This window comes from Desmodus rotundus, chromosome 6 (genome assembly GCF_022682495.2).
Source record: "Desmodus rotundus isolate HL8 chromosome 6, HLdesRot8A.1, whole genome shotgun sequence".
In the NCBI taxonomy this organism is placed as follows: Eukaryota; Metazoa; Chordata; class Mammalia; order Chiroptera; family Phyllostomidae; genus Desmodus; species Desmodus rotundus.
The window spans coordinates 73,069,095-74,222,527 of NC_071392.1; the positions used below are offsets into that span (position 1 = coordinate 73,069,095).

Consider the following 1,153,433-nt stretch of genomic DNA (forward strand, 5'->3'; position numbering starts at 1 on the left):
ACACATCTAGAAAAATTAGAGGTTGGAAAGTAAAGATGCACAAAGATTAATCAGAAACCTGGAAACAAAATGCATAAACAACTGTAATTTACAAAAAAGTTGAATTCAATGAAAAATGCTTAAAAATGACAAGTTTGTTTCACATTGCTAATAGTAAAAATTCATTTAAATTATGAGCCTTTGACAGATGTTAAACAAAAATTAATAAGGTTATAGAAAATATTAATGCTTTTCTGAAGTTGAAAAAGAGATATCAAACATTTGTTTCAAAAAATACATTTTAGCTGATATATACTGATATATTAGCTGATATATTTACCTGATATATTTTTAATACAAATGTGTTATATATTATGTATTTGAAATGTATTATGCATTTTCAGTGTATCACAGTGTTACAGTACTTAAAAGTCATACAGTTCTAGTTCTATAATCAATAAACAGATAAAGAATAACGAAATATTCTGTTTTGTAATAACAATAAAATATTTTATAAAATTCATATCCACAACAGCAGTTCACATCTGATAACAATGTACATGACTATACTGAATAAACTACCTCTCAGCCTCCCTTGCAGTCAGGTATACTCATGTGACATCTCTGGCCAACAGCATTCGAGTAGTAGTAGTGTGTTCAAGTTTCTAAAGTGTCCCTTAAGAGACAGGGCATGGCCAGACCTTCTGTTCTCTTCCGTCTGTTTGCTGAATTGCAGGTGTAGTCATTAGAGCTCAGCCAATTTGGCTCAGGAAGTAGAAGGCAAACTTGTTGAAAATAGCAGAGAAAAACCCAGAAGGAGCTTGTGGTGTAATGACTGGCCACAGGGTTTTTCTTTTTCTTTTTCTTTTTAGATAATATTATGAAGATGTTTCTCACAAATTATGGAAAAGCTTATTTGTCATAATAGAAAAACCCTTATTTTGCAACACAAGTGAGAAACACCACTAGAAATTTAGCATTGTAACTTTGATAACGTGCGAAGTTCCTAGTTCCCAGTTCTTTTAAAGTGCACTCTAATGCAGTGCCTAAGCCTTCAGAAAGAATAACAAGTCTAGTCACTCCTGACATGATGCAGAATAGCACTGAGACTACGCTTCTAATTTCCCCTGTGTTCACACATACACCCTAACACAGCTCACCAAACATGTATCTTCCCTTTCATGTAAAAAGAAATTAACATTAAGGAAGATATATTATGCTATCCATTTTTTGAAAAAAAGATTACTAGTACCAAAGCAGAGTAGAACACAAATTTTACTAACTAAAAAAGTATGTGTGTGTGTGTGTGTGTGTGTGTGTATAGAGAGAGAGAGAGAGAGTGAGAAAGAGAGAGAGAGACTGTCTTCTGCAGATGGCTTCATATGCTCAACAGTATTTTAAAGGCTAAAACATACAGCCTATTTTTCTTTTATCAGAAAAATATACAAACAGTACCCTGTTCAAGTATTAACAATTTGAAAGGAACCAATTTTTAAACTTTTTATTGTTTTTGCTATTTCAGTTGTCCCAATTTTCCCCCTTCCCCTCCCCCCTCCCCCCCTTTCATAGTCATTCCCCACACAGTTGTCCATGTCCATGGGCCCTTCACATATGTTCTTTGACGAATCTCTTCACCTTCTTTCAAACAGTCCCCACCCACCTCCCCTCTTACAGCTGTCAGTCTGTTCCATGATTCTATGCCTCTGGTTTTATTTTATTCATTAGTTTATTTTGTTCATTAGATTCCTCTTGTAAGTGAGATCATATGGTATTTGTCTGTCACATACTGGCTTATTCCATTTAGCATAATAGTCTCTGTTCCACCCATGCCATGACAAAAGGTAGGAATTCCTTCTTTCTTCTTCTGCATAGTATTCCATTGTATAAATGTACCACGTTATTTAATCCATTCATCTACTGATAGGCACTTAGGCTGTTTCCAGCACTTGGCTATTGTTAATAGAACTGCTATGAATATACGGGTGAATAAATTCTTGTTTGTGGATTTATTGATGATAGCGATTCTGGAAAGTGTGAGGTGATATCTGGAGACCAGGGGGCTGAGCTAACGTACAGAAATTATATTAATGCCTCGCTTGCCCTCTGGTTTTAGGCTGGATTCTACCTAAAGGCACAAGGGTAGGAGATCAGAGAGTAGAAGGAAATGATCCCAGGAATGTATTCCCCAGGCTCTCCCCATCCATGTGGTGTTGCTGTAGGTTGGCAGCATCCTCCACTACAGACCACAGTTCTGGACCAAGGCCACTCACCAGACAGCTATTCTCTTTGGGTTCTAGTCACCATTCCCTCCCTTTCCTTCAGGTTTAAGATTACTACTCTAGTGTTAACAACCAAATTCTCTTGCTTCTTCTTCTATCTTGTTTTGTGATTTCTGCTACTTTGTGTATGCTTTCTGCTTCCTGCATTGTTTTTTATTTGTCTCTTAGCTTGTGCCCTCTCTTCCATCTGCTTCTTTCTTCGTGGATTTCATGAGAGAGGACTAGAACTGTCTGTTGATATCCACCATGGAGCAACCCCTTATCCTGCGTCAGCCTACAGATGGTGATGTGGGATGCAGGCAGCAATCACTGACCCAGTCTCATAAGGACAGGTGAGTGAGTCATATGATAGAGTGAAACATTTAATAAGGAACCTCTCGGAAGTAGCCTAAAAGCATGGTAGGAATACTGCAGATGAAAAGAATAGAGCGCATAAATGTCACATAACACCCTCACTTTTCTAATACATCAGCTCAAATTACTCTTTTCATCTCCTACATTAATTTAAAATTCCTGCATTGGAGCTCTGGTGGTGGTTTCCCATGTTGCTTCTTTCATTCTTCTAAGATTCTGGCCATTCCTCCAATCTCACACACATATGAGGTCTTTCTGGAAAAAGTACAACCATTGTTAATATAATAGAATGGTTTGCACAACATCGATGTAACCTGGCAACCAAGGATAGTGAACTGGAGTGCACATGGGTGAATAATGAGGACTACACTGTACTTGGCAGTGAGAACAGTAGACACCATTGAGTGAGCATGTGTACTGTGTCCCCGTCACATTCAAGATGACTGAGTAGAGCAACAAACCTGCATCAAATTTTGTGTTAAGTTTAAACATTCCTCTGCAGAAACTATTCAGATGATTCAGAAGGCTGCAGCTATGGGCAACTGGTGATTGGCAGCTTCATCACAACAACATGCCCACTCATACATCACGTCTCATGCAGAATTTTTTGATGACACATCAAATCACCCAGGTGACTCAACCACCCTACAGCCCAGATTTGGTGCCCTGTGACTTCTGGCTTTTCCCAAAACTAAAATCACCTTTGAAAGGGAAGTGAGTCAGACCATCAGTGAGATTCAGGAAAATATGACAGGGCAGCTGTTGACAATTGGGAGAATTTGTGAGGTCCCAGGGACCTACTTTAAAGGGAACTGGGTCTTCATTGTCCTGTGTACAATGTTTCTTGTATCGTCTTCAATAAATGTCTCTATTTTTCATATTACATTCCTGGATACTTTCTGGACAGACCTCATACACGTGAACACACATACTACCCCAAACAGAAAGACTTTTGCTCTTAATCTATTATTTCTGCGCCTTAACTTTTACAACTTCTTATTTGACCTTTTTTTTCCCTGTCCTTGGAAACATAATAAATGATTTAGAGCCATGGAGATGCGTGATTTTTCCCCCATTGATTTTACATAGAAATCAGACAAGGTTTTAAAATTGAGTGATTTGGGTTTTTTTCTTTTTGATTCATATTAGGATTTTTCTCAATTACAACTTGATTATTTCTTCCATTCAAAATCTTTGGGTTTCTTCATCCAGCAAAGTATTATGGTTAGTTTTGATATCTAACCTCCAAAGTAAACGTTGTCTTTCTTATTATTTTCTTCTTTTCATTCTTGATGAATATATTTGTAGAATAAACTTTGTTGCTTACAGCTGCCAAAGAATATTTCAATTCCATTATCATTATTTTAATTCCTTTCAGACCTTTTCTCACTTCTCATTTTATTCCCCCTTATCTTATTTCAGTGTTGTTGCCTCTTTTTGTGGATTTTCAGAAAGTTCCTTCTATTGTATTTTATCTCAGTCTTTATTTTACTAATAATTTTTAGAATTATGTTATTTCTTTTACTGTGTAATTTTCTTGCAAAACGTTCACACATCTTATTGTTGCTGTTGTTGTTATTGTTGTTGTTATTGTTATTGTTATTATTTTCTCTTTATTTTTCTTAAAAAGAGAAGTCATTTGACCCTACTCAGAATTTGCCAACTGGGACAACTTTGGATTACCTGTATCACTACTTCTTTTCCACTGGGATGCTGATTAAATCCTGTTCTTTGAGTCACAGCTGAAGCACAGGTATTATTCCCTCAGCCCAGGTCTAGTATCTAGCCAGCTTTCATGTCCTGCAGATCTGCTGGACCATATGGAGTCTTTCTGAGAGCTGCACTCTCCACTGTCATGCGGGCAACTGGGGAAACAGGCTTGGCAGGCTTAGGCAGCAAATATTGAGATGGGGGTGACATAAATTAGAAAGAAGGAGGGCAACACAGAAATAATTGCCATGTTAGAAAAGGAAGACGAAATTGCGTGAGATTTCTACTGAGTAATCTGAAGATATATGTTTTTATTTTGGTTTTGTCAGCAACTAGCTGTGTAATCTTGGGAATATTGTTTAATCTATAGATTATAAATTTCTCCCTCTGAAAAATAAAAATACCTCCTAAAATTATTTTCCTGAATTGTGGTCACACAAAACATAAAAACATAAAGTAAAATATGGTTAACAACTGGAAGCTAGAAGTATTGACTCAGTAATCATTTATTTTAGATATCTCTAAGTGACATTGTTCCAATTGTATTTATTTGTTTGATGTTTATCTCTCTTAACTAAAATCTAAACTCTACAAAGATACTTTTTGTTGTCTTGGTCTCTTCTGTATCTTAAGACCTAAGGATTGTCCCTGTGCAATAGTGGGCACTGAGTAAATATTGAGTAAATAAATGAATGAGCCAGCCTGGCATTGGTCATATAAACATATATATAGTCCCTCTCATGCTGAGTCCCACATTAGCCTTAATTTATGAAATACAAGTTTATAACATTTTGTGTAAATGTGTCTAAATGAAAATTCATAACTATAGAGTAAAATGTGCTCATTAAGAACAAACTCAAATTCTGAGAAACTGTAGACCCAAGGTACGTAGGTCAACTTCTTTTTTTCTTTTCCTGGAATAATTTTACATCAGTTTCAGTGTCTAACTTAAAAGTTTGCTCCATTACTCCTTATGTAAAAGAAATATATTACCTACTTCTTATAAAATTTACTTTCAATATATAAGTTACTGACTTTTTAATGTGCATGATTTTTTATGCTTTAAATCCAAGAAAAGTTTGAAGATCTGACTTAATCTTATAATATTTCTCTTTGAGTCCATATCTGAGAGAATGCTTTTGATTGGAACCTAACCTGCCTTAAGTGTAAATGAGTCCAAGTCATTATTACGTTGGAGTTTACAACTGTTTTTTCCCTTCCTCCAATTCTTTAAGGGATCTCAGTGTGTTACATATATAAAGATTTATCAATCCGATATGAAAAATTATTGTCAAATTTAAAAAATAATGTCTAAATTAATTAAATAAGATTAACAAATATCAAGCAAATAAACTATGTAAACCAGCATGTCCTCGGCCAGATAACTGGATTTCTAAACCATAATCTTTGCCTCACACAGTCTTTTATTCTCTCTGAACCTCTATCTCCTTGACCACAATTAGGAATAACGTTAATACTTGACCTGATAGAGTTTTGCAAGACTCAAATGAGAAAATGTGGGCAAAGAACTACAGCTCACAGTAATTGCATTTCTGAGTGCTTACTTTTTGCCAGGCACTCTTCTAGGTGTATGTCATTCATTTAATCCCTACAACAATCTTAAGTACTGCTTCTGTAACCCCCCGTTTATCCATGACAAACTTGAGGCGCAAAGGGTTGCAGAGTGTGTCTACCACCAAAGAGTAAGGTTAGGATGTGGTCATCTTTAAGGGAACCTTTTTCTGTCTACCACATGTATTGAAGATAAAATGTAAAAAAGTACATGGTGACTGATTGGGTGAGAAAGGAGGAGTAAAAGGAATCGAGGATGATTCCCAGGTTTGTAGCTGGTGGAAAGAGATAAGTAGGTTACAAGTGTCTAAAATACAATACACAGAGCTATGATCAAGGGCTGTGACATCTCAGAGTAAGAAATGATTAACTGCTTGTGAAAATTGAAGTCGTTTTCCCAGAGGTAATAGAAATTGTCCTCAGTCTCAAAGGGTTACCAGAAGCTTACCAGGCAGAGAAATGTGGGAAGAATGCCTTAGAATCCAACTGGGTAATACCAGGGAACATAATGCAAGGTACTGATTCCCTGTGCAATTTTAATTTTCTTTTTAATCTGGTTATTTGTAAGCTATATTAACATGAAGTTTAGCTGGATTTTGAATTCAAGCACAAAGTAAATAGTGAGTTATTCCAGGGACACAAAGAAAGACCAACATTACACGTTCCATATGCTCCATTTCACTACAAATGAGCAGCTTTACGACCTGACTCCCTCGAGAGTCTTCAAATAGAGATTTAATTAGAAAGCATTAGAGAAAGTCATCTGAAATAACAAAGGCAGTGGTAGCTGTAAGAAGACATTACCCTGGTGAGAACTTGGTGCACTGACTGCAGACACTATTAAGAAAACTGACAAATAGAAGATTATGTCTGAGATAGTAATTCTGCAGTATCACAAGAAGTATTGAAATATGTAAACTTACCTTAGAATAAATTATTTTTCTGTCAGCAAGAAGGGTTCATTCAGGGAAAGAAAAGAATTACAATCTGGTATATGTAGCCATGGCTTTCCACATGCAAGTTCCTGAGATCAAGAAGAAATGAATAATGCTTTTTAAATGTGTTTCATTTATTAAAACTTAATCTATTAATTTCTCCATTATCTATGGAAAAACATCAGAAGGAAGATTTGTAGGAAATACAGTAAAACAAAAGAGCTCTCTGCAAATGGTGATTGCTCTCTCTATAATTATGACTACTTTATTATAAGTATAAATTTGAATTACATTAAATTACCAGTGTTTAAAATAGCATTTATAAATATGATCTAAGTTTTCATTGATAGATTGCTGATACAACTATTGATGATTTGATCCTTATTTTAGTACTGTTGATATAATTTTCTAAATTGATATGATCTTTTCAGAGCTAAGTATTCATCATGTAACTGTGTTAAAATACATATATGCATGAGGTTGTAATTATTATATATTACAGAATCATAGATAAGCTCTATTTTGAGCATGACTGATTTTTGTCTAAAAGAATAAGTGAGGGATAACAAATTGTTTTAAATTACTCGTCCTCATTTATATACATATTAAGACTTACCACAGCATTTTGTAATCTTTGTTCTGAACAGATTTTGCCAAGAATTTTTAACTCCTAAGCCTATTCTTCTGAGGGTCTGAGGCTGACATAGCCTTACTTGAAATAAAAATTTTTCTCAACAACTGACCTATCAATGAAAATTAGGCTTTGGTAAGAGAGCTAAGAGGGTACACAGTGAGAAATGAAGCGCGTTCGTTAAGGTGGATGACCCTAATGAAAAGTAAAGAAAAAGAAGGAAGAGAGGGAGAAAAAGAAGCAGTAACACGTGTGTGCACACATGACCTATAATAATTAGGAGTTAGAAACGACCTTTCAGATTGAACAAATATCTGAACACCTACTATGTGCCAGGAACTGAGGATACAACAGTGAGCCTATGTCCCTCCATTCATAACGCTATTATTTTCACAGTCAAAAAGAGGAGAAAATTAGTATTAGGAGAAAAATAATGCTAGATAAAATCACAAAAAGTGAATATTGGGGAATATAGAGCAAAAAACTAAAACATGAACTTGTTAAGAATATTCTAGAAATATATCATATAGAAATAAATATTACAAAAATAAAGATTTAAACAATACTTCAGGTCAGAGAACATTGTCATGCTCTACCAACTCCACAAACACAACGACTTTATTGCATGACAAACCAAGGGTTAAATAAAGAGTTATTTCTAAATTTGCAGTAAATCCCTTCTACTGTGTTGGTGATGTAGGTCAAGGATCATAAATGCAATGATGAGCATCCCATAAATATATGTTTGTGTATACACAAAGCCTATGTAGTTGACCTTCAGCTTCACCCAAACAATAGGACAGTGTGAGTGCTTATATTGGGATGTATCTTTATGATTTTCCTTAGGTAAATGCTAATATCCATCTTCTAGAGAAAATCCTTAAGGTTTTACTTTAACCTTTTTAATCTCCTTTACTTTAGTGATCTTATGAGAAAAATTACTCTCTTAGAACTATTCCCACTGAGTTCTATAAACCAATATAGAACCAGATGTGGGACGGTGGAGTGACACTAAGATCACATCTAAATCTGTCAACTTACTAAATTATCTCAAGGGTTAATTGTGGTGACATATACTTCAGTTAAATCAGGAAGAATGATTAATCAAAAAGAGCACATACTTTAAATTTGTCTTGTTCTGTGAAATATTTCTACAATTTTTTCTATGAAGGAAGAGAAAGCGAAAAAAGTGAAAGATATAATTGGGCTTTTTCACTCTGAATATGTTTATGTCATTTCCATGTAAAATGCTGAATAAACTCGGAGTTTAAAATGCAAAAGAAACAGTATTTGCTGTAGTTCTGTTATGATATATGAGGCAAAATAAATGATTCCACTCAAAGAGGGAGTTATCTAAAGCTCACAAAGAGACAGTGAATTACTCAAACAAAAGACTCGGCACCGAAGATCACTGAAAGACAAGCCCGTCTTCCAAAAGGCCAATGAGATGCTTCCATTTTAAGTCTCAAATATCGAAAATGATCTCTGACTCTGCAATCTCCAAAAATCTGGGGATCCAATTCTATGCCAGAATAATCTTTTTAGTTGCTTGAGGAACTCAGGTCAGACTTCTCACCTAATCCACCATTAACTTTGGCCGTCACCATGACAACTTAATGATGGTTGAAAGGGCTCAAAAGGCCTATTAGCAGGATATTAAGGTAATGAGTTCTTCATTTTTCATGTTGAAGTAGTTCCTAATCAGTTCTCTCAGCTATGACTCCTCAGTCGTAATATAGTTTTAAATAGATTGGCTGTCTCATGCAATAGCGAATCGGAGTTCACATGAACTCTATTCCTGTTCAGTCCATTAATAACAATAAATCCACTACAATATCAGGCACATTATATAGATCCTTTTTGCAAGGAAGCACAACACATTTCATATTCATTGAAAAACAGAGCAAAAAGTTTGATCAGAAGTAGCCAACGTCACCCACATTGATTGTTTAATATAATTAAGTCATATGTACATTCTTTCCAGCTACAAAGCATCTTATTTAAGACTTTAATTTCCAAACATATCCAATATATTCTCAGTATCAACTTTACTCAACTTTTACTTACATGAAATTTTGTTGAATATTATTTATTAATGCATATAAATTATTTTAAAATTTATTTGATTTTTTATTTTAGAGAGAAGGGAAAGGAGGGAGAAATCAAGGGAGAGAAACATCAATATGAGGGAGAAACATCAGTCTCCCTAGGAGCCCTGACCAGGACCAAACCTGTGACCCAGGCATGCCCCCTCATCAGCGATCTTTGGGTTTGCAGGGTGACACCCAGCCGACTGAGCCACACTGTTTGGGTTAATGCATGTAGATTATATTATTCTTCTTACTCTCCCTGCCCCCAATCTGGAGAAACTCTGACAGCGTATTAAAGGACTACGCCCCTTATATAAGAATCAATTATGTGTAAAAATCCAAAAAAATGAACTCATAGAAGTAGAAGTTAGAATGTTGTTTTCCAGGGGTTAGGGTTGGGGAAATTTAGGAGATGTTGGCCAAAAGATACACATGTTCAGTCAGAAGATGAATAAATTCCGAGGATATAATGCATAGCATTGTGTTGATAGTTAACAGTACTGGAATGTGTACTTCAAAATGCTAAAAGAGTACATCTTAAATGTTCTCACCACAAAACAAACGGTAATTATGTGATGTGGTAGAGATAATCATATCGCAATGTATAAGTGTATCAGATCAATACATTGTACACCTTAAATTTACACAATGTTATACAGTCTTGCTGCTTGATGACAAGGATACATTCTGAGAAATGTGGTTTAGGTGATTTTATTATTGTATGAACATCACAGAGTATATTTACACAACCCTAGATGGAATAGCCTACTACTGTAAATGTGTGTGCTATACTTTCATAGGACGGGCAGTGCACACGGGTTTGTTTACACCAGGATCACCACAAATGTGCGCGCGAAGCCTTGTGCTGCAACCTCATCACAGCTACGACGGCACTGGGCAATAGAGATTTTCAGCTCTGTTACGATCTCATGGGACCACCTTCATGCCTGTGGTCCTTCCTTGGCTGAAAAATCATTTTACAGTGCATGACTGTGTGTCAATTATATCTCTATAAAGCCAGAAGAAATGGGAATCATTCTTTTGTACCTACTTTTTCCATTCTTTTCTTCTAACTCAACAGCTTTAAATCTGCCAAAACTATCGGTAATCTATTTAAATTCTTCCACTCTCATTTCTTAAGTTTCCCTCATTAGATTCCATTCCCCCTACATTTAATAAGATTTACCACTTTCTTCTTCGATGTTTTGATTCTGAACATAACTTTTATTCGGCACTCAATTCCCCCAGTGAGTTCCTTTCTGCACTTCATCAACATCTGCCTCTACCCCTGCTGAGAACTGACCGCCCTCCCCAGCCCTCTTGTGATTGGACCAGCACACAAACCTATTTAGGTATTTCAATGATTCTTGGCCATTTTAGCAGTTTTATGCTTGAAGTCTTGACTTCCAGTCAGACAACAGTTTTTTGGAACAGACTTTTAGGTTCAGATTTCCAAGGAATCATAAGTATCCAAACTGCTTCACTCATTTGTAAATAATTGGCAATATATAACCTACAAATTTTAGGGATATGTTTGTTCAGTTTGAAATATCAAATTCCAAATATTTTCTTCTATTTTTGTATATAGAAGATGTGTTCTAGAAATGTATTCATAAACATAAAATCCCTTTCATACCTATTTTTTCTTTGACTTAAACTGGGAGTACATAGGACTAAAAATGTCAAATACACATATTTAAAAGCAGGTTTCAGCTAAACCAAAAATATTGTAGTCAAGGAAGACAAAAGTTTGCTTGTTTAAAAGTAAGTCAATGTATACATCACATCATATAGTTGAATAAATATGATTGGTTATTTGGGCATCTCTCTGAGTGTGTAAGCATTTTCACAAAGCTCATCGTCCAGTATCATCTCCTACTCTCGCCGTTCTCCTAATTTCCAAATATGTGCAATTTATTGAGTCCAGTCTTGTTAAGATGTGTTTGTTGCAAGGATATGTGTTGAAAAAGCAGAGAAAATGTCCAAATTTAGATTTATTTATTATGGAAAAGAATGAAAACTATAAACTTAATTTTTATTTTATTTGTTATGTAGTTCTGAGACTTATGTTACACAGTTTGGCTATTGAATGAAATTCAGTAGTAGTCCTCATCTCTATATAACACAAAGATATTTATCAACTCAGTGCAGAACCTCACAGTTATAATTCAACCTTCCATTATAATTTCAGAAGTGCTGACGCTTATTTTTAGAACTACCGTTCCTCACAATCTGTTTTTTTTTCTCTTCACACTGACAAAGTATTATCTGCTCCTTCCTTTATTACTTCTATGAATAATCTCAATCCATTCAGGACCCTTGAGATTCACCGTATTTTTCAGACTCTAAGACACACCGTACCATAAGACGCACCTAGGTTTTAGAGGAGGAAAAAGAGGAAAAAAATTTTTGAAACAAAAATGTGGTAAAATATTTAATAACATCCTTTAAGGCAGAAATCCTTTTCTGCTTTGACGTCTTTCCACAATTACAGTAGATTCAGCAGGAGACTACACTACACTATTGTATCTTTCTACAACAAAATACAGTAATGACAGAACTATCAGCACTGTGTCCTTCATAGTTATGGGTGCACTGTAGCTGAGAACATCAGTGGATGACGCACTGTTATGGGGGAGATCTGCTGCTGGAGGGCCACAGGTGGTGCAACACTCTTGTATGGGGACAGCAGTGTTGCACAACCTGTGTGGCTCTGCAGCTGTTGCCAAATTACAGCTCCCATCATACCAACTTGTCCAAGCATGATGGGAGTTGTAGTTTCGCAACAGCTGCAGGGCCACATTGACAGGTGACCCTGCAGTGGAATTTGCCTACGTTAATGTTAATGGGGGACGCACCAGTCACGTGACGGAAGCATCTATCAGCGCTGCAGGCTTTCTTCCCCTAACGTGGCTGCACCGCCTGTACCCTCCTCCCTAGCACTATAGTTTGCCGCAGCGGGGGACTCCACTCCTGCCTCCCTTGCTTCGCACCACCAGGAAAACCCCTCCTCCCAGCGCAGGGCCCCCAGCATCACCCCACTCCTGCTTCCTCCAGCTTCCTGCAGCAGCGACCCTGCTCCTGCCTCCTGTGACCCTGCGTCACCGCCGCCCCCACCACCTCCCAGCAAGCGGACTATAAGATGCACCCCCATTTTCCTCCCAAATTTGGGGGGGAAGTGCATCTTATAGTCCGAAAAATATGGTATGCATATTTATTTATTCATAAACTATAAGTTCTAAAGCTTTATGTATTCTTTTACTTAAGTTACTATGTTACCTTCTGCTATATGTTATTGCATTTAGCAAATAAACAAACACTTCAACTAAAATAATGTAGTTTTAAGAGAGAAGTCCCAGGTTTTAGTAAAGGTATTTGAGGATGGGGTAGGAAATTAAAGTGTATCACCATATCCTTAAAGTAAGAAACTCTACTATATATGTACCTAAAGCCAATCTCAGTCTCACAACCTGGAGAACACAAGACTTTTATGACAATACTGTAGGGAATTACTTCACTCCAAGCATATTTTCATATCTCATGAAAAGATACAGATCATTAAATAATGTCAAGGATCATCGATTTCATATTATATTAATTTTTTCATGTGTAAAATGAGGACAAATACCATGCATAAAGTATTTATTATTGGGCTATAAAGATTTAGCAACTGACTTTAAAGTGCCGTATTGTGTAAATGATAACAAGGCATTATTCATCTGTTTAAACCATTGTATTAACTTAAAGTTTATTTGCTTAAGAAAGCATTTGTCGTTTCAAAAGTTTTCTTTTTCATTTTTAATTTATTTTCCTTATTAAAAGCATAATCTTACAAAGTAAAAGAATCTTCTCAGTAAAATAAAAACAAATTTCCTATGAAAGAAAATTGGAAATAATGAAATGAAAGGATAAATTAATAAATTCATGCTTCTTTACTGATGTAGCACATTCTATTTTACACGTGTCTGGGAAAATCCTCTTACCTCATTTTAGAGTGTTTTCATGAGTATGGAGGAAAAGTCAGGGTGGCTCTCCCTGATTTATGACCACATCTCTGCCTTAGTAGTCACAATGCCTTCTCCTACATTGGGTACATAGATGTTTACAAGAATTATAGCCTCTTTTTGGATTGCTCCTTTTATCATTATGTAGCGTCTTTCCTTGCCTGTTAATATAGCCTTTGTTTTAAAGTCTATTTTGTAAGCTATAAGTATTGCTACCCAAGCTTTTTGAAAATTTCCATTTGCATGAAATATCTTTTCCATTCGTTTACTTTTTAGTCTGTGTGAATCTTTTGTTCTGGTGTGGCTCCCTTGGAGACAGAATATATATGGGTCTTGATTTCCTATCCATTCAGCTACCCTATGTCTTTTGATTACAGCATTTAAGTCTTTTACATTTACAGTGATTATTGAGAAGTACATATTTTTTGCCATTTTATTCTTTTAACTATGTTCTGCAGCTTTTGGCTTTGCCTCCTTTTTCTCCTCCTCCTTCTTCCCACTTCCTTCTCCCTCCCTCTCCTCCACCTCTCCCTCCCCTCTCCCTCCCTTCCCCCTTCCCTCCCTTCCCCTTTCTTCTTCTTTATCTTCTCCTTCTTCTCCCTCTTCTTCTTCTTCCTCTTCCTCTTCCTCTTCTTCCTCTTCTTCATATTAGTATTAGTATAAAAGCAAGCCCTTTAACATTTGTAATGATGGTTTGGTGGTAACAAACTCCTTTAGCCTTTTCTTGTCTCAGAAGCTCTTTATTTCTCCTTTAATTTTACATGATAGCCTAGCTGGTTTAAGTGCAAAAGTATTGGTTGTAGGTCCTTGCTTTTCATTACTTTGAATATTTCATGTCAATCCCTCTGGCCTGAAATGTTTCCATTGAGAAATCAGCAGACAGTCTTATGGGAGCTCCCTTGTAGGTAACTTTCTTTCTCTTGTGTTTTTTAAGATTTTTCTCTTTGTCTTTAACCTTTTCCATTTTAGGTATGATATTTGCCTCACTCTCATAAGGATTCAGAATGTAGGACATTATAATTGCCTGATCTCAATATTCTTATTAATTTCAGCAAACTGTTTTCTTTTCAGACATACAAGTTTCCAGGGATAAGAATGTGGATATCTTCATTTTTTGGGTGGGGGGGAGAGATATTTATTTTTCAGCTTGCCACAGAGATTTATATTGTTTACATCAGTACTCCAATTCTATGTGGAACCATAAGCCATATGATTCTGTAATACAACTTTAGAGTTTATTTCTCCAGTAATCCCCATCTCTCCCCAGCAGAGTTACATACCTGGTATACACCCCCACTTCCTTGCTAAAAGAATCTCAGTTTCATTCTGAAGACGATGCACCTGGCCCCAGACAGACTCATGATCTGTGGAAGCCAACCCTAGGCTCCTGTCCCTGCTTTCCCAGACTTCATGCAGCCACATTTGAGTAGTGATGAAAGGTTAGTCTGCACAGTCGTCCTTGCAAGGACTGTGCTTTCCGAAGAACAACGCCAAGCTCTGAATATCAGAGAAAAGAGTGGGAATAAAGGGAGGTATCTCAAGTCAAGCATTTTGACCCAGTTGCTGATTTTCACTGGATACCACTTTTGAAGTTCTTGCCTTACTAGTGTGTGATCAAGTTACTGCCAGTGAATTTATTTTGGTTGTGTTTCTAATTGATATTATTTTATTAGGTATTTGAATTAAGAGATTATATGATCTTAGCTTTACACTTCCATATTCTGCCTGATTTTAAATGGATGTTTGCCACTGCTCATATTGAGGGAAAAATAAAAATTAAAAAAGTACATCTGTGTGATTTTACACCTCACCCAACTTTGGAAATCTGCCTACATGAACACACATAACTATGATTTATGATAGAGGAGATCAAGAGATTTGGTTTGGATGCTCAAAAAATCTTTAAGATATTATTAAATCTTATTAAAAATCTAAAGATGGTGCTAAAAATTGAAACACCAAACAGAAGCGACATTTCTAAACAACGATATAGTGTTTGGATATTCATAAAGAACTGTGACCTGGTCTGAATTGTCATTTTCAAAAATGAATTCAAACAATAGTAAACTAAAAGGTAAAAACAAAGTTAGATACTATAATAGAGTGGTATGTAGACAACCAAAAGGGAGTGAATATACATATTCTCTTCGTGTATTGTTCTCTCAACATTGGATCAAAATTTGGATCAAAAATAATTGTATCAAAAAATCCAATTAAGTTGTGCTATGTTATGGGAGAGTGAAGTCTCATTAGTGATCTAGAATGCTGCTGTTGAAGAAGGGCTCTGCTTTGTGTAACACTGAAGAACCATGTCTAATTGAACATGCCTGTTTTAGTTACTGTTTCCTTTAAAACAATGAGAGATCACTGGGAGCTGTCCCTAATGGCATGCATGCACACACACACAAATGACCAAATGATGCTGAGAAAGCAACACTGAAATGCGTGGGGAAGTCCAGAAACCGCAAGTGAAATTCCAAAGCATTTGCATTCTCTGCGTACGTTGGCTGATGTGGCAAATCACATTTAATGCTGACAACTGTTAAAAATAATGATAAATGGAGACCAAAAATAAGCAAGTAAATGAAGCAAGAAAACTAGAGTCGCTGAGCTCCTAACAGATGACAAAAAAGCTCCAATCCAGGTTGGAATCCTTTGAATGGTAAGAGATGTAGGGGAGAAGCTGGGGGAAAATGCTTTATCAATGTCATTAGTTTAAATCCTGAGTTTGTATATCTTTTCCACGTTAATATTTTATCCATCTACTCTGCCTCAAGTCATGGATGAAGTGACATTAAAATACAAATCACACACTTTTTTAGGTAGTGTTCACAGTTATAAACTCGTAGACAAAAAGTAGTTGAAAGGAAAATTGTTGTCATATTTTTAAAACAGGTTCTGTAGCAAAGGTTTCAAAATAATTGACACACTTTAATATGATTTCCCACTCCACCCTAAAACTGACTAATGTTGACAAATACTGAAGTTAGAAAGCTTATCTCACAAGTCCTGTGATTAAAAGAGGCTTCCAAGCTTGATTCATACAGAGATGACTACTATACTGGTCTGAACGTTGTCTCTTATATAAATGGCAGAACAGAAGATATTTTGGGGAACAAATGAATAGTTATATGAATCAATTCAGAATTACAATAGGAATTAGTTATAAGCTTTTCAGTCAGCTCCAAGGAGGCTGTGTTGCCAAGAGAGTGTATCAGATGACAGGATACACATGCAGAATAACCATTTTAAGCAGGGCTGTTAAAAATAACTTGATCGGGAATGACAGCATGTTTCTATGTGCTGGACTAAATGCCTGTACAAGCACTTTGGAAGTTTCAAGTAGGTCACTAACACTGAAAGAGCAAATACCACAAATGATTCTGGACTAGTTCCCTCCAGAACCAAGAGGAGCTGGGTCCACTTACCCTAGGTCGTTAAACAAGTATTACTTTCTATATATACCATGATGTCACAATTGGGGGAAAAATAATCTAATACAGGATTACAAAATGGATTGGCTTCCTCAGCAGCATACGGGGTAGCAAGTCCAAGATTTACCTGAGAGTGCAAATTGGTCAGTGGCACTAGTAGGCATCAGTATAATTCATTTTTGTAGTTTGATTTTATAACCACCACTTGCCAGATATGTTAATTCTAATAATGCTCTGTAACTGACATTTTATTTGCTATGTAAAGAATTCCATAATATGTGATAATGACAGTTTTGACAGTCTTGGTTTTCCCCAAACCATATCAAGGGTGTCAAACTCATCTTCACCAGGGGCCACATCAGCCTCACGGTTGCCTTCAAAGGGCTGAATGTAATTTCAACTCCTTAACAGTTAAGGAGTAGTTATATTTAAACAGTCCTAAAATTATTTTGGTGCTTTGAAGGCAACCTCGAGGCTGATGTGGCCCCCGGTGAAAATGAGTTTGACACCCCTGAATATCTTCTTTTGTTTGTGTGTTTAACGTGTTTAACATGTTCCTGTGTTTGCTGATGCCTCCAGTAAAATATAAAGTAGATATTGCTGATAGCTGGTGTCTTTGCTTGTCCCCGATTAAATGAGAATGCTTTCAACAGTAAACAGATTTTTGCTACAGAATATTGACAGGTAATTTAATAGATTAAGTAGATTCTTTTTCTTCCTAAATTACTAAGCATTTTTATCATGAATGGGTGCTGAAAATTTTCAGATACTTTCCCTATAACTTTTGAGGTAACAGATTACTTTCACTTTATCTGTTAATATGATGAATGTCATTTATACATTTAAAAAAATTGTTGGACTTCTTGGGGTGACCTTGGTTAATAAAACTGTATGTTTCAGGTGTACAGCTCTACAACACATCATCTGCACACTGTACTGTGTGTTCACCACCTAAGTCAAGTCTCCTTCCATCACCATCTACCCCCTTCACCCTCTTCCATGGCCCCATATAATCACCATACTGTTGTCTGTTTTTATGAGGAGGGTTTTTTCAAGATTTGTATTTATTTATTTTTTTTTAGAGAGTGGGGGAAGGGATGAAGAGAGAGAGAAAGAGAAGCATTGATGTGTGAGAGAAGCATAAATCAGTTGCCTCTCACGCACCCCCAGCTGGGGACCTGGCCCACCACCCAGGCATGTGCCCTGACTGGGAATTGAACCAGCGACATTTTAGTTTGAGGGATGATGCCCAACCTGCTGAGCCACACCAATTAGGACACGTGTCTGTGAGTTTGGGAGATTATTATTTTTTTTTGCTCAATCCCTTCACATTTTTCAGCTGGTCCTCCCAACCCTCCTCCCCTCTGACAGCTATCAGTCTGTCCTCTGTATCTATGACTTTGTTTCTTTTTCATTTGTTAGTTTATTGTGTTTACTAGATTCCACATAGAAATGAAATCATATGGTACTAACCTTTCTCTGACTGGTTTATTTCACTTAGCATTTAAATAACAACCTTTTACTCCTGCGATATACTTGGCTCAGTCGTGATACTTAATTTTGTTTTCCATAAGTTCCTAGACTTGTTGTTTTTATATTTTGTTAAGGAGTTCACAAATAACTTGATCTTTATATTGTTTGCTTTCATTTCCCATCTTTGCCTATTATTAAGATTCTAGATTCATCCAACTCACATCTGAGAAGAGCAACGTTTTCTCTATTTTCTGTGCTCTGCAAGTGTCTGTATAGCACTAATCTCTGTCATTTATGGGGGCTTAATTTATGATTGCGGACTTGCTTAATTCTGGCGTTCGTTTCTTGAACGTTTGAGAAGAATGCGGGTTCTTTAATTGTTGCATGCAGGTTTCTGTGTAGATCCATTAGATCAAGCTTCTGTTCAGATATTCAATTTCTTCGCTAATCTGTGTTGCTATTTTTAAGGTGATTCTTGGCATGATAATGACATTGAATTTGGCAACGTCTCTTGATAGCTTTATCAATATCTCCTTTATATACTTTGATTTTATTTAGATATAGTTAAATTTAGAATTCTTAATTCATTGAAATGAGTTGAACATTTTGTCACTATGTGATTTATAGAAAGTCCATTGTAGATTAGGCCTCACATTTGGGTGTATGATGACTTGGGAGATGCAAATTGCTACAGTATGGTAGTAACAAGTTCTCGGTATAGGGCTTCATTGTCCTTTCCTGAAGGAACACTATAAAGGAAAGGAGGAGACTCACTCAGCTCAGCCTGGAAAGGAATGATGTAATTTCTGCTTGTGTTTCATTGACCAGAATGAGTCACATGGCCACTGAGGGTCAGCTAGGGAACTTCACCTCATGTTATTTTCATGGACTGGAAGGAAAGCTCCTGTTATGAGCATCTTTAATTGTGAAGGAATAAAAAGGAAACTTGGAAAATTATATATTAACTTTTAAAGCTTTTTCCTAGAAGTAACACATTGTTTCCACTCACATTTTTTTTTTTTTTTTGACAAACGAAGTCACAGGGCTATGTCTACTTTAAATGGAGTGGAGAAATATGTTCTTGACACGTCCTAGAAAGCAGACATTTCAAAATACTTAGCGAATGTAACTAATGATGATCATATTAGTTATGAAGTAATGGTTACAAGGAATAAGGAAGTGGCAGAGATGGGCAAAAATGAATTCATTTTCATACGTTTGCATATACAAGCAGCAGAACTTGCTGACTGGGTTAGATATTGAATTAAGGACCCCAGTGCATGCCAGCTGTCAATTAGAGTTATGTGAAAGAACAGATAGAAACAAGGCTTGTCACTGAGACAGGGGAGAGAATCAACTCCATCTTTAATTATAAAAAGTAAAAATAAAATAATGTAGTATGTAAGATGTATCTGGGTTTTTTTTTAATTCTCTATTCTCATTGAGGCCAAGGGAGAATCAAATTCAATTTTAATTATAGAAAATGAAACCAGAATAATGGGTGTATAACTCTATACATGTTTTTAGTTTATTATAAGCATCTGCTTTTAGTAGTTTGGTTACCCAAAGCTTTCTAAGAAACTAAAAATAAACAAGAGGAAAAACCCTAGTTCCTTACTAGATATATGAGTAAGGAAATGTTTAAAAAAGAATTTGGTAATCCCCCTGTTGTTCCCAAGGCCATACCAGTGTCTACTGGTGATACTTCTAGTTCAAAGTCCACTTTTTCTATGATTCTTTTAAGAGGTTCTTGTCAGTTTAAATTTCTTGCATGTCATGTACAATGGTGGTGTGTTTCATCTGACTGTGTCTAACACATTTCTTGCTGTTCACAATGAAAAGATTTAGGCTGGCAAGGCATGCTTTAGGGAAGACTTCAAACCAACTAAAAGTCAGGCCTACCTTCTAAGAAGATTCAAATTAAATCTGACATGAAGTATGGCATCCTGGGCCATTCAGATTGCAATTAACTTTGACGATGTTCAATTGATTACAACTTGTGTTGTGATTATATAGAGGCTACTGTATTGCATATTAAAACTTTCAGGATGTTATCTATTCAAAATTTAGGCTTCCTTTATTTCTAACTACAGAGGTATATAATTTGACATTTGTCCTAAAAACTATTTGTCTCTCACATTAAAAAATCATAGATGTCTTCACAATGTCTACAAGAAAACTTTTAGTAAATTCAAAATTATTCATTCTATCCTGATTTTCTCTCACAATAGCACATGGGCAGGCACAAACACACCAATATAAATTCACACTTAATTTTGATTTATCTGGGCTTACACAAACAAGTTCAGAGTGTTATCAGAACTCCTGTTCTGTTTCTCTATCATTGTGTTAGCAGTTCCTTCCTCTAAGGCACTCTAATTAAGCCAACCATGCTCATGGGACAGGGCAACATCCCACCCAGCAGAGAAGCAGCTCTTCCAGTACCATCCTTCTGTGTTACTGAAGCCTTACATGGGAACACTCATCTGCCAGAGTTTTGTGAGTCTCTTTTTAATCTGATCCTGAGTTACAAATTCTCTGCCCTTGCAGCACCCCTGAGTATACTACTGTGGTTAAGAATGTGGCCTCATCCTGTAGTTTTTGGTGTGAATTCTTATTATTCTCTTACTAGTTGTACATTTGGAGGACAGTTTTTTACATTCTGAGCTTTGGTTTCCTTATCTGTATAATGAATGCAATTATAATACCAACCTCATGGGGTCGTTGTGAGAATTAAATGAATAATTAATTATATGCAAGGTGGTTTTTTTATTTACTTATTTTTAGAGAGAGGGGAAGGGAAGGAGAAAGAGAAGGAAACATCAATGCATGGTTGCCTATCGGGTACCCCCTACTGGGGACCTGGCCTGAAATCCAGGCATGTGCCCTGAGTGGGAAGCCAGCCACTCTTTGGTTCACAGGCCAGCATCCAATCCACTGAGCCACACTAGCCAGGGCAACAAGGTGTTTTAAATTGTGCTCAAATAGCCACTATTATTATTTATTATAACCACCATGGCCAACACTTTTACTACTGATACTACCACAACTGCTGTTACTGTAATCGTTACCTATTACAGATTTGGGAAGTGTTCACATAGCCTTTGTTGAAGTTGATGCCTGTGCTGTCTGTCCTACTTTGACTCTAAATTTATTTATGAATTATTTTGCCCCTGACTTTTTAAATTCAAATAAAGTTACATTTTAAAAAGTAGTTAGCTTTCCAACTCAATTACCACAGCAAAATACATGTCTTGACTTTTTCCCTTAACTGTGTCCGTGTAAGTCTCTGTTAAGTATGCATGCAACTCATTCTAGGCTATCTTACCTGTATTTTCTGTATGTTTACCATTCAACTCCATTTTTAGAGAAGCAAATTCAAGATAACTTAAAATGAAAAAAGGAGGACCAGATGTGAACTAATTTGGGAAGATATGAGAAAACTTTCAATATCCTAACCCAAATAAAGGTTAACAACATATCAAAAAAAAGGTTTAATTCAAATTAATGTTCCAATGTTTTCCCAGAAATGGATATTTTAAAATAAAGATAAAATATTGATTGTAACAGTTTTAACATAGTTTAAATAAAGGTCAAAGAACCCATTATTTTAGTTATTTTTTGATATATTTATTGATTATGCTATTACAGTTGTCCCATTTCCGCCCCTTCACTCAACTCCATCCTGCCCACCCCCCCACATTGCCCCCTATAGTTATGTCCATAGGTCATACTTATAAGTTCTTTGGCTTCCACATTTCCTACACTCTTCTTACCCTCCCCCTGTCTATTTTCCACCTATCATTTATGCTATTTATTCTCTGTACCTTTCCCCCCTCTCTCCCCCTCCCAATCCCCTATTGATAACCCGCCATGTGATCTCCATTTCTGTGGTTCTGTTTCTGTTCTAGTTGTTTGCTTAGTTTTCTTTTGTTTTGGTTTTAGGTGTGGTTGTTAATAACTGTGAGTTCACTGTCATTTTTACTGTTCATATTTTTTATATTCTTTTTCTTAGATAAGTCCCTTTAACATTTCATATAATAAGGGCTTGGTGATGATGAACTCCTTTAACTTGACCTTACCTGAGAAGCACTTTATCTGCCCTTCCATTCTAAATGATAGCTTTGCTGGATAGAGTAATCTTGGATGTAGGTCCTTGCCTTTCATGACTTGGAATACTTCTTGCCAGTCCCTTCTTGCCTGTAAGGTCTCTTTTGAGAAATCAGCTGACAGTCTTATGGGAACCCCTTTGTAGGTAACTGTGTCCTTTTCTCTTGCTGCTTCTAAGATTCTCTCCTTCTGTTTTATCTTGGCTAATGTATTTATGATGTGCCTTGGTGTGTTCCTCCTTGGGTCCAGCTTCTTTGGGACTCTCTGAGCTTCCTGGACTTCCTGGAAGTCTATTTCCTTTGCCAGATTAGGGAAGTTCTCCTTCATTATTTGTTCAAATAAGTTTTCAATTTTTTGTTCTTCCTCTTCTCCTTCTGGCACCCCTATAATTCGGATGTTGGAACGTTTCAAGGTGTCCTGGAGGTTCCTAAGCCTCTCCTCATTTTTCCAGATTCTTGTTTCTTCATTCTTTTCTGGTTGGATGTTTCTTTCTTCCTTCTGGTCCACACCACTGGTTTGAGTCCCAGTTTCCTTCGCATCACTATTGGTTCCCTATACATTTTCCTTTGTTTCTCTTAGCATAGCCTTCATTTTTTCATCTAGTTTTCGAACAAATTCAACCAATTCTGTGAGCATCTTGATAACCAGTGTTTTGAACTGTGCATCCGATAGGGGCTATCTCTTCCTCACTTAGTTGTATTTTTTCTGAGAACACTTTGAAGTGTTCTGTCATTTGGGCCTTTTTTTTTTTTTTTTGTCTTGGCGCGTCTGTTACTTAAAGGGGCGGAGCCTTAGGTGTTCCCCCGGGTGGGGTAACACTGGTCGCTGCACTGCGACACTGTACATGGGGGAGGGGCCGAGAGGGAGCAATGGCACCTGCTTCACTCTCCACCAGGTCTCAGCCACTCCCTCTGCTACCCACAATCAAACTAGGCCCCTCTGGTGCTGGTTCCCGAGTGGGTGGGCTTGTGCACGCCCTAGGCCCCTGTGGGTCTCTCCAATGACCTCTCCCATGAGGCTGGGAGTCTCTCCAGCTGCCGCCCCAACCCCCATGGGCGCTTTCAATCAGAGGTCTGAGGCTTTATTTCCCCGCGCTGGAGCCCTGGGTTACCGTGGTCTGCTTCGCTCCCCGCCATTCATCCCGGTTTATCTGTGCGTGAATGTGGGGCCACGGGGTGCTACCCACCGCTCTGCCTGCCCCGTTCTCTGCCACTCTGAGTCCGGCCCTCTCCGTTTCTCTGTGCACGAATGTGGGACCGCAGGGTCCGCTAGTGGTCAGACTGCCTGCCCCGTTAGTCCCACACTCCGCCAGTCTCGGTCTTGCGACAGACACGTGAGTCCTCTCCACCCCGGTGCCTGTCTCCACCCCTCCTACCGGTCTGGATGTATGTTTCTTTTTTATCTACTTGGTGTCAGACTTCCTTGCCGTTCAATTTTCTGTCAGTTCTGGTTGTGCAAGGAGGCGCAGTATGTCTACCTACGCCGCCATCTTGGTTCTCCTATTTTAGTTATTGATATACAGTATTATTGCCTAAAACAAAAGTTAAATTGACAGTTTTAGATAGTTTTGCATAATTCTAGAAAATAAGCCCAAAGTATATTTATGTATAAGTAATATGCCGTTGTATGAATAATTTAATATATTATAAATTACATAAACAATATAAATTAAAATAGATAAAAATATTTCAAAATTTATTATATTTATTAATGATCTGAAAAAAACGTTTCCTTCATTGACACTGTGATAGAAAATGTGTGGCTAATTTGAAAATCTAGTCAAACACTTTGTATCCACAAAGTAAGGTTTGATCCTTAGTTCAATTTATATAAATTTATATCCACACATAAGAAATACTGTTGGTGTGCTCACCACATCACGATACTAATATTTGAACCCCATGCACAAATTCTGTGGATGTTTTTACTGAAATTGATCTGGTAAAGTCATATTATCTCTAACACCAAGTACTCTTAAAAGCTAATTAGAAGAAGCTGCCTGTTAATATTTTTACTAGTAAATTGAACAACCATGGAAACATTCATTTAGAAGGTGTTTAATATGTTAAAATTCCACTTGTAAGTAGGTTTGAAAATATCATTTTTATAGGTGGCACGTGTTTATTTTCAGCAAAATAAAACACTTAGTGAAAATGTCACCAAGAAATCATATCAAAAATTCTTACTCCATACACAAAATTTATTTCAAAAACTCAATACTTCTCCACTCACCGTTAAAATTCTGCTGTTCTTTGAAGGGTCAGATTTTATCTTTAATTTTCACCTGAAACAAAATTACCATGTGGAAAATCTTTCGTGGCACCATCTAAGTTCAACTACTAAGTATTTTGGTGGAAATTAGCCAACACATTTCTAACTAATAGACCTTCACGGTCCCACCTTTTCTCATCATAAAGTATTTTAAATATTTTACTCTATATAAGGATTTTGATTTTTTAATTAGTAATACTGACATAGTACATCATTTTTGTGCACTGCTATCTTTATTATTCTTGCTATAATAGCTTGCCTAAAAATAATACAGTAAGTGCATTTCATGTATGATGCAACTTCCCAACCTTATCTGTCACTCATTTTAAAAATACACTCCACATAGAGAGACAAAATAGCCTTGTGGTTGAAAAATACACTCCACACAACTGCCCACTGTGGTTGCATTTACATACACTTTTCTTAAAGCTTTTGCTTTTAATTCAAAGAATAATTTACTGTTGAAATTTTATTCAATGGGGGCACTTTTGAGAGGTTTACCAAAAAAATAATTTGAGTATTTTATCATTTATCAAATTTCCTAAGGTAAAAGTTGTTAGAAATATGGACTTTAATCCAAGTGAATAACAAACTTCGACACTAAATAATTTGATCTTGGTTGCTTTTTTAAATCTTCAGAAATATTTTCTAGTGAAAAGCATATTTTAATTTAAGATCATCTTACTTTTCATAGTGTTGGCGAGTATGTGTAGAAAGTGAGCGGTCGTACATTACTGGTGGGAATGTAAAATGAGGAGCAACTGTGGGAAACAGTTCGGCAGTTCCGCTATGAGTGAATCGCAGAATCACCATATGACCCAGCAATGACACTCCTTTGTTTGTGCTCAATCAAAAACACGTTCACACAAAAACCTGTACAGGAATGTTCGTTGTGGCATTATCTGTAATAACCAGAGTGTAATCAATCTTCATGTCCATTAGCTGAGGAATGGATTTTTAAGAATGTGGTATGTCTGCACAATGGAATATTATTTAGCTATAAAAAAGAATGAAGAAAGTACTGATACATGCTACTGAATGGGATAACTTTGATGACATCATGATAAGTAAAATGAGTTAGACACAAAGGCAATGTGTTGTGTGACTGAATCTATATAAAATGTTTCTTCATAATAGAAAAACCCACAGGCAGAAAGCAGATCAGTGGTTGCCATAGGTGAGGGGTGAATTGGGAGGTTTAGGTTACTTTGAGGGTGTTGGAAAGTGTCTGAAATTAAATAGTGGTGACAGTTTCAAAATATTGTGAATATACTAAAAATCGCTGAATTGTACACTTCAAAAGTTTTTAAAAATCCTACTATCTTCATGGTTATTATCCCTAATCCCCTGAAATGTATTTTCACAGTCTTCCCTTTGAGAGAGAGCTCTGTCCCAAGGGCCCTGTTGCAATGAAAGATGCTGTTATGTATGCTGGCCCGTTTAGTCCCACCATTGCAAATACAACTAATCAACTAACTGCCCAAAGGGAGGCAACGCTACAACAGCAATTGTGAGGGTAGGGAAGTGACGATGGGGTCAGCTCCCAGACACATAATCAGTCAATCTGATTATGTGTCTTTCCACCAGGAAAACAAAATAAATGCAGAAATAGAGGTGGGAAAATGCAGAAAGAAAGCTTTTTAATAGAAGCAGTAATTTAAAGGACTCTTGAAATGGAAGTGAAATGAATAGTGAAGTAAGGAGAAAAGCACATTACAAGTGGGGGCAATAGCAGGAACAAACATGAAAGAATGAACCGTGACTAAAGACATGATACAAAGTATATAGACTGAGATGATGCAGGATATGGCAATTTCCAGAATGGAATGTGAATTTATAGGAACATAACTCAAACCATAAATTTAGATTAAGTTTCTATTACTATTGTCATTATTTTTATTGTTATTACTATCATCATCATCATTATTTTAAGCAAATAATATAAATACTTTTACAATAACTTCCTTTTTTAATTTTATTTTTTTCTTTTCTTTTTTTAATTAAATTTATTGGAGTAACACTGGTTCACAAAACCATACAGGTTTCGAGTGTACAACTCAACAAAACATCATCTGCACATGGCATCGTGTGCCCATCATCCAAAGCAAAGTCTCTTTCGTTCCCCATTTTCCTCCCCTTTGCCTACATCTACCTGCACCTACCCTTCTTTCCCTCTGGTCATTACCACAATGCTTCTCTGTCTATGTGTTATATATACATATGATTTGGGAGAGGGGAGTGAGGTCCAGGAGATGACTTTGTATCAGAAAAATAGGAATTTAGATCTGAGAACCTTAAATTTTTGCTGTATCCCAGTACTTTTATCATTTAAATTCTCATCAGTTTTTCCGGAAAAACGTATTTTATGCTTTCAATAGAAAAAAATTACAGACAGCTGGGCTTTCTTACCTTATGCTCAACTCAATGTTGACAAGATCGCATTCTATTTTAGGGAAAACAATTTCAGTGCTTGGCACCCTGGTTTCCTTTCTCCAGTCCACAGCTGTCCAATCTTCCAGAAAATTATTTACCTTCAAAGTAAGGACAAAACCAAATGACTGAGTACCTTGAAAGTTACCCTAAGGAGTCAAATTCTTTACATGATATTCGAGAAGATCAAAGAGGAAGGGAGTAAGATGGGCCTGCATATATGTTTCAAATGGAGTTCAAAGTCACATGATGTTATAGATTTTGTTTTTGGTTTACTCCTTATAATAATAAAAGTATTATGACTTATTCCTTTTTCTTTGGGTCTTAAATTCTCAATATCATCAACTGCTTGGTTGCTAGGCCACTGGAAACGTAAGTATATCTAAGGCAAATCAGTGAGCTGAAAGTCACTTTAATTCTTTTTCCAAGACAAAAATATTACTGCACTATTTTTGTATATGCTCATTAAACAAATCAAATTTTCTTTGATCAGTTACTTCAGATCACATTATTAAAAGATCATGCTTTAGCACAAATTAGTCATTTTGGGACGGAGGAAGTAAATTGTGTTATAATTCAACGCAGGCTGACGGGTTTATATCAAAGACTGGTTCCTGGCAATTTTTGTAATTAAGACAATATCTACAAGCATGAGACTTGTGATACTTAATTTGAATTCAGCATGGATCACTTTCCTGTTGGGTATAGAAATGTGTCACTTACTTTAAATGAATAAACATGACTTTAGTAATTTAGTACTTGCATTAGCAATAACGTGCTGATTATTCTTTCAAAAATTACTTGTATTTCAGTAAGTTCAGTTGTTTAGGTCATGGTGTTCATGAGAGGCAGGCAGCTAGTGTAAGTCAGTTAGTTGCACTTCGCTCCATGGTTTCAGGTGACATGCCTAAGAATGGCTTGTTATTACAAATGATTATGACTAGTCCCAAGGAGGAGCAGGCTAAAGCTTTATGTCCTTTAGGGCAAAGGCAGCCCTTTGAAAGGGAAAAGGGGACAAATTTCACTATGTAATACAAATTTATGTCTCTAACCCAGATAAAGTCTCCCTATTGCCATACCATATTTTGCATGTTTAGTTTTCATGTTATTCTGGTTTGGAACCTTAACTAAGAGAATATTGTGAAATGTTGCACTGGGAAAGGAGCTTTTTTCTTCCTTACATGTGCTTTCATTAGACTGAAAACTTTTAAGCAAGATAAGAAAAAGTCACATCCCAGTTTGTACTTTGTCCACTTGGGAAATATGCTATCAACAATTTCCTGAGATGCTATTATCCAGACCAATTTTTATCCTCTTTTATACACTTCCAAATGCCAAAGAAACATGTACTGCCTCAATAATCCTCCAAAGTAATTCTTTCTGGGCATCTAGGACACAGTGCTTCAGGCTAATAGGGAGGAGAGCATCTGGACTTAATGTGTCTGTAATTGTTACATTCATGTTTATTTTGTTAAATCAACACAATAGAATATGACCCCACAGGACAGTTTATAATGCTTGATTGAAGAATTAACTTATGAGGCTAAAAATGGCAGTTTTAGATGACTTTGGCTTAACATAGAGAAGAGAATGAAGAAGATGGAAAATGAAGACATGAAGGAGGTGAAGGAATCTGGGAAAAGCATGGAGATGGCATTATGTCATTTGTGAATCTCCCTAAAATCCTCTATAAAAACAGAGTAACCAACTAGCAACACCCCAAAACCAATGTGCATTTATAATCAGCTAGGTGACATTATATCCTCCATGAGACAAAATACAAGTGGAGGGAAAACATCACCAACAGACTCAAGATGTGCATGAGTTAGTATCTGTGTGGGAAGGAAAAGAAGGAAGCAGAGGTATGTGAGGGAGGTAAGAACAGGCAAACTCCATCCATAATAGCCAATGCACTTGCCCTGGAAAGTAATTCAGGCCAAACCCAAACAGCAGATTAAACAAGGAGGGGTTTAGATAAGTCCAGTCATGGGTATGTAGGGGCATACTACAGAGTGTGAAAGCCAGAACAGTCTAGATCTCAGGAACTCTCAAAACTGACCAGCAGAGCTCCTTTCCTGGGATGAGTAGGGATGAGCAATAAAAAAAAAACTTCTGAAAATATGATTTTAAAACAGAATTAGGACAACAGAGAGGGAGGAAGAGAAGATCCAGACAAAAGTATAAAGGGGAAAATCTCAGAGGCAGGAAATTTCAGAAAGCTATTATGAATAATGCTTCTCTCTAAAACTGCAAAAAACTAATTTTTCATACACATACACACACACATACCACAAAAGTGATTGAAGTCAAATCCCACACAAATTTATAAGAAAAAAGAAAATAAGAAAGGTATCCAAAAAATAACATGATTTTTCAAAATGAACCAATGAGCCCTGACTGGTGTGATCAGTGGGTTGGGCGTCCTCCTGAAAACCAAAATGTTGCTGGCTCTATTCCGGTCACGGCACACACCTGGGCTGCGGGCCAGGTTCCAGGTTGGGGGCCTGGGAGAGGCAACAGATCAATGTTTCTCTTCCTCTCTTTCTCCTTCCCTTCCTCTCTCCAAAATAAATAAATAAAATCTTTAAAAAATGAACCAATGCTGCAAAATATAAAGGAATTCTGTAAGTCAAAAATTTAAAATTTGGAAATAAAATAACAGTACTCAGGAAAGAATTATAAATAAAAGAAAAAACTCAGAAAGGACAAATAAATTAGGAAGAATAACAAGACAAATGAACACAATAGATGACTTCAGATAAATAAAACCATGAAAAGCCACAATATGTTAACCGTTAAAATGAAATAAATAGATGAAAATGAAAAAAATTTAAAAAATAGTGAAATACACACAAAGATTTAGTACGTGGATAATAGGGATTACTGAGGAAGAAAACTAAAGCAAGAACAAAAAATACTAAAGCAAAAGCAATACATATGTATATGTGTATGTATATATATATATATATATATGTACATATATATATAAAATGAAAGAATACTTCCCTGAAATTAACATAGAAAAAAATGAAACTACATATTCTCTTCATACCAGTGAATATTGACCCAGAATGACTAACAGCATGACATAACTAATAAAATTACTGGATTAGAGAAAAATCAAAAACAAAAGTGCTTTAGGAATGTAAGCAAAAATGTTGCTGAACTCAAGGGGTTTGTTGCTTGGGGTACTCTATTCACTAAACAGATGTGAAATAAAACGTAGTTTTATTTACTTGCAGCCAGTAGGGAAGAGGGGATTCATATTCAAAGCTCTGTCCTCCAGAGCGGAGGAGTATCATTGCTTATATATACAATTTGGCTAATCATACTTTGATTTCTTCCTTGCAGTTGGCTATACTTATCATTGACTTCCTGTCAAGCTCACCCTCATTACAGCTGCATCTGCAAAATACTGTGCTATATTTTAACATTTAGCAAGAACGAATTTAGTAAAAACTGCCTAGACCTTGAGACCCTTATGTTATCTAACAAAAAGAGTAAGTGAAGTATAAGAAAGAATGTTAGATGCGTAATAGATTGTTTGCAAAACTGGCCCAGTAATTCTTGTCCCCATTTCCTACTTGGAAGTTGTCCTCTCTCACTGAGACTAGACTTGACCATGTGACTTGCTTTGGCTAATGAGGCTGAAGCAAATATGACTGAGTAGATACAGATAAATCCATACTTTCACACTGAAGCATGCCACCTCTCGCTGCTCTCCGGGTGACAGGAGCCCCATGCAGGTGCCCAGAACTGAGAACTGAGAACTGAGAATGAGAGCTGAGCTCTCATTTCCAGATTGATGATCAGTTTTAGTTTCCCTGTGGTATTTCTTCACTAGAGACTAGCACAGAGTAGGTCCTCCATAAACATGCATTGAATGAATTAGTACGTAGTTTCAAAATTTTGAACTGTCGGGGGGCTTTAACGCAGCCCCTCGGGTCTGCCACGGATGAAGCCATGGCGATGGTGGCTCGAAGCCTCTGGTCCGTGCAGGTCCTGAAAATCCTCAGGTCCCTGTTCCGGGTGCCAGATGTTGGGGGGCTTTAACGCAGCCCCCCGGTCCGCCACAGATGAAGAAAAAGACTACCAAGACATGATCTGCTTGGGGAGGAAAGGTGGCCGTTTCTCTCAAGGGGAGAAGGGCCCAGAGCCTCTCTCTCCAGGGGCTTTTATTAGGTTCATTCGCATAGGAATACGGATAAAGCTCATCAATCATTGTCAGCCAGTAAGGGTTAAACAATACATGATTTACAGAGAACTTTGAGGGCTTATTCTGAGTCATAGCCAATTAGTTAGAGGGCCATAAAACTTTAGGCACCAGACTCATCTCAGTTCTGGACCCTTATCTTTTAAGCTGAGGGTACAAATTAAGTAGGTTTCACAGGAATGTATGTATTTTTCTTAGGCCTGATTCCCCAGGGAATCCGCCCCTCCCAGCACAGGACTGCACTGCCCTCTGTCATTGTTTCAGGCTTCAGTCAGGCAAGGGAAGTAAGGCAGCCAAGAGATTAGGAGACTTCTTGCAGACAGAATGAGGACTCAGGCTATTTCAAAGCCGAGGGGCGAGGGTCCATCACCCCCTTTTTCCACAGCCCCCCGAGTCCTTCCCTGCGGGCCTCTTCCGTGACCATGCCTGTCTTAGGTTGATCCTCCCTTGAGGATTCTTACCCGTCATTGGCTAACTGGCCAAGCTCAGGGCCAAGCAGGGTGAAGTGGGCAGAGGTGGCACTTCTGCCAGGGAGATAAGCTTTGTCTCCTTAGTGGCTTATGGTCCCAACTCTGACTCAGCCTTAACCGTGGGGGGTTACAGCCTCTGAAACCAGGCAGGGCGGTTCCCAACATTGAACTCTTCTTAAAAAATCTAAATCTAAAAAGGGATGTTCTTTCAATGCTAGTTGAGGAAAACCTGTTCTTTGCAAGATTTAAGAGGAGCTGGCCTTGTAATTTGAAATCTTCATCATAAGATGTCCATTAAGATGCTTCCATGTCTGTGTAGTTCCATTTCCCCCAAATGCTTCCAGATCATCTTTATTGTATTACCTTTTGCTTACGTGGGTTAAAAAAAAAAAACAAATTGTTGCTTTTGTAGAATTTAGGTACATCAAATGAATCATGCTTCAAAATGTCCTTGATTCTAAGCTAAACAGCTGAAATCCTGGCAAAGACGTATTACAGGGTCAGAAAGCAACATTGATTGATGGTGTGTAAGTACCTAATTCAAACATGGAAAATGCCTTATTTATTTATTTAATCGTATTGTAGTTTTCCATAACCATTTAGCCCCCTTATGCCCCCTCAGTGTTATTTTATTTTTAATATTATGATGGGAAGATTCATGGTCAAAAATAATGGTAGTTTTGGTTATTGATTTCCAATATTAGGCCATATATAAAACACACCTAGTTATATGTTTTCTTATCCGGTTGGCATTGGGATTACAACAACAATTTCCATTCTATTAAAAATACATAAAAAGGACTATATGCAATAAATAGTAAACATTAATATTTTCCCTTTATATTCCCACACTAAAGCATATAGCCAGAACCAAAGGTTGACTTTAAATCAAAGTACTAGCACTTTTAAAAGCCTTAATAATATCAGTTTCAATTTTCCACCTCCCAGAAACAATAGAAAAAGTACATTAATGGATATTAAATGAATAAAATAAAAACAAATGTTATAGGCATCTTTTCATAAAGATTCGAAACACATAGAAATAAACAGAAAGAAACTTACAAGCTCTAGTGTCAAAATCACTAGAGCTATTCAAAGCAGTTGTACTCCATGGCATCTTGGGAGAGGAGGGAACTAAAACCCTAAAGGATAAACCTCCACAAGTTGCACGATTCTCCCCTATTAAGCCTTTTTTGTTCGCTTTTTTGTTTTCCCAAAGTTTCATTTGTACATAATTAGACATTACTGTATGTCAGTCCAAAGATTGAGTAAATTTTTTCTACAGTGAAAAGTAAACAGCATAGGAAAATAATTACAGTATTAAAATGGCTTTGATTACTTTTACTTGCTGAAATTCCAGGATGAGATGAAGCCAAGACTTTCACTTCTTCGGGTTATTGCTAGCCTTTGATTTTTCATTCCAAGTGAACTTTATTTTGCAATTTGTCTCCACCCTGTGTCATAAAAATGATGGACTTCCAGAATGACAGACAGAGAAAAATCATTCCAGTCTCCCCTGTATGACTGATCCATTTTAGTCGGTTTTGGATTCTGGACAAGGTCATGCAGTTTCTGAGACAGAAGACACCTCTCACTCTCCCCAGATACACAATCCGCATTTCAAATCTATTTGAATCTCAATTTTTCTGATGTCTCATAGGCATAACTCCAGTAGCAATGTAATCTGCGTTCAAGTGTATCCTCAGTGAGAATACTGTAACTTCTGATTGACAATATTCAGATTCTACTTAATTTTGTTATAATTTAGTAACTACTAGCAATAATACATTAAAGATCTCTCTTTAGTGATTTCTTCCTGGATTATTTACCTGCAAAGTAAATATGATCAGAATTCTATTTTGAAAGTCATCAATGTGCTTTCTTCACTGCATTTCTCTTTGACCTTTCACCTAAAGCATTAATCTTTTTGAGGCTACATTAGGTTTCTCTAGGAACACCTAGAGTAAGAAATGAAGTTATATTTCACTTTTGGCATTCAAAATTGGATTTTGTAGTGAAACAATGGCCCTGGAAACAAGGACATTTTCTTAAGAAGAGTCTCCAGCTTATTTCATTACATTCAATGCATTAAGGGTTAAATCTGGAGGACTCAAGTTCACAGAGTTCTTCAGTGATAAAGTGGTGGGCTGGGCCCAGGAGGTCATCAGGCCTGCTGATGAAAGGGTAGAAGAAGACAAAGGCACAGGTGAAAGGCAGAGAAGAAAAGGATAAAATATTCAGGGCCCTAAGGCACAGTACAGAGGGTGATTAAAGAGGCCTGTGTGTGTCTAGGAGGCCGGATAGGCTGATAACACACTAAGGGCTTTGGCTTGGACAATTCAACCAAAGCCCTTGGCTTGGAGTGGGGCACCCCACTTTTCATTTAGAACCTTGAGAGGGGGCTGTCTTCATCGACCAGAAGTTCAGGTTGAAGTTTAATCTACAAATTCTGTCTTTCTCTTTCTTGTACAGATAACCCTTTCCTCTCACCCTGCAGCTCCAATCCCACAGCCAGAGTCAGTATTTTAAGATCTCCAAGCTTTAGCTTCTAGACTGGTGGAAATAAAGTGAGTGAGTAGAGTCTTTGAATATCTCTTGCAATCTAAAATCTGATAAGGGGTTTACTTAAATTTTTTTCTGTGGCTGTACTTTGCATTTCAAAAGCTGTTTCTGCTAAGCCTATATATCCTTTTCTCCTGTAACCCCCATTACTTGTACTTACCTTTTAACAAACAATGAGAGTTAGCTGGATGTATTCAATTACAGTCTGATTTTTTTGCAAGAAAGAGGAAATTATGAAAGTTATAGAATCACAATTCATGGTAAAAAAAATAGCAAACAACATTTTTTCAAGAATCCTATCAAGTACAAATGTAGAGATAGGTTAAAAATCACCATACATTGCATAGAAAATAAAGTAGAATTTGAGAAAAAAAAATATATGTTAAAAAGTTACATATGTCAATGTCTCTAAACATTAATGTCTTACCACCAGAAATTGTTTTCCTTTGTAAACCACATAATTTTTTTTTCCATTTGGGGAGAAACTTCTCTTATAAGAGCTTTATGACCATAGTGGGGAGAACTGGGTCCCCACCTTTTCTTGATATCGTTCCCTCCATTTCCATGCAAGAGAAATACAAGAATCAAATGCTGCTAGGCACGAGGTTATTTTCCCCCCAGTCTAACACATTTTCTCAGCTAAAGCAGCAGCTCTCTTTTGTCTTAACTCCTACATGATTTGGGTTGTGGTAAGTCTGTGTCATAATCTATTAAAAATAGGTGGTGTATTTCACCAAAATGTGACGGATTTCCACATAACTATCTCATTTTTATTTGATGTTATTTATACACTTGACTTATTATCATCACGATGGCAAATGACTTTCCTTACGACCACTTGACTGAACTTAAGGAACAACTCTGTCCTCTGCCATCGCCATGAAGGTGCACCTCTCATTCTCATAACTGCATTTTCCCTTCTCTTGGACTTGCAGAAAAGAGAAAAGGACACAGCTGTCCTGGGGCTGCAGTTATCTGATTCATATTTACTGAAAATAGCACTGTTATCTACATTTGTCCTAGTCACAGCAAACACCAGTAGAGATATACTTAATTGAAGGAACTGAAGGCTAATTAAGATAAATGCATAGACAAACTAAATGAAAATTTTATGGAGAATATAAAGTCAGACTTAAGGCAGGAAAATCAAGGTCAAAATCTATGGTTAGGTATCATACAACTTATTTATACTAATAAGATGAAGAAAGGGCACAAACATTAGACAATTGAAATGATACACAGTTGATGGGGAAAAAAATCAACTTACAAGAACAATTTTTGGATGACCACCAACACAGAGCATGATAGAAAAAACCCTAGAAATTAAATATTTAACTTACAGAAAATAAATAAGTCAAAGTCATTCACATAAGCAAAATAAAATTGCTAATTCAGTTATTTGAATGATCAAAAGCAATTACACACAGAAAACTTGTAGTTGAAGAAAATAAAAAGATTTTCTTCATGTCATCCATGTTGAATGGCTGCATTAATCTAATTAATGGATTGATTAATCACTCAGCCATGCTTTTATCAGCACATTCTTGGTGTCCTAAAGCCTTAAGCCCTGTGGGGTACACTTCAGTCTCATTCTCGTCAAACTGAATCTGTGAATCAATCGATCATACAATGCTCACTTGTACCCCATGTAACTGTGTCTCACAAATAATATCATTTGTAATTAAAGTGTGTTTTTCATATGAATCAGTGTAGCAAAACTCAACATGATTATTTATTTTTCAAAAAATTTTACCTCAGTAAATAAGGACATATTCATTAAACATCTGTTAACTATACACTAGCTCTTTGCTCGCTTAAGTAATGATTTTTTCCTTTTTTGGAAACAAAACAGTTCAGTTCAATGTGTTTATTTTTTTATTGTTCAATTAGAGTTGTCCTGATTTTCTCCACATTACTCTCCCCTGCCCAAACCACCCCCACCTCCCACATTCAATCCTCCCCACCACCACCGTTGTCTGTGTCCATGGGTCCTTTATGCTTGTTCCTTGACCACTCTTCCTCTTCTTTCCCCCATTATCCCTCTCACCACACCCCTCTGGTCTCTGTCAGTTTCTTTATTTCCACATCTCTGGTTCTATTTTGTTCACTTGTTTGTTTTATTGATTAGGTTCCACTTATAAGTGAGATCATATGGTATTTGTCTTTCACTGCCTGGCTTATGTCACTTAACATAATGCTCTCCAGTTACATCCATGCTGTTGTGAAGGGTAGGAGCTCCTTCTTTCTGCTGCATAGTTTCCATCATGTAATTGTACCATAGTTTTTTGATCCATTCCTTTACTGATGGGCACTTAGGATACTTCTAGCACTTGGCTATTGTAAATAACGCTGTTATGAACATTGGGCTGTATAGGTTCTTTTGAATTGGTGTTTCAGGATTCTTAGAATATAATCCCAACAGTGGGTATGCTGGATCAAAAGGCAGTTTCATTTTTAGTTTTCTGAGGAAATTCCATACTGTTTTCCACTGTGGCTGTACTAGTCTGCATTCCCACCATCAGTGTATTAGGGTTCCCTTTTCTCCACAGCCTCACCAGCACTTGTTTGTTAATTTGGTTATAATGGCCATTCTGATGTGATTCAGAGCGTCCTTGCACATGCCTCTGGGCACTCTGTATGTCCTCCTTGGAGAAGTGCCTGTTTAGGTCCTTCGCACAGTTTTTTTCTTTCTTATTTATTTATTTATTTTTAATATGAATTGATTTTATTGTTCGAGTATGGTTTTCTGTCTTTCCCCCCCCACAACTCCCCCCCACCCCAACCATCCCCCACCTCCCTCCCCTGATTCCATTCCCTGCCCCTTGGTTTTGTCCATGTGTCCTTTATAGTTGTTCCTGAAAACCCTTCATTCACCCTTTTCCCCTATAATCCACTCCCACATCCCCTCTGGTTACTGTCTGTTTGTTCTTAATTTCTATGTCTCTGGTTATATTTTGCTTGCTTGTTTGTTTTGTTGATTAGGTTCCACTCAGAGGTGAGAAAATATGGTATTTGTCTTTCACTTCCTGGCAAAACAGCAGGTTACAAAGTCAATATTCAGAAATCAAAGGCATTTTTATATACCAATAATGAAATATCAGAAACAGAAATCAGGAAAAAAATCCCATTTGATATTGCAACAAGAAAAATAAAGTACCTGGGAGTGAACCTAACCAAGGAAGTAAAAGACCTGTACTCAGAAAACTACACAATATTGAAGAAAGAAATTAAGGAAGACACAAACAGATGAAAGCATGTAACGTGTTCATGGATTGGAAGAATTACTATTTTTTTTCATTGGATTTTTTGTCTTCTTGGTGTGGAGTTGTGTGAGTTCTTTATATATTTGGGAGATCAAACCTTTGCCTGAGATATCATTGGCAAATATATTTTCCCACATGGTTGGTTCCATTTTCACTTTGCTGATGTTGTCTTTAGTTGCACAAAAGCTTTTTAATTTGATGACGTCCCATTTGCTTATTCTTTACTTTGTGTCCCTTGCTCTAGGTGAAATAATGGTGAAAATATTGCTGCATGGAATATCTGAAATTTTCCTGCCTATTCTCCTCTAGGACTTTTTTGGTGTCGCAACTTATATTTAAGTCTTTTATCCACCTTGAGTGTATTTTTGTGTCTGGTGTAAATTGGTGGTTGAGTTTCATTGTTTTGCACATAGCTGTCCAGATCTCCCAATACCATTTGTTGAAGAAGCTACTTTTACTCCATTTTATGCTCCTGCCTCCTTTGTCAAATATTATTTGACCATAGAGACATGGGTTTATTTCTGGGCTCTCTATTCTCTTCTGTTGATCTCTGTGTCTGTTCTTATGCCAGTTCCAGACTGTTTTGATTAAAGTGGCCTTGTAATATAGTTTGATACCAGGTATTGTGATTCCTCCTACTTTCTCAAGATTACTGAGGCTATTCAGGGTTATTTATGGTTCCATATAAATTTTTGTAATGTTTTTTCTATATCTTTGAAATATTCCTTGGGTACTTTAATAGAGATTGCATTGAATCTATAAATCGCTTTGGGTAGTATGGCCATTTTGATGATGCTAATTCTTCCAATCCATGAGCATGGTACATGCTTCCATTTGTTTGTGTCTCCCTTAATTTCTTTCTTCAGTGTTTTGTGGTTTTCTGAGGACAGGTATTTTACTTCCTTAGTTAATTTTATTCCTGGGTACTTTATTTTTTTTTTTGTTTCTATAGCAAATGGGATTTTTTTTTCCTGATTTCTGTTTCTGATGTATTGCTGGATGCGGTTTGCCAATGTTTTGTTGAGGATTGTAGCGTCTATGTTCGTCAGTGAGTTTGGCCTGTAGCTTTCTTTGTTTGTTGTGTCTTTATCTGCTTTTGGGATTAGAATGACACTGGCCTCATAAAAAGATTTTGGGAGACTTCCATCTTTTTGGATTTTTTTAAATAGTTTGAGAAGGATAGGGGTTAGATCTTCCTTAAATGTTTTATAAAATTCTCCTGTCAAACCATCTGGTCCAGGGCTTTTTTGTGCTGGGAGGTTTTTTTTATTGCTGCTGCAATTTCACTAGTTATCAGTCTATTCAGACTCCCTGCTTCATCTTGATTCAGTTTTGGAAGATTATATTTTTCTAGAAATTTGTCCATTTCACCCAAGTTTTCAAGTTTATTGGCATATAGTTGTTTCTAGTAATTTCTTACAATCCTTGGTATTCTAGTTCAGTTTAAATAACTTATATGTTTAATCAGATAGTCTCATCTTCAGTTTTCCCAGCCTTTAGGGATTATCCCTTTTGCACACCCAAAATGCCTTTATCATATTTAATCAGAGAAAGCCACGTCTTCTTCCCTGTTTTTGAAAAACCTCAACAAAGCATTTATATTCTGTTGAACCTGATGATCACTTTTCCCTCCACCCTGATGGTCCTGTATCTGCTGTTATTCTGTCCCTCTCCCATGCTGTCATCCTAAAGGACACCTGGCTATTACTTTAACCAAAAATTCACCAAAATACTGTGATAATAGAAAAGTAAAAAAATGTAAAAAGTAGATTAAGAGTTTAAAAACTGGATATCCCTAGCACCTCCACAACGTCTTCTACTGCATAATGTGGCTCTCAAACCCAAGTCCACTCTCATTTCAAGAGATCAGGTCACCAACCACATAGGAGTGACCCCCAGTCTCCGGCCACCTGAGTGAAGTCTAGACCCTCATTCTTCTGAAGTTTGTAATAAGGAAATAAGAGCATTTCTCTTTTGTTTTATGTTAATTCATCGTTTTCATTTCCCTGAATGTAAACCATCTTGAGGCAGGAGATAGGGAATTCCAAGACACTGCAGCTGTTGTCAGTCAGCATCCTGAAATCTGAGAATTGCCTTGAGACACCTGATAATAATAGCATTGTAGTTTCCTCTCCAAGTGAGCAATCAAGGATTGTGGGAAATCTCATGTGTAGAAGCTTAAGTAAAAAACGTATAAAGCTTGTAACCATTCAATAGAAGAAAACTGTTCTCTGGTCAGAAATAGCCTGCCCCCGTATCTTGGGATGATGATGCCAAGAGAATCAAGGCTAAAGCTACTATCCTTTTCAAATGAGGATAGTAGGAAGAAATGAGAATTTTGTGGGTTGGAATGATTCTGACTTTGAAATTTGTAAGATATGTGTTTACTCTGGAATTAAATATTTTAGTGTAACTTTCATTAGGACTACATTTCTGCACATAATGCTTACTTGGTAAAATGCAATTCCTTGCACTGTCTTTATGATTAGAGCCTCTCTATATATTTTTTTCTTTTTCTCTTATCTGCTGATGATTAGGCAAGGGCTGGGAGTAGGGAAGGGGTAAGTTACTAGGAGCAAATAATTAACTTGGAACTTTTGAGATGACCCCTCACATACAGTAATGAAGTGCTTGTCTCCTCTTTTAACTAGATTGGGTTTTTCCTAATGTTTGCCTGACCACTTCAGCAACAGGAAGAAGGTACAGGGCCATTTCAGGATTTGATCTCTCTCTAATTAAGTGGATCCTGATGGTAAGGTTTTCCACTTATTTCCCTGGATATACTGATTGTCATTATTGGCTCTGTTGGGTGTTCCTGGTTTTAGGCTTTCTCCTATTTCTCACAGGATTTATCAGTTTTGATGCCAGAAACTTTCTATAGCTTCCTTCACTTATCTTTGTTTGTGTGGTCTGTTCAATTCTTTGTTCATTACCACAGAGAAACTGGACCCCATCTCCATCTGCAACAAAGAAAGAAAATTTTATTATTTATTTAAAATTATGTTTTATTGATTATGCTATTACAGTTATGCTAATTTATTGGGCTCATAAAGCCAGCTATTACTTGTTTGATAGGATTTAGGAAATTGTGCAGACTGAACCAAGATCATCCATTTATATGGAAAAGCAGTTTGGGCAGGCCCACAATTTGGGTGGGGCAGAGTCTCTGGGGATCTCCAAGGTGGGTCAAACAGTGTTAGCCAAGTTTATGGAGTCTCAGATATGACACCAGCTTACCAGCTCTGTCAGGGGAGGGCTTAGAAAAGGGACAATGGCCTCTGCTCACCTTGATTCCAGACTCTTTAGTTTTTCCCTGTGTACCACCTGTGCCTTTCAAGTTGTTAGCCCAGTGCTAGAGCTCAGAGGGAGTGAGTCTCAGTAAGTGAGTCTATATGTGAGTTTTTTAAGAGGAACTGCTTGGGGCCCCAGAAGTTTCTTCCACCAACCAATCCCTGCTAGTTTTTGCAGCCAGAAGTTGTGGGGACTTATTCCTGGCACTGAAACCCTAGGCTGGGGGACCTGGTGTTGGGTTAGGACTCCTTGCTCCAGAAATACCCCTCCAGAATTTTTATCCACTACCTGTGGATGTGGAAGTAGCTAGTGATGTGTCTGTGATCCTCCTACCAGTGTGGATGGTGTGGTTTCTTGAATTCCATAGTTGTCAGACTTCCAAATTCAGCTCAATTTCTGAGGGATCTGAGTGATGGTTATTCTATTTTTTAATTGTAATGTTGATGTGGTTGTGCAAAGAAATGTGCCATGTCTTTCTACACTGCCATCTTGACCATAAGTCTGCAAACTTTTATTAGTATGCATATTTTTATTAATATTCATTTTCTCCTTACCTCTAAATATTTCCTTCCAGACTAGAATACTGACCATTACATTAGAAAGTCAAAAAACCTATAAAGATCATCTACTTCTTTCCCAAATTTAAAGTGCAATCTGCTCTCAAAATAAAATTCAAGTCTGCATATTCTGGAAAATATGGGAAAGAAAATAACAGCTTTGAAGCTGCTGTTTTTTCCTCCACAACTACCTATTTAGGCTTCAGTAAAGACTTGGTTCTCATCTCAAGCAGAGTACTCTTATTACATTGTATATTATTTACTAGCTAGTTAGTATCCAGTTATTCCTAAAATTAATAGTTTTATGAATGAAATCAGCAGATAAGTTCTAAACGAATATTCACATGGAGCTCAGTAATACGCCTGAGTTGGCAGATGTTTTGACAATGTCTTTACTTAACCCCATATGCTGGACACGTGAGAAACATGGGATACAAAGATTGACTCTAGTTGAATATTGCTGGAATGTGTGGAATTACTAGTGAGATAATTTCCCATTGCTCTGAATCTCACATGTAAAGCATCACGTGGGGATTGTACAGAGCACTTCAGTTATTTTAAAGAACATAAAATCCTTGTACTACTTTGTTCTTAGCTGTACTTGAACAACAATTAAATTTAAAAAATTTAAAAAAGAGAACATAACATCCCTATACACATAAGACAGTGAATTGTTTATTTAATCTTTTTCCTCCCCCCCCCAAAAACAAGTAAAGGAAAATTACCCATAACTTTTAAGACAGAGAATTGCAATTATTTTAAAACCTTAGATGCTTTTGCAAAAGAGCCAAATATACTGTCTTATTTCCTGGAATAGAACCCATACCCCATAATATTAAAACTTCCAATATACACAAAAATGAAGTTCCAACTATCCAGTGGGCAAAAGGCAGATAGAATCTAATTAATAGATTCCTAATTCAAAATTTGGAAATAATTTTGGTTGGAATTTTTTTAACAGTTATCACAGAATATGATGGCCAATCCCTCGAAGTCATGAATTAAACACCTGTGATTTGTGAGAGCCCTGAAGAGATGAGGTTCAAGGATAAGAGGACATTATTAAAGCACACTTGCTTCATGTATCAGGATTATTAAAGTTATTTTATGAGCCAGATTGGGAAAATAAAGATGCTAAAATATTACTACCAAGAATGGAAATTGTACAAAGAACAATTTATTTTTAACAACAAAGAGTTAAAAATGTTTATTTGCTAAATACAAATATACTTCCCAAATATCAAGCTATTTGTTTTAATTGGTTCTCTCAAACTAGTTTATGTTTACACATAGCTCAGCTCAAGCTTTTTTTCTCCAGAAATTTGTTGTAGAATTATGATGGATTTAATTTTTTTCTCCATAACTAGTCCTTTTATCTCCTTATATTCAATTTTCCCTAGAAAACAATTGCCCAACCATGACCAGATCCAATGTTATTGTTAATAGTTTATTATTCTACATGAGACATGCTGGAATTACAGCAAGCTTCTGCCACTGCCATTCATTTTCTTCATTCTTACATTTATTTATTCACTCAACAGAAGTTTAATGAATAAGAACAATGATATGATGAGATTTATTTTCTGCACCCAGAAAATAAACATGAGAAGAACAAGACCATTGTTATATGGGGTTCATCACTTACCAATTCTAACTGGTCTAAATATTGAAATATTTATGTATTAATTTGAGAACATTGATATCTTATTAAATATACAACAATATAACTAGCTAATGGAACAAATTAAGTCATTTCTCTGTTCTTTCTATAAATTATTATGATTTGCTGGTATTTCATCAAAGCTAAAAGAGGTTTAAAAAATAGACAAACATGACTACTAGGTAGCTGTATTCTGTTATGACACTTGAAGAGCTCAGTACTTAACTGGGACAATCAAACTGTCCTGTGCTGTGAAAACATCATATTAACCCATTAGGTGGAATGACTTACATCTTCTGTGATCTTCAGGTTTTCTAATGAAAATTATTAAGTCAACAAAACATTCAGAATTAAGCTGGAAATATTGGTGAAATATATCTTGTACCCTGGACTATGTGAAACACACTTAAAAGATATTTAAGATAATAAGTGAAACCCTTAATATAGGAGTCTTATCTAATTCTGAGTTAAAGAATAAAATGTGCAATAGTAAAAGGGAGGAAATCTTCTCAGTGTAAAATGAGCAGAATTACAAACCAGGGCACTTACCAAGGAGATGATGCTGAGAGTGTCGTGAGATGAGGCTGCTGCAAGGAGCTTTTCAGGGACCAGCAGCACCTACTGAGATCAGCCACTTCGTACTGGAAGGTGGACACCAAGAATTTTACTTTAAATGCTGCCATATTGACATAGGTTTTTGAATGAAGTTGGTTTTCTAAAGGATGGTTTTCTAACTGATTATATAGTGATAAAATATTAAATGTGTAAAGTTAAATGTATGAAAATGTCTGGGATCTGGGTGCGAATCGAATGTAAGTCACTTAAATATCAAAACCAGGGTCAGAGAACTAATCAGTCTCCAGGGGAGTTGGGCTTCCATAGACTGGCTCAGAGTACATGGGCTCTGGAAATCAGATCCTCTCTTCTCACATTACATTCTCATGTTAAAGAAACAGATAAGAAAACATAGTATATGAATTAGTATTACAAATATTTGTGTGATAACAGAATTTATTTAAGTGTGCATTTAACTTTTTATGATTTGTTTTAGTAACTCCATGACCAGGAATGTTTACTTAAACCATTAAAATTTTGAAATAATTATAAACTCAGACCCATAGGAATTTGCAAAATTAGTGCAGAGAGCTTTTGTGTAACCATCACGCAGCTCCCCCCAATGGTGACATCTTATTTAAATAATGTATAGAGCATTTCAAATCCAGCAAATTAATCAGAACAGTACAATTAACTAGACTACAGACCTTACTCAGGTTTTGCAATTTTATGCACTAATTTTTGTCTTTGTTATTAATTTTATGACACTTCATTACATCTATCATGTAGCTTTGAATAAACATCATTATAAGGAGGATTTGGAACTGTCCTATCACTACAGAGTGCTGCCCTGCATGTTTGCACCCCACTCTTCTTTCCTATCCTCTAGCAACACTAATCTGCTCTCCGTCTCTACAGCCATTTCAAGAATGCTGCATAAATGGAATCATACAGAAAGTATACTGGTGAGATTTGCTTTTCCTTTTTTCTGGCAGAATAATACCCTTACGATTGAACCAATTTGTCTCATTTTATTCCCAAGTAGTATTCCATCATTTAGATGTACCATAATTTAAGTGTTCACTTTGAAGAATATTTGGGTCATTTCCAATTTTCAGCTATTACAAATAAAGTTGTTAAGAATATTCATGGACATAATTTTTACAAATGTAAGTATTCAGTTTCTAGTATAAATGCCCAGAAGTACAAGTGCTGGCTGGGTCATATTAAGTATATGTTCAACTTCGAAGAAACTGCTAGTCTAATTTCTTGAATGGCTATATCACTTCTATTTCTACTGCACAAGGAAGGCTTGAGAGATCCAGTTATTTCACAACCTCACCAGCATTTGACATCACCAATAGATGTATGTTTATTTCAGCCTTTCCAGTAGAAATGTAGTGGTGTCTCATGGTGATTTTAATTTGCATTTCCTAATAAATAATATGGTTGCATATCTTTTTTAATATCTGTATGCCATTCATATCCATTCTTTGATATGTCCATTGAAATCTTTTGCTTATTTTCTGAATGAATTATTTGGTTTCTTACTCTTGAGTTTAAAGAACTATTTATTCTGTGTCTGATATGTGATTTGCAAGTGTTTTATTTAAACCATTGTCTTTTCATTTTCTTAACATAATTTTTCATGTAGCAAAATATTTAATATTGATGGAGTCTGATAATTGAAGTTTTTAATGAAGTATGTTTTGATGTCATGTCTAAGAATTTGTTGCCTATCTGTAGGTCATGCAGATCTCCTCCTATATTAAAAGATGTTTTATAGTTTTACATTTATATCTAAGATCCATTTTAAGTAAAATTTTGTGTAACATGGGCTTTAGATCAAGGTTTTTTTGTTTCCTTGTTTTTTTGAATTGATGTCAATTGTTTTCGCATCATTCGTTAAGAAGTCTCTTTTTCTTTCCCTATATTGGCTTGTATTTCTTGTCAGAATCAACTGGGCATATTTTTTTCACATCTGTGTTTTAGCAGGGGAAAAGTAGAAAAAGTAGAGAAGAGAAGGCTAATGCTCACACAAGCTACATGGGAGATAGGAAATAAGGTGTGGAGGGGCTCTGCCCACAGGGCCCCCCCTCTCCTGGCTGCCATGGATGAGAATAAGTCTACCAAGGCAAGATCTGCTTAGGGAGGAAAGGTGGCTGATCTCACAAAGGAGAAGGGCCAAGAGCCTTTTCCTCAATGGGCTTTTATTGAGTTTAATTTGCACAGGAATACAGGTAAAGCTCATCATTGTCAGGCAGTAAAGATCAAACAATAGATAACAAACAGTGAACTCTGAGGGCTTGTTCTGAGTCAGAGTCAGTTAGCTAAAGGGCTATAAGACTTTGGGAAACAAATTCATTTTAGGCTTGTACCCTTATCATTTAAATTGAGGGTATTAGCAAAGCAGGTTTCACAGGGTTTTATGTATTCTTTCTTAGGCCTGATCACTGTAGGGAATCCACTCTTTCCAGCACAGGATTGCACCGCCCTCTGTCATTGTTTCAGGCTTAAGTCAGGCAGTGGAAGTAAGGCAGCCAAGAGATTAGGAGACTTCTTGCAGACAGAATGAGGACTCTGGCTATGTCAAAGCCGAAGGGCGAAGGGCGAGGGTCCATCACCGCCTTTTTCAATAGCTCCCCAAGTCCTTCCCTGTGGGCCTTTTCATGACCAAGCCTGTCTTAGGTCGTCCCTCCCTTGAGGAATCTTACCTGTCATTGGCTAACTGGTCAGGCTCAGGGCCAAGCAGGGTAAAGTGAAGTGGGCAGGGGTGGTGCCCCTGCCAGAGAGATAAGCTTTGTCTCCTTCATGGTTTATGGCCCCAAGGTCTCTGACTCAGCCTTAGCCATGGGGGTTTACAGCTTCTGAAACCAGGCAGGGCGGGTCCCAACAATAAGGTCTTCATCACAGGTAGGCATGTGTCCAGATGAAAACTGAGGTGTCTCTTACTATGTAAAAAAAGAAGAATAAATATTCAGGGGAAATTAGAAGTCTCTATCAGAGCAACTATTCTTAAAAACAAAAACAGAAACATGAAAACAGGATTCAGTGGTTTGGCAGGTTTCCCTTCCCATCAAGGACAAGGGCTGGCAGAGAAGTGACAAGACATCTCTTGGTGCTGAAGGTCCCTCTGCCCTTTCTGCCTGCATCATTATGCAAGCTTTTGTATTTCATACCAACCCATTGCCTCCATCTCTCCTTAATTATATGCTGATTGCAGTATTCTGGATTTGAACCTAGTACACCATCCTCAATTTCTTTTAGGATACTATTTCACTTGTAGTACATGATCTCTATTTCCACCTCAATTCTGGTCAATTTTATTTTATTTTCTAAATTATTTTGTTGATTATGTTATTACAGTTGTCCAATTCTTTTCTTCTTTACCCCCCTTGCAGCACCTCCCATGCCCTCAGGCCATGGTTCATGTCCATGGGTCATGTATAGGTTCTTTGGCTATTTCATTTCCTGTACTGTACTTTACATTCCCATGGCTATTCTATAACTACCTATTTGTACTTCTTAATCCACTCACCTCTTCATCCATTTCCCCACATTCCCCTCCCATCTGGAAACCATCAAAATGCTCTCTGTATCCATGATTCTGTGTCTGTTCTTCTTGTTTGCTTAATTTGTTTTTTACTTTTAATTGTTGATAGATATGTGGTTATTGCCATTTTATTTTTCATAGTTTTTATCTTCTTTTTTTTAAATAAGTCCCTTTAACATTTCATATAATAATGGTTTGGTGAGGATGAACTCCATTAGTTTTTTTCTTCTCTGGGAAACTCTTTATCTGCCCTCTGATTCTAAATGACATCTTCGCTGGGTAGAGCAATCTTAGCTGTAGGTTCCTGCTTTTCATGACTTTGAATATTTCTTGCCAATCACTTCTAGGCTGAAAAGATTTTTTGAAAAATCAACTGACAGTCTTATGGAAATCCCCTGTAGGTAACTAGCTGCTTTTTTCTTTCTGCTTTTAAGATTTTCTCTTTATCTTTAACCTTTTAATTAGATGTGTCTTGGAGTGGGCCTCTTTGCATCCCTTGTTTGTGACTGTCTGTGCTTCCTGGACTTGCATGTCTGTTTTCTTCACCAGATTAGAGAAGCTTTCTTTCATTATTTTTTTCAAATAGATTTCCAGTTTCTTGCTCTTTCTCTTCTCCTTCTGGCACCCCTAGGATGTGAATGTTGGACCTTTTGAAGTTGTCCCAGAGGCTGCTTGTACTATCCTCATTTTTTTTTCTTCTTTTTTCTTCTTGTTGCTCTGATTGCTTATATTTTGCTTCCTTATGTTTCAAATCACTGATTTGAAGGTTGGCTTTATCCATTCTATTGTTGTATCCCTGTAAATTGTTCTTTATTTCAATTAGTGTATCCTTCATTTCTGACTGGAACTATTTTTATGCTGCTGAGGCTCTCACTAAGTTCCTTGAGCATCCTTGTAACCAGTGTTTTTAACTCTGGAACTGATAGATTGCTTATCTCAATTTTGTTTAGCTCTTTTTCTGGAGTTTTGATCTGTTCTTTCACTTGGGCCGTGTTTCTTTATCTCCTTGTTTTGGCAACTTCCCTGTGTTTGTTTCTATGTATTAGGTAGAGCTGCTATGACTCCCTGTCTTCGTAGGATGGTCTAATGTCATAGGTGTCCTGTAGGGTCCAGTAGCACAGCCTCCCCTACCACCCAAGCTGAGTACTCAAGGTGCACCCTTTGTGTGGGCTTAGTACACCCTCTTTTTTTAGTTGAGCCTTGATTGCTGTTGGCAGGGCAATGGAAGGGATTTACCATGGCTAGTCAGCTACAAGAAGTTGCTGTGGCCACTAACCACCAACATCTGCCCTCCATGGAGGATCAGCTATGTGGGACAAGGTGGTCATGCTCTGCCATGGTCTGTATCTGTCCACTGGATGCGCAGGTTCTGGGGTTTCCTGAGTGGTGCAGGCCAGGGTCAGCCCCCACCTGTGTTTTGCCTGGGGCCACCCCAACCCCTCGAGATATAAAGCAGTCTCAGACAGCTGCTACTTGTACTGGGCTTGGAGATTCCCAGGCAAAGCCAACCTGTGATCTGCTAGTGCTGACCTATGGCTGGTTGCTGCTAGTGCTGACCTATAGCCCCTTAGCAAGTGGTATGAGAGCTGGGGGTTCACTGAAGCTGGCTGTTGCTTGTTTGAGAGCATTTAGGAAGTTGTGAATCTTGAGCCAAGGCTATCCATTCATATGGAAAAGCAGCTTGGTGGAGTCTCTGGGGATCTCCAGGTTGGGGCAAATGTGTTAGCCAGGTTGATGGAGTCTCAGATATGGCATCAGCCTGCCAACTCTGTGGCTCTGTGGTGGGAGGGTTCAGAAAAGAGGACAATGGCCCCTTCTTGCCTTTCTATCTGGGAGAAAGCTGTCCTCCAGCTCTCACCTTGATGCCAGACACTTCAGTTTCTCCCTGGGTGCCACTAGTGCCTTTTAAGCTGCTAGGCCAGGGCTGGAGCTCAGAGGGAGTGAGTCTGATTAAGTTTGTGTGTGGGTTCTTTAAGAGGAACTGCTTGGGACTCAAGTTTCTTCTACCACCTCAATCCTCATTGGTTTTTGCAGCCAGAATGTATTGCAACTTCTCTTCCTAGCACTAGAATCCTGGGCTGGGGGCTCTGCTGTGAAGCTTGACTCCTTGCTCTCAAGATATCCCTCCCTAGTTTTTAACCACCACATGTGGATGTGGGACCAGCCCATTCCATGTCTCCACCCCTCCTACCAATTTGGATGTATGTGGTTTCTTTAATTCTGTAGTTTTCAGACTTCCATTCTACTTAATATCGGATATTCTGAGTGATGTTCTATATTTTAGTTGTAATTTTGATGTGGTTGTGTGAGGAGGTGAGCCATGTCTGCCTATGCTACCATCTTGACTGGAAGTAACTCTGGTCAATTTTTGATGATATGTTGCTGAAAAACGTGTCCCTAAAGTTCAATATTTTTGGCTCCTGAGATGATCTTGATTCAGATAAAATTTATAAAATTACTCAAATGGAAGAGTCATAGCCCCTGTCTCTGAACATCGAAAATTATGAGAGAGAAATGAGTGAGAAAGTTGGAAAGTGGAGCTGGGATGACTCTCAGGGAAAGTTTGCATTTACAACACGAAAACTCAGGCCAAACCTAAGAGGGAAGTTGAAAGGGCAGGAATTTGCCCTTTCTCATCTTCATTGGTAGTGACTGTGTATCATTTGATATTTAAATGGTACCTAATGGCATTTTTCACTCAGGTGAGGAACAGCTAAACAGTATTAGAAAGTCTGTCCTGTTTAATTACATTCTGTGTTCCTTGGATCCAGGGAAGAATTAGGCTGGTCTGCATCCAGCTGATCTGGCTCCTGGATGCAGCTGGAATGGGAGCGTGGCCAGAACGAGGAATGAATGTTGTCAAAAGATGAGTCTCATTGCCTGGGACCCATTGTGCAAAAAGTTGGTGTTCTGGTACTTGGTTAACTCGCTTCCTTCTAAAAGTGTTAAATTTTATAAATGTGCTCTAGGCTTTCACATGAGTGACAAACAGAGAGGTAGATCCACTCCTAGAATTCTCGGGGTTCCCTGGAGAAATGTTTGTACCTCCTTTTTAGTATTGCAAATGTAAATGTTTATGGTCCAAAATTCTTTTTAGATTGCAGAAAAGTGAGAATTTTGATCAACCAATAATAACTATATCAAGGTTTAATGATGGCTCATGTCAAAAACTGTCACATATCTACCAGCATCAGAATTATATCTTATCCTTAATTACAGATGCATTTTGACACCTTTATCACTGAGCTTTGACATATGTTTAGAGAAGTTGTTTAATAATCAACCTTGTCTTACGTTTCATTATACATTTGTCCTCCTTAGCCTGGGTTTCACTTTCCTCAGTTTCCCTTTCCATGGTTTCAGCTACCTATGGTCAAGTGCAGTCCAAAAATATTAAGTGGAAAATTCTAAAACTAAACTCATAAGTTTCAAGTTGTGCATCATTTTGAGTAGCATGATGAAATCTAGAGTCATCCAGCTCCCTCCCACCTGGGACATGACTCGTCCCTCTGCCAGTGTCTCCATGCTACAGACACTCCCCGCCTGTCAGTCACTTAGTAGCCATCTTGGTCATGAAAGCTGCTGTCAAGGCATCGCAGAGCTGTGTTCACCTGTCACTTACTGTACTTAATAATGGCACCAATGCACGAGAGTAGTGATGTTGGTGATTCAAATAGGCCAAAGAGATGCTGTAAAGTGTTTTCCTTAAATGAAAAATTGAAAGTTCTCAACTTAATAAGAAATAAAAGTGTATGCTGAAGTTGAAAGGATCTATGGTAAGAAGGAATCATCTATCCATGAAATTGTGAAAAAGGAAAAAGAAATTTGTGCTGGCTTTGCAGACATACTTCAAACTGCACAAGTCAATGGCCATAGTGAATGATAAGTGCATAGTTAAGGTGAAAATGGCTAAAATTTGTGGGTGGAAGACATGAAAATGAACAGAAAATGTGTTCCAATTGATGGTAACATGTTGTGCCAGAAAAGCACTGAGCCTACAAAAGACTACAGCTAGGGTTCCCCCGAAATGAGTGACCACATTCACACAATTTTTATTATAGCATATTGTTAAAATTGTTCTATTTGATTATCACTTATTATTGCCAATCTCTTACTGTGCCTAATTTATACATTAAACTTTATCATAAAAAGTATGTATAGGAAAGATACGTAATGTATATAGGTTTTGGTACTCTCCATGGTTTCTGGCAACCACTGGGAGTCTTGGAACCCTTCTCTGTGGATGGGGGAGACTGCTGCACTGGAAAGATGAGTGTTAGGTAAAGGGAAGCATCATGGGCACCACACTTGTGGGTGGCAGATGGTGAAGGGTGTGGGCCTTGAAGTCAGATACACTGAGTGCTAATCTCGACACCAATATTTAATAGACAGAAAGTGAACTACTTAATTGTGCTTCTGTTTTTCCATATGTATCAATAAATAAGAGTAATATTATTAAATACCAAATATAGTAGTGACACGGATCCCGGCCAGCAGGATCCATTGTGGTTGCAATATTCAAATTCACAGGGACTACAGAAATCCTGTGGAGGAAAAGGGATGGCATGGCCACTCTCTCAAGGGGAGAGCACCCGGATCCTTGCCTTGACAGTCTTTTATTGTTTTTCTAGGCCCCTTAGGTCAAAGGAGGTCCTCCTTTACTATGCAAAGGTCTGTTTTGTGTGGTTTTCTTTTGCAGACAAAGGAGAGGGTGTTGATGAATATATCAAAGGAGGATATTTGCAATGTAAAAGGAGAAATGGTCAAAACAGCTATGTCTCATATCAGGAAGGTCTAGCCCAGATTTTAGGAAGATAAAGATACTCAATAAACATTTGCTTGCCTCAGGGTGAGGGAGTTTTAGCAAGAGCAAGTCTCATAGCAGTCTAAGTACAATGCAGGCCTGATTTCCCACTGGAGAACCTATCCGTGGACGTGGGTCCTGCCCGCCAACCTCGCTCCCCACTGGCTTTTCCAAGTGGGGGCTGAGCCACATTTCCCGTGCTTGGAATGGTTCCCCACACAGTAGTTAAGGTAAAGGGGATAATTTACATAAATTGTTTGAACCATTGTAGAATGTTTTATTCTTATCACATATTCCAACATTTTGTAAGTATTTATTCATCATTAATCATCCAAGAAGCATTTAAATGCCTAAGCACCTGACATGTAGCTATTGTTCTAGAAGTTTAGAATTTATTGGCAAATAAAACCAAAGACAATCATTGCTCTTGGGAAGTTTTTATTTGCTTGTTTGGTTTTTTATTTTTAATGTGTGGAGCAATACTAAGCATTCAAGATTTTGCTTAATTGATTTATTTTTAAGTGACTCAATTATACTGCATCAGAAACATTTGAACTTCAACTCTCATGTGATCACTACTTCTAACCAGTCTTGTCTCCTCAGAAATGGTCCAGAGGAGGTAGTCTCAATTCCAATATTGACTTGATTTAATAGGAGAACACCACTCTTGCAAAAGAAGGCCTTTAGAAGGAGCTTGCTTCTGTGTTTTGGCAGGCAGAGGTGGTAACACCAGCTCTCATTAGTTAGCCCTTGGCTCCACGATGCTGCTTTCTCCATTCAACATGTTTTTAAAGAGAATGGAACACTGTGTCACTAGCCACATTCCATGTTGCCATCTATTTTATGCTGGTTGAGAGTCAATACACTTGCCACTTTTCTTGACAAGTCTAAGCACAAGAGTTATTTAAGGAAGAATAAGATTAAAAGCTCTCAAATGTACAACGTTACCTACATAGAACTGTTTTTCATCAAGAGACACATTTTTTATAGAAAAACCATATGTTGTTTTATTGTGGACAGAAACAAGTCTTTTCTAGAGTGATTTAATTGTGCTGGCAACATTTGGCAACTCTGTAACACTTTGATTTCTAGAGTACTGTCTTAGTTCCCATTTAACAAGTATAAATAATCACTTCCTTTATAAAGAATAAAAATTCACTTTATCACCATAGTTGTAACATATCACAAGATTCAGCACACTTTAAATCACTGTTCCTTCTCACAAAAGTAAAGAAACATTGAAGTGGTCAAAATAATTTCCAGGAGATCCCTCTTTATCTATTCTTCTTGAACTGCACATATATTCTGAAATGAGGTAAAAAATATAGAAGTTACTTCTTGGGTCTTATTGTAATGTTTCAGTTTCTCTAAAGAAAATGAAATCATTCAGAGATGCTCCTTACTTCTGCTTGTCCTCTTGCCACATCTATTCTTCTCACTAAAATTTTCCCTTTCCCTTGCTTCTCCATTGCCCACTCTGAAAATATAGCATGAGATAAAGAGCCAGGCATACTTAATGTAGGCAGTAATCAGAAGAGAAAGCTTTATTTTCCTCTTGTGTCAGGCCCATGGAGCAGACATATATGTGACTGTCAATCAATTAAAATTGCTTTGTAAACTACTCAACTATTTAATTTTTATCTTAATGATATGGTAGCCAACACAAAAACTACTTCCTATAATCATGCATTCATAATTAATTTATACTGCCATTTCTTTACTGATTGCTTGAAGAATCATATTACTGTTCCCAGAAGCAATGTAATGTTTTCCCTTTCCCTCGCAAAGTTAGGCAGAAGCTACTGAATCCAGAGTAGTCCAATTCACTGAAGACTTTTGATCCAAGACTTTTTTTACCCCTTTTGGAACATCAAGATTAGCCATATCCATAGCTTAGAGGTGGCTAGAAAATTGGGGAGCCCTGTATTGACAGGTTAGCATTATCAGTAGTTCCAAGATGTCTTATTTTGGCAGAGAGCAGAAGGATTGGGGGATCAGTGGAATCTATAATTTGATGGTATTTATTTTTTGGATGGCCAAAATATTTTAACTGAAATCAGATAATTTAGTCTTAAACCAATCACATCAATATCTCTGTTGTAGAACAACAGGGAATAGGTTTATATGTAGTTTACCTCATTAGGTTACACTTTGCAGGTTATGGAAACACAGCTGCCATCAGCATTTTAGGCTAATTTATTAACCTAGAAACTATTTTTAAAGGAAAAATGGTCAGTTACCTTCTGTTTCATTTAAACATTGAGACAATTCTACATGATAGGTTTCTCCTTTAGGTCTGAAACTATCACTTTTGTTCCTCTGTGACAGCCAAAGATGAGTTTTGACTAAATATTTGTGTGATTATGACCATCTTTGGCCAATCGGTCTCCTCATGTTGCTGCTCAGTTCAACCAAGCCCAATACACAGGTGTCATTTTTGGTGAGTTCATCATATTTAAGTAGCTGGATCTCCACTTTGTAAGCACCCATCTCACAGCTCTTCTTCATGAACATCAAGTATTTAATTTGTAATGAACTTTCTGTTAGGAATAGATGATAAGTATAATTTTAGCTTATTAGACTTATACAGTGCTGTTTGAATTTGTATCATTTTAAAAAGTTAAGCAAAAATAGGCTTTAAAAATCATTTTATTTTATTTTTATTTTTTAAATATGTTTTATTGATTATGCTATTATAGTTGTCCTGATTTTTCCCTGTTTGCCCCCCTTTGGCCTGACACCCCTTTTCCCTCTAGCAATCACCCCCCCTCATGTCCATGGGTCATACATATATGTTCTTTGGCTTCTCGATTTTCTATACTATTCTTTTTTTTTAAATTTTATTGTTGTTCAAGTACAGTTGCCTGCCTTTACTTCCGACCTCAGCCATCCCCACCTACCTCCCCTGACTCCACCCTGCCTTGGTTTTGTCCATGTGTCCTTTATAGTTGTTCCTGAAAACCCTTCACCCTTTTCCCCTTATTATCCCCTCCCATCTCCCCCAAACAAGGAAGCATTTCTTTGATAAGTACTATTGGTGAGTACTACTAATGCAAAGAAAAACATACCATCTATTTTACTTAAATTTATTTAAGCTTGCAATTTTGTGTCATGTTTTATTATTATTATTATTATTTTGGTCTTCTGCCATTTTCCAGAAACAGTTCATTTTCTTCAATGAAGAAAGAGATTCTGAAAAGCAGTCATTTCAAACAATCTCCAGAACACAATTTCAAGCTACTGGTCCAAACTATTTGGCACTTCAGGCAATAATTTGTAATCCTCCATTAGACCCTGCCATTTGAAATCATCGCAGTTTTGTATTTTATCTTGAAAATTGTGTTCTCTGGGACTGCCATTCAAAGAAAAATATCCCCAAATGTAGATAAAACCAATCATTCTGTCATTCCCTGTTCAGCGTCTTACTGGAGATGATGGTGACAGATGAAAATTCTTTCAAAGAAGTATTGCCTCAGTATATCAACTCGAACGCAACTTGTTTTGCATTGTCAGATAACAATGCTGACTGGAGCAATGAAAAAATAAACACGGACAGGGGCATCAGTGGAAAAGCCCATCACTCAATTTCTACTGATAATAAATAAATGGAGGAAAAATATATATTCATTACATGGTTGAAAGACCCAAAGCCCATAACATTTAGAAATGCAATTTCCAAACATCCTGTGAGCATTTTCAGAAGCTGTAGCTGAATACCAATAGGGTGTTTGCTCATCCCCAAAGCCATGTTTTATTTTTTTCCCCCATGTTTCAGTACGGTACATTTCCTTTACTGATCTAGTTAAACATAAACCTTGCAAGGTGTGGACCAGAGCTACTGTAATGCAGACAGAAGAGCGAAATTAAAGAAATGTTACAGAAGAGCGAAATTAAAGAAATGAAGTATCTCTCATGGAAAGAACACCAGATTAATGTTAAAGCATTTCAAACCTTCCAAATTAAAGAAGTTTTACTCTTGGTCAGCTGACATTGTTAGCAAGTCAAAATTACCAGAATTTTTCAACTACTTTCACAAAATGTACTGAAGTGTCCTAGAATGATGAATGTCAAATAAAAGACGGGGAAGGGTCGTCAAGGACCAATAGGTATAAAGGACCAATGGACAAAGCCAACGGGGGGTAGGATTGAGGGTGGGAGGTGGGGGTGGGTGGGGCGGGGGAAAGTGGTGGCAGGAAAATGGAGACAACTGTACTTGAACAACAATAAAAAAAATAGAAATTCACAAAATCCCTGCAAATACTGCTTTGCATTTTGAAGATTATATTCAGAATCTAAATATATTAACTGCATTTTTTTTTTGCCTGAGCTGACCAGTTATTAGTCAGACCAACTGTTGAAGTGGAAAAGTCAGCCTTTTTGAATTGGATCCAGTCTCCAAAATATGGCAATTGAGTGACGCATGAACACAGAATAGTTAAAAGACAGTGGGTACACTTTCAATTTTTACCTAACAGGAATTTATTTTCTCTACCTACTATTTCATTTTCCTCAAAATGAAAACAGTAACCTGATTTTCAGTATATCCACGGAGTATATGACTTTTCCCATCTTAATGTTTACAGTATAATTCTCAGAATTTTTTTCTACTCCTTGCATGCTGTAGAACATGGAGCAAAGGAAAAATTGTCTTTTTTTTTGAACTTTCTTTTTTTTTAAATATATTTATTGATTATGCTATAACAGTTGTCCCATTCCCCCCCACTCCACTCCATCCTGCCCACCCCCTCCCTCCCACATTCCCCCCCTATAGTTTATGTCCATGGGTCATACTTATAAGTTCTTTGGCTTCTACATTTCCTACACTATTCTTACCCTCCCCCTGTCTATTTTCCACCTACCATCTATGCTACTTATTCTCTGTACCTTTCCCCCCCCCTCTCCCCGTCCCACTCCCCTATTCACAACCCTCCATGTGATCTCCATCTCTATGGTTCTGTTCCTGTTCTAGTTGTTTGCCTAGTTTGCTCTTGTTTTTGTTTTAGGTGTGGTTGTTAATAACTGTGAGTTTGCTGTCATTTTTACTGTTCATATTTTTTATCTTCTTTTTCTTAGGTAACTCCCTTTAACATTTCATATAATAAGGGCTTGGTGATGATGAACTTCTTTAACTTGACCTTATCTGAGAAGCAGTTTATCTTCCTTTCCATTCTAAATGATAGCTTTGCTGGATACAGTAGTCTTGGATGTAGGTCCTTGCGTTTAGTCTTGGGTAATGTAATTCTGATGTGCCTTGGTGTGTTCCTCCTTGGGTCCAGCTTCTTTGGGACTCTCTGAGCTTCCTGGACTTCCCGGAAGTCTATTTCCTTTGCCAGATTAGGGAAGTTCTCCTTCATTATTTGTTCAAATAAGTTTTCAATTTCTTGTTCTTCCTCTTCTCCTTCTGGCACCCCTATAATTCGGATATTAGAACGTTTCAAGATGTCCTGGAGGTTCCTAAGCCTCTCCTCATTTTTCTGAATTCTTGTTTCTTCATTCTTTTCTGGTTGGATGTTTCTTTCTTCCTTCTGGTCCACACCATTCATTTGAGTCCCAGTTTCCTTCGCATCACTATTGGTTCCCTGTACATTTTCCTTTGTTTCTCTTAGCATAGGCTTCATTTTTTCATCTGGTTTTTGAGCAGATTCAACCAATTCTGTGAGCATCTTAATAACCAGTGTTTTGAACTGTGTATCTGATAGGTTGGCTATCTCTTCCTCGCTTAGTTGTATTTTTTCTGGAGCTTTGAAGTGTTCTGTCATTTGGGCCATTTTTTTTTTTGTCTTGGCGTGTCTGTTACTTAAAGGGGCGGAGCCTTAGGTGTTCCCTGGGGTGGGGTAAAGCTGGTTGCTGAGCTGTGACGCTGTACGTGGGGGAGGGGCCGAGAGGGAGCAATGGCGCCCGCCTCACTCTCCTCCGGATTTCAATCCTTCACTCTGCTATCCACAATCAAACTGGGCCCCTCTGGTGCTGGTTCCCGAGTGGGTGGGCTTGTGCACATCTAGGCCCCTGTGGGTCTCTGCAGCGATCTCTCCTGTGAGGCTGTGATTCTCTCCTGCTGCCGCCCCAACCCCCACGGGCACTTTCAATCAGAGGTCTGAGGCTTTATTTCCCCGAGCTGGAGCCCTGGATTGCTTGGTCTGCTTCGCTCCCCACCGTTTGTCCAGTTTATCTGTGCACAAATGTGGGGCCGCTGGGTTCTACCCGCCGCTCTGCCTGCCCTGTTCCCCGCCACTCTGAGTCCAGCCCTCTAGGTTTATCTGCGTGCGAATGTGGGGCCACAGGGTCTGCTAGTGCTCGGACTGCCTGCGCCGTTTGTCCCACACTCCGCCAGTCTCGGTCCCGCCACAGCCACGTGAGTCCTCTCCGTCCAGGTGCCCGTCTCCGCCCCTCCTACCGGTCTGGATGAATGTTTATTTTTTATTTCCTTGGTGTCGGACCCCCTTGCCGTTTGATTCTCTGTCAGTTCTGGTTGTGCAAGGAGGCGCAGTGTGTCTACCTACGCCGCCATCTTGGTTCTCCGGGAAAAATTGTCTTAACATCTGAGCTCTAGAGAAGGCAGTTGAATCTGGGAAGGATTCAGGATGCTGCTTTTCCGCTTTCTGACTCCTATTTGTAAATACCCATGAAACTGGGCAACACAAGGACTAAATCTACCTCTCTCTGATGTGGAAGGAACTCAAAATTATGGCAGTATGACAGGTTCCACCACATCACTTGTCATTAAGATTTTCACAGGAAATTCATTTTCGGAGTATTCAACTTGGCTAACATGTCTGCTGAAAGGTCCTTGGCATCTTGTTATTACCACAAAATACATTTGGATCAACAGCAAAACAATTGAAATGAGAGCATTGCAGAATTTTTTATGTTATTTTTTTAATCCTCACCTTAGGGTATTTTTTGAGGGAAGAGGGAAAGAGAGAGAGAGAGAGAGAGAGAGAGCGACATGACCTATTGGTCTATGGGATGATGCTCCCACCAACTGAGCCACACCATCCAGGACTGTTATTTTCTTGAAGTATAAAATTAAGAGACCATATAAAATCACTTTTCAAATTAGGTATAAAAATTATTATAAGAGATTTTTAGTCACCTCATTGATAGAAAACAAGATACAAAACTTTTTTCTTTAGATCTGAAGAAGTAACAAATCAATTCGATAAGAAATGGACTCTAATCCCTCCACTCCTTTGGATTAATGGCATATGTTTTGTATACATTGCAAGGAAACTAAAACTGCACATAGCCATAGAGATTAGAGAAAGAAGGCCTCTCAGAGATAATATGTCTGAAACTCCTCACAGAGCTCAGGGAGGTTGTGAAAACAGTGAAACAGGCACTTGAGACAGAACTGGAACTCACCCCATTTTTCTCTCACAAGTGTGCATACTGAAGGTATTTATCAGAGAAGAATAGTATCAATTCAGATCCCATTAATGCGGGCTATTATAATTTGGCCTGGTCTTTATATAGTTCAGTGTTATGTGACCTCTCAAAAAGCAAAATATAAAGACTATCAGAAAATATGCCTAACCTACTTGAAAGAAATATTTTTAAGTACCTTATTACATTAATCGGCTTTATGTAACTAGATACTGCTGCTTCCAGATCATGAGGTCATGGCCTAAAGTGATGCTGAAAGGTCATTTGATTTAGCCCTCTACCTCATGCCCAGTGAAACACTCTTCTGTTCATTTTGCAGTAAAATCTTCTGATTAAAAAAAAAAGGCCAATCAGTACCTGAAAATGTCTTGTGAGCATTTAGTTTTGTTGTCATTATTGTTGTTGTTATTTCTCTGAGTGGAACAAGCCTATGTTCTTAAAGTATTCTATAATTCACGTTTTCTCCAACATTTGATTATCCTGTCTTCTAATTAGTAGAATTTGGAGGACTCTTACTATGTATGTGCCTGCTTTTACTCAATATTTATGTACAGAAATACACCCTAACTTGTACGTCGTTGTTGCTCTGTTTTATCTATTACATTTAAAAACTAGTTGATTTTTGTTTTACAAAAGATCAAGGAATTTTCATTTTTATCTAATAATCTTCTGAACCATGCTGTTAAATTCTATTGTACTTTACATGAATGACAAGTAACATAAATTTGACACGGACAGTATGTTGTGTATCTATAAGATACAGCTATAAGTAAATGAGATGGGTTGGGTGTGTGACTTGAGAATTCAATTTTATAATTTTATAACCATCCCTTTTATATGATTACAGATTTTTTCCCCCAAAACAGTTAACATTTACAGGGAAAACTGCCCTTCACTCTTTCGAGATCCAGAGTTGCTGATCAGTAAACTCAGAAATAGAGCACTGTTAGAATGCTTCAAAATCACCCTGTTCCAGGAGCAGATCACCCAAATTGGACTGGACTGGTGGAGCTCATAAAAGGCCTTTGAGCCAAATAAGCAAAGACAAATAAAATAAAATAAAGTAAAATAAAAAGCTGCCAGGGCAGCAACTGGTATTTGCTAAATGACTTTCTCTTACTCTTCTACATATAAAATTGACCCCTACTCAGTCACGGGTGGGGAAGGGGCTTGGATGACATGCTGACATTCCCTGTACTTTAGGCCAATGGGTCCTGCTCTGCAAAGTGAACTGGAACAATGACTGGGGACAGAGGGAGCATAATAAGTAAGCTTTAGGTGAATAGACATTTAAGGCTGTTACTAGGTACGTTTGTTTAATTGAGTTTGCCTGTGATCAGGGTCTCGGATTACAAAGTCAAAGAAAATATGTAGAGTAGCATAGGGATGGGGTTGGTGGCCCTCGTGGATGATGATAATAAGGCCAAAGCCTGCAGCGTAGGGAAGCAGTTGATCACGGAGGACTCTGATTACAAAGCCGTGTCTCTGAAATATCTACGGGCCTAGGGTGCAGTATGCGTTTCCCCTTTCATTGACCTTTGACTCAGAAGCGTTTGTTCCTTGTCTGAGTCCACCAAGTGGCATCTATGTTGTGGTGTCACCTCCCTAGTGCGGGACATATTCATATTCACATTAGTTATTGCCACACCCTCACCCCCAATGCTCCCTTGCCACCTCCAGCTACGGGATGATGTTCTCCACCTGCACTGTCCAGTTTTGCAGCCATTAGTCACGTGGCTGCTAAGCATTTTAAGTGTGACTAGTGCGTCTGAGGAACTGAATCTTTAACGTCAGTTAATTTAAAATTGAATGGCTACCTCTGGCTGTGGCTGGGAAATAGCACTGTTTTGGCAATGTCACAAGCTATATCACTTTGAACAGTTTACTGGGGAGTGTTGAACCTCACTTTCCTGTGCTGGACTAACAAGAGAGAAACCTGTGAAAACAGTTGCCTGAGTGTGTAAGAGGTCCCACCTCTAGGGGGAGCTCGAGACCTTCTCTCATGCCTCTCAATCCTCCCCAAGGATAACAGCAATTCCTAGTGAGAACCTCCCTAACCAATGAGATCCTGTTATTTATGGTTGAGAATACAGATTAAAGAACTAATCAGTGAATGCAGAGCAAAAGATAATGGTAACAGCATATATATTTGTTAATATCCACAGAACCAGCTTTGTAAGGAGGCATTCAATGCCTGATGCCCAGAGGGAAGAGAGGTTCTGGCCAGCTCTTGCCCACCCCCCCACCTCCAGTGCACTCCCTGTATTTTCTTTCCTCTCACTTCTATTCTAGGACAGGATTGAGATATTTAAAAGCCCTAAACACTTAAAGACTATGGTGTCTCATTTATGTATCATTATAAATGAAAACATTAGCGATATAAAGAGGGTCCGCAAAGTTTTTCAAAAATGCTGTTGAACCAAGCACAATGGTGAGTCTAGCTTTTAGAGATGTGTCTGTCTCCATCCAAGCACTTTCTTTGTTAATCCAAAAGCTATCGCTCTGTTTTGGAAAGCTCTCTTGGTCCTTCCCGCAGGCAGTCCAAACTAGCAAGCCTCCAGGGGCAGGAAGGAAGTCCTTTCTCTTATTCTCTCTCACTCACTTTTCTCTAACTTTGAATCTGTCTCGTCCCCCTTTCTGAATTAAAAACAAGAGACCTGAGATAGGCTTTGGGAAAAGCAGGGAGGGAAGAACAGGTGGCCATAGTTTATGTTGTTCCTTTAAGTCAGTGGTTCTTAAATTCCAGCAGCACATCAGAATCACCTGGAGGGCTTGTTGAACAGGCTGCCAGGCCCCATTCCATAATGTTGGACTTAGTAGGTCTGGGATGGGCCCAAGAATTTGCCTTTCTAACAAGTTTTCAGGTGATGCTCATAATGCTGGTCTGAGGACCATAATTTAGGTCTTGCTTCAGAATTTAGGGTCCAAACTTGTGCTGGTAAGGATATGTTTTCTGGGTTCCTTTGTCAGCCCTATCTTGTGTGCACATGGTGTATGTGTCTGTATTCCCGACTCTTAGAGAGGAATACAGGGAACTCTTAGAGAAGCAGCTATGGCTGAGGGCAAGATCCGGCACTTCTGGGCATGAACTTGTCCTCACAAAAGCCTGATCAAAATGCAGCCCTTGAAATAATCTTCCATGGGCTCTGGCCAGGTAGCTAAGCTGGTTAGAGTATGGTCCCCATATGCCAAAGGCCGGTTCGATCCCTAATCAGAGCACACAAAGGAATCAACCAATGAATGCATAAATAAGTGAAACAACAAATCTCTCTCTCCCTTCCTCTCTAAAATCAGTAAATAAAAATTGAAAATAAAATAATCTTTCAATGATACCCAAGAACAGAATCGAAATATTGCTTCTATTTTTCCACTCTCTGTTCTTTCTGCATTGCCCCCTTTCATGAAGTCCACCTTGAAGATCCTATAACTTTCCACTTTCTGAGCTGTATTTCAGAGTTGGAGATGTTGGCTAAAACAGAAAGAAGCCAACCGACTGCTTCAGTTTAATGAGCCTGTAAGAGATGAGAAAACAGAACTGGTCCCTATGACATCACCATTTTTTCTGTGCCTTGGGGAGAGGCAGAGCCTGAGATGGTGGCGTTCCCCATAATAGGTCGGCACGCTTCCTACTTCAGCACGGAAGAACTGAGGTTGACTTGAGGGTTTTAAGAGGTTATGGAGAAAGGATGTGAGGCTGCCTAAGATGATTTCCTAAACAGAGGAAGAATTAGCTCTGGGAAGCGGTGGTCACCTGCTCCTGCAGGGTCATCTGTGAATGGGCTGCTCATCCGGGTCCCTCGTGGGGTTTTCTCAAAATACAGCAACATGAGCCGGCCTCACCCCCCCCACCCCCTCAGGGTATGACTCACTGGGTCTGGTTTCAGGAATGAAGGACCACAGAAGACTTATTTGATATCACACGTACCTGCATAGTCGGGTTTGAAATTGATTTGCCTGTGCCGTTTTCACATCTGCTTGCTGCCTCTTTTTCAGTTAGGTGACACTAACGATTCTCCCCCCAAAAGAGAAAAATCTATCTTCATCCCCCTCACTTAAAAATGGCAGCATTGCTGGTGGCTGAGATTGCAGGGGAAATGAAATTTTATCTTTTTGACCTTACCACAACACTTAAAAACTATAGAAACAGGAAGAGTGTATTACGCTTACCTCTTCAGTGAGAACAGTCTGCTTTGGTTAATAGTGCACATATCTTAGGGCTTCAAAGACACACTTTATAAAAGTCCAGATGTTCACAGAAACTCTGCAATCCGTTTCAACCTTGGATAATTACACTCTTCTTATCCAAGGGCAGTTTCAACAAGATATGATGTATTTTTTGGGGGGGTTGCTGTAAGTACCAATAGCTCAAGAAGTGCTGTTATAATAACCCACTTTATCCTAGCTAGTGGCTGACCTCCAGGGAGCTCAAAACATTTTATTATTAGTGTCTTATTAGTTATCACAATTGAGGTCTTTTGAAGGAGATGGAAAGTCTTATTACTTCCATTGTACAGATAAAGCAGTCAAGGCCCAAAGGCTAAGTGGTTATTTTGTAGCCTCACAGAATCCAGAGCTTTTGTGTTTCTGGGGTCAGGGGTCTAAGATTTAGAGATAAAAACAAAACCAAAATTCTGCTGTATGAAATATGTCTTGGTCATCTCCTAACCTAAAAGATAGTGAAACTTTCTTTCTGGTAAATTTGTCAACTTCTACTTGACTCGTGGAATAACAAAACATTTTCTTTTTCCTGTCACTTTTTGCTGTTATTTTTTTTTAAGTTGCTTTAGGCATGAGCTATTAAATTTCAACTTTTAAATCGTTTAACTTATATTTTCCTCTTGTATATATAATCGCTGTATTCAGAAAACTCTCCCTGGATGTGGAGCCTTGTGAGAGCGTAAATGGGTCCTAGGAACTCTGTGCTACTCTGTGTATTTCCCCGTATTCTGTCCCGTCTTCATGGCACGTGTGACTGTCTGTAAGTGCTGACAGTCCAGAAGAGAAAGAGGCAGCTGTTGGTCAGGCCCTTCCAATATGTTCCCAGATCCCCCCTGGTTGCTTCCAACATAATGCCCACCACACCACTCTGTAGTTACCTATTTACTTGTTTGAGTTCTTGGAGGACAGAAACTGTTCCCTTTATCATTGTACCCCAGATATACAGAAGAGAGCCTTGTACACAGACACGTGTTCCTGATCTATTCCATTTGTCTCTCTAGAAGCACTTTCTGTCCTTATACACTCTGTGCTTGGTAGGCTAACCCACACAGAAGCCACCAAGGAACTCCCTTGTGTTCAACCTGTAGGAGGCATCCACAGGAAAGTTAGGGCAGAAAGATAGGGGGGTTGAGGTAAGTTTTCTTTTATTTCCCTCTTTTCTGGCTTTCCATGGGTTAGTGCTACCCATTTACTAAAAGCCACATGATGGTGTCCAAAAACATTCCACGATGTTTTATACAGAAACAACAGGCATGGAGTTAAAAAAAAAATGAAAAGAAACCAAGACAAAACAAAACATAAAAGCAAACCATTTAAATATCATATTTTCCAGAAATCCAAAACTTATAGTAACCTGAGATTCAGAAAACTAAGGTAATTGATATGGTTTTCTGTTAAAACACAGATCAATGAGATTTTTAAATTAGTTTTAATGTGCTCATATTTGCATCTTCACACTGCTTTTATTTATCAGAGAACTATACATTTGTATACCTGAAAGAGACCTGCTTCAGACTGAAATAGGACTAGTCATCCTGAGCAGATTAATTTTTTATTGTTCTTTGGAAACTTCCTACAATCTCCCATCATCACCTGTACCGGTCTCTGTGGTCAAGGTGCAGTTACTAGAGTCACAGGGGACTTCTCTGCTACCCAGGATGATTTGGTTTCAGGTTATTTAAAGCTGACAACTTTTGAATCCTTGTTTTATCTTATACTCAATGGCACATTAATAACCATATGATAAATCTCAAAGGCCCTCACAAATCAAAGATTCTTAGAGATGAAATACTGCCCAACTTGGAAACCCCACAGGATTTTTTAAAGCTTTTTCTCTAACATCCATCACAGTTGAGAGCACAGATGGTGTCTTCATTCTTCTCTGATCTTTGCAGCCCTTGGCAGGGAGACTGGCATATTGTAGGTACTTGGCCCATAATTGCCAGAATAATCTAAAGGGTCATCTAGTCACACTTTATGATTTAAAGCAAGAAACTTCTGCACACAATTTCTGAGAGATGGTTATACAACTTCCATTACAAAGTTTTTGTATTGCACGTCAGTTTAAATCTGCCTTGAAAATCTTGGTAACTTCTTTCTTTCTTCTAAGGACAGCCTGTGTATCTAGCATCAGTTAGCCTACTTTTTACTTTTTACTTAAATCTTCTTTTCTCACCTAAAATATGTAGTTATTTTTTTCTTTTTCAAAGTGTCCTACAGTATAATGATTTCAATTCATGTTCATTTGATTATACTCCAGTTTGTCCCTCTCTCTCTTTAACTATGACCCTAGATATAAACCTAGAGATTTGATCTAATCAATATAAGATGTGACAAACGCTTTCTCTCCTGTTCTGAAAACCATGCTTATTCTAATGCTGAATGAGATCCATTGAGTTACTGCATATTGTCACCTAAGTGAAAAGACAGCTGTTAGCATTTTTGAGAAAAGACAGACAGTGACACGCCAAGCCACACACCATTATCCAACTACCAACGAGAAAAGAGGCCCCTCTTTAAGAGGGTTTATGGAGGTCTGACTCTCAATAGAGAGAGCTACTGTTGTGTCATGGAGAGCCAAGGTGCTTTCTGGAAAAACACATCATGAGCACATCAGTCTCTTTTTTTATTTGTGCAAAAATGCATTCCATAGACCATTAAAAAAAAACCCAAATTTATAATATGAGGAAGTAATGTGGACCAAGAACAGAGATGTCATTGAAGTTAGGTTTGCACATGGGTCAACATTTTTATGAATCTTAAAGAATAGTTTGTAATGTCCATAAAATGGACTCATTTAATATTATGGTGATAGCCAATAGTTAGAATTTAACAGATTTTGCAAGCCATATTTACTCCCTGGGAACCCATGACCTGATAATCTATTTAATTTACACTCCTTGCTGGAGATAGAAGACAACGTGTTGGTAGGGGATTGACCCCACTGTCCACACACATGTTTAAATGCACCTCTACTGATTGGATTGGGCTGGAGGAAGGGCAGAGTGAGATCAAAGGAAACTCTTCTCTAATTTGCCAGACTGAAAAGCTGATGTTATTGGCCCTGGTACTTATGTAGTGGGGAAAAGTAAATAACTCCTGTATGGTATAGACTTTTCATTTGGATCAAAGAAAAAGCCAAGGTAGAGTCTTTATATCAGATAGGAGTGATAATGGTCAAGCTATTTAAATTTTTACAACAATTTCCTAGCTAAAACCTTCATATACATATAAGCCATCATACTGACATAAAAAGAACCTATAAAAATAGGGTTAAAAATAAAATTTGACTATAAAAACTGTCCTTGAAATTCATTGTATATGATGAACCATTTATAGTAGAAAGTTCTCCCAACTCTTGCCTCCAACCCAGTGGTTCCCAAACTTGTTGAGCACCAGATTATCACAAGCACTCATTTAAAAATGCAGGTTCTCAAGCCTCATACCTTGAAATTCTAATTCAGTGAGCCTCAAGCAGAGTTTTATAATCTAGAGTTTAGACCACATCCCTATGGACCCTCACGCAAGTGGTGTTCAGCCCAGCCTTAAAGAAATACTGGATTCAAATGATGCTTAATGTGTTTTCATTGTAGTTGGTTTCTGAAATGTGTGTCCTGCTTTACCTTTAATATGAACTTCTCAGACCTACAGACACTAATCAAAGAAGAGAGGTGGGGAAGATTTATGGATTTTTAAACACCTTTATTTTGAACTAATTTTAGGCTTACAGATTTTATATATATATATAATTTAAAGACCTAGTTCTTAAACGGTCCTTCTATGATGCTGCACATGGTGGAATGCTAGTTGGGTGTGGTAAAAACATGAGAACTGAGCTTTCTGTTTGCTTTTTACCTATCTTGTAAAATAACATGCCCACACATATTTATATAGGCTGTATATATCTTAATTTAGAAAATTATCACCATTTATTGATAGTTGCTTACTGCTTTTGGGGGGGGTTGGTATTTTTATGCTTCAAAATATGATGCCAGTCACATTAGGAGTGGAGAACCATACCAACTCATAGTATTTAAATTAAGCTTTCAAATAATAATAAGCTTTCAAATAAGTTTTAGAATATACTCTGAATCGTTACTGTTACACTTTTCATTAAAAAGTATTCACTCTAGGTAATAATAAATGAATTTTATCCAGTCATTAAAAAATATGTTTTTTTAATCATGTAGGCCTGCTAATGACCTGTGTACAGTCTCCAAATAAAATACCATCATCAAATATTTCAATTCCATAGTGTGGCTAAATTTTGTTATCCCCGAATATTCAAAATGATTTAAAGTATGTATTTAGCTTAATAGAGCTTGAGTCATTTCATATAACGATTGAAAGAAGGAATCATTATCATGTATGAATGGTGAAAATTAAGTTAAAATATATTTTAACATGTGAATTTCTAAAGCTGATAGCAATAAGGAATACACTAAGAAGACATTTTCTCTTTATTATTCACATTAACTATACCATTTTCATATTCTGAAAGCAGAATGAGATCCATAAATATGGTAATTGTATTTAATACTATATAGTCAATAAAATTAAAAATTAAATACAGTGAAGGTGCGAAATTTTTCTTATTGACTACTAGTGAAAAAATACCTCCTCTATTGAAAACAGCTGCCATTGCTAAAAATCCTTACTGTGTAAATTGGTATTTAGGTACTTTCTGAAAAGTGAAAAGTGAGGTTTTTCCTACAGTAGGCTATTATAGCTTTTTTATAACAGTTAAGACCTATCACATAAATCCTTCTGTGTTCTGGTTTACTGATCTACTCCATAAAGTCATTATGGACTACTGTGCCCATCCAGAAGCCCCAGGGCCCCTTAAAAATCTATTTCAGATTTCAGATCCTGCTGACAGAATACACATGTTCTCCAAGCCCAGCTACAATGCATGAATGCATAGGTACACTGATTTTAGCATTGGAAATTTTCATTTTACATAACTCAAACTGGATGTAGTTTTCACTTCTTTTTTAAACATTTTTGAAAGATTTTATTTTATTTATTTTTAGAGAGAGGGGAAGGGAGGGAGAAAGAGAGGGAGAGAAACATTAATGTGTGGTTGCCTCTTGTGTGCCCCCTACTGGGGACCTGGCCCACAATCCAGGCATATGCCCTGACTGGGAATGGAACTAGCAACACTTTGGTTTGCAGACTGGTGCTCATCCATTGAGCCACACCAGCCACAGCTAGTTTTTGCTTCTTAAAAATCATCACAAATGTTAGAGAGGGAGGGAGAGGAGGAAGGACAGAGTTGGTGGGGTAGAGGTGATGAGGGAGGACTGGATAGGACTTAGATGGGTAAAACTTTAAAACACCTAGAAAACCTTTTTTCCTAAATTGATTCCTGGATCCACTACAGCAACAGTAAAGGTGATTGTCAGCTGAATATCCAAATACCTCTCTCCTCTCTGACCTAGAAGATTTGGATCTGCTGGTAAAAATACAGCAACATCTCCACCAATTCTGCCCCTTTGTTCTGCCAGGAGTTTCCATTGTAATGGACTTCAAGAATGAAGACAACTTCTGCTAACAGCAACACTAAGGCTATGGGCCCAGTAAACAGCCAGTAGGTAATAACAGTGTTCTAGACAGAATGATGATGGCTGCTGGGTCAGTGTGGTCTGAGAGAGAAGGGAGTAGCCCAGCATTGTGTACTGTAAGGTTCCATCCTTGGCTCAATTATTGGTTGGGGGTTTGACACTGAACTTTAATCATCTTCAGTTTTGATCCATTTTTTCTAGGAGACATGATAACAATGTCTGTATCTTCTGAAGGAGATCATGCACTGGTTACCTAAGAAATTACCTGTGCATGAAAGAAACAGTCATGGCTTGCTATCCTAAGGGTATAATAAGAATACATTTGAAAATGATACTACTGAACTTCTGAGTAAAGTTACCTTAAATATAGTGAATTATGAAACTAGTTCGACACATGAATTTATTACTAAGTTGTAAATAAGTCTCTCAAGTGGTCTTATCATTTTCTTTCTGATTTATTTCATAGTATTTGAAAAATTTCAAATGAGATAAATCATGGACCATGAAAAAAAAGACCTCCATTCTGTATCTGGTCTTGTGATGTGCATGGATATTTTAAAAACTTGACATTACAAGGAATTCAGAATAAGCATGAAAACTCAGTCAAACAAAAACTTGACACCAGCTTGAATTTATCCAAAGAATATTTCTCCATCTAACTATATTTCCCAAAGGTAAGAAGGTTGGATAGCTCTATGGGACAGACAATGCATGAACACACTGATATCAGAAACCAAATCAAAGGATTCTAGGAACTGCTTTCATAGCTTGTGCCTCATTTTCCCAGCTCACCACAGAGTTTTCTTTTCTGGCTCTGTCTGCTACTGCAGCTCGGTACAAGCTCCACACCTAGCTGCCGTATGATCTCCAGCAAGCTGGCTGAGCAGTCTTCGTCTTTATTTTGCCATCTACAAACAGGAATAATAATAGTACCTGCTGCATGAAGCTGTTGCAAGAATTACTCCAGTATAACATTTAGCAAGTTGACATAAAAAAGGAGCCTCGTAATCTTAACCATTATGATTTATATTATATTTATTATAATTATTATAATTAGGTGTCATTATTTCGCCCCATTAGTAAGCTTTTTGTATCTTTGCACAAAAATTAATGTATGACTTTTCACATTGCTCTTACGGAAAGAATAAAGGCCCTTGATGAGTGGCTCAGCTGGTTGGAGGGGTCCTACACACCAACAGGTTGTGGGTTCTCAAACCGGATGTAGTTTTCACTTCTTTTTTAAAAAAAAATTTGGGCACATACTTAGGGTGTGGATTTGGGGTGCGTACAGGAGGCAACCGATTGATGTTTCTCATACCAGTGTTTCTTTCCTTCCCTCTCTCTTCCTCCCTCTCTCTCTAAAATCAATAAAAAACATATCCTTGGGTGAGAATTTTAGAAAAAAGAAAGAATGAAAAAATGATTGAAGGAATGAAATAATGATTGGGGAATAAAAGGCAATCCCTTGAGATCTAGGGAGCTGTTATACTAGAAGGCAACATAACCAAAGTAGTGTGCTTTTGCAGATTATGTTTATGATTTCAGGCACTGCCCCTTTATTTACTTACTCAATATTTCAGGCACATAGTTATGCTTCTTGAGAAGGTAACTGACTCTATTGGACAAAAAGAGATTCTTGATTGGGATAAAACATTGGGGATAAGGATAATTTTTCTAGGGTATATTCTGAGGAACATTATTTAGTTTTAAAGATTTCAGAAGCCAAGGAAATCGAATGTTAGGGATTAAAGTTGATTCAAAGACTCACAGGTCATTCCTTGGGGAAACCAACACAATATCAACAACCACAACAATCAGAAGAATTTAAAAATGGCCACAGGATAACTGAGATAGGTGGATCAGTGCTGTAGAGATAAGAAGGAGTTAAAAAAAATAGCTCAGGATTTGGTCTGGAAGGAGTTGAGAGAAGAGAGAAGGGTTCAGTGACAACGGGAGATGGTCCAAGACCCTGCTGAAAATGTCTCACAGGGAACAAACTCTCATTCTCATAGTATTTCCTGTCCCCAAATTCATCTCAAGATTTCCAGAGTTACTCCAATTAATTATCCATATATCTTTAAAAATGCAAATTAATGAGCTCAAGTGGGAAGAGATATTGGACATTCATACTTTTGTATGAATTATGTTTTCCTCAATTCGCTCTTCTCAGTCCCCCCCATCTCAGTAAATAGCAACGCCACCCTTCCAGTTACTCAGGACAAAAACCTTGGAATCAGCTTTCCCTCTGTGTCCATGTAATCTGTCAGCAAGTTAGTAAGACATTCTGTCAAAATGTACATAGTGTATGACCACTTTTCACCAGCTCCCCTGCTTTAATCAGCCCAGTTCCTGGTCATCTCTACCCAGGATCATCCAAGAGTCTTATAACTGGTGTCTGTGCCATGGCCATTGTCTCCTTGTGGTGAATCTCCTCTCCTTACAGCAGTTAGACAGACCCAGTTAAAATTGAGACCCATATGCTACTCCTTTGCTCAAAATCCTTAAGGGTCTTCCGTCACTCAGGGTCAAATGTACAGTTCTTTCAATGACCTACAAGACTCTCTAAGATCTTACACTCTACCCTACCCCACATCCTTTGCCTTACCCTGGTCTAGGCATGCTCCTACCTCAGGACTCATGTCTCCTTGCTGTTCCTTTGCCTAGAATTCTCCCCAGGACACTGCATAGAACAATCCCTCATTTTATGTGTGCCTTTAATCAAATATCATCTTCCCTAACCACTCTACATAAAATTGGAACCCTGCACTCTACGGATGCTACCTCTTAACCATTTCCTATTCACTTTCTCTGATTTATTTTTTCTCTTCTCAACAGTTATTACCTACCCTACCCTATATTCATATATTTATCTTATTTACTATTTATCTTTCCTACAGAAATATAAATGCCAGGAGAGTTGGGGTTTTCTGGTTTATTGTTTTTTTTTACTGTTATATTCTCAGCATCTATATCTGCTACATAGAAGGTCTTCAAAAAATAATTTCTGAGTAAAATTAATAATTTAAATATCTTAATTATGTGGTTTATTGCTTAAAATCCAGCTGCAGTAGTTCCCTAAGGGCCTTTGATATGCCTCTTTGACATCTGTGTGTATTGGGGGTATGGACAACTTTAACACAGAAAAGCAATTTGGAATTGAGGTCTTGGCACACAGGAAAGCATTAGTGAGTCCAAAAAATGGAAAAAGGGAAAAGCAGGTCTCTGAGGACCTAGATACTGAGGATATTGGTCACCTTGCTGACATCATCAAAAGGTATAAAAAAATTCAAGGATATTATGAGAAAATAAATATAAAAAGCAAATTTTCTCAATGTTATAATTTTGCCTTATACATACAGACTACCACTTCTTCCTCTTTCTAGATCAGTAAAGATTCTCAAAAGGGACCACGGAGCTCCAATGCTTCTAGTACTTCATTCAGAAATTGAGTTCCATACAGCGAGCCCCATGGCCCCATACTCACCATTGACCTGCTCTGCAGAGCCTAGAGTGCCAGAGGCAAGTGAGGGGTGGATGAGGGTCTGACGTTCCAGGGTATTTGTGCAAAAGCAGAGCTCCATTTATCACACGTGACCCTCTCCACTCCTGACCTTTGATGAAGACTTTTAGTCTTGCTTCTCCTGCCTGGAAGGTGCCAGTGGCAGGATCCGAGAAAGGGGTTTTGGGGGATGGGACAGGTTTAATAGCCAGTGAAAAATAGAAGATAGGCATAGAGATGGGGCAACCTGTCCATGGTTTGCCATTATCAGGGATACCCTTAAAAAGCGAATTTTTCTTTTTGAGTAAAAGGTACAAAAAAGGAAAGAAAATACGCACTAGAAATGATAGTACCTGCAGGTGAGGGGAAGAAGCCACATTTTCACAGATTATTCTGGAACTGCCAGATAGGAAACTCTCAGCTGCAGGCAGCTACCTACCCATTTGTTCACATTTATCCTCCATATTATTCAGTCCAGCCTCTAAACTGGATAGTAAAGAGTTAAGGTAGGAGAGAAAAATCAAAACACAGACCCGTCCCAGAGCCCTTTGGTTACTAGCTTGGACTATCTTAACATGATTTTAATTGTATTTGTGATCTTTCTTCTTCAAATACTGATGATGTAATGCTTGAAATTAAGGGAAGTAAAACAAATGAAACATCATCAGAAAAATTATTCGACACCTGGAAATAGGCAAAAGATAGTAAAGGTTATTCGTTTGGTATTGGGGCTGCACTTGAAGTTCTATCAGCATGGCTACTTTGTAGTTCTGTAGGTACAGGGGTTAATTTGTTGATTTTTATCCAGTACATTCAAACATTCAGATAATGTCCATCTAATAGAATAGCCTCAATGTTTATGACTTATTATACTGTAACACCAAACTAGTTTTGTAGCCAACCCTTTGATTTACCCGTATATATATTTCTAGCTTTTCAAATGCTCTTTGTACTAGTTTTAACATCTTACTGGTTCCCTTATTGGTTAATGACTTGAGTACAACCCTTGACTTGTTCGTTTTACCTTTGTATGAGAGTTATACTCTTAACTTTCAAAATTATACTGTAACACTAATAATTTTTATTACCTTTCATACACCAGCCTATATTCTACTGAACATCCCTAATGGGAGTAATTTTGTTGGTAAATGATCTCTTGCTTATTTCAAAAACTTAAACATTATACCAATTATGTGTCTTCCCTGTTTTCCATAACTACATCACCCATACTTGCAAATATTTATATGATCAATTCTTATATATTCATAGGTCCCAATTCTCACCGGTCTTCTTGATTGTACCAAGTTATTTGTCTGAGTTAGCTTTCCTGAAACTACTTAATTAAGCAGTAGGTAATTAGAAAAGATGTATTTAATAGGTCAAATTTCTTTTTCTCTATCCTCATCACTCTGAAAGCAGATATCTGAGTCAAAATATATGAGACTTTACATTGGCAATACACTGAGTCCAACACAGAGAAAAATATTCTGACTGTCCCGGTAAAGGGTTAAATTAAATGATGCAATAATGGCACACAAAAGCAATAACATCATTAAAGGTTATGCTACAAACAATTTGAAGAGAAAAAAGCTAAAATAGAATATAGACATATAAAACAGCTATTGTTCTGCTTGTTGCTACTATGCCCGCAACACGACACTTTCCAAGGGTGACAGCTGGCAGGTTCAGGATATTCGCAGACATAATTTCTTCTTCAGGAAACCTTTTCTTCTTGTTGTGGTCATTTTTGTCATTATTCTGGACTTTTATCAAAGGAGAGCCATAATAAAAGCAAAATGAATCATTTCTAAAGACTATTATATATGATTAGAGTATTCTACAATTTGTTATTATTTCTCAATTATTCTTTCATGCAACTTCACTCTTATTTTTAGCAATTTTTTCTAAATGATAGATGGAAATACTGACATTAAAAGAAAGAAGATAAATGAAATGAGAAAATTGGTATGGTTGCATAATAGAGTTTAGGAATACCATTTTTTCCACATGCTACTGAATACATATCAGTGTTGGCTAATATCATTTAGAAAATTGTTAATATTCTTGTACACCATAGTAGGTAAATAATAGAGAACATAAAGTTAAGAAGAAAAAAGTGTGAAAGACACTAACTTTCATTCCTAGTGAGAGTTCCTGTAATATGGTACTTAATTCAAATTAGAATGTAAAATCTTCTTCATCTGATATGCCACACTTTTTTTTTGTAAAAATTTCTGATAAACACTAAAAATTAAGTTATTCAGTGGGTCATCCTTTAAGTTTAAATTTATAAGTATTTTTTTCTTAACAAAAAAATTAGTTTGTGACAGATCAGCCATCATCGATTTAGACACCTTTAAATATTAACTCATATAAGCTAAAACCTTGTAAAAATTGAGGTCAGATTTGGCTCAAGGTCACATTAATATATTGCTCATCTTATACTAGTGACATTTGCTGAATATTACCTTGGGCTGCATTTTTAGCATTCTCTCTGGCATGGCTAAGATTAGATGTGACATTTCTTGGCCAGAATAAAACACAAGGTCGATTCTCAAGAATATAATACTATGTTTTCCATGCAATTTTTATTTGCTTATCTACAGTACGCAGGCAGTTTATTTTAAAGCATGGGACTTATAAACCACTACTAGCACATGCTAAATTCTTCTCTTTAAAGGATGCCTCCCCACATTGTCCCAGCCTCATATGACCACTTCCAGGGCCCTCAGCAAAATCCCTGAGAAAATAACCGCAGTGGGGGTCAGAATTCTCCAGCTACTACTGTAAGAGGCTGAGGGAGTTTATTCTCCTACTGCCTGGGGAGGGTTATAGTTCCATCAGGGAGAAAGTTTCCCATTGAGATAGTGTTATAAAGGATGATTGGCATATGTGAACGATTACTCAACTCTATTATAAGTAAAATAAGATATTGTAGGACTCAAAACAAATATCAATTATTTATAAAAGTACTTAGGAAAACTGATTGGTAAGTTTGTAATAGGAAGAACAATTCTGAAATATTTTGAATTATACACAAGTTTATTTTTACCTAAAACCTTGAAAGAAAAAAGTAATAATAAAATAATGATGATGACGATGATGATGATAATGATAATAATAATAAAAAACCCACCTTTGGCCTGAGAGCCAGCTTTGCTCTCATAATGCCCCTGTTACATCCCATTACCCTGGTGAAAGCCGATTAGTAAATGAAAACATGAAAATACACTTGAAGTTTTCTCTGAATGATATGCAAGGCTTATAAAATTCAGGCATTTTTCTAAACCAAATGTGGATACTTACTCCTTAAAATTAAGTAAAAATCTTAAAAAATCACTGATAATATCCAATATGAAGAAAACTGTCAACTTAAAAATTAAAATACATTTTACAGTCTCTTCTTGGTATGGCTATTGGTTCTGAGCTACGTGGCACAGTAGAATATACCAAATACACAATTACGAGTTTATTTTGTTTTAAACCAGGTCTTATCTAAAAAGGCACACCTAGAGGTGGGTTTAGAATCCTGATTATAGGATTATACTTATCAGTAATTTGGATTATTTAAAAATTTGAAAATAATACCCTTCTTGATATAAATATTATTTACAGATAATAAATACTATTAGGAGAAACTCAACAAGAGGCCAATAAGTACCCACTTCCTCCTGCATACAGCTTTCTGTGCGGATAGGCATCTGGGAAATTTTGCTATATGTTGAAGGAGACTGAACTGTGTGCTACTTCAACTCTATTAAATGAAGTCGCTGTCGATATTTGGGTTGAAGCTACAGAGCACTTATAGCTCTTTATATCTATAAGGAGTGCAATGAGCCATCCAAGCTAACTCAGAAGAGAGAGCATTTACTAACAAAATGATTGTAGAGAGCCATTGACTTGATGGATGTCTGGGGTTGTACAGAATAGAGGAGCCCATGATGAAAACGGGAACAGATCTGAAAGCCTTTAACAGGCTCCCTTATCCATCCTGGCATGGTTTATTAGCATGACACAAGCTCCCTGGACTCTCTCTCTCTCTCTTTAATGATACTGTTCTATGAACCAATGAATGTTTTCATTTGGAAAATAAGAAAGCATTGACATATTATCTGAACTGTGGTTTCTTTAGTGATGCCAAGGGAATAAATATGCTAATTCCGTGCTTTGAGGAATGTACTGGGTAAGGCCCATTACTTCACTGATTGTGGTGGATACTAGGCCCAGGTGAGAAAAGGTTAGCATTAGATACCTTGGAGTATTTCGTTAGGCAAAAGTTATGACTTAGAAAATGGAAAATTTCAGTGACACTCTGATATACTTTAAGATGGTGATTTTTATATGACATTCTCCCAGGTAAAGTTTAACTTATTATTTGTTAATTTTGATACCTGAAGCAATTCACCTCAAACCATTGCTTGATTCTTCATAAACAAAGCAATTACTATGAAACACTGCCACATAAATCTTGAAATATCCACAGAATCTTATACAAATAATTCTTTTCCATATAGGAATAAAAGACAATTTCTTCATATACACATGAATGTACAAAAACACGTTATTCACAGAAACGGTATTTCCTTGGGCTTTTAGAGCAGGATTAAATAACAGCAGAAGCACTAACTGGAAAGACTTTTCCCTGGCTTTAAAACTGGAACGAAACAACTCTCAACATTTGCAAAACATTCCTTTATTATTAGAAATAAATTATTTGTATAAAAATTGCATGCGTCAACCATTGCATTTATTTGTAGCACAACCCAGGGCTTCAATCCGGTCAGCCATCATCACAAGGGACAGATTCATTGTCTTATACAAGTTGAACGATGTGGGACAAGAACGGGAGTTCTCACAATCACAGAAAAATACTTACAAGAGTAACATCAGACATGGTTTATTTCAACAGCATTGTTTTTCACAAGCTAACATTAGTTTTCCTTTTGTGATTTGTTTTTAACTGCTCATGAGTAAGTGATACTTTAGCTTGACACTCATTGGTTGTATTGTTTCTTCACTTTCTGTTATTGATACTTTTGGCTCATGGCTACTTTTTGTTTCTTACAAGATTGACTATTGATTTGATTGATTGTAGTCTACAGAGATCTCCAAGAGTGAGTCTTTGGTGGTGCATGTTCACTATTTAAGATCACATACCAGGTTTCTTCATATTGTATCGTTTCCCTGTTTCAGATTGAATGGTTGCTATAGCTGATATATGTTGTCTTGGTAGAGGAAGCTGTTAAGAGAAATTAAGGGAAATTAATAGTATATAATAATAAATTATTTTGATAAAATAATTTTAAAATTCGAATTCCATAGTGACTATTATTATAATCACATTTTACTATACTACTTATTATTTTTAAACCATCTAGTAGGAATTCAATGATTGTAGGAATAAACATGAAGCAGCAATTTTAATCTGTAAAACCAATACTCTCATTTACAGTATAGGTATTTAGCAGAACACTAAAAATGTAACAGTTCTAATCTTTAATAAGTTTAAATGAAATTTAATTAAATGTATATTTTGATTAACAAAGATTTGCAGTACAAAAATTGAAAGAACAAATAAATTATCTATCCTGGAGTGCACACAAAAATAGGTTTTTTACAACCTCGGTTAAATTCTGTGAGTCTGGTTTGGTGACCAAAAAGGGTTACTGATCATAATTAGTTGTACTTTGAGAATGAGTATATCTTCCATTTAAAAATGACACTTGAAAACTCTAAAAGGAAACATAGTAAAATACCAAGTACATAGAATATTTGTAAATATTGAAGTAAATATGATTATTGCCAGTACATATTTAGGATCTGTTTTCATACAAAGGATACAAATGAAGATGTTAAAAACAAATAAGCTCAAAGAAGGAATGAATAGATCATTGTTCTAGCACCAACTAAGTATAAGTAAAACTCATTACTGGAAGATTATTAGAATGATATGAATAACAAAATATTCTAAGTCAAATTTACATTCATACTTAAATTTCTAGTAAATCTAAATCCAAACAATTCCTTTGGGATTTTGAAAGATGTGATAGAATAAGTACTCTGTTCTAAAATTCAAATGTGATGTTCTGTGTTTCACTGGAATTCTGGAGGGAATAATCAGAAGAAATATATGGAAAAAATGCAAAATATATATATATGTATTTCACCATATAAATCCAATTCAGGATGAAACAGATTTTGAAAGAATTATTTAGTTTTATAGGGAAACTGAATGAATAATAAAACAAGACCCTTCCTTACATATGCAATCTACAAGAGACTCACTTCAAGTCAAAAGACCTATAGAGACTGAAGTAAAGGGATAGAAAAGATATTTCATGAAAATGGAAATGAATAAAAGGCTGGGATAGCAATACTTATACCAGACAAAACAGACTTTAAAACAAAGACTACATAAAAAGAGACAAAGAAGGACCCAGCAATTTCATTTCTGGATATTTAGTCGAAAAAACCCAAAACACTGAATCAAAAAGATATATACATCTATACGTTAACTGCAGTAACAAAGATAGGGAAGAAACCTGTGTCCATCAATAAGTGAATGGACAAAGAAGAGGTGAAATATAATGAAATATGAGTCAGCCATAAAAAAGAATTAAATCTTGCCATCTGCAACAACACGGATGTACCCAGAGGTTATTGTGCTGAGGGAAATAAGTGAGACAGAGGGAGATAGTGCCATATGATTTCACTTATATGTGGAATCTAAAGAACAAAATAAACAAAAAAGCAGAATAGAAACAGACTCATAGATACAGAGAATATTTTGATGGCTGCCAGATGGGAGGGGTGTTGGGGGGATGGGAGAAAAAGAAGAAGGGATTGAGAAGTACAGATTGGTAGTCACAGAATGGTCACGGGGATGTAAAGTACAGCACAGGGAATATAGTCAATAATACTGTAATAGCTACGCATGGTGTCAGAAGGGTACTAGATTTACCAGGCTGATCACTTCGAAAGTCATGTAATGTCTAATCACTGCGTGGTACACCTGAAACTAATATAACACTGTGTACCAACTAGAATTGAAAAAAATTAGGTGAAAAAGGAATAATTTAGTTTTTGAACATTGAATAAGGAAATTGTCAAGCTCTCCCTCTGACATAATTGGCAGTCAGACTCATTTCCTGTTAGTGCACATCGCGCTGGTGTTGCCCAGACAAGGTTTGCAGAGATTGAGATCGTGCAAAGTGCACCACCACTAGCATTAGCACCGGGAGCCAGAAGAAGTGCTCATTTTAGATGTTTTCACTGTTTTTGGTAAAATTGACTCTTAGGAGCCTCGTGCCAAAATAGGTGATATATCTGCTTTCTTATCGACATTGTTCACACTTCTTCTAGGTTAGCTTTGTGGCACAGTGGAGAGGAAGTATATTTTAGACCTGGTGTTAAATTATATTGTTTCCTACAAAATGAGTGAAAAAAGTTTACTAAGTCAGGTCACCGGTCCTCAGTTTTATCACTGGTCAAAAGTCTAAAACATTGGGGTTTTTATGGGTGTGGGAGCAGAGTGAGTTTGTGTGGGACCAGCTGTTGTCTGAGCAAATCAAGATGGAATCCTAGTCTTCTACGTACCCCGTCCACAAGGTCGGTGTCCACTATATTTGTTTTGGTGTGAAGTGAAAGATAATGATTTTTATGACCGTTTACTTTTATTATTTTATTTTTACTTCTAATTTATATAACACTTTCATATGCCTCCAAATTTCTTCAAAGAAAATAAAATCTGTACTTCCACTATGTGTTTTGATGGCCTTTCATAAAGCTTTGTACACAAGATAAAGAAAAATTGTTGTGAGAGTTAGAAAAATGACCCTCAAAAAGGTTGTTCAATTTTATGCTTTATTCAGTATACTCAACAGTAACTAAAATGTAGGAAATATCTATCAAAGTTCAGGGGAGCTAGAAAGAAAAATTATGTTTGAAATACAAGAACAATTGTCAAAAAGATCTTAAAGAAGATGGTACTCAGATGTTTATTCGGAAGAAAATGACTTGGATCAGACCATCTTCAAGGATCATTGCAGCTTTAAAACCACAGCTAGTTAAAGGTCCATTCTTCATTTTTTTAAGCTCCTAGAAGTGAATACTAGGGGAAAAGGCAGTAGAATTCCATTGAGAATTGAGACTATAATTTAGAAAGGAAAGCAATCTTAATAATTCTAATGTTCAGAAAAAGTAGCGTAAGGCTCTGGAAACAGAAGATTTAGTCAACATGAAAACAATGATATGGCAAAAGCCCTGTGAATGGCAAATAGTGTGCAAGGACTGTTATCACAGAATTATTCCAGAGCAAAGTGAATTAGAGACGTGCATGTGAGCCAGCAGAGAGAGTTCTGGCAGTGGCAATAAATATGTGGAAACTCGCTTTAGAGTCCGGCAACAACAAATTTGTGGAGCACACACGCCGCGCTAAGCTCATAAGCTAGAGAAAGCGGACCTACTTCTGGCAGTAGCTGTTTTCATGGATTCTTCATGAACACAGCTGGGGAATACCGTGTTCCACCCATTTGTTAATCAGGTAGAGTTGATAAAATTCATGTATGTCAACTTCCTTTCTAATGCCCTTCCTGCCCTTTCATGAAACAATACAAGTTTTTTGTTTTTTGTTTGAAATGTAGTTTTCTGCAAATTCAGTAATTAACCTGCTGGTCTCCCTTCCAGCTTCACATTACTTGTATTTTTATCTGTGTAGCTTCTGAAGCTTTAAAACCTTATATAAGTGACCAGAATTGCTGGCATGGAAAAGTCATCACTGAGATGAAGTTTCTAAGTGTGATGGGCTAGTGGAGCTGCTCCTTGGCTGTGAAGGAAAAGAGCTGCAGACTGCATGTATATCAAAAATACACAGCTCCTTTGTCAGAAAAAAATCCCAACAATAGAACCATAGTCATAATTATTGAAATCCTCAACATAATTTAAAAAAGAGGGATTCTAAACAATAGTTTTTTTAATTTGTCTCCTCTTTTCTAATAACCACAGACAAATGTATATTTTCATGGAAAAGATGTTGTATTTACCTTTATACGATGATTTAGAGTTTACAAAACACTATTTTCATGAATGGCCCTGTCAGTTCATTGCGGTAACGGGGACTTATTGACAGTCTGGCAGCAGGAAGTGCGGGACTGCAGCCACACAGAGACTGCTCCGGTGCATCCATCAGCCTGGATTTACTGAGAACAGACTCCCCCCATTGCAAGAGGAGGCGTTTTAAATCTGAGGTGGTATGGGGCTAGCTACAGATATTAAATGGCAAAGGCCTTTCCAATGTTCAGTTACACTTCTAAAGACCTGATTCACTTTTAGAAGACACCTATTGCATTTAAGCTATTCAAGTTATTGAAACTTTTAGAGAGTTTATGCTTTTAGAAGACTTTGGACTCCATTAAAACTACTGGTACATGTAGTAAAGATAATGGGGACACTGGGGTCCACGATACTAGTCATGTAAGTGAACAAAGGTTAAGAACGTTTACCTGGAGTAGGATTGTGCAAGGATGTGTAAGGATTTCATGCACTATCTCTCCTGAATGTGCAAACTACAATCATTTTATCTGGGCACAATTTATTCACATCCAAACTACTCCTATAAAAGAGGAATACAATAAATTTCCAAAGTATAATTTAACCTCCGTTTAGGTAGTAATTGACTTGATCTTGATTCACCCTCTTAACTTTCTTTATATGCCAAAAGCGAGCATGTGGCTCCTCCAGAATATTATAGGCTGACTTTCCATACAGGCCTCCCAATGGCAATTTTTCATTCTTATTTCAGAGAAAGCAGGGAAATGTATACATGCTGTGTAATTTCCATTTCATCATCAACGTAAAATAATAGAGGGAAACAAAATGTATGAGACTTGGTTCTATAATATGGGATTAGTCTTTAGCAATACTCAAAATTTTCCTCTTCAGGGAACCTATTTATTTTTTAAAAGGGTGGGAAAGTTGATGAATTTTTTTTCTCACCACAGTCCACAGATGAGTCTGGGATCACTGGTATTTATTCCATTGTAATAGGTTGTTCCTATTTGCAACCAGAGTTTATAAAGCTTTCTGGGTTAAGGCTAAAAATCAAGTACAACTCTAGACACTGGTGGATCATACTAAGTGTCAGTGTTCAGAGCATCTCGTTGGTGTGGCAGTTTCCTGTCATCCTACAACAGGTTTTATCTTCCTGTACTGATGCCTTCAAGGCAGAAAAACACAGAGAAGATTCTGTTCTCAAATCATAAGCATTCTACTCTGATGACATTGAGAGGAGCTATAGTTCATCTTTTGCTAGGATCCCAAATAGGCCCATTTTTAGTTAATTGCTTACCAATAATAAGAGATGGCTATAATATTTTTTTTTTTACCAAACACATTCTTATCATGCCTTCTCTTGCAGTTTCTCAGGGTTTCATTTGCAGAAAGGCGAATATGTGGGGAGTGTTTATAGATTTCTTAAAAAGCTTCTTTCTTTACAAGTGACTAAATTTGGTATCAGTGAGCTGAAGGTAATCTTCCTAGAGGATCTGGCCAACAATTTCAAGAAGTCTGATAGTAATTGAAGCCAATGAGTTTAATTAATCAGTACTTATCTTCTAAGGATACATCTGCATATGGGGCATTTAGAGTAAATAATGTTCATTTGAAAATCTTGATGTAAGAGAAGGTTTGTAAGTCCAGTGAAGACTATAAGTTATTATAATTAAGGGAGATAAAATCAACTCTTAATCTTCCCTGTATTTCATGTCAAAAATGCAGAGAATAGGGGAAACAGCCTTCTGGGGGAGTCTGAGAGGAGGACAGTGTTTTTACATAAGGTGTTAGCCTTAATTATTAAATGCCTATGTTGTATTTCCAGAAGATAGGAAGCCACTGTAATTGCAAGTACTTTTGCCTTTATTTATTTTTGATCCTTCTCAGAACTAGTAATGTGGTGTTGGTTATTTTTGTTTGTTTGTTTGTTTGTTTGAACTATACTCACCTTTCTGGTGCCATTACAACACAAATTTTCATCTACTTGCTACTCTTCCATAGATACTAAGCTGAACTGAATAAATCAGTTAACTTTCCTGGACTAGCTTGGTACCTGGGTATCATTAAAATGTTCTTTTTGGGGGGTGGACTATAGAGAAGGGGAAGGTAGACGAGGAAGGGCAAAGCCTAGTGGTGGTTGTAGAAAAGGATTCTATTTTCAGCATCATGAAGCTTTCAGACAAGAGTTCTTATTATCTTAACATGTTCAAGAAAGGAAATCAAAGGAAGCCAAAGAAGGGGACCACTTCGGGGGGGACAAGTATTAACCTCACATGTCAGTTAACCAGTATTCTCATTTCCCTAAATATCCCAATAACATTTATTTGTATAAGATCTTTGATAGTATGTTCTATAAATATTAGGTAATTATCAATGCTATAAAAAGCAACCAATAACGAACTAACAAAGATTAGAGAATTGTTCCTAATTACTAAAAGAGAGTTTTGTATTTGGAAGATAGTTCCAAGTTGTAAGCCCTGTAATGCCTCAAAAGAGGCCTGAGTGTCGCACTTCGGAAAGAGAGTGTGTGCGCATGTCCATGCTCTGGAGGAGAGCCGCGCACCTTGAAATAATGTGGTTCTAACAAGTGGTTCTCACAGCCATGATGGTCTCACAGTGCGCGAGTTCCATCGGGCCCCTGGAACCACACAGCACAGTCCCCAAGACTAGTAGAAGAATGTTCAACGTACATCTATTAGGAAGTGCTCCCGCTCTTGACCATCGGAAAGTCTACGGATGACTTACTGTTGGTTTCAAGACTCTCACAGAGTTCACTTTTCACCTCGCCATTTGGTCTGTCATTTCCTTTTTGGATCAGTTTGCTTTGCATCGTGGCAGCTGTCACCACAGCCTTGAAGCTTCTTTTGCGTTTTTGAACGTTCTGCTCTGGATGAAAAATTATAATATAAACCTTGGGCATATAGAGCATGCCCAGAGACACCGAAGCACTTAAGCTCATGGAGACAGTAAGTGTTGTTGTTTGGATGTACATCTGAAGGGAGGAAAAAAAAATTAATGTTGGTAAACCTGATCTAAGATAATGCAAGTAACAATTGTTTCCTGAAGTTATTCTAGCTTCTCTGCTAACTTTGCATGAGAAGGTACTTATTGAAATTGCCCTTAATTATAGTCAAGAATTTTTGTTGTTTTTAACTCTATTTTTATTGTTGACACTATTACAGATGTCCCCATTTCCCCCACCCCTTTGCCAAACCCCACCCAGCCTCCACCCCCACTTCCCTCTGGCCACCGTGACTCTGTGGTCTGTGTCTTTGAGTTTTTTTGTTTATTTAATCCCTTCACCTTCGTTCATCCAGTTCTCCCCTCCCCCCCGCTCTGACAGCTGTCAGTCTGTTCCGTGTGTTCATCCCTCTGTTTCTATTTTGTTTGTCATTTTTTTTGTTCATTGGAGTCCACATATGAGTGAGATCACATGGTATTTGTCTTTCTCTGACTGGTTCATTTCATTTAATATAATAATATCCAGGTTCAACCATGCTGTTGCAAATGGTAAGATTTCCTTCTTGTTCACTGTCATGTAGTATTCCATTATGTAAATGTACCACAGCTTTTTTATCCATTCATCTACTGATGGGCACTTGGGCTCTTTATCCCCACTTGCAAATGTGGATTAGGTTGTATTATTTATGAAGTCTGATTCCTTAAAACAAATAGACAACATATCTATGATCCTCATTAACATCTGTTCACCGTAATAATACTTCTGATAACATAAAGTTGTCAAATTGTATCTGGCAATCCTCTGACCCAAACTAATAGTGTTCTTTTTAATAACGGATCTGAAAACATTTACCTTCAATGGTAAATACCTGAATCAGCCTTAGGGTTGCCTTTCCCTAGGGGAGACCAGTTTCTCTTAACAGATAGCAAAGTGTTATGGTAAAGAATTATCCAAACCATGAGGAGAACTTCAGACACTAGTGAGCAGACTGTGCCTGTTTGTGAATTATATCACGTAGGTTACTGAGTGTACTGTTCAATTCACCTACCACAAATGTCTTTTTGCATAAGACCTCATTGTGAATATGGGAATACCCTTCAACAAGGCGATAGAAAATTTGTTTTGTTTCAAGTTTCTCAAGAAAGTCCTCAATGGTAAATTTCATCTTAATCATAATGTTTTTTATTTATTCTGAAGCACTAATGAATTGAAAAATGAAAATGATGGAGTATTTACTAATATGTAACTATGTGATTATAGTCATTTATATGAAGTTTGTAGTAAATTACATAGTAGTAAATATGAACTACAACCAGGGTATAAACTTCCTTAGAGCCTGTAACTTATATTTTTTTTCTTATATACTTCTAAGAAACTACACAAGGTACTAGATACAATAACACACACTTCTCATTATTGTTATATGAATTATCTTCAAGGAGATGTGATTTATACAAGATTTTATTTACACAATTGTACAGAATATGCTTTTCATAACATTCCACTCTGTCAAATGAACATCAGTAATGACTGACACATGACTGGTGACATTTTAAGTAAGAAACACAAAGTCGATCCAGATTCTCAGGTGAGCTCATGCACACTGGGCCCGTGCATACCTTCCTCAATAGAGACATGATTCAAATACATCTATCAGCAAAGCGATAAATTACTACATGTCCTGACCTCTCATGCTATCTGCCAATAAATGAAACCCCATGTTAAATTTGAAAAAAACAAAGATCTACTACAATTTAAAAGGTCTGAAAAACTGTGGATATGTGCCTTTAAACCTCATAAATCTCCCTAAGCTTTACCACCTACCTTTAAGCAAATTATCATATGAATACTCATAAAATTCTCATGTGTTGGTTAATCCTCTCTGAATTCCTGCCTATTCTCCATCTAACATTGCTATGCAGAAAATAGGCTGCAGAGAAAGGACATAAAGGTAAGGAAAGGATATAGCCAAATGCAAATCACACCGGTAAATATGCCAAAGCAACTCAAATAAGTAATGAACAGTTTTGTCCCAGGAAGACCCTGCAAGTCAGTTTAGCTTAAATAACCAAACAGCAAACACACTGAAGACCCCCGAGGTCAAACAGTTATAAAAGACAGGAGCACCACACTGATTGGCTGGATTATTTTTATGTCCTAACCCTCTGGTCTTGCAAAAAGGCACAGTGCTAAGTCCAATTAATACATAAATACCATTCTATCTTGAAAATTTTGTAAATTTTCTCTGCTGCTATAAATACATATGATAATTTTCTTCCATTATTCAATACAGAAATGATTTAGAATCATTTCCAAAATATATAGTAAATTTAATCTTGCTAAATATTAGGCATGAAGAAATTCTGGAATGCTAGCTTCCACATTAAATATATTATTGCAGTCTATCCTTTCAGCCAACCAGCTCACTGGAAGACATAAGAAACACAAACATTAGGATTAAACAGTACTGTGCCTCGTGTTCCAAGTGCTCCATTAGACACTATGCTGTCAAATTACAACAGAACGCTGATCTTAGTTTTGTGCTCTCTTAACAGTGCCTGAGAAATTTTAATGTGAATTTAATTCAGGAAAAGCATCAATCCAAAATCATACCCTAAAATCTCAACTCTTACAGTGGCCTAGCATTTGTTAGAGGGCTTTGCGCTACAAGCAGAGTTGAGGCAGGAGAGTCAGGAGGCGCCCTAGGACTAAGGCAAAGGGCATCCATACAGGACAGAGACCCTGTTCTAAGGCAGGTTGTGGCCACCCTCTGGAAAAGCACTGACTCATAGTGAATCATGACTATACCTGTGCAGAAGATGCTACGTGACCCCTGCTTCATTATAATAACATTATAATACATTAGCATTGTGGTTCCCCTTTCCCCTGGTGGGCAATCAAGGAAAATCATGGAAGACTGCATATACAGTACCTTAAAAGTAATATAATTACTTGTAAACTCTCAATAAAACCCCACCAAAACTAGCCAGGAAATACCCACCCTGTAAAAATTGAATCCCTCTGGCCATTAAGGGTCAATCTCTGGTCAGAGTTGACCCATGTCCATGTTCTGTTCTCTCTTAAATCTGCTCTCTCTCTTTTTACTATAAACTCTCTCATTGTTTGCAATCATCGAGAACCTGGATACCTGTGCCCACCTTCATGAGACTGAGCTTTTGAACTTCATCTTTGAATAATTAATGAAATGAAAATGTCAGATATATCATAACATGAATGAAAGCAACAACAGTGAAAGCAAAGAAATAAAAATGCCACCTACTCTCATTCCACAGAAACTAAATCTTCAGTATGGATTATAGGATTCTGACTTTCTCCCATGTTTATGAAGAAATGGAAAGATTATCTTAAAAGATTGAAAGTGAGCACTTAAATCCAAAAACCTCATGGACATTTTGTATATATATAGAAAATTCTGATTATTTGAGTCATGCAAGAAAGGAACAGCACTACTTATAGCCTTTCTTTTTTTTTTTTTTTTTTTTTTAGTAAGGATAAAGAAAATTACAGAGAAATTCTGGAGTTGCCTCGTAGGTGGTAAAAGCCCCACGTCGACCCACCAGGTGACAATCCAAACTCTAATAAAACTTCCTTGGCAACTGGACAGCTGTGTGATTTTATTTTCCTCTCTGACCTTTAATTTCTTCCCTATGAAATGGAGGAAGTAATACTTTTCTCATAAGAGGGTTATAGGGTGGAATGACAATCTTTGTAGAATGTCTCAAAGGCACAAAATAGTAGTAACGCAGCAAAGATTATTTGCCCTATGACTTTGAATCTAAAAGGATGCTAACAAAGCATTCTTCCAGGTATAGAGGGCCAGAGAGGGGCCTGTGAGCTTGTACCCAAAGCAGACAGTTTTGTTTCCTGAATAGCTGGCAGCTATGATCTAACTATATGATGTCAAGGAGAAGGCTTTTGTGATTTTACATCAAAGTAGGTAGAATAAAATTATGCCCCAAAGTCAACTTTGTTTGCTAATATCAAAGGCTGTATTCATGGTCTGTGTTACAGTCCCAGAATAACACACTGGCTCCCTGTATCACATTATAACTCACCAGAATGTGGGAGGGAACTATTAACTCCAGATGTGGGAGGGAACCAGAATGTGGGAGGGAACTATTAACTCCCTATAACCAACATAAATCCATTCAAGATGCTGATAATGGCATCAGATATATTAATAACCTTCTTTCTTCCCATCTTTTTTTTAATGCCCCCCCTTATGTCATTCCAAAATATTAATACCTAGAGCAAGGGGAGTATCTTTTCTATTATATCCACTGATAGCCTGTCATGTCGTCTGCCTCCAAGCCCCATGGACATTTTGAACCTGCAGCAGTCAGATGCACTGAATAGTGTTAAACGATCTCGTACTTAGCCAGGGAGGAGCTGGCACAAAGAAGCCTATTAACATGACATCTATTCTGAGACCGGTTACAGCTCCCTCTTCATTCTCTGAAGAGTCATTTGTGCCCATCCAGGGTCTACTGAGTACAGGTCATGGCCTGAATCATTAAAGACTGTAGGAAAAGTGAGGAGGGAGATTATATTACTAAAGGAGAAAGGTCAGATTTGTACTTCAACCAGCCACCTGCACATAGAATTCCATAGACTCTGATACCCAACACCTTAACTAAGGTAACTAAGGTAACTGATTATTAGCGCTAACACCCAATGCAGGTTTGTGCCATGTGGTAAGAAACAAATGTATTATTTATTTCTGAATACTTTTGTCTTGCCCTGGATGGTTTAATCTCACTTTTTGCCACAGTCGGCCAGGTTCTACTTGGCTGCTCTGCACAGTCTGACCAGTTAGAAAGGTACATTCATACTTAAAGCTTCCTTCTCTGCTTCTATATCCATTCCCCTCATCTGTGTGTTTGCCAAAGGGGCATCTGCATCCAAAAATGAATTTTCTTCTGCTTTTCAGCAGGGCTTCAGCCAATGGACTTGAAAATCTCATTAATTCCTGGACATGATTTTATAAAAACTTAAAGATACAGAAGTTTATAGAGAAAATCTGAAGTTGCCTTATGGGTAGTAAAAGCCCCAACTCAACCCTCCCTGCAACAGTGCCAACTGTAGTAGACCTCCTGGCGATTGAGCATAGCAAAAGAGACTACAACCTAGCTCTTTTGACTGAGCCTGAACCCTAATGAACCATCACCAAATCCACATTATATATTTTATTTACCAATGTTTCTCCTTCTCAGTCAATTATAAGGAATTCTCATCACCCCCCTAATATTTTTACACTGAAGCACCCAGACATCGGTTCTTAGACATGCATCCATCTGTCATCTACCTATCTATCCATCTGTCTATGTATCTATCTATCCACCTATCTATCTATCCATCTATCGATCCATCTATCTACCTATCTATCCATCTGTCTATCTATCCATTCATCCATCTATCCACTCTCTTGATCACCACATTTGGAATTATGGCCTAAAACAATACTATCTTTCTGGGTGTGCTACACTTGTCCCTTCACTCAAAAGGGTCTTTCATACTTCATTTAATGAACTACTTTCTTAATTTTTGAATAAGTAAGCCTCAACTTTTATATTTCACTGGGCCCCAGAAATTATGTGACTAGTCCTGCCTTAAAAACCATTTATATGCTGGCAAATTCCAGGCTTCCTTCAGGAAATTCAATTGCCTTCTTGGTAACTCCCTTTGGATATCCAGCATAACCTAAAACTAACAAGCATCTGAATCCCATCTTCATTAGGAAACCAGGTCTTTTAGTGGGCATCCTTATCTCGTTAATTCTATCTTTCTGGTTGTTGAGACAAAAACCTGAGAAAATTCTCTCTTACACTCTTTATCTATGAAAAATCCCATTGATTCTACCTTCAAAATTTGTCCAGACATTGTCCACTGCCCCTCTGGTACTGCGTCAGTCCTGCCAATGTCATCTCGTTTGGATTATCGCTATACTTCTCTTCTGCCCTTGTTCTCTCCTGTCTGACCACTGGATTGATTTTTAAACGGCAGCCAGACTAATCCCATCACTTATAAATCCTGTTAGGTCATCGCTAATCTCAAAACTCTCTCATGACTCTCCATAATGATGTCCCTATAATGGATGGCCTTTAAGTCCTTGGGACTGATTTGGCTTCTCTTTCCCTCATTCATTCTCTTCCCACCACACTGGCCCCCTAGAACATAACCAAGCATGCTTTTGCCTTGGGGCTTTATAGCAAAGGCTAGCTCCTTCACTTCCTTCAGGTCTTTCCTGAACTCTTTCTTCTCAGTGAGGCCTTTTCTAAACACAGCATTGAATATTATAGCCCCATCCCTCCAGCAGCATTCCCCAGCTTTATTTCACTCCTCAGCATCTAACATTTTCTACTATAAAAGTCTATATATTTTACTAATTTAATTTATGTATTGGTTAGTTCCCTTAACTGAAATAAAAATTCCATGAGCATAGGGATTTTTACCAGTTTTCTTTACTGCTATAAACTTAACACCTAGAACACTGCCTGGATGATATAAATTTTCTATATTCTTTGTGGTGGTGTAGTTATTTACTTTTGAATTTGGCATTTAAAGAAAATAACCCATGTAGTTTCAAGAAGAAAACAATAAATCAGATTCTGAAGCTAAACAATAGAAAATTTAAGGGCTCCATTAACCTTCAAATCAACATCTAGGCTGGGACAGAAACTCTTGGATAGATAAATATGATGTTCTTTTAAACTGTAAATATGACAATAATGGGCCATTTTGTTCTCAGCTTAGCAAAAGACAATATAAATTAAAAGTCAATGGTCTCCACCTTGGGAATATAAGAGCTCTTGGCACAGCCTAGATGTATCCCCCATGCAAGAGCTGGATAACTGAGGGTAATGCACTCACACTCTTTATAAGCTTCCGCAGACTTGACTCAGAGGATTTAAGGAGACAAGGCATGTAATACATTGGCAAGGATCTGGTATATTGTAATCAATAAACAATACCTATTGTCATTAGTGAACCTTGATCATGTTTCTCTATTCACCCTCTGCCCTTCTTCACACCATGAAGACTTAACAGTACTGCTTTCTCAAATAAGGCTCACGTATTTTAGCCCTTTTAGGAGTGCACAAATGCAAACACACTTAGGCACAAAATATTTATTCATAAGTAAATGTGTTTTATGCTTATGAGGAACCCTAGAGTCATCACATTCAAAGAATTACAGTCTAATTTCATTCTGAGAGCCCTGACTGGTATGGCTTAGTGGGTTGGGCATTGTCCCACAAAGCAAAGGTTGCCGGTTCAATTCCCAGCCAGGGCACATGCTTGAGTTGCAGGCCAGGTCCCAGGTTGTGGGCATGCAAGGGGCCACCAATTGATGTTTCTCTCACATGTTGCAATCGATGTTTTTCTGCCCCTCTCTCTCCCTCCCTTCCCCCTCTCTAAAAATAAATAAATAAAATCTTTTCAAAATTAAAAAAAAATTCATCTTGGTAAAAATCATGCTTGTGAGTGTCGTGTCTCTCCTGTCAGGTAGGAATCATAGTGCTGCTTATCCACAGAGCAGAGACTCTGCATTGTGTTTCCATTAGTGGAGAAGAAGATGAGTTTGCTCTGATCCATTTGCAGTCTGTCATCATGTCCTGTTTCGGCTGGGATGCATGTTAACAAAATGAAGACTCACATTAAAGGGTGATCAGAACAGGGGAGGTTCACATGTGAGGTCTGAATTCTTAACCTTGGACTTATTGGGAAAGGTGGCAACCAGATGCGGAGAATAATAAAGCATCACTCCACAAGTAGAATATCAGCTTTGCTAAGGATAGAAAAGGACAAGTGTAGGGAAATTCAAGGTCCTCTAAAGAAGAAAGAATAGACATTGGACTTATAATGGGTTCTTATAATTAAATATACATGACACTTAATATTTGCATGAGTAAATAATTTATTTTTATTAAAGCTTGATAGACATTTTATGAAGTAGATGTTTTAAGTTAGAGCATTATCAAATAAAATTTAGTCTTCAATTTTCAATTATTCTATAGAATGTTATTTACAGAAACATAATAAAAATAATTTCTCAGCAATGGTGTTGCATTTTCTACTGTGACATACACAAATGAATAAGAGGCCTCTACTTGCTAACTGTTCTCATTGGTTTCTCCTTTACAGGTAATTCTTTCAAGGTTTCCCTCTGTGGACTCCTGCTCCACCGCTGCCTTCTAGCCCTTTATCATTTTGCCACAGTATGTTCAGAACTGAGCATAAGAATAATAAAGATACCTTTAATTATTATCCTTTAAATAGTATTCATTGGAATATTTACGTGAAGAGAACAAATAACAGAAGTTTAAAACATTTTAGAAAGATGCAAGGGAGAAAAACAATTACTGTAAGAACAACTTTATGAACTATAATATTAGGGTGACGACAGCATGTCCAACTCAGCCTCAAAGACACAGAGCCCTTTCTCTATCCCAGGCCCTGATGAAGGCTTCTTACATAATTCAGGGATCACGACTGTCTTGCCTCAGCTATAGTTTTGCCTACTCCTGTCACATACATGCCCCAGTCCTAGAAATTCTGCACTCATCACATTACCATTTCTGAGCTGTAGAAGGATATTTTTGGCTGTGAGGAATTTTCTTCCAAAAACAGACTCAGATGAAGGTCAAGGTGGCCAGATTTCTGCGGAGGAAAGATCTCAGACCTAGCATTGTTTTAGACTTTGTATAATGTCCCCTATCTAGTCTGACAGACACATGAGTCCCCCTGAATGCCAGCTATGGCTGAAGTATTCAGGAGAATTAAACTTTACCCACAGATATGGCAGCCTCCCCAAAACATCATGCCTCTCCATGGTAAGGGCGTGCTGCTAATGGCAGACCAGTGATCTGCTATAGGGTGTACTGATCACACAAATTGGCACTAAGTACCTTATGTGGTGATTCAGTTCTTTGTGGCAATGACAGCTCTCAGGAAAAGGCAGAATTGTTTCAAATGGGTCCAACACATTGAAATGCACAGCAATCTCAGCCTGAAGAAGTTCTGGGTGTCAAATAACAACTGGTGAAAAGTGGAGAATGCTTTCAGCAGGCTCACATGTCTAGGTCTCACTGAAAGTCTTCTTCCTATACATTGTTCTATAAACTCAATGATATGAAAGAGAGGTTGGTAGTTCTACAGTCTCACCTGAACCTGAAAAATGTCATCCAGCTTTAGCAGAGGCATACACTCTGAGTGAAGCATCTGGCTGTGCTTTAATAAGACCATGACCAGGCACCTGAAGAGGTTAATGCACAGAGTGAGGGAGAGGAGCCTCCTGTACAATCTTCCATGAGAAACTAACCCAAGGCTCCTCCCAAATGATTTGAGCAGCCACCAGGGCCATTTATTGACATTCATATTATCCTCCTGGTAGTCCTGCCAAGGGTATGAGTTCTCAGAACAAGAGGCTTATGAAATATGAGTTCGAACCAAGAAACTTGTAAAGCATATTCTACAGCCAAGAATCAGTCAGAAATCCCAGGCCATTAAATTTCTGGGGACAATGAACCCAAAAGTCATCTCAGATTTCCCTCTTCCAAAGACCATAGCACCAGGATTGGCTGCATTGATACTCTGGAGGCAGATGACTCATTTCATCTCTACCGCTTAGGTCCTGAATGGTCTGACCAAATGGCATCTGACTGAGTCATCTCCTACTGGAGCCCTGCGTGGAAACATTAGTCACTAGATTACAATTATGGTCATCAATCAGCTTCCAAAGTGATGCAGCTCTGACATATTCTACTGAACCATCAAGCAGAATACTCTGGATTTTCTTGAAACTCACCCAGCTCTTTGCCCTTCCCCAGGCTGAAATTGGTTTTAGAGTGCTTTGTAACTCCTGTTCTACAGCAACCTCCTCTGCATCCCCAGCCTCATCTCCTCCTCCACCCTGTGGTCTTAACTAAAACTTTTCTTTTCCTAAAAGTATTGTTTCTCCTCCAGTCTCTCAAGTGATGGTTGTTTTTATTCTCTTAATCTGTATCTTCAGGGAAGATGATATGGTCACAGTATTACTTCCCTTTTTTGCTTCTGGATCATTACAGACTCATTCCTTTTCTCAAATATCCTGCCTTATAAACTATCATAATATTCAGTGACATATCCTCTGTCATCCTTGCTCTTACATCTGTGACCATTTGCATCAGATTTTCATCAGAGATGAGATTTTCATCCCAGCCCACAGTCTTGCTCTCTAGCCCGAGATAAAACCTACATCTATGTGCAGGATCACCTCACCCCCCTGGCCTGTTGCCCCCTCACCTCTGGTGATGTCGTCCTTTACTCCATCTCAGCCGCTCACACTCATGAGCACAGCCTGGACCTTAAATATTTTTTCTACTTTCTTGTAATAAACTCTGTAAATTTTTTTTTTTGGTTTAATACACTGATTTTTGGTAAGAGATTTTTTACATTATCTTGTAGTCTCCCTTAAGTTATTGAATTTTTCACTTAGAATAAATACAGAGTTATATTCACAGGCTTCAATGATGTGAGCATTAATGCTCAGAAGTGACAAGTCCCTGGTATCTAGAGGAATGGACATTTCCCATTCTTCTGACTACATGTTGCTGTGTGGAAATGGCTTGAATTAATATAAATGTGTTCAGGAATCTTTTGCAATAAAACTGGTAATGACTTGTTGAAGTATTTTAAAACTGGGGCTGTTAAGTTTGGCCATACTTTACTCTGATAGCATGTGGACTTTTCCAAGTGTGAAAAAAGAAGTATTAAATAGTATAACTTGTATTTTACTACTAATAAAAAATAAACCCAGATATTATCAAATAAAGTATATGTAGTCATTTTTCTAGAGATTTTATTTATTTTATTTTTTAGAGAGGGGAAGGGAGGGAGAGAGGGAGAGAGACATCAATGTGTGGTTACCTCTCATGTGCCCTCTACTGGGGACCTGGCCTGTAACCCAGGCATGTGCCCCAACTGGGAATCCAACAGGCAACCCTTTGGTTCACAGGCTGGCTCTCAATCCACTGAGCCACACCAGCCAGGGCTAAAATATATGTAGTTATAACACCTGCTTTATATATTATATATTAACCTTTTTTAATTAAATATTTTTATCCTCACCTGAGAACATGCTTATTAATTTTTAGAGAGAAGGGAAGGGAGGGGGAGAGAAAGGGAAAGGAACATTGATGTGATAGAGACCAGTTGCCTCTCGTATGCACCCCGACAGGGATGGAACAGCAACCCAGGCATGTGCTTTGCCCAGGAGTTGAACCCACGACATTTTGGTTTACAGGACAATGCTCCAACCAACTGAGCTATGCCAGCCAAGACTAATTAAATATTTTATATTCAGAAAATGAATTTTTCATTTCTAGTTTATTATGTTAATTACCAACATAACAACAATATTTACAACATTTTTTATTACAAAGATACTGTATCTCAGATGATGGCTTAAGCAGACTTTTATGGATGGCATAAAGACAAATGCCATATGTACTATTGTATCTCAAAAACCACAAATCAATTATAAACAGAATTTTAGAACATAAATTATTCTAAAGTTGGAGGACCATCTGGATGCTATTATTAAAACTGTGTTCTTAGGAGTAGAAGTAGAGAATTGTGTAGACAAAGTATTCCATTGGTAAATCTGATAGATTGAGTTCCAAGTGTGTTCAAACTATTGATGCTTCAGTCATCAGAATAAGCACATCTGAGTGCCGTGGAGGAAATATTATTGAATGCTCTTTATTTTAATGTTATGGAAAAAATAGTCCTGTACTTTTTTCCCTTTATTACTGCTAACAAGCAACTTCAGGTACAAAGTTATAAATACAGGAGCTTACCAGAGAGAAAATTATGAGAAGAAAACACACTTTTAATTGAGAAAAGGGGTGTCAAAAAGCACAGGTGTCAAAATATATACCCCTCTTTCCATTTTATGGAATTGTTTCTGGGGAGTGCCTGACCAGACTACTCTGCCTAGAATTAGTGTGGCCATCTGACTAGTTTTCAAGCACAATGTGAACAACAACAACAACAAAAAACACCCCCAAAACAGATATAAAAAGTATTTTACAAAATTTATTACAAGAAACTGAGAAGTGTGTGTGCTTTCCCCACATAGCCCTTGCCTTTTTTGCTGACTGGGCATTTATGATAATGAGCCACTAGAGGATGAAAAGAAATAGGGATTCCTGAATTTCTACACAGAGAGGAGAGCTGGTCAACCAGAAACAGTCTCAAACTGTAATGTGAGTGAGAAATAATACTATATACTCAACACATATACTTCGAGGGGGTTTTTTGTTTGTTTTTTGGCAGGTGTTAGATTTGTATTAGAAAACTGGTTAGCGTCTCAGGCTAATTGTGATGGTTGAGAAGGGTGAAGGATAATGTCTATGACTATCACAGAAAACAAAGTTACAATATCCTCAGGTTCTAACAGTTGACCTTGTTCACATCATTACCACATTCTAACAAAGTGTCTAGTCTATCAGATATAACCTCGAGCCATTCAATTTATTCCTAGGTTCAGTGACCTTGGTCTTTGGTTAGGGAAAGAAAGAACCAAGCTACGTTTTGTATTCAGTTTTCGAAAAGAATCATTTCAGGCACTTTATATAGGCTTCAGTACCTGAGGGAGTTTATAGGAAAGGAAACCTGTATAACTCAGCACTTGCAAAAGAAAGTTGGGCTATCAGTGTAGAGTCTAAAATTCACAGTCAGCAAGTTAGCACTTGAGCCTGATATACAGCTCTCTCTTTTGACCCCTTTCCTTCAGCCAGTTCATCTCTGACACTGCATCTAACCAACTTCTTTGACATTAGAAACAACCACCACCCATCTCCAAACACTCTTTAAAAAATTAAGGCACAGAATTAACATTGAGATCTCTTTTCTCACAGAGTAAACTTTGTCAACTTCTGTAACTTATTTCTTTTATTTGAATTTATATTTTGTTTCTACTGCAAAGCCTTCCCTGTATCTCTTTCGATTCATGAATTTCTAGTGTATGTTACATTATTGCCCTCAGTTATTCTCTCCACCCTCCCTATAGTATCATTGTACACCCGCCCAGTGTTGTGTGATTTCCAGAACCACTCGTTAGGGAACAGCTTTCTTCTCCATTCCACCCATGTCAAGGTTCATCATGTGATGTGTTTTAAGTAATGAGTTGTAAACAGATAATCATGTACACTATACCTATGCAGGAGCTTTACTTAATCAGCAGTTTGCTGTTGCTTTTTCTCTCTGCCAAGGGAATGATATATTCCAGGTGGAGGCTTACCTACAGCAACTGTAATCCCTGACATGTATTGCAGGGGAGAAATAAACCACTGCTGCTTATTATAGCAGCACACACTAGCAAAGGCTGACTAATCATATATTCTCAATTCTCAGTTTGGTGCAATTCAAAGGCCATTCTACTCAAAGAGTCTGAAAGCTAAAGTTAAATGCTTGACTTTGCCATCCCTGAATGTGGTAACACCAAGTGAATAAATTCACTTCTATGAGTCTCTTTCTCTCACATGTAAAACAGAAAAAATTATTCCTGACCTGATAAAATAGTATAATGAATAATGTATTAAAAACAGTGTTTTGAAAGTACTGAAATAGCACACAACTTTGGGTGTTAATATTATTCAGTATTGATATCTTCCCTGAAGTATTTCTGACTGCAGCTTTTCTGTCAAATATAAGGGATTTAGAAAAATCTTGCTTTCATGAAGTGTTCATCAGGGGCAAGAAGACTGAAACAAACAAACCAAGCCAGAGAGGCAATTAGAGGTAAAGATCCGGCCGGCTGAGATCACGATCCAGTTAGGAACTCTGAAAACCGCAGTCAGGGCGGGGGAAGTCAGTCTTTCTGCAAAACTAAAGAGACTAAGTACTAGAATAGAAGATAGCTCCTAAAAACCTGTGGTAATAAAATATATTCACAATAGTGTATATTATGTACCAGGCTCTTTGTAAGCTCTTTACATGTACTCTCACTTTCTATGAATTCATACAACTCTTTGAGGGAGGTACCAAGTTTATCCACACTGTGCAGGTGAAAAACTGAGGTGCAGACTGTTAGGACGCTAACTAGCCCAAGGCCATAGGGCGAGTGAGTGGCAGAAGGCGATTCCGACCTTAGGAATCTGGCTTCAGAGTCTGTGCACTTTCCTTTGACCAGATCACTGATTCATTGCTCTTGAAAAGAAAGGGAACAAAGTTCCACAAATTCTGACAAAAACATTGTACTCAATGGAAGAATATAAATGAAAATTGATGATAAATTAAGGGAAATTTATCCATTGTTACCAAGAAAACTTATTGCCATCAATGCTTACAATATAAAGGAAAATTGAAAATGTTAACCTGATTATTTATTGTTACTCAAGCTAGTAATTTCCCATTAAGAAGATATTCTATTTAAAAATAAATAAAAATTTGTTATGTGGACAAAGATTTATTTACAAATATATTGGTTAGTAATTTTTTATAAAAAATTAAAATCAACATAACTCAGTTACCAAAAATAGAATGAATATATAATGGTACAGCCATAGGAAACAATATAATTTTAAAAACATATGTTGAGAGAGTACCTATGCTATGATTCCAATACAAACATTTGTTTTTAAGACCAAAATTAGAAGGAAAACAACGGAAGCATTGACCCTGACTGTTCGTATAAGGTGGAAACATGACTGATGTTCATTTCTTCTTGAGTTTTTCTTTTTCTTCTCTTTCTTTTATTTATTTATTTTTTGGTCTGAAATCTTCTTTTCCACAATGACTATAAATTACTTTTACAAAATAAAAAAAGCAGAACCTAAATAAAGGGAATATATTCTTTATTTTGCAGGTGCATGTATTTACATAGGTGTTTTATTAAAAACAACAAGAACAACTAATAAATAGATGTAAGTGAAATCACCTTTTCATAGCTCCCTCTTGCCACAAAGGAAGGGAGATGAAGTGCAGTAAACAAGCCATATTCACTCAATATCTCTTACAATCCAAACAGACTTGCAGAACTGTTGTGGGAGAATGTGTGTGACCCTTTGAACATGACAAAGAATGAAGCTAATTGCCCTGATAGAGAGTTACTGCTGTCTTTGACCGAGGGGATAGCTTAATGGATTATAATACAAAGTTTAAAACCTGTAGTTTTTTTTTACTTAAGAATATAAAAAAATAAATAAAACTTCTAAATAAATACTAGCAAATCAAAAAGTATATATAATAATTAAATAACTGTAAATATATATTTATGAATAAATATATATATTTGTTTTTAATTTTATAATCTCTTAAATGCTATTTCACATTTATCAATGTATTTTCACAAGGCCAATTAAAATTTTGTAATGTGTATCTTATTTTAAAAGAAGTAGTTCTTTACCTGATATGTAAATAGTTCTTTACATGACAGTACTCTACATGATATGTATTCAGTCAATTAATATGTATGTGACCTATTTTATATGCTTATTTATATTTATTGAGAGGCTAGGCAGTAATTATGAACTTGGAGTTCTACAGCACCCGATTTTCGATAAATTTTCATGTGCCAAAAATATACAATTTGTTACCATATATTTTCCTTTTATTTTAGTAAATTGTAATCTTTTCATGAGACTAATTTCCATTTTTAAAACTAAAATTACTTTAGCAAAAATTACTTTAGCAAAAATTTTCAGTTGTTCCATTTTACATAAAGATTATATCTTGTATATCATATTGAAAACAAATGTCTATTTTACATAACTAAAATAGTATAAATATTAAGTATTTGGGCATAGGCATTTTAAAATACCTGATAGATATTCTCCATGTTTATTAATCTAATATTAAAAGCTGCATAATTTCAATCCTATTGACAACATAGTTAAAATAATATCTTGATATTATATATTTAGGTTTTTGTTTCTAATTTGACTCAATGCTTAATTTTACTATCTAAAATTACACTCTGTATCACTCTCTATTCTCACTTCAAAGCCTGAAATTTTAGCTCCTCGTTTTCTTCTGCTTATTAAGTACTTGATGTGTCCTTCATATATTTGTGGATATCTTTTCTCAAGTATTTTTTCATTTCAAATGTAACATATCTTTAGAATTATCTCTAGGTATTAATCAAAAAATACTTATGGATTGTATTGGTCAGGATTCAACCAGAAAAGCAGAACCAATTCCTAAGATACAGATAGATTCACGATAGATAGATAGATAGATAGATAGATAGATAGATAGATAGATAGACAGATAGATGATAGATGGATCACAGGTACATGGATAGATAAATAGATAGCTAATTAGACAGTATTGGATAGCCTTGGTCTGTTACAATTTCATATCAGCTTTCATACATCTTGTATACCCCTTTTGCAATTTGGATTCCATTAATGTAGCGATCAATTGGGAAACTTGATATCTTTACAAAATTGAGTCTTCCTATCCAGGAATGTTTTATTAACTTCCATTTACTTAGATCATTTTAAAAAGATGTCTATATTATTTTCTACTTTCAGTGTAGATGTTATATATTTTATTTTGTCAGATTTCTTTCTTTTTTATGATTATTATTTTCTTTTTTTAATTGCTGTTCAAGTACAGTTGTCTCCATTTTCCTGCCTCCTCGTTCCCCCACCCCCACCTCCCACCCTCAATCCTTCTCCCCTTCAGCTTTCTCCATGGGACTTTCATACATGTTGCTTGACGACTCTTCCTTTTCTTTCCCCTGTTAACCCCATACCCCTGCCCCTCTGGTTACTGTCAGCTTATTCTTTATTTCAATGCCTCTGGTTATATTTTGCTTGCTTATTTGTTTTGTTGATTAGATTCCACTTATAGGTGAGATCATATGGTATTTATCTTTCACCACCTGGCTTATTTCACTTAGCACAATGCTCTCCAGTTCCATCCATGCTGTCACAAAAGGTAGGAGATCCTGCTTTCTTTCTGCTGCATAGAATTCCATTGTGTAAAGGCACCAGAGTTTTTTGATCCACTCATTTATCGATGGGCACTTAGGTTGCTTCCAGTGCTTGGCTATTGTAAATTATGCTGCTATGAATATTAGGGTGCATAGGTTCTTTTGAATTGGTGTTTCAGGATTCTTAGGGTATAATCCTTGCAATGGAATTAATTGCCAGATCAAAAGGAATTTTGATCCAGTTCCAGTTATAGTTTTTTGAGGAAATTCCATACTGTTTCCCACAGTGGCTGTACCAGTCTGCATTCCCACCAAGTGCACTATGGTTCCCTTTCTCCACAACCTCATCAGTACTTGTTGTTTACTGATTTATTTATCATGGCCATTCTGACTGGTATGAAATGGTATCTCATTGTGGTTTTAATTTGCATCTCTCTGATGACTAGTGATGCTGAGCATCCTTTCATATATCTCTGGACCCTCTGTATGCTCTTGGAGAAGTGTCTGTTCAGGTCCTTTGCCCATTTTTTAATCAATAAATGTAATACATCACATAAACAAAAGAAAGACAAAAGTCATATGATCATATCAATAGATGTCAGATTTATTTCTAAGTGTTTGATATTTATGTTATTATAAATGGTGTCTTTTAAAAATTTTTTTTTCTATGTATGTTTCTCTATAGAAATGCAATTAACTTTATATATTGACCTTATATCCAGTGACCTCATTAAATTTGCATATCAATTCTAACAGCTGACCTGTAGGTTCTTTTTTTGTTGTTGTGACTAGAAGTTATTGGAAAACTTTTTTTTAACCATTTTTTATTGTTCAAATACAGTTGTCTCCATTTTCCCTCTACCACTTCCCCCCCACCCTCCCAATACCTATATGCTCAATTTATGTCATCAGTAAATAATTAGCTTTTTTCCCTTTGTAAACTTTATGCCTTTTATTTCTCTTCCTTGTTGTCTGTCTTTCACTTAACAGAAACACTGGTATGGCATTAAATAATAGAGATAGTAGACAGTCTTGTTTTATTTCTTTTCAAATTCAGGGAGAAAGTTTTACATAATTTACTATTAAGTATGCTTTTTGTTCTGTTTGAACTTCTCTTTATTAGATCAGGAAAGGTTTTTTTTCCCTACTTTTAGTTTGGTAATGGGTTTTATGTTATAAATGAATATTGATTTTAATGAATTTAACTTAATTTAAAAATTAGAATTTTTACACATTTTTAGTCTTCCTGATTATACAATACATACTTTATTCAAATCTTGATTTCAATATTTCAGTGGAGCCCTTTAATTTTCTTAAAACAGGTACTACATTTCCTTGTTCAAATTATTCTTAAATGGTTCCATTATAAATAGGGTATTTTGCATTCTACTACATTTTCTAACTTATTACTAGTAGGATATAAGGAAGATATTCATTTCTTTTGCTTTTGATAATATATCTGGTCATTGTTTTGTGCCCTAAAATTTCTTATAGTGTAAGAAGTATTTATTTGATGTCTTTTGATATTCTAGAGATATAATAGTTGAAAAAAGATATTTTTCCTTCTTTGTCAAAAACTAGAACTTAATTCTATTTCATGTCTAATTGCATTGGCTTAAATTTCTTGAAAAATTCTAAATGAAATTGATTCAAATAAACCTTTTTCCATTGCTGATTTATAAAGAATGTGTCTAAAATCTAATAATTATAAATGATGCTAATTCCTTAAGATATATAAGCTTCATTATAGAATAGAAGCATTTCTCTGTTATTTTACACAATTATTTTCTTTAAAAAAAGAACAGATATTAAAAATTTCATGGGTTTTTCATAATCCATTGATAGGATCTTAAGCCTTTTATGACTTGACCAATTAATTAAATAACTTGGTATGTTTTTTTATCTTCTCATTTGGTAAGTGTATTACCAGTCTGTTGAATTGTTGCCTGGTTTATAGTTAGATAGATAGATAGATAGATAGATAGATATCAAAAGAGATATCTATCTATCTATCTACCTATATAGAGAATGTCTGTCTGAGAAAACTACAGCCATTATTAATATAATGAGAACGGCTTGCACGACATTGATGTAACCTGGCAGCCAAGGAGAGTGAACTAGAATGTACATGCATCAACAATCACTATTTCACTTACTAGTCAGTGGGGGCAGTAGATACTGCTGAGAGAGCACCTTGTACTATGTGGTTGAGGCATTCAAAATGACTGAAAGAGTAGAGCAACAAATCTACATCAAATTTCGCATTAAGCTTGAGCATTCCTCCACAGACCCACAGACACTATTTGGATGATTCAGAAGTCTGCAGCTATGGGCAACTGGTGATTGGCTGCTTCATCATGACAATGTGCCTGCTCATGTATTACATCTCATGCAGAGGGGTCTGGCAAAACATCAAATTGCCCAAGTGACTCAGCCCTCCTACAGCCTAAATTTGGTGTCCCGTGACTTCTGCCTTTTCCCAAAACTAAAATCACCTTTGAAAGGGAAGAGATTTCAACTGTCAATGAGATTCAGGAAAATATGCTGGCACAGCTGATGGTGATCAGGAGAACTGTAGGAGGCCCCAACATGCCTACTTCGAAAGGAACTGAGGAGTCATTTTCCTATGTAAAATGTTTCTTGTATCTTGTATCTTTTTGTAAATTTATGTTTAAAGTATATTTTATTGATTATGCTATCACAGTTGTCCTAATTTTTTTCTCTCCTTTACCCCCCTCCTCCTTGCACCCCGCCACCCTCCAACATTCCACCACCCTTAGTTCATATCCATGGGTTGTGCATATAAGTTCTTTGACTTCTTTATTTCAAAAACTATAAACAATAAAATGACAACAAACTCAGATCTATCAACAACTGAACCTAAAAAACAAAAACAAAAACTAAGCAAACAACTATAACAGGAACAGAATCATTGTATCTTATATCTTCTTCAATAAATGTCTCTGTTTTTCATATTACATGGCTGGATACCTTCTGGAGAGACCATATATATAAAATACATATATGAAATATATATATATATATTCATAAGAACAATTAGTCTAGTACCTTTTAAATAACATCTACATGTGAATATTATATTGTCTACAATAACAAGGCATCAATAATTATTATATGTTCTTTAGAAACTAAAACAGGTAGTGATTAAAGATAGGACAGAAAAAAAGAAAGTGTATTTTATCATCAAACTAAAATTTGTTTTAGAATGTAAAAATAAAACACTTTCTTATATTACATTCTCATTGCATAAAAATGTTCATGCAAAGACAAAGCTTTTATAAAAACACCAAAAAATTAGATAAATACATTTGGTTTTGATATCCAATAAATTTCCTCCATTTAACACTCTCAAAACACCCTGGTAAAATATGTTCCCATGGAAAAACTGTAATTTCCTAGCCATATCAACATTGGCAAATGATTTAATATTTATTTTACTTTATTTATTTATTATTAGAGAGGGGAAGAGAGAGGGAAAGAGAAGGAAACATTAATGTGCAGTTGCCTCTTGAGCACCCCCTACTGGGGACCTGGCCTGCAACCCAGGCATGTGCCCTGGCTGTGAATTGAACTGACGACCCTTTGGTTTGCAGGCTGGCACTCAATCCACTGAGCCACACCAGTCAGGCTAATATTTTATATTTAATATCATTAAAATTCTACTTTCTCATCTACAAAACTGTTATAACAATGCCATCTCTAATTGCCTCATAAACCACAAAGACCATAAAGGGTTGTAGGACATTTTGGATGTGTGGTGTTGACCAAAAAATTTCAATACCTTCCCTTGTCACTTGCCTAAAATCAAAGAGAGACAACTGTTGAAAATAGAATTAAAATGCTGAATAACAAGAAAGAAGATGATTTACCTTTAATATAATATTGATGATTTATCAGGCTAATTATTTCCTTCCGTATGGTTGCTGATATCACTATCTAAATCTACACTGATCTGAATCCAGGGACTCAACATTTATATCTACATTGACTCAGTGCCATGGCCTCAGAATTTCTGGCATTCCATGCATACAATAATCTTGTTCTTCATCTCATTTGTCTTAGTAACAACTGCATACATGCCAAAGTCTGTTCAAGAACCCCAAGTTCTGACCACCGCCCTACTATTCAAGCCTCTTCCTTCTGTACCAATGTCAGTAATTCTTCAACCTGACAATTTGCTCCAAAACACCCATATTTAAGCCACCTCCTATTCCTCTAGTCCTTCCTTATCTGTCTTTGATCTCACTATCATTAAAAACATTGCTAAGCAAATACCCTCTCCTTCACAATCCCTCTCTCCTGTAATTCTTGTGTCCAGAAAAACAGAATTTCAACCCTGTTTCAATATAACTCACTGGTACTTCAATGCCTTTCCCACAGGGGAGCTAAAAGTGAGCTTGTGGTAAATTAGCCTCATTTTAAATGACAAGCCTCAACTGCACTTCAGTCAACCCTCAATTCTGTTAGATTGTTCTTTTCAATCCAGCATCCCACTCTTCAAGAACATGACTAATTCACATCTCTTTCTTTATAACCAAAATGCTCAGTCTTCTCCTCACTTCTCTCTAAGCAGTTATTTTCCTGAGTAAACAGTAAAGACAATTAGAGAACTTCCACACACTCTTAACCACTTTTAGTAACCTGCTGACTTCAGTAATAATTGCTTCTGTCTTTTCTCTTGTTATTATGCAAGACCAACTCACCCCCATACACAGAATTCCATTTCTCTCACCTGTTAAAGTACAGTACTTCTGACAACTTCCCTTCTCATCCATAGTATCAACTTCACCATTTCTACTGGATTATTCTCACTGTGATGAAAACAGGCTATCATATCCATCTAAAAAAAAACCTTCTGGATTCCATAATTCTCGAACATTAAAAAATACTCATATCTACCATTTTATAGTAAGATTTAGTGAAATCATTGCCTCTGCTTTCTGAAACCACTTGCCTCCCTCTTATTCTCTGCAGAACTCACTCCACTCAGGCTATAGGAAAATTTCTCTTTGCCAGGTACACTCTGTGTTGCCAAATCCAAATGACCATTTCTCAATCCTTATCTTGATTTATCTCTCAGCAACTTTTGACACATTTAATCAACCCAGTCAGTTTCAGTTACCGTCCTAGTACAATGTGGAATGTTCAGTTTTGCACATTCCAAAGTGTAGACCTCCAAATAAACAGGATTTGCAAAGGAAGGGTTCCAAAAATGTATATATTTTTAATCCTTAGCTGACCACCAATCTTCACCCTCAAGAAAGAGTTTAAAGAGGCCTAGAGATAGGCCAAAGTTTGGATAGAGACCATTTTTAGAGAAAGTCACTGAACCTGTATAGCTTTTTCCCTCCACGCAGGAGAGAATTCCCCCTCCCTTCCATCCTTTAAGACTACACAGAAACATTGCTTTGTCTCTCTTGCAAGTTGGGAGATACCAAATACAGATACTTGTGCCTGATTCACACCTTCAGGACAAGAGAATGACTGAGCTGGCCTTTGACACCAGAAAAAAAAGGTTTGGGATTAGAGAAGTTGTTAAACTCCCAGAATCATTTGAAATCAAGAAGATATATTTTCTGTGAGCAAGATATGGGCAGAAAAAGAGAAAAGTGAGCAATAGAAGAGAGAAAGAAAATGTCTCTGGAGCCTCCTTAAAGGTATTTTGTCCAAAAGAGATGCAGATGGGAAGGAATTGGACTCCGAGAGAGTGTCTATACAGATGATGCCTACCCACAGAAAGGGTCTGCAAGGGAGATATACTAGTCAGCTGAAGAGGGCTTCTCCCATGACAGAAACTCCAGATGAGATTTTCCCAGTGACAAGGAACTCTGGAGGTCCCCCATAAATGCTACATGGGAACATGAGTCTGCTCAGAGAGCAGCTCATAAAATTATAAGTCAAGTAAGACCTCTTCTGCCCCATCACCTCCCCTCCCTCTCATCTGATTCCCTTTGGACCTATGACACATCAAAAACCATGAGTCACCAAAGACAAACTAGGAGGGGGTAGGGGAAGAACTACATTTATTTTAAGTATTCTTAGTCATGGTATCAACCCCCCAAACGCCCAAGGAAAACTCTGTAGGATGTAGAAAAAAAGAGAATAAACTCTGGGGATAGATATAAATATCTGAATAAATAGATAAACGAAGGGCAAAGGGCAGCTCTTGTTTAAGGGATTCCACTTAAAGAGTGGAGGAGAAATGAAGAAAACAGAAAATCATCTTTAAAACATTGCAGTAATAATTGCTACAGGTAACATTAGTTATGGGTGCTATGTTATGGATGCTAAATATTTATTTGGGGGAGATACTGTGTTTAAGATAATTATCTCCCCCAAATAAATATTTAATTAATTACAAAAAGAAAAAAATCTTAACTTTATAGTGAAGAAACCTGGAAGAAGCCACTTTAACCGAATGATCAAAGTTAACTCACCAAGAAAAGACCTATTACTGCATATTATTACATAAGACATCATTTCCCTGATATGATGCATGATATGGGCACATTACCTATGTAATGTTCTTCCCAATAATGCATTAACTCCAAGTAATCAAGAGCAAAGGGAGAGACATTTTTACATAGTAACCGACAGGTACTATTCCAACATCTCATGGTCACAAAAGTTGAAGAAAGCCTAAGAAGAGCAGCACAGATTGAAAGACACTAAGAAAATGTGACAGCTAAAGGCCAAGTCTGTAGTTAGATACCAGACATGTAGAAAAAGGCATTAGTGGTAAAACTATTGAAATCTCAATAAAGTTGGTAGTTTACTTCTAATGCTGATTTTTATACATTTACCACAGTTTTATATGATTTTCACAATAGGAGAAGCTACAGGTAGGGCATATGGGAACTCTCCATACTATTTTTACAATTTTCCATAAGTATAAAGTTATCTCAAATTAAAGAGTTAAAGGAAGAAAAGTTTAAAAAAAAAAAGCCCAAATAACCTGATTCAAAAGTGGGCTACAAACTTGAATGTTGTCTTAAAGAAGATGTACAAATGACCAAGAAAAACATGAAAAGATGTTCCACATCACTAGTTATTGGAGAAATGCAAATCAAAACTAGAACCAGATATGATCTCACACCTATCAGAAGGACTCCTATCAAGAAAACAGAAAGTAATTGCTGGCAAGGATGTGGAGAAATTAAAACCCTTGTGCACTCTTGGTGGGAATGTAAGATAGTACAGCTGTTGTAGAAAACGGTGTGGCAGTTCCCCAAGAAATTGAAAATAGAATTCCCAAGTGACCCAGCAATTCCACTTCTGGTTATATATCCAAAAGAACTGGAAGCAACTCTCAAAGTGATATTTGCACAAACATGTTTGTAGTAGCATCATTTACATTAGCTAAAACGTGGAAGAAACCGTGTCCATCAATAGATGAGTGGAGAGCAAAATATGATATATTCACATAAGGGAATATTATTCAGCCTTAAATAGGAAGGAATTTATGATATATGCTACAATATAGACATTATGCTAATTGAAATAAGCCAGTCACAAAAATATAAATATAATAATTCCACTTATATGAGGTACTTAGAGAAGTGGAATGAATGGTGATTGCCAGGGCCCAGGGAGAGGTGAAATGGGGATTTAGTGTTTAACAGGTAGTTTCTCCTTCTTGAGATGAAAAGACTTCTTGATAGGAATGGTGCTGATGGTAACACGACAATATGAATGCTCTTGATCTCACTGAACCGTACTCTTGAAATGGTAAAAAAAGATATTTTATGTTATGTGTATTTTATTGCAATAAAAAACATTTTTTAAGTTATATAGAGAAAAAAAAAACATGACCAAGGGCAGATATTTGTGAGATTGAAAGTCTCACAATAGAAGAGGGTTTTTTTGTAACTATTATAAAAGGTTTACATGGCAATTAATCCCATGACTTTGCTTTCCAAAGTTTTTTGACAGGGTCTCACAGTTAGAAAGATATTTATATTTGATCCATGATGTCATAAAACAAATTAGACTTAGCACCCTACACATTCTTTTATATGTCTCTCTCTCCCTCTCCCTCTCCCTCTCTCTCTCTCTCCCTCCCTCCCTCCCTCCTTCTCTTCTCTGTCTTTCAATGCTGGCCATTATCAATAAAGAGGTTTTATGACCAAGTGAAGGAATTATAGGAACCACTAATGATACCCTATTCAAAATTTGAAACAAAACTTGTTCCACAGCATATATAACCACAACTCATTATCTGTTTATCAAATTTTCATTTTGCCAAAACTCTATTATAAAGACGAGCATTAGCCACCACATTTTTTTGTCTCAGGGACTTTAGAGTACTGCTCAGCCTCAACAATAATTAGCCTATCAGAAGGCCTCAATTTATAAAGCATTTAGTTAGTGTTTATGATGTAAATGTCACAGTTCAAGTACTTGATGGAGAAAAATATTAAATGAAGTGCACTTGTTTTGAAGAAAATTCATTTAACATCTCCAAAGCAGCACATAATTAAGTTACTTTGTCATATGAAATGATGGAGGCTTTAAGTAAGTTACCCAGTGATGGAGCAACTGCAGGGCAGCCCTTGGCAAGAAAGCTGTGCAAACTCACCCATGTAATATGCTAATAGATCTACATCATGACTGAGGAAACAGCTGAAATGGAAGGACACATGGGAAAGCAACCAAACAAGCCCCTGTAGTTCTTAGCATGCATTTCAATTGTATTAATGTTTGGAAATACTAATAATAAGTACTTATCTCTCAGTCCTGTAGTCAAATGTGTTTCATGTGTCTAAATAAATTTAAAGTTGGTCATTGGAGGGCAATGAGCACATTTGTTACAAAGTACCCTCATTTTAATTAATTAATTTATTTTTGATTTAATCTTTATTATCTTTTTATTTCCATTACCATTTAGTCCCCTTACCCTCCTCCCCCCAGCAATCACTGCATTTTTGTCCATGTCCATGAGTCCATTTTTTTTTTGCCCAGTTCCTCCATCCTCTAACCTCCCCCCTCACTAGCTGTCATCCTGCTCACTATCTATGAGTCTGTCCCCATTTTCCTTGTTAGTTCAGTTTGTTCATTAGATTCCACATATAAGTGAAATCACATGGTATTTCTCCTTTGAATGGCTTATTTTACTCAGCAGAATGTTCTCCTGGTCCATTCATACTGTTAAAAAAATGGTAAAATGTTCTTCTTTTTATGGCCAAGTAGTATTCCATTGTGATGTCCCATAGTTGTTATATACTCTCATCTGTTGATGGACACTTGCCATGCTTCCATATCTTGGTGATTATAAATAACACTGCAATAAACATAGGGGTGCTTATGTCCTTCAAAAAGATCATAGACCATGATCAATTCTAATTTATTCTGGGAATGCAAGATTGGTACAATATTCACAAAGCAATAAATGTGATTTACTACATAAGCAAAATGAATGATGAAAACCACATAATCATATCAATAAATGCAGAAAATGAACTTAAGTTCAGCACCTACTTATGATAAAAAAAAAAAAAGAAACCTCTCAGCAAAGTGGGAATAGAGGGAACATACCTAAACATCACAAGGGCCATATGTGAAAAACCCACTGCCATATCATACTCAATGGACAAAAACTACAAGCATTCCTCTTAAGATCGGGAACAAGACAGGGATGTTCACTCTCACTTCTCTTACTCAACATAGTACTGGAAGTCCTAGCCACAGCAATCAGACAAGAAGAAGAAATAATAGCCATCCAAACTGGAAAGGAAGAAATAAAACTGTCTTTATTTGCAGATGACATAATACCATCCATAGAGGACCCCAAAGATTCCACCAAGAAAATACTAGATCTGATAAATGAATTCAGCAAAGTAGCAGGATACAAAATTAATATCCAGAAATCAGCTGCATTTTTATATGCCAATAATGAACTAACAGAAAGGGAAATTAAGAAAACCATTTATATGGAACCATAAATGACCCCAAATATCTGACAAAGTGAGCAGAAGCATAAAATGAATTAAAAATAGCTTCTACAACAAAGTGTTGGGAGATATGGACAGCTACATGTAAAAAACTAAAACTCAACCACCAACTTACACCAGACACAAAAATAAATTCAAGATGGATAAAAGACATAAATACAAGTCACAATAACATAAAAGTCCTAGAGGAGAACATAGGCGGGAAAATCTCATATATTCCATGCAGCAATATTTTCACTGATATGTCCCCTAAAGCAAGGGACAGAAAGGAAAGAATAAACAAGTGGGACTTGATCAAAATAAAAGCTCCTGCATGGCTGAAGAAAACATCAGCAAAATGAAAAGGGAACCAACCGAATGGGAAAATATATTTGCAAATGATACCTTGGCCAAGGTTTTGATCTCCAAAATCCATAAAGAAGTGACATGACTCCACTCCAAGAAGACAAACAACCCAATTAAAAAATGGGCAAAGGATTTGAACAGACATTTCTCCAATGAGGACATACAGAGGGCCCAGAGACATGTGAAAGGATGCTCAGCATCACTAGCCATCAGGAAGATGCAAATTAAAACCATAATGAGATATTACTTCACAACAGTCAGAATGGTCATTATAACCAAATCAACAAACTACAAATGTTGGAGAGGACGTGGAGAAAAGGGAACCCTAGTACACTGTTGGTGGGAATGTAGACTAGTGCAGCCACTATGGAAAACAGTATGGAATTTCTTCAGAAAACTGAAAATGGAACTACCTTTTGACCCAGGAGTTCCATTGCTGGGACTCTACTTTAAGAATCCCGAAACCCCAATTCAAAAGAACCTATGCACCCCAATGTTTATAGCAGCACAATTTACCATAGCCAAGTACTGGAAGCAACCTAAATGCCCATCACTAAAAGAGTGGATCAAAAAACTATGACACATTTACATGACAAAATACTATGCAGCAGAAAGAAAGGAGCTTCTACCCTTTGTGACAGCTTGGAGAGCATTATGCTTAGTGAAATAAGCCAGGTAGTAAAAGGCAAATACCATATGATCTTACCTATAAGTGGAACCTAATCAACAAAACAAATAAGCAAGCGAAATATAACCAGAGACATTGAAATAAAGAACAAACTGAAAGTAACCAGAGGGGAGGAGGGAGAGGATAACAGGGGAAAAGTCATCAATGAACATGTATGAAGGACCCATGGACAAAGCCTCAGGTAGGATTGAGGGTGGGAGGTGGGTGTGGCTGGGGTGTGGCAGAGTGGTTGGGGGAAAATGGAGACAACTGCACTTGAACAACAATTTTAAAAAGTTTAAATCTAAAAAAAAAACGTGCAAAAGAAAACAATTCACAAGACTTCTGGCCAAGATGGAGGCGTAGGTAGACACAATGTGCCTCCTTGCACAACCAAAAGAAGGACAATTTAAAAACAAAAAACAACCAGAACTGACAAAATAGAACTGTATGGAAATCTAACGACCAAGTAGATAAAGAAGAAACATTCATCCAGACCCGTAGGAGGAGCAGAGATGGGCAGCTAGGCAGTGAGGACTCAAGGCAAGGTGGTGGCTGGTGGACCCAGGGAGGTGACAGATTGTGGAGAGGGGTGGGCAAAGCTGCAGCTGGCTGGTGAGGCAGCAGCTGGTAGACCCAGCTACAGACCACACAACCCAGAGTTCCAGCATGGGAAAATAAAGCCTCAAACCACTGATTGAAAACACCTGTGGGGGTTGAGGCAGCAGTGGGAGAAACTCCCAGCCTCACAGGAGAATTCATTGGAGAGACCCACAGGGTCCTAGAACGTACACAAACCCACCTGGGAAGCAACACCAGAAGGGCCCAATTTGATTGTGAGTAGTGGAGGGAGTGACTGAAAACTGGCAGAGAGCAGAGCAAGTGCTGTTACTCCCTATTGGGCCCCTCCCCCACATACAGTGTCACAATGCAGCAACCAGCAGTACCCTGCCCTGATGTAACACCTAAGGCTCCGCCTCTTTACATAACAGGCACGCCAAGACAAAAAAAAATGGCCCAAATGAAAGGGCAGATCAAAGCTCCAGAAAAAATACAACTAAGCAACGAAGAGATAGCCAACCTATCAGATGCACAGTTCAAAACACTGGTAATCAGGATGCTCACAGAATTGGTTGAATTTGGTCACAAATTAGATGAAAAAATGAAGGCTATGCTAAGAGAAACAAAGGAAAATGTACAGGGAACCAATAGTTATGGGAAGGAAACTGGAACTCAAATCAACAGTGTGGACCAGAAGGAAGAAAGAAACATCCAACCAGAAAAGAATGAAGAAACAAGAATTTGGAAAAATGAGGAGAGGCTTAGGAACCTCCAGGACATCTTTAAATGTTCCAACATCCGAATTATAGGGGTGCCAGAAGGAGAAGAGGAAGAACAAGAAATTGAAAACTTATTTGAACAAATAAGGAAGGAGAACTTCCCTAATCTGGCAAAGGAAATAGACTTCCAGGAAGCTCAGAGAGTCCCAAAGAAGCTGGACCCAAGGAGGAACACACCAAGGCACATCATAATTACATTAGCCAAGATGAAACAGAAGGAGAGAATCTTAGAAGCAGCAAGAGAAAAGGACACAGTTACCTACAAAGAAGTTCCCATAAGACTGTCAGCTGATTTCTCCAAAGAGACCTTATGGGCAAGAAGGGGCTGGAAAGAAGTATTCCAAGTCATGAAAGGCAAGGACCTACATCCAAGATTACTGTATCCAGCAAAGCTATCATTTAGAATGGAAGGGAAGATAAAGTGCTTCTCAGATAAGCTCAAGTTAAAGAAGTTCATCATCACCAAGCCCTTATTATATGAAATGTTAAAGGGATTTATCTAAGAAAAAGAAGATAAAAAATATGAACAGTAAAAATGACAGCAAACTCACAGTTATTAACAACCACACCTAAAACAAAAACAAAGGCAAATTAAGCAAACAACTAGAACAGGATCAGAACCACAGAAATGGAGATCACATGGAGGGTTATCAACAGGGGAGTGGGAGGGGGAGAGATAGAGGAAAGGTACAGAGAATAAGTAGCATAAATGGTAGGTAGAAAATAGACAGGGGGAGGGTAAGAATAGTATAGGAAATGTAGAAGCCAAAGAACTTATGTGTATGGTCCATGGACATGAACTATAGAGGGGGGGGGGGAGAATGTGGGAGGGAGGGTATGTGCAGGATGGAGTGGAGTGAAGGGGCGGAAATGGGACAACTGTAATAGCATAATCAATAAAATATGTTTTAAAAAAAGAAAACAATTCACAGTTGCTTAAAAAAATAAATTAAATACCTAGGAATAAACCTAACCAAGGAGGTAAAAAACCTGTACTCAGAATATAAGGCACTGAAGAAAGAAATTGAAGAAGATACAAATAAGTAGAAACATATACTGTGTTTGTGGATAGGAAGAATTAACGTCATTAAAATGTCCATGCTACCCAGAGCAATCTATAGATCAAATGCAATTCCTATCAAGATACCAATGGTGTATTTCATAAAACTAAACCAAATATTTCAAAAATGTATATGGAACCACAAAAAGGGTCCACATAGCAACAGAGATCCTGAGAAAGAAGAACAAAGTTGGAGGATCATGCTACCTGATATCAAACTATACTGTAAGACCATAGTAATCAAAACAGCCTGGTACTGGCATAAAAACAGACACATGGATCAATGGAACATAGTAGAGAGCCCAGAAATAAACTCCCAATTTTATAGTCAATTAATATTTGACAGAGGACTCAAGTACATACAATGGGCTAAAAATAGTTTATTCAGTAAATGGAGTTGGGAAAATTGGAAAGATACATGCAGAAAAATGAAACTAGTCCACTTTCTTATACCACATGAAAGAATAAATTCAAAATGGATCAAAGGCTTAAATGTTACACCTGAAGCCATAAAAATCATAGAAGAAAACATAGGCAGCAAAATCTCAGACATTGCTCATAGAAATTCTTTTATCAAATATACCTCCCCAGGCAAGGGAAACAAAAGAAAAAATAAACAAATGGGACTACTTCAAACTAAAAAGTTTTTTCACAGCAAAGGAAAACATCAACAAAATAAAAAGATAACCCACAGAATGGGAGAACATATTCACCAATACATCTGGTAAGGGGTTAATATCCAAAATTTATAAAATACTTAGAAAACTCAACACCAAAAAAACCCAAACACCACAATTAAAAAATAGGCAAAGGACCTGAATAGACACTTCTCCAAAGTTGACATCCAGGTGGCTAATCGACATATGAAAAGATACTCAATGTCACTAATTGAGAAACGCAAATTAAAACCACAATGAGATATCACCTCACACCTGTCAGAATGGCTACCATCAATAAATCAACAGACAAGTACTGGCCAGGATGTGGAGAAACGGGAACGCTTTTGCACTGTTGGTGGGAGTACAGATTGTTGCAACCTCTGTGGAAAGGAGCATGGAGAAACCTCAGTGCCCTCATTTTTAAATGTAACTACTATTTAAAGTCATATTTAATCCAAACAAGAAATTCAATTAAATTTATTAATGACTTTAATATTTGCATAGTAATTTAAAAATATTATGATAACCCTAATCCAAACCAATCTGATTTTTACCACCTGAAAAACTCTTGCATAGATATCAATGAAATCAAATTTGAAACAATTACCATTACCTTAGTCAGGGTTGACCTTCATAAAACAAATATGTAATTAAAATACTAAATTATTGCTCCCTTTTTGGAAAGCTGAGTAAAGTTGTGTTTGCATGGATCTACTGTTAAATGTTTTTTAACAAAACATTATTGTTACTTGGTGTACATGATAACAATAAAAAAGTGAGTTTAATTTATGTACTTATTTTATTTATTTATCAGCATTGTTAAGTCATACTGCTGGCCTTTTGGACTTGCAATCATTTTGAAGGCAAAATCAACATTCCTTATTAGTTTTTACTATATAATATTTAGCAAGAATTTATTTACAAATCTTAAGAAGACCTAACTGATTTTATTTATGCAAGCTGTACATGTCAATATTTACAATATTTGAAACTAAAACAAATGTATAATATTTGAAACTCAAACAACTTTTCATTGAAATGAAAATATTTTTTACTTTATAGACACCAAAACATTTCTGGGGAACTCACAGGTGTCCTCAAGCCACACATGGGAAAATGCTCCACTACAGCCATGACCAACACCCATGTATAATTCAGTTCCAATCTACTGTTGAATTAAACCAATTTTATCACTTATGAAAAACAACCTTTTTTCCACTTCTTAATTTTATATCCTTTTTCAGTCTTCATCATGTATAAACCTTTTCATCTTTCAAGGTCTAGCCCAATTCATTTCCATTCCACATTTCTGAACACATTTTTATCTTACTGGCAGATGATTATATGCTGTGATGGTTAATTTTATGTGATGCCCAGGCAGCTGGTTACAACATCATTTCTAGATATGTCTGCGAGTGTGTGTCTGCAAGATTAGCATTTGAATCAGCAGACCACATAAAGGTGACCCCCTCACTAATGCTCATGGGCATCATCCAATCTGTGTAGGGCCTAAATAGAACAAAAATGGGAAGGAAGGACAACTCTGCTCTTTGCTTGAGTTGGGACATCCATCTTTTCCTGCTATTTGAACTTCAGTGCTTCTGGTTCTTGGGCATGAGGATTGGAACTTATCCCATTAACTCCCTTGGCTTTTAGGCCTTTGGACTGAAACTGAATTATTACCACTGACCTTCCTGGTTATCCAGCTTGCAAATGGCAGATTATGGGACTTCTTTGTCTCTATAATCAGGTTAGTGAATTCCTATAATAAATCCCTTCTACATACAGATGTAGAGATATAGATATCCTATTGGCTCTGTTTCCCTGGATAACCCTAATACATAGGCTGTTGATGGTTTATTTTTAACTAGAATTATCTCCCAAACTAGATTATAAAAATCCATAGGTGAGAACAATCTTATGGTGTTTCTGAATTTACTATAGTACTTTGCCCAGAGTTGAACATATAATGCTAAAATTAACATATTGAAACTTGTACATCAATAACTTTAGAGTGAATCACAAATACACATGTGCCTCGATGTATATAAATGTCTTTATATAGAAAACACTAATATTATAAATTATTTTTCTAATATTGTCTACTTTGATAATAAATATCAAAGATGTACTTAATTAATATGGAATATCAATTTATAAAACAATGCACAAATTATAGCACGTAAATAGTAATGTAGCTTTGCGGAGTGGAAAGCAAATTGCACTAGGAGTAGAAAACCCAGATTTAAGTTTTCTCGCAGTATGAATTTGGAAAGCCATGTGGACTTATAGATGCCACAAAACTTATTTGAGTGCCAGTGTCTGTAACACTGAAATGTTCCCCTTCACTATGATACTTAAATGAGGATTTTATGAGAAAGTTTTTTTTATCACTAAAGCAGTACTCAAATGCAATATTTCACGTAACTATTACCCTGAGACTTGCACATTGATTGCAAACCAGTGTTGGGTATAAGATGATGAGATGCACACCATAACAATCAGGAGGGCTTAAGACACATAAATGAGACATCTTTGAACATTCAATCCAAAAACAGCTGGCGTATGAAATAGTCCACTTACAGGCCAACCTGAATATTGGTTAAGTACTAAGTGTGTACACATCTCATAGGTAATCCAGACAAAGCTGAAGTGTTTATGGTCCAGTATTAGCAGTCTAACTTTGAAAGCCTTGAAGAATAACAAGGTCTGAAGAGGCGATAGAGATTTATACAGAGCACTACACACACAGAAAAGTTTCATAGAAACAGATTTTTCTTTGATTTTTCTTTCTCCCTTTAAAGTGGTACTGTCATCCTCGGCAAGCCTTATTGCAGAAAGTTACCCTCACCAGCACACTGTGTCCAATTCCATGCCGTTTTCTCATCTTACACAAATTCTCTAACATAACCACCCCTTCCCTTCTGCCAGGCCCCTCGTTTCTCCCCATTATGACTACCATTCTCTTGACAATGGTACCAGTGTTCCTGAGTAAAGTCTTCCACCCTGTACACAAAATCCTGAGGACTTAACAGTGGAAATGCAAGCCTCCGAGAGCTACTTCAGTCCAGAACCACAGGATCTCGAGAAAAAAAGTATAAGCAGGTGATATTTCTTAAAATAAAGTTGGGAAAAAGCAATCACTGCAGAATATGAACTACGCCCGTGGTCAAGTGCTCTGACTCCCCATGTTATGCAGACAGATAAATACAGGAAGGGAGGCAGTTTTACTTCTTTCAGAGGTCTTAGTGGAAGTGGGGTCCTCATGGACTCCAGACGTACCCGTGTCTAACTTGGCTCCTTTTTCTGTCTCAGCCATGACGTGCTCCCTCACTTTTACTTCCTAGCATTCCCTCCCAATAAACTCCTTGCGCTCAAGTCTTTGTCTCAGACTTCGGCTTCCGGGGAAGCCCAAACTCAGACAACCACCATGTTTTATGGAACATGCACTACATTCTAGACTCCCCATAGAGGATCCATAGTCCTGCAATACTGCTGGGAGGTCCCTGTTTTACAGATAAGGAAATGGGGATTTAGAGAGATTAGGTAACACGCCCAAGGCCACATAGCTAATGTATAACAGAACCAGGATGTCCTCGGACCATTCGACTCCAGAGTTGTACTATTTCTTCTATACTACAGCAGTGTTGCCAACAGTCACAAACATGAACTGAAAAACTCCTATGTGCAGTACTGTTAGTTCAAAGGATCAGGGAATTTTTCTTTTTCCTATCTGTATTTACCCTATCTACTGTGAAGTTTGAGGCTGGAAGTTTCGAACCAGATTAACTTATTTTGAGATTTCAGAAGTAAGTATTGCTCCATAGGCACTAGTACCATTTTATGGGTTTCATGAAATTATGTACCATTTCACAGAAACTTAATTTCCCTCTCCATAAACTCTAGACAATTTTCTTAATGTAGCCCATCTCATTTTATTTTAATGAAACTTAATCCAGCAGTATTATAAATGTTCAAAATGAAACAATTCTTAAAATAGGGTGTTTCTATTATCTTCATTTTACAGGCAACTACAAGGAAATGGATACTGTTGTTTGTCATTTAAGTTTTCATAAATATTTTATGTGCTTCTTCAAGGAACTTTAGTTTAAGAAAAGAATTACTCACAAATGTAGTGCTTGCATTTGGTAAGTATGAAAATGTAAATGTATAGAACATAACAACTTTCACAAAGACTAAAGTAAGATAATGGTTGCAAATAACTTCAGCAATATAAGACAGTAATGAATCAGTGGGTGTGGAAAGATTCTCACTGTTTCCAAACTACCCTTCATATAATTTAGAATATTTAAATTATTCATACAGATTCTATGTGTTTCCACAAGATCTGCTTTCTTGTTTGTCCTTTTGAATTATGTCTAAATAGGAAAGTTGACTTCAGAGAGGAATAATAAAACAAGTTATGCTTTCTTTTATTGTACAGAATTAATTATGCTAGATCTCCACAAGCCTTAAAAATATAATAATTACATAATTAGCATTTATAAAGCCCTTTTTATGTGCCAGAAACTATCCTTGGCACTTTCCATTTATTATCTTTTAAAAATTTAATCCTAACACAACCAATAAGCCAGGATGTATTATTCAGATTTTATACACGAAGAAATTTGAGCTATAAAGGGTGTAACCGACTTGCACAAATCAAGCATCACATGCGAATCTTATAGCCACTTCCCTGTCTGGTTTCCTGTCTACCTGAAGCCTTGTTCCTGCTACTTCATCTCAGCCCAGTTTTTTATTAATATTATTGGGTTTTAGCAACTTTATGGTAAAATTCACTACCTAGAATTATTTTCATAAAACAATAGTTTTAACTCATATATTGAACTTAGGTAGTTTTGTTATATGACAGTCATTGATTTTATAGATCAAAATGTAGGTAGATTTAGGTATTCCTTATACATATACCTCAAAATCAAGTAATTCTGTCAGGTGGTCCTTTTTTCCTTGGCAAACCTGATATGCAGACTAGAATCTTGAATATGTGTTCATCAAAATAGTAACACCCAGCAGAAATCACAAATGATTTAAGTGATAAACTGATTTGAATAGTGCTCAAAATACTTCTCAAAGTCCATAAAAATATTCTTACTAGGATAAATAGGTGCCGGTGTGTATAAAGAGGAGAAGGGGACATCAGAAAGTCTGTTTGTTTATTTATTTAGAGAGTGGACTGAATAAAATATTTTTAAGTTACTTACCTTAACATATTTAAAGAAGAAAATGGGTGTTAAGTCATCTGACTTTAAGAAACCAGGGGCTATGCTACAAAATGTAACTGTAGGACTAGCTGCAGGAGAGACAGGGAGCCGACACCCAGGAACAGAGCACAGAATGTCAGCCACAGTGACAGAGACCGAGGTGGCAGGCAGAGACAGAGCAGAGGACAGTGACCATAAAACGAAGGACACCCTGGCTAAGACTGAAGTCTGAGTTCCCCCAGACAAGGGGGAGGGTAGCATGCACCAAAAGATCAATAAAATTAATAATGATATGCTAAGAGATTAATGATCATCTTTCCCAGAAGAACAGATTTTAGCAGAAGGTGAGTCTGAGCTGTTGGAAAAAATCCCACGGCAGGCTCTGTGTGAGAAGAAAATGAGAAGATATGGGCATGAGCATAGGTTTACAGCACTGCTGTTCTTGGCTAAGGCAGCCTCGCTGAGTAGAACATCTAAAGCTTGCTCCATCAGTAACTAGACCTGTGACTTTGACTGAATCCCCAATCTCCTATCAGGTTGCTTTCTCATTTTCTAAGTTGGAATAATAATGGCCACCTTAGCGTTCTCAACTATCAGCTCTATACAGTGGTCTCCCTAATCTATCTCTAGCCCAGACACCTCCCTATGGTTGATTCCCTCTGAAAAGGAAAGTGATTTATCTGAACCCTAAGATTAGGCAAAGGCATGAAGAATACACAACTCAGCTACTCCCAGGCTCTCTTTTTGGAATCAGCGGGCTGTAGGAGGCACATTCTTCTCTCTGCAGCTGCTGTCAGAGGGATGGCTTCCCACAGCATGACAGGCAGAAGTCTCAGCTCCGCAGATGCACTGGTTCTCTTAATGAGTCTCAAGAACCAGACTTGACGGCCACTGGAGAAAGGGGGGGGGGTGTTAGGAAGCCCACGTTCAGCAATCAGATCCAAGCTTCAATTCCAACCCATATTTACCAGTAATGAAGATGATCATTTTTATTTATTTATAACTCTGTTAATCTTGCAGTTGGTATAGAATTCAGAGAAAGGAGCATGATTGTGATTCTCAAACACTAAACAAGTCCTTTAATGCCAAGAGTATAAGTTATCATTATTTATTTATCCTCACCTGAGGACATATTTTTCATTGCTTTTAGAGAGAAAGGAAGGCAGAAAGGAAGGGAAAGAGAGAAACATTGATTGGTTGCCTCCTGTATGCGCCCTGACCAGGGATAATATGCACAACCCAGGTACCTGCCCTGACTGGAGATCCACAACCTTTGTTACAGGATGACGCTCCAACCAACTGAGTTACACCAGCCAGGGCTCATCATTGTCTTTTAAAAAAGCAATCTAACCATTAACTCAAATAGATGGACACATGAGTTAGTATTATGTAAACTAAACACCATTTCCAAGAATCTCAGAGAATGCCTGCCAATCACATGCAGCTTAATTGTCAATGTCAGACACTTGATTCTAATGATTTTTTATCGTACTTATTTATTTTTAGACAGAGGGGAAGGGAAGGAGAAAGAGAGGGGGAGAAACATCCATGTGTGGCTGCTTCCCACGCACTCTCAATGGGGAACCCAGCCCGTAACCCAGGCATGTGCTCTGACTGGGAATTGAACCAATGACCATTGGTTCACAGGCTGGTCCTCAATCCACTGAGCCACACCAGTCAGAGCTGATTCTAATGATTTTTAAGGCACCTTTAGTAGCCCCATCTACCACATCTTAAATACTCAAGTTTTTGTGTCCATACTTTGTATTTTTTTATCTCTTTAAGCAAAACAAAGTCAGTAAAATATAAAAGAGTAGTATAGAGAAGGAGCATAATAATTGTTTACAAATGCTTAGATAAGTCCTGAAGAAACTGCTTGGGAAGACAAGTAAATGCACACTCTGCTTTGTTTTCCTTTTATTTCCAATGAGTCCTGGGTGCATTTTTTTCATGCATCACAAGAAAAAAGAAAAAAGAGAAAAACAAAACAACAAAATTCTTCAAAATAGAATTGTACATGTGAATGTCACTGCCACTGATTGAAAATGCAGTTTCAAACTGTGCTTTTTTTGAAAACATGGTGCCACCCTGCTGGTACAGGTTACTAAAATCACAAAATGCAATGTTTAAAAATGGGAAATAGTATGTACTTGATTAAAACAGATGACTGCTGATGAAAAATATGCTCAATTAAGTTCACAGCACAAATAATTTCTTACGAGCATTTACTAATGGACTTTTTACAATAACAAAATTAAAAATCAATTAAACAAACAGGAAAATGCAACCTTTATATACTGTACAATTGTTTATTGTTTCGAGTGAACATGGCCAATGAATAATGGAAACATTTGCAACGTGTGCTACGGCACTGGGCAGACTGTGGCTCCGGCCCGAAGGTCAGGAGAGAAGTGAGCACACGATAGCCCCACAGCAGGGTCAGCGAGACATCTGAAAACACGTGGCCTCCACAGCAGAGAGTTTTAGCAGAAAACTGGGTTAGAGTCAGCTTAGCAAGTCAAAGTTTGCTCATACCTAAATAGCAAAGAAACCAGAACAAGAAACATAAGTAGAAATGAAGAAGACCCAAATATTTGACCAGAATACTCACTGAGTGAGCTGAGTAGCTTCAACTCTGGTAATTGGGGTTACTACTGAAACTGCAGTAATGATGGTACAGCAATCAGCAATCAGAATAGATCTGACACCTCGAAAAGGATTGCAAGGTCCTGATAGTTTTTCATTCTGACTTTGATCATTGACTGTATTTAGGGTAGAAATCAACTATCCAGAAACTTAAAAGTAGAATAATAATCCATATCCCCAAGTCAAAGAAAGGACTGTGTGAATAGACAGGGCCTACTGAGTAATAAAAGTTTGAAGTTACTGTGTCATTCGGTCTTCTTCATCAAGGGGTCTCAAAAGACCAAAAGTTGTCAGCAAAGAGAGCAACAATCAGAGAAACCATGATAGAAGAACTAACATGTGCTGGTAAGCCCAGCCTATTTATGTGACAATTATCAACAAATATCCTGTTAGTGAATATCAGCAAAGGCACTCTAATAGTACTTAAATATACATATGTATATTTATATGTGTATATCAGTAAAAATTCACTCTTATGGTGACCAGTGTTTAAAATATCCTATCTTTATGTGATTTCACTGAGTAACTCTATGGTCTTGGATAAGTCATCTTGCCTCTCAGCTTTCTGTTGCAGACTTAGTAGGGTGGTTGTAGGAGAAACTGGGATACTGCGATTGGATAGAACAGCATTTCTCACGTGCTTTCTCACAGTGTATTCTTGGGGCCAGCCCCAAGAAGCTGTTTTTGACATGTTTCTAATCTCTCCATAATAAAATTTTAACCCTTAGATATCTCTCTATGTATATCTTTTTGTGTATATGTATTGAATGCATATTTGTGCTTTATACATAGAGTACAATTTTTTTCTGCTGCCCTAAGAACCAATTTTCATCACTTTAGATTAAAAATGCATGAAATGGGATAATATTAAATACCAGATACATAGAAGGAATTTAGTAAGTAATGGCAATAATGATTGTGGACCAATTTCAGCATGAGGATGAAATAAAGAGCAGCCTAGCATGCACATCCTCCCCACACAAACAAGTGAAAAATGTCCCACCAATGGATAGAAGATAGAGGCACACATGGAAATGTTCATTATTATATTAGCATGTACCATGCTACCACACTTGAACTTAACACTTGCTTTTTCATTTATTTTTATAAGAACCTTATAAAACTCTTTATTTACTCATTTTGCCCACCCACTACTACTACTACCTCTAGTAACCAACAGTCTTTTCCCTGTATCTATAAATTTGTTTTGTTTTGTTTTAAGATGACACATATAATTGAGATCATAAGGTATTTGTTTTTCTCTGACTTATTTACTTAGCATAATGGCCCCTAGGTCCATGCATGTTGTCCTTAAAATGACCATTTATATATATTTTTTCTGTGTATATATACATTTTTATATATGTACAAATATTGTGTGTATATATATATATATGTGTATATATATATATATATATACACACACACACACACACACATATTTAATGTCGCTGGGCACTAGAGTTGCTTCCTTCCATATCTTGGCTATTGTAAATAATGCTGCAGTGAACGTGGGATGCATGTATCTTTTTGAGGTAGTGTTTTTATTTCTGTGCATAAATACTCAGATGAGGAATTGCTAGATCATATGATGGTTCTCTTTTGGAAGAGTCTCCATAGTGTTTTTCATAGTGGCTTCACTAATTTACATTCCTACCAGCAGCTTGTGAGGTTTCCCTTTTCTTCACGGCCTCATCAACACCTGTGATCTCCTCTCTTTTTTAACAATAGCCATTCTGACAGGTGTAAGGTGGTGTCTCCTCGTGACTTTGATTTGCATTTCCCTATGATTAGTGACATTGAGCATGTTTTCATGTACCTGTTGACCATTGTAGGTCTTTAAAAAAATGTCTATTCATTTTCTCTGCCATTTCTAATTGGACCATTCAACTTTATTATTGCTTCCTATGAATTCTTTATATATTTTGGATATTAGCCACCATAAAATATCTGATTTTCAAATATGTTCTGCCAGTCTGTAGACTGCCTTTTAATTTTGTTGATGGTTTCTTTCGCCATGCAGAGCTTTTGGTTTGCAGTCATCCCGCTTGTTTATTTTTCCTTTTGTTGCCTTTGTTTTGATGTCAAATCCAAAAAGAAAAGCCAAAACTGATGAGCTTGCCTTATTTTTTCCTAAGAGTGTCTGTTTCCATGTGTCACATTCAAGTCTTTAAGTAAAAATCTTTAGAGGTGGTAAAATTTGGGTGTAGCAAGTATAAATGAGCTGCTTAACGTGAAAGTGTGGATGGAAAGCCTATTTCTTCAAACTGAAATCCAGGCTCTTTTCATTAGCACAATACTCACTACATAACTTGTCACTTTAAAGCTGCATCAGTCTGAATTTACTCATTTAGAAAGAGAGATTAAGCCACTATTTTCATTAGACAAGCCCAGTGAGAATTGCCCTACCTGAACAGTCTCCTTGGTCTGCTGACGTCCTTATCCCATTTCAGTCATTTTGACAACTCAGGAATTTGCTTAATATCTTAAAATTATTCTGGGTGGGATGGTTTCTGTCGCTTTTGAAGAAATCGTGGTATTTCTATAATTGGAATATGTGGAACTTCAGAGTTCCCACCAGAATGGGAGTTAAAACTGCATGTACTAAAGTGTATGTGTGAGTCTTAAATTACAGGCAATTGTAATCGATGATGCTGAGAGTGCCCTGTTATAAAAGAGAGGGAGGAACTGGCAATCAGTTCAGGCGTGAAGGAGAATCCTCAAGAAGATATTTGTCAATAGAGTTTAGGTGGAGACCTGCTGCTTCATGACTGGAACACAAAGTTCAAGGTAATGATGGGAGTTCAAAGTAATAGATTCCTAGATGAGGACCAGGAAATCAAGGATAAGACAAAAAAAACAAAAAAAAAACAATCCCTGGACCCTGAAATGTGCCCTAGAGAAGACAGGAGACAGATTGTGGAAATTTAAAGAAGTTAGGTTAGGTACAGTTCTCCAAGTGTTGGAGGATTTCATGAAAGAAGTGAGCCATGAAGTCAAAAATATTTCCAGAATTTACCACAGGACACAAGAGAGCTGCAAGTAGGAAGGAATAGTCTTTCATGCTGAAGCATGCTGAATTGTGCTGGCCAAAGCAGAAGGAAGATGGTGTCCAGGACCAAAGAGAATCCTCATCTCCTTGTCAAGACCACAAAAGCAGGGCATTAGCACTTTGACGTCTAAGCTTTGGTGGGGCCTCAGGAGATTCAGCTTCCAGCATGAGTGCTGGTCTGCAGGGATCTACTGCATTAGACCTCCTCTTGGGAAGCACCATTCTGGCCGACCACTGCGTGCAACTGGAAACTGCTCTGCAGGAAACTCGTGCCCACACAGGAGATCCAGAAAAGTGGGAGAAAATGGCACTGCTGGCTGGTTTTATTGATTTGTGTGATTAGCAAATTGGCAATTAATATTCTGTATTTTATAGCATGATTTAGTTCTTCACTTTTCCACCTTATTTCTGACCTTTTCTGTAGCAACACAGACAAGCTTCACTTTGACAGTACCTGGGAGAAAGAAGCTCCAATGGACAAAATATAGCCAAGGTGGCAGATTAGGCCTTTGATTACATGAAATCTAATTATGAGTAAATTATGTATTTATTTTGTATTAAGTGATGAAAGTAACTTGCTAATTGGAAGAAATCAAAGTTATTGACCTATAGTGAATTTCTTCTGCATTCACTGTTGTCATAAAATAGAATATCATGACATAACTATAAGAGCATATTTATTTTGTTATTAGACATTTATCTTTTTAAAAAAATCTCTAGGAAAACAAATGTATCCCTTTCTTCTTTTGGAAACATTTATGAAAGGTTAATTCAAAATTCAAATTTATTATCTTTTCAGGTTATGAATTTCGTGTCTCCCAGCTCCAAACCCACTCTTGTATACACTGTGGTTTGAGATGTTGGGGCAGGGTGCTTGCAAACTCTGTTTCTTCTCATTACCTGGATTTCCACTTCATTGTGCAGAAATGAAGCAGAAAAGGGGGTAGAGGGAGAGACTGGAAGACAGGTGAGAAGAAGGGAATTTCTGCTGCCAGAAAGTGCTCAGCAATGAACCCAAATGCAACATTTGGCTCTGGCTTCCATTTTCTCTCATCACTTGTCAAGGAGCCTCGTGCTCCCCCAGATAAGAACTAGAAGAGCAGGGCAGCAGTCTCCTCAGAGAAATGAGTGCTGGGTCCAGGGAGCTCTTCTCCAGGTCCCCGAGGTACCAGCAGCGGCTGGGCAGGGCTCCCACCTGAGAGGTCCGAGTCCCAGCTCTGAAGGACCCCTCTCCGAGTCCTGAGGCACTAGTTCTGCCACCTTTTCCACACTCCCAGGCCGGAAGTGTGAATCAGACCCACGGGGCTCCCAGACTCTAGGTTCTAAGAACCTTAGTGTGTTTCCCTTATAGTAGCTGTTTTATAAACATATTGTTGTATTATTTCAGCACTCCTTTAACTTTTTATTGCTCAACATCTTTGTAACCAACTCTTTTCAAAAAATGTTCTCTATTGTAATACCTCATGTCATTTCTGTGTTGTAGACCTGCACTGAACCCAGTATGCCCATATCAAAAACCTCCCCCCAAGATAATTAGATAAGCAATGTCAAAAATAACCGACTTTCATCTATTCAGTGTTGAAAAGCTTTATTGTGGCTGCTTCTGTCATCATTGCAAACAGACTGAGCACAGGACTAGGGCTGTCATTTTAACAACTGCTCCTTTGTACCTGGGAACTCACCGGGCCTTCAACTTTCTTCTATTTTTGTTACTTTTTAACTGATGTAGAATATATAGATCAAATCATGGATAGACAATATTCATCTTAGATTTACAGACTCAATTACTTTTACATAGGTACACACCTGATCAAGATATAGCTCATTTTTAGCACCAGAGCCTTCATATTTCATAAGAACTCCCAACATGAGATGATTCTCTACAAAAAGAGAACAAAGGAGAACAAACTCATATTGATATCCAAGATAGACCACGAAAGATTTTAGTGGTGTTAACACAAGGCTATTCATTTGGCCATTTTAAGTAAAAATTATAATTGACATGACCATTCTTATTTCCCACTGTAAGTTAAACAACTTTGTTGATATCGTATAGCCACGGTGTTTAGATACACAAAAATCTGTAATCAAGGGAAGCTATGAAATATCATCCATTCTTCTATTCAGGAATAACTTTTAAAACTCCTCCTTTTGTCAAGCATCAGATTAAATTTTGAGGATATCAAGATGAATCTAACATGGCCCTTGCACTGAGTACAGCTATACTCAAGTGACAAATATACATATCTAAATAGTGGTACAGATTAAGTTTGGTAAAGAGAAGGAGAAGGAAATACATTACAGATTTATGGGTCAATAGGTTTGATGTTCTCCCAGCTAAAAGAATAGAGAATATGTCTACCAGAGGAAACGGTCCAGGAGCAGTAAGAATCTAGAATGGTTGGACATAAGGTCAGATGCGAGTTGAGGAGAGATGGTACCAGAAAGTCTGGACCTCAAAAAAAATCCATGAAGATTTTTAATCTAGAAGGCTTTTTAAATGCTCATTCTTTTGTTTTGTTTTTAGAAAAGTAACCCTGGATGCAGAAGGGAGGATAATTTTAGGGGGCAGAGAAAGTGAATGGTTAGAAGATTGATAGATTTTTGTTATTGTTAGTTTAGGTGCGAAATAAAAAAGATGAACCTCCTGGCCTCACGAAGAAATGAGGCCAGCCCTGCCCAGGTGCCTTGGTTAGTTGGAATAATGCCCTTACACCAAAAGTTTGTGTGTTCATTCCCGAGTCAGGGCACATACCTGGGTCGTGGGTTCCATCCCCTGTCGGGGTATGTACGGGAGGCAAGCAATTGATGTTTCTCTTTCCTATCAATGTTTCTCTCCCTTCCTCTCTCTCTAAAATCAACAAACATGTCCTTGGGTGAGGATTAAAGGAAAAGGTGACAGATTTAAGAGATTTCTGGAGAATTTTGAAACTCAAGAGATTTTGGCGATAGAATCTAAATTGGGATGAAGGAGACAAAGCAGGCAAGTGCTCCTGGGGTCAGGGAGTGGGCCATTAGCAGAGGTCTGACACTGAAAGAAAAGAAAACGATTTTCATTTTTGCTTTGTTTTGTTTGAAATTCCTTTCAGACATACAAGTTGATGTATTCAGTAGTGACTGGAGATGAAGGTCTGGTGCTTAAGGAAAGGTCACAGAGCAAAACAGTATGTCTGGGAGACACTAGCAGGAAAGGGGATAAAGGAGTTCACCCAAGAAAGAATACTGACTTACAAAAATAGAGAACTAAGAATAAGAGCATCAACATTTAAGACTAAGGAAAAGAAAGAAGAGCCAGCCAAAGTCACAGAGAAGGAATATTCAGAGGTTAGAAAAGAAGCAGTATGGCTGGATGATTAAGAACTCGGATCCTGGCAACAGATAGGCTGGGTTTGACTTCATCCCTTCCCACCTATGAATCTGTGACCCTGGACCAGTTGCTCTCAGATTCCTCACTATAATGTGGTTTAATGGTAACTATTTCATAGGGAGATTGTGGGAATCAGTAAGTTAGTGTATGAAAAATACTCAGAACAGTGCTTGCACATGGTAGTAAGTGTGAATAAGTATTAAGCATGATGATATTCCAAAGGCTCAGTTTTTCCTAGTTATCTCAGGAAGTCCTCCTTACAGACAGGGTCTGGCAGAAGTAAGGCCTGCTTGAGGGTGGTTGGTAGGGTAATAATATGGATATAATAACTTATAGTTTCAATTTGAACATTTCATCTAAAATGTCATATAGCATGCTTGAGTGTGATATTGTTATGTTACAGAATTACATGCTTATGATTTGGTAGTAAAAGATTTTCTAGTAAAAAGGAGCGTTATTTGTGCCAGGCTCTGTACATAGCCTTTAATACATTAAAATCTAAATTATAAGATACTATATCAACCCCAAAGGGATTGGACTTAATTTTAATTGCACTTTATTAAAGTAACATCATGTGAGTGTTGGTTTATTTCATAGACCATTAAGTTATTTGTCATCTGTTATGTTCTTAGTTTTTGTTTATAAAACCTTGTTTAATTTTTGTGACCTTTTAAAAAATAAATCATTTTACTAATGAAATTTACTCATATAATTTCTTCCTAAGTACTTTCTATTTCTGTTTACATCCAACTAGTAATAATATACTCATTTGAGCAATGGTAAGACTTTGTATCCACATCACATACTTTATAAAAGGATCTCCATAAGTCCTGCATGGATTATTTATTTTTAACTGCAACAGATAGTTAGAAAAGTAAACACTAGTATTTCAATTTTACATTTTTTTAAAAAAATGAGTATGGAGCTGGAAAGTAATGTTTTGAAATCCACAGATAAGCGGAGAGAACACGTCTTCACTATGGAGGTGCGCTGAAGCATTCACCATACGGAAATGAACCTTCCGGAGCCCTAGAATTCCCAGAACTCTCGGACAAATTAGTAAGGGAAACAAAAGTATCCACCACACATTGGACTACCCCTATGATCATAGCTAAGAAGGACCAAGACCCCAACAGTAACACCTGGAGCACTCAGATTAGTTAGCCGTGGGGAGCCTAAGAAGCATTGGGAGAGTGGCAGTCATGGGGACAAAAAGCCGGAACAGCACATAAAAGGAAGGAGGAAGGCTGACAAGTCAGCAGCAGTGGCAGAGATACACTGAGTAAAGGACAGATTAACTAAAAGAGCAAGTACTGTCATCACGGGGCTTGGATGACTCTGGACCAGATCAGATCCGGTTGGACAAGCTCTGGAGACCTGATAAATCCAATCCGTCAGGAGATCCAAAACCAAGCCAGAAAGCAGGTACAAATGGGCTGGAAGTTGGTGTCAGAGAGTGTGACATTCAATGAAAGCTGTTACAAAAAGGAAGAATGCAGTGTCAGAGGGTCCCGGAAGAGCTGATGGCAGGTCTGGCAGGACAACTGTCAACAGTATGGACTTTAGTCACCCAGGAGGACTTGGGTGCAGTGGCAGAGTGCCTCTGACGAGAGTGTTCAATGACTGGCAGATAACAGACACTCACAAAATATTTTCAGGGGCTGATGACTAGAACTGGTTGACCTTTTAGGGTAAGGCCAGCATCAAGGCTCAGTTGGTTAGAAGGACCATGTGACCTGTTGTGATTAGTTAGAAACTCTTTGTCTTAATGGTGAAGGACCTGCCATTATAAGAGTGACTTTGTCATTTATTTGGGGAGCAAGGGCTGGAAATGTTCATTCTAAGAATAAAAGAATTAAATAGATGCATAATTTGGCAATCACTGGGGAGTGGGAGAAAATGGAAAACAGCTCACTGACTGTTAATGCTGTAACAGTGAAAGGCAGAGTCTACCTCCACGGTACGCGAGGGCACTGCCATCAGACCACATGTGGTTGAGGAGCCTTCCTATAGGCTCTGTCTGCAGAAGAGGGCTAAAGGAAGCTTCCCAAACTATCTCCTTGAAATGTCAGAGATTCCTTTTTATTCCTCACCTGAGGATATGTTTTATTTTATTGATTTTAGAGAGGAAGGGGGAGAGAGAGGGAGAGAGAGATCAGAGGGAAACATGGATTGCTTGCCACCTGTATGTACCCCGACCAGGGATTGAACCTGAAACCTAGGCATGTGCCCTGACTGGGAATCAAACCCTCACCCTTTTGGTGTACAGGATGATGCTCCAATCAACTTAGCCACCCAGCTGGGGATAGAAATTCAGATGCTTATCTCTTATGAGTTATTCTTGGTAAATAATTTGAGAATGCTCTTATTTCCAACTTAATGCTTAATACATTAATTTTTTTAAGATTGTATTTATTTTATTTTTGGTGGGGGGGGAAGCAGGGAGAAATAGAGGGAGAGAAACATCAATGTGTGGTTGCCTCTTGCATGCCCCCAACTGGAGAACTGGCCCACAGCCCAGGCATGTGCCCTGACTGGGAATTACATCAGCGAACCTTTGGTTCGCAGGCTGGTGCTCAATCCACTGAGCCATACCAGCCAGGGCTTAATGCTTAATACATTTAAAAATATATAGAAATGAAAATGCTATTGACTGAATGCATGCTTTATTAACATGTGGTTTGGGGTGTCTAACATAGACACAAAGTTACAAGAGCAGATATAATTAGCAAATATGTGCAGAGAATACAGGTTGAAGGGAACTGTCCATCCCTCTGGGAATAGTTCCCTGCTCAGCCATTCACACGGGAATGATCATGCATCCCAAGTCTTTCCTTAGAACCTCGTTCTTCTGATGAGTGAGATTGGTTAAGTTAGGGAGTGAGACTCAAGAGGACCAATCTCAGTGATTCCCAGGAACTGTTATATTACTCTCAGAGAAAGAACATCTCTTTCTGCTGGGGTTGGTTGCCAAGCTGAGAGGATATGATCTGAATCCTTAGCCTTTAACTTCTTTCATGAAGAGGAGGCATATCTACAGCTGAGAGAATGAGACTCAACGTGAATAAAGAAAGCAGGAATAGAGCAAAGAGAGGGACCAGACAGAGGAGGGGGGTCAGATCACATGAAAACATGATGAACATGAGCTGTGGCTCTGACCAACTGACCAAATATGAGCCTGTTCATATAAATAATCAGCTTAATGCTTCCTCAATAAGCAAAAGTTTGAGGAAGCAAATGATGTTGACTAAATTACTTATGTTTTGGGAACATTAAATATTGATGTGGGGACAGTACTAGGAAGCTAGAATTATCTGGCATAAAAATTACCAAATTATTGCTGCGTGGAATGTCTGAGATTTTCCCGCCAATGTTTGCCTCTAGGACTTTTATGATGTTACGACTTATATTTAAGTCTTTTATCCACCTTGAATTTATTTTGTGTATGGTATAAGTTGGTGATTGAGTTTCATTTTTTTACACGTAGCTGTCCAGATCTCCCAACATCATTTGTTGAAGCAACATCCTCACAGACACGTCTCCTAAAGCAAGGGACATAAAGGAAAGAATAAATAAATGAGACCTCATCAAAATAAAAGGCTTCTGTAGGGCGATAGAAAACAGCATTAAAATAAAAAAGAGAAACAACAGTATGGGAAAACATATTTGCCAATGATACCTCAGACAAGGGCCTGATCTCCAAAATATATAAAGAACTCACACGACCCCACTCCAGGAAGACAAACAACCCAATTAAATAATGGGCATAGGACTTCAACAGACACTTCTCCAAGGAAGACATACAGAGGGCCCAGAGACATATGAAAAGATGCTCAGTGTCACTAGCCATCAGAGAGATGCAAATTAAAACCACAAGGAGGTACCATCTCACACTGGTCAGAGTGGCCAACATAAACAAATCAACAAACAAGTGTTGGAGAGGATGAGGAGAAAAGGGAACCCTAGTGCACTGTTGGTGGGAATGCAGACTGGTGAGGCCACTGTGGGAAAAAGTATGGAATTTCCTCAGAAAACTAAAAATGGAACTGCCCTTTGACCCAGCAATCCTGCTGCTGGGATTATACCCTAAGAGCCCTCACACACCAATTCAAAAGAACCTATGCACCCCAATGTTCATAGCAGCACAATTTACAATAGCCAAGTACTAGAAGCAACCTAAGTGCCCATCAGCAAATGAGTGGACCAAAAAACTATGGTACATTTACACAATGGAATTCTACACAGCAGAGAGAAAGAAAGAGCTTATACCCTTTGCAACAGCATGGATGGAACTGGAGAGCATTATGCTGAGTGAAATAAGCCAGGCGGTGAGGGACAAATACCATATGATCTCACTTTAACTAGAACATAGTCAACAAAAGAATAATGCAAACAAAATATAACCAAAGACATTGAAGTCAAGAACAATCTAACAATAGCCAGAGGGGAGTGGGGAGGGGACAGTGGGGAGAGGGGTTTACAGGAACTACTATAAAGGACACATGGAAAAAACCAAGGGGGAGGGTGGAGGCGGGGGAGGGAGGTGGGTTTGGCTGGGGTGGGGTGGAAGGATGGGGAGAAAATGCAAACAACTGTAACTGAATAACAATAAAATTTTTTTTAAAAAGTGTAAGTCATAAAAAATTACCAAATTGTGATGTTTTTTACTAAAAGACTTGTTTTTAACGATTAAATATGATAGTATTTATTAACAAATATTCCAATCCTTTCATATTTATAAACTAGAGTTTAAAATCTTTTAGCTTGATATATACTTCAGAAATATAAAGTATAGATTAAATTAAAGAAAGAAAGCTATACATTAAGGAATTATTGTCAAGTTAACCACCACCACGAGGGACAGTTAGTATCTGCTACAACTAGACTTGTGCCCTCCCACTTTTGCAGGCTCCATGCAGGCCTATGGCATGTGGGCAGAAGTGGTGTGCATCATATCTCACCCGTAGCATTTAAAATCTCTGATTGGATTTTTCTCATGTCTTCTCATTGTTTATTCTAAAACATCAAAAAATTAATTATCTAATAATGGCACTTTTTTCCCTAGGGAGGGAAAAAACCCCACAAGTCCTTAACCCCCCTGCTCTTCTCTCTGCCACAGTGATCATGGAAGTCACACATTGAGACTGTGGCGCCACCAGATGGAAGCATGTTTCATTGCTGAGTGTCCACATGGAGAACAGAGGCTGGAGAGACTCAACTAAGTCATGGCAGGCTTAGCATGAATGCAAAATAAACCTCGGTTTAGCTAAGCCATTGAGATGTGGGTGTTATTTTATTACTACATCATAACTTAGTTTATCCTCACTAATGTTGTCTTTTTTATTTCCCATTTCACTTCGCTCATGGGTTTAGTTTGAATATATCTAAGTAAGACGTTTCCAAAAATGGTAAGATCCAAAAACTTTTACATGCGTTGGAGGTATAGTGGTGAGCAGAGCTGCCTTCCAAAAACTTTTACATGAGTAGTACTTTGGAAATGTGTTTTATGGAAGTTTCTATTTTCAAAGAATCATATAGATGCTTATAGTTGTCAAATGTTTCATAATTAATTACTGATCAAGCTGTGCATATTACATTTTGACAAGCAGCAGTCTTATTAAATTGAAAATGAAACATTTTAACATTCACTATAAGTTTTCTTTTTTTAAAGATTTTATTTGTTTATTTTTAGAGAGGGGGGAAAGGAAGGAGAAAGAGAGGGAGAGAATCATCAATGTGTGGTTGCCTTACATGCACCCCCTACTGGGGACCTGGCCCACAACCCAGGCATGTGCCCTGACTGAGAATCGAACCAGAGACCCTTTGGTTCGCAGGCCCACGCTCAGCCCACTGAGCTACACCAGTCAGGACTCACTACCAGTTTTCTATTTTCATATTAATTCAGGTTATCTTTTGGTTCTATAAGTCAAAACTTTTCCTTCCTTAGAAACATGGACTTTTCCCCATTATCTATTTTTTTTTATTTACTACATCTATAATGATGGTCTTTATGTACAGATTCAGTATACTGATGATTTTACAACTAATGGTTGTTTAATTTTTTGACTCAATAGACATAAAACATTATGTTTTTCATCCATCACTTTGCCAATTACTTTCCCAATTATTCTTCTAATCACATTTATATGTAATAAATATAAACTAATCTATGACATCAATTAACTTTCCCTAATCTATTTTTCCAATAAAATATTTACAAGTGTTTACAAAAGAGACATGATTTTTTGCCTGAAACTTTACAAAAGTGTGCCGGAAAAGAGCTTCTTGCCCACTGATTTCCAAATAACTAAGCTTTTGTTACCAACTATAGTGCAAAATATCAAATTCCCCAGCTAGCAAATAATAACTGGTAGTGGAGCCAAATTATAGAGGTCTTGTGCAGTTGGAGCAATTTTTCAGCTTCAAGTTTCTAAAGTGGAATAAGGAACAGAAAAAGCAACCCTTGTCACCAATTACATTTCAGACTGATGGATGCAAGTGAAACCTTGTTAGGACTAAAATTGATTTGTTGTATAAGCAGACTTATAGATGTATAAAAACCACAACCTTCTGCTTTCCTTCTCTTGTCTACTCAATTTCCTCTAGTGTCTTAATTGTGCAAGCTTATTAATTAATCTTGCCACTAACTAACATGAACATTGACTAGGGTGGCCCCAATTCAATACCTCTAGTATCTTCTTGAATAGTCATTCAGACTTCAGTTCTTTCATGAGATTCTTAGTAGAATTTATATAGTGATGTATTTTTGCCGCACACCTTCATTCTGAAGATGGTTCTAGTTCAATGAAGACAGTCTAGACTAGGGGTGGCTTGGGAACCCCTCGAAGTCTGGAATAAAACCATTGTGCCCCAAAGTAAATGGAGCAAGAAGGGGGTAATTGCTCAGCTCTGCAACTGTGTCTGCATATAGTTGAATGTAAGTAGAGCCAAACCAGGAAAAATTAAGTAAAAAGAGCTTCAATCCTAGTCTCTTCTTGTCACGTGTCTCCTGCCCACTTCATGAAGGTCCCTTCCAAAACTTTTCTCCCCTTGGCAATGAGGATTTCATATCTTCTGCCTATTTGACTGGAAACTTCCAGAAGAGACTGATTCTTCTTTCTCACTAATCCCATATCCACCTCTGAAAACCATATTCATAATCTAAAGCCTCACTAATCCATTTATGCAAAAAACTTTCTTGAATGCTTTTCTGTGTGGCCTCTGCTAAGAAACAAGGATGCAAGAATGAAACCCAGTTCCTTCCTTCAAGTAAACAATGTAGTGGTGATGACAGATGCAAAGTGATAGGCAAAATATGCAGCAAGTTGCATGAGCATGTCATACAAAAGATATCATAGAAGCAAGGAGAAAGAGAGCTAATCCAACCTCACCAGGCTCTCAACAAAGTCTTCCAAACTGCCCTCAAAGAAGTGCTTCTAATTGTCCCATGGCACTGTTCATTGTGATTAAGAATTTGATTCTGAAGCCAGACAGCCTACTTTTGTGACTTAAGGCAAGTCACCTACCTTTTTATATATCAATTTCTCCAACCAACTCATCTATAAAATAGAGTAATAATAGCACATATCTTATGGCGTTAGTACAAAGATGAATTGGGATAATACATTTAGAACATCCCATCAGATCAATGACTTGTACTTAGTAAATACTCAGTTAATATTGGGCTATCAATATATAATTTTCCTCTTCTCCAATCAGAGATTATAGGTATAACAATAATCTTTAATAAATTATAATTTCCTTTGCAGAACTTCTCTCTGTTGGCAAAATGCTAACAGCAGGGACTCAATAACTGCTTCTTAATCATATGTTTTCTGCCTAGACTCCTGGATTCTTCTATTTTCTGGAACCTAATTTGTTTGTATTTACCTTGACTCTTAGCAGTATTAAAGTACCAACCTTGCTTTGACTGGAGTCCAGATTAATGGGCAGTCCCCTAAATGAAGCATCTCTAATTAGCAGTTCCTTCATCTGGGAGCATGTCCCTTCTTTGTAAGAAACATTGCTCTGCATGACAACCCTCTTCTTCAGCCCTGTCTTCCTATGACTCACCCCAAATTTTCCATGGTTTCAATTTGTTCAACAATAACCCACTTGTATCAATCAAGATATCTCGTATGGGCTCTAGGTTCTCCCTCTCCCTATCCTAACTCCTCAAGATGAAATTCCCAGTCTTGCCATTGTTTTACTCAGGACACTGAAAAGTATCTGTACTGGCAGGACTGACACAGGATGGCAATGTGTGGGCATGTTTAATAAAGATTCATCTTAGAGAATTTATTAATTATGAGTGAGGAATAAAATTATATTTTCAACTTGAGCTTTTGGGTTAATTTTTTGTGTCATTATATCTTTGTGTATTATATGTTTTTTGGTATTATAAGTGGATGCACCCTGACCAGGTTGGTCAGTTGATTGGAGCATTCTCCCACACACCAAAAGTTTGTGGGCTCAATTCCCAGCCAGAGCACACACCTAGGTTGTGGATTTGATCCCGAGTTGGGGCACATACGGGAGGCAACCTATCAATATTTCTCTCTTACATTGAAGTTTCTCTCTTTCTCTCTCCCTTCTTCTCTCTCTAGAAATCAAATGTGTCCTCAGGTGAGGATAAAAAAATTTAAAAATAAGTTAATGAGATATGTTAAAACTGCCATCAACTAAGAGCTGAGAGATGAATTGATTAAGGCAAATGTGTTGCCTCTCAAATAAATGATCTAGTGTGTTTTAAAGAATAGGTAACATTGAGAACTTCTGGCCAAGATGGAGGTGTAGGTAGACACACTGTGCCTCTCTGCACAACCAAAAGGACAACAACAATTTAAAAACAAAAAGCAACCAGAACTGACAGAAAATAGAACTTTATGGAAGTCAGACAACCAAGGAGTTAAAGAAGAAACATTCATCCAGACCAGTAGGAGGGGTGGAGACAGGCAGCCAGGCAGAGAGGACTCACGGCAAGGCGGCGGCTGGCAGACCTAGACAGGCCATGGCCAGTGGAATGGGTAAGGTGGTGGCTTGCAGATGGGGCAGCCCCACATCCTTGTGCACATAAACCGGGAGGAACAACTGGGGAGCGAGACAGACTGCACAACCCAGGGTCCAGTGCAGGGAAATAAAGCCTCAAACTTCTGAATGAAAACACCTGTAGGGGTTGAGGCGGCAGTGGGAGAAACTCCCAGCCTCAGAGACTTCTTTGGAGAGACCCACAGAGTCCTAGAATGTACACAAGCCCACCCACCCAGAAATCAGCACCAGAAGGGCCCAATTTTCTTCTGGATAGCCCAGAAAGTGACTGAAAACTGGCAGAAAGCAGAGCAAGTGGCATTGTTCCCTCTCGGTCCCCTCCCCCACATACAGCGTCACAACCCAGCAAGGAGGGTTGCCCCACCCTGGTGAACACCTAAGGCTCTGTCCCTTACTACATAACTGGCATACCAAGACAAAAAAAAAAAAATGGCCCAAATAAAAGAAGAGATCAAAGCTCCAGAAAAAATATAACTAAGTGACGAGGAGATAGCCAACCTATCAGATGCACAGTTCAAACACTGGTTATCAGGATGCTCCAAGAACTCACTGAGTACTTCGACAACGTAAAAAAGATCCAGGCAGCAATGAAGGTTGCATTATGTGAAATAAAGAAAAATCTACAGGAAACCAACAGTGACGGGAAAGAAACCAGGACTCAAATCAACGGTTTGGAGCAGAAGGAAGAAAGAAACATTCAACCAGAACAGAATGAAGAAACAGGAATTCAAAAAACATGAGGAGAGGCTTAGGAACCCCTAGGACATCTTTAAATGGTCCAACATCCGAATTATACAGGTGCCAGAAGGAGAAGAGGAAGACCAAGAAATTAAAAACTTATTTGAAAAAATAATGAAGGAAAATTTCCCCAATCTGGCAAAGGAAATAGACTTCCAAGAAGTCCAGGAAGCTCAGGGAGTCCCAGAGAAGTTGGACCCAAGGAGGGACACACCAAGGCACATCATAATTACATTAGCCAAGATTAAATATAAGGAGAAAATCTTTTTTTTTATTGTTATTCAATTACAGTTGTATGCCTTTTCTCCCCTTCCCTCCCCCCACCCCGGCTGAACCCACCTCCCTCCCCTACCCCCACCATCCCCCCCGATTTTGTCCATATGTCCTTTCTAATAGTTCCTGCAATCCCCTCTTCCCACTGTCCCCACCTCACTCCCCCCTGGCCACTGCTAGACAGTTCCCCCCCTCAATGTCTCTGGTGGTATTTTGTTTGCTTTTTTCTTTTGTTGATTATGTTTAAATATAAGGAGAAAATCTTAAAAGCAGCAAGAGAAAAGGAGACAGTTACCTACAAAGGGGTTCCCATTAGACTATCAGCTGATTTCTCAAAGGAAACCTTGCAGGCAAGAAGGAGCTTGGAAGAAGTACTCAAAGTTGTGAAAGGCAAGGACCTACATCCAAGATTACTGTATCCAGCAAAGCTATCATTTAGAATGGAAGGGCAGATAAAGTGCTTCCCAGATAAGGTCAAGTTAAAGGAGTTCATCATCACCAAGCCCTTATTATGTGAAATGATAAAGGGACTTATCTAAGAAAAAAGAAGATACAAAATATGAATATTAAAATGACAACAAACTCACAATAATCAACAACTGAACCTAAAACAAACAAACAAAAAAACTAAGCAAACAACTAGAATAGGAACAGAATCACAGAAATGGAGATCACATGGAGGGTTATCAGTAGGGGAGAGGGAAGGAGAGAGGGGGGGAAGGTACAGATAATAATGAGCATAAATGGTAGGTAGAAAATAGACAGGGGGAGGGTAAGAATAGTATAGGAAATGTAGAAGCCAAAGAACTTATATGTATGATCCATGGACACAAACTAAAGGGGGGGAATACAGGTGGGAGGGGGTGGTGTGCAAGGCAGAGGGGAATAAAGCGGGGGGAATGGGATGACTGTAATGGCATAATCAATAAAATATATTAAAAAATAAAATAAAGAAATATACATGCAAATAATAAAAATAAAATATTCCTATTAAAATATAGCTTAAAATACAGGGAATTACAATTTTTGCCTGCATTCATAATGCATTCTAAAATATGTATTTGTAAAATGTATATATACCAAAATTTTTAAAAAACAGAAAAGAATAGATGACATTTATAAGAGAATGTTTAACAGAATTTTGCAACCCTTGATAACATGAATTATGTGAAACTCTGTTCCACTGAATAAATCAGGATCGTTAGTAAGTAATGATGAGACAATAAGTGTGTTTGCAAGAACCAAAATCATAATGAATGAAGAGCATCTACGGAAGTGACACTACACAGACCTGACCAAGTTCATCTACATGTGGTTGTTTTTCTATTACACAAACCTGAATTTAGAACTGAACAAATTCACTAATTGCTACTGATCCCTAATTACCCTGGGGTGGAGGTGGGGGATAAGGACAACAAAGAGTGATTCCAGAATAATACTGGGAAGTACATTGGTTCTCTGAAGACAGAGAAGGAAGGTGAATATTTGAGGTTAAAAGTTACGTAAATAAATTTCCCTTCTAATTTATGGTTAAAATGTTGAAATATGTGACTCCTGGATAAGAATGATTGCCTCCAGAGGTTATGCATTATTATGGGATTTTTTAATTCTGGGAAATTGCTTATAGTGCCAGAAAGATAGACCCCTTGAGGATGCAAAGTACATCATTTTGTGAGATTCAGAAAGTATGTATTTATCCAGAGGACTGCTAATATTATCATAAATAATTTAAATTAAACATGAAGGGGGAGAAATGAATAAAAGCCCACATTAAGTTTTGAAATCAATTACAAATTGAGAACATTATAAAGATAAATGTAGTATAGAAACCACAATATAACCAAGTAATAATATCGCCATTCATTGAGTGCTTACTATTTCCCAGGTACTTGAAAAGTATCTAATTCAATGTTCCAACATTTCTTTGAGGTAGGTAATTATTGCCTGCAACACACAAATTGTTTTAAATGAGGCTTAATTGACTTAAGTCACTTGCTAAAAATCTTATAGCTACCATATGGTGCAGATAGTGGTTGAAATCGAGATCATCTAACTGCACATTCGTACTACAAACCATCACACTGTACTGCCGCACCATGGCACCCAGACATTTAAGAAAACGTTTGGCAGAAAACATCTTAAATGACTTCAGACACATCTATACATAGGATATAGGTAGTAAATACAATGAAATTGTCATGATAATACAGATAAGAACTTTAAATTTGTAAGTGCAAATAGAACTTGGAAAATGGGGCAGTTATTCCCCTGTTGTCATTTGGATGATCTCAGGATAGAAAGCTTTAAATCACACACTCACACAGTTGGTTACACAAAGGAAAGGGGGAGTCATCTGTAAATTCAGATTCCATTTAGCCGCAGCAGCACTGAAGTCCCCCTAGCCAGAAGAAGGAAATAGATAAGATGTTTCTGACAAAATCACAAAGCTGCCACAGCAGCACACACATCTATCGCTGCACGACTCAGTGGGCAGAAAGCAGGAGCTCCTTTAAGTTCTTTCCTAAGACATATAGCAGCACTTTAAAGCTTGTGAAGGATCAAACAAATGACATTGAACACAATCCATGCGCCAGCAGCAACACATTTAAAAAAGACATTTAGGTTTTAGCTGAAAATAAACTCACTATGATTCAAGATCTGATGCAGCTTCTAAATGAAATGCGATGTGATCTTAGTATTCATTAAGAAATCTATCGAATCTAGTTACCTGATAGAACTGACCAGTGCTATTCCAATCTTTCTTGGCATACTCTGCTTTATTCTTATCAAAAAAATTCAAAAGGACTTATAAAACATTTGAAATGAGAAAAACAATACTGAAAGGACTTTTGAAGAAAATAAGCATGTTCAAAGTAGAGGCAAGGTTCAAAAAGCCATGGTGGATATTCTCAATATGTAAAGGATTGATTGATTGCCATGTGAAAGATGGATGGTTAGCTTTGGGGTTTTTTTATGGCCCCATCAATATAAGTCAAATAGAGACAAATTTTAACTCAATGTAAGCAAAGACTTAGAGTCATCATTGACAACTATGTTTTAAGTTAGGTTCACAGATAAACAGCTATTAGTCACCAGAGGTGTTCAGATATCATGTGGACATATACTGGTTAGTATTAATTAATTAATTAATTAATCAATTATTTATAGAGAGGGGGAAGGAAGGGAGAAAGAGAGGGAAACATCAATGTGAGGTTGCCTCTCGCACGGCCCCTACTGGGGACCTGGCCTGCAACCCAGGCATGTGCCCTGACTGGGAATCAAACCAGCGACCTTTGGTTCACAGGCTGGCATTCAGTGCACTGAGACACACCAGCCAGGGCTGGTTAGCATCAACTCTTGATAGGCAATCAGTTCAGTGACCTTTAAAATATCTCTCAATGCTGAGACTGTGATTTCTACACATTCTTTTATAGTCCCTCTTGTCACATTAATACATATTTGTGAAATATTTTTACTAAAGTTTGAAACCAGTCTTTAGACATAAATAGCTTGAAGACTTCCATAAAGTCTCCGTGGAGATTTAACCTGTTCCTTGGACTCATTAGCTCTACATCCTCTCAACCTGAACCTCTTTACATAGCCAGGGTCAAAAAGTGCTGGTGAAGGAAACCGGTTAAAAGCCATAAGGAGACATTCTTAAAATTTATACACATCAGTATTTTGAGAAAATTGCCTTTCCTTTCCATGAAGATCCCCATAAGCAGTCCTCCTTGCTCAGGGTGTGGGGAGAAGGGAGATCAGTACTGCCTGTAGCAGCTATCCCATGGTCTCCATGTATGTGGGAGACTCAAATGTCCCTTAGGTCAAGCTCATTCAAAAGCTTAGTATTTCAGGGCTGTGCTGTCCATTCTAATCCAACCCACCACTTCTTGGTGTCTACCTATGTTAAATTCCAGTAGAGATAGATATGATGAATTTCAACATGACTAAAGGAAAGCTGGTTTTAATTATGTGGTGCTAGCAAGATATTGCTTTGAGAATTTTAGGATGAAAATGTCCTGGATAAATCTATAATCAGGCAATTTCATAACTCCTCTTGTGTTTTCAGAATCACTTTCCCCTTCAAGGTAGATTATGATGAGAAGTGCTTTATGGGTTATGCCTTTCATCTTGTTGAAGGGAAGTTCTTATAAGGCTACCACAAAGACTATCAATGAGATGAATAGTATGTGCCTTAATGAACAATGGTGTTAACTGTGTTGATAGAATCAAACTGTAGGGTGAGTAGGAAACACAATGTGGGGCAAAAGCCAAGGAACAAACCATTGTGAATTTAGAAAACTACTGGAAAAATGTGGATGGTTAATACTGGAAATTCTTCAGTTAATTTAATAAAATTTAAAATGTTAAAACAATGCAAAATTTCTCAGCTTTGATGGTGGTTATAAAACACATAAGCATGCCAAAAAGACCAAGGAAGAAAGGAGTGGAAAAGAAATCAATGGAAAAACTATTTTTGGAGTAGGGTCTAGAAGAAAGCTGAACACATGGAAAACTGAGTTAAAACAAAAATTTGAAGTCCTGAAAAGGAAGATAATTAGCCAGTATAAGAAGATGAATCTCTAGATTAAGAATCTTGTAACACCACAGAAATAAAAGTTAGGGAAGGGATTTTCCCCATGTGGATTAATCACTGGTACTAGAGGGTGACAGAGGCAAAAGTTAGGGGTTCATTTGCTTCTCTTCTCCAGCAGAGAGGAAGAGAATGGGTTATAGTGGTCTTCAAGGCACTATACCCTTCTTCAGAGGAATTTAGAAAATAAGACTGGCCTGATCCATTACTATATGCAACTCACGTCTTGTAATGAAATATTTCTTGGCCAACTCTGTTCTCACCTGTGGCTGGTGGCTATTTTGGCAGGTGAATTTACAGGGTCAGTACAGACCTCCATATTATTCACCAAACAGGTTAGTTCAAATGAGGCCTATGGCATTGTGAAAGTGCCATCTGCCAATCTGGGCCATGCCCAGTCTTCTGACAGTAGGCCTTGACACATGACAGTCCAACCTCATGTGGCCTTCCTAGTATTGCTTGTATTCGTTCTTCCCACGACTGTGCAGAATTTAGCCATCCAATATGTTCTCTGCATTATCAGGTTGTGGTTCTGTCTGGTTCCACAGTTTGTAATACAGCTGCTGCAGATACCATAATCTATACCTGAAATACAGGTATAGGAATCCTTGGCCATTTTCATGATGACTCCACACTCTTAAGGAGCAAAATAAAAGACATTAAAAGAAGTATCTTGATCATTCAAACCACGCATTTGGAGTTGACTGAGAATATTTATAAATGTGCTGAGATGAACAAATTTGAAGTTTCCTCCACTCCAAGGTGCCTGTCACACCAGGAAGGAATCTGCCCAGGAGGTGGGTGCTATTGCTACTGCCATCAATTGAGTAAAACAAAATTCAGATATGTTTTAAAAAGCCAAATTATTCCTTATATGCTATTACCTCAAGGTTTGAAAGTAGACCCATTCTTTTATGGACCACAACACCAAAAGCTACAAATGGCAGAATTAATGTCACTGTTTCAAAATGTCAATTATAAAAGTTTACAGTCTTCCTGTAATTACCAGTTTTCTGGATTCTCATGTGTTTCTGACAATGAAATTATCTTTTTTTCCTTCTCGAAGGTTTTCAAAAATTGGCCTAATTTGATGTACTCAAGTCTAAGCCTGTCAATAAAGAAATAGACCTCTAAGTTAGAAGGAGACTTGGGGAACTATTTCTAAAATCCATATGCTTTAAAATTCTGTTTTCCACAGTAAGATATTATAATGTTTAGAATGAATGGTGCAGTTCCCATGCCGAAGCTTTGGTAGTTTTCTATACGAAGAACCCCAGCCCCAGTCTGCACAGGAGTAAAAAGAGAAAGCACTGCATGAACACCACTCAGGATACCCAAACGCAATAGCTTTCACTTCCATCCATAGCTCCATTGGCTGCATTTCCATTTTAGTATTTCTTGAACTAGTATTGCTTGTGAAAGTTCAATTGCACACTAACAAATCTGAACAACGCAGCTAGCAGTGACTTGTACACACAGCCATTCCCAGCCTGCGCTAACACTGTCAACACAATGTCCACTCGTTCTTCACTTCAAGTTCCTCTTTGACTCTTATTATCATGTTGTCACAGCCTGCCTTCTCCTTCATTATCAGCACTCTCCCCCTCCTTACTTTTATCCTTAGGTAAATGAATCTGAACTCGCCGAAACCTGTTTTTCAGGTTATGATATAAAGACAAAGAGCAGAAATCCTGAGAAAATGGGTACTGAGAAGAGAGCATTTTATACACCTATTGGCCCATATTAATTCTCAACCTAGCTATTTAATATTAACTACTTGTCCCAAATTCTTTACAGTCAAAAGTATATGTTATAATACATACAATAACATTTTTATAAATTAGTACTGCTCACATATTTTTTTTCCAACATTGACTTTCAGTGTTTCAAGAATACAATTTCAACCATCAGGTTCTATAGGAAACAATGTGGAGAGAACAGAGTTGGCCTTGCTCATGTACTCGTGTGTTGGTTCATTCCTTTGACAAAAATTCCCTGCATACCTATTACGTGTCAAGTACTGTCCTGGATACAAGAAAAACATAGATAAAGAAAATAGTACCCGGCCCACAAGCAGTCCAATATCTAGTATTTTAGCCTCAACAACTACAGCAGATGCTGAAGTTGTGATCCATCTGTTTTTGTTTCTCTGGTAGAGTTACAACTGGAATACCAACAAGCAATCAGATTTCACCCCATATGGATAAGGTGCATTTCAATTTCTATGTGGTTTTACAATAGCCCAGTTCAATACAGGTGTAGTGAATGCTTAAAATGAAAGAGTGCAGTACAGTTTAACATTCAAACTTTGGAGACTTTAGGCTTTAAAGCTAAAGCTGTGTTAAATGGAAGGGTCATCAAGGAACCATGGACAAAGGACTCATGCACAAGCCAAAGTGGGGTAGGATTGAGGGTGGGAGTTGGAGGTTGATGGGGCAGGGGAGAGTGGTGGGAGGGGAATGGAGACAACTGTACTTGAACAACAATAAAAGATATCTTAGCTTTACAATTCATAAAGTTCTGTGAAATCAAGTTTTAACATAGTAAAATGGAATATTTATGATTAGGGCCATTGTAAAACTGTGATCAATTAAGCACATATAGCAACAAGACCCGGACTCAGCCTAGCAGACACCCAATAAGTATTTGTACTTTCCTTCTTCTCCCACTTTATACTTCTACTCAATTCCATGAAGATAAAGAATGCAGGGTTAAATGAGATCACAAGTGCAGGAAAATGATATATGGTCAAAGAAACACTGACTATGACTGTCAATTGTTTTGAGATCTGAAAAAATACCAATATAAATTTAAACTACAATGTATATGAAGAAATTGAGGATATTTAGATGATCAACTTTAAAGAAAATTCTGTATATTTAGCCACTGTACATTAAATTCTCATTGTACTAATTAAAATTCTAAATACTATTGGAAAAGGATAAATTATATTTTATATTAACTAGACTCAAAAAAATTTTTATTAAAAATTTCATTTTTATTTATCTTTATTGAATTTATTGGGGGTGACATTGGTTAACAAAATTACATAGGTTTCAGGTGTACAATTTTATACTACATCATCTGTACATTGTATTGTTTGTTCACCACCCCAAGTCAAGTCTTCATTTATCCCCACCTTTACCCTCTGGTAATCACCATACTGTTTTTTGTGTCTACAGATTTTCTTTTTTTTGCTTAAACTTTTTACTTCTTTTAGGCAACCCTCCAACTCCCCTCACCTCTGACAGATGTCAGTCTGTTCTTTATACCTATGAGTCTGTTTCTAGTTTGCTTGTTAGTTTATTTTGTTCATTAGATTCCATACATGGTACTGTCTTTCTCTGACTGGCCTATTTCCCTTAGCATAATATTCTCCAGGTCTATCCATGCTGTCACACAAGGTAAGATTTCCCCTTTTTACCACTGAATAGTATTCCATTGAGTAAGTGTACCCTGCTTTTTTTATCCACTCTTACATTGATGGGCACATTGGCTTCTTCCAAATCTTGGCTATTGTAAATAACTCTGAAATGACCATAGGGGTGCATACACTCTTTTGAATTAGTGTTTCAGATGTCTTTGGATATATCCCCATAAGTGAAATTGCTGTGTCATAAGGCAGAATTTTTTACATGAAATGCAATGTTTGATAATGCATCTCTTATAAAATTGAGTTTAGAAATCAGAAAGCAACTTTATACTATATTAGCAACAAACATTACAATCTTTTCAATCAATTTTATTCATTTTTTTATTATCATTATATGAAAGTCTCTAAAAGTTTTCCACAATTGTTCATTACTAATTCATTGTACTAATTAAAATTCTAAATACTATTGGAAAAGGATAAATTACATTTTATATTAACTAGATTTAAAAATTTTATTAAAATTTTCATTTTTATTTATTTTTATTGAATTTATTTGGGGTGACATTGCTTAATAAAATAACCAATATATATGGCATATTATTGGTTATAGCCAATATATATGATATATATGTGATATATATCTTATATACAACTCTTATTCCACCTATATATTAGATTTTGTTTTTGCAATGACTGTATCTTATATCTCCATACATAATAATTAAAATTGGCTTGTAATTTTCCTTCAAAATTATGTAGCTTAATAATAAAAATCATATTTGTAAAGATCATCCCAGTACCTGTCAGTCTACTTGTAGTATTTCTTTTTCACCTACAAATTAGTGTGTGTGTGTGTATATATATACATACATATATACATATATATATATATATATATATATGATCTCCAAAGGCTTATAAGAATGTATTGAATATGTAACTTTCTATAGTGTTGATGCTAATTTGCATTAGAATCAATTTGAGAATGAATTTATGATCTATAAAAATGTCCTACTTTTGATTCTATAATTATATAGAATTACTGGGAGGTTATCCAGAAATAACAATAAAAATGGTGCAAAATGATATCTGGATAAAGACTTAATTTCCGATGCACTTATAATAGTGAAAATTCAAATGAACCAATGCCTAAAATCAGGAAAATGTTTAAGTACACCTGGTATATCACTGTCATTCACTAAATGACATATTATGTAATCTTTTTTAAGTGGTTGAAACCCATTTTGGGGAAAAAAATTCTCCCAAGCTACAGAATGTGCTTTAGATTAGTAGGATCATAAGTACTTTTGTTTTTTATTTTTCTATCTCCCAATTTTTCTACAACATGGGTGTTTTATACTTATAATTAGAACATATCCTTTAAAAAGAGTATTACACTAAGGAATTTAGAGATTATGAAAGGCTATTCCTATTTCATTAAAATTTTCTTTTTGTTATATAAATGTGTTGTGTAAACATATTTTTTTAAGTTCAGTATTTCCTTACTACTCAGGAAAGAATATAGCCAATCTTGTATGTATTAAATAAATACTTAAATATGAAAAGACAGAATGAGTAAGGCAGCTTCATTTACTATGTACATGTGATTAAATGTAAATTAAAATGTTTAATGTGCAGCATATCATCTTAACATACTGTTTTTAATTGTGCATTCATATATCTTTAAAGGCTTTCAATATTAAACATTTATGTAATTGTTAACATTATTGTAAGATAATTGGTCTTAGGGAATGGTGTGCCATGTGTGCAAATGTCAGATTACACAAGGAGTCCCCTAAAGCAATAATGTTCACAGGATCTACCTACTGTATTAGTTCCCTGTTGATGTTGTAACAAATTACCACAAACTCAGTGGCTTAAAACAACACAAATTTATGTTGCAGTCCTGGAATTTAAAAGTTGGAAAGGCACCTCTTACTGGCCTAAAATCAAGGTGTTGGCGGGGTTGCTTTCCTTCTGAGGCCTTAGGCAAGATCCCTTTTCTTGCATTTTCCAGCTTTTAGGGACTTCCTGCATTCCTTGGCTCAGGGCCCCCTTCCGTCTAGCAGAGGCCAGTTGAACCTTTCTCAGGTCACGTTCCTGTGATTCTGTCTCCCTTCTGAGGTTTCGTTGCTGTGCTGCTGTCTCTCTCTCCCATTTTAATGTCCCTTATAGTTACAGTGGACTGACACAGATAATCTAGGATAATCTACATATACTAGGCCAGCTGATTAGCAACCTTAATTCCATATGCTACCTTAATTCCCCTTTTGGTGAATAGAATGTTCTCATCTTTCGGAAGGCTTCATTCTGCTTACCACAACAGTTAGCCATAGAGCTGTATGCTATTTAGTCAAGGAACATCAATCTATTTATACATATATATTCTTGTAATTTATATATATATTTGTACTGTTAATTAGTGTTTTTATGCCTTAAATATAAAGTTTTATTAAATTCTTGTAGCAAATAATTCGACTATTTTAACTTTTTATTTGTTATTTATATTTCTCTTATAGATCTATTCTCATCAACCTAGTATAGAGTTGCCCAACAATACAGGAAACTATTTAAATTTTAATTTCAGATTAAAAACAGTTAATATTTGGTGATATCATAAATATTATATGGAACATTTTTATACAAAGTAATCATTCATTGTTTATCTGAAATTTAAATTTACCCAAACATTTTTATTTTCATTCAATAAATCTAGCAATGCTAACCTAATATCACTTTTCAAAATGTTTGGAAAATAATGACTTATATATTAAGTTGAAATATAAAATGGATATATATTTTTTGTTTGGTTTTTGTTTTGTTTCAGCACTTCATACTAAAATAGAATACTTTAATATTGTAAATAATTATTTCCCTTCTACACATATTAACAATTCCAAATTTGCTATACTATCCAAGGGCATTGACATTTCAGGATGTTATGATAAAATTAGATGTTAAAATAATTACATAGCTCTGTTTGATATTACAATATGAGTAGTACTTCATTCAATAATAGGAGAAATGGTTTGAAATGCACCAACTATTCCAAAATAAAGGTAAAATATTGAAATTGTGGAATAAGACATGGAAAGAGGGATTTAAGCTGCTGAGAAAATGTGCAATCACGTCCATTTGTAAGCTGCTCCTCACAGAAACATACACTAGTAGAGGAATCTGAACATCGTTCCTCTGGAGAACTCAAGGAGAATTTGGAGGATCATCTGGTAAGGCCTCTTATGGAAAACTATAAACCAAATATGAATGCAATTGATGTCTTTGGAACTACTTCAAGCAGAAACTAAAGTGTGCTCAGATTTTTAAATGTCTAAAAATAGCTATTTGGTTAACAGGATTCCAAAGGAAGCGTGGTATTGGCACATGGGACCAAACTTGCCATACAGAGTGTGAGACCAGCAGTGGAGGGGCAAAAAAGGAACCCTTTGTTAAAATACCAGATCAGATAGAATAACTTTAAATTATTGTAATATTCGGAGAAGGAGAATATGTGAAACATTTTGAAAAAGAAGCTGTGCTTTAGGAATTTATAATATAAGCAGTTCAAATTGAAAAAAATTGTGGACCTATATATACATTACTTTAAGATATGATGCAGAAATTAAATTAAAGCAAATTTTGCTATATAGAAATATATTTGATTGGCATTAAATTAAGGCTATTTTCTTCTAGAAAATATATTGTTTATGCTTTAAATCATATTGCAAACATAGCAATCTTTTAAGAATCACAAGGTTGAAGATCATTTTCTGAGAAAATATATAATTAGAGTGTGAGAAATAGGGAAAAAACTGACAAGCAAAATGTGTTATAATGCTACCTCTTCCATTTAGAGTCATAGTATAGTAATAAAATAATTGCAAAAATTACTTTATAACACACAATCACATAATAATTGATAGTAAATAAGTAGGCTCTACTCTATTTAACCAGATGAAAATGTGAAACATTTGATGTTTATTTGTGGCTAGGTCTATATGAAAACATATGGGGAGCTATACTCAGGGCAGATTTAAGTAATAAGAATATAAACTTAAAATGTCTCAATTACCAAATGCATCAGCATAAAAAGTAGGGGAGAAAGCAGATGGAAAATGTCAAAATGATTCAGGTATCTAGGCCATTGGCCCTGGGAAATGAAGTTTCCTTACCTCACCATCACGAACACTGGAATAGCAAGGAGTAGCTTTACTCTTTTTTAAAGATTTTCTTTATTTGTTTAAGACATACAGGAAGGGAGGGAGAAAGAGAGGGAGAGAAACATCCATGTGTGGTTGCCTCTCCCTTGACCCCTACTGGGGACCTGGCGCACAACCCAGGCATGTGCCCTGACTGGGAATCTAATCAGTGAGCCTTTGGTTCTCAGACTGGCACTCAATCCACTGAGCCACACCTGCAGGGGCAGGTGCAATCTTATTTAATACTCTAACCAATCTTGTCTGCTAAATACTGTTGTTATCCCCATTTTACAGATGAGAGCAGAGGCTTAGAGTAGTAACACCTGTAGCACACAGCACAGAGTGCATGGCCGAACCAAGGTTTGCAACCAGGCAGCCACGTTCAATATCCTGTTTGCAGCCACTGACTGTTAACACCAGCTTTGTCACCATGGTGCCTCCATGCAATCAGACTGAATGAAATTTAATTGCTCAGGGTGTTATTTAAAATAATGTACAGTTTATAACTGTTGCACATTGTGATCAATTAGAATTGACCTTAAAATATTTTATGTTAGAAATATGAGGTCTGTACAGAAGGTATCTAGCCATGTAATATGAAAAATAGGAAAATTTATTGAAGAAGATACAAGATACAAGAAACAATGTACACAGGACAATGATTCTTCAGTTCCCTTCAAAGTAGGTACATTGGAGCCTCACACAGTTCTCCTAATCGCCATCAGCATCTCCATTGAATTTTCCTGAATCTCATCAACAGTCTGAAATCTCTCCCTTTTCAAAGGTTTTAGTTTTGGGAAAAGCCACTAGTTGCAGGATGCCAGATCTGGGCTGTAGGGGGCTGAGTCACCTGGGTGATTTGATGTTTCACCAAAAAATTCTGCACAAGACGTGATGCATGAGTGGGCACGTTGTCGTGATCAGGCTGCCAATCACCAATTGCCCATAGCTGTAGGCTTCTGAATCACCCAAATAGTTTATGCAGAGGAATGTTCAGGCATAATGCAAAATTTGATGCAGATTCGTTGCTCTACTCACTCAGTCATTTTGCATGTGACAACCACACAGTACACATGCTCACTCAATGGCGTCTACCATCCCCACTGACGAGTACAAGTGAAGTCTTTGATATTCACACATGTGCATTCCAGTCCACTCTTCCTGGCTGCCAGCTTACATTGATGTTGCACAAACCATTTTCATTATATTAACAATGGCTGGATTTTTTCCAGATGGACCACGTATGTGCTTTATTTTTCAAAATAAATATGTATTTCTGCTAGCCCTATAAGGTTTGCAACCAACAGGAAGAAAACTCTTGTCACCTACATGATTTCCATGCTTGAATGAAGTCAAACTATCAGAATTTCCTGTTTTTAAAGTATATTTTATGGAGTATGCTATTACACTTGTCCAAATTTTTCCCCTTTGCTCCCCTGGCCTGGTACCCACCTTCCCTCCAGCAACCCACCCCTTAGTTCATGTCCATGAGTTGTGCACATACATTCATTGGCTTCTCCATTTCCTATACTATTCTTAACATCACCCTGTCTCTTCTCTACCTACCAGTCGTGCTTCTTATTCCCCATGCCTTTTCCCTCATTCACCTCCTTCCCCCTCTGCACTGATAACCCTCCACGTGATCTCCATTTTTATGATTCTGTTCCTGCTGTAGTTGTTTGCCCAGTTTTGTTTTGTTATTTTTCAGGTTCAGCTATTGATAGTTGTGAGTTTGTTATCATTTTACTGTTCATAGTTTAGATCCTCTTCTTTTTCCTAAATAAGTCACTTTAATATTTCATATAATAAGGGCTTGGTGATGGTGAACTCCTTTAGTTTTACTGTGTCTGGGAAGCACTTTATCTGCCCTTTCATTCTAAATGATAGCTTTGCTGATAGAATAATCTTGGATGTAGGTCCTTGCCTTTCATGACTTTGAATACTTCTTGCCAGTCCCTTCTTGCCTGCAAAGTTTCTTTTGAGAAATCAGCTGATAGTCTTATGGGAATTCTTTTGTGGGTAACTCTCTTCTTTTCTCTTGCTGCTTGTAAGATTCTCTCCTTTCTTTTACCTTTGGCATTTTAATTATGATTCACCTTGGCATGGCCCTCTTTGGGTCCAACTTGTTTGGGACTCCCTGTGCTTCCTGGATTCATATGTCTATTTCATTCACCAAACTGGGGAAGTTTTCCTTCATTACTTTTTCAAGTTTTCAATTTCTTGCTTCCTCTTCCCCTCTGGCATGCCCAAGATTTGGATGTTGGTAAGTTATAGTTGTCCCAGAGGTACAAAAGCTTCTCCTCTTGTTTTTAAACTCTTGCTTCCTCTTTCTTTTCTGGGTGAATGTTTATTTCTTCCTTTTGTTCCAAATCATTGATTTGAAACCCAGACTTCTTCCCTTCGCTGTTGGTTTCCTGTATATTTTTCTTTACCTCTTTTCTTGAATACAAATTCCTGATGAACAAACTATCAGGAATTTCTATTCAAGAAAATAACAGCTTTTCTCTTTTTCCATTAAAAAGGGACTTTAAAACACCAGCTTAGTTTTCTCCCAAGGTCCACAGGATAAGTGAAATAAGAAAAAAAATCAACTGAAAAAAATCAAAGGTATATGAGGAAACTTAACTGGTTCTTACTACCAACACTCTATAATTTGTCATCAGAGTGCTGCTTGGTGGACGTAATTCCCTTCTGCCTTCCTACGGCGTGGTGGCAGGACGATTTATGATACTGCATTAACTGGAAGTGCACGGCAAATGTGGTAGAAGGGGATAAGGAACTCACTAATGTGAGGTGAAATCCAAATCAATCTCTAACAAGAGATTACTTTCCACATTAACTTCTCTGGAGTCACATCCAAGTCTTACAGCCAGTGCCTGTGTCTTTCTCGCAGGGCTAAATGATTTGAATGACAAGCAAGAAGTAACGATGAGTAGAATGTGCCAAAGCAAAGCTAGGTGATGCTAAACTAGCTAAATCTGATGAACTAGGAGACGTCTACTATCAGCTATACTTCATACCACACCTTTGTTTGTTTTTTCAATTAGAGAGCAAAAAAAAAATGTATAAATTAATGTAAAGCACTGAGGGTCTTTTTCATTTCCCTGCCTAAGATACCTCAGTAAAACTGAAAGAAACATATGGTGTGAGTTCGTGTCCCATGGGGCTTTTAGAAAAGTGATTCAGACTCTGGATCATATGTTTGTGTCTTGCTATGTGGGCATGAATGCACTTGATGAAGGTTAATGGGACTAATGACTGACTCAAGCACATTTATCTTCTGAAATGTTTTGTGCATTCATTTGCATCCTTCACTACATATGCATAATAGTCTTCATGTGCTTTTACTTAAAAATTAGGTCATGCCTGTGAGCAGTTGACCATTTCCTACGTAACTACCAATATTTCTACAATAAGAGCATCTTAAAAGTAAACAGGGCCTTAGGGATTTGTGAGGAAGTCAAACATCCTGGGGGCGATCACATTCCTTAGGCTCTAATATTCCAAGAGAGGCTGGAAGGAAGACTACCCAGTAAAGTCTTGCTCTACAGGTAAGGAGACTAAGACTCAGAGGAGTTAACTTGTTTTCTCAAGACACAGAGATGTTCATGAGACAAGAACCATTCAGACCAAACCTTTTTTTTTTTTTTTCTTTTGTCTTCAACTAACTTTCTGGAACACATTGACTCATACTTGGATTGAAAATGTTTAGCAAACTATTTGCCATATACCGTGACAGGCATTGTGAGACTAGTGAGAAGTGAGAGTTAAGAACACAAAAGAATTAAGATTATTTTATTTTCTTGAAGAGTTTTTGAGTAGAGAACCTACCGTATATACAACCATAGAGGCATAGACTCATAAATGCCCTGCCAACAACACAGAACACAAATCTGGAAATGTAAAATAATGAATTTCCAGATATATTCAGAATCTGTAATGTTTTATAAGTTAGAGAAGAACTCAAGGATTAGTTAATTTTGGTAAGAAAACTTGGTTCATTAAAATGAAGGGCTATAGAAAAACAAAATTTTAAAAATTTAGGTTTGAGCTAATGGTCAATAAGAAATTATTTTTGTTTAAAAACTCTTCATACAATCTTCATAACACCTATGACAATTTTAATCAATTTTTCTGGAATTATCCATTTAAAACCAGTCCCTTCTACTAGAATTCGGTCTCCATGAAGGCAGGCCACATGTAGTTCAATCAACGCTGCCAGCATTATGCAGAGTGAAAGTGTTAAATAAATACTGAAGTGACAAAGCCAAAAACAAGCATGTGGGATAACTTTCATGGCACAAATCTGGAAGTCCCTCTCAAGGAACAAATTCCAGGAGGTCACTACAGAAGCCTAGACTTAAGACAAGGAATTTGATCTTGGAAACAGGAAGAGATTTAACCTTGGACATTGTATCTAGAAGAAGTTTCAAATGAATAATGTAATTTGTTGACAGTATACAAGTAGGGGAGAAAGGGAAGAGGAAGCCTGTATTAACTCTTAAGTTTGGACTTCTGAAAAACAGAGATAACTGATAGAAAGGGAGACTTTTTAAAAAGATTAAGCATAATGCAGAAATACAAAGGTAGCAGCTAAAAGCATGAGACCTATAGTCAAACGGATAGGTTCAGCCCCCTGTATACCTCATCGTAGCAGTATGAATGTCAACATTCTCGACTCAACTTTCCTGCATCTGTGAAATTCATCTCTTAGAGATAAGATTGTTTAGACATGAAGACCTTAGCCTGCTGTTTGGAATATAAAAGGCACTCAATATGTAACGTGTATTTCAAATACGATAAATTGGGGGTTTAGATAATCTAACAATGTGGGTTTTAGATTCCTTTCATATTTTGGTTTGGACTGTTTGATTTCACATTTTTGTACACATGAAAGATCAGAGATTAAGAAATCAGTTCAAAAAGCATGAGTGTAGCTTTTACAGCAGAAGCCATGTGAATGATGAGGGCTTCAAGGGACTGGTGCCTGGGAGTAAGGCCAAAATCTGGAAGAGGAGAAGTTGAGCAGAAGGAAGATGAGATCGAGGAGACAAAGAAACGAAGAGAGATTCAAAGCAGTGTGGTTTCCAGACATGGAGGGGAGGGGAAAATATAAGATGGGGCGTTGTCATTAGTGATCACAAACGTACGCATGTTCTGTATGTAAAATACACTATAAATAATAAGTGACGTAAAAGTAAGTTAAGTTTAGGGCCTTATTTGGAGACATACTTTATAACCTTGTGGTACTGACTGCTTCTCTTCATTGCTGTTTTTTTGTGCAACCTTCTACCCATGTTTCATTGCAAGTGTAATTTTTTATTTAATGTACATCTTTGTCAGTTCTTAACAATAGCAGGCAAAACAACCAAATGTTCAATAACGTGTGGTTTGACTGGGCATTTTAGCACGGAAAGTGTTTTGTGGAAGAAAGGGCAGTGCAGCAGTGACAGGCTGCCTGCTGCTGTGAACACTCCACGGTTTATAACAGGCGCACAGTCTAGCAGTGCTGGTTTCACTTCAGTTCAATCCGTGTGTGTGTGTGTGTGTGTGTGTGTGTGTGTGTGTGAGCACCGCGGAGGAAACAGCTGGCAGGAGAGATGTGACATGTAATCCTGCCTGAGGGCATGGAATCAACGGCAGCTCTACACTCGTGTGTGCGCGAGATGTGTATGTTTGTTTAGGCTCACAGAGGTTTTATAAAATACTGTATTCTACAGGATTTGGGCCAACAGACAGCAGAAAACAGGACATTCCTTGGTATTTTTCCAGAGATGCATGTGACTGAACAAATAGCGAATATAAAATTCTGATGAAAACATTCAACTGATTGCAATTTTTGAACCAAAAAGCTTTTTATTTTTCAAAATGAGAATAAACATATCATTCTTGAACAAAAACACACAGACAAAAAAACCCTATAATTAGTGTTGTGGGTTTTGATTGGTTTAATCTCCTTTCTGTGAACAAGATTTAGGTCACTGCCAAAACGCAGAACTCTGCAGGCTACCTTACAGATTCAATGCGTGACTTTTTTAGAAGTGATTTTAAAGAGCAACAACAATAGTATGATTGAAAACTGGTTAATATTTTATGTGCAAGGGGCCCAAAGTTACACAAAAATTAGATATATAGTAAGGGGAACGATACTACATGAATTTGGTCATGAACATGACAAGCAAAGACAAGTAGGATAACCTTAAAATTCACCCAAATTAATGGAATATAAAATCTATTTAACATCCAGATTTACATAATTTACATATTTTATATATTTAAATTGGTTCACAAGCATTTTAAAATATACAGATGATGTGTTATAGAATTGTATACATTAAACCTATATGATTTTAATCTCAATAAACTCAAATCAACAACACAAACAAGCAAGCAAAATATAACCAGAGACATTGAAATTAAGAACAGACAGTAACCAGAGGGGAGGTGGGAGGGGATAATGGGGGAAGCGGAGAAGGGTTTTCAGGAACAACTGTGAAGGACACATGGACAAAACCAAGGGGGGCTGGAATCAGGGGAGGGAGGTGGGAATGGCTGGGGTTGCTGGGGGAAAAAGGCAGACAACTGTACCAGAACAACAATAAAATTAAATTAAAAAATAAATAAAAGTGGTTTTAAAAAACCAAATAAGTTAATTTCAGCCACAGGAAGCATTCTGTCATAAAGTTACACTCCATCCTCAATGGAAAATCCTATGTAATGAGTCCCACGATTCTGATGTAATGTAATGTAAATTGGGATTTTATTTCTTTGTCAAATTTTTCCTGAAAAATGGTAAGCACTATTTTATTAAAAGTTAATTGTAAAAAAAAAAAAAACAAAATGATTTGACTTTATTTCTAAAGGATCTGCCTTTTTATTTCAACTATCAAACTTTATTTGAATATTGTTTGGCAGATTTGTTTACTGAAAATTATAATCCACCAGGTATTTTTGTCCCTGTATCCTGAACTTTGCTTTCATCTACACAATCTGATTTTACCCAACTTGTCTATTTTGGGCCCCCAAAATCCTTCTCCATACTTGGCTAGATGCAGTCATCAGCAACTAACTTTTTTCTCTTTTTCTCCTTCGTCCCAGATCAGAGGGAAAGCTACAGGCTCTTGCTTGAAGTCCAATTAGCTCGAGTCCTCGCAGCAGCCCCAGAGAGTGCTCGGAATCACACACTCAGCCATGGACCACACAGTGCAAGCACCCCGCCTCCCACTCTGTCTTCCCTTGTGCCCAATTCAATTGGAAATAAGTTTCTTCTTTGCACTTCCACTGCCACATGTCAAGCCCCCAATATTTCTTGCCCGGATTTCTTCAATAATCTTGGTACTGCCTTTTCTTATTCTTGCACACTTCAATTCATCTGAATCACCACCGGCAAAGAAATCTCAGAAAATGTCATGGTATTCAGAATATAGCCATGCTCAGAAAGACTCAAATATGCTTATGCCCCTGGCAAATAAAGTGCAAACTTAGCATAATACCACAGAATGGCTGTCAATTATCAAATGAGCCTCATTTTGTATGGGCGACCCTATACTTTATTGCCCACGCTGGGAAATACTTTTCCGGGATAAAAGGCATGCTATTAAGAAGCTGGTTCTTTGAAAAGATAAACAAAATCGACAAGCCTTTAAGTAGGCTTATCAAGAAGAAAAGAGAGAGGATCCAAATAAACAGAATTAGAAATGAAAGTGGAGAGATTACAACTGATACCACAGAAATACAAAGGATCGTAAGAAATTACTATGAAGACCTATATGCTAAGAAATTTGAAAACCTAGATGAAATGGACACATTTCTAGAAAAATATAATCTTCCAAAACTGACTGAAGAAGAAGCAGAAAACCTGAACAGACCAATATCAGCAAAGGAAATTGAAGCAGTCATCAAGAAACTCCCATCACACAAAAGCCCTGGACCAGATGGTTTCACAGGAGATTTCTACAAAGCATTTAAGGAAGAGCTAACCCCTATCCTTCACAGACTATTCGAAAAAATCCAAACTGATGGAAGACTCCCAAACTCTTTTTATGAAGCCAACATCATCCTAATCCCAAAACCAGATAAAGACACAATGAAGAAAGAAAACTTCAGGCCAATATCGCTGATGAACATAGACGCTAAAATTCTCAACAAAATATTAGCAAACCGCATCCAGCAATATATTAAAAAGATCATCCACCATGACCAAGTGGGATTCATCCCAGGGATGCAAGGATGGTACAATATTCGCAAATCAATAAACATAATACATCACATCAACAACAGCAAAGACAAAAATCACATGATCATATCAATAGATGCAGAAAAAGCATTCGATAAGATACAGCACCCATTTCTGATAAAAACACTCAGCAAAGTGGGAATAAAGGGAGCAGTCCTCAACATAATTAAGGCCATATATGAGAGACCTACAGCCAACATCACATTCAATGGACAAAAACTTAGAGCTTTCCCACTAAGATCAGGAACAAGACAAGGATGCCCTCTCTCACCACTCCTATTCAACATAGTATTGGAAGTCCTAGCCACAGCAATCAGACAAGAACAAGAAATCAAAGGCATCCAAATTGGAAAGGAGGAAATGAAACTGTCACTGTTTGCAGATGACATGATAGTGTACATGGAAAACCCTATAGACTCCACTCAAAAACTACTCGACCTAATAAATGAATTTGGCAAAATAGCTGGATACAGAGTCAATACCCAGAAATCAAAGGCATTCCTGTACACCAACAGCGAAACTGCAGAAACACAAATCAGGAAAAAAATCCCATTCGATATAGCAACAAGAAAAATAAAGTACCTAGGAATAAACCTAACCAAGGAGGTAAAAGACCTGTACTCAGAAAACTACACAACACTGAAGAAAGAAATTAAGGAAGATACAAACAAATGGAAGCATGTACCATGTTCATGGATTGGAAGAATTAACATCATCAAAATGGCCATACTACCCAAAGCAATTTATAGATTCAATGCAATCCCTATTAGAGTACCCATGACATATTTCACAGATATAGAACAAACATTGCAGAAATTCATATGGAACCATAAACGACCCCGAATAGGTGCAGCAATTTTGAGAAAGAAGGACAAAGCAGGAGGTATCACAATACCTGATATCAAACTGTATTACAAGGCCACGGGAATCAAAACAGCCTGGTACTGGCATAAAAACAGGCACATAGACCAATGGAACAGAATAGAGAGCCCAGAAATAAACTCAAATCTATACGATCAATTAATATTTGACAAAGGAGGCAGGAGCATAAAATGGAGCAAAAACAGTCTCTTCAACAGATGGTGTTGGGAGATCTGGACAGCTACGTGCAAAAAAATGAAACTCAATCACCAACTTACGCCATACACGAAAATAAACTCAAGATGGATAAAAGACTTAAATATAAGCCGTAACACCATAAAAGTCCTTGAGGAAAACATTGGCAGGAAAATCTCAGACATTCCACGCAGCAACATCCTCACAGACACATCCCCTAAAGCAAGGGACATAAAGGAAAGAATAAACAAATGGGACCTCATCAAAATAAAAAGCTTCTGCATGGCTAAAGAAAACAGCACCAAATTACAAAGAGAACCAACAATATGGGAAAACATATTTGCCAATGATACCTCAGACAAGGGCCTGATCTCCAAAATATATAAAGAACTCACATGACTCCACTCCAGGAAGACAAACAACCCAATTAAAAAATGGGCAAAGGACTTGAACAGACACTTCTCCAAGGAAGACATACAGAAGGCCCAGAGACATATGAAAAGAGGCTCAGCATCACTAGCCATCAGAGAGATGCAAATTAAAACCACAATGAGGTATCATCTCACACCAGTCAGAATGGCCAACATAAACAAATCCACAAACAAATGTTGGAGAGGATGTGGAGAAAAGGGAACCCTCGTGCACTGTTGGTGGGAATGCAGACTGGTGAGGCCACTGTGGAAAACAATATGGAATTTCCTCAGAAAACTAAAAATGGAACTGCCCTTTGACCCAGTAATTCCGCTGCTGGGATTATACCCTAAGAACCCTGAAACACCAATCCAAAAGAACCTGTGCACCCCAATGTTCATAGCAGCACAATTTACAATAGCCAAGTACTGGAAGCAACCTAAGTGCCCATCAGCAAACGAGTGGATCCAAAAACTATGGTATATTTACACAATGGAATTCTACGCAGCAGAGAGAAAGAAGGAGCTTATACCCTTTGCAACAGCATGGATGAAACTGGAGAGCATTATGCTAAGTGAAATAAGCCAGGAAGTGAGGGACAAATACCATATGATCTCACCTTTAACTGGAACATAAGCAATAGAAGGAAAAAGCAAACAAAATATAACCAGAGACATTGAAGTTAAGAACAACGTAACAATAGCAAGGGTGGGGGTGGGGGGTGGGGGCGGGGACAGTGGGTAGAGGGGATTACAGGAACTAGTATAAAGGACACATGAACAAATCCAAGGGGGAGGGTGGAGAGGGGGGAGGGAAGTGGGTTCACCTGGGGTGGGGTGAAGGGATGGGGAGAAAAGGCATACAACTGTAATTAAATAACAATTAAAAAAAAATAAAAATAAAAAAATAAAAAAATAAAAAAAATAAAAAAAAAAAAGAAACAGGGAGTTGGGACATATGGTCACCCAGCTCTCCTTGTGACTATGCCAAGCTCAAAACAGTTCTTCAGCCACAGGTGTTATACACAATGCCCTGATGAAAGGCAATCAGATGTCTTCATCTGTTTCTCTCCACCCTTGAGGTCTGTGTAATTCCCATCTCCTTCATAGAGACTTTCTCGATCCCTCAAGACCTTTTTGTCATCACTGACCCCAAGACCTAAAACGAGCAGTAGACATTTGGCCTCCACATTCTTACTCTTCCTTGTAGCAGTAATTGGTTCACCACCCTAAGTGACTCCAAACAACTTGACAGCAAACTTCTTACTCATAATTGCATTTTCCTAAACATCAAGCAAGGGTCCTTGCACATAGCAAACATGTAATAAATATTTTTGATGAAATGTCATCATCAATTCTAAGCTGATACTCAAGTTGTTGGCCCTTAAAATATTTACTTAGGAATGACATTAACCATAAAAGGAGGAAATTCATAAATCATTTGTGACAATCAAAGATCTTGAGTCATGCAAATTTGAAATCACTCACCTGCTTCCGCACCTAAAGATTTTCTCCACATACATATTACACATCAAAAGTTCCTAATATGAAAATGTACATTCATGTTTTCTGAGAAAACTTTTTTCTTAAAACTTTCACTTGAACCTTTCTGTATGCAATGATTTCTGGTTTTATTTTATAGATTTATTTATTAAATAAAATAAATTCTAAGCATTTATTAAGTAAAATTAAAATCCCCTATCACCCATTCTCCATATCCCAGTGCTGTTCTATAGAATTAACAGGCTTGGGCAGATTTTTTGCTTTTTTATTTTTGCTATTCTTTAGCACACTGGTATCTCTAGAGTGAGCAACTTCAGACTCTATCTGTTGACTACTCAGAGTAAAAGCTGAACACTTTAGTGTGTTTGCACAACTCCTATCTCTATTGACCCTCCTGACTCACCTCCTAAGTTTCTGGTATATCACTATTAACTTAACAGTACATTTACTTTTACTTTGGTAGTGAAATGAACATTTCTGTATTTTGTTTCTAAATTCATTTTAACAAGGTAAGACCAAAGCAAAAGTAATGTTGTATTGTGGCTACTAAATGCTACTCCCTTCAGATTCATCCAAGAACATGACTGGACTTACAAAGAAATGAATATTATTTTTTAAGATTATATTTATTTATTTTTAGAGAGAGAGGAAGGGAGTAATAAAGAGAGGGACAGAAACATCAATGTGTGGTTGCCTCTTGCACACCCCTGACTGGGTACCTGGCCTACAACCCAGGCATGTGCCCTGACTGGGAATCCAACTGATGACCCTTTGGTTCATAGGCTTGCACTCAATCCACTGAGCGACAGCAGCCAGGGATAGAAAAAAATATAATTATTAAAACTCTACATTTTGAAGGGCAATTAGACACTAGGGTCTAATATATTCTTTTACAATTTGTTTTTAAATTTCTTCATTTCTTCTAAGTCATGTAATTGCCACTGTTTTTTAAATTATATTTTATTGATTATGATATAACAGTTGTCTCAATATTGCCTCCTTTGCCCCCCACATCCAGCACTCACCACAACCTCAGGCAATCCCCACACCACAGTTCATGTCCATGGGTCTTGCATACAAGTTATTTGGCCACTCCATTTCCTATACTGTACTTTGCATCCCCATAGTTATTCTGTAACTAACTATTTGCACTTCTTAATACCCTCACCTCATCATCCATTCCCATACAGCACCCTCCCATCTGGCAACCATCAAAATGCTCCTCATATCCATCCATGATTTTGTCTCTGTTCTTCTTGTTGTTTGTTTGATTTTTAGATTCAATTGTTGATAGATGTGTATTTATTGCCATTTTATTGTGCATAGTTTTGATTTTATTTTTCTTTTATAAGCCCCTTTAACATTTCATATAATAATGATTTGGTGATGATGAACTCCTTTAATTTTTTTCTTGTCTGGAAAGCTCTTTATCTGCCCTCCAATTCTAAATGATATCTTTGCTGGGTAGAACAATCTTGGCTGTAGCTTCTTGCCTTTCATGACCTTGAATATTTCTTGACAGTTCCTTCTAGCCTACAAAGTTTCTCTCAAGGAATCAGCTGACAGTCTTATGGGAACTCCCTTGTAGATAACTAACTGCTTTTCTCTTGCTGCTTTTAAGATTCTCTCTTTAATCTTTAACCTTTGGCATTTTAATTAGGATGTACCTTGGAGTAGACCTCTTTGCATCCATCTTGTTTGGGATTCTCTATGCTTCTTGGAGTTGCATGTCTATTTCCTTCATCAAATTAGGGAAGTTTTCTTTCATTGTTTTTTCAAATAGATTTCCAATTTCTTGCTTTCACTTATTCTGGCACCCCTATGATATGAATGTTGAAATGCTTGAAGTTGTCCCTGGAGTTGTGTACACTATCCTTGTTTTTGTTTTTTTCGATTCTCTTTCCTTCTTGTTGCTCTGATTGGTTGTTTTTTTCTTCCTTATGTTCCAAATCATTGATTTGATTCTCGGTTTCATCCACTCTACTGTTGTTTCCATGCAAATTGTTCTTTATGTCAATTAGTATAGTCTTCATTTCTTACTGTATCCTTTTTATGCTGTTGAGATCCTCACTAAGTTCCTTGAGCATCCTTATAACCAGTGTTTTGAACTCTGCATCTGATAGATTGCTTATCTCCATTTTGTTTAGCTCTTTTTCTGGAGTTTTAATCTGTTCTTTCATTGGGCCATGTTTCTTTGTCTCCGCCCTTTGGTAGCCTTCCTGTGTTTGTTGATATAACCTCCCTTATCACCTAAGCTGAGTACTCAAGGTGTGCCTTTCTTGTGGGCTGAGTACTCCTTCCTCTTGTAGGTGAGACTTGATTGCTGTTGGCAGATCAATGGGAGGGATGTACCCAGGCCAGTCAGCTGCAAGGACTTGCTGTGACCACTGACCACCAACCTCATCCCTCTGTGGAGGACGAGCTGTGCAGGGGCAGGGTGCTGGTGCTCCAATGTGGTGTATAGCTGTCCACTGGGTGTACAGGCCCTGGGGTTTCCTGGGTGGTGCAGGCCAAGGTCAGCCCCATCTCGTGTTTTGCCCAGGGCCACCCTGCATGAGCTATAAAGCAATCTGAAATGACTGTTACCTGTGTTGGGCTTGGGAGATGGCTGCTACTTTTGCTGGGCTTGGAGGTTCCCAGAGAAGCCAAGTTGTGAATCTAGGCTGTCTATTGCTAGTGCTGGGCCTGGGGCCACTTAACAAGAGGTAGGGGGACCTACCGGTTGAAAACCCCAAGTTTTCATCCACTACACAAGGACTTTTGATGAACCCATTTTGTGTCTACCCATATCTCAGCAGATATGCTTTTTTGTTGTTGTTGGACTACATCTAGAGTAATTCATGCATAAGATATGTAGGCATCAGATTTTCTGAGTCACATACAGTTTTAGTCTCACAATTGATAGTTTGGCTGGCTATACAATTTTAAGTTTAAAATACTTTTCCCTTAGAAGTTCTTGCTCTTTGCTCTCTAGAATTCAGTGTTGCATATCAGGTTTGATTACCATTCCTCTTTCCCTCTTAAAGCCTTAGGATTTTCTCTCAATTAGTGAAATGTTACTAGATGTGTAGCCCTTTAAATTGTCAGAGTTATCTTTCTTTAGTGTGTGAAATCCTTCTCCCTTTATTTTTTTTAGGTATTTTCTTCCTCTTCTTTTTCTCTGTTTCTTCTCAGATGTTTATTAAATATACACTGGGATCCTGCATCCATGCTCAATGTGTTCTAACTTTTCCTCATATTTTCTATTTTCATTTTTCTTCTTTTCATTTTGGTTCTACCTTTTCTTTTACCCTTCAGAGCACTGCTCTTTAGCCCTAGCCACCCTATGTTTCAGTTTATTTGTTCAGCTTTTCATTTTCACATTCATACTTTAAATTTCCAGATCATATTTTTATTCTTTGCTTAATGTTTTCCATAGTAATGTGTACATGTGTGTATGTTCAATATTATCTTGATTCTCTCTTGAAGTGGTAATTAAAATTCTGTTTTTTAAAAATGATCTTGTATTTTTTGAATTACCTCTGGTTTAGCTTTTTGTGGAATTTCTGGCTTTTAAAAATTATGCTATTTGTTTTCTACAGTTATCATGACATTTTTGGTTGTTAATGTATAATTATAATTGAAGGACCAAGTTTATTGATAAGGATGAATTATCAATGTTCCTTGGATAGGAAAAAAGATGATGGGCTTGTGTCAAATCAGTGATTATCATGCCTGAGTGGCTTCTCCTAGGGATGCATTGATATAGGCAAGCAAGTGGCTGGGGATCCAACCCTGGAGGAACTTATTCTCAGAGTTGAGAAATTTATCATATTTCCCTCCTGTGTAGATTCTGTATTTTCTATTTCCCATTTGTCTGTACCTGCCTAAAATAAAATTATTTCAAATTCTGCTCTGTTTCTCTCTCAGTGCCTTACTTATTCCCCACACTAGAAGTATAAGATAATTTTACCATCAGATGATTCCCATTATTTAGAATAGAACTCTGTAATTTTAACCTGTACTCTTTCTACATGTAAAGTCAGAGCAGAGAGGGGAAGTGAGGTTCTTAACTGGCCCAGTTATTTTGAAATGTGGCTCTTTAAATAATTTTCTTGATTGTCACTCAGTGCCTGCTTCAGATATTTATGTTAGCTTTAGGGTTAGAAATTATTTAGGATTTCCATGGTAAGAACCACTTACATCTCTTTGGCTGTGCTTCCCCACTTTAAATTTCTCTATATAGCAGACCCATTTGACTTATTCTTAGGGATTGTCTCAGATTGTTTTACCTAATGTTGGTTCTGAAAATAATATGATCTCTCTCTCTCTCACTCTTTTTCTTTCTTCACCTCTCCATCCTTCTTTCCTTCTATTTTTTCTTTTTCTTTTATTTCTTCCTTAAAAATTTTATTGTCACCTTAGAGTGAAGGGATATATATGATTGGGCCAGCCCATATCTTGAACTGAAAGCTAGACTGATATATATATATATCTTTTAATGATGCAAATAAATATGCTTACATTTATTTTAAATAGCCTCAAATTTGTACTAATTTTTTGTTAAATATTGTTCTACATTTTGGGACATGTGGTACTAATCCATGTGATTTAGCACTGAGATTTTTTTTTTTTAATTCCCAACATAAAAATATGTTTTGGTAACAGCCAAAATAAACTATTTACTTGCAATCTGCTCTTGCTGGCACCCTGTGTGCTGCATAAGATATAAGCATCGTTGAATCATAGGAAATGGAATTTGAAGTTATATAAGGAAATTAGTCACTACATCATTCTGTATGGTCTGCAGTCAGGGGTGTCCTAATGTTCTGTCTATGTAGAAAAAAATATGTCTACTTGTGTGACATTCTCCTAAACATTTTGAAATAGTCACAGTCATTACTGACCCTGAAAATATTCATGTTTTAATCTTAATCAGGTCCAGGATTCTAACATTTTCAATCATATTAAGAAAGTTAAACCATTTAGTTCTAGGAGTAAGTTCCCAGGTTGATTAATTGTCTAGTAAATTAAATTATTGTAATTCAGGCATAAAACCTTAAACCTCTTTAAACTCAGTTTTAATTTAAAAAAGATGAATGTGAAAATACCACAATCCCACCAACTGTTTGAGTAGTTCTAGGCTCCACAGATTCCTCAAAGCCCCAGAATGAAGGGTCATGGAGTCTAAGCAAAGTTCATTGAGCAAATATTTCTTTGTGTTATCAAATAAGATAGGTATCCCCCAAAAGAATTGCCCTAAATATATAAGTAGGTAATTTTCTATAGTGGTAACATATATCACAACTGGAAACAAAGTAAGTCTAGCAAAGGCAACATTCCCTAAGAGAGCTAATTAACAGGCTTGCTTCCATTGTGCCTTAAAATCCCTTTATTTCACTTTTTTCTTCTATATCTTCAGAAGCATGTGATTTTAACTGAATGTACAAATTAGACTTTTTTCTTTTCCTGTTGTTTTTTCTTTTCTCTTTTTTAAATTTGTTTTTTCCCTTCCAGAGTTGATTGCCACTGTCTGGTATGATGATTTTTGCCTAGTACACTATCTACCCCAATGTTGAAAATAGTTCTATAACTATAGTGAGACATCATGAAACCTTCAAAAAGATCCACTTCAAATGACTATAAGCTGACAAGGAAAGAAAATGCTATACAGTTTACAACAATTGCAAACACACAAGATGGCTATTAATAATCATCTCTACTTCCCACCACTCTAAGGAAGTAAACACATGTTAGGGAGCAGGATTGGCTAGAAACTAACTCTAGTCTGACCTGTTCTGAAAATCACTTCCATCGTTGTCCAGGTCACGTTGACACTCTTACTCCAGTTTGCTCAGGCTGTTCTTTCCTTATCTGGACTATTACTTAAAAAGCAGGAGTTTTATTTATTATTTTCAGAATTATCTCTTTTACAAATCTTGTTAGAGTTATCAATTTAAAAATTTTAACTTAAATATTTCAGCAATTGCTTTCTGATGACACTTTGCCTCTTCCAGTTTTTTTCTGCTAAATAGATGAAGGCAATTATATATATTTAGGAAGAACTCAGTAAGAACTCTCTTTTCTCTTTCTCCTACTGCTTTCTCCTACTGTCTCCCTCTTTAACTGCAGTAATCTATATGACCTACACTCTCAGGGAAGCCCCTTTTTTTGCAATAACCCTTCCAGTGGGGTACTGCACAGGCATGGTCTAAATGGCTGAAGGAATCGAGGGAATTATGTGGGTAAGTTTGAATGTATTCAGTCATTAAACAAATGTGATTTGAGAACATATTCTGGCCTGGTTTTATGCTAGGTGCCAAAAATGAAATGGTGAGCAAGCCAAATAAGGTATTTGCCCTCATGAAAAATAGTCTTACAGGAATAATAGTCAACATTTATTGATTGCCTATTATGTGCTAAATAGGCCTCATGACTAATATGTACACTTACCATGAGGTCTGTTATATAAATACACCATAACAAGACAAGAGGAGGAGGTTTTCATGTGTTGGTTTGTTTGTTTCTTTTTAATTTAAAGTTAATCATCTTCTTGCCCTTTCCTACATGATATGAACTCAGATTTGCTCTAGTTTGAGAATAGGGCTGAGTGAGGTTGCAGGTGACTGTTTTACATTGGTTACTTTTTCTCAGCTTGTCTAGCAGAGTCAGCATTTGATTCCAAGCCCTTCTACTTCAGAGCCCATGCTCCTCCTAATTCCACTCATCCATTTCTGCATTCCTAGACTCTGCTGGCCTTCAATATTCAAATGCAAGGCAAGGGAGCAAGGGAGGAATGACATTATAAAGTTATTTAGATAATCAGATTAATTTCCTTTGCTTTGTGTATTTTTGATAGAATTAAGTTCCTTTAAAAAGGAACTATAATAGTTCCTTTTTGCATTTCTCCCTAAATATTTAGCAGTCCCATTTCAGAATAAGAGATGATGACAAAATTTGTAAAATAAGTGTCCATGGCCTATTACTTAAATGAGATACTATTTTTCAGAAAAAAATGTAATGAGAGTCACTATAAGATGTATATATAACATTCCCATTATGCTAGTCTAATTTAAGCCATATATATTAGCATTTATATTAGTATGTGTTATTGTACAAGGTATTCCATTCACTTATTCAATGGGCACTTATTCAGAGTGTAGTAACATAGAAGGATCTATGTTGAGAGACATATCCATTCAGATACACTCATACATCAGTCAGACACTGCTTACCCTCCACGAATTTATACAAGATTCCATTTAACAATTAGAGGAGGAAATAAAGTGGTGGGACTGAACAAGGGGAGGAGTCTAAGATGACTCCCAGGCATCTGACTTGAGCTACTGGACAGAGGCTGCATGATGCACCCAGGGGGTGAGGAAGAAAGGCTGGCTGGGGACATCCCAGGGTGTTGGCGTTGTTGAGTTTTATTTTCTTTTCCACTTTGAGGGTGTTTGATTTTGTTTCCATCTGACACTGCATCTGAAGCAGCGTGCTCACCAGAGCCTGGCAGTGTCATAACCCTTTTCTGACAAGCTTGGTTTTATGAGACCAATTATAGATGGTAAAATATGTATTTAAGAGATTTTGTTGTCATCACAAAAACCCCCAACCATCCCTGATGATTCTTTTTCTGACTATTATATTAATTAAATTTTAATCTTTTGTCTTTTCAGCACAATTATGAGAGTGTTAGTCAATTTCCATGCCTCGGAATGCCCACCCTTCCTTCACACTATTTTTCTACATGAAAAGAAAAAGTGCATTTATATGATGACCTAGTAGAATGTAGCAGTAAGCACAGAGCTAATAAATGATGTCATTAAGATCTATTGAAATATACATGATTCATCTTGATTTCAAATTCTGGAAAAAAGGAATATGCAGAAATTAAAAACAATCTAATTTAAGAATGGGCAAAGGACATGAACAGACATTTCTCTAAAGAGGACATACAGATGGTCAACAGACATATGAAAAATGCTCAACATCACTAATCGTCAGAGAGATGCAATTTAAAACCACAATCAGATATCATCTCACGCCTGTCGGAATGGCTGTCATCAATAAATCAACAAACAAGTGCTGGCGAGGATGTGGAGAAAGGGGGCCCTAGTGCACTGTTGGTGGGAATGCAGACTGGTGCAGCCACTGTGGAAAGCAGTATGGGATTTCCTCAAGAAATTAAAATGGCACTGCCTTTTGACCCAGCAATTCCACTTCTGGGAAGATATCCTAAGATTCCAGAAACACTGATCAGAAAGACTATCTGTGCCCCACCGTTCATGGCAGTGTTACTTACAACAGCCCAAGTGCCCATCAGTAGATGAGTGGGTAAAAAAGCCGTGACACATTTACACAATGGAATTCTACATGGCTGTAAACATGAAGGGACTCTTACCCTTTGTAACGGCATACATAGACCTAGAGAATATTATGCTAAGCAAAATAAGTCAGTCAGAGAAAGACAAGTACCATATGATCTCACCCATATGTGGAATTTAATGAGCAAGACAAACTGATGAACAAAATAAAACCAGAGGCATGGATATACGGAACAGATTGACAGATCTCAGAAGGGAGGTAGGTGGGGGTGGGGGGACTGGAAGAGATTAACCATAAAGAACATATATGCATAACCCATGGACACAGAAACAATGTGGCTAAGAGGAAGGGCGGGGACTGCGGGGAGGACGGCAAAGTGGGGTGGGAGATATGTGTAATATTGTCAACAATTTTAAAAACTTTTATCACTGAGGAGAGAGAAAGTGGTCTATCCTTGTGAATGTTACTAATGTCCCTTTATAACTTGATTCTACACAGAGGTTTTCTGAATCATCTGTCAAAATTATTCAATTAATTTTACTTTTTATTCCTACTTCTCTTGTAATTTCAATGAGATGTATGTGGTTAGATAAGTTTTCTTCTGTAGACATTACTCTAAAAAGCATAATCAAATACATTCTAGAAGAAATTTTGCTCTTCTGTTGTCTTCCATGCTGTAAATGTGATGTCACTGATGTATAGTTATAGCATTCATAGTTCTCATCTGTGCTTTTTCATCTCAGATCTGACTCCTCACTATTTTCTCTTGCCCTTGAGCCTGATCCTCCCTTGCCCTTGATGCTGGCACCGTGCTGGTGCTGGCAGACATCAGGCAGCATCGGCTGGGAGCCAGACTGAGCCTTACTAGAAAGTCTCAGGGAAAGCAGACTGACACGGGCTCAATAATTAGCACAATGCTGGACATAATGCTCAATAAGGGTCTGCTGGATTAATGGATATGTGGGCTGCCTAGCTGTTGCAAACACGTCAAGTTGATAATGGTGAGGTTAATTGGCCAAGCATTATAAGTGAGCATGGAGGACTGACCCGCTCCTTGGTCCTCCAAAGTCAATAAAACTTATTTAAATGAGTCTTCTTTTAGAGATATTAAAGTTTTATTCACTTTTAATATACATGTCAGTAATTTTAGCAATGTGAAAAAATAATCATTCTAAAACATTTTGTGTATTGTTATAAATACTACTTTGACAGAGAATAGCAGGTAGCAAATGTGAAGTGTTAGGATGACGCATAAGTGTGTTATATAAAGCACTTCAGTAGTAAAATCTTAACTACTTATAATCTCTCTTGATGTACAGCTGCTCAAAATTCAGCAACTCCCAGGCTATAATATTCTGAAAATTTCCAGAGTTAGTGTTTCTTATTGATTTCTTTAGTCTTTCCCAAGTTATATCATATAATAAATTGCAATTAACATTATAATTTGTCTTACACTATGTTTCTCTGACTTGTTTTGATCCCACAAAGCTAAGAAATGAAAAGGAATTTTGTCTAGCCACATTCAGTCATATCTCTACAGGTATGGATTTACCTCCACCTATGAATATACACACTGAACTCAGGTTTTTAGAAGGATGTACAGTTCCTGCAGGCTCAGCAGCACTGGCAGCCTCATCCCCTGGCACATTCATGTGTCCATTTCATCCTGAAATTCTTACTCTCTCTGTTACTGCTCCTCAGGGGCAGCTGCAACTGTGGAGTTTTTCTTCTGAGAGACAATGGTTCTTTTTCTTTTTCCTTACCTTTAAAACCTTGTTAGCATGATGCATGTTTTAACTATAATGATGCTATCCAATAGCCTTATGTAGGACCATGAGTTTATTTATTATAAAAGTCTAGGCACTGAAAGACTTACATAAATAGAAAAAAAATCTTATTAGCATTGTGTCTACACCTCCCCACAACATTGGAAGTCACAATATGAGAAATTAGAGTAGGCTGTAATTTATAAAGTATCCAGAAAGAGAAAAAAAGGAGAAAGTTAGATGTCAGAACTCAGAAGATTTCGTTTGGTTAAATTTTATTGTCCACAGAAGCAAAATAAACTTGGGGCCCACTCCAGATAAAACAGAATATGGAAAAACGGCAGTCCTAGGTTCAAACACAAATACCCCTGAAGCTTATGTTATTAATAGTCACATAATACAGACGTTGTTTTGCCTTGACTGGCACAATTAACCATATCAAAACTGACCCAATAAATATTGAGAAACTTATTTTCCAACTCACACATTATTTCCTGAGTTCAGTTTACACATTTGATGCTAATAAATTCTTGCCTGAATATGTGAAAATACAATGGTTTCTAGTTTTTAGGTTTAGAGCCCCAAACTATCTTCCTTTCTTTCCCCCCACATGCGTGGTCCTACATCAAATATGCATGGGCCTCCATCAGCCCTACCAGCCATGAAAGGTCACTGGTCTGGAACCCACAGGACTTCTCTCTACTCAACGACTAGCTTGCTGAAGTACATTTCCATCCAAACATGGTTGCAGGCCATGTCGATCTAGCAAGGGATGAGTGTTCATACTAATGAGCTCTCCATGCCCTTATTGAATACTTTCTCCTCTGAATTAGTTGGGGTTTTAAGAGTCATGCGTGACCTCACCTGGAACGTTAGAGACTAGGGAATGGAATTGCCCCCATGATGCTTGATTTCCTCATGACTTTTGATGATGGAAGATGGAACAATCTTTAAGCCCTCCCTCTGAGAAAAGAACTTTCTCATATACACATTGAGCTGAAGGGCTATCCATTATATATAGCTTTTCTTTTGCTTCACAAGCCAGCTTTTCTCTAGCATACTACCCAAACCTTGGAATTCATGGTTAATGTTAGTTCTCTGCTTTTCTGTACATTGAACCACATACATCCATTTCCATTCACACTGCTGTTCACAGAGAGATGTTCTTTACTCGCGGTGGTTTAAGTGGAAAAGGTTAATAATGACAAATGAAAATTCTTTTGGGAGATTCCATTGATCCCCCGCCTCTAAAACATTACAAACTGCTCTGTATAACTGCCCATTGCTGTCTTTAACGCCTCACCATCACCCTCCACAGGTGGAAAAGCAATAAAACTGGAGGTTCAGAAGAAATAGTAAGATGGTTTCAATTTCTTTTTGTTGTTGTTTTACTATAACTCTTCCTTCTGTGTCTAAAAATATCACATTAGAATCAGAAAAAGAGGCATCTGTCAGGAATTGGAATATCTCTGGGACAGCTCCCACCTGTGAATCATGTTTACCTTTTCTTCCTTCCTTCCTCTTCTAATCAACATTTGGAAAATGACAGGTATGTTAGTAGGGAAGAAAGCTGGGAAGCGAGACTCCGAAAGTGATGTGAGCTCTGTCCATCTCCAGCCTTGCTGAGGACACACGGAAGTCTCTTCATGGGAAATAAGCCTCAGCCAACACACATCAAAGTAAAGTGACCCTGAAATAATTTCCTCTGTGTGTGTGTGTACTTCTAAATAAGAATAACACAGACTGAATCATCTTGAGAGAATATAAATGAACCAAAAAGAAAGGCAGGAAAGCATCTTGAAGAAAAAGCTACATCCCAGGAAAGGGTTAACAAATACTTTTCTTGCACTTACCTTTTCTGCTGACTGGGCTGTACCAAAAAAGATGGGAATGAAGGCTAACCAAATGATGCAGGTGGTATACATGGTAAATCCGATAGGTTTGGCTTCATTGAAAGTCTCTGGAACTCCTCTCGTTTTAATGGCATAAACAGTACAAGTGACCATCAAGAGGATACTGTACCCCAGTGAACAAATGAGCGAGAGGTCAGAAATGTCACACTTGAGCACTCCCCGGGCGTTCTCTGGGTCCAGAGTCCGCTGTTCTCCGTAGTCGATGATGATGTGTGGAGGGTCCACAGCAAACCAGACACACACTCCCAGCAGCTGGATGGAGATGAGGCTGAATGTGATCACCAGCTGGGATGCTGGACTAATAAACTTGGGCGCCGTGACGGATTTCTTCCCCTGCTCAAATATTCGGTGGATTCGGTTTGTTTTGGTAAGAAGGGCTGCATAGCTGAAACACATGCCCAGTCCTAGGAAGATCCGTCGGAAGGAACATATGATGGTATCTGGTGCTGCGATCATTAAAAAGGTGATTGAATAACAGAGGAAAATCCCTGTTAGGAGCACGTAACTAAGTTCGCGTCCTGAAGCCCTCACAATAGGAGTATCATTATAGCGGACAAAGGTCACGATCACAAAGGTGGTGGCGATGATCCCCAGTATTGCAACGAACACAGGCACCACAGCCCAGGGAGAATGCCACTCGAGTTTGATGATGGGGATAAGCTGGCAGCCTGTGCGGTTGACGTTTGGTCTCTGGTCCAAAGGGCAAAGTTCACAGGAGAGCTCATCCACCTGGTAGTTGTAACCTTCACAGCGCTCACAGTGCCAGCAGCAAGGGACTCCTTTCACCGTTTTCTTCCTCTCCCCAGGCTTACATGGCAGGCTGCAGACAGACGCGGGCTGCGTATGTTCTCCCTTAGCCCACTGCATGTCTTCCACCTGTGGGTATAAAAAATTAATGAGCCTTCCATTTTCCCCCCATTTATAATATCCTAATCCTAGCTACAGGTTTGTAATAAATCACCGAGTGTTGACAGTACAAATACAGTTCACCCTAGTAAGAGCCCAGTTGTTTTCCCTGATATTGACTTTATGAAAGTGTTAAACAATTGGGTCCAATAAATCATTCACATCATCAACTTGATGAGTGTCATTAGTTCCCATTTACCTCCTCCATGTTGACTAATCTGACATTCACAGAAAGATTTATTGGCCCAAACAGTTTTAAAATTCAAAAAAAGAAAAAGTCCCATGGAAAGATGTTTTAGGGCTAATCACAGGTATAAATTCCACAATCCCTCAAATATTGTCTTAGGATATATATATACACACACACATATATATACACACATGCATACACACACACTTATATAGTCTTTATACTACATTTGCAGAAATTCAAATCACACTGTCAATTTTGAAAGGAAATGGCAAAACTAGCTACTTTAATCTCTGACACTCTTCATGTGTTTATGGTGATAACTATATTAATGTTTTTTCCTCTGTTTAAGCTTGAAATACATACATCCCCCAGTCTTGCATTTCCACACTGAAAACACCATGCTGCATGAGATAGCTGGGTGGTAATGTTTTCCATTGAACAAGAGTAGTCGTATAGGTGGCATAAAGAAGTGGAACTGATACAAATGAGATAGTCCCCCATTTGTTCTTAGTATCTGCCTCAGGGCCTCTTTTGGATTAAGTCACAAAATACCTCTATTAAAATTAAAATGTTATTTTTAGATGATTCTGCCACTCAGTGACCTCTTGCCTTTAATTTGTTTACTACAATATCTGGACCCAATTCCAAAGTTTGTGGGGTGGAAGAGAGGAGTTTCCCACACCACCAAGCAATTCTTGGGCCCCAGCCTCATGTTGTACAGGTCAGCTCAATTCTGACATTATCTACCCAGAAATAGCATCAGATCCCACAGGTTAAGTGCTCAGTCCTACAGGATTATGTCCCTCCAACTTCAGCGGACAGTCGTAAGTCCAGGCAGTCACCTGTATTTCTGATCAACCTATTATAAATTAGAGATTCCAACAACCCCCACCTTGTGTTCAGTTAATTTGCTAGAGTCACTCACAGAACTCAGAGAAACATTTTACTTACAAGATCACTGGTTTATTATAAAAGGAACCCAGGAACAGCCAGATAGAAGCAATGAATAAAGCAAGGTATGTGGAAAGTACAAGGAACTTCCATACTCTCTGAACATTCCACTCTCCCCAAATCACCACCTGTTCACCAACCAAGGAGATCTCCCAACCCATCTTTCTGGGTACTGATGGAGGCTTTATTACATATTATTAATAATTCATTAAGTCATTGGCCACTGGAGATTGAGTCAACCTTCAGTCTGTCTGCCCTTCCTGGGGAGAGGGGAAAGGTCTGGGATAGGATTAGGAATTCCAATCCTCTATTCACGTGCTTGGGTACTCTGGCAACCAGCCCTCCTCCTTAGTTACCTAGGGGCTTTCTGAAAGCCACCTTATTAACATAACAAAAGACACCTTTAATGCTTTTATCCTAGAAAATTCCAACTGTTCTAGGACCTCTGTGCCAGGAATGGGGTTGAAGACAAAATATATATTTCGTATTAAAAACCATAATATCACATTTACTTTATCAGATACATAGTAATTTTGGCAGAAAGCTAATGGGACAAAATGGGAAATTATGGATCATAGGAGATAAGAAAAGCAGCTACTAGAAAAGGTAAACTCTATGATAGGAGTGATTGTTTTCACTGGTGTGAACAAACAGTGGCTGACACACAACTTGCCCCAAAGGTCTGTTGAATTTGTGACAGGGAGCTGCCCCAGCAGAGCCCTGGGGGCTAAGGAGCCAGCTTGAAAGTGCTGCAGTCTGGAACTAGAGGGTTGCACGAAGATGCACAGAAACGGGGAGCTGAAGGATTTTTTAAAAACCAAACAACATAACAGCTTCTTTTCTCAAGACCAGCTCTATGAACCACCCAGAAGAGGAATTACCACACTCTGTGATAGTCTTGCTCCAAAACTGCCCCAGTAACCTCATCTCCTAGAATTCCTGCACTCATGTTGTCCTCTCCCACCTTCTGTCGGACTGATTAATGCAAACAACAATATATTCCAGAAATGCTCATATGTGATTTCTGAGGCTAAGTCATAAAAGAAATTTTGGCTTCTGACTTGCTGTCTCTGATCCCTCACTCCATGAGAACTCTCCAGAAGCCCTATGGAAAGGAACTGACACCTCCTACCAACATCCAGCACCAACTGACCGTGCAAAAGAGGAAGCCACCTGCAAAGTGAACTGTCTGACCCCATTCAACCTTTGAGATGATCGCCCCAGCTGATACCTTAACTACCACTTCATGAGACACCCTGAGCCAGAATAACCCAGCTAATCTGTTCCTGAATTTCTGATCTACAGAAACTGTGTCATATTTTTTTTAAAGTTCATTGTTTTAAACTGCTGAATTTTGGAGTTATTGTTATGCAGCAATAGAAAATGAATAGAGTTCAAATTAAGCTTACCTACTCTGTGACCACCACCAGTGTAGTAAGCTATTGAGAATCTATGGAGAAGGCACACTCAGTGACAGCTATCATACACCAAAATAATGCCCCGAAGTGTCCAGTGTCAGCACTATCCTTTCATCGCTCTTAAGATTGCCTCTCCTTGGGATCTATGTGACTGAGATTGTTCTCATGAATAGATATACCTATTACTCAAGAATGCTTTCCTTTCTTCAATGTGAAGTCAATGGTTAAGGGCAGAGAATTACAGTCCCCAAGCTGACTACTTGTAGAGGGCTGTCAAACCTCCCCTTGGTGGAGTAGAGAATTCATACATGTTTAATTTCAAACATCCTCCCTTGAGAAAGTAGACGCTACTTCATGTGTCTTAAGGGAGGAGCTCAAGACCATTATATCTACCCCATCTGTTACCACAGAGGAAAAGCAATCTATCATAACCCTAATTTTTCTATTAGGTTTTAATGATTTAGAAAGTTATTATATTTTCTTATAGGCTCCATGAGGGAAAGAAAAAAAGTTAAATGGGAAGCATATAGTGGCTTCTCTGAAAAATACTGAGAAAAATGAAAAGCTCCAGTGAATAGCTAAATTATTGATTTTACACCATAATGGACTCATATAAGATAATAAAATACTTTTTTGAAGGTTATGTTTCAAAGCTAATTATTGTAAAACCAAAATTGCATTTTGTTTGGGGCTTCTCTAGATTTATAATGTTACTGTAAACAAGGCAAGTAAAAATACCTCAGAAATGTTAAACTTCAAGATTGGTAGAGATCTTAAAGGTGAGCTGGTCTAACCACATGTTTAATTCCTTAATTCTCTATACACTTTACTTTCCAGTTAACTTGTTAATGAATAAATACACTTATACTAGATAAGCCTTATCACATAGAATATTTATCATTATTAGCTAAAAATGAAATTTTCCTTTACCAGTTTTCTGTATAATAAGCTAAAGAAAAATAATTTTTATCAGTAAAAAATAAAATTATAAGATAATGGAAAATATCACAATTTTTTAAATAGTTGTCAATTTTCTTTAAGTAAAATCCATTATATTCAAGTAATACATGTGGCTTTTTTTAATATAATGAAGAAACATTAAGTATGTTTTAGTAAACATGTTAAATATATATTCTAAATCTATATAACTCCATTTTCATCAAGGAATCCATTCATGTATAACTATACTATATCTTGATGTCAAAGTTGAAGACTGATAACCAATCAATATCCATCTCAGAAAAGTAAATTAGCACATATTTGAATCAGGAACTTGTAAATACATTAATATTTGAGACAAATAATTTATTTTATATATGTTGTTAAATGTTGATTAAAAATAATACTGCTTGAGAGTACATTAAACTGACTAATATTCATAACTGTTGCAAAGCATACACAAGGATCATCCAGTGCTTTTGTACTGCTATGTATAAATTATACCATCTTTCATAACGAGTACAAAGAGAAGCCTTATCCATGCATTTAAAAAATAATTTATTATGGGAAATTTCAAACTTGTAAACATGTAGAGAAAATCATACGGTGAATCCACATATATCCATCATCCATGTCAACATGTGTCAATTTATGACTGATCTGGTTTCATCTGTTTTAGTATTATTTTGAAGAAAGTTACAGACATCATGTAATTTATCTGTGCATGGATCAGTTTGTATCTCTAAAAGATAAGTACTTAAAATTTTAACAGTACTTTCATAATATCAACAAGTATTTTAAATGTGTCATCCTAGCCTTTGACATTATTCTGATTAGGATGTTTTCTATCTAAAATACATAGTCCAAGAAATGGATGATAGTTATATGGATAGATCTTCCAGGGACAAAACCATAGCCCACCCCTGTCTTGACAGTGTCCACCAACAGGGATTCATTCTGTAAGCTGTCAAATCGTTATTATTATAACCACAAAACAAAAAACTTCTGAGTGTGCTTATGTTTCTTAATCCTTTACAGACCAATCAACCTAGAGAATGTTTCCTAAAGTCTTTAAATAGATGTTATTTTATAGAATAATTTTCTTCTGTGTAGTTTTAATAACTCCTGAAAAACAGAACTACAAGGATATTTTCCAATTAAAGGACCCATTATAATTACTCATTTCCAGTATTCATTTTAAAATTCTCACTCAATAAAATACCTTTATTACAGTGTTTTTCCCACATATTAATGTGATTCATTAATATGATTACTATACATGTGAGAAAATTTTAAACGTAATACAGATAATTGATACCTAGCCATATCACTCTTAATTAGTTCTTCTCATCTCACTCTATAAATAAGCGTAGTATTAATAACCACTTTGGTGACTAGTTTGCCACCCCAGTAGTCAAAACCCAAATCTTCACCTGACTTATGTGATGGCAGATTATATGCAAACATTTACAGTGAAACTGGGTATTTTTATAAAGCTATACTTATTAATTTCAATATAGTCAGTAGATTTAACAGATGTACTTAATTAGTTTGAGTATTTAAAATCTCAAAATTTGGCATCATATTTTGTGGACCATATGATTCATATATGAATGAGTATATATTGCCCAGTTAATTTGATAATGTAACTCAAAATAAAGTTTCTTGATATGTATATTGCTTCCTTAATATTCATCCAATTTCTCTGGGCCATACACAGCTTTATACACCTATTCAAAGTGGTAAGCAGGTTAAATTTTTATATTAAGAAGCTTTTTCTTTTAATGTTGTTCAGTTACAGTTGTTCTCCCTTTTCCCCATTGCTCTCCCTTGCCCCACTGACCCCACTCCCATAGTCAATCCTCTCCTACCGTCCTTGCCCATTAGTCCTCTATTCATGTTCCTTGGCTTGCCCCTTCCCCTTCTTTCCCCTGTTATCCCTCTCACCCCCACCCCTCTGGTCACTGCCAGTTTGTTCTTCTATGTTTCTGATTCTATTGTGCTCATTTGTTTGTTTTGTTGATTAGGTTCCACTTATAAGTGAGATCATGTGGTATTTGTCTTTCACTGCCTGACTTCTTTCACTTAAATCTAATATGTACGAGATGATCCTCCAATGGAAACTCTGGTTTTATGTGGCATTACAGATCTACATAACCTTTAAAAGTACAAACACTTCTATTTGAAAAGATAATTTTAAACAAAAGTAAGAAAATCTTATAACAGCTCAAAAACTAAAATACTTAGGAATAAACTTAACACATGAAATACAAGTTTTTTTCACTAAAAATTACAAATATCATTTTAAAAAATGAAAGACCTAAATAAATGAAAAGAAATATCATTTTCATGCATCAGGAGGTTTAATATTGCTAAAATGGAAATACTGAAATTGATTGACAGAGTTAACATATCCCTATGAAAATTCCATGTGCTTTCTTTACAGAAATTGACACACTGATCCTAAAATTTATACAAAACTTAAGGCGCTCAGAATAGACTCGAAAGTGAAGAACAAGGATGAAGGATTCACAGTTTCTGATTTTAAAACAGTACCAATCTACTGTAATCAAGACATAATGCTACTGGCATAAAGATAGACAAACCAATTAAATAAAATTGAGAGCCTTACATGTATACTCAATTGATTTTTGATAAAGATGTCAAGTAAATTCAATGGAAATAGAATAATCTATTCAACAAATGGTGCCAGGGCAAGACATGATACCAAAAACATAAGTAACAAAATAAAAACTTAAAAATTGAACTTCATCAATATTAAATACTTTTTTAAAAAGATTTTATTTATTTCTTTTTTAGAGAGAGGGGAAGGAAAGGAGAGAGGGGAAGGGAAGGAGAAAGAGAGGGAGAGAAACATCCATGTGTGGTTGCCTCTCACATGCCCCCAACTGTGGACCTGGCCTGCAACCCAGACATGTGCCTTGACTGGGTATCAAACCAGTGACCCTTTGGTTTGCTAGCCCGAACTCAGTCCACTGAGCTACATCACCAGGGCAATATTAAATACTTTTGTTTTCCAACAGATGTCATTAAGAAAGTGGAAAAACCACTAAATGGGCAAAAATATTTTCAAATTATATATCTGATTAAGAGACTTATATCCATGATACATTTTTAAAATTAAATTAAATTAGAATTAAACAATTAAAAGACAAATAATCCAATTAAAATGAGCAAGAATTGAAGAAAAATTTCTCCAAAGAAGGTGTGTGAATGGCCAATATGCATATGAAAATGTGTGCTATTGATATATGTATTAATATATGCTATAAATGGATGAAAATAACCTAAGGGAAAGAAGTCATTCATGAAGACCATATACTGTGTGATTTTATCTTATATGAAGTGTCCAGAAGAGGTAAATCCATAACCAGACAATAGGTTGGTGGCTGTTAGGGGTTCAGAGGCAACGGGAATAGAAAGTGACTACCTAAGTGTGCAGGAATTCTGGGTGGTTGAGAAAATGGTCTAAAATTTATCTGGTTGAGGTTGCAAATAATGAAGACAAACAGGAGATCTTAAAAGATTCTGAGACACCCCTCCCACCGGAAAATGTTACAAAGAAAGTATGGAGGATCAGAAGGGCTTGAGAGCCAGGGAACAATGATAAAATGCCATCAAGACTTCAAATTCTAAAATAAAATATTTTCCTACATAGATTTTGGCAACCTACTGTTTAAGTATACATTAAAATGAAGATATTTTTATATATGCAGTTTCTCCAAAAATATATATATATGCATCTTCCATTTTCAGCCTCAGGAAGCTATCTGTTGATGTTTTGGACCTAAACAAGAGGATGAAGGAAGGAAGTGAGGACGTTAGGAAACAGGAGCTACAACACAAAAGAAATGTGAAGAAAATCCTCAGAATTATTGTACAAAGAGGTTCTGGGATGCAAGCTATGCCTTACATTTAGAGACATACCAGTCTATATTGGAGAAGCCAGAGAGATGTCTCTAAAAACAAAATAGTGTAGCTTAACCAGGCATCTTCTGCTGAAAAGTTTGGAAGTAAATTTGTTTCAATCAAGTAAAAAGCAAAACAAAAACAAATATAATGCTAAGCAACCAAATGATTTTTTAAATGATGATAATTAGCTAAAGGGACAACAAAAAATTTTATAGGAAATCAAAAGTAATCAAAGCATATTAGATGGCACACAACTTAAAAATGGACTAAAGACTTAAATATTATACCTAAGACCATAAAAATCCTACACCAGGACATGGGCAGTAATATCTTGGACATTTCTCATAGCAATATTTTATCTGATATATCTCCTCAGATAAGGAAAAAAAGAAAAAGTAAACAAATGGGACTACATCAAACTAAACAGTTTTTGCACAGAAAAGGAAACCGTCAACAAAAAAGAAAGACCACCCTTGAATGGGAGAACATATTTGCTGATACATCTCATAAGGGGTTAATACCTGAGGTTTATAAAGAACTCACAAAACTTAACACCAAAAAACAAACAAAAAAGCAAGCAATCCATTGAGAAATGGACAATCTGAATAAACACTTCTCCATGGAGGGCATACAAATTGTTCATAGATGTGTGAAAAGATGCTGAACATCAATAATCATGAGAGAAATGCAAATTGAATCTATAATGAGTTATCACCTCACACTGGTTAGAATGACAATCAACAATAAATCAACAAACAAGTGCTGGCAAGGATGTGGAAAAGGGGAACTCTTTTGCACTGTTAGTAGGAATGTATATTGGTGCAGCTATTATAGAAAACAGTATGGAGATACCTCAAAATATTAAAAATGGACCTGCCTTTCGACCCAGTGATCTCACTTCTGGGAATATATCCAAAGAAACAAAAAACAATAATTCAAAAGAACATAAGCACCTCTATGTTCATTGCAGCATTATTTACAGTTGCTGGGAAGCACTCCAAGTGTCCATTGGTAGATGAGCAGATAAAAGAACTATTAGATTGTTTATTTGAACTTTTTCTTGGTTTTTTTTTTTTTTTAGATAGATAGGTAATGCTATGAATATCCCTCTTAGGGTTGCTTTCCCTGCACCACACAGATTTTTCAGTTGTGTTCTCATTTTCATTTGTTTCAAGGTATCTTTTGATTTTTTTTCTTGATCTTGTTGTTGGCCCATTCATTATTTAATAACATGTTATTTAGCTTCCATGTCTTTGTGTACTTTTCAGGGTTTTTTTATTTGTGAATGATTTCTAGTTTCATAGCATGTGGCCAGAAAGGATCCTCAATATGATTTCAATCTTCTTAAATTTATTGAAATTTGTTTTGTGTTTTAAGATGTGGTCTGTCCTAGAGGAAGTTTCATTTGCACTTGAAATGTGTTTGTATCTCGATGCTTTGGGGTGAAATGCTCAGTAGAGACCAATTAAATCCATTTGATCTAGTGTGTTGTTTTTTTTTTAAAGCTGTGGTCCCATTGTTGATTTTCTGTCTGGAAGTTCTATCCACTGAAGCAACTGAGTGTTAAACTCTCCTACTATGACTGTAGTTGTGTTGATCTCTCCCTTTATGTCCATCAAGTTTTACTTTGCATATTTAGGTGCTTCTATGTTGGGTACATAAATGTTTACTAGGATTATATCCTCTTGCTGGAATTTTCCTTTTATTGTTATGTATTATCCTTCTTTGTCTTTTACTATAGTGTTGGTTTTAAAATCTATTTTGTTGGGTATAATCATTGCTACCTCAGCTATTTTTTTCTTTCCATTTGCATGAAATATCTTTTCCCAACCCTTTACTTTTACTCTTTGTTTACCTTATCATCTGAGGTGGTCTCTTGGAGACAGCATATAGGTAGGTCTTGTTTTCTTATCCATTCAGCTACTGTATGTCTTTTGATGGGAACACTTAAGCCACTTATGTTTAGAGTGAGTTTTGATAGATATGTATTTACTGACATTTTTAAACTATTTCCTCTGTTGTTTCTTCTTCTCCCCCTTCTCCTACTCCTTCTTCTACTTCTTCTCCTCTTCCTCCTCCTTCTCCTCCTCCTCCTCCCTCTTCTTCTTTCTTCTCCTTCCTCAAGGAAACCCTTGAAATACTGGTTTGGTGTTAACAAACCTCTTCAGCTTCTTCTTGTCTGGGCAGCTCTTCATTTCTCCTTCAGTTTTAAATGATAGCCTTGCTGTGTAAAGTAGCCTTGGTTGCAACTTCTTGCCTTTCTTCCCTTTGAATATTTCATGCCAATTCCTTCTGGCCTAAAATGTTTCTATTGAGAAATCAGATAACTGTCTAACTGGAGCTCTCTGTAGGTAACTAACTGCTTTTCTCTTGTGGCTTTTAAGATTCTCTCCTTGTCTTGAAGCATTGCCATTTTAATTATGATGTGTCTTGATGTAGTCCTCTTTGGGCCCATCTTTTTGGCACTCTGTGATTGTTGGACTTTGGTGCCTTTTTTGTTCACCAGACTGGGGAAGATTGTGGTAATTATTTCTTCAACTATATTCTTGACATTTACTCACTTCTCTCTCTTTAGAATTACCATGCTGCAGATTTTGTTATGCTTCATGATTTCCCAAAGCTTTCTTAAACTTTCAGCCTTTTTAAAAATTCTAAGAAATGGATTTTCCCCTATACAAACACAGAAAAATAATACATAATACAATAAATGAAATGATGAATACACTGGAAGGAATAAACAATAAGTTGGATGAAGCAGAGGATTGAATCAGAGATTTGGAAGACAAGGTAGGAAAAAAAAAACACTTAATCAGACCATCAAAAAAAAAAGCAAAAATTTAATGAGGAGAGTTTAAGTGTCCTTTTGGACAACATGGAGCTTAACAACATTGGCATCATAAAGGTACCAGAAGGAAAAGAGAGAGAGAACAATAGGTCACAAAATTATTTGAAGAAATAATGACAGAAAACTTCCCTAGTCTAATGATGGAAAAGACAAGTCCAGTAAGTGCAGAGAGTCCCAAAAAGATGGCCCTAAAGAGGCATACATCATAATTAAGTACGCATCATAATTAAAATGGCAAAGCTTAAAGAAAAGGAGAGAATCTTAAAACAGACAAGAGAAAAGCAGTTAGTTACCTACAAGAGAGCTCCAGTTAGACAGTTATCTGATTTCTCAACAGAAACATTTCAGGCCAGAAAGAATTGGCATGAAATATTCAAAGGGATGCAAATCAAGTACCTACAACCAATGTTATTTTACCCAGCAATCTTATCATTTAAAATTGAAGGTGAAATAAAGAGCTTCACAGACAATAAAAACTAAAGGAAATTTTTTTTTACCACCAAAGCTATATTACAAGAAATGTCAAAGGGCCTCCTTTAAGAAGTAGAAAATCAACACAGAGAAACATATATGTTTCAATTTTTTAATTATTTTATTGTTGTTCAATTACAGTTGTCTGCATTTTCCCCCCACCCCAATCAAACCCACCTCCCTCCCTTGCTTCCACCCTCCCCCTTGGTTTTGTTCATGTGTCCTTTATAGTAGTTCCTGAAAACCCTTCTCCCCACTGTCCTTTCCCCCATCCCCTCTGGCTACTGTTAGATTATTCTTAACCTCAATGTCTCTGGTTATATTTTGTTTGCTTTTTTCTCTTGTTGATTATGTTCCACTTAAAGGTGAGATCATATGGTATTTGTCCCTCACCACCTGGCTTATTTCACTTAGCATAATGCTCTCCAGTTTCATCCATGCTGTTGCAAAGGGTATAAGCTCCTTCTTTCTCTCTGCTGTGTAGAATTCCATTGTGTAAATGTCCTATAGTTTTTTGATCCACCCATTTGCTGATGGGCACTTAGGTTGCTTCCAGCACTTGGCTATTGTAAACTGTGCTGCTATGAACATTGGGGTGCACAGGTTCTTTTGGATTGGTGTCTCAGGGTTCTTAGGGTATAATCCCAGCAGCAGAATTGCTGGGTCAAAAGGCAGTTCCATTTTTAGTTTTCTGAGGAAATTCCATACTGTTTTCCACAGTGGCCTCACCAGTCTGCACTCCCACCAACAATGTACTAGGATTCCCTTTTCTCTGCATCCTCTCCAACACTTGTTTGTTGATTTGTTTATGTTGGCCACTCTGACTGGTGTGAGATGGTATCTCATTGTGGTTTTAATTTGCATCTCTCTGATGGCTAGTGACGCTGAGCATCTTTTAATATGTCTCTGGGCCCTCCAAAACAGATAAACTTATTTAAAAGAATAAAACATCAATAAATTTGTCTCTATCAATAATCACTTTAAATGTAAATAGTTTAAGTGCTGCAATCAAAAGACATAGGGTAACTGAATGGATAAGAAAACAAGACCCATATATATGTGGTCTACAAGAGACTAACCTCAGAACAAAAAATACACACAGACTAAATGTAAAGAGATGTAAAAAAAATATTTCATACAAATGAAAGGGAGAATAGCTTGGGAAAAAATATTTATATCTGACAAAATTTACTTTAAAAAGTAGGCTATTGTAAGACCACAGAAAGGGACTACATACTGATAGAAGCAACAATTTAACAAGAGGTTATAGCCCTTGTAAATATTTATGCATCCTACAGATGTGCACATTAATATGTAAAGCAAGTCTTGATGCACATTAAGTGGGAGATTGACACTAATAATGTCATAGTAGGGAATGTTAACACTTCATTAACATCAATGGATAGATATTCCAGACAGAAGATCAACATAGAAATGGTGGCCTTAAATGATACACAAGATCCGGTGGATTTAATTGATATCTACAGATCTTTCGCTCCAAAGCAGTAGAGTACACATTCTTTTCATATGTGCATGGAACATTTCTTAGGATAGACCGCATGTTAGGACACAAAACAAGTTTCAATAAATTTAAGACTGAAATCATATCAATCTTCTCTGACCATAATGGTATGAAATTAGAAATCAATCCTGAGAAAATAAAAACTGAAATGCACACAGAAATTTGGAGGCTAAATAACATGTTACTAAAAATTAATGTGTTAACAATGAGATCAACAGAGATATCAGAAGATAACTTGAAACAAATGAAAATGAGAACACAAGAACGCAAAATTTGTGGGACATAGCAAAAACAGTTCTAAGAGGGAAATTCAGCCCTGGCTGGTATAGCTCAGTGGATTGAGTACCAGTCCATGAAGCAAAGAGTTGCTGGTTGAATTCCTAGTTAGAACACATGCCTGGCTTGCTGGCCAGGTCTCCTATAGGGGCACGTAAGAAGCAACCACACACTGATGTTTCTCTCCCTATCTTTCTTGCTCCCTTCCCCTCTCTCTACAAATACATAAATAAAATCTTTAAAAAAGGCAAATTGATAGTGCTATAGGCTGATCTCAAGAAACAATAAAAAAAAACTTTCAGATAAACAATCTAACTTTACACTAACTGAAACATTAAAAAGAAGAACCAGTAGATCCCAAAAATAAGTATAAGAAAGGGAATAATAAAAATTAGAGCAGAAATAAACAAAGTAGAAACTAAAACAATCTGTACAATAGATCACTGAAATCAAGCAGTGATTCTTTGAAAAGATAAACAAGACTGATAAACCTTAAACCTAATTCACCAAGGGAAAAAAAAAGAGAAGACCCAAGTATACAATATCAGTAATGAAAAAAAAAGTAACAACTGACACCAAACAAATACAGAGGATGGTAAGAAAATATTATAAATAACTATATGCCAACAAATTTGACACCCTGGAAGACATGGATAAATTCCTAGAAACACACAATCCTCCATGAGTCTATAGGAAGAGTCAGAGAATCTGAATAGACAGATTACACCTAGTGAACTTGAAACAATAGTCAAAAACACTCCCAAGAAACAAAAGATCTGATTGGACGGCTTCCTAGGTGAATTTCACCAAACATTCAAAGAACTAACACCAATCCTTTTCAAACTATCCCAAAAATTTTGAGAGGAGAGAAGACTCCCAAGCTCATTTTCCAAGGCAAGCTTATCCTAATTCAAATACCAGATAAAAACACTACAAAGAAAACAAACAGGCCAACATCTCTGATAAACACAGATGCTAACGCCTTCAACACAATATTAGCAAACTAGACCCAGCAATGCATTCAAAAGATCTACATCCTGATCAATTGTGATTTTTTTCTAGGGACACAGGATTGGTAGAGTATCTGCAAAACAATAAATGTAATATACCACAGAAACAAAATGAAGGACAAAAATCATATGATCATATCTACAGATGCAGAAAAAGGCATTTGATAAAATCCAGCACTCATCTATGGTAAAAACACTTAGCAAAGTGGAAATAGAGCGAACACACTTCATCATTATAAAGGCCACATATGACACACAGCCAACATCAGACATGCTGGGAAAAAACTACATTTCCCTTAAGATCAGAAACAAGACATGGATGTCTGCTTTCAACACTCTTAATTCAACATAGCACAAGAAGTTCAAGCTATAGCTCTCAGACAAAAAGAAGAAATAAAAGACATTCAAACTGGAAATAAGAAGTAAAACTGTCATTTGCAGATGACAGGTACTGTATAGAGAGCACTCTAAAGATTTCACCACAGAACTACTAGAAATGATAAGTGAATTCAGGAAAGTAACAGGAAGTAAAATAAATATCCAGAAATTGGTTACATTTTTATACAGCAATAATGAACTATCTGAAAGGAAAGCTAAGAAAACAATCCCATTCACAATTGCTTTAAAGAGAACAAAACACCTAGGAGTAAATTCAACCATGGATGTAAAAGACCTGGTTTTGAGAAATTATAAAGCACTGAAGAAAGAAATTGAAGAAGATACAAATAAGTGGAGGCATATACTGTGTTCATAGATAGAAAAAATTAACATCAGTAAAAGGCCCATACTACAAAGTAATCTATAGGTTCAGTGCAATTCCTATCAAGATACCAATGGTGTAATTCACAAAACCAGAAAAAGTATTCCAAAACTTTGTATGGAACCACAAAAAACCCCAAATAGCCACAACAACCTTGAGAAAGAACAAAGTTGGAGGAATAATGCTGCCTGGTGTCAAACTATATTTCAAGGCCATAGTAATCAAAATAGCATGGTACTGGCAGAAAAGCAAAAATATAGGTAAATTGAACAGAATAGAGAGCCCAGAAATAAACCCACACCTTCATGTTGAATTAATATTTGACAAAGGAAACAAAAACATACAATAAGGTAAAGACTGTCTATTCAATAAATGCTGTTGGGAAAACTGGACAGATACATGCAAAAAAAGTGAAACTAGATCTCCTTATACCATATATAAGAATAAACTCAAAAGGAATTAAAATCAATATTAGACTCAAAACCATAAAAATCCTACAAGAAAACATAGGCAGTAAATTCTGACACATTTCCCATGGAAATATATATTTTTTATTATCTCCTCAGGAGAGGGAAACAAAAAAATATATACAAACAAGACTACATCAAACTAAAAAAGATTTTACACAGCCAGGGAAATCATCACCAAAATGAAAAGATAAGCCAATGAATGGAATAACATACCGATACTCTAATAGTGGGTTAATATCCAAAATTTATTTTAAAAAAACATAAAACTCAACACACACAAAAAATCAATCCAAGTAAAAATGGACAGAGAACCTGAATAGACACTTCTCCAGAGGACATACAGATGGCCAATAGATATATAAAAAGATGCTCAACATCACTAATCATCAAAGAAATGCAAATTAAAACCACAATGACATATCACCTTACATCTGTCAGAATGGCTATCACAAATAGATCAACAAATAACAAGTGTTGGAGAGGATGGAGTAGAAAGGGAACCCTCATGCACTGTTGGTGGAAATACAGACTGGTGCTGCCACTGTGGAAAGTATGGAGTTACCTTAATGGAACTGACTTATGAACCAGTGATTTCACACCTGAGAATATATCTGAAGAAACCTGAAATATGAATTTGATTGAATATATCCACCATTATATTCATTGTAGTACTATTTACAACAGCCAATATTTGGAATCAGCCCATGTACCCATCGGTAGATGAAGATAAAAAAGATGTGATACATTTACACAATGGAATATTACTCAGCCTTACAAAAGGAAATCAATCTTTGCAGCAGCATGGATGGGCCTAGAGAGCATTATGCTAAGTAAAATAAGCCAGTCAAAAGCCAAGTACCATATGATTTCACTTACATGTGGAATCTTATGAGAAAATGAACTAACAATCAAAATAGAGACAAACTCAGAGAGCAGGCTGACAGCTATCATGGGAGGAGGTGTTGGGAGGCTAGGAGTGGGGGCTGGTATTGAGCAAAAAAGAAAACCATAAAGAGAAAAATCTCATGGACAGGGACAACAGTGTTGTGATTATAGGGGGAGAATGGAGTGCGGGATGGGCAGGAGTGTATGGGGAACAAATGGTGATGGAAGGAGACTGGACTCGGGGTGGTAAACAACAATAGTACAGAGATGATGTGTTGTGGAATTGTTCATCTGAAACCTGTATTATTTTGTTAACCAGTGTCACTCCAATAAACTCACCAAAAAAAGTAAGCCAACATTGCAATTAGTGTCACATAGAAATTTTAAACAATGAGAACACTGCATACAGTGTTCTGTACTTAGAACAAATGTATATTATAAAGTAAGATATAATAAAAATAAATGAAATTATTAGTCAACTCTAGGAGCTAAGCAAGTATATAACATAAAACTAAGAAAAGTAGAGGAAAGAAAAATAATAAAGACATACATTAAATATTAAGAAGACAGAATTGTGGTGAATTAATTAGAAACATTGTTCAAGAATAGTTTTTATGGAATAGACAATACAATTTACAGATAGCTGACAAGTCTAAATTATGGGGGAGGGGGACAAAAAACTCAGACACAGCCTTAATTCTGAAATTATAGATGTAACCATAGATAGAAAAAGGGGATGGTAATTAGAAAAACTACATTTAATATAAAATATAGTATTTACCTATATGATGCCATAATATAATGTAATGTAATGTGATATAATGTACTATAATGTAACATATTGCCTTGTAAACATATCCTGATATCTCAAACCTTGAAAGAAGTCTATGACATAACTACCATATTCTTTAGCTACTATATTCTTTCCATTCTCTCTCTCTCTGCCCTCTGCACCATCATCCCCATGCAAACAAGCTTTTGCAATGTACTCATCTTAGAGATTCTGCAAGAAAATCATCAGTATTAAAATCCAGTGACCTCTGCTGGATTCATCTTTTTTTTTTTTTTTTTGAAACACTCCTTTCTTAACATCTGGAAGCACTAGGACTATTGTTTCTCTCCTACTGTCATGAATGCCAGCCCTCTCTCTTCTTTTTGGTTCCCTGGACTCTGTCCTTAATGTTTTCTAACTTAACTTTATCGATGAGACATCCCTCCTACTCCCTGGCTTCAACTGTCATTGCTCTACTTCAATCCTGATCTTGTTCCTTGCCAACTAGTACAACATTTCCAATAAACTGCTGACCAAACACTGAGAGACAAAGCCAAAGTTTGAGCAATAAAGCTCATCATGTCTAAAAAATGTATTCATTATTGGCTAAGGAGTTTTCTTCTTGATTTATCTAATTCTGTTCGATTGGATTTTATAGCCAGTCTCAGACACTATATAATTTTTTCCTTTCATCGATCCATTGTTTTGTACAGCTCTACTAAAGTTATTCATCAGAACATCATTTCTTGACCATCATAATGGGCTTGCAACTGGCTGTCCTTCCTTTTGAATCCATCTTGCACATATAAATCAGGGCTAGATAAAAATATCATAAATATATTTTAATGCTTCCTTCCCTGATAGAAAATTACAATGACTTCTTACTGATACAAAGCAAAAATAAAAATTGGTAACCTGATGTTAAGCTCTCAAACCCTTGGCCTCAAGCTGCCTTTTGAGTAGGGCATAAAATGTCCATCCAGGAATTACATGCCACACTCAATTTTGTTTTTTCATTGCTTTTTAGAAAGAAAGAAAGGGAGAGAAAAACATCCATCATCTCCTATCAGTACCCATACCGGAGATTGAATGCACTTGGACCAGAGATTGTATATGCCCAGACCAGAATCATACACATCTGAACTGGGGACCAAACCAACAACCTAGGTATGTGCCTGACTAGGAACTGAACCCACAACCCTTTGGCTACTAAATGACATTCCAACCGAGTCACACTACCCAGGGCCACACTCAATTTTTGTATTTGTCTATCTAAAATATGTTTTTTAGCTTTCTTTTTCTATTTGCTCCCATTTTTCTTCTGTCTACAATACCATATTTTCACTAGTGGTTATAAAAATATTACCATTCAGTTTCTCATTAAGGATGTTGGACATTGCCATTCCATCCTTACTATCAAGTAAAGAACTTAAGAGATTGAGAAATCAACAATGTTTCAAAGACCCAATCAAAGCTGAAGACGCAAGGCATACTACTGCCCCCAAATATTGGAGAATAGCAGGAGTCTCCGCTCCTGTAAGCAGAGACGCCCCAGCAGGAATGACCAAGGCAACCAGAGCGGGGCTAGGAAAACCTGAACTATAATTGCTAGAGGCTCAGTGTGGATAACTCTGAGTTAATACCCCAGTGGGACTCAGTCATAGGAGATTCCATAATTTTGTGAGATTTATTTCCAGGATCTCAACTTGGCTCTCAAAGCAAATAGAAGAGAAAAAATCTTATGCTTCCTGCAGGGAGAGAGGGAAAGGAACCATTTTTGAAATATGCCAGATCACTCTGCTCCTTTCAGAAGGGAAAATAGTTACCCAGCTGGGGTATTATCAGACCTTAATTGACCTAGGGAAGAAGGATACCCAACTACAGCCCACAATAGCTATTTTGTCCCACTGAAGGGGAAAGAAAAAACTGAGAAATAGCTATGGGTTTCACAGTCCAGAGGCATCAGCTCATTAGAAGGCTGAAACCTAACACAGAACTACAACATTTCTCCTCCTCCAAAATTTTACCACCACAATACTGAAGGCCTATTCACAGCAGTTCCTTTAACCCAACACAGCCCAGCTATCAGGAAAAAATTACCAGGCCTACCAAAAGTAAACACACACACACACACACAAACACACGCACAACTTGAAGAGACAGAGTAAGCATCAGAACCAGACATGGCAGGGATGTTGAAATTATCAGGCTGAGAATTTAAAACAACCTGATTAGTATGCTAAGGGCCATCTAACGATTATAGAAGACAGCATGCAACAACAGATGGGCAATGTAAGCAGAGGGATGGAAAGCTTAAGAAGGAACTAAAACATGCTAGAGATGAAAAACATTATAACAGAAATGAAGATACTTTTGATGGACTCAAAGGCTGATATGATTGAGGAAAAAATTACTGAGTTCAAGGAATCATTATGCATATGAAAAGCAAAGAGAACAAATACCAAGAAAACATAACAGAATACCCAAGGGCGCAACTATAAAAAGTAGAACATATGCATACAAAAATAGTTTAAGGGACCTCTGGGACAAAGGGATAAAGTGTACTAACATTCACATCATAGGGGTTCCAGAAGGAAAAGGGAGAGAGATCAAGGAATTAAAAACCTATTTGAAGGAATATGACTGAAAAACTTTCCTAATTTAGTGAAGGAAATAAGCATACAAGTCCAGAAAGCACAGAGTTCAAAATAAGATTGAGCCAAAGAGGCACATATGAAGACACATATTTAAAATGCCAAATGTTAAAAACAAAGAGAAAATCTTAAAAGCAGCAAGAGAAAAGCCGTTAGTTACCTACAAGGGAGCTTCAATAAAACTGTCAGCTGATTTCTCAACAGAAACTTTGCCGGCCAAAAGGGACTGTCATGAAATATTCAAAATGATGACAAGCAAGGACTTACAACTAAGAGTACTCTACCCAGCAATGCTATCATTTAAAATCAAAGGAGAGATAAAGAGTTTCCCCAACAGGAAAAAGCTAAAGTAGTTCATCACCATTAGTCCGGTGTTACAGGAAATGGCAAAATGTCTATTTTAAGATAAAGAAAAAAGATTTAAAATATAAATAATAAAGTGGCAGTAAATACAGGTATATCAATAATTACTTTAAATGAAATGAATTAAATGGTCCAATCAAAAGACTGGATAGCTGAGTGGATAAGAAAACAAACCCATACATATGCTGTCCACAAGAGACCCACTTCAGATCAAAACACACACACTGCCTGACCATAAAGAGATGGAAAAAGATATTTAATACAAATGCAAATGCAAAAAGCTGGGGCACACTGAATAATTTACAGACTTCACAGGTGTTGCAGTATATCTCTAGCAGTAACCAAAGGTTTACTGTTTTTCTAGAAGCACTTATTTTAAAAGCTACTGAGGAGTTGTTTGGTTTTCTAAATAATTTATGCTTTTTCTAAATAACTTATACTTGTTCCTTGTATCATTGTTATTAAATGCTCAGCACACTTCTTGGGTTTGTGGATGTGACAGGAAGGCCCAGTGTTCTGCAGTAGTAGCTGGTTGCCATCATGTGGTTTCCCAGGAATGCTGTTGGGAGCAGCAGCATTGCCCTGGAGTTGGGAGGCATTCAAGGCCCTTGGCATTTACAGCTGCCAATCTGCTTTTGTTAGGGCCTTAAAGTCTTTTAAAAACTCCAGTAAATTAATTGCACAGCATGTGATCATAGTTTAGGAGTCTTTAAAGCCTTACATAAAGCTTTTTAAAAATACCTGTATGATTAATGTAACAAAACAAAGGAACAAAACCACAAAGCAACCTTAAAATCACCTCCTTCACTGATGGCTTTGAGCAGAAATAACAGGAGTTAAGGTCTGCTAAATGATTGGACAAAGCAGCCTCCAGGGTTCTGGAGACATTAATCACTACAGCTTGACCTCAGCTCTCTTCTCTTGGTCTTTAGGTCTCTGTGTTGAGGCAGAAACCTTTTAATCCTTCCATGCAAAGTCTTTGGTTATTTGCTTTCCACCTGATTCTAAGGTTTTGATGACAGCTGTTTATCATACTGATTTTTCTAGCCTCTTGACTGTTCTCTAAACTAAATGCCATTGCATTCCATCAAGAATTAATAAAGAATGTACTTTAATTAAAAAATAAGTTACCTACACTACCTTTGAAGTGGCATTGTTATTTGAAAGCAGACTCGGATTAGTTGTAAATGTGTATTGCAAACTTCTAGGAAAACCACTAAAAATAGTAAAAAATAGAAAGATAATGATAGCTAAGAAAGGAGAGAAAATGGAATCTGAAAAAATGCTCAGTTAAAAACCACAAAAGGCAGAAAAAAGAGTGGAAAACAAAAATTGGAACAGAGTGGTACAGGGCAACAAATAGAAAGTAACAGATATAATAGATATTAATCCAACTATATCAATTATCACTTTGAATATCAATGGTATAAATTTGCCAATTAAAGGACAGAAATGGTTAGAGTGGAATAAAAATAAGACCCATCTATATATCGTCTACAAGAAACCTACTTTAAATATAAAATCACAAAGAGATGAAAAACAAAAGGATGGAGAAAAATATGACACACTAACACTAATCAGAAAAAAGCAGCAGTAAGCTATAATAATTTCAGGTAGCAGACTTCAAAGCAAGGAAAATTATCAGCGATAAAGAAGGTAATTACATAATGATAAAGGGGCCATTTCTCCAAGAAGACATAACAATTCTTAATGTGTATGAGACAAACAACAGAGCATAAAACTATGTGAGGCAAAAACTGATATAACTGCAAGTAGAAATAGATGAATTCACTGTCATATTTGGAGGCTTCAACAACCCACTATTAGAGATGGACAGATCTAGTAGGCAGAAAATCAGGAAGGACATACTTGAACTCAATGACATCATGAATCAACTGAATATAGTGGAGATTTGTAGGTTATTGTACCCAGCATTGAAAGAATAAATAATTTTGTCAGGGTCACATGTAACATTGACAAAGATAGACCACATTCTGGATGATAAATACACCTTAACAAACTTGCAAGAATAGAAACCATGCAATATCTACTTTTAGACCGCCATGGAATTAAACTAGAAGTCAGTAACAAAGAGATAACTGTAAAATCCTAAAATGCATGGATATTAAACAACAGACTTCTAACTAACATATAGGTAAAGAAAGAAATATCAAGAAAAAATAATATTTTGAAATGAATAACACAAATTACCAAAACCTGTTTCATGAAGCAAAAACAGTGCTTATGGGAATATTTTTAGCATATTTCAAAAGATCTAAAATTATTATCCAAATTTACATCTTAGGAAATTAGAGAAAAAGTATGTGCTTTATGAAATAAAATGCAACAAATTAACAAATAAACTCAGATACATACAACAGAGTGGGGGTTACTAGAGGGGAAGGTGGGTTGGGAGAGGATGAAGAAGACAAAAGAAGTCAAATATATGATGATGGAAAGAGGAGAATTTGGGTGGTGAACACACAATGAACTATACAGATGTTGTATTATAAAGAATACTGAAGTTTATGCAATGTTACTACCCAATGTTATGCCAATAAATTTGATTATAACCAAAAATTGAAATCAAAATTAAATTTAAATTCAAAGGATCAAATTAAATTCAAAGTAAATAGAAGAAAAATTACTTTCAATCAATTATAAAAATTAGAATAGAAATCAATAAAAATGAAATGAGGAAATCAACATAGAAATTCAATAAAATCAAAAGTTGGTTCTTTAAAAAGAGCAGTAAAATCTATAAGGTTGTAGCCAGGCAAACTAAGAACAGAAAAGAGAGAGAGAGATGAGACACAAATCACTATCAGTAATGAAAGAGGGGCATCACTACAGAGCTCCTGAACATTAAAAGGATGATAAAGGAATATTATGAACAACTCTATGATTACCCATTTGATAACCTAGATGAAATGGATTAATTCCATGAATGACACAATGTGAAAATACACTAAAAGAAATAGACAATCTGAATAAACTTACATCTGTTAAAGAAATTGAATCACTAATTGATAACTGTCCAAAACAGAGAGCACAAGTCCCAAATGATTTTCCTATAAATTCTAAAATACATTTCAGGAAGATTCTATTTCAGAGTACAGAAGCAGAGAGAATACTTCTTACCTTCTTCTATGAGACCATAATTATTTTAATACTAAAACCAGACAAGACATTACAAGAAAACTACAGACTAATATCTGTCATTAACACATATGCAACAATTCTCAACAAAATATTAACCAAAAGACCTAAAATAGTCAACACAATATTAAAGAAGAACAAAGCTGGAAGACTGACCCCACCTGACTTCAAACCTTAATATAAAGCTATAATAACAAGACAATGTGGTGTTGGTGAAAGAACGGACAAAGATGAATGGAATAGAAAAGAGCTCAAAAATAGACCCACATAAATACAGTCAACTAATTGTTGACAAAGAGGTAAAGGCACACAATGGAGCAAAGATAGTGTTTTCAAAAAATAGTTTGAGCCCAGGCCTGTGTAGCCAGCTGTTTGGAGAGTGGTCCCATAAACCAAAAGGTTGCGGGTTCAATCCTCAGTCAGGCACATATTTAGGTTGCAGGTTTGACTCTGCCCCTTGGGGTGCATATAGAGACAACAAATTGATGTTTCTCTCTCATGTTGCTGCTTCTCTCTCTCTCTCCCCTTCCCTCTCCTTTCTTCTTTTACTAAAAGCAATGAAAAAAATGTCCTCAGATAAGGATAACAAAATAGGGTTGGACATCCACATCCCCCCCCTCCAAAAAAAGAGTATAGCCATAGACCTTACACCCTTCACAAGAAAATAAACTCAAATGGGTCATAGACCTAATGTAAAATGCAAAACTATAAAACTCCTAAAATGGATAAGATCGACTTCATGAATTTTTTTTTAAATTCTGCTCTGTGAAAGACTGTCAATAGAATGAAAAGATAAGCCATAGACTGTGAGGAAATATTTGCAAATTATGCATCTAATGCAGAACTATTATACAAAATATACAAAATATACTCTTAAAAACTATTAATAAATAATCAAATAACCCAATTAAGAAATGGGCCAGAGACCTTAGTGTGTACCTCATCAAATAAGGGTATAAATAAGTATATAAAAATATGCTCCACATCATAATTCATCAGGGAAATGCAAGTTAAAACAACAATGAGCTACCACCACACACCTATTATGATAGTCAAACTCTGGATTATTAGGGACAGCAAATGCTGCTGAGGATGTGGAGCAACAGGGATTCTCATCTGATACTGGTGGAGCCACTTTAGCAGACAGTCTGGAGATCTCTTACAAAACTAAACACATTCTTACCATATGATCCAACAATCACACTCTTTGGTATTTATCCAATGGAGCTGAAAACTTACTTGCACACAGAAACCTGCATACAAATGTTTATAGCAGCTTTTCATAATTGCTATAATGCAGAAGCAACCAAGATATCCCCCAGGAGGTAAATGGATAAACAAACTGTAATACATCCAGATAATGGAATATTATACAAAATAAAAAAGAAATGAACTATTAACCTTCAAAAAGCCATAGGGAGACCTTAAATGTATATTACTAAGTGAAAGAAGTTGATCTGAAAAGGCTACAGACTGAATAATTCCAACTATGTGGCATTCTGGTAAAGGCAAAACTAAGGAGACAATAAAATATCAGCAGTTGTCGTGGGGTAGGCAGGAGCACCAAGGATTTTTAGGACCACTACAGTGGTCCATATATGTCATACATTGATTGCCCCAACTCATAGAATGCAGAGCACCAAGAGTGAACTCTAAGGTAAATTGCGGACTTGGGGTGATTATGACATGTCAGTGTAGGTTTAACAGTTGTAACAAGTGGTCCACTCTGGTGGGGGTTTTGATAATGGCAGAGGCTATGCATGTGGGGGCTTGGGGGTATGGGGAAAATCTGTTTCTATTGCACCATTCAATACAACCCAAAACTGCTCTGAAATGTCTTTAAAAATAATACTGTTCCTTTAAGAATGATTTCAAATGCCTCCTCCATTCTCTTGAGCCATGAGTGGCCCATCCCTTCTCTCACTACATATAATTTTGTTTATATTTGTATATATTTTGTTTATTCATACAATGTTATATGTTGTATTTTATGTATATTATATACATTTTATGATAATTTCATTATGCTCATAAATTATAGTTGACTCTTTTCTTAGCTTTTAATATCCATTATGTCAGGATGTAATATAATACATACCTTAAATATGCCTTATACTTTGGATCCACATTGCATTATTTAACCCAGTATTCCACAAAAATTGGCCACCAGTAATATTTTAAATATATGATCTTAAAATAATGTAATCTAACTGCCAATTTTTATAGGCATTAGGAAATAAAAGTATAAATTTAATAAAGCAAATATGCTCTGTATAACATTAATCCAAGAATCGAAACCTATATGGACTTTTTCTTCACCATATAAATCTCCAGGTTTGACTATCCAGTTAACCTCACTCTGAAATGTGAAAGAAAATGTGTAATGACCACATTAGTGAGTACTTTCCGTATGTCAACTTTTGTTCAAAGCATTTTAGCTGATTGTATACATTTTAAAGTTACATATGTTGTTGGTTTGGTTTACATTTAAATATGTAAATGTATCTGTTTTTATGTCATTATGATTTTCTACTTTCCAATAACAAGATCATCTTACATAGCTTAAAAGACACATTTTACTTGGGTATTTTGAAAATTTGTATTTTTAAATGAACATTAGGATTTGGGATCAGATCGGAATTTAAATCTCTGCTTTGTAACTTACTAAAAATATTTATTTGAGCTTCAGTTTCCCCATCTGTGAAAATAGACCACTGCTATCTTACTTTAAATGGTTTTTTGAGGGTTGAATGGATAAATCCATAAGAGTCCTAGAACACAGTCTAACAGACACAGTGAGTGTCATCATCAGCACCCACCCCCAACCAGCCCCCCACAGTGCATCATGGGTTCTGCCTGTCATTGTGACCTGTTATTCCTCTACCCAAAATACATTTGACATTTCCCCTACTTCTTGCTTGTATGAGATAGGTCTATTTTCTATTTCCTACTCTGAAGTAACTATAATGAACAACAAATTATTTGAAAAAAACCTCAAATTCTCTATTCTCTGTATAAAATTTATCCAGAAATGTATGGCTTTAGCATATTATTGCTATGGTCTCATTAATGTGTGATTGACATATGCTGTGTGCTGTTTTCTTATTGGTGATATCACTTAAACAAGCACAGTGATACTTTTCCTTAAGGTGAAATGACTTCTATTGTTCAGAGATCTCTGTACAACTCTTAAGTTCATGATGCAGCTCTAAAAATATGTATTTTAGTCATTTCAAAACTGGATGTAGAATATTAAAATGTCACCTCTGATACTTTGTGTTCCCTGACAAATTATTTTCTTTGCCTAAAAATATTCTAAAAAGTGAATTTATCATATGAATGAATGAATCCCAATAAAATACTTTGCTTTCACATGGATTAGAATGTGTCTCTATCTCCCAAAGTATAACATTAACTCTAATACATCCAATCTGCCTAGTAATCTGAACTCCACTCAGATATTAACACAGCTGTATTAATTAGAATGTGAAATATGACTCCATTGCATTTCAGTACACAAGCTTGTCCTACTATCTCCAGAAGTTCACTAGGTGATAGTGTTAGTGAAATTGCACACATGTAACCATATCAATCAGAATATAAGAGTACATGCAAAGTCAAGATAAAAGCCGAATGCATTTTTATTTAATCTTTATTCTTTATTGTATTTTTTAAATTATCATTTAGTCCCCTTACACCCCAATCCCCCCAGCAATCACCACATTGTTGTCCATGACTATGAGCCCTTTTTCCTTTTTGCTCAGTCCCTCCACCTCCTAACCCTCCCCCTACTAGCTGTCATCTGCTCTCCTTCTATGAGTCTGTCTCTGTTTTGCTTGTTAGTTCAGTTTGTTCATTAGATTCTACATATGAGTGAAACCAGATGGTATTTGTCTTTCTATGACTGGCTTATTTCACTTAGCATAATGTTCTCTAGGTCCATCCATATTGTTGTGAAAGGTAAAATTTTCTTCTTTCTTACAGCCAAGCAGAATTCTAGTGTGAAAATATCCCATAGTTGTTTTATCTGCTCATCTATTGATGGACACTTGGGTTGCTTCCAGATCTTGGTGATTATAAATAACACTGCAATGAACATACAGGTGCTTATGTTCTTTACAATTAGTGCTTTGGGGTACCTTTGGATATGTACCTAGAAGTAGGAGCATTGGGTCAAAAGACAGATCCACTTTTAATTTTTTGAGGCATTTCCATACTGCTTTCCACAGTGGCTGTACCAGTGGCTGCAGACCCCACACTTCTCAGGGGGAATCCCCTGGTCACTGAAATATCCCTCTGCCACTTCAGCTGCCCCCCATGGGAGCCAAGCCAGTCCTGTCCTATATCCTTGGCACTCCCTACCGGTCACGTGGTGAAGTGGTTTCCTCTGTCTGTAGTTATGAGGCTTCTCTCCCACTAGTGTTCAGTTGGTTATTCTAGATGATTTCTCTACAATTTAGTTGTAATTGCAGACTGGTCCTGGGAGGAAGTTAGTGTCGCTTCTTCTACTTACTCCTCTGCCACCTTGGATCTATCCTGAATGCATTTTGGATTGCCAATGGCAGGGCAGTTAGTATCATTACTCACCAAAGCACACCCGCTGTGAAATAGGCATTACCTCCTCTCTTCCAAATCTCATAATACTATTTTGTTATTGATATTTTTCCAATTCCAAACCCTATCTTCTGCATGCATATATATAATAATTTATCACTTTTGTTCCTAGAAGCACACCATGTATCAAATTTTTTCTCAAATAAATAAAATTTAAAATGAGTTGAAATAAGTAGAGCTTTGTAAGAATGTTTACATTTTTGGTTTCAGTTTGAAGGAATAGAGAGTTCCTTTTTTGTAATCAGTAAATGTATGAGTGCAGATATAAGAATATCAAAAATTTCATAGTTTAAAATCAATACATAAAGTTAAGCTTTGGAGAAACCATGAAAGAATAAATTAAATAAAAAGTGACATGTGAGGAAAGAACAAGAAAATAAAGCCCATTGGTATAACTTAAGCAAGAAACAGTTTTCTGTCCAAATAAAATAATTTAAAACTGAAAAAAATAGTTGTCTGCTTTTAAGAAGAAAAAAGAATAGAAAATATAGTTAATCAAAATTACTTTATAAGTCTTTAGAAGTAGTCTTTTATTTGTTTCTTTTCTGCTTCTTTTTCAGCTTTTCTCTTCATTGGTATATGTCTTATTTTCTAAGGCACTACATTATATAACTTTGTTTGAAAACTTTAAGAATATCACATGGTCTATATTTGACATGCTTAAAGAATTCTCTATTTCTTGTTTGAGGAATAATAGAATAAATGCAAGAAAAAATATTTGTGGGTATAGATGAGTCATTTTTAGAAGAGCTTCCTGGAAATGAAGAATAACTCAAAACGAGGGGGTGAGAGCAGTTAGAATACATTATGATCTCACAACTCGAGGAAACACTTAAAAACAAAACAAAGAACACGGGTGGCGAGATAGGTGGGAGTGGAGTCCACTTCCCCTCAACGCCAGTGAAATACCTAGCTGATCTGAGGAACAGAGCGAACAGCCAACAGTATTGCAGCATATATGAAGATCAGAGACCAAAGATAGAGGACATTGAAAGATCAGACGGTAAGAAGGGTGCTTAAGGACAATAAGGTCCCCGGGACCTGCGCGGGGACCAGGGCGGCAGAAGCCCCGGGCCCCGGGTGCAGGGTCTGCTGCAGGATTCTTGGGAGAGAGCCGGGCTGAGCTGTGAGCAGCCAGGTGCTTGTTTGGACCAGGGGGGCTTGAATAGGAAGAATTTCTCAAAAAGGAAAAGAAAATAGAAGCATTCAGCAGCTAGTTAGAGAACTCTCCACAGCAGCCTTGGCCTCTGGTGCCCCTCCCCCCTCAGCCCCTGAACTGTGAACACGGAAAAGCAGCCCCAGCGCTCACCTGAAGCCGGGCTGGTGTGGACCCAGATTAGCGGACTGGGGGCCCATACCTGAAACTCCGGGTAAGCGCGCACCCTGATAAGTGGCCCGGCTGCCTGGGCGCCAGACCCAAAGTGCCCCAGTGGGTGCGTACTCCAATCAGTGGCCTGGGGCCCACACCTGAAACCCTGGGTGGGTGGGTGCCCTGATAAGCACCCGGCTGCCTGGGCGCACAGACAAAAAGCTCCTGGGTGGGCACGCAACTGGATCAGTGGCTGGCTGCCCCCGCACACAGACCCAAAGCGGGGGATCGGCAACCAACCCAAGTCCAAAGCAGAGATCTGCTGCACAACCCGATCAACAGCCTGGCTGCCTGCAGGCGACCACACCCAAAAACACCGGTTCTGAAAAACTCCTACCTAGCCCCTGTGCACAGAACTCTGCAGGGCCTACTGGCTCTCTAGGAGGAAGGCAGAATGCCCAGCAGAGGGGAGCTGCAGGGCGAGGGGAGACTGCATTCCCCGGAAAGACTCCAATCAGTAGGGGGCTGAACTACCCCATAGCAGCACCAAGAGCCCCTAGCATATAAGACAGCAAAGAGCAAGAAGGTGGAGTGTGAGTTGCCCCTAATTGGTGCAACTCAAGGACAGCACAGCTGGTGAACTAAAGGCCTAGTGGGGAGCAGAAGGACCCTGAGGAACTAGACTGAAGGCTGAACAACAGCGAAGAGTGTGGCTCAGGAAGGGAGAAAAGTGAAACCAATCCTTCCAACCACCCCCTCCCATTCCACAGACAGGATGATCAGCAGAACTAACCTGACCGGTTTAAAGCCAACAGAAGACCTTTTTTTTTTTCTTCTTCTTCTTTTTTCTTTCCTTCTTTCCCTCTGAATTCCTTCTTCCTTTCTGTCCTTCTTCCTTTTTTTATTCATTCTTCCTTCCATCCTTTACCTTTTTTATTCCTTCATCCTGCCTTCTTTTATTTATTCTGTTGTTTTAATTTTTGTTAAAATTCCTTCTTATCTTGCCTTCAATCTTTCTTTATTCCTTCTTCCTTCTTTCCTTTCCTTTTCTATTCCCTTTTTCCCTCGTTCCCTTCTTCTTCCTCTTCTTTTTTTTTTTTTTTTGTTGCCCCCATTCCTCTTTTTCCCACAGGTGAGACAAGAAAAAGCAGGGGTAGCAATACTCATATCAGACAAAATAGACTTCCAATGAAGGGCCATAAAGAGAGACCCAGAAGGTCACTTCATAATACTCAAAGGAAGAATCCACCAAGAAGACATAAACATTGTAAATATATATGCACCCAACATAGGAGCACCCAAATACATTAAGAAAATCTTGGAGGATTTCAAGAAAGATATTGACAGCAACACAATTTTAGTAGGGGACTTTAACACCCTACTATCAAAAATGGACAGGTCTTCCAAACAAAATATCAAGAAGGATATTGTGTCACTTAACAATACCCTAGAGGAAATGGACTTAACTGATATATATAGAGCTTTTCATCCCAAAGAAGCAAAATACACATTCTTTTCAAGTGTCCATGGAACTTTTTCAAAGATAGACCACATGATAGGACACAAAACAAGCCTCAACAAATTCAAGAAAATTGAAATCATATCAAGCATTTTCTCTGACCACAAGGGACTGAAACTAGAAACCAACCCCAAAGGAAAAATCCCAAAACACTCAAAATCATGGAGACTGAATAGCATGCTATTAAACAATGAATGGGTCAAGAGCGAGATTAGGGAAGAAATCAAAAACTTTCTGGAAACAAATGAAAATGAATTCACAACAACCCAAAACCTATGGGACACAGCAAAGGCAGTCCTGAGAGGGAAGTTCATAGCAATACAGGCCTACCTTAAGAAGTTAGAAACAGTTCAAACAAACAACCTAACCCTATGCCTACAAGAACTCGAGGAACAACAACAAAGACAGCCCAGAGCAAGCAGAAGGAAGGAAATAACCAAGATCAGAGCAAAGTTAAATGACATAGAGACTAAAAGCACAATTCTAAGGATCAATGAATCCAAGAGCTGGTTCTTTGAAAAGATAAACAAAATCGACAAGCCATTAAGTAGGCTCATCAAGAAGAAAAGAGAGAGGATCCAAATAAACAGAATTAGAAATGAAAGAGGAGAGATTACAACTGATACCACAGAAATACAAAGGACTGTAAGAAATTACTACGAAGAACTGTATGCTAAGAAATTTGAAAACCTAGATGAAATGGACACATTTCTAGAAAAATATAATCTTCTAAAACTGAATGAAGAAGAAGTAGAAAACCTGAACAGACCAATAACAGCAAAGGAAATTGAAGCAGTCATCAAAATCTCCCAACACACAAAAGCCCTGGACCAGATGGTTTCACAGGAGAATTCTACACAGCATTTAAGGAAGAGCTAACCCCTATCCTTCACAGACTATTCAAAAAAATCCAAAATGATGGAAGACTCCCAAACTCTTTTTATGAAGCCAGCATCACCCTAATCCCAAAACCAGATAAAGACACAACGAAGAAAGAAAACTTCAGGACAATATCGCTGATGAACATAGATGCTAAAATTCTCAAGAAAATATTGGCAAACCACATCTAGCAATACATTAAAAAGATCATCCACCATGACCAAGTGGGATTCATCCCAGGGATGCAAGGATGGTACGATATTCGCAAATCAATAAACATAATACATCACATCAATAACTGCAAAGACAAAAATCACAGGATCAATAGATGCGGAAAAAGCATTTGATAAGGTACAGCACCCATTTCTGATAAAAACACTCAGCAAAGTGGGAATAAAGGGAGCATTCCTCAACATAATAAAGGCCATATATGACAGACCTACAGCCAACATCATACTCAATGGACAAAAACTTAGAGCTTTCCCACTAAGATCAGGAATAAGACAAGGATGCCCTCTCTCACCACTCCTATTCAACATAGTATTGGAAGTCCTAGCCACAGCAATCAGACAAGAACAAGAAATCAAAGGCATCCAAATTGGAAAGGAGGAAATGAAACTGTCACTGTTTGCAGATGACATGATAGTGTACATGGAAAATCCTATAGACTCCACCAAAAAACTACTCGACCTAATAAATGAATTTGGCAAAACAGCTGGATACAAAGTCAATACTCAGAAATCAAAGGCATTCCTGTACACCAACAATGAAACTGCAGAAACAGAAATCAGGAAAAAAGCCCCATTTGATATAGCAACAAGGAAAATAAAGTACTTAGGAATAAACCTAACCAAGGAGGTAAAATACCTGTACTCAGAAAACTACACAACACTGAAGAAAGAAATTAAGGAAGACACAAACAAATGGAAGCATGTACCATGCTCATGGATTGGAAGAATTAACATCATCAAAATGGCCATACTACCCAAAGCAATTTATAGATTCAATGCAATCCCTATTAGAGTACCCATGACATATTTCACAGATATAGAACGAACATTTCAGAAATTTATATGGAACCATAAACATCCCCTAATAGCTGCAGCAATTTTGAGAAAGAAGAACAAAGCAGGAGGGATCACAATACCTGATATCCAACTGTATTACAAGGCCACTGTAATCAAAACAGCCTGGTACTGGCATAAAAACAGGCACATAGACCAATGGAACAGAATAGAGAGCCCAGAAATAAGCTCAAGTCTATACGATCAATTAATATTTGACAAAGGAGGCAGAAGCATAAAATGGAGCAACAACAGTCTCTTCAACAGATGGTGTTGGGAGATCTGGACAGCTACGTGCAAAACAATGAAACTCGATCACCAACTTACGCCATACACAAAAATAAACTCAAGATGGATAAAAGACTTAAATATAAGTCATAACACCATAAAAGTCCTTGAGGAAAACATTGGCAGGAAAATCTCAGACATTCCACGCAGCAACATCCTCACAGACATGTCCCCTAAAGCAAAGACATAAAGGAAAGAATAAACAAATGGGACCTCATCAAAATAAAAAGCTTCTGCATGGCTAAAGAAAACAGCACCAAATTACAAAGAGAACCAACAGTATGGGAAAACATATTTGCTAATGATACCTCAGACAAGGGCCTGATCTCCAAAATATATAAAGAACTCACACGACTCCACTCCAGGAAGACAAACAACCCAATTAAAAAATGGGCAAAGGACTTGAACAGACACTTCTCCAAGGAGGACATACAGAGCGCCCAGAGACATATGAAAGGATGCTCAGCATCACTAGCCATCAGAGAGATGCAAATTAAAACCACAATGAGGTACCATCTCACACCACTCAGAATGGCCAACATAAACAAATCAACAAACAAATGTTGGAGAGGATGGGGAGAAAAGGGAACCCTAGTGCACTGTTGGTGGGAATGCAGACTGGTGAGGCCACTGTGGAAAACAGTATGGAATTTCCTCAGAAAACTAAAAATGGAACTGCCCTTTGTCCCAGCAATTCCGCTGCTGGGATTATACCCTAAGAACCCTGCAACACCAATCCAAAAGAACCTGTGCACCCAAATGTTCATAGCAGCACAATTTACAATAGCCAAGTGGAAGCAACCTAAGTGCCCATCAGCAAATGAGTGAATCCAAAAACTATGGTATATTTACACAATGGAATTCTATGCAGCAGAGAGAAAGAAGGAGCTTATACCCTTTGCAACGGCATGGATGGAACTGGAGAGCATTATGCTAAGTGAAATAAGCCAGGTGGTGAGGGACAAATACCATATGATCTCACCTTTAACTGGAACATAATCAATAGAAGAAAAAAGCAAACAAAATATAACCAGAGACATTGAAGTTAAGAACAATCTAACAATAGCCAGGTGGGAATGGGGTGGGGACAGTGGGAAGAGGGGATTACAGGAACTACTATAAAGGACACATGGACAAAATCAAGGGGGAGGGTGGAGGTGGGGGAGGGTGGTGGGTTCAGCTGTGGTGGGGTGGAGGGATTGGGAGAAAAGGCATACAACTGTAATTGAATAACAACAAAAATTAAAAAAAAAACAAAGAACACAAATAAAATTTTTTATAAGAGAAATACCAATAGAACAAAACAGATGCAATTTATCTTCTTAATAGGTTCATGGGAAATGTAATCTGGTCTTTGTGAATAGCACAGGGTAAGGTACGATTTATAGCCTAATCCATGACACTGTGCTAAGCTGCAAACAGGGTATCCATAGTTAGATGTGAAGAAACAAAGTAAGCAAATAATGAAAGGAGTTTCTGATGAATTGCTCAGATCACCAGACAATCTTCATAGCCTGGGTTAAGAACCAGACAGAATAGAACAGGGTCTGGCTAGATTTACCTAATGCTATCCTGGCAATAACTATGAACCAGAATCCTAGCCTTGTCACACATAAACCACCCCGTAGGACTATATGAATTAATTATGGGACATGCGCAATTATTACAAACACCAGCATTGACTATATTTACTATTTCCATGTTCTTGTCATTGTTCAATTATCAATTTATTAATTGTTTATAGTAATTGTTTTTCTAATCATTATTTTAATTGATAATTACATTAAGTTGAAGGAAAATAATTTATTCTGAGGGTTTCTAATATTTAAAACATAAGATTATTAAATGAAGACCCTACTAGCATTTTGTTACTGCTGTTCAGCTTTTATTTTGTTTTTATGTTTGGTGCTTGTTTACTTGTATGTCTGCAAATGCCCAGACACTTTATTTCTCCTAGACTAAAATAAGGGTGGAATGTAGATGCTTTCAGAAAAAATTCTACTTGGAACAATAGATTTGAGTCTTCTCTGCTTAAAATGTGGTAATGCCATGAAAAGCAATTTGATTTGCCATGAAAGGACATGCTAAGGAAGAGTTGTATCTCAGGTTACTAAAATAAAGTACAATGGCTCTGGCTATAAAGCACCAACACATCCAGGTGGAAATTAAAAATACTCTCATCTCCAATGAAAGAGGGGGGGCAGGGAGAGAAGAAAGAAAGAAAGAAAAAGAGAGGAAGGAAGGAAGGAAGGAAGGGGAAAGAAAGAGAGAGAGAGAGAGAGAAAGAAGGGAGGGAGGAAGGGAGGGAGGGAAGGAGGGAGGAAGGAAGGAAGGAAGGAAGGAAGGAAAGAAGGGAGGGAGGGAGGGAGGGAGAGAGGGAGGGAGGAAGGAAGAAAGAGAAAGAAAATAAGAGCTCTTCAGGGATATTAATTAAACTTTATAGCAACCCCAGTGACATGTCTGCCTGCCTACATATATCTGTTGGACACTCAGAAATTAATGCTTCACAGAAGTGTGCCATTTAAGTGTGTTTGTAGGCCAGCCACATACCCACTGACAGTTTACAGAACAGATTCATAAATTTCAGTCATCAGAAAAATGCCATTAAAACAGGTAACCATCATAGTGCCTATGGATATTATGCATATACAGAAATGTGGGTAAATACAGTGAGAGGTCATCTTATATTTGGTTATGCCTCAAGGGGTCTGATGTTAATGCCAATGGAAAAATAAACTGAATTCAAGATTAAAAGAAAGAAAGAAAGAGAGAACCAAGGAAGGAAGGAAGGAAGGAAGGAAGAGCTTTCTTTCCATTAATTCCCCAAATAACAAATTATTTGGGGGTTAGATACATGGAGTTGGAAAAATATACACCTTTGTTAAAATTAGTTGAATGAGACATAAAGCACTTTGTATCAATTAAATAAAATTACTCATGAGAGCAGATGCATGGTTGAATAATTTCAGTTCTCAAAGAGAAGCAAGTGGTTAAAAACAAAGTTATTTTCGCATGGATTTTTAGACAGGCACCTCTATTGTAAAGCTTCAAAATGGGGCCCAGGATGACAATGCAGCTAGAGTTACAATGGAGAAGCAGTCCTGTTTTTTAAAAAGTGCATGCTTTTATAAATTTTAGTTAAAAACCTTTTCTCGTTTTCATAACGAACCTCCAGTCTTCCAAACATCAATCATAGTTGAGACTATTTTAAAAAGATACAAAGAAAAGACTGTAAATATAATTGGGGTTTTTTTTTTCCAAAAATGCATTTTGCCTCTAAAGAGAGTGTTAGTTCCATTGGACTGCCCTTGGTTTTTTGTTCTAATCAAGTGTAAATGCCAAGCCTTCTTCATTGGCATCTTTAGTTTATTTAAAATCCATAAAGATACATGAAAAAATATGGATACAACCAGACATATTTTTGAAGAGAGGGGTTACAGGACAACATAAGGAAGAAATATAAAGAAAAAGACGAAATAGAGCCCTGATAAATGAGCTGCCTGCAGGGAGGCTGTTCCCCGAAGGGATCAGGGATTTTCTGGAGCAGTTTCCTGACAGACTGGCAAGCACAGGAGACCTCAGCAGTCCTCACTGGTAATTTCTTCCTCATCAGGACATTTTAAAGAAGAAAACTTTGAAGTCTTACGACAGAGCCAAGACAGCTGCATTAGGGTGAGACCGGGCAATGTTCATGATCTGGTGCCACCAGGACAGTGAATATATCAAAAATCTAACACTCACATGTGCCAAACCCAGGCTCAGATACCCTGTTGCCCGCTCAGTGAAGAGGGACTGGTGCTGATGCAAGGCACCCTTATATGCATTTGCCAGAGCAGATCACGGTGTGCAAGTGGTATGAGTAATGTGCACAAGGAAAGGCTGCAGATAGCTGGACAGGCAAAATGAGTCCAGCACTGATCCCTAATCTTGAAGGACGTGGCAGCTGCTAGTAATTTCAATACCAGTTGAAGAGTTTCAACTTGAACAAGATTGAAACCCCATCTCAATTACTGTCACACTGGATAATTCTTAAATGAATCAGATTGTCTTGTTGAGCCCCAATACCATTTCAGTTCCTTTAAAATGCCATTTAAATGGCTTAACAACTTATAATGAGACAAGAGTGGAAGAAAATGTGTTTAGAATCAGAACTAAAAAGATGCTCAATTGATTTGGTGAATTCTCCCAACTGTACAGGAATATTTGCGGCTAAATTGGAACTCCCAAGGCCCCACAAGGTATGGGTATAAACCATTATTTTAAATTGGAACTGAAATTTTTTATTTTATTTTTTTTCTGTTTGTAGTCTCAGTTTAACAACAGTGAGCTTAATGCTTCTGAAAATGACATGTGCCTCCATTTGCAACTGGATATGTTATATTTTCTCTTTGAAATTCTCTTCAGTCACTCTCCAGTCTTGAGTAGCTTCATCCGTAATTGTGTCAACAGACATGATCATTTTATAACCTGAGAAAGCTGGAACAGCAAATGCATTGTCACTTGAAATCTAAGCCAAAGATAGAGAGCTGCAGAAAGGCAGAAAGGCAGAAAGGCAGGTTAATCTGTGCTTACATATCAGCAACAACACTACACCCTGTGCTGCATTTGCTTCACTTTTTAAAGGCACGGCTGAACTTCTTTTTCAGATGAAAGAACATAAAAATGTTAGGCAGTGAAGTTTTCAAACCCATATAATTTTTGCTCTACATTAATGATTATATAAGTCATTAATTTTTAACTAAAAGCCAAGTTAGTGGCAATGCTTCTAATTATAGTGAATTGCTAATATTCCACCTGGTTTAAACAATCCAAAAATAACACTGATCTATTGAATAGGATGGTAGAAAGAAGTAAAGAAAAAATATATAAAAATTATTGTAGTTTTGCTTCATAAATTTTAGAAATATGTTTATATCTTGAGATTTCAAACAGCTAGGGCAAGTGCTTTCAGTCAGCCTTCCACTGTGACTTATAAATGAGTCAATAAGTAAGTGGCAATCTTGGCATAGAGATGAAATGTCCAGGAAAATATCAAAGAGTACAATGATAAAAACATAAAACTACAGGTAAGATTTCCTGGTCAAAATATGTCCTTTTTGGATGAGAACACAGCATGAGTAATTAGGTCTTATAAAGAGAATATTTTAATTTATATAACAGGTTTCTTCAAGGAAACCAAAAATACTTTCAGTAATTGCTGCAGTAATTCTATCAGTACCATTTTAAGGTATTAGCATTCCAGTATTGAAGACAGAATTAAACAATTCTGGGATTGATGACATTTAAGAATAAATAGGATGAGGATAGTAAAGTTACTCAATGAAGATGTATCGGGTGTATATTGACCAAGTTGACTAAATAAGAATGTTAATAAACTACACCAACAAATGACAATCCTATGTTTAATTTACCTATTATTATGACCTGTGACATAATGTGAGCTTCCTCAAGTTCTCTCCTTAACATGAACTTACCATCAGTCAACTGTTCTCTGTGACAGACTCACTACCTGATCTCCTAATCCCACCAGCTGTCCACACACTGGAGCGTATTCCAATATTTCACATGGTCCACCATAATTACTATTATCATCAACTTATATCTTGTACTTCCTTAGGAGAAAAATTATGAAATAAAAACAGTTTAGGATGCTATACCATATTGTTGCCAAAATGATAATATAATGTTCTAATCAGCAAAATATCTGGTCTATAAAGTCTCCCTCACCGAAACATAAACTTTCATTATTCTTTAAAATGGGTGTGTGATGGATAAGGCATTTTCATTTACTCTTTAAAATAAGTACCTTATTGAGTTCTTACAAAAAGATATTTCCCAATGCCCCCAAAATTTGGCAATATGGCTTGGAGGTTATGTAGAGAAAAGTTAGAGATGATAAAGTCAGACCACACAGCTGGGTGGGTTATTAAAAGAATTGAACTGAGGTTGAGAGAGGTAAAGTGTCTTACAGTCCAAAGCTTCATATAGGTATATTTGGGGTAAAACTTTTCCTATTTTCCCAAGGGTTTCTCATCAAAGAAGATGTAGGGTTGAAGCTGAACTCAAAGAAATCACACATATTGATTTGGAAACTACCTGTCGGCATGGTAACCAGCAGATGGAACCAGACTGAATCAGAGTGAGGTGAAAGATACAACTCAAACCTCCAGGTAAATAAGATGAACTTATCTCACCTACTGCTCCTCTTTGTCCCCAACCAGCTGTAGAGAAAGGAAAATATATGTCCCAAAAGACAATACCAATCCTACAAACCTCTCCCTCACTCCCACAACATCTCTGACCACAACCCCTTACTCACACCTCAGTTGGCCAAAATAACAGCTCTAGCCTAAAATGGGATGTAAGCAGTAGAGCTTTGAATAAGATATGATTGCTATGTCCTAATGACGTGGAACTCATTTTGATAGCCAAAATTGATCAGAAAACTATGGAATCTGCACTGGACTGTTCTAAAGGACAGGAAAGAAAAAAAAAAACAGTGTTATATTTAAACTCCCAATAATCAAAATGATTTAATGTATCAGTTATGATAACAATAAAGAAAGGCATTAATGGCTGCTGTTTTGTATCAGTCTGAGGGTCTCAAAATTGGAATGAAGACAGAGTAGAGAAGAGTGAGAAGGTAAAAAAGGAGGGAAGTTTCAAAACTCTATATCTCTTTTCTTTTTTTTTATTGTTGTTCAAGTACAGTTGTGTCCATTTTCACCCCAATATGCCCCCTTGCCCCACCCATCCCCACCTCCCATCCCTGAACCCAACCCCTTGGGCTTTGTCCATGTGTCCTTTATACATGTTCCTTGAAGGACCTTCCCCTCTTTTCCCCCATTATCCCCTCCCACCTCCCCTCTGGTTATTGTCAGCTTGTTCTTTATTTCAATGTTTCTGGTTATATTTTATTTGCATGTTTGTTTTGTTGATTAGGTTCCACTTATTGGTGAGATCATATGGACTTGTCCTTCTCTTCTTGACTTAGACCCTTCCAACATGAATTCATTGGTCTGTTTAAAGTTTTGTGAATCATTATGATATCAAATATACTCATGTTTACATTGAAAGTAGCCTACTGTAATTGAATAACAATAAAAATTAAAAAATAAAAAAGAAAGAAGGAAAGTAACCAAAAAGAGATATATTCCAAAAAAATATTTTTAAATAATTCATTTCCTTTTATTAACTACAAAATTATTTATCCAAAGGATGATGTAGTCTTAATATAACATGATTTCCTTTTTTTAATTTTAAAATTCTTTTCTACTATCATAGGTGATTCAGAGTTAGTGCCAATCTTAAAAACTAAACAGCTGCTACCTGATTAGCATATAAAACATAAAACCATGTGTCTCCCTAGTCTTCATTTTGGAAAAAAATTTAGTATATTTTCTCCATTACCATTTACTTCCCTTATACTCCACTCCACCCCTGCAGTCACCACACTGTTGCCCATGTCCATGAGTGCAGTGTCTTGGAGACAATATATGTGGGTCCTGTTTTCTTATCCATTAAGCTACCCTATGACTTTTGATTGGAGCATTTAGGCTATTTACATTTGAGGTGATTATTGATAGATATGTATTGATTGTCATTTTAGTTTTAAACTATGTTCCCCTTTTTCCCCCTCCTCCTTCCCCTTCCCCCTCCCCCTCCTCCCCCTCTCTCTCCTCCTCCTTCTTCTTTTTTTTCTTCTTCAACCAAGCCCTTTAACATTTGTTATAGCACTGGTTTGGTGTTATCAAACTCCTTTAGCTTTTTCTTTTCTAGGAAGATCTTTTATTTCTCCCTCAATTTTAAATGATAGCCTTGCTGGGTAACGTAGCTTCGGTTGTAGTTCCTAGCTTTTCATCACCTTTAATATTTCAAGACAATCCCTTCTGGCCTCAAATGATTCTGTTTAGAAATCAGATGACAGTCTAATTGCAGCTCTCTTGTAGGTAACTCCCTGCTTTTCTCTTGCAGCTTTAGGATTTTCTCTTTTTCTTTAAGCTTTGCCATTTTAATTATAATGTAGCTTGGTACAGCCATTGTTGGGTCCAACTTGTTTGGGACTCTCTGCACTTCCTGGACTTGTCTTTTTCCTTCACCAGACTAGGGAAGTTTTTGGTCATTATTTCTTCATATAGGTTCTCAATCCCTTGCTTACTCTACTCCTTCTGGTGTTTCCATGATGTGGATGTTGTCACGCTTCATGTTATCCCAAAGGTTTCTTAAGCTTTCCTTATTTTTTTTTAATTCTTTTTTTCTTTTTGTTGCTTCACTTGGGTATTTATTTTTACCTTGTCTTCCAAATCACTGATTCAATCCTCTGCTTTATCTAACCAGTGTATTCTTTCCAGTGTATTGTTTATCTCAGATACTGCATTCTTCGTTTCTGACAAGTCCTTTTTAAATGTTTCTATGTCTTTTTTCATGCTGCTGACTATCCTTATAATCATTACTATAAACTCTTTATCTGATAAATTGCTTGCCTCCATTTCATTTAGATCTTCTTCCAAAGAATTCTCTTGGTCTTTCCTTTGGGGACTGTTTCTTTGTTTTCCCTTTTGGGCTGCCTCTTTGTATTTGTTTCTATGTATTGGGTAGACTGCAAAGGTGCTGGGGCAGTCCAGTGTCAGTTGCTACCTGTGACTGGCCCTGGGCAACCTGTTTGGAGCTATCAGCACTCCACAGCTTGTGTCTCCTTTCACTGGGTCTTGGTGTGTACAGAAAGAAGGTGCAAGCTGCACACCAAGGCCAGCTTTTATCAGCATCAGGCCTGGTGGAGGGTGAGCTAAAGTCTCAGAGCTCACAGAGAATCACCTTAGTTGTTAAACTTAATCAATGAGATAACCTCCAGCTGTACTGAGCAGCCTGGCCTAAGCTCTATAGGTTGTGTCAAGAGTGATTCCTATGTGCAGGGCAATTACTTCCCCCAGCTGATGCCATTTGGAGAAAGAAGAGTGTTCTGTCCCAGAAAGATTGTTTCTGCACTATGGGGAATGTCTCAGCTTAGGAATCCTTGTGGCTGTTCCTTCAGTTCTCTCCCCAGAGCCACCATCCCCAGACTCTACTCATGCATCTCCAGTTCACTTTGCCATCCTTCTTCCAGTGCTTAGGGTAAGTGGCTGCAAGCAAGATTTTGTGCATTGGCCTTTAAGAGGCTTTCTATATCTTTAGCTGTCTTCCTTGGAAGACAGAAACTGCTGCTTTTCTTAGCCAGATGTTATTTGAGTTCCTTTCCCAGTTCTGGTGCTGTAGGCTGGGGATCCCAGATTGTGGTTTAGAACTCACACTTCTCTGGGGGAACCCCCCAGCCACTGAAATATTCCTCTGTAACTTCAGCTACCCCCCATGGGAGCCCAGACAGCCCTTTTGCACCTACGCCATGCTACCTATCAGTGTTGTTGTTCTGATGTGGCTTCTTTCATCTGTCCTTGATTATAAGGCTTCTCTCCAGCTAATGTTCAGTTGGTTATTCAAGATGATTTTTCTGTAATTTAGTTGTAATTCCAGATTTGTCCTGGGAGGAAGTCAGTGTAGCTTACATTTGCTCCTCTGCCACCTTGGTTTATATTTCTCCATAAAAACTGCATGGCTATCTCTCTCTGTCTTTCATCCCTCCATGGACTGTTATTATAACTTCATATAATTGCAAATTTTACAAGATTTTTTAAATGACTGACTTTGGGGTTAAGGATTACTAGCCTAAATTTATATCCTGATCATTAATTTGTTGTCTGCTGAAAATATTATTAAAATGTACAATGCTTTCCCTCATGTCAGTTAATAATGCTTATAATAAAGTTAAAAATGTCGACCGGGTTAAAAATATAAATGAAACTATTCTTCCATAGGATTTTTATTACATTGCAATTAAATTTTAAAAACGGTGATGTTAGACCCTACCTAGTGGCTTCATTATTATGGCATTTGTTTGCAGTTCTTTAATCAGTTAGAAATCATGATGAAGGAATTTGGATCTAGCTAAGATAAAACGACCAAGCAAATCACTATCAAGGGTGATGATATTAGAAGGAAATTCAACAAATAAGAGCAAATCGAGATGCAATCCCTGAAAACAAATCAGGGAAGAACAATACCTCTGCAAATTAACTGCTAAACAGCAATGATTTGGCCCCATACTCATAATTCTTCAAAATTCTACTCTATCATATATCTTAAAATTATTCTTTTTAAATGTATGCCTCAAAGTTGAACTTCTCCAAATAAACACAGAAAAGATTCACAAGTATTAATTAAGGTAAGTGTTTCTTTTCTCAAAAGAGTGGGCCAACTAAAGACTTAGTTTCATAATCTAGTTTTGTTTTGTGTTTCACATAATGTAGTCACAAACCAATGCTTCTCTAATTTTCTTCCTATAATCAAATTGGCAAAAGTACCAAGTAACTGTTGTTTGCAAAGAACTACTTTCCAACTTGGATATTTAACAAATTGTGACAGGCTCTGTGTAACGAAATTTTCATTCTCCCAAGGTATACTGAACTTCTCCACAAAGAGACCAAAATGCTGAGGCCAAATTTTATTTTTAACTTTATTCTTCCACAAGAAGAAAGGAACACTTTGTATTCCAATCAGAGCTGTCAGTCAAATACTGACAGAACAATATTTCCTAGGCAGTGTCAATGTGTTGTCACTAAAATGTGAATGAAGCCAGGTGGAGAAGTCTTGAGGAGGAAGCCCTCCTTAGCTAGTGCCTGTCAGGTTTGGCATGAAGATGAAGTGGGCCAGGTGGCTTCTCCAGGTAAGGTGAGGTAAAGTGTGTCTTCTCCTACCTCCTCTGATAACATACATTATCCAAAACACAGTCTCATCCGTTTAGAAAAAAACATCTATCTTATTATTGGCTGCAAAGTGTTAGGACTCTAAGATGAATGCAGAACAGCAAATTACAAGCACCCAAGTCAATCCCAGGTCTTCCAGTTTTTTTAATCTAAAAAATATCAATTTTAGAATTTACACTTTTTTGAATTCCAGTCCTTAAAATTGCTTTGAGTTTTCCATCAGGGCTCCCAGAACAACTTATCCCCATAAGATAAGATAAATTTTTTCTCTCTCTACAGTCACTTGAAATGTGAGTTTACTGCTTATTCACTTGGATTCCATAACCAGAATATGCTGATTTTCCTCATAACCTGACTCCAGGTTTCATCACCTTTTCCAATCTCCTTGATTCCTAAAGTTTACTTGATATTTTCTTTTGGTTTCTATTGGCTTTCTTGCCCTCTAGCTGCCTCTTTCTCAACTCATTTCTTCTCAACCTGTGCTTTGCCACATTCCCACTCCCTACATCACGTATTCATATTTTCTGGCCATTTTTTTAATATTTTGGTTCACCCAAACTCTCCCACTTGGAGACAGTATAGAATAGAGTTGGATGAAAAATCCTTGCATCACTGAGCATGAAGTAGGATATGGGTCCTAGATCTGTCAGGGAGGATATTCCTTAAATTATAACTTCAGGGTTCAAGGCATTAAGCCACTCCAGCTGCAATAGCCAACTAGAAGTTAGAAATTCAAAATATCTCCTATACTCCTAGAAAGTAATCTGCCTGCTGTCAAGAACGAGAAGTCTCTAAAGACATTTTTGTAAGTGGTAACAATTAATAATTTAGTTTGGCAATATTCCTATTTATTGGGAGGTTGAAGAGCCCTAGAAAAACACCTTCCTTTACCTAAATGCCACTGGTGCTAAGTTATAAAACTATTAAAATCTTTAAGAACATTCTCTGATATTCTCCTCACACCCCCATCTGTAAGAGTTACCATAAAAACACATCCTCTGGTTACCTCAACCTAGGAAAACCAGACATGTGAGAAAGCAAAAATGCCATCCAGAACTCTTTCTGGAAAATAGGTGTCCATATAATTCACATGTGCATTCCTAAATACTCAACTAATAAGAACATATATTCAGAAGGCCAGCAACATAAGTTATGACCACATTTAAACATCATTCCTTCACTGTCTTCACTTCTTTTTTTACATCTAATAATCTACACAATTGGTAGGGCATCACCCTATTCACAAGTAAGAAAACACTTTGTGAGGTTACGTTCAGAACCACATTGACAGTGAATGGAGAAGCAGCTCACAAACTTGCTGTCCATCACTGCAGGACCCCTCTGTAGTCAAAGTCTAGATGTGCACAAGGCAATAAAGTCATTAAAGACAATGTAATTGTACAAAATGTAAAGGGAGTTGTCACCAATAGAGATTTTAAATAAATGTCAGAAATAGAGTAGATGGAGGCTTACATGTTGACAGATAAGAATAAGTGGAAAATTCCCCACCTAAAACATACTGCTAGGGGGCTTCAAAGGAAACCCATTTGCCAAAAGAGAACCCCATAAAGACATGACACCCAGAGACAGCAAGTAACTTGAATTTTATGAGATTAAATGATATTGAAATGTTGTGCTGAAAATAGTCTATATGCAGGATCATTGATTGTTTATATTACATGACCAGAACTGGACATCCACCCAACTCAGCTGGCATTTACCTCTAGGCAAAAAACCAAGAGACTCTTCCTAAAGAAAATGAACAAAATCTGGAGATACTAGGACCGATGGTGTGCATGCTGGCCCTTCTCGGGGAAAAAGTTCTCTTCACCTTCCACCAGATATGCCCCACCCTCCTTTCACCTGCACAGAGATCCTGCTATGACCTCTGCTTCATACCACAGGGTCAGAGGGAAAAGTCAATTATCTTTCATAGCAGCAGAGGAAACCCATTTCAACTGTCCATGGATTTCTTACACCAAGTATCACCAAACAGCAGGAAAGGGAAAGAGAAAACAGCAGATAAACTTAAAACTCTCTGATCTTGGAGAAAACTGAGATATTCTACAGAATGAAAAGGAAGTTTAAAATTGTAAATAGGATCCAAGATGGCATCAGAGTAGGTGGAAGCTAAACTCATCTTCTCCCAGAACCAAATAGGAATTACGACTAAATTTTAGAAGAATAATCTTGAATAACCAACTGAAGACTAACTGAAGAGAAGTTTTATAACCAAGGATTTACAGAAGAAGCCCCATTGAGACTGGTAGGAAGGGTGGAGATGCAAAAAGCATTGGTGATGACTGAGGTTCCAAAGAAATATCTCAGCTGTGGCGGGGAAGGGAGGGTTGTTCCCCCTGAGAAGCATGCAGTCTAACCCTCAAGGCTGGCTCCCCAGACCAGAGTGCCAGAACAGGAAAGAGGCACCCACATAACATCTTTCTATGAAGAGTAGTGGGGTTTCTGTCTGCCAAGGAGACAGGAGAGTGCTAGAGACACAGCCACTCTTTTAAAGGGCCAATGGACAACATTTCATTTGCAGCCACCGACCCTGGGCTCTGGCAGAGGATGGGCAGAGCAATCTAAAGTTGTGTAAAGAGAGTCTGGGTTTTGTGGATCTGGGGATAAAGCTGAAGGATCAGCTGCCAGGATTTCTGTGCTGAGTCATTCCGCCTCACCACAGACACCATCTTTCTTGGGTGGAGCACTCCTTTCCATGTGGCATCAGCTTATCAGCTTCGGGGAAAGCAATAGCCCCAACCTCTGGACTTCCTCGTGCCCCACTCTGTGGTGTTTACACCTTACTGTGGAGTACATCCAGAGGCTCTTTCAGTGACTAAACCTAATAGGCAGTCAGTAGGGGGAGGTGAATATTGTGGGGTTTCCTTGGGTTTTGCTAACCTGACCCTGAGCCCAGTGTTGGTAACAGCCAGCCTTGATACAAAGGTTGGTCCTTCCTGTGTAACCAGGCCCAGCAGAGGCAGCCATCAACTGTGGAGTGCTGATAGCACCAAACAGTTTGCCCAGGGCCAGTCACAGGCAGTGTTTTTTATTGGTCTGCACCAGTGTCCCCTCAAGAGTCCCAGAATCAATATACTTTGTGGCCAGATTTAGATAGCAACAGGGCAGAATTCAGTAAGCTTCACAAGCAGCATATCCAAAGAGAGATCTTCGCAGGCACCAAACCCTGCTGAGGCAAATTCCACTTTGTGTGGTCAGCACCTGCACAGAAGCTCACAAGCTGTGGTCAGGGTTGAGCTTCCCAGTCAGCCAGCCTGAGGGTTGATCCCACACCAAACAAGCCAATAGCAATAAAGACTCAATTACAATAAGAGGGCCAGCATAACCCACACAGGGACATTCCTGGAGCACCCAACTCAGGTGATCAAGGAGACTTCTTCACCAGACCCCACAGGACACCTACTACATGAGGCTACCCCACAAAGACTGGCAGTCATAGATCTGCCTAATACATAGAAACAAACACAGAGAGGTAGCCAAAATGAGAAGACAAAGAAACAGACCCCAGATGAAAGAATAGGAGAATTTTCCAGAAAAATAGATAGATGAAATGGAGGTAAGTAATGTATTAGATGTAGAGTTCAAAATAATGGTTATAAGAATGCTCAACAACATGAAAAAGGACTTAGGAACCATAAAAAAGGACCAGTCAGAATGAAGAATACAACATCTGAAATGAAGAATACACTGAAAGGAACAAAGATGAAGGCTGGATGAAGCAGAGGAGTTTATAATGACTGAGTGATGACAAAAAGCATTCAAGTAAATCTGAGCATAGACTCGGAGCATATAAGAAAAAGATGTAATGAATTTGAAAAACCTCAAATAGGAACCCTAAAATTATAAACATATTCTGATACTAGATGTAAAACTACCTTTGCTTAAGAAGGAAGGATGTCCTCACCCATCCTATAGTCAATAATAGAGCTACATCTCTAGGACTGGCCTTTGTTTGAAAGCTTAACTGCCTGAATCTCCAGATGTTTTCTTCCCAGCTCTGCTTTTACTTTGCATTTTTTCCTACAAAGTTAAGTTTTTAAGTGCTTTATGATCTAAAATTCCCTAAGGCAACTAGAGTCCTATTTCTTTTTCACTTTCTTTTCTAATTTGTGTTTAATTAGACACTCACAAAGTGCAGTGAACTCTTTTTTTTTTAAACCAGCTTCCTTTCTCTCTCTTTTTTTTTTAATTGGACTACTTTGCAGACTGGCCCAGAGACAACAGCTATTGTCTGATGCTATCAATTGACTTGGCTGCTAAGGCATGGAATCGGCACTTCCTGTGCAGAGGTTCCTTGATGAATATGGACTCTATTAAGCAAGGATAGCATAACATGACTCACAGTCTTCCATCAATCCTATTGAATTCCAAGCTCTGTCTCAACAGTTTACTTGCTAGCCACTTAAATTCTCTGGTGTTTCTTTTTTCCCTCATTAGCTTTGTGCTACCATACACTATAAGAGTAGACAACAGATCCTTTAGGGAGTTAAATAAAATCTGCTACTTGATCCATAAGTCTTGTTTTCAATCATGAATTTAAAAGGAAAATATTAACCAAACTACCATCATTGAATAAACAGATGTCAAAGTGGGACTCGGTAACATTATATTTGTTTACGTACACCATATTTTTGACTTTGTAAGACTACGATACTCCTACATTTATGAGGCACCAGCCCTTTTAAAAGAACACTATTCTATGACTGAAGGCACTAATATGTTTTACTTTTTTTTTCTTGTATTTGTGCCTCTCTTACTCTGCCACTAAAATTCCAAGTGGGATTTTAGGTCTTCTTCCCAAATATATTTTTCTTATCGTCCCATTATTAGCCCCCAGTCCCAGGCCTCCATCCACTCTCCTCCCAGAGTGGTTAATAATAAGAAACACGATGGAGGTCTATGGAGACAACCACTGTATAATGCAAGTAGCTTAAATCTTGTTCAAGTGCTATGATTGGTTAGTCATGAGTAAACCATTTCTATTTTCTGAGCCTTAATTTCCTCATTGTAAATACACTTAACATTTGCAAAGTGAATGCACCATGTAATTGGGACCAGTATTATTTAATATTTAAAAACTAAATTGCCAATAAAAATTTGAAAAATGATTTGAATATTTATTGATGTCAATCACAAAAACCAAGGAAACACTCAATTCATAGGATAGAGAAAAATTTATGAAAAGTCATCTTTCCTTATCTTTAATGTCTCTAATACTTGCAACTGTCTCCAGGTCTCTTCCTTCTTTCAAAACTCTACAGAAATTCCTCTAAAATCAGCCCACACTGTTTCTTGTCTTTTTCTCTCCTCCCATATTTTTGATATTTTCATTTCCTATTCCAAAAGCCCATTGAAGATTCTAACCTTACAGGCCCAGTGTATAAATTCCCTTTAATCTGAATGCATGGCAGATACCTCTTTCCTTATTATCAAAGCCTAATTGTAGATAAACTTGCACTCCCAGCCTGCAACAACTCTGCAGTCCCTTTCTAGTTCAGTGAGGACATCTTCTTCAGAAGCACAGCTTGTGCAGTCTTTGAATCCAGGAAAGCATCCTAGAATCAAATCCTGCAGTCACTGACCCATGGCCTTCAAGGCTTATCTTAGCTGCCCTTTTTCAGTAGAAAACCCTCTTTATAATTCTCAGACCTATTTTTTCTGTTTTGGGCCATCACTTCCTTAAATTCCTATTATCACTGTTGGTTTCCAAATCTAACACCTTAGAGTTGAGTCTCCATTGGTGAGCTAGGGCTTTAAGCCATAAACCAACACAGGTGTGGGTGCCACACTTCCCTCCTCCATTCTTAATAGTTTCTCATTTCTTAGATAGTTGATATCTTAGGATGTAAGATTTAAAAGCTAATTTCCAATCTTCAGTTACTTAAGGGAACATCCTGGGCTGTCCCAATTCATCAATACTAAATTTTTAAAAGGTAATCCATAAAATAATCCAATACCAAATAGTAGATTATCACCTTGAAGCATTATTTTAATCTCAGATTAGTAAATTTCCCTCCAGTGTTGGTGTAGTGTTCTCAGGACAACCACAGATAACATCTAGGCATATGGAAAATTTTCAAAGCTGTAAAACAATGACATTTCACTCTAATCTATGGTCTAGGTGAAGATTTATACCAAGATGCTATAGCATAGTGTCTAAAAAATAACCAAAAAATAATTTGTAAGCAACTTTAATATCCACTGAGGTTTCTCAGAAGTTCTGAAAGATGAATCTGTATGTAACACATCTAACAAAGCACCTTTTCTTTAATCCTCACCCCAGGGCACACTTACTGATTTTAGAGAGAGGGGATCAGAGAGAGAGAGGGAGAGAAACATTGATGTGAGGAAGAAACATTGGCCAATTGCCTCTGGTACACACCCAGACTGGAGACCTCTTGTATGTGCCCTCACCAGGAACCAAACTGACAACAGGCATGTGCTCTGACTGGAAATTGAATACACAACCTCTCGGTTTACAGGACGACACTCCAACCAAGTGAGCAACACCAGCCAAGGAAAACCAAGCACAATGCCTTAAAATTCTTTTGTATCTTTCTTGAACATGCTTTCCTCCTGATCTGGAAGGGGTGAAGGTCTTCTGATCTCAAGCATTCTCTCTCTCTCTTTTTTATTATCTGTCTCTCTGTCTCTCTTCTTCTCTCTCTTCCTCTGTAAGAAGACTATTTCTTTGTTCTTTCTTAACTCTCAAAATCTCCCACCAAAGCAGCCCAGTCCTCTTTCCATTCCCCACCCTCACAACTACTAGATATATTTGTTTCTTTCTCTGAACTTCTCAGTGTAAATTAATCAAGCTTATTTCAATGACTCCTGATTCTCCCCTCATTCATAGACTTGATTATGGACAGCAAAGATGTTTCTCCTCCGAAAGAAATGAGTGAAAACCCCTTAATAGTCATATTCATATCGTTCCTGTCATGTAAACAGTAATAACCTCATAGAGAGTTGATCTGAAGCTAAATGAAATGATGTATTTGCATATATTCCTGACATAGGTTTTTAAGAATTTTAGTTAAAGAAATGAAAAATACTTACATGGGAAGCAGGATACAGTTCAGCCAGAATCCTGCACCCTTCTGCAAACAGCTTCTCAGTCTCCCTATCCCATCCCCCCTTAGCATTCTGCAATCTAGAGAAAGAATGGGAATAGAGAAAAGAGATGGGTAAACAATGCCAGGAAAAGGATTAGTGGTTTGTGTGAGAAATGAGCAACTGGTGTGGAGAGGAATACAGTGGCTTAGTGTGTCTGCTACTCCATAAGACCAGTTGTACATCTGCCAGGTGGTGAGGAGGGCAGAGGCAGCCACAACGCTCCCAAACAGATGCTTCCCCGTCTCTCCTACCACTCAACACTGAGAGAATCAGGGCAATTTGGAGTCTGCCATTAGGGAGCAGCAGCAGATGGCGCCATGCTCCGGAGGTGTGTGCACTCTTGAATGGTGAGGGCTTCTGTCACAAAAAAGCAGCTCTCTTTTACATGCCAATAAATACAATCTTCTGAAAGACTGCAAAATGGCACCTTCATGGAAAATTACCATTTTTTAATTTGGTTTTTATTTAGTTCTCTAATTTTAGTAGTATTTTATTTTATATATCAGCTACAGGGCAACTAATTAAACTTAAAGAAAAAAACTTTTTAAAACGTTTTTTCTTCCCATCTGGCATTACCCATATGAAGGTAGGGAGAAATGGCCATGTGCCAAACCTATAAGGGAAATTCTCAGCTTCAGCTTATATTTATTGAGCACCTACTCTGTGCCAACTATAGTACAAGAATTTTCCATAGACATCATCTTAGATGAGGTGCATATTAAAAATTCTTATTCTAAGTAAGGGAAAAGAATCCATTTCACACACACATGCACAGAAACAAAAATCAGAGAATACAAACGGATAATAGAAATTTAGTTCTGTTGAAATGTGTGAAAAAATTAATTCTGACTAAATTCATACTTACCTCAAAATATGCCAAAAATTGTCCCAAAGGTGAAGTTTTTTAAAAAATATGACTTTGTGTAGCAGTTACTCTTTATACAAAATGAATATGACCCTCTCAAATAATAGCTAACAATTCTACAGTGTTTTAAAGTTTACAAAGTATTTTTATACAGAAAGGTCTTGATCATAAAGAAGATCCTATAAAATAACACATATTAGGAGTCTTCAGTTCCTAGATGACAAAAGACTTCACAGCTGTAGTGGGCTGACTAGAAACAGCCTCAATCCTGGAGCAGTGACATTTTAATAAGCCCATATCAGACAAGGGATGTAACAACAAGGCCTTGTTCCGATGATGGTAGAACATGTTTCACTGGCCAACTAACTTTAGGGAATTTTATGAAAAGAGCAAAAGCAGTTTGTATCCTAGGAAAAGAAATTTTACTTTCCTGATTTCTGAGATGCACCAAGAGGGTCCCTAGTTGATTGAACTAAAAAGCTCACCATGGATTGTGTCATGAATTTGTTCACTAAATCATATGCAAAATTGTGACACTTAAGAAAGTAGCAAAGATTAGACACCAAAATTACAACTAAACTACAGGATACCCATCATTCAGTACAGCCAGAAATCCAGCTAAATGCAAGTCCTACAACTAGTGATTTAAAGAAGAAGCCACATCAAGACTGGTAGGTGGGGTAGAAATGTGGAACGGGCTGGTCCCACATGCAAGTGTGCCAGATAAAAATTGGGAGGGACATCTCATTTGCAGAGGACCCCATGAGGAGCAAGGGGTTCCATCCCCACACCAGGCCCTCCAGTCCAGGATTCCAATGCCAGGAAGAGAAGTGCCCATAACTGCTGGCTGTAAAAACCATCAGGGAGTGTGGCTAAGTGAGATGGAGGCCTCTGGAGTCCCAGGCAGTTCCTCTTAAAGGACCAGTACACAGACTCACATGAACTCACTCCTTCTGAGCTTCAACACTGTGGCAGCAGCTGTAGAGGCACCAGGGACATACAGGGAGGAACTGAATTATCTGGAATCAGGGCAAGAGCTGAGGGGTATGGGGGGGCAGCTTTCTGCCAGACAAAAGAACTAGCAGAGGTCATTTTTCCTTTTCTGAGACACACCAACCATAGAGCCGGGAGGTAGATGCAATATCTGAGTCTGCATCACCCTGGCTCACACCCATTCTGGTGATTTCCTAAGACCTTGCTCTACCCAATTTTGGGGCCCTCCCAAGCCATTCCCAGTGACTTTTCCATACAAACTGTCTATATTGGCTCCTGGTTAGGACTTTCTTAAAGTCTTTTTGAGGTTCACAAATTGCAGACAAGCAGCATCAGGCCTTGGCATGCCATGTAGCTCTCACAAAATGGCCCCAGGCCTGCCACTAGCAGGAGCTGGCCTTGATGTGCAGCTGGGACTCTCCCGGGCACCTCCAACCCCAGCACAAGTAGCAGCCATCTGTAGATCACTCTGTAGCTTGTGCCAGGTGGCCCCAGGTAGGGCAAAGACAGTGGCTGACTTTGCATCTCCTGGGACACCCCAGAGCCAGTGTACCTGATAGAGAAATTTCCATGCCAGATTGCATACAACCCGACCACCTCCATGAGTGACACACTAAAGGAGCAGACTTGGTGAGCACCAAAGCCACACTGAAGCAAGTCATGCTCATTAGGGTCAACTTATACACAGCAGCCTCTCCACTGTAGTTGCAGCCAGTCCTCATAGCGGATCAGCCTGGGGGGCATTTCCTCAAGTGATGCCAATAGTAATCAAGGCTTGACTACAACAGGAAAGTGCACACAGCCCACACAGAGGTACACCTGGAATGCCCAGCTCAGGTAACAAGGAAGGCTGCATCACTGAGCCCTACAGGACACCTACTATACAAGGCTATTGTACCAAGTTGGGAGACATATCAGCTCTACATAATACATAGAAACAAATGTGGGAAAGCAGTCAAAATGCAGAGATAAACAGGTCCCAAATGAAAGAACAGGAAAATTCTCCAGAAAAGAACTAAATGAAACAGAGGCAAACAAACTACCAGGTACAGAGTTTTGAACAATGGTTGTAAGAATGCTCAAGAAACTGAGTGGGAATTTAACAGCATGAAAAAAAAAAAACCCAACATAGAAGCCAACCATAAAAAAGGAACTAGTCAGAAATGAAGGATACACTAATTGAAATGAAGAATAATTTACAGAGAATCAACAATAGAGTAGATGAAGCCAAGAATAAAAGTAGTGGTTTGGAATATAAAAAGGCAGAAAATACCAAATAGGAATTGCAAAAAGAAAAAGGAATCAAAAAATTGAAGATATTGTGAGAAGCCACTGGGATAACTACAAGTGTACCAATATCTGCAACATGGGAGTGCCAGAAGGAGAGCAAAGGATCCGGAAATTGAAAACCTATTTGCAAAAAATAATACCAGAAAACTTCCCTAACCTGGTGAAGGAAATAGACATACAAGTCCAGGAACTGCAGAGATCCCCAAACAAGATGAACACAAATTGGCACACACCAATACACATCATAATCAAAATGCAAAAGGTTAAAGACAAAAACAATATATTAAAAGCAGCAAGAGAAAAGCAGTTACTTGTCTACAGGGGCACCCCCAGAAGACTGTCAGCTGTTTTTTTCTGTTCAGGCCAGAAGGAAGTGGCAGGAAATATTCAAAGTGATGAAAAGAAAAAAAAAAACTACAACCAAAATGGCCCTACCCACAAACCTATCCTTTAGAGTCAAAGGACAGATAGAGAGCTTCCCAGACAAGAAAAAGCTAAAAGAGTTCATCACCACCAAACCAGTATTATATGACATGATAAAAGGTATTCTTTAAGAAGAAAAAAATTAAAAATATTAACAATAAAATGCCAACAAATATATATCTATCAACAATTGAATCTAAAAAACAGAATAAACTAATAAGAACAGAAACAAATGCATAGATACAAAGAACATTTTACTATTCTATTATTAACCAGCGTCATTGAAATGGTTATTAAACAATATTAACTCACTGTTATTCCTCCCTCAAAGGTCCCTAAGTACCTTAAAATGAGATTAGGTTAGGTTGGATACTTTTGGCCAAGATGGAGGCATAGGCAGATACACTGTGCCTCCTCACACAACCAAAAGTAGGACAACAACAAATTTAAGACCAAAAAACAATCAGAACTGACAGAAAATTGAACTGTATGAAAGTTTGACAACCAAGGAGTTAAAGAAGAAACATTCATTCAGACCTGTAGGAGGGGCAGAGATGGGAAGCCGGGAGGAGAGGAGTCACAGCAAGGTTGCAGCTGGTGGACCAAGCAAGGCAGCTTCTGGCAGAGTGGGCAGTCCCATATTTGCATGCAGATAAACCGGGAGGAACAATTGGGGAGCAAGAAAGACCTCACAACACAGGATTCCAATGCGGGGATTTCCAATGAGGGGAAATTACAATTCAAAACCTCTGACTGGAAAAACCTGTGGGGGTTGAGGCAGCGGGAGAAACTCCCAGCCTCACAGGAGAGTTTGTTGGAGAGATCCACAGGGTCCTACAACACAAAAACACTGAACCAGGAATCAACACCACAAGGGCCCAATTTGCTTGAGGACAGTGGGGAATGGACTAAAAGTGGGCAGAGAGCTGAATGAGAAGCATTGTTCCCTCTCCAACCCCTCCCCCACATACAGCACTGCAGTGCAGCGACCTGGGTTGCCTAGCCCTGGCGAATACCTAAGGCTCTGCCCTTTACTATCTAACAGGCTCACTGAGACAAAAAAATAATGGCCCAAGTGAAAGAAGAGATCAAATCTCCAGAAAAAATACAACTAAGCAATGAAGAGATAGCCAGTCTATCAGATGCACAGTTCAAAACACTGGTAATCAGGATGCTCACAAAAATGATTGAGTATGGTCACAAAATAGAGGAAAAAGTGAAGACTATGCAAAGTGAAATAAAGTAAAATGTATAGGGAATCAACAGTGAAGGGAAGGAAACCAGGACTCAAATCAATGGTTTGGAGTAGAAAGAAGAAAGAAACATTCAATCAGAAGAGAATAAAGAAACACGAATTCAAAAAAAATGAGGAGAGGCTTAGGAACCTCTAGGACATTTTTAAATGGTCCAACATCAGAATCATAGGGGTGCCAGAAGGAGAAGAGGAAGACCAAGAAATTGAAAATTTATTTGAAAAAATAATGAAGGAGAACTTCCCCAATCTGACAAAGGAAATGGACTTCCAGGAAGTCCAGGAAGCTCAGAGAGTCCCAAAGAAGTTGGTCCCAAGGAGGGACACACCAAGGCACATCGTAATTACATTAGCCAAGATTAAAGATAAGGAGAGAATCTTAAAAGGAGCAAGAGAGAAGGAGACAGTTACTTACCAAGAAGTTCCCATAAGACTGTCAGCTGATTTCTGAAAAGAAACCTTGCAGGCAAGAAGGAGCTGGAAAGAAGTATTCAAAGTCATGAAAGGCAAGGACCTACCTCCAAGATTACTCTATCCAGCAAAGCTTCCATTACAATGGAAAGGCAGATAAAGTGTTTCCCAGATAAGGTCAAGTTAAAGGAGCTCATCATCACCAAGCCCTTATTATATGAAATGTTAAAGGGACTTATCTAAGAAAAAGAAGATGATCAAAAATATAAACAGTAAAATGATAACAAATTCACAACTATCAACAACTGAACCTAAAAAACAAAAACAAAAATGAACTAAGCAAACTAGAACTGGAACAGGAACAGAATCACAGTAATGGAGATCACATGGAAGGTTATCAGCAGGGAAGGGGCAGGGCAAATGGGGGAAAAGCTACAGGGAATAAGTAGCATAAATGGTAGGTGGAAAATAGACAGGGGGAGGTTAAGATTAGTATAGGAAATAGAGAAGCCAAAGAATTTATATGTACAACCTATGAACATGAAATAAGGGGGGTGATGTGGGGGGTGGGGGTGCAGGGTGGAGGGGTATAAAGGGAGGGAAGTGGGACAAATGTAATAGCATAGTCAATAAAATATACTTTTAAAAAATGAAGAAAATGAGATTACGTTAATATTAAGTTCAAAAATATTACAGAATAGGCTTTGAAAAGGCCTATAAGAGATTTGTATAAAAAAAAAAAAAAGAAAAACAAAAACAAAAAAACTGCTTGTCCCAGTTGAAAAACTAAGAAAAACTTGTAGTTAGGATTAAGAATCATATTTTTTAAGTTAAAGTCATGCCTATTAATTAACAATTTAAATGGTTGGGTAGCACTGCTAAATTATGTCTATGAAAGCCATCTTTTTTATAGACAGATGGCAGTTAACCTTCCTAATTCCTGGTTGTCATCAGGTCATTTCTGACACTATTCATAGGATGATATCCACTCTCAAAGCTGAGATCCAAATTCAAAGACTTACTTTTTATATAGGCCTTCTACGATTCCCTTCTTATGCATGCACCCCTCTGTGCTTCATGAAAATTCCAGGACTTCTTTCCCTGACTCTGTGCAGTTTACTCCCTACTCAGTATGCTCTGCTTTTATGTCTGTTGCTGAAAACACTCAAGATTTCTCCTATAACAACGTTTTCCCTAAAATCTAGTTCTCCTTATTCAACCATTTACCAACTTCTTCTTGATTCTGTTTCAGCAGTGTTCCTGAAAATATACACACTGGTGTTGAATATATATGTCCATGAATTTCATCTGTTTCCACTGGCTGAGTGAACTTAAATAAGAAACTTACTGTTAATCTCAGTGTTTCTTCTATACAATGGCCATTCCATAACTTTCTAACTCACAGAATTAGGATAATAAAGATGAAATAAATGAGTTAATGAATATAAAATTCAACTTAGTGGAAAATACAACTTAAGCAATATTTTTTAAAGGGAGTTTCAAGAAATATTAATTCCATAAAATGTTCTTAATCAAAGGAGATACATGGTTAAATCAGTTTATTAAACAGAACATCCAGTGCGAACTTCTCAGTCAGCCATGATGTACATTAACATATTAAAGTCTCTACAAAGACTTGTAAGAAAACAAAACAAAACAAAAAGTTGGCCTAACATTCTCTACATGGACTTCACCAGAGAGCCTTTGTGGGAATAGGAGCTATTTAAAATCCTGCAGAACCAGTGTTCTGAGGAAGGCGTTTGAGAAAATGCTGACTTGGACAAGAACCAGTTATCATTTCAGAAGTTATTTCAGCCTCAGGTTTCCAACAGTTTTCAAAAAAATTTTTCTGAAAGAGACTTCCTCCTAATGTTCAGAGCCATCACAATCCCTCAGAAAAATGAACCACATTTCCCTGTGGGAGGCTGTGCCAGAAGGGTAGTAGCATAGTATTAACATTCCAAGGCCAATTATTTTTTGAAAATCTCTTAAAGTATATGAAAAATTTCTATTTTTCATGTGATGCCCAGTAATTGCTTATTCAGACAGCAGCAGATGTGAAACTTCATCCCAGGAGAAAAGTTTACCATAATATGTGAAAATCTGATAAAGAGTGGGAAGAGCTCAGGGGAGAGTCAGGAAATGGATAGGCCCCTGTCTATGGTGAAGGCAAGATGGAGATGTGGTCACTATCTGTGAGCTCCAATACATCCACCACCAAAAGCAAACTGTTTACCATGTACAGAGGTAAAGGGCAATAATGATGTGTGGAGTGATTGTCTCAATGTCACAAACTGAAGGCCACCAAATTTTAGATGGCACAGTGGGAATTTCACAATCATTTAATTTTTCTCCTTTAATGGGCATGAAAATCAGTATTGCTCACATTTATTGTTCATATTGGCCTTTTCTTCTCTACCATGACATCCTTAATTCTTCACAAACATCTTCATCAAAAAGTGCTTTTCAAATAAACTAGCATTCCTAAAATCACATTAGTCATTTCTATTTATTCATGTTTGAAGTCAGTCTATTAAACAGAATAAACTTAGCTTCCATATATCGGAGTCTTATTTTTAAAAGCATATTATAAAAAGATGATGCTGTGAGATCAAAAAACTACTATCACGGTCACTTTTTTAACAATGTTCAGTTTTATTATAACAAAAGTAAGCAAAGTAACCTGTCATTATTAACCACCCCCATTTCAGTTTTGGTTTTCATAGGCTATAAACTTAAACATCCAAATTTATTTTAATATAAATACCCCAAATTAATAACAAATTAAAAGTAAGATGTGTGTTTTCTTCAGCAGCACATATATTAAAATTGAAGTGATACAGAGAAGAGTAGCATGGCCCCTGTGCAAGGATGACATGCAAATTCGTGAAGCGTTCCATATTTTTATGACAGAAAACTTCCTTAACTTGATGAGAGAAAAAGTCACACAAGTCCAGGAAACACAGTGTCCCAAACAAGATGAACCCAAAGAGGCCCACTCCAAGATGTGTCATAATTTAAATGGCAAAATTTAAAGACAAAGAGAGAATCTTAAAGGCAGCAAGGGATAAACAGCTAGTAACATACAAGGGAGCTCAAATACGGTTAGCAGCTAATTTGTCAACATAAACACTATAAGCCAGGAGGGAATGGCAAGAAATATTCCAAGTAATGAACAGCAACCAAGACTACTCTACACAGCAAGACTCTCATTTAAAATGGAAGGTGAAATAAGGAGTTTCCCAAACAAAACAAAGCAAAACAAAACAAAACAAGGCTAAAAAAATACATCTTCATCAAACTAGCATTGCAAGATATGCTAGAGGGACTGCTTTAAGAAGATGAAGAAAAAGAGAAAGAAACAGAAACACCGGTACAAAGGGAAAAAATAGCAATGAATAAGTACCTGTTAATAATAACCCTAAATGGAAATGCATTAAATGCTCCAATCAAAAGACATAGGGTAGCTGAATGGATAAGAAAACATTATTCACATATATGCTGTTTACAAGAGACCCACCTCAGAACAAAAGACCTACACATACTGAAAGTAAAGTGCTGCTAAAAAATAATCTAAGTAAATGGACCTGAAAAAAACTACTTATATCAGTAGCAATACTTAACTTATATCAGACAACATATATTTCAAAACAAAGGCCGTAAAAAGAGACAAAGGACACTTCAAACAACTTAGGGGAAAAATCCACCAAGAAGATATAACCCTTGAAAACATATATGCACCCAACATAGGAGCACTCAAGCAAATTAGGAAATCTTGGAGGACTTTGAGAAAGATATCCACAGCAACACACTCACCATAGCAGATTTTAACACCTCATTGTCAACAATGGATAGATCTTCCAAAGAAAATATCAACTACGATACTGTGTGACTGAACAACACTCTAGATTAAAAGGACTTAATTGATATATACAGACACTTTCACCCCAAAGAAGCAAAATACACATTCTTTTCAAATGCACATGGATCATTTTCAAAGATAGACCACATAGTAGGACACAAAATAAGCCTCAAAAAATTCAAGTAACTTGAAATCACATCAAGCATCTTGGATTACAATGAATGGCTTGAAACTAGAAACAAACCGCAAGGGAAAAACTCAAAAACATTCAAATACATGGAGACTGAATGGCATGCTATTAAATAATGAATGGGTTAACAATGAAATCAAGGACGAGATAAAAAAAAGTTTCTGGAAACAAATGGAAATGAACACACAACAGCCCAAAACCTATGGGACACAGCAAAAGGAATCCTGAGAGGGAAGTTCTTAGCAATGCAGGCTTACTTAAAAAAATAGAAAACCTCAAATAAACAACCTAACCCCCTACATCTACAAGAACTGGTGGAACAACAACAAAGCCCAGAATGAGTAGAAGGAAGGAAATAATCAAGATCGGAGCAGAATTAAATGACATAGAAACTAAAAGAACAATTCAAAGGATCAATAAGTCCAGGAGCTGGTTCTTTGAAAAGGCACACAAAATCGACAAGCCTTTAACCAGACTCATCCATAAAAAAAGAGAGACAACCCAAACAACTGAAATCAGAAATGAAAAAGAAGTTAAAACCAATACCACAGAATTTCAAAGGATCATAAGAAATTACTACAAACAAGTATATGCCAAGAAATTTGACAACCTGGGTGAAATAGACAAATTTATAGAAACATATAATCTTCTAAAACTGAATCAAGAAGAAGCAGAAAGCCTGAATACACTGATAACAACTAGTGAAATTTAAGCAATAATCAAAAAACTCCTGGCACACAAAATCCCTGGACCAGAGTTTCACAGGCAAATTTTACCAAACACTTAGGGAAGAACCAACTCTTATTCTCTTCAAACTATTCCAAAAAATACAAGAAGAAGAAAAACTCCAGAACCCTTTCTATTAGGCCAGTGTTATCCAAATTCCCAAACCAGGTAAAGACACAACAAAGAAAGAAAACTACAAGCCAATACCTCTAATGAGCATAGATGTGAGAATCCTCAACAAACTATTGGCAATCCAGATCCAGCAATACATTAAAAAGACGATACACCATGATCAAGTGGGATTCATCCTAGGGATGCAAGGAGGGTATAATATTCAAAATCAATAAACAAAATGCACTGCATAAAGTGAAAGACAAAAATCACATGATCACATCAATAGATGCTGAAAAAGCATTTGATAATGTAAGCACCCATTTATAATAAAATCTCTCAGGAAAGTGGGAGTAAAGGAAGCATACCTCAACATAATAAAGACCATATACAAAAAATTTGCAGACATCATACTCAATGGGCATAAACTAAAAGCTTTCCCACTAAGATCAGGAACAAGACAAGGATGTCCACTTTCACCACTTTTATTCAGCATAGTATTGGAAGTTCTAGCCACAGTGATCATACAAGTAAAAGAAATAAGAAGCATCCAAATTGAAAAGGAGGAAAATTGTCATTATTTTCAGATAACATGATAGCATCAGGGGTGTCCAACCCATTGCCTGCAGGCTGCATGTGGCCCAAGATGTCTATGAATGAGGCCCAACACAAAATTGCAAATTTACTTAAAACCTTTTTATTTTGCTCATCAGTTTTCATTAGTGTTTGTGTATTTAATGTGTGGCCCAAGACAACTCTTCTTCTTCCAGTGTGTCCCAGATATGCCAAAAGGTTGGACACCCCTGGTGTATACAGAAAACTCTATAGGCTCCACCAAAACACTACTCAACCTAACCTAATAAGTTAATTTGGCAAAAAAGCAGGTTACAAAATCAATATCTAGAAATTGAAGGCATTTTGTACACCAACAATGAAATATCAGAAACAGAAGCTAGGGAAAAAATCCCATGCGTTTGCAAGAAAAATAAAGTACCTAAGAATAAATTTAACCGAGGAGGTAAAAGACCTGTACTCAGAAAACTACAGAACACTGAAGAAAGAAATTAAGGAAGATACAAATAAATGGAAGCACATACCATGTTCATGGATTGGAAGAATTAACATCATTAACATGTTCATACTACCCAAAGCAATCCACAGATTTAATGCAATCCTTATTAAAATACAATGACATATTTCACAGATTTAGAACAAATATTTCAAAAATTTATAAGGAAACAAAAATGAATCCAAATAGCCTCAGAAATCTTGAGAAATAAGAACAAAGCAGGAGGGATCACAATGCCTGATATCAAACTATATTACAAGGCCACTGTAATCAAAACAGTCTGGTACTGGCATAAGAACAAATACATAAGACTAATGGAACAGAATAGAGAGCCCAGAAATAAACCTAGGTCCCCATGGTCAATAAATATTTGACAAAGGGGGCAAGAGCATAAAATGGAGTTAAAATCGCTTCTTCAATGGTGTTGGGAGACCTGGAGAGCTACATGCAAAAAAATGAAACCAGACCACCAATTTACACCACACCCCAGAATAAACTCAAGGTGAATAAAAGACTTAAATATAAGCCATGACACCATAAAAGTCCTGGAGGAAAACATTGGCAGTAAAATTACAGATATCACACATATCAATATTTTTGCTGATATATCTCCTAGGGCAAGGGAAATAAAGGAAAGAATAAACAAATGGGAATACATCAAACTAAAAAGCTTCTGCATGGCTAAAGAAAACATCATCAAAATGAAAAGGGTACCAATGGTATGGGAAACATATTTGCCAATGACACCTCAGAAAAGGGTTTGATTTCTAAAATATATAAAGAACTCATACAACTCAAAACCAGGAAGGCAAACAAGCCAATTAAAAAACAGGCAAAGAGCCTCAACAGACACTTCTCCAAGGAGGACATACAGATGGCCCATATGACACATGAAAGGATGCTCAACATCACTAGCCATCAGAGAGATGCAAATTACAACCACAATGAGATGCCACCTCACACCAGTCAGAACGGCCATCATTAACACATCAACAAACAACAAGTGCAGGTGAGGATGTGGAGAAAAGGAAGGCCAGTGCACTGTTGGTGGGAATGCGACTGGCAATTAAAAGGAAGACAACAACTTTGATAAATTTTGAGGGAATTGTGCTGAGTGAAAAAAAGACAAACCCCAAATTTTACATACAGTATGATTATATTTACGTAACATCCTTGCAATGACAGATTTATTGAAACAGAGAACACAGTTGTTGCCAGACACTGGAGCGGGGTGGGGGATGTGAGTGTGGCTATATAAGGGCAGCATGAGGGGTCCTTGTGGTGATGGGAATGTTCCGCTTGGCTTCACTGGAAGATACACATGTAACCAAATGCATAGCACTAAATACACACAAACACACACACATAAATGAGTTAACATAAAACTGGGGAGATTTGAATAACATTGGTGGAATGTATAAATGTTAATTTCCTGGCTGTGATACTACAATACACCATAGATTCTTTTTCTGCCTATTTTATTTTTCACATTTTTAAAAATTAAACTTATTGAGGTAAAATTATTTTAAAATATTTTATAAGTTTCAGGGGTACAAATTTATAACACAGCATCTGTACACTCTATTGTATATACACCACCCCAAGCCTGGTCTCAATCCATCAGACTAGGATTGAGACCAGTCTGTGTTTGACCCCTGTATTCTCTTCTTCCTCTCCCTGCCCCTTCCCCTCTGGCAACCACCATTTCATTGTCTGTATCTATGAGTTTGTTTTTGTTTGTTCATTTATTGTTTTATGTTTTACATCCACGTACGTGTGAAAGCATACAGTCTTGTCCTTTTCCATTTGACTTATTAGAATTGTACTTTTAAGGCAGATCCATGTTGTCACAAAATAGCAATATTTCATCTTTTTGGTGGCTGGGAAGTATTCCATTGTGTACATGTCCTGCATTTCTTTATCCAATCATCTGTCGAAGGACACTTGGTTCTGGTGAATAATGCTGCAATGAACATAGGGCTATACGTATCTTTATGAATAAATGTTTCCAAACTTTTTGGATAGATTCCCAGAAGAGGAATTGCTGGGTCATATGGTAACTCTCATCTCAATTTTTTGAGGAACCTCCATCCTGGTTTTCATAGTGACTGCACCAGCTTACATTTCTCTCCGGGACTTGTTATGCTCTGTCTTATGGATACCAACCACTCCAACAGATGTGACACAGTGCCTCATTGTGATTTGGTTTGCACTTCCCTCATAACTAGTGATGTTAACATCTTTTTTCATATCTGTTAGCCATCTGTATGTCCTCCTTGGAAAAGTATCTGTTTAGTTTTTAAAGAAGTTATTATCGGGGGAAACTGAGTAAAGGGAACATGGACTCTTTAGTATTTCTTATAACTGCATGTGAGTCTATAATTATCTCAAAATAGTAAGTTTAATTTAAAATGACTTTACAACAAATAAAACCAATGAAATACTAGTAAAATTTAGTAGTTTTCTGTGTCCTTGTAGTGTCATTGTGACCTTGTTATATCCCTCTGTCATTTAGTTATGAGTTTAAAGAAAGAACATTATTTTATGTCTCAACTGCTAGCTTTATACACAATTGTCCATTTCTGCAACTTCACTTGGACATAAAGATATACAACCTCAGTAAAATGTGTAAGGACTTGGGAAAAATTCCTGCTTCTGGCTCTATTCTTTTTTTTAAACAGTGGAAGCTTTGAGGAAACATGGCATGTTAAACCTCTGATTCAGTCAACAGACATATTAACTTTATTTTAGTTTCATGCTGTTATCAGGTACAGACCTACAGACCTCTATCTATAGCAGGGGACTACATATTATATTTGCATATAGTACTTTTTAATCTTTTTTGTCATTCTCTTGTCCATTGTACGTTTTAGAGAATGCTGATGAGTCCATTGAGCTTTTTAAAAAATATTTTTAAAGATTTTATTTATTTATTTATTTTTAGAGATGGGGGAAGGAAGGGAGACAGAGAGGGATCGGACCAGCGACCTTTTGGTTTGCAGGCCAGCACTCAAGCCACTGAACCACACCAGCCAGGGCTCCACTGAGCTTTTTAAAAGTGCCCCAGGATACAGGGTTCACATATATGTTAGTATACCTACCTTAAGGAAATCCTTTTTTACCAGCTATGGTATTCTTCTCTTCCATATTATAATCTTATATTTATAACTTTACTTTAAGCTTACTCATTCTACTCATCATGTTAAAATTGCACTTATTTTACTCTTCCTGAGGTTAAAATAAGAACTAATCATCATTTATTATAATTTTTATGACTTTATTATCCCCACAAAAGTCTAGAATCTCCACCTTCCTTTGCCATTCTTTGGTATTGGTTTAAAGAGGCATTTTCTACTTCTTGTTATTTTCTTCCTTAGGTTACATCACATTCTTTGATTTGCCTTTTCTAATTTGACCTTTATTATTTTTAGCTTTCTTTTCCTTTCCTGTTATTTTCATTATTTTTTATTAAAATAACTAAGTATTAGTGACTTTTCTTATTTTTAATGCCCTACTTATGTTTTCCCTGATGTTAATGCTCTACTAAGTTCTCTGGATGCTATTAAATTACCCCAAGAGCCTATGCTGGAACAGCTCCAGATGACTAAATCTGCTTCTCAGTTCCTCATCATATTAATCATATGTTATATAGCATAATTGTGTACGTTCTTAAAATAGTAATATAATCACTTCGTACTTGACTGAATAGCCTAGAGGAATCTATTGGCTATAATTACTGATTATAAAATAACACTTGACTGCTAACTAAAATTTATTAATTCTATTCTTTCTTCTTAATTCCCTCAATTGTTTGTTTGGTTGGTTGGTTATTTTACTATGGTGAATGTATCTTAGTAAGTCCTTTTAAATAACTTATGAAAATAAGGCACAAACCAAGAGGATGAATAGATCAGGCAGAGAGAATCTGTCAGACAATTAGATAATGTAAGAAAGAAATTAATTCTTACTCACAGCCTCTTCTAAGTAAAGGAAGAACTTCTTCTCCAACCAGTCTACATTTAACTGAACATATCTCCACTGGAAAGCTCACTGTAGCCTAAAGAGTACCAACATGTGATCTCTTAGTTTTTGAGACCCTATAAAATTTAGCTTCGAGACATCTTTCTTCATGCCCCCTGATGTCCTCTGCTCAGATTGTCCTCTGTTCTGGCTGCTCAGGAACATGCTCAACCCACAAGTTAACTGTCCTTTTCTATCTCCCTATGAAAACATAGGTAACAGTCCTCATCTTTATCAACACTCTTCCGACTGACATTATGAAGTCCCTGTGTAAGCAGGGTTGGCCAACCCACCCAATGGATATTGCTTCTCAAAGGTAGGCATCAGAAGCCACTTGGCACCTATGAAGTACTACAGAGGGTAGGAAGCTCTGCAAATGTCATGGGCAGGAATATGAATGGTACAGGACTTCTTAATGTCAGACCTCTCCTATAAGGCATCCAAATATTAGGGTCTTCCCAACCTATCTCCTTGAGGATAATGAAAACCAGATCAGAACAGTTCCCTAATTCTCCAGCTTCCAGGCCAAGATAGATTATGCTTCTTTGGAGACACTGATCCTACTTTGCTAATAAGAGTGTGTGTCTAAGATTAACAAGAAAAAAGCGACGTAGCCAGATGAATTAAGGGTTCATAAAAGAGACATGGGATTCTGCTCCTGTCAGGAGTGACACGAGGGACTGAATCTGAAATTCATCTTAACCATTCCAGTACCTAGCATAGCAAAGGCCCATTGGAGACACTTTATTCTGGAATAAATGGATAGATAGATGTTGGAATGGATGCTTTTTCCATGGGCTACATACTCTTTCAACCATTTCTGGCCACCAAAGTAATTTAAAATCTAGCTTGAATTTCATCTTTCAAGAAACTTTTTCCAGTCCCCCAAGTGGGAGATAACCATTACATCTTCTGAATTTATAGTTATTCTTTAGTCTGTACTTATCTAATTATGCTTTTTTATTGCAGTTAAAGTCAAGTATAGCATTGCCTTTAATAGATTGTAAATTCTTTGATATCTGGAAGTTTATTTTATTGAACCTTGTACTCCTCAAAGGTTTAGCATCCTGCCTCCCACTGAGCAGTCACTGAATAATCTGCGTACAACAGTCCACTTTCTAATCAATAATCTCAGATCATTGTTCCACATTCAGTCAGCATTTAGAAACTAGAATAATATTAATCACATATTCAACAAATACTTATTGAACACCTACTCTTGGCTTGGCAAGAACGTAGTTAAAAGTTAATCACTTTGACATTTGCTCGATATGTCTCAAACATAAATTTACCAAATACTTGTTTTCTTGTAAACATTGATAAGAGTACTAACCCAAACTAACATTTTTTGAAAACAGTAAATTTATATATAACAAACAAATATGTAGTTTTGACAATGAATCATCTTGTAACAAGGAAAGGAAATAGAACAAATTATTTTCAGAATAAAGGCATTTATAGTGACATTTCACGTTCTATCGGAAAGTAGTAAAAGGTCTCAGGGAATTGACTTCATGTTTTGGAGGGAAGGGAGCCCTATACATAATGCTCATATCATAAGGTTGACTATGTTATTATAGGCACTGATGTTAATATGAAAGAACATTTTCAAATGCAGCCAACTGCGAATGGAGAAACAGAGGAAAGAGAAAATGCACATTTCCTAAGAGTCAAAGCAAATAAAAGGTCAAGTCACCCCTTGAGCACGGTTTTGACTCCTTTCAATTCATTCCTACTTCAAGACTATTTCACTCTTCTTCACTAGAGGAAAACTGTTCCTGTATGAAATGAATGAATCTAATTATTTTGTTTAAGAACTTTTGATGTTTATCCAAAATAGGAAACACATGAGGCAAATGAGAAAACTCAGTTCTCCCTTTTTGTATTCCAAGCAAGTTGAGGAAATCCCAGTGTAGCATGTATTTGACTGGGCATATATAGGTAAACAAATATATTCAATTAAAATATGTTATAAATACAATACTACAGGTACATAGGAAAGACAGATTCGATGGGGCTAAATTCCACAGAAATTTTGCTCATTGTCTCCAAAGAACTGGAAACACGAAGTTCATTTTCTTTTCATACCAAAATAAATATTTGGAGCTTATTGTATATGCACAGACAAGCTGTCACAGCACATGCAAGTGCGTATGCCTTTTTACACTCAGATCATCAAGATGAGAGTGGAAAAGATTTCACATATATGGTATTTCAGATTGAAATGCCCATTTTATTTTATTTAATTTCCTGGAGTGATATTGGTTAATGAAATTATATAGGTTTCTGGTACACGATTCTACAACACATCATCAGTATATTGTACTGTGTGTTCACCACCCCAAGTGAAGTCTCCTTCCATCACCATTCATCCCCCCTTTCCCTTCTTCTCCCTCCCCCCACCCCCTTCCTTCCTGCAGTCACCACACTGTTGTCAGTGCCCATGAGCCTGTCTTTCTTTCCTTTCTTTCTTTCTAATTCATTCATCCTTCTCAGCTAGTCTCCAACCCCCACCCCTTTAATAGCTGTCAGTCAGTTCTCTGTATCTATGAGTCCATTTCAAAAAAAAAAAAATAGCCATTATAGATCCTCTACAGTAACCTGGTTATATTAGTAAAACAAAACAAAACAATCAAAACTACTATTATCATATGCATTTAACACTGAACACATGTCAGTGAATGTTCTAGGATATTTATACATGCAATTTTCTTTAATTTTCTCCAAAACTCTGTGAATTATGATTGTTTCCATGTAGGTGAAGAACCTGAGACCAAGAGAGATAAAAATAATGTGTCCAAGGCTATGGGAAGTTGGTATTCAAACATCATCTGTCTGACTTTGAGGTCTTATTCTTGACCACTATATTACAATGCATTTAATCTTCAAAGTAAGTCCATTTATTATCCCCATTTAACAGATGAGAAAACTGAGCTCAGAGTTCAGTACCTTATCAAGAGTTACAATCGTCTATGGAATGGCCGCCTGAAAAGTTAAATCAGGGACAATGAAGCCTTTCTTCTTCAAACCAACCTTTGCAATTGATACGGTGCCCATCCTAATCATGGTCGAGGCACGCGTGAAGTGACTGTTGTTTAATATTTTTATGTATTTCAAATTATTTACTTGAATAAAAAGATAAGAAAACAAAACATATGTCTCATTCCTACAGTAATGCCAAAAAAAAAGTGGCTTTGGTTGGAAGAATAAAAATGTGAGCCCTGAGTTATTTTAGGCCCATCCAGTAACCTCGTCCGCCCTCTCCCTGCGGACTCGAAGTGGCATATGGCTGTTCTTTCCCAGATCAGGCTCTGAGGTTTACTCTAAACCTCTAGATTACAATGTTTTGTAATCACTAATAAGAACCACCTGTCTCTTGAGAAAATCAGCCTAATAAAGTGGAGAGACCTAATTGTTCAAATTCACTCTTGAGTAGGCGATCCACCTTTCATGTGTGGACTGAGATTACTGAATAAAAACCCAAAATAAATAAACAATTTATATTAACTGGTGGTAATCACTCAATGAAGAACATGTGTTAGTTCCATAAAAAAGAAAAAGAAACAATAATATTTGAAATAATAAAGACAATGCTTTTGAGAAACTAAAATGCCTCAGTGACAGAAACGACTAGACCTGGCTGGTGTGGCTCAGTGGATTGAGTACCAGCATGTGAACCAAAGGGTCGCTGGTTTGAGTCCCTGTTGGGGCACATGCCTGGGTTGCAGGCCAGGTCTGCAATAGGTGGCACACAAAAGGCAACCACACATTGATGTTTCTCTCTTTCTCCCTCCTTTCCCCTCTCTCTAAAAATAAATAAATAAAATATTTTTAAAAAGAAAAAAAAACCTATTTGTATTAAAAATTCCTTCACCCCACTAAGATATATTTGGGGCAAATTTGTTGCACTCATATATGATTAATTATACACTCTGTGTATCCTATTACCAAAATTAATCTATGATTGAATTCAGCCAGAAAAACTGGCTCTTTGAAAATAAGCAGAATTTAGTTGAATAACTAGCTGATAAATGTCTACCATTGAGAGTGTGAGATCTGTTGTCAATCTGGTTTAATAGAATAAGGATAGATGGAGTATACAGGGAGGAGTACCCTTCCCTGACCCTCACACAACCCCCACCAGTGGTCAGGCCACATTAGCAACCTCTCTCTATGCTGCCCTTGAAAATCCATGCACACGCCTTCTTCATCAGTGCAGCTGCCTCACCGTGCTAGAATTATTGGTCTGAGCTCCCTGAGAGCAGGGACCACATACTGACTCTAGTTGCAAGACTTAGTACAGAATGTGTACACAGAAGGACTTTATCAAATCCACTCAAAATTCACCACGGAGGTGACACTTAGTAGCCATGTGCTACTAAAAAAAACTGTATTTATCTTTCATAAAGTTTACTTTTTAAATGCAGGTAGATTTTCTCAAGCATTAAGGGCAATGTTAACGATGGGCAGAAACAATGAGCTGTGGGGACAAGTGGTCAGCCATTGAAGAGTGAAGATTCACTCAGAACTTCCTAATTAGTAACACACTTTCTAAAAGCAGGAGCCTCTTCTAATAAAGACTGTCATTCTGCCCTCCCCACACACACTAGCAGACCTCCCACTGCCCACATAGAATCGTAAGATACTGAATTCATAACAGGTAATATTTATGGCTTTCATGTGTGCTAGGCACTGGATAAAGTGCTTAATGTTATTATTTCATTTAATCCTTATTACCACCAAGCAGAGTCGCTGCTACTAATGTTTCCATTTTACATATGATGAAATGGACGCAAAGAATTTGTTTGGTAGCAGTTGGAAGCAGAATTTTAATAAACTGGTCATTTTCCAAGCACCTCCTACTCCACCTTCAAGCAGGTGACTGATCCAGCACCCAAGAAAAATCAGTCACTTGGTTTGTCCTGAGATTCCAGAATGTAACAGAATTGACGTAACTTCTCCCCACAGTCTAATTCACTCTTTCCTTCTCAGACATTCACTCTTCCTGTTTCAGTAGAATACTCACTGCTATCCAGTATGAATGATCATAATCACGCTTGAGAACTAATTCTTATAAACAGTTTGATGTACTTTATAAACAATAACACAATAATAAACATAAAACTTTTAGGCACCATTAAATGTACATAAAAGATCAGCTTGTGATTCAATATAAAGTTTTGTAATAAATATGTCATGCACATATAGAGAGTATCATGGTATTATATTAGTACACACATTTTTCAACCATTTAATTTGGTTATGCAAATCCCTAATCATGAGACTAAAATAAGCAGGCTGACATTAATAAAAGTCAGATAAAAAGTAGCTTTCCATCTGAGTCCTTATCAAATGTTCTTCGTCATGTTTAGACTATTTCACATAGTTCTACTTTCAAAAGTGTTTTTGCCAAAAAGCTATTGGTTTTCAGATTAATATCAATTACCTGATATGTGTTAATAAAGAGTTAATGGTTAATAAGATATGTGTGGATAACTGTCAACTTGAGTTGCAGAACAATGGGTAAGATTCCATGAGGCCGCTACATGTAGTAAACTGTAGATATACGGTCATACATCATGCAACCCAGTTGAAATAGAAGTTGTCTTTGTTCATTGTCAATGCAGAACTGTGCTAATTATCAGGGAGTCATTTGGAGACAATAAATGATAGATGCCCTAGTTTCGTTATCGTCATCTGCTTCTTTTCTGAGAACTTTGGTGACTGAAGCTGCATAAACATGCCACTGCAGGGGATATATTTGGACATATGGAAGTGAAGATGTATTAAAATACTAAATTTATGTCTTTTGAGTGAGTTCAAACACATGAGCGTACATGTGTGCACGTCACACACAGGGACAAGAACGATTCCTCTCTCCCCCTCATGTATATCATCAGCTTCTACTGTTTAGCTAGGATAAGCCATAGCTAGGAAATGAACTTCATTATTTATTTAGGAAATGAACTAAAGCTCTCACAGTGTTATGGCAGCTTTGAGAATCAAGAGGAGATACTTTCATTGAAGGAAAGAGTGGAATACAAATTAAAACAATAGAACAGTAAAAGAATATGTTTCTAGTTCATTTGAAGCATTTTAAAAGCATCTTGTTGCCTATAGAGGAAACACTACTGTTGTAGCAATTCCTTAGCCACTCAGTTTCTGAAAATAGTCCTATATCATAGATATAGAAGAGATACTGAACGAAAGAACACCCATCCTTAGCTGAGACTACAGGGCAGCTCCCTTACTTTATACCCAAAGAAGCCAGTAAGCACTGGTATGGTGCCAAGGGATGTTCAAATGTGAAATAATTCCTTATCCAGTGGTAAACAGATACTACCCTTACCTCCCCTGCACCCTCCCCATGCTGCCACCACCAGCCCTGGGCCCTGTGACTTCCTGGGCCTCCCTTACCCATCGAGTTCAGGATTGGCTTTCTGCTCCAGAGCCCCTTACGACTGGTGTGTGCAACCAGAAGCAGCTCTCCCCAGAGCCCCCAAAGACTCCTTCCCTACGACAGCCCCTCGGAGGGCTGCCCACCAACCAGGCACATCTGAAGAGGTTCCTCTGCCCTCCACCATCACTCATGCCACCCCCACCTGGTCCCCACCAGACCCCAGTAGGAGAAGACAGACCCCCAGGGAAGCATGGAACCTGGGCAGGCAAATGCCCAGCTGTGTTTGACACCAACCCCAGGACCTAGGACCCTCCTTCAGGCTGGTCTATACACACATGCATGCAGACTCTGTGCCCACTCCCTACCACACACACACACACACACACACACACAGAGCACACAAAGACTGGAACAAGCCAGTCTTCCAGAACAGGGCAAAATTTCCCCAAGTGTATGGATAGTCCACTAAAAGAAAAAATCTTCCATTAGATCCCTATAAATATCAGATTTCTGTGCAGACATTTAGGACTTTCCATAACATTTCAAAGTTGAAGGTTGAATGAAATCACACATTTTTAAAAAACGTATTTATAAGAAAATGTACTCTGACAAAAGTTATATACTTAAAAATAAAGTGTTCCTCTTTGAGAACAGTATCTGTTAATGTACATTTCTATTGATACTTGCTTTGAGATGGAGCTGGTTGGTCCAGTGCCCAATGACTCTGTATTCTGTACTTCTGTTGGTTATTTGATACTGGAAGATATCATAGCGTCCAGGAGCATCTCCATTTTCATTAAAAGTGACGGGTGTTCCAGCACTACCTATAAATGTTTAGAAAACAATGTTAGTAAAGCCTTAGTAAGACATCCCATTGGGCTTATTTTTCTCAAAGAAAAGAACCGTAGATAAAAATATATTGTGCATGGTAAAAGATACGAAGATTGTAATCCATACAAGGTCATTCTTGAGAGCATAATATCTTTTACACGGGAAGAGGCCCAGACGTACAAACAGGAGGAAGACATGCTTTATTGTGCTCATTATAAAGTAAATGATGAGTATCCACATTAGGCGTAACAGTTAAATAAATAAAAGTTGATGGGCTGAATATTCAATACTGGCTACAGAGAATGACAGTTAATAGAAAAGAGTGTAAATGTCTTGAAGCATAATGGCTACTGTATAATAGGAACTACAAACAGCAACTCAAATGTGGCAAGAGAACAACCCAGCCAGATTCCCTGGAGTTCTACTGTGTCCTGATTTGAGCTGCATTCTGAAGCAGTTGCCCTATTCAATTTCTCTTCTAAGCCTCTGCTACCTTTGCCCAAGAGCATATCCACGCGGGCTGCTGTTGGGAACCTCTCAGTGGGCGAGGAAGTGATGGTTGGGAAGCCTCAACTCCAGTCAGATGATAAAAGCCCCCTGGTTCACTGTGACGAGGTAAGAGCGGCAGGGCAGCCGGATGCATGAAATGCAGTCTTTGCTACACTCCCATTTCTCTCGAAAGCTTTCATCTTTTCTCTTAATAGCTTCTGCTCGTTTTTACTTCCCCTCTCATTACCTTTCATACACTCACAGGTTTCCAGAGTAGAAAGGGATCACTACCCCCAATGCTTTCATGTTCCATGGGCCCTCACTGTCTACATAAACCTTCCTTTTCTTGAACAGTCTTTAGAGACCCTCCCCCAAATTCTCCTCTTGGATTACTCTTCGCTCTCTGGACAGATTCACCCAACACTATTCCCTTTTCTTCGTGTCTGTCTTCTCTCTGCAGGTCCTATTCCCTGAATTTCTTCTCACAGCATATTGGATTTAAGTTCTGTTCTGTACTAGAAAGTGTCTCCTTCTTGCTATTTCTTTTCCATACTGTTTTCTCCAAAAGTGGATACTACTACTTGTTGTGTATGTCAACTCTATATATTTCCATCTTAGAATGAGTTCCTTATTCTACCTGCTTTTTCTTATTCTAGAGCTTTTAACCAAAACCACTAATCACAAAATTCTACATTTAACTCGTCAAACAAAATTGATGACTTAAGACAATGACTTTCAAATAAATACAATCAGAGTCACACACCAGCATTTAGGGTACTTTCCTGGTGTTTAATGAAGAGATGTCTCATATCCTCTGTTCCCTGGAATCTTCCTAAAATTTAAACAGTGTGAAGTGTCTGGTGAGACCACAGGCACCGGTGTGGGCAAAGCTGCCAGGGCCACGGTATACGGCACAGCATGGGAGACAGAGCACTGGTCTGACAGTCGAGAGCGGCAGGTCTGTGCAGGTTCCGCTTCCCCATTGATTTTCATAACTTGTGCATATCTGTGTTTTTTTGCTCATCACATAGGGACTTAACAATGAGTGTGAACACATTTTGAAGTCCTAAAGGAGCTGTATGCATTTAAATTATTCTTATTAGTAGTTCATAAGGGAAATTACTTCATATATAAATCAAGAAAGGAATGAGGAATTAGGGCGTAAAGTAGGAGCCCTCCAAGCAATTGGTACCATCTCAACTACTCCTTAGATGTTCAAATGGAAACCCATTTGCCGTACCTGACCAAAACCTTTTTTAACTCATGGTGACCTCAAGCACCTTTAACCTTTAAATCCTCAATTTCCTTGTCTGTAAAACTGAGGTAATAAAGACACTTTAGACCCTTTTCTCTAGGGTTGGTATGAGAATTAAATAAACAAGTGCTTCTCAAGTACATTGAACAATATGTGGTGTGTTTAGCTGTGATTAACATTCACCCCCTACGTATTTTCAGTACAGACCAATGCAGAGTAATAGACAGGCTGTTGAAAGTTCTTTAAGTGATATCTAGACAAAGTTTATGGAAATTCAAATGGGAAAGGTATCCCTGGATGGAAAAAATACCTATCAGTTATGAAATTTGCATTAACATCATCAATTCCTGGCATTTATATGTTACTTCAAAAAACCCTGCTGTCATATTCTCTGTCAACAGAGGGACATTTTATTTTTTCTTCCTGAAGTCCCCAGTGTTGTCACATTCTTCAATGAATGACCATTTTCTGCAACAGGAGCCCCAACCTTTTTCATCCTGATAGCACCCAGGATTGAAGAAAGCTGCTTGTGTAACACATTCTCATAAGTGTGCTCTGAATGATATGGAATTCCCAGGGTACCCTCTGTTTATATGCCTCTTTTCTCGAACTTGAGAAAGCGCATTGGAAAGCAAGTGAATGACAGCTATGTTATCACAGAAATAATCATTGTTCAGCTTGGATCAGGGGTCCCCAACCTCTCTCCTCCCAGTTCGTGGACACCACTCCTTTTACCTCCTGAGTTCTGCCTCCTGTCTGCCCCTCAACCCACCCCTGTCCATGGAAAAATTGTCTTCCATGAATCCAGCCCTAGGTGCCAAAAAGGTTGGGGACTGCTGACTTAGATGCCTAAATATCATCATTAATAGTAAGTTACATGAAATCTGACACCATATTAATTGGCAGTATATTAATACTAAAGTGCTAAGAGAGTAGGTCTGGGAGCCAGATCACTCGGTTTACATCCTGGCTCTGTCACTGAGGTATGATCTCAAGTAAGTTACTTAATTTCACTATTTTCACCTGGCTCGTCCTTAAAATGGGCTAATAGTAGCTCCCATCTCAAAAGGATGTATGATGATTAAAAGAATGAATATATGTAAACTAGGTAGTATATAGTAAGCATTTAATAAGTATTAACTATTATTTTCTTTACTGTCTTATGACAACGCTGTGTTTGAGGTCCAGTGTCTGTATAAGAACATAAGAATTTCTCACCGAGCATACATGGCTCTCCTGAAGTTACACTTACTAATCTGTTCTCCTCTTTCAACACACTGCCAGGTGTACCGAAAATCCAGTTCTCTAAATTCAGCATGCTGTTCTTCACCACCCTGTCTCTGCATATGTTATATTCTGTAAGTCCCTTTCCTCCTACTTCCTAACCTTTCTTCTCTATATAGTTCCTTTAGAATGTGTCTCAAATATCACACTTACAGAAACCTTGAACAGGAGGCCAAGGGACTCTTCCTGTCCTACCCTGCTCTATCGTAACACTCGCTACACTCTGCACACTTTTACTACCCATCCCCACACCTAATCAGAACATTTATTCAGCAGTTACTTATTGAGAACCTATTATATGTTCCACACTGGGTGGACCTTCAGCCACTCTCACAAAACTATGATCTCCGTAATAAAAGCAGAGTGTATCTCTTCTTTACAGGCACTGCACCAAAGACAGCTCCTTCCTGGGTCAGCAGTTAAGTAATTGTCATAAAGGTTGAAAAACACACGCACTATTGATCTAAAGAAAAACTGTGTATGCCATCTTCATAACATTATGAACTTCATTTATATCACCCCTCACCTTTTACATTCACTAATGAAGGAGCGAAACCAGTCCCTTTCACATGTTATCAGTGTGATGCTAGCAACCACTCTTATAACTCGTTTTACTAATCTAATTTCAGATCCTGAGCTAGCCTTGCAGTTGAATTATTATTGATTTATTATTAATTAATTTTTATCCTCACCTGAGGACTTTTTAAAATTGCTTTGAGAGAGAGAGAGAGAGGGAGGAAGAGAAGAAGCAAGCGAGAAAAACCATCAATGTGAGACAGAAGCATTGATTGGTTGCCTCCCTGTACTGCACCCAGACCAGAAATCAAACCCACAACCAGCCATGCACCCTGACAGGGAATCAAACCTGCAACCTTTGGACTACCAGTCGATGCTTCAACCAACTAAGCCACACTGGCCAAGGCAGTAGTTGACTTATTTTAAACCTTTCACATAAAAAAACTGACTCCATGGGCATATTGGCTTTTCTCGAAGGATTGCCTTGTGGTTCTGTGGTCTGTGTAACAAAGAACACCCTTGAATAGTTGTGAGGGGCAGGCTTTTTACCTATTTCTACAAGTACAAATTTGAACAATCATCCTTTTATTGAATCTGGCCATCCTGGAAAACAGAATTAACTGGCATTTTGTACAGAAAAAAATAATTCCAAACGACAAATGTCTCAATATATCCATTACTTCATATGGTTTAGTAACAACACAGATAAAATATATTTGGTTGAGCTAATGTGTGTGTGTGTGTATATACATATATATATGCGCTAATAATTTTATATTATATATAAAATAATATATATATTATTATATATAATCCTTATTATACAATTCTTATTTTTATTCCATCCTAGAGTTTAGAGAAAAAATTCTTATTTTCCTTTCCATCCTAGAGTTTAGTTATTTCAGGAACTTTGAAGTCAATTAATTTTTAAATACTACTTTTATTTGATGTGCACTAGAGAAGAAATGGAAACAAGGACATGGAGCTGGGAGGCAGCTTTAACTAGTCTGGTTCTGCTCTCAGAGTCTATACATCTCCTTGAATAATTTCTGTTCAATAAGAAATGTGTGGAAAACTATATTTTTATTACTAGGCACATCAAGCACTTCAATGTGCTTTTGCAGGAAAAATGATACCTTCAATGAAGATATTATGGGACAATGTTGGCTCTGCTCACCCTTGTTCTGGGGAACAGTGAGTATGGCCTTGGGATTCAGGGACTGGAGTTGGATTTCTGGCTCTGCCAGTTACCTGTGTGACTGGGCACATTACCCTCAGTAAACCTGTTTGCTTCACTGTCAGGGGAGCACAGCAACCCCAACGTCTGGGGCTGTTATGGGGTAAGGACTTAGTGGGTGACCAGCACATGAGGGCTGTGCAGTAAAGGGGAACTGGCATCACCCTTATCCATGCCTCTGCCTACACACATGCTGCCTTGATCTACGTTTCATTGTTTCCACAAAACAAAACCAAGAGGAGAATAATTCACTCAGCTTTCTGTGTACATATTATATATATATTTATAAGTATAAGCCACTCAGTTTATTGTCATGTTTCTTACTTACCTTCCTCCCTCTTCCTACAGAACATTATCTGTTTTCCTTCTCATAACCGCCTACACTATTGAGTAAGCAGGAAAAAAAATAAGAAAGCTAAAAATGAAACCAGTTAATTTAGCAATTTTTAGTGCCCTTAAAAGAAAAATGAAAGTATGAGATTCAAGTCATTGACCAAAATGCCACAGGAAATAGCAGTTTTCAACAGCACCTCAATTATTCATGTTCTCCCTCTTCTTATCCAGTTTATTTTAGCAAGTTTTCATTACAGTCAATAAACAGAACTATATATGTGAATTAGAATCATATTATAGTATAATTACTTAGAAATCAGTCAAATTATTCTTATATATCAGTTACTTAGCCCTCGTTCACTGAAGACTTGAGCATTTGACACACTGCCTTCATCTCCATCCCCATTCCTGTTACCACTTCCGGAGGCCTCATCATCCACCTGGGTGATCCAGTCTCCTGGCCTCTGCATTAGCAGACTGCCTCACTTCCAGCGATCATTCCTTTCACACATCTCACCACCCACCATCATGATCACACTCTAAAAACTGTCCTGTCCAGGAGCTACATCACCTCCGTGGATACCAACCTCCACCCTGAACTTCGCAATGATTCCATAAGTCCCTACGTGTACTGATTAATTTATCACCCGGTTTGTCATTAGACTTCACCCCCATGTAGCTTCTCTTCCCTCCTATTCTATGATCTTCTCTGCAAATACCTTCTGTTCTCTCGTACATCTCCCTCTGTCCAGTCTTATTCCTCTGCCAAATCACAATCGTGGTTAAACATATTCTTTGCCTACATTCAAGTACCTCAATATTGTTTGAGAACGTCATAAAACTTTACTGTGTGGCAAGGCCAGCATGAGACTTAGGCACACCAGGTGCCTCAGGCAATTCCAAGAGAGAGTGCCTCCCTAAATTCTGCACATTATGTGCCTTGCTTGCTTCATTTAGTCCGACCCTGCTGTCTGGTCTTACTTTAAATTCATGACTTCAGATTTCATATGTTTAGTCAACATTGCTCCTCAATTCTACCACACTTTCCCCCCCTTTTGAATCACTGACTGTTTCATGCCTCGCAAATCCGGCATCTTCATTCACCTGTCACTTCAGTTTGTCTCAGACTTTTTCACTGAAGAAAAAAAGCAATAAGACAAAAACTCCCTCATCACGCAAACGTAGCCTACCTGCATCTACACTGCCATGTTATCTCTCCCTCCTGTTGACACACGTCCCGGATCCAGGCGAAGGCACCCTCCTCCTCCAGGGCTAGGACCCCATTAACTCCCACTCTCCACACACTTTCAGTTTCACAGTTAACTTTGGTTTTACCTCAGGAAACTTAGACTGTCTGCAGTACTCTCTTCAGTTTACAAATGAGTTCTAATCGCACTCATCTTTGAAAAAAAATCTAGCCAATAAGTCCCATTACTATACTGTACTTTACTATAGTACACTGTAGTATACAATACTATACTATCCCTTTACTATACCGAGGCAACCATATTGTCTCATTTATACATTCTCAAGAGTGAAAAAAAAAACTTTTTTAGTGATCTGTCCTCCCTCTCTCCATTTTCTTATTTTCCATTAACTCTTCACACCATTTGAATATGAAATTTAACCTCATACATCCACTGATGAGTCTCAAATTTATACATCTAGCCCTGAGTACAGACTTATCCAATTACCTGTGTCTCTTCTTGATATCTTAAATTTTATACATCAGACAAAACATGATTCTTTTCCATTTCCAAATATGTTCCTCACAGTCTTCCCCCCTTAGTAAGCAGCTGAGGACTGTCCAGCCATTCAATCAAGTCAAAACCTAAATTAAAACCCCACATCTAACTGTAAAACACTAACAGTGAATATAAGCTATGAACTTTAGTTTATTAATTGTAACAAATGTACTACATAATACAAAATATTAATAACTGGGGAAATTGTGTGAGTCGGGGGGTAAAATATGGGAACTTTCTGTACTAGATCAATTTTTCTGTAAATCTAAAATTATTTTTTAAAGAACTCCAAAATCAGCAAAAGAATAGGTTAGATTACTTTCAGTAATATATTTTGTGTAACCCAATATATACAAAATATTATGATATCAATATGCAACCAATATAAAAATATTAATGAGATATTTAGCCCTTGTTGGTGTAGCCCAGTGGATTGAATGTGGGCCTGCGAACCAAAAAGCCGCCAGTTCGATTCGCAGTTAGGGCGCATGCCTGGGTTGCAGACCAAGTCCCCAGTACGGGGCACGTGAGAGGCAACCACACATTGATGTTTCTCTCCCTCTTTTTCTCTTTCCCTTCCCCTCTCTCTAAAATAAATAAGTAAAATCTTTAAAAAATATTAATGAGATATTTTACACTTATTTTTACATATCAAGTCTTTAAAATGCTGTGGATACTTTATACTTAAAGATTCAGACTAGTAACGTTTCAAGTGCCCAGTAGCAATCTGTATGAAACAGCACAGGACTAAAAGACAAATCATTTCGGCAGTCATCGCTCCAACACTTCACTCACTGGGGAAGAAGTCCACTGCTTCGCCTTTTGGATTCAGCCTCCACTTCAATTAGACTGAACCTTCTTCACTAGTTTCTCCCCTAAAGAGGTGTCAGACCTGAGGGTCAGTGGATGCCAGATCTGGAGATAAGACCCTAAAATTAAATCCAAACTGCTCCAGTGGTAGAAACAAACAAACAAAAAACAAAGCCCACCTTCAAGGTGTTAGCAGTTTCTAGCTGTAAAACATATCTAGAATTTTCCCATTTTCTCTATTTCCTCCTCTTCTATTCTGGTGCAAGCTACTGTGTTCTCTCCCTGAACTCCTAGCCAGTACCCTGTATTCACGCTGAGCAGTGACACCCCACTCTCAGTTCTGCAAATGATGCTTGAAAACATAAATCAAATCATATGGCTCTTCTCCCTAAAACCATGCAGTGGCTTCCATTTCACTTAGAATATAACACGAAATGTTTATCACGGCCTTTAAGATGTTGTTATTTATTCAGTCTTGCTCATTTCTATACCCTATCCACTCTGGGCTTCTTCCTGTTCTTCAAACACATGAGTTCGCTCTACGAGTTTGCTATATTTCAGGATCTCTCTCTCTCTTTCTCTCTCTCTCCCTTGTTTGCCCACTTGGTTCGTTACATGACTTCTCATCATTTATATTCCAGTTCAACTATCACAGACAGAGGTCTTGTCAAATCACCATCTAAATTGGCCCATTTCTCTCACTAACACTTACTCTTACACACATTGTTTATTTCCTTCATGGCACTTACAAATGAGAAATGTTACTAAAAAGCTAGGAAAAGTCCTTGTCAAGTACAATAGGGAAACTGAGACAGACAGCTGAAAAAAATGGCCAAGCAATTTAAAGCCAAGTACAGAGGGCCAGCAGGGCCAGGGTGGAAGGCCAGGGTGCCTGGCAGGGGGCAGAAATGGAAAAACAAGAACCTCACCACCAGGGTAAGCTTTCCTCCCCTGACCTTTCCTCCTTAGAAATAACATCTAGACCTCAGTTGTATTTCAGCTCCAGGCCCAGAAAAGCAGCAAAACCAGACAAAGAATACCATAGCTGACCTTGGGACCAACTGCTTTGAATAATGACCCTCTTCCCTGGTGCTGACCAATCGCTGGAGGCCACAACTCTGAGAGGACACACCTGGAAAGCTGATCTCTATTGAGATCCTCCCCTGAGACCTCCCCTAAGATCTCCACCCTTAAAAACTTTTGGGACAAGGACCCAGGGCAAGCTCTCCCTCTTCCTCCTGGGAGTGCACAGGTGCCTTTCCCTTCCTCCTCTGCCTTGTTCTTCTCCAACAGACATGCGTCTCTTAAACTCTTTGAGACCCCATGAGGCTTGTAAGCTAGAGTAGTAATGGGCTATAGCAGTTTGTCCTGGGGGAAATCTCTGAACCTGTCCCCAAGTCCTCCTTTTCTCTCACTTTCCAGTGAGCTAAAGCAGCCTGCCTAGGCTCATCTCCTTCCTGTAACATTCCCAGAGAGCTGAGGCAGCACCGCTTAGGCTCTCCTGTTGCTTCTAACATCCTAAGCCCTTCCTTGGTTCACCATCCGCAGCTTTAATAAACGTACCCTCATAGTCACCTGGACTTGTGTTGTACAGTCTTTCCGCATAAGTCAAGAACCCACACACTATAGGCAGGCCGGAAGCAGACCTGCTAAGGGCCAGGTCCCCTTTCAGGTAACACAAGCATCCAAAACACATGGTTTATTTAACTAGTTGCTGTATGTAATTAGATTATCAGCTCCACGACTGTAGCGCATTTTTCATTATGTTCAGCACCATATGTGCAGCACAGACATGGCCTGAGCCCTCAAACCCACATTCTCTCTTTCCTGGACACATAGCCAGGCTGCATTTCTAGTGTCCCTGTAGTTAAGAGTACAGCCAAATGATTAGCTCCAGCCAACAAAGTGAGAACAGAAGAGAGATGGACTACTCTGGGCCTTGGTCATTAAAAGCTTACTGAGGAATCTTCTATGATCTTTTCTCCTCTGGCCAGCTGGCATGAAAATGACGTGCTGGGTGTCTGGAGACCCACACATTAAAGACGGGAGGGATTGCATCAGCCTGGAGTGCATGTGAGTGCTCAGAGTGGCACGGTGGGAAATCGTACCCCACCCCACGGGTCTTCTGACATTGTTCCTGTAAGTGCTGACTCTGGCTAACATGTGGCTTATAGACAAACAGCATGTTTGTGTAAGAATCTTAAGGACGCACTTCAAAAGATACAGACTTCGACCTTCAGGAATCCCAGCCCCGGGAGGTTTGCTGACCTTCAGCTGTGGAGCCAGGATGAGGTGAAGCCAGGATGATGCCCGCCAGACCATCACTTGCCTTATTGGAATGCACTGTGCTCACCAGCACATGGAGCACTATAACCTCCTTCCTTGATCTCTTCATTCTGTTTCCTTCTCCCTCCTTATAAAAACCTCTACTGCCACTGAGAAGTGGAGAAGGGGTTTGTGGCATGAGTCCCCCATCTTCTAGGTGGCCAGCACCTGAAAATAAACCACTTTCCTTTACATCCGCACCTGCCTCTCAAGTACTGACTTTCGTAGCTGCAGGTGGCCGGACGTGCGTTCAGCTACAAGAGGAGGTCTGTATTAGTAACCTGTTCATCCCTTCATACTATTATCGGAATAAAAAACAAATTTCTAGCCTCTTAAATCCAGTATGTTGTTAGCTAGTGCTTACAGTAGACAATCATAATACACCAGTATCTAGAAAAGTAGATTATCAATGAATACTTATTAAATAAATAACTAAAATTGTTTTAAATGTGGAAATGAATGCTTCACTTCATATCACAGTACAAAGCCTTAAGAATAACAGAGTTTTAGAACTCAGTATCAAAAACATTAGCACGGATCAATTAACTTCTCTCAGATTCTCCTTCAGAGTCAGCCGTGGTGACTGCAATGTGGATACATGAAATGTAAAAGTGGAATCCAGAATGTGTAACCACGCCCCAGAATTCACTGTATATTCTCCACATTCATTTACTTCGGCTAAATTGTTCGCTCAGTTGGATGTTTTCATAAAAACTAAATATAAAAGTATTAAAATGATGTCTACTTCTAGGAAATTTGGGGGTTTTTTGTTTGAAAATGCTTTCCTTTAACTGATTATTTATGCGTATGAAATAAATAAGAAATGTAGTCGAGTGGCATTTCTAATTCTCTCAGACAACCCTCCTTATGAATTTTCCATCATGAAGCTGAGTGGACAATAGTACTTTCTCTTGTGGAAATGTCTTTATGATCCTTGCATTTAAGGTTCTTTAAGAATGCAAAGCGTCATTATCATTAATGAACCACACTGGCTGAGAAGTAGAAATGCAACCTATCATTGCATCGATAGTACAGTACTTCCCCCTTACCCATGGGGGTACATTCCATGACCCCAGTGGATCCCTGAAACCATGGATTGCAATGAACACTATATATACTATGTTTATTTCTATGCATGCACATCTATGATAAAGTTTGATTTATAAATTAGGCACAGTAAGAAATTAACAATTAATAATAAGAACAAGTAAAATAATACATTGTAATAAAAATCATGCAACTGTAGTCTCTCTCTTTTTCCTCTGGTTCTCTCAAAATGTCTTATTGTCTTGTGTTCGCCCTTCCCCTTGGCAATGATGTGAGATGACAGAATGTCTATGTGACGAGATGGAGTGAGGGGAATGGTGCAGGCACCTTGGTGACACTAGTCAGGATACTACTGATCTTCCGATGGCGTGTGAGAAGGAGGATCATCGGCTTCGGTGATCCTAAATCATAGAGCTGTGATGGTGTTGGTGGGCGGATGTCAGGAGTGGAGGACGTTGATGCCTGGGTATCATCTATGAGGGGTTTTTTGCCAAAACCTTTTGGAAGAACATTGTAATCAGAAGTTGCCTCCTTTTAACTTATCAAAGGGTTGCTGCAGAGGTTGTGATCCTTTGATGATTGTACACCATATGATTTATGCTATGTTCCATCCAAGGATTGTATTCCATAATTCAGTGCTTAAATGTCTGTCAGTTCAAATGTCAATTTGAAACACTTCAGCAAATTTCAATAATGTTTACATTACTGGTTCTGCTTCAATTTCTTCTTCCTCTTCCTTGTGGGGAACTGTTCCAAGCGTGGGAAATGTGGCTCAGCCCTCACTCGGAAAAGCCAGTGGGGAGTGAGGTTGGTGGGCAGGACCCACCCACATCCATGAATAGGTTCTCCAGTGGGAAATCAGGCCTGCATTGTACCTAGACTGCTATGAGACTTGCTCTTGCTAAAACTCCCTCACCTTGAGGCAGCAAATGTTTACTGAGTATCTTTATCTTCCCAAAATCTGAGCTAGACCTTCCAGGTATGGAGCAGAGCTTGTTTCAACCACTTCTCCCTTTACATTGCAAATATCCTCCTTTGATGTATTCAGCAACACCCTCTCCTTTGTCTGCAAAAGATAACCACCCAAAACAAACCTTTGCATAGTAAAGGAGGACCATCTTTGATGTAAGGGGCCTACAAAAACAATAAAAGCCTGTCAAGGCAAGGGTCGGGGCACTCTCCTCTTGAGAGAGTGGCTGCACAGTCCCTTTTCCTCCACAGGATTTCTATAGTCCATGTGTATGTGTATATTGCGGCCACAACAGCAGATCCTGCGGGTTGGCATCTGCGTCATCTGGCGCATCCGCGTCACCTCCTCTTCTCTGTAAATGAGTCAACAAGTTATTCCAATTCCTCATTTCAATATGTTCTTCAATTTCAATATCAACTATGTTGGAAAATTCTGCTCCACCAACTTTTCTTGCTATGTGAATGAAATGATTTTCCTAACTTTCCCATTGATCCCTGGGAAGCCTTTAAAATCATTCACAACTTTACTCCATAAGTTCTTCTAGTAGGCATTTACAGTTATTGGTTTTAATTCATCCATTGCAGATTTTATGAATGTTACTGTATCAGAAATAATGAATGATTTCCAGCACTACATTATGTCCAGATTAAGGTCTGTATCAATTACTGTTTAAATGTGATCAAATGTCAGGTGGATGTATGTGACTTTGACAAACCAAATGATGCCCCAGTCAAGGGGTTGAAGCATTGAGATGATATTCGGAGGTAAAAATGCCACCTCAACATTTTCTTCTTCATAACAAACAGATTCAGGATGGCCAGATGCATTGTCTATTATTAATAGGACTTTAAATTCCAACCCTCTCTCTTCCCAGTATTTCTACACTCCTAGGAAGAAGCATAGGTGGAACCATTCCATAAATAAGTTGGCTGTCACCCACACTTTCTGATTGTGTTGCCAGCAAATGGGAAAATAATTTTTGTTTTTGATAGCCAATGGTTTATTCTATCCACACACTATGTCTGGCTTTATCATATTCCCTGCAGTGCTGCCATACAGCACCAGAGTTAATCTGTCCTTCAGTGTTTCATGCCGTGGTGCCTTCTTCACACTTTCATGAATACAGGTGCTACTGGGCATCTTCTTCCAGAAGAACCCAGTTTCATTGCAGTTGAAGACTGCAGGGATGGTATCCCTTTCCCTGAATTAATGTGGCAGTAACTTCCTCAATGGCAGACATAAGCCTTTCCAGTAATTTTTTTTTTTTTTCAGTCAAAACCTATTCCTGGATCTGTGTACCTGTCCTCCACTTGACCTAAATCTTTGGTGTCACTCATTTTGGGGGATCTTTGCTAAAGCATTCACTGGTAAAACATATTTCTGTCCATCATAATATGTTTTTTGTTCATGTCTTCCACCCACAGACTTAATGCCTTCTCCATCCTTTTTTTTAAAAGTACAATACATTTTTTCAAATGTATTTTTTCTTCTGATTGTCTTCCTTTAATTTTACTTCTCAGTTACAGTTTATGTTCAATATTATTTTGCATTAGTTTCAGGTGCAAGCATAAACTTATTGATCTTAACTAAGCACTTAACACACACTGTGGCCATAACTTTTATAGTTTGAGCTACAATGGCAAAACTAGCAATATTTATTTTTTCCTTCTATTCAATTTCACATACAAAAGACTTGTTCTTACTATACATCTTAGCAACCTCAGAATATGACTTTTTTCTTATTAAGTTGAGAACTTTTTATGTTTTCACTTAAAGGATGCACTTAAATGGCTTCTCTTTGGCACATCGCACTGCCAGCATCACTTCTCTTGTGCATTGGGGCCATTGTTAAGTAACATAAGGGTTACTTGAATGCAAGCACTGGGATACCATGCAAGTCCAGATGGCTACTAAGTGACTAATGGGTAGGTAGCATATACCATGGATAGTCTAGACAAAGGAATGATTCACATTCTGGGTGAGACAGATCACAACAATAGGGGCATCACAGATCACAATCAAATGGTGCATCATTTAAAACTTATGAATTGTTTATTTCTGGAATTTTCCATTTAATATTTTTAGACCATGGATGACAGCAAGTAACTAAAACTGCAAAAAGTGAAACCACACGTAAGGGGAAGCTACTGTACTCAAATAAGCTGATTGAACTTTTAAAATAAGAAAAGATCCATTACTTAGTAATATACATCTCAGTGTGGCAGATAAATTAGGAAGATTAAAGAAAATCTCTTATAAGAAGAGTAGCAAGTGAGACTCTTAAATATCAAATATGCAGTTAAAGGAAAGAATGGAAAAGAATAAGCAATAATTAGGAAAGATTAAGTAATACATCTTAAGGGAAATTTGGGTAAAAACCCAAGCATATTGATACTCAGTACATTTTTATTCCCCAACAGAAAACCTCTTTCTTCAGCAAATTAAGTCCTTTATTGTTTCTTTTTGGGGGGTATTTAGTAACTTATATATTTATTTTTATACATGACTTCCATTACAAATTATTAATCATTGTATTTCTAATAGTGTTTTATTAATAATTGAATATCTAACAGTGCTGAGTACATTTATGAAAGAGATGTGTATATGTGTTCAAGTGTATGTTCATATATTCCTGCCTTTTCAAATTTGCTGTTCTAAGAAGAAGTTCCTGACTAGTCCAATATATTGCCCCCCAAAACTGCTGTTGCCATCTGGATTTAAAATCATCAGAGCCCCACCCTGGTGAATACCTAAGGTTCTGCCACTTACTACATAATAGGCATGCCAAGACAAAAATATGAACCAAATGAAAGAACCAGAAAAAATGCTCCAGAAAAAATACAACAAAGCAATGAAGACATAGCCAACCTATCATATGCACAGTTCAAAACACTGGTAATCAGGATGCTCACAGAATTGGCTGAATATGATCACAACTTAGAGGGAAAAATGAAGGCTATGAAAAGTGAAATAAAGGAAAATGTATAGGGAACCAACAGTGACAGGAAGGAAACTGGGATTCAAATCAATGGCATAGACCAAAAGGAAGAAATAAACATTCAACCAGAAAAGAATGAAGAAACAAGAATTCAAAAAAATGAGGAGAGGCTTAGGAACCTCCAGGACAACTTTAAACATTCCAACATCTGAATCATAGGGGTGCCAGAAGGAGAAGAAGAGCAAGAAATTGAAAACTTATTTGAAAAACTAATGAAGAACTTCCCCAATCTGGCTAAGGAAACAGACTTCCAGGAAGTCCAGGAAGCTCAGAGAGTCCCAAAGAAGCTGGACCCAAGGAAGCATACACCAAGGCACATCATAATTACATTACCCAAGATTAAAGAGAAGGAGAGAATCTTACAAGCAGCAAGAGGAAAGAAGACATTTACCTACAAAGGAGTTCTCATAAGACTGTCAGCTGATTTCTGAAAAGAAACCTTGCAGGCAAGAAGAAGCTGGAAAGAAGTATTCCAAGTCATGAAAGGCAAGGACCTACGTCCAAGATTACTCTATCCAGCAAAGCTATCATTTAGAATGGAAAGGCAGATAAATTGCTTCCTAGATAAGGTCAAGTTAAAGGAGTTCATCATCTCCAAACCCTTATTTTATGAAATGTTAAAGGGACTTATTTAAGAAAAAGAAGATGATCAAAACTATGAACAATAAAATGACAACAAACTCACAACTATCAACAACTGAACCTAAAACAAAAACAAAAACAAACTAAGCAAACAACTAGAATAGGAACAGAATCACAGAAAGGAAGACCACATGGAAGGCTATCAGCACGGAGGGGGTGGGGAATGGGGTAAAAGGTATAGGGAATAAGTAGCATAAATAGTAGGTACAAAATAGACAGGGGGAGGTTAAGAATAGTATAGTAAGTATAGAAACCAAAGAACTTATATGAATGACCCATGGACATGAACTAAGGGCAGGGGGAATGTGGGTGGGAGGGGGTGTGAGGGTGGAGGGTAATAAAGGGGGGGAGGATAGGACAACTGTAAGAAAAAAACCACACAAAAAGAAAAACAAAGAAACAGAAAATAAGAAAAACAAATAAAATCATCAAATTTATCAGTTCTTATAATGAATGATTACTAAAAGTTTTTAAATTTTGCATTTTACATTTGCATTTTTAATCCACCCATTGTTGATTTATGGTGTGAGGTTGGAATACAATTTAACCTTTTTTCTGTATTGATAACTGTTTTTTCAACAATACCTTCCTCCCATTTTTTCCAAATGACTGGACGGATGTCTCCCTTTTTTACCAAAATTATAGAGATTTGGGTCTTTTTCTGGACTTTACCCTCTTTTCCATTAATTCATTGTCTCAATTTGACCCAATATCATGCTGTATAAATTATTAATTATGTTTCACAATAATGTATACTTTTATGGCAAGTCCCCACTCCTTATTCTTTTTTCTCAGAAGTATTCTGACTTCTCTTTGCTTTCTACTCTTCATATGCAATTTACAACCATCCTATTAAGTTCTATGAACTATCCTGTGTAGATTATGATAGGAAAATACATGGAATCCATAAATTCTTAGGGAAGATTTGATACCTTTATATCTTCCTCTCCATGAGCATGAGTTGTCTCTTAGTTTAAATCTTCTTTTCTAAGTCTTAATATAGTTTTATAATTTTTTTACAGCACTTAACCATTTTTCTAAACTTACCCCTAGGTAATTAATATGCTCTCATGCTATTGTAAATTGTGTCTTTATCATCTACTACTTTACTGCTAGTGTACAGAATGCAGCTTTTTTTTCCTGTATTAGTCTTAGACCTAGCCCATGGGTTCTCAACTAGAGATGATTCTGTCCCCCAAGGGGTATTTGTCAATGTCTGGAGACATTTTTGGCGCTGCAGCTGGGGCAGTGGTATCTCTGTTGACTGGTGGCAAAGGCCAGAGGAGCTACTAAACATCCTACAAGGCACAGAACAGCCACCTACAATAACGAATTATGCAATTCATAATGTCAACAGTTTTGAGGTTGAAAAAGGCCTTGCAAAACTTGCTTGTTATACTTAAACATCTGTTTCTAAATTTTTTAAATTTTATATAAAGAATCATATTATCTGAAAATAAGTATAATTTCATTTTCCTTTTAGCACTTTTATGCCTTCACTCTTTTTTCTCCTTTTCTTATTTCACTAAGACCTTCAATAAAATTTTGAACATGAAGTAATGATAGTGGACGTCCTTATACTGCTCTTAACCTTCAAAGAATATTTCCCACAATGTTCACTTAAGATTATGTTTGCTTTAAGCATCTTGTGGGTATTTCTAATGAGTTTAGGAAAGTGGCTTTCATCCTAAATGTACTAATATTTTATCATGAATATATGTTTAATGTTAGCAATGTCATGTATGCATCTTTTGATGTAATTTTTTCATTTAATCCATTACTGCAAGGAGTTATATTTATACGTTTTGAAGTATTATGTCATTGAAGCTTGGGATGGATCAGTTTCTTCTGCATGGTTGGATTCAATCAGCTCATATTTTGTTTAGAATCTTTACATTCATACTCATGAGTGAGATGGATCCATAATTTTTCTTTCTTATAATGTCCTTTGGTATTGGTTTCAGGGTTATACTGGTCACAGAGAATAAATTGGAAAATCTTCCCTCTTTTTCCATCCTCTGCAAGATTTTGTATGAAATTATGATAATATCTTCCTGAAAAGTTTTGCAGAATTCACCTGAAATCATCCCAGACACCCTCAAGAGAGTGAATAAATCAGTTGTGGTATATGAAATATTGCAGTCAAAATGAGTGACTACAAAGACAGCCATAAATATGTATGAATCTTAGCAACATAATAAGTAGAAAAAGTAAGTACCAAAAATACATTTCATATAAATGATTAAAATTTAAAAATGTTTGTGTTTTCATAATACATATGCAAAAAAAGGTATTTTGAAAGGTAGGAATATTGATTGATCAGGAAGGATGGGAGATAGGTTGGTGATAGGAAAGGGATACAGTAATACCTCAGAGATGTTCTGGGCTGGGCTCCAGAACACCATAATGAAGTGAATGTCACAATAAAGCAAGTCACACGAAATTGTTGGCTTCCCAGTGTATATAAAAGTTATGTTTATACTATACTGTAGTCTAGTAAGTGTTCAAAAACATTGTGTTAAAAAAATAATGCACACACCTTAATTGAAGAATACTTTTTGCTGAAAAATGCTAATGGTCATCTGAGCCTATTAAAGAAATGGCTCTGACAGACTTGTTCAATGCAAGATTGCCAAAACGTTCAATTTGTGAAAAAAAACCAACACACACACACTCCAAAGAAAAATGCAGTAAAACGAGATATACCTGTATGTGTTTGAATATAGCTTTTTGTGAAAATCCTAGCTTTTGGGGCCAGGGAAATTTTTTAATAGATGTTTATTATACACTCTTTGAAATCAATCAATCAATCAATCAATCAATCAAAGTGGCCTTTGTATAGATCAATGATGAGCATGTGTCATAAGCCAAGTAGCCAAGAGGAAGAAAGAAATAAAAAAAGACACAGAGAGAAGGGCAAGAAGGAGGAAGAAATGGAAGAAGAGAGCATAATGAACCAGTGAAGAAAATAACAAAAGTAAAGAGAGCCACTTTAAAAACTATAAAAAAGGAAGGGTACATTTAAAGACAGGTTGTTGTGCAATTCTGTGAATTATCTCAGTGCTATACTTAGTCTTGATATTATGCCCTTAGAGAATATGAATCCTCCCTGCAGGTCTATGAACCCCCCAAAATAGGTCACATACAGAATTGCCTTCACCCACTTCTCTAAACAGCTTTTTGGTATATTTTTAGATTTTATTAGTCAACCTTCTGTCAGAATTCCCAGTTTATAAAATATAACTCTCTGGAGTTAGAATCACATTATGTTTGTAAGCTGAAAAGCTTAATTCACTTTTTTCTTATGAACATTTTTTCTGAAGAGTAAAATAAGGCTAAAATTCACTTCTTACCAGTTGAGTCATCACTTAATTTCTTGCTGAATGTCAAATTGTCCTATGTCAAATTGTTCTTTTCTCTTGGGTATGCATGCCTTTGTAATGATTCATTGTTTGAGGTATCATAAGGAACAGTTTTTCAACATATTTCAGAATTAATATTTTGTTACTATTTGCAGAATTATTGTGAGCCAATCAAATACAGAGAGAAACAGATGCCAAAGTATCTAAAGAAATGGATACAATATCAAATTAGGAGAAGTCTATTCATTTTTGGCAATCATTAATATACTGAAATTAGAAAAGGATACCAAACAATTTATTTTTAATGGACCTAATTTTCTATAATTACACAAACTGTCAATGTATATTAGGTCACTCTGATAAATGTGAACTGTCTATGTTACCATAGTGATTTGAGGTATTTTCATTCTATGCTGAGTGCAAAACAACTTGGAGCATAATTAGAAGGAACAGGGAAATATATATTGAGGGGATTAAGAAGTACAAATAGGTAGTTACAGAATAGCCATGTAAAGTGCAGTATGGGAAATGCAGTAGCCAAAGAACTTATACACATGACCCATGGACACAAACAATGGTGGGGGGATTGCCTGAGCGGGTGGGGGGAGTTGGGTGGGGGGAGGAGGGAGGAAATTAGGACAACTGTAATAGCACAATCAATAAAATATAATTAAAAAAAGAAACAGGGAAACATATAAGTAAAAATACTATCAAAGATAAAAAAAATTATAGTCTAATTTTGACATATCCTTTTCAGTAGCTGACACAGATTAAAACAATAATTATTAGATAATATTTTTTATTTTCAAATATACAAAACATTTAGAAAAATTATTTTCTGTCAAAAATATGAATAATTATCATAAAGTAAAAATTTTGATTTATATTCCTTGACCACTATTTAATAAAACTTGAAATTTTTAATGAAAGATTTAAAAAGACTAAAAGTTAAAACAACACAAATGTAAATAAAAAATATCAAAACCACCCAATAATTTAGAAAAACAATTAAGCATTCTTGTTAATTAATGCTTGAGTCAAAAACAAAACTAAAACTAAAATTATAGAGTACTTCAATGTATTTCACAGCCAATGGATTTGGCCAAGGGAGAAATGACAAAGGATATTCCCTCAGAGGGAAATTGAGAGGATAAAAGTTTTTATTGTTACACAAGCCCCATATATACTTACAGAAAAATATTTTCATAATCTTGAAATGATAAATGGTTTAAATATGACATAAAGTAAAAATATTAAGAAAATAAGTGATCATTTTAACAAAAATTAAAAATTTTGAATTTCAAACAATTTTTAAATTTTAGAGAATCAACCTATAGAAATGTAACAAGGGATTAATATTCTTAATATGCAAGGAGCTCTTGCAAATAATAAGAAAAACATAAAACTGGGAAAAATAAAGAGAAAATTCTGAAAATAAAATATAAACAATTACAGGAAGCATATGCAATATGGCATCTAGCTAATAGTAAAAAGTTCATGACATATGAATGTTCATATTTGATTCAAGAATAAATATTATAGGTTAAAGTGAGGTATAAATACTTTCATGCTGTGCATATAAAAATTTAAATTGATACAACCATTCTGGCAGCAAATTTTCAAGATTTAACATACCCTTACTCTTAGGTCCAATAATAGAGATTTATAGTATAAAAATGGGCAGATGACTGTACAAAGACATATGTATAAACATGTTAACTGTACTATTGTTTTTGTATTAAGATAATAAGGAAAAGTTGACAATCCAAATGGACACAGATATATGAATCTTTAGTCCAGTGTTCTTTATTACAATACAAGAAAAATAGAATCAATGCAAATACATCAGTCAGGGCACAGTTAGAAATGACACATCCATACAAAGGAATACAATGTAGCAATTAAAAGTGTAATATAAATACATATGAATATGGAGAGATTTCAGGATACATTTTTACTTTAAAAACAATTATACCCACTTATGATGATTATATTTTAAAAATGAAAAATAAGCATTGGTGAGAATGTGTTTCTTTGTTTTCCCATTTTGGCTGCTTCTTTGTATTTGTTTCTATGTAGCAGGTACATCTGCAAACACTCTAGTGTTGGCCTATGTCAGATGCTGCTTGTTACTGGCCCTGGGCAACCTGTCTGGAGCTATCAGAGATCCACAGCATGTGATTATCTCTGCTGGTCCAGTCTCTTTGTGGTGAAGTGGTTTCTTCCATCTGTCCATGGTTATAAAGCTTCTCTCCAGTTAGTGTTCAGTTGGTTATTCAGGATGATTTCTCTACAATTTAGTTGTAATTTCAGATTGGTCCTGGGAGAAGGTTAATGTAGCTTCCACATACTCCCCCGCCATCTTAGGTCTCTCTAGTAATTCATTTTTATTTTATTTTACAAAAGGTCTGCAACACATTGGAAATTAATTTTTTAAAACGTTCTTCACCACTGAAAATTGCCGTAACATGCAATCTTGGGATTAAGCCCAGGAGTTTCATTCATTCGTCTGGTTTCCATGCCCACTGTTTTCTGTTGGTCTGCCAGTGGTACCCAGTTGTCCGTCTGCCTCCATCTCCTCCAAAGCCATCTAGCAACTATCTGCCTATTTAGCCACCATGCTGTGTCCCAGTGTCCTGGAAACTGTGTTTCAGGATCCCGCAGACCCTGTACTTTTCCCGGGGGACCCATTCCTCAATTTGCCAGTGGTGCCATCAGAGGAGCAGGAGGAAGACCCCACAGTCCTGGAGAGGCAGACTGATTGGGGAAGGGGCCCTGATGGCTCTAGGGAAGCACAGTAGACCCCTGGGGATCCAGGGAAACTTCTCTTCCTTCATGTCCCAGCCTGGGCCTCTGCAGAGAATCCTCCATGCAGAGATCCCAGAAGACAGATGCCATAGGGTATCCCAGGCCTCCGAGGATGTGGAAATTGGAATCTGTATACATTGCTGGTGAGATTGTAAAGTGGCATAGCTGCTGTGAATAATTTATTCACACAAATTCTTGTACACACATGTTTATAGCAGCATTATTCATAATAGAGTGGAAACAACCAAAATGGTCATTAAATGATGAATGGATACAGAAATGTGATATATTCATTTAATATTCAGCTACAAAAAGAATGATACAGGCTATGGCATACATAAACCTTGGGATCATGTTGTAAGTGAAGAAACCTGCTACAAGAGGACAAGCAGTGTATGATTCCATTTATATGAAATACCCATAATAGGTAAATCCCTAGAGTCAGAAAGCAGATTTGTTAGGGACTAAAGGGGGTGGGGGAGAAGAATGGGGAAGGTCTATTTTATAGGCTTGGATTCTTTGGGGGATGATAATAATATTCTGATATTAGATATTGATGATAATTACAAAAACCTATGGACAAACTATCATAAAAATCTCTAAATTATATAGTTTAAAATGGTGAATTATGTGGTTTTTGAATTAAGTCTCAAAAATTAAATATCTCATTCTATAATATATATGTGTAATATGGATAGATTGATGGATGATGAACAGAGGATAAATAGATGATTGATAGGTAGATGATGGATAGGTAGATAGATAAGAGAAAAAACAGGATATGCATACATGTTTTGAAAGATAAACACCAAAAATAGTTATCTTTGGTTAGTAAAATGAAAACTGATCTACATTATATTTTTTATTATTTAATTTCCTGCAATAAATGCCTACTTTTTATTGAAAATAAATAAACAAACAAAAATCTGTTTTGATTAAAATATAGGAAAGAGAAGACCTGGAGGAAGGAAGTGAAAGTGTGAATTGGTAATACTACAGTGCATATCAATGGCACTACACACAGACATTAGCAGGCGGAGACAAGCGGCTCTCAGAGCTTGCTGATAGCAACGTTCTCCCCTACAAAGTTGAGAAACAATATAGGACAGTCAGTCTTGTTTAATTACTCTGCTTATGATAAAAAAGAAATTTTAATTCACAAATGAGTTTAGTTCATGTGAGACAGGTAGCTTATCTTTAAGATCCCCACTAGTATTCCTCTGTCTTAATCTAAAAGCCTAGCCTCTGAAAAAAAACAAGGAGCTATATGTTCAATTATCAGTAACAGCTAGCACTGACATTCCTGAAGGCAATGATATTGTATGCTCTGGGCCTGGCTCTGCAAATACAAGCTATGGGGAACACTTAAATGACAAAATCTTTTTTGATGAAAATGAAAATAACTTTTGTGCTAAAACAAGTGGTTAAGATAGTATTCCTAACACTGATACTCTTCTTTTATTTAATCTTAAATATTAAAGATCTTTATGTAGCTAAAAAACATATTTTTTTAAAAACATTAGGAATTCTTAAGTTTTATATCCAAAAATAATGAATATTAAAATAACCTCTTTCTTTTAATAACTATATGGTAAAATATTAAGTATAAATATTATTCAGGAATTTGTCTCCATTTTCTAATTAGTTTACTTTACTCTTGTGTCAATTACAAAAGATCAATTTCTCATATTTTTCTTTTTTATTATATTTTTTCCACTACCATTTAGTCCCCTTATAACGCCTCTGTTCACAATTGCCACACTGTTGTCCATGTCCATGAGTCCTTTGTCCTTTTTGCTCAATCTCTCCACCCGCTAACCTCATCTCCACCTTAGCTGTCATCCTGCTCTCCATCCATGAGTCTGTCTCTATTTTACTTGTTAGTTCAGTTCATTCATTAGGTTCCACATATGAGTGAAATCATACGGTAGTTGTCCTTCTTTGACTGGCTTATTTCACTTAGAATAATATTCTCCCATCTAATCAGGGGTGTCCAACCTGCAGCTTGTGGGCCCCATGCAGCCCAAGATGGCTGTGAATGAGGCCCAACACAAAATCATAAATTTACTTAAAACATTATGATATTTTTTTGTGATTACATGTCACAATGTATTTAATGTGTGGCCCAAAACAACTTCTCTTCCAGTGTGGCGCAGAGACACCAAATTTTGGACATGCCTGGAACTCTTGCAAAGGATAAAATTTTCTTCTTTTATATGGTTGAGTAGTATTCAATTGTGTAAATATCCCAGAGTTGTTTTATCTACTTTTCTACTGAGGGAATACTTGGGCTATTTCTATATCTTGGTGATTGTAAATAATGCTGCAATGAATATAGAGGTGCTTATGTTCTTTAAAATTAGTGTTTTATATTCCCTTGGATATATTCCTAGAAGTGGCATCACTGGGTCAAAAGGCACATCCATTTTCAATATTTTGAGGTATCTCCATAGTGCTTTCCACAGTGACTGTACCAGACTGCATCCCACCAACAGAGCAAAGGGTTCTTCTTCCTCCACATCCTCACCAGCACTTGTTGTTTGTTGCTTTATTGATGATGGCCATTCTGACAAGTGTGAGATGATATCTCATTGTGGTTTTAATTTGCATTCTCTGATGATTAGTGAAGTTGAGTATCTTTTCATATGTCTATTGGCCATGTGTATGTCCTCTTTGGAGAAGTATTCAGGGTCTTTGCCCATTTGTTAAATTAGGTTGTTTTTTTGGTGTTGAGTTTTGTAAGTTCTTTATAAATTTTGGATATTAACCCCTTATAAGATGTATTGGCAACTATGTTCTTCCATTCTGTGAGTAGTCTTTTTATTTTGTTGATATTTACCTTTGCTGTGCAAAACTTTTCAGTTTGATACAGAAAAAGCACTTAATAAAATCGAGCACCCAAATTCATTTGTGATGAAAACTCTCATCAAAGTGAGAATAGAGGGAACATACCTAAACATAATAAAGGCCATATATGGCAAACCCACTGCTAGCATCATACTCAATGGCAAAAAAACTGCAAGCATTGCCTCCGAGATTAGGAAGAAGACAAGGATGTTCACTTTCACCTCTCTTATTCAACATAGTACTGGAAGTCCTAGCCAGAACAATCAGACAAGAAGAAGAAATAAAACTCATCTAAATTGGAAAGGAAGAAGTAAAAATCTCTTTATTTGTAAATGATATGATACTGTATATAGAGAACCTGAAAGATTCCACCAAGAAACTACTGGAACTGATAAATGAATTCAGCAAAGTAGCAGGATACAAAATTAATATCCAGAAATCAGTTGCATTTTTATATGCCAATAATGAACTAACGTAATGGGAACTTAAGAAAACAATCCCATTCACAATTTTTTCAAAAAGAATAAAATACTTAGGAATAAATCTAACCAAGGATGTAAAAGATCTACACTCAGAAAAGTATAAGACATTGAAGAAAGGAATTGAAAAAGATACAAATAAGTGGAAGCACATACCGTGTTCATGGATAAGAAGAATTAACATCATTAAAATGCCCACACTACCCAAAGCAATCTATAGATTCAATGCAATTCCTACTGAGATTCCAATGACATACTTCATAGAATCAGAACAAATATTTCAAAAGCTTATATGGAACCTCAGAAAGCCCTGCGCAGCACCAGCGATCCTGAGAAAGGAGAACAAAGTTGGAGGAACTACATTACCTAAAGTGAAACTATACTATAAGGCTATAGTAATCAAAACAGCATGGCACTGGCATAAAAAATAGACACATAGATCAAGGCAACAGAACAGAGAGCCCAGAAATAAACCCACACCTTTAGAGTCAATTAATATTTGACAGAGGAATCAAGCACATACAGTGGGTTAAAGAGAGTTTAATCAATAAATACTATTGGGGAAATTGGACACATATTGCAGAAAAATGAAACTAGACCAACTTCTTACACCACACCCCAGTATAAATTCCCACCAACAGGGCAAAGGGTTCTAAAGACTTAAAGGTTAGGCCTAAAACTATAAACATCATAGAAGAAAACATACGCAGCAAATCTTGGACATTGCTCATAGCAATATTTTGTCAGATATATCTGCCAGACAAGGGAAACAAAAGAAAATAAGCAAATGGGACTACATCTCATATTTTTCTATTATGTTTATCACAGGTATAGGAAGGAATACTTCTTTTATCTTAAGATGGAGATATGTGTTTTAAATCTACATTTACAGAATTTCCCCAGTATATTATTTATTATAGCTTTTTATTGTAATGCTATATAGAAATTAGTTTTAATTAGAAATAAATTTCTTGGCGTCATTTGAAAAGACAAGTGGGTGGGTCCTGGCTGGGTAGCTCAGTTGGTTGGAGAATCATCTCAATACACCAGGACTACAGGTTTGATTCCTGATCAGGACACGTACAAGAATCACCCAATGAATGAATAAATAAATGGAACAAATCAATGTTTCTCTCTCTTTCTCCCTTTCTCTCTCTCCCTATAATCAATAAATACATTTTTTAAAAAACAAAGAAGTGGGTATATTATTCATGGCTATTAGAGAAATAATTTGAATTGCCATTTTAAAGTTCTGTTTTATGGAAACACATAGGATTAAAAAACTAATTGAGGAATTAAAAGTAAATAGAAGTGTTTTCAAGTGGTTCTAAACATGTCTATGAAAATAAAAAGTCAGTTCTATGCCCAGGCCATAATCAGCCACCTCTTTTGAACTGCTCCTAGCATTCCCATATCCAAGTCAACAGCAGCACAAAAAATAAGTCATGAGGAATATCTGACCTCACCTTGGGAATTTCTCTGGGCTTTGCCTATTTTCTCCTTCTCATTCATCAACTGAATGGGTTTCCTATCCCACAAGCTATGAATCTTGATTTCTCATTTTCCTGTTTTCCTTGTATTTCAAAACTCAGCTCCAGACTATTTAATCTCAGTGTTGACTTAAACCTCTTTAGGGATCTTCCCCTCATGTTTTCTGTTGACTACAAGCAAAAAATTAGTATAGCAGAGTGCTTTCTATTCTAGCCTCGTCCTCTGTGAGCCTGCCCCTGTCAACCCTGGCTTTCCTATCCTTACAGGGAGGTTGTACATTATCATCATCTCCATTGACATCATCACCAATGTTATCAAACCAGTACTGAGCCCTTATTATTTGCTGGACATTGTAGATACGCACAAACATTAGGTTATCCTTAAGATGATCTATGATCTTAGTGATGTTATCTTCAAAGCAGTGGTATTAAAGTTGACTTTGAATGATGGATTCTTAAATGATGAGCATGAGGGTTCCAAAAAGAGAAGAGTCTAAGGATAGAATGGGCAAAGTTTTAGAATCAAACCTCCCATAGCTATCAGATCTCTGAGAAACCATTGCTGTGCTTGTTCCCTCTTCTGAATGAGGTGAACAGCACCTACCCGATAAAGTGGCTGGAGGATTAAAATGCATAACATTTGATATTTAGAGAACCAAGATGGAGGCGTAGGTAGACACACTGCGCCTCCTCACACAACCAAAAGAAGGACAACAACAATTTAAAAACAAAAACAATGAGAACTGACAGAAAATCGAACCACAAGGAAGTCTGACAACCAAGGAGATAAAAAACAAACATTCATCCAGGCAGGTAGGAGGGGCAGAGATGGGCGGCCGGGGTGGAGAGGACTCGCATTGCTGGGGTCCGATCCAGAGACTGGCGGATTGTGGGACGAACTGGGCAGGCAGCGCTATGGCTAGCAGACCCCCAGGCCCCACATTCATGCATAGATAAACTGGGAGGACCAGACCCAGAGACTGGCAGATTGTGGAACAAACAGAGCAGGCAGTGCAACTGGGCCCCACAGCCCCACATTCACACATAGATAAACCGGGAGGAACGTGGGGGAGCGAAGCAGACTGCGCAACCCAGGGCTCCAACGCAGGGAAGTAAAGCCTCAAACCTCTGATTGAAAACACACCTGGGGGTTGAGGAGGCAGCGAGAGAAACTCCCAGACTCACAGGAGAGTTCATTGGAGAGACCCACAGGGGCCTAGAACATGCACAAGCCCACGCACTCGGGAATCAGCACCAGAGGGGTCCATTTTGATTGTGGGTAGTGGAGGGAGTGACTGAAATCCACCAGAGAGTGGAGCAAGCGCCATTGCTCCCTCTCAGCCCCTCCCCCACATACAGCGTCACAGCGCAGCAGCAGTACCCTGCCCCTTAAACACCTAAAGCTCTGCCCCTTTACGTAATAGGTGCACCAAGACAACAACAACAACAACAAAAATAGCCCAAATGAAAGAACAGTTCAAAGCTCCAGAAATAATTCAACTAAGCAGCGAACAGGTAGCCAACCTATCAGATTCACAGTTCAAAACACTGGTAATCAGGATACTCACAGAATTGGTTGAATTTGGTCACAAATTAGATGAAAAAATGAGACTATGCTAAGTGAAACAAAAGGAAAATGTACAGGGGACCAATAGTGATGCGAAGGAAACTGGGATTCAAATCAACGGTGTGGACCAGAAGGAAGAAAGAAACATCCAACCAGAAAAGAATGAAGAAACAAGAATTCAGAAAAATGAGGAGAGGCTTAGGAACCTCCAGGACATCTTGAAACGTTCCAACATCCTAATTATAGGGGTGCCAGAAGGAGAAGAGGAAGAACAAAAAATTGAAAACTTATTTGAACAAATAATGAAGGAGAACTTCCCCAGTCTGGCAAAGGAAATAGACTTCCAGGAAGTCCAGGAAGCTCAGAGAGTCCCAAAGAAGCTGGACCCAAGGAGGAACACACCAAGGCACAGCATAATTACATTACCCAAGATTAAAGAGGAGAGAATCTTACAAGCAGCAAGAGAAAAGAACACAGTTACCTACAAAGAAGTTCCCATAAGACTGTCAGCTGATTTCTCAAAAGAGAGAGACCTTATAGGCAAGAAGGGGCTGGGAAGAAGTATTCCAAGTCATGAAAGGCAAGGACCTACATCCAAGATTACTGTATCCAGCAAAGCTATCATTTAGAATGGAAGGGAAGATAAAGTGCTTCTCAGGTAAGGTCAAGTTAAAGGAGTTCATCATCACCAAGCCATTATTATATGAAATGCTAAAGGGACTTATCTAAGGAAAAGAAGATAAAAAATATGAACAGTAAAAATGATAGCAAACTCACAGTTATAAACAACCACACCTAAAACCAAAACAAAAGAAAACAATGTAAAATCAATGTAAAATAAATCAATAATTTTATTTAGCCAAATAACTAATTAACTAAAAAAAACTTTTTTCAATTGATTTAATCAAAAATGTAAAAAACCCACCAAGTTGACATTTCATTTTTGTCAACATGAATTCCCATTTGGAAAGAGTTAATGCCTTGTAGCTATTTATGTTCATCTTGATGATTAATATCAAATTTCTGTATTCAATCTATATTTAGCTAATTGAGAAATTGATCTGTTGAATCCCATCACATTTAAGAGAATGAAATAATCAAAAGCATTAAACTCACCTGACCCTTTACTTTGAGCTTTTATGCCTTATGAGGCCCAAGTTTAATAGAGGTTTAATGAAATTATTTGTTCCTATGAATAAAACTAAAATTTCAGCATATTACAGAATATATTCTTTCAAAAATGGAAAGAATTTTTATACCAGATAAGCTCTGTTGTAAATCTGACATTTAAAAAATACCCTTACCTAAGAGCATATTAACCAGAATGAGAACAGAGGGCAAAGTAGCATCTCCAAGTGCACAGGTATCTGCCCATCACTTGTACAGAGAGGAAACCTGATCCCTTGCGTTGTGCCGGCTGACACTGGGATTATGGACGCACCCGTTAGAAGCCTAGACTAATGTTATTTGGCTCAACCATGAGTTGTTCATTCACTATAATATTATGGTGAAATCATTAATTTTCTGCTTCATCACAATAACATCAGATTTCCTTAATTCATACAAGCATTTCCATATCACAAACTCATAAAATCAGATAACTGGATGGTGGTTTTTAGGGGGTGAAAAGAGGGAAAATGAGGAGGTGTTGGTGAAAGGGCACAGAGCTTCAGTTACGAACGATAAACGAATCCTAGAGATCTGCTGCACTTCAGTGGGCTGCTAGTTCACAGCAGTGCATCGCATACTTAAAGTTCTGCTAACAAGGCAGCTCTTATAAGTATTCTTACCACAAAAAAAGTCATATATGTATGTATATGTGTACATATGTATCTAAGAAAGGAAAAATAAATGAGGGTCAGGAGGAAACTTTTGGAGGTTGTGGATAAGTTTATGGCTTTAATAGTGCTGATGGTTTCACTAGTATATACTCACTCCAAACCCACCAAGTTGTATGCATCAAATAGGTACACCTTTATAAAGTGGTTTTAAGAAATTCACTACAGAAACCAGAAATATTTCTCTTAGAAAGTGATATCCAATGTTGATGGTAAAGGCACTCCCATTTTTTTTTTTTACTAACATGGTGAAGTTCCATATATCCAAAACAAATGTCTGATAAGAATAAGAATAAAAATATTCTTTGGAATTTTTATGAAGCTATGCTTTTCTTCCTTCGAAACTGCTAAATGCTATATGCTTTGTGATTTAATTGTCTTCTGAAATTGAACTTTTGGCAGTTGATAGAAGCACTTAACTTTATGACTAAAAATCCCTCAGTAACTCATGTAAAATATATATTTTGTATTTTTAAATCCTGAGACTAGACTAGAAGAATAGCTTATGTCATATATACTAGATAGCAAAATTCTGTTTTTTCTGTAATTTGAAAGCTTGTAGAAATTCTATCTATATCTGTTAGCTACCTCATAACTGATTAATTTGTTCTTATGCCCTACTGAATTCAAATACAAAATGGGAAGTTAGAAAAAATAACAAAATCACAATCACTGAAAGTAGCTTTAAGGAACTGGGTACCTTATGGTTTATCTTTCAACAATATGTAACTTTTATAATTATATAGCTTTCCATTCATTTCCCATTACATTTAACTTTTGTCATACTAATTTCTATGGTTCCTCACCACCTCAATGATAAACAACGTTATGGAAACAGTATGTCAATCTAAAGAACAGGTTGCAACAACCAATAATCAGATTATCTCATTGGGAAAGAAGAAAGTTAAGGCTCACATTTTCTTGGTCTATAGTCCAAACTGTTGTATATCAACAGAAGGAAATTATATTCAAGAATCAATATCCAGTAAGATATACTGCATCTATTTATTGCTCTTTTAAAACCAGACTCAGGTAGTTGTCCATCTTTATCATCAAAAAGAGGAGAAAACAGAATATCATCAAGTATCAGATGAAAGCATTTGAATATTAGTCCTAGAGAATAATGCTGATTTTCTTCAATTAAAATATTCATAGATATTTAAATTTATTATAAAGACAATTTGAAAGTAGAGATAAGCAAAAGAAAGAAAGAGAGAGAGAAAGGAAGTTAAAAAGAGAACATTTGTCTACCCATTATTACCATTTACTGACCACCATCGTTCTCATTTGAACTATATTTTTTCTCATTATATCCACAGCTATCTATTTAAAAAACAATGAGATGATACTATCTCTGCAATTTTAAACCCTTCATTTTTCAATTAACACTAATTATGGAAAACTATCAATAAATAAAGATCACTAATATAACTAGTGGCTATTCATTTATTCTGTTTATATGTGTTCCATAATTTACTTAATCAATATCAAGTAATGGATACTTATGTCATTGCCAGTTATTTGGTCATATAACAATATTGCCAAAAAATCTCATGCTGATGTCTTTGTATTACAGTCTGTTTATTAAATGCTTTTTTTCTGGAATTCCTGTGTCAAAATGCACAAATATTTCAAATTCTGATGCAAATAACATCATTTTAGGAATGTTCCGTCCAAATAGCAGTGTTTATAAATAACTAGTAATATTTATATAACACAAAGAAGTCTTAAGAAGCATTCTAGGATGCAAACACACACACACATACTTTGTTCTCTGACGTATTCGTGTGCAGTCCGTTTTGTGCACACAAAGCCCTGGGGATGTTTTTAAAAGGCAGATTGAACCTCAGTGGGTCTGAGGCGGAGTCACTGCATTCCTAACTAGCTCCCACATGATGACAATTTTGCTGATCAGGAGACCATGCTTTGAGTAACAAAGCCACAGGTCCAACGGAGTAGTGTTTATACAATCATTAGGGAAAGTTTTCCCTCCACATTTGCAAATCACTGATAGCTAATCTACATACCATGGCTCCCTGAAGGGTCTGTGAATGAGCTTTGGGAAATTTTTACAACACGCATAATGGTTCGTAAACAGCATGAATGTGGGAATGCTTTCTGGAGAGAACAAGTACTTTACCCCAAAAGTCAAAGGGGTCATGACACCAAAAGGCTTGGTGAACATATTTATTGTACTTTATAGAATGAATAGAAAGACTGACCAACTTGGGTTCCATTTTCCCATCTAAGCACTAGGCCCCTCCTCCAAAAGTCTTTCCCAGAGAAACTCCATGGTAGCTGACTCAGTGCCCTGGCCCACGCTCACTACATCCAGTCTTATCTCCTACGTATATGTGTGGCACAATACAGATAATCTAGGGATAAGTATTTATTGGCTTAAGGAATAAAAAAATCTTTTAAACAATTGTAAGAATAAAAATCACTCTTAAAGCAGCCCCCTCTGATGCTGCTGGGAAACGTGCAGTTGTCACCTCAATACTGTTCACCAGAAACTGCCACAATTTAACTGACTGGTAGTTAAAGCATTAGCAACGGGGTCCCAGAGAGGCCAAGCACTACCGTGGTTTTCAAATTAGGATGTTAGTGCTGTTGAAAATAGCTGAATGTCCAATTTATCTTCCTAAGAGGAACACACACTTTGAATGGAAAGCCTATTTTTGAAATAGTCATAAACGTTTTGGGGAAAAAAAACTGTGACAACTGGAAAAAAAAGAAGAAAGAAAAAAGAAAACCATTGTTCTTTAACTGCCTATCATCACAAAAATAACTATAAAACAAAAATAAGTACTTTTCTGGAGATGGATGGTGGTGATGGTTGCACAATTATGCAAATGTGCTTAATACCAATGTTCACTTAAAATGATTAAAATGTTAAATTTTGCTAAATTTTGTTATGTATATTTTATCACAGTTTTAAACAAATAAACAAGCAAGCAAATAAATGAATTTTAAGAATAAATATATTAGGACTCTGGGCATTTCCAGGTACCAACAAACAAAAAGCAAATACTTAATGTCCTAGAAGCTTGCTTTGTTAAAAAATGCCTGCTTTTCCTTCTACAGAAAATTGCAGCATTTAGAACATTGTCTCCCTGAAACATGCGGCTAGGAAATAAACATTAGTCTGTTGTTTAGGCCAAATTTAATGTGGGTAATTATGTTCCAGCTGCCTTGAAGTCCCCTAAAGTCTCTCATAATCCCTGACACTTCCACACTTAATCTGCTTACAGCAGCCTTTGCTCTTTGAAGTGGTCATTACCATGTGCCTTTAAGGTGGCTGCATTTCAGCAGGAGGGGACAGGATTCCCACATTACAGACATACCCAAGGTAAACAATTATTCCCCTGAAGGTTGACGATGCAAATTCACCTGGAAGCACCTGTGAAAGAAAAGGAAAATCTTCCAAGACAGGTCATTGAGGGCAGTTATATTAGCCCCCTGTTCCTCATATCTCCCGAAGTTTCATTCAACACCTTTTCATGATGGAAGTATACTTTGAAAAAATAAAATGAAAGCATTTTATATCACATTTTGTCATGACATAAGTGGGTTCAGCCCTGGCTGATGTGGCTTAGTGGGTTGAACACTGGCCTGCAAACAGAAAGGTCACCAGTTCGATTCCCAGTCAGGGCACATGCCTGGGTTGTAGGCTGTGCCCTCACGTAGGGGTGTGCAAGAGGCAACCGATTGATATTTGTCTCTCATATGAATGTTTCTCTCCCTCTCTCTTTCTCTTCCCCTCTTTCTAAAAAATAACAATAAAAAGTGAGTTTAGTATTATATTTTAAAGAAATGGTACATTTATATTTTGAAAATACACATTTATCAGGTACTAAAATATATTTTTTGTTTTGAAATCTTGGATTGCTCAAATATCATTGTTTGATTTTAATGATACTTTCCTTCCCCATCCACCCCCCATCATGTCTCTATTAAGAGCCAACTCCATCCACAAGTACAAGAGATGAACCTTATGTAGTTCCAGATATCTTCCCACTACTCCGACATAAGGCAAAGAATTAACCACTATTAGCATAACTATTTGGATTAAATGGAAGGTTATGTGTAAAATGCAACAGGACTGGTCTGGGAGGTTAAGCCACTAACTTATTACTATATATGTACAGACAATTTTATCCGTTAATTAGCTCAGTGTAAGATTCTGCATATGCTGCATATGGGCAAGTAGGATTCTTTAGAAACAGGCAGTGCAGAGAATTGGAAGGGAAGCCTGTGTGGACAAGTACAGAAGGACCGTGGGAATGCCCTACAGAACAAAATGGAGAGTCACACATAGTGCCAGCAGGGGGATCCAAAAGCAACTGTCACGTGCCTATGATGACATTTCCCTGCTTCGTAACCTATTCTAACTTGCGTCTTGGCGGTGTTTATAGATACTAGTCTACTACAGAATAAGTCAGCAACATCCCAGGCTAAACACTTTGGAGATGTTCTCATTCTTCTTCTGAATATTCATCTGAGTTTCTTTACCAAGTATGAGCTTCAACTTCTGAAAATTCCGCCATATATCTTTCCAATCCCATGACTATAGTCTTTGAAACCTGACCTAGCACATAAGCTTTCTAACTGATCTCTTTGGTCCTCCATCAACCAGAATGATGGTTCTGAAACAATAGCCTAATCATTTTACACAAAAATCTCTGACATCTTCCTATTGCCAAAAGGATAGAGGTCAGTTTTGTTTAGCTGCCCTTGTAAGGACATCCCACCCACCTTATACTCTAGTCTGGCCTCTCTGACGTTTCTGCCTCACTTGTCACTGAGTCTCACCACACAATCCACTTGAGCCGTCCTGTCCCCTCAAGCTACACACAGACGCCCCAGGCACAGCCTCCACTCTCTAAATTGCTCATGCTCTTCGAACAGCCTGAAATGCTTGCCTGTTTTTTTCTTCTATCAAACTTCTAATCCCCTTTCAAGTCTTCTCCAAATGCCACCCCCTCAGTGCTTCCTTTTTTTCCTGCCATGTGGAAATAATGTGAGCACTTTGTTTGTATCTTTATTGCACCAATTTTATTTTATGTGGAAGTATGTCCACTGAGCATGTAGCACATCTACCATCTCACACACTAGGACCTGTATGAAGTAAGGGCACATCCCTGATCATGTGGCATAGTGCCTTACATGAAGCAGATGCTTCATAACCATTTATTTCCAGCAGTGTAGAGTCCAAAAGCCCACAGAAAACGAATCTGGAAAGAGTTAAGGGGCAAATAGAAGGGACTTAGAGATAAAGAGTCACAGGTATTCTGTAAACTTATCTCTCAGATGCATAACCTTCTGCAATTGTTTTCTAATAGTCTCATTACATTAGTAGGGGCTCCATAAACTTTCTGGAAGTCAGTCTCCAGAAGGACTAAGTCATTTTGGAGTTATAGACCAGCAAGCAGAGGCACTGGCGGGGCATTCCTTTCCCTCCAAGCCTAAAAAGAATGATATTCCAAAAGCAAAAGGTAAAACGGGTCTCATTAAAGTAGTAGGACAAGGGCACAAACAGGAGACAATATTAATACCAATCATGAAAAAATGAAGAATGTAGCAACACCTAAATTTTCATCAGCCAGTCCCTACAACAATAACTTTGCACTGAGGAGGCTCAGAAGCTGTGGTGTGAAGGCAACCTTCTGCCAGGAATCCAGCACTCCTGGTTGGATAACTTGAAGGACCATTAACCACATCTTGCTGAAGAACATTACAGGTTATAAAAATGTCATCTAAACCATGCTGACAAGCTCATCTGTATTTAAGTCTGAGTCCTCCCTTTGAGGTAAAAATACTCCACGTGGCTCAAACGGGGCGGTGATTTCAGATGTCAGAAAAGTATGAACACACAAGAAGAGCACAGGAGCCACAGTGGAGCAGTTAAAGGAAAGTGGCGTAAGAAGCCTTCCCAGGCGCCTCCCTTGGAGCCTCAGTGCTCATCAGGGGAGTACATCTTAGCCACATACATACACTCGCACACAAAACTTTGAAAGAATTACAAAACACTTCAATAAAATTAATCAGAACCTAAGATAACCTTTTGTGCAACGGCTGAAATGCTATTTTATAGGATGGTGAGGATGAGAGGTAAAGATAGTTATAACTGGCATTGGATTCCATCTGCCATAAGGAAAAAAGTGTTTTGTGAGAATTAACAAGGATAACTAAAAAAAAAAAAAAACTATATTAACTTGTGATAAAACAAAGCTAGTCTGCATTCTAGAATCACATTATGGAATGGATTGATGTCTAAGAGAAAAAGAACTATTCTGCCCTGGCTGGCATAGCTCAGTGGATTGAGCACGGGCTGCAAACCAAAGGGTTGCGGGTTCGATTCCCAGTAAGGGCACATGCCTGGGTTGCAGGCCAGGTCCCCAGTGGGGGCCACATGAGAGGCAACCACACATTGATATTTCTCTCTCTCTCTCTCTCCCCTTCCCCTCTCTCTAAAAATAAATAAATAAAATCTTAAAAAAAAAAAAAAAGTCCTTCCACTTTAGGGGAAAATGTTTAAAAAAAAAAAAGAAAAAGAACTATTCTAATATTTATGCATATTGATTTATGTATAAGTTGTGTATTTATATGGTGTGTCTCTCCGTCTCTCAGTGTGGACATATAAGAGTATGTATTAATACGTGCACATATATATTTTCTGTAGTTTTCGTTCCTAGAGGAAATCAGTAGTAAACTCTCTGATTTGACTCCCCCCCAGGGTGTCTTCCCACTCTTTTCACTCTCCTTACCATCCCTGCTATCTTTTGAAACTGGGGAGCTGTTATGAAACAACCTTCCTACCCACTGTCCTTCCTCCCTTTCTTTCCCTCTCCCTGTCTCCTGCTCCCACCATCCTTATTTCAGGTGTATATGGGAAAGGAAAGGAGGGGCCCTGAGTTATATTTTAGTTCCCATCTTACCATATCGATCTTACAGTAACTAGAAGAATATAATGCTGGGGAATGTGTCATCACATACTTTAATTACTTCTAACCAAGAGGGTTTTTTATTCTCTGGTATGAATCAGCATATCCCATTATTATTATTTTAGGCAACTTTAAAGAAAAATTGGTCTAAATGCACCATAAAACGTCTTATCAGCTGCTTTATTTCTTATTACTTTTGTCATTGCAAAATGACTTTATAGTGAACATCAATTTATATTTGATTTTGAATCATACTTTTACACTGCTTTCTTATCATTTTCTCCAGCCTGGACCTAACTGCTTGCTCTCTTTGCCCCTACTGCAATGACCTGTGACTATTAAACAAAACTGACCGTCTACTGTTCTGGATCCCAAACAAAATAGGTCTGCAATTTGCAAACCTGTGAAATAAACTCAGGGTGGTTTAAGCTCTAAAAATATGTATTTTATATGTAAATTATATATAACTATATGCATATATATCTGATTATGTATGTGTATATATATACACACACACATAATTGAATATACTGCCACTATTATTATTTTGAACAAATTTTATCACTTAGATGAATTAAGAATAAGAACAAGAAAAGTTATTTCTGGCCATCACTGACTCCTTCTTCAGTGCTCATCCTTTCTTTATGCGGATAGGTTCTAAGCTATACTGTTTTTCTTCTCTCTAAAGAACTTCTTCTAACCCGTCATGCATGGCTGCTCTACTGGCAGCATGTTCCTTTAGTTTGTGTTTGTCTGAGAAAGTCCATTTCTCCCTCACTTTTGAAGGATGATTCTCAGTTTTCAGAATTCCAGGTTAGGGGGCAGGCAGGGTTTTTTTTTTTCTCTCAATATTTTAAATAGTTCACTCCCTTCTCTTCTTGCTTGCATAATTTCTGAGAACTTGGATACAATCCTTATCTTTGGTCCTCTACAAATGAGATTTCTTTCCTCTGTCTCTTTTAGGACTTTTTCTTCTGTATCTTAAATTTTCTGTAGCTTGAAAATGATACGCCTTAAGAGTAGTTTTTTGTTTTGTTTTTTGTTCTCTTTTTTGTTTTTGTTGTTGTTTTTGCCTAGTTGTTGTTTTTGATGAGCTTTCCAGATCTGTGGTTTAGTGTCTGACATTAATTTAGGGAAATTCTCCATCATTATTGATTCAAATGCTTCTTCTGTTTCTTTGTTTCTGTATCGGGTATTCCCATTGTGCATGTTACACCTTTTGTAGCTACTCCACAGACCTTGAATAGTCCATTCTGTTTTTGTCTGTGCTTGCTCTCTTTGCTTTTCAGTTTGGGATGTTTATAGGGATATGTCCTTTATGCAAAGATTCTTTCCTCCAGTCAACTAAAGCATCCATCAATGGCATTATTCATTTTTGTTGCAGTGCTTTTTATTTCTAGCGTTTCTTTTGGGTTATTTGTTAAGATTTCTTACACATTTTCCATCTGTTCTTGCACGCTGTTCGCATTATCCATTAGAGCCCTTAGCATATTAATCAGAGTCATTTTAAATTCCCTGTCTGATAATTTCAACATCCCTGCCTCATCTGGTTCTGATACTTGCTCTGTCTCTTCAAATCGTGTTTTGCCTTTTATTACACTTTGAAATTTTCTCTTGATAGCTGGACACCATATTCTGAGAAAGAAAAATAAAACCGCTATAAATTGGCCTTTAGTTATGTGGTGGTGAGCTGTGGGCGTCAGGGAAGAGTTTTCTGGTCCTAGGATAGCTCTCAGACTTTCAGTGAGCCTGTGATCTGGACTGTGAACTTCACAAGTGTTTCCCAATTGTTTTCTTTTTCCTCCTCCCGTGGGTGGGAGCCTCCCTTGGGTGGCTCCAGTGGCTGGGGTCGTGCTCCCAGACCAGGCAGGCTCTGAGAACGCCCGGCAGGTTAGACTCCGGTTTTCCCCAGGGCAGGCCTTGTAAACAAGAGTGCTCCAGTGTATTGCAAAGGGTTCCTCTCCCTTCCCTGTATTGGAAGTACAGAGAGTTTTTCTCTGATATTTACTATGGAAACCTCATTGAGCTGCTGGAGGTAAATCTCACAAAATTGTTGGGTTTCTCCTGCATCTGGCTCCCCCTGGAATTCTAATGCAGAGTTTTCCACACTGAGCCTCCAGCAATTCACCAGTTCAGTTCAGGTTTTCCTGTCCTGGAGCTGGTTCTCATGATGGTTTCCACTCCACAGTCTCTGCTTCTGTAAACCGTGACTCAATAGTTGCCTATGTGTCTCTCCAGTCTTGGGGGCCACAGTTTCCCTCTCTTTATGGGTTGTAGAAGCATTGTTGGCTTTGCAGCTTCCCACTTCTTGTTAGGGCAGAGCGATGACTTCCAAGGTCCTTCTTTGTGGAACTGGAAATTGCAAGTCTCACAACATATACGTTTAGTCCAAAAAAACCATAATTACTATGAGCAAGGGCCTATGATTTCAAGAAGCATCCTTTATTTGGTAAAAAGGGCTCAGACACTATTAATCAAAATGAAAATGTAGTAAGAAACATAGAATAAGCATGATACAGAGGACCCCTCAGGGAGAAAGAAAGATCTTTTCTGCTGAGTACACTGGAGACCTTCTTTGCTAAGCTGCTATTTTGTCAGGTACCACATAGGCAGTCTTCATGCATTATTCCATCTAATCCTCACATCCCTGACAGGTAGGTAGGTCGGTAGTTTTAATCTCTAATTTGCTGTGAGAAAAATAAAATAAACCTCAGCAAGATTAGCAAGATTAACTGATTTAGTTAAAAAAAAAAAGAAAGAAAAGAAAAAATGACACCCATGTTCATTTATTCACCAGGCCTCTGCACCACAGCCTGAGATGTGTAGCTGAGCCTGACAGGTAGGTGGGATTTGGGGAGGGGAAAGGAATGAGTATACAGCCTGAGCTGAGTCACAAAGGCAAGAGACACAGCCATGTTCAAGAAACTAGAATATACTAGGTTGGCCAAAAAGTCCATTTTGTTTTTCCCATAAGATGGCTCTACTAGCACTTAGTTGTCTTTAACTTCATTCAAAACAATGTTGTTAGACTGTATTGTGAGAGCTGTCATACCACCGTGCATTTTAAAAAAACCTACCAAAACCAGTGAATTTTGTGTAGCCATATTAATATTGAAGATGGAAAATATATGTAACATTTCTGGCACGTTATGCTTTATTATTTCAAGAAAGGTAAAATGCAACTAAAATGCAAAAAAAAGAAAAAAAAGATTCACGCAGTGTGTGGAGAAGGTGCTGTGACTGATGGAATGTGTCAAAAGCGGTTTGTGAAGTTTCGTGCCACAGATTTCTCGCTGGACAATGCTTCACAGTCCGGTAGACCAGTTGAAATTGATAGCAATCAAATCCAGACTTAATTGAGAACAATCAATATTATACTGCATGGGAGATGGCCAACATATTAAAATATCCAAATCAATAAAGTTCTTGGTGAAAATGAAAAATGTGTCTTTTATTTTATGAAAAAACCCAAACCAACTTTTTGGCCAAACCATTATGTCTCTTGTGGCGAAACTGTTCCTCTTTACATGGGGAACAATTCTTCCCAGACTCTAATCTCCTTACTCCCAGCTGTACCTCACTGGGCAGAACTGTCACAGGACTTCCTTTAGCTCAAGTTTGAGTGAGAACATTGCTGCCTGAAAGGTGAACTGAATTGCATAGAAACGGACGAGATAGTTGATGTTGGGTAGGCATTAGCATTATCTGCCACACATAGAAAGCACTGAATAAATGGTAGCTCTTAATCATTATTACTATTATTGTGTTTTGTTGAGTAAGAGACACATTTCCTATGTAGCAGCATTTCTACAATAGGCACTTGGAGAAACTTGCATGACTGGGCTTTATGTCGAAGACATTTGCTGCTTATTCAGGTGTCACCACAGTGAAGGTATATTCACTGGTAGCACCACACATGATTAACCTTTAACTAAAATGTTTATCTCTGATTGTGATTTAAAATATCAATGAAAGGATGATGTCACGATGTAGCATCCAAGCAAAAGGACTGTTACAATGAACAAGATTGCAACAGATTTTAAGGAACTAAATATTTTAAGAGACAGAATGACAGGGTCAGAATACAGGAGCTGGAATCAGAAGCTTGTTCTGGTTCCATCAATTAGTTGCTGTGTGACCTTGAGGAATTTATTTTATCTCCTGGAGCCCATCCGTAAAAAGAAGTTCAGTGTGAGGATTAAATGAGTTAATGCACATCAGGCTGCTAAGGATTACGTCTGGTGCATAAGAAGGGCTCCATAAATGTTAGCTACATTAGTAATGTTTGAAACAGTGAAACGCTGAATGGGAATAAATGCAGTCACATAATATCTTTTAAGTCCAAAATCAAGTGCTTTCCTATTTCTAAGATAAAAGCTATGCACATGTAATCAAAACTGTGTATACATGTATAGGTGTGTGTGTGTGTGTATATATATATACATATATATATGTATTTACATATACATATGGTTATTCAAATAAAGAAATCACTTAATACACATGAAAAAAGATAGACAATAGAAATTGTCAAATATCTTAGAATATATCATAGGCTTTAAAAAACTAAGAGAAGTTCCAGTACAGTTTTATTAAAGACTAAAATGCAGTAACTGTAAAAAGCTCCCAGTTGATACTCAAGAGAAACTATATAATATCCAGCAACACTTACTTCTATTATGGAAAAAGCGAAACCGTGAATTCAAACAATTAAGAAATGCAGACAAAACTTGGCATTCTTAAACATTCTTCAAAATTATTCTGTCAATCCTAAGGTAAGTTAGAGGTCAAGATGGTAAGAAAGGGCTTTGGAAACAGCTAGGCTCTGGCTGTCAAAGGTCAAAGGTCATGCAGAATATGTAGCCCATGAACATGATAAAAGCGTAGACTCAAATGTTGATTTTGATATAGAAAAATCAAGTAAAATGAAATTATCTTAAAGAATGTATAGAGAAGTAAGATTGGCTTAAAGTATGTGGTACATTTAATGTAGCATTCCTTCTTTTCCAGAAATATGCTTAGTGAGTGAATCGTAAATCTTACATGAGACAGGATCTTGCAATGACGTTATAATTCCAAAATCTGTCCTTGAGGGTTAACTATGAATAAAGTAGTCTGAACTTTATTTTAAAAATAAAGTTAAATATTAATATGTATTTTATGTTGTGAATTTTTTAAAATTCATCATAAATCACTCTAAGATATCAACAACTGCATTTTTCACTAATACATTTTTCTTTTTTAAAATCATAATCTGGTTGAGTTTTTGGAAGGAATATAGTAAAGTATGAAAACTCACCTCATCCTTTGGCTTTTCTACTTCACGATATGATTTTCAAGGATTAAAAATGTCTGGGGCCGTGGCCATATGGTAGTGTTTCCCATGGACAGAAATTTATATCCCCAAGCACCTAAATCATGCTGCAGAAGAAGACGACTTTTCTCCCTTTTCAAATTAGTCTACTCATTCAGCGTCTCATGGAAACAATTGGTTTTCTGTGTATGGCTCACACTTCACTTGGAGAAGACTGTTGCCTGAATCGTCCTTATTCTACAACGCTGTACATTCCATACAAGTATTACATACTGCAGTCAATATCCAAATGCCGGGTCACAGTGGGGAAAGAAAAATTGCCAACACAGTAGGTTATTTTAGTTTAACATTCAGTGCTCAGGACAAACTCCTGGTTGCTAAGCATTATGCACTGATGGTGATCATTGCTAAGTGAAAGTGTGAACAGATTGCACAGATATTTTCAGTTTCACAGGTGGTTTTAAGGTATTATTTTCTGATACTAAACACTAAAAGCGAAGCAAAAGCCTTGCTTAATTATCCTCAGGAAGAGGAAAATAAGATAATAGAGTGTTTACTTATTTTTCTTTTTTCTTAGTCTCCCTCCTCTAAGGATATTAGCTGGCAAAATTTATTTAAATATATGTTCACATTACATTGAGTACCAAGTACTTAATGTACCTTTAAAATATACCTCTATATATTCAAAGTAAACAAGTCCCTCATACTGATGAGGGAACTAGCCCGGATGACTGGCTAATGGGTATACATCAGTAGATAGATGAAGTTAAATGAGGGGAAAACTTCAGAAAGAAAGTTCACCCGGCCCTTCCTAATGAGACACGTTTCATTTGTTTCACTATAATTACCTGTGTATGTTTCTGTTTATGCCATTTAACTGGGGGCATTGATCTCATTTTCTGAACCGTATGTTCTGTACAATGACAGATACAAGCAGCATCCACAGGATCACACCTGACAATGTCGTAATAGATCACTTTTTTCCCAAAGGGAAGAATTATTCTGTGAGGACACTAATGTCTCTCTTCCACGATCCTTTTTCAGCCCCCAATCTAATCTCCACACCCCATCCACCACTGTAGTTTTAAAATGTCTTTCTGGGGGTAGGAAGGATAAGTCAACTTTTCTGATTAGTATTACTTTAATTTCATGATCATTAACATTCAAAAAACTTCAACGCTGCCTGGAAGTCTCACTATATTGCTCTGTCAGCTGGCACTCTCTTCTCTGTGCTCAAGAAATACTTTCCCCTGTACTAAATCTCCAACTATCCCCACCTTCCTTTTGCCTCAGCTGATGATCTTATATTTCATTGGAAATAAATAGAAGTCATAAAGCATAGTCATAACCATACTTTTATTCCACAACTGAATTTTCAAGGTCCTTTACCCATCCCTTCCCTCCTTGTCTCTCTAGCTAAAGTAGAGAAAGTGTCTGTTCCATTCAAGTTCAGTCCCACTCCACCTACTCTGCTTGTTACCTCCTCCACATGCTCAGGAGCCTCTCTTCATAGGTTGTCACATCCCTTACTGCTTCCTTAACCTCTTCTTCATTACCAAGGACAACCTATTAGCATTCCAATTATATCATTATATCATTGGGAGAAGGAAGGAATGATGAGGGAGGGAGGAGGAAGATGGAAGGAAGGAAGGAAAGAAGGAAGGGAAGGAGGGAGGAAGGAAGGGAGGGAAGGAGGGAGGGAGGGAGGAAGGGATCTTCCTTTGATACCCTGATCCTTCATCAGCTACTACCTTATCTTTGCACGTCTCTTCTCAGCCAAAGTTCCTGAAAGTTACCTAAGAAGGCTCCCTCCACCAACTACCCTATTTTCTTTACTCTTCAGCCCTCTGTAGTTTTCTCTTTTCATCAGTATTGAAACTTCCCTTTCAAAGGTCATGAGTTGAGACACTTATCAGTGTAGTTCCCTGCCCGCTGTGCTTTATGACCTGCCATGCTTAGGAAAACGAGTTCCTAGGAATCTCATGTAAGTTGGAATCCTAGTTCCACCCCATACTGGATGTGTGACCATTTTAAATTTCATCACCGATAAATGAGGATAGCAATTATTTCCCTCCCCTGGGATGTGTGTGTGTGTGTGTGTGTGTATGTGTGGTGACTACATTATACAGTTTATGTAAAGTGCTTGAACTCATCCCTGGCACACTGCAAGGATTCTACAGTTGTTAGTTTTTTATAGTTGCTAATATTATTGGTTCTAAATCTCCCTTAATCATTCTCTTATCTTACATTTCATATAACAACACTGTCCAGAGGAACAGAGTTGCTTGGTGCCCTGTAAGCAGGGCTGGTGCCATCTGTACTGTAAGACAACTGTGTCCATAGGTAGAAGCATTGCTGACTTTGGGGTGATTTGGGGGCCTGCTCCCAGTGGGTACTTCTGTAAAATCTGTGAACTTCCCCATATGCTTTAATAAATCTCTTTTGGGGTAAATTAGCCATTTTGGTTTATACTGCTGCAACCAAAATCCTGGTACACTAGCCAAATTTCTAACTCAGCCATCTCAAATTTGACACGTGCAGAACTGAACTACTGATTCCCTCTTCCCCATCCCAAACTGCTGCATCTTAGCACATGGCAACACCATCCAAGTTGCTTACAACAAGAACCTGGAAGATATCACTGAACACTCCCTTTGTTACCTTCTGCAAGTGGTCGGTTTTGCCTGAAAACTACAGTTTGAATTTCTCCACTCACTTCTATCTCCATTTGTTACCACCCTAAGACAAATCACCATTATCTCACAAATCAATCAAAGCATCTCATTCTCAAATTCCTCGCCCTTTCCCCATTTTGCTCTCTTGCAATGAGTTCTCATAGCAAATTTCTCAAAACAAACATCATGCTCCTCCCTTATTTCTCAATGGTGTCTCATTGCTTGCCCCTGGAAAAAAATTCAAAACGCTTACTATCACTCACAAAGCCCTTAACAATTTGGATTCTGACCACTTCTTTCGCTGTGTCATATGCCTCCTCTGCCATTTATTTCACCAAGATCCTGCCTCCCTGAATTCATTTTGCCTCCTCAAAACCGAAAGGCTTTCCAGTTTCAGGACCTTTACACATGCTGTTCGCCTTGCGGGGACAGCTGTGACCTCGTGACAGAGTTCAGAGAGACCTTCTTATCCTGCCGATGTCAGCGAGGCGTTCTTACTACCCTTGCTTGAGTCTGCTCTACTCTTTCCTTCACAGCGCTGTCAGACTTGGGAAGTATCTATTTTTTCATTTGTTTATTCTCTGTATTCTTAGTTTGTCTGATTTTTGTAAGAATAATAACTGGTCTCTTATGTTTGTCTCTAATACTTCATGCCCAGTGCAGAAACTGACACACAGAGTTTCTGTTCAAAATTATCCGTCCAACGTGTAAATGACTAATTTCTCCTGGTCACATCCTCGATTGCTCTGCAGTTGGCGGTGCTTCCTTTATGGGTTCCTGTCATAGATTTAAATCAAAGAGTAGAAATGATAGGACTGTCTGACAGGACAGATTCAATAGTTAAATACCCCAAACCCAAATCCTGGTCTGGCTAGTTTCTCAGATGAGTAGATGCAATTATGCTTCTGGATCAGGGATGAATTTGTTTGTTAGATACCAAGTCGGGTATTTCGAAAGCAGTATCACAAACATACAAATAATGTCTCAAACAGAAAAAATACTATGACTTAAACAATATCTTTAAATTAACAAATGCTGAACAATGACTGATGTTCAACACCTGATCTCAGGATGACGTAACCCTTCTAAGGAAAACACAAGGAAATACCATGTTACTGGAGCAGTCATCTGTATTCCTGTGTTATCCCTATGGAGACAGTATGGTTTGGGGACGTCATTTGCAAGTTACTTACAGAATGGTTGTGAGATGACAGCCTCAGGGTGATAGACTCGGGCTTTTTTAAAGCCATGTTAGCTTCATGCATTTTTTATTTAAGGAAATCATGCTATGATTATCAACGTACAAAAATGGATCCCAAGTGAATACCTAGATGTGATGACAGAGAAAAAGGAGGGAGAACCACTTAGAAGGGCTTGCATTCTTTATTCTACAGGTTAAGACCAATTCCAATACCTCCCTCTTCCTGATGTCAGGAAGCGCTTTAGTTGAAGAAGAGTTTTCCTCAGTGACATACATATCAGTTAGTGATTAGTCACAAAAACATTGACTTTACCTCCCATCCACTGGAGATCCTGAAGGACAACAGGACTTTCTGAGAAATAGAACTGTGCATTTTAGGGAGAATTCTCTAAAATGTGTAAGGATCCAAAGGGTTCAAAAGCGGTCAAGAGAGAAGTGATGCCAATGTAGTTTTTATTTTATTTTATTTATTTATGTTTAGAGAGATGGGAAGGGAGGGAGAAAGAGAGGGTGAGGCACATCAATGTGAGAAAGAAACATCATTTGGTTGCCTATTGTAGGCACCCTGGCCAGACACTGAACCCTCAACCCAGGCATGTACCCTGACCAGGAATCAAACTGTCAACCTTTTACTTTGTGGAATGATGCCCAACCAACTGAGCCACACCAGTCAGGGTTATCAATGTAGGTTCATTACATATCTCTCTACAGCAACCCCTTATAATCACTCTTTAGGTGTCTGTATATGGATGGTGGAGGGGTGAAGCCCACCACAACAGGTAATTCCAGTACAGTGAAAGTCATTCAAATCACTTATTAGACTAAAATGGCCAAATAAGTGGCCTTGTCAAATGAGAAAATATTGAATAAAACTCTTTCCCAATTGTATTGACATAACTATTTTGTCTCAAATTATATAAAAATAAGGTAATTTCAACAGAAATAAAGAGACAATTACGTGAATATATAAAATAAGAATTACAGTACCTAAAAGCATGAAATCTTACCATAGAATACAGATACAAAGTGGTTTACTTTTCAGCTGCCTCTATGGCTTATAATAAAAAAGGATTATGTTACATATAGAAACCACAAAACCAAATAAAAATGTGTACAGGGCAAATAATCTGTAACAAGAACACCCTGGAATACTCTTGGTATTTATTTTAAATATAGTTTAGTTCATAGGGTTGTTTGCTTTCTAATCAAAGAGCAATCTAAATTTCTATTTATCTCCCTCAGAAGTAGTAACGGAGCTTACGTTGGTAATATCCATTGTGGACATAAAGGGGAAATAATTGGACTCAGGCCTATCTTGGATGATACAAAACATATCCTTTTATAATTCTCAGTATAGCACAGACTATAAAAACTGCTAAATTTAAAAGTCACAATGGCATAGTGCTAGAGTTCATATACCAAGATTGTAAAGGGGTTACAGCTTTCCCTAGAGTCAAGAGAAAATACCAGCCATTAGAATTAAAGTGAACTATCTCTATAACCATTTATAGAAATAACCAGAGACCTAAGCAGGTGACTACATATTTTTATACTTCCTCTATATCCGCTTGAGTTGATGTGAAGTGACAAGGATGATTTTCAGACCAATTGTCATGACTATATTATGGTTACAGTGAATGTCCCTCCTAAACAGCCAAGTCCCTGGATTCTGGTCTGACTTTGCTACTACCCAGTTCTTCAAACTTAATCTCTCCTGGGTACATTTCTATAAATTAAAGAAAAATGAAATACTTCTTCCTTCATATCAAACAATAGTTCCAAATTCTTAATTAGAAAAATTATGGCAGGTTTAAGAAAATAATTAATGGTCTACAGAACTAAAATCAAAGAGACTTACTGATGTAAGCAACAAAATTTGCAAAGGGCAATGTAAGGTTCATTTTCTTCTAGACTGGCTGAATTTGTACACAGTATTTATGTGGACTTAAAAATTATAAGTGTTTTTAATAAATTCAGCCTAAAGTGAAAGCATTTAAAATTATTAGCCACTTATCAGCATGAAACACAAAGAACACTGAAGCATGACATTTTTTCTGCGAACGTTTTCATTAAACTTCCACTAACAATGCCATCAATTCTTTTCCCCTCTGTGATCACACCACCTCCTGGCACAATTTTAGGTTTAACAGTCTTAAAACTAGGCAAGAAGAAAAGCTGGGCAGGCAAATCAAATGATTAAGTTTAAAATCTTACAGGTATTTAAACCTTGGGAAAACAATTAAAGTTAATGAAGAATTTAAAACAGGAGTGAAAATTAAACAATAGTAAATGTTAAAAGAAAAATTAGTATTCGGTTGGAAAAAAAATCCAGGGAGAGCTAGAGGGAACTGAGGCTAATTATCAACGATTAGAAAAACTGGCTTTGGCAAATGCAGGACTGACCTGAAGAAACAGAACTGAGGAAATGTGGGAAGGAAATAAAAAGTAAGGAGGATGTGTGAAATGAAGGGTACAACATAGATTTTATTTTTCAGGCAGCATATTGATTCTGCTGAAATGTGCTTTCCTAATTTTTATATTATCAAAAACACAATCAGAAAATTCTCAGTTCTTCATATTCATTCACTCATTCATTCAACATTATATCCGAAGCTCAGTCTATCAGAACATCCAGTTAAGTTTTGTGCCACTAAATTCACTACCCACCTATGCTGTGAGAATCGATCCCAATTGCATCCCGTTATCCTATAAAATAAAATGTAAAATTTAAAACAACTCATCCTTCTTGGTCTCAGTCACTGGTTACTCACCATGGATCAGACTCAGCCCTGACTGGTGCTAACTATAAATGAACACATTGTATAAAGTTTTCTAGAATATTTAATGGCAAACATGTATTTGGCATTTGAATCAGTGGTGTTGTTTTAATTTATCAAATAATACCCAAAATGTACACATAATAGAAACTAAGTAGCTGGCCCAAATCCAAAAAGGTGTTTTTTTCTTTCTTTCTTTCCTTCTTTCCCCTTCCTTCCTTCCTTCCTTCCTTCCTTCCTTCCTTCCTTCCTTCCTTCCTTCCTTCCTTCCTTCCTCCCTCCCTCCCTCCTTCCTTCCTTCCTTCCTTCCTTCCTCCCTCCCTCTTTCTTTCTTTCTTTCTTTCTTTCTTTCTTTCTTTCTTTCTTTCTTTCTTTCTCTTTGCTCTTTCAAAACAACCACATGTGACTGATTTCAAAGGATGATATTATTTCCAAAGCATGGCACATAGCAGAAATACATCATTTTAATCACTTAAAGGAAATAAATATTGTGTTCAGTCATTTCTTCATGGTTGGCAATGTAACATAAATAATAAAAAGCTATCTTACATAGTTTACCAGTTATCAAAATCAATAGCTATTTGGTTAGGAAGGCAGCGTAGTCAATTGCAGTACTGGGAACCTCCCACAACCACATCAAAACTACAACTAAACTATAAATCAACCATCATTCAGAAACACCTGATGTAGGACTAGCTGAACAGAAGTCCTACAACTAAGGATATAAAGAAAAACCCACATGGAGACTGGTAGGAGGGGCAAAAATGCACAGTAGGCTGGTCCCACACCCATGTGTGTGGATAAAAATTAGGAGGGGTATCTCAACTGCAGAGGTTACTTACCTCTGAGGAAAAAGTGGTCCCAGCCCCACACCAGGCTTCCCAGCCAAGGGATCCAGTGCCAGAAGAGAAGTCCCCATAACTTCTGGCCGTGGAAAGCAGCAGGATTGGGGCTGAAGGAGACAGAGGCTCCTGGGGTCCCAGAAATTCCTCTTAAAGGGCCAATGCACAGACTTACTTGAACTCAGTAGCTCAAAAAGCACCAGAGACATATTGGAAGAACTGAATTGTCTGGCATCAGGGTGAGAACTGAAGGGCAGCTTTCTTCCATAAAGGAGTGATGGCAGAAGCCATTATTCCTTTGCTGAGCCCTTCCCCCTACACAGCCAGCAGGCAGGTGTCATATCTGAGTCTCCATCCACCTGGCTCACACTGTTCCCCTGACCCTGGAGATTCCCTGAGACCCCACCAAACTTTCAGGCCCAACCAAGCATTTCGTGACTTTTCCATACAAATGGCCTGTCTTGGCTCTTGCTGCCAACTCTCCTATACTTTCTCAAACAAGCAGCATCTGGACTCTTCATACCCCGTGCCTCTTGCTAAGTGGCCCCAGGCCTGGCACTAGCTGGAGTTGGCCTTGGTTTGCAGCCTGGCTTCTCCAGGTCACCTCCAAGCCCAGCACAAGTAGCAGCCATTTGCTGATCACATGGTAGCTCATGCCAAGTGGCATCAAGAAATACCTGAACACAATATTTATTTCCTGTGATTATAATGCTGTATTGCCCCTATATGCTATGCTTTGGAAATATATCATCCTTGGGATTCAGTAAACTCACATGTAGTTGGTTTGACAGAGTAAATAAATAAATAAATAAATAAATAAATAAATAAATCTCAACAAAATGAAGAGAACCAGCTGACCTTGGTATGCACCTCCCACAAGGCCCCAGAGCCAGTGCACCCAATGACCAGCTTCAGACCACACCAAAGTACCACCCAATCACCTCCATGAGCAACACATCCTAGGGGTGGACCCAGCAAACACATGAGTCCAGTTGAGGGAAGTTCTGCTCTGTAAGGTGGGCCCCAACACAGCTCATCCTCCATGGTAGTCTGGCTAGTCCCTGCAGCTGATGGCCTGGGGGTAAATCCCTCCCACTGACATGCTCATAGCAACCAAGGCTCAACCACAACAGAAGGGTGCACAACACACATGGGGGGCACACCTAGAGTGCTCAGCTTGGGTGACTGGGGAGGCTGTGCCACTGGACCCTATAAGACACCCCCTACATAAGGCTACTCTACCACAACCAGGAAATGTAGCAGCTCTAAATAACACATAGAAATGAACATAGGAAGGCAACCAAAATGTGGAGACAAAGAAACAAGTACCAAATAATAGAATAGAACAAAACTCTAGAAAAATAACTCAACAAAATGGAGACAAGTAATCTACCAGATGCAGAGTTCAAAGCACTGATTATAAGGATGCACAATAAACTTAAGGAAAGAGTAGAGAGAACTTCAGTAAAGAGATAGGAAACAAAAAATGAAGATAGAAAACATAAAAAAGAACCAGTCAGACATGAAGAATACAGTAACTGAAAAGAATATATTACAGGGGAGTTTTTGGAAGATGGCAGTGTTGGTAAACACAGCTCACCTCCTTGCACAACGACATCAAGATTACAACTAAACTATAGAAAAACCATCATTCAGAACCATCAGAAATTGAACTAACTGAAAGTCCTACAACTATGGAATTAAAGAAGAAACTACATTGTGACTGGTAGGAAGGGTAGAGATGCAGAATGGGCTGGTCCCACACCCATGTGTAGTGAATAAAAATTGGAGGGGTATCTAAGGAGCAAAGGGCCCCAGCCCCACACCAGGTCCCCTAGCCCAGGGTTCCACTACCAGGAAGATAAGTCACCATAACTTGTGGCTGTAAAAAACAGTGGAGATTGAAATTATAGAAGACAGAAACTGCCAGACTCCCTGGCAGTTCCTCTTAAAGGGCCCACATACAGACTTACTCAGACTCACTCCCTCTGAGCTCCAGTGCAGGGGCAGCAGATTGAAAGGCATAACAATCATATGGGAAAAGAACTAAAATATCCAGCATCAGGGCAAGCGCTGTGGGGCAGCTTTCTCCCAGACAGAAATGCTGGCAGAGGCCACTGGTCCTTTTCAGAGCCCTCCCCCAACAGAGCCACAGCGATGGCAGGTGGGTGCCATAACTGGGACTCCATCAACCTGGCTCACATTGTTTGTCCTACCCTGGTGATTCCCTGAGGGTCGACCCCACCCAACTTTTGAGACCATCCAAACAGTTTCCAGTGGCTTTTCCATATAAATGGCTTATCTTGGCCTATGCTTCAGATTTTCCTAAATTATCTCAAACACGTAGCATCTAGCCTCAATGTGCCCCATACCTCTCACTAAATTGTCCCAGGCTTGGCACTAGCAGCAGCCAGCCATGGTTCACAGCTTGGTCTTGCCTGGACACCTCCTAGCCCAGCACAAGTAGCAACCAACTACAAGCTGCTCTGTAGCTTACAATGTGTGACCCCAGAAATAATGCAGGCAGTGGCTAACCTTGGAAATGCCAATAGCAAATAAGGCTCAACTACCTCGAGTAACCAGCTTAGATAATAGGAGAAGCTATGCCACTGGACCCTATAGGACACCTACTATATCAGGCTACTCTACCAAGTTTGGAAGATGGAGTAGCTCCTCCTAATACATAGAAACAAACACAGGGTGGCTGCCAAAATGAAGAGACAAAGAAGCATGGGCCAAATTTAGAACAGAACAAAACTCCAGAAAAAGAACTAAACAAATTGGAATAAGCAAGCTACTAGATACACAGTTAAAAATACTGGTTATCAAGATTACTGTATCCAGCAAAGCTCTCATTTAGAATGGAAGGGAAGATAAAGTGATTCTCAGATAAGGTCAAGTTAAAGAAGTTCATCATCACCAAGCCCTTATTATATGAAATGTTAAAGGGACTTACCTAAGAAAAAGAAGATCAAAAATATGAACAGTAAAAATGACAGCAAACTCACAGTTATTAACGACCACACTTAAAACAAAAACAAGAGCAAACTAGGCAAACAACTAGAACAGGAACAGAAGCATAGAGATGGAGATCACATGGAGGGTTGTCAATTGGGGAGTGGGAAGGGGAGAGGGGGGGAAAGGTACAGAGAATAAGTAGCATAGATGATAGGTGGAAAATAGACAGGGGGAGGGTAAGAATAGTGTAGGAAATGTAGAAGCCAAAGAACTTATAAGTATGACCCATGGACATGAACTATAGGGGGGGAATGTGGGAGGGAGGGGGTGGGCAGGATGGAGTGGAGTGTGGGAGGGAAATGGGACAACTGTAATAGCATAATCAATAAATATATTTAAAAAAAGAAAATAGAAATAAAGATGATGCTATTTATCAATAAAAAAATACTGGCTATAAGGATTATCAGTGGACTTAGAACTTCAACAGCATAAAAAAAAAAGGGCATAGAAACCACAAAAAAGAACCAATCAGAAATAAAGGATACATTAATTAAAATAAAGAACAATTTACAGAGAATCAACAGTAGAGTGGATGAAGCCTAGAATCAAATCAGCTATTAGGAATATAAGAGAGCAAAAAACACCAATCAGAACAGCAAAAAGAAAAAAGAACCCCTAAAATGAAGATAGTGAAAGGAGCATCTAGGACAACTTTGAGTATACCAACATTCACATCATGGGGGTGCTGGAAGGAGAAGAGAAGGAACAAGAAATTGGAAAGCTATTTCCAATGATGGAATGAAAAAATGATGATGGAAAACTTCCCTAGCCTGGTGAAGGAAACAGAAATAGAAGTCCAGGAAGTGCATAAAGCCTCAAATAAGATGAACCCAAAGAGTTCCAAACCAAGACACATCATAAATAAAAGGTAAAAGAGAAAGAATCAGTGAGCTACCCCTATAAGAGAGCTCCCATAAGACTGTAAGCTGATTTTTCAACAGAAACGTTATATGCCCTCCCAAAAGGGACTGACATGAAATATTCAAAACAATCAAAAGCAAGGACTTACAACAAAGATTATTCTACCCAGAGAAGCTATCATTTATAATCGATAAAGAGATTCCAGACAAGAAAAAGCTAAAGAACTTCATCAGCACCAAGCCAGTACTATAGGAAGTGTTAAATGGTCTTCTTCGACAAACATTTCAGAAATTTATATGGAACCATAAATGTCCCTGAATAGCTGCAGCAATTTTGAGAAAGAAGAACAAAGCAGGAGAGATCACAATACCTGATATCAAACTGTATTACAAGGCCACTGTAATCAAAACAGCTTGGTACTGGCATAAAAACAGGCACATAGACCAATGGAACAGAACAGAGAGCCCAGAAATAAACTCAAGTCTTTACGGTCAATTACTTTTTGACAAAGGAGGCAGGAGCATAAAATGGAGCAAAAACAGCCTCTTTAACAGATGGTGTTGGGAGGTCTGGACAGCTACGTGCAAAAAAATGAAACTCGATCACCAACTTACGCCATACACAAAAATAAACTCAAGATGGATAAAAGACTTAAATATAAGTCGTAACACCACAAAAGTCCTAGAGGAAAGTCCTAGAGGCAGGAAAATCTCAGACATTCCACACAGCAACATCCTCACAGACATGTCTCCTAAAGCAAGGGACATAAAGGAAAGAATAAACAAATGGGACCTCATCAAAATAAAAAGCTTCTGCATGGCTAAAGAAAACAGCACCAAATTACAAAGAGAACCAACAGTATGGGAAAACATATTTGCTAATGATACCTCAGACAAGGGCCTGATCTCCAAAATATATAAAGAACTCACACGACTCCACTCCAGGAAGACAAACAACCCAATTAAAAAATGGGAAAGGACTTGAACAGACACTTCTCCAAGGAAGACATACAGAGGGCCCAGAGACATATGAAAAGATGCTCAGCATCACTAGCCATCAGAGAGATGCAAATTAAAACCACAATGAGGTATCATCTCACACCACTCAGAATGGCCAACATAAACAAATCAACAAACAAATGTTGGAGAGGATGTGGAGAAAAGGGAACCCTCGTGCACTGTTGGTGGGAATGCAGACTGGTGAGGCCACTGTGGAAAACAATATGGAATTTCCTCAGAAAACTAAAAATGGAACTGCCCTTTGACCCAGTAATTCCGCTGCTGGGATTATACCCTAAGAACCCTGCAACACCAATCCAAAAGAACCTGTGGACCCCAATGTTCATAGCAGCACAATTTACAATAGCCAAGTGGAAGCAACCTAAGTGCCCATCAGCAAACGAGTGGATCCAAAAACTATGGTATATTTACACAATGGAATTCTATGCAGCAGAGAGAAAGAAGGAGCTTATACCCTTTGCAACAGGATGGATGAAACTGGAGAGCATTATGCTAAGTGAAATAAGCCAGGTGGTGAGGGACAAATACCATATGATCTCACCTTTAACTGGAACATAATCAATAGAAGAAAAAAGCAAACAAAATATAACCAGAGACATTGAAGTTAAGAACAATCTAACAATAGCCAGGGGGGAGTGGGGAGGGGACAGTGGGAAGAGGGGATTACAGGAACTACTATAAAGGACACATGGACAAAATCAAGGGGGAGGGTAGAGGTGGGGGAGGGAGGTGGGTTCAGCTGGGGTGGGGTGGAGGGTTGGGGAGAAAAGGCATACAACTGTAATTGAATAACAATAAAAATTTTTTAAAAAATAAAAATAAATAAAATTAAAAAATGGTCTTCTTTGAGAAAAGTAAAATAAAGATCAAAATATAAAGAATAAAATGGCAGGAAATACATATCAACAATTACTTTGAATGCAAATGGATTAAATGCTCAAAACAAAAGACATGCAGTAGTTGAATGGATAACAAGACTAGACCCTTACATATGCTGTCTACAAGAGACACACTCACTTCAGATCAAAAGACACACACACAGATGAAAAGTAAAGTAATGGTAAAAGATAGCTCATGAAATTGGAAATGAACAAACAAAATAAAAACCTGGGGTAGCAGTACTTATACCAGACAAAATACACTTTAAAACAAAGGCTATAACAACTGACCAAGAAGGACCTAGCAATTCCATTTCTGGGTATTTATTCGAAGCAACCGAAAACACTGAATTGAAAAGACATATACATCTATTTGTTTACGGCAGCATTATTTACAATAGCCAACCTAAGTGTCCAGCGATAGATGAGCAGATAAATAAGTGGTACATATATACAGCGGAATATGACTCAGCCGTAAAGAAGTGAAATCCTGCCATATGCAACGACATGAGTGGACCTAGAGGGTGCTGTATGAGCGAAGTAAGTCAGACAGAGCAGGACAAATGCCAGATGATTTCACTTTTATGTAGCATCTAAAATCAAAATAAACAAACAAATGGAACAGAAACAGACATAGATACAGAGAGCTTTTTGATGGTTTCCAGATGGAAAGGGGGTTATAGGAAGGGGTGAAAAAGGTGAACGGATTTAGTAATACACAGTGGTTGTTACAGAATAGTTAAAGGGATGTAAAGTACAGCATTATAAATGTAGTCAATAATATTATTAAAACCATACATGGTATAAGATGGGAACTAGATTTATTGGAGTGATCATAAGTTACATAAATGTTTAATCACAGGATTTTACCCTTGAAACTAATATAATATTGTACATCAACTGTAATTTTAAAATATTTTGAAACTCAAGGAATTTATCACAAGTTTTAACATTGGTTTTCTTTTTAAAGAGGAAAGTAGGGGTTATAAAATATAAACTAGAAATAACAACCATAACATAATAAAAAGGGGCATTAAATGGCAAAGTCTCTGGATCTGGAGAGAGATAAGGGCTGATGATGGCCATCACAGTCCCGGTGAGCAGCTAAGGAACTATGCCTCCACAGGCTTCTTGTCTTCTGGTAGCTAAACAGTGAAGGATGAGGACAGTCAAATGCCAACCTTACGCTCCTGGGGCATCTATTGACTTGTCAGTGATTATGGCTGTAATAACTATGACACTCCCCCCTCATGTCAGCACATTGGAAGCAAGATGGCTAGACAGAATAGCAGCCATGACAAGGGGTTACAGTTAACAGTCGAGACTGAAGGAGGCTGTCTTTGGTTGTTAGAGCTGCTGGCTTTCACAGACAAGCTGTGTTTACTATTGAAAACAAACAAACAAATAAAAGTGTGCATTCTTTCATCAGAGGGCATCGCCTTTGAAGACAATGTGTTCTTAGGGAATCGAAATCATCCACATTTGACATAGGTTGAAGGATCTAACCTTTGGCAACAGATCAATGCATTAGCAAGAATCCAAAAGAAAAATGCTTATGCACACAGTATAACAGCTATAATTTAATGATGTCCACACAGCAATTTATATTTACTGAGTGCTACAATGGTTTTCATTATTTATTCTTCAAGACAGATCTATGCAGTATTGTCTCCATTTTTATAGGTAAGAAAAATTAAGCACTGAATAGTTAATATGGTATCATAGAGATTGAGTCCAGCTGTGTCTATACACACACACAAGAAAACAATCTTTTGGAAAATAAATATGATCCTAAAATATTTGTTTGGCATTAAATAAACCAGTGGCACTGAAACATTTCTTAGCAGTAAAGCTCTACCTTATTTTCTAAAAATTAATGTTATATACAATTCCAATTTATAAACAAGACAGCAACTAAATTGTATTAGTAGAAATTTTAAGTGTTTACTAATTATTAGGGCAATTAATGTTTTGTGAATATACAATTTAAAATTGGGGAGCATAGATAATAGTTCCAGGCTTCCATCATCTTTGGCACCTGTGAATTTCAGAGCTCCTGAACTCTACAGACTATAGGACCACTGGCTATTGGGGGGCAATGCTTGTTTAACCCAACAGCGAAAAATTAAAAATTCAGTGAAACACATACCTGTGTGTGTAAACATAACGCCAGCGTCTGCACTGGGAAGGCATCAGAACCCTTGAAGTCAGTCATTTACATAGTGAACCATCCAGTCTGGAATGGGGTGAGATGGAGAGAAGCAGAGAACCAACCTAACGGGCACCTCCACAGGGTGGTGGAAAGGGTGCAGGAAAGCAGGCCCATGGCTCATGGGCAAAGACCCCTCCCTAATCCTCATAATAGTCTGTCCTATCTCAGGCAAGAAATAAGAAACTAAAGTTGAGTAGAGAGAGGCTAATGGTTATATTAATTTTTTTAAGAAGAAATAATAGCCCAAAGCTAACAACCTAGAGGCTAGACTCGCCTCTGAGAATTAGGGGTTTTAAGGAGCAAATGAGTTCTAAAGGGGAAAACTGGGATATAAAGAGAAGCAGGCAGAAAAAACAGGTGAGGTTCAGCTCCGTGGATCTGATGCCTAGTAATGCGTGCTGAGCCCACACAATCTCTCAGGGTAGTTCAGGGGCCATGGGCGGAGCTATAACTCACCGAGTCACAGAAGGCAGTCCTCAATGGCAGCTAAATGTGGTGAAACTGGATTCCAGAGTGGACAAGGCCATGCCTCCCCAGGGACCAAAGAGAATACAAAAAGAATGCCCTGGCCTTGGACAGGAGGGAGAAAGTGAAATGAATTACAAGGACAGGAACTAGTGTCTGGATGAGCAGACACCAGTGTCTGAAACTGTCAGACTTGGGAGGGATCTGAGCATCATCTCATACAAGAAGTTTCAGGATGATACATCTGAGGAACGTGTATCATCCCCTAACTCTGTCCACAGTCTATTCAGTGCTTCAAGCCTGGGCCATGTTAACAACTTGGCACTGGGTTACTATGCTACTTTGTAGGAAGGCCACCTTCTAGACCAACTGTAATAAAATATTTTGGGTCTTTACAAAAGAGGAGCCATGGATGATGTGCTCTAATGAATTAGAAGGAAGAAATACATTTTAAATAAAGGAGGAAGACCAGAAATCCCAATAATGGGCTCTTTGGGAAAGAGTTCTCTTGTCCCCAAAGCCATGGAATAGAAAATTAAGCTATTACAATGGCAGTGGGAACATCCTGGGGTAGTGTTTCTGTTAAATGAGGATGTATATGTGATTAAGTTTTATAAACCAAAAATAACTAGAAAACAGAAATAATATTCTGAGGTTGAGGTAGCCCGAGGTTTAAGTCCTTCTTTCACAAAGTGTGTGTGCATCTGTATGCATTTTTTTCCTAAATATCAATCTGACAGATGTACATTGTAAAATATTTAGAAAATATGGGATAAGATTTTTTCAAAAGAGAGAATATTCATCCTTAAACCTTCCACTTAGACATGGCCACCATTAGCAGTTAGGTGCATTAAAAACCAGGCTTTATTCATACATATATCTATGCCTCAGTAAAATAAAGTTGAGACCCTAATATTTTCTTTATACTTGCCAATACATTATGTATATTGCCATTTCATTATAACCTTAAAACATTATTTCACAGGCTACATGGAATTCTATTACTTTCAATAAATTCCCTAAAGTTAAAAAGTGAGATTTTCAAGTTATTGCTATTTCAAATAAAGTTGCAGATTAATTTCTTTGGTTTTACTTGCATTAATTTGGTTACTGGCAGGACTGATCATTTTTCATGTTTTGGGCTGTTTGCATTTCTTTTGTGTATGGCCACGAGTCTACTGTCATTTTTCTCCTGACATATTAAGCTTCTTTAAAGAGCTCTCTCTATATTTTAACTACATTAATCCATCCTCTATTGTACATATTTAAAATGTCATTGATTCATCTTATTTCATTTATGGCATTTTCTTACATACAGGAGACTTTAAATTTTTATGTAGTTAAGTATTTTCCTTCATGGTTTTTGTTTTTCATTATCAAGTTTTGTACAATCTCCTATGTACTGCAACCACACTTACATATTCACCAATAGTCTCTTCTAGTTCTTTAAAGGCATGATGAGTTTGAAGCTTGGAGGGCAGAAGCCATTCTCCACTCTCACCTTAACTTGGGTACTATTCTGCCTCTACTAATCTGAGAGTTAATCTGATCTGTGTTTTAATTTCCTCACCATAACTTATGATTAATATCAGTAGCCACCTCTTAGAACAGTTAAAGGTAATAAAATGGATAATCCATATACAGTACATGGCAAAGAGCCTGGAATATAACAAACCCTCAATAAACCCTAGAGATCATTTAATTCCCTACTACAAATCAACATTATTTGGTAGAATATGATAAAAATGAACCTAAATTTAAAAATTTCCAAATTTGCTCTGCACTACATTTTGAATAATACATGTTATGTCCCACTAATTTAAAATGCCACCACCATTACATGCTAAATGACCGCAGGTGTTTGGATATGTTTCTAGACTTTTTATTGAAGTCCATTGATCTGCCTGGCTAGGAATGTAACGTTGCTACGATATTAAAATCAGTGTTGTGAGTAATTTTTTCATTACTTTTAGTGCAATTATCCCTCCAAAATTCTTCTTCTTCTTTTATTTCATAAAATACCCTTGACTAATCAATCAGACTGCCAAAACTCCTGGTTAAAGTTCCAAGAGGAAATTAACAAAAGAATATGAAAATGTTCTTTTCCTAAAGAGAACTCCGCATGTTCCCGGAAAATATTTGTAGGGAAAGTCCAAGGTGAGCTTTTCTGTCTACATCCTTCCTTAACCCTAATCACTATCCTAGGTTCTGTCCAGTAGAATATAAGTGTATAAAGGTCAACATTAAGTGTCAAGAAAGTCAGGTTTTTAAAGCTTCTTTGTAAAGACCAGACTGAAGAATACACTGAGCCTCCCCAAATCACTTCTGAATCCTAGCCCCAGGAACCCACAGGACCCTGACTCATCACAGGATGGTGGTCAGCCACCCCAAGCATCTCTCATTTCTACAAAGAGAAAAAAGCCCAAACATGGCAGAGCCTGAGAATGGGTAGTCCAAGGGCCAACTCTTCCTTTTGGTATCTCTCCCTTGGGCTGTGGGGTTCATACCAGCCTCATTCATTTAGTCAGTCATCATTCCCTTCGAGTAGGATTCTAATGATGGTGGGAGGACAAAAACATCAAAAAAGTTACTGCAATACCACTACTTCCAAGAGAGTAGATTTCAAGTCCCCTCATAAAAATACCAAAAAAGGAAGTTCCTTAGCAACTGGTTTCAAATCAATATATGCCATTTTAATGAGAGAAAGTTCCACTATCTTCCCAGCGACCTCATTTCTGTCCCATCTCCTATTTAATGATTCTACAGATTTTGTGCAAAGCATACATTTTGATAGATCACAGGATAGATCTTGCCATTCACTGTTAAAATATCACATCTATATTTCTACTCTACTTGGTTTTTATTTCATAATGCCTTAAGACTTTCCAAATAACTCTAAATTTACATTTTATAATAGGTCCTTTGTGTTCTTTTCCTTTCTGCAGGTATTGGCAGGCTTAAAGGAAAATTAAACTGAAAAGGGAGTTCTTAATAGAAATGTGTAAATTATGCTGAAGATAGAATAAGCAACAAGGAAAACTGCTATTTTTCAAATTATGTCTGACCACCAATTAATTGGGAGTGTGAACATGACAAAAAACATGGGAAAAAGTGTGACATCTTAAGACTCAGTGCACTAGTGACAGGACTGTTAAGATGCATAGAAAAGTTAGGAAGGGAGCTTTCAAAAAGTACTAATTGAGTGGAGGAGGAACCCAGAGCTGAGATTCTGGAATGGAGGAAAACTCACTAGGTTTGTTAAGCTATTCAGAAAGATATTTCAGTTTCTCTTCTGCAAATAACTCACAGAGCAAAGAAAATGGCAAGAAGCATATCTAAAGAGAGTAACAGGAATCTGTCTGTGATGACCTCAGATTTCATGATAGAAGGACAAATAGCAAAAAGGAGAATATTTGTAAAATACAGAGTTAGGAGAGCTAAAGCACATAAGAAGGTAAGGCTTGAAAGAATGAATATATATATATTTGGCAGGAAATATATTCTTCTGATCTTGCTCCTTCTCCTTCTCCTCCATTTAAAAGTGCCATTCAGTTCAAGAAGGGCCAGAAAGGCCAGTGTCTTTTTTTCCTCAAAGAATAATTAATGAATGTTTCGGGGTGGGGAGTGGGGTTCTGCTCTACTTCTCACTCTTCTGTAGTGGAGAACAGCTGTCAATTAAAGATTGATAGGACCAACACTGGCAATGTGACGGGACAGTGAGAAGCAAGGGAAATTCCTGAGCAAGCGGAATAGGGAAACTGAGACAAGAAAATTAAACAAGGCCAAACAGTGTGAGCAACTTACAGACAACTGGTGAATCGCAAGAACTTCTCTCCCCCAACCAAGGACACTTGAGAGAAAATGATTTATACCTCTCCTCTCCAACCAAAGAATACATAGCTTAAATCAACCTGGTGGGGGGAAATAAAGAACAGAGACCCAGTTAATGTAATTTGTGCCAGGTAAACCCAAGGAAGAGATGAAGTCAGGGTAACAAATAACGAAAATCCCATTAAAGCCAGACAGACCCAAGATAAAAGTAAAACAAAAAAAGCAGACAAAGAATAATCCCAACCCCCATCCCATACACTCATTTTGATGGATCAGCTTATTTAAAATGCACCTGGAAAGCTGATGAATATTCCACAGAAACCCTCCCCTAAGATTCTCACATACAGAAGAGAAATAAAACCCTCAAAACAAAGGTAACAGTGTGGGCTCACTCTAAAGCACACCCACGTCCCTTCCCAGGGATTAACATTTTACTTCCCCCTAAACTCTAAGAGTCCTAGTGAGACTTGCAACCAGGGGAGGAGTGGGCAGCAGCAGCTCCTCCCGGGCGGGTTGACCCCCTGATCCTGACTCCACGGCTCCCTTTTTCTCTGACTCGCCAGTGAGCTGAGAGCAGCCCTGCCTTGGCTCACTCCTTTTCTATAATTTTTCTAGGGAGCCAAAGCAGAGGACTGCCCAGGCTTTCTTCTGTTACTCTTCTGTTGTTCCTTCTACAAGAAGTCCTTCCTTTGTTTCATTGTCCCCAGCTTTAATAAACATACTCTTAAAATCATCTGGAATCGTGCTGGAAATGTTTCCTACACAAAGTCAAGAACGCACGGCCAGCCTGAGGCAGACCCACTGTTGGCTAAGTCCCTGTCCAGTAACAGCGTGAAGGAACCAGATAAAGAAATAGTAAAAGACACTTTCTAATTACAAATGAATTGAAGCGTCTCAGCCATGTTCACTTATGGGTGACCATATGTCCAGGCTTGCCTGAGGAAGTCCCAGTTTGTGACTGCCTTTCTGGCATATTTATTGATATATCTTTCTCTTTTAAAACTATCTTTATTTGGGTGATAAATGGTATGGTCATCTCTCACATGTATCAGAATACCAAGGTTATTTCACATTTTGTTGTTTTTAATGCTCTTTGAGAATCTATGAAACAGAGCCACATTTAATAATCTTTGAGAATCTGGAGAGTAGAAGTGGTACTGTGAAAGTTGAGATGGGCAGATGTTCTCATTTTAAAAGTGGGAAGAAGGAATATGTTATTATATCTAGACTGGAGAATATAGACTTGATAATCTGAGGGACAGATTATCACACAGATTTTTATTATGATTTTCAGAGAGAGAGAGAGAGAGAGAGAGAGAGAGTGCAACCACTAAGAGGGAACATGGTTCTAAGACTAGATTAGGTGAGATCTACTTTAATTCCTCCTTTATTCAGGCTACTGCAGTACACATGACGAGCTTTCTGTAGTCAGATTTAATATGGATTTAACAAGACCTCAGACAAAGATCCTCTTGATATTCTTAGAGACAAGTTAGAAATGTGAACCGCCATACAGTTGGATAGATCTTAATTGCTAGAATGACTATTCCAAATAGTGTTGACTAATGATCATCAACAAGCAACATTAACTCTGCCCTTGGCACTGTCCTTTTCAATATTTTTCTCACCAAATTGGATTAAGACATGCTGATCAAAGTTACATCTGATGCGTGGCAATGGCAGACACTGAGATGACAGAGCCGGGATCCAAAATTATCTCATCGGGCTGGGAAAACGAGCAGACGTAAAAATTAAATTTCATGGGCAGAAACAATTTCAGAGGGAGAAATTTATTTTCCAAAAGCCAATTGCAAAAAAAAAACAAAACCAATAACAGGACTCATATTATGGAGTAGCACACATGAAACAAAATAAAGGTTTTGTTGACTAAAAGTCATGGTGTGGTGATGTGGCCACTAAAGCATTAATATCAGTGGCAAGAGGGAGATGCATCAATTCTACTCCGAGCCCAGCATGTCACACCCAAAATAGCATGTTACACTCTGGGAACCTCGAGCTTAAGCAAGATACTGGCAAAATGGGAACCATGCAGAGAAAAACAGGGTAGTAAATTATAACAGTCTTTAAAAAGTAACAGAAAATACAATAGCAAGTGGCCCTTACGGGGTTGCTCAGCTGGTTGGAATGTCATCCTGTCCACCAAAAGGTTATGGGTTTTATCGCCAGTCAGGGCACATGCCTAGACTGCAGTTTAGATCCCCAGGAGGGACGCTTACAGGAGGCAACCAATCCACGCTTATTTCTCACATTGATGTTTCTCTTTCTCTCTATTTCTCCATCTCCCCTTTCTCTCTCTCTCTCTCTCTCTCTCTCTCTCTTTCTCTCTCTCTCTCTCTCTTAAATCAGTGAATGTATCCTTGGGTGAGGATTTTTTAAAACACTCCATGTACCCCTCTGGGGTCACAGCATCCAGACCAACAAGGGCGTCACACGGTAGAGGTCAGGACCAAAGAGCAACATGTGGCCATGAAAAGCAACAAAAACAGACATCTGCCTTCCTCTTCATCTGCTGCAAGCAGAATTCATGCCCTCTGTGAACTGAGTGCCTCCTCAATGTACTTGGACAATTTAGGGAAAAGACCTCAAATGGGAGATAATGGATTTATAAGGCAAGCCAAGGTGTTTCGCAATAGGGGTCCCTTTGCGGTAGTCATAACATGCAAGGGCTTCAGATAAATTCTGTGATGTCACACAAGGAGCAGGCTTTACTAGGAAAAGGGGAAACTTACAAAAGATGGGCTCAGCAGGAGAACACACAGCCTGCCATCCTCCCACTGTCTGTATAGACAGGCGTGTGAAGCCTGAACAAGCTGCTACATACACAGTGTGGCCTGCTATTTCCTTTTTCCTTTTAGAGGGCAAGCTCATGCTTGTCAAATTTGTCATGGTAGATATTCAGTTTTAATAACTGCTAACTTATTATTTATTATTTGGAGTGTTTAAGTCCCTCCAAATGTGCTGCTCCAAATTCCTGCATTCAGAACTGTCTTGAACATAAAAGTTTAAAGAGACATTGGTGGGCAAAGTAGATTATATGACCTCTAAGATACTTTCTAACTCAGAGTGTCTTTGGTTTTACAAGATGCTCTAGGGAAGTATTGCGTATTATTAATATTTCCCCTAATCTTAGTTGGCATTCTATTAGCCTTCTTCACTGATACTACACAGTGAATAGAGAACTTAAATGTATCAGTACAGACCTTTGTCCTCAATTCTATTAACTGATTCAGTGCAATATCAACTTCACACGGGTTGAACATCACTTCTAGCTAACTCGAACAGTACAGTTCAATCTCTTCTGGTTCTTATTCCATCTTTCAACCCGCCAGCCTCTCCCCATTTATTTCCTTCCCCTACTCATGCTTTAGGCTCAACAAATCCTATTCCACCCCTATTGTACTGCTTACCAGAGCTGTGATAATCCCCAAATAGCAACAGACTAGATTTATAGCTGTCTGTGTCATAACTACTGAGGACCATAAAAGGTAGTATACTTCTCCCTAGTCATAATCCTTAAATTCAGGTGATAATGTTTTCTGTGACCTATACAGGGTTCTTTCTCCCTTAAATAGGAGGGTACATTGTCTTCCCTCAGTGGGTGCTCAATGCCCCCAAATTTGTATCAATAAAAATGCTCACTAAGTTCGTGTCTATATTCAAAATATCTTAATGGTGCCAGCTTCACATTAGCTATGTTAAGTCAGGCTGCTGAGTGGATCAACTTAGATTTTAGAAAATCCACCAGGTGCTATACACTGCATTGGATACTGGGGAAATAGTTAGATGTAGTCCATGTCCCAAAAGAACTCACAACATAAAAACTAAAAATAACTGTAACGTGATGTAATAAGTATAATAAAGAAGAGAGGTGCAATTGGCCAGACCGAGATGATCATGGGGCTGCAAATATGAGGAAACAGGATTTGTTCTGAGCAAGTTGCTATGGCAGCAAGAACAGCTGCTGATCGTTAGCCAAATTACATCAGTGAAAGTCATCTAGCAATAGCCATTAGGTGTGTACACACCTGGGCATGAAACCTGGGCCAGGGATAACCATTGAAAAGAAACAAATAAATGGATCAGAGTTTGGGTCACATTCCTGGGCAGAGATCTAAAGTTTACTGTGTACCGTAACTGCATGGATTGATGTGCATCAGGTCTTCAGGGTGCGGTACCCAGGGATGCAAAAGGAACGTCCAGGCCAGTCGCCTGACTCTCGAACAGCCTCTTCCCTTTATCCCCGTGAGCCACGTACACATCGTTTTGCATGTGCGCTGTGACATGAATGTGGAAAGCATGGAGCACTGGAGGGAAAAGCCATAGATGTTTAGAAATGATTATCATTTAACTGGTCAATTGCTTCACTGATTTATTTTCTACTTAATAAAGATACCCATGTAAAGCAGCAACATTGATGAAATCCAAACATAAGCAACATTAAGATGTCATATTTAACATTGTAGTTTGGTCATTTCTCTTTGAAAATTGCTCCTGTGTTAGCATTTGCATACATCTAAACAATAATTTCTTTTTTATATTTTGCTTTTTATATTCAAGACATATAAGTTAATAGGTAATGAGTAGATATAGGCCACTGTCCTGAATTCAAAGAAAATAATCCAATAATATCATGGAGGAATCTGATTTTGAAGTAACTTTGGTCCTGTCTCAACTGTTGAGTAGCTCAAGCTCTTCATCCATTAAGAGCCATCGAGTGTTATATTTGTGTGAAGTTGGGAGAAAAATGCATTGATTCTGAAACATGCTATGGGGAAAAAAAGGAAAATAACAATACTGTGAAAGGAAAATATCTTTATCTTTTATCTGAGCTTCTTAAAGCACTTTTAAAGAAGTGGTTCTCCTCTAATAAACTAAGAGCACTCCTTAGAAATATCCTATCAAAAAAAAAAAAAGAAAAAAAAACCCTTTTGTAAACAATCTTCCTTTAAGAGGTACTCAGCTACCTGGAAAACTTCAAGCATTTGCAATGTGCCTGCAGCGGCCTTTTTGATTGACACCCAGGTTGTGGCTCTGGTTACATACTTCTCAATTTCAGGAAGAGAGTTTTTCAAAATTGACTCATAGTTGGGGGGAGGGGTAAGCTTCCAATCAAGCACGAGGTTTCCTCCATTGTTTTAAATTTAGATGATCAAAAACACTGTTGTAACTAATAATTTGAAAACTTTTTTTAAGTAACAGAAATATCTTCACTCTGTGAATGTCTTTCTGAAGCTTTTCATTGTAGTACCTTTATCTAACCTTGTTGCTCCTTCAAATTTCGGAGGCTGTGCCTACCAAACTCTTCCTTACTTTGTGTCTTCCTATTTTCCTACAGTTTTATTCACTCAATCTGTCATTAAGTCAATAAAGATTATGTGCCAGGGTCTAACATAGGAACTAGAATTTAAAAAATGAGGAAAGCATGGTCCCTCCCCTCAACGGGCTTCTAGTCCAATGAAGAACACTCGACTAGCCCATTTTTTTATTACTTCAATAGCTAATTTTATACCTCTAAAATTGTCATATAAAATGCGCATACTATAAGAAATCTTTCCCAAACTGATGTCCTGCCTACTATTATTTGTGGATGCACAGACAAGTTTATAGTTAAAACCTAGAATTTCTTCCAATATAAAATTTTAAATGAGGATACTTGAAAATTAAAATCACAGAATTTTAGGGCAGGAGGGCTCAGTAAAGATCTTTTAGTAATGTTCTTGTCTTACTAATGGAAAAACTGGTGCCTAGAGATTGAAATAATTTTATTTACTCAATAAACATAATTAGAGCATCACCCATATGCCAGGCACTGAATTACAAGCTATAAATACAGTGATTAATGAGATCCACATTGCTCAACTGTGAAATAAATAATTGCACAAATAATTTAATTATAATTGTAATAATTGCTAAAAATAAGAGACAGAAGATGCTGAAAGAGCATGAAACTGGGGGGTGTTACCCAATCTGTGCATTCAGGGGTTATTTCTCTCAAAGGGTCTCATTACAGATGGGACTTAAAGAGGAGGAGGCTCACCCTGGGTTGCGTAGCTAGTGAGATGCACAACTGCAACTGTACCCAAAATTTCTCAAGGCACCGTGACATATCACCTGCTATTAATTGGCAAGTTCCCTACTGGCAGTTATTTATTGTGCACTGACAATGAGCTTGTCAGGAGAGGATTGTCTACTTAGCGTATTAGCTCACCTCTAGTCCTGCCTGGACAGCTTGTTCATTCTTCAACAGGAGTGTGGACAATATATATGACCCACACTTCTTTGATCAAGAAGCAGTTACTGCCATATGTTGAAGTTTCTAAATAACGAGAACTTGTTTTTGAGTTATGTACCCTTAATGCCTTTTATGTCCAAACAATTATTAAATCAAATTTATTTTGCAATAGATGGCAATAGAATTGAGGAATGCAGTGTATGCACATATTTTAAATATTTGTATGTGTATTTTTCCATGTATTTCTTTCTGATAGTGAGGTCTTGCCTCTCTGGGCCATATAACACAATCCATTGAATAATGCAAAGAAAGGAAGAAGAGTTTTAGATTTATAATTCCTGTAAGTAACCTATTTATCCTTAATATTCCCATTTTATCATTGTCTGTCTGCCCTGGTATACTGCTGACTGGTATTATTAGTAGTGTGCTTTGCTTAGGAGCAGGCCAGGTTAACCAATTATGTGCTGCTAACCCAGAAATATTTGTTACCTCCAATTTTATAACAAAAGTCAGGCACCATTCATGGTAATGAGCAATCCCTCAGTGCTTTTCAGAAGAGGTCAGTCATCTGAAACCTGGAATATTTGTTCCTCTTTATAATGTCAATTTACCCTTATTAATCTTATCAAACACACAGACACGTAGACACAGAAACACACACACGTGCATGCATCTCAGTTACACTACCAGTCTTTTCTCTCTTTCCCCTGTCTGGTCGCCTAAGATAAGAAGAAAGCTTACTTTTAGAATTTAATGAGAAGTGGTTCTGGAGCTTGTAAATTCATACTTTAGAATTATTTGAAGGAGCAGTGAGCAGGTTACACAGTCTGTTCTTTGACTCCTTAGTCCCTATATTTATTAGGTCTTATCCTTAGCAGATTCTTGTGCAGAATGGGCAGCCCCCAACAAATCCCCCTCCCTATTATTTAGGATTCCCCAACAGGTATCTCATCATTTCACGAAAGTTGCTTTGCACTGCTCTGCAGCAGCTGCTCTGCCTTCTTCAGAGAGCCATCCCTCCTCTATATCCACAACCCCCTGAGAGGCACTCACCACTCCCAGTTATCCTGCCCATCACGAGAGCTGGCTCTACCACAGGTGCTCTGCTGATGACCCCAAAGCTACAGGTGCCGCCCCCGACAACGACAAGTTAACATAAGATTGCCAGCTAGAGAGGAAGAACCATGTATATATCTTATCCTGGCACTTATTCCTTACCAGGGAAAAGAAGAGCTAAGATGAAACTCAAAGATTTGCAAATTTGAGTTCTCCCCAAACTAAACCAATCACCTGTGACAGAGCAGACACCTTGTCTCCTTCTTAACTATACAGAGTTCCAGGCATCACACTGATTTCCATTTACTTTCAAGTGCTAGATACACATCTTTAGAAGCAAATGCAGGAAGATCCCTCTCAGATGGTAAGTTCAGGGGCACATTAGCTTGAATGATCACCCCTTTTCCAAATCCATGTTTCTAATAAAAAATGATTGTGTATCCCAGCAGGATTCCACAAAGGCACACACACAAGAAAAATTTGGGAGATTATTATTTTCCTTTCTCCTTTATTCACTGTATTCATTATTTTTAGCCAATTCTCATGGCCAATCTTTCTACAATTTATGAATGTGTTTGGATTTTATGAGCTATCCCAACCCCATATACAGAAATAAATTTGCAACTACTCTAAGTGTAAAAAAGCATTATTCAAAGCCAGGAAATTTCAAGACTAAACTGAATATACCCTTTCTAGTTCCCAAAGCATCTTTGAATTATGGCATCTTTCTCAAAACCGATTTTCCTACCCTACAAATACTTGTACATCTGTTCATTTTCCTTCCTATACTATCTAATTCCTTAAGTCAAACATTATGTGTTCTTGTATCCCAACTCTACCAATTGCCTGATTCAAAATAGACACTAACTAAATGTCTGTCAAAGGACTACCCTTGAATGAATGAATGAGTGAGTGACTAATAATTACAACTTTCCTTTATTGAAGACATGATACAAATCAGGCACTGTGTTGGACAATTTTTATAAATGATCCAATTTAATTCTCATGACACTATAAAGCAGGCACTATTATCCCCAATTTGCAGATGAGAAAACAATTGCTTAGAGAGATTAAGTGACTTGGCAGAAGGTTACAAATCTCATGAATGATAGCTTTAATTTGAACAAGGCTATTCTAAAGCCTGCACTCTCATCCACTACAACAGGAGTCAGCACAGTATTGGTCTGCACTCCTTTCACCAGCCATTGTTTTAGCAAATGAAGTTTTGTAACAACAGCCTTACCCATTCATTTACATATTGTCTCTGGCTGCTATGGAGCTAGGATGACAAAGTTGAGTAGTTGCAATGGAAACTGTCTACCAGGAAAGACAAATATTTATTATCTAGCCCTTTACAGAGAAGTTGTGTGATCCCTGTCCTAAGATATACGGAAGAAGCAGACCACAGGGGTGAGAGGAGCTGTGAACGAAAAGCGGGGAGCCCTGCCCAAGTGAAAGTCTTCTTTTCCATATTTGCTGGTTCCACAATTTTCTCCCGCTCCCCAGTCCAACACAAATGGGTTATTGTGGGACTGAAGAACACCGAGGCAAGGCCCTAAACTAAATGCAACCAGCACTAGGTTAATGTTGGGCTTGTCTGTGCTGCTCCCTCGTCTCCTCTCGTCTCATTCCCCTCCCTGTTTGGTGAAATGGCTAACTCCTTCCAGTGAAGCCTCTGGTATTTCAAAATGAGAGCAGCTAGAGAGCTAAAACTCTTGTTAAACAATTAATTAGACTTTCAAAGTGCAGAGATAAGGTAATCGCATTCTTCAGCTCTTAATGTAAACTGTGAAAATACTTCAGAACTGAGTAAGCCTTCCTTTACTTTTCTCCTGGCTATGTCTTTTCCCCTTCCCTACATCCTCAATTCCTCCCTTCATATCCCTACTTACCCCACTTAACTGTTAATATGTAGAACATACAGTGTTGAGTATTTATTGTATTAAATAAAAGTCCATGTTCCTTCCTTAGTATTAAAATAGGCATTTAAATAAGTTACATGTGATGTTACATAGACAAGATATTTTTGCCCAAGCAAGGGCCTGAAGATTGATTGCTTTTGTTGGAAGGACCTATAGTCTTTGGATGATGGGCAGGTAGGCTCTTTTCTTCCACTCTCAGTCATAACATTATGAGTTAATAGTAAAGTCCTCCTGGGGAAAAAAGAAATTTGGACTGGGTGTCCTTTTCTGTAAGACAGTTATTAAACCATTTCTGAGGTTCTTAGTAACCCAAAATAAGGCCAGGTGGCAGCAAATTGTGACCTTCATGAAAGAAATAATGTGTTTGTGGAGAGCAGGACCAACAAAATGGCACTGGTCCAGTCAAGGTGGCATGAAGTATATAAAACAAAGTGGAGTGAGTCATGTCAACACAGATGGATGCCAGTCAGCCATGACACTTTGGTTCAAGACAGAAACCACTAGACACATTTGGCAAGGAGACACACCCGAGATATCTGCCCGTGTGATCAGAACAGCCATATCTGCAGCGCTGGACCACCCATAGATAGGCTTCTGGGGAAATTCCCCACTTACCCACTTATCAAGGGTGCCAAAACACTTATCAAGAAACCCAGAACGGTGGAGCACACCACTCTCAAGGTATAACTGAGGCAGGCTCCAGACCACTGCTAAGACAGCCCAGCTCCACACACCACAGTGCTGCTCTATGCCATGCTGATCTCCCTTGGCAATGGCTGGAGGCTCTGCCCTGTTGGACTGAGGACTTCATCTGCCCTGCTCCACACCTGGCTCCAGAGATCCTTCCTTGCAAGACTCTGATGACTCCCTTGCCCACCATGCTGTCTCCCAGACCTGCAGACTGAAACTCTGGGACTCAGATTCATTATTCCCCACAGATTGCTTTGCATGTGTGTATGATATTTCTCTTAGATTGTTAGAGTGTAAATAGGATATTAATGTAATTTGATGCTCTAGTTTGAGTGAACCTGCATTCAGTAGAGGCTGAATGAATAGCATAGTTACCTTGTGTAACTTTTGTCTATCCCTTGGTGCCAGGCTGCTCAGCAGGCAGCTAACCGAGCAGTTGCCTGGTTGACTTACAGGAAAGACTATATCAAGAACATATACTCGTGACAGTATTGAATTTTTTCACTAAGGTATTCTACATTGCCTAGTGCAATGCCTGGCATGTAAATATCTGTGAATGAAGGGAAGAATAACAAGAAGAAGGGAAGGAGAAAGCATGGGCTGTGGGAAAATAAATGGAGAGGAGAAAGAGAAATAGAAGATCAGAGAGAAAAACAAGAGTTGTCAGGGAACACTCATCATACTGGGAGTGGGCGGTCGAGGCAGATATTCTGGACCCAGCACCTGAGTCTCAGAAGGGAAAGCCTAGAACCCCTCCCGGCATCATAGACGTGGCTTGAGGAAATGGCCTACTTTGTTTACTGTCACGCTTGGCTCCCAGTGACTTTTACTGTGACTGGTTTCTTTCCAACATGACACTTTGGAAGAAAATATCCTCTTTCACACTTGGATGCGTGAAGTCCTAGGGAGAGTCACGAAATTGCACTTTGGGCAGAGATGTCCTTAAGCAACACGTTGAAGTTACCAGGTGAAGGTGGTTTTGTTGTCCCCCATAGCTGCAGGTCTGCCAGACTTTTACAGCACTGGGGTTCCCTCAGGGGCAGCTAAAACCATTGAGTGGCCTGTCCGGGGGCAGTGTCTGAGAGCCTGGCCTTAAGGGGTTCTCCTTCTTTCCCTCACATGGAAATAGATCCATGGCAAGAAGGTGGGTTCATGTCAAAGTGTGTCCAGTACTGCAGATTCTCAGGATTATACGGGCAGAGAAACTCTGGGTGGCAGCTGGATTTTCTACAATTTGAGAACTGGGACGTCACCCACCTTGTGCTCTGTGGATGTCGTTAGCATGATCGCGTTAGTGGCGGGCTGCTGAAGTCTAAAAGCTTTGCACTTTCATGTCACCCATGACTGCCTTCCTACACTGTGATCTCAGTGGAAAGCAGCGCACCAACATCTGGACGAATTTCTTTCAGTCCAAAGATGTGACAAACCAGCCAGAAATCACTGGCCTGTCTTCTCCCTATCAGGATGCCTATCATCCTACAATTATAGTAGTGCACCTCCACTTTTTTTCATCTTTTTATAATTTGTTAAAATAAGAAATTTAACAGATATACAGAAAAGTGAAAACAATTGAATCATGCACCTTAATAAATTATACTGAAACAAGCATCCATGTAACCACCACATGGGGCAGGTAACAGAGTACCACTGACCCTTCCAGGCTCTCCCATACCTTTCCCAGTCACAGACATCTCCTTTTGTCTAACAACAACCACTCTGACTTTTAAGACAATATTTTCCTTGACTTCATTTTTATCATTTCCACCTAATTGTGCATTCCTAAAATTTTCAATTTAGTTTGCCTGGTTTCTTTTATCTTTATGGAAATAAAATCAAACTTTTCCCCTTCTTATTTAAACTTCATATAATAGAATCAGTTCATCTGTTTGGCTACTTTTGATTTTGCTTGTGAGAATAACCTTCACTCTATGGTTATCTGTAAATATTTTCACTGCTGAATAGTATTCGATTATATAGACATACTATAATTTGCATATTCTAGTATTGCTGAAAATATGGGTTATTTCTAGTTTGGTTACTACACAAATTAGGACTAAAAATGTTATTTCATATATGCGCTGCTACAAATGGATGTGTGTTTCCATCACGCACTTAACTAAGAATGGACTTTGTGTAACTGTCTGATGTACAGAGTCGTCATGCCGATTACACCCCTGCCAGCAGTATATGGGAGCCCCTATGGCTTCAGATTCATGCCAGTGCTTGATATTCCGTTTTACTTAAATTTAGACATTCTTATAAATAGATATTGTTATCTTGTTGTGGATTTAACTTGAATTTTCTAGATTATTAATGGGATTTAAAATAATTTTAACTACTCTTTATCTATTTGTGAAGTACATATTCACATTACAGATTGATTTTCTTAATATTGTGCTATCTGCCTTTTTCTCATTGACTCATAGGATTTTGCTCTTAAAAGGTATTCCAGACTATGTATAAATGCTTTAGAGATAGAGATAGACAGAGATTAGATGGATAGATAGATAGATAGATGATAGATAGATAGATAGATAGATATCTCAATTACTCTGTCCCATTCTGTGGCTTGCCTTTTCACTCTCTGAATACCCTAAATCCAATAGGAGATATAGGGTTTTTTGTGGAGGTTTCTCTGATACACATATATTGAATACTGTTGAATACATAGGAATTGACAAGTTTAGGAGAAATAGGAACTCAAGTTCAGATGAAGGTAAATCTTCAAAACATACATTTATAGTTTGCAGAAAATTGAGAGTGTCCCTGAATAGAGAGAAATGAAAGCAAAGCTGACAAGGACACAAAGCTTCACAGATAATATTTAGTAAGTGAATGAGATTATAAGGAAGAATGGCTAAGAGGAAAGCAAAGGATTAAAACTTGATAGCCATATTTAGAAGGACTGTCAAAAAACAAACAAAACAAAAGAATGTGCCAAGAAATTTAAAGAGTGGTCCCTGAAGTAGGAAGAAATTCAGGTCAGATGGGTATTATTAACAAGTTCAACAGCAGAACCATACCAAATGTGATGTTTAATTTTGTGTGTCAATTGGCTAGCCTATGGCATCCAGTTTCAGTTGTGATTAACATTTAAATTAGTAGACTTTGAGTAAAGCAGATTACGCTTCATGATGTGGGTGGGCCTCCTCCAATCAGCTGAAGTCCTTAAGAGGAAAGACAGAGATGCCCAGAGAAGGAAGGAATTCTGCCTCAAGGGTGGCTTGGAGTCCAGACCACAACTCTCCGCAGCCCACCAGGTCTCCTGCTCGCTGACCTGCCCTGCAGATTTGGGATTTGCTAGCCCCTAAAATCATGTGAGCCAATACTTCAAATAAATCTCTATACATTCATATATCATATTGGTTCAGTTTCTGTGAAGAACCCTGACATACACCAGATAATCCAGAGGTCTTAAATATACCCACAGAAATGTGTGGTAAAAACTACAGAAGCAAGGGTTATTGGAATGCAGAAAATTGAGGCAATCTGTGACTGGATTAATTTCAAAACCAATAAGGATAACTAAAGAAATCATGTGCTTAGCATTACAGTTATTGAGGAAAATAAGTATTCGAAGTGGCAAAAAATGATTCCAACACTAATTGGGGAAGAATGATTCATAAAGATTGGAGAAATTGAGAAAAAAAAGAGAAAGAGAGAGACTTCTGGTCAAGAAGGAGGCATAGGTAAACACACTTCACCCCTTCACACAACCACAGAAGGAATTACAACTGGACCTCAAAACAAATAACACCCAGAACTGACAGAAAATCAAACTGTATGGAAGTCCCACAACCAAAGATTTAAAGAAGCCACATTCATCCAGATGGATAGGAGGGGCAAAGATGTGGAGACAGGTGGAGAGGTGCAGAGACTCCATGTGAGGCAGAGAGGCAGCAGAGATGAAATAAGCGGTCCCATTTTCACGTGTGGTAGATAAAAATTGGGAGGGATACTTTGGGAGTGAGAGATCCCAGCCCAGGCCAGACTGCACAGCTCAGGGTTCCAGTGCCAAGATGGTAAATATCCATAACTTCCGGCTGTAAAAACCAGTGGGGAATGGATCAGCAGAAGAAACTGTCAGATTTTCGGGAGACTCCGCTTACAGGGCCTACATGGGCTTAGAACATTATTCACAGGGATTCAGAGCCCCTCTGGAATTCAAAACCAGGGCAACAGCTGGAAGGACACCAGTCACATTCAGGGAGTAAGTGAAGTGACTGGAAACAAAGCAAGTGCCGAGCAAACCTCCAGAAGCCAGGCAGTGGCATTGTCTCCTCTCTAAGCCTTTCCCCACCACAGAGCCAAGAAGTGATGAAGCAGAATGCCCCACCCTGGTGATTACCTAAGGCTCCACTGCACACAATTTATAGGTGCCTTTTCTGTAACAGGCCGCGTTAGTAAGACAGGGAGTCAAAGCAGCTCTGTCTAATACACAAAAACAAACACAGGGAGGCTGCCAAATTGAAAAGACAAAGAAATACAGCCCAAATAAAAGGACAACAAAACCACAGAAAAACAACTAAATGACATGGAGATAACCAACCTATCAGATGCAGAGTTCAAAACACTGATGACCAGGATGCTCAAAGAACTCATTGAGTATGGCAACAAAATAAAAAAGACCCTGGAAGAAATGAAGGTTACACTAAGTGAAATAAAGAAAAATCTACAGGGAACCAACAGTGGAGGGGATGAAGCTGGGATTCAAATCAATGATATAGAAAATAAGAAAGAAATAAGTATTCAACTAGAACAGCAAGAAGAAAAATGAATTCAGAAAAAATGAGGATAGCATAAGGAGCCTCTGGGATATCTCCAAACTTACCAACATCTGAATCTCAGGGATGCTAGAAGGAAAAAAGCAAGAACAAGAAATTGAAAACTTATTTGAAAAAATAGTGATAGAAAACTTCCCTTATTTGGTGAAGGAAAGAGACATGCAAGTCCAGGAAGTACAGAGAGTCCTAATCAAGTAGGACCCAAAAAGGACTACACCAAGACACATCATAATTAAAATGCCCAAGGTTAAAGATGAAGAGAGAATCTTAAAAGCAGCAATAGCAAAGCAAAGTTACCTACAAAGGAGTTCCCATAACACTGTCAGATGATTTGTCAAAAGAAACCTTGCAGGCAAGAAGGGACTGGAAACAAGTATTTGAAGTCATGATAGGCAAGGACCTACAACCTAGGTTACTCTATCCAGCAAAGCTATCGTTTAGAATGGAAGGGCAGAGAAAGTGCTTCCCAAACAAAGTAAAGCTAAAGGATTTCACGATCACCAAGCCATTATTGCATGAAATGTTAAAGGGATATATCTAAGAAAAAGATCAAAACTATGAACATTAAAATGGCAACAAATTCACAACTATCAACAACTGAATCTAAAACAACAAACTAGGCAAACAAGGGGGAAAGGAACAGAATCATAGATACAGAGACCATTTGGAGGCTTATTAGCTGAGAGGGGAAAGGTTGAGAATGGGTGGAAGGTGCAAGAATTAAGAAGCGTAATTGGTAGGCACAAAATAGACAGGGTCATGTTAATAGCATAGGATATGGAGAAGTCAAAGAACTTACATGCACAACCCATGGATATGAACTAAGGGGGGGGTGGATTACTAGAGGAAATGAGGGTACTGGGCATAGGGGGGCACAGGGGGAAATTGGGACAACTGTGATAGAATAATCAACAAATCATATGAAAGAAAAGAAATAACTCATGGACACGGACAAGAGTGTGGTGATTGCAGGATGGTTGGAGGTAGAAGAGGGTATGGGAGGGATAAATAGTGATGGAAAAAATAAAAAAAATGAAAAGATTGCACGGACTTCTAAAGAAGAATAATTATCGTGTGGTGGCAGAACAGGGATCTCAATGTAAGCAAATAGTATGACTCCTCTCTCTTGTCCTATTTATGCTGCTGAGTGAACAGTACGCTTGGCTGAAGAAACTTTTCAAAAAAGTTAATCATGTATTCAGTGATCAATAGAACCCCAGGTATAATTTTAATAAGGTAAAAGAAGTCTCTAAGGTTTAGAAGCATATTTTCACTTAAATATTCCCTGTTTAGAGAAAAGTTTTATGTACAGAAGTGTGGTTGTCTTGCAGTGAAATACAGCTCAGCTGGATGGCAATGACAGTGAGTTTAGAAGTCATGGACAGAAAAGATGAAAATGGAAATTTGACAGGTATTATAGGCAATCAGCTTTGGAGTCAGAGAGACCTGGGTTTAAACTCAGTACTTCTTCCTGCCCCATAACCAGCCCACACACACAAAACCTGTGTGACTATGGTGTGTGAAGTAGAATTTTCAAAAAGTGGCCCTAAATGCTCGTAGTCGCCTAAACAATAAAATAGCTAAAGTTGAGAGCACTCACTTTTCTCAAGGGATGGGGCTACAGTGCTCTCTCACCCCTAGAAGGGAGGCTGCAGTATCCACTGTGTTCCAAGGTCTCCAGATTCTGAACAGCTGGCTTTCTTGTAAGCCACAAAATCAGCTGACAACTGAATGCAGCCTTCCTGTAATCCAAAAACCCTGCTTGCCCTGTCTTAACAGGTTGCTTATCCCTTTGCCCCTTAAGAAGAGGAAGCAGTTAGGAGCAATGTCCTCCACTGGAACATAAACCCGCTATATATCCAGCAGGGGGCTGGCCCTGATTCACCCAAGCAGGATGTTGAGAGGCTCCAGGAATGTGTTCCTCTCTTGCTGACATCAGCTTGAAAGATTTCCCTATAAAGCCCGTTCCTTCACCATGTGATTCTATAGAATCCATCTTGAGTCCTGTTGCAAAACTGTGAGCTGAGACAGGTAACACCCATTCTTAGCTTTGGATCCTCATCTGTAAAATAGGAATTATGCTGACTAAAATAATGAGCTAATAAGCAAGATAATGTGTTTAAGACACTCATCATAGGGCCTATTTTATAAGCCTAATAGAAGAAAATTTAGTTATTGCTAAAATAATTAAAACAAAATAGCCCAAATTTCCCAATTAAATGATAATGCATCATTCTGACCTCAACAAAATCTAGAGAATTGAACAGAGCATGTGGCATGAGGGTGTGACTGGGGAAAGGGTGGATGGAAAGGGTATTTACAAAAAGAGGGGAATTGGGTCGTAAAGCAGTTGCATTTCTAATTTTTTGAGGTAACTCCACATTGCTTTCCATAACGGCCACACCAGTCTGCATTCCCACCAACAGTTCACGAGTGTTCCCTTTTCTCCACATCCTCCCCAGCACCTGTTGTTTGTTGATTTATTGATAATAGCCATTCTAATGATTCCACTTCTGGGAATTTATTCAAAGAAGCCTAAAACACTAATTCAGAAGAATATGTGCACCCCTATGCTCATTGCAGCATTATTTACAATAGTCAAAACTTGGAAGCAGCTCACATGCCCATCAGTAAATGAGTGGATTTACTGATGGGTTACACTTACCCAATGGGTAAAAAAAGCTGTGTTACATGTACACAATGGAATATTACTCAGCCATAAAAAAGAAGGAAATCTTACCATTTGTGACAGTGTGGATGGATCTGGAGAGTATTAAGCTAAATGAAATAAGCCAGTCAGAGAAAAACAAACACTATATGATTTCACTTATATGTGGAATCTAATGAACAAAATAAACTAACACACAAAATAGAAACAGACTCATAGATCCAGAGAACAGACTGATGGCTGTCAGAGGGAGGGGATAGTGGGGCTGGATGACTAGGGTGGCTCAGTTGGTTGGGCTTCGTCCCACAAAGCAAAAGCTCACTGGTTCAATTCCTGGACAGGGCACATGCCTGGGTGGTGGGTTTGGTCTCTGGTTGGGGCACATGCTAGATGGAACCCATCAATGTTTCTCTCTCACATCAATGTTTGTTTCTCTCCCTTTCTCCTTCCCTTCTTCTCTCCCCTGCCCCGACTCCCCTCCCACTGCCTTACTGCTGAGTCCAAAAGGCCTCTAGTTTATCACTCACCAAGTATAGTGACTGCTAAGGCCACTTTCCATGTCCTTGCTGTCAACATTAGGTGATGTGTGTTACAGGGGTTGAAAAGGGAGATGTCTATACCCAACTGATATTTAGGTCGTGAGAGAGAGGGAGAGAGAGAGGGAGAGAGGCTGGACAGAAGTAGATCTACTTCTGCAAGTGTCTCCTACTAACAATTGTCGATTGCATTTTCACTTGTAATAATGTCTCAATAGCTACTTTCTTTATGTTTGTGTATATACATACTACTTTTGTATATGTCAATTATATGAGTTGTAGTCTTTAAATGATCACGGGTAAATCTGTTGCTATGATAACTCTAAGAGGACGTATGTATCTATAACAATTGTTGGATTGATTAAAAACCATGTAGGGTGTGGCGTTTTCATCTGTTTAAGATGACATGGACAGAAAGCTGTGAGATGGGAGATTCTCTATAGAGCAGGTTATTGTAAGGAAGATGGTCCAAGGAAAACATGAAAGATAAGCTCTGACTATGTAAATAAAGCAGTCAAAGTAAAATCAAATTCAAGGCCTCAACTTCTAGTGCTGGAGCTACTTCTGAATTTATTGTTGCTGCAGGTCTGGCCAGAAGAACCAAAACTTCAAATAGGGGTTAAGACAAATCGGAGCAATGAGACTCCACTTGGGCCCCCTGAGATACCACCCGTGTGTCTGGAGGGGTGACACTGAAGAGAGAAGGTGAGCACGCAAGCAGGGGGCTAAGCCTGGAGCAGATCAGCTTCTTCAACAACAGAGTTGGCTGGGTAGGAGGAAGGGGCACTAAACCCCACAATACTCCCTACAGATTTGACAACTCATAGAATTGTACTTAATCAGAACTTAATCCTGCAGACTACTCAGACCTGTCAGGCCTTTTAAATGTGAATGGAACCAACAGCAGTGAAAATCTTTTTTTTTTTTAAATCAACTGATATTTAGGTCTGAGTGTAAAGGAGTGTACACAGCTTTTTCTCAATGGCTTTTTCTCTTTGTCAGGTTGGATGGAGAGAAGAACAGAGCTCTGGAATTCTGAGGCGGGGAGCAATAGGCTGGGAGGAGAGGGAACTGGAGGTGGGAAAGACAATGTTGCCCAGTGCCAGGGTGGAGCAGGGTTTTCCTGGGGGGAGGACTGGGATGAAGGAGTGGGAGGCCTAACGAACACTTTCTGAACAGCAGCCAGACCTCCTCTGCATCACTAAAATTATAAAACACACTCCTGACTACCAGGATTTTCATTTTTACATAGCCATTGTTGAAGTTCTGCTGTAACTGAGCTAAACTCTGAAATAATGACAGGCACGCAGACTGTAGAATGAGAAATAAAAACAATGGTGAGAAAATGCCCTACTGTTGAGTCCCAAAGTCCTCTAGTTTGTCACCCACTAAGCGCAGTGACTGCTAAGGCCACTCTCCATGTCCTTGCTGTCAACATTAAGTGACGCGTGTTACAGGCGTTGAAAAGGGAGGTGTTTATCCTCAGGATAGAGCGTTACTCTCCACCGGAAAGTCGTGTTCAATATGCTGCCCTGGGAAGATTGAACTCTTCCAGCAGCATATAATGGAAAAATACTCTCACTGAGCAGTAAAGTGATACTCCTTCAGGATCTCAAAGACTACACCCAACATTGCTTCTCCTACCTGCAGAATAGAGAAGTTCACCCTGTTTATGCTGTTCTAATTTCAGGAGGGGGAACACATGAATTATCTGTCTTCCTCACCATGGGAGAGTTCCTTACTAACTTTGAAATTAAGCTATTATTACTTTACCTGAGTTTTTCCTTCAGGAGTTAATTCCTATCAAATGTCAAATCCTAAAAAAGTAAAATAATCATCTTGCAAATATCAATCTTGTAAAGCAGATGTAATGAGAACATTAGTGGCTAAATTCTTTTCACAGCTAACTCTTTTGTTTATCTGTCCTCATTAAATTATTTTAGCACAAAGAATGGTGTTTCCCTCTCCTGCTTGACCACTCTGACCCTCAACAGAGAAGAGTTGACTGGAAAAGTAAATAACTTAATAATTGTCTCAAAGTTCACTAAGGTTAATTAGATATGCAACCTCCCCTTAAGATGACAGTAGTTGTTTACTGGAATAACAAATGACAAGACAGGAAACCAAATTGTCAACATGGGTGCAAAGAATCTGCTAATTTATTAAGGAAGTTGGTGGATAATACGAAATGCTTTATTAACATTATTCCTTTGTGATCCATTTTCAACCCAATCCTTTCATTAGCAATGCATATTTTTCTGATTTGAAAGTAATGAATGCCCCTTATGGGAAATCAAGGAAGTAGAGAAAACACACCAAAACAATAATAATTAACAATAAAGCTGCCAACCATGCATGTGCATTTAATGCATCAGCATTCTTCTTTCAGTCTTTGCGTGTATGTAAGTACCACGTATATGCTTTGCATTTTATGCTTACAAGGATGTTCTATTTTATTGAACTATAATCTTAATGCCTATATTCAATTCTGTATGATTGACATTTCTATGTCCTTTCTTAACATAAAAAGCTTTAATAAAACCTTTATGCACAGATACTCTTTAATTTCAGATTATTGTTACAGTAATATTCCTGGAAGCAGTGTTTCTGAATCAAAGGGTAAGAAAAGATTAAATGACAAGTTATTTTCCAGAAAGTTTTCTTTCTTTTATAACCTATTTAATCTTTTGCCAGCCACATAAAAGAGCACTCTCATCAAATCCAAAATATTTCTTCTGAATGTATTTTCTAATTTAACAAGTGAAAAATGATGTTTTAAACATTTCATCGACTACTTCAAAAGCTTAATAGATTTCATAAACAGTCGAGTGTAATTTATTTTGTGAATTGTTGGAATATGTTCTGTTGACTGATATTTTATGATTTTGAGGGAGGTTGTTAAAAATATGTATGACCATTGTAAATGTTCAATATATTAACTTTTCTCTTATATTTAAACCAAATATTTCTCCCAGCTATTTTTTCTTAACTTCATTCATACTGTTAAACTTTTTATTTAGTTAAATCTAATTTCCTTACATAATTTTTCCAGTATTTTTAAGCTTAGAAAAATCTCCCCCTTCTACAAATTACATATATACTATCTACTTTTAAAAAATAATAATTGGTTTGTGTTTTCTCATTGCATATAATACCCTGATCTGATCCCACTGGAATTATGTTAGTTTATGGTTTGAGGTGAGAGTTAAACTTGAGTCTTTTTCAAATAGGAAAATGCATTATTTCCCCACTAATTAATGATACCACTTTTTCCCAGAAATTCAATTTGAGTATATTCTAGGATTTACTTCTGGAATAAGTAAACCAGCTTGATTTTATTCTTAATTTGTCTTAGAGATTAAAAAAGTAAACTCCTTGCTTTTTAACTGGTATTGTTAAAATTAAATGAAGCTGAAACTTGTTAATGAAATTAGCTAACAAAATTTTCCACTGCTGACCAGATATTATGAAAAACATTGAACCTGTCACGTTTAGTGGTGCATACATTTTCCCAAGCTGGATAACTGAAATAGAGTGTAACCAAATGATTTGAGTGTAGCTGTGATTAGACTTCCCAGTGTTGGAAGACACTTTCAATGGAAGCTATTCTCTATATTTATAGCAGTTTCTTTTTTTTACTTCAGCTATTTCTTACTCAGTTTCTTTTTTTTTTTTTTGCAACTGATTTGCAAAGTATTCCATTAAATTGCCTCACAACGGCCATACATATGGAAAATTCTTAGCATGACTTTGTGACTTAAAGTGATCGAGAAAGCTCTAGAGTGTTGAAATATACTAAGTCTTATTTTACATCTTTGTTCCTCATCGGGGTTCTGCTTAGGCAAGCCTAGCTAGATTTAATGATGCTTTCAGGTATTTACAATTAAATTTTATTAGTCCAAGTCAATCAGACCTATGACATATATTTGCCCTGTTGATGTCCATGCAATTCTTGTCCAGCTCCACAGTCCAGTCAGAGGCATTTAATCTGGCCAACCGTAGTTTCTTGCCTGGATAACATCATGCGTCTTGTATGTATTGTATAAGCTTACGAATGGGGAAATAGAGTTTGCGTTGTCATGTCGAATATCGAACCCTAGCCTTTGCCTGCCTCCCTGGTCTTGCCTCATTGGATCTCCTATGGAAAGCGTCATGGTTTTTAAGGCTTTGTCTCTGTTCCTACCAGGACTACCTGGATGGGGGGGGCTTTTCTGGGAGCAGGTGGAATGGGGTATGGAGGGGAGGGATTGAGATGTCTACATTCGAAAATAAGAACTTCTAGGTAAACTGATATATCATGATCTATCAAAATACTAGATTCGTAGTACAGGAAAATGTTTTTTAATTTTGTCTTTATCATAAATAAAATGAAGGAAAAAATGATATCCATACTGATATCTTTACAATTTTGGAAAAACCTACTTTGTGCTGTAAACTATATTATTCACTAGAGACAAAGGGTAAAAGATATACGAAGCCCCTGTTCCCCTGCAGCTATAGCGCGGCGAGCAGACTGACTAGGAAACAGTGAAGAGCGGCCAGAGAGAAACGTGAATGTTGGGGAGCAGAGGGAATGGATGCACAGTCCAGACTGTAAACATCTGGAAGAATTCCTGGAGAGTGTATCCTATGAACTGAACTTTAAAGGAAAAGAATTTCAATAAGATGAAAAAGCACATTAGAAGGCTCAAAGCTGTGAGAAAATAGCCCATTTATGGCCCTGAAAGTATTCCAGCAAAGGTCTTAATTGGTCAGTGGCAAGTGATGAAAATGAAGGGCTTAACAGGGCCAAATGATTAAGGCTTTTATATGTCTTGTTAAAGATTTTGGATTCTATTCTAAGCCAATGGGGAGATATTGAAGGATTTTAAGGAGTCAAGTGGTGTGAGCAAATTTGCATTTTAGAAAACTCTCTGGTTGGAGCTGTGTGACTGCCGAAGGGTGGGGTTGGGGGGACACGCTGGCACGAAAAGAACAGAGGACTAGTCCTGCACTTCAGGAAAAAATTATGAAGGTCAACTCACTCTGAAGAAAGATATTGAAAAGCTAAAGGAAGCAAAATACAATGGTTGATTATACGGTCGAGGAGACAGGGATAATGTATGTCCAGGACGTCCCGGTTTCCAGCACTGCTAACCAGGTACAATGTGACGACATACACAAAAATAGGGAGTAACAGTGTAAGAGGAGATTTGATTGAAGGTAGATGCAATCAGTTTGAGCTACCTATCCAATGCGTTGCACAAGTGGAAATGCAGGTCCACTTGCCACCTAGGGTGAGGTGAGTGAGGGGAGAAAGCTACTCGATTGGATGCAAATTTTAACGGGCAAAAACCTCAGTAACCAGAATAAATACTACTTTAATGAAAAAAATTTGTATAAATCAGAATTCAGGAAAAAAAAAACAAGACCAAAATATCAAAATGTTAAATAAAGGCCACACCATGATATCAATTCACATTAGAGCTAGTGGAAAATTGGAAACATCTATTTTGGTACCTAATGCAGTGGTGACAGCTGGAAACCCCCCATGCCTTAAAGAACCCTGTGATTGTGAGATCAGACAGTACCAGCGAGGCGGGAGGTTTAAAGAGGTTGTTTTTTGTTATTTGTTTGCGTTTTTTGTGTGGGTTTTTTTTTTCCAGTTTTACTGAGGTATAGTTAATAAATGAAATTGTAAGATACAAGTATATAAATTGTACATCAGTATGATTTGATATTCATTTAATTAACACCCAAAAAATGCTTATGTGTGTTTCTTTTTACTTTTCTTTTATGAGAAAAGAAAGTTGAGCATGTTTATTTTCTGAGGTTAAAAGCAACTGGCTATGGAGGAAGGGTGTTGGGAGCAAGAAGTCAGAGGCACTCAGGGGGAGAAGGGGGTGGAGGACAGGAGGTGGAGATGGGGACTGATGTACATAAATTACAGGTTCAGGGTAAAGGTGCACACTAAGGGAGTTTCCATTCAGGAACTGAAAGTGAATGAAAATGCTTTGCTTGTATGAATAACACATCAGCACATCTCTGCTCTAACGGTCATTCCTTTTTTTCTTTTGAGATGTTGTTTATAACATTTACTAATATCTCTGTGAATTTCTCTTCATCCCCAAATCTAGAGCAATTAGCATGCAGTACTTATTTCCTATAATCCCCTTCTCTTATGACTACCAATAAGCAGTTATTGATGGGAAGATTTAATAAGGCAAGAAAAAGCATTAAAAACACTGGTGAAAATAATAGAAGCAGTGCTTAGATGCTGCTCACATCACTTCAGAAATGCTCCTCCCCAACCTTCGGGTGGAAATTAGATTCAAGGCTGCAATGGCTGGATCCCCAAGTTCACCAGTCTGCAGCAGAGCAATTTTTCCAGAAAACAGATCTTATAGGAATAAAATATCTACCAAAAAAGGTGGAAAACAATGCAAGGAAATGCAATACATGTTTGTTATTTGGGGAAGCAAGTTACTCCTTTGTGCCCTGCTATTGTTGCAGCTAAGTTCCAGAGGTTTATACTAATGGAGTAGATTGCAGAACGGCCCCAGACGTGACAGCAGAACTTCTCAAACATGCTAAGTGTCCAGGCTGCCAAATTAAAGGAGACTCCAGGGCTGGCACTTCCCTGGTCATCTTTAATTAAGCAATATTCTGGTGAAAACCTCACAGTTAATCTTAAAAGCTGTTTTTCTCCTACAGTAAATGAAAGGGGAATTTTAAGAGTGTGTATAGTGCCTTGCTCTTTGTTATAATTTTATTTAGAGGAGTCTATTAGGAATGAAATAAAGTAAAATTATATTCTCCCATTTAAGGAAAACTAAACAAACATAAATTTACAGAAAAAATAGTGTAAGAAATGCTTACCTTTTATAATGTAACATGTTTTATCAATATTAAATATATTAACATTATTTTTCAGTTGTATGCCTGTCATAAAACGCTCCAAGCATATCCAGGCATTTGCTACTCTACACATATTCTAGGATTTTCTGCCTCTGGGATTGATTTGGGAGGGAGAGGGTCATGTTATTTATTGTACCCGCAAAGTCTTAGACATATCTGCCTTTTGATACTTCCTCCCTCTGAGGCATTCTACTCTCAACCTTTCCTAATCGAGCTATTTTTATTATTAATTTAACAGAGAGTTACAGACTGCTAACGAGTCAATGAATAAAACAATGAAGCAACAAATTAATGATCACTGTGGGCAGATTCTGCGAGCTACATACCTTCGTAACCCCCATAAAGCCTTTTGTAGTGCCTGAAACATCTGCAGGTCAAATACTTACTGAATTGTTAATTACATGTATATGGCACAGATAGAAATACATTTATGTTTACTGCAAGTAATTCTCCCTAAATTATAACTTTAGCTTTTCATGAGGAAAGGATATATTTCTAGCATCCTGATCTTTAAAATTTTCATAGGCACTTTTTCTGTAAAGGTGAATTAACTTTCTCTTGGAATGTGGTGGGAGAAGCTAGTAGATAATGTCTGACGTCTGGCTTAATAATAAGGCAGGTTGCTGTCCTCAATGTTTAGCAATCACTAGAACCTGAGGAACTTTTATTTAATCTTAACCTTGCACCTGACTGCCAAGCAGAGCCAATCACTTAAATTTCAGGAAATTAATGGACTCATCTGTAACACGATTGCCATCAAAGAACTTGAGAAGAAAAGACTAATGATAAAATGACTGGAAAGACAGTAGATGTAAAGATTCAACAATGCTCTCAAAATTCATGGCAAAGCCATTTTCCATACTCACCCTCAGTTGTAACTGTACTGTTTTTACGAGGGTTGAATTCAATAAAAATAAGCTTATAAGAGCTCTGTAGTGCTATTTTGTATCGGCTGGATTGATGCCAAATGTAAATCCCCTTGCTTTCAAAAATGTAAAATATAAAGCACTTTGAAAATTCATAATGTTTTCATTAGATGCCCAAGGATTGTGAGCTCGGATAGACAAAACACATACCCTATGATTCTGGTGAGGCTGCTAAATAAAAAAGCAATCCATACATTTCTTTTTATCATCGTCTTCATCTTCTATTTCCTTTTTCACTTTTCTATTACATTTTGAATTTGATTTTTATGTTTCTGCCTCTTTGCGTTTTCCCACTCCTGAAGCAATTGGAAGGATTTGTGCAGGCTCCAGGGTGTCATTTCAGTGTCTGATGGGGTCCCTTTCCAGTGGGTGTCAAACAATTATTTACAGGCTCCAGATAAAGAGCCAGAGTGCCCCGGAAATGCCCTAAGCCCACTGGAGGCTTGCTTGCCTGAGCTGGCGGCACCTTTCTGGCTGCAATGCATAGTTTTCAGGGCAATGATAAACACTGGCTCAAAGGACAGTGATGGAAAGTGTTTCCTAGTCACATGAGACCGGGGTCTATTGAGAAACCGATTTTTTCCAGGCACGATAACATCTGTTCAGGGTAAGCAAGCATTGCTGCACAAGGGGATAAAGGATGCTAACTGAACTGGTATAGGGCCCACAATGAGACAGAAGAACATCAGAACCAAGGCACACATTGTTCAAAGAGTTGATAGCATTATTTTAATCATCTGCTTAACTTTTAAACAGTACTGGGTTGTGTGGGATTGTATTATGTGGGAGGTTCATATAGAATAGACAGAACAACTAGAATTTCACAATTTCTGGACCACTAATGAACATAAAAAGCTGTTTTATGTGCCAGATTCTGAAAGAAACCATGCTGGACTTAAATGAATCAAGAATTCAATCAAATGAAAATAAGGCTGAAGGCTATAACAGAACTGAATACAGCATATCCCTACATTCTAGCAACTAATAATTGATTTTTAAGGAAAATTGTCTTCAAGAGAAAGCCAAGTAATTGTTTTCTATATCTCAGTTTTAAATATTTTTAGCATTTTCTCATTTATGAGTTCACTTGGTTCTCTTAACAACACTATAATAAAAGTTATAATCTACATTTAGAGTTTAAAAAGTTGAGAGAAATAGGTTTCATACCTTGAAAAAGGATGGGAAAGAGTCTCTAGAACTCTAGTCTCTATTTAGTTCACCCTGCTCAAGGCCATTCTCACATCATTTGTTACCTCATTTGATGAAATTTCAATGTCTATTACATTTACTTTTAAGTTGTATTCAGTTGTGAAAGCAGCTAAGCTCTCAGAAGCCTAACACCAGTTTGACAAAATTTAATTTTTTGACCAATCATAAAACAGTAGAGGACATAATGTTGTCTTTTCTCCAAGAGACTTTAAATGTTTACGTAAGTCGAAATTGCATCCTGACCTAAGAACAGTGAAATTTGTTTCTATGTTATATTTCCCACAATATCTCATTATTTGGTCCCTTCCTCCCTTCCTCCCACCCCTCCCTCTGTCCTCCCTTTTAATAAACGTGTATATATAACTAGTAATTAGCAAGCACAATGCACTGGGAAGTGTGCTAGGCTCTGCACTGCAAACATTTGAAAGTACAGTAAGAGAAACAGGAAGCAATGAATGACTCAGTTGATCCCAGCTCAGGCCCAGAGTATTGGGCTCAGCTTCCCTGTATTGCAGCCACATGCAACGCACACGTGTAGAAGCAGAGTGGCCTGTCAACCCACACTGCTCACTCATTTATAGCTCTTACTTTAAGTTATGCTAGCAATTATATATGTAAAAGGTACTTATTAACCTCGTTCCAAATCAGAAACTTCCAGTGTCATTGTTCTCAAATCTTACTATGCACTGGTTGTTTATATAAGGAATTATGTAAGGAATGGATTCTTGAGCTCCACCAAGAAAATCAGTATTTCCAGGAAGGAAGTTAAATAAACAAAACAAAACCGTGTTTCCAGTAAAATCTTTCAGTGATTACTGAGTAGCCTTTTAAAATGGCATTGGAAAACCTTAGACTATAACCCTGCTTTTGATTTTTTATTATTACAAGATTTCAAATCAAGTGCAAGGAATCAGGTTTTGTGAGAAATTATTTAGTCATAGAATAGAACCCAAACTAGAAAATTGCAATCATAGCCCATGTAACCAAGACCCCTCCCCAGACATGGGAAGATGACGGAAGCAAACAGAGCAGGCCAGGGCAGAGATGTCTGGACCCCTCTGAGGCAAATTAAGAGGATGAAGCCACCAGACATTCATGATTATGATAAGCAGGCAGACTGTATGCCCTGATTTGATTTGCACAGTCCCATTCCCCATCCCCTGCTCTTGATTACAGAGGTGTAACCCTGAAGCCAGCAGTTGGGGCAATGGCTTCCTGATCAGGCACATCTGGTGGGCCAGCTTTTGGGTGATGTTCTTGGGATCAGTCTTGCAGACCCAACCTACAGCTATTTCCAAGCCCTTCCAAAAAACTATAAGCACTAATTTTAATAAAGTTCAAATCCTTTCTGCTAAAAATGGAGTGGTTTTGTTGTCTGTCAAAGAATGCTAAATGATAAAGACCTAAAGATTGAGGCCTGACTGGTGTGGTTCAGTGGGTTGAACATCGTCCCACAGACTGGTTCAGTTGTGGTCAGGGCACGTGCCTGGATTGCAGGTCAGGTCCCTGGTTGGGGGCATGTGAGAGGCAACCTATCAATGTTTTTCTCCCTCCTTCCTCCCTTCCCCTCTCTCTAAAAATAAATAAATAAATAAATGCAATCTCTTTTTAAAGATCTAAAGATTGAACAGAAGCCATGTAACAAGTCAGAAAAGAAAATTGTAGTCACAGAAAACAGCAGGTGCAAAGGGGTCTGAGTTGGAAAATCGCTTGGCTTGTTCGAGGAATACACAGGTGATTGTTGCTGGAGCAGAGTGAAGAAGTGGAACTGGGAAGGACAAGACATAGTGGAAGACAGATGCTAACTGGACACTCAAGGGACTTTGTCCAGAACAGGTTGTAAATAAGAATCTATAAAGGAACAGTTTTCCTTGTAGAGACCTCATCTGAACCAGGTCAAATTATTTTAGCACGAGATTCAGGAAAAATTCCTCTGAGCACAGTGCACCACAGCACCTATTTTTTATGTTGGCTGTTATCAAAGACTATTGGTAGCTCCACTGTCCTACCACTACAACCACAGCCCTGTGTTTCCCCCAAATTCATGAACACTTCCTCAGACCCAGTCAGGTCTGGAACTCTCTTGACTAGCTACAATAGTCGGTTTTCAATACAGAGCGGTCGTAATAACCACCACCAACAAGCGACTAAATAAGACTGTCTGGTCATCTACAAGCCTCTTATTCTGTGTTTACTTCATACTTCCAACCAAAACCATAGTCCAAACTATAACTAGCAGTCTTCTCACCTTGCTGTACCTAGAGAAGCAGACTTGCTCTTCTTTATAAACACATTGACAATATCACTAGACATCGTGTACCCCAACGCCAATCTTCTCGTTGGTGTGTTAACTTGCCAAGCCCATGCTATATGTAAGTTTAATTACCAGAATCATCAACATCGTTGTGTTGGTGGTTGTTATTATGACTGCTATGCACTGAAAACTGGCTATTGTAAGTCACTCTTTGAACTTTATCTCTACCTAAATAATCTGTGTGCCTGAAATCTTAACCGAGAGGATATACATGGATATATGTATTGACCCACCTATCTGTATATTTGTATACACATGTACAAATATTTATGCACATGCCTAAATGTATATGTGTGTATATATATATTTAAATGTTAAACTAACATTTTGTCATGAATGTGTTATTTGATTTCATATCCATTGAAACATGTAACACTTTTAAGATTTCACTATCTGAAAATATTGGAGAGCCTCAAAATGTTTAAACATTCAACCTTTAAGATGACATTATTTACCATTAAAACATAAAAATATAGAAATATAGTGTGGCATATTTACTAAAAAATGACAGTAAATCAAGTAATCAAAGGAGTATTTAGAAATTGTCATTATATTAACTTCAAACTATTTATTATTTTACAGATTGTCTGGTTTGTTAAAATGTAATGCAAGTAAAGAAGACCCACATAAATATTAAATATACCACAAGAAAATAAATTGTAGATAAAAGTTCCACTACTTTAAGATAGGAGAGAACACACAATTTCAAGGGTTGATACAAAGTTTAATGCCACTTTGTATATTTAGTAGGAAGAAGATGTATGCAAATAACATCTGTATTTTCTCTTTGTTTAAATATCCATATGAACCTGAGAGAAATTACCTATTATATTAGAAAAATGTATAAAGGAGGTGTTTTAGTCAGGGCTCCCCAGGGAAACAGAGCCAGTAAGTTGCATATATTTGTATAAAGAGATTACACATATACATACACACATGTATATGAGATTATGCATATAGGGAATTAGATCACAGGATTATGGAGGCTGACACATCCCAAGATCTGCAGGGTGAGGCAGCAAGCTGGAGAGCCCAGTCCAATGGTGTAGTTCTAGTCCAAAGGCTTCCAGACACAGGAAGTCAATATTCCAGTTCAAGTCTGAAGGCAGAAAAACATCAGTGTCCCAGTTCAAAGGCAGTCAGGCAAGAGAAAGCATCTCTTACTCAAAGGAAGGTCAACCTTTTTGTTCCACTTAGGCCTTCAACTGATTGTGTGAGCCCACAGACACTGGGAAGGGCAGTCCTCTTTACTCAGTCTGCTGATTTAAATGTTAATGCCATCTAAAAACACCCTCACAGAATAACGTTTGGACAAATATTTAGGCACCTCTTGGTCCAGTCAAGTTAACACATAAAATTGATCAGCACAATAGGCCAGCATTCTATCAGAATGGAGGATCATTTTTCTTTACTTAAACTTCATACTTGAGAAAAAAGTGAACATGAATAGTTACTTCCATATAGAATATAAACTACTCCAACTCTAGTTTAAAAAGTATTATGTGCGTTCTTCTATATCCTTATTTCCAATGGTCCCCGTTATTCAATATGCTTAATATAAACCCAATTACTGCCATGTCTACTGCAATAGTGGACAAAGTGCTCACTAAGACCTTTGTCCTTGTTAGTTCATGCCTACCTAAGAGCCCTATCACCAATCACTTTTCATAATAAAAGTTTATACATAATTACTAGATAAATCTTCCCCAAACACTGTTATCATTATAACCTTCCCTTAATCAAGAAGCTACAATGGCTCACCAGAGCAGCAAAGGCAGATTAACTTTCACCCCTACAAGGAGGCAATGGCTGTTATTATGTACTAGACATTTTATTTTAATTAAGAGTTAAAGTCCCTATACTCACTTTTCATAATTTCATAGAGCAGCCTGAAATGTGAGCAAACCAGAAACAAGGTAAGTTCTCTAATGGCACATAGGGTGTGCATTCAAAGTAAATTGTTGGCCCTGGCAGGGTGGCACAGTTGGTTGGAACATCATCCCATGTACCAACAGATCCCCAGTCAGGGCACATACCTAGGTTGTGGGTTTGAATGCCCATCAGGGGCGCATCCAGGAGGCAACAGATCCATGTTTCTCTCTCACATCAATGTCTCTCTCTCTCTTTCTCCCTCTCATCTCCCCCTTCTTCTCTCTCTAAAATCAATTTAAAAACATATCCTCAGGTAAGGATTAAAAGAAATTGTTGGCCATCACGTGTGTGTGGCAGGGCAGCGGGGAGTGGAGAGGGGAGTGGGTCATTAGGGAATCCTTCATTTAGGTGGCCTTTATTTCCTTCATCAAACATTTACTTAGTTACTCCTATGCCCTAGATCTATGCAAGGCATTAGTGTTTCAAAATATTAAAGACACAGCCCCTGACCTTATGGAGCTCATAAATTAGCAGAAGGTAATTCAATAAGAAGAGTATCTCCTTAGAGAGTGCTAACTTTGTCCCAGACATTGTACTCTGCATTTTATATGTATGAAGTCATAATTTTCATAATGTCCCTATCAAGTAGGTTCTCTCATTATCTTCATTTTGCACACACAAAAAAACCCTAATAAACAGAAAAGTTGAATATTTCTCAAAGTCGCCCACAAAATGGTGTGACCAGGATTTGAACTCCAGAGAGTTGGATCCAAAGCTCATGCTTTTGCCCATGAAATTCTACTGTGAAATATACTAAGGAAAGGTTTGCCCAAAAGTGCCTGAGAGCCCAAATGAAGAGCAAACCCAGAAGTGACTTCAAGGAAAAGATAACATCCTCTTTTTTAAGGATGGAGATGAACGAATACCTCCTCAAAACCAATGCTCAAATTTAATTAGATCAAGCTCCTGTCCATGTTTCCACAGCTAAAAGTTTGTTCTCTCAGGCTGAGATACACTAGTTCGTCTCTTTTCTAATTCTCCTTTTAGCCCATCCATTGACTTTTCTATTTAATTTCCTTTATAGATAATTCTAGCCAACATTGATTTTCTCTTTTCTGACCATACTTACAGGTTACTAAATGGGGCATGTATTTTCACAGTTGGTTATACTTCAACTTTGTTCTCTAAATTTTTTACATGCATAAATCCTATCACCTGAAAGAGATTTTATATAACTTTGTCATGAATACATTTGCATTCTTTAGGACAGACAGACACATAGTAGGTATTTAATAATTACCTATTTAATGCTATGGAACTGGATTAGAAAACATTTAAATTTAAGCATGAAAATTGAATAAATATATTGATTTTTCTTTTCTAAAACATTAGCCTGATTTCTTTCTCAGAACATTTTTTTTCTTTCCTTATACATAGTCAGTCTTACACCTCCCTGGCTTTTCCCTATAACTCACCTAATTTAAAAATCACGTTGGCAGCAGCATTTTCCATAACTCTCTGGAGTTATGAAGCAGTTGTCCAGAAGAGTGTATTTAACAGCTAAGTTATTTCTCTACAAAAATGCACTGAAATTTCAAAAGAGATCAGATAGTATTATAATAGCTACTGTTTTTCTATAACACCCTTTGCTCCCCTGTGGCATCTACTACGCATTTTCCCAGAGTGCTCAAGGTAGATGCTGCTAAAGGTATGACTTCGTGATGCGTCACGCCCAACATCCCAGTAACCCCTTCCTAAATGTCCCTGCCGTGTGTCAGTTCTCCCCGCCACCCTTCAGTCACACGCTCTCTTTTAACCCAAATCTCCTACTACATTTCCTATTCCACCTGTGCCTGTGTCCAGAAACTTCAAGAGCCAAGATCCTTCATTCTCCCTGAGGGTGTTTTTAAGGATCACTCTACTCCCGTGCATCGAGATAATATTTGAAATGTTTGTAGGCAGGAGATAAAGTATCAGTGAACAAGAGGAGACTGAAGAAATGGGAGTGGTTGAGAAAATGGAGGGGAAACCAGGAGCCTGCTGGGTCTGCGGAGACAGGCCTCTGAACCACCCAGGGACAAGCACGATGGGAGTGACTAAGCTCAGCAGACACAGCCTGCCGCCGCCCTCCATTATGCTAGGAGAGCATCCAACTTGACTGAGACATACAACTATGGACAAGCTTCCCAAAAGGAGACAGGAAAAATAAAGCAGATCAATAGCCATGCTTTCTCTGCATACAAATACAGGACTTGCAAGGTTTTTTTAAAGATTTTATTTATTTACTTTTAGAGAGAGAGGAAGAGAGGGAGAGAAACATCAATTGATTGCCTCTCTTACACCCCACAACCAGAGACCAGATCTACCCTGCAACCCAGGCATATGCCCTGACCAGGAATCGAACAGGTTACCTTTCAGTTTGCGGGACAATGCCCAACCAAGTGAGCCTGGTTGCTCACACTGGTCACTGGTCAGGGCAGGAGTTATAGTTTTTAATGTAGCCTTTATTTCCATTTGGAAGGATTGTGACAACTAGCATTCAAAAGTACATGTTTCCCTATCTTACATATTACCAATTTACATATTTATAAAACATAAAACTTGTGTGGAAATCATTTATTCAGACTCATAATAGAGCTTAAGTTACCAGTTCTTTTGGTTAGTATCTGAATAATTTTATGGCCAAAAAATCTATTTACTTAGAAACCATGCTGAAAATATAAATCTAAGATTGTCTAAACTATTTTTTTTCTAGAAGTAACTTTTTCATAAGAACATAGTTGGGTGGGTCCCTTAATTTGAACAGTGACGCCTTTCAGAATTTCAGTGACTTATTTCTGTTTTCTCATTTTTTCAAAGGGAAGGCTAAGCTTGCTCCATTATTGGGGAGTTTAAAAAAATGCATTCTTCAGAGACAGAGTGTGTTTACACCTGACTATTTCAGGACCAGGATGTAGAACAGGAGAAAAGATTTGATTCATGGAGGTTATAGTTTTTTCATTCAGAAATTCTGCAGCCTAGGGTGAATCAGGTAAAAGAATTTGCTTTAGTGCTGGTGAGAGTTCCTGCGTGGGTGTCAGGCTCTGTCTACATGGGCCACTTTACAAGGGCATCACGGCCAAGTGAGAGTCAGAGGTAGACACGATGAGATGCAAAATTCAAACTGTCCATTTGTTTTCCATTTCCAGGCTCCAGAATCATTTGCCTGTGGGATCAGCTTCATTGTTCATGCTTCCTACCTCTTCCCTGGCCAGAATTTCCTGAGAGTTCCAGAGTTAGTTTCTACACCATCACACACTTGTGCTGTCTACTCTCATTTGGGTCTTCACTGTAGTGCCTAACTTCTTATTGACGTCCAAGGACATTTCTCATGGGGGTGGCTTCCAGTCTACTTATAGTGTGCTGCACTTCCCAAGCAAATAATCTTGTTTTTACTTCCTTAAGGAATACGTTTGGGCTCTCTGGGGTCAGCTTTCATATAGTTACTTTTCTCCACTTCAAAAGAAAATTAATGTGTAATCAATATTATACATTGTGAGTCAAACAGATGTGCTTTCAATACGCACGTGTAGATTAGCCATGTAAGAGGTTAGAAGGCTTTGGGAAAGTTATTTAACATCTGTTAATATTCAGATATCTTTTACACATAAATTGAGTGATATGTATTTCACAAAGTTATTGTCAACAATAAATCAATGAGATAATATATTTAAGCGTTTTGTATAATTCAGAGTATGCATTACCTATTTAACTCATTGAGTATTTATAATACAGAGGCATACTCTGAAATTAATTGTTTTTAACATAAAGTAAACAGATTTATTTTCTAAACTTCATTAAGTGGTCAATGTTGAATTGTTTACTCAATAAAGTGTTCATCAGTATAAATACTTTTAAACCTGTAGCAATTCTGCTGTGACCAAACACCAGTAACCCGGGAGGCATAGTTCAGGTATTGTACTCAAAGGAGTCATAAAGTAGGTGGTAATGATTTTGTCAAGGTTTCAATCCATTCTCATGAAAGTACATTATCGTAGCCTATGTCAGTCAAAGTGTGTGAAAGATGACAATACAGGGCCTCGGAACCACTGAGATACCTTACAGAGGTGTATTATTAGAAAGCCTTGTGATAGCTGAAGTTTACCCGGGCTGCAATCCACTACAGTTCTTAGCTGGGCAATTTTCTTTGGAAAAAAATGCTACGCAATTCATTCAGGCCTCCAGGGAGCTGAGAAATTACAAACAGAGACTTGAGGAGTAGGTGGATTTTTTTTTTCCTTCAAAGCAGCAGCTGTTAGGGTAAAAGGCAATCTTCATTCTTTAAAAAAGAAATCAAGAAACACAAGGTGTTTACTGATTTCTATAGCAAATTCTCTTTTTCTCTTCCTTTACTTCTCTCTGAAATCCAGTTATATTTTTAAAGCAACCTTTGTAATTTGTATGTCTCCCTAGTTTATAATGCGCCTAGGAAAGACGTGTTTCTGTCCATACATCATAAACATACACTTCCACTCATTGTCTTCCCTCCCTCGCCTTCCCTCTCTTCCCTCTCTCTTCCATTTATTTATTCCTTCCCTCTCTTCCATTTATTTATTCCTTCCATCTATTTAACTCATTTGATCCTTAAAACTTATTTCTGAAATAGTAGGTAAATATTAGAACAATTGCTATTCTTGTGACAAATTACCTTCCTGACAAGGGTACTTCTATATGTGAACATAAATTTGAGTTTTATGCAAGATTTTTGCCATATAAGTATTTGAAAGGGAAGATGTAGAAAGAATAACTAAATGACTTCTAAGACCCTGTACCATCTTTAAAATTCCAAGATTTCACAATTCTAATTATAAGGAATACACTGATAAAAAATAAAACTTTTAATGGTTATTAAAAAATTTGAAAACATTATGGACCCCTTATATACAACCGAATTTAATATAATATAGTACTACTGCCCTGAACAGAGGTATTTCTTTACCATTCCCGCCTTATTTTTACAAATGAGGGAAGACACTTTCCCAGGACGGGGTGGCATTTTCATCGGCATCTCTGAGAAGAGTCTGAGGAGACTCAGAGCTTGCAGATGGCTTTTTGGTAACCTGCTTTGTGAATGTTTGTTTTGCTGCCTTCCTTCGCTTTTCCCTCTGGCAAACATGGGGACTAGAGATCAGTGTGTTGGTCATTCTACTGTCATCAAAACACAAAGTGTTCTCTGCTCTCTTGAGCTGCCATCTCATCAGCACTAACAGCTTGACCTTGTACCCCAGTGATATATAGGATATGCCTGCCTTTAAAATGTGTGAACTGAATTCCATCTGCAGTGATTTTGCTTTTTATCCTTTGATCTGTCACTATCTCTTCACAATGTCAAAAGCCTCAGAGCTTGGCTTGAATGGTGATCAAACTCAAAGGCACACAATCTGGGGTCTGATCCTGAATCTACACAATCAAAAATCTTTTCAATTCTGACTCAAACTCTGCACTTTGTCTTACAATAGTGAAGTGCAGCCAATACTGAAGTACTCCATTCTTCTTTACGCCTTCGTAAAAATGAACATAATGAGGTTATAAAGAAATGAAACAGATTTCTTGTACCAATTGTACTATAATACATGTAAAAGAAACATGTCCTTTGTGATCCCTTGGAAGTTTAAACACTTTCTTTGCTGTCGCCATTACATAAACACTTATTTGGGATTCTTCAGGACTGACTTAAAAGATAGTTTCCTAGGTCCCTCAGAAAACCAGCATTTATCATCAATTTATTTTCACAGGACGTTCAGTAGGCCTAATATTATTTCTTCCTCGCATTTTGTTTTTCAGTGGCTCTCTACTTGAACTTGTCTGCTCCTATGCTCCTTGCCCATTGATTGCCTTTCATTTAATAACCATGCATTTAGAGATAAGCCACGTCTGTGAGCAGGGCTTCCCTATACCTGTGGTAAATTGCATTGTCAAATATTTCCTCTTTCTCCCTCCACCCCATTTTCCAACTTTTGAGAGAAAATACTGGTAATGGAGCCTCTCTTCTTTTCTAGGTTTATACTTTATCTCATTTGTAGATCCTACTGTTGTTTTGATGTTTTTGTTGTTGCTGTTTGCATTTTTTTTTAATAATGGGCTAGGCCCAAACCTCTATAACCCTAGATTTGAAAAACTGAGGTGTACCAGTGGACTCCTCAGGCGCTACAGGAGGTGGCTAACTGACACCCATATATCTGACAACGTTATGCCCCTGACTTGAACTTGAACTATCAGAGGGCATCAGACCATCAAATCTGCACTTAAACTATACTTTCTTCACTTTGCTCCTGAGTATGATGCTTGTTATTTTATTTCCAACAGGACCTCTACCTGAATGCCCTGTGGGGAACTCAATTCAACATATTCAAAATCAAACAGATTTTCTCTATATAGACCTCCCCTTTCTCTTATATTTATTTCAATTATAAAACTTCTACCACTTTGAAAAAAAAGATGAGCTACCTTACACTCTATTTTGTTTCTCCTTCCTCTAGCCAAGCACTACCAACTGCCACACAAGCTACTTTCTACATAGTTCTTAAACATGCCCCCGGCTCTGCCTTCACTGCTCCTGGTCTCATCCTTACTCACTCGGTGTCTGTCACAGCATTTTAGGTCTTCCTGTGTTCTGGCTCATCTCGCTCCAATCAATCTTCCATGGGGCTATGAGAATGACCTTTCTGAAAGTCAAACTGTTCACATTACTTAAAGTCTAAAAGTTTTTTCTGCCTCTTATGGCCTCTGAGATAATTTTCAAACTCTTTGCCATTGCTTATATTTAGCTAATCCTACCCTGTTCTCACTAAATTAACCAAGCTCAACTGAGAATGCATCCAGGACAGTATCTTCTCTTCTCTTGTCCTGACTCTGCTTTGAGCAGTCTTATGATGCACTACAGTAATACTTTGTGATGTTTTTATCATAGTGTTAGCACTTCATAAATGCTCTCTTGAGTGGACTGTACAATCCTTAGGAACAGGGCTATCACCTAACTTTTGGTACAGTGTGGTAGGCAGAGTAATGCCACCTTCCAAAGATGCCCAGGTTCTAATCCCCAGAAATAGTAAATATGTTACATCGCATGGCAAACGGCAATTAAGGTATCTGATGGCATTAAGGTTGCTACTCAGCTGACTTAAAATGGAGAGATTACCTTGGATTATCGAGATGGACCCAACGTAATCACAGGGTACTTAAAATGTGGAAGAGGGCAGCAGCAGAGGAGGACAGAGCTATTTGTATGAAAGGTACACCCCTGCAGCTGGCTGTGGAGACTGAGGTGGAGGGCCTTAAGCCAAGAAATGTGCATGGTTTCTAAGAGCTGTGTAAAAGGCAAGAAAATAGAATTTTTCCTAGTGTCTCCTGAAAGTAACACAGCTCTATCAAAACCTTGACATTAGTTCAGTGAGGTTCATTTTGAAGCTCAGACCTCAGGAATTATAGAATAAAAAATCTGTGTTGTTTTAGCCACTAAGTGTGTGGTAATTTGTTATAGAAGCCATAGAGAACAAACATAGTGCTTATTCAACTACCCCATTGATTCAGAAAATAATATATATTGTTAATATTATTAATTAGTAAATAATGTTAATATATGATAAAATATATGCAACTACTATACATTTTGTATGAATATTTTCTTTATTTTATGTTTGCTCATTTTATAAATTTCAGGTTCACATAAGGCATAAGACATGAGAGATAAGATAGATAATGAATTTAGAGTGGAAATGCTTATAAATACATTTCCCAATGATATTTTAAAGATGTAAGTAGATAGACATACTGCATAAGCAACAAATAAAGAAGACAGAACAATACAATGAAAGAATAAACAATGGCATGAAAATGGATCACAAGTTATCTATTCATTTACTCATTTCAATTTCTGAGGAGAAAATCCATTATAGAAGAAAAGCCCACGCAAGACAAGATTGAACCAAAGTTGCCTTTACTGGTTAGTTCTACAAGAAATAACTATAACTAATATTTCCTGATATCAAAACCACCTTATGAAGCCCACTCCAATCCCTCTGGATTAGTTAAAATAAGCTAGACTGAAGACAAAATAGATCTCCAAGTTATTTTGTCTTAAAGAGTCAAGGAATTTTTCTTCATGTAATAATTTAGGGCTAGTGTTGAGGGAAAAGGGGCAACTCTCCTCCACACAGTCATTCAGAGACCCAAACAATGATCCTTTGCCTTGTTCAATATGTGGCTCCAAGGTCATCCTGGTGTTCAGTATGTCAGTCAGCCAGAAAGAGGCAAAGCATGAGGAAGTGGTAGGAGAGGTTTTCATGCTAGATTTCAAGTGGAATAAGTCCCACTTCAGAGAAGGGGGACTTGGGTCATGGGCACACTTTCTGACAAGAGAGACTGGGAAATAGAATTTTCCCATGAAGAAGAATAAATTGGTAGACAGCTAAGTAGCCCCTGACACCACCTCATAGCTCGAAAAAACAGGGTAATTATTGGGACCGCTGGAGAGATAGGAGGTTCTAAATAAATTAGAATGAGGAGAGAATTTCTGAAATTAGTTTCAGGAAGAGTCTCTGGTGTCCACCTGAAGATCCCCAGAGCACTGAGGGGCAGGATTTTCTCCATCTGCCAGCAAAAGGCCCCAGTAACCGAACTGTGTGAAGAGTCAGGTCTCCTTTTCACAAGGATACATTCCCTGGACATGGAAGCTGAAATCAGGATGATATATGGGTGAGTGATGGTGGGTCGGGCTACCCATCTTGCAGGCAGGCCCTCCTTTGAGGGTACTTGCCCCCTTATTAAAATAACTGTTTCCCCTGTTTCCTCAGTAAGTAAGAGGCAGATTGAAGGGCTGGCTGTAAGAACTCCCCTTTCCCTCTTCCCTCTTCTAGGGCTTAGGTAAGTGACATGTGAAGGGAGATCTAACACTGCTTGTGGCAGTCAAGAATACAGTATGAAGAAGTGTGGGAAAGATCAGCACAATTATGCCTCCTTCACGAAACTTTCTACAGTTCTTCATTTCACGAGTTTTTTAATATTCTGTCAAGTGGTGATTCTCTTTTGCTGTTAAATGCTGGCTTCAGCTGAAAAGTTTCTCCAGGTCTAGACTGACAGCCAGTAAAATAGGTCATGGATAGGAAATGGATCCTCCAAAACTGATCTGAGTTAAAGAATGAGTAAGTCAAGCATTATACCCCTGTGCGTACTAAAACCAAATGCCACAGAATCAGAACAATGGCCCAGAAATTTGTCGTTATTCATACTCAGATGTAACCCAGAAGTTTTATGTTAGGCAAGAGTATACCAACAGGTCAAAAAGATCAAGGGAACTAGTGTTTGTGTTAACAGCCACACTTTGGGCAGTTTTGCCCGCAAGGGTGGGCGCCTGAGGGTGTGATTACAATGAAAACAGTGGCCCCTGGATGCTATTTAAAAATGGCTGAATGAGGAGAAAGAATGCAAATGTCAGAGGGATTTTCACCTGAGAGTTTAAGAAAATTTTACAATTAACTCTATCTTATTGTGAATCCTCTAACCAAATTGCTTTTCTCCTAACATCTACCAAATTGGTCACCCTAGGCAGCAGGTGGAAAGTGAGAGCATTGAAGAAACTGGGGTAGAAAATAGAATGACAGGAAACGGTGATGAGAAGAGAAAAAACATTAATTTTACTGAGGGAAGGGCCTGTGGATAAGACACTATCCTGGCCTCCAGGAGTTCACTTTTACATGGTGGGAATGCATGTTTAAACAGGTGTCTAGAAGAAGTGATTAAGTAAAGTACGTTCTATGTTTCCTCTGCGTGGAGATAGTCTTCATTCAATACAGACCTACTCTGAGGGGTGGGAACCAACTCAGACACTAGAGTGAGTTCTCTTTAATGAGACAAATCCAACCAGCTTATTATTCACCACACTGGATCTCTTTTCCTCCTGGACCAGCAGCTACATTTCCCAGCATCCTTTGCAATTAGCTGTGCCACAACTGAGTCCTGGTCAATGAATGTGGTGGAAGTATTGCATGACACTTCCAGGCCCGTCCCTGAAAGACTTCCTGCTGGATCTTCCATGCTTTCTCTCTTCCCTTATTGACAGGCCAGGGGCAAAGATCCAGTAGGGAACAAGGAGGCCCTAGGGGGTGGCAAAGTCACTGTGTAAAAGGAATCTGAGTCCTTGAAAACAGTATGGAGAAAAGTGCAGTGCCTTCCTTCAGCCTCACTAACCTGCGTTGGACTATGACATTTATGAAGAAATAAACTTCAATGCGCTGATATTCTGGCACCGTTTATTACTACGATTGGTTATCCTGACAAATACACGTATCTTAGTGCATCTATCAGGATGACATACTTAGGTTGCCTCCTTTGAGGATGTGAATGTGTATAACTTAAAGACAGGTGTGCTTAAAGCACATTTTAAAATATGTGCCTGAAAAGAGAAAGCTGGAAATACACATTTATGCATAATAAGTTTCAATTTTAGAAAACAAAGTTATTTGGGATTTTGATTGTTTTAATACAAATCTCCTGAAATCATCTCTAAAACTGATTTTAAGCAGCACTTTGAAAAGAAATGAAGTCATTGGGAGCTTATAATATGAATTGGGGGAAAGAAGGAAATAAAATAAAAAGATATCCGAGGTTATTTAAATTGATACACATTCTTACAAGGAGCTTGAAATGAGTAGTACCTCATATCAGCCTTTATAGTCCGTGAGTCCGCTCAGATGAAGTACATGCTGTGAAAATGAATTGCAAAGGAAATGACAAGAGCAGATGTTTGCTCAAGACAACTGGCGATTTTCTGAAAGCATCAAAGCATAGAGTCTGTAAATTATCAACGGCCAGGCAGGTTGTAGCTAGCCACAGACATTTAGATTCTGCATCTTCAACGAAGCTGGCCTCTCCAAGAGTAATCTCATTGTGTTCAGTAATGAAAGAAAGTGATCTGTGCCACCTTTAACTTACATTGTAAATCAACACACGCATAAATACATATGATGCATATTTAATCCAGGGCTAATCTCTCTACAATCTGCGGTGCAGAGCACATGCAACAGTCAGAACACTGAGTGTGGGGTTCAGGACCTAACAGGCAGCAGAGGAAGGCCCAGTCTGTCTCTTCTAAGACTTACTCCACCCCGTTAAAGGCCCACTATCCTTATGTTGCTTAATCATATGTCTAGGAGTTTGGGAGACACAAAAGAATCCAATAGGTTTTACATATAGTTTAAAGCACGGACTGCAGCCAAAGGTCTGCTGGTTTCTGAACGGACACAGGGAATAACCTAGAGGTTCAGGGAGAAATAAATCAGAAGGCAGACTCATCCAATTACCATGCTAGACATTTAAATGTACCTTTTCTGTGTCTCAGTTTCTTCATCTATTAAGTTGAAATAATATAGGGTGGGGCAAAAGTAGGTTTACAGTTGTATGTGAGAGTTTATTCTTACAGTATTATTTATTAATTATTGTCTTATTTTCCATACAACCAACTGTAAACCTACTTTTGCCCCACACTGTAATATTTTCTCATAGCATTTTTATTAAAAGTAATATAATATTGATGTACATTAAGCATTTTTATCAACTGCTATCATCATCATCGTCGTCATCAGTGGATGATGTCAAAAAACAAAACAAAACAAGGGATAGGCCAGTCCCTGATTTCAGTGGCAATCACAGATCTTGCCGTGTGATAGTTTGAGGGTAGTCAGGCCGTCACTTCAGTGGCTTGCCTGCCAGAGTGGCCACGACACTACTCGGCGTCAACAGTGCTTTGATACCCCAACACAGCCCCTTTCACGGGCATGTAGAGTCAGGCTCCACAGAAGTGCATGTTGCATCTCTGTGCCTGTGTAGTGAGAAGCTCTCTACTGCACTACTCGGGCCACTGTAGGGCTTTCCCATGCAGGGCGATCAAGTTCCCCACAGACCCAGCTCTTTCTATCACTTACTCTCCCTTCTGGCTCAGAACTAGGCATGCACCTGGTCCTCTTATCCTTTTGCTGTGACCTTCCTGGAACCCCCTTTCGGGAATTATTGCTCTTCCCCCACTGGATCTGGGTCCGTTCTAGTTCAGAGCAGGAAGGGGTTAGAAAGTATCTGCTTCCACTTCCCAGAAGAATCCTCAGATTTCCATGAAAGTCGGAGTACGCCATTGTAGAGCGACACAAAAATAAAATGAGTTTAAAAAAATCTGTACTTGTACGCTAGGCACACCTCCCACCAGAAGAAAATTCTGGTGAAACCAAGACTGGCCACCTGAGATTTACCCCAAGAAGGTTAGAAATAATCTACTTTCTGGTTTGCATGAGTAATGTGTTACCTCTCATAAAAAGCATTGTCAAGCAGTTCAAAATATAAATGTATGTTCTCTGTACATGTTTTTTCCTTTTTAGCAAGATAAATTTTCTACAAAGGATATCACAGAATTTAATTAGTTATGTTTCAATTACTGTATGACATAAAATCTATAAAACAATTATTTCCAATGTTATACATACCATTTGTAAGCATACATATTTAAATATATTAATTATATTTAATAATAAGTATATAAAATATGCAAATATATAATTATTAAATCACAAAAATTCAAATAATTTTAGCTAGTATCTAAATACATTCAAGCAAAATACTTAAGTATATTATCATACATGTAAAATATATTTATACATTAATAAATATCAATATGTAAGTTCAATAACAGTATTCTATAAATGTACAATATTCTATAAACTTGTGTTGGTTTCAGTATGAGGTAAGTGAGTACATGAAGAACATACTTTTAAAAAACTCTGACTATTGATAGTCATAACTTACATATGAGCTATATAAATATAAAAATAATATCTGATTTAGAACTTACTGTACTGGAATAATATATTTTTAAATATAGTTTGGAATCTAAAGTAATTTAAATGAAAAATACAGTTTTATTGAATTGGTACAAGTTTTTAAAAAGTCAGTAAAATAAATTGTTGCCTAGGTAGATGCCTCAGATAGAGACTTTTCCAATTTCCCACTAAAATAACTATAAACACTAAGAAAAAATGAAAAACAAATATTGCATCTAAAGAAAATACTAAAAGTAAGCCTAATACCAGCCTCTGGGAGAATTTTAAATGGCTTAAAGCGGATTTAAAAGTATACCTGGTATAGTGCCCAGAAAAGAGAACACCTACTCAACTGAAATGATGCCAAAAATCCATAGGTCCTCCCTCTGCTGTGTGCCTTCCTAGACCCCATATTCACCTCCCCAGCCTCCCTGCCTCTGGTACACACATACACACAACCTGTAAGAAATGTCACATTCTTCACAACTTGAAAACCGAGTAGCTGGACATTGAGGCCAGCTTTGAGGTGTGTAGCAAGTACTTTCTTCCTAATATCGTGGTATAGACACTTGAACACAATTATATTTAAGATTATATTTGTGCTTGCATTCGGGTATGCTTTAGTATTTCAGAAGGAATTAAGCACATTTAGAACTGCACAAACCCCTGCAGACACACAGGGAAGTGGTTGTGTATGTGAACATCATTAAAGAACCACCGGGAAGAAAGTAATTGTTCAGAAGCTGTCTACTGCACTGCCCCTGCTTTTTGAGGCAGCAAGAGCTCCTGTCACAAATCCAATGCCCTGCCACAGAGCTTCTGTGCTGCCCTTGCCTGCAGAACTGCTCAGGATGTATCTGTGCCTAACCACTCATTTCCCTTTGCTTCCTGAAGAAATATGGACCCCAGCTGGCTGGCTCACAGTGGGAGTGGAAGAAAAGACCTCATTGTGGAGCAGTAAGGTTGTGGGAAAGGAAACCCTCCCAAATACTAGGAACGAGGCTTGCAGCTTTGTGCATCGCCCCATGGTCTTCTCAGTCTGTGAAAGACCAAAGGAGTGAAAGAATCAGAGAGAAGCAACACACCCTCACTGGTTCTGAAGAGGGTGCCCCTGTTATACAAATGCACAAAAAGCAAGAAAATAAAAATGCATAGTGTCTCTTGAAAACACTCCAAAACAAAGAAAAAGAACTCAATTCTAAAGTCATAGGAAGAGAAGACCTTTGAAAACATTTCAATAGAGAAATGATATGAACGTCTTAGAAAACCAATACTCAGCAAGGGGTGAAGGAAGAGCATTAATGATGTCAGAGCCTACAACACAGGAAGTCTTAGGTGGGCTTCGGGCCCTACATGAGATGGCCTCTGGCTGCCTGTCATTCTCCCCTGACTCACGCTGCTCCAGCCACCCTGGTCTCCTCACTGCACCTGAAACAGGCCAGACACTCCCCAACCTGGAATGTTCTTGCTCAAGGTTATCCTTAGGCTCACCTTCTCACTTCACTCTGTTCATAGGTGCCCTTTTCAGAAAGTCTCCTTTATTGCCTTGCCCTGCTTTAAAGTAGGTACAGTCCTCGCGGGACTTGAGCACAAAGGCTGCCTATCACTGTGATTAAGAGCCTGAGTTCAAATCCTGGATTTACTGCTTCCTGGCTGAGTGACTTCAAGCAAGTTATTTACGCTCCTTTTGCTTCATTTTTCTCATTTGGTACTAACTGTAGCCAACTTTATTGGTGACCCACTCCCTTGGCACTCACTACACTTATGCCCTCAGATGGCTTCACACTGAGTCACCTGCAGTCTTCAGCCAGAAAACATCCGCTGGCCCAGTGAGCATCCTCAGCCTATGTGTGGGGCAGGCAAAAAGTACCAAGAGTTAAAACTCCAGGGAATGGGTTCAACACTGTGATGAAAAAAAGTCTGAAGGACAATACCTTAGTTTCCTCTATCCTTGGGTGGAATATTTGAAGCCACCTCTATACCGGGGATCTACAACTGGACTGAGCCCCAGAAGCCCACAGCCCAGTCCTCCACTTCCTTACCAGGCCTTCCCAAGATCCCTTCATACTTAAACTATTTGCACTCAAATGCTAGTCTTAGGATTTGCCTCTGATAAAACATAGCTTATGAAGTCTACATTACAGGGTAACTGGATAGGTTAAATAAGTTGATATAAGCATACTAATATCAAGTATTAATTTTACTATACATTGTTATCTCGATGTCTAGAACAATCCCTAAAAAAGGTATGTGACAAATGAATGCTTTGAGACTTTGAGAAATGAATTAAAAGTGGATAAAAGGACAATACGATGAGAGAAAAGGGAGATGTAAAGAATAAGGAACCATAAGGAAAAAAATATGTGGCAGCTTGACTATAACTCAAATTAAAGGATAGTAAGGGCCTGAAATGACACAAAGAACAATCGTGTTAGGAGTATCAAGACAGACTTGAGAAGCTATTCCAGATATGAAGAAAGGAGACAAAGAGGTGTCTCTGACTGGAATTAATATGATGAATATGGAGGACAAAGAACAAAAATCAAAGGTACAAATTGTAGGAATTCCTAAGGAAGAAAACCATAAGATCTCTTTAGAAGTGGTAATAATAACCAATGAAAGAATAGGCTCGATTTTTTTTTAAAGCAGAGGAGGAAGGGAGTCTAAGTGTGAAAAGGCATTTCCACTTTCTTTATCCACCTCATAGCTCCCCACAGAAAAGCAAGCACTCATCTGTTTGAATGGAGCCTGAGATATTCTTTGGCCCACTTTATTATTGGGAGAAGGGGGCTGGATCCTGTGCCTTAAAAGAGGGGAAGCCTGCCAAAATGGTCATCTCCCATTTCCATGTAGTAGGAAACACCTGGAGCGAGGGCCTTTGGGGAAGTCTGTCACCTGTGCATAGCTGGATAGATGGGTCCTAGTAAGCACACAACTTCACTAAGCCCCATAGAAGAAGTTGTGTTTTCCAGTTTAAAGATTCCCCACTTGGGAGATGCTGAGTGATGAATCAGCTCTAAATAAAGTGATGCATCACTTTGCATAGGCTAACCTTGTTTCTTCTGTGTTTGTTCCTCATCCAAGATCTCAGGGAAGAAATTTCCAAGCCCTGAATCCCACTGAACCCCTAACAACTCACATCTAAACACTCCAGCAATTATTTTGGGAATTACAAGGATAAGGAAGTAAATAAGCTTTACAAGTAAAACAAAATATCTTAAATAGCTACGTTAAGAAAATCAAACCATACTAAGATAGTTCTACTACATTAAATGTCAGAAGACAATGTAACAAATCTAAACCATTTGGGAGCAAAAGTACAAGACCATAGGCTTTATACCCAGATTAGCTAAGGGAACAGAAATACAGTCTCAGATATGTAAGACTATCTTTCTACTGAGAATGATTAGTAGGCAAAACAAAACATATAGCCCAAGCGAGAGCTGAATCAAAAGGAAAGACTTAGAAATTAGGAAGTAGGAATGTGAAAGTAATGTTTGAGTCTCTTCTATTGAGTTCAATTCATGATCAAAGGACTATGGAACTGGTTGAGATTAGCAATAGATCCACACATATGTGTCAAAGAAATGATAATGGCAATAATACACTAATTTAGAAGCAGGAAGAATTTGGGGTCATAGTAAGGTTATATAGCTGAAGCAGAGATATGAAAAAAAGTAAAAATCCAGACTTGTTTGGCTAGAGAATACAAAATGAGAGCAGTGTTGAAGTTGGAATGTGTCTGAGCAAAGATCCCACATATGAGATGGATAAGGTCAATTTGCACAACAGTAAATATGCCACTTGCGTTGGAAATGTAAGAATCACTTTAGGGATATTAGAAAGCAAATTTGGAAAAGTGAATTTTTGGTAGATTGTGGAGGACCCTGAATGTCAATACATGAAATTTATAAATCCTTTTGTAAATAATTCAGGGCTGTTCGAAAGTTTTGAGCATCAGAAATAGAGTACCTAAGGGGCATTAGCCTGTGCATCTATGCGAGAGAGAGGCAGGTGCTGATGTAAAGGAAAATGGTTTATTTTCAGATGCCAGCCACCTGGAAGACTGGGAGACTCACGTCTCAAAGTTCATCTCCTGGGAAGATGAGAGACTCATATCTCAAAGCCCATCTCTTGGGAAGATGGGAGATTCATGTCTCAAAGCCCATCTCCACTTCTCAGTGGAGGCAGGGGTTTTTATAAGGAGGGAGAAGGGAACAGAACAAAGAGATCAAGGGAGGGGTTGAAAAGGTCTCTCTGTGCCGACCAGCACAGTCCACTCCCATAAGGCAAGTGATGTTCCAGTGGGCATCATCCTGGTTTAGTCATCCTGGCTTCACATCATTCCAGCTTCATGTCATCCTGGCTCCATGGCTGAAGGTCAGCAAATCTCCTGGAGCTGGGATCTTTGAAGGACTGAGCCTGTATCTGTTGAAGGTAGCTCCTAGGATTCTTACACAAACATGCCGTTCATCTACAAGCTCCATATTGGTCAGAGCCAGAACTTACAGAAACAATGTCAAAAGAATGGTGGGGTGGTTTACAACTTCCCACCGTTCTCACTGTCAATTTTTCTTTCATTTCTATGGAAGTTAGAAGGTTGTAGCCAAAACATTTAAGAAAACTAGAAAAATGCAGGATCCTGTCTAGTTTATAAGTGAAAAATAAAATTACAGACAATTCACTGAATTACAGTTTATTATTTATAACTATGTATGATAGAGTCTATTGAAACATAGTTTTTCTCCCCAAATCACCCTTATTTTTATCAAAGAGCCAAATCAAGACCAAGTTCACTAACTGAATTAAGTCCAGTTTCGATTCGGCCTGATTACTTCCATGAACACACAGGAATATCAATTGATCATATAGGCTTTCTTAAATCTACTTTGCTGGAATGTCACAAGGAATTACTAGATTGAACTTTAGCCTCTCAGGGTGGGGAAGCCAAGCCACACAGTTGCCATTAGGCTTTGCCTGAAATATCTACTCAAGTTCTTGAGGTCCCCAGAATGTCTTGAGGTTCTTCCTTGCCATCTCCCAGGAAAGCGACCCTCACTCCTCACCTGGAGAGACTGTCAGGAACCATGTGAATAAGCAAGGTACCAGGCCATTTTTCCAAGGGACTTTTATTAGCTCCAAACTCAATCTTTATTCCTTAAAGCTCTTTGCTGACATCCACAGTCTCGGCATGTTTCTTTCAGACATGACAATTCAGTCAAAGTCTTGGTTAATAAATCCAGGATTGGACACTGGAAGAAATCAGATTCCTACTGGATCCATGCAATAAACATAGGGCCATGAAAATAATAATATTCACTCATTAAGAGTTTTCAAATTCTAGAGGGATCAAGTAGGGAAAAAATACATAAATGCTTCAATATTGTTACAATTTACCAAATTGCTCTAAGAAAACAAACAAGTTTTTAAAAATCAGCAATATTTTGAACTCACAAAAACAATAATTATTTTCAGTTCATTCAGCCCCATAATCAATTCCTGTTTATCTTAATTATGTGCCAGCATTTCTATTAATTTGGTCATTTTTGAGAGCCATAAGAATCCCCATGTATTTCAAAGGTATGATCTGAACATTTATCCTGAAAATTTCTATTTTAGAGTAAGTTAAAGTCCTTTCCATGGATCCTTCTGAAGATGTAACATTTCTGCAAATGCAACAGAGTAAAACAATGACTACCTCCAAATGACAAAAAAATCCTTAAAGTTCCATGGTTATAGATCAGGTTACAATGCAATTGGCTAAGGAATTTGCTTGGTTTTGTACCAATATTTTAAGATCACAATCAGAATCACAAGTGAAAGTTTATCAGACCAGGAAATCAATTAATTTGTTCCCCACTATCAATTGTATCTGGCGTTTCTGTTGGGAAATAGCAATTGGATTTGGAAAACCAAAGAGAGTCTTTGGCTTTTTTATTTGTCATTAAAATTATCACTTTGCTTTACCATTTATCTATGTGCCTTTCCTTTCCTTTTTTATGTCTCTTTTCCCCTTTTCCATTTCCCTTCTTGAGTTTCCTATTCCAAATGTCTTTCCTTCCTATAATATGTATATTTATTTCCTTTATCCTCTTGCCTTTTTTTATTTCTTAAATTCCTTGTTTTTGCTCCTTCCCTCTAAGTCATCCTTCAACTTGCACAGACCCTCTTCAACTTAACACAAACCCTCTACGACTTACAGAGACCCTCTGCAGTGAACACAATCCTTCTGCAACTTGCCCAGTCCCTTTTAGTTTGCCCTTTTAACTCACCCAGAAACAACCAACCCACCTTCAATTCTACTTCCTTCAAAACACATTAACCATAGTTTGTACATTTTATTACCAAAATTATGTATTTTCCCAACTTAATTAGAATTTTCCATTTTTAGTGACAACTAAAAGTAACTAGCATTCTTTAGATTGACAAATTTATAAACACATTTTATAACTTTTAGAAAGTTTTTCCCTCCCATTGGCAAATATACTCACATTTTTAAGAGGCATAACAGAGATAACATGAACTTTTTTGTAAACCCAGGCAAAAATGAATATACTTTATGTTAATAATTTTAAAAGGTATCAACCAAACAAACAACTCGCTTGGATTCCTGGTGATTTCTGTATTCCTTGAGTGTGCTCAGACCTGGTCTGTTTCACTACAGAACAACCTGGACAACGTTATGGAGTCTGGAGAAGAGGCAGTGGGAGATACAAGGCTTGGCACAGCTCATTCCCAGAACCACAGCTCCTGGACCTCCAGAAGGAAGATTCATAGTGTTTCAAAAACTCATTTTCTCATTTTTCCTTCTTTCTGAGTTTTACTGTCTGAGAGGGGAAGGAGATCTTCCCCTCCCTCTTTAAACCATCAATTTAAATCCTTTCTGAGTAAAATCCTTACAACGTAACAACATGAAAGTTTGCATGTTAATGATATTATTCCATTTTCCAGACCTTTGGCAAAAAAATTTGATAACAGCTGAACCTCTCTTTTCAAAACAGAAACAAAAATGAAATCTAAAGCAAAGATAAAGTTTCAAGGAGGGACTGGGGCTAGCCTTAGAATCTTATCTCACACCAACAGGTACCACAAATGACCCTGCCAAAATCCAAATGGCACGAAGCCCAAATGGCCAAGACAGAAGATTCCCAGTATATACAAAACAGCAAAGATCAAACCAAGTTCCCCCCAAAAAAGAACCAAACAAAGAACTGTAAGAAAGATAGAGGAGAGCTCTCAAACGGAAACTGACTTCCTCCCACAGAAGACCAGAGAAACAAAACTAAAAGATAATTAAAAAGCAGCAGGATTCTCATGGAAATTTCTCTGAACTATGATATTCCAAATAAAAATCACAAGTATTAAAATTGGAGTCCATCAAGTCATTTCCTTTCACCAGCAAAACATTTAAAGGCAGCTGGTTCCTTGAGAGGGAGAGTCCCCGAGATAAAGAACTGGGAAATTCCTGCAATCCCTGTATTGGGGTCAGCCTGCCACACGAAGCTGGGATCCCACACCTGGGTCCTCCTGGCCTTACCAGGGTCCACATGGTAGCATCTGCAGCTGCCAAAAACTGTAACTGAAAACAGGTCTGGCGGCCTGCCTCTGCAAAAACCAATACACAAAAGGCAGGTGCTGACTTAAAGAAAAGTGGTTTATTTTCAGATGCCAGCAACCTGGGAGATGGGGGACTCACCTCTCAAAGCCCATCTCCTGGGAAGATGGGAGATTCACATCTCAAAACCCATCTCTACAACACAGTGGAGGCAGAGGTTTTTATAAGGAGGGAGAGGGGAACAGAACAAAGAGGTCAAGGGAGGGGGTTGAAAAGTTCTCTATGTGCAGACCAGCACAGTACATTCCAATAAGTCAAGTGATGGTCCAGTGGGCATCATCCTGGTTTAGTAATCCTGGATTCACATCATTTCAGCTTCACATCATCCTGGCTCCATGGCTGAAGGTCAGCAAATCTGGAGTTGGAATGCCTGAAGGTCAGGGTCTGCATCTTTTGAAGTTAGTTCCTAGGATCCTTATACAAACATGCTGTTCATCTATAAGCTCCATAGTAGTCAGAGCCAGCACTTACAGAAACGATGTCAAAAGAATGGTGGGGTGGGTTACGATTTCCCACTGTTACAATAATAGTTTTAAAAGAAGATAAGGGAAAGTGTAAGAAATAGTTTGATGAAAGAAACAATAGTTGGTAACTGCTTAAATGTGAAGCTCAACATGGAGAAAGACATTACAATAAAGTATCAAAGGTAGTATAATTTTGAGGTTAATTAAAATAGTAAAGAAAAAGGTATTTTAGGAACACAGCACAGAATGATATTATCCATTAACTATGTACATTTGGGGAAAATAACTAGTTAATTTAGTTATCAAATTCACCTGTTGATAATTATGTATAATGTTTCTTACCTTGAATAATTTGATAAACATTGTAATATTTTCAATATTTTATAATAAACATCACTAAAAGTCATAATTTAATTAAATTATGCATCAATTTTTAAATATTTTTAAATATAATTATTTGCTTAAAGATATCTCACAAATGGAGGTTTTAGATTAATTTCTTGTATTAAATCTAAATTGTCTCCAAAGAAACTTGTGAAAATAAAAATAATTTTATCATTCTTTAACCATGTCTTTCTTAATGTCCTGATGGTAAGCCTTAATATTAATTAATATTGATTAGTAATGATTAACTACATTGAGATCACATATGATTATGTCTGATTCCTCATTTAGAGGAAGTCTTTACAGAAAGTATAAAATGTTCATAAGTGCTGTAAAGACTTCCTTTAAGTAAGAGATAGTATACATTTCCTTCTCGGTACCTACCTAACTTCATTCGATATTGGGAGAATTGCTGTGGGGTACACAGTCCAGGAAGCTACCATAATGACTATCCCTCAGAATAAAAGTACCGCTTCAACTCTAATTAGTTCAGTGTGTCAGCAATTAGTCCTTTTAAACAGCCATTAACTAAATTTAGTCCACAGCAAAAACAAATACCATCGTATGATTTTCACCATGTTAGATGTTTAATATAATTTAAAATAAACTAATTGAAAATGTGACTGAAAAACTGCAGGCAGGTTATTAAGGATGATTAAAAAAATTGTAAAAGGACATCTGTTATAAAAATTAAAAAGCCCATTAAGAAATCTAAGAAGTTATATAATTAAAAAACCCATTAAGAAATCTAAGAAGTTATGTAATTAAGTCTTCCGTATGTACTCAGAGCAACAGCACCTATCTTTAGGTCATCTAAAAGCAACTCAATGTCTGCAATGAATAAATTGTTTTTATTCCTCTTGAATTTTGCATCTTATAAGTTTAACTTAGAGATTTAGTAGTAAAATCTACACATATCCTAACTTAAAGTAAGCTATATTAGTGAAGTCATCCTCTCTAGCTAGCTTCAATAATACAAATTATGAAAAAAAAAGTTTTTCTATTTAATCAAAATAGTAATGCAATATGTAAAGAACTTTATAAAATCTATTGTAAAAATTCACCTATCCCACTTTGTGCAGTTAGTAATTTCTGTTTAGTTGAAAGTCTGATCAAATATGTTACAGCATATCTACATGTGAAAAATAATGGTATAAGGAAAGTACCTTTTTTGTTTTATAATTGTTAATTTTTTAAATGAAGAATTATTGTCTTTTTACATAGCAGCTTTCTACTTCCCACTGAATCACTGTCTTTTATACTAAAAATAGTTAAGGAGCCAAGAATAAATTTTATTTTAAAAGCATATACACGCTAAATCAATCATGTTTAAAACATCTTAGTGATTGTCTTATTTTTTCTTTTTCACTAACTTACCTATAAAGGATAATGTTCCTTCTCATAAATGAAGTGAATAAAATCATTGGAATTATTGAAGAACATTTTTACACTGATGATTTGTCCTAATGGAAGTTATAATAAAAGAAAGACTAGCATAGTACAGATTATTCTTGCTTTTATTTACTTTCTTAAAGTATTTTCTTTCTTATATGTAATATATGAGATTGACATCATAATATAACAATGTATTATGATGTGAGGGTATATATTTAGCAATGAGCAGTGTTTTGTTCTTCCTAATTAAAAAACTGACTTGCTAGGAAAAAGATTTAAAAAATAATAAAGTCCTGCAACTAAGCCTCACTTATAATGACACTATTTTATGAATACAAAAAATCCTCAATAAGCCCTGGCTGGTGTGGCTCAGTGGATTGAGCACTGGCCTACAAACCAAAGGGTTGCCAGTTCTATTCCCCATCAGGGCACATGCCTGGGTTTCAGGCCAGGTCCCCAATAGGGGGCGTGTGAGAGGAAACCACATATTGATGTTTCTCTCCCTCTCTTTTTCTCTCCCTTGCCCTCTCTCTAAAAATAAGTAAATAAAATCTTTAAATTTTTTTAAATTCTCAATAAAATGCTAAATATTAAATGATATTAAATCTAGAATTATATTAAATAAAACAATATACCATATCCAATTACACAAACAAAAGCATGGTTAGTCTTTAAGAAACAATTACTCTAATAAATTCATTAATAAATTAAAGGTAACCAAAAAGGCATTTGACAAAATTCATATTGGATAATGTTTTTCAAAAAGTTTGAATTAGAAATAGTTTTTAGCACAGTCAACATTAACTATCAGTGATCAACAGTAAGCTTTTTACATTTGTAAAACATGTCAAAATGTAATATTAAAGGCATTCTCATGTCAGTCAAAACAAGAATGCCCAGTACCATAGTGAGTATTGCAATGAGTACTGTATGTCATTCTGGATGTCCTAACCAATGCAATAAGACAAGTAAAAGTAATGTGATAAATATATAGAATGGAAATACCTAATTATCTTAACTTGAATGTTTACCTGAAAAAAATAATTAATTAATCTAAAATTCCATTATAAACAGTTAGATAAAAAATAAAAGCACTGATTACAAAAGGCTTATTTTAATTTAAAAACATGAATAACTTTCCAATACACCTACAATAATTACCTTGAGCTATTATGAAAAAAGATTCCATAAATAATAATATCAAAAGGATAAAATGTCCCTAAATAAATTTAATGAAAAATTTTCAGAATTACATTAAAAACTGGTAATATATTACTGAGAGCCACATATAAGCTGAATAAAAAATTTTACATTACTGTGCAGTAGAGATGCAATATTCTTTCTAAGTTGATTTGTAAATTTAATCTATTTAAAAAGAAAATGTCAATTCTTTTTTGGAAGTTATTTTATAATATGTTCTTAAATGCACAAAAATAAAGCCAAAAATATTTTGAAAAGCATACTAATGGTAGCAACTTGTTCTACCAGATATTAACATATTATACAACTACAGTGAAAAACAGTGATGTATTAGCACTAAAAATGAATAGTCAGATCAGTGGAATAGAAAATTCATAAACAGATCCAGAAAAATGGAATAATGTAGCATATGATTAAAATGGCATTTCAAATCACTGACAAAATGATGGCTTTTTCTATAAATAATGTTGGATTCTGGCTATATATAAGTTAAAAAGTTAGATGTGTACCTCATATCTTACAATATAAAATGAAAATAAATTCAATATTTTATTGTAAAAGAGTGAAAGCATAGAATAACTATAAGAAAATATACTTTTACAAAGCTCTTATTTTGTAATAATTATATGAATAATGTTCCCAAAGTAATACTTTTCTTGTTAATATGTCCAATGCATGAAACTTGTTTGATATAGGCATAAAATATATGTATATATTTTAATAATTCTCAAAGCAAAGTACATCTGTTTTCTAGGTGAAAGACCTCACAGTGTACAAGATTCTGGAGAATATAAACTCATCAGATATGAGTAAAACAAAGGGAGGTTTACCAACAACCACACCCCTAGAGGCAGTGGTAAGAAAGAGCCAGGGTCTCCAACACCAGCAAAGAAGGATTTCTGGAGTTCAATCTCAGGGCAGTGATTGCTGGGCACATGCTGGGGAATGTGGGATAGACAGGAAAGGCATGGAAGCAGGCACCACTAAGCAGCTGTACACCTAAGAGAAGGGCTGGGTCCCTCTCACTAGATCAGATGAGAAACAGCATCCTGGAATAGTAATAGTGGGGATCAGAATACACGCACATGTGCTGGCGTGCTGGTGTGTTTCTGTTTGTCCCAGAGAGAAGAGCAGAGGACTGTGTTTCCCGCCTCCTAGAGTTAACTTGGAGTAACCATGCCTTCTAGAAGTTGCCGAACATTCACAAGTGACTCACAATCCTCTGAAATTGCTTCACTAAAATCAAATTACATTCTTGTTTGAATTACAACAAATAAAGAATTCACCCTAATTTAAACTGTTGTACTACAATACATTTGCGTCATTGACTTATAACTTGAGGCACTGAGATTCCAAATAATGTAGTCAAGAGTTTGGAGTGCAGAAAGAAAACATCAATTAATGGAAATATTTTTGGAGGATGCAGGCCTTTCACAGGAGATTTTCCACAAGACTGTCATCACATGTTTCTAGACATAACACAGTGACTGAGTATAAAGAAAAGTCTTGGTGGATACGACCTCATGATTTGTTTAAATTGCTGTAGGGCAAGTAAAGCCACATGTGAAAGAATGAACTACCAAAATAAAGTTGTATAATAATTGCTGGACAAAGGGTTAATGTACTTAGCCTAAAAGAGATTCTTACAAATCAACAGGAAATAGGGATTATCCCCTTCCCCCCCTAAAACAGGCAAAGTAATGAAACAAGCCATTTGCAAAAGAATAAATAATTTGACTAATTTGTATAGAAAAACTTTCAAGCTCATTAGGAATTAAATATATGTAAACTAAAGTAATAAAGTGAGTTTTATCTCTTATTGATAAAGATAAAAATAATAATAATAGCTAATTTGGGTAAATATACAGGAGGATAGGTAAACTTAACCACTACTACTGTATGTATAACGATGAAGGGTAATTTTATAGCCATCAAGAATATTAAAGGCAGGAATCTACACATCTAAGAATTTTTCCTAAGAAAATAATTGATCAAGTAAACAGATTGTTGTCATCTTTATATGTAAAGGATACCACTTCATTACCAAGATTCTGATGAATTATTTATTTTTCAGAATGAAAAGCTGTTTAGTGTTTAAAGACCCTGTCCTCACAGTATACTCAAATCAAGAAAACAGATTCTTTTTCAGATGGCACCCATAATTCAAAAGCTCTAATCACAAGAACAAAGAGAGGCACAAAATAAAAGAGACAGATGGAGACAATGTGAGTTCCATTTGTGCACCTGCAGGGAAATGGGTTCTCTGGAACACTAAAAAGCTGGAGGCAGAAACAAGGACACCTGCGCACTAACTATCTCTCTTTCCCTGGATGAGAGTGAAACCTTGGTAATGCTAAATTCGATTCAAGAACCAGAAGAGCTCAATATTTAGACACAATACCTTAAACAGAAGTGCACAGATTGTTAATGTTAAGATCTTCCAGAAGGCTGATGTAAGCTGTGGGAACAAAAGACTGGCGGCTCAGCACAAATCGAACATTTTCACACATCGAGCACTACTCTACTTAATATGGGCAGTATCAACAGCAGCTCTGTGATCTATCTGGGAACCAGGGGCCGGAAGTTCTCAAACTGTGCTGGGTTAAATCGGAAACTTTACTTAATTTACAACATGTGTGCACGTGTGGTCTCTTCTCACTAATTGGAAATGTGCAACACCTTTAAAACAATGCACCTATTGAAATGCTAGCTCATTTTCAATTCCTTAAGCTATGTGTAAACATAATCCCCCAAAACAGGGATCAAAAATGTACTAAACTTTGTAAACATGACCTGCTGAACCAAGCAAAAGCATTTCCATTTGCCATGTTTGATACGTTCAGTCCATCCCATAATTTGGACAAGGTCATTCATTAATTACGTGTGCCAGTGTTATGATTCTGTAATTGCAATCTGAGTGTTTTTGTGTCCCTCTCATTAGGTTTAGGAGACAAAGTGCGTTACATATTTCTAACCTTGGCTACTGTTTATACTCTGAGGCTACATGATGCCAAAATATCTTAATTGAAATGAAAAAAAGTGCAGTCTGTTAATACTCTAAATAGATTTTCTATAAGGAACCAAATATGCTCATATTCTAAATACTTAAAGATCTGTCTGGTTGGAAAATATTGCCACTAGAGCAATGCTGTCAAGTTTCCTAAAGGTTCAGAAGTAGGTCCTAACTTAGTACCATTTTAATAAAATACAGTCTTTTTCATTTTCCCTGCAGTTAACACTAGACTAAATAGTCTGTTGCACTTGATTTTTCCATTCCTTTCTTGACCAATGGCCAGACTTACAAAAGAGCCATTCCCAGTGCCCATTAGTTTCTTCGTTCATTCAGCAAATACATATTGAATGGTACTTAGCTAAAAACTAAACCAAGCCATAAGAATATAAAGTCAAATAAGACATAACTGCTGTCTTTAAGAAAATTATTATCTAGGCCTAGATAAGTATGTTAGCAATTCAATTACAGTATAGTGAGTGAGTGTTACTTACTGATTAAAGGGCATGGAGGAGGAGCTTTGAAATCAGCCTATGGTTAATGGGGAAGGGTGGGCTCAAGTCAGGAAGGCTTTCTAGAGGTGAACTGAGTTTGGAAATAGAACGGGGGAAAGGTGATGTGTCAAAGACAGAAGGGAGAATTCTCCACAGAAAGGGAAGAACATAAGAGTTATCACAAAGATGTGACATATCAAGATTCATACAGAATCACAAGTCCAGCATAGCCAGAGTAAAGGGCACATGTAGTAGAAAAAACTAAAAGTAAAAACCTTTTAAGGAAGAATGTGATGTTCTTACCCAAGAATTTGGGACATGATGCTGAAAGCTGCAGGGAGCTATTATTTAATGACTTCCTATGATAAGATAAACGTTTTGAAAACAAAACAAGCCTTCTGGCTACTCTATGCAGAATACACAGAAAGGAGTGCCCATTAGAGACGGGGAATCGGGATGCTACTGCAATGATCCAGGCAAGAGACTGTAACAGCTTCATTTAAAGTAGGAGAGATCTAGGGGAAAGGACAGATTTGGAACATATTTTATTCAGTACGAGGGAAATACTATACGTAGCACAGGTGGCAAACACAAGGCCTGTGGGCCCAATCTGGCCCTCCACCTTGTTTTATCTAGCCTGGCATCTTATTTCTACCCAGCGGCAGCACTGAGCTCCTTGCCCCCAGTTAAGGAGTAGTTACATTTATACAGTTCTAAAATTACATTTGGCTCTTTGAAGGCAACCACGAGGCTGACGTGGCCTCCAATGAAAATGAGTGTGACACCCCTGATACATAGGGAAAGGAGTCTAAACTTATTTCAGATTTCTGATTTGGAGGCTTATGTGACACTCTTTAACTCACTAAGATAAGAAATTCAAGGGAAGGAAAGGTTTGGAGTGAGAGATGATGAATTTAATTTTGAACTTGATGCATTCAAGATCCAAGTAAATTAATGCACAACAGAGTTGGATAAATGAAAGGTCTAGATCGCAGATATGGGATTTAACTATATAGACATGGTGACTGAGCCATGGGAATGGCCAAGGTTATGAGGGGGTGTGGGAGCTGTTATGCAGAAAGAACCAGCATAGAAGCCTGAGAAATACTAAAATCAGGGGAGAGTAGTAAGCAGACTGTAAATCTTAATTGCTGGAGTAGCAGATGAGAAGGAGGAAGAGGAGAAGAGATAGAGGTAGATGAAAGAGAACTTCAAGCAGGTAAAGGGTTCCAGGTGTTTCAAAGAGATCATTTAGGATGAACAGGACAAATACTTAAGAGCTTTTAGCAATGTGGAAATCAGATCTGAAGGAAACTGGTAAGAGGAGAAAGGAAATGAGACATAACCATATGCCAGAAGGCTAAAGACGGAAACAAACAGTGTGGATGCAGTGTAGACCGAAGGAAGGAAAAAAGGATAGAAACACTCCTTATTAACCACTAATGTTTAAGTAACTACTTATTGCCCTATCTAATTCTCCCACAATACATTTATTGGCAACATCCTTTTCAAATAGAAATTAGTCTCTTAGAAACAGCTTTAACGGAATAGAAGATAAACTTTTCTCCCCTTTGTATATGATGCCAAAAGTCATAATAAAAAAGGAAAAGCAGGAGCAGCAGCAGTTGGGAAGTACAGTATATCTGCTTGAAATTTCCCTCCAAGTTACTCAAAATTGTGCTTATACATATACATGCCATTCACACAAAACAAAATCTATCTTACTAGAATGTAATATATATATATATATAAAATATTCATTTTATTTCATTTATAGTTCTTTTAATATCATGGTGTTCTGTTTAGTCGCCAAATATTTGACACTAGTGTTTTAGATTCATTCTGCCAAAGAGATATAAGTCAATTTTCCTCGTGAGATCTCCTCTCACTATTCCTTTTTCAGGCTGGTAATTCTACCACCCCTTTATGTAATTATTTTTAGTTCTTACTGGTTTGTTTCTAATTTAATATCAGCTATACATTTTTAATAATCATGATTACTTACATTTATATAGCACTGTTCACCTTGAGAGCTCCCAAAGCAACTTTTCAAACTCCAGACTGCTCACATAAATAAATGCCAGGCAATGTTAAGGAGGATGAAAATGGCCCATCACACAGTCTACATGCCGTTTACCTTGCTCCAAAACAATAAAGATCCTTCATGAGACTCACGTCAATCACAGAAGATGCTCCACTGAGCACCATGCCACAAGCTGAGTCATCTCTGTTAACATGGGCCATTTTTTATTCACGAGGATATAACTCCTATCTGGTTAAATTGAATTAGTTTTGCCAAAAACATCAATGGTTGTTCAAAATGGTTGAACAAAATGCAGCTACTTAATGCATATGTAAAAAATCTTCCTAAGCTTAAGATTTTACTGCTAAACAGGAAACTCTGTGCTTCCAGCTGACACAAAAGGTGGCTCCCAAGTCACAAATCGAGACTCAAAGAGCACGCCTTCCATGACTTTGAACAAATCCTTTCCACTCCTTATTTTCATAAGTTTGGAAGAAAAACTATCTCACTTGATTTCAGCAATTCTTTTCTTTTAAACTGGGACAATATAGTTGTGATATTTATGACAGATGAATTTCCTTGATTTAAAAAAGCAAAAATATTTTTTAACAATCACTCCCAAGAGTATGAAAATGTAGTTCACAGAAAAATACAAACACAAGGACTGTCAGCTTTACTCTTAAGAATATGCAAATCAAAACAGTGAGGTGCCCCCTTCACCTCAGACTAGGTAAATAGTAAAAATGTTGGTAATGTCCACGTTGTCGAGATTAGGGAACAGGTACTCACACATTATTGATACAGTTAGCTGGTACAATGCTTTGGGAAAACAATTTGCCAAGAACTGGCAAATGTCACATGTACATGGTCTTTGATGTTTCAACTCCATGTAGGAATTTACCCTACAGATATACCTTTACAAGAAGACTAAGGTGTACAAAGTTATTCTTTCTAGTTATTTTGCAGAAACAAAAAGATGTAAGCAGCATAAACATTCATTATTAGAGTACTGATTAAATAATAGCCCATCCAGACCTTGAATGAAAAAGTGTAATTGTTTAAATAAATTCACAAACAAAATAGAAACAGAGGCATGGACACATGGAACAGACTGACAGCTATCAGAGGAGTGGAGGGAGGATTTGATGAAAGAAGGTGAAGGGATTAGCCAAAGAACATACATGCATAACCCATAGACACAGACAACAGTGTGGTGATGGCCAGAGGGAAGGAGGGGTTGGGGCTGGATGGAGGTGGGCAAGGAGTGGTGGGAAGAGGGACAGCTGTTAATTGTATCAACAGTAAAATTAAAGTTAAAAAGAAGTGCAGTTGTTTGGAAGAATGAGCTCAATAAATATATGCTGAAATGGAAAACTCTAAGACATCAGGTTAAAAACACACGGGGCATACTAGTATGTATATTACTATTCCATTTGTGTAAAAGGTGTTGTTGGTATGTCAGAAGAATGGAGAACTGTTTTAGTTTTATACTTTCCATACTATTTGAATTCTTCACTATGAACATCTTAATTTAATGTTTGTAAAATATCTCTGAGAACTGGATTAGCCTCTAATGGTATGTTCCTTGTCCCCTAAACCATCCTTGAAAGGAATTTAGAGTTATTTAAATATATGAGTGTATCTTATATTCTTACATATGCTGTGAACATTTCTGGAAGTGTTTGCATACTATTACAGTGGCCATCTCTGGGGAAAGGGATGGGGGAACTGAGAGCTGTTTGGCGACCATCTGGCCTGGTTTGCCCATGAATGAAGGGTCATTGGGACATGGGACTTTTATTTTTAACTGGGTCAGCCCCAGGAAACAGGGTCACCTGAGTCACCCTACTTTTCATTTTTACTTATGACCTTCTTATTCTTCTATTCTATTTAGTTTGTTTGTCATGAATATGTATTATTCTTATTTAGGTAACTAATAAAAAAAACTGATTTCTCACCAAAGAAAATTTAAAACTATTCATGTGTAGTTTTAATATACCAAATGTGTGTTAACATACATACTTACGTTTCTGAGTATATAAACATATAGCTGAGTATATAAACATGACAATATGAAATCTAATAATTTCATATTGTTTGGAAATAGAATTCAGCAATCCTTGAAAGATCATGAAAGTGTGTTTAAAGACTCTTTTAGAAACAGATAATTTTTGCAGAGATGTCTTATCCTGAAGCCTCATATCACTTACTATTCACCAGGAATAATAGGTGATAACTTAAAATTTCAAGAAAATACTAAGGCTAAACATTTATCACCTGATAAACATCTTCCTGGAGTAAAGCACATAAAATCTTAATAATTATTACTGTTCAGCTGAAATGTTGATTGTAGGGAGAGTTAGAAGTTAGTGATAAATAAAACCAATAAGGACAATGTATTAATCCTTCATATAAAAAATGACTTTAAGTATAAAAGTATAAGTACACTTTGCCTAGATAGTAAACTTTATTCGTATAGGTTAAATTATTTCCTAAGCATATTTTCACAGTGTAACCTACATTTCTTTATGTGCTAAAGCTTGATTTTCTTTGAGTTGTTCTGCAAAGGTGACAGCATTTATTGAAACAATTTCAGGAATCACTTTCACTAGTCTGCATCTAGAAGTTTTGTCAGAAACTAGTTGTATCTTGAGTCTGAACCAGTACAGAATTTGACATTCAACTTTTAATATATCCCAACCCTCTATCTGCTAAGAGACATCATTTTATTAGATTTCCTCTCATTTCTTTTCCTTTCCATCATCATCACCAATAGTTGACTTTCTTTTCAAGCTCAGTTTTTTAATAAAGAAATAGAGGGGCTTCTGGTCAAGATGGCAGCATAGGCCCACATGGCTTGCCTCTTTGCACAACCACATCAACTAAATTATAGAACAACCATCTAAAATTGCAACTAAAATATAGAACAACCATCAGAAATTTCAGAAATCAAGTTGCATGGAAGTCTGACAACTGTGAAATCAAAGAAACCACATCCATTGAGATTGGTAGGAGGGGCGCAGATGCAGAATGGGTTGTTCTCTCACCCACGTGTGGTGGATAAAAATTCTGGAGGGATATCTCAGGAGCAAGGAGACCCACACCAGGCCCCCCAGCCCAGGATACCAGTGCTAGGAAGATGAGTCCCCACAACTTCTGGCTGCAAAAACCAGTGGGGATTGAGTCTGGGGAAGAAACTTCTGGAGCCCCAAGCAGTTCCTCTTAAAGAACCCCCACACAGACTTACCTACTCAGATTCACTCGCTCTGAGCTCCAGCACTGGTGTGGCAGCTTGAAGGGCACCAGTGGCACACTGGGAAAAGGTGAAGTGTCTGGCATGAGGGTGAGCACAGGCCATTGTCCTTTTCCTGAGCCCTCTCCCCACAGAGCCATGGGGCTGGCAGGCAGGTGCCATATTTGATACTCCATTAACATGGCTAATATTGTTTGACCCACCATGGAGATCCCCAGAGACTCTGCCCCACCCAACTTACAGGCCCACCCAAGCTGCTTTTCCATATCAAAGACTGGTTTTGGCTCATGCTTCACAGCTTCCTAAATCTATCAAACAAGCAACAGCTGGCCTCAGTGAGCTCCAGGCTGGGGACTAGCAGCAGCCAGATTAGTTTCATGGCTTGCCACCTGGGAATCTCTAAGCCCAGCACATGTAGACCTTCTCAGATTGCTCTGTAGCTCAGGAAGGGCAGCCCTGGGCAAAACACAGGTGGGGGCTGACCTTGGCCTGTACCACCTGGGAAACCCCAGGGCCAGCGCTCCCAGTGGACAGCTACAAACCACTTCGGAGCACTGCTACCCTGCCCCTGCATAGCTGATCCTCCACAAAGGGCAGAGGTTGGTTGTAAGGGGTCATAGCCAATCCTTGCAGCTGACTGGTCTAGACAAATCCCTCCCATTGATCTGCCAACAGCAACCAAGACTCAATTACAAGGGGAGGGTGTACTAAGCCCACACAAAGGGCGCACCTCAACTACCCAGCTTGGGTGATGGGTAGACTGTGCCACTGGACCCTATAGGACACCTATGACATTAGGCCATGCTACCAAGACACAGAGTCAAAGCAGCTCTTCCTAATACATAGAAACAAACACAGGGAGGCTACCAAAATGAGGACACAAAGAAACATGGCTCAAAGGAAAGGACAGATCAAAACTCCAGACAAAGAACTAAACAAAATGGAGATAAGCAATCTATCAGTTGCAGATTTAAAATACTGGTTATAAGGATGCTCAAGGAAATTAGTGAGGACCTCAGCAGCATAAAAAAAGATCCAGTCAGAAACAAAGGCTTCACTAATTGAAATAAAGAACAGTTTACAGTAGAGTGAATGAAGCCAAGAATCAAATCAATGATTTGGAATATAAGGAAGAAAAAAGCACCCAATTCGAACAACAAGAAGAAAAAGGAATCCAAAAAATGAGAGTAGTATAAGCAGCCTCTGGGACAATTTCAAGGGGTCCAACATTCTCATCATAGGGATGCCAGAAGAAGAATAGAAAGAGCAAGAAATTGGATATCTATTTGAAAAAATAATGAAAGAAAACTTCCCTGATTTGGCAAAGGAAATAGACATGCAAGTCCAGGAAGCACAGAGTTCTAATCAAGTTGGACCAAAAGAGGACCACACCAAGACACACATAATTAAAATACCAAGGGTTAAAGATAATGAGAGAATCTTACAAGCAGCAAGAGAAAAGAAGTTAGTTATCTACAAAGGAGTTCCCATAAGACTGTCAGCTGATTTCTCAAAGAAACTCTGCAGTCAAGAAGTGGTTGGCAAGAAGCATTCAAAGTCAAGAAAGGCAAGGATGTACAATCTAGATTACTCTATCCAGCAAAGCTGTCATTTAGGTGGAAGGGCAGATAAAGTGCTTCCCAGACAAGGTAAAGCTAAAGAAGCTCATCATCACCAAGCCATTATTACATGAAATGTTAAAGGGGCTTATTTAAGAAAAAGAAGATCAAAACTATGAATATTAAAATGACAACAGCCCTGTCTGGTGTGGCTCAGTGGACTGAGCACTGGCCTGTGAACCAAAGGGTCGCTAATTCGATTCCCAATCAGGGCACATGCCTGGGTTGCAGGCCAGGTCCCCAGTGTGGGGCATGAAAGAGGCAACCACAAATTGATGTTTCTCTCCCTCTCTCTCTCCCTTCCCCTCTGTCTAAAAATAAATAAACAAAATTTTTTATTTATGTAAAAAATATAAATAAATAAAATGACAACAAACAACTATCAACAACTGAATCTAAAAAATAAAAACAAAAACAAACTAAGCAAACTAGGAAAAGGAACAGAATCATAGGTATGGGGGTCATTTGGAGGGTTATCACCTGGGAGGAGAAGTGGGAGAAATGGAGAAATGGTGTAGGGTTCAGGAAGCATAATTGGTAGGAACAAAATACACAGGGGGGTGTTAAGAACAGTATAGGAAAGGGAGAAGCCAAAGAACTTACACTCAGGATCCATGGACATGAATCATGGGTGGGGTGGGGATTGCTGGAGGGAACTGGAGTTGCAGGTGGAAGGGGACAAAAGGAAAAATTGGGACAACTGTAACAGTATAATCAATACACTATACTTGTAAAAAGAAAGGGATTTTTATATTTTAAAGAAAAAATCTGTTGATTATGTTCCAGTTAAAGGTGAGATCATATGGTATTTGTCCCTCACCGCCTGGCTTATTTCACTTAGCATAATGCTCTCCAGTTTCATCCATGCTGTTGCAAAGGGTATAAGCTCCTTCTTTCTCTCTGCTGCGTAGAATTCCACTGTGTAAATATACCATAGTTTTTGGATCCACTCGTTTGCTGATGGGCACTTAGGTTGCTTCCAGTACTTGGCTATTGTAAATTGTGCTGCTATGAACATTGGGGTGCACAGGCTCTTTTGGATTGGTGTTTCAGGGTTCTTAGGGTATAATCCCAGCAGCGGAATTGCTGGGTCAAAGGGCAGTTCCATTTTTAGTTTTCTGAGGAAATTCCATACTGTTTTCCACAGGAACATAATCAACAAAAGAAAAAAGCAAACAAAATACCACCAGAGACATTGAGGGGGGGAACTGTCTAGCAGTGGCCAGGGGGGAGTGAGGTGAGGACAGTGGGAAGAGGGGATTGCAGGAACTATTATAAAGGACACATGGAGAAAATCGGGGGCGATGGTGGGGGTGGGGGAGGGAGGTGGGTTCAGCCGGGGTGGGGGGAGGGAAGGGGAGAAAAGGCATACAACTGTAATTGAATAACAATAAAAAATAAATTATAAAAAAAAGAGAAAAAATCTGCATAGTTGATTAAGCTCACTCATTAGCTAAGAAGTGTACTTACAGAAATACATGCTTTGCTAAACATCATGGAACTTTCTATTTCTCAAATAGAAATATGCAAGCTAGACTCGTGAATGACAAGAGTCAACTTCATTGTAATCTATAGTTACAGAAAAGAAAACACTGAAGCTTAGTAAAGCTAAGGAATGTACTTCAGCCACATATCCAGTAAATGAGGGACCCTTTCAACTGAAGTCTGAAAAATTCCAAAGACCGTTTTCTTTCTTTTATGACACAGCATCTCCCAGCCAGCCTAGCAGAGTTAATGTTCCAAAGTCTTGGAACTAGTTTAATGAAAACTAACTTTACTATTTTTTGATTAGAACCAAAATGTAAAAGTCTGACTCCTATCTCTGATTTAGCAACTAACCAGTTGTAACATTTTTAGGTAGTCACCTTAACCTCTCTGGCATTCAATTTCTTCACCTGTAAAATTGAACAACTTGTCAGGTATTCACAAGCTCCAAGGTCCTAGTAGTCTTAACATTATTGCTTAAAAGATTCACTGCCAGGATAAGTTGTGTGTAATTGTGTACAAGTAAATGCTGTATGGTAATTAAGAGCTGTTGTTTTTCATTTACTTAAATCAAACACACCTCATGCAATGAGATTACAATATTAATGTGCTTGCTAAGCACTCATGCTGTAATAATTTTAAGAATGAAATTCAGTTAATTCTATATACAAATCATCTTGATTTTAATTTACCAGGTGTAAGCTTATGCTGCTTTACTTAATATTTGAAAAATGCACATTGTTCATTGCTCATTGCAGGATCTGCAAAAGGATTGTCCTGGGTTTATTCATTGCAGTTATCTTTCTCTTCACATAGCGAAGGAAACAGTGCCTCAGCTTCACAAATTTTCTTACCCATCTCTCCATATCTCTTTAAGTTATTGTATCTTCTAGACCAGTTATTCCCAACTATTTTCATCTCATGGCATACATAAACAAGTCAACAAAATTCTGTGGCACACCAAAAATATATATTTTTGCCAAGCTGACAAAAAGTAGGTATACCGTATTTTGCCATGTATAATGTGCACATTTTTGCCCAAATTTTTGAGGGAAAAATAAAGATGTTCATTATACATAGGTAGTACTAATTCCACATCTATATAAATGTTTTTAATTCTTTATTTATGCTTATGTGTTAAAAGTGTAACTTTAGAAAGCAGTAACAATATCCATATGCAAAGTAATACCCTGGAATACAATAATCACTTTTGTTTCTAAATATAAATAAATAAATAATAGAATTAACAAATTAAAATGAAGGTTTTTTCCCTGAAAGTTTGGGCCAAAACACATGGGTGTGCAGTATACACGGGAGTGCAGTATACAGAGCAAAGTGGGGTAATTTTGATTCATTCACACTGGATGGCTACTGTATTGGCTATTGTCATTTTTTATTTGACAGTCAAAGGGAAAAGAGGTCCATGCCCCTGACTAAATAGTCAGCTATTGCATGTTTTAAAAATGCTTGCAGTACACCAGTTGAAAATCACTGTTCTAGACCAATGTTTCTCAAACCAGACTGTACGTAATAACCACAATATAGCCCTATCCAGGTGCTTAGGTGGCTAAGCTGGTTGGAGTGTCATTCTAAACACTGAAAGGTTGTAGGTTTGATTCCTGGTCAGGACGTGTACGGGACGCAACCAACAGATGTCTCTCTCTCTCTCTCTCTTTCTCTCTCTCTCTCTCTCTCTCTCTCAAAATCAATTAAAAAATAACTATAGTATATGGGGAACTCAAATATATATGATTAATGGAGGCACAAAGAGGCTACTGAACTTGCCAAAGCTATATAGTTCGGAAGAAAGACAATGAGACCTGGCTCCAGGGACCCAACTTTTTACCCTGCACTAGGCTGCCTCAACCAAGAAGCTTTTAGAAAACAGATTACTGGGCACCACCTGGTACTTATTGAATCAGAATCCCAGGAACATATCTGTGTGTCTGTGTGTGAATGTTTAATGTTCCCAAGTTGATTCTAACAGGGCTGCTTCCAATGAATGAAAATCACCAAACTAGACCACCTGCAAAAAAGAAAAATCTTCTGTATTTGCAAATGGAAAAAACTAGTGTCCAAGAATTTGGTCTTCTGTTGCAAGGACTGTCATACAATAGCTTTGCTTAATTCAGAGATGCACTGAGGCCCACAAGGGCATACATTTGTGTAGCATCAATCGCTGCACAATCGTATACCAGCATTTTTCCTGTGATTCTAATCCCACATGGGGGAGAACTGAAATGTCCTCAGGAAGTAAAACTAGTCCAACGCAAGCTGCCAGCATGATGTCCTGAAAAGAAGAAAGGCTTTGGGAGCACAGCAGACACAAGCTAAAATCCTAGTTTTGTTATTTGTGAAAGTATACAAATATAGGCGAACTATTTAATCTCCATGTGTCCTAGTCCTTATTTATAAATAAGAGATACAATAATAGGAGCCACTTCCACAAGACTGTGGGAGGCAGTACAGTGTGATGGTTGAGTGAATTCAAGCCCCAGCTCTGTCACTAACTTCTCCAAGACTAATTCCTCATGTGTAAAATCGGGAGTCCAAGAGCTTCAACTCCAGGAAGTATGAGGATGAGTAAATGAAGAAAGCACATGCATTATTAGTATTAGTAATAGACTGCTGTGGTGATTAAATTAAGCCTTTGTAATGAAAGATTTTTAAACATCACTTTCTCATTTTTAAACCAATCTCCATGAAGAATGTCGGCAGAGACCATCCACACGGGATGTGCTCAGAAACGCATACACCATCAAAGACACAGGAAACGGCAAGGAAAGAGAGCAGTTTGAAGACACGTCTCAGGACTGTAAAAATAGTCCTAAAACTGTATCCTTTGGTTTCCCTTGATTTGGGAGTTTTGAAAGGCCTGGTTGAAAGAAGTATTGAAGTTCCTCAAAATTTAAAAATATAACTACCACGTGATGTAGCAATTCTACTTTTGGGTATATATCTGAAGAAAACAAAAACACTATCTTGAAGAGATACTTGTACCCTCATGTTCATTGCAGCACTATTTACAACATTACAATAGCCAACATGTGGAAACAACCTGAATGCCTACGGACAGAAGAGAGAAAATGTGGCATATATACATAATAAAATAGTACTACGCACCCTTCAAAAAGGAGGCCTCCCATATATGACAACATGGATGAAACTTTATGTTAAGTGAAATAAGCCGGACAGAGAAAGACAAATACTGTATGATCTTACTTATATATGGAATTAAAAAAAAAAAACCCTCATAGAAACAGAGTAGACCGGTGGTTGCCAGCAGGGAACGGGGAAGGGCTGGGTGAAAGTGGTCAAAGGGTCCCAACTTCCATTTATAAGATGAGTAAGTTTTGCGGATGTAGTGGACAGCAAGGTCACTCTAGTTTACATTACTGTAGCATATATTTGAGAGCTGCTAAGAGAGTAAACCTCAAAAGTTCTCAATACACACACGCAAACTATGTAAGTGATAGAAGCATTAACTAACCTTACTGTGATCATTAGATAGATGATAGATAGATAATACATAGATAGATGATAGATAGATAGATAGATAGATAGATAGATAGATAGATAGATAAAAGCATTACATTGTATACCTTAAACTTATATAATTATATTTCAACAAACCTGGAGGGAAAAAGACCTAGGGCGAACATTCCGAAGATTAACCTCTGCTGATTATCACAGCGCCTGCCACAACCACACGTGCCACTACTTAAAAGACCACCCTGCCTGCACAGCTACCTCTCCCACTGAGCACCACTGCCCACGCGCCATTATTCAGACACGTGAGGCACAGTATTTTGCTCCTCAGTGCACTTCCTTCCTTTCTTCTGACTGGAATGCAATTCATAAACCACATCATCACTAAGCAGAGTCTAATTTACTCCCAAAACGACCTGACCAGACGCCTTTTCTCCTTCTCCTAAGTTTCTCAGTCAGAGTGCATCGTTCTGCCCACTGGGTCCAACAGAACAACTATTTGAGTACACCTCCATTATTAATTCTAATCACAAATTCATTCTGATATATCATACTAACTGACAACTCACAGGACTTTGCACTAGATTTCATTGTTCCTGATGGAAGAGAGATTATCTTATGTATCTTCATTGTTTCTCAGAGAGGCTGACCTGCTATCTTGCATACTAGTAGGTATTCAACTCAAATGTGTTGAAATAATATGTGTGGACTGCAGACTGCTATGGCCATGAATGGAACCTAAAGCAGAACTCATCTCAGTCATGTGGTACCTGCCAGAATGCCTTTAACTCAGTGTATTGCAGATACTAAATGAAAGTGTGCTCTGAAAAATGAAGCTTAAAGTCTTTAATATCTGAAAAATAGACTAGAGTGAAATAGCCTGACATGTATGCAGTAAGATTTCAGTGAAAGGATGCCTCTAATTGGCAGTATGAAAAGTCATTCTCCAATATAAAAATACTATAATTAATGTACTGTAATGCAGGTCTAATAAAAGCTCTACCATCTTCATTGTTATTTGTTTTAATTTATTGATTTGAGACAGAAAGAGATTTGTTGTTCCACTTAATTATGCATTCATTGGTTGATTCTTGTACGTGGCTGACCGCAGATTGAACCCACTACCTTGGCATATTATTGGGTTGATGCTCTAACCAACTGAGTAGCTGGCCAGGGCCTACCATTTTCATTTTTAAATACCGAAGACCACAGGGTAATGTCCAAGGGACAGAAATTTATTTTTAGTGTATGTGCTCTTAAAATTATCTACTTTTCATATCATACCTTACAATGCCTCTTTTGACGAGTTCTTAAAACTACACTAAATTAGATTTTAATCATAATCTTATAGAAAAATACAAAAGAAAGAAAATGGAGAGGAAAGCAAGCCATGGAGAAACATAACATTTTCTCTATCTTGGTATTCCTTGAAGAAATTATACCAAACTTTCAAATGAAATAATATTTGAGCTACTCATCCAACAGTATAGTTTGCCTACATGTTTTTACAATACTATTTTTTCCTTCCTCATAAAATAGTCCTTTTGGAGAGATATTATTTAGAAGAGTGATTCTCAGTGTAGCCCACGGACCCCTCAGGGTGCCCTTTTAAAATGAGTTAGTAAGTAAATATTTTAAATTTTTATCACTTTTTATTTCTAATGTGGATGATGCATAGATATAATGCAAACAGATGAAACCTTTTTTGGCTCCTCAATAATTTTTAGTGTAAAAGGGTCCTGAGATCAAAGTGAGAACTGCCGAATTAGAAAACACATATTAGGAAGCTATGTAACTTCATAGAACAAATTTTCTGCCATTGCTATTTCTTTCATTCTGTTGAGTTGGGAATCTTGCTACACAGACTCAAGAATCTCTGTGCCATTTACTCAGCAACGATTGCCCAGTCCCTGCTGCAGGCAGGTTCAACGGGGGAAACCAAACTCGGAACACATGGGTCCCTTCATCAGAGAACTGCAGTTTCCATCATCATCCGTGTAATAATGTGTCCATATACTTATTCCCAGCTCCACTCTGCCCTGAAGCCTGTGTCTACATCTCTGCGTGTGTGTGTGTGTGTGTGTGTGTGTCCAGGTGCCTCCTAAATACCTTTCCTTGGATGTTCCACAGAGAGCTCTAATAGTTTCCAAACAAAGTTCTCATCACTAAATTGCATATGCTCAATCAATGGTCATTGCCCTCCTTATGCTTTAAGATTAGGCATAAACTATGGTTATATTTTCTTTTGCTTTTGTGATGGCAAATCACAGCTATGAAATTTCATTCTTTTTTATTCTATTCCATGGTACAAGCTCTGCTTATAAACCTATTCTCCTTAACTCAAGATTATTGAATTTCTTTCTGTACACTGAATTTTCACAAGATTGTTCCTTTTATCCAGTGTTTCTCTTCTTCCAAATATTAAATTGAATGTCACCCTCATAATAAATGGAAATTCAGAATATATTCTATATATTCAGTATATATTCTATTTACTACTTTGTTGTAATTCATTAGCAACTCAGAAACGGATAGTAAATTTACATCTTCTGAAACTGCTCTTATTGATTTGCATACTTTCATTTCTCTGGAGAAAGCTAAGGGAGTACTGCTTATGGAAGTGGCAGAGGCCCTTTTCTTAAAATACTGTAACACAATCAGAGTTTCTAATGTGGTTATTTAGAATAGATGAGGTACATACATTTTTAATCACTGTGGAAAAGATCAAAGGAAAATTTAGAAGAATTGACACATGCTCTCTTAAATATCACACTCCCTGTGAATTATACAAAAATAATAAAAATTAAGCATCAAAGAATGATCATAGAAATACATACTTTCATGTTATAGCATTCATATTACTAATATTATATTAATAAATTTAGAGCTATTGAATGCTGCCTAAGATTATAAATTTTCACAATGTAAGGCTGTGGATTTATCAATACCAAGAAAATTCATCCACTGTTGTCTGGAACAGAGAAAATAAAATTTTCTGATTTAGGTATTATTATTGAGATCACCATCATAACTACTGTCCTAAAAGTTAAAAATTTTATAATTAATAACTGAAAGCTAAATTAAAAATTCTGACATCTAAAATTTCTCAAAAACATGAAATATACTGATAAACAGTTATCTTTCATACAAGGCAAATGCAATCTAAATCGTGCTTCTATTTTTCAGCTGCACATTCTCAGATCACGGAACACAAACCATGTACAGAACACAGGGCAAAGCCTCAGGGAGTCACTGGGCTATCAATGTTGCTATTTTCCTGCTCCTTTGTTTACCATGTTATGTTTTAATGCATGTATTTTAACTCCTCTATGAAATACAAATTTTTATAGGGCCATATTTTGGTCACAGCTTATTTACTATTTCTCACATAGTGTACATTCAATACAATTAAGTGTCAAATCACACTTTGATTTACCTAGGAATGCTTAGTTACAAGAGGGTAGTCACATGTGTTAATGTGACATTTTAAGAGACAGATTTGTCTGTAATTTGCCATTATTGTTTTCACTCTTTATAACTGCATCTGCAGGAATGTTTAGTGAGGCCAACAAAACATTAACATTTGAATTTTAAAATATTGAAAGGCACACATCTCTAGCTGCTGGCCCCAGATTGATTGATATTGGAGCTTATATCCTGCCAGTTGTACGTATTTGTGTCACCTGTTTGACTCATTCCTTTAAGAAGAGCAACACACTGCTTTTTCATCAAGAAAATCTTATTAAAAATCTTTAAAAAGCTAAAAAAATAAAACAAGAAGAGCAAATTGTCTGGATAAAGATTTTATAATCAAGGTCAAATAAATCCATTTGGTGGCAATTTACTAGAAATACCGGTCTAGTAACCCGCCAAGAAACTACAATGATTCCCTTTGGCCTAAACTATCAAATCTAAGTAACTCTACTTGGTTTTCAATTAATATCAATATTCTGACAACATCTTATTAAGAAACCTTATTTCTCATTACTCTCCAATAAAATCATTTACACTATTCATTTCAGATTTTTTATGCTTATATTTCTCATGACATTAATTAAAGACCCTAATTGAAGTTCTTCCTATTTTTCCACTTGTATAAATACTACCCATTCTTTTCTTTTTCCTCCAGTTTTGTTTTATGTAATAAAACCATACAAATACCCTTTCATGGCTGTGAAGTTGGAGAGATCCCAGCCTGGCAGAGCACATCGGATCTCATCCCCCCAGCCTTTCCACTCTCAATAAAATGGTTTGACCCCCCCCCCCAAAAAAACCATACAAATACAATGAAACACTGTGAATTTTTCCCAACCCAATTCCATTCCCTCTCCCCTGTGCTTCCCAGAGATAACCAGTATTTTAGGTTTTTATCACTTCTATGTATCTTTTTATTTATTGTGTATACATATTTGTAAATAAAAATACATAGTGCATATTAATGTTTATATAATATTACATTTTATATTTTATTCTGTCACATGTTATAGTATTCTGCATCTAATTTATATCACTCATGTTTTCTAGATTTATCTATGTGGGTACATTATACTTCACTTATATTTTATACATCTTTGTTGTCAAGTGGCATTATATATCCACTTACTTGCCCTTCCATGTAGGAATGTGAGGGTAATGACAGAAAATATATATATATATATATATGTACATATATTTTTTTCTGTCATGTATACATAAAGATATATGTATCTTTAAAATATATATCTTCAATATATATTTAATATATATCTTAAAAATACACAAATTTAAAGTATATATATACTTTAAAATGAAAAGCATTATGATGCCTGAGTTTATTACTGTAATATGGTGAAATTCTAAGTAATTAGTACTGAAAATACTTATTGTGAATAAATTTAAATTTTGTCATTAAAAGAAATCTTTCACTGAGATACAAAATAAGAAAAACTGAGGAATGATTATCAGGGGCTTATAGTTTTTACATATACATTTGTTTGACTATAAATCCCAAATAACAAGATTATTTTTCACCTCCAATACTAATTGAATTTTAACTATTCAAAGTCTATGATGAGACAGAAAACAACACACAAAAGTTTTAAGAAATCAAATTCTTTTTTCCTAAATATCACAAAGCTAATTTTACTTGTCCCCTCTTACTCTACATTTCAAGTGACCTGAACCCACACTGGAATTACTTATACCTGTGACATCACTGTCTGTGTCAGCAAACTCTGAAAAGTCCTTTTAAGCACAGTGATTAAGTGATCATATTCCCTTACCACAAAGGGAAGTATTCAAAATCTTTGGGAACTATCACAGGATAATGAGTTGGCATTTAACAGTTTCTTCCTAATTCAAACCAAATGAAAGAAATAGATAAAATAATCAGGTATTATTATTTCAAGAGAGTTAGCTTTTTATGTTAGGCTGAATCTCTAAGCAAGGCCCCTTGTTCTGTCAGATGGGACCACAGATCACCTACACTCGCACGTGGGCCTTGCAGAACGAAGAATCTAAAAGCTGCGGTAGATGGCTACATGGTCAAACAGTGCAGTGCGCTAGTCTACAACCACATCATACCTCAATTATGATGCCCTGAAACACGGTGGAGGACATAGATATTGATCACAATACTCTGAGCATTTCTGATTCTTGCTGCTGTCCATCCTTAAGATTTAAAAATAATAATAATAATATGGATAGTGAACAGGCTTTGGAAATATTTTCAGTAAGTGCCAGCCAAAGTTAACACAAGCTCAAGTGTCATTTGGTTTACCCAAGACCCTGTTCAAAGACATAAAGCTATTCAAAACTCCTACTCTTACCCAACCTCTGTGAAGTTGAAAAATTCATCTTCACATTCGGAAGGAAACACATCCTTTCTTTCCATTGTATCATTTTATTATTTTAAATACACTTTCTCTATTTCTCTATAAAGGGGGGGGGTGTATACAGGTATACACACACTCTGTTGTAAAATCCCTTGGGGTTAGAAATTAACTTCCTAGTTACATGTGTTAAAGGACTTAAATCTACTCAGCTGAAATCATCCTTGACTTTGCTGAATGTGTTATTTTCATAAACAGTTTGTGTGTGGAGTTTGCTAGAAAATTTATGAACTGGTTATTTTCCACCAGGGAAGCACATGCTTAAAAGCCAAAAGATGACTTCAAGTAATGCTAAAAAAAGCATTCCAACATGAAATAGTATTTGTTCATTGCTATATTAGCATGTAATTGTCCAAAGTGGTATCATTTAAATTTTGCATCTGCAGCCCACTTTAAAAGCCCAGATAGATCAAAATAATGAAGTACAGAACCTGTAAAGGTATAAGAGAAAGTATTATGTAAACATTGTAATACAAATTTCATTTTTAAAAACAGTATCTAATAGTTTATGCCTATGCAGATAGCCAATGTTGAGAAGAAAAACCTTCTCACCCAAATCTACTACTTAATTACACATTTTAGCAGTGGGAAAATGCCATTCCCCTCCCTCACCCAAAATAAATTCTGTGTATAAAAAGTGTCAGTTTTCTTTTTGGTTTAAGTATATTAAGTAGGCTCAGAAAGATATACCCAACTAATTATTATTTACATACAACCTGGGAAAAATTTCCTGAAATGTTAGTCAGAAGATTGTTTTTTAATAGAAGCTTCATATCATTTCAAAAGATAAAACAAGGGGATAGAAAAACCAGAGAGCACTTATTTTTGGAAATGGGGACAATGTGCAATCAAGAACCCCATCACTTTTCTCAAATGCCTGTAAGTACTCTAGAACTTACTGACTCTAGAATTTATGACTACTATGACATATTGTCATTAATGGCTAAATCACAAAAACCAAATGTGTTATCACCCTTAACAAATTTTTTTAAAAATTACACAATAAAGAGAAAAATAAAATTTTCTAGCCCTACACTTTTGTTTTAGGTATTTTGAAATTATCCTAGAAAATAAGCTGAAGAGTATAATTTCCTTCTATTCAGTGTTCAGGACAGAGGCTGATGGAATTAGCAATTAAGCAGTATTGTTTCAACATGCTGATTAACACTGAAACAGTCATTAAAATGATGTTTCTTGGAAGATAAAATATACGATACCAGTCATATCTAATGTTTATGTGCATTAATCAAGTGTCCAACATCTGGCTGGTGTAGAAGTCCTATGCAGCAATATTTTCACTAGGTAGTTTTTCAATTCAACCTTATTAACTTTATTTCTTTCATAATTTTTAATATATTTGTGCCCCTTCAGCCCCAACAATCACAAAAATAACCACAACAATGATATTCTGGCTACCAAGAATGTTTGAATTTACTTCTAATGACAGTTAAATAATTGAGTATAATCAAAAGTCCTTGAGAAGTTACCTGAAACTATCATCTATAACCATTTTCTAAGAAAAATTACAACCTATCCGGGGGACTTCCGGCCAATATGGAGGCATAGGTAGATATACTTTGCCTCCTCACACAACCAAAAGAAGGACAATAACAAATTTAAAAACAAAAAAATAACCAGAACTGCCAGAAAATCGAACTGTATGGAAGCCCAACAAACAAGGAGTTAAAGAAGACACATTCATCCAGACTGGTAGGAGGGGCTGGGATGGGCAATCAGGGCAGAGAGGAAGTGCAGCAAGGCAGTGATTGGAGGAGTGGGTGGTCCCACATTTGTGCGCAGATAAACCGAGAGGAACAACTGGAGACAGGGTCCCAGTGAGGGGAAATAAAGCCTCAATACCTCTGACTGAAAATACCTGTGCATGTTGAGTCAGCAGCGGGAGAAACTCCCAGCCTCACAGGAGAGTTCCTTGGAGAGAGCCACAGGGTCCTAGTACCTACACAAGCCCACCTACCTGGGAATCAGTACCAGAAGTGCCCAATTTGCTTGTGAGTGCCAAAGGAAGTGACTGAAAGCCAGCAGAGAGCTGAGCAAGCAGCGTTGTTCCCTTTCGGACCCCTCCCCCACATAAAGCACCACACTCAGAGACCTGGGTTGCCCAGCCCTGGTGAATACCTAAGGCTCCACCCCTTACTACATAACAAACTTGTCAAGACAAAAAAAATGGCCCAGATGAAGAATACATCAAAGCTCCAGAAAAAAATACAACTAAGCAATGAAGAAATAGCCAACCTATCAGATGCAGATTTCAAAACACTTGTAATCAAGATGCTTACAGAAATAGTTGAGTATGATCTCAAAATAGAGGGAAAATGTGAAGGCTATGAAAAGTGAAATAAATAAAAATGCACAGGGAACCAACAGTGACTGGAAGGAGACTGGGACTCAAATCAATGGCATAGACCAGAAGGAAGAAATAAGCATTCAACCAGAAAGGAATGAAGAAACAAGAATTCAAAAAAATGAGGAGAGGCTTAGGAACGAACCTCTGGGACAACTTTAAACATTCCAACATCCAAATCATAGGAGTGACAAAAGGAGAAAAGGAAGAGCAAGAAATGGAAAACTTATTTGAACAAATAATGAAGAAGAACTTCCCTAATCTGGCAAAGGAAATAGAGACTTCCAGGAAGTCCAGGAAGCTCAGAGAGTCCCAAAGAAGTTGGACCCAAGGAGGAACACACCAAGGCACATCATAATTACATTACCCAAGATTAAAGATAAGGGGAGAATCTTAAAACCATTAAGAGAAAAGGAGACAGGTACCTACAAAGGAGTTCCCATAAGACTATCAGCTGATTTCTCAAAAGAAACCTTGCAGGCTAGAAGGGGCTGGAAAGAAGTATTCAAAGTCATGAAAGGCAAGGACCTACATCCAAGGTTACTCTAGCCAGCAAAGCTATCATTTAGAACTGAAGGACAAATAAAGTAAAGGAGTTCATCATCACCGAGCCCTTATGATATGAAATGTTAAAGGGACTTATCTGAGAAAAAGAAGATCAAAAATATGAACAGTAAAATGACAATGAATTCGCAACTATCAACAACCAAGCCTAAAAAAGCAAAGACAAAAATGAACTAAGCAAACAAGTAGAACAAGAATACATTCACAGAAATAGAGGTCACATGGAGGGTTATCAGCAGGAAGGGGGAAGAAGGGAGAATTGGGGAAAAGGTACAAGGAATAAGAAGCATAAATGGTAGGTACAAAATAGACAGGGGTAAGTTAAGAATAGTATGGTAAATGTAGAAGCCAAAGAACTTATATGTATGACCCATGGACATGAACTAAAGTGGGGGAATGCTGGTGGGAGGGAGGGTACAGGGCAGAGGAGAATAAAGGGGAGAAAAAATGGGACAGCTGTAATAGCATAATCAATAAAATATATTTTAAAAAAGAAAAATAATGTTCTAGAACCTCAGTGTTTGCTATTAGAATAGTCAGAATCCAAAACACTGAAAACACCAAATGCTGGCAAGTACAGCAACAGCAACAGGAACTCCCATTCATTGCTGGTAGGAAAGCAGCTCTATTTCAAATTGCCAAAACTTGGAAGCATCCAAGAGGCCCTTCAGTAGGTGAGTAAATAAATACACTGTAGTACATATAGAAAATGGAATATTATTCAGTGCTTGAAAGAAACGAGTTATCAAGTGATAAAAACACTAGGAGCTTAAGTGCATGTTACTAAGTGAAAAAAGCCAAGCTGAAAAGTTTCCACCCTGTAAAATCCCAACTACGTGACACTGTGGAAAAGACAAAACAATGGAGACAGTAAAAAGATCAGTAGCTGCCTTGGATTAGGACAGAAGGAAGAATGAAGAGGCAGATTACAGAGGATTTTTAGAGAAGTGAAACCATAGTGTATGACATGGTGTCAGTGAATACATGTCTCAAAACCTATCGAATGCATATCAGGAGTGAACCCCATGGACTTCCAGTGATAATAACGTGTCACTGAGTGTTCATTGATTGTAACAAACGTGCCCATCACTTTGGGTCTGCATATCATTAGTGTGAGAGACTGTGTGTGGGTGAGGGCAGGAGACCAACGGGAATGCTCGAACCTTTCTACTTAACTTTCCTGTGAACCTGAAACTTCTATGAAAATAAAGTATGTTATTTTTTAAAATGATGAGAACATGACCAAGATGAGAAAATTCTTGAAGGTAATGTTTCTTTGCCACTTTCTAAGAAATTGTAGGTATTGTGTTAAAAATATAATATTGCATTTATTTTAAACCTCATGAAAATATATTAAATGCTATTATTTTATAATTCTTAAACTAAAGATGAAATACTGAATATCTTACAACATAATGTCGATAACTGAATCTAATGTTCATAGGTGTAATGGTGGGAACGTGCTCTACTTCCTCTGTCAAGACTGCGGTAAAATGAAGCCAGACGTGAAAGAGTACAGATTCCGTCATTTCATTTATATGAGTACAAAAGCAGGCAGCCCTTCTCTTTGCAGCTGGAAGTCAGGAAAGTGCCTCCTAGAGATGAGCGTAATAACTGGAAGAGAGCACAGGAAGGTTTTGAGGTGCCGGTTGAAGATTTTTGGGTTTGGTTGGGTGTTCTAGATACTGGTATGGGTGTTCCAGTTTGTGAAAATTCATGAAGCTGTAGATTTTTTATACTTTTCTGTATGTGGGTTGCACTTATTTAAAAGTCAAAAAAGGCAGTAAACATGGTTCTCCATTAAATTTTGATTGAAGAAAAGAGGGGATAGAGACAAGGGTATATTATATATGCTTTTATAAGGATAGAGAAGAACAGAAGAATGTTTACAGAACTTAAAGGAAAGAAATGGCCTTTTGCTTGTATTGTTAAACAGGTCAGCATTTCTCAGTATTAGTCAAGAGCTAATATAAATCATAGGGACATCTGTATAACCCTCATGTCTAGCAAAGAACTCTATTAACCAGGATGAAAAGTAAATTAAAAACTAACAAATATCTTTCTGAGAAATTTGTACTACATCCCTTTTACTTGCCCGATTGTGTGTTTCCACTTCTATTTGAATTACACTTTGGAAAATGAATAGGGATTATAACTTTTAACTAACTCTGTTATGTGGAGCCCACTCTTACCTGCTCTGTGGGCATGAATAATGGCACTGGTCATGCTCTGGTACAACAGTTTTCTCTAGTTGAGTCAAGTGTGACCTATGACCTCCAGCTAAATTCTTTGCACAGGTCATACATGAGTTTACCAAGGAGTTTCTTAAAACAGGAGGTGTATTCCACCACACATTCTCCGAACACTATTTCCAGCAACAGCCTCTACCTCTTTACCTAGCAGGTCATTTTACTGGACACAAAATGGATGAGTATGGGCTTTATGTCCTCTTATTTCCATATCTCACTTCCAGACATTAATAAGAAATGGAGGGTTCAGAAAGTAACAGCAAAAGATAGAAAATCTGAACTTAAAGAGCCTAATCACCTTAGAGAGGAAATGAATTAAGCCTTGAAAAAATAAGAAATTAATTCATTTTAGACAACAGTATTATTGATTACAGGAGATTTATCAGATGCTTAGAAATCTAAGGTATATAGGGGAATGTGTGGAAATGGCTATGTATTTGGGAGAGGGATGTTTAAGTGTATATATTTGAAATTTGGAAAGTGTATACAGAGGCTTTATTCTTGTCTGGGGCAAAAAAATAATAATAGTTACCACTTACTGATTATTCACAATGTGCATGGCATTCTGCTAAGCCCTTAAGCGTGAATTACCTCATTAAATGCTCACAATAACACTACAAGGTAGATATATTTAACACTCCCATCCAAAGATAAAAGCTTAGTGAGTTACAAAATTGGAGTGACTTACCCTAGGTCTCACAATGTAAGTGAAAAAGCTAGAATTTTCGTTCATCTCTCTCTCAGCATGAAAGCTCATGTTCTTAGCCACTTACTACTACCTTGTGAATAATCGCAAGAGCAAATAGAGAAATATTTGGCAAGAAAAGAGGGCAAAAGAAAAGGAAACTAAATGTAAGATATAAAGAAAGATGAAGGAGAAGAAATATGAAATGGAAGATAGACAAAATATAAATAACAGTTAACATAATAGACATTCAATATGTGTTTATTAAATGAATGTGTATGACATACACAAATAAATGCCATAATACGCACTCCCTAAGTTTTTTAAAAAATTAAAAGTTTATTATTGTTTCTTAGCTTAGCTATAAAGGTATTTATATGGTTCGAAAGAAAAGTTATTTTATAGGTATGATTTTTTAACACATTCAAAAGACTAAGAAAACCAAACTCCCAAAAGTATAATAATTAGGCACCTGAATTAAAAGAATTTTCTCATTCATATCCCACACTTTCAAACTATGTTCTTGATTAAACTCTAATGTAATTATAAGAGTTAATAACCTTAAAGAGGAAAATAATCAAGTTTTCATTATAATTTCCAGGTACATTCTTTCTGAAGTGAATAACACTAGAAAATAATTACTGCTAATAGCATGGGAGCTATTCCATTAAATGCTTTTCTTCATTTTTTAAAAAACTACATAATTTGAAAGAAATGGAAGAAATAAGGAGAGAATGAGCCTCATTTTATCTCCTCTAGACTCATCAGATGCCCCTATTAATGGTACTGTACCTTCCCATCTTCTCTGAGAATGCTGCAAGAATATCCACACTTCTGTGCCTCTAAGAAGCTGACACTGCTGGGAAACATCGTTGCTTGGTGCCAAGGCAGAGGCATCCACTCCAACTTCTGTGTTTTCATTCCCACTAGTGATCCTTGTACGCAATGCTTTTTAAGTCTGTGTCTTTCTAAAGAGTCTCATGTCCTCAACCCCAACCTATCCATTTCATCATCTTAAGATGATCCAGGTACAAACTTCATTATTCCTCTATTGATGAAATGTTCTCCATATATAATACATATGCCTACCTCTTTATTAAGCACTTTCTATGTATTATCACCTTACTTTTAGGTTTCACAACAACTCTAAAAAAAAATACAAGATCTGTCCAGAAAAAGTCCAGCCATTGTTAATATAATGAGAACAGTGTGTGCAATGTTGATGTAACCTGGAAGCCAAGGAGAGTGGACTGGACATGAACAATGCATGAACAATGTCGACTTCACTGTACTAGTTAGCAGGGGCAGTAGTCACCCTTGAGTGAGCATGTGTACTGTGTGTCTGTCGCATTCAAAATGGCTGAGTGAGTAGAGCAAGGAATCTGAATCAAATTTTGCTTTAAGCTGGAAAATTCCACCATGGAAACCATACAGATGATTCAGAAGGCCACAGCTATGGGCAACTGGTGACTGGCAGCTGCGTCATGACAACGGCCCTGCTCACGCATCAAGTCTTGTGCAGATGTTTGGGGGTTTTGTATCAAATTATATACACTTATTTTTAACTTACTTTTTAATTTAAACATTATGCCACAAACATTTCTTCATGTCACAGACTTTTTTTAAACTATTCTATTACAGTTATTCCAGTTTCCCCTGGTGCTCTCCCCTGCCCCACCAAACTGCCTTTCCTAGTCATTCCCAACCTGTTGTCAATGTCCATGGATCATTTATGCATGTCTGTTGATTAGACCCTTCCTTTTCTTAACTTCCTTATCTCCCACCCCCTGTCCCTCTGGTTGCTGTCAGCCTGTTCTTGTTTCCATGACTCTGGTTCTATTTTGCTCATTTGTATGTTTTGTTCAGTGGGTTCCTGTTATAGCTGAGATCATATGGTATTTGTCTTTCACCACCTGGCTTATTTCACTTAGCATAATGCTCTCTCCTTCTTTCTTTCTGCTGCATAGTCTCCCATTGTGTAAATGTACCATAGTTTTTTGATCCTCTCATTTACTTATGGGTACTTAAGCTGTTTCCAGTACTTGGCCACTATAAATAATGCTACTATGAGCATAGGGGTGCATAGGTTCTTTTGAATTAGTGTTTCAGGATTCTTAGGATATAATCCCAGTACTGGAATCACTGGGTCAAAAGGCAGTTTCATTTTTAGTTTTTTGAGGAAATTCCATACTCAATGTTTTCCACAGTGGCTGCACCAGTCTGCATTCCCACCAGCAGTGCACTAGGGTTCCCTTTTCTCTACATCCCCTCCAACACTTGTTGTTTGCTGATTTGTTAATGATGGCCATTCTAAATGGTGTGAGGTGGTATCTCGTTGTAGTTTTAATTTGCACCTTTCTGATGGCTAGTGATGTTGAGCATCCTTTCATACACCTGTGGGCCCTCTGAATGTCCTCATTGGGGAAGTCTCTCAGGTCTTTTGCTCATTTTTTAATTGGATTGTCTTCCTTGTGTGGAGTCATATGAGTTCCTTATATATTTTGGAGATCAAACCCTTGCCTGAGATTTTATCGGCAAATATGTTTTCCCGTATGGTTGGTTCCCTTTTAATTTTGATGATGGTTTCTTTAGCCATGCAGAAGCATTTTCATCTAGTAGTCCCATTTGTTTATTCTTTCCTTTATTTCCCTTGCTCTAGAGCACAGGTGGCAAACACAAGGCCCACAGGCTGAATCCGGCCCTCCACTTTGTTTTATCTGCTGGCACCTTGTTTCTACATGGTGGCAGCGTGGAGCTCCTTTCCCCTAGTTAAGGAGTAGTTACATTTATACAGTACTAAAATTACATTTGGCCCTTTGAAGGCAACCATGAGGTTGATGTGGCCCCCGGTGAAAGAGTTTGACACCCCTGCTCTAGAGGCTATATAAGTGAAAATATTGATGAGTGGGAATCTGAAATTTTCCTGCCCATGTTTTCTTCTAGGACTTTTGTGGTGTCATGGCTTATATTTAAGTCTTTTATCTACCTTGAGTTTATTCTGGTGTATGGTGTAAGTTGGTGGACTGTTTTCATTTTTTTTTAATGTACCATTCCAGTTCTCCCAACACCACTTATTGAAGAGGCTATTCTTACTCCATTTTATGCCCCTGCCTCCTTTGAAAATATTAATTGACCATAGAGACATGGGTTTATTTCTGGGCTCTCTATTCTATTCCATTGATCTATGTGTCTGTTCTTATGCCTGTATCAGAATGTAATATAGTTTGATATTAAGTATTGTGATCCCTCCTACTTTGCTGTTCTTTCTCAAGACTGCTGAGACTATTCAGGGTATTTTTTGGTTCCATATAATTTTTGAAATATTTGTTCTAAATATGTGAACTATGTCATTGGTATTTTAATAGGGATTGCATTGAATCTATAGATTGCTTTGGGTAGTATGGACATTTTAATGATGTTGATTCTTCCAATCCATGAGCCCAGTATACTCTTCCATTTATTTGTATCTTCCTCAATTTCTTTCTTCAGTGTTCTATATTTTCCTGAGTACAGGTATTTTATTTCCTTGGTTAAGTTTATACCTAGGTACTTTATATTTTTTATTGTTATAGTAAATGGATTTTTTTCCTAGTTTCTATTTCTGATATTTCATTGTTCGTATACAAAAACTGCCTTCAATTTCTGAATATTGACTTTGTATCCCACAATTTTGCCAAATTCAGTTATTTGGTCAAGTAGATTTTTTTGGTGGCATCTATAGGGTTTTCTATGTACATTATCATGTCATCTGCAAATAATGACAGTTTTACTTCTTCTTTTCCAGTTTGGATGCCTTTTATTTCTTTTTCTTGTCAGACCACTGTGGATAGAACTTCCAATACTATGTTGAATAAAAGTAGTGAAAGTGAACACCCTTGTCTTGTTCCTGATATAAGGAAAAGCTTTTAGTTTTTACCCAATGAGTATAATATTAGCTGTAGGTTTCTCATACATGGCCTTTATTATGTTGAGGTATGCTCCCTCTATTTCCACTTCTCTGAGGGTTTTTATTAAAAAATTGGTGCTTTTCTTTATCAAATGATTTTTTAGCATCTATTGACATGATCATGTGATCTTTGTGTTTCATTTTTCTTGCATGTGGTGTATTACATTTATTGATTTGCAAATATTATACCATCCTTGAACCTCTGGGATGAATCCCACTTGAGCATGGTGTACAATCTTTCTAATGTGTTCCTGGATCCAGTTAGCCAATACTCTGTTGAGGATTTTGTTCATCAGCAATATTGGCCTGAAGTTTTCTTTGTTGTGTCTTTACCAGATTTTGAATTAGGGTAATTCTGGCTTCATAAAACAAGTTTGGGAGTCTTCTCTCTTCTTGAATGTTTTGGAATAGTTTGAAAAGGACAGGAGTTAGCTCTTCCTTAAATGTTTTGTAGAATTTGCCTGTGAAGCCATCCATTCCAGGGCTTTTGTGTGCCTGGAGTTTTTTGATTACTGCTTCAATTTCACTAGTTGTTATCTCTCCATTCAGGCTTCCTGCTTCTTCTTGATTCAGTTTTGAAAGATTATATGTTTCTAGAAATTTGTCCATTTCACACAGGTTGTCAAATTTCTTGCATATAGTTGTTCATAGTAATTTCTTACAATCCTTTGTTTTTCTGTGGTATTAGTTGTAATTTCTCCTCTTTTGTTTCTGATTTTATTTATTTGGGTCCTCTCTATTTTTTTCTTGATGAGCCTGGCTAAAGGCTTGTTGATTTTGCTTATTTTTTCAAAGAACCAGCTTCTGGATTTATTGACCCTTTGAATTGTTCTTTTAGTCTCTATATCATCTAATTTTGCTCTGGTCTTCATTAATTCCTTCCTTCTACTTACTCTGGGCTTTGTTTGTTATTGTTCCTCTAGTTCCTGTAGGTGTAGGGTTGTTATTTTTTTTTAATTTTTATATCTTTTTTGGTAGGCCTGTATTGCCATAAACTTCCCTCTCAGGACTGCTTTCACTGTGTCCCATAGGTTTTGGGCTGTTGTGTTTCATTTTCACTTGTTTCCAGAAACCTTTTGATTTCTTCCTTGATCTCATTGTTAACCTATTCATTATTTAATAGGATGTTAGTCAGTCTCCATGAATTTTAATGTTTTTCAGTTTTATCCATGAGGTTGGTTTCTAGTTTCAAGCCATTTTGATCTGGGAAGATGCTTCATATGATTTCAATTTTCTTGAATTTGTTGAGGCTTGTTTTGTGTCCTACTAGGTATTCTATCTTTGAAAATGTACCATGCACATTTGAAAAGAATGTATATTTTTTCTTCCTTTGGGTGAAAGGTTCTGTACATATAAATTAAGTCTATTTGATCTAGAGTGTTGTTCAATGACACAATATCCTTATTGATTCTTTTTTTGGAACATCTATCCGCTGTTGAGAGTGGAGTGTTAAAATCCTCTACTATATGTGTGTTGCTCTCTATATCTTTCTTGCAGCCCTCCCAGATCATCCTTATATGTTTGTGTGATCCTACATTGGGTGCATATATGTTTACAATGGTTATATCTTCTTGATGGATTCTTCCCTTAAGTATCATGAAGTGTTCTTCTCTGTATCTGGCCTTTGATTTTAAATCTATTTTGTCTGATACAAGTACTGCTACTCTGTTTTTTGTTTTGTTTTGTTGTTTTGTTTTGTTTTCCATGTCCATGTGCTTGGAATACTTCTTCCATTTCTTCACTTTCAGTCTGTGTAAATCTTTTGTTTTGAGGTGGGTCTCTTGTAAGCAGCATATATGTGGGTCATGTTTTCTTATCCATTCAGCTACCCTATGTCTTTTGATTGGAGCATTTAATCCATTTACATTTAAGGCTATTATTAATAGGTACTTATTCAATGCCATTTTTTCCCTTTGTATCTGTGTTCTTGGGATTTAGACCCCATACTTCCCATGGTGAAACCCCTAGCCACTGAATTTCCCTCCGGCACTTCAGCTGCCACCCATAGGAGCTCAGACAGCACTCTCACATCTCCTCCACACTCCGTACCCGTAACAGAGTGGTGAAGTGGTTTCTTCTGTCTGTCCGTGGTTATAAGACTTTTCCCCACTAGTGTTCCATTGGTTATTACAGATGATTTCTCTACAACTTAGTAGTAACTCCAGCTTGGTCCTGGGAAGAGGTTAGTGTAGCTTCTACTTACTCCTCTGTCATCTCGGATCTTCTCTTCTGCAGTTTTTTGGCAAACATCAAATCACCCAGGTGACTCAGCCCCCTTACAGCCCAGATCTGGAACCTTGTGACTTCTGGCTTTTCTCAAAAGTAAAATCACTTTTGAACAACAAGAGAATTCAGACCATCTATGAAATTCAGGAAAATATGATGGGGCAGCTGATAGCAATTGGGAGTACCATGTGAGGTCCCAAGGCGCCTACTTTGAAGGGAACTGAGGCATCACTGTCCTATGTACAATGTTTCTTGCATCTTTTATCTTCTTCAATAAATGTCTCTATTTTTCATATTATATGGCTGGATACTTTCTGGACTGACCCCATATATACTATTATCATTCCTATTTTATAGACAAAGAAACAAGGATTTAAGGAGGTTTTGTTACTTGACCAAGATCACAAAATAGTGAGTGGTGACACTGTATTAAAACTTTACCTGAATGTAAAGCCTATGATTTTGATCACTGTGGAAAATATAAATCATTAAATATAAACTCCTTTAGAATCTTTCCATGGCCTCAAAACCTCTCTGCTCCTTCATGTGTTTCCTCATCCTTCACTCAAGGCTCATTGCCGCATCCCTGTTTAGACCCAAAGCCAGCCTTTAACTCTCAGTTACTGAGCCCACAGTACCCCCTCGGTTTCTGGAATTTGCATACCATTTATTCATAACTTTTTGGCACATGATGAAGAAGTTCAGGAATCACAAGAATAAAGAATGAGTAAAAGAAGCCCAATGCAATGGATGAATTGAGTAGGACTCTGGGAAGAACTAAGGCACCCTTATTGATTTGCCTCAAGCTTTTCTTTGATGCTGGCTCCATTGTGGGAGGAGCTATAAAAGATTATAAAAGAAATCAGACTTAAAAAACCCCACAGTTTAGTACTGGAAGCAACCTAAATGCCCATCAGCAAATGAAAGGATCAAAAAACTATGGTACATTTACGTAATGGAAATCTACACAGCAAAGAGAAAGAAGGAGCTTATACCCTTTGCAACAGCATGGATGGATCTGGAGAGCATTATGCTGAGTAAAATAAACCAGGCGTGAAGGACAAATACCATATGATCTCACCTTTAACTGGAACCTAATCAACAAAAGAAAAAAGCAAACAAAATATAACCAGAGACATTGAAGTTAAGAACAATCTAACAATAGCCAGAGGGGAGTTGGGAGGGGATAGTGGGGAGAGAGGTTTTCAGGAACTACTATAAAGGACACGTGGACAAAACCAAGGGGGAGGGTGGAGGTGGGGGAGGGAGGTGGGTTTGGCTGGGGTGGGGTGTGGGGGAGGGGAGAAAATGCAGATAACTATAATTGAACAGCAATAAAAAAAATGTTTAAAATTTAAAAAAATTTTTTAAAAACCCACAGTTTGTCATCTCATGCAGTAGAAAAGGGAGGCAGGTATAGTTATGCTGCTAAATTTCATGATGACTTAATTTGTAAGATTATTTTATAACCAGCCTAAAGTTTCCTTAATCAGAAACTGAAAAACCACCTTATTTCACATCAGTCTATTTATTTATCCGTACATATTCAATATCACTATATATGCCAGTCACTTTTTAAAAAATGTATAACTATTTCCAGGAATTACTTTACTAACTGTAGATCTTTAGCTTCAATAATAAATAATATACTATACTCCTGAATTATTAATAATGTTTTTCTCAATTTTATTTCAAATGAGGTAACTATCAAAAAGGATATTTGTACTTTAAATTAACAGATAACCACTTTATCACATTTTACTTTGCTTGATATCTGTTTATTAAATAATTACTACTTAATCACAAAGAAATTATGCATCATAACTTCCAGAGATGACATTTTAGTCAGTTTTTCCATATTTTGACATGTTATATCTCATTTGCTATTTATGCAAGCAGATAAAACATAGTGTCAAGCCAATTTCATCAATGGAATATGAACTAACATACTGATTTAGCTTTACTAATGGAGTTGTCACAAATAGTTACAAATAAAGATCATTTGGGCAAGTTAAGATATTTCTCAAAACCTCTTGGTTTCTAGTCAAAGCACCATGACTGGAACAGAGCCAGCATTAAAATGATTCTGTGTTCCCTTCCTCCCTCTTTGTTTCCATTCCATTTGTACTTTCATGTTCCCATTTCAGGTACTATTCTCTCCTGGGGGCTATTGGAACTGTCTCTTAACTTGTCATCCCTGCCTTTAATCTCACTCCCTCCAGTCTGCAAATTGCTGCCATAGTTATTTTTCTGAAACACAAATCTGAGCACTTCACTGTCCTGCTCAGAAAGCTTCAATTCCCCGTAGCCTGCTGTGACACATTCAAACATCAGAGTTTGGCAGCAATTTCTAACCAGGCCCAAGCTCCTTTGGCCATTCTCATCTCCTGGCTGCTCCAAGGTCACTCACTGGATGTTCAGCTTTCTTAGAATGTATGCTCTTCCCTGTCTTCTAGCTACCATTAAACTGCTTTGTCTGCCGTGAATACCTTTTTCTTATCTTGTCCACCTGAGGAAATGTCACTTTCCAATTGTAACAAATAAGATGTCACCTACTGTTTCTCTGCTGTATTCTTTGTGCACCCCCCCTCATGCAGTTTCCTAATCTCAGCTTTCTGTTGTGTTTGTATATGTCCACGCCTCTATCACAACACTCACCAAGTTTGTAACATGCTGTGTCCTTCCTCTGTTACACTATGGTCTTTGACAACTCACAGAACCACATTTAACTGATCTTTGCATTTCTGATGCCTAGCACAGAACTGTTTATTAGATACCCTGTAAGATTCCTAATAAAATGTATGCCAGATAAATGATTCATAAAAGACAAAAATGAATATAAACAACTAAAAAAACAACAGTAAGAACACTGGTAGGCACCTATGTTTTTAAAATATATCTTTAAAAGAATGTGTAGAGAATGTAGAGGTGGAAGAGACCTCACAGATCAGATCATTTTAGTATAAGCCTTCCATTTAAAAGATGATGCTGTGAAGTCAAGACGGACTTAGAACACAGAGGAAAGTGGCAGAGCAGGATAAAAGCGTAGGATTCCAGGATGAGTCAGTTCACACCACAATACTACACACTGTTGATAAGTTTTATTAAATGCAGAACAAACTGGGATTTAGCTTTCTTGATTTTTTCAATAAATTTTTAAATACAATTGTTTCAAGTAATTTCCTTAGACTATATTCCTAACGTATATGTACTAAGCAAATGCTCAACAAAAAAATTACATCAATATCTACTCTCACCAAGCATATTTAGAAGAACCAATACAATTACTTTTTAAAAGTTACTACTATAAATTTTAAGACTTTGTAAACTTGATAGGTAAAAAATCAATCTTTCATTGTCTTTCTTTGATGATTATTGAGGCTTAACCTTGTTTTGTTCAAACTTTTGTTCACATTGACAAGTTTTGGTTGTTTATCTTTTGCAAGTTTATCTTTGGAAATGTCTTAATTTGTATCAAAAATGTTAAGTGTTACTAAACCAAACATTTATTTTCCTGTTATAATTTTTTACTTATTTTAAGCTTCCCAATTCAAATCTGATGAATTATTTTCTAGACTTTCTTCTATTTTTCTTTTGCTTCTTCATTTTCACTTAACTCCACAATAAATTTCAAATGGGGACTACTCTCTTATGTGGAGGAATCATCTCCCTCGATTTTACTATAAATAGATAATTAATAAAATGTCCTTTCCCACTGAGCCCTAACTCCATCTTTATCATAGCATAAGTCCGTATGTATGTATATGTGTACATATACATATATAAACTGATTTATTTATTATCATTATATATTTGTGGCTATTTCTATCTGTTCCATTTTTTGTATATTTATTTTTTATACTAGTTCCCTACTATATTGATTGTTGTCACTTAACATTATGCTTAAATGTTAAAAGTTTCATAGGAATAATTTTTTCTTCAAAATCATTTCAGTTACTTTTACTCATTTATTCTCACAATTAAATTTTTAAATATTATTTCAAATTCCAGAAAATTCTCCGTCATTTTGGTTGAAATTACACTAAATTATATGAAATCTAAATGCAAGTTTTTTCAGAAAAGTTTAGTATTTTTCCTATTATTACTTTTCTGTCTATGAAAAAGAAATATCTCTTGATAAAGTTGTCTTTATATAGGTCTTTCATATTTTTGGTTCAATTTATCCCAAGATATTTTAAATATTTTTTGCAAAGGAAACAGTTTTTATACTTACCTGGCAGGGAAGATACCATGATCACAAAGAAAACAGAGTTTTATTTACCACATATTAGTTAATGATTTCTTACTAGTAAGTAGAAAAGCTCTTCATGTTTTACTATTAATTATATATTTCATCATCTTCCTAAAATAAGTACTTCTAATCTATTTTTTAGTTTATTATCTTGGGATCAAATCATTTGAAAATAATATTACTTAGTTTTTAGTAGTAATTTGTTTTTTTGTTTTACGTTTTATCATCCTGGTTAAATTTATAGAGTATTAATAATAGTAGTAACAGGATTAATCCGTCTCTTTAATAGGAATAACTATAAATATATAATTGGTTATAGGCTGTGAGATGTGCTTTATCATGTTAAACACTTATTCCATTTGTGGTTTGTTTATGTTTTTGTGCTTGTAACAGAAATGAGGGTTATATTTTTAATCAAATGGCTTTACAGAATCTTATAAGAAATTTATTACTGCCTTATTTGACCTAGTAGTCTGTCTGTAGTATATTTCCTAATAAGATATTAAGTCACACTTACTTCTTAAAGATATTTTATGCAAGAAAAATTGCTTCAAAATCAGACAACAGTATTCAGAGACTCTGAAAACTGTATACTGGGAATTTTGTAGTAAGTCCCTGAAATCAATAAGGTTCTAAAGAAAAACAGCTGATGTTAAATTCCATCTCTGGACCAGCCTCAGTGATCAGGCGAGTGTTCATATCTTCCTAAGATATTGAGCATTGGGATGATTAGACCACTGCCTCACTACTGAGCTGAGAGAAGCTGCTTCACCCCTCTTGGGGTCGGAGCATTCAATCACAGTATGAAGGCTTGCATTAAATAATGCCACAGTTGACCTCTCTCTCAGATTCTCACAGATTCTATGTGATTCTTAATTAGGTCTCCTCTGGCCTAACAAAAACTTACCAAACTAATGAAGCAGTGAGATTCAGTGACCACAGCATCACCCCTCTCTCAGGTTTCTACCTTTCTACTCATTTTTAAATAACTTTCCCCATAAGTCACTTAGAGAAACTTCCAAAATGTCCCTTTCATCCGCCAGGAAAGCCCCATGACAGCTAAGTTTGGACTGCTTGCTCCTTGCCACTAATCATTTCGATGAGGTCTGGCATCCAACCTAAGTTTGGCTAATGAGAGTCAACTTTCTAAGAAGCTGGGAGTGGGACTTAAATATTGTAGCTGGCCAGCTTCTACCTACCCTCTGGATCTAGAAGTAGGGAAAAGCCAACATAAACAAAACAAAATAAAACAGACAGACAGAAAGAGGTTTGGATTTCTGACAGGTTTTTTGGTTCTTATAACCACTAGTTTTCCTAGACTCTTTTATACTCTGCCCTGGGGTTTCTTGACACAACCTCATAAATTCTTCCTTTTAGCTTGAGCAAGTTAATGTTGGTTTCCGTTACCTGCAATCAGACAGTCCTGATTAGTACGCCAAGGCACTGCCCCTGACTCAGCTCAACTCTAGAGGAAAGGAGTGGGGGGAGATCTCTGCAATTCTATTTAACACTTTTTCTTTTCTTCTCATGATAACAGAAAAATCTTTGATTTCATACAAGATGTATAGCATTAATATTTTATAGCCTACGGTCAGACCAGAGTAAAGAACTGACATTGTTGCTTAAGTTCCCGAAAAATCTGAACTCCTCTCATTCATTTTACGTTTTTCTTTTGATAAATCATTGGATTTAAAAATTTATAGAAATAGCATTTTGTTCCAATGGCTACAACACAAGTAATCTTGAAACAAAGGTCTTTGTTTCCCTCTGTCTCCCTGGACAGAGATGAAAGGTTGAGAAAAATTGTAAGAAACACACAAATAATGCCAACATGCTATGACTCAGAATGTGTTGATGCTTCAGATTCTTTCACTCTTGACAAAATATCAGTTTGAGTGATTAAATTCAATCAAAGCACCATTGTTGTTTGCATGCGCGATGACAATCAATGCATTGTAGTTTAATCATTTGACTTAGTGTTTTACCTTTCCTTGTTTTGTCATAGATTAATTCTTACCTGAAATACTAATCATTCATCTTTCTAAATTCCAATATGATCTTCATGTTGTCAAGCAATAAACTGGAAGAAGCATGACCTTTGAAACCAAGCATCTTTAAATGATTGCCTAATTAGGCATTAGTTACAATTTCAGCAAGACTGAGTTTTAAACAGTTCCCTTTACCTTTATACTAAGGGTTCGTACAGCTGCTCTGGCGGCTAACCTCCTGCTATTACAGTGTCTCTCTCCGCACCAAAGACATGCTTTTACTATCTCAAACGAAAAAGGATCCCAGAAAGCAATTTGTCTTGATATCTCATTAATGTCAGATCCAGTTTAACAACAATTTCTTCTACACAGAAATTATACTTTAGGGCAGACACATACAATATTTAAACAGGCATTAGTAAATAATTCCATCCAATGGGTCAATTTTTTAATTACTTGAGAATGCATTTTGTAGTTCATTGATCCTGAAAGACGGTCTGGCAGGCTGCAGAGGAAACTGACGGTTGTGTTACAAAGCTCATTCCTTGACAACTGGTAAGAGCCTGAGAAAACTTTTAGTATACAATAGTTTGTTGTAGTTATGTACAGCAAACAGCTCTGGGTCTAGTCAAGCACATTCTTGACTCTTCAGGAGATTCAAAACTGGTCCTAAGGAAACTGTGGTTTGGCTAATAACCCCCTTGCAATTCCAGTCTTTGGGAAGTGGGTTGGCTTTCTCACTAGGCAAGAACACTGACTGCCACCAGCACAACCCGCTCACCTGGCATGCCATTGACAATATATAACAGCAGTTAGCTAGGTTCCCAACAGAGAACACAAATTCCAGGTGTCTACTTTCAGTTTCTATGAAAACTCTGCAAGAGCAGGAATGTTTGAATCTGTGGATTTGATGTGTGCTGTATACAGCTATTGGGACTTTCAAGGTAGCTCCAGGATCAGCAAACAGCACTAGGGGAAGTAGAGTGTCCAAGATAAGGGCCATACCTTCAACCAGCAGTTCTTATTTTAACTGACTGAAATGTTAGATGTCTGAGTAGGAGTCTTTTGAAGATAGAATTTGAAAAGCAGAGTATAAGGGAGATACTCTTCATTTATTCTTAATAGAGTATGGTAATCCTTATATCATCAGAGCTCAAAAGAGTTGTAAATCTAGATCAAGTAAGATTATCTCCCCCTCCTTGAAAACCCTTTGAATGAAATATCCTTCCTCGTTACAAGCATAATGTTCTTAGCTTTGTACAAGTGCACAAGAGCCAAATAGAAGGCTTCTGCTTTTGCTGTCAAATTTTGTTAAATAGCATTGCTTATTAGGTTGTCAAAGTCCCATATGATATATTTCTTTTAGAAATGATTTACAAGAAAATTCATCCTCGCCCGAAAAATAGTTAGGCTTGCTCCTACCATATAAAGAAACATATGTATCCCATTGAATGTCCCTTTACATTTTAGCTACTTAGGAAGCTCAGAACTTCATGAGATTCTTCATTCTTGCTACCAGATTAGTTTCTCCCTCCTTCAGTGGTTTTGATGTTGTACTTCTATTTGAGCATCTTTACGTGTCTTTCTATCATAAACAGGCAAAGTGTTAATGATAAGTGAACACTCATATAGAAGCCAATAATGAAATGAAGAAATTGGTGAACATCCTAAAAATCACCAAAAATCAAGAGAATTATATATTTCACAGTAATTTGCTTGTATGCTCAGGTCTCTTACACTGTGTCATCAGCTACTGGAACACGGCCAGGTTCCAAGGCATTATCAAAATAAATCTCCAAAGGAGCTCAAAGAGATTCCTTTTTTAGTTCATCCACTAAAATTCATGTACCCCACATCATTCGCATTTAAAGTGGACTCGTTTTTCTATCAGACACAGTTCTATCACGCTCCAGGGGGTTCCTGTTGCTCTCAAGATGAAAAACAAATCTTGAGAATGATCTATATGACCTCTCGTGATCTATCTGGCCCTGCCTGCTGCTTCACCCTTATCTCTGACACTTACTTCCTTCAGATTTCACCTGTCCCAACACCTCAGAGTAGGGACATTTCCCCTCTCATGAACTCTGAGTCCAGCACACCTCTGCAGGCAGCACTCATTGTAGATTATACCATTATACCTCACGTGATTCGTATCTCGGTTCCCCGAGAAACTTCAAATTCCATGTCTGTTTTGACTGTTTTTACCAGTAATATAGCTTTACCACCTACCACAAAGCTGAACACATTTATGCGCTCAATAAATATCTCTTGAGTGAATTAATAAAATTTCTTCTCTGACTATAATGAATTAAAAGAAGCAAATTATGGAAGGAATCAGCCCTAAACATACACATACACACACACACACACAGCAACATTATTCTGATAATGTAGAAGGGCAAAAACTATAAAAAGTGGACAGGAGAACTCAGAAATTATTGGAGTCTAGAGACAAATTGTCTTAATAATCATTAGACATTAAGGCATTTTTAATAGTCTTTAATAGCATCATTATATTACAGTGTGGTAAAGTAATTCAAGTCACCAAGGAAGGGTTGGGTTTTTATCTATCCTTAAGATAAAAGGGAAATTGTAATTCACCTTTAAAATACTTTAACCAAGTGTTTCTTTGTAAGATTTTCTTATTTTCTGTAGGTTAGGTTCAGTGATTGAGAAAATACATTCATTTGCATTTTTCTTCCCACCTAACAGTTTGGACAAATGAAATATTCCCCAATCTCAGGTTAGAATAGATAACTTTGTATTGTACCACTTTCCTTTTGCTCAATTTGATAATTGCAAGAAAATTATTTTCAAATTCCCCTTAGTACTGATATTCTTTTTTTAAAATTTTTATTATATTTTTAACAAAAACACAAATGTTATATAATGTTTTTTTAAAAATTCTGCTGAGAAAGAGAATACTCTGTGTTGAATATAAACCAAATTTTGTCTCATGTTGCATGAACAAAGCAAAAGAAGTTTCCACTTGAATTCTAAATTGAAGATGACCTTGTGCTTTTCTGAGAAAGGCTGGCAGCTGAGGTCACTGGAGTGTATTATGATGGACAGGGCAGCACTGTGCGTGGCTGGGAGGCATGTCCATTGTGTGGATTACAGCCAAACACAAAGAATTAGACAGCTCAGAGCATTCTATCATTTCATTTGAAAATAATTGTCAAAGTCACGGCCAGCAACCATTACAACGTTCATGAAAGAACAGCACTCAATGATTTCATCACTTCAGACAGGCAGTTTGACTATTCTCAGCCAAACACTATGGATCCATCACATTCTGTATCAGTTTCCTGTGACACAGAAGCAGCATTCTGCTTCTGCAGGAGGCGAATCCCATCTACACTGCATTGTATGTAATTCCATCTTACACGATGCAGCTCATTGCTTCAAATTGACCAAATCATTGAAAGAAGTACAAGGAAAAAGAAGATGCAGAAGCTTCACAAAGCACTCTTAGAATGCAAATACATAGCAACTCCAAATCATTCACTTTCCTCAAGTCAACATACTGTTTAAAAAGCTTAAAATCAGTTTCAAAACAAAATCACCACAATTCCTTCTCCAATAAAAATGTAAAACATTTTTAAAAAATCTAACCTGTTGTCAGTGGTTCCAAATAAGCCTCTTAAGGTATTTCTGAAACAGTGATATTTAAGTAAAATATTTTGATTGATGGAGGCTTATTTTTAACTTCTGCATCTTTCAGGGACAGATTAATGGTAGCAAAAAAAAAAGTGTTTGGGATTTAAAAGCAGGTGGCAAAACTCACACTTGATTAAAATGGGAACTTTTTCTAATCCTTTGCTTTCCACTCTGCTTAAGTATCTTCCTATAAAGGGGGGGAAACATACCTTGTCTCTTCTAAAGTATTTAGAGACAAAAAATGTGCAATAACTTACCATTAAAATTTACAGCCCGAATATAACCAAGCAGCTCTTTGCCGTCAATGGTACTCATTCGTGGACAAAGGCCAATGTAGCCAGGACAGAGATCTCTGTGCATGTTGTGCAGGGCATGCGCCATGGAATACACCGCATCGATTACAAACTGAACCTTCCCTTCCTGTTCGTAGGATGAGTCCCGTGCAATTCGCTCCAGCCCTGCCAAATAAAAAGGGAAACCATCAGTCAGCACTGTTAGATTTCACGGAAAGATGGCATTAGGCTAAGATTTCCTGCATATGAGCTACATTTAAGGAGACAAAACTATTTAATTTTACTTCCGATTATACTAAATAAAGTTTATAAGCTGGTGTTAAATTATCTTATTAGCAACAAAAATAAAGTAAATAAAATATATATAGTTTCATTATCCTTATTTCCACCTTATTGAGTCTTTATTATATCGTATGTTCTGGTAACTACATATTGTTTTGGTAGTGATTTGATCTCTTAAGTAAAATGAATAGACTTGTTCTTGTCTTGACCTCAGCTCCAGAGGCATCATTTAATTAGTCACCCAAAGTCAGGTCTTTCCCCCAACCAGGTCTGTTCTTGTTTAGACTGTATTCTATCTGTGAGCCCTTTTTATAAATGTTAAATGAAAATATTTCCTGTTTATCTTTAGAGGAATCATTTCTTTTCTTTTTGATCTTATATTTCTATTTAACTTTATTTTTTATGTTTTCCAGCTTCATTAAGATATAATTGACACATAACATTGTATAAGTTTTGGTGTACCATAATGATTTGACATATCATTGAAATGACACATAATGTAAAATGACTACCACAATAAAGTTAGTTAACACACCCATCACCTCACACAGTTGCCTTTTTTTTTCTTGTGGCAAGAACTTTTAAGATCTAATCTCTTAGTAAATTTCTAGTATATAATACTGTGTAACTATAGTCACTATGCTGTACCTTAGATCCCCATAAATTGTCTATTTTAATTTTCTATTAAAAAGATGTAGAACTGTCAAAATGAGTATCATTCAGAATAACTGTTTCTGTGTTTAGGGCTGAGAATTGGTACTAGGGATTATCATTTTAGATATAATAGAAGCATAGAATTAAAAATGAAAGATAAATTTGATGTGAAAATTAGATGCTGTATTATAAGTTATACTCCAACATTCTCATTTTGAAGATGAAGAAACTGGGATGCATGGAGACAAAATTCACTTAGGACACATTAGAGCAGATATGGGAACCATTCCCAGGTCTCAGCCTCAAAGCCCAATATTTGCTCAATGCCCAGAAAAATGTAGATGACAAAAATGGTTGGCACTCAACAAAAAAATTAGAGAAAGAAATTGAGGTCTTGCTAAGGGTCCCAAAAGGATATTTTATCACTTCCACTTCCCTGCAACCTTAGATATCCTGTAACACTTGGAGAGACCAAAAGCAAGAACTTTAAACCTTCCTTCCCATGGATGCCAGTTAGTTACTTCTAATAAAGAGTCTTTAAATCCAGCAAAACCTTCTTTTCTTCACATTAATATATATATCCTCTAAATTTATAGTTGAATTAAAATGGTTATTTAGGACTTCGGGCCAAGATGGAGGCATAGGTAGACACACTCTGCCTCCTCACACAACCAAAAGAAGGACAACAACAATTTAAAAACAAAAAACAACCAGAATAGACAGAAAATTGAACTGTATGGAAGTCTGACAACCAAGGAGATAAAGAAGAAACATTCATCCAGACCGGTAGGAGGAACAGAGACGGGCAGCCAGGCAGAGAGGACTCGTGGCAAGGTGGCGGCTGGCAGAACCAGTGAGGTGGCGGATTGTGGAGCAGGGTGGGCAAAGCTGCAGCTGGCTGGAGAGGCAGCAGCTGGTGGACCAGGTGACAGATCATGCAACCCAGGGCTACAGCGCACGGGGAAATAAAGCCTCAAACCTCTGATTGAAAACACGCGTGGAGGTTGAGGCAGCAGCAGGAGAAACTCCCAGCCTCACAGGAGAATTCATTGGAGAGACCCACAGGGGCCTAGAGCATGCACAAGCCCACCCACTTGGAAACCAGCACAAGAGGGGACTAGTTTGATTGTGGGTAGCCAAGGGAGTGGCTGAAATCTGGTGGAGAGTGGAGCAAGTGCCATTGCTCCCTCTCAGCCCCTCCCCCACGTACAACGTCACAGCCCAACGACCAGCGTTACCCGGCCCTGGTGAACACCTAAGGCTCCGCCCCTTTATGTAACAGGCATGCCAAGACAAAAAAAGTGGCCCAAATGAAAGAACAGATCAAAGCTCCAGAAAAAATACAACTAAGCAAGGAAGAGATAGCCAACTGATCAGATGCACAGTTCAAAACACTGGTAATCAGGATGCTCACAGAATTGGTTGAATTTGGTCGCAAATTAGATGAAAAAATGAAGGTTATGCTAAGAGAAACAAAGGAAAATGTACAGGGAACCAATAGGGATGGGAAGGAAACTGGAACTCAAATCAACGGTATGAACCAGAAGGAAGAAAGAAACATCCAACCAGAAAAGAATGAAGAAACAAGAATTCAAAAAACTGAGGAGAGGCTGAGGAAACTCCAGGACATCTTTAAACATTCCAACATCCAAATTATAGGGGTACCAGAAGGAGAAGAGGGAGAGCAAAAAATTGAAAACTTATTTGAACAAACAATGAAGGAGAACTTCCCCAATCTGGCAAAGGAAATAGACTTCCAGGAAGTCCAGGAAGCTCAGAGAGTCCCAAAGAAGCTGGACCCAAGGAAGAACACACCAAGGCAAATCATAATTACATTACCCATGATTAACCAAAAGGAGAGAATTTTAGAAGCAGCAAGAGAAAAGGACATAGTTACCTAAAAGAAGTGCCCATAAGACTGTCAGCTGATTTCTCAAAAGAGAGAGACCTTACAGGCAAGAAGGGGCTGGAAAGAAGCATTCCAAGTCATGAAAGGCAAGGACCTACATCCAAGATTACTGTATCCAGCAAAGCTTCATTTAGAATGGAAGGGCAGATAAAGTGCTTCTCAGATAAGGTCAAGTTAAAGGAGTTCATCATCACCAAGCCCTTATTATATGAAATGTTAAAGGGATTTATCTAAGAAAAGAAGATCAAAAATATGAACAGTAAAAATGACAGCAAACTCACAGTTATTAACAACCACACCTAAAGCAAAAACAAAGGCAAACTAAGCAAACAACAAGAACAGGAACAGAACCACAGAAATGGAGATCACATGGAGGGTTGTCAACAGGGGAGTGGGAGGGGGAGAGAGGGGGGAAAGGTACAGAGAATAAGTAGCATAAATGATAGGTAGAAAATAGGGAGAGGGTAAGAATAGTATAGGAAATGTAGAAGCCAAAGAACTTATATGTATGACCCATGGACATGAACTAAAGGGGAGGAATGTGGGAGGGAGGGTGTGGGCATGATGGAGTGAAGGGGGGAAATGGGACAACTGTAATAGCATACTTAATAAAATATATTTTTAATAAATGGTTATTTATACTTGTTTCTTTACACTCTGATAAAACCAGCGGTTTTCTTCTAGACAAATGTAGTGCATACTTCATTCATTTTTATTCATGCAATCACTGAACATTTTCCTCTGGTCTCAATCACTTGCTACGTTCTATAAATGTTGTTGGTTGGCACTCTGTTCCCTGCAGTCTGTCGTGATCCTGAATTCTGCTTCCCCCTTTTCCACATGACTTTGTGATTTTTTTTTTTTTTTGATGGATCAACTAACTTCCCATTCCCAAAGATTGAATCCTTTTTTTTCTCCAACCTCAGAATCCATTCATTCTCAACACACATGCACACGCAGGCACATCTCTTCTGTGAACATTATTGTTTGTTTATATAACGTGGAGGGTGGGTTATGGGCTTAAAAGGAAGAGAGAGGATTTCCATGCCTCCGTCACAATAGTGTGGAGTGTGGTCAGCAGGCATAGAATGCCCTAGTCAAATTGATTCAAAGAATTAAGAAATTTGGAAATGTACCACAATCCATGGAATGTTTGTAAAAGCTAGACATGTATAAATATGTTATGTTTTTTAACTTTATCCGAAAATGTTCTAAATTTAATATATTCTGATTTTATTATAATGCTACTATAACCACCCTATCAATCTATAAAGATATCTCTGAGCATTCAGTAATTGGAATAAAGTTATATACCACATTTTCCTGATAAATGTTAATAGATATGCTCTAACTTACTAGATATACTCTTCCTTGTATTTTCCTAAAAAAATAAAAATCAATTTCATATACAATGGATTTATATTAATTCTCAAATACCACACCATCTTATTAAAGGGAACTATTTAAATTTTCACCAAACTCTTATTTCCCTTACTAGTTATAAACTTCAATTAGTTTGAGTGAAGATTGAAGATATTCAACTTTGCACATTTTTTTTTTTCCTTTTAAAGGTCAGAAGGCTGTCTAGTGACTAGTGTCACGTGAGTCAATAGATACTATCAGTCTGTTTTTCTAAATCAATGTAAACACATGGTGACAAATTAAAAGACTGAACACTATTATCATTTCTAAATTTAAAAAGAAATTATTTGGTGTCTTTTTGGGCTGTTTAGACAATGTATTTTTTCTGTTCCTTAGCAGTTCGATCTCATGACGATACTTAAGGTTTTATAGGAATTAGTTTGCTCCTCACTTCCTATATCCATTTGTCTCTTTCATCTAAAAGAGGAACTTAGGAAGCTGACAGTGACTCATCAACTTAATTGGCTGTAAAATTTCATTATGCTATAGTTTCTAAAGTTAGCGTTAATGTGTTGCTATAAAGTGCTAAATATGGTCAAAGGCTGTATGTCAGTCATCCATTTAAAACACTGTAAAGTTGTAATGTGTTTTTAGTGTATAGCTTAAAATTAACAATATGTAGCAAAGTGTATGGTGGTGGATGAAGTCAGCTTCATAAATTTCATGGCAAGATTGTTTTATGTTTTCATTAATGAAATCTAAAACTTCTAGCAATATCTCACGTTCCTGGACACACGGTAAACTTGCTGGTCCAAGCAATGACACGTGTATTTCAGTTAAGGCCTTTCATACAGCACATGTATCTCCTTGGTTTTTGTTTCTTCTTCCTAAAAAGGCCGATCTGCTCAGGTTTGCAAACTGCTCTGTACATAACAGTGCGAGTCCCTAAAATGAGCCTGACATAAACTGTAAATTCTTTGACTGACACAGAGTTGCTGAGCTTTGTTTTCTAAGAATTTCTCATTTCTTAAGATACACTAAAGTTTTATAAATTAAAATGATAGGGGCTATTTTCCTTTTCCTGAAATTATGCAGATAAGGCTTCCAATGTTAATGTAATGATGATCTAATAAACAGCTGGCCAAATCAGTGGGGGAAAATCAAAAGTCCTACTAGTCCTTTTATTCCCAGGAAAGCACACATTCAACTGGTTGACTTTTTTACTATAGCTTTAGCATGTAGTAGAAATAATGCACATTCCAAATGTGTGTCTTAAAAATATTTCCTTGTTTATCTTCTCCCTGACTTCTTCTTAAGTACGCAGCTACTGTTTTAAACAATTAAATAATTTTCCTGCAGTTGCTGTGCAGAGATTGGTAAGAGAGAAGGAGAGAATTTGCAAGCTGCTATGAATAAATACCTGTATGCATATAGGACCAAATCTTTCCCAATATCTCACACATATGTGGTGGGTGACTTTGAAATAAGTGAGAAACGTGCCAAGAACTGCACAGCACACTAAAAAGTAAATATAAGTCATCGAATACTGAATTTAAACTGATTTGGTTTCAAGGACAAAATAGGGGGAGGGTGGGAAAGAACCATAAGCATGTTCGATTATACCGGAATATCTCCTAAACACTAGGATGCCCAAGTGAAATGTGTATGCCTCCCAGGCTGCAGAGGGAGGGCAACATGAGCCCTGCAGTAAGGCAGAGAGACAAGCTGACTGATGGAGGCAACTGGACATAAGAGAAAGAGGACTACCCGGTGAGGCAGACCTGGGACCAGGGCCCAGCTGCACAGCTCGTAAGGCCTCGGACACTATCCTGAAGGAACCTCGCTGAGTCTCAGTGCTCAACTAGGAAAACTCTGCAAAGGGACTTCTGTGATGGGGCCCCCATTGCTCTAGCCAGTTCTGCTGGTCCCACCCCACCTCCCTGTGCTCCACTTTCAGGTCCTTGAATATAACATGAGCTCTCCAACCACAGGACTTCACTTACATGGTCACTCTGTAACTTTCCTCACTCCTTCCCAGACACCCCCTCAGCCTCCCAGCTTCAGATAACATGTCAACTCAATGCTGCAGGAACCGTGATTATCCATTTATTTATTTATGTTCAATAATTACTGATATTATTCTTTTTTATTTTTATTGTTGACACCATTGCAGATGTCACCATTTCCCCTCCTGTGTCCCCCTCCACCCTACCCAACCCCCCTTTTTCCACTGGCCATCTCCACACTGTTGTCTGTGTCCATGGGTCACGTATATATGTTCTTTGACTAATCCCTTCAACCTTCTTTCATCCAGTCCCCCCCTCCTTTCTCACCTCTGACAGCTGTCAGTCTTTTCTGTATATCCATGCCTCTGTTTCTATTTTGTTTATTAGATTCCACATATAAGTGAGATCACACAGCATTTGTCTTTCTCTGACTGGCTTATTTCACTTAGCATAGTAATCTCCAGGTCCATCCATGCTGTCATAAAAAGTAAGGTTTCCTTCTTTTTTATGGCCATGTAATATTCCTTTGTGTAAATGTACCACTGCTTTTTTATCCACTCATCTACTGATGGGCACTTGGGCTGTTTTCATACCTAGGCTGTTGTAAATAACATTGCTATGAACATATAGGGGTGCATAGACTCTTTCGAATTGGTGTTTCGGGATTCTTAGTGATATTTAATGATTTATTTTCAGCCCACATCAGATCAAATATCAATGGCTGGGTTCAAGTACTGAATATTGTTCAGTTGGAAACAGAAAGCCACGACTGGTATTTAAAATTATTTCTGGGATTGAGGAGAAAAGTAAACTGAAGCAAACGTAGCTTGAATGTAGAGACAGAAGTTGGGAGGCAGGATATGTAAAGAGTAGAAATAGGCTGAAACAGTGGAAAAGAGGAAACATGTTTCAGATGTCAAATTTACATATTTGAACACTTAATTAAATCTGAGAGTAAGGGTTGTAGGCAATGAACAAATACGGGAGTACGGAATCTTGAGACTAGGTGGTAGAATATTGGCACCATTAACAAAATTTGGAAAATCAGGTGAATAGGAAAGTTCAGTTTATGACAGTTCCCCAACCGCATCAGCACTGCCAAAATGACTGATCTATGATATTCTGTGGCATCTATGACGTCCTCTACCACCGTATAGACTTTATACAAGTATGGAGTTATTGAAAGAATAAAAGGTCCAAATATTTAGAGTAGTCATTAACAGTTATGTGGTCATTAATTATTTACAACATTGCAATAATTTAAGCCACTTTATGCAGCACCGTCATAAGGCCAATGGCCTGAGAAGTCAGAAACCCGTGTTCTAGTTCTCACACCACAGACAACTGACTTTGTCCTTGGTCGATTCACGATTTCTTTTTGGCAACTGCTTACCGCTCAGAAAGAATTAGAGGATTGAACAAGACGTAAAATTCTTCAGCATGAAGTTCTGGATTCTAAGGCATGTTAATTGTTTCCTCTTTTCACTCTCTAAGACCACTTGAAAATTACAAAAGGGTGTAACTGAACAAATACCACTAAGCTCAATTCTCCAAAAAAAGTTTAGAATATTGAGTAAGGGAACTACTGTTGACCTGCAAATTTTGCAAAAAAAAAAAAAAAAAAGGCAAGTGTCAGCCTAAGTTTTTCATCCTATGCTCTCCGTTTGATTAACTGTATGACCGCATTTTCATTATTCTTAGACTTGAAATATATATCAGACCTGATTCCTCAACAAGGAGAAAAGTTTTCAGTTCTTTTTATTTTGATTCAATGGTTAAAGAAAAAAAAGTATAGAAAATAAGATCAGAGCCCTGGCCCGTGTAGTTCAGTGAATTGAGCACTGGCCTGTGAGCCAAAGGGTTGCCGGTTCATTTCCAATTAGGACACATGCCTGGGTTGCGCGCCAGGTCCCCATTTTGGGGCACGCAGGAGGCAACCGATCAATGTTTCTCTCATACATGGATGTTTCTCTCCCTCTCTTTCTCCCTCCCTTCCCCTGTTTCTAAAAGTAAATAAATTTTTTTTAAAGAAAAAAAAACATCAGAGAAGTGAAAGGGAAGGAGGACTCAATTAAAATGGGTAAGATGCTTCAAAATAGCATCTCTTTATTCCTAAATTATTGTTACTTTTTTTCCACATTATACAACTAAGACTCAAAAAATTGAATAATTTACCTACAATTACACATTCATGGCAGTAGATGGTAAAGGCAGGTCTGACTCAAAACTTCTGCCACTGCTTCTACTCTCTCCTCTCTGAAATGTTCCTTAATTCTTCCAACTCGGGTTTTTCACTTCATTGAACTCTTATGTAACTTTCAGCCACTGGACATATGATTGTCTTGTGTCCTGAATTAATTAGCAAATAGAGATCTTGTGTGCACATGTGTGCATGTTTATAAAAAGTAGTGGAGCAGGAATTAAAGAATATTCTAAAATATAAAATAATGTTTTTTACAGAAACACTGACTAAAAATGGTAATTGATATGTGTGGTGAAAGCCAAAGCTAATAAGGCATATAAATTTATATTTATAAGAATTAACAGAGTATTTCAGCTTTGGAAGGTAAGAGCACATGTGTGCAGGTATTCACAAATCTATCAGATGTCCCTAGATAAATAACATCAAGTTCGAAAGAAAACTTCACACTTAAAGTTCTGCTTTGTGGATTCTACAGAAGGCTTTGTCAAGGGCCTGTACAAACAGACTGTTTAACTATGGACTAACTTGAGCCTCAGGCTTATCTATTTACAAAAGGCAGAGAAAATGAGGAGATAAGGGTCCTCTGCTGAAAATCACCTGTTTTAGATCTTCCTCTGCAATTTAAATGTCCTCCCAAGAACGGAAGGCTCTTAGAGGCCTGAGGGTACATCAGGTGACACTTGTAAATTAGGCACTGAGGAGTGGTCCCTCGGCCCACAGTAACTTCTCTTCCTTGTGCCTGGCAGAAAACGGAAAATGCTTCAGGCAGGTGCCAGGTGTTCCCTTCAGGTGTTAAATTTTCCATGCAATGCCCTAGGGTTCTTAAAACATTGACTATTCTAAAGTGAGAGGCAAATAAGCTTAAGACTGTTATCTTTAGGCAAAACAACCAGTTGTTTTTAAAAAAGACATTCAGAAGGGGAAGTCATTTCATAGATATATCCCTAAATCCCCAAACAAAAGAGACATTTGATTAAATTCAAACAGTTACATTTTCCCACATAATTATCTTAGATCATGCATATAGGAAAACTTTTTTAATTCAAAATAGTATATAAAACTGTTGATAAATAGAAAACTCAATAGTTGATCATAGAGTTTCTCTCTTTAAAGCACATTCAATCTCCTCCATAAAAGAATTCAAATTTTCCCTTCATAATTCCCACTTTAGCAGATTAGACTTCTAATCTCCCACCCCAAAATATTTTATAGTTGTTGCAATGGCTATGATGGGGGTTAGGATTTGCCTTTTAAAAATGTTTTTTTCTAATTACAAAATTAACACAGTCTTAGAAATGTGGGGGTTGGGGGGAAAGATAAAAAGAAACTAAAGAATGTTTACTAGCCAACCATGTTAACTATCATTCTCATACTGGTCTATTGCCTTATGATAGGGGACTCAAGGGTTGGAAAATTTTAGTTTAAGGTAAATAGTTATAAACCTAGTAAGTAATGCATATATTAAAGCTTTTGTTTCAGAAACTACAGATAAGGCCCATCCTGACTCCTGGGGGAAAGAGCTGACCTCCTGGGGCACTGCTAAAGACCATGCCTGGGGACAAGTGGAGGCATCCAGGCCATTGTGTTCCAGAGAGAGACAGACAATCACCCATCCCTGGGAACAGTTAAAGGCCCAGGATGAGAATGCTGCAGTTTCTTTCACCTAATTCTCCCTGAATTTCAAAACCCCTCACAGCATCTTCTATATTCCCTGGTATAAAAATGTTGGCCTGAAAAGAAAATGTAAGACAGTTTTGTTAGGGTGAGAACCCGCCAACTTCTGAGATCACCAGCCATCTGAATAAAGCTCCCATAAAGATTCAATCTCTGTGTTTGCTTATTGGGTTTCGCAAGTGACAGGCAGCATGAGCTCCAGTGTCTTTTCCAGTTTCTTATAGCATTTCTTTCTTTATCTTTTTTTTTTAATCCTCATCCAAGGATATATTCATTGATTTGAGAGAGAGACAGAGAAAGAGAGAGAAGGAAGAAAGGGGAGGGGAGGGGAGGGGAGAAACATCTATGTGAGAGAAAAACATCCATTGGTTGCCTCCCATGTGCATGCCCACCAGGGATTGAACCACAACCTAGGCACGTGTCCTGACTGAGAATCAAACCTGCGAAATGTTGGGTGTATGGAATGACGCTCAAATTAAGATGATTCTAACTTTTTAAAATATACTGTATTTACTTTACCTGTAGTGAGAATTTCCCTACATTGCAACAAAGCATAGTTCTTATGTTTAAATTGTAGTTCATTTAATGGATTCAAACTTTTGCATTTAATTCTTTTCTGAAACTCAGTGTGATATCTGATGCAAGGTAGGAATCTAACATCATGATTTCCAAACAGTCAACCAATTCTTCTAGACTATTAATTAAATGAATATTCTTTTTCCCATTAACTTACATGAAGTCACTTTTAACATATCAAACTCATATATTCTTATATATATTTGGAATTTCTGCTCCAGTTCACTTGTCTCTTATATGTCAATATGACATATAATTACTGTAGTTTTATAATAAGTTGTACCATCTGTTCATACAAGTTCTAGCATTACTATTATTTTTTAAATTAGTTACAGATTAAGTCCTATGTCTTCTGCACAATAACAAAAAAAAATGCAAAAGAACATAGGCTTTGAGATCAGACCGATCAAGATTTGATACTCTGCCTCTAAATATCTTATTCTTTACCTATAAAACGGCGATTTATACCTCCAGGGTTGCACGGTTGTTGTGAGGATGAAGTGCGGAGCATCGGGCACATCATTTAGTGAATAAATGGACACCATTATTTGTCACATGGGCTACAAAATACAAAACCTTCTATAATGTGCAACACTTTTTCAACTGCACAAGGAAATAAAAATATAAACCATATATATATTCATATACTCATTCAATAAACATCATAATGGTGATTGATGTTCAGTGACTGGGAACAAACACCCTGCAGCCAGTCTGCCTGGGTTCAAATCAAACACCACCATTTACTATTTACGAGACTTTAAGTCCCTGAAATTCTCATGACTCAGTTTTCTTATAAAATGTGGAGAATAATAGTATTTGCCCATAGGGTTGTTGTCATAATTGAATGAGTTAAGATAAATAAGGCAGTCTGAAGAGTACATTGAAAATGTAAGTACTATAAAAGGGGATTCTTACTAACATCAGTCATTAAGCTTTTGTGATACATGACAGGGTCTGTCCAGAAAGTATCCAGCCACATACTATGAAAAGTAGAGGCATTTATTGAAGATGATACAAGATACAGAAAATATTGTATATGGGACAATGACCTCAGTCCCCTTTGAAGTAGGCACCTTGGGACCTCCCACATTTCTCCCAATCACCATCAGCTGCCCTGTCGTATTTTCCTGATTCTCATCGATGACCTGAGATCTCTTCCCTTTCAAAGGTGATTTTAACTTTGGGAAAACCCACAAATCACAGGGTACCAAATCTGGGCTGTGTGAGAGCTGAGTCCCCTGGGTGATTTGATGTTTCACAAAAAAATTCTGCACAAGACAGGATGTATGAATGGGCATGTTGTCGTGATGAAGCTGCCAATCACCAGTTGCCCATAACTGCGGCCTTCTGAATCATCCCAATAGTTTCCACGGAGGAATGTTCAAACTTAATGCAAAATTTGATGCAGATTCATTGCTCTACTTGTTCAGTCATTTTGAATGTGACAGCCACACAGTACACATGCTCACTCAAAGCGTCTACCACCCCTACTGACCAGTACAGTGAAGTCATCATTGTTCACACATGAGCATTCCAGTTCACTCTCCTTGGCTGCAAGGTTATATCAATGTTGCACAAACCATTCTCATTATATTAACAATGACTGGACTTTTTTTTGGACAGACCTTGTATTAAGCACTGTGCTGGATAATTACCATGAGGTAAACTAATACCCACCTGATCCTGGATGTCATGGAGTGACACTGGGGCTAAGATCTAAAGGGTACATGGGAGAGAATTAGGTGAGACAGGGAAGTAGTGCAGAGGGGACCCAGAGGCAAAGTGACAGCAAAGACTCAGGGATAGAAGAGGCAGAAGAAAATAAGGGGCTGAAATAAGTCCAGAGAAGCTGAAGCCAGGTAAGCATGTAGCACGGGCGAGTCCTGAGAAGTGGGTAGGTCAGATTATGAGACCCTGCAAGCTACTTGGAGCCAATTTGTCTTCTTCTAAGAGCAGTGAGAAGCCACTGAAAGGTGAAATCAGGTTGCCCATTCAAAAAAAAGCACTGGGTTGGAGGAACAGATAGGAAGGAGGAAAATGTGGATGGGTAGGCTAGACGGGAAGTTATTTTATCATTTGAACAAGGGCATATGATAGCATGGGCTAAAGTGATGATGAAGATGGAGAAATGTAAATGCATTTGAGACATGTTAGGAGATCAAATTAACAAGATTTGATGGAACCGCAGCAAAGGGTACTGCCAAGAGTGACTTCCAAGTTCCTGGCTTCAGTGTGTGGGCAGACCCTGCCGCTCGAGGAGATGAGCAACTACCTAGGCCAGAAATACACTGTCCCACCAGATAACTGCATATTTGCCTAGTGAGTGATCAACACAGTGTGTTGTTTCCGTGAAGATGGGCCAGGGGAATGCCACCTCCTGCACCGAATCTGCACCTCCTGGAAATTGTCTGCTCACTTGGCAGTATGGAACTGTGTCCGCCTGATTTGGGGCATTTATATGTTCACATCAAGGTTTCATCACTGGGCTTGTACTTTTATTATTAATTACAAACTCCCTAGGATGTAAATGACAACCCAGAAACTGGGGAGAGAAATGGCACAGGAATTGTTTCCAACACTGTAGCATCATTCAGCAACTGACTTCAGTCATTCTACTGGCAAATTATTAATAGTTCTCTCTCAGTTGGTCTCTTTCATACAAAAAGCTGAACAGTAAATATGACAGCCTGCATAAAAAACACACATAGGAAATAAAAGTTTTCTCCTTTCCACTATTTCTAGTGCCACCTTCCTTCTCCCCAGCTTTCTCACTTTTTTGTTTTAAGGCTTTTGTCAACAATGAAGTAATGTTACTATGAGAACACATATTATAAGACTCTGGAACTTATAATTAATAAAATAGGAATGCTCATGCTAAAACAACCTTAGAAATCATCGTATCTGCTGTTTTTAAACTTCATGGCATAACTTATTAGTGGTTCTTAAAAATCAATGCAATGGGTCACAAACAGGATCACAAATAATATTTTAAAAATAAAACAGAAATTAACTGCATCACATTTAGTAACAAGAAGTATTGTTTCTTAAAACTTTTTCAGGTGCAAGGCATGTGTGTACTGGGTTGCTATATACAACAAATTATTAACCTGCAGCGTGGTCAAAAAAAGTTAAAAACTCATCAGCCTAGTCCAATCTTCTTATTTTACAAATGGTGAAACTGAGGTAAAGGAACACAGCGATTTCCAGGGCCAACAGCTCACAAAAAGGCAGTGTCAGGAATAGAACCCTCCCCACCTAATTCTAACACTCTTTTCTTTACATCACATTGCTTCTTTTCAGCTGCCTTTCCCTCCTTTGGTAATTTAGTTCCATTGGGGATAAGCAAACATGAGGGAATCACTAAATGAGTGTGCCCAGGAGGAATGAAAAGCCTCGGAAGAGTTAATTAAATGAAGTATGGGAAGAGATGAGTAACAAGAAAGCGTGAGTTATGCTAAGGTTTTCTCCCCCTCGGACTTAAAAGGCGTATCAGTGGAAACCAACGACATTCAAAGAACCCTGGGGTTTTTTGGTTGTTAAAAATGCCAAAAAATAGAGAAAGCAATGGATTTTATAACAGAAACCTACATTTAGAAGACAAAAGAAGAAATACCTGAAGTATAAAATGCATATCCTTTTAAATGAAAACTTTAGGATATCAGTGTGAGTCCTAGACCATCCAGATGAAAAAGGAAAACAATCATCACCTCTGTGCAATTCGGTCCATCCTCTGGGTGACTGACTAGGTCTCTCACTTTCCTTCCCAACTTTAGGGGTCACAGCCCAGGAGTAGGTATAATGCCAGTGGCTGATTAAAGCAGGTCGCAATCTGTCTGGCAGAGTTTCTATGCCATCCTTCAAAGGGACAGGGACCAGACAAGATGACCTCTCTTGTTGCCTTCCAATTAATTCAGTCAGCCTCTGCTTCTATCAGACATCTTCAGGGATGCAAGCCATCTACTCATTCCAAGTCCCCACCAGGAATCAGTAAACACACAGGCTCCAGACCGTGTTTAATGAATAAGCAGGATTCATCTTTCAGTCCTGATTTACAGCTTGTTTCTAAATATTATTTTCTCTCCCAATAATCTGCAACCTCACAAAAGGCAAGGGTTGGATCTGCCTCCTCTGAATACCCACAGGGTCTTATCCAGTGCCCAAATACAGCTTACATTAATATCAATGTTTGTTCAACCAGCTGTAACTGAATTTCTTTCTAAAGAAGAACATATCAATAAGATAATTCCAATTGTCTGTGCATAAAGCCTCTATCCCTTTTGCTTTAACATTCTATGAAATGCCACTCTAGGAAACTATAATAAGATAAAATAAAGTACAGATGGGGAAAAATTGTCAAATATACTAAAGCCACGCCTTCTACTTTTATGTTTAAATAAAAGGTAGAGTTGGTGGGGTGTTTTGTGTTTCATTTCTCTCCACAGGGACTGGTAGGATAGTTTTCATAATAGAAAAAAATAGAACATCTAAGACTAACTGTATTAGACAATGTTGAAACAGCAGATCCAAGACGAGGTAAGTACTCATTTCAAATCCCTCATAAATCAGTTTATCACTTCTTAAACAATCATAAGACATCAGCATTCATTAAGAACTCATAAAATTGTATCTTTTGACTAGTAACATACCTTACTGTTGCCCGAGATCAAAAATTGTAGCTTTTGACTAGTAACATACCTTACAATGGAAAAGGAGTAGGTTTGTTTGATTTTTTAATCTAACTAATATAAACTGTGACGTCCTTCAAAATTACATATAAACTAAATTATAGCTCATGATTTAGTGTAAGTTCTATAGGGACCTAGAAAACTTTCCAAGACAAAAGTTGAGTTCTGACCCTGGAAGAACCAATTTAACCACCAAGAGACTGTTCTTGCAACAAGCCTCAGTTTCATCTTAAGGGATGGAGCATGATTGTGGAGAGCAGGACCGACAAAATGGCATTGGTCTGGTCAAGGTAGCCCAAAGTATATAAAACAAAGTGGAGTTACTTGTGTCAACCAAAATGGCTGTCAGTCAGCCATGACACTTTGGTTCAAGAAGGAAACTACCTAAGTCAGAGCAGACACATCTGGCAAGGAGACACATTTAAGGTATCTGCACATGTGGTCAGAGCAGACACGTCTGGCAGGGACACCTGAGATGTGTGCACGTGTGACCAGAGCAGCCATGTCTGCAGAGCAGGACCACCCACAGACAGGCTCCTGGGAAAATTCCACTCTTGCTACCAGGGGTGTCAAGCAGAACAGCCATGAACCACCCATAGGCTCCTGGGCAAATTCCATACTTGCCATCATGGGTGCCAAGACATTTACTGAAAAAACCCAGAAGGGTGGAGTACCCCACTTTCAAGGTATAACTGAGGCAGGCTCCAGATCACTGCCGAGACGGCTGAGCTCCACATACTAGCGTGCTGCTCCACGCCACGCTGATCTCCCTTGGGACTGGCCACCTGCCCTGTGGGACTGAGGACTTCCTCTGTCCTGCTGCCCACCCAGTTCTGGAGGTCCTTCCTCTCAAGACTTGGACAACTCCATTGCCCACTGTGCAGTCTCCTGGACCTGTAGACTGAGCCTCTGGGACTTGGGTTCGTTATTACCCACAGATTGCTCTGTGTGTGTGATATGTTTCTCTTAGATTGTTAGAGTGTAAGTAGGATATTAGTGTATGTTGACGTTCTACTTTGAGAGAACCTGCATTCAATAGAAGCTGAGCGACTAGCATAGCCACCTTGTGTGACTCTTGTCTATTCCTTGGTGCTGGGCTGCTCAGCAGGCAGTTAGCCGAGCAGTTGGCCAGCTGACTTATAGGAAAGACTATATCACAAGCTTACACTTGTGACAATGACCCACTGGAATCTCTAATTATTACCCCTGTGTGCAAATACAAAAAAAATTGAAAATATTTTCACTTTAAAACTTTCAATGCATGCAAATGCAAGAGAATTGAAAATATTTTCACATTTAAACTTTCATCACATGCTTTAAATATCAAAACACATTTTGTGAGAAAAATTATAAATAGAAATTTGATATATTTAGAACTGATGTGAAAATCATAGCCTGAGATGCACTTTAAATTTATTTCTAACAAATCTGCTTTTTGGATTCTGTTCTCAGTGGTTTATTTTTACTCCCCAGATTATGTTCCTAGCATCAAGGATGTGGATATAAAACAGGGAGCTATAATAAAGGAAACATTTAGACATAATGGCTCAAGTGTACAAATGTTCATAAACAGCCTTCTTTTTAGAAGCTGAGAGAAGAGATTTTTACATTAATTGGGATTCATTATGAGGCAACTACCATGCTAGACAAATTGGATATGTTCGTACACAAAACCTTGCAATAACTCTATGAGGCAAGTTTTATCATTCCCACTGTTGAGATAAGAAAACTGAGTCTCAGGTTAAATAACCTGCCCATTAACAAAGACATGCTAAGCTGGAAAGCCAATACTCTAAACTATATCTGTCTATTCAAACTGTGTTGCGTTTTTCATTACCGTTCAGTTCTGAACAATAAAGTATGTGCCCAGATACAGCACAATGGATGTAGATTAAGATCTAAACCTGTTACCAGGTCCTTGGATAGATCTGTCTCATTTAACAATACAGCTTTAACCTCCCGGTAAACATTTGGCTATTGACTTTTTTTGCCAGTCCTGTGTGTTCAGTGTCTTTGTGAAGTGGCATTTTTTAATTTGTGGGTTTTCTAATAGTCTTTCAAACGAATGAGACAGACTCAGGTATGGGAGTCATCTGGTAAACCACCCTCTCTTTCACAGCCAAGCTTCCTAGAAGGGCAGTTATGCTTCCACTTCTCACTGCCATTGGCATCTTGACCCCTGCAGTTTGACTTCTAGCTCAACCACACATCTAGTCTGTCTAGGTATACTAGTTGTACCTCAATGCTAATCCACTGCCTTTTCCACAGTATTAGAACTCATGATTTTTAGTAAGGCACATAGCTAACCAAAATAAAGACAATTAATTTTCCAACTTCCTTTGCCTCTAAATATAACTGGTAATAGAATGTAAACAAATGCATTGGGTGGCAACTTTTAGGAACCGTTCTTAAAAGATGTGGACATGTGGCCTCTGTCTCTATCATTTTTCATCCTTTCCTCCATTCTCCCTTTAAAAGGCAGATGTGATAACTGGAGCTCTACCTGCCATCTGGAACCAGGAGGAGTTGGAGTTGACCCTAGAGGTGGTGGAGTAATCAACCAGAAGTGTAAGTCCCTAAAGCCTGAGTAAAGCCGTACCATCGCACCATTCCTGTACCGCCTCCTCTGGATTTTATCAGACAGAAAAATAAAGCTCTATCTTGCTTAAACAAATGTTATTTCCCCTCTCTGTTACTTATAGCTGATCATGATCCTAAATGATATACAACCGTGATCTCTCTGTGACTAATCCACTCACCATATTTTGACTTTCAATTGTACCAGTCTTTATAAGGTAGCATGGAATAGTAGAAAAAATACAAAATGTGTAATAGAAATTCCTCTACTTACTAGCTCTGTTATCTATGGCAAATAACCTGACCGCTCTTGGTCTCAGTATCTTCATCAGTGAATGAGGGGAAAATGATCTCCTAAATCAAAATGTTGTCATAAGTAGTCAATCAAATGAAAACTCCAATATTTCATGTCCTTTTTGACAGGATGCAAGTCAAAAAGGATGGATTAGAGATTTCATGCCTTTTACTTTAAAATACCTACCAGCCCAAGTAGCCCTTTTCTAGTTTTCCCCACTCACCAAATTAATGGACATTCTGGTTTCCTTCAAAGAAATCAATTATTGTTTATAAAATAAACAAGGAAAACGCTCTTTTTTTAGCTTCTCCATAGTCACCCTAGCTTTTACTAGCTGTAGCATGTACGTGTGTGCTTTGGTAGTTTGGCAGACCCTTTAGTTCTATTTGGTGCATATTTGATCTCCTCTTCTATATATTTGTAAATCATTAAACTCCAATTACACAACTTCTTCAACTAAGGTACATCCTTCAGAAATACAATTTTTAGTAGTTTCACTAATTTTCAGAGACATTCCTAAAACGTTCATGTTGTAATCAATTTCATTCTCTTGAACAACAAACATCAGCTGAAAATCAAATACAAGTGACTAGAGAGGATGGGAAAATCTCCACCTAATTCATTCTGTTTGAAAGTTTCGGAGGAGAAAATATTCTTGGCCTGTTTACTTTCTTCAGTGAACCTTTGGCTGAATCCAACAAAAACAGCAAAAGTCATCTGAAATATGTACAGTTATTTTATCTTTCAATAATTTATTTCAGACATCCTTTACATTTATTTTATTCCTTGTTTCCAAAGCTGATAGGTATATCTCATTTTACTGCAATTTGCTTTGCTCTACTGCACTTGGCATATATTACGTTTTATAAAAATCAAAAGTTTGTGGAAACCCTGCATCTAGCAAGTCTATTGGCTTCATTTTTCCAACAGTATTTGCTCACTTCTTGTCTCTGTGTCCTAGTTTGGTAATTCTCTCAATATTTCAAAATTTTATTATTATTATTATCATTATTATTATTATATTTGTTGATCTGTGATCAGTGATCTTTGATGTCCCTATAGTAATTGTTTTGGGGCACCACAAAATATGCCCATATAAGACAACAAACTTAATTGATAAATATGTGTGTTCTGACAGCTTCAATTAATTATTCCGCCATCTCTCTCCCTCTATTTGGGCCTCCCTATTCCCTGAGACACAATCCTAAAATTAGGCCAGGTAATAACCCCACCATGTTCTCTAATGTTCTTCTAGTGAAGAGTCTCACATCTCTCACTTTAAATCAAAAACTAGAAATAATTAAGCTTAGTGAAGAAGGCATGGCAAAAGCTGAAATAGGCCAAAAGCTAGGTCTCTTGTGCCAAGCAGTTAGCCAGGTTGAGAACACTAAGAAAAGGTCTTGACTGAAAATAAAACTTCTCCTGTGAACACACTCACAATAAGAAAGCAAAACAGTCTTGTTAGTGATATGGAGAAAGTTTTAGTGGTCTTGTTTGAAGATCAAATCAGCCCCAACATTCCCTTAAGCCAAAATCTCATTTAGAGCAAGGCCCTAACGCTCTTCAATTCCATGAAGACTGAGGGAGGGAGGAAGCTACAGAAGAAGTTTGAAGATAGCAGAGGTTGGCCCATAGGGCTTAATTAAGGAAAGAAACCATCCCCGTAACACAAGAGTGCAAGGTAAATCAGCAAGTGCTGATGTGGAAGCTGCAGAAAGTGATCCACAAGATCTAGCTAAGATAATTAATTAATGAAGTTGGCTACACTAGACAACAGATTTTCAATGTAGATGAAACAGCTTTATAGTGGAAAAAGATGCCATCTACGCTCTCATCACCAGAGAGAAGTCCCTCCCTGATTTCAAAGCTTCAAAGGACAGGCTGACTTTTTTGTTACAGGACAATGGCGCTGGTGACTTTAAGTTGATGCTGATGCTCATCTGCCATTCTGAAAACCCTAAGGCCATTAAGAATTGTGCTAAATCTACTCTGCCAGTGCTCTATACATGGGACAACAAAGCCTGGGTGACAGTGCATTTGTTTACAACATGGTTTACTAAATGTTTTAAGCCCACTGCTGAGACAACTTCTCAGTAAAAAAGATTCAGTTCAAAATACCACTGCTCATTGACAATGCACCTGGGCACCCAAGAGCTCAGATGGAGGTGACCATGAGAACAATGTTGTGTTTGTCCCTGCTATCACTGTATCCAGTAGCCCAGGGATCGAGCACTGATTTCAACTTTCACATTTTATTATTTAAGAAATACACTTTGTAAGACTAGAGCTGTCATAGATTGTGATTCGTCTCATGGACCTGGTCAAGGTAAGTTAAAAATTATGGAAAGAATAACACTCATGATTCATGGGAAGAGGTTAAGAATATCAACATTTTAAAAAAAGAATATCAACATTAACTGGAGTTTGTTAGAAACTTACTCCAACTCTCATGAATGACCTTGAGGGATTCAAGACTTTGTTGGAGGAAGTAACTGCAGATGCTGTGGAAATAACAAGAGAACTAAATTTAGCAGTGGAGCCTGAAAATGTGACTGAATTGCTGCAATCTCATGATAAACCTTTAGCATATGAGCAGTTGCTTCTTATGGATGATCAAAGAAAATGGTTTCTTGAAATGAAACCAACTCCTGGTGAAAATGCCACGGAGATGCTGCGAAGATTGATGAAATGAAACAAAGGATCAGAAAATTACATAAACTTAGTTGATGAAGCAGCAGCAGGGCTTGAGAGGGTTGACTGCAATTTTCAAAGAACTTCTTCTGTGGGTCAAATGCCATCCAACGGCACTGTATGGCACAGAGAACTCTGTTCACGAAAGGAACAGTCAATCAATGCAACAGACTCCATCATTGTTTTCCTTTAAGAAATTGCCATAGTTACCCACCGTTAGTAACCACCACCCTCATCAGTCAGCCGCCAGTAACGATGAGGCGAGACCCCCCCCCAGCAAAAATTGGGACTTGCTGAAGGTTCAGATGTTAGCATTTTTGAGCAATAAAGTCGTTTTTTAATTAAGGTATGTACGGTGATTTTTTGGACATGCATAATGCTCTTACAGCACAGGTAGACTCCAGCATAGTAGAAAGATAACTTACACGCGCACTAGGAAGCCAAAAACTTCATGTAACTCGCTGTATCATAGAAGTTGCTTTTTTGTGGTGTTTTGAACCCAACCAACAATATTTCTGTGGGATGTACTTTTTAACATTTCCCATTCTGCTTATACTATATCCTCCTGAATATCTCCCCTATTTCAGAGCCACTCAAATGTCCCTTATGCCCTCGAATGAGGGGAAAATGTATTTTCCCACCTACTGCAATAATAATGACAATTAGATTAAAGGACATGAAGAATAAATTCTGTTTTACCCTTCCAATGAGCTTTATCATAACAACGCAGTTAAACATACAATTAGTAGCAGACCAAGAAAGCATTTAGACTAATTAGGCCTTGACTCTAGGAGACGAGTTCACAGATTATGCCTGTGAGACAGCAATCAGGTCGACTGAGTCCATCTAAAACAAAGAAAATAAATCAGCTCAAAGACAAAAATAAAAAAAGCCAACCATTTTGCTTTTTAGCTGATGTAAAGAAGCCTTCATGAAATATAAGCCATTCTTCCCATAGAAGTAGGTTTCATATTGTCCAGAGCTTTTCTGAACTGCCTACATGATCAAGGGAGAAGAGAAACAGACAAAGAGCAAAGAGGAACAGCATCAAAAGTGGTGTGAATTACCACAAATAGGAAAATAATATTTTGTTTCTACTATATGAGTATATTTACTTTTTCTACAATATGACTTATAATATACAATAAGATAATCACTATAAACATCTTACACATATTAGAATTACTTTGCATTTCCTGGTTGCCAGAAGCCATACTGAAATATAAGATAGCCTAATAATGTTCATAAGACTAACAACAATAACAGAAAAAATGGCAATGAAACAAAACAGAGTAATTACTATTCAGTGGGGAGAACAATGGAAGCCGGTTCTCTCTAGCTGTAATCAGTTTATAATTATAGCCCTGCAACGAGGCAACACATAAAGAAACAGCAAGAAACTCCCCGTCAACTCCCATGTTATAAATTTATGGTACCTTCAGGCTTTGCATCTTCACTGCCCTGACAGACGATGGGGACTCTACAGTTCTTAGGCGGCTGCTCCCTTCATCAAAACCAGCAACCACACCAGATGTACAGGTTAATGTTCCACAGAAGCTATTTTTTTATGTTAAAACCCCATGGAGCATGACAAGTAACACAGGTTTAAAACATAAATAACTAAAACAAAAAAAAATGAAGAGAAAGAAGCTTTTTGCTTGTGACAAATGACAAGCCTAAAGAAAGATGAAAAATGCTCTCTCTAAAGTATGTGGCTACCATCTGATGCCATGACTTGCTGAAATTGTTTTATTTTAGGGGAATAGAAGTGTGAGTTGCCTTTTGTTACTGCAGTCATTTGCATTTTCAATACAGCAACTTTCCAGAGAAGGTTTGCCTTATAGGCTGTGCCTTACAGACTCTGAGATCGACTTATCTGGAAAAGGGAGAAGATGACTTATTCAAAGAGTTGAATCACTCACCAAATTTTCCAACTGGTAGTTTGAAGTAGGAAATTTGTATTTTTTATTTAATTCCAGTAGGAAATTTGTATTTTTTATTTAATCCCAAAACTGGTACTTGTAAGAGCATATCCTAAAAGACATTGTAATGCTATTCTACCTTTTTATAAAACAAACAAAAAATGCACATTACTGGTATAATCAAAGTATGCTTTGAAATTTATTTTCACCTAATTAAATATAGAGATACCCTACTTCCTAAGAGAGAAATCTACCTTTATGTGGCTTCATAGATAGCAATAGATAACATATACCTATTCACACCAACATTTTTAATTGTGTTCTATATTTGGCTTTGCATTAGTATTTTTTTCATGTGATTGTATTAGCCAATGTATTCAGCCATTGTATCAGCATTTTATTTAAAATACTACTTTTTTTCATTAAAGATTATAGTTATAAGTTCTAGAAGCAAGTCAGCTATGTTTTCAGGTGTTCTGCCAAGGCAATCAGAAGGTACAAAGAAATTTGCCAAGTCAGAGCCCACCTCTGGAGCCAGGGCTGCACTAATGACTGGAGGAACATATGGTAAGAATGGTCCAGAGTCCAAACGGGTGAAGGAGAAAGGATGGGGCCGGCAGCAGTGACACCCCAGAAAGTGGAGATGCAGACAGGAAGGCAAGAATGACTGGGGACTCAGCAGGTGAGAACCTGGGGCTCTGAGAGGAATGACTTGACGTGAGTATCCGTGGGTACCAACTGCTTTGCAGACTACAAATAATGAGTCAGATGCCTTTCCTGTGGGGGAGTAAGTAGGAAGTTTGAGATTCTCATGGAATCATTAGGACCACTAGGGTGCCATCTGACAAATGACAGTGCCAGGGTTCTAAATGGAGCCCAAGCATCTTCTGGAAGCAAAGCATGTCCTGACGTTACCAGCTTATACGAATGTTTCCTCTACCCAAAGTATGTGTCTGAGTAACAATGATCTGTACATCTCGTACAAGCAGTTGTTACACTGAAGACACAGACAGAGACCGAGAGAGATCTAATCAGGTATAGCACAAAGTTCTTAAGAATACTACATTACTGCATCCTTTAAGAAAAAAGAATTTGACATGTCAGGTTTACATCATGGAATATCTTCTTCACTTGCTACCAGATTTCTTTATCTATATTTACTTTCACTTACATTCCTATCACAGACCTTCTTCTAGAGTTATTATCTTTCTACCTTCTACACTATATTCATGTTTTAATATTTAATCAATATTTAATATTTACTTAATATTTAATATTCATAGTGTCTTTACTGTTTCTTAAGAGAGAGCTTCTCCAGACCCCTTTTTAAAAGCCCTGCTGTAAGCAGGGAGGCAGCCAGCTCGAGGTGGTGACTCACACACGGAGTTCTGCAGACATTTGATTTAAGTACAGAATCGAAGTAGAGAAGTTCTTTTTTCTGCTTGTTTAGAAACTGCAGGAGAAACCGACTTGTAACGTGTACTGCCAGTTCACAGGGCTGTGTTCAAAAGCAAAGCCCTTAGATCACAGGTGGCAAACACAAGGCCCTCAGGCCAAATCCTGCCCTCCACCTTGTTTTATCCAGCCCAGCACCTTGTTTCTACCCAGCGGCAGCACCTAGCTCTCGCTTAGCTGTTAAGGAGTAGTTACATATCCTCAAATTACATTCGGCCCTTTGAAGGCAACCACCAGGCTGATGTGGCCCTGGTGAAAATGAGTTTGACACCCCTGCCTTAAATGATCTCTCTAAGTATTTTCTTCATAACTATTCTATGTTGTCATCAGATGAAAAATAGCCTCTTGGGCGCAGCTTGTGGGTAAAAAAAAAAAAACCATTGGAGTGGTTAACTGAATTCCATAAAAAAAAAACCCAACACACAACTCTAAAACAGATAAACATCAATTTTAATCAGGCTATTAATCACTATGCTGAATTGAACATGTAATTACAAGGAAACAGGTGTTTTAGAAAGATGGAGAGATGGAGACAGAGATTCGGAACAGGCACAACGGGGCATGGGTTGTGTTCTTCCCCAGTGCGGGTGTAGGCTTGCTGACGCTGAGTGGGCTTCAGAAATGGGGAGTGCCTGGTATTACTGTCCTTTCAAAGGGCACTTATAGTTTATAAGTGAACTGTTTTCATCATGGTGATTTAAAAGATTTGTGCTACATGCAAAATGCTGCTATTATTTCCAGGATCTGGCAGTCTGGTACTCTGGAGGGCCGGGTTCACCGCCACAGTGTGCCGCTCAGGAACGAGGAACTGGGGGAAGCCAGGAGGGGGACGCAGGTTGCTCCAGCCCTGGGTAGCATCTCTGTGTCTGACTGGTGTCTGTTTTCTTGATGAGAGTTTAAAAGAACTTCACAGTGAATGGCTGTGTTATCTTTTAACCAATGTCCATTACCCCTGGAAACCCAGAGTAATGAAAGCAATGTTTAAGCCAGGGCTTCGCAGCATGCGGCCTCTGAACCAGCAACAGCAGCAGCACCATGTTAGAAACCCTAGCAGGGAATTTGTGAGAAAATAAGTCCTCAGGTGCCACCCAACTTCTACTGAATCAGAAACTCTGGGCTGGGGTCCAGCAACCTGTTTTAACAGCAATTCTGATTCACCATAAAGTCAAAGCCACTGGTTTAATCTGTAAACAATTAGGTATAGTAATTCGATGTTACCCTGAGTGCTAATCATTAATTAATCTGAACCTGGTCGTCTCCCCTGACTTTATTATCACAGGCCTTACATCCCAAGCAGTTTAAACATGATACACAGACATAGCGCTAAAAATAAAGCCATTTTCTGATTTTTTTATAAAGCCTCTATGTAAGTTAGGTCATTTTTCCATCCTAGCCACAAACAGTATATTCTGTCTAGGTTGTTTCAGTGACTGAGGGAAAGCAAACAGTATTTGTCAACTGTCGATATAATGTCCAGCTGCAGCCTCTGCCCACCTTTCCTCTGACCCCTTCTGCCCGGCCCCTCGGCTATAAAAGATACAAGTTCTTTCCTCACTCCTTGTTTTCTCTCTCCTCTTCTTCCCCGCTGAGGTCCACTCTATAGAATGTGCATCGCAGTGTCCCCTGCACTGTAATTGGAACTGCGGAACACTCTTTCCTGTTCACACTAGGCCCCTTTTCCCTCCCAGAAACAGAAGAAGGTGGGGATGAGTGTGTTGTCCGTGATCGAGCTGCTGTGTGACTGTGTGACGCTTCTTCATGACAGTTTCCCCATCAGTTTGTTTTACTTGATTGTTGTCTTTTTGTCTCTGTGATAAAAAGCGTCCTTTCTTCTACTTTCTTTCTGATCAATACTTGAAAAATTAGAGTAAGAGTTTCCCTGGTAACAGCCACCCTCCCACTGCCCTTTTATATTCCCGTGCCTGGTTTGGTCTGTTCTAATGAGAGACGGCTCTGATAAAATGAAAAGGTCGCTGCAGGTCAAAAGTTCTGTGTTCAAGAAACAGCTCTAGTTCTTACAGACTCATCAGCACACACTACTGAAAACTCCGAGCTGTAGTTTTCTGATCTGGAAAATAAGGTTAATAGTTACCTGTCCTGTGTACTCCATACAACTTTTGAGAAAACCAAATTTTAAATGTGTGTGAGGTCATTGGGAATTCTGTAACGAGCTGTATTACCTGGGTTACTACAATCAGTGAGAGAGCTTACTAGACTCAAAGTGAAAACAAATAAAACTGGGCCTGAAAGCCATTACGAGTCTCCTCAGAATGCCAGCGGCCATTGATCTGTTGAGTCAGAATGCCACACACCATTGGGACAAGGTGATCCAATTGACTAACTAGTAAATGTTTGTAATAAAAAGCAGATAATAATTGTTAGGTTTTGCTGAAAAAGTTCTAAGTAGAGAAACTTAAAAACTATTGTCTAAGATATTTCCAATTTGGAGAAATATGTAAACAAAAAGAGTCTACCTAGCACAGACTACCACCTACCAGAACCATGGAAAGGGACTTGGGGATCAATGACCCCACAGGAAAATGTTTACTAATACAAAATAGGCTTTGTGTTTCATCAATAATGCATTAATACATCATGGGGGGATCACACCCTTAAGAAATTTCTTTGGATAATTAAGAGCAGTATAGATTTCCAGCAATTTAAATGGTCCTGGAAAATAAAGCATAATATTTACTTGCCTGGCTTTTCTTTAAGTCTTGAGGGGGAAAATATTGATTTGGAACTTAGAAATTATCAAAACGAAGAGGCTAAAACCAGACAGATTGTCTTCATTCTATTTATTACTGAAACCATGCAAGATATGAAAGAGCAGCCCTCCGCACCAGCACTGTTAATTACCTACATTTTTTCCCCTTGTATATAATCTTGAAAAAATCAGCCTATTAACCTTGTGGAGTCCATTTTCATAGACATTTGGCTCAGCAGGAGCTTACAGCCAATCCCAAGTTGGTAGCGTCGGTTTCCCAGGTTTTATGTCTCCTACGGTCACCTTCTTCAGCTACCAAAGACTAGAGCCCTTTGCAAGACAGGGTCCTTAAAGTTACCATATTGTCATCACAGCGACCTATTTTCCAATTAATTAGATAAATGTCTTTTATATAAAAGTTACGTTAAGAAGTGAGTGCAAACAACAGAATACAATTCACATTTCTATTTTCCTTCTGAAAAACATCTAGTTTATATCACTTATTCTAATATATAAGATGAAATTATGTTGATTCTTAACCAGTGTATTGTGCTATACTCTGGCATTTTGTTATTCTGAGGTCTAAAAATAATATCATAGAAGCATAATGCTATTTTTTTTAAACAAAGAGAAGCATAAGTACTTGCTAATATTCCCCAAAATAGTGCTTCTCAGTGTGTGGTCCACAAACTACCTGTGACAGAATTAACTGGGATATTTGTTTCATACACTCTCATTTATTTTCTCAAAAATTTCATAGGATTGACTATTTTTAAGGGAGGTACCTAATAAAATGAAAGGCACCAACCTAATACTTAGGCTTTATTTATGAAAGAATCTACCTTTTAAAATAAAATACACTCTTAGTAAACAGTTAGAAAATACTAAATAAAATGAGGGCCTCCAAAAGGTCAGTTTCTAGGGTCAGCTAAATGCGTTCATAGTTGGTAAGTTGACTTCTACACTCACAACCCCTCTGTCTGGACCCCCTGGACCCCCAACAGGAGCACATTTGGGAATAACAGCCACCTCTCTAGATGATAACTCACTCTTTGCCTTGGAGCGATTATGAGCAGCATGAAAGTAATGCCATTTCCTGGAAATTTACACAAAACTGGGTCCTAATCATATTAGGGAGACTATAGCTTTGTTATATTCCTCTGTATAGTAAAAACAACAGAGCACAAATAGATCAATGTGGAAAAGGCATGTGCCCATTTTAAGCTTTTAAAAAATTATTTATATGATTTTGTCCACATCCAACTTTCATGGACTTGTCCTAAAAACACATAGGTTCAGTAAACACTTATGGGCAATTATCTTACTTCCCAGAACAAAAATGGAATTTTAAAGTTATCTTGATATCTTTTAGTATAGCAATTTATCCATGTCTTCAAAACATGGTGTTTACCAAAGAAGAAAACATAAATGGCCCGACGATGGAAATGACCTTCACTGAGCCATGTCTATGACAAGCCAGCCGTCACACAGACCTACATGTCTCAGAGGAAGTGGCGGTACTTACAGCAGCCGAATTTAAGATGACCAGGTATCAAGGCGCCTGGTAAATTAGGTCCCATTAATAACCATAACTGACTAGTTAATAGGAAACTGCTGACTTAATGTTTACACAGCAAATCCCTTTATGTTAAAAATAAATGATGCGTAAGATGGCACCTCATTTCAGGTTCATGCTGTGCTTATTTCTCCATTTGGGTCTAGGGGACACGAGCTTGTTGATCTTAGAGAATGGATGGCATAAAATCGAGTGGCTAAGATTCTCCTTTTAAACTGCTCTTCAAAAGAATAACTCTCCTATTGTAGATGTTATATTCATTACCAGCAAATAAACATTCAATTCATCATTCCAAGAAACATTTCTGGAGGATCAGTTGGGCTTGGGCTCCATTCTACAGTCAGTCCGCCCCGAGCTTGACATTTTGCCTCTTCAAGACATGCCTTCAGGAAAGAAAAGCTCTGTTCCCTTCCCTTGAGGGCAGCGGTTAAGTTGGACATTTTAAAATTACAATTTGCTCAGTGATAAAAAAAAAAGTTCAAAGTGAACACTGGACTATAGAAATGGCCATTAAATCTGTGAAGGTTTCCAGCTGCTACCCTATGAACTATTATCAGAATTGCAGTTCATAAATTCTTGAGATACTTACAGTTTATAATTCTCCTAGCTTTTCTGTCAGTATAAAGTTTAGAATTTAATCAGAGTTACCAAGGTACATCTCTTAATTTTTATAAATACTTCTTCTGTGTTGTGATCAGCATTAGTAAAAATGGCTTAAACTGAATAGCCTGAGAACATCATTTGTGATTTGTCATTTATTGTTTGCATTTTTTACATTTAATCTGGAATTAACAGAACAATGGCACATATTCTTAATTCTTAATTATTTATTTTACATATCAATCCTAAATAATATTCCCAATTCAACTTAATTTTTTAAATCACATTTTGAACTCTTCTAAATACAAAGCCATGTTCCATGGTCTATGAATAAATTCATTAGGTCCGTAACCAGTTTTGTGCAAATTTATCAACAATTCGCAAGTAACAGAACTAAAAGAATACTCCAATTTGAAAGTCTCCTGACAACGCTCTGAAGCTAAAACTTTTCAGTCTATCATGCATGGATTTATTCATGATTTTTGACCTTAAGAGACTGAAGTTCTAATAATTGGATAAAAACTACTTCTAGAACATGAAATGGTATTCCAAAATCCATAACTAGCACTCAGATAGTATCAAACAACAAAGGAACTCAAAATGTTCTGCCCCTTCTCTTATCCTTAAAAACCAACCTGAATTTTTGTCTGGCCTGAGCCTGATGCTATATAAAGATATACTTTCATGTTTACATTAAAAGAAGGACTAAAAAGACAACAAATATTGGGCAAGTCTATTAACTCATAAAAGTATACCTAACCACCGGCAGCATTAGGAAGGATTGTCTTCTTTGAGGATAAATTTACATCTCCAGAAATACTACAAGAAAATGCCTCTGTGAGAAGAGCCAAATGAGATCATGATATTCTAACTTCTGCATTAGGGAGCATCTCAGGATTTTTTCCAGGTTTACCCAATGCTGAGTCCACTGTCTCCAACCTGGCTTGCCTTATGTTGGGATTAGTATCATAGAGCATTTTCTCCCATCATGCAGGACTCATCATCTTCATGGATACGAAGACGACAGCACGGACAGATCTGAAGTGTGTAACTCAGGATTAAAGAAGAAAGGCTTTGGCGTTCACATCTTACCAAGACAAAACAAAGACGTCAGGGAATGTTCTAATGGGGAAAATGAAGATCCAGATAAGTTAGTCTGGAAGTGGCAGGCAAAGGAAAACCGGGTGAAAATAGGGAACATTTTCCTCTACTTTGCAGATAGGGGTATGCCCACCTCACAGGGGTGGGTCTCCCAGAGTCAATTTGAATGGTCACTGGAGTCAGAGATAACTACCAGGGCTTTGTGAGGCATTGTGAGCTTCGGCAGCAGGGATGGGAGAGAGAGCTCTGGCCCCTGCAACAGGGCTGTGCTGGTTCTCTGTCAGTCCAGGCTCCTGCGTGGAGTACAAGGGAATAAAGCAGTGCATGTCAACAACACTAGAATTTAACTGAACTCCTCGTATATCTGACAGTGAACTTGCAGGACTTGCTGCCCTGACCCAATATCAATACCAGATGATTAGCATTTGTATAAAAATCAGGAGACTTCCAGGGCTGGGACTGTGGGTAAAAGCCTACTCCATGAGGTGAGACTGGGAAGGGCCTCCAGGGGGATCTGTTTTTGACAAATGGGGATAAGAAAGAACAGCATGATTATAACTTGGAGTTAATTTCAGTTTATGTAGCCCTATTGGAGAACATTTCAGAGACTGGTTTGACTGCGTCAGAAATGCTAGGTAGGGAATCATTTGCAGAGAAGTCACTTGGAGAGCTGAAAAGGGGGTAAAATACACAGGAGGACTACAATGCCAGAATAACTAGTTAGACACGCTAGCCCCTTGCTACCCGAGGTCTGATCTGTGGGTCAGCAGGAGCAACACCATGTGGTAGCTCATAGATGTACAGTTTCAGGACGCCCTCAGACCTCGTGATTCAGAATCTGCATGTTGGCCAGATCCACACATGCTTCTTACACACACTGGTGTTGGAATAGTACTGCTCCGGTATTTCACTGAATCGCCTGGGATACTAAAGCTGACGGTGAGCTCCAAAATCTCCATTTTCAACAAACATCCCAGATGAGACAAAGAAGAGGATGGCAAACTCCAAGCAGCAGTTTAGGAACACTGATCTGATGAAGATAAGCGGGATGAACGGAAAAGTGAAGGGACAAGCAGCAGTCATTTAAAAGACAGCAACAGCAATGGATTATACCTGTGCAGTAGGGTCCACCACACACACTTAAAACTTCCCCTTCGATCCCCAGCTTGGCACACAAGAGCACAGGATGGATAAAGTATCAGAGAGCCTTCCTTGACCTTAGGAAATTCCTTCCAGAGTTTGCAAGTTCAACCCTTTTTACTCTTTCTGTGGACTGCTGGGGGCAGATTGCTCTGCTGAGAGACTCTACTACTGGTAGCTAGAATACTGCTTATTAGAGTACAAGAAACATTGTGTGGCACGTAGTAGGTGTTGCATAAATGTGGTGGTGGTGGCTGTTATAATAAAAACAATTATCACTAATATCCTAGCTGTGTGTCCTTACCTAGTCTACCTCCTCCCTGTAGGTTGGTTCTTCTTTGTTCATTGAGACTCAGGAACCTAACTGAGACAGACCTGGATTTGAGGCAAACCAGCCCAAAGCTGAAGAATCCAATCATCTTCTTCCCAACCCAAAGAAACAGAAGCCAAAGAAAAGAAGAGATGAGCTCTAACGTCTCTTCAAAAGACATGCCTAGGCTTGGAAGAATCATCTCATGTTATGAAATCAGAAAGTAAACACATCCTCTTTTTTCCAAGTTCAATGAAATAGTCATCCTCAAATATATCCTCTAACTTCCAAATTGTTTCTGACTATTTTTGTAGATGATTTTTTTTGTAGAAGATGGCAATGACAATAACGATGACTAATGTTGCTGGAAATATTCTACCTTACCAAGTTACTTTGTGGTACCTTAAAAACCATAAGCTCTACAAATCTCATCATATCTTAATGCATTGTTTTGTACAGACCCAGGAAGGAGCCCAGCCTCGATCATTCATCAAAGTGTCTTTCCTAATGTATTCTACATTCCCCTTAGAAGTCCCTCATCTGCACACCAGGCAGCCTTCTTTCTCACTCCTCTGTTACAAAATCACAGCCTTTAGATTTTTGCCCATTTTTCTTATTTAAATATTTATAACTGTAATGTAGCCTTGTCCCAGTTCATCAATAGTAATTCCTCTTACATTTAATGACAGGGAAATGTGAACCATTAAATACTGAGTTAATGCTTCTCTCTAACAACCTGCCGATTGGTTTCTTCGACTGGCCTCTGAGCTTGCTCTGCACATCATCCCTGTCTGCTACCAGGGTATTGTCAGTGCTTGGGGGCTGTGAAACTTTAGAGAATATCCAGCTCTCAGAGATCGTTTAAGTGGTGTCCCAGCCGATGATTTAGGGAGAAACACTGTTAAATCCTCTCCTCAAATGTGCACCAAAATGAATTCTAGATGAATTAATGATTTTACATAAAAAAGTGTATAAATGAAAATAGAGCACTAATATGACCTTGACTTAAGAAGAAAATTTTTTAAAACATGATGCCAAAGCCTTGGAACTTAAAGTAAGTGATTGCTACATTTAACTAAATAAAAATACAAAACTTGTGAAATGCAAAAAAAAAAAAAAAAAAAGCCATGTTTTATTAGCAATATTAAAAGGCAAATAAGTATCTGGGGTAAATATGTGTAATATATGATGAAGAAAAGATGTATCATTTTATATGGAAAAATGAAAGAAATAATAAAAATGAAAAAGGCCTGAAATAAATTTTTGAAAATTAAAGGCAAAGGCTATGAAAAGGATATTCATAAAAGAAGAAACACAGTCAGCCAATATGTACACAAAATGTTCAGCCTCATGCGTTGAACAGACACAAATCAAAGCCACACTATCACACTATATTATTCACCTATTAATATGTCATGTGCTGCTAGTGATAGCATAAGTTGATTCACATTTTCTAGAAGACAACTTGCCAATGTTATAATAAACTTTAAAAATGCTTATATGCACCCTGGCTGGCGTGGCTCACTTGGTGGGATCATCCTCTCACAAAAGGTCCCAGGTCCATTCCGGGTCAGGGCACACACTTAGATGGGGGGTTCAACCTCCAGTTGGAGGGCATGCGAGAGGCAACTGATGGATGTTTTTCTCCCTCTCTCTCTCCTTCCCTTCCCTTCTCTCTAGTATAAAAATAAGCATGTCCTCAGTTAAGGACAAAAACAAATTTCAAAACAATGTGTATATGCAATGCCCCTTGTACAAACATATCGTAATTAGACATAAAGTTGTTGTTTATTAAAGCAACCACTGATAGAGGAGATGTACATAATTGAAATACTTCATGGTCATGAAAATGTGTAATCTAAGTCAATACTTAAGTTATAATAACAATGTTATTAAATTAAAAAAAGGTTGTTCATTATTGCTATATTGGAAAAAACAGGTTAATGAATGATATTCTTATAATTTATTTCACGGAAAATGAAAACAATTATATGTATAGGTTTGCAGAGAAGAAAATATTCCCATTAATATTTGGGCGGTATTTAGTGGGATATTAATTAAATTTTTTCTTGTCTATATTATGCAATTTTAATAATTTGTATGCTAATTATGATAATAAATGTTAATTAAAACTTAAAATAACTACTTACAATTTGGGAAGTGAGAAAGAGCAGAAGCCTGCAACAAAATAGGCAGACGGGCCCCATTTCGCTTGCTGAGGAGGGAGGGCCCTCCTTCAGAGGGACTAGTTACAGAGGGAAGACAGGCAGCAGCGGTGTCTCCTTCGCTCCGAGTTAGATTCCATTGCTTGGTTACTGTCTCTACTATCCCAAGAGGTATAGACAGGTAGATGTCAACATGGGTTATAGTGGACTTCTAGGAGGAATCTTCTACCGACTTATGAAACAACATGTATCAATTACTATTTATGCGAGATTTCATTCGGACTGTGGAGCCCCACTGCAGAGCTCCCGCCCCGACCCCTTCGACCTTAGCCGCTCCTAAACAGGGCCTGTGTTTCCTCAAAAACTGAAGCAGATACGACGCTATGGCTGAAGTAGATGAGACACATATGGCAAACCAGTATACAATCATAAAATTAAAGTTTCTAATTAGAAAAGAAAAACTTTTGTTATTTTAGAATATAATGGCTACCACGACTACTTGCTTCAAGGAAGAATGGTGCTCGTTCACATAATCCCAATATTATACGAATTAAACTTATAGACTGTGGACCATGAACTTAGTGAATGGGCATATATTTTCAGGGAGTTCTTGGCAGATTAACTGACCTTGAAAGAGAGATCTAGGCAGATATTTATAGAGGCAGGTCAAAGAGATAGGTTTCTAAATGGCCATTTTCCTGCTGCTTAATGAAAATCCTCTATTAATGTGTTGGTGGTTCTCTTGGTGCCCATGAGACCCAAAATTATTTTGGCTTTTCAATGTGAAATTTTTGGATATGATGATTTTCTTTCTCTTTTAGATGCCATCCCTGAAGCCCCCACTAACTAGTTAAGGACCCTGGAACCTTGTGTCTGCAGTTCAGAGAAGCTACCAGCAGATGGCATTGTAGGTTTATTGAGTCACGTAGCAGACAGTCTCTAGGCACAGACTGGTACCTGGCTCTGTTGATATTCTCCCGAAGATGTCTATTCTAATTATTTCTAAACACACACACAAAAAAACCTAGTTATGAAAACTCCATCACTTAGAGGAAAAGAGAACTTTCATAATAAATAAAGTACAAGTATTAAAGAAAGGTTATATGAAGTGAAGTTGCATTTTCAATTACAAATCAAAGTTTTAAAAAATTCTATAGGTATTTTGAGAGTCTCCTGGTTAGCTGATACCTTATCAATTAATATTTTTGAATTCTATAATTGTTCTACATCCTAAAATGTAGCCTTCATTGCCTTTCTTCCAGCCCTGCCTGTTCTAATTATTGTGAGATTTAAGCATCATTCTATGACCCCCACGACCAAGTAAACTGACATCCTTAATTATCTGTAAATGAGGGTGCTGACCACTATGGTCAAGAGCTATGGCCCTGGTGTCAAAGAGCCATGGGTTTAAATTGTTCATCATGTACTTGGTCAGATTATTTAGTCGGGTTAAGCCTCAGTGTCCTCATCTGTAAAACGGTGTTAACATTTCCTGACTTACAGGATCACTGAGAGAGCACATGTTTAAAGTGCTAAATTGGAAGCACTGCGTCTCACACATAATAAGCCCTCTTCAATGATCTCTATTTTCATTACTCTTGATAAGTCCTGAGTGGGCACCTTTTCCTCTTACCGTTCTCATGGAAAAGGCAGCAGCTGACCCACCTTAGCTGCCGTCTCTAGTCACAAAGGATGCAGGGCGAGGCTTGCATGTCAGCAAGTGGGCTCACTCTCCCTTCTACACCCAATCTCCATCTGCTCTCTAACTGCCCTTCCAGTCTGCACTCTTTGAAATTCTGGCTCTCAGAGTGTTGTTCTCCCTTGGCCTGCTTTACCTGCCTCAGGGCTTTGCCTGTCACTGGGTAGCAGGTTAGCATGTCATTTTTCCCCTTCCAGTTCTAATACATTAATGAAATTCTTACTTAGCAGGTCACTTCATTTTTTAGTTATCTTTACATATTCCAGACACGATCAAGACACACTGAAATGACGGTACACAAGCCTTTTATTTTCTACAAGTCTCTTTTCATGGTCTCTTTCCTCTGTTTATTCCCCTGCCACAGCTGGCCAGCTTAGTCAGCTGGCAGAAGTAACATTGCATCACTAACCCCACCCCTTTCACCTAACAGTCACAGCTTGAAGACATTTACCTGCAATTTCCATTTCAAAATCCACTCGACAAAATGCCTGCATTTGTTCTAATCGTGAAGTTCTCTTCTGCTTCACAAGCCGCATTGCAGCCTGAATTAGAAACACTGACCCTCTCGTTAGGGCTGCATTACAGCCACTTGGTTGTAGCAGGTGAACTGCCTCTGTGTTTATAACAAGGTAGAGAAGATGCAATCGACTGAATCAAATTTCCATCCAGATCCACCTTACCCGTATGAAGGTTTATTAATAGGTTGCAGGTTTTGGGGAATCTTAACCAGCTCTATCTTGTTCTGTCAGAAACTGTTCTATAAGGAACTCCACCCCCATAAATGGATTAATCGGTTAGGAACAGCAGAGGCAAATTTCTTGTCAAGACTGTGGTCCCCTCACAACGTGCCATTCTACACAAATCTGTTCTGATGCTCTCTGGTCTGAGAGCACGAACAGACAATGTTTAGACAATGACCAGACCATAAAGGACAATAGAACTCTGACCCACGGGTCCTCCACTAATCAGCCTGGAAGCCAAATCACAACCTTTACAGAAATTGGCCCACAAAGGTCAGAACTTGACCAAGTCAATGACTGCCAGTTTCCTATTTTTTTTGGCCGTGCTCTGCTTCTAACTCAGGACCAATCAGAAAAAAATGGGATATTCTCCCCAAACCAATCATAGAAGATGCCCTACCTCTAGACAGCCTCTTTTCAGCTTCTTCATGCCAAAAAGGTCCAATCAGGACATATAAGAAACCAATTTTAGTACAAAGTTTTCTCATTCCCACCAGTTCTGAAAAACGCAAGTGATTGTGCCTGACTTCCTTACTACAGCAAACTCCGATCAATACCTGTGTGTCTTCACCTGGGTAGTCTTTGTCATTTCCACAGTACTGCTGGAGGTTCCACTGTGGTACCTCAAGCACTACCTGTTGCTGCTGACCCCAGGATTCGGTCGGGTGCGGTACCGGCAAACATCCCCTGTGCTCTGCTGCCTGTGGCGTATTGAGTCTGTACGGATGCGGTATGTCAGCATGAGCTTGAACTCCTCTGTCTTTGCACGGAGCTCCTTGGCTTTGTGTTTGGTGCCCAAGTTTTATTATGGTTCCCTTCTGTTTGACATCCTCAGCACTATTCCTATTTGTCCATTTTCGCTTTTGTTTGTGCTTCCGTTTGTGATCTACCTGAAAGTAGTTTATCATAACAATACTCAGCGTCATAATGCAGTGAAGGAGAAACACTGGGCACAACACAGTCACAGGCCCTAAAAGCCTGTTGTCCCGCCAGCATCACAGACCTGTGAGTGTGTAGTTTTTAATCAATCAGACCGGCTTCCATTTAAACAAACTTTGCTATGGGCCACTGATAAAACTGCATGAGTGAGGTCTTACTTTCATTTTAATTTTTGGTTCCGGGAGCTTGGCTCTGATCCAGGGAAAGTGTTGTCTTTGCTCTTCTGCCTACCAGGGGCACAGACTCTCCACTCTGCTTTTACACACAGCCAGCAGGGTGGGGGTCTGGACATGAAGTACACAGGCAACACTGTGACGAACCACTGTTAAGTCTCAAGTCTAAAGCCTCTCCTCGAGAAAACCCCTGCTGGGTCTATGCCTCTCTTTACAATCCTAACTCTTGGGCATAGCTCTCTAAATGGCGTAACTTCAGCAAGGATGATTTGGCCTTCAGGGGCCACTTTCAGGAATGCTGACTTGATCAAAATTGTTCATTTGAGAGGTGCCTTGGGGAAAAAGGGAACAAGATATCGTGGGCCCAATGGGCAGCATTTCTTGATTGGTGTGTAGAGGCCTCCACATAATATTCTGATTCAAAACTGCTCCTTTAAAGGATTCTTTGGCCAAGACCAATGAACAATTTGATAAACGTGAGCAACAAAAAGCTGGACTTATTTCCCAGGTAAATCCATCTGCCCCCCATCCTCCAGTTGCCTCCCTATTCTAGGTTTCCTTCCCTCTTCCCCTTCTTCCCACTCCTCACACTCCTGTCATCCCCTCCCTCCTCTTCCTCTTGTCCCTACCCCCTACACTTCCCAATGATCCTCCTAAGATGCTAAAACACCAGTTGCCTCTCAGATTTATCCTTGCCAGAGCAAGGTATGAAAGCAACTCTAAAATTTAAACCTCATATATGACCTGAATTAAGAAGCAATAAATTACTTCCCTAAACATAGGCAGAGCCAGCAATTATTCATAGAATTTAGCATTCTTTTGAATAGATAGGACTCATGGCTACTTGACATGTATCAGCTTAAACACATGTTGACTGGAAGCTCAGGTGCTAAATCTAAATTACAAAAAATTATTGGACTGACCCAAAAGGGGACTGACAGGATCTCTTTCCACAATAAACTTGAGTCCAAAAAATATGAAAAGTAGGGCCAAGGTCTCATAAAATCCATACCTGAACATTCCCTATCAGCGACTGGACCACAATTCAATCATGCAGACAGAAAAAAGAAACCTGAGGACATTTCGGGATAGACGAGAAAGTACCCTCAATGATATTCGGGGTTTAAAAAGGTGCTGATGAAACCACCACCCTTCCGTCTATTTTTGTGAATGGAATTATACCTAAACTTGGAGACCTAATTTACAAACAAATTGGAAATACTGCCTTACTTGACTTACAACGTCCTATAGGACATTTTGAAAGGGTTCGGGGGGAAAATGAGGATCCAAAATAAACTTACGGCCCTGAAGATGAATGGTCGTTTTCTGACTGACCACCTGCTGCCGTGGACCTGCGCAGATACTGCAACAGAAAGGATGGGAGAAGAGGCTTGCCTCATCTTACAGAAGAAACACCACGTTGAAGAAAAAGCCCTCCGTTCAGATAAGTGAGGGCGCTCTGAGGAAAGAAAAAGTACCCAATATCCTGCCTCACCTTTCAACACTCAAAATGAATTAACTGTAAATACAGATGGCCACTCTCGACAGACCTAAGAACTACTCTTTCTTCATTAAACCCGCCACGTTTGTGCAAGCTCCAGCTCAGAGTAAACATGTCGCGCAGGTGGTAGGCATTTCAAATGATGCACACGTTTTCCCTATTTGTCAATCTTAACTGTAACCTAACCCTCGGGTCCTTGAATGAAAACTGTTTCTCCCTGCTCAATACGAAGAGACGTACTTTGAAAACGAAATCGTAATATTAAGTGTAAACCACAGGGGCTATTTTTGAGGTTCCAGAGCATTCCTCTACTCAGAACCAAGTTGCATCTGCCCTAGGTATATCTTTCCTCTCCGTTACGTTGACGCATAGCTCAGGTAAAGGTCTTGACACATGGATTATTCCAGTTTCCAATTGCTGCCATAACACATCACACAAACACAGAGGCTTATAAATATAATAAATACACATTTATTATTTTATAGTTCTGGGGGTCATACATGGACAATGTGTCTCCCTGGGTCACAATCAAGGTGCTGGCAGAGCTGCATTCCTTCTGGAGGTTACAGAATCCATTGCCTTATGTTTTTCATCTTTTTGAAGCCACCTAAATTCCTTGGATCACCATTGGGCTTGAAGTTCTATTGAAGTTCAGATAAATCTGACCAAATAGTTACTCCAACTTCCCTAATATCCCTTGAACCGGAAGCAAAGAAAGGCCTCAAGTCCTTTCTACCCAAAGGCCTTTTCGTACCCTGCGCCAGCCCTTGGAACACCCATCCATCCAGTAAAGAAACAAAACAAGAGGCAATATTGATTTGTTCAAGACCATCAACAAAACCTTATCCCCTGCTTCCCAGTAGTACCTAACCCAAACCCACAGTATCATAAACTCCAGTGAAGTCACTTACTGCACGATGAATCTCTAGACCAGTAAATTCAATACCTCTGTGCCTAATCCTGGGGAAGACAAAATACCTGGACAGTTATGCCTTAGGGATTTACCAAAACTCCCATCCACTTCCCCCAGATTCTCAATTAAGACGAAAAGATCCAAATTCCTCTCGTGACCCAGGTCTGACACAGTATGTAGATGATTTCCTGCTTTTTGCAGATGATGATGAAGCCTGTAAAAAGGATTCCTTTTGCTTGCTCTCAGCCTTAGCAGCAAAGGACAGAACATTTCAGAAGACAAATTAGTTTTGCCAAAACAGAGGCCAGTATTTAGGGTCTGAAGATGAAAACACCACACTTTCCTGAAAGACTAAGGACTATCCAAGCTTATCCTAACCCCCTCACAATATGACATTTTAGAGGATTTCAAGATTTCACTCATGTTGCAGATAATACGTGCCCAATGCTTCAGTGACTGCAACAACTCTCTATGAAGTAAGGCCTCAGAAAGAGACACTGTGCTCAGAGGAGCCGAGCATGAACAAGCATTCTGTAACCGGAAGGAGCTCTTTAAAAGCCTCTTTCCCCGGCATCCTTTATTACAAAAAAACCCTCTTTCAATTTGTTCCTCAGACACCTGAACAAGTTGAGGTTTTAACTCAATTTCATGAGAACCATCCAAACCCCTTTGCTTACTATAACCTTACCCTTGACCTAGTTGCAAAGGCTTCACCTTGTCCCTGGGCAATAGCTGTGGCTGCAAAACTCATCAAAGGTTTTGATGAATTACTTCTATGCGTCCAAGTTAATCTCTGGGTTCCTCACATAGCACAAACCTTACTACTGAGAGCCAACAACACTTTCAGCCTATTAATTTACCAAATTCAGTTCCTCTTTCTTTCTCACATTACTGTTCACCACTGTGATATCAACATTATAATCCTGCCACTCTCCTGCCCCACCAGGTGAAGGGAAATCTTATGACTATTGTACCTAAGTTAAGGGCCTCTGTACCTCACTCAGATTTACTAGAGGCTCCCTTGAGAACCACGACCTGTTATTATTTCTTGATGGATTTTATCTCAAAATAAAAACTGAAGGTCATCAAGTAGGATATGTTATCACTAATTTAAGGTCTCCTTTAGAATATACTTCCTTAGTTGACATAAAATAGGTTCAGGTAGCAGACCTTATTATGCTTACTAGAGCTTATCATCCAGTCAAAACCAGAGAGTAGACATAGAAGCAGGAGGTATGCTTTTTTTCCTCTTTTATTCTAGAGAGAGGGGGAGGGAGGGAGAAAGAGGGGGAGAGAAACATCGATGTGAAAGGGAAACTTTGATCGGTAGCCTGCTGCATTTAAACTGGGGACCAAACCCACAACTCAGGCAAGTGTCCTGACTGGGAATCCAACTGGCAACCTTTCAGTTTGCAGGATGACACCCAGCTGAGCCACAGCAACCAGTGCAGGTAAGCTTTTAATAATACATGTTTTTTGAATACTTTAGAAACAAAGGAATTTCTCACTTCTGCTGGAACTGCATCAAAAATGGACTAATTAAGGAACTTTTAGATGCTTCCTAGAGAGGTAGCTATTATAAAGGTTGAGGCTGATGCAAAAAGAGATACTATGGAAGCAAAAGACAATATTTTAACAGATCGTTCTGCCAAACAGGCAGCCTCCGCCAAGGTTATAATCCTAATTAAACCCTCAAAGGATAAATTCCTTGAGGGATTCAAAGAGGCCATGATGAAATATCAATAGCATCTTTTAATAAAAATTAACAAACTTTTCAGAAACCCATGAGCCTCCTTTGCATTAGCATTCATGGCTATATGGCCCACTCCCTCAGGGGCACAGCAGTTTTTCACCTGTGAACTGGCAACTTCAAGATGCAGTTACTTAGGGATCTCTGATACTACACTTTGACCTGCTGTACAATGATATGACAAGATTGTAAGGGACTCAAGAAGTGTACTCAGTCTTATCACCAACAATTTAAGGCTGCCTTCCTACAACATCATCCTAAAGGCACTCTCCATGATCTTCACCCAGGAGATCAGACATCAGAAAACAATGCCTTTGATCCTCATTACCAGGGACCTTCGCAGAAAATACAGCAGTAAAACTCTAGGGAGTCAACCTTTGGTTTACGTTTTACAACTAGAGAAGCAATTCTTCACTGCTTCTAAGCAACACAATTGGAAGGCTACTTCACTAGGAGATCTTAAGCTGAAGATTCGCAGAGATCTTACAGAAGCAGCTGGTCTTCAGATGAAGAGAGCTGACCCAAACCAAGAGAAAAAGATTATGACTTCATTCTCAAAATATTAGAAATGTAACTACCTTATGACCCAGTGATTCCACTTCTGGATATGTATCTGAAGAAAACCAAAACACTAACTCAAAAGAATACATGTACCTCTTTGTTTATGGCAGCATTATTTATAGTAGCCAAGAATGGGAGCAGCCCAGGTGTCCATCAATAGATGAGTAGATAAAAAAGCTGTGGTACTTCTGTATATACAATGGAATATTGCTCAGTCATAACAAAGAGTGAAATCTTACCATTTGCTGCAGCATGGATGGACCTAGAGGGCATTATGATAAATGTAGTAAGTCAGACAGAGAAGGACAAACACCATATGGTTTCACTTATATGTGGAATCTAAAGAACAAAGTAAATAGAGAAACAAAATTGAAACAGAATTATAAATACAGAGACCAGACAGCTGTTTGCCAGAGGGGACAGGGTTGAGGGGACTGAGTGGAAAACGTAAAGGAATTGAGAAGTACAGATTGGTAGTTACAAAATAGTCACAGGGATGTAAAGTACAGCATAAGGAATGTGGTCAGTAACATTATAATATGCATGTATGGTGCCTGGTGGGCACTGGACATATCGGGGGACCACTGTGTAATGTGGTTGTCTAACCACTATGCTGTAAATACGAAACTAATAAAAATAATATTGAATGTAAACTGTCATTTAAAAACTGAAATATTTTTTAAAAGGCAATCACCTCAGACAGCAGGCAGCTTCTGCCTGAAACAGCAGATCAAGGCTCATGTCTAATTCAAATTTCATTTTATCTTCTTGCCTATAACCATTCTTCTCATTTTCTATAGACTCTTGCTGGAAATCCACTCATAATGGCCCTTTTTATTTTTATTATTTATTAAACTATAGCTGTCATACAATATTATATTAGGTTCAGGCTTATCACATACTGATTTGACATTCATATACCTTACAGTATGATCATCACAATAAGCCTAGTAACCACCTGTCACCACGCAAAGTTATTATGCTATTATTGACAATTTTCCCTATGCTGTACGTGACATCCCCCTGACTCACTTATTTTATAACTGGAAGTTTGAAACAAACTTTCACCCGTTTCACTCACTCCTCCATGCCCTCTTCTCTGGAAAGCACAAGTCTATTTCTGGTTTGTTAGTTCATGTTTAGATTCCACATATAAATGCAATTAGACAGTAATTTGTCTTTCTCTGCCTGGCTTATTTCACTTACCACAGTTCCATCTGTGTCGCGTCTTCTCTATCCACTCCTCTATCAGCAACACCTAGGTTGCTTCCATATCTTGACTGTTGCAAACGAATGCCTATTCCTTTTCGAAATAGTGTTTTTGTTTTGTTCAAATACCCAGAAGTGGAACTGCTGGGTTGTATGGTACTTTTACTTTTAATTTTTTTAGGAAACTCCATACTGTTTTCAATAGTGGCTGTACTGATCTAAAATCCTGCTGACAGTGTGTGAAGGCTCCCTTTTATCCACATCTTTGCCAGCATTTGTTATTTGTTGACTTTTTGATAATAGCCATTCTGACGTGTGTGAGGTGATATCTCAACGTGATTTTGATTTGTACTTCCTCGATGATTAGTGACGTTGAGCATCTTTTCACATGACCCTTTTCTCTTTTTTTCCTTTCTACTGTGCTTTTTAAAGCAGAACAGACTCCAATGCCATTCTGAGATCCTCCCAAATAGTAGCCACTGCCCACTTATTTATTCATGTATAGGTCATCCATGACCAGATCCCCTGATACACACTTCTGAGTAATTTTGGTCTCATCAAATGGCACCATAAGGAATTACAGCTGATGCCAGTTCCATTTGCACCTACATAGACAAAGGACCTTCAACAAATCAACCTGTGACTTTGCTATTTTTTTCTCTACCCCCAAAGAACCAATTATTACCACCTATTGATCAAACCCTAGATAATTATAAATTTGAATTCCAAAATCTTTGCTGGACAGTGAGCCAATGACTTGCTACTTGGAAGAGAGTAATAGGGATTCAAATATGTAACTCATGGAACGTAAGGCCTTGGCTCCAAACTCATGTGATGAAAATTTCTTTTTATTTTTATGGCTCTCCATGTGCCCTACTGGTTACTACTTCATTTGTGACCAGGATGCCTGGTTCTGTTTGCCTCGGACTAATACCACATACACCTTAAGAATAATATTCCAAGACTTCTTTGTACATGGACACCCTAATTCTAAAAATCACAAAGGCTTGAAATTCCTCCTCAGACGCAAGCTTCAAAATGAGGCCACCCTTGATTATTCAGGCACGCCACCTAAGAGAACGACTGACTCATTGTTTATACGAACAGTTAGAGAAGTGCTCCCAACAGTAAGATTCATGTATCGCATAAATAGAACAGACTGTGAGAAACATAGCATTAACTCTACCAGAAGTTTTAACAATGTTATCCTTGCCCCAGATGCACTACACATCAGTCTCAGCTCATCGGAAGGAGTAGTAAGGAACAAACTCATTGCTTTCGATTTCGATCGTTAGTCAAAGGGGCCTCTGTGCCATTGCCAACCCTTCTTTCTGTGCATGGGTCAATGAAGCAGGCAAAGTAGAACAGCCTACACTTTGCCTTCAAAACAGGCTACCTGGGTCTCCAGTGTGATCCTTATACCCTGTGGAATTTGTTCTTGTGGCCTGAATTGGGCAACTGAGGTTTCTGGTTCAAAAGCATCTTACAGGGACTAATTGTTCTTGCTGTTGCCATATATACACACATATATACACACATGTACATGATATATATACACATATATACTATATATATATATACACACATATACTATGTGGTATATGTATAATACATATATACACTATATACAGATATATGTATACATACATGTATATGCAAATATATGCATATGTGTGTGTGTTCAAGCATATTCGGAAGTACATGGACAGTATGATAAACCATGTATTCATCGCCCAGTCTTACCAAATATTCATGCATAGACAATCTTTTTCATCCATAGTTCCCTAATTCTCGCCATTTTACTTCATTTGAAGTAAACCCCAAACATCATCATTTCATTTTTTGTATTCCATTAAGTATCTTTAAAAGATAAGGACTTTCTTATAAAATATAACCATAATACCATCATTACGCCTAAACTTTCTTAAAATTATCCAATACCAGTTGCCTGCACTTTAAATCTATTACGGTGAGAAATTTAACATTGATTTATATACACTTCAATAGTTTCCACACATTTATGGCTCCTCTTCCATTTTCACTTTTCTTTAAAATTATGTTCATAAAAATGAATGGTTAGTTATTGAATGACTTCTATATTTTGTCAAAAGGAAGGATTGAAGCTAGAATTGAATTTTGTCTCTATTAATTACTATCCTCAGTACCTTAGGTGAGTTTTCTTCATAATTTGTTAGTATTTTAATATTCAAGCAACCCAAAGTGTAGTATTTACTGTTTAGTTTAGTTTAGTACAGTAAAAAGAATTACAGCAAAATGATACTATTGAGAATATATATGAGGATTTACTTAATAAGAACCATAAATATTCTTTTAAATATCTTCAAAATATTTACCAGTTCCCTCAGAAATAATTTACCCGAGGGATGATGAGTTTTTGCCTGTCTGATTCATTTATAAGGCTCAGTTTATTTACTGAAGATTATTGATGCACAGTTACCCGTAAATTGAGAAAATCTCCTGTAGGCTGCATATTTAAGCAAAGCCCTTCCCTATCATTTGTCATCCCCTAAACACATCCTGACCACTTAGCCATCATCAGTTTTGAGCAATTGATTTCCAGAGGCAAACATTTGAGGGCAGTGGATGAAGGGGAGGCTGTTTGAGCATTCCTGTTCTTATGAGTCAGTAATTTACCTCAATGCAAAAGATTTTATTTCACCAAGTAAATAAAGTATCCCTTTAAAAAGATAAAGGGAAAATATCTTAGATTCATTCTGTATAGTTATTTCATGAGATGTTATTTTTCTTTCCATTCCTCTTGATACACCGCCCCTCACCCCACGAAACTACAGTAAATGTCACAGCATCCCAAAATCTTCGCAGGCCTTATGGCAGGGGCGGAGGGGGGGACTTAGAGTCAGAGAAATTCAACTAGTGGATCATGTCTTTCACCCCATTTGAGAACTAACAACAATGGTGAAGTGAAACAAAAAGTCCTTAAGAGAATTTTTTCAACCAGATAAAAGGAAGGTAGAGAATATTCTAAGAAAACCATGATGTTTTTGACTTTGTGATAGAAAATGTAATTAGTCAAATGTACTATCAATGGAAGTGCCTTATTTTCAGCTGTCAAACAATAAAACTGGCTTCTGAATTAGGTATTTTCCTCCCACAAACCTTAGGGGACATAACTTAAGAATCTTAGTGCAAGCATGTCCTAAAACTAGTTACATTTAAATTTAATTTTCTGTGGTATTAACTTGGGGCTTGTTTCTGTTCTTTAACTGAATAACACCAACTTTAAATATTTTCTAGGAAGAAAGACCGGAAAATATAATTGAAAGATGCAAAGATAATCTCTAATTGCTTGTTGCTCTTAAACTGACTTTTAGATCCTGAGTGCCAATGAAAAATATCAAATGTCAAATCTTTCAACTACAATAATTCCATTCTTCTTGGCTTATTCAGTCAGCCTCAAATAAATTCTGTAAAAAGGAAGATGCTCTCAGTCACTCATTTAAATTTTAAAAAGCTATAACTTTCACAACTCTAGCCAGAATTAAGCTTAGCACTGTGATCAATTAAGGTAAGTAAATTTCCCTCCAGTGTTAAGATTCTGCCCTCAGGTCTCACTTCATAAAGAAATTAAAGGCTACCGAAGAACTTTGTCTGTCTCCAGCCAGTATAACCTACACATGTGCGACTTCTGTGCCTCTGCTCTAGAGTCCCCTCCTGTGTGGGCAGTGTCCCTCCTCAGATCCATGTCTACATTCCACCCGCATTCTGGATTCCACGCTATTTTCTATTTCCTCTTTTTGACTTTTCTATCTCTCCCCATCTAACAGTCTCTATGCCTCATGCATTTAAACACACCCAATCCTCTCTGATTTTAAAGAGAATATATAATGCAGTGGCTTAAAAAAATCAGTTTCAAATCCCAGCTCTTCCTCTTGCTATGTGGGGATCGTGATTAACCTCATTCTTGTCTCCTTTTTCTCATCTGCAAAAGTGTAGTAACAAGAACAAAAACAGCAACATTTCCTCACAGTATAGCTATGGACACTGCATGAGGGCATTTCCACAGAGCACTTAGCACTTGGTAACCTCTTAGAACATACCGTTTTCATTACTATTGCTAATTTTGAACTCTCAGCCTCACATTCCTTCCAGCCATCCTTTATCCCTCTCCTTCTCTTCAGAGCAAAACATTTTTTTTCTAAACTAGTTTTAAATTCACAGAAAAGTTGCAAAAGTATTGCAAAAAGTTCCCGTATGCCCTTCACCCAGCTTCCCCTAATGTTAACACATTGCGTAACCACGGTACAGTGATCGAAACTGGGAAATTATCATTATACAACACTACTAAACTACAGACCGCTACAAGTTTCCCCAGTTTTTCCACTAATGTCATTCTTCTGCCCCAGGATCCATCCACTCCTGGATCCCACATTGCAACTAACTGTTGTTTTGCCTTAGTCCTCTGTGGCCTTTGTCCCCCCTAGTTATGACTTTAACATTTTTGAAGAGAACTAGTAAGTTATTTTGTAGAATGTCCTTCAGTTTGGGTTTGTCTGATATTTTCTCATGGTTCCAATCTGAAAAATTCTTGCATTTTTAGCAACAATACCACAGAAATAATATGGTGTCCTTCTCAAGACATCATGTCAAGAAATTTATGATATCAATATGTCAGAGCAAAACTTTGTATAAGAATTATCTCCTCTCACTGATCCTACTTTGTCTCTTCTTCCCTGTTTCTCAATGCACTGTTCAGTCCCCATAAGTCTATTAAAACTACTCTCGTCAAGGACACCAAGAACTCCCTAGCTGTTTAATTTAAAATAAACTCTCGGTCCTTTACTCTTGGACCACTTGGGAACCTCAATACTGTGAGGATTCCCTCCTTCACTACACATGCACCCACCTGTAACAACGCCACACTTGCCTCGTGGATCACTAACCTTTCTGAGAGCTGTTCTCAGTCCCCTTTCCTGGCTCCTTTTCTAATACCCTACCTCTAAATGTCAGAGTGCTTCTTTCTAACTATGCATTCTCCCTGCAAGACTTCATCTATGTCTCTGGTGGTACCTGCCATCCATATAGAGATAATTCTCTCAGTTCTCCTTCCTAATTTTTGTACCCATATATACCACTGTATTCCAAACACCTCCATAACATAGTCTATAGGAACCATGAACTAAAGATATCCCCCATCCAATCCTGCCATAGCCCTAAAGTTTAGCCTTGTAAATATGATGTGTTTTCATTTCAGAGGACCCCCTAAGCCTACTAAACCACTGCAGATATAAGCTCAACAAAGCAGAGAGTAGGTCAGGGATGTCATCCATCCTTTGAAATGATTTTTATTAATGCAGCCTGAGATTGCTTTAGATTTTGCGGTGACACATCACATCATTGAGATGACCACAAAAGAAAAGTCCTTGATTTTTTAATAAATATATCGCTGTAGCCATTTCCCCAACCCCACAGTTGAACAGATAAAATTTAGGACATACTATGTCACTCTGTTGAATATGGTCTATCACTCAAGTCTGATAATATTCTGGGATCCAAACACAGGAATTCAATTATTCATTAATTCAAGATATACCGAGCAAGCACTAACTGCTCAATATTTTGTGGGACAGACGTCTACTTGTCACCTCAATCCATTGTTTTCTTCCTCCACAGGATTCTAGTTTAATCTGGGTTTCCGGCCATTGGCTACATGCAACAGTGTCCTGAAGAAATATAATGGAAGTCAGAGATGTGACTTCAGATTTTTGAGTGGTGACATTAAAGTAAAAAGAAGTGAAATTCATTTTAATGACATATCTTATTTAGTTTAAAATATGCACAATATTATCATTTCAACATGTAATATGTAAAAAGTATTAACAAGATAGATATCACATATTTTTTTATTCTAAGTTTTTGACCGATGTGCATGTTACTCCGAGAGCACACCTCAGTTCAGAGCAGCCACATTTCAAGACCTCAATCGACTGGTGTGGCCATTGCTACAATGTTGGGTAGTTCAGAGGTAGACAGATGTAGCCATGTTATTGCCAATAAAATGTAAACGGAAGTTAAACTTGCAATTCACACTTCAATTGCTTAAAACTAAACTACTTATATTTTGGAGTCTCTGATACAGCAGCTAAAGAACATAAGAGTTGAACAAGCAACATTCCAGCCCCTGTATTTGCCATCCATCCCATTTGCAGACTTAATAAGTATGTATTACTAATTTTCATCTAAAACATGGGAACCGATTACAATGAAAAAAAGGAAAAAGAAACAGGACAAACAAGACAGAGCTCTGCCACACACAACAGGAGCCTTACACATATAGGCTATGACAACCCATTAGTCAGCAGCCCTCTGTGCACTCACCAAAGAGTTACTCATCTTAATTGTCTTCGTGTCCAACCCACAGCTCTCCAAGCTGCCCGTCATAATGGCCGAGGGTTTAGGAGGTATTTGTTTGGCCCAACAGCCTCTCAAACACACCTCTTGATATTTCTGGGGATATAATGCCACCTATTAAGGAGGCAATTCACACAAATTTTACAATGGTGTTTCCTGTGTCATATTTTATCCCTGGCCCTCACCTAAGATAATGTAATAATAACTATTGGGTCCCTGGCATGACTACTTACAGTAGCGTAAAGATTAGCGAGAACACCAAAAGGTTCATCATTAGTGGTTGGTGGATTTCCAGGATTTCTACATTTGAAAAGAATGTATATTCTGCTGCTTTTGCATGAAATGCTCTGAAGATATCAATTAAATCTATCCAATCTAGTGTGTCATTTAAGGTTGCCATTTCCTTGTTGATTTTCTGCCTGGGAGATTTATCCATTGATGTGAATGGGATATTAAAACCCCTTTCTATGACTGTATTATTATTAATCTTTCCCTTTATGTCCATCAAAATTCGTTTCACATATTTAGGTGCTCCTATGTTAGGTACCTAAATGTTTGCACGTGTTACATCCTCTTTTAGATTGCTCCCTTTATCCTTATGTAGTGCCCTTCTTTGTCTCTAGCTATAACCTTTGTTTTAAAGTCTATTTTGTCAGATATAAGTATTGCTATCCCAGGTGGGTTTTTTTTTTTCATTTCAATTTGCATGAAATATCTTTTCCATGCCTTTGCTTTTAGTCTGTGCGTATCTTTCCTGCTAAGATGAGTATCTTGTACACAGCATGTATATGGGTCTTGTATTCGTATCCATTCAGCCAACCCATGTCTTTTAATTGCAGCATTTAAGCCATTTACATTTGAAGTCATTATTAATAGGTACATATTTATTGCCATTTTATTCTTTTAACTATAGTCTTCTGTTTTGTTTCTTTTTTTCTATTTTCTTCTTAAAGCAAGCCCTTTAACATCTCTTATAATACTAGTTTGGTGGTAACAAACTCCTTTAGCTTTTTTTTTTTTTTTGGTCTGGGAAGCTCTATATTTCTCCTTAAATTTTAAAGGACAGCCTTGCTAGGTAAAATAATCTTGGTTGTAGGTCCCTGCTTCTCATCATTTTGAATATTTCATGCCAGTCCCTTCTGATCTAAAATGTTTCTGTTAAGAGTCATGGGAGCCCCCTTGTAGGTAACTGTCTTTCCCTTGAGGCTTTCAGATTGTCTCTTTGTCTTTAACCTTTGCCATTTTAATTATGATGTGTCTTGTTGTGAGCCTTGTTGGGTTGTACTTGTTTGGGACTCTTTGTGCTTCCTGGACTTGTGTGTCTCCTTCCTTTTGGTCATTATTTCTTCAAATAGGTTCTCGATACCTTGCTCTATCTCTTCTCCTTCTGGTACCTCTATGATGCATACGTTGTTACACTTCATGTTGTCCCAAAGGTCCCTTAAACTATCCTCATTTTTTTCATTCTTGTTCTTTTTGTTGTTCTGATTAGATGGGTTTTTTTCTACCTTGTCTTCCAAATCACTGGTTCTATCCTCTACTTTATCTAACCTACTGCCTACTGTTTATTCCTTCCAATGTATTATTTATTTCAGATATTATATTCTTCATTTCTGACTGGTTCTTTTACATGCTATTGACCATTCTTATAATTGTTACTTTGAACTGTATATATAATAAATTCCTGCCTCCATTTCATTTAGCTCTTTTTCTGGAGATTTCTCCTGTTATTTCGTGTTTCTTTGTCTCTCCATTTTGGTTGCCTCTTTGTGTTTTTTTCCTATGTATTAGATAGATCTGCTATGACTCCTAGTTTTCATGGGGTGGCTTTATCTAGTAGGGGTCCTTTGTGGTCCATTGGTGCAATCTCCTTTACCACCTGAGCTGGGTGCTCCAGAAGTATCCCTTGGAAATGTCCCTCGTGTGTTATGTGGGCCCTCCTGTTGTAACTGAATCTTGATTGCTATTGGTCCATTCATACATGGGATCAACCCTCAGGCTGTCTGATTGAGAAGCTGAACCCCGACCATGGTGTGCAAGCTGCGGTGTAGTTGCTGCCCACATGAAGCAGAATTTGCCTCAGGAGGAACTGGTGCCTGATTAGATCTCTCTATGCATATGCTGCTTGTGAAGCTTATTGAGTCCTGTTCTGATGTTGTCTGAAGGTGGTCACTGGGTGTGTTTGTTCTGGCCCTTTGAGGAGTGACTCTGGTGCAGGTCAATGGCTGTGACTGGCCATTGGCAACATGTTTGGAGCTACAAGTGATCCACAATTTGTGGCTGCCTCTGCTGGGCCTGGGTTTGTGCAGCAAGGACCAAGCTGTGTACCAAGGCTGGTTTTTACCAGCACCAGGTCTGGGGACAGATTAGCAAAAATGCCAAAGCACCAGCCTCTGCCTTGTTAGGCTGAGTCACTGAAAGAGCCTCTGGCTATACTCCTCAGCAGGGCACAAGCTCCTCAGGGTGTGGGGAGAGGAAGTCCAGAGAGTAGGGCCATTGCTTTGTCCCAGGCTTAATTCTGTATTTGCATAAAAGAACAGTCTTTTGTTTAAATTCTATGTTACAGATCAAAACATAGGATTCATAAAAGTACTTTTATTTGTTTTTATAGACTGAAGAAATTGTATTCATATTAAAGATATTATCACTGTTTTTGTTATTATTTCCTAGGCTGGGATAGCCAGTGCTCATCCCTCAGTGAGTCACTTCACGTTCTCCAGTGGCAGACAGTCTGGGTGAATTAATAGCAAGGGCATGTTGCAGAGTGTTTCAATCATTGCCTTAGCACTGTGTTACGAATAAAAAAAACATTATTTTTACATATACCTCACAAGTGCAGATGAGGAAAGAAAAAAACTCTAAGTCTATGGCAAATAACAAATCAATAAATAAAACACAATCTAAAAGTTTGTTGATCCACTTCCCAGGAAGTTATTGCTGTCTAATGGTGGCACTTTCACTCACCTCCCCCTTGGTGCTGTTTGGGAGGAGGGTGGCTTGTGAGTGGAAAGAGAGCACAAGACACACAAAGGGTTGTTTTCATTGGCATGTCAGTGTGTCCCATAAAAGGGCTACATCTGGTCACATCTTGAAAGTGTGGGTCATTTGCTCTTTCTAGTTGGCAAGTCACAATAATGACCACTAATGGCACTTGTCCCAAACATGTAGGATTCTTTATGAAATACAGTTTGAGATATCAATAGGAGTATTTTTAAGCAAAAGGAGAAGTGTAAAATGTTTTATTATTTTCTTTACCATCTTGGTGATGAAGAAATATTTTGAAATATTTCAGCGTTCATGAACTTTCAGCAGCACCCATGTGTTATGCTAGATCCTTCCTCCCTAACCCACATGTAGTAAAATTAAAGAAGACAGCAAAGTCAGTTGAATGAGCATTAAAAATAAAGATTCACAAAAACTTCTATACTACAGAACTCTCTCAAGAACCTCTTCTTCCTCAGGAAGGTAGTTTAAAAAAAGAACTTGGGACGACCACTTTTGTCTGTTGCCGCCTCTGAGTTTACAAAGCAATTACCCAAACATGACCTTCTTTAGAATGTACAACAATTCAGTGAGGCATTATTATTTTATTACTTTATTATGACTGACTAAAAAATAGGAAACCTGAGGTTTAGAGATATTAAATTGTTTGTCCAGGGTCAAACAGTTAATAAGTGGTATTACCAGGTTTCTCAACTGAAGTCTAGTGTTCTTGCCACAAATGGCCTCAAAAGACCAAAAAAAAAGAGCCTAAATGGCCAGACTCTGGGAAATACTTCAACATACAGGACCTGGTAAAAATAAGAGAACCATACCAAGAACAAACTCTAAATATGTACCTTTAAATGACAAAACATAGAGGAAACATAAAAACCTTGAAATTGTTATACACAAATAAAATGCCCTTAGATAAATTCATCCCTGTGTGTTACATATTTGGGTGGTTGAACTTACTTTCTATTTCATCTTAAGAGTGTACATCTTTAGAAGTTTAGTAAAATAGATGTTTTATTTTCCTCTGCAGTTGGGAAAGTCATCTCAGTAAGTACCGATTTGCGTACCCACACAAATCCATTTCAAATCCATGTTCAAATCCATATTCAAATCCACATTTCTCCTGCACCTACTGTGTGCCAAAAATCCAGTGATCCTCATGCTCGAGGCAGAGTCACGACTAGAAGCCAAATCATCGCCTCTCTTGTTTCCAGAAACTGGTACACACACCATGTTGTCTTCCCAAAATAGGCCACAGTGAGTGGATTGGTTCTCTAGTCCACTCAGGCCTGTGCTCTGTCACGACAGGGTACACGTTGACAGGGTTGATTACTGGAGCATCCCAGTCTCATAGAGCAAGGAACAGGCATCCGAACATCTCCCTAGACTTCATTTAGGCTGTTCGTGGACCTATTTGTATACTCAGTATGTAAACTTGTCTCCATTCAGTTAAGGAAAAAAAAATTTTAAAGGCATAAAAATGAACATTTTAAAGCTGAGTTGGAATAGCTACTTATTTTTCTTTAATTATAATTAAATAATGTGACTACATTTTTACTTTTTAACCTAGATTTATGTATTTTGTAATCAGATATAGCCATAGTATTAACTAAGAAGCTATTGAATGTGAAATCTTTATTATAAGAAAAAAATGTGACAATATCTGTGAATTTTCAATTTTCCAAACCGCACAGCTATCCTTTCCAACAAAATTTAGGAAGAAACGTGGACCTTTGGTACTTCCATTGTGTAGAAAACTCTCTCCCATCAGTTCCTTTTCTCAAGCATTTGGCAGGGGTTCCCTGGCTAATGGTAATAACCGAGAATTAAAAGCTGCAACATATGTTGAGCTGCTGTATCACATCATAAATCATATTTAATGCTAATTGTTAACTTCTTGTTTTAACTTCAGAAAATTCAATGACAGCTCATGAATTTTACAGAATCTCAAAAAAAGAAGTCATGATTTTTATTTTATGTTGAGGACTAAAGTGATGTTGTTAATGTTGATGTATACTGGGTGGTCACATGATATTCTCATATTTAATGGAAAAGCAAATTCAGTTAACTTTGCGGAAACATAAGGGGTCTTGGTTAGCCAAGAGCAGATTAGGAATTGGGGTATTTAGGAGCTTAAATCCAACACCTGAGATGTGCTTTGAAAACATTTCTGCAGCAAATACAGCTGGTGGAAGAAAAATTCGAGGGTTAAGAAAGGAGGTATATAAAGACACTTGGTAACAGACAATAGTCATCACAGTAGAAACATTGAGATGACTGCTATATGCACAAATTAATCTCTGAATAATCATTCTTCGTACTCCAGATTCCCATTCTCTTCCTAAAGGATAAAGCTACCTCTATGGCCAGATATGGGGAGTTTCTCCCAGGGCACTGGTTGTCTTAGTCTTCTTGAGCTGCTGTAACAAAATACCATAGACTGGGTGGCTTAAACATTTCTCATAGTTCTGAAGACTAGGAAATCAGAGATCAGGGTGCCAGTGTGGCCTGGGTTCTGGGGTTCGGGCCTCTTCCTGGCTTGTAGATGGCTGCCTTCTTGTTGTGCCCTCACATGACAGAGAGAGAAAGCTCTGCTGTCTAGTCCTCTTGCAAGGGCGCTAATCCCATTGTGGGGGTTCTACACCCATGACCTCATCTAAACATAATTCCTTCCCAAATACCCCACCTCCTAATACCATCATGTTAGGGGTTACAGTACAACATACGAATTTGAGCAGGACACAGTCAGTTAATATACTGATTATCAAACTTCAGTGTACCTAAGAAACACTTACAGAGAGATAAGAAAAATGCAGATCGCCATTCTTGCAACACTTGAAATTCTGATTTATTCCATCTGGAAGGTGGCCAGGGAATACTGTCAAATGCAGTCCAGGGACTTCTACTGTAAGTGTCCACTGGCCACGTGGTGAGAGATCTGCCCTAGATTAGCTTTGGGTGGAAGGGATTGCACACAAGCCCCTGTGCCATACTTGGGGGAGTGAAAGCAATATTCAGAGATCAGACGGTTGGACAGATGGCAAGAGCGAGAACCAGGAAGTGCCAACAGAGGCACCTCTACATAAATGTCAGCAAAGCAGCACTTGATCTGAGAAATGTACCCACTGTCCGTTCCCCACCCCACTGCTATTCCCGTGATCTCTGGAAAACTATTTTTGAGCAGAAGGGAAATTTAAAAAAAACACAACCTGGAGACTGTACTTGTATCTACTCTAAAGATGAGTTTTGAAGGTGGGTTTTGAGAGGGGCAGTAGAAGGGAACTGACTGCTAGTTGGGGGAATACTTCTGTGTGCAGGCCGGTGGGATAGGTCTGGCCAAGCAGAGTCACCCTGAGCAAGAAGGCATCTCCCTGACAGTATGATACTGAGGAAAAGTCTTTTAAAGAAAAACAATAACAACAAATGCCTTTTGAGGATATGTTTAAGTACATAAAATATTTTTAAATGTATTGATTTAATTTGCCTTCTCTGCTAAACACAACGGGGAGTTCACTGTCATAAATGGTTTAAACATACAAACAAAATATATATATATGGCTTTCAGAAGTCACAAGTAGAACTGATAATTCAATTGTCCTAAAGATAAGTACTATGGTCAGATAAAATACCTGAATGGACAGGCTTTAATAGAATTAACTTCTGGAGCTTAATTTTTCAAAGATTAAAATCACAAGTTTAATAGCTTTGAAGTGCTCTGCAACACATTGATGACTTTTAAAACTCTTATAGTTCATAAGCATAGAAGAGAGAACCAAAAGACACACAATTTTCACACTGAGAAAATGAAAATGACTTTTCAGGTATAGCATATTTCCCTACAAAAGTTCAAGTTGTCCTCCAAATATGAATATATGAAACTATGAGGTTTCAAATAAAAGATAAAAGAATGCCTTTGTAGTGTTGCTTATTATTAAATTATTTACGTATTAGATTTCCTCAAGCTATATTTTAGTAAAAGAACAAGTGAAAATGAAGTGTAATACCTACAGGCCACTCCTCTTTAAACATAAAGTCTTCCTTGATACCAACTTAAATTGCCCTTATCAATGACTCTGGTGAAACATTCCAGGTTAAAGGCAGGACTTAGGAAATATAATTAAACCTGTTAGCCAAGTCAAATGACTAGAAAGTTGTTAGCGCTGGTACATTGCAGAGCAGTTTGATAAATGTAAAAAATGTTTGTTCTGATAAGTGATTATTGTCAAAACTCAATTGGATACATGTATCTTTTAAAAATCCACTTAATTTCTCTGAAAATGTGAAATTTTCCTAGATTGATTATGGCTTTTGTCCCAAGTGATTTGTAAGTATGTTTCCAAAATGCCACTCAGCATGGAGATTCTCTCAAGAAAACAAAAATTATGTGGATGATTCCATCTCTGTGTCCCAAATGCCTCTTCAAACTTGAGGAAATTAATTAAAGAATAGACGTGTAGGCTGTTTTAAAGCAAACAACTTCAAAGTGAATGTGTTTCTCTGCTCTTACAATACACACAAACTCACCTCTACTTGGAATCACATCTATTCGGGATCACATGAAAAGACTCAGCCATCTTCAAGGCCAAAATACTTGTTCAGCCTCTAGAAACAGGCTGCTGAGATTGATGAATGAGAGTGGAGGCAAGAGGAAAAGTTGACAGTCAGTCAAGGGCATCACCCCATGCCTTTAAAAAAGAATTCCTTCTTTGGTCAGCTCATTCCATTTTGATCCAAAGCATTATTGCAGCCACTGGTTTAATATAATAAAGAAATTATGTCAAATCTAAGCTGAATTCCACATTATTGAAGTGCTCAGAGAATAAAGCATAGCCTTCCTAGAGCCTTATATTAATTTCCTGAATTTTCTAAATTCCATAATTTCCAGAACTATGTTCTTGCAAAAGTTAAAAATAAATATGGGCACCACCAGTTATGGCAGCCAACAGGTCCAATTCCCATATATTGATTTTATATAGGAAAAATAGTGTATTTAAACATTAGGCAAATAAAGACCAAAAAAATGAATTCCATGCGGGCACCACCAGAGAAAAATGGAAACAGCCACTAAACTCAGAAGCCGAACATCTGGTTCAAAGTTGACTATGGCATCCCCCACTTCCCATGTAGTTTACAATGAAATTAAAATTCTGTAACATGGTCTACAAAATCTTGCATGAGCTACTTGCTGTCTTTCTCTCCAGCTGCTAATATGTGCAGCCCCCTCCGCAGCCTTGGCACCTGCGGTCTCCTCCTCAAATATGTGACCCAGACCACGTGATCACTCCTTCAATTTTGTCTTTGCCCAACTCACATTTTTAAGCAGTGACGCATTCTATCTCAGAGCACCCTTTAATCTCCCTTAGAACCACTTATCAATGTACAGGATTATATATTTGTGTAATTATTTACTTGATTTCTTTCTCCCTCAACAGACCCTGAGATTTCTGAGGACTTATGTGTAGTGGCCAGTATGTAGCAAATACTCAATAAATGATGTTAAATTAATAAAACTGAGTTCTGACAGACACTTAATGATTATGTTATTATAGACAAGCCAACTAACTTCTCTGAGCTTCAGTTTTCTTACCTATAATATGGGCAATTACTTCATAATCTTCATGTATTTTATTTGAGTTATGGTTAAAAAAAACATTTTCAAATCAAAAAGTGTCACTCAAATTCAAGATGTTATCTTTACAACACCAAGATTATAAATCAAGGAACTATTTCATTGATGAGTATAGTCTTCATTTAGTTGCTACAATGCTATACAGAGAAATCCAAAAAGACCTCATATTTCATACGAATAAAGCTTGGTATTTAAGGAATATTACATACTGTGAATAGCGAACAATGATTCTTCATGATTTGCAGCTGAAGCCGATGCTACATCAGGCATTTTGATTACGACTACATCCACTAATACACTTTAGGACAAGATGTCACATATAAGAAATTGATCGATATTACATAATTGTTCTATTTATGTAGACTATTTCGGCAGTTAAGAGAACAATAAAGGGTACACATCACTTTATAACTCAAATATGCCTTGACGTGGACCACTATTTAATTGAATATAAAAATGGGAAATACATTATACACCAAACTGATATGACTGATCAATCATGAATGGACTTATTGTCTGAGCACTTGTCCCAAGAGTGGAGATTCATTTATGCTGATCTACGCACAATTCTCACCTCAATCCCTCTTTGAACAGCAAGGTAAAAGGGCCTTTGGTCTGACAGCACTTTTTTATCAGAGTAAAGAGAGCCAACACGTGCCAGAGGGAACACAGCCATGGTCTCATCTTCCCAATACCTTAAACCATTGTCCTAATGGCCCCGGACAGTGGAACATTTGTGATGTTAAAAGAGTTTACTCCTGTCTGGATATTTTGGGGATTTGACTCCTGTCAGGTATTGCAACAAAGTCAAGTGATTTCAATTTACCAAGCAAGGACAAGAAATGGTTTCAGGAAAAACCAAGGTGATGAACTATTGAGCATTCAGTTCATTAGCTGTCATCCGTCTTGACATCTTCATCTTTCAAGCAGTACTGCAGAAAATCAAAGACTTGTAGTGCTTCCCTTAAAAAATCTGAGGAGGAAGCCATACCCTCTTAAAGTTAAAGGGACCGTGAAGGCTATTTCAAATGGATTATGAAACATAACCATTGCTGCAGAAGTGAAAATGTTGATAGATGCTCAATCATGAATACTGTGTGTACCCTTAAACATACTGATCTTAAAAATAATATTATTAAAAATATGTTCTGAGAGGACTGATGGAGTATTTTTAACTTATTCTAATTTGATGTATTCTGCATTTTAATATGAAGTTCTAGTGCTATGACAAATAACTGACCTTTTAGAAATAGTGTCTTGGGGGGAAAAAATGACCTAAGAGAAAAGAAGTGTTTCCTGAAAAATCAGACAAGAAAATGTGGACAGTAAGTCTCCAGTGATACAGCCAAGTGTTGGTTTTATCACCTTTCTTCTTTTGTTTCTCTGCTCTGCTTGTTCAGCATTGAGGTACTGAAACTCTAGTTTATTTGCACTTATATGCAGAGTTTCTTGGATTTACAGAGTAATGTAAGCAACCCAAGACATTAAAGTGGTTCATAACCATCCCCAGTCACCATCCCCTACCAGGCGAAAGACACTGTTCCATGTCACGTGCTCAGAGAACCCTAGAGATGAAAGTGGGATGAACATCATCAGGCTGAACTATTTCCCACTTACGATTCTGTTATGGCTACGAGGCATTGTAATGTTGCACTTGAATTCTCCCTTTCCTGAAATACTCAAAGAAAAGTCATCTTGACCTATAGATACTAACAAACAAAATAAAACAAAACAAAACAAAAACTCTTTCCCATGTCTCCCCTTCTTGAAAGCTCCACTTAAAACATCTAAGTCACTGTGAGAGCAATGTTAACTCACATTGAGTGTCTTATAGTGACTGGACCACAGAGCCCAGGACTTTCAGAAGCCTCTCTGGTCTTGAGAGTAACCAGAGACAATTGAGGAACTATCCCGGGGTTGCTCTGGGTTGGTGGGCTGCCTCTGAGGATGGTGTTTAGTATCCAAGTAACTTTCTACACCTAAAAATCATCTTCAAGTCTTTCAGCCTGAAATTCTCCAATATATTACTAAAACTATTCGTATCTTGAAAGGAACTAAGATGGCGGTGTAGGTAGACACACTGCACCTCCTCGCACAACCAGAACTGACAGAGAATCGAACAGCAAGGGGGACCGACACCAAGGAAATAGAAAATAAACATTCATCCAGACTGGTAGGAGGGGCGGAGATGGGCACCGGGGTGGAGAGGACTCGCGCGTGGCTGTGGTGGGACTGAGACTGGCAGAGTGGGGGACAAATGGCGCAGGCAGTCCGAGCACTAGCAGACCCTGCGGCCCCACATTTGCACAGATAAACCCAGAGGGCCGGACTCAGAGTGGCGGAGAGTGGGGCAGGCAGAGTGGCGGGTAGCACCCTGTGGCACCACATTCGCCCACAGATAAACCGGACGAACGGCGGGCAGCGAAGCAACCGCACAACCCAGGGCTCCAACTCGGGGAAATAAAGCCTCAAACCTCTGATTGAAAGCGCCCCTGGGGGTTGGGGCGGCAGCAGGAGAGACTCCCAGCCTCACAGGAGAGGTTGTTGGAGAGACCCACAGGGGCCTAGAGTGTGCACAGGCCCACTTACTCGGGAACCAGCACCAGAGTGGCCCAGTTTGATTGTGGGTATCGGAGTGAAAGATTGAAATCCGGAGGAGAGTAAGGCGGGCGCCATTGCTCCCACTCGGCCCCTCCCCCACGTACAGCATCACTGTGCAGCGACCAGCATTACCCCCGCCCCGGTGAACACCTAAGGCTCCGCCCCTTAAAGTAACAGATGCTCCAAGACAAACAAACAAACAAACAAACAAAAGGCCCAAATGACAGAACACTTCAAAGCTCCAGAAAAAATACAACTAAGCGAGGAAGAGATAGCCAACCTATCGGATGCACAGTTCAAGGCACTGGTTATCAATATGCTCACAGAATTGGTTGAATCTGTTCGAAAAACAGATGAAAAAATGAAGCCTATGCTAATAGAAACAAAGGAAAATGTACAGGGAACCAATAGTGATGAGAAGGAAACTGGGACTCAAATCAATGGTATGGACCAGAAGGAAGAAACAAACATCCAACCAGAAAAGAATGAAGAAACAAGAACTTGGAAAAATGAGGAGAGGCTTAGGAACCTCCAGGACACCTAGAACAGGATGTTCCAACATCTGAATTATAGGGGTGCCAGAAAGAGAAGAGGAAGAACAAAAAATTGAAAACTTATTTGAACAAATAATGGAGAACTTACCCGATCTGGCAAAGGAAATAGACTTCTGGGAAGTCCAGGAAGCTCAGAGAGTCCCAAAGAAGCTGGACCCAAGGAGGAACACTACAAGGCACATCATAATTACATTACCCAAGACTGAATGCAAGGACCTACATCCAAGACTACTGTATCCAGCAAAGCTATCATTTAGAATGGAAGGGAAGATAAAGTGCTTCTCAGATAAGGTCAAGTTAAAGAAGCTCATCATCACCAAGCCCTTATTATATGAAATGTTAAAGGGAGTTACCTAAGAAAAAGAAGATCAAAAATAGGAACAGTAAAAATGACAGCAAACTCACAGTTATTAACGAGCACACCTAAAACAAAAACGAGAGCAAACTAGGCAAACAACTAGAACATGAGGGTTATCAATAAGGGAGAGGGAAGGGGAGAGGGGGTTAAAGGTACAGAGAATAAGTAGCATAGATGATAGGTGGAAAATAGACAGGGGGAGGGTAAAAATAGTGTAGGAAATGTAGAAGCCAAAGAACTTATAAGTATGACCCATGGACATGAACTATGGGGGGGAATGTGGGAGGGAGGGGCGTGGGCAGGATGGAGTGGAGTGGGGGGGGAAATGGGACAACTGTAATAGCATAATCAATAAATATATTTTTAAAAAAACCCTAAAAGCAAAAAAAAAAAAAAAAAAAACCTATTCGTATCTTAATGTTACCACCACTCCCACCTTACAATGCATGATTATCAGACAAGGAACTATACCAGACACTTTGGTTAAAACAACTCACATAACACCTGCAACAACTCTATGAGACTGGCATTGTTCTCAACTGATAGGTGGAGAAACAGAGACCGGTAACCCCAGGTGTTTGCTACTAAAAGTGTGCTCCATAAAACAGCAGCTACAGCATCACCTGGGACCTTGTTGGACATAAATTGGAACTTGTTGGAATCTCAGGCCCAACCCAAGATGACAGAATAAGAATCTGCATTTTTATAAGATTTCCAGGTGACTTACATGCATATAAAGGTTGAGAAGCACTGCTTGAGGTAAATAGAATCACTGAAATTCAAACTCGGGTGCCTCCAGCTCAAAAATCCAGATACTAAAATAGGGTGCTCTTCTTAATGCTGCAACTACATCTAAATAATGAAAAGCATTGAGTCCGTTTACACTTAGGCATGACTTTTTCATTAGCGAACAAAACCCGATACTGAGAATTACAAATTTTGGAGGACAAAAAGGTGAGCTGGCAATCGCAGAGTTAGTAGATACTCTGGGCAGCGAAATGGGAGAGAACCACTGAGAAAGCTAATTGGGCTCAAAGTACACTTTGGCCATTTCACAGCTGGGAAAGGGCTGACTCTCTTAACAAAACTGTTCTGGCTCTCCTAAAGGAGTCTCTCACATCTGGGAGCCTGACAACCTCCTGGGGAAGCTCAAGCAGTCCTTAATAGAGTTTTCCTCAGAATTACTTTCTCAAGAACTAAGGCAACCCAGATCCTATGAATAAGGAGCCAGAGACATTCCTTTGCTGAATGTATATACTTTTTCATGTTATTACATCAAACAATCAACCCAATATAGAGCTCTCTAGAAATACCAATTACTTCACTAAGTCTCATGAATGGAACTATCTATATGAGTAAGAAAATTTTTAAATGTAATTTTAGAATCTTCCACCACATATAATAAATAAAACCATATTAACAAATCAAGCAGCCACTGTGGTCTTGCTTTGATGGAATTCAGGCCTAAAAAGAAATCAAAATATGGTATTTTTATGCAACTTAGCATCTGATTTGGAAAAATTTACCTAAACCTTAAGCTGGTTAAGCATTGGTGCTATAGTCTTATTTACACTGTCAAATTTCTGAAGCAAATATTTTTGTTTTCCAGAACACAAAGGTCAACTGTAGGCCATCCACAATTCAAGTTATCATAATTAATTAGGTTTAGTTTTATTGCCTTTTCATTAAAAACCAACTGAATCCTATTATTTTTCCTTCTTTTTGTACTAGAGTATTTTAGTAAGTGACTTTTCATACTATCTACTATTTTTTTAACACTTTAAGGAGACCCTATTTTCATCTTTTCTTGAAGGAGAATTTTGTGCTATTTTTAAGTGTATTTTTTTCTTGTCCCCATTATATTACATTGCAGTGACCATGTGGCTCAAGGAGATACTCATGCTGCATCAATATCTGCACTTCTGGGTTTATTTTAAAATAAATTTTGGCTACCTTGTTTTTCATTATAAAAACTTTTCCAAATTCCACATCATAGCATGACTGCTAGTAGCAAGTCTGCTAATACATTTCTGCAAAGGGGGAAACAAAGCTTAGTGGCTTTGTGTATGTTTTTAATATAAATGAAAGGGAACAGAGGGAAACTCATTTTTGAAAGGGAGATTATAATTTTTTTATCAAACTTTCACTTTAATAGTGGAAAGTATACACTAATTTTATGTCACAGCTGAGATTAGAGATTGTTTTTATAATCAATATTTGTTAGATTTCCCTAGCTCCTATCAGAGGAGACCTGAAAATGTAATAAAGAAGATGATTTCACCCTGTATGAGTAAGTAGCTGTGCATGTGAAGATTACAGGCACTGGCAGTAATTGACTAGCACATGCATTGGCATCGTGGCTGCTTTAAAACCTCACAGAATAAGGCTTAACATGTACTGGGTGACTCACTTACACACCCCAAAATTCATCGGATTCTATTCCACTCACCTCTTGCTACATAGGAGAAACTACCCCAAGATTTCGTGGTTTACAACCACCAGGTATCATGTACTATAATTTTATGGGTCAAGAATTCAGGGAGGGCCTGTCTGAGCAATTCTTCTGTGTCATGAGGCATTGACAGAAGTCACTTGATGGTATTCAGCTGATGGCTGGGCTGCTCCAGAGAGCTCAAGCCAGCTTCACTGACATATCTTGGTGGGCACGGCTAGTGAGCAAGCTCAGCTGGACAGGTGACTGCAGAGCCTACACGTGGCCCCTGCAACATGGTGATCTCAGAGTAGCCGTGTATCTTACTCGGCAGCCTAGGGTTCCCAGAGAAAATGTCATAAGAGTCCTAGACAGGAGATACAAGGCTTCTTCTAGCTTATCATCAGAAGTCCCAGAATGTCACCTCTACTACATTTATTAGTCAAACAAGTGCTAAAGGCAGACTAAAGTCAAAGGAAATAAAATTAGACTCCGTCTTGGTGAGAGGAGTCCCAAATCTGTGTGGCCATCTTTAACCTACCCCAGCTAATCACTTAGATCTTTAGCCTTTTCTTGCCCAAACTAATAAGTAGAGCTGGGTGTATAGATAAATAAAAAAGAAAGATGAAGACATATGTATAAAGTGCATAATAGAGTAAATCTCCAACTTAATATGATTTAAAGGAGGCTCCACTTTCCTAAATATAACTCCCTCATTGAGTCCAGGCCTGGTAAGTAAGTTGAATAAATAATACAATGTAGAAAATGATTATTCCAAACTGATCATCACATTAAAAGCATATATACCACCACAACCATCCATTTTTTCTTAATTCCTCTACTTTTGACTATTTACAGCTGCTTAGTACATCGTTCAGATGCTGCTAGGAGGACAACAATGAGATACTACTTCATACCTATTAAAATGGCTAAAATCCAAAAAACTGACAATACCAATTGCTGGCAAGTATGTGGAGCAACAGAAATTCTCATTCATTAGTGGTGGGAATGCAAAATGGTATAGCCAGTTTGGAAGACAGTTTTGTACTTTATTGTAATGCCAAAAAGAGTCTTACCATATGATTCAGCAATTGCTGAATTTACCATGATCTGAAATCTATATACACAAAAAAACATACATGTGGCTATTTATGGCAGCTTTATTCACATTCACCAAAAACTGGAATTAGCCAAGATGTCTTTCAAAAGGTAATGGATAAAAAAAAAACTGTGGTACATCTGTGCAATTGATTACTATGCAGTGATGAGGAGGAATGAAATATCAAGCCAAACAACAAAATGTATGAATCTTAAATGCTCACTGTTAATTGAAATAATCTAGTAAAAAAAAATAGCTACATACTGCATAAGTCAATTTACATTAACTCCTGGAAAATGCAATCAATGGTTGCTAGTGGTTTGGGGAGAGGAAAGGGTCAAATAGACAAAACACAGTGTTGTGAAACTATACTGGATGACACTGAGGTGGTGGACACATGCCACTACCCACTTGTCAAAATGCATAAAAGTTTATAGCACAAAGAGTGAACCTTAATGTATGATTTTTTAAAAAATCAATTGGGGGGGATGTCAAAAAGAACCCAGCACAAACTGCAGACCATGACAAGGAAATCTATTGTATGACAAATGTATCATACAACCTTCCCGAAGGCAGTGGGGATAAACACTGCTGACCAAAGTAACTTTGGAAATAACTCGATACAAAAGGAACTGTACCAAAGTACTGTATTCTAGATAATAAAGCTGTTTTTCATGTGGTACAGGTCATCAGTTCTGAAACTGCTGTACGTGGAGTGCAGATGGTGAGAGATCACTGGCGGAGTGAAGGGGTACAGATAAGTAATAGGAGAAGGCTACAGCGATCCACGCGGTGAGAGACCAGAGTTAAGACATCCCTCCGTATGAACTCGAGCTCAGTTTAATAGAGATGCAGCTGGATAAACAGAGAAATAGTTGTAGATACTGTGTGTACACAGGTTAGTATATACCTATAGCACAAATCTGCAAGTTCCGTCCACCAAGAGGGTTTAGGATCAACAACACCCCAGTAACAACGAGCACCCCTAGGGCCCAGATCTTGACGTCTAATTTCATTCTCCAGTGAACAGAACCAAAGTCACTTGGAGAAATAACTGATTCTAATGGTGAGCAGAAAATATACAAGATGAATCTGGAATGTCTTGTGATGCCAGAAAATGAGGAAGTGCTCAAAAAAACAACAAATCAATGCTGGTATGTCAAAGAGACCCAGGAGCCAACTTAAAAGTTCCTATGGCCAAAGATGGAAAAATTTGAGCAATAAAATCAATAATGTAGTATTGGGTTATAATTCAAAGTAAAAAAATAAATGTTCACAAATCAATATTGATAAAATAAATGATTGAATAAATAAATGCAGGAGAATAGAAAAATCTCCTGCACAGAATTCCAAATAATTTATTTTTGTTTATATTTAACATACTATATTAATAATTAATATTTAATTAATAACTAGATGTATAATCAACTTATATTTAAATTTATACTTTTCACAGAGGTGGAATACAACTTTTTGCCCCCTCAGTATGGCCTGTGCATAGTGATTCCTTCTAAAGAGAAAAGTGGAAAAAAGAATAACTTGATTATAGAGAAACCTGACAGACACCACCTCAGCCAGGTCATTGCACTACCCAGCACAGTGATGTTATGTTGATAGCATGAATCCTTGACACATTGAAGAGAACGTCACTTACCCTCCATGGTCTGGCTCTGGAAAACACCTCAGTCCTGTCTAATCATGAGACAACATCGGGCAAACCCAAATCAAAGAACACTCTGCAAAATACTTTACCAGAACTTACCAGAGTGCCAAGGTTCCCCAAAACAAGGAAAATCTGAGAAACTACCACCCTCAAGGGACATGATAACTAAAAGCATGTGGACCTTGGGACAGAAAACAGACACTAATTAAAATTAAAGAAATTTGAATAAAATGTAACCTTTAGTTTAAAAAAAAGTCTTGCTGGGAGAAATAAATAATATAAAAAGGAAGCTACAGCAATAATAAATAGTTAAGCAAATTGCTTAACCATTAAACACTTTTGTAATTTATTACTAAAAAGAAAGACAACAATAATATGAAGAAAAGCTTTAAATGTAATTTCTGTCTATGTTGACATGGGGTGGAGAAAAAAATACTCTCAGAAGAGAACAAGAGGTTGCACATGGCAAGGGGAAACTACAAATGCCCAGCCACAGAGCCAGGAGGAAGCCCGGCACAGCCTGTGCAGAGGTGACCAGGAGGAGCTCGGAGTCCGAGGACCATCAGAAAGATGTTGGAGGACACGGGCTAATGAAACCAGTAGAGGCCTTTACAATCTGTTTATCTGACTATGGGAGCAATAATTTCTAAGTCACAAATTGCTAATTAAAAAAAAAGGTACTCCCACCCAAAATAATTCAATAAAAGGAAAAAGACTTAATAAATAACATTTTACCTTTAAAAGCAGAGAGAGGGAGAGGGAGAGAGGGAGAGAGAGAGAGAGAGAGAGAGAGAGAGAGAGAGAGGGAATGAGAACAGTCCCCAAAGATGCCCACCTCCTACTCCCTGGAACCTATGAATATATTATGTTACACTGAGGAATTAAGGTTTCAGGTGGAATTAAAATTGCTAATCAGCTGAATTTTAAAAAGAGATTATCCTGGATTATCTGGGTAGAGCAGATATAATCACAAGTGTCTTTAAGTGGGGACGAGAGAAGCAGAAGAGCCAGAACCAGAGATCATACATTAATCTGCTCATGCTGCCATTAACAGAACACCCAGACTGGGCGGCTTAAACAACAGGAATTTATTTCTCCATTCCGGAAACTGGAAGTTGGCAAGATCAAGGTTTCAGAAGGGTCGGTGTCCAGTGAGAGCTCTCCCTTTGAACTGCAGACAGCCGCCTCTCCCTGGTGTGTGCTCACATAGCCTTTCCTTGTGCATACAAGTGAAGACAGACAGACAGACAGAGAGATGGACAGAAAAACAAGGAGAAAGAAAGGGAGAGAGAGAGGAAGCTCTCTGGTGTCTTTTCTGATAAGGACACTAATCCTACCAGATTTAGGCCCTCCCCTTATAACCTCATTAAACCCTAATAATTCGAATACAGTCACATTGTAGGTTAGGGCTTCAACATATAGATTTGGGGGTGACACAAACACTGATTCCACAACAGATGGCATCATGAGAATACTTAGATTTGATGGGTCATTGCTGGCTTTGGAGATGCAAGAGGACCAGGAGCCAAGGAATGATGGCAGCCTCTAAAAGCTGAAAAAGGCAAGAAAACAGATTCTCCCTTGAAGCCTCCAGCCCTGCTGAGACCTTGGCTTTAGCCCAATGAGGCTCATCCCAGACTTCGGACCACCAGTACCATAGGATAATGCACGTGTGGTGTTTTTAAGGCACAAGGTTTGTGGTAACTTTTTACAGCAGCAATAGGAACAAATATAATTATGAAAAAATGTACAGGAAACTTGGAAGAGAAAAATAAAAGCATTTAATTTGCAAACAGTTGTTCAAAGAAGACACAAATGATACCAAGACTTGCAGATACACTAGAAGAGGAGATCACTGCCCATAACACATAGTACTTGGCATCACCCTCTCAGGTTCACAGCAAATGGGTTCCATGCATTGTTTGGAATCCCAGTGCCCCTCCTGTTTTGTTCAATGTTGATTTTCGCAGACCTGACCTTCAGTAACTAGCTAGCACAAGGCCTGGTACACAGTAGAAGCTCAGCAAGGAATGAATTCATTATATATACTAAATGGGGCTATAAAGTAACAAATCTCACTATCACATATGGCTTGTGACACTAGATACATTAGTAAAGGAAGGAAGAGAGAAGGGAGCTAAAATTAATTGGAATATAAATAGAAGTCAAATTGAGATCCAAGTGAAAATGCTAATACATTCCTAGTGAGACATTTTTAACCATTGACAAAGCTTTTGAGTTTCAGTTGGGTCTTCACAACATCTTGCAAAAATGCATGGCAGAGATACAGCTGAACACCCACCAGCTAAAGCTGGGCTATGATTGTTCTGGCAAACACATAGCCCAGAGTAAATATTGTCTTGCACAAAGATGTGAGGAGGCGGATTAGGCATTGTAATTACCATTTGCTGGGTATTTGGCATTCTTTTTAAAGGTTTAATTATTAAGATGAGACTCAGTATCACTAAAAAAGAAGTCAATATTTCTGTGAGCCGGGGAGGGAACAGCACTGATGTTTTCCTTCTGTGCAGCTATTCCACGTGCCTACCAAAAGTCACCTGCTACTTATGTATTCCAGACAGCACAGACGAAGAGCCACGAGCATAACTTCCTTCACTTCATTTTCTCAAACACACTATGTCCTCATATATTATTGATCACAAAGCAACATTTAAATAGAGTATCAATGTAAAATTACATAGTAATCTTGTTACATTATCTTAATTAATTTTAGGACCACCACTCAGTCTCCACCCTTTGCAGTATATCTAAAGTATTCATGTGCAATGGCGCCCATCTGCCAGCTCTGCAAGGGAGAGCTCATTAAAGGGACAATGGCCTCTGCCAGCATTTCTGTCTGGGAGAAAGCTGCTCCCCAGCTACATCCCTGATGCTGGACAATTCAGTTTCACCCACTCCCAAATATCCATGGTGCCTTTAAGCTGCTATCCCAGCACTGGAGCTCAGAAAGACTGTGCCAGCTGAGAGGGCCGACAAGACACACAGCTGTCGTCCAGACCTTTGTTTCTGACAGCACCCTCCAACGGAGGAAACCAGTGCTACTAGGAAAAATGACTGCCTTTAAGTCTGGGCTGGTAAACAAGCAAGACGAGCCTGGAGTAGCTGGTTCTATAGTGCCAGGAAGTAAAAGAAGTGGCATCTGAAGCAAACAGACAAACAAACTCACAATGATGGAGACATATCAAAGAGACATAAGAACTAACTGAAAGAGTCATCAATGGCCAAGCTTAATAATTTGATTAACAAGACAAATGACTGGATTAGAAACCAAAGTATAAAAATGTTCACATATCTATACTGATATAAATAAATAAGAAAAAATAAAATATTCAAGTGCAGATTAAAGAGCCAAGGCAGATTCTGATAGCTTTCAGGATAGAATTTCTGTTACTCTTCTCCTCGCTGACTGGCGTCTACTGGCATACATTTCTCCAGCCTGGGTTTCTGGCAGAACAACACTTTGAGACACTGATTAGCATACCATTCCCTGAGGTAGTGCCCCTAAATGTACATATCATCCGGAATTCTGGATTCCTGGGCCCCATCAGAGATATTTTAATTCTCTAGTTCTAATTTGGGGTCTAGGAACCAAATAACTTTTTATAAATCTACTCTTCATTGCTTTTTTAGAGAGAAGAAGAGAGACAGAGAGAGAGAAATTTGTTGTTCCACTTATTTATACATTTATTGGTTGATGTTTATATGTGCCCTGGCTGGGGATCAAACCTGCAACCTTGGCAGATTGGGACAATGCTTCAACCATCAGAGCTACCCAGCCAGGGAGGAAGCTATATTTTTAACAAGCATTCTGGGAGAATCTGATCCATAGGATTAGGTATATGTAATCAGATCTGTTTTGCAATAAAAAGTCTGGACAATTATATTGTTGCTCAAACTCTTTTCTTTAAATTGCCAAGCCTTTATGTACTTGATCTCTTCCAGTTCTCACAATAATTTTGTAATTTAGGTATTATTATTATGTCCATTCTGATGACCAGGCAAATGGTTAACTCACTTGTCTTCTTAGTGTGCTCAGACTGCCATAACAAAATAATATAAACTGGTGACTTACCAGAAATGTATTTTCTTATAGTTCTGGAGACTAGAAGCCTGGGATCAGGGTGCCAGCAAGGCCAGGTTTTTGTGAGAGCACTCTTCCTGGCTTGCACAAAGCCTCCTTCCTGCTGTGTGCTTACATTGCCTTTCCTAAGTGTCTTCAGGGAACAAGAGAAAGATCTCCATCTCTTCCTCTTCTTAAAAGGTCATCAATTCTATTGGATTAGGACCCCATTTTTTTAAATTTAATTCAATTTTATTTAATGTCTCCATCACCCATTTATCCCCCTACACCATCATGTACCTCCATTCTTATAACCTCATTTTACCTTAATTAGCTCCTAAAAGCTCTATCTCCAAATAAGTTTTGTTGAAAGTTACAGCTTCAGCATATGAAGTTGGAAGCAGAATGTATGGTCAACCCTTTCAAGATATTTGATGAAATGAGAAGAAAAAAGAGTAATAACTGGAGGGTGAAATGGGATCAAAAGGTTTTTTAAAGATGGGAGAAAGAGTGATTTTTCCATATTGACTACAATGATTAAGTAGGGAGGGGACATCTATGACCCAGGAGAGAAAGAACTTCTACAGCCATGTCCCTGTGTGAATGGGACTGGGATCACTGCATAAGCACAGGGCTGGCTAAGCAGGAGCATGGAGAACTCCTCCTCAGAAAAGAGAGGGGAGCCCTCTTTGGGGTGGTGCTGGTATGGAGACCCAAGAGGTGGGTGGGGAGGAGCCTGGGGAAGAAATTTCTTCTCTTCTGATTACTTCTAGTGCTCAGTGAAAGTGGAAGAAAGACCATCAGCTGAGGTTGGGAGAGGAAGATTGGAGGTTACAGGTTTAAAGAGAGGGAGAAGGAAATCGTGGTTTAGAAGAATGAAGTAAATGGGGTCTCTAAGGAAATAAAGAATGATTACAGAGCAGCATGTAGGGCCCACCTGAAGTAAGTAAACATTAATTCATTCATTCATTTATCCATGTACTTAATCTTTAGCAATTGTTTACATAAACAATTATATTTGCCTCCTCACATGACTACATCAAAATTACAACTCAACTATAGAGCAACCATCATTGAGAACTGCCTGAAGTCTAACAGAACAGGAGTCGCATAACTAAGGACATACAGAGGAAGCCATATCATGACTGGTAGGAGGGGGCAGAGAGTGTGGCTGGTCCCATATTCATGTGTGTAAGCAAAAAATCAGGAGAGATATCTTGGCTATAGAGGTCCCCCCTGAGAAACAAGGGGTCCCAGCTCTGCACCAGGCCCCCAGCCCAGAATTCTAGTGCCAGAAAGAGAAGTCCCCATAACTTCTGGCTGTGAAAACCAGCAGAAGTTGTGGCTGAGGCAGACAGAGGGCTTCTGGAGTCCCAAATGTTCTTCTTAAATGGCTGGTACACAGACTTATTCACTGACAGACTCACTCATTCTGAGTTCCAAGAGACAGAGAGGAAGTTCATTAGGCTCCAGAGACATACAGGGAGGAACTGAATTGCCTGGCTTCAGGGCAAGGGAAGGAGGAGCAGCTTCCCCTAGCCTGAAGTGCTGGCAAAAGCCATTGATCCTTTGCTGAGCCCTCTCTCTGCAGACACAGACAGGCACCATATCTGAGTCTCCATCAGTCGGGCTAACACTATTTGCCCATCCTGGTGATTTCCTGAGATTTTTTGGCCTCACACAAGCTGCTTGCAGTGACTTTTCCATACAAATGGCCTGTATCTGCTCATGCTGCAAACTTTCCTGAAATCTCTCAAAGGTTCATGAAACTGAAATAAGCAGTACCTAGCCTCGGCATGCCCTGTAACTTTTGCTAAGTAGTCTCAAGCCTGGCACTAGCAACAGCCACCCTCAGTTTGCAGCTTAGCCTTTTCCAGACACCTCCAGGCTCAGAGGCAAGCAGTGGCTGACCTTGCCCTGCACCTCCAAAATGGCCCTAGAACCAACAAATTCAGCAGCCAGCTTCAGACCACACTAGAGCACCACCTGACTGCCTACAATTCAAAGGGTACACTTGGCAGGCACCAGAGCCTGGCTAACCTGAGTCCTGCTCTGTAAAGTCAGCCCTTGCACAAAAGCTACTTCACTGTAGTCATATCCAGTCCTCACAACAAATCATCCTGAGGGTCAGTCCCTACCACCAATGTGTCAACAGTAACCAGGGCTCAACTACAACAGGACAACACATACAACCCACGCAAAGAACGTATCTGGAGCACCAGGCTCAGGTGACCAGGAAAACTGTACCACCAGGTCCCACAAAACACCTACTACATAAGGCCACTCTACCAGACCAGGGGACGTAACAGCTCTACCTGATACAAAAAATAGAAACAAATGGAGGCTGCCAAAATGAAGAGACAAAGAAACAGGTCCCAAATGAAAGAATAGAACAAAACTTCAGAAAATGAATAAACAGAACAGAGAAAAGCAATCTACCAGTTGCAAAGGTCAAAACACTGTTTACAAGGATGCTCACTGATCTCAATGAGAACTCCAACAGAGAGATAGTTAACATAAAACGAAGATAGAAAATGTAACAAAGAACCACACAGATGAAGAATACAATAACTGAAATGAAGTTAAATGAAGTTCTAATGACATTAGAGGGACTAAACAAATGAGAGGAAGCCGAGGATTAAATAAGCAATTGAAAGACAAGATAGCAGAACACACCCAATCATAACAGCCAAAAATAAAAAGACTCCAATAAAATGAAGATAGCTTAAGGGACCTCTGGGACAACATCAAGAGTAACAACACCTTCCTCATGGGGATACCAGGAAAAAAAGAGAGACAACAAGGAATCAAGAACCTATTTGAAAAAGTAATGACTGAAAAATTCCCTAACCTGGTAAAAGAAATAGACATACAAGCCCAGAAAGCAGAGAGAGTCATAAAGAAGATGAGCCCAAAGGGACCCACACCAAAATACATCATAATTAAAATGGTAAAGGATAAAGACAAAAAGAGAATCTTAAAAGCAGCAAAAGATAGTTAGTTACCTCAAAAGAGTTCCCATGAGACTGTCAACTGATTTCTTATTAGAAACTTTGCAGGCTAGAAAATACTGGCATGAAATATTCAAAGTGATGAAAAGTAAGGTCCTACAACCAAGGTTACTCCATGCAGCCAAGTTAACATTTAGAATTGAAAAATAGATACAGAGCTTCCCAGAGAAGAAAAACCTAAAAGAGTTCATTACCACCAAACTAGTATTACAGGAAATGTAAAGAAACTTTAAACTTTAAAAAGAACAAAAGATAAAAATATGAATAGAAAAATGGCAGTAACTACGTATCTATCAATACTTATTTTAACTGTAAATGAATTAAATGTTCCAGTCAAAAGACATAGGGTGGCTGAATAGATAAGAGAATAAGACCTTTACATATGTTGTCTATAAGAGACTCACTTCAAATTCAAAGACACACACAGACTAAGAGTAAACAAGTGGAAAAAGTTATCTCACAAAAACGAAAATTTAAAAAAAAAAAAAAAAAACCTTGGAAGATCCAAGATAGCAGATGAGTAAGTGGAAGCTGCACAAACCTCCTCCCTGGAATTACAACTAAATTGTAGAAAATCATCCCAAGTAACAAACTGAACACTAGTTGGAGAGAAGCCTTATAACCAAGGACAGACAGGAGAAACCACTTCACCACAACAAGACTGTAGGGAGTATGGTGGCGTTGCAAGAGGACTGGCTGGGCTACTACGGGTGGCGGCAGAAGTTCCAGAGGGATATTTCAGCAGTCAGGAGGTTCCTCTGAGAAGTGTAGAGTCTAAACTCCAAGCTGGTCTCCCAGCCTACAGTACCAGAGCCAGGAAAGGAACCCAGATAATAACCAGCTGTGAAAAGCAGCAGAGTTTCTGTCTGCCAGGGAGAGACAGCTGGAGATGCAGAGAGCCTCTTAAAGGGCCAACACACAAAACTCCATTTGTAGCCACTTATCCTGAACTCCAGCAGAGGGAGGGCAGAGTGGACTATAGCCACATGATAGGAGTCTGGGGCTAGTGGCTCTGGAGAGAGAACTGAAGGAACAGCCACCAGAATCCCTGCGCTGAGTCATTCCCCATACTGCAGAAGCCATCTTTCCCAGGCAAAGCACTTCCCTCCAAGTGGATCAGGCTGAGGGGAAGCAATAGCCCCATCCACAGGTATTACTCTACCCCACCCTAAATTACTCTTTGTTGGCTTCAAGTTTATGTTGAGCTGCTGAGGAGTACAGCTGTAGGTTACCTCAGTGATTAACTAAAGTGGATCTCTGGGAGCTCTGAGACTTTACTTGACCCTCCCCTGGGCCCAACGGTGGAAAAAGCTAGCCTTGGTGAGCAACCGGGTTCTTTCTGCATGCAAACAGGCCGGGCAGAGGGAGCCACTAGCTGTGTATTGCTGACTGCTCCAGAGAGGTTGCCCAGGAGCAGTCAGAGGTAGTGTCTGACATAGGCGGAACCAGGGTCTTTGCAGATCTACCTAATACATAGAAACAAACACAAAGAGGCAGACAAAATGGGGAGACAAACAGTCACCAAATGAAAGAACAAGAGAATTCCCCAAAAGAGCTAAATGAAACAGAGGTAAGCAATTTATCAGATATATAGTTCAATGTAATGGTTGTAAGGATGTTCAATGGCATGAAAAAAGACATAGGAAGAATAAAAAAGGACCAGTAAGAAATAAAGAATGCAATATCTGAAATAAATGATACACTGAAAGGAATAAAGCTTAGGTTAGATGAAGCACAGGACTAAATCAGCGATATGCAGACAAGGTAGAAAAAAACACCTAAGCAGAGCAGCAAAAAGAAAAAAGAATTAAAAAGAATGAGAATAGTTTAAGGGACCCTTGGAGCAACATGAAGTGTAACAACTTTCTCTAGCTTTTTTAATTTGCTTGCATTGAATTGTAAAATCTTTTTTTCAAAAGTAAATTCCTCTCAGGGTTTTTTTTTTAATTTTCTGAATTCAAATAATTAATGAAAGATTAGGCTAATATACAGAATGTCACAGCTATGGACTTTACTAGTTTGAGTAATTACTTAAAAAATATCATATCTTAAAATATTTCCAGCCAGTACATCCTTTTTATTTGCACTCCATAAATTTGCTGTTACTCTGGTATCTCCAAGAAATGTCTGTAAATTAAAAAATCAAATAATGAAAATAATATTGCCACAATTTTTTTTTAGAAAGCCATTCTGAGGTTCTGAGTAGATGAGTTAAAACATGGACTTGGAGCTCAAGTGATTAGGACTTGTAGGGAAACCAGTGCAATTTCTTTTAGCCTTCATTCATGTTTATTTGTTATCCTACTAATCCTGTCTGGAGTAGCATCAGGGGTCAGTTCTTTTATATAGCAGTTATCTTTCTTTATACAACTACCTTTGGAGGTAAGAGCAGTGAATAAATTCATTAATGCCCAGCCCCATGATGGAGATGAACCTGGAAACATTTCAGTTAATTCATTTGGGGGTGACTTCTCTATGCAAGGGTTTGGAAATGGAAGCAAACTTATATAACAATGCTCAGTCACCACCTTAAGTAGCCAATGATGAAATTTCAAAGTGCTTAAATCAGGGAGAAGTTGCCAAGTTCCACGTTGCTGTGTAAATCTTTTTATGAGGAACACCCTTCAAACACCACATACTATCTGCTCTGAGATCCATGCATTCTTTCATTCTGCCTGTTGGAGATAGTCTTCTTGTTTGATTGGGTCCGTTAGCTCTTGTCTATGGCATTTAGGGAATAAGTATGCTTTGCTTCCCTTCCTTTGGAAAAGTTCTTTCCAACTACATTGCTGATGCAGAGATCTTAATGATAAGCAAGTTCTTCATAAATGCATGGTGCCTATACTCTGGCAAAAGCAAAGTAAACTTTCTGTGAACAGGGAGATCACTACGCAATGGATCATGAAACTTTACCTAGTTACTCATCAAAGAGAAATAATGCCTCTTCTAGAAGAAGAGACAAGGGAGAAATACAAATTGTAGCAAAATTCTGTGAATTACCACAACTACATGGGATGATATCTTTGCTTCTATCAGTGCCTTGAGAAGTCTAAGCTTTATAAAGCCCTGAATCAAATGCTGCTATTGCCTGTGATTCTACAGGCAGAGGTGGCCACTGCATTTATAAGCAACCATTTCCCACTTAGTTACCCAGGTAAAGGAGTGAAGATGTTGGGTTTGTAAAATGGTCAGCAGGAAAAAAAAATGCAATGAGTGACCTTAAAGAAAATACCTTAATTCTGATCACTGCAATAAGCTACCTTCTCTCAGTACCATCATTTATGCCCTACAAACCTATCATTTTCATTCACATACAAAAATGTCTTAATACAATTAATCTAAAAAAACCCCACTAAACTCCTTGTCTTTACACCCAATTCCACAACATCATTTCTATGCTTTCCTTCAGAGCAAAACTCATCAGGCGAGAGGTAGTACCAGGTCCTCTTTGCTTCTCTGCTTTATCAGTCTCATGGTTTAAATATCATCATATACTGTTGATTCTCAGTTTTCATCTCCAGGCCACACATTTCCTCTGCACTTTAGACTCCTGTGTACAACTCTATCACTACATGGACGTTTACTGTCTACTTACAACTTGATATGTTCAAAACAGAATTTCCTACCCTCTACACATGGAAATCTACGCCTTCCTAATTCTTTCTATGAAAGAAAATGATGCTCTCGAGTCACCCAGTTATTAAAGCCCAAAACTTGGTAATTATCTCTTTTCCTCAGCCCCCACGGCTAAAGAAGAGGTTGGATCTACTGTATACTGGGTGGTGATAGAACTTCGCGTCTTGGAGGATTGGATGTGGGGGTCCCTCTGCATCTACTATTGGCTACTACAACCCATTTCCCACAGAGCGTTAGGAGTCATAATTCAACATTTAAATCAGGTCACTCCTCTACTCAGAATTTTTTAATTCATCCTTATTACTCCTATACAGAAACCCAAATTCCAAATCGTGGCCCATAAGTATTTGCATGATTTAACTCTGAACTTTACCTCTTGCCTGTCTCCTTCTCATTACAGATATTTAAGCCACACTGGCTTCTTTGTGTTCTCTGAACATGCCATACACTTTCCTACTTACCCAAGGCCTCTGCCAAGGTCCTGTGTCTTGGGTGTGCATCCCTGTTTGCCTGGTAGGTAATCTAACATCCCTCCTTAGAAAGAGGCCTTCCCTGACCACCGCATCACATCAAAAATAGCCTCGGTTGGTTTTCATCACGGCACACACGCCTCTTCCGACACACTTAAACTGTAATTTAAAATCTACTTGTTGGTTTGTTTGCTTATTTTTCTCTCTGATTCACCAGAGCACCTCCAGTGACTAGCACAGATTCTGCCACATAGTGGGTGTCAAATTAAAATTTACTAAATGAGTGAATAAAAGCTGGGCTTGTCCCAGCCAAATTTAATCAAGTGAAACCAGCTCCACCCCCTAAGCTCTTTATCAAAGCAATTCACTCTTAGTGAATTAACTCATACTAAAGATTGGTTGACCAAGATAAGCCATACTTTCCCCAAGCTATTTGCATTTTAATGATGGAGAAGGAAGAGACAGATTTTTTTTTTAATGCATGTACAATTAACACTTTGGAGTTGAAGCCTTAGTTTATCTCAGTGGGAAAGGTATCATAGATTATCCTCAATAACATGCTATTTATTTATAAAGGATATTCCACTCATATACATACAGTGTTTTAGGAGGCCATAAGTACTTTCAAAGTCTGATGCAAATTTGAATGGAAACATCTGGACAAAAGTTCACAAATACAAAAATTCACATACAGCTTGAGAGATACATGGACCCCCAAAGTCTACCCATTATGCATGCTGAAGACTGTGGGTCCTAAATAATAAATCCTTGAAATGGGTGAATAACAAGATTATATTTTCACCCATTGTAAATCTTGGGTCATTGTTGGTTTTGCTTATAACAGTTTCCTTAAGTAACTTGAACTTCCCCATTGCCCTTTCAAATTGAAGAGAAAAAATATGTAAATGGGAGGAAACTGAAAGCAAGGAAGACTACCATTTATTGGACACGAGGATGTGTCCAGCACCATGCAATACACATTCCGTGGATTACCACATTTAATTCTCAAAACCACCCTGTGAGGTCAATAGGCTCCATTTTTGCAGATTGAAAAACTGAAGAAAAATGAGGTCAAGTAACTTCCATGTAAGAAATCCATGATAACACCTAGATTCATATCCAGATTATAAATTCACGTTCTCTATGTTGTACTATTTATTCATATTTTTAACTGGCTGATTCATTCTTTTAACTAGTGATCTGGACATTCCCCTTAACTCTCTAACTTCATCTTCTGTTATGCTCACCTTTGATCACTTGATATGAGCCACACAGGCTTCCTTGCTATTCCGTAACTAAGCTCCCTAAACAAAACTCGGCCATGAGAGCAATTGATAGAAATATAATTACTTATATGTAGAAATAAGTAGCTCTGCCTTTTTAGGAACCATTTTTTAGCAACAATGTTATTTAAAAGATGATTAGCTCAACTAACATACTTGTAATACAGATGTGTTTGTGAAATTAAAATGTTATTGATAATTAAAGTATATTATAAATTACTGATATCAATGATTACAAATTAAAATAACTACAATAATAAAAGCATAAAAATAACCTGATTAAAAAGTGCTAATTTTTACCCAGTTTGTAGATACTAACTCCAATTCTTTTAATTTTTTTAAATATTGTTTATTCTATTGTTTTTGTGCTATTACAGTCATCCCAATTTTTCCCACTTAACCCTCCTCTACACAGAATCCCCTCCCTAAGACAATCCCCACACCATCGTCCATGTCCATGGGTCATGCATATATGTTCTTTCTCTAATCCCTTCACCCTCTTTCAACCAATGCCTACCTCCCTTCTTACAACTGTCAGTCTCTATCCATGTTTCTATGCCTCTGGTTCTGTTTTGCTTGTTAGTTCACACACGATGGAATACTATCCAATTCTTTTAAACTACAATAGATTATTTATTGAAATTATAAGCATTCTGAGTTCAAGTGTTCTATTCTATTCTACATAACATGTGTATTGGCCAAAACATGTATCTTAAGTTGAGAACACTAGGAAAATACTATTCTTTTAAAAATATATCTGTGCATTTTGGCTTTTTTAAATATGTATTTTTTTATATATTGATATACTCTTGATTTTCTAAAAATAAAATCACTTTTAGTCCTCATGACTTGTGAATATTAGTATATAAGTGAAAATACAGAAATAATACAGAATCCATTTTATGTGGTGAGTATGTTAAGATGGTTACATGGCTTGTGACTGCAGCAATTATTATACATCTTCTATTACTGAATCTTCCTCTGTGGCTCTCAGCCACATTCAGACATGCCTTTCTTATCCATACCAGCCAGCTCTCCTCCTGCTGTTTGATCTCAGCAGTTCATAAGGATCCCATGCAGGCCGGGACTTTATTAATCTGAAATACTTCTGACATGAAAAAAATACATAGAGGTTATATGAAATACTCACATACCCACCACCAAGAATTTATAATCTCCTACCTTCCTCCCCAGCATAACCACAATATTGAAGGCTACATAATATATAGCCTTCCCATCCATATTTTTATTTTCCCTCATTTGTATCTATTCATGAAGCTTCTCAACTTATGATGAGGTTACATTCTGAAAAACTCATCACAAATTGAAAATATCATAATCAAAAATGAATTTAATACATCTAACTCACCAAACATCATAACTTAGCCTCATCTACCTTTAAGGTTACCCAGAACACAGGAGAGTATCTGTCATTTACCCTGATGACTGGGCAGCTGACTCGAAGCTGGAGATCACTGCTGCTGCTCAGTATCACGAGAGAATATTATACCACGTATCACCTGCTGGGAAAGTATCAAATTCAAAAACTTCCCAGTTTGGTTTCTACTGAATGTATATCACTTTTGTACCATTGTAAAGTCAAAACGTCATGTAAATCAGGGACTGTCTGTATCATGTCACACTTTTCTTTTGTCTATCACCACTACAATTTCAAGATTTAGTCAATGTTGATACCTGAAAATCAGGTTGACTTACCCTGTCTTATATAACATACTGCAGTTTATTTATCCTTTCCCCTATAAAGAGTCATTTACATTGTTTCCAATTTTTCACTAATATCAATACAGAAATGTCTATCCATGGGCACATAGATGAGAATTTCCCCATAGTATATGTCTTAGAGTGGAATTACTGGTATGGATCGCAAAGTTTCAACACTATGGATAGTGCTAAATTGCCCTCTGTGGAGGAAAGACTGTTCCATGACCACTGAGGGACCTGCCTGCTAGATCCTGGCCAGAACAGAGATTGTTCCCATAAATCCCTGAGACTGTCTGATCTGCCTTTCCACCACTCCCACAGAATTCTGGTTTGTGCTGGTTCCTGGAACAGGCCATTGCCCTGGGCAAGCATATAAGGTGTTTTCTCCTTATCTGGTGCAGGTCACACCCCTTACCCCTATCCATCCTTCCCTATCAGGGGCAACTCCTTTGTAAATTCCTTTAATAAACTCTAAATGTAATGATGAGGTTGTCAGACTCTTTCCATGGTCTTTAGGCCCAGGAAATTTGTAGTACCATCTACTCATTGGACTTTCCATATGATCAATTTCTAAGATCTCTATTCTGTTTTTGCAATTAAGATACAAAAATAAATAAATAACTAGGTTTCTTATAGAGAGCTTATAGCTTTTATTGCACCTTGAATTTTTTAAAATGTAATGATATTTTTGTTTCTGTAGTATTAAAAGATTCTTAAGTAATTGTTATACCCAACAAAATTATTACTTCTAAAATCCATCAGTAAATGCTCTTGAGGAGTATATTGTTACATATACCCTTATATTCTGCAAGCGATAACTCAGTTACTTATTTTCTAATCTCTCTGTGGTTTTAAAAAACTATTCTAGGGTTCCAGCCAAGATGGAGGTGTAGGTAGAAACACTTCGCTCCCTTGCACAACCAAAAGGAGGATAACAACAAATCTAAAATCAATAAACAACCAGAACTGCCAGAAATGCAATCTACATGGAACTCCAACAACCAAGGAGTTAAAGAAACATTAATCCAGACCAGTAGGAGGGACAGAGAGGACCCACAGTAAGGTGGCAGACCATGTGGGCAAGGAGGGGCTGGCTTACCAGAAACTAAAGACTCAACACCTCTAGTTGTAAATACTGTGGAGGTTGCGAAGGTGGGAGAAAGTCCCAGTCTCCTAGGAGAATTCATTGGAAAGTGGGGCTATCGCAGAACAAGCAAGGGGCATTGTTCCCTCTCTGACCCCTCCCCCAGAGACAGCACCACAATGCAGCCAAGACGGTTTCCCAACCCTGGCAAATACCTCAGGTTCCACCTCCTAACAACTTAATAGGTGCGCAAGACAAAGAAATATGGCCCAAATGAAAGAAGAGATCAAAACGCCACAAAAATAGCTAAGCAACGAGGAGATACACAACCTATCTGATGCAGAGTTCAAAACACTGGTAATCAGGATGCTCACAAAATTGATTGAGCTTGGTCAAAAATGAAGGAAGAAATGAAGGCTACATGAAGTAAAATAAAGCAAAATATACAGGGAACCAAGAGTGAAGGAAAGGAAACCAGGGCTCAGATCAATGATTTGGATCAAAAGGAAGAAATAAACATCCAACTGGAACAGAATGAAGAAACAAGAATTCAAAACAATGAGGAGAGGCTTAGGAACCTGCGGAACAACTTTAAGCTCTCCAACATCCGAATCATAGGGGTTTCAGAAGGAGAACAGGAAGAGCAAGAAATTGAAAACTTATTTGAACAAAAATGAAGAATTTCCCCAATCTGGCAAAGGAAATAGACTTCTAGGAAGTCCAGGAAGCCCAGAGAGTCCCTAAAAAATTGGACCCAAGGAGGAGCACACCAAGGCACATCATAATTAAGTTACACAAGATTAAAGATAAGGAGAGAATCTTAAAAGCAGCCAGAGGAAAGGAGAGTTACCTATAAAGGAGTTCCCATAATACTACCAGCTAATTTCTCAAAAGAAACCTTACAGGCAAGAGGAGGCTGGAAAGAAGTATTCAAAGTCATGAAAGGCAAGAACCTACATCCAAGATTACTCTATCCAGGAAAGCTGTCATTTAGAATGGAAAGGCAGATAAAGTGTTTCCCAGATAAGGTCAAGTTAAAGGAGTTCATCATCACCAAGCCCTTACTTTACAAAATGTTAAAGAGACTTACCTAAGAAATAGAGGATCAGAAAGTATGAACAATAAAATGACAACAAAGTCATAACTTTCAATAACTGAACCTAAAAAACAAAAACTAAGCAAACTAGAACAGGAACAGAATCACAGAAATGCAGATCACATGGAGGGTTATCAGTGGGGGGGGGGAGGTACAGGGAATAAGAAACATAATTGGTAGGCATAAAATATACAGGGGTAGGTTAAGAATAGCATAGGAAATGGAGAAGCCAAAGAACTTACATGAACAACCCATGAACATGATCTAATGGTGGGGGGCAGGGGGCGGGGGGTGCAGGGCAGAGGGGGGATAAAGGGGTGAAAAAATTGGGACAACTGTAATAGTGTAATCAATAAAATACACTTAAAAGTGCGAATGCCTATATGCACCTCCTGTCTTACTGCACAGGACAGGACCTAGCTACAGCCAATAATAACTGACAGCATGCAACCTTGAGGACGAGGGCAGCACTTTACTCTCAAGCCAGTGTTTGAAATTGTTATTATTATATTTAGATTTTCTTTCTTCCTGTGTTGATATTAAAAATTTATATTTTCTTAAAAAATGCACAGTTAATTTAAGGTAACAAGTTATTCAAGTTATTTGGCATTACATATTCAGAATGTCCTCTATTGTTATCTATTTGGCTCTTAGCCTCTCCTTTTTTTTCCTCTCCTTCTGGAACTCCCCGATTTGAGTTTTAAAGTTTTAGAGATTACATTTAAATCTTTGATCATTTTGAATTACTTTTTTAATATGGTATGAGCACAGTGGTGTTTTTTAAGGATGGCTACCAGCTAAGAAAGGTTTTCTCTACGTATTAAAAATCTGACAGGAAAATGACATGATTTGAAGTGACTCTTCATAATTGTTATCACAGCAATATTAGGTGTAATGAGATACCAGCCCTTTCTTAATATTTTGATCTCTCTAAAAAGCATGGAATTATAAAATCGTAGTTCAGAGAGAGTGATTCTTTCCCATGTTTCCAAGTGCATATGCTTTTCTATGGATAACAGAACTAAAAGGAGCCATCAGGTTGCAGGGTTGAGATAAGATAAGGAGACAGAACTGAAGCACCAGAACAAAACAGTTCAGTGAGCTTTACCCAGCTTGAGCCACTAGTATCATGGGTTCTACAGAAATAAACTCTTTTACATAGGCTCACTTCTTATAGTGCCTGGAGGCAGCCTTGTTCCAAAATCCCAATGCCGTGATGTGCAAGAAATGAAGGAAAGTAATAAATTGGTCACTTTCTTAACCAAAAATCACTGGAGGTTTGTTTGAAATTTAGATGTATTGACTGGAGACTTTTATGAAATTTCTAGAAACTGATGTCAATATTTTCAAGTAATGAATCACTGGCAAAGGAGAAAGAACAAGTATGCTTTATGATAATGATAAATTGTAGTAAGTAATTCTTCTCTGCGCTTCTCTCTATATTGCAATATCAGGAGGCAGAGAGAGAGAGAGGGAGATTAAAGGGAGAAGTGACAAAAGAAAACCTATCAGAAGGGTCAGTGTGTTGGGAACCTCCCTGCCTGGTTTCAGAAGCTGTAAACCCCCATGGATAAGGCTGAGTGACAGACCTTGGGACCATAAGCCACTAAGGAGACAAAGCTTATCTCCCTGGCAGGGGCACTGCCTCTGGCCACGTTACTTTACCCTGCTTGGCCCTGAACCTGACCAGGTAGCCAATGATGGGTAAGATTCCTCAAGGGGAGAGACAACCTAAGACAGGCATGGCCATGAAGAGGCCCACAGGGAAGGACTTGGGGGGCTATAGAAAAAGGGGGTGATGGACCCTCACCCCTCGGCTTTGACACAGCCTGAGTCCTCATTCTGTCTGCAAGAAGTCTCCTAATCTCTTGGCTGCCTTACTTCCCCTGCTCAACTTAAACAATGCCTGAAACAATGCCAGAGCTGGGTGCGGCCCTGTGCTGGAAAGGGCAGGTTCCCTGGGGAACTCAGGCCTAAGAAAGAATGCATACGATCCTATGTAACCTGCCTTGATAATACCCTCAATTTAAATGATAAGGGTCCAAGCCTGAAATGAGTTTGTTTCCCAAAGTCTTATAGCCCTTTAGCTAACTGACCCTGACTCAGAAAAATCCCTCAGAGTTCTGTGTTTGTTATCTATTGTTTGATCCTTCCTGCCTGACAATGATTGATGAGCTTTACCTGTATTCCTGTGCAAATTGAACCCAAAAAAGCCCATTGAGGAACAGGCTCCTGGCCCTTCTCCTTTGAGAGCTCAGCCACCTTTCCTAACCAAGCAGATCATGTCTTGGTAGACTTATTCTCATCCGTGGTGGCTGGGGGGTGGCCCTGTGGGTGGAGCCTCCCCACATCAGTGGGAACAGAAAATGGTAAGAATGCTAACAGAAATGAGAAGAGTGAACAGAAGAGGGGAAATACAAAGAAGAGATGAGAGGACATGGAAACCAAGGTTCAGGAAGAATCAGGACAAGAAATGGAGGGGGGACGAATATCATCATCACCTGTATTAAAAAGAACAGAGTTTGGGAACCAGAAACATGATTTTAAATGGAATTCAAGAGAAATAATCAATGAAAATACATGTAAAATTATTTGTAAGGTGTCTGAATCTTAGCAATAGTTTGCAACAGAAAAATTATATAATCAGGACTTAAGGATACTTGTGCGTCTTAGGACGTATTTTTCCTCTTCTGACATAAATCACTGTTGTATAAATCACTCTTGGTAACTTTCACCGAGAACCCTTCAACTCAAGTTGTGTCTGCACACTGCACTCAAGTTGGTTTTTGATAAAATTGACAGATCGATTTAAAACAAGCACATTCACTGCATTTTTAAATTCTGTAAAGGAGCAACTCTACTGACACATTAGTTTCCTTTAAAATAATGTTTTAATTTAGTTTTGACTTGATAAATGCAAAATTTTTTAATAACTGAGGGGGGAAACCAGCTGATGCTTATAAACTGTATATTAGATATTATCCTGTTTAGTATATATTATTTAACTCATAAACATTTGTAAGATTGCTACAATTACTATCTTCAGTTCCATTTGGGGAAATGACCATTGAGAGAGTGAAATAATGTTCTCAAAGTTACATAGGTAGGAACTGGATCCAGAGTCCAATGCCCAACCACTGCACTGCACACTTCAGCCTCTCTAGCACTGAGCACACATGTAGGAGTATAAGCAAAGAAACATCATTAACTCAGACTAACTAGATGCAACTGAGGGTTAATAAGGCAAAAATGTGAACCTCTGAGTTTCTGATCTCCTTTCCAGAGCTGCATTTTGCCTTCAGCAGGAGTCTATGTCCGGGCTCTGAACACGGCGACCTACCGGGCTAAGACCCACAATATGTGTCCATGCTTTAAAGCTATAACTGGCCTCACCTATGCTAAATACGTCAAAAATATTTGCTAATTATCATGACAAAAAATAGGTGAAATTCTAATTCTTTTAAAATTTTTACATCCCTTATAAATCAAGTTGTAAAAGTGTTGTAATTAATAAAAAAGTCTTACTTGAGCTTTGATTTCTTATTGGCTTACCCCTATTATCACTGTTATTATTAGAAAATAAATGAATAAATAAATATAAATGTGAAATTTTCCAGCATACATTTCTTGTTTTTGTCTAAGGATGTATCAGTCACTTTCACTCCTTAAATATGATTTGTGTTTTTCAATTCTTTTTTATATATATATAGCTCGGCACTCTTCCCTGAGTTTCATCTCTCACTGCCTAATTGAATTCTTTATCTGGGTACCTAGCATGCTCTCAAAATCAACATCTCACCATTCTGAAGCTTCTAAATCTGTTTAGATTAAATATATTCTCAGAACTCATACAGGCATGCATGACTCAGGGTAAGATAAAACTTTAAATGATACATTTTCTGACAAAAATTTAGATGTGATTCATGTTAGTCCTTGGATCCTAACCCCAGTGATCAAATTTAGACTCAGTTAATCTACCGGCTTCATTTTCCTGATAAGGCGACTCATACCCTGAGAGAAAATATTACTTGTTCAAGATCATTATGAAGTCATAGATGAGCTGCAAATAGAATCGTGAATCTTGTTTTTTTATAACTGTTGTAACCTCTGTACTAGATATACTATGAGCCGGCCAGCACAGTGACTGTTTTACTCGCATTATCTCATTTAATGTTCACCTGTAAGGTGAGCGCCGATATCCCACATTACAAATGAGAGAAGTAAAGCTCAAGGAAGTAAACCCATCCATCCAGGCTTGTACACTGCAACAGTCAGAATCTGAAACCATGTCTGTTTCATTCCGAATTCCCTGGCACTAGTCAGCTTCTCTAGACCTTCTCTGCTCCTCCTGTGACAACCACCTCCCTCTCACAAACGCAAATCACATAAACATAGAAATAACCTTTGACCATTTTAACCATTAAACACACTTCTCGATAGAGGGCTTCCCACAACAGAAACAATGAATTAAAATGTGTTAACCACCACACATTTTCGACAAATGCTATGAATCCTCAAATAGTCCCAACTTGTAAAATATGTCTGCAAATCATAAGGTAACCAATTATTATATTATGCTTTGTATTCTATTTGTCAATAATTGGATGTCATATATTTGGATTCTATTAAACATGTCCAGTGTCTCTTTTCCTGAGTCACCACAGACTCTGTCACCATAGATCAGCACCTTTCAAACTTGATTTCATGATAACTCAAGGTATATTAAAATATTTTAGTGAGTGTTGAAAAAAATCTCAAAAAATAATTCATTATATTCACCTACATTTTGGAAATCTGCTTATTCTGTACATTAATTTAAATTGGGAATGGCTCAAGAAGAAATACAAAAGAAGTTTTAAAGCTGCAAGTAATGATGGGAAGAAAACAAACAAGAAAAAATATTAAAGGGCCAAAATACTAGGAAGAATTTAAATAGATAATAAGCAATATACAGTTCCTCAGCTACATAAAACAAAGAGTTTGAAATAACTACAGAGGCAACTGTGAGAACCTCTATACAATCCCGGATTGATGTAGCCCTGAACGAATGAGATGATATTGAAAACCTTGTCCAACAGAGTCCAATTTAATCAGTTACTATAGCTATGAATAAGCAATTACATGTTCCCCATCATGGCCAAAATACATTATGTGGGCCATCTACACAATCAATTGTTCAGCAATCCAATTCATCTCATTAAGACAACCTTCATAAAAGAATCAGGTAAACTATTTTCTGGTTATGTCATGCATAATAGATCACCAACTATTTCTCAAAAATGTCCTCTCCATACTTCTGTTATGGCTATTGCCTTAGGTCAGACAATATCACCCCTCATCTGAATTACTGTATTAAGCTTTTGTTGTTGTTGTTTTCAGTTTCAGTGGGTCTCCCTATGTCCAGTCTCATCAGTCCCACATTGCCCTTTAATGATTCCTCATCGCCTCGAGAGTAACTAGAAACCCCTTTTTGTGCTCTGACCAATGCCTTTGTCTCTAGCCACACTGGCCACTGTCTCATGGGAAACATGTTTTCCAGTCATATTGAATTCAGTGTTATTCCCAAACCCAACATTACTCTCTCTCCTTCCTTTTAATGTGACATTTCCCCTCAACAAACTGCTTCTCTCTCCTTCTATCACTTGGTCAAATTCTCCTTTGAAACCCTACCCATATTTTATTTTCCCCAAGTAAAGTTTTCCCCAGGCTGAGCTACTCCGCTATGCTCTCTTTGCAACATCTACCGAACCTTTTAGTCTACAAGAGCACTTACTATCTCCCCAGCCAGAACAGGCTCTTGAGACCAGAAACTGTTTTACTTATCTTTGTGTCCCAGTATCTAGCTGAGTGCCTGGAAGATGAAAAATATTCACATGACTTTGTTGAAAAGGTGAATAAATAAAATAGGTGTTTTCCCAGAGAAACACTTAGATGGTAATTAAAAATGCAGGTCCCAAAATAATATCCTGGAGATTCCTACTGACCAGTTTGGATCAGGGCAAAATGTTTTCTGTTTATCAGATATTCCAAGCGATTTCATGAGGATGAATGAGGAAGTGGGAGAATTACTGCAGACATTTAATCATGAGAGGTAAGAAAATCTGTCTTTGCACAAAATTCCTCTGTCCTTGGGTTACGTCTCCTTGAGGTATCCATGGGGATCTTCACCGCCCCCTTTACAAGGTATCTATCTGTGCTGTGCAAGTAAAAAGAAACAAAAAACAATTTATCATATAAAAATAAGGATATGAAGATAATCTATCCTTATCTCAGAATATAAACTCAGCAAGGGGCTTGGTCATGATTTCAACATTGTTTTATTTTTTCAGCCAGTATTTTCAATGTGGCCTAAAAATGTCATGACTAAGAGTAGTTATTTGTAGAATTGCTTCAAAATGTTATCTAAACCACTGTAATTTCACACCTGGCATTGAAACTACCTGGTTTGCATGTAAGAACTCCACTTACCTGGTGATTATACAGTACTTGCTGGAACTAACAGCGTATAATGTTTTATTCTTTTTTTAAAGTTTTTAAAAATTGTATTTATTTATTTTTAGAGTGAGAGGAAGGGAGAAAGAAAGAAAGGCAGAGAAACATTGATGTGTGAGAGAAACATCAATGCGCTGCCCCTCAGCCTACAGCCCAGGCATGTGTCCTGACTGGGAATCAAACCAGCAACCTTTTGATTCACAGGCTGGCGCTCGATCCACTGAGCCACACCAGGCAGGGCAGTGTTTTATTCTTTAACACTGGGAACACAGATTTTTCCAAAGAGAACACTGTGCCCCAAGTTGCCACCCACTGAACATACCTCACTCCTTAATTCTTGCAATAATCTTTACAACTCTGCCACTCAATGGAAACTTTTATTTTAAAGATTACTAATAACCTCTGAATTGCCAAACCTTATAAACTGTTAGCCTCTGCACTGACAGTGCATGGCCAGCCTTTCTTCAGCACTCATTCCTTGTTGGATACTGGTTTTCTTACTTCTCTCTCTGCTCCTTTGCTAATTTAGTCTTTTGCTTCTGCTTCTAAATATGTTTGGTTCCATTTTGGAATCTAAACTTGTTGATCTAGCAGTTAAGTTCTTCCAAATGTGGAAAACTGTTCAGGTCTTAGTACACAAAACTCCTTTTCGGGTATCCCATGGTCTAGACCAGCCCTAGTCACATGTGGTTTTTAAGTTAATTAAAATTAAATGAAATTAAAAATTCAATCCCTTAGTCACACTGTCCACATGTCAAATGCTCAATAGCACTTGTACAATGCATTTCTGGAGCACTTCCATCATCACAGAAAGTCCTGCTGGACAGTGCTCTAGGCAGCTGGACAACTTTCTCACCCCTAAACTTTAGCCAGTTTGATCCCCTCTATCTGGAATCTTGTCCACCAACCATATCTCTTCCTATACAAACTTGACCCTTTCTTCACGATTCATTTTAAATATTTACCTCTCTCTAAAAATCTTGACCAATCACTCTAGCTGAAAGTGTGGCAGCTCTACTATGAACTCCCAGAGTTCTTTGTACCACTCTTACCCATGTTGCTTTGTTCTGTCACTTTCGGTACTAATGTCTGCTCTTTCTGGCTAGAGACTAATGTGTCTGAAGGGTTGACATTTGCCAACTGTCAATGAATGCTTTCAATGTGCTAACCTAAGTGTTTGATGTTTCTCAGATCCTCATAATTACCCTGAGAAGTGTATAGTGTTTTACCATACTAAGGTTAAGGACACTGGGATTTAAGATAAAGTGATTGGCCAAATGAAGGTTTCAAGAAGGGATAGTCTAGGCTTACAGACTGGTGAGCCCTGAATCACCCCAGCTTGGTCTAACTTCAAAGCCCATACCTTTAATCACAGGGACCCACTACTTCTTCCACCTCATTTAGCATATTAATGCCCAACCCACCAGGGGTTGTAATACGGGGCATGACTCCACTGGTGAATGAGTGAATAGCTGCATAATCCCTTATATGTATTAGGTAATTTGCAGTTTATAAAACTTGTTGACAACCACAATTTATTTCCATATGATTTTCCCAAAAGCTCTGAGGCAGCTCTGCAGGAAAACGTATCTCCATTTCACAGAGGCTGAGATAGGTCAGAGGCCTCCTGAAGTTCACGGTGCTATTTAGTGACAGAGACAGAACTTTAGTCCAAGCCTTCTGCCTCCAAGTTCCATCAGACTTCCTTTCAAACCCCCTGAGGGTTCAAAACTCACTGATAACCAACTAAGACTGAAGTGTTTTATCTCAATAGACTGTTTTCTACTTGCTCATTTTATTCTTTAAAAAACATGATAATGAGGCTTAATTGTTTATGTCTAAGGAAGGGGAGGAGGCAGTTTAGTCATTTCCAGTGCTGGTTAAATAGCCACATATTTAGATCTTTATCATATTGTTTTTGCCCTAATCTCATTAAAATAACTTACTTATATGAAACAAAATTCTGGGAATGTTAATTAGTAATTAGCTATGAATATGCATTATTATTTTTAAGCCCACTAATAATTTGCATGGGTCTTATCTGTAATTATATCTGCAAGTTCTTTTTCTCTCTCTTTCCTCCTTCAGGGAAGTCATTTAAAATGTGTTTGGGAAGTATCTGAAAAAATTAATTCTATTACTCTAATTTTCCAGAATTTTCTTAAGTGTTTTATAGCTATAATTGTTTTTTTTTCTCAAGGCAAAGCAATATATCGCAACATCCATTATCACATGTGTTGACAAAATGGGAGATTCATGGAATTAATTTTACACCAATTAAATAACAGAAGAAACAATTATACTATATCTTCTTCTTTATTACATTAATTTTCTCATATACTTAAATAGTTTTGTATTTCGTCTTGTATCTGCAATTACTTTTAAGAGAGAAAATACTTCCGTTTATTTCACATCCATCTTGGAGTCTCGTGTGTTTTCGTGTGTAGGTAAGGGTAGTTGGAGCTCAGAACAGCAGGGCGAAACTCACCCATTTTGAGTGCCTTTTCTCAGGCCTAATGCAGATTCTTTACAAAATTATTTTACTAATCTGAAAAGAAGTCTAAAAAAGAATTTGCCCAAGACAGCCCTGTTAGAAAATGGCAAAGGTCTGTTCAAACCCGTGCCTGCCTCGTCTCAAAGCCACGATATTTTCAATAGGAATGACCGAATGGTTAACGGCTAAATGTGAAGTAAAAGGCCTCCCAGTGAAACATAAATGTGCCTGATACCTTTTTACTAAAATGCTTATTAGATAAATAAATAAATAGGTGAATGAAGCTCAATACACATCAGCTCATTTGCATCCCCACCAAAATAGAGTATTTTCTAATAAAGATTCAGGAGAAATATACAATTAGGAAAATGTTTCAGCACTGGTGGAACTTTTACAGAATTACGCTTCCCAAGTTCAATAGTCTTAATGCACAAGCAATTTGGTTGAAGTCTATAATGCCCTTGAATTCTAAGCTGAGCAGTCTGATCATCTGGACACAGAAAATCAAGGACCTGAAAAACTGTTAAATAAATAGATTGAACTGAAATTAGCCTCTTGGGACTTTAAGTGCTTCCATATAAAGTGCAAGGGATAGAAACAGGAATGATATTCACTACAACTAAACATTGCCTTAATTCCAAAATTAACTTCTGCATTTTGATCTAATGTTACATCAAGGCATATGAGCCCTCCACCTGCAAAGAGTTTACACCAGTTTCAAATAAATGTCTCACGTGGGCAAGACTGCAAACTCAATCACTAGTGATGTTTTTATTTGATGCTTCATTCCTTGGTTTCCATACCTGCAGGAACTATGTGAACCTGTCTCCAGGAACTTTATCACTGACTTTTTTGAAAAGCTTTGTAACTCTTCTCTTTGCCATCAACCTTTCTTTCTACTTCAACTCTTCTTACAAATAGCTACTGGGAAAATTTCTCCCCAGATAGCTTTTATCACAAGCTCAAAATCCATCTCAGTCCTCTAAACCCTGGTACACAACAGACTCTTAAAATCTTTACCCCTCTCACCGTCCTAGTCTCTCCTAGCTCCCTGAGGCAGATTCTCCACTAGTTAAAAAACAAAAAACAAAAACAAACCTTCTGCCCCACCGTTCACAAAATAAACTCATTTTCTAATCTGTGATTTTCAGCAGGCTAGTGATCCTAATTGCCATATTTTGCCATATTTTCTTTGCCATATTTTCATATGGGTCTTATCAGTCTCTATATGAGTAAGGGTCCCAGAAGGAAACACACTTCATCCCAGACGGTTCAAAGAGAGTTTAATGAAGAAGTTATTTACCAAACTGTAGAGAGAATTAAGGAACAAGCAAGATGGTGAAGCATCTAGAGATTAGCAACAATAAGGAGACAATACTCCTGGTAGGAATGAAGAGAGAAAGAGAAGGGCATTTGCACAAGAGCCCAGTTATAAAGCTAGGCGCAGGGAAGAGGGCACTGTGGAGTCAGGGACAGCCTGAAAGGACAACTCCCCAGCCGACAGGATCCTGAGCAACGGGAAGAAGAAATACCCAGGTCTGTTTCTTCTCTCATCCTCCATAATCTTGCTAATGCCTCCCACTGGCCATACCCAGGATGAAGACAGGAAGGGATTCCTGGTTGTGCAGCTTCCTAAGGCACAAGAAAGACTCGAAAAGGTGGAGAGAAAGGATAGGGGTGTGGCAAGTGGAGAACACCTTGTACAGACACCAGCCAAGCTGTAGCCTCTGAAGGGTGACAATTTCTGAGGTCGCCTGCCTCTGGAGTGAGAAAACTGCTGTAAGACCTCACTGAAATCACAGTGAGGTGTCAGTTTGACAAACTTTACTTAGTTAGAGGCCCAGTATTTTTCCCTTTAATATAACAACAATACAATACTCAGTTTATAGAATTGTTCTGAACATTCAGTGAAAACATAAAATGCCTAGCACGATATACTAAATAAATAATAATATTCTTACTGGCTAAATTAAAATTATATATGCCCTCTTATAAAACATCTTATAATAAAAAAGTAAAACATCAAAGATAAAAATCAATGAGTGTTAGTGGTCACCTTTGCAGATCACCTCTACCCCCATCCCCTTGCCTTAAAAAAATACGGCAAAACAGCTTTAGGACTTGGCAGGAAGACTATTTTATTTTACACTAGTGACTTGGATGCCATTTCTCTTCCTTCCACTCGGTAACAGACGGTGCCCTGGACAGCAGTGACATCTGCAGCCCCGAGGGAGAAGGGTCAGCACAAATTTTAATTTTGCTTTTGGTCTGGGGCTCTAAGCACACAAACGGATTTTCTTCCTCCCTGTCAGTTTGTGTTTAGCTTTGTAGCTGACATTTTTAATGCTTTATATATTTGAATTAACCCAGAAATTTATAGCTCCAGGTTCTTGCTTATTTTGCTTTATGTCTCTAATTCAACCTCCTTGATTTAAAAAGAAAAAAGGTAAAAGAAAATGTGAAAAAGTATTTCAGCTGTCATTTCTGTATCACTAGGGATGTTAGGAAGAGGGCATTCTGCTCTTTTTGAACTCCTTTTCACTATAGAATGTTAACATTTGAATATTTTAAATCATAAGGAACAAGACATACTAAAGATAGCCTATGAAAATCTGTAGGCAATTTGACTCCACTAGAAAAAGGAACTTAAAAGCTGAGAGAACATTTATAAAAATTCTATGTCATGTTCACCGGAAAGGAATGAAATTCTACACTTATCTATGCTATGAGAGTAAAAATAAATAAATGAATAGATAGAGAGACAGACAGATACACAGACAGACAGATAGACAAACAGAAGTTTTATCTTAGGAGTTCAAGTGTCTGTACGGGGAACAACTTGATCCTTCTGAGTTCAATTTCAGGGGAACTTCTGAAATAGAAGACTCTCCTGATGTTTGAATGGTATGGCTACGTTTGAGGTCATACAAATTTTCTACTCAGACATCCCACAGATGAAAAGCATCTCTCCTTAAGTATATAAAATGGTATCCTCATTACTGAGACACTATCCAACCCCAGTGGTATTTGTAATTTCCCTGTGCCCTGGGGCAGTCTTCAGAGGTCAAAGAGAACACTAAAGGCTAAGTGTATAAAATAATTAGATCAAAATAGAACTGAGAGCTGGCCTCAGGTAGCTATTTCTAATGGGAGCCAGTCACAGGACGATAAAAACTACTGTTCATGCCCAAATGTTCTCCTTGGTCAAGGAGAGACTGACTGGATAAAATCGGAACTCAAGGGTCATTTCTTTTTTTTTTAATCATTTTTTATTGTTATTCTATTACAGCCGTCCCAATTTCTCCCCCTTTGCCCTCTCCCACCCATCCCACCCACCCCACAGTCAATTCCCAAGGGCCATTTCTAATTGGCCTCAATCCAAAAACACTACAGCAACACTCAAGAGCTTCACAGACAAATAATTACGCGGTTAATTTAGATGTTTGTATTAGACGGATCATTCAAAGCCCCTTTCATCTTCGTAGGCTTGAGTGTCCTAGACTAGATAAAAGTGCTGAATTTCCAACAGAATATTGAGCCTCACTCCAACTATGTAATAGGCAGAAGAAGAAAGTAAAACAAACTGGGCCTTCCTTTATTTCGATGTCACAAAGACAAACACACATTACCACAAAATGGTCTGCGGTAATCATTCAGACTGGTAAATCACATTACCAGCACTTCACCGTGAGATAACTATATAGATGGAATTTTGGGTCCTGGGTCCTCTCTTTGGCCCTTAGACAGTTACTTATTCCAATTAATACCAGTTTTCTAATCTGTAAAAAAGAGGTGCAGGATAAATAATCTCTTATATTTCTTCCAACTATATAATAAGGCTATTGTTTTATGGACCAAGAGAATAAAAACATGGTCCTATGAAATGCAGACCTGTGTTCCAATGAGACTGCATTTCAGGTAAATCTGAAGCAGCCAAATACGTATTCAAAAATTCTCTAACACCAGATAAGAGAGGGACTCAGCCAGACTCATGCCAACTTGAAGATGCAAGTCACAGAGACAAAATAAACCTTTAATCAAGGAGAGCTCATATCAGAAATTATACTTCTGATGTATTTCCACACCCATTTATAGAATATACAATATATAAAAAAATGTTTTATAGATAAACAAACAGATAGGTATATAGATAATCAAAAAGAGATGGGAAGATGACATTTTTCAAAGATGTTTTCTAAACAAAACAGTTATATAAAAATTTGCACATCCAACAAAAAGATAATTATCAGACTAGAGATAATACAGATGGTTTAGCAAGAAGACATCAAGGGTGAATAATAGTATTTAAGTATACTTGTTATAAGAACCTACACAGTAATACAATGAGCTATGATTTTTTCTTTTAGCCCCCCAAATATAATTAAAAAATCATTACCCTCATGCATACTAGTTAACAATATGATATAACTAATTTACTGGTACTATAAATTAAAAATAAAACACATCATAAAACTGTATTCAAAATGACTGAGCTATATAGGAACATCTCCTTAAAAGGTAAAGACATGGGAATATTTTCCACAACCAAAAACCGAATGCCACCCACTAATGGATTAAATGAAGAAAATCAAAGAAAAAAATTGAACAGCCAGATTGATTGCATAAACCTTCAGCAAACACTGAAATACTTATAAAGGAATTTCATGACTAAACAAAATGTAAACAGTCCAAATACTTTTTCAACCAACAACTGGATTCTGTAACTCAATAAATCTTTTATGTTATTTATGTTTTTCATCCTTATCCTCTGATTGAAACAAAGAAAGAAAGAAAGAAAGAAAGAAAGAAAGAAAGAAAGAAAGAAAGAAAGAAAGAAACTGGAGCACGGTATTTGTTGAAGAGTTTAAGCCCATATTGAGTCACAGCCCAGTCTGTCAACCTCAAAGTCAATTTAGCAACTAGAAATGACATAGGAGAAAAAAGGAGATTATATTCTACCAGGAAGAACTGTCTTTCATTACAGTGTAAACTTAATAAATGTATCACATACCACAGAAGTGGTTTTAGATTCAGTTATTTATTCAACAAATATTCATCCAGTGTTTTCTAAGTGGCAGGCACAGCGGATACTGGGAGCAGCAAAGGCGAGCAACAACATCACACACCTTGTCCTCATGGAGCTTTCAGTTTAATAGGAGACAAACATCAATGAGCCAATCTCACAAATAAATATGCAATTGAGTGATTATATAAAAGTGAATATAGTGGTCCATGGAGACATAGCAAGGAGATCTGACCTAGTCAGGTAAGACAAATTAAAGGGTTTGTATACTATTCCTGGAGTCTCACTTAGAAAACAGGTGAAGAAAATACTTCCAACAATAGAATGTCCTTCTGGACACCCCAAAGTTCTAACCTATGAGCAGCCACTAACTATATATCTCTATCCCCAAAGCCAACTCTTCTTTTCAACTGGCCTTGCTGTGAGTAAGCTCAATATGTCACGAGAGATGAACCAATACTCTGGCACAAACCACGCCTCATCCAACATCTTCAACCCAAAGCAGCCCAGCCTTGGGCCTTATCCATAAGCAATGGTTGCAGCACCATGGCTGGCTCTGTGGGAACCCCAGGGGGACCCACTGCCCTCTCCTCCAGCATGTTCTTAGAATGACGCACTGAATGGCAATGAACAATTGTGCTAGAGCAGCACAGTAAATGACCAAAAGAAGGGAAGGCTCCATTTTGAAAAGGGAGAGAAGTATTCTTCTGGAAATGTCTCCAGACAAGGTAGACTTAGTCAAGAGATTCGGATGATGAGAGCCAGGTGGCCTAAGATATACATGGTCCATCTGAGTGTCTCAAAAATGTAGTTTTCAGTCTGGAACCTGAGGCAGGGATGGGATGCACCTGAGAATCAAACCAGGAGAGACTCTTTTTTCTTAGATGAAAAAGAATCAGGTGGTGATAGATACCTAAGACCCAGGAAGTGAAACCTGTCACCAACTTATAAGATTTCATAAGCACAGACTGAATAATGAGATTATATGCAGTATACAAATGCATGCGGTATTTCCCAGAGATTTCCATGAAGTAAATCTACTCTCAGATTATTCACGCCTTGTTAAAGATAGTACTGCGCTGCCCAGAGAGCCGTCAAAGGAGAAAGTCCCCTGGGAACAGGGTCGTGGTCCTTAAGGAGCACCGGAACACTTGTGAGGTTAGAAAGTCATCAGTGGTGGAACAGGTTATGTGTGTCTCTGAGAGGAAGAGAAGGGACGTTGTGATGAGGAACTGTGTTGAGTTTTCCCCTCTTTTGACAATTCTTGCTCTCCGCTTATTTATATCAAAATCAGCATCATCATCCTCTTCTCCAATGATTACCCAAGTTCCATGTTCACACTCTTCCCAACCCTGTCTACCCTTACCCCAAATACACACCAAGTTATTAAGAACTGGAAAAACAGATTGTTTGCCCATCCCCATAAGCATCTGTCCTAAAAGGTCATTGAAACATTTACTTAAACCTGCAGCCCTGGGTGAAGAATGCAAGCCAGCAGCCAGCATAGCACACTGAAGTGGGGCTGAATGTCAGCCTTAGAATGATGCAAACTGATCCCACAAAGAAATCAGGTAACAGAGACACTGCCTGTCATTAGGCAGGAGAGAAAAAGCTAAACAGTTTTCTGGACTCTACTGAGTGAAACCTTCATACCAGTTAACGAAACCACTCTGGGAAGCATCAAGCCAGAATTCTCAGAATGTTGGCCACATATTGAAATGTAAACTAACACTTCTAAAAAAGAAGGGGTAGGTGGGCATCTTAAACCAATGTGAATTATTTGCTTTTCTGCTACTTTGGATCAGCTACACCACTGTTCCCTTTCACAGGAACAAATACACAAAAGAGGGCTTCTGTTTCATAAAGGTGGCCCAGACAAGCGGCACTCCGCAGGGTGCTGGGCCCAAAGCTGGCAGCCAGCCCAGTCTCTGCGCTCCAGTCTGCGGGCACTTTTCACTTCCACAGCTATCAGCCGGCTTCAGACCTCTGCCTTTACTCTGACTGGGGACACAGTGACGACCACAGTGGGAATCCTTCTGTATGCTGCTAATAAGCCTATTTAGAGTCAATGAGAAAGCCTCGTTTTGCACCGATAAAAGCCTTCACGAGTTCTACTGAATCAGTAAAACCAAAATGTTCGTGCACTCCTTGTCCTCATTTCACATCAGTCTGAGAGAGGAAGCTCAGCAAAACGTGGGACACAATGACCTCTAAGTCTTCTTCTCTAAGGTCCTCTGATGTTCTGTTGGCTAACAGGACTGAACTTTATTCAAATCATCACAAATCCTGATGGATGCCTGAGCCCTTCTTCAGTTTTCGATAAATTCACTGTGGTCTGCTGAACTGGCATATTTGGAATCTTGCCTCTCTCTTGGCAAAGAACTGAATAGCACTCCCACCTAACTGCTTAGCTAACATTGTCTATATACTTTCTGAAAAAGATCTGGGTAGTAGACAGATGTAGAGCATATTCCCACCTCCCACAGCAAGGCTAGGAAAGGCTTTGGTGTTTCACGAACCATGAACAAAAAGGAAATTCATGCCAGCATTTTAATGTCCTTAATGAAAGATATTAATCATTCTCCCAAATGAAAATCTACAATCCTAACCATTTGACCACAGTGATATAAGCAAATAGACCTATGGCTAAAAGGTTCTCTTGGGGTCAGTGGTTTAATGGAGAGTTATACAGGGGTGGAATGACATCACCTCTTGGTCAGAATACTAACTCCTTTGTCAACAAATAGCCACATTCCAAATCAGCTCACTGTGGGACATAGTGGAGAGGTGCACAAAGAAATAAGTTCCATTTCTGAAACAACACAAGTTCTATATATAAGCTCCATGTTTTAGCCATAGAGAGTTGTGGTAACAGAAGGGAGAACCAGAGCAATTTCAATGGCCTTCATGAAAGAGAGATACAACAGTGACAACCACCATCGTCACCACCAAAATCTGGAGACAGGAAAAATGAGGATTCAGCAAGAATGCTTGGAGGTGAAGTTACAGGCCCAAGATCACACAGCTAAGATGCCGTGTTTAAGTGTCTAGCCAATGAGGCTGAGAATTTTACTAGAAATTTCACAGGTTGCACAGAAAACATAATATTTAGAAACATGTAGTTCTTCTTAGGTCTTATAATTTAGTTGATAAAATTCCAAGCACTTTGAACAGGTTTTCACTTACAATACAAACAAAAAAGCTTAGCTAAATTATTGTCTGGGTGATAAATAGCATACTACCGTCATCTGTACAATAGTACTTTCATAGACTAGAGGGCATGCTGTTTAAAGGAATTCAGAGATGAATTATTTTGATAAATTAAGGTGTATTCTCTAACACATATGTTTTATAATTCTGCAACTTATATAGAAATATGTCTCAATGAAATATTTCTGAAAAGCTATATTTTTGTTTAATTTTATATTCACTAACTGGAAAGTCAGTATTTAAGAAACCTGTGATGAATCCATTTAATATAAACAATTTGTCTGCATTGCAAATATTAACCTCCTGATTTATTTTAGAATCTTAATTTTTCTCATATCTTAAAATGAGGCTTGTTCACATTATGTTAAATAAATAATTTCCGGGAGAACCAAGATGGCGGCGTAGGTAGACATACTGCGCCTCCTCGCACAACCAGAACTGACAGAGAATCGAACAGCAAGGGGGACCAACACCAAGAAAATAGAAAATAACCATTCATCCAGACTGGTAGGAGGGGCGGAGACGGGCACGGGGGTGGAGAGGACTCGCGTGGCTGTGGCGGGACTGAGACTGGCGGAGTGTGGGACAAATGGCGCAGGCAGTCCGAGCACTAGCAGACCCTGCAGCCCCACATCTGCACAGATAAACCGAGAGGGCCGGACTCAGAGTGGCGGAGAACGGGGCAGGCAGAGCAGCGGGTAGCACCCCGTGGCACCAAATTCGCCCACAGATAAACCTGACGAACGGCGGGCAACGAAGCAGACCGTGCAACCCAGGGCTCCAGCTCCGGGAAATAAAGCCTCAAACCTCTGATTGAAAGTGCCCCAGGGGGTTGGGGCAGCAGCAGGAGAGACTCCCAGCCTCACAGGAGAGGTCGTTGGAGAGACCCACAGGGGCCTAGAGTGTGCACAGGCCCACCCACTCGGGAACCAGCACCAGAGGGGCCCAGTTTGATTGTGGGTAGCTGAGTGAAGGATTGAAATCCGGAGAGTGAGGCAGGCGCCATTGCTCCCACTCGGCCCCTCCCCCTCATACAGCCTCACAGCTCAGCGACCAGCGTTACCCCGCCCTGGTGAACACCTAAGGCTCCGCCCCTTAAAGTAACAGATGCTCCAAGACAAAAAAAAAAAAAAAAATGGCCCAAATGACAGAACACTTCAAAGCTCCAGAAAAAATACAACTAAGTGACGAAGAGATAGCCAACCTATCGGATGCACAGTTCAAAGCACTGGTTATCAATATGCTCACAGACTTGGTTGAATCTATTCGAAAAACAGATGAAAAAATGAAGCCTATGCTAAGAGAAACAAAGGAAAATCTACAGGGAACCAATAGTGATGAGAAGGAAACTGGGACTCAAATCAATGGTGTGGACCAGAAGGAAGAAACAAACATCCAAACAGAAAAGAATGAAGAAACAAGAACTTGGAAAAATGAGGAGAGGCTTAGGAACCTCCCAGACGCCTTGAAACGTTCCCACATCCGAATTATAGGGGTACCAGAAGGAGAAGAGGAAGAACAAAAAATTGAAAACTTATTTGAACAAATAATGAAGGAGAACTTCCCTAATCTGGCAAAGGAAATAGACTTCCGGGAAGTCCAGGAAGCTCAGAGAGTCCCAAAGAAGCTGGACCCAAGGAGGAACACACCAAGGCACATCATAATTACATTACCCAAGATTAAACGCAAGGACCTACATCCAAGATTACTGTATCCAGCAAAGCTATCACTTAGAATGGAAGGGAAGATCAAGTGCTTCTCAGATAAGGTCAAGTTAAAGAAGCTCATCATCACCAAGCCCTTATTATATGAAATGTTAAAGGGAGTTACCTAAGAAAAAGAAGATCAAAAATTGGAACAGTAAAAATGACAGCAAACTCACAGTTATTAACAGCCACACATAAAACAAAAACGAGAGCAAACTAGGCAAACAACTAGAACATGAGGGTTGTCATTAAGGGAGTGGGAGGGGGAGAGAGGGGGAAAGGTACAGAGAATAAGTAGCATAGATGATAGGTGGAAAATAGACAGGGGGAGGGTAAAAATAGTGTAGGAAATGTAGAAGCCAAAGAACTTATAAGTATGACCTATGGACATGAACTATAGGGGGGGAATGTGGGAGGGAGGGGGGTGGGCAGGATGGAGTGGAGTGGGGGGGGAATGGGAGAACTGTAATAGCATAATCAATAAATATATTAAAAAAAAAAAAAAAGAAAACACTTTCTAATTAAATTCTGATGAGGATCCATTCTAAGACACCTTTCAGGGGAAACCGAAGGTGCTTCTAAGACCTGGATTAAAATTATGAGCTAGGAACCTCAAAATTAGGAAACCCCCAATGTCAAATAAGCAGAAGTAATTATCACAAGGTATTGTCTCCTGACCAATGCCTACACAGCTATAAAGATGTACGCAGTTGATACTAAGGAAGGAAAAGTTGTTTTGCATCTCCTAGGCCCACCCCAAATTCTGACACGGGCAGTGATATCCTTAAGAAGGGAGAAACAAAAAGAAAGAACAGAGAAAGGAAGGGAGAGGAAAAGAAGAGGCCTGGGCAGGAGAAAGTTCTGAATCGGGAGTTAGGAGATCTTAGCAGCTTCAGCCACGTGTGAGCTGTCTGGTCTCAGGAAAGTCTTCAATCTTTGCCGAGCTAAGTTTTCTCATCTGTAAATGGAGAGTAATCATAGTAGCGCCTCCTCTAAGGGACTGTTGTGGGAATTCAATGAGATATGTAGATGAGAGAGTTTATTGCCCTAAGTACACACGGAAGCTTTGCTCACTTAAAACTACTACAAAGAGCATGTTTGTTTTCTTGTTGCAAGAGTTACTTATCATATAGCTTAGGAAGTAAATACGATCATTGAAAACACAAAGATTTTTGAGCTGGGCATACCTGGATTTGAATCTTCACCAAAGTAAATAGAATTTAGTTTGTAAAACTGTTAGCAGAATCTACTAAAGCTGGACACACGCATTCCCCATAATCCAACAGGTCCCTTCTAGGTACAGACCCAACCGAAGGGCTCACCAAAAGGTGTGAACCAGAATGCCCAAAGAAGCCCAAGGTTTTGAAACCCCAGCCCTGGATAAAAATAAATAAATAAATAAATAAATAAATAAATAAATAATTTCCATTTATTGATAATACATTATATTAGTTAGGATGCTTTCAGTGACAAATAATAGAAAAGCCAATATAAAATGGTTTTTAAAATGAGAGCTATTATTATTATCTCATATCTCAAGAATGGAAGGACATTCCAGGCTGGCTAATTCAGGTTTAAAGATGTCAGCAGTGATCGAGGTTTCCTCTGCTTTTGTATGGTGCTATCGTCAATGAGATTTCCCTGCTGCAGTTCCAGCCACCAATTGCAGACATACCAATAACCAGAAGAACTCCCACCCTCTACTCCCCGAAGGGTCCTGTAAGACTTCCCTATCTATCTCCTTGACCAGAACTGTATCACAAGTTTCCCTTTCAACAAAGCTGGCAGGCAGCATAGGACCACCATAACTGGATGAGACCAACCTGAATTAACTGGGTTACATGGGGTATACACTACAACAAAATTGTTGTGCCATAGGTCTGTCAGCCTAGACCTATGTTGTGCAATATGAGGGCCACTAGCCATGTGTGGCTATTGACATTTAAATGCACACTAATTAAAACTGAATAAAATTTAAAATTCAGTGTCTGAGTCCCCTAGCCACATTTCAAGTGACCAATGGTCACGTGTCTAGTGGCTACTTCATTGAACAATGCAGATATAGAAAACTGTCCTTGCCGAAGAGCATTCTATTGGATGTTGCTGACCTAGAAGAAAGGGAGATTGCCGTTGGATAAGTAAGCAGCAGTACTTGCTGTGCTCCCTGTATAGCAGGCAATGAGCTGGATGCATATTATGTCCTCTAGTCTTCCCGAGTATTACTATCATATGTTAGTCTGGACAGGAGGTTGCCAGCTAAGGATGGAAAAACTTAATTAGAAGTATAGTGACCTAGCTCACATCCCCGCAGGAAGGGCGCAGTTCAGATCTTGATCACAGTCAGAACCCTTTCCGTTTGTCAGCTCTGTTCTGTCGACACGTCAGTATCATTCTTCCAGGCCAACTTCCTCCTCATGTTGAAAAATCTGACAACCTTCCCAACCTCCCATCTCACAGCCTCACCCCAACACCCCAAAAGAAACCAATCTTTCTGTTCAGTTTCATTTTTGAATATGCCTTGGAAGGACCCTGACGATCCAGCCCGGGTCAAGCACCCAGCCTTAAACCAGTTGGCTGTAGCTGCAGGAACACTGGAGAAGGCTAGGGTTGTAGATCAGAGATGTGTCCTTAGGGGTGGTTCACCCATTGATATTGAGGATAATTCTCAGAAAAAAATAGAATTACAGGGTCTTCTGCTTCACCACATTCCTGAAAGCCTGCATCCCTTGCGCTCTGAATCAGGCTCTCTGCAATTTGTTCTTCACGCATTCTCTGGGTCTGTCTCACCCAGACTTTTCGTAGGCCAGTGAGTCCCAACTTTGTCTCTACAGCAAGATCTCTTCTCTGAGTTTCAGACTCACATAACCATCTCATTAGGTATCTTTCATATCCACCCACTTTTCTCCACACCCAATGCAGTACAGCCATCATAACCTGGGCCACTGTCACCTCTAGAGAAACTACAATAATGTCTAACGGGTCTCTCTTTCTTAGTGCTATGCGACAGCCAGAATAATCCTACTAAAATGGAAATCCAGTTATGTCACTGATCTGCTTAAAACCTTTAAGTACCTGTTTGTTGCATTTCAGAACAAATTTCCACTCCCTCATGAGACACACATAATCTACATGATCTGTGCTTTGGCTAGGTCCCTATGCTTCTCTCTTACTATTCTCCCACCATACACTCTATGATAGCCATATTGAACTTGTTCAGTTCCTCAAACCTCTATCTTTCTCTGGTCTACTGGCCTGTGTGCTTCCCTGTGTTTGAAATAATCATACTAATCACCTCTTCATCTTGTCTGAACCCTTTCATAATGGAAACAATTAGCCCTTTAGATGTAACTGCTCTGTACTCTTTTTTAGGGGTTAGGAATATCACATCTTCTTAATGTTGAACCATGATATAGTCTTTCTTTCTCTGTTTTGTTTTAATGAATTGGTTAGCTCCATTGCAGTTTAATAAGCATTGAGGGACATACTTTTTTCTTATGTTTCTGCACTTTTCTACCCACTGCTTTATCTTCACTTGGGAGTCCTGTTGTGGGTTTTCAAATAAACGGTTCTCAAAAATGCTTTGTCACTCAATTGCCCATTTTCCCCTTTCCATTCCTGAGTCCTTCAGTATAATATTCCAGAGGTCATGTTTATCCAGACACACGTAAACTCAACCAATCAAGCTAATGCCAGAGTCCATTGTATGCTTTACAGAAAGGGATTCCTAGACTCCTAAATTCATTCTGACTCTGTAGAATGGGTCTTTCCTCTATTTTAAGTTATTTCCAGTAAAATGCAAGACTTTATGTACCCACAAAGTTCCCTCTAATACCCACAAAGTTCCCTCTAATACCCACAAAGTGCCCTCTAATCAGAGGGCACTTCCTCAGGCTGCTACAACTCAAGCAGCACTAGTCCTCTCAGACTCTGAGCTCTGAGCGGACTATCTGACCCCTTCGGTAGTGGGGGAGCTTCACAGAGAGGGAATACTTAACCTCAGACAGACACTGGGGAAATATTCAGGCCACCAGAACAGGAAAAAATAGTAGAACAGGTCAGTGAAATTCAGCCCCTTGCTGGGAAAGGCCTTCATTCAGAACAGAAAAGGATTAAGGAAAGACTCAAGTGTCAAATCAGATCTCAGTCCTATCATCACCTTCGGGTAGCTTTATGGATTTAGACAACTCACTTAGACCAGATGGACCTCAATTTCCTTTTCTGCAAAATAAAAGAAGTGAGAAAAATGGTCTCTGTGGATCCTCGCAGCTCCTTTATATATATGCATTTATGACTGACAGTGCAGTCTTCTTGTAAGTTTGAAGGATATTTTTGAATCCTGACATGGCGAACTTTGCGATCTATTGGCAAATTTTGGAGATACAGGTGCATCTGTACACATTCCTTTCAATTTGAACTCTCCACTTCCACACTTTCTAAAGAGGAGACAGGCGCGCACACACACACACTTACCTTATCTTTACACTTTATTGATTTAAATACTTACTGAAGATTATACACACAACACAGGCTTTATCTTGTAAGTTTTTACATTTTACAATTTAAAGTCTTATTTAGGTGATCTTCTGTGGGACACTGGGTTTATCAGTAGTCTTTAGCACAGTTGAATATTTTTATTCTGCTAATTAAATGTCAGATGTCACTGCTATCTCGATAAACTAATTCTCATTCCCCCTGTTACTCACAGTGTAACCCAGAACCCATCACCTTCCGTATCACCTGGGACTGGTCAGAAATGCAGACTGCCTCACCCCAGACCTACAAAATCAAAATTTGCATTTTAACCAGGTGGTCAGGTGATTTGTACGCACACCAAAGTTCTGGAAGTGCTATTATACATTATAGTGCTTCCCACATGCTTTCAAATGGGTAATTTCTTTTCTATGAACAACTGAATGAATGAGCAAACTAACTGTAATTTAGCAAAGAGAATGGCTGTAACTTGGTGACGTTAGACCCGGAGTTATCGAAGTCGGCAGTGGATAGTTTCTCCTGCGTTTTAAATATAACTCTCAGTCTACTTTTATAAATGGCAAGGGGCCAGTGAACGGGATGAAAAGGTTTATTCTGTTCAAGAACCCCTCACGATACTACATATATCATTAAAAACAATGTGAAGAATATTAAAATATTTACTATTTTCTATAGGACTAGGTAACCACCAATACATTATTTTTATCTCACTTTATAGCTGGAAATTTAAAAATTTCATAACTTGTTTCTGTCATACATAAAATATAAAGAGTTAAAAGAAAAATGCTTTTCAACTATGTGGTAAAAACTTGTGAAATAAGTAAATAATAAAATAAATCAAGGATATAAGAGTCAAGCACAAATTCAAATAAAACAGATCAGGCTTCTAGTTGCAACTCTGACACTGTATGATTTTTTAAAACAATTCACTGAATTTCTCTAGGTTCTAATTTCTTCACATAGAAAATGAGAGAATGGTCTTGATTTTACATCCCAGCTGTAAAATTCTAAAGTCTAGTATGTCTCAAAAATCAATATCATTCTGTTATCTCATATGTGTCTACTAGAATTCAATACGGAATCTCAGGAGTGGCATAAATATGTAATTCTGGGGTTTCGTCTATTTTACTTGCTAAGAAGAGAAGCATGTAGGCCAACTGCCACCTCATGGTGCTAATGTAGAGACATTGTCCCCAACAGAGTTTTACTCTTGGCAAGAGAAAAACAGGGATGGCAGAACACATTTTAACACAGGGAACATTATCTTAGCTTCCCTTCATTCTCAATAACTAAGTCAAACAGTGTATATCCATCCCCCTCACTAACCACCTAATTCACTCATATGGTTTCCGTGAATCCTGGGTGAACCAGTCAAAGCTTCCACCCTTCATAGTCCCCAAAGCACATAGAGGGCTATTGAGAGGCACTTATACCTGAAAGATATCTATAGTGGTTACTCTGGCACTAGAAAAAAACTGACAGGTCTTTCAGAGAGCTAATTATTGAGCCTGCTATTTGGTTCAATGACAGAATCGCTTGTTTATGAGAAGAACATACTTGTGCATTGCTTTTTCCATTACCGTTATTTCTATCATCATAAATAAGAATCAATAGGCCATTTCAAGTAGCATCTGCTCACCATCACTCAGCATCTGAGTGTCAGGCACATCAGTGTCCCAACCTCCTGGCTGGGGATTGAAACCCAACAGACAAGGAAAGCCCTTCAAATTCAATAAGACAGTATATATGTCTGTGTGAGCAACCTGAGGACAAGGGTGATCTGTTCTTTGTCTCTATATCGGCAGCACCGTGTCTGGTACAAGGCAGGCTATCCAAAATAAATAAAAGTGACTAAACGATGGGTGTATAGACAGACGGACAAATGGATAGAGCAAAAGGAAGGCTTTAAGATGTTATATGGAACCAACTGGATTTATTGGGTTGGTTAGGGGATGCTGTTTTATTAATGGCAGAGCTAGTCACAACTGATGATGGAGAAGTAAAAGCCAAGGCCAAACACTATCACCAACAGGGAGTCTGCCTTTGAGGACCAGCTCAGCAGAACATACACAGGTCCCTGCAGTCCTCACTATTAGGCCGCTCTAAAAGAGAACAATTCAGCACAGCAGCCCGTAAGGAAGTTAAGTGACACCTAAAACAAAACAATCCTCTCCACTGCCAGTGAGAGTCTTGCGAACAAAACAATGTCAGGTAAGGAAGCGATCAGAGAAAAGGTGGGCAAAAGAAGAACTGAGGTGAAGGGCGCAGTGGAAGAAGTGTGCAGGCCGAGACTCCAGTGGGGAAATAGGTACACGAAAGGTGCGAAGACAGGGAGAGATGAGGAAGAGCCACAATTCTTGAGGGAGGGTGTGTGTGTCTGTTTGAGAAGTGGAAAGGCATTAACTTTGAGAGTGGAACATGGGAGGGAAAAAAGAAGAGGTCAGATGAATGTCTCTAAATTCACACTGATAACAAGTATAAAAGATTCCTTTCTTCTTGAGAAGACAAAGGGAATTTTAAGTAGGATTAAGTAGTAGTAGCTTTCAGAACTCAGCAGACCTCCTCAGAAGCAATAACAACCACATAAATAGCTAAGTGGATGGTAGGAATTACTTCACTTCAGAATTTGGCCAGCATATCAAAGTTAACAGTAATATCACATCTTTTTGAAAGCTTTCCTGAGATTCTAGGAGGGAATATCATTTCAGTAAACTGTGCTGAGTTAATTTTAGGAAGAGGATGCTCCTCACTGCTTGAAGACATTCTGTCACCTGAAAATTGATATGACAGAACCCTACCCTGCTGGGAAGAGCTCTCTTATCCATGTAAATACACAGTGCCAGTATCGTCCCCAGTGGAAGAAAATAATTACGTTCACAGATTAACATTGCTGAAGGTAAAATTTTACTCAAAACATAACTCACAAATAACGCTCTGAATACAGCAAAAGGGACTCTGTAGGCGTCCCACTTGCACAGAGTTCCTTTTCTGACTTATTGTGCATGGTTAAAATGTGAACCTTGGGGGGCCAAATTTTGTTTGTAACTTGCATGTCTGTATACATTCATTTCTAAATTACACGGAATTGGACAAATTGGAAATATAAATGATTTTCCCACCCTAGACACTTCTACTCATGAACAGCCTGTCAATGTTTCCTCTTAAGGAAGTTTGACCATTAAAGTGCTAGATCATCTTTATTCTTTCGCAACAACAGGGAAGAAAACTTGGTGTTGATGGTAATTTGGGGCACAAGTATGTTCTCTCACAATTTGGAAATGTTCATGTGTTACTATTTTTTGTTTGTTTAAATTAAGTTAGGATGTTGCATTATATACTTATTTTCTACCTAGCGACAAGTTATTTCAGTATATCCACAGCAGAATTTGGATGAAAATCTGTTTATTGACCTTGTTCCCTAAGGGTATCTTTGCCCTAGCACTTGGAATAAACATCATTTTCATTGCACTAGAAACAGTTTTAATTGGACAGAGTGTTACACCCACATAAATCAAAGGAATCTAACGCAGACATGACACCAAGTCAGGATTCTACTACAACCCAGTTCAGTATTTATGCTTGTAATAAGTATCCAATACATTTACAGATACTAAGGGGCACCTATACTCTTCAACATTTATGGAAAATACAAGTTTAGAGAAACTGGGTATTCTGAAAATAGTCTGTTAAAAGTTATGTGATTAGTTAATAACTAATTTCCTACCAATTTTATTATATATAATGTATGTAAGAAGAACTGTGTTCACCCAATTCATTAACTGGTAATTTTCATTAAACAGTCTAAACAACAATAGGACATGAATATGCAGATGATCAAATAATAACATTCAGAGTTCAGAATTAAACACAGTGTGAAATATATTTGAACGAAAAACACAGAAGGTACTCTGTTCATAAACTCTCCCTTCAAATCCTCCTATAAAGTGGACCCTCTTTATTTCCCACTATTCCTTAACACGCACCCCTTCTCCAATGAGCTGGGCCTCTTCACTCTTCCTCACACATCCCCGTGTCCTACTCCAGGACTTTGCTCTGCTGACCCACCTTGTCCCTCATCTTGGATGCTCTTCCTCAAGTCTTTATTAGCAAGCACTCACCTCCTCCATGAAGCTTTGAATTTTACAACTTGAACTTAGTCGTATGAACTTCCCTAATATCTATGTCCAAATTTACCATTTAATTATAAAACTTCCCCCTCTGCTTATGTACATTTGTCCGTATCTTTTTTTAACTTAATCACAGTATTTAAAAATAATACCTTCCTCTTCATACTTCTCCCTAAAGTTTCTGTCAATATCCTACTCCACATTTAATTTCTCTTGTCCTAGTTATTCTTTCTGAATACTGGGTTTATCTGAAAACACGCTTCCGTGTGCGGTATGCTAAAGAAAACGTCTGTACCCCGGCTTCTTTCCCAAGTTCTCCTGCCATATCTACTTTCTTTTTCTGCCAAACTTCCTGAACAAGCATTCTTTCCTCTGCTTCCTTTATTCCAGTTCTGTCCCACAACCTGAGTCTCTCTCTCTCACTTCCTATGCCTCAGCCATGCCTCTCTGCAGCACTGGAAGTGAGTGCACCCCATCTTATTTCCTGGAAACTAAGAAAACATTGGCTTTCAGTTCAGCTCCTTCTTAAACTCACCTACTCAGTTTCCTTTCCTGGCTCCTCCCCTGGAGTCTTCAATTGTCATTCCTCATCTCTGCTCAATCTCCGGTGGCAATTATGTCTTTAACTCCCAGGTCTCCATCTGCCACTTCCTAATAGGTATTTTTAGTGCTGAACACTCTGTGGGGTCACAGACCTTATGCTGCCACCTGCTGGGCAGTTCCACAGGGGCTACCAAATTCATTAGTCCCTCCAAATCCACCATTCATCTGTATTCTCTGTTAAGTAAGCACATCACCATTTTCCTAGACCTAGCTGGTAGAGATTTAATATTCAGAATTTCCACTACTAGTTACCACCCGCAGTGCTACTCACTCACCAGGTAGTGTAAATACCACCTACTAGACTTCTGTCCACTGTGATCTTCCCCGTAACTCACAAGCCCTTGTCTAGGCCATGACTGCCCATCACCAGAACTACTGATGGGCCCTAACTGACCCTTCTCCTTTCTCTTCTGTGATCTCCAATCCTACTTACACTTCTGCCAGAGGTGTCTTCTTGAAACAGGTATCTGAACAATGCCCTGGATAAAAAGCCTCAAGGAATTGTATTCTATATATAAGATAAAGCCCACACCCGTCAGCTCTGGAGCTTCTAGAAAGAACTTGAAGAACTCACATGACCTGGCCCCAGCTTATCTCTTTAGCTTCATCTGCCCTCATGCTCCCTCTCACTCACTACCTCACTCTCACTCACTCCAGCCTCCCTACCTTTTTCCCTTACCTTGAACGAGAGAGACTTGCCTGAGATCCTGCAATGGGCTGACCTCATATCTTCACACAGCTGACACCTTCCGTCTATTCAGGTCTCATCTCAAATGTCACCTCGTAGGTGCAGCATTTTGTGACTGCACAGTCTAACTGCCACCCTCCCTGCCAATACCACCTGATCACCCTTTCACGTTTACTCTATTTCCTGTAAGCATATCTCAGCATCTGGAAATCTCTATTCCTTTATACGTTTACCTAGTGTCTGTCTCCTCACACTCGAATGTGAGCCCTGTGAGCACAGATACCTTGTCTCCCTCCGTCACTCCAGCTCCCAGATCAGTGCCCAGCACACAGGGAACCTGAAGGCATATCCCTCCACATCCTCACCCACGCGCGGCTTATATGTCCACGCCAGCGTTTCTCACAGCACATCTTGTATTTGAACAGCTCTTTCCAAAGGAAGTGAGTAGAGGGAAGGGAGGATGTATCAAAATATGGGAGTGAGGGAGGGATGTGTGGTTGTAAAACACTCCTTCAAGTTTTGCAGTATTCAGTGTAGAGGGTGTCCAACCTTTTGGCATCTCTGGGCCACACTGGAAAAAGGAGAGTTGTCTTGGTCCACACATTAAATACACTGTGACATGTAATCACAAAAACATCTCATAATGCTTTCAGTCAATTTACAATTTTGTGCTGGGCCACATTCACAACTATCCTGGGCTACAGGTGGCCCACAGGCACAGGCTGGACACCCCTGGCAGAGGACTTATTTATCGTTGTTAACATTACCCGTCTAATGTTTCATAGTTTTTTTGATCATACAATAAACAGTGGCCTTTGAATTTCCTTTTCTGTGTGTCAGTTTCTTATATAATATATATGTAAAATGGATTTTTAAAAATTTGTATTGACTTGTTAAATGTAATACTTAGCTCTAAGTAATTTTTAATATTCCATATATATTTCTATGCATATAATTATGATATGTGCAATTAAAATGTTTAATTCCTACATTTATAATATGAATATTTAATATCACTATTATTTTTAAGAACAAGATATATAAAACAAATCACTAAAAATTATAGCTGCTAGTGCTATGCAGGATATTGAAGACACTAGTATTATAGGGGACATGCATTAAAATAGTTTTTAAAAAATGATGTCTTACAGCAAATTATTATAATTCATCATCTTTACTACATTTTAAGCTCCTGGAGAACAATATCATGTCTTGTTTATTTGTCCATATCTCACCAATCCCAATGAAGTGCTTTGTCCAAAGTAGAAACTCAATAAATGTTTTTTTAAGTAGGACTAAAATATCCCAGCACACAGCCCATGTCCAATAAATACTTAGTTAACTGTAGAACCAATGAGCCTGTCGAATGATGACTGTACGCTCAGCCCTGCTCAGAAACTACAACGAGAGACTCAAGGAAACAGAAAATACCCTTATCATTATCCATATAGAAAAACTTCATTTCTCAGGTAATGGAAAAACAAATGCACCAAGGAAAACATTTAAGTGGCTACCTGTGCATTTCTTTATATGACTGTTCCTTTTTCCATGTGATCCTAACTTGCATCCGAAATTCTCCTCCCAAAATTCTGCGAACCACACGTTTCTTCGATTATTGGCAAGAGTTCGGCTTCTAAAGTATCGATCAAATCCTATTTTAAAGAAGAAAGGTATGATTTTAACATTCCTTCATAATCAAAACCAACTACTGTCAGAGATCTTAAATAGATATTATGTTATATTGTGATCATTGCGTTAAAAAAACCCAAAATGTGTTAATAAGTGGGGGAGAACCAAAAGCTTCCCTGATGGCAAAAGCCAAGAGGAATCAGTGGACAATATTTCCACCCCAACCATTCACCATTCAGGCACCTGGCTCCAGCGATGAGCGTAACAGGAAAGCCTATTGTTGGTGTCATCATCTCTACCTCTCCCTCTCTTCTACGTCTCCCAGAAGCAGTGACCAGCAACCCCCTGACCTCATGCTCATGCTAAATATTCAGAACCAACTTGGACTTTTTTCATTCTCTCTCTCTCTCTCTCTCTCTCCCCCCACTTCTAGCTGGGGGTAATGGTCCAGGCTTCTATACTTCTACCCACCTCAAAATTTATCAGTCCTATATGTTCCATTTTTAGCTAATTCAATTAACTAATCAGTACTAATGTAATCTTCTGGAGTCATGGGTAATGGGCTAAAGTGTCAGCCTGCTAAGTTAATGACCTCATTGAAGGGAGACCACCTGGAAATAATGCCTCACTCAAAAGGATAATGGGAAAGGTGGGAATTTCAATCACTATCTAGACCATTGGCAAAGACATTTGGGAGACAGACTGCCTTTCAAGGATGCTTCACATCTTTGCTGTAGTGTTTACTCTCTCCATAGGGTCAGCCTAGCATCAACTCTTCACTGTCTGTGGAGCACGCACTCTCTCTCCAACAGTGCTGTCACCATCATACGTGCCCATGAAAATATGAGAACTGAGAGGGCAACACCATGGAACTCGCTAACATCATAGAACTAAGGCCAACTATAATTGCCTTTCTTAAAAAATATTCAATAGGTACTCCTCTAGTGAAAAAAATATGCTGGGTTAAGTAGTTACTGTCTTGATGATTCTGTCATTAGAACTGAAAATTCTATCCAGAGTCATCAATAATGGGTGTGTTTCATTATATGCTGACACTCTGATTTTGCCTTTGAGTTTTGATTTAATTGGAATGAAAACAAATTCTCTACGGTGCATCCTTACCATCAATTGATGTTCTTTTGGGCAAAATCGTCACAGCCCCTTCAGCAATTTCTTCCTGCTGATAAACAGGTGCTATTTTGGATCCCCAACTATCTGAGCCAATCCAGAGAAAATGCCCACTTTGGTTTAATTTTTTCGCTGCCTCCAATATTCTCCTATAGGAATAAAAATAAATAAAACATACCACATGTATCAAGAAACACTATACTTACGAATGTTACAAGACAGTTCTATCAAGTTATATACACTCAGTAGGTCACCATTAAATAATCAGTCTATCATTCTAACTGCCGGGTCTTATCTCTTAAAGGAAATATACTGGCAACTTTAACTCCAGAAGCTGTTAATTAGCTTTATTCTTAACCTCATTCACTTTATTCTATCATCCTTACTTGTCTCAGTTCTTTCAGTCCCCAGGTTTTACTCTATAGACATTTCAGACTTAGAAACTAGAAGGCTGTTGTGTCTCCGTGAACCAGAAGGCAATCTGTAATTGCATAAGAATGTTGCAATTCCTGTGAAATCTCACAAGATTTTACATTGAATATGAAATATGTTATAAAAAAGGATGTGGGCCACAAATCTGATCCTACATAAGGAAGAAGAGTAATCAGCACCTGATGTCATCTTCATTGGCAAACATAATCACTGCCCGAGCGTTAGGTGTTTCTAGCAGGCGTTTGATAATTTTTTCAAATTCTCCAGGTCTTGGTTCACGTGGAATTTTCTGTGATTGGGCAATGCAAACACCACCTATTTTTTTGAAAAAGAAGAAAACGATTCAGAAAGGGCATCTATTTAATTAACAAAGTTAATGAGGTTAGCTACTTTATAAAAACACATGAGTTGGTACAGAATATTGTTCCTCAAAACATCTGTTATTCTCACCTATTAAGAGCAATTATGTTTCTTTGCATTATAATGTGTATATCAAATAAATTACATCAATTACTTAATCATACATCAGACCAGGAGTACTTTTTCCCCAAGTTTAAACATCATCTTTGTGGACATCTATAAGAAAACTGGAGTGAACAAAAAAGTGTAACAAGAGTTAAGGAGTCAAGGAAGTTTTGGGGTCAAGAGCTGTTTTGATTCATTTGACAGTTGAAGGGCAATTGCCTGGACTAGTAAAAAGCATGAGTAAGTCTTTCTGATGCATGAGACCACCAATAGGAAGGTCCTTTAGCTACTTTTATTTATTAGTAGAGTTTTTTTAAAGTTAGTTTCCTCTTACAGCTCATAGTAAGCATAGCAAGATTTTTGTGCATTAGCATAATGACATATTATCAAACACGTGGTCTTCCAGACTATTTTAGACACAAGCAAGTCCTCAGTTGAAATGTCTCCACCATGAAAATCAAAATGGCAGACATCCCATGCCACTATTAAAGCAGGAAAAAAAAATCTTCTTTTGGCCTTTCCTTCTAGGGCAAAAAGAGACCAAAGACAAAAGTTTAGAATAGATATCTTCCACTGGGCAGGGATAGAAGAAGAAAGAGGTTTCTCAGTTGCAATAGAGCAGAGATGTAACACATGCTAATACTGGAAAAAAAGCACGTTAGCAATATGTTTCAGTTCTATTATGGTTTAAACAGGCTTTTTGAGTCAGTTGGGTATTAAATCACTATTCATACCATTGCTTCAGTAGGCAAAGGCATTTTTACTCACAAACAATTAGCAATGCATTCAGTTACCCAGAAGTTACTGGCACCATTGTATTATACATAGCATCAGGCTGGACACTGGGAATACACAGTCTAATCCAGGAACTACCATCCAGTTTGTGAGATAGGCATTCCAATAAATTATTATGGACTATGTAACAAATTTTAGAAGAGAATATATCATACGATGAGAGCACAGAAGAAGGCATAAGTAAAATGCTTGGGAGAGATGGATTTTAAAGGGCAAATACACAGCCATATATGGGGACAAAAGTGGAACACTTCTGAAAGAAGCCAAAGTGGGAAAGAACCTTGTTTGATCATGGCCTATGGTAGAGACTGGCTGGGGTTTGAAGTTGGAAAGAACGGTCAGATCTAGCTTGAGAATGGCTTTGTTAGACATGCCAAATAATTAGGACTTCATCTTGAAAATACCAGTAACCCACCAAAAGTTCATAAGCAGAACTACAGAATGGGCTTCATGCTTTAGGGAAAAATCTCAGGTAACCAAACAAAGAAGAAATGTCTAATAGCCAGACAACGGGTGTCCATTGTGTGGAAACAATGTATGATTAACGGTTGTAGAGTACTGAAGGTTTATTTTTCTTTAGCTTATAGCACAGTCCAAATAATCTCTGCAATAACAATAATCTTACCTTACAATATGCTCTTCATGGGTGGGAATTGCCCTTACTCCATAGATGGAGCCTGTAGTTACCTAGCCTACTGTTAATTCATTCATTCATTCCATAAATATGTATTGGGTGCCCACTTGTCTGTGTGGGGGCCATGGGATGCAGTGGTGAATAATAAAATAGACATGGTCTCTGCCTTCACAGATTTTAGAAATATGCATGAGACAGGATTAACGCAAAAAAAAGGTATATAATTATAAATTATGGTAAATCCTATGAGGAACAGCAATAGGAATATTTTTAATCTTCACTCAAGGATATGTTTATTGATTTTGCAGAGAGGGGGGTGGAGAGAGAGGGAGAGAGAGAGAGAGATGTGAGAGAGAAACATCTGTCAGTTGCCTCCTGTACACACCCAGATCGGGATCAAGCCTGCAACCTAGGTATGTGCCTTGACCAAGGATCCAACGGACAACGTTTTGGTGTATAGGATGATGCTCCAACCAACTGAGCCACCCAGCCAGGGCAGAGCAAGGTAATTTAATTTAGATTGGGCAGTGATCAGGAAAAGACTCCCTAAAGTGGTATCACTTAGTTGAGGTCAGGAAGAAGAGAGAATGAGGGTAAAGAACATGGGTAAGGGTAGGGAAAAGCCAGTGGAGTTAATGAATGATGGGGAGAGAAGTATGAGACAAAGATGAGAGGTAGACAGGGGCCAGATTGTGTATTGCTGTGCAGGGCCTGTGGAAGATTAGGAATAATTAAAATGTTTAAGTTTCTCACTAAATGTTTTAGTAGCCCACAAGAATATGTCACATCAATGCATTGTATGGAAGAGAAATGGTTGAGGATTGCTGATGTAGAAGGAAACCTGGAGTGGAAAAAACACGAGGCAATGAGCTCAGTTGGGAGGTTATGGGGATAGGAAAGGGAAACACAATGCTACCTATGCTGAGGATGAGCAGATGGAGCTGTCAAATAAAAATTGAATATATTTACGTTGTACTGATTCGATCTAGGTAGGAGGTAGTGAGAAATCACTAAGCATGACTTTTAAGGTCTTGTCCTTTGTGACCAGTTTATGTGATGCCACCATTAAAGCAGGAAAAATAGGAGAGTAAGCAGGTACGTGAAGGAGAAAAGCATGATTTTGATTCAGGACAGGTTGTCTTTGAAGTACCCATGAAAAATCAAACTGGAAAAGTGGGTCTGGAGTTAAGGAGAAAGAAGGGAAATGTAATTATAATTTGTCAGATGTTGACACAGTAGGTAGTTAAAGTGTTGGGAGTGAAGAGATCACTCTCAGGGAATATTAAGTCAACAATAAGAAACGGGGAATGATGAACTAGGAAAAGCCACTAGCTTTGGAGAGAGGGCCAGTGAATGAGACTTGGAAAGGAGTAATCTTGTAGTTTGAGGAAGAATCTTTTGGGACAAATTCTAGCAGTAAGTTGAAAACTATGTATAATGTCTTTAAAAATCAAACAAACAAACAGACAAAAAACTGTGGTGCCTGGAGGCATTAGGTAACTATAGAAACGTAAGACCAAAAGTGTAACACCCACTAGGGAACAATAGCTTTTTTAATGTATGACTGCCCTTTTAATTAAATGGCTGTGATTACTTAAGCATCTCATTAAAGACATGCCATATCTTAAGTATCATTCTGAGATTACCACTAACTTCGTAGCCAGAAGAATTGAAGGCTGGGAAATTTTTATTATGACTATTTCATATAAGGCAAACAGACAATCCCGGCATGGACTTTAGTCTGGATTCATTGATTTATTCATTGATTCAGGAGCTACTGAATATTTTTGTTAGTTAACTTGAGTATCTACATAGTCTAAATCCATTTCATATTCTTTTATTCCTCTGCCCCACCTAATATTTGTCAGCCTGGCCCATTTGTATTTTTCAGGAAAGTGGGATTGCACAATTAAATGACTTTGGCTGAACAAATACTTGTGGAGAAACTGCTCCACATGGCCCTTGGCTGTTTGGTACCTCAGGGATATTTTATTAAATCATGTACTGCATTGCTTCTCAAGTGATTAGAGTTAGAAGATTGGGATTCTCTTCCTAGCCCTGAAACTCATTCACACTTTCGATCTTCATATCTGTCACAAAGCCAGACAGTTAATCCATTCATAAGTCCTCATGGGCTACTATGTTTCAGGAGCTACAGACATTCAAAGATTGCCTGTCCTCAGCAACCTTATAATTAAATGACAAGATGTGCACATTAAAAAGCCACATAAAAATGTAAAATTATCTAATGATAAAAGATAAGTGTAAAAATATTAAACTACAGTAATAAGAAATGCCATCTGCCAAAACAGTCCTATAACATCATAAGAAGTCATTATATACTGTTAGGGTTTGATTTTAAAAAGTGAAATTTAGTCAAGCATTCAGGCTTAATCAAAAATATATTTTCTTATAATACTCATTATCTATTTTTCAGTAGACTCTCTGATTTGATTTGGACTCCCGGGGTGGGCAGGAGGAAGAGGAGTTGCCATCCATCCAAGATCATGTCTATTGCATCTACTTCTCCATACCGCACTCCGAAAGAGTATTGTCTTTCCGGCAGTACTCTTCAGTATTGCTCAGTTCTTCGGGAAATAATTTTTGAAGCTTAGCATTTAGGAAAAGAGTGTTGTAGAGGAATTTATAACTGACTGCTTTTTAGAATTTCCTGATTTCACTGCCTATGGAAAGTTTTTTCCTTTTGATTTGATTCAATGATGATAATTAAAAGACCATTTGTTCAACTTAACACTGTAAGCTTAGGTACACTTTACAACACTTGAGATGTCTCCTTCCCAGTCTCATTCACTCTGATATCTTACTGCTCCTAAAGGCAGAACTCTAAGGTTGGTGTTATCACCATATCTCTGAGGTGGAAACTGAAAAACATGGATATCAACAGCTAGTGAGAGGTTGGAACCCAGGTTCAAAGCCAGATCTGTTTGAATCCAGGTCTAGACTTTTCCATCATCTTGCCCATTAATAAATGACTATACCTGTTGCTTAGTGGATAAGCAACAGGATACAAGAAGTGGATACAAGAAGTTGATAAATACGATAAAGCAAATTTAAAGACTCTTTAAAAAACCCAAGAGGTTACCCCTTACAAATCTAATTGATAGTTATATAAGTATACTGGTTCTATTGCGTTTTAAGACCTTAATTAAAATACGTGGATCTCATGCAGATTATAGAACTGACTTAATCATCTTCAGTATACATGTAACCAGTCTACTCTCAATAAAATAAATAAATAAAATATACCTTAATCAAGTTTGTTAAAGCTATAATGTCAAAAATAAAAAATAAAGCTTCCTATTAAAAAAAGAAACACCTTTCCAATTGCTCCTGTAACTATCTGTCCTGAGGTAGGCTTTCCTGGGTTCTCTAGTCTTCCCCTTCACATTTGCACTGCAGCAACAAGAATTGTATTTTTAAAAGTTTTGTTATTTGTTCTCACCCTAGTCTTCAAGCTCCATGACTAATGAACCTAGTCTTTCACATGTACCACCATACCCCCAACACCTATCATTGCTTGGTACACAAAGACTTCGACAAATATTTGTTAATTAATAAGTGGAAGACCTGTAATAGATTCTGCTCAAATAGAGAAATAGATGTGAGAAAACCCTGTCTTCAAACTCCTCTCAGCCAAGTAGGGAAAAAATACATATAAATACATATTTTAAAAATAAGTGACATAAAAATATTGCATCAGGTAATATAGAGGAAGTTGCCAAAGACATGAGTTCTATCTCCCAGAATAGCTTTTAATGAGGTTCTATGAATTAGAATGTCACTTTAGCTTTAGTATATTCATCTTTAAAGTTGCACAATAATTTGCTTTTAATGATACAAGAGCAAATATGTAAACAATTCCATTCATAATTTTTATCTCTTTAGAAAGCTGAGACTCATGGGCATGTAGCCCAATGTCTCTTGTCTGAGAGATGAAAGGTTCACATTGATGTTTTGGTTTACTAGCGCAGAAAGATGCTGGAATGAGAAAGACAACAGCCTGGGAGCCAGAAGACCAGAGGGTGGGTCCTGTGTGACCTTGAACAAAGTCTCTTATGTCTCAGTTTCTTTACCTCTGTGACAGACTCATAATAACTATGACCCAGGATGTCAAGAGAATAAAATTAAAAGGGTAAAATGATAAAGTTATATACAAATGTGGTACATTATTACTATCATCAATAACCATGACCAGATAAGCATCATCACCAAACCTGAGATGAGAGATAGTTGATATTTAGATCTAAAACATGAGTTTGTCAACAGATCCTATTCTTAAACCCTTCACTATTCTTTGTATAATATTATACAAATACTTTAAATTCTGAGAAGTGATACTTGCCCATTGTCTGTAATGACTATATTACAGATTTACGCCTGTAAATAACTAAATTTCACTGTCCACTATTATGGGCCATCACAATGTGATAGAGGCAATCTCAATGTGAGAGAATATTAAAAGTTAGTTACACTCTCTTCCCCAAACCCCAGCTTTCTACCCAAAGGATCCAAGTCCCCTTTCAAAGGAAGTCCATAAGTATTTCAAAGATTTGGGTTGAAAAATTAGAATTTACTCTTTAAAAGAATAAAAGAATGGCAAACACTATTAAACTATTAATGGTGCCAACTATTAAGAAGTAAAGTTGTGGAAATAGCCACATGTTCTATCTCATTTAAACATTTGCTTATAGACTATTAATCACCTAGAATTTAAAATCTGAGACAATATTCTTGACAGTTGGGCTCCCCAGAAGCAGACCCTTAAAAGGAGTTTGAAATGTATATTTACCCTTGGCATCTACTCTATGGAATGCTGAGGAATGAAGCAGGACTAGACAGAGATGTCCAGCTGGCTGTGGCCCAAAGACAAACAGCCAAGGCCACAGGGAGCTCTGAGGCTAGGATGGCCTCCAGAGTTGTCCCCAAATTAGGTCAGGAAGGTGAACCATTATACCTCCACATCTATCAGTCATTGGATGTGGGCATTCCTGAGTAGAGTGGCAGAGACATTGAACAAGGCAGCTCTCTGTAGCCAGATAACCCTTCAAGGTGCTTTAGAGCAGTCCCCGAGGCAAGGGCAACATATCCTTCACTGAACGGAGATCTGATCTGATGGGAGACTCACCATACATACAAATTAAGATTTATAGATAAATGAAGATGTGTCTCTAAATTGACAATATAAGTCAAATAATTAATAACACTTTAGTGTTTAATTGCAAAACCCCTCTTCGAAGAGGACTTATCGCACAGAGAAAGGCAATGTATGAAAATAGTACAAAACTGGAATTGTAGCCAGCTCTGAGAAGAGAAATAGGGTCATAAAGCTCCCTGTTATTTAGAGTTTTGTTAAGCAATCTGAACAGATAAAGAATCATGTTTTTAGTTGTTGCTTATTTCTAAGAACAAAATTTATATTAATAATGCCCAAGGAAAAAGATAAAACAAGAAACAATGTCAAAGCACCAAGCTCCAAATGTGATGAAAATCAAAGATTAAATAATTAGAATGAAACTGTTAGCATAGGTAGCTAGATATAAATAAATGAAGGGAGCAAAGGGAATCAGATATTATGAAGTATAATAAGCTAGGGAGCTGAACTGGATAATAAGCCTGATCCACTAGGAAACTACAGCTTCACACACTCCCCGGGGACCCACCAGTTCCTTTCCTACAGATTACTGGGAAGCGGGGAAGGGGTAGAATAACAAAGTAGAAGACTAGATGGTATAGGGTGAAGTGCTTCTATTTTGAGGCATGTGGAACAGGCGCCAAGACAGACCATAAAGACCTATCAGTCTAGCCTGGGAGAAAGATCAGATTGGATAGAGGACACAGGACCCCAGAAGATCTAGGAGATGGATTGGTTATAGGGAGGACCCAATGCCAGCCTGTGAGAGACTGGGAAATTAAATAGTTATTTTGAAAAAGTGTCTAGCCCTTCCCGAGCTCAAGATAATATAATGCAAACTTAATAAAAAGTGTTTCCCCCCTCAGGAACACAAGCTCACCCCATTTGTTTCTCCATTCTCTCTCCATAGCAGCCACACAACCTGGCAGCCACACAAACTCCAAGTGCAAGCCCGGGTACAGCCATGCAGCACCAACCAGAGTGCAGCAGGGAACAGACTACACTGGCGGATGGGGACATATGTGGCCTAACTGGATTAAACTGAATTAGGCATGGCGCACAACTTTTGGACACTGGCCTTTCTTCTGCGCTTGACAAAGACAAGGATTTTTTTCCACAGTGAGGACAAAGGGCAATGAGATATTGGGGACCTGGGGACAACCTTCTATTTCCACCCAAATAAATCTTACCACCAGACCTTATCCTTCCATTTGGGTCCCTGAAAATGCTTTTCTCATGACACCGCGAGGACCCCATTTCCACTGGTTACAAAATTACTTACAAAGCTATATATAGAATATTAAATGGGACTCTTCTTTAAACAACATGATTACCACCAGTATCTCAAGTTTCACAATTTTGGTCATGTTAAGTTCTAAGTAAATCAGGTCAAGTCTCTGATTGTATAAATTGTTAGATCTGCATGATGGACTTTGGTTTCGGTACATAAACAAATCAACCTAAATAATTTTTTATCAGTTGTTAAAGATAATAACTAAACTTTTGGTAAAAAATTATTGGTCAACATTTTTGAGTGACCATTAAGAAATTGTCTATAACAGACTGTTTTTGTTCCAATAAAAATGTGATATAGCTAGTCAACTATTATGAAAGCACCTTCAGATAATAGCAATGAGCAGAACCAAATAAGGGTTTTTTTTCTTAAACACAATATTAACACATAAACTCTTAGGCTCCAGATCCCAACTCCAATTTGAGAGTGGGGAGACTTCCTCATCTCCATCAATTCTCTTGACCCCAACTGTCCTACAATGCAACTCCTTCTGACACTGTCTACAAAGATATAGCATCAGAACCCACAAGTTAAGAGTCCACTTCCATAAAACTGCCTCCCTCCCCAGTTTCTTACCTTTGGTTTTCCTGGCAACCAGCCCCATCCCTAGGTTAACTAAGGTTTTTTATTTTTCCAAAGTCATTTTGTTAACAGAAGACACCTTAATCATACCCATCACTTCAGAAATTCCAATGGTTTTCAGAGCACTGCGCCAGAAAAAGGGACGAAGACCAAATATATATTTCTTATTACAAATCACAATATCGCAACTCTCCACTCTAATTACCCTTAGCATCATTTCTTCTATCTTTCTACAAGCATAAGTAAAATAACAATTTCAGCTTACTGTAATTGGTCCTTTGTTGATAGTTGAGTTAAATTTGTTCTAAGGTTCAGATAAGTGTAATCACACCTCTTGTAACAGTATTTTCACTTCCTTAGGTGGTGTACAATTGGGACTTAACAGAAAAGTGCATCATATGACGCAAGTGTGTATGTTTATCAGCTTAAAGTGTACTTTATGAAAGAGATTTATCTCACACATTAAAGAAAAAGTGTTATCTTTAACAACGTGGATTTAAAAGAGCAAAATTACACTTAAATCTGTTTCTCTCTCTCTCTTTCTCTCTCTCTCTCTCTCACACACACACACACACACACATACATTTTATGCTTTTTCCTCTTATCAAAGCAATGAAATGAGGGAATAGAGCTGCTGCTACAAGAGAAGCATGAGCTAAATGCTGCTTCCCTCTGTGTCCCGTGAAGAGCAGCAATATGAACAATCCACTGCGAAAAGGAAGGGCACGGAGAGCTCCTCTCCTGCCCTGCCCATCTCCACGGGACTCTCAGATAGATGCTGATGCTCTGGAGGCAGAGTGGACTGAGACAGGCTCCCAGGGTCAGTGACCATTCATACTAGGCTTCCTAGTTCAGCCACAGCTCATCACAGATCCAAATGCCTGCTCGGGAAAACAGTGGGATGCTGGTTACAGCTGTCATCTATGGGGCACAACATCCTGGCCCTTCACTTGCTGGCTATGTGACTCTGAGTTAGTTATGTGACTTCTCTGTGCCTCTGTCCCTTACCTGAAAATTGAAAAGTATCTTCCACATAGGCTATTGTGAAGGGATTAAATAAGCACTTAACAGACACATTTTTTTTCTCAGAAAATACATTACCTGTAAATTATTTAAAATAAAAATTGACAAACCTCAAACAGATATGGTAGCTCACTTTCACCAAGCAATATCCATCTATGACATTATCTGTAGACATCTGAGATTTCATTCCTCAAATGTACATAGAATAATAACTCCTACTAGAGATTCCAGTCAATGGGGATGTTAACTGCAGAAAGTTCCACATTTAGAAGGAAAATTCATGCCCACAAAGGACAGCTAAACATATGATATGTTGCCTCTTCCCACACCTGAGAACTGGAAATATCTAAGGAGACATGGGCATGGGGGAAGAAGGAAAAGAGAAAAGAAGACAAGAGCGAAGAGACACTAGAAAGCAGACCATCCAGACCAAAAGTACCTTTCAAGGTACACAAAATATGAATTCCCTATAGGGTCAGAACAGCAAATGTGGGCTAGGAACAGTTGGAAAAGGAACTCTAGATTAATTTTAAGTAAGTTTTACTAATGTGTTGTTTGCATTTGAATTTATTTGGATTAGTTTCTTAGTACCATATTTGGAGAGTTTTGGGATTTTAATTTTCATGTTTGTTTTTGCCATTTCAAAGTAGATTTCCAGGTACTGGGGCCAACAGTATGACAGGAAGTTTTCAAAAGATAAAACTAATTCCCTGTAAATGCTCAAATACCCAATATGAACAGACTCTCTAAGAGAAATTTAATATTTTCCAGCCCATTGCCTGGAAAAACTATTATGCCCAAGACTATTGGAATCAAAGTGAGCACTGTTTAAATTTCTTACTCATTCTGGACTAGAAAAAACATTAGTATTAGACTTTGAATTAAGCTTATTATAGTTAAAAATAGCATTGGACTTTGAATTAAGCTCATTATAATTAATTTAGAAATTAGTAATTCAGTTATAGATTAGGAGTTCATTACAGAATTTAAATTAGTGAGGTGTAGGGCAGACATTGGTGGCATCTACCCTTCTTCAGTCATTCAACAGATATTTATTGATCACTTATAAAATGTCAGATGCTTTAGACACAGTACATACAACAGTGAACACTACAGAGCCTCTGACTTCATAAGGCTCATATCTATCTGGAGGGTCTAATGAAGCCTGGTACCTGTGGGCACTCACTAAATGGGTGATAAATGAATGAACAAGAAGCTCCTATTTCATGATACAGTGAGTTGATCTAATAAAGAGGCAATAAGTGTACCCATGTATTACAAATACCATCATTCAGAAGAAGGCGAAGTATCTCTGTATCTATATTATATTGTACACAACAAAGTCATTTCCAATATCTTCTACAAATGGAACACTCTCCACAGCATCTCAATAGCAGCTATCCAAGCGTGCAAACCATGAGCGTTCTACCCAGCATGCAATGCTTGTATCATAATACTAATGTTCATAATACTATTTATCAGCATTACCTGAATTCTGCCATATGTTGGTTTTCAATCAATGGTTCTTACCCAGAATAGCATTGTCAACAGATACTCAAAGTGGGCTGACATTCTCAATTTAAGAAAGAAGGAACTAATAGCTAAAAGATTATTATTATTTCAGCTAACTAACTCTTTAAAGCAAAAATTGCATCACCACCAATGTACAGAAGTGACTAACCTAAGAAATAGACTTTATAGAACAAAAATAAGCACCAAAAACATTTGAAAACTCAGCTTTACACAGATGCAAGTACTTGTGGTGTTTTTCTGTGTAATGCAACATCATTTTCCACATCAGGATTTGATCTATGTGTGTGAGATATAAAAAGGTTAAAAATATAGTTATATATTTAACTTCTTGGGTACAAATAAAACTACAAATAGAAGAGAGCTTTTGATAGCAAGCCATCTTAAATTTTAATTATTTAAAAGACTTTTTTAAAAAATTTAACAGCTTCACTAATTATAATTGATACATAAAAGAGCTGCACATATTTAATGTACACAATTTGAGGATGAGCCTGGACATATGCCTACATCTATGATACTATCACCAAAATCAAGGTAACAAATGTATCCATTATCTCAACAAGTTTCCTTGTGTTCTGTGTGTGTGTGTGTGTGTGTGTGTGTGTGTGTGTGTGTGAACACTTAACATGAGATTTACCCTCTTTACAAATTTGTGAGTGCTAGAACAGTGCCGTTAACTATAGGCACTATGTTGTACAGCAGATGTCTAGAACTTCCTCATCTTGCAAAACTGAAACATCATACCCACTAAACAAGAACTCCCTGTTTTCCACCCCTCCCAGCCCCTGGCAACCACAATTCTAGTCTGTTTCTATTAGTTTGACTATTTTAGATACCTCATGTAAGCAGAATCAGACAGTAGTTGTTCTTGTGAGACTGGCTCATTTCAGTTAGTGTGATGTCCTCCAGGTTAGTCCATGTTGTCACAACAGCACAGTTTTCTTCTTTTTAAGGCTGAATACCATTCTATTGTATGTATATTTCACATTTTTTAATCCACTCATTTGTCAGTGGGTACTTGGGTTGCTTATATATTTTGGATTTTGTGAATAATGCTGCAACAAACATGGGAGTACAGACATCTCTTTAAGATCCAATTTCTTCACATCTCTTCAAGATCCAATTTCCTCACAAAATATAACAATACTTGTTATATTTTGTTGTTTAGTTGGAGGTTCTTAGCGGGGAGGGGTTGTTTGTTTGTTTTTGATAATTGCCCTCCTTACAAGTGTGAAGTGATAGCTCATTGCAGTTTTAATTTGCATTTCCCTGATGATTAGTGATGTTGAACCCCAAAGTACAGACCTCCTGAGTCTAATCCTAATGGTCAAGTATACTCACTGTGCTTTGTTATTGTTTCTCAGCAACTGTCTCCTTGGTCATTAAATCTTCTCAAAATACATAATTCAACACAGCATCAACAAGTAAGATAGTATAATCAAAATGTTTTCTACCATCAGAAATAAGTAATTTAGAAAATACTTTCTGTTCTTGTTCAGGTTGGGCAAAAATTTAATTCATTAACATCCTCTCAAAAGACTGTCCTGCAGGCTCCTATTTCCCATAAACCCAGGCTCGCCTGCCTTTACGCACAGAGCATTGACTGAGCTCTCATTACATGAAGAATGCTCTGTAGGAATCTGGAGTTACAACGTGAATAAGAAGACATGGTCCCTGCTCTTGAGGCACTCAAAGTAAATAACACAATCTGTAAAACAATATTATATTACAATTTGATGTGAGAAATGCTGCAATACAGGAAAGCCTAGGAACAAGGAAGCAGGAGAATGGGTTCGAGTAACTATGAATTAGATTCACCAACCCCAGCCAGTCACCACGGGCTGCACGGTCAGAGAAGTGTGAAAAGTGTGTGTGTGGCACATCTATACACACCAGGATCAACAAGTCAGAAAACATTTCAGAAGTGAGCTATGGTTGCTTTAGGTAGCCATAAACCAGCAACATCTATTTCTAATCAAGGCTGCCAGTCAGCAGACATGTTCGGTATTTCCCATGAAAATGTGATTGGCATTAATAATTAAAATACAATGTAATAAACACCCTACATTTATGTACTAAAGGGGATTTAATTTCACTTTTCCACAATAAGAATAAACAACTCACTTTGGGATAGAAGGAACCCAGAGGAAAAAAATTAAATAACCAATAAAATGGCCACTTGAAGGAGAAATAGCAAAACATCAGTCCTAAGAACCCAGGATTTCAGTTGGGTTCAATAAATTTTAATCATAACTAATCAAACAGCTATATACATAGCATTTTTTATTTCAAGGTTAAAATATGTCAGAACTTGTGAGAAGATATTTTTTTTTAATTTTATTCCTATTACCGCGAACTCCGAAAATGTTTAAGCCAGGGCAAAATCACATCGTTTCAGTATTCACTATCAAACACACTTTCACTGAAACCAAGAAATTTCTACATCTTCAGTGTTATAGGAAATTTGGCAGGTGTGTTATTACATTTTGCACTACCTTTTATCATTTATCTAAAGGGGTTCTTGAAAGAACATTAAACTTTCAATAATCCTAACATCATCCGAGCACAAAAATGAAAACCGATCAGAACCACAAATGACAAAAAGATAACAATTCGTTACCTCACAAATTTCTGTAATATAATTTCTAAAATTTCTGTTCACGCAGTGACTGCTAGATAAAAACTCATCCTCTTTACAAATGTATTGTCTTAACCATATATAGTATATGAATAGCTTTAAAATGAAAAGCAATTTGGCTTGTGAAAAAAAATCCTAAAATATAAATAGTATGCCAAAAAGCACCGCTTCTATCCTTATAACAACAAGTTTGTTCGTGCGATGATGTAATTTCTCATCCCGACCGTTGGACCATGCCCACATTTCCTCTGTATGACCCAGGGCGGACACAGCCTCTCTGGCTTTCAGTTTCCTTATTTGTAAAGAGAAGGATGCCTGGCAGGATGATCTCAAGATTCTTTTGAATTTCAACATTTTGTGTTTCTATGTATATACCACATATTCTGCCTCCCATGAATGCTGTGAATTATGTAAGTTCTAATATGGGAATGGAACATCATGTAAAATATAATAAATCATTTTTAAAAGCCTAGAAGATATACAAGAAAACTTGTTCAATTCAAAATTACGAAACCTGGTTTCATGAGTCAGAGCATGACTGAGAAATTTAAAAACTAATTTTTAGGAGAGTATTAGAGTCTCAGTCAGATGCTTGGGATATGGACAGCAGTTCGCTGAAGCACTAAAATTGCTTGTCAGTTCAATAAGAATGAAATGGGAGTGAGGGTCAGGCATAGTCATGAAGAAGACAGACACATCTCTACGCTCATTTGTCCATTTATACCTTTCATTACACTATTCAATAATAGCCTCCCTTCTCCTCTCATCCTTTAATTTCTCTCTCATATTTCTTGCTACTCTTCTACTTTCCTTTTCTCCTGTCTTGTCTTACTGCACCTTTTCCCCTTTCAAAAGCCGGACAATGGTGCTAGGTCACCTGATACAGCAACCTTCCAATTACTTCTATCTTGTTTCCCTAAGGCTCACTAACAGAACAGCAGAAGCAAAAAAGAACTGTTATGTGGACTGGAGTCTGGTTAAGCATGGAAAATAGAACATGTTCATGCCCCGGCCTCTGTGGCTCAGTTGGTTGGAGCTTCACCTGTAAACAAGTTTGTGAGTTTGACTCCCAGTCAGGCCCATACCTAGGCTTGAGGGTTAGATCCCCCGTCCACTCGGGAGGCAACCAGTCAATGCTTCTCTCTTACATCTATGTTTCTCTCTCTCCCTTCCTTTCTCTCTATAAGCAATGAAAAAGTGTTTTCAGATGAGGATTATTATTTTTTTTAAACACAGTAGTTTATCTCTACTTCTTCCAAATATCCAACTAAATCGTTGAGTATAAAATTGGGGAAACAGAGAAGAAATGTCATCAGTGTTCTGAAATCTGAAAAGCAGATGATGACCAAGTCATAACTGACTTACCAGCTTTGAAAAAACTTAAACTAAAGCATACAAAGCATCGGGATAGGTGAGGTCACAAAAACAAAGCAGTCACTCCACCTAACAGCAGAAAGGACCTGGAAATGGGGGCTCCAGAGATTCCAAAAGTGGGGCTGAAAAGAGAAGTGGATAAAATCTTTGCAATTCCATTCCTCCAACTGCAGTCCCTCTGCACAGATCGGAAGGTCACTTTCTGTAGGATGAATTCAAGAGGATGAAATTTCTATAAAGTGAAAGCCTTCATGCTGAACGGGGAGCCCCTGGTCCCCCTTTGCCCCTTATTATCCAGACTCCAGCAGCATAACTTTCATCTCCTAGGCAGGCACTTGAAAGAGTCTCTTTTGGAGAAATTGGCCACAGGGTAATAACATGCTGACACTCACATGTGGATGTCTCCCAACTAAATGGCATGGCTACCTGCCCACTTTAAGGTACAGCCTCCAGTCAGTGCCACACTTTCCAAACTTCCAAACAGTTTGTCAGTACCACATTCTTAATTGTCACACCAGGCAGGAGAGATGAACTCAGAAGAGAGAGGAATAAGACATAAGTAGGAGATGACTTATAAAATATCAATATGCTCAGAGAGAAGATACTATGTCTGTGAAACAAGGATAGGAGGCTACAGAAACACAAACTTTCAGAGAACAAGAAAGAGCTACTGGAAGTTGGAAAGTAAAAGAAGATAGAAATATCTCAAAGATAAGATATATGAGAAAATATTGCAGATAATAAAACAAATGCTAAAAATCATCATTAGATTAGAGGATTCATTCAGGAGGTATAACATTCAAATATTGAAGTCTCAAAAAGAAAATAAAGACCATTACAAAAGAAAGAATGAATATTTCTGAGAACTGAAGAACACAAGTTTTTAATTGAAAACACCTATCAAATTCCTAGCAAAAAGAAAAGAGAAAGAAGAAGAAGGGAAAGACCCACACGAAGTAATATCAGCACAAAACTTTTAAAACACTTGCAAGGGGAAGCAGATTACAGAGAAAAAGATAAGGATTCAGAACAGCTTCACAATTCTCAGCGGTATAGTGCTGGTCAGAAGAAAATACAGCAACACCTTGAAAATGATGAGGAAAGCTGAGTTTTATTCTAAAAAAAAAGAACATATAACCAGCAAAACTATAAACTAGTGTGTGGGTAAAATAAAGTGTATTTTGGACATTCAGAAATCTAAAAACGTATTTACCTCCCATGCTCCCTTTTTAGAAAGCTTCTAAAGGATGTACACCATCCAATCAAGGAAGGTAACAAGAAAGAAGACTCCAAATCCAGGTAACAGGTAATCCAACAGAGGAAAGTTCAAGGGACTTCTCAAAGTGGTGATGGAGGGAAGTCAGAGTTAATAGCTGTGTAACTGTTCTATACATCCTCCAGTCCAGATTGGAGCAGGAAGATAGGAAAATCCAGAAGTATCTCCAAGAAAAAAAAGGAAGAGAAGTGACAGACTGTTTGATGTGTTTGAATGTACCGAAAGAATATGTACTGTTCTGCCAGAGTTTGAGGACAAATTCGTCATTGCTATATGGAAAAACCAAGCATAAAACAAGGCAAGGATTTAGTAAACCCAGGCAAAGTCGTATGCTGCATAAGAAGAGACACCATATGCACAGTAAGTCGTATGCTGCATAAGAAGAGACACCATGTGCACAGTCGTGAGAATACGAAAACCAACCATCAATGGAACCCAAGCCGTGATCCAATCCTACTGGGATTAGAGAAGTGTATATGCGCCCATGTGCACATGCACGTGCAATGTGTGTGCGGTGGGAGTGAAGTCATCATCTTCCATAGGAGCATGAAAGCTAAAAACTTAGGATAAGAGCAGAACAAGTGGAGCAACTAACGGAATTGAAAACAAATATTCTAGGGAATCAAGATTCAAATGTGGGGAGGAATGGGGTGGGTGACTTCTGTTTTTTGTTAAACTTAGTTGCACTATATGCTATATCACTTAGATAAAAGCTATGCTTTGGTCTCTGCTTTTTAAAGTCATAGTAAGAAGAAAAAGAAAGTTTAAAGATGGCAAGATGATTTTAGTGCCATCTGCTAAGGGAAGAATCTCTGTAACTGGGTTCCTCTTAACTTTTCTGCATCTTTACACCTGTGCCTGTATTATCTTACCTAATTGGGCATTTTGTTTGTCCCTTTTATTTATTTTAAGTGGCATAATAGATGCCTGTTTAGTCTGTTTAGAACCAAAAATAGACAATAATGTATTTTGACAAAAATAATTAATAAGAACGGCATGACAATCTATATTACCGGGGTTTAAAGCATCAGCTTTCATCTCAGTTTCATTCCCAATCTCCAAAGATTCTTCTCAGATATATCAGTAATTGGTTTTCATGATATAAAAGACCTATCATTATTCTTTTAATTTTTTTAATATATGTATTGATTATGCTATTACAGTTGTCCCATTTCCCCCCCCACTCCACTCCATCCTGCCCACCCCCTCCCTCCCACATTCCCCCCTATAGTTCATGTCCATGGGTCATACAAGTTCTTTGGCTTCTACATTTCCTATACTATTCTTACCCTCCCCCTGTCTGTTTTCCACCTATCATTTATGCTACTTATTCTCTGTACCTTTCCCCCCCTCTCCCTCTCCCACTCCCCTATTGACACCCCTCCATGTGATCTCCATCTCTATGGTTCTGTTCCTGTTCTAGTTGTTTGCCTAGTTTGCTCTTGTTTTTGTTTTAGGTGTGGTCGTTAATAACTGTGAGTTTGCTGTCATTTTTACTGTTCCTATTTTTGATCTTTTTTCTCTTAGGTAACTCCCTTTAACATTTCATATAATAAGGTCTTGGTGATGATGAACTTCTTTAACTTGACCTTATCTGAGAAGCACTTTATCTTCCCTTCCATTCTAAATGATAGCTTTGCTGGATACAGTAATCTTGGATGTAGGTCCTTGCGTTTAATCTTGGGTAATGTAATTATGATGTGCCTGGGGGTGTTCCTCCTTGGGTCCAGCTTCTTTGGGACTCTCTGAGCTTCCTGGACTTCCTGGAAGTCTATTTCCTTTGCCAGATTAGGGAAGTTCTCCTTCATTATTTGTTCAAATAAGTTTTCAATTTTTTGTTCTTCCTCTTCTCCTTCTGGCACCCCTATAATTCGGATGTTGGAATGTTTCGAGATGTCCTGGAGGTTCCTATGCCTCTCCTCATTTTTCCGAGTTCTTGTTTCTTCATTCTTTTCTGGTTGGATGTTTGTTTCTTCCTTCTGGTCCACACCGTTGATTTGAGTCCCAGTTTCCTTCGCATCACTATTGGTTCCCTGTACATTTTCCTTTGTTTCTATTTGCATAGGCTTCATTTTTTCATCTACTTTTCGAACAGATTCAACCAATTCTGTGAGCATATTGATAACCAGTGCTTTGAACTGTGCATCCGATAGGTTGGCTATCTCTTTCTCGCTTAGTTGTATTTTTTCTGGAGCTTTGAAGTGTTCTGTCTTTTTTTTTTTTTTTGTCTTGGCGCGACTGTTACTTTAAGGGGCAGAGCCTTAGGTGTTCACCTGGGCGGGGTAACGCTGGTCGCTGCGTTGTGACGCTGTACGTGGGGGAGGGGCCGAGAGGCAGCAATGGCGCCCGCCTCCAGAGCAAATCTCCTCTGGATTTCAGTCTTTCACTCTGATACCCACAATCAAACTGGGCCCCTCTGGTGCTGGTTCCCGAGTGGGTGGGCTTGTGCACACTCTAGGCCCCTGTGGGTCTCTCCAACGACCTCTCCCGTGAGGCTGGGAGTCTCTCCTGCTGCTGCCCCAACCCCCACGGGCACTTTCAATCAGAGGTTTGAGGCTTTATTTCCCGGAGCTGGAGCCCTGGGTTGCGCAGTCTGCTTTGCTCCCCGCCGTTCGCCCGGTTTATCTGTGTGCGAATGTGGGGCCACGGGGTGCTACCCACTGCTCTGCCTGCCCCGCTCTCCACCACTCCGAGTCCGGCCCTCTCGGTTTATCGGTCTGGATGAATGTTTATTTTGTATTTCCTTGGTGTTGGACCCCCTTGCTGTTTGATTTTCTGTCAGTTCTGGTTGTGCGAGGAGGCGCAGTGTGTCTACCTACGCCGCCATCTTGGTTCTCTCCTTTTAATTTTTTATTGTATTTTACTGACTATGCTATTATAGCTGGCACCGCTTTCTCTCACGTTGCCCACCTCCACTCAGCATCCCCGTCTCAGGTAATCCCCATATCATTGTCTGTGTCCATGGGTCACGCATATAGGTTCTTTGGCTACTCCCTTCACCTTCTTTCATCCAGTCCCCTGCCCACACCAATGATAGCTGTCAGTCTGTTCCATGCATCTGTGCTTCCACTTCTGTTTTGTACATTAGTTTATTTTGTTCATTAGATTCTACTTAGAAGTGAGATCATGTGATATTTGTCTTTCACTGTTTATTTTACAGTGAAAGTTTATTTTACTTAGCATAATATCAACACAATTCCTATTAAAATATGGCATATTTCACAGGTCTGTAACAGATATTCCAAAAAATTATATGGACACAAAAAAATATCCTAAATAGCCTCAGGAATACTGAGAAAAAAGGACAAAATTGGAGGTATCACAAAACCCAATATCAAACTATACTATAAAAGCACTATATTCAAAACAACCCGGTACTGGCATAAGAAAAAGCATATACATCAATAGAACAGAACAGAGAGGCCAGAAATAAACCCACACCTTTATAGTCAACTGATATTTGACAACAGAAAAACATACAAAGAAGCAAAGACAGACTCTTCAATAAAGAATATTGGGAAAATTGGATTAGTATGAGCAAAAAATGAAACTAGAGTATTAGCTTACACCATACACAAGAATAAACTCAAAACAGATAAAAGACTTAAATGTAAGTCACAAAACCATAAAAATCCTAAAGGAAAACATAGGCAGCAAAATCTCAAATATCTAATATAGCAATATTTTTGCCAATATATCTCCTAGGGCAAGCGAAAGAAAGGAAAAAATAAACAAATGGAACTACATCAAATTAAAAGCTTCTGTAATGCTAAAGAAAACCATCAGCAAGTTGAAAAGACCTGTCATTTAAACAAAACCACAACTGATACTTTATCTGGATACTATTTACAATTTAACACAATGTTTGTTGTCAGATAACAAAATGAGTTCTTATGTGAATAAGGACATAATTATCACCCAGGTAATCTTATTGGAACATTTCAAAGACCAAAAAAGAATGAAGCTCTATGGGTAGGAGGGAACACAGGACCCAGAAGGGGTATTTGCAGCTGCGTGCATTGGTGGAGGTTACTCTAGTATTGTAGCTATCAGCTCCTGAATTTTATAGTAACTTTGGTAGGTCTTCAACAGTACATCTTAAGAGAGAAGGGTGGGAGTAGGAAATACATGTGGTATCATCCAAACCCCTCCAGATAGGGTCTGAAGCCCTGGCAAGATATGAGAAGGTTTCACAAAGGGGCTTCTTGGCAATATTTCAGCTAATACATCCAGGATTAAACTTGGTGAATCCTATTTGGGAAATACATCACAAATTTCAATAATCTGAGATTCAAATACATCAACATGCACATTTACATATCTGTTGTACACTAAAATGCAGGGGATGAATTTGTACCTCACAGTTCTCCACAAAAGATTTGCAGTGATTTATTTTTCAACTACAAATGGGTGCCTACGTACACACATTTGGAATATGTACTGAATGAAGAGGTCCTTTGCACCCAGCACTCACACAGAAGAAAGGTGAGTCAAACATCAGTAGTGGGGAGAAAAGTCTTATGCCAACCACTGCAACCAGGCATGAGGGATGAGAGACCACACCCTGATTTTCAGAGAAATTGGCATTCAAGTGGTGAAAGAAATAAAAGGTATCGTCCTATGGAATGACTTATGTAATTCATAAGTCATTCCATTATTTTAATACCAAATAATAAACAGTCATTTAAATCTCACTGATTTTGTAACAGCATAACTTGGGCATAAAACTGGGAACTACCATGTAACTCAAAAATGTAACTCAAAAGAGTTTGTTCCCTGCAGTATCCCGCTGTAAAGCAGGGATTGTGCAGTATAAGCCCTCTCACGGGTGTCCCGGATATAGTGATTTATGTGAAATCAGGTTGTTACACTGTTTTCTAGTAATAGGTTTCCTCACCCTCCACCAACTCATATCCACAATCCTCACAAGGGTGATATTGCCTGTCTTTCATTTCTTTTTTCCTGTGAAATGGAATCTGTGAGATTTAGGGGTTTTTTTCTTTTTTTAGAAAAAAAATTTCACTAATCTACTTAGACTTCAATGGTGTCAACAAGAACAAGATTCTTATCAGGTTCTAATTGGACATAGTTATGTACAAAGGAAATTAATGAACATGGGGGCCTCTCAGAGCTTCCAATTTATGTGAGAAGTTTAATGAGGAAAAAGAGGGAGAAAGAGGTCAATGCTTTCTATAAGGACCAAATCTATAGCCAAAAAATGCTACTTCATGGTACTCCAGGAATATAAGTCTCCAGCAAATGTCTGTGGGACTCAGGTAGACAAGATCATAATTTATGTGAAAGGAGAAAAGTGGGCAAGAGGAAGGAGATAAAAGGAAAGGGAAGGCTATATAGCATTGGATGAAAAGGAGCTATTTTTTAATAACTTTAAGGGTACACAACATAAGATAGCAGCAAGATCTTAAACACAGGAACTTTTTTCTTCCTGATTTCCATTTATTATTAACCATGAAAATATGCAAAATAGTAATACTTGGTTTGTCATATTTAGAGCTCATGGCTTACATTCCTTCTATTTGTCTGCAGAATTATTAGCATTACAATTATTTTTTGCATGGCGCACGACATGGGCATAAAACTGAAAAATTAAATAGCTCAGAAAGTGTAGGTGGGCTTCTGTGAAATTTGTGCTGAATAAAATTTAGAAAGCAGAATGCAGTACTGGAATTGCCGCGTGTGTGTTCTGTTCTGTTATTAAATATCTAACTTCTAAATTAGGGAGATAATAACAAGCAATCTTGTGGAAAAGCTGAAAACCTAAACAATACAATTCTGAAATCAAAATAAGACTGTTTTGTTATTTTTTACTTTTATAAAATATCATTGTGGCATCAAAACAAAAATGAAAAGAACAACATCTGAAGGAAAAGAATATTGCCCATAATTTTGCCCTCTTAGCATTTGAAAGTTTTATGACTAATTTCAGTCTTTATCCACATTAACCCATAATTACCAGTGATTATTAATGCACATATACTTTTCGTGTTTGGTTTCCCACTGAGCATTTTATCACTTAATGTTCTTCCATGTGATTTCACAAGAAGAGCAGAGACACAGGGTTTTGAACAGGAAGGTGTGGTTTAAGTCTTAGCACAATTTAGTTCCTATTATAGTCCTATTAGTTATCATGTTCTTAACTACCCAATTTTTCATATAATTGATACAACCAATTTTTTTCTCGCAGTTCTAAAATCCACTATAATCCACACTCCCTTGATATAGGTCTTTTTGGAGGTGGTGGTGGTGTTGCACTTCGCTTTATTTTTTTGCTTTTGTTTTTTGCATTTTTTTCAATTGTTGTTCAAGTATAGTTGTCTCCATTTCACCTGAGGATATTTTTATTGATTTTAGAGGAGATAATGTGGGGCAGGGGAGGGAGCGGGGAGAGCGAGAGAGAGAGAGAGAGAGAGAGAGAAGGAGAACTTGAAACATCACGTGGCCGCCTCCAGTTGGTTCCCCAACCGGGAATTGAACACACAACCTTTTGGTGTATGAGACATTACTCCAACCAACTGAGCCACCTAGCCAGAAGAATACAGCTCTTTTCTTCTTTAAAGAATATACTTGATATAACCTCATAAAAGGTGAACATATTTATATATGCTTTATACCTTTTGGTACCTACTACCAAATTGTTTGCCAAAAGATTTATACCAAGTTATACTGTTACCAGCAATATATGATTGTGCAGCAGCCTTGCCAGTATTGAATATTATAATGTTCAATGTTTTGCTATTGTAATGTTTCAAAAAGGCTATTCCACCATACTCTATAAATGTTTGGTGTTAGCTTTATTATATTTTGTGATAATTATTGGGAGCTATCAGGAGTCCTGAAAGTTAATAAAATTTTATATTATGACCCATAGTTCTGTAAAGGACTATGGATATCATCTAACCTAGTCTTTCACCCATGGAAAAAATTTTGAAGCACTATTTTGATGGAAAACTGGCAATTATCCTAGACTTCTCATTGTGCTTAATTGCCTTCATTCAATGTATTACTAAGTCCTGTTGTTTCAAACTCAAAATCCCTCTTAAATCTGCCCACTCTTCTCTGTCTCCCCTGGATGGCCTCAGTCCAAGCCCTCCTTTGCCCTCACCTGGATTACAATAACCTCTTCTGTAGCATTTCTGCCTTCAATGCAATGATTGGCAGCATGCTAGTCTAAAATATTAACCTGATGGTGATTGTTACTCCTCTGTTTAAATATTTCAATAGAGTTTCTGTTTTCAGGACAAAATCTGAACTTCATGGCATAGCACGCAAGGCTCTTCACAATCTAACTCAGCCTTTAGTTTCACTCCTCACCATTGACCCCACACCCATTCAACACCTCAAAGGTCGTGCTCTTGCAAGCCTTCACCTCGACAACTATTGTTCTGCAAGACTCATCTCAGGGGTCCACTCCTCCAGAACACTTTCCTAATTCCACATCCTCTGGTGTTGGTCGCTCACTCACGATTCCATTAAAAGAAATTAAAAACCTCTAATCAGAGTGTTTATCCCACTGTATTGTGGTATCTATTTAGCTGTTCATCTTCACAACTAGCCTACTGGCTTCCTAAAGTTAAAGATTTGCCTTTAACTCTGAATCCTCAGTGCCCTGCAAAGTGTGAGCTATCAGTGGTGGCGTATACATGTCTGCTGGAGTATAAATAAATGAATGAATGGTCCAGTCTCTGCTCAATGACTTTCAGTGATAGTACCCAACTGTGATAGTCCATCCTGTTGGTTGTGACCTTTAAAACTAGAGAGCTACTATCACATTTCTGTTACATACGACTGGGCAAATGTTCTGTTAAAATGTGCAAGGCAGTGTTAAAGTACTTGTTGGACTGAAAAATACATGAAATTGATTGCCGTGAATGATTTACTGAACAGAATACTGAATACTATCTTTGATATGTATATTAAATGTGAGGTCTACACTAACAAAAGACAAATCCATAATAAAACACACACACACACACACAATAAAGTGTGAATGCCTTTGGGGAAAAATTGAATTTAAGGATGACTGGAGCCTCAGGTCCAATCTGACTATCTCAGAGGGTCCTTCTGCAGGTCAGGAAAGGCTTTCTGAAGGGAGCAGTGTGGAAGCAGCTGCCTGAGGGAAAGGTGTTGACCGATGCATTTAATGGGCTCTTGTAACTGCTTTCACACATATTCAGTATGGAAAAATGAACTGAAGCAAGAGAAAGGTAGGGGGACAAAAGGAAAATGGCCAAGTGCATTTGTTTAAAGTAAATGAGAGGAGTGAGGGGAAGAGACATCATATCCTATTTATTCTATGAGCATGAAGTCAATGATTTAAAAATAAGGTGATCCAATACCAATTAGTATGGAGCCTCACCTGAAAGGGAATACTTCCTTTGTATTCTGCCTAGTGCAGCGCAATAGAACTTCCTGCAGTCATGGATGTGTTCTCCTGCTGGACGGTACATACAGGAGCCTCTAGCAATATGTGGCTACTGAGCACACGGAATGTGGCAGACTAGTATGACTGAGGAACTGTGCTTTTCATTGTATTTGATTTTAATATTCATTTAAATAGCCACATGTAGCTAGTGCCCTTTTGGGCAAAGCAAAATTCTGTACCCCCTTCCCAAGCTTTAAAAAATAAGAAAACTTAAATTTAAAGAGGAAAAGGAGAAGTTTACCTGTTCAGGAGATAATGAAATGATACTTCTATTGGCGTTTGCAATTTATAACCTACTTTCATGTATTTGATTTAACAAGAGTAGAAGCTAAAGATGAATGTAGAATCTCCATCAACAGGGGCAATAAGAAAATCTCAGGGCCCTGTGTCCTCCCCTAATTCCAATGCGGTTCCTGTGGAGCAAAGACCTCACTGAGCCATGTTGGTAAGCAGGAGTCCACAGACATTGGGAATGCAGGCTCTGGAGGCAGGCTGCCTGCGCTCAAAACCCAGTTCTGATTTACTGGTTGTGTGACTTTAGAAAAATTACTTAACTTCTTTGTGTCTCAGTTTCTTCCTCATCTTAGTGGGAAGTGTAGTCGCATTCCCCTCATAAGGCTGGAACAATCTGACACATGCAAACACTGAGAGTAGGGCCTGGCGTGTGCAGCACAGTATGTCAGCCACCAGCCAAGGGCTCAGCAGTCCCTCGCATGCACGGAGAAACCTCTTTCGGAAGGACTCACTACTCTGGTTTTCACTGCTTTTCCTTCTGTGACATGTCTTTGCCTTATGAATGTCAGATGTGGTCTCAGGCAAGGTCCCAGACAATATTAAACAAGTAACAACAGAGTCTTCAACCAAGTTTTCACTTCCTCCTAATCACCCAATTCCTTCACGTTATCATCCCAATTGTTATTCTGTTTGGCTTGCATGATCACTGTTCCTTTCAACTTTTAAGAGTTGACCAACTAAAGCTGAGATTATGAGCTGTTGGTTCCTATTAAATGTTTTCATAGGAACATAGCATCACAGATGAGATTCATAGTCAGAATTCTTGAAGTTTCCCTACTTTACAACTTGTAACTGGGGTGTACTTTGTGGTTACAATCTTGCTCTTGGTTACACCCTGGCCTGTTTCTGACCTTTCTCTGCTTTTCCAAGCTTCCTTCATCCCCTTCATCAGTCACTCGTACACCCCTCACCTCTCCTTCCTCCTCTCTCCAGTCAGCTCACTGCTTCATGCAGGTGAAGAGAAGATTTTAAAGTTGCATGGAAAGCTCTCAAGAGCCGTGAAATTATTTGTCTGTAAAGTAAAGCTGATGTTGAACACATTGGAATGAAGGTGAAATCTAGAATACTTAATAAGAAAAGCATTAGTTAATATAGAGAATGGTAAAAAATTTTTCAGGAGTGATATAAAATAAAGATTTTTCAAGGTGTTACAGAGCTAACAAGCCACAGCATATGACAAGGGCTCCTATAATTGCTAGGAAGGAAAAGGCAAGAATATTTTTTATCCTCCTCCAAATAACAAATTCAATGATGTGCTTTGAATCAGCGGAAGCAAACAGGTTGCGAAGCTGCTATAAAAAACACTCATCTCTAGGGGCTTTATGAATTAATCTTTACCTGAGGCATGCATTTGAATGCTCAGTGTAAGTTATTCTTTATAAAAGTATACTGAGCAGAATAGAAAATGTAACTTGCAACTAGGTTAACAAACAATAGACTAATAGCACTTCATGTCAGCCGTAGATAACTGAAAAGTCAAAAGCCAAAATATATATATTTATCAAGAATTCATAAAACATTTTTTAAAATAGAAGAAGCCAAGTTCTGTCCTATATTTTTTTACACTTGGAAAACACTGAAATTATTGGGATAATCAGTGACTATCCCAATAATTTCAGAGGGCAGAAGTCTCACCAGGACACTTAAATAATGGAACACAGCTCTACAATTTGTCATTATGTAGTTTGAAATTGAAAAACTTTCATAAGAAGAAAAACACAGTCCCCTGCAACAATCTGAGTTACTAATGAGTCCATTGCTTTTCAGACAATCTTGTACAAAATACCTAGACAAATGCTTCAGCCAGCGCTGCTCAGTGACATCAGCTCGCAGTGCAATATATTATTCCCTGATGTGTGTAATAAATTACAAATACTTAATAATTTATCACAGTTTCTGTGAAAGCACTGCACGGCACTTAGCATCTAACCCAACAGAAAATGACGATTGACCTCCTCACAACAAAATACAAAGGCCTCATTTTTATACCACTTTGCTACGATTCCTTTGAATCCTCTTCTTTAATTTCTCCTCTAAAGTTCAAAATAGCATCTTAGAAAGAAACTTCAGGGTTATCTAGAATCAACCATTTCGATGTAGAAATCTCTCTAGCATCACCAACAAATGGATATAAATAATTTCTTTATTTTCCTCAGCATCTCTGATGTTTGCCCAGTGGTGGGTTGACTATTTTGTTTGGTTTGGCTTTGTTGGAGGTCTTAAGAATATGTCATGTTCATTGCAGCATTTGGATTCTGTTTTAAGAGCAGTGGAAATTCAAAGCATGTGAAGGCTAACATTCGTCAGTGTCAACACTACATATTGGAAAGTAAGAAAGCCAATCAATGATCAAATTGTTTATCCTTAGTTAATACCAAATAAAGCAGGTATTTTTAGCACAAAACTAAAGCTGAGGTTGGTACACTCAGAGCAAAGAACAGGTAAATAATAAAAACTTCACACAGTATTTGTTACTTAGGAAATCTTTTGTTTTGAGAATTTACAGTTGGCCAACACACAGGACTCTGGAAGAATTATAAAGGAAAGGCATAGTTGTCATCATTACATGATCTTACTAGGGAGCATAAACAAGCATGTGTATAAAAGTGTATTATTGAGTTCAAAGGATATCATGTAAATAGCATACAGACATACCTAGAGACTTGGCATTTAAACTTTATTGAAGATGACTTTGACTGTGAAAAGACTCTCTCCCTAAGTAACTATGTCTTACAACACAAGAGGCAAACACAAGGCCCCAGGGCCCTCCACCTTGTTTCTACCCCGCAGCAGGGCCAAGCTCTCGCTTAACTATTAAGGAGTAGTTACGTTTATACAGTCCTAAAACTACATTCAGCCCTTTGAAGGCAACCTCTAGGCTGGTGTGGCCCCGGTGAAAGTGAGTTTGACACCCCCATCTTACAATCTCTTACAAAGACCCATCTTCCCATGGTTGCAAGGGTGAGGCCCTCAGAATCACACCTGTTCACCAAGTACAGCTGCAACGTGGATTAGCCCCAGCAGGAAATAATTAAGGAAAACATACTTCCCTACGGTTTCTCAAAAAAAAAAAAAAAAAAAAAAACCCCATCAGAAAGAGGCAAGCTTCAAAGTTTTTGAATGAAAGAAAGTAGAGGGTGTGATTAAGTTATTCACAACCATATAGATATGAAGGTCAATGCAGGCATCTTATGCATCCTGAAAAGAATTAAGAGCACAGAAGTTAATGACTGGATACAGGTCATCTGGAAAATTACTCTGGCCGGCTAAAAGCATAGCTGAACACACCAAGTTCTTTTAAGTGGCCCAATCTCTCTTCTGTTCACACTTACTTAACTGGAGACATTTAACCATTTTTCACATGTTCTTCTCTAAACCCACATCTCTTACTCCTCCCAATTAGCATTCTGTGCTCTTTCTTCTTAGCACTTATCACAGCTTATACTTTGATAAACCTACACATATCGGTTGTTTATGTGAGAGGACTGTATGCAAGCCAAGACTGTGCTAAGGAGATAGTGGGTAAGGTTCAGATTTTGTTCCCAACACTTACTAGTAGTAAATAAATATATTCCATGCCTCATAATGGTTACTGTAAAGATTAAGAGTTAGTACATGTGAAGGTGGCAGAACAATGTCTGACATGTAATAACTTCAATAATTATGGAGTCACTGGATTCATGAGAGCAGGACCTTGTCTATCTCGTCCACCACCACTTCTCTGGGACACAGCAGTGTTTGGAACAGAGGAGGATCTTAGTGAATATACGTGGAGTGAATGAATAAATAATCACTCCATACTTTGTTGCTCATTAAGCCCTTGGTATATCTGCCAATACACATTCACTCTGACCTCTTGTTCTCAAAGTTCTAAGGGTAAGACATTATTCCCTTTGCATGCTCTGGACAACTGCTTGTGATGGTCATACTTAAATTTAACCAGGTACTTTCTCAATACACAAGAAGCCAAGTTTAGGGAAATGTGGGTGGGAGCAAAATCCCCCAGAGTGGTCAACTATGCTATCAAAATCCTAAAGAAAAAAAAAGTCAAGAAAGAACTCATGGACAGGGACAACAGCGCAGTGGCTAGGGGGAGGGGAGGTACAAGGGAGATAATGGAAATACAAATAAATAAATGAAATTCTTTTAACATTATAAATATATAAAAATTCATAATTCTAGTATATATTTAGGAAAGTCAAAGAAATGTTCAATGCCTCTAACATAGCAACTCAGAGTCTTTCAGCCACAAAATGTAATTACTTAGCCCTGCTCTAAATCATTCATAAAAATGTTTAGTGATGGGTCTCCACAGCACACTTGTGACTTTTTGAAATCGATTTTAATAATGGTATACACAGAGGTTAAACCACAGAGTTACAATGAACATAATAATTTCTAGGCCAGAGAAAGTAGCAATACAAAAAAAAAATGAAGGGTAAAAAATACACAAAATGTATCTTCAAATGGCTGGACATACTAAAGTCAACAGACAACTAAAGAGTATGAGGTTACTCTTGAGGGTCAGGGATAGAAATTTCAGGTCCTGCACGTGTAGTTTGGGTCAGAAGGGAGGCCACTACACTCCCATGGGTCAAACGAGACATGGGAAGAGACTAGAACAGTTGACTGGACTGGACCTATGAGCCGTGTTTTCCGCAGTATGATTCCTATGCTTCTGAGAGAGCCCCGCCCTTCACAATAAGCAAGATATGCAAACACAAAAATATTTGTCAGTGGATGAATGAAGATACACACAATGACACACACAATGGAATATTATCCAGTCTATGAAGAAGGAAATCCTGCCATTTGAGACAACATGGATGGACATAGAGGACTTCATGCCAAGTGATATAAGCCAGTCACAGAAAGACAAATACATACTGCCTGATCTCACCTGTACGTGGGATCTAAAATAAACAAACTCAGAAACAGAGAATAGAATGGTGGTTGCCAGGGGCAGTGGGTACGGGAAAAGGAGGAGATACTGTTCTTAGTGTACAAAGTTTCATTTATGCAAGATAAATAAGTTCCGGAGATTTAAAGAACAGCTATGTGACTGTAGTTAATAATACTGTACTGTATGCTTGACATTTGCTGAGGGTAGATCTTAAAGTTTTCTTACGACACACAAAAAAGGAAGACAGAAAATGGTAATTATGTGAGGTGATGGATATGTTAATTAGCTTGATCTTGGTAATTATTTCATAATTATATGTATATAAAACATTGAGTTGTGTACCTTAAATATATAAAATTCTTATTTTTTAATTTTTACTTAATTTTAATTTGTCAATTATACCTCAGTAAAGCTGGAAAAAATAAAATAAGAAATTAAAAAATCTTACTCAAATCCCATAATTAAAACTCAATTTCTTTCACTAAGAAAATATGTGTTTCTCAAACTAGAATACTTTTTCACTCATGGAAGCTTAGAGCCATGTGTCAAAAAAGTGTGCAAAGCCACAGGACAAACATGGCTTATTTTCCTGCAAATTAAGTTTTACTTGAAGATTTGAGACAGAAGGAGATAAATGTTTTAACTGGTAATAATTTAAATCATTTGTTTATTTAAACAAATGGATAAATCACACTGTAGAATGCAAGACCTACATTCATTTTTAAAACAAAACAGGAAAATACAGAGAAGCATCCTGCTCGTGGTAGATCATTTTAAGCCACCCAGGAGTTTGTGCTGAAGGGGAAGGCTTCACTGGAAAAGATTCAGAAACAAGGGGAAAAGGAAGACATGTCAAAAAGGCAAAATTCACAATTCAGCTGAGCCCCAGCCCTGCTCAGGGTGCAAGGGAGTCTGGGAAACCCAGACATACAAGAACCAGGAATCCCCAACCCAAGCAGAAAGGCAGTAACTAAAACTGACAAAACACTAGCCAACTTTATTATCAGAACCAAAGAGATGCCCACAGGAATGGAGAGGAGAACAATTTCAAGGTTGGGGTAGGACAAGGGCCAGGGCATCAGAACTGCAGCTACCTGTTGGTTCAGCAAATGGAGAGGGAAGCTAAAGCACTCACCCAGGCACTCACACAGACTCACGTGGATTTTGACAATTGTGCTGTTGGGGATGAAAGCAGAGTTCATTCAGGTCAAAGAAGAAACTGCTCATAGGTTTCCAGGTAAATCTACCATATCAGAAAACAATACATGTGTGTAACTTCCAAAGTACATTTTGCAACTCTACTAACTTTTCTAAGTACTATGACTATGTTATCCTTTTCCTTGCATTTTAGATAAACCTTATTCCCCAATGTAAACTTAAAAGCAGTTTGTCTACAGGTTGGTTCTGTGTTTTCTGGGGCAACAGAGATTCAGACTGGGTAAACTGGCCACCCAGCTCATTATTTTTACATCTCCACACAACAGAATACAAGCATGCTTGTTTTTATACACACGACTATTACAAGCCTGAATTATCCACCTGAGCCGGCAACAATGCCTGCATTAAGAAAAGATAAAAGCCATCAAAATCATGCTGCTTAGAATTAGGTATGACTGCAACTTTCCAGACACATGAATAAGTTTCCACGATGGAATTACAATGTGGATGGCTAAAAGGAACTCAACAAATGATGGATATTTGAACTTAAAACAGTCAATCACTTGTCCTATGTTATTTTTTTTCTTAACATTCAATTCCTGTTGTATTTGTAAGAACACAGGAGAGAGCTGAGTGAACAAGACCTGGGGGACATTTTTCTTTCCTATTATTTTCCATGATGGATGCCTCCTTATGAAGGAGAAAGTTTCTAAAAGCATGCCAGAAATCAGGTCACATTTTAACCTCATTTTGTAATTAGCAGGACTGAGGTCAAGACTCTCAGACTCCCAAGTATCCACTCTTTCCTCTTCCTTCTAATTGTAAAATCCCCTGAATTTTATTTAAGGGTTCTCATTCTCATCCCCCTTAGCCCCAGGTTTCCAATTCTACTCCCATTTTTACATACCCTGGAGGCAGGTGCTTAAAACAAAAAAGTAATCTCAATTCACCTCACATAAAGGAGTAGAGCTCTAATTCTGGCCAGTGCCACCAAAATACGTTTTATTCTATATAGTTGATAGCACTATATTGTTTAATTAAAATTTGCTAAGAGAATAGAACTTAAACATCCTCACCAAAAATAAATAAATAAATAAAAAGGGACAGAGAGAGTGTGAGGTGATGGATGTGTTAATTACAATTATTAATTGCATCAGAGGAATCTTTTCATAATGTATATACATATTAAATAAATCACCACAAAATACATTTTAAATATCTTACCATTTTATGTGTCAATTATACCAAAGCTAAAATTTTTTAAAGTATATTTTATTTTATACATGGCATGTGTATATGTATTCAAGGGGGCAGAATCCTTTTTAAAAAATCCAAAAATAAAACAGTTAGTGGCTGTCCCGCTAGAAACTCTTACCCAGCCCCCTCTGCTGCCCCAGCCTCCTTAGCTTCTAGGTATGGCCACAGGACTAATGTTTTGGCCAACAAGGTGTAACTGGAAAAGAAGCTTGTAACTTCCAGTTCATGTTTTCATAAGGATATTATTTACTGCCCACTTTGTCTCCCCTTCTCCCACGCCCTGCAGTCTGGAATGTGGACATAATGGTGTGTGCCAGCCTTGGTGCTGTGTCTGAGGGAACCCCTTGAGACTAGGCAGCGTCACAAACAAGGAAGCTGGTCTCCAGTCGATGTTGTGAAGAAGTGCTGACCCGTCCCGGACCACCTGTCTACCTTGGGACCCTTAAATGAACAAGAAATAAACACCTATCTTCCATGTCTTTGTTATAGCAGCTTAGCCTCTATCTTAATAAAGAGTTGCTACCTTTATTATGGAGTCTTGCCATACCTAAATCGAAAATACCTAGCAGTAGCTTAGTGACCAGGTGGCAAGTGGTAAGGACACAGATACTGCAAAACTAGTGACCCCTGTTAGTAAAGCCAACTGCTTCGCTGGTGGCCAGCCCAGCTGTAAAGATCCCAATGGTATAGGTGTAGCTTTCCATCCAAGCCCACTGCTTCAGATGACCTCAAGGTAGAAGCCCATAAACTGAGCGAGAGGGCTAGGAGTGGCTGTACACTGAAGCCAATAAGTAAGAAGGAGGAATCTGCAAGGTTAAGAACTATCAGCAAAGGTTACCTTCATATGCAACAGACTGGAAGCAAATAGACTGGAATTTTTAAGGAAATTGCACTGCCCAAGAAAACAAAAGCCCCACTGATGAAACCTGGGATTGTGTAATCACTATACTGCGTGTCCAAATATTTAGTACCAAATATCAGAAAGGAAAATCACAGAGTAGAGAGACAGTAAACCTTAGTGGTTAAGAGCTTTGATAATGAAGATAGGTGGACTGATTATGCATCCTAACTCCCCAGTTTCTAGCTCTGTGACCTTGAACTCTTACCTAGGCTCTCTAAGCACCCACTGCCCATGTTTCCCTTTCCTGTGGATTTAATGAGACAACGCACAAAGCACTTGGGGCAATACCCAGTTCATGAAACATTTCCATGAACACTGTCTAAAATCATTACCACCGTATGGTGAAAAGCTCACTATTAGGAGCCAAACATCTTAACTTTCAGTCTTCTATGAGACTAACTTCTTTCTCAGGTTGGCAAAGTCCACAAAATGTTTAATGCCTTGGGTTTGAAGGGGAGGCAGCAGTTCAATCAGGAATTTATTCATTTACCAAGTATGTTTGTGCTTTAGCATTAAATGCATAATTAATGTAATAAAATAAATATACCAATAAAAAATCAGATTCACAGATTTTCTTAAAAACAGCTTCTAAACTTGAGAAACCAACTTTCACTTTCCCATGCTATGCCCACTAAATAAGGAACACCAGGTCTTGGAACAGGCATTTCCTAAATGTGTGACATTAGACAAGTTCCCAGACATCTCTGAGACTAGGTTTCCTCATCTGTAACATGGAGAAAGTAATATCCACCTCATGGATTGCTATGAATATTAATAAATGAGATAACACATACAAGACACACACTACCATGCCTGGCATACAGGAAGCATTCAGATAATGAACAGTGGAAACTTTCTTATTTGTATAGTTATTGCTACGCAGAATAGTAAAACATTGTCCATATCATAAGACAATGACACTTCCATGTGAGTTTGAGACTCACTGGTTGTCAGGCACACACTTCGTGCTGTTTTTCTCTTACACTAAGGGTCACCCTGACCGTTCAAGCCTGTTCTCTCCCAATCTTCACTGATGCCAGAACATTACTCTTGTGTGCCTATGGTTCAGGGATAAAATACATGTGTGAAACATAGATTCTTCCCCCTGTGAAGCTAAATGCTTCACATGAGACTGCACCGTGTCACCTTCTATGCAACTAAGCTGACCACTGCAGGCTTCTCTCAGTGATAATTACAGCAGTGCGTGTCACCTGGCACCCTCCAAGACTTAATGATTTCACAAAACTACAATTAAGTTTGCAAAGAAAATGTTCTCTCAACTTTCAGGGAGCTCATCGAGACAATTAGTGTCATCGGCTAACCCAACTTCGGGGGTGGAGTGAAACCCTTTCTCTTTCACCTATAATGCGCAGATGAACCTGAAACTAAAAAACATGCTTGAAACTGAAGGGAAAATGAGCTTTTTCTTTTCTGGATTAAAATAGAACCTTTCCTCCCCCACCTGCAATTCTAATTCCTCATCCCATTTCTATCAGGGATAGAAATATTTAGCAAGGCTTCTTTTAATCCATTGTTTCATTTTTATTTTTAAAACAATCGATTTTCCAGGCTAACATGTTTATAGTGTTTCCTCTCGCAGGTTTCTGATTATAGTCACCACAAGTCTGACCCAATTTTCTAAGCAGATATTTCTCAGCTGCAAAGCTGCTTGCTGAATGGCTTCACAGTGTATTTGCTTATATTCCCTAACGTCATAGTTTCTAGAACCATCTTGGCTGCATCTGGTGGGTACTTCTGGGTACTTCATGAAATGGTCAGTACTGCTGCCCTTCTTCACTCAGGGCCCACGGGCATATGCAAGACCAGGTCACACTGCTTAGTGGTGACAGAGCTACAACAAGAATCCATCATCTTCGCTGTTACCATGCAGACAAGAGCACTTGAACCCCTGTAAATCAAAGAGGACATTATACAGATAGATACAGGGAGCAGACAGCTTTCAGAAGGGACGGGGTTGTGGGGTTGGATGAAAAAGCGAAAAGATTAAGCCAAAAAAATCCACATAGACACAGACAACAGGACAACAACAGCACGGTCATTTGGTGACTACCAGAGGGAAAGGGGGTTGTGGGAGGTAGAAGAGGGTAAACACAGGATAAATAGTGATGAAGGAGACTTGTCTGGGGGTAGTGAACACACAATAAAATATACAGATGATGTATTATAGAATTGCACACTTGAAATCTATATAATTTTATAAACCAATATAACCCCAATAAATTCAATAAAAATTATTTTTTAGAAAGAGATTTTAAAGAAGAAATCCAACTGCAGTGTTCTACTAGTTGGTCTCTTACAGGCACTGTCTGTCTGACTTTGGAACTCCGGCTATGCTGTAACATTCCCTTGTAAAGTCTTGGCTGTCTTGTATGATTGTCATGTGGGGTCATTTTTTTTTCTTTTCTTTTCCTTTGAGGTTGTTTTTGACTTTGTCCTGTAGGATTGTTTGCTGCTTGGCTGGCTGCCCCAGCTAAGGGCCCCAGCTAGAGCCAATGCCCACTGTGTAATCATTGCAGATTATGTTATTGAAAAGAGGGCTTTGTGTATCATTATTTGCTGGCTTGGCCATTCTTCTGGCTGTTTGCATCTACCTTGAAACAAAGGCAGTGATAATAAGGCATAGAGTTTACGCATTTTAGTTCATCATCTCCACAGCAGGTTTTCCAGACCAAGCCCATTTGTCCCTGCTCCACGGAGCCTCTCTCACCCCCTCACTCCTGTTTATTTTTCTGAGCAGCCACAGCACTTCTCCTTACATCTCCAATAAGAGTTATTTCCAACCACATGTTAAAATGGTTCATGTCACGTTTGTCTCTCTTGCTCATTCACAAGCTCTTTGAGAACAGTCTCACCCCTGGAGCCTTCCCGGGGCCCCACACTGCCTTCACCACGCATGGAGGAGACACTGGGTCAAAGGATACACAATATATCTGGTGCATCTTTGCAACCTGAGTGGAAGCAATTCTAATTCTTCACTTTCTGAAACAGAATCTTGCTATTACCAAAGCAAACCAATTAAAGCCCTCTCTAGGAATGGCCTAATGGAATGGTCTTAATTTATATTTATTTGAATCTGTACTATTAGGATGACAAGTCCATATAATTTTTAAAATAGTTAACTTTTATGCCCAGAAAATAGTCAACAGTTGTGGCAGAAGCTATAAACTCCAAAGTTTGTTATATTTACAAATAATGAACATTAAAAATGAAAATTGCATCTACCTAGAAACATTACTTTAAAAAACAATCTGTTGGCAAGTCCCTTCACTCTTACATCAGATAGGGCATAAATATATTTTTCTAAATATGTAGGATAAATGAAAATGTTCCTCTTCTTTAAAAATTGAAATTTGATTTATAATTCAGATGTACTTTGAATTACCTTTCTGTGATACTTTCTTTATCTGGGTTTGAGTACATATTTGACAGAATTAGTAAAGCCTATTAAACTCATGAATTGTTTTCTGAGTAGTGATATTGAGGCAGTGATTGCTCTAAACTTAAAAAAAATTAAGCTGGAAAAATACTTTCTGGATGGCTTGGTTATATGAATCAACAAATCTCCGAACACCAACATTCCCGACTAATAATAATTTAGTGGTTTACCTTGCTATATTGAGAATGTGTCTATTTTCAAAAATCCAAAATTTCCTGAAAATGAAAGAGTCACCATATGGTCAAGACAAGCACCTTGCAGACCTATCTGCTATTATATTTTTCCTTCTGCATGTCTCTTGTCCTTCCTTCCTTGTGTCATTTCCCCATCTCAGACTACAAAAGTTGCTTGAGGGCTGAGGCCATATTGTCAATAGCTCACTATAATTGGAAGCAGTAGGTGCTTAAACACTCATTACCTGACAAGGAACATCACAATAAAAATCTCAATTTGTAGGTCAGTGCTAATAAGGCCAAGGCCCTTGAACCACGGGTGGACATTGGCTCTGCTCCACGACAGTAAGCCAAATCTGTGCTGTTGCTCACCTAGTCTGTGGGAGTGGAGGGGTGGTATGGACCATGAGGCGTATATGAATGCCCTGGTTCAAGTCTTCAACACAACCAGGGTTGGGGAGACACAATTAAACATCATTAAACTCAGGTTGTGGTCAAGTCAAAAGCAGGTACAGTGAAGACAGGATTCATTGGTTCTCACCTGTTTCTTTCCCTAACACACCCAAGTGGGAGCCATGCTTCCACCAGGAACACAGACTCATGAGCCCTGATCATCAAACACTCTCATTAGGCAGGCGAAGGGGGCTATCCATGTCATTTAGTGGGATGTGTATTATATTTTCTTTTAAGAAAAGGACCCTAGTTGATAATGATCCCAGCTCCTGAACTGAAATTCAGCCAAGTGTAGCAGAGCATATGAATCACTTCAGGATCTTATAAAAATAGTTTCTGATTCAGTGGCTCTGATGCAGGTCCAGAGATCTTCATTTGTAATAAGCTCACAAGTGATGCTAAAGCTGATGGGCCCTTGGACTTCTCTTTAAGTATCAAGATTCAAGAGTTTCTCAGGTTGGTACATGCAAAGAAATCCTGGACCTCAGGAATCCAGATGGTCAGGAAAGGTTTGAAGAAACTGACAAACAGTAGCAAGATCACCACATTTTCAAGAATCCAGAGATCCAACCCACTCACAATTACTCAGAAGGACAGGTCAGAAGTAAAATTCAACAAGAGCTCTAAGTCAAATGCTCCTGTGACTCCATTTCTCAGAGCAGACAGGCAAGGACAGTGGGACACAGGGGAGGGGCCTGATGTTGTGGGCGCTGGCAGAGACAAGTTGCTGCAGCTGATGCTAAAGAGGCAGGTGTGGTGGTCCTGACAGAAGGCTGGATGCTGACGGGAGACAAGAAAGTCATAGGTATCAAATCTCAGATCCCTGCTATAAGGCTAAGACCAGAATTACACAGCTATTGGCCCAAGTTTGGCACATAGCTTATGAATCATTTTACACAAAAGTTACTGGATATTTGGGACCTTGTGGGCAGTCCTCTCCATCTCAAATACATTAAATCATGGCCCTACATTCCATTTGACTTTAGCAGGGTGAAATAGCTCTGGGGTGATCCAAGGTAAAATAATATCCATTTTTCCCTTTCAGTTGAGGTATTTTATGTAAAAGGTGGCAAGGCAGCTGAGATTAGGCACATATAGTCATATTCACAGAAGTGCTACAAATGAGGGTGAGTCAGCTGTGAGCTCAGTAGAGAGTAAATAGACAAATTTACATTCATATATGGATTCATTTAGAGACTTGTCAAATATTTGCCAAAAGACTTTTCCCTTGTCTAAGGAAGGCATAGTCCTAATATTTTTATTTCTAAAGGACTCATTTCATCAGTAAGTTTGATGAAAGTTTAACTATGAAATGCCTAAGCTGAAAACATACAATATATTAACACCTTGTGTATCTTTCCAAATAGCTCAGCTGACCCTTTCCTGGGCTGAGTACTATTAGCATGCAAATAAAACTGAGGTTCTCAGGTTAGTATCGCACCCAAGAGACACTAACAGTCCCATCAGAATCAGGAATGCAGCTGTGAAACCTTCCCAGAGAACACTCAGCAATATGACACACTAAGCTTAAGTGAACCTTCTTCTGACTGCAAACATGTGGAAAGTTGGACCAAACATAACAAAAATAAATAGTATAATGTAATCTAAACTTGCAGGAAAGATGTAAGACTCTCAGGAGTCATAAGCAAGTTAGGAAGTTCAAGTCAGGGATACGACCTGGAGCTGGGGCTGTGGTGCCCCAAAACTGTACTGTGAAAATATGGGCTTAAAAGGCTGAGCCTCCTCACCCTGGACCGTGGACCATCAGAGAAATAGAACTGAGCATCTGGCCCACAAGGCTTCCCAGGCTTTGAAAACAGAACAGGAAAATACTCACCTCATCCGGGGAAGCTAAAACAAAGCTTAGTCTCTACCCTAAATAGACTCAAATTATTAAAGATGTTAAAACAGTAGTAAAAATAAATTCAGATGTGATAAGTTGTCATTAACATCTTAAATTCAAACTGTTCCAGGAAACAGAAAAAAAAAATAGTCAGACTTTGTATGCCCTTGGTACCCAAAGGATAACATAAACAATGCTAAAAGACAAACCACAGACCAAAAGAGGATAAGTAAATACACATAAAACACAATTAGTATCAAGAATATGTAAAGGGCTTATAAACATCAATTTCAAAAGCCAAACAATCCCATGGCAAATGAACAAAAATACGTATTGATATTTCATCAAAAATAAGACATCGAATTCTAAGAAGTATATGAGAAGTTCCTCAATATAAATAATAATCACAAAAAGGTAAACTGTTTAATAACATGATGCTATTTCTTATCTATCAGGATGACAAATATGAAAAAGTTTGATACCAGTGGTGGATTAAGATATGAGGAAACTTTCATACACTGCTGGTGGAAGGGGAACTTAGTACCAATCTTCTGGGTAGCAAACTGGCAATATCTGGTAAAGGGAGAGACGCACCTGTCCCACAGCCCAGCAACTGCGCATCTAGGTATTTACCTTGGAGGAACCGTAACATGTGTGCAGGGGGAGATAAGTAGGACGTCCCCTGTAGAAATGTTTCTAACAGAAGAAAGAAAGAGAGAAAAAGAGAAAGAAAAGAAAGAAGGGAGGGAAGGAAGGAAGAAAACATAAATGTTCATAAACAAGGAATAATTAATAAGTAAATGTTGGTATTTTCTACTTGTAGTCTTTTATTTCCTTCCCTTTAAAAAAAGATCTGATGATGTATTATAAATAGTATATTGCTCAATCAGGAAGAAGGGTAGATTTTTATTTTTCTACGTTTTCTGTATTTTTGAAGTATGTTGTAATTAGTTTTAAATAAATGTATATTATAAAGTCTACCAAAACTAAATGTATTATCAAAGCATGATATGTATCCCTAAGACATCGTTTTGCATGCAACAATGTTAGTGACATAAAAATGTTCATGTTTTTAGTGATTTGGGGTAGAATATACATATGTATATTCTATACATGTATACATACATACATGCATACAGGCCCAGAAGAATACAAAGAACTTTTAATAGTGCTAACCTTGGGGGGAAAGTAGAATAAAAGAGAGTCAAGATGAGATTTTTCCGCTTTACTGTACCTAATTCTGTGTGTTCACATATATTAATTGCTATAGTATATTAATTGCATTGAGCCCCCAATTGATGACCTTTTCCCACAGCCTCTGCCCTATAACTTTGCAGTCTCCTTCCATCTGACTCACCAGCCTTGTAACTGGCTTTGGCCTAAAGAATACAAAGGAAGTGATGATGAGCCAAGGACAAGGTTAGGTCTGCAGAGGCTAGCATACTTCTCCTTAATCCCTCCCTTGCATAGTTGGGTTTACATTCCTGGAAAACCCTTGACTTGCCTGCTGGCGGATGATAAAACAGGTAGAGGAGAGTCTAGTTATTCCAGCCAAGGCTTGTTATACTTGCAAATCAGCAAGTCTGCCTACCTGACCCACAGTGACTGCAGAAGCCTAGTTGAGACCAGAAGAAGTGTCCGGTTGACCCATAAACTAATGAACCATAATAAACACATTGTTTTCAGCTACTGAATTTTGGAGTAGCTTTGTTATTATGCCTTAAGAGCTAATACATCATTCACCATAGATTAATTTTTTGAGTGAGGTCCATGCATTTTGAAGTATTTTTTATCCTCACCTGAGGACATTTTTCTCATGCTTTTTAAAGAGGAAGGGAGAGAGAAAGGGAGAGAGAAACATTGATCAGTCGCCTACCATATCTGCCCGGACAGAGGATCAAACCCTCAACTCTGCAATGTGCCTCATGTGGGAATGAAACCCACAGCCCTTCGGATATGGGACAATGCACCAAGTAACTGAGCTACACCAGCCAGGAGAGGTCCAAGCATTTATTTTAAAAGGTGACCTTTATACCTATACATGACATGTAACAACTCCAAGCCTCTATTACGAACGTCATCATTATCAGAACTTGCCCTATTTTATCCACACACTGTTCAGTTTCTCATTTAGAAGATATTATGTCATCTTCCATGAAGTGGGCACCCCACCAGCCTACACTCATGTGGCATCTTTTGGCATATCTTCTGGCGTGGTGTGTCCTGTGCCTTTATGTACCCTTCACGAGCCTTCTCCAACCAATGAGAAAAACAAGATGATAAACCCCAAATTCTTCATAAAAACATACTGCTTTTGGAAGAACAGTTCAAGCCAATATAAATATAGAAAGAAATCAAGTGTCTAACATTTCATTAAGTCTTTTCCAAACTAAACCAACTGGGACACAGAAGCACATCTTAGCAGACAACATTACTCTGCATCTTGATTTCGTTATAGATGGAGGGCTTGGTGTGGTAGAAGGGTATAAACCTGAGAATCCACAGGCTACATTCTGCTGCAAACTAGTGCTGTGACTTTGAGCAACTTATTTAAATTCTCCAGGCCTTTTTATTTCAATTTTTTTAATGAAATAAGGAGGTTGGATGACTTATCTCTTAGGTTCCTCCCAGTTTGAACATTCTTTGATCCTATGAAACTGAAACGAGCCTCAAGGCTTTCCTATCATAAAAGCAACCTTTTCATTCCACTTTCATCTCCAGTGATGGTGGGGTCCTTTCTCTCAGTCTGAATCACTCATCTGAAAGATTTGGACTGAAATGGGGATTCCTGCCAAAAGCAAGCTCAAAAGTGGTTGCCATCAAAAGCTCCTTAATTCCTCCTTGTTAAACTGGCTAAATTGTAAATGTCCACCAAGGAAGAGACATTGGAAATAATGCTCAATATTTTCATCTCATAGATGAGGAAACTAAGTTGTGAAAGTTCCTGTACTAAAGGTACTAAAATTTACTACATGTCATATAGCGTCTTGATGGACAGGGTAAATTGCAATTGGTGGGGGGGGATGGAGATAACTGTACTTGAACAACAATAAAAGCAAGCTTTATCAAACACTGACCAGACACTGTGCTAGGCACTAAGAATGCAAAGAGTACCCAGACAATTGTGCATGAGTTTGTCTACATTCCAGTGGAAGAGAAGGAGGGAAGAGTTGTCAAACCCTAACATCCATGTAAAGTCAGAGGTACCTGTGGGATCCTTTGAGAACCCAGAGGAAGGAATTCTGCTTAAAGAGACAGGGAAAGCTTCGTGGACCACAGGACTGGGGAGGACAATTGAGCTGAATTTTGAAAAATAGGGAGTTTGTGAGGCATACAAGGCATGGGAGGAAAGGGCACAGAACACAGCACATGCAGAGGCATCTGGAACACGCACATGTTAGGGAGATGGTAAGCAGCTGGATAAGCTTGAACCCAGGATGCAGGTTGGGAGAGTCAGGAGACCTGAGAGAAGAAATTGACAGGAAAAGATAACGCCAAGGAGAGGAGCTTTGACCTTTGTCTGGAAAGATGAGGAATGAGCCACTTAAAAGGCCATAAATCTAAATAATTCTTCTTCAAAACCTCTGAAACTTTACTTGTGATTTTTACAGGCTATAGTCATGATGGAAGTGCCCACTTTAGAACTGCAGCCTTAGAGGAAGGCTAGAAGCTTCTGTCAAGCCCTTTAGATCAAAAATGTGGGTCTGAAGTTGAGGTTAATTCCCTCACTTTATAATACTGTAAAATGGACATCACAAGCAAAAATATAAAATCAAGGAATTAATTCCTTGAATTTAACTATATCTTTTCTAGGTAGGTACTTGGCAAATGATACATTTACAAAAATGTGTGGTTGTTTGAGTTGAGGATCCAGGTAATTCAAACACCCAGATTTACTGAGCTTTTTGTGGTTAGTTTGCCCATCAATTTTATTTCTCATTTGATTGATCAGACCTTAGACCAAATGATATAAATGACCAAATAACCTAGTGAAACCTTCTGGTAGGAAGAATAATACTTCAGAAAAATATTCAAAATAAAAATTTTATTTTTTAAATGAATAATTCAGGTATATGCAATACGATACTATTTTGTTAAAAATATTTATAGAGAGTGTCAAAAGATATATACTTTGTACATAACCATAAAAAGTCATCTGGAAGGACCTTTACGAAAATATTAGAAATGACTTTCTCTGATTAGTAAAATTAGGGATAATATCCATTTTCTTGTTATGTATTCTTTTTCTTTCCCTCTTTTCCCCTCCCTATCTCCTCCTACTCTCTCATGTTCTCTCAGCATCATTTTGATATAAAACAGCTATTAATTACTGTAAAATGCAAGTATTTTTAATTGTGTATATAAACTAAACCATCAAAAACTCCTGCTTAGAGTATAAATTAGTATAACATTTAAGAGCAATTGGTAACAGAATAATTATCTCTCTCAGTTATGGGCATACCATAGTCCACACACTGTACTATCTCCCATTGTTTATCTTTAACCCTGTCAGGTAGACATTCTTTTTATTTCTACTCTACAGATAAGAGAAATTGAGGCATGAGGATGTTAAATAACATGCTGAAATTCTTACCACTAGTAAGTTTCAAAAGTCCAACATGTTTGATGGCCTAAACCAATGATGGCAGAGACTGCTATTGATGGCCATGCTAAGATATGTCACCGACACGTGCAAAGTCTTAGCTCCAATGACATTAAGCTAGTAAATTATTATGATATACTTCTACTTTGTTCCACCTGGACTGATATAAATGCAGCTTGTACATTTATCAGTTTTGTCCAGTTTGCTCCATTTTTAAGTGTTTTCTTTTAACTTCCCACTCTCCTTGACATAGACACAGGGTCTGGTACAAATAATGCCCCCATTTTATTACAAAATCTTTTATTATAAAATCATATGCATGTAATTCTGTAACATAACAATATCAAGCACACCACGTGACATTTTAGGTGAAACATTCAAGTTAAAACTATAAATTATTACACCCATATTATTACCCTACCAAGCATACTCATGCAGACATTACTTCTGGTGGACCCTGTGTTAAACTCCCTTAGGCTGTCATTCTCCTAGAGAAAGTGGCATGTGAGGAAGATATCATAATACAGCTACAAAATGAAATATAACACAGCTGTAAAAAATACTAAGGGACACCTCTATGAACTGATATGAAAAGATTTCTAAGACATACTGTTAAGTGGAAAGGACAAAGTGCAAAATAGTACCTATAGTATGGTACACTTTACATAAGAAAAAAGTGATTACAAGAATATATATGTGTAACTGCCCATTTGTGCAAAGGAAATATGAGAAGGTTTAACCAGAAACTAAAGAGATTGGTCATGTAAAGGGGGTGTGTGTGAAAGGGCTGGAAAGAAGGGGGGAGTAGATGTGGTATAGAATGGACAAGGGTGAAGGGACCCTCATCTGGGTACATTTTGTAAAGCTCTGGTCCTTAGAACCATAGTTACAGTTCACGTTTTCACATACACCCAAGCAATAAACAATTACAACTAACTTGAATGAGGAGCAGGGAGGGATACCAAAATACAACACAAAAACTAACCAATGAACATGATTCTGTCACAAATGAATCACAAAACCACACTGAAGGTGTGGGGAATGATAAAACTAACCTAAATAACTATGAAAACAGTATCTTGACTGGAAATTGTAAAGATAAAGATAAAACTATATAAATACTATAATTTAGTCAGTAAGTGTTTTTCTTGCAGGGATATGGATTCTGAATGCAATTCAGAAACTACTTGGGTATGCAATTTTGAAATTGTTTATGTGTACACTAGAATTAAACAAAAAAATAAATATGTTGTAGAAAACAAAAACCAGATTTCTTTTTTGTAGTGTGTATACAATTTTTTTTTAATTTTCATTGTTACTCAATTAGAGTTGTCTGCATTTTCTCCCCATCCCTCCACCTCACCCCAGCCAAACCTAACTCCTTCCCCCACCTCACCCTCCCCCTTGATTTTGTCCATGTGTCCTTTATAGTAGTTCCTGTAATCCCCTCTCCCCACTGTCTTCCCCCCACTCCCCCTGGCTATTGTTAGATTGTTCTTAACTTCAATGTCTCCGGTTATATTTTGTTGCCTTTTTTCTTTTGTTGATTATGTTCCAGTTAAAGGTGAGATCATATGGCATTTGTCCCTCACCGCCTGGCTTATTTCACTCAGCATAATGCTCTCCAGTTCCATCCATGCTGTTGCAAAGGGTATAAGCTCCTTCTTTCTCTCTGCTGTGTAGAATTCCATTGTGTAAATGTACCATAGTTTTTGGATCCACTCATTTGCTGATGGGCGCTTAGGTTGCTTCCAGTACTTGGCTATTGTAAATTGTGCTGCTATGAACATTGGGGTGCATAGGTTTTTCTGGATTGGTGTTTCAGGGTTCTTAGGGTATAATCCCAGCAGTGGAATTGCTGGGTCAAAGGGCAGTTCCATTTTTAGTTTTGTGAGGAAATTTCATACTGTTTTCCACAGTGGCCTCACCAGTCTGCATTCCCACAAACAGTGCACTAGGGTTCCCTTTTCTCCGCATCCTCTCCAACATTTAAAAACGAGATTTCTTACTATTGGAGAAAGAAGTTGCAGATAAAGATAGGAGGAAGACAAAAATGAACACTGAAGTAATAGTATAATTGTGTGGAGATATATCTATACCTATCTATATCTATATATCTATAGACCTAGGTCTAGATCTATACATATAGAAATACAGATGTTCATAATGTGTGCGTTGGTGTACATGCATAGTATTCCCTAGCTCTGAGAGGGCTCAGTGCAATGACACCTCAGTAGCAATAAGCACACCTAGTTCCAAGATCTCAATTTCTAAACATCACTCTCCAACAAAAGAAAACTTGAAGAACAGATTGATTCCTATGCCAGAGCAGGGAAAATGCACATGTATATTCCTGGAATGTAATGTAAAGTGAAAAATAAAGAAATGCTAAAAAAATAGATAAGGGCTTATAAAGAGAGCATAAGCACCAATCTGAAGAAGCTCCTAATAACAAAAGCTGGAACAAGTTGAGCAAGAAATTACATAATACTAGTATTGGATTATGATCCATAGAATAAAATAAATATCCATGAGTCCATAGTCATGGATATAAATAATTGATTCTCTAGATGATATAGAAAGATAGTTCTTCCTCGCTATAGAATTCTAATTAATAAATGCTGAAGAAAGGAGAGAAACAGAAAATTACCATTATGCAAACACCATGGTAACGATTGCTACAGAACTGAGATCCACTGATGTGTGCTAAAATCAGTGGGTAAAAGTTTGAGATCAGGATTTGCATAGTCTCAAAGCTGTTCCCTCCAGATATCTGTTAAAGACAAGGGAAAAACCCAGCAGCAAACATCTTAACAAGTGATCAAAGTTAACACTACCAGTAATAAAGCATATTGACATCATGAACTCCGTGATACAATGCACTGAGAAGGAAACATTCCTGTTATATTCTTGCTGAAAATGCCTAACTTCAATCCAATCATGGGAAAACACCAGGCAAACCCAAACTGAGCCATATGTGGCAACATAAGAGATCTATACTCTTCAAAAATATCAAGATCATAAAAGTTAAAGAAAGGTGAGGAACAGTTACAGATTTCCAAAGACTAAGGAGAAACTGCAACAAAATGCAATATAGCGTTCTGAATAGAGTTCCAGAAAAACAACACATTAATGAAACAACTGGTAAGATCTGATTAAGGTCTTTAGTTACTGGTATCATAGCAATGTTAACTTCTTGGTTCTGATAATTGTACTGTGGTTAAGATTTTAATGGGAGGAGGCCATGGCGGAATATATGGAAACTCTCTGTACTAGTCGTACAACTTTTCTGTAAGTTTAAAAGCAGTTCAAAGTCAAACGTCATTAAAAAAAAAAAAGATACTGTTCTTTACTCCAACAGAATTGAAATGCTTTTGAAAAAGTAAATCTCTTCTGAGAAGAAAGACCAAATTTGGGGGAGGGGGAGAAAGAAAGAAAAAAACTACTCTGATGTAAAAGTAATACTAGGGAAACCTCATTTGGTTAAAAATGTTCACTTTTTGACAGTTACAACTTAAGAATCTGTATCAATAATTTTGTCCCTTGTATTCAACACATTTTAAGTTTTAATTTTCCAGTTTCAGCAGAAAGGCATCTTTGCTTTTCCCAAAAACTGGGACTTCAAGAAGATTTTTGTCAACTCTTATTTACAATTCCAACTGCAAAATGTCCCTAGTACATTTAATTTTCAACCTAAAGGAACTCTATAGCTAAAATGGACAATGCAGACAGTTGATTTCACTTATGTCTGCTCAGGTTTTATATTTACTTGCTTTATCATATCATGAAGAGAGCCTGGTTTTTTCTTTTTTTCTTTTCTACTCCTCAGTCCACCTCTCCCCTATCTAACAGCATCCATCAGAAGGAGAGCTATCAAGAGGCAGCTGTGCAAGTTAATCAGTCAGGGCCCAAACGCCCAGGAACTGCTTGTTACACCAGCAAAGGGAATGGAGCATGCATAATGAAGCCTCCAAGAAACAGACTAATTAGTACCTCTCTCTTTTTTGAAGAAAATGACCCAATATTGAACTCCAGTATATTATACAACATTTTAATTTACGATAGACTAAAACGATGACTACTTTATAAAAAGCATTTCTTTTTATTCATTCTCTGAAAACACCGGTAACATTCAAATTGGACCCCCTGCCATGGTTTTAAAAGGAGCTTGACTAGGACAAGTAGATACTTAATATATGTCACTCTACTCATGCCTCTTGTTCCTACCAGAGGAAACACCATATGCAAAAAATATTGCATGTTGCCAGCACACAGGAGCAGTCAGTAATTTTACCTGATACTTCCTCCTTCCCTCCCTCCACTTTTCCTGATGCTGTTATTGATGGAGTGTTTGCAAAGATTTGCTTTCTAGACAACCATTTAGAAAACATGCAGAAGATAAACACCCTTAGAAATAACAGGAAATCTCACTTGGTAGTCAGGTGAAAACCTGCTGAGGAATTAGCAGAGGCAGCTTAGCGAAGTGCTAAACCACACCTTGTTGCCTGTGAAGGGGACATGAAAACATTGAATCCTGAGTCTTTCCTCCCCAGTAAGACACTGGAGCTAGATGGCCTCCAGTGAAGTTTCCAGCTCAAAAATGATCCTGCAAATGGTCAAGTGTTCCTAGTGTTGTCAAATCTAGCAAATAAAAATGCTGGATGTCCATGTCCTGTACAATATTTGGGACTTACCCTAAAACTGAATTGTTGGACTTCCAGTCAAGATGGCCACATAGGAAATATGACTTGCCTCCTTGCACAACCACATCAAAATTACAACTAAAATATAAAACAATCATCACTCAGAACCATCAGAAAATGAGATGAATGGAAGCCTGACAACTATGGAATTAAAGAAACCACATCCATCCAGACTGGTAGGAGGCATGGACATGTGGAACGGGCTAGTCCTAGATGTGCACATGGTGGATAAAAATTCAGGAGGGAAATCTTGGGAGTGAGGAGTCCCAGCTCCACACCAGTAACCCAGCTCATGTTTCCAGTGCCAGGAAGATAAGTCCCCAAAACTTTCAGCTGCAAAAACTACTGAGGATTGAGTCGGTGGAAGAAACTTCTGGGGTCCCAGGCAGTTCCCTTAAAAAACCCACACATGGACCTATTTAGACTCACTCACTCTGAGCTCCAGCACCAGGATAGCAGCTTGAAAGGCACTGGTGGCATACAGGAAGGAACTAAAGTGTCTGGCATCAAGGCAGGAGCTGGGGGACAACTTTCTCCCAGACAGAAAGGCAAGCAGAGGCCACTGTCCCATTTCTGAACCCACCCCCAATAGAGCCACAGAGCTGGCAGGTGGGTGCCATATGTGAGAATCCATCAACCTGGCTAAAACTGTTTGTTCCACCCTGGAGATCCTCTGAGACTTTGTTATACCCAACTTATGTGTCCACACAGTTAACCATGACTTTTCCATATAAATAGCTGGTCTTGGCTCATTCTTTACAACTCCCTAAATCCTATCAAATTTTCAAAAGCTAAGTGGCCCCAGGCCTAGCACTCGCAGTGGACAACCTAGATTCACAGCTTGGCTTTGCCTGGCTGTGAATCTCCAAGCCCAGCACAAGTAACAGCCATCTCAGATTGCTTTATAGCTCATGCAGGGTGGCCCTGGGCAGAACACAGGCGTGGGCTGGCCTTGGCCTGGACCACCCAGGAAACACCAGAGCCTACGCACACAGTAGACAGTTAGAGCTCACATCAGAGCACCACCACACTGCCCTTGCACAGCTGATCCTCCAGAGAGGGCAAAGGTTTGTGGTCAGTGGTCACAGCCAGTCCACAAGTACCCAGCTTGGGTGATAGGGGAGGCTGTGCCACTGGACCCTAAAGGACACCTACTACATTAGGCCATGCCACCAAGGCAGAGATTCATAACACCTCTACCTAATACATAGAAACAAACACACGGAGGCTACCAAAATAAGGAGACAAAGAAACATGGTCCAAATGAAAGAACAGATCAAAACTCCAAAGAACTAAATAAAATAGAGATAAGCAATCTATCAGAGGCAGAGTTCAAAACACTGCTTATAAGGATATTCTAGGCATTTAGTGAGGACCTCAACAACATAAAAAAATCCAGTAAGAAAGAGTGTACACTAATTAAAATAATGAACAATTTATAGGGAAACAACAGTCGAGTGGATGAAACTGAGAATCAAACCAATGATTTGGACCATAAGGAGGCAAAAAACAACCAATCAGAACACAAGAAGAAAAAAGAATAAAAAAGAATATGAGGCTAGTGTAAGGATCCCTTGGGACAACCTCAAGCATTCCAACATTTGCATCACAGGGGTACCAGAAGGAGAAAAGAAAGAGCAAGAAATTGGAAGTCTATTTGGAAAAAATAATAAAAGAAAACCCTAATTTGGTGAAGGAAATAGACATACAGTTCCAGGAAGCACAGAGAGTCCCAAGCAATATGGATGCAAAGAGGCTGACTCCAAGACACATGGTAATTAAAATGCCAAAGGTTATTAATAAGGAGCAAATTTTAAAAGCAGTGAGAGAAAAGCAGTTACCTACAGGAAAGTTCCCATAAGACTGTCAGCTGATTTCTCAAAGGAAACTTTACAGACTAGAATTGATTGGCAAGAAATATTCAAAGTCATGAAAAGCCATGATTGCCCTAACCAGCGAAGCTATCATTTAGAATTAAGGGAAGATAAAGAAATTCCCAGACAAGAAAAAACTAAAGGAGTTCATCATCACCAAACCATTATCATATGAAACATTAAAGGGACTTACTTATTTAAGAGAAAGAAGATCAAAACTATGAACAATAAAATGGCAATAAATACGTACCTCTCAACAATTGAATCTAAAAAATAAATTAAGCAAACAAGAACAGGCACAGAATAATGGATCTGGAGAGCACGTTGATGCCAGATGGGAGGGATGTAGGGGGGAATACGTGAAGAGGCAAGGGGATTAAGAAGAACAAATAGGTAGTTACAGAATAGCCATGGGGAAGTAAAATACAGTATAGGAAATGAAGTAGCCAAAGAATTTATACGCATGACCTATGGACATGAACAATGGTGTGGGGACTGCCTAGGAATAGGGAGTGCTGGGTAGAGGGGAGCAAAGGGAGAAAAATAGGGACAAGTGTAATAGCATAATCAATATAATTAAAAAATAAAAATAAAAATTATTTGTTGTTTTATCTGGAATTCAAATTTAACTGGGTGGCCTGTATTTTATCTGGCAATTTTCCTACCCCTTCTCAGAAATGGATTAAGCCACATTATAATTTAACATCTAGGTGCTCAAGCAACTTCTTTAACATTTCTCTATTTCTACATCTGTAAAATAGGATACTAATAGTAATAACTTTCTTATAGGCTTGTACTGAGGAGTAAATCAAATACTGTATACAGTGCTTGCATACTATGTATCCAACAAATGCTTGCTCTTATTATAACTGTGTACATTGAATAAAATATTGGTTGGAAGAGCAAACAAATCAATAAGCAAAGCTGAGATTTTATCAGGAAGATAGAAAATGTCTTTGCTAAGCAAGGTGAAGTGAGAAGAATTTGGGAATAAATTGTGAAAACCTAAATTACACTGTAAGATTTTCTTGTAATTCCTTAATAATAATAACCATCAAGCTTCAGAAAGAGGAAAACTTACAGAGTTTTCTTGCAATGTTTTATACATTTCATTTCTCATACTTCAGAATAAAAAGCAGAAGAATTGGAGTGAAACAACTGAGATAAGCCCAAACAAAAAAAAAATGAAGAAAAGATATATATGTAAATTAAAAACACACTTATTACTAGCTCTTTAAAAAGAGAATTGACAGTGACCTCTAGGAAAATATTTCTGTCTGGAGGCTGGTTTTCAATCCCTTTCCAAGATTACCTGTGCTTGGATAATGGCCAATATTAAGCCCTTCTCTTAGAACTGTCCTATCTTCCTTTTCCACCTTCATTCCCTCAAGAAGTCTCCTAAGAACCCATCAACACCAATACAAAGGCTGTAAAATAACATTTTCCTCTTGGCTGAATGCAGAAAGAAAACAGAACTTCAGAAAGGCTCTCAATGAAAATTGTTTGAGTCACTACCATCTCCTTCTTTTCCTGCCTGGAGAGGTAACAAATACAAAAATAAAAGGAGTTCCAAGTCTCCAGTTTCACTGGCCATTTCCAGAGAGCAGGACCAACATAAATGATTCATTTTCTTTATAACTAGTATTCATAGGTATCTGAGGGTGTGCCACAGACCCAAATGAGTTCTTTTTCTTTATCTGGCCTCCAGAGATTAATTATTTCTGTCAATTCAAGTCTGTCTTCCTATTAACAAATCCCAATGGGTCTCTGTCCCTACTCAATCAAATAAATTCCAGATTCCAACATTTTAAAATAATCTTTTCTGCATTATATTGCTGATTAATTATGCAGCCTGTAAATAATAAATGGATCTCTATAAAGTTTTAATTTTTTCTCCTAATTTCCTTAATAAGAGACCAGTCTGACAACTTCATCAGGCTCATGAGTACACACTGATATTTGTTGCGGGGCATGTTCCTAATGATTATAGAAACTCTGTTATAAACATCGCATTTCCATTTTTAATAACAATAATAATAATAATAAAACAAGACGAGGTGGTCGAGAGCTGAGTAAATTAAATTTGCACTTGTATGTGTAACATGCTCACAAGAGAGGAGCAAATTCAGTCAATTTTGTTATATTACCAACTACTTAAAAATAAACCACACTTTAAAGCTATGTGAACAAATATGTGCTTGAAAATATTTTATAAAACCTAAGTTTATCATCACCAAATTAGGATGTTGTATTTTATTTTATTTTGATAAAATAAGGGAGAAAGATGTATGGACAGTCACCTTTGAGGTTTTTAAAGTCCCCAAACAGGAAATGCCACAAGGGAAGAGGCAATGGATTATGAATTTAGATTGGCCCCACTCTATTAGTTAGTATGATTTGATCTCTCAGCATCTCAGTTTCATGTGTAAAGGCAAATAAGAATGCCTATCTTAGAGTTTGTTGTTTGATTAAAAATTGTACTGTATATAAAACCACTAAGAATAGTGTCTGGCTGTTGCTAATTCCCAGTATGCTCTTCTGCAGCATTTCCTTTGGAAATGAAAATATAACTGAAGAGGCCACCATTTGATTTCTTTATCACTTCCTAACATGTCCATTATTAATCTGGCAGGAACATGAACAGGTAAAGAGAGTAAGCGCATGCTAGAAAGGTATCAATAGCTTGTGATGAGGAGAGATGAGTCTTGTCAGAATTCACCATGGAATATACTAGGAGCAAAGTTTATTCTTAGGCCTAATTAAACTTGCAAACTTTATCTTTTCTTCACTCTCATAATGGAATTCTACACCCATGACAGAGCCTACTATTCCTGTGAAAATGAGTCATGAGGATAGATCTGGAAAAAGAAAAATAATCTATGCAATGGAAGCCCTCCTAATGAGCACATGCATCTTTCTCAACCGTGGGCAACAAATCAAACAATCGGAAGCACAGGAATGGGACCACTGTAGGAATAGTTTCTAAAGGTTCCAGACATGATTTTGGTGCCTGATGGGGTTAGACCACTGAAGTGATGTAGAGGGAACTTGTGTCTGGAAGGTAAGGATGCTCTCAGAGAGCTGAACGAAAGTAGTAAGTACTAAAACATGTGAACTGAACAAAAAGCTGAAAACCTGTAATTAACCCCCTTCCCTGAAACATTCAAAAAAGAGGGCTTTCTCTACCTGCTCCCCGACTCCCCATGTCCTGAAATACCAAATAGTCAACACATGACCCAGTTTACTTCATGAAGAGGTACATCCAGTAAAAGTGTTCAATGTCATCAAAGCTGTGAGGAAGTCACCAGCATGAAGAACACATTAGACTCAAAATTCACTTTATTTACTCTTTAACAAGTTCCTGAAACACAGTGAAATTTTATATGGGCAGATGGAAGGGATAAACTGGAAGATAAAGGAGATGAGGCCAGTGAATCTGTACAGGTAACTTCGGGAAAAGACTTTGAAAGAGAGTGGAGGCTGTTAACTCTAATTCATAGGGTCTTGTTGACCCACAGAGTTATAAGGACTGCTTTGGTTGATCTTTAATTGAGAATTAAAACCCCACGATAACAAGCAGTAGGATGGAACACAGAGAGTACTGCCAGATGCTGACGGAAGGGAAACTACAACTGACCAGACCGGAGATGCAAAGTCCTGAAACCACAGCTATGTCAGAAGCCTAGAAGCCAAGGAAAGATGGAGTGATTAGGGCAAAATTGGCAAAAAGTGAACTTGAGGAACAAAGAAAATCATTTAGTTAAAAACTAGTTTTGATTCCTTATTTGAGAGATGACAATATTGCCCTGGGATTGGAAGAGATTCTTAGAAAGTTATTGCATTATAATCTGCTTTGAACCGGTGGACAAGGGACCCACATTTTAGAGGTAAAGCGTATACTCTCTGGTATTGAAAGATCCAGAGTTTTCAAGCAAAAAGTAAAAACCTAAAGTTTACCTCTACAACTTGCTTAGAATTATTCCTTAATTATTTGTGTACACACCTTTTTCCTGTAAGGCAGAGATTTTCAGCCTTTCTCATCTCATGGCAGAACTAAAATTCTGTGGCATACCAAAAAAATTTTTTTTCCAACCTGACAAAAAATAGGAATAATTGTGATTGATTTACAAAAACATAATAACAGTAATTATCTACTCTTTTGGCTCCAAAGTGACTTTTCAAAAAATCAGGTGCTGTCCTGACTGGAGTGGCTCAGTTGGTTGGGCGTCCTCCCACAAAGTGAAAGGTCACTACTTCTATTCCGGGTCAGGGCACGCTCCTGCGTTCAGGTTCAGCAGCCGGTCAGGGTACAAGAGGCAACCGATTGATGTTTCTCTCTCAAATTAAAGGTTCTCTTACTCTCTTTCTCCCTCCCTTCTACTATTCTAAAAATAAAGAAATAAAATCTTAAAAAAAAAAAAAACAGGAGCCTATACTTGTATATAAGGATTTCTGGTACCAATAATTAACCAGTACCATGCAACCTTATTAGGAGGTGTGACCAATAAGATGCAACTCTATTATATGACCTGCAACCTTATGGTTCAAGACAGGGCATTCACACCATATGGCTATTGTGTTGGCTGTTGTCATTTTTTTATTTGATAATCTAAGGGTACAGGGGTCGGTGACTCTGACTAAATAGTCAGGTACTGCATGTTTTAAAAATTCTTGCAGGACACCAGTGTGGCACGGCACAATGGCTGAAAATGGCTGTTCTAAGGGACTCTAAACTGTTGTGGTCTCTGCGTCTTTCATGATGCCTAGTAAAAGGCCTGCCTCAAATGTCTTGAATTTAATATGATCATATATCATAATTTGATCAGAAGCCATCTGGTCTGAGTTCTGAAATCAGATAAACTTAGTTCTGAAATCAACTTTATCACTTATTAGCTACATGACATTGAATAAATTAAGTATCCTCTCTAAACTCAGCTTCATTGTCTATAAGATCTGATTGCTATAAAGATTAAGAGAGACAATGTGTATATAGTACTCACCACAGTGCCTAGCAGATTGAAAGCATTTTTAAAATGGTAGTCTTGCCCTGGCTGGTGTGGCTCAATTGGTTGGAGTGTTGCCCCATAAACCGAGAGTTTACAGGTTCAATTCCTGGTCAGGGCACATGCCTAGGTTGTGGGTTTGGTCCCCGGTCAGGGCATGTGCTAGAGGCAACTGTCGATGTTTCTCTCTCACATCAATGTTTCCCTCCCTACCTTCCGTCTCTCTAAAATCAGTAAGTATGCCCTCAGATTGGTGGGGGTTAAAAAATAAAAAGAAAAATATAAATAAATACAATATTTATTACTTATATTATTGAGCTCTCTTTTTTCTTCTCACACACATGATCCAAAGTATCTTATGCTACACATACATCAGCCTGCCAGAAACCCAAGTCAATCAATAAATAAGAAAAGGACACTAATCAATCTTCTAATTTTTCTACTCTGACAAGATCCTGGCAACTGATGGTGGAAAAAAAAAAACTGCTACAAAGATGCATCATCTCTGTTATCAAAACAGAGTCAGAAGATGCCAGAGTTAGCAGAAGTCTTTGCAAATGAAGACACATGTACTAAATGAAAAGTATGCTATTCTATCCCATTTCTTCAATGACTCGGGCAAAAATAAATAAATGAATAAATAAATGGAAAATACTCCCCCTAGAAAACAATTGCAATGTCTTGGAATTTGAAGAAATGCCAAGAATAGAAAACATATCTTTAATAATCAAAAAGTAGATAATATTTGATTAGCACAAGAATGAAAAACAAACTATTAATAAACTAATTAATAACATTATTCTGGCCCAAATGCAAAACTATTCTTAAAATGTTGGTTTAGAATTGAAAACAAGGTATTTCCTACTTTTTAAAGTTTTATATTCAAAGAAGATGGATATCAGGGGAGAAGCAGAGGCAATCATTTTAATGTATTTTGGGCAGATACAAAGAAATGTTTGAACCTTAGACTAGGATGTAGGTTTGACTTTGTTCTAGACTCAGTAAAAAGTAGTTGTGTGTGATATTTCTCACATTCATATAAAAAAGGAAGTGAATTCAAATATGTGAATGGCATTGACTATGTCACTTCAGGCAGATAAAATTCAAAATCTAACTATTCTTATTTTGAAAAGTGTGCCTTTAATTTTGTTCTTTTCCTGCTACTCCCACTTTCTACGAGTTGAGTGATATTCCAAATCCCCTTAATAAATGGATTAGCAATACTTAAAATTCAGCAAAGAGCATTCCCACTCCCAGGAGATAGCTCTCCCTCATCATTATGGATGACTGACACATAAACAAATGTGAGGCCTAGAACTGGAGCCAATTCTTCTCTTGCAAATATTTACACATCAAACAATTCTCTTTCCTCATTTTCATAAAGACAGTTCTTACCATATTATCGCAGCTAAAGGATATTACTCTCAAAACTCAATCGATCTTAGTTATCTAAGTATTACTTTAAATAAAGATAACAGAAATCCTTTCTCTATGTAGAAAAGGTAAGCTTAGAAAAAAAAGTGATTTTCTGGTTCATTCCAAATAGGCTTTGGAGAAAGAATAGTTAAGTATGAAACTCCTCACCTACTACATTTCATTGATCAAAGCATTTTGTAAAACAAGCAAATGCGGAATTTTGAGAGGCATTTAAAGGGCTTGTCTTTTGGAAGTTAATACCCTTTGCTTAATTTATCATTGATTTTCATTCTCCTTTCTTCTACTATCACCACATGTAAGGGAATATAACAAGATTCATTTGTCTGGAATAAAGCTTGAATTGTTCATGCTCCAGAAACCCATGGGGGCTGCCCACTGTAGGATGTGCGCAATCATTCGGATCCTAGCAATACTTACGGCGCTTCTACTATGTGCCTGACTCTGGTTAAACAGGCTGGTGCTGGCTCTGCCCCTGCCTCTGGATACCACAAAGCAGTTGCTTCCTGCTGTGTCTCCAACTCTGCAGACCCCAGGGATGAACATTTTGTAATGTTGTGCTCACCAACTACATATCGGGCAGCACATTCATGGAGTACCAGCATCCTGAAGGAAAGCACTTACCCTGGGCTTGCAGGAGGGGTAGGAGTATTGCTCCTGTCTACATGACCCTTTTTGCTTGGACATCTGCTCGTCAAGCACAGCTGAGCCTTGCTCCCCCAGCAGAGAAGGTTCATCCAACCCTGCTACCTCCACACTCATCTGTTCTGGTCTTAAATATTTCTCTGTATCTATTGTAGAAAAGATTTAACTCCTCAATGGTGCCAGCAATAAATGAGGAAGCTTTCTTACTGACTCCCCCTTTCTCCTTTCCCCAACCTTCCTCTTCTATTCCAAACTCTGTAGTTAAAAGTAGTAATAATATTCTTCACATATAAAATACTAATTTTAGTTATAATTTTTGATTATACAAAATTGTCCAGCTCAAAATGATTTTCAATCTTTCCATGTGCTAGGCAATACATTTTACATTTCCTCCCCTAAACATCCTTGCAAGTTATGTACTAGGACCAAGCAAATTGAGGCATGGGTAGGTTAAGTGACTTGGCCAAGGTCAAATAGTGAGTGATAGAGACCATATTCAAACCAAGTGCATTCAGGTGCCAAAGCCCAGCTTTTCAAAATGCCCTCATGTTGCTTCATAAGATCAAGATGTTGAGAAGCAAAGTAAAAACAAGATTATAGCACCAGGAATTTTCTTAATACAAATTTATTTCCCTTCAAGCTCATCAGAAACCAAATGGAAAAAAAGTATTTCATTTTATTTCAACAAAAGACAAATACCTTAGAATAAGTTAATGTTGTCTAAATGTTTGATTTGTACTACTGTGCATAGAACATACAATTGTTTATCTTTAAATTAAAACTGGCAATGGAATAGAATATAATGTGTTTTAATTGATTTATGGATACTGTGTCTCTTAATAACTCACAGTTAGCAATTTCCAACTTTAACCAATCCCTTTCAATAAGAGCTTGCTTGAAAAAGTTAACATCATTTTCTTTGAATACCTGTGGATAGTGCAAATGTTGCCCACCATGATAACCCAATCAGTCAAGCCTGCAGTAGATGTTTTACTCCTATTATCCACATATTCGCTCTGCCCAGTGGCTTGCCCTGTAGGTCAAATTGTTCCTGTGCACTCTCCTCTAAAACTGAGTTTTGTGCTCAGTGTTCAAGACAGCTATGTTTTCTAAAGTCTTCACTTCTATAGTCATCTTTCCTTCAAGAAAACTTTAAACATCTTGGATCTTAACTTCCCCTCTTAAATCACTTTTCAACTTTTGTATATGTATGTTTACATATGTTTATGTAAATAATTTATTCATCTCCTCTGCATGCACACCAGATAACTTAGAGTTTTTTGGGGGTTTTAAGACCATATAAACTGTAGTATAGGAAGAATATTTTTACTTGCTCCATAATACAATTGTAATTATAAAAATAACACTCTGTATTCTTAATTCCTCCTTATTTTCAGCAGTTTTAAATTACTATTTCACTTTTAATAGCTCTGTTTCAGTTTTACATATCTGATACCACAGAGTCCCTGGTTTATTTCCATTTACCATGTGTATTAGTTCTCTCCTTAGCATAGTCATTTGCACAGCTCACTCAATCAACAAATATTAATTGAATCTGAATTATTTAAAATATAGACAGCTATAAAGAGGAACCATTTGTAAGTATTGCACAAAACATGAACACTATCAATTAGTTTGCCAGAAAGCATTTATTAAGTATTTATTTTGTTAACTAAAGATCTCTGTCCCTTCCATTCTAGACATCATCTAGATTAGCACTAATCAGTAGAAATATGGTGCAAGTCACATAAGTAATTTAAAATTTTCTAATAGCCTCATTTAAAAAGGTAAAAGAAGCAAGTGAAATTAATTTTATTTTTACGTCATTAAAGTATTAATATAAATTAATTTTCATTTAACCCAAAATTTGAAACATTATCATTTCAATGCATAATTACATAAAATATTAACATATTTCACATTTTCGGTATTATAGCTTCAAAACTGGGTGTATACATTTACACTTACACTCAGTTCAGACTAGCCACACTTCAAGTGCTCAATGCCACATGGGCCTGGTAGTTACTGTATTGGAGACTCTTGAGATGTATTGGGAACACTTGTTCTCAGCCCCACTGCACATGGGAGTCACCTGGGGAGCATTTAAAACGCTGGTGCTCAGGCCACTCCCCAGAATAATTAACTCAGAATCTCTGGGAGTAAGAGCCAAACATCAATATTTTTTTAAAACTCTGAGGTCATCCCAATGAGCAGCCAAAGTTGACAATCACTTATCAGAAACAGCATGGAGAGTATTAGCAACCACGCAAACATCCTCATTTGTTTATTTTAATGTCAGGGAATGCAATGGTGAGTAATCTCAAGGAACTCACAACTTGTGTGTGTGAGAGACATTATAGGAATTATTCACAATGCTGTGATAACTATTCAAATAGAAATGTGGATAAAGTACAACAGGATGACAGAGAGGGAAAGAGTAATGAAGCCTGATAAAGAACTACTACCTGTGCACGCGCCGGTAGAGATTGGTATTGTCAAGTCAGGAGAGGAGAGTTTTTTTGTTTGTTTGTTTGTTTTTAATGAGGCAGTTAGGAGGTTTCCAGTGACTTAAAGCAAAATCATTTTAGTTGATACCAGAAGAACCTCAGTAATCAGAACCTAAATAATTCAGACTTTATAATTTCTGATAGACATTGGCCAGAACTTGCTTTTGCTCTGTATATGGGGAGAAAAAAAACAAAAGGTTTGCTAAAGAAGATACTAACAGAAACTGTAAAAAGTCTTAATACATTATCTAAATAAATAAAAATAACTGACATTCACAAACTTTCTTAATCTCTGTAAGTTTACTGCACTGTATTACTAAAGCATCTAAATCAGAGGTGTCAAACTCATTTTCACGGGGGCCACATCAGCTTCCCGGTTGCCTTTAAAGGGCTGAATGTAACTTTAGGACTATATAAATGTAACTACCCCTCAACAGTTAAGCAAGAGCTTGGTGCTTAGAAACAAGGTGCCAGGCCAGATAAAACAAGGTGGAGGGCCAGATTCAACCCTCGGGCCTTATTTGCCACCTGTGATCTAAGTTATTCAATCACATTTTTAAAGAAAAGCATAGTAATTCAGACTTACTCCAAGTTTATGTCTTCTTGTGAGATAAGCACAAATTCTCTTAAATCTTTTCTTCCACTGTCAAATATGCCTCTTAGCATGATGCTTTTGAGGATGTTTTCTGCCATATATTTTACTATAATAGTTATAAAATAAGAGAGTTTTATAACTATTTTTTTATGACTAACATATCCTTATTTCCCTTATTCGCTCAAAAATTAGCTCAGAATGCTTCTCCTTAACAAAGCCTCCTTAACTCTCCCCCATGACTCCTCCTTCTGTGTCACCTGGTACACTGTGGACATGCTCCTTATTATACTTAAACCTACGAGCGAATAAGCACAAGACAGTGAAGTTTTTTCTTTCAAGATTCTGAACTTCATGTCTTTTCATCTTCCTATCTCAAGTCTCCAGTGCAAAGTGTGGCACACAGTAAGTACTCAAAAATATTGTTCAAGTTAGATTAAAACAGAGAAAATGGCACCCCATGGAACCAGAGCAAGAAGCAAAATATATTCCCACAAGAATAAAAGAAAAGATTTATGCACTTAGTAAGGGTATACAGGGATTTCTTAAAGTTGTGATTATTTCACCTTAAAAGGAAAAGGAAATGAGAAAGTGTCAACTTGTGCACTGGAAATTTTCCTACAAAATAACATGATCACCTCCTCTTGAAAGAGAACAACATATATATCATGATTTCTACACTGAGGGTTTAGGGAGTGATGTGCTTTGTTCTGATAGCAAAATAATTGGAGATACTGTTGTATTGGTCAAATGACCCAGCTAGAAAAGTTGTGATTTACTAAATGTGTCTTCAAGTAAAACAAAGATAATTGAGGCCAATAGAAATAATAATGTGTTGTCCAAGCCTCTCTCCCTAAATCTTCAGAACAAATATGTCAATGATAAACATAATTGCCTTCAGGAGACCATTGTAGCTCTGACCCACTCTGAAGGACAAGAGTCAAGGAGCAAGCAGAGACAAGGGTTTGTGACCCACTCTGAAGGACAAGGGAGAGATGGGAAAAGCACCCAGTATTCAGACTGGGGCTGCTGGATTTACATTGTAATATTTTAATGTCAGTCCTAGTGCCCAACTCTACCACTCCTGATCTCCCCAAGGCAGAAAAAATAGGGACTTACAAGGCCAAGCCTTGTTCCGTGAGAATCCTTCACACTACATCTGCTGTTGGACTCATTCATCCTGAGACACAGAATGCCTGGGCCATAAGCATATTGTAATGGGTTCCACATAGAGGAAAGAGTAATCCAGATAATTCTGTAAATTCAATCGGTAACAGTAACCTGTGCCAGAATAAAAACTTCACAAACTAAGGTTATCTGTCAACATCAAATCTACCCTTCTTGGCTGGGGGGGGGGGGGAACAAAACACAGCAATATCAAGAGCATTACATGGTCCTTGCTACTTCATTTCAGTCGTTTCAGAAAATTATCTCCTCCTTTTGCTTCCCAAAATAAATGTGTCCCTACAAATGCCTAAAAGCATCTTTAAAAGTTCAATCACATAAAACAGAAAGCAGCCTTCTGTGTGTTTACACACTTACAGTATTTCATATACTATTGCTTAAATCTAATTGGCAAGTCTTAAAAAGGTCCAAGATTCACATATAGTCCTAATAAGCTTTGAAATCATAGTCATCTCTTCAAAGACAACAGTACTATTGATATACAACTGGTTAAGTTTAACCTAATAAATCATAATCAAGCAAATGTAGGTCTTCAGGAAACTGCCTTAAGCTTCCATGACTTCACAATTCCATATTCAGCACTTATAATAAATCCCTATTCATGTGTGTGAATATATGAATATTCATGCACAGTTAAATGGATGCCCATAAATGCACAGGGTACACATGCAGATGTAAATGTGTTTTATGGCTTTAGTTTATAAAAATGTCTTATAGACTTACATTGGTCTTGGAGAAACTACCACTTTTGATATCCATTAGATATAATATATAAATTTACTATTGTGTTATCACCATGGTATAATGCCAATGTATAAGATTTATCTATTAGACAACTCAGAAGTAGCAAATGCTTTAGAAATTTTTTTTTTAAGTGTGAGGGCATTAAATCATGGTCAGTGCAGCATTTGTGTCAGTCATAACTTATTCCTCCAAATCTATCAAGTTTTACTGGCAATGAGTTCCAAACCCAGTTACCACTGTGGGTCTTCTTCTGTATCCTCGACAAATTGCTTAGACTGGCTGACTGCTATTGCAAGGCCATGCAAAAGCCAAGCTTTGAGACCCAAACCAATGATTATGTCTATAGAGGTGCCCAACATAACAAGCAGGCAAGTCTACTTAACTAGCACCCCCTCCCTCTTAAGTTTATGAAGAAGGCTGTCCAGGAGGCTGTCCAAACACTATGCTGAAGGGCTGGAACAAGTGGTCTGGGCTCCCATTGCTGAAGGCAGCCCCACAGGATCAGGGCTGATAGAACAGAAGTTCAGAGATTTCATTTAAGGCAGGAAGACCCAGAAGGAAACAGCTCTTGGATATATAAATCAGGACTTATGTTGAGATTCAAGTCACAAATCAGAGAAAAGTAAGAAACATATCAAAAAGGGAGCATTTCCAGACTTGAAACAGGGCCCTACACCCGTTAGCCCTATTTGTAAGGCACCAGTCAGTGTTACAGAGTACGTATAAGCCTGCAGAGTGGAGACAGGGCCTGCAGGTCACTGTAGCCAAATACCAGCTCTTCCAAGCTGAGGACTGCTCATGCTTGCAAAATCTCCACTTTCATGTTCCAAATGCTATGCTTTCCTGTTTTCCAATTATCACTATCTTCATCCTCATACATGTCTATTTAAAAAGCAACAACAAAAAGACATCTACTTAGTTCAGTTATCTGGGAAACACCATGGATAGTACAATACTGTGTGTCAAATAATGCATTCAAGAGCCAGTCAATCTAGTCATGAAAGAAAAATCAAAATTGCTTATTTTGCATCATGCTGAGAAAAAATTACTATTTGAATGTCATGCTTTTCAAGTATTTGGGTGGACATAATCATATTCCCCAGGCATCCCTATACTTTGTCACTTTGTATATTATTTTTTAAACTGACCTTTTCTTCTTGGAATCAAATTTATTTATCCTTTTGGGGTACCTAATTCCTTAATGTCAATCAATGTTTTTTTCACTAAACAAGCAAGTTCTTTGTTTTCTTTCACCGAACTTCTTTAATCAGCTTTTGTTCAGAAACTGTTTATTTCTATCTGCATTACAAATGGTAGATTTAACTAATCTATTGACTCAAAATAATACAAGAAGTGATATTGTCAGTTCATCCTTTCCTCTCAGAGACAAAAATACTATATTGTGTGTTTTTGAGGAAAGGAAATAATAGGATTAAATTAAGATTGAGGACAACCATATGTCAGACCAAAGAAAGGCTTCTTCTGGAGCTTTCCCATTTTATATGGGGAATTGTAATCCACTCTTATTAAATACTTTGACTATGCTAATTATGCAAAAAAACATTAGAGCCAAGTATATTTTGTTACCATAGTTCTGCCTACTGGGAACTATAATTAAAGCACATTTGCGCAAATGCTATTTTATTTGTTATTAAGCAACTAAATGTTTAGTCAACCTTGCAAATATGGCATTATTTTAGGATTACAATACAAGACAGCTAGCTATCCAATAAACTTTACTAGGCCCTATCTTTATTAGGAATGCCTCTTATTCCTATTGTAGGAGACTTCTATGCCATCTAACAGTGGTTCTTAATCTTCAGGATACATCAGAATAATCTAGAGACCTTGTTAAAACACATTACTGAGCCCTGCTCTCAGAGTTTCTCATGCCTTAGGTCTGGGGTGGGCCCTAAAACTTGCATCTCTAACACATCCCTAGAGGATGCCAATGCTGCTGTCTGTAGAACATACAGTAAGACCCACTGCTATATAATGTAGTGGTTAGAGCTTTGAAGTCAAACCCATCTGGCTCCATATCTTGCCTCTTCCTCTAATATCTATGTGGCCTTGGGCAGATTACTTCATCTCTCTAAGCCTCAATTTCTTAACCCATATAGTGGGCATAATAACACCTATCTAATTAGTTTTTTTGTAAGCATGAAACGAGATAAAAATATGGGAAGTTGTTTAGCCTAGCGCCGGTCAGGGGAAGAGTCAGTGCCTGGAAGTGATCAGTTTATTATTACTGTTAATTGGAGAAATATGCCAACAGAGAGTTCAAAGTATTTATAACCAGCAGTATGCATCATATTCACCTGGAGAGCTTTTGCAAAATTCATACAAAGAGCTACCCTCTCCCTCATAGATTCTGATATAGTCCATATTTCATGGACTCTAAGATGTCGTTGATTATAAGATGCAACATTATTTTATGTATCAGTAGGAAAGAAAATTCTGCAATTACACCATGATTAAACTAATGGAAGGTACTTTCAAATTTCAGAAATGAGAAAATGTGAAGACGTGCAACCTGGGATTGGTAAAATACAGTAGGTACAGATGTGAACTTGGGTTTGCTTCCCAGATTATTGAGATGTGCAACTCTGGTGGTAAAACACTAACCTAGTCAATGTGGTAATTGCAGGGGGAACTCAAAGGGCAGATGCCTCAAGGCTGGGAGAGCCCACAAGCTGGAAGCTCCATCCTTAGAACTATAGCACAGCTCAATATCACAACCATTATGTAATACCATAGACTGTTAATGAAAGAAAAATATTTCTACTTGGTTTGACTACATTCACCCTCCAAACTTGGAAGAGGCCTTTCCCACTGAGAGCAGTTACCAACATGATGAGAACAAATCTGGCTGTTGATAGAGCCAGTCAGATCTCAGGAGTGTGTGGCACAGTCAGCTGGAAGGTATCAAACCAAGATTTTTTTTTCTATGTAATATTAATTCCAATTCTAAGATTTGAGGAGTACTGGGGAACACCTTTAAGGAAAGCAAAATGTGATTTACTTTTGGGGGAGAAGGTAGAATTGTAGAAGACACACTCATTACCAGGACTTGGCCATAGTAGGTTTTTATTTTCCATCTTGAAATTTAAATTGTGGTTTAAAAAGTCTTGCAAAACATCAAAAGTTGATTTTGTATAATCTGATTGCTCTATAAAGTTTACAGCAACTGCAATTTCCCCTCATTCTGGGAATCCTGGATGAAGCAGGAGTAACATCTCACCGCACTCAGCTTTATACTAATGCTCAAAACCATGGGAAATGCACTTGTTCTGTAATGCAACATAGAACATGGCAACATTTTCTGATATTTTTATTTCGAAACTCAGAATCTTTAGTAACTTCAATAATGGCCTCTGGTAGTCACCATGCACATGAAGTAATTATAATAAGAAAATAAAATAATATTTATTTTAACTTCTGAAAATTCTAAGAATATAAATATCTATGAAATGTTGAGGTAAAAATCATAGCTGTATTTGCAAATTTTCAACTATGGTATTTTCATTTTAACATGATTCTATCTTGAAACTTTCCAGTCGCTCCTTTAATTAATGGATCACTAACAGTAACTAGTTTTCTTTTTTTCTTTTTTTTTATTGTTGTTCAAGTACAGTTGTCTCCATTACTCCCCCACTCGCTTCTCCACCACTCATCCCCACCTCCCACCCTCAATCCTACCCCCTTTGGCTTTTTCCATGTGACCTTTACATGTTCCTTGCTGACCTTTCCCCTTTCTCCCCATTATTCCCTCCCCTCTCCCCTCTGGTTACTGCCAGTTTGTTCTTTATTTCAATGTCTCTGGTTCTATTTTGCTCACTTGTTCATTTTGTTGATTAGGTTCCACTTATAGGTCAGATCATATGGTATTTGTCTTTCACCTCCTGGTTATTTCACTTAGCATAATGCTCTCCAGATCCATCCATGCTGTCACGAAGGATAGGAGCTCATTCTTTCTTTCTGCTGTGTAGTATTCCATTGTGTAAATGTACCACAGTTTTTTCATCCACTCATATACTGAAGGCCACTTAGGTTGCTTCCAGCACTTGGCTATTGTAAATTGTGCTGCTATGAACATTGGGGTGCACAGGTCCTTTGAATTGATGACTTGGGATTCTTAGGGTATAGGCCCAGCAATGGAACTGCCAGGTCAAAAGGCAGTTCCATTTTTAGTTTTCTGAGGAAACTCCATACTGTTTTCCACAGTGGCTATACCAGTCTGCATGCCCACCAACAGTGCAAATGCTCACTTTTCTCCATAGCCTTGCCAGCACTTGTTGTTTTGTTGATTTGGTTATGATGGTCATTCTGACTGCTGTGAAGTGGTATCTCATTGTGGTTTTAATTTGCATCTCTCTGATTGCTAATGATGCTGAGCATCATCTAATATGTCTCTGGGTGCTCTGTATGTCCTCCTTGGAGAAGTATCTACCCAGGCCCATTTTTTAATTGGGTTGTTTGTCTTCTTGGAGTGGAGTCATGTGAGTTCTTTATGGATTTTGGAAATCAAACCCATGTCCGAGGTATCATTTGCAAATATACTTTCTCATATGGTTGGTTACATTTTCTTTAGCTGATGTTTTCTTTAGCCCTGCCAAAGCTTTTTATTTTGATGAAGTCCATTTGTTTATTCTTTCCTTTATGTCCCTTGTGCTAGGGGACATATTGGTGAAAATATTGCTGCGTGGAATATCTGAGATTTTCCTGCCCATGTTCTCCTCTAGGACTTTTATGGTGTCATGAATTTTAAGTCTTTTATCCATCTTGAGTTTATTTTTTTGTAGGGTATATGTTGGTGGTTGAGTTTTGGGGTTTTTTGCATGTAGCTGTCCAGATCTCCTAGCACCATTTGTAGAAGAGGCTATTTTTACTCTATTTTGTGTTTCTTCCCCCTTGTCAAATATTAATTGACTATAGAGACTTGAGTTTATTTCTCGGCATTCTATTCTGTTCCATTGATCTCTGTGTCTGTTCTTATGCCAGTACCAGACTTTTTTGATTACTGTGGCCTTGTAATATAGTTTCATGTCAGGTATTGTGATCCCTGTTAATTCTTCCAATCCATGAACACAGTATATCCATCCATTTGTTTATGTCTTCCTTAATTTCTTTCTTCAGTGTTGTGTAGTTTTCTCAGTACAGGTCTTTTACCTCTTTGGTTGGGTTTTCTTGTTGCAATATCAAATAGGATTTTTTTTCTGATTTCTGTTTCTGATATTTCATTGGTGGTATACAGAAATGCCTTCGATTTCTGAATATTGACTTTGTATCCCACTGTTTTGCCAAATTCACTTATTAGTTTGGGTAGTTTTTCAGTGAAGTCTATATGATTTTCTATGTACACTATCATGTCATCTGCAAACAATGAGAGCTTTGCTTCCTTCTTTCCAATTTGGATGCCTTTTATTTCTTTTTCTTGTCTGAATCACTGTGGCTAGGACTTCCAATACTGTGTTGAATAGAAATGGTGAAAGCAGACATCTTTGTCTTGTTCCTGATCTTAGTGTGAAGCCTTTTATTTAACACAATTCCTATTAAAATACCATTGACATATTCCACAGATATGGAACAAACATTTCAAAAATTTATATGGAACCATAAATGACCATGAATAGCCACAGCAATTTTGAGGAAAACAATAACTAGTTTTCTAGTTAGGATTTAAATATAAATGGATAAAGATAAGATGTGTAAGTCAATGAGTATAAGTATATTCTGTAAAGGTCCAAATGGTGACAAATGATTGTAACCATAATTAAAAAGTACATGAGTGTGAATTAATTTCCTTTTTTTTTATTGTTTGAAACCACACACACAAAATCAATGAAACTCATATTTCCAAAAATATTTTTTTCCTTGGAAATCTATTTTGGTCCTGACTCATATTAAATTCCTTTCTATAGTTACATACTCAATATTTACCAGAATAATTTCTTTAAAACTATTATATTATTAAATTTTCATGTTTCTAATTACAGAATAGGAAATACAATATATCATGAAATTCAACAAAAATGTCTACATAATTAAATGTCTGCACATGTAGAAAATAATTTAATACAAAATTCAGTAATTTGAATATGGACATCTTAGACATAGTCACACTGATCATAGAGAATACCTGTCAACTTAATAAAGTGGAAGCAGCAATATCTTCCAAGGAAACAAGTTCCTGTTTTACTATAAATATAGAGGACAGTATTTTTTTAAAACTGATCTGTCTTAGAAAGTTTAGTTGCAACAGGAACGTTGCCCCTATTTTCCACATAAGAAGACAGAGACTGGCCTTGTAATTCTTCAATTTCACCCACCACTGTAATATCCAACTGACTCATTTGCATACACTTTCCACAAGGGTTTATCTCTATCAAGAGATTTTTCATGCACCTTATCTATTTTGACCAAAATGTTTTTCATCTTCCTAAAGGTTCACAACATCAGTATGTCAAATGGCTTTAAATATTTTGAGGACTTGGAAGACAAAAGAAAAACCTTAAGAAATAAGCATTAGCAGTGTCTTGGAGATTCTGATTTGTTTTAACAAAAACATCAATTATTTCAAATCATCTACTGATTAGAAAGTAGTGGATCTCACTTTATATGTCAAAACATTTTGATACTGTTTTGCACTCCCATAAAATGCCATTAATATTTCAGATACTATCTGAATGTTCAGCTTTTTGCAATATGCTTCTCTCAGTCTTATGTGTCTGTTAGGTAGGGAATCAAAGGGTGCTATTTGCTTAAGAAGAAATATGCTAAGAGAGGATGAAACAACACTTTAGGAGGGAAGAATAACAGTCAAATTACCCTTCCTTCTTTGGTATAATTCCTAGGATTACAGAAAATGTAAAGATCTAACATACATCACTTCCACAGAGACCTTTAGAAGATTTTACAATGTATCTCTGTGAACAAAATGGAGTAAGCAGAAGCTGAGTGCCCATCAGCAAATGAGTGGATCAAAAAACTATGGTACATTTACACAATGGAATTCTATGCAGCAGAGAGAAAGAAGGAGCTTAAACCCTTTGCAACAGCATGGATGGAACTGGAGAGCATTATGCTAAGTGAAATAAGTCAGGCGGTGAGGGACAAATACCATATGATCTCACCTTTAACTGGAACCTAATCAACAAAAGAAAAAAGCAAACAAAATATAACCAGAGACATTGAAATTAAGAACATTGTAACAATAGCCACAGGGGAGTGGGGAGGGGATAGTGGGGAGAGGGGTCAATAGGAGCTACTATAAAGGACACAAGGACAAAACCAAGGGGGAGGGTAGAGGTGGGGGAGGGAGGTGGGACTGGCTGGGGTGGGGTGGAGGGAAAGGGAGAAAATGCAGACAATTGTAACTGAATAAAAATAAATAAATAATTTTTTAAAAAAAAAGAATAGTAAGGAAAATTAGTAACAACCAGTGTCAACAGCTATACGTACTAGCTGCGAATTAATGGAGTAACATTAACCTGCTTATAGGTTTCCAGCATCACATAAGGATTCTTTCCTGGGTTCCATTTGTTTCAACATTTTACTCACTGTCCCAAATGAAAATACAGAGAGGACATCATAAAATTTGTAGAAGGAGCAGTGACCCTATAGGAGGACCAGATCAGAATTGAAAAAGAAGCTTTTCAAAAAGGGCTAAATCTAATAAGATGAAAAGTAATAAAAATAAATTTAAAATGAGGTGATTAAATCCAAAAGGGCAGTCATTTTGTATAGAATGAATAGTAGCAATGGTTTAGTAGACTAAAGCTTAGAGATTTTAGTCTATAGAAAGGTAAATATGAATCAATAATAAGTGGAATGTTTATTGAATGAATGAATTAGTAACAGGAAGTGTAGAATCAGTGGGAGAGGATGGGAAAAGATGGAAGAGGAGGGGAGAGAAGAAGAGGAAAATGGAGAGGAAGAGCAAAAGAGGAGGAGAGAATCTGTATGAAATGAAGTGAAAGTCACTTGGCTCTGTGCAGCCCAGACCACCCTTGGCGTACTACAGGATAAGAACGGACAAAGTGGGTACAATCAGGAGTGACCTGAGATGCACAAACATTTAAATCACTGACATCCAAGACAGTTTTGAAGAAATCAGGAGATCAGATAATCATCTTCAAATATCCTAAGAAATTTAATGGGAAAAAGAACTGGAGGTGGTGTTGTTTGACTCCAATAGTTACAAGCAGCTTAAATGAGTGGAAGGCTCAAAGCAGCAGAAGTAGAGACTGTAAGAGTGTTCCAGTTCTCCAAGGATGAAATGGCTCAGCTTGGAAGCTACTGATCACTCTGTCTCAGTTGTTGGAGCCCTGACCATAAGATCCTTGACAAGCTTTTAAAAAACTAATTCAAGCAGGACTTCCAGCCAAGACAGAGGCATAGGTAGATACAGTTTGCCTCCTCACACAATCAAAAGAAGGACAACAACAAATTTAAAACTAAAATACAACCAGAGCTACCAGAAAATCAAACTGTATGGAAGTCTGACAACCAAGGAGTTAGAGAAGAAACATTCATCCAGACTAGTAGGAGGGGCAGAGATGGGTGGCCTGGGTGGACAGTATATGAGGCAAGGTGGCAGCTGGTGGACTGAGTGGTCCCACATTCATGTGCAGAAAAAAAACAAAGGAACAACTGGGGAATGAGATGGGCCACACAACCCAGGGTCCCATTGCGGGGAAATAAAGCCTCAAAACCTCTGGCTGTAAAGACCTGTGGGGGTTGTGGCAGAGGGAGAAACTCCTAGCCTCACAGGAGAGCTCATTAGAGAGACCCACAGGGTCCTAGAATGTTACATTCTGAGAGGTGGAGACTTAGGTATTGGCAGGGCAGGGAACGATCCATGTCACTGCATTGTGGCACTGTATGTAGGGGGAAGGTCTGAAAAGGAGAATCCACCAGGCTGCCTAATAGCTATAAAATCAAGTTTATTTTTCATGAACACATTGAGTTGGAAAGATAAGTCTAACACTGAGCAATTCTTTTATTAAAGTCAGTTTCATGTAGGAGTAAGAATTATAGCCTATTTGGTCCATGAAAATGATTTTAGACTTGTCAGGAAGATGTACCTCTTGGTTCCTATGACTTATTATGTACCTACATATGTCTCCTCATTTTATCTACTTAAAAGTTTTCTAATTATCTTCCTCCCACATTTTTTACCAACACCTCTTCCACAACACACACACACACACACACACACACACACAGAAGGGGGAAAAAGCTTTTAGAGATAATTTGCTAGGTTCACTCACACAAATTGGAGTTTTTAAGAAGTACAGAATACCATTTTAGCATGTTTTGGCCAATTTTCTATACCTTTCCCGTTTTCTCGCCACCCACACGAAGCCTACACTATGTCTTCTTCCACAGCTTAAGTTAGAATAACTTTCCATGGGCAACTTCTGGGTCAACATCCACAAACTGAAATCAGCTCGGCATTTGACCAGAGGATCTAGGAGTGATTAATAATTTCACCACTGGCCAGGATGACAAAAAGTAAAAATATCAAACTCACACTTGATTGTGATCTCTAACTAAATATTTATCCTCTTTGTTTTTAAATGTCCGGAGAGTGAAATTTCAATTTGAATCTATTAGTAATTAAAGCAGAACTAATGAAAGAGTCCTTATTAGAACATTTTATTATCTTTTCCAAAATACCTATTTTCATTTTCATGAGGGTTAAATTTATAAAAAGAAATTTGAGTCTCATTTATTATCAAAACCAGCTCTAGCAATCAAGTGAAAGATTTTATTTTCTCTCATATTTTAGTTGAATTAATTCTTGTAGTTATAATGTGTCCTTACAACAATTATGCAAGTTAACCGATGTTTAACATTGCTGAAGCCCAGTTTTTTTGTATTTTTATAAAAATTACTATTTCTATTACCATAAATGTACTAGATTCTGGGACGCTATATCGACTTTTATTCAGATTCCTTGAAATATGTTCAAAATTATTAATCAACAAACATATATACATGATATAGTATACATTAATAATACATAAAAATTTTTCTTAGATGAAACTAGATCCTAACCCATTTCTCAATACTGTTTTATAGAAGCCTCAGGTCATTACATTATCTTCATTGACTTGGAAAAATACAAAAGATATATGTTATACCACAGGTTATCCACAAAAACTAAATTATGCTTAAATGCTTCTGTATCTGTATGACAACATTTATTTAACACTTACATAGCACTTGCTATGCCAGACAGTCTTCTAACCTTTTTTAAATGTTAATTGTTAATCCTCATAGCAACCTTGTGAGTTAGGTAGTATCATTCTCCCCATTTCACAAATAGGGAAATTGCACCGTAAGAGAGGTTAAGTGTCTTGCCTAAGTCCCCAGAGCTGGTAAATGGCAAATTCAGAATTTGAACCCAGAAGTCTGGCTCCAGAGTGTGAGCTCTTAAGCACTCTGCTAGGCTGTCTCTCAATATTCCAAATTATTTCTACATTTGCAATCTAATTTTAATATAAGGATGTTATAGCTTATAATGTAAAAACAAACAAACAAAACATTTTCCTTTGATATCTGAAATCATTGTGTGGCTGCTCCCTGACCACCCTCCCCACCTCGCTGGCTTAGGTGCCTTCTTGCTGTGCACCACCAGGCTCTGTGCCTTCTCCTATGACAGCACCTACATTGGTTTCTGCATGTTAAATACTAAGTTCTTTAAAGTCAGAGAATATGTTTTTTCACAGTTGCATCTACAACACGTTGTACCTGTGCAGATAAAGTGTCATTATAAATCATTCACCAGCCAAAGAGTCAAAGTGATTTCTTAACAAGTTATGACACCTGTCATAAATATCTTCTCCTACTCGTGGGTACAGGCACCCATTTCAATTTTAAAATTAGGAGGTATGTGGAAATAGGCTTGTGATTTAAAGGAAAAGGTACTATAGAAAAACAAGTTGATGGATTGTCCACTGCCATCTTGGCTTTCAAAATACAGGGCGGGGAGGGTTTCAAACTTAAAGACACTAAAGTCCTTGTTTGAAGAACTACTGAAACACGTGCACTGAGCATTTCAACCTAAAAGTCAAAGAATATGTACCAAGCTGCTATAACAAAACACCTGACACTTCTCCCAGAAGGACATACAGAGGGTCCATAGACACATAAAAAAATGCCCAGCATCTCTAGCCATCAGAGAGATGGAAATTAAAACAACAATGAAATACGACCTCACACCAGTCAGAATGGCCATCATTAACAAATCCACAACAATTGCTGGAGACGTTGTGGAGAAAAGGGAACCCTAGTGCACTGTTGGTGGGAATGCAGACTGATGCAGCCACTGTGGAAAACAGTATGGAATTTCCTTAAAAAAACTAAAGACAGAGCTGCCTTTCGATTTAGTGATCCCACTGCTGGGATTGTACCCTAAGAATCCCAAATCACCAATTCTAAAGGACCTGTGCATTCCAATGTTCATAGTAGCATTATTTACAATACCCAAGTGTTGGAACAACCTAAGTGCCCATCAGTAAATGAATGGATCAGAAAAGCATGATGCATTTACACAATGAAATACTATGTAGCAGAAAGAAAAGAGGAACTCCTACCCTTTGCTACAGCATGGATGGAACTGGAGAGTATTGTGCTAAGTGAAATAAACCAGGACGCAAAAGTCAAATACCATATGATCTCAACTATAAGTGGAACCTAATCAAACAAATGAGCAAAATAGAACCAGAGACAAGGAAATAAAGAACAAATTGACAGTGACCAGAGGGGAGAGTGAAGGGAGATAACAGGGGAAGGGGCAAGCCAAGGAACACAGAACACAAATAGAGGACTCGTCAGCACAGACAATGGTAGGGGGGATTGACTGAGGGAGTGGGGGAGAGACAGGGCAGGGGAGAGCAATGGGGAAAAAGGCAGAACAACTGTAACTGAACAATGATTAAAAGAAAAAAACACCTGCATCAAAACCTCGCAGCAAGCAAACAATTGCCAGTTAGTACATTACTCTCCACGAGAAATAACGTTACGTCATTTTGTGAAAGGAACATCAAAACAACTTGTCAGTTTAACAAAGGAGTTAGATACACCATGAGAAGCCTTTCACGTACCACTTCAAGCATTTCCAGGAGAATTGCAACAGAATCTCTTAAGGCACAATAATTTGAACTGAACTAGACTTATTAACCAACATAAACGATAACTTTTCTAAAACATTTACCTCTTTATAAGTAGAAAAAATTGTTAATAAAGTCCTACTACCTCTTGGAAAATACAGCTCTACATAGAAATGGTGATTTATTTGCCTTTATTAAGCAATATTCACTCAAATAGTTAAATAAGTACCTATTATGTGCTGGGTATTTCATTGGATGTACTTATATAAATCATTTTTTTCTGTCAATAATACCATGTTTTCTAGTTGAGTTAGTAATGGTGAGATTTTTTATTAAATTTAATACTAGGTAGTGACTTTGCCTACATGACAAAGAAAAGCAGAAATTTAGTTGACCACATAGGTATGTGTCAGCTTATATTGATACATATAGATTGAGTGCTCTGATTATGTGTTCATTTTGCATTTTGCCTAATTTGATCCAATTGGCAATACTCAAATTGGCTCAGTTGGAAATACTCAGATTGGCTTTGACATTTAGATAGGGCCAGCCATAGGTCCATAAGATGAGAGAGCTGAACAGACATTGGAAGACCAGCTTTCTCCTAGCCACAAGCTCTGAGGACCACGACTTTCTTAGCTCCAGCACTGGATGTATTTCCTGCACAGAATGTGCATCAATATATGATTATTTGAATGAATGAATGAATGAACGAATGATTGACACCATGTAACTAACCTCTCTCAAACACATGTAACTATATCCCATTTATAAAACATTCCAGAGATACAAGACATGAAGATAGCTATTTGGTCATCACTCTTATAATATTAACCCTTCATAATTCAGAGATCAAGTTGAGGCTCTTAAGGCAAAATAATTTGAAACTAACACACGATTACCATGCTTATCTCCTTTTTATAATTTTGATGATATTATACTATGAAATTGGCAATTCCAATCATGCTGCCCTGTGCCCCTTCTATAACACATGTTTGCCTTGTCTCCCAATTAAACTGTAAGCTAGAGCAGGGCCCAGGTTCCCTGCCATTCTCACACCCTGACAGAATGCACCCTGCCGAATTCATTCCAAAGGCATGTTTGAGAAAGATAATAGAGAACTGCCAAAATGGGGGCTAGAAGGCAGAGAGAGAAAAGTGTGCTAAAGCCCTCTGCTGGAAAACTGAATTAGAGCTTCTAAGAGAAGTGAAATACCTTCCTTTATTCTTTATATCTCGGTCACCACCTTCAAAATATATACGTAATCAAATTCCACTAGTGCTAAGCTGACAGCAGGGGCATTAAGTAATATGCATTGTGCCAGACTGTAGTTTAGCCAACCAAAGAGCCATTCCCAGGCCCAGCCACTTTTGTCAGCGGTTAGGAACACTAACACTAATTCTCCTTGCGTCTCTTGCAGCCAGTGGTACCCAGGTGACACAATCTGGCTGGCAATGCCACTTCCCGCTTCTTCCAGTCCTGAAAATAAGATGCCCAGACCTGCACTGTGCATCTTGCAACTATGAAGAAAAAAAGCATGAAAATGAAAAGCCAACTTGTTGGGCACAGTGAAACAGAGGGTAAAATAACATTATTGAGAAGCTAAACCAAGGCAAGCAATCCCTTACCTTTAGATAGCTTTATGTGAGGAAAAAAATAAAAGCTTCTATCTGTAGAAGCTACTATTAGAACCAAATGCCTTTCCACTAAGACATGATTAAGAACACAGTCATGCTTTAAATCCTGGTTCTGCCTTTCACCAACTGTGTAGCCTTGGGCAAGCTACCAAACATCTTTAAACTTGTTTCTCCTCTGTGAATGGGCATAAGTGCAATTACTACCATAAGACTACTGTGAATTGTTGTGAGAAATATGAGATAATACATGTAAAGTAATTAGCATTGAACTTGGCACATAGTATTACTCTCAAACCTTAGAGCCACACATTAATCCTAAAATATGAACAGTTGGGGCTATGATTTAAAGTAAATATTGCTTGTTTTCCCCCAAATAATTATATGTGAACATTTATATACTTAGGGTGGTAGAGAACTCAATTCTTTGTAAAAGAATTCTCACTCAACATATCTTTTAGGTCAAGACATCTACAATTAGCATTAAAATTCACTAACATCCTTATCTGTGATTAAATTAGGTGGTACAAATATCACTGATAATTACTATAATTTAAGTTTTCATATTTTTCTAATTGTTGCCACAGAAAAATAAACGCAAGGCACTGTGAATCTCGTGTGTCACTTACTAGGTAATTTCCAGGAATTCAGCCATTTCTCATGGATCACTGAAGACAACAGCATGTCTCTGGGTTTTATTTTGTTTTGTTTTAGTCACAAGCATTTCAGCTTCACTTCAACAAGATCATCATTCCAATAGTTTCACTTTGGAAGCTTATCTCACAAGGCCAATAAAGGACTGTGTTCTCAAGTCTAGAGACTTTCTCTCCATTTATAGCTTTCCATTAAGCCTCTTAAAGGTAGGTATTTATTCCAATTAAATATTTAAAAGGTAGGTCCTTTTATGAAATAGCTTTTTATTAATTCAAAAAGATTATTTATACTTCTAAATCCTTTCTAATAGGATTTGACTTGACCTACAACAAAAGACATGAAAAGATTAAGAATGTTAAAATAAATCAAAACATCCCAAAGCACTGGAAAAGAGACTACAAATATAAAAATGATCATTGTCTTGATTGTGCACAAAATTTAGCTTTGAACTTTCATGAAACTAAGGCAAAAATGGAAATACAATTGATTAAGCAATTCTCGTTACTTTACAGAGCAGATCTATAATACTTTTATAAACTACTTCTAAGTATAGTCTTGGCACTAAATTCCCATATAATTTATCTTATAACCCTCCTTCAAGGAAAATTGAGTTTCATTATACACAGTATTGTAATCAGTGAGGTTCAGTGACTGCTTTCAGCTTCAACAAAAGTCGATAGCACATTATATCAGTAATTTTTAAAGTATTTTTGGCCATGGACCCTGGAAAATAAAATATTATGCAACAGCTTGATATACACTATAGATAAAAAAAAGAACTTGCTTAATTAAAACAGATGTAAAGGGCCTGAAGCTACCATAATCACTGATTACTAAATCTGGGTATGGAAAATGCCTATGTAGCCAATAAACTGATCGTCTCAGATACAAATATAAAAATGTAAATAAGATGTCCCACAGCTAATATTACACTTAATGGTGAAAGATCGCTTGTCCTCTACCTAAGACTGGATAAGGCAAATGTGTCTACTCTTATCACTTCCTTTGGATATTGTACAGGAGGTCTTACCTAGTACAATAAAGTAGAGGGGCAGAAGGGAAATAGAAGACATGCACATAGAAAAGAAAGAAGGAAACTGGCTTCCTTCACAGACAACTAGATTGAATGTGTAGAAAATCTTAAGAGTTTATTTACTTTTTTTATTTTTATTTGTAACCCTCACCTGAGGATTATTTATTGATTTGAGAGAGAGAGGAAGGAAAAAGAAGAGAGGAACAGAGGGAGATTGAGAGAGAGCCAGAGAGAGAGAGAGAGAAAGAGAGAGAAAGAGAGAAACATGGATTAGTTGCCTCTTGTACGCTACCAATCAGGGATTAAATCCACAACCTAGTTATGTGCCCTAACCAGGAATCAAACCTGCAACTTTTTTCTGTATGGGACAATGTTCCAACCAGCTGAGAGCCTGGCCAGGGCAGAATTTTTTTTTAAAAATCCACTAGAACTAATAAGTTAATTGAGCAAGTTTACAGGATACAAGATCAATAGACAAAAATCACTTGTATTTTTATCTACAATTGAAAATAAAACAAAAATATACTTATATTTGTAGTTGCGTCCAAAAACATAACCTATTAAAAAATAAATGTAATAGAATGTGTGCATATGTACTACATTTAGAACAAAATATTACTGATAAAAATCAAAGTAGACTTAGATAAGAAAATTGCTGTATATTGAATTCTATCCCGCTAAAATCTATATATTGCAGCCCTACCTACCAATGTGATGGTCCTGGGAGATGGTGCCTCTGGAGACTAATAAGGTTTAGATAAGATCATGAAGGTGAGGACTTAATGATGAGATTAGTGCCCCTATAATAAGAGACACAGGAAGCTTACTTTTCTCTCTCCCTGTCTCTCTCTATCTCCCTTTTTCTCTCCCTCTCTCTCCAAACACACATACACACACACACACACACGCAAAGAGGTCATATGAGCACACAGCAAGATGGTAGTCACCTACAAGTCAAGAGAAAAGAAGCCTCACATAAAATCTACTTGGTTGGTGCTTTGGTCTTGGACTTCCCAGCATTTAGAACTATGAGAATATTAATTTTTGTTCTTTTAAAGGACCCAGTCTATCGCATTTTGTTATGGCAGCCCAAGCTAAGACAAAGATGTACCATGTTCATGAATCAGAACACAATATTATCAATTCACTCCAATTTTTTTTATAAAGTCAGCACAATCACAAATAAAATCCCAGCAGCCCCATATGGCCCACTCTTAGACACATGCCCCAAATAATTAAAAACAGGGATTCAAATGGATACTTGTATACCAGTGTTTAATGAAGCATTATTAACAACAGACAAAAGGTAGAAACAACTCAAATGTCTACGAACAGATGAGTAGATAGACAAAATGTGATACATGCATACCATGGAAGACTAAAAAAGAATGGAGTTCTGGTACATGCTACGATATAAATGAATCTTGAAAGAATTACTCCAAGTGAAGTAAGTCAGTCACAAAAGAATAAATATTGTATTATTTCACTTATATGGAGCTCATAGAGACAGAAAGATTAGAGATTGCCAGGCATTACAGAGCATTGAATGTTACTGATTAATGGGTACAGAATTTCTGCTTGAGTAATAAAAATTTTGGAATTAATGGTGATGGTTGCACAATATTGTGAATGTATTAATGCCACTGACTGTGTACTTAAAAATGGTTAAAATGGCGCTCTGATCCACGTGGCTCAGTTGGTTGGGTGTCATCTTGCAAAGCAAAAGGTTGCGGGTTCTATTCCCAGCCTGAGCACATGCCTGGGTTGCAGTTAAAGTCCGTGGACAGGGCCTTTGCTTGGGGCACATGTTTTTCTCCGGCTCTTTCTCACTCCCTCCCCCACTCTCTAAAAATAAATGAAAACAATCTTGTAAAAAGTGGCAAATTTTATGCTATATATATTTTACCACAATAAAAAACTTATTTACAAAATACCCTAGAATATTTTTCCATAGAAATCTAGAAGTTGATTGTAAAATTACATGAAAAATATTACATGTAAAAGACCTACAACAGGCAAAATTATTTTGAAAAGAACAAAGTTGGAAGACGTGCATACCTGATCTGAAGACTCACACTGCAATGCTACAGTACTCAAGGCAGTTCAGTATTGGCTGATAGATATACAGATCGACGGGAGAAAATAGTGTCTGGAAATAAGTTTATATTGACCAATTAATTTGTTATAAAATGCCAAGGTAATTCAGTAGGAAGAAGATTAAATTATAAAATGCCAAGGTAATTCAGTAGGAAGAAGATTATTTCCAATGAATGCTGTAGAATATCTGTATATGCACATGAATAAATAAACTTTGAACTTTCTTCACATCAAACATAAAATTAACTCAAAATGAATCATAGACTTAAATGTAAAAGCTAAATCAATAAGCCTCATAAATAAGACACTTTGCAAAAGCCCAAAATTGATAAATTGAACTTCACCAAAATTAAAATCTGATCTGTACAAGTTCCATTAAAAAAATGAAAAAAGCCATAAACCAGGAAAAAGTGGAATGAAAGGGTTTACATTTATGCACACATCTACAAATACATATATACACTCACATGTGTGCACATATATGTAAATATATGGATATTTATATACTAATTCATATATATATATATGAATTGGTATGTGTGTGTCGATATGGGGACTTATGACCAGAATGTAATAACCTACAACTTAATAACAAGATAAAAACCCATTTACAAATTGTCAAAAGATTTGAAGAGATGCTTTATTTCTTAAAGATTTTATTTACTTATTCTTAGAGACAGAGAGGGAGAGAAACATCAAAGTGTGGTTGCCTCTTGCACACCCCCCGCCTGGCCCACAACCCAGGCATGTGCCCTGACCAGGAGCCAAACCAGTGACCCTCCGGTTCACAGGTCAGTACTCAATCCACTGAGCCACACCAGCCAGGGCTGAACAGATGCTTTGTAAAAGAAAATATACAAATGGCCACTAAGTACATCAAAAAATTCACAACTACATTAGTCAACAGGAAAATGCAAATTTAAACCACATTAAGATACTGTTACGAACCCATTAAAATGGCTAAAAATAAAAGTAAAAAAAATGAGCAAATGAAAATCTCATACAATGCTGGTGGAAAGTAAAATGGTATCATTACTTTGGAAAGCAGTTTGGCAAATTCTTATATAGTTAAACACATATCTGTAATAACCCAACAAGCCCATGAGTAATTAAATCATATGCTGACCCTTATAAGAATACCCACAAAAGATTTACTCAAAATAGCCACACACAAAAAAAACAGTTTGAGGGTAAAGAGAATTCAGAGTAACCAGCAGGCCAGGGGAAATCTCTGCCTCATGATCAGCTGGTAAATGTCCACATTCTTCTCCACCATCAGTGTACATACCCCAGGTAAACAGCTCAAGAGCCAAAACAGACTATTTAACATCTTCCTCTTAGAGGAAGACAGCTGCTCTTGGCAGTGGTACTTAAGGCAGTTATAAAGGACACATGGACAAAACCAAAGCGGGATAGGATCAAGGGTGGGAAGTGGGGATGGCTGGGGTTGCGGGGAGTGGTAGGGGCAAAATGGAGACAACTGTACTTGAACAATAATTTAAAAAAAAAAAAAGACAGGACTCGGGAAATCTTTGCCACAGCTAGCTAGCTCTCCAGAAGTTATATATTTTAGTAAACTATTTCATCTATAAATGAAATATACAAAATATGCAAAAATTATGCATTTTTGCCATTTCTATTGCCTTTCTAAACAAGACAGACCTCAAATTTTCAATCTCCCACCCCAAGATAGTCCCTTAGCATTTTTTTCAAAAACCATAGTTTTCCACCAGAAATGATTTTAAAATGTATTCTTTGAGCAAATAAGAGTTCCTTTTGCAGCCTTTCTAAATTTCTCAATAAAGTTCAGGCAACTGATACTAATATCAATGCTAATATTGTACTTCTCAAGCATTTCATGTTCTAAATCCAAATCCTCAGAGGTCTATGATGAGCCCAGAAGTAGGGTCCAAGGATCTACATCTCATCACCTCCCTGGCGATTACAGTGCAAATAGACTTCAGACAGAGTCTGAGAAATGCTACTCTGATGGGTTCACGGTTTCATTTCTCTGCCAGAGAGACAAATATGGCTTCCCTAAGACCTCCCCTTAACCCTCAGCCTTTAAAAGCCTCAAGGTGAAGGACCCAGCACTGCTCTGTCTCTCGGGAGCACACCCATGCCTTTCCCTCCCCTCTTTTCTTCCCCGAGGCTCATTCCCTTTGCCTTTCTCTCTCCTAAGCTACAAGCGCCCTTTCTTTGCTTCTGTAACTTGTTTCCTGAGCCTACGCAGCCCACCTGGCTCACTTCTAGTACCTCTGTAACTTTCTAAATAAACTTTCTCTTATAATTTGAAAGCAGAAATGTACACTTACTTTTTAGTCTTCCAATTGGGTTGGAGTGAGCTGACAGGCAGACTAGATAATAATCAAATACATAATCAAAGTCAATTTTGTCACTATATACTTTCTTCAAAATGTCCCTCAAGAAAAATAGCATGATTGTTTCTGCATGAGGCAATATGTAACCGTTGTTGACCTTGCCTTTGTTAAACAAGTTTTAAATACCAAGTGGCATTGACTCTATAAACAGCAACATCCTAAGAAAACAACCCATAAAAAATCTTTACCTTCAACTCCTAGAGAATGATGCACAGATTGCTTTTAAAAAAATAGCTTGCTGTCATAGATTAAATTTCTTCTGAGGAAAGGTGTGAACTCCTACAGGTGGCATCCAGATGGGGAATTAGTGTCTTCCCACCCACATGAGAAAATCTATAAAACCTCTTCCATAACAGTGGAAGAAAAGGAAGACAATTTGTGCCCAGAAATTTTGCAACTTGTGCATTAAAAGAGTACTGCAACTCTTGCGAGCAATCCATATTATGTGTTGTGTCAAATACAACAGATAACTGAACTACAGAAATTGAGTTCATGGAGAATATGTTAGTCTAAACTTTGAACAATGGTAGACAGACTGACGATTTTCTACAACTCTATCTGTTTTTGATGTTGAAAATGACCAATTCAACATAAACCCATAATGGCCAGCATGAGATGCTAAAGATCCATAAGTGGAAGGAAACTGGGCCAATAACAGAGAAGGGATCACCCACAACCAGCCAGAGATATGCCTTCTTAGCCTCTTATGGTTAAGAGCGTCACCAACAACTTAATGAGTCAAGTTGACAGTTAACCCCAGAACAACATGTAGCTATAGTTAGTTTACAAACTCCTAGGAGCATCCCAGGAGTTATCTGAAACTGTCCCCCGTATACACAGGGCAGAGAGACATGGAAGAAATGACAGACCACTTCAGATGGATAGGTGGTAGGTTTAATAAGCAAGGAAGCTTACTCATGAGCTTTGTCTTGGGCAGCCACAAGATGAGTAGTTTTCCGCACCTGCCCGCCAGAATCTTAAAAATTTAGATAGAGGACTTAACTGGGTTCAGGTACATACACTGACTTTAGTTACATACCTAGTCTAGACAGTCTCATCACATTACTATCTCAAGGCTGTATTCTTGTGCAGCTTCTAGCATAAAGAAGGCAAGCAGAGCACACATTTCAAACACAGAAGAGGGAATGGGAGCTCCCAATTATCGGGTCCAGCTCAAGCGTCATACCAGTGGTCACATCTTCTTGGTGACCTTTCCCAACAGTTACATCAGTATGTAATTTATTTTAGATTTTTCATTATATATGCCTAAATTAATTAACCATTTAGTTCAGTTGAAACAGTTTATTTTGCAGGGTGTGGCCCTCATTGTCAGTAAATCCTTTTAAGAACTTGATAAAGACATGCATTAAGAAAAAGTGTTCAAACTAGGTGAATCCAATCAACAACTGCAATTATGATCAGATCAGAGCACCTCTTTTTATTAGTTGCTCTTAACTATTAAGAGAGCTTTTTAAAGAAAATTCACTGTGAGTGCTTTTTTCTATAAAATAAATTATATGAATACAAATTCAATTAAACAAGTTCAAGAACCAGATAATGGAAAAACAAAATGAGACAAAAAGAAAGATTGCACAAGGAAATAAAGTGAGGGTCAAAAGAGCAGCAATAACTAAGAAATATTAAAGAACAGGAAAGGTTGACAAATCACTCACTAGAGGAAACAGTTGAGAACAGTGAATGTGTAGAAATTATACAGAAACTAAAACAATCATAAGAAAAGTAATATATACAGAAGACAGTAAGGGTAGAGAACACAGTAAATGCAATAGAAAAGGTGGTCAAAATAGCACAGCTAACCTTCTCTAATATTAAGAGAAAAATAAATTTGTAGCTTGAAAGGACACATGCAATTCCAAGAAAAATTGAGAAGCAATGGTCATCTGCATAAAAAGAGCTCTAAGTTTTCCAACTTCAAAGATGGAAAAAACAACTTAGTTTTCAGTTATTGCTATCTATTCTGTCTATACATATGAGCATAGAGAAATTTCTAGAATGATAATCATCAAAATTATTTCTGGAAGTGGAGTTTTAGTACATTTTTCTTTGCATTTTCCACTATTGCTTGTATATTTATAATAAATATGTGCTATTAATATAAGGAAATGAAAGAAGGAGGAAGGAATGAAGGAAGGAAGGAAAGAAGGAAGGAAGGAAGGAAGGAAGGAAGGAAGGAAGGAAGGAAGGAAGGAAGGAAGGAAGGAAAGAAGGAAGGAAGGAAGACTATTGATTTGCCAAGATACTATTTTATCATTTTCCTAGTTATCTCTTTATTACAAAAGGAGGGAAAAAAGGAAGAAGAGGAGGATGAAGAGGAGACAAAGAAAGAGGGAAATAATTCATTTTGTGTTGATCACAGATTGTACATGTGAATTCTTGGGGTTATCTGTTTATACTTAATATATTATATTTTTACTGTCAGTAATTTTGCCTCATATTTCTCTCTAACTTGAAGTATCTAAAAGAGAACCCCATGTTTGTAGAGACCCAACTGTGCTACTGATGACAAGAGGTCTGTATTCCATAAATATTTACATTCTGCTCTACAAGAGCACAGAAACAACTTAGTGTGCCTGTTGCTTTCTCAGTTAAACAGACACCACTTAACAAAACAACTGTGGATCATTTTCTACATAATTATCTTTTCTACCAGATCTCTAGTAGAATGTCAACTACCTAAAGACATAAGCTGAGCTTTCTCTTTGTTCCAAATTATGTGTGGCCCTGCATGGTAGAAGTACTAAAATAAAGAATAAAAATGTAACCTAATTGACAATTCTGATGATGATATTGTTTCAAACCCCCTAAGGCTGCCTTTGAACTATCTTGACCAGACATAATCTCCACTAAATTGCAGGTCTAAGTGACTTTGCCAAGCACAATTTTATTTGCAATGAATCTCTTACAAATTATCCTCTGTCTTCCTAATCACTCAGTTGCATTTCATTGAGTTTTTTTAGCAACCAGCTCACTGGAAAGCCCTCCACCACTATGCCAGGCACTATTTTCAGTAACTCTGATATTCTTTGTTCTCTTTTTCTCCACTCTGCTCGCCTCACAAAGCCTCTGTTAAAATTCAACTTTCTACTCTCTGCTTGGACCCCAGTAGCTGAAAAGGGCTGAAGAAAAGCATTTACCTGAGCTACCTAATCTTGCATAAACTTTTAAGAAAGAAGTTTAAGAAAGTTCTTTGTTTTCTTAAAATATGACCACCAGCCTCAAGAAAGACATCACCACCCAGCATCCTTCCATGCTCCCATAGTAAATTCATTTCCCCACTCTTCCAAAAATCAATTTTACAAATTTTTCTCTCAACTTAAGCCCTCAATACTCCCTCCTCCCTCTACTTGTGACTCTGAGATGATGGTTTGACTGCTTTTTCACTGAAAAACTAAAAGCAACCAGAAAAAAAGTCCTGATGTCCCATCACTGAATCTTCTTACCTAGTGGCAATTGACCTGTCGAGTCCCTCTTTCCTCCTGATGCAATGCGTGACCCCTCCTTGGTCCATGTAAATCAACACTCCACAGCGCACTGGATTCCATCCCATCTCGCCTGCTCAGAATTTTGCTACTAGAATTTTTCCCCTCCTTTTCTACTCCCTCCTCAGTTTTTCTCTCTCAACTGGATCATTCCCATTAGCATGCAAACAGGCGACAAAAAGTCACTCACCTTGAAAAGCAAACAAGTAAGACAAACTTCCTTAATCCTATTTCCCCTTCAGCTTCTGCCCATTTCTCTGCTGCTCCCTTGGGAATGAGTGTTTCTATTTGCTCACATTCACTCCTTAATCTACACCAGTCAGGCTCTGTCTCCACCACTCCCATGGAGCTGATCACACCAACATCATTAACAGCCTCCATCTTGCCACATCTGTCTCCAAATTATTCAACCTCTGAAAAGTGATAACTTAATGGATAATAGCTTTGGTCTTCAATTCTTACTTCCTATGGCTTCCAGTGAAGAATGTTTTACTGCTTTTCCTCTTAATTCTTTGGTATTTTTTTCTCATTTCCATTGCTGGTTCTTCTTCTTCTCAATGTTAACATTCTCCAGAGGTCATTCTTTGACTGTCTTCTTCATGTTTCTTTCTTCCTAGATAACCTCATCTAGTTCCATGGAATGATATAATTACCAATACACGGATCACTCACAAACCACATAGATATTATTTAGTCTCTGTATTCCACATTCTATTCTTTGTATTCTATTTCCAAGTTCCCACCTGTGCCCTTAGCTTGATACTCTTGATATTCTACTGTCTATTTAAAATCTCCACTAGGATGTCTAATAGACTACTTAAACTACTGGACAAAGAAAAACTCTTCATTTCCATTTTCAACAAATTTGAACCTCCCCCAATCACCACATCTCAGTTATTGGCACCACCATTGAATGTTTTTCTGTTTATAATTTGATTATCATATGATTTTAATAGCTCTTTTCCTCAACTCTGATCCAAACTATTAGTAAATTCTGTGGGCTTTACCTTCAAAATATCACAAATCCAACATTTATCATACTTCCAAACCTATCACCTTAGTCCAAACTGCATCGTCTCTCATCTAGACAGCTGTACTAGCCTTGTAAGTAGTCTTCCTGCTTCTGTTCTTGCCTTCCTATAATCTGTTCTCCATTAAATAATCAAATTGAACTTTGAAAAACATGAATTATGGATCTTGTCTTCTCGGACTGGTTTATTTTACTTAGCATAATGCTGTGCAGTTCTATCCATGCTGTTCCAAAGGGTGAGATTTCCTTCTTTTTTGTGGTCAAGTAGTATTCCATCGTGTAAATGTAACACAGCTATTTTGTCCACTCATCTATTGATGGACACTTATGCTGCTTCCAAATCTTGGCTATAATAAATAATGTCTCAATAAACATAGCGGTGCATACGGTTTTTGAATTAGTATTTCAGGTTTTCTCCATCATAAATTCACAGAGGTGGAATTGCTGGTTCATAAGGCAGTTCTATTTTAATTTTTTGAGGTAACTCCATAATGCTTTCCACAGTGGCTGCACCAGTCTGCATTCCCACCAACAGGGCACAAGGATTCCCCTTTCTCCACAACCTTGCCAATAGTTGTTTGTTGATTTATTGATCATAGCCATTCTGACAGCTTTAAGGTTCATTTATATGTGGTTCATTTATCTAACAAACCAAATAAACTAACAAACAAAATACAAACAGACTCAAAGATACAGAGAACAGAGACTGACAGCTGTCAAAGGGGAAGGTGGTTCAAGGGGAGAGGCTGGATGAAAGAGGTAAAGGACTAAGCAAAAACAAAATCTAATAGATACAGACAACGGTATGGTGATTGCCAGACCGAAAGCTGGGTGGGGGGAGGTAGATGAAGGTAAAGGGAAGACAAATGGTGATTGAGACTTAACTTGGGGTAGTAAACACACAATACAATGTATACAGATGATGTATTATGGAATTGTACACCTGAAATCTATATAATTTTATTAACCATTGTCACCACAGTAAATTCAATAAAAAAATAAAAATAAGAACTCTTTAAAAAGCTAAAAGTACAAACTCGCTGAGATTGGGCAACAGCTGACACTAAGTCTGTATGCCCCACACTGCAGTGTGTGTAAAGGTGTTGGGTAAATACATACAGGATGATGACCAGATTGCATCACTCCCCTGGTGAAAACAGCAATATGCATCCACTTATTCTTCAGAGAATTTAACTGCTTACATGGTCCACAGGGTTCCACATGATCTGGCTTTTACCTACCACATGGACTTCATCTCCTGCTGATTCCATTCCAACTACCTCTGCCTGCTTGTCTCTACACACAGATTCTCTCTCTTGGGTCATGTACACATGCAGTCTCTCCTGGAATTCTCTCTCCTAATATCTTCACATACATGGACCCCTTACATCATCTGAATATCTTCTCCAATATCACCACTACAAAGAGGCCAGGTCTGATCAGTCTACATAAAACACTCTCCACCCCACCTTCCTGTCACTGTATTTATTCTGCTTTCTTTTCTTCATAACTCTCAACAATGTTTGAAATTTATATGTATTTGTCTCTTCATCTGTTTATTGGCTGTCCTCTCCACCAGGATGTATCCCCTCCGGGCAGTAACTCTGCTGGACTTAGACTGCTGTATCCTCCTCCTGAAATCAGTACCAGCCCCACAGAAAGTGCTTAAGAGTTATTTCCTCAGTAAAAGAATGAAGGACTGTCCTTTGCCTGATGAAAAACCTGGCTGATTCAGCTCACTGTTGACCTGGGAAAGGTAGGTTTTTGACAGTGTTAAATGACAATTACTCTGTCTTCTGTGTAGGGACACCATAAACCAGGTGAAATTTCAATGTTCAAGCTGGTAATTTTTGAACCACTTTCCTATTTTTCTAATGTCCCTTCTCCCTTGCCCACCATCATTCGGCATTTTCACGCTGCCTGTTACCCGTCTTTGTGCATACATGACCTACATCAGGGCCTCTGTTACCCTAGAACACCCATCCAGGAGAGCAAGCATACTGCAATCATGTCATGGAGTGACACTGCAGTGCCCCAAATGTAGCTGCTTCTATGCCTATCATTTCAGCCCCGCTAGCTGCTCCCCACTTTGCACAGAATTTCAACAATTTCTGGGTGCTAAAAATATTTATGATAGTTTTAAGTAAATGTTAAAGGAGAACTGTGCTGGTTAATTTTATGTCTCAACCTGACTGGGTCACAGGGTGCCCAGACATTTAGTTAAACATTATTCTGGGTAGGACTGTGAAGGTGTTCCTGAATTAGAATAACATTTGAATTGATAGACTAAGTAAAGCAGATTGCCTTCCCTGATGTGGGCAAGTCTCACCTGATGTCCAGAAGGCCTGAATAGAACAAAATGCTGAGCAAGGGAGATTTTGCTTTCTCTGCCTGACAATCTGGAGTTGGAACATTGGTTGGTCTTCTGCCTTCAGACCCAGACTTACGTATACCTTCAACTCTCATGCTTCTCAGGCCTTCAGACTACAGATCTTGGGACTAATTAGCTTCCAGAACCAACTCTTTATAATACATTGTGTGAACGAATTCTTCATAATAAAACTCTTTAGATAGATAGACGGACAGACAGATAATAACCTATTCTGTTTCTCTGGAGTAACCTGACTAATACAACAACCTTTGTATTGCTTGGTTTTTTGCTCCTAAGGAGCCCTGGATTCAGCTTTCTCAGTCTGGAGATGCCTCACCAGTGCCAGTTCTTTCCTTCTCTGTAAGTAACAGACCTTCATTGTATTCAGCCAGCCTGTCAGTCAGAGGGAAGTACACACTGGGATCCTTGGTATAGGTAGGTCCCATCCTTCCTAAGATTCTGTTTCAGAGAGAAACAATTCCAACTCCTCTCTCTAACAAAGATGGGGAGCTACAAACTCTTCACCCCCTTCTTTCAGAACCATCACTTTCCAACAAATGATCTCAGAACTATTTGCATGTGAAATTAATATAAATTGTGGGTTTGTGTAGTGGATGTAGCAGTTGTTTCCACTTATGAGAATAGGTTGCCATTTTTGTTTAATCCCTACCCACATCTTTTTAAAAATAGAGACTACATTGACCATTCATGACTGCAGAAGAGGTTCCTTCTCAATACGGCAGTAAAAATATAAAGTTTTCTAATACCATTTTATGCTCTATTGCTTAAAAAATGTTAACCTTCCCATAAGAAAACATTTTACCCTTTAGGGAAGAATCCTTGATTCTTCCTATCACTTTGCTTTACTTTATATTAATAACTTTCTTCATTAATTTTACTATTAACTTTTGGCTTCTAGCAATGTTTTATCACTAGTGAATTCTTTCAGACAACTATAGGGTAATATGGTAAGGATTAGCATCTTAATAGAGGAGAATAACATTTTTACATTCTTAGAAAGTTCAAAGCCAAGATAATTTTCTGAAAATCATAGTAAGGAAAAGCTTTTTCATGGCTTTTATAAAGACTCCAAACGAAACACTGCCTTAAACTACGTTATCAAGTATCTCTTTGACATAAATCCATACATGTCGCTATTACTTAAGCAACTTCAATAAGAGCACAGGACTTAGATGCTATTACTTTACCAATACATAATTCACTGTAACAAGGCTACTGTTAAAGTCCCTAATTTCCAATAGTTTCAGCAGATTTAACAAAATTCAGAGCATCGCCAGGCTTCCATGTTGCCATAAAACATGTATTTATACCTAAAGGAGTCACTTCACCAATTCTTTTAAATTTATAATAGGCATCTAGTGTTTGAAGATCACCCACACTGCTTGTCAGGATTAATTGTTTCTTTGGATTTGATCTAAATTATAAAAACAATGAAACATAAAGAAAGATAATAAAGTCAAACTAAGAGGTACAGTCCCTACCAGTCCTCTCCATTTTTATCTTTTAGGCAGAGGTTTTAAAGATGTACTTGATTATATAATATGAAGTGTACATTGCTTCTTCCTGGAATTCCTCATGGAGGTTCAAATATCTAAGCAGCATTGAATATGACATTTTAAGATTAACACCATAGGTAGAAAGAATTATAACTGTAACCCTCATCTTGGTCTACTTTGCATCCAACTGATTCAAATAATGAGCTGCCCTCTAGAAAACCTTAAAAACATTTGGCCATAAGGACATGAAGAATGAAGATAAACAGACCAGAAATTCAAATGTCTATATTTTAAAGCAAATGCATGCTAATAAATACAGTACTATTAAAATTCTCCCTGGATACTAAGTTGTCTACAATGTATTTGTAAAAAAGTATGTGCTGTTTTCTAAATTATTTAAAGCTATTTGCATTTTATGTTGAAATTTAATGCTTGTTCGCATAAACTATTAAATATAAAACCTTTACTTTAGCTTTGTTTTTGTCTTATAGCATTTCTGCTTGATTTAATTTAAATGTGTTATTTTTAAATCAATTAGTAGCATAAAAATAATATTAAAAATTCTGCCCTGGCTGGTGTGTCCCAGTGGATTGAGTGCTGGCCTGTAAACCAAAGGGTCACCGGTTCGATTCCCAGTCAGGGCACATGCCTGGGTTGCAGGCCAGGTCCCCAGTAAGGGACACATGAGAGGCAACCACACATTGATGTTTCTCTCCCTGTCTTTCTCCCTCCCTTCCCCTCTCTCTAAAAAATAAATAAATAAAATCTAAAAAAAAATAATTCTAAGGCCAGTTGTTATAAAGCATCAATCATTGATCATGATAGTATTGTCCATACATTGAATAACTGTAGGTTGCCTCCTTTGTAGCACAGCAGTTGACTTTTCTGTCTTACAAATAGATTTCTACCTACATTAGTGGGATAAATCATTTATGAAACGCTCATTAGAAAGCATTGCATAACACGTGTCACCACTATATCTGAAATTTCTAAATGGTATCTTTCAGTTGTCTTTTTTCTCACTGAAGTTTGACATGCTGGGCTGGAGTCACATAGCTTTTCCTAAAGTGGCAGGGGAAACAAACTTGCCAGTTTCCCATCTCTGCACAAAATCATTTGATTTGTATTAAAGTGACTGACCACCAAGGGGTTGACTAAACTGATAGACTATTACTTTACCTGTTAAGAAATCAGTTTTTTTAATCAAGAGGGTAAAACTGATTGTGTTTTAGATGAGACCTAAAGTGATCACTACCAATATTGAGGTAACCAGTCCAAAGCAATCGCTAAAGAATAAAGTATTTCAAAATTTATAAAACTAACACTAACATTTCTCTAATTCATTATCTATGACTACGTTAATTTGGCATCTTAATCATTTAGACTTAATCTCTGTGATTTGGTTCCATAGGACACTGAAGTGTTAATAAAATTTTACTCACATGAATATTGTAACTTCCGGGGCAGTTCCTAGAATGGCATTCCTTATGAAGCATTATTGCTACAGAAGCATTAATGATACAGAAAGTATAACCTGGCTTAGCAAATGATACTTACGTAGAAAACCGAAACATTGCTTATATAACCCACTGGGCAGGAAATAAAATCATGAAAGGAAAATGAAAGCTTCATTCTAATTATATTCTTAATTTTATATGTGCTAAATCAAATGTTTTAAATAAAACTAAAAATAAAGAGGCTGTTTTTACTTTCTCAGAAAAATTATGGAGCACTAAAATTTCACAAATTAAAGCTCCACTAATTTGGAATTATGAGAAATCCAGTTTCTTTTTCCTTTTTGAAGTTTATATTTGACTCAGTGTAGAGATAAGTTATTCTCTTCTAGATTCTTTTTCAACTCTTAAAACACGGCCAGAGACAAGAGCTCAGTGCAGTGTCTGTGTGTTTAACACTTCTCTAACATTTGACAAACTCTCCTTTTAAGAATGTTTATCTCAGGCTCAGTCTCTCTCCAAGCAACAGAAGCTGGCCAAAATTTAATGATGCCATTTTCATCATATTTTATTTATTTTTATAGTTGCCTTCTGTTTTCAGCAGAGTATACTGGTTTCCTATTCAGAACTAATATAAAAATTTCTGTTGAAGTACATTTAGATTGTGGGGCCCTGGCCAGGTAGCTCCGTGGGTTAGAGCACCCTCCTGGGACGCCAAAGCTGCAGATTGAATCCCCAGTCAGGGAACATCCAAAAATCAACCAATGAATGCATAACTAACTGGATCAACAAATTGATCTCTTTCTCTCTCTCTCTCTCTCCCCCCCATCTGAAAATTAATAATAAACAAATACATATAAATAAATAAATTTAGATTGCAAAGTGAATCAATTTAATTAAATAATGAGTAATAACTGTACAGGTGATAAGCAAGTATGTCTAAAAATCATAAAAGTGGTAAAAATGGCTAGATATTAGGAAGTAAATAATATATATAAATATATATTTAAAATTATATAAGAAACTGTAAGAGGCAAACCATTTCCTCGGGTGAACAAATTAATTTCAATCCTTTTCCCAGTATTTACTTGCATACCGTCATGTTACTTTTAAATGATTCCTCTTTATTTATTAAAGTGGGTCCATCAAAACTTCTACTCAACAACATTTTCATATCTTTTTGTTTAATACAGTACAAGCTTGAAAGTTATAAGACTGAACCCTTTTGAGAAAAGAAGTCTAATTTGAAAACATCATTCAACAAATGCTAAACACTCATATATCTGACATCCTGAGACAGATTTGGGGAGGAACAAAAAGATTTTTATGTGTCCACTTATTATTCAAAAGCTATTGTTTTAGTCGCTATAATATTTAAAGCCACTTGTTACATAGGATTTCATCAGAGGAAGAGAAGAAGGAAAAGAAGGAAGATAAAGAGGAGGAAGCAGGGGAAAGACAGGAAAAGAAAGAAGACAGGGTGGGAATTAATTATTAAGCAAGAATCCTGAACTCAGAGATTACCATCTAGTTCATTATTACTTATTACTGTCCTTGGGTTTTTCTTATTGTCCTAGATACTATTTCATTTTCTCATATTGCTTTTTTTAAAAAAATAAAAGTCAATGTTTTATTCAGTCAGAGGTAATATTTAAGAGACATTTCCTTTGAGTGTCAGATTCTATGAAACTCAATAACAAATTCATGGAATACAAAACAGCATAATGTTAAACCTGCAACAAGGTGTATAGAATTCTGCAGACTTGGTCTCCAACATGTTCTTTGTGAAAGCAGTAATGCTGCCCCAGAAAGGAAAGGACTCGGGAAATACATTATTCATAAATTTTTTTTAAAAGTCACAGTACTAACTTAAACATGTGCATTTAATAGGAAAACTACTATTCTTTATGGTGCTTCCAATTTTTACTAGATTTGTACACTTCATTTAGGGTGCATAGAGTCGTGATGCTTTAATAACATATTTATTAAACTATTGCATTTACACTCTCTTTTCTTCCTCTTTACTCTGTGTCTCTGGAGCCCATAAGAATTTCTCCTTTAGGAAAAGACAAAATCCATTTTGTTCTACAGGGTGGTAGTTTTTAAATATGAAAATGGGTTTTGATATTTAATGCCTAAAGGAGATTTTCATTTCTGATGTACTGAAGACAGATTTCCAAAAAAAGTTTTGTGCCATATGTACTCATACATAACTGTTTTAAAAAATAAAAAATCTTAAAAGATTACAAGACTTTCTTCATACCCTAAGTTCTGTGCTACCTTGGCATGGAACACTTTCCCAGTGCATTTTAAGCTGAATTGGCTTAAATGGTATGGCCTTCCATTTATATTGACTGCCCACGTCTCCCCCAAATGGTCATAACACAGCTAATCAAGCTAGTAAATACAAACATCTGAAATCAGTGAATCAGCTTTCATTGTTTCATTACTTAACTTCATCCAAAACTGTGGAAGGAGAGGTAATATTTGGTGTCAAAGAGATTAAGCCCAAATGCTGGCCCTACAGGAAAGGTGGGTGCAGTGGTCCAGTCCTGCACTCCTTACCCCTTCACAGTCATTTCACCAGATTCTGGGGCCAGTTCTGTGATCCTTGCAGCAAATGAGGGAAATACAGGTCCAAATATTGGCAAACCCCCAACTCCATCTGAAGCCTCTCTACCTCACTTCCAATAACTGACCCCTGGGCTCTTTCTGCCATGGCCGATCTGCACAGGGAAACACAGTACTGTATCTGCATCCTTTCCTGTCGTTTCTTCTTACTCAACACTGACTTTGGTATGCCAGGCACTGTGTTAGCAACGGGAAACGAAGAAGAACAAGTCCATGGAATAGGGGAACTCATAAATTCCTACAGTTTCAGATAGTCTGCCTCTTGCTTCACATAAAAGTAAAAACACTGTTATTTTCTCCTAATGTGAAAAATTTTGCAGTATTCCATAATTGCAGCCATTTGGGTCTTCAATTCCACTTAAATAGCATGTTACTGCCTCGGACGAAATAATGAAAGCTTTTGCGTATTCTTCTTGCAATGTTCTTCCTTTAGCTCTTACAACAACTTCTGTGATGGTCTTGGGTTGATGGCTTCCTAATTAACTTCTTATCACATAAAATCGCTGGAGTTACCTGGTAATTGGAAATGAACACCTCAAAATTGTGTTTTTACCATAAAGCTATGTTTAATATTCCACAAGATGTGCCATTTCCCTCTTATTTCTTAAATCCTTTATTTAAGGTGAAAGAATGTTACTACTTCAGGAAAGAGAAAAAAGGGCTATCACAAATCTAGGATATTCTTGGGGGCTGAGACATTGTATTTGTTTCCTATTGTTAAGACCTAACATCTTCTTGCGGCCAGTGGGGAATCATTACTCACACACTGAGGCCGACAGAGAATAAAACAAAGGAGAATCATTGAGGCCAATGATGAGATAGTAAACTAACTGAGGGCCTCTTATTTCCACATTTTTTATGAAGTAAACAATAAAGATCTTTGTGGTTTATACCATGTTTAATCAGGAATTTTTTAAATATATTTTATTGATTATGCTATTACAGTTGTCCCATTTACCCCTTTTTTTTCCCTCTGCCTTGCACACTCCCTCCCACTCACATCCCCCCCCCCTTAGTTCATTTCCTTGGGTCATACATATAAGTTCTTTGGCTTCTACATTTCCTATACTATTCTTACCCTCCCCCTATTTTCTACCTGCCACTTATCCTACTTATTCTCTGTAACTTTTCCCCCTCTCTCCCCCTCCCATTCCCCTGTTGATAACCCTCCATGTGATCTCCATTTCTGTGATTCTGTTCCTGTTCTAGTTGTTTGCTTAGTTTGCTTTTGTTTTTGTTTTAGGTGTGGTTGTTAATAACTGTGAGTTTGCTGTCATTTTACTGTCTATATTGTTTTATCTTCTTTTTCTTCAATAAATCCCTTTAACGTTTCATATAATAAGGGCTCAGCGCTCATGAACTTCTTTTTTTTATGTTTTAAATATATGTATTAATTCATTTAAAAGATTGGGAATTGGTGTGCCAGAAGAATACTTCTATTTATAAAATGCCTTTACACCTTGCTTTTTCTTTGTGTAAGCCTCTTTTTTTTAATATATTTATTGATTATGCTATTACAGTTGTCCCATTTCCCCCCCTCACTCCACTCCATCCTGCCCACCCCTTCCCTCCCACATTCCCCCCCTATAGTTCATGTTCATGGGTCATACTTATAAGTTCTTTAGCTTCTACATTTCCTACACTATTCTTACCCTCCCCCTGTCTATTTTCCACCTATCATCTATGCTACTTATTCTCTGTACCTTTCCTCTACCTCTCCCCCTCCCACTACCCTACTGACCACCCTCCATGTGATCTCCATCTCTATGGTTCTGTTCCTGTTCTAGTTGTTTGCCTAGTTTGCTCTTGTTTTTGTTTTAGGTGTGGTTGTTAATAACTGTGAGTTTGCTGTCATTTTTACTGTTCATATTTTTTATCTTCTTTTTCTTAGGTAAGTCCCTTTAACATTTCATATAATAAGGTCTTGGTGATGGTGAACTCCTTTAACTTGACCTTATCTGAGAAGCACTTTATCTTCCCTTCCATTCTAAATGATAGCATTGCTGGATACAGTAATCTTGGATGTAGGTCCTTGCCTTTCATGACTTGGAATACTTCTTGCCAGCCCCTTCTTGCCTGTAAGGTCTCTTTGGAGAAATCAGCTGACAGTCTTATGGGAAGTCCTTTGTAGGTAACTGTCTCCTTTTCTCTTGCTGCTTCTAAGATTCTCTCCTTCTGTTTCATCTTGGCTAATGTAATTATGATGTACCTTGGTGTGTTCCTCCTTAGGTCCAGCTTCTTTGGGACTCTCTGAGCTTCCTGGACTTCCTGGAAGTCTATTTCCTTTGCCAAGGAGATTAGGGAAGTTCTCCTTCATTTTTTGTTCAAATAAGTTTTCAATTTTTTGTTCTTCCTCTTCTCCTTCTGGCACCCCTATAATTCGGATGTTGGAATGTTTCAAGATGTCCTGGGGGTTCCTAAGCCTCTCCTCATTTTTTTGAATTCTTATTTCTTCGTTCTTCTCTGGTTGAATGTTTCTTTCTTCCTTCTGGTCCATACCGTTGATTTGAGTCCCAGTTTCCTTCACATCACTATTGGTTACCTGTACATTTTCCTTTATTTCACTTAGCATAGCCTTCATTTTTTTCATCTACTTTGCAACCAAATTCAACCAATTCTGTGAGCTTCCTGATTACCAGTGTTTTGAACTATATATCTGATAGGTTGGCTATCTCTTCACCACTTAGTTGAATTATTTCTGGGGCTTTGATCTGCTCTTTCATTTGGGCCATTTTTTTTTTTTTTTGTCTTGGCGCGTCTGTTATGTAGTAAGGGGTGGAGCCTAATTGTTCACTAGGGTGGGATAACTCACATTGCTGGGTTGTGGCTGTATGTGGGGAAGGGGTCCGAGAAGGAATAGTGGTGCTTGCTCCACTCTCTGCCAGCTTTCAGTCACTTACCGCACTACCCACAATCAAATTGGGCCCTTCTGGTGCTGATTCCTTGGTGGGTGGGCTTGTTCTGGGACCCTGTGGGTCTCTCCAATGAACTCTCCTATGAATCTGGGAGTTTCTCCCACTGCCACCTCAACCCCCACAGGTGTTTTCAATCAGAGATTTGAGGCTTTGTTTCCCCACGCTGGAGCCCTGGGTTCTGTGGTCTGTTTTGCTCCCCAGTTATTCCTCCCAGTTTATCTGCACGAGAATGTGGGACCACCCACTCCACCAGCTGCCACCTGGCAGGATCTGCCAGCTGCAGCCTTGCCCCTCTCCACAATCCACCACCTCACTGGGTCCATCAGCTGCCTCCTTGCCCTCTCCAGTCCTCCTGTCGCCGCCTTGCCACGAGTCTTCTCCAACTGCTGGCTGCCCATCTCTGCCCCTCCTACCAGTCTGGATGAGTGTGTCTTCTTTAACTCCTTGGTTGTCGAACTTCCATACAGTTCGATTTTCTGTCAGTTCTGGTTGTTTTTTGCTTTTAAATTGTTGTGGTCCTTCTTTTGGTTGTGTGAGGAGGCACAGTGTGTCTATCTATGCCTCCATCTTGGCCGGAAGTTAATCAAGAATTCTTTTACCTGCAAGCCTAAGCATCCTTTTCCAGTCTCAGAGATCTGAAGTATAGCCTGTCCAGTGTGCTGATTCAGCCAAGGATGGAGGGAGGGAGTCACAAGATAGATCAGAGCAGGAGGCAGACTTCTGGTGATGCCTACTCTGGACTTCCCAACTGAGTTTTCCTTCACAGTGTTCTTTAGTTTGGTTTTCTACAGAGAACACGAACTGTCGTCTTCTGCTCAGTGTCCAGACAGCAAAGATATGCAGACTGACACAGTGACCTCACTTCTACCTTTTCCCCTGGCACAGACACTTGGGCCATGGCTGTTAGCTAATCCACAAAGAGAATAAGGGCAGCTGCCTGTGGACCAAAGGAAAGGTTGTAAACAAGACTGTCCTGGTAAACTGGCTCTCTGCAGGTGGGAGTGGATGGAGGGGAGCCTTGATGTGTCTGTCACCTTTGCCAGTTTTCATGCTATAAGTAACCCCAGCAGAGATTTCCAACTACCAAAAGTTTCACAGTCCACTAACAAAATTCCTGAATATTTAACAATCAATTCTAAAAAGTCAGTGCCAGATACTAATTTAATGAGTTATCTTTTTTTCCCCCTGAGAAAACACTTTGTACCAACAGAAGGCATGGTTGAAGGAAAGTCAAGAACACAAAACTCATAATCAATTCTTCCATTTATGGAGCCTGTAGCCTAGCTGCAAAATTCAGGGATGTTTATAAGACAGAACAAAAAAATCACTTCTAAGGGAACATACTTGCAAGTGAAAATTAACTTAAAGCAAAGTGACATCTAAGCACCTAGGACAAGGAAAATGAGTACAAAAGCCCCATCTCCTAGGGTGGTTGAAAGGCCCAAATGAGCTCACAGATGAAAAGACTCTTGGGGAGTTATAGGCCACTAGAGAAATGTAAAGGATCATTCCTCACTGATTGGAGTGAAGCTAATCAAACAAGGCAACATCTGGGTTCCCAGAACATGGTAACTGATGATGACAAGGTCAAAGATGGAAAGGCAGGATGTCTACAGATACTGGGAAGACAGAACAGCACAAAAAACCTACTGACCTCAAAGATAGTGGAGTGCATTGTGTTCGCAGAGCCAAATTATTTTCTACCACACCACCACTGCTTTTTTCAACCTATTTGTTTTACAACCATGACTAAGATTTTAACTCCTCTAAAGTCTCAAAAGCTGCATCTGCAAAACTGTCCTCAAAGGGCTGTTTTTAGGATACTCGGGATAAATACCTGAATGATCTTCAGAACAGGTGTCCCCAAATTCAAGAACTGACTATGGATGGCTTAGGTGTCCCACCTTTTGGTATCTCTGTACTACACTGGAAGAAAAAGTGTTGTCTTGGGACATACATTAAATACATTGTAACATGTAATCATAAAAAAACTCATAATTTTTTAATGTTTTGTTGACTGTTGTTCAATTAAAGTTGTCCCCATGTTTCCCCTTTTACTCTACCCTGCCCTATCCACCCCTCCTCCCACATTCAATCCTCTCCTCCACCTGGTTGTCTTTGTCCATGGGTCCTTAATACATGTTCCTTAATTTGATACTTCCTTTTCTTTCCCCTGTTATCCCTCTCCTCCATCCTCTCTGGTCACTGTAAGCAAATTTATGATTTTGTGTTGGACTGTATTCACAGCCATCCTGGGGTACATGTGACCCACACACAGGCCGCAGGTTGGACACCCCTGGTAGTAGATTAGAAACATGGTCTTTGGGGCTGAATTCTGGTTTTGCCACTTGCTAGCTGTGTGTTTTGTGCATGTAACTTAAACGCTTGACGCCTCAGTTTCTTCATCTAAATAAAGATGATAATTTTTAACTCATAATATGGTTTAGCAGATTAAATGAACTAAGGCATATAAATTACCTAGTATAATACCTAGCACATAGTATAACTTCAATAACTGATAGATGCTATTATTATTGATTTTAAAAGTATCACATTCAAAATTTGGATTAAAGTCTTCTTAAATAAATAGTAAAGAAATTATAGGCAATTAAATTAGTTTTACCACGTATCCTTTATATCAGCTAGGAGCTTACCCTCTACTGCTTAAGGTGTCAATTTCACCCTGTGACCAGCCTTCTTGTGATTGAAAGTCCATTGACCAGTAGCAAGAAAGTGGCTTAATACTTTGCACACACCCAGCATAGAAGGGAAAGAAGGAGAGAGAGAGAGAGAGAGAGAGAGAGAGAGAGAGAGACCCAAGCAAGAAGGAAGAGTAGTCTTTCTGACCCTCCAATACATGTCTCCTCCTATCAGGTCACATGATCACCCTGAGACCAATTCCTATGGCCAGAGTGTTAGAATATGTTGTTTTGCTAGAGCTGGGATGTTTGGTAAATCAGAGGTCCAGGTGGGAAGAGGAAAGAAAGGAAGTGGGTAGTAGGTGGGCAACCTACAAAGGGCCCCTATAATTTCAAAACCATTTCCTTTATATCTCTTGACCTCAAACTATAAGATACAGGCCATTCAAAAATAGACATGATTTGAACTTTGCTTATAGTTTTGGTCAATACAATATTACATTGAAAACATGATGTTGACTGCTATCCACTCTTTCCCTTGGAATATCCACCTCCATAAAAACAGTAGAGAAAGAGCCCTGACTGGTATGGCTCAGTTGACTGGGCATCGTCACACAAACCGAAAGGTTGCTGGTTTGATTCTGAATGGTCAGGGCACATGCCTGGGTTTAGGGTTCAGTCCCCAGTGGAGGTATGTATGAGAGAAAACCAATTGATGTTTCTCTCTCTCTCTCTTACTCCTTTCCCTTCTCCTCTCTCAAAAATTAAAATAATTTTTTAAAAAATAGTACAGAAAGAAAAAGTTCCTTATAAACAGAATACCTTACTAACTTTAGTATTCATTGTTACTATATTTTTGATAGAGCTAATTTTCCTATTTCACTACAGTTACATATATCAAGGCATAGAAGGTTAATTGAATATATAAAAGTATACCAATCCAACCTGTTATAAAGGACAATTTCACTCAGTTTTACTACTGAATAATGACAACCAATTTGAATGATTTTAGTAAAACCGACTGCTTGAATTATAAACACTTGTTTTGAGACATCCATGAAGATGAAATCCCCCAAAGGATAAGGCACATATTTTTTGTATCTCTCGCATGGCTTTTACTCACTGTTTTTGTCATACAAACAAGCTTAAATTTTTGACTTAACACTGTCCCAGTTCTCAAGCACCACATTTCTCCTTGTGACAGTAGCTTTCTATTATTATGATGGATGAAAGCCCAAATAATGTTTACTCTAGTCTATTGGAGAAAAAAAAACATGAAAATGTCCAGAGGAGAAAAATCTCTAAAAGTAATAAATGAAATACATCCACCAGGGAAACAGAACCTTGGTCCCTGTCTCCTTTTGGAGCACTACCCCTCCAGTGGGGGTAAGACCACGGCAGAAATCTAAACATGGCCTTCAGTCACACATCCCAGAGCGAGAGACACTCAAAGAACCAGAATTAGCTGAAATAAATTTGAAAGAAAATACATTCTTCATGGATCCCATGTGTGACACATTTCTGTGTGTGTAATCCCCATGATCAAGTGGATCACTGAATGACAGCAAGGGAAAGGTATAAAGCCGGGGAAATTGAGAGTGATGTAAGCTTGTTATTGATACCAGCTGTGCTTCTTTGCCTCTGTGCTCTGTATATCTAAACATCTATCTATCAAAAGAACATATCCTAAAGAACAACTTGATGACAGAGATGAATTTCAATCTGACACCTTCGGTAAACTAAAAAAATGAACTATATCATAAACCATTGCTCTTTCTCAATCCAAACAGAAAAAGTAAAAAAAGATCCCAAAGAAACTTACATTCTCTATAGGAAATAACTAAGTAATGTGGAAAGTGTTTACTGATTTTCTGAAATACTCTATGGGTAATTAATCTAAAACCATGCAGAAAATATCCTTTCATAAAATGATTTTAAAATTTTTATGTTAAAATGTAGCTTTTTTTGTTCATAGTGTTTTCAAACACGAGGCTTTTTGTTCCAACAAATAATGAGTTTTACTCTGCAAATGCTAAATAGAAAGTTTATCAAAAATTCCCACTTGTCAACCAGTGATGTGGCATCATCGAGACACTACCACATTCATTTATTCATCCAATCTATTCCTATGATTCCCTACTTCTCTGTAAAATAAAAATGCACATCTTGATTAATGAGATAATCTTTGCAACCATGCTCACTTTTCTAAATTTCATATCTATTAATTTCAATAAATTTCCACTAACTTCTGCATTATGAATTTGATTGAGTGGGAACATTTGATCTGTCTTTACAAAACCTTTAATTACTGTAACTATACTTACACAGCTTTTGTCAAACCATTTTGTGATCTTTTCATTAGTACTGCAAAAGTTGCATATGCCTATCTACCATCAGGAAATGTATTACTGCCTTAAGTAGCTAATCCTCTCACATTTCATTGCAGAGTGCCCCAGGTTATCAAACTGATTGTGCCCTGAGTCATGAGTGCCAGAACATGGTATGCAGATGAACGTACTGCCACGGGAGCTGGCACAAGCCTGTGCTCTGCCACCTGCTTGATGAGGAGCATTTGGTCACTTGACTACTGTTCCCTTTGATCTTGCCGTCCCACACATGCCAGCACCCACAAACCTACACATTGTGTACTGGTGTGGCGGCAACAAAAATGAACAGCTGAATCTATTTGCAAAGGCAAGAAAACAGCAACTTCATGATGTAAGTAAATGATTCCATAAATGACAACAAAATTTCAAGCTTAAGTAATGAAAAGAAGATTTCATCACTCTCAGAGACTAAAACCTTGAGATGTGACCTGATAAGCATATTTGAAAATCATTGGGTGTGGAGTAATGAACACACACTCCAGTTAAAAACTAGTAGGCAATTGGCCATAGGATACTAAAACCTGAGTAAGAGAACCACAGTAGAAATGTAGAGTTGTCAGTGAAGGTAATACCCATCTGAGGAAGAGGAAGAATAATCCAGAGAGAGAGAAGAGAGGGAGGGTTAAAGAAAAAACATGAATGAGTAGATGAACATGAATGTGAGTAGTTGAAGAATGCTGAAAGTTAGAATAGGGCAGGAGGATGAAAAGACATGCAAAAAAAAAATAAATAAAAGAAAGGACAGCAGGTGAGAGAACAGCCTCAAAATATATTCATTCATTATTCACTCAGTGTCCTAGGCATTGTGCTGGGCACTGGACGGGGGGCACAGCCTGGTGCAAATAAACATGGCCTCTGCCTTCGTGGAGTTTACAGTCTAAGTGGAGAAGAGAACAAGACATCAGACAAATAACAAAACTGCCCTCCGCCCCCTCAAGTTAGTATAATTGTGATAAACGATCCAAAAAGAAGAAGAAAAACACGGTTCAGGTGCTGGGGGCACATATAAAAAGGAACTGCCTAATCTTGACTGAAGTGTTGGGGAAGGTTACCCTGAGAAAATGATACGACCTGTCAAATAAGTAACAAAAATGGAAGAAAGGGAGGGGGTGAGAAGTGAGAGAGAGAGAGAGAGAAGTGATCAACAAAGTCAGAGGAAGCGAGGATGTTATACTGTGAAAAAGAAAAGTAAAACAGTGCATAGCAATAAAGAGGCCCTTTTTCATCTTTTATTATTTTGCACTTTTCATTCTAGTCTTAAAGCCAAGTAGAAGCAAGCAGTTCGGCGTGGGGGTCGTGTTGGAGTGGACACTGCTAACTACTTACCCAATATCTGTTTCACCAGTTCTGCCTGACTGAAACAGAAACCTAAGGTTTTTAGGGTAGCGACGAGCCATGCTAAACCCCTAATTTTGCCATCCTGCCTTGCAGCTGGGCCTGACTATGTGACAATTCTCACCAATAAGACATAAACAGAATGCTGCAGGGGATTTCTGAAAAGTGTTGCTTTCCAGACAAGCAGCACAGCTCCTTCCTGCCTGACACCTGGGTTTCTGTTTCCTGCCTGGAGGAGGCTGTGAGGCTGCAAATGAAGCAGCCATCTTGCAATGGGAGGCACCAGTAAGAATAAAAGCCACACACTAAGGAGAACAGAACTAAAATACAGAGGGACCTGGAATTTTGATGACCTCCTGGAGCCTCTGCACCAATTCCAGGCTCTCTGCCTTTTTGTTATGTGAAAAAAGCTAACTTCTACTTGATTAAGCCAACGTAGACCAGTTTTTGTTAGTTTCGGTCAAATATAATCCTTAATTGCTGCAGGGTTGCAGTGGCGTGGGAGGAGGAGATATCGTTGTTAGAGGTGAGCAAAGTCAAGGTGACATAGGAATAGTAAACCACTTCCGGTCCCTTTTTACAGCATAGACACTGTTATTGCCATAAATATGTAGGATAATCAAGCTAAGCAATTAAATAAGTGCCCCCTTATTTAGAATGTGATCCCCAGAAGCTGTTCAGCTTTAAACCACAGAAAACTGGTATATTTAAAGATATCTAGTTGTCACATCATAACACTTTCTTTTAAAAAAATAAAACATTCCCATTGTTGTACATGAATCAAGTCCATCTGAGGAAGTAACGGGAGTATTCTGATAACGCCACCACGTGCTGCGGGCAGGTGGTGCGCATTAAATGGCCTTATTTATCATAAGCAGAATATAAAGGAGTATCCTGGAGTCTCAGATTCCCAAAACGTATGTCGATTTGGCAGGAGACCAGTGCCTTTTTAGCTATTAAAGCATAAATAACTTTCTGATATTTTTCTTTTCCTGATTATACACATCGACTCATCACGACAGTCCCATTTAGAAGGGTATGTAAAGTCAGCTCTGGACAGCTTAACCAAGAACCACTACACTGGCACATTCTCTAATGTTTCACTGTAAAGGGTGTCCAGTCTGGTGTAGCTTTGAAGGCAAAAACCTTACGATTTGAATCCTGCCTCTATCATATACTAACTGTATCACCTGAAGCAAGTTGCCCAGTCTGTCTTAGCTTGGGTTGTCTGAACACCGACACTTGTGAGTATTAAAGGAAATCCTTTATAAACAACACCGTGAACACAAAGGCCTACACCACTGGAAGCTCTCTGCAAACACTTTTATCTCCTTTCTCTTTTGACCATTCCTACACTGAACTGCCTTGGGGAATTTTCATTAAAGGAACCAGAAGCAAAAGCTAGTAAAATCTGTTCCTACAGAATAGATCCCAACCTAATTAAGTGAAACATGGAGAAAGGGTTTTGACTAAACTCTGAAGAGAAGATTATACACATACAGAGGGTAGTGAAAATCAATTGTGCCCATTATTGGAACACCAGGCAGACCATAAAAAAGAATATTTTAAGGTCTGCTTCTATTTTCAAAAGGCTAAGTTAGTATTCTGTAATCACAAATCACAAATCACAAAAAAGAATTTTGAAGACTCTCCTTGTCCTATAGATTTGTGGTGGGGAATATACCTGGGCACAGCCCTCAGCATCGGAGGTTAAGGATCCTGTGACTCCTACCTCCACAGCTGTCTGTCTCCTCACCTTGAACCAGCACTGAGATGTAGCACATATCTCCCCTCGGATAACGGGGGCAAGCCCCTCACCAAGCATCACCTCCCTGACGAGGCATCTCTCTGAGGGTGTCACTCTGTTTAAGGCAGTCTGTCAGGCAAGGAAGGGACAGTGACAGCAAAACACTTGTAAGTGGGATCTAGTGATAAAACAGCAGTAGTATTTTTGGATACTGAGAATTAATATTTTTCTTGCAGGAACTATGAATGGCAACATTTCCTTGGCCAGTCTCAAAAATGTCAATTCATTTCTTTGTTAATACAAATGTTTGCCTCCTTGGTTCTCTGATAGGCAGATGAGGGGGTGGAGAGGGAGAGGAGAACCATTATTGCCTTGTAAGTATCCAAAGATGGTTCATTTTACTTTATGGTAGAGTGGACAAATTTGTATTAATCCTCTGTTGCCCTAATCATCATCATAAATCAGGAAACAAGAATCACAAAGTCCAATTACCATTCAAAGTAGATACAGGAAGGAAATTAAAGCTCCCTTTCTAAGTGGAAGAAAGGGCATTTCCACAGAGCTTCCTAAGGGAATGCACCCTCTGCTGAACAGTACATTATTGAAAAGGAGATAAGCAATTGTGTGATGTACAATTGCCAACACTTTCTAGTCTTTCAACTTCTCTTCTAAATGCTTACAAGGAATAATATCTTCACATTTTTCAAAAAGCTGCTACAGAAGAAAGCCATTTACATTTATAAGTATTGCAAATACAGCAGTTATTATTTTAAGAAGAGAGACAGAGACCAAGAGAAACAGAGAGACTGGAGTCTTGGCCTAGGGACCCCACGCCTTCTTCCTTTAAGGACCTAAAGCCAAAGAATTACTGCAGAGATCATTTTAAACACATAAACTTCTAAGAAGTATAAGCCTAAACTGTCCAATTATTTTCTCTCCTTAGTAATTCTATTTTTCTGCTACTAAAGGTAGCAACTCAGTGATACTAACTTCCAGCAATTCAGTTACATATTACTGATCAATTTAGTTACTAGCTATACAGCTGTGGGTGGCATAAAAGGAAAAAGGGAATCGATCCGGTTGTTTGGACAGTTGATCTACCACAATGAATCAAAGTGGTAGATCTCCTAACCCTGTGAAATTGTACCTAAAGTAAACAGCCCTATGTAAACTTTATTTAGACAAAGGCAACATCCATCTATAATCTCAAAAGAAAATCTGCTGCCGATCATATTTTAACATAGAGAACTCAGCTCTTCAAAAACACCCACCAATTTTAGAAAATAGATTAATTTAGCCACACAGTTAATAACTTCTAGTTATTGTTCATTGAGCTAAATTCAACTAATTTTTAAGTTGGTAAATATATTATAAAATTAGATTCAGATTAGAAAGAATACTACAGAACACAATTAAAAGATATGGACAATTTTTATCTCTCTGGCTGTCGAAGGATTTTTTAAATTTTTTGTTTCCTGCTATTCCAGCTGTATAACTGAGTCAAATTCTGATGGAACAATATGTCGTCCACATCTAAGTCCTATGTTTTAGGCAATTAATAATTGGCAACAATATATAAATTGCACTTATCCGTTCTGCCTTCCCCGTCTAGGAGCTGCTGGCTCACATGATGGTAATTCATAGTTAAAACTGTATTTGGATATTCTTAAAATCATAGCACTTACTACCTTTCTCTGCAATGATGGTATTTCTTTTAACTTGAATTTTATTATGGCTGCATTGGTCACTGGATGGTAAATATCTGAATTTTAGAATAGTTCTCCAAGTATAGTTCCACTGAACCTATGAGGATTTTCTAGATGTTTGAAAAATCAATCCTTTAGTCATTAAAAAATGGAGAAGTAGTTAAAGTATATAATGTCAATTTCTACTATAACCACCCTCCAAAAAAAGAGAGAAAAATTGAATGACTGGAATGACTCTCCAAACCAAAGAACGCATCACAGATTGCTCCCCAGCAGAGAAAGAGAAATGAGGCATCTAGGGGACGGTGACAGAAGAAGAGCAAAGGAATCAGCCACTGGCAAAGGCAAGTGAGACTAGATCAAGCGCACAGTCTCCATGTTCACTTCTTCTAGGAAGAATCACGTGAACCAGGAAAAAAAGACATCAGTGACTGAGAACTTCTTTTAGTAGTCACTAAAATCCCATTGATTTTAATGCAAGAATAGTATGCCTTTCTATAGATTTTATTTCTCCAACCACCTAAATTTTACAGATTTTATAAAACCTAAGAGGCAATAATACAGTATAGTGATCTGAGTTCAAAACCTAACTCTCCCAGTTAATTGCTCTAAACCTCAATTTCCCCATCTGTAAAATGGGAATGATAATACCTAATCATGGTAACGCATTTTTAAGTGACTTGCAAAAAGCCTGCCTTAGGTAGCCCTCAATTATGGTAATAATATGATGTATTAAATATGAAAATATTAACTGACTTCTAGAAATGCCCCCATGTCCTTTCCTGCATGTGCTACCACTTGTGAGTAGCAACACACTTCCACTTAAAGGGGACAGTTTTTCTCTAGTACTCAGAAGGAATACTTCTTCCTTTATGTTTTCAGTAGCACTTTGCCTTTCCAAGCTATTTTCTTCAGGATTTCTCCACTTTTGTCATGGATGTTTGTTCTTTTTTTTTTTTTTTTTTTATCTTTCTTTTTTTTTTAATTTATTTATTGTTATTTAATTACAGTTGTATGCCTTTTCCCCCATCCCTTCACCCCACCCCAGGTGAACCCACTTCCCTCCCCCCTCTCCACCCTCCCCCTTGGATTTGTTCATGTGTCCTTTATAGTAGTTCCTGTAATCCCCTCTACCCACTGTCCCCGCCCCCACCCCCCACCCCCGCCCTTGCTATTGTTACATTGTTCTTAACTTCAATGTCTCTGGTTATATTTTGTTTGCTTTTTCCTTCTATTGCTTATGTTCCAGTTAAAGGTGAGATCATATGGTATTTGTCCCTCACTACCTGGCTTATTTCACTTAGCATAATGCTCTCCAGTTTCATCCATGCTGTTGCAAAGGGTATAAGCTCCTTCTTTATTGAGAATGAAAGTAAAATGTTTACCAACTTTATTTATTCATCTATTATTTACAGTTTCTTATTATCACACAGCATATTTTTAGTCTTCATTACCAATGAATGCCAACAACCCTCATGCCATTGGTGGAGCCTTGTGGTATCTGTGCAAATGGACACTGAGAATTCCTTCCACCCGTACAGAAAAGACGAAGGTGCATTTCCGAACCTGGAGACTGGAAAGGGGAATTTCCCTTTCCACATATTCATAACTGGTGATAGTCAAAACCTAAAACCATGATTAGTTCTCCTTTATGTTTAGACTATTAATTTTACATTTCAAAGGTATGTTGTGTTAGCTCAGAATAAAAAGGCTTTGATCATCTCATCAAATAAAAACTGTAAAATTGAATTCAAGGAGACAGACCCAAAAAAATCTCCTTGGCTGATGAAAATTTCCAACTTTAAATCCATGGTCATCCCTCATGTAATATTTACACAGCTCCACAGAATCGCGTTTGCTCATTAAAGTGAGGCCCTCCAAAAATAGTAGTTTCAATGTGGTTTTTCTATATATTATAAAATTTCAGAATATTAAAAGCCACAACATCTGAAGGGCATTTCAGAAAAGAACTTGGTAATTTGTCAGGAATATATTCCTGACAATGCCTGTGACTTCGAAATATCTCTGCATCTAGAGAAGAATATTTCAAGTGTTTCTTTTGATATGAAAGTCTTTTCTCCAAGGCTAAGCCTGTAAATAGTCATTTTCAGAAAAGATGGAATTTAGTCAAATATGGAATTGGTTTTAAATCACTGTATGTCTAATCATTTGCTTGACTAAATTGATAGCTTGTCAATTCAGTTAACAGCTGCCATCTTTCTACAGCATTGCTGGTGCATATTCTCATGAGGATTAAATAAAGTAAGATTGATTAACATGCCTAGCACAGGGTGTGGCACATAGTAAACACTCATATATGGCCACAGTTGATATTTTAATAGCAATTATTGCACAATTGCTGTAAAACTGAGGGAAAGAGAAAATGACCTGCTCAGTATTAGCCAGCAGGAGTTTCCACTGTTTTCTGGGGCATTTCTTTCTTTTTATTTATTTATTTTTTTTTAATCCTCACCTGAGGACATTTTTTTTTCATTGCTTTTAGAAAGAGAGGAAGGGACAGAGGAAGGGAGTGAGAGAAACTTCAATGGGAGAGAGAAGCATCCGGTGGTTGCCTCCCACATGTGCCCAGACTGGGGATCGTACAACCCAGATGTGGGGATAGGGGGTTGCACACACCCGCACACGGACTAGGAATCGAACCTGCAACCTAGGTATGTGCCCTGACCAGGAATTAAACCAGCAACATTTCCGATACAGGATGATGCTCCAACCAACTGAGCCACACCAGCCAGGGCCTGTAGCATTTCTTTATTCATCATTAGTGATGACGCAGCAATTGAGATTTAATATTTTTCCCTTTTTAATTGAGAAAATAGAGCTAGTAGCTGTTGAATTGGCCTCCCTGTTTTCACCACAGCCCTCATTCTCTCCATTCTCCACACATCACTCAAAGTCATGTACTAGCACGTACATCAGGCCCACGCCCTCTCCTGACTGAACTCTCCAAAGACAAGTCTTCACACCGAAAATAAAATCCTACTCCGTCCTGTGGCCCCTGAGGCCTCCCAGGAACCAATCCCTGACCCTGTCTCATGCCATTCTTCCCTCCTTCTAGTCACGTCGGCCTTGTTTGCTTGTTTTTTTTTTAAGTTTGTACTGTGTTTTATTTAAAACTGTATTAAGAGTTTACCATTTTGAAAAATCAGTGATAACAATCCTCTTTTTTTTCAATTACAGTTTACTTTCCATTTTATTTTGTATTGGTTTCAGATGTACAGCTTTATGGTTAGACAAGAATATCAGTGTTCCCCCTGGTATCTCCAGTACCCAACTGGCATCATACTAGTTATTGCCATACTATTGACTACGTTCCCTGTGCTGTACTTTACATCCCTGTAACTATTCTGTAAATACCAATCTCTACTCCTTAATCCCTTCACCATTTTCACCCGGCCTCCCAACCTCCTCCCCTCTGGCAACCACCAGTCCACTCTCTGTGTGTATGAGTCTGTTTCAATGTTGTTGGTTCATTAATTTTGTTCTTTAGATTCCACATATGAGTAGAATCATATGGTGTTTATCTTTTTCTGACTGACTTATTTTACTAAGCGTGGTACCACTGGCCTTTTTTACGTTCCTTGCCTTGGCCAAGCCTGTTCCCTCCTCAGGGCCTTAGCCTGTACCAGTGCCTTTGCCTGCACAGCTCACCACTCTTGTCTTACTTCCTTTCATGAAGATTTTAGCTCAAAACCAACTTCTTCAGGGTGACCTTGCCCATTTCCTTACCTAGAAAGTGTCTCCCTCCCACAATCCCACTGCCCTCTCCATCATACTCTGTCACCCATTCTATTTTATTTCCTTTACTCCTGCCTATAATTATTTTTTATGGAACCCATTTAGAGAGATCTCTACTTATGGGACATAAATAGAAAACACCTCCCCTAAAAGTACCATGCCAAATTCCTTTCTCAAGAGGAAACAGGTTCCTCGGGGCATCTTGGCCAAACTCCATAGCTTTATAGCCACTTGTGGCTGGCTTTGATATTTAAGACTTGGCTCTCTTCATTTTCAAATACACATCTCAAAGTTAATTCAAAGCCACCCTCTTTCTCTTCCCCATCACAGGCCAGACCTTAGGATTTATGGTAGTGAATGGAGTGAAATCCTCTGCCCTCAGATGCTGTGTTCTCGGGGAGCCCAAATCTCACCACCACATCCAGGAGAAAAGCTGCACAAAGATAAAGAGAAAGGAGCTCTCTCTCTCTCCCTCCCTCCCTCCCTCCCTCCCTCCCTCTCTCCCTCCCTCCCTCTCTCCCTCTCTCTCTCTTTTTGTTTGACTTCTAGGATACAACAGTATCTTTCCTCTATGCTCCTCCTCACCAAAGTGTGATGTTTCAGTTCACTTTTTATTTCTACTACGAGCTGCTAGTTTAGGAATCAAAAGCTACCGCATTTTTAGTTCACTAGTTTGTTTGCTCATTCACTCACATGAGCAGCCATGTATTAGGCATTTAGTGCCAGGCAGGTGCTCTTGTAGGGACATGTGCAAACATTTCTTAGACTCCCTTGTATCTTCAACATTCACTTCTTTCTTCTCTTGCAAGTCATGTACAACTCACTGGCAGTCAATATCCTGTCTAAAGGCAGTCCGCAAGATAGCCGGCCAGAAGCAAATTCTATTATCTTGGTTTAGCAAAATCTTTATAATTCTAAAAAATAGAGGAGCTAGTCTTGCTCTCAGTAAAAACAGCTAGAGCTGCTTTACTTTAACAATTGAAGTCATGTCAATTCTAGATGACTCTGAGAGCAAGGGAGGCTCCTTGTCAGATAAGCTATCATTTTTAACAAACTTTATTTTTTAAACAGGTTTAGGTTTATGGCAAAATTGAGAGGAAGATACAGGGATTTCCCATATACCCCCTGCCTCCACACAGGCACAGCCTTCCCCACCACCCTCAAAGGGAATCTCTTGATGTGCCATCTCTTTTCTGTGTCTTATTTTGATTCACGATGGTTCTGACTAAGGGGCCCACTGAGATGAGGACTGGGGTTTTCTGAGGGAAGCACCCTCATGCTTACCTTTCCAGGGAGCAGCCATGACACCTTTGCCTTTCCCCAAGCAAACAGCCCCAAGACTTGGTCCAGCTCCTGCACTCGGCTGCTCCTCAAATGTCTACAAATACAATCACACCACCAACTGCAGGCCTCTTGCACCGCTTCCCTTTAAGGGCTGCCAGTAACCAGGATGGTTTAAGGACAACCCTATCTTCCCAGGCACACCGCCTTCCTGGGTTTTGCCAGTGCACCTCTGGGCTCTACCATGAGACGCACGTCCCCTAATCTTCAGTGGTACACATCAAACACCCAGTCCTTAACCTCTTTCAAGAGGGATAAGGGATGGAGCCTTACTACTAGGCTCCAATCACATTCTCACAAGCTCTTCTCCCACTCTACTCCATGGCAGCATCAACGAAGGCCTACATATTTCACCAGGAATGAGATGTTAGTCCGCCATTCTGGTGACACCCCCAATATTTGTTCACTCAGAGCCCTGATCACTTGGCTCCAAGGAGGAGAAAGGATCTACCTCCTCTTTCTCATGGGGAGGGAAAGAAATAGCCAGGCTCTGAATATACACTCCCCAAAAGGCTGACGTCCCCACCCTCACAGTCTTCTTATTTTGATCGGTGAGAGTTGGCTTAGTAGTCAAGCTCATTCTTACACAGGGCCTCTCAGTAAGCACTGAAGGCGGGTTGTTCCAGGGTCCAGCAACACCCTGAACTTAGAAGCACACAGAGTTCTTCATGTCTTCAGCTTTGAGCCCAATTCCAGGACTAAGGGAGAAATACCACTGCCACACATTGATTTATTCTCTGTCAATCTCAATTCATTCCTTTCTTAATCTCCACCATTTCTGTCTACCCTCAGAACCTAGAAAAGTGTTTTTAACAATGGATTTGCTAACTGAATCTTGTTTTGAACTTTTCTAAAACAAGGAGTAAAGTGCATCATAAGGAAACTCATGGTGAATGGCCCTAGTGATTCAAAATCGAAAGAATCTTATTTTTAATTAGCTAAAATGTTCATCCATTTTATTGTATTTCTGCCCAATACAACAGAATAACACTTTTCCCACATGGCATCCCTTTTAAAGGTTCCCAGATAGACATGGTGACTCTGACTTCTTTGTTTCTTATGTCACATAGTTCCCAGACCCACTGACCATCTTGGCTGCCCTGCTTTGAAGCATTAATATTCTTTTTAAGATGTGGTCTACCAGTGAAGAGCAGCGGACCCTCACTTCCTGAGAGCTGGACGCTCCTTTTCTGTTAATGCAGCTTACACTCACATTAGGATTTAGTCATTTGGTGTGTGGGGTTAATTTTTCAGTAGAGAAACCACGTAGGTGCCTCACATTACATGTGTGGTCAACAACCTCAGATATTCTTATAGGAACTGCTGCCAAGTCAGACCTTCACCTCCCACCCTGGCTTAAGTGCCTTTTTCAAATATAAATGTTGAATTTTATATTTAGCTCCATTACATATCCTCCTTTTGTTTTTATCCTTTTGTTCCAGTCTCCAGACGCTTTCAAAATTTGATATTATATTGAGATTCTAAATTTGTCATTACCTGCAAATTTGACAAACATATTTTCTATATCTTCATTTAAACCACAATTTTTGTTCAATGATCTGCAGAGAATTGAGCCAAGTTGGAGCCCCAGGGTGACCTAGAGGCCTCTGTTTTGACTGGCACTTTGTGAATATGGCTGCTCACCCAACAGCAAATCCACCCAATCTACCTAATGTTGCCCTTGGCAGCCCACATTCTAACATCAATCAATCAGTCTCTCTCTCTCCTCCTCTCTCTCTCTCTCTCTCTTGTGTGGTCTTACAAACTCTGGAGCTTTTAAGAAACGCTCTAGTGAAATAAAAATACATCTACAACAGTCCCATGGTTTACTGGTTACATCACCTTATCCTCAAAGATATGTAAGTTAGTACAATATATGTATAGTTAGCTGATTTTCCTCATTTAAAAAAATCATTAAATTATTTTCTAAATTGTCATAAATTATCCTGATTAACATCAGTATTGTTGATTTAATCCTCCAAAAGTTTTATACCTTTTTGAAAATCTGGATATCTGTCCATCTTCAGACTCCTCTTAAGCTCCATACATGTCTACAGACCCCACCATTTCCAGGGCCAAGTCTTCACATTCCTTTAGTATGTGGGAAAGTCTATGTCTGAGCCTAGACCTTCAGTGGCTAGATCTTCTATTTTCTCCTCATTTGTCTTAGAAAATGAATTAGTCATCTCTGACTGCCAAGACAAAACACCACACACTGGGGGCTTAAACAGAAGACATTCATTTTCTCACAGTTCTAGAGGATGAACACCCCAGGACAGGTTGCCGGCAAGGGCACATTCCGGTAAGAGCCCTCTTCCTAGCTTGCATATGGCCACCTTCTGGCTGTGTCCTCACACGGCACAGAGAGAAAGGGCCACAGAGGTCTCTCCAGTGTCTCTTCTCATAAGGACACTAATCTCACCAAAGGGCCCCAACCTTATGACCTCATCTAAACCTAATTATCTCCCAAAGGCCCCATCTCCAAATATCACACAGAGAGGTCTTGAGAGATATGACTCAGCCCATATCAGGAATTAACTAGTTGTTCATATTATTTATATTGTTTGTGCTGCCCTTTCCAAACTCTGACATTTTTTCTCTGCTACAAATGATGAAATAGAACAAAATTACTATTTTAGTTTTATTCCTTAGTAGTGAGCCTATTCTTTCATTATTACTTATTCCAAATTTAAATCTTTAAAAAGACATTTTATGGCCCAGCATTTTTCAGAGCTACAGCTTATTTTCTTTGTAAGCCCTCCTGACACCTCTGTGCTCATCCCAGGAACTAAATCCCCAGAGGCACACTCCAACAGATCTCACACTTTCCGCTTTGGCATTTCCCCCCGACCATGCACCAGTACTTCCCACAAGACTCCTGCCCTTCAATGCTATCACATCCACCTCAATTTCATAGGTGGCTGACTGACCTCTAGCAGAACTTCAGAAAGAGCAGTGTTCTCCACCTGCCCACTGTCTGCCCAGGACCACTCCCTGGGGCACCCGAGTTCGGCAGTCCACCACTAAAGATGACTGTTCCTTAACATCTTTCTAGCAATGTTCCTTAAAGTAAATTAAAGCTCTGCACTTTCTAAAGGTCCATTTGCTGTCTGTTTGGGGTACTTAAAAAATCAATATCAATCTTAATTCCCACTGGGGAAAAAGAGCCCAAATCGTTAACAATACATGAACATAGGAAATTTAAGAAAATATAAAAAGACTTTTTAGCCTTGATCATCCATTCCCTTCTCAGAACTCCACTTTTTGTGATCTGGATGGCATCCAGATTTGGCGATGAGAGGGAATGAGAGAGATTTTGTAGGGACGTTTGTTTTCTATAAGGAAAGGAGGATAAGAGTTTTCTATTTTTAAATTTTGATTTTGCTTTCTTTGTTGTTGTTTTTATTTCTATTGGAGGCTGAATTGGGAAAGATCTTTGGCTGTACAACCTGGAGAGCTTTTATCTAACACTTTTCTAAAAAACTGTTTTTTAAAAGATTTTTATTTCTTCAAATTATATTTTATTGATTATGCTATTATAGTTGTCCCAATTATCCTTCTTCTCCCCACTTCACTAGAACCCCCATATCTTCAGGCAATCCCCATAACATTGTTCTTGTCCATGGCTCATATGTACAAGTTCTTTGGCTACTCCATTTCCTATACTGTACTTTACATCTGCTATTCTGTAACTGCCTATTTGTACTTCTTCATCTCCGCCTCTCTGAACCCATTCTCCCACAACCCCCTATAATCTGCCAACCATCAAAACACTCACCATATCCATGATTCTGTCTCTGTTCTCCTTATTTGCTTAGTTTGTTTTCTAGTTTCAATTGTCAATAGATATGTATTTATTGCTATTTTATTGTTCATAGGTTTGATATTTTTCTTAAATAAGTCCCTTTAACATTTCATATAATAATGGTTTGGTGATGATAACTCCTTTAGTTTTTTCTTGTCTGGGAAGCACTTTATCTTCCATTCAATTCTAAATGATAGCTTTGCTGGCTAGAGCAATCTTGGCAGTAGGTTCCTGTTTTTCATGACTTTGAATCTCTCTTGCCAATCTCTTCTAGCCTGAAAAGTTTCTTTTGAGAAATCAGCTGACAGTCTTATGGGGACTCTCCTGTAGGGAACTAACTGCTTTTCTCTAGCTGCTTTTAAGATTCACTCCTTATCAATAACCTTTGGCATTATAATTACCATGTGTCTTGGAGTCAGCCTCTTTGCATCCGTATTGCTTGGGATCCTGTGCTTCCTGGAGTTGCATGTCTATTTCCTTCACCAAATTAGGGTTTTCTTTTATTATTTCTTCAAATAGACTTCCAATTTCTTGCTCTTCCTTTTCTCCTTCGGGCACCCCTATGACGCAAATGTCGGAATGCTTGAGGTTGTCCCAGGGGCTCCATACGCTAGCCATACACACACACACACACATACATACACACATTATTCTTCTTGTTCTGATTGGTTGTTTTTTGCTTCCTTATGGTCCAAATCATTGATTTGATTCTCAGTTTCATCCACTCAACTGTTGTTTCCCTATAAATTGTTCATTATTTCAATTAGTGTGCACTCTTTCTTACTGGATTTTTTTATGCTGTTGAGGTCCTCACTAAGTTCCTAGAGCATCCTTATAACCAGTGTTTTGAACTCTGCCTCTGATAGATTGCTTATCTCTATTTTATTTAGTTTTTTGTCTGGAGTTTTGATCTGTTCTTTCATTTGGACCATGTTTCTTTGTCTCCTCATTTTGGCAGCCTCCCTGTGTTTGTTTCTATGTATTAGGTAGGGCTCCTGTCAATCCCTATCTTGGTGACATGGTCTAATGTAGTAGGTGTCCTGTAGGGTCCAGTGGCACAGCCTCCCCTATCACCCAAGCTAGGTACACAAGGTGCAGCCTTCCTGTGGGCTGAGTACACCCTCTTCTTGTAGTTGAGTCTTGACTGCTGTTTGCAGGTCAATGGGTGGTATTTACCCAGGCCAGTCAGCTACAAGGACTGGCTATGACCACTGACCACCAACCTCTGCCCTCTGTGGAGGATCAACTGTGCAGGGGTAGTATTGTGGTGCTCTGACTTGGTCTATAGCCATCCACTCTGTGTGCAGGCTCTTGGGTTTCCCAGGCGGTGTGGTACAATGTCAGCACCACCTTTGTTCTGCCCAGGGCCACACTGCATGAGCCAGAAAGCAATCTGCAAATTGCTGCCACTTGAACTAGGCTTGGAGGTCCCCAGGTGATGCCTAGCTGTGAACCTAGGCTGGCTGTTGATAGTCTTGGGCCTGGAGCCACATGGAAAGAGGTATGGGGGACTGGGGCTCACTGAGGCCAGGTGTTGCTTGTTTGATAGGACTTAAGAAGTTGTGAACCATGAGCAAAGACCAACCATTCATATGGAGAGGCCACTGTTAACAGCTTGGGTGGGCCCATAAATTGGGTAGGATGGAGTCTCAGGGGATCTCCAGGGAAGGGAAAACAGTGTTAGGTTGATGAAGTCTCAGATATGGCACCCATCTGCCAGCTCTGTGACTCTTTGGGGGAAGGGTTCAGAAAAGGGACAAGGGCTTCTCCCCAACTTTCTGTCTAGAAGAAACTGTACCCCAGCTCTCACCTTGATGCCAGACACTTCAGTTCCTTCCCCTATGCCACTGGTGCTTTTCAAGCTGCTACCCTAGTGTTGGAGCTCAGTGAGATTGAGTCTGAGTAAATCCATGTGTGTGTTTTTTAAAAAGAATTGCTGGGAAATCCAGCAGTTTCTTCTACCAACTCAATCCCTGCTGGGTTTTGCAGCCACCAGTTATGGGGACTTAACTTCCTGGCACTGGAATCCTGGGCTGAGGGGGCTGATGTGGGGCTGGGACTCCTCACTCCCAAGATATCTCTGCTGAATTCTTATCCACCACACTTGGAGGTGCGACTAGCCCACTCCATATCTCTGCCCTATCTACCAGTCTGGATGGATGTGGTTTCTTTAATTCCTAGTTGTTGGACTTCCATTCAACTCTATTTCTGACAGTTCTGTGTGATGGTTGTCCTATAATTTAATTGTAATTTTGATGTGGTTGTGTGAGGAAGCAAGCTGTGTTTACCTACTCCTCCATCTTGACTGGAAGTCCCATGGGTCCTTCAAAGATCTGTATTTAATTTTAGGGAAAGGTAAAGGGAGGGAGAAAGAGAGGGAGAGAAACATCGATACGAGATAGAAACATTAATTGGTTGCCTCTTGTATGCCTTCCAACTGGGGATCAAACCTAAAACCCAGGCATCAAACCTGTAAGTTGGACATGTGCCCTGACCAGGAATCAAACCAGTGAGTGACATTTTGGCTTGCAGGACGATGCCCAAACAACTAATCCACACCAGTCAGGGCTCAAAAATGATTTTAAATACATTTAATCAGTAGGTCTTTAGAAAGTACTCTCTTTTCTTGATTTTTGCCAGTATAGTATCTTGTTTTAATTGTATTTTCTTGACCATAGTGAAGTTAAGCATTTTTTTCACATGTGAATCATCTACATATTTTGTGCTTTTATCTGTCATATGTTTTCTTTAACTTATATTTATGGATTTAGAGAAAGAGAGGCAGGGGGTAGAGAGACAGAGAGAGAGAGAAATCAAAACATTGATTTGTTGTTCCATTTACGCATTCATTGCTTGAGTCTTGTATGTGCCCTGACTGGAGATTTAACCAGCAAACTTGGTATATTTGGATGACATTCTAACCAACTGAGCAACACAGCCAGAGCTGTCAGGTGTTTTTTAATTAAATGTAGATATTATTTATATATGGTAAGGCTCTGTCTGGTATACAAGCCATGATTTATGTTCCTAGTCTGTTACTTGCCTTTGGAATTTTTTTTATGACATCCCACCCAAAAATTGTAAAACTATTTTTCTATGTCAAGTTCTAATTGTTTTAAACTATAGAAATGAGTTGCATGTTCTTTTATCAGAATGAAAAGCAATATTGTCTTTCTTCAGCCTCACCCTTTGTGACCTAAAAATCTTAACACCATTTTTTTTCCATTTTTTCCCAGAGTTTTATATCTTAAGCATTATATCATCCTTGAGACTTACACCAAATATATTCTGTGGCCCTTATGTCAGATTTTTATACCCATATCTCTAATAATATTAATTCTAATTTAATGCTGATATTTTAAAATGTATTAAACACCTATTATAAACAATGTACTTTCCTGTTTATTTTATGTGTACCATTTTATTTGAGCCTTACAAAAATTCTGCTTTATAGATAAGGGAACTTAAGATTAAAGACATTAAGTAGTTTGCTCAAGGTTGTACAAGTCATAAATGCTAGAACCAGAATTCAAACCTGAGAACTTGGGTTTTCTGTCTCCAAAACCCATAATCGTGGCATTTTATTGACTAAGAAAATAATTGGGCACATTTCCCCAACAAACCTCTAGCTAAAAGGAAGTTTCCTGAACATTAAACCACAATTTCTAGGTTTTAGAGTATATATGTGATAAATAATATATATAGCACTATACTATGTAGTAATGTAAATATTATACTATATATAATACATATATTCTATGTAGTGTATATGTGTGTGTGTGTAATATATGTGTGTACACACACACACATATATGGTATAGTACTGATAACCCACAGAACAATCTTCCATATAAGTTCTGGGATGTATATATTAAAAAGAATACTATTAATGAAAGCTAAAATCACATGTGTAAACACATTGCTTTTAATCTATTCAATTATTTCCCCATAAGCACTAACTGTGCATCACAAATTATGCCGGCCATAAAACATACCATAAAACTTAAACCTTGGAAGATCTACTCCCATAGTCTAATGGAATAGTTTTCAGAGAATGAAAATTCTGAAGCTCTAAGATTAAATGTCCCTAGATACTGTTTTCTTCTTCCATTAATGAAGATGGGCACAGAAGGCACACCACTGTGTAATTAATTGTCATACCTCATGACCAGTTACATGTAAATATTTTTTTTTCTTATGCACTTTAATTCAGGAGTTGCAAACTGCTAATGGTCAGTGGCCAAAATCAGCCTGCAGAAAAACTTTTATTATTCTACATAAATGAGTGTACATTTCTCCAATTTGCCACAGGCAATACTAGTCCCTACTGCATGTGCTTCTATCTGTCATATGTTTTCTGGCCTGATGTGATACATTTATGTAACCTGGCCTCATCTCTATAGGCATTTCAGCTTATGGTCCCTGAATACATCATGTGATTGTGAAAACAGTGAGACAGAAGAAGCCCATATTAGAGACCTTATAATCTAAGCCCTCTACAGGCACATTGCTTCCTAAATAAATTGAAGGAGTAAAGTCACTTTCCCACCATTCAATCATCCAATAGCCGCTGTGCTACCCTAACTCTCTTCTCTCTGCTCCTCCTTCCCCTCTCAGTACCAAGCCCTAAACTGCAAAATTAATAACTGTGCTTGTTGTTACTGAAGTTCAGACCAGGATGCTGCGGAGTCAGAGTACAAAATGTGTTACACAATTTACGTCACATAGGTGCATCCCTGACCTTCCACAAATCCAGTCTTTTTCATTGGGTCGTGTTTGGTACAAGCTCCAGGGAATAAAGCAAAACTGTACTCACTCTATCTTTCTAACAACCCTGAACACTGATGTAAAGTGGATCATGGAGACTAAATTGAGTTTGTTTGTTTCTTTGCTTGTTTGTTTGTTTGTTTATGAAAAGGAAAGGACCAAAGATTCTGCTTTCCATCTTAAAAATTGCATTATTGTAGAAAAGCTCATAAAACTCTGAACTTTTCCCCAAGTCATTTTAAAAGTGCTTGGTTAGCCCTGGCTGGTGTGGCTCAGTTGGCTGAAGCATCATCCTGTGCACCCAAAAGGTCATGGGTTCGATCCCTGGTCAGGGAATGTACCTGGGTTGCAGGTTCAATCCCTAGTCAGGCATGTATGGGAGGCAACCAATCGATGTTTCTCCCTCACATGGGTGTTTGTTTCTCCCTTCTTCTCTCTCTAAAATAAACTAAAAACAAAAATAATAATAATAAAATTAAAATTAAATAAAATAAAGTAAACAGTGCTTTGATAGGATGGGCATGGAAAAAAATCACAAAACTTTAAAAGCAGAACCTAGGGAAATGTTTATGGTCATAAACTCTAGCAGCTTTGTTATTCAGATCAGTTCTTAGTGATGGGTCAGGCAAAGAACTTTAACCTTCAGAAAGGGTTTTCAAATACATCTCTTTAAATCATAGAAATGTCAATGTTGGAAATATTTGCAGAGCTTTATTTTAGGCAGTGAATGATATTCCATAAAACACAATTCTCTTCTCATCATGGGGCTAAAAATCCAAAAAAAAAAAAAATAGGCTTGACACTACTAGGCACACAGATTCCCTGGGGAGTCCCATCAAATCATTTCAAAGGCAAGAGATTATAATAATATTTGCATTTTAAAGCTGTGTCTAAATGATGCCAGCAAACATTTGATTAGGTTGATGTACTCAAGCAACTAGGCAATTTGGTGAAACATTTATTCAAGCCCACATTGTTTGGCTACATTAACCAAGTTATTGACTGGCTTGTTTGATTGGCTGGTCACTTTGCTAGGTCCTGTCTGCTCACCCACATCCCCTTGGCCACATAGAACAGTCATACACAACATTCATTTCCCATTTGTGCATTCCGCAGGGTAATTACCTATCTACAAGTCCATCTCCCTCACTAAACACTGAGCTGCTATAAGGTCAGGGGCAGCTTCCTGTCTGTCTTCTACCTTCAGCACCTTGTTCCGTGTTGGGATTTGCAGAGTATGGGGCACTGTCCATGGCATGGTTATTGGCAAGCTGCCTTTGTGGTGTGATGGAAATTTGTCACATTTCTTAATCCCTAAATGTTTAATTGTTTCATCAGGGACAACTTAAAAAGGTTAGTTAAGTACTTCCCCTAAGGTGCCGGTGCATTTTCCCATCTCTACAAAGCCACACCTGCCTATCCATTGGATGGCTTCTCCATGGTGTTCCCTCCGCCCAAACCTTTCGCTCTTCCATTTTCATGTGCTGCACCTTCCCCGAAGCATCCCTGACAATCTGACAGATATTTTCTCCTACTGACGTCCTCTCCCATTTACCCCAGATATCTGAGTATTTAATGATGAATACAGAGCTGGCTTGCTCCGTATTCATCAGCATATATTTTGTATCACCTACCGCAAAGATTATTAAGTGGTTTGAGAACTGGACCAGTACCTTAATCCAGCTGTATTTTTGTGACCAATTAAATAATAAATGATAACTGAAAGTTGTCCAATGTTCTATACTTTCACTCCATTGCTACAAGGGCAGGTCTAACACCTGCGCCTAACATATTAGAAAATGGAAGCCTAGAGAAGTTAAGGAACTTAACTTCTGTTAAGTCCCTGTTAGTAGAAGTGAGGTAAGCTTTCTGTTCAGGCACATATTCTAACAAAAGCTCTTCAGTAGTCCTAAAAAGATGCTTGCCCTTTCCCCAACATTATTATTAAGGTACATGGGTCTCAACATAGATTTTACAATCTTAATGCAAACTACATCTCATTAAGCATTACAGGTGGAAGGAATCCTTTATCTGGCAGGACTGCCTACAGCAAATATATGCTTCATATGCTGGAAAATCTACGGCCCACTGGACACAAGAACTGGGCAGCTGGACCCCACAGCATTGGCTCATCATAGAGCCACAGAGTTGGCTCTGTTACTGACTGAGCCAAATGGCAACTTTCCAAGTAGCTAACTCTATAGGATTCAACTATGGGCCCACAGTTAGGAGGTTGTGAGGATGCTGTTTTTTACATTGCAGACTCCCCTTCATTAAGATTCTTGGGAGAAAGTCCTGTCTGGTCCTGGTACCAAGAACAAAACTTTTCCAAATCAATTTTTCTGTCTTTTCTTATGGACCCTATGGCATTTTCAACTAACCAAGCTTCCTTTTTTGGCTAGAGCTGAATTTGTGACCTATGCTAAGCAAGTGAAGATGTTTTATAGTCACCTTAATCTTGTTCCTGATTCTACTTAATGACCCACATTTACTTTTCCTTTTAGTTTTCCCCTGCTCTTAATTTAAAGTAGATAAACAGAAGGATAAACTGACCGAGACGAGATGGAAATCTGCCTGTCCCTCTACTCTCAACCATCCCCTGTCCCAGCTACTAATGCCTTCACACCCCACCCTCCCCCAACACCATCAGCTCCAAAACAGACTTTAGAAAATCATTTTACATGATACTGAAATGGTTTTTAACCATTTTTTTTATCACAGACCCCTTTGTTAAATGGATAGATCTCCCCAGTAAAATACACCCTTCCAACCCAAAACCCTTTTTTAAAAAAATTTCTCGACTGAGAATATATTTATTGAATTTAGAGAGAGGATGGAGGAGAGAGAGGGAGAGAGAGGGAGAGAGAGAAACATTAATGTGAGAGAGAAACATCAATTGGTTGCCTCCCTTACATACCCTGACTGGTGATCAAACTCACCACCTAGGTATGCGCCCTGACCGGGGATTGAACCCACAACATTTTGGCACTCCAACCCACTAAGGCACCTGGCCAGGGCTTAACCCAAAATCTTTGAGTACATATCCAAGAGCTCTTTAATCTCTGAAATTGAACCCTGGCCCATGGATTACAAGGAATAAACCCTTGCTCAAGTGAATGCACAAGGCTCTAGAATTATCTCCCAGGACTTGCTGCAAACCCAACAGAAAGCGGATTTGCTGAATTTTCCAAGCCTCTGTCACCAAGGCAGGCAGGGGCCCTGGCCTCCCACCCAGTTGAGTCTCCCAACTCCCCATCCGAGCTGCTTTCTCTGTCAAAAGACTATGAAATGATGGCTCCTTCAGAACCCCTTGCTATGCCCTTGCCCTACTTTATGCCACAACTGACATCCTACCAATACCATCCAGATGTTTTTTCTCAAAGTTTGATTTTCTACTGAGTCCACCAGCCCTGGCCTCAGGCCCCAAAGTTTTGCTGCCTCACAACTTCAACAGTGGACAGACATAAACAAGAAGAAGGGGCTCACAAAACCTTGTAAGTGAGGGGACAGAGCGGCAGAGAGAGAAGCTTGCAGAAGCAGGGACCAAAGATCCCAAGAAACCATCGCTAGATAGATGCTGAATTCCAGCTGTGTGGATGTGTGTGTGTAAAATTCCACTATGTATAATATCACCAAAAAACTGCCAACTCTACTGATTTTACTATATACCTAAGAATTAGAAAAGAGAAGAAAAACTGAAAAAAGTTTTAGTGTGTAAAAGGAATGGCACTTACAGCTTTACACAAAATGTGTTTACCATCGATAATTACCAAATGTAAAATAACTAGTATGGCAGTATACCTAGACATCATCACTCTTGTTATAAATTGCATTTGCGTTGCATGCTAAAGTTGTTCCCTGTCAGTTGGATCTCCAGATTTGCTGCTCACAATTTCCAACATTAAGGAAAACATTGACAGGAACCACATCTTATTTTTGTTTTTCCCTTATCATCTAAATAACATAGCAAGAGACGCCTGGAAACTGAGCATCTTGCTGTGGGGACCAGAGTTTGCATACCTTTCTGAAATCACTAGAGCAAAATCCTAAATAGTATGAAAAAGGGTTATAGAACATTTGATTTACAGAAAAATGGGGTTTACAACAATGTAACAACATAAGAAGACTAGATAAAGAAGTAGGTTTTGAACTTAGCTTTGAAGAAAATCTACAATATGAATTTGGTAGAAGAATATTGCAGTCAAGGCAGAAGTGTTTTCTGTGATATAGAAAATATTCAAAGAATTCTTTATTTCATATTAATGTACCCATTACATTATAATGAAGTAAGATAAGCTTTGAATGCTCTCTTATAAATAAGTTTAAAACATCATTTTTATTTATTTACCTACAGAAATATATATTTATATTTTGCCTGTTAGCTTAAAAAAAACAAATGAAAAATCCAGAAGCCACAAAGTTGCCTATAAAGGTTAAATAATAAAAATAATTTATTGTAAAAATGGAATAACAAAATCAACAGTAGATAACACAACCCAACTTGATATTCCTTGCTTAAATGGAGTAGTAGGTTAAGAAAAGGTGTTTCTTCAACTCCTTGGTTTGAACCTACTAAAATCAGGGCTATACTTGATCAGACTAAAAGTCATGACAGGTGTTAGTAAACTCATACAATCGTGGTAACTACAGCAAAATGCATTGTATTGTAAATGGTGAAATCAAGTAAAATGTTTGTCTGAGTTAAAGCTGAAGGGTTTGGAAACTCACCAAAAACTCAGCTAGTGGGTGAGGAGGGCTGTCGCTCCCCTTGCTCCAGTGCCCCAGGGACTTAGCAAACTCTCAGTGTTGGATTCTGAATCTGGAGCCCAGTTAGGGAGGCTGCGTGTGTTGGTCCCTGTCCCCCAGAAATCAAACACACAGACAGGAGTAAACATGAAAGATATTTTTAGGCATTATAGGCTGCATTGCGTCCCCCAAAATGCATTTGTTCAGGTCCTAATTCCCAGTACCTCAGAATGTGACTACATTTGGGGATGCAGTCTTTAATGACATTAAGGGGTCCTAAGTAGGTTAAAAAGTATCTACGTTAAAATAAGGTCACTTGTAGGGGGGGAGGGATCCAGCAAAAAGGAAAAAGGACTCACGGTCATGGACAATAGTGGTGATTGTGGGGTTGGAGGGTATAAGGTGGATAAGTGGTAATGGAAAAAGTACAATAAAAAAAGAAGTTTAAAAAAAATAAGGTCACTGGGGCAGGCTCAAATCCAATAGGACGGGTGTCCTCAGAAGAAGAGGAAATTAGGACACAGACATGCACAGAGGGAAGACCACAAAGAGACACCGGGAAAGACGGTCATCTCCCAGCTAAGGAGAGAGGCCTCAGAAAAAAGCAACCCTGCCTACACCCTGATCTCAAACTGCTAGCCCCCAGAACTGTGATAAAATCAATTGCTCTTGTTTAAGCCACCCAGTCTGTAGTATTTGTTATGGCAGATATAACAAACTAATATTCAGGAAACTCCTATGAGAGAAAATGAAGAGAGAGCCGGTAGAGGATGGGAGAACCAGGACTCCACAAAGCTGATCTGACCTAGTGTGAAGGAGACAGGGAAGGGAGGCAGGAAGGAAAATCTGAGTCTATAGTACTGTCTGAGGCAAGTTTGGCAAGGCCAAAGAGAGTTCTGTAGCTCCCAGGAACGTGCTGCCTTGGTGCCCCTGCCCTGCTCGGTCACTGGAGGAAAGCTGCTCATTGACGGCACTGGTGATGGATCTCAGAGCACAGCCACTGAAGTCGCCAGTTTGGTACACTCTCTACATCAGGAAATCTGAATAGTGACTGTCCACACAGGAGGACCTCCGTGACTCTGGACAGTCCAGAAAGGGCTTGACAGTCAGGCAACACAAACGCCCGTAGAAATTCCCATTGAAAGAACCAGTTTTCCAATTTGGTTGCCATGTGAAGCTACAGAATGTTCTCATTTTCCCTCAGACACAAATATTCTTCCAAGCTCTGTAGAGTAAAAGCCAACATAGTCAGACCCCACTGACTGAAGAATTCTGGCCACGTGGAAGATAATTATCCTGCAAATTACCTCTCTATTCCCATGTGGAAAATAGAAATACAAAGAGTGATGACCCTGCTGAGGAGCTTTTACAGCAGGAGCTGCAGGTGGGACAGCCTATCTTAGCTGACCCTGGAGTAGGAAGATCAAAGGTGATTCTGAGGGTTTGGTCCCCACATCCCAAAGATTCACCCAGCCCCACACTGAGACCACAACCCAGACACGTGTCCCAACTGGGAACCGAACCAGTGACCTTTCACTTTGCAGGATGATGCCCAACCAACTGAGCCACACCGGTCAGGACCAGCCCCACACCTTTTGAGCTTGCCTTCATTCCTTTGCATGGAGAATCAAAATGTCTGGTTTTCTTTAAAGCTATGAGTTGCCTAGCATGCTGTGTAAGGAATAGAACATAAAAACAAACATGGAGACATAGAGAATGTGACAGGTCCAAATCAACCAAAATGCAACCAAGAATCTAACATACAGATTCAGTCTTTGCATCTCCAGTACCTAGCATGGTGGCTGAGAGCAGATGTTCAAATGATGTTAAGGGAATAAATGGCACACACATTGAATTATAGTTTCATGGTGATTAATAATAAATGGAAGTAGTTCCTGTAAATAACTGTAATTAGCATGTCTGTGGTCAGGTAAGTAGGGGGTAAATTACTCAGAGCAGAAAATTGCAGTGAGCCTCTTCTGAGGTGCCCAGAATTCAGAACCAACCCCAAAAGTGGGGAAAGAAAATGGGGCACACACAGTGGGCTGGGCTCAGCACCTTTTAGGGCAGGGATGCACTTGTAGGAGGGAGAGGCTGAGGCATTTCATTTTATTTCACCTTATACTTCCAGCGCAGTGTAGTATTTAGAGTGAGGGGGCTGAAATATATGACACGCAGGCTTTCGCAAACCAGCATCATCCCAGTGTCTTCCTGATACTGATAAAACGGAAGTTTTTGTCCATTCATTCAGTTAGCACCAATGATCAGGAACTATGCTATACACTTAGAAAACACAAACTAATAAAGTGTATTCTCCACCATAAAAGAAGTTAAATGTATCACAGGCAATTATATCACATATGTGTGAGATCTGGTAATAGAGGTTATGTGTAAAGAGCTTCCAGAACAAAGACGAGAAGAAGTGGCTGCAGGGAAAGTAATGGGATCACAACAGTTGACATTTGAGCTGGCCAAGTGGAACACCAGAAAGCAAGGAAGAATATTCTATCTAGAAGAGCAGAGAAATAGCAGCTACAAAGACACAGAGGAGCAATAGTTTTGATTGAAATGAAGTGGGCAGGTGTAAGGGATAATAAGGCTGTGGGAAGGGAAAGAAAAAGAAACAATTTTAAAGATGAAATTCATTACAAATAGGTGGCCCTGGAGTCACCTGAAAGAGATGCTGGGTAGCAGGGCCATGGTGAGGCCCTGGGCTTTTGGAACACCAGTAGCCAAGAAGTTGCAAGAGATGAGGAACACGGGGTCCTGAAAGGGGAGTTGGAAAACACTAAAGACAAGCTTGATTTCTTTTCTTTATCCTTTCACATGTTATATAAAAAATTTTTTCTCTAAGCTCTTCCAAGGCCCTTAACCCCTTGCTCAGAGTGGAGAGGCAAGCAGTGGCCCTGTGATAACATAAAGGTGCCTGTGGGAAGGGAAACTCAGACCAACCCAGGCACTGTGGATGGCAGCTGCACAGGAGGGCGCCTACTCCCAGAAGCGTTAACTCTCTTCTGAAATCATCCCCTGGGGTGCCATACCCTCACCCACACATACACACACAACCCTGTCTGAAGCAGAAGCAAGGTCAAGAGCTGGGGATTTCCAGTTCCTCCAGGTCTAGTGGGCAGCCCACCCTCCTCCCAATTCCACCTGCCTGCTGAAAGGAAGATCAATCTAGATGGCTAACAGGCCTGGCTCTGGAATAATCAGGTTTAGAAAAAGACAATTTACCTTTCCACATGGGACTTCAAATGGAGTCCATTTATAAGTCCTACTACAATTTAGATATTAAAAGTAATTAAAACAAATCTTTACTATCAATTTACTTAAATTATGCATATAGTATCTCTCAGTAGGTACTCTTTAGGACTAGAGTTTAGCTACCAATTAAGCAATCACCCTGGAATTTAATTTAGATAACAAAGTTTGACTCAAAACTCCACATTGCTCCATATTCGAGGAGAGCAGCAGAGCTAATTCAGTGAAGTCTAGTCAGGACTGGGGTCAGGCAGGTTAAGGGCTATTTAAGGCTGCTGTGGGCAGAGAATTACACATTAAAGATATTGCAATGACAGCAGGAATGCCCAATATTCACTGACTACTTCCGTGGGTCGCGCATTTTCCTATTCAATTATGCCTTTGAATTTTCCAGAAAGTACAGCAGCACGTATGCACCCACCATCCAAAATTAACAAATGATATTTTGTCATTTTTGCTTTAGAATTTTTACTTTAAAAAACTTACAAATAAATTTATATTTTCTAAATCCCATTTCCCTCTTTCTCTCCTCAGAGTCAGTCACTATGCTATGAATCTGGTGCATATTCGGTAATATTTTTATATTTTACTATGTTTATATGTACCTGTAAATATTATAGAGTATTGGTGTAGGTTTTTGCTTTATTTCTTCAAATTCCCTTTTTCAATTTGAATGGATAATCTGATTAATCAGTTCCATGGCACTTATCAACTTTGACCATGCCATCAAATTTATTCATTTGTTTTATTTATCATATGTTGTCTTCTTATCATTACACCATAAAAGAAATAGAAGAAATTTTTCTCCTTTACTCAATAATGCATTCTGAGCATATAAACAGTACCTATCATATAGTAGATACTTAACAAATATTTGTGGAATGAATAATAAAAGTCCAGTTAATTATTTAACTTCTTTTTTGATTTACTGTTATTCAGTTATAGTTGTCCCGCCTTTTTCCCGATTGCTCTCCCCTGTCCTGTCCCTCCCACTCCCACAGTCAATCCCCTCCTATTGTCCACGTCCATGAGTCCTCTATTCATGTTCCTTTGCTCGCTCCTTCTCCTCCTTTCCCCCATTATCCCTGTCCCCCCTCCCCTCTGGTCACTGTCAGCTTGTTCTTTATTTCCAAGTCTCTGGCTCTATTTTGCTCTTTTGTTTTGTTAATTATGTTTCACCTATAGGTAAGACCATATGGATTAGGTTTTACTTATAGGTGAGACCATATAGATGAGACCATACAGTATTGTCTTTCACAACCTGGCTTACTTCACTTAGCATAATGCTCTCCAGTTCCATCCATGCTGCCATGAAGGGGAGGAACTCCTTCTTTCTTTCTGCTGTGTAGTATTCCATTGTGTAAATGTACCACAGTTTTTTGATCCATTTTCTGATGGGCACTTAGGCTATTTCCAGCACTTGGCTATTGTAAATTGTGCTGCTGTGAACATTGGGGTGCATAGGATCTTCTGAATTGATGAATCAGGATTCCTAGGGTATAGTCCCAGCAGTAGGATCACTGGACTGAAAGGCAGTTCCATCTTTAGTTTTCTGAGGAAATTCCATACTGTTTTCCACAGTGGCTGCACCAGTCTGCATTCCCACCAACAGTGCACTAGGGTTCCCTTTTCTCCACAACCTTGCCAGCACTTCTTGTTTGTTGATTTATCAATGATTGTCATTCTCACCAGTGGGCAGTGGTATCTCATTGTGGTTTTAATTTGCATCTCTCTTATGGCTAGTGATGTTGAGCATTTTTTTCATGTGTCTTTAGGCTTTCTATATATCCTCCTTGGAGAAGTGTCTGTTCAGGTCCTTTGCCCATTTTTTAATTGGATTGTTTGTCTTCCTGGAGTGGAGTCATGTGAGTTCTTTACATATTTTGGAAATCAAACCCGTGCTCGAGGTATCATTGGCAAATATGTTTTCCCATACAGTTGGTTCCCTTTTCATTTTGTTGATGTTTTCTTTAGCTGTGTTGAAGCCTTTTAGTTTGATGTAGTCCCATTAGTTTATTCTTCCCTTTATATCCCTTGCCCTAGGGGTTGTATTGGTGAAAATATTGCTGTGTGGGATATCTCAGATGTTCCTGCCTAAGATTTCCTCTAGGACTCTTATGGTGGCACAACTTATATTTAAGTCTTGTATGTATCTTCAGTTTATTTTGGTGTATGGTGTAAGTTGGTGGTCAAGTTTCATTTTTCTACATGTAGCTCTCCAGATCTCCCAACACCATTCGTTGAAGAAGCTATTTTTACTCCATTTTATGTTCCTGCCCCCTTTGTCAAATATTAACTGACTGTATTGACATGGGTGTATTTCTGGGCTCTCTGTTCTATTCCATTGGCCTATGTGTCTGTTATTATGATATTTATGCATCTTTCAGAATTTATTTATCCTTTCTGTACTAGGGTTTATTTAGATTGTTTCTAATTTTTGATATTGCAAACAATATTGCACGAAATCCTTGTACACACATACATATGTCTCTCTGAGGCATTTACTTAGAGCAGATAACTAGGTCATAGGATATATGTACCTTAAACTTTACTGAAAATGATCGATTTACTCACCAAAGAGGTTTACCACCTTTCACTCTTACTGTTTTCCTATCTGTGCATTAACACTTGGCATTATCAATTTTTTTCTTTTTCCAATCAGAAAAAAATAAAATGACATGTCAGTTTTCTATTAATTTACATTGTCCTGATCACTCACTAGTGTGACTGAACATGGCTTCGCACATGTCCTGGCTCTCTGGAGTTCTTTCCATGGGACCTATTCATATTCTTTGCCCATTTCATGTCTATTATTTGGCTTTTAAAAAATAACTTATAAGAGTTTTTGATCGGCCTTGTATGCCAATATCTTCTATCAGCATGTGGCCTAGCTTTGTTTTGGAATCTTCAGTCATTTAGATTTCTAATTTCATTAGTTTTCTGTTACCCTAATCCACTAGTTTTTCCTTACCCTAGTGTCATGAAGATATCCTCCTATATCTTTTATCATCTACCTACCTATTTATTTTATGTTTCTTATATACAGTTATAAACTTTCTTTTTCACACTTGGTCTCTAATCCATCTTAAATTTATTTTTATAAATGCTGTAAGGTAATGACCTAATTTTACTTTTTTACAAAAAAAAAATCCAACAGAGTCCATTCTTTCTGTACTGATGGCAGATACCAAGGTCGCATATATGTGTGAACACTTTCTCAGCTACTTATTCCATCCTATTTGTTGTATTTGCCTATGCATGTGCTAATTCCAAATTCCCAACTGTGCCAGGAACTGAAACCATGTCCAAGTTAATATATGAATAAATCCTTGATTTTTGCTTTTTTTTTACTTTATTTCAGAATTGTCTGGCTATTTATATGTCATAGAAAGCATTTTTTCTATTACATTTTAATAGGCTATTTCTGGCATATAAGAGAGACAATATCACCAGTTGGAGTCAGTTGGCCTCACTTCTATCACATACTGTCACCACAGGCAAGTTCTTTAATTTCTCTGTGACTCAGTTTTCCAAATTTTGATGAGAATAATAACAGTGCTACCTCATAAGGTAGCTATGAGAGGTAAATAAATCAATACATGCCAAGAACCCAGTGCATAGTAATCAAATGTTAGCTTTTATTATAAGATTATTAACTTGCATAAATTGATTTCATATCTAGCAGCCTTGCAAACTCTCTTGTTAGTTCAAATAGTTTGTAGATTATCTTAAATTTTCTTTTTAATAATAATATCTGTAAGTAAAAACTAACTTGGTTTCTTTCTTCTTCTTCCTTATATCTATAAATATTTCTCTTTCTTATCTTAATATAGTCTCCAAGATTAAGAGTATCATAAGTAGAGCAGGAAAAATGAATATTTCTATCTTGCTCTCTTTGAAAGATAGATTCTAAAGTTCCACCTTTAAGATTTATGTGGCTATTATTTGTTCTTAGATAATTATAGGTTAAGAAAGGCCCATTGCATTCTTAATTTGATGGGAGATTTTTTTTGTTTTTAAATTTTTATTAAATTAATAGGGTGACAATGGTTAATAAAATTATATAGGTTTCAGGTGTACAGCTCTATAATACATCAACTGTATATTGTATTATGTGTTCACCACTCCAAGTCAAGTCTCCTTCTATCACCCTTTATTCACCTATACTCTCTTCTACCTTCCCCACCCTGGCTAGCACCACACTGTTGTCCATGTCCATAAGCTTTCTCTCTTTTTATTTTTTTTTTTTTGCTCATTCCATCCACACCTCCCACCACCAAGACCCACCACTCCCCAACAGAGAGCTATCAGCCTGCTCTCTATGAGTCTGTCTCTGTCTTCCTTGTTAGTTCATACTGTCCATTAGATTCCACATATGAGTGAAATCATATGGTATTTCTCTTTCTCTGACTGGCTTATTTCATTTAGCATAATGCTCTCCAGGTCCATCCATGCTGTCACAAAGGACAAGATTTCTTCTTTTTTTTTATAGCCAAGTAGGTAAATGTACCTCAGCTTTTTTATCCACTCATCTACTGATGGATGCTCGGGGTGCTTCCAAATCTTGGCTATTGTAAATAACACTGCAATGAACATAGAAGTACATATATTCTTTTGAATTAGCATTTTGGGTTTTCTTTGGATAAATTCCCAGAAGTGGAATCACTGGGTCATAAGGCACTTCTACTTTTAGTTTTTTGAGGAGCCTCCACCCTGCTTTCCACAGTGGCCGCACCAATTTGCACTCCCACCAGCAGCGAACAACGGTTCCCTTTTATCCACATCCTCACGAAACTTGGTGTTTGTTGATGTATTAATGATAGCCATTCCGACAGACATGAAGTGATATCTCACTGTGGTTTTAATTTGCATTTCTCTGATGATTAGTGACATCAAACTTCTTTTCACATACCTATTGGGCATCTGTATGTCCTCTTTGAAGAAGTATCAATTCAGGTCCTGTGCCCATTTTTTAATTGGATTTTGGTGTTGAGTTGTATAAGATCTTTATAAATTTTGGATATTTAACATCTTAGATGTATCATTGGCAAATAAGTTCCCCCATTCAGTGGGATATCTTTTCATTTCGTTGACAGTTTCCTTTTCTGTGCAAAAACTTTAGAGTTTGATGTAGTCTTATATGTTTGTTGTCCTTGCCCTAAGAGATATATCAGAAAAAATATTGCTATGAGAAACATCTGAGATCTTACTGCTTATGTTTTCTTCTAGGATTTTTATGGTTTCCAGTCTAATGTTTAAGTCTTTAATCCATTTTAAGTTTACTCTTGTGGATCATAAGAAGGTGGTCTGATTTCACTTTTTGGTGTCTATTTGTCCCATTTTCCCAGCACCATTTATTGAATAGACTATTTTTACCCCATTTTGTGTTCTTGCCTCCTTTGTCAAATATTAATTAGCCATTAAGGTTGGGTTTATTTCTGGGCTCTCTATTCTTTTCCATTGATCTGTATTTCTGTTTTTGTGCCCATACCATGCTGTTTTGATTACTATGGTCTTGAAGTATAGTTTAATATTAGGTAGCATTATTTCTCCAACCTTGTTCTTCTCAAAATCATTGTGGCTACTCAGGTTCTTTTGTGGAATCATCTGGTTCAGGATTTTGTCTTGGTAAGCTTTTTTTACTACACCTTCTTTGATTTTGTTGGTTGTAACTGGTCTGTTCTTGATTGAGTCTAGGAAGATTTTTTGTTTCTATGAATTTATCCACTTTTTCCAGATTGTCACGTTTGTTGGCACATAGTTGTTCATAATAGCACACTACCTTTATAGGATAATAAATTTATACCTTTATATATTATCTTCTTTACTTGCTGTTAGGAATGACACATATGAATGCCATTAGAAAATGTATACCTCACTAAAATGGCTTTCTAATCACCATTTTTAAGTCATTTAATTTCGAATTTTTATATATTAATTAAAAATTACCAATGGAAAAATTTGTAGTTTATTCGTTGTCATTGGTATTACAGTTTAGGGTAATTAAGAATAAATTGCACTAAAACTGGTCTATTTTGTTTATATACTTAGTTACCAATGAAACTCAGTAAAGAACTTTAACGTTTTCATTGGAACTTTGAAAGCTCTCCTGAGGTGCTGCAAATTTTCCCCAATCTTCACTTTCCTTTCTGAATTAATGGTTCCAATGGCATTTTTTATGTTATTTTTGGTTACAAATTCATATCTATTATAAAATGTGTTTATATAGATAGTTAATTCATGAGGACAAGATAAATAAACATGTTTGCAAATTGGACAAGCTTAATGGTGGGCCTCAAAGAGATTTAAATGTTAAAGAAAAATAAAATTAATACAGTTGAACTGGAAATAATAGAAGATAGATGTTTTCAAAGGCTTCAAAGAATTTTGTTTTATTATATCCGGTTAGTTTAAATTTATACTTTATCGGTATATGCAGAGTTTGCTTTTACTTTTAATTTCCTTTGGCTAATGTTTCATTTTAATCGTTTATTTGAAAATTTAACAGTCTGAGTAAAAGGATGAGCTTTTCCCTAGTCCCAAACAAATTTAGTGTCTCATGTACCCCTGAGCACACCCATTGAAAGCCCCCAAGAGTATCTCTTCTCCAAAGACCCCTCCACTGCTAGCTGCTTACATCTCTGACAGCTCTTCCTTCCCCCCACTTCCCTGACTTGTGTCTTGACTAGTCATGCATTGTGACCCACCCTCCTTCAAACCTGACAAAGAGTGGAGTCTCTATAACAATAAAAATTTTTTAAAAAAGAAGAAGAAGAAAAAAAAAAAACCTGACAAAGACCCTGCCACTAATGCCTCTGTGAGCAAAACAGAAAGCATTCTAGAGACCACCTGTTGTTCTGTTTCTAAAGCCTAGCTTGGGGGTCAACAGCAGACTCCTCCCCCCCGCAAAGTCCTTAGCCACTTTTATTCAAATCCAGACTCCTGCTACAAACTTCTCTTCGCCCAGTTTTTACCATGGGGTGTCCATTTTAATATTATGCTTTAAGGATCTCTTCAAAGAAAACATGTTTATTTAGTCATAATCTTAGGGATGCCCATTTGGGAATACCATTTCTCATCTTTAAAAAGGAAATTATAGATATTCTGCTCTTTGTCCAAATTTCAAAGACAAAATTAAAATAAAAACAAAATCAGGTTTATTCTGAAGTGTTTGAAACACACCTCCTTTGACCTTTTTGTGGAAAATGCTCCGTGTGAAGCAGACGCGTGGTTGTGAGTGTGCAGCACAGTGTAGGTGACTCTCCCCACAGTCCCTGTGAGGGAAAGACGGGCCGCTCCAAGAGAGACTCATTTTGTTGCCTTTTAGACTTCATTTTTTTAAAGTTATAGATGAGATGAAAATACTCATGTGGCCTTAAAAGTACTTAGAAACATTACTAAAAAGAAAGATAAATAAAACGTTAATATTTTCTATGGTTAAAATATGCTTTTTAGAGCCTGAATACTCTCAGTGATTTGACTTTTATATTATGTTTATAAACAAAATTAGTTTGTGTATATGTATGACACCTTGAGAAATTAGCTGAGGAAGTTGATGAAAATAACTAATGCACATTTTGTTTAAAATCAACATTTTACATGAAATTTTGCTATCCTTGATATGGGAAATGTTTTCCCTTTGTGTTGGACCTACTCATGACGAAGACAATGTGCATTCTAGGCACCACTGCACCGCAGTAAACCTGAGAGTTTGTCTACTAAAATCCACTGTGTCCCCCTCGATCTGTAGATCAGGACTGCCCAACAGAAATACAATGCGAGACACAAAAGCAAACCACATATGTAATTTTAAATTTCTAATAGCCACATTGAAACAGGAAAAATAAACCAATGTAAATTTTAATAATATACTTTATTTAAACCAACATGTTAAAATGTAGTTTTTTGCCATGTGTTCAAATCAATATATAATTATTGTGACATTTTCTATTTTTTTTCTTACTAAGTTATGATATCAGTATGTGTTTAATACTTACAGGACAACTGAAATATCAGACCAACTCTACACGTGCTCAAAGCCACGTGTCTAATGGTTCCCCTGTCAAACAGCAAAGCTCTTCCACTTATCTCAACTGTTCAACTGCTACTGATAAATCACGTGATTAAAAATTTACAGGTTTGATCCTGCACACGCATATAATTGTAGAGAAAAGGAAGGATATACATGTAGGACAGTTAAAGATCTCTCTTGCTGAAGTAAACAATAAATTCTATTTTTAGTTAAACTCAATAACCATTTTTTATTTCTAATTTTGTAACATTGAATTTTTGCTTGATGCCACTGTGACTCTGTACTAAGAAGATTTTCAACTCTCAGATGGTAATTTGAACAAGAATTCTTGAAGTACACTAGATTTTTTAAATTTCCACCATAAAAGTTACTACTATTCTTAAAGTTCAGAACCATGTTTAAGAGAGATAGGCTTTGAATATAGAAAATAATAGAGGATATAGATATCACAGTTACAGGGTGATCCTTTTAATTAGAAAGCCTTAGCAATCTCAGATAATAGCTGACCAAAAAAAGCAGCAATTAAAAGAGCACTTAGAGTAACTCCTCAATCTGTGTGTTATGCCGTTTGACTGAGTGATGTGGTTGTAGCATGTTTACACGTTATGTTTAGCGACGTACTGACCTCCTGCAGACTACTTACTATCTAAGAACTTTTTCTTTGGCTTTTGCTATTTTACGTTTCTACTCCTTCAGCAATTCTAGCTAATCTTTGATATTGGTATCCAGCTTCTATAAAGTTGTCCTTAGAAAATGAATTGGATAAATATGCTCAGTATTTCTGTGTTTATTTAGACAACATCACTAAACTGACTTGTCCAAAATTCTGTGATCAAGTCATTCAATGCTTTACACATTATTGATTTGGGGTTCAATAAAATTAGATGAATAGTAACTTATAAACGCCTGCACGTGGCGGTCAGGTGAGCACACGCACATGTACACACACACCCCTCTTGGCAGTAATGAAAGGTTAGAAAACCTCTGAAACAGGTAGTACGTGCTCAAGAAAAGCATATCTATAGAGGTCAAGGAAACTGAGCATTTAAATGTTCCAACACTCTTTAAATCAAAGAATATTATTTCCACGTGGTTAAAATGACTCACAAAGTAAGTATGTGCCCACTGTGCAAAACTAAATAAAGGTAACAATCTCTTATATGTAATGTGACCTTCCTCTTTTAAATCTGATAATGCAGGTCTTTTCATGGCCACACAAGATACAACACTTATTTTTGTCAGGCAATATCATTTTGTTCATTTTTTTTTCTTAAAGTGTCATTCAACCTAATAAAAGTAACAGGGTACTCTGCCTTCAGTGGTTGAGACAATAGTTATATACAAATTTAAACATGATACATAACCCAAAGTACTTCAAATGTTGTTGTTAAAATTTTTTTCTGGGCATTTCTGTTACTTTTCATGTATTTTACTTTAAAGATCTTTGGCCTCCAAGGACCCCTGGGAAGGTGCTAAGGAGGCTACAGAGTGAGTGCCAAGTAGAGTGAGCTCTGGTAACTGGGGCCCCCATGGTCCTGAACAGTCCCCACATGGTGGCCCATCTGGTGCCAAACACCTGCAACCTACAGGAGGAAATCTCAGGCCCTAGGGATACAAGAAGGGGTTGGCCAGCCATTGGGCTGCTGCCCTTTGCCCTTGTCTCTTCATTCATTGGACTGGTGCCTGCCTGTCCCACCTCCCCACCTTCTGGTGCTTTCCTCCCCCTTACATATGCCCCACCCCCTCAAGCCCAGCACACTTGCAGCTTTCTCTGTGATATCACAAGGCCCTGACTGAAGTTAGCTCAGTGCCTGCTAGACCTTGAGAGGAGTGGAAAGGAAAGGAGAAGCTCTCCTTGTTTCTATTCCATTGTCAGGGTTGTTTGGCACACAACTAGCTCTAGATGGGCAATTTTCTTTTTAAGTTTTGACAGTCTTTCTGCCACTGCCTTCCCTTTCCTGGTGGCAATCACCTGGTGGTTTTTCCTGTCCACAGTGATGATGCCCCTCCTGGCTGGGACCACCCTGATACTCCTGCATCTTCCATGCACCTTGGTCACAGGCTCTTCCACCTGGATCATGATCCTTTACCATCTGGCTTTTACATGGCACCAAGAAGGCATTTCCTGTCCATAGACCGCATGCTCTCCTCCAGGGATCCTCCTTTTGGTAAACTGGAAGGACTCACCAGGCTTGGATTGCAGACACCCTGCGCCTGGCCACTGAAGCTGGGCAGGTAGGTCCCTGCTTCCATCACATTCAGGGCATCTGCCAATTTGACCTCTTAGCCTCTTTCAGATGATGATGACAGAAATAGACACTACTGCCCCTTCCTATGCTGCTGTAATCATATCTTCTCCAGATTCCTGTATGAGGTTCCTGCCATTTGACCAAATCCAATACAGTATGGGGCACAGGCATCCTGCAGTTCCCTCCACTGGTCCACCTGCATTAAAGGACCCCTGCCCTGCCTCAAACCATCCCATTGGCCCTGAAACCACACATCAGCCCACCTTAGGGACCTGTGATGGTCAGCAGAACAGAACCTCTCTCCCCAGCGCTCCTGTTAGAACAGGACTACACCTTATGGGTTCTGCAGCAAACAGCACCTCCACAAACTTCAACCCTGCACTTGGCACTGAGGAGGCTATGGATACCACACCCCCGCCTTAGGCTGTCCCTGGTCTCTGTTGAGACAGCCACTACTGGAGTGGGCACCAAGATGCTAACACCGCGGACAGAAGCTCGCTGTTTGCCAGTACCTCTGCAGGCCCACTTGTTGGGATGGGTCCTACAGCTCCCATGGATGATGGGAACTATGGGGTCAATATGTCCACTTTAGGCCCCACTTGGTCACAGGTATCCAGGACATCAACATTAGAGATGGACGTAGGAAGTCATGAAGTGGCTGGACATAGCAGCTGACAAATGCCTGACTTTAATGGCAAAGTGATCATTCTGCATCTAAAAAGTAGAGTGAGGGATGTGGAATTCTATATTATTTTTCCTTTCTTTTTTTTATTTCTCTACTTCCTAATTTTTCCATATTGAACATACATTGCTTGTGTAATGAAAAGTTCTTATGTTTTCATAAAATGGCAAAAAGCAGTCTGTTTACATTAATCAAAAGATAATGTCCTGATCCAAGGAAACCTACCTCTGGAAATAACACTCCAAACTTTGCTGATTGGCTTACCTCTACACACAATTCTGATATCACACTTTAAGGGAATTGAGTTTTTATCTGAGTGGATCTTAATGTAGATACATAGAATTTTTTCCTAATTCAATCCCTACATAGTTTACACTGACCGTTGAACAACAGTATACACTGAGGCAGGAGTCAGCAAATTACAGACTACACAATGTGTTTTGTAGAACAATAAGTTTTTTTAAAAGTTGATGGGAATAAGCCACACCCACTTGTTTACATATTATGGATGGTTGCTTTCAAACTGTAATGGCAGAATTAAGTAGCTGACAGAGACCAAATGGTTCACAAAGCCTGAAACATTTATCATCTGACCCTCTACAGAAAAAGCCCGCCCATCCTGGCACACATCATACCAAATCCCTCATCTTACAACTTTCACTCTACAGGCAGTGGGGAGGCCTGCCCATCCTGGCATACATCATACCAAATCCCTCATCTTACAACTTTCTACAGGCAGTGGGGAGGCAGGCCAAAGATGCTTTGGGGGAAGAAAAAATAAAACACCTTTTATACCTCCCTAATCTCTGTTCCTCTACTTTCTCTCTTGCCTGTGGTCTTTCCTCCTCTCTTTCCTTCCCCCTTTCCTTGTTCCCTTTCTCTTCTCTTATTCTTTTTTCCACTTACTATTCTATATTTCTAAAATAGCAATGCAAAAATCTCTTCCTCTGATTAAATCAAAAGGGAAACTGGTCAGGATTTTCTCTGGTTGTGCCAGGTGCTATGCTAATTACTTCATTCAAAATTCATTCACTCATTGAATGCGTATTAAACACTATATGTCAGGTACTGTCCTAGGTGATTGAACCAAATAAAGACTCCTGCTCTCATAAAGCTTACAATGTAATAGAGGGAAACAAACTAAAAACAAAGAGCAAATAATGAGTGATGGAGAAACAGCACAAGGAGGAGGGTAATGGGGACTGCTGAGGGGGGACCGGAGTACAATGCTGTAGAGTGGTCAGCAGGTTGCATCAAGAAGGTGACACCTGAAGGAGGTGAGGGACAGAGTCCAAAGGCCCATTACAGGAATTTCCTGGTGTGTTCAGGGAATAGCAAGGAGGCCACTGTAGCTGGGACAGATAAAGCAGAGAAAGTAGAAGATGAGATTAGAGAGATTACAGGGGTCAGATTTTGAAGGCCCTGCCAGGCTTCAATCTGATGGAAGTAAGAAGCCACTGAAGGGTTTTGAGTTGATGAATTAAGGTCAAAGGGGAGTATGTGGGGTCAGACCAACTGGATTTTATGATGTAAAAGCGCTTCATCAAAAACCTGTATTTAATGTATGACATTATAATTATTTCAAACATTTCATGATTTTTAGATCAGTAATATATCTATTTAATATTTCATAGATTTTTAGATAAATCATATTTCTTTGTAATAAAAACTGTGTGGATGCTGTAGAGCCAGACTCCTGGATTTTGTTCTTGAAAATAAAATAAAATAAAATAAAATAAAATAAACCCAGATTTTTAAATATTAGGTTTGATTCAAATAAACCTAAGGACCTTCAGATTTATTTACTCTAGCCCCAGACATTAGGGGCTCAACATTATGTTCCTACTCTCCTATTGAGTCCTACATTATATTCTTTAAAATTCACTTCATCGCTTGAGTCTTGAGTCTTTTTTTTTTAATCTGCTGACTGATAGACAGATTCCCAAACTCAAATCCTATCTTACACACTGTAAATGCTGTCTTCTGTAATATAACTGATGAGAAAGATGGTCATAGAGAAGGATTTGCTAATGAAATGTTTCTCCTTACTCTTGGGTGGTGACAAATTAGGTAGCTTCAGCCACTTGACATAAAACATAAACAACATAAAAATAAGTCATACAAATTTTATCTCTAGTCTATTGGTGTCAGGTGGTTAAACCAGGCAAACTGACCCAGGTTTATATGTAAATAATATTGAGAAATTTAAATATATACATGTCTGTATAATCAACATATAGAACTGCAGTCAAAAAAATTTAAATCAATCAGCCCAGACTTTGACTGCATTTTTTGAGTAGCCACTAGGCACTGCCTCAGGCCCTGGGAATGCAGTATTGAGAATAAAAGGGCCAGGAACCTGCTCTCATTAAGCTAACAGCCCACTAGGGGAACCAAGCAATAAATACATAATTAGAAGTGTTAGGAGAGCCATGAAGAAGGAGAGAGGGTACAAGACTGCTCTTCACATGGGGTCAAACCCAGCGTGGTGGAGAGAGGATTTTCAATGAGCCTGCCCCGTGCGACTTGAAGGATGGGACAAGTTATCAAGGAGACGAGCAAAGAGGTGGAGGAGGAAAGAGAAGAACCTGTGCAAAGGGTTTGATACAGGAGTGAATCCAACACAATGGGGGGAAAAAGGAAAGAGAAGTCTGGTGTGACTGATGGAGAGCAGGTCATGTTCGTCTAAAAGGTTTGGATTTAACTCTAAGAGCAGAGAGAAGCCACTAGGGGTGATCTTTAGAGTGGAGTGACATACCTAGTTCCCTTTTGAAAGGTCAGTCTGGCTACTGTGTGAATGGATCAGAGTGGAAAAATAACGGAGAGCATTTAGGATGCTGTCGTCACATCTTCCAGAGGAGCAGGGCAGGGGTGTGGATGAGTGGAATAAGTGGAATGGATCAAGGTGAACAGGTTCAAATCTATAGGGACTGGGTGTGGGGGATGAATGAGAAGCAGGAGTCAATGATGAGCCCTTATTTTCTGAGTGGTGGATGTTAGTGTCAGTCACTAAGATGGGGAGCAAGGAGAAAGTGCTACTTCACAGCAGGTGTGACCCAATTTCAAGATGTCTTAGGGGTGGAGGTGGGAGTGGAGGTCCATTTCAGCACTTCTCCCTCCTAACCTGATTTCTTGATTGCAGAAGACTTTATTTCATTGGTCCATTTGTACTGAAGGTATGAGTAGCATGTTATCCTTGTAACTAGAGAAGAAGAGATGCCTTTTGAGAAGGGTAGGGGAAGAGGGAGGGAAGTTCTGAGGGCAGAGCTTTCCAGAGAAGGCTGAGCACCACGTTCAGTGCAACGGGAGGAACAGGAACCAGAGTGGGCATCATGAAAGATGCCACTGACCCAAAGAACATTGGAAGAACATTCTGATTGCTTTACAACTTTGCTGAGAGCTCACAATGCTCTAATCGCAACGTTTCCCTTTTTCCTTTCCTTTCTCAGTGAATGAATGGGTCATGCACCTATTGATTGCTCCATAAAGATAACAGGACAAGGAAGGGCAGACTGCTCTTCTCATTCAATTGTCTTTTTAAAGCCCTCTCCCTGGGCCCAAGCCCTCAGAAAGGAATGCTGAATTTATGATTACAGAGAAATTGTTTCTGAGCATGGTTAAATGTTCTCCATCTTTCTTTCACACACAAGTGTGCACATACCAAGCTACTAGATTATAAAATCATATAGTTTATTTTTAAATTATATTCCAGGTTATATGATATACTAATTACAATGAAACATTTTGCAATCATACAAAGGCATTTGAATAATCAATTGGGACTTCTTATGACTTCCTCGTCAACCCCTAAATATATACCCTAGTGGCTCTCAGATGTGGTTTCTAGACCAAGAACATTAGCATCACTTGGGACTTTGTTAGAATGCAGACTTAAGTCCCACACTAGACCTACTGAACGAGAAGTACTGGAGGTGGGGCCCAGCAGTCTTTTCCACAAGCCCTCCAGGTGATTCTCATGCATAACAGCATTTGAGAACCACTACCTCAGAACACAGCTTCCCAACCTATTCACATGTTGGCAAAAACAGAAAGTGATTGGGTATTGTGCATTATCCCATGTTAAGAGAATGAGGCTGCCAGAGGCCTAAAGCCACCATCCCAGGGTATCCAGCTGCCCTAGGCCCAGTTCTGTAGTGCAGGCCCAAGAGCAGCTCCCATACCTTTTCACAGTCCACCAGCAGGGAGACTCTCACCTGGAGACACTCACACTAGTGCCTAAGGAAATGCATATAAATGCTCTTCTGAACACCTATCCACAGAGAAGAATGAGCCAATTGTGGAATGTTTCTGCATTGGAATTCCACTCACAGTTAAACTGACTTAATTGCAGCTACATGTTTCAACACAGAGAAATCTCAAAAACAAGTTGAGCAAAAAAATAAAATAATAAAATAAAATAAAGAGGTTGTAGTTTGATAATGTTTGCAACATGCTGAACACTTGTTTGTGGCCTGGCTACATGTAGTAAAAAGCGTGCATGGGGAATGGAGCTGCACAGTTAGCTCGGGAGAAAGACACGGAGAGAAGAGGGGGTTAGGGATGTGAAACAATAGGCTTCCCCGATTTTTTATTTCTTAAAAGAAAGCTAAAGAAAATATAGCAATAAATTAAGACTTGACATAGGGAGTGATAGGTGTTTCTATTACTTTTTATATTTTTCTGTATACTTGAAATATTTCAGTTAAAATCTGTTATCAAATTATCTAAGTTTTAAGGCTAATTGTGACAATAGATCTTTGGTGTTAGGCCAAATATTTTCTCTTTCTGGACTTCAGTTTTCTCATTTGCAAAATAAGAGGTTTTATTCCGCGACCTCTGAAGTCCAGCTGCCTCTTTCACCCTCTATGACTGATGTTGGTGCCCAAGTAGAAAAGTTCCCAGCCCACTGCCTCTTCCCTCTCCACATACCTAGGCCGCTGCCTCCTAGACTCTTGTTCCTGCCCAGCTGTCTGCCCTGATAGCCCCATGTTTACAATGTCCTCGGCAACTGGGATGGGGTCTAATAACACATCACAAAGAAGGAATCATAGGATCTGTGTTTTAGATATATTTTAAGGTAAAAAGAATAAAAATAAAAGCAGAAAGGTTTGGTACAAAGACAAGCTGTATGGATTTAGAAAATGACTTTGAATTTGTAAGCAACTTTTCCTTGAAGGAGAATCTTATCCCTAAGCAATGGATTTCATCAGTGGAAGAGAATTTTGAATCAGCAATACAGCAAGGTTCACTACATCATTCCTATTCTTTGGGCATCTCCACCACCTCCTTATCCCCACCTCCACATCAGATCTGATTCAACACAACCAACTAGCAGACTCTGTCCAGGAAGGAAAGCTTAGCTTATTAATATTTTACTAATTCTTCTCAGCTCCCCTCAGGTTATGCCTTATATGGGCAATTCCCTGTCCAAATAGGCTTGTTTGTTGATCCTCTGAATGTGATCAGTCAGTCATTCAAGAACACGAACAACATCATGTTGATGAACGACGCCTACAAAGGGTGAGGAATTCCAAAGAATTTATTATTTACTACAAAATATTTCAAATGCACAAAAAAGTAAACCCAACCACCAAGAGTTGTCACATCTTTTTAAAGGTTTACTAACTTGCATATTCAAATCAGCAGGCCACGTTAGAACAGAATTTTCCACCTTGTGGGTTGTGACACCATATCACAAGTTTGAGGGTGCCAGCCCCTTCTTAATGCATTTGTTCAATTTAATATGGTAGGAAATATGATGTTGACTGACTAGGAATACGAGTCAAAAAACAAGCAAATCTGGTTTTAGCTCAAAGCCATGCTAAGAGATCATTTCCTGGCCTCGGTTTCCTAGTACGTGATATGTGCAAATTGGATGTTATTTACACGGTCCCTCCAATCTCTGAAATCCTTTCATTCCATGGAATGACCAAATAAACGAATTGTTCTGGCCTTGTATATATAGTCTCAGTCTAAGTTGTATACATTTTTTGTTGAAAATATAATAAATTCAGTAATGAGTCATGTAGACTCCAGCTAGATTCAATGCAGTGTGCATATATACATATTTACTTATTTGTGTTATATAAGGGAAACTAAGGGAAGGGAAAGGAAGGGAAGGGAAGGAAAGGGAAAATACACATTGTATACCTACGTACAGAAGGGAAAAACACACATTGCTTCTCACTTACCACACAAAATAAATGTCCTTTATCTGGTATATATTAGCACACACTTAATGCTTGCTGAATTAATTAACAGGATTAATAAGTTCATATTAAGTCAGGGAACTATGCTGGATACTCATGACAATTTCTCACTTAGTCTTTTCAAGCAACTCTGCGAGGCAGATATTTCCTACCTGGTATGACCACAGTACTGTTAAATACCAGTCAGGTTTCTAAGTCTCTCTCTTGGCACATCTCAGCGACAACATTAATACTCAAAAGACAGACACGTGCTTTGTAAATGAACTTTTTAAGAACTTCACCCTTGTGTATCACTCTAACAACTTATAGCCTCCATTCAACATTACCTACAACTTTATTCTTCTTTTAAGTACTCCTGTGACATTTTCTATTATTCATCGCCATGATGATATGCCTCTCCGGTGACTAGAAAACAACACTAAAATTATGGGGCCTAGAATGAGAACTAATCAGCAGGATCCACCCAGACCTTATTGTCCCTTAGATAAATACAGTTGACTTTTACTACCTTGTGGATGATTTACTTTGTGAATTACCTGTGGTACCTATTTTAGCTTCACCAAACTTCTTGATACATTATACTAAGTACATCAACTTTATAACTTCCTTTAAGGGGTCTATTAGTCTGGTCAGAAAATGCAGCCAATGATGTGCACTGGATCACAACAAAATTATCTGACAGGGATTTTCATGCCCAAATGGAAAAGACGAGAAATGTCAACTGAGGCTAGGGCAACTAGTAATCAGTTGAACAGCTGTACTCAAAAGGCTAGTGATTACGAAAAAAATCTCAACCTGGATAAAGAATTGTGCCACAGCGTTCTGTTCTTGACCTTGCTCTGTTCCAAAATATTATCAATAGCTTAGATAACAGATGGTAAGGTCCTAAAATGTGAAGATGACAAAAAAAATTGAGTGGGATAATGGATTTTATAAACCAAAATATACTTGACAGTGTGAAGAGAGGAATCCAGTCAAACACACTGAAACTTAACAGAGATAAGTTTACAATCCAAAAACCAAACTTCCTGAGTACAAAATGTTAAAAAGAAAGTTTTGTCAGACCTTTAAAGAGACAAAGGAACTTTCATTGACAGTAAATTTCATATGAATCAACAACACAGTATGATTACCTGAAAGGGAACATCTCTTTTAGCAATGACAGAAATAAGAAATTCCTGCAACAATAAATAAGTGTCTCATACAAGTGAGGCCACAGGCCTGTTCTTCTCGGCACTGGTAATTTACTTCCCTACTGCATTTGGTTTCTAGCGATGAACCTTAAAGACATACACAAAGTGGTGTTGAAACTTAAAGACATAGACAAACTGGACTCAATTTCTCACACTACAAGGTCCCACGTCAGATGAAAAGACATTAACAAATAAAACTAAAATTTGTAGAAAAAGATATGTTTAGTCTGGAGGAAAGAAGCCTAAAGAAGGATATGATAGCTGTCTTAAAATATTTTCAAAGTGGTTGTATGGAATAAAAATAGTCTTAATGTGAAGAACCCACAGAGGTCAAATGAAAACCAATAGGTCCAAAGAAAACAATGCTCTTTGGCATGGGAAATTTATGATATAACGTTATGAGATTATGAGCTCCCTCATTTTAGAAATGGGGATAACAGACTGAACAATCTGTTGGGAGGATATTATATAGGAGCTTTAAACATCAATGAGAGTTTTGTCTCAGTGAAATTTGAGGTCTCTTGCAAACCTGAAGAAAAATGAATTCACAATCTACAAGTTGCCTAAAAAAAGGTGACATTAAAGATTTAATCATGTTATTCATGGTCACAGCAAGACATGGTTTGAAGTTAAATCTGCTACCCGCCCACTCCTTAAATATGCATGTACATACACACACACACTAAAGAAACATATTATTTTTGTCGAGGTGAAATAACCAGCAAAGCCTCATAGGTTCAGATTCTCCTATTTGAAATGCAGTAATTCAAAGGGGAGTAGAATCAAAGTTTGCCATCTCTAAGGCAAGAAAAAATGTTTGTGAAGTACATTGTTAGTATAATCAAGATTTGGGGCTGAAAGCTTGGCTTTATATCTAAAGTCAAGAAAATACAACATTAAAAATACACATAATTAGCTTATGATTTCTGTACAAATAAATATTTCCAATGCCTTAATAATCCATTCTTTACCCTATATCAAATGGGACTTAACAGTTATAAGTACTCATTAGCAATTATTCTGAATACTGTACAGACATGAAAATAATAAAGCTAATTTCATTAAATGTTAAGAAATTCAGCTTTTGTGTGAACTGAGCATTCACAAGTTTAAATTAGGCCCCATTAATTCAAGTTACTTAAGGGTCTTTTTTGATGATACATTGTTTTATGTCCTTCCTGATTACAGATAAGCAAGAAATGATGATAGATCACTACTAACAAAAACACAGCAATTATAGTCCCAAACTGATCCTAAAGGACTCAAACAAAGCTAGAGGTCACACAAACTGACCATAAATTACAGAAACTGTGAGTCGCGCAAAGGACCCAGTGCCATTGAGTGCATAACTGGTAAGGCCAAGAGGGCATGTGACCTGCGCAGGCATACAGGGCCCCACACTCAGAATGGCTGCACACTGGGTTTAATGTTAATAATTTAATATCTTGCAAGTCTTAATTTTTTAACACTGGGCCCTACAGATTATGTGGGTGGTCCTGGAGACTGAGAGAGGAAAGGCAAGCAAATGAAATACATTCACACTGGCAAATTCTAAAAATATCTCCATTTATTAATGAGCAACAATATCCTGTAATCAAGACACAGCCTGTTGGTTAAAGTTATAAAGAATTACTTTGCTTGTTTAATGTGTAAACCAAAGCTAATTAACAAATTTGCTAATTGTTTTTCACTGCTGCAGATGTGAACTGCCAACCAGTACAGCTTGAGTATTCAAAAGTAATCAGCCACCACTTCAAACTCCGTCAAAAAGTCATGTATCACTTTCAGAAGGCACAAAATTTAGGTACATTTTTACTGGAGTAACAGAAGGAGTGATGAAGCAAGTGTGAGTTTTAAGACAACAAACAATCTCTTCACTTCACTATGGAAAATTAGAAGTAGCAAAGAACCCTTGAAGCACTTTATGCTTCCTCAGTATTCCTTGGATTGTGAACTACCAAAGCCACAAGTGAATGAGGGAATTCTGAACCTTTGCTCAAATTGTATTCTCCTTGAAGGGGGTTGTAAAGCTCCTTTCACCAGTGAAAAACATATACCTTAAATCCACATCTGCAGGACAGAAGGAATTTCTGAAACTTTAAGTGTCACAAATAAAATCTTGTGTACATCACTATCTTCTCAACTTCAGAATCGAGTTCATTTCTGAACACAAATCTGAAACAATCAGAAAAAAGTCAAGATGAAATATCGAATATGAAACCCACCTTAGTTTTAACTTAAATTTTTCCCTATTTGATTACAGGTTCATAAATGGAGTCTATATAGTTCTGGAGAAGTTTGTTTATAGTACCTTAGATTTATATAGCAACATTTATTCCAAAAAGCAAGGAGAACATTCACAAACAGTATACAACTTGTCCATATACTTTCCCTATAAAAATCAGGGGGAAATGCATTATGTTCATTTTTTTAATGATAGCTGAGGCACAAAAGGATAAAAGCTTGCCCAAGACCTCGCCCCCACACACACAGAGCAATTCATCTCTCCTTTTTAATACTGTTATATTATTAGAATCTCAGGGCAAGATTACCATTATGAAATATTTGCCTACAAAAGATATTAGTTACAATGTCATTTCAGTTATAAATCATCCTATCCGCAGCATTAAGTAATTTTTAACAAATATGTAAATTGAGAGTAGATTATATTTTCTTAATCTCATTCTGAAATTATATTTAAATTTACCACCAGCTCATATTGCACAGGCAAAGGAAAACTAATATATGGACAACCTGTGATAGGAACAGTCTATTAAATAAAGTTATACTTTGATTTATAAACTTGCCTTTCAAGGACAGGGGTTTTAATTTCTGTTAGGGCCCATATACAAATTTTAAAAGAGCCATAATTCATTCCAAGAAACATTTTCTAACCTATAAGTCACAATTCAGTTGCCTCACTACCTTTCGTCTCAAGTCCTTATTCAAAAATTGCAGATCTGTTGCTCAATTTAAAACCCTTCTTGGAGTCACGTCCTTAATTGGCGTTGTGACGTCTTACGTCATGATGTTGCATCACCATGTGATGACGCTGTGCCATAACACACATCATCGCATATTGACACAATATCATGGCATAATATCATCAAATTAAATTCATCAGCACTCCCTCAGCCTGGCCCCAGGAAGGGCGAGAGAGATTAAAAGATTTTCTTTGCTCTTGTCAACATTCCTGGTCTGTAGGCGGTACAACGGACTTCCCAAATCATTTCCTGGATCTCAAATCAGGGGCATTGGAAAAGTATAAGGGAGACTTTATGGGTATGATTTTCATAGGTTATTTGCTTTGGCCCACAACTAATAACACCTGAGTCCCATCTTAGAGATAAATATTCACATACGTTAGTCTCTTCTTTTTTTTTTTTCAGGTCGCATTATAGGGTAGTGTTTGCGCCGGTAAAAAAAGAAAAAGAAAAAAAATAAGAAAGAAACCTAATTCTTTGCCTCCTCATTTCTTGCCTTCACCATCCACCTTCCTCCAATTCTTTTTCCTTCTCCCCCACATTCTGAAATAACAAGTAATGAGAGGGACGGAGGCAGATGCAGTCAATAGCTTTGATTAGAAACATTTACATCAGGTCAGAGGCAGTGTTGAAAGCTATGACAGAGAACTTTTGCCATCACAACTTTCAGAGAATCTCCCTATTAGCAGCCATTATAAACGTGGGGCATTCAGATAAGACAAATCTCATCCAAACGTTATCAAAATGACATCTGGACATTATCTGAATTTATTTATACATTCTTCTGAAAACATGTAGTTACCAGTTAATTAAACATAACATGCAATTTGTGCTTACTGTCAGTGAATGGCCTCTCTTTTATTAACTCAGTCACTCTGTGCCAGGCACTGTTCTAAGTTCAAGGGCTCAGGTAGAGCAGAAGAAACAGTGTCACTCTGAGGAGTTCACAGAGCATTTAGGCAAGCAACAGATTTCAAATGGGGCTCTAATGATGTTAAGACAGACGAGTTGCCACAAGGATCCTGACCGGGAAGTAACCTGTCTTTGAATCTTGGAAAATGAATAGGCATCCCTGGCCACGTGGCTCCATTGGTTGGAGCATCCTCCTGTGCACCAAAAGGTTGCAGGTTTAATTCCCTGTCAGGGCACATACCTGGCTTGCAGGTTCAATTCCCAGTGGGGGCGCACACTGGAGGCAACTGATGGATCTCTCTCTCTCTCTCTCTTCCCCCCATCCCATCTCCTTCCTCCTCCCCTTCCCCTCTTACTCACTCTCTAAAATAAATAAACATGTCCTTGGGTAAGTATTGAAAAAAAAATTAATAATCAGAGGAGAAAAAAATCCCAGGTTCACATGGGAGACCCCAAAGTATTACACTAATTCATCCTTTTGATGTTCTCTCAAAACTATTTGTTCATGTAAATGCTATTTTGAGGAGTACTGACTCACGCACCTCATACACTAACATGGCCATAATCCTTGATCATAATTACAAACAGCTTCTAGGTGACTCTTAAACACAATACATCAGTGCAGTAGACTTATCTTTTAGGAGAATTTTCTATCCATGAGGCTAAATATGTTATTCTGTCTTCATAACCAAATAAAAATTGAAAATCAAAGTCACTTGTGTTTTCTTGAAAGCATTTGACTAGCCACAACAATCTTGGTAGCTTTTTTTCTGGCATGTACATAAAGATGGATTAGAAAAATCCGTGCTGATGATTTATCATTTAAAAATAGGCACTGAAGGGTATTTGTTTTTTATATACTGTGGAAGAAACTGCAGCTCAGTCAATAGTAAGTGATTACTGTATATATTCTGACATTTGTTCACACATCAAAGCCACTGATAAGTATTTTCTACTGTTACTATAATCCTCAAGAGATTTTAAAACTGATGTGACGAGAGAATAAAACTCTAGGGGATTTCAGCCCCCAAAGACTCGCCACCATCTTCTCAGAATTAACTGATGTTGAGAGGCAAGTTTTTAAACAAGTTTATAAAATGTCACTTTCTAGCTTTTGTCACATATCCTTTTGTAAGTCAGTGATTATTCAAATATATATGATAAAAAGCAGAGAATTAGCACCTAGATCCCCAAAGACATACGATAAGTAATAACTGGTGACAGAAGAAAATTTCCAAATACCAATTCTCCACTACATATAAAACATACAAAATTTTCTCATGAATTAGTAAAGAAGATATAATAAGAAATTTATGTGAGTAAGTGATTCAGTTTAGAAAACAAAATATAGAGAATATGGGAGGAAATATCTGAAGAAGATGGAAACCCACAGCTGTAGCCTATGGAGTTAATGAATTAAGACTTGTTTCCTTAAGAATTTCAAGTATGTCTTTTTTAAAATTCCAAATCCAGAAGAAAAAAATAGCAACATCAAAACTGTCTTGTTTTTGCAGATTGATTCAGGTGGCTATTAATGTTCTTTTAATCTAGACAGAATTCATTTTATGTACCAGATATATGTGGCAGTATTTTTACTTGACATATCTTTTAGAGCAAAGGATTTTTTGTACTGGAATAATTACTCATAACATGCCTGTTTTATAGGTTTAGAGCTCCCCGTGCTAGCTATCTCAGACTGGGACCCATTCCTGCACATCTGTCGCAGTTATACAGTGATGGACTGGGCCTGGCAGTGGGGACTGGCAGTGTCCACATGGAGCCTGTCTGCCTCCAGTCTATACCTAAGCTGAGACGTATATTCTACACCTACATCTGAGACAAGCACGACAAACACCTATACTCATTCTTCCTACTCCCAGACCTTTTCTTCTGCTTCTTAAAAACTGTTCAGGTTCTCATGAACCAGAGCAAAACAGCCCACAGGGAGATTTCAAATTTTATTTACTTATGTGAACAATTTTCTTTAAATTATTCAATTCAGGGAAAGGAAATAGTAAAAGTACCCCCATTTATTAAGGACCTGCTAGCTACTACTACTAGAAATTGTGTTACGTGCTTTACATGTTATTTAATTCAGCCATATATTTAATGATCTCGAAGAGGAACATGTTTATTAACCAATATAAACTATAAAATTCAGCTATTTGAATTAATCTGATAGCTCATCATTTTTAAATAATAGGTATATTGACATTTTCAAATGCCTCTGTGACCTGGGCACTGTTATTTTAAAATTAACCCAACTTATTATCATTTTCTGCAACTTCTAAGTGAACAGAGACAGAGGTACCAACTTCATTAATAATCTCTGGCTTTGTGGCCCCTCTAGTGGAATATTCAGCCCCAAAACCATCTTCTTCTCCCCATACTCCTCTTCCGCCTGCTAATACTTACGAATATTCAGTGCCTCTGTCCCCCAGCCCCTCCTCTACCCTCTGGGATGTCTGTTGCCATATCCCTGCTACCCTTACTGACAACATGGACTTTATCAGTGCTTCCCTGGCTCCCACCTGGCCACTCCCAGAGCTCCAAGGCTGCAGATGCCAGTGTTGGAAAGAATGCTTTCCCCCAGAAGGGAAGTACATCCTGCGCTTCCATACAAGAGGGACAGTCATACTTGGTATTCGTCGGCTTCGGAACTTGTCAAACCCTGTACTCGTCGCATTTGGAAAAAAAAAAAATGTTTCAGCACTCTGCGCTTGCCTGAGACTCATTGCATTTGCCAGAACCTGTATGATTCACAATACCACCCCGCAAGAGAAAATGCTTCATCATTCAGTACTTGTCAGTTTCAGCACACATCACGAGTGCCAGAACAAATTAACGACGAGTATCAAGGCACCACTGTACGTACATTTTCACAATAGGGGGGGAGGGCCCCAGACTGTGACAAACTGGAGAAGCACAAATTAAAGCGCAGGGTGGGTGAACCTCCATTTCTGAAACACCTTCTTCCCCCATCTGCTTCTGGCCTTTCCCAAAGTCCCTGCAGGGGGAAGGCCAATCCCAAGGAATTTAGATACTCAGAGCTAATCAGAGCTGCAAGGGGGAACAGACAGTGACTGAACTGGCTAAGCCCAGGTATGCAGAAGCTGAGTGCCAGCAAAGCTGGTGAAATATACGTGACCAAAAAAATAAATAAGTGAACTATACCAAGAAAAGAGTTGGGCTTGAAGCAGCACACAATACAGAGCCGCTGCTATTTACACAAGAGTTAAGGGTGTAGTGACAGTGGTATTATGGAAAAATCCCCAGGGGGTCCTGGAGGAAGCAGCCATTAGAGTCGGAGCTGCCATGGTACTGCCAACAGGAAAACGGGGTGAGCTGCTGGCAGGGGCGTGGGGGAGTCAGGGACATTCAGCAAGATAACAGTCAGCACTTGTGAACACACTGAAAGACAAATACAACTCCAAGGAACTGTAGCATGAGGAATGGGAAGAATGTTGGGTTACTAACAGAAACAGGAATGTCAGAGTTTGTGGTGGTGGAGACGGTGGTACAGGAAATTAGATACATAGTTGTGATCTGTTTAAGAAGACAGGAGTGTCCAAGGGTAATTCTCGTGTTGATTATCACTGCCGTGTTTCCAGGAGCTCGTCGGACAGGGCAGGGATAGAGATGGTGGGGTGGGGGCCACCTATGTCCCAAGAAGAGGATTAATACAAATCTTTTCAATGACAATTAAAATTCCCAGCCAAAACAAACTAAACCCATTCATTCATTCATTTAAAAAATAACAAAAAGTTAACATGGCTTTCCATGTGAAAAACAAATAGGTTTTTTTCTTTCTTACTCAAAACTATTCAGAAAATGATTCAAATCATTCACACTCTGAAACTTTTACTGAAAAGCTCTGATTTGTTCAAAGAATTACTTTTAAAAAGGGATAATTCCTTTAACACTTCAGTCTGTAACTTGATGACTTTTTTTTCCACAGAGATTCCATTAATTGGGTTTTCTTAAAGTTTAAAGTCATCACATTGGAGAAAGCTTATGTCATTCATCAGCTTCCTCATCGGGGCCCTGGGAACACCTGATGATGATTTCAATCAAACTGATCATTCACTGAACATATCATCATTAATAATTTAGTAGAGCAATAGATCTATTACTTAATATAGTGCTAACCTTTTATAATGTTTCTACCCAGGGAAAGGACTAATAATTTGTCACAGAATAACTTATATCAGGCCTTAGCTTTTGGAGGTAACACTGTGTGACTCATGGAATAGCTAAACACTTGCAATTATAAACCACATTATGGGGAAATAGTTAACCTTTGTGTAGCATTTAAGAGTTTACAAAGAACTTTCTCAGACATTATGTCATCTGATGCTCAAAACAACCCTGGGAGAAAGTATGATTAACCCAACCTATTTCATAGGTGAAGACAACAAGGCACAGAAAGGGGATGTGAGTTACCTAAAGCTGCTTACTTATTGAGTGACGGAGCTGAGATTCTCCCCCCAAAATCTGTGCTCTGTCTTCTGTACCACGATTCTCTTGTGGTGTGAGAAATACTGATGCCAACAGCCTTTTCGAAGCAGGCCGTCCTCCGCACACAGCTGCAACAGCCCATCGTGCTATGGCTCTGTTTCCTTCTCTTTCTTGGCCGCCTCCCACTGGTGATCAAGGGTTCTCACGTGGGCTCCTGCCAGGGGAGCATCATAAGCTGCCGTTTTTAGTATAAAACCACTTATTTTCTCATGAACCAAATCACATGCAAGCATTTCCGCAATGCACACCCATCATCTCTGTAGCCAAGGAAGTCGCACATCTGGTAGTAACAGGTGCTGTATTTATTCTGTTTAAAATGATTCCTGCCATGTGACAGTCCGTGTGAACAGCAAACAGAATTCTACCCAATCAAGAATTACTCTTTATCTCAAGTTCTTAAAGGAGACTTGCCTTACTGTAAGCTAATTTTGTGAGAGTTCGTTTTGTGCATTCAAAATTTAGCTTGATTTGAGAAACTATCTGGGATGTTCTTTATTAAGCTTCTCTTTCTTTCTCTAACCAAGACTGCCTATGAGGAAAAGCAATGCTTTAGTTCTACAATCTGCTCTTGAGATCCCCTCATTATGCTTAAATGTCTCCCCTTTGTTTAAAGGAATATTATCCTGCAATAGATGCAAGCAATTAAAAGTGTCATTAGGTAAAACTGACATTTCTTTTATAGCAAAAGTAAACTTGATCCAATTTAGAGTAGCCTGTCAGGCCCTTTCTTTACTAGTAACATAAATCATTTTGTTACAATAATCTTTATTTTCATTTAAACCATTACTTTTTTTTTCACTTTTGTGAGTGTTATTTGTGTAACAACACTCTGAGGACCACATAAAACATGCTTTTAGACAAAGCTCCAGCAAAAGTGGCTTGTGATTTAGGGGGAAAACAAGGGGAGATTTGACTACCATTGCACATACTTAGGTAACTGTATGTGCCTGATCCCTTTAGCCCAGTAAAAGCAGACAACAGAGAAGAGTGTTTTCCTACTAAATAAAGAATTTAATATGGTCAACACTGAGTTTTCCCTACCCCTTTTACCTTCTCATATTTGTTAAGGATAACCTTCCAAAATACCTAGTATTAACAAAGCTCTTTAATAAATTAAAATTTTAATCAGAATTTGTGCTCAAAAGACATAGGTGATTTTTTCAATTTTTTCATTATAGTTGACATACAATCAAGATACACAACACAGTGATTAGACATTTATATACCTTATGAAATAGTCACCCTGATAAGTCTAGTACCCATGTGACACCACACATAGTTATTACAATATTATTAACTATATTCTTTTGTTATACTTCACATCAAGACATAGGTGGTTTTCTAATCAAAATCATATTCTATAGGGGAACTTGCTCCCAAAATCCCAAATTCAATTTATTAACACACTCAGCAATAACTAAAGGGTATTTTAGCAATTTAGTTTGAGGTTTCAAACTTAGAAAAAAAGCCAGTAAGAGCTCCAGGCCTGGTGCTAAGGAGATTCCAGGCGCAGTATCCATACAGAGGCTTCTACGGTGACTGACCATTCTGGGACTGTGAGATTCCCCAGAACATAGGGCTTTTGGTGCTAAAAACAGGACAGTCCCAGGCAAATAAGTTTGCATTCCCTCGATTCAGGATGAAGGAAAAACCTCCAATAGGAACTGGGCACATCTGGAGGAGGACTTGCTCCTAGAAACAGAGCAAGAGCCACATTGCAGGAGCCAGAACGCAAGGTCACAGCAAGGTCTTCCTTCCTAGTGGCCTTGATGCAATGTCACCAGAGTATTAAACTAAATCTATTTACTGAACCCCAACTGAGGACAAGATTAGCCCCAGAGCAGGAGACAGGCTGAGTCTGCAGTTGGGGCACAGATGGCCACACAACAGAGCTTGGAGCAATATGGGAAGAAGATTTCCAGAAGCCCTGTCCTCCACGCCTAGTTTCTTTGCACTCTTCTGTTTGCCTGATGGGTCAGCTGTTCTCCAGCCCGCATTTTAACTGGGATGCACCACTCTATACTTTCATGGATAGAGTAGAGCTCCCCCTGCAACACTGACATAAGGATCACACCAGAGCTATAGCGCTTCCCTGTTTTTGTGAAGGAAAAGTCTATGTGTTAGTAAAAACACATAAACTTAGAACTTAGTTTCAGTTTCTGTTATACTGAAGCATTTGTCAATGGAAGGCAACCAAAGTTCTATTCCACTCTCCCCAGAGGCAGCTGGAAACCTCTCCCTTGTATTTAGGAAATCTTTTTCCTCCCTCCCTTCCATCCTTCCTTCTTACCTTTCTTTTCCTCCCTTTCTCTCTCTCTTTCTCTCTCGTCCAGACAATAACCTCAGAATATGACTGGCTGCTCGGGCAGTGGTTGTACAGTCAGGTAAATAGATGAGGGAACCCCAAGGAAAAAGGAGAACTGTCAACATTCATCCCTTCCCACCTGAAGGTTCCTCTCTCAGAACTAAATGCTAGTGACACTCAATACACTGACTTATTTCACTAAAGGAAATGGCAACATCCCTCCACACTTGAGTGGCATCATGGTGCCATGATTAGGAACACCCACTTTTTCCACTGTTAAACGTAGGATCGTGATTTGCTTTTAACTGCTCTGCCACGACTTTCCTCATCTGAAAAAATGGGCAATCCAGCTCATAATTTGCAGGGCTTTTGTGAGAACTAGACAAGATAACAAATATAGAATGCTACATCTGATACAAGTAGATGTTCAACAAATGTAAGTTAGCTTTCTTCCCCATTTCCCTGCCAATACCCTGTCTGCAAGTGAACAAATAGGTCACTCTCAAATTTGGGAAAAATATTATTACCATTTATTACCAATCTCAGTAGCAGCATAAAAGGAACTAATTTAGTTTGTTCTCTTTTTCTTTTACATTGATCTTAACCTTCAAAATCCAAATGTCTTTCTAAAATACCATTCATCAGAATAAACAGATATCTTGTAGAGATGACCTAATATTTGCACTTATAAAGTCATAAAATGCACTTGGACAATCAATTCATCAACTCACTTATAAGTGTGTTATATCTACAAGTAAGCTTGTTTCTACACAATGACCCTTATATACAAGCTCCATTCTGAGCACCTCGCTGGATTTGATTGTCCTTTAAGTAAAATCATGATTTATAGGTAAAATGGTGAATACTACACTTAAAAACCTCTAAAGTTGATTTTCACTTATATCACCAACACATACATCAAGTAGAAGATGACAGAGTTCGCCACCATTTTTGAGTAATAAAAATGACAAAAATCTGGAGTCCCTTCTGTAATAAGGTATAAAAGTCAATACAGCCCATAATTCTCCCCATGCCTTGTCCAGGCAATGACTTTCCAAGTCACTATAAACAAGAGGCATCACCGGAGCTTGATGGAAAAAGGGAGTTAGCACAGGGATTCTTTTCCTTAATTTTGATAGCTATTATTGCTGAAAATTAAGTTATTACCATATGCCCGGGACTAACCCAAGCACATTATACATATATAAATCATTTTCATATGTTTATCATATACATACTTATTATATATGCGTATACATATATATGATAAATTGGTTCATTGGTTCCACACTCACAATAATTCTATGTTGTAGGGGCTATGATACAAGTGAAGAAACTAAGACTTGGAAAATAGCTCAAGGTCTCAGAGATAGGACTTGAACCTGTGTTCATCAGACTCCAAAGTCCATACCTTTTAGCCATTAAACTGTATCAGAGGATAAAGACATTTTTCTCCTTTGCATTAACATTAAAACATTAAAATTCTAACTAAGAAAGTTACTGAACCAGTTAATTTCATCTTAAGGTTCTAACAGCATTAAATGACGTATCAAAATAGATACTTTGGTTTTAACCTCTAAATTGTCCACATACCAGGATCTGTAGACTGTACTTTCTAAGAGTTTCAGGCTCTGGATTATACTTACTATCCTACAGAAAGTAATGTCACTGCCAAACAAGTTCTTTCTCCAAACTAACTTCTTAGATTTGATGTAAGTAGTTTAAGCAAGCATTCTTTAATGTTCTCTTCTTCGAGGCTGAGGAAAAAAATAAAAAGCTTAGAGTTTTATCCACTTCAAACACTGAATCTCAAAAGACTTGAAAAAATGTTGTTTTCAACTGAACTTACAAAGGTTTATAATGGTTAATTTGATGTCCTATTCAAACTATCCCTTAATAAGATTAAAACTGGACTTTTTCTTAACAGACTTCGAATAATGATTTAAGACCACCTCGTCCTGCCTTCCTTGTCCATTGATGTCATTAGGCTCACTCAAAGTCAAGCATGAAGGTGAACATATATCAATTTAAGAACATTTAGAACTATGTTCTCTGCATCGCCCACAACAAACCTCCTTAGGGGCCTCCTTTTAGGCCCCTGATGGGGCCTTCATTAGTTGGAACAGATCAAAAGCTAGGTGGAAATAACCCCACCTGAAAACTCAGGCATCTTTCTTATTCCTCTTCTTATCTGTACAGGTCAGTTCAGAGATAATGGGAAACACTGTAACTCAAAAGAAAATGTTGTCTCTGAAATGTAAATCAAATTCCTAGATTAAAAATATAGTGACATTTCGAAGTCATGGTTGACTTTTACTACCCTTTTTTTCTTTTGGCAGAAATAAATCACATTGGCCTCTTCCCTGTTCAAGATATTTCAAATTGAATTTCAGACCCCTGACTGAAAATAAGTATGACAAAAATAGAAATCTTGGGTTTTTTTGTATCAGGATTTCCCCTTTCTGTTCCCAAATGCCCAGCTCTGCCATGAGAGGAATGCCACTGATACTGCCGATAAATTATCTCCTGAGCTTACTGACTTCTCTCCATTCCCTTTGATTGCTCAGTTCTTACTCAAGCTGCCTTCGGTGCTGCCACTCCACCCACTGGGACATAGTGAAGCTTATGATCTGTTCCCAGGGCTTTGCCTAGCTGTCCCGGCTCTGTCTAACCATATTCATGCCTCCCTGCTCATGCTCACCTGCTCAATACCTGCATCACTCAAACAGCACCCTGTACAATCTACATCTACCCAATCAACCCTCCAGTCTTAGCCAGGCAGACATTTCCCCTTCCTTCATTTTTACCACACTTGCATTGGAAAGTCTCAAAAGGCTCTCTCTGTTTGAACAGGCTTTTTATTCACATTTTACTGAGCCACTTCCTTCACAGCCACAGCGATTTCTTATGTGCTCATCTCATCCAACAAGATGCTTTGAGAGTGCTCATATATTTCAAAAGTTTCCCATTATCTATAGAAAAAAGTGCGAGCCCCTGAGCCTGGTATTTGAGGATTTCCAAGGAGTTGCTGTGTGGGTTTTTTCCCCACTCACTCCAGATTATATTGACCTCCTTTTCTCTGAAACTTTTTAGCATTTATATCCATATCATTCCTTCTTGAACTGAATTATGTATTTCCTTGCACTGTCTCATAAGGATTTTATGTGTGTTTCTTGCCTATGCTACCAGCAACCAAATGCTGAACCCTTATATTACATGTCTTTTGTAGCATCTGGTTTAACACAATGTATATCATAGGTGCCAAAGAAATAATTATTAATTCAGCAAAACTGAATGAATGAATAAATAAATAAATATATAGTGCTATCTCAAAACATAAAGAAATACAAAGAATGTTCATAGAGAGGTAAAAAGTACAATTTAGGGTAGAAAGCTCTCGGTGTTTTTCCAGCTCACATGATAAATCTTACACATTATTTTTAGGCAGATCTTGAAGAAGGGTGAGATAAAGTCAGATGTTCTAGCTCCCTTCATTCCCTTCTTTTATTTTAGCAGACAAGGTAAAACTAGCCCACCAACAGCTTGCAAATAAACCATACTTTTTTTCTTTTTTCTTCATGCTTCAAAAAGTAGTATTCCATAGAGACAGCTCCTGGAGGAGAGGAGGGAAGGTGAAGGGGGAATAGAAGGAGAGAGAAGTCAGTCATTTGTTACTGTCACAGCTGGAGTAAGGCGGCCTTTTTCCGTACAAAAGGCAGGAACAAATATCAGTGCATTCCAGGCCACTGAGCAGACCTTTGCAGCGACTAAAATTTCTCAGGACTGCAGGGACTTATTAGGGAAGGAATCACTTAACAGAGGGTCAGCCACACAAAAGGCCTTCAGAGTGAAATCCCAAAAGCCTCTGGGTCAGTGTGACCACATGAACGGGAAGAAAGAAGTAATGGCCCATGACTCCAAAGGGGGCAGATGAGTAAGCACAGAGAGAGGTGGTCTACATCCCATCAGTGGACCCCTGAAGGTATCTGTTCAGAATACTTATGTTGGCAATGGGTTTTGAGAACATGAACACTTTCAAAGGGGTTCAAAGGCTGTAGTTAGCTTAGAAGTTTTTACATACTCTCAGACGAGGCATAAGTGTGGGCCAAGAAACCTTATTTTGTCTGATTATGTAGGTTGAATGGTTTTCCCAAAGTCTATGAAATTAAAGCTAATCCAGCAAAGGTTGGTTTTAGTAAAAACAGGATGAAGGCATTTTGAGTTCAAGGTTTATGAGCCACCCAGGCTCTCATCCTTCATGTGGAAGGGGCAACCCGCAAGATCAGGACCCAAGGAAAGACCCAGCCCAGACTCTTGAGCACAAAGTCTCCCTCACACATTTTTTTATACATGTGATGAGACTGTGCTCCTCTAACTAGGCAGAAAATCTTGTTGAGTATGAATCCTTAGCTCTTAAATGCTTTGAAGTTTCTGTAACAAATTTTTGTCCTTGGGAAAGAACTCTTCTTCAGATAGGGCTATAACATTAATAAAACTTTAGGTAACCAAAGGAGTATGCTTTAATTTAGCTTGTGTTTTCAATATTACAGAAGTTTTAGTAATGCCAGAATATTTCACATACAAATTGCTGTAATGTGTTTGGTTTAATAAGACTTGGAAATGGAAGTAGTTGCTACTGATAAGCCCAGATGGCAATACAATAGTATGCTGAATTAATCTGATATTCCAAACAATATTGGACTTTTTAAATAACAGAAGGTAATGATAAAATGGTGTTCTGATTAATTATAATCCAGAGTGCAGGCATCATTAGTGGGGTGGAGAGCCTTTTGAGACTTCAATGTAAAACTCAGCTTCTATGCCATTTATGAAAATTTCATTCCATACATTTTACATTTCCAATTCTCATTCATGCATCACATCTGAGCATGAAATCGTGTAATATAAACAAAGGACAAGGACAGCAGAGGGTCACAGATGTGTGCATTGGAAGAGAATGAGGCAGAGTGCTGCTCCTCCTCTGGGGACAAAACTTCTGGGATGTCCCTGCTTGCCCTGTTCTAGTGATCATCCTCAGCTTTGTACATCCAACAACTCTGTTAAACACCTAGGAACTCACTCACACTAACCAATGTTCATAAACTTCCCTGTCATTTGAAAAGAGAAGATAATTTTGAGATGTGCTTTTTGAAATAACAAAAAGCATCCTTCGCCCACTATACAAACTGCCTTACCCATGGGCCCATAATATTCCACCCAGGCTACTGGCCCTCTCTCCTGATAGTATTAGATATACACTAACTGCCTTCTACAGTGACTCTTCTCTGCTTTTAAACATTACATTAATTCCATCTTCTTGAATGCTAATACCTTCAACCCAGCCACAGTTTTGTATCCATTGTCTATGTCAAGCAATCTGGGTCACTGTCTAGCCAAGCAAGCTCTGTGTAGGGCTATACCCTGATCTCTTGATTGGAAATTCTGAAAATTTTAGACCCTCTTCAGGCATCCAATGTATAAATACTCTTCCACATGAGGTGTTCCAACAGAGGGCTAACCTCACCCTTTGTGTATTTTTGAAATTCATTTCACTCTCAGAATTTCCTACACCCAGACAGCCACGCCTAATGGAGAGGTCCCTATCCATTCTGTAGGAAGGTTTATTTTATTTTCCCAAAGACTTTGGGAATAAGAAATGCTGCCTTCAGCCAAGTTCCTAGGAAAGACCTAAGTAGTAGAGGTTGGATACACAGTGGTGGCAGCATTAAACTCAATTTTCACCAGATGAGGCTCTAAACTCAATCTATAGGTTGCTCAGCTACAGATTGTGGACCCATAATATATTGAAACATGGCAACAAACACTGCTTTCCGCAGTAAAACATAGCATTACTTGGAGTTAAGCCTTAAGTCCATTAGAATTAGATATTCTCTATAATAACACAGCTAATGGACTACTCTGCAGAAAATGTGGTTGTGCTAGTAGTTTAGTAAAAATAAAATTAATTTATTAAAATAAAATTGGTATAAATACAATAATATATTTGCTTGACAAATGCATTCACATCTTGTTTTTGTTGGAAAGCAATATGAAAAATGTTATGATAAAAACAGAGAAATCATAAACCAATAGGGTTATTTTCCCATTGTCCATGAGATAAATCTACCTTCTTGCTTTTGGCTTGGAATAAGGTCAAGGAGGTTAGCAGTGACCTATACAGCCTGCCAAGAATTTATCGAATCCAGTTTATGAACAAAGTCCTGTCCTGGTTTTGAGGCAGCCGCCAAAAGGCAAGGGAATGTGAGTAGCCAGCCATGACTAACCAGTTGGGTCTGTGCTCATAAAGATATGGTGCATATATGCAATGGAATACTACTCCTCCACAAGAGGAGATGAAACACTGTCATTTGCGACAATCTGGAGAGACCTTGAGAACATTATGCAGAGCGAAGTAGTCAGTCAGAAAAAGCTACAAACCATATGATTTCACTCATACATGGGCTATAAAACTGAAACTCACAGACACGGACAGACAGTAGCATGGTAGTTACCCAAGGGGAGGGGGTGCAGACGGATAGTAAAGGGTAAAGGGGGCCAAGTGTATGGTGATGGAAAATGATTTGATTGTGGGCACACAATACAATATACAGATCATGTATCACAGAAATGTCCATTTGAAACCTACATGATCTTATGAACCAATGTCACCCCAATAAATTTAATTTTAAAAAGATCCTGAAAAAAGGAGAGAAAAGTAATCAATTCACCCACACCTATCTCACAAGATAGCACTGGAGTTCAAATTGAAAAGGGCAGCAGAGCACCTTACTCATCTTTATACAACTCAATAGCACCTGGTAGAACCCTTATGCAGAGAATGCTAAGATATTCATTTAACTGAATTGTATGGTGGCAAATACCATGCTTTAAAACTGTGAAAAGACTGTTTGATATATTTAGTCTAGTCAAAAACATTGTTTTTAAGAGACACAAGCTTGGAAAGGTGGTTGGGAGAAAGCCAGATTGGCTAACAGACAGTTTGAGCGACTGACAGCTGTGTTAAAAGCAGAAATTGGTAAACAACTTTCCATGGTATGGTAAAAGATTCATTAAGGCAGCTCAGAGTTCCAAAGAGGAATGGAAAAGCTGAGAGAAATCAAAAAAAGGAGGCAAATGGGCTTTTAAAAATGAACTTTATTATCTTAGAGCAGTTTTAGGCTCATCACAAAATTGAGCAGAAGGTACAGACATTTTCCATATACCCCACCCCCTCCAACACACACAGCCTCCCCGATTATCGACATCTCTCACCAGAGTGGTACATTTGTTATAACAGATGAACCTACACTGATACATCACCACCCAAAGTCCATAGTTTAAATTAGCGTTCCCTCTTACTGTTGTATATTCTATGGGTTTAGACAAACTTATAATGGCATGCATCCACCATTAAAATATCAGACAGAGTAGTTTCACTGCCATAAAATTCCTTTGTGCTCTGAGCACAAATAGACTTTCAATGTTTTAATACACAACAGGAAGAGAAACCCTCTACTTCCACTCCATCTTGAAAGCACAGCAAACAGGGAATCAAGAGAAGGCCAGGTTTGGGTCATCATTATCAACAATGAATAAATACTGAAAGACATGCAGCTTCAAGCGCAGGAAACCAGAAGGAACAGAGAGATACCGCCAGGTTGAGAGGAGGTAGGAGCAGCTTTAGGAAGCTCCTGGGACACCCAGTTCAGGAGGTTTAGCACTTGCTACGGAAGCAGCTCCCATTCTTCTCTTCTGTTCCTCCTGTGACAACACCAAGATTGCAATGCCCTTTAAGGAGTCCCTGAAAACCAAGATCTAACAGAAACCCTCCAGGGATCTGGTGGCTGATTGAAGCCTCAGGCTGAAACGGGATCCTTCGCTTCATGCTTGGCCATAGCGGTCAGCCCAAACCGGGGTTTGGCGTTTGATGAGGTGCTCTGGCTCAGACACTAGAAACAGACATCCGGCTCCAGTAGAGAACATGAGTCACATCAGTGATGCTTTAGGTTTCTCATGGACCCATGGGATGTTAGAGCAAGAGAGATCTGTGGTTAGACAACTTAGTGCAACCAGAGTCTTTAAAGAGGAAGAAACTAAAGTCCAGAGAGGTGAAATGATTTCTAGGGTCACATGGGGAATTAGAGGGTGAACCATGAGAGAAGCCTTATGGCTTGATTCCCTGTCCAGTGCTCCAACCACTATCCACATATCGTCTTCATGTGCTGTTTTCCCTTTGGTTGGCCTCTGTTATTCGGAATTGTTCTCTGTCCACACTATTTTTCCCAGTCCAGATCATTAATGGAGTGTGTGTCTATGCATGTGTATGTGTGTGCTGAGCAGGGTCCCTGTGCTAGAGTAAGAGCATGCACAGGACTTGGGAGTGTCCATGTGCTCACTCTGAACCTCTGCTGTTTGGCCAGGCAAAATGCTTCCTCATAAGGAACATTTCTCTGCCTGATGTATTCTCCCATATAACCCAGATCTCAACCAGAGGTGCCCCTCTCATCTTGAGATTTAAACTGTATTAGTCTAAACCTCCATTTTATTCTCTGTGATTTCCAGAGCAGGTTCCAGTCTTATGGTTACCTGTGGCTCCAGCTTCTTTCCTAACAAATAGTTATAGTTATGGCTTAGTTCCTAGGCATGGAAGAGGGAGGAGAATGTGACATTGCCTATTCTATGCTGTATGTGGAAGTCAAACCCTTTTCAAATACTTACACCAAAATGAAATCACCTACATCAGACCACCATGTGTATGAGAAGATCTGAGTGAGATCATTTACAGGAAAACAAAGTAAACCTCTTCAAGTTGGCCAGTAGACATTCCTCTTTGGTTTTATTTTCTAAGTTTCCTCCTCCAGAAATTTTTTTCTGGCCAGGCAACCCTCCTTGGTAACCAAACTTTTTACTATCTCCCTGAAGCCTTTTTACTATTCTTTCCCATCCCATTCTTTTGTTCTCCCTTCCTCCTCCTTTTAGGATTGCTTCAGAACCTGCATTCTTGTTGTTCTATTATCAAAAACAAAATAACTCTCAACTGGAGGTTATTTTGACCCATAAGGGATATTTGACAAAGGCTAGAGACGACTTTGTCACAAGTCCTACTAGTATCTAGTAGGTAGAGATCAGGGATGCTGCTAAAGTCCCATGATGCACAGGGCAAGCTCCCACAACAATGAATGGTCCAGCACCAAATGTCATGTGGTTAAGAATCCTGAGGGTTGAGAAATCTTTAGCTAGAGGAACTTGACTGGAACAAGTTTTATTACCAGTGCAGTTCTAGGCTTATCTAAATTCTTTCCACTCTTCTTAGCATGTGGCTATAGTTTAAAATAGTTTGTTCTTATTTCAGTTGCACTGAGAAGACCCAGACCAATTGTCACCTCCTCTGTAGCCTTCTCTGAAGCCTCTTTCCATTCCCCCATTTGTGCTTTAATGGGACTTTTGCAAACTACCATTCTATCATCCATCCATCTCGTTAGACCACAGATGGTTGGCTGCATAGATCATTCCCTTTTAGCCCCTCCAACACAGACCCTCACATAGAATACATATTTAATATGTTTGTGGAATTGAATTCAGTGTTCATTGAGCAGTTCCCCCAACCGCAGTACCAAGCCTGACAGAATGGTGAAGACTGTGTTGACAGCACAGGACAATCATGATTCCCATTAGACCAAGGAGGCACACGTGCCATGAGAATGACTATATAATAATGCAAGGCAGGGCCTTAGTGGAAAAGACCACACAGTGTTTCTCTTAGTAAAGAGATCCAAACATGACTGAGCACAGCTACCGGAAGTACCCATTATCCACAGAGGGTATCAGCCAGATGAGGTTGTTACTATTCCAATTTTCATTCATGGCCTCGCAGCTTGCAATTTGCATTGCAATCAGGACTCTTTTTTTTTTTTTTTTTACTTTTTATTGTATTTTTTCCATTACCATTTAACTCCCTTATGGCCTCCTCCCCATTACAATCATCACATTGTTATCCATGTACATGAATCCTTTTTCGTTTTTGCTCGATCCCTCCAGCCCGTAACCTCCCCACCCAGAGCTGTCATCCTGCTCTCTATCTATGGGTCTGTCTCTATTTTGCTTGTTACTTCAGTTTGTTCATTAGATTCCACATATAAGTGAAATCATATAGTGTTTGTCTTTCTCTGACTGGCTTATTTCACTTAGCACAATACTCTCCAGTTCCACCCATGCAGTAGCAAAAGGTAAAATTTTTCTTCTTTTTTACAGCCAAGTAGTATTCCATTGTGTAAATGTCCCCTAGTTTTTTTATCCACTCATCTACTGATGGACACTTAGGCTGCTTCCATATCTTGGCAATTGTAAATAACACGGCAATGAACACGGGGGTGCTTATGTCCTTTCAAATTTGTGTTTTGGGTTCCTTCAGATGTATTCCCAGAAATGGTATCACTAGGTCAAAAGGCAGACCCATTTTTAGTTCTTTGAGGTCTGTCCATACTGTTTTCCACAGTGGCTGCACAAGTCTGCTTTCCCACCGACAGTGTAAAAGGATTCCTCTTTCTCCACATCCTCGCCAGCACTTGTTGTTTGTTGATTTATTGATGGTAGCCACTCTGACAGGTGTGAGGTGATATCTCATTGTGGTTTTAATTTGCATTTCCCTGATGATTAGTGATGTGGAGCATCTTTTCACATGTCTATTGGTCATCTGTATGTCCTCTTTGGAGAAGTATTTATTCAGATCCTTTGACCATTTTTTAATTGGATTGTTTGTTTTTCTCGTGTTGAATTTTTAGAAAATTATAAGACACTGGGTTGCGGGTTCAGTCCCTGGTTGGGGCGAGAGGTCACCAATCAATGTTTCTCTCACATCGGTGTTTCTCTCTCTCTCCCTCTCTCTTTCCCCTCCCCCACATCTAGGTTGTGGGTTTGATCCCAAGTCTGGGTACATACAGTCCTCAATCTGGGGTGGATGGGAGGCAACCAATCAATGTTTCTCTCTCACATCAATGGTTCTCTCTCTCCTTTCTGCTCTCTCTCTCTTTTTTATATGTCAAAGTGTGATTTATTTTTTAAACATATTTCTTGATCACGCTATTACAATTGTCCCATTTCCCCCCCTTCACTCAACTCCATCCTTCCCACCCCCTCCCTCCCACATTGCCCCCCTATAGTTCATGTCCATGGGCCATACATAAGTTCTTTGGCTTCTATATTTCCTATACTATTCTTACCCTCCCCCTGTCTACTTTCTACCTACCATTTATGCTACTTATTCTCTGTACCTTTCCCCCCTCTCTCCCCCTCCCACTGCTCTGTTGATAACCCTCCATGTGATCTCCATTTCTGTGGTTCTGTTCCTGCCCTAGTTGTTTGCTTAGTTTGCTTTTGTTTTTGTTTTAGGTGTGGTTGTTAATAACCATGAGTTTGCTGTCATTTTTACTGTTCATATTTTTTATCTTCTTTTTCTTAGATAAATCACTTTAAAATTTCATATAATAAGGGCTTGGTGATGATGAACTCCTTGAACTTGACCTTATCTGAGAAGTACATTATCTTCCCTTCCATTCTAAATGATAGCTTTGCTGGATAGAGCAATCTTGGATGTAGGTCCTTGCCTTTCATGACTTGGAATACTTCTTGACAGCCCCTTCTTGCCTGTAAGGTCTCTCTCTTTTGAGAAATCAGCTGACAGTCTTATGGGAACTTCTTTGTAGGTAACTGTCCTTTTCTCTTGCTGCTTCTAAGATTTTCTCCTTCTCTTTCATCTTGGGGAATGTAATTATGATGTGCCTTGGTGTGTTCCTCCTTGGGTCCAGCTTCTTTGGGACTCTCTGAGCTTCCTGGACTTCCTGGAAGTCTATTTCCTTTGCCAGACTGGGGAAGTTCTCCTTCATTATTTGTTCAAATAAGTTTTCAATTTTTTATTCTTCCTCTTCTCCTTCTGGCATCCCTATAATTCAGATGTTGGAATGTTTCAAGATGTCCTGGAGGTTCCTAAGCCTCTCCTCATTTTTCTGCATTCTTGTTTCTTCATTCTTTTCTGGTTGGATGTTTCTTTCTTCCTTCTGGTCCACACCGTTGATTTGAGTCCCAGTTTCCTTCGCATTACTATTGGTTCCCTGTACATTTTCCTTTGTTTCTGTTGGCATAGCCTTCATTTTTTCATCTAATTTGTGACCAAATTCAACCAATTCTGTGAGCTTCCTGATTACCAGTGTTTTGAACTGTGTATTTCATAGGCTGGCTATCTCTTCACTGCTTAGTTGAATTATTTCTGGAGCTTTGATCTGTTCTTTCATTTGGGCTGGGTTTTTTGGGTTTTTTTTTTTTTTTTTTTTTGGTCTTGACGTGCCTGTTATGTAAAGGGGCAGAGACTTAGGTGTTCACCGGGCAGTGACGCAGATCCCAGCCAGCAAGATCTATTGTTGTGGCTGCAATATACACATACACACAGACTACCGAAATCCTGTGGAGAAAAAGGGGCTGCGTGGCCGCTCTCCAAGTAAAAGAGAGGGCCCCTGACCCCCTCCTGGACAGGCTTTTATTGTTTTTCTGGGCACATTACATCGAGGGCGATCCTCATTTACTATGCACAGGTTCACCACAGGTGATTTTACCTTTTAATGAGGACAAAGGACAAGACACTGCTAATTACTTCAAAGAGAAGGATGTTACAGCTCAGGGGGGAAGTTGCTCACACTGCATACTTGGGTGGTTTAGCACAGACTTGAGGAAGATGAAGATACTCAGTTTGCTGCCTCAGGGTGAGGGAGTTTTAGCAAGAGCAAGTCTCACAGCAGTCTAGGTACAATGCAGGCCTGATTTCCCACTGGAGAACTTATCCGTGGACATGGGTCCTGCCTGCCAACCTCACTCCTCACTGGCTTTTCCAAGTGGGGGCTGAGCCACATTTTCCACGCTTGGAACATCTCCCCACAGGGCGGGGTAACGTTGGTCGCTGCGCCGTGATGCTGTGCGTGGGGGAGGGGCCTAGAGGGAGCAATGGCACTTGCTCTACTCTCTGCCGGATTTCAGTCACTCCCTCCGCTACCCAATCAAATTAGGTCCTTCTGGTGTTAATTCCCAGGTGGGTGGGCTTGTGCACGCTCTAGGTCCCGGTGGGTCTCTCCAACGAACTCTCCTGTGAGGCTGGGAGTTTCTCCTGCTGCCACCTCAACCCCCACTGGTGTTTTCAGTCAGAGGTTTGAGGCTTTATTTCCCCACGCTGGAGCCCTGGGTCGTGCAGTTTGTTTAGCTCCCCAGTTGTTCCTCCTGGTCCATCTATGCACGAATGTGGGGCCACAGGATCTGCCAGCCGCAGCCTGGCCTGCCCCATTCCACAATCCACCACCTTGCTGAGTACGCCAGCCGCCGCCCTGCCGCGAGTCCTCTCCATCCCAGCTGCCCATCTCCGCCCCTCCTACCAGTCTGGATGAATGTTTCTTCTTTATCTCCTTGGTTATCGGACTTCCATACAGTTTGATTTTCTGTCAGTTCTGGTTGTTTTTTGTTTTTACATTGCTGTTGTCCTTCTTTTGGTTGTGCGAGGAGGCACAGTGTGTCTACCTATGTCTCCATCTTGGCCGGAAGCCTCCTTTCCACCGCAATCAGGACTCTTTGAAAGGAAGAGGTGTAACAGATTATCTAAATATCACTAAAGCAAACATAAATGTCCATTTTTCTTGACTGATGATAAGTGGTACAGTTATTTTAGAGGCAGTCATTTTCCTAAGTTTTGTGAGTAGTTCATGAAGTGATGGAACTTCAAATGGTAACTTCTAGATAAACAATTGGTTATTGAAAAAGAAATATTGGTGCTTATATATAAAGAAGAGCATATATAAAATATGAAACTTGTTAACATTTCTAATCAACCATTTTGACCACATTTTCCAAACATTGTTACATCAAGTCATCCAACCTTGATATATTGAAGCCCAATTAAAGAATTATGCAATATCATTGATATTTCTTTTAAAAAGTCAGTGACAATCAAATTTGGATGCTTTCTGAGGGCAGATACTTTACATTTTGTTTATTTAAAGATAAAATAAAAAGTGGACAGAAAGGGCAAATGGAGGCAGAAACCTTCTGGATTTTGCCCAACTTAATCCCTGCCAAACTTAATGACTCTCTGCCATTACCCAATGACTGATTACCCTTCCTCTTGCCTCAGCTTCAGCCTACTTCCCTGGAACATATCCTGCTTACTTACAAACCCAAAGCTATTTTCCCTTCCCCCTTGCTAATGGATTGCTCAGGTAGCACTGGCCATCTGCCTCAGGGGACAGTGGCCTCTCCATAGCTCCCCTAGTGAACCTTTGTTTAATTAGTCTAACTCAGTATTTCTCAACCTTCTTTAGCTCATGCCCCCCTTAGAGCCTTTGTAGACATGTTTTCCTCAAATACTACCCAACCTCCTTCCCATGAAATTTTAGTACCTCATATATTGTATATCTGTTTGTATACTGTGGCCCTTTGGAAAACAACAAACCATTGTACCATCCAAGGATTTTTCCCCCTGTGGTAGTGAGAATAACGGTCTCCAAAACGTTCCCATGTCCTAATCTTTGGAAGCTGTGAATGTGTGAGATTACATGGCAAAGGGGAATTAAGGTTGCAGATGGAATTGAGGTTACTATTCTACTGAATCTGAGGAGGGGAGATTATCCTGCATTATCCTGGTGACCCAATGTAATCACACAGGTCCTCAAATGGGGAAAAGGAAGGGAGAAGATCAGATAGAGAGAGAAAGCATAACAAAAGACTCAATTAATCATTGATGGCTTTGAAGATGGAAGGGAGGGGGCCATGAGCCAAGGAATTCAAGCAGCCTCTAGTGAAGGGAAAAGGCAAGGAAATGGATTTCCTCCCTAGAGCCTCCAGTAAGAACACAGCCCCACCCACACCTTAACTATAGCCCAGTGAAACACATTTTGAGCTTCTGACCTCCAGAAGTGTAAGGTAATAAATTTTTGTTGCCTTTAAGTCACTAAATTTTGTAGTATTGTTAATAGCAGCATAGGACCTAAACTCCTCCTCACCCCGAACCAATTTTTGTCACTAAGTGGCAATTCTGCCACCACTGAGAATATGTGCTCTACCCCTGTCATTGTACTTCCATTCCCCTAACTAAGTACTGATTTAAAAATAGGTATGTGATAGAATTTTGGCCAAGAAGGCATAATGGGAGGCCTTCTCAAGATTTCTGGGAAAGGTTTTTTTTTTTTTTGGGGGGGGGGTCCACTCTTAAAACATGGAGATATCCATAAAGAGAAATTTCTCTTTGTGCCTCTATAGATGTTGCCACCTACATATGATACCTGGACCTGCTACAACGAGACAATGAGAGCAGAAGCCTTAAGAGAAAGGCCACATGCAGAGGACAGCAGAGCAGAAAAACAGAAAGAAGCTAAATCCTTGCTGCCTTCAGTGGGAACTGGCATAACCAACCCTGGAAGTGACATGCCTCCAGCCTTCTTATTATGTAGGAAGAGAGGTGCATTTATTATTTAAGCCAATTTTGGATTGAATCCAAGGCTTGCTATCAAAAGCAACCTTTCTTCCCTTTAACCAGAAATGAATCCGTTCTGTAAACAAAAAACCGACCACTAGGTATCCCCTCATTAGATGAAATTTAATATGGTGAACAGAAATATTTGAAGGATCACTTTAGTTGAGAAATTATAAAAAATGAGATTCTTATTATAAATGTTGAGTAAACAGTTAAAAAAAAACCTACTTGAGTACAGAAGGTCCTTTTCAAGCTAGCCTTTGCCCCTATTCCCACCCTATTCTCTCTGACTTACCCCACCACAGCCCCAAATCCTATCTTGAACTCCCAGTCATACCAAACAACTTATCTTCGCAAACATATGCTTCTCAGTCCTTATGCACTTGAGCAGAATGGTACTAAAGTTCCTTTTACCTGGCTAACACCTTCTTTTTTTAATTTAAAAAAATGTTTTTCAATTACACTTTACATTCAATATTATTTTATACTAGTTTCAAGTGTACAGCATAGTGGGTAGATAATCATATACTTTACAAAGTAACACCTTCTATTCTTCATAATTCAACTCATATTGGCTTCATGAGACCAACCCTGGCATCACCCCTGCCAGAGAGAATTAAACATTAATAATCTAACTTTACCAGTGTTCCCGTAGAATCTTAGACATGCCTTCATCTGCACTTCTCAAATTGTTAGAATAGCTGTGACTGTGTGAGACAACACCTGTCTCTTCTTCCACTAGCCTAGGCTCTGAAGGAAAAACCTGTGGGACGTTCATCTGTAACTCCTAGTACATGCCTATCCCAGAATGGGAGGGAGGAGGGGCAGGACAAAGAGAGGGAGGGTAAACATGAATGAGAGAGCGAGAGTCTAGAGCTTGGGTGAGACAGCAGGACTTTAGATATCATTTGGGGAGTCATCAGCACTCAGAGGATAGTTGAAAGTGAAAGCTTGGTTGAGATTGCCAAGAACAGATCCTTCAAAAACATTTACTATTAGGGTGGGAGGAGGTAAAGGAGCCAAAAAGGGAAATAGGAGAAGGAGCTCTGCCTGTTGTTAAAGGAGCCCATTTCCAGAAGAAGAAGGGATCAGCAGCAATGGATGGTTCACAGGGGTCAAGAGGGAGGAAAGCTGGGAAAGGCCTTGGACTTGGCCTCCCGTGAGATAATCCCCAAGAAAGAAATATCACTAGAATGAGTAGAGAAGAGGCAAATGGCAGAGGACTGAGGATGGAGTAACCAAAGAATCCATGTGCTACACTGAGCACCCCCTGAATGAGCAAATGCTTGAGAGGAAAAGGAAGAGAACAAAGTGTGCAACCCTTTGCCTTCTTTGGTTCCATATCAATATAAGCTGATAACCGTAGAAACATTTTTATGTAATGAAAAAATACTAATGCTTTTACCCATTTTGGCTGATTCAGGAGTAAGTGCTTTAAGGATTTTACCAAACTGGTCACTTCGATACATAAACAAGGGTACAAAAAACAGTCTTTCTGCCCGGGACAGGCTTGAAAGCCTGGAGATTGGATACCTGGTGTGATTTCAGGCTTAGGCCCCTTGCTCCAAGACAAAGGGCACTAGGCAAGAGCCAAGACACCTGACTTCCAGTAATAGATTTTCCAAAGATTCACTCTATGACTTTTGGTGACTCATTCATCTCTCTGGGCCTCAGTTTCTCCCTTTCTAACCTGCTGTGGTTCCATGATCCCACTCACTGGTAATGGGAAATAATTCAACCATTCAATGAATATTTACCTCTCAGTTCAATGTGTAAAACATTAAGCTAATAGGGTAATTCTTCTGATGGAAAACTCTGATTCCTATTATTACATATATTCCTCCCGGGAAAGGTACCAATCTGAGCTGGTACTAGTCATTAACACCAGTGTGGAAACGTATCCGTGGTTATAATAATAGTAGCAAACATTTCTTAAGAGTTGACTGCATGCTATATCCTAAGCCTAATACTTTGCATGGCTTTTTTCTTTTCATCATCACAAAAACCACATGGGTGAAACCATTGTTACCCTCAGTTTACAGATGAAGCAAATGAGGCTTCGAGAAACCACTTGCCTAATGTCATCACACAGTGGAAACATTGGGCAATGTCAGATCAATGGCAGCATGGCTCCAAAACCTACTGTGTTAGTCAGAGTTCTCCAGAGAAACAGAACCTTTTTATTTGTAAAGAGATTTCTTTTAAGAAATTGACTTATGTAATTATGGATGTTAGCAAGGCCAAAATCTGCACGGTAGACCAGTGGACTGGAGACCCAGGGAAATGCTGCCAATGGTACAGTTCAGGTCTATAGATTTTCTGTTACAGAATTCCCTCTTGCTTGGGAGAAACTAATCTTTTGTACTATTTAAGCCTTCGACTGATTGGAAGAGATCCACTTACATTAGGGAGCACGATCTGCTTTACTTGAAGTCCACTGATTAAAATGTTAATCTTATTAAAAAAAAAAAAAAAAACCCTCACAGAGACATTTGAAATAAAGTTTGACCGTATATAAGGTGACAAATAAAATTGACTATCATACTTGCATACATACAGTGAAGTACTCAATAACATTTTTTTTTAATTATTAGTTCGCTCCAAAACAATTCCTTTTATTTTTCTCATTTTGTGGAGTAACAGAATTATCCACATAGGTATCCAAGCCAGAAGTTTGAGAAGTATCCCTGACTCTTATGTCTTCCTGACTCTCTATATCCAGTTGCTTGCAAAGACCTATTGATTCTATTTCCTAACATTGTCCCTATTTGTCACCTCACCTCCACCCTCACTACCACAGCTTTATTTAAGGCCTTGTCACTTGTTGCCTAGACTATTATAATAACCTACTAACTCATCTTGCTGCCTACAGATAGATTGAATCTCCCTGTCCATCTTTCAGCCTACTGTCAGTGGGGCCTCCCTAAAACACAAATCGGGCATGCTGCTGCCCTGTCTTAAATCCTTCAATAGCCCTATCTCCTTAGTGTGGTGGAAAGGTCCCTTACAATCTTGTCCTCATTTATTTTCCAGTTTCATCTCTCATCACCATCCCCAAAAGCCCCATACTCCCTGTGCCTGCCTTACAAAAACTTTTGCACTTCCTTAAAATTGCCATACCCCTTATTTTCTAAATTTTTGTAAATGTTGTTCCCCTCTGCCTCAAATGCAAGCCCCCTTTCTACCCAAATCAGTTCAAACATCAGCATTTTGTGAAAATGTTTCTTGAGATCTCTGAGCAAAGTACTTTCATACTCTCCCTCCCACAGCCTTTTTGTTAACCAACCTCCAAGTAACTCGTCCTCTAGAATGTAAATCCCTAGAGACAGTGTTGTGTGCTGGTCGTTTGCGTAACCCAAACACCTAACAGTGTAATACCTAGATCTAGACCAGGTATTTTATAAATGTATTGGAAACCGTAGCAGAAATATGACCTTCCAGAGGTCACATTTGTGGTTTTACCCCTTGTTTATTGAAAAAAAGTACCTATTACCTCATAATGTAATATAGGGCTTAAACATCACCAAAGATACCCAGAAATAGCAAGCAGTCCCACTTTTCCTTGGGAAGGAGTATGAGATATTTTTTGTCTTTCATTTTTTTAAAATTGTTTATAAACTTGTTTCCCAGCCTCTAAGGGGAATTAGTAACCAAGAAAGGTGCGATTGCTACAACAGTGAAAAGGGACAAAGCTAGACTGGGCTGCTGTGCAAGATACTTGCAAACACAAGAATCTTCAGCCACAAAACAAATTAGCAGGCAGATTTTCTTCTTGCTGTCTCCAGCAGCCATACACGTGAGTATTTGAACTGTGAGAGTAGACTGGGAAACTTTAGGTAAACTCTAGGCCGAGTTTGTTATAGTGAACAATACTCGAAGCTACGAGTCACCTTCATTATAGAAGAGATCAGCTGTACAGTTCTTAATGGACACAAACCATCGATAATCTGGGGAACATGAGGTTGTAATAAACCTTAGATCCTACAGGTCATTAAAATAAAGCCATAACATAATTGCGTCACATCACAATAGAAGGTAATTGATGAGGGAGACAATGATTCCTGGTCCCAATCACTGGGACCAACCCTGAGGATATTAAGAAGTTTTTCTGTCCCTTCACCGACTTACCCATCCATCCTGGTCCCTGTTTAGGAATCACTGCTACTGAAGGCTAGTGAAGGAAACACCACAGCACCAATGACAGTGACACTCAGATCAGTGACTGTTTCAGAAGGAGAAGAGAGCAGCAAATCTTTATCACTGTAAGCATGGTAAAGCTGGTATGGGATAAAACGGTGCATACAGGATTTTGCCATGTATTATGCGCACCCATGCTTTTGTGAGCATTATACACAGGATTACTAGGCCCATTATTACGCCCATGGTATGTAATCATTACACCCATGTATAATGCACATCCTTTTTTTCCCCTCAAAAATTTGGGCAAAAAATAGTGCACATTATACACAGCAAAATACAGTACCAAGAATGTTGGAAACTCAGAAACATAAATCCTGTCAATGGAGTTGTTGATTATAAAATTAAGGTAAAAAAAGAAACAAGAGCATGTGTGCCAGAAAAGCAAACTAATTTTTAAAGCTGAGAATTCCAAAGCAATCTTGTGTATTTACCAATGAAGTCTTTACTCCATGAAGCACATATTGTTTGAAATGCTAATCTCTATTTCTCCAATCTCCACCTATGTGCATCTCTTCCTTCAGTATGTAGCCCAATGCTTCCCACCCATAAAAGCCCCCTGCAATGTCCCTGGTTGGAACCAATGACCTCACCCTCTGCACTTACACAGCTCATGACCTGTACCTCTCTCCGGCAATTATTTTCTCTCATCTTGGCTCTAAGTTCTCGGAGTCTTACAGTCCTACCACATTCATCTTTGTGTCCCTCCTCAGTGCCTATCACAGCGCTGTACCTACAGCCAGTGTGCAACACCCCTTATCCAGGGTGACCCCGGGGCATCTCTTGTTGTAGCATAAATAAAAGAAAAAACAGAGTCTGCTCCTGTTCCACCTTCATTAATCAAGTCCCACCTCCAACTTTTTGTTTACAGGCAAAGGAGAGAAAAGCTGAACTCACAACTTCATGCTGCTGAGATCAAGACCTGAAGCATATGTCAGCCCACATGGAAGGCCCAATGCCAAAAGCCAGGGAGAAGACCAAAGTTTCTCCAAGGAAAAAATAAATAAGGAAAGAGGGAAAAAAATGCCCTCAATTAAAGAAGGACAGGTACTGTAGCCACGCACACCAGGAATACTCTGCCAGCGCTTCGTTATCTGCTGCAGGATGTTACGTGCAGCTGGGGCAGGGGGGCAGCAGGGAAGCAGCCAGCCACTGCCCCACCCCCTCTCCACTGTGGGGCTCCAACATAAAGCAACCCGGGCTGTGGGAGGGGAGGATCTTTTAGTTTGGCAGAATTTCAAAGTTTTATTCCATTGGGCTGGAAATTTTAATAACTAAAATGAGACTTTTATATATTTAGAAGTGACTAGAGGACTAAGAAAGAGTAGAGGCCAAGAAATCCTCCAGAGCCAGGTGGTGGGGGGAGCTTGATCATCACACTTGAAGAATCAGCAGAAAAAAAGAAATATAAAGAAGTCGCTTCAATAACACAGTTGCTTAAAATAAAGGAACTGCAAATTTAAAATAAAGAAGTGATATAACACAGTATATTCAACATGCCAATTACATTTACATGTTTTAAATCAGCTCTCAATAATGGGGCTTTCCCAGAGTGCCTTTTGCCCTTCAGGATTCATAGAACGTATTAGGCTTCCATGCTTCCTGAAAGAGAATTCCATTTTTTTAATGAAGAAATTAAGAAGTCACTGATTTAGAAACCATTAACAGAATTAAAATATCTTCTTTGAAAATAGAGGATTCAGCCATGTTTATGACAGCCTAACAAAATGTTCTAGTTCTTTCCTTCTGACATGGGCTCCTCTGATTGCTGTCCAATTAGCTCATGGTCAGAAGTGGCCCATGGCTGAGAAGCCCTGTTAGGGCAGCTCTTTGATTGTGGGGGTGGGCAGTCCACCTCTTGCCACAGACAACTGCTGGGTGGGTAGACAGGTCTCCCATCAATCAACATGAAGCCCCTGGGTTCATTCCTTTGGCTTCCAATACCCTGGGGCTAAGGGAGGCAGGACAACATGCAGATCCTTTTGAAAGGTGAGGAAAATACCCCAAAATAATATTTTTGACAAATATTAGGATTCACAGTTACATCTAAATCGTATTTTTCAGGGAAATTTTAGCTACAGTAATTTAATCTAACACATGTTGATAGAGCTCTATCATGCCCCAGGCACTGATGAATAAGCCAGGTTGCTGCTACCCCTGAGAAGGTCATGGTCTAGGTGGGCGGCAAAGATGTTGACAGACTGACATCTCACAGTGTGTGCAGTGGACATCTGTGTGGTTCACCTGCCTGGCAGCCCTTTCTTCTTGTTCTAGAAGAGCATCTCAGTTTAGCTTTAAGGAATGACCCCTCCTCCCTGTGGCTTTGACCAAGTGTTTCAAGTGGGGTTCATCCCACCTGCCTCCCCCAGTTGTAATGTGACCCTTGCTGGACCAAAGTGAGCAGTGCCTTCCTGAGCCCTCAGTGGTTGCTTGAGTGATGGACTGTAACTCAACAGGGTGAGGCCAAACTGGACCTCCCCTGGAACAGACAGGAGTGAAGCAACCCCATTCCACTAACATTGCTGGAGTGGGTTAAATGGTATCCCCACAGAAGACATGTCCATCTGAAACCTCAGAATGTCACTTTATTTGCAATAGGGTCTCTGCAAATATAACTAAGGGGTGGGGGCTTAAGATAAGATCATTCTAGATTAGTGTGGGCCCTAAATCCAATGACCAGTGTCTTTTATAAAAGGCAGAAAAGAAGAAGGCACAAACACCCAGAGAGGAAGGCAATGTGACAGTGGAGACAGAGTTTTGCAGCCACAAGCACAAGCTAAGGAATGCCAAGAACTGCTGGCAGCCACCAAAGGCTAGGAGGGAGGAAAGGGACAGATTATCCCTCACAGCCTCCAGAAGGAGCCAACCCTGCCACCACACGGATTTTGGACTTCTGGCTCCACAATTATGGAAGAATAAATTTCTGTTGTTTCAGGCCACACAGTGTGTGGTGACTTGTTAAAGCAGCCTAGGAAACAAATACAGTTGCTAAACTGGCAGTAAGCAAGCCCACAGCTGCTGGTGGCCATCTTCCCACTATGTGGCAGAAACCTGAGAATAAAGCCAGCACACAAGGAAGCCAAGCCCAGAGCTGGAACAAGACACATTCCTGCTGACTTTATTTTAAAAATGTGGAACTAAACCTACATGAAGTCACATTCACTCCTAGGCTTTTTAAATTTCTGAACCCCAAATTCCCTCACTGGCTTAAAGTTAAGTCCTCACTGAGACAGTGAAATAAACGCTTTCATAACTAAATGTGTGTACAAAGGGATGTCACTTAAGAAAAGGATGCAACTAACCCTACCAAGGGAATCCAGGAAGGCTTCTCTAGGGAGGTATCTTTAATACTGGGTGTTATAGAATGGAAATAGCTCCAGACAGATGCTGGGGACGCATTAGAAAATGCTCAGGTCATTAAATGCAGCACAGATCACAATGAGGGAGAGGAGAGGAGAGGGAAGGGAAGAAATTTAAAGAGCATTGACTCTTTGTCCTCCCTGCACCTTGGCAAGGCAAGAATGGGAATCGTGACAGCAGACCCCAAAGTTTGCAACCTCAGAAGAGAAATAGCAAGACGTAGTAAAAAAAAAGCATGAACTCTCAATCCGATAACCCAGGGTTTATATCCCATGCAACCGCTTACTAATCAGGTTATCTGGGGCTGTTACATACTTTGAGCCTTGGTTTCCCCATCTATAAAAAGGGATACTATATGCCTCCTGGCATAGTGAAAACCCAATTAGATGGTACATGTAAAGTAAGTGCACTAATAAATATTGGGGTTCTCTCCTTTCAATTAATCATATAAGGAGAATCTTGGGAGAGAGGTGGGGTTGGGGAGAGGGAGGAGAGAGAGAGAGAAGACAGCCTCCATCTTCCATGGAAGCTTTATTGAGAATTTGGCCAAAAGTCATATTTAACAAAATATGGTACATGTTAGAATTTGTAAAAGGAGTTAGGCCAGAAAATAATTTTACCAAAGTGTCAAATCACCCGTCTCTATGACCCTTGACTATGGGGACCCAGAAGTGTTTGCAGAATCACCACTGCATTATGACCACACACAAATGTTCATAAAACTGTTCATATAATGATTAGTGGGGCTTCAAAATAAATCAGTAACGTGAGAGTAAAAAAGCAACAGAAATATGATTTAAGAGGAAAATGTCCAGACCTATGAACAGGAACACTCTGAATTTCAGGGCCTCCTAGAACTCAAGAGAAATAGCAATAAAAATCTCTAAATGGTTTTGTTAAAAAAATAAATAAAAAGTAACAACAAACTGGGGGATATTTACCTCTCTAGATCTTTTTCACTGAAGCATCAGATGAAGTGAATTTTGCCAGGAAATAACTCATTTAATTCCCAATGCCTAAATCATAGTTTTAGGGGGTCACATAATCATTTGAGACACAGCCACCCTAGTGTGAGGGTTCCAGGACTTACTCTGCTGTTGGCCAACATATCTTAAAGGAGTTTTGTTTCAATGGCTTAGATCCCTGAAGTATCAAATCACCTCATTCCCCCAGGCCTGGGACTTTTAAAATAATTTTTAATCCCCACCTGAGGATATATTTATTGATTCCAGAGATAGAGGAAGACGGAAAGAGAGAGAAACATCAATGTGAGAGTTGCCTCTCACACACAACCCAACTGGGGGCCGAACCTGCAATCCAGGTATGTACCCTGACTGGGAATCAAACCCATGACCTTTCATTTACAGGATGACACTCCAACCAGATGAGCCACACTCATCTTCTGCCTCCATCTTGACCATATAGTCCAGTTCCTAAAAATGATTTTAAAATCTCAAGCATACCATGCCACTCTCCAAATCAAATCCCTTCATAGGCTTTCCACTGCTTGAGAATAAAATCGATCCTTCCTGCCACAACCCACAAAACTAGTCAATCAACTGCTCTGTGTCTCACGTGCTGCCACCCTCTCCCTGGCTGGTTTCTAGGCACACTGGCCTCCCAGCTGTCTCCAAAATAAACTATAATCATGCATTTGCTTCTGTCTTAAAAAGACATGACTTATACTTATTAGCTTAAATTTATAATTATTAACTTGTTTATTTGTTTTTTTTTTTCAAATCAATCTCCTCACTAGAATCTAAGCCCCTTGAAGCCAGAGACCAGATCTCAGCATCTAACACAGTTTTTGGAACTTTATATGGACCCTAATCATTTGTTAATGGGTCATGAATTAACAAGCTGTTCGGAGCCTGAAGTCGTTAAGTCTAAATATCAGAGGCCCTATCACTGTAGGACATCTTGTAGTCGTGAATGACATCACACACTTCTATATACCAGGAACACTTAAAACCAGTTGAAACAGGAGGAATACATTCAGTATGTTTCCCTATGTTCTGATTTTGCATCCACCCTGTTTATCAGACCTGGTAGAGTTCTGTCCCTTAACTCAGCTTTGCCCCACCAGAAATGTAGATCCACTGCCTGGTTACGGTTCTCAGAATCAAGTTTAGCCATCTGGGCATCAAACTTACTGTCATCTTCTTAAAGCATTGATTCTGTTTTCCAATGTAAACCTGGCCCTGAACTCTGATTTCCAGGTTCTCCCTCTTCCCCATGTAATTTCTTTTGCAGGTCCAGCTATGCCCCCAGACCCCATGCACCGGCAGGTAGTCTGTGATGCCGAATCCTTGCCCTGGGCCGGCTTCCCCCTCCTTGCACAGAGCACGTTCATGTGGACTGCTAGCCTGATCATCTACCTACCTCCTCCGAACCACCTGATGTCCTATCACCAGGATATATTTATCTGCCGTGTATTTATTTATTCACTCATTGAATAAGCATTTTTAGAGCATCTTCTGGACCTTGCAACTATAGTAGTATACAAAGATTAAATAGGTTCTAGTACTATTCCAATGTGTATAGTGGGAAGGTTCCCACAACAACAAGAAATTCTTGAGACACCAGCTGGGTCCTACAATTCAACTTAATTCAGACACTATCTAACCAGAGGTACCATCAGATTCCACAGGTTGTGACTCAGTCTTAAAAGACTGCATGCCTGCCCTGCACTTCAGACACCAATCACAAGCCCAGGCTATCACCTGTGCTGTTGACTGATCAACTGTAGATTGAGGGTTCTAAGGGCCCTCTCCTTGGACTTCAGATACCAGTAGTAAGTCCATCTTGTTATCTATACTTCTGACTGACTGGCTATAGATCAGAGGTTCCAGCAACCGTCTCTTGGATTCAATTTGCTAGAGAAGCTCACAAAACTCAGGGAAACATTTAACTTACTAGATTACTGGTCTATTATACAAGGATATAACTCAGTAATAGCCAGATGGAGGAGATGCATAAGGCAAGGTATGTGGGAAGGGGCATGGAGCTTACATGCCCTCTCCAGGTATGTCAGTCTCCCCAAATCTCCATGTGTTCACCAACCCAGAAGCTCCCCCCCTTTTTTATGGAGGCCTCATTACATAGGCATGAATGATTAACTCATTGGCCATTGGCAATTGGTTCAACTTCCAGCCCCTCTTTCCTCCCTGAGGGTTAGGGATGGGACTGAAAGTCCCAAACCTCTAATCATGGTTGGCTGTCAACTAACCCCCATCCTTGGGTGCTTTCCAAATATCACTTATTAACACAACAAAAGACACCTTTCTTGTTCTCATCACTTAGGAAATTCCAAGGGATTTAAGAGCTGTGAGCCAGGAGCTATGAACAAAGATCAAATACATGTGAGAAATGTATTTTTGGTCATCTGAATTACCAAAAGCATATTTCTTTATAATAAATCACAAAGTCACAAAGATAAACAAAACATGCTTCCCATCTCTGAAGAGACAGAGAATTAAAATACAACGTGGTGCAGCATCCGCAGGGTACCACAGAAACGGACATGTTCTCAGTTGCCCTCTTCTCACCTTCCATTTCATCTTGACAAACTTTAGCCAGGCTTCTCTCCTTCCCACATGCCCCTGAACTCTGTCTGTCCCCAGATCTGAGAAGCACTGAAAAATGGACCCTGTCCCCTTATTAGCATCCCATTGACCACAGCAGGACACTTTCCTGTCAGACCCCACTGGTCCTTTCCCTGTGCCTGTTCAAACTTTACTTTAAAAGTTTCTATTAAGCTTTTGCTTACCTCTCCCAAACATAACAGAAAAGCATTTTCTCTGTGATTTTGCGATGCTTGTAGATTTCTGAGTTTGCAGTGTTCTCTCTAAAGCAATAGACTTTCTTCTGAATAGTCTCTCTTTATTTAAGTCTGGATTTGTTTTTATGTGAGAGAATACACAGAAGAGAAAACTTAGGTTTCTCTGGAGGAGAAGCAGGTGGAGACCAGAGAAGGATTCCTGGAAATAATCTAAGAATGTGAAGGACAAGGAAGTATTAACCAGACCAACATGGGGACTGGTAGGAATTCCAGGATGAAAGGTGTGAGTGAATCTCTTGCCACATGGCAGTAAATTCAGTTATCTTCTACTACCCTAATTTCTGAGCCATGCCCTGCATGGCCACATGGAATTCCGTGCCTTACCTGCACCTGGCGTTACCAAACAGCTGCACCTGGTGAGATTCCTCAGCTCAATCCTTCTCTCTCTGTGTGCTACACACATGCCTTTTCCTTCAAATATGCGCCCATTCCCCCAGCATGCCATGGGCACCTCAATAGAACTCTGGCATCTTCACAACACCCAAGGGGTCAAGTTGTTGATGGGACAGATCCAGACCCTCTCTTACCATTTTCATGGACTTCTGGTCCAAGGCATTTCCCACTGCGGGTTAGGTTGAATTCCCTTAGCCTTGAGACAGCAGGCTAAAAGGACACAAGAAATGTTAAAGAAGAGAAGCTTAACTGGAAATCCTACAAGAGTGGGAATCAGGTCTGACTCATCCAGCTCCTTATCCCTAATTTCCTAGAACGGGGACCAACACACAGTTAGGTGTGCAAATAGCTGTTGAAGGAAATGTCACATCAGCTCCCATAAGTATTCGGTAGTTCCATCTAACTTAGGAGTTCTTCCTTCTGGCAATAACATTAAGCATCATTTTGAAGGGGAACACAGTGGTTGCCCTCCATGACATCAAACACAAAGGGCTAGCAATGTCCTCTGCACATCCCCCTTCCCCTTAATAGCCTCTTCTGGGAACGCCAGCCATGATACATGATGCAAATGTGGCCCCAGAGTCACATGGCTCTGAGTACCACTGCCTTTGAAGTGTGTCTGAGCTGCTACAAGAGGCATTATTTTTTTTCACTGCTACAACTGCCAGAAGATATGTTTAAATCATTACTTAAAATTTCTTTCCTGAGAAAACCTCTTCCCAGAGCTGTTAACAAGAAACAAAATGTGCTGACTTCAGTTCTACTTTCTCTCCTTTCCCCTGCTTCCCCTTGTGGGGCCCCCAATGAATCACAAAATGGCTCTAGTCAGGTAACATTAAAATAAGCCAAGAAAGAAGCCCAGTATCTGTGTCAAACATGCAGATGTTGGACAATAAAGACTGCACAGCACAGCTTTGCCGAGCCACATAACCCTTGAAATTGGCACTTCTTTCAATAAACTATTCATCTTATAGCCTTCTGATTGTGCTCTTTTTGAGCCAGTTATTTTCAAGGAAACTATAATTATTGTTTAGTTGGTAAGTTGTGAAGTAAACCAGGGAAAACACACTAATTCTCAGCCCTACTCTTTTAGGACCTACAAAAACGACATAGTAAATAGGTTCTGATGTTGCTTCATTTCTGCAGAAGGGTGTTTTTATGTTATGTTCTTCTCTCAACGCAGGAAAGTACAGATTGCACCTTACAGCTCCCATCTAGTTCTGGAGTTTCCAAACAGAAAGGCTTTAACGAGGAAATGACTTTGGAAAGGGAAATGAAAGAATGTACTTTCTTTTGGGCCAGGCTCGGGAGAAGCACGCTCTCATCATGACTCAGGCGTTCTGTTGCGAGGCAAGCACAGGCCAGCTAGCGAGGACAAGGGGAAATAGAGCTGGCCAGCCTGGTCACAGAAGCTGATCCCACCAGACAAACTGGTAATCCAAGACCAAAATCTATTTCAAGGACCAAAACAAATGTGGGTTTTGTTCAGACAGAACTCCATGTATCAGGGCTCAATTGAGCAGTCACAACTGGACTCAAGTGGTGTCATAGGCTGAATTATGTCCTCAAATATTCATATGTTGAAGTCCTAACTCCCAGTAATTCAGAATGGTACCATATTTTTATTACAGATGTAATTAATTAAGGGTCATTACAGATGTGACTAAGCTGAGGTCATACTTATCTTCTATGAGATATTGGATTAGGGTGGGCCTAATAAAAAGGAGAAATTTGGATACAGACATATAGACAAACATAACAAACACACACAATAGGAACAATGCCCTGTGAAGATGAAGGCAGAGATCTGAATGATGCTTCTAGATGCCAAGGAAAACCAAAGATTGTCAGCAAACCAGCAAACCAGCAAACCACGAGGAGCCAAGGGAGAGGCACAGAGTAGATTCCTCTGAAGGAATCAACCCTGACAACACCTTGATCATGGACTCCTAACATCCAGAATCATGACCCAATAGACTTACATTGTTTAAGCCCACCCAGTTTGTTGTACTTGGTTACGGCAGTCCTCGGCAAATAACACATTTGGCGATGAGAGCTAGGTAACAGGAAAAAATAACTCAAAACAGGGTCCACACTATTGACATGACAGATCCTAGTCCTTTCTAAGCATTCTCATGGGAATCTCTGAGAAACTCAAAGCATCACCTGAGACTGAATGCCCCAATTCTAGGGATATAACACTCAAAAGATGTGAGAAATGATAAGACAACAAAGACAGGGCCGGCCCCCAGCACATATTAGGGGCACAACAGATAGGCTGGGCTCTGCTCAGTGGCTTCATGCATAGTCAGACCTCAACAGCTGTGTGACATATCGGCAGGGAACCAGACACCTCCACCAGTCAGACATAAGAGTTGACCAGGAAGAGGCAGTGTCACAACCGAAAGTGGAGGCCAGAGTCTCAGGCAGAGCCCAGGCCTAGGGATCCAGAGTGTGAATCAAGGGTAGGACAGCATGGCAGGTTTGTAGTGACTGATAAAGGGGCTCAGGGACCACTCCGGGACTACCAGCTACAGGGTCCCTCATGGCAAAATCATCCCAGAGCCCAGAAACTTGTAGGGTGAGGTTGGAGACAAACTACTGGCCTTGGCTCTGACTCAGAAACTGAACAAAACTGACACTTCTCCCAAGGGCCTGTGTGATGCTGGGTGGGCATGATCAGGAAGAACAAGGGCTAACGCTGTGGGGAGTCATACACTGTCTGTAAGTGGACACATCTGAATAGTCATGAGTAGATCAAGAAAAAAGAAAGGTCACAAACTCTATAATCACACATATGAAACATGTCACAAGTATACACACCACTACAAAGTGGGCGTCGTATTCTGTATTCAATTTTTGGTGCTGCCTCTTTTTCTCAAAAATCAATGTTTCTGCTGAAGTTATCTAAGTTAATTTCATTCATATCACATGGTGTACTCCATTTGAGCATGAGGTCCACAAACTGCCATCCTCCACTGCTTTACCCCCGGTCTTACTGTTACATTAGCTGAAGGACATCCTCTCCTAGGCACGGTATTCTTGGGCAATGCCTCTAATGATGCCGTCATTAAGGCAATGATCACATCTGTGTGTGACTGTTTGAATCTCCTCATCCTCGGATACACAGTGACCAGCTAGAAAGCAGAGGCCACAATTCACCTCTGTTTCTTGAAGGCCTAACACAGGTGTGTTGTGATCCATGGTGGTGCACAATAAATGCTGGCTGAATCAGAGGAAACAGAGTTAGTGACAACAGTGACTAGCAGTTGATTAATTCATGCACTCAACTAGGTGCCAACACTATTCTATGTAGCATATTAGTCATGCTAAGAAAAAATAGCAATAGGATTGGTCACTGTTAGGAGGTACAAAGCAAGTTTCAGGAATGAGAGTACTGGCTGACTTTAATTAAGTACTTACTTAGGCCTCACTCTCCCTTCTTACTTGCTCATTGAGCAAACTGGATACAGGCTCAGGGCAATAAGACTACTCCTGAGCCGCCATTGGCGAGGATGGGATACTAACACAGTACTATGGGTCAGCAGTTACTGAGTGCTTACCATGACCATACATTGTTATGATGATTTCATTTAATTCTTATACAGTTGTTATCCCAATTCTACAGGCAAGAAAATTGGGGCACAAGATTAAGTAATTCACCAAAAGTCTCATAGCTAGGATATGACATATCTAGAACTCAAACCTAGCTGGTAAGAAGCTCTTAACCATTCCACAGCACTATTTGGCCTGAGAGATTGGGGGTGGGAGGATGAACCTACAGATTACAGGCTTTAATGTTTGCCAGTAATTTTTTAAAAAATGAATTCTAAGTGTTTTAACAGCATGCAAGCCCCCGGAGGTTCCCGTAAAGGTTACAACATTAGCAAAGAAAATGCATGAGCCATTGTTGGAAACATCTCTGACTTTCAATTCCCAGAGCCTGAGCAAGCCCGAACTCTAGCTAGGCTCACAATGTCAACACTACCAGGAATCTAGTGACAATGGCCATTCAAAGTAAGTTCATGAAGCACCTGCTACGTGCATAGTGTGGGGAGGAGGGAGGTCCTTCCACTGAGAAAAACAAATTCTGGTGGAAGACATCTATGGAGAAATTGGCATTACAATCAGAGCACCAAGTGGCGCCACAGCTTAGAGACTTACAGGAGCGCATCACTAACAACGAAGCAAGATACCCCACACTTGTCCTGATTTCAACCCTTTTAAGTGGCAACTGAATGAACAGACTGAAGCAAAGACAGCTGTCAAGTGACATGGTAACTAATGTTGACAACCAGGGATGACAAGAATAAGACATAGGGTAGAATACCTACCACGGTGGTTGTGAAGAACTTAGGAGAACAGGGAGGGCAGGTGGTCAGGAGCCATTCATAATCTTTCTCTCTGACCTTCCAGGCAGAATGTGACTAAATTTGAAGGTAGTTAACAAATCAAGCAAAGCCCTCTGGCTACTGATCCCACACACCTGGCAGTACATCTATGACCCTCATAATAATATGCAGCTTTGCCACACACTGAGGGAAAAATTGTATTTGCCCCACTCTTTTCACTAGTAACACCTGATAATCAAATTGCACGTTAGAGTTCATGAGGATCATTCACAAGTATTCTATCATTTGATGATCACTGAGCAGAGGCCTCCCATATAACTGACAAGGAAATTAATCCTTAAAGTCTCATACTTGAAGAAGAGGGATTTAAAGAAGTTCTTGACTCCAAGGCAGGTTCCCCTGCATCAAATTGTCATTGTTTACTAAACACTTAACAACAGCATTAGAAGCTTAGGTTTGAAAGCCTTTATTGAATGCTCTTTACTGTTTTACATTAACAGCAGCTATAGCTACTCAGCAGTTCCTAAGTCCTAAATATTAAGAAAGGTGAGGGTAAGGAACAGCTTTGAAATGACTTTCTATTTGATCACATTCTGCAGTAACTGTTAAAATTATATACACCTTCTTTGGTTCCCTACAAAGCGTCTGCAGGATCCAGGTACCCACAGTTCCAATTTGCAATTTCCTCAGCCCTCCTTTGAAGTTATTCATGCCAATTACCTGGTGTTAATATTAATTAAATATAATTTGCAACTTGAAATGCAGTGTTATCAATTGGAACTTAGCTGTAGAAATATAAAGTAAAAATTTCTATTGAATTAAAATGTTTCCTTTCATTCGTAGTATTTTACAACACTAATACTTCTGTCAAATTGATTTTTGCCTGCTGGAAGTCATATTTCCAAAGCACTGAACATCTGAAGAAAAAAGCTGCTCTTTATGTATTCTTTTCTCTGTCATTGAAAATACTTTGTTTTAATCTTGAAATGAATCCATTTCAGTTAACAGAAACTTGGTTCTTGTTTATAACCCAAAAGAAAAAAAATGCTTTCTTTTTAAAACAATACCGAGATAGTTTAACAATATGATCGGTGGGCACTTTTCAATTGCCCATAATAAGAATGAATTTTCCTTACATTATTATTTGACCCTCACCAAAAATAAATCACTATTAAATGTTTAGGCAAGTGTCAGTCATTTCATATACAAAGAAATGAATTAATTAAATTGGTCTATTGCATTAACATTTCAAACACATCGTGCCAATGCAATGACCTCTGTGGTCCCTTCCAACTCTGAGATTTTAAGATTCTGGACATGCATCAGACAATAGTCAGAAGCTTCCAGCATTTGCAAATTAGGGGGGAAAAGTCACATATGGTAAAAGATTTGACAGAATCGGGTCTATTCTGCCCTCTGTCACGTGTGAGATGACGACTTACAAGCCTGTCCTCTTCAATGAGCCATTCACAAACAAAAGGGCTGATTAAAGGAGGTGTTGTGCTGCCACACCGTGCAAATCCACAACGAAAAAATACTATGCTTTCACAAAGCCCTTTTATCTTCAAAGATCAAGCTTTGGCTTCCTTGCCCATTATAATAATAGTGTTAGTATTAACATTTATTATCCTGTCCTCTTTTTTAAAGTAATATAATAAGGGAAGACAAAGAAGTGAAAGAACCTGTCTAAAGACTCAAGGAAGTCATTTATTGAGTCACAAGCTATGAGCCCCAGAGCTTATGACGGAAAAGCATGAGCCTGTATTATCAACCTCTTTATTACAATATCAGTGAAAACGTCATACAGATAATTAAAACAAGACAGAAATATTGAACTATGGTCCCAACAACTGAGGGGGTGTAAGATGGGTGATAGCTAAGCTTTAACAACGAGCAGCAATTAAGCTATTTCCTTCTCTGAAGCCAAAAGAAACCAAAGGGGGAAATAAAGGCCAGAAATGACTCTCTGAATGTCCATAATTTTCCAGGTGTCATCAAAAATCACAGCCTCTTAGAAGTACACAAAGTGGGGTGTTTGAACAGCCAGTAGACCACTGTGTAGGAGGTGCCCCCTGTGGTCCTACTGCGAAGCTCTTGGCTACCTAGGTCCCTGGGAAAGTCAGACACTAGGATCCCACCACCTAATCCAGTTTGGAACCCTGAATTACCTATTAGGTAACTCATCTTCCCAAGTAGTCAGAATTGGGAGAGTAGAATCCCGTAACACTCCAAAGGAACTTCGAAACTGGTTATATTACGGGCTTCACCTTTAACCAAATTCTCTCTACTTAACACCCCTCTCATCCTTATTGCCAATCTATTAATCTTCTGGACTACCTCTCATCCCTGTCGCTGGAAATTATCTCCCTAAACACATCCTTCTTCACTATTACCCTGGATAATTTGTATTAAATTGTGTCTCCCAAGAAGATATGCTGATATCTTAACCTCAGTCCCTCAGCATGTGACTTTATATGGAAATAAGTCCACCACAGATGTAATTAGTTAAGATGAGGTCATGCTACAGTAGGATGGGCCTTTAATCAACATGATTGGCATCCTTGCAAGATGAGAATACACAAGGGAGAAGATGGAAATGTGATGCGAAAGGCAGAGATCGGAGTGATGCATCTACAACCCAATGAACACCAAGGATTACCAGCAAACGCCAGAAGCTGTAAGAGGCAAGGAGTAACTCTACAATTTTCAGAAGCAGCGTGGCCCTGCTGACACTTTGATTTCAGATTTCTGTCCTCCAGAACTGTGAAACAATGCATTTCTCTGTTGGTTTAAGCCACCCGGTCTGTGGTATTTTGTTATGGCGGCAGTAGGAAACTAATACACTTCCTCTCAAGGACACTGCTTGATTCTCTGTCACTGCACCACACACTCAGCTATCCCCGCTCATAAAAGTTCCTGTTCTGTTACGAAAATCTGCTGAATAACCTTGAATTTTTCCCCAGGAACTCCTACCATCTCCCACCATGGAAATATACTTCAGAGGAGACTGAGGGCCCTCCCATGGCCATAAATCCACCAAGAGAAGGGAACACTCTGTCACACTCTTAGCTTTCCATTGCTAAGTCTGCTGTTATTCCCATACTTATTTTTTTTCATTTCTAACAATTTTATTTTTTTCCAGCTTTGTTGGGGTTTAATTGACAAGAAAGTATTGTATAAATTTAAGGTATACAACACGACATTTTGACATACACATACATTATGAAATGATTAACACAGTCAAGCTAGTTAACATATTCATCACCTCACATAGTTACCATATTTTGTGTGTGTGGTGAGGACACTTAAGATCAACTGTCTCAGTAAACTTTAAGTATACGACACAGTCTTATCAACTACAGTTACAATTCCGTACATTAGATCTCCTGAGCTTATTCATCCTGCATAACCGAAAGTTTGTACAATTCGTCCAACACCTCTGCATCTCTCCTGCCTCTCCTGTATCAGGCTGAGGTTGGTATTGCAGTGGCCTCTCAGCTGGTCTCCTTACCTTCTGGCTGTCCCCTATAATCTTAAATACACATCCTGATAGATCCCTCACTCCTCAGCAGTTTTCTCCATTGTCTGGCACGCAAAAGATAAAACTACCATCCTATGGAGTGAAATACTTAACTATGTGTCCATGTTAAGCTTTCTTATTTTGTCTCCCTTACTACAGAAACCATGCTTCAGTCAAATTGTGCTATTTGCTGATCTCAAATATATTTTTAGCCTTTTTCAGTAAAAATCCTACAGTAGGGGATGCATTGGGATGAGACTATAACAACTCAGATACCAAGAAGTTGTTTGTCTTTATTTTACCAAATAACTCCTGTCCCCGCATCCCTCAGAAGGATCTTGACTAGGAAGGGCCATCACTGACATCTCTGTTCATGACCGTCACTCATAAACTTTGTTCTCCAAGATGCATGAAGGACACTTCCCCCAATCTCAGATTTTATTAAAATGAAAAAGTTCTAATCAAACCAAACAAGCAATTTATCACTAAACATATTTTCAATTCACTATCATTCCATTAAAATCTGTCTGAATTAATCAGAGGTAAAACATAGGACGCCTTATTCTACACTGAAATATCTTAGTAATGAATGTTGCCAAAGAGAGAAATTCAGAACGGAGTACAGGAAAATTTATTAGAGTTGGGAAAATGTATAATTTTATTAATAGGCAGACACTCCAGAAAATAAATTTGTTACTTGACTCCTATGTCAACATACTAAAATTTTTTAAAACACATTATAACATGGTGACAAAGATGTCATCGATATTGTAGCAAGAAGAGCAAATGTTACAGAACTAATGAATTTTCATTAGAGTCATCAGTTCACTTCAGAACGGGTTAGTTGCTACCATTCGCCATTCCCATTAATATCATTGTCATGTAAAAGGTTTAATTTTCAGCTATTTTTGTTCTAGATAAAATCTTTGTCATTAAAATGAGGAATGATTTTGATATTTAATATATTCCATGGCATACTCTAGTGTGGTACTAATTTGGCCTTTTCAGTATTCTGCATATTAATTAACAATCCTGCCTCCCCCATTCCCCAGATAAGTGATAATGGAAATAGAATGGACAGCCAATCAAGTCGCAGAATACTGAAAGGATCAAATAGAAGAAACATGTTGCTCTAATCAGGAGCATACACAAGGCACTAACATTATTTTCTCTCATAAGAATGACTAAGATAGAAACAGGAATAATGAATGACACCATCTGAATCCTTTTATGTGACAGCCTTACAAAGCATAGCAATGCTCCCTAAAAAGTGAAAACAGTATTTCTTGTTTCAGTCAAAAGAATAAAACTGTGATCTCACTTAACTTTTAGCACAATGCATTTTTTCAGATTCTCCAATAATTGGGAAATTATGTCCTGTATTTAATTTCTCATAGTCATTTCCTTCATGCACACAAAATGTGTCCTGTAGTGGGAGGATATGTAAGATCGCTACAGAAACTTACAATTTCAACACATACTGTGTTAGTTTCCTTCTCTTGATGAATTAGCATTCGGGTGAGAGCTGGCATCAGCTGCTTAAAAAATGCATTCGCCCTAATTCCAGAAGCTATTATTTTCATTTTAGTGAGCATTTCCTCTAAGGATAAACTTGGGATTCTTACCCAAGAAAGTAATATAATTTGTCAGCATTTAAAGTGCTTTGCATCATTTTTATAGCAATAGTAATATAATTTTAAATTCCAAAGAGCAAACATTATGGCATCATGGACATGCACAACAGGTGTGCCTAGTTGTCCAATGAAATCAATTAACCCCATCTGTCCAAGAACACCAGGCCCTTTCTCCTTCCCTAGGTCTTATGCAACAGTACAGCACTGGAACAAATTTTACACATACCAAACATGTGTAAAATACATTTCCATGCCCTATTACATTCAAAACGGATCCCAGGCATCTGCAAATCTTTCAAGAGAAGATCTTATTCCAATAACTCTTTGTCCTTGCTAATTATGAATAAGTCCAAATCATTACCCTGATTTTTTCCTGACTTGAAGTTTCCAAGAGAGATAATAAATTATCAACATAATTTCTTCCTTCAAGTTCAAAATTACTCAAAACAGCCAATAGGCACTTTCATTTGGCCACAAAATATTATGCTTACAGAAAAAATATGTACATTTTATTCAGTAATTCTTAATAAGAGTAATAGTATTTCTTAAGTAACAGTAATATGTCTCCTTTCATCCACAAAGTTATGTTGTTGACCAATCAGCAGTAAGATTTGTCCTCTAAGTTGTTTTTTGTTTTGTTCTGTTTTTTTTCCCCTACATAGTGAAGTGGATTTATAAGCTCATAAATAAACTTGCACCTGGTGAAATATCTACAGAGATTTGGATAAGCACCTTGAAAAAAGCCCAGAATGGAGTTCATCAGCACCTTGTTCTAACCAAGTTTTTATTTCATTCTGCCCTTCATCGCACTGTAAGCTCCGGTGTTTCAGGTAAGAATAAAAATGCAAGAAGTCAAATATGACAGTATGAATATCGCTTCAGCATAGGCTTGGAGGCTACCTCAGTATTGTTGTAAAGTGATTACCAGTCTTAATCCCTCTAGAGGTGGATGTTAATTCCACTGCCTTTTTTAAAAATTTAATGACTTGCTAATGTAAACTTCCATCTAGAACAATCAAAAAGTATGTCATTTATTCAAATTTACAGTGGCTCTAATGTGCCAGCAAGCTCCCTCGTCAAAACAGACAAGTTTTAAAAATGTCTGACTGAGTCAGGAGCTCTATTTCCTAAATTAGCACCCAAGTGTCACCTTGATAGACCATGAACAACAAAACCATTTATAATAAACCCAGCTTCCCCCTAGAGTGGACAGCCTAGGTCATGCATCTGTAGGAGCTCTAATTATTCCATACAGATCACAGAGTGCTTGGAGATGATAGGACTCCCGCAACCTGTCGCCTCCAAATACAGTCATCTGATAAATATATGCTTACCAATCTCCCTCGAGATCTGAGTGAACGCCTCCACACCACTCTCTCCATAGTTGCCCTCAGAAGCCAATGTCGAAACGTAATTCCACCCCAGTGCCGTCACAATGTCCACCATGGCTTGCGCTTGGTAGGAGTCAGGTGGGACCACCCTAGAGAAGAAGTCATACCTGGTGTTGTCACTTAGCTCTGGGGCTGTGGATGCATAGCTGATTTGAGGTATCTGCAAAACAAATGACAAGTCATTTCAACCCATGAGGAATACTGTGGAATGAGGAATTGTCACAAGAGACTGAACAGCCACAACTATATCAGAAACCTAGATACAGCAACTTGAACCTGAAAAAAGGTTGCATAACCAACAATTAGAAAGTATTTTATAACGGTCTGTAGGCTCACTTTCTTTCAAAGCACATTTCTAAACAGCAGGAAAGAATTTAGTTTTGCTTCAGATTCTACTGTTTCTGAAAACAAAGCAAAATATTTGTGCTTTTTCTTGTTGTTCCTTTTTTATTCTGTACACGACAAGGTCTGGAGCAGAAATGAGGAAGAAATGAAGGTATAGTACATACATGCATCAGAAATTGTCTCTGAAATTGTCTTTGGCTTTAGGACATAAAAGTTACACAATGACAAACAGAGATTTTAATGAGATTTTTTTTACACTTAATACCATTTCAGTTTCAACATTACATTTTTGGTAAATTATTTGAAATATTTAGTTTTGCAAGACTAGTCACTGGTTATTAATATAATGATATCACAGAAATATTTGGGACTAGCCAATCATGTATCTTCTAATAAAAACACTTTTCTAACCCCCCCCCCCAAAATGTCACCAAACAGGAATCCATACAATAATTCCTTAGGGAAAAAAGACTATTTTCTGAAATTAAGGGGGTGAATTGCTAGAAGATTTTTAACTAGGAATCCTATGTTGTTTCCCCTAAATATATCTGAACTGAGTAATGAATTGGCTGCACGCCACAAACCTGACCCATAAAAAAACTTTTAAAATGTGACATTCACTCTATGTCCAAGTGAGGACTCTTAGTCTAACAGAAGAATACATGGTCACTAAAGAAGTACCTTGGAAGCACGTGAAGTCTAGATACAAAGCGGGAAAGAACAGTGCAGCTATGGGAACTGCATGTCCAAAGGCAAAGAGTCAAGAAAGGGCATGGTAGGATACCAAGGAAAGAATGTCAGAGAATAAAACTGCAAAGCTAGACAGAAACTAGATGATGAAGGGGAAAAAGGAAAGGTGTGGGACCTGTAAGTACCAAAAAGACAAGGAAAGGTGTAGGTTATGAGGAGAAATGTGGAATGACTCTCTCCTATGACTTTGGCAAGTAGGTAAGTGATGTTTGCTATTTACCAAGGCAGATTTTTTTTTTAAAAAGGAAATTTGTCAGACAAAAAATGATAAGTTTAAGTGCTGATTTGCCTCTCTTGAGATTCTTGTGAGATGAATGAAAGCAACTAAATTGTGGGCAATAATATTGGGGGATCTAGAGATTAAGAGCATCTTTGGAACTGGAGGCAAAGAAAGGTAGGAGTGTAATGGAGGTGATAGTAAAGCATGTGATCACCCAAGAAAAATGCAAAGGGTGAAAGGAGAAGGGCAATTTGGGAGGATGAGCTGGGAAACTGTATCTCCTCCCTCCTCTGCTACCGTGATGTGATGTGAAAAAGTTCACAGGTCAAAATGACTACAAGATGCCCTAACTCAGGGTGCTTAGTTGAAGATATAAGTTTGATTCATACATAAAACAAATTAACTTTACTCTCTATCAGATCCTGCACACTCTGGGACCCACAACCCCCTCCCTGGCCAAATGATTCCCAACCCATATAAAGGTTTTGACTCTCCTCTTCACATCTGTGAAAAGCCCTCAACATTTGGATTACTTAGATCTAGAGGGTACAAGTCCAAATGGTGATCAGCGAAGTGACACTGAACTTCCAAAAATTAAAAAAAAAAAATCCTGCCCTGGCTGATATGGCTCACTGGATTGAGCACCTGCCTGTGAAACAAAGGGTTGCTGGTTCGATCCCCAGTCAGGGCACATGCCTGGGTTGTGGGCCAGGTCCCCAGTAGAGGGCACTCAAGAGGCAACCACACAATGATATTTCTCTCCCCCCCTTTCTCCCTCCATTCCCCTCTGTCTAAAAATAAAATAAATTAAATCTTTATTTAAAAAAATCACCAGTTACCCAAGAAAGCAGAAGCACAAGAATGTGCTTGGAGCTCTCTCCAGGATGCTACAGAATCCATTCAGCTTCTGCGAAAGCTGAATCTATCTATATTGACTCTAACAATGAGTTAGCCTATTTAACCCCCAACTCTCCCTGGTCCTATTCTCCTAGTAGAACCATGTTAACTTGCTTGCTAACACTGTGGGCTCATAAAAAACCAGCCTGACCTGCCTCTTTCCTGCCCCTTTGCTTTCTCTGCCAGATACACCAGCCATCTCTTGGCAGACAGTTCCCTTGATTAGGCTGTGTGCTTTTGTAATACATGACTGCTCAACCAGAACACGCCTCCACATTTCTAACAACACACAAAATCTTGGCCTTTTTTACCTTTTATTGCTTGCATCTTGAGGACCTGGGAAATAGACCATAGATGACTCAGTGAGATCTACCCATTACAAGGTAAAAATTTCCCAAACATCAAGACCATGTAAATTTCTATGTTCCAATGAAAGATGTTCAGCAGCTTGACCTTCACCTTGGAAGGAATTCTGTGCATGATGAATGTGGCGTGGGGGGTAGGAGGGCAGGGTATGGGACCATTGTATAGGAAATGATATGGCACACTTCCTTGCCCTATTCAGATATATAATAATCCTCCCACTGAGGATTATGTGGAGTCCAATAGCAGAGGAGCCACTCAGCGTCCAGCAGTAAAATGCCTTACAAAACCTCCACCCTGCCTATAATAATGAGCCACCCCTTTCTAAAAATGATCACAAAGTGTGAAAATTGAGTGTTTGAACCCAAAACTAATTATCTCAAATTACTACCTTCAGTCAGTCACTTTCAGGGCTGTTTAATTAGCAGTCAGCATCATGTTTAGGATTAATTAAACAGGTGTAAAGGGTATATAAAATAAAAGTGCAGATGAAAAATGGCTGTTTGAATAACTGGATAAAGGGCTTTCTCCCCAAACTCTTGAAGAGTTTTCTCTTTGTCTATCAACTTGTAAAAAAGTAATGTGAGAGTATGTTTCTGTGTTTTCATTAATTCAACATTTGCTCTATTATAATCTACAATAGATATCAGGGTATGTTGATAGTATTTCTTTTTTTAAGCATATTTTATTGATTGTGCTATTGCAGTTGTCCCACATTTTTCTCCCCTTTATTCACCTCTTCTCTGCACTCCCTCTCCCACCAACATCACCACCTCTTAGTTCATGTCCATGGGTCGTACATATAAGTTATTTGGCTTCTCCATTTCCTATACTATTCTTAACCTCTCCCTGTCTATTTTCTACATACCAATTACTCTTCTTCTTCCCTGTACCTTTTCTCTCATTCTTCCCCCTCCCCGATGATAACCCTCCATGTGATCTGCATTTCTGTGATTCTATTCCTGTTCTTCTTGTTTGCTTAGTTTGTTTTTGTTTTTGTTTTTTAGGTTCAGTTGTTGATAGTCATTTGTTTTCATTTTACTGTTCATAGTTTTGATCTTATTTTTCATAGATAAGTTCCTTTAATATTTCATATAATAAGGACTGGGTGATGATGAACTCCTTTAACTTGACCTTATCTGGGAAGCACTTTATCTGCCCTTCCACTCTAAATGAAAGTTTTGCTGGATAGAGTAATCTTGGATGGAGGTCCTTGCCTTTCATGACTTGGAATACTTCTTTCCAGCCCCTTCTTGCCTGCAAGGTTTCTTTTGAGAAATCAGCTCATAGTCTTATGGGCACTCCTTTGTAGGTAACTGTCGCCTTTTCTCTTGCTGCTTTTGAGATTCTCTCCTTATCTTTAATCTTGGGTAATGTAATTATGACGGGCCTTTGTGTGCGCTTCCTTGGGTGCAACTACTTTGGGACTCTCTGAGCTTCCTGGACTTCCTGAAAGTCTATTTCCTTTGCCAGATTGGGGAAGTTCTCCTTCATTATTTTTCAAATAAGTTTTCAATTTCTTGGCCTTTCTCTTCTCCTTTTGGCACCCCTATAATTCGGATGTTGGAACGTTTAAAGATGTCCTGGAGGTTCCTAAGCCTCTCTTCATTTTTCTGAATTCTTGTGTCTTCATTCTGTTCTGCTTGAATGTTTCTTTCTTCCTTCTGCTCCAAATCATTGATTTGAGTCCAGTTTCCTTCCCTTCACTGTTGGTTCCCTGTACATTTTCCTTTATCTTACTTTGCATTTGGATATTGGAACATTTAGAGTCGTTCCAGAGGTTTCTAAGCCTCTCCTCATTTTTTTGAATTCTTGTTTCTTCATTCTGTTCTGGTTCAATGTTTATTTCTTCCTTTTGCTCCAAATTGTTGATTTTAGTCCCGGTTTCCTTCCCTTCACTGTTGGTTCTCTTTATATTTTGCTTTATTTCACTTTTCATAGCCTTCATTTTTTCCTCTAATTTGTGACCATACTCAACCATTTCTGTGAGCATCCTGATTACCAGTGTTTTAAATTCTACACCTGATAGGTTGTCTATCTCTTCATTGCTGAGTTCTGTTTTTGGAGTTTTGATCTGTTCTTTCATTTGGGCCATATTTTTGTAGTAAAGGGCGGAGCTTTAGGTATTCACCAGGGTGGGGCAACTCATGTGCCTGGATTGTGGCACTGTATGTGGGGGAGGGGTCAGAGAGAGAACAATGCCGCTTGCCTGGCTTTCTGCCAGCTTTCAGTCACTTCTCCCACTATCCACAAGCAAACCCGTCATCTCTGGTGCTGATTCCCAGGTGGGTGGGTTTGTGTACATTCTAGGACCCTGTGGTTCTCTCCCATAAATTCTCCTGTGAGGCTGGGAGTGTCTCGTACTGCCACAACCTTACACAGGTTTACAGCTAGACATTTTGAGGCTTTCTTCCCCCATGCTGGAACCCTGGTTTGCATGGTCTGTCTCACTCCCCAGTTGTTCCTTCGGGTTTATCAGCAAGCAAACTTGGGACTACCTGGTCCACCAGCCCCCATCTCGCCTGCCCAGTCCTCCAGCTGCCACCTTGCTTCGAGTCCTCTCCACCCTGGCTGCCCATCTCTGCCCCTACTAGTCTGGATCAATGTTTCTTCTTTAACACGTTGGCTGTCAGACTTCCATACAGTTCGATTTTCTGGCAGATCTGGTTGGTTTTTGTTTTTAAATTTGTTGTTGTCCTTCTTTTGGTTGTATGAGGAGGCAAAGTGTATCTACCTACACCCCAGCTGGCTGTAAGTCTGGTATGTTCATAGTATCTCAAGACAACTTTTCAAGCTGTCGTGAAATCGTATCTCATTTATATTTTATTGTAGTCAACCACTAAGCATTGGTTCATTAAGTTTTCTAATTTCTGTGCCAGCATCTCCAATATTTCCACCATCCTCAAATTAAACCCCTACTGGCAACTAAAGTGGGAATACTTTTAAAACCTGAAATGTTTATTTTTCTTTTCCCTACACTAAATCCATCCTAATTAATCCCTCACCCTGGAGGTTTCATCTACCAGAAACAACAACACTAAAAAGATGGTGGGTGGGGAATAGAAGTAGAGAGAGAAATGAGAGGGAAAGGAAAAGAAGGTGTTAGGTGAAGCATTCTGCATTAGCTCTCCCATCCTTTGGAAGAAGTAGCATCCTATATAAACCTCTGTTATCTCCCACTTGCCCATTCAAACAATAACATCCAAACTCCAGTGTGGCTCAAGAAGTCCAGATATCAGACTCTGTCTCCTCCTCATTCCAACTTCATGTCTTCCCTGCCATACCCTGACACCATCTGCACCTCTGCCCACTCTGGTTTCTGTGTTGACTTTCTTCTCTCCTCCACCTGGTGATCTTCTGCACAAATGCAATATCCCCTTCTTCTTCACTAACTCTCTCAGGCACTCCTTGCTCCCATAGCCTCCATCATCTGACATTAGAACCATCACAATATTCTGGCTTATGAGCCTCTCGGGAACAGTGTCCCTGTTAATTTACTCAGTATCCCCAGCACCTGACAGAGAAAGTGCTCAAGGACTATTTGGAGCCAATTAATAAAACTGTGGCAGGAATTTTGGTACAGCCTCTTTCCCACCACCTCCTACCCTGCGATCCACCAAAATACTGTGTAGGTTATTCTCCAGTTGTCCCTCTCAATCCTTCTCGGCCCTGCTGTATGTCTTAGGAGGCTGTTCTATGACTGTGGCACCTGGGTCTGTTGCCTCAGGCTTTCCAGTGAGTTTGGCCAGTGAGAGACAATAAGAGATGGGTGGGAAGGAGAAGACAGAAGCCAGAACATTGATTTTCCCATCTCCTTCCTCCCCCTGCCCCGCCAACTCAGTGTTTCTCTACCTAAGCCCTCATCCACAGCTAAAGCTCTTGCCAGGTTCTAGTGACCACTCCCTCCCCTTCTCCCTTCAGGTCCTGCCACTGTTGCTAGTACCTGAGTATTTCCTTATCCTGTGTTGTTTCCTTTCACTGTGCCCACACCTTATACATATTCTTTTTGTTAACCTCCTTTGAATTACCCCTTGAGTGTACCCGAGTCTAATGATATATCCTCTCTTCCAGGTCTCTGTAGCAGGGGCATCTATTACCATGCTTCCCTGCCCTCAACCCCATCCTACCACTTCACCCTTCTCCACTCACTGCCCCATCCAGCCTTCTTTACCCCTGTCCTTACATGACTTTTTTCCTTCCTCTTCTCTTTCAGTGCATTAAGGCATCAAATTGCATCATTTGAAAACACCTGACATTTTGCTTTTTTTTCATTTATTTTCCTTGTGCTGAGGTTTCATAATACGATGTGTGCTTAAGATAAAGCTATACTTCCATTACCCAAATAAAGCATATTTGAGACAATCAACTGCACAACTCAAGATACCCATTACCATACCCAACTTAAAAATTTGCTTTAGCTCCCATTTTTCTGATTAATTGTTTTAGTTATGAAAAAATTCTTCTCCCATTACATTTTCACTTCAGCCCACAGAATAGATTTCTCAGCCCTCTTGGGGAGTTCTGTAATGCATATTTTCTACCTAGATCTCCATCGCTTATTTACTCTTCTCAGATGGGAGGGGAAACTGGGAAGTCAGATCTTTATATTGATTGGGAAAGAGTGCAGAACAGGCTCTCCCTTTATTCTCTGACCTGCCCACATGCATACCAGGCTTCTTTTCTCTGCAGGGTAAGGAGACCAGGCAGGACCTCTCTTCTTAAGGAGGAATCCTACCCCTCTTCTTCATCTTCCACTGACAGTTAGGTGTGTGAGAGAAGCCTAAAACCAGATCACTGGTTGAATAAGTGGATTTCAAGTCTTTTGTGCAGGCAGAAGCACATACTAAGGTTGAGATGTGGTGCAGGAGTAGGAAGCACCATTTTGACCTCAAGTCCACAATGAATTCTTTCCAGTCTAGTTCTTAACAGACAGCCATATGTTTGGGGAGTTATTTGGTAATTGCTCAGCTGTTAGTAAAACTAATTACTTGATCCTCATTTACTTAGTTATTCTGTGAATCTTGGGCTTACAAACTCTATGAGAGTCCAAAAGTCTGACCTAGAGCTCAAGGAAGCAGAAGTTCTATTTCAAAAGAAAGAAATTCATTCACAACCACTTGGATATTGTTATAAAAATAAAACAAATATATATGCAATATATATATGCAAATATATATATATATGCCAAAATATATATATACACATATATAAATATATGTTTGCCAAGAGTATATATTTCAAAAGAAGTTAGCAGAGATTATTGTCCCCTACTATTCTCTACTTCTCCTAGGTAGAACCTAGATTTTTACCTAGGACTTGGCCATTCAGAAGGAGACTACACTTACCTTCTTTGCAGCTATGATCATTAACACAGTGGTGGGTGTGACTTCTGAAAAGTGTCCTTAAAGGGAGAGGGCATGCCTTTCTCATGCTCCTCCCTCTGTCCTGCTAATAAGAATTTGGACATAATTTCTAGAGCTCAGTCATCCATCTCAGGCCATGCCCTAGGGACAATAGAGCAAAACACCACACCATAGTTCAAGTCATTGCACTATCTGGATTTTTGAAACCACCTGACCATTCTTTCTGTTTCCATTCTTGCACCTCTCAAATCCAGTCCACAGCAGCAAACAAACTGATCTTAGAAAAAGAAAAAATCAGTGCATTTCAAAATCTTGCTCCAAGTACTTCACTCATTTCTCCATTGCTTTTAAAATGGAGAAATTAGCTCTTAAAATAAAGTTTAAACGTCATATCACAGGATCCTTATGATTTGGCTTCTGGCCACCTTTCCCATCACTCACGTGATCCAGCCACACTGGCTTCCTTTCTGTTCCCTGATGCAGCCAAGCCCCTTTTCTTCGCCACACCTCATGCCTATTGCTTCTTATGTTTTCTCCAAATCCTTCCAGGCTTTTCTCATCATTCAGCCTCAGCTCAGATGTCTACTCCTCAAACAGGTCTTCCCGGACCACCCCATCTAACATGGTCTTCCCGCCCCTACTAGTAACTAACTCATCACCCTACTTTTTTCCATCATTACACTGAGCTCAACCTGTGTTATGTATTATGTTTCCCCTACTAAAATGTAGATTCTACAGGGATCTTTGTGTTGTTTACAAATGTAGCATGTGCTGCTAGCAGATAGTAGGGGTTCAATAAATATTCATTGAAAAAAATGGTCCATCCATCAATTATGGATCCCATTTATTATTTTTCTCCATATATTGCTATTTTGAAGGATTTTTCTATAAAACTATATTTTGGCTTTAAATACAAATGTATTTTACAACCAAACTTTTCCCAGAACATTTCCTAATTTAATACACACCAAAGCCTTTTAGCTAATTCTTTATCTTACAGATATTTTTACCATAATGCATATGAGCTTATAGTTCATGGTGTATTTTTCCATATTATTAAGGAAATTGCTTAGGCTTTTTTATTTTTTTTATTTATTTTTTATTTTTTTATTGTTCAAGTACAGTTTTCTACCTTTTTCCCCCACCCAATTCACTCATTTCCGATTTTTGTACTACTCAAAAAGCTATTCAGTTGCTAAAGTTTCGATCAGCATGAGATACCCACTGTGACGAAGCTGAGGTGATAGAATTCTACTTCAAATCAACCAGGTTCCATTTCAGTCACATCCATGCAGACGTATCGTAGGGAAGCATACAATTGCCATGGAGCACTTTGAAATGCTACAAATGGCCTTGAAAACTTTCATCACTACCTTGGAAAACACTTTCACAGCTCATGGACTTCAATCTGTCTCTAAGAAGAACAAAAATTACATTTCTAAACAAGGACCAAAGTTACAGATTACTTAATCATTTGCCCCTTCTTACTTATCTTTAACTGGAAGATGGACATGCCATATAGGGCTGAAGGTTCCTGTATCTCCTTCTCACAGACTGTGTCTCTCCCTGCTGCCATCAAGAGTGTGCCCAGAATGGGGAGGATGAGATGGGGTATAAGTGAGATGTGAAGGGGCTGAGGGACTTTTAGGCACCATAAATAGTCCTTCAGGGTCCAAGAAGGTTAAAATTCCATTCCAGCTGCCTTTTTAAGGCTTCCCACTGTCTGACATCAAAATACTGTGGTAAGCTTGAAACTTTTTGTGTTTGCCCATAATGGCATAAATCTTGCATCCATTCCCCCCTATTTCTGGTTTGCCAAAGATCTTTAGAACAACAAGTTACTCCCAATGAGCAAAGAGCCTCCTACAACACCAATCAGAGGAAAAAGCTCCTCAAAATCAGAGTAAACTTAAGTCTTCCTGTAAAAAACCTGCACACATCTAAAGACAGGTTTGCAGACAAAAAACGATTTAAGACTTGAGTCACACACATCTTCACTATCACTTCCTGACAAAAAGGTTTTTGTTCCTTTTTTATCTTTGCAAACAACCTTGTCCATTGATTGTCAAACTTACTGGTAGAGGTTGGCAGGGTGTGAACTTAGTGCTGTTCAATAGCATCATTGGTTTTCTCAGGAGGAAGATCAGCTTGAAGCTGTGCTCTCCTCCCAGGGGGTCAGGTTTGCCTGAGCACTCCTTCAGTGATGCTGGCCTTAGCAACAGCAGCCATCACTATGACAGCTTCCTGCCACCTGGTCCTGGGATTGATTTGTTGTTGGGGCAGAACCAGGTCCAGAGAGCATACTGATTACAGCCACTAACTTTGTCTTTTCAGACTTAACTGCTCTCTGGTATTAAAACTACTGGTTGCTTGTGACAAAACATGAATATATAATTAGAAATTAGATAAAAATAAGGATTTGGGCCACCTGCCTCCACATGACCAGGAAGCTGTACTGGCCACATTGCCTTCCCTCTCCCATAATACTTCACACTCTTCCTTTCCAACCTGGGCCTAGAAAAATGGCTCCCACAAAGAAGGATGGTCAGAATAAGGGCCATTCTGCCATCAATGAGATAATAACCAGAGAGTACATCATTAATACCACAAGCACATCCATGGAGTGAGTTTCAAGAAACGTGCTCCTAGGGCATTCAAAGAAATCCTAAAATTTGCCATAAAGTGTGAAAATCCAGATGTGCCCATTGACACCAGGCTCAACAAAGCTGTCAGGGCCAAAGGGATGAGGAAGGCCCCATACCACATCTGGGTGCAATTGTCCAGAATACGTAATGAGGCTGAAGTTTCACCAAATATGCTCTATACTGTTGGTCACCTATCACCAACTTCAAAAATCTATAAACAGTTAATGTGGATGGGAACTAACTGCTGAATGTCAAATAAAATTATAAAACTGCCAAAAAATAATAATGAGTCAGGGCTAGAAGTCAATGTCTAGCATTGACCCTCCCCTTCTCACCCTGCCCTACACTTTTATGCTCCTCTCAGCTTCATGAAAATGGAATAAGGAGAGAAGAAAAGAGAATGGAAATATAGAGCCAAAGAGTGCAATAATAAAGAAGAGTGATGCTAGTCTGAGCTTGCTTCCAAAAACGTCAGGAATTATTCTTCTCCTTCCAAACCAAGACCTGTTCAAAGCAATCCTGCCTGCACAATGGACAGGTAGTAGGTTTCCTATTTGTAAAAGTTAGTGCCATATGTGAAGTTCAGTCCCAGTCTGTTTCTCAGTTGAATATCTACAGCTGATTCAGTGAAGAACACAAATTTTTGTGTTTTAATGCATGGTGAAGCATAGCAAGAAAAAAAGAGAGAGAGAGATGAGGCTTATTGAAATGGGAAATTGTGGAGATCATGGAGAAAGAGACAGAAAGAGATTTCCTTGTACTGCATTTTTATCCTTCTTCCCCGTATCAGCTCATGCAGAGTAAGCTAACTCTCCACACCCACTCTGAAAGGGCCTTTGATCAGTTTACATTGCTGAGTATAGCATAAAGTTAGTAGGGTTAAGGTCACAAGTTTCATTCTATTATGAGACAAGATGCAGACTGTACCTCTCACCAGAACCTTCCTCCTCACAAATGATCAGCACCAATAACAAAGCCAACCAGAGAAAGGATAGACAAGGTTAATTCATTCTCATTACTAGATAAATAAATGAAAGATGGCTTGATACTGATGGTGAAGTTGAAATTTCAGCAGCAAATATGAAGAGGATCGAGTCATAGAAGGCACACTTCAAAACATAAAGAGTGCCTCTTTGTACATATATATGCTTGAAAATGCACAAATATGTTATGAAGTCATTTCATGGTTTCAGATAATCCATTTAGACATTCTACTGAATTGTAAAAGGGTACAATTCTCACCACTTTTTCAAGGGTACTGGATGAGTTGAGTCAGAGAAATGGTACATTCAAATTAGGATAACTCAAGGAGGGTTCGTAAAGGGACTACTTTCAAGTCAGGGGCAGTATATAGGGAATGGCCATAGAAAGCCACAATCCAGTAAAAGTCAGAGTGAGGCACAGGACATGGGAGGGGGAGTCATGAACAGAAGTCGTCTTGAGAGAAGAAGTGACCAGCCTGTAGGAACAGAGCCAGCCCCTGGGAACCCCTCCAAGAGGGATCAAAAAAACATATGTCCTGACCTCTCTTCCCTCCCTGACTCCTGCTGCTCTCCCCATGACAAAACCCACTGGAAACCAAGGGGCAAGAGGACCTGTTGTTGTCTGGACAGTTGCCTCCCAGGGCAATGAACAGAAGGCAAAAGAGAGAAGGTGGATGTGAGGGGCAAGCAGACACTATCTGTCCCACATCTCATTTATCATTGACCATTGGACACATACATTTATGAACGGCTGTGCAGTATGTTATATTACTTTTTTATAACTTGATGCTCTCAAATACTTTTGGCAAAACATCTTCACTGAGACATTTTTTGATTTGGCTATTGGAAATTCCAACCCTAAAACTAGGTCAACTAATTAGAATTTCTATTGGAAAATAAAATAATATCCTGTTTTATTTTAAAGTGTAATGGAGAGGATCCAACATGGCTGCAGAGTAGCTGGAAGTTCCATCCACTTGCTCCCAGACCCAGACTGGTCTTGCAGCCAAACCAAAGAGCAATCAACTTGCGAATCTGGCAGAGAGTGAGTGAGAGGGTGTGTGAGTGGTCAAGAGCCTGCCCACCTGCAGGGCACATGGGAGTGAATTACCCAGGCTCTCCTAGCAGAGCAACTGCCACCACTGCTGCCCAAACCAGAAGTTCTGGCTGCGCAGATTCAGGGTGGCTGCAGATCAGTTCAGGAGCCACAAGCTCTGGGGCAGAGAGAGATGGCCAAGGAGGTACTGGCTACAGCAACAGCATGGCAGGAGCAGGCCTGCCCAAGGCTGATAATCTCTGAAAGGAGCGGGGACAGCACCCATACATTGCCCCATGTTATTGTATGGCTGCGGGACTCTTCCCAGCACCTTTTGGGAGAGATCTGGAGAGAAACTTTGTGTAAAACTATCAGAGGCTCTGGCAGGCAGTGGCCAGCCCTAACCAAGAGAGACTCTGTGATTTTGGGGGAAGAGGAACACAAAGAGAACAGGCCCCTCAGGGCTCAGTGCTGCAGTGTTGGGACCACAGAGAAACTCTTTTAAAAGAGGAGCTGAGGAGAGACTCCAGACTCAGCAGGGACCTGGTGTTCATGTGCGCATATGTGTGCACAGTGGCTCTGCTAACAAAGAACTCAGAGGGACAGCCATGCTGAAAGAACTATGGGACCCAACCCAACACGACTGGTGAGCAGAGGACTGGAAAGAGTGGAGAATTTGGGCCTGAGCCTCCTGTGGGAGTGGCAGGCTAGGGACTGGATGGTCAGGAGCTGAATGCCTGAGATTTGCTGCAGCCAGGCAAGCCCCTCACAGATAGTTGAGCCCAACCCCACCTGCGGGATTACAGGCTCTGCAGATCAGCAAGTCCTAGCTCAGGAGCCCCCTGCTGGGTGCATTTCCACAGGGGAAGAAGAAAAAGCCCTGAAAGGGCCCTTTAACCAGACACTACAAACTACACTGTTCCTCGGGCCCTGACTCACTAAAACCAGCAGAGCAGAGAGACAGCCCCACCCAGCCTCTGGGCCTAGACAGAGCTGCTGTCTGCACCAAGCAGGAAAGAGCTGCCCTTTTTATACAGATTGGTCCCCTTACAGAAAACAGACAGAAAAATCACCAGAAATCATACATTATTGGAAAGAATATGAGACAGACCAAGACGTGTAACAAGGGGACAGGGAAACACTCCCACCATCTTCCCTGAAGACTAAACAGTGCTCCCCAGTGGTGACCCAGGGATCCCACCCTCCTGATTGATCCCACCAGAGGCCCCCTCTGGAAGCAGGTGGAGAAGGTACTGGCCATCCTCTCAGGTCATTAAGTGACCTACTCCTGGGCACTGGGCTGATGGAAAGTTGGCAGGGCAGAACAGTGGGGTCTAGCCAAATCTGAAGGAAACAGCCATAAACTGTGGATCACTTGGAGTCTCAAACAGCCTAGGGCCACTAGGACACCATCTGACATTACCAGAGACAGATCCCAAAAGAGAAGACAGTGGTAAACACTGGATTCTATTAAGACAAATTCCACCATGGTCTTCTTCATGATTTGCGTTATTTTCTCTCCTGCATAGCTTTTAAACACTCATTTCTTTTCCTTCAAGTTTATGCCTATTATTTCAGTAGTTTTTATAGTTTAGTTTATTACAAATCTCATATTTTGCTCCTCCTCTTACTCCATTCTTCCTTCCTCTTCTTATTTTTGTTTCAAATTTTATTTTTTCTCTTCCTATTACTTGTTTCTATTACACACTGTTACTATTTCTCCCTCCTCCAGCCTCTCAAAACCATTTTTTTTGTCATTAGCCATCCCACATTCTTTTTCCTGTTCTTAAAATGGCATTATTCTTTCTCCACCTTTATGAATCTTTGCTCATTGGTTGTTGATATGGTGGTTGTTGTATTTCTTTCTACATCTTCACCATTTTTGTATTTTGTATCTCAAATTTTTCCAATCACTTCTCCTACTCCATTTTGCCTTCCTCCTGCATTTTCATTTTGGGTTTTAAATTTTAACTTTTCCCTGTCTTACACTGGCTTTTATTCCCTACTCTTAATATTCCTTTTCCCTCTATCCTCTCAAAATCACTTTTCTTACCTCTAGACATTTCCTAAGTTTTTCTTTACTTCTTTCTTCCTTCTTATTCCCACTCCACCTAAATCAATCATTGCTTGTTTGTTGTTGATTTGCTGTGGTGTATCTTTTTCTCCAATTTGGTTCTTATTTTTTTCACTATATTTTTAAAAATTTTTTCCTTAAACCTAATACTATATACTTCTGTTCCCTTACTCCATTCTGCCTTCTTCCCTCCCTTTTTTATTTATCGTGTAAATTTTATTTTCTTTCTACACCTTGTTTCTATTCCCTATGCTTACAATTTCTCCAAACTCTACACTCTTAAAATCATTTTTCTTTCAGTTAGTCATCTCATATTCATTTTTCCTTTCTTATAGTAGTCTTCATCTCTTTATACCTTTATCAATATTTGCTCATTTGCTGTTGATAGTGTGGTTGTGGTGGGGGTTATTTTTGTGGGTATGGGTTTGTTTCCTGGATTGTTTGGTTTTGTTCTAGCAGCACCTATAAAACACCATGCAAGAAATGGTGGGTGGCGTGACACTCAGTCAACCAGCAGGTGGGACGGACCCATCAAAGAATGACCCAACAACAACCCAATGACATAAAGGGCATCCAAAGACCATCAAAATCAAGAGATCAAGGACACTGCACCACTGAGTCCTACAGGTCTCTGACCATAGAAGGTCATACCACAAAGACAGGGAGTCAAAGCAGATCAATCTAATACGCAGAAACAAATAAGAAGAGACACCTGACTAAGGAGACAAAGAAACAATCCCCAATCAAAAGGAAATGAGGAATCCCCAGAAAGGGTAATAAATGAAATTGAGGCAAGCAAACTATCAGACATCAAGATCAAAATAATGGCTATAAGGATGCTCAAGGAGCTCAGTGAGAACTACAAGGAACTCCATGGAAGCTACAAGGAACTTACTGCAAACTACACCAGCATGAAAAAGGATACAGAAACTATCAACAAGAGCAAGAAGGAAATGAAGAGTACAATATCTGAAATGAAGAATACATTAGAAGGAATTGAAAGCAGAATAGATGAAGTAGACAACTGAATCAACGAGCTGAAGGACAAGATAGAAAACAACTCCCGGACAGAGCAACAAAATGAAAAAAGGACTCAAAAAGAACAAAAAGGGTTTAAGAGAGCTTCAGGAAAACATGAAACATAATAACATTTGTATCACAGGGATACCAGAAGGAGGAGAAGAGGAGCAAATGATAGAAAACCTGTTTGAAAAGTAATGACAAAACTTCCCTAACTCAATGAGGGAAAAGGTGATGCAAGTCCAGGAAGCACAGAGGCTCCCAATGATCTCACCTATAAGTGGAACCCAATCAACAGAATAAACAAGCAAGCAAAATATAACCAGAGACATTGAAATTAAGAATGAATTGACATTAACCAGAGGGGGATTGGGAGGGGATAAAGAAGGTAGAGGGGGAAGGGTTTTCAGGAACATATATAAAAGACATATGGACAAAACCAAAGGAGGGGAGGATTAAGGGTGGGAAGGGTAGGGGGGAGTGGTGGGAAAAAATGGAGATAAGTGTATTTGAGTAACAATAAAGAAACGTGAAAAATAAAAATAAAAAAAAGAACCCAAAGAGGACTAATCCAAGACACATCATAATTAAAATGGTAAAATTTTAAAAAAGAGAGAATCTTAAAGGCAGCAAGAGAGAAACAGGAAGTAACATACAAGGAAGCCCCAATGAGACTAGCAGCTGACTTCTCAACAGAAACACTACAAGCAAGCAGGGAATGGCAAGAAATATTCCAAGTAATGGAAAGCAGAGGTCTGCAATCAAGACTACTCTACACAGGAAGGCTCTCATTTAAGATGGAAGGCAAAATAAGGAGTTTCCAAACCAAAAAAAAAAAAAAAGGCTAAAAGAACACAGGGTCCAGCACAGATAATGCCCCTTTTATTACAAAATGTTTTATTACAAAATCTTAAATATGTAATTCTATAAACATAACAATGTCACACTCAAGCACACCATATGACATTTTGATGAAATGTACAAATTAAAACTATAAATTATTACACCCATATTATTATCCTACCAACCATACTCAAGCAGGCATTACTCCTACCAGACCCTGTACATCTCCACCAAACCAGTATTGCAAGAGATGCTAAAGGGACTGCTTTCAGAAGATGAAGGAAAAGAGAGAGAGAGAGAGAGAGAGAAACACAGGTATAAAGGGAAAAATGGCAATAAATAAGTACCTACCAATAATAACTTTAAATGTAAATGGATTAAACGCTCCAATCAAAAGACACAGGATAGCTAAATGGATAAGAAAATATGACCCTGATATATGCTGTCTACAAGAAACACACCTCAGAACAAAAGATCTACACAGACTGAAAGTGAAGGAATGGAAAAAAATACTCCAAGCAAATGGACATTTTAAAAAAGCTGGTGCAGCAATACTTATATCAGACAAAATATGTTTCAAAACAAAGGCCATAAAAAGAGACAAAGAAGAACAGCACATACTATTTAAGAGAGAATTATCTCTTCTTTTTAAAGAAGAGATAAATAACCCTTGTAAACACATATGCACCCAACATAGGAACACCTAAGTATATAAGGAAACTCATGGAGGACTTTAAGAAAGATATCAAGAGCCACAGATCATCATAGGGAATTGTGACACCCATTGTCAACAATGGATACATCTTCCAAGCAAAGAATTTACAAGGATACTGTGGCATTGAACAACACTCTACATCAAATGGACTTAATTGATATATTCCGAACTTTTCAACACAAAGAAGCAAAATATACATTCTTTTCAAATGCACATGGATCATTTTCAAAAACAGACCACATGGTAGAACACAAAACAAGCCTCAAAAAACTCAAGAAAATTGAACTCACATCAACAATCTCAGATTACGATGGCTTAACACTAGGAATCAATTTCAAGGAAAACACTCAAAAACATTCAAATACATGGAGACTGAGTAACACGTTATTAAATAATTAAAGGGTCAACAATTAAATCAAGGATGAAATCAAAAAGTATCTGGAAACAAATGAAAATGAACACACAGCAGCCCAAAACTATGGGACACAGGGAAGGCAGTCCTGACAGGGAAGTTCATAGCAATGCAGGCCCACCTAAAGAAGATAGAAAATTCTCACATAAACAACCTAACTCTATATCTACAAGAACTAAGGGAACAACAACAAACAAAGCCCAGAATGAGTAGAAGGAAAAAAAAAATCAAAATCGGGACAGAATCAAATGTCATAAACACTGAAAGAACAATTTGAAGGATCAATAAATCAAGGAGCTGGTCCTTTGAAAAGATAAAAAAAACTTGACAAGCCTTTATCCACACTCTTCAAGAAAATAGGAGAGAGGACCCAAATAAATAAAATCAGAAATGAAAGAGAAGTCAAACCTACACCACAGAAATACAAAGGATTGTAATAAATTACTATGAACAACTATATGCCAGAAATTGGACAACCTGGGCAACATGGACAAATTTCTAGAAACGTACAATCTTCCAAAACAGAATCAAGAAAAAGCAGAAAGCCTGCATAGACTGATAACAACTAGTGAAAGTGAAGCAGTAATCCAAAAACTTCCAGCACACAAAAACCCTGTGCCAGATGACATCACAGCTAAATTTTAACAAACATTTAAGGAAGAACTAACACCTATCCTTCTTGAACTAGTCAAAAAAAATTCAAGAAGAAGGAAGACTCCCAAACTCTTTTTATGAGGACAGTATTATCCTAATCCCAAAACTAGGTAAAGACACAACAAAGAAAGAAATCTACAGGCCAATATCTCTGATGAACATAGATGCTAATATCCTCAACAAAATACTGGCAATCTAGATTCAGAAATACAGTAAAAAGATCATACACCATGACCAAGTAGAATCCATCCCACGGATGCAAGGTTGGTACAATATTCGCAAATCAATAAATGTAATACATCACATATCAAAATGAAGGACAATAATCACATAGATACAGAAAAGGCATTTGAAAAAAGCCAGCACCCATTTAAAATAAAAACACTCAGCACAGTGGAAATAGAGGGAGCATTCCTCAACATAGTAAAAGCATATACAAGAAACCTACAGCCTACATTATACTCAACGGGCAAAAACTAATACTTTCCCCTTAAGATCAGAGACAACGGTGTCCCCTTTCACCACTCTTATTCAATAGAGTACTACAAATTCTAGCCACAACAATCAGACAAGAAAAAGAAATAAAAGGCTTCCAAATAGGAAAGAATGAAGTAAATCTGTCATTATGTGTAGATGACGTGATAGTGTACATAGAAAACCATATAGTCTCCACAAAAAATTATTCAACCTAATACGTAAATTTGGTAATATAGTGGGATACAAAGTCAATATCCAGAAATCAATGGCACTTTTGTACACCAACACTGAAATATCAGAAACAGAAACTAGGCAGGGGGAGGGGAAAAATAAACTACCTAGGAGTAAATTTAACCCAGGAGTTAAAAGACCTGTACTCAGAAAGCTATAGATCACTGAAGAAAGAAATTAAGTAAGATACAAACAAATGGAAGCATATACTGTAAGAATTAACATCATTAAAATGTCTGTATTACCCAAAGCAATCTATAGATTGAACACAATTACTACTAAAATACCAATGGCATATTTCACAGATCTAGAACAAAATATTTCAAAAATTTATATGGAACTGAAAAAGACCCCAAATAGCCTCAGCAATCTTGAGACAGAAGAACAAAGTAGGAGGGTTCACACCAGCCCATATCAAACTCACTGCAAGGCCACTGTAATCAAAACTATCTGGTACTGGCATAAGAGCAGACACACAGATCAACAGAGTGGAATATACAGCCCAGAAACAAACCCAAGTCTTTATGGTCAATTAATATATGACAAAGGAGGCCTAAGCATATAATGGAATAACAATAGCATCTTCAATAAATGGTGTTGGGAGAACTGGACTGGTACACGCAAAAAAAAAAAAAACAGAAAGAAAAGAAACTAGATCACCAACTTACACCATACACCAGAAAACTCAAAATGGATAAAAGACTTAAATATAAGTTGTGACACCATAAAGTCCTAGAGGAAAACGTAGGCAGTAAAATTTCAGATATCCCATGTAGCAATATTTTTGCTTATATATTTCCTAGAGCAAGGGAAATAAAGGAAAATATAAACAAGTGGGACTACATCATACTAAAAAGCTTCTGCATGGCTAAATAAATCACCATCAAAATAAAAAGGAAACTGACTGTACGTGAGAACATATTTGCCAATGAGACATTGCACAAGGGTTTGATCTCCAAAATTTATAAGGAACTCATATGACTCAACACCAGGAAGACAAATGGGGGTAAGAAGGCAAAGGGGCAAACAAAGGAACATGAATAGAGGACTCATGGTCATGGACAATGGCGGGGGGATTGACTGTGGGAGTTGGAGTGATGGGGTAGGAGAGAGCAATGGGGGAAAAGGCAGGACACCTGTAACTGAACAACAATAAAAAAAGAATTAAAAAGATTATATACGCTTTAAAAAAAAATGGGCAATGGATCTGAATAGACACTTCTCCAAGGAGGACAAACAGATGGCCCACAGACATAAGAAAAGATGCTCAATGTCACTAGCCATCAGAGAGATACAAATTAAAACCACAACGAGATATCACTTCACACCTGTCAGATGGTCATCATTAATAAATCAACAAATAACAAATGCTGGCGAGGCTGTGGAGAAAAAGGAACCCTAGTGCACTGTTGGTGGGAATACAGACCGGTGCAGCCACTGTGGAAAACAGTATGGAATTTCCTTAAAAGACTAAAAACGGAACTGCCTTTTGACCCACTGATTCCACTGCTGGGAATATACCCTAAGAATCCTGAAACACCAATTCAAAAGAACTTATGCACCCCAATGTTCATAGTAGTGCTATTTACAATAACCAAGTGCTGCAAACAGCCTAGAGTGCCCGTCAGTGGATGAGTGGATCAAAAAATGGTGGTACGTTTACACAATGGAATGCTATACAGCAGAAAGAAAGAAGGAATTCCTACCTTTTTACAGCATGAATGTAACTAGAGAATATTATGCTGAGTGAAGTTAAGTCAGTCAGTGAAAAACAAATACCATATGATCTCACCTATAAGAGGAATCCAACAAACAAAATAAACTAACAAACAAAATAGAACCACAGGCATTGAAACATGGAACACACTGCCAGCAGCTGGAAGGTAGGAGGAAAGGAGGTAATGATGGAAAGAAAGAGAAAGGGCTAAACAAAGAACTTGTATGAATGATCCACGGACATGGACAACAGTGTGGGAATTAACTGTGGGAGCAGGGTGTGGGATGGGTGGAGAAGGGCAAAGAGGGGAAAGTTGAGACAACTCTAATAGAACAATAAAACAAAGATTTTTTAAAAAAGTATAATGATTTTATCAAATTGCTAATGACATTTGACTTCTAACCTGTTTAAAATTAATGATAAATAATCCATTTAGATGAAAGAATTTACACATAAACTACCATAATTACACCCAATAAGATTAATAAACCTTTTTTTACATCTGCTAATTACATTTTACAATGAGAAAGCAAAGCAACCCCTAAGGGAAAGAGTTGTTATAATCGATCAAGTTGATAGTAGTGTGGGATTTTTTAAGCCTAACTACCCAGCATATATTCATCCAAAAGTTCTAATAACCAAGTTGGATTTAAAACCTTTAGTTTTTAAGGAAGGGGCTTTAATATTTCAACTAGTTCTATACTTTGTCTAGTTTATGGCTTCTCCTTATCTTCAATTTTTTCTTACTAAAAAAAGAACACTTTTTTCTACTTTCCTTACATTTTAGAACTCTGTGATTTGTAAAAAATGATAACTAGTACATAAACAATATTACATCCAAATTAAAAATGTTAATTCAATGCATGCACTTTTTCTGATTGGTGATTAAATTAAGTTAACATATTTTCAATGGGTACAGTTTTTTTAAATCCTCAGTCAAGGATATGTTTATTGATTTTAGGATTTTTAGAAAGAGAGGGAGGGAGGAAGGGAAAGACAGAGAAAGAGAGAGGAGTGAAGAGAGACAGAGAAACATCCATGTGAGAGAGAAACATTAATCAGTTGCCTTCCCTACACACCCTGACCAGGGATCCAACCTGCAACCTAGGTATATGCCCTGACCTAGATTCAAACTCGTGAACACTTGATGTACTGGATGAAGCTCCTACCAGCTAAGCCACCTGGCCAGGGATTAATGGGTTTTTTTTTTATTAATTCATTCAACAAATTAGCTCCCACTATGTGCCAGACACCATGACAAGCTCTGGGGATAGGGCAGTAAACAACACATGGTCTTCCCACCCCCGCCAACCATATGGTCAGATAGAAAAGACAGGCATTAAGTAAACAATCATCCAAATAAACATTTAACAGGAATTGTAACGAGTGTTTGGAAAGAGAAGTGTAGGCTGCTAAGAATAATAGGGTAACTCATCTGGTCTGGAGTTACTGGGAAGGCTTCCTGAGGAAATGACATTAAGCTGACACATGAAAAATGATTGAGAAGAGGGAATGAACACTGCACACCAACTGCAGATTACTCTCACTTCAGACTTCCTTTGGGTGTGTAAACCAACTCATTTGCAGAAGTGAGGAGGAGGGGTGGTTGACTGACAGGTACTTAACTTTAGAAATTTGCCACACACTGAATAATATTAAACAAAGACCACCACTCCCTGTGCTTTTTACACACAGCATTTTCAGATAGCATATGTGTAATTTGGATTCTCATATTAGAACTATTTAAGAAAATAACTATGTAATTATCAGCAGGAAATTGCACTGTGTTCTCCTAGGTCCTGAGATTTGTACGGGTCAGAGTAAATGAACAAATGAATGGATAGATGGAGGATAAAAAAAAATGAATGCATCCAGCAGAAACTAAGCCCATAGAAGACAAACAACTTTAACGCAAGAGCCCAGTAAAAAATAAATATATACTTTATATTACTTCTAAGCTATTTGTTTCCTTAGGAAAGTAAAAAAAAAAAGTGATTGAAAAGTAAAAAGAAACTCTTCATTTTTACTCTGGCGGTGAAGGCTTTGGGATAGGATTTCAAAAGACACGAGAAGCAGGTTAGAATTTACCCAGGAGAAGAATAATCTGGCCCTTTTTTTTATAGGATAACAAATATTTTCGGCACCTCTCAGGAGGAGGAGAGAGAAATAAATGGATCTGTCCACCTCTGAAAACTAGGCTCAGTGACCCAGCATCCCAGAGAGACAAGGAGAATGTCATTCACTGATTTCATTATTTCTAACTACTACTGCCAGAATCCCACTACATTCTGGTATGAAGATACTTCTTTGATACTTTCTTGAAAACAGTTTTCAAGCAGCGTGGGATTTCAAAATGAAATCTATCTCTAAGAATTATTTTATATAAAAGGTTGGGAAAACTTTGCAATGACTTGCTTAGGACGGCAAAACTTTCTGTGAATAGTTTTCTTTAACTTGTGTACAAAAAATATGATCAATTACCACATTATATTAGAAAAAAAAAACAAAGTGATGCTGTGATACTTTCTTAACATCATTTGCTAAATCATTTAAAACTTTAATTCTCCTGAACTTCTGGCCAAGATGGAGGCTTAGGTAGACATACTGTGCCTCCTCACACAACCAAAAGAAGGAAAACAACAAATTTAAAAACAAAAAACAACCAGAACTGACAGAAAATCAAACTGTATGGAAGTCCAACAACGGAGGAGTTAAAGAAGAAACATTCATCCAGACCAGTAGGAGGGGCAGAGACAGGCAGCTGGGTGGAGAGGACTCGCTCAGCAAGGCAACTGCTGGAGGACCAGGGTGGGCAAGGCAGTGCCTGGCAGACTGGACAAGGTGACAGCTTGTGGACTAGGCATTCCCACATTCGTGTGCAGATAACCCAGGAGGAACCCAGGGTTCCAATGCAGGAAAATAAAGCCTCAAAACCTCTGACCAAAAACCCCTGTGGGGGTTGAGGCAGCAGCAGGAGAAACTCCCAGCCCACAGGAGAGATTGTTGGAGAGACCCACAGGGTCCTAGAATGTACACAAACCCACCCACCCCAGAAGCAGCACCAGAAGGGCCCAATTTGATTGTGGGTAGCAGGGGAAGTGACTGAAAGCTGGCAGAGAGTGGAGCAAGCAGCACTGTTCCCTCTCGGGCCCCTCCCCTACAAAAACAGTATCACCATGACAAGGGTTGCCCCGCCCTAGTGAACACCTAAGGCTCCACCCCTTACTACATAACAGGCGCACCAAGACAAAAAAAAAAAAATGGCCCAAGTGAAAGAACAGATTAAAGCTCCAGAAAAAATACAACTCAGCGATGAAGAGAGAGCCAGCCTATCAGATGTAGAATTTAAAACACTGGAAATCAGGATGCTCATAGAAATAGTTGAGTATCATCACAAATTAGAGGAAAAAATGAAGGCTATTCAAAATAAGTGAAATAAAGCATAATATAAAGAGAACCAACAGTGAAGGGAAGGAAACCGGGACTAAAATCAACAATTTGGAGCAAAAGGAAGAAATAAACATTCAACCAGAACACAATGAAGAAACAAGAATTAAAAAAAAATGAGGAGAGGCTTAGGAACCTATGGAACAACTTTAAATGTTCCAACATCCAAATCAAAAGGAGAAGAGAAAGGCCGAGAAATTGAAAACTTATTTGAAAAATAATGAAGGAGAACTTCCCCAATCTGGCAAAGGAAATAGACTTTCAGAAAGTCCAGGAAGCTCAGAGAGTCCCAAAGATGTTGGACCCAAGGAAGCACACACCAAGGCACATCATAATTACATTACCCGAGATTAAGGTAAGGAGAGAATCTCAAAAGCAGCAAGAGAAAAGGAGACAGTTACCTACAAAGGAGTTCCCATTAGACTGTCAGCTGATTTCTCTAAAGCAACCTTGCAGGCAAGATGGGACTAGAAAGAAGTATTTGAAGTCATGAAAGGCAAGGACCTACGTCCAACACTACTCTATGTAGCAAAGCTTTCATTTAGAACGGAAGGGCTTCTCAGATAAGTGCTTCTCAGATAAGGTAAAGTTCAAGAAGGTCATCATCACTAAGCCCTTATTATATGAAATGTTAAAGGGACTTATCTATGAAAAATAAGATCAAAACTATGAACAGTAAAATGACAGCAAACTCACAGCTATTAACAACCAAACCTAAAAAAAAAAAAACCCACAGAAACATAAACAAACTACGCAAACAACTAGAACAGGAATAGAATCACAGAAATGGAGATCACCCAGAGGGTTATCAGCAGGGAAGAGGAAGGGGGAGAGAGGGGGAAAAGATACAGAGAAGAAGTAGCATAAATGGTAGGTAGAAAATAGACAGGGGGAGGTTAAGAATAGTATAGGAAGTGTAGAAGTCAAAGAATTTATATGTACGACCCATGGACACGAACTATGTGGGGAATGTGGGTGGGAGGGGATGTGCAAGGCAGAGGGGAATAAAGGGGAGAAAATGAGACAACTGAAATAGCATAATCAATAAAATATATTTTCAAAAAATTTAATTCTCCCACCCACTCATTCCCATCACTGCTGACTTCAAACTAATGCCTGGCATTTAACTTTTCTCTTCTTCTGACTTTCTTGCTGTGCAGTCACCACTGTGGTGAAATTTCCCCCCAAGCATGTCAGCACTAAAACATTAAAAAATAAAAAGTTAGTAATTATAATCAACAAATTGAAGGCAACAAAACTTAAGCTGGAAAATATTCCATTAAGACCAGCATTTTGCCACTCAATAATGTATGATTAGAATCCTATAATGTATGATTAGAAAATGAGGGAAAATGTTCATAAGGACATTTGTCTGTGCAAATAAATTTCCCAGCTGACAATTTCTTGGATTTTCAGTGATTAACTACATTCATTGATATCTTGGGATTAAACTGGTTATTTACACCCACCCACCCACCCCCAGCTGACATTCAGGTTCTGATTCTGAACACAAAATACCACTGGAATTTTCATTTTCTTTATGTTGTCCAAGCTCAGTATGTTAGAAAAGGGTTCATATGAGATTAAAGATTTTAATTGGAGCTCTGTTACCCAGTGGGGGAAAAGAAAACACTCCATGTCCAAAAACCAAATAGCTGATCTCATAAATGGCCATCACTGGATAATAGGCACAGTAGGTGAATATAAATGACTCAGATTCCATTATTCCACTCTATACTCATCAGAGTATCCAAAGGGCAGAATGGTAAGTTTCATTGAAGTGGACTGATTAGCTCTTTCTGCCCATTCTCTGCCCCCCCCCAACAATCTTTTTTCCTGAGACTAGCTTACTGCTCTTGATAAACCTCATTTATGTGTCACATCCCATCTGCACACCTAACTCATGAAATGCTGTGTGTGCCCATGTGTGTATGCAGGCACACCTATACATGTGTATGCGTGTTTGTCTGGTTGAAGTTTCCAACATGTATTTTTTTAACACGTTGCATTGGCCAACTACTGCAAAAAGTGCTGTATCTCCACTTTATGGATAAGAAGACTGAGATCCGGAAAAGTCGAGCAACTTTCTTGAGGCTGAATAATTTGTGAATGGCAGAACAGGATTCAAACCCAGATAGTCTCTCAACTTATCTCTTAAACACCTCTACTTTCCACCACCTCGGATCCATTTTAAAATGTTCATTCTTCAGTAGCTTTGTCTCTCATGAGTGCTCAGTTTCCTGAGAAAACAACCACAGTTCCCTGTTCTTACTTCTTCTGGTCACATACACACCCCCTCAGGGTCACGAGTTCAGCTAGAGCTTGGACAGCACCAACTATCACCACATATGGCATAGTGAAAAGGCAATACTAACACCTGCTATCAACATGGGGATGGAGGCTTTCTAGATGAGTTGGGTACCAGCAAAATAGCCAGAGAAAGTGTTGGCACATGCAGGGCTTGGGCAGGTTGGGCAGCAATCACTCAGGTCCACAAGGGCAACCAGGAGCAAGAGGGGATAACTGAGGTTCAGAGGCCAGAGACAGCATGTACAAACACAAAAGGGCTGAGTGGCAGAAGCAGAGATCAGGAAAGAAGAAGGACAATGAAGGGTATTCCAGACAAAGGAGACAGCATTTGGTAGAAACAAACATATGAAAAAAATATGCTTAGAAAAAGCAACCAATTCAGTGGTCTAGGTACAAGGTGTTCATGCGTCCAGTTCATGGCTTTCTGTTGGTTCATTTTTTGTTTTTCATTTCAACGAGCATTTGTTAAGTACCTACTGCATGCCAAAACTCTTACGTGGCTTCTATGAAAACTCACTCTCCCAATTTTCCTCGTAAACCTCTATCTCCTTCATCAGTTATTGCTCCATTTTTTCTTCCTTTAAGTGTTAGTATTCATTAGGATACAGCCTAGGCTCTTTTTTCACTCCCCACCTATTCCAAAGAGCAGTCTCTTTACTGAGCTCCAGACCCATGTACTACTTATTTGAAATGTCCTCTTGAATGTCTATCATCTATTTCAAAACATGTGCAAAACTTGTCACATCTTTCCCGGCATAAACCAGAGGCCAACTGGCACAAAAAGAGCCTCAAATCACAGCAAACCAATCACCCTGGCCCCAAATTTACATGACTGCTACGTGCTTTATTGTGTATAACAGTTTCCAACTCTGCAGTGCTGTGCTTTCCTCCTACAGCATATGGTGCTGTATGACTTTGATCTACCTTGACTGGCCCTCATCTTTCTTCATCTTTCATTGGCCAGGTTAGCCACATAAATGAAGACTTTTTAAAAATTAAATTTGGTCCATGTTTCCTTGAGAGGAAAAAAATTATTCATGTGTTTTGGTATGAATGATATGTTCACATTGCAAAAGATCAATTTACCAGCACTGACTACAGTTTCTGTATTAATGAAGTTTTCTCTACAACCTTGCTACTCACTGTTGCCAGCAAACCCACAGCATCGGCATCACCTGGGAGATTCGTGCAAATGCAGAACCTCAGGCCTCACTCCACATGTACTGAATGAGAATCTGCATTTTAACAAGTTCTCCAGGTGATTCATATGCACAATAAAAGCTGGAGAAGCACTGCTCTAGTTTAAAGCATTTAATGCATACTCAGGAGCCCTGGGTTTTCTTTTGAAAAATTTCCATATCATGCACAAAGGATTTAAGTGCATTCATTGCAAGGATTATTTTGGTAGATCTAGATGTTGTCACCATCAGGAGATGTACAAGTTTCAAGTTCACTTTATGATGAAGCTGGTGCCTTGAACATGATGCTCACTTACCCTAAAGTGAACATCTCCTGATAGCTGAAAATTTCTTTTCAAAATATTCCGCTACTCAACAATTATATGATAAGTGTATTATGTTTCAATTCTTGCATCAACTGCTGGCATGAAGTTTTAGTGTCATAGTGAATAACTAGTGAATAGATAACATACAATGTTGAGTCAGTAAGAGGTTTTTTAATACATTTCTTACTTATTTGGATATAACATATGACACTTTGAGAACTAAAAGTTTGACAAAGGCTGCATCATTGAAAATCGAATATAAGATGCAATGTACCTTGTCATCATTACATGTCCCACAGAATTCATATGCAAGATAATTTGATTAGATATTCATTTTTATCTGATTTTCGTTGCTTTAGGAGACCTGTGGGAAAAGATTTTTCTTTCTTTTTCTTGTTTCGTGTGTGTGTGTGCGTGCAAGCCCTCCACAACTGCGATGAAGCTTGTTTGCCCTAAAGAATGAACAGGCTTCATATCTGAAGCCTCAGCCTGAAAATACTCTACCGTTGAATTATCTATAGGAGGAGGATCACCCAAGGTTTGAGGAGGAGGATTTTTAAATGAAAATGGAGGGAGAACTGTGCTTTGTCAGGGTTTAGGAGTGGTAGAGATCTTCATTTTGCTCCGTTCCATGCCTGGGAACCCAAGAACCTCATCAGAAAAGCCCCTTTCCTATGCTGGCCATGGAAGGAATAGAGGCACCTCCTTCTAATAGCCCATGGGGCTACAGTGAGCATCCCTATACGGCACATCTCTGTGGCATTGGAAACAGTGATTGAGTTTCTTGACATTCTAGTCAATGTGGTTCAATGCCAGTTATCTGCTATAGGAGAAAAAAGTTTCTTGCACGTGAGTTTCAAAGAGTACATTCATTCCTTACACCTACTCCTTCTCAGAGGGTTGGTTTGAGAGCCGACTGTGGGATGCACTTACTCTTCAGCAGATGCCAGGAAAGCTCTTTGCACATAGTAGATGATCACATGCACTGCTGATTAACTGCCTCCTACTGACAGTAAAAAAACTCGGAATTTCTGACTTTTAATACTGCAGACTACCTGGTAAAACTGCTCCTCAAATGCTTCCCACATTTTTGGTGCTTAACTGAAAATATACTCTACTTTTTTATGGAGAGCTAACTCCTTTTTCATAGACCATAACTTAGATATATGAAGACGTTTATTGTCTTTCCAATTCTCTCTAATTTTCTAAATGGTCTAAATATGTAAATGTTTTCATAATGGTTTGCCAGAGACTGTATGTAAATATCATTGGGCCCTTTCTAAAAAAAAGAAGAAGAAGAAGAAGAAGAAGCGAAAAAGGAAACAAAACAAAAACCCTTCAGGAATTTCTGCACCTTTTGCTTTGTGAGACAATGCCCAACCCACTGAGCCACACCTGTCAGAGCACTTCTATCTTTAAAAAAAATACTATTTCAAACTGAAATTTGATGAGACTTACATATTCCTCTTTAGATGCCCTTTAATATTTTAATTCTAAAAAATAAAATCTGAGAAAATTTAAAGCAGCTCAAGATGGCAGTTAAGAATATAATCTACCTTAAATTGGGATAAATAAAACTAAAAATGTAAAATTTTTTCTTTCTTAAACAGAGAGTGGAACAATGGAGAGATTCAAGGTGGCTAAAAAAAAAAAGCAGGACAAACATATAAGGTGAGGAGGAATTGGAAATGCTGAAAAATTGGGGACAAGAAGATTTTCAACAAGTAACAAAGAAACTATTTTCAGGGGAGAGACCCAAAACAGTGAGAAGAAGGTTAATTATTGGTAAGAAACCAGGATTAAAGAAATAACGCTAAAGACTGAGGGGAAGAGGATGAATGGAGACAGGAGTGGGGCTTGAGGACTAAACATAAGAAACAGGAAAAGAAAACCGAAAGGAGAAAAAAGAAGACTTCAGCAGGGCATAGAATAGGCAAGAAGCTGCTCTTACTAGTCCCCTCCAGTCATCTCTCTGGACTGGTGTAGACTTGGTTCAGGGTGGTCTCATTCCTCCCATACTTGTCTTCTGGGTCACCGAGTCCCTTCATGACTAACCATCAGCCAGATGTTATAATCCAACATGTCTGGGCTTAGAGAAACTTACCTGCATTATTCTGTCCATGGTTTCTGATTAAAGTTTACCAAATTTTCTTTAAAAATTCTTCAGATATATGTCAGTACCAGTCTTAGTCCTTAACGTCCTGGGGAGCTTGCTGGTTAAAACCTGAAACTGACCCAATACACAAAGGGCAGGGAGCCCTGACTGCCCAGTCTAGTTCTGGGCTCAACTGACACTCACATCTTCTACATTACCTTCTCCAGCAAAGGGTCAAGTATTTGTGAAACATTTTGTAGAAAGCATCTTTTTATTCTCCATCAGCTATCAATTTCCTGCCACCAAAGTGATCCACCTGACTTCCTGGGCACCCATTCTCTCACCTTTCCTTCTGTTACAAGAAAATATATCATTCTTTTCCTAAGATCAAGCCTCAATGTGCACACACAACAGCCTTTCTACTCTTGATACTAAAGGTTATCACCCCTCTCAAATCATTAACCTCATACTCTCAACCGGGTCCTTCCTGCCAGCATTTCTATACATACAAGCCTCTCCTATTTAAAAAGAAAACATTTTCTTAAAAAAGAAAAGAAATGAGACCACTTCAAAAACTCTCATTCCGTTTCTGCTCTTAAGCTAATGTTTCCCTTACTTTACAACTAAAATTTTTAAAATACCTAAAATTACCCCTCCATTGTCTTACCTCCCACTCTCACTTTAGCATTAAATATGCCTTCTGTCCCAGCGCTTTCCTGAAGCTGTTCTCGGCAAGGTCACTGAAACTTTTCAAGTCACAGACCCAATGGTTAAATTGTAGTCCTCATTTCACTTGAACCAACATGATTAAAATCTTGACAATACTTTCCCTGGCCTCTGCAACATGACCCCCTGGTTTTTTTGGTTTTGGGGATTTTTCCTACCTATCTAGACGTTCCTTCTTTGTCATCTCCTCTGGTTTATCTTGTTTATCTGCCTGGAATTTAAAAGTGAGTTCCTTGAGGCCTCATCCAAAGCCTAATTTTCTTCACACACTTTCATTCTCATAAGATGATAACATCCAATCATGCTTACAACTTTTATTACCATCTATATTATGAAAAATTCCAAATTTATCTCTTCAACCCTTTCTTTTTTATTTAAAATGCACATCTAACACCAATTGGATAATGGACCCCCACTTAGAATATTCAAACTTACCTTAACTTCAATATGATAAAAGCTAAATATACAGACTCATGCTTCTGGCCATGATGGAATAAATGGGACCAGATGTACTTCCCCCACCACTCTGTAAACAAATATAAACCTGGACTAAATATATGAAATAACTATTTGTAGAGAATAGGGAGTTCAGGAGGTGATCTCTGAGTTGAGCCCTTTTGCAACAGGGTTCAGCCAAGAGGGGGTCCCAAATACGGATTTGTAATGGGGTCCAGAAGAATTTGGAGATAATTGGCTCCACACCACAGGGCCACACCTCCCCGGAATGCTGGCAGCTGTGGCCAATTGTGGGAGGAGCCACAAATGGGGCTACAGAGGAAGATTGGAGCTGGGATTTAAACCCAGGTGCAGCAGCCATTTGGTATCTCTTTTTGGGACCATTCATCCTTTCGGGGACCACGCAACATTGGGCATCTTTTGGGGGACCATGCGACTTGGGTGTCTTGGTGAGACCACGCAGCTTTGGCGGAGTGAGGATCACGCAGTTTTGGAAGTGCTCCCTTTTTGCCATGTGAATGGTGCTGGGAGCCTGAATCATAGACTTCTACTTCTTTCCTGAGACAGTACCCCAGACTGGGCAGAGGGAGAAGGAAGGACTGTGTGTGTTTGTGGGTATTCCAAAAAACTTTGGTCTGTATTATTTCAAATAAATAATAATTCCTTTCCTTTTTACCAATCTCTGGCATTGAAAGACGTTTTTCCTCTGGCAGCGGGCAAAGCAAACCTAGTACGGGGGAGTCCCCCGGAGAAAAAAGGGGGGTCTTTTATATCATTTAGTTCCCCCCCCCAGGCTGTTCTGTAACACTTTGACTGTCCTGGCTTTCTTGTCTGTGGAGTACGGAAAGTCATCTCAAGCAGAGCAAGGTGAGCACACTGAGTGGAGAAAATAGAGTTCAAAGAAGCTAAAGTGACAGTACTTTGTAGGTCAGAGAACCAGAAAAGAGGAAGCTGTGCAGACAAAGAGCTCCACATTCTGCAGAGGTTTCCCCTTAGCTCTGTTGCTAAGTGCTAAGTACATTGTGCACTTTAAATATATTACAATTTTGTTGGTCCATTTTACAACAGTAGAGGTGAAAAAAGAAACTCACTTCAATATAAAAATACAGAGAGGTTAAAAGTAAAAAGATAAAAATATATACCATTGAAACACCAATCATAAGAAAGCTTAAATAGCTATAGCTAAACAAAGAAGACTTTAGAACAGTATTTTCTGAATTAAAGACAGATATTTCATAATGATAGAAACATAATAAAAAAACAATCTTACATTTGTATATTTAAATGCACACTTAAAAAATCAATGAATCCAAGAAGAAATCTTTAAAAATTAGAAAAAAATTTGAATTAAATAAAACTGATAATGTAATAGATCATAATTTTGGGAATGCAGATAAAGCAATGCTAAGAGGAACTTATAGCTTTAACTGCTTACATTAAAAATTAAAATAAGAGGGGAACCAAGATGGCGGCGTAGGTAGACACACTGCGCCTCCTCGCACAACCAGAACTGACAGAGAATCGAACAGCAAGGGGGACCAACACCAAGGAAACAGAAAATAATCATTCATCCAGACTGGTAGGAGGGGCGGAGACGGGCACCGGGGTGGAGAGGACTCGCGTGGCTGTGGCAGGACTGAGACTGGCGGAGTGTGGGACAAATGGCGCAGGCAGTCCGAGCACTAGCAGACCCTGCGGCCCCACATTTGCACAGATAAACCCAGAGGGCCAGACTCAGAGTGGCGGAGAGTGGGGCAGGCAGAGTGGCGGGTAGCACCTTGCGGCACCACATTCGCCCACAGATAAACCTGACGAACGGCGGGCAGCGAAGCAGACCGATGCGCAACCCAGGGCTCCAGCTCGGGGAAATAAAGCCTCAAACCTCTGATTGAAAGCGCCCCTGGGGGTTGGGGCAGCAGGAGAGACTCCCAGCCTCACAGGAGAGGTTGTTGGAGAGACCCACAGGGGCCTAGAGTGTGCACAGGCCCACTTACTCGGGAACCAGCACCAGAGGGGCCCAGTTTGATTGTGGGCAGCAGAGTGAAAGACTGAAATACGGTGGAGAGTGAAGCGGGCGCCATTGCTCCCTCTCGGCCCCTCCCCCACGTACAGCATCACAGCGCAGCAACCAGCATTACCCCGCCCCGGTGAACACCTAAGGCTCCGCCCCTTAAAGTAACAGACGCGCCAAGACAAAAAAAAAAAAAAAAAATGGCCCAAATGACAGAACACTTCAAAGCTCCAGAAAAAATACAACTAAGCGACGAAGAGATAGCCAATCTATCGGATGCACAGTTCAAAGCACTGGTTATCAATATGCTCACAGACTTGGTTGAATCTGTTCGAAAAACAGATGAAAAAATGAAGCCTATGCTAAGAGAAACAAAGGAAAATGTACAGGGAACCAATAGTGATGAGAAGGAAACTGGGACTCAAATCAATGGTGTGGACCAGAAGGAAGAAACAAACATCCAACCAGAAAAGAATGAAGAAACAAGAACTTGGAAAAATGAGGAGAGGCTTAGGAACCTCCAGGACACCTTGAAACGTTCCAACATCCGAATTATAGGGGTGCCAGAAGGAGAAGAGGAAGAACAAAAAATTGAAAACTTATTTGAACAAATAATGGAGAACTTCCCTAATATGGCAAAGGAAATAGACTTCCGGGAAGTCCAGGAAGCTCAGAGAGTCCCAAAGAAGCTGGACCCAAGGAGGAACACTACAAGGCACATCATAATTACATTACCCAAGATTAAACGCAAGGACCTACGTCCAAGATTACTGTATCCAGCAAAGCTATCATTTAGAATGGAAGGGAGGATAAAGTGCTTCTCAGATACGGTCAAGTTGAAGAGGCTCATCATCACCAAGCCCTTATTATATGAAATGTTAAAGGGAGTTACCTAAGAAAAAGAAGATCAAAAATAGGAACAGTAAAAATGACAGCAAACTCACAGTTATTAACGACCACACCTAAAACAAAAACAAGAGCAAACTAGGCAAACAACTAGAACATGAGGGTTGTCAATAAGGGAGTGGGAGGGGGAGAGGGGGGTAAAGGTACAGAGAATAAGTAGCATAGATGATAGGTGGAAAATAGACAGGGGGAGGGTAAAAATAGTGTAGGAAATGTAGAAGCCAAAGAACTTATAAGTATGACCCATGGACATGAACTATGGGGGGGAGTGTGGGAGGGAGGGGGGTGGGCAGGATGGAGTGGAGTGGGGGGAGAAATGGGACAACTGTAATAGCATAATCAATAAATATATTTAAAAAAAAATTAAAATAAAATAACAGCCTCAAATCAACTAAGTTTTGGCCTTAAGTTGACACAGAAGAGATAATTAAAACCAAAGCAAGAAGAAGAAAAGAAATAACAATGATGTGAGCAAAAATCATATCTTTAGGTTTAAAAATAGAAGTCAAACAATAATCAATTAAGTAAAAAACTATTTCTTTTAAAAGCCCAATAAAATTTATAAATGCTAGCAATACTCATCAAGAAAGAATATCAGGAATGAATTAAGAACATCAGTATAGATCCCAAAGTTATAAAAGAATAATAAATGAATAAATATTGAGGACAAAAGATATTTTTTAAAAATCTATAGTAAATTTGAATACCACCATATATATTGAAGAACTTGAATTTATAATTAAAAACTTTTCCATAAAGATAGCTTTTCTCCTACAAGTGTGTGCAAGGCAAAGATGTCAATCTCACCACTTCTATTCAGACCTAGATGCTTCATTGGTAAATTCTTTTAAAGGAAGAAATAAAACAATTCTATACAAACTATTTCAAATAATGGAAAAAATGTGCTCATTTTATGAGGCCAGCATTATCTTGATACCAAATCAAAGACCTCAAGAAAACTAAAACTACTGCCTAATAGTCTTTGTAAATATCAATGCATAATTCTTTAACAAAATATTGGCAAATTCAAGTCCAAAAATATATTTAAAAGAATAATAAACAATGACCAACAAGGTATATCCCAGAAATACCATCAATTCACTGTATTTTAAAAAATTTTTTATTGTTATTCAATTACAGTTGTCTGCATTTTCTCCCCATCCCTCCACCCCACCCCAGCCAATCCCACCTCCCCCCCACCTCTACCCTCCCCCTTGATTTTATCCATGTGTCCTTTATAGTAGCTCCTGTAAACCCTTCTCCCCACTATCCCCTCCCCACTCCCCTCTGGCTATTGTTACATTGTTCTTAATTTCAATGTCTCTGATTATATTTTGTTTGCTTTTTTCTTTTGTTGATTATGTTCCATTTAAAGGTGAGATCATGTGGTATTTGTCCCTCACCACCTGGCTTATTTCACTTAGCATAATGCTCTCCAGTTCCATCCATGCTGTTGCAAAGGGTATAAGCTCCTTCTTTCTCTCTGCTGCGTAGAATTCCAACTTACACCATACACAAAAATAAATTCAAGGTGGATAAAAGACTTAAATATAAGTCGTAACACCATAAAAGTCCTACAGGAAAACATTGGCAGGAAAATCTCAGACATTCCATGCAGCAACATCCTCACAGACACATCCCCTAAAGCAAGGGACATAAAGGAAAGAATAAACATATGGGACCTCATCAAAATAAAAAGCTTCTGCATGGCTAAAGAAAACAACACTAAAATACAAAGAGAACCAACAGTATGGGAAAATATATTTGCTAATGATACCTCAGACAAGGGCCTGATCTCCAAAATATATAAAGAACTCACATGACTGCACTCCAGGAAGACAAACAACCCAATTAAAAAATGGGCAAAGGACTTGAACAGACACTTCTCCAAGGAAGACATACAGAGGGCCCAGAGACATATGAAAAGATGCTCAGCATCACTAGCCATCAGAGACATGCAAATTAAAACCATAATGAGGTACCATCTCACACCGGTCAGAGTGGCCAACATAAACAAATCCACAAACAAATGTTGGAGAGGATGCGGAGAAAAGGGAACCCTAGTACATTGTTGATGGGAATGCAGACTGGTGAGGCCACTGTGGAAAACAGTATGGAATTTCCTCAGAAACTAAAAATGGAACTGCCCTTTGACCCAGCAATTCTGCTGCTGGGATTATACCCTAAGAACCCTGAAACACCAAACCAAAAGAACCTATGCACCCCAATGTTCATAGCAGCACAATTTACAATAGCCAAGTACTGAAAGCAACCTAAGTGCCCATCAGCAAACAAGTGGATCAAAAAACTATGGTACATTTACACAATGCAATTCACCATATTAACAGATAAATAGAAAACTATATGATTATCTCAATTGATGTAAAAAAAGCATTCTTAAAATTCAACACCTATTCATGATATTAAAAAAATATGTGATTAAATAAGTAAATAATATACTCTCAGCAAATTATGACTAGATAGAAACATCCTCAACATAATAATGTCTGCTGAAAAAATACATCCAACATCATATCTAAAGGCTCAATGCTTTTCCCCTAAAAGTGTATAGAGGGCAAAAATGTCTATTTCACCACTCCTATTCAACGTTATGCTAGAGTCTAGCCAGTAGAGTAGGGCAGGCAAAGGGGAGAGAGAGAGAAAGAGAGAGACAGAGAGAGAAAGGGAGGAAGACTGAAAGGGAGGAAGTAAAACCTGTTTAGCTGCAGACAACATAATCATCTACAAAGAAATCCTGAGGAATCTACAATAAAGTAATAAATGAAAGGGTAAATTTATCAAGAAACATTGAAAACTAAAAATTTTAAGTACCATTTATGACAGCATTGAAAAACATTAAACACTTAGGGATAAATTTAATAAAATACATACAAGACATATATACTGAAAACTATAAATGTTGCTGAAAAAATTTAAAGAAAATATAAGTAAATGAGGAGACATGATATGTTCATTGATCAGAAAACTCAATTGTGTTGCAATATCAATTATCCTCAAATTTGTAGGAATTGACAAACTGATTCTAAAATTTATAAAATGACAAAACTATAAAACTACTAGAAGAAAACAAGAAAATCTTCACAAAATTGGTTTAAGCAAAGATGTTTAGACAGAACACAAAAAGCACCAAGCACTGTCCATTAAAAAAAATGGTAAGTTGGTCCAAATGTTTGTGTATCCTCAAGCTTCATTTTTAAAAATTCTAACTCCAAGATGATGGTATTATGAGCTAAGGCTGCTGGGAGGTAATTAGGTCATAGAGGCAGAACCCATGGTTGGGACTGTAAAAGAGATGCCAGAGAGCTGGCTTATCCCTTCCAACATGTGAGGATGCCACCTAAAAAGCAGATCCTCACCGGACACTACTCTGCTATCGCCATGATCTTGGACTTCCCAGACTCCAGAACTGTGCAAAATAAGTGTTTATTGTTTATAAACTACCCATTTTTTAGTATTTTTTATAGCAGCCCAAATTGACTGGTTCTTACATACCTCTCCAATTTCATTCTTCCTATAGGTTACCATACTCCAGCCACAGTGGCCTTTCTTTCGATCTTTAAAGTCACTGTGCATCTTCTCTCTTTAAGGCCTTTTCAGTCATGCATTCTATGCTCAAATACACTCATACACCTGCTTCACCTAAATCCTTACTCATCCTTCAGACCTCTGCTCAAACATCACTTCCTCAGGAAAGTCTTCCCATCCCCCTCCCCCAGCAGGTCAGAGCATCCTAACACAGTCGTTCACAACACTCTGAGTTTCTCCTCCACAGTATCTACTTCTATTGGAATTGAATTATTATTTGTGTGACTTACTATTCAATGTATATATCTCCTGCAGAATTTAGCCTACAACAAAAAACAAAGTATGACCAAGCAAGTCCACAGTGATGATAAAATAAAGTGGCAACAGTGGCCCATCCTGAGGTAAGAAGTTTCTTTAATCACTGACAAAAAAATAAAAACCCTCACAGACAGACAACAGTATGGTGATTACCAGAGGGAAAGGGGGTGAGGGGAGGTAGGAGAGAATAAAGGGGGAATAAATGGTGATGGAAGAACACTTGACTTGGGGTGGTGAACAGTTGATATATTATGGAATTGTACCCTTGAAACCTATATAATTTTATTTACCAATGTCACCCCAATAATTTAAATAAATAAATGTTTGTTTGTTTGTTTGTTTTAAAAATAAGTCCAGAGGGACCCAGAACTCAGAGTAGAATAAACAAGCTTATAAAAAGTGAATGTCATTTTTATCTTTAAGGCCTTATTCATTTAATCTCTATGTTTTAAAATCTAAAAAAAATGGACTCATTACCAGGGATGGGACAATGTGCATCAAGAGGAATAACTAAAATGAATGTAAACATATAAAATATGTAATTATTCATGAATTTACAATAATATTCAAAAATTGGTCACCATCAGAAGCTGTTTGGGCACAAAATCATTATACTGAAAATTGATTTAAAAAACACAGAAAAAATTGAATACTTAACTTGCCTTTTCAGTACTTAAAAGTCATTAAACAGTGAATGAGAAAGTGTTCTTTGTAGAAGAATTCCATCTAATAAATTCAGAAATAATTATTCCTATGATGGTGATACCGAAGTTTGTTTACTACTTTAAGCTTAATTTGAGTTGGTCTCTTCACAAGACATTTCAAATAGCCCATTTCAAATAGCCCATCCCAAATAGGTCAGGGATATTTCTCTACCTTCCAAGGATCTTTCATGCCAATGGATCAATAGACTGAAGTATGGTTTGTATGATGAGACACTCAACATAGGGTTAAGTTTGGGATAGTCTGTGGAAAGTATGGAAGGCCAGCACAGAGAGTTTGTGCTTAATTCGCTAGGTGATGGGGAGCCACAAGAGATTTTCTTTCTCAGTGATGGTGTAACATTATCAGAGCTGTGTTTTATAAAAATAAATCCAACAGCATATATTAAAATAGACTGGAGAATGAAGGGACTGAAGGTGGTAAGAGAGTTGTGAAGTTATTGCAAAATCTAAGGAGGCTGTCAGAATGGCCTGAAGTGGGAATGGTGAATTCAGAAGCCAGAGGGGAAGTATAATTAGACAAAGGCTAACAATTATGATTAAAAAGGAAAAGCATAAATGTATGAAATGATACCCACAGTGTGATGATTAATATGCCTTGTGATAATGATAATAATGACTATCAGGATTCAGTTTGCAAGCCCCAAGGAGTCCAAAATTCACAGCACTCTGTTGATAAAATAAAATTTTAAATCATTAAGCAACACTATTACACCAGCGTCTAACCAAGCAATATAAACCACTTGAATATTTAAAATAGAAAAGCTATAATGTAGGGAATTAGTTACACAGGTAATAGGAGAGGTAAAAACCCAGAGCACAGTGAGACAACCCCAAGATTAGCACCAAGAGGAAGCTACTACCATGCCTAAGCCAGAGAGAAAGTGAGCACTAGAGCCAGAGGCCAGGGCCACACAATGAAAGCTGAAACTATGGCAAGTCGGTACAAGGGAAGCTGAGGCTTCATAGGACACACAGCCCCTGGCAGAGTATTCTTAAGGCAGAGACAGATATGCCAATCTCCTAGCAGTGCCCCCCACAAAGATCAACTGGAAGCTAACAACAGGGGAGCCGGGGAAATGCAACCTGCTGGGGTCAACCTCCCATAATGCAGGGCAAACCAAAGGATGGGTAAAGAATGCATATAACAGCAGATAGGCCAAGGGCCAGCACAACCATGCACGTTAGGCTGACAGCCTTCACATTTCCAGCATAAGACAAAAGAGAGAAAAAAAAACTCTTTATTTTTAAAGTATCAAAATCAAGCAAATTAAGTAAAAATTCTGTGACCTTAAACTTGAATTAGAAATATACGTACAGTCATGATTTATTTTTAAATACGTGTTTCCTAACCCTATCTACAGAGAAGGCAAAACACACTAATTACACAGTAGCAATGAACTCTCCTGATAGATTGTGGTCTTTAAGAACCTTCCTCAATGAACTAAAGCAAAGCTCCTTCTAGGAACACTGGTTCTAGACATACAGCAAGATGACCCTGCCTGGCACATCTTGTGCCAGAAAGCAAGGACATGATCAATAACTAATAGGTTTGTGTCAAAGGACACCACAGCAAATATGAAGGAGTTCCCACTGACCTGAAATGGGACGGTTCAACAAAAAAGGATAACTGCAATGAGTTAGAACACATTAAAATATAATAATCCATAAATAAATCGAATCTGAATCAGAGCAAACCTTTATATCAAGTTACCAGTTTACATTAATGCAAAGATAGAGCAACAGGTTAAATGACACATGAGAGGGTAATCAGTCAAATCTAAAATGTGGAATACTTTATAGTATGATTGACACAGTGTCTCTAACAGATCAATGATATAAAAAAGGAAAAATACTTAAGGGACATATCAACCAAATACAATGTGTGAACCTTGTTTTGATACAGATTCAAACAAACCAACTGTAAAAGACATTTTTGAGATAATTTGGGCAATTTGTATGTGTATGGATTTTAGATGATATTAAGGAATTATATTAATTTTGTTCAGAGTGGAAAAGCCTAATAGTTTTTTTTAAAAAGATAAAATGTTTTCAGAATAATTTGTAGCTCCTCACTCAATGATGCTCAAAGTTGGTCTGGCAGAGCTGGATCTGAATCTTAAGAAGTGGTTCCTAAAACTGCCGGATTATCAGAACCACCTAGACAAGTTTTAAAAAATGTACATATATACTCTGTTCCAAGATGACACTAAGCTGTTCCGCTATCTTAAAAAATCATCCAGTTTTGAGTGTCATACTATAAAGTGAACAGGGCTATTTGGACAAAAGTCCCATTGTCAAGCCCTTTAAGCTGAGTCATTTTGTTCATACCACTGTTTCTGTACAGAAACCTGCCTCCAAGCCCAAGGTTCATCACTCTTACCAAAGTGATCTGTTTTTATCTGAAAGGGTTTTTTCAATGTAATAAAGTAACAGTAGTAGTATTTACCATTTGTTACAAGTCTTCTACACACATTCTACTATCTCTAACTTTTAAAATGATCTTGTAAGGCAGGTATTGATATTATCTCTATTGTACAGGTAAGAAAACTGAGACATAGAAAGTTAAATAATTGTCCTTTGGTTATGTACAGCTAATAATTAAAGGGCTAACATTTGGGCTAGAATCTGTTGGATTCCAAAGACCACATTACTTCCATGATACTATATAACTTCCCTAGAAACAGCAGGAAGAATATCCTGCCATATGCATAGCTTCCTTTATATCTACACTCAGAATTTGTTCTTCCCCAATGAGCTTGCAGGGGGCAGCTGCCAGAGTATAAGACCCAGCAAAGCACTAAATAATAGCTAATATCTAAGTGAAACAAGAAAAAATGACAGAAAGAAAAAAACACATGAATTAAGGTCCTACAATAATGTATTATTAGCATTAATCATATGACTTTAAAGGAACTCCTTTCTCACCGTATCTGACCTAACAAATTGGAATTATTTCTTCCTACAAAAATGATATGTATAAATGTCCAGAAGTATGTGAGAATTTCACGCATGATGCATTTTACAAGAGGAACCAAGGTAAAGTCAACATATTTTCAAGTCCTGACATGTTTAATGCATCTATAGAATCATAGCCATAAACAAAAAAATCACTAGGCTTTCAGTTGAAGCATAAACAGGACAACATTTTTATTTACCATTCCCTGCTACAGCTATTAGCTAATTGTCTTACTTTATGAAAAAGATATTCATTTCCTTTGAAATGCTTTCCCCACATCAAAGCAGTAGTCAATATCTTTGAGAAACTAAATTGCTGGGTATAAACCAAACTCCATATTATATAGCACAATTTCAACACTGAAGAATACTTATACTCATTGTTGGTTCACAGTCCTGGGAGGTCCCCCTGGTGAAATCTGAAACTGGCCCCCAGTACGAGGAGGGCAAAGAAAGACAAAGAAAGAGGTGGGAAAGCCAGAGAAAGCCCATCCAGCTTGGTAGGTGGTAGGTTCAATAAGAAAGGAAACTTACATATGAGGCGTGTCTGGCTGGGTGGTTGCAAGGAGAGTAGACCTCTGCACCCGCACAAAAGCTTATATGGAGGGCTAAATGGGGTTTAAACATGTACACCACCCAGATGGTCTCAACAGCACCTTGCTCTCTCCAGGCTGCGTCCTTGAAACACCTCCTATTGTGGGAATGGTGGGCAGAATGTCTATTCCAAGGACAGGAGCCAGGGTGGGGAGCCTCTGACTGCCTGGGTGCAGCTTGCCAGTCAACCAGCAGTCACATACTATCGATGACCTCCCCCAACACTCATGTACATCAAATATTCAAAACAACCAAAACGCAAATTCCCAAACACTGATGCTAAGATTTCATTTTTCATCTTTATCCAGGCACATCAACTTGGAACAACTTGCCAAGAGACCAGCCTTCTCAATAAGTGAAAATTGCACACAGTGGGGGATTTAATTTCCAGGCCACAGGAAGCTAAATCAATGAGAGAATCAATCTGAAAGGCTGTCCTTGTCAGCCATGAATGATGTTATTAACCCCTGTTCCAGAATCTTGGTAAAGAGTTTTTAGTACAGATACGCTGATCTCTAAACTCTGAGAAATCTTGGAAGCAAGCTTAAGCATTATCATGGTATCAGTTACGTACTGCTGTATAACAGACCACCCCAAAATGGAGTGGCTTAAAACAACAAACATCATTTTATTCAGGAATCATTACATTAATAGTCCCTCTGTACTTAACTCCTTTGATTTTTAGTTCTATAGACACAGCCTTTACCTATCTAGTAAAAAAAATAAAATAAAATAAAGTACACCTTGGCCAGGTGGCTTAGTTGTTTGGAGCATCATCCCACAGACCTAAAGGTCATGGGTTCAATTCCCAGTCAGGGCACATACCCAGGTTGTGGGTTCAATCCCTTGTTAGGGTGCTTATGAGAATGCAACCAATCGATGTTTATCTCTCACATCGAGGTCTGTCTCTTTCTCTCTCCCTCTCTCCCTTCCTCTCTCTCTAAAAGCAATAAAAAAATGTGTTCAGGTAAGGATTGGAAAAAAAGAGTAGCATATTATGATGGGTTGAAGTGTGTCCTCCCAAGGAAAATACGTTGCTGTCGTAACTCCAAGGTCCTAACCTCCAGAACTGCTACTGCAGAATGTGACTGTATTTGGAGGTAGGGTTTTTACTAAGGCAATCAAGTTAAAATGAGGTCATCAGGGTGAGCCCTATTCCAGTATGACAGATGTCCTTATAGAAAGGAGAAATTTAGACACGCAGACAGACATACACAGAAAGAAGATGATATGAAGAGGCATGCGCGCAGGGAGAAGATGACTATCCATGAGCCAAGGAGAGAGGCCTGGAACAGATCCTCCCTCCAGCCCTCAGAAGACACCAACTCTGCCAACACCTAAACTCCTGGCCTCCAGAGCTGTGAGGCAATTAATTTCTGTTCTGTAAACCTCCTAGTTTGAGGCACTTGGCTATGGCAGCCCTAGCAAACTAATGCAGGGCTCAAACAGTTTTCTGAATTTGAAATGCTCTCAGAGCCGATCAGGATAATTTTGAATATACCAATCACTTCTTAGCAACAGAGTTTGGTGTCAGGATAGAGGTTTAGATTTGGGAGCTGAATTATAAGAGTTCTTAGTTGTCTGAGAATGTGTTATTCAAGTCCCTTCAATCAAGGGATTATATAAAAATGCAAAGTTGTCATAATACAAAAATGTTCACTAATCCATTGGCCTTTGACCTGTGGGACAGTTAGACCAAGTAACAACTGCAGACAACATACAGGTTTCAGAGGAAATTAGTTTCATAACTTTTGATTTGATTTTTAAAATAAAGACCCCAGTCGCATGTTTTATTTTGTTTTACTGGTTACCTTGAAAAGTTGGCTCCCACTTTAAGTAGATCCACATATAAGGGCCTTCTTTAGGGCCAGGGACCTTCAGTTAATGAGGGCTTCTTAGTGCCATTTTCTCAATCCTTACCTGCCCAATGGGACACTGGCTTAAGGTATCTACTTTAAGGCATCACACCATCCCAGATTCCTAATTTTATTTTTATATCATATTCTTAAAATAATTATATGATTTACATATTTTAGGCAATCAATTTACCATAATTCTCATTTCTGTGTCTTTCAATCCAGGATTTAAAAATGGAACTGACTGGTCACATCCGAGGTGATTTTGTGGTCAAAGACATTTGTCAAATGTCTACTATTTCTTGCCATATTACCGTTATAATTTAACATTTTCTCCTTTTATTCCTTGTTTCCTGTTTTTTATATCTAATTCTGTTTCAAAATAAAGAAAAGTTCTTTAAAACATGTTATTTATTTTGCATCCTGTAGTCTTGGGGGAAAAAATAGGGGCAAACTAGAATCCATTACGACCACAGACCAGTCTTTGTTATCTATGGCAAGGCAGAAATAGCCTTCTCTGGGATACAGCAAATCTGAGGTCTGAATTTTGGATCAGCATCTTGCTTTGACAAAAAAAAAAAAATTAAATAGGAAACACCTGTTTCACAGAGGAAAAAAATGTGACTCCCTTGTTCAGTTTCAAAGGAGAAAGGCAAGTATGCACTTCATATACCAAGGGAAAAATTCTCCCACCCCATCCCTCACTTCGGTGCTACCCAAACCAATGCATCTACTCAGGCTATAAATTAAAAAGTTACTTTCATTGCATTTTTGTTCAACTATTTCTCTTTTGTCCTCAGATATTTCCTATTCATTCATTCATTTATTCATTCATTCCTCAAATATTCAGTGAGCACCTATTACATGCCATTCTGCTCAAAGCTAGAGACACAATAAAACAGACTTGGTTGAAGAAGCTTAGCTTCTCCATCCAAAAGTAAATAAATAATACATGTAAAATATTTAATACAGAGTTAGGTAGTACTTGGATAATAACTGCTATTATTATATCATTTCATTAGCATATGGTCATTCTATTAATGAACTAACTGTAAGGCAAATCAAGAACTCATCACTAAGTGCATTTGTATTCAGAAAGTTTCCTTCCTTGAGAGAAAAAAAGACAGAAATCACTGAGAAAAAAATATAGATAATAGTTATAATGTTACAGTAGATAAAGTTGTTCAACATTTCAGAGATCAATTTAGAACATAGTCACATCTGGCTACAGATCTCACCTCCATTTCAGAATACCACCTCGAAATCTCACCTCCAAAATACCACCTAGACCTGATAAAATACCATTCCATAAATTCCAATGGGCCCGATTTAGCCTTAAAACCTGCTATGAATTCAATGAAGGAAGTGTGAGAACCAAGTGAGATTATTTCAAGAATGAATTAAAACATTTTGCTACCAAAGGTACACACAGCTAAAATACAATTTGAATTATAAGAAAGTCAAAATAATTTTAAAGAGGAAAAAATTAAAAATAACATGCAATATTGTTCAACTTGCTACCATAGTATCTGGAAACACTGTAACTGTCACAGCAATGCTCTTGACATTTTCTGGTCTGTTAACTGACAAACATTTTTCTTATATATGAAAAAAAAATGTTTATGCTCTTGGCTATAAAATGTAGGCTTGTATCTTCTAAACATATAAAATATTTCAGCTAAGTAAAGTCTATGCAAATTTCAGCAAGGTTTCCTCTGGGTCTGTTAAACACAGGTCTGAACTTTCAGAAAGATCTTGTAATAGGCTAACATTTCTGAAAACTTCAGAAATAATTTTTTAATATTAAATGTATAACTAATAGAGAAATTTAATGTGATAAGAATTTAATAGGCAAGGGGATTTTTATGTTTAAGTCATCAATGGTACTACCTGTTATGTTAAAGAAAATCACTGACTCAAATTACAGGGGATGTTGGGTCAAGTGATGTTTATGTTTTTATCACCCATTTTTAAAAGGGAAGTTTAGTCAGTAAATTAATAAGATGGAAACATTTTTAGGAAACAGTATTTAACCCATCCAAAAGAAGAAAAACTATTTGGAGGAATCTAAGCATGCCCATTTCCATATACATACATGTGAAACATTGTATAAAACTAATTATAAATCAATTTTTTAGCCATTCATTAAAGCAGGTCCATAGAAATCTCTAACTGAAATATTCCAAGCAATTCCTTTTAGGCATTGTTTGAAGTATTACAGATGTTTGAAAATAATGAAATGAAATTCTAAAATACTCACAATAAAGACTTTTTTACTAATTTCAACTGAGTTCTTGAGAAACAACTTTGTTTGCAGTTTATGTAAGACAGAACCAGGGGAACAGATGAGAAGAATCTACTTCCAAAGTCAGAATTGGGAGATAATGAATTAATGGGTAATTTATTTTTTTTATAAGACAAACCAGGTATAAGACTTTTAAAGTAGTTGGGCAGAGAGATTCTATTTACATTCATCTAGAATCGTTGTACTTATTCCCAAGAAGAATTAAATAGGATAAGATAGGTCATTTTCCCCACCTGGCTAGTTCCAAGGTGCCCCTCTCTGACAAGTAACAGGAGAAAAGCCAGGAAGAACTCCTGCCTGTTATTATCTTGCCTGTTACTATTGCAGTAATTTCTAGAGAGTGAGGATTAGTTCTTTTTCCTCCTCCAACTAACTACACCTTGTACAGTGCTGTGCACATCGTAGAAATTCCTCAAAAGTTCAGTGAACTCCACTGAAACTAAGATTATTCACTAATCTTAGATTCTTCAGTGTCAACCCATAACAATAAAATTAGACTAGAGCACTGAATTCTGAACTAATTCAGTAAGAGTCATAAATTATGAAGTCCTTCCACTAATATATGGTTAAGTACAGGTACCTAATTTTAAAAATGACTTAATTATTAAAGGACAAAAATAACACAAATGTCACAGAATTTCCAAAGGAGCTTTATAATTTGTATAAGTTGTTGGATTAGGCTTATCAAATTTAATATGAACAGCTTTCATCAAATTTGGATTTAATGAATGCAGTTGTACAATGGGAAAATTCAATATACTACAAACAGCCCAACTCTTAATTCATTCCACAGATATGATTTACCCCTAATAGCCAGAAGCATTACTTCTAATAGCTCATGTTATGGCAGAATGAATTATGTTGTATTCATTCTACCTCTAGGAAGAAAGCTAACATCCATAATAGTAGCATTCAACTGTGTGTTATAAAGCACAACCCAGCAAAACCTTTATAACATAAAATGTGAAGATATTTAAAACATAAATTTAGTAGGTTGTAGATCAGAGACTTCTCTCTTCCCACTAAACAGTTATAATTTTTATTCAAATCTTTCAAATTCTAGTACCTGAGATCAGCTATAAAACTTACCCAAGGACTGGAAAAATGTGTCAACCTCTGTTGTATACTCCTGAGACTCAACTCACTGTTTCTATAAGCATGTATGTGCACAGACAATGGACACTTCTACAAAGAACAAATTTATTGTGCTTTAACATGGAGGATGTGTCTGCATTGGAGAATGGAATGGACTACCACATTTCTTCCTCCTCAGTAATGTGTCCCACACAGAAAAGCTTGAGTTGAGACTACTGTGAGTTCTAGCTCTCCTTTTTAATATTTCACTCCTGAGAAAATCCCCCATTATATATAAACAATTTCTAAAATATTTTCAATCTAAAAAGAATCCCAGATTTACCTGGAAAAATGAATGATTGCATATTATTGACAGCTTGACAGAAGGTATACACGAATGTGAGCAGAGGGTAAAAATCGCAGCATCATTATAATGCAGAGGTTTCAAAGAAATTAAGGAAGATACAAACAAATGGAAGCATGTACCATGTTCATGGATTGGAAGAATCAACATTATCAAAATGGCCATACTACCCAAAGCAATTTATAGATTCAATGCAATCCCTATTAGAGTACCCATGACATATTTCACAGATATAGAACAAACATTGCAGAAATTCATATGGAACCATAAACGACCTCGAATAGCTGCAGCAATTTTGAGAAAGAAAAACAAAGCAGGAGGGATCACAATACCTGATATCAAACTGTATTACAAGGCCACTGTAATCAAAACAGCCTGGTACTGGCATAAAAACAGGCACATAGACCAATGGAACAGAATAGAGAGCCCAGAAATAAACTCAAGTCTATACGATCAATTAATATTTGACAAAGGAGGCAGGAGCATAAAATGGAGCAAAAACAGCCTCTTCAACAGATGGTGTTGGGAGATCTGGACAGCTACGTGCAAAAAAATGAAACTCGATCACCAACTTACGCCATACACGAAAATAAACTCAAGATGGATAAAAGACTTAAATATAAGCCGTAACACCATAAAAGTCCTTGAGGAAAACATTGGCAGGAAAATCTCAGACATTCCACGCAGCAACATCCTCACAGACACATCCCCTAAAGCAAGGGACATAAAGGAAAGAATAAACAAATGGGACCTCATCAAAATAAAAAGCTTCTGCATGGCTAAAGAAAACAGCACCAAATTACAAAGAGTACCAACAGTATGGGAAAACATATTTGCCAACGATACCTCAGACAAGGGCCTGATCTCCAAAATATATAAAGAATTCACTCGACTCCACTCCAGGAAGACAAACAACCCAATTAAAAAATGGGCAAAGGACTTGAACAGACACTTCTCCAAGGAAGACATACAGAGAGCCCAGAGACATATGAAAAGATGCTCAGCATCACTAGCCATCAGAGAGATGCAAATTAAAACCACAATGAGGTATCATCTCACACCAGTCAGAATGGCCAACATAAACAAATCCACAAACAAATGTTGGAGAGGATGTGGAGAAAGGGGAACCCTTGTGCACTGTTGGTGGGAATGCAGACTGGTGAGGCCACTGTGGAAAACAATATGGAATTTCCTCAGAAAACTAAAAATGGAACTGCCCTTTGACCCAGTAATTCCGCTGCTGGGATTATACCCTAAGAACACTGAAACACCAATCCAAAAGAATCTGTGCACCCCAATGTTCATAGCAGCACAATTTACAATAGCCAAGTACTGGAAGCAACCGAAGTGCCCATCAGCAAACGAGTGGATCCAAAAACTATGGTATATTTACACAATGGAATTCTACGCAGCAGAGAGAAAGAAGGAGCTTATACCCTTTGCAACAGCATGGATGAAACTGGAGAGCATTATGCTAAGTGAAATAAGCCAGGAAGTGAGGGACAAGTACCATATGATCTCACCTTTAACTGGAACATAAGCAATAGAAGAAAAAAGCAAACAAAATATAACCAGAGACATTGAAGTTAAGAACAATCTAACAATAGCCAGGGCGGGGGTGGGGGGGTGGGGGCGGGGATAGTGGGAAGAGGGTATTACAGGAACTACTATAAAGGACACATGGACAAAACCAAGGGGGAGGGTGGAGAGGGGGGAGGGAGGTGGGTTCACCTGGGGTGGGGTAGAGGGATGGGGAGAAAAGGCATACAACTGTAATTGCATAACAATAAAAAAAATTAAAAAAAAAAATAAATAATGCAGAGGTTTCAAGGTCAATCAGAACTACAAGTTCAAATCTCAGTTCTGATAAAAACTACATGATCTCACACAGCTTAATCACTCTAAGTCTTGATTCTTTCATGTGTACAGTGGGGATAAAAATAGGACTGTTGTAGAACTTGGAGTTATACACACACACCCCATATAGGTTAATTCTCCAGCACGATCCCACAGATTAGGCAGCCTATGAACTGTAGCTATACATGCATTGTAATGTGTGGACATCTCCACAGTCCCACTTCCCACATTATATAACCATTATCTGCTCATGTTCTCTCCTCCTCCCTACATTATGGGCCATTACAGGCAAGAGCTAGGTCATATTCAAGTCTGTAACCTCAGGATGCACCACACGCCTGGCATATAATAGAAGCCAGTCAGCTGCTACTTACATTTTATCAAGTAAATCAAACATAAAATGAAGAGTGTTCATTCTTAACCTATTAATTTTCTCCCTGCTTTTGTTGAACTTGTGTAGGTGAAAACTTACTTAGCTGTGACAATCAGCTATAGGTTTTCAACTTCAAGTCCGAAACTTCAAATTCCCCCATTGTTTTACCCTCTTTGGGTTCATCTGGGTACCTTTACAAAAATTTGACTTGCTTTGCTATTAAAAATAATAATAGAGTTGTGGGTACTGAATACCAGATGATTTTCTTTTTCGATCCAAAACACAATGAGTACCCTGGATAAAAAACTTAAATCACCGATTTCTGCCTAGTGCCAAGATTCCTGTTTATAATTCTTTGTTAAAGAGAAAGAAAGAAAATAGTTTTGACAGGTTGTAAACCCAGAAAAAAGTTATAGATTAGACTTTGTACTATTCACTCAATCTCATTTCCTTTTGCAAAAAGAGATCCTAATTTTTAACAACTTGCCAAGATTATAGCATTACAGCAGCCTGTTGGTGAATTGCTGAAATCAGGTCTCTCTCTCTCCTCTCTCTCTCTCTCTCTCTCTGTCTCTCACTCTCTCTCTCTCTCTCTTCCCCTCTCCCCCCTCTTTCTCTCCCTCTCTCTCTCCCCCTTTCCTCCTCCCCTCCCTCCCTCTTTTTCCCCTCATCTCTCTCCAACTTCTCCTTCCCCTTCTTCCCTGTCTCTCCTCCAAATTGGTGGCCCAATCCCAGTCAGAAATACAGACAACAACTTCAGTTTCCTCTATACAACACGCACCAAAAACACAAAGTAGTACCAAAGTGTTTCCAAAACCTTTAATTTGAACCTTTAGTGAAGAGCCACAAGCCCTTTCCTCAACTTGCCTTTCCAAATAAATAAACCATGGAAAAAAATCCCACCCCACATTCATACCACTCTCCTTCTGAAATATTTTTTTAATTTTATATAACTAGGCCCACATACCCAGAGGTTTGAATATTTCCTACGCACTGCCTTTTAAATCAGCTAGCAACCTGCAGAACCTTTACATTCCCTGCAGAGGTCCCAGAAACCTGAATGCCCTGTAGGGGATTCTGATGTGCACTCAAGGTTGAGAACCTCTGCTCCAGCTCTTCACCAGGAGCACAGTCAGGCACATTTTCTTCATGGCTCTTCCTCATTGCACACATGCTGAAGACTTCCAATCACTGATCCCAGGACCAAGAATTGAATGACTTAGTGTTTAATCATAACTCTGAATGGAGTCACATTTCCATTTCATAGTAACCAATATGTGGGTGAATAAAGATTTGTGTCTTGAATTTTGAAATACATCTCTATGCATTTAAATTTTTTATGTGTAACACACACATCCACACACACCAAAGCAATTTAAAGGAAACCCCAAAGGGAAAAGGCAAAATATCTATCTTTAGTGGAAAAGGCACTGAAGAGTGTCCAGTAGCCCCACCTACATGAAATCCAAGCCTCAGCTCACACTCTCTACCTTTAACAATAAGAAAATCAGAAGTGAGCGTATGGATGGTTCAATGCAATTAACAACAACAATGATGATAACACATAATTAACATTTATTTCCTCCTTACTAACATAGGCACTCTGTCAAATAAGCTACCACATAAATTATATAATCCTCACAATTTCCATTTCAAAGATAGGGAAACTGAGTCACAGTGATCTTAAGTGACATGGCCAAGGTCTTAGAGATCTTAAGTGAAAGAGCTGGAACTCCAGCTTGGGTTAAGTCTGACCGGAGCCCACAAACTCTAACTACTTGTCTGTGTTGGTTTCCAGCCCATCAGATTTGGTAGACAGTGAGGAAAAAAACATGTGTTCTCATAATTTATTCACTGTGAGTTATCCAAAAACCGCTCCCATGAACTAGGACTCTACAGTTCGGATGTGAAGTTTGTCGGTACCTTGAATGTCTCACAAACCTATTTAAGGGCTCGTTTTCTTCCTCCTACAGGAGAAAGATTACAAAATGGAACCTGAGGACATCAGGGCACAAGGCAAGCTTCACCGATCACTGTAAGTCACAGTAGTCACACCGGTATGTTACCTTCTTGACTAATGGAGCCAGTAATGCCAGCAACAACATCAGAAGGGAAACACTAGTGAGCAAACTGCCTGGTCATCAAGTCTAAATAGACTTATTGCTTGAGAAATAACCCGAGATATATTCTTCAAAATATTCAGTGACTCCAGAAAAACAAATTTAAGTTTCAGCTTTGGAATCAATTGCTTGTTTTAACGTTACCAGACCATCTAAAGAGAATTGTCAACCCCCCCATTAGCACCCCTCATTGCAAGTGCTTCATCACCATTATTCTTTCCCTTTGTCTGCACTAAATCTCTGTAGCCCGTGGAAAGCCTGTGTCAGAGCGGACCAGGATTGGGGCACTGGGCAGAAATGTGTGGAAAAAAAGAATAATGTGAGTTCTTAACTTTAGGCTCTTACCATCAGCAGTTCCAAAGAGGACCAAAGTCAGAGTGGCTGGAGAGGTTGAGTGGCCTCTGGTAAACACACCTCACAAAATCCCTTAGATTCCAGGCCACAACTGGGGACAGCTTGCCACTCATACTGGAAGCTCAGGTTCCCTCACAGGCCTGTAAATAAATGTTCAGATGCGTCCTCACCTAGCCGCACTCTGCTTGCTGCTGGGCTGCTCTGCACCTTGAGGACGACATACTCCTCGTCACACTTACTCTCTGGTAGAGTCATGGTTTGCCAACAACAAAGTTGGACTAATTTAGGTACACTCAGAAACATATTGCATTGCTAATAAAAATTCAATATTCAATCAAGCCTATGTAGTAGTGACCTCACTTTATTTCAGGTTTTCTCAGTCTGGGCACAGTTCAGATTGGATAATTTTTTGTTGTTCTGCACAGAGTAGGATGCTTAGTAGCATCACTAGATGCCAATAGCAAACCCCCTCCCAACTTGTGAAAACCAAAAAAAAAAAAAATGTCTCCAGACACTGCCAGTGTCCCTGGAGAGCAAATAATTGCTAGTTGAGAATCTAGTTGCTCTATTTACTCTAGTTGCTCAATTTGTCCCATAACAATGGTCTTTAAAAGGCAAATGTAATTCTTCCGGACTACAATGCAACTACTTTAAAGATATTTCATATTCCACATTACTGTGAGTCCCTGGGATTCTGACTCATTTGGACATCAAGTGCCCTGCCTTTCTCACTCTGGTGTTGTTATTGTATTAAATGTCCTTAGATGAAGGGTCAGGACCTGCCTGGTTTCCATCTCTTCATCTTCCTTTTCCAAACACCTGTAACCCTTGAACTCTACCCGGCTTTACCTCTAACTTCATCTCTCAAGGACTGATCTTGATTTGGCAACATTAATGTTCTCATAATCAATGCCTGGTTACTCCTGCTGTTTGTCATTAAACATCCTTGTGACCTAGGCATGTGCCCTGAACAGCAAACAAAGTCTCCACTTACCACTTCATGTTGACAACTTGTCTATATTGTTCCTATACTTTATAATCAGTTTCAGAAGCCTTGATTCTATAGGATCATGACCCTGAAATTTTCTGACCAATCCTGACTCAGAGTTTGTGACTGCATACTGATTGAATTGTTAGCCCAATACCATTTGTCTGCTCCTTGCAATTCCAAATATCACCTCCTTTGGACGAGCTATCACTGAACTTCCACAACCAGCCAACAGATACTGATTAGCCATTGATACACCTACAAGGTGCCAGTGACTGTGTTAGCTGCTTCCACCTGCCATTCAGCAACACCTCTGGATACCACCCTCAGCTTGTCAGTCTCATTCTGCAACCCTTCTCCTTGCTAGCACCCATTCTACCCACACAGCTGGGGGGTTCCAAATCCAGATTTTTGCTCATGATGTTGTAGATACCTTAGGTAGTATATGGCACTCAGACCTAGAGTATACATTATAATTAATATCCAATTAGCTCTTCTAGATAGCCTACCCAAAGTTGACCTAAACCTTAAGCCAGAATATAGCTTTTCTAGTTGTGTTACCCAAAAGGAGGTAAGGATGAGAAACCCAACAGAAACAGGATCTCCAATGCTCCTTCACAATAAATGTAATATTTGAATACATTTTCCTTTTTACTCCCACATATTTTTCTCAGAAAATGAAAGACTGTTGCAATTCCCATTCCCATCAAAACACTTAATTGCATCAATTTCTCTACTTCATCTTCTTTCTTCTTCATAACTCCAGTGAATATAAAATTTAAGTATAGATAACTCAGGAAGAAATCAGAAAGATTTTAAGTGTCAAAATCCACCAAGTAGTTAATTTTATCTTCAGCATCTTCATGGACTATAATATGCTCCTGTTAGAGGGCACCTTTAAACGTCACTCTTTCCAGTCCTCCGTCCTCATGGAGAGCTGCATCCACACTGTTCCAGTCAGGCATACAGACACTGCCTAGGCTATAGCGCTACCCAACAATTAACAATTACATGAGAGCTTCAAAAAAACAAGACCCAGTCAGGTGCAGCAAATACTTTCAGAACTTCCCAGAAGTTGTGAAAGAATCCTCAGTACTAGTTGACTTATTGTACCAGCCTGCAGCATGGTCTGGTTGAGTACCCAAACCATAGAGTGGGGAAATACACTCCAAATGAGGCACTGTGATGGACAGAAAGATACGTCTCAATGACATAATCCAATTCACATGCAGAGCCAATTGTTCCCAAGGATAAGCAGTGCTTTTCAAATTGTAGATCATAATGCAGGGGACTGGAAAGAATGACCTATTAAGGTTCTCTCTCCAGTGAATGTACTTAATTTAGTACATGTTGGTTGCATTTTTTTTTATGGAATTGAATAGAAAGTTTCAGAAAGCACTGCAAGCATATAGTATGTGTAAGAATGTTCAATGAAACTTCTTTCCTAGATAGATGATTTATTGATTGATAGAGATATTCCACAACTATTTATTGAGCACCTACCACACACCAGATGCTTTTCTAGATGCTTAGATACATCAGTGACTACAGCACATACAAATCCCTGCACTCATGATGCTCACATCTAGTAAACTAGAATGAAAAGTAAAATGCATTTCTTAGTGTGCCATACATTTTTTTCAAGTTTGAAAACTACTGTGTATTATATGGAGACACCCAAGCATTCTCTCCAGTACCCCAACAAGGGCATATCCACCCAATAACTGCCCTACCTCATCAGGAAGCCCTAGTCAGGGGCGAAGTGGAAAGAACAGTCCAAGTCATCCCCTTTCTCTGCTTCCAAGACTGCCTTCAATGGCTTCTTTTTTTTTTTTTAATTTTTATTGTTATTCAATTACAGTTGCACGCCTTTTCTCCCCATCCCTCCACCCCACCCCAGCTGAACCCACCTCCCTCCCCCACCTCCACCCTCCCCCCTGGTTTTGTCCATGTGTCCTTTATAGTAGTTCCTGTAATCCCCTCTTCCCACTGTCCCCCACCCCCGCTATTGTTAGATTGTTCTTAACTTCAATGTCTCTGGTTATATTTTGTTTGCTTTTTTCTTCTATTGATTATGTTCCAGTTAAAGGCGAGATCATATGGTATTTGTCCCTCACCGCCTGGCTTATTTCACTTAGCATAAAAGCATGGCTTCTTGAAGCCATATTCTCTTTGCTCTATTTTGCATCTTTCCCTTTAATTGTTTCTCTTTCCTACAGTTCTGATGGGTGAAATTGTTGAAGGGGAAGGAAAACAGCAAAGTAAATCAGCTCTTAGTGGTTATTCCCTGGTACTATAACAGATGGAGAAGTTTCACTTTAATTTTTAATAAATATTCACTGCTAGTAACAGGCAAACCATTGAAATTGTAATAACCTATTCTCTTAGGCCAGTTAAACACCAATTCTACATATATTCTCCCTAAATTTCTTCAGAGATATCCTAATAGATACTAACTAATGTCCAGTTCAATACTCCTCAACATAATTATTTGCACATTTAATTTGTAGTAGCTCACATTTAGTGTGTCTGTAGCATGAAACTGACACTGTGCTATGTACTTTACCTCTCATCTTCCCGACAACCCTGTGAAGGAGAAATTATTATCTGCATTTTGTTAAAGGAGACATTAAAGCTTATAGAGGTTAAATAATTTGTCCATGATCATTTGGCTAGTAAGTGGCAGAGCTGAAATTCTAACAAATGCAATGTAGCGCCACAAAATGACTGATCCTACCCCCATTAAGGGCAAAAGGTTCATTATGTATGAACAATGATTAATTCTTAGAAAATTACTTTACAAGCTTATGCTGCCCCTTGTTTGCTCTTAACCACTCTTTAATATTTTAATGGCCATTGAGGAAGACTCTAAATAATCCATTAGATTAGAACTGAAGTGTCAACATAAGCACTTTCTCCTACCTTTGCTGCAATGAGTTTAAATATCTGGTTGCTCAAAACATTTTGATATGTCTTGCACTAAACCTTTTTAATATTGGTAAGGTTAGTAGGAGGATAAGGGGACAGACTCTGAGTCCAGAATGTCTGTTCTCAACTCCCAGCTCTATCAACTGTGTGGCCTTGGGAAAGCTGTGCCTCAGTTTCTTCATTTGTAAAATGAGAATGATAGCTCTGACATGATTGTTTTGAGGATTAAATGAGATATTACAAGTTATGCACTTAGAACAATGTGAGCATTAAATAAACATTATGTATGTGTTATCCTCATGACTATTACTTCCTAAAAAGCACTAGCCCACCTCATTCCACTAAGCATGAAAGTCTTAGGGTTTATCAAGAAATAAGAGTAAGTTCTGGGAGAATAAAGAAATCTTTAAACTTGATTCTCTGCAAATAAAGAGAATTGTATCTGTTCCATAACTGTCCCTCACTCCCCAATTGCTTGGGTTGCTGACTGGTGCACAGGGGATGCTATTGCCTCACTGATGCTGTTTTTGGAAAGCATTACACTTCATAAATTATTTGAAAAGGAACTCATTTTGCTTTTATGCTGATATATGACATCTTTGCTTTGCACAATACAACCGGCATGTTTATTTACTGAACAGAGGTCAGGACCATAGGTTTGCATGGAGAAGAGAAATCATAACCATTGTTACAAGAAAATTCAAACCAGTTTTTCAGCATAGGTCTTCATGTTGTTTTAAACAACTGTCTCAAATGTTTGTCAAGTAGAAAGGTCAAGTGTACATCAGTATAAAAAATGTAAAAGTTTTCAGCATTCTTTAGCCTGTTCTGTAAGGCAAATTCCTCTCCTCATAATCAATTTCTTTACTTAAAAATGTCATTCTGAGTATGGTGCTGGCATAAGAACAGACACATTGACCAATGAAACAGAATAGAGAGCCCAGAAATAAACCCATGTCAATATGGTCAATTAATATTAGAGAAAGGCAGGAGCATAAAGTGAAGTAAAAATAGCCTCTTCAACAAATGGTGTTGGGAGATCTAGACAGATACATGCAAAAAAACGAAACTAGACCACCAACTTATACCATATACCAAAATAAATTCAAAACAGATAAAAGACTTAAATACAAGTTGTGACACCATAAAAGTCCTAGAGGAGAACATAGGTGGAAAAATCTCAGACATTCCACGCAGCAATATTTTTACCGATACATCTCCTAGGGCAAAGGATGTAAAGGAAAAAATAAACAAATGGGACTACATCAAATTAAAAAGCTTCTGCACAGCTAAAGAAAACATCAAAAAAATGGAAAGGGAACCAACCATATGGGAAAACATATTTGCCAACAATACCTCAGACAAGGGTTTGATCTCCAAAATATATAAAGAACTCACATGGCTCTGTGGAACTGATGGAACTGCCTTTTGACCCAGTGATCCCAGTGCTGGGATTATACCCTAAGAATCCTGAAACACAAATTCAAAAGGACCTACGCACCCCGATGCTCATAGCAGCACAATGTACAACAGCCAAGTGCTGGAAACAGCCTAAGTACCCATCACTACATGAGTGGATCAAAAAACTGCGGTTCATTTACACAATGGAATACAATGCAGCAGAAGGAAAGAAGGAAGTCCTACCCTTTGCAACAGCATGGATGCTAAGTGAAATTAGCCAGGCAGTGAAAGACAAATACCATATGATTTCACCTATAAGTGGAACCTAATCAACAAAACAAACAAATGAGCAAAATAGAACCAGAGGCATGGAAATAAAAAACAAACTGACAGTGATCAGAGGGGGAGGGGGATATTGGGGGCAAGAGGGAAAGGGCCATCAAGGAACATGAATAGAGGAGTCACAGGCACAGCCAATGGGGTGGGGATTGAATGTGGGGGGCAGGGCAGGGGAGGGCAACAGGGAAAAAGGTGGGACAACTGTAACTGAACAATTTTTTTTTAAATGTCACTCTGAATGGACATTTTACAGCTGATTAATTTTTGTCCTTTTTTCTCATATGCAAATACAAGACTCAAAATATACTTTTGGTACATTTCCTTTCTGCTGATTAAAGTGATAATTTCCTATAAATCTACTGCTATCTGCAGCCCTAGCAGAAAATGTTTTGCAAACTATGTTCCTATGTGGCTTAAATATATTCATCTTTTCTCTAAAATATTTAAGTAAACAATTAAGCATTTGAATGCAGAAGGTAGAAAACATTGTCATTGCTTTTGTCAAAAACTCAACACATTAAATATGTTGCACATAGAAATGTACTCAATTAACATTTTAATTAAGGAAAACAAAAAATAATTAAACAGATGACATTTTAATTAATTTTCTCAACTGTAAATAACGTGATGGAAATTATTGTGAAATCTGATTTAAATATTTCTCCTTCAAAAACAGTGACTTCAAACTACCCATGACCATAAACATCTCCCTTTTATGTATTTACATAATCATAATGTCAGATCCGTAAGTTTCCAAGTGAAGTTTCTCAGGGTTATGAAAACTCCCTATGCGATATGCAAACAACAGCACAGTTGTTTTAACAATTACAAGTTACAAGACATTTGTTTACTTCCACTGTAAAAACATAGTACTAATGTACTTAAAGGCTACATTCTATAGTCAAAGATTCATGCTTGGTCATTAAATCCAGATAAACCATTTTGCCAACCTTAGCAACCCAATTCTGTGACATCCAGTTTTCATATTGCCATAGTCAATGAGACTTGTCCCTGATTTTGCAACACACGAGGAATAGCTAATTGGGCCAAGTGGCATTAATTAGTCAAAGTAAAATTAGATTTAATTCATTCCATTTTTTCAGTTTATTTTTATTGTATTTTTTCAACTACCATTTATCTCTCCTATACCCTCTTCCACCTCCACCCATACCCCATCTCCCATAATCACTTCACTGTTGTCCATGTCCATCATTATTTTGACAATAAAAATTCAACACTTGGAAGCAGAGTACAGTGATAATATGGAAAATGATGCCTAAAATATTAACAGACATTGAATTGCCAAGAAAACAAAGTAAGCCATGCCCTCAGGGCTGCCAGATTTAGGGTGGATGGATGGATGGATGATAGATAGATAGACAGATAGATAGATAGATTTTTGCTTTTTTGTCCCCTATTGTTTCCATGGACCATACTTATACCAAACAATTATTCATTATTTCTCTGAAATTTAAATTTAACTTGGTGTCCTGCATTTTACCTGACAACCCTACTTTTAAAAGAGCAGTGTCTATAAGATAAATTTACCTTGAAAAACACTTTTGGTCCCTGATAGACAGTGAGCTATGGCAAAAGGAGGAGACATTTAGTGGCAGGTGATGCTCTGGGCCTGGGAGGGTTCCAGGATGGGCCCTTAGCCACCATCAAGGGAGTCTGTCCAGGAGACAAACACTCTGTGTATTTAATGTCATACCTGGAGTTAAAAAGTTATTGATCTATTGTTCAATCTATTTTTACTTTGTTTTTTAATTGTGAATAATAAATAGGTCTGAGAGGACAGCAAGTGTGTGGGGGCACTCTGTCACTGAAGAGACAGTGGGGCGCTCTAAGGTTTCTTGTGCGGAAATCCCTGGAAGACAAAGCAGTTCCCAGAAATACAGCTCAACAAGACGCACAACTGTTCTCCAATGCAAATGTGAGCCTCGGATAAAAGGATGGGGTCTCGTGGCTCAGGAAGACAGAAGACCAAGAAGACAGAGACTCCACAGACCGAGAGACCGAGAGAGGGGAGAGGGAGGGAAAGAATTCCAGCTTTTGGAAGTAAAAGTGTTTCTTTCTAGCTGAGAATTCTGAGGGGATATGAGGATTAGGACATCATCTCCCTGAAATCCCTATTTTTTTTAACAACAGGATTAGAACTGAATATTCTAATTTGTTTATCCAGATATTTCACCAGAGAGAAGTATCAGTTCCAGTAAAACATAGCCAGGGCTAGTAATCCTCTCTCATTAAAAAACATCCTTCTGTTCTCCTCCAGTTATTCAAAATCCCATTTTTGGAATTGTTCATTGTACAGTAACTCTCTTCCCCATCCCACCACTGCAGCCCTCACATCTCTTAAGAGAAACTTCCATGACCTAAAAGAATCTCCAGCCTAAAAGGTGGGTTGCTTGGGGAAATAAAAGTGGAACAGAAATTAATCACCTAACACCGTTGTCTACCTGCAGTGTATGAGGAAAGCATGTCTCTATGTTAGATGCTACTTTGTCATATGCTTTTATTATTGTTGCCATTTAATTGCAAGCATGCAATTAGGACACTCCTAGCACAAGGTTCAAATATACTAGGCACTCCACTCAACAATACTGAATGTATGAATGATTGGGCCAATGAGTCAAGGTTAGGCAGTGCACAGAAACGCTAAGGCAGTAAAACAACATTTCCCAAGAATTGTGAAGGCCTTCCCTTCCCCACTGACCCCCCCCCCCCCCCCCGCTTCCAGGCAAAGCTGGAGTTGAACTGCTCTGGCAAAAGTGCAGAAAATAAGTATTCTGCCTTCCTACTGCTGTGGATGAGGGTCCTCTAATAGGCCCCCTACCAGAGGATAATACTCTAAAGAGATCTTGTTTCCCAATACACATTATTAAACTTTCTCATAAGGTTCTATGCAAACTTGACTGGCTAATTCTCCACTAACTACAAATAAGCAGGATTTTGTTCTTGGTCCCAGCTTTGGAAAAGTCCCTCCTACCACCATTTTCTGGCTGTCTGTAGGGGTTAAGTCCACCCTTTGTCTCTTACAAGTGGACTGACTTAGCATGTTTCCAATATCCTCCAATCTACATTTGCCATGCCTTTCAAACTGGGCTCAAAACACCTTTTCTGAATGAACTCACACAATCCAATCTGACTGCTTTCTTCTTTTATCTGTAATTCCTGATCCTTTCCTTACTTACGTATCAGGCTTTAGCATATATTTTTATGTTACTTACTCAGAGAAGGAATGTCAGAGCTTTGTATATTATTGGTACTTTAAAAAGTGGTTAAGCAAATGAAAGTATAGAGGAGCACAGGAAGCTCTGTTGTTCTGAGACATAATATGTCTACTCTTACCCATCTTGGGACTCAAATGTTCAACACATTAATGTGGCCCATCACATACTACTCAAACTATGCTCTGTGAACCACCATCATGGAAACTTTTTGGAGATGCAGAGTCTCAGGCCTCATCCCAGGCAGACTGAATCAAAACCTGCATTTTAAGAAGATCCTTTGAGTGATTTGCATGCACGATAAAGTTTGAGAAGTACTGACTTTCCAATAACAAACGTGAAAAAAATCTACAAAGAATATGTCTTCAATGGCTGCAACAGAGCAGTCAACACAGATGTCTCTATTTTTGCCCAATCAGACCAATCAATTCAGAAGCAACTTTTCCACCAAAGAACCTTAAAATCTTTTCATTGCCTCAGTAAAACAGGAAAAAGACAGACCTAGAACAGAGGGCTCAGATGAGAAAGAACAACTCACCTCCTAGAGAACAATTGATAAAAAGCTGGTAATTAATACTGGAGGTATTACAATAGCAGAGACCACAAGGGTAGGCAGGTCCCTGGAATCAGGGGATGTCTCAGTGGAACAGGAGCAGATGGATGCATAGTAGTGCCCAGCAGGGGCCGGAGTCACCAAAATGAGAACCAGAAAAGAAGATACGAGTGCACACTGTCCCAGGTCTTGGGAAGAACTGGAATGGTGAAGAACTGGAAATTTAAATTTCAGCCCACTGGCTCTCTTGGGCCTAGCACTGGTGTGCCAGAAGCTAGACTAAGCACTCCACCTATGTTACCTCATTTAACCACAACTATAACAGACAATGTGTTATTATCCCATATCACAAAAACCAGAAAAATTGTGAAACTCATCCAAGACACACCACTGAAAGCGACAACACAGAACTTAACACCTGTCTGGCTCCCAGCCCGCACTTGGCCCATGCACTTGACCCTCAGTGCTCCACTGCCTCCTTCTAATCAGGTGAGTAAAGTGCTTATGGTTTTCATTATGAAGTGTGAACTCAATCATTCCCAGTTAACTCCTTGGTTGCCTTCATAACATCTAGAAATAAAGAAGCCCTCCAGATATTACCGCACACCCACACCTGAAATAGGTAGCCCTTACTTCAAAAACAAGCTCACCATCGCAGTGAGCCTAAGGGCCCTGGCACTATGAAGTGGTGTCTTTACAAGGTGGGTTTTCTTCTTTCCCAGTTGACATTTGTTTTTTTTTAAGATTTTATTTATTTATTTTTAGAAAGAGGGGAAGGGATGGAGAAAGAGAGGGAGAGAAACATCGATGTGTTGTTGCCTCTCACATGCCCCCCAACTGGGGACCTGGCCTACAACCCAGGTATGTGCCCTGACTGGGAATCGAACCAGTGACCCTTTTGTTCACAGGCCAGCACTCAATCCACTGATCCACACCAGCCAGGGCTGTTAGTTTTTTTAATAGTTTACTTTTATTGTACATTTTCCATTACCATTTATCCCCCTTGCACCCTCTTCCACCTCCATCCACTCCCCTCCCCCACCTCACAATCACCACACTGTTACATTACAATGAACATCGGCTGTCAGCAAAAATTAAGCACTTTTCCTTCTTTAGGGAATAACATATGCCGGCATGACTAAGTGTGTGACCACCTGGTCCCTGTGTGGGAGGTTACGTCTCATTAGGGCAGCACTAGGGACTACATTCTGAAGGTCTCTCAGCCTGGCTGGGGGCTGGGCGGGGGCATCCATTTTGGTCCTTGAAGTCTATTTTAGTCCCTTAGTCTATTTTAGTCTGTGCTACCCCAGACTCTTCGCCAGCCTTGGCCTACCTAAAGAAAATTATATCTTACAAACTTCTACAATGAACTCAATCACCCAAGGGTTCTGGTCACCCCTGGGTATGTAGCCCTCTCACCTCCAGACCATCCCCCATGAGCAGCACCCTGGTAAGAGTAACTTATCCTTTCCAAGGATCTGCTTGAGTCATAACAGGAAAAAAAAAAAAAAAAAGCACGCACCTAAAACACAATTACAGGGGGGTGTGAAAAGCCACATGAAACTAAGGGGTCGTCAACAACATTTTCAGCAGTAAACACATCAGGTAACCTTCTGAAAGATTGAAAAATGTTCAATCACATTACAACTTCTACCCTTCATCATCATTGTCATCCCATATTCTTGAGCCTCCGAATCTAGCTCTCCAGTGGGCTTTTAAGAAATACATATAGAGAGGTTTCAAAAGTTGAGCTTGTGTATTTGTCAAGAATCTCAGGGAATCAACAAAACAAACAAGCAAGCGAAATACAACCAGAGACATGGAAATAAAGAACAGACTGACAGTATCCAAGGGGAGGGGGGAGAGGGAAAATGGGGGAAAATAGGTGAAGGGTCATCAAGGAACATGTATAAAGGACACATGGATAAAGCCAAAGAGGGTAGGTTCAAAGGTGGGAGGCAGGGATGGGTGGGGCAGGGGGCTTGGTGGGGTGAAAATGGAGACAACTGTACTTGAACAACAATAATAAATAAATACATAAATACATAAATAAATAAATAAATAAATAAATAAAATTTAAAAAGAAAAAAGAGAATCTAGGGAATAAACTCTTCAGTGGGATAAAAAGTCTAGGAAGCACAGAAAGGAAAAAGCTGCTTCCAGTTAGTTTACAGATTACAAACCTGAAGGGGTCTTTAAAAAGCTAGATGCCACTGGTTGTTCCTCTTGCCAGTTTTAAACGTAGATTATATTCTACATTCTGAAGGTGAACCAGTTTCTTGTTTGCATTACAAACCCTTTTAATTCTGCAGATCAAAAAAAAGTTCTAATGTCAGATGTTCCTAGGCCATTTAAAATTACTCTTATTATTTCTCACTTGCTAATTGTTGAATTTTCATGTTTATTTTTAATCTTGAAAATAGGGAAACTGCTATTTCTCCTCCACTTCCTATCACCTTAGGGAAAAAGTGAACAAATATAGTATAGAAACTATAGGAACAGGTTAGAATGATGTGACCCATGGAGGAAATGGGAGAGAATAAAGTAGATATTTTAAGTCATTCAGGTCCAAGTTTACCACTTAGTGAATAAAACTGCACAAGTTCTTCAATCTCCATGAACTTCATTTTCTCCATTTGTTAAATAAGCATAATACACACCATGCAGGGCTAGTCTAAGGCTAAGAGACAATGCTAAAGCACTTGGTACAATATAGAAATTCAAATTATGATAAAGGTGATGATGGTGGTGGCAGTGGTGGTGGTGGTGGTGGTGGTGATGACAGTGACAATGATGGACAAAAGTGACAAGACAGAGCAGAGGGTGAAGGTAGAAAAGTGGGAAAACAATACTGGATAGAGGTTATCCTAAAATCAAGAAATGAGTATGACTGAGTACCTATAACAAAGGAAATATTTTCCCAATATCTGATTAACAACTTGATTCTGTCTTAAAAGACGAGTTAAATTGTAAATTCCATTGGGATCCACTCTGACTGCAGTTTTTCTCTGCATTCAAACTCACAGTAATCAATACTTGATCCCAGGGGCAGGTCAGCCCTAATGTGTCCTTCGGTGGCTTTTTCCTTTGCAAGTTTACTCTTGAGCTCTTTTTATAAATAAATGTAGGTGTCATGAGACAGAAATTATTTCTTTAGGTTGGAAGCACAGCTGATGACACTTGGAGAAAACAATTAAAAGATCCCTGAAGCAATTTTCCAAAGAGGAAAACCATGAACAAAATCATTTTCCAAACACGTTTTACAGAAGTAGACTTCAAATTCCGTGTGATACATATGCTCTTAACAGTTTGGAACCATTTGTCAGTCAACATTTAAATTGTAGGCATTCCATTTGTAAAATAGAACAACAAATTAGTCAATCTTATTAGCATGAATCACAAAAATCTTAATGATCTTGGGTTTCTTAAGGAGTTTAACACCTCCCATTTTCTGAATGTGAACATCAGGTCACATTAATCACAAGACCACAGCCCACTCACTTAAAGAGTATATCATATAAAAGTTTGCACCACCTGCTGGGAAATACTATATCTTTAGCATTTGGATCACTTGGGATATTGGAAGGAAGAGCTCACTAATGAAGTGTGAGGCTCATTTTACTTATAGCCCATGGGAAAGGCATCTTTCATGGCCATCAGAAGAACTTCTTCAGGTGAGAAGTCACAGATAACCCAAGTGCCATACAAAGCTAGTGTAAGTCTAATCCTGGTGACACTGGCAGAACCACAGTAAAGAGAAATTTTTTTAATTGATAGCAATGGGACTATGAGAATGTGGGAGAAGATCAAATATAGACCACAGCTGCAACTTACATAGTAGAGACACCTTTGCCAGCATAACAGGAAAGAAAGAGTAAATAAAGGTGGATTTGGCTGTCAGCTGATTTTTGGTTTAGTTGACATTCAGATGGTACGAGGCAGGTATCTTCTACCTTCTCTGTGAAGTAGTAGAAAGTCCTTTGCTAAGATGTGGGAAGTGAAGAGAGTGGTGATTTGAAACAGTCACTGGGGATGTTGTAGAGCAAATTAATGGGGACACAGAAGACTGTCAGGCAGTTTGACATTGACTATGAACAAAATGCCTCCGACTTCTCGATCCACTTCTGTCCATTTCTCCTGCTAGACTGCACTCCTGCAGGCTTTAATTGATTTAGTGTCACTGGCACCTAGCTCAGCTCCTGGCACAAAGTAGGTACTCTTAAATATTATTTGAGTTCAGTTAGATAGAACAAATATCTAAATTGTCTGAGCACAAACTAACTTTAAATATTGAAATTTGTTAAGCTTGCAAAATACAATTGACTCGTTAGTGAAGTCCAGTATATCCATGAAGGAAAACCTGAGGCCTGGACTTTGCATTTGAGGTCAGTCAGTGGTACAGAAAAGAGCAGCTGAGGAGAGGTTCAAGTACAGGGACCTGGGGACAGGAGTGTGAAGATTAAATGGCTGCCAGGTCACCTCTGCTGAGTGCCACCTTGAGGGCAGCAGGGTTCTAGAAGCAGAATCAAGGGAAGCAGCAGCAGCTCCACATGACTCTGGTTCTCTAGGAAAACTATGCTGGAATTGGAGCAAAGCTTTGAAGAAAAACCATCATTCTCATAGCCCAGCTTTCTAGTTTTGCAAAGAGGATTATTCCCTGAAACTCAGAAAAATAATAGAGCACACCTAACTCTATCTCAACATCCAGCTTCTGCCCCCACCTATAACCCTTCCGGCTTCTTCTTGCTGCTTCCAACCCAGCACATTATGTTCTAGCTATTCCAAATTATTTCCTGATTTAAAATGCCACATGGTTTTTTAAGTTCCAAGCTTTGTACAGGATGTTCCCTCTCACTGGAAGATCTCCCTCTTCCCATCCCAACCATTATAACTCTGTAAAGGCTGTCTTTCCCAGAGTAGAAGAGCCCACCCCATCTTAGTCATTGAACATATACATATACGTTAGGAATGGAAGAGACCACATTTGATGTAACCTTTTCTCCCAGTGACTTGAAACGTGACTGGCACATAGTAAGATGCTCAGTGCAGGTTTGTTGAACTGAGTTTTACCATTCATCTACCTTGCAGACAAATGGCAATTTCTTAGGTATCTATTCATTTGACACCTCCTTTCTCCAACCCAGGCACTTTGGTTTTTTCTTCCGAAACTGATGTTAGGACCTAATACTATATATATGCTATTGCATTTTGATTAATTTTCCTGAAATAGAAAATTATTTTAAATGAATGCTGAGTACTTTGTTCCATCGGGTCTTTTTTTTAAACTCAGTCCAGAAATGGGAAGTTTGGTATCGATTTAATGATGCCTCAAATATTACCAAGACATAGAGGGTTGAGGAAATAAGATACTGCTTGTTCTTAAAATTTGGGAATATTAGAATTAGAGGCACCCCTTGAAGCCAAAAGGAGTTAGCTTTAGAATAAATAAAAAGGAGTCTTATTTTACACAGCAGGTGGCAAACATGAAACTATTTACTCTGAGAATTGGTACAGAGTTGAAAATAAAAGTAGGTTCCAAGAAGGACTTAGCTATAATCTAGGATGAGAGTTCCAACATGTTATTGAGTAGAAATTTGAGCTATTAGACCTTGTCGGCAGGGTGCACCCTCCCCTCACTTACCCACAAAGTGCCATTAGCATCCTTGCCGTAGCTGCTCCCCTGAGCGGGATACATCCACTTTGATCTGATCTAACCCAGCATGGCATGTCTGGTGCTTTCATACTCTCAAGTATGAAACTTACTTTATTAAAATGAGACATGTTTCTTTCTTTGATTCACCCTACACAACTTAACTGTCATCAATCATTTAAAATAAAATATCTTCCAAAATAGTTACTTCATTGAGCACATACATGGGGCAAGTCAAAAAATAGGATACCCCAGCAATGAGTTGAATGTCTTTCTAAAACCCCTGTACTTGGGAAGGGAAAAACTGAGTTGCAGGGAGAACCAAGATGGCGGCGTAGGTAGACACACTGAGCCTCCTCGCACAACCAGAACTGACAGAAAATTGAAAGGCAAGGAAGTCCGACACCAAGGAAATAAAAAATAAACATTCATCCAGACCGGTAGGAGGGGCGGAGATGGGCAGCCAGGGTGGAGAGGACTCACGTTGCCGTGGCGGGACCAAGACTGGCGGAGTGTGGGAGGAATGGGGCAGGCAGTCTGACCACTAGCAGACCCTGAGGCCCCACATTCGTGCAGATAGGCCCAGACGGCCGGACTCAGAGTGGCGGAGAACGGGGCAGGCAGAGCAGCGGGTAGCATCCCGCGGCCCCATATTCGGCACAGATAAACCAGACAAACAGCAGGGAGCAACCCAGGGCTCCAGCACGGTAAAATGAAGCCTCAAACCTCTGATTGAAAGCACCCCTGGGGGTTCGGGCAGCAGCAGGAGAGACTCCCAGCCTCACAGGAGAGGTCGTTGGAGAGACCCACTGGGGCCTAGAGTGTGCACAAGCCCACCCACTCGGGAACCAGCACCAGAGGGGCCCAGTTTGATTGTGGGTAGCTGAGTGAAAGATTGAAATCTGGTGGATAGGGGAGTGGGCGCCATTGCTCCCTCTTGGCCCCTCCCCCAGGTACAGTGACCAGCATTACCCTGCCCCGGGGAACACCTAAGGCTCCGCCCCGTTAAGTAACAGATGCGCCAAGACAAAAAAAAAAAAAAAAAAAAAATGGCCCAAATGACAGAACACTTTAAAGCTCCAGAAAAAATACAACTAAGTGAGGAAGAGATAGCCAACCTATCGGATGCACAGTTCAAAACACTGGTTATCAAGATGCTCACAGAATTGGTTGAATCTGTTCGAAAACCAGATGAAAAAATGAAGCCTATGCTAAGAGAAACAAAGGAAAACTGAGGGGTACAGGGAACCAATAGTGATGCGAAGGAAACTGGGACTCAAATCAATGGTGTGGACCAGAAGGAAGAAAGAAACATCCAACCAGAAAAGAATGAAGAAACAAGAATTCAGAAAAATGAGGAGAGGCTTAGGAACCTCCAGGACACCTTGAAACGTTCCAACATCCGAATTATAGGGGTGCCAGAAGGAGAAGAGGAAGAACAAAAAATTGAAAACTTATTTGAACAAATCATCATCTGGCAAAGGAAATAGACTTCCAGGAAGTCCAGGAAGCTCAGAGAGTCCCAAAGAAGCTGGACCCAAGGAGGAACACACCAAGGCACATCATAATTACATTACCCAAGATTAAACACAAGGACCTACATCCAAGATTACTGTACCCAGCAAAGCTATCATTTAGAATGGAAGGGAAGATAAAGTGCTTCTCAGATAAGGTCAAGTTAAAGAAGTTCATCATCACCAAGCCCTTATTATATGAAATGTTCAAGGGACTTACCTAAGAAAAAGAAGATCAAAAATGGGAACAGTAAAAATGACATCAAACTCACAGTTATTAACGACCACACCTAAAACAAAAACAAGAGCAAACTAGGCAAACAACTAGAACAGGAACAGAACCATAGAGATGGAAATCACATGGAGGGTTGTCAATAGAGTAGTAGGAGGGGGAGAGGGGGGGAAAGGTACAGAGAATAAGTAGCATAGATGATAGGTGGAAAATAGACAGGGGGAGGGTAAGAATAGTGTAGGAAATGTAGAAGCCAAAGAACTTAAAAGTATGACCCATGGACATGAACTATAGGGGGGGAATGTGGGAGGGAGGGGGTGGGCAGGATGGAGTGGAGTCGGGGGGGAATGGGACAACTGTAATAGCATAATCAATAAATATATTTAAAAAAAAGAAAAAAGGAAAAACTGAGTTGCCAAGTGCACTGAAGTAGACATTTGGTATGCACAGCCATATTGCCCCATGTAGGAAGTAAAAGGAAAGAACAGAAAGATATTATCTAGAACCCAATGGCAAGTTTGCGTCACAAAAAAGTTTTATTCACCAATTTTGTCCTCAAAATTTCACTCCATAAGCATAATGTTTATCAAACTGCATACAAATGGCTGGAATCACATGTCAGGAATATTTAAGGAAGTAGAAAAAGACAATGAAATTAGTCCTGTCTTTCTTATGCTCACTTTAATTTAATGTGGGATTTGTGCAATTGGAAGAAAATCAAGGGATCTCTTGGCTTGATGACATGGGTAACACCAGAAGGTGGAGCTTATGGCTGAGCACTGGAGAGGAGGGTGGTAGATAACCTGGCACTGAGTCACTCTTGGTGACTGACACATTCAATGACCACCAGAGCCCATTGCCATAGGACATGGCTAAGTCTAGCAGGGGTTACTTATGTTTATAGGGTTAAGTCATAAGAGGAATTTCTGGGAAAAAATAACCCTTTACTAAGATTTTTCACCTCTCACTAACTAAATCTTGTATTGGCACACACATTTCAGAAATTCTGTGAAATAATTGTTCCTATAATAATTACTATGTGTAAACATTTAAAGGCTTTTCTTCCAATATTCAAGAGTTACTGAAATCTTCCCCTGGCCCAATGCTAGAGAAGCCACAAAGGAAAAGAAGAGTGTATGAATCTAAAGACCTAATATAAAGACTGTGAAGAAACTGAGGAGGAAAAGACTGGTTGTAACCAAGTGAGAAAGAAAAATAGCAGCCAGTATGGAGGAGAGAGGGGCAATGCATGGAATGGACAGAGAGGCTGGGAGTGTGCATATAGTTGTGTTCTTTTCACTTTGTAGAACTTTACTTGCCCCTTTACTCGGGCAGAAGAACAGCAGCACCAGCCCACCCTGCAGCAGTCATACAAGAAGTCACCAACTTCAGGGCAGAGTTGCAGTCTGGCTGGTGTTGGAAGAAGCTAAAGCCAAATGCAAGCTGATGCACCTGCTCCTGAGTGGCCCCTCCACCTGTCTGTCCCACGTTCAGCCCTAGCTTAGGACCAAACAACCAAGGTAGAAAAGATGTAGGAAGAGAGAAGGCTCAGAGTGGAAGCACAAAGAAGTTCACCCAGGGGCAGAGTTTCTTACTGAGGGGGAGTAAACACAAAGCTCAAGTCCAAGCTTTAGTGCTATGAACTCTCTATTCTGAGGCATATATCACCCGCCACTCCTTAGACCCACCAGGATGACGCAGACTAGGAGCTGGCTTTGGTCAATACTGTATGTTCTCGTTTATTAATGATTACATAACAAGATCTAATGTAATTTTTAACTGAGCCATAGCCAACCCAAAATGAGCATGTAGCATGGAGAAGAAAACCTGTGCTGTTTCTGACACTGAAATTTAGGGGATTGGTTGTAACCGTAGCCTACACAGACATCAATGATACACACAGCTACATGGATAGAACTGAATAATAAAAGTAGAAAACAGAGCAAAAGTTATAATACAATACCACTGATGAAAATTAAAAACACATTCACATGCAAAACAACACCTCAGACTTAACAAGGAAACACACATATTTAAGACACCATACATCCAAGGCACACATCAAAGACACCAGAGTGAAGAATGCTAAGGGAGAGAGGGGAACTGGAGCAGTGATCGGGGAAGATAAAAGAGAAAGAAAATAAAACAAGAAGAGGTCTTCACACTAATCCATGAGGATAATGCCCTATAAGCTAAAGCATAAAAAAGAATAAAATCTGACCTTTTGAGACAGCATAGACAGACCTGGAGAGTATTATGTTTAGTGAAATTAGCCAGTCAGAGAAAAACAAATATCATATGATTTCACTTATATGTGGAATCTAGTGAACAAAATAAACAAAATAGAAACAGACTATAGAGACAGAAAACAGACTGGCAGCTGTCACAAGAGAGGGGGATTGGAGGGGAAGGTGAAAAAGGTGAAGGAATTAAGCAAAAATGAAAAAAACTCCTAGACACAGATAACAGTATGGTGATTAAGAGCAAAAGGGGGTGAGGGGAGGTGGAAGAGGCTAAAGGGGGGATAAATGGGGATAAAAGGAGACTTGAATTGGGGTGGTGGACACAGTACAATATATGTATGATTATTGGAGAATTGTACACCTGAAACCTATATAATTTTATTAACCAAGGTCAGCCCAATAAATTCAATAGAAAGTTAAATAAATAAATAAAATCTTGGGAGCAGAAGGAGATTAGGGACTAATCCTTGTGATATATTATACTATTTAACATTGCTGCTAAGATGCTATAGCCTCAGATTTTATCAGTTAGATACCAGCTTCAGAAGTTTTAGGTGGTATTAACCCTTTAAATGCAAACCATTCAGGTGCACATTTCAAAATTTATTTGATCTAATATTTTTAGTCATGGCTCAAGAATAATTCACCCAGATTTTTTATTTTTTCCTGAATAAAAGTGCTTCTCACTGTGCCATGCAAAAAAAAAAAAAAAAAAAAAAAGATTAACTTAATGCTCTACTTGAAATCTGATTAAAACAAACACCATTACAGATGATTGGATGCTAAAAGTAAGAAGTAATTCGCATTTATTAGAATACACAGAAAAAAACTAAGAAAGCAACTTAAGACCTGATACAAATTAACACAGACTGCATCAGGCCTAATAGCTGGAAAAATTGCTGTTTTCAGAGATGTCCTTACCCCACCTCAAGAGAGTATGACATTTAGGCCAGGTCAGGGATGAGAGCCTGACAGACTGGAAAGGACATGGGACAGTACTCAGAACTGACCTCTGAAAGGCGAGTTACAGATTGTCTTTTCCAAGTCGGATATAGAACACCCTCACTGTTCATTTTTTTGTCAGTAGAACCCGAGGCAGAACCAGGAATCCAGTAGGGTAGGGACAGGACATCTCATCCATACCCAAAAAATGGCTGACTGACTATAGTGTCCTGGTCGTCTTGCTGCCCCTTAGCTGTAGCTTGTGGTAATAAACAGCTGGTTGTTACCCACCTTTCTAGAAGTCTCTTTCTGCATCTGTGTTGCAGCCTCCCTGAGGAGCCCAAACCAAACTAGAGTGATAGCATACCAAACTCTCCAAACAAATCCTCTTGGTCCCCGAATATGCCATAAAGCATATTTCACAACAGAAAGGTCATATGAAAAAAATGCTGACACATGCTTTCTCGCACTCGGGTTTGGTAGGGGTAAACAGCAGGCTGCGAGCAAGTGTACATAGCTGCTTAGCTGGAGCAGCATGGCGATGGAAAATGAAGCCTTTGCTGCTGGCTCTCCTGGGTATTCTTCGAGTTTGTGTGTGTGTGTGTGTGAACTAATAATAACAAATCTGATCTATTTACATCCAGGTTCCCTTGTCTAAAATTACTTACCTATGCTAAGTGTTTTAGTCACTGTTTGGTAATAAGATGCAATATAAATTAATCGCGAACACAGAAAATTAATGGAAAAGAAACACAGTCTGAGTGTATGCTGAGTTTAGCCACCAGAATCTATTTTTAAAGATGACCTAATTAGTTGTTACATAGAATATGGGGAGAAAAGAAACACAGGCAAAGCTTTTAGACAAACCCACCAGCAACTTTAAATGTGTAACATTGTTGGGGCCATTGTACAAAAGCTTATGGCATGATTTTCACACCGTTGTCAAACATGCCAGGCGGAATACATCAGCACAGAGAACCATGTAAATCTCTGGGGGGAAGAGATGTAATTGAAAAGTAAGCTTAAAAAATTATTTTAATAATTATTAATCTGTATGTATCTCCTAACTTACTCCCCATTTAGTAAATCAGATTGTAATCGTTTTGCCACAGGCTCCCCCCACCCCACAAATGTACCTGTGTGCAGAGCCATTGATCTTTACACTGTTTTTTATGAAGTTAATGTTATTAAATGACAAATAGATCAAAGATACAGAAGGCTTGTCTTTTCTTAAATTAGAGCATTCTAAAATTTAAACAAAATAATCCAAATGTTGGATTCCTCCTGAACGACTAATATCGCATTCAGTGCATTAAAACTTCTTGAAAAGCTGAAGCAAACCACTTTGTTATTTTCGCAAATAAAAGATGATTCTGAAAACTGATTTTACTTCCACAGTTGGAAAGCAAAGCTAACTAAAGAACAAATACTCTAATGGAATATAAAGAACATATTAAAGAGAGAGATTTTATAAAAGCATTGGCTAAGCATGAGAAAACTAGAAAATGGTATTTTAAAGCCTATTAACATAGATCTCTTTCAACAAAAAACTAATCTAATACTATAGCAATAAAGTAGCATATATACCCTTCCTGCTTAACAAATCCCCCCGCCAACATTACACACTCTCAGATACTTGCATCTCATTCTGGCAGGAAAAGGGTAGTTAGTGAGTTTTCTATGAAAACCTGCCAATGGAAGTTTGAATGACAGAATAAACTGGCTCATGTCATTTCTCTCTACCCAAACTTAATGAAACTAGTTTAAAAAAAGTAAAACAAACATTGATCAACACATGGCAAACAAAGAAAAGTCTACAACCTAAGGCCGTTACTTTAGAAAATCGTGAGGAAGAGAAGATTCAGGGGTGAAGGAAACTGCCTCTGTGTCAGGAGTTTGAATCACCCTCTCCCCTCCCACCACACACACAAACACACAAACACACTTCCACAAGGCCCTCACAAGTTACACTGGGGAGCTGCAAAATCCCAAGCTCTCACATCGATAATAAATCTGGAGAAAGGCAAGCTTAGAGGGCTGCCTTTTCCCCCCTCTGGAGAGCTAAAGAAAGTCTGCTGGGAGAGAAATAGCAGTTCTCTGGCAAAAGAGAAGCCGTGGACCACAGGATGAATTGGGGAAGGTCTGAAGTATGCGGAGACCCCTCCTGGGAATGGAGCTCCCTTCCCACCCTGATAGACCTTTAGCACCACCTTGCTCAGAGGTGGGAGTGGAGTCCAGACAATCTAATGACTGTGCCCACTCAGCTGAGCCTGCCTGCTCCCTGCCACACTCTCAGGAATTAATAAAGTGGATTCACCCCCCCAAAAGCAAAGCCTGAGCTGTCTTTTGTTAGAAATAAGCAGGTCTCACACACGGCAGAAAGACAGTCAAGTACCTTGGCTATTTCTGGATGATTGGGTTGAAGTAATTGTTTTACTTTCTTCTCTATACTTTTCTGATTTGCTTAGTCTTTATAATGAACTTGAAATTTTTGTGTAAAACAAAAACAGGGTTTCTTTCTTTGAAAAATAATGAAAGCAAACAACATAACTGTGGTATTTAGGCTCACCACACAGACTTTTAAGAACCATGAACCTGAGGTAGGAGTAGAGCAAATCATATAATGTTCCCATCTTTATCAAATAAATCCAGCCCACTGGGTACTTTGATCTTTGAGAGAATGGAAAAGAAAGAAAAGAGGAGGGAAATATCAAGATTTAGAAAAACAGAGAAGAGCAAAGGAAGAAACTGTTCTGTGAGACATGGAGAGCTGAGCCGATCCTAGAGCAACGGGGGGAGCTGAAGTCTATCAGCTGGTCCTATCTTTTCCCTCCCACCCCATGCTTTTCCAAGTGACTGTGCCATTATCTCAGTCACTGCCAAGCCCTGACACCCAGTTCCAGTCATCTATAGTCAGGGCAGCAGCCAATGGGGGCTGAAGTGAAAATTAGGTTACTGTGAAGTGCGTGTGTGTGTGTTCTCTGTGTGCACATAATGCTGCTTATGCAGAACTAGTAGACTTATTCCAAATGTGAACAGCTAGTGTTGGAAGGGAAACATATACTTCTTTACTTGAGTGTACTTCTTCTACCAACAAAGGTAGGTTAATAATTTAAATGAGATAACTAATCTCTATAAGACACGAACAAACAAGAATCATAATGATGAGCAGATTTAAAGGGAGCACAGCAGGACAGTGTCTTCTTTGTCACTGTATGCCACTTTTCACCATCTTTCAATGGACCACTGATAAAAATGATACACCATTATTTTATATGCCATTATGAAAGAAAAAATTTATCACATAAAGTGTAACTCAGTGCTGTCTTACCACATCCACTCTACAGTTCTGATCACAGGGATGTTCACATGTGTGTCTTAGAGTAAGTGAAATGCAATATCGCTCATCCCTCACACACCACCATTAGTTGTGTGATTCTTGGCAGCTCCTTTAACCCTTCTGTTTGTTTCTTCAACTATAACAACGTGCTGGACTTTTACCATTTGTATCATTGATGAGATTCCTTTACATTGTTAAAATTACATGGTTCCAGATCTCTGATTTTTCTCCCAGAATTAAGATACCCTGAGGCCCTGAGATCTCTCAGGCTGTGAGGAGCGGAAACTCCGGTGGGCTGTGCTGCTAGGAAAGCCTCCAGTCTCTGAGCCTTTTTGGCACCCTCATCTTCCCTCCTAGCTGGGAGGCACCAGTGAAGAGGCAGCCACACTTCCTCAGCCACAACCCCTCTCTCACCAACACCTCCATTCAGGGATGGTCCCCACTTGCTTTGTCCTATTACCTACTTTTGGTCCCTTGTCTCCTAGACAAGAGAGAGATGCGGAAAGAAGACTTGAGGTCTCTTTCTTCCATTTAATCAAGACCCCAGGATGGCTTTCTTCCTGTCAAGGAATGGTTGCCTGGGTAACCAAGTATTAACAGGAAGTAATTCCTATTCTCTCTTTTTGCTACACTAACCATTCTTCTCATTCCTCCATCCTGTCTTACTACAGAGTTAATAGTAAAAGGATTTATTTAATTACATTCTGCATTTTATAACCCCTGCCAGCTTCCAACAGCAAACTCCAAACTGTCTCTTACTGGCGGCTTGTCTTAAATGGACCAGAACTATTTTTCTCATCTAAATATTTTAAACCTAATTGGAACATAGCAAAGCAAAGCAAATTTAAAAGCATTAGAGTAGCTTCCTTGTGCCTTGATTTATCACTGTCTGAGACTGGTATGTTGAAATATAGCTCCTGTTTTATAGCATCAAGATTGGCTGAAAATAAGAATGCTTTTAGAAGGGGAAGGGGAAAGGAATTTCTTCACCAAAATATCTAACCCCACTGACTTATCAATGTTGACAACGTCGATTATTTTCTTTAGTTACATGGGTGGTTGGGTGGCGCCCAAGGAGATAGACCCAGGGTCTGGGTACAGCGAGTCTCACCGGCACCCTTAGAAGAAGGTGTGCGGCAGAGCGGGAGATGGAGAACACCAAGAGAGTATGAACTGCAGTTCCGATTCCATTCTCTCTTTCCCCATCCTTCTATGTGCCTGGGAGACTGACTTCTGTGAACCATACCAGCCCGCCTTTGCCCTCTGGCTTCCCACTGACCTTAGTCCATGGAAAGGACTTGCCAAGGATAAGGTAGATGCAGAGTAAAGACAGGTTAGCAGTGGCTGTTTCTCTGCCCACAGCCATAGCTCCTGCTATACAGTCCTCGCCTGCAGCTCCAGGTCTCCGTGGGTTTTAGTCATCTCTTCAAACCTAGAGAAAGGAGGCAGTGGCTTCCCACTGTACCTAACCCTTGGGTGCTTCACCTTCCCTGGTTGAATTCCCTCAACGTTTAGCCCTTTGTACATAGGCCCTTCCATCACAACTTTCTTCAGAATCATTAACTTCTTTGAAAGCAATAATAATATTATTACTTTTAAAGTAGTCTTTCTCTTTGAGAGATGCATCCTAAAATATTTAGAGATGAATGATATTTAAATGAAGCATCTTTGGCCGCAAGTTGATAATTGTTGTAGCTAAGAGACTGGCAAACATATACATGGGACTTATATATAATTTTCTCTCTATTTTTGTTTATGTTTGAATTTTTTCATTGTAAAAAGATTATTAATGGAAAATAAACTCTTTTTAAATCACCCCTACTGGGTATGGTATCTGTTCCCCACCGGGACCTGGACTGATACAAGAGTAAAGGAGGAATGAATCGAGAATATTGACAAGTCTAATGTGACCTGTTATACAATTTTGCCTGGAACCATCCCCCAAAAGAAAATGTCCCAAATAATGTGTTTGTGGTCCTTTCTAAACTGGGAATATACAGTAAAACCTTACCAATTCACCTTAATTAGGAGAGCCATTCAATCTGACTTGGAAAAGATCTACATAAGAAATATTATTTTTAATCTTTTTAATTGAGTAATTTATTACTTTGAATCTCAGGCTGGCTTCCACACACTCTCTAATCTTATCTCACAATGTACCTTTTTGCAAATCTCTGTGGGAAACTTCTCTTACAGATACCTCAGGCATGCTTTCCTCACACTAACACAGAGTTCCTGGCCCTCTCCTCTCACTTCAAAACTCAGGCTTCTCAAAATTCAGCTGGTTTTAACTCCTCTTTAAAGACTGTCTTGATCATATTGGCCAAAGTGAACTGTCCTTCATAGGGATTACCATCTCTGCTTCACAGTCCCTGGGTGACTTTGGGCAAGTACTTGACCATTCGGTGACTCGGTTTTGTCATCTGTAAAATGGAACTCTAACAGTTTGCATTTAATTAGAATTTATAAGAATATTAAGTGAGTCTATCTGGGATTGGCTAAGCATTCAGTCAGTGTTAGCTACTATTATTATCATTTATTCAACAAATACGCATTGAGCTTCTACGATTCGTCTATTTTTATTCTGGGGTTTTATTGAGTCCTGATGACACAACAATAAACAAAATTACCATGGAGCTTCCTTTTTGCAGCAGAGACAGATATAAACACATAGATAAACGTATGGGTTTCTAGTGCTAAGCGCTTTGAAGAAACAAAAACAGAGTAAAAATGATGGAAGATATTATCTTTACATAAGGTGATGTGGAGTGCCCTCTCTAAGAAGGTGACATTTTGATAAAAAAGGCACATGGGAAAATTAGTTTTTAAACCAGTTCCACTGCCTAACAACACACTCTTAGATATCTAAGTATCAAAAAACTGCAAATATTTGGGAACTATGTTTTCCAGCTAAGTAGCAATGATAATCCAGAATCCCAACCTAAACTGCTAGACTCTTCAATGGACAAATTCCCATTATGAACATAGTATCTGTTCCCAAGCTGTATTTCATGGCTGAGTTAAATGCTATCAACTTCCCATACTGTCTTTTTTTATACTGACCTAATTTTCCTAACACAGTGCTTTGTCATCACAACTTTTTCAGTGTTGACAGATTCTTCTCTTGCTGCTATTTCACAGACTTGGCCTTTTAATTTCTTCACCTTTAATTGTTGCCTAAGAAATTGCTTTTAGTCTGAATTACACCTTTAAACTGCTTTCATGCTACCATTCACCTCTTTTCTTTTTATATCAGAGTCACTGTCACTGAATTCTTTCATCTTCTACTTTTTTCACTCTCTTTTTTATTCTCTTCACTCCCATATTCAGCCAAAGGAAGAGGAGATTCCAAAAGAAGCTGCTAACCCGGGATGGGAGTGGGGGTGGGGTGGTGATTGGGGGCGTGGAGTGGGGCAACAGACTACACTGGTGGGAGCAGAGGATTCAGAGAAATAAGGTGTAGGTGAGAAGTGGTAACATCATCCAAGAGACCCACCATCATTTTTCTGACAATTTCAGAATCTGAGAGATAATAAAATAGGGATTTGCATTGGAAAGTGTCAGGAAATTCACAAAGATAAATATGATGTTTATCCCCACCAAGGGGGGTAAAGTAAAATGCAAATTGTCGCCATGTGAGTTCTTTCTAAGTGGGTTAATGGAATAATTTTTTTTAATTCTAGCTATATAAAATAGCAGTGGACAGTTGGAAGCCAGAGTCCCTGGGCTATTCCCCACGGGAAGCAATAACCTCAGGCAAATACTTGGTCGTCTGAATATTCTTCTTTACTTCCTGTTTCTTTGCTATGATTTTTTTTCTCTTCTTCATACATAGGCCCCCAACTCACTCAAGAATAGAAAACATAAAAGCTAAAAACTTAAATTCTTACAATTAACTTCTAAGGAATTCACCGAGACCACATACATTTAAAGCCTTTCCTCATCAGGCACTCAACAGCTCAGATTAATGTCACTGCTTTCTAAAGCTGTGATACGTGAGGGCCACACAAAATCAGCCTCAGCTTCACATTGTTGCATGTCCCACATGAGTGTTGGGATGGAGCCACCCTCCAGAGACTGGCTCATGCCACAAAGGTTCCCAGGTACCAGGAAAGGAGCGAAGTCACCATCTGGGGAGCACTCTAGCACATGCAACATTGAATATTCTACATATGAAAAAAAAAGTAATAATGAGAGAAAACACTGCTTGCTTTTCAGCAATAATAAAAATACACTTTTCTTATCTCACAAGTTAAAAATACCAGAGATGAAAAGAGACCAAGATGGTCAGCCTTTTGCTCTCTCACATCCTTATACACAGATTTCCCTCATAAAAAATATTCTGTATTGTCCTCATTCAAATTTTTTAAGAAGATTGTTATAATTCTTCCTAAGTGACATGTTAAAATTTCCATCACTTCACCTTCAACTGGCCTCCACTGTGATGCATTCTAATCTTCCAGACAATACTTTACCCTGATCAAAGGAAAGGATTTTTTTTTCTCGTTTTGTGTTTGGATTAAAAATTATAATCTGTTGGCATGAGTTGAATGAAATTGAAAGTTTACTGTATTGAGAAGAAAAGCAATAACTCTGAAACATCCTTTTAAAATCTGAAGATTTTGCCCTGACCAGTGTGGCTCAGTTCGGGCATTTTCCCACAATGCAAAAAGGTCATGGGTTTGATGGCCCATCAGGACACAGGCCTGCATGTTTGGTCCCTGGTCAGGGTGCATCAAAGAGGCAACAGATCAATGTTTCTCTCTCACATCGATGTTTCACTCCTTCTCTTTCTCTCTCCCTTCCCCTCTTTCTAAAAATAAATAAATAAAATCTTTTTTTTAGAAAACCTGTAGATTTCTAAAAAGGCCTGGTGTTTCCAGTAGCATGCCAAAGGTGGGGAAAGGGGATGATGTGACAGAGATGAAGGCAAAAGGGAGTGAGTTGTTGTCTGTAGAAATTTTTGAACAATAATTAAATCAACTAAAAAACATTCCACATTTTTATCACACATGCCAGCAATCCTAAATAATGTGATAAAATACTCCTCCCTAAAAAAAATAAATATATATACATATATATAGTTTTATATGTTCTAACAATTGCTGTGGTTACTGTTGGATTTTAATATATATACTCAAACTTTATTTTTTTAAAGATTACTTTTTATTTTTTATTTTTAGAGAGGAGGGAAGGGAGGGAGGAAGAGATGGAGAAAAACATCAATGTGTGGTTGCCTCTCATGCACCCCCTACTGGGAACCTGGCCCACAACCCAGGCATGATTCCCTGACTGGGAATCGAACCAGTGACCCTTTGGTTCATGGACTGGCATTCAAACCACTGAGCCACACCAGCCAGGGCTATATACTCAAACTTTAAATTAGCACATTTTACTACCAATCTTTTAATACACATTATACTCTACAAGTAAGTTAATTCAGAGAACTCCCAGTTATATAGCGAACTCCACACACATGCGGTCTCAGATGCCCATGTTCATTCCATAAGCAAGTTCAGGAAGATTCAGGAATCATTCCAGCTCTCTTTGGGTACAGTTTGTGTCTCCAACCCCCATGGTACTCTGTATTCCTACATTTAAGCAATAGATTTGAAATAAACAGTACCATGATATTAATTATTTAAAAAACGTGTTCATTTGAATCATCATTCCATGTGACCACTGGAATTTTTATTTTTGTCAAAATGTAAAAACCATGAAAGAGGGCAAATGTGAAATGTGCTGATTTTGATTGGAAAGTATAAATTTTAATTTACAAATTATTTTCCTGAATTTCAATAGTAGCATTAAAATTGAAACATTCTTGCCCTGCCTGGTGTGGCTCAGTTGACTGAGTGCCAGCCTGAGAACCAAAATGTTGCTGGTTCGATTCCCAGTTAGGGTACATGCCTGGTTTGCAGGCCAGGTTCCCAGTTTGGGGTGTGTGAGAGGCAACCATGTATCTCTCACACATTGCTGTTTCTCTCCCTCTCTTTCTCCTTTTCTTCCTCTCTCTCTAAAAGTAAATAAGTAAAATCTTTTTAAAATTTTCAAAAAATAAAACTGAAACATTCTTTTCAATTATCCTTGTCTCTTGATTGATATAAACTCTAATAGTACTAATTATTGTAATACACCAATGAATAAGGAAAATCTTCACCCTTTACCAACCTATTACTTTTCTCCTTTTTTATAAATAACACTTATTTTATATTTTATTGTTCACTTTTTTACTGGCATAATTATATATATGAAGTCCAATCAAAACATTTAAACCATCTGCATTTCTTTTATGGCCATTATTATCACACATTTCATTTCATACGAAATAACTTTTAAGATAATTTTGTTACACAGAGGATGAGAGGGTCAAAAAGTGACCTGCTCTGACTGCAAATACGGTGTGTACATCACTGACTTTCCTGGGTTTTCTTAGATTCATATGACTTTCTAATCTTTGCCTGAGTCTCGGTTCTGACACAACTCTGCATCCAAATTGTAAAATGGCCTCAGGTGGTAGATTCTAATATTGCTAGAAGGAAATAACTCCTAGAAAAAGAGAAAAGAAGGGAAATGACAACCAAGATATGCATCTATTCGTTCATGTATTCCCTCCTTTATACATTCAACAAAGAGCTAGTAAACACCCAGCAATGGGCCAAGCACTGGTTTAGGCACTAAGAATATAGCTGGGATAAGTTTCATGCCCCTGAGAACTCACACTGTAGTGCAAAACCACAAACAAACAACGAACATAGTGAACAGATAAATTACAGAGCAGGTTAAAAGATGGTAAGTTCAGAGAAAATAATAAATGCAGCATGTTATAGATCAGGAGTGCCCGGAGGTGGTAGTTTTAAATAGCAGGTCATTGGGAATGGGACTTTTGATCAAAGGCTTGAGGGAGGTGAGGATTGCAGTATGCCCTTCCTTGCCCCGACCCTCCTCCAAAGGGAAGGTGAGTAAAGGATGCCTCTTTGTAGGTTCACTGGTCCTCCTGGTCCCCAAACTGTGTGTGTTTTTTTTTAAGACTAGTGTTACATTTATTCTGCTTATATCTTTTTTCAGTAAAATTCCTTATCATTTATTTGCCTCACTGGAAGGCTTTTAACTTCTCAACTATCTTTTCAAAGTGTCTTCCAAGAGTAGCACTGTCAGCAGCAAGGAGGAAAGAATCAAGGTGAGTAACAATTTTTACCCACACTTCCCACTGATAGTTGAATTTGCGGTCAGGATTAAATAAATATAAAAAGTAGTATTTCCTAACAATGTAGAAAAGGCTGTTTAAACGTTTTCTCTATTGTTTGCTAACACCAAGTATTTTGCCAGGGCTCACAACTTGGAGTTGGTAATTTCCCAGTTTGTCAAACCATACTTCAGAAACCCAGATTTAAATACTTGTATTACAAATGCCTTCTTTCCCTTAGGAGTGTCAGCTATGGACACACAATGTAATATATGAGCCTTTTTTCTTTCACTCCTAACAGCTTCTACCCCAGCAAGTCTCATAAGGAGATGGCAACTCCCTACTTGACATAATTAGCTTGCCTTGACTCCGTCACCCACAAAGTTTCCCCACCCAAACTCTCATGACTTACCATAGTTAACGTGGGGCAAAGAATATACATTAAGAGTTGACTATTAAAATGTAAAATTAATACACCCAGGGCAGATGATCAACATCTGGTGAAGACAGCAAAGTAGGCAAACACTCATTATGCTCGCCTTCTCCCATACCCACATCAAAATTATAACAAAACTATAGAACTATCATAGAGAATCACTTGAACTCTAACTCAACAGAACTCCTATAACTAAGGATTTAAAGAAGATGTTACATGGAGACTGATAGAGGGGCAGCAACAAGGAACAAGCTAGTCCCACATTCACATGTGGCCGTTAAAAATTGGAAAGGAGATCTTGGCTGCAGAGTTTCTCCGTAAGGAATGAGGGTTCCGAGTCCCACACAAGGCCCCCCAGCCCAGGGTGCCAGTGCCAGGAAAAGAAGTTCCCATCCAATCTAGCTGTGAAAACCAGTGGGGATTGAGTGAGGCAGAGAGCTACTGGAGACCCAGGCATTCCTCATAAACAGGAACTCCAGTGCTATAAAAGCAGCTTGAAAATCAAAATGTGGCAGGGACATATAGGGCAGGACTTGAATTGTCTGGCTTCAGGCCAAGGGCTGGAGGGGTAGCTTTCTCCCACACAGAAGTTCTGGCAGAGGCCATTGTTCTTCTGCTGAGGCCTCCCTACAACTGCCCTGCAGACACAGGCAGAAGCCAAGTCTGTTTTCATCAACCTGGCCCACACTGTTCTCCCCATCCTTGTGATTCCCTGAGACCAACTGCCCCACCCAACTTGCTGGCGAACCCAAGCCACTTCCAGTGGCTTTTCTATATACACAGCCTGTCTTGGCTCCTACTTTGGACTTTACTAAAATCTATCAAAAGTTCAGAAACCCCAAATAAGCATTGTCTGCCCCTTATGTCTTACTAAGTGACCCCAAGTCTGGCACTAGTGGAAGCCAATTTGGATTCACAGCTTAGCCTCTCCCAGGCACCAACAAACCCAGCACAAATAGCACCATCTGCAGATAACTTTGTAGCTCATACCAGGTGGCCCCAGGTAGGGTACAGACACCATCTGACCTTGGGCTACATCAGAACCCCTCCCAAGAAGCCCTCGAACCAACACACCCAGTAGTCAGCTTCAGACCAAACCAGAGCACCACCCAACCACCTCCACAAACAATACACCCAAAGGGCAGACTTGGCAGGCACCAGAGCCCCAATAAAGTGAGTCCTGCTCCTTTGGGTCAGCCCCTACAATAGTCTCTCCACTGTAGTAACAGCTAGTCCTCACAGCCCATCAGCCTGAGAGTCAGGCTCTCACTGATGTGCCAACAGCAACCAAAACTCAGTTACAACAGAAGACACATACAGCCCACACAAGGGACACACCTGAAACACCCAACTCAAAGAGAACAAAGAGACTGCACCACTGGGATCCACAGGACACCTACTATATAAAGCTATTCTACCAAGACCAGGAGGCATAGCAGCTCTACCTAATACAAAGAAACAAAAACAGGGAGGCAGCTAAAATGAGGAGAGAAAGAAACATGCCCCAAATTAAAGAATAGAACAAACTCCAGAAAAAAAAGAATTAAATAAAATGGAGACAAGCAATCTGCCAAATGCAGAGTTCAAAACACTGATTATAAGAATGCTCAGTGAATTTAGGGGAACAGAAGATGAACTCAGTGAAAACTTTAACAAAGAGATAAGAAACACAAAAATAGAGAAATAAAACATTTTTTAAAACAGTCAATAATGACAAATACAATAACTAAAATGAAGAATACATTAGAGTGGATCCACTGTAGATTATATAAAGCAGCAGAATGAATCAGCAATTTGGAAGATAGGGTAGCAGAAAATAATCAGAAGAGCAAAGAGAAAAAACAATTTTAAAAGTTGGGATAGTTTAAGTGGCTTCTGGGACATCATTAAGTGTACCAACATTTGCATCACAGGGACACCATAGGAGAAGAGAGAGAGCAAAGAGCTGAAAATCTATTTGAGGAAATAATGACAGGAAACTTTCCTTACCTGGTGAAGGAAATAGACATACAAGTCCAGGGAGCTCAGAGTCCCAAACAAGATGAACACAAAGAGACCCACACCAAGACACATGAAAAATAAAATGCCAAATGTTAAAGAGAATGTTAAAAGCAGCAAGAGAAAAGGCATTACTTGCCTACAAGGGAACTCCCATAAGACTATCAGCTGATTTCTCAACAGAAACCTTGTAGGCCAGAAAGGACCAGCATGAAATATTCAAAGTGATGAAGAGCAAGGACCTACAACCAAGATTGTTCTACCTGGCAAAGCTACCATTTGGTATTGCGGGACAGATATAGAGCTTCCCAGACCAGAAAAAGCTAAAAGAGTTCATTAACACCAAACTGATATTAGAAATGTTAAAGGGACTTCTTTAAAGAGAAGGGAAAAAATCAAAACAATGAATAATAAAATGACAATAAATGCACACCTATCAATAATTACTTTAAGTGTAAGTGGATTATATACTCCATTCAAAAGACATAAGGTGGTCGAATGGATCAGAAAACAAGACATACACATATGCTGCCTACAAGAGACCCACTTCAGATCAAAAGACACACAAACAGAAAGTAATAAGGAGAGGAGAAGATGGCGGACAAGTAGGTAGAAGCTGAGCCCACTTGCTCTTGCCGCCAACTCAGATTCTTGGGTGATCTTCTGACAAATAACCTGAACAATCAATGGAATCTCAACTAATATGAAGTTCTGAAGCCAAGAAGATTTTATAAGTTGAAGGAGAAATGCCTCATGCATGGTGCCTGCAGCAGCAGAGAGACTAGTGAGAAATCTCAGCTTTGTGGCTCCCTCATCTCACAGGGCCCCAGTCCCATGCAGGGAATGCCCAGACCCTTGCCAGAAGTAACTTGGGAGGATATTTTGGAGTCAGAGAGATACAGGCTACACATACACGCATGTCCATGGCTATGGTACCAAACACCAACTGGGAGAATATGAGAGAGAGGGCCTCTCTCTCCCAAAACAATCAGGGGCTGCACCTGGGTCGGGCAGAGGAAGGCTGCGACCAGGAGTGACCATGAGAGACTTTTGGCTTTTTGGAGAGGTGGTGTGCATGGAGAACCAGAGAGTGACTCGGTGCTGTAGTGGGGGTGGCACAGAGAGAGTTTTTAAAAGGGGAGCTAAAGCATGCTAAGCAAGAATGCCATGCAGCTGCCCTGATAGCAAAGGGACAAGATTGAAAATGTAGTTTGCTCCCACTGAATACAGATGGGCAGAGAGATCAGAAAGTTGCACAGCAAAGGGATTTCTGGGCCCCAGCCCAGCGTAGCTAGCAAGTACGGACTACACAAAACGGAGAGATCAAGATTTTGTGTACTACAAGGGCAGTAGGCTGGGAATTAGACAGGCAAGAGTTGAGTGCCTGAGATTATTTACAGCCAGGCAGAACCCCCTTCCCTGGCAGAGTTCAAACCTCTGGGAAGGGAAGGAATTGCCCAGCACCCACCTCCTGCAGGATTGGAAGCACCACATCCAACAGGGAAGCTCTGCAAAATACACATGACAGGCTCAAGAATCCCTGGAGGGTGCATATCTGTAGAAGAAATACAGGAAGAGAAATTCCAAAAGGGTCCATTTTGAACTTCTCTCAGGGAGAAAAAATACACTGGTTCCTAGGGCCCTATTCCACTGAGGCCAGCAAGGCAGGGAGAACAGAAATTGGTGCAGCAAGAGGGAATCAGGGCCCTGCCCGGCCTTGGCTCTCACAGAGAGCTGCCATCACCACCAAGCAGGAAAGAGCTGACTCTTTTCCACAGATTGACCCCTCCCTTGAAATGGACAGCTGTTTCATCAGAAACTATACATTACTGGAAATAAGGTGGAACAGACCAAGACTGGTGGTGCGGGGGCAGAAGGAACACATGCACAATTTTCCCAGAAAACTGAACAGCGCCCATAGCTTCAGCCTTCTGAATTATCCAAATACTTTCCACGGAGGAATGTTCAAGCTTGGGAGCGGGGAGTGAGATAAGGGTGGAAAAGGGGGGAAGGGACTAGTCAAGAAACATGTATGAATGACCCATGGACATGGACCATAGTGTGGGGATTGCCTGTGGGAGCAGGGGCTGGGCTGGGCACAGGAGGGCAAAGGGGGGAAAAGTCGGGACAACTGTAATAGAACAACAATAAAATATTTATTAAAAAGTGTAATTTCTATGAGAAAAAAATAAAATGGAATCACAAAATATGCTCAGTTAAAATTAGATAGCAGAAAATGGGGTGAAAAGAATAAAAAACAGTTACAAACATGGTAGACATTAATACAACTATATCAGTTATCACTTTAAATTTGAATGGTTTAAATACACAAAGTAAAAGACAGGGATTGTTGAAGTGAGTAAGAGAATAAGACCCAACTTCCAGGCAATATGGAGGCATAGATAGACACACTGTGCCTCCTCGCACAACCAAAAGAAGGACAACAACAATTTAAAAACTAAAAACAACCAGAACTGACAGAAAATCAAACTGTATGGAACTCCAACAACCAAGGAGACAAAGAAGAAACATTCATTCAGACCTGTAGGAGGGGCGGAGATGGGCAGCCAGGGCGGACAGGATTCACAGCAAGGTGGCGGCTAGTGGACCCAGCGAGCTGGCAGATTGTGGAGCAGGGTGGGCAAAGCTGCAGCTGGCCAGCGAGGCAGCAGCTGGTGGACCATGTGACAGACCGCACAACCCAGAGTTCCAGCCCGGGGAAATAAATCCTCAAACCACTGATTGAAAACACCTGTGGGGGTTGAGGCGGCAGCGGGAGAAACTCCCAGCCTCACAAGAGAGTTCCTTGGAGAGACCCACAGGGTCCTAGAATGTACACAAACCCACCCACCCAAGAAGCAACACCAGAAGGGCCCACTTTGATTGTGGGTAGCGGAGGGAGTGACTGAAAACCAGCAGAGAATGGAGCAAGCACCATTGCTCCCTCTCAGACCCCTCCCCCATGTACAGCGTCACAGCACAGTGACCAGCGTTACCCTGCCCTGGTGGATACCTAAGGCTCCACCCCTTTATGTAATAGGCGTGCCAAGACAAAAAAAAATGACCCAAATGAAAGAACAGATCAAAGCTCCAGAAATAATTCAACTAAGCAGCGAAGAGACAGCCAACCTATCAGATGCACAGTTCAAAACACTGGTAATCAGGATGCTCACTTGTAATCAGAAACGGTTGAGTATGGTCAAAAAATAGAAGAAGTGAAGGCCATGCAAAGTGAAACAAAGAAAAATACACAGGGAACCAACAGTGACAGGAAAGAAACAGGGACTCAAACAAATGACTTGCAGCAGCAGGAAGAAATAAACATTCAACCAGAACAGGATAAAGAAACAAGAATTCAAAACAATGAGGAGAGGTTTAGGAACCTCCAGGACAACTTTATTTTTTTTAATATATTTATTGATTATGCTATTACAGTTGTCCCACTTCCCCCCCTCCACTCCATCCTGCCCACCCCCCTCCCTCCCACATTCCCCCCTATAGTTCATGTCCATGGGTCATACTTATAAGTTCTTTGGCTTCTACATTTCCTACACTATTCTTACCCTCCCCCTGTCTATTTTCCACCTATCATCTATGCTACTTATTCTCTGTACCTTTCCCCCTCTCTCCCCATCCCACTCCCCTATTGACAACCCTCCATGTGATCTCCATCTCTATGGTTCTGTTCCTGTTCTAGTTGTTTGCTTAGTTTGCTCTTGTTTTTGTTTTAGGTGTGGTGGTTAATAACTGTGAGTTTGCTGTCATTTTTACTGTTCCTATTTTTTATCTTCTTTTTCTTAGGTAAGTCCCTTTAACATTTCATATAATAAGGGCTTGGTGATGATGAACTCCTTGAACTTGACCTTATCTGAGAAGCACTTTATCTTCCCTTCCATTCTAAATGATAGCTTTGCTGGATACAGTAGTCTTGGATGTAGGTCCTTGCGTTCAGTCTTGGGTAATGTAATTATGATGTGCCTTGGTGTGTTCCTCCTTGGGTCCAGCTTCTTTGGGACTCTCTGAGCTTCCTGGACTTCCCAGAAGTCTATTTCCTTTGCCAGATGAGGGAAGTTCTCCTTCACTATTTGTTCAAATAAGTTTTCAATTTTTTGTTCTTCCTCTTCTCCTTCTGGCACCCCTATAATTCGGATGTTGGAACGTTTCAAGATGTCCTGGAGGTTCCTAAGCCTCTCCTCATTTTTCTGAATTCTTGTTTCTTCATTCTTTTCTGGTTGGATGTTTCTTTCTTCCTTCTGGTCCACACCATTGATTTGAGTCCCAGTTTCCTTCGCATTACTATTGGTTCCCTGTATATTTTCCTTTGTTTCTCTTAGCATAGGCTTCATTTTGTCATCTGGTTTTCGAACAAATTCAACCAATTCTGTGAGCGTCTTGATAACCAGTGTTTTGAACCGTGTGCATCGGATAGGTTGGCTATCTCTTCCTCGCTTAGTTGTATTTTTTCTGGAGCTTTGAAGTGTTCTGTCATTTGGGCTTTTTCTTTTTTTTGGTGTTGGCGCATCTGTTACTTAAAGGGGCAGAGCCTTAGGTGTTCCCCGGGGCGGGGTAATGCTGGTTGCTGCGCTGTGACGCTGTATGTGGGGGAGGGGCCGAGAGGGAGCAATGGCGCCTGTTCCACTCTCCACCGGAATTAAGTCACTCCCTCAGTCAAACTGGGCCCCTCTGGTCCTGGTTCCCAAGTGTGTGGGCTTGTGCACACTCTAGGCCCCTGTGGGTCTCTCCAACGACCTCTCCTGTGAGGCTTGGAGTCTCTCCTGCTGCCGCCCCAACCCCCACGGGCGCTTTCAATCAGAGGTTTGAGGCTTTATTTCCCCGCACTGGAGCCCTGGGTTGTGCGGTCTGCTTCGCTCCCCGCCCTTGGTCCCGGTTTATCTGTGCGCAAGTGTGGGGCCGCGGGGTACTACCCGCTGCTCTGCCTGCCCCTTTCTCCACCACTCTGAGTCCGGCCCTCTCAGTTTATCTGCGCGAATGTGGGGCCGCAGGATCTGCTAGTGGTCAGATTGCCTGCCCCATTCGTCCCACACTCTGCCAGTCTCGGTCCCGCCACAGCCACACGAGTCCTCTCCGCCCTGGCTGCCCGTCTCTGCCTCTCCTACCGGTCTGGATGAATGTTTATTTTTTATTTCCTTGGTGTCAGACTTCCTTGTCGTTGGATTTTCCGTCAGTTCTGGTTGTGTGAGGAGGCGCAGTGTGTCTACCTACGCCGCCATCTTGGTTCTCCCCAGGACAACTTTAAATGTTCCAACATTTGAGTCATAGGGGTGTCAGAAGGAGAAAAGGAAGACCAAGAAATTGAAAACTTATTTCAACAAATAATGAAGGAGAACTTCCCCAATTTGACAAAGGAAATAGACTTCTAGGAAGTCCAGGAAGCCCAGGGAGTCCCAAAGAATTTAGACCCAAGGAAGCACACACCAAGGCACATCATAATTACATTACCCAAGATTAAACAGAAGGAGAGAATCTTTGAAGCAGCAAGAGAAAAGGACACAGTTACCTACAAAGGAGTGCCCATAAGACTGTCAGCTGATTTCTCCAAAGAGACCTCACAGGCAAGAAGGGGCTGAAAAGAAGTATTCCAAGTCCTGAAAGGCAAGGACCTACATCCAAGATTGCTCTATTCAGCAAAGCTTTCATTTAGAATGGAAGGGCAGAAAAAGTGCTTCTCCGATAAGGTCAAGTTCAAGGAGTTCATCATCACCAAGCCCTTATTATATGAAATGTTAAAGGGACTTATCTAAGAAAAAGATAAAAAATATGAACAGTAAAATGACAACAAACTCACAGTTATTAACAACCACACCTAAAACAAAAACAAAAGCAAACTAAGCAAACAACTAGAACAGGAACAGAACCACAGAAATGGAGATCACATGGAGGGTTATCAACAGGGGAGTGGGAGGGGGAGAGGTAGAGGAAAGGTACAGAGAATAAGTAGCATAAATGGTAGGTAGAAAATAAACAGGGTGGAGTGTAAGGATAGTATAGGAAATGTAGAAGCCAAAGAACTTATATGTATGACCCATGGGCATGAACTATAGGGGGGGAATGTGGGATGAATGGGGTGGGCAGGATGGAGTGGAGTGAAGGGGAGGAAATGGGACAACTGTAATAGCATAATCAATAAAATATATTTTAAAAAATGAAAAAGAAAACAAGACCCAACTCTATGTTGCCTACAAGGAACCTACTTTAAATATAAACAATAAAAGGTTCAGTGATTGTCAGGGGCCTGTGGGCTCAAGGAAGATTGAATACATGAAGCACAGTGGATAACTTAGGGTGGTAAAACCATTCTGTGTAAATACTGTTTTTGTGAATACATGATATCTTGAAATGTCAAAACCCATTGGAGTTTACAGCCAAAAAAATCATGAACTACCTAAGATACAAATAAGTAGCAAATTGAGTTTGACGTTGGAATAACTGCCACCCTTTAACCATCCAGTGCCCTCATGCTGTTTGCTGGTTGCCCAGTGCCCCCCATGTCATGTAGAAGCCAAAGAACTTATATGTATGACCCATGGGCATGAACTATAGGGGGGGAAGGAAAACTGTAGGTTTGTGATATAATCTTTCTATAAGTCAGCCGGGTAACTGCTTGGCTCGCTGCCTGCTGAGTAGCCAAGCACCAAGGAATAGACAAGCGTCACACACAGTAACTATACTAGTCACTCAGTTTTTATTGAATGCAGGTTCACTCAAAGTAGAACATCAACATACATTAATATCCTACTTACACTCTAACAATCTAAGAGAAATATCACACACACACACACACACACACACACACACACACACACAGCAATCAAAGGGGAATAACAAACCCAAGTCTCAGAGTCTCAGTCAGCAGGTCTGGGGGACAGCACAGTGGGCAAGGGAGTCACCAGAGTCTTGCAAGGAAGGATCTCTGGAGCCAGGTGGGCAGAGGAGCAGACAAAGTCCTCAGTCCAGCAGAGCACAGCGTCTGGTGGCTGATGCCAAAGGAAACAGCATGGCATGGAGCAGCATCTTTGTATGTGGAGCTCAGCTGTCTCAGCGATGGTCTGGAGCCTGCCTCAGTTATATCTTGAAAGCAGTGTACTCCACCCTTCTGGGTCTTTTTGGTGAGTGCCTTGGCACCCCTGATGGCAAGTGGGGAATTTGCCCAGGAGCCTATGTGTGGCATATGGCTGTTCTGATCACATTTGTAGGTATCTTAAGTGTGTCTCCTTGCCAGATGTGTCTGCTCTGACTTAAGTAGTTTCCCTCTTGAACCAAAGTGTCATGGCTGACTGACAGTCATTTTGGTTGACAGGAGTGACTCCACTGTGTTTTATACAATTTATGCTATCTTGATCAGACCAATGCCATTTTGTTGGTCCTGCTCTCCACACCCCACCCAATACATCACCTATGGCCATGCCTAGCATCTGTATTCACCTGCTCATCCATTAGAATTGCCTGTTTCTGTCCCTTTTCTTCAGGACTCTATTTCAATGATGTCAAGGCATTCAGGTAACTGTTAATCTGCTGAAATTATTATTAACTCCCTGAGATACAGGAGCTGGACTTTCAAGCACAAAACTGTGGCCCAAAGTGGTGATTCCTTAACGTTGGCTTCCACAGTTGATGAACACAACACAGAATGGAAGGGTGTTAGAAGACATGTCCAAGGCCAAGTAGAAATTAGGTGCTTTCCATTCTATTCCTCAAATTTTTATAGTGTAGGAGTAAAAGGTGAAAAGAGCCTCACCACACTGCACACATAGATTCCTGTTGGGATTTTCTGTTCCTGGGATACTACATTGCCAGTGACCCTGGATCCCTTCTTTGGTTCCCCAAATATAGCAAGGCCTCTCGAACAATGTTGGCACCTGAGACCTACCCCCATTCCACTCCATTACTGAAGTGGCTACCCATTAACTAGGCTCAGGCAAGTTCATTAACTCCAAGAATAGGTGATCTCAAGAAGGATCTATGTGGACAATATGGTGTCTTTCACTCCTACACACAGGAAGATGTTTACCCATTTAATCATCTTAATGAATTTGTCCCTTATCATCTTTCTCATTTTATATGCATTATCGTCTATCTCACTGGGGTATTTTGAGGTTTAATTGACAATATGCATTGATTTGAGCCTTAAGGGGGAAAGAGCTAAAGAAAATGCCTTGTGTATTTATTTGTACTATGGAGAACATAATGTCATGAAAAATATATTATAACAGCATAAAACAAAAAGAACTCTGGGCCAGATAAGTGAAAGGGATGGCATGGGGAACAAAGACATCAAAATTATATAAACCATGGATAAGGAGATAAGTAGGAGAAATGTCCGAGCAAGAAAAATTAATTAGCTAAGTTAAAAATCCGAAATAAGTTGAATTATTATTGTCATGGGGGAAATGACCCTATATTTTCATCAGACAAGGCCGCATATCAAGGTTCAAAACAAGAAATGTAACAGTTGCCATTCTAGATACTTTCCATTCCCTCTCCAGATACACTTTCCACCTTCTCCAGTGGTCTGACCTTTATGGCCTCCATTAAAGGGTGCCTTCACCATGGCTTCACAGAAGGCAGGAGGGCAATGAGACAGAGTAGTTATTTTTCAGCTCTCTCTCTGCTATGCTCTGGTGGAAAATGGCCACATTCCTCTACCAAAGGCCACAGCTCCTGGCAGACCACCATCTCCTACAGCCCCTCCCCAGGTGCTTTCAGTTCCAGGAGTGGTAGGGTTCTGTGGCTTTGTGCCATCTCTGGTTGGCTTCCCTTACCCTGTCCATGTCTTTGTAAGAGTCCCTTTGTTTATTTTTCCCTGTCACCTATCTAGATTTATTGATACAGGTATAAAATATATAAACACAAAGATACTATAAAATATATATATTAATTTGCTGACAAGGACTTTTCAGTTTTAATGAAATAGATCTCACACAAAAGAAGTGTAAGTAGGATTTGCCTCCTCTGTGGAGCTCTTGATCCCAAGAGTTGGTTACAACTTTCTCTTTGTAAACAGGAAGATCTGAGCTCTGTTAAGATTTCCAGACGAGGGTTTAGTTGAGTTCTAACATGCCTTGTACCCCCACCCCAAGTCAATGTCTTGGTCCCATCTGGAGCCATCACCACATACTTCTACCCAAGTCATTTCCACCTCAAGCACTGTGCAGAGGCCTAACACTCACCTCTAAAGGGCCATCTTCAATGAATTAACTCCTGTATCTGCTTTATTTTCTGCATAATGTGATTGTTAGTTGGTACAAATACCACATCTGGCATCATTTTTTTCCAGCTTGTCCTCACCACTATGTTCAATCTCCCCAGTCTTTAAAGGGCACCTCCAGCCAGGCCCAGTACAGTGCATATCAAATAGCAAGCAAAGTTTGTTAATAAATCAAAAATTCACTTTATCCAGGGAGTCAAATCACGACCATCCAGACCAGTCTGAGGACACTCACTCACCTTGACCTAGCAGAGCCTCCCCCATCAATCCACCGGAGATAAGTTGGCAACATTTTCCCGATCAGTACGCCATACCTTTATCCCCTTGACTTTTGTCTTGTCTTAAATGGTAATATAAACACCAAGCCTCCGAAGTAGTGAAAGTAACTTTTATTTTCTCATGGTTTCTATAACCCAGGCATTTATATTATATTGTAAATCCAAAACTGCCATCAAAGTTAGAAGTTTCAAAAGTGTCTTTATAGGAATTTGGATTGCAGTCAAATTTCTACCCTCAGTGTTCTCTCTCCAGTGGTGAAATTTTCTCCCTTACTATCTCACACTAGTACACTGGTGATGTCGGGAAGACCTGCAGACCTAAGCAGGTTTGGGCTATTTTTCATTACTGGTCATTGTAAACGTGTCTGTGTTTTAACTGTGTAGTATTCTTGAGCACTGTGGCTAGTGATGCTTTCTGTAAACAACGGTAATTCTCAAGTGCTTTATCATGAATGCAGTGATTCATCGCCAGTGCAGAGAAGTGGCTTTATTTAGAACTGGCCAGGAGGAGGGGCATCATCTTATTCTATTTCATAGAGGATCTGCAAAATTCTCCTTCACTTGCCCTGTGTAGCAGGTCTAGTTTATTCCTTTTTCCTTCTCCTACTGTAAGAATCACATGCCTAATTGATGCTTTACCAGAACTATTTCTTCTAAATTGGTTCAAACAAAGTGCACTTTGCAAATCTCCGCTCAGTCTAGTCTGTGTGGTCTCACAATAACTGACACATAGCAGACATTAAATAAATGTTTGATTAATACTTGCCGAGCAATAAAGACAAAGGGAAAAATAGAATCAAGAAGGGAAGGAGGTAAAGTTAGTACGTGCAAATGAAAAGCAATCAAGGTCATAGACTACATCTCTGTGTGGTTCATGGGGCACTGAGCCTTACAGATTTAACAACCTTCTGTGCCCTCAAGTGCTAATCGCTGCCCCCTCTTGAATTTTAGTGGTAGGAAAACATTTAGAAAGAGGGCAACCAGCTGAGAGCAACTCATTTCCACTGCTGGAAAAATACAAGTCAACATATTTGACCTTTGAAGGTACATAAGCATACTTAATATATCAACTACCTACTGCCGTAATAGTAGTAGTGTATAACAAGCAGCTACAAAAACTTCAGTAGCATTCAGTGATAAGCATTTATTGTTTATGCCTCGGTCAGCTGGGGGTAGACTAGATGGCTCTGCTAATCTTCGCCAAGCTAGCTCACATGTCTGTAGTCACTGGCTTTTGGTGAAACCATCTGGCTTTGGCTGGGACAACTGGAATTGCTCAGCTCATTCCTCGTGTCTGTTATCCTCCAGCAGGCTATTCCAGGCATGGGTTCATGGCAATGAGGGAGGAGCTTGCCATCAGAAATACAAAGAACTCTTAAGACCTAAGCTCAGAGTTTAGGCCTCAGCTCTACCTCATTCTATTGGCCAAAGCAAGCCATGTGGCTAAAACCAGGGACAGGGAACTATGCCCTGCCCTCTGTGGAAATGGACTGCAAGGTTAAATGGCAAAGGGAGTAGTATAGGGAGAGATGGAGAACTGAGGCCAATGATGCAGTCTACCACCAGTATATTCACATAAAAATAAAAACTGTGGCATCTTTAATTACAAAAATGCAACCCAGGCATATTTACAAGTGCTAAACTAAGAAAATCAGCCTGAAAGAAGTTCTTATTTTTCAAATAAATATCAAATTCATATATGATTTTTTAACTCCAGTCTTATTGTTATTATAATCAGTTAAATACTAGCTTACGGTAGGTAACATTTATTCTGAGAATGAATTGATTTCTTTCCTCTATGGGTATTCTTTATTCTAACAGCCTGTTAAAACATTTTTATGAGCTAATAAAAGGTTTAAACATATTTGTAAGTCTATAAGAATGGCAAATTTTTCTAATTTTTAGAGAGGAGAATTCAAACATCCCATCTAACAAAGATTATGAATAAATTAGAAATTTACTTCAGTAGTTTAAATCTAATAAACACTTTCATTTAGCTGTTTGACAAAACAAATGCAAAAAGGCATCTGATTCTTAGATTTGTATTTCTCATCTGACTCAATTAGGTAAGTTTGTATTTTGGAAATATCAACCCATTCACATCAAGACCAAGACTAAATCACTCAGCAATACCAGAAGAAGTTTCAGATTAAAGAAGGTTAAGATGGAATTACATCTCTGAAGAAATCAGAATTTCTATTTCTGGGTTCACCGCATTTGACAGTTTAACTACTTACATTGTTTTTATCATATGAAAAAGAGACTACTTTAATTTCACATCCCTTAACCTTGTAGCAATGAAATAGTTCTAGAGAATATAATGAATATAAAAGGAGTCAGTGCTCAAGTCACATTCGTTTATAGTTAGTTGGAAAGTTTCTTTTGCTGTTGAAGATCAGGGCCTTTTCACCTGTCTATCTATCAGCTTGTGGCTTTCACTCTGATGCCTTAATCTGCAAGTGGACGTTCCCTTGACTCAGTACAATTACAGTAACCCTATGTAGTTAATGTAGTTAATGTAAGTTAATGCAGTCCTATAAGAGATAGGCCATCATTACCCAGATTTATGTGTAGAACCACATCCATTAAATTTAGATAATTGCTTGTGGATTGCCACCCTATTTTGCCTGTTAATATAAATTATATTCCCAACATTAGCTACCAAGAGGACAAATTTCTCAAAACTTTCTTTGTATTTAATTCTTTTGGATAATCTCCTCTGCAATTTGATGAAGAATATATGGTGAACAACTTCCTACAACCTTTGTTTTTCCAATGTGTTTTGCTGAAGAAGCTCAATCTGTTGTTTGTGTGGGGTTGTCACCACATTACATTGATTTAGGGACACTGTTTTCCATTCTTCTGTCTTCCGTGCTCTGTTAACTTATGTCACATTTATTAAAAGTCATGGCTTTGCATCTATGTTTCAATTTGTGGTAGCAAATTGATAAAACATGTTTCCTCCCCTTTCTTGCAAAATAGTGCTTAACAACTGCTGCTACCATCAATGTATTACCTCACCACAAATAGACTCAACGTGAAAAGATCTGCAGAATTTTCTGATTAGGAAGTAATACCTGCGGCACAGAGTATATGTGAAGTACCTTTTCAAATAAAAGCATGGAGGAAGTAAATGGGACAAATGCATAAAAGAGTAACATACGTTTTATGCTACCAAATTATGCATCATTATTTTAAATAGCTAACCAAAGTGTGTTATAGGTACTAAAGCTTCATTTAAATTGTAGTCCATTTGCAGTTTTTTTCAAATTCCCAAGGCAGGGTGGAGGGGGAATGGCTTCTCTAGGGAGCTTAACTTGAAATCTGTTTCTGAGAGATACTGCAAACCTTGATCTGATTCCAGGCAGTTCCAAATAAACCTCTGAGCTCCAATATGCTAATTTATGACATATCTGCATTCATCCACTGGGTTTGCACTTTATCACCAGTCTCAGGGAGCCCATCAGGGCTTACAAGGGAAAGGAAGTCTGGGAGACATAAAAAATACTTGACACCAAGCCGAGGAGCAATTACATTACATACAGCATAAGAAGAAACCCTGGGACTAGAGAAAACTAAGGTTACAGTCTAAACAGTTATGGGGACTGGGCTGTCATCCTCACATTCCTCATATTGTTAAAACAAAGTGCCCAATCACACTTGAAGCTTCCCCAAGCATCCTGGAGAAGAGGTATTAAGTTGGGATACCTCCCTCCTCCCCTAGGACCACACAACACTCTGACCCTACTCTGTTCAGACCAACCTACATATTCCTTGAATACATGTTGTGCTTCCTGCCTTCAAGCTTCTCACACCTAAGTTTTACCCATATTTTAAGGTCCACCTCTTTTCCCACTTCTAACCTTCCCTGAATACTCTGATCCAAAGTCAGTGCTCTCCCTTTAGAGAAATCATGGTTTTGAATTTTCTCTACCATCCATATATCTACTTTATGACCTATGTAATATCCACTGTTTCCCTCATAGGTTATACATTTCATGTGTGTAAAACCATGTCAGAATATTCAACTATGCCCCGAAATAACTAATATTGACCTTTATTTCAGGTAAATGCATAACACAAATTTGTTTTTTTATGTTTTAATGTTTTATATTGTGTTTTGAATACTTTTCTTCTTACATACAGTGTCATCATGCATACCACCTTCAAACATAAATGTGAATGTAAAAGCCGTAACATTCATCCACGTTCATTCAAAAGTGTTAAGTTAATCAGTGGAAGAGAAAGAGTTTGTACCATGGCTCCAGGCAGGTGTTTCGGGCTATAGTGAAGTTTGAAATTTTCATATCATTTGTTGGAAGACTCAATTCAATCAAAATCTACTTTGTCTTAAAGGATTGGGTTCCTGAGTGGGTTAACTCCACCTGATAAAATGCAAAGTGAATGTGAGATGAAATAAGTACCCCTGTCAACTCTAATTTGAAGCCATGCTCCCAGGACACTTCCAGAGGCTCCAAGTCTTCCTGAGGCTTAAAGAGTGATGGAGTAGTTTTTCCTGAGCAACTGTTAATACTTTGGGTAAAGAACACTGGTATGGAAACAATCCTCATAATCGCCTTCTCAAATATTACAATCTTTAGAGAAAATGAGGGAACTGCTTCTATAAGCTTCTGCACCTCTAAAGTCCAGAGCCTAACCCATCTGAAAAGCTCTTTCTGCAGTATCTGTTTTCAGGAAACATTTCCATCACTGATGCAAGTATCAGAAAACAGAAACAGAGAAAGAATACAACTTAATTAAAATTCCAGTAGTATTAACATCCCATCCCTTTCATAACATAAAGCGTGAGAAAGCCACATGAGCCCCCATCTCAAAGATGAGCAACCCCCACTGGTGCGAGAAGGCATCCAGGGAGGAGCAAGACCAGCTTCAACCACCAGCAGACACACAAGCTCAGAGTTCCTCCAACGGTCTCTCAGTCCAAAAATGGAGCTTTTACCCCAGCTCTGTAAGTAAGTAGTCCTCTGCTTTTAGTTACATAATTAGCTTTTCTCTGCTTCCATTTCCCCAGTGTGTAATACAGCATAATAGTGTATAATAGTGATAATAGTGGAGAATGTGGGCTTTAGAGTGGGAGTTCAGTAAACCTAGGTTCAAACATCAGCACTGGCATTGACTTGCTATATGACCTTGGACAGGTTGATCAATTTAAGCTTTGGTTTCTTCATCTGTAAAACAGAAGTAATGTTCATGCAATTAAGTAAGCTAAAATAGGAGTAGCAGTAAAGTTTGCCCATTATCATCATTATTATCAGTATTATTATGATAAGGGAGTTACATAAGATTATCTTCTAAATGTTCATTTCACTTCTAAGAGTTTATGAAATAATTGGAGCAGATTTTGAAGAAATTCCCCATTCAATACCTAACTTTCATGGCCATAGAGATTAATGTGCTCCTTCTGCACCATAATATAAAAGCAAGACACCCTTGTTGACCGTGGGGCATCCCTGCTCAAGCATCAAATACATTTTATTTTCAAAATTCTTAATTGGATGTAAAACTGAAAAATGGTCCCATTTCAACAAAGTCCTTGAGAGTTAATCTATTAGTAATCCTAACTTTCCCATTTAACTAGCTTTCCTGATAGATTAATTATATGGGATATAGAAAATGTGAATATTAAATAATGAGACTGATTTTGACATGATATCCAGGGAAAAGAGTATAAATTACTTACCACACTTATGTAAGGAAAATCATTTTAAGAGACTTTATATCAACAGGATTAATAAACACAAGTCAAGGCATGTTTTCCAGGGACTTCCAGGTAACATGGTGATTTATATACATGTGTCTAAATATCCATCCCTCCCAGATCACACTTGAAACGATAAATGGAATATAAATACATCAAAATGAGGCTTTACTTCTGACTTGCCTAATATTAGGCATTCTAGTTTGGGAGATCATAGGGTGGTCTCACTGTAGATAGTTCCCAGTTGTGTCTTTGGCATATGGCCCCTCCATCAGCCTTGATTCTTCTTGCTTATATCTCTTTGCTGTTTTTCTCACAAAGAGTATTTCAACCTTCACTCCATTCATTCATGTTTATCACTTTCTTTTTTCAGCTTCACTGAAGTATACTTAATATACAAAAGTTGCACATACTTAATGAACACACTTTAATGAGTTTGGACATATGCACGTACCTGTGATACTATCACCACAAACAAGGTAATAAATATATCCATCACCTTGAGATTTCTTGTGTCCCATTGCTTGTGTGTCCGTGTGTGTTTTAAAAACATTTAACAAGAGATCTACCCTCTTAAGATTTTAAGCGCACTACGTCATATTAACCATAGGCACTATGTTATACAGCAGATCTCCATAACTGATCCACCTGCATAACTAATTTTTATACCAATTGAACAACTACCCATTTCACTTTTCCCCCATTCCCTGGCATCTACCATCTGTTTCTTCTATGAGTTTGACTATTTCAGATACCTCAAATAAATGGAACCATGGGGTATTTGTCCTTTTGGGATGGACTTATTTCCCTTAGCAAAATGTTTTCCAAGTCTACCCATGCTGTCACAAATGGCAGAATTTCATTCTTTTCTAAGGCTAACTAATACTCCACTGAATGTATATAGCACATTTTCTGTATCCATTTGCCTGCTGATGGACATCTGGGTTGTTTTCAAATCCTGACGGTTGTGAATAACGCTGCAATAAACTTGGCACTGCAGATATCGCTTCCAGATCCTGATTTCAGATCCTTTGGCTCTATACCCAGAAACAGGATTGCTAGATTATATTGTAGTTCTATACTCATACTGTTTTCCATGGGGGCTTAACACTTCACATTTTCGCCAACAGTGTGCAGGGTTCTAATTTCTCCATATCATCACAACAGTCGTTATCTTTTGTTATTTTGATAATAGCCATCCTATATGGTATTAAGGATATCTCTTTGTGGATCTGATTTCAATTTTTCTGGTGATTACTGATGTCGAGCACATTTTAATATACCGGTTTGCTATTTGTATGCCTTCCTTGGAAAAAATGTCTCTTCAAGTTCTTTGACCTTTTTTTACTTTATTTTTTAATAAATATTTTTATTGTTGTTCAATTACAGTTGTAACCATTTTCCCCCAATTACTCTCCCCTGCCTTACCCACTGCCTACCTCCTATATTCAATCATCCCCCCCATTGTCTCTGTCCTTGGGTCCTTTATACATGTTTCTTGACTTGACCCTTCCCCTTCTTTCCCCTGTTATCCCCCTCCCCACACCCCTCTAATTACTGTTAGTTTTTTCTTTATTTCCATGTCTCTGGTTCCATTTTCCTTACTTGTCTGTTTTGTTGATTAGGTTCCACTTATAGGTGAGATTATATGATATTTGTCTTTCACTGACTGGCTTATTTCACTTAGCTTAATGCTCTCCAGTTCCATCCATGCTGTTGTGAAGGGTAGAAGCTCCTTCTGTCTTTCTGCTGTGTAGTATTCCATTGTGTAAATATACCATACTTTTTTGATCCACTCATTTACTCGTGGGCCCTTAGGCTGTTTCCAGCACTTGGCTATTGCAAATAGTACTGCTATGAACATTGGGGTGCACAGGTTCTTTTGAATTTGTGTTTCAGGATTCTTAGGGTATAATCCCAGCAGTGGAATTGCCAGGTCAAAAGGCAGTTCCATCTTTAGTTTTCTGAGGAAATTCCATACTGTTTTCCATAGTGGCTGCACCAGTCTGCACTCCCACCAACAGTGCACTAGGGTTCTCTTTTCTCCACAACTTTGCCAGCATTTGTTGTTTGTTAATTTGTTTATGATGGCCATCCTGATTGATGTGAATGGTATCTCATTGTGGTTTTCATTCACATTTTTCTAATGGCTGATGATGCTGAGCATCCTTTCATATATGCCTGGTCCTTCTCTATATCCTCCTTGGAGAAGTGTCTGTTCAGGTCCTTTGTCCATTTTTTAATTGGATTGTTTGTCTTCCTGGAGTGGAATCATGTGAGTTATTTATTTTTTAATTGAATTATTTGATTTTTTGCTACTGAGTTATAGGAATTCCTTATATATTTTGGACATTAGCGTCTTACCAGGTCTATGGCTTGCAAATATTTTTCCCCATTTCTGGGTTGCCATTTCACTTTGTTGATTATTTTCCTTGCTGTGGAGAAGCTTTTTAGTGTGATGTAGTCCTACTTGTTTATTTTTGTTTTCATTGCCTGTGTTCTTGGTGTCATATCCATAAAATCATTGCCAACACCGATGCCATGAGGCTTTCCCCCTATGTTTTCTTCTATGAGTTCTACAGTTTCAGGTCTTATGTTTAAGTATTTAATCCATTTCAGGTTGCCTTCCTGAAAAAATGTCTGTTCAGGTCCTTTGTCTGATTTTTGTGTATGATACAACATAGGGGTCCAATTTCCTTCTTTTGCATATAGATATCCAGTTTTTCCCAACACCATTTGTTGGAACTCCCTTTTCCCCATTGTGTATTCTTGGCATCCTTGTCAAAGATCAGTTGTTCATATATGCATGGGTTTATTTCTGGACTCTCTGTTCTGTTCCATTTGCCTGTATTTTTCTCTTTATGAATCTACCATACTGTTTTATTTATTGTAGCTTTGTAATACATTTTAAAATCAGTAAATGTAATGTACTTTGATTTCAAAATACCTCACTTTCTTTAACAGCTAATCCAAGACTTTTCCCCTATTAAAAGCTTTGCCTTGCTGCCTCTGTCCACCTAGCATTACTGTCCTAGAATATTGTCTCCCAGTATTCAAACTTCAAAACAGTGAAATTTCATTTCAGTGACTATGTTCCTATATCATTTATCTTCTGTTTCAATGTGATTTTCTCCCCCAAGAGAACTATGCTTTCTAAGGATAAAAACTTTGCTTTTTTGAGACCTCCACAATGTCCTGACATTCCTTTTGGTTCTTCCTGTATAAAGGAATTAATTAATTAATCAAAGAATAGATGACAGGGCTACATTCTTTCTCCTCAATAACAGGCCATTATGATAATGATGATAATGAAAAAATCCTTCCCAATACTGATTTTTCAGTTCACATTGTGTAAATATTGCATGTCAAACCAAAACACCATGATTATTCTCATCATATTGTAGTGAAACAAGTCAAAAATTCTGAAATCATTAAGACAAATAAAATAATGGTCTCTGGAAAAGAAAATCAACACAAGCCCTTTATAATGGTAACTTCAGGATTCAGAATCAACACCTGCCTTGTAGCAGGACTATGTTCAACTGCAATTTTATCATGTGTGGTTTTTTGAGGAAAAATAAATTCTGACCTGTAGTAGACCAGACTCCTTACAATAATGGATGGTTCCAGAAGTGAGGTAAATTCTATGGCTGTTGAGTCTACTGCACACCACATCTCAACACCTACATTAATCTTGAGTTCCCAGAGGCAAAGCCATCAGTGGAGACATCTAGAGCTCAGGGATGTGTTGAGTTCTAAAGCCATCAGCAAAGACCATGTGGTATCCGAGATGCCACCCAAAAAAGAGATGTATCTTTTAAGGTAGATGTTTTTAAGTTTGCAAAACTACTCCAAAAATTGAAATGGTCAATGCATTCAGATAAATATGGAATAAAATAGCTTCCCAACAAACATCTCTTAAAAAGAAAAAAATTAAATCACTCAAATTTTAAAAAGTAAAAATAGTTTTGCTTAAATTTACAAATGGGAAAAAGGAAAGGCAAATTAGTGTTTTAAATTATATTTTATCAGATCCAAACTGGAAGTGTATAATTTCTCTATTAAGATTTCAGAAATAGTGATACTGATAAATAGTCCCTTAATAATGTAGAGTTCAGAGTTTGTCTTTATAGATGACTTAAAAGACAAAGTAGTAACTTTTTAATTAATGTATAAAGTACTAGAGCAGAGACACTGATTTATTTCTTTCATTTATCTTCCATTTATCTTCTGTTTCATTTATGTTCTGATTTGTTGGTAAAATTAATCGTAAATGACACAATCTGATCTACTATGGAGTATATCTTGAGAAGCCAAGATTCCAAAAATACCTTTATAATACTATTCTTTCTCAGTACATGTGTAAGTTTTCTGTGCTGTTATAACAGATTACCACAAATTTAGTAGCTTTAAACAATACAAACTTTATCATCTTAAAGATCTGGAGCGCAAAATGAATCTCGCTGAGATCAAATCAAGGGGTTTTTTTGTTTGGGTTTTTTTTGCAGAGGGGGGAGGGATTCAAATCAAGGTATTGAGACAGCTGTGTTCCTCCCTGGAGGTTCTGGGGGAGACTCTACATCCCTCCCTTTCCCAGTTTCCAGTGGGCCACATTCCTTGGTCCATGCTTCATTTCACTCATCTTTAAAGCTAGCAACATTGTATAAGAGTATTCCACCCCCAATCTTGAATCTTAATTATCATTTTGTAGCTGTTCAACATTGGACAAGTCACTTAACTTCTCTGTGCCTCAGCTTCCTCATCTGCAGCATAGAGATGGTAATAATAGTACCCATTTTATAAGGTTTTTGTGAAGAGTAAATGACTAGAAGTCACGTAAAGTGACTAGAAGTCATGTAAAGTCACTAGAAGGTATATGGTAAGTATTCTAAGTATTTGCTTTATAATAATTATTATTGTAATCATGAGTTCATGACTATTACTGCTCATTTAGATTATTCATTTCACAGTAGTACCCCTAAACATGTGGATTTGAGGATATTTATCTGGTTCATTGGTTGGTTTTACTTCAATAGGATATACTTCCTTGAAACAAATTCCCACAATATCTAGCCCATTTCCAAAAGTGCTTCTAAGTTGACTTTTAAATGCTCAAATGAAAAAGTACTTAATTTTATATGTTTACTTATAAATTACTTTTTAAGAAAATATTTTCACAAAACCTCAAAAACCTGTACAGAGAGACAGTTGTCAAAGAAACTAGATGGGCCCAAACCATTGGTTTTTTCTTCCAGCTTTTCATCTCCAAGGAATCATTAATTAGCAATCTCTATGCACATCAGAGAGAGTGTGTTGAGGGAGAGAGCCAGAGAAACAATACTTATTTCACAACTCAAAATTCATTAATTCATGTATGTATTTTATTGTGCTTTGTTAGGGTTTTTTGTTGTTGTCATTAAACAAAAACTTTTTTTTTATCTCTCTCAATGAGAAAAGAAACGTGTCTGTCAGAAAAAGAAGAGAGAAAAAACAGCCAAGAGGAAACTTCATTCAGAGAAAGGAGCAGACAACAGGAATGAATGCAATAAAACATGACAGGACCTTCCTTGATATTGCCCATTTACTTGTGGAAACCAAGTACTGAACACTTAGAATGCAACAGGAAGTTGCCATAACTAAAGGGAACAACATTACTTGTCATTGTTCTTATTTCAGATGCATCTAATATTAAAGATGTGGGTCACAGAAAGTGGGCAAATTAAACACTTTTACCCTGTAATTTACTTCATCTGGGCATACATATATGTAGGCTCAGTATCATTTCTTTGGCAGAAAGCATTTGAAATTCAAACCTCAAATCATGTGCAAACTATTTGTCTTTCGCTCTCTATATGTGGAATCACTGAAAGAGATGTTTTTCTTTATCTGGGCATTATGAGGTTTTTCTTGGTTCTTAACTATTGGCTAACAAATAGTTCATTCATTTAACTAATATTTATGCTATTTCAGGCACAGGTCACAACGATGCAGGCACACTGGACAAAAGTCAACACGTCTTTATGTCACAATGAGCACAAGTATGGGCAGTCAGTGCTGAATGGGAAACCTGTATCTTCTCTAGGAGCAGCAATTTCCTAGAAAACAGAAATAATAGCAACTGTGGTATGCATCCTTGTGTAGCTTCTGAGAAGGTTAAATGAGCTAATTCATGTAAAGCACCCGGTGCACAGTTTAAGCCTGTAGTAAATGCTACCTATTGTTATTTTGTCATTGAGTTACTATATAGAGATTTTTTGGTCCATTTTCCTATACTAGCATTTGACATTTTGTTTATGTTGCCCGTTACTAAAGAAGTATACTATTTTTCATTTCATATTCACTGCTGGATTTTCTACTCAACCCTGTTTAAAGATAATTGCTAATGGATAATATGTTCAATGCTTATTAACTAGAAATTAAAGTTGCTTTCAAGTAAAATGAAAATATGTCATAGATGAAGAAAGTCAGGCCTATTGCAAGTCTACAAAAGTAACAAAGCACAATGAAAACACTGCTAATGGTTAGAAAGTCCCTTCTTTAACTGATGTAAAACTCTACGGACCTTGAGAAGCAAGGTCTTTTCAGTCCTAGCAGACATCACATGTTGATAAAAGTCAGATTCTGCTCGTTTAGATGTTGATCTTCCCTTCAGTATGACAGCCACCAGCAGTTCCAGGATTCAGTTTTTAAAATTACTGTGCCACATTATGAGAGAACAGAGGCACATGAAGATAGGATTTTTTCCACTCTGTCCTCAAACCATCCTCCATCTTTCAGCAACCTTGTCTGAAACCACACTGCCTATTGTTAAAAACGATGCAAATTGTGCCTCCATTTAGAAAAGTACAAACTATTCCCTGTTTTCCCAAGTCCAAGCGCTGCCCAGGATCTAAATTAGCCAAAAAAACACAATGATGATGGGGTGAGCCTATTTTAAGCTGAAAGATCCTCTAAATTGGGAAAAAGAAAAGGCTTCAGACATAATACTATTCAGTTCATTATACTATTGATTTTTAGAATATTTAACTTCAGCTTTGCTTTTTTTGTAGATGTAGGTCAATGTACCAGGAGTACTTTTAAGTTACATTTAGAAGTAATATCTATCATATGTGCATTTTTCTTAGAGCAGATAAATAAGCAGTTTTGGTACCCACTAAACACAGCCTGTGAGCCTGAGCTTGGAGAAGCATGGAAAGACTACACAGATTTAAAGCTCACCAAAGCCCGTGCATTTCTTTGGTCTTCCGCAGTAATTGAGATGTTCTGGATGTGTGGTTCAATTCCCACAGGAAGTACCAACATAATTCAGTTGCCATTCCCTATATCCAACCACACATTGACTCAACAAATGTTCCCCAGAGGCCTGGGGGAGGCACTACACTTGGTTTAAGCCACATATAAAATGCCTCCCTGAAAGTGCTAACACAGTCACAGGCTAAACTTGCCCAATTTCCCTGCCTTCTGCAGCCTACATGATAGTCCAAAATGGTTTGGGAGGTAAAACAGAAACTTCAGATCATTTATGGGGCCATGGTCAAGACACCCAACATGATTTTAATTTAAAATATAAAGAATTCCATTATGATAATCTCCCTAGCAAGTGTCATTGGACTCCTTCCCCCACATCCCCATCTTTCTGGTCTATGTAAATTTGCCTCTGTAGCAAATGGATAGGACTCACTGACTGGAAGCTCAAAGCTTTGCCCCAACTCAGAGTTCCTCCCAACTTCTTTGGTGGATTTCCAAAAATAATCAATACTTTGGGAGCTTTTACATGTAGGTGTCAAGTTAATTTCCACTTGCAGCAGGATTACAGTAACATCTAAGACCTCTTAATAATTTTTTTCTAGGTATTATCTTTTATTTTTGTATTGTTGTTCAATTGCAGTTGTCCCCATTTTCCCCCTATTACTCTCTCCTGCTCTACCCATGCCCACATCCCACATTCAACCCTCCCCACCCCATTGTCTTCATCCATGGGTCCTTTATACATGTTCCTTGATGACCCTTGCTAATTTTTATTTTCAATTTAAAGCAACATCCAAAATCCACTACCAAAAGATGAAATATTGAGTCTAATATCTCAGGAACAAACTCTGGCAAAGAATGTGCGTGTCTGTATGTGCTTGCGCCTGTTTGTTGTATACTGTACTTAATCTCAGTTCCATCCCATAAATATTACAAATGTGCCTACAAAACCAGAACTTTCCAGGTTCTTAATGCATTCCATTTTACTTGTTTATAAATAAAAATTGCTAATAGTAACCATCTATTAATGCCTACTGGGTACCTGAAAAGAAAGCACTTTCTGTACATATTCCTGTTCCTTACAATAATCCTAAAAGGTTTCCTAATCCCCATTTTACCAATACAGACTCCAAGAAGTTTAAGTAGTTAGTCATTCAAGGCCTACTGCATCAGATGAGCCAGAATCTGGACTCAGATTCATGGAATCCTGAAGCCTACCTCCACACAAATAAAATGTTCACTCATTCATTGATATCAAATTGTGAACCTCTTCAAGTATGCCCTGTTTCAGCCTATCTTTCTTAAAAATTAATCAGCCATTCTCTTCTTTTGAGATTCCTCTGACCTAACAGTGATTAACAGACATAGGATCAAGAATCCTCATTTTCAGAATACATTTTTCTTTTTAGCTTAACGAAGCCAGAGCTTTTGAGCCTATACTCTTCTGACAATTTCCTCACATTCATTTAGAAGACAGACCTAAGACTTATCTTAGAGGCCATATCACATTTTCACTGTAAATTATGTTTCAGGAGACTTGGTTTAATTCATATTATAGCTGAATATCTAATAGAGATCCATGCTATAAATAAAATTATATTTATTTTTTGGATAAATAAATATTATCAAGTATATTCCTACATTTTTTAATTAAATAACAAATATTTTAAAAAGCAGGTGATTAAACTTGGAATTTTAATGATTTAAACTATGCATGAATTGGTTTAAGGAAGGGAGGAAGAGAGAGTAGGGCAGACACAAGAAGAAGAAAAGGAAAAAGAAAGAAGAAAGCTCTCATAACTAGAATAGGAATGTCTGAATTGTAGAATTTCTAAATTTTTATTTTTATAAAATTATTTAAATGTACAAGGTATGTAACTCAAATAGAGAGGGATTAAATTGAATGTTTTTAAAACATAAGATACTAAATGAGTCATGATTAAAGGTATTAGAGTTCTAATTGATTGCGTTCATTCATTAATTTACATTTTCGTGGCATAAAAGAATGTGGTAGCCAAGCCACACAGTTAACATACACAACATTTACTGAATTGTAGACAGAAAGAGCATAAACATTAGAAAGCAGCTTTTACTATTCTGTAATATTCTATGTCGAGCAGTTTATGCAAGATCTTATGAAATACAGTACATGGCATAACAATTTCCAATGCATTATTACTCATACCTAACTCTCATTTCTGCCTCAGACACTCCTGACGAAGCACAATGCCTTCGCAGTTTTATCGCACAGAAGCTGTGTGGTCAGAAAAGCAGCTTCCCTGTTCTGCAGCAAGACACTAGGAGAGCTTGATCCTGGAGAGCCAAGGGTTCCACTGAGGTTTCCAAAAGTGCAGCAGTTGCCATTAGAAACTTCCTAGCCCTCAGATGTGCATTTTACAGGGTGTTCAGAGGGTGATAAACAGATCTTTTACTTGATTTGCCATCTGTGGATTTTATAGCTGTTAAGACACTTTTCAGTCCTTATTTCCTTGATGCTCCTGATCACATTTGCCAGTTAGACGTTCTCACTAATATATTTTTCAGTTCTATGGAGAAAACTGTACTGATGCATCTCTGATTTGGCATTAAGGCAGGTTGCTCTTTCTTTTTTCTTTTCTTTTTTTAAAATAATATATCAGGTAAAATAAACCAGCTTGAAACTCTGGCCTTCTCTAGTGCTTCAAGGAATTATTTTCGTCTCTTCATGACCAGTGGCTTACACTGGAGAGCTGTTAATACATTTGAGTCAAATGTGTGTTCTCAATTCAACCCACACTAGGAATGAAAGACATGGAGAAGAAACATAGCCTTTCTGGACAGCCTGAATCAATAAGTTGTTACTCTTTGCCAAATGTAGCTTACGTACAAATGGCTTCATTTCCATTTCTTTGCAGTCTGAGCCCAGATAACACTGTTAATAGGAGCTACAGGATCGTACTTGACAGCTGTCACACAGGCAGTACCACTCACTTTCGATAACCTTCTCCTCTCTTCATTGGCTGCTTTTCTGAAAGACAAAATTGGGCTCACCCTGATTGTATGAGACCAAACAGAAAAAAGCCTTTGTATTTCACCCGGTGCTTTTTTGCCTGGGTGTCTTTTATCAGTGAGGGTGCTGCACCACAGTATAACTGCCTTGAAGTTATTCTTCAGTAGTAAAGAGAGCCATTCAATCAATTCAATTCATATTTATGGAGCACCTACTACTTGCTAAGTACTTTTCTAGATGCTTATATAACAATAAACACAACCCAGTTCCTGGTGTTGTAGAGCTTTCATGCAAGGGGGTGGGATGGCAGGAGACAGAGAAGAGGACGTAAACAGGTAAGTAAGATCGTGGTACAACCTTGGCAAAAACAAAGCTAAGGCAATGGGTGAGAGCAGGGTTTCTCAACCTTGGCATTTTTGACCAGATAATGCTTTGTTGAGGGGAGCTGCTTTGTGCATTATAGGATATTTAGCATCATCACCGGCCTTTACGCACTAGCACCCCCTGCACCCCAGTCATGACAGTCAAAAATATCTCCAGACATTGATAAATGTTCCTTGGGGCACAAAATTGCCCTCATTTAAGAGCCACTGGGGTAGATCAACCTAGGGAGGGGAGAGTGAGTGATGAGTGACAGTCCTTCAGGAGAAATGACTCTTGAGCTAAGACATAAAAGATGAGAAGGAGACAGTTTCGGGGTGACTTAGAAGACGAGTGTTTAAGGTAGAAGCAACAGCCAGAGCAACGCTCTGAGGTGAGAGTGAGCTGGCACATCTGAGGCCTGTGCTTGAGGCCCGCAACAAAACCGCCACTAAAATTGTGTCATATCAGAGGAAATGCCAAAGATAGAGCGATCAAAGACACAATATATGTTGATATCTAATCACAGAACTGAAATTTCAGACTTTCTTCTTAAATATACACTATTATTCATAGAACTATATGGAACTAATGTGTTTGGTGCATAACTATAGTTTAAAAATGTAATTATTTGGAATTCTAACTCGATGTGAAACCAAGTCTCACTTGGCATGCTTTTCAAATTATTTTTTATCATCTCCCTTTCCCTCTTCCTTTTTGTTCTAAAATGGTTAAGTCTAAGGCCCAGGAGCTCCAGATATCGACCAACCTCTGCCACTAAGGTACCCAACATCACAAAGCTTAGTCACTTCCAGTCTTTTGTTCTCTGACACTAATTTGTAAAACAGAGGGGTTGGAGTAGATTATTCCTAAAGTTCCTTCTGGGGGCTAAAAATTCTGTGATCCATTTGTAGACAAGTGCTAAGTAATTTTTTGTCTCACATGGGAATGCTAATATGTATAACATCACCATAGCCTTTTAGAATTAAAGCACTATATATATTTGAAATATTGCAAGTTTTACCAGCCCATGAATACAAATGTGGTCACATTTCCATTAATGCCCAAATTATTAGGGCTCAGGCTTCCTGTGAAGTCTCCCTTGATTATTTTGGGGGTATTTCCAGATGTGGCCTCACATGCAATAAGCACAAAACTAAACACTTATGTTAATCCACTCGGGCCTCTTAGCTAGTCTTCTCGTGAGCCAAGTAAGAGACCTGCTCACAACCATGTCTCCACAGCTGCCATTAGATCACTGCCCTTCCAGAGTTATCCTCTCTGCTGCTGCAATACGCCTCTCCTATTGCTCAGCTGGGGGCACTGGGAGCATCCAGGGTGTCAGTCTTCCCTGGGGTCTATGGCAGGTGAGGAGAGAAAGACAGAAGATCACCCACTTGCTCATATTACAGTTGGTCACCTATAACTCTTTCCTGCCCAAATTTTCACATGTTCTTCCACAAACACTATGCCTTTCCCTTCTGACCCTTACCTCCCTCCAACTAGACTCCATATATTCCCCTTAGTTCTCATCTCTTTCCCTACCTCTCTTCAGGCACCTATGCACAAGACAGGTCCCTCTTTTTCTGTCAGAAACAGAAGCGTTTATGACAATCACCCCATACAACAATATTCCCACAGAAATAACTGGCCTGACGTTCCCAAAGCCACAGTCCGTGTTGGATTCCATCAGGAAGCCCTGCCAGATATGGATGGACAGGAAAACTGAGAGCTATGGCCTCAGGGAACAGCACCAGAACCAGTCTTTAAACCACTCAGTGTGATTTCTAGACAAATGTATTTCTCCACCCAATCACTGGGTGCTAACATCTTCCTCAACCTCTACCTGCAGAGTTAGAATAATTGGACCTCATGGGTGAGGTGCAGTCACCTGGCTCCACCAATGTGCTTTTTGATTCCTTACAAAGCTGAATTCCCATTCTGGTAAGGCTGTCAATAATCTTGGCTAAATGTAGTAAAGTCACCTCTTAGCACAGCTGATTTGAAACTATTAATCCATTTAACATGGGTTTTTCTACTGAATATAAAAACTTGGTTCTATAGTCCTATATGACTTTCCCTGGCTATTGACTGGCTAAGGAGAGCATGTGGACTTTGCTAAATAAATTTGGATTAAATAAGTTATGTTTTTCTTTTGTTTCTTCTTTTTTATTGTTGTTCAAGTACAGTTGTCTCCACTTTCCCCCCACTACTCCCCCCACCCCAGCCATTCATGTAAAAATGGTATTCCATCTTTGTGAATTTTTCCACAGGTAGATCACCTGCAACCCTGAGAAATTTTGTTTCCCTGGAATTACTATGCCTCCATGATAACAACAAACTTCAGAAAAACTTCAAGGCACGTGCACCTCGAATGCATGTTCCATGAGCTTCAGCGGCAGTATTCTTATACATAATTCAGTAGGATAGACAGCATCTCCCACATTCTGCAAGCCCATAGAAATCCAAGCTGCTTAAGCCTTTCAGAACTCCTATTGCGCGACACTGGAGAGCTTGCCAGCAGGAAATTCAAACATTGGTTGCCTTGGACATTCCTAGAAGACTTTTCCTTAATTATCAGTCAGGGCACTATGACATTAATTTAGACAAGAGATGACAGTAGCTGGACTAAGGCAGTAATAGCAGATGTGGACACAAAGGACAGATTCAGACGCTAATCAGGAAATGAAATGGATGTGGCTTGCGTGTCTATGAAAATGAATGGGTGTGGGAGTGAGGGAAAGAGAGGAGGTGATGATGACTCCCAAATCCCTGGCTTAGATGTTGGAGAGAATGCTGCCGTTTTCATTAGGCACAGGAAGGAGAGCAGAGCTAGAGAGAAACGTGACTAATTGTACACTAACCTATTGTATTTGCAAAATATTACACACCCTCATATGGAAGGGAATATATTTTTATAAAATGCTTATATTCTTATTTAAGAGAAAATATTTGTAGTTACTATCTGTGCATTGAATCCTTCATTATTTTCATAACTCCATTTTTCTATGTCTTAATAGTACCTCAAGTGTATTAACCAGTAAGGGGGAAAGTAATTAAATGAAAATGAAACTTTTATTAAAACACTAATCATAAATGCTCACTTATTTATTCAACAAACACTTATTGAATGTCAGCTAGAGCCAAGTACCACTCTGAGCTATAGAAAGATAGATAATAATAATAATATCTAACATGTAAGAAGTACCAGCCATCATGCAGAGCACTTGATGTGCCATTAACGATCCCTACCACAACCCTGCAAGGACGGTGCTATTGCAACAGCTGTTATTCAGATGATAAAACTGAGGCAGAAACACGTTGTGTAACTTGGATAATGAGTTGGGAGCCAGGACTTGTATCCACCACTAAGACTCCAGAGCCAGTCTCTGCTCCGCCATATCCCCCACAGAACTCAGAATCCCTTCAGGAGGCAGACACATAAGTAAATAATTAAAGCTTTTATAATTATCACCTTGTTTGTCCACCTTAAATCTCCCAGATCCGCCATTCCGCAGGCCTCTAACCCTCGAATTCGTGCACCTGACATGATCTATTATTATCAGCCTCTCCTCCCCTCACTCTGCCTGTAATTTTAGCAATCGCTTGTTTTCAGTCATTTCATTAGAGTGACATTGAGTTTTCCATGTTGTGGGTTGCCTAAATTTCTTTTTCTTTTACCTGTTGTTTGAGTTTTTGCCTTGAATGCCTCATTTGTCCTTGGGGATACCTAGTTTCCAATTATATTTCCCACAGAAATTTTACCCTGGAATGTCTAACTGTGTGTTTGTTTCAACATCAGAAATATAAATACTTAACATAGAGGTTCTGCTTGGTGCTGCTATGCTGCTGCGAGAAACCAAGGGCCAGCCAACCAAGAGCTGAGAGACTTAGTTTGTTCATTTAAATATAGCTCAGATTTCTCCCTCTCTCCACCCTCAAAAGATTTAGCACCTAGAACAAAACAAGGCTCCTTCAGTTTACACTGTGAGATTGCTGAAGAAGTAAAAGTAAACTCACCTGGAAACTTCATTTGAGAAGGAGCAGGAACACATAGCAGCTGCTGGGAAGAAATTACCCTAGAGAACCAGGCCAAATGCCAAGTCAGAAAAGAAGCTCCTCAAAACCCCACCACAGTCAAGAATATGCTGTCCAGTATGAAACCTAGCCAAGATCTCAGCTGTTGACTGTGCAGAGACAGAGGAACACTGTGGTAACAGAAGGGCACCCACCCCAAAAAACCCTCAGAATTCTGCAGCCTCTGCCTGACTCTTCTGCTCTATTTGCCATACATACTCCTCCCTGCCCAAGTCTAAACCCCAGACCTTGAGAGCTGGATTCAGTTTCCAGGGCAGTAGCAGCACAGTGAACCAAGGGGATTCCAGCATCCTCCACAAAGGCTCCTGTAGGGACTATGACCAGCATGAGGAATAAAGTCCTTTGGGAATTCCAATTCACCCAAGGGGAAATCTCATCGAGGTCCAGGTTATCTGGGCCTCTGCAACTAGCCTGGAACAGCTGCATCTTCACTGAGGATCCTCTGGCCATAACATACCAGAATGAAGAGGATATTTAGGGCTCCCCAAGAAGGAGTTCTAAGCACTAACCATGACCTATGAACAAATATGAGCTGAATAATAAGTGACTATCCTACATAAACAAGGCAACAAGTCAGGGACACACTATGGTTGTAGGATCCCCATGGACCTGCAGCATTCTCACACGTGTAACTCACCCACTATTTCCACCCCATAGGAAGCTACTATGCTCTGGAGTCCAGGCAGGCAAGCACTTCATTAAAAGTAGGAGCATTTTTAACCCTGTTCAGGATTTGAATGTTAAACTGTAAGGATAAGCATGAAACCAGCTTTTAGAAATGTGAGGGTTCCTGGTTAATCTATAGAGGCAGGATTCTTTACCCTATTTTCAAGACAAACTCATGGTAGCTCAGGGCCTGGAATATGAAGTCATACCACAAAGATGTTGATTCTTTCAGTGTGAGGAGCTGCTGAAAGAAAAGCAAGAATTTTGGCACTACAAATTAGATGAGATCCATTCGTGTAGTTTAACATCAGTAAGTGTAGTGATATAGGTTTACACATTATCCTCTCACTTTGTTAAAGAACACTTTCACATTTAAGATGTTTTACCTCCCAGGCAGGCCTCTTATGAGTTGGGCACTGGCTGAAAAGCTTTTGGCTCAGTCCAAAGGAGAATGTTCTAAACCTGTAGAATATCAGGCAATGGAGCAAATTGTGTGGTAACCTCTGGTCTAGCAAAGCCAAGCTTGATGGTCATATGTTACAGATGCCTTAGAGAGTGCTAGTAACCTAGGTGTGAGGTGAGAATAAATGACCCCTAAGATTTCTTTCAATCCTAATGTATATGAAGAATCTTTTTCATTGCAAAATCACCCAAAAATAAAGTATCAGCAGCTTCCCCTAGTCACACAACCAAACACTCCGATTCCTGGTCTACTTTCCACCAGACGATCCTCAGCATCACTGGTCAACTCAGCCCCATGACAGCAGGAGGAAATGGGCATTGACTACAAAAAGATAATGGGTACAAATAAAAAGCTCCACATATGATGAATACGCTTTCACATATTGTGCAAGATGATCAATTTGGTATAGGTTCTGCATTAGACTGAGGCTGTCTCATAAACTTCTGAAAGCCAATATAAAGAGCATCTACCTCAAAGGTAATCAGTACAACATTCTAGAACACTATATTCCAGCATTTTGGAATAGGATTAAACCAATAATTCCATCGCTAACCCCATAATCAAACATAATGACAGCACTTATTTCGCTCGGTCAGCCTCATACTTAGACTATGGGAAAAGAGTTTTTTATCATAAAGATCACAACCTTACCTAACGGTCTTCCCTGCATAATGGTCACAACCGCTGTACTTGGACTGGCAGAGCCAGTATTAAAGGTGTTGGCATTATACAAATAGATACAGCACTTCAGACATGTTTTAAAGGACAAAAATACATTTTTAGTTTTATTGCTACTTTTCAAATAGCGGAGGCTATTCAGAGGCTCCAAGCACCTTGCTTCACTGCTTTTGAAGCTGCTGCAACAGTGACCCAACTGACTACAGTCACGTATCTTACCCAAACACAGAAATTCCCTTGAAGCCTGAGGTTATTTGGGTCACGCTCATAAGGTTTTTGATTCAGCGCCTGCTAATACAGCTTTTGTGTTGTCTGAGCACACAAGGACGTAAAAGCCAAGGTAACAACCTACTTGTATTCATTTTCAAGTTTTCATATCATACAGCCAAAGAAATGAAAACCTTTTCCAACATGTCTGCTTCTATTAATATACAATACAGTGAACTTTGATGTAAATGTCAGACATGCTCACTTTACGCTTCTGGTCAAATTTGCATGAGAATAAGTAAGTTCTGAGTTTCCAAATCCCCTTTGTAAATTCAACAGATATGATATATTTCTCTTCTTGTACTAAGCTATTGTTTACTGTTGCCCTGAACTACTCAACAGCTGTAACATTGCAGTTCAGTGGATGTTGAAGGGTATTGTAACAAGTATACAGAGGGATATGAACGTGTGTAAACTCAAAGCCTGATGCCACCACTGTGGTGTGTCACTAACCCGCGTTCCTCCCACCCTCACACCACCGCACTCTGCTTCAACTAGCTCCCTTCTCCAGAGAGCTAGTGACCTTCCATCAATTTCTCTTCCCTATTACACACCCTCATTAGTTACAGACCCACTGTCTAATGTGATTATCACCAGCCACATGTGGCCAGAGAGCACTTGGGATGCAGCTAGTCTAAACTGAGATGTTCTATATGTGTGAAATTACACACTAGATTCTGAAGACTTAGTATGAAAAAACAATGTAAAATACCTCAATTTTTATACCGATCATCTGTTGAAGTAAGAATATTTGGGGTATATATCAAGTTAAATAAAACATATATTCTAGAAGTTTTTAAATTTCTGTGTGTGGCTCACGGTATATTTCTACTGCATAATGTTAAGTTAAATACTTTTTGGTACTCTTTCTCTGACTCAATTCCACCGAGCCTTCTCAAATTAGACATAAGTGGAGTCTTCTAATTTTATCCTTTATGTCTCTCAATCTCTCTCTTTTTCAGTCTTTTTGCCTTTCTGTGCTGCATTCTGGGTAATTTCTAATATTTATTTTCCAAATCACTGATTTTTTTCTTTGCTGGGTCTGACCTGTTGTTAATCCATCCATTCCATTAGATTTCATGTTTCTTTTGACATCTTGAATATGGTTTTATTTGTTGAATTTCCATACAAGATTTCACCTGGGTTAGAGAAAGGTTGAAAACTGTCACAGTTTCTACTAATGCTGAACACATGCACACTCTATGACCTCGCAATTCCACTGCTGGGTATAAACAAACAGAAATCGATAGATAATAGCCCAAATCTGGAAATAAGCCAAATGCCCATCAGCAGCAAGAAGGATAGATAAATTGTGGTATATTTATACAATAGCATACTATTAAATAATAAGAAGCAAATTACAACTGTATAAAAAATGAATGAATTTCATATTTTTTATGATTTCCTATGTTGAGAGGTAAGGGCTATATACAAAAGAATATATCCTATATAAATCAATTTATAAAATGTTTCTTTTTTAAAAAAAACAGGCAAATTAACTATAGTATGAAAATGCAGGATAGTGGTTGTCCTTGGAGTGGGGGGATTATCTGGAAGAGTACATGAAGAAGGCTTCTGAGATCTGACAGTGTTCTGTTTCTTGAACTGAACACTAGTTACATTTAATTTGTGAAAATTCATCAGGCTATATATACTTATGATTTTTACTCTTTTCTATATGTAGATTTTTTTAGCAATATTCTAAATTCAAAAGTAAATCTTTATCAGTCAGATTTCAAAAAAAATACTTGGAAGTTAAACATTTTTTTCTCTCTGAGATTCTACTTTCAAATATAATATTCTTTATTTACAGAATTTCATTTTTGTTCTTTTTCAAATTCTACCTAGTCATTTTTGATAGCCTCTTCTTCCTTGCTCATGTTTTAAATGCATTCTTTTATTTCAGTAAACATTTTAAGGATACATAGTTTATATTCTGATTCTGATAATTCTTATATTGAAGTCCTCAGAAAGTCTAATTTTACAGTATTTGGTTTTGATTTATGGTTTGTGTGCTGTGTGTAATTGGTAATTTTTTATTATGAACTCATGTGTCTGAGTTCATAATAAAACTATGGGGATAGTTTTAATTAATAGTTTGATAGTTTTAATAGATCCCCACAGATTGATAATCTCAATCTGTGGGGATCCTAAAGAGCCTCAGCTGTGGGTACATTCCTCCAAAGAGGATTCTCATCTGATCCTAGTAAGTCTTTCTCCCACTGGAATCACCTTAACCTAATGCTTTACTTGATGCTTCCTGGACAACACATGTAGATAATGTAAATTTAAACCAAAAACCATCATAAGGTAAGAATTCTCAAGAGACTCTTGTTTTATTCCCCCAAAACTCTTCATAGCAACTTTGTTTGCCAGATAAGATTTTTTTTTCCCAGTCCATCTTTTCACTGAGGGTATAGATCTACAAGACTCCTGGTTTTTGCAGGCTCTTAATCAGTCTTGACTCCCCACCATGTAGTCCCCAAGACCTTTGCTCCCATTTCACAACCCACCTCCACTCACCCCTGTTGTGTGGCAGTTAAATAGCAAGGCTCCAGATTTCTGTTATCCTCAGACGCCCTCCCAAGGCAGCCCACAACTTATGTGCTCACTCACCACCCTGATGTCAGCTCTCTCTTCACTTTCACCCCTGTGGATTTACCTTAAATTTGAATGAGCTTAGCTACACATTTTTGTGTGATATCCAGCTTTTCTCAGTGTGTGAGTAATTAGAAGAATTTCTCAAAATATTCAGTCTTTCAGGACATCAGAAGTAGAAGTGCACCAGGCCTTCCCTATCTGATGCTTAAAGGCTACTGCTGTAACTTCAGGGGCTTTGGAGAAGCTCTACTCACTTACCTCCCAGCTTAACTATACCTGAATTTTATGGAACTAAAAACTGTTTGAAGTGAGCTGAGATAAGCTGAGATGTCAATCAATTTTCACAATGTGCTACCACCTACCATTTAGTGAATTTGCTTTAAAAAAAAAATCACATAACCTTGCTAGACAGAACCTTGCTACTTCTTTATTCCAAAGGACAACATAATTCAGAAAACATTTATTCAAAACACAAATACTCACCAAAAACCTACTCTTTGCCAACCATTGTACAAAGTGTTAGGCATATAAAATGTAATTAAAACATAAACTTGTCCCTCAAAGAGTTTAGCAAGAATGCCTAAAAAAGATTTTATTTCCCTAAGTGCAAACTGGTCAATAAGTAAAGATTGCCTGCCGTATTGTGTCAGGAATAGGAGGGCAAGGCAAAGTCCAGCAGATAAAAGTGATCCATTAAAAAGTGAGTTTTACCATGCCACATTCCTGCTTAAACATCTCTAACAGCTTCCCATTTTCCCGCAACTGTAATCCAAACTCCTCATGGCCTCCAAAGCCCCATGACATGTGACCCTGCCCGTCTCCCAGCTTTCATCTGACACCGCTCTTCTTCTTGTTCACTCCATTCTCCCCACTCTGGCTTCCTTCTGTTCTTCAAAGATGCCTAGTTTATTCTCACTCTAGCTCATTTGCACATACTCTTCCTTTGATCTAGAATACTCTTTTTAAATTTATTTTTAGAGAGAGGGGAAGGGAGGGAAACAGAGAGGGAGAGAAACATCAATCGGCTGCCTCTCATACACAACCAGACCAGAGACCAAACCTGCAACCCACACATGTGCTCCGACCAGGAAACGAACTGGTGACACTTTGCTCTGCGGGACAACACCCAACCAACTGAGTCACGCCAGTCAGGGCTCATCTAGAACACTCTTATCTCAGATCTTTAAATGGGTCCTGTCTCTCATCGTCTGGGTCTCAGCTCAAATGAGAAACCCTTTGAGAAGGCCCTTCTCTGACCAACCAGTCAAAAGGAGTCCCACCAACATATCACTTATCACTACACCCTTTTTCAATTTTCTTCAAAGTACATGTCAGAATTTTATATTACCTAGTTTTGTTTATGTATTTTCTCATTTATAAGCCCATATTTTGCTTTTCTCTGTATCCTCTGAAAATGAACTTGTTATATATAGTTGGTGCTCTGCTCATATGTGAGAATAAATGAATAAATGGCCAATGATGTCTGCAAGTGTGAAAAAGAGGAGAATGGTGACAACTTGTGTCACCTAGTTGTACCCCAGGAGATAACATAAGTTGCAGAAAGTTGCAATTAAATGCAATAAGTGCCATAAGATTCAGTAGTGGCTAAAGAGGGAGTAATGAACTCTGTTGGGAGCAATTACAGAAAACAGGCAGCAAGACTGTCCCAGAAAAGGCAGCTTGCAAAGAACCCTAAAGAATGAGTAGGCAGTTAGTGGCCAGACATGGCAGAGAAAAGCATCCCGACAGAAAAAGGGCACAGGCAGCAGCAGGCAGGTGAGAGCCTCTTTCCTTCATGTTGTCCCCCTAACTTCAGAGAATGTAGAACTTCCCAAAGGGTTCAAGTTTGGCCCCTTGTCCAGAGGTGGCCAGGGTATCCAAGATCAAAGCCCTATTGTGAACTTTGCTGCCAACTAATTGTGTGATTTTTAAGAAAGTTATTTCACCGCTCCACTGCTCATTTTCAGGATCTATGTGACCAAGATGTGACTCAGGGATCTCTGAGATCCCTTCCAGTACTAAAAGTCTGTTAGTTCCTCTTGGGTTTGCTCCAACACACATTTCGAAATTGCTGATACTAGAGGGTGAAACATATATTCCTTTTGATGGTTAATTTTTTTGCTGCTTTATTTTTTTGTTTTTTAACGATAAGAGTCTATAGAACCTGTTCCATTCTACTGCTTAATTATAGTTCAATGTTTAAATAAATTATGAAATGCAGGTCTGGATTTTGGCAAATCCTAAAGTCTTTTGCATACCTGAGGTCAGTCAGCCTTGCTAGGATGGGCACAGGGCAGGGAGGCTGACTCAGATCTGTGATTCCCACACCACAGAGCTCTCAACATGGGATCCGCAGACCACTCATTCCGTACCAAAGTCCTTGTTAAAAATTCAACCAGCCACCACTCCCTCAGACTCAAAGCAAAAGTAGTATCTCTCATGAGTGGGGCCCATGTAGTTCTGTCTTATGCACCCTCAAGTAGAGAACCACCATCTCTTAGTTTCACTCTGTTTTGTGACAAAAACAAAACCCTAATAATAATGACTAGCCTTTATTGGGGGCTTATTCCACCATGATCTGTAGCAGGCATCTCTGACTGACCTCCTTTCTTGCCCCGACGGTGTTACATAACTTACCCAAGCTCACCGAGCAGTCAGTTGGCAGTTAGGATTTGAGTCCATGTTTTTCTGACTCGAGAGTCCACATTCTCCACTGCTAAGTAGACTGTAGCCAGATAAGGTGCTTAAGAGCTGCCACCCACGGCATCACCTTTGATGACTTCAAATCCCAGCTGCACCTTTTAATAGCGGTGTGCCCTTGGGCAAGTTCTTTTTATAAGGTGGAACTAATCACCATTCCTACCTCATGGAGTAGTTGGCTGTGAAAAATAATTGAGGTGATTGATATAAAGTGTATAGAAGGGAACCTGGCATATCATAAGCACTCAGTAGGCATTAGCCATTTTAATCCAGCCTCCCCTTTCTCCAGGTTTCACGTTTCTCAGTGCTTGTCCCTGGTCCCAAAGGAGACCTCTGGCAAGCCTGAGAAGACAGATCTAAAAAAAAAAAAATCTATCCCCTCTGATGGAAAACAACCTCTCGTAGCACACGCTCCACCGACAGTGGGTCAGTAGTGTGATCTTTGGAGATAAAGGACCACACAGTATTTGAACTTAAATGTTCAAAGGGTGTCGACTTCTTTCTAGCGCAGAACACTTTCAGCCTCGCTGCTTGTTTTTCTTTCATGGCTCCTAATGGTTCTGTCTGTCATTATGAACCTTTCAGTTCTGCTTCAACAAAGCACAAAGGGATTCCATCCTTTAATCCTCAAAATAGTTTGTCTTTAAAGTTTGGCAAGTAAGAGTTGGCTGCAGCGGTAAGTACTGAAACCTGACTCTCATTATGCCGAGAACTGCAATGTGTTGCTGCATCAAAGCATGAGTGATAACAAATGCTTTCAGATGCTGAGAACTGCTCTTTACAACCTGCCTTCCAAGTGCCCTCTTGACATAGAAGAAGTTTTTTGACTAGCATCAGTCATCATTAGGAGCAAATGGTGATATCTGTCCGGGTGACATCTCAGCCAAGGAAGGAAGCTTCATCCTTACAATGTCAGCGACAGCAAGGCTGCAATAAGAGAATACAGTGAAGACTTTCTTCTTCCATGGCAAAAATTATTCCATAAGTCATGTTCTTACTAAATCTCCTATAAAGGAACTAAAAATTATTTATTTTTCTTGCTAAATTAAAATATTTTAGTCATGTATAGAATTTTAAATAAGCCACTCTTTATGATAACAGATATCCCAAGTGCCCAGAGTCAGCAGGAGAAGCAGCATTACCACATCATCCTCACACAAATCCAGGGATTGTGCCAGTAAGCTTCCCCGTGCATCCCAAAAGCTCCACCCAGGGAGGCAAGGCATCCTAGGCACGCCAAGTCCCAGCACGCGATGAATCTGCCAGCATGCAGCAAACTGACTCCTCCTTTGAAAAAGTCAGTCCCCCAAGCAACACCTAAATGTGGCAGGACCCACACAAATAGGTAGCCCACTTCTTGGCAGGATTTTCTTTTGCTAAACCAAGCTGAAATCTCCCTCCCTCTGAAAGGACATAGAACCCTTTGCAAAATGAGGAAAAGATACCAGGCCCATAAAAATTCAGTCTTTTTAATAATAAATTAATCAAGATGAAAAACTTTTTAGAAACATCCAACTCTAAGTAAATGCTTGGCTTTTGGTGAAAGCTGACATACGTAACAGTGACCAAAGAAAAATCTTGCTCAAAGTTTCTTCCACAACCTAGTATGAAGCCAGTCCATTTGGCCTAAGATTCAACTCCACAGTGATGTTGTTTCCAGCCTGGGACGTTCCAGGATGAGCTAAAGTTTGAGCGTGGTAAACGCTTTGTAATCAAAGACCTGCATGAAAGAAGCCTCCCCAGAGGTTTATTTTGATGGGTAATCAAACAAGTCAACATCCAAGTTTTGGGGGTCAATACTGAAACTATGCCACTATGTCAGCAAGAGTAAGTGAGAGCAGAACATCAACCAGTTATGTCATACAACAATGAAATATTCCCATTAGAAACTCCTATCCTAGAGAAAGAAACTGCATTAGAGCAACAAGCTCCACTATCCCCAAAGAATCCAAGGACTGACATGACTGAGGTTTTCACTTCATTCTCCTAACTTCACCTACTCCACTAATCCCTACAGCTGACCAGTTGCTGCCCACCGGCACATAGGAAAGTACAGAAACATCTGCCTTTTCCCCTGAGCAGTGCACAACTACAATAATGAGGCAAAGAATGTTGCAAAATATTACTAATATTACTAATAACACAATCAACTTATGAAAAGGTCTCTTAGTAGATGGATGGAATTAAAAGCAAGAAAAAAGTTTACAGAATTCAAGGAACTGAAGTCCAGATGCTGAACACTTTTACCCAAACTTCTAACTATACCAGATTCCTATGGCACTCACTCAGACAACAAACAAGGACCCTTGGTTCCTCCCAGAAACTGCTCTGTAGACTAAGTTCTGATATGGCCTTCCTTGCTGTCCCCTTGGTCACCAAGCTGCATAGCCCTTCTGTCCCTGGTCCTAGGCTTCTGCAGGTCTAATTCTAGTTCCCAGGCCCTGAAGTAAGGACGCCTCCCTGGGCTTCAGGCCATGTGGCTATAACCTTGCAGGTGCCTTCTTTATTATTCTTGAAGGTCCCTTTGGTCCACAGGCCACGAAGCCACGTCTTACTGAATCCATTGTTCTCAATCAACTCCCCTGAGTCAACCAGGCTCTAAGAGTCCATCTGTGCTAATTCTTTTTTCACATGTAAGGAAGAAAGATTGAATGACTTGTTCAAGGTCACATAGCAAATTAGAGAGAAGCCAGGCCTTCTGTTCCCCAAGCCACTGGTTTTCACGTGATGTTACCGATAAAGCCTAGAGCTTTAGAAGCTCTTAAGCCCTGCCCATCTCACCAAGGATTCCTCTTCCAGCTGCTGACAGTGCCACTGCTAACCTCACTCCTCTAACCTTCTCCGGAGTATTTCCTTTAGGTGAGAGAGCCACACTGCACAAATGTGTCTGGGAATGATCCCTGATTTAGGGCTGGATTCTCCCTCACTAAGGACTGATTGATGCAAGGAAACAAAATCCTCACTTCTTTGCCACAAGACAGAACAGGCTCTGATGCAATGGATGCAACAGTGCATCACATAGGACCAGGTTGACGTTAGACTTCACCTGAAACCACATCCTTTCTCCTAAAGACTGTTTTTAATAAACCTCTTGTATGAGAATCGTCTGTCTCTGGAGGCTGACCTAATGCTGTGCTTCTCCACGAGTCTTGCAAACTGGCATATTCACTCAGTCCCCACAATGGTCAAAAGGCCTCTGTGGACCACCTTTATCCAGACTCATCAAGACCCAGTGACTCAGATTACCAGGAATAGCCCCCTTGGCCCTTCTAGCTTAAAAGTCCACCCTTCCCCATGCCCACCCCCAAGGAAAAGCACCAAATGCTTCCTTCCTGCCCTCACAGCTCTCACCTGATTTACAGTTAGGAGCTGAAAGACCTATTTTGAAGTCAGTGAGTGATCAAGCCGAGGTTATCGGCAGCAGAACACTGCCTAAAATACTGACAATGATTCATTCTTCTGGTCCTCTTTAGGGAGCAGAGAAACCTCCTCCAAGGTCCCTTAATTTGTTTCTTGCAGTGTGAAATCTTGTAAACAGAGAATAGGGTCTCGTCACACCATTAATATTAACAACAAGCCACCCATTGCTTGATGGTACCCCACCTTCCCCAGGGGAATCCCTGTGCTTGCTCTATGTTCTAAATGATATTCTTATCTAGATGCAGTATTTGGGATAGAAAAACATCATTTCTGGGACTTACTACTTAACTATGACTTTCTTACATAAAAAAGCCCCCTCACTGAGTTTGTTTCTTTCTTGGCAAAGGTCAAATTGACAACATATCTGGAGAATTTATAATCTGCTATGTAAGAATAATAGCTGTTCTGTTACAGCTCTTAACAGGTTCCAGGCACCAAAAATATGCCGCTTCTAATCCTCACAAAAGATAGGACTGAGGAGGCTCAGGGAGGTTAGATAACATATCGGTGTTATGTTAACAATTACGTGGTAGTAACAGGATTTGAACCAAGGTTCATCTAACTGCAAAATGTGTGCTTAGGCCACTCTGTCACACTCTCCTTGCCACTGTTCCACTGCTTCAAGCTGGCTCCAGACTGCAGTGACTCCTGGTCCAAAATAAGCTTCCTACAGAATTATTGGATGTTCTTGAAACCACACCCTGTTCTCTGACCTTGAGAGAGTGAAGCTACATAAAAGGTGTCTAGGGTAGATAAAGATAAGGATCAAAAGGGGTTTTGACCGAAAGATGGAGTGAACACACTGTTCCCTATTCTTCCCAAAAAAATAGCCAAAAAAACATGGACATTATATCTAAAGCAAACACAAGAAAACTCTGAAGGTACAGAGAAGTAAGGAAGGGTAAAGACCTCAGGACCCAAAGAATGACATGGTGCTGAGTTCCCAGATTTTCTTTTCTCCTCGTATATTCCAGGATAGACACTGAAGACGTCAGCATCCTGGAAATGCCAGCAGGCAGAGACAATAACAACCCTACTCTCTATCCAAAGAACCAAGAAAGGGACAGCCTAGCCCCTTTTAGATAGAAAACTTTTAGATTATAACCATCCTACTTAAAACACTGCAGGGACGGACTGCAGTCTCACCCCCATCTGAACAGCAAAGGCCTGGTAGGGAGCCTAAACTAGAATGAGGTTTCCCAATACCCCCACCAGGATGGTTTCAGAGCAGGTTTGGTAGGGAGCCTGGTCTTTCCTCTCTGCTGGGTTCAGTTCCTTGCTGGGGTATCGGACAAGCCTCGTGGACAGTCAGGTCTTCACCATCACTGCTCAGCAGTGTCCGTGCCCAGGGGCGGAGGTGGAGGTCACATAGGAGCAGTATCGAGGCACCCCTCCTTCTCACAGCCAGAGTGGTCCCAGCTTCAACAAGAAATTACATTCTTGAAACAAATGAAAAACTAGAAAGATTTGGTGAAGAAGGAGGAATTCTCAGCAAAGAAAGAGAAGATGTTAAAACAAAAAAAATAGAAATTTTGGAATTAAAATATACCATTACAGAAATTTCATAAACAATGACAGCTCATTGGATGGGTTCAACAGCATGGAGAGGATGGAGAAAAGAATCAATGAATTTAAGAATAGAAAAATAGAAATTGCCCAATCAAGACAAGAGAAGGCACACAGAAAAAAATGAAGTCTCAGACGCCTGTGGGATTACAATAAAAGATTACAGAAGCTTAGGTCATCTGACCCCTAGAAGGTGAGGGAAAAGAGGGTGGAGCTGAAAATTACAATATTTCATGAAATAACGGCTGAAAATTTACCCAACTTGGCAAAAGATGGTTTTAAGAATCTCAGTAAAGAGAACCAAGATGGCGGCATAGGTAGACACACTGTGCCTCCTCGCACAACCAGAACTGACAGAGAATCGAACAGCAAGGGGGACCAACACCAAGAAAATAGAAAATAAACATTCATCCAGACTGGTAGGAGGGGCAGAGACGGGCACTGGGGTGGAGAGGACTCGCATGGCTGTGGCAGGACTGAGACTGGCGGAGTGTGGGACAAATGGCGCAGGCAGTCCGAGCACTAGCAGACCCTGCGGCCCCACATTTGCACAGATAAACCGAGAGGGCAGGACTCAGAGTGGCAGAGAGCGGGGCAGGCTGAGCAGTGAGTAGCACCCTGCGGCACCACATTCGCCCACAGATAAACAGGACGAACGGCGGGGAGCGAAGCAGACTGCGAAACCCAGGGCTCCAGCTCGGGGAAATAAAGCCTCAAACCTCTGATTGAAAGAGCCCCTGGGGGTTGGGGCGGCAGCAGGAGAGACTCCCAGCCTCACAGGAGAGGTTGTTGGAGAAATCCACAGGGGCCTAGAGTGTGCACAGGCCCACCCACTCAGGAACCAGCACCAGAGGGGCCCAGTTTGATTGTGGGTATCGGAGTGAAAGATTGAAATCCCGAGGAGAGTGAGGCGGGCGCCATTGCTCCCACTCGGCCCCTCCCCCACATACAGCGTCACAGAGCAGCAACCAGCATTACCCCGCCCCGGTGAACACCTAAGGCTCCGCCCCTTAAAGTAACAGACTCGCCAAGACAAACAAAAAAAAAAATGGCCCAAATGACAGAACACTTCAAAGCTCCAGAAAAAATACAACTAAGCAACGAAGAGATAGCCAACCTATCAGATGCACAGTTCAAAACACTGGTTATCAAGATGCTCACAGACTTGGTTGAATCTGTTCGAAAAACAGATGAAAAAATGAAGCCTATGCTAAGAGAAACAAAGGAAAATGTACAGGGAACCAATAGTGATGCAAAGGAAACTGGGACTCAAATCAACGGTATGGACCCGAAGAAGAAAGAAACATCCAACCAGAAAAGAATGAAGAAACAAGAATTCGGAAAAATGAGGAGAGGCTTAGGAACCTCCAGGACACCTTGAAACATTCCAACATCCGAATTATAGGGGTGCCAGAAGGAGAAGAGGAAGAACAAAAAATTGAAAACTTATTTGAACAAATAATGAAGGAGAACTTCCCTAATCTGGCAAAGGAAATAGACTTCCAGGAAGCTCAGAGAGTCCCAAAGAAGCTGGACCCAAGGAGGAACACACCAAGGCACATCATAATTACATTACCCAAGATTAAACGCAAGGACCTACATCCAAGATTACTGTATCCAGCAAAGCTATCATTTAGAATGGAAGGGAAGATAAAGTGCTTCTCAGATAAGATCAAGTTAAAGAAGCTCATCATCACCAAGCCCTTATTATATGAGATGTTAAAGGGAGTTACCTAAGAAAAAGAAGATCAAAAATAGGAACAGTAAAAATGACAGCAAACTCAGTTATTAATGACCACACATAAAACAAAAATGAGAGCAAACTAGGCAAACAACTAGAACATGAAGGTTGTCAGTAAGGGAGTGGGAGGGGGAGAGGGGGGGAAAGGTACAGAGAATAAGTAGCATAGATGATAGGTGGAAAATAGACAGGGGGAGGGTAAAAATAGTGTAGGAAATGTAGAAGCCAAAGAACTTATAAGTATGACCCATGGACATGAACTATGGGGGGGGGGGGGGGAATGTGGGAGGGAGGGGGGTGGGCAGGATGGAGTGGAGTGGGGGGGGGGAATGGGACAACTGTAATAGCATAATCAATAAATATATTTTTTAAAAAAAAGAATCTCAGTAAAAACAAAACAGGATAAACCCAGAAATCCACACCAAGACACATCAGAGCCACGCTTGTGAAAACTGAAGGCAGAGACAAAATTAGAAAGTAGCCAGACAAATGATGCATTAACTATGGGGGAATAACAACCTGAATGATGGATTTCTCATAAGGAGGCCAGAAGGAAGTGGCGCAATATTTTTCAAGTGCTGAAAGAATAGAACTGTCAACCTAGGGTTCTATGTCCAGAGAAAATATTCTTCAGGAATAACATTCTTATATGAAGGAAAACTAAGCAAATCTATTGCTAACAGACCCACCCTAAAAGAATAGCTGAAAGAACCTCCCTAAAAAGAAAGGAAAAGATAAAATAAGGAATCTTGGAACATCATGAAAGAAGAAAAACAGAGCAAAAATATGAGTAAATACAAAATACTTTACTTCCTTTCTTTAGTTTTTTAAATAGGTTTATGCTTAAAGAAAAACTGTAACACTTCCTACTATAGTTCTCAAGGTATACAGAGAGAAATAGTAAAACGACCATAAAAGGGGAGGGTAATGAGAGGTTACTACACTTCAATGGAACTGGTAAAATGTCAATACCAGTAGACTGTGATACATTATGCATATATAAATATAATACCTAGAGGAACCACTAAAAAAGCAATATAAAGAGATACACTTTAAAACACAATAGAGAAATCAAAATGGTATTCTATGAAATGTTCGAGCAACCCACAGAAAGCAGGAAAAAAAGTAAAGCAGAGACTGAAAAGAACGGAAAGGGGGTGGGTGGAAGCATCTCCAGGTCTGTGCCCCAGGGACACTCTGGAGCTAACCAGATCCTTTACACAGGGGAGTGCAGTCTATCCACGGCTCAGGTATGCCTCTGGGAGGGGGGCAGGGGGAGGAACCCTCCAGCCAATTCCACAGAGTTTTGCCTCAGGAATTACAGTGAGTTGGGGAACGTTTGCACCGGCAATCATGGAAGGCTCTTCTCAAAGCCAGCAGGCTGACCTGCCGCACACCCTACAGGGCTCCTTGCCAAGGCTTGGATCTCAGCTAACCTTCAGCACAGCGAGGCTGCCTCCAGGGAGAGGGTGGCACATTTACATTCCAATTACAAAAGCCAAAAGACTCCCTTTCTGTACGATCTGTAGGGCTGGGAAGATGGAACTAAAATGGCTTTGATGAACGAGTGACGCAGCTTGGGCCAGGGGAAGCAGCAGGCGTGGTCGTTAGGAGTCGTGTTCCAAATGCTTCAACAAATGACTGGGTTCAAAGTCAGTCAGCCCTGGTAAATACCCTCTACCAGATATAAAAACCTATTTTTACAGGCATCTTCATTCTTAGAAAGATTAAAAAGGAAATGAATGCTTGTTTCCAGAGTAGTTCCATCTCCCTTTGATGTTATTAGAGGCAAGAGTCCTAAGTCCTTCCAGGCATGTGGGGAGCCCCCAATCATGTATTAACCCATTTCATAGGACCGAACGGCCCTGTGTTTCTGGCCCCCACCCCCATCTCTCAGAAGAATGCTTCTGAAAACTTTCCATTACAGTTGTTTATAATTGTTATGCTTTAAAAAGAGTAAAAATATGTCTAGGCAGGATATTTATACATTACATGTCATTTGTTGTTCTGAATATAATTTTAATCAGTTCAACATAAAAGCATCTTAATATCTTCAATAATGGCACTGGTAATTTTAAATATTAAAATCCACATTAGGGAAAAGGGGAATTTGATTTATTCTCTCCTTCCAAATAAGCACAATCAAGTAGGCACACACCTCCAATCTTTCTCTCCACCGTCCTGTCTTTTTTTCTTCCTTCTTCCTTTTCTCTTTCCTCCCACTTTGCTCCCTTGTGAGATAACAAGGATCAGGGTTGTAGGGGCAGAGTCATGGTTGACCCTCAAAATCTGATTACCCCCTCTCCTTCTACTTACTCAGAAACCTAAGGACTTTTATAAAAGTAGTTTTAGTTTTCCCAGAAAATCTCTGATTTTTACATCTGCCCTGTCTTTAGCCAACTATAATAGATTTTTCTATTGAGTTCTGTTTTGTACACCAGATTCCTAAAAGATGTATTCCTACATCTGTATATTTGCAGACAATACCACGTAGATTCCCTTGAGCATTGGAAAATGATCTCCCTTTCATCAAAAGGCAAATAGCCCAAGGAAGGCTCTCATCCACCTATATTCTCTTCTACCTTTTAATTCTTGGCACTTGTAAAAATTCAGGAATGTTGCTGAAAATTTAGAAATGGAGTCCCATTGCTTCTTATATACTATTGCATTTGAAATAAATACCTCAAGTTAATTCAGCTCTTTCTTCCTTGAGCTAATTAGTGAACCATAAATTTCATGCTAATGTTCCCAAATCATTTGCGTGCAACATGGGACTCACTTTCCAAATGTTGCTGATTGCAATAAAAAAAAAAAATATATGCTCACATCATTTCACAACCATGGTTCTAAAGTTTTCTATCAGGCTTGCTCTCCTCTTACAGGCAGGATGTTTATTGTGTTAGTCCATAATGTTCCAACTTTCCACTGGTACACAAAGCTAGCGGTTTACTAAAGTAGTCCTGGGATCCATTTCCATGGAAACCAAAGGTATAAAAAGCTGCCTTTTAAAAAGATTTTGTTTGTTTATTTTTAGAGAGAGGGGAAGGGAGGGAAAAAGAGAGGCAGAGAAACATCAATGTGTTGTTGCTTCTTACATGCTTCCCACTGGGGACCTGGCCCACAACCCAGGCATGTGCCCTGACTGGGAATCAAACTGCCCGTCCTTTGGTTCACAGGCTGGCACTCAATCCACTGAGTCATACCAGCCAGGGGGGGAAAAAAAAAAAAAAGCTGCTTTTAACTAATAGGAAACCTAGAGAAACTCTAAAAAGATCAGAAATGTTTTAAAGTAAAGATGTAACAAAATACATTCTAGCTTTAGTTAAAGAAGCCTTAGAGTAGAATAGTGTAGCAGGTTAACAGAGGAAGAATGGACAAAAAAAACCCCTTTTTGTTTGGGCCGTAATCATCATGGTTATAAGAGAAATACATTGCTATGTCTGGTCTTTGATCCAGGTCATAAGAAGTTTCTCTGTGTCTGATATAGGCCCTTCTCGAATTTTGTTAGTCTGTTTGCCTACAATGAGGTAGACCCTTTAATAGATTCTGTCACTTGGTTCTTTTTTTTTTTTAACTTTTATTGTTATTCAATTGGTTCTTGTTCTTCATGATCACAGCTATGGTGGAATGGGACAAGCCTGACTGACGGGCAATAACATCACTAATTTTCCACATTTGTAGTCCCTAATCATTTTTTATTTCATTTTCAGATCGTTCGCCCAATGTGGTCTCTTACTAGCAACATTAGCAGTGGACTTTGTATGCTTAGGGGCCATTACAAACAAAAGAAGATTAAATCAAATGCAAGAGAAAAGAATGCAATCAAAAGACACAGTAAACAGGAGATACATGAGGCAGCTGCTAACATAACGTGGCATACTGTCTCACAGCAAACTTATTTTTTGTAAGTGCAGAAAAAGTATACTCTAAAACAATGAGAAAAAGTAAAGTATATAGTCAATATATAAACTGGTAACACTTATTATTATTATCAAGTATTACGTACTATTCATAATTGTATATGCTATATTCTTATATGATTGGCAGGGCACTAGGTTGTTTACACCAGTATCATCACAAACTCAAGAGTAATGCCTTGTGCTATAACTTTAAATAGCTACAACATCACTAGGCAATAGGAATTTTTCAGCTCCATTTTAATCGTATGGGACCACCATCCTGTGTGTGGTCTGTCATGGACCAATACATCATTATGTGGCACATGTCTGATGTAGAACATTCCATCAAAAACAGCAGAATAGACATTTTTTCAAGAGCACTTGGAACATTTTTCAGGATAGATCACATGTTAGGCCACAAAAAAAGCCTCAATAAACTTAAAAAGATTGAAGTCCTATCAAGCTTCTTTTACAGCCACAATGGTATGAAACTAGAAATTAATTACAGAAGAAAACTGGAAAAAACACAAATGCATGGAGGCTAAACAACATGCTACCAAACAGTCAATGGGCCAAAAGAGAAATAAATGAGAAACAATACCATGAGATGAATGAAAATGAAAACAGTGTTCCAAAATCTGGAGGACATGGCAAAAACAGTTACAAGAAGGAAGTTTATAGCAATACAGGCCTCCCTCAAGAAACAAGAAAAACCTCAGATAAACAATCTAACTTTACACCTAAAGGAACTGAAAAAAGAAGAACAAACAAAGCCCAAAATCAATATAAGAAAGAAAATAATTAAGATCAGAGCAAAATAAATGCAATGACTAAAAAATAATAAAAAGACCAATGAAATTAGTAGTTGATTCTTTAAAAAGATATACAAAATTGACTCACATGTAAATTCTATCAAACATTTAAACAAGAGTTAATAACTATTCTCAAACAATTTCAAAAAAAGTGAAGAGAAAGGAAAGCTTCCAAGCTCATTCCATGAGGCCAGTATTATCCTGATACTAAACCAGATAAAGAAACTACCAAAAAATAATAAATCTGATGAACACAGATGTAAAAATCCTCAAAAAATATATTAGTAGGACTTCAGCTCCTCGGTCTGAACACTAGACATTCAAGTACTTAGTAGCCACATGTAGTTAGTGGTTACTCCACTAGACAGTGTTAGAGATATAGGACATTTCCATCATCATAAAACTTTCTATTGGACAGAGCTGCTCTAGAAGTTGAAATCAAATTTTTAAGTTTAGCCCTGGCTAGGTGGCTTATTTGGGGCATTGCCCCATACTCCAAAAAGCTGTGGGTTCGATTCCAAGTCAGGGTATATACCTAGGTTGTGGGTTCAATCCCTGGTTAGGGCACGGGAAGCAAATGATCAATGTTTCTCTCACATTGATGTTCCTCTCGCTCTCCTTTCCTCCTTCCCTCTCTCTCTAAAATCATTAACATATCCTTGGGTGAGGATTAAAAAAGAGAGAGAGAGAGAACCCAAAAGACTATGTAAAAAAAACTATTAGAACTAATAAAATAATTTATTAAACGTATAGGATATTAAATTAATACACAGAATCTGTTCCATTTCTATACACTAATGACAAATATCAGAAAGAGAAATTAAGAAAACAATTGCAGCTAAAAAAAAGGAATAAAACCAAGGAAGTGACAGATCTGTACTCTGAAAACTATCAATGATTAAAGATATTAAAGGTTACACAAATAAATGAAAAGATATACTGTACTCATGAATGGTAAAAATTAATATTGTTAAAATGTCCACACTACCCAAAGCTATCTACAGATTCAATGTAATCCCTATCAAAATACTAAAGCATTTTTCACAGAACAAAAACAAATAACCCTGAAATTAATATGGAGCCACAAAAGACCCCAAATAGCCAAAGCAATATTGAGAGGGGGAAAAAGGCTGGATGAATCATGCTTCCTCATTTTGAACTATACTACCAGCTATAGGAATAAAAACAGTATGGTACTGGCATAAAAAACAGTTCCATTGTTTTAAAATATCATGCACATTAATGGATATTTTAAAAATGTTTTAGGAGGCCTTATAACCTCGGACAGACAGAAGAATCAGCTTCAGCACAATCTGTCTGCACCTGCACAACAGCACACAAGACGTGGTGGGCAGAGTGACCCTCAGTCAACTGGCTGGAGGGAAGGACCCACCAAAGAAAGACCCAACAACAATCAAAACCCAATTACACCCAGAGAACCAACATAAATGGCATAAAGGGCATCCCAAGAGGATCAAGTTCAGGTGATCAAGGAGACTGCACCACTGAATCTCACAGGCTTCCTACCATAGAAATTCACAGAAAAACCTCTTGTCATAAAAAACACTTTCTTTTTCTTTTTTTTTTATTGTTGTTCTTTACATTTGTCCCAATTTCCCCCCATTGCTTTCACCTGCCCTGCCCAGCCCCCACCATTGGCTCCCATAATCAATCCCTACCCTATTGTCCATGTCCATGGGTCATTTATACCTGTTTCTTGACTAGCCCCTACCTCTTCTTTCCCCTCTTATGCCCTCTGGTAGCAGTCAGTCTGTTCCATGTTTCCACGCCTCTGGATCTATTTTGCTGTTTGTTCCTTTGGTTTATTAGGTTCCTCTTATAACTGAGATCATATGGTATTTGTCTTTTGCCACCTGGCTTATTTCACTTAGCATAATGCATTCCAATTCCATCCATGCTGTCGCAAAAGGTAGAAGTTCTTTCTTTCCGCTGTGTAGTATTCCATCGTGTAAATGTACCAGTTTTTTGATCCACTCACCTATTAATGGGCACTTTAAGTATTTATACATTTTGAATTTATTCTGGTATATGGTGTAAGCTGGTAGTCTAGCTTTTTTTTTTTTTTGGCATGTATCATTCCAGTTCTTCCAATACCATTTGCTAAAGAGGCTATTTTTTACTGCATTTTAAGCTCCTGCCCCCTTTGTCAAAAATGTATTAATGATAGAGATATGGGTTTACTTCTAGGCTCTCTATTCTGTTCCCTTGATCTATGTGTCTGTTCTTATGCCAGTAACAGACTGTTTTGATGACAGTGACCTTGCAGTATAGTTTGATATAGGCTAGTGTGATCCTTCCTACTTTGTTCTTCTTTCTCAAGATTGCTGAGGCTATTCAGGGTCTTTTTCAGTTCCATATAAATTTTTGAAATATTTGTTCTAGATCTATGAAATATGTCATTGGTATTTTAACAGGGATTGTATTGAATCTATAGATTGCTTTGGGCAGTCTGGACATTTTAATGATGTTAATTCTTTGAATCCATAAACATGGTATAAGTTTCCATTTATTTGTATCTTCCTTATTTCTTTCTTCAGTGTTGTGTAGTTTTCCTAGTACAGGCCTTTTACCTCCTTGGTTAAGTTTATTCCTAGTTTAAGGAATTAACTTAAACTAAGGATTAAGTTAAAGTAAGGCCTGTACTCCTTAAATTAATCCTTAAATTAAAGGCTTGTTTATTTTTCTTGTTGCTATAGTAAATGGGATTTTTTCCTAGTTTATCTTTCTGATATTTCATTGTTCATGTACAAAAATGCTTTCAATTTCTGGATGTTGACTTTGTATCCTGCTATTTTCCCAAATTCACCTATTAGATTGAGTAGTTTTTTGGTGGAGCATATAGGGTTTTCTATGTATACTATCATATCATCTGCAAATGACAGTTTTACTTCCTTCTTTAAAATTTGGATGCCTTTTACTTCTTTTTCTTGTCTAATCACTATAGCTAGAACTTCCAATACTATGTTGAATAAGAGTGGTGAAAGCAAACACCTTTGTCTTATTCCTGATCTCAGGGGGAAAGCTTTTCATTTTTGCTCTTTGAGTATAATGTTGGCTGTAGGTTTCTCATATATGGCCTTTATTATGTTGAGGAATGCTCCCTCTATTCCCACTGTGCTGACTGTTTTTATCATAAATGGGTGCTGTACTTTATCAAATGCTTTTTCAGCACCTATTGATATGATCATGTGATTTTTGTCTTTCATTTTGTTTATGTGGTATATTATGTTTATTGATTTGTGAATATGATACCATCCTTGCATCCCTGGGATGAATCCCACTTGATCATGGTGCATGATCTTTTTAATGCATTGCTGGATCCAGTTTGCCAATATTTTGTTGAGGATTTTAGCATCTATGTTCATCAGTGATATTGACCTGTAGTGGTCTTTCTTTTTTTGTGTCTATACCTGGTTTTGGAATTAGGGTAATACTGGCCTCACAAAAAGAGTCTGGGGGTCTTCCTTCTTCTTGAATTTTTTGGAATAGTTTGAGAAGGATAGGAGTTCCTCTTCCCTAAATGTTTGGTAAAATTCACCTGTGAAGCCACCTGGTCCAGAGCTTTTGTGTGCCGGGTTTTTTGATTACTGCTTCAATTTCACTAGTTGTTATAGGTCTATTCAGGCTTTCCGCTTGCTCTTGATTCAGTTTTGGAAGATTATATGTTTCTAAAAATTTGTCCATTTCACCCAGGTTGTCAAATTTCTTGGCATATAGTTGTTCATGGTAATTTCTTACAATCCTTTGTATTTCTGTGGTATTGGCTATAATTTCTCTGTTTCATTTCTGATTTTATTTATTTGGGTCCACTTTCTTTTTTTCTTGATGAGTCTGGTTAAAATCTTGTTGATTTTGTTAATCTTTTCAAAAACCAGCTCTGGGATTTATTGATCCTTTGAATTGTTGTTTTAGTCTGTATGCCATTTAATTCTGCTCTGACTTTCACCCCCAAAGAAGCAAAACACACATTATTTTCAAATGCACATGGAACATTTTCAAAGATAGATGTCATGGTAGGACACAAAACAAGCCTCAACAAATTCAAGAAAATTGAAATCATATCAAGCACCTTCTCAGATCACAATGCCTTAAAACTAGAAACCAACCTCATAAAAAAAACTCAAAAAAATTCCAATTCATTGAGACTGAATAACATGCTATTAAATAATGAATGGGCTAACAATGAGATCCAGGAAGAAATCAATATGTTTCTGGAAACAAATAAAAAGAACACACAACAGCCCAATACCTATGGGACAAAGTAAAGGCAGTTCCATGAGGAAACTTCATAGCAATGCAAACCTACCTAAAGAAGATAGAAAAATCTCAAATTAACCATTTAACCTTACATCTACAAGAACTAGAGAGATGACAAACAAAGCCCAGAGCAAGTAGAAGGAAGGAAATAATCATAAGAACCATTTTCAAACTGGGCATAGATTATTTAAGGGTAATTCTCATCATATAGATGTAATCAGCATTATTTATATGTTTTACACTTATTTTCCTTCAAATCCTAAATTTATACCACTTAACTAGAATGAAATATTAATGCTATTAGTTTAAATATCATGAATTTTTTAAATAAAATGTTAAGATAATATTTATTCACCAACCTTGAGCCACTATAATATTTTAGATCACTGGTTAAATATTTAAATTTTTTATCACATGCTATGCCTAATACAGATCAATAACAGCTGATATTTGGCTATAATCATAGTCTAAAAACACAGGGTCTCATTTACTTCTTCATAATTCAGAAAAATACTTATGGGTAAATATAAGTCTGACACTTAAAATCCCAATTCTCCCAGCATGTGCTTAAACCCATCCTGCTGCACAGGTCGACCTTTGACCCCCACACTACTCCCAGGACAGTGCTGGCTCAGATCACCATGGAGGTGACAGATGGGGTATGCAGTTATAGAGAATGCTGGGTATTTTATTTTTGTTACAGAAGGAAGCTGTGGGTAAAAATATGCTTAATCTATTGTATTTTCAGCATGGTGTCACCTATAAATATTAATTTATAAACACAAAACATACTAAGAATTTTAGCTGCATGATAAAAACTTTATTTTGAAGTAATTCAAAATAAAAAATGGAATTTCTACCATCTTCTTTCCTTAGGACAGTGAAAAAAATTCAAAGGATTTAAAATTTCATCCAATCCCAGTGGTTTCAAAGGTAAGAAAACTCCCATTTAAATCTTGGGGTTACAAGAGTAGAAATTACAAGTTAAAGTGCCACAGCATTAAAAAGAAAAATAGTCATTATTTACAAAACAGAACATATTTCCAAATCACTCAAAACACACTGCAGTTAGAATACTGTAAATTCTGCAAATTTTTACCTTACTGAGATGTGTGGCCACTTTGTGAAACAGAAAAAGTGTATATGTGATTGCTCCCCATTTACTCAAGGGTCAAGAAGACAGGAAGAAGAAACTGTGAGCTCTTCACGGATGATGGCTTTTCTTATTGGAATAAAGCAAATAAAACTGATTCACTGATAATGCATTTAATTTCTCTCTCAGCAATTAAACTGTATATCTATGCTTAATGAGAATAGTATAAACAGTCAGGATAGGCATGTGGCAAATCAGGAATTTTTCTTTTTGATCTTAAGCTACATGGATTTCCGAAGTGCAAAAAATAGGAGGTAGGGCTTCACCTGGATCCTCTGGCTCCTTCCTTGAATCCCACAGCAATTCACCTCCTTTATCTTTTCCTACCCCTGAGTGAGAGTGCACAGAGAGAGTGCATAGCCTTCTGCCCTCTGGATGCTTTGTACCCACTTGCTTGGGTCTTAACTGAGGCTCGAGTTTTGTGATCAATGAGAGCTCGGGACATAGCCTTCCAACCTTCCTCATTTTGAATACTCCTAGAAGACTCTTAAAGTGATTCTTTGAAGTTTGTCATAGGAGAGAGAAGCTATGAGGGTAGAATGAGGTTTCCACTTAACTTCCATTTTCACATAACTGAACACGATCAGGCCTCAGGTCAAAGACTGATGGACTTCTCCGTGTCTGGAAGAGCCCTTTTTCTCTCCTGGCCTCTTGGTTTATATACACCTACCTGTCTCTCTAGGCCCAGCCCAATCCCACATAAGCACACAAAGCCTTCACTGATAACTGCAGCTTCCTCAGGTGAAGCTGTTCTTTCTTCTAAACCCTGGCACCACGCTGTAGCCCTTATTACATCATTTTATATTGTTCATTGATATTTTCTAGGAGTTAGTGGTTTCTCCCCAACTAGATTCTGAGTAATGTGAAGGCTTAGAATCTTGTACTTTTCTCATAGTTGTCCCATAGGGGGCCTAGAGTGTCAAACTCAATATATATGCTTGTGGGATGCTGAATAAATACCTCCTGGGGGATTGATTCGTTATTACCTATTTCACCTGTTAAGAAGGAGAATAAGTGAATAATGTGCTGGCATTTCTTCATCTTATTCTGCTTTTCTTGGTGGGAAAAAAAAGATTTGGCACTCACTGAGTTTAAAGAACTCTACCAAGGACTACTCAGCATTACCTCCCAACACTCTGATAGCATTCCATGCTTCCTAACTAGATCAGAGAATTCCACATTGTGAAAATATCATTTTTCTTTCCTTGTGAAGTCCTTCTACATTTGAGTGCATTATCCATGTTTGATTACAATGAAAATTTACCAGGACAAAATTGATGGGCTTGGCCGAATTATTCACATTATAAAAGGTGGAGCAAGACAGGTCACAGTGTGAGTCAAAACTGAATATATTGGCTTGGCCAAAAAGTCTGTTTAGTTTTTTCATGAAATAAAAGACAAATTTCTTCATTGTCACCAATAACTTTATTGATTTGCACATTTTGAGTATGTCAGCTATCTTCTGCTATTGGCTTCAGGTGGATAGAGGACAGGGCTGTGGCTAAACATCTTCCAATGCATAAGACAGCTCCACACCAAAGAATTATTTAGCCAAAATGTCAATAGAACCAAGAAGGTTTGCAAACCATTTTTGACGTGTTTGATCAGTCACAGCACCTTCTCCATACACTGCACAAATCTTATCTTGCATTTCATTGTGTTTTCCCTTTCTTGAAATAATAAGGCATAATATGCCAAAAATGTTGCGCATCTTCTTCCATCTTCAATATTAAAATGGCTGCACAAAATTTCATTAATTTTGATGTTTTTTAAATGTATGCTGATATGACAGCTGTCACAATGCAATCTAACAACATTGTTTCACATGAAGTTAAAAACAACTAAGCACTACTAGAGGCACCAGGTGGAAAAAAACAAATGAACTTTTTGACCAACCCAGTACTTAATTCTACTTTTCGTTCTGGTTGTCCAAAAATGAATGCGACTTCTAGAGAAAGTACCTCTGAATTCTTTTAGTGCTTTCATTTCTGACATCTATATCAGAAAGTGATAGATATGTGTTATGTAGTCCATCTCTAGGAGACAAGAAAACTTATTCCCTCAGTACAAGGTAGTGTTCTTTGTCCAGAGTACCAAACACAGCAAAGAAAGGGAATTCCAACCCAAAGACAAACTTAAAGGCTGCCATCCAGGCTTGGGGTTAGTTGACTGCTTATCCTCAACCACAATTTCACCTTTTATACCATCAAACCAGGATACTCAGAAAAAAAATCCAAAGGAGCCAAAATTCATTGTTTTTCTTCAAACCTGAATTCTAGTGGCACTTTTGTTTGAGTGTTGGAACAACACTAAAATTTAGCACAGTTTATCTTTGAGCCATCCAATCTTTATTTGGGGTCCTGTCCATTAAATAAAACTGACTCTTACCACCTGGCAACCTGGATTTGGAAAGAATAGCAGTACAGCACTTTCTTAGCTCAGCTGGCTGGAGCATGGGGTTCATGAGGTCCCACTCTCATGTCTGACCTTCAGAGAAACAAGATACTCCTGCTCCATGCCAGGGCCTATTTGGACCTATCAATTGTGCTGTTTCTTGGTCAGTGACTACACCTTTAATGCTAACCTGCCATTGTCCATAAAATAAGGCAAGTCAGGAAGAATGTTGAGACACTGGAAGAGATGTATAACTCGAAATGAATATCCTACTGAAGGAGAACATCAATCTCATCTTCCTCACTCTCATCATTGAAACAAACACTTATGGTGCTATATGCCAGGGATCTTGCTTAGGACTCTCTGCACTTTCTCTTATTTATCTTTATTTAAAACCTTATGACGGAGGTCCTATAATTAGCTATTCTTTACAGATAAGCAAGCTAAGATTTAGAGAGATAAACTAGTCTGATGTAGGTAATATAGCTAATAAGCATTACATCAGAACCTAAAGGCAGTCTGACTACAGAGCCTGACATACTTCATATAATTCATACTAATCTGTTTTACTCAAAAGAGAATCAGCACTGCTAAATAAGTACATTACAATAATCTATAATTTGAATAGATAACACCTGATGATAAATATCTATAGGTCACAAATTTCTATACAAGAAATCTGCATAAGTGTGATATGCCATTTGCTCTATAAACAATATAAATGCAAACATTCTCAGAGCTGAGAGGGTAAATATTTTTAAGAACTCTAATATACAGAACTGTCACAATATAAATACTTGGAAATAGTACAAACACTAATCAAAGCTAGAGTTCACGCTCCATCCATGTGAAAGGAAGCAAGGGTGAGATGCTGGAGCAAGAATACGTCACCATCATCACGTCCCTAAGGAGCCCAGTGTACCACCGTGAGGGACACAGAGACGGATCCATGACTTCTCCAAAACTGGCAGTAAATAATAGATCTGAGGCTATATTATACCAAGGCACCAACCTCCCCAAGTGCAGAGGGAGGCTGGGAGAGTTTTGGAAGGAGACTAATGGCCAACATTGAGAACACATGCCTATTAGCTTGCTGGGCCTAATGGAGTAGAGCAGCTGAGATTGGCCTCATCTGGAAACAAATGCTATACCTGAGCCCCTTCCCACCCCACCAGCCTTGTGCTCATTATGTACTTAAAATACATAAAGATTACACATATATTTTTATTAAAAGTGCTTAGAGATAGGGAAAGTCCCTAATTATAGCTAAAAGAGATGTCTGTCTTTTGCCAGAGAGTGTGTTCTATCAATTAAATGGGTTAATAGGCCATTTTTCCCCACTGTGGGGAAAGAAGAGCCTCTGCGACCCTCTATTGATTAAGACTGCTGTGGAATACTATTTGCAATTGCATTGCATAATGGAAACCAGGAGGTAGCTGTCATGGTTTCTGAAGACAAATTGCTGGTAGCTGAGACAAATCATAGCCTCTTTCATCTCTTACTGTTCTCAGTTCCCAGTTAATGTGTATCTTACAGTCTAGGTTTCTTAAATCAGTCTGTTCTAATGACACAGGTAGTAAAAATGAGTAAAAATGGTAATCTGAGTGACCCTGCTTTAGAAATTGTGTTCAAGTAACCACTACACTGACCATTACTCCTGAGCCATGCATTATTTAGTAAGAAACGCAACCTCCAAAAGGGCACACAATTAAAAATAGATCCATACAGCAGCTGCTGTGATTATGACCAATACAAACAGAAATCCAACCAGGCACAAGTCAAAAGAAAAAGGACTGCTGCCAGACAGAACCTTGTTCAATCCCATTTTTGTTTTGTGTCCTTTGACTTGCTAAGTCAGCCAGCAAGCGATGTGTATGGAGCAGTGGTTCTCAAAGTCTGCCAGACAGCAGCATCGGCATCACCTGGGAACTGTCAGAAATGCAAAGTCTCAGATCCCAACCAGACCCACTGACTCAGAAACTCTGAAGGTGGGCTCAGCAATCTGTGTTTTCACAAGCCCCCTGGGTGATTTTGAGGAACGCTGAAGTTTGAGAATTACTGGGCAGAAGACAGGGGGCAACCTTCAGAGAGTAAGTCTTCCTAGGAAGGTACCACCTTTGGTTGGAGGATAAAAAACTACCTTCAGAAGACTCTGCAAAAGAAACCTGTCCTGAAACCAAATAAAACCACTGTAACCTTCAATTTTCTGTAAACCTAAACCTTTCTCTAAAAAAAAATAAAGCCTATAAAATATTTGTTAAGCCATTGCAATCATTAGGGTGAATGAGTAGAAAGAAGACCACAGGGTTTTCCTCATGCAATTTTTTTTTTTATTTACCTATACCCTGATTTGCTCTAGAAAGGTTTTCAGACAACTTCTTAAGCAAAATATAGCATCCAGTCACAAGTCATTCTCTTGGAAAGACTCCTCACTACTTTCAAAACAACCTCATTATTTAAAAAACCCAAAAGATAGGCATTAATTACTAAGAAAGTTCTTGAGATGTCTCCACTATTCACTCTAGAATTTTGGACCTTTTGAGGGAAAAGAAAAGTGAGAAAGATTCTATTTAAATTCACCAAGTTAAAAATCTGCCCCTGCTCCACGCAACGCAAATCACAATGCTCCTTGACCAATCTGAGCACATGATCGTGAAGAGCCACAGCCTGCGACGTGTGCCTGTGTCATGAGTCAGCCTTGTAGCCAGTGTTTTTGGTGATTATAATGTTTTAATTCAACCCCGTCGCTGGCCCGAGAAGGGGATCTATGACACCAAAATTCACTCCAGAGTCAATAGTGCTTGAATGAGCCTCTAGCATTGCTTCAACTTTTTTCCAAATGATAAGTGATCTTAAGAAATGAAAGGGAAGTAACCTATCAGTAAGAGATTTATTAAATAAATTAAGGTCTATTCACATAATTAAAAATCAAGCAGCTATTAAAATATTAAGTTTTATAGTTCTCAATCCAGGACACTATTAGAATCACCTGGTGATTATTTAAAATATACCAATGCCAGAGCTCCAACCCATTTTCATTGGTGTTGGATAGGGTTTGGGCATCAATATTTTTTTAAAACTATCCATGTGATGCTAATGTGCCTCCAGGGTGGAGAATTACTGAGGTAGGTCTATATTAACCAACATAGAAATCCCTCCCAGATATATTATCACATGAAAAATCAAGTCATAAGACACATATCTATTAATAAAATTCTGTTTGAGCATGTGTGTAATTATATTAACATATATGTGTATTTGGATGTGGTTTCTATTTTATACTGTTTATTTATTCATTGCTTATCATTTGCAAAATGAAAGTGTGCTCTTTTACTTAATTTTTAATTTTAAAAATTTGTTTAAAGAAAATGTGAATTGGTTAAAAAAGTGAAGAAACACATGAAAATGGGAAATCTACCATGTCTCCTTCTCTTTCCCCTTCGCCCTCCTTCTGTTCCTTTTCCTCAGAGAGTATAAAAGTAAAATATACAAACTTCCATTTCTGGCCTACATACCAAACACCTATTATTTCCAATATTTGGGATTGGGGCGAGGGAAGGCATAGAGATGGAGGGGTAGAGAAATATTCTCATTCATTCATTCACTCATTTAGCAAACATTTTGTTGGGTTCCCAGACAGGTCCATGCTAAGAGCTGGAAATACAACAAAAAAGATATACACGTCCTCATGGATATCATGGATATCATCCTGCCCTTGGAGTTTTGCTACATTAACAAAGAAACTTAATCTATCAAGAATAGGGAGAAAAGACTTCCCAAAGTAGAGATGTACATTTATTCTGGAGATAACAGTAGCCATTATTAGAGTTACAGGAAGGGGAGTGACTTTATCAAGTCTGCTTTACAAAGTGAAATTAGAGCTTGCTACAGTAGCAAAGAATTGACTGAAGGAGTCTATCTTTTAATTTTCCATTTATCTATTTGCCATCTAATAAGGTTTAACATCAAATGTTACCTCCTGCTGAGTTTATTGACTGGGCTCATTTATCTGTCCATCTAACTAGATGAGCCTAGATATAGCATATTTACTTTTTCAGAGTTTACAGTTAATAAAATTAGTATGCAATAAACTTGCAAAACGATGGGCTTTATGCAAGTGGTTGCTACAACTAGTAGAATCTCTTAGAATACATCTTTGTAAACATAGCCAGGTAGGCAAAGGCTTCCAAGGTAATGGGATGCCTCCCAGTGCTTCATCTACTTACAGGGAGGGCAATTTTAGCCATTTATAACCAGGACACTTCCACATGGGAAGAAATTATCTAGCCCACCCACAGGTGGATTTCTATTTAAGAGTCTCATTTGATTGCTTTGGGAAGTATACACTACAGATTATGTAACCCCTATCCCTCAAGAGTAGAAAATTAACTCTCTGGGTAAAGTTGACTAGAAAAACATGAGAGAGAGAAATTATACCTGATACTGTCCTTTTATAACCCCAATGTATCTATGTGGACATTAATGTGCATTACGTCCAAGCATCAATGTGCTATTTTTAATGTGTAATGTTCACTCTTTGCTCAAACTAAGATTAGAGTTTTGAGGAACGGACTTGCTCTAATTTAGAGGAGAGGAGTGGAAATGTTCTAGAAAGTGGAAAAAAATCTGAGCTGCTTATAAAACATATGCAAATTCCTTGAAACTGCTTTATCAAATCAATTTAAATTATGGGCTTCCCAGTCAACATTTCCAAAAAGCCCACTCATGCTTTTCTTAATTCTTTTCAAACTGCACAGTCTCTGAGAGCTGGACTCTTTTTTTTCTTCCGTGTCTCTGCTGCACAGGAGCCACCACGCTGGCATTTTCACCTGAATGTAGGATGGAGCAGTTCTGGGTTTGCTGTTCTGCAGTTACATGTCACATGATCATAACTGATGCTACTATTATCTAAAACCATTAATTTGCTATAGGGATTAGACAATCCCCTCTGCCCCCACGTTAACCCGTATATAAAAAGTGTGTGCATATGTGTGTGTGTGTGTTTTAATACACAGTAGTGCTTCTAAAAAGTTCAGTTCATTAAAGCCTTGTTCTGTAACTCTCAAACTTGTTTTCACTCCCAACTCACCTAAGAAATATGAGACACGTCAATCATTGAAATGGTTCCTAGGGAGGAGGTTGGGAAGCATGCACTACTCACTGGGTCCTGTCATTTGAAAAGCCTGAGGCAGTTTAATATGCCAACATACACCAGCCCTGGGCCATGAGGAGAGCATTCAGTGTCCTGTGGGCCCAGACCATAGGGCAGCTTCTGCCCCCATGTGGTGTTTGGATCTAGCCCCTGTCTATCTGTCCTCTGAAGTTAAAAGGGCTGTTGTTTTTCATTTGCCTCTGAGCTTTGATTGGAAGAGAAACAATGATTGGACAATATCTTTCCCCTCTAGCAGGGCCAACTTCAGAGGACTTGGCCCCCCATGAGGCTAAGTCTCTGGGAGACTAAATGAACTTCCCGACTGATGCCTGAATCTGCTTTACAAAGACAAATCATTTCATTCCACATCCTGTGGAAAATAGAATCCTCCTCTGACTTAAAGACAGACATACTATATGCAGATGACTGATAACATAGTCCCTTTCCAGAAACCAGACTTCAATTAAAAGAACACAGAGAGATATAAGGACAGGCTGCCACAGGAGGGGCAAGAAGGATAAGGAAGATGGGGAGCCTGCAAGACTTTGTCTCCTTCACAATTTAGCCCACACTAAATCACTACATAGCTTTAGCAGGATTGTCTACAAAAAGAAAACTGAAAGAGGAGAACCAAGATGGAGGCATAGGTAGACACACTACACCTCCTCGCACAACCAGAACTGACAGAAAATCGAACGGCAAGGAAGTCTGACACCAAGGAGATAAAAAATAAACATTCATCCAGACCGGTAGGAGGGGCGGAGACGGGCAGCTGGAGCAGAGAGGACTCGTGGTGCTGTGGCAAGACGGGCGGAGTGTGAAACGAACAGGGCAGGCAGTCTGACCACTAGCAGACCCTGTGGTCCCACATTCGCGCACAGATAAACCAGGACAAACGGCAGGGAGCCAAGCAGACCACGCAACCCAGGGCTCCAGTGCAGGGAAATAAAGCCTTAAACCTCCGAGTGAAAACACCTGTGGGGGGTGGGGCAGCAGCAGGAGAGACTCCCAGCCTCACAGGAGAGGTCCTTGGAGAGACCCACAGGGGCCTAGAGTGTGCACAAGCCCACCCACTCAGGAAACAGCACCAAAGGGGCCCGATTTGATTGTGGGTAGGAGAGGGAGTGACTGAAATCCGGTGGAGAGTGGAGCAGGCGCCATTACTCCCTCTCGGCCCCTCCCCCACGTGCAGCATCACAGCACAAGGACCAGCGTTACCCCGCCCAGCCTCGGGAACACCTAAGGCTCCACCCCTTTAAGTAACAGACTCGCCAAGACAAAAAAAAAAATGGCCCAAATGACAGAACACTTCAAAGCTCCAGAAATAATTCAACTAAGCAGCGAACAGATAGCCAACCTATCGGATGCACAGTTCAAAACACTGGTTATTAAGACGCTCACAGAATTGGTTGAATTTGTTCGAAAACTAGATGAAAAAATGAAGCCTATGCCAAGAGAAACAAAGGAAAATGTACAGGGAACCAATAGTGATGCAAAGGAAACTAGGACTCAAATCAATGGTGTGGACCAGAAGGAAGAAAGAAACATCCAAGCAGAACACAATGAAGAAACAAGAATTCGGAAAAATGAGGAGAGGCTTAGGAACCTCCAGGACATCTTGAAACGTTCCAACATCCGAATTATAGGGGTGCCAAAAGGAGAAGAAGAAGAACAAAAAATTGAAAACTTATTTGAACAAATAATGAAGGAGAACTTCCCCAGTCTGGAAAAGGAAATAGACTTCCAGGAAGTCCAGGAAGCTCAGAGAGTCCCAAAGAAGCTGGACCCAAGGAGGAACACACCAAGGCACATCATCATTACATTAGCCAAGATTAAAGAGAAGAAGAGAATCTGAGAAGCAGCAAGAGAAAAGGACACAGTTACCTACAAAGGAGTTCCCATAAGACTGTCAGCTGATTTCTCCAAAGAGACCTCACAGGCAAGAAGGGGCTGGCAAGAAGTATTCCAAGTCATGAAAGGCAAGGGCCTACATCCAAGAGTACTGTATCCAGCAAAGCTATCATTTAGAATGGAAGGGAAGATAAAGTGCTTCTCAGATAAGGTCAAGTTCAAGGAGTTCATCATCACCAAGCCCTTATTATATGAAATGTTAAAGGGACTTATCTAAGAAAAAGAAGATAAAAAAATATGAACAGTAAAAATGACAGCAAACTCAGTTATTAACAACCATACCTAAAACAAAAACAAAAGCAAACTAAGCAAACTAGAACAGGAACAGAACCACAGAAATGGAGATCACATGGAGGGTTATCAATAGGGGAGCATGAGGGGGAGAGTGGGGGGAAAGGTACAGAGAATAAGTAGCATAGATGATAGGTGGAAAATAGACAGGGGGAGGGTAAGAATAGTGTAGGAAATGTAGAAGCCAAAGAACTTATAAGTATGACCCATGGACATGAACTATAGGGGGGGGATGTGGGAGGGAGGGGGTGGGCAGGATGGAGTGGAGTGAGGGGGGGAATGGGACAACTGTAATAGCATAATCAATAAATACATTTTAAAAAAGGAAAAAAAAGGAAGAAACAAAAAGAAAAAAAAGAAAACTGAGAAATTTGGAGATTACTTCAAATTTTAGTCCAAATATTTTCTATAGAGTTTTAAACAGATCCCAGCTACATTCTAGAAACCCCAACTAATGTTTATTGCTGGGCAGAACTATGAATAAATTCATTAATCAAGACCTTGCTTATATCCCTCATACTCAAGGTTAATATTTGTGTGTTTTCAAACCAAGATGCTCTACCTTCTTTAACTTCATTAACACAGGAATAAGTGGCAATATACTGATATCTATGCATCTTTTTAGATTCTGTGGGTCTTGTGTTGTCCTGAAGGAGCCCAAGCTGTCCAAAATGTTGACCTTTATTCAAGTCACAGCATTTGACATAATCAGATTATTTTTTGAAATAGAACTGTAAACCAATCCCAATGTGTTAATTTGCTAAATATAACTTTAATAACTATTCTAATATTACATGTCAGTCCTAGTATATATGTGTTTAAACAGGACATATTCATACATAAATGGAAACATTTTCTAAATCTAAGTGTGACTATCATTATTTCCTAATTAATACTATTGTGAAGTGTTGTCTACAGTTCTCAAATAAATCATCAAAGGAAGTTCAAGTAGCACAACAATAAGTTGTAATTATCAAATTCACATCATGTGGTCCAGGTTGAGCTGGAAGATAGGCTGAGCACCTATGTCCTCTCCTTTTCTTTTGGAAGACACAAATTTTTCAAGTTCCAGTAATCTGATAACAAACACATGTGCTCCTATCAATTAAAGGGTCAATCCGTGTCAGGCTGCTGTTTTGGTCATGACATTTACCATAAGCAACGTCCCCTTCAGGCTCTGTACAATTCATTCGCTCCTTGTACTTTGGTCAAGGGTAGCAAGAGCAGCCCCTTATGTGCTGACCAATGTCTTGGGAATTGGTTTGGAGCATTAGACTCTTCCCAAAGAGTTAATGGTATTTCTCCCACCTGGTTAGGTTAGGCCCCTCCAGAATTACCCAAAGAGTAAGGAGAGAATTGGCGAGTCAATGAGGGAAGAACAGAGCAGAAAGAAGCCAAGTCCAGACTGCATGAAAACAAAATCCACCCTTCAGGTGGCCCAAGAAGGTTCCCAGGTTCCCTTTGGTAGTCCAAGAAGGCAAAGGATGTGGCCAGATCCTTGTGGAACCCCTCACCTGCATTTTCTCATTAAATCCATCCAACAACCTAACACAATATTAATATCACCATTTTACAGATAATCTGATTCTGTGGCACAATTAATGCAAACAGGCTATAAGAATCTCAAATAAGCACTTATCACTTCCACCCCAATGCTCGAATCCTTGCCTAATGTGGCACCAGACCATAGGAAGGAGGCAGGATTCAGGGTAATTATGCTGAGATAGGAATAAGAATTAATGTATAAGGGGAGGGTAAGAGAAGGAAGAGAGATCTTTGTGAAGGTTTTTCTCTTCTCTAAAAGTGGGTGTTTCTGGGCCACAGTTGCTGGGTTAAGAACAGAAAGAGATACTTTGGAGAAGTCACAGAATTAGATCAAGTGAGAAGAGAGGAGAAGAGGGGAGGGGAGGGGAGGGGAGAGAATTGGGAAATTATTAACAACTTGCTAGTTTCCCTTGAAAGTTTACAGAGATGAAGAATTACAGCACCCTTGGCTGCCAGTTTTAATCAGTGTCCTTTTCACTGCATGGGGTGCTTCCTAATGTCCTGCTCAAATGTCTCTGGAATTCCCTAAAGCCTGTTTGTGCCTTCTTCAGTACTCCTTAGACACAGAGAGCTGCTTCTGCTCAGCAGCATACTCATTTGAGAAAATTTCATCAATCTGAAAATAGTCATTAAGCTGCCACTTAGCATTCTCTTCTCTAAACTAAGGCATTCATAGAGAAGCTGGAAAGCCACTTGGGGTGAGGGGGTGTGTTACAGAGAGGATTCCAGCATATGAAGTGAACCAGATTAGATGGCTCTCTAAGATATCTTCCAAACAAGAAAGACCTTGATTCAATTCCTTTTATCTTTATTGTAAAGTAAGTTTTCTCATTACTTTGTTCATTTTTGTCACTAGATCTGCCACCTAACTTCTCCATATTCTTTTAATATTTTTAAATCTAATATGCATAGGAGCAGTTTCTCAATACAAAACAAAGCCTCAATAGGTCAGAATAAGTTGGAAAAGGTATGTCCCACTGAGTAAGAAATCAGAGTGAAAAATATTTTCAATGAAAAAATTAACATCACAAAAAACTATGTAATGGATATTAACAAATAAAATGAGAGTTAATGAAAGATGATGAGTGACAATAACCATTTTTATGGGACCTTATACTTTCAAACTGTTGTTACATCATTTTATTTTGCCATTTTTATCATATATGTAAATGTATAGGTAATAGATCATCTGAATAGAAATCTAAATCAAAAAGTCTTGAATTATCCTGCTAAATTTGAACCTTTAACTCAATGAGGTCTGCATCAGAACAGTCTGAATTAATGGTGTTCTGCTCTATTGTAGCTATAATAAACCTGACAATTTTATGGCCATCTTATATCCCAGAGTGTCACTCCCATCTGCACATTAGTCATTAATATTGTTTCTTCACACAGGAACTTTTGTCATAACAGAGCATCCCACTTTAAAGAAGTTTCATCAAGTAAATTATCTTATACCTCAAATACCACAGAAATGTTTTCTATGATAAATGTGCAAAGAGTTCATTATACTCTCTAAAAATACTTGCTTTGACTTAAAATGAGCCTCAGCAAAAAGGAAAAAGGACTCATGGACATGGACAACAGTGTGGGGATTGCTGGGTGGAGGGAGTGTAAGCGAGTAAATGGTAATGGAAAAAAATATAATAAAGATTATATATTTAAAAAAATAAAATGAGCCTCAATAAAGAGGATGTTCTAAAATGTTAAGAATCAACATGTCACAGATATTATTATGTTTCTGTTTGTTCAGAAAAAACAAAAACAACCCAATTAATTGTAAATAATGGAACTAAATCAACTCATGGAGAGACCTGACACAGGATCCTCTCTGAGAAACCTGGTGACCCTGAGAGGGTCTATGAGCATCTTCCCCGTCTTTACTGTCTTCTTAAACCTGCAGTTAGAATCAGAACAATTATTATCCTTCCACAATGGTCAGAAAGACAATGTCTTTACCTACCTTAAAAAGTCTTAAAATGTTAGCAACCATGATGGACACGGAGCTGGCTGCAGCACCGATGACTCCAGAAATCTTGTCAGGCTTGGTGAAAATGGGTGGATCTCCATTAGCACACTTCACGTCGGAAGCATCTTTCTCTATCAATGCCTGCACAAATGTCAGCGACTGCTCCAGAGCATAGGTGTCCCTGGAGCACGTATCAAGGATCCGGACACCCAGAGTGATATTGGAGAGGAGATCAGGGTCCTTATTAATCTGATCAATTGCATAAAGCATGGCCTCCAGTCTGTGGATCCCCTTTTCCTTCTTCAGCTCCCCGCAAGGCACCCCTCTTTCTCCCTTTGCATGAACAGGGAAGAGACCCCCCAAAATGATGTCCCCATCCACTCGTATGGAATGGGCATACTCCTGGCTGTGAGTTCTTTGCATCATCGTCAGGATCCAGTAGAACTTGGCAGTCAGGAGGAAGAAACAAGGGCAAGAGGCTGATCGCTTTCCCTCGCATACCATTTTCTCCACAGGTGGTGTCGCAATGCAAGACCCAAAGTTTATTCTTGCCACAGAAGGGGGACCACCTGAGGCTGTACCTTCTGGAGGCTACCATCAGGGCCCATGGGGAAAAGGCTCTGTGGGTTTCAACAAGTTTTCTTGATTTGAATGTCACAGTGAGTTTCCATCAGACCCCTAAGGTTCAATTTTATTTCCATATAAAGTCAACTTGCCTGGAATGGTGCAAAAATTAGAGTAACAGCTGAGGTTCTGATGTTGGGATGAGGTCAATAATTCACGTCCTTGAAGTCAGCCCTGCAGCAGAATTATTCCTGGGGACAGGAGGAGGGAAACAAAAGGTTCAGTTCAACGGGTCTACATTTTTCATATCTTTAAGCCCTATTTGCACCAGCCTCTCTTTTTTTTGGCTTAATTTCCTCTATTCAGCAAGAAGCTAATTTACTTTTTGTCCCCCTATGATTCTGAACACCTGGCTGCACTGCATCTAAACAGAGAGATTGATGACACTTTTGGAGCAAGAGAAACAGAAAAGTATCAGAAACTAGGTTGATTCTCCCAAGTCAGAAAGTATTTTTATTTACCAGTTTATTTCAATAAATGTAATTTCCATGAAGGTAAAAATCCTGTGATTGATGGCATTATTTCTTTCAAATCTGTTTTTACATTTTACGACTGTCTGAATTTACCATTTAAATTTTGCCCACAAAATCATAATGAAAGGTTATTTTCTGTGATGCATTGAACAAACCAGTCATCTGTTAATGACATTTTTTGGTGCCTCAGATTTCCCAGTGGGAAAAAAAGTGATTTTCAATCACAAAAAAAAAAAAATCAAGAAACCCACCCAAGCAGTCCAAAATGTATAAATTTTGTAGCTTGCAAAAAGATTTTACATAGAATGTCAGCTATTTCATACAAATTATCTTATTTTTGATGATACCAAAACAAAGACCTGGACATTAAACACATAGGGAGGGTTACATGTGAGGATATTCCTATTACCATTGTCCAAGTTTCCTTTGTGTCAGAGTGGAAGCAGTGGGTATGTTTACAGGTCTGAAGTGAAAACTCCTTGGTCCTAGAACCTCTAGTAGCAAATCAGAGCTGGAGATCAATTGAAGAGCTTCTCCATTTTATCTGACTCAGTGGGGAAAGGAATTATTTCATCAAGGCTAGAAATAAGCCAGAGTGAAATGTCTACAAGAAAATCTATTTTTAAAAACGTTGATTCTAGGACCTTTGCTCTTAAAGGATTCCATGAGATTCTTTCAAAGGACTTTTGAGGAGGATTAACTGAACAAGAACTGATTTAACGTAAGTGAATCTGATATCTGAAACACATACTTAAGAGAATAAGCAGCATCAACTTATTTTGGTAGGATGGTTAATCTAATGTTCATCTCTAATCTATTTATACACATGGAGATTTGAAACCTGAAATTTTGACAATTTGCCTCCACCCTAGACAACCAACATCTGCTTGTATTTTCCATTCATTTGTTCAATTTCCAGTTCATAAAATTTTCATTCCATCTTCCCTGTCCCAAAGGAAAGGATGGCACCTCCCTAGAGGACAACTTAACATATGTCTAAGAGCCTTCTGAGAAATCTGTACTTTTTTTCACTTTCAGATTAGAACAGGGGCTTGTCATAGCCCACTGCCCTGGATTTCTGAGCAGACACCTGGAGAGATACTCAGAAATACAGCAACAACCCACTCTGCTAAGATCATTCTTCTCTGCCTATGACAAGCATTCCCTGCCTCCTGGCACATGCTAAGCCTTCGATTTCCTTTATTCTACCCTGATATACTTAGTCTTTTTCTGATTTTTCTCACACTCAATTCTCCTGGCAGCTGCTTTTCCTTCAGAAAAATCTCTGAGTCAACAACAGCCTGACCTCAGGCAATCAAAAAAAAAAAAAAAAAACCTACTTAGAAAGTCAACTTTACTTTCTGGATGAAACCATTTAAGTGATGGACACATAAATTGCACTGACCACCCATTAAGGGAAGTAGGATTGTGTTTTACAGTTTCACAGGGAAGACCAGTTATAAGACAGTAAAATCTCATTAACTATGACCACTAATTCAGAACTTAAGACCAAATCCACATGGCTGGGCTGACCCTTTGCATATCCTTTCTAACAGAGCGCAGAATAAAGAATATGCGAAAGAGGAATTTTTCTGGACAAAGGAAGGAGACCTATTGTTCTCCAAAGACCACTCTTTCTTCATTTCACAGAGCTACCTCCCAAGTACTTAAAACATTTCAGAGAATAAATGGTTTTCAATTATAGATGAACATGAAAACTGTCCCTCTGTTCATTACAAATCATCCTTACTTACTCATGTAGCATTAACCTAGTTCCATTGCTGTGCAGTCCTGGAAGAAATAAAATTGAGTTTCTTTTCAAAGTATTCATGTTTACAATAATTTTCAGTCTCTTTAGCATCTCATAGGTCTGTTTAGAGCTTTAAGTTAGGGAAAGATTGGGAAATAAATAGCAGTGAGGCAGGAATTACTTGTGTTCAATGGATGAACGTCCTTAAATGGAAAGCAATTGTTTCATTTTGCTTATTATTTATTGGACAGCTCACTTGAGGTTTTGCTTAAGATCCCTCCTCTGCAACATAGAACTAATGGCACATAACCTCTCTAAATAAAGCTTGGTTTTCACATCTGCAAAGGGGTGACAAAGCCTGCCAGAAAGCACAGTACCTGGCACAGGTAAGTGCTCACTAAACAGGAGCTACCATCACTAATCTAGTCTGCAACTCATTTCCCACCAAAGCACAGCAACTTTTTCCATATTTGTCCTGTTGGTGAGGTGTTTACTGAATTCTGTCACTTTAAAATTAAAATCAGAGCTACATATAAAATATTGAAATATTGAGCTTATTTCGAAATCTGATCCATTGTTATAAAAGTCATAGACTCTTGACAGCTGGAAAGTTTAGTCTCCCTTTCCAATTCCAAGAAAATATACATATTTGGAAGTTTGCCAAAAAAATACATAAATTCAGTTTCATTGTATACTCTTACACTGCCTAATCTTGCTCTAATGCAATTCTTATGAGCTTTAATCTAAACTCATCCTTCATTTCCCTTGCCCTAGGAGATATAGTGGCAAAAATATTGCTACATGGGATATCTGAATTTTTACTGCCTATATTTCTCTCCAGGACTTTTCTGGTATCGCAACTTATATTTTAGTCTTTTACCCATTTTGAGTTTATTCTGGTGTATGGGGTAAGCTGGTAGTCTAGTTTCATTCTTCTGCATGTACCAGTCCAGTTCTCCCAACGCCACTTATTTAAGAAACTATTTTTACTCTGTTGTATGCTCGTGCCCCCTTTGTCAAATATAAATTGACCATAGAGACATGGGTTTACTTCTAGTCTCTCTATTCTGTTCCACTGATCAACGGATCTGTTCTTATGCTAGTACCAGGCTGTTGTGGTTACAGTAGCCTTGTAGTATACTTTGATATCAGGTATTGTGATCCCTCCAACTTACCTCTTCTTTCTCAAGATTGCTGATGCTATTCAGGGTCTTTTTTGGTTCCATATAAATTTTTGGAGTATTTGCTCTAGATCAGTGAAATATGCTACTGGTATTTTAGTAGGGATTGCATTGAATCTATAAATTGCTTTGGGTAGTATGGACATTTTAATGATGTTAATTCCTCCAATCCATGAATAGGGTATATGCTTCCAATTATTTGTATCTTCCTCAGTTTCTTTCTTCAGTGTTCTCTAGTTTTCCAAGTACAGGTATTTTACCTCCTTGGTTAAATTTATTCCTAGGTACTTTATTTTTCTTGTTGCTATAGTAAATGGGTTTTTTCCTAGTTTCTCTTTCTGATACTTCATTGTTGGTGTACAAAAATGCCATCAATGTCTGAATACTGACTCTGTATCCAGCTACTTTTCCAAATTCACCTATTAGGTTGAGTAGTTTTATATGGAAATGAGAATACATCAAATTAAATAGCTTCTGCACAGCTAAAGAAGCCATCATCAAAATGAAAAGAGAACTGACCGCATAGGAGAACATATCTGCCAATGATATATCGGATGAAGGTTTGATATCCAAAATATATAAAGAATTCACATGACTCCACTCCAGGAAGACAAACAATCCGATTTAAAAATGGGCAAAGGACCTGAATAGACACTTCTCCAAGGAGGACAGACAGATGGCCCATAAACATATGAAAAGATGCTCAACATCATGAGTCATCAGAGAGATGCAAATTAAAACCACAATGGGATATCACTTCACACCTGTCAGAGAGGCTGTCATTAATAAATCAACAAACAACAAGTGCCGGTGAGGATGCGGAGAAAAGGGAACCCCAGTGCACTGTTGATGGGAATGCAGACTGGTGCAGTCACTGTGGAAAACAGTATGGAATTTTCTCAGAAGACTAAAAATGCAACTGCCTTTTGACCCAGAAATTCCACTGCTGGGAATATACCCTAAGAATCCCAAAACACCAATTCAAAAGAATTTATGCACCTCTATGTTCATAGGAGCACTATTTACAATAGCCAAGTGCTAGAAACAGCCTACATGCCCATCAGTAAATGAGTGGATCAAAAAACTGGTACATTTACTCAATGGAATACTACACAGCATAAAGAAAGAAGGAATTCCTACCTTTTGCAACAGCATGGATGGAACTGGAGAGCATTAAGCTAAGTGGAATAAGCCAGTCAGTGAAAGACAAATGCCATATAATCTCACTTATAAGAGGAATCTGATGAACAAATAACTAGTAAGCAAAATAGAACCAGAGACATGGAACTATGGGACAGACTAACAGCAGCCAGAGGGGATGAAGGGGGGTAATAATAGTGGAAAGAAGGGGAAGGAACTAGTCAAAGAACACATATGAATGGCCCATGGACACGGACTATGGTGTGGGGATTAACTGTAGGAGTGTGGGCAGGCTGGGCAGAATAGGGCAAAGGAGGAAAAACTGGGACAACTATAATAGAATAACAATCAATCAATCAATAATAAATAAAAATAAACTCATCCCAGTTGGAGTCAGATGAATTTTAAAGAAATAATGACCTTTTTGTGCTACAGAGCCAAATAGCTCTACTTCCTGTTCTGTGCATGACTTAAAACAGCTTTTCTCTCCAACTGACCTTCCTCTAGGGTTTGGTACAAGCCTCACCATTGCTGATGGACTTGTTCAAGGAGGTGCGAGGTCTGCACTCTTGAAATCGACCTGTGAGGGAAGTAGATGCCTTGCACTATTTCTGAGCCCACAGGAGGGATTTTGAAAAGCAACCTTGGAGGAGGGATAACTATTAGCCCTGGAAGCCCTTCCTGCTCATTCCCTCCCAGCCCATCCTAAGTACAGGTACATCATATATAATTAGCATTTCTATCAACAGTGTTGTTGGTCTAGGTCTGCTGGGGAGCAGTGCCCTACCCCTCCCTAGAACTTGATTCTATGGCTCCCTAACAACTGTTTCCTGAAGGCCAGTAGTAAGAACAGCTTCAAGGGCCAGGGCCCTGATTTCTGCTGCTTTTTATTTTCTACATAACTTCTCTGTACCAAAGTCTCCAGTGTCTAACAGAATATCTTATTGAATTTTCATTCACAGATTATTAACTCTTGTGTAAATAAGAAAAGAAGGCTCAGAAAGGTTGAGTACAGCCCAAGGACCTGAGCTAGTAAGTAGCACCACAGTCAAAATCCTCAGCCTCCCAAGGTGAGTCCTGTTCTTTGAGAAAGCCCCCAGTGGCACAGCCCCCAGAGCCTGGCTGTGACAGCACACAGGAGAATAAAGGCCCTGCCCCTCCACTGAAATCTTTCAGAAATGTGTATATCTTCAATGGTTAGCTCTTTAAGAAAACTTTTGTACTAATTAAGAGGGGACAATCTAAGGGGCACTTCCAGGGCAGGGTGATTTCTGAATCTCTCAAAAGCTTGAGAACAGCAAATACAGTTTGTTCAAACACCTCTGCTTCTAATCAAGTTACCTGGACAGCCTAATGCCAGTGAGAACAGAGCCAGCAAACCATGTAGGATCTATCAAGTCTGTCATTGCACCTGGCACATGCTTTCAGGACACGATATGGTAAAATCCTCTCTGAGGAATACCATTAGCCAAGAATTGTAATATTTTCTCATAAAAGACAAAACAGCATCCCTATGTTGGATTCCATTCAGCTCTTTCACAAAAAGGTTAAGCTGAATATTGTCATCAACTCGCAACACTACAAAATCCAGCAGTTTCCCTTGAAATTGCCCACACTTGCAGTTTTTTGTTTGTTTTAAAAAAATGCATCACATTTGTCTAGCATCTCCTATACCAACACATGTGTTCATGGTGCTGGAATCTTGGAGGGGGAAGAGTGAGGATGAATCTGACAGAGCCTTCCCCTGGGCAACAGAAGCCTGGAATTGGATCCTTATCTGACAGTCACTGGCTGTTGACACTGAGCATGACACTCTACCTCTGTGTGCTTCTATTGCCTCATCTGAGAAATGAGAGAGATGGACCATGTGGTGTGATTTCTAAGGTGTCCTCCAGCTTCCCATTCTGAGATTCTATTATTTAATAATAAAGGAATATGAGATAATGCTCAAACACTAGAGCAAGGCTTTGCCAAATGAACACAATAACTGTTTGCAAGCCGAGTGACTTTTTTCCATCAGGGAGACAGGGTTAGGAAAGCTCTTCTGTACAAGCAAGCCCCATATTAAGAAAATCTGATACATGAGAAGCTCAACTTACCAAACAGATAAAAAGAGAAAGTGATTATGTGCATTACAAAAGAATTCACCACAGATTTCCTTTAAATAGCTAAATCCCCTGTGCATTTAAAATACAACCTGGTTTAGTTGAATTCAATTTTCAGTTTTTTTCAATAACACAGCTATTGCATAAAAAGGCCATACTTAAAGTAATGAGAAGCCACTTTTATAGTATGTATCCTATAAGAAGAGATAAAGGGGGCAAAACAAGCATCTTTTGAATGCCTACATTATACCTAGAGCCTCACACACATTACCTCATTTTCTTCACCTATGAAATTGGTATAACAGCCCCCATTTGGGATACAAGGAACCTAAAAAAAGAAATAGTATATGAATGTGTCTAAAACCTTTAGTAAGAATTCCAATGCAAAACTTCTTATGTTCTTCCCCTTACTCCATGTTCCTTGGGATATGGGCTCAACCAGATTTGAAAAGATGAACTGTGAGTGTGGCATCCTGGAGTCCAAGAGTCCTTGATTCTAAACTCATTCCTTCCAGTATTCACTATATGGCATTGGGCAAGTCACTTAACCTGGCATCAATTTCTTTGTTTCTGAGCTGAGGAATGATTTCTAGGCAGCTCCTAGGGTTGTGAAATAAAATGATAAAATATATGTAAAAGTATATACATACTTTAATAATGTACATGGGTTTTTTAAACAATCAGTCCTAGAACTCAAATACTTTGCTGGTGTATTATGCTTAAAAGACCTTTCCCATCACACTTAGGGCTGGTGAGATCTTAACAAGCCATGTGTCCAAGAAATCAAACGAAACTGAAGAAAAACTAGAAAGAAGGACACAAGAAGAAAAGTCAATGGAAGTGCAACATCTGACCTGGACAGCTGAAATCACAGACACTTGGAGCATCCAAGGGCTATTCTGAAGGAAGTGCTGACAAGCTACTCTTCCATGGTGAAAAAAGGACAATCGCAAACCTTCCTGAGTTGTATGCAGAATATAATGCAGAGCATCTTCTACTAAAGGTCATTACCACTAGAAAAGTTAGTCAATAAACAGCCAGCAGATTTCTATCTTAAGGCACAACCTTGCCTGAAAAGGTATAAAATTGGCAATCCAGGTACTCAATGACCTTCACATACTCTTTTTGGACCTGTCCTGTATCTTCCCACTTCTGATCACCTGCTCTTTCCTCTACCAGCCCTGGATCTCCTCCCTCTCTTGGTGCTAATGTATACTACAATTCATGATCTTAAGACATGGTTTTCTCATTACCTTGGTCCTTGCAAGGGAGTGAATACATTCGCTAACAGGTATCAAAACCTGAAGATGCATTAATGTCATCCCCCAGCTGAAACACCTGCATTTATAAGATAATTTCCAGGAGATCCACAATTTCTTTACCAAAGAAATATCTCCAATAATGGTAAAGACTTGCAATATAACAAGCCGAAGCTGGGAATTATCATGAGTCAGAAGCCTCTCAGCAGTACCCCTGAAATCACTCCAACAGTGCTGCCACTCCGAAGGCAGGTCCTGGGATAAGAATGCATCATGCCCGAGATCCTTAGTCAGTGAGTGAGTTCATCGCAACTTAAAGCAGCAAGTAGAAAGGAGAATCAAAGAAAATTCCTCTCAGAGCCAAGAAAAAAAAAAAGAAAGGAGAGAGGGAGAGAGGGAAGGAGACAGGGAGGGGAAAAGGAGGGAGGAAGAGAGGAAGGGAGGAAGGAACTTGAGGAGGAATCTAAATTCCTAGCAGACAGAAAGCCTGCTCTTGGGATGGAAACAATATGATCCAAATGACTCTCCACTCTCAACCTCTCCTGCAACAACATGGAGTGAGCGTCTCTCCTGAGCAAACTACATATATGTGTCTGGTGATGTCCATTCCGGTTCTATCAAGAACACAGCAACAGTTTCCTGAACCTTGGAAAGCAGCCTGACAGGCATGGAGACACAGCCAGGTCTTTGCTGTGAGTCCAGTTAAGAGATAAATCAGGCAGCATCTTCTTTATAAGATACTGGGACAAAGCAGCTCCACTCCCCAGACTAAAGCAAGGTGCTCTTCATGTTGGGCATTCTAACTACAGGAGGAAGACAGTGGGAAGCAAACTTGAAAGGGAAAACATCAGTGCTACCAGGAGCGTGTGTGTCCTGTGTTCTACGTCTCATGCCCTGAAGACAATGGAACATTTTTACACAAAGATTGGCATGCGATGGTGCTGACATGAATGTCAGCTGGTTGTTTGCTGCATAAATACCAATTAAACAAGCCCTGTAGCAGCTCCAACCTGCTCAGCCAACTTTGAAAAGAGCACATCTCTCCAGACCTCTAACTTTCTCCTGCATTCATTGACGCTTTTATTCTATTCCTTTTGGATTTATATGTTTTTAGAATTATTCAAGTAGTCATAATTTGCAAAGGGAGCAGGGTAGGGCAGAACTAGCTAACAAACCAAATAGAACAAATCAAGCCTAAATAACACAATAGAGCTGTGTTCTCAGCATCTTTTTCTTTATTCTGGGTGAATCTCCTAGAGAGAGAGCCTCCCTCAGCTGTTTCTTCCCGAATCCCTGATTTACTGGTAAAAGCAAGAATTCTGTTTTTATTTCAGGTAGTTGAACCTGAAATGGGAAAATCACATTTAAAAATCTTACTTCATTTTCCCTGATGAATATGGTTTTTCTCTTCAAAATTATCAAACCACATATTTTCAAAAAGTAGGCAGTGAGTTTCACACAGCTAATTCTGTCTCCTACAGAGATCTTTCAAGACATTTTTCACAAGCAAGTGACCACGGTAAACTAAAGTGGTTTCTGTAGCCATTTGCAATTATTGACAAACGATTTCATAACGGAAAATGGAAATGACAGTCAAGTGCAATAAGCTGTTTATCCAAGATCTACCTGCTGGTGGCTCCTTTTTCTCTTTTTATTTTTTTTTCTTTCAAGCAACATACAAGCTATCATCGGAATGTATTTCTGTCGTTTATGATTTTTCTTATCAGTACTTCCACCACCAACCCTGTTTTCCAGTTCTGTCCGTTGGCAGGATTTGGATTCGATTGGGGTAAGTGGTGGAGACCCTAGGATATTCCTGGGTGTTTGCTGGACTCGCGGCGTCAGGTCTGTGGGAAAGGATCACCCCCAAATGGCAAACGGGGCATTCCCTTCCCCCGCCCCCTGGGTGCGACGCGCTTCCAGGACTGACTGAAAGGTCTGGTTTTCTGCAGCTGGCGAACAGGTCTATTTTCACCCCTGCCATTCCAGGCGCGCAGGCACCCCCTGATCCCCCCGGCTCTGCAGTTTGGGCCCCAGCTAAAACAATTCTTTGAGGAAGCGTGGGGGTGCCGTCTTGCGCAGTTGTGTGACACGCTTGTTCCTCTGCATTTCACTTGGACTAAGGGAGCCTGTCAGACGGTTGTGTGAGTGTGTGATTGTTATATTTTCGCCAACTGTACGAACCTCGAGGGATCTCGGAGCTGCTCGGCAGAGCAGATGGGCTGTCTCTCAGCGGGCTCAGAGGGTCCTCTACCTGTACCTGCCTCGCAGCCTGCAGCCGCTCCCCCCGCCCCCGCTCCCCTCCGCCCAGCCGCATCTTCCAGTTTCTTCTCAGTTCCTTCGGCCGTGGAAGCCGGGCTCCGGGTAACGCCCGGGCCTCGGGAGCAGTACCTGGTTGCTCGTGCCTTTCCCGCGCCGCCCCGTCCTCCGGCGCTCCCGGGGATGCAGCCTCCGCCCCGCCGCACCTGGCCGCCCGGAGCGCCCACGCCGGGTGCGTGTCGGCCTGAAACCGAGACCCCGCGAGCCTCAGGTGCTTCGCAGGCGCCGCGGGGCGCTCTCGCCTTTGATTCTTAAAACTCAAGATCTTCAAGTCCATTCCGCCCCTCCCCGCCCCCAACAGGACTCGGAACTCCAGTGTTTTCCAGAAAGCCACAAAAAGGGGGGCGCGGAAATCCCAGCCTCGCCGCGCTAACTCGGAGAACGCAAATGCAAGGCGGGCATCTGCTGGGCGGGTGTACGGGGTCTCCGGAATCCCCGAACCTCCCGGCTCCGGAATCCCCGAACCTCCCGGCTCCTCCCGCGACCCCCACCTTCCCCACGTCCCAACGCGACGTTCGCCACCCAGCCCCACACTCCAGAAGACCGGGGTTGCTCCAACGCGTCCTGGAGCCTCTAACTTTGGAAATCCCACCCGCTAGATTCGCAGGACGGAGGTACCTCGTCACCGCAGCGGGCCCGTCCGGATTCCGCCGGAGCCGGTCCAGGAGGTCGCCCGGGGCAGGCGAGGCGTGGACCGGCGCCTGGGACCGTGCCGCCGCCCGGCCCCGGCAGGGCGCCCTGGGCGCCGGCCCCCTCCCCTCGCCCTCAGCCTCCCAGCCGCCCGCTAAACTTTTAGGGGATCACATCTACAAACCTGGGGAGTTCCGAGCCAAGCCTCCCTCTTTTCTGAACCTCTTCACTGGAATGTAATCACGGGAAGACGAGAGGGGTGGCTGCCTTGTTCTTTGCAACGTAAAATCAACAGACACCCAATCAAGCTGCAATGCCCGGCCAGCCCCTCGTCCCCGGGTGCTACTCTCCCTCGCCCCCCGTTCCGTCCCCTCCGCCCGCCACTTCTCGCCGGGACTCCGCGTGCGCAAGGCCGCTGGACTGCGCCCCGAAAAAGCCGATTACTAAAGTGGTCCAAGAGGGAACGGCGCACCTGGCCGACCGGCCACCGAACCGCTTAAGAGGAAAAAATGGAAAGGGGGGGCATAAAATAGGAGGGGTTCTTCTCTTTCCTCTTGCACGGCGTTTGGGGAAGCTGGGGCGGGAGCTTTTTTCCCCCTGTTGTTAGCCACTTGCTTCCCTCTTCTCCCGGTTCCGCCGCCCCGCGAGTCTTACCCTGCTCCCCGCAGAGGGCGCGGTGCAGAAGCCGGCGCGGGGACCACAGCTCCATGTCAGCGCCGCCGCCCGCGCGCGAGGAGAGCGCCACGGCCGCACTTGTGGCTGCTCTCAGGGCTGAGGGGCTGCGCGGGCCTGGTCGGCGCCAAGTCTCTTCCATGTGAATAACAAATACTCCCACCCGCGGCCGCGATTGGTCTGCGCCCGGCGCCTCCCGATCCTCAGCCCTCGGCCATTCACCCGGCGCGGCGCGGGGAGCAGAGGCTGGGATCGCGCCCCGAGTCGCCAATCGCCTCGCGCCAACCAGACACCTCGGGAAGCGGGAGGAGGAACCCCGAGGGGCGGGAGCCCTGGATTTCGGGGTCACCGAGGTGCCCTGGCGCGGGCAGGGAGAGAGGCGCTCGCACGCCGGATTCCCCAGCGCGCTACATCACCTCAGCCCTCAGCGACCAGAAATGGCAACAGTTCCGATTGTAAAATTACCCCCGCCCGCCCCGCCCCCAGCAGAAAAGGGAGGACCCAAAGGCGGCGGGGAGAGGACGGAGTGGCGGGGAGGGGGCCGACGGGAGAAGGGCTCTATGGCTGAGATGGAGCCGATCCGCTCCGACAGCCTGACTATCCCGGGACCGCGCAGGAGGGCGCAGCACGAGGGCCACCCACCCGAGCACGCAGTCGGGACCGCGAGCCCGGGTCCTCCTTCACGGGCACAGCTCTGAAAGGGTCCGCATGGAGAACACCCAGTTAGATGGCAAGTGTCCCGCCACCCGCTTTCCTGTCGGAGATGCTCAAAGGGTAGAGCCCGCGGGGCGCGCGATTCCTCTACAAAGTTTGCCCCACCGCGCGCCGCTGTGAGGCTCTGTGTCCGGTGTTCCCCCACCCTCGCCCCCGAGGGTCTGGAGGGGAATCTTTCCCCGAGCTCTTGGAGCTCGAGGTGGACGCAAGACGGTCCCGCTGCGGGCTCCGCGCAGAAGGGGGCGCAGGCGGCCACAGCGACCCGCTCTTTACAGAGCAGATTCCAGGAGCCGCAGGCGCGGGCAGGACACTCCCGAGGACCGCGCTGCGCGGCCGCTCTGAGTGTGAGGGAAGCCCCGGGATTCCCTTCACCTCCAGCTAACGGAAACCCTCCGGCCCTGACGTGCACCGCCGCGCGGCCCTCCCCGCAAGTTACCGCCCAGGCAGCCCGCCCCTGCCGGCCGTGAGCAGGAGGGAGCGCCCAGGCCTCGCGGAGCCCGGGCGTCTGCGACCCGGCCTTGTGTTGGTGAGAAAGTTCCATCTAGAGGCGGCCGCGCGTAACTGCAGCCGGCGCCGCGAGTCAGGGAGCCGGGGGCGCCTCTCCCCTCCGCGCAGACCCGGGGGGAGCGCTGGGGGAGACGGGGACGGCCAGCGGGAGACACAGAGGCTGAAGATGCGAGGACAGACCCCGCGAAAGGCAGGTCCTCTTCCTCCGTTCGGCATCTCTGCAAAGGCCTCTCCCCTCCGTTCAAGTGCCTAAGTATCGTGAACTTCATAGAGCGTCGGGCTAGGTATCTTACACTAAGCTGTACGTTGCTTCTCCTGCTTGGGCTTCTTTAATTCTCACACCAACTCTCAGGTGATCAAAATGCTTAAGTTCACTCTACAGATGAAGAAGGAAAGAGACTTTGAGACACATCTGGAAAACGCTAGAGCCAGAAATCAGAACTGCCTGGCTTACAAACCCCATACACACCTCTGGGGTTGTTGCTTTTACCAAGGCTGCCGTTAACGTGTGAAGTTTCCATTGAGGAGACAGCCGTCTCTCATGGTTTTCTAAAGCCACCCTTGCCCTTTGTCACTTAGGAAAATCTACAGGTTTACAGCCTGGGAAACGTCTTCCCTTTTCATTCCTTCACTTCTACATTACGGGCCTTTTTTTTTTTTTTTTTTTTTTTTTTTTTGAGAGAGAGCGGAGAAGAGAGGTCGTAAGAGAGGGAAAGAAACGTTGATGTGCTAGAGAAACATGGATGGGTTGCCTCTCACAGGCCTGCAACCCAGGCATGTGCCCAGACCTTTCAGTTTGCAGGTTGATGCTCAACCCACTAAGCCACACCAGTCAGAGCCACATTAGGGGCTTTTTGATTGTAGTATCATTCTTTTATGGCCACAACCATCTGGAGGGAGGAAGGACAGTTTGGAGAGATTAAAAGTCTGGGTGTCCTATCCTCAAGTTTCTATAGTAGACAATTCAGCCCACGCCACCCCAAACTGCAGACTGTTGACCCCTGTCTCAGAAGAGATATCATAGGTAACCTGGTATAGTAAGTCCCTCTAAACCCATTACTATGTGTGCATTATACATTGTAGGAGTGAAGTAGAGAGCAGGAAGAGCAAGTATGAAAATACCCTGAGCCCACAAAGCTGCTGACCACACCACAGTCCTCAGGGGTTCCTAGAGGCCAGCTATGGTCCCAGTAGGTTGTTGCTCCAGGGTGAGCAGGGCGGGCAGCACCCCCGCACTCTGGTAGGCCAATTTTAGTAATGAGGACAGCACAGCTGGCTGTGGCTTGGGAGGCTTGACAAAGCTAAGTGAGCTGCTCAGAGAAGAAATGCCGAATAAGCTTGAATTTTTCCTTTTCCTATTGATCATTATCTGAAAAGAACTAGTATCCTACAAGCACATGGCTGCCTTTTCCAGTGCAGCCTTCTGAGAGGTGTGGAGAATTGATCTCTCCTAGGGAAGGTATAATTCTGACATTTGGTTTTGCATCATTTTAGCTCTTGAAACAGAACAAGGCCTCACACTACTCTCATGTGGAATCTGGTCAATAGGGAATAGACGCATTCGACATATTCTGGACTATTTCCAAGGACTTTCTCTGGCGACCTCTGAGCAAGTGACATAAGATTATACACAGGTTACAAGCCACCCAGAATGATAGCACCATCAGGGCACAGGAAGAGAGATGTCTCCACGACTCATTGGTCCCTGTCATTAACACACACACAAAAGCCACTAGGCTGGCCAACACCTATTCATCACGCTCAAATCCTACAGCTCTGCTTGCCCTCTGCTGCAGCCTGTGTCAGAGGAGAGGGTCTGAAACCCAGGCAGTCCAGATATTAGATGAGTCCAGAGTCATCCATCTGGTCTCTCCCTTGGCTACCACACTGCAATATGAAATGTATCCTTGAAAAGTGTCTGACCTCACCATCCATGCCACCCAAAATATTTATACGAACCAGATATATCTCCTGGTAGTTAATCCTCCAAGATTTGCATATAGCCTTCTCATATTCAGTAGACTTGAAATGTGAGAAGCTGCCCATGTGTTAGAAAATGCAGAAAACAATACCATATGTTTAGAGTCCATTTAACTCAAGCTGTTATATGTGTTTCACACATGGAAATTTATACCACAATTCCTGCTTTGGGGTAATCGTTAGGACTCAGAACCCTTGAAGGCTACTCACATAGGAGGAATATAGACAGTAGGGAGCTCCCACATGGAGCAAAGCTGACAGGGGAAAGTGGGAATGGAATTTGTTTCTTTTGGAAACTACGACAATATTTTTCTTGCTAAACCATCTGCAAATGGCAGTAATTGTACCATGTGGGGTTTGCTCAGTTTATTAAGGCACTGGCTACTACTGAAAGAAAGAGTCTTATATAGACTGACAGACAGGACCAATGAGGTTCATGACAGCACTGTGCCACTCACCCCCAATGTCAGCTCACAATTCTCCGTGCAGGAGTCGTGGAAAGGACTTCCTGAAAGGGTGCATATAGCACAGTATTCATGCATTCCTTCCAGTTTCATTTGGGCTCCCTCAGAAGCACAGCCAGAGACAAGAATCCAAGAGCAGGTGGTTTACCTAAAAAGTGAAGGAAGCCCCAGAAGTTGGATGGGGAAGTGAGCCAATTCAGAGAGCATTATCAAGTGAGCAGCCACTGTGGGCACCTGGATCTTAATCCCCGTGGAGAACTAGGAAAGCCAGGGTGGAACACACACCACAGAGTTGCCCCAACCTAGGGGTGAGGGAGCTGTTTATACACCATACACCAACTCCTGTCAGTTGGTCAGAACTGCTTCCAGGTGGTTAATTTTCCAGCAATTCCAGCCTCCCACATCCACATCCACATGCTTAGCAGCATTTATGCACCCAGAGGCATAGGGCCATGTTCATGTCCTTCCCACGACCAATCCTCCCTACCTATGGCATTGTCAGGCCCAAGAGAAGGGAAAGATAATGCAGCTCCTCCACATCACTGTGGTGTTTGCCTCCTCCCTGAATGCTTGCTGGGACCAGAAACATCTTCACACCTGGGAGACTATACTGATGAAAGAGGAATTGCTTTTTACTTTTTTTATATGAACTCTTTCAAGTATTGGGTTGGCCAAAAAGTCTGTTTATTTTTTTTCCATAAAAATAAAAAACACATTTTTCATTTTCACCAATAACTTTATTGATTAGATAGTTTTAGTATGCCAGCTATCTCCCATGTGGTATAGCATTGACTGTTCTCAGTCGAGGTCTCGATTGATTGCTATCAACTTCAACTGGTCTACCTAACCATGGAGCATTGTCCAGCAAGAAATCTCTAGCATGAAATTCGCAAACAACTTTTGACACATTCAATCAGTCACAGAACCTTCTACATACACTGCACAAATCTTTTGGTTTTTTTGCATTTCAGATGTGTTTTTACCTTTCTTGAAATAATAAAGCATAATATGCTCAAAACATTACATATTTTCTTCCATGTTCAATATTAAACTGGCTATACAAAAATTCGCCAATTTTCATATGTTTTTTTAAATGCACGCTGATATGACAGCTATCACAATACAATCTAACAAAATTGTTTCCAATGAAATTAAAGACAACTAAGCACTGCTAGGGCCACCTTACAGGAAAAAACAAATGAACGTTTTGGCCAACTTAACATCAAAACCTATATATTCATTTGAACTCATTACCTGGTAAAGAGAAATCGTGTTTCCTAACACTGCAACTCATGCTTTCTTCTCTACCCATCCTCCCCAGTTCAAACTTTTCCTCAAAAACCTCCCCAAACTTCCAGAGCACCCTAATACAACCTATACAATTCAGCTATTGGTTGTTTATATTCTTACATTTTTCTCCCTTGTTGCACATCTGTGAAGCTGGACTGTATTGTCTTATGTTGTAGCAACAATGACTTCATTTGGGTTCCTGGGCATATAGTAAGTAATCATGCGTTATTTGACCGTTAACCTTAGAAAGAATCAAATAGCCACACCACCACTGGCCCTACTGCCCCCCACCACCACCACCACTACCACACCCACCATGGCCGCCGCCACCATCACCATTTCCATCTCCATCACCACCCATCACATACACATCTTAGCCGCCTCTAAGGCTAAAAGATCACACTAGAGAAAGCTTAATATATACCATATTTTTAAATCATTTTGTAAAACTTGCTGCGTGCAATTCAATCCCTAATGTGACTTTGCTATATATATTTCAGCTCTTTAGTTTTAAATAGTTTTTAAACCTAAAACATTTTAAAACCTTACTTTTTAATTATTTGTTAGATCTTTAATATGAATCTCAGAAACCTGTGTTCCTATAGGAAAAATACTTAAAACAGATAGAAATGTTTGGCAAATAGAAAGATTATAAATGTTAGTAACTAGTTTTGATTGTCCAGAAAACAACTTGTATTATATTTCATATGGGCTTAAATTCACAACAAAAACTTCTTGTGATAATCTTGATGCTGTTAGAAATGAGCATTAATTTCAGGAGACTTCCAGTGACAGGGGTTTTTTTGGTTCTTTTTTCTTTCTTTCTTTCTTTTTTGCTACTTGTCATCAACTGATCAGGTACACAAATGAGCATGAAATCAATAACGAGTCCAGATGAGCTATATGATTCTTTCCAAGATTAATAATCAAGAAACTCATGATTACCTACTTGGCCCAAGGAACTGAATAAAGTCACAGCCAGTACATCATAAAATAATAGTCTAGCCTGACAGATGTGTAATAAAATAAAGAAAATACAGGAAAAATAAACAACCAACAGCTAAATTATATAGGTCAGAATGGGTGCTGCCGGAGTTTGGGGAGGTTTTGAGAAGATAGAACCAAGCTAGTGTAGGAAAAATGGGCAGAGAAGAAATAATGAGTTTGTTCCAGTGCTTGTGGGAATCGCAGCCTTCTCTTCCCAGGTACTTCAAAAGAATCTTATTAAAATATCATTTTCTGGGTGCAAAATGTGGTTTATGATATGCAAATCATGAACCCTGTTAAAGTAAAAGTTAACTTAAAAGGTGCTATACTGAGTATATACTGCTGTGTAGCAAATTACCTTGAAACTTAGCAGTTTTAAACAGCACACATTTCCTATGCCACAGTATTTACGGGTCAGGAATCCAGCTCAGGTTCTCCCACAGGGCTGCAAAGTGGTGGTTGGGGCCTCAGCCATCTGAAGACTTGGCTGGGACAGGATCTGCTTTCACACATTCTCACTGGTTGTTGGCAGGATTTAGTTCCTTGCAAGATGTTGTACTTGCTGGCTATTGGCCAGAGACCACCCGTAGTTCCTTGTCATGTGACTTCTCTATAAGACCGCTAACAGCAAGGCAGCTGGCTTTATCATGGTGAGCAAGTGACAGAGAACGCAGGAGAGTGCCAGCAAGATGGAAGTCAAGTCTTCTGTAACCTAATCTTAGGCATGGCATCCCATCATATTTGCCTTATTCTATTCACTAGAAGGGAGTCACTAATTTCAGCCTCCACTCAAGGGAAAGGGGGCAGTTACACAAGGGCACAAATTCCAGGGAACAGGGGTCTTGGGATGGGGGGCATCTGAGAAGTCTGCCTTTCACAGGTGGTCCGCAGTTGTTGCTTTGAAGATCCTGTTACGGGGGGGGGGGGGGGGGGGGGGGGTTGCAGGGCTTTAAACATGCACGGCTGTAACTCCATCAGGCACTTAGAGCAGTTGTTAAGCAGGGAACAGCACCCACCATTTATAAAGAACACTTCAATTGACAAACGTTAATATAGTGTTGCATTTAAAGGGGAAAAAATAAATTTCTGAGGCAGAGAAACAACAGTGGGCAAAGATTCCATTACTTTCTACCAGCCTTTAATTTTATCCTTTTACTTCTGGATGATCACAAAGCTCCGTAAAGGATTTCTCTTGCCCATACCTGATAGCAGTCTGATTTTTCCCTTTCTTCTCCTTGTCTCCTTTCTTTATCACTTCTTTCATCTTCAGAAGTCTTCACTGGAGAGAAGAAGAATGCAAAAGATCATCTTTGTTTGGAAGACTTACTGAACTCCTTAATTTTTTTCCCACTTCAAGCTGAGGGGAGGAAGGAAGAGAAACAAAAGGAATCAAAGAGCAAAGGAAGGAAGGAGAGAGAGGAGGAAAAATGTAGGCTCTGGGAGAAAACTCTAGCCATCTGGGTTTTTATTGCCTTGAATTAGAAGTGAAGGATGAGTCCTCAAGCTTTTCTGATATAGAGAAGCAGAATCCAGGAGGATTTCCAGGGCCAAGTTCTGGGTGCAGTTTTTTGAGTAGCAAAGTTAAGTGGTGGTAGAGGTGTGTTGCAGCCTGATGGGAACACTTGGGGCTGCAGACTGGAGTGTTCTCCACAGCTATAGGGAGCCCCGAGACCAGGGCAGTGGGCCTGGGAAGGGCAGGAGAGGGAACTGCACCAAGAACAGTAGTTGGTGGGCAGGGACAGGTCCAGATAAAGGGATATAAACAGTGAGAATGTAAACAGGAGATGGAGAAGGAATAATTTTTCCCCCAGGAATTTAATGGTTGTTCAGAACTGGGAGGGATGTTCAGACTGGGCCATGGAAGGTCCGCATCCCTACATCCTGGATCTGCCCATTTTTTTCCTCCTTTTCTTCTGTACCTTTATATCTTACCTTTATCTCCTAATTTTATCCTTTCTTTGTCTACTTTCCTTTCTTCTCATCTTTCTTTCTTTCAGTCCTTACTCCTTAAGTAACATTATTACAGAAGTATATTTATTTTATGTTATACTTACAAAATGAAATTTGCTGTTGCCTGTTCTAAGTTTAAAAACTTAACAAATGGTTATTTATTTCAAATTCCTAGGCTTTAACTTCATGATTTTTAATTTATGTGACCCTCAATAGATTTTTCCCCCTCTCTGACCCTTGACAGGAAAAAAGTTTTTATGTTCCTACTATAGTGGTAGGGTTGAGACTCTATATATTGTACTTGGCTATAAAATAGTACACTTGTTAGCAAATTCTTCCTTGATGAAAGGGACATTTTTTAAAAGTCCAGGTTTCCAAATGGAAATTAGCATGATCTATCAAATCCAAACTAAAAATCTTTGCAGGTGACATGTGGATTGAACATTTCTTAAAATATAAAGTCAGCACAAAGAGAGACTTACTTTAAACTGGTTTTAGTAACCTGTATTGCTACATTCTGATGAATGAAAGTAAAGAGCTTCATTGGCAGCAGGGAAAAAATGAAGATGACAAGCAACAATTTGATCTCAGACTTTGAAACAAATGTAAAAGCCTAGTTCTCAAAAGCCTAAAATTAAAACTTTCACCTCAATTCTGACGCTATTTTAACAGCAAGCGTATGGCCTCCAGCTGCTACATTCTGAGGTGTGATCCTGTCACTGTCACAGCTTAAGGAAGACTATGTCACAGCAGTTCTTTGACTAGGAAATCATCCTAGGACACCCAAATGTCACTGGATGGTGCTTCAGCTGCCACACCTTGTATGGTGTGGGGAAGCCTCACCCTTCCCCACATCATACAAGGCCAAAACACCCCTCAAGTCAGTAAACAAGTTAATAAATATTTCAGGCACAACATTAACTAGCTCACTGTGCTCAAGTCCAGCTTAATCAGGTGGGGATTTTGTAAACTCCCTGTGAAATGGACAGGCGCTGCTAGCATGTCTTCAGGGCAGCGCTGCGCCCAGCCGGCAGCACGTGAAGACAGCCCTCCTGCCATCTGACAAGGCTGGCCGTTTTGTTCATGTGGCTCCTTCTGAAGAATTGTTTTCAGACAAATACATCCTCACACATTCGTTTCTGAAGCTAAAATTAAGGTGTGTAAGGTCTAAGATTTTCTTTTATTAAAGTTTATAAGTGTTGGAAGAGGAAATTTGAATCTTGCCTCAGTCGATAAGGACCTCCACTCTCATCTGGGCTTTGAGGGGAGACAACAAAGTAAGAAAACAAAAAGGCAAACGGAAACAGAGAGAGCAACATGGCAGGAAGGGGATCCCGAAGGTTGCTTCGGAATGAACAGAATCAAAGTCACCAGAAATTTGGGAGCACTGTTTCTAAAAAATTCAAATTTTGGCCAAACCTATAATCACTGAACTAGAAAAAACTGTTGAGGTGATCTTGTCCAAACCCTTCAAATCATGGTGAGGAAAGGGGTGCCCACAGTTGGACAAGAGGGTTGCCCATCCCCCCTGTGGGTTAGAGAAAGAGATAGGAGTAGAAGACTGAGTGTTGATGCTGGCCCAGTCCTTTGTGAGGAGTGTTTAAATTTATATTATTAGATATGTATACATAGTATTGTACATATGTCTATAGTATTGTTGACTCTTTCACTGTAGATTATCCTATGCAATATACTTTTCATATTAAGCTAATAAGTAGTTTTCTACTAAATCATGCTCTAATGTTTACTGGGTATTTAAATTCACTTGACAAAAAGTCTTAACCACAAGTACTTTGAAATGAAGCAAACAGAGAAACAAAGTGAATACTGTTTATTCACCCAAAAAGTATGTACTAAGCATTACCTACTCTCGAGCACAGCATTTTCCTGGCTATGGCTTTCTTATTTTCAAGACATATGAATAAAAGGTATGAAACCTGTAACGACTTACACTCCTCTCTGAGAATAGGATTAAGTCTGGGCAAGGCCAACAAACTAGTAAAGATTCTATCTTTCCAAACTAACCTGACCTTAGTTCCCAGCCCTTCTCCTCCCAGACCCCTACACCTTGCTTTTTCCCCAGAGCAGAATTATAAACATTTTAACACAGGGACAATAATAGAAACACTTAATGCTTGACATATGCAGGCTATTTCTTCATTAATGAAAACCATTCAAATCACTAAATTGTATCAAACCAAAATGCTGGAAGCAGCCATATGTTAGTTGAATAGACAAGGAAATAAGATTTCCCAGATTTTGCTCTCAACAAGGATTAAGCTATTTGGCTTCTCGAGGATGGCTCCTAAGTGACTTAACTGGCAAACTCTATGGCATGCTTAGGCTAGTGCCCATTTATATTAAGACAACGAGACCCTCTATTTCTAGAACTTATCGCCTGTACCTGCCCTACTCACACTCCCTAACCAGGGACTAGGTAACTACAGCAAGGTATGCTGGAACTTCTGTAATGTCCTTCTGTCCTTTCTCTTCCTTTTTTTTTTCTCTCCTTAACCAACCAACAAAATTACAAATAACTAACCAAAACCAACAAACAAATAACTAACCCATCTTCTTCTGTCCAGAAAACTCCTACAACTAATTTCCTCAACCCTCCTACACATTCTTAAGAATGACTGAAATTCCACAATCCATTTTCTTCACTTCATTGTTTCAGGGAGAGTATCTCTTTTTACCTCTTGGGTGCTCAAATGCCCTCACATTCTCTACTCCAATCAAAATCTATTCTCAAGAAAAGATCGAAAACCCTTGCACTAAAATTGAAACAACTACCAGCAGTTTTAAAAGATACATTTTCCAAAAAAGAGTTTGTCTTTTAGCAAAGTTCTGTGAAGATGTGTGCCCAGTGCTCATATGGTTCTCGGGATATGATAAACTCTAAGCTTTTGTTGAATTGAATTGACGTATACTTCAGTGGGCAAAAGTTAAAGATTTCCAAATTAAACTGTCTGCATTAGAGCATTGTTTCAGAGCAATAACTGTTTCTGTTGATAATAATTCACATAAGAGGGTGCTAGAATCTTGGATGCCCAGGTAGGCATTTGAAAAAACCTTTGATTGAAATATTGTTTCCCAAAACACCAATACAAAAGAATATGTGCATCCTTATGTTCACAGCAACATTATTTACAATAGCCAAGATCTGCAACAGCCTAAGTGCCCATCAGTAGATGAGTGAATAAAAAAGCTGTGGTGTACTTACACAGTGGAATACTACATGGCAGTAAAAAAAAAGAAGAAGAAGAAACTCTTACCTTTTTTGACAGCATGGGTGGACCTGGAGACTATTACGCTAAGTGAAATAAGTCAGTCAGTGAAAGACAAATACCATATAATCTTACATATATGTAGAACCTAATGAACAAAATAAACTAATGAACAAAATAAAAACAGAAGCATAGATACATGGAAAGGACAGGCAGCTGTCAGAGAGGAAGGGGGGATGGGATGAGAGAAGGTAAAGGAATTAGACAAAGAACATATATGCATGGCACATGGACTTGGACAACAGAATGGGGATTGCCTGAGGGAGGGGGGCCTGGGTGGAAGTGTGCAAAGAGGGAAAAAGTGGGAACAACTAAAAAAGCATAAACAATAAAATATAATTAAAATGGAAATATTGTTGTTTTAGTTTTGGCAAACTAAGTCTTGTAATATAATTTTCATGGATGGCTTATCTAGTTACTTAGTTTATAAACTTGAATTCAGAGAAGACATAGGTATAATATCTTAAAGACTTATTCTCCATAACTCCTAACACAAGGCTTACCAGTAATCAGAGTTCAGCAAATGTTTGTTGAATAAATGTGAGAATATATGAATAAAAATGGGATAGAACAATGGGTAAATGGAGGGATGGAGGGATGGATGGATGGAAGAAAAGAGGAAAATATCAATAGGACCAGGTTAAATGCCACCATTACTTTCACCCAAGACAAAAATTAAGTGGAGTTTCAATTAGGAGGAAATATATGTAAATTGGAGATAGAAAAGAGGAAAAAAGAAGGAAGAAAGAATCGGTGCAAGAAGTAGCTGAGAAGTAAAAGAGTGGTGGTGGTAAGAAAATCTTGGCACACCAAGGTATCAGGAAGTTATCTGGCCCTGGCTGGGTAGCTCAGCTGGTTAGAGTATCATCCTGATACAGCAAGGTTGTGGATTCGATCCCCAGTCAGGGCACATACAAGAAGCAACCCATGAATGCATAAATAAGTGGAATAACAAATCAATGTTTCTCTCTCCCTCTCTCTCTATAAAATCAATTTAAAAATGAATAGAAAATTATCTGAAACTTGGAAATAAGCAAAAAGAGATTACTGGGATTCTTTTCACTGCAACACTGGCCTTGGCTTTTTATTATCTGGGCCAGTTTACAACTCCAAAAAAAATATCTTGGAATAAATTTAAACAAGGCTGGATAAGTTATAAGACACTGCAGAAAGAAATTGAAGAAGATACATGTAAGTGGAAGCATATACCATGTTCACAGATAGGAAGAATTAGCATGATTAAAATGTCCATACTACCCAAAGCAATCTATAGATTCAATGCAACTCCTACCAAGATACCAATGGCATATTTAACAGAACTATAACAAATATTCCAAAAATTTATATGGAATTACAAAAGACTCCAAAAGCTACAGCAATCTTGAAAAAGGAGAACAATGTTGGAAGAACCACACCACCTGATATCAAACTACATTACAAGGCCATAGTAAACAAAACACCATAGTACTACCATAAAATCAGAATATAAATCAACAGGACAGAATAGAGAGCCCTGAAATAAATCCACACCTTTATGGTCAATTAATATTTGACAAAGTAGGCAAGAACATACAATGGGGTAAAAATAGCCCATTCAGTAAGTGGTGATGGAAAAAATGGACAAATACATTTAAAAAAATGAAACTAGATAACTTTCTTACACCATACATAAGAATAAATTCAAAGTGAATTAAAGACTTAAATGTAAGACTCAAAACCATAAAAAATCCTCAAAGAAAACATAGGCAGTAAGATCTCAGACATTTCCTGTAGCAATATTTTTTTCTGGTACAACTCCTCAGCAAGGGAAACAAAAGAAAAAAAAAATGAGACCACGCCAAACTGTAAAGTTTCTCACAGAACAGGAAACCATCAACAAAATGAAAAGATATTTCACTGAATGGAAGAACATATTCACCAATGATACGTCTGATAAGGGATTAATATCCAAAATATACAAAGAACTTATACAATTCAACACCAAAAAACAAACAAACAAACAAACAATTCAACTAAAAATAGGTCAAAGGACCTGAATAGATACTTCTCCAAAGAGGACAAAGATGGCCAATAGACATATGAAGAGATGCTCAACATCACTAACCATCAGAGAGATGCAAATTAAAATAATAATGAGATACCACTTTATGCCTGTCAGAATAGCGATCATCAATAAACAACAAGTGTTGGTGAAGATGTGGAGAAAAGGGAATTATCATGCACTGATGGTTAGAATGCAGATTGGTGCAGCCACTGTGGAAAACAGTATGGAGCTTCCTCAAAATATTAAAAATGGAACTGCCTTTTGACTCAGCAATTCCACTTCTGGAAATGCATCTGAAGAAACCCAAAACACTGATTCAAAAGAATATATGAACCCCTATGTTCACTTCAGCATTATTTACAATCGCCAAGATTTGGAAACTGCCCAAGTGTCCATCAGTAGATGAGTGGATAAAAAAGCCATGGTATATTTACACAACAGAACACTACTCATCTATAAGAAAGAAGGAAATCTTACCTTTTGCAACAGTGTGGATGGACCTGGCTAGTGAAATAATCCAGTCAGATAAAGACAAATACTTTATGATTTCACTTATGTTTGAAATCTAATGAACAAAATAAGCTAACAAACAAAATAAAAACAGACTCATAAACATGGCAGACAGACTGACAGCTATTAGAGGGGATGGGATTGGGAGGCTGGTTAAAAAAGTGAAGGGACTAATAAAAAAAAATAAAAACAAATCAGACACAGAAAATAGTATGGTGATTACCAGAGAGAAAGTGGGGAGAAGGGGAGGTAGAAGTGAGTAAAGGAAGACTAAATAGTGACAGAAGGAGACTCGACTTTGGGTGGTGAACACACAATACAATATACAGGTAGTGTATTATAGACTTGTATACATAGAATCTATAAAATTTTATTAACCAATGTCACTTCAATGAATTCAATACACTTTTTAAATTAGAGATCAGTAAGTAATTCACTGAAATGTAGCAATAAGACAATTTGTTAAATGTTTAAAGAAGTTATACTGTAATAAAAGTTTGGGGTAACTGATAGAGGGGTCAAAACCAGCAGTCACCAAAGTAAATGCATATAACTTCAGCTCAGAACAGAGTAACAAATACAAATAATCAGGACTTATTTAGACAAGACTATTTCTAAGCTGGAGAAAGCTGCTCAGCAATGAATATTAACCTAAATCAAATATCATTGCAATGATACCCTCTTTCTTCAACTGTAACTGCTTTCACCAGCAGCATTCGCAGCAACAGTAGCCATAGCATCCCAGAACAGAAAAGCCATCCAATCACCTGGGGAACGTGGTCCTTCCAGTGCAACTGGGTAAACTGGGATTTCCATGTGTTGATAAAACATCCTGTGAATTCAGCTTGATTTAATCAAACCAAGACAAGTTAAGCTTCATGAGATCACAAACTTATTTTTATAACTTAAAAAAAATGAGGATCTCACCCTGGGATAAAGTGATATAATTCCAAAAGTGCAACCCGTGAACTTCTACCTAAAACAGGCATCCAGCCATATCCTAACCTGCAAGTGCATATAATGGGGCTTTAACCAAAACTGAGCTGTAAACAGGGAAATACTATTAGGAAACTCATTGATTTGGCTTCTTTTAATTATGTCTTTGTTGAGGCACATCTCTCAACTACATAGTGACAATGAAATATTTCAAGAAAAAAAAAGGGAGTATTTTCCTATACCGTGAGAGGCATTGATTCAATGCTTCTACCTCTCTAGACTTAAGTTGTGGAACTTGGGAGAACAGCCTAGGGTTATCGATGCTTAAGACATTAACATTTAAACCTAATGACAGTAGTGAAAATAATTATTATATTTTATTTACAGAGAGCTCTTCAAAAGAGGTTGCAGAGCACTTGCATTTCAAGTTATGAATATTTTCAGAAGACATGGTGCACCCAAGAACTGTGCATTTTAATCACCACCCATGTCAGTAGGTTCCAGTCACTAACCAGCCAAATGGCAAAGGTTTCTTAAGGGAGCAGTTAAGGCAATTTGAATGTCTTAATATGACAGTATCCTCCATTTTTTAGAGAAAGAGATTAAGACTGAAATATTGAATATTTTAGGGATTTGACAAGTCTCTAAAGTCATTTTTTTTCACGTATAAATCTTTGGGACAGACTTCTGGCTGTGATCTCTGGATCACCTGCTTCAACACCACAGAAGAGCCTGTTGAGAATGCAGATTTCTGGGTCAACAGATTTGCTTAAACCAGTGCTTCTGAAGTTGAGCCTAAGAATCTGAATTTTTAATATACTTTCCAGAAATTTTCTAAGCATACCCAAGTTTGAGAGATATTATCATCAAACATGTTGGTGAATAGGAACCTAAAAATTAAAACCAAATTGATTACTACAGATCCTTTCGGTCTACATCTACTTAATCTCTCTTTCTCTAAATTAGTTTTCTTTAGATGTAAATTCAAGAATGTTGTAATTCAGCTTTCCAGAATCATAGTGTCCCTCTGATCCTCGAATTCTACCCCTCAAGACCACAAAACTACATAAAAGATCATGTTCAAGCCTAGAATCACACACACAGAAAAAGCCAAAGTCACAAGTTTCTATTTGTAGAGGGTTGCCTCCATCAAATCATGGCAAACCGTGACTCAGTCTGTTTTTATCACCTATAATCCCATTTCAGAGGATGTAATGCTGGCATAGAAGAAAGCACACTGGCTTTGGTGACAGGCAGACCTGTCACTAATCCTGTCACTTGTTCTTGGGAACTCCTTTTATTTGGACAAGATACTTAACCTCTCTGAGCTCCAGTTTCGTGTCTAGAAGATTTCTTGGGATTGTTAAGAGGACTAAAGATTTCTGTGATGCGGTTGTTCAGTTAGTTCATTCATGCATTCAACAAAATTTCCTGAGCACCAACTGTGCACCTAGCACTCCTTCTAGGCCCTTGGGACCCATCAGAGAGAAACAAAGATCCCTGTCTTAAGGGAGCAATTTTAGAAAAAGGAGCTAAATAGCAAACAAAATAAATAAGTAACTGACAGCATAGGGTAGAAATGCTAAATACGATGGGGGAAAAGTAAAGGCAGGATAAATGGGGTCAGAACTGCAGGAGTGGGGAAGAGTGTCAAGGTAAGCTTCTTTGGGAAAGTGAGATTTGAGCTGACTTGATGGAAGGGAGTGAGCCAGAGGAAGAACATTCCAGGAGGGAATAGCTGGAGACAAGGCTTCAAAATGCAGAAATAAAGGCGGGAGTTGGGGGGGGGGTAACCTTGTAGGCCACCATGAAGCCACCTTGGCTTCTACTCAGAGTGAAATGCAGAGTAGCTGCAGGGTTTTGAACAGAGGAGTGCCATGAGCAGCATGATTCCTCACCAGTCATGAGATGATGTGCTTCAATTATTACATATAAGAAAATGTCATAGATGAGTCCTTTTCAAGAGGAATAGATTCTGCCTGGGCTTATAGTGATTCATTTTTACAACAAAACTTTAAAACAGGACTATATTTGCCAAAAGATTCTCTCCCACATGTATATGACCATCTTTAAACATATCTCGAGATGAGTGTGTGTTGTTTGTATATGTGTATGGTGTGTGTGTGTGTGTGTGCATAGGCACACTCTCAAGCTAATGCCAGTGTTACTGCCAGCCCCACCTGGATCTCAGGCCAAGTCCCACCCTACTCTGATATTTAGGTGCAAACCTATGTTCCTGGATGTAGTGCAGGGTCTGAAGAAAAGCAATAGCCGTAAACCTCTAGTCCTGGGTCATTATACCTGTGCAAGATGTGAAAATTTAGCTCTAGGTACACATATCTCAAGCCATATGATATTCTAGTGAAAGAGTTTATAAATTATGCATTTTCCTGCATAGTTAAATGAGAGGTGATACAGTGTTAGATCTGTGCATGAAGGAAAGAGGCAGCATTTAGGAGGAACCACATCATCTTCAATAGGTTTGGGAACAGCTAGCAAGGGCAAAAGGTATCCTTTCACATTTTGCTTTTCCACAAAAGCCCTATAATGGAGCATCATGTATTTCAAAGAAATGTTACTACTAGAACTTTGTGGTACATTTTAGGGATCCTAGCTGCAGGAGTATTAACTCTCCATAATTTATCCCACTTCTGATATCTTTATTGAAAGTTAATTTTTCTTTACAGCCCATTGTACCTGCTAATATTGCATGAATAAAGTATAATGGTGCAATAAAATAAAATTCATCCCATGGAATGGATAAATGCCACGCTGTTGAATGGGGTCCTTGAGCTTACCACGTTTTGTTTGCTGTTCCATGACCACTGCATGCTGAACTTCACAGGGGCTTTAACTATTAAAACTTCATATCCTGCAATGACAAAATCGCACTTTGTTAACATGTTTGTCTAATAAGAGATGAGTTCAATATAATATTTCCCTGTGTTATTTTCCTTTTTTTTAATTTGTCTGGAAAATTGAATTAAGTCAGGTCAAATCTTCTGATTGACTTCCTGTTTATCTCCCTTCTAATTATAATGTAATCTTTGCTGGCAGTCACTATTATGAAATTATTTGTATCGATATTCAAATTGAATGAAAATCCTTGGAGGTGGAAAATGTGGAAGTTTGAATGTATTTTTTTAAAAGGCTTTATTTATTTTTAAAGAGAGGGTAAGGGAGGGAGAAAGAGAGGGAGAGAAACATCCACATGTGGTTGCCTCTCACATGTCCCCTATTGGGGACCTGGCCCACAACCCAGGCATGTGCCCAGGCATGTGCCCAGGCATATGCCCTGACTGGGAATCAAACTGGCAACCTTGAGGTTTGCAGCCTGTGCTCAATCCACTGAGCTACACCAGCCAGGGCTTGAATGTATTTTTGTGCCAATATAATGAATAAGGGCAAAATGTGCCTGAGTTTGAAACCCAGCTCTATGCTCACTAGCTGTGTGATCAAAGGCAAGTTGTCTAACCTCTCTGTGACTCAGGTTCACTGTCAGTGAAGGGTGGCTAGCAATAAGGATGCCAAGAAGATAAAATGAATTAATATATGAAAGCAAAGTACTTAAAGCAGTATCTGACATGCGATGAGTTGCTAAGTGGAAAAAATATTAAAAATGAAATGACTCTATGACCTATTTTAAAGAAACAAAATTGGAGGGAGGGAGGGGACAAGAAAATCACTACTTCAAACATTACTTTACCAACTACTTTTATAGCCCACCTGATGTCATTAAAGCTCTCCCATATCCTCCTATTTGGGGGTCCATGCCCATCCCCTGCAAAGGTAGCATCCATTTAGGTGATAGTGAACATGAGGCCAAAACTGTCTTTTCTTCTCTTCCTTTTTGAGCATTCCCTCTGATTATTGGGCAAGAATCCCCCAGGCTTGCTTCTGTGAAAGGAAACTTAATATGTCCCTTCCTGAGTGTTATCTGTGGTACTTGGGGAGCGGGGACTATACAGAGCAGCAAACCCTGGCAGTATGAGAAATAGAATTTAGAAATGGTTTTACAGGTCCACACATCTCTGGCACCCTGGTGAACTGCCAGTCCCCAGGGGCGTGGATCAGTGTTGAAGTGCACCAGAGTTGGAAGGATGTTCATATACACATGTGATCTTGAGATACACTGTGACCACTCATTCAAAAATGGTTTGTTCTTAGACCCCTTTCCCACCTGCGAGTTCTGTCCTTCCTTCCCCTGTCTGGCACAGTCGAACAATCCAGCTCACACATTACCTCCTCAGAAAGGTCTTCTGTGGCCGACCTAATGCCCAGAACAATGGCTGGCACATGACAGACATGTAAACATAGATAAATGAATGATCTTTTTCTTCACAAAGCCAAACTGTGCCTCACCAAAAAAATCATAAAACCAAAAAGATAGTCCTTATCATCTTTTTGTTTATAAAAATTTATTTTACAACTCATTTTTCAGAAAACCATTTATTATGCAATACAAATAATGTAAAATCTGTAGATAAGCTCATGAGCAGATAACCTTTCTGTGGTTTAGAATATATCTGGGAAAGGCTCAGAAGCACACCTGTGTTGTGAGGTATGTATGTTAACATCAGTGTGAATGTGAATTTTAAGCACAAGGGGCTTCTGGGAACCAATGAACCATTTTTAACCTTTGATCATTTCCTGTAACTAATGACATGGATTAAAAATCTTATTGTCTCGTGTGATTCAGATCTAATTATGCTGTTTGGGCCCCTAGTGCCAACATTCCTTTATTTTCTACCCATTCACCTGCATGAAGCCATGACTTCCCCCTTTCTTCCTCTCCAGAACTCTCTCTTCTGCTTGTCTTATTCTCCTAAGTGGGGTGGTATATCAATCTTTACCTACTACAGATCTCTGCATGTTTCCTTCATCTCCATTTTCAGATTTTCAGTTCTGACAAAATTTCTCTGAGGCTCACCCATGCTTAAAAGTAATGAACCACAGAACAGCTTAGAACCAGTGCTTTGTCTTGGAAATAGGAACTACTTCTAAATTAATTGACTTAAAGTCAATACTTTCCCACCTTGAAACCTATTATGCAAATGAATAGAACTGTAGAGTAATGGATTAAAGATAATTTTGCATTTTATGCTATTTGTCATATTTAATTCACAAATTTCACATTTAAATAGAAGAAGTTGGGGATTGAAATAGAAAACTATTATATGAGGAAAAAAGAAAAAATACTTCATAGAAATTTAATGATCAAGAGCAGGTATATTTCTCTTAAAAGGAAATAGATTACTTTTGACAAAAGTATTCAAACAAGTGACTTATAACCAAATTAGCTATGCATTAAAATATGATTTTTTTGCATACACAATTAGTAAATTTCCTTGTAGAACTTGGGTTTTTTCCCAATCTATGTCCAACTGAAATGAGTTGTATCCTTTGCCCTTTTTCTCTGACTGCAAATAGGCTATGTTTCAGACAAACTAAATAGAGATATCAGAAAATATAAAAATAACTGTAGAGTTTTTTAATTTTAGTCAGTATTATATTTATATATTACAGAAACCATATATATCATTCATATGTAAATAGATGTGTATATTTTTTAATAGAAACTATAGAAAGCAAACCAATGTTTGACATTTTCTTGGCTGGAAGAAAAGTGCAGAATATACAGTGATTTTTCAAAGGGAGGTTCATCCATGGAGGGGGTGGGTAGAAAAATGCAAACAAAATATAACCAGAGACATTGAAGTTAAGAACAATCTAACAATAGCCAGGGGGGAGTGGGGTGGGGACAGTGGGAAGAGGGGATTACAGGAACTACTATAAGGACACATGGACAAAATCAAGGGGGAGGGTCCAGGTGGGGGAGGGAGGTGGGTTCAGCTGGGGTGGGGTGGAGGGATGGGGAGAAAAGGCATACAACTGTAATTGAATAAAAATAAAAATTTAAAAAAAAAGAATCTCAGGAAAAAAGGGAGAGAAAGATGCAAAATTTTTATCAACTATGGTGAGGGAGGATTTTAAAGGGTTGTACAATATTGGCATTTGGGAGATACAAAGAGGGCAAATGGATATTAGGGCAGTTTGGGCTAAAGAAGTGATGGGTCTCTGCTTGGGCTCCTGCCCTGAGCTTACGATCATAACATTAACAGCTGACATTTTGACCATGACCCTATGCCAGGCTCTAGGCTAAACACTTTGGCATCATCTCATTTAACCTCTCCCACTCCCAAGCACCAGAAGGGCCCGCTTTGCTTGTGGGTAGCAGGGGAAGTGACTGAAAGCCGGCAGAGAGCAGAGCAAGCGTCATTGTTCCCTCTTGGACCCCCCCGCACCACATACAGCATCACAGAGCAGCAATGTGGGCTGCCCCACCCTGGTGAACACTTAAGTCCCCGCCCCTTTATGTAACAGGTGTGCTGAGACAAAAAAAAAAAGGCCCAAATGAAAGAACAGATCAAAGCTCCAGAAAAAATACAACTAAGTGGTGAAGAGATAGCCATCCTATCAGATGCACAGTTCAAAACACTGGTAATCAGGATGCTCACAGAAATGGTTGAATTTAGTCACAAATTAGATGAAAAAATGAAGGCTATACTGAATGAAATAAAGGAAAATGTAGAGGGAACAAATAGTGATGGGAAGGAAACTGGGACTTAAATCAATGGTATGGACCAGAAGGAAGAAAGAAACATCCAACCAGAAAAGAATGAAGAAACAAGAATTCAGAAAAATGAGGAGAGGCTTAGGAATCTCCAGGACACCTTTAAACACTCCAACATCTGAATTATGGGGGTACCAGAAAGAGAAGAGTAAGAGCAAGAAATTGAAAACTTATTTGAACAAATAATGAAGGAGAACTTCCCCAATCCGGCAAAGGAAATAGACTTCCAGGAAGTCCAGGAAGCTCAGAGAGTCCCAAAGAAGCTGGACCCAAGGAGGAACACACCAAGGCGCATCATAATTACATTACCCAAGATGAAACAGAAGGAGAGAATCTTAGAAGCAGCAAGAGAAAAGGACACAGTTACCTACAAAGGAGTTCCCATAAGACTGTCTGCTGATTTCTCCAAAGAGACATTACAGGCAAGAAGGGACTGGCAAGAAGTATTCCAAGTCATGAAAGGCAAGGGCCTACATCCAAGATTACTGTATCCAGCAAAGCTATCACTTAGAATGGAAGGGAAGATCAAGTGCTTCTCAGATAAGGTCAAGTTAAAGGAGTTCATCATCACCAAGCCATTATTATATGAAATGTTAAAGGGACTTATCTAAGAAAAAGAAGAAGGTCAAAACCTATGAACAGTAAAATGACAACAAACTCACAACTATCAACAACTGAACCTAAAAAGCAAAACCAAAAACTAAGCAAATAACTAGAATAGGAACAGAACCACAGAAATGAAGATCACATGGAGGGTTATCAACAGGGGAGTGGGAGGGGGAGAGAGGAGGAAAAGGTACAGAGAATAAGTAGCATAAATGGTAGGTAGAAAATAGACAGGGGGAGGGTAAGAATAGTACAGGAAATGTAGAAGCCAAAGAATTTATATGTATGACCCATGGACATGAACTAAAGCGGGGGAATGTGGGTGGGAAGACGTGTGCAGGGCGGAGGGGAGAGAAGGGGGGAAAATGGGACAGCTGTAATAGCATAATCAATAAAATATATTTTTAAAATATATAAATAAGTAAAATATCTAAAAATTCTTATATCTGAAAACTATTTATCTTCTAGGACAGATTTTTCTCACTTGTAGAAATACCTGTGTGTATATTCACTAATCTTGCTAAGACATTACTGTCAATTTTTAAATTAAATAAGTATGCAGAGCCAAATAACTCAAAAACAAAATTATAAAAATATCTCAAAATTCTCACAGAAAAAAATGAGAGGGAAAGATGTTGGGGAGTTTCCCAAAGAAAAGGAAATGCCTATGAATGGGGTTAAAACTACCACAGTTTGTACATGTGATGACTTAAGGAGCCTGGGAAAAGCTAAGGAACTTTACATTCGCCTTGTTCAAGTTCACTCTAAGTTTAAGTTGCACCAAAGAACCACAAAATATTAAAAACTGATGATCCGGCTCTGCTCCCTGCCAGCTGTGTGACCCTGGGCAAAGCCCTTAGTAGCCCTGTTCCTCATCATCAAACAGGGCTGGTGTAAAGATTAAACAAGATGGTATATTGGAAAGTGCTTTGCCAACTATACAGCCCTGTAAATGTTGATATATCAATAGCTGTTCATTCCAGTCATACAGTTTTTCTCTTGTTGAGAAAAGGACAATTAAAATTCTAAGACAGTTTTAGAAGAAATTTTGGGGGTTTTTTTCCATTAAGTAAATGCAATAATCCAACAAAGTACTGTCAGGTAGATATCTACCCTTGGGAGTCTTTCTGTAAATGGCTAAGAATAATTAGCCTATTTACTTTCTGCAAATGAGCCTTTCTTAGTTGCCAGAGAAGTTTATGTATTTAAGTAGTTCCAACATCCTCTCTGAAATATTACTTGTACCTGCCAAATCTCATCAAGGTACTTAGAACACAGTGGCAATCACCAGCCTCTGGGGAAGGTGCTACCAAAGACCCAAAAGGTAGGTGTCCTCTCTGATTTTCTGAAAAGCCAAAGTTCTGAATCTACCTGCTGGGCTGCCCTGGACTGTCAGAACCTCAGAAATTCTTCCCCTCACTCAGGACTGGGGCCTGAGCAGAGAAAACACTGACCTTTTCTCAGGTCTAGTGAGGAGATGCAGCAATCTGTCAGCCAGAGACTTTTCTCCAGTTTCCCTCACAAAGCCATGGGTACCTGCAGGCCCATCTTAACACACAGGTCACAGGAGATCAAGTCAGGAGAAGAAGAGGGAGGAGAATGACAGAATCCAGCGATTCTCCATCTAAGTGCCGAATAATTTCAACAGTATTCTTACCTGGCTCAGTGGAGCCACCAACACTGGGTGCAGCCAAACCTCCACTCTCCCTTCTCTTAAACTGTCTCACCCCCCACCCCCGCAATACCTGTTTCCATCCACTCATATGCATTATGCAAGCATTTATGTTTTCCACCCAGGAGAGACTGGAGTGGGAGTGATGAAAGGGGAGAAGGATTAAAAAGAGAAGAGAAAGGAGCAAAGAGTAATGTGTCTATTCTGTCTCTTCCTCTCACTCCTCCCCTCCATCCTCTGAAGGAGATAAAGCCAGAAACTGGTGGAAGAGTTCAACAGAGATTTGGTGCAGCTCCAGACCAACATAGCTACTTCCTTCCCCAGGGGACAAGGTGCAGAGTAATGGGGGTCATTCTCCCAGCGCTTCTAAGAAATCAGGAACACCTGGACCATAGAAGCAGTGGAAACATATGGGAGTTGGAATAGAGAGAGTCTGAATGGAGGGTGCAGTGACCACCAAGCGAGTCTGAACACATGTATTGTATAAAGCCTACTAAGGGCAGCACCCAGAAATAACACAACTGACCTTAAGAGGCCACCAGATTCAGGCAGGTGATGGGCTTCAGCTACCACAGCTTGTTCCCTAATGACAAATGTAGCCTTGGACATCTTGGTTTCATTGATGACATGCTCCTCTCATTAACTGATACCTGTGTCTTATAGCCCTAGCCCACTTCCCAGCTCCCTTCCCCTCATGGAACTGGAGGGAGGAAGCCTGCTGCTCCCACTGGAGATTCACTTGTGGCTCCAAAACCCTCTCTTGCATGTGATTTTAAAAAACATCAATTCAACTATGTCTTTGGCTCTTCATCAGAAATTCAGAACAGAGAAACAAGTTGATTAAGTTTTCTATCTAATGAAACAAAGATTATAGAAATTAGGCACAAAAACTAACTTATCTCATCCAACTCTGGCACCCAATGTGAGCTTCATAGCAGGTAATCTGAACCTGCCATGTAGCATGCCTTTAGAAAGACAAGTGTTAGGCACCAGCTCATCACAGAACCTAATTAGTTGCTCTGGTGGTTTTCTCAAGCTTGAAACATCTAATTCCACCTTCCCAGAACTAAAATTCTTATGAATCACTATTTTTATAATTAAATGTTTGGTTTCTTTAGATATTAAAACATAAATATTGCTGCTTTTAGCTTCTCACAGATTTAGAAAAGCATGGATATATACCTAAAATTTGTGGCTCTGTTGGATTCAATATCCTTTCACGAAATCTTGGATATCAAACTATTTGCAAAAGGATACCTTTTTCCAGTTGTATGACAGAGAGTGGGAGGAAATATCACTTGGTATTAAAATATCTACTTCTCGTGGAACAAAAACTGAAAATGGAAAGACCAGCACTCCAGTAAGAGAAGATAATATTGCCCACGTGCCACTTCGATGACTTTTACTGTTACCTTTTCTTTCTATTTTTTTCTAAATGGGAAGAAAAAAACACAAGTCAACTTAGGGGAAAAAAATAAAACCTCATCTTATTTTGATTCCTATTTATCTTTGGCCATGACCCAAACTGTTCTAGGGAAAGCTACTCCAGGTGATAACAGAAAAAGGTGAAAGAAAAAAAAGAGGGGGGCATGGATGCAAGAGTCTTAGAAGACACTAAATACTAAGGAAAAGGATTCAGACTCTCAAATGAAATGGCAGGAAGGAACCCCATGTTTCTCTTCCAACTCAGCCATTACTCTTGGGCACACTCACGTTAATGTTATTTAATGGGTCTTTGTCTCCCACTTGAAATCCTTTTAACAGAGTTGTGCTTTCTGGTTTTATATATTTATTAATGTTTTTTACCTTCCTTCCCCAATCTGAGGCAGTTTCAAAAAAGCGCCATTTAAAACCTCAAAAATAATAAATGTTACTCTAATTAATCATTTAGTCTAAATCATATCCATTCGGTTCAGTTATACAGTTGCATCTAATAGAATAAGTCCTGATGTTTTGCTGGGTATTAAGTGCAGACTATTTAATAAAACAAAAGAAAATGACTATTTGGGGGCCACGTTCTCTTAGAAGTGACATGTAAGAACCAGCCCAAGAGAGCTTGCTTGCTCCTCGCGTGGATCAGGGAACCCAGAACGCTAAATCCCCATAGGTGTGCGACACTCCTAGCTGCATATGCAAAGGGCTCAGGGGCCAGAATCACACATTCTCAAGGCTGTTTTGTCTGTCTTCTTTGTTGAACCTCAGAGCAGAGGACTGAGTTCATCTTACTCCATAATTCATGGCACATTGTTTTCCTTGACTCCAGGAAAGGTTTCTTCTTTATTTCACTTTTGACTTTTATCCTTTTCTCCCATTCCTGGTTCCATCTCCCTCTCCCACCACTGGCAATGCTTCTAATGTGTTTGGTGTCTATTTTTTCAAAGGGACCACTCCTACTCTGCATCCACGCCTCCTCCCAATCTCGGCTTCTGGTCTCCAGGGCCTTTTCCCCATCCTCACACCTAATGACACCTTGATGTCAGCTTTCTCACCCCAGTTTACGGGCTCCTCTGTCTCCTCACTCCCATTTTATTCCCTTGATTTCCTGCTGGCTTAATGTTGCCACGATGACGATTAGTAACTCCCCTCCTAGGCTCAGGGCTGTAGCTCTCCAACAAGGTCAACCCTGGCAGAAATGGCCTGGACCTTCCAGGGAGGACTCTGACTCTCCAGAATCTGCCACCAGGGAATTTCCATCTAGTGCTGACAAAAATAATAACAATAATAATAACAACAACAACAACTCTTCCAGAACTCTGATGATATGTCAGACGTACTCCTAATTCAGTTAAGGGATAAAAATATTTTCATCAACGACATAGGGTTTTACTTGAGGAAAATTTGGGAAATGCAAGAGAAAAGAAACACGTCTCTGTGCCTGCTCTTTATCAATGGTGGTGTGCTCTTTAGGATTTACTAGGCAACCATAACACTCAAGCACTGATTAGCTTTCCAGAATGCAGACAATGTGCAGCCCCAACTCATAAGAAAAACATGAAGGAAGTATTACTGTTTGTATAACACAACAAAGAAAGTGAAACAAGCTATGGCCTACCAAACGAACAATGTCAGATTGGTGCTGCTGTTTTGGGGCCTATGGTTGGTCTGGGAAGACAGTGGTCCCTGCTATCAACTGAAGGAGTCCTTACACATCAGGGAACCTCTAGTCACCCCCTGGACACTCTGATCTCTTGGTAGGATTTTCCATGGCAGGTATATTATAGAGGTGGTTTGGCAAAACAGACTTAATAATTGTGTCCTTTATCAAAAAGGCTTCAAAATATGCAATACCATGGAAATTCTTTGAAACTCGTTATAAACCTTCAATCTGGCTGTGTCAAGCAGATGAAATGTGGAAGAGCGTATGTTTTTAAGTATCTCACAGCTGTCATCTTAAAAGCTGTAAACGGCTCTAGTTCAGCTAAAATACTCACTCATTTCCTGCAAATAAAGGGTTGAACAGACAAATATCCTTATCTCTGCGTTCAGAATGCCTGTGCTTGAGTATTATGCTTCACTTATATGTAACACTTTTTATTTGCAAAGGGCTTTGCAATTGCCCTTGTTACTCACTCCATAAGGCAATTCTGTGAGTTACATTTTCCTAACTCAGAGACAAGACTCTAGGACATTGAGATTATGTCACAGGCTGAGGGCCTGCACCTTCTGGGTCTTGCTGCTCTGTGTGTCAGGGTGATGAGACAGTGGAAAATGTGAGGTATGTTCGGAGACCTGTGAATCACTACTCCCTGTCCTAAGTGGATATTCCTGTTAGGTGGTAAAATCTCTCCTAGTGGGCAGTGTGAAAGGAGTGCTGGTCTACATTTAGTATTCTTTTCTCCTAAAATTCTTAAGACCCTTTTCAGGTAATAATAACTCACAATTGCCCTAACGTCTCTGTAACACGTGTCTGCCTCAGATATCTCCTTTTTAGCAATGAGGAGGAAATTAAAACATAGAATCACAGAGCAACTTGGAGCCAGTCCTGACTCCCAGGCAGCAGGTTGATTTAGCAAAGGACTATGCAAATAAGTTCAATGGGGAGCATTTGGACAGAAAAGACTTCAAACGTGTTTATTTACTAGCAAGAAAACAAAGACATAATTAATTATGTGTTAAACCCATAACAGAGCCATTTGCATAGATGATTCTCAATAAATATTAAGGATTGCAGCAATGATAAGAATCTGGTTGTTTTTTGCTTAGTAGCCCATCCCAGAACCCCTTTGGCCATTTAGTCTTCTTTTCAAAGCCAATAAATCCTTATTGAAGTATTTTGTTCACCTCTATTCAGAAAATAGAAGCCCCCTTTTGTTTCTCTGAAAAAAATTCAACCAAAAAAAAAAAAAAACTTATGGAAGAAACAAAAAAGAAATGGAGCATGTCTTGTTTCTGTGACACATAATTAACCAGGTACTTGTTTGCATGTGTGTGTGTTTATTCATTTGATTTTCCAGCTCTCTCAGGGATCTGAATACAAAATAGAGCACTTGGGAACAACTCACAGATTTACAAGGCACTCTAGGGAATACAAGGTCTATAAACTGACACATTAGCCTCATCCATAGACGGGGCGTAAAGTATTTTTACTGCCACATCACGAACCACAGTGCTCCTAATCCAGAAATAACTTGGTATCAGTAACCGACACAACATTGGCACCGAAATGTCCTTCATTTCCCTTAACTGCTTCCGACCCATGGAAAAGTAAATGCAATTGAGGGAAAATTGCTTTTCAAGGAGTTGTGTCTGCACTAGAAATGTGAAGCAGGGGATTGAGAGCTCATCTCATCAAACCTGGCCCAATACTGTGCACTTTCTATGTAAAGACGTGACAGAAAGTTCACAAGGTGGCTTCTTGTGTTGAATTTATATGATTGTAATAGAATTACATACTAAATTCAGTTTTTACAAGCCAATAGTCAGGGGTACCAAAATACAACCGTTACCTTTCCTATAATTCAACTTAACTTCTAGCTCAAGGTCTCAATCTTCTCTGTAGAAAAAAAAAAGTTTATCTTCTTAATTTAATTAAAATTAGTAATTCTTAAGTAATTTCATGGATACAATCAGATGCATTCAGGGTTTCACCCTTTCCCTTTTATTGTCTTGAGACGGCAGCAATGCTCTGAGGGTGTGCATGTGTCATGGCGTAAGGGTATGAGGCATCTCCACTGGCCGGTGTTTGGACATTGGTCTCTATCTCCACAGTGGTTCCTCTGCCCTTGCCTATGGGTCTACTATGGCCTCTGGCTTTTCCATGCTGCTGCTACTAACAGTGACTCCTCATCCAAGCCTCCCTCAGCCATGGCCACAACCCTCTCAGGGACAATGAAAAATCTTACGGCCTCTTGTCTGGGCTACAGGAGAGTTAGCTGTCAGATCCCTTCTTTCTTAGACTGTTCCAGCTGCCATCTCTGCTTTCTTGCTGCTCCAATGTGTCCAGGAGGTTTGCCACATAATCAGGCTTCACCCAGGATGCAAGGCATAGGTCTTTCCTGCTCCTGGAACCCTGCAAAGCAAGCTGAGCTTTCTATCATCCTCACCCTGGGCTTTAGCACTGCCAACCAAGTACTCTAGAGCCAAACCATCTCAGTGCAAACACTGGCTCTGCCACTTACTAACTGTGTGACTTTGGGCCCATCACTTGAGTTTTCTCATCTGCAAAATGAAATCTCATAGTTTGTTGACAGGTAAGTGAATTAAAGTATGTAATGCACTTAGAATAACGTTTGGCACATAGTATGTACTAGATGTGTTGGGTGTTGTTGCTGCTAGTCCTTGATGGAGGCTGGGATGGAACATCCCTTCTCCTAGAACCATACCAGTGTCAACCGATGGTGATGGTCACTGGCACCAATTCAATGCCAATAGGAATCCCCAATTTGGGGTGAAGAAGGAAACTTTATTCAGTGCAAAACAACTCAATTATGATATAGCACAGCTGTGACGCAGCCCTGGGGCCAAGAGCCTCTCTAGCTAAACAGCTCTGCTGTGCTTCCCATGGGTCTGCTCTGGTCTGTGCTGGTCTGCTCCACTGTGCACTGGAGAAACATCTTCTGTGTTTCGGCTCAGCCAAGGCAACAGAGTCTTCAATGAAAAGGGAGAGTGCACTCCCAGAGCCAGAAGGGAGCTGACTTATATAGAAAGAAGTCCCTGCCTCTAGTCCCTGATTGGTCTGTCCTCATGTAAACAAGGACTCTAAATCCTTGCAGTCTGACTGGTCCAAAAGGCACTTTCCTGCTTGATCAGAATATAGCCACTGTGATTAGTTGGTGAAGATATCAATGGGGATATAGCTGTGCAGCTCCATTTGGATGGGGAAAGCCTCAGTTCCATTGGCTGAAATAGGATTTCAGGAACTCCTTTATACGGTCTGGCTCTGCGCACAGAAACACAGTGCAGGCATGCATTCAGTGCAGAGGCGGGTATAATAGGTTGTGCAGGCTTCTCCCTGAAGTGCAATTTGCATGAGAGGCCCCTGTGTAAAAATGGCAGCTAGACTTCATTTTTTAAAATTTGAGCCCAGTTAGTCACCAGGAGCCCTTCTTAGTAGGTGTCTTCTTTCTCAGGGTTCACACAGCATCTCCCACCAGGCCTGTTAGGAAAAGACTAGCTGTCACCCTCATGCTGTCTTTCCACATCTGTTGTGTGTGTATGAACTTTGTGTTCCACGCCTTCAGTATCTTAGCCTTCTGAAACTCAAAATACCTTTTACCTTTCAAAAACCTGGACCTCTGCAACTTAAAACCTTGACTGCCATAGATATCAAAAAACTATTGAACTAGTAGAAGTTCAAAGTCAATTATTGGGTTGGCCAAAAAGTCCGTTTAGTTTTTTCTGTAAGATAAAAGACACGTTTTTCATTTTCACCAATAACTTTATTGATTTGGATATTTTGAGTATGTCGGCTATCTCCTGTGTAGTATAACACTGATTGTTCTCAATGTCTCAATTTGATCGCTATCAACTTTAACTGGTCTACCAGGGAGCACTGTCCAGAGAGAAATCTCCAGCACAAACTTCGCAAACCACTTTTAACACATTTGATCACTCACAGCACCTTCTCCATACACTGCACAAATCTTTTTTTGCATTTCAGTTGCATTTTTACCTTTCTTGAAATAATAAAACATAATATGCCAAAATTGTTGCAGATTTTCTTCCATCTTCAATATTAAAATGGCTACACAAAAACGCACCAATTTTGATAAGGTTTTCTAATGTATGCTGATAATGACAGCTGTCACAATACAATTTAACAATATTGTTTCAAATGAAGTTTAAGACAAAGTGCTACTAGAGCCATCGTATGGAAAAAACCAAACGAACTTTTTGGCCAACCCAATATTAGTATTCTGCTCTTTTGTCTCCCCTAAGGTAGTAACCCTGAGCTCTGTTATCAGGTGCACATAATGGAAAATTTGTGAGTTCAAAAGTTAGCGTTCCTCTCAATTGAACTACCAGTCTGAGCATTTTGTGGGGAGAACAATCAGATGGCTAGAATGGCCGTGCCTGTCCCATGCTTTAAATATTTCTAGTAATCATGAGAGCAGTTAAACATTAGCCAAGGCAATATCCTGCTAAACTAATTAGTTGAGGCAACTCATGGAAAAATGCAAAAGTACACTAAAACAGGTGTGCTATAACCATCTGTGCCGTAATAAAAACAACTCCTACCACCAGGATTCAGCTGCTACTGCCACTATTAGAGCAATGATGTTAATGCTCTTGCAGAAAAATTAAAATCTGTAATCAGCCTGTGCCCACAAGAACTTTGTTCTGAGTACAAGTAGCATCAACACCTTGTGAGGTGATTGTTAGCCCATCTGTGAAGAATCCTCCAGAAATTTGTTTAAATCAAAAACCTCCCACTGGGATTTTCATGTTAAGCTCTAAATATGTTTTTGGTCACGGAACCAGATCCCTTGGCATTAAAGTGCATCCTCTGTGCATACTCAGAGATATATTGCCTTTTCCAGGCCACTATGGCAATACTTGATGAGTTAGGCCCCTGGCTACAGGAGACATTACTCACACTGAATCCCTGAAAACATCTGTTTGGTCCACAGGCTCTAACGTTACAGCTTAAAGTCAAGTCTTCAAAAGCCTTTTTGAGAAACCATTAAATGACACCACCAGGCATTTTAAATCAACCCACATTCATTTGAACTTCAAGTGGTCAAACTGTGTGTGAGAAAACATAACACCTTTTTCTCAGCAGCTGTACTCTACTGCATTACAAGGTCCTTCTGCCTTCTGATCCTCTCCATACACGTGTTTTAAATGTCAGCTTTTCAGGCCGTAATGAATCCACAGATTCAGCTCAGTGGTTACAACTGAATTAATTATGATATATGAGAGGCAGGATCCTAGAATGCCCCAGGCAGGCAGCTTTGAAAATCTGATTCATTTATGTATGTTAATATAGCCTGCTCCATGTTTCTGTAAAACCGCAAAACTATTGATCATTTTCATTGGTATCACTTTCATTCTAACAGCCTCCGACTGATATTAAATGTCTAATTAAATGTCTGCCCAGTTGTTTGGTCTCAGATAATGGTAATAGCTTACACTTACAGGGTGTGAGTGTATTGGGGGGATGGGTTATAATGGCCCACTCTACTTAAGAGTATTATCCAATTTGGTATTATAAACATTGCCATTTTACTTAAGCCTCATGAAAGTTCAGGGACTTGTCTAAGGTCACACAGCTCATGAGCGTGGAGCTAGAACTAAACTCAGGTCTGTCTGATTTCAGAGCCTCAACTCAACCCGAACTAGACCATACCATTGCCTATGCTACATAATTTAATCAAGAATTGAGACTGTATTCTCTTCAGCCCTGACAAAACCAAATATGATTCTAATCCTGACTATATGTTAGATTTTTTCTCCTGGAAATTTCTTTTCTTCTTTTCCTCTCTTCCCTTTTAGCATATCTCTTTGCTTCCTTCCACCTTAAAATAATCTCTGACGCCTTTTAAATGCCAAGAGCCTCACGCCCCTGGATCATAGAATTCCTCTAACATAATACATATGTGCATTAAGGTCTATAAGGCACTTGGAAAAATTAAACCAAGTCTTTACAAAATATGAATATTCATATAATACTATAAAAATACAAGTAATTCTTACTTTTTAATTCTTAAAAATATTCTTTTTTGAAAAAGCTGTCTTATTACATAAATAAAGAAAAATTACAAGCAATTAAATTGAACAAAACAAGTGTTTTAGGGAAAATTGACAGGCAATGAAGCAACACAGATATAAGTTCCACCCTCTCGCCATCACGCAGTGAAGCAGTCTTCGGTCACGCACAGCCACGCACACCGTGCAAAGTGCACCAGTGGAAGGACCCCATGGCTACATCACTTTCCATGTTACAGAGGCATTGAAATGGGACTAGGAAAGATCTTGACACCTCTGAGACAATGGAAACTTCGAGGTAGATGAGATGGCCTTGTTAGAAAGGGGACCTCTCCTGAGTTCAGCCTCTGGGATAGCTTACCCCCCTGTAGAGCTGCTTAGATGCCAGGGCCTGCTTCTTTCTAAGCTATTAAAAGAGAGACCACAAGGAACTCTGAGAAATCTCTATATTTGGATCTTTTCAGGATTTGAGCAAATATTTTTAGCATTTTAGTTTCAAATAGGAAAAACTTCAAATATGTTAGGACACAGTAGCCAACTTGAAGGGGCTCCCAAAAGCCAGATATGAGACAATTTGAGCAACAAGAACAAAAAAAAAAAAAGAGAATAATGGATTATGACCCATGGATTAAAATAAGAATCCAAAAGTTCATAGGGATATTAGTAAATAAATAAATCTTCCTTATAGTAGATTTCTAACTAATAAATATTAGATAAGTGGATTATTAAAATAGAGAATCCTTTTGGCTGACACCCCAGTAATAACTGTTTTACAAGAATTGATGACAAATGCTAAGATTTGTGAGTGAAAACCTGATGAGAGACAGGATAATCTCAGAGTCACAAAGTACCTCTCGATAATTTCACATAGTGGAGAAATGGGTAACTATTTGGAGAACCCTGGTGACATCACCTTCATTAAGTGGTTAGTTAATATCACCAGCAATGGGATGAATTAGTACCATGGGCCTCTCAAAATGACACACTGAAAAGGACAACATATCACTTCTGATATTTTGCCAAAAATTGAATTATGAGGAAACATCAGGAAAAATGCAGATTGAGTGACATTCCACAAAATAGCAGGTCAATACTCTTCAAAAGTATTCAAGTCCATGAAAGACAAAATGTATAAAAGACCAAAGAGACTGGAGGAAGAACCACCAGAGCAACACTCCTGGCCATTCTTCCCACCCTGATTCACTGCCTCGCCGTCCATGGTGTGGGCAGGCCTCCCCGACTGGAAGGGAGCGCAGTGGAGGCGTGGGCACTCAGTGCTGCCTGTGATGAGGCGGTAAATCTGCCTTATTCTGGACAAAAATGTTAGCAAGACCTAAAGCTGTATTCTCCAATAGCTTTATCAGTTATTAAGCTGGCATTTTGCTCTCAGTCTGATTCCTGAACTATTTCTCAATAGGTCTAAGCCTGGACAGGAAAGATATGGTGTTATTTATTAGCAGAGTGACCATATACTTTACTGTCCAAACTGAGACACACCTGAGAAAGAAAAAAAGCACTATTAATAATTGCACCAGGACCACAGACAAAATCTGGGACTTGTCCCTGTGGCCCTATTAGCCCCAGCTCATGCGTGAGCTGAGATGTTGCGAAACAGACACAGCAAGGGATCTGAGGAGAAAAGAACACTAAAATTGATGGGCTGGCTTAGTCTTTAGAAGCATGGGTCATATAGAGTGTCTTTTATCTTTTTTTATAAAATAAAACACAGATCCAGAACATTACGCTTAACATTACGCTTAAATACATAGCTGAATGAATATTATAAAGTACACATACTTATAAGTATCATCCAGGTCAGGAACTCACCCTTTGCTAACCACTCATGAAGCCCATCTGTTAGGTAGGATAGGTAGAAACTAAGGCAGGGAGGATGGGGGAGACACGTCTCACCCGTTGACTCAGCAGCCCTGAGCCTGGTCCGATAAGATTGCCAGGTGTTCAAACATCACAAGCAGGAATAGTGCGGGAGGAAGGGAGTCCTTGGGACTCTGTGCCGGGAAAGGGAGCCTCTGTAGCAAGTTCACTGACGAAGACAAAGAGCCTTTAATAACTGAGAAAGAAAGCCTTTGTAGTTGTACATTATTCCCAAGGTTTAGAAGAGGAAGAAGGAGGGGGTACCTAAAAGCTGACTGAAGTATTTAACTCCTAAACTCCAACAGTTGGCGTGCTCAGACTAGCTGAGCGCCCACTTGTAGCCTCAACTCGAGTGAATAGAACAAACTTCCTAACAACTTTATTTCCTCTATATGTGGGGCATTCAGACTAGCTGGGTGCCTGCTAACCGCTTTGTGCTCATATGTGTTTCATCGATAAGCTTGCTACCTCACTTTCACTCTATGTGTTGCCTCTCGTTTGAATCCTTCTCTTGCAAGCAAGGCAAGAACTGAGGGACAAGCTCGGGGGTTGGGAGCCCTGGGCCGGGTCTCTCCCTGCTAATACATCCAGGTGCCCTGTCCCAATCAAAGCCCTCCTCCCTCCCTCTGAAACTAACCTCTATCTTCCCTTATAGTTATCACTAATTTATATTTTTTTGTTTTTTATTGCCCATTTGTGTATCTTTAGAATCAATAGTTTAGTCTTTCCCATCTTTAAAATTTTTAAATGTCTCTCAAATATCTTTTAATCTACAGATTTCCCCTTTTGTTTCTTTCTTTTCCTTATATTTTATCTGATGGAGCATTCATACCATCTGGCCTGGTTTCCCACAGTCTGAGCATTGCTGGCTGTAGACTCAGGGTGCAGCTCCTGTTCCTCTGTCCTCTCTATGTCCTACAAATTGGCAGCTGGATTCAGAGGCTTGATCGCACTCAGGTTCAGTCTCATTGGTGAGCCTATATAGTGGCCACGCCCCTTTTCTGTGATGTTAGCAGCCATGGACACTCATTGTCATGTCTGCTAACTCACTTAGAGTAGCAAAATGGTGACATTCTACTTCACCATTTCATCTTCATTTATTAGCTAGAATATTTTTATAAGTAGATAATTAACTCATCTGCTATTTAGTTATCCAGTGTACCCACTAGTATAGTTTGTACAGGAAATGCTTGATCTTTCTCTCTAAAAATTAAAAAAAAAAGAATCTTCTCTCAAAATTAAAAAAAAGAATTCTAAGATAATGAGTTCTTTTCCTGTCATCGTCTGAATATGACTAATATTTTATATCATCATAAGTTTATTAATTTAAACATATTATATGGATTAAGTCCACTGAGTTTCTTATCCTTAATAAAGCTCAAATTGTCCCATCTTTGGCCAGTGGAGGCCTCTTGAGCTTGACTCCTTAGTTCTTTGGACACTGCCACAGTAGTCTTTCACAGCCATCTTACTATTCGGTGGGACAAGATATTCCAGATTCACCATGTAGAAAAGGGATGCAAACTAGATGGCTTTTAAACATCCTTCCAGCTTTACAATTTTGAAACTGTAACATCTTGAGTTAATTGGAAACATTTTAGAGTAAACCATACAATCATTTTATTATAATTTTTACCTCTATTATAGCATTTACGAACTTTCCTTGTATCAGGATTATTTTAGGAGTTGCATATCTCTCTTGCCCACCAGACTGTGAACTCCCAAAGGTAAGGGAACACCCTGTTCATCTTTTATCACCCTTAGCTTGTAACACATTGCAGAGGATGAGCAAATGCTTAGTGGATTAAATTGAACTATAAGACTTAAATTGTTCACAGTCTTAAAGGACTATACTCTTAGATGAACTCCCTCTGGTTTATAGATATAATTTGGGGTATTATCACTGATAATACAAGAGAGTAAATAGTTTACTCGTTAATATGAAAGAACAGGAAACACATCAATACTCTGTTTCAAAGTAAACATTCTTTAAAAAGAGCTAGCACATCCCTTACATGTTCTCAGCTCCGTCCTGTATTCCGAGAGGCTTTCAGAAAAATTTAACCATACCTCCATCCCCTACAGGGAATTTAACCATCCCCTGTAGGGGATGGAAGGTGGTGAGAGGGTAGAAGTTTCAGGACCTATTTATTCCATAATTGTACTGCCATGGAGATGCACAGGAAAGATAGGAGTCATGGGGTTTTTTTTAAATCTTGTTTCTTGTTGTGGAGGTAGTGAAGTCAGAGTAGGCAGCATGAGTGGAGACGATGCAGAGAAGCCTGTGTGGGGACTTTGTCCTGCTCACATCTCACATTCATGAAACCTGAAGAGCAGAAACTCCATCTGTTACGAGAAAAAAACATTTACAATAATGTTAAAATTAGTTACCATTAGTGTGTACAAGAGGGACTATAGACATATGTTGTTGTTGTTTTTAATGAAATGGTTTATTATGGGGATCCTATCTGCTCTGTGAAAAGCTGTGTAATCATTGGTCTTCCTGTCAGAAAACAGAACTTTTCACTGCTAGTACATGCTTTAAAAACCGTGCTAGTCACTCAGGGCATTTAACATATAACAATTTTCTGTTTCAAAAAATAGTTTTAAAAAGACTTCTGCTTCTGGGAATATGGAATGTATACTTTTTTTTCCTTCTTCCAAGAAGTACTATGAGAAACTTAAACATTACATATAAAATCAACACAAGAAGACTCTGAAAGGTAAAGAGAAGAAACATGCTTCTTCAGATTATGTTAAGCTGACACCCTGTTTCGAGATTCACCTTGCAGTATAGTTGTTTCTCTGCACATAGTTGTTCCATGTTGTTTTGCTTTGCTTAAATACTGCATGTGGGAAGTGTCCCATTGTCTGAGAGCTCAGGGGTGTTTCACCACCAACCAAACCCACCACTTTTTTGCCCCTCTCCCCAATAATTTTGAGCCAGGGAAAAACGAACTTCGAAAGCCCCCAAGTGCTAGAACAATCATGGCAGGTATGAGCATCACCTTGTGGCCAGGTCTCTTGTCTATTCAGGGCTTAGAAGTCCCAGGATGTAATTCCAAAGAAACTTCTGAACAACTCCAGAGCAATGAATCCTTGTCAAAAACTAACATTTATTGAACATCAGCTATGGGTCAGCATTCCTCTAAATGCTTTAAAATAGATTAGCACATTTAATTCTCAGCCCAAGACTTATATTCACCTTTTGTATTTAGGAAACTGAGATACAGAATGGTCACATAACTAACTTGAAGTCAGAGAGTAAGTGAAGGAACCAAGATCTAAACCTCAGTAATCCAACCTCCAGATTCCTTTGACTTTTGAGACTAAGTGTTTGTTGAGGTTGATCCAAAGGATTTGCTTCAGGACCACAAAGCAGAGGAAGTGTGTTTATGAAGCTGATTCCTTCCACTCCAGCATTATCAAATCCAAAGTCTATGGATAGGGTCTAGGAATCCATATTGTCAACATGCACCCCGGTGACTCTGTGTGCAAGAAAACTTGAAACTCACTGACATAAGCAGACCAGCTTCATCTTCTATAAGAAAAATACACTAATTTCTGAGAGAAAATAGGCCACACACAGGTCACTCTTAGTGGCCCAGAGGATCCCTTAACAGTCCAGTATGTAAAAGTAGAAAATCAGGGTCAGCAGGTGAGTATGACTCTCCAAAGTGAGGACTCTGGAGAGGGGTGCTGTGTGAAGGTTATTTTTTTCTTGTTCTTTAGACCTTTAGTCCAGGATCTTAGCAGCAGCATTCTAGTTTTACCCCATGAACCAGCCATTTAACGGTCAAACACTTGATTAGAAAAGCCCTAATATTTTGCTTACTTGTTTAACTAAAGCTTATGTTATACTTCTGGTCAGTATTCCAACCATGATTGCTTTTTGAAAATAAAATAACTAACTGAATGAATGAATGAATGAATGAATAAAATCTATAGGTCATTCATTGAAATAACTCACAATTTACCATTCACCTTAGCAAATATTTCTGGAGACACTGCCACTTGCAGGTGGCATTATTCATGTTAAAAGATATTATCTAAGTTCATTTACATGTGTCCCCTAAACAATGTAAGTATGTGTGTCCTTTATGGTGTAATGTCTCAAAGCTGACCGTTTGATGGAGATAAGAATTGACAGCACTGAGAGGTGAGTAGTGGGGGGATTCATTGTATATGTTGCACTGAAGAAACTGTGTTTCTTGCAAGAATTATTAAAGTAAATACAGCCATTAACATAGAGACATCAGTGACCTAATTAAAAAATAAACCGCCAAAAACTGTTAATAGCTCTCTTTGGTGGCATGAATAGATAATCCCGTAAGCCTGTTTAATGTGACACTGTGTTTGTTATAAATGGAGGCTTAGATTAGTATTTAAAAGACTCGGTGGGAAGGTCTACAACTATGGCTAGGTAATACTACTTAATAGAACAGGACTAATATGAATTTTTGTGAACCAAGTAGAACTGGGGGGCTAATGTTTTTCCAAAGTTGTGCCGAAATATCACTATGTACTGGAATCTGAAATAAGGCTGGGCCACCTGGACCACCCAATGGCACATACATAACAATATGATCATAGACTTTGGAATCAGACCATCTTGGATTCAAATCTTCCTTACTATCTATGTTATCGTGATCCAGTTACATACATCCTCAGAGCCTCCTTTACTCACCTATAAAATGGGTATAATAATAATAATAACCATAATAATTAATATACATATTATAAAATCATTGGGGGTAATAAATGAGATAGCAAATATTAAGCACCTAGCATAGTGGCTCACACATATTAGGCCTTATATATGTGTATATTAGTTCTTTTTTCTTCTTGCCTCTCCCTGCAAGCAGCTACAGTTACCAGAATAATAAAATAAAGCCCAAATGAAAACATCTTACCAATAAAGGACTCCACTGACATGAACTCAGATGACAGTAATACATGGAAGTTGTACTTGCAAAGATTCATTGTACACTTGGCATTCCTAAATAAGATAGAAGAGGTTAATCTTAGCCTTCTAGCTACTCTTTAAAAATATATGTGTTTAAACTCATATTTTAATGTTCAGTTGGTTTCCATGGATTAGTAGATATTAAAGTTGTAGAAATAATAGTTAAAATATTATAGAGTTTTGTTCCTACTTTCTTCCCTTTTTTTTAATCTTTGGCATCTTAAAAAAAAAGACTGTTTCAGCCACACAGAAAACCTGAGTCACAACACAGTAAGGTTTTGTAGTTCTCTGGAATTACAAAATAATGAAGCTCTCCAACCTGTTCCCTCCAGGGCTGGTGTCGAGATGGTATGGCCAGGAAACGCGGCTCCGCTGTGTGCATAGGTGGTTAGGTAGGAACAAGCAGAGAAAACAAAAATGAAGGAAGCAGGACCATGTTTTTCACAAACCTAGACTGCAAGTCAAGCAGTGCTGGAGATGGAGCACTAACACAAATTGTGGAGAGGTGATTACATCACACCACCTTCCCATTTGAGAAAGAAATTCCTGGCAATGTGGTTTCCAATAGGCAAGAAGGACATCAAAGGTCACAAGTAGCCTGCTGCTAAATCTGTCCTGTGTACACATTTCATGTGCCCCTCAGTGAGCCTCAGAAGCTGTTAACAAGCTCTGTCTGTTTCAGTCCATGGCTGTTCCTCCATGTGTCTCACCCTGATCACATCTATGTGTAGAAAGAGCCTGATTCTTATGGCCACGTCTCTCACACAGGGCTGCTTCTCAGAAGCCAATGATCACGTCTCAAGACCTGGTAGGCTTAAATAGAACTTGAACTGAGATGGGACTATTGTGGTGGCTTTCAGTTCTTGGTCCAAATCCATCCTGCTCTGAATGAACTCTTGTGAGACATAGCACAAAAGACTTGCCTCCTGCCATCCTTCCAGCCAAAGACACCTTGTCTTTATTACTAGACAGTGTATCTTTCAGTCCTCCTCCCACAGCTCTGTTAGCTCAATAAGTGTAGGGAATCACAATGGTTTCTCTGAGTCAAGAGCTATATATATTCCCCAATCATGTCATCACCAAGAACATTTTTCCTTTTATGCATCATGAAATTCAACGTAGACAGAGTCAAATCCCTAACTTTGATTCCAAAGAAGAACCTTGAAAGCTCTGACTTTTCATTTTATGATCCATGTATTTATGAGAGAAAATGTTCAGAGGGAAGGGGCTGATGGGTTGAATTTGAAGCTCTTAGCTTGAATACCAAGAGCTAGGCTGAGAGATTGTAGGTGTAGCATTTTAACAATAAACCAGAGGAGGGATCCAAGATGGCAGCAAAGTAGGTGGAAGTTGCACTTACCTCCTCCCAGAACCAAACTGGAATTACAACAAATGCATAGAACAATCAACCTGAATAACCAACTGAAGACTAGCTGTACAGAAGTTAATGACTACAGATTTACAGAAGAAGCCACATCGAGACTGGTAGGTAGCATGGAGAGAAAAAAGAGCTGGCCTCACTCACACCAGAGGAATATCTCAGCTGCAGAGTTTCCCCCAGAGAAGTATAGGGTCTCAACCCCATGCCAGACACCCCAGCCCAGAGCACCAGAGCCAAGGAGACGTGCCCATAAAACCTCTGGCTGTGAAAATTAGCAGGAATTCTGTCCACCAAAAAAGACAGAAATCAGCTAGAGAAACAGGTGCACTTTTAAAAAGCTAATGCACAAAATCTCATTCACAGCCACTCATCCTATGCTCAAGTGGAGGGAAGGGGAAGTGGACTAGAGTCATGTGAGGAGAGACTGGGGATGGTGGCTCTGAGGTGAGAGCTAAAGGGACAGCCACAAATAAATCCCTTTGCTGAGTCCCTCTCCCACACCATAGGCACTATTTTTCATCAGTGGAGCATACCCTCCTTGCAGCATCACCTAGGGAAATGCAATAGCCCCACCCTCTAGACTCCCTGTCATACCACCTTGCAGAGTTTAGATGCTGCTGAGGTGTCAGCTGCCTGAGTCAGGGTGTAGAGGTCTGGGCAAACACAAGGGATGCCTGTTACTGAAATGTGTGGCTTTTACAGGGCATTCCCCCCACTTTATCATGAACCTGAATGGTGCCTCCTCTGATGAGAGATCCACTAGCCACATCATCCTGACTCCTGGAGGCAACACCCTTTCGAGGTCTGAGCAAAATCTGGGTCAGACTGAGTTGTATGGCTCTACAGAAAAGGCAACTACACCCACCTTGCCCCATCCTGATTGGTACCTCCTCATCATGGGAGATCCACTACCCCAATCCTCCTGACTCCCAGCCATCCTGCCCTATTGGGCTCAGGCTCCTGAAAGAATCTTGGACTGAGTTGTGTGGTTCTAAGACAGTGGCCATTTTTCCTTACATGCCTGACAGGTGAGGAGCCCTCCCTTCACATGGCCATATCTTGCTCTATTTGGGCCTCATAAATTCTGTTGTCCTTACCCTGATGACTCTCTGAGACCTCACCCCACCACAAAGGTTGGCCAGGACCCAGAAGGTGGTAGCTAGACTTGGTATACCCTGGGGAATTTGCTGAGTGGGCTGAGACCCTGCCTGGGCACAAACATGGAACCTGTTTCAGTCTGGTAATCACCACACACCCCTACCTGGTGACTCACTGAAAACCTACCTCATGCAACTAGAGTACCTCCAGAGACTCTTTCAGTGACTAAGCCTAACAGGCAGCTGTCAGATGGAGGCAGGCAGAGGCAGATCTTGGGGTGCTTTGAGACATTTGCTGACCTGCTTGTGGGCCCAGTGCTGGTAAAAGGCAGGCCTGGTGCGTAGCTTATTCCTTCCCATGCATACCAAGGCTGAGCAGAGGGAGCCAAAAACTGTGAATCAATTTGTAGCTCCAAACAGTTTCCTCAGGACCAGTTACAGGCAACCTATGTCATTGACCTGCACCAGAGTCTCTTCCAAGAGGCCCCAGAACCAATACACCCAGTGACCAGCTTCAGATAACATCAGAGAAGGATCCAATTAGCTTCAAAAGTGGCATAGCCAAAGAGAAACCTCTACAGTCATCAGACCCTGCTGAGGAGATTTCCGCTTCATGTGGTCAGCACCTGCATGGCAACTTGTACACTGCAGTCAATCCTCACAGTCGGCTGGCCTAAGGGTCAACCCCATGCACAAATGGGCCAACAGAAATCAAGACTCAATTACAATGAGAAGGCCTACATAATCCACACAAGGAACATTCCTTGAGCACCCAGCACAGGTAATCGAGGGGACTGTGCCACTGGGACCCACAGGACACCTACATAAACCAGAGGAGGGATACAAGATGTCAGCAAAGCAGGGGGAAGTTATGCTACTACATAAGTCCGCCCTACCAAGACTGGGAGTCATGGGAGATCCACCTAATACTTAGAAGCAAACACAAAGAGGCAGCCAAAATTGAGAGACAAAGACACATGCCCCAAATAAAAGAACAGTAGAAATCTCCAGAAAAAAAGGAGCTAAAGAAAATGGAGGCAAGCAATTTACCAGATAATAGAATTCAGAATAAATGATTATAAGGATACTAAATAAACTTAGTAAGAACTTCAAGGAACTTTGTGAGAATTACAACAACATGAAAAAGACATAGAAACCATTAAAAAAAATCAGCCAGAAGTGAAGAATACAATATCTGAAATGAAGACTACCCCAGAAGGAACAAACAGTAGGTGGGATGAAGCAGAGGATCAAATCAGTAATTTGTAAAACAAGGTAGCAGAAAATACTCAATTAGAGCAGCAAAAAGAAAAAAAGAATTTAAAAAATGAGGATAGTTAAGAGACCTTTAGAACAACATGAAATGTATCAACATCCACATCATTGGGGTACCAGAAGGAGAAGAGAGATTGCAAGGGATTGAGAACCTATTTGAAAAAATAATGACTGAAGTCTTCCAAAACCTGGTAAAGAAAAAAGACACATCAGTCCAGGAAATGCAGAGAGTCACAGACAAGGTAACCCCAAAGAAGTCCACAGCAAAAAAATAATCATAATTAAAATGGTGAAGGTTTAAGACAAAGAGAGAATGTTAAAAACAGCAAGAGAAAGACAGTAACCTACAAAAGAGCTCCCCTACGTCTGTCAGCTGACATAAGACTGGCTGGATGGCTCAGTTAGTTGGAGCATTGTCCTATACACCAATGGTGTTTTTCACAGAAGTAGAACAAATAACCCCAAAATGAATGTGGAACCACAAAAGACCCCAAATAGCCACAGCAATCTTGAGAAAGGAAAACAATGTTGGAGGAATCAAGCTACCTGATATCAAACTATAGTACAAAGCCATAGTAATCAAAACAGCACAGTATTGGCATAAAAATGGACATATATTCAATATATCAATAGAACAGAATAGAGAGCCCAGAAATAACCCATGCCTTTATAGTTAATTAATATTTGACAAAGGAGACAAGAACATACACTGAGGTAAAGACAGCTTAATCAATAAATGGTGATGGTAAAGTTGGACAGATACATGCAAAAAAAAGTGAAACTAGACCACCTTTTTACACCATAAACAAGAATAAACTCAAAATAGATTAAAGACTTAAATGTAAGGCTCAAAGCCATAAAAATACTAGAGGAAAACATAGGCAGTAAAATTTCGGACATTTTTCATTAGGCAAGAAAAACAAAAGAGAAAATAAACATATGGGACTACATCAAACTAAAAAGTTTTTGCACAGCAAAGGAAACCATCTACAAAATGAAAAGAAAACTCACTGAATGAGAGAACATATTCACCAATGATACATCTTGCAAGGGGTTATTATCCAAAATTTATAAAGAATGTATATGACTCCACACCAAAAAAAAAAAAAAGCATTAAGAAATGGGCAAAGAACCTGCATTGATACTTCTCAAAGGGGACATATAGATGGCCAATAGACATAAGGAAAGATGTTCACTGTCACTAATCATCACAGAAATGCAAATAAAAACCACAGTGAGATATCACCTCAGACCTGTCAGAATGGCTATCATCAATAAATACATGAACAACAAGTGTTGTCATGGATAATGAGTAACGGGAACGTTCATGTACCATTGGTGAGAATGCAGATTGGTGCAGCCAGTGTGGAAAACAGTATGGAGTTTTTTCAAAAAATTGGAAATGGAACTGCCTTCTGCAACCACATCAAAATTACAGCTAAACTACAGAACTATTATTCATAACTGCCCAAAATCTAGCTAAATGAAAGACACAGATGAACTATTCCCACACTCACAAGTAGCAGATAAAAATGGGGAGGGATATCTCTGCTGCAGAGGACCCTGGAGCCAAGGGTCCCAGCCCCACACCAGGCCCTCCAGCCCAATGTTCCAGAGCAGGAAGAGAAGTCCCCATAACTTCTGGCTGTAAAAACCAGCAGGAATTGAAGCTGAGTGAGGTGGAGGGCTTTTGGAGTCCCAGGACATTCCTCTTATAGGATCCACGCAGAGACTTACTTGGACTCACTTCCTCTTAGCTCTAGCTTGGGGCAGCAACTAAAATGAACCAGGGACATATGAGGAGGAAATGAATAATCTGGCATGAGGACGAGAGTTGAGGGGCAGCTTTTTGCCAGTCAAAAGTGCTGGCAGAAGGGCTCATTGTTCCCCTTCTGAGCCCTTCACCCACAGACCTGGTAGGCAGGAACCACATCTGAGTCTCCATCATCCTGGCTCATTCTGTTCACCTTGCTCTATTGATTCCCTGAGATCCCACTGCACCCAACTTGTGGGCCCACCCAAGCTGTTTCCATGGGCTCATCCATACCCATGGCCTGTCTTTGCTCTTGCTTCAGACTTTCTTAACATTTCTCAAACAAGCAACATCTGACATCCACATACCTCACAAAGTGGCCACAAGCCTGGTACTAGTTCAGCCAGTGTTGTTGGCAGCTTGGCCTCACCTGGGTACCTTCAAGCCCAGAACATGTAGCAGCCATCTACAGATTGCTTTGTGGTCATGCTGGGTGGTCCTAGGCAGAGTACACGTGGTGGCTGACCTTGGCCTGGACCTCCCAGGAGGCCCTAGAGCAACGCACCCAGTGGACAACTTCAGACCAAGCACAATCCAACCACCTCCACAAACAACACACTCAAGAGCTGGCTTGAGTGGGCACCAGAGCTCCGCCAAAGTAATTCCTGCTCTGTGGTGTGGGTCCCTGCACAGCTGACCCTCTACAGTGTCACTAGTCCCAGTGAGTCCTTGCAGCATATTGGCCTAAGAGTAAATCCTTCCCATTGACCTGCCAAGAGCAATCAATGCTAAACTACAATAGGAGGGTGTGTATACCCCACACTGCATGTATATAGAGTGCCCAGCTTGGGTTCAGGGAGCTTCTGTCATTGGATCCTACAGAACAATTACTACATAAGGACACTCTACCAAGCCTGGGGGATGTAGCAGCTCTACTTAATACACAGAAATAAACACAAGGAGGCTGCCAAAATGAGGGGACAAATAAACATGGACCAAATTTAAGAAGAGAACAAAACTCCAGAAAAAGATCTAAACAAAATGGAGACAAGCAATCTATTAGATGCAGAGTTCACAACATTGGTTGCAAGGATGCCCAATAAACTTAGTGAGAACTTCAACAAAAAGATAGTAAACATAAAAAAGGACATAGAAACCATAAAAAAGAACTAGTCAGAAATAAAGAATACACTAACTGAAATGAAGAATAATTTACAAGGAATCAACAGCAGAACTGATGAAGCCAAGAATCAAATCAGCAATTTTGCATATAAGGAAGCAAAAGCACCCAATCAGAACAGAAAAAGAATCCCCCTAAACGAATATAGTGTAAGGAGTCTCTGGGACAACTTCAAGCATTACAACACTTGCATCATCAGGATGCCAGAAGGAGAAGAAAGAAAGCAAGAAATTGGAAACCCATCTGAAAAAAATGACAGAAAACTTTCCTAACCTGGTGAAGGAAATATACATATAAATCCAAAAGGTGCAGAGAGTCCCAAACAAGATGAACTCAAAGAGGCCCACACCAAGACACATCATAGTTAAAATTCAAAAGGTTAAAGACAAAGACATAAGCTTAAAAGCAGCAAAACAAAAGCAGTTAGTTATCTACAAGGGAGCTTCCATAAGCTGTCAGCTGACTTCTGAATAGAAATTTCGCAGGCTAGAAGAGAGTGGCAAAAAATATTTGAAGTGATAAAAAGCAAGGACCTACAACCAAGATTACTCTATCCAGCAAGGCTATCATTTAGGATCTAAGCACATCCTTAGATCCTAAGAGCTTCCCACACAAGGAGAAGCTATAGGAGTTCATCACCACCAAACCAGTATTGCATGAAATGTTACAGTGTCTTCTTTAAGAAAAAGAATAAGAAAAGGATAAAAAAATATGAATGATAAAATGGTAATAAATACATATCTATTAAAAATTGATCTTAAAAACAAAATAATGAACAAGCAAAATGGAAAGAGAATCATAGATACAGAGAACATATTGATAACCAGGTGAAAGGAGGATTGGGAGGATGGGTGAAAAGGTGAAGGGCTTAAGAAGTACAAATTGGGAGAACCAAGATGGCGGCATAGGTAGACACACTGCGCCTCCTCGCACAACCAGAATTGACAGAAAATCGAACGGCAAGGAAGTCCAACACCAAGGAAATAAAAAATAAACATTCATCCAGACCGGTAGGAGGGGCGGAGATGGACACCGAGGCAGAGAGGACTTGCGTGGCCGTGGCAGGACCGAGACTGGTGGAGTGTGGGACCAATGGGGCAGGCAGTCTGACATCTAGCAGACCCTGCGGCCCTACATTCGTGCACAGATAAACCGAGAGGGCCGGACTCAGAGTGGCAGAGAAAGGGGCAGACAGAGCAGCGGGTAGCACCCCGCGGCCCCACATTCACACACAGATAAACCAGGACGAACAGCGGGGAGCGAAACAGACCAGGTAACCCAGGGCTCCAGAGCAGGGGAAATAAAGCCTCAGACCTCGGATTGAAAACGCCCGTGGGGATTGGGGCAGCAGCAGGAGAAACTCCCAGCCTTATAGGAGAGGTCGCTGGAGAGACCCACAGGGGCCTAGAGTGTGCACAAGCCCACCCACTAGGAAACCAGCACCAGAGGGGCCCAGTTTGATTGTGGGTAGCTGAGGGAGTGACTGAAATCCCGTGGAGAGTGGAGCAGGTGCCATTGCTCCCTCTCAGCCCCTCCCCCACTTACAGGGTCACAGCGCAGCAACCAGCATTACCCTGCCCCGGTGAACACCTAAGGCTCCACCCCATTAAGTAACAGACGCGCCAAGACAAAAAAAAAAAAAAAAAAAAAAAAGACCCAAATGACAGAACACTTCAAAGCTCCAGAAAAAATACAACTAAGCGACGAAGAGATAGCCAACCTATCGGATGCACAGTTCAAAACACTGGTTATCAAGATGCTCACAGACTTGGTTGAATTTGTTCGAAAACTAGATAAAAAAAATGAAGCCTATGCTAAGAGAAACAAAGGAAAATGTACAGGGAACCAATAGTGATGCGAAGGAAACTGGGACTCAAATCAATGGTGTGGACCAGAAGGAAGAAAGAAACATCCAACCAGAAAAGAATGAAGAAACAAGAATTCAGAAAAATGAGGAGAGGCTTAGGAACCTCCAGGACATCTTGAAATGTTCCAACATCCGAATTATACGGGTGCCAGAATGAGAAGAGGAAGAACAAAAAATTGAAAACTTATATGAACAAAAAATGAAGGAGAACTTCCCTCATCTGGCAAAGGAAATAGACTTCCAGGAAGTCCAGGAAGCTCAGAGAGTCCCAAAGAAGCTGTACCCGTGGAGGAACACACCAAGGCACATCATAATTACATTACCTAAGATTAAACAGGAGAGAATCTTAGAAGCAGCAAGAGAAAAGGACACAGTTACCTACAAAGGAGTTCCCATAAGACTGTCAGCTGATTTCTCAAAAGAGACCTTACAGGCAAGAAGGGACTGGCAAGAAGTATTCCAAGTCATGAAAGGCAAGGGCCTACATCCAAGATTACTGTATCCAGCAAAGCTATCATTTAGAATGAAAGGGCAAATAAAGTGCTTCTCAGATAAGGTCAAGTTAAAGGAGTTCATCATCACCAAGCCATTACTATATGAAATGTTAAAGGGACTTATCTAAGAAAAAGAAGATAAAAAATATGAACAGTAAAAATGACAGCAAACTCACAGTTATTAACAAACACACCTAAAACAAAAACAAAAGAAAACTAAGCAAACAACTACAACAGAAACAGAACCACAGAAATGGAGATCACATGGAGAGTTATCAATAGGGGATTGGGATGGGGAGAGAGGGGGGAAAGGTACAGAGAATAAATAGCATAGATGATAGGTGGAAAATAGACAGGGGGAGGGTAAGAATAGTGTAGGATATGTAGAAGCCAAAGAACTTATAAGTATGACACATGAACTATACGGGGGGAATGTGGGAGGGAGGGGGTGGGCAGGATGGAGTTGAGTGAAGGGGAGGAAATGGGACAACTGTAATAGCATAATCAATAAATATATTTTTAAAAAAGAAGTACAAATTGGTTATTAAAATCGTCATGGGAATGTAAAGTACAGCATAGGGACTATAGTCATTAATAGTCTACTAACTACGTATGGTGTCGGATGGGTATGAAATTTATCAGGATGATCACTAAGTAAGTTATATAATGTCTAATCACTGGCATGTACTTCTGAAACTCATACAATATTTTATGTCAACTGTAAAAATTAAAAATAAAACTATGACCCAGTGACTCCACTTCTGGAAATATATCCAAGGAAACTCAAAACACTAACATGAAAGAATATATGCACCTCTATGTTCATTGCTACATTACTTACAATAGCCAAGATTGGGAAGTAGCCAAGGTGTCCATCAGTAGATGAGTGGATAAAAAAGCTGTGGTGCATTTACACAAGGGAATACTACTCAGCTCTAAAATAAAAGGAAATCTTACCTTCTGTGACAGCATTAATGCGCCTGGAGAGTATCATGCTAAGTGAAATAATAAGCCAGTCAGAGAAAGACAAATACCTTGTGATCTCACTTACATGTGGAATCTAGTCAACAAAATAAACAAACAAAATAGAACCTGACTCAAAGATACAGAGAACAGACTGACAACTATCAGAAGGGAGGTGGTTTGGGGACCTGGATGAAAAATGTGAAGGGATTAAGTAAAGAATAAAAACAACGAACTCATAGACACAGCCAACAGTGTGTTGATTACCAGAGGGAAGGAGGGGATGGGAGGGAGAAGCTGGTAAAGGGGGCAATAAATGGTGACAGAAGAAGACTTGACTTTGGGTGGTGAGCACACAGACAATGTATTATAAAATTTTACACCTGAAACCTATATACTTTTATTAACCATAAAAGTCAATACATTCAATAAAAAAATTTTAAAAATAAACCAGAGAATGGAGCAGGATGTGTGTTGATTTAAGAACCAACTTGCCGTTATATGAAGGAGAGATTCTGGGATGGGGAAAGATGAATAGAGAGAGGAGGAAAAGGGCTTCCATATTGGCCTGGGCACCTGCTCCATTGTTTGTCCATATGGTACCTTTGTATGAACCAGAAAAAAGTGTCCCTTCTTCAAGCCATATGACTTTTATTTTTCAGCAAATCATCATGTACAAATCTGTACATGGTGTCTGTAATGTAGAGAGGACTCCCCTTGATGTGACACCATTGTACAGTGTATAACCATTTTAGGAAGGCCCAGGGACATACACTGTCCCTACCTATTCCCTTGATAAACATTCAGCTGCAGAGGTAAGGGATTAAAAATTCTTCTATAGGCTGGGGATCTATAATCACAGAGGGCAGCTGTGCTGTGCTTGCCATCATAGATATCTTGAATGCGGCAGGCTCCGAGCGCCCATACAAGCACAGAGCTGCAGTACAGCAGAAGCTGGCAGCCAGGTGTCTGCTCTCAGCTAGGTCTGAGATGACAACATTCCCCGACCTGAATTTTCCCCTCCGAGAAACCCAGAGAAGCACTGAAGGCAGCTGAGGATTGAAAGCCAGCAAAGCTGTTAAGGGATAACTGTTGTTTCGGGCAAGCTGACTCGTACCTGAGGCTGCAGATGGACCAGCAGGGACCAAGAAGATGTTATTAACTTTCAGAATAGCAAGTCCCAATAAGAGCTGTGGTTAGGACCAAATCTGGAAAGAGAGATGCTGAGCTTTTCTGGGGAATACTTGCCATGTGTGGCTTCTGCGTAAAAGGCTGGATGATGAGCCACAAAAATATAGATGTCCAGAGGAACAAGACAACTCAGATGCTGTCCTCAGATGCCAGGACCTTGGCCCCCTGGGGATCACAGGCAGGGAGAAGGGGAGAAAAAGAGGAAGGAGGGCTCTATCTGACAGTGATTGAGTAACCTTGAATTGGCAAGATTAACTTTCCCTTATTGATTCTTTTTCTAAAAACCACTATGTTTCTTTTCACCACTTGAATTTTGTAATTATGTGAATATCATGCTTACCACAAACAAAATGCTCATTATGTATTTCTCAGGTGTCTCCTTCTCCCTGTTTCTCAGTTCTCTTTCAGCTGCAGGCTAGGAATTCGAATTCCATAATCAGCCCCAATAGGGACACTTAATTTTGTAAGACTTCAGATTTTTCTATTAAACTGTAGACTTTCCTCATTTCTTTTACTCTGTCTGTTCTCATAGAGTAACCAGTAGTATATTTTTTAGAAAAACCTAATCACACATGGTTGTTTAGGAAATAGGAATAAAAGGGATTAGTAACTAAGATGTTCCTGATCTGCCACAGATGACAGAGAGCCCGTCACGGGCCTACGTGCACAAACTGATGGTGAGGGAGGGGCCAGCGTTCGAGGGAGGGCCACTTCGTCACCACCGTCCTGGAGGGTTAACCCTGGAGATCTGAATGATGGAAGGACCACATTCTTCTCCACTGAATGTCCTCTCCCAAGGTGAGAGTGATTTGGGTAAAGTGTGGAGCCTATAAGCATGTACTCTTTAAGGAATAAAATACGAAATGTTTCATTTTATGGGCTTGTATATTATCTTAATAACTTCAAAGTGTAGATTCTTTCTCTAAAGAAAATGAGTACTTTAACTCCCTGTTCTACCCAAGCAGTGGCTTTGACAAAATTCAGAGCCTTTCATAATAGTAATTGCTAACACTTATCGAGCATCTTCTTATTACAGGAACTAGTCGACAGACTCTATGTAAATTAACTCATTCAATTCTTCCAACCCAATGAGACAACTACTCAGCTTATAGGTGGAACAACTGAGGCACAGACAGGTTAAATAAGGTCTCGCAGCTGGGGAGGGTAGAGCCCATCTCTAAACCACACTAGTCTCATATTCAAGCTGGTCTTTAATACATTTTAAAACTCTTTAAAGTTTTAGGAATTGTCTTCTATCCATACTACCTAGCACAATAGGCAGAGAGCAGGCAACAAATAGATTGACTTGACTTTTAGAAATAATGTGGGAATTGTGCCCTCACCTGTCTTTGTGGATCTAATATAAACCCTCTTACTTTATAACTGGTTCTGTAAAAGAAGCTCACTACTGGTCACCTCAATCTGATTTATGGTAGACTATGTCTCTAAGAAAATTGGTCTAGATATTATATCTGTAGTTAGGAGCAAAGCTTTGATTTGATCTCTCTGAAACACATTGGTAGTACATCTTGCTTTATTGGTAGTATTGTTTTTTAACCAAGGCCTAAAGTCTGCTTGCAAAATGACTGTCTCATAGGGATCATTTTTGCCATATGTGATATACATTTATTACAGAAAAGATGGATGTAAACTGACTCAAATTTCAACTGCACTTGGGCAGTTTGTTTCTGAAAGACACTCTATTGTGAATATTTTATAAATGAAAAAAATCTCATGTGTTCCTTTTGTAAGTCTATATAAATTATACCTGTGTCAAATTAATATTCCCAATCTGACACCCTAGCAATAGTAATAATGTAACTAGGTAGCCTTTTTATAGCCTTATAATATCAGTAAGTTTTTTATAGCTTTATAATGTCAGTAAGATCTTTGGCTGACAGAAGAATGCTTCCTCAGACTGATGGTCAGAGAAGTTCTATAGTGTCTTCTATGAGGCTTTTCTGGGGGTTCCTTCCAGAATACGGTCACCACATGCAAGTTCCTGAGCCATTAAATTTTTTTTTCCAAGCAAAGGGGTTCACCCTTACCTCACTTTCTCTACTGCCTGTTCCCACAGCTGCCTTACTGAGAGCCTCTGGACACTCAGGAAGTGTCCAGAGCTGTGTTAATGTTAATATCAGCATTAGCTGTAACCTTTCTCTCTCATTGAGGAATGAGATTAAGTCCCACACAGAATCCAGCAGCCTAACTACAGCTGTGGGGCTCCTGGCTGTCATCTTCATCTCTCCACCTCTACCCCACCCCCACACTTTCTTTTCTCCCAACATCTAGTACCCTGGGGGAAACTTGGGGTCTTGGGGGTCTGGATATCTCCCAAGGAGAAATATAGCCTACCTCCCACCAAGGAACTTCTGCACAGGTATAGCTAAGGACTCAGTGGCTGGCTTGCTCTGAACTGGTCTTTAATTAATTAATTAATTAATTTTTAGAGAGAAGGGAAGAGAAGAAGAAAAAGAGGGAGAAAAACATCAATGTGATGTTGCCTCTTACAAGTCTCCCACTGGGGATCTGGCCACAACACCGGCACGTGCTGTGACTGGGAATCAAACTGGTGACCCTCGGGTTCACAGGCCAGTGCTTACTCCACTGAGCCACACCTTCCTTTGCCAGGGAGGTGAGAGCTGAGACTTGGAAATGGGCTTGAGAGAATGAGTTGTCTTTCAGCCTGCCTCAATACTACATGCACAGCTGCCTCTTGTGGCATCAATGGGATCCTGCACTGGAAGGTTTTGGTACCGAATCATAACAAGTGCACACTGGCAGACTTCTGTCCTCTCTGCCCATGTTTCCCACAAGTTCCTTGAAGTGATGGCAGATTGCTTCAAGACAAGGTCATATATATCAGGGATTCTGATCCAATACTAGTAGTATCTTATTTTCACTCATGATTCTAAGTCTGTAGCATTCTGGAAAACTTATTATTATCTATGCTATAAATATAATTAATTCATCTTTGGGTTAAAATTGTACTCCCTGGCTTCTAAAAGTTCTAGTTAAATGTTTCTAATTAGTACTATTGAATAGCTAAAAGCAGTTCATGTCTTATGCTAGATTCTTTTCTAATTGCATTTTTCTAGCTGTATTAATATTTTCAGTTGTTGTTGGTTTGTTGTTATTGTTGTTTTTAAGAGTGACAAGTAGCAGTGGACTGAGTGCTGGCCTGCAAACCAAAGGATCACTGGTTCGATTCCTACTCAGGGCACACACCTGGGTGGAGGGCCAGGTCCCCATGTGGGGACACGTGAGCGGCAACCACACATTGATGTTTCTCTCCCTCTCTTTCTTCCTCCGTTCCTCTCTTTCTAAAAGTAAATAAATAAAATCATTTTTTTAAAAAGAGTAAAAAGTAAAAGGCAGAGATCCTGAGAGCTGAAGTTGATGGGTACTTGCCTGTATTTCTGCAATTGATTCCAATGGGGATGGACATTCATCAGCAACAGCCTAAGGTTAAAGTTTGGTTTTTAGTAAGAAACTAAAGTAAGAAAATATCTCCAATGTTCCCATTGATCTGCTCACACCCTCTCAGACTACTCCTTACTTCTTAATAATAGTTCATTTTCTCCTTTCTGGGGAAGAATTGATTTTTCATTTTAGTCCTTATGATTCACAAAAGAAAGAATATGAAGATTTTTGCCTTTAGAAGATGAAAGCTCAGGAATAGAATGTGGAATTAAAATGAATCCTTATTTTTAATATGATACCCTTCCTGAAAAATCAATACAGCTAAAAAAAATTAAAAGAGCACACCCCCTGAATTTACTGCAAATACAGCTAACAAATCTAAATCAGAGGAAAAAAATCAAGTTAAACTATATTTAAATTGAAAAAAGAATAATAAAATTCTCTCCAAGAGAAAACCAGAAAGATGAAGACTTTGGAGGAGTTTTGCAACTGAATGTATTCGTGGTAGCTGTCCAGTTTACCCCGTGGTAGGAGGAGTGGTAGGAGAAGCAGCAGCAATAGCAGTGAGAGTGGTGGCAGCTAACGTTGGAGCACTCACTATGTGCCAGGACCTGTGCAAGGTCTGTATATGCTTAATTTAATGTAATCCTTAAGGAAATCTCTAAGAGAGAAGTAGTGATTGTTATTATTATTCCTATTTTGCAGATGAGAAAACTAAGGCTTCAAAAAATATAAGTGGTCTTGTACAGGTGGCTCACTTGGTTGGAGCTTTGTCCCATATACCAAAAAGGTTGTGGTTCGATTCCCAGTCAAGGCTCACAGCTAGGCTGCAGGTTCCATCCTCTGTAGGGGCGCCTACGGGAGGCCACCAATTGATGTTTTTTTCTCACTTCAATTTTTTTTTCTCTCTCTCCCTTCCTCTCTCTCTCTTTCTTATATCAATAAACATATCCTCAGGTGAAGATTAAATATGTAATTTGCCTTAGGTTACATAATTAATAAGTGGTAAGGCAGGGTGTGAACCCAGACATTAATCTTAACAGCTGGACTCAGAATTTCAGGCCTGAGCAACCAGAGAGTGCTGGGTTCTTCCTCCACCAGCCCTCTTAGGCAATGTCTTAAGCCATGGAGGCAGAACCACTCCACACACAGCGGCACTGGGAAAGTTCTGGAAACTTGAGGAAACACAGGGGACAGGATTTGAGTGGCCCAAAGAACTGCCATCAGTAACAGCTGAGAAGCTGAAAAGTCCAGAACTTTCTAGGGTTACAGAGTGCATAGGAAGTAACCAGAAATCAAACCTCGAGGGCTTAGAACTGGAAGTAGAATAGAACTTTGTGGGAAGAAGGCAAACAGAAAATTAGCAGGCCTCACCAGAGGATGAAGGTGCTGACTTCCCAACTCCAGAAAGAGGAACATGACCAGCACACAAGAGTAACTATACCATATTTTCATGTCATCTTATTGTAAAACTATCAAAAATATAGGAAAGTTGAAATAATTGCATACTGCATACTCCCACCTAAATTCGACAATTAATGTTATACTACATTTGCACTGAAACATATTGATCCTCTTCTCCATCCTTCTACCCATCCATCAATCTGTCTTGTTTTTGATGCATTTTAGAGTAGGTTTCAGACATTGGTACATTTTGCTCCTAAATACACCAGCATGCATACCATTAGCTAGAGTTCAATACTCGTTATTGCTTTTTTTATTGTTCAGTTACAGTTGTCTCACCTTTTTCTCTGTTGCCCTCCCTGCCCTGCCCCATACACAGTCAACACCCCCCTCCATTGGCCATGCCCATGAGTCTTCTATTCATGTTCCTTGACTTGCCCCTTCCCCTTCTTTACCCTGTTAACCCCCTCTGCTCTGGTCACTGTCAGTTTGTTCTTTATTTCCATGGCTCTGGTTCTATTTTACTCACTTGTTAGTTTTGTTGATTAGGTTCCACTCAACATTTGTTCATGATTCTAACTTTTTGCTATAATGTTTGTATACAGTGCAATGCACAAATTTTCATTCATTTATTATATGTTGACAAGCACACACCTGTCTAACCCAAAACCCTATCAAGGTATAGAACACTATTATATCTCAGAAAGTTTACTCAGGTTCCCCTCCACTCAATCTCCATCCCCCACACCAGAGACAACAGCTGTTTTGATGTTTTTCATCATAGCTCAATTATATCTGTTCTTAAACTTTTTAAAAATGAAAGTATACTTTATGTATTCTTTTGTGTAAGGCTTCTTTTACTCAGCATAGTGCTTTTGAGATTCACGCTTATTTTTCCTGAGTATCAGGGGCTTGTTGCTCTTCATTGCTGAGTAGTACTCCATTACATGTTGTATACCACAGTGTGTTTGTCCACTCTCCTCTTGAAAATCATCTCAGATGTTTCCAGTACTTAGCTATTAGGAATAAAGTTGATATGAATATGATTGTACAAGTATTGGGGCGGACACATTCACTTTCCTTAGGTAAGTGCCAGGAGTGAAATTTCTGGGTCATCAGGTAGATGTATATTTAATTTTACAAGAAATTGCCAGATTTTTCCCGAAGTATTTGTACCACTTTGCACTCTCAGCAACAATAAACATCAGAGTTCTGGCTGTTTCATATGCTCGTCGACCCTTGGTATTGCCAGTTTTTAGAGCTTTAGCCATTCTAGTGGCTAAAGTTTATTCACATAATTTTTCATCCATTTCTCTTTCCCCTAATTTTCCCCCTTCCACCTTTACCTGAATGTTCTTAATAGCATTCACTGGGCACTTATTATGTGCCAAATACTGTGCTGACTGCACTGTAGAGATGCCCATGTACAGAATTCTTTTTTGTTATTTTACAGGTGAAGTTACTGAGACTTAGTAATTCCATCAAGACATCACTACCACCTGTACTCGCCTGACTCCAAAGCCCATGGTTTGAACCTCTCCACTGTACCATATGGCAAGGCTGGGGCTAGGACAGAGAAAGATTTCCCACTTGGAGCTACTGCCTATCCTTCCTTCTGCATAACTAAATCCCCTCCATGAGGCACACAAGTCCTCTTTCGTTAGTATGAGGAATAACTAAAGCAAACACAAAGCCTAGTAGGAATCCACAGAGCCACAGGTAACCCACCTGAGTGCTCATGAGAAGCGCATCCGATTCCAGGAGCCAGCGCGCCTTTTCATTCTTCCCTTCAGCCAATTGCCTCCAACTGCCCCTCCCAGGATGCCTGATGCTGTGCTGGACTCGAGATTCCAGAAAAATTAACGAATTTCACAAACCCAAAGATGCCCCTCTTTTATGTACTGCTAAGAAATAAAAATCACTGTTTTCTTATCATTTGCAGTTTTTATTTTACACTTATTAGAAGAATTATTTTTATACTTGAAGGTTTCAATAACCCATGCTCACTTGATCTTGACCTTCCTTAGGAGCTTTGCATTGACAGTATCATTTCAAGACACATCAAAGAACACCTGAGTTTTACTGTTAACAGTATTTCCACTTTGCTTAAAATCATAGTTTCACTTTTCTTCCTCAACAAAATCACGTCACTGGAAGCTAAGGGGTTTCTACTCAAAGGTAGCAGAAAGTTCCTGATAAATGTGCATCCGTTGCCTTACCGACAGACGTGCATCAGGCATGACTGACCTCACCAGCTTCTCTCATTATTTTATAACTCTATCACCTATTCTGAGGGATTTGACAAGTTCTGCCTTTAGGGGTTTGGCTTGGCCTGCAATAGGAAGTGCTTTTGCACATGTATCCGGAACAAATGCACCATAGTTTCATCTGCTTGAGGGGACCTCCTGTCTTAGGTACCTTAAAACACACTTGGTTTTGCTTTACAAGAAAGTATAGAATTACATGTATTACTCCAACAGTGAACATCAGATTCACTAATATCAAATGTATGCTGGATTGCTCTGTTTCTGTGTCTTTCTTTAAACATCACAATTTTCAATGCTGAATCATATAGTAATATTTTTGAAGTCCACAGTAATTAAAATAGCCTGATACTGGCATAACAACAAACACAGAGATCAATGGAACAGAATAGAGAGCCCAGAAATAAACCCAAGTGATGTGGATCCCAGCCCATGGGATCCGTGTATTGTGGCTGAGATGAGACAAATTCACATGGACTACCAAGTCCTGTGGAGGAAAAGGGACTGCACAGCCACTCTTTCAAGAGGAGAGCACCTCGACCCTTGCCTTGGCAGGCTTTTATTGGTTTTCTGGGCACATTACATTGAGGACGATCCTCATTTACTATGCACAGGTTCGCTTTAGGCAGTTACAGAAAACAAAGGAGAGGCTGTTGCTAATTACATAAAAAAGGAAGGATATTTGCAAATGTAAAGGGAAAAGTGGTTAAGCTGGTTACACTCTTCCTTGGAAGGTTTAGCATAGAGTTTAGGAAGTTACTTTAAAGATATGCAGTAAACATTTGCTGCCCCAATTCAAGGTGGGGGAGTTTTAGCAAAAGCAAACCTCATAGCGGCCTAGGTACAATGCAGGCCTGATTCCCCACAGGAGAGCCTATCCGTGGGTGTGGGTCCTGTGTGCTGTACCTTGCTCCCCACTGGCCTTTCTGAATGGGAGCTGGGCCCACGCCACACAGAACAGTCTCCTATATTTCCCCCTTTGTTTTTAGTCAGGACTGCTATGGATCCCACAAAGCTTGCTACTTGCTGGTCTCTCATACGACCCTGGGAAAATAATCTGCAAATGCGTCAAACAGGCGCCCCGAGGCACTCTCCTTTTGAGAGAGTAGCCATGCCATCCCTTTTCCTCCACAAGACTCAGTAGTCTGTATGAATTTGTCTCGTCTCAGCCACAACACACAGATCCCATGGGCTGGGATCCACATCATCTGGCTCCCAGGAACAGGGACCCAGGGCTATGAGCCACAGTTGTGGTCAACACACCAAGTTGGTCCGAGTACGCGCAGCAGCTCAGGTAAGGGTAGACGACACAGAGTGCTTTTTGGGAAGGTCATAGGGTGTGTTGGGTTTCAGAAGAAAAGGGTTTTCTTCCTAGGCTGCCCCTCTTGCGACCGCTTTACAACTGCACCTTCTTTAGTAAGCAGGAGTCTTGCTCTCTCTCCCAAGCATCTGCCTCAATCTCACAGGCACGGGTCGAGCAGTTAAGAGCCACAAGGGTGCTCTTCTCTTGAGAGAGTGGCTGTGCAGTCCCTTTTCCTCCACAGGACTCGGTAGTTCATGTGAATTTGTCTCATCTCAGCCACAATACATGGATCCCATGGGCTGGGATCCACATCACCCAAGTCTCTATGGTCAATTAATATTCGACAAAGGGGGCAGAAGCATAAAAGAGAGTAAATATAGCCTCTTCAAAAAATGGTGTTGGGAGATCTAGACAGCTACATGCAAAAAAATGAAATTCGACCACCAATTTATACCATACACAAAAATAAACTTAAGGTGGATAAAAGACTTACACATAAGTCACAACACCATTAAAGTCCTAGAGGAGAACATAGGCAGGAAAATCTCAGATATTCTGCCCAGCAATATTTTCACTGATATGTGCCCTAGAACAATGGACATAAAGGAAAGAATAAACAAATGGGAGTTCATCAAAATAAAAAGCTTCTGCATGGCTAAAGAAAACATAAGCAACATGAAAAGGGAACCAACTGTATGGGAAAATATACTTGCAAATGATACCTCTGACAAAGGTTTGATTTCCAAAATCTATAAAGAACTCACACAACTCCACTCCAGGAAGATAAACAACCCAATTAAAAACTGGGCAAAGGACCTGTGCAGACACTTGTCCAAGGAGGACATACATAGGACCCAGAGACATAAAAGGATGCTCAGCATCACTAGCCAACAGGGAGATACAAATTAAAACCACAATGAGATATCACTTCACACAGGTCAGAATGGCCATCATAAACAAATCAGCAAACAAGTGCTGGCAAGGATGTGGGGAAAAGGGAACCTCAGTGCACTGTTGGTGGGAATGCAGACTGGTGCAGCCAACTGTGAAAAATAGTATGGAATTCCCTCAGAAAACTAAAAATGGAACTGCCTTTTGACCTGGCAATTCTACTGCTGGGATTATATTCTAAGAATCCTGAAACACCAATTCAAAAGAACCTATGCATCTCAGTGTTCATAGCAGCACAATTTACAATAGCTAAGTATTGGATACAACCTAAGTGTCCATCAGTAAATGAGTGGATCAAAAAACCGTGGTATACTTACACAATGGAATACTATGCAGCAGAAAGAAAGAAGGAGCTCCTACCCTTTGTGACAGCATGGATGGAACTGGAGAGTATCATGCTAAGTGAAATAAGCCAGACAGTGAAAGACAAATACCATATGATCTCATCTATAAGTGGAACCTAATCAACAAAACAAACAAACAAGCAAAATACAACCAGAGACATTGAAATAAAAAACAAACTGACAGTAACCAGAGGGGAAGGGGAGGAGGATAATGAGGGAAAAGGGGGGTAGGGTCATCAAGGAACATATATAAAGGACACATGGACAAAGCCAAAGAGGGATAGGATCCAGGGTGGGAGGTGGGGGTGGGTGGGGAAGGTGGGTGTGGTGGAGGGAAAATGGAGACAACTGTACCTGAACAACGATTAAAAAAAAACCTTCAAATAAATATCAAAGAAATAGGAAAAAAAGATTTTTTAAATCAGTAAATTTATTGGCTTAGCCAAAAAATCTGTGGAGATTTGAGATTGTGTTGGTTAGTTTAGGCCTATTCCAGAACTGTTAGGAAGCTGGCCATCTTCTGAGCAACCTGATCATTCTTCCAGAAAAATCAGATTTTAGGACACTTCTACCTGATCTTTTAAACTCTAAATTTCTTGTTATAGACTGAATTCTCTCACATAGCAGTATGAGCCTTCTAATACACCTCTTCCAACAAGCCCATAGTTAATGTTTTTCTTTAAATATTAAAATAACTATTTCTTATAAGCATACACCCATAATATGTTGACCATGTACTTCTACATGGAATTTATTGCCTCCTGAATTGTAACCAGGGAATCACTTGGTGTCTGGGGGAGATGGAAGACTCCACACCCTGAGCTCCCTCAAATTCCTTTGTTCCCAAAGTTGGTTTGGCAACTTCCACATCTGAGCAGCACTGAAGGCAGCAGGCTGACCATCAGTCCTTTCCACATTCCATTCCTCTCCAGTCACCTAGACCTCACTTGGCCTTCATAGAACTTGTCCACACCTGTGCCTTCTGCTGCAGCATGCCTTAGCAACCACCCGCACATGCCTGGGGAGTCTGTGAGCAGAAGTTGCACAGACAACCATCCTCTTCTCTTCAGGCATGAGCAAGCTCGCAGAGTCAGCCTCTGTAGGAGCCACAAACTGTCATCCTGCATTGGGGTGAGGTGTACTCCATACCTGGGTTACCAAGTGCCCTAGTCATGGGAACCCTACTTTCTCCTCCTCCTTCTCTAAATTTCATGTCAAGTTAACTCTTGACAACTTTAACAGATCTTTCCATATTCATGGCTTGATACAAACCAGCAGACTTCACAATACTGCAAAGGAAAAGGTTTTTGAAGACAGTTTTACATGGCTTTTGTTTGGACTAAACTCAACATGTAGTGCCAACAATGCATACCGCTTGATTGATAAGAGGACTTTTTGAAAAGCAACACCAGCAACACCACATCACCATTGCCACCAATGCCAGCGTGAAAAAAACCTCATCTAGAAATGGATGAACAATGGTAGGAGCAGCCCTGATTTTAGGAAGTACCAGGGTTTACCTCCTCCAAGTCTACATATTTTCTGAAAAGAGTGCATTCAACTGTCATCTCAGGGATCATTTTTTATACATAAGTGAAGATTATTTTTAAAATATTCTCCTTCCTATTATACAGCTAAAATGGAAATAAATTTAATGTAGATTGACACTTAAAGACTAATACCAATGTACATTGCTGGAAATAATCATGAGCCTTAATTAGATTTTATTCTGCTATTGAGAATAAATTTTTTAACTTAAGGGACTACTTGAAATGTGATTTCTGGTGGCAGCCTGGAAAAGTACTGATAATATGCAATTCTGCAAAAAAATAGGTGAAATTTGAATCTACTAGTAGATATTTAAATAACAATTATTCATGGTTCCCAAGTAATTAAAGGGAAAAAAATATTACCTAAAACAAATAAAAGATTAGTCTTGAAAACCGAAGTGTACACAGTATCCTAACTGATGAGTTCAAGGTTTCATTCTGTTTTTCCCAATTGTCAACATTAGCCTTCTTTCCATCTTTAACCACAACATACACTGTAGCTGAACTTTCTATGCCTCATTGTGTTGTAAGAAGGTTTCACTTTTATTAATGCCTTCCAAGAACACTGACTTAAGTGAATTCCATAGGTTCCACTTTATTTATAACCAAGAAGTCTTCATTAAAAGACAAAATTAGTATCTGTGGCCAAAACTGTGAGATGGCATATCCATGTCCCAATCTTTTGCTCATCTTATTAAACCACACTTTCTTTCTGATTACACTTCAATTCAGTTCCCTTCCTCCTATTTCCATTAACTCATCCAATCAAAATGAACTGAATTTCTTTGATGGGGGCCCCAGAATAGTGACAGCTCAAAAGCAAACCATTTCTCCTCTTTTAGTTCCTTTATCATGTTTCCAACTTACGTGAGAACTCAGGGACTAAAAGAAAAAAATTTAAAGGCCGCATGACATTTTTAAAGGTTTGATTATTTTAAAGCATCTGTGTCAGCCATAAAATCGGTCCTTTCATAATGGATAATCTCAACCTCTAGTTCCTCATTCGGTTCCTTTGATTTTTATGTATATGATATAGTGCTGATGTGGGCAACTATGGGAAATAGTATATTCCCAAGGATGATCACCCAAGTACTTAGAGATATTTCCTGGGCAATTAATCAAAAGAAATAATTTCTGACATTCTATTGAATTTAATATGCTGTCTTACATTTTAAATAGTCAGCAAATATCTACATTCTGAAGTATGAATAGAAACATTTCTGAGGGCTGTGAACTTTAAGTCTTGCACTGACTATTCTCTTTCTGAACCTCAGCCTACGTTTGTTACAGAATTTCTACTGACTTAAAAACAGAATTACATAATAGCTGAAATTTTCCCAGAAAATTAGCATTACACTATTGTGTTTGATTTATTATGCATAATGATCGATAATCACATATCACAGAATAGTGAAAGTCAGGTAAGGAAAACAATAGCAAACTGCTTTTAAGGACTGTTTTAGCCTAAGAAACTTGGGTTTGCATATATCATTTTCAGATTTCTGCTAATGCTAAAGCAAAAACCTACAAAAGAGAATTAATTATGTTATTTGCATAAAATCTAATTTCTACAAGACACTTTATAGTATTTGGATGAAAAATTGCCAGAGAAAATTATCAAAGCAATTAAATAAATTGCTGATTGCACATCCCTTTTACTTAGAAACAATGAATGCTGTTAAAAAATGACATAAAAGTAAAATTGCAAATTTAAGGTTTGTAATTTGAGGAATATTTTTCATTCAGCTCAAAATTGATAAGTTGGTCATTAAGCACTGCCAATTAAAACTGAGACTTTAGCCCTGGCTGAGTGGCTCAGGTTGGTTGGAGCATCATCCTGTACACCAAAGTGTTGCGGGTTCAATTCCCAGTCAGGGTACATACCTCGGTTTTGGGTTTGCCTTCCATACGCAGCCTGGTCAGGGCGTGTACAGGAGGCAAATGATGTGTGTGTGTGTGTGTCTTTCACCAATAAAAAACATTCCCTGGTGAGGATTTTTTAAAAAAAGAAAAAATCTGATTTATGACAAGTCAAAGCAGAGGGACTTTAAAGAAGCAACCCAGTTAGTATGCGTCCCTACAAATGTGGAGCTACAGTGAGCTGGGGTCTGACTCTTACTTGCAATAGTTTCCTGTTGCTACTGCAACAAATTAGTGGCTTAAAACAATGCAAATTTATTATCTTACCATTCTGGAGGTCAGAAGTCTTAGTAAGCTAAATTCTAGGTGTCAGCAAAACTATATTCCTTCAGGAGGCTTCAGAGAAGAATCAACTTCCTTGCCTTCTCCAGCTTCTAAAGGCGGTCCGCATTCTTTGGAGCAGCAGCCCAACCTCTGCTTCCGTCATCATGTCTTCTCTGCTCTCCTGCCTCTTTCACTTGTAAGGACCTCTATGATTATACTGGGTCCACCCAGAGGATACAAGATCATCTCCCCATTTTAAGAACCCTTTTCCACAGTCCTTTTTGCCATGTAAAGTAACAGTCACAGGTTCAAGGGATTAGGTATGAACATCTTTCAGGTGGGAGGGCTCATTATTCTCCAAAAGCACCTGAGTACCTGTTGGTTAGCAGCTGGAAGGTGAGCCAAAGAGGCAGCCCCATTGGGCAATCAGTGCTCCAAGACTATGGCAGAGCAAAGGATGCCATAGTGTTTTCCATGGAGCAGATGATGTGGGCAATGTGAGTGAAAGAGAGGGGATATTCAGGTAGTGTGAGAGACAGACAGGCCTCAGAGGAGCATAGCCAAGTAGCCATATTCAGGCACTGGGGAAAGAGCAAGCAATGAGCTAGATCAGAGCTCTTCAGTCTGAGGACTAAACAGCCTGGGTCCTAAGCAGTGCTATGGACGAGTTCCTCCAAACCTTCAAAGAATAGGCAATTCCTATACTCTATACTAATCTAGAGGATAGGACATTTTTGAAATCTCATAAAAATAGAATTTAAAAATGTAAAACTGTAGTCCAATTTTATATGTGAGTATAATTACAATTATCCTAAGTAAAATATAAAAAGTTGAGTTCAATATTATACTGAAAGAGGAAAAAACCTACAATAATGAAACAGGATGCATTTCATGCAGAAATAATTCAATATTGAAAAATGTATTTAAATAATTTATTCTAATAATAGGTCAGAGTAAAACCACATGATAACTCCTAGTACCCCAGAATGTGTTTAATATAATTCAGTAACAACTTTCAATAAAATGCTTAGGATACTTGAACATGGAAACAACTTTCTTCATCTGATAAAGACTTCTATTTTAGTCCAACAGCTAACATTAGAAGCTGATGAAATATTAATGGCATTCCTAAAAAGTCAGGAATAAGATGAAATTAATACCATCATTTATTTAATAGATGAGGTATAAATATTGTAAAGAAAGGGAGAAAATTATCATTAATTACACTTCAAATGATTGTCTACTTAGAAGAGAATCAACTAGGAGGGTTAATGAAAGAGTTCAGAAAAGTTGCCGAATACAAAACTCAGTAGGTTGACCCTGCAAGGAACAACTGGTTATAAAACATAATGAGAAAATAATTCCAACAAAGATATGAAACACCTATTAATATTATTACTAAGAAATGTGCAGGATCTACAAAATTATGGAGGAATATATAAGAAACCTTCAATTACCTTGACATGTGAAAAGTTCCTGAATGGAAAAATTAAGATCACAAAAATTGCAATCCTACCTCAACTAATCTATAAGATTAAAGCAATTCTAAACAAAATGCTAGTAGAATTTCTTTTGAAACTTAACCAAAATGTAATTAAAGTTTATCTTGAAGAAGAAATGTACAAATATAGCTGAAAATATTTTGAAGAAGAACAATGTTTACTCCATTAAAAAGATAATCACACAATAAAGCAAATTTTAAAATGACATTGTAAAATGACAGCAAGGTTCAGGAATAGGGAAAGATACCAAAAAATGAACAAACACACAAATAAAATCTAGAAACACTCCAAGTATATGTAAAAATTTAATATTTGATAAACACACAATTTTTTCAAAACAGTGGAAGAGAGTTTTCCATAGATGATGATGCATCAGCTAAATAAATATTTAGAGACTTAATCATATCTATATCAAAAATAAATTTTATTTGGAGTAAAGATTTCAATCGAAAATGAATTTAAAGACAACATAGACAAATATTTATTTAACATTGAGTTGGAGAAGACTTTTTTAAAAACATATCACCAAAAAGCAGAAATCATGAAAGAAAAGATAAATTTATCTAAATGAAAAATGTAGTATTTCTGTATATCAAATACATGGTAAATTAAATTGATACATATATGACAAGGGGGAAAATGCCTGCAGCATACAGAATAAACAAATGGTTAGTGGTTGTAATATATAAAGAGCTCTTATAAATCAATAAAAAGTGAACTCCCAAAAGAAAAATTAGCAGATTGTTTATTCATTCCTTCAACAGATATTTATTGTGCACCTAACATGTGCCAATATTGTTCTAGGGGCTGGGAATACAATGTTGAAGAATCTAGACATCCAGACACAGTCTCTTCACATACACACACAAAGTAAATAAACAAATAAATAAAGTTACAAATTGAGATAAGGAATCCAAGTAAAGAACTGAGATAGTAAGTGGGAGGTCAGAGGCTACTTTCAATCAATGCTCTTGGCAGGCCTTTCTTAAGATGTTGTATTTAACCTGTTATCTAAAAGACAAGGTTGTGACGAGGAAGAGGATAGCCTAGGAGATCAGATTAAGCAGAGATACAGCATTTACTAAACCTCTGAGGCGCAGAAAAGATCTGGGCATGTTGGAGAAAGGAAGCAGTGTGGCTGCATCATGGGCAGTAAACAGGAGCGTACATGGGGTTCGAGATATAGGGAAGGGTCAGATTATGCAGGACTCTAGGTGCCACGTAAGGAGTTCAGATTTTATCTTATGAGCAACGCTTTACTCAATTCAATTTATGAGTAAGGTCATTGTTGCTACTCTATCTAAAGAAGTGGGTCTTGGGTCAAGGAGCAGGAGCAGAGACCAGGAAGGACTATCTGTCAGGTGAGGAAAAAATATTGACAAGGATTAAGTGATAATGTTGAAAATGGAAAGCAGCAGAGGGATTAAAGATATATTTGAGGGTAAAACTGATTGATTATGCTGGTCTACTTGATGTAGGAGAGAGGTCATGAAAAGAATCAAAGGTGACACCTAGGTTTCTAGCTTGAGCAAATGATTGGATGGTGGTGCTATTTACTGTTTAGGGAAAAAATGGGGAAAACAAGTTTGGGGTGAGAATGAGGTATTCGATTGTGGACATGTTAAGTTTGAGAGATCTGTATCATCCAAAGAAAGATATTGAACAAGCAATTAGACATTTGAGTCTAGAACTTATAGAAAAGCTCAAGGTGGAAAACAAATTTTAAACTCATTAGCATAAATGCATACTTAAATCCATAAAAACTGATAAGATCATCCTGGGAAAGAACAGAGGGAAAAAAGAGGCCTAAATGAAGGTGAGAAACCTCAACTTTTCAAATTTAGGCAGGAAATAAGTAGCAGAATGCTGAGGAGTGATCAGTGAAGAGAAGAAAACCAGGAGAGAAAATGCCTTAGATACAAACAGAAAACTTTTAAAGGAGCAAAACTAATCAAGGTGAGGACAGGAAATACCCTTTTGGAGAGGGTAATATAGAAGGGACTAGTGACCTTAACAATGACATCTTCAGTGGTGGTGATGGGGAAATCACACTGTGGATATGTTAGAAAATAAGAGCAATATATAAGGATAAATCCATAAAGAAATTTGGTTACGAAAGATAGCTGAGAAATGTCATTGATGGAAAAGACGTACACAAGGGGACGCTTGGTTAAGACTGTGGACACTGGAGCATGTCTGCAATCTGATGAGAACGATTCATTCTAGACAGATTGATGGTACAGAAGAGAGGGGATAACCTAAGGAGCAAAGTTCTTGAAAAGGCAAGAGGGGATGGGATCCAGACCTCAAGAGGAGGAAGTAATCTTTGAAACTTCCTCCATAGTCAAAACAAGGATGAAGATGGTTACCAAGGTACCTGTAGTGGGGGCAGGGGTCTTGTGGTGAAAGATGAGGAAGTTTGTATGTAATATCTTCTATTTCCCAAGTGAAATTTGAAGTAAACTGGGAGGAAGGGATCAGAAAATTCTGAGATTAAAAAGCACAAATAGTAGTTTTAGAAGTGGGAAACTGACACTACAATAGGAACAATAGCACCAATTTGAAGTTTGAGAGAACAAATTCAAAGTAAAAGTGGTTGGCTGCATTGTGTGCTTTTCTAGAAGAAAATGCTTATCCCGGTCAGGCACATGGAAAAGTTCATCCAGCATTGGGATTTACAGGAAAGTAAATTGGAAAAAATTCAGGTTCAAGACTGCTGAAAGCATTGTGTTTGAAGGACGATGACTATAATGATGGACCATGGGAAGGCTAGGAAGGAAGGACATGAATCCAAGAAAGGGATACATAGTGGAAAAAATTAATGAATTAGCTGTCAGTGAACAAGGGATCCAAGACAGGACAATGGTGATCAGAGTGGAATGCCTGACAATGTGTTGGCTCAGGTCCCCCTAGAAGCAGACACCAAGACAGGGCTCAACTTGTAAGAGTTTTATTGAGGGAACATCACACTGGAGTATAAAGGGAAGGAATCAGAAGGAGGGGGAGGCCTTGATACCATAATGTAAATCTGACACCTGTGAAAGGAGGCAGGGATGGGGCAAGAAGGGCCTTCGACTGCATGCAACACAGTTCTAAGAAAGTCTCAGCCAGGCTGCTGAGGAGTTCCCACGCCAAAGTTGCTCATGAGAGGAGTCCAGTGTCTCACATGAATGAACCATCACTAATACCCTCACTGTGTTCAGTCTTGCACTGGGAATCGGCTGATAGGTGGGGAGAAGCACACTCCTGTGCAAACCCAGCAGAAGTGGGTTCCCTGGGGTGGCAGTACAGAGGTGTGGGAGCAAGGACTGATTCCAAAGAAATAGTCACTGGAGATGAAGTTACAGGAGGGGACTGGATGTTGGAGTTCAAGTCCAATCACGGTAATGCATTACACAGCTCCAGATTGTGTCGATGGCCCCAGTCACTGGGGATTTGTGCACTATGAAAACAATCTTCTGGCAGGCGGTGGGGGGTGGGGGGTAGCTACCTATTGACAGGATTTGAGGTGGTGAAGACTAAAATGGAGGCTAGGCTTTGAAGAACTAATAATGAAAGCAACTGACTAGGTAGTTGATAAATTACGAGGAGGGAAAGAAGATGGTATTCACAGGGGTATCCAATCTTTTGGCATCTCTGCGCCACACTAGAAGAGTTGTCTTGGGCCACACATTAAATACATTGCAACACATAATCACAAAAAAAATCTCATAAAGTTTTAAATTTACGATTTTGTGCTGGGACACATTCACAGCCATCCTGAGCCTCAAGTAGCCCATGGGCGGCCACAGGTTGGACATCCCTGGCCCAGGGGCAGATTCTTAAAGAAGCCAGGATTTTGGCAGACAGCTTGGGGATGTAATGCTCTTGAGTAGAAACAACTGGCAAGAAAACCATCCTCCCCACCCGCGGGCCCTAAGGCACATGGTCCTCCTGAGGGTCGGCGGAGGGAGTTGGGTGGGGGGGGCGGGGAGCTCGCTGATGACAGAGGGTCTGGAGGGCGGGCAGGCAAAGAGGCGAGACGCTGGTGAGGCGCCTGAGGTATTCGGAGCTGTGTGCAATGCTGTTGTCATCCCACCGGTGGCCGGGAGGTGGCACTCAAGGGGGCGCGGGCTTCCGTAGGCCTCGGGCGGCGTGCAGGCGCTCCCGGGCGGCGCCCCCGCGGAGCTTAGCGCGGCAGCTGGCGGCGGCCTGGCGCGTGGTGACAGCCGCAGCCCCGGAGGGGCAGCGGCTCCCCGGGGCAGCCGAGCGCGGGGCGGCAGCGCTGCGGGGCGACGGCTTCCCGAGGCTTCGGCCCGCGCGCGGGCGGCAGAGGTCCCCAGGGAAAAAGACAAAGACACGCCGGTTAGAAACAGGACTAGGCGCCGGCGCCTCCCAGCTCATCAAAAAGCCGCAAACCCAAACTCGCGGATGCCATTTCCGCCCAACAGGTTGTCTGGTTGTCACTTCGACACAGAAGATAAACTTGTGTTGACCGGAGGGAAACAGCATCCAATTGAAGGCGCATACATCATGTTTTAGCAATTTAAGAAAATGTATCAAAACCCTTAAATTTTTTAGTACTCTGACGCAGAAATTCTAGTTTCAGAATTTTCCCTTAAATAATAATCATGAATAAATACAAAAATTTTATACAGGGTATTCAGTGAAATATCTATAACAGCAAAAAGAAAAAAATTAAAAACTGGAAAAATCCCGTTACCAATAAGGTGTTCATTAGATTGTCTTTTTCTTACAATGTATACTGAAGAGCTGTTAATGTTGAGAAATAATACTTAATTATATGGGAAAGTATACTAAATGGAATAAAAACAGTTTCGTCCTCATTTGTAGTATGTGTGGGTGTGTATATACTTATGCGTGTACACGACACACTACACATGTATAAAGTAATGGAGAAAAAGACTCCAAAGTGTTACCTGGTTATCTCCAGGTGATGAGGATGTGGATAATCTTTATTTCCCAAATTATACAATAAGCATATTTTATTTTTATGATAAAAATACAAGTTAATTTAATAAAAGGAATTTTACTCCATTCTTATGTACCCAAACTTTCTCCCAATTCAAATGTGTTAAAATAATTATTATTTTATATTGTGTAGCAAAGTGGTGGACAAAAGATTTTAAGAATTAATGGTCTACAGAAGTACTTTATCTTCCTCAAAGGTTCTAAGTAAATCTCAATATTACAGAGCAAGTTTATCCCTTAACCATCACAGTTTATCAAAACCACTCTCTTTTGTGAGTTATACCTCATTTTATTCTACTAAACATTTCTACTCCAGAGGAAAAAAAATGCTTTCCAGGCTTCTAACACCTAATTTGGTTTGTTATCTCCACAGACCTGGAAACACAAACTTTACTAAAAACAAAAAAATACCATATTTTAGAACAAATATTTTAAATACCAATGTTTTAACAATGTATTCAATAAATTTTTCTTTAACTTGAAAGGCTTTCGTAGGAGCAAAACTAAAAAATTACAATTAAACTATAGTCTAAACTTAACATCTTGGTCTTCCAATCGTAACTAATTAAAAAGTTCTGGCAGTTATTAATATCGGGGAATCTGTTTTGCTACACCTTATTCCAGGAAAATATAACGATGAAAATAAAATTAGACTAGTATGACATCGGGGCAGGGTTCCAGGGCTTTGTTATTAAATTGATAGGGGGTACACCATAAGTTCCAATGATATTTTAAGCTAAAGCAGCCTCAGAGTTGTGAGGGTGATTTTACCTAATGATGAGCAAACCTAAGCTTAGAATGTTTGATTGGAATGTTACTTAAACACCACCACCCTACAAGTTTCCTTCCCTCTGAAGGTACTGCATAAAAATTATCATGTATAAACACATACCTTTAGTTAAAAAAAAAAAGTCAGAAATAAAATTTACAAAGATGACAAATCCAAGAGGCTAAAAGTTTGTTAATCAACTGCTCCTGAACAAAAAGGAAGCTGTATGAGCTTTTTGTGTGAAGCAGCATCTCTCCAAAAATCTTATAACCAAATGATTTAAAATAACAGGATTAAATACAGATAAAATGGAAGAGCATTTATGTTTGGTGCTATACAGTTCAACTTTTTATCCACGCAGCGATTTCATTTTAATTTGATATTTTTGAGTGACCGTTGTCTCAGACACTGCTCATTTAAGAAGAAAAGAAATGAGGTTCCTACCTTTGAGAAGCTCTATCTAGAACATTACCCTCAGAGTAAAGGAACTCAGACCCTGGGGCTAACTTGAATCCCTAACACACCCCACCCACCATTGCAGTCCTTCCAAAGCTTTCCTTCCCACCATATTCTTCAGATGAGCTTTCTAATTTCTTGTCGATCCTTTGCTCAAATTCACCCCGAGCACTCCATTGTCTCCACACTAGCTAAACTGTTGGTTTTTTAACCATTCCGGGGAGTTAAAAACCAGTCTGAGATTCTGATTAAAGATGTGGACTCTGTCCTCCAGAAACTTGCACAGAAATGCAAAGACCATATATGTTATTTCATTGTACTGCAAACTTTTCCTGAACATAAGCAAAAAAAAAAAAAATTATTTAAAAAGGATTGTGCCGCCCTCACATTATTTTTTCATGAAAGAAAAATTGTGACTTCCTGTAACTGCTCAGTAGTAAATTTCAATGAATTTTGCCTTATTGAGTTGAAACTGTGATACGGCGTTTGAGACAGCAACAAATACATCATCTTTGACAGTCAAGTGCAACTTATTTCTCCATGGCAACAAGTGCTGAAATCCTAGACTCAAAGGTGCATAGAACAAAAGCAGAATTCCATAGCATGCTTTGTCATGTTACGGTAGCCTGTGTACTGGAACACTAACTTCCTCCAAGAATTTCAAGTTAAAGTCACATCATTTCCTCTGCTTTCAAACTCAATTAAGACTTCTGGAGAGTCAGCAAATTTCTGTCTGGTAGCGAAAAACATATTCTGTTCCTATTTCTTGGCAATACCTCTTGGAAAAGTGGTAACAGCTGCTGGTATGGAAAATAGTAAGGCACAATGATGTGTGGCTGTCCTTTGCTCATCAAGCAGGACCACCATGACGTATGCTTTAACATCACAAGTACACATCCGGCCTCAAAGTGCTATCATTTTTTCTCCCATTTGAATATTTGTTAAAGAAAGAGAGACAGGAGAGTGAGAATTTTAAAGATGTTGATTCCCCAGCAGGTGTGGCTCAGTGGATTGAGTGCCAACCTGTTAACCAAAGGGTTGCCGGTTCGATTCCCAGTCTAGGGCACAGGCCTGGGTTGCAACGCCCCCCTCCTGGGGGCGTGCGAGAGGCAACCACACATTGATGTTTCTCTCCCTCTCTTTCTCCCTCTTCTCCCTTCTAAAAGTAAATAAATAAAATCTTTTTTAAAAAATGACACCCTTTCCAGTTTCCAAAAACTATCCCGAAATGGAATTCTTTGATGGCATCAGAGAGCACATGAAAACATGAAGCTCGATGCACTGAGAGGCACAATAGTTTCATCCAGTCTTATACTGAACAGAAATGGCATAGCGCCCACCTTCAGAAGCACTGCCTCAATTCTCTTTCACAGACTGTGTATTTAAGAACCTTTGCACCAAACTATTTGACACTCCACACCCACAAAATACACTATTATTTCCCAGCCAATGTTTTTGGTTTGGGCATGTCACCCATCAAAAGGTCGTCTCCTTCCTGTCATCTAGTCAAATGATGCCCATTCCTTGAGACCCACACCAAAGCCATACTTTCCCTTATTACTGCAGTCTGAAATGATTTACCCATTTTCTTAATTCCCACAATGTTTGCTATCCATGCCTCTTCTCAGAGTGGTTCTAAGACCGCTGGCTTCAAAAATGTACCATGATCTGTATTTTTACAAATACTAGAAAAAGCTGTGGCAATTTTCCGTGTTTTCACAAATCTATTTTGCCACTCTTAAAAGAATAAGTCATCCCCGCACGCTTGGAGAGGGAAGGCCAACAAGGCTTACTGTTGCTGGAGTGATCAACTGACTCATCTCAATTATTCCTTTCTGTACTCATTTTCACACAGAAAGTTTTGATTTGTCAATCGTGTACTTGTCAGGTCTGTAATGTCATTGTTGATTGCTGAATTCGCCATCATTATATGTCCACCCCTGTGTTTTCCAATCATCGCCTCCCAATTCCATGGCCATTCTACTGTTCTAAGGCTTCAGATGCTATTTTCTAAATAGCATTACACTCCATGAGAAAAAATTTAGGCAGAGCCTGAATTGAAGTTAAGCATGATCAGATGGCAAGGACTACAACTAACATCATTTACTCAAATAAGATACAAAGTTATACATACATTCTAGAGCTGAGCAGTAACTTGAAGATCATCTCTTCTATTAGATTGACATTACAGATGGAGGAACTGTGGGAAACGCAGTATTTTGAAGCAAATAAACTAACATTTTATAAAAATTTAAATCTCAAAAAAAAAAATAGAGCAAAATCATGCAAAACCAAGACTGTCCTAATTAGCCCACAGATTCAACATTAAGGATAAAGTAAGGAGTTAAGAGAATTAAAGAATAAAAAATGTAAAAGATGTGATAGATCAGTCATCTATAGAAAGGGCACAAAAGATTGTCTTTGACACTATAAGTATCAAGATGACCTGAACTCAACACTAGTCACACTAATTAATATTTGTTATCATTTATTTACAGATATGCCAGGCATTAGGGTGTTTTACATACATTAGCACAATTTTATTAACCTCTAATGGGAAAAAATGTGCTAAAGGAGGTAGTCTATGGTAACTCTGGAAGAAAAGAAACCAAGAAAGAAGAAAGCAAAAACTGCCCATATATATCTGCACCTGAGTCTAATAGAAAGGATGCTCTAAAAATTTTAAAGTATCTGGTCTGAGTGGCAAGTACAGGGTGGGGCAAAGCAGACCTACAGTTCTTTGTATAGAAAATAATACAATAATTAATAAACAATAATACACAAATAAACTATGTTTAGCTTACTCACAACTATAAACCTACTTTTGCCCCACCCTGTCTATTCCTGTGGGAAAGATGAATGTATCACACTACAAGAGTCGGTACTGGTCAGAGAGCTGACTCAATGCTCTTCTAACGACCTCATGATTATAATTAAGTTTTCCAAGCAGATTTGCCTACTGGGAGAAAATTCATTGAACCATAAGGCTGAGGAGCAGCCTATGTGTGCCTGATCCCTCTCATTTGCAAATTTTAAAAACTAGCATTGCAGTAATTATACCCCAGTACCTATGAGGCTAGTTAGTATGACACAGTCCCCTCACACCCAGTCACCTTGCTAGATGAACCAATAATCAGGGCCAACCTTAGAATGTAGTGGCCACATCAAAGTTACCTGTGAGGCTTGGCAGGGAAGCTAGCCTGCCCTCTCTGTCTTGCTCTGCACCATATTCAAACTATAACACTATGTGATTTCAAACATGTATATGCACTCACGCACACACACATGCACACAAAAGAACCATTTAATTAGAAATGGAAATGATGGAAGCAGGGGGAGCAAAACATAGTGTTGTTTCTCCATGCTCCAGAGCACCACCTTGTGAATTTAGAATTTAGTTTTTACAGAGGATAAGGCTGAATGTGTGGGGGGTTTTTTTTAAGATTTTATTTATTTAGTTTTAGAGAGGGGAAGGGAGGGAGAAAGAGAGGGAGAGAAACATCAATGTGCAGTTGCCTCTCGTGTGCCCCTTGTTGGGGACCTGGTCTGCAACCCAGGCATGTGCCCTGACTGGGAAATGAACTGGTGACCTTTTGGTTCGCAGGCCAGCACTCAATCCACTGAGCCACACCAGCCAGGCCTGAATGTGTTTTTTAATGGCACAAGTAAAAAAGCAAGTACTTGTTTCACTTTTAAAAGAATTAGTCACTAAAACAAAAGAGTTCAAGTAGAAATTGGACATAAAATATCAAAACATTTCCTAAGTCCACAAATATATACAATACGCAATTATTCAGTGTGGTTTTTTTTTTTTCCTGTTTGGGGTGTTTTCTTTGTCATTGTTTTCTGATAACATCTCCATAGGAGAGAGACCTATAAATATAGCACGGTCCTAACATGACATCACAATTCCTGACAAGACTTGCAGTGACAATCTTACAGCAAGAATTACAAAGTCAGAATGCAGTAAGCACCAATAGGGCCTCAAGTCAAGGGCTGAGAATAACACACACAAAACCGGCACTCATGCTATGTACCTCAAGAACACAATCTCACTTGTTCTACTAAATGAATTTTAACTATCATGATGGTATTATTAAAAAAATACTTTTAATCTGGTTAACTTTTGTCCAATCAATAATGGATTTATAATTAATACAATTTTCAAAGAGAATTAGTAAGTAATACACTGAGAAGTACTGCCATCTTTAGGGAGAATACTGGGTAACTGAATAACTAAATTATTTAGCCCCACTGTAAGTACTTAACCTCTATGGCTGCTATCATGGAAATTTGGCACGGGACACATTTTTTTTTTAATGATTTGTATTTTTTATAGAGTTTAGTTAAAATCAAGCAGTTCTTGCCCTGGCTGGTGTATGTAGCTCAGTGTATTGAGTGCCAGCCTGCAAACCAAAAGGTCACCGGTTCAATTCCAGTCAAGACACGTGCCTAGGATGTGGGCCAGTTCCCCAGTTGGGGATGCATGAGAGGCAACCAATCGATGTTTGGTTTCATCAATGGTTGGAAACATCCATGTTTCTCTCCCTCCCCCTCTTTCTCCCTCCCCCTCTCTCTGAAAATAAACAAAAAATCTTTAAAAAAATAAAATCAAGCAGTTCTGATAAGTACCAATAACCTGTGAAAAATAAAGCAAAAATTGCATTAACAGATAACTTGGCCAAAATAAACGAAGAATGATAAAAGTTAAGGACATATTTCTATAAGATACAGTTAAAAACTATTTCAAGAAACAAAAATTATTTCTGTGATTTTTTTCATATGAGAGTGGAGTTTCAAAATTTAGAAAATAAACATTGGTAGTTTGATATTTATAAAATCATTGCTTTTCACTGGCAGAAATATTAAGTTGTTTTGCACACACCACAGAGGTTTTTACAAGTCTAAAGGTAAAGGATTTCCCTGAAAACTTCACTTGCCATTTCTTTATCAAATGGAAAAGAAAATAGCCCAGTAAGCTACTTTTGGTAACTAGCAGCAATTACTATATACATTTCACTTGTGATTTTTTTAACTTCAACATTTATCATAAAATAAATCAATGACCACGATCTCTTTCTGGGAAAAAAATGTGAAATATGTTATATTACACACGAGGTACTCAATATGATATGCTAGAAACAAAGAACAATTTAACACTTCATTCCTTTCCATTAACAAAAACTGGATATCTGAATGATAGGCAGTATAGTAAAAAAATGGACCAAGGAATAAAAATACCTGGGTTCTACAATTTTCAGACATAGGGTTAAAACATGATAAAAAGCAAGGTACAGAAAAGTGTGTACAATATGCTAGCATTTGTGTGAAGGGAAATTACATTTATATGAGTATATATACATAAAGCAGCTCCTGAAAGCCCAAGAAACTAGTGAGCTCTTGACTCTGGGGAAGAGAATGAGAGAAGTGGGAGATGGAGTAGGACAAAGACTTACCTTTCACAGTACACCTCTTTGTACTGTCTTTCTTACATGTACATATTATCATCACCTAATAAAGTAATCTTTAAGAGACAGATGGCCTCCATTCCTGACCTCTTCATTAACTACATGTATGACCTTGTGCAATCACTTACCTCAATTTTCTCTGTTTTACAATGAGGTTAATATTAAATCTCTAAAGTCCCATCTACAATTCAACAGAATTATGGCTCAAGAGAAGGTATATACCAAATGCCAGTGGCTAAATAAAATAAGCTTTACTTTGTGGTGACATACATAACATGACATTATAATTATTTACATTACTACGTGCTCTGTTCCCACCAGACTATAAAAACAACATAATAAGCAAGAGAGTCTGGGAAGAAAATTCATGTTTATGAACTTGATAATGTTTGTCATCTTTCTTTTTATTCTGTATCAAAAGTAAAAGTCTGAGGGGAGCCTAATGTATGGTAACAGAAGATGGTGTGAATTTGTGTGGTGGACACACAGTGCAATATACATCTAGTACCATAAAAATGCACACTCGAAACCTATATGATCCTATTAACCTTTGTAACCCCAATAAATTTAATTTTAATAAAAAAGTAAAAGTCTAGTTAATTCTTTTTTATATATACAATTGCTTCTAAGATATGGACTCTCAAAACATATTTTGATAAATGAATAAATATTATTAAAAGCATATAATTATAAAGAGGTAGAATTTTTATGGTAGTTTAAAAATGAATCCTGAGACAGAAAAAAGCTTAAAAATCACTCCTTTGTTCCCATAAAATTAGCCCAAGAATCTCCTAAAATCATCCATAATCTTCATAAACACAAGATACTAACAGAACCACTACAGCCAAAAGTAAAGCAACATAACAAGTTTACACCAGTAAAAGTAGGACATGAAGAAGAAATTGAAAAGAAACCAAAGTTGACTGACACCTGGAGAACAGAGAATGGGGACAGATAGGCCTGGGACTCCCTCATTCATAACCCTACAAGCTACAGAGTAAAACTGTTAATCTACTGTCTCAAAGGGCTTTAAGCCTAATCACAGTGACACTGTAATTAAATGATAATGCAATAATAACAAAAGATGAAAATGAAAAATAAGTGTTGTTAGTTCACCAGAAGAGGTCACCATGGGTTGGAGCTATGAGTACAAATTCATAGAAGAAAGAGGACTTTGAAATCTGTGTGATCGGCAAAGTGACAGTGACAGCATGGACAAAATAAAATGAGCAAGGGGGTCAGTCCTGGCAGTAGGATGGTAAATTAGTTTTTGTCATAGCTGGATTTTAAATAGTAACTTAACAAAAATGTCGGAAATATTTTTCAAATACTGGTTTGCCAAATACTCTTCATAGAATATATTACAAAGAAGCAATGACAGGCTGGTAATATATCAAATGTGACTGAACAGGCTCAAATACAAGACCAATATGCATCTACATATAACTTTTAATAGGGCAGAGCCCTGAAGTATGAGAAAATTATACATATAGGATGTTTGGCAACCCTCTTCCAGTATTTTCTTACAAATATCTAGTATTATTTCCTACCACAACCTTCATTCTCAGGAGTGAGTTCCACCCCAAAATACACAAAACTAGGGTATCAAGAGATGCCTGTTTTACTTTTCCATTGAATTGGGTCTGGTTAATGAAATCAAGTGCTACGGGTTTCACTGAATGAAAAAAAAGTGTCAAAACAGTACAACAACAACAAAAAAAACTACCTCAATCTCTCAGTGGTCTAGTGATCCTGTAAAGATAAGGAATAATGTCTAACCACTTAACTTCTGGAAAAATATGCAATATAAATTACAGGTATTCATTATCTTATTTTAAAAAGTGTTTCTGTATGCAACCCATGCATATATGTGTGTTTTATTGGTAACACACTGATAAATCTGTCAAATGTTGGCACAGGATGAGAAAGAATATCAACAAATATAAAGAAGGTTATTAAGCAAATGAAGTCCTCAATGCAGAAAGTATATATTCTAAAAATATACCACTGTTCATTGATGGTACAAGCCTCTGCCTAACAGATACTACCTTTATTCAACAGCCTCTTTATGATTTACTGAAGGAAGAATGAATATATAGTCCTGATTGGTGTGGCTCAGAGAGTTGGGCACCATCCCACAAACTGAAAGGTCACCAGTTCAATTCCCGGTCAGGGCACATGCATAGGTTGAGGGCCTGGTCCCCAGTTGCGGGTATGAGAGAGGCAACTGATCAATGTTTCTCTCATACATCAATGTTTCTCTCCCTCTTTTTCTCCCTCCTTTCCCCTTTCTCTAAAAATAAATTTAAAAAATAAAATCTTAAAAAAAAAAGTATGGGTATATAGAGGCTTGCCAGAAAAAAAAAATGTTAAAAAACAAATTTATTTTTAAAAAATTTGAAACAGGTATTAAAATTTGATGATTTAAAATGATTCTGTGCTACATAACATGCCTTGTGTTATTTTGACATGGACATGAGGTTTATGTTAATGCCTATTATTGATAAATTAAAATTCAAGAAATAAAAGGAAACCATTTTCAAAGCATTAGAACAGAAAACTTTAAAGGTTTTTCCCTCATTTTACTACAGACTATAAAATTATAATTAATGTTCTTTTATTATAGCTATCCTCTTCTAGTTCAAGTCTGTCAGCATTTCTAGTATTGACTTCAGTTTTAAGGGTCATAACTTATCCATAAAATTTAATCTATTAAAATTTGAAAAAGTCTCCTTGGATTATCTTCCCTTCCAAACCAGTTTTTAAGTTAGTCAAAAGCTGTATAGCTCAAATGGTATACAGACCTATGCTTTCAGTATTAAATCATTGATTTGTATACCAAACAGAGCTGACTTCTTAAAAGTCATTTTGCATACATTCCAAAATACCCCTTGACCTGGGCAGGGTAAATAGGCTGCTTCATTTCAGTTCTGGGGTTGACAAAAATCTCCACTCAAATTCTAGTGGTTATCTAGATGGCAAGATCTAAAGTTTTATTGTTAGGTTCTCCCGTCAAAAAGAAAGTGATTTCACTTCCAGGAATTTATCCAAAGAAACCCAAACTAATTCAAGAGACTATATGCACCCCTATGTTCACTACAGCATTATTTACAAGAGCAAATATCTGGAAGTAGCCCAAGTGTCCGTCAGTAATCGAGTGGATAAAAATGCTGTGGTACATTTACACAATGGAATACTATCAGCTGCAAAAAAGAAGGAAATCTTACCCTTTGTGACAACATGGATGAAACTCGATAGTATTACGCTAAAATAAGCCAGTCAGAGAAAGACAAGTGTCATATAATTTCACTCGTATGTGGAAGCTAACAAACAAAATGAACAAGCGAGCAAAATAGATTCAAACTCATAGAATATGCTGACACTTTTGGGGGTAGGGGGAGAATGGGGAGTTGGAGGAGTAGAGGGATTGAGCAAAAAAGAGAGAGAAAAAACTGAGGGACATGGAGAACAGTACAGTGACTGCCACAGGGAGCAGGTAGGGAGAAGTGAAAAGAGAGTGTGGGGGGAAAAATGCTGATGGAAGGCGATTGACTTGAGGTGATGAACACAATACAATGTACAGATGATGTGTTGTGGAATCGTGCTCCTGAAACCTGTATAACTGTGTTAACTAGTGTCACCTCAGTAAATTCAATAAAAAGAAAAAAAATTTAGGAGAAAGCAGTGAGGGCCACAGGAACATATATGACAATGCAGGACCTAGTTTTTATTAACTGCTATTTTAAATATGCACTAGTCCAAAACATGTAGCTTGGCAAAGTAAAATTAATATATTCAATCATTTGTTCAATGTTTACTATCACATTTTTTTCCTGTAGAATCTGGCTATGGATACTAAATTACTTAAGTTTACTGTATGGATTATATAAGATTCTACTAGTTTACCCAGATGTCTTCCTCTTACTTTTCAGAAATAGTTTCTGCTGTGGTCAGTCAAAGGGATAGGGACTAAATCATAAACAATTCCTGGACAGAGGAAAGTATGGGATTCAACAAATCTTGTTCAGTCCAAGAATACTAATAGATTGTTTTATATTTGAAAATAAGGTATTTCCTTTTTAAAGAAATAATCTTTTAAAATAGGCCCTATAGATTTTTTAAAAACCCTCTAAATACAACACATGGATTAGTTCACATTGCCTAATACTATTATTACTTAACTATCCAGCACTTCTTCAGTTGATTTTTAAAATTTTTTTAATCTTTATTGTATTTTTCCATTGCCATTTAGTGCCCTTACATACCCCTCCCCCAGTCCAAGTACTTCTTGGAGTAGTATCAAATACATGTTCTCTTATGGATTTTATACATGGCAGTGGGTACAGGGCATGGGAAGGACACGGAGAGAAAATCAGCACTAGCCAAACATTTTCTAAATGAAAAACTGAAATAGGAAGATGCTGAACTAAATTACATAATAAACTAAGAAAATGTGAGAAGTGCTATGTTGTCTCTATTTATTCTTTCATGTATCTCTTCAAAACCTATGGCTGCAACAACCACATGTATAGTAATGACTCCTAAGTCTCCAGCCCCTGCACAATCTCTCTCCTAACCTCTGGGCTGTATATCCTACTCCTACTAAGCATCTCCAATTACATGTCCCACAAGCAACTCAGACTCAACACACCTAAACTTTTCTTCAACATTTCCCCCAGGAAGTGTTCCTTTTCCCATTCCCTACCTTAAAAAATGGTACCAGTCACCTGCCCAAACAGAAGGCCTAAACCAGAGAATCATACTAAATTCCTTCTTCATCTCCACTGTCTGGAAGGATCCACTGCTGAAATAATTATGTACCCGTCTCCACAGTCTCATTGTGATTACCTAAATTTAGGCCTCTGTCATTTCTTAGATTTCTGAAACTGGCTTCCATTTGATTTCTCCACCACAAATATTACTCTCTTACCTCCACTCCAATTCAGTCTCCTCAATGCTATCAGATATCCCTGCTTAAAACCCTTCAATGGCTACCTCTAATCTTGAAAGTATAATTCAAACTACTACTTGGTACATAAATCTTTCTTGATTTGGCCATTGACTTGTCTCAAACTACTTCCCTTAGTCTATGTGCGGTCTCATGTCTCTGTACCTGGAAAGTCTTCTGCTCAGCTAACTCAAAACTCCACTCAAGAATGAACTTAGGAATTATGAAAGCCTTCACTGATGTAAGGGAAGACTTTTCATAATTAATATTCCACTGTTGTGTATCCTTATAATGTGTTCCTCTTCCATAGTACTTGAGAGGAGAAACTGAGTTTCTTTTCTCTGTAACCCTAGCACCTAATGGATGAAGCAAGTCAACCTAACACAGTGGAATCTGAAGAATACTCATGAAATTCTTTCACTTTTGACACCTGAGCAGGATCAATGGGAGAAAGGTTAATTTTCTCATTATTGCTAATCTGTCCTTAGATAATATTTTTAACAATTTATTCTACTCACAATAAATTTGTTAAAATGAAATCTTCTATCTTTAAAGGGCAAATAAATACCTCGTTTCAAACACAACTGGTCCTACAAGTAATAAACACTTTAATTAACACATAGTACAAAGGCTTGCGTCACTCAGGAGCCTAAAAAGGAATCTGGGTCGACACAGCCTAGCAAATACCTGTTTGGCTGCACCTATGAATCAATTTACCAGGTAAACAAATCTAGCTGCCACCACCAAGGGCCCCCAAATCAACTATAGTTACATCAGCATTAGTATGAGTGTGGGGTAATATAATTGTTAAATCCCACCCTCAGGGAAATGAATGCAAGAGGCAGAAGGGAGAAGCCCATTACTATTTCAGAAAGGCTAGAACACAAACCATGGACTCTGAGAATGTAGGAAGATTGCAGGACCCTATAACTTCTCTGCCTTTGCTACCTCCTGCTTGCCTATACTGATAAGCTATCTATCATCTACCCACACATTCAACAAATGTTTTTTAAGCATTACTATGTCCCAAGCATTGTGGTAAGCACAGGGTCTACATAACTCTCCCTAGTTTTTTTATTTTTCTTCTCTCCAGTCTCTTATTTAAATCTTTTCAGTAGGAAGATAGACATTGAACAAAACAACTCACAGATATAAGCATAATTACAAACTGTATTGCATGATAATAAAGGAACATGAAACAGAACTACAAGGGCAACAACATACTTTATTTAATCTTTTTAAAAAATGTTTAATCCTCACCTGAGGATATGTTTATTGATTTTAGAGAGAAGGGAGAGAGAAACATCAATCGGTTGCCTCCCCTACACACTCCAAGTGGGGACAGAACTTGGAACCAGGGTATGCGCCCTGACAGGGACCAAACCCACAAACTTTTGCTGCAAGGAACAATGCTCCAACCTACTGAGCCACCAGGCCAGGGCAAGAAGACATACTTTAAATTGTCTTTATTTAGAAGTGATATTTAAGCTGAGTCCTGAGAATAAGTAAGTTAGTCAAGTGATAAAAAACAATGAACATACAGTAACAACAGATCTGTGTTTTAGGAAGATAGTTCTGACAGCAGCTTGGAAGACAGATTAGAAAGGGGGTCGGTTAAGTGAGTATTATTACAACAGTGAAGGAAAGAGTACAAACTAAACTACCAAAGGTGGAGATGGCAAGAAGCCAAATGTGAAAAACATTCAAAGGCAGGATGGACAGGCGCTGATTGCTAATTAGGTAAAAAAAAGTATGTGAGAGAGAAAGTAAGTCAAATTATTTCCTAGGATTCCTATTAGCCTAGGTAAGTGGGAGGGTAGAAGTGTGAACGACGGAGACAGGGAACACATAAAGAAGGAACAAGTTTAAAGGGAAGATAAGTGGCAGTTTCTGTTGCACTTAAGATACTGCAGAAATATTCATGTGGAGATATCTGACTTGCAACTCTGAAAACAAATGGTCCTTAAAAAATGATCCTAGAATAGGCAGGCTAGAAAACAGGTCTAGGGTATCTTCACAGTAGCATTAAGTGATGCTCTGGGAGAAGATGAATCACTGAGAGAATATAAAATAAGAAAAGGGACTAAGAAAACTTTGACTTGTATTTAAAAACCCAGTAACAAAATAAAAGCCATGGCAAGAAAGGAAGAATCAGAGTTCACAGAAACATCAGTTCAATAAATATTTATCAACATCTACCACCTTCTAGGTATGATGCTAGATATTAGGTATATAAGTAAGACAGGAGATCTACCCTTAAGATGCTTACAGCCTAGGGGAGGGACACAAATACATCATTTCAGTATAGTTATAGATGGGGCACCTTAGAAATACACAGGGGAAAACCCAGCCAAACGCAGGAGTTCTGGAAATACACACTGAAGGAGATGGTGTCTCGTACAAGGTTTTAAGATTGATTAAAATCATGCAAAGAAAGTTAGTGAGGGCAAACCAGATGAAATCAAGAGAATAATCCCAGACTTTTGGAATGCTGAGCAGGATAATGTGTTTAAAAAAAATCCTGGAAGAAGCCAAGAGGCTAAAGTGATTTAAACTGGAAAGAGTTACTCTCACTTATATGTGAAGTCTAATGAACAAAATAAACTGACAAAATAGAAAGAGGCGTGAATAAATGGACTAGACTGACAGCTGTCAGAGGGGCACAGGGAAGGGGCGGCGTCTGGATGAAAGAAGGTGAAGGGATTAGCCAAAGAACATATATGCATAACCCACAGACACAGACAACAGTGTGGTGATGGCCAGAGGGAAGGGGGGTACTGAGTGGAGGCGGGCAAAGGGAGTAAAAATGGGGGCATCTGTAACAGTCTCAATAATGAAAATAAAGAAAAAAAAGTTACTTAGAAGAAAATAATAGACCCAGAAGATGGGAAAAGTGGACAAGGGGTGTTTGGTAGAAAATGTACAGTTGTGGAGTGGAATGTTACAGAAGAGAGATTGGAGAAAACTGCCAAGCTGTATGAGGATTGGGAAGAGAGTTGGGTTAAGAGAACTTACATGAATTTTAACTTTATATAATTGTATCTTTTGACCTTAGATGACTTCTGTAAATAGTAGAGGTTCATTATTTTCTAAAGATTCTTTGAGCTTGTCTATTTCTTTTGGATATACCATGCTGAGACCACCCAAGGTGACCCAGTTTTAAGTGATCATGAAAATCTGGGAAAGGTAGTTTGTACGCATTAATGGTTGTAGAAAGGTCAAGCATGATGAAAAAAAAGCAAGAAGCCATCAGACTGAACATTATGTGGTCATCGATGCCCTTCAAACTTTCAATAGAAATGCAGAGGTAGAAAACAATCGTAGATGGTTCACAAGTGAATGGTATAGACATGACTCTATACTGTTTGTTCATTCAACAAATATTTACTGAGTGCCTAATACATACTGGGAACTATCCTAGGCCCTGGAGAATCAATGGTGATCAAGACACAGATCTCGTAAGAGCTTATTGCCTAACGGAAGACAAGGAAATAGACGATTAGAGTTATAGTGAAATCAGAGCACATGGAAGTTTGACGGTAAAGGAAGGAGTAATAGACAGCAGTAACTACACTGAAAGTAGTAGAATGGAGGGGAAGTTTACTTCTTGGCTAAAAGGAATTTGAGCATGTTTGTAAGCTGAGTGAGAAGAGCTTGTGGAAAAGGAGATAAAAGTTGGGAGGTGGGGAAAGAGAAGAGGGTAGTTGGGAGACGTTACAGGGAAGGAGCAGTCCAAGGTATAATTGTTGGACTTGGAAAAGTAGAACAGTTCTTCCTCCAAAGAACCACCGAAGGAACAGAAGACAAAAAAATAATTGTTATGCAAAAGGAGAGCATAAAGAAATGTCCTCTACCTTTTGCCATAGCATAGGCAAGGTTGCCTCTTATCAAGGAAGCAAAACAGGTTAGAGGCTTTGAGGACAGTGTAAAAGTTTTGAAGTTTGCAATGTAAGAATTGGGTAAATGAAATAACTAATCATTTCCAATTTAAGATTACACAGAAAATGGAAGAGGCAATCAATAATTGTATGCTTGCTTTGTTTATATCTGGAAGTAAAATATAAAGTAAAATGTGACCTATATTTCACAGAATTCAATAAGCATGAATTAAACAAAGCTAAATCTTAAAAAGAATTATCAAAGTACACCCATACAGTGTATGATTGATTATGGACTACTTGTCAGAGTATAGAGTCAATACAGCACTCCCAGAGTTTGAAATTTGTCACCATTACTTAGTAGCAGCAGCAGAAACAAGGAAGCTCACAAAATGAATGCAGGTAACAAGATTCCATCAGTAACAGGAACAAAGAGGAGCTTGCAAGCTTGCAGGTAGAGAAGCTATATACAAGGAGGAACCCCCCCAAAAAATGGAAATTTATGAAAAATTGTGTGCTTATTTACATGTATAAACTTCAGTCACCTTCAAAGTACTTTCCATTTGATGAGTACTCCTATCGAGACATTTTTTCCACTACTCAAGTTTTTGAACTCATTGATTTTGATGCCTGTTAGTACTTCTGTTCTTGTTTTGTTTTACCTCTCCCACACTTGCAAAAAGTTACCCTTTGAGGACTTTTCTCATCCAGGAAAACAAAAAATGTCATTTGGGGAGAGATCAGGTGAATAGAGAGGGTGGGGCACAGGGGTCATGCCATTTTTGGTCAAAAACTGCTCAACACAGAGCAGTGTGAGCAGGTGTACTCGTAAATCACCAATTTATGAGCTGAAATGGCCAAATGCCTTGAGAGAGTCTTCAAAAAAAAAAAAAATCACTGAAGTCAAACGCAGCCTCTTACACCACCACCAGCTAGTCCACTGATACAGATGGGTTCTTAGAACACTCACCTTAATGAGGGAAGCCTGTACTACAATGGGCCTGGTCTCCAGAAGATAATTCAGGGTTTTTTGGGATGTCTCCCCTTGTGTATTAAATGAGGTACTAGAAAAGAAGCTTAAAAGCAAAGACATACTGTGGACTAATGATACGTCTGAAGATAACTGATCTTAGTTCCTGCCTTCCTCTTTTTCTTCCTTCAACATGCTCTTAGCACCTGTTATATGCCAGGTACACTGTGAGGCACTGGTGATACAGAGAAAAAACATACATAGTTCTTGCTTGTATACAGAATATGTTCATGTACCCATAGCCTAATGTTTACAAAAAAAAAAAAAACCCTCAAAATGTGCTGAGTTTCGTTACCCAAAAGTCTACATTGTTCTGTAAGACATTAATCACAAAGAAGCAAAATATCAAAAAGTTCAACAAATCCTTCAACAATTAGCAAAAACCAAAAAAGGTGCTGCAAAAAAGTAGCAGCATACTGAAGATCCATAAAATAATGTCATAACTTAATAAACTGTTGTATATTTTGGCTTTCTCACAGATGTTACATCTGACTTTTCATTAAACAGGTGGATTAAAGCCAACAAAAAGGCAACGAACATCAAATGGCAAAGCAAGATAACCAGAAACTAAATGCCAGAAAGTATTTCAGCAGCAAACTGTCAATTTTAGTGATCACTACAACAGTAACACATATTTATTGAGCTCTTACTTGAGCCAGATATTATGTTAAGTATATTATATGCAATGTCATTAAACTTTTATAAATTCCTACAACAAACCTACCTATAAGGTAGCTTTTAATATCATTTTACAGACAAGAAAAGTAAAGCTTAGAAAAAGATACATGCCTAAACTACACAGCTAGCAAGTAAAGGAGCCAGAACTTGAACTTGGGTCTGTATGCTCTTAAAAAGTCATTCTTTAACTACTGTGTGTTTCAGTTTCCCCAAAATGATGGAATAGTGCCAGGCACATGATGGACACTCAATAAAGTCTGTTGTTGAAGGAATTAATGCGAAGATATAAAGCAGCTATTGCAGAGTAAACCTAAATGTGGAAAATACAAATAGAAAAGCAGAAGCAGTATTTTAAGGGTTCACTAAATCATCCAAACTGTGAAGCATAATTGTGGGTGTCTGGAAATTAGCAGCAACTGACAGAATGGCCTGATAGGCTGTTACAGGAAATGTAATGGCTCTTTCTGAGTGAGAACTTCAGGCTGTCCATGAATCTGCAAACCAAAGATGGAAATAGCACCAAGCAGTTTAGGAAAGAAACTGCAGATGCTTATCAGAAACCTTTCCCACATTTTCTCAGCATGGAGAGGATTGTTGGTGATGCACTGACATAAAACAGTCAAGCCCACACATTACCTTTAATTCTATTACCTTCAAAATGGAAGAAAGTCATGTGTCCTGGAAAGATTATTACATTCTAGTATTATCCAGATCTCTCTTTTAAAAGATTCCCATCCTAAGATTCCTTTTATTGGCTCCAGGGCCATGTTTTATTCCACTGACTCTGCCACCATGATCACCAATGACAGGACCAACAGAGAGCACCTGTCCTAAGAGCAGCCAAACAATGAACAGCTTATGGCCAGCAATCTATGAAGGCCTGGCATAGGAGATTTGCCCAACCTAACTGAACCAATCACACTTTCTCTTACAGGAATCTGAACTCAAGCTATATGGAGAGGGAAAGTAGCTGAAAGACACAGAGAAAGCAAGCAACAGAAGTAAGGAGGTAGTAATAACCATACTGACAAGACATAATGAGATAATTCATTTTCAAAAAAAGTAAAAGCAGAGTCTGAAAAGGGCTAATAGCAGCAGAGAAGCAATACTCCCACTGCTAAGACACCAATACCTAATCAGTAGAATTACATTGATTTTTTCCAGTTTCTACGAAATCTACATGGCAAAGCCAGTTTGTACAATTACCAGTCGAGTCCCACAAGACCTGGCCACTTCTATCTCACTCATTTCCCCACATAAAGCCTTCTAAATAAACCTCTCCTTACTAGCTACAGACCAATTAAAACTGTGCTTGCAACCAAAAAAAATAAAACAAAATAAAAAGCACAGCCCAGTATTTGAATACATGGGTGCGCGTGCACTCACACAGCTGCAGTTAGATGACATGGTAAATCAGGTGGTGGCTGGTAATACAAGCACTGCAGGTTTTGCTTCCACCCTGTAGCACCTGTGCTTTAAATTATTGTGCTACTTAGTTCTGGTTAACTGTTTTAGAAAGAAGGGCCTTCAAAGAAGCATCTTAAACCTTAAAAATTAGTAATTCATATCATTACAATTACTCACTTAAAGATTAAAGAGATCCAGGGAAGTTACAGGAAACAAAGCCATCTCTTTAAAAGTTTCTTCCTCTTGTGCACGTACAGATGTTTGTGTCCATATTTCATGGCAAATAAGTGATTTTGTTCTCTTACAGTCACAAGAAACAATAGTGGACTAGTCAAGACAGCCAGGCAAAGAAAGGGAAAATTGGAAAATTATCAAAGTGTTTTGAGGAAAGCTTAACTTTAGATATAAATATTAAAAATTAGTTTTAAATTTCAAAAAGTATGTTCTTGTCTATCTTTATGGCAGCCCCACACCTTATCTCCTCAAAGCCTGTCGATTCAAAGAAACAGAAGGATGCTCAGAAAAGTCTCAAACATCTACAAATGCCCAGCATGGTGGATTCCAAGGAACTCAATAAATATAATGATCAAAAGGCATGAAGATGACATGGCCTCTCCTAGAGAAGCTCATATAAAACAACCCTAACAAATTCTATCTCATTAACTCAAAGAAACTACATAAAAATCCTTTCCCTAAATTAATTTTTTTCCATATGATTCAGTCACTTGAGCACACTATGTTCCTAGTGCTTTGCTATTTTTTCTCTGAAGAAAAGCATTCCTTGCTTTTTCTTCCCATCCAAAATAAGAAGCTACCAGTCACAACTAGCAGGTATTTTGGGGTTCGGGTCTAACAAAGCACCCAAAACAGTCTCAGCTTTTTAAAAAAATACTTTGCACAGCTTAGAAAGAAAGTTCGACTACAGCCACAGTTCCACTTCTCAGAGTTAATTTATTCTCAGGATAATTCCAGATAGGAGGGATTAAAAGTAAATATTCAACCTTAGTTGTAGTAAGAGTTCTATGCACTTAAGGTTTATTTTGCTGTAATAATTTCTCCTCTATCATCACTACACACTCTGTATTGAAAGTGTTACTGGATTATATAGAGCAGGACACCCAAATACACTGCAAGTTATTACTGCTCAAGCATTCAGTGGGAGCGGCGGGGGGGGCGGTATTTTGGTTTGGCTGTATTTTCAACCACTTCATCTACTGCTTAAACATTGTAATAATTTGTGTGTCAGGTATATGCTCCAGACACCTGACACAAGTAAGTATTTGAGTATCAGAATTACTAAGAAGCCACACAGACCAGGTGTGGGAACCCCAGCACTTGATCTGAAGTTCAGGATATGAAGGGTCATCCAAATCTAGAAACAAGGTTTTCTGATGTTGTAAATTGTAACAGCCCCTAAACCCTAAAATTTCTAAAATCATCTTATTGTTAAAAATGCAAGATCAACAGCAGTCAGGTGTGTGGGTAAACACTCTCAGCAGACAGTTTAACAATACTTGGGCCTCAGCTGAAATTTGGAGTACTGCCACTAAGTACTACCATTGGCAAAACTGTTGAAAAGTGCCATTTCTTCTTATCTCTTTGTGACACACTCACCAAAGGAACTCCTGACTTAGCCTAAATTGTGCTCTACTGAAGAATCTACTCTTTCCATAATTAAATGCTTTCTTTCAAATGGTATCTACTTGTGTTTTACAGAAATATTTCAGCTATGTTAACTAATATTTATTCCATATCAATATTTCATACATGACCAAAAATAACACATTTGTGTGACAGGACACATAATAATGAAAATTTTATGACAGATGGGTTACTCTGGGGAGTAAACATAAAAACAAAACATAACTTACAATGATTATGCTTACAACTGCCTTTTGCAAGACAAATGAAAAACTTATGAGTAAAATGGTAAACTAGTAATATCTCATTAGAATTCACAGAAAATGATATAATTGGTTATTTTCAATGGCTGAATTAAACACAAAAGCAGCAGTTAAAATATGATGTGTAGCAATGAAGTTCCCTCTTTTAATGCATTTTTCTAGAGATAAAGTTCCACATTTTGATCTTATAGTAATCATGTCTAACATTTATTGTATCATGTCAAGCATTATTCTAAGCATTTTAAATGTTTTTCATTTTATCCTCAGAACCACTTATGAGATAAGAAATATTGGGATCCTTATTTTATAGGTAAGGTAGTAACTAGGGCACAAAATGTTTAAGTAATTTGCACGTCACACAGGAAATAATTTGTGAATCCAAAAATTTCACCATCTGGCTTCAAAGCATCACACTAGGCTACCAGTAAGGTAATACAGTGAACGAGCTTTGCAAATGGTAACGTGCAAATGTCAGGTGTACTGATCAAGAGCACATGCTTTGTAGTCAAACCCAGTGTCAAGTCTCAATTCTGTAATATACTACCTATGTGAACTTGAGTAAATCACTGAACTTCTCTAAGTTTCAATTTCCTTTTCTATAAAATGGGGAAAATGAAGTGACAGTTCGTATTTCATAGGGATGTTGGTGAATTAGGGGAACCATGTATGTAAAGGATTAGCAGAGTGCTTGGCATACCGTAAACACTCTATGAATGTTCATTATTATTAGCTAATACTAAGAATTCCTTTTATCATCATAACCTCTCATTTTACTACCAGTAGCATTTTCAAAACTAAGTGAAATCTATCAATATTGAGATACTATAAATTTATGAAATTAGGACCCCAAGTCTCAAAGAATATGACAGCACAGTTTTGAAATGGAAAAAGCTACTACTTACTTTAATATCATTCAATTTATTTAAAGTGCCTGGGTATACAGCAAAATGTGCTGGGCACTTGACAAAACTATCAAGACATAGTCCCTGACTTCAAAAATGCACAATCAAGCAATTTAATTTGGCTGAGTGGGCACAAACAGAAACACCTCCAACTTTAAGCATTTTCCCAACCAGATGCACCTATGTTCCCCTCTGTGGTGTGGTAGTAGTGAACACATGCAGAAGAAATAGCTTAAGAATATATAATAAACCTGACAAACAGAATGCGGAACATTACGGAAGAAATGAGCTGACTTCCCACCCTCTTACCTTCTCGAAAAACGTTTTAGTTACCATGGTACTAAGATCTCTGTTAACCAGAAGAAAAAACAGGAAAGAGCTCAGAACAAGGTCAGAGAAAAAGGCGGCAGAAACAATTTATAAGAGAGAAGAAATAAATTTGCAAGTTAGAAAAGCAAAATAATTGTGAGTTTAAGTGAAACATGTTTTATTTTGCATTCTATCATGTACTGGATGATTAGAAACTAAACAATAGCAGTTCCTAGATTGCTGATCCTTACTCCTTTTCAATCCTGAAGTTTCCATTAGCTCTTAAAGTCAGAGAAAAGAACTGCATAGAGTGCAGCAGGATTCTCTCTAACAGCACAGCCAACACTATGCTGCTCATATCCTACAGCTCGATTTTGGATCAACTATGAGAACCATGGTTATATCATAACCCTTGAACTGTACGGATTCCATTAGAAAAGTAACTTCTACAACTCCTAAGAATCTGGAATACTTCCAAGGGCCACTGCAAAAACCTGAAAACCTCATTTCCAAGGTTTTAGAAGCATTTCTATCTCATCTTCAGTGATCATGCTATTTGAAGAGATCTTCTGCAACTTCACAACAGGAAATGATATCCACTTACACCTCTCTATCTGCATACCCAGTTGTCATAATACCTGGGAAATTCCTCTTTCTATAACCACAGACTCAAGTCATAGCAAAGCAGCAAACCTTCCTGCTACTGCATCCATATGCCCTTTAAAAAAACTGAGAACAGCCTATTGACCACAAAACAATTTAACAAACACATACTCCTTAAAAAAATGTTAAGGTACTTTTAAACAATACAAGCAATCTGTCAACAGAAAACTTAGCGCATATATACAAAATCAGGCTAAAAATTAAATATGGGTAATTTATATATTCTTCAAGAGTATGTATGTATTCTTCAGGAAGGTTTTCCTCTTGAAATAGGAAATAAGAAAAAATAAGTGACATGAACCAACAGTCATTGTGCATTCAAGGTACATCTGCATGTTCTAGTGAATACCTGCCCAGTGTCGGCCATACCTCATCCAGCTCTCACACTATACAAACTTCGGAAGATGAAGCACAAGCCATTTCTTTTATTGTTTCTACTCTTCCAACACTTAGGGGAGGAAGGTATATTAAGGAAGAAAGATGAGTTGAATTCTATAGAAAAACTCTTTAATTGAGCAAATAGCAGCAAAGATGAATATTATTTGTAGCCAGAGCTAGGTCTTTTTATATTATAAAGTTTCTGATGGTTCCTTTGACTCCCTACAACAATAACAAACAGTGCTATAAATATTTGTTTATATAGCTTATGTGCAAAAAAAATCTTCCAGCACAAATTTCCTAGGTCTCTTCTCAAGAATCTCAAGCCTAAGACTCTGAGATGACAGAGCTCAAGAATCAAACTTAAGCCAAAAAGGAAGAATGAAGACCAGAAAGGAATAGGAAGAATGAAGAATTTTAATCACTTCTTACTTGTTCATTCTACCTTAATAAACTGGTCCCAGTTTAACCTCTAACTTCTAAGTCCACCATAATCTGTTCAGCTATTATGATAAAATATTCCTAATGTCTCTAGGCCCTTCTAATGTAAACCAGGCCTGACAAAGGGCTGTTTTTCTCTCAATGACACACATAGTATTTTTGACAGTCCCTGAACTCTCAATTCCTCTACCTAAATTTCTGCTCTGTGGCCCTAGAGTTATGACAGAGAAGATATGTGGAAATAGGTGAGTGAAGTAAGGATATTCCAGCAACTGGGCTACCCTCCACAAAAATTAGGCTATTTCTCTTTCTTCCACACAGTATTTAACAAGTGAAGCAGAGAAGAAAAGTCCAACATACAGATGAAAGGTTGTAAGCAAACAGCTACCCCAAGCTTCTTAGGACTCATCTTTTGGTTATAAACACTTAAGTCTGTATATCTTTGGAATATGTCTTGTGTGTAGGAATGCATAAAAGATAACACCTTGCAAAAGTCAAACATACAGGTTTAATAATGTGCAACTAAAGAAGATGGTTTATAAATGAAATACCACCTACACATTTAGTTCCCTAAATATATTACACTATTAATCATTAAAGTTAGACCTATAAGTACAAATTTTCCATATGTGGAAAAGTAAATCTTTTTAAATTAAAGAGAAATTATAACTCTAATTCTTAAAAATAAAACTATCAAGATATAATTCAAGTGTAGCTGCTCATAGTCAATGAATATATTTAAATTTGATAATAAAACATTTAAGTTTCAACCAATGCACCTTTGTTGAAGCACATTTAGCTGAAATAACTCCAAGTCTGGTTTATTTCCATCACATATAGTACATTTTTCCAACAAGAGCATGTACATTCAATATAGAACATTTCCAGCAACAGTTACAGTCTTTCTAGTTTCCTTTCACAGTATATTTTAGTGCAAAGCACTGGGAAGGGTAAATGTTTTTCTAGCTATAGAAATATTTTATTATGACCTTGTGGATCTTCAACATTTTAAAACTGTATACAAAAAGTATATAGATGGACAGGGTCCCTCCTAAGTACAGGTGTGAACCTCTATAAAAACATGGTATATTCTCTGCTGTACCTTTTAAAATTATAATTTGACAAAAATTACTAAAAAATAAAATATTCCCTAAAAAGTACAAAATATTGATACATAAAACCTGTCCAAAATTTCATAAAGATAGATGTATTTTTTTCCTAAAATCTTGATTATAAAAATGAACAAGGAATCATTATTTTCCAAATTTTACAGTAGGAATCAAATATTATCTAAAGTGGTCATTTAAGATTTTACTTGGGAGAAAAAAAATCAGGGTTTACACCCCATCTGCCTTTTTTTTTTTAGCAATATTTAAAGAAATAACTAATATAAGTGGTTGTGCATGGATTGTCTGCATCCATAAAGTATCAGTAAGCTACTTACTACCTTCATATTAACATTAGTAAATGTGTGGTCTTTAAAAAAAACAGACTGACAAATTAACTTGCTTCTACCATTAAAGTGCTTTGTATAAAACTTTTTTAAAAATTGGGAATGTTAAATTTTCACAAAAACCTCAGATGTTTACAAATGAAAAATGTAATGATCCATGGATGAAAATGAACTAGAACTTTCCTGTAGTATATATTTTAGAATGAAATTTTCAAATATTTAAGTGCTGGAGAACAAGTTAGAAGTAAATGAATGTAAAAATAATGACAAACATTTAGTAGGCTAAATATGTATAATGTGTTGATACTAATTTGTCTTTGGTCCTAACATACACTCACTAGGAAATCATGTACCTGTACAATCCAGATGAAAATTCTGCCAAATAAAGTGGAACACAACTAAAATCACTAAGATATAAAGTCTTTGTCAATTAAAAATCACCAGTGGTGATATTTTCTTCAGGTTGTTCATCACTTCAATCAACAAATTGTTTGGAAAACAAAATTTGCAACATTTTTGTAGCAACTGTAGACCAAATGCACAAGGTCAAACGTGGTTAACTGATGGACTGTGATGACAATATGTAATGTCACAGCTACTTCAAAAGTGCTGGAAAAGGCAGTGCCTTTGAAACAAGTGGTTTGATGATAATCACTTTAGTGAGAAAACAGCAGTTACAGTCAAATATTTATAAAAACTTTTTTCCTCAAAATACCATTTGAAGACGTTTAGTGGTTCTAACACCAATTTAAAGTCTTTCCACAAAAATGAACTCCAAACCTTTTCGTACATCACTTGAAGTTATCTGAGGAGAAATGGGAATAAATGAACACTTTTGAGTTTACCAATAAAAGCTTGTTTTTAAAACTATACAATAAATGACTTCTAAAGAATGGTTTCATCTCAAGTTTTCCACAAAAATATTTCTTTTAAAAATGTGTGATAATCAAACCACAACATTTAACCTACTCAGCAAACTACTGCTTTAGAAGTTAAATCCAAAACTAATTTAATACTAATTAAATATATTAATTGCCTTAACATAGGGACACAGGTACTGAAGGTAAACTTTAAAAATATAGAGACCTGAAAAAGCAAGTATACGGAGTCTACTCCTTATTTTATATTGCATTTTTAAAATCTACATTTGTTCCAAAACCTTCTAAAAAAGTAGTATTTTTTTTTCTTTCTTCCCAATAGGGATTTTACTTTTCTTGCAACGCAACAACCACACACACAAAAAAAAGGAAAAAAGAAAAAACAAGAAAATCCCTATTTAATAATATTAACTATGTTGAAATGATCACCAAAAAGTTTATTTAAGCAAAAAAGGGAAATTTAAGAGGATTTGGGACCTAAGTAATCATTTTTCTTTCACAGATGAAACTTAAAAATGGTACATACTCCCAAGGAGGAAGAAAAAGAAATTCCAAACTTTTATCAAGTTTCCCCCTTTATCTAGAAGCACTATGTTAAATGTAAATAAAATAAATACTAATCATCCTAAATTCAATTTGGGGATTTTTTTTTTTTTCTGAGTGCAGCACTTTATTTAGCTGTCACAGATTAACTTACAATAATTACAATGCCTCAAAAGACTTTTTTCCTATAATTATCACCTTCACAAATTCATTCTAATATATTTAACTTTCCTACAATGCATTAATTAGTAGACTAAGTCACTGAATCAAATTAAACCTGTGCAAAGTTAGTTAAACAGAAGACATCTAATTGTAAACATAAGCCAATGTAAATGTGTATTTTACAACAGAGAGGAAAGCACTGACCCTGTGCCATCTACCTATTAACTATATTGCATTGTCCTATGGAAGATAAGTTCTGAAGTTAACTTTTGTTCCCAAGCCACTGGAATAAAGGTCACTGAAGAGGAAATGCAATACTCGCATTACTCTTGCAGCTCCCACTGCCATGAGATATATGGAAGCAAAGGTGTTAAAATGGAACCAGCTATAAATTATGGTCATATGATTTTTTTAGTTCGATGGGGGGAAAAAGCAAAACTCTGTTAACTGTTCCTCACCAGACAAGAGCCTTAGATCTTGTACTTCGGCCTTTGGTTTTGTTTCCTTCAGGTGAATTGGAAGCATTTGCCTTATGAGTTTTCTTATGATGTTCAAGATAAGTCTTTTTGGCAAATGCCTTTCCACATTTATTGCATCTGTGAAGAGAAAAGTTTTTTGTGACTTTTACTTCAATACCAACGTCAGCTACTTCATACTTTTTACTGGGAGAGTTAGAAGTGCCATCATGTTTTGAATCGCTATGTTTTGCTTCGTCCCTCGAAGGGCCTCTTTTTGCCACTTTATTTAGAACAAAATCAATGGGCTTTTTTATAGCTCTGATCTCCAAACTGGCTGTTATTTTCCCAAGATAGCGGGATGACTTTTTATGAACCACAGTTATATGTCGTATCACATCACGCTTTCGACGAGTTTCGTAAGTGCAAAGAGGACACTTGTAGAATTTAACATAAATGTTATTCCCATCTGTGTGCAATTCAATGTGTTTAGTCAAGTTCTGTTTGGAAGTAAACTGACGTTTACAAAGTTTACAGTAAAGTTGCTTAAAGTCAAAGCCAGCTGAAAGTTTTGGTTTCCTGGTTTTTTGCTGGCCACCTGCAGCAGACGGACTGGTTGATTTAGGGCTTTCAGAGTCTTGTTTAACTTTATTTTTCTGTGCTGCCGGTGTGTTCTTTTTTTCATTTGAATGATTTGTTCCCTTTAATTCATTCTGTGGAGAATGGGTAATGGAAGGGGGTGAAGATTCTACAGAATCTGCTGGTTCAACTTTAACTTTTATTTCTGAACTGTTGGCAGTATTATTAGGGCCTTTCTCTCTTTTAGAGTTTGTTGCAGAAAGAGTTATCTTGTGGACAATTTGCATATGTCTTTTAAGCATTATTTGTGAACTATATTTCCTCTTGCAAAGGAGGCATTTGCATGCAGTTAAATTGTATTCAGCCTTTGAAGACGACTTTTGTTTTCGAGTCTTAAAAGATTTTTTAGGAGAAACAGAATCCAGAAACAAAGGTTGCCCAGGCTTTGTTGCTATATCAGGAGTAATTGAATCCCTCCTTAGTCCTCTATGAACTTCATCAAAATGCCTCCTTACATTCGCTTTTGTAGCAAATGATTTACAACATACTGGACAACTCCTACTTAATGGAACCAGAACATTCTTACTGCGTCCCTTAGAGGACTGGTTTGGATTTTTTCGTGTTTCAATGTACTTTTTTAGTTCTTCCATCTTTTTCTTGTGTACTTTTCGAATGTGACGACGAACACCTCGTCTGGAATTAAATTCTTTTCTACAAAGACAACATATCAACTGGTGACCAAAATCAGAATTATCAGAAGTTTCTACGTCAGCTTGTGATTCCTGAGGTTGTTCATCAGATGTAGGTGCAACTTCATCTGCAACGATCTCAACAGGAGGGGGCTCCACAGTTTCCATCTCTGTAACTGTAACTGGTACTGTTTTAGAGTTTTCAGTGCTAGTTTCCTGTATTTGAACTTCAGCTTGTTCAGGAATACTGCTTGACTCTGCGACTTCAGTAGGATTATCAGTCCTTGAAATATACTGAAACACTGCATTCTGATTAGTTTCTATGGGTTCTAGCTTAATAATATATTCTCGCTTGTCCACACTTGGATATATGGCTTCTAGGAGATCATTTATGGCTTGGCTTTGTTTATCATTTACATCAGGAAGGTCTGTTAGGGGAAAAAACAACATTTTAACATGAAATAATTAGCTCTTCTAATTTTTAATGTGTTACAAATGTCTATCTTAAAATTTATTATATTTCTGGTTCATGTTTATTTTTATAATAGCATTATCTTTTTTCCATATTTTATGAAAATAAAAACTAGTATTAAACTAAAATTTGCTTTACTTTAAAACCTCAACATAGTACATAAATGTTAAGGGCTAGAAGCAACTGTAGAGTCACTCCACTTCTAAGTGCACTTACTATAAAATATGTAAGCACATGGGTGTCATAACAATAAAATACTATTTCATATTTTTAGTCTAAAATTTTAGGCAACCAAAGGCAAACCAAAGTCTTCATAACCCAAGACGGATAGAACATCATGAAGAATTTTACTATATACAAAAATAATTTTTTAAAGAACACATAACAGCATTACTATTAAATAACCTTATCTATAATAAACTTCCTACTCTAATTATATGAGGACATACTTATGGAAATAAAAAAGAAACTTTATAGGAAAACATAAACAGGAATGACATGATATATACAAGTATTTGCTAAACTCAGTCCCTTTACATGTTTCCTTAACATGACACAATTCTATTAAAACAAATGATTAAAAACTAGAGAATTATTCCAAATAAAAGAGCTAGTTTTATGTATTTGTACAATAATTACACCTTCTGTAGGCAACTAAATACTCCTATTTTAACACAGTTGTCTAATACTGGTTATGTTTCCACATACAACTCTAAATTCTAGCTATTACTTATTAAATACAGCATCAAATTTTCTATTTAGAAATAAAGAAATGATTTACTACAGCTCTTCTCATCTACTTCCTTTTTAAAATGGATAAAGTTTCTATAAGAATAACACTTTCACAAAAGTACTTCTCGAATGAGTATTGCCATGAAGAGAGCACATTAATCCAACAAATCCATTTATCTATTTCCCTCTATAAGTCAACTTCATACTAAAAAATAACAAACAACTACCAGAAAGTTAACTTATTTTCTAATGGTACTTTAATTAAAAAGTTAGATTTAAAACTAATCTTTATTGCCCTGGCCAGGTGGCTCAATTGGTTAGAACATCATCCCATTCACCAGAAGGGTGCAGGTTCAATTCCCAGTTAGGGAACGTACCTAGGTTGTGGGTTCGATACCCAATTGGAACACATATGGGAGGCAACCAATTGATCTTTCTCACATTGGTGTTTCTATCTCTCTCTCTCTTTCTCTCTCTCTCCCTCCCCCACCCCCTAAAAATCGATGGAAATATCCTCAGGTAAGGATTAAAAAAAAAAAAAAAAACTAATCCTTATGGACTGCCTCTTTATTATATCTCAATGATTTTTTTTTAAAGCATAGTAGACCTAACAGCAGTATCCAAACAAATATGAAATATGAAATTTTCATTTCATGTATGTCCTATGCCTTAAATCATCTTCATGCTAATACTTGAAGTTTGCATTTCATTCCCATCCCAAAAAGGTTAAGTTGAAAAAATGCACAAAATCCACAATGCAAAATAGTATCAAACTGTTAAAATAAATTCTATATTTTATAAGTCCACAAAGAGTTAAATCTCAAAAAAAAAGTTATTTTTTATTAAAATATTTTAAGGAATTTACATTAGTTCTTTAAGGAAAGAAAATAACATCATTATATATACTGCAACTTAATCATACACAGGCAATACACTTAATTCAACAAACAAATCATTTCACAAAGATTTTATTAGCCTACTATTTGCCTTCATCACATAAAGCTATTTCAGATCTCAAGTTAACCCACAGTACAATCTAATTTCTGACAAAATGACTAATCTAAGTAAATTTCACTGAAAACAAAACTGAACTTCAAATCAAGACCCAGAAAACACTAGAAAGATTAACAAATATTTAATGCTCTCCACCAGTCCCAAGAAATCAACTCATTTACTCAAGAGGAATCTAAGTAAATAATCAGTCATATCTGGTAACAATCTGTTAAAGTAAAAAGGAAATATACCAATAGCGCCCCCTTCAAAAATCAGTATTTTAACTTACAAAAATCCTGAATATAAAGTATATAACCCATATGAATATTCAAAAACAATATTCAATATATTAATACAAATAAATACTCATAAATCTGACCTTATATACCTTGAGGAAAATCCAAGTAAAAAACACAGGTATGAAAGTACGTATCTAAAAAACTGAATATAGCCCTGACCGGTGTGGCTCAGCGGACTGGGCTTTCAACCTACAAACCAAATGGTCACTGTCTGGTTCAAATCACGGTTAGGGCACATGCCTGGGTGCGGGACACGTCCACAGTTGTGGGCATGCAAGAGGCAACTTATCACTGTTTCTCTTGTACATCGATGTTTCTCTCCCTCTCTTTCTCCCTCCCTTCCCCTCCCTCTAAACATAAATAAAATCTTTTAAAAACATAAAAAAATAAATTGAATATAACACTGAGTCTCAAGTATTTAATTTTATTCTCTATCATTATCTATAACTAGATATCCATAATTTAACACAAACATATAGTTGTAATATAAGAATACTTAATCATAAAATGCATAACTGAATACTTGGATTAAAACTTACTGTCATCCATCTGGAGACTTGGTGGGCAGTAAAATTTTTTGTGGGTAATTAAATTTGGTAATCCTCTGAAGAGACTTCGGCATAATTTACATTCAAAAATAGTGTCCACGTCTTTTAATAAAATATGTTTAAGTTGTTTAGTTCCTGAGAGAAAAAACAAAAGAAAACTTAGCACAAAAAGTAACCTTAATATGTACTTTTAAACTGAACCATTGTTGAAAATCCAAAAGTGCAGTTTTACTCTTTAAAAACAAAACATATAGGCATTTCCAATCACTACCACAGTGCATTATTCACAACTAAGTTATAGACTACGTTCTAAGCAAAAATCCTTCTATCATTTGGATATTAGGAAGCTAAAATTGGTGTTTTTTTCCTAATTCAGCAGCCAATCAAGTCTTGGGATATCCCAACAGTGGTCTCAACATGTTTGATCATCACAAAGACCTGGGAATAAAGATGTATGTGATCCACCTCTAGAGATTCTGATTCTATAAATCTGGAGTGGAACTGAAAAATTAAATGTCTCCATCCCCTCCCACTCCCTGCCAAAGTTTTTGCCTGGTTCTTCCAGCTTGCTTCTGCATTAGGAAGTGAACAGAGAGTTTCATAACACATTTTCCCCTGATTCCTTAAAGAAGGTCAAAACTATGTCACAAGATTGTGACTTTTATTTTTAAATTTAGATCAAATCACTTCAGGTTCTGGGCCAACATTGGATTATGGCCATTTAGTGTGACAGTGAATCTTGTTCATAATTTTGAATTTTGCTTAGGCCTCTTGATACTACTATAAGTTTACTCAAAACCTTTCTTCCTCAAAAACTTACCTCAATTGAAATTAATTAAATATTGACATAATTACTAGTTTAAAGCCTGTCTTCTCCACTAGACTATAAACTCCAAAGCAGCCAAGACCAAGTCTGTCTTATTTATAACTGTAAGTGTTCAATTCTAATAGTGCTCAATAAATTTCTGTTGAAGAAATTCCAGTGATCTAGGGAATCTAAGCACTGTGACAAAAGATCCAAGGCAGAGAGAAAAATAAATGGCAACAAGCATCTGATCTTTAAAGTAAGAACACCCACCAGGGATAAAACACAAACGGAAGGTCTTTTGTCACTACTTCCTACAGGTTTTTGCCACAGGTAATTGACAAAATTGAAATGCAATGATTGACTAATTAATGAGTTTTCTCAAATAAAAGAACATGGTAATATTGACTTAAATTAAAACAACTGTCCTGAAAAAAACCCTTTAAGACTACCTAGGTGTAAAGTGTTCTATCATTCAACAGCATTTGACTATTTAAGCTCTGGAACTACTGAAGAGTAAACACAATTTTACTAATATAATTAATATTGAAGGATGCATAAAAGTTAAATATTTCTGATTCAATATTTAATAATCTGCTTACATTTAATTTCTGTATTAATCATCACTTTGTAATTTAATCTCATTCTGAAAATAGACCAACCTTGAAAATTCTACTGCAAAAAGATTGATTAGCAAGTTATCAGAACTTTACTATGTCTTGAGAGATTCCAATTCTGATAGTTCTGTGACCTTAAAGAACTGTATAATCTTTGCACTTTGATATATCCATCTAATAAAATGAACCAAACGTATTCAGAAAACATAAATTTAAAAAGATTCCGAAGATAGCTTGGTATTAATTATTCTTTATTAAAAAAGTATATTCACATATAAACTATATACATACAGACAGACATATATATGTGTGCAGTCCATTTCACATTAAAAATATGTATATTGTCAATAAATTGCTTCTGTATTTAGAGTTCAGAGTTAAACTCTTAAGTGATTGACAAACTATGAGAGGTAGATTAATGAAAAAAATATTTAGATAAACCTCTCTAACTGATCTAAAGAGTTCTGAAGAAGTATAGCCGAGTGGAAGTATAGCAGTAGGAAGAAAATAGCAAATTTTTGCACACTTTAATTCTAAATTAAACCTGCAAGACCTATGCTAAAGATTCAACTCTGCCTTTAAAAAGTCAATTAAGGACTAAAGACAGACAAGGAAATAACACCTGAACTAGGTTAGTTTAAGAACTCAACTGAAGAGTTACATAAGCAGTAGTACAGCATGAGGTTATACATTTTTTTTAAGTTACTTGTAAAAATATAAAACTGCATCCCTAAATCAAGACACATAATTTTGTCTACCAGGTTCTCCCAATCAACCATTTAAAAAAAGCAATATCAATTTCTTATATATTCCTAGTTAGAGTTATATTCAGTAGAGTTCCCAATAAGCATCCAAAATTAGAAAGTATTTGGCTCTAAACTTGACTAATCAACTTGACTCCCCTATCTCCACCCCACCTACACACACACACACACACATACACACACAATAAAAACAGTTGTGTTGATCCAAGCGTACCACAGATCATCAGGTCCTGTGGTATGCTTGAATCCATACCAAGCATATGGTCTTTCAGGTCCACAGATTCACCAAATTCTCTATCACACTTTTCAGACTTTCACCTATGTTTTTTTCTCTCTTCTTGAAACATTCTCCCATTTCCCTTGTCTGGCTCACCCGCAGTAATTCTTCAGATCTCAGGTTATAGGTCACATTTTCCAGGGAGCCTCTCTGACCCCTCCTGTTTTTTTGTTAAAAATTCTTCACCTATATTCCTATAGCACCCTATATACATTTATACTATATTATCCCACTATCTTGTAATCAATTACTTTTCTGTATTCCCATTAATCTGGAATTTCTAAAAGGATGTATAAGATATCCTTAATGCTCACCATTACATTCCCAGCGCTGAGGACCATGGCTGATTAATATTTTTTAAAATGATATATTAAAGAGCTTTCTCTATATGTTAAAAAAAAACCCTTCTCTATAAAAATAAGATTTTTCTAGCCTATGTAGTGTTCATGGTCAAATCAAAAAAGAGACCTTGAAGATTTTCTAATTCTAACTCCACATTTTACCAATGGGAAAAATACTTGTATTTTTTAATTCCATGAATACAGACAATAAAAGTTTTTCCCAAAGTTAGTTTCAGTAGCCATTTAAGGTGGGGTTTTTTTTATAACTTTATTCTAATCAGCTGCCATTTCCTAGTTGCTTTGTTAACAATTAGACACAGTCAACCAACTGTGCCTCTGTCAATAGTTAAAACCTCCTGTCACCTGACACAATAGACGTGGTCATCTTGACAGCAACATAAAGTTCCTCCACAACCCTTGATTCAGGGAAAGAGAAAGCAAGGCTGCCTTGCTCCTAATTATTCCTTTTCCTCTCTCTTTCTTACCTTAAATTATCTTAGCAGTCACTCCTTACACAGATCATCAATTAGTATTTTTCAAAAAACCAGCCCTCCAAGGTTTCTGATACCTAGGAATTAACTAGTGGATATTTCAGATTCTTACAAAATAGAGGTGTGTAATAAAAATTAGATAAATTTCATCAAGGGTTTATCTTGCACTATTCCTTAATGCCAAATACATTGTATATACTGACAAACATATTTAAAGTATTTTTTTCAAAAGAAAAAATTTTACGTTAGGTTGGATAGCAGTCATTTACATGACATAATATTAATTTAGGCTCTTCAGTGATAGATAAAGATAAGCTTCCATTTTTTTTTCTTAATATACTGATTTGTTGGTCAATGACCATTTTAAGTTCTGGCAGTAACCATTTAAAATGTATACTGCTTGCTTTAACTGTTGACTCACACATGAGCTGTGTCTTCACAATATCATCCCAATGTTGCAAGCAAATCTATAACTCCTGTGAAATTTCCTGGGTTCTAAGACAAGTATGAAAGTAATTTCTAACTAATCATCCCTTAACATAAGTACTTAAAAATAAAAAGTAGGAAAACTTAAGAAAATTAAAATTGTTATCTTAAAACCACCACGTAAAGGGGTTGATGAAAACACACACACACACATACACCAGGCTAATCATGGAACAGTGCCACATACTACAATAAATTTATAAGTAAAATAAAATTATTTTAGTGGCTACTCCATAAATTTTTTAGTTTGGTTTAACAAGTATTTATTGAACACCTATTAAATACCAGGTACTCTTATTCACTGGAGACATGAAGTATACGATCTGTGCCCTTGAGAAATTCCCAGATGAATAAAAATGGCCGCTCTTCTAAGAATACCACCCCAAATAACATGCTTTGAAGATGAATTAAAACACTGATAAATCAAACAAGTAAATCTACATTTTTCTAATTTATCAAAAAATGTCTGGTCTTTAAAATATCTAGATTTTGCCTTGGTTGGTGTGGCTCAGTTGGTTGGAGCGTCATCCCACACATCAAAAGAGTGTGGGCTCAATTCCTGGTCAGCGCACATACCTAGGTTGCAGGTTCCTAGTCAAGGAACCTACAAGAGGCAACCAACTGATGTTTCTCTGTCACAGCGATGTTTCTCTTTCTCTCTTTCTCTCTTTCTCTCTCTTCCTCTCTCTCACTCTCACTCTCCCCCCCGCTTTCCTAAAAGCAATGAAAAATAAATATCTAAATTTTAAATTTCCTAGAATTGCTACATAACCGCCAAAAAAAAAAGGCACTCCCTTACGTATCTCTGATAAATCATTAATTCCATCCTAAATCTTTATTACAGAGTCAGAACTGAGGCATCAGGACCCAGTTACAGCTCATACTAACTGACATTAATGTTGCTTTAAGCAGTAAAAACAAACAAAAACAAAAAACTTCTAAGAAGTTAAATGACCAAACCTAAATTTAGGAAAATGATGACAGCAGCAAACATCACACAAAACTAATTCTCATTTTCACAACAATTTATTCCTCCTTAAAATTCAAAAAAGATGTTCCTTGCACATAGTTGTGTATTCTATAGGCAGAATATTTTTTCTATATTATGTATTATCTCTTTTTACTAATTATATATTTCAAGAATTCAAAAAAAGTCAACTTCATATTAAAGACCAATTTTAAATACCAGACAAAATGATTATCCTCTTTTCCCTCCATTTTTCTGTTTCTCTAACCTTAGGACAATCCATAGCTCCTTCGCCTCTACCAAGACTAAGAAAGGATATTAAGCTCAATTAAATCCATTTTAATAACATCTCATGAAAGCTTACTTTTTGTTATTTAAAATTTTGTTTCCGTTTAAAGATCAGGAAGGGAGGAAGCTAAAACAAAAGTGTTAATAAAAAGGAGGGAAATTTGAAGATAGCGAGTCACAGAAGTGATCCTAGAAGAACTAACACAGGCTAGCGCAAGTCTCCAGCAAAAGGAAGGTACAGTACAGGCAGTACCAGAAGTCAAGAAGTCAGAGCAAACGACATGTCTCAAGTCACCCAACCATCAGGAATTTCAGAGTAGAACCTGTAGGTCAGGGCAGAACAGGCAGTTTTCTTTAAAAAAAAAGAGAGAGAGAGACATCTACAAACATGTCAAATAACAGTGGACTATACTGTTAATAAAGCAAAAATGCCTAACAGTATGCAGACTCTTCCACCATTTGTATTAGGAAGAAAATGAGGGAAGTATGCTTGTATATATATGTAAGGGTTAGTGGTTGCCTGAGGGAGAAAAAGAGACTTATTTTTGTACATCTATTTGAATTTATTTTTTTTAACCCACAACCAAAAACACCTCAAATACCACTTATTCCAAAAAAGATAAATCTATTCAAATTAATTTATAAGTCAAGCAGACAAAAATAAAGAGGTATCAAAGGTAAAGAAGAATTTGTAATTTAAAGCCAGAAAAACAGGCCAAAGCAAAAGCTGAAATGTGAGGCAAAGAGAATGGGTCAAAACTGGTCATGCAGTCAGGATAGCACACCCGGAGTTGGTGGACTTAAAAAGTGAGTCAATTCCCTCTTCAGCCTTTCATGAATTTCCAGCCTGGGTAGGAATTAATACCAGGTCACAGACACCCCAGTATAGGCAGGAGAAGGTGAGTCACTTAAACAGAAATGACACTGTGGCTGAAGACAATTATCTGACCTGGAAGATAAGGTAGATACCCTAACATGACTACTGCCCAACGTGACTTAGCCTCTGAAGGGTTAACAAGAGCAAAAGCATGGACTTCTACCTTTAAATATCTGTCAGATATATAATAACATCAGCAGGATAGTTCTTTAAATGCAATGTGTGTGACCCAGCTGTACTGAAAAAAAGCCTAGACAGAGGTGAGTTATTGAAGGCAGGCTTGGGAGTAGAGTGGGACTGGGAGGAACCTGCAGAATGGGAAAAGATCTCAGTCCCTCCAAACCTCCATCTTAATCCTCCCAAGACTGCAGTCAGCCACAGCTTGAACACCTTAGAGCTACCGAAGTGCTACCTTGGTAGACTTTAGATTATCCAAATTTGTAAGAGATCACTATCTTGAAGAGATTAAAATTGCTTAGCTATAAGACACATTAATGAATAAAACAATTCCTTTTTAAATATAAAAAAAGGAACTGTTTATATTAAATATAAATTTTGGTTCCTTTATACCAGTCACTATATTTCTAAATCACTACTAATTTAAATTATTGGGTACTTAAAGAATTAAAATTATAGTATTTTCAGAATTTGCCTAAATAAAAAATAACTCATAAGGCAAATTTGCTGGAGACGTTTTTAAAAAAACATACTACAAATTTCACACTCCCTTTTCTTCAGCTTATATAGTAAAGAAATGGCAAATACAGAAAACAGATATGACCACAGCACAATAAAGGAACAATTTCATTTTAATGTATTCATCTTTCAAAGTTAAAAAATATAGATTGTAAAGATAGATTCTTGTTGAAAAGGTATTTTTTACAAAACAAAGTATTTATGAATGAACCAATTCTGACTTCTTAATCAAATAACACTATGAAGCACTAGAAAATAACCTTATTAATTACATATTATGAATTTCTAAAAAGCAAGGATATTACTAAATGTGAAAAGCTACTACCTTCATTTCTAAGATATAAGAATGAACACGAATAAATTTTATCTCTGTACTAAAATTAGATAATAGAAATTCACTAACAGAAACTAACCATTCTTCTATTATGCCAGAAATATATTTAAATATAGTCCCTAACAACTAAAATTTTAACTGTATTTACCACAGGAGAATTTGACCTATCAATTATTACTGTTAACCACAAGCAATTATCCTAAGTTAAAAAACAACAAAAAACATCCTTAAGCAGGTTATACCACCAACCAACCTAAATATAGGCATATGGTGTACACTCAACACTTAATTAAATAGACATAAAAGCAATGCCATGAGGACTACAGATGGAAAGTCTAAGAAATGATCTTGGAGAGTCAAAAAAAAACCCCAAAAACCCTTTTTATTACGATTAAGAAACAGTTTATTTCTTAGAATCCTAAAATAAACCAAATATAGACTTCTTTCCCTTTACAATGTTTTAAAAACAAGCACATCAAAAAATTTCTCATCAACACAAAACAATATGGTTGCACATAAACTGTCTTTTCCTCTGAATCTGGATATTTTTCATTAAGATAAATAATAATATAACGTAACATTTATCTTAATAATTTCATTAAGATAAATAAAATAACAAAAGATATTCTAACCCTTTAAGTGACCGTCAGTTAGATACCCATCTGTCATGTGTGTTTGCTTGTTCATACTTGACTCAATAGTCTGCAATGTCAGAGCAGCCAAATCCACTTGAGATGGACAAGTGGATCTTAAGAGTCAGAGTAACTTAAGATCTTACTGATAACACAGGAGGAGTTCTAATAGTTCTCACTCTTTTATATGTAGTAAGCAACATCTATTTTAAAGCACTTGATTACAACTGCACAAATATACTTATATACCTAATTATTATAATAAGCAAATGGAAAGAAAAACTAAACAAATGGATCTGAAGATATCAGGCTGCAGTAAGTCTTTTTTCCTATTTTATGTTCTATTATGGATATTCAAACTCCATAAACTCTAGAGTTAGGCAGAAGAAGGTGAGTCACAGAGATAATAAAGTAATTAACCTAGAACAAGTGATATCTTAGACAGTCTAAGTAAATAATTCACTCTTCCAAAACTTATAAAGACCCAGTACAATTTACTACAGCCCTTTGAGAGTTTATAAAGAACATGTCAAAAATAACAATGAATCTTTGAGAGGAAGAGGCACTTTATCCACAGATATATACCACTTAATACATTTCTTTGAACCATACTAAGTTTATTTTAAAATCAATATATAATATATAGAACTGAAAAAGAATTTCTAGATTACATCAATATTTATTCATCCACTTTTAAAAAAATATGACATTAAAAATATTCTACTGAAACAGTGTATACATTTTAATTTTTTTTGATTACTTTTAAGGATTTCTATGTAGTTTTTAACTATTACATGAAGAATGAAAAATACATCCTAAAACATTCATACCTGATCGAAAGCACTCAATTATTTGTTGAATACCAGATTTGGATGTCTGTAGTGGTTGCTGTAACAAAGGAGCATCTCCAGGTTCCAGGATATAAACTACATGGAAGACAAACACCCACCCCAATCCCCACAAAAAAAGGGTTACTTAAATCATTTACTATTGAAGTAAAACAATGGTTGCTACAATCATGTAAATGACAATCACATTTATATGTATTTCACCATCATCTTTGTAAGGCAAAATAAAATGAGAAAAAAATAACCAAAATAACTTTCAATTCAATAAAAAGGAAAAAAATAAAATTAGTCTCATTCAAGGCTAAAATAATGCTACTTAAAGCTAATTAGTTTAAATGCAAAGATCTTCCTATCCTGGTATTATTTAATATATATTCATCACATTTGCCTTTTTATTCCCCTTGAAGAGGGACCACTATATTTAATCAAAATTCTAGAGCAATGATGGCCTAACTGCACCTCATAAGCCATTCCAAAACCTTCCCTTTGGACAATCTAATACAGCTCTCTGGGCAATTGTGAAAGCAAAACCTAAAAACCACTGCCTAAGGAAAGAACTTGGTTGAGTGCACAAGGAAGGACAGATGTACAAGAATGTTCACTGTAGCATTCTGCAGCACTGTAAATAATTGAGAAAAATGTCCAACAATTTAAAAGTCTCAAAAGGAACCAAAATAAATAAACTATTAAACATTCATACAGCGGAATCTCTGATGGCTGTTAGAAAGCATGAGGTAGATCTACATGTACTGACAACAAAGGTTGTCAATAATAGATTGTTAAGCAACAAAAACAGGTTATAGAATATGATTTCATTTATATTAATATATATTTCAATAGGTACACAAAGAAATAAATTTAATGTTTAAGTGTATATATAAACAAAAAGTCTGATGGGTTACAAACAAAAGTTCTATTAAGGTGGTATTTATAGGGGCAATTTTTACTTTCTGCCTCACAGTTCACTAGTACTTCAGAGCCTGGGCTTTTAGAAGTGTGCATTTGAGAAAGTATACATTTTTATTATAAGTAAAAATATTCCCATTTGCCCTGGTTGGTGTGGCTCAGTGGAATGAGTGGCAGCCTGTGAACCAAAAGCTCACCAGTTCAATTCCCAGGGCCCATTCCTGGGTTGCAGGCCAGGTCCCCAGTTGGGGACATGCGAGAGGCAACAGAGATGATGTATCTCTGACATACCTGATGTTTCTCTCCCTCTCTTTCTCCCTCCCTTCCCTTCTCTCTAAAAGTAAATAAACAAAATCTTCAAAAATAAGTGTATTTCCATTTTTTAAATAAAATTCTTTATTTTCATATACAGAGATTAGGTCATCCCTACTTTCCAAAATTCTCAGATTAGCTGTGTAAGTATGCAATAAATTAGATTATGGTAATATGAAACAAGGTAACTGAAATGGAAACCTGAACTTTCCATCAGAAATCAAATAAAGAGAGATAGTTATGTTGGAGAAAAACTGCCCACTGTAATTACCTCTTTTTTTCCAATATTATGTTTTATTGAACTATTACCATCTTCACCCAATCTGCTCAGTATGGGGAAATCACGAGTGTGCTGCTACTGCTTCAGGACCTGGGCTTGGACAGCATTTAGCTGCTAAGGGGGCTAAAGTTGCTATACTATGTATATAGACGCAGCCTTAGATTCTCTTTTAAGTTTGTGGCCAGTGCACACAAATAGGAGGAACTGTGCCTCAGGACCAAGTCATTTCATGAAGCAAAATTTTCCTAATCTTAAGAGACACTTTAGGGGCATTTTAAATGAATTCTGAACATACACACAAATACAACTCATTTTAAGAACAGCTGACACTGGCACTAACTGAGGTGATCAAGACTCCAGATCTGGACTGTGCTGAAATTTTCTTTCTGCAATTTACTAGACATAATGAGGAAAAAATTAAAATCTCTGATCTCTCTTTTCTAATCTCTAAACTGGGGATAATAAAAGTACCTAAAGCATAGGACTGTGTGAGGATTAAATTAGCTAACAGGAAAACTGGTTAAAAACAGGGCCCGGAATATACTAACTGCTCAATAAATGTTCTATAACCATCATCACCACCAGCAGCATCATCATCATGTGTAAATCAACTGCTAGTCTGACACCAAAAACTGAAATCTTTTCCAAAATCTAAGAGAATTAGAATTCAATGCCTTAGAAAAACAATTACAGAAGCTCAAAAACTAGATTGGTGATATCATTTATGTGGATTAGATGGATCTCTTTCCAGTATTTGTACTTTAACTGATAACTATTTACAATAAATAGTAACAACTACAAAAGAGAAAGTGGAAATTGTACAATGGTAAAGAACTAAAAGCTTCAAAGTCTGGCTCTTTAAAAGAGTGGCAAGAATTCTAGCAGGGAAGAATGAAAAAAACAGTAACGAATAAAGGAGGGATGAAGGACAAAACAGCAACTTCTTACAGTCCCCTTTCCTCATTTAGCTACATGCTCCAGAAAGCTTTCAACATCAACTTCTACTTCATTGTGACAACATCTGGTTTTAAGGATAAAGCTAAATTTTGTCACCCATTATCTTCAAACACTGCTATCACCAGAACAAATATACCTCCTGAGATACCACTCCAAATAATCCCAAGATTAACTTATTTATGTAAAGACACATCCACTTGGTATACATATCTGTGTAGTTAGTCCCCACTTAAGAAACCAGCCTTTCTTCATTTGAAAACATACTCTCAACACTACAAAGCTTTATGTATTAATACTTCATAAAATCCTTTTTTGTATATCCTATCATCCCCTCCCCAAGATCAGGTTATATAACCATTTCGGGGGGTGGGGGGAGGCATCTCCCTCCAACCAAAACCCAAACCCTAAGAAGTTAACATCTTGCTTTACATATTTCCAAGAACACACTTAGAGAATAAAATTCCTGCTTTTGTAAGAGTCTCTCATACCTTAAAACAAGCCCCTTAAAAGATCCTTCTACTTATGAGGTCTGGGAGTTGCTCTCAAATCAAGTAAGAGCATGACAGAGCAGTTGGAGGGTATAGAAGAAAATCATGGGAAGGGGAGAACAGACATGAAAAGAGACTGTCCATGTATTGATAACTGATGGGAGTTGTGAAATGGTTTTATCAGATTCCTTATACCATTCTCTCTACTTTTGAAAGCCTGAAAATTTCTATAGCAAAAAAAATTCTTCAAACATAACTACCACCCTGACCAGTGTGGCTCAGTTGGTTGGGTATTGTCCCAGAAAAGTGAAGGGGCACTGGTTAGATTCCCAGTCAGGGCATGTGCCTATATTGCAGGTCTGAGTCCCAGTTCGGGCACATGTGAGGCAACCCATCAATGTTTCTCTCCCTCTCTTTCTCCCTCCCTCACTCTCTCTCTAAAAATAAATAAATACAATCTTTTAAAAAACGTAAGTAAGAAAGTACATACACTGACAGGCTTATAACACCACCCTTCACTACAAATTGACCCATCCTATCAAGGCCTCCTCCACTGCTCTCATCTAAGGAACTTACCCACTAATCATAATCCAAACCAGGACAGACCTCTCAGGAGAGCCCATTTAAAGAATTTTTCAACACAAAAAAAGAATCTTCAAACATCATGTCACCTTCTATCATAATATATTCCTCTCAATACTGGAAGCATCCTCAAACTCAGCACCTACCTTCCTCTGAAATAATGACAATTAACTACCTTGTAAGTTAACAAACTTCTAGCTTTCCACTGAACTAAATGCTTAGAAAGTGTTTAATTTTAACTAACGAAGCAAAGAAATACAACTACTTTTGACCTGATAGTTTGCAACATGAAGTGCATGAAAAGCTTAAGGTAAAAAAGGCTGAAATTTTTTAATTAATTCAACTTATCTACCGTAATTTCTTATTAATGGGGGAGAAAAAAGAATTTTAAAAAGTTCCAATACATATTTAAAAGTTCAACTCTGGAAAACATCTTTAAAAATACATTAAAGTCTCTAGAAAACTTGAATTACCAGAATTCGCTAAGTAAGATTTGATCACAAATTATCTTATTTTATTTATTTATGTCTATCTCTTCCCACTCAAAAGTTCTACAAGGAAATGACTTTATCTGTTTTGTTCACCACTTATATTTCTATTGCCTAGACAGTGCCTAGCACCTAACAGGTACTCAATAATAACCTGTCAAAGAAATGAATCAATAAACTTCTTCCTGAATAAGATGATTTTATTAAATAGTTCAACCTGACTTGAAGTATTCTCAAAACAAAACAAAAAAACCCCTGGAATAAAAAAGTCAGTAAGACACACAAATATAAAGGGCATTCACAGCCCTGGTCAGTTAGCTCAGTTGGTTGGAGCATCATTCCCATATGCCAAGGCCGCAGATTGGGGCACATACAAGAGGCAACCAATGAATGCATAACTGAGTTGAACAAATCAATATGTGTGTCCGTCTCTCTCACCCCCCTCTCTAAAATTAATAAACTTTTTAAAGGCATTCACAGCCTTCTACTTCAAAACTAGCAAACTCCACCCAGCATCTGCTAAAACATAAGTGGTACATCTTCATTTAAAATACATAAAATATATACTGTAAGAGGGTGTTGAAAGTCAGGTAAGCGGACAGGTGAATAGAAACTGGATCCCATCATGAGATCACCTGTTTTATTAGCAGAGGTGAGTTATTACTGATTTTTAGCAAATCAGTGGTGATAGGGTCATTGTACAAATTTTATTCTCACATACACCAAAGTTTTCTGAAAATGGAAGTTCTTCCCTTTTACCATTGCAAATTTTTCCCATTTAGCAAAAGAACACTCTAAACCCTACTGTGGTAAAATTGAGTACATGAGAGCAGTTAAAACACTCCAACAAAAAGCAAGCAAAAGTATACAAAGTCCTAATAACTCTTCCATCAAAAATAATGATAAACACCTGCCTTTAACTAGAATAGATTAGACTTCATTTGGTTTAGAGATAGTGTGTATTCAATGATTCCCTTTTAAGTTGTACCAGTTTGTGAAAAAGCACATCAAGCTTCTAAGTAGAAAAACTATCAATAGTTTACATATCACATTTATCAAATTAAAGTTTTCTAAGTATTCTTCATGAGACTACAAAAAGTAACTTTTTCACTTCATAAATTCAACTTTTAAAAGTTCCAATGAATAAAATATCCTGCAAATTCTTACATATCCCATCTAAACAATCAGGTTTTTTTTTAATTCTGTAATACAGTATGTTATGTACAAGAAATTTGTTAAAAGGCAGCATTTGGCAAAACCCGTTTCTCCCAACAAACTGAGTTCAACAAACTTTTTTTTGCCCAAACTAAACTCATTTTTAGGCTTTAAGTGCTATTCTCTGATTTAAAAAAGCGTAAGAAACTTATTTTTTTCAAGTTTAAATGAAACAAGTTTCATGAAGATACATGCTAGTATTCTACTACTTTTCCCTTTCTTCAGTTTTAGACATCTACAGAGCATGGGGCATACTAACTGCAGACTGCCTTGAAACAGAAGGGGACTGGGTAATTGATCTTGCGGAAAAGATTTAAGGTGACACTTTCAATACTTTTTTTTAAGGGATTTAGCAGCGGAGACCTCTTGTTTGTACAAGCATTTAGCTTCATAACCAGTTTTATGCTAGGGAAAATTATAGCCTGCTTACTTAGGAATGACTTCTTGGGCAGCAGGAAAAGAAAACGGAAACCGAGGGCAGAGTGGCTCTGACAGAGGACAAAGTCACTGGAGAAGAAAGAGGGATACCTGGTTCACAGCATCCGTGATGATGGTGGTCAGTCTGACAGTATTTGTCCCTTAAAGGCATTTTCAGTGGGCGCGACCTACTTTCCTTTCACTGTAAGTAGCTCTTCATTGCGGCTTGGCTGTTGAAAGAAGCACAAACCAGTCACTCACCCTGAACTTCCTGGGGGGACATTTTCCAGATCTGTCCCCTTCACCCGCCCTCGCTGTCCCTCCACGGACCCGCTCCTTCTGGGACTGGAAAAAGAAAAACGCACGAAGGCTTCTGCAGCCCGAACTCCCGCACAGGTTCCTTGTCCTACCCGGAAACGCAGCCTCCGGCGCGCAGCGCAGGACGAAGGCCTGGCCGGCTGCGCGGGCGGCGGCGGCCTCGCCGTCCCGGGCGGGCGCGCGCGGAGATGGAGGCGCTGAGCGCGGTGGCACGGTCTGCGCCCCGGCCCGAGGGGCGGCGGGGCGAGGGGCGCGGCGGCGGGGACGGCTCAGCGGCGGCTCCCCCACGGCCGGCCCACGGCCTCCCACCTCGCACGTGCGTCGGGGGTCTCCCAGGCGCAGCCCCGGTCCCCACAACCAAGTGCGCCCAACTTACTTAACTCCGAGGGCGGGCCGGCGGGCAGGCGGAAGGAAGGCCGGGCGGCCGCGGGGACAGCCTGGCGTGGGAGGCGGCTTCGGGCCCCACCTGAAGCGGCCTCCGCGGACCACTCGAAGGGAACTGGGGTTCGGGCCCGACGCGCTCCCAAAGAGTCCCCGCCGGCGCCGACGCGGAAGCGCCACAGCTCACCACGTCCCTCCGCGGCCCGAGGCGACGGCGGCGGCGGCTCACGGCGTCCCTCCGCGCTGTGGAGCTGGAAGGCGGGCGGCGCTCGGGCGCAGACAGTTGACAGGAGGAACCGCCCCGCAGCAGCCGCCGCCGCCACCAAAGGAGCTGGAACCGGAGCGGGCAGGACCTCAGTAGCTCCTCACCGGGGCAACGGCTGCCGCCGAAGCCCGGCTCTCCCGGCACCTCTCCACCTGCAACGGTCCCTCAGGCTTTTGGAGAGGGGCGGGGAAGAATGGGAGTCTCCCCCCTCCTTGGGCCTTTTTTAGTAGTAGTTGCTGTTTCAGGAAACTTTATTAAGTCAGTCTCTCTTTCTCCGTCTCCCCCTCCCCGAAGAGCCTGAGCTACCGCCACGGAGCGGGTAAGAAGGGGGAAGCAGAGACTCTCCGGCAGCGACAGGGAGCGACTGACTGACCCCGGACGGAGATGGGGCGAGGGCAGGAAGTGACAAGCTCTCCGAGTGGGTGGGGGGTAGTGTGGCCGGCACGCCCGGGAGCGCCGCGCGCATGCGCCCGGCCCGGCGCCCCCGCCTGTGGGGAGGCGAAGTGCGGTGACCGGGCGGGGGCGGGACCCGCGAAGGGTGCTGCTAGGGCCGTGTTGCGCCGAGGACGCTGACCAGCGCTTTGCTAGCCCGCGCTCCCGCGGGTCCTTGGAGAGCCGAAGCCCTGCGTTGCGCGCACGGAGTGGAGCGAGACCCTGGCGCGGCTTTCGCGCCCCGGAGACGGGCTGCTCGGCAACCAAACTGTTGCTATGGCTTTTCTCCTCAGAGTGGAACTGAAACTGAGGGAGGGTTGGGAAAGCTCGGGAAAGAACTGTTGGGAGAGGCTTAGCCAAAGTGTGAGACAGTGCTGTGAAGAGGTGCTGATTCCGAAAAGGTGGTCGGCGCAGTTATAAGTGGTAAACGTCGATCGTTTTCCCCCGGTAATTTTCACAGTGTGCCCCTCAGGGGTTTTCATCTGGTCCTTAGGGGGAAAACAATCTAATGGTGGAAGATCGGTATTGATTCCAGCAGCGCTTCGCTGTGGAACCTGAAAGTGAAGTTGGGTCACGTGTGCAATACGCATTCTTCCCACCTCTTCGGCGCCCGCATCCTGCTCGGAAAATCCCCGAAGATCGGAGATCTCTGTGGTCTGTCAAGTTCAGCAAACCTGTGTGTCGCTTCTTGGGGACGAGAGACCCACCTCCTCAGCCTTCTGCCCAACTCCTGGAATAGAAATCTTCAAGAAGCAAATATGTGTGTGAGGAAATTTTGAGAGAGGAAAAGTTCATTCACTTTATCTATCCCCCGCCGCTGAGATGCAAAGGTTTTCAGGGTCCTAAAGAAGCAAAGTTGAGTAGATAGGCTCCGTGTACATTTTGGAAGAATAAACAAGGGACTAAAATCCATGGTCAGAATTCAAAGTAAAGTTTGTAGTAGGCCCAGTAATTGATAAATTTGTTGTAAAAGTATTGAGTGGAGTATTTGCACACTTCTTGGTGACTGTAACAGCTTGATTATGGGGTGACAGGAAAAGTATGAGAAAAATTAACTTTTTAAAAGGAATTCCACATATTGTACATTCTATACACACACACACTAACTAACCAGTCACATAGCTAATGTTTGATCGTTTTTTTCTGTGCCGTTGTCAAGAAGCATCACACATCAAACTAAAATGTAATGAAATGCTACAGTTGATTAATCAATGTAAAATAAATTCTGAAACATGAAGATGTTTGTTATGCAGCCAATAAAAATCACATTTTCTATAATATTTAATTGTATGCAATATGCATTAAGCATTACTCAATATGCTTAAGCGAAAGAAATGAAAATAAACGTTTCATGTGATAATGGAATTAATTATAGATGGTATTTATTTAACATTGGAGATCTATGGTAAAATTTGAAATGAACTATTTTCTTCACTTTTGGAGGATTTTTCCTACTTTAATAAGCATATTTATCACAAGTTAAACATTAATGTACAGTTTTATCTTTCCATAAGCCTGAAAAGGCATTGCTTCAGATATGTGAGTTATCAATGTCTGCTGACCAGATATGTGTAAAAATGTTTAGTTTCCTAAGAAAATGCAGTATTGTTTTTACTTTCAAAGTGGTCCTGACCAGAGGGTCCTCAAAACTGCTTGCTAATAGAGTATGTTTTCAATAATCTGAAAATTAATTTAGACAAGATTGGATGTGCATGTGGTAAACAAATATTAAATGTGAGGTCATAGAATTTTAAAGATGAAAAGAAACTATGGAAATTATGTAGCAAATCTTACTTTATAGATGAGAGAACAAACCCAGAGAGATTAAATGACTTGCCAAAGGTCACACAGTAACAAGATCCAGGTCTAGGATCTAGATTATTCTCTTCTATATAACTCAATCCTTACATCCTACAGGTGGGGAAACAACAAAGGTAACTCATCAAGGTTACATTCGATACACAGCTGAACACACTTGAACCCCAGTAGTATGGCTCTGGAACTCATGACCTTAGCCATTGCACATGTACTATGTTGCCTACACTATGCTCTAGCTGTTTTAGATCACATTGTATGAAAGATGAGCCAGTAGATAGTGTAGATTGTGAAAGGTATTAAAATGCTATGTACCAGTTCATGAAGTAAAAATGGAGTTGCTAAAACTACAAGAATGTCATTGGAATTTCACAGGGCTCTAGAGTTGAAAGAGACTTTGGGCATTGTCTAGAATATTGCCCTACCTCTGAAAACACTGGGCAAAAATCATCCCAGAAAACAATCATCTGTCTTCCCTTTTCATTGTTCACTGCAGCAACCTAGGTAATACATCATTTCAGCTTTGAAGAAGATTTTGATCCTTCAGTCTGGAATTACATCCCGATGATTAGCCTAAGACCTTTGTACAGTTTAAAATTATTCTATTTTCAAGGCAAGAGAATTCTAACACACACACACACACACACACACACATTATTGCTGCATAATAAACCACCCTAGAATTTGTGCCTTAAAGTCATTTTATGAGCTCTCAATTCTATAGATCACTGATTTGGGCTGACAGAGTTACATGAATGATATCACTTCCACCACATTTTCTTAGTCAAAGTAAGTCAAAAGACCAGCACAGATTCAAGAATTGGGGAGACAGATTCCCTTTCTTCATAGGAAAGCACCATAGTCATACTTCAAAGGGATACAGGCATATAAGAATGGGAAGAATTGCTGCAGCGATGTATACAATTTATTACAATATATAATCATTTCAAGAATGATACTAATGAAAGCTGATTTTTAAAAATTTTTGATAATACCTTTAGGAACATCAGAACAAGGAAACACTGGTCAAGCATTCATTAAATGGACTAAGCTCAGTTTGGTGGCTTTGTTCAGATAAACTTTCGTGATTCCTTAATTTTTAATACTGGACTTCTGTATCTGGTTATTTTGTTCCTTTCTTTAAGCTGTTCCCATCTGTTCTAAACAGATCCCACTAAAACAGCATAAAAACCTAACATTAAGTAGAAGCAACTATCCTTCCTATAGGATCTGTATACTCTGGTCCAGGTATTGATTATATTGTGGCATTTTATAACACATAATTAATTCATAACAATGTACAAATTAAATAATGGACCAAACTAGAGGTTGGCAGTTTAGAAAGGATCATAGAAAATTGATTTAAAAGAACAAATATTAAACTGTTGATCTATAATCAACTATAAAAATCCTATTATTGTTTAAGAAACATACTATGAAAAAAGAAGATAATGTTTTCCCTAAAATGCTTATTTTTAGGATGGTGGGGAATAGTTGCATGTGGGTTGTTACCTGAAGATAATTTGCCTACAAATCAACCCCTGACATGGGCTTATACCTTCCATTCCTAGTGTACACTTAGGCCTTGCTAGCCAGGTGATATAATGCAGGCACCATGCTGCCATATGGGCACCAAATTACACCTTGCAGATCTTCCATTCGGATGCATTTCAAATATCAGTTGAGTGAATTCCATTAAAAATGCTTTTTATTATATACTGAAATTTGGAAGTAAATATTATTGTAATCTGATAATAACAGCTAATGATAATTTTGTTGTCACCTGATGAACTCAGACCATGTGCTAAGTGTTTTCTAGTTTCTCACTGAATCCTTACAAAGATTCTGGGTCAGGTATCATACCATTTTACAAACAGGGAAACAGATAGTTTCTGAACTAAGATTTAAATGCACGTCTAGCTGAGTGCAGGTCCTATGCCCTGAGTTACATATATTCTGATTATTCCTAAAATGTTATCTCTAGCTCAGACCTGTCCCTGGAGCCTCTAAGCTCCATTTCTAACTACCCATGAGACAGACTATCTGATTTCCTCAGGTATCTCGTAATTAGCTAGACCAAAACTGAACTTATCTTCTCACCAAACCTGTTCTTCCTCCTCCAAAATTTAATCAACAATGTTGCTAAGCATTCATGCTATTAAGGCAGAAGTCTGAGTCAGAGAGAAAGAAGCATATGCAAAGATGCAAAGTAATGCAAATTACTTATGTACAAGGTTTTTCATCTCACTTATCCCAGCCCAACCTATCACCATAAACAATTGGTTATACCTCAGAAAGGTACACAGGTATCCAGGAAATACAGTTTCCTCTCTTCATATGCACAATCTTCTAGTCCAAAACCTTATCTCTGAACCATTGCAATAACTACTTTTATGGTCTCCCTACCACTAGTCTCTTCATTATTCTACACTATCAGCAGAATTATAATCCAAACAAATCAAATAATATTACTCCCCAATTTAAAATCCCTGTTGACCACTGATTTTCTACATGAAGAAGTCAAATCTTAAGAAGCGTTAGTAAAAAGAGCAGGTGTTGTGGAGTCCAAAGAATATGGGTATTAGTCCTATCTCCATCACTTACGAGTTTTGTGTGTCTGAGCAAGTGAAAAACTCTTGAGCCTGTCTCTTCAGCCGCACGCTACTTTCAGCATTGTGAGAAATCAGTAAATGAATAAAGCATCCAGAAGAATTTAGAACACAGTACAGGGTATAATAATAAACACTTATGATATCTGGCCCTACCACAACTTCACAACTTCATGCACCATACACACTGGAGGGAGTGTGAGACACAAGGGAATTTTAGAGATGATAGAGGTGTTGGCTATGTGGGTGTGTTCATTTGTTAAAGCAACTATTAAAATAATAGAATAGTGGTTACCTTTGAGGGAAGGAGAGGGTTAGGAAGTTTACTTGATGGGGAGTGCCAACTTTAGGGTCACTGGCCATTTTATAGACCTTAACCTAAATCATTGCATATTTATTTGCTTTGTAATAATTCAATAAGCTCATAGTTATGTTTTATGTACTTTTATAAATGTATAATATTTTACAATAAAACTATTTTTAAGTAGTTAACCTAGGTTTTAATGCCTCTGAACTAAATCTAGCATAAAATTAGAAATGGCTATTGAACTGTTTGTTCAAGGCTTTATACCTTTGTACATGTTCCTCCTCATGCCTGGAAATATCCTTCCCCTCCACCTAGAAAACTCTTACTGATCCTTCATGACTCACTTCAGATGTCACTTCTACGAAACTAGTTTCCACAGACAAATAATTGCTCCATCTTCCTGCTCCTGAAGTACATCATTCTGATTACATGTCTGATTGTCCCATTAGTTTGAATTTATCAATGAACAGACCATAATTTATTCCTCTTTATGTTGTCATCATCTAGCACGGCAGTCCCCAACCTTTCTGGTACCAGGGACCAGTTTCATGGAAGAAAAATTTTCCACAGACCAGGGTGGGAGGGGTGGTTTCTGGATGATTCAAGCACCTTATATTTAAGCCCACCTCTTTCTGTGTGGTCCAGTTCCTAATAGGCCCCAACCGGTACAAGTTCACGGCCCAAAGGTGAGGACCTCTGATCTAGCACACTTCTTGGCACATAATAGGCAATCATTAAAAGTTACTGGATGGGAGGGGGGATCCAAGATGACAGAGGAGTAAGTGGAAGCTACACTAATCTCCACCCAGTACTAATCTGGAATTACAACTAAATTGTAGAGAAATCATCCAGAATAACCAAATGAATACTAGCTGGAGAGAAACCTTGTAATCACAGACAGAAGAAACCAATTCACCACAACATGACAGGTAGAGTGTGGAGGCAGCACAAGAGGGCTGTCTGGGTTCCCACAGGTGGCAGCTGAACTGCTGGAGTGATATTTAAGCAGCTGGGGGTTTCCCCTGAGAAGTGTGGGATCTAAACCCCAAGCTGGGCTTCCCAGGCTACAGCACCAGAGCCAGAAAGAAATCCAGATAATGTCCATCTGTGAAAAGCAACAGAGTTTCTGTCTGCCAGAGAGAGAGCTGGACATGTAGAGAGCTTCTTAAAGGGCCAAAGCACAATATTTCATTTATAGTTAGTTACCCTGGGCACCAGTAAAGGAAAGATACAGTGGACTAGAGATACTTGAGGAGAGTCTGGGGTTGGTGGTTCTGGAGAGAAAACTGAAGAAACAGCCACTAGGATCCCTGTGCTGAGTCATTCTCAGTACTGCAGGAGTCATTACACTCAGGCAGAGCACTGTTCTCTGAATGGCATCAGCCTGAGGGGAAGCAACACCCCCAACCACAGAAAGTACTCTGTGCTACCCTGTGGTGCTTAAGCCGGGCTGCTGATTACAGCATGATTAGATTAAAAATGAACCATTTGATGGTTGATTCATTTAGCCACTAAAGTAGAAAATACTATACAGCCAAAATGGAAAGACAAAGACACAGACCACAGCTGAAAGAACAAATGAATTTTCCAGAAGAACTAGATGAAATGGAGGCAATGTATCAGAGAGTTTAGAATACTGATTCTAAGGATACTCAACAGCATGAAGAAAGACACAGAAACCATAAAAAAGGACCAGTCAGAAATAAAGAATGAAATATCTGAAATAAATAATATACTGGAAGGAATAAACAGTAGGTTAGATGAAAAAGAGGATAGAACCCATGTTTTGGAAGATGAGGTAGAAAATAATACCCAGGTAGAGCAACAAAAGAAAAAAAGAATTTTAAAAAATGAGCAGAGCTTAAGAAACATTTTGGACAACATGAAGCATAACAACATCCACATCATGGGGATACCAGAAGGAGAATAGAGCAAGCAAGGGATCAAGAACCTAATCGAAGAAGTAATGACCAAAAACTCCCCTAATCTGGTGAAGTAACAAGGCACACAAGTCCAGGAAGAACAGAGAGCCCAAAGAAGTTGGACCCAAAAAGGCCTACATCAAGACACATCATAATTAAAATGACAAGGCTTAAAGACAAGGAGAGAATCCTAAAAGTTGCAAGAGAAAAGTGGGGAGTTACCTTCAAGGGAGCACCAATTAGACTGGCATCTGATTACTCAACAGAAACATTTCATGCCAGAAGGGAGTGGCATGAAATATTCAAGGTGATGAAAAGCAAGGACCGACAACCAAGGCTACTTTACCCAGCAAAGCTATCATTTAAAATCAAAGGAGAACTAAGGAGCTTCCTAGACAAGTAAAAGCTAAAGGAGTTTGTTACACCAAACCAGTACTGCAACAAATGTTAAAGGGCATGCTAGAAGAAGAAGGAGGAGGAGGAGGAGGAGGAGGGGGAGGAGGAGGGGGAGGAGAGAGAGAAAAAAAGCAGAGGAAAATAGTCTAACAATAAAATGGCACTACATACATATCTAACAATAATCACTTTAAATGTAAATGGCTTAAATGCTCCCACCAAAAGACACAGGGTATCTGAATGGATAAGAAAACAATACCCATATATATGCTGCCTCCAAGAGACCCATCTCAGATCGAAAGATACACACAGACTAAAAGTAAAAGGATGGAAAAAGATATTTCATGCAAATGGAAAGGAAAAAACACTGGGGTAGCAGTATTTATTATAGCCTACAAACTAGACTTTAAAACCAAGGCTACAGTAAGAGTCAAAGAAGGACATTACATAACAGTTTTTCAACTTACTTGAGTTAGAAAAGAGATAATAATAGAGGATGAATAATGTGATGTTTTATTAAATTTTACTTGTTTACTTTTTAAATATATTTTACTGATTATGCTATTACAGTTGTCCCATTTCCCCCCTTTATTGCCCTCTGTCCTGCACCTTCCTCCCACTCACATCCCCCGCCTTAGTTCATGTCCATGGGTCATACATAAAAGTTCTTTGTCTTCTCCATTTCCTATACTATTCTTAACCTCCCCCTGTCTATTTTGTATCTACCATTTATGCTTCTTATTCCCTGTATCTTTTTCGCCATTTTCCCTCTTCCTCCTCCCCACTGAGAACCCTCCATGTGATCTCCATTTCTGTGATCCTGTTCCTGTTCTTCTTGTCTGCTTAGTTTGTTTTGCTTTTGGTTTTTATAGGTTCAGTTGTTGATAGTTGTGAGTTTATTGTCATTTTACTGTTCATAGTTTTGATCATCTTTTTCTTAGATAAGTCCCTTTAACATTTCATATAATAAGGGCTTCGTGATGATGAACACCTTTAACTTGACCTTATCTGGGAAGCACTTTATCTGCCCTTCCATTCTAAATGATAGCTTTGCTGTATACAGTAATCTTGGATGTAGGTCCTTGCCTTTCATGACTTTGAATACTTCTTTCCAGCCCCTTCTTGCCTGCAAGGTTTCTTTGGAGAAATCAGCTGACAGTCTTATGGGAACTCCTTTGTAGGTAACTGTCTCCTTTCCTCTTGCTGCTTTTAACATTCTCTCCTTATCTTTAATCTTGGGTAACTTAATTATGATGTGCCTTGGTATGTGCTTCCTCGGGTACAAGTTCTGTGGGACTCTCTCAGCTTCCTGGGCTTCCTGGAAATCTATTTCCTTTGCCAGATTGGGAAGTTCTCCTTCACTATTCTTTCAAATAAGTTTTCCATTTCTTGCTCTTCCTCTTCTCCTTCTGGCACCCCTATGATTCGGATGTTGGAACATTTAAAGTTGTCCTGGAGGTTCCTAAGCCTCTCCACATTTTTTTGAACTCTTGTTTCTTCATTGTGTTCTGGTTGAATGTTTATTTCTTCCTTCTGCTCCAAATCATTCATTTGAGTCCCAGTTTCCTTCCCTTCACTGTTGGTTCCCTGTATGTTTTTCTTTATTTCACTTTGCACAGCCCTCACTTTTTCCTCCATTTTGCAACCATACTCAGCCATTTTTGTGAGCATCCTGATTACCAGTGTTTTGAACTCTGGATCTGATAGGTTGGCTATTTTTTCATTGCTTAGTTCTATTTTTTGAGCTTTGATCCGTTTTCTCATTAGGGCTGTATTTTTTTGTTTGGGTGCAGCTACATTATAAGGGGCAGAACCTTAGGTATTGGCCAGGATGGGGCAACCCATGTAGCTGGATTGCAGCGCCATCTCGGGGGAGAAGTCCAAGAGGGAACGATGATGCTTGCTCATCTCTCCACTTGCTTTCAGTCACTTCCCCCACTACCTATAAACAAATTGGGCCCTTCTGGTGCTGATTCCCAGGTGAGTGGGCTTGTGTACATTCTAGGACCCTATGGGTCTCTCCAACAAACTCTCCTGTGAGGCTGGGAGTTTCTCCCACTGCCACAACTCCCACAGGTTTTTACAGCCATAGGTTTTGAGGCTTTCTTTTCCTGTGCTGGAACCCTGAGTTGTACAATCTGTCTTGCTCCCCAGTTGTTCTTCAAAGTTATCTGCACACAAATGTGTGACCACTCGGTCCTCTAGCTGGCTACACTTCCACCTTGCTGCACTTCCTCTCCACCCAGGCTGCCTGTCTCTGCCCCTCCTACAAGTGTGAATGAATGTTTCTTCTTCAACTCCTTGGTTGTTGGACTCCCATACAGTTCTATTTTCTGGCAGTTCTGGTTATTTTTTGTTTTTAAATTTGTTGTTGTCCTTCTTGTGGCTGTGGGAGGAGAAAAGTATATCTACCTACACCTCCATCTTGGCCAGAAGTAAATAATGTGATGTTTTATTCCAAGTAACTATTATAATAGTTACCAAGACCTCTTTCTTTTCTTTAGGACAGCCGACCAACCAATTATCTATTGTTATAGATCAGCAGGGTAATTCATCATGAATTATAAGTTGTAAATGCTATTGATTCAATTTGAACAGGTAGCACTGAAGAGCTTTGTATTTGATACCATATCATCAAAAATGCATTCTGAGTTTTGTTTTTCATTTATTCTCCCAGCTGCTCCTCCTCCTCATCAAAGTTTATTTGCAAGACTGGGAATCAGACTGCAGTTCAAGACTGCAGAACATCATTAACCAATGCCACCCCAATAAATTCAATTTAAAAAAAGACTCCAGAATAGAATGCAGTTAGCTCTTTCATATATCTCTAACTTCATTAGCATCTTGATCTGAAATACCAAACTAGAAATCTTCTCTGGAAAATTGAGATGGATGATGCCTCATCTCTAATGATAAAGTATCAGAAGAAATGTATACTTTTGGCTTATGAAAATTGAGTCAAAAGTTAAAAATCCATCCACATGCCTCAGGTCTTAATTACAGTTGAACAAATAAACTATAATATTCCAGACCACAATCAAGTGTATTAATGGAAATACTGTATTAATGGAAACTTTTTAAAAAATTACTGGTGTTTGCACTTATATTTTTCTGAGACTTTAAATAATTTCTAAAATAATATTTAGAAATGATCACATTTTATCTTAAAATGACACTAATTTTTTCCATTCAAACTTTTGAATTTTTTCAAGTAAAAGTTGTGTCTCTTGAATCTGAGAAAACTCTAGAATCAGAGCATATAAAAGTAGAATGTATTTTATACAAACTCAGGAACCTTGCTGGGTGTTTCATCAGATATTATCAGTAAACAAACTGTTTATAAAGCAATTTGAGTGCTGTAATTGTCATATATTAAGGGAACAGTCAGGTTTGGTAAAATTTTTGAAAAAGTACATCAGGGAATTACTTTCTTCACTCAGGCAAAGTAGTTTTTAGTTAAGAGAATGCCCCACCGGTTTCAGAGTTTCAAGATTCTTGGCAAGACCTGCTCTGCTAGGCAGAGCTATATCATCCTAGATGCTGGAGTTAATATTACTGTTTTAATGCCATGGTATGACTTGTTTTTCTTAGAGTCGTACTGGTAAGGGAGTACCTATATCTAGTGTCACCCCCTATTCTAAAATAAATGGCTTTGTAAAAACATGAGTCGAAGTTCAGTGTGTGTCTAATCAGCTTGTGGCTGGAAGAGAGAGTGTGCTGACACTGTCAGGAATAGCAGTTTCATTTATGGGAACAAAGTTACTTTACATTTCTCAGAATTTTTTTTAGAAAAGAACAATTGACATAGGATATTCAAAAATTCCCCCATCAATGTTAGTTCTCTTTTCTTAATCATTTGTGAAACTGAGAGCTATAACACAGTAAGGTGAGAGAGGATCTACTTGAAACCCCTCACTTTTAAATCCTTGTGTTTCTATGCTTAAGAAGGTTGCTTTAAACACATAACCAAGCCAGGTGAATGAAGATATAAAATAATACACAAGTCAACTAGCTTAATAAAATGAATGCCTACAGATTGTTCAACTTAAGTGCTATATTGTATTTGGAAAACACCTGAGACATTTGTATCACATCTGCCTGTCCCTTAAGATTTTACTTAAAGAAAGTAAAATCTTCTAGGAATTAAAAAAGAGCCTACAGAAATATTTTATAGTCTATTTGTTCATCCCTTCATCATCCTTGTGTTAAAAAGAAGGAAAAGATTGCAAGAAAAAATATAAAAAGGTGGCAAGAGGGAAGGAAAAGTTAACTAAGATTTGTCGAATCACTACTCTGAACCAGACTCTATGCTAGGCACTTTGTGTTCATTAATTATCTCACTTGTTAGCCAAGCAAAACCATTAAACAACTTTATCTTAGCCTTCATATGTTCCCTGGACACAGAAATGAAAGAACATACTTATTCTCTTTGTCATTTTTTCTGTGACCCAGGAAAGACTCATTTTCTCCCATCTAAAATGCTGTAGCTCTGATACTTACGAGAGACAGAAATGTTGCAGATTCATAGGAAATGACACTACACTCCCAGGAAAATATGTCTGGGACATTCCAATCTACAAATCCAGTATTTGGTAGAAACAGAGATGCTGCAAATAAACCTCACCAAAAATACTGGGTCCTGTTTGGACACTACACTTTAAAAGAGATATACACAGAGGCAGATTCACTGAAAGAGTAACCAGAAAAGGGGAGAGACTTGAAGTCATATCCTACATGGAGTGTTCTTACAAAGCAGAGAAGTTACCCCTAGCCAGCAAAGATCTCAAATACTTATGGGGTGTTGGATAAAAGAGGAAGTATATATGTTTTATAAACACATCTTTGCTTGGTGTGAGAAGCTCAAGAAGGCCAGTTTCAATGTAATAAAATAAAGAATTTTCTAACCAAACTGTTCTAAAATGGAATGGCTTGCCTTAGGAGGTGGTAAATTCCCTTTTTGGCTGGGCCCTTGGCAGAAATATTATAAAGGAGATTCTGGAAGGTTGCATTGAAAAAGATGACTTTGAAGTTATTTCCAACCTTGACATTGTACAAAAATGGCAATTGAACTAATGGCCATGCTTCTGAACACATTTAGTTTGAAAAACAACAAATCAGAACAAACTATTCTCAAATGATCCATGCAATAAGAAATCAGACTTTTCTTGCCACTCCTCATTCATAATTAAGAATTTGACTCACTGATTTCTTTCATAAACTGAGACACCAACCAACGACTTGATCTGTTAAGGACACCACTGGGATCAGGCATCAATAGTTTTTCCTCTATAAATACCCAGTATAGAATTAGAGTATTTTGATTCATACATAGAACAAATATTTACTGAGCACCTACTGTGGGCCAATAACAGTGCTAGAAGTTAGCATGGGAGATATAATGATGAGCAAAAATCCTCATGAAGTTTACAGCCTAGCACAATTGCTCTCTCCCTACAGATTTTATGAAGTCCACTATTTTCATGAATTCACTTTCATTAATTTACTTTCTCATTAAAAATGCCAAAATAATAAAAAATTTTCTTCTATTAAATATTCAGCAGAAAAATCATAATTATCAACTTAGAAGGACTCAACTTAATTTGAGAAACCAAATGTCTACCAAAAATACATTACTGCTTATACATACAGAGTTAATACAAATATACATAATATATAATAAGTATGTTCTTTGGTATGACTAATTTATATGGACATATTAATTTGCATAAAGTATGATTGATTAAGAGAAAAAAATTATTTAAATAATTGACAATCATTTATGAAAATGGATCAGCTGACTTTTTGCAGTTTTCAGATAAGTAGTACAGTCTAGATCAGCATTTGAATGAAACCTTTTGGTATGTCTAGTTCTCACATACCCTAATAGTTTGACTTGCTACAAAATTAAATTTACAGTTCAGTGGGAAGTTTGGTAGTAGGATCAGGTTAGGAGCTAGAATAATCTTTTAGAATTAAGTTATGTGATTTAATTGACTGACATTACCAATATACTGTATTGAAAATTCCAAAGGGAAAGTCTATGAAGCCTAAAGTTCCTGCCATAGACACAGCCACGTTATGAGGAGATGAATTCCCATATTCTTGCAGGTCATAATTATAGTTGATTAAACCAGTCATCATTTCATGAGTCACATGAAGCCATATACAGTCTGGCATATAGTAGGTTTTAAGTGGACATTTTTGAATGAATGAACAAATGAGCAGAAGAGGAAGTAAACTCATAAGTGGCATAGTGGGGACTACAGAGAAAATGACTCACTCATTAATTCACTCAGTAAATATTAACTAAATCAGGTACTGTGTGTCAGAAACTGTTGCAAACTGTATAGGTGTAAACAAAACTACACATGATCGTACTACCCCTCAATGAGTTGACAGTCTAATTAAAAAACATATCTTAATCCAAAATCATCCATTAAAATGCAAATGTAATATGCATAATATGATGTGTTATGATAAGCAATATGGTGCTATGAGAGGGTATGATAGAGAAATTTGACCTTGTCAGGGAAGTCAGGGAAGTCTTGCTAAAGAAAGTGACAAATAATTACCCAGAAGAAATGAGACCACAAAAGTGTTCTAGACACCAGGTCTGGCAAGTATAAAGGTCTTAATGAAGGAGGGCTAGTGTGCCTTTATACAGAGGACATGTTGTGAAATGAGGTTGTCACAACCATCATAGGCCATGCATTGAAGTCTTTTATCTTAAGAGCAAAGTAAAAGCATCAGAGTGTGTAGCAGAATTGCAGATTTAATCACTACACTCAAATGAGGACACAAAACATGGTGCCATTATATTTTGTGTGTGTAATGTGTATATATATGTATATACATGTTTTTAAACTGAGATATCACTGGTATCATATAACTGACATAATAAATTCACCCTGTTAGAATAAACAATTCAGTGGGTTTTAGTATATATATTTAGAGAGTGGTTAAACCATCACTACTATCTAACTTCAGGAACTTTTCATCATCTCAAAAATAAATCTCACACCATTGGCAGGTATTCTCTATCCTCCTGTCTCCCCAGCCTCTGGCAATCACTAATCTACTTTCTGTTTCTGTGAATTTGCCTATTCTGAATACTTCATACAGATGGAATCATATACTGTGTGGCCTTTTGTGTCTGGCTTCTTTCACTTAGCATAATGCTTTCAAGGTTCATACATGATGTAGCACATACTTAATTTCTTTTGATGGCCAAATAATACTCCATTGTATAAACATACCACCTTTTATTCATGTACTCAACTGTTGATGGGTGAGTTGTTTCCATTTCTTAGCTGTTGTGAATAATGTTGCAATGGACACTTGCATTCAAGTTTTCATGTGGACGTATTTTTTTAATTTTTTTATTGTTGTTCAATTATAGTTGTCCCCATTTCTCCATTACTCTCCCCTGCCCTACCCACCCCCACCTTCCACATTCAATCTTCCCTCCATTGTCTTTGTCCATGGAGCCTTTACACATGTTCCTTGACTTGACCCTTCCCCTCCTTTCCCCCATTATCTCCCTAACCCCTCCCTTCTGGTCACTGTTAGTTTATTCTTTATTTCCATGTCTCTGGTTTTGTTTTGCTTGCTTGTTTCTTTTGTTGATTAGGTTCCAATTACAGGTGAGATCATATGGTATTTATCTTTCACCGACTGGCTTATTTCAGTTAGCATGATACTCTCCAGTTCCATCCATGCTGTAGCAAAGGGTAGGACTTCCTTCTTTCTTTCTGCTGTGTAGCATTCCATTTTTAGTTTTCTGAGAAAATTCCATACTGTTTTCCACAGTGGCTCCACCAGTCTGCATTCCCACCAACAGTGCACTAGGGTTCCCTTTTCTTCACAACCTCAGCAGCACTTGTTGTTTGCTGATTTGTTTGTGATGGCCATCTGACAGATGTGAAGTGGTATCTCATTGTGGTTTTAATTTGCATCTCTCTGATGGCTAGTGATGGACATATATTTTAAAATCTCTTGGGTATATACCTAGGTGTGGAATTGCTAGGTCATATGGATGTTCTGCTAGTGTTCACTATTAACATCTGGGGTAGATGAACTTCTGGCTTGTTCTTTACTTGCTTAGTCAGAGCCCAGTAATATCCCTCAGTACCTGCTGAGCTTCTCCTCACGCTGGCATCTGTGTGTTTGCTACATATTCCATTTAGTTCCAGGCAGATTGTCCATAGCATAGCCAGCCAGCTCTAAACCCAGCATCCAGGTCACATGGGAACTGAGGGAGAATCACAAGTGCCAACTAAACCTCTCTCTGCCTGAGCATACCACAGCACACTTTTAACTATGGTATGCAGGTGTGTGAGACTGCCCTGCCCTGAAATTTCCTCCCAGGTTTCAGCATAGTAAGTAGAGAATAATTCATCCACTTTTGGTGTTCCTCCCAACTAATCAAATATACTTGCCCACAATGGGTTGAGGCTGGGAGACCAGCACATCTCATCTCCCCTCCTGTTTCAGAATAAAGAGATGAGAATTTCTCCAAAATCTTTGTACCCTCTACCCTTCTAGTCCACCAAAATGAGTGAACTTTATTTTTACCTCTTCCATAGTTCAATGATTCTCACTAGGGGATGTTCTGAAACTCTGTACAGGAATTATTAGTTGTCATGATGATTGGGAGGTGCAACTTGTATTTAGATGAGCAAGATTGGGGATTCCAGATATCTCACCCTGTGCAACGCTCTGCCTGACTTTTTCAAATAACAGCTTTATGGAGATAAAATTTAAACATTATGCAATTCACCTATTTAAAGTATTATTCAATGATTTCAGTATATTTAGAGTTGTGCAACCAACACCACAATCCATCTTAGAACATTTCATTACCCCCAAAAGAAATCCTATACCCGCTAGAAGTCACTCCCCATTTCACCTCGACCCCTATCCTGAAGTAACCACAAATGTACTTTCTGTCTCTATGGACTTGCCTATTCTGAATATTTTGCAGTAACTGGACATGCACCATATGTGATCCTTTGACTTGTTTCACTTAGCATAATGTTTTCAAGGTTCATCCATATTGTATCACATATCAGTACTTCATTTCTTTTCATTGCCACATACAGTCAAACCTCAGTTCTCAAACGTCTCCTGTCTCAACCGGTTTGGTTCTCAACCAAGTTGTTCACAGGAAAAAATGTCTGGATTGTCAAACAAAACCTTATTTCTTGACCCAACAACCCTTCCATAATGATACCTATGTGATCAGTCACACATCTCTCCAGCAACAAAGGGGAGAATGTATGAGTGTAAGTATGATTCAGTTTTTGAACAAATCACTCCTCACACAGTCTTCCGGAACAAATTAAGTTCAAGAACTGAGGTTCCACTGTGATATTCTATTATATGGATATACAGTTGACTTATCTATTCATCAATTGATGGACATCGGGTTGTTTCCACTTTGGGCTATTATAAATACTGCTGCCAGAACATTCATGTACAAGTTTTCTTGTGGGCATATTTTATTTCTCTTGGGACTATGCCTAGGAATGTAATTGCTGGGTCATATAATAACTGTATGTATGACTTTTTGAGGAAATGCAGACTGTTTTTCAGAGTACCTGCACCATTTTACAATCCTACTGGCAGTGAATAAAGGTTCCAATTTTTCCACATTCTTGCCAACATTTAGCATTGTCTGTCTTTTTTATTATAACCATCCTAGTATAAAGTGGGACCACACTGTACTTTTGGTTTGCATTTCCCTGGCAGCTAATGATGTTGAGCATGTTTTCATGTGTTTATTGGCCACTTATATATCTTCTCTGGAGAAATATCATGTGTGACTTTTGAATGTCCCACTAGACTTTCATAAAGATGAAAATGCTTATAATTATAGAATCTAACTCTAGCTTTCCATATAATCATGAAGAATTTTACTTGGTTTTAACATACAGTAAATTCAAGGAATGCACCTTCCAGGCATATTGAGTACCTTTTTATACCTTGTTTTGTTTGGAAGCTTAGCAAGGTTTGTTTATTATTCCAGAAGACATCATCATCGGCAGTGCCCTAATGGTATTTGAATTGCTAGTGCAACGTGCCTTTCTATATCAGTTTGTATGTGACATGCAATATGTATCTAAAGAAATTTGAGACACTTTTAATAGAGTTAGTAACACAGGGATCTCATTGAATGTTAACAATAAGGGTTGCTTTTAAATATGTTATGTTACCTCTAACATATATTTTAATGTTGTGTGACACTGTTACATACCAGGTCTGTCCAGAAGGTAGCCAGCCATGTAATATGAAAAATAGAGGCATTTATTAAAGAAGATATAAGATACAAGAAACATTGTACATAGGACAATGACACCTCAGTTGCCTTCGAAGTAGGCGCCTTGGGACCTGACACAGTTCTCCCAATTGCCATCAGCTGCCTTGTCATATTTTCCTGAATCTCATCAACAGTCTGAAATCTCTTCCCTTTCAAAGGTGATTTTAGTTTCAGGAAAAGCCAGAAGTCTCAAGGTGCCAAATCTGAGCTGTAGGGGGGCTAAGATATCTAGATGATTTGATGTTTCACCAAAAACTGCTGCATGAGACGTGATGCATGTGTGGGCATGTTGTCATGATGAACCTGCCATTCACTAGTTGTCCATAGCTACAGCTTTCTGAATCACCCAAATAGTTTCTGCAGAGGACTATTCAGTCTACAGCTAAACTGAGCTGAAGGCACCTGATCTCCTCTGATCTTGGAAGCTAAGCAGGGTCGGGCCCAGTTAATCCTTGGAAGGGAAGAATGTTCAAGCTTAACACAAAATTTGATGCAGATTCGCTGCTCTATTTGCTCAGTCATTTTGAATGTGATGTCACACAGTATACACGCTCACTCAATGACATCTATGGCTCCCACTGACTAGTACAGTGAAGTCATCATTGTTTATGAATGCACATTCCAGTCCACTCTCTTTGGCTGCCAGGTTACACTGATGTTGTGCAAACAGTTCTTGTTATATTAACAATAGCTGGAATTTTTCCAGATAGACCTTGTAAGCTGTGAAAATTATATATTAAAATTATGTAACTTGTAATGGTTTGTTTTTCAGTCTTACTTTGATTCTGATCCCAGAAGCCCATGAAACAATCATTTTGTTAGCCTCTTCCAATACAGTATTATTTTCCAATCTGCCTGCTTCCTCTTTGCCTATCTGAAGATATATTATCCAAGGCTTTTTCAAATGCCAAAGATTGGATGTGATTGGATTTTAAGACAGGAGATATGTTTTTTGTGCATGTGATACCTTATCACTGCCTATCTGATGTAATTATAAAGAGAATTACTCTAACCTGTACTAACAAATAAGACCTAACTTGTTTGTACAAATGTCATACTTCCTCATTTTCTTCATTACATCATCTGTAATTTCTCCTGGCTGTTAACCACACTTCAATTATGGTTGTTTCTCTCTTATCACATACAAATAAGTCTGATCTAGTATTACATATCTTAATTCTAGTTTATATTGTCATTTCCACTTGTACTTCTGCTCTTTTATGTTCCTATATTTCTTGTACAGATAAGTTTACTACCCTTAAATTTAAACTTTTTTGTTATAACCAAACTCAAACATCTGTCCTCCTTCATTATATCTGCTAGTTTAGACATGCCCAGACATTTACACACTGAAAAACTTATTTCATAATAAATTACTTTTCCATTATTTCTCCTTTATATTAGGCTCAGGCTATTATATTGATTTTCTAGAATTATATGTGGAAATAATTTATATTACCTATGACTATCATCCCAGCATAATAAAGGAAGTGTTACAAAACATTAGCATTAAAAATGGGGCATTGGATCTGAGACAGTTGTGACCCATCACTTATTCACTACAGGACAGCAAGCTTCATGGCCTCACTATCACAGGAGGAAGCAGTATCTTCTCTACATTATGGCAGGTGCTATGATATCAGGTGAGTAGGGTTGGTTCTTGATATAGGAGTAAGATAATCATCTCTAACCCAAGACTGGTTTCAAGATTAAAGAAGTTAAGTAAGTTCCCTCACAATTCCAGAGCAGTAAGCCTTAAGGCTCAGCTTCAAAAGTAGATGATAAAACCCATCATTTAAGGAAAAAATTTAAGTGTGTTATTTTACTTATTGCTAACTATATTTTAAGCAGAGTCGGGGGTAACATATTGTGTTTGGGTTCTACAAACTCCAACTCTGTGCAGATAATTGACTGTGAGAGGCTCATGTATGGACTCAAGAGAATATGACAGCCTTTCTGGTTTCCTCTGAAATCTAGTGCAAATGTGGCCAGTATTCTCCCTTGTTCCCTTATGGTGCCAAGTATTGTTAAATTAATCTTTTATCACTAAAAGTCATCTGGGATCTTACAAAATTAACAACATAGGAGTATAATTTAAAGACATAAAACATAATTAGGGAGTGACTTAATGATCTTAAGAATCAAATGCCTTTATATTCTAATTTTATGTATTGATTAGCTTTAAGTAAAATAGTTGTACTGCTGTGGTTTGAGTCTCTACTACTTCCAGCTAATAAAGTCAAGTCTTGAAATGAGAGTCCGCATGAGCGGGAAATATAGAAATGAGAGCATGATTGCTTTCTCAATCTGAATCTTCCCATTTTATTTTAGTTTTAATATATGATTTGATGAAGTAGAATTAAGTCCAATATCAAGACATCTCCTATAATTAACACATGGTATTATATATAGTAACAGGAGTCACATTGGTACATGATAATCACTTAATGAACATTCTATTATTGATCCAGCCACCAATATGGCTATGACATTCCAGACTGGAGAGAAAGAAAGAGTCATCAACTGCCCTCAAATTACTTTTGGGAGAAGGTGGGTATAAATTGTGTAGGATGGAATACAGAAGTCAAGATGGCCTAGAAGAAGACATTCCTGAGAAGGACCATAAAATCTTTTTGTGGGAAATATTCAGTAAGGAAAAAATATGTATCTGTCTACTGGAAATAAAGAGAGAGAAGACTAGATGAACTGGATTTCTTTGTCCTTTTTGGATAGAAGGTTCTGTGGTTCATTAAGAATTATAACTAAACTAAAACGAAGTTTTGGGCCCTGGCTGGTATCGGTCAGTAGATTGAGCTTGGACTGCAAATCAAAGGGTCACCAATTCCAGCCCTAGTCAGGGCACATGCCTGGGTTGCAGGCCAGATTCCCCACAACAGTGTGTGCGAGAGGCAATCACACATTGGTATTTCTCTCCCTCTCTTTCTCCTTCTCTTCCCTCCCCCCTTTCTAAAAATGATAAATAAAATCTTTAAAAGAATAAAATGAAGTTTTGGAGGATCACTTGATGACTAATTCCTTGATTGAAATTGCTGGTTTATTAATTGTATATACTTTAGTAACACATGCTTTATCTTTCTTTTCTCTTGTTTGACCAGTCACTTCTATTTAAAAAAAATATATTTTTTTATTTATTGATTTTAGAGAGCAAGAGTAGGGAAAAAAGATTTGTTGTTCAATCTATTCTTGCACTTTTTGATTGCTTCTTGTACGTGCCCTGACTGGAGATAGAACCTACAACCTTGGCGTATTGGGACAATGCACTAACCTACTGAGCTACCCAGTCAAGGCCTGACCAGTGACTTCTTAATAAAATGGAGAATCTTTATGAAATATGACTTCTTATAACACAGATTCAGCAATCCTTTTGCTTACAGTACTAGTTTTCTAAGGCTGTCATCCAAATGCCACAAACTGAGTGGCTTAAACAACAGTTTGGAGGCTAGAAATACAAGATCAAGGTCTCAGTAGGACCACGCACCCTCTTAAGGCACTAGGGAAGGATCTGTTCCAGGCCTTTCTCTGAGCTTCTGGTAGTTTTTTGCTCTTGGGAGCATAACAATCCTCACTTGTGTTCTCCCTGTATGCATGTCTCTGTGTCCAGATTTCACCTTTAAATAGTACACCAGTCATATTGGATTAGGGATCCACCCATTCCATTATGACATCATCTTAACCAGTTACAGCACAACAACCATATTTCCAAACAAGGTCACATGCTGAAGTATTGGAGGTTAGAACAACATATAAATTGGTGGGAGATGACACAATTCAACCTGTAACACTTACCTTTTTGCTCAAAGCAAATGCTTCATCTATGAAATTACAGCTGTGGGAAAGGAAGTAAAATAGTGGTTTTGAATAGTGGTATGGCAACGGCTTCTACTTTCAATTTCTAAGTCCTCCTACTTATTTTTCTTCTTGATTTTAAGGAAGAAAAATACCAGAAGGCTTGGACAATTCTAAGTGTCCATAAGTCACTCTGAGTGTTCTTCATAAGAGACAATAGCAATAAAGATACAACTCCCTGTCACAGAAATATATGTAAAATTATCCACAAAACTTCAGTGTCAAGAAATTGCTACCTTTAGATTTGATCATATAAAACACAAATAATATGCACTGCCCCTTAGCTTCCTGCTCCCATTTTCCTCAAGTTTAAGAATCTTCAGCCCTGGCTACTGTGGCTCAGTTGGTTTGAGCATCATTACAAAGGTTGCGGGTTCCATTCCAGTCAGGGCACATGCCTGGATTGTAGGTTCCATCCCTGGTCAGGGCACATGCAGGAGGCAACCAAACATTGTTTCTCTCACATTGATGTTTCTCTCTCTCTTTCTTTTCCCCGTCCCCCATTTTCTTCTCTCTCTGGAATTTAAAAAAAAAAAAAAAAAAAAGAATCTTCAAAGCAAAACCAACCCAGGCAAAATTATGAAGTAAAAGAGAATTGCTCTTTTAGCTCTTCTCTTCCTTCCCTTGTTTCCTCCCCTTGCACAGCTTCCCTCAGACACTTCACTGCGTTCAAATGCCTTTCCTGGATGGCAGTCCCAAAATGAGAATGGGGAGGAGGAGGCAAGCTGGGCAGGGCAGAAAGCAGGTAACCAAGAACCTGTCTAGGGGGAGTAGGAGGAAGGAGGGAGGGGCCGAAGTACTGCTTCTGAGACCATGGCTGCAACTCTTCAGCACATGCTCCATTGTCCCATCAGACTTCCCTTATTAAACCTCAAGTGCGGTGGCTCCACAGAAAAGGGAGCAATATTTTCATGCAAGTAGATCTTTGTATTGGTCCTTCAATCACATGGCACAATAAGGACACCAAGACATAATGTAAATAGTGTAGGATTTGGAACAAGAAAATCCGGATTTGTGTGCAGACTTTCTAACTAACTAAATGATATCATTAAACTTTTCAAAACCATGTTTTTATCATTTATGATGGTATCAGATAAGGTGGTATTCTATAAGGGTTATATTAAATAAGGTGAGTTGTGGCAGAGAGTACAAGCTAGCCTCCATCTTTGGGTGCACAGCCAGACTGTTTCCTTGTCTTTCTTACTGGCAGGTGGAGCCATGTGACTAAGTTCTCTCCAGCACAATGTATGCAGAAGTGACTTGTGCCCTTCCTGGGCCAGACTCAGGGGAAAATCTCCCGCAGCTGCTGCTCTCTGCCCTTCCCATTCTGCAGGCTGGTTGTAAATGATGATGAGGTTCTAGGAACAGGAATGGAGCCCCAAGGATCTACGGATAGGATTCAGGGAGTTGTGCCTTAGATGAGGAAGAACTTTAAATCTTTACTTTCACTAACCTCTATTTGAAATGTTGAATTTCCTTTCATTACTAATGTAGGCAACAAAGCACAGTACTATGAGCAGTAACTTACCTTTTTACCAATAAAACTCACCAGTATTGTCATATTTTATTGCAGTTGTTGCAGACAGCTCAAAATGCAATGTATACATATGCAATGTATAATGCTATGATATTATAGTAGTTGTTAACCCACTGCTAGATCTTATCGTTTAATGCATTAACAAAGCACACATATTACTATATCACAAATTCGATATTTTAATACTTTTATATCTATATTTCAATGTAATTTTATTATGGAATCTTAAATATTTTGTTTTATGCATTTGTTAACATTGTTCCAAAAAGGAAGTTTTTACGGGCTCAACCGGACTGCCTAAGTGGCCTATGACACAAAAAGTTTAGGGCCCCTGGTAGGATTATGCTAAAAACAAAAAGATCTAGACACAAAAAGTTATTTAGAGGAGTCAGCAGGGAAGAGAAGGAGATTGACTACAAAGGAGCACAGGGAACTTCTTTGGAGCGATGGAAATGTTCTATATTTCAAATGTGATGGTGGTTACACAACTGTATGTATTGTCAAAACTCATTGAACTATACACCTAAAAAGGGAGAACTTCATTATGTATAAATAAACCTGACTTTTAACAGAAAAACCCAGAATCACCAATGAAAGGAAACTGCATGACCACATAGAGGAAAGTCACCCACTGACCTAAACAATGGCCCAAGGCTGTCCAATCAGAGAGAAATAAACTTTGGTTGTGTTGGGTCCAAGCTTGGGTCCATTTGTTACTATAGCTTAGACTACTTTAACATAGTAAAAGTACTTGTAAACTGTGAAATATAATACAGATATTGAAATGAGAATATTCATGTTCAAGTTCTGACACTGTTACTTTGTACATTTTCATAATTTGGACAACCACTTAACTTCTCTGAACTTCAAGCTCTTCATCTCCAGAATGGATAGTATTGATAATACTCTCTGTGTAATATGCTGTGAAGATGAAAGACTATACAAATCTTAGCCTAGAGTACACAGCAAATGAAGAAGTGTTTTTTAGGTAGTCACCTGCTCCATCAGTGTTGGGAGCATTACCTAATGCATTTGTAGTACATAAAAATCTAGTATTACACTTCCCTTAACAAAACTATTTCTTGAGATATAGTCCCCCTTCTTTATCATATCTCATAGTTAAATGGGATGTTCACGTCCATCTAATCTAACCTTTTTAATTTTCTATTTCTGCCTAGAGAAACAAACCTGAAGAGATAGTATGGCTTCCGATTCTGAGTAACAGATTGGCAACTAAGAATCAGAACTGAAAGAAGATACAGAAAATCCCCACATTCTGAGTTGTTAAGGAAAGCTGTTAAGGAAAAGCCACCATCCAACCGATCTTGGGGAAAGCTGCCATTCTATAAGAACTAAGTAGGGAAAAAAGCTGGAAAAGAAGTCACAACTTGGGAGCCTACAATTTTATTGAAATTCTGTGATTATCTGCCTTTACTTCCTGCAAGCAAAAGGAGGGCAATCAGAAAGACTGGGGATTCCTAAACTTTCCCCTTCAACTCAGCTGGGGCAGAAGGATACAGTATCTTGTCTAAGAGTAGATCAAGAACTGGATTAGCCACATGCCTGATGTGGCTTCAGAGAATGATGATAGATCCAAGAGTAGGTTTGTCTGGAAGAGGCAACCTACATTTCTACTGTTTGGGGAAACAAGGATCTGGAATGTCTGTGGGTCAGGGTGATATGGCTGAAGGAGCCTAAGCCTCAGCAACCTTGCTTTTACTGCACTGAACAATCACCCAACAGTTGATGAGATACCAAGTGAAGAGTACCACCTGTGGCAAGGGCTGTGGCCATGGTGCCAGCGGAGTCCAAGCCAGATCTCCCATGCTAGGGACTGTGCAAAGAGAATGTCCTATATAGCATCCTTCAAAGAATCAACAAATCCACTCAGAGAGAATCAGCATTTGTTACTACTACAAAATGCAAATGCATAAGCACCAGTCACAATCAACAGAGTAGTAACTACTACTTCTCTATGAGCCATTCTATAAGGAACTGCAGCCTCTGCCTTTTCTACTTGCTTCTCATGCCAGCACCATAGTGGAAGCAATGAGAAAGTAAGTATGAGGGAGGTGCCTCAGAGAGTGTACACTGTGTGTCCTCTCTCCACTCCCAGCAGCCAGGACACGGTGCCTACATCAGAGCCACTAACCAGGTCCCATAACAACCACCATCATTCCTCTAACCACCATCCTACCCACCACCACCACTATCACTATCACCACCACCATCACCCCACCCCCACACCCACCATCACCATAGCTATCACTACTTGTACTAAAGATCTTACCTGTATGGGTATGGGTGTGGGCCAGATATGAGTTTAATATTTGGAAGTGAATTGTACTGAGTTTTAAAACATGGGCAAGAAATTATTCTAATAACTACGTGTCTTTAAAGTCATGGAATTGCACTGCAATGTGTCAAAGGAGCCCATTACCCAGAAGCAGAGCTTCACTTTGAGAGAGTAAAATCATTGTCTATTTAAACCCACAATGAATTGAGATTTTTTGGTAGAATGAATAATAAATTGACATTCATTGAGCACCAAGTACTTCCCAAGCACTAAGTTTGGCACTTAGTTAAATGTGATCTCTTTCACACCTAACAGTTCTTCCTTCATTAAATAGTTCGCGAGCCAAAGCAAGCTGATGTATTCTTTTCAACTCCAATGGCAAAAATATTGGTTTGCCAATAGACTACTTTTAAATACATCTTAACAAGCATACTTACTGCCCAAGCAATCATTAGTGTGCCATGAATTAAGAGCATGAGATAGAAACAAAAGGTCCAGCGGATCTCAGAGATTTGCCAGGCAACTGCCCATAAAGGCACTAACTTGTTGGTTAATGAATTCCCACATAACAGAAAACATGGAATGTAAAAATTGTTTCTTGTTATCATGTATTTAATTTGTAGATGATCACTATCTCTCTACAGAAAGTGAGGACATCGGTTCTGAGACACATCAATACAAAAAACAAAGTCACAACCAATATTAACACAGTTGAAAAAGCCAGATCTTATGAAGTCATGCCAGTAATTTTTAGAAAATAAGACATGATTAGGGAAATCTGTTAGCATTTAAAACTTACAAGGTCTGTCTGGAAAAACTTCAGCCATTGTTACTACAACAAGAACAATTTGTGCAACATCGATATAAACTACAGCCAAGGAGAGTGGACTGGAATGTGCATGCATGAACAATGATGACTTCACTGTACTATTCAGTGGGGGTGGTGGATGCTATTGAGTGAGCATGTGTACTGTGTGGCCATCACATTCAAAATGACTGAGCAAGTAGAGCAACAAACCTGCATCAACCCTTGTGTTAAGCTTGAATACTCCTCCACAGAAACTATTTGGATGACTCAGAAGGCCACAGCTACGGGCAACTGGTGATTGGCAGCTTCATCACAACAACACACCCACTCCTGCATCATGTTTTGGGCAGTGGTTTTTGGCAAAAGATCAAATTACCCCGGTGACTCAGCCCCACTACAGACCAGATTTGGTGCCCTGTGACTGCTGGCTTTTTCCCAAAACTAAAATCACCTTTGAAAGGGAAAAGATTTTAGACCATTGATGAGATTCAGGAAAACATGACAGGGCAGCTGATGGCAACTAGAACTATGTGAGGTCCCAAGGTGCCTAGTTTGAAGGGGACTGAGGCATCATTGTCCTGTGTACAATGGTTCTTATATACTGTACCTTCTTCAATAAATGTCTCTATTTTTCATATTACATGGCTGGCTACCTTCTAGACAGACCTCATACATTCTAATGCCAAATTGTGCTTTGAGAATTATTGTTTTTTACATTTTTGATATCATTGCTTTTTTTCTGGGTTTTGGTAGTGATGATGGTGATGGTGCTTTTGGTTTCCTTTGATTTTTGTTTCTGCCTAGACAAAGGTTCACCGCAAAATGACTCACCAAAACAGAAACTGAAATTCAAAAATTAAAGATAAATTCATCATAATTCTTTATCAAACCCAGTAGAAATAAAAAGGCCCAAATAGCATGCTGAGCCATTGCTGGGGAGGGCTGAATTTTGTCCCCTCAAAATTCCTGTGTTAGCCTCACCCCCTTGTACTTGAGAATGTGACTGTAGTTGGGGATAGTGTCTTTCAAGAGGTAATTAAGGTAAATGAGGTCATTAGGGTGGGGCCTAATCCAATATGACTGTTTCCTTACAAGAAGAAAAAAGTTGGATACAAACACACACAGAAAGAACATGTGAAGACACAGGGAGAAGACAGCCATATACAAGACAAAGAGGGAGGCCTTCAGGAGAAACCAACCCTACCGGCACCTTGATCTTGGACTTGTGGTTTCCAGAACTGAGAAAATACATTTCTGTTGTTTAAGCCACCAAGTCCGCGAGCCTTTGTTATGGCAGCCTTGGCAGACTAATGAAGCTATCATTATTTTCTACTCTATATTTCACTTAAAATCATAGCATTGTAGAGCTGGAAAGTGCCCAAGCACCAAGTCCAACCCTATCATTTTAGGTATAGTAATAATAACTAGCAGCATTGAGTGCCTAGTGTGTGGTGCACATATATTCTGATATTTATATCAATCCTGCTCTGTGTATTTGTTATTTTCCCCATTTTTATAGATTCCCAGAGCCAGGGATTACCAGAAACTGAAATTCAAGCCCAGGTCTGCTTAACACCAAAGTCCTGAATGCTTTCTTTTCCTTGTAAAAGTATTAAATTGATATATTTCAATAACCTGAACTCTTGGACACAAACTGTGAAGAGGTTTGCCTAAAGTTAAGTGATTTGCCTAAAGTTAACAACTGAGTCATAGCAGAACTAGAGATAGAATGGAAGTCACCTGACTCCCACCTGCCTCAATTACTGTAAAAATATTTTTAAATACAAAGCTTTATACAGTTCATGTGCTGGTACATGGTTGCCTGGGAAAGTTCTTACATTCACTGGAAATCTTACTCCTGTCTCATGCTCTGCAATTATTTTATAACATATCAGAGGACTTGAGTACTTTAGGCTTCTGGACTAGGGCTACCTGTGAGAGTGGCTGAAGATCCATCCTGGGTAGAGTGGGAGAAGAGGCTGTGTTGGTAAGGTTTAAGTTCTGAAGTGGAAAACTCAAATAGCAGGGATTTAGAACATGAGAAACTGCAGTTTTTACCATACACACAGATTCATAAGCTGGCACACATCCTAAATGCATTTCTAGACAATCTTCACATGTGTAGGACATTGTGAGGGTTAGGAGGCTTTCTTTCGAAGGAATTGCTTTTCCTCTTTTCGGCCTACAGAGCTTTTAGATTGAAGTCCTATAGTTTATACTCAAGACTGTTTCTGACATTCTCATTAAAATCAGACTACAAAACTGCACTTTAAAAATCCTAAATAAAACCTAGAACTCATCACTAGGTTTTAGTAGTGTGAAATATCCCAAATGGAAGATGGTAAATTGTAAGCATGAAACTATTTCTGCAGTATTAGGGGAAAGTGCCTCTTCTAAGCTGTGCTCATGTAAGTACACCCTATATTAGTGGTTCTCAAAGTGAGGTCCCCAGCCGGCAGCCTTGACGTCATCTGGGGTGAGTCTTGTTAGCAATGCACAATTCAAGACTCACCTCAGAAATAGTGTTGAAGAGGAAACTTGGCAACGTGTGTTTTAATAAACCTTCCTCCGGGTGATTTTGATGCATACATATGTTTTAGAACCACTGCTCTCTAATAAATATTTTTAAATTTTTGATAAAGGTCTTTAAATATGGAACTCCAAAATCTTTAATAGGTAAATGATTTAAAAAGGAAAGTTGTAATAATGATCCAAGCCAATTATTAAATCATGTTGTCAAAGACTCAACACCACCTATTGAACTGATTCCTGTACCTTGGCCTCTTGGGTGCCTGTCATACCTAGAGCCTGTGAGCATTGAGAAAGAACAATCTCCAGATTGAACAACTGTAAAATTACAAATAATTGACACCTTAATTTTTTTCAAAGTTTTGATTTTCTATTCTCTTTTTTAAAATGTCATTCCTATGAAAATATCCTTTCGAGGTATAACCTAATCCATTTAGCATTTTAAGATCTAAATAAGAAATACAGCAAAATGTTAACAGTGGTTGTTTCTGGACAGAAGAATTATAAATGAATTTTTATTCTTGTTTTTTCATATTTGCATTAATATTTTTCTTAAATATTAAGGTAAGGTTAGATAAGCATATAAGGTTCCATTAAACCCAAGTGAAATCCATCATTCATAATGACTATAGCCAGATCCAATACTAATAGGTAAAGAAATATATTTTTTTATAAATTGACATAGAATGCATTTTCAGTAAACAAGATTGAACAGAGATTTTTTTTCCCATTACTTTTCTTCTTTTCCTTCTAACATGTCGTAGATGGACTGTTTGTTTGTTTGTTTGTTTTTAATGGGAATCAGACAGAAATTATTCCAGGAAAGAAATGCAAATAGATTTAGTTTAATTATAAGAGCATTTTTAATATATTTTATTGATTATGTTATTATAGTTGTCCCATTTTTTTCTCCCTTATTCCCCTCTGTACCTTACCCCCTCTCCCACCAGCATTCCCCACCCCCCTTAATTCATGTCCATGGGTTATATATATAAGTTCTTTGGCTTCTCCATTTCCCAGTATTCTTAACCTCCCCATGCCTATTTTGTACCTGCCAATTTTGTTTCTTATTCCCTGTATCATTGCCCCCTCCCCGCTGATAACCCTCCATATAATCTCCATTTCTGTGATTCTGTTCTTGTTCTTGTTGTTTGCTTGGTTTTGTGTTGGGTTTTTTTTGCTTTTGCTTTTTTTAGGTTCAGTTGTTGATAGTTGTGAGTTTATTGTCATTTTACTGTTCATAGTTTTGATCTTCTTCTTTTTTTTGGATAAGTCCTTTTAACATTTCATATAATAAGGGCTTGGGGATGATGACCGCCTTTAACTTGACCTTATCTGGGAAGCACTTTATCTGCCCTTCCATTCTAAATGATAGCTTTGCTAGATAGAGTAATCTTGGATGTAGGTCCTTGCCTTTCATGACTTTGAATACTTCTTTCCATCCTCTTCTTGCCTGCAAGGTTTCTTTTGAGAAATTAGCTCATAGTCTTTTGGGAACTCCTTTGTAGGTAACTGTCTCCTTTCCTCTTGCTGCTTTTAACATTCTCTCCTTTTCTTTAATCTTGGGTAACTTAATTATGATGTGCCTTGGTGTGTGCTTCCTCAGGTACAACTTCTTTGGGACTCTCTCAGCTTCCTGGGCTTCCTGGAAGTCTGTTTCCTTTGCCAGATTGGGGAAGTTCTCCTTCACTATTTTTTCAGATAAGTTTTCCATTTCTTGCTCTTCCTCTTCTCCTTCTGGCACCCCTATGATTCAGATGTTGAAACATTTAAAGTTGTCCTGGAGGTTCCTAAGCCTCTCCTGTTTTTTTTAATTCTTGTTTCTTCATTGTGTTCTGGTTGAATGTTTATTTCTTCCTTCTGCCTCAAATCATTCACTTGTGTCCCAGTTTCCTTCCCTTCACTGTTGGTTCCCTGTATGTTTTTCTTTATTTCATTTTGCACAGCCTTCATTTTTGCCTCTATTTTGCAACCGTACCCAACCATTTTTGTGAGCATCCTGATTACCAGTGTTTTGAACTCTGGATCTCATAGGTTGGCTATCTCTCATCACTTAGTTCTATTTTTGGAGCTTTTATCTGTTCTTTTATTGGGCCATATTTTTTTTGTCTTGGCACACCTGTTATTTTGTAAGGGGCACAGCCTTAGGTGTTCACCAGAGCGGGGCAACCCACATCGTTGCATTGTGGCTCTATATGTTGGGGAAGGATCAGAGAGGGAACAATGCCTCCTGCTCAGCTCTCAGCCAGCTTTCAGTCACTTCTTCCATTACCCACAAGCAAATTGGGCCCTTCAGGTGCTGATTCCTGAGCAGGTGGGCTTGTGTACATTCTAGGACCCTGTCCTGTGAGGCTCAGAGTTTCTCCCCATGCCACAACCCCCACAGATTTTTACAGTGTGAGGTTTTAAAGCTTTATTTGCCTGCACTGGAACCCTGAGTTGCACAGTCTGTCTCACCTCCCAGTAGTTCCTCCTAGTTTATCCACATGCAAATATGGGACCACCCACTCTGACAGCCACTGCCTTGCCCATCCCAGTCTACCAGCCCCCACTTTGCTCCATGTCCTCTCTGCCTGGCTGCCCATCTCTGCCCCTCCTACCAGTCTGGATGAATGTTTCTTCTTTAACTCCTTGGTTGTTGGACTTCCATACAGTTTGATTTCCTGGCAGTTCTGGTTATTTTTTTGTTTTTAAACTTGTTGTTGTCGGAAGAGGCAAAGTATATCTACCTACACCTCTATCTTGGCCAAAAGTCCCAAGAGCATTTTTTTAAAAGAAATGTCCAAATGTTTCCTATTCTAAATAAAGAATATGCCTTGGAATCTACAGAAAAATTCTTTTTACAAAAGATGGAGTCACTATATAAAACCCCTTGTCATGCTTAATGGTCCTCAGTTTCATGGACTATTACTTTCTTTGGTTGATTGGCAGTTATATTGTAATGAAAATGGATTCATATTTTAGCTACTCGCTCTTTATTGCAGCAACTAAGATTGAAATTTTTATTTTCCCCACTTTGATTCTTAAGATGTGTTTTCCTTAACATAGATCTATTGTTTTCATTTTTAAATGTTTTTCATTTAGATATCCTTTAGGTGCTTCCTGTGGATTCTATGGGCCTCCATTCTTATTATTGCTGTAGTTGTCATTTCTGAAATCAATGAAGCATAGCCTTTTATAGGATTAACTTGTACCAATCTACTGAGATAGAAGAAAGATTGGCATTCTATTTTTTTACTATTTCCTACCCAAATAATGACTGTGTGTAATATTGTTAGACTAACTTTTTGAAATCCTAGATAAAGTCTTTTTTGTTATGTTCATTTTTGTCAACTCCTATATGCTGGGCCATTGTTCACGTTGTGGTTTAATAAAGTACCGAGTCAAAATTCCTGAATTAAGTTCAATTTCTGCCACTTACTTGTTCTATGAATCGCTTAACTCATTGAACTCTACTTTTTTAAGCTGTAAATGGAAGTAATATTAACTAATCACAGAGTTATAAAATAAATAATGTAATAGTGAGACCATGAAATTTCACAATAATTACTTTTATTGTTTTCTATACTGACTCAAGTGCCCCAGGTAGCATGAAATAACTAAAGAAGGGTACAAAAAGAGTATAATTTAAATAAATTGAAATTTGTCTTCAGAATTGTCCATGTCACATTTTCTCTGCCACATACACACCCTTCACTTACATACTCCATGTCTTTTTTAGTTTACCATCTTTTTCAGGTATTCAATTAGGCAGGCTTTTAACCAGGCCTGGAAGGAGTTTATTCACTGAAAGCGTTTCTAGGGTGGGGTTTGAGGTTGGTAGTTAAAAAAAACCTAGAAGGAAAAAAATCTCAACAGTCCCCTAGCACTTCAACCATCTGTTCAACCTGCACAATTCCTTCCCTGACCCCCAGAAATGACTGGCACATCCTCCCCTCAAGCCAGTCTGGGGATAGAGAGGGATGTTGCCAGAAGGATAAAAATAGATGGATGGCGGTACAGGTGCACAGATAGTTTATATATAACTATAGTCACCTAGTTTTATGGGGATAAGTGGAGTATTGGAAGGGGAAAGAACAGATGGAGTTTGTGAAATGGATGAAGGACAATCCCATAACCATTTATAGGAGTCTGACAAGTCATATAGGAACATATATGTAAGGAGATCTGAATCTTAGGGTAACTAGAGAAAGAAACAAAAGTAATAGCTCTAGGCCACTAGGAATTTGAAATAGGTTCCACATTAACAAGGTGATTGGTGCTTAATTAAGTACAAATACAGGAAGGACTGCAAGTCAGTGTAGGCTCTCTAATTTCACTATTTTTTGCCCTGCTAATTAAAAACCTTTGTCCACTAGAGGATATTTTATTTACCCTTTATTTTATTTTTAAAATATCTTTGTGTATTTCCAAAAATTAAGAAACTGTTTTATACTAACTGCAATTAACAATGCAAAATAGCATTCCATCAAAATAACAGATGAATTTTGTGTACCTTATATAAGAATGAGAAAACTTATTACAACACTAAATGACTCAACATATTCACGGCAGACGTGGTCCCTCAATTTACCCATCTCTGTGCAGAAGATAACAATTCTTATTTTATAAGGATTTTATGATGGTAAATGGGACTAATGCTCATAAAGCACTGAAGGTGTTTTAATCCATTAATTTTGATATGCTTTCCCATGAATTGTGTGTGTTGTGAAAAACACCTGGAAAAGAAAAATTTACTGTGATTTAAAAAAAAAAATACATGAATACAACCAAGAAAGATTATTGAATAGAAGTATTAATGTCAAATTAAATATCAATTTTAATTTAACTGAAGTGAAACCAAAGAATCCTCAAAGAATAAGTTTGTCACTAATAAGCTGTCATTTTATGAAAATAAGCCATTATGAAAGAGCTGTTTGGGAGGCACTGTTGATATCTAGCAATACCAAATAAATAATAATCATTGTAGCTAATAAAGGTTTTTGTCTCCCCTAACATGACTGTCCCAAGATAAATGTTTATTTCTTATGTGCAGACTCACTATTGAAGGGAAATCTTCCCAGGAGAAGACACCACCCCACCACGGAGTGGGACATCCAGCCACATTACTTACTAATCGGTCCATACCTAGGATCTCTCAGCAGCGTACCACAGAATATACAGTAGCTTTGGTGCTAAAACAAACAATTAAAGCACCTGGGTAACGGTATCTTATCCAGCACATGGGAGAAATTCAGGAAACACATTAACACCACCCTCCTCAATCTCATATTTCACACACAAAATGATGGAGACTTCTAATAGGAGGAACAGACTAAGTGAGCCTTCCATTAGACATAAGATTAATTACTTTAAGGTTACTAAATTTGCCACAATAAGTCAAAAATAATGAAATCACCATCACCAACAAACATTACTGGTGTCTATGGTGAGTAAAACATAATGCATGATGCTATGGATACCCAGAGAAACACTACACAATATCCAACCTCAAAGGGCTTATAAGATAATTGGGAAAGAGAAAGGTAGGCATTGTAACCGTGGAGAATTGTAACCCACCCCACCATTCTCTTGACATTGTTTCTGTAAATGCTGACCCTGCCTAATGTGTAGCTTACGGATACACAGCATGATTGTGTCATAATCCTAGGAACTAACTGCTCAAAAGATACAGGCTCTGACTTCAGGCATCCCAGCTCCAGGAGATTTGCCGACTTTCAACTGTAGAGCCAGGATGACGTGAAGCCAGGAAGACTAAACGAGGATGATGCACAACAAGCCATCCCTTGTTTTACTGGAATGCACTGCACTTGTCTGCACGTAGAGAATTTTTCAACCCTTTCCCTTGGCCTCTTTGCTCCGTTTCCTTCTCCCTCCTCATAAAAACCTCTGCCTGCACTGAAATAGAAAGACGGGCTTAGAAACACAAGTCCTCCATCTTCCCAGGAAGATGGGTTTTGTGACATGAGCCCCCCTCTCTTCTCATGGAGATTTGCTTTGAGACAAGAGTCCCCCATCTTCCAGATGGCTGGCATCTGAATAAACCACTTTCCGTTACATAAGCACCTGTCTCTCAAATATTGGCTTTCGAAGCAGTGGGCAGCCCGACCTGCATTTGGTTACAGAATTACAAGCGAAGTAAAATACAAGGTAGTATGAGGCAAACTACAACACTAGATGAGCATTGGATCTAAAAAGGGGGAAGTTGGCATTTAAATAAGATTCATTGTATACCTATGAGCCAGTCACTGACCAATGTGCTCTACTTAGTTACATGCTTAATATGGGTTTTAAGAAAATAGACTTTGAAAAATAGAATTTAAGAAATTTGATACAACTATACAGAAATTATGCACATCCACTAAAGGAGATATTTACAAATAAATCATTGTAAGTATGAGAAAATGCTAATTCTAGTGTAAGAGTATACTAAAAAGAAGTATAGAAACTTGTATATGCATTATGACCTCAACTTTGTACTTTTTGTTTTTAGATTTTATTTTTTTTATTTATTTTTAGACAGACGGGAAGGGGGGGAAAGAAACATCAATGTGTGGCTGCCTCTCGAGTGCCCCTACTGGGGACCTCACCTGCAACCCAGGCACGTGCCCTGACTGTGAATCGAACCGCCTTTGGTTTGCAGGCCAACACTCAATCCACTGAGCAACATTAGCCAGGGCTCAACTTCATGCCTTAAAAAATGGAAATATTATGCCAATTATTTACTGTAAAAATCAGTAAATAAAGGAAAATTATTAAACATTTACCTTGCCTTTTTAAGGAAGAACCAAAGTTTAGGAGGGAAACCTCTTCCTTACAGAATAATTTCAACTTATAGATGTAGAAAGAATAAAATTAGAAAAAAAAATTTTGCAATGAAATTGTTAATTCAGGCAAGCATCTCAGTGGATGCTGAAACCATTAGGTAAAAAAGTGACAAGGAACTAAATATTTGAAAGTGTCAGCATTTCACACCACAGATTACTTGTCAATCACAAAGGGGAAGAAATGGAGGGGTGTGGCTACCCCACTTTAATCAGGGAAGTGAACAGCATCACTCCTAGTGACATACCTTATATCAAATGCCTCTTGACATGGACCAATATGAATTACACAGCATCACCCATGAAAGAGTCTTGCCAAAAATGTTAGTGTAAATTTAACCAAGGCCTTAGATCTATCTTCCAGTTTATAGGAAACACATGGAAAATAATAAGTTAAATGTCACTTTCAAGAAAGAATCACCCACAAAATGTGGGACACCCTACAAAACTAGTCTCTTCTAAAGGCAATGTCATAACGAACAAACAAAAATGTACAGATACAGGCAATAGCATGGTGGTTACCGGAGGCAAAGGTAGGTGTGGGGAGGTAGAAGAGGGTAAAGGGGGTCAAACACATGGTGACAGAAGGGGACTCGACTTTGGGGGGTGGACATATAATGCAATATACAGATGATGTATTATAGAATTGTACACTTGAAACTTACATAATCTCATTAACCAATGTCACCCCAACAAATAATTTTTAAAAAGGAAAAAAAGGCAATGTTATGAAAAAGAGAGTAAAGAAATATAACAACCCAATGGCCATTCTTGATTTCATCCTGGTTTTTAAAAAAACAAGCAATTATTTTAAAAAAATACTTCAGGAAAATTGATGACTTTTTTTAAATACGGAATATTAAGTTATATTTGGGAGTTATTAAGTTTGATGATAATGTTATTTTTGTTACAATAACATTACAGAGAGTTACAGAGAGAAATATTGATTGACATTTATTGCAAATCTTAATAACTATTGAATTTGTTGTTCCTATGCTAGTCTTTCATTTTTTTATAGTTTTAAAATCTGTATTACAAAAACTTGAAAAAATAAGTATTGAAAAAAGACTAAAGAAATATACCAAAATATTGGCAATGGTTATGTCAGCATAACTATAGGTGATTTTCCTATCAATTTAAAAATATTCTGTAATTTCAAAATATCTCCTAATTATCACATACTATTCTAATAATCAGGAAATGTGAGTACAAAAAGGCAAGCATTAGATTAAATCGTGTGTGAAAAAAATAAAAAGCCTTAAACCTATCCATTTAAGGAAATTGTGATATGGGCTATTGTTGTTTTGGTTCTGTTATTATTTCATTTATTAATAGTTTCCAAAAGGAATTTCCAGGCATATTAAGTCATATCTCAAATAGTATCTCAACAAAGCCATGGGGAGGGCTACAAAAACAGACCAACCCAGTTTATCAAACTGCTCATGTTCTTACTTCATTAATAAACAAGGACATTTTTTAAATCTTGAAAAAATTCAATCCAATACCTCTGGGAAGTTTCTTATCTGCATAGTTATTCAATAATAGAGAAACCTGGAAAGAAACAAATGGCAAGGAGAAAGAGCAGCAGCGAAGTGGGGAGGGATCTTGGAATGATGATAGGAAACAAATTAGAGATTAGTGTCCAATGATGTAGGAGAAAAACAGGTCGGTGTTGATTTGAACTAGTATCCAAGCAAGACTGCCTCTCCTCCCTGCTCAGCCGAGACTGTCTAGTCCTATGTAATGTTCAAATTGAGGACACAAGAAACTGTTAACATTAGGTCTAGCAAAGCATATAAACAGGAGCCTTCAGGGACTAATTCATAAAAAAAAAAAAGCAAGAAATTAAATATGCAGAACCTGCCAAGAGATGACAGAGTGCAAAGATAAAGTCACAAAAATATGTAAAAGATATTAACGCCAAAAAGATAGAGAAAGCACTTAACCCGGAGCTAAGAATAACAGTATTAAATAAAATTAAGAACTAAAAACATTGTAGTAAAAATTGCTTAAATGATGTCATTGGAACATCTCTTACTATTAATACTTGCCTTTGCATGCCACTGCTCAACTGAGTGGTCACAGTCTCATATGTGTGACTTGCATGGGTCAACAATTCCCTTTTAGTCAGGGAGTGGCTCAAGCTAAGTCATGAAATATTGACATGGTGCAGTGGTGCGCGGTTTTGTTGCACATGAGGATCATCTGGGGAATTTTTTAAATCCCAGTATCCATGCTGCATCTCCTACCTATCATGGCACATATCTGCAAATGGGAGCCAAGTATCAGTCAGGAGCATCCAACGCGCAGCCAAGTTCGGGAACTACTGGCATGGTGTGCAAAGACAAATGCTGGAAGCTGTACTGACTACAGAATTCACACAGATTAAAATATTTTAAGCAAAACCTACCTCACAAGTGTTCACATCGCAGGCAAATCATGTATCATCTACACAGGAAGAGGCAAGGATTGTGACACTGTGTGGGCAGAAAGTAAAGAGCTGAGAGAGTCGGCCACCACAGGTAGAAGTTGGTTCCACTTGGTGTGGAACCCTTGGTGGCATGTTGTAAGGGCCGATTCCATATTAGCTGATAATAAACTAAACATCTTTTTTTTAACCCCCTTTGATAGATCACAATTGAGAGTCTACACACTCTGTTACCATTTGAAACCAACTGCAGTAAAATTTCTTTCATCCCTAATAAGTGATTTTCTATTTCAGAATATCACACCCATTTTGAATTGTTTCCATTTGTCTTTTGTTCTCTGAGTGTTTATCAACATTCCCCTACATAACTCGGGAAGTTTCTTCAATTACTGTAATGTTTTTTAAAAATAAAAATTTAAGTGTATGAATTTAGAAGTGAGTTGAAAGGCAATTTGAAGTTTATTTCACTTAAAAAGCATATAATAAATTACAGTTTTTGAGTTTGGCTTTTGAAAGCCAACACAGTTTATGCTTAAATATTCTGTACAAAAGGCAAAAGGTTATCTCCTCTCTCTCTGATATTTGCCTTTATCCAAAGAAAACCTGACTCACTCTTCTCTGCTCCCATCCAATTGTCCACCAGCCTGTCTCATCTTTTCATGGGCAGGGTGGCCATTTGTATGTCTTCTTAAAAACAATGTTTATTTAAATCCTTTGCTCACCTTTAATTGTGATATTTTTCTTTTTATTATTATTATATATGACTTTGCAAATATTTTCTCCCATTCTGTGGGTTATCTTTTTATTTCTTTTTTTTAATCCTTACCCAACAACATGTGTATTGATTTTAGAGAAAGGGGAAGAGAAAGAGAAAAAGAGGGAGAGAAACACTGATGTGAGAGAGAATCATCCATTGGTTGCCTTTCATATATGCCCTGAATGGGGACCAAACCCACAACCTACCTAAGCATGTTCCCTGACTGGGAATTGAATCATGACCTTTTGGTTTGTGGGATGATGCCCAAGCAACTGAGCCACACTGCCCACAGCTCTTTTCACAGTGAAATAATACCCATTGAATCAAAATGGCTTCTTTTTTTCCTCTCTCTCTTTTTCTCCTTTTAACTAATCCTATATAAGTGTGGTCCCATACAAGAATTTTAATATATATAGGACCTAGAATATAAGCTTTCAATAAAGCAGTGCTTTTAGTCTGTTTTGTTAAATACTGTAATGTTAAAGCAGTGCCTGGCACATATATAACCTTAATGAATATCTGTTGAATGAATGATTGAATAGCATTCACATACACTCAAATTTTTATCTTTCTGAGCATATATTCCATCTAGTTCAACTGTGGCCTTTTGAAAACAGGGAAATGACTCTGGTTCTCAGTCCAGTGAAATATTAAAGGAATATCTCTGCCAAGCACAAGCAGCAGGATCATCTGTATCCCCTCTAATCTTTAATCTTGACTATTTCCCTCCTATTCACAAAGAAGTTGCTAATTGTGCAGCAAAGGAATGGCAGTCCATCCTAAAACCTTTCTCTGCTGCCTAAGCTACAGCCAAGAGTGGACTTCGTGGGTCCCCCTTGCTTGCCTTTCAAGGGACAATTCTTTGATTGCATGACTAAATTCTTTTATTATTTTAAGTTGGAGCCCTCTAGTTCTATAGACACTAATTTTTAGTGATACAAAGAAACTCACAGTCCTTGGGGTCAGATGTATAGGGCCCTTGTTGCCACCCCCTCAGAGGAGCTCCTCCAAGTCCTTGCTTGGATGAACTGAGAACAGATGCCGGTCCATCAAGGATCATGCCACTGTGGCAAGACTAGGGTGATGAAGGCCCAGACATCGATGGTTCCCTGAAGCCACCACAAACTAGGAACCGTCGTGGCTGGCCTCTAATATTTGGGCTGTGGCAGGCATCCTTTTAGTTAAAACACATTAAGTCTCCTTAATATTGATGATATCATTCTGTTTGCTTTGGTCAAACTCATTGGGGCAAATATAAGTGGTTGGAGGGAAAGGAGTGCCTCGAACACTAAGATAAGGACCCTTCCTTCACAACCTGGCTCTGAAGACTCAAGGCTGCCAATAAAATATTTTCATATTATTCTCTTTATGTCACTTTTCTATACTTATGTTCTTCATTACCACCACTTATCTACAAAAGAATTTCAAACTCCTCCGCAGCGTACCTATGGTTCCTATGATCTGGTCCCACCTGTTCACTCAGCTTTTCCTCATCTTTCTTTAATACCAACACCCTTCTCCCTGCAAGCCATCTTTCCCGTCCTCTAAACATGTCATGCTCTCTCTCAACTCTTTGCATTTGCTTGAACACAGTGATGTAATATGTTTCTAATTCTTGTCATTATATTTTAGAAAAGCAATTTAGTGACAGATGGTGAATGCTTTCCATTTCTTAGTGTACATTTAACAATTTTTTGCCCTAGCTTATTAGTTTTATTTTTTGTTTCCCAAATGAAAGATTTAATGTCAAAAGTTATAGAAGCAGATGCTTCCAAAAACAAGAATAGAGCAGTGAAATATATACTGCTCAAATATGCAAGAAATATGTATTTTTAAAAATCTAAAGCAATAAGCAATATCAACCACACAACAACTTATACACTGCCCAATAAGCCTTTTAAACAGCAAAGAAATATGGGGAAAGAATGATGAATACTTACTGCTCAAATTAGTTGAGTGTCAGATTTTTCTAATTTAAAGTCCTATTAAGTTCCTGACTTTCCCAATACCCCTAAAGAATACTTTAAATTTTAAAATACCTGTTGTAAGCCATATTGTAGCACAATCAATAGATTTCTCAATAAAAGAATTAAAAACTCACTAACCAGATGCCTTCTCAACAAATCAAACTTGGAGAATTAATCCAAATTCCCACTGAAAAGAAAAGCACTTCACAAAAGAAATACAAAAATAGTGTAAAGAAATGAACAAATATTGTCACAGTAATCAAAGAATTGTAAATTAAAATTAGATACCACTTTTGCCATCCAAACTGACTTTATTGGATAATCACATAACACACACTTAGGACTATAGCGCACTCTGTTTTTTCAAAGCATCCGCTAGAGGAAGGTAGAGTTAGATGAATGCTCCCAAACACTGCTGGTAGACATAATGTGGTTTAATCTTACTAGAAAATGATTTGACATTCTAAATCATCTATCCTGTGGACTTAGAGTCTTCTAAAATTTACATTTTTAATGATTACAAATGTGTATATCATTCCTCTACAACTAAGTCTGTAGGTTTTTTCCTGGAGTTTGCTATCATCAAGTCTGCAATGAACATTTTCACATAATTGTTTGACAACATCTTTGGTTATTTTCTTCAGAGAAATTCTGAGAAGAGAGAGTACTAGATAAAGAGATAGAATAATTTTTAAGATTCTGCTTTTAATTAACCGACACACAGGTCATTCTCCATAAAGCTGAAAGTTGGGCTCTTTTAGGCCAGGGACATTTGTCTGCTTTGTTAAACACTACACCCCCAGCACCTGGCACATAATATGCTCTTAATAATTAATTATAGAATGTGTGATTGAATAACATTTGCATACATACAAAATTTGGCAGTTGCCCTTATAAATTTCCGGGAAGACATGCGACCCTGTCTTATTAAGGAAAGCTAGAGGCTCACAGCGCTTTGTCAAGACATACCAAGTACAGATGTGAGATTTAGACAGACTCGCCTGTCTTTCATTTTAAACGAGATAGTAGAATTATAGCAACAAGTTGGTGATGACAGTCCTCAGGATGACAGTCCTCAATCTACTGTCATTGTTCCCAAGTTGATTTATACATTCAATGAAACTTCAATAAAAATGCTAGCAAGATTTTTTGTAGAAATTCACATATTTCACTGTAAAGCCGTGTGGTATTGACTAAAGATAGATATGACAATGTAGACAATGAAGATAAATATAAACATAGACAATGAAAGAGAATGAAGAATTCAGAAATAAACTCACACATGCATGTGATCGATTGATTTTCATCAAAGGTACCAAGATAATTAAATAGGAAAATGATAATCCTTTTAAAAATTATGCTGTAAAAGTTGCATATCCATATGCAAAAATAAAATGAATCTGAATCCTTACCTTTTATCATGTACAAAAATTAGCTCCAAAAGGATCATAGACCTAAATGTAAACACTAAAACTATAAAACTTCTAGAAGGAAAGTTAGGAGAAAATTCTAGTGACCTTGGGTTAGGCAAATAATTTTTAATAGGACATAAAAACACAAATTTTAAAAGAAATAATAATAAATTGGACTTCATCAAAATTGAAAACTTTTGTTCTTCAAAAATTACTATTAGGAAAATACAAAGGTAAGCCACAGGCTTGAAAAAATATTCGTAATACCTACAACTGATATGAAACTTGTGTCCAGAACAAAAAGAACTCTTTTAGGTCAACAATAATAATATGAAAAAACTAATTTTTTCAATGAGTAAAAGATCCAAACAGAAAGTCATCTCTATCTCTAAATTTAGACACTGCTCCCAGAAAGTAAAGACTATGTACCATAAGTTGAAACGTGTCACTTTAGAAAGTATACAGTTCAATTAAGAGGGGAAATAGAACTTATAGTTATTGAATAGTTACTATGTGCTAGGCCCTATACTAGGCACATTACATGTATTTTATCAGTTGATAAACATTAATATTATTATAGCCATTTTACAGATTGGAAAACTAAGACTCAGAGAGGATAAGTTACATTCCCATAGTTGCACCACAAGTAACAGCCCAGAATTTAATCCTGCTTGACTCTTACTATGCCTGTCTCCTAACTCACTGTACTATGTCAGTATGCACGGTGCTTATTAGTATCTAAATAGCTCCTTAAGCCTCCCTTCCCCCTATTCCTTGAGAGAAGCAGATTTGGCCAGAAGCCAAAGTCACTATCATTGAGCTATCATTCAATCTCATAAGATTATGGACTGAAGTTTTCAGTACAGCTTGAAATGGCCTGAATTCCTCACTTTAGCCTCTCACTCTTGGCCTCTCACCTGATTAGACTTAAATACAGAGTGACTAAAACTGTTTGAGGAGAGGGATAGACATGTGTGCTGTTGTCCATGGTCCTGAACCTTCATGCATGCTAGGTTTACTCCTCCGGGAAGCAGGAAGTATAGTTATGAAAATGAGATGGAGCACAAAATGAGAAAGGCCAAGCAGAACCAGATGTGGGCCAAAGAAAAGGAAGCATGGAGTAGACGGCTTAGCCAGCACCATGCAATAGGACTTTCTGCAATGATGGTAATGTCCTAATTCAGCACTGTTCATTGTAGTAGCTATTAGCTGTATGTGGCTATTGGGCACTTGAAGTGTAGTTAGTAGATGAGTGATTAACTGTACTATTTTATTTAATTCTAACTAATTTAAGTTTAAATAGCCACGTGGTACCATATTGCGCAGCACAGGTTAGATCATCAGTGTAAAGCTCTTTCCTGAATGCAAATTCCTGGGTACCACGCCAGATGTATGAGTCACAATCTCTGGGGTGAGTACAGGATGTGCACTTTTGACCAGGAAATTCCTGTGCTCACTGACATTTGAGACCCACTATCCTCCAGGGTATTTGTGTCAGTCTTTTGAAGCTTCTCCTCTGGGTCCACTGCTGCCTGCCACTTTCTCTTCAATTCCTGAGCTGGTCCTGATTTAAAGAGTTTAACAGTATTAGCCCTCTCTTTATACCTGTGGCCCAGTGGCTCAGGATCCAGTAGTTTCTGGGATTCCACATTCTTTTTCTGCATCCCAAGGTTCCTGAGGCATCAATTTCAAAGGCACTCATGACATGCAGACCTTATTCTGCCCTGAGTCATAGTACTCCCAAATTCAGATGCTATTTGCCTTCTTTCCCCATGTATTTTTATTTAGTCCAGAGAAGTACGCATTTGCCTTGGTTTCTACCTCCTTAGGTCCCTGTCCTTCCCCAGTCCCCTCTGGCTGTAAGGATGGTGCCTTCCTAGTTCACCCAATCTGTCTCAGATGAATCCTCATCTTCACGATCTCCATCCACAGTCAGGATGTATAGAGAGCTCTCGTGGTATTGACCACTACCCTACTGGATTTCAAGTTAAACACACTTAGAATGGACCTCCATGTTCTGATTCATGACTAATTTATCCACTAATTTGACATACCCTCAAAACACTGAGCCTTTGATTGCCAATTCTCTGTAGCTGAGTCCCTTTCTCCAACTTCACATACTGATCACATTACCCAGGTTCCAGCATGCTAACCCCTCTGAGCTCAGTTGAATTAAATAGTTTTAATTTAATAATGGAAATGATAGTTAACACTAAATAATTATTTTCAGGGCTATGAATTCAATACCTATTAAGGTTTTCATATCTTCTTCCCACCACCACCACTATTCACACACATATGTACACACCACACAAAACTTACACTGATATAACACTGAAAAAAAAACATTTCCCATGCATTGTACGTTTTAATGCCAGAATATATAGATTGTTACACCAATTATTCCACCTAAAGCATTTACACTGTGGCAAAGTACTCTCCCTCATTGACCATGGGCTTTGTCATGTGACTTGCTTTGGCCAAAAAAAAAAAAAAAAACATGTAGCAAATGTGACAGTGAAGACTTGGTAAGCACTTGTATATTGGGACTTGCCTTCTTGGAATTACCATCATTGCCATGTAAGAAATCTGGGGCTGGTACTCCATCGACAGTCACAGATGACTGTCATATGAGGGTGAGACCATCTTGGATCATCCAACTCCAGTCAAATCCCCTGATCACCACAGCTGCATAAGTGACGTCAGGAAAGTCCAACAGAACTACCCACCTTGACCCAGCCCAAACTGTACACAAATAAATTATTGTGTTTAAAGCCATCAAGTTTTGAGACAGTGTGTTACTTCACAGCAGGTAACTGACACACAGACTGACCCTAGGAGATATTATTATTCCCATGTCATAAGTTAGGAATGTAAAGTTCAGAGAGATTAGGTAATTAAGACCTTGAATTCTTAGAGCTAGAAAGCAGCAGAAGACAAGAAGAACTTCAGACTATCCCCATGTTCAGCACTCTGCACTACACTAAATGGCATCTGCACAATCTCCATTCAACAACTACAGGGCGATTGAAGACCCTAGTCCACCTGAGACCACATTTGCTGACCTGGTCACCAACTTCCAGCATCCCTTTATTGAGCATAAAGGGATTTATTGAGCATAAGAGTTCTCCCAGCTCCCTCTTGGCAGGCTGGTGACCTCACTTGTTACTTTCATCCTGCAAAAACTAAGGTCAGGAATTGTTTTAAGGGAACCACTTAATACAGCTAGTGGAAGCATTAAAAGGTGAGGTCTACTTTATATGCAAAGTGAAAATTCTGGTCTGTAGTCCTGAGTTAGGTCATCATAATGGAGAAAAAGGGAAACAAATTTACCTGGTCTGGAGGGGAAAAATAAGGATTATCTAAGGATTTAAAAAATCATTAGTGAAAAACAGATTTTGGAATCAAAGATCTTATTCACAGGGAGCATTATAATTATATTAATTCTTTAATGCAAAACTGAAGAGTGAAATGGATTTAAACAACAAAACTGTGAAAATGTGCCACAGAACTGACTACAATTTTAAAAAGGAAACTTAGGATAAATAAGACTCTGAAAAACATATTATGAAAAATCTCATTTTTTGAGAAGTTTATATAACAATTATCAAAAGAGTAAGAAGATATGAACAAGTTCATCCTTCATTTCTCCCACATTTTTTTGAATAACATCATTATGCCCATTTGGGCTAATTCATGGATTTAGTTCCAGATGAAGCAAGTGATTCAAAAATATGTCCCTTCTTCCCAACTGGAGATGTGTTTACTCTACTTCTAACAAAAGGTGAGTTAACCAATCTTCTGAGTTTTTGGCTTGGGACCCAAAAATATCTTAAAACTAAAATTTTCACATTTGAATGTTATTTCACAGATGATGATAAGACAGGTAGAAAGCACCTAGCATAAATGATTTGACCTGCTATCCAAGTCATTTGATGAATAACTCTTAGTGTGATGACGTGGGGTCATTATGAAAGCTGGATCATCTACAGGTTCAAACGACAAAGTAGATAAAACGTGTAAGCTAATAAACAAGCTTTCTCAGAACAAATTCATTGTCCTGCAGCTCTCTGTCCACACAATGGAGTGAGCAATCACACAGGTAGCCTGGCTCATCTTTGCACCAGCAGAACTTGTGTGCCCACATAATTTCACACAGGAAGGGAAAGCAGCGTGGGCTGATGGGGAGGCGCTGCTGCGTTCAACCCATCACTTAACCTCTCTGTGGCTCATTGTTCTCACTTGCAAAAAGTGGGTAGAAAAACTCATGCTTCCTACTCCACAGAGATGCAAGCATGAAAGACGTAAACATGCTTTGAAGAAGTTAAAGAGTGCTGTGCAAATACAAAGGGCTGTGTGTCTGGTGAAGAGCATAAAAAGGCAGAATCCCTGCGATGCAGCAGCAGCGATCCCACCACCCAGCCACAAAGCTGCTGCCGATTTTTTCATGTGAAAGCAGAGTAATTTTAAAACACAAAAGACCTAACAGGGAACAGAAATAAAGATATGCTGCTTGCAAAAACAATAATAATAATTGTGTCTATTCCGGGGCCCTTCCACAAGAAAATATTATTTTGAAAAATTGTCATGTTAAATTTAAGCTACCCTTGGGTGACTTCAAGCAATGCAATTTACATTTAGCCCGGGCTTAATTATATCCTAGAAGTCCTCTAATTCTCATTCATGACAGTTATCTAGCAAAATTTAACTTAGATCCCCTTACAAAGACTTATGCACAAGGTTAATAATAATAAATAAATCATTTCTTTTGTTCACCTACTTTGGGAATAATGATTCCATTTCTGCTGTCTAGTACAAGGGTTCCAATGTTGTTTTCCTACAAGCCACACATTTGTCCCACACTCTTCTATTTTAAATCCATGCATAATTTCACATGCACTCACACTGGAAGAAGAGTGCTCTATGTTCAAGTCAGTCTATTTCACTCAATTAAACAAATGATTATTTTATTATATTACTTTTGGTGCTTTTCTTGTACCTATACCACATGCATTTGACACTGTTTTTGCCATTTGGGGTTAATACATTTATGAATAAGGATCTCTGCATCCAAGAAGCAGAGACAGACTCACAGAGAGAGAGCAGGATGACAGCTACTAGAGGGGAGTGGTCTGGGGATGGAGGGATCGAGCAAAAAGGACAAAGGACTCATGGACATGGACAACAGTGTGGTGATTGCAGGGGGGTGGAGAGAGGGGATAAGGGGATTTAATAGTGATGCAAAAAATACTATAAAAAACAAAATAAATAATTGTTTAAAATAATAATAAATAAATACACCTCAAAGTAGATAGAGAAATAGAAAACATGTATTTATTATATGCCATCAAACATGTTATTTGTAAAAATACTAAAGGCATGGGTGAGAGCAGGAAGAAGGACAAGTGCAAAGAATTAGAGGTGGCAAAGCAAAGAGCTTGCTCAAGGTCCACTTGTGGTGAAATCTGGGCAGAATTCAGGGTACCAGTCTCCACAAGCAGAGAGGTAAGAAGATAAAGCAAGATTAGTTCTTCTTAATATTTTGAAGAACCTTGATTGCCAGGCTAGCATTCAGGATGTTAGAGGGTCTTTGAGAGTAGAAGACAGAAAAATGCAATATCTCACAACCCCCCTGCAAAAAAAAACTAGCTCTTTCTATTACACCATCATTAACATAATGTGTTAAGTGATGAAATGTAATGTATATTTTCATTAAAATCCTGATCAAGTACTGCTTTATTATTTTACTTATGTATCTACAATATTATTAACTGCTATATTTACTAGCTTTCTTTTTTAAAAAACCACTGTCATGCATTTAATTTTTTATTATCAAATGCTATCCACTTATTCATTATTGGAAAAGTTTTCCCCAGTATAATTTGAAATTGACATCTGGATTTCTATTTCTGACAGCATGGTTAACAAAGTACCCTGCTTGGCCCTCCTAAAGAAAACCAAATAGTTGTACACCTGAAACTAATGTAATATTGTACATTAACTGTAATTTTAAAATAAAAAATATTTTTTAAAAAGAAAAGGAAAAAGGAATGCTAGATAAAATGCAATAAAATATTTTTTAATTTTTATTTATTTTTAGAGAGAGGGGAAGGGAGGGAGAAAGAGAGGGAGAGAAACAACTATGTGAGAGAGATACATCAATTGGTTGCCTCTCACACACCCCCAACCGGGGACCTAGCCTGCAACCCAGGCATGTGCCCTGACTGGGAATCGAACCAGCAACCTTTTGGTTTGAAGGCTGGCATTCAATCTATGGAGCGACTACAGCCAGGGCCAGTAAAAATATTTTTAATACATCAATTATCTGACTATTTTGTAAGGGGAACTCAGTAAAAGTAGAAACCCAAAGAGGTGATTAGAGAAATGAAGCCATGTTTTGCCTTGGAGAGCATCTATCAAACTGAATGAACTTGTTTTTTAGTTTTCCTGGTATCTATAAAGTCACAGAGTAGAAGACACAAAGCCCTGATTCACCCAAGGTGGAATGTTTAATGGGAGATCCCCTTCATAAAACTAAGACTGCAAAAGGCCATACCTCCAGTATAAGTGTGAAGTAGGAAAAAAAATCTGCCAACCAAGAAACTGAAAGAAAAAATTACCTATCTAGCAATTTGACCTTGGAGAGAGTAGGACTTTTCCCAAAAATTCTTAACTATAAGCCAGCCTTCCTATATTTTTGCAGGCCAAACCCATACTACTTTAGAGGTCCAATAAAGTACAAGCTAAGAAATCAGTTGAGAGTTGTCCTGGGCTGGAATTTCCTCCAGGTTACTGGCAGAAACAAGTTCAAATCCTCTCTGGAATACAAGATTTGTTGCAGTCTCAAAGAATTCATGCAAAGAAATTCCCAGAAGTATGAGGTCACAGGAAAAAACAGTACCATGAGCAAAAGTCAATATGACAGACTTGAAAAAGAATGTCTAAAAGAATTTGAGTCATTTAAAATATAAAGAAAGAGAAAGACACTGTAGAAATGATGAAATAGGCATTTAATAAATATATAACTTATAGAAATAAGAAATACAATAAAAAATTTAAAACTCAATAGAACAGCTAGAAAAAGCTGATGTATAAAATGGTATAATCCAAATAAATCATCCAGAAGGCAGCACAGAGAGATGATGGTAGAAATTATGAAAGAGAGATCAAGAGATATGTCAAATCAAGCTCTAAAAAGACAAGAGAAAAAGAATAAGAAAAATATATTTGGACTGATGATTGACAATTTCTCAGAAATGACAGGACAAGCTCCACAAGTTAAAGAACCCTAATGAATCCCAAGCTCGTTAATGAAAGGAAATCCACAGAGAAATTGTAGGATTATAAAGACAAGGAAAATATCTTAAAAGAAAGCACAGAGAAAAAACAGCTAACCTTGAGATGGACAAATATAGACACAATGAAAGTCAGAAGACTGTAAAACAATATTTTTAAGTGGCTAAGAAACAAATAGCTGACAAACTAGAACTGTACACGTTGCAAAAATATTTTTTCTTTTCTTTTTTTTAAGATTTTATTTACTTATTTTCAAAGAGAGGGAAAGGGAGGGAGAAAGAGAGGGAGAGAAACATCAATGTGTGAGAGAAACATCAACTGGTTGCCTCTCATATACCCCCAACCGGGGACCTGGCCCTCAACCCAGGCATGTACCCTGGCCAGGAATCAAACCAGCCACCTTTTTGTTTGCAGGACGACACCCAACCCACTGAGCCACACCAGTTAGGGCTGTAAAAATATTTTTCAAAAAAGAAGACAAAGGAGGATATTTCTAACAAAAATATCCTGACACACTGCTACCAACAGACATTCAGTAAGGAAAATTCTAAAGGATATAAATATTTTATGCCGGAGGAAATTGACCCCAGATGGAAGATTCAAGATGCAAAAAGCAATGATAAATGAAGAAGTAGTAAATCCATGGATACAACTAAATAAACATTGACTTCATAAAATAATAATAATATTGTCTTGTGGAATTAAAAGAAAAACAAAATAAATTTAAAATGCATGATAAAAATAATATGTTTCAGGTTTGGTGTGATTAAAGTGCTTTAAGGAAATAATATTGCTGGAGAAGAGGATGATGATATGATTAACTTTAGGATTTGTTAAGCCAAGTATGTATTTTAAAATACCCAAGATAACAAGTAAAAGAACAGAAACAAAGTACATAGTAAAAAAGGAAAATGGAAGAAGAAAAACAAATACTCAATTCAAAATCATGTTAACCAAGGGTGTCCAACCTGTGACCCACAGGCTGCATGAGGCTGGGATGGCTGTGAATGAGGCCCAACACAAAATCATAAATTTACTTAAAATGTTGAGTTTTGTCATTATGTGTCAGAATATATTTAGTGTGTAGCCCAAGACAACTCTTCTTCTTCCAGTGTGTGGCCCAGAGACACCAAAAGGTTGGACACCCCTGATTGTAAAGAAAAAGAAAAAAGTAACATAAAAAAGGTAGGACAAACAGAAAACCCATGAAAGGATGGTAGAAATTAATGCAAATGTATCACTAACTACAATAATAAATGTAAGTAGGCTAAGTATCCAGTGGAAGAAATACATTTTCCAAGTGAATAAAAAAGCAAACAAAATCCTCTTATATTCTCTTTTAAAAAATACAAAGATTTGGCTGGGGGTGGGGAAGTGGTGGGGAGAAAATGCAGACAACTGTAATTGAACAACAATAAAGAAATTTATTTTAAAAAATACAAATATATTTACAAAAGAAATGATCGGTACCCTTCATAAACCAGAAGAACATGAAAGAAAACATATGACAAGTAAATGCAATGTGTGGTCTTGAATGGGATCCTGGACCAGAAAATTTTTTTCTCCTTTCCCCCTTGGGTGTGAGACAAATGGTGATATTTCATTAAAGTCCATAATGAGGTAATTTCCTGATAGCGATTCTGCCATACCATGAGAAGCACATGCCCTGCCTAGTCTGCTGATTGAAGGGGGCAAGAGGTGTGTAGAGTACAGAGACACAGCATGGCAGATTCATTAGAAAAGACAAGCAGGTTTTCAATAAATCAGGCTGGGACAGTTCAATATTTGAAAGAAAAAATTAAATTGTACCACTATATCACACCATATGTTAGAATCAATTCCAAATATTTAAAGATCTAAATGTAATAAAAAAAACATAGAACCTTAAAAAATAAAGGAGAATATATTTATGACCACAGAGTAGAGAAGTATTTCTTAAACAAGACATAAAAACCACAAACTTTAACATTAAAGAACTTATGTTCATCAAAAGACCCCATGAAAGAGTGAAAAGACAAGCCATAGAGTAGGAGAAAATATTTGCACCGTGTGTAACCACCAAAGGACTAGTATCCAGAATATATAAAGAACTATGATTGTCACAAAAAATAGCAAAGTTAAGAAAGAGATTCCAACTAGCAAAATAGAGAATAATAATAGCTTTTGTTTTTATTTACAACTGTGGTGTTGCTGAGCTCAGTGATCCTTAGAGATCATCATCCTATCTATTTAATCCCCTATTTCAAAGGTGAAGTCACGAAGACCCAGAGAGCCAAGGGCTAGGTGTGTAGCATGTCCGGTGCCTTACACCATCTTGTTTCCTCTTCTGATTCTCTGCAGTCCCAACATTGGCTGAATGTTGGACTTTACATGTGGTCTCATCTTTCTGGTAACTAAAGTTTCCTTACTTCATGAACAAATAAACAGTTCCATTTTTAATTTTTTGAGAAAATTTCATACTGTTTTCCACATTGGCTGCACCAGTCTATATTCCTACCAACAGTGCACTAGAGTTCCCTTTTCTCCACATCCTTGCCAGAACTTGTTTGTTGATTTATTAATGATGGCCATTCTGACATATGTGAGGTGATCTCTCATTGTGGTTTTAATTTGCATCTCTCTGATGGCTAGTGATGTTGTCATTTTTTCATGTCCATCAGCCATCCGTATGTCCTCCCTGGAGAAGTGTCTATTCAGGTCCTTTGCCCATTTTTGAATTGGATTGTTGGTCTTCCTGGTGTTGAGTCATACAAGTTCTTTATATATTTTGGAGATTAAACCCTTGTCCGATGTATCATTGGCACATATGTTCTCCCATACTGTAGGGTCCCTTTCATTTTGCTGCTGGTTTTCTTAGCCACACAGAAGCTTTTTAATTTGATATAGCCCCATTTGTTTATTTTTTCCTTTATTTCCCTTGCCCTAGGAGATATATCAGCAAAAATATTACTACATGGGATATCTGAAATTGTACTGCCTATGTTTTCTGCTAGGACTTTCATGGTATCATAAATTATATTTAAGTCTTTTATTCATTTTGAGTTTATTCTGGTATATGATATCATATACCTACTTACCAGAGTAAGTAGGTGGTCTCATTTCTTTTTTTGCATGTGCCAGTCTAGTTCTCCCAGCACCATTTATTGAAGATGTTTTTATTCCACTGTATGCTCATGCCCCCTTTGTCAAATATTAATTGACCATAGAGACATGGGTTTATTTCTGGACTCTCTATTCTGTTCCATTGATCTATGTGTCTGTTCTTATGACAGAAATGGAACTGCCTTTTCACCCAGCAATTCCATTGCTGGGAAAATACCCTAAGAATACCAAAACACCAATTCAAAAGAACTTATGCACTGCTGTGTTCATAGGAGCACTATTTACAATAGCCAAGTGTTGGAAATAGCCATAGTGCCCATCAGTAGGTGAATGGATTAAAAAAACTGGTACATTTACACAATGGCATACTACACAGCAGAAAGAAAGAGGGAATCCCCACATTTTGCAACAGCGTATTTGGAACTAGACACTATTATGCTAAATGAAATAAGCTAGGATGTGAAAGACAAATACGCTATGATCTCACTCATAAGAAAAATCTAGGCTTCTAGTCAAGATGGTGGTGTAGGTAAACACGGCTCACCTCCTCACATAACAACATCAAAATTACAACTAAAATATAGAACAATCATCACTCAGAACCATCAGAAATCAGGTTGAATGAAAGTCTGACAAGTACAGAATTAGAGAAACGACATCCATCCAGACTGGTAGCAGGTGTAGAGACATGTAATGGGCTGGTCACACATGCACATGTGGTGGATAAAAATTTGGGAGGGATATCTTGAGAGTGAGGAGTCCCAGCCCCACACCAGGTCCCCCAGCCCAGGGTTCTAAAGCCGAAAGGATAACACCCCCTAATTTCTAGCTGTAAAATCCAGCATAGATTGAGTCAGTGGAAGAAACTACTAAAGTCCCAAGCAGTTACTCTTAAAGAACCCACACATGGACTTACTCAGACTCACTCTCTCTGAGCTCCAGCAACAGAGTAGCAGCTTGAAAGGCAAAGTGGCATACAGGGAGGAACTGAAGTGTCTGCCATCAAAGCAGAAGCTTAGGAAAGCTTTCTCCCAAACAGAAAGTCAGGCAGAGGCCATTGTCCCTTTTCTAAACCCTCCCCCAACAGATCCACAGGGCCAGCAGGTGGGTATCATATCTGAGACCCCAGCAACCTGGCTAACACTGTTTGTCCCACCATGGAGATCCCCTGAAGTTCCATTCCACCCAACTTATGGGTCCACCCAAGCTGTTAATAGGGACTTTTCCATGAATGGCTGGTCTTGGCTCATATTTCACAACTTCCTAAATCCTATCAAACAAGCAACGGCTTGCCTCAGTGAGTCCCTGGCCCCCATACCACTTGCTAAGTGGCCCCAGGCCTGGCTGGCACTAGCAGCAGCCATCCTAGAGTCACATCTTGGCTTCATCTGGGAACTTCCAACACCAGCACAAATGGCAGCCATCAGATTGCTTTATAGGTCATGTAGGGTGGCATTGGGCAGTACACAGGTGGGGGCTGACCTTGGCCTATACCACTTGGGAAGCCCCAGAGCTACACATCAGAGAACCACCACCCTGTCCCTGCACAGCTGATTCTCCACAAAGGGCAGAAGTTGGTAGTCAGTGGTCAGAGCCAGCCCTTGTAGCTGCCTGGTCTGGGTAAATAACCTCCCATTGACATGCCAATAGCAACCAAGGCTCAACTACAAGAGGAAGGTGTACTCAGCACACACAGAGGGTGCAGCTCAAGTACCCCACTTGGGTGATAGGGTACACTGTGCCACTGGATCCTACAGGACATCTGCTACATTAGGCCACGCTACCAAGACAGGGAGTCATAGCAGCTCTACCTAATACTTAGAAACAAACACAGTCAAGCTGTTAAAATGAGGAGACAAAGAAACATGGCCGAAGTGAAAGAACAGATCAAAACTCCTGAAAAAGAACTAAACAAAATGAAGATAAGCAATCTATCAGATGCAGAGTTCAAAACACTGGTTATAAGGATGCTCAAGGAACATAGTGAGGACCTCAACAGCATAAAAAAAAAAAAAAAAAAACCCAGCCAGAAAAGAAGGATACACTAATTGAAGTAAAGGACAATTTACAGGGAAAGAACAGTAGAGTAGATGCAGTTAACAATCAATCAATGATTTGAAACATAAGGAAGCAAAACACAACCAATAAGAACAACAAGAAGAGAAAAGAATCCAAAAAAAAAAAAAAAAAAACCAAGTATAGTGTAAGCAGCCTCTAGGACAACTTCAAGCATTCTCAGCACAGGGGTGCCAGGAGAAGAGAAAGAGCAAGAAACTGGAAATCTATTTGAAAAAAATAATGAAAGAAAATTTCCATAATTTGGTGAAGGAAATAGATATGCAAGTCCAGTAAGCAAAGAGAGTCCCAAGCAAGATGGATGCAGAGAGGCCCACTCCAAGACACATCATAATTAAAATGCCAAAGGTTAAAGATAAAGAGAGAATCTTAAAAACAGCAAGAGAGAAGCATGTAGTTATCTACAAGGGAGTTCCCATAAGACTGTCAGCTGATTTCTCAAAAGAAACTTTGCAGGCTAGAAGGGATTGACAAGAAATGTTCAAAGTCATGAAAAGGAGGGACCTATAGCCAAGACAGCTCTACCTAGCCAAGATATCATTTAGAATGAAAGTGGGGATGAAGAGTTTCCAAACAAGAAAAAACAAAAGGAGCTCCTCATCACCAAACAACTATTATATTAAATGTTAAAGGGACTTATTTAAGAAAAAGAAGGATCAAAACTATGAACAATAAAATGGCAATAAATACATACCTAGCAACAACTGAATCTAAAAAACAAACTAAGCAAACAAGAAAAGCAGAGACAAAATCGTGGATATGGAGAGCATTTTGATGGTCGCCAGATGGGTGGTGGTTATGGAGGAATGGGTGAAGATGTGAGGGGATAAAGAAGTACAAATAGGTAGTTACAGAACAGCCATGGGGATGTAAAGCACTGTATAGGAAATGGAGTAGCCAAAGAACTTACATGTATCACACATGGACATGAACAATGGTGTGGGGTTTGTCTGAGGGAATGGGTTGTGCTGTGAGGAGGTGGGTAAGAAGGAAAAATTGGGACAACTGTAATAGCATCATCAATAAAAAAAAAAAAATTTAAGAGGAACCTAATGAACCAAATAAAATATTGAGCAAAACAGAACCAGAAAAATGGAATTATGGAACAGACTGACAGCTGCCAGAGATGAGGGGGTAGGACAGTAGTAGAAAGAAGGGAAAAGGACTAGTAAAAGAACATGTATGAATGACCCATGGACATGAACAACGGGAAATGACTGTGGGAGCAGGGGTGGGCTGGGTGGAGGAGGGCAAAGGGGAAAAATTGAGACAATTGTAATAGCATAAATAAGAATGAATGAATGAATAAATAAGTAAATAAATAAAGAAATATTTTTTAAAAGAATCCCCCCCAAAAAAGAACAGATGAGCATGCTTGATGATAACAGAGTCTGGTCAGTAGCAACATCCACTTAGTATATTCTAAAATATTTTGCCACATAAAGCCAAAGAAATTCCCCCTAAATTCCAGCCACAGGCATTTGTCCCAAATTCCCTTTAGATTCTCAAGGAAAACTTGTTTCATGTCACACTATTTTTTCTCTCCTCTTTGTGGGCCAGATTCAACTTGTCACTACTTGACTATTGAACACTCTTTGCAAATTAAAGAGAAAGTCACCTTAGGCAACTCTCAAATATAGGCTTATTAGAGACTTGATGATACTGCAAATCATTAAAGAGCTTAGGTTCTGTGCCACTACCCTCACTGATCAAATAGAGGGCATTGCTTTTGAAGTCAGCTAGGATCTCTGGGACTGAAAAAAGGCTTTCTGCCTTCAGCTTCTGAAGTTTATCACATTACCAATGTTTGAGCTTCTGGATTCTGCTGACTATTTTAATCACCTTGAAGTACAATAATATTATGAATGCTGTTAGAAATGATTTATCCTTCTTTGTATAACTGCTTCCCTCTGCTTGATTCATTTGTTTTATTTAAAATTTTGCAATTACAAGTTTTCTTCTCATAATCCTTCTCTTTCTGGCTGTTCAAGTAAAGGTCATGCTATCCTCTTTCTTTTATGATAATCTATTGCTATGGAAATAGAGTTTTCAAAAAGGAATTAAGTGACCCAGAAGTAAGAAAAAAAGTATTTTCTAAGAGAAAATTTGTATTCAAATATAATTCCTTTAAACTAAGTTGTCATAAAAACATCGTGCAATTATTAATTGAATATTATGTATCTAGCAAGGTGTTAGTTTCTAAGTGATACAGAGAAACATAAAGTCCATACAATTGTGCTCCAGACTTCTGGCCAAGATGGAAGTGGAGGTAGATACACTTTGCCTCTTCCCACAACCAAAGGAAGGACAAAAACAAATTTAAAAACAAAAAACAACCAGAACTGCCAGAAAATTGAACTGTATGGAAGTATGACAATCAAGGAGTTCAAGAGGTAACATTCATTCAGACTGGTAGGAAGGGCAGAGACAGGTAGCCAGAGTGGAGAGGATGCATGGCAAGGTTATAGCTGCAGAAAGGTGATAGCTGGAGGACCTGGGCAGGTGAGGCAGTGGCTGGGGGAGCAGGTGGTCCAACAATTGCATGCAGACAAGCCAGGAGGAACAACCAGGGAGCGAGACAGACCATGCAACCCAGGGTTGCAGCATGGGAAAAGAAAGCCTCAAAACCTCTGTCTGTAAAAACCTGTGGGGGTTACAGTGGAGGGAGAAACTCCCAGTCTCACAGGAAAGTTTGTTGGAGAGACCCACAGGGTCCTAAAATGCACACAAGCCCACCCACCCAGAAATGAGCACCAGAAGGTCCCAATTTGCTTGTGGGTAGCAGAAGAAGTGACTGAAAGCCAGTGGAGAGCTGAGCAATTGGCATTGTTCTCTCTCTGACCCCTCCCCCACATACAGTGCCACAACACAGCAATGCGGGTTGTCCCACCCTGGTGAATACATAAGGCTCTGCCCCTCACTACGTAACATCTGTGCCCAGACAAAGAAACCATATGGCCCAAATGAAAGAACAGATCAAAACTCCAGAAAAAGAACTAAGTGAGGAAGAGATAGCCAATCTATCTGGTACAGAGTTCAAAACACTGGTAATCAGGATGCTCACAAAAATGGTTGAGTATGGTTGCAAAATGGAGGAAAAAGTGAAGGCTATGCAAAGTGAAATAAAGAAAAACATACAGGGGACCAAATGAAGGGAAGGAAACCAGGGCTCAAATCAAAGATTTGGAACAGAAGGAAGAAATAAACATTCAACCAGAACACAATGAAGAAACAAGAATTCAAAAAAAACAGGAGAGGCTTTGGAACCTCCAGGACAACTTTAAACATTCCAACATCTGAATCATAGGGGTACCTGAAGGAGAAGAGAAAGAGCAAGAAATGGAAAGCTTATATGAAAAAATAATGAAGGAGAACTTCCCCAATCTGGCAAAGGAAATAGACTTCCAGGAAGTCCAGGAAGCTCAGAGAGTCCCAAAGAAGTTGACCCAAGGAAGCACACACCAAGGCACATTATAATTACATTACCCAAGATTAAAGATAAGGAAAGACTCTTAAAAGCAGCAAGAGGAAAGGAAACAGTACCTACAAAGGATGTTCCCATAAGACTACGAGTTGATTTCTCAAAAGAAACCTTGCAGGCAAGAAGGGGCTGGAAACAAGTATTCAAAGTCAAGAAAGGCAAGGACCTACATCCAAGATTACTCTATCCAGCAAAGCTATCATTTAGAATAGAAGGGCAGATAAAGTGCTTCCCAGATAAGGTCGAATTAAAGGAGTTCATCATCACAAAGCCCTTTTTGTATGAAATGTTAAAGAACTTATCTAAGAAAAAGAAGATCAAAACTATGAACAGTAAAATGACAACAAACTCACAACTATCAACGACTGAACCTAAAAATGAAAAAAACTAAGCAAACAACTAGAAGAGGAACAGGATCACAGAAACGGAACTCTCATGGAGGGTTATCAGTAGGGAAGGGGAGAGGGGAGAATGGGGGAAAACACACAGAGAATAAGAAGCATAAATGGTACGTACAAAATAGACAGGGGGAGGTTAAGAATAGTATAGGAAATGGAGAAGCAAAAAAACTTATATGTATGATCGATGGACATGAACTAAGGGGTTGGGGGGATGCTGGTGAGGGAGGAGTACAGGACAGAGGGGAATAAAGGGGAGAAAAAGATGGGACAACTGTAATAGCATAAGCAATAAAAAATACTTTTAAAAAATTGTGTTCCAGCTGAGGAAATAAGATACATGACATAATGTGCAACTAATGTAGGGCTGTACATAATTCAGGTATAAAAAATTATGTTTGGGGTTATAAAAGCAGTAAAAAAATCAAAGTAGACTAATAAAGAAAGGTAGGCTTCATGTGAATAAGCCACCAGAATAGGCTTTGAAGCCAAAATCAGACATTTTACTTTCATAATTAGAAATTAGGTCTGGAAAGAAAGTGTAATGTGATCTGCATGCTGCCCAAGGAAGGTAACGTCACTCGTTTGTTGGGTGAACATTTTCGGAAGGTCTAACTGGCATTGGGTCCGTGAGCATGAGGGTGAGGGACAAATGAAAGTACTGAAACAATGTGCCTTGGATCAGGTTCCCTAGAAGCAGAGCCTGAGACAGGGATTTGGGTTCACATGATTGATTAAGGGAGTGTTCTAAGTGGAGAGAGGAGAAGCAGAATAAGCCTGGGGAAGGAACTAAGCTAAAATGTGGTGTCAGCAGGAATCTGGCTGCAGCATGATTCCTTAGTGAGCCCCAAAAGCATGAACATTGCCCACAGAACTGGTCTTGCCTTCAGGCAATGGGAAATACCTTTGGTCCTCCTGGTCAGGCAGCAATTGGCTGCCCCCAGGGGAAGCGGATGAGTAATTTTCCAAAGGAATTGGCCTCACTGAGTAAAGGGCCATTCTTCAGACAAGCAAGCAGGCGTGAGCTATTAGTAGCTGATGCTCACAGCAGTGGAGGGATGAGTGTCCTGGCTTGTTAAAGGGGACCTCAGTGAGACACCAGCAGTATAAACAATGTCTTCCAATTATTGAGAAATTAATTTTACACTTAGAATCCTCTACCTAGACGTCAAGCCCCTCTCTGAAAGAATTGCTTGAGAACAAAATTGTGGCAACAAGATAAAGAAGTTCAAGAAAGAGAATATAAGAAAAAATGATAAAGAAATATGTGAAATTTCTAATTAATTCTAATCATTGCTAATGCAGAAGGCAAGTGAAAATTGGAAGTAGAATTCCAGATGATTACCACATGGCAAAGGTGCAGAAAAATCAAAGTATTCTACAGTGAGTAGCAGTGTATGTGGAGAGGAAGAAATAAATACAGAGTAACAGCACTCTCCAGAACATCGTTATAGGCTGACTCGTGTGCCTGCAAAATTCATATGTTGAAGGCTTATAACCTTCAGTACCTCAAAATGGAACTGTCTTTGGAGATAAAGAGATTGCTTAAGTTAAAATGAGGCTGTTAGGGTGAGTCCTCATTCAATGTGACTGGTGTACTTGTAAAGAGGACATGTGGACACAGGAGTAATACCAAGGATGCGTGCACAGAGAGAAGACTGTGTGAGGCCACAGCAAGAAGACAGCCACCTGCAAGCCGAGGAGAGAAATCAAAACCCTCAGGAGAAAACAAATTTAGCAACACCCTGATCTTGGACTTCCAACCTCCAGAACTGTGAGAAAATATATTTCTGTTGTTTAAGCCACCCAGTCTGTGGCGTTCTGTTATGGCAGCCCTAGGAAACTAACACAATGGTACTCACTGATTACACGTAGCAATTTAAATTTACATTGATTAAAATGAAATAAACTAGAACTTCAGCTCCTCAGTCACACTAGCCACATTTCAAGCACTTAACAGTCACACGTAGCTCAGGGCTCCTCCACTGCACAGTGTTAGAAATATAGGACATTTCCATCATCACAGAATTGCTACTGGCAAGTGCTGCTCTAGAGGCTGGAGTCAAATTTTAAGTTTAGATATATGAAATAAAAACTTAAAAGATAAAGATTAGGAAAAGAGAAATAAAAATGAAATAAAGAAAATGTAATATATCAACAAAAGACCCAAAAGAAAAACACCAAGATATAATAATAAATATAAAATAAAGTAGTAGAAATATAGGATACCATATTGATAATAACAATAAATACAAATATATTAAACTCTCCCTTTAAAAGAAACAGATTTACACACTGGGTAGAGGAAGGAGGAAGGGAAAGAAGGAAGGAGGAAGGAAAGAAGGGAAGGAGGAAGGGAGTGAAAAAGAGAAGGAAAAAATATGAAGTAAAATTAAAAATAGAGGTACAAAAATATACAACTGCTAACAAAATGAAAATGTAGCAAATGTAACAGTATTAATGTTAAAATAGGGTTCAAGATTAAAAACAGTAAATTGAACAAAAAATATTTTATACTAAAAATGGTGCAATCGATCACAAACCCTGATAACTCCTCTAAACATAAGGTAAAACAGACAAATATACAAAGGGCTGCATTCAGAATGGAAATGGCATAGTCACAAATGGAAAAAACACTCTTGGATCAGATGTGACATATATTAGATCACAGGTAAAATTTTAATAAATACCTGCCCTGGTTGGTGTGGCTCAGTGGATTGAGTGCCAGCCTACAAACCAAGCTGTTGCCAGTTTCATTCCCAGTCAGGGCACCTGCCTGGGTTGCAGGCCAGGCCCCTGGTTGGGGGCATGTGAGAGGCAACCACACATTGATGTCTCTCTCTCTCTTTCTCCCTCCTTTCTCCTCTCTCTTGAAATAAATAAATAAAATCTTTAAAGAATTTTTGTAATAAATTCCAAAAGTCACAAGTCTTACAAGCCACATTAACTGACCACCTTACAACAAAAAGAGAATTTAATAACAGAAAGAACCAACATGTTTATCAACTAGGAGATATTTTAAACATCCTTCTTAGTAATTCCTGAGGTAGAAGGGAAATCAAAATGTTATTTAGAAACACAATTTCTTTAGAAATACTATTTAGAAAGGAACAACAATGAAAGAATGTACCTTGGTATTCAATCAAGATTCTCAGTTGGAAACAATAGAAACCAAGTCTGGCTGACGTAGGCAAGAAAACGAACTTATTAACAGGACATTGGTTCACTCACAGAATCACTGGCATGGCAGTAGAACTAGGCGCAGAACTGTACAGTTAGAACAATGCCCACCATAGTGTCACTGACCCACTCTGGAGAGGACAATGCTACTGCCACCACCAGGTGCCAGCAGCTGCATCTTGCACCACTGACTCAGGCAGCCATGGATGCTAAGACAGCTCCTGGTGTTTCTGTCACTACTGTCCCAAGAACTTGATCTTGTTGCAAATGCCACTGCTGTTGCTTCTGGAAATTACTACCACTCAATTCAAACCAGGGTGGCATACCTATGATTGCAGCCTAGATCGTGTGTCTGTGTCCCAGCTGCAAGAGAAGGCAGGCTTTGTCTCCCACTAAGAATTATGAACTCAAGAACAAATAAGCACAAAGAAAGCAAATAAAGACAAATAAAAATAAACAAAATAAAAAACAAAAATCAAATAGACTTCATTTTTGAAAAGTCCAAGAAGGCAGACGAATTTTTATCATGCCTGATTAAGGCGAGGGAGGGAGGGAGTAAAGGAGGGAAGGAAGGAGAGAGAACACAAACACTTATTAGGATAAGAAGGGAGCATAACTATAGAGCTCTTATTTTTAAAAATGATTATTACATACAGGTTGTTATCAATACATTTGAAATCCTAGATTAAATAAATGTTTTAAAAGATAATATTAAAAATTTGACTCAATAGAAGATTAAAAAAACACAAAGATTGATAACCATTTGAGAAAACAAAAATGTAATTTTAAAAACCTATTCCTGAAAATGCATCAAGAAGATTCAGATAATTTTACAAGTGAGTTCCAGAAAGCATTTAAAGAAAAAAAAAAGGTGATTTCTATTTTAGACAAACAATTCCGATTAAGGATAGAAAGGGTGAAAAATTTTTCCACTTCATTTTACAAATTAAATATAACCATGTTTTCAATATTGGACAAAAAGTAAATGCTAAATAAGACAGTTGACAATATTATTTAAAAATTGTAGATGCAAAAATCCTAAAACAAGCATTAGTAAATCAAATATGGCAGTATATTGAAAGAAAAAAATATCATGACCAAATAAGGCTTATTGCAGGAATGCAAGAATGATTTAACATTAGGAAATTTTATTAACAAGGAGAAAATACTGGCATTTTCTCCATTTTGTCTGTCCACAAAGTATCCAGCCATGTACCATGAAAAGTAGAGACATAAATTGAAGAAGATACAAGAAACATTGTACATAGGACAGTGATGGGCCAGTCCCCTTCAAGGTAGGCACCTTGAGACCTTACACAGGTCATCCAGTCTCTCCCACTATTCAATACACTCTGCAAAATCCTTTGTTGGAATCCCCATCAGCTGCTCCATCGTATTTTCCTGAATCTCATCACCAGTCTGAAATCTCTTCCCTTTCAAAGGTGATTTTAGTTTTGGGAAAAGCCAGAAGTCACAGGACGCCCAATCTGGGCTGTAGGGGGGCTGAGCCACCTGGGTGATCTGATGTTTCACCAAAAAACTCTGCATGAGACATGATGCATGATCAGGTGCATTGTCGTGATGAAGCTGCCAATCACCAGTTGCCCATAGCTGTGGCTGTAAGGAGGAATATTGAGGTAGTAATCCTCATTAATTGTTTTGCCTGGAGGGGTGTACTGATGATGGACAACACCTTCCCAATCCAATGAAAAAACAGTTAACACAGTTTGATCTTACTGTGACTTTGCCATGCCTTCTTAGGGCATGGAAAATGAGGCCCTTAGGGGAGAACTTCCATTGAGAGAACTAGGCCTTTATTTCCAGATCATAGCTGTAGACCCACCATTCATCTCTGGTTATGACCTTCTTGATGAAATCTAGCTCATTGGTAGTGGTTTGAATCAAGTCATTAGCAACTACAGCACAATGTTCCTTCTGCTCTGTAGCAGAAGCCATGGAAAGGATTTTGCCACAACACATTTCATGCCAAGATCCTGAGTCAAAACCTCAGACACAGTAGTTTTTGGAATCCCCAGATCAGCTTCTGGTTCTCACACTGTCAGTGACTGATCTTTGCTGATTGCCGCCCATGCATGGTCAACATACTCAGGTGCTCTGTTTGTTGCAGGCCTTCCAGAAAGTGGATCACTTTCAATAGATTCTCGACCATCTTTGAAGCATTTGTGCCACATTTTTATTTGTGCTGCACTCATTGCATCCTCCCCAAAAGCCTTCTGAATCATCCACATACTTTCTGCAGAATATTCAAGCTTAACACAAAATCTGATGCAGATTCATTGCTCTACTTGCTCAGTCATTTTGATTGCAATGGCCACACAGTACACATGCACACTCAGTGGCATATACTTCCCCCACTGACTAGTACAGTGAAGTTGTCATTGTTCACACATGTACATTCCAGTCCACTCTCCTTGACTGTCAGGTTACACTGATATCTCTCAAACTATTCTTGTTATATTAATAATTTCTGTATTTTTTCCAGACAGACCTCATATGTATATAACTAACACAAAAGATTTATGAAAATATAATTGCACATACTTTCTGAGATTAATGTTTTCTACTTTATCCTATTTCACCTAAAAAACAAACAAACAAATGCACCAGATTGAGCTCATTCACAATCCATCATTAGGCTGTGACCCATGGTTTGAAAAACATTAGCATAGAGCACCTAACTTCAGTTGCATTTTGTCAGTTTTCCTGCTCCAGTTACCTGATATGGGAGCAGAGATGTTAAGGAAGATGCATTAGAAGGATAAGGGTTGATCGATTCTAGGATAATGGCAAGAGAATGTATAAAGATGGGCATCAGCCTGGATAAGAAAGACAGAGGAGTCAAATGAGAACAAACGCACAGGTCCAGGAACTGGAGGTCTCAGTGTAATTGAAGAATAGGTGTGATGGGTATTAGAGAGCAAAACTGCCGAAAACTAGTGCTTAGATTTAAGTGTCAGAGGCAGAGTGATCCTGGGTGATGTCAGGCCCAGGTGTGACCCTGAGATTCTGGATGATTCATGGAAGTACATTACAAGGATTGAGAATTGGGAGACAAGACCATAGAGCATTGTTGTAAAAGTCAAAGCATACTGTTCGTGTTGCCTAGGTGAGTTAGTAGAGAAAATTAAAAGCTCAAGACAAATATGAAAAATGTGTTAGACCAGTAAAGACTAAAGAATTGTCTTCAATGATGGAAATGTTCTATGTCTTCCCTGTTCAATTCAGTAGCCAATAGCCACGTGTGGCTATTGGACATGTGAAATATTGCTAGTGGGAACTGAAATTTTAATTGTATTCACTTTAATTTATATAAATTTAACCATGTATGGCTAGGAGCTACAGCACAGTTCTAGATGAGGAACTACTATCAGGGGACATGTACCATAGTCGATTAAAAGTACCACAACTGGATGAGTCTGAAGCACTGGGAGCATGGTGATACCAATTACTTTGATGGAAAAAGATAATGTAACCTGTTTATTTTAACAGAATGTTAAGCCCACAGAAATGTCCTTCAGAGATGCAGAATCCTTGCTCTGCAGAGAATATAAGATATTAGAGAGAGAGATATAGAAACACAATTTATGCATGTAAGCCAGTGCATAAAGCAATGAGTGGATGAATTCCTCAACACAGCAAAGGCATAGTAAGCCCATAGTGCTTCCTGTGACCACTGCCATGCACGTTGGGGTGCTTAGAAATTAAAAACGTGGGAAGGAGGTCGAGGAGCACTGAAGGACTTCACACAGGGATATAGCACGCAATTATTAAATACTTCAATGACTTTCATAAAGGTTTATTTGCATCTTTATAGCTCTTTCTCTTAAAATTTTCCACTTATTCTCATATGGTTTCTGTTTCTCTCTTTAACTGTAGGAAATTCCATCATCATTGAAAGTTATCACAAGTTTGGAATCAAACATTATCTCAGATTGAACTGAGCCACATAACTCACGGAGCAACTGCTTCCTAAGTGTAGAAATCTGAAGGAAATGTCACCCAAGTTGCATTCTCCAGGCTGGAACTCTTGAGTTTCAGAGAGACCAGCAGTACTTTGTTGTTTACACCTGTGGGGAAACTCAGATGAAGCTCTGAGCACCTAAAGCTTCACCATTCTGTCCTCAGCATCAAACTGATAAAATCTCATGGGGCCTGTGACATCCTCCATTCGCGGTCCAAGGGAAAGATTCCAGATTTTGTGGAATTAGACCGCTGAGACCAAGATTTCCTCTGTTATGTTCTCAAACATTTGGCTTTGAGCACTATGCCTCCTGTGGACATGCACACTGGCCTCTCCTTTCCCCAGTTTTTTTTCTTGCCCAGAGCCCATTTCCTGTACTTCTGGTGTCATAGAACATTGTCTGTAAAAGCATCCTCTTCTAGAAATGAAACTTATTCAAACCTTAGAATTCTAACTTTATTCATAAGGCTCTTTCAATAGCATTGTAATTTGTCAGCCACGTAATGCTCTGGTTTCACCTCAGAGTTCCACTCTGTTGAATGTGTGGGCAGGTGAGAAAACCACACCACCCAGACCGGAATACACCAAAGGTCGCTTATAAAATCAGTCCTAATTTTTCAGCCTGCTGTGCCTTGACATTTACTAGGGCACAGAGTTTAAAAAAGAAACTTCACACTAAATCACAGGTAGAACCATAGACTTACAAAATTACTTTGTTTTCTAAACATTTACGTAGTGCACATCGATAATGTTATTAATACTGAACTCTCCTTTACTTCATAACCTGGGGCCAGCCTATTACCTAGAATCCTGCTTCTCTACCTCCTCCACACAAGTACCCAATTTTCGGTCATTTGGCTATTATTTACTTTAAAAGTAGGTGGAAGAAAAGAGAGGCAGGAATTTAAAATAGTGTGTTGTGTGATTTGAACAGCTTTTATAAAATGTTGACGGTACTTAGGAGATGGAGGTGGATTCTAATTATTGAAACACATTTGGAAAATCCTCTGGGTCTCTACATATACCTCTATGGCATATACATCTGCCATCTCCTCCCCCAACAACATGGATAACCACGACCAAGCACAAATGAGCAAGAAACTGTGGATATGGAGGGCCAACTGTGCACAGGGTTCAGGGCTATCCAAGGTTTCAGGCATCCACTGGGGGTCTTGGAACATAGACCCCACAGACAAGGGGAGACTACTGCATGCATAAATGCCACCCCTCAGTCCTCAAAATATAGTTCTTTGAATTTCAGATAGCAGCTGCTGTTTTGCACACATTCAGCACCTATACTTCAATATATGAAGTTTAACTAGACTTCCAACTGTGCCTGGCACTCCTCAACCTGGAAGTCATATGAATTATCCTATCCACAGGAAATCTTCAGGGTGGGAAGGAAAGCTGGGAGGTTAGCTGTGTTGTAGGAAGCCTTTCAACCACTCACTCCTCTGGCATAGCATCACCTTAGCTCCAATTCCAAGAAAAGTGCCTAATGACACCAGCTCCTGAACCTTTTGAGGATTCCTCAGCATAAATAAGTTGTTCCTCAGTTTTCACCATCTGGATACCCTAGATGCTATTTATTTCTTCTGGGTAACAATGCTTTTCTGATAGTTTCTTGCTACTTTCCTTTTTATGTGAGTACTCGTTATTCCTTTAAGCATTTTCACATATAATTAATAAATATTCTTTATCTGGCAATTCTAAAATATGAAATCCTTAGGAATTGAAATCATTTTTCATTGTTCCTGCTGACTCCTCCTGAGTCTCAGAACTCGGCTTCCCCAGCTTGTCTAAGACAGAAACTACACACCCACCTGCTTTCCACCTTTCTAAATTTGGCTGCTATTGTCTCCTCCTGTATTCCTATAGGCTTATATCTTTGAAAAACATCCATTTATTGTCTTGCTGGTGGCTGGGAAATAGAGTAAAAAATAAATGCATACGTTCAGTCCATAATGTTTAATTAAACATTCTCCAGCCTTAAAATACTTCCTTCATATTTAAGTTAAATTCCAAAGTTATTCAATATCATGACTCTTCTTTCTGATCACTAATTCCCATGCTATTTCTACCCCTTACAATTTATATGCTTCTCTTGCCTATTAATTTAATTCTAATATGTTAATGCCCACAAATAAAACATTACCATTTTATATTGATAAGATTTGTCAGGCTACCAGTTTCTTTGCTCACCAGACCTTCCTCTATTTTAGAATTTATTTCTGGAGACATTTTTCTCATTCCCTTAGAATAGCAGTCTCAATGTGTGATTTGTGGACCTATAGAGTCCTCAAGACCCTGCTAGGGGTCCACAAGGTCAAAACTGCTTTCATAATAATGTTAAGATGTTATTATTGGTCTTTCTCCCTGTGCTGACACATCCGCTGACGGTGCAGGAGCAACGGTGGGTACAGGTGTGGTTGCCTCAGCACAAATCAAGGCAGTGGCACCAAACTGCTAGAAATCACCATTTTCTGCACTGTCACCCACGCACGGTGAGTTTTCTAAAATGCCAGTTCCACTTAAAAGTGTGCTTGATGAGGCAGAAAAAAAAATTAATTGTATTAAATCTTGACCCTTGAGCAATGTCTTTTTAATATGCACTGTGACCAAATGGGAAGCACAACAAGCACTTCTGTTGAATACCAAAGCAGGTAGGTTGTCTCAAGGAAAAACACTTGTGTGATTGAGTTTCAAGCTGACGTAACCAGTTTTTTCACGGAACACTATCTTCACTTAAAAGGATGACTGACAGATGAACTATGGCTATTCAGACTTGGATAAGTGGCAGACATTTTCTCAAAATTGAATGAGGTGAGCCTGTTACTTCAAGAGAACAACTAACAGAATTTCTTGCCAATAATAAAATTCAAATTTCAAGCAAAAAGTAGAATTTTAGAAAACCTGTATTTTCCGCCATGAGCTTGACAGCTTCTCAGTACATGGACTTTTCCAAAGAGATTAGTGGGGATGTTAATGAGTGTGATTTTTGCATCAATGTTTGGAAGACCTTTGTAACCCAGTGAACCCACATTTTCCAAATCACCAGTTCATGATGTTACAAAATCATCCATAGGTAAAAAATCATTTTACGTTTAAGATAGAAAATGAATTTTTTGTTATTGTTCAATTGTGGTAGTCCTCATTTTCCCCCCATTTCTCTCCCCAACCCTACCCACCCCCACCTCCCACATTCAATCCCCCCCACCTTTGTCTTTGTCCATGGGTCCTTTATACATGTTCCTTGATGGCCCTTCTCCTTCTTCCCCCTATTATCCCCCGTGCCCCTCCCCTCTGGTTACTGTTGGTTTGTTCTTTATTTCCATGTCTCTAGTTACATTTTGCTCACTTGTTTGTTTTGTTGATTAGGTTCCACATATAGGTGAGATCATGTGGTATTTGTCTTTCACTGCCTGGCTGATTTCACTTAGCATAATGCTCTCCAGTTCCATCCATGCCATCGCCAAGGGTAGGAGCTCCTTCTTTCTTTCTGCTACGTCGTATTCCATTGTGTAAATGTACCATAGTTTTTTGATCCACTCATTTACTGATGGGCACTTAGGCTGTTTCCAACACTTGGCTATTGTAAATTGCTCTGTTATGAACACTGAGGTGCATAGGTTCTTTTGAATTAGTGTTTCAGGATTCTTAGGGTATAATCCCAGCATCAGCAAATGAATTTTAATGTAATATGAAAAGTTTGTTGATAATGCTTTCAAATTCCACATTGCAATGAACCATTAGGAAACTACCAGTGGTTGAGTTGGGCGTAGTATAAAGAATAATATCCACCACTATCTGAAAAAGGCTGGTAAGATACTTCTCCCTTTTTCAACTACATATGTGTGTAAGGCCAGATTTTCTTCATACATTTCCACCAAAACAACATATAGCCACAGAATGAATGCAGAAGCAAATGTGAGAATCTAGCTGTCTTCTATCTACCCAGACAATAAACAGATTTTCAAAAATGCAAAATAATTTTGCAGTAATATGTTTGTTTTGAAAATAAGCTTTTTTCTTATTTGATAAATGGGTACATTATTTTTATTTTTTTAAAGATTTCATTTATTTTATTTTTAGACAGGGGGAAGGGAGGGAGAAAGACAGGGAAAGAAACATCAATGTGTGGTTGCCTCTTGTGAGGCCCCTACCAGGGAACCGGCCTGCAACCCAGGCATGTGCCCTGACTGGGAATCAAATCAGCAACTCTTGGGTTCACAGTCCAGCGCCCAATCCACTGAGCTACACCAGCCAGGGTGGGTTTATTATTTTTAAGGAATGAATAAAATTTTTTAAATTTTTGCTTTAACTTCTAATATGGTATATATCAATAGATATAACCCACATATACACAAGCTTTTTGGGGTCCTTAATAATTTTTAAGAATGTAAAGGGGTTTTGAGACTAAAACGTGTAGAGTTCCTTTAGTAAGGGCCTGTTAGTAATAAACTCTCCTGCATATTTTTCATTTTCTTGACTTTCTGTGCTGCATTCTGGGTAATTTCTTTCAATCTATCTAGCAATAGTTCTCTCTTCAATTACTTAATTTGATATTTTACCAGCTCACTGATTTTTAAAATTTCAGCAATATTTTTCCATTTTGAAATTTCTATTTGTTTTCTTTTCAAATCTTCCTGCTTATTTTGGTTAGTTCCTTATTGCTTTCTCATTTCTGTAAGACACCAGGTTATTTCTTTAAACATCTCATACATGATCATTTGATATTCTACACCTGATAATTCCAAAATCTGAATTCATTAGGGCCCTAAATCCTTTATTATTTCTGCTGACTCTCCTCATGGTGAGACAGAGGCTTTTTCTTCTGTTATTTTGGTGATCTTTGATTGTGACTTTATATTTGGTAGATATTAACCTATAGAAATCCTGGGGGCCAGCTGAGGTTGCCTTCCTCCAGAGTAGTTTTTCTCTTGCTTTCTGCCAGGGAGCACTGCACCCAGAGCTGCCTCATTCCCCTTCCAGAGTCTGAACTGTTGTAGGAGTCTTAGGTTCTACTCATCTTGCCTTGGGCACAAAGCTACTCTCCTGATCTCATATGCTTACTGCTCAAATTTCAGCAAACTATTTTTTTACACCATTGGACATTTCCCTCATTTCCTACAAACCTAGCACCGCATTTGAAATTGTGATGTTACTCAAGCACACATATGTCATAACATAATCGAGATACAACTTTTTGCTTCTGACTATTCCATTAAGCTTTATTTAGCAGGGATCATGTTCCCCCATACCTGGATGAAAACCAGTCTTGATTCAGAAACTACAATGTCCAATTCTGTATGATAATTATAACTCTGGGCTTGACTTAGCAATAAACCTCCTCCTCTCCCAGCTTGCTTCTGCTTCAGGCTGGAAGCTACAATGAGAAAAAGGGGCTTATTGGCTCCTTACCTAGTTCACTACCTTGTGCTTCTTTTCTCTCCTTCCTCTTCCTTCTCCAGAGTTAATGTTTTGATGTCCTCAGGGTTAAAGCAGGAAGATGAGGAAGAAGAGTGGGGCAAAAGGATCTGACGAGGACTGATATCCTCATGATCTGAAGGTTAATGAGTTCTCCAGAGCTCATTATCAGTGATCATCCTTCTCTGCAACTTCTAGCCAGCCCCAGGCTGGTGCATTCCTAACCTGAGCCGTCTTTCATAACTCCTGTCTCTGTACACCAGTGGTGCATAACCAGCCTCTGTCTTCTGAGATCTTCTCCCCCCTTGCAGATTGCAGGCTATAAGAGAAACCACACTGACTCTTTCTCCCAAGTACCCACTTGTAGTCTATTTGAAACAATGAGACAGCCTTTGATAAAAACAAACAAACGAACAAACAAACCTCAGTGCCAGTTCCCCCAATGTCAGCCAAAAGAGTAGTTAGTCCACTCTTCTGTTGCCCTCGGGACTTGTGACATCAGAATTAGACTCCAGCCCACACCTGGCAGTGCTGTGCATATCTGCTTCACTGGCCTGCAATGAAGAAGGAAGTGTCTCCCCCTGTTTGGGGGGAAGCACTGGGATTTATGATGCATTTTTCTCCAAAAATATCCTCTTGTCTAGCCCTTTCCTCTCCCGTATGTACAATGACTCCCTTATAGATCATACCCTTGATGGACAAGCTCAAGGACATGGCTCCCAGATTTTTCACTCTCTCTTTCATATCTATCCGATTGGTGTCTCAGTCAAAACTCAGGGATGAACTTCAATCTAACATCCTGTCACTCATCAGTAAGCATGCTTTATCCAAGAACTAGCTTGAGCATTTAGTCCTCCATACTGGAGGACACAGAAGCATGTTCTAATCAACTTAACTAACTCACTTAAATTTTGTAAATGTTATAAAGTGCCTTCAAAATAAGTCTGCAGCATTTATCAGTCATACACTAATGCCCCTGAGCCGAGAAGAGTAGTGTAGACACGCCCACAAATCAATGTCATTTCTGGAGAATAATGATCAAGTACACTACAGTGAAGGACCTGCCTTCTTCATTATGTGTTGTGCTCCATGTGCCCTGTTACATGAATATGTCCCAGCCCACTTTTACCTCATTTGGATGCACATGAAGCTATTTATTCCTCCAGATACACATTGCATAATTATTTTACGCTCTAGTAAATGAATAGCTTAATTAGCTCTTTAATTTGATTTTAAGAGCTGAAAAGTATAAGTAATAGTGCATTCGTTTTAAAAAATATATCCTAAATAATCACACATTGTGACTTGTTCTTAAAGATACAAACTGTACTAAAAGAGCCACCAAAAAATTTAAAAAGAAGGCAACCTTTACTAAAAAGCTATTTCTGACAATTAAGAGGATTTCTCTTGTTTACATTAGAGGAGAAATAGCACAAAAGTAACTGAACACATGCCAGAATAATTAGCAGCCATGGGCTCATTTAAATTATGTGCACATTGCCATTTTAATGCATTTTTAAACACCCACTTGCAACCCTATTTTATTCTTGGAAGAAAATTAATAGCTTTCTACTAGGTATGACTAGTAAAACTGAATTTGTTTCCTGTTTTCTAGGAAAACATGTATCTTCCTGGCTTTATAGGCCCACTTTTGCTAATAATTAAAAACATAAAGTAATATTTGTACTTTGGATTTATATAATACTTCTGCATGAAAACTAAAGGCATTCTCAAAGAACTTATATGTATGACCCGTGGACATGAACTAAAGGGGGGGAATGTGGGTGGGAGGGGGTATGCAGGATGGAGGAGAATAAAGGGGGGGAGGAAATGGGACAACTGTAATAGCATAATCAATAAAATATATTTTAAATAAATAAAATAAATAAACTAAAGGCATTCTTTTATGTAAGATAATTCCTCTGTAAGAATACCATCTTTCTTCACGTTCACTATATAATGTGTTAATTCTAAGAATCATCTAATATTAAAAATAAGATTAAAACTGTGATTTTCTTTTTTCAGGAAAATACCCGAGTGGCTCCCTCAAAACACAAATTCATGGCCCGAACTTTACATTTTTCTTCTAAATTTAAGGTCCCTGATGATGAGTCATAAAGTAGTGATTAGCAAGAAGGGCAGGCATAAGCATGTTTCCTGTCCTTGGAGATAAAATCAAGGAACAAAGAGAGGAGATTGCCCCTTCTCACCTTACAGAGAGAAATACAGGAAATTCGGTCAAAGAACAGCAGACCCACTGATCTAAAAGCTGTAATCCAGACCAACGAAAGTTTGTCATTAAATGTTATGACATACACAGCTCAGCTAAGTATCATGATGTGGCTCACTCAGGTTTCAGAATATATGGAAAACAATAACCCTGCCTGCCCATTGTCATAGTGTGCCCACTCTGACCCAGGCCCCAACGGATGCCATGGGAAACCACAAAAGAGCTTATACCCTTTGCAATGGCATGGATGGAACTGGAGAGCATTATGCTAAGTGAAATAAGCCAGGCGGTGAGGGACAAATACCATATGATCTCACCTTTAACTGGAACATAATCAACAAAAGAAAAAAGCAAACAAAATATAACTAGAGACATTGAAATTAAGAACATTGTAACAATAGCCACAGGGGAGTGGGGAGGGGATAGTGGGGAGAGGGGTCTATAGGAGCTACTATAAAGGACACAAGGACAAAATCAAGGGGGAGGGTGGAGGTGGGGGAGGGAGGTGGGACTGGCTGGGGTGGGGTGGATGGAAGGGGAGAAAATGCAGACAATTGTAACTGAATAAAAATAAATAAATAAATTTTACAAATATATAAATAAATAATTAATTAAAAAGTCCTTGTGACTTGACCCGAGCTCTTCAGAGGCTGCTGCTCAATTGTGCGATGTGACTGGTCCACAGGTAATTCCTATATCAAGGTAAAGTTAGAGATTCTCTTAGAATCAGACCAAGTGCTGAGGAAATTCACAGAAGGGAGTTATGGCTCCTGCATGGAGGAACGGGAGAAGGCAAACACACCCTCAACCTTATGGCCAAGGAAAGCCAGGAGAGTGGCTCTAGAGCAACCCTTTCAGGCTAAAATTAATATTTGTCACACTCAGTCATCGGGCAAGAAGTCAGTCCCACTTCATTCACACCAATGTTTTCCTAAACTATACAAAAATACAATAAGGGTATGCCTGACACAGAATTGTCGATAAGCAGAAAAGAATGAGGCAAGGGCAGAAACTATGATCAGGTGATCCAGAAAGACAACAGAAGGAACTCATGACATTTTACCGTGGGCCTCTTCAGTTCTAGCTTCAAGTCTTAAACAGGATATTTGAGAAGATCTGGTCAGATAATGTTAGGAAACTGTCACGTGAGAAGGAATCTGCATGTTATATGGCATTTCCATACTGATGCTGAGAATGAGAAACAAGAAGCATATGAGTTGAGCCCAAGCAGGTTATATAAGTCTCCAAGAGGAGACTATAGTATTAGTCCAAGAAGAGACTATATTATTAGTCCAGGAAGACCCAAGGGTGTCTGATTAAATTCACTTCCCTATTTGCTTTGAAAGGAAAGAAACTTAAAAAAAAAGAAAGGAAAAGAAAGGAAAGAAACTTAATTATAATAGTGCTGTCTTAATAATTGGAGGCTTATTCCCTTTATTTGATGATATACAATCAAGCTGCAATTGTGGAGACCAGTACATCATCAAGGTCCTTGGAATTATGCATTCATCATTTTTAAGATATGCATGTCACAATAATATTCATATTATTTTATCACATTTTTGACAACAAAATAACATGTATAAAATATTTTCTTTAAAACTAATAATTTTTGCAATGGTATAAAGATCTGATTCTATATTTTAAAATAACTCTTCTTGCACATGTAGCAACTAGTTTGTGAGCTGATTTAATTTGACATGTGAAAATTAATCAACATTCTGTCTTTGATCCATGCATGTAATTTCATTGATTTCAGTGGAATCTATCTTCAAGATCCAAGGATAGAATTACTCCATAATTATCTTTACCAATCTAGTTGCTATATTTATTACAAAAGCCACTTCGCTTTCCATATCGACTTTTGAAACTCCAAGTACATACATTATATTCTATTGAATTTGCTCCTTCCATAGGCAAAGTATGAAATCCATCATGAAATTTGTAATACAAAATTGCTAGAACAAGGATTTATCTGAATTGATGACAGTGAACACTCAGTATTTCAGAGGGTGATGCATGTTTACATTTTCTTCTTTAGTATATAACCGGAGGTGCAGTGAAAGACCCTCTACAGTTTTCTAATTCCCATTCAGCAGTAATACTGATAACCCTTATGTTTTGTCCCATCCTTCAAGATTCTGGTTTTAAGATTTTACAAATTTATTCCTAGTCCTCCAAAATTCACTTCATTACCTGCCTCAGTTGTACCCTCCAGCCATAATCTAACAATGCAACATGAAACTTCCCACTTCCAAAACTAGAAGAATAGGTAATGGAACAACCAATACTGAGAAAATTAAGCCAATTCACTGAGCTCTTTTCTCATAAGGCATCAGGTAAAATTATCCAAGCCCTTGGCAAAATAAATTAAGCAAAATGTCGTAGAAAATGTTTTCATTGTTTTTCTTCAGAAAAGAACTACAAAGTCTGATATTCCTTTTTGGTGTAAACATGAAAAAACAGGGGGCCATGGCCTGAGGAACCAGAAACATTACAGTTTATCTGCAAAAGAGACATCTATTTTGGCAACAATTAACAGTCTTATTAAACTAGTGACATCATGAACACAAACTTCAGGAGTCAAAAGACTCTGAAATCAGCCCTGGCTGATGTGGCTCAATGGATTGAATGCCGGCCTGCAAACTAGAGGGTCACTGTTTCGATTCCTAGTGCTTAGCACATGCCTGGGTTGTGGGACAGGTTCCTGGTAGGGGGCGCATGAGAGGCAACCACACATTGATGTTTCCCTCCCTCTCTTTCTCCCACCTTTCCCCTCCATTTATTTAAGAATAAATAAAATCTTTAAAAAAAAAAAAAAGGACTCTGAAATCAGCTCATAGCACCCAATTTTTTTTTCTATTAAAAGCATGCATTCCTTCCACACAAATTAACTCAAAATGGATTGGGGACTTAAATGTAAAACAAAACTATAAACCTTTTAGTAAAAAATTAAGAGAAACACTTTGGGTCTATGAATAACAGAAAAGTTCTTAAATTTGATGCAATAAAAGAAAATTTGATCAATTGGCTATCTTCAAACTGAGAACTTTTGCTTTGTCTTAGTTTGAGAACATCAGATTAACACTATGTGAAGAGGATGAGAAGCAAGCTATAGACTGGGAAAAAATGCAAACCACATATCTGACAAAAGGCTAGTATTTTTTTAAAAAAAACTAAAATTCTCTTAATTTAGCAGTGGAAAAATTAACAATCCATTAGAAAATGGGCAAAAGATATGAAGAGAAATTTCAACAAAAAAGGTACACAGGTGGCAATTAAGCACATGAAAACATGTTCAACATTATTAGCCACCAGGGAATACTAATTAAAACCAACCACAATGAGATGTCACTACTCACCCATCAGAATGGCTAAAATCAAAAATAGTGGCAACATCAAATGCTGGTGAGGATGCAGAAAATAATAATTATACTTTGGGAGTGTAAAATGGAACAGTCATTCTGGAGAAAATTTTGGCAGTGTGGCAGGCCAAATGATGGTCCCCAAAAGGTGTCCACCTCCTAATTTTCAGAACCTTTGAAAATATTGCCTTATACAACAGAAGAAACTTTGCAGATGTGATTAAATTAAAATCTTGAGATGGGGAGATCATCCTAGATTACCTAGTGGGTGCAATGTAATCACAAGAGTTCTTAGGGGAGGGCAGGATGTCAGAGAGAAGAGAAGATGCTACAGAGCTGGGTTTATATATGGCCTCTTGAACTGGAAGAGGCAAGGAATACATCCTCTTCTGGAGTATCCAGAAGGAATTGGCCTTGCTGACCCTGTAAGACTCATTCAAATCTCTTAACTCCAGAAGTATAAGAGAAGAAATTTGTGTTGTTTTAAGACACTAAATTTGCAGCTGCAATAGAAAACTAATACAAGCAGTTGCTTATAAAATAAAACAAACAACTACCACAGAGCATCATAAATGTCTCTTGGGCATTTATTCCAAAACAATGACAAACTTATGTTCACACAAAAACCTGTACACAAATGGTTATAACATCCTAATTTGTGATAGTCAAAACCTGCAAACTGTCCAGATGTGCCTCAACAGGTGGGCTAAACAAACAGTGAGTGGTACATCCACACCACAGAACACTACTCAGCAATACAAAACAATGAACCATGGATACACAAAACAACTGGGATGAATCTCAAGAGAATTATGTTGAGTGAAGAAAAAGCCAATCCCCAAAGGTTGCAAACTGTATGATTCCATCTGTCATTCTGGAAATGACAAAATTATAGAAATGGAGAGCAGATTAGGGTCAGAAGGTATGATGGGAGGAAAGGAGGACGTACTTTTAAATCAGGCAACGTGAAGAGCCCTTGTGATAGAATTGTTCAGGATTTTGACTGTAGGGGTAGATACATGAACGTACACATGTGATAAAACTGTATATAACCAAATACACACACACACAAGTACAAATAAAACTGGGGGAAATTTGAATAATAAAGGTAGATTGTATCAATGCCAGTATGTTAGTTGTCACATTATACAATAGTTTTGCAAGATGCTAGACCACTGGAGAAGAGTGAGTAAATGGTACATGGGATTTCTCTGTATTATTTCTTGCAACTGCATAAGAATCTACAACTATCTTAATAAAAGTTTAATTTTAAAAGGCACTTATTACTATCAGTATGCTTAAATAATATCTTCCTCATTAATAGGCATTTTGTGTCCCTCATACAACCAAATACTATTAACATTTTAATAAAACTACCTTTGTATGTATTAGAAATGTGTAGTTACATATTGGTATGGAATTTTTTTAGTCATAGAGAAAAACAACTCTTAAGTCAGATATGATTCAATACTTTAAATATTTGCTTTTATTCCTGCCATGTATACATTTCTGAATGCCCTACTCTGCTAAACCCTCCATATCTACCACCTCTAGTAGGATAGTGGTAAATACCACAGGCTCTAACATAAGATAAACTGGTCAAATCCAGGCTTCATTATTTATGCTTTATGTTTCCTACAGTTTTCTATGATTCAGGTTCCTCTACAGAGAAATGGATTGATAACTAATACCTAAAAGAGTCATAGTGATAATTAAATGATGTGTACATGTAAAGACGACACGGTCTTACACAGAGTAAGCACTCAGTAAGTACTACTTAGCATTCTGTTACACACCATTATTTGTGCTATTTTATCACCATCAGGGTATAACTGTGATTGCACACAGACAGAATCCACAAACCTAAATGGAGAAATCACAGGGTTGTAGAACGTCCCATGATGAGGAAGCATCCAATCTTGAATGGGACCCTTCATTGCCAGCCGAATGACTAATTCCTGGAACTCTACCCATTCATTCGTTGATGGACATTTGGATTACTTCTACCTTTTGGCTCTTGTTAATACTACTACTATACATGTGGGTCTGCAAATAGCTATTAGAGACCCTGCTTTAATTCTTTTGGATATATACCCAAAAGTGAGATTGCTGAATCATATGGTAGTTCTATTTTTAAGTTTTTCAGAAAATGCCATACTGTTTTCCACAGTGGTTGTGTTACGAAAGGGAACCAGGACTGGGATCAGAGCAGGTCTGCCTCCGACATATTGCTGGTCATGTGGGTTTAGAGCCCCTGACCTTTCTTCCCTAGAGATAGCATCTGGACTGCAGTTGTATTCAGCTCCAGGCCCAGAAAGGCAGCAAAGCCAGGCAAATGACTCCAGCTCCAGCTGCCATGACTAATGACCCTCTGCCCTGGTGCTGACCAATTGGTGGAGACCACGACCCTGAAAGGACACACCTGGAAAAGCTGATGACTATTCTATCGAGATCCTCCCCTAAAATCCTGGCCTTTAAAAACCCTCAATAAAGAACAAACTGACAGTGGCCAGAGGGAAGGAGTGAGGGAGATAACAGAGGAAAGAAGGGGAAGGGTCAAGTCAAGGAACATGTACTAAGGACCCATGGACAAGGACAATGGGGGGGATTGTCTTTGAGAGCGGGGATTTGATGGGGCAGGGGAGAGCAATGAGGAGGGGGAAATGGGGACAACCATAACTGAACAACAATAAAAAATTAAAATATTAAAAATTAAAATTGAATTTAAATAATTAAGACAAAAGATTTTTCCCTGAGAGTTTGGGCCAAAAACGCGGGTGTGCCTTATACACAGCAAAATACAGTATAACATACAAAGAGGGGTCCATGTATTTTTTTTGTATTATTCTCTGTACATTTCAGATTAGCAAATGTTTATCTGACTAATTTCAAATATCTATGTGTTCAAATAAAAGCATACTTGAAAAAAAAAACCCTCAAAATGAAAGAGGGCATGCTGCTCTCCCACCTGGGAGCATGCCTGTGCTTTCCCTTCCCCCACTTTTCCCCCACAGGTGTGCATCTTTACTTTTCTCTCCTAAACTCTAAGGGACCCCATGAGACTTGCAACCAGGGGAGCAATGGGCAGTGGCAACTTGTACTGGGCTAACCCCCTGAGCCTGCCCCCAAGACCCCTTTCCTCTGACTCCTCAGTGAGCAAAGCAGCCCGCCCAGGACTAGCCACCCCGGTGATCTTCTGTATCTGGCTGCAACTTGCTCGGCCAGTTTGTTCAGCTGTCTGTCTCAGTTTCCCCATTCCGCCTGCCAAGGAATTTTTTTAGCTTCTTACTGTCCTGCCTCAGTTACACCATTTTACAATCACACCAACAGTGCATAAAGGTTCTGATTTCTCACACTGACACCAACACTTGTTATTATCTGGGGTTTTTTTATAGTAGCCAGCCTAATGGATGTGAGGTGATATTTCATTGTCATCTCGATTTGTATTCCTCTTATTAATGATGCAGAGCATCTTTTCATATGTTTGTCAGTTTTTAAATGGCTTATCTGCTTTTTGTTGAGTCATAAAAGTTCTTTATATATTCTGGATATTAAAAGAAGGTAAGTCTGAAGGTAAAAATAAAAAGGGATGAATGAGTCAATTAATATTCTAGTAGGCTAGGTCAGCAGCCTGAACATCACTCATGTCCACCAAGGTTTGGGGCAGTGTCTTCATGCTTTATTTGTTGCACCCTACAGCACCTTTGTCAGTGCCTTACACCCTGGAACCACCCTGTGTCTTTGTCACTGGGTTCTCTTTCCCCCCTATTGACCAAGCCAGAAACTCCACTCCCTTCCTTATTTCCTATTTCAAACCAGTTTTCAAGTACTATCCATTTCATCCATGGCTACATAACCCTAAATGGCTATTCAGCAACTTCTTAACGCACCAGTGAATCAAGGATTTCAAAAGCATAAAACAAAATTTGAAAGAAGTAGATGCTTGATGTTCCTATAAAATTTATTTTTTGTTAATGTTTATTTTATAATCCTGTGCTGTTTTTATTTTAAACAGCATATGAGGGCTGGGGAGATGCCATTAGCTTGTCAGTGCCTAAGGTCTCTAAAATTCTTAATGAAATGCTAATTTTACCCTAAAGTATCTTCCATGCCTCACTGTTCTCCTACAGTCAATGATCACTGCCCCAGTTCAGGCCCTAGATTAGTGCCCACATGACCTTCTTTTAACTGGAGCCCCTGCCTCAAGCCTCTCTCTATAATCAGAACTCTGCTGCCCAGATCATCCTTCTGAAGAACAGATATGTTCACATCCTTTCCCTGCCAGAGAGACGCCTGACTTCCCACCACCTCTGGCCAAACCTAGACTTCTTAGTATAAATTTCAAGGTTCTCTGCAATCTGCACCCAAAGTACTCTTTGAGGCTTGTCTTCTACTTTGTCCTTCCACACACCTTGCCAGGCTAGACAACCTGCCTTCTCCCATACAGGTCATGCACCTCAAGAGCCCCTTTCACTCACTAGTCTCTTGGGCTAGAACTGCCCCCCACCAACATTTTCTACCCAAATAATGATCGTGGTCATTGTTTAAATCAACAGAAAGTTTGTGTGTTGAATTCAATGACCATGGTGCTCAGCAGCCGTAATAGCCATTAACTGTGACCCTAACCAGGCCAAGACACTTGAAAACACAAGAGCAAAGGGTTGTCGGTTTTTTCCCCAAATCTGCATCTTAGCTTCATGATATGCAGACCTTGGTTACTCCCCATCTGCTTCCCAGAACAACCCCAGCCCAGTTGCTGCTAATATTCAAAAGGGAATGGAGCAATACCAATAGCTTTACCACTCACAGCTGGCCCTTTCCTTTGTGTCCTCTGCTTTTGGCTTTCTAAGTCATGATCAGAATTTGGGCACAAATTCTAGCAAGTAGCTGGACTTTCTAGTATCATCCCAGAAGAATTCCTGATGTCATATATGGACAATTGTAAGTTTAAGATCTATCCTCATCATTCAGCTGCCAGATTTCTGGTTTCTATCTTAGCTTCAGCCATTAACAGTGAGAATGACAAAATGTGAATGTGCCACACCCAGTAAAATGTCTCAGAATGCACTAAGGTGGCATTAGCATCCACCTTGTGTGCTTGTAGAATTAGCTTCCTTACACTCTAAGGTTGAATCCTCCTACTACATGAAGCAGATTTATAGTCATCATGGCTAAGTCACTACCATGTGCAAATCCTTCTCTGTCAGAATCCTGGGCCTAATTGTAACATGGGTGTGTTGGGATGGGAGGGGGGGTCTTCCCCACACCAACAAGCAATTATCAGGCCACCAGCTGAGTGTCCTATAACTCAACTCAATTCTGAAACCATCTACCCGGAGGTAGCATCGGATTCCACAGGTCGAGTGTTCCGTTTCACAAGATGCTTCCCCCTCCCCCATTTCAGATGCCAGTTGCCAGCCCAGGTTGTTATCTTTGCTTCTGGCCAACAGGCTGCAAATTGGAGGTTCCCACGACACCCTCCCTGTGCTTTAGACTCCAGGTGAAATTCTGGGTTTTTTACTATACTTCTGTCCAGTTGGCCATAAATCAGAGGTTCCCATGATCCCGTCTTTCAGTTCAACGATCTTGCTAGAGCAGCTCACGGAACTCAGGAAACCCATGTACTCACTAAGTTATCAATTTATTATAAAAGGATCCAACTCAGGAACAGCTCACACTGTCAGCAACTCGGTGACATCCAGAGGAAAAAAATTAGACTAGTCCAAAAAAAATTCAGTCAGCAAGCTTGTCCCCATTCGATTAAAAGTTTAATATCCAAACCATTTTGGGTAATGGTCTAAACAGCAGCCTGGTAAGATACAGAGCTCTGTTCAGCCTCTAACAACATGCGTTTTTGGTCACAGTATCAGGCTCTCCAAAGAACAAGAAGGAATCAACTGCTTACCCTGCTCTTGGTCTCTCAGGGTCACTCGGACCCCACAAAACAACTGGACCCCAGCCTCTACATGTAACATGTAACATGTAGACATGCAGTGAGAAGGACTGAGCATACTGTATAGCTGTGGCCTAATTTTTCAAAGAATAAAATGGAGCCTGGTGACAAAGTAAATATGACAGTCTCCAGAGCCAGTGACTATGTCAAAAAAAAAAAAGACCTGTGCTAACATCTAGCCTTTATATTTCTTACCATTGACTATTTCTCCTGTCCATGCCAAGTCATTCATTATCGGCTACAGCTTCACTCAAGTACTCTCATCTTGCAGTTTGCTGCAGAGATGCTTTTGCAATGACATCAAGTCTTATGTATTCTCACAATCAGATGAAACTGTCAGGTGGGAGAAGCAGTTCTCTGTATTTAAAAAAAGCTCTCCTTATAATGTACTTTTGCTGGCATTCTTTGGGGGGGGAGAGGTAGCTGACAACGCTTGTACATGAAATCAGAGCCTTCAGAGGGATGTGAGAGGGGCCGCCACAACTCTGCTGTGCATCGCGTCGCAAGAGTGACACCTGTTGGCTATAAATGTGCTGAATCTTCGTCTCATCCCCCTTTCTCTTTAGCTGCAGAGCAGCCCCTTCTCAACAAAATCTCTTAACTGGCCCCAAACCATTTAAGGTATGTTGCGTCCTTCATTCCTAAAAGATTTCAAATTCAAGTTCATGGTGGTTTCTCGTGTAAGCCTTCAACTGTCTTATGAAACAAGACTTTATGCCATTTTATTTCTTTTCTAAAACAAAAATCAGACATCCATGTATATACAACAGCCCCATGAATCCAAGTGTAGAGTCTCCACGACCCTACACTTTTTCTCTTCCTCTGCCCTGTAAGGAGCCTCCCTATGCACTTCTCAGAGGTCTTCTTCTAACCCTCGGTATCCAAGTGACCGTCTCTAAGCACGTGGCTTAATATGCCATGGAACACAAACACCCTGACTTTTCCTCGCCTGTATTTCCTGAGGTTTCAATGACTTAGAATAAGAGGGATTACCTCCAAAGTCCCTTCTTTAATACTACAATTGTACACCCAAGCATTAGCTATAGTTCTAATGTAATAAAAACTGAGCTATTGTCCTCCCTTCTGAATCCACCCCTTCCCATCTCCCCCATCTCCATCAAATGGGCACTATCCTCCCAGCCCCTTAGTCACAACTGGATGTGATGCCATGGCTGGCTCCTCTCTCATCTCCCCCACAACATTCCCTGTCCATTTCCTCAGCAGGAGTTCTGATCCCCGATCCCAGAGCCTCTCCCCTGGACAAAGACAACAGAAGGCTCATCCTCTTCCATGACACCAATTATCATCTATGTACTGATGAACTCTACTTCCCCTTCTCCAGCCTAGACCTCTCCCCTAACCATCAAACACATAGTCCACATGACCCATGAGTCATCTCCACTTGGATATCCCCAGTTACCTACAAGTCTACATATCAAAATTCAAATTTCTATTTTTCCCTTCTCCTCTACAAGCTACCTCCCTCTCCTCTGTTCCTTATCTCAATAAATAGACCATTGATTTTATTATCCAAGCTGAAAACCTAGGAGTCGTCCACAAGTCCTGCCTGACCTTCAGATATCATACCCAATCAACCTCAGAAGCTTAATTAACTTGCCTGTTGATTCTAGCTCCTGGTTACTGTTTATTTCACTCATGTCTCACTAACTCAATTGTAGCAGAAACCACTACCTGACCACCTCTTACATAGTGTGGGACTGCCATAGGAAAACAGCTGTCCCGTATGTTTTCTTTTTTTTTAATAGCATATTTTAAAAATATTTTATAATTTTTTTCTAGCAACTTAATCTATTAATTGCTTAGCAAACAAAACAGAAATATAGAGGGAAAAATTGGGACAACTGTAACAGCGTAAATAACAAAATACGATCTAAAAATAAATAAATAAAAAATATGAAAGATTCAACATCAAAGCTATACAAATAAGTCATCATCCTGGGGAGCTTGCCAATGAGAAAATTGCCAATAATTCAAGCAATGACTTTACCCTGTTGAAGGCATTATGGCTTCCAAGTTGAGCAAGTGCTGAAACAAGTTCATATGATGTCATGAACTTGACTTTCAACAACAAAATGTTGTATATTTCAAAATGATCTCAGCAACATCTAGCCATATGATCTTAACATGATGGTAACCACTATGATTTTTTTTCTTTTCTTTCTTTTTTTTTTTTTTTTTTTGCAAGAAACTATGTTTTCTAAGCCCCTAGCTTCTGAGGTAGGGAAAAGGCTATGTGATTAGTTCTTGCCCATGGAATATAAGTTGATAGTTACTTGTGCAATTTAGTACTTACGAAGCAGATGTCCATTCCCAAGCCTCTTTCCTTACCCACCAGCTGAATGGAGTAGACCCTTAGGTCTTAGAGGTTGATTGGCCCATGAGATAGAAGCAGCCAGGTTTCTGCAGGAGCATTTGGAAGGCTGTCTTCTAGGAATATTCATATTGGTCTGTGACACAGTATGAAACAAACTTTTATTATGTTCCAGCAGCCCCTGGGAACTCTGGACTGATCTGTTACAGTTCAGGCCAGTGTCATTTCTCCTCACAGCTGCTTTCTGTACCTTTAGGGATTCTTGTCTGAATCCCTTCTAGAATTTAAGCTCCATGAGGCAGAGGCTGGCTCTGTGTGTTCACAGCATCTCCCCACCCCATAGCAGAGTGCCTGGTATGCAATACAAATGTCTAGGATCCTTTCTTCCCAATTACTCCCTGGCTCATACTCTATGCTCTTATTTTTCATTATCTAATGCCCCTCTCCCTGTCTCTTACCCCACTGTGCACATTCACACACACACACACACACACACACACACTCACCAACAGCTGACTTGGGCCCTCCTTCCAGTCCCTGTGCTGAGGAGACCCTCCTGTTCCTTCCTATCAAGGCAATCCTGTCTTCAACCTGCTTTATAGCTCAGCCTCTTCTCTGACTTAATCTAGGACCGATAATCCTAACATTTAATTATCCTACTGTTAACCTATTGTTCTTTTTTCATCCTCACCTGAGGACATGCTTATTGATTTGGAGAGAGGGGAAGGGAGGGAGAGAGAGAGGGAGAGAGAAACATTGATGTGAGAGGGAAGCATCAATTGGTTGCCTCTCATATGTGCCCTGACTGGGGACTGACCCTGCAACCCAGGCACGTGCCCTGGTCGGAATCGAACTGGCAACCTTTCAGTTTACTGGACGATGCTCCAACCAACTGAGCCACACCTGCCAGGGCTAGTTATCCCGCTGTTGTATGCACTTTGTCCAATACCTCTGCTTGCGTTTGTGATAAATCATTTGTGTCAGGCATGTATTCTTTCTTGTCTCCTGTGCTATATTACACTCCCTGGGGGAAGAAATGAGGTTTGCTCTTATATAGAGCTCCTCAGTGAACGCTCAATAAATACCACCCACTGAACCCAATAACTTGCTTTGTATAATACTATACCTAGTATCTTTGGAGATGTCTCTGGGTCCAACTTTTTTTTTCTCATATACTTCAATTTTAAGATTTTAATGGAAATTACAAATCAATCTGAAGTGAAACACAGCATTTATAAAGAAAAGACTCTTTCTATTACCTCCTCTATGTCATTTTTCATGAAGGGGAACTAGATTGTTAAGGTATAAAATAAGCAATTAGGTTCCATGTATAATTATCATTAATAACAATTAATAGTAATAATAATAACTTCATATCTAGTAAACCAGTGCCCGGCACACAGTAAATGCTCTAGAAACACCTCATTTAATTCTAACAACCCTATAAAGAGGTCTTCTTGCAGTTTTTGAATTTCATCAGCTTCTTTCTGAGCTTCCTTTCTTGAACGAGTTCATAACTGAGGAAGGGGCTATACTTGAGACACCCGAAAGGCTCACTGCTGAGGGCTTCCAAAAGACGAGGGGTTCAGTGAGGATGCCGGAATATAACTGAGGCAGAAGCGCCAAGGGTGATCAACCTCAGAGAAGACTCCTAATTTCATAGGGTGGCTACTGGGAAGTCACAGAAAATCCCGGAGGTGCACCGCCCATTCCTGATACAGACAACGCGATCACCGCTGTAGTCCAGACAGTCTGTGTGCTCACCCGGCACACAGTCGACACATCGGTCTCCGACACTTCTCTGCCAACTGTCACGGGTCATCTTAAGCACATGGAAGCTGTGTCTCCATTATTCCTGGGATACTGACACACAGGTCAGCCCAGGACCAAGCTCTCTTCAAACCATTCACTTGAGCACTCCTCAAAGAGACATAACCTAGCTCTCAAGTCAATTTGTGAAAGAAAGCTTTCAGGCATGCCTCACCATGCTTTGGAAAAATTATTTTTCATTTAAGTGCTGTACGTTATCACTTTATGTGCAGTCATCATATATATTGTGCTGCACAAAAATAATTGATTACTCATGAGTGACAGAGTAATTGGCACTACCCCGGTTATTCAGCTATTTTTATGCATTATAATTACCAGCGTCAGAACACTAGACAGAATTTATTGTTCTCAAAAATTAATATTATTGAAGGACTTGATATAAAAGAATGTAATGTGCTTAAATTAAAACCTTGTTGCACACTGTTAGAGTCCCACACTGTTGGCTATGTATCGATGTTTTGTTTTAATCATTTCGATCCCCTTGATCAAGTTTCAGAGCCTATAGCTTATGTCAGTTCAGTACACCTGAATTCTAGCAAGTTTACAATCTGAATCAGAGTTTGTGATAGTAATAGTATATGCTTCATGCTGTGTTGAAGACCTGGACTCTTTTGCCTATTGACCTGCATTACAGCTGTGATTTGCCTGAGAGCAAAAAAGGAAAGGGGGAGAGGATGTTAGTCATTTACACTTGATCCTGACTACTTCCTGGTGAGTTAAGGCTGCGTGAAATATATTAAATAAGCAGAATAATATACAAAAATGATGCTCATGAACTCACTAGAAGAAATTCTTTCTTCTGCACTGTGGTCTAGCTGTGACGCAAGAGAGAGACTCCCAGGATAAAAGATGTGGTTTTGAAGCCGAATCTAGTTCTTAATGGCATCCTACTCAAGGTGATCATAGCAAGATAGGAGATCTCTTGTTAAACTTTTGATTGTACAAAAGGCCCCTCCCCCCTTTAAGAATGACTTAATCCCAGTCTCTCAAAATGCTTATTAATTCATGGAACCTGGTTATTCTCTTCATCACTGTGAATAATTCCTATGTTTGGTCTCTTTCCTTTCTTATTCTGTCTACCTTTGTATGTTTAACAGCATAGGATGTTTTACATGTCTGTAACTGAGCCCCATCGTCTGGGTGGGTCTTCTCTGCTTTGTCCCAATTCCCCAGTCCCTATCGTTCACACCCCCATGTGAACTGCCAGGCCATACTAGCCATCTGGGTGCCACTTTCCCGACTATTCCTCTCTCTCCATTTCCCTCATCCTTCCCTCCCCACTTATCTTTTCTCTCTTCTTCAGCAGTCGGCCAGTGGATAGAACTGCAGTGTACTTAAATACTTAAGTGCTCAAATAGTACTTTCAGTTGCCTATTCCTGAAGCAAGAACCAGATTCGTGGACCCTTTTTTAATCTTATTATTTTATTTTAAATAATAATTAAAGTTACATTTTCCTTCTATGGCTCATGAATTGCTTTTATTTTTCTGGAACTTAGCAAAAGTTCCTTAATAGAAAATTACTTCCCCTCTCCAGTGTAATAGTTTAACAGATAAGAATTAAAGAATCATATAACATTTTACTATCATTAGTGTTAAGAAAATTAAAGTTAGAAAATATGGGTCTTGAACCAATCATAAATTTGGAGCCACAATTCCAATATTTCTTCATAATCAAATGAATAGATTAACATAATTTCAACTAACTGACTATGCTGTTATAATATATATCTGTTTTACCTCATACTTTACATAGAATATCAAAATGGAACATAGACCTAAAATTATAGTTCTTGCTATAACTAATAAGAGCTAAAACTATAAAACTCTTAGAAGAAAACATAGGAATAAATCTTCGTAAACTTGAAATAGGCAATGTTTTCTTAGATGTGACACAGAAAATACAAACGGCAAAAGAAAAATAGATAAATTGGACATCATTAATATTAAAAACTTCATGCTTTAAAGGACACCACCAACAAAGTGAAAAGAGCCCTGGCCGGGTGGCTCATTGGTTGGAGCATCATCCCATACACTAAAGGGTTGCAGGTTCAATTCCCAGTCAGGACAGGGAATCTGCAGGTTTGATCCCCCAGTCAGGGCCCGCATGGGAGACAACTGATCAATGTTTCTCTCTCACATCCACAACCACTGATGTTTCTCTCTCTCTCCCTCTCTATCTCTCTAAAAGCAATAAACATATCCTCGGGTGAGGATTAAAAAAAGAATTTTTAAAAACAAAGAAAGTGAAAACACAACCCACAGAATGATAGAAATCTTTGCAAATTATACATCTGTTAAGGGCCAGAATAAAGAGTTCTTATAAAAACCCAATTAAAAATAGGCAAATGTCCCCTAGAGCAAAGGACATAAAGGAAAGAATAAACAAATGGGACCTCATCAGAATAAAAAGCTTCTGCATGGCTAAAGAAAACAGCATTAAAATGAAAAGAGAACCAACCATATGGGAAAACATATTTGCAAATGATACCTCGGACAAGGGTTTAATCTCCAAAATATATAAATAACCCACACGACTCCACTCCAGGAAGACAAACAACCCAATTTAAAAATTCGGCCAAGGGCCCTGGCTGGTGTGGTTCAGTGGATTGAGCGCCAGCCTGCAAACCAAAGGGTTGCCAGTTTGATTCCCAGTCAGGGCACATGCCTGGGTTGTAGGCCAGGTCCCCAACAAGGGGCACATGAGAGGCAACCACACATTGATGTTTCTCTCCCTCTCTTTCTCCCTCCCTCCCCCTCTCTAAAATAGAGAATTAAATCTTAAAAGAAAAAATCAGCATACAGATGAACCAGAGAAATATGAAAAAATGCTCAGCATCACTAGCCATCAGAGGATGCAAATTAAAACCACAATGAGATACACTTCACACCAATCAGAGTGGCCAACATAAACAAATCCACAAACAAATGTTGGAGAGGATGCGGAGAAAAGGGAACCCTAGTGCACTGTTGGTGGGAATGCAGACTGGTGAGGCCACTGTGGAAAACAGTATGGAATTTCCTCAAAAAACTAAAAATGGAACTGCCGTTTGATCCAGCAATTACACTGCTGAGATTATACCCTAAGAATCCTGAAACCACAATTCAAAAGAACTTATGCACCCCAATGTTCATAGCAGCACAATTTACAATAGCCAAGTGCTGGAAGCAACCTAAGTGCCCATTGGTAAATGAGTGGACAAAAGAACTGTGGTACATTTACACAATGGAATACTGCACAGAACAAAGAAAGAACTCCTACCCTTCTAGATATCATGGATGGAACTGGAGAGCATTATGCTAAGTGAAATAAACCAGGTCGTGAAAGACAAATACCACATGATCTCACCTATAAGTGGAACCTAATCAGCAAAACAAACAAGCAAGCAAAATAGAACCAGAGACACTGAAATAAAGAACAAGCTGACAGTAACCAGAGGGGAGGGGGAAGATGGATAATGGGAGAAAATAGGGGAAGGGCCATCTAGGAACATGTATAAAGGACATATGGACAAAGCCAAAGGGGGTAGGTTCGAGAGTGGAAGGTGGGGATGGGGATAGGGGGTGGGTAGGTGGGTGTGGTGAGGTGAAAATGGAGACAACTATATTTGAACAACAATAAAAAAAAACAGGCAAAGGAATTGAAAAGCTATTTTGCCAGTGATGATATACAAATGACCAATTAGCACATGAAAAGATGCTCAACATTATTAGTCAAGAAAATACAAATCAAAACCATTTTGAGCCCTAACTAGTGTGGCTCAGTGGTTGGGCTTCATCCTGCAAACTGAAAGGTCACTGGTTTGATTCCCAGTCAGAGCACATACCTGGGTTGCCCTCCCCTTCTCCCACCCTCTTCCTCTCTCTAAAAAATAAATAAGTAAGTAATTCTTTAAAAAACATTAAGAGATACCACTTTACACCCACTAAGATTGCTACAATCAAAAAGATAGACAATAACAAGTGCTGGCAAGATATGGAAAATTGGAACCCTCAACATTGCTGGTAAGAATGACAAACACTATGGCCTCTCTGGAAAATAGTTTGGCAGTTCCTCAAAGTTGACCATAGAGTTAACATGTGACCTAGCGATTCCACTCCTTTTGGGGGGTATATATCCAAAAAATTTGAAAACATACATCCACACAAAAACTTGTACCCAAATAAATGTTCATAGAAGCATTATTTGCAATAACCAAAAAGTAGAAACAACCCACATGTCCACTGACTGATGAAAGAATAAAAAAAATGTGGTATATTCATACAATAGAATATGATTTAGCCATTAAAAGCAACCAATTTATACTACAGCATGGATGAACCTTGAAAACACTATGCTAAGTGAAAGGCCACATATTGTATGATTCCATTCATATGAAATGGAGAGAACAGGCAAATCCATAAAGACAGTAGATAAGTGATTGAGAGGGTCTTGGGCAGCTGGGAATGGAGAGCAACTGCTAATGAGTGTGGGATTTCTGTCTGGAGTGATTCAAATACTCTGAAATTAAGTAGTGGTGATTGTTGTACAACTCCGTGAATGAATATAACTAAAAGCCACTGAACGGTACACTTCAAAAGGGTGAACATTATAATATGTAAATTATATCTTGATAAGCTGTATTTCTTTAAAAGTGCTTATTAATAGAAAGTGCCTGGGCTCTGATCGGAGTTTCCAGAGACTCGAGCTGGGGGTGTCTGGGACCTGGAGGTGACAGCGTTCCATTCCAGAACTCCAATTGCTTCACCTCGGCCTTCCCCTTTCTTTTTTCACGTAATTAGCTCAGAAAATCAGCCACATGTTGATGTTACTTTAGGTAAATTACCTTCTCCTGACCTCAGTTTTTCGTTTTAAGGTATTGACCCAAGGTAGCTAGAGCCTAGACAGGAAGAGTGTGAATTGGAGTTGGCGCTGTTACTTTTTTAATCCCAGCTCTACCAGATGGAAGACTTTGGTCACGTTACTTAATCTTGCCAGGTCTCATTTATCCTCACAATAAAGTGGGGGCAATTACACCCAACTCACAGATTGTAAAGAATGAAACAATGCACATAGCATTTATTCTGGTCCTTGACAGGGAGTAAGCGTTCTGTCATTGCAGCTATTACTAGTTCGAAGGCCTCTTCTGGTTCTAAAACTCTCTGAGATATCTATTACAATTACAGTTTAAGTAGCATATATAAGAAAAATAGTAATAAACACAAAGTTACAGCTTAGGTTGACTTGACACAGAGGTTAAAATAAGAAGTTGAAGTCATTTTGCACAAGCACTTCCACGACAACTACGCACTCAGATGCTATTTTCCACCTTCTGCCAGTTGTCTAAGTTCTCAAATAAAACAGATGTCTAGTAAGGTTTGGTGGGAGAGTTAGGTTGTTCCTGAATACCCAAATACTGGCTTTCCATAATCTGACTAGATTCCAGGCTTTCTTACCACACTTAAGATTGCTCTGGCAGGTCACGAGACAGATGGACGTGCAAGTGTGAGTCTACAGTAAGCCACAGTGACACACGCTGTTCTCTCTGATCCCTTATGTTCTGAGTCAGAAAGAAGACACTTGGATGATGGCTTGGGTTTTTTTCCTACTACTTTTGATGACTGTGTGCTTAAGATGTTATGTCTTAGATTGCCAAACAAACATTCCTGGCATCATTTGCAAAACAACAAAATTACAGGGACGTCTCCCCCAACTGTTTTGATAGACTGATTTCTGCCTCTCAAGGTGTCTTCCCTTTGATTCAAGCAGTAATTTACCTAAAAGTTAATTACGTACCATTAGGAGCCCCAATGAGCTAGACCAGCAGTTTAAATTGAGAGGGAAGAAAGGGGGAAAATCATAGAACACACCTCCAGTACAGCCACTGCTTTTTCCCAGGAAATTGAAAAACAGAAATAACACTACAGGAGTGTGTCAGTAATAACAACACCACCAAATGCCTGCAAGAAAAATGCCTTAGACCTAGTTGCAAGATAATGTGGTCTCATTTCATTTTTAAATGAATACATGCTACATGAAGAAAGAGCAGCCTGTAATTAAACCTAGAGCCATTCAAATCCCTCTAAGACTGTGAACATATCATAAAATTTTAAAAATTCTGGTGTTCATAGGTCAACCCATCTGCAGTAAATTTGCCAACCTGGGGAGAGGGAGAGCAGATATAAACTTCAGATAATTTCTTTAAAACTTATGAGGGCTTCTACAACAAGCTTGTCCTTCATCTTCAAAGGCACCCGTGAAAAATAACAATCCATGGAGACAAACAGGTGACACATTACTTTAAATAAATGAAAATACTACTATTCAACAAATTATTCTGTAGCACCAGTAACTAGTATGTTATGCAGGCGTCACCAAAACAGTTGACACGCACAATGACATGGAGAAGAACATTACTCTGTCTTGGTCTTGTTTTGCCATCTGCGAGACTCCACAATCAATGCACCCTACCATGACTTACCATGTTGTCGAACTGGAATATTGCGTGTGGGTCCACGTGCTTTGTGACATAGACACTTAATAGATAAATTGATTCAGAAAAAGGAAACCAAGACAAATTCTAAAAATTTGGGGCATATTGAAATTAAAATATTCAAATAGATGACCTCATTATAAAGCCTATGTATTTGCATACTTTCTTGAAAAGAAATGAACTCTAGAGCCAGATGAGCTGGGTTTGACCTTTTGTTCTGCTAAGCTGTATGACCCTGGGCAGTTTAATTTCTCTGTGCCTCACTTTTCTCATCAGTAAAATGGGTGTAGGAATGGTATATATCTCATGGGTTGTATGGAGAATTGAGTTAACATGCATAGAACACTTAGAACAGAATCTGGCGCATGGGAAATACTATATAGGAATTACTTGTCATTATTTCTGTGGTGCTAGAGGTGGGGGCTCCAGTAGGTGCCACTTAGCATAACCAACATAAAATGAGCACCTTGGCTTGGCACTTGTGGGTGCTTGGACCCAAAAATCCAACCTGACTATGACCTGGACCAACAGATGAGCCCTTCTATTAACAAGTAAGGAGGAGCTCATGAGTTCTCTTTTGTCCAAGAACCTTCAACTCCTGCACATCAGACGATGGGAAGACCATGCTCTGGATCAGCAAGCATTAACTAATTACGGGATGCCATAAGGTGACCATCCTTGTATTACCACTTTGCAGAAAATTGTGATACAGTAGAATCTCCTTATAATAGCATTTATAGAACATATTTTATGATTCAGAAAGCACTTCAAGAACCGGTAGTATTTCAGAATCACTATTATGAGCATTAGTTATCACTATACTGTAGAGGTGCACACAGAGAAGAGTAATGAATCGAGCTTACATCAACTATAGCCTGGAGGTAGTCATTTTTTTTTTTTACTAAATACCCTTGACATGAGTATGCCTAATTACCACTTACATGCTTTTCTACTTGTTTGATTTCCCGGTTGCATGGACTCTGGGCAATGAGGACTTTATCGTGTCCTCTCTGTGAGAATGTGTTATTTACCCAGCTCCCCTCCCACCATGCCACATAGGCTAACTACTCTCTGAATGCAGCACCCTAAAATCAAATATCCACACCTAGTAAGCACTGGAATAGTAGCTTCCAACATTTTCACCTCTAAGAATTTCTTTCATTTTCTTCCCTCACCCCCAAAACAATGCTCTGAAAAATGTTATCTACTGAAATACAGTCCTTTGTTTTTCATTTAACTTGTCAAAGACTATCTAGGTTGTTTCCAATTTTTAGCTCTTACAAATAATGCTGTTATGAACATTTGTGTACAGGTTTTTATGTGAATATAAGTTTTTATTTTTCTGGAATAAATGTCCAAGAGCACAATTGCTCAGGTATGTGGTAGCTACATGTTTAGTTTCATAAAAATCTTCCAAACTGTTTCTCAGGGTGGCTGTACCGTTTACATTCCCACCGGCAGTGTACGCGTGATCTCTTTCATCCACGTCCTCACCAGCATTTGATGTTGCCATTGTTTTTCACTGTGGCCATTCTGATAGCCATGGAGTAATATCTCACTGTGGCTTTATTTGTGTACTTCTAACACCTACTGACGTCACGCATGTTTTCAAGTGCTTATTTGCCATCTGTATATCCTCTTCCATGAACTGTCTGTTCATGTCTTTTACCCACTTTTACTGTTGAGTTTTGAAAAGCCTTTTTTGTTCTTTTTATTAAATTTATTGGGGCAACATTGGTTAATAAGATTATGTATATCAAGTATACAACTCTATGATACATGACCTTCATATTGTTTTGTGTGCCCATCACTCAAAGTCAAGTCTTTTTCTGTCACTGTATATTTAACTGCCTTTACCCTTTACTGTTCCCCCACTCCCTTCCCTCTGGTAACAACCTTACTGTTGTCTGTGCCTAAGTCTTTGTTTTTCTTGTTTGTTCATTTGTTGCTTTCAGTTTTTTATCCCACATCTTAGTGAAATTACATGGTTCTTAACTTTTTCTGACTTATTGCACTTAGCATGATATTCTCAAATTCTTTATATATTCTAGACACTAGTACTTTATCAGATACGTGGTTCGCAAATAGCTTCTCACTGTCTGTAGCTTATCTTCTCACTCTCTTCACATAATCTTTCACAGAGCAAAGGTTTTTAATTTGGTGAGGCCCAATTTCTCAAATTTCCCTTTTATGGATCTTTCTCTTTGTGTCAAGCTTGAGCACCAGGACAAGGCCAATCAACTCATCCAGGTTTGTCGGGGACTTCCCTGGCTTTAGCTTCTGAAAGTCCCTCATCTTGGGAAGTTCCTGAGTCCTGGACGAACCAGGACAGTTGGTCACTCTAGTGCAATGGAGCCATATCCTTTTTTCCTTTTTGCTCCAAAGCAGCCTCAGCTGCACTGTAAAGGTCTAGTGCCAGGGAAGCACCACATCCTGGAACCCAGAATCAGGTGATGTCGCAGAGACGTGAGTAGTAGTGATCCTACAAAGTTCAGATGGGCACACAGGCTAACTGCCATCCTCTTACTATGATGGGCATGATGCTCTGGAAAGGCAGGCTGCCAGGGAAAGACAGTTCCACTCACATGGTCATCCCACTGTCCTAGATTCTAACTAACCTGGAGATGAGGTACAGCTCTCACTGTTCCAGAGCCAAAATATTTATCTTTCGAGTGATAAAAATGCTCTGCACCCAAGGCAGAAGTTCTCAAAGTTCTCACCCACATCCTTTTGCATCTAGTTCAACCCTTTGGGCCAGGGGTCCTCAGGCCCAGCTGCATATGAGAGTCCCCTGCGGAGTGCTTCAGAAATGCTGATGGCTGGGCCCCATCCCAGGCCAACTCAATGTGACCCTCTGGGAGAGTAAGAAAGTTGTAAAAACTCCTCAGTTGATCCCACTGTGCAGCCAGGGTGGAGACCTGCTAGAAGGTAAACTGAGATCTGTTTGCCACCACTGTACCCACAGCACCTAGTAGGCACATATCAGATGAACATAGGAGGCATCCGATATGTATTTGGTAATAAATTACTAAATTACCTCAAAATGACCAAAGATTGAGACCAAGTATATTATTATTTACTTTGTGTCTTCTGCTTGGAACTAAAGAATGAAGTCAGGTGCAAGATAAATCACAAGATAAGCCTCCCTAAAACTCGACTGTCCCCAAATCCTTGCCGATCTCAAAAAGCTACCGGACTTGAAAAATCAAGAAATCCCTGATTGCACCAATGAGCGTTTTTATTCCCATCACTTGACAGATAAATATTTTGGCTCTGAAACAGTGAGAGCTGTACCTCATCTCCAGGTTAGTTAGAATCTAGGGCCCCTGGCAGCATCAGCATCACCAGGGAGCTTATTAGAAATGCAAATTTTTCAGGCCCCATCCCAGAACAACAGAATCAGAATGTGCATTTTAACAAGATCCCCTGTCATTCACAAGCACCTTAGAGTTTGAGAATCACCTGTCCAACCCAAAACCTGAGAAGTTGTGGGAGAGAATCAGCTGGCTCCACTGGGAGGGGCCTCTGCCTGGGAGAGTGGAGCAAGGGAAGAGAACCTCAGGTGAAGTTGGGGGAGAGGGTGGAACCATATCTAGAGGCCAAATTGCAGAGCTTCCTCACCTACACAAAACCCCCACAGCAGCTAAGGACCTGAATCCTTAACATCTCAAATGTAAGCCCTGAGCTTGAAAGACAAATTAGCAGGCAAACAGACACAGCCCAGGAAAATAACCTATAGATACCACGGAGTATTTATTTTTACTTCCTGAATAATCTGGGTGAAGACAGGGCCATCAACAAGTTCTGTCATACTGAGATGGATCAAAGAATGTGGCCCTGTCTCTAAATCACCCAGTGGCTGAGGCAAGCTCTGGGATCTGCTCAGGAAAACAGAGTGGGTGGGCCTCCCTGCTCCCCCTCCCACGTGGTAAGATTTTGTGATTCCCACATGACGTCCACTGTGCTGGGCAATCCCCTCATAGACAGCACCAAGATCCCTTGGAAACCCTCGCTTGCCTCCCCTCAACCCCCAGGAGGTTAGTTAGCATGTCAGCATCCTCATCAGCATCTGCTTTGGTGACTATTATTTTCATCATGTACTTCAGCCTCCTATGGGTTTGCAGGTGGAAAGGGGCGGCAGAGCCTTTTGTATAGCAGGGAAACTTATACCCGTGAAGAGTGATTTTTTTTTCTTTTGCAAATTCTAGATACCTGATGCACCCCTTTATGCAGTTTTCTCCAGATTCCGGCATCACCTACGCCTCCTTTCTTGCTGACACCACCAGAAGTTCACGGAGAACAGCTCCCAAACCCGGGTGAACATCAAGGGAAGGAAGAGCTAAGACCTCAACTCACTCCATCCTAAGCATCTCCACCCTCAGCGTAACACAGCTACATAGGCACAGAAACACCAGAATGGGAGATCTCAGCTAGAAACCGTTGAAACAATTATGCTTTGCCCTTGACAAAATTGCTTAATCTATTTTCTTCTTTACAACCTCATACCCAGAAAACATTTTTCATTCCCAGGCCATGGCTTGAGGCAGTTTTTGCATTCTGCATCAGGAGGAAATTGATTAATGTGAATGTTTTAGCTGTGGTTGTTGTTTGTGTATAAACTTTTGTTAAAACAAGTACGGCCGAATAAATGACCTTTATGTAGACACCTATTAAGGCACTAAAAGGCTTGGCTACATTCATCTGAGACGCATACACATAAGGAGTGGAACAATGAGGGGATCAGCAGCTGCAAGGGGCTGAATTGAATTCTTCAACAATAGAAAAGTTTTTCAGACCCAAATACCAGCAATCAAAGAGAATTTTTGCAGATAATCCGAGAGAAAGAAAATAATAAAATTTAAAAAAAAATGCTAGCCAACTCCACACCAGTCAGCATAAGGTTGCCATCTGAAACATGTCAGCTTAAGAGCAGACCCAACCACCATTCTTTTGCCCAACTGCAGTTTTCAGAACTGTTTCCCCAAATAATCCCAGATGGCATGCCACAAAATTTCAATTCATTTTAAAAGCTTTCTTTGCTGTTATTATGTGATTGAAAGTGCAAAAGCAAGTTGCCATTCTCATGGCACTATTTGCATTGGCTATTATCCCCTAAAATCCCCTTTAAACAGCTACATTGTCAGCCCAAAGGCCTCATTTAGAACTACAAAAAAAGCCCAGATTAATTCGATCAAAGAAAGAGCCAAGTACAAAATGCACTTTTCAAACTGTATCAGAGTGGGTTCGCTTTACAGATCGCTTCGGGGCAAGAACCGCAGGGGGAAAAAAAGCCCCGAAATAAAGCTTGGTTATGAAGCGAAATAACTAGGTTTGGCGCCTTCTCTGATTTGTTTGAGCACCTCAAGGCGAAATCTCCAATTAAAAATTCTTAGAGGGAAATATATTTAAATATAAATGCTGAAACAGACCCCCACAAACGGCAGCATCGCATTCGTAGCCTTGGCTCTCCGCCACCATTCTTAGGAGGCAGTTTGAAGCCTGGCGCGGGTAACCTGGTTAGCGGTAGGCATTTCTGAAGTCGCAAACACTGCATTAAGCCAACGGAGCTGGCACTGGGAAACAGTTATATCCGACTTTTTTCACCCCATCCCCACAGGAAATGTTTTTAAGTTACCACAAGGAAATAAATTGCTGGAAAACAAAAGAAAACGGTGGTGACAGCATTTCTTGGCACAAAATGAAACAAACTAAGATTCAGGTCGAACTCCGAGTGACAAACAGGCTGCCCACCTTCTACAGGCAGGCTGACTGGGCTGTTACGGGTCGCGGGGTTTGCTGGTTTGTTTTAGTCTCACCTGGGGGTCTGGAGGTGGGGGAGAAAGCTGGGGTGAGCCAGGCTGGAGTTTGGGTTTCTTAGGGACGCTCCATTAGTTTCCTACGCAGGGTGAGCAGCATCTGTTTCCGCTGGAGACGGTGCAGCCGGCGTGGCAGCCGCCAGCTCCCTCCCTCTGCCCGAAGCTGTTCCCTTCAGCAGTGGCTTTTGTGCGCTGAGAACATTTTATCCCTCAGTAAACGGCTGCACAAAGGTAGGGCTACAGGACGTGTGCGGCAAGATGTGCAATTGCCGCCTCTTCAGGGACGGAGCAGGACCAGGAGGGCCCTGGAAACACAGGCAGCTGCAACAAATGTAAAAGTCATTTGCAGGAGGGAGCACCAGGGACGGTTTCAGCCGGTGGCTTCAGTCTTTGGCTCTGGGGAGCGGATGAACTCAAAGTCCTGGGCTGTCTGCTGTTCCCCAAACCCACCCCGGAAACAAAAGAACATCATGCTGCGCTAATCGCATCACATACTATGTTTCGAAAGAGCACACTCGCCGTGAAACACTGGTCCTGAACTTCTTGGTCACATGCTTAGTTGGAAATGCACAGGGTTAGTAAGTTACGCAAATTGCTCAAATTGCACCCTCAACAACCAAAGCCTCATGATCATCCCAGGAATTATCTAGAGAGTTATCTAGAGAAAACAAATACAGATAGGAAACTGCAAATTGGAAATGCCACCCCACCCCCATTCCTGAAATCAGGAAGACAAAGAAAGAAGTAAATATCCAGGAGAGGGAATATAAAATCGAACTGTTTTTAGTGAAGGAGACATTCAGTTTTAGCCCAAGTCTTCTAAACAAAGTATCTGCAGTCTTTCCCTGATGGCCCTAACTTTTAACTACAGCAGCACAGTATAAATAAAAAGGGTGTTTTGTTTTGTTTTTGTTTTGAGATCTGTATAAAGTTCCTGTAATTCTGCAAATTGAAACCCATAAAGGAAAGGGGAAAGACAACTGCATCTATTATTGATTCATTATGGGACAAACGATGTCACTGCGAGAAAACATATCCAGTCCTTTATTTCTAATGGAATTTCAACAGACTCTTCACTGAGATGGGAATGTCTCCTGTGACTTTACGTAGGTCGCACGGGAACCCTAAATGAAAAGACAATTATTTCCCTTTGAGAGTAAATATTTGTTGGATAATGAGTCAAGAATATGACAAGCAAAATAAGACAGGAAGATCAGCTCCTTCATTGTTACCACCACTGCCAGGACTCCCAGACCTGTGGGGTTCCCACCGAGACTCACTGGGGACATGGTTTAAGGCAAATCCTTTCATGTTTGTTTGTTTGTTTAGGGAGCAGGGGAACGAGGGAAGCATATTACATGGTGTACTGTAAGAGTCCCACTCTGTCAGGAGATCTGCACTCTGGTTCTGGCTCTGATTCTAACCAACAGAATGACCGTGGGCCAGTCACTCTCCCTCTCCAGACCTTACTTCTCTCATCTATAAATAAGAAGGCTGGACTAGATGGTTTCCAAGGGCCACCCCAGAAGTAGCACCAAAGAGCGATGAGAGTGTTTTTCCAAAGAATGCAGACAATAGTCATGTAACAGTTCCACAATGACTTTCTTACGTTATGTGCCTTCCATGTAACAGAAGAGCTCCGCTGGCACAGGATGGGGCTTGGAAGGTTTTCTCTGAGCCTCCTAGAGGCTCTGGTCAACTCTCTGCTACACATATGAATTAACTTCAACATGGTCAATTTGAAAATAGCTGTGAAGTTTCTGCCAGTCAGCTGCACCAATTGATCCCAGCCTGAATCTTCCATAGAAAAGCCTGCTTTACCTATTTGGCATTGGCCCCAAACTGTTAGTCCTCTAGAAACAGCTGCTATGTTTTTTCTTTAGTTTAACGGGAAAGCAGGTTGCCGTTTCAAAAATTATTTGACAAACATACTTTTTAGGCATTTTGTATTTGCAAAGAGGAAGTCTGTTTTAGTTATAAATGCTTCCATTACAAGTTATCCGTGCCTTCAATCAGGAAATATGTACTGAGTGCCTACTTTGCACCAAGCACTGTTCTAGATACAGTAAATACAAGGATGAAAAAAGAATGACAAGTTCTCTTTTCCAATAGAGCTCACACTCTAATGGGGGCCAGGGAGAGATAATAAACAAGCAAAAATAAAATACAGTGGATGCAGAACTGGCCATGCTTATAGATCAGGGAGAAGAGCACTCTGGGCAGAGGGAACATCTGGGGCAAAGTCCTCAAAACCTGGGAGAGAAGCTAGTGTGGCTAGCAAGCAGTGGTGGAGGGAGTGAGTGGGGTAAGATAAAGTCAGAGAGGTGAGCAGGAGCCAGTCCATGTACATCATTGGATTTTATGCAAATTATAGGAGGGAGCATAACAGGAGACTTCTTTTTTAAATATTTTTATTTATTTAAATCTTTTTAAAAAGGCAAAGAGAGAAGGGCAAACAGAGGGAGAAAGAGAAGGAGAGAAACATGGATGTGAGAGAGAAACAAGGATCGGCTGCCTCTTGCAGAGGCTGCTACTGGGAACCCGCAACCCAGGCATGTGCCCTGACCAAGAATCGAACCGGAACCTTTTGCTTCCCAGAAGGGCACTCAACCAACAGTCAGGTCTCATATCAGAGAGTTTCAAACATGGTAATAATATGATCTACTGTCCATTTTTAAAATATTACTCCTCCTGCTGTGTGAAGAATGGATTCTAGGTGGAGCAAGTGTAGAAGGGAGACCTATTAGGAGGTTGTTATAATAGTACAAGTACAAGCAAAGGTAAGGCTGGCTTCAATTGGGGAGTTGTAGTGAAGATGGAGAAAAGTGAGCAGAGTCACAGTATGACTTGGAAGGTTTGTCACAGGAGCAAATGAGGATAAGTCAAGGAGAGGATGTTAAACTAAGAGAAAGAGAGGAGCAAATGTAACTAATATCAATAGATATTGGAAGTGAGCAACTTGCTGGGGGAGAAGCAAGTCTAGTGGGGTGGGAGGAATTAAGTGTTCTATTACAGCAACATTAAGTTTGAATAGCCCTATTAAATGTTCCTGTGGCAACATCAAGTAGCAGTTGGACATGAGTTTGGAGCTTCAGGGAAAGGTCAAGGCTGTAGATGAGATTTATGAGTCATTAGGACAGGGTAAATGACAGTCATAGTTAATAATTCTGATTAAGGCACTTCATCCCAGAGATAAATGGAGTGGAAGCCTTCCAATCCAATTCATCTGGGACCTGTAGTTTGCTTCATAAATCAAATACTTCTGATGTTCTCCTTTAGAGCTGTTGGGCTCTATTGAATCTAGGGCTTTTGGTCACTTGTTTTAAACCCAGCTGCCACAATCCAACATCCAACAGCACCTCCCTTTTGTGCCCACATTCTACAACACTCACATCCATCCCCCAGGTTTTTCCTGAGAACCTATCTACTAAGGCAGACCTGCTCAGCTCCCTCATCTGTGGGCGGAGTCTTTGAATGAAACAAATGGAAGCTGACAGATAAATTCTTCTCCCTTCCATCTCTATATGGACTGTTCTGAAAAAAAAATATCAAAGCCTGTCAGAAAATGACCTCCCAAGGTTGAGAAATCAGTCATTCTTAAATCCAAGTGTGTCCAGTTGCATGCTCATATTTCTTCACTCTGCCTTCCTACCTCACTCCACCCTTTCCCTCACTCTTCTCCCTGGGATTGCATTCAGAGGAGAGAAGTCCAAGCAGAGGGGCCAGCTGTCCTGCCACCTCACCACTCAGCGAATCTGGGAGTGTTAGAAGTATCTGATGGATAAGAACACTGTGTGGAGTGTCTGAAAAGCCTCAACAGGAGAATTAGTACAAATCACTAGCGTTATGGAGCAAGGCCACACCTTCTGTGGCCAAGAATTATATTCCATTTGAAAAACAGCTCCTGGTGTACCACTGAGATGTATTGAAATCAATTGACCCTGGGATAGCAACTAATTATGCAAATGATTATGAGAATGGCCCATCAAATTGGGTATGATCAGATTCACTGACTGCTGAGTTCAGACAAGAACATCCACGATATGATGACAATAGTGTATACAGGACTGGGCCTGAGCAAGACCAGAAGGCACGGATACATTACATTAACAGGTAGTCCAGATTCCCATTCACCTATCTCTACTGCATTAATACCTCTTCCTCACCTCACTCCCACAGCCTCATGGAAGATTCCTTAACACCAACTAACAGAGGAAGAAAGAACTCAGACCTGGTTCATAGATGGGTCCATTACAATATAGTGATGTAAAAACAAAACAAAATTTAAAAAATAAGACTGCAGCTGTATTACTCAGGAATATGCATACAGGACAGTGATGAAGAAAGATTCTCCCTGGAGGCAGAGCTCTGAACAGCAGACTTGGTCATCTACACCATATGGAGTGGTCTGAAGTACAGATACATAGATTTCTGGGAAATGGCAAAAAAAAAATGGCTTAACTATTTGGTCAAGTTCTCAAAGGAACAAGATTAGGATATTGGGAATAAAGAGGTCTGAGGAAGAGATATATGGATGAATCTATGGAAGTAGACATTAGTGTTTATATCTCTGTGTCTCATGTTAATGCCCCTCCCAGTTAATGTTCTCACCTACCAGATGGACAGGGTGACTTGTCTTATGGACATAGCAGCCTTATTTTCTTGGCCACCACTGTGCTTTTGCAACAGATTCATGCTATATCCATATCCTCCATCCACGCTACTATGCTATGAATGGGCTAAATGGCATAAATTACCCTGTACTGAGATTGATGTAGCTACTACCATTGCTGAATGCCCAACCTGCCAACAGCAGAGACTGATACTGAGATATTTATTAACATGGTACTATTCCTCAAGGAATTACACTTACATGTCCTTCCACCCTAAATGGAATAGCAGTTGTTTTTCCCAGATTTGACATCTGCTTTAGATAAGGTTTTCCCTTCCTCTACACAAGGCCTCCAACAGTGCCATCACCTAAGGTTTATAATGCCCATTCTATTGACATTATATTACCCAAATATTGCCTTGCTCAAAGGGACCCATTTTACAGCAGAAGAAGTGTGACAACAGACACATGACTAGGCTCTACTACCCCTTATATGCCTCATCACCCTGAAACATCCAGGCTAATAGACAGTGTAATGGCCTCTTAGAGTCATTTAAGGTGCTGGAATTATTATACTTTATTCCAATATATGGTATAGACATTGAACCAATAGGAAGTGGATGGTTCTGTATGTCCAATTGTTAGAATACCCAAGACCAAGAACCAGTGAGTCAAAGTAGGATTAACCCTTCTCACCATCACTCCCAGTGACTCACTTGCAGAATTTGTGCTTCCCATTCCCTCAGTCTTAGGCTCTGCTGTGTTGGGAGTCCTCATCTTGGTTGAGGATACTTCTACCAAGGAACACAATAAGAGTTCTAATATCCTGGTAGCTTCTATTCCTACTTGGTCACTTTCACCTCCTCATTCCAGCAGAACAGGCAAATACACAAGTCTATTTCTAATTACCATGAAAAGGTAGGATGGATGCTACACAGTGGTGTCAGGAAGGAGTATGTCTAAAGCCCAGGGTGCTCACTGGGTTGTCTCTTGGTGCTTCCATTCCCAGCGATAACAATGGATAAGCAATTTAGCAACCAGTACCTGACCAAGTCAAGGCAACTAAGGATTCAAATCCCTCAAGGATGAAGGTGTAGGTCACTCTACCAGGAAAGAAGCCCAGAACAGACAAAGTGTTGGCCAAGGGAGACAGATAAGTCTAGAGTGAGTGATGGAGGATAGGGACGATGAATATATATTATGGTCAAGGAAACAGTTGTAGTATCCAGGACTACAGGCCATTTTGCTAATTCTCTTATTGTAAATGTTGTGAGATATTATGACTGGCTATAACCTTGAACGTGGCTTTGTGGGTTATTGAACTTGTACCTCCTTTCTCAGGAAAGACATAATGACATCTTCACATCAGAATAATGAAGGTCACAAATTATGGTGTGGGAGCCAGATAAAGGGGGAAGGCAGAGGTGACAGCAGAGCAAGGGAAGAACTCTATCAGCACTTCATACATGCCAGTCCAGATCTTCCCAGTCTCACCTGTCCCAGGGCCTTTGGCCAGTTGTGCCTGACGTAACTACAACTGTAGCAACCTCCTCCATGTAGCCCACTGACCCACAGTGGGCAGATAAAACCTGGTGGAACCTGCCCTGTGCCCATGCTACACACTCCTACCCTCTGCCCAGAGTGTCCCTGCTGGCACCAACGCATGATCTACACAAACCCACTTAGTGCCCGTCGGGGCCAGCTGCAAAATTTTGCAGGGCCCAGTACAAGTGAAAATGTGAGGTTGTTTGTTCAAAAAGCAGGGAACAAATCTTTATTCTTTCTTCCACAATCTCTTTCTTTACCTTCATAGTATATTTTACCTGCTATTTAATGGTATGTTCCCTGGGGCACAGAGATACTCACTGGGTGAGTGCAGGCCCTCCCAAGTGGCCAGGGCCCCATGCCCCAGTACACACAGCACTTTCTCCTGATCTGGTTCTCCCCTTGGCCAAATCCAGGTCCCCAGGGGAGCGAAGGGCAGCAGTAGGGAGCAAATTTAAACCAGTGAGAAATTGGAGACAATAAGTACCGTATTTTGCCATGTATAATGCATATCCACATTGTTGGCCCAAACTTTCAGGAAAAAAATCTTTCATTTTAATTTTTTAATTTAACTATTTATTTATTTATATGTAGATACTATTTTATTATAAAGGAATTTTAGCATTTATTTTTGGACATATTATGGTACAAGAAATTTTATGTAACAAATAACTACAAAACACAAGAACAGACACAAGGCATTTCAGGTACTACCCATGAATAACGCACTTCCTTATTTCCCCTCAAAAAATTTGGGCAAAAAAGTATGTGTTATACATGAAAAAATATGTAAATTCTTCTCCCTTCTTACCCCAAACATACTGTTCTGAAAAGCAGTCATTTATGTAGCCTCTCTGAAAATGGTTCTCTAAGATCAAGAAATCAGTCCCACTGGATTCCAAGTGCAGGCAGCTCCATTGGGCATTTTCATATTAGCTCTTCCTCCCCCTGCCCTCATTCCCCTTTCATCTTCTTGGATTGCATTCCTGATTAAAGTAATCGCATGTAAGCCACTTTGACTGGGTAACCCGGGATAAGACCATCAGTTAACTGAAAAGGCAAGGAAGCAGAGAACATACCTTACACATTTTATATTGATTGAAATGTTCTATTTTAATTTCGAGTTTAAGCTTTCATTTAAAGTGTTAAGCAAGCATTCATTTGCCAATTTTCCAAAGGTTTTTGTTTTTTTGTTTTTTGTTTTTGCAAAGACTAGATTCACTGAATGAATTCCATTTTGTCCCTAATGACTAAATCACAGACATAACACATCATTTACAACTTATATCAAAGACATGATTTTTTTAAAGTAAAACAATAATTTCAAACCCTTTTAAAGCAACTTGAGTGCATGATTCCTCTAAGCTTTTATAGATTTTTTTCTGATCTTTAACAGTTGCCCCACCAAACCTAACTTAGTGACATTATTCCAGTGAGTATCTATACTAAGGCATCCCAAAGCACTCAGCTTAATTTCGTAGAAACAATTCTTTTTTCAACTACTGTTTCATAGCTTTATGTAACATTTAATTAAATCATAATCACAAGTACATTACTTATAAACAGGTTTACATCTTTATAATTATAAAGACAATCACAAGGATAACACATGTAAACAGGTTTGAGGACAAACACAGTTGATTCCTGGTAACATTCAGCTCACTGGTAGGAACAGAAAACTGTGGTGTCCTTACTTAGATCAGGGGTTCCCAAAGTGAGCACCCCAGGCCAGCAGCATCGGTAGCCCCTGGAAACTGGTTAGAAATGCACATTCTCAAGCCCTAGTCCAGACCTTCTGAATCAGAAACTCTGGGAGTGGAGTCCAGAAATCTCCAGGCGATTCAGATGCACATGCAAGTTTGAGAACCACTGTCCTAGAGAATAGTTTAGTAGCCAGAGCGTTCATATGATGGGCAACAACCCAAGACATGGAGAGTGCTGTTAACAAGTTCAGTTAGTTGGAGGTCAGTTAAAAGAGCTTCTGTCTTTTAGTTAGGATTAGGTTTGAATTCATATAAACAAAAAACTCAAAATAATAATAGTTTATGTGAATATAGGGAACACTACTAAACTATACACTTAAAACACTTATACAGTTATACCAAAACTTCCCTAAAGGTGGAGAACCAAAATGGCGGCGTAGGTAGTCACACTGCGCCTCCTCGCACAACCAGAACTGACAGAAAATCGAATGGCAAGGAAGTCTGACACCAAGGAAATAAAAAATAAACATTCATCCAGACCGGTAGGAGGGGCAGAGACGGGCAGCCAGGGCGGACAGGACTCATGTTGCCATGGCGGGACGGAGACTGGCGGAGTGCAGGATGAATGGGGCAGGCAGTCTAACCACTGGCAGACCCTGCGGCCCCACATTCACACAGATAAACTGGACAAATGGTGGGGAGCAAAGCAGACCGCGCAACCCAGGGCTCCAGCTCGGGGAAATAAAGCCTCAAACCTCTGATTGAAAACGCCCATGGGGGTTGGGGCAGCAGCAGGAGAGACTCCCAGCCACACAGGAGAGGTCGTTGGAGAGACCCACAGGGGCCTAGGGCGTGCACAAGCCCACCCACTCGGGAACCAGCACCAGAGGGGCCCAATTTGATTATAGGTAGCTGAGTGAAGGATTGAAATCCGGTGGAGAGGGGAGCGGGCGCCATTGCTCCCTCTCAGCCCCTCCCCCACGTACAGCGTCACAGCGCAGCAACCAGCGTTACCTCACCGTGGTGAACACCTAAGGCTCCGCCCCTTTAAGTAACAGACACACCAAGACAAAAAAAAAAAAAAAAAGGCCCAAATGACAGAACACTTCAAAGCTCCAGAAAAAATACAACTAAGCAACGAAGAGATAGCCGACCTATCGGATGCACAGTTCAAAACACTGGTTATCAAGACGCTCACAGAATTGGTTGAATTTGTTCAAAAACCAGATGAAAAAATGAAGCCTACGCTAAGAGAAACAAAGGAAAATGTACAGGGAACCAATAGTGATGTGAAGGAAACTGGGACTCAAATCAATGGTGTGGACCAGAAGGAAGAAAGAAATATCCAACCAGAAAAGAATGAAGAAACAAGAATTCAGAAAAATGAGGAGAGGCTTAGGAACCTCCAGGACATCTTGAAATGTTCCAACATCCAAATTATAGGGGTGCCAGAAGGAGAAGAGGAAGAACAAAAAATTGAAAACTTATTTGAACAAATAATGAAGGAGAACCTCCCTCATCTGGCAAAGGAAATAGACTTCCAGGAAGTCCAGGAAGCTCAGAGAGTCCCAAAGAAGCTGGACCCAAGGAGGAACACACCAAGGCACATCATAATTACATTAGCCAAGATTAAGCAGAAGGAGAGAATCTTAGAAGCAGCAAGAGGAAAGGAGACAGTTACCTACAAAGGTCTTCCCATAAGACTGTCAGCTGATTTCTCCAAAGAGACCTTACAGGCAAGAAGGGGCTGGCAAGAAGTATTCCAAGTCATGAAAGGCAAGGACCTACATCCAAGATTATTGTATCCAGCAAAGCTATCATTTAGAATGGAAGGGCAGATAAAGTGCTTCCCAGATAAGGTCAAGTTAAAGGCGTTCATCATCCCCAAACCCTTATTATATGAAATGTTAAAGGGACTTACCTAATAAAAAGAAGATCAAAAATAGGAACAGTAAAAATGACAGCAAACTCACAGTTATTAACGACCACACCTAAAACAAAAACAAGAGCAAACTAGGCAAACAACTGGAACAGGAACAGAACCACAGAAATGGAGATCACATGAAGAGTTATCAATAGGGGATTGGGAGGGGGAGAGAGGGGGGAAAGGTACAGAGAATAAGTAGCATAGATGATAGGTGGAAAATAGACAGGGGGAGGGTAAGAATAGTGTAGGAAATGTAGAAGCCAAAGAACTTATAAGTATGACCCATGGACATGAACTATAGGGGGGGAAGGTGGGAGGGAGGGGGTGGGCAGGATGGAGTGGAGTGAGGGGGGCAGGAAATGGGACAACTGTACTAGCATAATCAATAAATATATTTAAAAAAACTTATACAGCCAGTGTCCTGCCCTGGTTGGTGTGGCTCAGTGGATTGAGTGCCAGCCTGCAATCCAAGAGTTCCCCAGTTCAATTCCCAGTCAGGGCACATGCTTGGGTTGTGGACCAGGTCCCCAGTTGGGGCATGCAAAAGGCAACCAATCGATGTTTCTCTCCCACATTGATATTTTTCCCCTCTCTCTAAAATCAAAATCATGTCCTTGGGTGAGGATTTAAAAAAACTGGTTAAAATAAGAAATACATGGGGGTTTTTTTACCACAATTAAAATAAATTAAATTAATTAGTTAAAAGTAAAAAGCAAGTGGCTTAAAGAAATTAGAAATTCATTTTCTTTCATCTAAAAGAAATCCAGAAATAGATAGTCCATGACTTATCTGGCATGCCACTAAGTGACCAAGGACCTGTGCCTTCCTGCTCATTCTCCACCTCCCTTAGAACGGGGCACTCGTCCTCACGGTCCAAGGGGGCCTGTTAGAGCTTCAGCCACTGCATCTGCATCCCAGGTAGCAGAATAGAGCAAAGGAAAGAGTAGGGTACTCCATTTTTTATAAGAGCCTTTACAGAAATCCCATACACTTCCTTTTAATACCTTACTGTCTAGTGGTCACGTGATTTTGCATAGTTGCAAGGGAACTTTGCAAATGTCTTTTAGTTTGAAGCACAATATTGCCCATGTAAATGTTGAGATGCTATTACTAAGGGAGAAGAGGGGGGTAAATATTGGGAGACAATTAGCAGACTCCCACATCACATGTGTAACCATAAAATCATTCCTGCCATTACCCAACTCTCAAATGAAAAAATCACTGTGTAAAAAATTTCTAGACGTTGCTATAGTAAAAACACACATGGATTCGGCTTTCTTTTGGTAAGACTTCACATTTTTTATGAGATTTTAAGTGGAAAAGGGAGAAGAAAATGGAAATTTTAACCCCCCCCCCAAAACTGTCGTGTGAATCTCAATCGTGTTTCTAGGACCACTCCTCTCCTGAAAGAATTAGCTCCTGCAGCAGGCATTCTCAGAATTCATTCAGGTAATAAAAAACAAAAAAGAACTTACTGAAAACCAGGTTCTGCCCACCTCTGTCCACACTGCCTGCTGCCAGAGGAAGGGCAGCGTGGGCACCGGCCCTCTGGTGGAGAAAACGCCTATTTTGGCTTCTGTGCTGCAGGACAAGTTGATGGGTCCAAATTCTGTCTTTAATCTGTCCTTTTACAAGGCAGTAATAACAAATGTTGTTATGGGAATTACATTTTTATGATGATTAGGTTATACAGCAGACTAATTACTTTCACTCTTATGAAGAATAAAATGCACCACACTGCTGGTGCTGTTATTAGGGACTGTCAACTAAATAATTTAAGCTGTGCTGTTTATGTAAATTCTTAATTACTGCTGAGACTTGTACGGTAAGATAGAGTTAATGATCTTTTCTGTCATCTCTCCTCTGTAATGTGATGACTGTTGCGAGCCTCCTTCCTCTAATTGCATAAAACAAGTAAAGCACTCTGTTAAGGAAAAATGGGTAACTAAATGATGATGAGTCAAAACCCACCCAATTAAGACATTAGTGCCAGAGCTGAGCCTAGAGCTGCCTAGGGGGACACTTCTCATCACTGCTGGATGTCTCAGAAACCAACTGGGCATTAACAGGAACAAGCCGGTGTTACCATGCAGGCATCTTCATCAGCGCATTCCAGAGTCTCTAGTGCCAGGACTTTAATATCATTAAGAATATGACGCTGAAACTAGAAAACTTTATACCACATTTGAAAATCAATATTATCGTTTGGGTTCTCATCCCCAGCCCTCTCTGGATCCATGAACATTTGAAGTTAAAATAAAAAATGGCCCCTGGACCATTGTTGACTTTGATCTTTCTTATGATTTCATGGCCGTGTTGCTGGCCTGGACTCTGACCCAAGGCAGTTAACATGAGCAGGGAGGGGGCGGGGAAGGAAGTGTGAGGGCCTCGAGGTGCAGGACTCAGGATGTGGGTCAGACAGGAGGTTCTAGTCCCATCAGCCTGCTGGAACATACCAAGAGCTGGGCCAGGAGGGTGTCAACCGAGAGGAAGGGGCTGACCCCAGCTGCAGGGTGGAGGGTAAACACAGGAAAAGACGACTTTTCTATCCACTTAGGACACTTCGAAGGAGTCAGTCTGACCTGAGGGCAGTAGTTCCAGAGGTGGCTTGTCTGGCCAGGCTGTCTGTCTACCTTTAGCAGTCTGTCATCAGAAGTGCACAGGCCCACTGTGAACACAGTCAGAGGCCCAGGAACCCAGGGCCCGACTGACCCAGTTGCATGGTGTATACACCCTCTCCGCCCCTGGTCATTCTCAGACTATTCTCGAGTTTGGCACAAAAGCTGGCTACACTCAGACCCTGTCCCTTGGCTCCACCCCAGAGGCAAAATTAACTCCCTTCATGGACTGACCCTTCCCTAACGGCCTTTTGGACATGGCCCAGGGTTACACAGCCTCACTCATTGTCACTCATCGTCCTTGAAGGCCTCGCTCACTCTAGGGCCAGAGTGCACTTCTGCTCCAGTGCCCTCATCTTCCTGTCCACTCACCCAGGACTTCAAAACTCTCTCTTTTATAAACAAGTACGTGGCCCTTGTCCAGGCTGTCCTGAGGATACAGGTGGTATCTGATAACTACCCTTCAAAGGAGGCATATTACATGACATTTTGCTTTTAAATGGTCTGAACGCTCTGATGGGGGTGAGGACACTACATTTGGGGGGATTTAACAAAGATTTTTTTGTTTGGTATTTTTTAAATATTTTATTTATTTATTTTTAGACAGAGGGGAAGGGAGAGAGGGAGAGAAACATCAATGTTTGTTTGCCTCTCTCATGCTCTGCACTGGGAAACCCGGCCTGTGACCCAGGCACTTGCCCCGACCAGGAACCAAACCAGTGACCCCCCAGTTCACAGGTCAGCATTCAATCCACTGAGCCACAGCAGCCAGGGTGGATATAACAAAGTTTTAAGTTTAAAATAACTTTAGATTTATAGAAAAATGTCAAAAACAATAGATTTCCATATACTCCAAACCCAGTTTTCCTTGTGATGAGCATCGTACATTAGTATGGCACATTTGTCACAATTAATGAATGAATATTGATACATTATTATTAACTAAAGCCTATATTTTATTTATATTTTCTTAGTTTTTACCTAATGTCCTTTGTTCCAGAATCCCATGCTGGGTACCACACTACATTTAGTTACCATGTCTCTTTCCACTTCTTCTGGCTGTGACAGTTGGGACACTGTCTTTTACAACAGTTCTGTCCTCTCAGGCTCAACCTCCACGTACCTCCGTACTGCCGAGGAGACCACGGACGTGCAGAGGAAGGTCGGAGGGGACAATATGGAGCCTGATCCAGTCTGCACTGTTGATAAAGCTCTATCAGAACAAGTGAAATAACCCTTACAGTGGTGTGAGGAGTGGTATCTTGTCCTGTAAGAAAAAAAGGTGCCTTGGTTTGCACAGCCCTAGAAGAGGAACAGGAAACAGATCAAGAATAAACTCACATGGCTGTGAAGGAGACATCAGCGTGCGTGTTAATGAGCAGTTATCGATGGAACAGGAAGGAAAGTGAGTAAATATTCTGAGCAAAGCCACCACAGGAGCAGGGATATACATCCCCAGAGGAGAGTAGGGACACAGGTACTTCCCAGTATTGCACCCCAAGATTCCTCAACCTCCGAAGAGATGGGTAAACTGAGTGACAGGCCAGAGAGATGTATCAGGATCACGTCCCTGTGCCATCAGGGCCAGGAATCCCAAAAACATTTGTTTCCCAGAACAAGAGGTGCCTCTCAGGTGGGGACACCCTCAGGATTCAAGGGACGTGAATTCTATTCTGTTCTCTATTTCCATCAGTACATCCTCCATTTTTTCTCTATAGGGATCATACTCACCATCTCTCTCCTCATCTGGGGCCAGGCCAGCCACCCATACTGAACACTCTGCTGATTGTAGTAGGGGAGGGGCAGAGGAAGGAGAACTAATGCCTGGGAAAGAAAGGGGTGATCACTCTGAGGCCTTAAGATGGAACTGGCTGGGCGGAGGATGGGGGGTGGAAGGTGGGAGTCAAGAAACTGATAGGAGGTAATTTTCCAATCTCTTCCACGTGTCCTCTGATTATTCATCACCCATTTTTGCTTCCTTGATCCTCATGGTATTTTTTAGTAACTTTACTGAGACATTATTCACATAGAAAATAACTTACCCCTTTAAAGTGGACAAGGCCATGGTTTTTAGGGGGGTTGGTATATTCACAAAGCTGTTCAACCATTAGCACTGATTTCAGAACATTTTCATCACCCCCAAGATAAACCCTCTACTCATTCGCAGTCACTCCCCTTCTTACCTTCCTACTCCCCAGCTTCTAACAACTACTCGTCTGCTTTCTGTCTGTATGGATTTACCTGTTCTAAACATTTCATGTAAATGGAATCACACAATGTGTTGCCTTTTGAGTCTGGTTTTTTACACTTAACACAATGTTTTCTGGGTTTTGCTGTGTTGTAGCATGTATCAGTTCTTTCATGGTTGAATAATATTCCACTGCACAGGTATGCCAAATGTTGTTTATCCATTTATTGGTTGATGGACATTTAGGTTGTTCCCGCAATTTGGCTACTATGAAAAATAGTATTACAAACATTAGTGTACAAGTTTTTGTATGAAGTCATCTTTTCAATTCTCTTATATATATAACTAGGAGCAGAACTGCTGGGTCATATGGTAACTCCATACTTAACTTTTTGAGGATCTGACAAACTATGGCTGCACCAATTCTTTCACATGAGCAAGAAATAAACTTCTCTGATGTTTCAACCAGTGTTCATTTGGGTTTTGATATATGCACAACTAAGCATAATTATAACTGATACACTTGGCCTTAGGTCTTTAGTGTTTTGTAAAGGTGTACACATGCTTTAGTTACAAGGTGTTTCTCATCTGCCCAATAAGACTGGAAGTAGTTTGAGAGTGGGGATCATGTTCTTATTTTTCTGCGTCTATCAAAGAGCCATACCCCAGACAGAATTACTTGGAATACTTCTGGATGTATGTGTGGATGTGGGGGCTCACACTAAGTCTGAAGAACATACAAAGAGAGCATCACCAGCCTTCTCCCTCTGCGAGTAGTGAGAATGTCATTTCTACACCGTCGGTCACAGAGCTCTACCTTTTAAATTACAGGACACTTTGTTTTCTGTTGAAATTTATATGGAGAGACACTAGGTGTTGCTGCTTTCCCATGAAAAAGAATATTGCTAGGAATTATCCAGTTGTTCCATAAACCTTTATTACCAAGAAGTGAGAAAGAATTTTGATTTTCTGTTTTTTGTGTTTGCCAAAGTTCTTTCCAGATAGAATACTCACAAAATATATTCTGTGATGGGCAAAATTATACCCCCTATGGATGCCCATGTCCTGGTCTCCAGAACCTGTTAGGTTGTACGGCAAAGGGAATTACAGTTGCCAATTAGCTGACTTGAAAACAGAGAGATTGTCCTGGATTATCTGGGTGGACCTAATGTAATCATGGGGTCCTCAAGAGAGGAAGAGAGATGGAGAGAGTTAGAAGAGGATGTGACTATGGGAGAAAGGCGCAGAGAGATGTGACATCACTGGCTTTGAAGATGGAGGAAAGGGACCACGAGAAAAGGTGCAGGCAGCTTCTGGAAGCTGGAAAATGCTAGGTTTCAGAATGGAACACAGCCCTGCTGGGACCTGGATGTCAGCCCACTGAGATGCCTTTCAGACTTCCGACCTCCAGAACTGTAAGATAAATTGATGTCATCTTAAAGTCACTGAGTTTGTAGTAATTTGTTATGGCAGCAATAGAAAATCAATACATACACTAATCATACTTTCCCCACTTCATCTTTTTGAAAGTATGAATCTGCTTCTTAGGAAGAAGTGGGATGGGGGAGCCAGGGAGAGGGTTAGATGACAGTCCACCGACACACAATCTATCATTGTACTGTACTATGTTAGCTAGTACACATGATGTCGGACATTAACAGTCACTACTTTTTACAGGACTTTACACTTTCCCAAGAACTTTCATGCATTGTTTGATTTGATCATCACAATAACTTTGAGAAGCTAATTGTAAGCACACCACTTCCTTTTTTGACAGATAACATCAGTGAAACACAAAGAAGGTCCCAGACACAGGTGATAACAGAATCAGCATCTTGTTTTTCTCTCTTTCAGGACTTGTCCTCAGCCTTTTCATCTTTCTCTTTAAAAGAGCTTGGGTCCCAGGGTGCTAGAAAGAAAAAGCCCATTTTCCTAAGTTTCCTGTATGTTTGCAGGTATTCTGCCACCACAGGTAGCTCTTATGGAAAGAGTTCAAAGCCATCAAGTTAATTGAAGCTTCCACCATTGGGCTTGTAGATGATGACCTGAAGTTTGGGGGGCATGCAGCCTGCCATTGTAGCACTCACAAGTCCCAGGGCAAATGGAACCCTCAGACACCTGAAGCTTCTTCCATGAAGTGGTTACTCCTCACTAGCTCTCCCCTCCAACCCAGTCTCCACCCTCCTGTGACCCCTAAAGGCGAGAGGTTCATCATTTGAATGATACTAAGAATCTCAAGCATGAAAGCATCTCTCTGGCCTGTCCTACAGTGAAGAAATTAGACACCTTGTCCAGGTATCAAAATTAGTATCACCAATGAGGGTTAGATGAACATAATGACATAATGACTCCACATGTGCTGTCCTGAGATCACATCACTTATATAATATTCTGACAGGCAAGGCATAACCTGAGTCTAATCATAGAGAAACATCAAACTAAAAATGAGGAACTTTCTATTTTAAAAAAGGAGGCAGGGGCTGTACTCCTTTAAAATGCCCCTGTGGCCCTGACTGGTGTGGTTCAGTGGGTGAAGTGTCATCTTGCAAACTGAAGGGTCGCTGGTTCAATTCCCAGTCAGGGCACATGCCTGGGTTGCAGACCAGGTCCCCACTTGAAGGCATGTGAGAGACAACCAATTGATGTTTCTCTTGCACACAGATGTTTCTCTTCCTCCCTCTCTCCCTCTCTTCCCCTCTCTCTAAAAATAAATAAACAAAATCTTTTTAAAATGCCACTGTCATAAGAGACAATGAAAAAGTGAGGAACTCTTCCAGATTAAAGGACACTAAAGACATGATAACTAAATGCAATGTGTGATCCTAGACAAGGTCTTTTACTAGAGGGGGTTAAAAAAATCCTATAAAAGATACAGGGTTGATTGACAAGGTGGAATGCAGGTGGTGGATTATATTATAGAACTGTACAAAATTGGTATTTTCAGTGTCTTGTACATTCATTCAGCTACTCATATGCTGGGATATTAAAAGTCCTGGGAGACACCAGGGAGATAAAAAATAAACATTTATCCAGACCGGTAGGAGGGGCAGAGACGGGCACTGGGTTGGAGAGGACTCGCGTGGCTGTGGCGGGACCGAGACTGGCGGAGTGTAGGATGAACGGGGCAGGCAGTCTGACCACTACCAGACTCTGTTAGGAGGCAGGGGCTGTACATTCTGTGGTCCTACATTCACGCACAGATAAACCGAGAGGGCCGGACTCAAGAGTGGCGGAGAACGGGGCAGGCAGAGCGGTGGGTAGCACCCCGCAGCCCCACATTTGCGCACAGATAAACCGGGAGGAACAGTGGGGAGCTAAGCAGACCGCGTAACCCAGGGCTCCAGCGCGGGGAAATAAAGCCTCAAACCTCTGAGTGAAAACACCTGTGGGGGTTGGGGCGGCAGCAGGAGAGACTCCCAGCTTCACAGGAGAGGTCGTTGGAGAGACCCACAGGGGCCTAGGGCGTGCACAAGCCCACCCACTCGGGAACCTGCACCAGAGGGGCCCAATTTGATTATAGGTAGCTGAGGGAGTGACTGAAATCCAGCAGAGAGTGAGGCGGGCACCATTTCTCCCTCTCAGCCCCTCCCCCACGTACAGCGTCACAGCGCAGCAACCAGCGTTACCCCGCCCCGGTGAACACCTAAGGCTCCATCCCTTTAAGTAACAGGCGCGCCCAGACCAAATTAAAAAAAAAAAAAATGGCCCAAATGACAGAACACTTCAAAGCTCCAGAAAAAATACAACTAAGCAACGAAGAGATAGCCAACCTATCGGATGCACAGTTCAAAACACTGGTTATCAAGACGCTCACAGAATTGGTTGAATTTGTTCAAAAACCAGATGAAAAAATGAAGCCTACCCTAAGAGAAACAAAGGAAAATGTACAGGGAACCAATAGTGATGTGAAGGAAACTGGGACTCAAATCAATGGTGTGGACCAGAAGGAAGAAAGAAATATCCAACCAGAAAAGAATGAAGAAACAAGAACTTGAAAAAATGAGGAGAGGCTTAGGAACCTCCAGGACATCTTGAAATGTTCCAACATCCAAATTATAGGGGTGCCAGAAGGAGAAGAGGAAGAACAAAAAATTGAAAACTTATTTGAACAAATAATGAAGGAGAACCTCCCTCATCTGGCAAAGGAAATAGACTTCCAGGAAGTCCAGGAAGCTCAGAGAGTCCCAAAGAAGCTGGACCCAAGGAGGAACACACCAAGGCACATCATAATACATTACCCGAGACTAAACAGAAGGAGAACATCTTAGAAGCAGCAAGAGAAAAGAACACAGTTACCTACAAAGGAGTTCCCATAAGACTGTCAGCCGATTTCTCCAAAGAGACTTTACAGGCAAGAAGGGGCTGGCAAGAAGTATTCCAAGTCATGAAAGGCAAGGACCTACATCCAAGATTACTGTATCCAGCAAAGCTATCATTTAGAATGGAAGGGCAGATAAAGTGCTTCTCAGATAAGGTCAAGTTAAAGGAGTTCATCATCACCAAGCCCTTATTATATGAAATGTTAAAGGGACTTACCTAAGAAAAAGAAGATCAAAAATAGGAACAGTAAAAATGACAGCAAACTCACAGTTATTAACAACCACACCTAAAACAAAAACAAAAGCAAACTAAGCAAACAACTAGAACAGGAACAGAACCACAGAAATGGAGGGTTATCAACAGGGCAGTGTCAGGGGGAGAGAGGGGGGGAAGGTACAGAGAATAAGTAGCATGAATGGTGGGAAGAAAATAGACAGGGGGAGGGTAAGAATAGTGTAGGAAATGTAAAAGCCAAAGAACTTATAAGTATGACCCACGGACACAAACTATAGGGGGGGAATGTGGGAGGGACAGGTTGGGCAGGATGGAGTTGAGTGAAGGGGGGAAATAGGACAACTGTAATAGCATAATCAATAAATATATTAAAAAAAACAAAAAACAAACAAACAAAAAGAGTTAATGTGTATGTTATCCAGCAGATCTGGGTCCCAGGAAAAACAGGCTGTCACTACACAAACTCACATAAAACTGACTTGCAAGAGAATCATTTCATAATTTTCAGTGTGAAAGAGCTCTGCTGCTAGGAAAGAAGGATGCTTCTGGGAAACTTAAGGCAGGAAGTTGCCACTGAAGAGAGGACTACCTGGACAAGGACCCTTTGTTCCCCAGGCCCAGCGGGAAAGACAGCGCCCTACATTTCTCAGAGCCACATGTTTTTCAGTATTCCACGTTGCCCTCTGCTGGAGGACAACACAGACAACAGGAAGAGCAGGGGCCATGGTTCAGATAAACAGACGTGTTTGAATCGTAATTCTCCATCGGGCAATTCACCTCGCCATGCTTCCCATTTCCTCATCTGCAAGGCAGATATGCTTCACAAGCCTGTTGTGAGAACTAGTAAAATAAGGGGGGAAATGCAAGCCATCTGTTGCATAGCAGGCACTTGATAAAAGAATCGTTTTTCCTTTTGTTTACAACATTTATGATTAAAAAACACAGCACTTGAACCCAGAAGAGTTCAATGTAACTTCCAATTCTGCCACGTAACATTCTTGGAAGAAAAGAAACACAGTTTACCACCTATTTTGCTTCACGTATTGTGCTGGTTCTTTTGCCTTAATCTGAGGATATCACCTAGAAAGTGATAGTATTGTCCCCCCCGTTACAAGAAAACCGAGTTCAGAGAGATCATGTAATTATCAAGGTCATACACCCGGCAGGAGATTGGACTGAGATTTCAACCTAAAATGTCTGAGTCTGGTTTCTTACTCCAAAATTCATCAATATCCAGGCTGCTCAGGAGAAGCAGGGGAGGAGAGTGAAAGGGGAGTCAAGGCAGTTGAAGACTAAGTAAAATGACCCATTCATTAATGTCCTATTTCCAATTCCAAAGCTGTTAGAGGTTACAGTTGGAACACACTGTAGCGATAGCTGTCACCCAGCCCTCCTTTAGTTAAACGATCGGAGTTCTAAAATGAGCAGTCCTCTAGAACTTGGGGGACAGAACAGCTCGAGGGCTCTTATGAAGAATCAGTATTGCCTGTTTAAGTCCATAGTGTAGCAGCTTTGCTTCACTGCAATTCATAGCTACAGACTTACTCTCCATTTCAACCAGCTCAGTTAAACCTGGATATCAGTCTCTCCATCCCTGGAAATCATCTATGGAGACAGACCCTGACCCTCAAGTCCTGAGAACACAGGAGCACACCCAGATTAAGCAGGCTTTGGGGTTAACCAGACCTGGTCCAGACATCTATCAGTTACAGGATCTTGAGCGAATTTTTCTGCTTCCTTATCTATGAAATAGGGGATAGTGGCACCAGTGAGGAGTAAACAATAATAATGTGTCTAAATTACAGCAACGTGGTACTGCTGTCCCACTCCACAAGAGTTGCAAAACACCCTGGAGTAGCAGTTCCTCAGGACAAGGACAAGAGCCTTAGGGTTCCAGGTAACAGATGGGAACTTACAGCATTAAGGGCATGACATACGGACATCTATTCCCCAGACCAGTGGTACCCGACCGGGGGAGCGGGGTGCAGGGAGGGGGCAGCAGAAAGCCCTTACAGTTGTCAACTTGCCCTCTCTCTCTCATTTTCCTCTGATTTATGTGGTAATAGCTAAACAAATTAAGGTTCAGTCTCATTACGTTACTGACACACCATGCACTGTCTGATATTCCAGGACCAGAGCCCAAGAAAATTTATTTTTCTCTGACTGCATCTGATCTCAATTCTCTTTCTCCCCCTTTCTTTTCCAAGGGTATCTAGCACAGGCAAACCAATAAATAACTGAAAAGCTTATTTGGAGGGGAGGGGCGGGGAGACAAGGAACTTGCGTGTCCTTAAGGGTACGAAGGAACCGAGTCTTTTCATTTAAGTTGGGAGCGTTCACACCTTATGTATATGGATACTTAAAATTATTAATCAGAAAGTGACTTGCTTCATTGCTGTTTGGTATCTTCTCAAAAGTCAAAAGCACAGGAATTCTTAGTCCCAGGAAAGCAACTGTGACTATGGATCTTTCTATTCTGTTCAAAACCACCTAGAAATAACAATGGTACATCCTACAATGAAGGGTATCAGTAAGGAAATTAAATGATGATGATCAAGTTCAGTTTGATATCCTAAGAAACTTTCCCGGGACATCATGTACCCTGATTTGAAGCATAAGACAGCATTCCTGAAGAGATTACTTCTGAAGTTCAAAGCAGCAACTATGGAAGTTTCAAGCCCACTCACTAAACACGAGACAGCTTTTTCCAATGTATCTGCCTGCACACAAACACATACACACAGAATTCGGACTGAAAAAACATAATGTTGTAATTGAGGCAGTTAAGCATTGAGGTATTCATCCCTAGATTCAGGCTCATGGGTTTGCCATTTACATTCACACTCTATTTGTGTCCAGATAAATAAGTACAATTAAAAAAGCATACAGGTCACCCTGGTTAGTGTGACTCAGTGGATTGAGTGCCAGTCTGGGAACCGAAGGGTCACCAGTTCAATTCCCAGTCAGGGCACATGCCTGGGTTGCGGGCCAGGTCCCCAATTGATGTTTCTCTCCTTTTCTCCCTCCCTTCCCCTCTCTTTAAAAATAAGTAAAATCTAAAAAAAAAAAACCAAAAAACAAAAAAAACCTATTAAAAAAAGAAAGCGCACAGGTCAAGTTGTTCAGGTTTAATAAATCCATGGTTTATGTTATGAACATTTGAACACATCGTCACTTCTGTTCCATTAAGTCCATGCACTGTTCATAGTTTGTAGATAGTCCAGGTCACCCTGCTTCCCAATCAGAACACTTAGTCAGAGTCTTCTGCATCCCAAACCCTCACAAAACAGCGCTCTATGATGAAACAGAAAGATACAGACTAGTCCAGTGAGTGGCAAAGCATTGGTCTTTAGGGTCCAAAGATTTCTAAAACCAGCAAGAGCAGATGGGGGCAAGGAATAAGCAGAGAAACTGCTACTGTTTGAACCTGACTTTTCTGAGTCCCTCCGTTGAAGGTCAGAATGAATCTACTTACGCAACACCAAATATAAGAAACCCCGCAGAAGGAGGAAAACTTATAGTAACACCTGTGGGCAGATGAGGACTGTGGACTGAAACTGTATTACCTCCTTAAGGAGTGGGCAAAATACCCTGGTGACAGTAACCCATGAACACTTTGCTTATAGAGATGTGAGGATGTAGCCAGAATGCTGCCCACAGAGCAGCAAGTACCCCAGCTCAGCCTCGGCTGAACTTCCACCACTTTCCCTTGAGGGTCCCAGCAATCTCCTGCAATCTTCCGCGGCAAATCTTCCTTTTTTTCCCTATAAATCTCTGAGCTAATTCCTTGCATCCAGGCAGGACCAGAGCTTCCCAATAAAACTCCTCTCTGTAAGAAGCTAGGATTTTTTTTTTCTTAATGGAAGTTCAACACTGAAGAACAGACAGCAGTCACTCACTCACCATCTCAGGCCAATCTTAGGCAGGCTGGTTAAGGCAGGGACAAGTGTGAAAGGTCTATTACAACCCTATCCAGGCTAACAGCAGGTCATCAGGAAATCCCTAAAATCAAACTGGTCAAAAGTGGTGGGTTTTGTCCAGATTGATTAGGTCGTATCCAGTCCTAACTTGACCAAGCTTCCCAGTTCTGGGATGAACTCACTATTTCTTGGCCCTTTGGATGGGTGGACAATCTGTCACTATTTCAAAGTTCCTGATCCCACTCCAGCCTGGATTTATGTCCCCAGATAATTGGGGCAGCAGTGGACCAGACTCAAATTGTGACGATGAAGAAAACTGCTGGTCCTTGTGTGTGATTAGAAATTAACTGAGCTCCCTTTGGAGTCACTCTTACTCCTAGTTCTCCACTAGAAGCATAACATTAAAACAAAAAAGTCTTATTTCCGAATATTCTCACCACTTCCCCAACATTTGCACTTCTCAATCCTCACCTCTCCCCCTATTCCTCCTCACACACACATACCCTGCCATAAAATGTTTTCCCAATACTTCTGGCATCTCTGGGGCACAAAGATAAAGTGGAATTAATGGTATTTGGCAGAAAATTCCACCCCACTTTGAAGACTCCTCCCAGTTCAACAAAATAAGGGAAAAAATGGTAAGGTAAGAGAACAGGCAGTAGAAACCAAAGCCTGTCCCTTCCCACATAAGAGGCACGGAAATTTCAGGAGTTAGTGAAAATGGCATCATCTCTTGCCAGAATGCCACCAGCTACCACCAGGTGGGAGCTGCATTATTACTTGTTTCTCCTCTGGACTGAAATGCAAGATAGTCAGAATGGCTGTGAGCGTCTGCTGGCGGCCCAGGCTGTCAGGCAAGGTCAGGAAGCGGTAGATGATATTTTTGAGGTACTCCAGGTTGGCTCCCTCCCTACTCTGGTCCCTGATGTTCTTCTCAATGTGGCTCTGCAGGACTCCAACCTCCTCTCGATGCCGCTCCTCCTCCTCTAGCAGCCGCTCCTGCAGCTGATGCACCTCCACCTCCAGCCTGTGTTTCTGCTTCCTCAGCAATGTGATCTCCACCTCCTTGCGGGCCAACTGCTCAGCATACAGGAAGAAAGTGGGCTCATTGGCTGCAGCAAGTTCAAGTGCTTGGGTCAGATTATCTGGGGAAGCTGTGTCAACCGGGTCCCCAGGACCCCCACCACCGACAGGGCTCCTGCGTCCAGGCAGCATAGAAGACAAGGCCAAAGACCGCAGCTGCTCCAGCTCCAAGTCCTTCTCGGCCAGCACAGCCAGGGCACGGTCCCGCTGCTTGTGCAACTCCTCCTCTAGTTTCAGTGTGCGGTCCCTGAAGTCCAGCTGGCTCCGCTCCAGCTCCTGCCGGTGGTGATGCTGCAGCCGGGCCAGCTCCTGCTTCCAGTCCTCAGCCTCCTGCTGGTGCTGGCGCTCGAGCTCGTCACAGGACAGCCGCAGGGAGATATACTTCTCCTTCAGCTCTGCAAGCTGTTCCTGGGCTTCCTCCAGCTCCTTGGCCAGGTTACCGTCTTTGGTGTTTTTGCTCTTGAGGACAACCTGGGCCCTCATCTTGTACCTCTCAAATTCTTCCTTCAGCTGCTTCAACTCCTGCTGGTAGTAAAGTGCAGTCGCCTTCTCCCCATCAGCAGCCTCGGAGCTGGGCATTATCTCCAGGTCACAGACCTTCTCTACATCCAAGGTCACCTGGCTTTTCCTGGCTGCCACCTGCAGTAGCCTCTTCAGCTTTTCCATCTTATCTTTCAGGACATTGACATCTAGATTGGACTCTTCTGCATGGCTCTCTAGAGGGGACCGGCTGGAGACTGCAAGAGCCAGTGTCTTGTTCTCCAGGTCCAGCTGCAGAATGCGCTCCTTCAGCTTCTGGATGGCCAGCTGGTCCTTTTGCTTGGCTTTCTCATAGGTGCCCAGTAGTTCTGACACCTCGGAGATTTGGTTCTCCAGGGCTGCCACCCTCTGCTCTTCCAGCTGAGATTGCTGGCGTAGTTGATCCTCTATAAGGGCTGTCTGTAAAACAAGGGAACAGTGAGAAATGCATCCAGAAAAGCCACAAAGCCCTATGGGAACCTTTGAGAAAGCAAGAGAGGGCAGCAAAAGGATGGGGATTGACCTGGCAGGAATGGAAACTGGGGATTTTTCTGTTGATTTGGGAGCTAATAAAAGTCCCTGTATCCTGCCTGGGTTCTACTCCCAGTCACAAGTTACACCAATCAATATTACCAATACTTGTATATCTGCTTTTATTCTGCTTTAGTGCTTCCACTTTCCCCTATCATACACTGAAGTCACATATTAAATTGTTTAACATGTACTTCCCTAAATCCTTTTAAGAAATCAGATGACATTCTTTTCCTCTTCCAATATTCTTAGGAAGTTCAAAACTGAGTTGGAACTCTCTCCACATTGAACAGAGGCACTGTACAATAGCATGCCTTTATAGAAAAGGTAAATCTTGACTGAAAGCAATTACAAAAGGTTGCTTCTTCAGAGAAAATTCCCATTGCCCCCTACATATAGGCATATACCCACAAGCAAACACACTACCTTTTTTGCACAGCTGCTACAATATTGCTTCACAGAGCATAGCTGGCAAGATGCCAAGGCCCAGAGGCTCGGAGCTGTCTGGCTCCAAGCTGCCCTACACACAGAAACTCCCCATCCTTTCGGAAGCACACTCTGTGGATGCTGTCAGCACCACACAGAGTAGGAATTCCCAGCACTCACAAATAAATCTTTTTAAAAGCATCAAAAACTGACAGGGCAGCCCTGGCCGGGTGGCTCAGCTGGCTGGAGTGCTCACCAAAAGAATGAGGGTTAGTGCCCAGGTCTGGGCACATACTTAGGTTGTGGGTTAGATCCCCAGTAGGGGTGTGTATGGGAGGCACCTGATAGATGTTTCTTTCTCTCTCCCCACTGCCTCTGCCCAAATCAGTAACATATCCTCAGGTAAGTGTTTAAAACAAACAAACAAACAAAAAAAACTGACAGAGCAACCACTTAGATCTAACTATCAAAGAAAATTTAAAAACTTAATATTTTCCACTTCAGGCTAAATGAGTGTTTGAAGGAGATGAAGATAATTACCTTCCTCATCTCCTGCTGTAACTGAGCCTGGAAATGGCTCTTAAGGCAGGCAGCCTCTTCCTGAAGCTCCTGCAGCCGGGGGTCTGGCCGATTCCTCTCACCTCGAAGAGCCTGCAGCTCACCTTTGAGCTCCTCCACCTCCTGGGTCAGCTGTTTAGTCTGCAGTTCAAACCCTTCCATCTGACCAGCGGCATACGCCTGCCCGGCCAGGGCTTCTCGAGTCTCTTCTAACTGAAGCTCCAAGTTTTGGCGCTGGGTTCTCTCCTCCTGCAGCAGTTTCTGGAGTTCACGCAGCATCAAGGCATGGTCACTCTGCTCTTGCGCCCGATCGTGCTGCTGTGTGATAAGTCGGGCTTTGGTTTCCGCTACCTGCTCCTGAAGCTCCTTCAATTCTCCCTCCAGACGGTCCCTCTCCTCCTCTGCCTTTTTACTGGCATCTTCTAAGTCCTGTTTCATCTTCTTCTTGTCAGCCAGGTAAGAAGCTTCCATGCGGGACTTCTCCTGGGTAACTGTAGCCAAAGAGCTAGTCAAAGTAGCCAACTGGGTCTTCAGCTGGTGCAGTCTTTTGTCCACCTCCCCGCCTGCAGATGGTCCATCCCCACTGCTACTGCTGACACCACTCTCCGAACCACTGGCCTCTTCGAACTTGAGAGGCGGTGGTCCACGGGCCAGTCGGTCATCTTCTGCCCCAACCTCACTCTTGGTGCTGGTGAGACTGGCCGTGGTATCCACGCTGGTGGCGGTCCCAGTGCTATCCTCGCTGTGAGTGGAGTATCGGTCATCCACGGAGTCAGGACAGGTGAGGCCTGGAGGCTGGACACCTGCGAGGCCCACATCTGCCTCGTGGGATACCGACAGCACCTTGATGCTGGCCTCTAGAGCCTCTTTCTCCTTCAGTAGGCTTTTATAGGCGCGGACCACATCCTTGAGACGTGCCTGGTACTGGTTTAGCTGCTTCTTCTGGGTCTCAATGGTCTCCAGCAGGTCCTTCTTGCTCGGCCCGCCCCCGAAATTCATCCCAAACTTCTCCATGAGGATTCACGACTGGTTGCTCCACGTCAGCGTTCGGGCAGCCCGGTAGAGGGTCGCGAAGACGCTGGCGGACGTTGTCGTCTCCGAGGCCACAAACCTGCTCCTCCCAGCTGTCTGATACCGACGTGGGACGGCGCGGCAGCCGGGCGGAGCGCCCCCGGGTCCCAGGCACTGGGGGCGGGGGCGGGACCTATTCAGAGGCGGGGCGACGCCAGCACAAGAGCAGCACACTTCCGGGCCTCCCCCGCGCTGTCCCAGAATCCGCTCCGCGTTCTCCGCTCGCCCGGGCCACAGCGGCCCCGGCCGGCCCTGAGCCCACGGTCCCCAGGGTTTAAGCTAATCTCAGCCCCACCACGACTTCCTAACTACCGCGGCCAGTCAAAAACGCTTCCGGGTGCGCTGGAAGTGACGACAGCGCGGCGCCACAGGCTCCGCCCCCCGTGGGCATGGAGTGGACTTGACTACTTCAGCCCGCTAGTGGGAGGTCACCTGTTGAGAGTCTAGCGCGGCTGCAAGGCGACCGCTCTCCGGAATAGCGGAGCGAGGACCAGTTAAGGACACGCGAGTGATGGTTTCGTATCGCCTCAGCTTGCCCTCAGGCTACGATCAGCGAGGGACAGGGTGACGTGGCACTGAGTCCCTACTAAACATTCGAGAGCGACACGTGCCCATTATCAGTGCCTTTGTCCCAAAAGAGCAACAATTAAGAGTCTCATTTAGACCACGAAAACGGCACGCCTTTATAGGACAGTGTTTGGCACCTAGTAGGCGTATTATAGTATAATTATTAGCACCTTTTCTGAGTCTGCTGAGTTGATTCAACAAATGTTCATAGGGGGCACCCTATAGCCAGTACTCTGTTCCAAGTGCGAACTATATGCCAGGAGCTTCACAGGAGTTTTACTATGTAGTCTTTACAATAATTCTGCTCAGTGGGTATGGAAACAAGGTGCAGAGAGGTTAAGTAACATACCCAAGGTCACTCCGTTTGTTTAGGAAGTCTCTGCAGATCAATCCCACTCTCAACATGCCGAATGCTGTGCCAGATGATCACCATCAAGAGCCAAGGTCCTGTCCTCAAGCAGCTCACATGCAGGGAGGAACAGGGCACGCAAATGCAAGTCCTGCCATCATACCAGTATACATAAGTATATTTAAAGTGAAATGCAAGTTAGGAGGGAGGCCTGTCTAGGGGAGGCAGAGAAGGCTCTCAGGAAAAATACTTTGGGATTTGAAGGATGAGGAGTGATTGCCCATCTAACTAGAGAGGAGAGAAACAAGCTTTCCAGGAGGAGGAAAAAGACTGCAAGGACTCCTAGGGCTTCAGGGAGCCTGGCTTACCTGGAAAGCATGGAGTCATCTTGAGGCAGGAGTTTAGGGTACGTGTGAGGGAGGTGGCAACAGATGGGGCTGGCCTAGTAGGTGAAGACCCAAATTAAGGCATTTAGATTTTGTCCTGGGTGGTAAGAAAACACTAATTTTTAATCACAAAAGTGGCATTATCAAGACTCGTATGACTAGGTGGTGATACCAAGGGGTGAGAGACCTGTGAGGAGGTTCCTGGTAATTCAGTCATGGGAGGAGATGGTGGTGAGATAGGGCAGTGATGACAGGGATGAAAAGAAAGAGGTTAACGAAAGAGCTAAAGATGTAGAACTAACCTGACTTGCTCACCACTAGTTGTGTTACTATACTGGGACTCTTTTAAATGTACTCTTTGGCCTTGTAAAAGCCTTCTTAGGAATACAAGTCTATCACTGAAGAGTAAAGTCATGCCTTTCTACCTAGTGCCCAAAGTCTGTTCTCTTTACAGGCCTTGCAGGTCAGGGTGGGGCCGGCTCTGGAGGTCTGTTCAGACCCAGTTTGTTAAGAGGCTCAGGTACCACCCTGCTGCATTCTATAAAACATTCAGGTATGCCATCTCATCATTTTAATCTTCACCATAACCTCATGAGATAGGGCAGATACTAGTCTCCGTCTGTCGTTGAAAGTGACAGGGTGTGAGGACTGTTGAAGGGAAGCCCCCCCCAAAAAAAGAGGCCGAACTGAGATATGAACTGAGACCTGGAACAGTGGCACATTATGGGGATTTAGTATTTGTTGAATAAGTGAACGAGGTTCTCTGATTCCCAGCGCACCTCACCACATCTAGTCAGTTGCTCTTAGGTTACTGGGATCCACAATACGCAACTGCCTGCCCTTGCTCCAGTGGACAACCTATCAATCCAATTCAACCCAACAAGCATGTGAAGCAAAACTCGACACTGACCCGATTTCTGCTTCCTACTTCTGCTCATATGCTGAGTAGGGAAATTATACTGGTGAAGTTTTTTGGGTCTAAGGAGGCAAGATTCTCACAACACCCTGGATAGGTGTATATTAATAATCTAGGCTTTTAGGTCCGTGGAAAAGTGAGGAGGGAGCTTCAGATAGGCTGCCTGGGTCCAGACGTAAAGGCATTTTTCTTCTAGGCTCATTGAGGGGAAGGCCGAGCTCTTTAGTATGCGATAGTGCCGCCCAGAGCTGGGCATCTTCCACCAGTTCTGCTGTTTCGGGATCTATGAAGCAGGCCTTTTAGGGAACCCTGAAAGCCAGCTAGCACTCGGGCATCTTCTCCCACCTCCGGTCCACTCCTTTTGCGATTCTACTGTCCCTGAACCACCTACTACGTCCAAAGCCCCTCACTGGGAGCTGAGAGGGCAAAAGGGAAGACAAAGACACCTGCAGGGAGCTTCTGCATCACTGAGAGGGTGGTGCACACAGTCGATGCTGCTAGTCACCAGAGTTTAAATCGAAGCCCAGAGTAAGCTGGACGCCACAAAACAAAGCCCTGCGACCAGCCACTGAAGATGGGGGTGGGGACCGCTGTGGAACGTGAAAAGCTTTCCTCGGCCCCGCTCGGGCTGCGGGTTCTGCATCCACAGACGTGACAGGAGCCCTAGAAACGTAGGGAAGTCCTGACCCCTTCCTCTTTAAAAAGCCGGCACGGGACCGAGCCAAGTGGCAGAGACCGGCTCAGGTTCAGTTTTTGGAGGAGTCGAAGCCGCGGAGCCGGGCGGGAGGCGGAGCTGGGGGCGGGCCCCGGAGGGGGCGGGTCCGCAGTGACGTAGGGCGGGCCGGGACGCGCGGAGGCGGTGGCGGCACCTCCTCCTCCTGCTGGCGAGCCCCATCCCCCCGCGGCCGGCCGGTTCCAGCCTGCACCCCGTGTCCGTGCCTGTGCCCCCCTCCCCCGGGCCCCGCCATGGGCCTCACTGTGTCCGCGCTCTTTTCGCGGATCTTCGGGAAGAAGCAGATGCGGATTCTCATGGGTGAGGCAGATCGAGCGCGCGGCCCGGACGGGAGCGCCGGCCCCCGCAAAGCCCTCCCGCCCCTGCGTCCCTCCATCTCAGCTCACCCGATCTGCGACCCTGAGTCACCCACCTCCTAACCCCCAGGGCTACAGCTCTCGGGAGGGTCGCGGTCTGCAGCGCCGCCCCCGGGGCCTGAGACCGGGAGCTGCGGGCCTGGGTGGGGTGACGCTCCCTCCGCCCTAGTCCGGCTGGTAAGAAGGATTCCGCCCTTGGAAACGACTTTTAAAAGGAGCGCGGCCTTCCTCCTGTGTCCTGACACCCCCCAGCCCTCGCCCGCCCCTCCAGCTTTAGGGTCTGGAGTTGCTGCTCGCCACCCAGACTACCCTAGAGGCCGGGAAGGTAGACAACAGCGCGCACCTGGAGGCGCTCGGGCTCTTCACCCCCGTCACCGTCAGCTGTCCTGGGCTCTCCCCTTCCCTGGTCTCTAGGGGGCTCCCTCACTCCCATCTCTATGCCCTTCTTTGCAGTTGGCTTGGATGCAGCTGGCAAGACCACAATCCTGTACAAGCTGAAGTTGGGGGAGATTGTCACCACCATTCCCACCATAGGTGAGTCTGGAGACAAGATTGGGAGGAGCAGGAGCGCGGCAGCTGACCTCCTCCGGGTCTACTCCCCATTCTCTATCCAGAAGTGGGAGCTGACACCAGATACAGCTATCTGAGAAGTGGGTCACAGTATCTGTACACTCTGGGTGGTGTCCAGGAAGACTGAGGAGGGTTGGATGTGACCTAGCCCCGCCCTGTCTGTGGACTGCCGGTCCTCTGGGCTTCTGTTCCCTTGGGCTTTGATCACTGCCTTCTGGTTTTGTGTCCCTGCTGAATCCAGGTAGTTTTAGTGAGGTCCCTCGTTTCAGGACTTTTTTCTCATATTTTTCTCAATTATCTGCAGGCTTCAACGTGGAAACAGTGGAATACAAGAACATCTGTTTCACAGTCTGGGACGTGGGAGGCCAGGACAAGATTCGGCCTCTGTGGAGGCACTACTTCCAGAACACTCAGGTGGGGGCGGGGGTGTTTCCCCAACCCCAGGGGAGATGGTGTTAGGGTTAGGAAGACTGAAGTATTGGCCTAGGCTGTACCCCCAGGCTAGGAAAAAGCCTTACCCCCTTCAACCTCCCTTTTGTGAACCAGCTTCTACTCATCCTTCAGAACTGGCCTTAGTGTTCTGAGACTCAGCCACCTTAGGTGTGTTCTGAGAAGCAAGGTTCTGGATGCAGAGTCCAGGCTGCCTGATTTAGCTCTCATCATGTGGCTTTCCCTGTTCTCAGGCTTGTCTTTTAACTAGATTCCTTGCCTGAAGGCAGAAGCTGTATCCTTTGCAGGGTTTCTCCAGTTTGTGCCAGGACGTCTGCAGAGCCTTAGTGGAAGTTTACTAGATGAGAAGGGTTTAGACACAAAGAGGAGGAGACAGAGTAGGGTATGTCCCAGGCAGGAGTGATTGCTCCTCCTTCCCTTCTGCCTTCCCACCCAGGGCCTCATCTTCGTGGTGGACAGTAATGACCGAGAGCGGGTCCAGGAATCTGCCGATGAACTGCAGAAGATGGTGAGCACCCAGGGCCCGGGGAACTGATCCCTTGGGTTGGAGACAGAGATCTCCATCCTGGTATAAAGGTCAGGAAATGCTTCACAGGCCTCGAATGTGTATTTCTCTTGGTGAACAGACACAAAGAGACTCTCACCCTGTTTTGAACTTGGGTCAGATAACAAGAATAGAACTTGAATTTTCATGTCCTTATATCTGAGTCTGAGAATTGGGGGGGAGAGGGGAATATGTGGTGGAGAAAAACATGATCTTACATTCTCGTTTTTCCATTTGGAAATTTTGTCATTTTGACTAGGACAATTAAATTACAAAAAGTCCCTTTCTGGACTTATGGCCAGGATGGCCTCCAGCTGACTTATAACTCTTATGTCTTCTGTTCAGCAGTAGACTAGACAATATTATGTTTTTCCCACTGATACGAGAAGGTAGAAAGGGGAACTCCCCTACACAACAGGTAAGAGGGACCCTGAGGTCCCCATAGGATCCCAGATGCCATCCCCTTGGCCTCTCTCAGCTGCAGGAGGACGAGCTACGGGATGCGGTGCTGCTGGTCTTTGCCAACAAGCAGGACATGCCCAACGCCATGCCCGTGAGCGAGCTGACCGACAAGCTGGGCCTGCAGCACTTGCGCAGTCGCACGGTGAGGGTCCTGCCTCTCCCAAGGGAGCCACAGACTGGGCAGGAAGTGAATGCATCCCCCTTTTATTCCCTACTGCTAACCTCTTTCTTTCCTTCCCCCCACAGTGGTACGTCCAGGCCACCTGTGCCACCCAAGGTACAGGCCTGTACGATGGGCTGGACTGGCTGTCCCATGAGCTGTCGAAGCGCTAACCAATCAGGGGCCGGCCCCTGCTGCCCAGAAGCTCCCGCGTGCATCCCCGGGATGACCAGACTCCCGGACTCCTCAGGCAGTGCCCTGCCCTTCTGCCCCACCTCCCACAGACACAGGCCTCTGCTCCTGCCCCTCCTGCCTGCATGTTCTCTCTGTTGTTGGAGTCTGGAGCCTTGCTCTCCAGGCACAGAGGGGTCCACTCTCCTGCCTGCTGGGACCTGTGGAAGGGGCTTCCGGGGCTGAGGCTCCTTCTTTTAGAGGAGGAGCAGGGACCTGGGTTTACTTTTGTTTTTTCCCATTTGGGGCATACCCTTGGGGCCAGATGGGGAGGGAAGGTGAGGGCTCCGGGTGGTGCTATGAAATGGCACTGGATATTGAGTAATAAATTTGCTGTGGTTTGTACATGGTGTTGTCTGTAGCCTAGAAGTGGGGGCTGGGTTATTGGGTGCGAAGAGACAGTATAGAGGAGGCTCCAAGCAGCTAAGGCTACAGGGCCAGCCCCCACCTCCCCAAGTGCACACACATACATTGCTGCCTTCATCTAGGTTAACTTCTCCCTCCTTAGTCTTGAGGCTGGAAGTACTTTAGGGGTTCCAAGGAGGAAATCCTACTTCTCCAATTCCATGGGGCCTTTGCCAAGGGTAACAGATAGGATCTTACCTTCATGCTTCCGTAAACCATATAACTCTCATACCCTATCCATCTCCTAGCTAGCTGTGGTTTTGAATGACTACCGTGCACACTAAAATTTGAGGAGGAGGGAACATTCATTAAAAATAAGTGTCGTGAGGTACACCTGAGAAAAAGTGATTCATCAGGACTGGACTGAGGGCCAAGAAAATGCATCTAATTTAAAGTCACGCAGCTGATTCTGTGGTATATTAGCCTTATTTCATAAAACGTTGGTAGGGACATGGAGATTACAGTTCCTCACTGCACACTACTGAGACTTTCCACCTGGGAAGACATCCCCTCCACCCCACCCCACCAATGGGGAATAGGAACCAGGGCTGTGGGCTGTTCTCCGAACGTGGTTTACTCTGCCCACTTCCCTTTGCATCCCAACAAAGCTTAAACAAAACCCACCATCACCACCATTATTTCTTTTTGCCATTCTCTCTCCTTTTATGTCAGTCTCTCCAGGCTGTGGGCTGGTTTTCTCCATAGGTTGTGTATGAAGTGAGTTCCAGAGGCTAATGGTGGACAGAGACTCGGGGGCTGGGCTGGGATGCTCAGAGGCAGCGCTGGCTGGCTGTGCAGCGGCAGTGCCACTGGGGAACTGCTGGGGATTATGACAGTACTTGGGACTCCCCTCTTAGGCCACTGTCTTCACCCTGCTCCAGAGCCAGCCTTTCCTAATTACTCCGAGTCATTGGATCCTTGCTGGTTATCTATCTAGGGTGTCCTCCCCCTCCCTGAAAAGTACCTTCTGAGACATGCTGGCCTCATCCACCCAAGGGCCATAAAAGTTCATCAATTTTTCTTTGATATTACGAACTCCCAAATCACTTGAACCCCAAGGGAGCCAGGTAGAACCCACTTCCTGGGAGGAAAGAGGATGACTTCTATCCTGTGATTAGAAAGAGAAAGAGAAGTGAAGAAGGGGAGGGACTTGCCTGAAGTCACGGGTGGTCACTGGCACAAGCTGAAATTCTGATTCTCAGCCGTAGCCCACCTCCTGAGGTGATAGGATGGAGAGGCTAATGCCGACCTGCACCCACCTCTTCTGATGCTGAGCCAGTGTCCTCTCCCTGCTATGGTGGGATGAGAGGCAGCTGTCACAGTCACAATGCTCCCGGGTCACAGAGGTGCTGCGTCCCAGTCAGCCTGTGCCTGGAAAGTTCCCTCTGGGAACGTCTTCTGGTGGGTACTTTGGGCCTGATTCCAGGCTCTATGGCCTTTGGAACCTCACCACTGGGGGGAAGGCTGGGCCGGACGAAGTCATCGCCTGTGGTGCCGGCCCCATGGATGAGATGGAGTGGACACAAAGGCGACCCAAGCTGGAGGACCTAAGGGTTGGGCTCATCAGCTGGGCAGGATCCTACCTCACTTACGAGCCGTATAAGAATATGGTCACCGCTACTGCAAAGGGTTTGGGCCGGAGACAGGTATCAGAGTAAACCTGTACAGGAGGAGCCAGTTTTCCCAGTGACTAAGCTCTTGAGTGGGACAGGGAGGGGGAAAGTGCACTCTCAACCTTATCACTTTCCTGGCCTCTGCCATTGCTAGGCCAAGACCCTCCTACCCCAGGCTCTTGCCCACAGGTCTCCATTGCTACATCTCCCCTTCTCTAAACCTATTCCAGGAGGTGAAGCCTCAGCCCTGGCCTTGCTGCCTTGTCTTGCTCTGGCTGTCCCCTCCCCTCCATTCCAGCACAGAGTGGTTGTGTCATCACAAAGAGGACAGGTGGAGAGCCCAAGCTAGAAAGCCAAATTATGGGCATGCAAAAGTTAAACCAGTGGAGTTACTGCAAAGCCTGTCTTTCTGTTCTGGCTGTAGTTTGGTCATGGGGTACTCCAGAAGCCCTAAGAGAGTGGGTTCTCATTTTAGAGCAGGATGGAGACCCCTCTGGGGTGGTACTACAGAGTGAGGCACCAGCAAGGTCCTCTCGCTTATAACAGAGTTCATCACAGCTAAAGCAAACAATTGCTTTTCAGCTGTGCTAACCTCCTCCCTGAGCCTGAGCCTGCCTGTAAGAGGTCTTGCTTTTCTCCTGCCCCGTTGGGGCGGTGGGCAGGGGAACGAAAGTGTTGGCCAAGTGTGCTATCCAGAGGCAACATTGAGGAAGAGAGAAGTAAGACTTAAACCAAAACATTTATTTAAAACTTAAGTGTGGAAGAAAGTGGTCTCTCTCAACAACACAACGGAGGAGGAGGAAAAGAGAGAGATCTCTCTCAACAACAACAAACGGAGGAGGAGGAAAAGAGAGAGATCTCTCTCAACAACAACAACGGAGGAGGAGGAAAAGAGAGAGGATCCTCTCTCAACAACAACAACGGAGGAGGAGGAAAAGAGAGAGATGGTTGGTCTCAGTGAAGGTGCTGAGGTGATGCCAGAGGTGACGGTTTTAGGACTCCTTGGTCCAGTCACTCAGCAGGACTGATTTCCTTCTTCCTCTCGATGCCTCCAGACCTGGGAAATCCTGGTCAGCAATGAGCACGACACACAAGCTGTGGTACGACTAAGGAGCTTGCAGGGCCTCTACGTCCTGTGTGAGGCAGATGGCAGTCTGTGCTATGACCGGCCAAGGACCAGCCACCACGGATGCTTCCTACTCCGTTTCCACCGCAATGGCAAGTGGACACTCCAGTGCATAATCAGCGGGCGTTATCTGGAGTCTGATGGCCAGGACGTGTTCTGCAACTCCCGGGTCCTCTCGGCTTATCACATGTGGACCCCCCGGCCAGCCCTGCATGTCCACGTGATCCTCTATAGCCCCCTCAACCACTGCTATGCCAGGGCCGACCCCGCTCTGGGTCGTGTCTGGGTAGATGCACCAGTACCCTGCCTGGGAGAATGTGGATTCCTGTTGCATTTCCAAGATGGATGCTACCACCTGGAGACCTCTACACACTGCTTCTTGTCCCACTTAGACCGGCTGGTCTCCCAACCCTCACCACAGACAGCTTTTCACATGCAAGTGCGGCCTGGAGGGCTCGTGGCGCTGAGTGATGGCGAAGGGGGCATGTTGTACGCACAGGGCCCACGCCTGCTCCTGGGCCTGGGCTCCAGTCCCCATAGGGGCGAGGAGTGGTTCATCCTACAGCGTTGCCCCACCTGGGTCACCCTCAGGTCAAGGAGTCGGAAGTTCCTCTCTGTCATCTATGGCAAGTGCTGGGTCCAGCTCAGCCATGGAGGGAGGGAGGGCTAGCTACTGAACAGAGGAAAATGTGTTTCGGATCAGTGAGTACATTTGAACCTAATTATAAGGAAGATCTAGGGGTCCCAAGAGCACCTCTATGCCATGGGGAAGGACAACAAAGCAGGGGTATGGGTTTTAAAGGAAACTGGCCTGGGTCTTCCCCAGGCTACTATGGTGAAACAGCAGGTGATGTAGGTCAAGAAGGAAAAAGAGCGGGAACCCCAGCCATAAAGCATGGAGGAGGGGCTGAGACCAAGCATGAGATCAGACTCAGACTTATGACATGTTCTTCCTCTGCAGATGTTGAGGTGTATGCTGCCTCTGAGCACTTAACTCCAATGTCGTTGTTCCAGTTCGAAAGTGACAATGACAGCCTCGCTTTGCAGCTTCGTTCTGCTAATGGTTGCTACCTAGCCCAGGTAAGACCTTGGCTTTCTGAGCAAGACAACCCATAAGCCCCGAGTTCTCTCTCTCTATAGACACACTTCTCTTTAGTCTTCAAGGCAGGTGACCATACAGTGAGGTGCACGGTGGTGGCCCTGGCCAATAAACATCCAATGGGGCCTCTATTTTTTAAATCAACTTTATTGAGGCATAACTTCCATACAATAAAATACACTCATTTTAAGTGTGTAGTTGAACATGTGTTGACAAATGTATACATCTACTACCATTTACCAAGTTAGAGAGTATTTCAACCACCACAGAAATTCCCTCCTGCCCCTTTCCAGTCAGTTCCCTCCATCCTTGCCCTTCCCACTACTGCTGACATGGGTCCTGTCCCTGTGGATCACATTGGATCACATTTAGATTTCTCTGCTCCAGAATTTCATGTAAGTGCAATTATACAGTATTGTGGTATGTATGCTTCTTTCACTCAGCACAATGTACTGGAATTCATCTACAATGTTGCATGTCTCAGTCATTTATTCCTTGTTGGTGAGTAGTATTTCATAATACTATTTGTAAATACAAACATAATTTGTTTTTCCATTCACTTGTTAATTACTTGAATTGTTTCTAGTTTGGGCCCTTATGAATAAAATTGCTATAAACATTTATGCATGAGTCTTTTTGCAGGCTTACTTTTTCAATTATCCTGGGCGAATACCTAGGATTGCAACTACTGATAAATGTGTGTTTTATCAACTTCTTAAGAAGATGTCAAGTAGATTTCTCCTGTATGTACCATTTTACATTCTCACCAGTCACGTATGAGAATTCAACACTTGATATTGTCTTTTTAATTTTAGCCACCCTAGTGGGTGGGTAATGACATTTTCTCATAGCTTTAATTTGCATTTCCCTTATAACTGATCATGTATGAGCATCTTCACATGTACTTATTGAGTGTTTGTTTATTTACTCTGTGAGGTGTCTGTTCAAAGATTTTGCCCATTTGTTATTGGGTTGTTTGTCTTATTAAATTATGCATTTCAGTATGTTCTAAAGTCAAGTCCTTTGCCAAATATGCATATTGTAAATGTTTTCTCCCAATCTGTGGCTTGCCTTTTCATTTGCTTAATAGTGTCTTTTGAGTAGCAAATTTTAAGTGTAATGAAGTCCACTTTCTCCATTTCATAAATTATTAGTGGGGTTCTTTTGATCCCAAGAAATCATTGCCTACCCAAATTTACAAAGAATTTCTCCTTTGTTCTCTTTTACATGTTTTATAGTTTAGGTTTTACTTTTATGTCTATGATCCATTTTGAAATGATTTTGGAGTCCGGGCCAAGGTTTTTCTCCACATGGATATCCGGTTCCCTTTTCGATACTGGGCTCTGAGATACAGCATAGACTGGGCAAGTAAGAGGGCAGAAGTCACAATGTTTTCCAAAAAGGATCTGCAAGCGTAAAGCATACCCTGAGAGAATGAACAAGGCTAGTGGATGGGATGTAGGAAAGGGGGTCTAGGAATAAAAATGAGGGGAAGAAAGCTGTTTTCATTCCTTGCTTCCTTTTTCTGTACCAAATATTACCTCCAGAGGCGCCACAGGACCGTGTTGGCTAATGGGCACCCGATGGAGTGTGACTCCTTCTTCCGTGTGCACTGGAATTGTGGCAGGATCATCCTGCAGTCTCCCAACGGACGCTTCTTGGGCATCGCACCCAATGGCCTACTGATAGCCAATGCCACCATTCCAGGTGAGTTAAGCAGCCTTCTTGCCAGCTTATTCCAACTCAAAGATGCTTTCCAGGGAGCTGGGTATATTAGAACAAGCCCTGGAATTGGGGTCAGAAGATTCAGGTCTGTATACTTGCGGAGTCACTGAGTTTTTGCCATCATTTGGCAAGCTGCCTCTTTGAGGCTCAGCCTCCTTGTCTTCATTATAATGGAGGGATGTCCTGTCTGCCTTCCTCACAGGATTATTGTGAGGGTTAAACAAATCCACACGTCTCAAAGGAAAGAATCATAATTAAAATTTCTAAGTGCTCTCACAAACATCTCACAGTACTTAGCATATGACCTGGCACACAGTAGGTGTTCACTAAATGTTAAAATATTGACTATACTCTCCTGCAATCAGCGTCCCGCCTTCCTGCTTTCATCTGAGAAAGCATCTAGAGGCAGCCCACCCAGATAACGCCTTCCCATTTCTTTCAGGCCCAAACGAGGAATTTGGGATTCGATTAGCCAACCGCCCCTTCCTCGTATTGCGAGGTCGGTATGGGTATGTGGGCATCTCACCGGGACATGACCTCATGCAGTGCAACATGGACCAGCCCAACTGCATTCATCTGCTGCCCTGCCGCCAGGGCATCTACCACTTCCAGGGTGAGGAGCCCCTCATCTTCACCCTCAGTTCACAGTCCAGCTCTCCCCGAGCCCCAACCCAGACGTCACGGCCTGCCACTCAGGGCCTGTTCATCATAAAAGGAAAACCAGAGTTTCTGTTCGTTTTCACACTTCAAGGCCCCCAGAGAGGGTTGGCAGAACAGAGACCAGCACTCCTGCTTTTCCACGTAGGGATCTGCCAGCGCAGGCACGGTAGGGCAGCAAGGGAGGGTGGCACATCTCCTGGGAGCCCCCTCAGGGGCTGCACTACTGGAGGACTCCCCTCCAGAATGGCCCACCAACCTGAGCTCTTCTCTCCCCAGCACAGGGTGGATCCTTCTGGTCAATAACATCCTTTGGCACCTTCCGCCCTTGGGGAAAGTTTGCCCTCAACTTTTGTATCGAGCTTCAAGGGAGCAACTTGCTCACAGTGCTGGCACCCAATGGCTTCTACATGAGATCCGACCGAAGCGGCACCCTATTGGCAGACAGCGAGGACATTACCAAAGAGTGTATTTGGGAATTTTAGGTAAGGTGCAGTGGGTAAGGACCTGGCATGAGGGAGTAGGAGCTGAGGGGCAAGAGAAGGGAGAGAGGGGTGTGGCATGTGAGAATAAGACTAAAAAGCACCATGGGCTGATTTCTGTCCCACAACCTGACCAACTCCAGATATATACAGTGGCACCTTGGTACTTGTTGTTAATTTGTTCCAGAACTCATAGTGAGTGCTGAAACCTACAAGTACTGAACAATGAAGCATTTTCTCTTGTGGGGCAGTGTGGTGACTCATGCAAGTTCTAGCAAATGAGAACAAGCGCTCAGTGCTGGAACATTTTTTTCTCATCAAAATATGAGGAGTGCAGAGTTTGACAAGTTCTGAAGCCGACAAGTACTGAGTTATGACTGTATTCCAAATCTGTGCCTTTCCTCTCAGAGCTTCCAACCCTAGATGTGCTGGAGAGAGGAGGAGAAATCAGATCTAGGTTCTCATGCTTATGCCACACATAATAATAGTGCTTGCAAGCAAGCCTGCAGGGGACAGGATGAGGTGTGCTTGTGTATCTGTGTCTCTTTATTAAGATGCAGAGTTTTGCACTTGCTATCCTCACCCCTGGGTCTCTGGGGTGCTGAGGACTCCCAGATATTTATCTGCAGCCTTGACCCTTCTTCTGAACTCTAACTTCATCTCTTTCTAACTTTCTGATTGACAACTACCATCCCTTCAAAATCAGCCTCCTCATTATCCCCTCCAAAGATAATTTATTTCTGCCCTCCCCGTGGTCATCTAGAGCATGGCCATCCTCCCAGATACCATCTCCCATGTGTTCCCTTCACCAAGCTCCCTGAAAATTCTGGGCTACCCTCTTAACAACCCTTCTCTAGTGCTTGCTCCTTCTTAATTACCATTATTACCAATGGTTCCAGGATTTCACCTAAAGCCTGAACTGCAACAAGGGCTTTTCAGTAGCACTCGCGACCACCAGATCCATCCCCACCTAATCTGTTCCCCACACCAGGTTCTCTTTCCTAAAATGCTTCCTCCATGTCATCGTTCCCTGTTCGCAGCTCTGCAAGGCAGGCACCTCACTGCTCTCAGGCCCTTCCCTTCACAATCCACCTCTCTTGCTTGGCTTGGAAATTGATGAAGGTGTTGTACTGTAGAAAGTGCTTTGGTTTTGATATCATTCAGACCTGGAACCAAGAGCTAGTAAGACTTAGTCTTTGGGGATTAATATCTACTTCATAGGATGGTGTGAAGGTTAAATGATAGTATGAACCTAGTATAGATGCTTCAATATGTGTTCACTCCTTTCCTTCCATTTTCTACCAGTTTTTTATACAAACCTTTTACTGTGGCCAAAGAGGGAAAAATAAAATGAAATCCCACCGAACCTGTTTTCTCATCTATTCCATGAAGGGCTTGGATTGAACTAAATTTCTCAGGCTCCTTCTAGGCCTGACATTCTAGTAGATAGTGTATTGTAGTGGTTAACAGCTCACTTCTGGACTCAGAACTGGGTTGTAGTTAGATTTTTATCAGTTAAATCTCTTTGACCTTGGGCAAATGATGTTAAAGTCTATTTCTCATGGGTGAAATAGGAGTATACATTTATCTCCTAGGGTTGTCTTACATGAGATAATGATTGTACAATGCTTACTGAACAGCCTGACACCTAGTACACTCTCATGTAGTAAATTTTACCTGTTGACTGAAGTCTCCCTAAGAAATCTGATGGTATTTCTGCACCATTAATTTGATTTTAAAAAATAATCTCTACTGCCTTTTTCCATAGATTAACTTCACCTGTCCATGTGATTCCCTCATCAAGAAAGGGACAAATCACTTTATTGTCTCTCTTCCCCTGGGACCTTACAGGTTTTTTCCTAAAAGCCAGAGGTCAGCAAATGACTGACTAAAGGTTTCTATTTCCTCTTTCCTCCCCAGGTCAATGGGTTGCCACCTACCGAAATCCAACCCCTCCAGGAGAAACTACTACACTAAACAGACCGGGAACCCCAGAGTCAAGATCCGTGAGAAGAAAATCTGTTACACAACTTTTCCTACCCAGTTTAGCAAAACATCTGTTTCAAGCAACAATACATCAAAAAAGGCCACCCCCAAGACCTTGGTGTGCATCTTACTTAGTACAGAGTAAGGGTCTCAAAGTGGGGTGTGAGGTTGAGACTGAGGCCCCAGGCCACTCCAAGTTCTAGCCAGAAGAGGAGAGACCAAATGGTAACTAGAAGATCAATGGATCTTCCATTGATCCTCCTCACCCCCACCAAAACCACCAGACTTTTCCCAGTGATGCCATGAGGAATTAGCCTTGCCCTGAAGGATTCAGAATCCAGATATGACTAATTGTCTTTGGTCTAGAAAGAATGAAGGATTATCAATCCTATGCGCACAGGATAATGGTAATAATACCTTATGCCTGTGTAGCCTACCTCCTCACCACCATTCTGTCACCTCCAAAGTTTACTGATCATCCCACCTTATTGCCTGTGGTCCAGTCAGTTGGGAACAACAGGTACTTTCCCCATCACTGCCTATCTTTTACAGGGAGCTGGAATAATTTGCCCAAGGTCCCATGACTGAGACCTCTGGCTCAATTTTTTGATTAGAGTAGACTCTAATGTCTACTCATCTTTCCATCAAAACATAGCTTCCAAAGTGACTGTCATTCTTGCACTGTCTTTGGTGTTCATCTGCTTGTCATCAGCCCTATTAATGTTTTTATTGATATAGACTTTTAAGTACATTTATTTAGAAAGGAATGTTTTAATCACCATCATAAAATGGAAGGACAGAATCACTTACCATGAACAGAAAGTGACCATAAAAATAAATACAATGAAAACAAAGTGATGTTACCAATCCTAGTTAGAGTTTTCCCTTCCTTGCCCAAGGCTCAGAACCTGAGGCTCCCTTTCCCTCTGTTAAAAAAAAAAAAAAAAAAAAAAAAAAAAAAAAAAAAAAAAGGTTAACAGCTCTTACAGAGGTATTAAAAACTAGGACCAAAATGAAGACTTTCTCTTTGATGCAACCAAAATCGAAAGGGAGTCGAAAAGGGAATCATTTTCTCATTTCCGACTCAATATTGTTCAAAGCAGCATCCACACGCCTCCTAAGATGTTCTCTGACACCCACAGTGCTGCCTGGCCCCCGCTCTGGGAAAACTGCACTGTGCCATAGTGAGAATCTGGCTTTCCGTCCATCTCAAAAGCAGCTGAAACTGGAACATGAGAGAGATTGTGTTTGGATAGAGGAAAATGACCTCAGGGTTTTTTGCAAGCATGTTTCTCCTCATGAGATATAAAAGAATTTTGTAAAAAAATTATCCAATACATGAAAGGGTAAGAACACTGCAGCCCTGGGCACCTCCTTTCCTGGAGAACATTAAGAACAGGCCACAGATAAACAGTGGAACACAGTCTTCAGAGAGGTAGGAATTTGGAGGTCATTCAACGCAGAATCCCTCAGCACTCCACAAATCTATATCCACGCTCTGATGGGCAGGCATGCATGTGCACGGGGACACCTACGCACACACTTTCTCTCTTATGCTCTGTTCCCCACAAGTGGTCATCCGTTCTCCACTTGTATGTGCTCAGCCATAGGGTCTCAGCTGACAGCTTCTTCCACAGCTGATGTCAGTTCTGTCGCTGAAGTGAATGGCTCATTCTCAGATGGTACTGTGCAGATCGTCACCCCACAAAGCCTCACCCAGGTCAGTCTGTCCTGCAGGCCTCCAGCTTGAGGGTACTGAAGGCAGGGCAGGGGCAGGATATGCTCTGTTACCCTTGGAATTTCATTCCAGAGCTGTGCTGCCCCTTAGAACTTCCTGTGCTGATGATGAAAATTTTTACTGTCCAGTATGGCAGCCTTGGGCCACATGTGACTGTTGGGCATTTGAAATATGGCTACTGTGAGTGAGGAGCTGAGTTATTCATTGTATTTAATTTTAATTAAATTGTAATGGCCACATGTGGTTGGTGGCTGCTTGGTGAACAACAGCAAGGCTCTAAGAGTGATGATAAAGAGACCTTTTGAAGGACCACTTCCAGACCAGTACCTGGAGTAAACTACGATGTCCCCACTCCGCCACCCTTTTGCATCTTCATTCTACCTCTGCCCTTCAAAAAGGGGAAGAATTTGGAGGGATGAGTCCATCCTCCACCCCAAATAGCCCCTTCTTCATCCCATTTCCCCCACATTTTCCCCCTCCATCCCAAGTCTTCCCAAGAGGAGCCTAGAGATTTCTCTGCAGGCAACAAAATCGAGCAGATTGGGAACTTACTGCCAAGAAGCAGTAAGCAAACATGCCCCCAGGAGCATGTGCAAAGGGACAAGCAGAATACGAAAATGGCATTCCCTTTGTTTGCTGCTATGCAAAATAAAAATACACATTCAATTAAAGAATTAATGTATTTTTTTAGATTAAGGAATTACTGAAAATTTTCTCATATGTGGTCATCATGTTGTGGTTAGACAAGTAAAGTTTCTTATTTTTTGGAGATACATGCTGGAAGATTTAGGGGTGATGTGCTATGTATTATCAGTGTGTGTGCATATGTGTGGGTACATGAGCACTCAAATACTAAGATGGATACACACATGCATGCATGTGTAGATGGGGAGATGGCTAGGTACATGCATAAATACATGTATGCATACATAGTTACATAAACACATAAATACATTAGCTATGATACATACATAGATATTTCAGATGATAGATACATAGGGCAGACAGTTTATAATTGTTAAATATAAGGGCAGGAGTATGAGTGCTCATGGGAAAAACATAAAGGACAACAGGAACTACTGTAAATTAAAAAATGTTTTTATTACTGCCAAGTGAAGGCCTTTTAAGGCCACTGTGAGCAGTGGGTAGGCATGGCTTCTCCAGGCCCTCAAAACAGGTAACACGATGGAGGGGCAGCAGGGCAGGACCAGGTAAGGTCCATGGGTGAGGAAGAGATGCAGGAAGGAGGAAGGAGCAATGATGTGCTTGGGCAGGCCAGCATTAGACACTCCCCACCCCATCTTCTTTCCATCCTGGACCCCCTCCTTCATCACAGGCCTTGCAGTAGTGGGGAGCCAAGCCAGAGAAAGGCGTGAGGGACAGCAAGACTGTCGGTGGGGGCAATGGAAGGGAGGGCAAGGATGGCAGAGCGGTACTGAGTCCAGGGGTCTCAGCTGTCGGGGGCAGGTAGCCTGCAGGGACAAAGAGAGGGTGAGCATGGGCTTGTTGCTGCCACTGATGGGGAAAGGCAGACATTGATTCTCTACCATGGACAGAGGCACTCAAATCCCAACCCCACCCACTTTTCCTGCTATGGCTACCAGTGGTACTATAGACTAGGGATAATAGTCTCTCAGCTTTGTGGGTCACACAAGGAAGGAGGAAAGCTGTATTGAGTTTCCTCTGATGACCTTGACCAGAGATCCTTGTCCTCCTGTGGAGTCAGCCAGCCCTCCCCACACCCTGCAGGAGTGAGGCCTGGCCTGGATTCTTACCCCAGTAGGGCTTGAGACAGGTGTGGGGTAGGGTGTCACTCAGACACCTGTCTGGTGCTGTCCCCCAGCACAGCTGATAACAGGGGGGACCCAAGGATTCCACGAAAGGCAGGGCCACTGTGGCCACACTGCCAGGGGACTGCTAGAAAAAAGCAAGAGAACACCCTCAGCTGCCTGTGATGCCTTCTGTTTAGCAGGACTGGGACCCAGGGCTGCCCTTGGCCCAGACTGTATACTACACAACTCCAGAGGGTTCATTCACTTAGCAGACTATGACGATGGCACTTTCTGGAAGTGTGCACTGTGGGGAACTGGGAGAGTCATGAAATTTAGCTCAGGCCTTCACTGGGAATGGGAGAGGTGGTGAGCCCTTCAGTCTTCCAGTTTCATAAACTCCCCTCCTTTCCTGGATACCTGTGCACAGGTGATCCCTGGGGCAGCACGTGGTACAGTCAAACCCTGAGAAGTACCTACAAGATGAGGGTGGATCCATTCAGAGGGAGGAACCAGGGTCCAAGGAGGGGAGAGTGGCAGTGAGAAGCAGGAAGTCTCTGGAAAAGGCAGCAAATTCTGGCACGGGTGAGAGAAGATGGATGCTACAGCCTTAAACTGGCAGAGCCTTGGGAGACTAGAGAAGAAGAATTAAATCCCAAGGATGGTAAACTGAAGACAGTGCAGCCCTGAAGAGCTAACACAGGGCCTGGCATGTGGGAAGTGTCAAGTAAATGTTAGGTGGGTGGATGGATGGAAGAAAGGAAGGAAGGGCCCTGGCCAGATAGCTCAGTTGGTTGGAGCATTGTCCCAATACACCAAGGCTGTGGGTTCTATCTCCAGTCAGGGCACACTATGAAGCAACCAATGACAAATATATGCCTCTCTCTGTGTCTCTCTCCCTCAGGTAAAAAAATAAATAAAATAAAATAAAGGAAGAAAAGAAAGAAGGAAGGAATAGGTGGATAGATGTATGGGTGGATGGGTGGATGGATGGACAGGTGGACGGACAGACATACAGACAGATGGACACAGAAATTACCTGGAAGCTGCATTTCCCACTTGAGCTTCTCTTGTCGGCGCCACTTGGCTCTTCGATTGGAAAACCAGACCTGAGGAAGGACAGAAACAAAGTAGCTGGCTGTTTTCTCCACTGCTTGGCACCTACTGCTCTCAGCACCCGTTCCTGGCCTGGACTCAGAGCACAGACCCTTCCTGAGACCTGACATCTTCCCTCCCTGATCCAACCTTTGCTCGCTGTCCCCTTTCCCAACTCAAAGGCTTGGAGTGGGGAGGAGAGGAAAGCATCAGCAGAAGGGGAACATGGAGGGTCTTGTCTCTAATTTCTGCTCCAAACATACTTGTTTCCACCTTTTTGCCCCTTTCTCCACCTCACCAGGACCCAAAGACTTCTGGGCACAGACTCTGTCCTTGTGGTTTGTACGCATTATGTGGCAGAGCTCACTCACCCTCACTGTGTCTTCGGGCAAAGAGGTGGAAGCAGCCAGCTTTCCACGAGCCACTGAATCAGGATACTGCCCACGCTGGAACTCTGTAGAGACGGAGGCTCATAGCCAGGGTACAGGGAGAGGAGCAAGGCATGAGTCTCCCCCTCAGGCCCCACTCCTCACTTGCTATAACCCTAAACTACCCTCATCCCCAAGGTGGGACCACCACAGCCTCCACCTCTCATCCTTTGCCCACAGGCCTCAGGGCCACTGCCTCCATATGTCATACTGAGCAGCCTCTGCCCCACTGTCTGCCCCAGCAATGGCACCTTTCTCCAGCGCCTCAGCTTGACCTGGGGAGAAGATAGTCCGATTCCGGTGGCCAGTCCCTGGATGGGGGCCCCGAGGAGCTTCAGAGCCACTATGGGGAGTGAGAGGAACGGGAGCCAAAACAGCTGAAAAGGGAGACAATGGTTTGTATGGTTTGTGACAGTGATTCCTCTGGTCAGATGGGGTCCCTGAGGCCCTGGGGCTGCGTACAGGGGACAGCATGGATATAAGAGCAGAGCTGCACTGGGGTTGGGGTGCATTCACAGTTATTTGGAGGTCACTGCAGAGGCACTTGGTAGGAGGCATGCTACATGCCATGGTATGGTGCATGCTTAGTGTTCCGGGGAAAGCAGCAGCAAAGTTGGCCCAGGTTTGCATGATCCCACAGGTCATGAAAAGTGCTCTGAGGAGCTGGGCACAAGGCAGAGGAGGGTTAGAAGACCCAGTCCTGCCTCTTCCCCAGCAGACCCTGTGAACCTAGGGGCAAGGGACCTGGGATCTGTTCTAGGACCTGCCAACAACTAGCTAGTGACCTTGGGGAAGTCATTTCCTTTCTCCGAGCCTCAATTTTCTTCCACCAGGAGAGAATAAGACTGTAAAGAAATGTAAAATGCTTAGGTTTGGCTCTGATCATCTTTGGGGCCAACACAAAAACCCACCTGGCGATCTGAACTGTGCCCAGGGCAGTCTCTGGTCCTCCTGTAGTGTCCGCAGGACTCGGTTGATGGAGGAGACCTGGGGGTGGCAGGGCGATGAGTGGGGAAATGGTACACAGTCCCAGGGTAGCATCCTAAGGATATTTCCCCAGTATTTTTTCTCTCCTTCTGTCCCTGCCCACATACTTCCTAAAGGCAGCCTTTTCTCTTTCCCCATGCTTTCTTTTTCTCACCTGTCTCACTGCCACCACTTTTCAGAAGAGAGCCCAGGAGCCCTGCCCCCCAGCCTGGGATGGCCCCATTGCCTAATGAGAAGGGATCTTCTCCCCAGACAACCTGTTTGCCAGCCCCAGTGTGGGGAGAGGGGAGCACTTACACTGGGAGTCTTGTCCTGGGCGCAAAACCCTTCAGCACAGAGCCGGCGTTGGATCTCCCAGGCAAAGAGGCCTGGGCACTCACCCTTTAGCTGGGCAATTCGAGCCACCACACGGGGTGTGGCCAGACGTGGCTTGCTTCCCCCAACCCCCTTGGGCTCCAAGACACCTGTGCGGTAGTAACGCCCTAGGATCTTGCTCACACAGCCATTAGATACCTGGGTCAGGTGAGAAGCAGGGACAAGTAAGGCATAACAGGCAGAGGGTGAGTGTACCTGGACTAGAAGGAGGCTACCAGGCAAAGTGAGACATACTCAGAGTCTGTAATAGCCCTAGACTTGCCTTAAGAGAGGCCCCTTTTCCCTGCTTCTTGTCCCTATCCCTGAGTGAAAGTCCCAGTGCAGTACCTTAAGGCTCCGTGAGATGTCACAGGGCCGCATTCCGCTGACTGCCAGCTGCACCATCTGCTGGCGAGTATCCAGGGGCAGGGGCCGACCATTCACAAAGAGCCCCCCAAGCTGATTCACACTGCTGATCCCTGGGCATGAGAAGGAAGCATCCACACGCCACGTCTCCCCTCTCCCTGGCCCGCCTGTGGCATGGTGGACCCTCCAGCCTGGCCTCCTACCACAGAGAAAGTCTTCTCCCCAGGGGACTGTTCCCCTTCTGCTCATGGGGTCCCCCAAACATGCCACTTTTTTTGGAAGCTAGCTCACAGGTGAACATTTGTTCTGCAACCAAATGCACTGACCCTCATGATCTCAGGGAAATGATGGAGCGGGGAGGGAGTGACTAGACAAATCTTTGTGGGAACACTGGCCAAGGGCAGGTGAAACCACGTGGATGGGAGCAGAGCCCTCAGATATTCCCTCCCTCCTCTGTTCTTCCCCCTTCTCCCAGGCATTTTACCATCCTGCGGCATGCTCCAGGCTGGCCTCTTCACAGAAGGGAAGGAACTGGGGAGATTGGGGAAGGGAGTTGCTCCTGGGACCTCTTTCCTTGGTCTCGGGGCTGGGCCTGCAATAATCAGTAATTGGGTGAAGACTCTTGCTTACTATGGTCTTGGAATATAGTATGTTGTGATAGAGGGTCAGGTTTCTAAAATTTGCTAGTAGGTTAGCTAAGAAAATTCAAGTTTTCTTTACTTAAACCCTTCTGTGATGAAGTAAAACATCACAGGGCCGGTGAGGACTGAATCTTTCTGGCTGTCCTCCTATGGGCCTGGGAGGGTGGGAGGGTTCTCACTGCTCACATATCCATTACAAGAGGTCAGGGAGGTGGAAAGGGATGATGCCCCCAAATGTTGAGGCTTTCCTCTTTCCAAACACACAAATCATGCCTCAACAGCCTTCTCAGCCCTGGGTGATGCACTTGGGCCAGGGCTCCTACCTACTAAGCTCAGACTCAATAGGGTCAAAAACCAAACTTAGGATATTCTGCCCAGCCAGGAGAGGGCATCTGTGACCAAAAGTCCTAGCTTCCAAAGATCTGAAGCTGGAGACCAGGTTTAAGGTTCTGCCTTCACTTTTGGGCAGCTCCTGAGGTTAGCTTCCCCAAATCACCAGTCAGGAAGCTTCCTTCGGAGCACTTTAGGGAAGGGTCTTGCTCCTGATTTTTATACTCTTCAGGAAGCTCTGGGGAGACATAGAGCTCAGATTTACCCCCCAGGCATTGAGGCTCTGGTCTCACACGTTGGAACTAGAGGTAAAC

The 1,153,433-nt window shown here is 38.8% G+C and overlaps 6 protein-coding genes and 1 non-coding gene across 8 annotated transcripts; 3 read left to right on the forward strand and 4 right to left on the reverse strand.

The window, feature by feature from the left end:
* Positions 1–77,520: 77,520 nt before the first annotated feature.
* Positions 77,521–875,860, reverse strand: GRM8 (glutamate metabotropic receptor 8). Its single transcript, XM_053927225.2, has 10 exons — positions 875,286–875,860; positions 722,187–722,403; positions 525,385–525,520; positions 524,768–524,922; positions 523,531–523,668; positions 409,667–409,867; positions 248,988–249,124; positions 175,499–176,434; positions 84,658–84,904; positions 77,521–78,103 (listed from the first exon to the last, which is right to left on the reverse strand). The coding sequence occupies exons 1-10, from the start codon at positions 875,793–875,795 to the stop codon at positions 78,054–78,056; spliced, it is 2,727 nt and encodes a 908-aa protein (XP_053783200.1). The 5' UTR covers positions 875,796–875,860; the 3' UTR covers positions 77,521–78,053.
* LOC112299953 (U6 spliceosomal RNA) lies at positions 234,722–234,828 on the forward strand. The gene has a single exon (XR_002974330.1). It is a non-coding gene; the product is annotated as a U6 spliceosomal RNA (small nuclear RNA).
* A 77,594-nt stretch (positions 875,861–953,454) lies between the features above and the next one.
* ZNF800 (zinc finger protein 800) lies at positions 953,455–1,004,546 on the reverse strand. 2 transcript variants are annotated; one of them, XM_053926204.2, is made up of 6 exons: positions 1,003,907–1,004,543; positions 1,003,324–1,003,442; positions 997,550–997,645; positions 989,136–989,279; positions 984,836–986,528; positions 953,455–957,427 (listed from the first exon to the last, which is right to left on the reverse strand). In XM_053926204.2, exons 2-6 carry the CDS (start codon positions 1,003,382–1,003,384, stop codon positions 957,238–957,240), a joined length of 2,184 nt encoding a protein of 727 aa, XP_053782179.1. In that variant the 5' UTR covers positions 1,003,385–1,003,442; positions 1,003,907–1,004,543; the 3' UTR covers positions 953,455–957,237. The 2 variants fall into 2 exon arrangements, with proteins under 2 accessions (XP_053782179.1, XP_053782180.1); XM_053926205.2 differs by lacking the exon at positions 953,455–957,427 and adding an exon at positions 975,684–983,599 and having other exon boundaries at positions 1,003,907–1,004,546.
* A 120,701-nt stretch (positions 1,004,547–1,125,247) lies between these two features.
* On the reverse strand, positions 1,125,248–1,130,907 carry GCC1 (GRIP and coiled-coil domain containing 1). Its single transcript, XM_024554943.4, has 2 exons — positions 1,129,506–1,130,907; positions 1,125,248–1,128,428 (listed from the first exon to the last, which is right to left on the reverse strand). Exons 1-2 carry the CDS (start codon positions 1,130,535–1,130,537, stop codon positions 1,127,133–1,127,135), a joined length of 2,328 nt encoding a protein of 775 aa, XP_024410711.2. The 5' UTR covers positions 1,130,538–1,130,907; the 3' UTR covers positions 1,125,248–1,127,132.
* Positions 1,130,908–1,133,663: 2,756 nt separating this feature from the next.
* ARF5 (ARF GTPase 5) lies at positions 1,133,664–1,136,663 on the forward strand. The gene is made up of 6 exons (XM_024555101.2): positions 1,133,664–1,133,845; positions 1,134,355–1,134,435; positions 1,134,776–1,134,885; positions 1,135,358–1,135,429; positions 1,135,944–1,136,069; positions 1,136,174–1,136,663. Exons 1-6 carry the CDS (start codon positions 1,133,779–1,133,781, stop codon positions 1,136,258–1,136,260), a joined length of 543 nt encoding a protein of 180 aa, XP_024410869.1. The 5' UTR covers positions 1,133,664–1,133,778; the 3' UTR covers positions 1,136,261–1,136,663.
* Positions 1,136,664–1,138,011: 1,348 nt separating this feature from the next.
* FSCN3 (fascin actin-bundling protein 3) lies at positions 1,138,012–1,145,522 on the forward strand. The gene is made up of 7 exons (XM_024555154.4): positions 1,138,012–1,138,369; positions 1,139,392–1,140,088; positions 1,140,424–1,140,542; positions 1,142,109–1,142,268; positions 1,142,729–1,142,899; positions 1,143,223–1,143,428; positions 1,145,346–1,145,522. Exons 1-6 carry the CDS (start codon positions 1,138,226–1,138,228, stop codon positions 1,143,426–1,143,428), a joined length of 1,497 nt encoding a protein of 498 aa, XP_024410922.2. The 5' UTR covers positions 1,138,012–1,138,225; the 3' UTR covers positions 1,145,346–1,145,522.
* Positions 1,145,523–1,148,430: 2,908 nt separating this feature from the next.
* PAX4 (paired box 4) lies at positions 1,148,431–1,152,452 on the reverse strand. Its single transcript, XM_024555067.2, has 9 exons — positions 1,152,131–1,152,452; positions 1,151,726–1,151,941; positions 1,151,353–1,151,428; positions 1,150,693–1,150,818; positions 1,150,385–1,150,467; positions 1,149,958–1,150,027; positions 1,149,339–1,149,394; positions 1,148,925–1,149,066; positions 1,148,431–1,148,621 (listed from the first exon to the last, which is right to left on the reverse strand). The coding sequence occupies exons 1-9, from the start codon at positions 1,152,395–1,152,397 to the stop codon at positions 1,148,431–1,148,433; spliced, it is 1,227 nt and encodes a 408-aa protein (XP_024410835.2). The 5' UTR covers positions 1,152,398–1,152,452.
* Between the last annotated feature and the right edge of the window lie 981 nt (positions 1,152,453–1,153,433).

What these genes read in the sequence shown, in the direction of transcription:
- GCC1 (XM_024554943.4), bottom strand. Translation starts at nt 1,130,537, where the DNA reads ATGGAGAAGTTTGGGATGAATTTCGGGGGCGGGCCGAGCAAGAAGGAC. An exon ending in TACAGCAGGAGATGAGGAAG is followed by an intron (nt 1,128,429 to 1,129,505) that starts GTAATTATCTTC and finishes CTTGTTTTACAG; the next exon opens with ACAGCCCTTATAGAGGATCA.
- GRM8 (XM_053927225.2), bottom strand. Translation starts at nt 875,795, where the DNA reads ATGGTATGCGAGGGAAAGCGATCAGCCTCTTGCCCTTGTTTCTTCCTC. An exon ending in TCGGGCTGTAAATTTTAATG is followed by an intron (nt 249,125 to 409,666) that starts GTAAGTTATTGC and finishes AAACATTTATAG; the next exon opens with GTAGTGCTGGAACACCCGTC. An exon ending in TGAGAGTCTTGAAACCAACA is followed by an intron (nt 78,104 to 84,657) that starts GTAAGTCATCCG and finishes TTCTCTTAACAG; the next exon opens with CTTCCTCTACCAAGACAACA.
- ZNF800 (XM_053926204.2), bottom strand. Translation starts at nt 1,003,384, where the DNA reads ATGCCTTTAAGGGACAAATACTGTCAGACTGACCACCATCATCACGGA. An exon ending in TCACGGATGCTGTGAACCAG is followed by an intron (nt 997,646 to 1,003,323) that starts GTATCCCTCTTT and finishes TCTTCCATGTAG; the next exon opens with TTTATATCCTGGAACCTGGA. An exon ending in AATTGAGTGCTTTCGATCAG is followed by an intron (nt 989,280 to 997,549) that starts GTATGAATGTTT and finishes TTTTTCTCTCAG; the next exon opens with GAACTAAACAACTTAAACAT.
- PAX4 (XM_024555067.2), bottom strand. Translation starts at nt 1,152,397, where the DNA reads ATGAGCAGAAGGGGAACAGTCCCCTGGGGAGAAGACTTTCTCTGTGGT. An exon ending in GTGGGAAATGCAGCTTCCAG is followed by an intron (nt 1,149,395 to 1,149,957) that starts GTAATTTCTGTG and finishes CTCATCTTGTAG; the next exon opens with GTACTTCTCAGGGTTTGACT. An exon ending in CAGGGATCACCTGTGCACAG is followed by an intron (nt 1,149,067 to 1,149,338) that starts GTATCCAGGAAA and finishes GCTTTTTTCTAG; the next exon opens with CAGTCCCCTGGCAGTGTGGC.
- ARF5 (XM_024555101.2), top strand. Translation starts at nt 1,133,779, where the DNA reads ATGGGCCTCACTGTGTCCGCGCTCTTTTCGCGGATCTTCGGGAAGAAG. An exon ending in CACCACCATTCCCACCATAG is followed by an intron (nt 1,134,436 to 1,134,775) that starts GTGAGTCTGGAG and finishes AATTATCTGCAG; the next exon opens with GCTTCAACGTGGAAACAGTG. An exon ending in ACTACTTCCAGAACACTCAG is followed by an intron (nt 1,134,886 to 1,135,357) that starts GTGGGGGCGGGG and finishes CTTCCCACCCAG; the next exon opens with GGCCTCATCTTCGTGGTGGA.
- FSCN3 (XM_024555154.4), top strand. Translation starts at nt 1,138,226, where the DNA reads ATGGATGAGATGGAGTGGACACAAAGGCGACCCAAGCTGGAGGACCTA. An exon ending in AGGGTTTGGGCCGGAGACAG is followed by an intron (nt 1,138,370 to 1,139,391) that starts GTATCAGAGTAA and finishes CGATGCCTCCAG; the next exon opens with ACCTGGGAAATCCTGGTCAG. An exon ending in ATGGTTGCTACCTAGCCCAG is followed by an intron (nt 1,140,543 to 1,142,108) that starts GTAAGACCTTGG and finishes TATTACCTCCAG; the next exon opens with AGGCGCCACAGGACCGTGTT.